Source organism: Schistocerca serialis, chromosome 8 (assembly GCF_023864345.2).
Source record: "Schistocerca serialis cubense isolate TAMUIC-IGC-003099 chromosome 8, iqSchSeri2.2, whole genome shotgun sequence".
Taxonomy (NCBI): Eukaryota; Metazoa; Arthropoda; class Insecta; order Orthoptera; family Acrididae; genus Schistocerca; species Schistocerca serialis.
In genome coordinates, this window is record NC_064645.1 from 444,913,247 (window position 1) to 446,066,679 (window position 1,153,433).

A 1,153,433-nucleotide genomic window follows, 5' to 3' on the forward strand; every position below is an offset into this window, starting at 1 on the left:
CTACCAGCTTTACATTATGTGCATAAATACACACAAAAAGTTAATTATACGTTTTTCACTGCTGCAAGATGATAAGAAACATGCACTAACGTAATGTCGCAGAGTCTTCACTGTAAGTAAAAGGAACATCTTCCATTTAAGAAAATAATTTGTTTACAAAATTTAAAATCGTCGTGAGGCACAATTACAATTAAAAAGACTTTGTCTCACTTTTTTTTGGTTGTAGGGCACCACCACCCCAAGGAAGTTTCGTGAAATGGCCAATCAAAACACGAAATGTAATGTGAAACGTGAACTAACCGAGTGAAGGTGAACCTATCACCTCGAAACTGGCAACAGCGCTGTTTAAGTAAATAAATAGCATCGTAAAAAGTGGCTGGTTGCTGTAATCTTCTGTGTAAGAGTCAACCTATATTTTGTACACAGCCACAGGCTCAAAATGTCAGTTTCTGACAAAACAGCAGACGCATAGGCTGTCATGCCAGTGAGCGAATTTGACTTTCTTGTATGGCGCAGTTAGTGCCTTCTGGCAGCATGCAGTGTAACTATTTGCTTCTAATAACAAGGTTTGTAGTTTTTGAGAATGAGTATGTTAGCCGAAAACCAATAACAATTGTCAACGTATGAATTAAGAAACACCTTCAGTTACAACTTTTCATGTTTCATGAAGTACAGGATGCATTTCGGACCCTGTGGGTCTATCATCAGGTGCAATTTGTCTTAATACATGCTTTATTTTTTGTCTTGAATGAGGTGAAATTCATATTCCTGTCACGAAAAGGTTTGATATTAGGTTATGAATTGCGTAAAGCAAACGCAGAAAAAATGTTCAAAGTAGTGGGAAATGTGAACAGTGTAATGGAAGAAAAGCGTTTTTAGCGTTTTAGCATCAGCAAACATTCTTTTCTCCATCGTTTTCGTGCATGTCACTGGATTCAAGAAGTACATTTTCATACACATGTTTGTAAACACTTCCCAAATGATTTTATACATGGTCTAGTCAAAGATGAATTAATTCGTAGAGCTAAAGATGGAATTACTAAACGATAAACATATGCAGGAAATAACTTTAGAACAGGTCTTTAAAATTACTGAAATAACTGTGGCTTGTAAAATATGTCTGTTCATTTAACATAGATTCAGGTTTTTTGATTTTGTGGAGGTATATCTCCAGTTATTCTAACAGGTTTTGGGTCTTAACATTGGCTTCATTATGTGGTTCCACCAAATGGTTGTCTAGACTGTTGATGACATGTTCCGTTTCTAAAATATGTTGTGCAAAGACTGATTTTTTGAAGTGGTTGAGGCTGAAAGCATTTACGTGTTCTTGAAAACTGGTTTTGAAATTTCTTCCTGTTTTCCCTACATAGTAGGCAGGACTGCTTGGGCATGATACTTTGTACACTCCGCGGTTGTTGTATGTTCTCGTATATGATTTTATGTTACGGAAGAGTAGGTTTCTAAACTTATTATTAGTCGAGAATGCCACTTTTACATTTGTTTTTTTGGAAAGATTAGAGATTTTTTTGAGATAGGGGGCATAGGGGGCCCAGGTATGGGATAGTGCCGAATAATTTCTCTTCGTTGTCTTACTTTTGTGTATTTGTCTGTTTAAATTGTCTGTTGTTTTGGCTGTGTAGCCAGTGCTTATGGCAATGTATGTATGTATGTACATACGTATGTATTCTTGAGGATATTTTCTTCTAAACCAAGAGAGTGTACTCTGTGTAGCATGGAACTAATTGCAACATGTTTCTGTGTGGTGGGATGGCATGATGAGTTGTGCAGTGTTATGTCTGCGTATGTGCGTTTTCTGTACATGCTGAACTTATGTTTTTGTTGTCCTCATGTTCTATGGCGAATTTTATGGTTTTGTGTAAAGAACTGAATAATGCTAGTAGTTCTTCTATCTCATCTTTTGTTCCATCAAGTAGCAGCAAGGTATCATCAACGTATCTCCAGTAATATATTATTTTACTTTTGAGTCTATTTTTTCATTAAAGAACTTACTTTCCAGATGATTGAGAATATGTCTACCAGAAAACTTGATATGCTGTTGCCCATGGCAAGACCCTCATTCTGTTGGTAAACTGTCCCATTAAATGTAAGGTAACTGTGAGACAATATTAGCTGTAACATTTCCTTGACTTCTGGTATTTCTGCAATTGACAATTTTTTATGTTTTATTAAGTTTTCAAAGATTATGTCTGTTGTTTCTTCAGTTGGTACGTTTTTAAATAGGAGGGTTGGAACTTAAATAGTGACAACTATTTATTCAAAACCAATACAAAAGAGTTTCATGTTTGCAGCTGTTACTGTCCTTCAAAGTAGTTACCAGCGTTGTGTAGAACCCGCCGCAAGCAATGTGGAAGGCGTAGTATACCGTTAGCAGAGCCTGTTCTGTTGATGGTGCGAATGGAGCGGTCTAAAGTTATGGTGATTTTCGTGTACGAGTGTGATGGTGTTATCCTAACGCGTTACGTTCCTCCACGGAAGACCGTCAGTGCACAGTATGACTGTTCGTTTTTGGAGCATCACCTCCGACCAGCTTTGCGAAAGAAGCGGCGACACACTCTGCACAACCCACCCATCATTTTGCACGACAATGCGCCGGCGCATACAGCGCAAGCTGTGGCTGCTCTGTTCGGTCGACGGGATTGGGAAATACTGTACCATCCACCATACTCCCAGGACTGACGTCCTTGTGACTTTGATTTGATTCCGAAGATGAAGGACCAATACGTGGCATTCGCTTCAGAACTGTTCCAGTTATTCGAGAGGCAGTAGACTGCTCCATTCGCACCATCAACAGAACAGGTTCTGCTAACGGTATACTACGCCTTCCACATAGCTGTCAACGGGTTCTTCATAATGCTGGTGACTACTCTGAAGGACAGTAACAGGTGCAAACATGTAACTCTTTTGTTTCGGTTGTGAATAAGTAGTTGCCACTATTTAAGTTCCAACCTTCATAGGGTAGTTACATCAAAAGATGCAAACCTGGCACTTGCAAGAATATTTATATCTTAAATTTTAGTTGCTATTTCGTTTGTATGCTTAACTGAGTATGATTTATAAAACGTACAGTGCTGTTTCAGAATTTCGTTCAGTAATTGTGAGACTTAGGAGGCAGGTGTATTTTTAGAAATAACAAAGGGCCTCAATGGAACATGGGGTTTATGGGTCTTAGGTTGAGCTCTGAGTCTTGGGGCTGTGGGATTCATTAAAATGCATGATTTTACTTGTTTTTGTGTGAAGAGGAAATTGTTTTTATTTATATTTTTCTGATTTTGTTCTGGAATTTTATAATTGGGTCTTGTTTGAGTTCTGTTATGTTGTGGAGAATGATTGAAGAATTGCTTTTATCTGCTTTCAGAATCATGGCATTGTTATTATAGAGTTTCATATTTATGCTGTTTACTAGCTTTCTCTCTTGATAAACTACTTTGGATGTTTCCTTATGGTTACTTATGCTCTTCTGAATAATTTTATTTATGTTGTGTGCTGAGACAGTCTGCTCAGTGTTATTTGGGTCAGCAAAATTAGCTGCTTTCTTAGTGTGTATGGTGAGGTTTATTAGGTTAATGGAACTTAATCTGAGTTTTACATTGTGTTTTAGCCCTTTCTGAGTGGATGTTCTTTTTCACTGAACGTGATGTCAGTTTGGTTAATAACTCTCTCATAAAACTGTGTTTTAATGGATGGTTGGTTACCCTGTTGCTGATGCAGTTTAAGTTGCAAGGCTTCTAATTTCTTTTGGTGGCTTGTGGGATTTAGGTTTGCATTTTGCTTACAAAACTTTCAACAGACTCTTCAGCAGCTTTTAGTTCTAATGGGTGTAGTGTATTAGATTAACTGTAAATATATGAAATATGTGTTATAACAACACTTAATAGTATCTTCTTTCTTCTCATACAGAGAGTTTACTTCTGACTTCATCTACATTATCTCACATTTCCTTTTGGCAATCTGAGATGCAGCTGTTTATGTTTTCCACTATCTACCACATATTTTCGGCATTTGACTTACGAAATTCATAACCTAATATCAAACCTCATCGTGACAAGAATATACATTCACCTCGTTCAAGAGGAAAAACAGAGCATGTGTTAAGACAGATTGTACCTAATGATAGGCCCACATGGTCTGAAATGCACCGTGTACTTAATAAAATACGAAATGTTGTGACCGAAGGCGTTTTTAAATTCATGCCACTAGTGTATTGAATACAATCACGTTTGAAGCTGCGAAATATGGATAAAATTAAATAGTTAACGTTTTATGTGATTTATTACAAATACATACGTATATTCGTAACCAGGGATTGAAGTCTCCAGTTAAGCTCAACAGGAAAAGTGTACCTTCCGATACTAGCATCCTTTTCTTCATGATACATATGTTATGTTTTGGTTCGTACAGTGCATCAAGTACACACTACATCTGTACAATATTTTACGGTACTCGATTCGTTTTCTTCCTTATAAATAGTTAGTTTGCCACTTGCGATAATCATTCAGATTCACTACTAATGAGTATGTATAATCGTAATTGCGTATCGCAGTCTCCAATTGAACCATATAGCTACAGCGTATTTTCCGGGACCATATTCGATTTATTTACAAAAAATATTTCCTTTTTCGTTTGTAATGTGTATTGTGGGCTCCACTACTGCTGCAGAAATGTTTTTATTTACTCAATTCCGTCTCTTTCCGACAAATAGTAAAATTCTTCTTGTTAAACCCTTTTACGACTTATTACTGAAAAGTAATATATTCCAAACTACGTCTTGCAGGCCCCACTTGAGATGAAAAGAGTAGCTAAAGCATATTTTCCAATACTAGTCAAGAGTTATTTACCAGATATTTGTTTCATTTCGTACTTTGTCATGATGTCCATTACAGCTGTAGGACTCGTTTTCCCGAACTATTTCTCTTATTTGAGTGTTATGACCAGCTATTTTTCCCAATGCAGTTCATTCTTGTAAACAGGACAGTCAATGCTGCTCAAGTTTTACTGTATCGCCCCTGACGTGGCATTATAGTCGCCACGTTGTTTGCATCGTTAGTCGCTCGGTCACTACGTCATTTGTCAAAGCCGACTGCTACTATTGTGATAGTCCCATTATTTTTCTGATAATAATTATGTTACTAATGAAACACAAGCACAGTTCTATAACGTTAAAATTGCCGAATAAAAAGTTTAATGTGGAAACAAACAGGGTAACATTATACTGGGGTATGTGGTGTTCCGACAAATCTGCTAGTGGACAAAACAACCACCATTCCAAGAAATTTGCACCTGGTACTTGGCATAGCATTGTAGCTTCGCAATACCACGGGTGAGGTGTTGGTGGGCGGGGGTGGTTACTTTATGTCCACCTTTCGAAAATATAATTTTGTCTAGTTCTTTACAGACTGTCTTAAAATTTTGAAAAGTTTGTTTTTAATGATTTCTTATATCAAATTCAATAACTGTTTTAAATTTTTCAGTAAAATTTAACTCAAAAGTTTAAGCCTTAGTAGTGAATGTGACTTTTCGCAACAAATGTCATATTTATGTTTTCAGGTTCAGGACACTTCTTACACACCTGTATGACTTTAAAAATTACACGATGTATGAAGATCAACAACAATTAGCGAAATTTGTATTTTTTTAAAATTTATTGTCATGGTCGTAAGGATCCTTCCACTTGGTGTAAACATTATGGGAAATGTGTTGGTGTTGCTAAGATTGTCGTAAATGATATTTTCTGGTTCTGCACCCTGATTATACATCAGTACCTATTTAAAAAGTGTATTGTTAATAAGAGTTCAACATACTTATCGCATTGTTTTTAGTTTTTTTTGGTGATGGGCACACAGTACCCCCAGTTGGTACTACAGGTTAGAGAAAATGCGTTGGTATTGTTAGGTTTAATTCGTGTTGAACCGGTCTCCTGTATCAGGGTGGTATGAGGAACATCACGAACGTCGCTGTGGAACTTGGACGGCTACGCGTATTAGCGCTGTGTGGTTTCTCTCGATGGAAGTCACATGTGCGGAACTAGTCCACTCTATTGAGGTGTGGGGCGCGTCAGAGGGGGCTCGCGGGCCGCGCGCCGAATGCCGAGTAGCCGGCCGCCCAAATGCGATTCCACTCACGACCGGCCGCGAGCAATCAGACGGACCACTGTGTCCACAGTACCTGCGGCAAACAAGCGCCGCTCGGCACCGTGGGACAGCGCCCGCTAATGCACGGAGAACTACCTCGCACCACACCTAGCTGGGTCCCTGATAGCTGCAGCATGTAATAGGCCATAGAAGCTGGACGTGTCATCTGTCCAGACGACCAGCCACAGTAGCTACTTCGCAACATATCTAGCGTGATAATCCCAAGACTGAAAGACAACAGCGAAACGAACAGACTAGAAAAAGATTAAAAGATGTCACAGCAAGAAATCTTGGTGTTATGCATTGCTGACAATAGCGAAACATTTTGGTTTGTGTACTGTGATACTTAAGTATTTCCCCTTCATCCTTTTAGTATTGATATGGGTTTATCTCCTTTAATTCACTTATTGGTATTCATAAATATTCTGTCTGACGGTAATTTGCATTCTGATGGAATAAATTTCGCAGATTATTAGATTCCATTTCATTAATAGTATAAATTTCTGACCTTGAATGCGGAGGTCTTCACTAATGCTTCTGATTTAATGATAATAACGCAACCCGCGTCTTTACTAAGTGAAATTCACTTTTAAGGAACGTAGTACTGTTATCCCTGACACAGTACTCGTTAAAGCCTGTGCTATGGTAAGTGAGCGGGATTCACCTTATGAGAAAGGATTTTCGCATAGATATCGACCGCGTGTACCTGAATGGTGGCAAATCAGACTTACATCCACTCTGTAATAACAATGATACGTCAAGTAAGTTCGAAACGCAATCACACGTCAGGATGGATCAAAAGGAAACCAGAAAATGTTACCAATGTGACAATAATAATACGGTCGCCAGCCTAATTAGGCATTAACTGAGTTCATTCCTGGTACAATTTGGTATATATTCACGCAAAACAACAAGTTGTAACACTGCATAATAAATTAGAATTTTAGAACCAGAAAATCTATTGAACTGATAGTTTCACGTTCTGTACTGATATGTAAAATCATGAATACATAACACTACACTATAATGTTTACTACAAAACTTTATACTGTCTATTAATCTAATTAAAATCGGAGCCGGTCGGGGTGGTCTAGCGGTTCTAGGCGCTCAGTTCGGAACCGCGCGACTGCTACTGTCGCAGGTTCGAATCCTGCCTTGGGCATGGATGTGTGTGATGTCCTTAGGTTAGTTAGGTTTAAGTAGTTCTAAGTTCTAGGGGACTGATGACCATAGTTGTTAAGTCCCATAGTGCTCAGAGCCATTTTGATTAAAATCGGGCATATGTTACCCTAGAAATTGTACTTTCATGTTACGACACAAAATGTCAATTTTGATGAAGATAAAACACTGATAAATTTTGACTTTTATATTAACTTTAACTTTTGCTGGTCAAACCAATTTAGCACGCTTCAGAATTCAAATGAATGAATGGGGAACCCTGAAAGTGTTATGATCTCTGTATTTTTAAAAAAATGATTACTGAAATTATTATTCATTCAAGATTTCCAGCATATAAGTTACTACTCTTGTCATTTTATTTACTGCTCATTTAAATGCCTTTAAATCTGTCTCGAAATAATAAACTTCATTACTATGTCAATACTAAAGTTATCTTTCGTCTTCGTTAGACCTTCGCTATTCATTTACTGGTTCATTAACAAAACATTTCTTAAACACTATTCTAATACAGCTAGTTCGGCAAATAATTATTATTAATACAAATTTTAATTTTCTTTTCGGGACACTCGGATTGCACCACGTTTGGAAAGGACCCTGTCTAGGTTAGTTGTGCGGATAATTAAATGATAAAGAAGTTCTGGTAAAATTTAGGTAATTATTGCACCAAACAAACACAGTTCACTCTCTGATCCATACGAATACAGTACTAAAAGTTTCAACCTGCTAGTATCGATGTGGCGGTTGGCGGGCGGCAAGATGGTGAGGCACAGAGCACACACTCAACCACAGCTATGGCTTTTGACGTATCGGCACTTTAATTCTTCTCAGCGTCGCAATACTTTTCCATTTAGTGCCTATGGAACTTTGCCATGCTGTGTGGGAACGGCATACCCGAGGCTCAGTGAAGCTATGTCTTCCAGGAGAGCCTCCTCGCTCCAGAAGGTGTTGCTCAAACCAGTGCAAAACTCCAACAACTACTGAGCCCGTTGTGCCGTGCAGTGCCCGCGCGCATTTTCCCGCGCTCGCCTGCCATCCACCTCTTGCCGCTCCCTGACAGACCAGATATTCACCCGAGGTTTTGCATTCTACATGTCCTAACACATTGCCTACGTATGGATCAGACGCCCAGTTACAATTTTAAATATCTTACAACACTTTCAACATTTGTTACATTTCAATTCTATTACAACATTACTTGACATTTGACATAAACATTAATATTCACATTGAAACTTATTTAAAGTTTTCTTAACATTATGGCATAAAATGAAAATAAATGAAATCAGAACATCAATTACACAAATTTATGGTAAAATCAGATGAAAAGAATTACTTATGTTTACAATAGTAGGTAACCACTCTACTTACGGATTTCTACTAGCGTCCATGCTAGCATAGCGATAGAATGTGCGTATTATTTAAAGACGTTGCGCCGGCAGAAGTAGCCGTGCGGTTAAAGGCGCTGCAGTCTGGAACCGCAAGACCTCTACGGTCGCAGGTTCGAATCCTGCCTCGGGCATGGATGTTTGTGATGTCCTTAGGTTAGTTAGGTTTAACTAGTTCTAAGTTCTAGGGGACTAATGACATCAGCAGTTGAGTCCCATAGTGCTCAGAGCCATTTAAGGACGTTGCTGTGGACAAAATTTATTTAAGTAAGTAGTTTAAATTTTCCAATTTTAACATTTTTGTTGACACAGGACCGGAAACTTTTGTAACATGTCTAGAAGTGTTTATTAACAAATCTTTAACAGTTTCAGTACATATGTTTGGCGACTGGTTTCAAACCATCTGGTTCTTTCTCAGGCCTGGCCTACTGAGGTTACACTGAAAGTGTCACATCTTACTAAAAAAACTTCGCAATGGCAATACATGCTTTATAAAGTGTTGGCAGATGACTATCACAATTAAAATTTGCTTACTTAGCAAGTCAGAATGAAATAAGTCTGATTCTGACTAATATTTCTGAATTAATCAAAGTAACTTTACTATTGTATTACTGAATGCAATTCGCTTTCAAACAACGTAGTAAGTTCTGCAACTACTCATCTTACAACTTTTTGTCAGCGTCTGTATTGGTATACGTACTGCATGTGTATATTATCTGAGGTCGCTAGTATGGGCAAATACTAAGTAAGTAGTTAGAATTTTCCAGTTTCAACTTAGCATTTTTTTCTGACTTGCTAAGTAAGCATATTTTAATTATCAAAGTCATCTTCGAATATTTTGTGAAGCATGTATTGCCAGTTTGATGTTTTTTATCAACATCATCCACTTTCAGTGTGACATCAGTAGGCCAGGATTGACAACGAACCAGTTGGTTTGAAACTAGTCGTCAAACATATGCACTGCAACTGTGACAGATGTGGTAATCTACCCTTGACGAAGTGTAGAATTTTGTTTTTGTTAAATAAACGGGAGGCAACACCTAATAGAAAGAATCTGGCCTTGAATTAAAACACCTTCAATAATACAGCGGCAATAAAGCTCGATCTTCTGGCCATCAGAAAACACACGTTACAATACTGAAAAAAAAACACGCTCTCTAGATCGCTATATAAAAGAAAAAATTTTCAACATATGATATGATTAATTAATTCTATAAATAATAACAATTAAATAGTTAATTAACTGAAACGCTATTGGCGTAGTGCAGCATTTCATAGGAATTACAAATCACTCAGGTCTGCACGGTAAACGCTTACATACGCTTACATGAATTGCAATTAGCTAAAAATAACAAAAAGCAAGTGGGGAGAAATCAGTACGTTCCGCGCTTATATAACAGAATCGTAGATACAAAATTTTCATACACTAAGTATGCAGTTACATATTATCACTGATAAAAGTATGAAAGATATTGGTAAGATAATGGTCTTTCATACATATATTAAACTGTCTGATAATGTTTGGAAATCTATTACAATACACTGTTATGTCAGTGAACTGTATATTACGATAAACATGTTCAGCCGTGCGTGGCTCGCGGTCATGACGTTTGTTGCTCGTCATCTTGTCTTATGGTTCTGTGCCTCTTTTATTTTTAATTCCATTTCCTGGCGTCAGTTGCTGGTTTGCTTGCCCGTGAGTGGCAGCAGCAGCGCTTATATAAGTGCACTGTCGTATTATCTCTGGAGCGACCGCTACTATTTCCGGGTCGTGGCCTGTCGGAGACGAAGCGCAAGTGAGGTGCGGACAGCCAGTGCTCGCCGACCGACCACTGGTAACACACATGAGCTGTCCGACGGAAGGAGATTGGAGCGGGACGACCATTGATTGGTCGTCTCATGGGGCGACGTGTATTTGGTCTTTTGACCGTTTCTGGGCCTCGTCAGTTGGTCATCTTGCCGGACGTGGGTCGGTTACATCCTTGTGCAGAGATGTCGTGGCCAATGCGCAAGAGTTACCACCTCTTCATGGTTGGGTCCGAGCCAGTGTGGCCGGGTCGCCGTGTCAACGAATTCCGACGGATATCGAGTTAAGTCGGGTTGGAGCTGCAGTCAGCTTCGGACAGCAAAGACTCGCCTGATCTTTGCCGACACACGTAACTTCAGTGGCAACGACCTGGGTCGGTCGATCGGTCGGTCGTCTCATCGGACGACGTGTATTTGGTCGCCGGCCGCTTGTAGAAACTCTCTGTGTGTCGAATTCATTCATCCTTGTTGTTCCACAGTGATTGCTTTTACGAATGTTCGAGTTCTTGTGCAAGTGTGTTTACGTGGAACTGTGGGCAGCTTCCCTGATTTCCACAGAGCAGATCAGTGCTGTCAGCGTACTGGAGTAGTCAGTCGGTCGGTTGAAATAGAGCAGCGAGTGTGTCTGGTGGGAGGTGATTAGGCTGTTGGTTGGTTCTTCAGCCGTCCGTAGGTCGTGTTGCCACCAGATTGTTTAGTGTTACGCTTGGCTACCTGTCTCACCTAAACAGTTGTTAGAGTTTCCTCCTCAGGCCGACCCTTGGAACACTTCTGAGCACCACTGTTTGTTGTTTGTGATTGTCATTTTATTTGGTCGCAGGTACTATGACTGGCCTTCAGCCGTGTATTAATACTGTCTGTTTTATGTGTAGTATATGGCCTTCAGCCTAACCTCATATCAACTATTTTAAGATAAGGCCTTCAGGCGTGTTTTATTTGAAATTCTTGTTACTCTGTATTATGACCCGCCAAACATAGAGTTTATGGCGGGTCGTGGCCCATCGAACATGGGCCGGTGTGAGGTGGAGGTTACACCATTAAGTTAAGTAGTGGTTTAGACTTTGTACACATGTACTGTTTGTGTTTTCCCTTTTATTCGTTTATAAATGTATAGCTATAGTGTTCTTTAAATCATTGACAAAGGTTTTCTTAGGCACTTGTGGGTTTTATTGTTCTGAAGAAGGTGTAGTTATGTACGCCGAAACCTAGGTTAACACTAGGTGCTTTTTACGCAATCGAGGCGGGTTTCTAGTTTTTTAATATATTAACTAACGATTGCTGACGCGCTGCGATGTTGAAGGTTCTTTCACATGGCAAGTCTAATAGAGTAGCTAACGATGTTTCTATAATGAAAGTACTATGACAGGTTCAAATGGCTCTCAGCACTATGGGACTTAACTTCTGAGGTCATTAGTCCCCTAGAACTTAGAACTACTTAATCCTAACTAAGCTAAGGACATCACACACATCCATGCCCGTTGCAGCATTCGAACCTGCGACCGCAGCGGTCGCGCGCTTCCCGCTACTATGATAGAAATTACTCTATTTTGTATCAAAATCTTAAAATTTAGGTAAAGTTAGTCCTCTGCATCCACCTCCGTAGTCAACGTCGCTAACACACACTTAAACAGTGGTATTCTATCTGTAAGTATGGAGCTGGTTCGGATCCAGGATACAGAAGAAATTTTGACGTTCAATATTTGCAAGACAAGGGGAGAAGAGACTTTGGCGTGAACTTCCTGATCACGTGACACCGTGCCGAAGTCTCAGATTAACTTCCATACCGCTCCTCTGTGCCTCATGAAGGTAGCGAGCTCACATGTAAATATCAATGGTGATCCGTACGTCCTATGGCGACGTTAAACTGGGCAGCCGCCTTGGTGTTATTCGACAGCAACAGGCTATGAGTGGGAATAGTTTTCACGATCTCTCATTATCATAAAACACAAATACAACGCAACACTGTACGAGCAAACAGAGTTCTCTACATGGGCGCACACACTTGACACTTCGTAAAGTTGGAGACAGGCGAAGGCGACCCACTCCAACTAGGTCCTTGAGCAAGATGGCAAAGTGGTCTTCCCGAACCTGACCCAATGCTTATTTCCTAAATAGACGTCCAGCATCGATTAAAGACCTTCGTATTATTTTTATTTCATTTACTCTTCCTTACCATTTGGCGTGATAGTACCATAGTAAAGCCATGATAACTTCTTCAAAGGAGACTACCAACGTTCGTATTTTAACAATATATGAACCTTATCATAAAAATGTTCACTGTCCTCAAGGACAAACGGTTTTACAAAGCAGTATACCATGTGATATTTAGTAAAACATAAATATGCCCCTCCTAGACAAGGACTAACTTTGAAATACGTTGTTGTTGTTGTTGTGGTTACGTTACATGCAACAAAAGTAGACCGTCGAAATTCTATAAAATATAGAGTGAGCTAGACAATGAAATACCTCAGAATACCTCAGAATATACAGAATATACGGACATATTTAAAAAAACGCGAAAATATGTGTTCATTATTTTTAAAAAATGCTGTCCAGCAATTGAAAAATTTAAATGATTTGCATTTCTCGTGTGGGGTTTGCTAGTCACCCATTGGGCGCCTCCCCAGGTGGCGGATAGGGGAATGCTCTCTAGATATAGAGGGTACCGGGGAAATTAAATACCCGGGGTGGACCAAAACTAGCACGGGAAGGAGAGGCTCGCTCAGCTGCAGTGAAGGCAACCCTCCTAGGGGTAGAGTACCCCAAAATCAAGACTCCTGGTCCTCCAGGTTGGGGGGGGGGGGGGGGTTGTGCAGAGGGCTACCAACCCACTCGTGTAAAAAAAAAAAAAAAAAAACGAAACGGTCAGGATACTTAATGCCAGCCTCGGAAACAGGACAGGATTTACTGGAACAAAAACTGGCAAAGCTACAAGGATTTCTCTTTTGGATCATTGAATATTAGAAGCCTGTATCGTCCTGGAACAGCCAAAATACTAGCAAACGAATTAAGAAAATATAGAGTGCAACTGGTAGCTCTCCAAGAAGTAAGATGGCAGGGAACAGGTTCACTGAAAATAGCAGACGGGACAATAATGTATGGAGACTGCGACCAGCGCCATGAATTTTGAACCAGTTTCTACATTCATAAATAAATAGATGACTCAGTAAGGGAGTTCAAACATGTTAATAACCGTATATCATACATAACTATCCAGACGCAGTGGTTAGACATTACATTTCTAAATGCACACGCACCCACAGAAGATAAGGATGACAACACGAAAGAAGAATTCTACAGCCAACTGGAACAAACGTACAACCATCGGAAATTTTAGCTTACACGAGGAAAGTTCAGAGAATGGGGTTCAACTTATTCCAAAATAGCATTAAAGATGTCAGAACCTTTAGGGGAGCGGATTGTGACACAGACCATATGTTAATGATATCAAAAATTAAAGTGAAACTCAAAAGGAAAGTAAATAGAAATAAATAGGAAATTACAAGATATAACATAGGAAACCCGGCGAAAGTAGATATAAAAGAAAATTTTACAAAAGAAATAAAAAGCAACCTAACAAAACCGAGACTGACCAATGCAGAACACAGGATGTCGAAAGCAGATGGAGACACCTGAAGGGCTGTATTCAAGATGCAGCTTCCAAAATCATAGGTGAAAGAAAATGACTTAATAAAATTTGGTTTGACACAAAATGTCAAGAAAAAGTGCTGGAAAGAAGAAATGCAAGGAATGCATGGATTAAAGAAACGGACAATATGACATTGAAGGAAAGATACTATGAACTCCGCCAAGAAACACAAAGAACCCTAAGACAAGAGAAAAGAGAATACTATAACAATATGATAATAGAAGCAGAGGATGATTTCCAACATCACAGGACAAGGCAGATGTATCAAAATATAAAAAAATCCTTTGGTAAATTCAATAAAAGGGAACTGTTTATAAAAGATCAGTATGGGGAAATATTGACCAACAAAAGTGACATACGAAACAGATGGAAGACATACTTTTCACAGCTTCTCAACTGCAATGACGTACACTCTTACTTTAAATTCGAAGAACCTGATACAATTGATACAGCTGATACTGTTACTACCCCAACAGTAAATGAAATACAGCAAGCAATAAAGAAATTAAAGAATAACAAGGCTTGTGGCGAGGACAAGATATACGCTGAGTTACTAAAGAATGGAGGCCTACAACTGGAATTAGAAATACAGGCGTTTTAATAGAAACAATTTGGGAGACGGAAACCATTCCTGCAGATTGGAAAACTGCAAGTGTGTGCCCCATATTTAAGAAGAATGATCCACTAGTTTGTGATAACTACAGAGGAATTGCCTTTCTGGATGTCACCTACAAAATCTTATCAAGCTGCCTATTAAACAGGCTGATACCAATAACAGAAGAACTGATTGGGGACTACCAATGCGTTTTCCGCAGAAACAGATCTACATTAGATCACTTATTCACCCTAAGACTAGTAACTGAGAAGGCATGGGAATTCAGTGTAGATGCCCACATACTATTCGTAGATTTTAAAAAGGCCTATGATAGCATGCACTCCTAAATATAATGAAGGAATTTAAAATACCATCAAAATTAATCAGATTAGTTAAAATGTGTATCGATGAAACTTTATGTCACATAAAGACACCGGTAGGAGAAACTGAAGATTTTAAGGTGTACACTGGGCTGAGACAAGGGGATGCCATTTCACCTATTTTATTTAACCTTGTTCTAGAGAAGATTTATAGAGAATTTTCTAAAACCAGTCCACAAGGAATCCAGCTACGGGATGTGAACCATACAAGACTTGCCTATGCAGATGATGTAGCACTAATATGTAGTTCCAAAAGAGAATTAATCAGAATGATGCAAAATTTCTACAAAATTGGTGTGAAAATAGGATTACATGTTAATGAAGAAAAGACAATACCTGCCCATAAGTAAGAGAACCAGAAAAGATGCATCTCTGACTGTAGATGGATTCAGTTTCAAGACTGTTAACCACTTCAAGTACCTAGGAAGTGTTTTTAGTAATAAGAACAGAACAGATATAGAAACAGATGCCCGTTTATCAACAGCAAATAAGACACTTTTTAGTTTCATCAAAATTCTAAGAAAAAGATCACTTAGCAGTAACTTCAAAATCCGCTTATATCAATCGACCATTATACCTGTGATGTTATGTGGATGTCAAATAGTAATATTTAGAAAGAAAGATGAAGAAAAACTGTTAATATTCGAAAGAAAAGTACAAAGGAAAATTTTTGGAACTGTATATGACGAAAATAACATGGAATGGAGAATAAGAAGAAATGAAGAATTAAGAGGGCTGTACAAACAGCGTAACATCGTCGAAGTGCTCAAGAGGAGAAGGTTGAATTGGGCAGGCCATGTAGCAAGAATGACAGAGAATAGACTACCTAGAATGGCTTTCAGCAGAACAATAGAAGGAACGAGAAGAAGAGGGAGACCCAGAATCAGATGGCGGGATAACATTCAGGAGGACACAATGAGGATGAACAGCAGCAGCAACTGGACAAACAGCGCGTTGGACAGGCAGAAGGGGAGGAGGCTCATAGAGCAGGCGTATGGTCGATAAGGCCCTTGCCACATGTAAAGTAAAAGTAAAAGTATGGAAATGATTTGCATTTATGGTGAAAATAACACGAACGTCGATAATGCTGTAACGCTTTATACTGAACGTTTTCCAAACAGGATGCAGTCACGCGCTATTTTCATCGGGTACTGTACAACCACGAAGAAGGAACTGCCGAAGAACATTTATTGGAGAGAAAACGAAATTGCGGTATTAGCTGAGGTAAATTGTAACCTCCACATTAGCACCCGGCAATTAAGTTGTGAATCAAGAGTTACTCAGTTATTTGCTGAATTCTGAAACGTAAAAATACCAGGTTCATATTTACCTTTATCAGGAAATTCATGGCAATGATTTTCAGAAGGTAGTTACATTTGGCCAGTGATCGATTCATCAAGTACAGAGACCCCAGTTCCTTTGTTCAAGAATTATTCTCTAACGAGTCGACCTTCACGAGAGCTATTTTATGATTAATCGGCACAGCATGCATTATAGGAATGTGGAAAACCCATAGGTCCGTTGTTTAGCTTCGGCACCTTAAAGGATGATAAATACTGAACATTCTGAGACGACGGACGAACTTTTACTGTTGCTTGCAGTCCTTGCCTCGGACTTGTGATAAACAATGTGGTTTCATTATTCTGTTATTTCAATCTTAGGAGTAATTTTCAGCACTTGTAGTGTATATTTCAGAACAAAATTTGTTCGTTCGTTGCAAATAAATTTTTATTCCTCTTTACCGGTTTCAACAAATTAATTTGTTATCTTCAGAAGCCGACGAAATTAGGGCTGTTATAAACCTGAAGATCTTGACTACACATTTATCTAAAATGTAATATATTATAGAAACTTACTTACTATTGGTTTAGCTGATGTTAATATCTTCATCATAGAAGAGTAATGCCATGATATATCCGGAAATGGACATACGGGCTAATTTTCACATTTCATGAGCACGGGAAAAAAGTGTGTATCAGTTTTTGTTAGTGCAGGTTGCTTACAGCAGGGGAAAGTGTGAACTCAGGGGTAAACCTATTGTTCTCTTTTGATTGAGAGGTTATGGCCCCCTGGGGGATCATCCTTCCTTTTGATTAACAGGTCCTTAACCAATCGTCCGCTCACCCCTCCCCTCCTCATCCTCCTCATATAGGTAAGAAAATGGGGGTACTATACTTTCAACTACCCAGTTTCAACTACATATAGAGCCCCCAACTACACACATTCCCCATCTGAAATACATGGATATGGATCAATATATATAGAAAATCCTTTAGGAGTTTTGGTAGGGTAACGAATGAGATGGGTAAATATTCTAGTACAAAATATTTATTAACTTTCGTATATACATTTACACACAGAAAACAACTATTTCATTACTTTTGTTAGATGTAGTTTTAAGAAAGACCAATGTAATTTTTAACTTATAGCGTAAATCCACATATGAATCATCTATTTCTTTCTCCAGCCAGTAATATTACAAATACAGAGAAGGTATGTTCTCGAATTCCATTACATAACTACTTTCTCCTGTAAGTTATCTCTTTTTATGGCTTTAACAATTAGTTCTGCTCCTTCCGGCAGTTCTCCTAGATGAGCGCATTCAGTGATTTTAATATTTCCTCTTATTTCCTGCATATCGTTGTTATTATAAAACCACGTATCTTCCTGGGTGTAGGCTGCCAGTTTTTCTGCTGCACTTTCTTGTGGAATTTCGGTAGGGCAATTTAAGTTTACAATATTTACAAATGAATTGCTATTGAAGGGCGTTATTTCGTCGGTTTTAAGCACTGCAAACGGTTGTTATGTTGCCATGTGTTTAATATCAAGCCCCCACATTTCGATATAATGTATCCAACCTTTTTAAGCAAATCCAAGGAGGAATGGAGTTTTATAAACAGATTTTTCGTGTGTCCTTTAACACAGGAAACGTGCTACAATCCACCGTTTTCGTCCAGTACGCCAACATATGGCCATTTACCACTGCTCTTTTCAGTAAATACTATTAGCTTGTATTTCCCAGTAGTAGCTACGAGTAGATTTCTCCATACACTGTGTTTAAACCTACACATAAACTTAGACTGCACATCCACAATAGCTTCTTCCTTTTCCAATTCCATCATACATTCTTCCTTTATGGTAGTTGTCTTCTCCATATGCTCCAGTTTTCTTTTCTTTATTTGCATGTCCTCTATTTCCATATTCCTTTTCCGTGCACATAACACATTAACTGCACATAAAGCTGTAAATTCTTTAACAGGGAATAGTGTAACTCAGTTTGACACATTGGTTATTTTTCTGAGGACATTGTCTCTGTCAACCAACTCTAATTCTACATTACCTGTATCGGACGGTATTATGGAGAACAATATTCTAGAGTGAAGAAAGGAAGTTTCTCCTGCTTTAACATATTACTTCTGTTTAAAAGTTATATCGTCTTTATTGGAGTCATAGTTAGGAATCTCCACGTAGCTTATAGATAATTAAAACTGTATGCTGATTGAACATAGCTGATGACCTTTTCTCAATCTGGAGTATCTGGGAGACTTACTTGTACACTTGTCAATTTCCGGGTATTCTTATTACCCCAGTACACAAACTGCAAAACGTTATTAAACACAACACAACAACTGTTCTGTAAGTTATCCGTTAACCGAGGCCACATGGAAGCAAGTGGAACAGAGTAAAGTGGAGCACATTGTAAATGCTGTTTGTTGGCATCTAATATACGTAAACACTATTTCGCTGTGTCGAATACACGATCCATTCATTAGTTGTATACTGTAGCCTCCAACCAGCTGCTCAGCCAAAGTTTCTCGCAGTGGTATACCTGGAAACTTCATAAAATCTGTAATGTTGTTACCGATATCTTTTTTCACTCCTGGACTTGTGATCTGACATGTAAATTTGTAATATATCTTTACTCCACAGTTGAAACTTAACCACGTTAGACAGTCTATTCCAACTGTCTTACAGTTGTCCACAATAACATTCCTGTTTCACCTGCGATCTCCTTCCACGCAGAACTCGTAGGCTGATAAACTGTCACACGTCTCCATTTTATTAAAAATTTCGGCAAAGTGGACAGGTGTACAAGTAAGTCTCCCAGATACTCCAGACTGAGAAAAGCTCTTCAGTTATGTTCTGTCTGCATACAGTTTTAACTATCTGCGTATAAATTACGTGGACATCCTTAACTCTGACTCCAATAAGGGCGATATAACTATTTCACAGAAGTGTTAAATAAAGACAGACTTATTTTTTTTGTAGTAGCAGAAGAGCCAACACTGTGTTACGAGTAGAGGCCGAAATGCACGCGTTTTAGCTCAAGCAGGCTAGCGTGAGGAGGGAAGAACTATACTGACGTGAGGTCTGGCACATGACAAGGAATGAGAATTTAGAAAGCGGAGATAATTAGTTTGATCCTTAACTTTAATCCATTAATGATGAACGGCGCTCTTGACGGAACATGATTCAGAATATTATCTGTTCAGAATGCATTCATGAAGTCATTATAGTTACTGAATATGGCACCTTGCTAGGGCGTAGCAAATGACGTAGCTGAAGGCTATGCTAAACTGTCGTCTCTGCAAATGAGAGCGTATGTAGACAGTGAACCATCGCTAGCAAAGTCGGCTGTACAACTGGGATGACAGCTAGGGAATCTCTCTAGACTATACCTGCCGTGTGGCGGCGCTCAGTCTGCAATCACTGATAGAGGCGACACGCGGGTCCGACGTATACTAACGGACCGCGGCCGATTTAAAGGCTACCACCTAGCAAGTGTGGTATCTGGCGGTGACATTTTTCTCACTCTAGAACATTGTTCTCCACAATACCGTGCGACATAGATATTGCAGAATTATGGTTCGTTGACACAGACAATGTTATACCACAAGCCATAAGAAAAAGAACCAATGTGTAAAATTACACCTTTAAGTGCAGTTAACGTGTTATGCGCACAGAAAAGGAAACTGGAAAAGGAGAACCTTGAAGTTAAGAAAAGAAAACTGGAGTATATGGAGAAGACAAATACCATAAAGGAAGAATGTATGATGGAATTAGAAGAGGAAGAAGCTATTGCGGATGTGCAATCCAGGTTTAGACGTGGGTTTAAAGACAGTGTATGGAGACATCTACTCGTAGCTACGGCTGGAGAATACAAGATGATAGCATTTACTGAAAAGAGAAGTGGTAAGTGGCCATGTGCTGGAGTACTAGCCAAAAACGGTGGATTGGAGCACGATTACTTTGTTAAAGGACACATGAAAAATCTTTTTATGAAGCTCCATTCCTCCTAGGTTGTGGTTAGAAAGGATGGTGACATTATACCGAAATGCGGTGGTCTTCATGTCATACACTTAGCAACACAACAACAGACTAAAAAAGAGGAAGGGGCCACAGTAGATTAGGAATGAGTAGCATTAAGAGATGATATAATGAAGATAGCAAACGATCAAATAGGTAAAAAGACAATTCCTAGTATGAACCCTTTGCTAGCACAGGAGATATTGAATTTAACTGTTGAAAGCAGAAAATGTAAAAATGTAGCAAATGAAGCAGGCGAAAGGAAATACAAACGTCTAAAATGTAAGGTTGACAGTAAGTGCAAAACTGATGAGCGAAAACGGCTAGAGGACAAATGTAAAGTTTTAGAGGCATGTGAATCGTTAGAACCACTGGTAGCCTCGGGATAGCTACCCGTGGCAAAAACACTCCATATGGTAAGCACGGTGTATGAGACAGATAAAATACCCTCAGAACTCATGAATATTATACTAATTCCAATTCCAAAGAAGGTTGATACTAACAGATGTGAACGTTACCGAACTTTAAGTGTAATAAGTCATGGCTGCAAAATACGAACACGAATTCTTTACAGAAGAATGGAGGCACTGGTAGAAGCCGACATTGGGAAAGATCAGTTTAAGTTATGGAGAAATGTAGAAATACGTAAGGCTATACTGAACCTACGACTTACTTCAGAATATAGGTTCAGGAAGGGCAAACCTACGTTTACAGCATTTCTAGACTTACAAGGAACATCTCGAGTGTGATGTCGTAGGAGGCCAGTGACGTACCAGGTATTGGTTCAAATGGCTCTGGGCACTATGGGACTTAACATCTGAGGTCATCAGTCCCCAAGAACTTAGAACTACTTAAACCTCACTAACCTAAGGACATCACACACATCCATGGCCGAGGCAGGATTCGAACCTGCGACCGTAGCAGTTGCGCGGTTCTGGACTGAAGCACCTAGAACCGCTCGGCCACCGAGGCTAGCACCTAGTATTGTCTACCATGCAACCTCAATATTGGTTGCTGAAGGCAACAGGTGGCGGGACTGGAGGTATCCAATGGTGGTGAACACAGCATGAGGCTATGGAGCGTAGTTGAACTGTTTAGTCGACGAGTAACTTGCAGTAGTGCTACAGGGCTAGTGGTGTTGATACAAAGAAGAGCACTTGCGACGATAAACAAAGAAAGCATGTTGATGTTTCGTCAGAAAGGAACCAAAGGAATTTCGCAGAGTGAGAAAGAAGTTGCAGATGAAATATTAGCGTTTCTGCAAGATGAGTCAGTGGAATGTGTGGCGTCGTATACGCTGGACTGGACGCACAATATACATGAGGAGTACAATGATGACGAAACGTGCATAACATGTAAACATGATAACTGAAATAGGTGTTGAGGCATGTAATTCATCATCCTTGTCGGACAGGGAGCCACTGAAACGTAGTAAAGGACTATCGTTGTCCAAGGTGCAAAACATATCGTACATGAAAGAAAATTCGCAGCACAGTAAACAAACAATTTCGTGCCACTGTCAGAACCCCCCTCTCCTGTTACAGTCGCGTATGGTTCGCGGGAAGAAAGACTGCCGGAAAGCCTCCGTGCGCCCTTGAATCTCTCTAATTTTACATTCGTGATCTCCTCGGGAGGTATAAGTAGGGGGAAGCAATATATTCCATACCTCATCCAGAAACGCACCCTCTAGAAATCTCGATAGCAAGCTACACCGCGATGCGGAGCGCCTCTCTTGCAGAGTCTGCCGCTTGAGTTTGCTGAACATCTCCGTAACGCTATCACACTTACCAAATAACCCTGTGACGAAACGCGCCGCTCTTCTTTGGATCTTCTCTACCTGCTTGCGACCGAACCGCCGAATCTTTCCATCAGTAAATGGGGTATGTTCTCAACTGACTCGGTTGTTTTAACCTCCTCCACTGACGGAATGACCCGCTTCCTACTTCCGTATGTATAAAGCCAATACGGACTTGTAGCTGTCACGCCTTTGCGCTTACTGCTACGTATTTTAACCGTAAATAGCTCAGTCCTAATGGTAAGAGGTAGTACTGAATTCACGTTATTAATCTTTGAATACAGCACAGCTGCCACAAGCTCAGCTCACTTTTACTCCACTCCTACCCTCGCCATTGCACCACATTAACTAGGTGCTACATGGACCTTGCTAAATTCACTTGCGTATACATTTTTGACCGTTACTCGCCAGTATTTACCTAATGATTAGTACACTCCTAACCGGACTATTTCCCAAAGAGCTGTGATGATTGAACGGGTTCGATCCATGGCCTACAGTGTCCTACAGTTCACACGGTAACACTGCCTACCTGAACCACTTAACTTGGTAGTGAGCTTATGTATCCAATCACCACTGCTAGCAGCAGTGGATAATCCTATCAGCACGACGAGAGCAGCAGACTTACCGTCGAATCCTCCTGAAAATACTTATAACTACGGTCGCCAGCTCTGAAGGAGCGAAAGAATAAATCAATTTTTTGGCTCGTTTCAAAGTGAAACGGCTTGAGTTGAATTTAAACTTAATTCTGAATATTACTATTTCTGATCATTCTAGGTGATTCTACAAAGCAAATACTCTCTCAATTTCTGTGAGTTGGCTTGGTAATTACCACCAAGACAATTTATGCAATTTAGGTTAACAAAATTCTATCCTTCAACTTATTTAATGATTTTGGATATTACTCTTTGGACAATTGATATAGAATTAGTTAAGTGACTTTACTTGAAAGGTTACTCAGAAAAATTTAAGTAACTATAAATAGGCGACTCATTCTGGTGTGACCATTGCTCTTTTCAACATTCTTATACGCTAAAGTATTCTACAACCAAAAGAATTGTAAATGAAAGAGGCGATGGTGGCCTCAGTCTGATTTCACTACACTATGTTTGAGGTTACTACACTTTACAATGAACAACATGCATCATAATTTTACTCATTACTATATTCTGTCCTCTGCACTTGCATAAAAGAAAACTGGTATTCTCCTTTTACATGTATACAAAGTTCGACTTAACAATTGCAAGCAGTCTTGCCTTGGGTAGACGTGTCGGTGCTGGTGGTGAGATGCATGTGGCTAACGCAGCTCTTCATGCCTCATGCCTTTAATGGCGGCTGGAACTACGAGCTGTAGCACTCGTATAAGCTACTGCACGTCCGCCATAAAATCTGGGCACAGGAACTCTTACAATCAGCCCCAGTGGCATAGAGACGGCTTCGACAACCATTCGTCGCGTTCTACTCCACAAACGGCGACGATATTCGCCTCTTCGCTGTTGCACAATCACTTTAGCGTGAGCACAGTTACGCACGTCCGATCACGTCAACACTCCCCAGGCCATTTCATTGTTCAGTCCGTGTGTCTCCAGCTACCTCTAGCTACGCTCGTATCACCAAGAGTGGGGCGTTCCCCTACCACCTTTTCACCGAAATCATTTAGTATTTAAGAATATTTATATTTATTACCCTGGAGTTCATACCAGTAATAATAATTTACTACTAGCGCATTATAACATAAAATCATACAGTAATAACTTATAATTACCAAGAAAAGTAATACATTTGACTCTGAGAGCTTAGTGCATTGTCTGACAGGTAGCGCTAATTCCCAGTTTCGCCAATAGATGGCATCAGGGTGCACTCCCTGGCAGTCTCACACCAGCGCGCCCGTTTCCGACGCGCGGGCTCCAAATTACTGTCAGCCCACCATCATTTCAGTTCCGTTACACATGCCCCACTTCTTATTGAAGTATCTAACAGTGATAATTCAATAAGAAATCTCTCCTATAATGAATCTGAAATTTTCGTTAAGCTTTTTACCAAGGGTTTTCCCTTTCTTACTGATACACCTCGATACTTATATTACATATTTAAAATTAAACACCAATTCTTTCTCTCTTTCCTGCTAAACATTACATAAATGATTTACATATATTCTTTCCAATTTTCTTACTTCTAAACACAGTACACTTTAAACATCTTTTTTTTGTTTTTTTTTTTTTACAAAAATTTTAAATACACTTCTTTCATCTCAGGCAAGTAAAACACACGTTATGCGCCTATTACTTTATTGCCCGTCCTTTTCACTTTACCTCCTCACTTTTCTACCTCTTCCACAACACTTATTTACACATCTATTAAGGCTTTTTTAGAATCTCAGTCTTTCCCAGTCTGCTTAGTCTCTACTTAAACTCGAAGTTTCATTAGAATACTGCAACATATTTTAGTGAACATTTACCTTTCACATATAACAAAAGAAACAAAACTATTTACATATTGGTTTACTTTAATATTTATTTATATATTTATTTTCAATCTGGTAGAATTCGTGGTTCATACCTTTTGAGATCCACTATGTTTCTTACTCCCAGGCGTTTGCCCGTTAATGGGTACTCTAAATAATAAGCATTCACATTGGGTATGGATACTATTTTAAATGGTCCATTATATATATATTTAAATTTGCTGATCTCGTTATTAATTTCACTTGACTTTTCATGTGTTTTTACAAGAACGAGATCACCTATTTTGAATTTAGGATTCCTTACTTTTTCAGCGTGACGACGAATTCTCGCATCTGCTTGTTTTCTCATCTTGTCTTTTACTAAGTTCTTTTTACTATCATAATCTAATTCAACTCTATCTGGAAATTCTAGTAGGTCTTCTACTAGACTTTTACTTCTTGTCTTTTTCTGGATTTCTTGAGCAAATCCAGTGCTCTCGTTTGTTAAAGAATTCATGATTTCTTTGAATTCACTCACATACATGCCCCACTTCTTGTGGTTACTATGGCAGTATGTCCTAAATAACCGACCTATCTCACGCATATATCTTTCTGCCGGATTGCTTGATGGGTGATAAGCTGAGATATGTACCACCTCTACCTGTTTCTCAGTTATCCCATCCTTCCACATTTTTGAGCAAAACTGAACACCATTATCTGATAGTATTCTCTTTGGCTTCCCTACTTTCACAAAATAATCACACACCATTTTATCATACGCAGCTCTGGCAGTAGCTTTTCTCAAGGGATATAGCTTTATATACTTTGAGAAAAGTTCAACTGCTACAAATATGTACACAAAACCCCCCATGGTTTTCGGTAATGGTCCAAAGATATCTACTGCTACTAATTCTAATACTTCATCAGGTTTTATTGATTGCATGGGCCCTTGATTAGTTGCATTTGTTACTTTCGCCTTTTGGCATAGATCACAAGATCTTATCCTCTGTGCTACCCTTCGTGCCATGTTGTTAAAGGTAATGCATTCATCTAACTTATCGGTACACTTCTGTGCAACACAATGGCCATATGCCAAGTGAACATAATCTATCAGCACTTCAGTGTGTTGTTCCGGCCAACATACTCTCCACTTCCCTGGATTATTTAATCTTTGAAGATACAGTACACCTTTATGTATTTTATACGAAGCCCTTATGTTAGTTGCGTCCGGATTGTCAAACTTGACCTTTACCGACTTGAGTGCATCATCATCACTTTGATATCTTCACATATTCCGACATATTTCCCTAATTTTTTCTCTTCCCTCCGCTTTTTTGAAGTAATTCACCTCAAAAACATCTTCCCTAATCTTTACACTTTCTAGTGTCTCACATCCTTCCGGTAATCTCGACAAAGCATCCAGTACTGCATGTTCTTTCCCTTTAACATACTTGATCTCTATATCAAATTGTTGTAAAAACAGCGCCCATCTGGTCAACCTGTTATGTAACAATCTGCAGTCCTTCAAATATATTAAAGCTTTGTGGTCTGTATGGACCACAGTCTTATGTCCCCATAAGAAAAGTTGAAATTTCCTAAAACCCCATACTATAGCTAAAGCCTCCTTCTCTGAAACTGTATAGTTTCTTTCGTACTTAGACATGGTTCTACTCGCAAATGCCATTTGTCTATGAGTTTTTTCCCCATCTATCATTACCTCCTGAAATATGGATACTCCCAATCCATAATCTGAACTATCTGTTGCCATGTGGAATGGTTCACACAGGTCAGGGTGCCATAACTTTACGTTTTTAGCCAAATTGTCTTTTAGCCGGTTGAATGCTGTTTCACATTCCTCAGTCCATATATACACACTGTTCTTCTTAAGTAGTTTGTTCAGATGTGGGCTATTGAACGCCTGATCATCCACATACTTACGATAAAAGGAACGAAGTCCTAGAAACGACTTTAGTTGTTTTTTATTCTTGGGAGCCGGACAATTTCTTATTGCTTTGACTTTATTGGGATCCTTTTCAATTCCATCTGGTGTTACTATGTGACCTAAAAACTTTATTTCTTTCTTCACAAACGCGCATTTTTTCAGGTGCAGTGTCATTCCTCCTTTAATTAAAGCTTTGAACACCCTGTCGCATAACTCTATGTGCTCTTCCCATGTCCTTGTAGCAATTAACAAATCATCTACATAAACCGTGATTAGCGAACTAAGTTTACTCCCTAAAATTTTGTCTAAAGCCCGAATGAACACTGAAACGGAAGTATTTAGGCCAAATGGTACCACTGTGAAATGGTAGCATTTGCCATTGAATAAAAATGCCATGTACTTCCTAGACTCCTCACTTAATGGGATTTGCCAGTATCCTGCAGTTAGGTCTAAACTAGTCATGTACTTAACACCATTAAACTTCTGCAATAAATTATCTATGTTCTCTGAACGATCCAACTCCCTCTTCACCACTTTATTCAGAGTACGAGCATCTATCACTATTCGTACACTTCCATCCTTCTTACCTACTATCACCAGTGGGTTATTATATGGGCTAGAACTCCGTTCAATGACCCCACATGAAACCATTTTTCTATTTCTTTTTGAACTGCTTCTTTCTTAGACAAGGGTACATTATATGGTGGTTTAAAGAAAGGTTCATGCTCCTCTACCTCCATGCAGTACTCATAATTTATCACTCGTCCCAGTTTGTCCGAAAATACCTCCTGATTTTCTTTCAGAATTTGCCATAGATCCTCCCTTTGGGCATCAGATAGTCCTTCCGTTTTTTCCACTACATTTCGAAGGAGTGTCTCCTTATTTCCATCTTCAACTATCTGCCTCACCAGAAACCAATCGAATTTTTGACCTATTCCTGAATCATGATCATCTCTAAATTCTACCCATCCCAGCTGGTTCTCTTCCATTACTCTAGATGATTCAAATGGTATTTCTAATACCGCACTATCAACTTTACAAACTATTATCCCTTTGTCACAATCTATAATTACTTTCTGTTTTATTAACCAGTCAATGCCTAAAATGATCTCGGCACTGAGCTCTGGAACTACTAAAAATGCATTCGAAAATAGCTTGTTTTTTATCTTAAATTCCATCATCACTTGATGTTTAACAGGTTTACTACATTTCCCTGTCGCCCCTATCACTTTAACACCTGTTACTGGCATCATGACTACTCCTCGTTGCTCTTTGATTATCTCAAAAAATGCGTGCGAAATAGCACTTATTTGAGCGCCCGTATCCAACAACACATATAAATCGTACCCACATACATTAATAGGTAGGATTGTTTGCATCCTATTGTCCTCTTTCATACTTTCTTTATCTTCCCATAATAAATCCTTTTCCACCGCCAAGTCTTGCCATATTATTTTTCCGGTTTTTTTATACTGACCATTCCATCTGGAGGTTTCTTTCTCCTTTTCATCCTAAATTCTTTCACCACTTTTTCCAATAGTCCTTCGTCTAGGCTCTTTAATGCCACCTCGTTTTCATTCGAATCTGTCATGCCTGAACTCTCGGTTGCGGAATCGGAAACTTCCTCTACTTCTTTTTCTCCCTGGATGCTTTCTGATGATTCTGACGATAATTCCTCCTCCTTAGAAATATTACCTTCTTCGGATTCAAATAATTCTTGCAAATTATAATCCATTTCTCTACTTTCCCTTTGTTGGATAGTGCATTCGCCACTCTTACTTTCATTATTTTCCCCTACTAATGGAATTCCAGTCTCACTCAATTCATTTGCTTCAGTACTACAGGGATCACAACACTCTTTCTCTTGGTTATATACACTTTCTCTAATTTCTTTAAAAGAATCTTCATCACAGTCATGTACTCTTGCTGTCACTAGGTACACATCATAATCGGTATGGCTCTTTAACACTGTCATATTTGGGTCCAAATTAATCACTTGAGTGGAAGATCTTTCTAATTGTGCTGGCTGGCTTTTGAGCTGATGTACATATTCTGCATACGAGGTAATTTCTGAATCGGCATGCGTCTCTGCACTATGCCCCTTTTTCTTATCCACCCTTTCCTCTTTAATTACTTCTCGATGCGATTCGTCGACTATTCGTATGAACCTTTTACCATAAGTCACATCACTCCTCCCTTGCCCCTGCCTCTCTGCACAGTTGCCATCCCTACCGACAAACAACGCCTTCTCTGACTCTTCCTTCATCAATTCGTCACTCTGACCTCGAATTGTACTTATTTCATTCACGTGAGCCTTCACATCCGACCGATATTCTTTTCCCACTTCATTTCCCTTAATAATTCCTCCCTGCTCTCTCTCCTTTGTTTGTATCCCTGCATTATACTTCGCAAAGTTTCGTTTATGTAACTGCTCTTCAGGCGAACGACGCACTATCCTACTATAGAACTGACTACTCCGATCTTCCCAATATTTGGGCCATTTCTTTCTTTCCGCGCGCGTTAGGCCCTTGACCTGCGCGGTATTTAGTTTTCCTGGTTTTGATAATGCATCCCGTTTCCCTGATAGTGTCCTCTCCCTCGCTGAGAGTTACCTCCCCGACCTCTTCCTCTCATCATGTTAATTTGCGGTTCATTCCTACCACCTTTTACTATTCCATTCTGATTTCTGAAACCTCGAAACTCTCTAGTTTCACGCCACCTATCTTCATTCTCGATTTTTTCTAAAAATTCATCGAATGTTCGATGAGTGCCTCCTACATAACGCTTTCAATCGTCAGGTAGCTTTTTCCATAACTCCCACACTATCTCCGATTCTGATCTACGATCTTTAAGATACTCCAAACGCTTGAACCATCCTTCACAGTATTCTTTCATGAGCCCACGCCCATGTTCTGGCATTCTGGCGACAACGAATTCTCTCCACAACCTATCTCTCTGTTGTGTGCTCCAGAATTCCTCAAGGAACTTTTCTTTGAAGTCTGTAAACTTCAAATTGTCGATATCCAAATTCAATCCCGAACGTTTAGCATGACCTGCTAAAGCATCTATTACTAAATTAATTTTTTCTTTATCCGACATGTCTGTTGGTAAGACACGTTCACAATTTTTTATAAAATCCATTGGATGCCATCCACCTTGTTTCTTTTGAGGATCGTATTTTTCCTCCCTACTCAGTATTTCCGATTTTTGCATTACCAATGGGATACCACTACAGTTAAGAAACGTCAGATTCTGAACTTGCTGACTTAACAATTTTATCTCATTACGCAGTGTATTTTCCTGCTCCTGCACACATGCATCAGAACTCAACATGGTATTGCGCAGTGTTTCAATATAAGCTGCCGTGTCTTTAACAATCTCTTTCTTTACAACTGGTACTATCACCTGTAATTTACTTTCAATTATCGGTTCTAATTTTTCACTAACCAAAGGTTCCACTGATTTCTCTATTCTCTGAATTTCGGTATCAAATCTTTTCTCTATTTCTGTGACTTTTCTCTGAACATTTGTTATTTCAGCCCTAATGCTATTTACTGATTTGTTTACCTCTGTGATACCCTGGCTTTGCGTATTCAAAATATCTAAATTGGCTTTTATTTTACCAGATAGGTTTTCATCCAATTGGGATATATGACTAGCCATTTCTGCTTTCAAACTAGCATTCCCTTCTCGAATTTGCGCCATCATCCTATTTAACAAACTTGTTAATTCCATATCCTCTCCCTTGTGACTTGCATCCACATATACATTGGGTTCACTTTTCACTACCTTTGGTTTCACTTCCCGTTCCTCCTGTCTTGTGGGTGTGGATTCATCTATAAGATTTTCCACCCCCTACGACAGTATCTATGGTCCCTAATTCTGGGTCTCACCTTGTAATGTTTTCGTCTTGCTTGTTACTATTCGACTCCATCTTATGCTGCTGTATTTCGTGCCTAATAGAAATGTTTATTAAACCAAGTATTACTTGTTTAACTCCTACTATTGGACTTTCTTTTGCTGCTTTGCAGGTTGTCGTCTTGAACTTACCAATTGTGGTATATTTGTCTACAACAGAATTTCAAATTTAAAATTTTCTTGCAACTACAATTTTATATAAAACACTTTTATTGCAGCCATTATTCTACAAACTTGGTAAGTCCTGTCACGGTCGCCACATGCGACCGAACCGCCGAATCTTTCCATCAGTAAATGGGGTATGTTCTCAACTGACTCGGTTGTTTTAACCCCCTCCACTGACGGAATGACCCGCTTCCTACTTCCGTATGTATAAAGCCAATACGGACTTGTAGCTGTCACGCCTTTGCGCTTACTGCTACGTATTTTAACCGTAAATAGCTCAGTCCTAATGGTAAGAGGTAGTACTGAATTCACGTTATTAATCTTTGAATACAGCACAGCTGCCACAAGCTCAGCTCACTTTTACTCCACTCCTATCCTCGCCATGGCACCACATCAACTAGATGCTCCATTGACCTTGCTAAATTCACTTGCGTATACATTTTTGACCGTTACTCGCCAGTATTTACCTAATGATTAGTACACTCCTAACCGGACTATTTCCCAAAGAGCTGTGATGATTGAACGGGTTCGATCCACGGCCTACAGTGCCCTACAGTTCACACGGTAACACTGCCTACCTGACCCACTTAACTTGGTAGTGAGCTTATGTATCCAATCACCACAGCTAGCAGCAGTGGATAATCCTATCAGCACGACGAGAGCTGCAGACTTACGGTCGAATCCTCCTGAAAATACTTATAACTACGGTCGCCAGCTCTGAAGGAGCAAAAGAATAAATCAATTTTTTGGCTCGTTTCAAAGTGAAACGGCTTGAGTTGAATTTAAACTTAATTCTGAATATTACTATTTCTGATCATTCTAGGTGATTCTACAAAGCAAATACTCTCTCAATTTCTGTGAGTTGGCTTGGTAATTACCACCAAGACAATTTATGCAATTTAGGTTAACAAAATTCTATCCTTCAACTTATTTAATGATTTTGGATGTTACTCTTTGGACAATTGATATAGAATTAGTTAAGTGACTTTACTTGAAAGGTTACTCAGAAAAATTTAAGTAACTATAAATAGGCGACTCATTCTGGTGTGACCATTGCTCTTTTCAACATTCTTATACGCTAAAGTATTCTACAACCAAAAGAATTGTAAATGAAAGAGGCGATGGTGGCCTCAGTCTGATTTCACTACACTATGTTTGAGGTTACTACACTTTACAATGAACAACATGCATCATAATTTTACTCATTACTATATTCTGTCCTCTGCACTTGCATAAAAGAAAACTGGTATTCTCCTTTTACATGTATACAAAGTTCGACTTAACAATTGCAAGCAGTCTTGCCTTGGGTAGACGTGTCGGTGCTGGTGGTGAGATGCATGTGGCTAACGCAGCTCTTCATGCCTCATGCCTTTAATGGCGGCTGGAACTACGAGCTGTAGCACTCGTATAAGCTACTGCACGTCCGCCATAAAATCTGGGCACAGGAACTCTTACAATCAGCCCCAGTGGCATAGAGACGGCTTCGACAACCATTAGTCGCGTTCTACTCCACAAACGGCGACGATATTCGCCTCTTCGCTGTTGCACAATCACTTTTGCGTGAGCACAGTTACGCACATCCGATCACGTCAACACTCCCCAGGCCATTTCATTGTTCAGTCCCTGTGTCTCCAGCTACCTCTAGCTATGCTCGTATCACCAAGAGTGGGGCGTTCCCTTACCACCCTTTCACCGAAATCATTTAGTATTTAAGAATATTTATATTTATTACCCTGGAGTTCATACCAGTCATAATAATTTACTACTAGCGCTTTATAACATAAAATCATACAGTAATAACTTATAATTACCAAGAAAAGTAATACATTTGACTCCGAGAGCTTAGTGCATTGTCTGACAGGTAGCGCTAATTCCCAGTTTCGCCAATAGATGGCATCAGGGTGCACTCCCTGGCAGTCTCACACCAGCGCGCCCGTTTGCGACGCGCGGGCTCCAAATTACTGTCAGCCCACCATCATTTCAGTTCCGTTACATGCTCTGTCAACCCGATCTAGTACGGATCCCACACTGATGAGCAATACTCAAGTACAGGTCGAACAAGTGTTTTGTAAGCCACCTCCTTTGTTGATGGACTACGTTTTCTAAGGACTCTCCCAATGAATCTCAACCTGGCAGCCGCCTTACGAACAATTAATTTGATATGATCATTCCACTTCAAATCGTTCCGTACGCATACTCCCAGATATTTTACAGATGTAACTGCTACCAGTGTTTGTTCTGCTATCATATAATCATACAATAAAGGATTCTTTTTTCTATGTATTTTTAATACATTACATTTGTCTATGTTAAGGGTCAGTTGCCACTCCCTGCACCAAGTGCCTATCCGCTGCAGATCTTCCTGCATTTCGCTGCAATTTTCTAATGCTGCAACTTCTCTGAATACTTCAGCATTATCCGCGAAAAGCGGCATGGAACTTCCGACACTATCTACTAGGTCTAAATCCCTTAGACCTATCCAGTTGCAGGAGTTTGATTGCCACTTTTCACGTCGAGTGCTATGTTGTTCCACAGATGTTTCATGGAATTTACTGAAGGAAAACAGCTTCTCAGCCAAAATCGGCAAATGCAGTCCTTGCTGACAAGCTGTCTTCCTACAAACTGAATATTTAGAGTCCGCCATTTATTACTCAGTATGAGCAAGTCAGCTAATGAAGGAATGGAATAAGCCTGAGAGTGGTGTGTGATTTAGCGTTTCAGTCGACTTGTGATAGTGTCCCTGCGTATGTGTACAACCATGTAAATGCAGCTGTGGGTCATCGAGAATGCTGGAGAAAATATTTTGGTATGATAGACCGATGCCAAACTCAACGGAAACGCGTGTTTCCAATCGACATCGATAGCCGTGGCGCGAGGACCTGGAGGGTACAGTGCTGCGTGGCTACTGAGCCACTCTTTCTGTGGCTCCGACCACGGGCTCCCCCTGCTGCAGCGATGTGGGATGGCTGGCGGCAGCTACACGGCCCTCTCTCAGTCGCTGTCTTCGACGGTCTTTAGTCTTAGTCAGCCTTCGGCACTTTGCTTGCGCATTAGTAGCGGGAGCCTCACAATGCACGATGCTGTTTTGCTTCTTGTAATAGCTGGAATTTAGCGCCCTCCATATACTGTGGGTTAAAAGCCTCATTGAACAGTCAGTGCACTGGGCATCTTGCATTTTGAAACTAGGAAAAATCACGACTTATTGGATCACCCCACGACTTACTGGACCATACTATTCGAATCTACTCAGCTGCAGTGCTGTTTCTTTGTAATTTGGCCCATTGAAGCCATAAGTACAACTTTATATGCGACTGTGAGCAATGATCATCCGCGAGTACCCTGGCTACAAAACGTCCACTGCATGTAGTTCCCTTTGCAATATTCTCTCGGGAACTGGGTGAGATGTATTTGCATTCATTGGCGTGCGGTAACTGTAATGCTGTGCAACAGAAGATAAAGTCAACTGGGCGACAGCAATGGCGATGGCATCAGCACTGGATGTATGATGGTTGATCACTGAGAAATATGTTTTATCGTCTGTCGTCAGCTTTCCAAAACACGCGCTTATAAGGATAGCCTTTTCTTGTCACTGGCTGGCTAGTATTCGACAACAGGGACTCCAGAATGGTTCACCATGAACGAGTGGTCAACTTGAAGGAAAACAACTTCTCAAACAAAATCGGCAAATGCGATCTTGGCTGACAAGTTGTCTTCCTACAAACTCAAGCCGGCCGGGGTAGCCGAGAGGTTCTAGGCGCTACAGACCGCTACGCTCGCAGGTTCGAATCCTGCCTCGGGCATGGATGTGTGTGATGTCCTTAGTTAGGTTTAAGTAGTTGTAAGTTCTAGGGGACTGATGACCTCAGAAGTTAAGTCCCATAGTGGTCAGAGCCATTTGAGCCATTCCAAACTGAATATTTAGAGTACACCATTTATTACTCAGTATGAGAAAGTCAATTAATGAAGGAATGGAATCAGCCTGAGGGTGAAAATAAGTGGAGAAATGCTATTTCACTGTGAGGGCCTGTTACAAATAGTACAGAGTTTATGATAAACCAGTTGCTTGTGAATATTAATCAAAGTGCGCGCAGAAGCAGTGGGATCCATTGATTAGGAAAGAGTGGAAACAGTTGACTGAGTGACAGCTACATTATATGAACGACATTTATGTAAACAATTTCATAACTCAGTAAATTATAATTGTGTGTTCCACAGAACAATTGCATTTTATAATCAGACGTCTCACAGGAACAAATTACTAAGCTGAAACATGATAATTATTCAAATATGCAGAATATGAAGATTATGAAACTGCTCTCAAAACAATTATTGATGCAAAAGCGAAGAAGTTGACTAAATTAAAAAACAACTAAACGTAATAAACAGTTCTTCACAATAGCATCAAGTAAGATGTTCAGAACTGAAATTACACTACAAAAGCCAGAATATCCACAACTGCAGATCTCTGGATAACCTAATTGTACAGCCGATAATTAATGGTACCATCAAATAGATTTTAACACCTCATTATATTACACTGTTTCTACACAGAACACCATCCAGTAATGAGAACAATCGTCTTTTAGCAAATTCTGCCTATTTTATCTGGCAGCCAAATCAACATTAAAAATTATTGTTATAAAGAAAAACCACTAGAAACGATTCCTTCCCCTTTGAAATGCTCTTTGAGTTTACAGATGCCGTTCTTTACATTCCAACACTCGTCTGATCGGTTTCCAAGCCATTTATATAGCACACAAAGTATCTCATAGTACTCGTTAAACAATACAGTATTGGCAAAGGGACTACAGTATGTAATGCAGCGCAAGATTATCACAAATCATCAGAATCAATCAAGTACATTGCACATATTTTCAGTGCAATTCTGACCATGGCTACTACTAAATAAAAAAGAAAGAAATGAAAGCCACAGTAATGATGGCGAGTCCCAATGGCACAGGTACAAGTAGTAGTTAGAACAGCGTACACCAGCTATACTCAGATTAGTAACACACACTGGAGACCGCTATATCCAGAGCAAAACAAGAAAAATAACGCATCTGCAATCCAAGTGGACGTCGAAGTCCAACATGGTGCACAAAATCTAACAATACCTTCATGAACAGTTGCAGTATTTGACAGCAAAATGCCATATCCTGAGACACAATAATCAATACACAATACCTGAAAAGACCGAGTCTCCAACACCGTTGAGGTAGAAAAATTCTAGACGTCTTATTCGTTCACGAACTTCATTGCTCAGTTCGCTCGAGACTAATATGCACAATGACGTCATCCAGTAAGACAGTGCGGCCGGCCGGAGTGGCCGTGCGGTTCTAGGCGCTACAGTCTGGAACCGAGCGACCGCTACGGTTGCAGGTTCGAATCCTGCCTCGTACATGGATGAGTGTGATGTCCTTAGGTTAGTTAGATTTAATTAGTTCTAAGTTCTAGGCGACTGGTGACCTCAGAAATAAAGTCGCATAGTGCTCAGAGCAGTCCTTCCTGTAAGACAGTGCCCAACGCCTTCCGTCCAGATCCAAGTAAACAATTTATCCGCGCTGACCGTGCTTACATCGGGACGCGCACTTGTGGCTTAAGCCGTCGGCACACGGACTGTGCTGTCGAACGTTAACTTTGAGCGTGCCAAGTTCAACGTGCTGCTGAACGCTCAGGAACGATGCGACTTGTGCATACGGTACGTGGGCCCCAACGTGGTATATTCGATCGCAACGCACTCCAGCGGCAGTTGAGGGATGTTTCAAATTCGTAAATCACACTGTTTACTCAACGGGCGCGCGTAGAATTCCCACGTTAGCTCTATTAAAACACACATTTCCTCCATCGTCCACCCAAAGGAAAGTACCATGTCCAGTCAATAAGGGCACAGGCCTACAAAAGTTCTATTACAAACAGTGTACTACAAATTTGTAATACTTCTCCGCATAATATAAACATTATTTCATCATTCAGACATTTTAGTAAAATCCCAAGATCAGCCTTACTTGATCACTGTTCCTACCCAGTAGCAGAATCTTTGCAAAATGTGAATTACGAAGCGTAAAAAATTTGGAAGTCTTAAGACGCGAACCACTGCCGTAGCAGAGAACTCAGAACTGGACAGTGGCGCTACTCATTACGCTAAACGAACAACATAATTCCAGTCTTTCCTCGTATTGCTGAAAACGTTAGTCGTAAATAATTATGATACCAATTGGAATTTAATTATAACAAATTGTACCAAGAACAATGCGTTTTGGGTGGATATTCAGTGTGTCGCCGCCTTCAAATAGCCTACTCTCATAACACGCAAGTTACAATAATTCTTTTGCCAGGAATATGATGTTTCTCATTATTTTATCGGAACGAATCACACAATTAACAACGGGTTTTCCAGTGATCCTCAATTTGCTGGTGCTCAGAAACGGCATATATACATATAGGCTTGAACTGAATGCCAATATGGCGCTTCACAACTCAGTACTAAAGGGAGAGGGCGTGTGGGTGACGTAGGTGGCGTTGTGCCATCTCATTGGTAAACGCTTAGACGCACGCTCAGAATATCTGACCTGCCAGATATTGCTCTGCACGTTCGTAAAGACTCCCGAACGTGCTATTCCACGCTATGACGTGAGAAACTCGGCACGCTCGACGCTTAACGTTCGGATGCACGGTCCGTGTGCCGACGGCTTTACTCGCCGCACTGTCCCGAGTCACTGCTGCCCATCTGCCGCTACGCTGGCACAGAGAGAGCCTCACTTCAGTCAGAGAGACCACCTCAGCATAGCCAACGCAAATATAATGTCTAACACGGCACGTACATCCTCCCGATTTTAGGCAATGTGCATAAGGAACTCAGGTGTCAGCCCCGTTAACCTGGTTTTATCTGAATCAGGTGTGCCCTGATTCTTTCCACTGCGTTAAGATTCTGCAAACGGACGGTGACTGGTGTCATTGTCGGTTGATGCTGTGGGCCCTCTGTATGAGCATGTTATGACCTGATGCCACTGATCATACTCCTTCACGGCGTTGCTTTTTTCCGCAGTGTATAATATTCAACGTAGAGCATAACAAACATCTTCTCTTCCGGCAGCAGTCTGTGATAAGTCTCTGAGAGAGCGAACTGTTCTGAGTGGTTGACGATACAGCCCCCAAGAAGGCACCTTATAGACTTTGGGACCGGACACAGCCGACAGCGCTGAGTTTGTTATGTTCTGTGTGAAAGTTGTCGGCACGCGAGCTCATGTTTGACAAACAAGAGGGGCTGGTAGCAAGACACTTGGCCGAGCTTGGACGCCCACAGTGGCTAGATGTGGGCGTTCTTTGAGCTTTGTTATTGGAACAGACATCATGTATGAGAAATTCTGATGCTAGCAGATGACTAACTCACTCTGAAGGCACGTGGTCGTCATTTAAAGTGCTCGAAAGCTGTTGGGGAGGAAAATGGTGGAAAGGGACTCCACGACAAGCTAAAGAATTTTATTTAAGACTGCTAAATCAGGTATGTTCCAAGAAAATGTGGACCCAGAAAGATATTGGGAAGCCAGAACCACAGTAATAAAGGGAGAATTATGGCGAGAGCGAGAGTACAAGTGCGCCGTCGGTGCGATGAACTGTTTTTGAGATATCCTTTGTTAAAAAACCTATACACTGTATGAAATTCAAAAAATTGTAACTCGGTGTCAACTACATAGATTTTCATAAACAAAGTGTTACTGAATAGATCTCATGTAGACATATCAGAGAATTAAACTAAAATTGTAACAAACGTTAAAATTTTTGAACTATAGGTCGGAATGTGCATTCCGTGATGAAAAATCGGCGAATTCAGCCACAAGAATAATTTATATCGTGAAAGTAGGGCAGCATGAAAGAATAACCGTAGTTATGAAAGTAGAAGTAGGATCATAATTAATTTTTTACATTTGTTAACAATAATGCCACCAAAAGTACCGTCTTTCATGTTAAAAGTATAATTTATGTTAAAATCAGTGTGTGGAGCAAAAATTTAATTTCTGAACTGAAAAGCTGATAGAATCTGGAAGTGATTTCATATGTATTACCTGTTTATATCAATAGACTTCTTTTTACATGTTCAGGAAACAAATATACCCGATTTGACTCATGTGACCTATGTGAGAGTGTAAATATCCGGCGGCCATCTTGACTCAGGCTATGATGGTGTATGGAAGGAAAAATTACTGTTCAAAATTCACAGTTTCGGAATAATTCCGCCCTACCGCCTTTGTCTCAATCCATCATCGACAACTCTTAAAAATAAGGGCATCGCTCTAGCTTGAAACACTTCATGGACGGCATCCCCCAGGAATCGGTACTGCCGCCACTACTATTCGCCATCTGTGTCAACGATTTCCCAGCTCTGCCGCGGATCTTATCGGCCCAATTCGCTGATGGTACCGCCCTACCGACGAGCAGTCCTCAAGGGCTGGAGTTATCAGGCATCTCCAGCAACAGTTCATTGCACTGCAAAAACAGCACCTGCTAAGAACACAAAGCAGCCAAATCACCAGAAGGATAATAATAAATAAAGAAAAAGCTGTCTTTATGAATTTCCACTCTTCTCCACATGTACAAAACTTCGTTACAGTACCATACCTTTAAAATACGTTACTGAACTCGGTTACTGACACTAAGGTTCTAGTCCTATGGGTACAAGATAATTTAAAATGTGACTGTCATATAAAAGAACTTGAGAAAAAACTTTCAAAAGCTTGTTATGATCTGCGTGTCTTAAATAAAAGTGCAAGCAAGTCAACAGTTATTCAGGCGTATTATGCATACTTCCATGCACTACTTCGATATGGGCTAATCTTCTGGGGAAATTCAGCTACCAGAATAAAGATCTTTAGGATGCAGAAAAGAGCAATCAAGGCTATCTGCAACGTAAGAAAACTGGAAACATGTAGACCACATTTCATCCAGATGAAAATAATGAGACTACCTAGCCTTTACATATATGAGTGTATCCTGTTCGCAAATGAGTATCTTTTAAACCAAACTGGACATCTTCAACAAAATAAGCATATACACAGTCACTACATAAGAAACACAAATAATATCCACATTTCACAGTGTAGAACAGCACTGTACCAAAAAAGTATATCACAGATAACAGTTCAGCTATATAACAGCCTACCCAGCGATTTAAAATCGCAAAAACATAAAGTTTTTTTTAAAAACATAATCTTAAGTCATTTCTAGTGGAAAAATGCTTTTACTCTGTAAAAGAATTTTCAAATTACAAAAAATAGCCTTGTAAACAATGATTATGTAATAATGGTTAAATTCAAATTGCTATATTTGTCACTTGTAATTTATGATTGTTATCTGTAATTAATTTTGCCATGCTCTCTCTCTCTCTCTCTCTCTCTCTCTCTCTCTCTCTCTCTCCCTCTGTGTGTGTGTGTGTGTGTGTGTGTGTGTGTGTGTGTGTGTGTGTGTGTGTGTGTGTTGCTGCTCCTTTCGCAATTTCGACTTGTCCTATATTCAATATACTGTTTAAGTATGTAATGAATCAAATGGACCAGTAAATAAATAAACGGTGAGCTGCAGATAATACCACCACCCTTAACGCTGTCAAGCCCCGGACCGGCATTATGATCTGCGTGACATGCTCATACTTCACACAGAGAACTGGAATGGGCTAACCATGTCAAATACTTGGGGGCCATCCTGAACAGCGAACTTCTTTTTAAACAAAATGTCCAGGTGAAACGGGTGCAGCTCCTTCGCCTCATCGTACAACTGTACCCTCTGCTTGCCTGCACCGATACGCAAGTCCACATAAAAATTCGCCTCTTCCGAGCTACCATACTGTCCTCCCAGCGATATTGTACGGCTGTTCTTCGTGGAGAACAGCATGTCCTTCCAATCTTCGACCAACGACAACAGAACCGGTACTTGCGTCTCAACCTGGGTGCACCGAGGTGGGCACGAGTCCTGAGCTGAACCAGCACCTCTGTTCAGTAGTGGATCACAAGCACCACACAGAACTTGCTGGATAATGGAACCCCTGCGTCCACACTCGACAGTCCTGGAATAAACAGGCTCTGTCACGCCTCGACGTTGACACCGCGTTAGGGTGCCTCGTGCCACCATTGAAGTCGCTCAGTAACGTCAACTACAGTAACAGACGTATCTCAGGGGCTTAAGCAGTCCTTATAAGACATAAATAAAGATATAGTGACTCTTCTACCTGCCACACGGAAGTCCAGCTACTATGTTGGTAGCACTTTAGATTCACCACATACACACACACACACACACACACACACACACACACACACACACACACACACACGATGGGCGGTATTCGTGAGCATTCTTTGTTTGAGTTGGATGGGCAAAGAGATGGTCTTCTCGTGAAAGTATTGACTTTTTCTCAGTGCCGAGTTGTGACATAAGAAAAGTTTCGTGTGTCGCCAATGAACATTTAGTAATATTTTCGAGTTGCGGACTTTGAGTACTTTTCCGTCAGGGAACAATCCAGAACACTGAAATATTACCGCCGATATAGAGTGTGGATTCGGACTTGTGATTTTTGCCATTTGGTATGTGAGGACTTCAGCTTGAATCTGAACTAAGTTGGACACTTCGAGACTCTGGAGTAGGCGTGGACCTAGCTGAGATACTGCCTGGTTATTTACGTTCTCGCATAGGATAAATATTCATCCCTGGAAATTGATTAAACTTATTGCTGCGGGTCGTAAGAAAATAAATATAAAAATATTGTGAAATTCAGATCCTTGCGAGTGAGAACTTCATTACACATATCTGTGCCTGCATCCTGATGGATAATGGAACGAGTGAATGGTTGGTTCCTATAAGTTAACGCAGCCAGACTTTAAATAATCCAACCTTTCACTATGGCCCATGATGGTGAGCTACTAACTAGAGCTTTAATAAATAGATAATTTGCAGGGTAGCGCTCGGTAGTCGGAGATGTTTGAGTGATCTATTGGACACTGACTTCCAAGTAACAATTGTTCTGTTCAGTATTTCAGTTTCAAGTTAGCCAGTGAACGTAGGAATTAGTGGACGTAGTACTACAGTCGCACTAGTGATTGCAAAAATTCTCAGATTATTTTCGTTCCCAAGGTGAGTCGTCGTACGGAGACTCAAAATTACGGGCATTCATGTCTGACTGAGATCTATTGTAGAATTTTGGAACATGTTCCATGCTCGTGTGTAAAGATCTTTCGGACTTTTGGAGTCCGACAATCTCCTCTGCGTGAAATCCAGTCCATTCTCGGACCCAGAAGGCAGTATATAACTGTGCCAGGTTAATGCTGTGTTGTTCGACATTTGGAACACGTCCGATCCTAATCAACAAAGTGTGAACATACGGAACATCAGACCAGCTGTGAGATTTTGTTGAAGAATTCTTAGAAAATAGCACACAGAGTGTGACGAAAACGTATTTTCGTGCATATTCCAATGGAAAAATGTAACCATTAGTGTTCGAAACAGGCCTATATATGAATGACCTAGTACCTAACTGTTGCATGAGGCTGTCCATTTGTTCCACGAGGACGCCTAATAAGTTAATCTAGATTGTCTAAGAAAAATATTTTCTGTTCTTAGACGTAGAGATTGCTTTTCCACGTAATCACTATTAAAATTCATACCTTTGCCTTACCGTGACACCGGCTCCACTACATTTTCTTAAAAGAATTGTACCGCCTGGTGTTTCAGTTTCTTGTTGACGGGGTCGGTCATATAATACCGAGTGCCACTCAGACTACTTTGTGGAAAAGAAGAGAGTCATTTGGTGCCACGTCGGGGCTATATGTAGAATTCTGCAAAATCTCCTAACCAAAATTTCAGTTTTCCTTCGTTAGCTTCGAAGTAATGTGTCACTCTGTGTGTTTTGAAGTGACTTTCGGAATTTCTTAAGAATCTCACAATAAACCAGTCATATCACAGCATTTTACGTCTTTCTTTTATGAAATCTTCTGTCAAAATTCTTTTGCGAGTCCAAAAGTGTTGTAACCATCATTTTGCCGTTTGATAGCGTCTGCAGGAATTTTTTGGACATATTGGTAGAATGTGTGCGGTTCCACTGTTTGGATTGTTCTATAGTTTCGGAGATCATGTATTGCACCTATGTCTCGTCCTGGTTCATGATTCTTTTCGGAAATTGCTCCTTGCCTTTGTGGTAGCGATGAAGGGATGTCAATGCTGAAGTCATTGTTTCAGTTTCGCGAATATGGGTTACACATTGCGGGACCCAACGTGCACAAAACTTATTTCAGTATAGCCTTTCTGCGAAAACTTCAAAGAGGAGTGTTCTTGAAATCTGGGACACATCTTCAGGAAATTTATAAATTGTGAACCGACGTCTTGCACGCGTAACTTCGTCAATATGTTGCACATGTTCATCAGCCGAACCTGTTTTCGTCGAGCACTATTATAACGCACATCTGTGCAACTAGCCTTGAATTTTCTGCGCCACCACAGCTTAACAACGTCATCAACCACATCCATATTGCCCCACACGCACGACAAAATCGAAGATGAATCTCGGTGGCACGTACACCTTCTACTTGCAGATCATACCTCGCAACTGGTGGGTGATACAGTATCACTGTACATTTCAGTCGCTTGACACTTATAGAAAGACGAATGCAACAAATATCTGAGTTGCATGACCGTCAATCTACATCTACATCTACATCTACATTGATACTCCGCAAGCCACCCAACGGTGTGTGGCGGAGGGCACTTTACGTGCCACTGTCATTACCTCCCTTTCCTGTTCCAGTCGCGTATGGTTCGCGGGAAGAACGACTGTCTGAAAGCCTCCGTGCGCGCTCTAATCTCTCTAATTTTACATTCGTGATCTCCTCGGGAGGTATAAGTAGGGGGAAGCAATATATTCGATACCTCATCCAGAAACGCACCCTCTCGAAACCTGGCGAGCAAGCTACACCGCGATGCAGAGCGCCTCTCTTGCAGAGTCTGCCACTTGAGTTTATTAAACATCTCCGTAACGCTATCACGGTTACCAAATAACCCGGTGACGAAACGCGCCGCTCTTCTTTGGATCTTCTCTATCTCCTCCGTCAACCCGACCTGGTACGGATCCCACACTGATGAGCAATACTCAAGTATAGGTCGAACGAGTGTTTTGTAAGCCACCTCCTTTGTTGATGGACTGCATTTTCTAAGCACTCTCCCAATGAATCTCAACCTGGTACCCGCCTTACCAACAATTAATTTTATATGATCATTCCACTTCAAATCGTTCCGTACGCACACTCCCAGATATTTTACAGAAGTAACTGCTACCAGTGTTTGTTCCGCTATCATATAATCATACAATAAAGGATCCTTCTTTCTATGTATTCGCAATACATTACATTTGTCAATGTTAAGGGTCAGTTGCCACTCCCTGCACCAAGTGCCTATCCGCTGCAGATCTTCCTGTATTTCGCTACAATTTTCTAATGCAGCAACTTCTCTGTATAATACAGCATCATCCGCGAAAAGCCGCATGGAACTTCCGACACTATCTACTAGGTCATTTATATATATTGTGAAAAGCAATGGTCCCATAACACTCCCCTGTGGCACGCCAGAGGTTACTTTAACGTCTGTAGACGTCTCTCCATTTATAACAACATGCTGTGTTCTGTTTGCTAAAAACTCTTCAATCCAGCCACACAGCTGGTCTGATATTCCGTAGGCTCTTACTTTGTTTATCAGGCGACAGTGCGGAACTGTATCGAACGCCTTCCGGAAGTCAAGAAAAATAGCATCTACCTGGGAGCCTGTATCTAATATTTTCTGGGTCTCATGAACAAATAAGGCGAGTTGGGTCTCACACGATCGCTGTTTCCGGAATCCATGTTGATTCCTACATAGTAGATTCTGGGTTTCCAGAAATGACATGATACGCGAGCAAAAAACATGTTCTAAAATTCTACAAGAGATCGACGTAAGAGATATAGGTCTATAGTTTTGCGCATCTGCTCGACGACCCTTCTTGAAGACTGGGACTATCTGTGCTCTTTTCCAATCATTTGGAACCCTCCGTTCCTCTAGAGACTTGCGGTACACGGCTGTTAGAAGGGGGGCAAGTTCTTTCGCGTACTCTGTGTAGAATCGAATTGGTATCCCGTCAGGTCCAGTGGACTTTCCTCTATTGAGTGATTCCAGTTGCTTTTCTATTCCTTGGACACTTATTTCGATGTCAGCCATTTTTTCGTTTGTGCGAGGATTTAGAGAAGGAACTGCAGTGCGGTCTTCCTCTGTGAAACAGCTTTGGAAAAAGGTGTTTAGTATTTCAGCTTTACGCGTGTCATCCTCTGTTTCAATGCCATCATCATCCCGTAGTGTCTGGATATGCTGTTACGAGCCACTTACTGATTTAACGTAAGACCAGAACTTCCTAGGATTTTCTGTCAAGTCGGTACATAGAATTTTACTTTCGAATCCAATGAACGCTTCACGCATAGCCCTCCTTACGCTAACTTTGACATCGTTTAGCTTCTGTTTGTCTGAGAGGTTTTGGCTGCGTTTAAACTTGGAGTGGAGCTCTCTTTGCTTTCGCAGTAGTTTCCTGACTTTGTTGTTGTACCACGGTGGATTTTTCCCGTCCCTCACAGTTTTACTCGGCACGTACCTGTCTAAAACGCATTTTACGATTGCCTTGAACTTTTTCCATAAACACTCAACATTGTCAGTGTCGGAACAGAAATTTTCGTTTTCATCTGTTAGGTAGTCTGAAATCTGCCTTCTATTACTCTTGCTAAACAGAGAAACCTTCCTCCCTTTTTTTTATATTCCTATTAACTTCCATATTCAGGGATGCTGCAACGGCCTTATGATCACTGATTCCCTGTTCTGTACATACAGAGTCGAAAAGTTCGAGTCTGTTTGTTATCAGTAGGTCCAATGTTTCTTTTTGTAACCACGAAAACGCCATGAAGCTACAAGCATTTGTTCATTTGTAATAGTCAGACGAGTGTTAATTTATGTATTCATGGAAGCTGGAAATCTACGGGATTGTAGCGAAATATAGGACGACTTACAAGGGGTCGACGGTTGATGCAGGGATTGGCAGTCGACTTTGAAAAACATGCAAAATATTGTGCATAAATAGAGGTAAGACTCGTTACTTTGTGATTACACGGCTGCCATACACTTGAAGCAGTCATGTCTATTAACTTACTGACACAATGATCGTTGCTAGTCAGATTATTACCTGATAAAGTTAATATAGGGAAAAGAAATACCCGCTGAAGGGCAGAACGCTTGTCACAGGTTAGCTTAGTAATCGTTTTTCCCGGGTTCCATTCGCGATTGCGATAAAGGGCAGCGGAACAAAAAATAATCTGCGTCACGCACCGTAACTATAAATGTAGATGTAGATGTGAAAAATGGAGAATAACTGTGAGTAATTTAGGAAGAAGGAGCTTTGTATCCTTACCAAATGAAGGAACGCGTTACGGTACCCAGAGAAACTTGACGAAGGAAAAATCATTTGGGTTAAAATAGTACTCAGAGACCAAGACTTGGGATGTTGGAAGTAGTAGTTACGCATAGACGAAAGGATTAACACGAAATAGTATAAGACTGAGGTCATAATGAAACCGTTGAAGAAGTGATGGCTTTAAAGAAATGTCATTATGATGTGACTGCCTATGTTTCATAGCCTCCCTGAGAAACGTTCATTCTTTCTTTCTACTACTGAAATAAACTGGCTGCTCCTCTTTAACCGGAACACCTAAAGCCGAATGAAGGGTGAGAGCAGGCGTGGGAGTATGGAATGCGGAGGGGGGAGGGGCAGGGAATGGGCAAACAGCGTGCTGTTGATAACAGAGTGGCCGCCGTGTAAATTTATCTGAGCGGCAGGGCTGCGCCCGCTCCGAACGAATCACGCGGCTGCTCCCTACTCGCTCCTGTCACTGATAGGCGTCTCCATTAGCCGTTTGTTACGAATTCGCGACACGGTTCAGAGGCGGCTTCGGCTCCCACGACCGGTCACCATCCCCAACTTGAGGGCGTGCTAGTCAACTACGTCGCAAAAGGGCACTGCGCACTTAAATTTGTTTCGGTGCCTCTACGCCACTACGTTGATTTTTACTTGGCCCCACAGCAAACATTTATCTACTGCAAAGCAACCGTCCTTTACGACACTACTCGCTTTCCTACTTTTAGCTCTTATCACAGCTAGCTAGTCCCCTTCTTGGAGTAATCTTGTCATCTCATCTCAAACGTCTTCATTGTAACTTCTAGATGGAAGTTCCCACTTAGACCATTTTACGCTATTTACGCCTGTCTTCTTTCGTCTCTCCTCTATATATTTTGGTACCAATTTTTTGTTTCGGTAGACTCTATTGCTAAATTCTGCTTCATACTGCTCCGGTAAGCCGAAACAGCTGAAGGTCCAATGTACCCTGATCTATTTAATCGTATATGTGTTCCGCGCAATGGAATGCCTATGTCAGGTCAGACTAGATGGCGTAATTTTTAGCACTACCTCAAACATGTCATTTAGTACCTAATTCATTCTCAGACGCCTCTTCGATTTCCAATACGAACAGCCTTATACTTGGGCAAAATAATCTTGAGTATTGGGCCGCGTCATTGTACACTACTAAAAAAACTAAGTAGCTGGCATTTCAAATGACTTTCTGCTGTACTCTTCAGAGCGGTTCCCTGAAGCAACAACAAGTCGGTCGAACCGTCGGAAATTTAATTGTTTTGGTAGTTTACAAAGACGCGGTCCAAAACCCAAAATTATTTTATCCGAAATGACACCGACCGTGGAAGTCTATGGTCTAATATCAACCTTACACTTCGTCAAGAGCTGAGTGTCTGCCCTGTCTGTGGCTATACTCCCATCAGTTGCAGAGGTCAACAACGAAAATCGTTTTTGGTTATAGGTTTTATCTCTTTGTGTCCTACCTAAATGTACCTTCCTGTCTGCATTTTTTTTATGTTCTCCTAACTGATTTCGAAGCACACAATGTCCACCATCAACATCCTCTCACGATCATCTTTATAGAGATGAGTTCAAAATGGTTCAAATGGCTCTGAGCACTATGGGACTCAACTGCTGTTGTCATCAGTCCCCTAGAACTTAGAACTACTTAAACCTAACTAACCTAAGGACAGCACACACATCCATGCCCGAGACAGGATTCGAGCCTGAGACCGCAGCTAGAGATGAGTGTACCGGATGTTATTTGCTCGTGCAATTCCATGTCACACAACTTCATTCTTCCGAACGTGAGAGCTTTTTCTAAATGTAGTTTTGAGAATGTAGTACCCTTTTACATCCTTGTCGGCAGATATTGAGACCACTCATATTACAGAAACTTCATACCTTGACCTCGCTAGTACAACCGCTATTTTCGAGGCTACTTTTTGTAACTGGGTCTCAAGTATTTCTCAAAGTACTGTTTACTGCTACAAATTTTCAAGAAATATGCGCAACACACACATTCACCATCCAACTAAAAATTTTGATTTTATTCCTGACGTATAAAAGACTCCTATGGCAGCCTGAAATATTACATAAACAACAGATGTGCATTTGACCAGTGAAATGTGAGCTGGTATTTTAAAGTAGTGGACGTACGCATTGTCCGTTCATGTTGTGTCACAAATCGTTATTGAGTAACTCTCCCCTATTTCGTGACAATACAAAACGAGCAGCCATTCTGTGGAATGGACTTTTTCGATGTCCTCCGTCAATATGATCTGATGCGGAGCCTACACCGCACAGCAATACTCCAGAAGGATTCTAAGTGTTCTGCCAGTAAATCGCAGTGTTTGATTTGCTTTCCCCACAAAATTATCTACATGATCGTTCAGTTTAAGTTATTCGTAACTGTAAACCTAGGCATTCAGTTGAATTTACGGTCTTTAAATTTGCGTGATTTATCGTGTAACCATAATTTACCGAATTCTTTTTAGTCCTCATGCCGCGCGGAGTGGCAGTGCGGTTAGAAGTGCCATATCACGGATTGCGTGGCCCCTCCCGCCTGAGATTTGAGTCCTCCTTCAGGCATAGGTGTGTGTGTTCTTCTTAGCATTAGTTAATGTAAATAGTGTATATGTCTAGGGACGGATTACCTCAGCAGTTTGGTCCCTTAATTAAAGATAAAAAGTTACTCATGTTGCATGACTTCACATTTTTCATTCTTTAGAATCAATCTGCACTTTTTACACCATGCACATACCTTGTACGAATTATTTTGTAATTCAATAAAGAGAACGAACCACAAAAGCCGTATCACCAGAGAAATTTTTTTAAAACGACTAATTTTGGCACTTCACTAATACCATCTTCTGGTCCACTATAAACCAAAAGAGTACTTTCATTCCTTGGCTTATTCATTGTAGAACTCATATAATACTAGGTGCCGTGGACTACATACATAAAAAGTAGTAAATATTCCATATGCCTCGAGTTCCTTTTAATCAGATGGCTCCATATTTCCCCTCAGGCACTTACCCACAACTATTTAATCACGTGGCCCCGTATCTCCCCTGAGGAATCGACCATGAACTAGAAAAGTACGATTTACAGGCAGAACTGAAGGTGGGAGGGTGACGTGTAAGTCATGCCTAGCCAGCTTAATGAGAAAGAGGATTAACGCAAGGTTTCCGAGTTAGATTTCAGGTCCAGTTCACAAGTTTGATCTGCCAGTAAGTAGCCGAGCACATTTCACTGAGGAGTGACACATTCGTCCTTGAACAAACTTTTGTCTGTGGATAGATTGTAGCTCCATGGTGCCCTCCACTCTGGTAGCACTACTTCTTAATATTAACAGGAGAGCTGTGAACAATGGAAAATGACAGATCGGGATTAGCAGAGTGGAAGCTCTACAGCCCGGTCCTGAGTCATGCGTAGAAAGCACAACTGAAGAAAAGCAGTGTCGGCGAAAGGCAAGCATTAAAGTAATAAGCCGCAGTTGAAGACAAGTTCCTAATAGATATCGGAGGAATAAACAGTCTTCTCGTCCAACCCGGACGAACAATGAATTTTACAGTAATCCAGTCGGGTGGGAGATACTTTTCTTTTGTGTAAGTATTAGAGTCGTAATTTAATAGACGTATGGAAGGCTTGCGATCAATAAAGCGGAAACGGTAAATAATTTTCCTTTGAAATATCTTACAACATTCAGGCCAACCAAGAGACTGTCTAATTTGGTTTGTAGAATCTATGAACCTAAAGAAATAACACCAGACCTTCATCTGCGTAATCCCGAAGACTAGAGTGGTCGATATGGAAGAGAACTATCGCGTAATCAGCTTAACGGACCATGTATCAAGTTGCTGAAGGAGGAAAAGGAAATTAAGGATTTATTAGATGTCAATCAATCTGAGTTTAGGAAAGGTAAAGGTACCGTAGAGGCAGCTCTGCCCTTACACTTGATAATCGAAGCAAGGCTTAAGAAAAATAAAAACTTCCTCATAGGATTTGTTGATCTAGCGAGAAAGAGTTCGACAATGCAAAATGGTGCAAAACGTTGATAATTCTAAGAAAAATATGAGTAGCTGTGACGAAACACGGGTAGCACGCTGTATTTAAGTAACAAACAGTAAGGATGGAAGACCAAGAACGGAGTGCTCGAATTAAATATGTGGAAAAGAGAGATGTATCTTTCGCTCCTATTGTTCAGTTTGTAAATCGAAAACACAATGATGGAAATGAAAGGAAACGTTCAAGAATAGGATTAGTATTTAAAGTGAAAGAATATCTACGACAAAATTCGCATACAATATTGCCGTCTTCAGTGAAAGCGAAAAAGGATTTTCGGAAGCGCTGAATGGAATGAACAGTATAATGAGAACGGGATTCACATTGATAATAAACGGAAGGAAGGAAGAGTGAGGAGCAGCAAATATGAGATTAGCGGCAATCTTAATACAGAAAAAGAGGACGAAAAAGTGGAGGAATTTAAGGAACTCTGCTTCCTTAGAAGCTGAATAACACATGACAGACGAACTAAGGAGGACATGAAAAGCTGTTTAGCACAGGCAAGGAGGACATTTGCGGCAGAAACCAACCTACTAGTACCAAACATTGGTCTTCCAAGGGAGACACGAGTGGGAATGTACGTCTTAGGCACAGCACTGTATGGTAGTGTATCATGGGCAATGGAAACGCAGGCAAAGAAGAGAACTGATGTAACGTGTGATGTGGTGCTATAGAAGCATTTCGAAAATTAGGTGGAGTCACAAAATAACGAATGAGTAGATTCTTCTAAGAAGCTCCAAAGAAAAGACTGTTAAGAAGCGGGGCCAGGACGTTAGGGCATGTGAAGATATCAGGGAATAATTTTCATGGTACTATAGGGAGATTAGGGGCCATGTCTAATATGCTCTAGTGCATGTAGTCTTATATTGCGTTCTACACAATCAAGATCCTTCGTTAAGTCACATTAGATACCAAATGGACCTAGTTTTTAGCAATACCTCCCACTGTCTCATGCGAGATGTATACTATATGGTCAACCAAGAGCCGTTTCTGAAACTCAACGACAAATCTATAATATTTGCATAATTATATGAAGGGAAATGTAATAGTGTCTTGCTTTTATCTGGTGTAAAGTCATCACCGGAAGTATGCAAGTCTATCTGGCAAAGTTACTACCTGAAGAGAGATATTGCACAACTAGCTAAGAACTCTGCTAACTTACGGTGCACAAATCTTCACTTTCTTAATTGGTGTATGGTTCTAAACGTAGGTATCTTCACATTTCCCAGTCATAATTATTGTGTCCATTTTTTAGTAATATGGAAATGCCGTGTGGCTAGGGCCTCCCGTCTGGTAGACCGTTCGCCTGGTGCAAGTCTTTCGAATTGACGCCCCGTCGGCGACTTACGTGTCGATGGGGATGAAATAATGATGATAGGGAAAACACAGCACCCAGTCCCTGAGCGGAGAAAATCTCCGACCCAGCCGGGAATCGAACCCGGGCCGTAAGGCATGACATTCCGTCGCGCTGACCAGTCAACTACAAGGGGCAGACAATTTTTAGTTATTACTCTATAGTATCTCGGCTCCTACATCTTCATCTACATCTACATCTACATTTTTATCTATGTAGATGCTCTGCAAGCCACCGTAAGGTGCGTGGCGGAGGGTACCCTTTACCACTATTAGTCACTTCCTTTTCTGTTCCACTGGCAAATAGAGCGACTGTCTATATGCCTCCGTATGAGCCCTAATTTCTGCTCTCTTATCATCTTGTTCCTTAGGCTCAATGGGGATAGGCGGCCGTAGAATCGTGCGGCAGTCAGTTTCAATTGCTCATTTCCTAATTTTCTCTATGGTGTTTCTCGAAAAGAACGTCAACATCCCTCCACGGATTCCCATTTGAGTTCCCGAAGCGTCTTCGTAACACTTACGTGTTGTTCGAGCTACCGGTAATAAATCTAGCAGCCAGCCTCTGAATTGCTTCGCTGTCTTCCTTCAATCCTATCTGGTACAGATCCCAAGCACTCGAGCAGTACTCAAGATTAGGTTGCACCTATTTGCAGTCTCCTTTAAAGAACAGCCACTCTTTCCTAAAATTTTCCCAATAAACATACACCATAGTGAACGCATTATTGTAGCCAAGATAGACAAAAAGCCCCTGCCTACCACAGTAGTAAAAGTTTATATGCCAACTAGCTCCGCAGATGATGAAGAGATTGAAGAAATTTATGATGCAATAAAAGAAATTATTTAGATAGTGTAGCGATACTAAAATTTAATAGTCATGGTGGACTGGAATTTGCAAGTAGAAAAAAGAAGAGAACGAAAAGTGGTAGGTGAACCTGGAATAGGGGTAAGGAATGAAAGAGAAAGCCGCCTGGTAGCATTTTGAAAAGAGCATAAATTAATCATAGCTAACACTTGGTTTAAGAAATCTTGAAAGAAGGTTATATACGTGGAAGAGGCCTGGAGACACTGGAAGGTTTCAGACAGACTATATATTGGTAAAACAGAGATTTAGGAACCAGGTTTTAAATTGTAAGACATTTCCAGGGCAGATGTGGACTCTGACCACAGTTTATTGGTTATGAACTGTAGATTAAAACTGAAGAAACTGCAAAGAGGTGGAAATTTAAGGAGATGGGACATGGACAAACTGAAAGTAACAGATAATTAACATTTTGAAAGAACCATAGGTTTTAGATAGTTTCAGAGAGAGCATTAGGGAAAAATTGACTAAGTGGAAAAGAAATTCAGGAGAAGAAGAACGGGTGGCGTTGAGAGACGAAATAGTGAAGGCAGCAGAGAATCAAGTAGGTAAAAAAATCAGGGCTAGTAGAAATCCTTGGGTAACAGAAGAGATATTGAATTTAATCCATGAAAGGAGAAAATATAAAAATGGAGTAAATGAAGCTGGGGAAAAGGAATAAAAACGTGTCAAAAATGAGATCTACACGAAGTTCAAAATGGCCAAGCAGGGATGGCTAGAGGACTAATGTAAGTCTGTAGAAGCATATATCACTAGTTGTAAGTTGGATACGGCCTATAGGAAAATTAAAGAGACCTTTGGAGAAAAAAGATCCGCCTGTGTGAAAATCAAGAGCTCAGATGGAAAACCAGTTCTAAGCAAAAAAGGGAAAGCAGAAAGGTGGAAGGAGTGTATAGAGGATCTATAAAAGAGCGATGTACTTCAGGGCAATATTATATGGAAGAGGACGTAGATGAAGAAGAAATGTTAGATACGACACTGCGTGAAGAAATTGACAGAACACTGAAAGACCTAAGTCGAAACTTGGCCCTGGGGAGTAGACAACACTCCATTAGAACTACTGATAGCCTTGGGAGAGCCAACCATGACAAAACTCTTCAATTTGGGGAGCAAGATGTATGAGACAGGTGAAATACCCTCAGACTTCAAGAAGAATATAATAATTCCAATCCCAAATAAAGCAGGTGTTGAAAGATGTGAAAATTACCTAGCTATCAGTTTAATAAGTCAAGGCTGCAAAATACTAACACGAATTGTTTACAGACGAATGGAAAAACTGGTAGAAGCCAACATCAGGGAATATCAGTTTGGATTCCGTAAAAATGGAACAAGCGAGGCAATACTGACTTATCTTAGAAGATAGATTAAGAAAAGGCAAACCTACTTCAGAGAAAGCTTTCGGCAATGTTGATTGGAACACTCTCTTTCAAATTCTGAAGGTGGCAAGAGTTAAATACAGGGTATGAAATGAGATTTACAATTTGTACAGAAACCAGATGCCAGTTACAAGAGTCAATGGGTATGAAAGGGAAGCAGTGGTTGCGAATAGAGTGAGATTGATTTGCAGACTATCCCCGATGTTATTCAATCTGTATATTGAGCAAGCAGTAAAGGAAACAAAAGAAAAATTGGAAGTAGGAATTAAAATCCATGGAGAAGAAATCAAAACTTTGAGGTTTGCCGATGACATTGTAATTGTGGCAGAGACAGCAAAGGGCCTGGATGAGCAGTTGAATGAAATGAACAGTGTCTTGAAAGGAGGATGAACATCAACAAAAACAAAACGAGGATAATGGAATGTAGTCGAATTAAAGCAGGTGATGCTGGGGGTATTAGATTAGTAAATGAGACACTTAAAGTAGTAGATGAGTTTTGCAATTGGGGAGCAACATAACTGATAGAGGCAGAAGTAGAGAGAATATAAAATGTGGACCGGCAATGCCAAGGAAAGCGTTGCTGAAGAAGAGAAATTTGTTAACATCGACTGTAGATTTAAGTGTCAGGAAGTCATTCCTAAAAGTATTTGTGTTGTGCGTAGCCATGTCTGGAAGTGAAACATGGACGATAAACAGTTTGGACAAGAAGATAATAGAAGCTTTCGAAATGTGGTGCTACAGAAGAACGCTAGAGATTAGATGGGTAGATAACGTAACTACCGAGGAGGTACTGAATAGAATTGGGGATAAAATAAATTTGTGGGACAACTTGACTAGAAGAAGGGGTCGGTCATAGGACACGCTCTGGGGACTAAGGGGTCACCAGTTTTGTATTGGAGGCAAGCGTGGTGAGTAAAAATCGTAGAGGGAGACCATGACATGAATACACTAAGCAGATTCAGAAGGGTGTAGGTTGCGGTAGTTACTCGGAGATGAAGAATCTTGCACAGGATAGCGTAGCATGGACAGCTGAATCATGCCAGTCTCTGGTCTGAAGAACACAACAACAACAAACCGCAGTCGACGATTCGCCTTTCCTACCACAGTTCTCACATGCTCGTTCTACTTCATATCGCTTTGCAACGTCACGCAGGACACGAGTTATATTGCATCCGAAAACTACAGGTTTGTTCTTCCTACTCATCCACATTTACTTACATGTTTTCACATTTAGAGATAGGCTGCTATTCATCGCTGTAAATATAAATGATTCTAAGCCGTCTTGTACCTTCCTACATTCACTCAACTTCGAGACCTTACCGGGTAGTTCCCTTAAAATGGCATAATTTAACAAACTTACTGTATTAAGGTATCTCACAGCACGTGCAGCAGACGGCTGGATCGGTCGTCGAAATATTATGCATAAACTGAAAACAATAACTCTGCAGAAATATCATACCACACATTACTAAGTTGCAGGATACTCTGGTAAATTCAACATGTGTCTACAAGCTGCCGCTAACTGGGAGTCCAGCCACTCCACAGCTCTCCGGCGATGGTGGTGACTTCTGATGTGCAAGCCGCATTTCTACCGGTTAGAGTGGTGACTGATTGAGGACTGTACCCTCGATCTCCTGTTGACAGCACGACTCCGGTTCGGGTTGTAACAAGCCATTCGAGGGACAAATGTCCAGTAACCAGGGGCTCTAGAACTCATACTTCAAGAGCTACGAGCATTTGCTATTGTGAAATACATATATTCTACTGAACAAGGGATCGTAGCTCGCAAGGTATGCATTTTAGAGCCCATATTTACTGGACAATTTTTTCTTGTACTGGTCCATATTACTTACTTCCAAAATACGGAAAGTATATACACTACTGGCCATTAAAACTGCTACACCAAGAAGAAATGCAGAAGATAAACGGCTATTCATTGGACAAATATATTATACTAGAACTGACATGTGATTACATTTTCACGCAGTTTGGGTGCATAGACCCTGAGAAACCAGTACCCGGAACAACCACCTCTGGCCGTAATAACGGCCTTGATTCGCCTTGGCATTGAGTCAAACAGAGCTTGGATGGCGTGTACGGGTACAGCTGCCCATGCAGCTTCAACACGATACCACAGTCCATCAAGAGTAGCGACTGGCGTATTATGACGAGCCAGCTGCTCGGTCACCATTGACCAGACGTTTTCAGTTGGTGAGAGATCTGGAGAATGTGCTGGCCACGGCAGCAGTCGAACATTTTCTGCATCCAGAAAGGCCCATAAAGTACCTGTATCATGCGGCCGTGCATTATCCTGCTGAAATGTAGGGTTTCGCAGGGATCGAATGAAGGGTAGAGCCACGGGTCATAACACACCTGAAATGTAGCGTCCACTGTTCAAAGTGCCAACAATGCGAACAAGAGGTGACCAAGACGTGTAACCAATGGCACCCCATACCATCACACCGGGTGATACGCCAGAATGGCGATGACGAATACACGCTCTCAATGTGCGTTCACCGCGATGTCGCCAAACACGGATGCGACCATCATGATGCTGTAAACAGAATCTGTATTCATCCGAAAAAATGACGTTTTGCCATTCGTGCACCCAGGTTCGTCGTTGAATACACCATCGCAGGCGCTCCTGTCTGTGATGCAGCGTCAAGGGTAACCGTAGCCATGGTCTCTGAGCTGATAGTCCATGCTGTTGCAAACGTCGTCGAACTGTTCATACAGATGGTTGTTGTCTTGCAGACGTCCCCATTTGTAGACTCAGGGATCGAGAAGTGGCTGCACGACCCGTTGCAGCCATGCGGATAAGATGCTTGGCATCTCGACTGCTAGTGATACGAGTCCGTTGGGATCCAGAACGGCGTTCCGTATTACCCTCCTGAACCCACCGTTTCCATATTCTGCTAACAGTCATTGGATCTCGACCAACGCGAGCAGCAATGTCGCGATACCATAAACCGCAATCGCGGTAGGCTACAATCCGACCTTTATCAATTTCGGAAACGTGATGGTACGTATTTCTCCTCCTTGCACGAGGCATCAGAACAACGTTTCACCAGGCAATGCCGATAAACTGCTGTTTGTGAATGAGAAATCGGTTGGAAACTTTCCTCATGTCAGCACGTTGTAGGTGTCGCCACCGGCGCCAACCTTGTGTGAATGCTCTGAAAAGCTAATCATTTGCATATCACACCATCTTCTTCCTGTCGGTTAAATTTCGCTTTTGTAGCACTAATAATTTTAATGGCCAATAGTGTAGCTTGCAGTAGAAGAAATTTGTTTCAAAGAATCGAAGAAGTGCCCATAGCTCTTAAGGCACTCATTTTAACGGCTACGTTGACTACTCTTTTTTGCTTAAAATGATCATTCGCCTCATACCCTGAATATTGGCAATTCCTCCTGGAAAACGCTGTTTTATGAGTGTTCACAGAAGTTTTTATTTCGTTGGCTTCCTTAGTTATACTGTGGCAGACAACGTTGGTGTGAGATACGAACAAGGCGTCGGCAACTTTCATCCGATGACCATTTTCTGTAGCATGCTCAGCTGCAGCAGGTATTTCTGAGTATGGTAGGCTAAAAAACCTCTCGTGCTCTACAGTACGCACTGTTTTGTCCGACGTAATAGTGGTCGCACTTGCAAGGTATTTTGTAAACCACAGGTGAAGACCTGCCACATCTTTAACTGCTCTCTGTAGCTGACGGATTTTCGACGATCTGAAGATCGATCTGAGTTTGTTTCTATTGAGCAGGCGATGCACAGTCTACAAGGAGCCACAGCAGGGCAAAAATGTTTACTTATTTTGCAGATCCTCGTCGGTGGTCCCATTGCGATTATTACTTGAGATCATTTATTTGGTGTTCGTTGCAGTCATTGTTACCGGCATCTGATGTCGCTCTTGCACATTCTGCAGACAACTATATCACAGTGCACTGCTGTCGCAGGTGACAATGACTGATGGCGTGCAAGTACAAATCTGTATGCGTAGGTTTTTATTCAGTTTTACCACTGCGAAAATCTGCATTCTTACCAAGCTTTGTTTGTCTGCTGTTTTGAGTTGTGAAAGTGACGAGAGACATAGGCAACAAAAGTGCCTTGAGTAAATTCACTAATTTCATACACTGAAGAGACAAAGAAACTGATAAACCTGCCGGATATCGTGTAGGGGTCCCGCGAGTTTGCAAAAGAGCTGGAACATGATATGGCATCGACTCAAGTAATGTCTGAAATAATGCTGGAGGCAATTCACACCATGAGTCCTGCAGGGCTGTCCATAAATCATAAGAGTACTCTTCTGAACAACACGTTGCAAGGCATCTGAGATATACTCAATAATGTTCATGTCGGGGAGTTTGGTGGCCAGTGGAAGTGTTTAAACTGTGAAGACTGTTCCTCGAGCCACACTGTAGCAATTCTGGACATATGGGGTGTCGCATTGTCCTGCTGGAATTGCCCAACTATGTCCTGAATGCACAATGGACATGAATGGATGCAGGTGATCAGACAGGATGTTTACGTACTTGTCACCTGTCAGAGTCGTATCTAGATGTATCAGTGGACCCATGTCGCTCCAACTTTACACGCCCCACACCATTTCAGAGCCTTCACCACCTTCAACATTTCCCATGCTGACATGCAGGGTTAATTGATTCACGAGGTTGTCTCCATACCCGTACATGTCCATCCACTGGATACAATTTGAAACTAGACTCGTCCGGCAAGTTGTTTCCAGTCAACAGACGGACCGAGGCGAGACGTAAAGCTCTGTGTCGTGCAACATCAACGGTACACGAGTGGGCCTTCAGCTCGGAAACCCCATATCGATGATGTTTCGTTGAATTGTTCGCACGCTGACACTTACTGAAGGCCTACCTGCAGCAATTTGCGGAAAGTTGCACTTTTGTCACGTTGAATCATTCTCTTCAGTCTTCGTTAGTTCCGTTCTTGCCGGATGTTTTTCCGGGAGTAGCGATGTCGGCGATTTGGTGTATTACCGGATTCCTGATATTCACGATACATCAGTGAAACTGTCGCACGGGATAATTCCCAATTCATCGCTACCTCGGAGATGCTGTGTTCGATCGCTCGACCTCCGACTATAACGCCGCGTTCAGGCTCACATAAATATTGATAATCTGCCGTCGTAGCAGCAGTAACCGATCTAACAACTGCGCTACACACTTGTTGTCTTACATAGACGTTGCCGACCGCAGCGCCGTGTTATGCCCGTTTACATATCTCTGTAACTGAGTATACCAGTTTCTTTATCGCTTCAGTTTATATAAAAATTAAGGTTGTAGCTCACGATTTGATGGTTATTTTGTAAAGATAATAATATTTAGCATCACTCGGTCATATATTTATGACAAAAGCAAACAACGTCTTGCAGAGTCGACTTCAAAACTATCACAGTCATCATCATCTTCATCATCATCATCTTTCTTGCAAGGATTAGGCTATTACCTGTTCCGAACGAACAAACGAAATCATTCCCATCTTTCTCGAGGTCTTACAGTATCACTTTTCCCATTCGGCTCGTAGTCGAGGATCTTCTGGGAAATTCTATGACCTGGCATTCTTCAATCTTCACGATATTCTTGAATTTTTTCATCCATGTTGAAAATATTAAAATACGTTATAGTATCTTTATTTCTAATCATATCTCTTCTTGTGCAGCCTTTCGTCTTTTTTAGGACTCTCAACGCAGCTCTTTGAATTTTATTTGCTTGTATTTTTTATTTTTAAATTTGTTTTTCTTTTTTTTGTGGCAACCCAGCTTTTGCTTCCATAGGATATCACAGGAAGTGCTATTACTTTATAAAATTTCATAATGATCTCTTTTTGTGCTTTATGACCCGATGTCCGCTAGTGGTATCGCAGACGGCATTTATTTTCAATATCACTTATACCACATCCTAAATAAGAGATTTGAGACACTTGTTCTAAAACTAAATTATCGAAAATAACTTTTATCTGACTCGATATTTTCTTCAGAATGTCAATATTTTCGTTTTATTACTACCATTTTTAAAGTTATTCTTCTTACAAATTTCGTTCAGCTGTGTACTGATCTTTGGAGGTCATCTTGATTCTTTTGAATAATAAGGATGCCATCTGGAAACAAATGTACATTCAGATATTCCTCATTCATTATCTTAATTCCTCTGTTTACTTTATATTTCTATTTGTAAAGTGTGAAGTTAATGTAAATATTAAGAAGTGTAGCTGATAGTCGACGCCCTTCTCTAACGTCTTGGTTAATAATAATTTCTTCTAGTCGATTCCTACCTGTGTATATTACAATGACTGTAGTTTTGTAAAGACTTTTCACTAGCTCTATTAGGTGATAAGGACATCCACATGTCCACATTAGACATAATCTGCCAATGGCTATCACTGCTCGCACGGTCAACAGCGTTCTCAATATCGATAAAGACCATAAGGGTTTCTATATTAAGTTCTCTGTGTTCTTCTATAATACTTTTGATTAGAAACACACTGTCTCTGTGTGCACGATTACGTGAATGACGTGGTCTAAATCCATTTTGTCCTTCAGAAACAATAGCTTATGTGATATTGTTCATCCAGTTATTAATTATCTTTAAGGTTATTTTGTAGCTAGCTTTTAGATGACTGCTGCATGTCGATTTTGTGAAGTGTTATACATCCTTGTAAATTGAGATAAAGAAAATTACCTCATTTTTCAGTAAGGAATTTTTGTTCAACTCCGACCAATCGACATTTGAAGAGAAAATGCACATGAAAGGAACCAGCGAAATTAGAGGTACCACATGATATGTATCAAGATCAACTAACGTATGCGGAATGTTAATGTGGATGGAGAGCTATTTATTACGCTGCCAGAAATTGGAGGTACTCTGCCCCTGCAATTCTTTCTCGTGCGCGTGTTCTTGCAAGGGCAGTAGCAAATATCTACGTCATAACACGCAAAAGTGTAAAAATGGGCGTAAGTGAACTACAGTTATGGTATGAACACTGCTTTTAGACAATAGCTGTTCAAAATAACTTGATTTAGCTTGACTCCTGGCCCGTGTGTAAATTCCTGAAAAGCGTGTGACATTACAGTTCATACAACCTGGAACCACTGGACAAATTCAGCTTCTGACTGTTTGTTTTTTCCTCGCCTGTGAAATATATTATCGCACTATCTGCAGCTACGTCTTTAAGAATATCCTGTTTATCGATAAGCTACGCGGCACACTGTTTGGATTTCTATTGCATGCCATCACGTTACATCAGTTTCCACCACCCCATTACACTAATATGCTGTTATATGCATTCTTTGAGCGTGAATACCTAGCTGCTCGTCCTGTACGGTCTGTAACTCCCATGGAGTTGGAATTTGATCTTATTGGTGCGAAGGTTTGTGATCACTGTGGAGCGGCGTTATCATTCGGTGTTCATGGTGCAAGTTGATGGTTTGTTTTGAATATTTCTTGAATACTTGCAAGGAAATGAAATGCCTACAGCCGATCTTATGATCTTATTTATTTTGTAGCTACCCGTTTCGGAGCTTCAGTGCGCCATCTTCAAGCCTTAGTTGATGCTGAAGCGGTTATCACGATGCATATATACATTGCATCAGTGGCCAAAATGCTGGTTTACGCAGACTATCTGTAACTGTGATTTTACTGGCAGTTGATAGTTGGAGTGCTGACATCACTGTTACAGATGGTCTGCGTAAAACAGTTGTGTTGGACACTGACGCATTGTATATATCGATCGCGGTAACTCCTTCAGCATCAACTAGGGCCTGAAGATGTTTCATTGAGGTGCCGAAACTGTTAGTTACACAATAAATAAGATCATAAGGACAGCTGTAGTTGTTTCATTTTCTTACAATAGTGAACGGCCATGGTCCCCATAACTTTCAGCCAAACGGGTGGATATACAGAAACTTGTTATACAGTCGACCTCTGCGCCTCCCGGACGCTCATTTTCTTTCTCCCTCCTAACGCACATGGTGAGTCATTAGCAGCTAATATTTTTCCCGTTCTGTTAACACAACACTTTCAAATTAGCCTTACTAAAGATTGAATTTGCGACCTCGCAGTCGAGAGGTTCCTTGTTAATAAATTTTCCAACCACCCGACATTTAGATGGAGGAGAGGGCTGTTATCGCTGCCAGCGAATGAGGTCGCAATACTTCAGTCACGACAGCATTACTACTGGGAGACCGAGCCACCACCATGTCAGATGTAGGAACTTTCAAGTCAAGTTATAATTTCACAATCTCAGAGCCTCATTCTGAAAATTTGCCTTGTGAAATCATGACCCACTGGGGTATTACCTTCAGTAGATTTACATATTACCTTCAGTAGTTCTATTCTATATTAACCAGTTCCGCGACAATAACCCGGTACCTGCGCAGTTTATCCTCAATTTTGACCTTGATCCTCATGTCAGGTTCATCAGATTTGCGTTTGCACAGGTTGTTATTAAATACTTATTCAGAAGTTGCCATACGTTTCCGTTATTGTGTGAAGTATCACTTCCCAATGATAGTACTTGAATACTATTTTATCCTAATAGTTAATTCTCTAACTTTTCAGATGCGAAAATTAAAGTAATTGGATTACGTGTTTCAAGTAACATTTTATGGGCCCTCCCCAACCTGTATATCAGAAACGGCAAAAGAGTTGTATAACCAATTGAATGGATTATGTAGTGCCTTAAGAAATTAGAAAATGAACATAAACTGTCGTATCGGCCGCCGCACAGCAGCCGTCAACTCGGCGCGGCGTGCTACAACACGCGCGGCACACAGCGAGTACCGCTGGCGCCGCACACGATGTCAACAAGTGGCGCAAGTGAACGCGTCGTCGCGGGGTTAGCGGCAGCGTACACACCACTATCAATACGGATTACCCTGGCGGCGCTGCCCTTGCCACCAGAGTGAGCAACCGTATAAGGGCGCCATCTACCAACACTCTGATTGGCCGGACCTGCGGATATAAGCGCGCTCCCTGAGCCCGTTTAACCAGTTCAATCTTCGCCGATGACTGTATTACTACCCAGCTGCTGGATTCACGACGACCGAACCGTACTGTGGCCTCCCTGGCTGGAAAACTTGCGACGCGTCGGTATCGACCGGTTGGCAGTGGTTTGGACTTGTATTCTCTACTAGTGACTCTGATTTCTCCTTGGCACTACAGCCAGCGAAGTGTTGTGTAGTCGAACTTAAGTTTTGTTTTGAGTGACAGAAAAATAAATTTGGTTATCACGGAATATTTGTTCTGTTACAGTGCGGAAATAACATAAACAAAAGTGAATTGAAGTAGTGAGAAGTATAGTTGTAATATACCAGATGAAGCTGAGAAAAAGTAATGAAGACAGAAGACACAAAAAAAGGCAGACGAGTTTTTTTTTATTTGGGTAACAAAATAAGTAACTATGGCAGAAGTAAAGAGAATATAAAATGCACTGTGGCAGTAACAAGAAAGACTTTTCTGGAAAGATAAAAAGTTGTTAATACTGAATAAATTTTTAAGTGTAAGAAAAAATTTTTTTTAAAAAAAAAAGAAGAAGTCTGTTAAGTAAGAGAACATGAACATTGTCGCTCCTCACTGTGACAATGAAATATGCTATTAACGGGCGGAGAGACGATAAACAGAAAAACAGACACCGCAGAAGAATTCGCACGTGTGGAGTAGTGTTGACAAGGAAGATTGAACTTCACGACGTATTCATTGACCAGTAAGCGTGAAGGCGGTACGAATGAGGGCTCTCTAGAGGTCGCTGTTTTTCTCCTTTGGACGCGGAACTGTTTTTCAGCTTTCCGATAAGTCCTTTCGTCGTCAATAGAGCAGAATAAACGAGATGTGTACGCCTGGTGTGTAGGCTCGGAAGAATACAGCTCAGCCCGGAGGAGTGTGATGCCCATTTCCCCGGCTTCGGCACAACAAGTCGGCGCTAAAGGAAAAGGAAACAAGCGGTGACAAAAGAAAGGGGGTGGCGGCGGGCCTGCGTTGTTTGGGATGCGGGCGGGGGCGCCGCTGTTTCGCCACTTCGGCCGAGGGCTGCGCGCGCCTGCGGAATGCGTGATGAGAGCAGCAGCTATCAGGAGCATTTGTGCCCTGCCGTCCAGGCCAGTCCTTTACTCGTTGGAACTTTTTTCCCCTAAATGCTTCCTCGTAGATTTCTGAAAGACTGTAAAACTGGCGTTCTTCAGCTTATTTTATTGTTAATAAACGAATGTTGGACGAACTGCAAGATCCCCGACCGTTGGTACACAGCGGAAGTAATCTCTCTTTGTCAAGGAATGGAAACGTAATGACTGTAGAATCCGTTTGCTGTGCATCGTCAGATTGACCCTTTGTTTGAAATTTCCTTACCTTCAGTCTTGTATACCCCTAGCACTGTTTGAACTTCCCTTGAAAACACTGTAATTTTTGTCAAGCGCAATTTTATGTGCATAACGTAGTAGGTCATTATAATGCCCATGCCGTAAACTGTATCGAGTATCCTTGAAATGCGCGAACGCCAGTTTTTGTAACAAGTACGCCTTGTCCTCCGTTGATTAATGTAATTTTTCTTAGATTAGATTAGATTAGTACTTGTTCCATAGATCATGTATACGACACTTCGTAATGATGTGGAACGTGTCAGGTTGATAAAAGGTTTATATACAAGATATTACATTAGACGAAATATTAAATGACACTCGATAATTTTTATTTTTTATTTTTCTTTGTGGAGGTTGGGAAATTACCCACTTACTATATCTAAAAATTCATCTAATGAGTAGGAGTTGCCATTAAGAAATTCTTTTAATTTCCTTTTAAATGCTGTATGGCTATCTGTCAGACTTTTGATGCTATTAGATAAGTGATCAAAGACTTTTGTGGCAGCATAATTTACCCCCTTCTGAGCCGAAGTTAGATTTAACCTTGAATAGTGAAGATCATCCTTTCTCCTAGTGTTGTAGCCATGTACATTGCTATTACTTTTGAATTCGTTCGGATTGTTAATAACAAATTTCATAAGTGAATATATGCAGGGTGTCCCAGCTATCTTGTCCACCTAAAATATCCCTGGAACAATAACAGCTATTGGAAAACGACTTTCACCGGTATCAATGTAGAGCTGGGGCCCATGAATGTACATATTTCGAAACATTCTAAAACGAAAGCGTATGTGTTTTTTAACACAAACTTATGTTTTTTTAAATGGACATATATTTGTTCTTCAGCAATCCATAGCATGACAAAGCACATACACAATGGCGTTGATTGCATCGCAATGTTCCCATTATGTCCCGAGATATTGAGACGCGAAGTTGACGCTAGAAACACCCGACATGCGCTGCTAGCGCAGGTCCTGAGGCTCAGGCGTGAACCCCATGCCGCCCGTAATCGCGATGTGATTGACATGTGTAATTGCACATCCATACTTATCAAGAGGTCCGAAACGAATAATACGGTCTGCTGCCATCAACTCTCATAAGCACATAATGGTTTCCCTCTTGCACGTTTTACGTATCTACGTACACAATATGAACCAGTACCGATCGGTGTACACCCGTCAGGTTGTCTTATTTATCCTGCACACCCAAAATAAGGTTTATCGAATACGTCATATGACCCATTGTGCCTGTCGCGCAGGGCCTGGCTCTACCTAGTCAAGTGTCCAACGTAGTTCCCACTACTGTCACAGTTACCACTTCGCCTTGTTTATGATTTGCGACCCATGCAAACTCCTGTACTCCACCACCCTCAGAGCATCCCATTTGTTGTTGCTTTGGCGTGCAGTACACCGCTTGCCAGTGTAGTCGTGCATCAGAGTAATCTATTGACGGCACGGAGGTAGTACACATTGTGAATAAACGTTGTGTTGTGGAACTTATACTGTACAGTATAATGTACACACATGAAGATATGGTAGAAATGCTGCTGATCTATGGAGAATGTACGTTGACGGGAAATACGTTATGAGATTGCTTGTTTGTTGATAGTACTGTTAGCGAACATTATGATTATTAAGTTAATATGTCTGTTTTCTACCCTACTCTACATACCTGTACTGTACCCTGTTGTAGGTGGACGAAATGCTGTTCAGGCAGAACGACTGTACAGAAGACGATTCCCTGACAAGCTATCGCCTTCGCGCCGGATGTTTGGTCGTCTCACATCTCGTCTACGTGAAACGGGAAGCTTAAATCCAAGACCTCGACATCGTCCTAGGACACGCACAGATGAACGTGCTGAAGTTGCTGTGCTCTCTACCATAGCTGTGAATATTCTTAAACGTCATAAATTTCATCCTTACCATGTTCATTTACTCCAGGATCTTCATGGAAATGACTTCCGCAATAGGGTAACATTTTGTCGGTGGGCTCAGCAAAAACTTCTGACTAATCCAAATATTTTGCAGATGTTCTCTTTACCGACGAGGCATCATTCTCCAAGAAAGGAATTGTCAATATGAGGAATATGCATTATTGGTCCGCAGACAATCCAAAATGGCTCCGTCAGGTAGAGCATCAACGTCCGTTGATGTTTGGTGTGGGATTATTGGAGATACCTTTATCGGACCTTTCTTTATAAATGGCATCCAAAATGGCAGACAATACTCCAGATTTTGACGACACAATCTTCCTGTTCTCTTGGACACCGTACCTCTGAACCGGAGAATGGTCATGTGGTATCAGCATGACGGATGCCCTGTACATAACGCCTTACGAGCACGACAACTTCTGAACCGTAAGTTCCCTGGTAGGTGGATTGGACGAGGTGGCCCAGTTAGGTGGCCTGCCCGATCTCCGGACCTTACACCGCTGGATTATTTTCTTTGGGGAGCAGTGAAGGATGCTGTTTACCAGCATGAACCAACAACACATGAGGACATGAAGCAACGCATTATTGATGCTTGTACAGGCATCAAAGAGGAAACAGTAGCACGAAGTAGGGCATCCTTCATCCGCAGAGTGACCCTATGTATGCAAGCCAATGGGCATCACTTTGAGCATGTGATGTGAATGCTATGTTTAGTATGTAGTGCGGTATCACAGTGGAAGTTTCTACAAAGGGCCATTTTACCCAGTGATGTTAAGAAACATTTGTTTGCAACAATTTGTCATTTAATTGATAATTATGTGATAATAAAACTAATTGGTTAAAAATGTTTACATTCATCTTCTATGTCCTACCTGAACTTCCCAAATCAAAACATTTTTACCTAAACAACGGTAAAACTTTTAGTCCACTAGCTCGTTTCACTAAAACCATCAACATGAATTTTACTATTACGAGTGAATGATTAACTGTCAATTACGCTAGATCTACAGTAAAGTTTTAACGTTGAACGGCATTACCTTTTTTAGTAACGGATTAACGATAAGCGAAGTTAACTTTGTGACTAACGTTGCGGTACACAGATATGTTACAGAACCACATCACCCCTAGCCTATGGGATAAATACCTGCTGGAATGTACGACGTTAATGCAGGTTGGCAGCAGACCGTATTATTCGTTTCGGACCTCTTGATAAGTATAGAAGTGTGATTACGCATGTCAATCACATCGCGATTACGGGCAGCATGGGGTTCACGCCTGAGCCTCAGGACGTGCGCTAGCACCGCATGTCGGGTGTTTCAAGCGTCAACGTCGCGTCTTAGTATCTCGGGATGTAATGGGAATATTGCGATGCAATCAACGCCATTTTGTATGTGCTTTGTCATGCTATGGATTTCTGAAGAAAAAATATAGGAGGTCCATTTAAAAAAACACATATGCTTTCGTTTTAGAATGCTTCCAAATGTGTACATTCATGGGCCCCAGCCCTACATTAATACCGGTGAAAGTCGTTTTCCAATAGCTGTTATTGTTCCAGTGATATTTTGGGTGGACAAGATAGCTGGGACACCCCGTATATTGTGAGGCTACAATGAAGATTTCCAGCTCTTTAAATAAGTGTCTGCAGGATGATCTTGGATGAGCTCCAGCAATTATACTGATTACACGCTTTTGTGCAATGAACACTCTTTTACTCAACGATGAGTTACTCCAGAATATGATGCCATACGAAAGCAGAGAATGAAAATAGCCGTGGTAAGCTAATTTACTCAGATGCATATCGCCAAAATTTGCAATGACCCTAATAGCATAAGTAGCTGAACTCAAACGTTTCAGCAGATCCTCAGTGTGTTTTTTCCAGTTCAACCCCTCATCAATGCATAAACCTAGAAATTTTGAATATTCTACCTTAGCTATCCATTTCTGATCGAAGTCTATATTTATTAATGGGGTCATTCCATTTGCTGTGTGGAACTGTATATTCTGTGTTTTGTCAAAGTTTAATGAGAGCCCATTTGCTGAGAACCACTTAATGATTTTCTGAAAAAAATTGTTTACAATTTCACCAGTTAATTCTTGTCTGTCGAGTGTGATAGCTATACTTGTATCATCGGCATAAAGTACCAGCCTTGCATCTTCGTGAATATAGAATGGCAAATAATTAATATATATTAATAACAGCAGAGGACCGAAGACCGAGCCTTGCGGCACCCTATTCTTGATTGTTCCCCAGTTTGAGAAGTCACCAGTTTTCTGCATAGTATGTGAACTGTTTATTTCAACTTTCTGCACTCTTCCAGTTAGGTATGATTTAAACCATTTGAGCACTGTCCCATTCATACATTAAGCACTGAATGGTCTTATTGCTGTAGACTTATTCGAAATCTTTTCATAACTGCTTTTTGACTGTGCTGCGGATGATCTTCCACACCCATAATTATGTTTCGTACCCGCTCGTTGGACAACGATTGTCCCTGACTACGTTTCACAGGAGACGGCCTTCGTGTCCGAGAAGGATTATGAACCACATGGCTCGACGCCTATTTCAGTACCACTTTCACTTGTTAATCACTTATCTTCATCACTGTTCTCCTCATGTACATTGTCTGCAAAATCAAGCAGATACGACACAACATATTCCACTGACTCATCTTGCATAAACGCTAATGTTTAATCTGGCACTTCTTTCTTAATCTGCGAAATTCCTTGGGTTCCTTTCTGACGAAATATCAACTTCGACAACTGGTGGCGTAGATATAGTGCAATGTTTGCTTTGTTTATGTTACCATTGCCCTTTTTTATATCAACAACACTAGCACTGTAGCACTGTGAGTTACTCGTTGACTAAGCAGTTCAACTATGCTGTGCAGCCTTATACTGTGTTCTCCACTGGATGCCGCCAGTCCTGGCCACTTTTGACAATAGCAAGCAATATTTTGGTGCGTGTTAGACAATATGTGGGACCTCGAATGCCGTAAACATCATAGGCCTTTTGCGACCTCGCACACAAGGGGTTTCTTACAACTTCTCGAAACATGTCAGATTAGGGGGCGGATGAAGCTGACGAATGTGACAGAGCAGATAACTGGTTGAAGATGAGAAGTGAGACGATAACATATAAAGTTAACTAACAAGCAAGAAAGACCAGAAGTGAAGTGATTCCTACGTGAATGTGGCAGAAAAAGTAACTTGGGTTCGTCGCCTTTGTCAATACATGCCCTATTTGGTTGAATGGGGTCTGAATATTCTGAGCTTCGAATGACCAGAATGCTCCTCAGAGAGCACCGGTTCCCTTCTCTGGACTATGTATTACGAGGTGTATTCAAGTTCTAAGGCCTCCGATTTTTTTCTCCAGACTGGAAAGAGATAGAAACATGCGAATTGTTTTAAAATGAGGCCGCGTTCATTGTCAATACGTCCCAGAGATGGCAGCACCATACGGCAGATGGAATTTTACCGCCAGCGGCGAGAATGAGAACTGTTTTAAATACTTAAAATGGCGACGTTTTCCTGATTTGAACAGCGTGCAATCATTCGTTTTCTGAATTTTTGTGGTGTGAAACCAATTGAAATTCATCGACAGTTGAAGGAGACATGTGGTGATGGAGTTATGGATGTGTCGAAAGTGCGTTCGTGGGTGTGACAATTTAATGAAGGCAGAACATTGTGTGACAACAAACCGAAACAACCTCAGGCTCGCACAAGCCGGTCTGACGACATGATCGAGAAAGTGGAGAGAATTGTTTTGGGGGATCGCCGAATGACTGTTGAACAGATCGCCTCCAGAGTTGGCATTTCTGTGGGTTCTGTGCACAAAATCCTGCATGACTACCTGAAAATGCGAAAAGTGTCATCCAGGTGGGTGCCACGAACGCTGACAGACGACCACATGGCTGCCCGTGTGGCATGTTGCCAAGAAATGTTGACGTGCAACGACAGCATGAATGGGACTTTCTTTTCGTCGGTTGTGACAATGGATGAGACGTGGATGCTATTTTTCAATCCAGAAACAAAGCGCCAGTCAGCTCAATGGAAGCATACAGATTCACCGCCACCAAAAAAATTTCGGGTGACCGCCAGTGCTGAAAAAACGATGGTGTCCATGTTCTGGGACAGCGAGGGCGTAATCCTTACCCATTGCGTTCCAAAGGGCACTACGGTAACAGATGCATCCTACGAAAATGTTTTGAAGAACAAATTCCTTCCTGCACTGCAACAAAAACGTCCAGGAAGGGCTGCGCGTGTGCTGTTTCACCAAGACAACGCACCCGCACATCGAGCTTACGTTACGTACCAGTTTCTTCGTGATAACAACTTTGAAGTGGTTCCTCATGCTCCCTGCTCACCTGACCTGGCTCCTAGTGACTTCTGGCTTTTTCCAACAATGAAAGACACTCTCCGTGGCCGCACATTCACCAGCCATGCTGCTATTGCCTCAGCGATTTTCCAGTGGTCAAAGCTGACTCCTAAAGAAGCCTTCGCCGCTGCCATGGAATCATGGCGTCAGCGTTGTGAAAAATGTGTACGTCTGCAGGGTGATTACGTCGAGAAGGAACGCCAGTTTCATCGATTTCGGGTGAGTAGTTAATTAGAAAAAAAATCTGAGGCCTTAGAACTTGAATGCACCTCGTACTTGGTTAAGCAGTGATTTCTTGTCTATCATTCTCCCCTGTAGAACGTCGTTTCTCGCTATTCCGGTTTCTCACTTTGGCAGCTGAGGCAGTTTCCCTTCGGCGTAGATACTCTTCTCTGCCACTCTGGAAAAAGATTAGATGAACCGGTGTCCATTGGTCTTATATCCTTAAACAATGATTTTTGTAACAGCTATGTGTTTGGGTGCGTCTCACGGGTTTCATTGGCCTAGCTTGTGGCTTTCTTATCACCTGGAAGTAGTTCTAAGTTCTAGGGGACTGATGACCTCAGATGTTAAGTCCCCTAGTGATCAGAGCCATTTGAACCATAGATTGCGATAATGACACCATAGCTCTGCCGAAACAGGTAATCTAGTAAAATTTTTCTTTAGCGATCTTCACTTGCGAAGTTTTCTTCGGTTACCTTACATTGGAGAACGCTCCCAGACTGACTATGTAAGGAATATACACCAAAGTTACCTCCCCCTCGTGGGTAACTACATCATTCTATTCTTTTTTAGATAATTTTTGATAATGTTTTACAATAATGGCTTATTAACTTAATGGTTCAAAAAACGGCTCTGAGCACTATGGGACTTAACATCTATGGTCATCAGTCCCCTAGAACTTAGAACTACTTAATCCTAACTATCCTAAGGACATCAGACAACACCCAGTCATCATGAGGCAGAGAAAATCCCTGACCCCGCCGGGAACCGAACCCGGGAACCCGGGCGTGGGAAGCGAGAACGCTACCGCACGACCACGAGCTGCGGACAATGGTTCTGTAAGACACTTTTCAGAGCTTGCCGACTTTGGTGTTGGTATTATCATATTCTTCTTGGAGGCTATTTCGCCTGTGTTACATATCTCACATAGCAAATAGAGCAGTTTTCTCATGGTTAGTCCTCCCAATGATTCTAATAATTCCAAGTCAGTGTCATCTAGCCCTGGTAATTTGCTTACGTGTTTCACTGCTATTGCTTTTTTCTTCTCACAATATCACAACATGCGTCTCGTTATCATTCATTTCCTCTTCCCATTCCATAATATTAGACTCTATTTGGTTTACGCAGACCTTCTATGTTGTTCAGCCTTCCCTTCTTTGCTTAGCACTGGCTTGAAGTCTGAGGTTCTGTTGTTAGTACAACCACCTCTCTCTCGAACCTTCCGATAAGCGATGTGCATTTTTCCAGTAGCTATACGTGTTTTAAAAGATATGCATTTCTTATCCAGCCATTCCTGTTGACCGTTTTGTACATTCCCTCGCTCTTAAACGTTAGACGACTGTGTTCTCTTTTGCCTGTTTCATGTGTTGCTCTTTTATGTTTTCTCAATATCTTGTGTGTTGTACAAGGGTTTACATTGCACATCAGGTGTATTCGCAATTGCGAATAATGATTACCATCGGCTGTAGAATGGAATGACGACAACGAAAATTTGTCCCAGACCGGTTCACAGAAATATAGTAAGATGAACCACGATCTCCGTTATACACTTCACATACCTGAAATGTACGATAAGCAATAACTTCTCGGCTGTTAAAAGTCTCCAGCCCTGATACAGTCTCCAATTTACCAGTACAAACTAGAGCCACAGTAATCCAACCATTACCATGTGCACTAGCATCAGCATTAGTAAGTGTAAAATTCAGTACGCACCCACAAAACACTGAAGGACCATGAAGAATAACTTGCGCACCTACTCCGCTCTTCGTAGTAATAGATGTACGGGGTGTTCAAAAAGTCTCTCCGCAGTACCGTATGATTGTTAGCAGCGCGGGCCGTATGATTGTTCGCCTGCGTGGGTTACTTCCCTTCAAGTGGACTCTCCAAACATTCCACTGTTTCGCTTATCTTAGCCAGCGTCAGTAGCATCGTTGGTGTGTGTGTGTGTCTTTACGTGTTGACGTGAACGTTTAAGTTTAGTTCCTTTGTTCGTTTGTTTCGTTTTTGTCAATGTTAAAATGCTAACCATTGAAGAACGTGTGTTTTTAGTTGAACAAGTGTTGAAAGCTGGCGGTAAATACACAGTTCCAATTCGTCAAACATTTAATTCAGTTTTCCCGGAGACAACACTCCCAAATCGCGATACTGTGCGAGATTCGATTAACAAATTTTGAAGTACGGGTTCAGTGACAGGTGCTCCGAGAACTGCATTCTGAGCATACAATACTCGATATTTCCTATAAAATGTCCGTGAGTCCGAACAAGTCAGTAACAAAACTAGCCCAGGAACTCGATGTCAGTGTCGGAACGTCCCACACAGCTGTAAGAAAAAAATTAGAACTTTTCCCATACGAAGTGACAGTCGTGTAAGAACTGAAAAAGACTGATCATGGCAAGAGACTGCATTACTGTCAATTGTTCAAGAATTTCGTTCAACAAAAGGATGGAGATACTATTAATGAAACGCTTTTCACTTATGAGGCGTGGTTTCATTAATCCAGGTACATTAACTCGCAAAATTCTAGTGTGTGGAGTATTGCAAATCCATTGTGTATTCATGAAGAACCGCTTCATTCTGTGAAAATAGGAGTTTGGATTGCAATTTCTAGACGTCGGATTATGGGTCCCATATTTTTTTTCAACGAAACAATAAACGCACAACGATACTGCAGTGATATTCTGTAACCGTTCATAGGAGAACTTGTGTTAAGTGAAATACTGAACAGTTATTTTCAACAACGGCGCATACAGATCGCGTTTCATTGTCACTGCTTGCTGATGTTTTTAGTGATCGCATAATTTCACAGGAACTTTGGCCTCCACGATCGCCTGACCTAACACCACCTGACTTTTTCTTCTGGGGCGTAGCGAAAGCAACTGTCTATAAAAACCGTCCAAAATCCATCTAGGAATTGAAAACTGCAATATCCACTTTCCCTACTTCTGTTTCAGAAGATATGTTACATCTTGTGTTTGGAAACATGAGTAGACGAATTGAATTGCGTATTCAACAACAGGGGGGATACTTTCAACATGTAATGTTAAAATTTGTAAGTAAAAACGAATATTCGATAAATTAATAACTTGTATTTCACTGAGTTTCACTTCGGTATATTCACTGCAGCATATGGCACCCGCGGCTAACAATCATACGGCACTGCGGAGAGACTTTCTGAACAGCCCGTATTATCAATAGCTTTATACACTATAAAGCGAAAACGCCTTCTCCTCCTAAAATAACGCGGCGTAACTTTCTGTGTCGATGCTGCTGCACGTGGGGCTGCTCGACGACTTAAGCCGTCTTACCAGAAACGTCACTGTCATAGCTGACAATTATCAGAGCAAAGCCGTCCTTATCAGCTTCCGATCGGGGAGCAATAGCACGCGCGACGCCAAGTAAATCTAGTAGCGTGCCGCTAACACGCCCAGTGGCCAACGCAAAGTACAGTACCTCAAAAATTCATTTTATTCGATATAGTTCGTTGCGTTTGGTCTGAGCGGACGGCACAAAACATCCGTTTAAGTTGAACGTAGATTCCTTTACTCATTTTTTTAATTTTTTTTATTATAAAGAGCAAGCAGCCATGTGACCGAACACGCTGAGCTACCGTGCCGGCTACTAATTTGGTTACCTGTCCACGATTCAACGTCGGATAGTCAAACTGTCACCGGCACCGTAACTCAGCGTGTTTGCTCAGAGGATTAACTGCCCACTGTAACGAAAAAAGTGAGTTAATGGATCAACGACGAACTGAAATGAGTGTCTTGTGATATCCGCCCCGAGCAGATGCAACGAACGAAAACTAACAAAATGAGATTTAAAAAAAAAAAAAAAAAAAAAAAAAAAAAAGAACCTGTGAGACGACCGCTCGCGATAAGCGGGAAATCGTGTTCGAGTCCCGGTAATGCACAAATTTTCTTTGTTGTTATTCCGTTCTACCGACGATGTGAGTCATTACTCGCAATTGCGAATTCACCTGATGTGTCTCGTAACGGCTGTGGTCGCCGCAACGCATCGTCATCAGAATAACACAGGCACTCCAATATTGGATTTATAATGGGTCTTACATTATTGTATTCTTGTTCCACTGCTGCCTTCACAATTTCATCTCCTAAAACAACTCATTTAGCATCTATTACGTTTTTCCAACCTGTTTCAGTCTCTTATCGTCTAATTATACTTTTCAAATTTTCACTAACCTCTCGTCTCATCCTCTTAATTTGTTATTCTTGTGCAACATTGAGTTTTAAACTACATTTCATAACTGATAAGTTATAGTCGCTGCCGAAACCTCTCCCTAGACAAGTTTTGTAGCCAAACTCTGTTCCCTACAACTCTCTCTCACCATTATATGATTTATCTGAAGATTTTCAATGTTTCTAAGTCTGTGTCACGTATACGCCTTTCTTCCAGGATTATTTAGGTAAAGGTCCTCATTCAAGTTCCAGTCCTCACCCTTAACGTATGGAATGAAATGCAAAATGTGGGTATAGCAATACTGGCCGGGACTCCCCTTCTGGGGAGTCCGGCCGCAGGGTGAAAGTCATTTTACTTGACGCCACTTCGGTAACTTGCACGTCGATAATGACGAAATGATAATGTGAACAACAGCCACACACACACACACACACACACACACACACACACACACACACACACACACACTCACACTCACACATAGTGTCCGGAGTGCAGAGAGTGCGTATACGTGCACACACACACACACACACACACACACACACACACATCCACATAGAGTCCGGATTGTAGACAGTGCGTGCTCTAGCTGGGAATCGAGCCTCGCGCCCCATTACCGAAAGTCAGCAGTGATCAAAATTTGCCGACAGTGTACGGACTGATTGCTTTTAATTCAACATTGATTTTTTCCCAAACGTCTTCATTATTTATGGAGCTAGTGGGTAAGTGTACTTGTAAAACTGTAGTGTGTCGTTTTGTAGTTCCATTCCAGCTGAGCAGCAGAGGTAATGTCGTAAACAGAATGGGGAAAAGTCATTGGAAGTTCTGACCCATTCGAAGATTTGTGGCTATAAGTGGCGTATGGTACCTGTGTAAACACAATTTACAGTGGGGTGACAAAAGTCATGGGATAACGGTACACACGTATACAGATGGTTGTACACATGGTATGAAAGGACAGTGAATTGCCGGAGCCGTCGTTTGTACACAGGTCATTCATGTGAAAAGATTTCTGACGTGTTTGTAGGCGCACAGCCGGAATTAACAGACTTTGGACGCAAAATGGTAGTTGAAGCTAGACGCATGAGACATTCCGTTTCGGAAGTCGTTAGTGAATTCAGTATTCCGAGACCCATAGTGTCAAGAGTGTGCCGAGAATACCAAATTTCAGGCATTACCTCCCACCACGGACTATGCAGTCGCCGACGGCCTTCATTTTACGACCGAGAGCAGCGGCGTTTGCGTAGAGTTGTCAGAGCTGACGGCCAATCAACACTACGTGTGATAACAGCAGAAATTAATGTGGGCGTGCGAGGAACAGCTCCGGCAGGACAAAGTGACGAACTTTGGCATTAATTGGCTGTGGCAGCAGCGACCACCTCTACTCCGCTCGTGACCGTATCGGTTGGCCCCTACACGACTGAAAATTTGTGGCCTGTCAGACCATTTCCGATTTCAGACCATTTCCGATTTCAGTTAGTAAAAGATGATGATAGGATTCGAGTGTAGTGCAGACTCCACGAAGCCATGGACCCAAGGTGTCAAGAAGCACTGTAGGTTACAAGACAGTGGTGGGTCCATAATGGTGTGGGATGTGTTTAGATGGAATGAACTGGATCATTTAGTCCAACCGAGCCGATCACTGAGTGGAAATATTTATGTTCGCGCAGTTGGAGGCTATTTGCAGTCATTCATAGAATTCATGTCCCCGATCAACGATGAAATTTTTACAGGTGACCATGTTCCATGTCAGTGATTTGTTTGTAGGACATTCTGGACAATTCGAATAAATGTTTTGGCTACTCAGATTACCCTACATGAAGCCAGTCAGATATGTATGGGACATAATCAAGAGGTCAGTTCTTGCACAACATCCTTCACTAACAATACTTTCACAGTTATGGCCATCTATAGAGGCAGCACGGCTCAGTTTTCTGCAGAGGCCTTCCAACGAGTTGTTGAGTGCATGTCACGTCGAATTGCGCGGAGGATGTTAGAAGATACCCGATAACTTTTGTCACCTCAGTGTATGAGCAGGTGTGCGGTAGTACGGCTGCACGTAATGAGGAAACAATTTTAACATGCTTGGCTCGTAGTACATAGGATATCACAGAAGAACTGGGTTTTCCGAAGGCAGCAGTATTTAGGGTCATCGTGAATATCGCAGAACAGTATTCACAAGCCTATACAGTCACACAGGTCAATCACAAGTGTTTCACTTATAGATGTCTCGTCGTCTTCACATTGTCATAAGGTCCGGTCTGCAGTCTGCTGTGGGTTGCATCACTGCCGATTCGAGTGTGGGCTGTCAGGCATCATTTCTGCCACGAATGTACAGAGAAATGTGCGCCCCATAGCCTTTAGCAGCCAATCGCCGATATCACGTAAGTTCCTATTTGTTTTTGGCGCTCGGTATAAATATCAAGATGAAAGATCAATAAGGTGAAGAGTATTCTTGAAAAGGCCCCAAGCCTGATTCATGCGGAACTATGGAATGAGTGGTACTAAGAGGTAAGTGTGCAGGAGTGAGCGCTACGACGTCATAGTGGGTGGGACGGCGGCGCTGGCGTGATGCAGGAGGCTGTGGAAGGCGCCTAACCTCCCCTCACCACCCTGCGGGCGACCGTTAAGGAAGTCTCTTCGGCGTCGTAAAGGTAGCCGTTATCATCGAACTATATTAGAAGCGCGTTAATCTAAGGGCAGTTCGCAACCCGTTTATTTGGATGGCGAGGCTCTTAACGGCCGGAGACTAGGTCCTGCGGTCCTTAGCTGTTATCTGGATCATAACTTTCTCCTCCTGCGGCGCGCACTACGCCTCGTATACACAACATGGTTTGCCTCAGAGGCAGGCGGTATCGATCTCAAAAGTGTGTTTGGCGCTGTGTGGTTCAGACATGAGTGAGAAAGTTTTCTCCTGCTCAGAGTCCTCGTATTCTTGATCAGTAAGAGTACAAACAACCAAGCAAATTCATGCAACATATGTGTGAGTTTCATCTAAAGTTTTATGCACCTCTTGACGAATTATTCAGGGTCCTGCAAAAGGTAGAAACATACAAGCAAAGAACGATGCAAAAGGTAATATCTTTATAAGTGAACAACAAATAATATGCCTTTTTATGTTAGATGGTTTTAAAACTTACGTCTGGTAAATGGCGTCCTCCATTGCCGACACCTTGACAAAACAAATACCTGAAGTTCTTCGTGCCGTTATCGGTGACATGGCAGCTCACACGACTGTACCAGATAAAATAGCTTTGACATAGAAAAAATACCTGGATATAATATAGATATTACTGGTCCGGGAGACACAGATAGGTCAATGGATTAAAATTGCACACGTAAGTAACAAGAAGACAAGTAATTAATTGAGCACAAGCGAAAGAGAAACTTTATAATGATGGCACACAGCAATAGAATGTGGCACATTACATTAACTTTGGTATTCGGGCGTCAAGGAACTGGATATTATGGTAATTACGAGTCTTCATCCTAATTCCGGATGACGTGATCGTTGTCAATAGGGGACAACAAAATTACTAACTAACTGATTAAACAATTGTCTATATCACCTAAATAATTTTATTTACCATCTCACTGCGCCTTTCGGAGGAACCTTACCACCTGATCCGTGGTATACAACATACAATATAAGACAAGATACTGAAAGAAATACATTACAACAATGCAGTTACGCTGAGAAACACATGTATTAAAATAAGTGTGTGACTGATATTGGCAGTTCGATATTGTAAAACATAAACAATTTTACTAGTAAATGGTATTGTGACCTTAAGATACTATACTTTCAGTATTTTAATGCGTCATTTTTTATTCGTTGTTAATCTAATGATATGGAACTGTAGCTTGGCATAATAGCGAATGCCATGGAAGAATAAAAAATCATGACATAAGCTTACAAGTAGGGCACCTACTTTCTTATATATTTTTTTACTCTCTTAAGAAAATTTGTGGAAGAGCTTTTATAGTCGCATTATTTGTCCATTGCAATGAATGCCAGCTAAAGATGATCATGTGCTCCTAAATAGTAGTCAATTATACTTAATCGGTAGTTTATTTATGAACTCCATTTTGTGTTTCCGTAGTTCAGTTTTGTCTATGATTTTTCTGTCAATCGTCAGTATTAAGCCTGTTACAAAGCTAAATACGTAACTTTACTCATTTCTACTCACCGTTTTAGACAAAACGTGAGATTCGTCATGTGCTGCTATGTGATAAGAAGAAGAAAGGGAACAGAAGAGCGTATGTCAACACTGTGATTTACTTTTAAAAGCTTTATTTCTGTGCCATTTGTATACTTCGTACAAGACAGAAAGGAAGACAGTATTTACAATTCAGTCGATTATGAGATTATTAAATACGGGAGATAGACTAGGACTGGAAAAAGACAGGGCAGAATATCGATGTATTCTTTTCAAATAATTATCCCACAGCATGCCTCCAGGGATTTAGGAAAAAGACATAAAAATACAACTGTATGCCTGGATAAACCAACTCACTCGGTAATCCCATAACCGGCGACTGGTTGCAGAAATTTCAAAAAAACCTACATTCGCTACTGTCGAAGTGTTCCTCATCCATAATGGATAAAAGTTTTAAACTCATAACACTATTGGAATACAGTTTCTTCTTGGATACGAGTGATTTGGATTTAATAGTCGACTACGTATTAGTTAACCTACAGTATGACTTGAATCTACTGAACTACTGCTATTTTGGCTATCTGAATTTAAATATTTCTGGTTACACATATTACCAAGATTTGTACTTTTCAACGTAGAGGAACAGCAAAATTAAATACTATTATATTCATATATGCTGACTAACTCCGCAGATGACGAAGAGATTGGTGAAATGTATGACGAGATAAAAGAAGTTATTCAGATAGTGAAGGGAGACGAAGATTTAAAAGTCATGGGTGACTGGAATTCGATAGTAGGAAAAGGAAGAGAAGGAAACGTAGTAGGTGAATATGGAATGGGGGTAAGGAATGAAAGCGGAGCCCGCCTGGTAGAATTTTGCACAGAGCATAACTTAATCATAGCTGACACTTGGTTCAAGAATCATAAAAGAAGGTTGTATACATGGAAGAAGTCTGGAGTTACTGACAGGTTTCAGATAGATTATATAATGGTAAGATAGAGATTTCGGAACCAGGTTTTAAATTGTAAGACATTTCCAGGGGCAGATGTGGACTAAAGAAACTGCAAAAAGGTGGGAATTTAAGGAGATAGGATCTGGATAAACTGACAGAACCAGAGGTTGCAGAGATTTTCAGAGATAGCATTAGGGAACGATTGACAAGAATGGGGGAAAGAAAAACAGTAGAAGAAGGATGGAAAGCTTTGAGAGATGAAATAGTGAAGGCAGCAGAGGATCAAGTAGGTAAAACGACGAGGGCTAATAGAAATCCTTTGGTAACAGAAGAGATACTGAATTTAATTGATGAAAGGAGAAAATACAAAAATTCAGTAACTGAAGCATGCAAAAAGAAATACAAACTTCTCACAAATGAGATCGATAGGAAGTGCAAAATGGCTAAGCAGGGATATCGAGAGGACAAATGTAAGGATGTAAAGGCGTATATCACTAAGGGGTCAGATAAATACTGACTACAGGAAAATTAAAGAGATCTTTGGAGAAAAGAGAACCACATGCATAAATATCAAGAGCTGAGATGGAAATCCAGTTCTAAGTAAAGAAGGGAAAGCAGAAAGGTGGAAGGAGTATATAGAGGGTCTATACAAGGGCGATGTTCTTGGGAGAATATTATGGAAATGGAAGAGGATAAAAATGAAGATGAAATGGGAGATATGATACGGCGTGAAGAATTTGACAGAGCACTGAAAGACCTAAGTCGAAACAAGGCCCCGGGAGTAGACAACATTCCATTAAAACTACTGACATCGTTGGGAGAGCCAGTCTTGACAAAACTCTACCACTTGGTGAGCAAGATGTATGATACAGGCGAAATACCCTCAGACTTGAATATAATAATTCCAATCCTAAAGAAAGCAGGTGTTGACAGACGTGAAAATTACCGGACTATCAGTTTAGTAAGTCACAGATGCAAAATACTAATGTGAATTCTTTACAGACGAATGGAAAAACTGGTAGAAGCCGACGTCGGGGAAGATCAGTTTGGATTCCGTAGAAATGTTGGAACGCGTGAGGCAATACCAACCCTACGAATTGTCTTAGTAAATAGATTAAGGAAAGGCAAACCTACGTTTCTAGCATTTTCAGACTTAGAGAAAGCTTTTGACAATGTTAACTGGAATACTCTCTTCCAGTTGCTGAAGGTGGAAAGTTTCAACACAGGGAGCCAAAGGCTATTTACAATTTGTACAAAAACCAGATGGCAGTTATAAGAGTCGAGGGGCATGAAAGGGAAGCAGTGGTTGGGAAGGGATTGAGACAGGGTTGTAGCCTATCCCCGATGTTATTCAATCTGTATATTGAGCAAGCAGTAAAGGAAACAAAAGAAAAATTCGTAGTAGGAATTAAAATCCATGGAGAAGAAGTAACAACTTTGAGGTTCGCCGATGACATTGTAATTCTGTCAGATACAGCAGAGGACTTGCAAGAGTAGCTGAACGGAATGGACAGTGTCTTGAAAGGAGGATATAAAATGAACATGAACAAAAGCAAAACGAGGATAACGGAATGTAGTCTAATTAAATCGGGTGATGCTGAGGGAATTAGATTAGGAAATGAGACGCTTGAAGTAGTAAATGTGTTTTGCTATTTGGGGTGCAGAATAACTGATGATGGTCCAAGTAGACAGGATATAAAATGTAGACTGGCAATGGCAAGGATGGCGTTTCTGAAGGAGAGAAATGTGTTATCATCGGGTATGGACTTAAGTGTCAGGAAGTCTTTTCTGAAAGTATTTGTATGGATTGTAGCCATGTGTGGAAGTGAAACGTGGACAATAAATAGTGTAGACAAAAAGATAATAGAAACATTTGAAATGTGGTGCTACAGAAGGGTGCTGAAGATTAAATGGGTAAATCACATAACTAATGAGGAGGTACTGAATAGAATCGGGGAGAAAAGGAGTTTGTGGCACAACTTGACTAGAAGAAGGGATCGGTTGGTAGGACATATTCTGAGGCATAAAGGGATCACTAATTTAGTACGGAGGGTAAAAATCGTCGAGGGAGACCAAAAGATGAATACACTAAACAGATTCAGAAGCATGTAGGTTGCAGTAGGTACTGGGAGATTAAGAAGCTTGCACAGGATAGAGTAGCATGGAGAGCTGCATCAAACCAGTCTCTGGACTGAAGACCGCAACAACAACAACAACAACATATTCATAAAAGGTAATGAGACACATAAAAAGGAAACGATAAAGTTTTAAATATTTTAACTCTCAGCTGGCATTTGAAACCGAGACCATCTGCACCCAAATCCGAAATCTTATCCACAGACCTATCTTTTCAATGGAATCGTAGATTTAAAAAGAATTAAAACAAATAATAATTAAACTGATTCATCATACAACTTAAAGAATCTCTTGACAGCTAATATTCCTCTTCAGTAATTGAGATTTTCCTGTATATATCTTTCGTACCAAAAATTGTTCTGGGGATGTAAATCATCTTCGGAGCTAAATGTCGTGTCCTGAAACGAACACCTGCTTCGGAATAACGGTCTTCGAATGTAATAAGAATTTGTATCATTATTGTTACGGCTATGTATAAGTACAAGGGAAGCTCATCTACATCTACATGCATACTCCGCTAGCCACCAATCGGTGTGTGGCGGAGGCCGCATTTCGTGCCAAAGTCATATTCTCCCCCCCCCCCCCCCCCCCCCCTCTTTTCCACTCACGGATCGCGCGAGGGGAAAACGACTCTCTGAATGTCTGAACGCCTCGAGTACGAGCTCTAATTTTCCTTATCTCTGACTGGTGATCATTGCGCGATTTCGAAGTTGGTGGTAATAATATATGCTCTACATCCTCGGCGAAGATCGGATTTCGTAATTTAGTGAGCAGCCACTTACGTTTAGCGCGTCGTCTATCTGTCAGTGTGTCACACTTCAAACTTTCTATGACATTTGCAACGCTCTCGTGATGGCTAAATGTACCAGTCACGAATCTTGCCGCTCTTCTTTGAACCTTCTCGATCTCTTGAATCAGACCCATCTGGTAATGGTCCCATTCAGACGAACAATACTCTTAGAATGGACGAACTAACGTATTGTAAGTAATTTCCTTTGTTGAAGGACTGCATCGCTTCAGGATTCTACCAATAAACCGCAACCTATAGTTCGCAAGACATTTTCCCATATAATTCTCCATTTGTTTAAAATACAAAACCCCTATTTTTCAACACATTATGTCGCAGCTCGTGGTCGTGCGGTAGCTTTCTCGCTTCCCGCGCCCGTGTCCCCGGGTTCGATTCCGGGCGGGGTCACGGATTTTCTCTGCCTCGTGATGACTGGGTGTTGTGTGACGTCCTTAGGATAGTTAGGTTTAAGTAGTTATAAGTTCTAGGGGACTGATGACCATAGATGTTAAGTCCCATAGTGCTCAGAGCCATTGGAACCATTTTTTCAACACAATGTCCTTTGGGCCTAAAAGAAGCCGTAATATGCCAGATGAACACGTCTGCCTGCGACGATGATTAACAAAAAATTGTCACGATCGGCCTCGTAACGCGCAAGCAATTCCACACAGGTGGTCGGTCGTTCGTTGCTCTTTTCGGTCTGTTGTTAAGCGGTGAGCAATCCGGTGGGAACATGCTTTTCAGCAGCCCAAATGATGGACGAACGTGTTAAAACTACCAACAGAGACGTCCAGTTGAAGCAAGGAGTCGGATTATGTTCTACCGATCATCATGAATGAGAGTGTTTGCACGTTCCAACACAGCAGGAGTCACAGCTGTGTGCGGTTGGCCGGCAAGCGGGAGATGGATAGGTTTTTGCGACCTAGCTGACATGATGACAGGTGCCCCGCCCAACGACTCACCGTGTTTTCGATTTCTGCCAAGTCTCCATAGACATTTTGCAAGCGCCTAAGAATATCTCCGAAGCTCTGTGCAAGGAACGCACCTGGGTTACAGATGCATATTGAAGGCTACGTATTGCGCCGGCACCTCTCCGAACTTCATGAAACTATATGGGCTAAAGCGGCAATATTACACGAAATCCCACAAGAAATTCTGCATTTCTCTAGCGAAACTGACCGAGAAAAATTGTGTTGTACTACTTATTAAATGAAACTTCTATCTTTGGAATTTGTTACCATACCGGTCTCTCATTTGTGCTTCAACATCCAATAGTGCAGTAACAGAAAAGTACCAGAACTCTGGTATTCACCATATAGTATGTTAAGTGCCCCGATATCCAGCTGCTGGTATTTTGTTTTGCGTTGGGATAAAAAAAGAAAACTTTCTGTTAGGAAGTTTTAAGCGTATCGTATCCCTTCTCCAAGTTAACTGAAATGATGTAATTCTCTCTTGAATGAACGTGTACTGTACTGGGCGACTGTGCAGATAAAAAAAAAGGGAAAGAAAAAGAATATTATCAATGTTTGTGAAGTTAATTGCAGGACTTTTCCTTATAAAAATCTTGAAGATTCTTCAAAAATAATAAAAAATGTTCAAATGTGTGGGAAATCTTATGGCAGGTAACTGCTATGGTCATCAGTCCCTAAGCTTGCACACTACTTAACCTCAATCACCTTAAGGACAAACACAAACCGCCGGGATCAGCCGCACAGTCCATGACTGCAGCGCCTCAGACCGCTCGGCTAATCCGGCGCGGCTGAAAAGAATAGTAATAATTGTTGTTATTATTGTACCTCCAGCAGTATAGATTCGCTAGAGAAAGAATTCTTCTTCTGAATCTCGGCGATGTCGATCCCGGGACTCCACAGCCGCGGCGATCGACGATTTGGTATTGATAGTTCTGCACAATTTCAAAGAAGGGAGGGGAATGAAAATGGTAGCAGATCATTAATCGTTGTAGCGAGAATAAATCCACGTCCGGGCTATTGAATGTTACTTTTGGTAAAAGACAATGCCGCTTGTCGGTGGTTTTCATCCGTGTTATTATAAATTCGATGCAGGCTCTTGAAAGTAATTTCGGCACAGGATGTAAGTCTTCCTGGTAAAATTTAAACATACATAATGTCCAATGTGAAGTGTATGATTTTTAAAAGAATGCATCACCTTTTCCTGTTTTGTTATCTTTGACGATGATTATATTCCCGTTAATTCTTCAAGATGAGCTCTATCGAATTACAACGGTTTTTAATCCCTCCATCTTTCCTATATAGATACCAAACATTAAAGACACAAATATTGAAATTACATCCAAGACAGCTAACAAAGCCAAAGATACAATGTACACCAGTCTATTTTTAGCATCGCTGTTGCCATTCGCAGCCACTATAAGTTTGAGTGTCGATATGACCGTGGTAGTCTTCAACATACAGGGTGGTCCATTGATCCTGACCGGGCCAAATATCTCACGAGATAAGCGTAAAACGATAAAACTACAAAAAACGAAACTTGCCTAGCTTGAAGGGGGAAACCAGATGGCGCTATGGTAGGCCCGCTAGATGGCGCTGCCATGGGTCAAACAAATATCAACTGCGTCTTTTAAAAATAGGAACCCCCATTTTTTATTACACATTCTTGTAGTACGTAAAGAAATATTAATGTTTTACTTGGACCACTTTTATCGCTTTGTGACTGATGGCGCTGTAATATTCACAAACATATGGCTCACCTTTGTGAACTTATTATTGCTGAAACGCATGCTGTTACAGCGTGATTACCTATAAATACCACATTAATGCAATAAGTGCTCAAAATGTTGTCCGTCAACCTCAATGCATTTGGCAATACGTGTAACGACATTCCTCTCAACAGCGAGTAGTTCGCCTTCCGTAATGTTTGCACATGCATTGACAATGCGCTGTCGCATGTTGTCAGGCGTTGTCGGTGGATCACAACAGCAAATATCCTTCAACTTTCCCCACAGAAAGAAATCCGGGGACGTCAGATCCGGTGAAGGTGCGGACCATGGTATGGTGCTTCGACGACCAATCCAAATATCATGAAATATGCTATCCAATACCGCTTCAACCGCACGCGAGCTATGTGCCGGACATCCACCATGTTGGAAGTACATGGCCATTCTGTCATGCAGTGAAACATCTTGTAGTAACATCGGTAGAATATTACGTAGGAAATCAGGATACATTGCACCATTTAGATTGCCATCGATAAAATGGGAGCCAATTATCCTTCCTCCCATAATGCCGCACCATACGTTAACCCGCCAAGGTCGCTGATGTTCCACTTGTCGCAGCCATGGTGGATTTCCCGTTGCCCAACAGTGCATATTATGCCGGATTACATTACCGCTGTTGGTGAACGACGCTTCGTCGCTAAATAGAACGCGTGCAAAAAATCTGTCATCGTACCGTAATTTCTCTTGTCCCCAGTGGCAGAACTGTACACGACGATCAAAGTCGTTGACTTGCAATTCCTGGTTGCATAGAAATATGGTACGGGTGCAATCGATGTTGATCTAGCATTCTCAACACCGATGGTTTTGAGATTCCGATTTTCGCGCAATTTGTCTGCTACTGATGTCCGGATTAGCCGCGACAGGAGCTAAAACACCTACTTGGGCATCATCATTTGTTGCAGTTCGTGGTTGACGTTTCACATGTGGCTGAACACTTCCTGTTTCCTTAAATAACGTAACTATCCGGCGAACGGTCCGGACACTTGGATGATGTCGTCCAGCCACACATCAACTCGATATCCACCTTTTCCGCAATTGGTAAACTGTCCATTTTAGCAAGGGTAATGTATCACGAAGCAAATACCGTTCGCACTGGCGGAATGTTACGTGATACCACGTACTTACACGTTTGTAACTATTACAGCGCCATCTATAACAAAGTGAAATAAGTGGTCCAACTAAAACATTCATATTTCTTCCCGCAATACACGAATATGTAATAAAAAATGGGGGTTCCTTTTTAAAAACACGCCGTTGGTACCAGTTTGACCTATGGGAGTGCCACCTAGAGAGCCAACCATAGCGCCATCGCCATCTGGTTTCCCCCTTCAAGCCAGACGAGTTTAGGGCTTTGTAGTTTTTTCGTTTCATGCTTTTTTCGTGTGATATTTGGCCCGGTCACTATCCATGGACCACCATTTGCGGGGTTGTTACACTTCCACTAGGAAGAGAACACAAAAAAAGTAGGAATTACATCCAAGACGTCTAACGAAGTCAGTCTATTTTTAGCATCGCTGTTGCCATTCGCAGCCACTATCTGTTTGAGTGTCGATATGACCGTTGTATTTTTCAACATATATACAATGTATACCTTTTTTAGTAAGAGTAGGTAGGACGTAAAACAAAAATCAATGATACATTACATTTCAGAACATATGCGAAGTAAACATTTGGCCACTACCAGCCTTTAACAAAATTTTAAAAAAAATTTCTCCAGCGTTGACTCGCACACTCGTCGTAAGACAGAGACTAAAATGAAATATCAAATTCTGTCGACGTGATACTACAAGGTGCCCACTTCGTTTAGCTCTGCCTTGGCCGGTGCTAGCCGTCATCTGATCTGCGATATGTGGGTTTACACAGGCGGAAGTACACGCTATAGCGAGTTTGATTTGATTATGTAGTCAGAAACTCGGTGCTACGCCGCTTTGGCGCCACTAGCGTGAGTGCACCGAGGATATGGATTGGGCGTTTGGGCGGATACGGCGGTCGGTATCAGGAACGGCTGGCGGCCGTTGTGGATCCGAGAACTTCCGAAATAAATCAGCGAAGTATATGTGAACAGGAAGGGGGTGGGATAGTAAGTGGGAGTGAGGGCAGGAGGAGAGTAAGAGGAGAAGGCCGTATTCGGCAACCGCCAGCGAACTAGAAGGCAATTCATATGTGCAGGAGGGAAGCGACGCAGCTAACTGGAACTGAAGCGTGCTACAGAAACGGCTTTCCGTACGAAACTCAAAGCTGTTCGGTGTATACTAAACGTCGAAAATATGACGCGACAAATCGATTCAGTGTCAAAAATGGTTCAAATGACTCTGAGCACTATGCGACTTAACTTCTGAGGTCATCAGTCCCCTAGAACTTAGAACTAACTAAACCTTACTAACCTATGGACATCACACACATCCACGCCCGAGGCAGGATTCGAACCTGCGACCGTAGCAGTCCCGCGGTTCCGGACTGAGCGCCTAGAACCGCTAGAACACCGCGGCCGGCGATTCAGTGTCAAATGTATAGTGGAAGATACTGATGTAAGCTTAAAGACGTGGCTCTGACCCGCAATTATGCTTACAGCATACTGCAGTATTTGTCCGAGATTTGCTGCCTTCTTATAGCAAGCATGAAAATCACTAAAAGTAAGCAAGTTGTTTAAACTCTTCCCTAAATCTACATCAATAAAAGTAACTACCATGCAGCAAAACAATAAGGAAACGTCAAGAAAGTTTTATCTTTCATTTCTTAACTAGTCTAATTATACGTATTAAGGGTAAAAAGTACAGGTTGAGACATACAAATAATTATAACTTAAGAAAAAATGTGTGGTTTATTTAAGAGAAAGAGCTTCGCAAATTGAAGTCAATAAAGCGTTGGTCTACCTCTGGCCATTATACAAGCACGAAGACAAGCAATATAAACTCTCGCCGCGTGCGAACTGGCACTACCTTGTTGAAATGTTAATCCTGGATGACTTGTCACGAAGGGCAACAAAACGGGACATAGAATACTATCGAAGTACCGCTGTGCTGTAAGGGTGCCGCAGATGACAACCAAAGAGGTACTGCTATGAAAAGAAAGGACATTGCAGATCCTCAATACTGGCTATCGGGCTGTATGGCGCGCGACAGTTAGGTTGTATCCCACCGCTATCCAGGACGTTTCCACACAAATCTTCGTCCTGAATCTCGTTGGCTGAACTAGAACTGTCTTCATTTAAGAGTCACCCTACGAAATAAGCCACGATGACCAGAGAAGATGAGTCTGGAGCCGCTGTCTCGCCAATCGAGGATGTTTGGAGCATCATGGTCAGGGCCCTCCAACCATCTCGGAAATGTGACAGATGGGCAGAATTTAGGACGATATTCCTCAGGAGAACATTGAACAATTCTATTAATGCCAAGCCGAATAAATATTTGTATAGGATCCAGAGATGGACCAACGCGCAATTGACTTACTCGATTTGTGAATCTCCTTCTCATGAATAGATCGTCCAATTTTTCTGAAACTGTAATATCGTGTTTGTTTGCACATGTGCATCACAGATATAGATTTTTCTCCCATCCACATAATTTCATCGTGGTTCGCCGTGTCCTTTTTTTCTGAGAGTGTATTTCACTTCCATAATATTTCTTTGTCACAGGCTAACTGCAATCTGAGGCGATATATCTAGCGACACTTTAATAAGACAGAGCTCAAACGTTCTGCATACTGATCGAAAGTATCCCGACACTTATTAGTGAACACTATCCACCCTTCGCCTTTATAATGGCTTGAAATCTGCAGTTGAAATGGGATGTGTAAATCTCCATCGAAGAGTAACACTCCAATCTTCCTTAAGAGTGGAAAGCAGAGGGCGTTATGATATTGGACACTGGAATCTGAAGCGAAGTCGATCTTCTAAATCAACCCAAAATGTGTTCAACTGGGTTCAAGTCGGTAATCTGGGCATGCCAGCCCATTTCAGGACTGTTATTGGCCACAAATAATGTTTCTTTATTTCAGGGTGTATTGTGATTCTGACACAAACACTGATTGTCTCTGACCTGTTCCTCTACGGCACATAGACCACATCACTTAACGTACGTTCATATCTTTCTCTATTTGGTGTACTCTTAAGTGCAATATGGGGACACACCCTAAATCACGAAGATATAGACCGCATCACATAACGTACGTTCATATCCTTCTCCATTTGGTGTATTCTTAAGTGCCATAAGGGGACCACACCTAAATCACGAAGATATACCCACAGAGTAATATCACCTCCTCCGTACTTCATTGTAGGCATTACAAGTGGTGGCAGGTAACGATATCCAGGTATTCGCTGATTTCCATCGGATACCCAAAGGGTATAGCACAATTCATCAAATATCACGATTCCAATCTCCCTCTGTCCAGTGGCATTGCACTTTTCACCACCTTAAGGGCCGCCTAGCAGTCACTACAGAAATGGGTTACTTCTGACCAGCTGCTCGAGCATTGTACCTCACTGTTTTTAACTACCTGCGCACATTCGTTGTGTTAGCTGGATTGCTGCCAGCACTTTGGAATTTCTTCCTCCCTCTGATCTCATACTATTTCTTACAGCAACCTTGCGCAGTGCTCTAAGGTCCCTGTCATTTACTACATTAGAACCGCCTGGCCGTGATTTTTCCTTCGTATTTATATCTCAGAATCCTATCACCAACAGTCGAACTGAGTAGCATTAGAAGTGTTGAAATAACCCCAATAATTCTTTTACTGAGGTGGCAGCCACGTTCGAAGTCTCTACGCTGTCCTCGCCGATCCACTCTGCGATTAGTGCATCTTTAGTGACAGCATAATACTCTACGCTCGTTTCATACCTCTGGTCCGACTCTGATGATATTTAGCGGGCAATTTCACATTACATAGAGGTGTCCGAATACTTTACATCAGATTATCAGAAGAGTCGGGTTGCCGTTCTTTCATGAACAGAAGTTCGAAGAGCAGTTCCTGAATGACGAATGACAACAGACGTCTAAAACACACACTCACATACACATAAACACACACACACACACACACACACACACACACACACACACACACACACACACACACACACATGCGCAAGTACCACATTCGAAGAAAATTTGTAAAATGGCATCGTTTGAGCACTGGCTGTACTTTGTAAAGGACCTCCTATTACCGTAATGTTATTGCATAATTTTTGACGTTCTAGTGACAAGATCATTACTAGATGTGGGTGTACATCCCAGAGCACAACATGGTCCAAAACATGGAACACCTTTTAATGTATTAACAACACTTTATAGAGTGGTGGGACGTAAGTAGGCATAGCTGATGGTCTAGGGGCAGTTGGCCTTTGGCTGTGCTGCGGTGAGGACGCGCCGTTTGTGTTCCTGCCGCGGAGCGAGCGCTCGTGTTGTTTACATATTACTCGGCCGTTTCGCGCGTGCCGTACTCAGCATATAGATCACTATGGCGCACCAATACAGAAAATCGACGCTCAAATTTACGTTCCGCAACGAATTTGCACGGCCCAAAGCACTCGAAGTCGAACGATTTCTACGAGAAGAAGTTAAAATCCCGGCGACCGACATTCTCGGCATTCACTTGTCCATTGTGAGTAGTATCGTATATGTCAAGATCATCAACGACGCAACATGTGAACGGATCCTTCGGGACACGAAACAGGGCCTTCGTTTCTGCCATGCTGATGGCAATGTGGGGACTGTGCACGTCGATTATTCTGGCATGGGACTTCGCACGATCAGAATTTTCGAACTTCCTTTCGAACTACCGGCGGATGACGTCGTGACAGCGATGCGCCCCTACGGCACGGTCCATGATCATATTGCGGAAAAATGGACGCAATTCCAGACATATCCTGTGCTGAACGGCGTCCGCCAGGTTCGAATAGAACTTAAAAGACATGTACCTTCATATCTGAATATCGGTGGCTGCCGTGCCATCGTCATCTACGATGGGCAACCGAAGACCTGCTCTGGTTGTGGGAAGGAGGGACACCTCAGATCAGAATGTATGCAACGTCGCATCACTCAACTGCCGCTGGCTGAAGCGGACCCGCCATCGCAGCCGACGCTGCTTCCTGTGACTTATGCAGCAGCCCTCACGACAGCTACCACTTCACCACGACAGCCGACATCCACTGTTGAGTCGCGGCTCCATGCTCCAATACAGGGCGATGATGACACACCCGTTCCACAAGATACGGATTCAACTCCGATGCCGCCGCCCCCGTCGACTGATAACAACATACATGACGATAGCATGGCCGTAGACTCGCTTATTGTGCCTACGGCTGCTTTTGTGCCGGAACGTTGTGAATCTTTGCCATCGTCTGACACAGAAGGACACACCAGGAAGCAACGCTCTCCGAAGCGACGGAAGCGGAGGCGTAGAGCAACTTCCGAACGGGATGCGACACAGCCTCCAGAGGATGACGATTCCACCTTCAATGACGACGCTACCACAGAGGCAGCCGCCATTTGCTGCAGTGTGGCACCATCGAACGAAACTGAGGAGAAACCACATGTATCTACAGTGGCAAAATCGGATGCCGAGCTGCAGGACAGATGCTGCACACCACCTTCTGGAATGCAAGCATCCATGCCGTGTCCTGAGGAGGCTAGGGAGGCCGATCTTACTTTCAGTTCCCCGACGTGGGCGGATGACCACGACGACAACGGAACCATGCAAGTTACGCCAACAGGGCCCACGCCATTGGCGCCGGCTCTCTAGCAAGGACTGCCGGTGAGGTTTGGGGGGATGCGGAGGTGTCAGTGCAGTCAGAAGCGTCATAGGTAATTCCAGTCTTAATGGATAACTTAACACCTGCGGTTCGGCAACAAGCTTATCGTATCGCCACGCTTAACCTCAACACGATACGAACGGCAGTGAAGATCCAGTTGCTGCGTGAGATGCTTCGTTCTTCGGATGTTGACATTGCCCTGTTGCAAGAAGTCTATATAGCGGCCCTCCCCGTTTTCTACGGTTATGTGACATATGTGTCACCGGCGGACCGGAATGGCAGCGGTACGGCAATACTAGTTCGCGACGGAATTGCCATCGACGAAGTGACTTACCTTCCGTCAGGAAGGGGGCTGGCGATCACAGCACTGGGAACGCGCATCATTAACATTTACGCTCCATCAGGAACTGACCAACGCCGCGAACGATCGCTGTTCTACTCGGAGGATATCGCCCCCCTCTTTATCAGCCGCTTCGAGCAATATATCTTCGGGGGCGATTTTAACTGTGTGCTCCACCCCAAAGACCAAGTCCCACATTTCTCGACTTGTCAAGAACTTCGGCTCCTGGTCCGAGATCTGCTTCTCACCGACACGTGGGAGACAGTGCACGGTGAACGTCCCGGGCCGACATACCTTACTAGTCACTCCGCCGGTCGCCTAGACCGCATTTATGTATCACGAGCTCTAGCGCCGGGAGTATTGGACGCCGAACGTTGGCCGCTTGCCTTCTCCGATCATAGCGATTTCATATGCACACTCACTCTACAACAGCAGCGGATGTGGCGCAGCCGAGGACCCTGGAAGCTGAATGTGGCACATCTTCAAGCCCCGGAATGCCGTCAGATTATCGCCAACACATGGCTAGATTGCGAACGTCGTCTTCCCCCATACCCATCGACTCTAGCATGGTGGGTGGACTGTGCAAAACCAGCTTTTCGGCGTGTGCTAACACAATTCGGAAAAGATATCGCAGCTTGGCATCGTCACACATTGGACTTTTATTACACGATGCTTCGCGAACTCGACAGCCAAACACCATCTCCAAACCGACAAATGGAAAGCCGCCGAATTAAAGGTAAAATATTGTCTCTTACGAGGAAACGTTTGGAGTGGGTCGTAGTGCGATCGCGACGTCAAGACCGAGTGGAAGGTGAAAACCCGTCTATGCATCACATCGTGCTCGACAGCCGCCGACGCCGACAGCAGCTGATCACGGACTCGTATTGCCAGGTGGTAGGGTCGTAATGACTCAGGCGGCAGTTACAGAAGCCTTCGCAGATCACTATCGCCGGTTTTACGACGAGGTGAATACAGAGGACGAGGGAGCGGACGATCACGACATACTGCAGCACGTGTCGCACACCCTCGACAATACAGCAGAGGCGACGCTGTTAGGTGGGATTACACGAGACGACATCGAGGACGCGCTTAACAAGGGAGCACTCAACAAATCTCCCGGGCCAGACGGACTGCCGCTCGAGTTTTATCGTACTTTCCGCGATCTCATGATGCCCCGGTGGATCATCATGTACCAAGAACTGATGACCCCCGGTTCTCACGTGCCACCTGCATTCGTGGAAGGTCTCCTTATACCGATACACAAGCCTTCCAGAGGTCGGACGGTCGAGGACTACAGGCCCATTACAATGCTCAACTCGGACTATAAAATCTTCGCCCGACTACTCGCCAGCCGCATGAAGACGGTTCTGCCCCTACTCCTCTCAATGGAGCAAACGACACAGGGCGGAGTGGCCAACATGCAAACGGCAACCAGCGAATGCAGGGATTTAATAGCCATCGCCACATCCTGTCGCCTTCGAGCTGCTCTGATCTCCATTGATTTCGACCACGCCTTCGATAGAGTTCACCACAAGTCCCTTCTGTCCGTTATGGCCCGCATGGGCTTCCCGCCTGACTTTCTCGACATCTTTCAGCGCCTTTTCCGTGGAGCTGCATCCCGTGTATTGGTGAATGGACGGATTGCGGGTCCCTTTCCGATCCGACGTTCAGTTCGCCAAGGATGCCCTCTCTCCACGATCCTTTACGCGATTGCACTCGAACCACTTGTCGGAGGGTTGAAAAACAGGATCTCGGGCATGTCATTGAGGGATCACACCTTTCACTGCAGGATATATGCTGATGACCTTCTATTACTTGTCCGATCTGGTGACGAGGTACGCTCGGTGATACAATGGATCAATCGCTATGGTTTGGCAGCGGGCAGCCTCATGAATGTGGCCAAGTCGGCAGCGATGCCCATTGGGAGAGGTCTACAGGAGGACGCTTTAGCCCCACTCCCACTAGTTAACAAGATCCGGTTCTTGGGCATAACATTTACACAGGATGTGCGCCGCACGGCTGCCATGAACTATGCACGATTACTACAGGCAATACGCACAGAAGTTCGCCGGAACTTACTTCGACGGATGGACCTCCTACAGCGTGTGGAATACCTCAACCTTCACGTGGCAACTAAGATGATCCACATGGCCCAGGTCCTACCGATACCGACAGCAATGGCACACAGACTGCAAGCAGCGTTTGGATATTACCTTACCGCCGGACACCTATTCAAAGTCCGCTACGAAACACTCACCCTCCCTCCGCTTGATGGCGGACTTGGACTTATAAATGTGCGAGCGAGGGCTACAGCATTATACTTGTGCACAATGATGAAATTGTGGACCCACCAAGATGCTTCCCTTACGGGTCGTCTGTTAGAGGAATTGCTGCCGGCGTCTCTTCTGCCACCTGTCACGGTTGCGCACATTACACCCTCACTCTCGCACCTCTCGGCATTTATTCTTGAGTATAGTTACATGCACCCAGACCTTCCCAACACTCGCCCTCCCAAGGCGAGAGACTTTTACAGACTGCTGCTAAGGTCCATCCCTCGCAATGTGATTGAGAGGAAGAGCCCTACGACCCTATGGCCTGCGGTGTGGAGAGCGGTCCAGAAGTCGTTCCTCCCCACGCGGGTACGAGCCGCGTTGTACCAGGTGGTGAACGGGAAGGTTGTATTTCGACAAAGGCTGCACGCTATTGGGATGGCGGATTCCCCCATTGTCCACATTGCCACCTCGTGGATACTGACGACCACCGTTTAACATGTGGATCGGCGTTAGAGGTATGGCTGCTAGTGCAGAAGATCCTCGCCTGCTACCTACGTATCGCGCCTCGCACAATTGAGCCACGGCTCCTCCTTTGTCCAGTGGATACTTATTTCCCACCTGCGAAGACTCATGCTCTCACATGGTTTAAAGGCATGTCCATATACTACCTCTTTCGAGATGATGAGAAGATGGTGCTTGATTACTGGCAATTTCTCCAGGACAGTCACAGCACACTTGAGTGTACACCCCGATACCGACAACTATTTGCCAACTATTTACGCAGTGTCTTCGATAACCCCCCTCACAGTTGGGGAGTACCGGGCAGAGGATGACGACCGTCATGGAGCTCCAAACGCTGCGAAATGTTGTACCAATTTGGAACATGGAATCTGTACGCAGATGGGCCATGCACATGGAATGGCGTGCGGGATTTGGTTACGTTTTTCTTTCTTTATTATCTATCACCACACTATTGGTTTCAAATTCTCTTTCATAGTTTAGAAGAAACTCTTGTTCTGTTGTTGCTACGGATGTACATTCTAATTTTGTTTGTCGTAACTGAAAGACGCCTTTTTCCATCTATATATAAAAAAAAGGTTGGTAGAGAAAAAAAATAAAAATAAAAAAACCAAAAAAAAAAACAAAAAAAGTTGGTAGAGCACTTGCCCGCGAAAGGCAAAGGTCCCGAGTTCGAGTCTCGGTATTAAATAAAAATAAAAAAGAAAAAAAAGGTTGGTAGAGCACTTGCCCGCGAAAGACAAAGGTCCCGAGTTCGAGTCTCGGTCGGGCAAAAAAAAAAAAAAAAAAAAAAAGGGGTAGCGTCTTTGATTCATAATCAAAACGTCTTCGGTCCATCCCCGCCACTGCCTAAATTTTTAAATAAATAATCAGCATTGGCGGCCGAAGACTTCCGGCAGAAGAAGTCAGCCTCATTCTGCCAACGGCCTTGTCAAAGAGGGCGGAGGAGCGGATAGAGGTTCAGGGCACTCTCTTGTCTTAGGGGTGGGAAATTGCCCCTAAAGGCGGAAGAATCAGCAATGATCAACGACATGAGGATGCAGAAGGCTATGGAAACCACTGCATTAAAGACACGTAACGTGTATCCACAGGACATGTGGCCTGTAATTGAAGAAGTTTCATGATGATCTCTCCATTGGCAAAAGATTCCGGAATAGTACCCCATTCGGATCTCCGGGAGGGGACTGCCAAGGGGGAGGTTACCATGAGAAAAAGATTGAATAATCAACGAAAGGATAACGTTCTGCCGGTCGAAGTGGCCGTGCGGTTAAAGGCGCTGCAGTCTGGAACCGCAAGACCGCTACGGTCGCAGGTTCGAATCCTGCCTCGGGCATGGATGTTTGTGATGTCCTTAGGTTAGTTAGGTTTAACTAGTTCTAAGTTCTGGGGGACTAATGACCTCTGCAGTTGAGTCCCATAGTGCTCAAAGCCATTTGAACCATTTTTTGATAACGTTCTACGAGTCGGGGCGTGGAATGTCAGAAGCTTGAACGTGGTAGGGAAACTAGAAAATCTGAAAAGGGAAATGCAAAGGCTCAATCTAGATATAGCAGGGGTCAGTGAAGTGAAGTGGAAGGAAGACAAGGATTTCTGGTCAGATGAGTATCGGGTAATATCAACAGCAGCAGAAAATGGTATAACGGGAGTAGGATTCGTTATGAATAGGAAAGTAGGGCAGAGGGTGTGTTACTGTGAACAGTTCAGTGACCGGGTTGTTCTAATCAGAATCGACAGCAGACCAACACCGACAACGATAGTTCAGGTATACATGCCGACGTCGCAAGCTGAAGATGACCAGATAGAGAAAGTGTATGAGGATATTGAAAGGGTAATGCAGTATGTAAAGGGGGACGAAAATCTAATAGTCATGGGCGACTGGAATGCAGTTGTAGGGGAAGGAGTAGAAGAAAAGGCTACAGGAGAATATGGACATGGGACAAGGAATGAAAGAGGAGAAAGACTAATTGAGTTCTGTAACAAGTTTCAGCTAGTAATAGCGAATACCGTGTTCAAGAATCACAAGAGGAGGAGGTGTACTTGGAAAAGGCCGGGATATACTGGAAGACTTCAATTAGATTACATCATGGTCAGACAGAGATTGGCTGGCTCTGAGCACTATGGGACTCAACTGCTGCGGTCATAAGTCCCCTAGAACTTAGAACTACTTAAAGCTAACTAACCTAAGGACAGCACACAACACCCAGCCATCACGAGGCAGAGAGAATCCCTGACCCCGCCGGGAATCGAACCCGGGAACCCGGGCGTGGGAAGCAAGAACGCTACCGCACGACCACGAGATGCGGCAGACAGAGATTCCGAAATCAGATACTGGATTGTAAGGCGTACCCAGGAGAAGATATAGACTCAGATCACAATATAGTAGCGATGAAGAGTAGCCTGAAGTTCAAGACATTAGTCAGGAAGAATCAATACGCAAAGAAGTGGGATACGGAAGTACTAAGGAATGACGAGATACGTTTGAAGTTCTCCAACGCTATAGATACAGCAATAAGGAATAGCGCAGTAGGCAGTACAGTTGAAGTGGACATCTCTAAAAAGGGCCATTACAGAAGTTGGGAAGGAAAACATAGGTACAAAGAAGGTAGCTGCGAAGAAACCATGGGTGACAGAAGAAATACTTCAGTTGATTGATGAAAGGAGGAAGTACAAACGTGTTCCGGGAAAATCAGGAATACAGAAATACAAGTCGCTGAGGAATGAAATAAATAGGAAGTGCAGGGAAGCTAAGACGAATTGGCTGCAGGAAAAATGTGAAGATATCGAGAAAGATATGATTGTCGGAAGGACAGACTCAGCATACAGGAAAGTCAAAACAACCTTTGGTGACATTAAAAGCAACGGTGGTAACATTAAGAGTGCAACGGGAATTCCACTGTTAAATGCAGAGGAGAGAGCAGATAGGTGGAAAGAATACATTGAAAGCCTCTATGAGGGTGAAGATTTGTCTGATGTGATAGAAGAAGAAACAGGAGTCTATTTAGAAGAGATAGGGGATTCAGTATTAGAATCGGAATTTAAAAGAGCTTTGGAGGACTTACGTTCAAATAAGGCAGAAGGGATAGATAACATTCCACCAGAATTTCTAAAATCATTGGGGGAAGTGGCAACAAAACGAATATTCACGTTGGTGTGTAGAATATATGAGTCTGACGATATACCATCTGACTTTCGGAAATGCATCATCCACACATTTCCGAAGACGGCAAGAGCTGACAAGTGCGAGAATTATCGCACAATCAGCTTAACAGCTCATGCATCGTAGCTGCTCACAAGAATAATATACAGAAGAATGGAAAAGAAAATTGAGAATGCGCTAGGCGACGATCAGTTTGGCTTTAGGAAAAGTAAAGTGACGAGAGAGGCAATTCTGACGTTACGGCTAATAACGGAAGCAAGGCTAAGGACAAATCAAGACACTTTCATAGGATTTGTCGACCTGGAAAAAGCGTTCGACAATATAAAATGGTGCAAGCTGTTCGAGATTCTGAAAAAAGTAGGGGTAAGCTATAAGGAGAGACGGTTCATATACAATATGTACAACAACCAAGAGGGAATAATAAAAGTGGACGATCAAGAACGAAGTGCTCGTATTAAGAAGGGTGTAAGACAAGGCTGTAGCCTTTCGCCCCTACTCTTCAATCTGTACATCGAGGAAGCAATGATGGAAATAAAAGAAAGGTTCAGGAGTGGAATCAAAATACAAGGTGAAAGGATATCAATGATACGATTCGCTGATGACATTGCTATCCCGAGTGAAAGTGAAGAAGAATTAAATGATCTGCTGAACGGAATGAACAGTCTAATGAGTACACAGTATGGTTTGAGAGTAAATCGGAGAAAGACGAAGGTAATGAGAAGTAGTAGAAATGAGAACAGCGAGAAACTTAACATCAGGATTGATGGTCACGAAGTCAATGAAGTTAAGGAATTCTGCTACCTAGGCAGTAAAATAACTAATGGCGGACGGAGCAAGGAAGACATCAAAAGCAGACCTGCTAAGGCAAAAAAGGCATTTCTGGCCAAGAGAAGTCTACTAATATCAAATACCGGCCTTAATTTGAGGAAGAAATTTCTGAGAATGTACGTCTGGAGTACAGCATTGTATGGTAGTGAAACGTGGACTGTGGGACAACCGGAACAGAAGAGAATCGAAGCATTTGAAATGTGTTGCTATAGACGGATGTTGAAAATTAGGTGGACTGATAAGGTAAGGAATGAGGAGGTTCTACGCAGAATCGGAGAGGAAAGGAATATGTGGAATGCACTGATAAGGAGAAGGGACAGGATGATAGGACATCTGCTATGACATGATGCAATGACTTCCATGGTACTAGAGGGAGCTGTAGAGGGCAAAAACTGTAGAGGAAGACAGAGATTGGAATACGTCAAGCAAATAATTGAGGACGTAGGTTGCAAGTGCTACTCTGAGATGAAGAGGTTAGCACAGGAAAGGAATTCGTGGCGGGCCGCGTCAAACCAGTCAGTAGACAAAAAAGAAAAAAAAAAAAAAAAAAGCTATCAGCTCTCTTGCTCTTGGGGTGCGACATTCCTCCTAAGGGCGGAAGAATCAGCAATGATCAACGACATGAGGATGCAGAAGGCAATGGAAAGCACTGCATTAAAGACACATAAGTGAATCCAAAGGTCATGTGGTGTATAATAGAAAATGTGTCATGATGACCTCTCTATTGGCAAGAGATTCCGAAACAGTACCCCTTAGGATCTCCGAAAGGAGACTGCCAAAGGGGAGATGACCATGACAAAAAGACTGAATAACCAACGAAAGGATATCGTTCTACGTGTCGGTGCGTGGAATATCAGGAGCTTGACGTGATACGGAAGCTAGAAAATCTGAAGTGGGAAATGCTAAGGCACAGTTAAGATATAGTAGGGGTCAGTGAAATGAAATCATAAAAAGACAAGGATTTCTGGTTAGATGAGTGTAGGGTAATATTAATAGCAGCAGAAACTGGTATAACGGGAGTAGGGCAGAAAGTTGGTTACCATGAACAGTTCAGTGATAGGTTTGTTCTTATCAAAATCGACAGCAAAACAACACCCACAACGCTAGTTCAGGTATACATGCCGAAGTTGCAAGCAGATGAAGAGATAGAGGAAGTATATGAGAATGCTGAAAGGATAATACAGTACGTGAAGGGAGATAAAAATCTAACAGTCATGGGGGATTGGAATGGAGTTGTAGGGGTAAGAGTAGAAGAGAAGATTACAGGAGAATATGGGTTTCAGACAAGGTATGAGAGAGGAGAAAGACTAATTGACTTATGTAATAAATTTCAGCTTGTAACAGCGAATACTCTGTTCAAGATTCACAAGAGGAGGAGGTGTACTTGGGAAAGGTCGGGTGATACGGAAAGATTTCGATTAGATTACATCATAGACAGACAGAGTTTCCGAAACGAGATACTAGCTTGTAAGGTGTACCCATGAGCAGATATTAACCATAATAACTAAACTAATATAGTAGTAAACTAATATAGTAGTGATGAAAAATAGGCTGAGGTTGAAGATGTTATCAGGAAGAATCAATACGCAAGTAAGTGGGATACACAACTGCTAAGGGAACGAGATATGCTTGAAGTTCTCTAAAGATATAGCTACAGCGATAACGAATATCTCAGGAGGCAGTATTGTTGAAGAGGAAAGTACATTTTTAAAAAGGGCAATAACAGAAGTTGAAATAAAAGACATAGGCACAAAGAAAGCAACTCCGAATAAATCATGGGTAACGGAAGAAGTACTTCAGTTGATCAATGAAAGAAGAAAGTACAAAAATGTTCAGAGAATTTCAGGAGCACAGAAATACAGGAATTACGGATAAGCTAAGACGAAATGCCTGCACGAAAAATGTGAAGAAATCGGAAAAGAAATGACTGTCGGAAGGACTGACTCAGCATACAGGAACGTCAAAACAATCTCTGGTGAGCATAAAAACAATGACAACGGGAATTTCACTGTTAAATGCAGAGGAGAGAGCCGACAGGTGGAAAGAGTACACTGAAGGCATCTATAAGGGGGAATATTTGTCTGATATGACAGAAGAAGAAACAAGTCGGTTTAAAAGAGATAAGACATCCAGTATTAGAATCCGAATTTAAGAGACCTTTGGAGGACTTACGTTCGATAAGATTCCAGCAGAATTTCTAAAATCGCTGGGGGAAGTGACAACAAAACGACTATTCACGTTTGTGTCTAGAGTGTATGAGTATGGCGACATACCATCTGACTTTCGGAAAAGTATCATCAACCGAATTCCGAATACTGCCAAGAGCTGACAAGTACGAGAATCATAGCAGAATCAGCTTAACAGCTCATGTATCCAAATTGCTTACAATAATAATTTACAGAAGAGTGGAAATGAAAATTGAGGAGGTGTTAGATGATGATCCGTTTGGCGTCAGAAAAGATAAGGGCACCAGAGAGGCAATTTTGACGTTGCGGTTGATAATGAAAGCAAGAGTAATTGTCGACGTGGAATGTGGATTCGACAATGTAAAATTCTCCACCGACATAAGTTCCATCCATACCACATCTCTCGCCCTTAAGAGCTGCAGGAAAACGATTGTGAGAATCGTGTTAACTTCAACACATGGGCATTAAGACAAGGTACTCCAGACGTATCACTCACCTTCTTTAACGATGAAGCCATGTTTACTCACCATGGCAATGTAAACCATCGAAATATGCACTGTTGGTCTGCAAACAATCCCCGTTGGCTTCGTCAGGTGGAACGTCAGCTTCCATGGAGTGTAAACGTGTGGCGTGGGATAATGAACGATCAGCTCACAGGCCCCAATTTTCATAGACTGAACCCGCGTAAGTATCGTAGCTTCCTAACAGACCGTCTTCCACAGTTGCTAGAAGACTTTACTCCGCAGACTAGGCGAAACCTGTAGTACCAACATGAAGACTATCCACCCATAATGCGCACGAAGTTCTACAACGTGTCTTCACGAGTTGTTTCGAAATCGATGGATTGGATGCAGAGGACTTGTACCTTAGCCGACCCGTTCTCCGGTTTTCACACCTGTAGTTTTTATGTGGGGAAAGTTGAAAGACGCTTTCTTCAAGGACATAGCAACAACTTACTACTGCAGCCTCCTCGGATATTCCCTCAGAAATGCTAGCACATGTGCAACACGTCCCCATTCCATAGTGCACGTCTTTATTGGCACTGCCGATACTCATTTTGAACACAGCTGGCGATGTTCAGTTGTCTCATTATTGGACAGAACGCACCTAGCTAGCGTATGCTCTTGTGTTGTACTTTAGTGTGTGCTACCAGTCCTGTGGCGTAGCGTGGTTGTAATGGTTGGGGAGACTCTACAGTTATAGGGAGACAAAAAACTATAATATAAACAAATGAAACCATACGCATCAAATAAAACAACAACAACAACAACTACTACTACTACTACCACTGCCACTAATAATAATAATAATTGTAATAATAATAATAACTTGTTCAAGAAACGATGACTAATTTGTACAACTCCAGCAGCAAGAGAAGAAGCACTTATATTTTCTTGTACACAAGTGCAATGCACCTGTCTTTTCTTTCCACGAATAAGTCTATAACTCGGTCTACAAAGATCTGATCACTGGATAGCTCTCCAAGTAGTGTCTTTTCTATTGCTAACGTGCTCAAGCACGACAGCCGGGTGTTGGACATTGAATTCCTTAAATAATTTTTCACTCGTTTAACAGTACTCATGCTTCGTTCACTGCTTGCTGTCGTTGCGGGTAGGGTCAAAACCAAACACAGGAACTTCGTTGTTTCTTCATAAACAGAGTCTAAATCATTGCTGACAATGTACTTTAAGATGATTCTTGGAGAATAGTGTTTTTTATCATCAGCGTATATGTTACGAAGAGTTTTCAAGTTGTTTTTGTTTGAAAAAAGGGTACTGTTGTAATAACTGAAGCAGTTTCACCTTTGGGAATTCTTATTGATAGTTCGGGAAACACTTTTCGTTCAAAAGTTCAACAAATTGAATTTGGGGAAAGTCTTGAAATCTTCTTTCCATCTGAACAATTTGCAAATCCAACATCTCGTAAGTTAGTGCCCTGAGAGATGTCTTTTGACTCTCACAGAATCATAAGTTGCCATTCAAACACAAGCTGCATTTAATGCATTCATTAACGAATGTTTCCGTTCTTAATTGTCGTAATTTTCTCAAAACAATTCTTATTTCGTCGTGGCAAGCAGTTCTACTGACAGATTTTGACTGAATAACATTAAAGAGATGATCAACATAAAAAAAGCACCATCGGTAGAAGCAAAGCAAGTAGACAAACGCAGGATCATCCATCCGTCGTTTTATTCCCACAGCACAGCTCAAAGATTCTGGGTCCCACTGAGAGTCTGTATAATCAATTATATAATTAAAAACACTGTATAGCTCTGAGAAATGACTCGATATTGTTGAAACTGACATGGAACGAAAATTCCAGCGGGTGTTGCTTGCGTGTGGCTGTTTAAATCCTTTCTCAGTTAGCAATACAGTTAGTTTTGATTATTTGCTGAAAAAAGAATGGAAAGCAGTAAGATCACTTACAAACTTGCGTACTTGTCGTATGATTTTGGACGCATGTAACAGTACCAAATTCAGTTGGTGTGCGTAACAATGAATAAACAGCGCATAGAGACAGAACTGCTTCACCAATTGTTGTAGCCCTCTTTCTCTGCCCGCCATTACTGAAGCAGCATCATATGTTTGACTAACCACTTTTCCTTCCACATTCCATTCTTTCAATACTGCATGAACAATGATTGACAAAACTTCAGCAGTTTTACCTCCAGAAACATCGCAAAATCCAACGAATCTTTCCTCAATTTTGTCTGCAATACAGTATCTGAATATCATACTCATTTGACTCTTGCATGACACGTCTAATTTTTCATCAGCCTGAATCGAAACGAAGTTGCAGTTCTGAATTTCAGATTATATTTTATCATTAATCGCCAGAGTTATCATTTCTATTAGATCATTCTGTATATCTGGAGAAGTTCCTTTAAAGGTTGAAGATGATAGATGGTCTCGGATTAACTGCTCTCCTTGAGCTAGTAAATCCAACAAATCCAGATAGTTACCTTTGTTGCTGGAGGATTCCTCTTCCCGATGGCCGCGAAACGCTAGTTCTTGTTTACAAAGAAATACAATTGCCTGCATAAGAGGAGCCAATACTCTCCTGTTGGATGCAACTCGTTCGTTGTATTTTATTGCAGTCAGAGGTGCGGCTTCAGAAAGGGCGTGCTGAATTCTCATTTTTCCCAATAACTGAAAAGATTCTTTGTTCTGCAGGTGACGTTTTGGTATCTGATGCTTTTGTGTTTTCCTGTCAAAGTTCTTTATTGTGAAAATGCCCTCACTGCATCATTCCTTTTCACAACCAAACAGAAAACATATATAACAATATAATCTGTTATTAACTGCATTCGCAGTCAGCCAAGTATGCTTTTTGTGCGTGGCTGTCTGAAAAGTGCGTTTTTGTTTGGCTTCACTTAAAACTACACCGAGTATAAGAGTAGGTCGTTTGTCCTTCAGTTCGCACTTTTTTTCGTACGTTAATGTAGAAAAAGGCATCTTTAACAAAAATTCTATAAGGTGTTCACTTGCTGGCTCACTCATGTTGGCGACACAACGAAAATATGCACTAAAAGCACGCAAGAATGACTATGAACACAAACCGCGCGACTGTTCACTTCCGTTTTTAAAGCCAGCATAGAAGCGGCAGAGACTAGTCTCGATACCTGCTAGCAAGTGCAGCGCACCGGCCTTCGTGGAAGAGGGGAAGTGGAGGGGAGCCGAGAATGCCACTAAAGCGCAGGCGCACACAGCCAGGCAAGGGAAGGAGACAAGAGACCAAGAGCAGTCGAGCCTCAAGCAGGCAGATACGCCAATTGAAAGTTGTTTTTTTTTTGTTATGAATTACTGTTGCATCCTTTTTAAGCACGAATACAGTCTCAAAGTCTCCCCTCACGCTACGCCACTGGCTACCACACATACTGTACAAGCGCCGGCGTGGGAAATAATATACGATATATCGTAAATGACTCGCAGTAGAGTCCTCACACAAGCACCGACATTCAAATTTACCCTACTTCTAGTTTGTTAAGGTCAATGTCATTGTTCATTTAAAAGAGTGTACGTTTGCGCAAAAAATAAACTGTGTAACTATTGTTACAGTCTGTTGGTTGGCTAACAATAAGATCCCCTGACTATCAACCCATTCTATGAAAACCGCACATCAATAGCACTATACACTTCCGGGGTGCAAATTTTAGGTGAATCATCCTGTTTAGCGGTTTAGCTGTTTTTTATTTATTTTTTTTTATTCCATCGACTTAGAAGCTTGAATTTTGTTAGACTGCCAAGGGACCGTAGACTTCAGTGTCTGACGTAATTTCAACTTGACACCTCTACCCGATCGTGAAAAAACTGGGTGTTAATAAATGGACAGACAGATAGACGACCACTGACAACAGTAAAATACACTACTGGCCATTAAAATTGCTACACCACGAGGATGACGTGCTACAGACGCGAAATTTAACCGACAGGAAGAAGATGCTGTGATACGCAAATGATTAGCTTCTCAGAGCATTCACACAAGGTTGGCGCCGGTGGCGACACCTACAACGTGCTGACATGAGGAAAGTTTCCAACCGATTTCTCATACACAAACAACACTTGACCGGCGATGCCTGGTGAAACGTTGTTGTGATACCTCGTGTAAGGAGGAGAAATGCATACCATCACGTTTCCGACTTTGATAAAGGTCGGATTGTAGCCTATCGCGATTGCGGTTTATCGTATCGCGACATTGCTGCTCGCGTTCGTCGAGATCCAATAACTGTTAGCAAAATATGGAAGCGGTGGGTTCAGGAGGGTAATACGGAACGCCGTGCTGGATCCCAACGGCCTCGTATCACTAGCAGTCGAGATGCCAGACATCTTATCCGTATGGCTGTAACGGATCGTGCAGCCACGTCTCAATCCCTATGTCAACAGATGGGGACGTTTGCTAGACAACATCTGCACGAACAGTTCGACGACGTTTGCAGCAGCATGGACTATCAGCTCGAAGACCATGGCTGTGGTTACCCTTGACGCTGCATCACAGACAGGAGCGGCTGCGATGGTGTACTCAACGACGAACCTGGGTGCACGAATGGCAAAACGTCATTTTTCTGGATGAATCCAGTTTCTGTTTACAGCATCATGATGGACGCATCCGTGTTTGGCGACATCACAGTGAACACATATGGGAAGCGTGTATTCGTCAACGCCATAATGGCGTATCACCCGGCGTGATGGTATGGGGTGCCGTTGGTTACACGTCTCGGTCACCTCTTGTTCGCATTGACGGTACTTTGAACAGTGGATGTTACATTTCAGATGTGTTACAACCCGTGGCTCTATCCTTCATTCGATCCTTGCGAATCCCTATATTTCAGCAGGATAATGCACGACCGCATGTTGCAGGTCCTGTACGGGCCTTTCTGGGTTCAGAAAATGTTCGACTGCTGCCCCGGCCAGCACATTCCCCAGATCTCTCAACAATTGAAAACGTCTGGTCAATGGTGGCCGAGCAACTGGCTCGTCACAATACGCCAGTCACTGCTTTTGATGAAGTGTGGTATTGTGTTGAAGCTGCATGGGCAGCTGTACCTGTACACGCCATCCAAGCTCTGTTTGACTCAACGCCCAGGCGTATCAAGGCGGTTGTTACGCCAGAGGTGGTTGTACCAGGTATTGATTTCTCAGATCAATGCACACAAATTGCGTGAAAATGTAATCACAAGTCAGTTCTAGTATAGTATATTTGTCCAATGAATACCCGTTTATCATCTGCATATCTTCTTGGTGTAGCAATTTTAATGGCCAGTAGTGTATAAGGGTTTTTACCGACTGACGTACGCGACACTAAAGATTGTCTCGTCTGTTACGTTACTATTGCTGCAATTTTCTAGTATCGCTTAGAAAATTTGTTTTGATTACTGAACATCATAGTTAGTCTGGGGTTGGTTGACGCAAACTTCTATTACGTATGTTAAAAAATAAGAGTGCTATAGTTAAGTGCTGTTGGACATGATTTAGTAGTTCAGACAATATTTATTGCAATGGATGAATAGTGTGTTGTGCTATGTGAGGATATTTAAGTGATGCTAAGCTGAATTTAATTACGAATGTTGAATTAATGATTACTTCACTAGCTACTCGGATTTATTCTAAGCAGATTGATTACTACTTGCCTTTTCTGAATATTTCCTCACGTGTGGTTAGAACAGGATGGTTTTACATTATGCTGCTTCTGATTCGTCAGATAAAGTGAAGGCCAAAGTATTTTATGTGCAGGGGATTACACCTTCGTAAATAAGCCCCTGATTTGCGTGGATTTCCCCTGAGGCATTGATTACAACTAGAAGGTGTAAGGTTTTTAAGTAGTTTGGACGGTGGGCTGAGATACAAGGTCAACTGACAACGGTATCGCCTCATTGGCGACTCATTTTTACAAATTTCTATTGGTGTACTGATTGTCGAGGAGCAGAAAGATGGTATACCGCGTGACTAGTCTGGGACAACATACGCCCCCGAGTGTCTATAGCGGTTCCAGTTTCAATATCCTGGTGTGCGACGGTGGGCGATGCGGAGAACCTGAGAGCAGACGTCTTCAAGGGATGTCGAGAGAAGTCCGTGAGTCGAAGGAGCAGCTAGGATGAGCGGACCTGGTGGAGCGACATCATCATTACGAGCGACAGCTTGCTTGCTCAGCCTATGTGTGGTTACTTTGGAAGAGGAAGGAACGGCAAAAGGATAACGAAGACCATTTACAATAGCAACACAGTTCATTTAACCTCCCGGAGTGCCGTACTACTAGGCCAACATTAACAGCACATTAGCAAGGGGCATGTGATGGAGTTATAAACTATCAACCAGATCCCCTGTGGCATCTCGGGAGGCTGGCTTCAAACCCCGACTACGCTCACTAGTCAGGATGCGCCTCAGTATACACTGGTCAGGTACCGTCAACGCCGGATATTTCTAAAGCAACTACACATGGTGCTTTAAGAAATATATTCCATATAAGTGAAAAAAAAACGAGTGTCGAGCCACCCAGTGAAGGAACAGTATAAGATAGATCAATTTACACACTCTCAGCTTTAAAACCACATAGCACAGTGCACTAAAACTACAAACCCTTCAAATTTTGGAAATAGCCAATGACCAACCAGAAAATCTGCAAAAATTACAGATATAGGACAAGCTACTAATATCAGGAATTTTGCTCACTAACAAGCCGGCATTACCATCAGAACAAATTGTTGATTGTGTAGAAGGTAAACTTCTCTGACAGAAAATTCAGAACCCCAAACTTCATTACTGAGTACAAGATCAATAACAAATACACTGATAAGCACCCAAAACAGTATCGCAGAGGGGACACTGTCTTATGTCCGTATGACCAGGACTGGAGAACAATGATTCCTCGGCGAGTGTCGCTGTCACAGTAAAATCAGACTTTAACCAGCTCGAAACTGGTTCGCCCGGGGATATGCCGGAAGTAGTAGTCTCTTTAGGTATTTTGGGCGTCGTCTTATTGCTGACGGCTCTCTCTCACGTGAGTTGCTCCCCACACAGCGTCCTGTCGACCTCCGGACAAATGGAAAGTAGCGGAAGTGATGTATTCTGAAAGCCAGTGTACTAGCCACGCTATAGAGTGAGCACAGGCTGTATGTATGTTGATCGGACGGGTATCTTCCTGGAACCTGCATAGCAGAACGTCCCTAACTAAACTCCACCCGACCAGGCCATGAAGGCTCAACGGTACCGACCGGCCGCCGTGTCAGCCCACAGGCGTCATCGGATGCGGATATGGAGGGTCATTTGGTCAGCACACCGCTCTCCCGGCCGTGCGCCGGTGTACGAGACCGGAGCTGCTATTTCTCAATCAACTAGCTTCTCAATTTTCCTCACAAGTTCTGAGTGTATCCCGGGAACCGGTGTTACCACTGCGGCAAGGCCGTTGGCCTCCGGCCCTTGGCCCCTGGTCCTTGGACGTTTGTATTCTTTTTGAGCAATTGGGTCCTGCCTTCAACTACCTGCATGCTGAGTCCGATAATGAGAAAAGGTATTTGGGCTAGGAAGAAAGGTGTTGCTGTCCACGGCAGCGAGGAAACTATCGCACGAGCGAGCGATCGTCGGTGGCCGTCAGTTGCGGTCTGACGCACCTGGATCCTGTAGCCCGTCCGCCATATCACGCCTGCTATCATAATCATCATTATCATCATCATCATCACTGCCATAACCACGTTTCAAAGAACTGGTGTTAAATGGTGTAGGTCTACAGGTGCCGTTCCGGGTTAAAACTTCGCAACTGCTTAAACGTGGAATAAAAATCAATTGAAATAAGTGGTCGAAGACTTCTGGCATGAGAAGCCACCCACATTCTGAAAACGGCCTTGTCACAGAGTGTAGAGGAGCGGACAGAAATTCAGGGCACTTTCTTGCCCTTGGGGTACAAAATTGCCCCTAAAATACGATATAATCACCAATGTCGAAAGGCATGAGTATGTAGAAGGCAGCACAAACAAATGCAATAAAAACAAACAATGTACACCATGTGATCAAAAGTATCCGGACACCTGTCTGAAAATGACTTACAAGTTCGTGGCGCCCTCCATCGGTAATGCTGGAATTCAATATGTTTTGATGACAGCGTCCACTCGCGCAGGCATACGTTCAATCAGGTGCTGGAAGGTTTCTTATGGAATGGCAGCCTATTCTTCACGGAGTGCTGCACAAAGGAGAGGCATCAATGTTGGTCGGTGAGGCCTGTCACGAAGGCGGCGTTTCAAAACATCCCAAAGGTGATCTATAGGATTCAGGTCGAGACTCTGTGCAGGACGGTCCATTACAGGGATGTTATTATTCTGTAACCACTCCGCCACAGGCCGTGCATTATGAACAGGTGCTCGATGGTGCTGAAAAATGAAATCACCATCTCCAAATTTCTCGTCAACAGTGGGAAAGAAGAAGGTGCTTAAAACATCAATGTGGGCCTGTGTTGTGATGGTGCCACGCAAAACAAGAGGTGCTAGCCCCCTCCATGAAAAACACGACCACACCATATGACCACCGCCTCCAAATTTTACTGTTGGCATTACAGACGCTGACAGACGACGTTCACTGGGCATTCACCATACCCTCACTCTGCCATCGGATGGCCACATTGCATACAGTAATTCGTCACTCCACACAATGTTTTCCACTGTTCAATGGTCCAATGTTCACGCTCCTTACACCAAGCGAAGCGTTGTTTGGCATTTACCGGCATGATGTGTGGCTTATGAGCAGCCGCTCGACTTGAAATCCAAGTTTTCTCACCTCTCGCCTAACTGTCATAGTACTTGCAGTGGATCCTTATGTAGTTTGGAATGTGTGTGATGGTTTGGATAGATGTCCGCTTATTAGACGTTACGACCTTCTTCAAGTGTCGGCGGTCTTTGTCAGTGAACAGAGGAGGTCGGCCTCTGCGCTTTTGTGATGTACGTGTCCCTTCACGTTTCCACTTCACTATCACATTGGGAACAGTGGACCTAGGGAAATCTCCCGCGCAGACATCTAACACAAGTGATCAAATTCGAAGTTCATAAGTTCCGCGGAGCGCCCCATTCTGCTCTTTCACGATGTCTAGTGACTACTGAAGTCGCTGATATGGAGTACCTGGCAGTAGGCGGCAGCACAATGCACCTAATATGAAAAACGTATGTTTTTGGGGTGTCCGGATACTACTGATCACATAGTGTAAGTCCTCAGGACACGTGGCCTGTAACTGAAAAGGTGTCATGATGTTGGATGATATCTCCACTGGGGAAATATTCCTGACTACTCCCCATTCTTATCTTCGGAAGGGGACTGCCAAGCGAAAAGTATCCATGAGAAAAAGATCGATAGAATAACGTTCCACGCGTCGCGGCGTAGAAAGTCAAAAGTTCGAATGTGATAGGAAAGCTGAAAAATAGACAGTGGACAGGGACATTGAAATAAAATGGAAGGGAAACAAGAATTCCTGGTCAGATAAGTATAGGATGGTATCAATGGTTGCAGAAAATGATAAAACGGGAGTAAGATTCACTAGGAATAGGAAGGTAGATCACAGAGTGTGTTGCTGCGAACAGTTCAGTGATAGCGTTGTTCTCATCGGAATCGACAGCGAAGCAGCGCCGACAACGACAGTTCAGGTATACTTGCCGACGTCGCAAGAGGATGATGAAGAGATAGAGAAAGTGTACGGGGCTGTTCAAGGGATATTCAGTGTGTAAAAAGGAGATTGGAAAAGTCTAATAGTCGTGAAGAATTAGAATATGATTGTAGGAGAAGAAGAAATGGTTGCGGGATAATATGGGCTTGGTAGTAAGAATGAGGGAGTTGAAAGTGTAATTGAGTTCTGCAGTACATTTCAGTTAGTAACAGCCAATACACTGTCCAGGAATGACGAGGAAGTAGCTTGGAAAAGGCCAGGAGTTACTTGAAGATTTCAGTTACATTACGTCATGATCAGACAGAGATTCTAAAATCTGATACTGGACTGTAAGGCGTACCCAGGCGCAGATAAAAACACAGATCACAACTATATAATGATGAAGAGCAGGCTGAAGTTTAAGAGTCCAGTCAGGAAGAAACAATGTACAATGAAATGGCTTACGGAAATATTAAGGAATCAAGAGATACGCTTGAAACTCTCTCACAGTTGAAGATGAATGGGTATCTCTAAAAAGAGCAAACACGGAAGTTGAAAGGAAAACCATAGGTAAAAGGGAGGTAGTGGTCAGGAAAGTATGGGCAACAGAACAAATACTTCAGTGGATCGACGAAAGAATGAAGTTCAAGAATGTGGAAAGAAATTCATGGACAGAGAAATAAAGGCTCTTAGAAAATAAATTAATAGGAACTGCTGGGAAGCTAAGGCGAAATGACCGCGTAAAAAATGTAAAGAAACCGCAATGGAAATGACTGTAAGAAAGGCTAACTGAGCATATAGAAAACTCAAAACAACTTTCGGTGAAATTGAAGCAAGGGTGGTAAAATAAACAGTGCAATGGGAATTCCACTGTTAAATGCAGAGTATAAAGTGGATAGGTGGAAATAATACACTGAAGACCTCTTTGATTGGGAAAACCTGTCTGATGACGTGGTCTGTGAGACGACGATTAGTTTGGCTTTAGGAAAGATAAAGGCACCAGAGAGACAGTCTTAGCGTTTCGGTTGATAATCGAAGCAAGACCGAAGAAAAATCAAGACACACTCATCGGATTTGTCGAATGTATCTCGAATTTTTTATATTTTGCTTCCATTACAAACCGCAACGTCAGAGCTGCTCCTCAGATACCTTTACCTTTACTAAGACCAAGATCGTCTTCTTTCAGATCCTCAGTTTTCTTGTCCATTCTTCTGTATATTAATCTTGCCATCTGCTTGGATGGTGAGCTGTTAAGCTAATTGTGCGATAATTCTTGCGCTTGTCAGCTCTTGCAATATTCGTAATTGTGTGGATGATATTTCTCCGAAAGTCGTGTGGTACATCGCCAGACTCATACATTCTTCACACCGACGTGAATAGTCACGTTGGTGCAACTTACCCCAGTGATTTTGGAAATTCTGACGGAATGTTAACTATCCCCTCTACTTTCTTTGATCTTCAGTCTTCCAGTACTCTTTTAATTTCTGATTTTAATACTGGATGCCCTATCTCTTCCCTATCGAAAGCTGTTGAATCAGATCATACAAATCTTCCCCTCATAGAGGCTTTCAGTGTACCCTTTCCCACTATCAACTGTCTCCTCCGTATTTAACAGTGGAATTGTAATTGCACTCTTAATGTCACCACTCTTGCTTTTAATTTCTCCGAAGGTTGTATTGACATTTTTATATGGTGAGTCAGTCCTTCCGACAATCATTCCTTTTTCGATTTCTTCACGTTTTTCCTATAGCTATTTCGCCGTAGCTTCCTTGCAATTACTATTTATTTCATTCCTAAGAGACTAGTATTTGTGTATTCCTGAATTTTCCTGACTTTTTTATGCTTCCTTCCTTCATCGATCAATTGAAATATTTCTTCTGTTCCATGGTTTCATCGCAGTTCCTTTTCTGTACCTCTGTTTGTCTCTCCAATTTCTGTGATTGCCCTTTTTAGAGCTGACCATTCCTTTTGAACTGAACTGCCTACTGATGTATTCCTTATTGCAGTATCTATCACCTTAGAGAATGACAAACGTACTTCTTCACTCCTCAGTACTTTTGTATCCGACTTCTATGCGTATTGGTTCGTCCTGACTAGCCTCTTAAACTTCAGCTTACTCTTCATCACTAATAAACTGTGATCTGAGTTGATATCTGTTCCTGGAGACGCTAACAATCCACTAATTTCGGAATCTCTGTCTACCTGAAATCTTCCCTTATCAGCCGGCCTCTTGCCAAGTATACGTCCTCTTCTTGAGATCCTTGAATAGAGTATTCGCTATTACTGGCAGAAATTTATTGCATAGCCCAATAACCCTTTCTCCTCTTTTATTCCTTGTCCCATGCCCGTACTCTCCTGTAACCTGTTATTCTACTCCTTCCCCTACAACTGCTTTCCAGTCCCCCATGACTATTAGATTTTCTTCTCTCTTTACGTTCTGAATTACCCGTTCAATATTCTCAAATATTTCCTCTATCCCTTCATCTTGAGCTTGCGACGTCGTCATGTATACCTGAACTATCGTTGTCGGAGTTGGTTTGCTGTCGATTCTAATAAGAAAAACCCTATCACTGAACCGTTCACAGTAAGACACTCTGTGCCCTACCTTCCTATTCATAACGAATCCTACTCCCTTTATACTATTCTCTGCTGCTGACTAGAAAAGCATTTCTTCCTTCCATTTGACTGAGCCTTTGCCTTTTTCTTTTCAGATATTCTAGCTCCCCTACCACTTTCGAACTTCTGACATTCCACGCCGCGACTCCTAAAACGTAATTCTTTCGTTAGTTATTCAGTTGTCTTCTTATTGTCACCTCCCCCTTGACAGCCCCACCCGGAGATTCGAATGAGTCATTATTCCGGAATCTTTTGCCAATAGAGAGATCATCACGACACTTTTTCGATTATAGGCCACATGTCCTATGGATACACGTTATGTGTCTTTAATACAGTGGTTTCCAATGCCTTCTGCATCCTCATGCCGTTGATCATCGCTGATTCTTCTGCCTTTAGGGGCAGTTTCCCATCCCCAAGGGCTAGAGAGTACCCTGAAACTCTGTCTGCTGCTCTGCCCTGTTTGACAAGGCCATTGGCAGAATGAGGGTTGCTTCTAACCCGGAAGTCTTCGGTCACCAAAACTGATGGTTTTCGTTCTAAATTCAAGCGGTGGCGAGTTTAGAACCGGGAAACAAAGACATTATCATTAAGTAATTAAAGACGCGTCCCCTAGACGACGGGTTAAGCGACTTTTAAAAGTTCAAGTGGATGACACTGATTTTGAGCTGAATTTGGAAGGTTTAGTAAGGGAGGCTGTGAGTAAAAGGTATTTGCTACCGACTTTGTTAGGTAGACACTTGGACTACACATGATATGGAAGGACTGTTAGAAGGGGCAGATGCGGAGAATAAAAAGACCTCTAGGATACTGGCTTTACAAATAATTATGAAGGCAGAGGGGCACAAAAGTTGCTAGTAAAAGAAAAAGATACTAAAGGGAGTGTTGGTGGAGGTTTTCTCAGACTAGCCCGGTTGTATAAAAATTTGGAGTGTACATTACGGGTGAAAGACGATGAACTATTTTTTATTCGATCGTATACAAGCAAGGAAAGCAGGGTGTTCCAGCGACGTGAATGTAGCGCTTCCCACGTTTGGAATACAGACAGTGAAATTGGACGCGCCATATGCTACTGAAGTTCATCATTCATGTGAGAAATTATGATTGAGCTCTGAGAGTGGGGTTGCCACCTGTGCAACTTCAGCGGGACGTGTCCAGACTTTTAAGGTCTTGTCCAGCCATATATATATTCATATGGCATGTCCCCCTCTTGTTAGGCTTTTTCACGATGGAGTAAGGAACGCACGACTAATATTTCCCGTTCCAAGCTAATGAGGTAAGCGCGAGGAACAATTATGGGGCGGAAAAAGGAGATATAGGACAAGGATGTGTAAATATACCAATCTCTGCTATTCTTGGGTCTGTGCCCTACAATTTTTCCTCGCAGCCCGAACGAGTCTAGCACACAGTGTCGCCAACACGCCACGCGCAGCGCTGGCGAGGCAGAAGTGCCGACTTGCCGACACTAACCCGCCCCGCCACTCTTACTTGTTGGTCCTGTCCGTGTTGAGACACCTTTGTTAACATATATCTCATGAGGGAGTCTGAGAAACTAAGAAGACTGAGCGCTTGGTTGCTATCGTAATTGACAAATTATAAGCCTGTGTACTGATTCTTTTAGTCTAATTATGTTTATGGTTCATCCCGTAGAAAAGTAACAGTAATTTATTAATAATAAACGAATAATCAACGAACTCTACTTTTATTTAAAACAAGAATTCCTGCTTTTAGGGCAAATGAACGAGTAAATGAAACGCCGTGTTCGGATTTTGTGTTTTTGGACTTGGCAACCCAACTTCAGATGGATCGTACTCGGCGATTCTGAACGACGAGAGCTCACCAACATTTACTCGAAAAACTAAGGCAGTTTAGTTACCAAATATGAATTGTACAGTTCAAAGTTCGGCATATTATCTGTTAGGGGCCCCTAAGCGTCGTTAACTGGTTCAAATGGCTCTGAGCACTATGGGACTTAACTTCTAAGGTCATCAGTCCCCTAGAACTTAGAACTACTTAAACCTAACCAACCTAAGGACATCACACACATCCATGCCCGAGGCAGAATTCGAACCTGCGACCGTAGCGGTCGCGCGGTTCCAGACTGTAGCGCCTATAAGCCTCATTAAAGCTTAGCCACTACAGTGTCACTGTGCAATAAACTATTTATATCGAGAAAGAGACGGCAATTATTACTCTGCCGAAACATACGAATGAATCCGAAGTAATACTAACTGTAGTAAAGACTTCTGTCGCGTGCCAGTTTCGTCAGTCGATGTTAGGATGCAATTCGGACAAGTTGATACAAGCAACTTTCTGTAGAGGGCAACCACAGCTCACAAACTTTGTGAATAACAATAAAAAACACTCAGAACTCAACAAGCATTCAAATTATGGTAAACACCGTAACAGTTAAATTCTCAAGAGTCGCATAAACGTATGAAGATACTTTATTCGCAACTATCGGTTATACGTAACAATAGACACATCTTCTGGTTTTATAATATTTCTGTTTTCAGAATGTAAATCGACAACAACGGAGTCCCAACATTCGGGAAATTATCCACATTAAGAATCAACCCACATTGGTAGATTGTCGCCGGCCGCGGTGGTCTCGCGGTTCTAGGCGCTCAGTCCGGAACCGCGTGACTGCTACGGTCGCAGGTTCGAATCCTGCCTCGGGCATGGATGTGTGTGATGTCCTTAGGTTAGTTAGGTTTAAGTAGTTCTAAGTTCTAGGGGACTGATGACCTCAGAAGTTATGTCCCATAGTGCTCAGAGCCATTTGAACCATTTTTGGTAATAAAACCGAGTACACTCAAAACACGTTTGTCAAAAATATACAAAGCATAACTGCTTAGTGACGCAGGCCTAGTAACACTCCGTAGAATATACTACAGGCATCGATACACATCGGCCGTACAAAATCGAGGCAAGTAAAACTTAAAATCCTGTATGCTGCCGGATATCTAGTATGCCGATGTGGTGAAAGTAGCGGTTTTACTGTCAGTCATTCACTAGCGAGCGGCAGTAGCTCTGCATTTCTCTGTAGTACGGTATTTTGCCACTACGTGACACACACATGCCGGGTCATACGAGACCCGAATGCTGCCGTGGTTTATACACGTATAGAGGATTGTCTGCATCGATTTTTTCTCAATATATTAAAACAGTTCCGTGTAAAGGGTTTCCCTTGTGCCTATCGCTTGCTGTAGATGTGGAAACACCGCGAAAAATGCATGTATGAACGCAAACAAAGATGCGCTGCTCTATCTCACCACGAACAGCACGTTTGTCATGTCCTGAACATATTGGCTGTGTTAGCGGTGGTCATAACAGTGTTCTGTGTAATTGAAAATGCGTCATCTCGGAGGAAAATAATTTCAAACGTTGACAAATTATTGGTACTCTCCTATGGAGCTTCCGTAAGCAAGACAGTCGAAGTGCTTGGTGTTTCAAGACTCATCATTCCGCAGATTTATGAGGCATACTGAGAGAACGAAAAAACATCGTGCGCTAAGTCAAAATGAGGACAATTGTGTGTGTGTTGACTGATAGTGACCGACCGTTATTGAAGAGGACTGCGTTGAAAAGTAGAGGACGACAGCTGCAGAAGTCACTGCTGAACTAAATGTCGCACTCACGAACCCTGTCAGCATCAAAACAACACGAAGAGAGCACCAAACTCCATAAGCAGTAAACTACATGGCGAGCTGGAATTCAGTGATCCAAATGGCCGTAACAGCAAAGCGCGTACTGTATCCATAATACCTTGACTACAGAGCTATGGAAAGAAGTCGTTTGATCAGATGAGTGTTGTTTGATGTGTATGAACGAGTTTATGTTTCAAGAATGAAACATGGAGCAGATTTGGTGACGATTTGGACAGCCATATAGGTGGTATTGCATGGGCCCCATGGATACTCTGCATGGTCGCATTGCTGCCAAAGAGTGTGTGATCATGTTGGCCGATCAGGTGGATCGTATGGTATGACGGGATCCAGCTCACAGAGCTCGCACCGTCTAGAATTTATTTTGTGAATACGAGGATTAATTTTGGCATCTCCCCTGGTCACCGAAATCACGAGATCTCAATATTATTGAGCCTTTGTGTCGCGTTTGGAGAAAGGGTGCGTAATAGTTAACTTCCTCCATCATTGTCACCCCATCTTGCCACTGCTTTGCAGGAATAAGGGTATACGAGTGCATTGAAAACCATAAAGGACCTGTACTTATCCATTCCGAGATGAATAGAAGGTATTTTGAAAGTCAGTGGGTTTCTTACACAGTATTAGTTACGTGTGTGTTTATATTTACAGATTTTTGCATAGCCACCGTATGCGAATTCCTATTGTGAGTCGCTCCCGGTAGCGGAACATTATCAGAGGTAAAATAATATCTCCTTAATTGAGACAGGTTCAGAGATCGTGGCCAGATGTTGTTTCATCAAGCACCTCAATACATTTACTTGTTACTACAGACGAACAGTAGATGACAAACTGTTCCGTGAACCGCAGAACTACCCTGTCTGCCAAACTAGGTTAAAATCATTGACAACAATTTTCTTAATGTTTTCTCAGATTGAAATTCCACTCATCGTTGTTCTTCATCGTCTTCATCCTACCGAATGGATGATTCTGGTGGTAATTCTTGCAATAGATTCGGATATTATGCCCAGGCGAGTTTCCACAGTGATGACGACACTGGACTCGCATTCAAGAGGACGAGGGTTGATATCCTTGTCCGGCCCACCAGATTTAAGCTTTTCGTCATTTCCTCATATCCTTTAGGCAACTAGCGGAATGATTCCTTGGAAATTTCTTTCATCGTCATTCCTTTTTCCGATTTTGTACTCCGTCCGGAATGACCTCGTTGACCAGAAGAGGTTCAATTCTAAATTTCCTTCATTCTTTCAAAACAACGTCTTACTTCAGAAATACATACTTCCAGTTCTTGCACCAGTATGAACCGAATAACTTCGACTTCCCTCTTTCAAGAAGAGTTAAGTGAAGTGATTCAACAACGCCTATCACGGTGTGTAACAGCTCTTGTTCATTACGTAGCACCTTTCCGGCCTAGGCAGGTTAAGAGACTAGTCTTCACTTGCAAAAACATGCGTCTTAACGAGGTTCCGATGTTTGTTTTTCATTTGAATGATCTCCTTATCTGGTATGGCACTGAAGTCCGTGGGGAATGTGTGTGGGTTCTGAGGCAGAAATAAAGAAAAATTGAGAAAGCCAAGCTCTGAGAAAAATGTTATAACATACTCAAATTTAGTACAAAAGATCCTTTATGAAATCCTTACACATGTCCTTGCCAATGACAGGATAAATGAAACACTTAAGTGGTTCGGAATACAGAAATAAACCTAACTCATGAGGCCAGTTTTGATGTATTACTTTCGTAGGGAGAAATATAGCGCCAACTGATCGTGTAAGATTGTTGTAAAATTAACCAGGTTTTAGTACCACCAAGGCTATCTTCTTCAGGAGGAAAGTTGCAGAAATTACTTGAAGTTAAAATTAACGTCACGCAATTTATGATACTTTCCTTCAGAAGAAGATACCAGTAGCGGTATTTAAATCTTGTCAAGGGTTTTACAATAAACTTATGCAACCGGCTAGTCCTATACTTCATTTATTGAAAGTTTATTTGCAGTTGCTAATGTCAGCAATGATTAATACTGTTCGTGGAGAAACTTGCGGCTGCACTCTGACAATCCTCGACTGTTGATGACTGTCACTGCTCGACAACTGGGGAATAACTAAGAACTGGCTGAGGTGCAGTTGGGCTGTCTCCTGTCTACGTGATCCGTGGCGCCGCTGGCGCCTCCGCCCAAGGGGCGTGGCTCAAATAAATTGTTCAAATGGCTCTGAGCACTATAGGACTTAACACCTGAGGTCATCAGTCCCCTAGAAATTGGAACTACTTAACTAACCGAAGGACATCACACACATCCATGCCAATGACAGGATTCTAACCTGAGACAGCAGCAGTCACGCGGTTCCGAATTGAAGCGCTTAGAACCGCTCGGCCACCGCGGCCGGCTAAGGGGCGTCGCAGTCGTGCGACCAGCAGTTGGCACCGGTCGCTATCGTTGCCGCTGTCAGACAATTGCGGAACCTCTATTGCCAATAACTGTACACTAAACGATTGCCTCCGTATGGTATCGAATGGTTGAGGTTACGATACCACAATTATGAAGACTGAATCATGAGTGCCGCGACTGTTTATGTTACCAGCGCGATCCATTCGCTCTTGAACTATGTCTCGATGCAGGTTAGCTTTATATCGTCCAATACTCTCACTGACCACACATCCAACTGACTACCTTTCTGTCAATGATCTCTGCGGCACATATATCCAAATGGATTAGCAAATCTGGAGACTAAATCGCTTTCCGTTTCATCATGAGCAGGTTCGGTCGATTTGGTGGCAAGATATTTGAAGATAATCGCTCAGCAACGTCCCTACAGTAAGTCAGAGCGTGCTCTCTGTTTATTTCTCAGAAAACTTTTGTTTTAGCAAGGGACTGATGAAACACCGTATGGTCCGTGTCTCAGAACCAAATCGATAAAGGAGATGTTAATTCGCCCCTTATAATGTTACTCTCCTGGGAGCGACTTAGAATACGAATTCGCAGACAAGGTTTGGACAAAAAAAAAAAAAAAAAAAAAAAAAAAAAAAAAAAAAAAACGGAAACACCAAGAACACAACGCATTGTTAGCACGGCGTAGGAATTGCTAAATCTACAGAGCAGGAAAACCCGTTTGCTTACTTTGATTATTTTTATTTTTGTAAGGAAACTACAATAAACCACCAAAAGCAACATACTCTTTGAAACCAAAAAACAATAAGTATCCCTTCTGCGGATCAAACGAATAACAACTAATTACTATAATCAGAACACCAACAAAAGCAAAACGAAGATAATGAAATGTAGTCGAATTAAGTCGGGTGGTGCTGAGGGAATTAGATTAAGAAATGAGACCCTTGAAGTAGTAAAGTAGTTCTGCTATTTGAGGAGCAAAATAACTGATGATGGTCGAAGTAGAGACGATATAAAATGTAGACTGGCAATGGCAAGGAAAGAGTTTCTGAAGAAGAGAAATTTGTTAACGTCGAATACAGATTTAAATTCCAGGAAGTCTTTTCTGAAAGTATTTGTATGGAGTGTAGCCATGTTTGGAAGTGACACATGGACGATAAATAGTTTGGACAAGAAGAGATCAGAAGCTCTCGAAATGTGGTGCTACAGAAGAATTCTGAAGATTAGATGGGTAGATGACATAACTAATGAGGAGGTATTGAATAGAATGGGGGAGAAGTGGAGTTTGTGGCACAACTTGACTAGAAGAAGGGATCGGTTGGTAGGACATGTTCTGAGGCATCAAGGGATCACCAATTTAGTATTGGAGGGCAGTGCGGAGGGTAAAAATCGTAGAGGGAGACCAATAGATGAATACACTAAGCAGATTCAGAAGGATGTAGGTAGCAGTAGAGAGATGAAGAAGCTTGCGCAGGATAGAGTAGCATGGAGAGGTGCATCAAACCAGTCTCACTACAGAAGACCACAACAACAGCTATAATCAGAGTTACCTTCTAATCTGTACCCACACAACGTTCCACGTCGATGTCAGCTGTTAGCAGCTGGTAGATCGCGTAACATGACGAAAGCGACGTATCACAATCGTAGGGGAAGAGAGGAAGGTCGAGGTGGCACACCCGGAACTGGCCTATCTTCTGCGCACTCGGCGACTCGAGAAGTGCCTGCTGAACGGGCGCCAGCTTATCTAGCCCCGGGCGGAACGATATATTCGGTACTATTTGCACACACGTCATCGATAGTAAATAGCTCGTCGATCGTCGCACCCCCTTCCTCTGCTGCTGGTTGCTGCCCTCTGACGTTGGTCGCACCTACGGGTTTGTTGTCAACTGTGGTTGGCAACCCGCATCGCTGATTTGTCTGCGGCGTTGCCGCTGCAGTAGGCGCCTGTGGTGATCGCAGAATTACTTATACGGCGTAGGAAACAGTTTGGCATTGAAAGTAACTTTAAGTCGTCCCGACATCGATAAATACAATTCCTGTATGGTTTTCAAGGGAATCTTGTACCATTATTCCTGCAAAACAGTGCAAGATCAAGTGACGATGAAAGAGGTGGAAAACGGTTACGCATCCTTCTCTCCTAAGGAGATACGGAGGCTCAATAATACTGAGATCTGGTGACTGGTGGCCAGGAAAAATGCGACAGTTCATTATTCTTTGTTACAAAACTAGACCTGGACGCTGGAAGCTCTGTGAACTGGGCTCTCGTCGCCTTGTACTATGAGATGGACCTGATCAGTCAAAATGGTCACATAATCCTTGACAGTAATGCGACTTGCAGAGTAACTATTGAGCCCATGGAATATCACGATTCATGGGACGTAAACTCGGTCAGAATTTGGAAACACTATGGAGTAAGACTCATCCAACCTAATGACTTTCTTCTATTGTTCCACAGCTCAAGTATTATGGACGCAATACCACGTTCGCTGATTACAAGCATTTGTGACACTGATAAGTGGTTCTGGAATTCCACCTCGCCCTGAGTTTCATACTTATGGAGCTTGGTTCTTCTCGTACTCTTTTGCTGCTGACAGATTTCGTGAGTGCGACGTTCAGTTCAAATGTGACTTTCGCAGCTGTTGTCCTCTTACCAGGTGTACCGGTATGAAATAAACGTTTTTATGTGAAAATGAAACATTAATTTTGAACTGAAAAGTAAAAACATTTTATTAAAACTACTGACCATTGCATTCTACACAATTTGACCACCTTCCTGGCAATTTGTGGACACCACGCCAATAGAAATGTTCGTCTTTTGAAGCAAACCAATCAGACACCCAATTTTCGACTTCTTCGTAGGAATCGAAGTGTCCCTCAGCCAATGCGTTTCTCATTGATGAAAGCAAATGGTAGTCGGAAGGGGCCACGTCTGGTGAATACGGTGAGTGGGGTAGCAGCTTCCAGCCAAGTGTTTTGATGCTTTGTGTGCAGATGCATTGTCGTTTAAAAAAATTACTTTGCCATGTATTCTGGCACATTCTGGTCTTTTTTCGATCAATGCATAGTTCAAATTGATCATTTGTTGTCTGTACCGATTAGTAGTCACAGTTTCACCGGGTTTTAGAAGCTCATGATACACCACACCCTTCTGATCCCACCAAACACAGAGCATGGTCTTCTTGTAGAATCGATCTGGTTTTGCAGTCGATGTTGATGGTTGTTCCGGATGAACCCATGGTTTTTCACGTTTACGATTCTTAAAATAAATCAATTTTTCATCGCCAGGAACAATTCGATGCAAACTTGATTTTCTTTCATGTCTTTGAAGCAAAATTTGACAAATGGTTTTTCGGTTTTCCATCTGTCTTTCATTCAATTCATGTGGCACCCATTTTCCACACTTTTGTATCTTTCCCATAGTTTTGAAACGGTCATAAATTGTTTTTGTGCAACATTTAGCTTTGCTGCCATTTGCTTCTGACTCAAAGTATCATCTTCATCCAATATTGCTTCCAATTCGTCACCTTCGAACTTTTTTGGTGGTCTTCCACGTTCATTTCTTACATCAAAATCATTATTTCTCAACCGTTGAAACCATCTTTTGCATGTTGCTTCTGATAGAGCATGATCACCATATGCCTCGACAAGCATGCGATGCGACTCTGCAGCCCTTTTTTTTCAAACGAAAACAAAAAATTAATGCTTATGGCAAATATCACTTCCTGGTACAAAATTCGACATTGTTAACACCATGAAAACATATGATGTTGTTTGTTCCATGACTTGATGTATACTAAATATCTTTGACATATGTCATACCAACGAAACAAAAGAAAATTAAGGTTCGTTCACAACAAACGTTCCCTATCGACACATTTGTATCTTAACGCTCATTTCATACCGGCCCACCTGGTATTTTTGTACACAATCCTGTTCAATGATGCTCTATCGCTATCAGTCAGCACACATTCTCGTCCGCGTTGTGACTTAGCGGATGACGTTTTTTCCTTTTCTCTGTGTGCGGTACAAATCTCCGGTACAGTGCCTCTTGAAACACCAAACACTTGGGCTCCCTTGGTTACGGAACACCCACCATACGAGCACACACAATTTGCCTACGCCCACGTTCACTTCGCTCCGACATAATGTCTTCAGAACTACACTGAACACTTATGACCACTACTCACACAGCAACGTATTGAAGACATGTGCCGTTCGTGGTAGAAACAGCAGCGCCACTTGAAGACTTGTCCAGCACCTTCATTTATTTTGGAGGATGCATTTCTTGCGTTGTTTCCATACGTATGGGAAGCAATAGGAACTCGAGGAATCATTTACTAGTAACTGTTTCGAAATTTTGAGAAAAAACATTGCAAACATTCGTCTGTACGTTTATAAAACGTGACAGCGCTGTGAGTAGCTTGAGTCCCTCATGCAGTGAAGGATGGAGATTCGAATTATGTTATGCGCATTGAAATCTCCGTAAAAACCTTAGAGGCATGACGTAAGTAAGACCCTCTTGGTGGGCAGACCAGTAGAAAGCTTACGCAGTGTAATTTAGAGTAGGACACACTGAAAGCAGAAGCGAATACCAAACACTACAGTAATGTGCACATACAGGGTGATCAAAAAGTCAGTATAAATTTGAAAACTGAATAAATCAGTGAATAATGTAGATAGAGAGGTACAAATTGACACATTGACGCACATGCTTGGAATGACATGGGGTTTTATTAGAACCAAAAAAATACAAACGTTCCAAAATGTCCGACAGATGGCGCTTCATCTGATCAGAATAGCAATAATTAGCATAACAAAGTAAGACAAAGCAAACATGATGTTCTTTACAGGAAATGCTCAATATGTCCACCATCATTCCTCAACAATAGCTGTAGTCGAGGAATAATGCTGTGAACAGCACTGTAAAGCTTATCCGGAGTTATGGTGAGGCATTGGCGTCGGATGTTGTTTTTCAGCATCCCTAGAGATGTCGGTCGATCACGATACAATTGCGACTTCAGGTAACCCAAAAGCCAATAATCACACGGACTGAGGTCTGGGGACGTGGGAGGCCAAGCATGACGAAAGTGGCGGCTGAGCACACGATCATCACCAAACGACGCGCGCAAAAGATCTTTCACGCGTCTAGCAATATGGGGTGGTTCTAGTAAAACCCCATGTTATTCCAAGCATGTGTGTCAAATTTTACCTCTCTATCTACATTATTCCGTGGTTTATTAAGCTTTCACACTTATACTGACTTTTTGATCACCCGGTATCTTCAGAAAAATATGTAATGATGTAAATGGAAGGAAATGATGATACTCTTGTATTAATAATGGCGTAAGATATTTTTGCATTCTGACTACAAGAATGAACTGAGTGCAACATTTTGAGAGTGGGAATAAAAGTGGAACTGGTATGTAACAATGTTCACCTTAGAACGTGTCATTACCGCACTGTAGATAACGACTGCAGTACAAAAAAATATAAGAATTAAACTGTTACTCTCCTTCAGAATACAATAGTGAAGAATAAACGATAACCAAATTAACATTTGAGTTGAGGGAGACAATTTGTAAACAGCGAAAACCCTTTGCTACATAGAAAGCAATATTTAACATGGAAGTGCAGTAATTATCTGGAAAGTGTTCGTTCCGAACTTGAAATGGAATATCTATGCCAAGCGATCGGAACGTGAGTAGCCCTTTCTTACGAACTGTTTTAAAATTATGAGGAAAACGCAGGTGTCCCTCTGTATGTTTATAAAACACAACAGCGCTCAGGTCTCGTCTACGCCGGCTTGTATGCGCCATCTTGTGGCGAAATACCGCATTACGGAGACACGCGCACTCTACCTCCGCTAGCTAGTGGATGACTGACGGCAAAACAGCCACTATTTTTGTGTTTGTATAGTGTGTATTGGAAATCAGAGTTACATGATACCAATGATGACGAAGGTTTAATCTGTTTCGTAGAAATAAAGTTGTCTTGAGATAAATGTTCAGAATTTCTTCGGACCTCGTGCATGACGTTTATACTGTACTATAATGATCTCAAAACTTGAAAACTATTACGTTTTAAAGTTATTAGCCGGTTGCTAATTATTTTGTCGCGGAGCGTATTGTCACTATTGGTGCAACGTGGACCCCCAAAAGTGACAAGCCGCTTAAATATTATGATGATATTAACCGACTAATAATTTCACTACATTATACGTTTTGAGGTCATCATCTTTCGTCAGTTTTGCTGTATCTGACAAGGGAGTGGCTGCGTATTCCATCACTTGCCTTATACACGTTTGATATGTGTTTACTGACGGGGAGGGACAGTGTCCGTGGTGGTACTATCCTTCTACAAGTCTTATCAGTTATTGTCTTTTATTCACTCTAAAAGACATATTCCTAGACTTCAGTTGTAGGAGTTTAAGAAAACCCAGGATGAAAACAGTATAATACCTTGTCAAAAAACATCAATAACAAATCTTTCACTCTGCAGCACAGTGTGCACTCTTGTCAAATTCCCTGCCGGATTGAAACTATGTGTGGGGCTAGTATTAGAATTTAGATATTTGCTTTCACAGACAGTCCCGTCGCCAAGGCAAAGCCTAGGATTCCAGTGGCTGTCGAGCATGGCGTTTTAATCTGTAAGGACATTCCACTCTTCGGTTAGCAAAATTTAAATTCTCTCCGTAGAGTAAGGTAGTAAACAGCACAGAATGCGAGTTAATAGATATTGACCGTATGTGGTTCTTTTGACAGTGGACGCATACAAAATGAGCAGTTAATTACCGTTATTTCATCAGCGGGACTCAGAAGCGTAATTAGCTGATTTCTTTTGTAACACTTGACATGCAAACACCAACTACAAATTTAGCACGGCAAACAGCATGCTTTTGAATTCGTGCTTGATTACAGGACAGGTCCCGATGTGAATTACCCCTCTGTTGCGGAGACTTCTAGCATTAAGGGGCTTACATGTGCCATTTAAGTGTGCTATCACTCCCGTATTTCTCTCCCTCTCTCTCTCTCCTCGCTTCCACCACTATATTCGTCTCACTCTTCTTCCCTTCCTCTCACTCTCGCACCCTCTCACCCTCTCCCCCTTTCCCCGTCTCTCTCTTTCTTTCCTACTCTCCTCTTCTCACCCTCTCTCCCTCTTTTCTTCCCTTTCTGTCTCCTTTCTTACTATGAATTCCTGATATGGTCTTAGCCTTTACCCACGTTCACTGAAGGGGAACATATGACGTTGACCAACATCTCGGAAATAGTGTCAGACGTACGCAATTTGTTGAACGGCTTCTGAACAATTTAGTGACTGCAGGCTATTGAAAAGTTACACTTTTTCCGAAATTTGTGGATCAGAGACCCGGAACATTTTGAACGTAAGATAACAGTCCAACTTGTTTCAGTCAAGAGACTTGATACTGAGAGTCCCAATGGAAACAGACCGGTGGTACTTTACGCCTCTACTTCCTGTGGACACTCTACATTATCTAATGCATAGTCTCTTCTATATCTTGCCAACAATGCACTCAATGTTGAACAATGATGATGATAATAACGATGACGAAGACGATAATGAAAGAATGCTGGTGCAGGCACACGACACCAAGTTCTTTAGCTGCAATACTAAAATTTTATGAGACCAGTGTGGATAAATGACGTGAAATAATACACACACACACACACACACACACACACACACACACACACACACATGCACACACACAAAGAAACATTCAAAACTACAGAGCTAAATTAAAAGAGGGAAAATCACTGTTAAGACTGAATGCAGTATAGTACATAGCTATGGCTGGGTGACTGCTACAATCAAAAGCATGAGATAGCCACTTTGAAAAACACTAAAGTCTCCAACACCTTGAAAGCGTAAGTTGGAAATCAGTCTCTTCACAAAAGTCGACTGACCGCCGTATTATCCTCAGCCGATAGGAATCACTGGAAGCGGACATGAAGGGTTATGTGGTCAGCACACAACTCTCACTGCTGCTGTCAATTTTTTAGACCGTATCCGCTACTTCTGGATCAAGGTCTCCTCAATTGGCCTCACAAAGGCTGAGTGAATCTCGCTTGCCAACAGCAGTCGGTACACATGGATAGTCACCCATCCAAGTGCTTGTCAAGCCCGACAGTGCTTAACTTCGGTGTCCTGGAGGGAAATGTATAAAATGCACTTAGTTAAAATTCCCTATTTGGAAGGGGGTCAGAGATAAAATAAAAATAACAAATATAACTTCAACCACCAAAATTTAACATTCAAGGAAGAAAAGAAATTAAAATAGCTTCCTATACATACGTCAAAAAAAGGTTCGCATCACGCTGGTTCCCAGAACTCCTGAGGACATACGTTGACTGTGGATATTGTATCACTGACACAGTCATTTTGACTGTTCAGAGATGTCACCAAAGATGACACCCAAAGATGTAAACAACCATGCATGAGCAGCGCCAATTAGACGGATGGGGTCCGACAGGTGATCAGTTCCAGTCATTCCACCAGGAAGGAAGTACACGGCTCGTGTTGTGTGTAGTTCAACCATGCCTACACGGTCAATTCCGCCGTTCGATCGCGTCCGCATTGTTACTTTGTGTCAGGAAGGGATCTCAACAAAGAAAGTGTCCAGGCGTCTCTGAGTGAACCAAAGCGATGTTGTTCGCACAGAGAGACAGGAACTGTCGATGACATGCCACGCTCAGGCCGCCTAAGTGCTACTACTGCAGTGGATGAGCGCTACCTACGGATTGTGGCTCGGAGGAAGCCTGACAGCGACGCCACCATGTGTTTGACTCAAACAGTGCGCAATAGCCTGCCTGATGCGCAACTTCACTCCCGACGTCCATCGCTAGGTCCATCTTTGCAACCACGACACCATGCAGCACGGTACAGATGGGCCCAACAACATGCCGAATGTACTCAGGATTGGCGTCACGTTCTATTCACCGATGAGTATCGTATATGCCTTCAACCACACAATCGTCGGAGACGAATTTGGAGGCCACCCTGTCAAACTAAACGCCTTAGACATACTGTCCAGCGAGTGCAGCAAGGTGAAGGTTCCCTGCTGTTTTGGGGTGTCATTATGTGGGGCTGACGTACTCCGCTGCCGATCATGGAGGGCGTCGTAACGGCTGTACGATACATGTATGTCATCCTCCGACCGCCAGTGCAACCATATCGGCAGCATTGGTGAGGCATTCGTCTTCATGGACGACAATTCGCGCCCCCATCGTGTACATCTTTTGAATGACTTCCTTTAGGATAACGACATCGCCCGACTACAGTGGCCGGCATGTTCTCCAGATATGAACCCTGACGAACATGCCGTGGATAAATTGAAAATGGCTATTTATGGACGATGTGACCCACCAACCACTCTGAGGGATCTAGGTCTAATCGCCGTTGAGGTGATGGACAATCTGGACCAACAGTGCCTTGATGTACTGGTGGACAGTATGCCACGACCAATACAGGCATGCATCAACGCAAGAGGACGTGCTACTGGGTATTAGGGTACCGGTGTGTACAGCAATTTGGACCACCACCACTGAAGGTCTTGCTGTATGGAGGTACAACATGCAATGTGTGGTTTTCATGATCAATGAAAACGGCGGAAATGATGCTTATGTTGATCTCTATTGAAATTTTCTGTTCAGGTTCCGGAACTCTCGCAACCGAGGTGATGCAAAACTTTTTTTGATCTGTGTATATTGTGGTGTCTTTTCTTCTGGACATGTCCGAAACAGTAGACAGCACACACACACACACACACATTTATATATATATATATATATATATATATATATATATATATATATATATATATATAATTAAATCGAGGACTGTCAATGATCTCTTCAGTGCGAATGCATACCAGGCTCAAACTCTTGTGGGAATTGGCGAAATTCTGTGAGTGTGTGGATGAGAATCTGGGTTTGACAGGAAGTGTGTTAGGACAGTCTGTGCTGCAGGTCCTGACGTTGCACTGGTCAGCGCATCTGCCTGGTTAGCAGGTAACCCAGTTCGGAAACACGTCCCTGTTGATTGAAAGCAATGTCCACCCGCATCGTCACCTCATCAGAGTGACTGATTTGGAGAACACCACGGCCCGGTGGTTGGCTATACCCACTGCAGTTAATTGCCTCTCTCTACCAGTCAAACCGTGTCACATAGCTGCATGTCTAAAAAGAACAGGCCTGTGACAGGTCGCAAGGGAGTAGCACCTAGTGTCACATCACACGTTCCCTGTAGGCATCTTGGCTGCTTGGTCTGCTTTACAAATTCCCCTGAACCCAGCAAACTGATACCTGCTTCCACTGCTGTTGTGGAACAAGTAATGTTCTGAATTGTTTGTTTCAGTTACTCCATTGCGTACATATGCTTGTAGGGCACTAAGGAAATCGGAACAGATAAACTTTTTGGTCTGAAGACGCCTCATTTGCACCAGTGCCTTTAGGTTTGCATGAAGTTCTGCAGTAAATCCATGGCATTCACTCGGAAGATGAATCCTAAAGACACGGTCGGGATACGCTACTGAACAGTGAAGGAAGTGCCTTAGAACTATCTGTATGCACTACTTTAAAAACATGAGGTCAGTAAAAAATATTGTGAGAGAGTGTTAAATATTAAGTCTAAGTACAATATCTTTAAAAAATTAAGTCTAAAATAAATGTCGTAATTTGCTTGAACCAAAAATGTAGAAAAGGGCGAGCTAAAGCGCATGAGTAGAAAAAGCAATACTATAACCTTCGACTATGGTATTTGTAGTGTGATATGCACTCAAGAGCCAAAGAAACGAGTACACGAGCTTAATATCGTGTAGGGCCCCAGCGAGCACGCAGAAGTGCCGCAACGCGACGTGGCATGGATTGGACTGATGTCCGAAGTAGTGCTGGAGGGAACTGCCACAACGAATCCTGCAGGGCTGTCCCTAAATGTGCAAAAAGTATGGGGGGAGGGGGGTGGAGGTTTCTTTTGAATAGCACATTCCAAGGCATCCCAGATATGCTCAGTAATGTTCATGTCTGGGGAGTTTAGTGGTCAGTGTTCCTGGAGCCACTCTACAGCAATTCTGGACGGATGGGTGTTGTTGCATTGTCCTGCTGGAATTGCCCAAGTCCGTCGGGATGCACAACGGACATGGATGGATGCATATGATCATCCTGGATGCTTACATACGTGTAACATGTCAGAGTCATATATTTAGACATATCATGGGTCCCGTACCACTCCAAATGTTCGCGCCCCACACTACTACAGAGTCTCCACCGGCTTCAACAGTCCATGAATTCATGAGGTTTTCTCCACCCCTGTACATGTCCATCCGCTGGGTAGAATTTGAAACGAGACTCGTCCGACCAGGCAACATGTTTCCACTCATCAACAGTACAATGTCGGTGCTGTCCGTATCAGGAGAGGCGTAGAACTTCGCGCTGTGCAGTCATCAAGGGTACACAAGTGGGTCTTCGCCTCCGAAACCCCATATCGATGATGTTTCGTTGAATGGCTCGCACGGTGACACTTTTTGATGGACCAGCACTGAGATCTGCTACAATTTGTGGAAGGGCTATACTTCTGGCACGTTGAACGATTCTCTTCAGTCGTCTTTTGTCCCGTTTGTGCAGGATCTTTTACCGCTCTCAGCGATGTCGGAGACTGGATGTTTTACCCGATTCGTGATATCCACGGTACACTCGTAAAATGTGCGGCTCTGAGATGCTGTGTGCCATCGCTCGTGCACCAACTATAGCACCGCGTTGAAACTCACTTCAATCTTGATAACTTGTCATTGTAGCAACACTAACCGATCAAACGTCTGCACCAGACACTTGTCTCATACAGGCGTTGCCAACCGCAACGCCGTATTTTGCCTTTTTATATATCTCTGTATTTGAATACGCCTTCCTATACCAGTTTCTTTGGCGCTCTAGTATAGCATTAGTAATGTGCTTCTTGACTCAGGAAACATGATTAAATGTCTGGGAGCGACGATGCAACACTTTATGAAATGGAACGATCGCATAAGGTTGATAGTAGGTGATTGCGTGCAGAGCACTCGAATGTTTGTAAGCATCACTAGGTTTTAATAAAAGAAGATATCAAAGTATGCTGCTAGATTTGTTAACGGTAGGTTCGGTCTGCACGCAAGTATTACGGAGATGCTTCGTGAATTAAAATTGGGAATCCCTGGAGGGAAATGCAATGTTCTTTTCGCTAGGCACTATTAAGAATATTTAGACAACCGGCATTTGATGGCGATAGTAGAACGATTTTACTGCCGCCAGAGTACATTTCGTGTAGGGAGCATCAAGATAAGATAAATGAGGTAAGTGCTCGAACGGAGGCTTACAGAAAGTCGAGTTTCTCTATCTCAGGAAAGGAAAGGAACAGGAAAGGAAATGATTAGTAGTGGTAAGAGCTACGTTCTACCATGTACCACACGACGGCTCGCGGATTATGTACAGGGTGACAATTACTGAACTATATGAAATAAAATCATCGTAACTACTGAACGATTTGCTTCAGAAAGTTCAAACTGCATGGTTGGCCGCCGGGCATAATAAGAATTAGTATGCGTATGCATTGTTTGGTTTAGCGACGAACCCCGCTTTCATTTGGATGGATTCGTCAATAAGCATGCTGCGCGGGGTAGCCGAGCGGTTTGGGGCACGTTGTGGCGGTCCGTGCGGCTTCCCCCGTCGGAGGTTCGAGTCCTCCCTTGGCCATGGAAGTGTGTGTTGGTTTAAGTTAGATTAAGTAGTGTGTAAGCTTAGGGACCGATGATCTCATCAGTTTGGTCCCATAAAAACTTACCACACATTTCCAAATCTCAATAAGCAAATTTGGCGCATTTGGGGAACTGAGAATCCGCATTTCGGGGTTGAGAAGTCTCTTCACCCTCAACGGGTAACTATGTGGTGTGTATTTTCCTGGCACGGAATAATCGGTGCGATATTCCTTGATGGTACGGTGACTACCGACCGGTACGTGAAGGTTTTGGAAGTTGATTTCACCCCAGCTATCCAAAGCGACCCTGATTGCGACAAGATGTGGTTCATGCAAGACAGAGCTCGACCCCATCGTAGCAAGATAGTGTTTGATGTCCTGGAGCACTTTGGGGACCGCATTTTTGCGCTGGGGCACCAAAACGCCACTGCCATGGATCTCGATTGGTCACTGTATCCTTCGGATCTGAACATATGCCACTGTTTTTTGTGGGGCTATATTAAAGACAAAGTGTACAGCAATAATCCCAAAATCATTGCTGGGCTGGAACATTCAGTTACTGTCCGCCATCCATATGGAGCACGTATTGGTCTCACAGAGGAATTCTAGTAATCAGCCACTCACGATTGCTATCATCAAAGTGTACGGGCCTGAAGATGGCGTTGACGCAACGTCGAAACTAGTAGCCAAATAAATATGAAATCTTACGTACAATTGGAGGAGTTTAGTTTTTAATAAAAATTATACCACCTGATGTCTCATCATCATCTTATTTAAATATGGATTTACGAAGATAGTCATTCAGGAGGTCATCGGGAGTATCGATGGTCCGACACTTCAGCGGGGCATGCAGAATTTCGCTATTCATCTGCGCCATATCATCGCCAATGACGGCAGGCATATCGAACATGTCATAACCTAAATCCGAATATCTGTAGTGACGTTTACAAGTTGAATAAAGTATGTGCACGCCGTAGTTTGTAACTTGCATACTTTTTTTCATATAGTTCAATAGTTGGCACCCTGTATATAGTTGTAGTAGTGAGAAACTTTAAGATCAGCCACACCCACATCGTCAACCTGTTACTGAATCGCATAGTGTCTCGTTACTTGCTGTCTGTTATTAAAATCTCTTTCTTTTTGTGGTCGAGTGAGGTACAGCGTTTTATAAGGCACAGGTTTTGCTCTTGGAAAGTACAGGCGTACACTGAATTTCTCAGGCAAAGAACTGAGCATTTGTGGGCCAGGGTGTATCACCTCTGCCTCTGACAACTACTCTGCTGTGCTACTAGCGCCTGCGATACATAATGGCGACAGGCTAGCCAATATTAGTTTTGACGACCATGAAGTTGTTACGTCATCGCCTCTCTTGATTTGGCGGTGGAGACCAATGACTTAATTAGCGGAAAACGTCTCTGCAGACCGAAGCAAGAAACCTCAGAGAGTAAAGTCGACAGGAGCCGGCTAGAAATCGCAAGAAACTAACTGGGACGATGCTGACAATGGAGGAATCATCGCCTGGGCCACGCCGTTGGTGAAGTTACAACACAGTTCAGCCCAGATGTTGCAGCCAGAACTATAGCACCACTGACGCAGGGGAAAGGCAGAAACCAGATAGTGGGGATCGTGACCTGACTGACAGGCAGTGCAGATGGTCACCCGATTGCCACGGGACAAAGCCTCACACCACGGCTGTGTTGTGGTCTAGTCGATGGAAAATACTGTCCTTTCAAAACAGCGAGCAACCAAGTCAGCATAAATGTAGACTTAAACTCCGTCCACAGGCGCTAGTGCGCCCATCGGTACCGTCCGACCACTACATCATCCTCTGTCAATGGCATCAAGGGATGCGTTATGGAGAAGTGTGGAAACAGCGCAATGCTATACCGGTCGTTGTCAGTTTTCGTGGTCTGGAGCCGCTGCTACTTGAAATGTCGACTGTATGTTGATGGTTGCCGTGATCGTGATACCCTGAGGCTGGGCAGTGGAGAGTGCTATCTGCCTGCCACACTTACTCGTATGTGCTCACATACAAACAATATGCAAACTGGTGTAAGCTTTATTTATATTAACCCATCAAATTGCCAATCACAGTAATTGACAATCCTCTGCGATTCCAAATCTGTTAAATATAAATGAGAGCAGTTCTCTTCAATCATTTGTCATATAAATTAATTAAATCTCCAACCAGACATAAATTGTTCGAAGTAGAGGCACCTGCTTTACAAGAAACACCGCCTTTGCAAGTGCACAATTTTGTTAGTTAGAAGAAATGGTTTCTACTTATAGTTTAGGGGCGCTTGACCTGATTTGCTGTCGCACTAAAGGAAAGGGAAAATACAAATCAGTTCTTCTGAACACAGTATTTATTTTCCCTAAATTAGTTTACAATTAAAATGAATGTTTTTTCATAATTGCTACAAAAATTATTTGTTACTTGGTCAGTGAAAGAAGAATTACCTCTGAGAAATATAACAAACTATATTCCACTATGGAATGCACATTGATTTGATCAAAAGTACAATAAATGATTGTTTGAGTGAAGCTCAGTTGGGACTGATTGGCTTTCGAAAGTATGTGCATCTCTCAAATACAAGTTAAATCCAGGTCCAAAACCCAAATACGTAAAGACACTGGAACAGCAACACAAGTTGTGGAACTGACCTCAGAAATTGTTAACTGCTCAGAGGAAAGGCATCAATAACGCCAAAAGGGACATATACTCGAATGTTTCAGGAAAAAATTCGTCAGGTTGTGACCAGGTGCCTCTCTCTGTCGATGTGACGTCATGGCCATGCGTTACTGCACCGTATCTATTCGAACCTGTCTTTCTCTCTGTTACCAAATAATCACGACTTGGATGTGATGATTCACAACTTTCGCTACAGTGACGACCAAGAATTGCTTTCAACACACTGCAACGCAGGAGAAGCATACCAAAACCTGTCCACTATCGCTTACAATATTCCCAACAACTAGCCAGAGATTGGTGCATCCTTTATGCTGTGTCGCTGCTCATTGATTCAGACATTCATGCCACAGCGCTTATGCTAATGACTGTTCTGATTAGCGACCATCAACTGCACGGTTAGATTCTGTAACTTTTCCAGGAAGGAAACTGGAAAGTATCGGTGTCGCGTATTTGCACCGCCGACGGAACATGCAGATTCGTCGCGGCAGAAATACTCAAGGGACGTGCAGTCGTTTTACTATACGTTCCAAGAACCGTGTGCCTTACAGACAATGGACACTGGCCTGTTTTCTGCCCCAGAATTTCTACGCACCATTAGCCCACCAGGCGTCTTGAACTGTGTCGTATTCATAGCGCTGAGGCCACCCAGGTCTCTTGCAAATCCTCTCAGGCTTCTCTCAGGGAAGAGGAATTCATGAATCTTATTCCAGAAGCCACGAACTACGTATTTTCCTCCAGCACAGTTAAGAACATTAAGCTGCCAACTTTACTTACTATCACAAAGCGACATGTGATGGTTCAAATATAGATCCTCGGTTATCATCACAAGGCTTAATGCACCCCATTAAGACCTCTCTCCATGGAAAAATCCTTGGCAGTACTGGGAATAGAATGGCAGGCAGCGTACCAACCACTCAGCTATGGAGGCAGTCCAAGCCACCATAAATACGCTTGGTTTAGCCATAAAGTGTCCGTCACATCCTACAGACAGCTACGTCGTCCTGAGATGGCAGTTCCCGTATCAAATGCCGTTGGGAGTTGAATAGTTGCCTTACAGCCAGGATGACCATCTGTGGCTGACTGCTGTCAACTTCTGGGTGCCTACCTGGGCATCCATGGTTCTTCCCAGGTCTTACTAGCTTACTAATCGCCAAGCCAGTGCTTACCTGGTCCAGGCATACTCTACTGCTGCTGGCTTGCCTTGTATGGGCAAACTCTAATGCTGCTCAAGCGCCTTCAGCACTGAATCGCGGTTTTGCCCAGCTAACGAGACTGACTTTGCGGAGTCTGTCAGAAAGGTGTGGCGACTGACTGCCTTGAGCTGTGCGGCCCTGACAACTTAACCTCTCCTCACCTGCCTCCTTCTGGTCGAGTCGATAACGCACGCTGGTAGTGACATGAGGCCACTTCTCTGACCGAGACAAACCCAATGCCTCGCGAAGCTGGCCGCCACCTAGCAACACCATAACTGTTGTATTTTCGCACGGAATTAACCAATCTATGAAACTACATCTACATCTACATTTATACTCCGCAAGCCACCCAACGGTGTGTGGCGGAGGGCACTTTACGTGCCACTCTCATTACCTCCCTTTCCTGTTCCAGTCGCGTATGGTTCGCGGGAAGAACGACTGTCTGAATGCCTCCGTGCGCGCTCTAATCTCTCTAATTTTACATTCGTGATCTCCTCGGGAGGTATAAGTAGGGGGAAGCAATATATTCGATACCTCATCCAGAAACGCACCCTCTCGAAACCTGGACAGCAAGCTACACCGCGATGCAGAGCGCCTCTCTTGCAGAGTCTGCCACTTGAGTTTATTAAACATCTCCGTAACGCTATCACGGTTACCAAATAACCCTGTGACGAAACGCGCCGCTCTTCTTTGGATCTTCTCTATCTCCTCCGTCAAACCGATCTGGTACGGATCCCACACTGATGAGCAATACTCAAGAATAGGTCGAACGAGTGTTTTGTAAGCCACCTCCTTTGTTGATGGACTACATTTTCTAAGCACTCTCCCAATGAATCTCAACCTGGTACCCGCCTTACCAATAATTACTTTTATATGATCATTCCACTTCAAATCGTTCCGCACGCATACTCCCAGATATTTTACAGAAGTAACTGCTACCAGTGTTTGTTCCGCTATCATATAATCATACAATAAAGGATCCTTCTTTCTATGTATTCGCAACGCATTACATTTGTCTATGTTAAGGGTCAGTTGCCACTCCCTGCACCAAGTGCCTATCCGCTGCAGATCTTCCTGCATTTCGCTACAATTTTCTAATGCTGCAACTTCTCTGTATACTACAGCATCATCCGCGAAAAGCCGTATGGAACATCCGACACTATCTACTAGGTCATTTATATATATTGTGAAAAGCAATGGTCCCATAACACTCCCCTGTGGCACGCCAGAGGTTACTTTAACGTCTGTAGACGTCTCTCCATTGATAACAACATGCTGTGTTCTGTTTGCTAAAAACTCTTCAATCCAGCCACACAGCTGGTCTGATATTCCGTAGGCTCTTACTTTGTTTATCAGGTGACAGTGCGGAACTGTATCGAACGCCTTCCGGAAGTCAAGAAAAATAGCATCTACCTGGGAGCCTGTATCTAATATTTTCTGGGTCTCATGAACAAATAAAGCCAGTTGGGTCTCACACGATCGCTGTTTCCGGAATCCATGTTGATTCCTACATAGTAGATTCTGGGTTTCCAAAAACGACATGATACTCGAGCAAAAAACATGTTCTAAAATTCTACAACAGATCGACGTCAGAGATTTAGGTCTATAGTTTTGCGCATCTGCTCGACGACCCTTCTTGAAGACTGGGACTACCTGTGCTCTTTTCCAATCATTTGGAACCCTCCGTTCCTCTAGAGACTTGCGGTACATGGCTGTTAGAAGGGGGGCAAGTTCTTTCGCGTACTCTGTGTAGAATCGAATTGGTATCCCGTCAGGTCCAGTGGACTTTCCTCTATTGAGTGATTCCGGTTGCTTTTCTATTCCTTGGACACTTATTTCGATGTCAGCCATTTTTTCGTTTGTGAGAGGATTTAGAGAAGGAACTGCAGAGCGGTCTTCCTCTGTGAAACAGCTTTGGAAAAAGGTGTTTAGTATTTCAGCTTTACGCGTGTCATCCTCTGTTTCAATGCCATCATCATCCCGGAGTGTCTGGATATGCTGTTTCGAGCCACTTACTGATTTAACGTAAGACCAGAACTTCCTAGGATTTTCTGTCAAGTCGGTACATAGAATTTTACTTTCGAATTCACTGAACGCATCACGCATAGCCCTCCTTACGCTAACTTTGACATCGTTTAGCTTCTGTTTGTCTGAGAGGTTTTGGCTGCGTTTAAACTTGGAGTGAAGCTCTCTTTGCTTTCGCAGTAGTTTCCTAACTTTGTTGTTGTATCACGGTGGGTTTTTCCCGTCCCTCACAGTTTTACTCGGCACGTACCTGTGTAAAACGCATTTTACGATTGCCTTGAACTTTTTCCATAAACACTCAGCATTGTCAGTGTCGGAACAGAAATTTTCGTTTTGATCTGTTAGGTCGTCTGAAATCTGCCTTCTATTACTCTTGCTAAACAGATAAACCTTCCTCCCTTTTTTTATATTCCTATTAACTTCCATATTCAGGGATGCTGCAACGGCCTTATGATCACTGATTCCCTGTTCTGCACTTAAAGAGTCGAAAAGTTCGGGTCTGTTTGTTATCAGTAGGTCCAAGATGTTATCTCCACGAGTCGGTTCTCTGTTTAATTGCTCGAGGTAATTTTCGGATAGTGCACTCAGTATAATGTCACTCGATGCTCTGTCCCTACCACCCGTCCTAAACATCTGAGTGTCCCAGTCTATATCTGGTAAATTGAAATCTTCACCTAAGACTATAACATGCTGAGAAAATTTATGTGAAATGTATTCCAAATTTTCTCTCAGTTGTTCTGCCACTAATGCTGCTGAGTCGGGAGGTCGGTAAAAGGAGCCAATTATTAACCTAGCTCGGTTGTTGAGTGTAACCTCCACACATAATAATTCACAGGAACTATCCACTTCTACTTCACTACAGGATAAACTACTACTAACAGCGACGAACACTCCACCACCGGTTGCATGCAATCTATCCTTTCTAAACACCGTCTGTACCTTTGTAAAAATTTCGACAGAATTTATCTCTGGCTTAAGCCAGCTTTCTGTACCTATAACGATTTCAGCTTCGGTGCTTTCTATCAGCGCTTGAAGTTCTGGTACTTTACCAACGCAGCTTCGACAGTTGACAATTACAGTACCGATTGCTGCTTGGTCCCCGCATGTCCTGACTTTGCCCTGCACCCGTTGAGGCTGTTGCCCTTTCTGTACTTGCCCAAGGCCATCTAATCAAAAAACCGCCCAGACCACGCCACACAACCCCTGCTACCCGTGTAGCCGCTTGTTGCGTGTAGCGGACTCCTGACCTATCCAGCGGAACCCGAAACCCCACCACCCTATGGCGCAAGTCGAGGAATCTGCAGCCCACACGGTCGCAGAACCGTCTCAGCGTCTGATTCAGACACTCCACTCGGCTGTGTACCAAAGGTCCGCAGTCAGTCCTGTCGACGATGCTGCAGATGGTGAGCTGTGCTTTCATCTCGCTAGCGAGACTGGCAGTCTTCACCAAATCTACTGTTTCTATGACTTGCGGTTGGACACTCTCATGGCTCCATCAGCCCACCGCCCTGTTAATCGACGCCACCACACCACGACAACCAGTAACGGGGTACCTGATTACAAGCACCGTCTTTATAACCCGCTGCAACTGGTGGCAGGATGAAGAGCTGAATGCCATCCTGACAAAAACTGCTGTACCACTCACTGCAGAGGTCAACTCATTCCATACCTCTACAGGGTATTGGGTTTTTGCAGTGCATGCATTAGACTGTGGATAGACGGATTCTAGCGGCCAACAGGGTATCAGGTGAAATGTAAAGTTGTCCTCAACCCAAATGTTGAACACTACACAGCTCTAAAGAGCATATTACTTTTGCAGGTAATATGCTCTTGTCTTCTTCTGGTCTTTTAACTGACATACCCAAGAGTCAATAAAATTCTTCTGGGCTCTTAACAGCGTTGCCAGTGTACAAAATTGTCCGACGATTCGGCCATTGTGGCAAATGGCCTTCCTCAGCGTTGAGCGGACACGTTTATATATTGACAATGCGGTCAACAACGCAGAAGAATTTTATTGACGGTGAGGACGGCCGTGGAAGACTACGGTTACATTTGATACACCCAAGTACCGGGTGATCAAAAAGTCAGTTTAAATTAGAAAACTTGAGAAACCACGGAATAATGTAGCTAGAGAGATAAAAATTGACACACATGCTTGGGATGAAATGGGGTTTTATTAGCACCAAAAAATACAAAAGTTAAAAAAAATGTCTGACAGATGGCACTGGATAGCAAAACGTCAGTGACTGCGCTCGTGCAGTCGCACGTCGCACCGGCATTCCATACACTACTGTTTGGTTGACACTGAGGCGTACCCTTCGGTGCTATCCGCACAAAATCCATCGGCATCATGAACTGTTACATGGCGATTTAGTGAAGCGGAGGACATTTGCAGTGTGGGCGTTTCAGACGATGGCGGAAGATGACGATTGGTTGAGTAACGTGTTGTGGACAGACGAAGCTCACTTTACGCTCCGAGGGTCTGTCAACGCCCACAACTGCAGAATTTGGGATACCGAAGATCCTAGAACTGTCGTGGAAACTCCATTGCACGACGAGAAAGTCATGGTATGGGTTGGATGTACCACATCTACCGTTTCGGGCTTTTTTTCTTCGAGGAAATGCGTGATTCTGGTTTTGTAACTGCTACCGTGACGGGTGAGAGGTGCGTCGATATGCTACAGAATCGCATCGTCCCCAGACTGACTGATAAACACCTGCTGGAACGTACGACGTTTATGCAGGATGGCGCTCCACCCCATATTGCTAGACGCGTGAAAGATCTCTTGCGCGCGTCGTTTGGTGATGATCGTGTGCTCAGCCGCCATTTTCGTCATGTTTTTCCTCCCAGCTCCTCAGACCTCAGTCCGTGCGATTATTGTCTTTGGGGTTACCTGAATTCGCAAGTGCATCGTGATCGACAGACATCTCTAGAGATGCTGAAAGACGACATCCGACGCCAATGCCTCACCATAACTCCGGACATATTTTACAGTGCTGTTCACAACATTATTCCTCGACTACAGCTATTGTTGAGGAATGATGGTTGACATATTGAGAATTTCCTGTAAAGAACATCATCTTTGCTTTGTCTTACTTTGTTAAGCTAATTATTACTATTCTGATCAGATGAAGCGCCATCTGACGGACATTTTTCGAACTTTTGTATTATTTTGGTTCTAATAAAACCCCATGTCATTCCAAGAATGTGTGTCAATTTGTACCTCCATATTTACATTATTCTGTGATTTATTCAGTTTTCAAATTCGTACTGACTTTTTGATCACCCGGTATATAAACGTGGACCTACAGTTTGTCCAGGACTCCAGACCACAGGGTAACTGAAATTTTTCAAATTAATAAAATATTACGAGGTGAAAGAAACCGTAAGTGACAGCAAACAGTGACTGAGGACTGAACCTTAGACATTTAGTTCCGCACATGAAAGGAGAAATCGTAGACATATAACTGCAGGTGGGCACTGAGCGAACTCAACGGTGACAGATGAAAATTTGTGTCAGTCAGGCCGGGAGACGAACCCAGGTTTCCCGTTTTACGCGAGTGGTCACTTTAACCGCTTCGACTATCCGAGCAAGTCACCTACCTGACCCAAATATCCATATGGCACACGCTGCAGAGTAGCGTCCCCTAAGTATTAATCCACTTTCTAGTAGTCTAAGTGTGTTATATCAAGTGTTTGGATACTGTTGTGCATCGAAACTGACACATAACAACACCATTTGGCCAATATAAAGTATACATGCCATATCGAGTTACGATTCTGTCAGAGACAGCAAAGGACTTGGAAGAGCAGTTGAACGTGTCTTGAAAGGAGGATATAAGATGAACATCAACAAAAGCAAAACGAGGATAATGGAATGTAGTCAAATTAAATCGGGTGATGCTGAGGGGATTAAATTAGGAAATGAGACACTTAAAGTAGTAAAGGAGTTTTGCTATTTAGGGAGTAAAATAACTGATGATGGTCTAAGTAGAGAGGATATAAAACGTAGACTGGCCATGGCAAGGAAATCGTTTCTGAAGAAGAGAAATTTGTTAACATCGAGTATAGATTTAAGTGTCAGGAAGTCATTTCTGAAAGTATTTGTATGGAGTGTAGCCATGTATGGAAGTGAAACATGGACGATAACCAGTGTGGACAAGAAGAGAATAGAAGCTTTCGAAATGTGGTGCTACAGAAGAATGCTGAAGATAAGGTGGGTAGATCACGTAACTAATGAGGAGGTATTGAATAGGATTGGGGAGAAGAGAAGTTTGTGGCACAACTTGACTAGAAGAAGGGATCGTTTGGTAGGACATGTTTTGAGGCATCAAGGGATCACAAATTTAGCATTGGAGGGCAGCGTGGAGGGTAAAAATCGTAGAGGGAGACCAAGAGATGAATACACTAAGCAGATTCAGAAGGATGTAGGTTGCAGTAGGTACTGGGAGATGAAGAAGCTTGCACAGGATAGAGTAGCATGGAGAGCTGCATCAAACCAGTCTCAGGACTGAAGACCACAACAACAACAACATCGAGTTACGATGTCCCAGTGCGGTTGCACAAAGTTCTTAATCCATGTATAGAATACAGTTGCTGATCGAACTAACAGTGTCTGTACGTATCAATGGTGACTGACAGGCATGTCCGAAAGAACAGACACCGTTCCTACATAATTCAGATATGTATTCGAATCCTACACGACTTCTACCTGGATCCTTTATTGGAAAATTTGTTTCCTGAATAAGTTAGTTGTAATACTAGTTATCGTGAGCGGGGAAACCGGAATTTAGTGGTGTTATAGATCTATGGGGCACATGAGCCATACGCAAAATCAGTATACATCTATGAACTTTGCTGAAGATTCCAAGAATGAATGGTCACATTTTGAGACAAGCAGTGTTCGTATATGGCTCTTATCAGAGCTTTGCATTACTGGTCATAATAACGTACTGGATCAAAGATAAAGATAAGCACTGATTCGTTCATCACCATTTCGGAGAATTTCATACAACTGCTGCACCGTCAATTCCGACCAACACAGAAAATAATTGTATCACTTTCCTGGAGTATATGATGAGGTATCCTTACTTACTTATCGTGTTTCACCGAAGGAAATTAATTAAGCTGTAGTGGTTAGCAGTAAAACCCCTTTATCGGATATTATACATTAATTTTTGTTTATGCATGCAGACTGCTTCGTCCTTTTAACAAGGTATCTTTAGCGAATGTACTAGTACTTGAATGTTACATTATCTGTAACCTAGAAAACCGTTTGTAAGAGGCACATTATTGTGTAGTGTCACTATCTATCAGAAGTCCTGTGAAATATATGAATCAGAATCGACTTGTAGGCGTCCTTTTTCTACGAATCGAATGGCTCAGGAAAGCGTGTCAACATGCAGCAGCAGTCGTCTTATTAGAACCTCTGACAGTCATTTCGAAAAGCTTAAAAGTGACAACCAAAATCACTGTTGCCAAGTGAATCATTCCGACAAGAGTTCTTTATAATACTGCACAGATCTGGGACAAAGTTCTGAAAGAAAAAGTCATACACCTTCGATTGCAGTCAGCGTTAACAAACTATTTGACACAGTTTCTATATGACAGCAGGTACTAGCATAATGGAAACTACGACATGGAGCAAAATTTTGTAGAGAAGAAGTAGTAATTTTGTTAGGAAATCAGTTGACTAAACATTTCAGAGAATTTGTGAACACAACATTTCATTCACTCAATGTTGGATTCCTAGAAAAAATCGAGCAAAATTCACTCTGTACCTAATGGTCTCGTCCCCAACGGGTATCGAACTCCCACCCTCATTTCCTTACGTAGTACTTCTAACATAGGTACTAGAACAAAATTATTAACATTACTACTCTGACAGAATAATAAATCGGCCACAAAGAAGGTTTATCCAGGATACTGCTAGCTACGTGACTTGAATTTGATGTGCACATAAAATAGATGCCAGTGACCTCCCTTATTGGGTTCAGGGCCACCAAACATCATCGTTGTGGTACCGTTGTAGCGTGTGCTCCGGAGTAGCAGTAAAAAGGACTGATAGCCAAAGAAACTAGCAGTAGAGTACATGTTATTTTCTGAAATGCTATTGTTTGTCCATGATAAAGCCGTCTCACGCACTTTCACTGACACGTTATCTTAATAAAGAATATGTGTAGGCGTTATTGGAATGGCAAGAAAATCATTATTTCAGGAAGAGAATCCAACATAGTCGGAAGGAGATGGACGCCTGGACCAATTACTCTATAAGGCATTCATCTATATCAGCATCTACATTTACGTACATACTCTGCCAGTCATGGTATGCTACTTGGCAGAGGGTACCTTATACCACTACTAGCCGCTTCCTTTCCTGTTCCACGCGCAAACTTAGCAAGGGAGAAACGACTGCTAGCACACCTCCCTACGAGGCCTAATTTCTCTTATTCTCGTGGCCTCTAAGCGAAATGTACGTTGGAGGCAGTAGAATCGTCCTGCAGTCAGCTTCAAATGCCGATTTTTTACATTTTCTCATTAGTGTTCCACGAAAAGAATGTCATCTTCCGTCTCCGTAATACTTGCATGCTGATCTGTCCTACCGGTAACACTCTAGCAGCCCGCTTCTGAACTGCACCGATGTCTTCCCTTAATCCGACCTGGTGGAGATCCCAAACATTCTAGCAGTACTCGAGAATAGGTCGCGCGAGTGTTCTACGCGATGTCTCCTTTACAAATGAACCTCACATTAAATTTTTCCAACAAACCGAAGTCGACCATTCGTTTTCCCTATTGCCGTCCTTATGTGTTCGTTCTCTTTCAAGTCACTTTTCAATTTTACGCCCAGATATTTAGTCAATGTGATTGTGTCATGCAGTACACTACTAATGCTGTATTTGAATTTTACGAGCTTTTTTTTTATACTCACCTGCATTAACTTAAATTTTTCTACAGTTATAGAAAGCTGCTAGTCAACACAACAATTAAAAATTTTTTTCTGAGTCGTCTTGCATTCTCCTGCAGTCACTCAACGACAATACCTTCGCGTGCACCATTGTCTCATAAGCAAACAGCCGCAGACTGCTGTGCTCACCCTGTCCGTCAGATCTCTTAAGGGACTTCCAGTTCTCAGAAAAAACTGGTGTCAGACGAAAATATTTTAGTGAGATGAGGACCTAATTAGATATAAAGTTTATCGAAATACTTTATTTTTTTGTCTTCAGTATTCTGACTGGTTTATTGCAGCCCGTCAGGAATTCCTCTCCTATGAATACCTTTTCATCTTAGAGTAGCACGTGCAGCTTACGTCCTCTATTATTTGCTGGATTTGTTCCGATCTCTGTCTTCCTCTGCAGTTTTTGCACTCTAAAGCTCCCTCTAATGCTATGGAAGTCACTGATGTCCTAACAGCTGTCCTATCACCCGTCCCTTTTAATTTTCAGTGTTCTCTCATATTCCGTTCCTTTCCGATTCCGCGTAGAAGCTCCTCATTCGTTACCTTACCAGACCACCCAATTTTCAACATTCGTCTGTAGTACCGCCTCTCAAATCCTTCGATTCCCTCGGTTTTCCCACAGTCCATGATTCAGTACCATACAATGCAATGCTCCAAACATACATTGTCAGAAATTTCTTCCTCAAATTAAGGCTCATGTTTGATACTAGTAGACTTCTCTCGGCCAAGAATGCCTTTTTGCCAGTGCTAGTCTGCTTTGATTACTTTGCTGCCAAGGTAGTAGAATTCCTTAACTTCATCTACTTCCGTGCCCATCAATCCTGTTGTTAAGTTTCCCATTGTTCTGATTTCTGCTACATTTCATTACTTTCATTTTTCTTCGATTCACTCTCAGTCCTTATTCTGTACTCATTAGACCGTTCATTCCATTCAACAGATCAAGTAGTTCTTATTCAGTTTTACTCAGGATGTCAATGTCATCAGTGAATCGTATCATTGATATCCTTTCACCTTGAATTTTAATTCCACTTCTCAATCTTGCTTTTATTCCCATCATTGCTTCTTCGATGTACAGATTGAACAATAGGGGCGAAAGACATAGATGTCTATGTCTTATGCTCTTTTTAATCCGAGCACATCGATCTTGGTCGTCCACTCTTATTATTCCCTCTTGGCTCTTGTACATATTGTATATCACCCGACTTTCCGTAAATGAACCGTCAGGTTAGCCGAGAGGGCTAATGCGGTGCTTCATGGACTCAGGGAGACGCTCTGACCCCGGATCGAATCCACCTGGCGCAGTCTTCGAAATTGTGTGGATTATATTTTTCCGAAAGTCAGATGGTATGTCGCCAGGTTCACATATTCCACAAACTAATGTGGATAATCGTTGTGTTGTCACATCCTCCATTTATTTTAGAATTTCTGGTGGAATGTTATCTATCCCTTCTGTCTTACTCGATGTTAAGCCCTCCAAAGCTCTCTTAAATTCTGATCTAATGTTGGATACCCTATTGCTACTAAATCGACTCCTGTTTCTTCTTCTATCATATCAGGAAAATCTTCCCCCTCTTAGAGACCTTCAACGTACTCTTTCTATCTATCCACTCTCTCCTCTACATTTAACAGTGGAATTTCCTTTGCACTCGTAATGTTACCTACCTTGATTTTAGTTTCACCGATGGTTGTTTTGACTTTCCTATGTGCTGAGTCAGTCTTTACCACAGTCATTTCATTTTCGATTTCCTTTTAATGCAGCCATTTCGTATGAGCTTCCCTGCAATTACTATTTATTTCATTCCTCAGAGATTTGTATTTCTGTATTTCTGAATTTTACTGAATATTTTTGTACTTCCTTTTTTCGTGGATAAACCCCTTTAAATAAATTATAGAACTCTTACAACCTCCCACACTTCGTAGGTGAAGGTAAAATATAGTATGAGTGGAACAATTACGTGATACCTTGCGTCTGTTAACTGTTACATAGGCTTCCTACTAAGCAGTAGAAAAACGACTTGTTGATATTACACATGAACAGAAAAAATATGATTTTATTACTATACATATTCTTCCCATTTTTATTTATTTATTAATATCTGTTCACATGCGTTTAATACCTACTTACCCACACACTTCCACTTCTTGATTGCTCACAAAGAAAGCATTTATGGCAGTCAGGGAAATACGCTCATACTTCCAGAGAAATCACATCATCTATGTAAGAAGCTCCTTTTACTAAATAAATTCTACTGCTGTATTTCATTTGCATCGCTAAAATTTTTGTTCAGAAGGTTTCTGGTATGATTATTGCGAATGTTAGTATTGGTAACCCTAGGTAGATGGCATGTATCAGAGTAGCAAACACGCAGAACCATTTGACTACTATGGTGGTAAGTCGCACAGTTTCTGATGAGTAAAGAAACAAGTGACTTTTTCACTCGGCTACTAATTAACAGCCTGTAAGAGAATCTGCTGCACGCCTGTACGTAATGTGAAGGATAAAATGTTGGCTACGTTTCTCTTTTGATAACTGCGTGTACATTGTGTTTTGGTAAAATTAATTTCAAGACATTTAAAGTACGCAGAATTCATTTCTCGTAGTGACATTCAGGTGGAACGCAAAATGTTTTTGTTTCAGTGCTTTAAAGGATCACTCCATTATAAACGAGATTTCCTCAGCTTGATTGACTAGTGGCTTATTTGCGGGTGTTCATTAGAATTGTTGTTTCCATTTTATGCTTAAAAGGAACCACAATTCGAATGCATGCTGTAAGTACACCATTAACAAAAGAGCCTGTTCGCCGCAACTATCCTTAAATAATCGTCATTCGCAGCTGAAATAGTGAAGGCGGTATGGGACAGCAGCTACGGTGACGTTACTATGCGGTATTTACGCACGTCCATATTTCGTGATGTTGTTTACATCTAGTCACCTAATGTCTAAATTTCACGTACAATAGATAAAAGACGAAAATGGGAATAGAGGATGTCAGGAAACACAACAAGTAACATCTATATCATACTCCGCGAACAACATGTGGTGTGTGGCGGAGGGTACTTTTTCTACTACTAACTGAGCCCTCCAACCCTGTTCCACTTGCGAATAGGGCGAGGGAGGGTGATTGTCAGTCCGCCTCTGTATTCGCTCTAGTTTCTCCAATTTTCTCCTCGTGGTCATTAAGCAAAACGTATGTTGCCCGACTCTTCCCGGAAAGTGCTCTCTCAACAATTAATTCTCTCTGTGCTGTACAACGTCTCTCTTGTAACGACTGCCAGTGTAATTTACTGAGTATCTCCATAACGCTCTCACGTCCACTAAACGATCGCCTGACTCAACATGCTGGTCTTCATTGGATCTTCTATATCTCTTCTATCAGTCCTACCTGGTAGAGACCCTACACAGATGAACAGTACTCAGGAATCGGTCGAACAAGCGCCTTATTAGCCATTCACTTCGTGGATGAGTCACATTTCCTTAAGATTCTTCCTATGAAACTGAGACTGGCATCCTATTACCATATTTGTCCACGTTTTAATTCAAAATCGGAATGTGTGATAACCTCGCTAGAGTTTATCGAATTCTTTACTGCAATAAACACGCCGCCATATTGGCGACTAACCTATCCTTACGATAAACATTCCAATGTGAACTTAGGATTTCATTGTCATTAACGCCCGGTTTCTACCAACTTTTTGTTCCTAATACTGTCTGTGCGGTATAAACTTCAGTAAGCCATACAATTTCTCTGACCTTTCCTTGGATGCTCCCGCAGTTTACTAAAATCATACTACCCTCTTCTACCTGTGATCTGCGACGACGGACATTCTGTGGGGACATTGTTGCTACTTTACCAGGCGAATCGTCTTTGATCCCAAGAAAGGGTTTCACTAACCTAAAAAAGACCCATGTGCACGCCACACGTATTCCGCTACCTTAATAGCCGCTTCCTGCTTGTAGTGCACGCCTGACTTATTAAGGGGAACTCTACAGGTTTGCACCCGATAGCAGAGGTAAAGAAATTCGCATCCATACCGTCGCAGAGTCGTTTAAGCCTCTGGTTTAGAACTTCCACTCTGCTCCAAACCAGAGAACAGCGATCAATCCTGCGTACGACTCTACAATTGGACAGCTAAGCCTGCAGCCACAAAAATAAATGAGGGTATCTTCGTTGGAAAAAGTACTTCCAGTGTGGTTTACACTACACTCATATTGTCTACTGCGTCACACCTCATACATACGTATCAGGTCAACAGGTAACGTGGCATCTTCCGCTACACAATTATTGTAAACATCTTGGATGAAGTCCTTGCGTACTTGACAGACCTTTACAGGAGAAATCAACAACGGAGAAGAAGGTGGTCAACCAGTGGCGTGTCGTTACAGATATTAATTCAGTGCAAGTAAACATTCAAGCATTTAGTGAGCTAATGCATGTCTACAAAATTCAGCAACAGATTTTCTAACTGCAAGACATGTTAAAGCATTTTACTCTATATTCGAACCAAAATATTTGGCCGATGGCTGTAACAATTAGTAAACAGCTTTTTGGGAAATGGTACAGATATGAGAATGAATTTTTCATTTTTCGTCGACCGCTTCAAACTGAACCCTTACGTTTAGCCGGGAGATGTTCTCGGTTAGCTCAACTTGTAAAAGCGTCGCAAAAGAAATGCATAGCTGTAGTTTCGAGTCAATGCCTTTCACACGGTCTTAGCTTGACTGGGAGTTCGATTACAGGAAACGCTTCGCTACGGAGTGATGGATCGGAATTTTACGCACTGTTCACTATTTGTTACATAAACTGTTCAGGTATCTGCCTAATGTAATCACATAGCACATACAACTGTGTTGCAGAGCCAGTTAAAACAGTGCCTCCACGTATCACTGCGCTGGATAAATAACGTAGCACAAAATAAACACTTGCATTTTTTAATACCTATTTAAATAAAAAACTGTTTAAAATGACCCGTTTTCAAAACTGACAAAAAACTATCAAATTATTTCACTGCATTATTGCTAATCTCAAGCAGATAGTCCTGAAAATTTGTGGTTGTAAATTTTTAATAGCTACAACGATATTTGTAAAATTTAACGAAAAACGTGGGGGCAGTGCAATAGATAAATGATGCATGAATAATTCAAGAAAGTCACTAACAGTTTTATTTCTCCGCAAATGATATAAAATGTCGTGTAATTTATCTCAGCACCTGCTATTTTCTACCATCCTTATTATTATCTACTGCATGCGACCCACGTTTTTAGTTTTAAATTTAATTGTTGTCATAGCTATCAAAAATTTATTTTCAGGACAATCTGTATGGACCTAGGAGATACTTCTTAGTCAGCTTCGAAATGTGATGTATTAAAAAAGTTTTTTATTTAAATGATTATTTTGTGCTTTTAGCCTTGGGTGTGCGAAATTTTTAATCGATTTGAAACGCTTTCATGAGTTTACAGTAGGGACATGTAAACTGCAGAATGATTTCAGTTTCTCTTCATCAGTGTCAACCAATATTTTACATCCTCCTTCACATACGTCGTGAAAAGATCGTGAAGGCAAAAAACCAGAGAGATTCGAGTTCTTACCGCGAACTATTCGCAGCTAGACTAGGAAAAGGGGGAAAAACCGGTGGTGCGCAAAATACACTCAGCTAAACACCACAGGGAAAACGAAGTAAATATTGAATTTTCATCCATTTGTGGTTGCCTCTAGCTACTTCCAGAATTAAATGAGCGGTTACTGTTGACCGTATCGTCATAAAAAGCTGTCAGAACGCGTACTGAACCAATACCAATACACTGGGAAATAAATCAGAAACAAACAAAAAAAAGGTTCAAATGGCTCTGAGCACTATGGGACTTATCTGAGGTCATCAGTCCCCTAGAACTTAGAACTACTTAAACCTAACTAACCTAAAGACATGCCGGCCGAAGTGGCCGCGCGGTTCTGGCACTGCAGTCTGGAACCGCGAGACCGCTACGGTCGCAGGTTCGAATCCTGCCTCGGGCATGGATGTGTGTGATGTCCTTAGGTTAGTTAGGTTTAACTAGTTCTAAGTTCTAGGGGACTAATGACCTCAGCAGTTGAGTCCCATAGTGCTCAGCGCCATTTGAGCCTCAAGACATCACACACGTCTATGCCCGAGGCAGGATTCGAACCTGCGACCGTAGCGGTCGCGCGGTTCCAGACTGAAGCACCTAGAACCGCTCGGCCACAACGGCCGGCCAGAAACAAACAATAAACGAAAACATGAAGATGAAACGAGAGCTCCAACAGGATTGCAATGTGGTGCAACTGCAATACTGTTCGGGTCCATATCGAGAAGAAGATGTTCCTCCAAGGGCACTCGAGGTGCAAAAGACGCTGATGTCAGTTGCTGCTGCGGACGTTAGTCTTGAGGAGCGTCTTCTGCTTCAGGACCCGTAGCAAGAGGGGCGAATCACCAGAACGTTAGGAAAACACCGCGATTGGCAGGGAGTGCAAGCAGAAAGCAACTACCAGAAGAGTTAGTGCGGTCAAATCCCAATTCCAAGATTAGATACATAATAGAATCAGGCGCTCTTCTATTCTCTCTCATAATTATTGGGAGTGTTTCTCGCTTGTGACACGACCACGTTAGTGCAAAAGAGCTCTGGTAGCTCCTATAACAAAGAGTTTAAGAAGGAATGCATGGAATTACAGGTTAATACCAGTGATACGCAAATACTGTTAATGCGAAATTATAATGCAACAAAGTTTTCAAATAGTTCGGGATGTTGGATTTTTCTTAGGACTGAATACGAACATAAGATTGTAGTTTTGCGCCACTTCTTCATATGTGACCGTTTATAGTCTTGTACTGAAAGGAAGCAGGAACTGAAAGAATAAGCCTTCTGACATGAAAAAGTACCTTAGTGTGAAATAATATCTGGAACACAACCAAACGAATAGTATTCGGTTCTAAAGTGAATGTCACTGAAATCTAAATGTGCTGCTGAGTGATTCTCTCTGTTCTGTAGCTATGTCATGAGCATTGTAACGTGCTAGAAAACTCACAGGTATGCTGTCCAGAACGTGATTCACGAAGATATTCAAATGTTTTAATGTGTTATTCTACAAGTAAAACTAAAGAAAAAAGTTCATATAAACACCGGTCCGCAAATGGTTAGTTACGGAGTTACGCCTAATGAAATATTTTGCCCTAAATTTACTAACTTCGCTAATATGAAGCCTTCACAAAACTGTACGAGTTTCAGGTAAATCACGATTCCTATTTATTTTGTTCTTATTGATCTGGTGAATGTAATAAAACATGTCCCAGGCGTGTATCTGCAGTAGTTTTCCAGAACATCCAGAGAAGCAAAGACGTAATTTCGTAAAATTTTTAATTTATTAACTACTTGACCCAATTTGTTTTTTAAATATCAGACAACTGCACAAAATTTCCAACAGAAGTTGTAGGGAATTTAATTTTGGAAAAAATGATGGTAATAAAGTTAACTGAAACTGTATGAATGTGTCAGATAATCTACAAATTGCAGCAGTTACTATGTGGTCCCACTTAAATACACTGTCATTTTTGTCCAGTACATTAGGACATTGTTTTCATAAAACAGATCAGTAGATCGTTATTATAGACCGAAACCGGTAATCTTTTGACAAAATGTTTCTGACCATAGATGTAAAGTAAAGGACATTTATTCTATATTCAGCTCACTGTTTTATTCGCGACAATGCTGCAGCTTGTTAAGATTATTGTATTCTTTCACTGAACAATACAGAAAACTAACTCGCTTCAAAGTTAGGAAACGACTGAAATAACCCACTAACGGTTGCCAACAATGACATAAGCGTTTCTTATATTCTTAATGGAAAGTAAACAAATTTACTTGTAAGATAATCTTCGTTTCTCTGGATTCTGGGAAACTACTGCAGATACATGTCTGGGACATGTTTTATTAGATTGACCAGGCGAATAACAACAAAATAAATGGAAATCTTGCTTTACTTTAACCTCGTACAGTTTTGTGATGGCTTCAGTGTGAGGATAGTGCCTGCAAGGAGGCATTACAATTTTCAGTACGTACCATGCATGTTCACTCGGGTTCATATGAATATTGCCTGCAAGGTATTCCATTCAACTAACTTCTTTCACCTGTAGGAATATTGACTATCTAGCTAGACAATAACTTCCTAACTGTTTTGACCAGACGAAACTACCCTCGTTAGGCCATAGCTGTGGTTTTTTTTATTGCTGTAGCAGAAGGCTCATCAAACTACAACAGATGAAATATTAGTTCACTTTATTACACAAATGAATAAAAGATATACTTAACTTTGTCACAGCTGTGCTAGATAATTTACAACTGTTATCGACTACGAAAGCATCAAGTCATGCGCTGAGTTACCAACTGTTCACTTGAAGTACAATATGGGACATTTACAATAATATAAGTTCATCCGAAACTTTAGCAGTTGTCACTGTCCTACACGGTGACGTTGAATGTTGTAGCTGAGGTCACAAACTGGGCTGACTCTTGCATGTTCGACACTATATTGATCACAGTGCGAGGGTGCTGCTGTTACTCAGAGGGAGGTGTGGTATTCTGGAGTGCCTCCCAAACTTCGTTGTAGATTGCAGCGAGTCCTCGCTAATGTCTCTGCTATCGATTCGCGTTGCCGTCTTTGGTGTGGCACCGCTGTCTCTAGACAATACTACACTGTCCATACTGTGCAAAATCCTCGAATTACTCTCGATGCCAAAGAGACCTACATCCATTTACATACCGTGGCAGAAACATGGCAACCCCCCATCTTGCTAGACTCCTATAATTTTGCTTACTTTATTGCTTTTTCACTTCTTCAAAAACGCGTTCGGTGCCATTGGCAGTATTAATTTAAGAACATCCACGTTTAATATACTCTCCAAATAGCAGATATCTCTTACTACTTTCATAGCCTCATTTGTCGATCTACTTCGCTCAGTATCGTCTGATGTAATTGTAGTACATTCTATACAGCTTGTTTAACGTTTGTTGACGTTCTCATAATAACCTCATTTGAAGCCCTATTCATTACATTCAACCCACATCGCAAGTTACTCGGCTTACTCTGATTAAAATGCCCTCTTCAACCGTTAACGTTTCTATTTCGCCTCCCTAAGCCTTAAGAGCCTCTATAAATTTTTCTTTAGCTTCTGTTAATTCTTAATGTGGTTATGAAGGATAGGCCTCAGCCCTCTCCCATTCTCTTCTCAACTACTGCTTACTTTTTATACCATTTGACTCTTACAACGGCGCTCTGATTTTAGTAGAAGTTGTAGATAGTTTTTCGCCCCATATATCTTACTTCTAGTACCTTAAGAATCTCAAAGATTAATTCCAGTAAACACTGTCAAAATAAAATTCTGTAATCTGAAACGTTTTAAACTTAGGTTTTCCGTGTAGTTACTGATTTTCGCATTATCTTCATAAAAGGCGAACCTGTCGTCAAAATATTAACTGTTTGGCTTGACTATAGATTGAAGAACCATGTCCCGAGAGTGCACTATTATTAAATTAGCCTCAATAGTGATGAGAGGCATCCGATATCCACACGTACCGGCCCTAGTCTGACCAGCTCATTTCCTTGCAGAAATCTTGAGATTACACCTCTGAGACATGTCTTGTCTACCTGATCGCCTCCACACCCTTTCAGCGCCACCATTTTTCCGTGATAGAATTCGACGCCAGTGAGCCAGGAGTTCCCTTCTTTTCATACCATGGATTTTGGGGGAGGGGTGGGGGGGGGGGCTGTACTGTTATTCCTAACGGACGCCCATTTCGTTTATATGTAGATGGTTGCTTATTGTCCGTGTCGACACAGACACCTCGAAACAGTAGTGTGCCGTTCACTCCCAATCTACTCGGGTTGCTTGCGAACCACATTTTTCACGTAGGGAAGGTGTTAACTGCAGGCAGATCTTAAAAGTTTTGTGTCTCACGAGAGCAGGTGAATGATTACGTAACATAGCTGTGGTATTTGTTAATTCAGTGGGAATCTTCCCACACTAACGCACCATCTTTTCGAGGAGAGCACGATCTCAGCTTGCAGTATTCCTATTGATAGACGAACAGTGTAAACAGTCTACGTTGTCCGGCTGACATTTAAAGACTTCACTCTCTACGGTACTGCAGTGATAATCTTTTACGCTGGTGGTATACGTAGATAGCAATTTCGTATGCTCAAAAAAGTTGCGGGAAACATATTTTCAATTCCAGAGTATACACTGATGAGCCGAAACATTATGACCACCTGCTTAATAGCTTGTTTGTCTGTCTTTGAAACGAAGTACATCACTGATTCTGCGTTTCACGGATGCGACAGTCTATTGGTAGGTTTGTGGAGGTATGTGGCATCAGATGTCTACGCACACGTCATGCCATTTGCGTAAGTAACGGGCCACCAATTTGCCGACACGCTGATGGCATCCGATAGCGACCCAGGTGGGTTCCTTAGGATTTACATCAGACGAATTTGGTCTCCGGGACGTCACGTGAATTCCCTATAATGCTCCCCAAACCACTGAAGCACGATTCTGACTCCGAGACACGGACGATTAGACTGCCGAAAGTAGGCATCGCCGTCGGGGAAGACACAAAGCAGCTGGGTCGCAGCTATCAGTGTGTCTTCGCTTACTACACAGGCAAGCACTGGTGAATGTGTCCCGTGGCACAATACTGCTCCCACCAGCCTGCGTTCATGGCGCGCTTCACGTTTCCTGTCGCCGTTCATCTCAATGACGGCGTTTATGGAGACGATCGGTGAAACAGTTCTAACACGTTTCTATTGATCGAAGGTCGAATCCAGATGGTCATGTGCAAACGTAATTGACTTTGTCGTTGGGTCACATGTGAACACGTAGGGGTGGTCTGCTGCGGAGCTCCATGAACGGTATGCCCCGAAACACTTGTGCTTGCACCAGCATTACGCTCTTTGGCCGATATGCCGCTGATCACCATATCATCTACTTTAGAGCACAGACAAGCCTACGAACCCCACGTTCTATGAAGCGTCGTGGACGTCCAAACATTTAGCTTCTAGGCGTAGTGTCGAATACATATGGTGAGGGAGGGGTGCGGGAGGAGGGGGGGTGCGCGGGGCGCGCTCCCCCTTTGCGGGGCTGCCCGCATTACCACCCGTGCCGTCCACGCCAATGAGTCGGCACGCTATTCATTCTTTTCTTTAATCAGTCGACTAGACTGAATCGGGTTATCGAGTAGTTGTACTTTCCTATGAAGCACGCGTGTCAGCTTCATAGTATTTTGTACGTTTCTGTCTGGTACATAGATAGCTAGCACGTACCTACGAGAAAAGTCACGGTCATTCTAGTGATCTCGATTGGTTATTCTGTCTGGCATTTGTTCGACGAAAGTCGCGAATATTCTATTGTTTTCTTGTACAGAGAACCTTCGATTCGTAGCATTATAAATACGGACTAATCGCCGAACAGGAAGCTAGGTTACATTCAGAAACAGAAATATTAAGACTGAAAAATGAATAAGTAAAAAGTCCTAGTTTGTAGCAAGTGCAAGTGCGAAGATTAGTCATGAGTGAGAGTGATCAGTTGATTGTGAATTATTAATAATAATGATTCATAGTAATTTCTCAGTCATTGTTACGAGACTCGAAACAATATTTTTGCTATTATCGTAACAATAGTTTCCGATGCCTAACTCGTAATGGGAAAATTTTGCTGGGTATATCCCCGGTAACAGTGACTTTCGAGAAGATTCCTAAAAACACATGTAAGTAGGCTGTTTAGGTTTTTTTATTGGTAACGCCACCTCTGTATGAAAATCACTGGCTGTGCTGTGTGCAGTCTGTGGCTGCTTTGCATTATTGTAATACTCGCCATTGTAGTGTTAGGCAGCTGGCTGTGAACAGCGCGTAGCGTTGCGCAGTTGGAGGTGAGCCGCCAGCAGTGGTGGATGTGTGGAGAGAGATGGCGGAGTTTTGAAATTTGTCATGAACTGCTATATTTGTATATGATGATATCAAGGTAAATACATTGTTTGTTCTCTATTAATATCTTTCATTTGCTAACTATCCCTATCAGTAGTTAGTGCCTTCCATAGTTTGAATCTTTTATTTAGCTGGCAGTAGTGGCGCTTGCTGTATTGCAGTAGTGGGAGAAACGAAGATTATTGTGAGGTAAGTGATTTAGTGATTTGTGAAAGGTATAGTTTAATGTTAGTCAGGCCATTCTCTTGTAGGGAATTTTGAAAGTCAGATTGCGTTGCGCTAACAAAATATTGTGTGTCAGTTTAAGCACAGTCATGTATAATTGTTTAAAGGGGACGTTTCACACATTGTTACTATATGGGCTCTCTATTGAATGCTCTAGACAGGAACGGAATCGACAATGAAAGTTACACACACATAAACTGCGGATGACGTCATCATTGAAAACTCGTCCTTATGTTATACGTTGTAAGGTCGCTTTCACAGTAAATATTTGTTCACACTCCATAAAAGTCTGGAAGCGAACATCCTGGCAGCAAATGTTCTCGAAACAACCGAGACACATATATAAGGGAAGCAGAGACACTGCCAGGTAGTCAGTATGAAAGCTACAATCGTCGCGATAACTTGGAAGTGATAAAAAGTGAACAACTGCGACTATTGGCTATTAGCGCGGGTTTCAGTCAGTGTTGTGCTTAGTGATGTTATGCGCTGAGTGTGACGGTTTGTGTATTAGTGCTAAGTGTACTGGTGTTGCTTTTTTCAGTGCGAAAAAATGTTTATTCGAGAATAATTGGCATCTAATTTACCTGCATTGTAACAATATAATAGAATGGATCGTTAGGTAATAAGAAAAAGAAAAGTAGAATCATCTGAAGATTCCGGTCAACATTCAGCCACAAAAATGCCACCAGATGTACAAGCGGAGCCCAGCACTTCGTCGAAACTTACACAACAAAGTTAATCGACTGATTCCTTCACCACTATGGGTACTGGCAATTATTTGGATATATTAACATCAGGAAATATTTGTGATGATATAAAACACAGGATTCTCACAGCTCCAAGGAAACCTGAAAAAGGTTATATCTCTCCTACTTCTGAGCACAACAAAAGGACATGGGTTGAACGCAGTGCACAATAATCACTTTGAACAGTATCCATGGCTGGTGGTCTCACAAGTTAAAAAGGAAATTCTCTGCAATAACTGTTTAATTCATGTGAATAATAAAATGGTTGGAGGCAAGAAATCCATTGTTCTATCTTCTGGTAAACCTTCCGGGGTGTAAGGTCGTGGTCCATGAAACTCTTCAGCTCCTAATGTTTCGTCCAGAGCTACGCTGGACATCTTCAGAGGGGTGTTTCTCCTCCGGTGAGTCTTGCCGACAGTCGGCAAGACTCACCGGAGGAGAAACACCCCTCTGAAGATGTCCAGCGTAGCTCTGGACGAAACGTTAGGAGCTGAAGAGTTTCATGGACCACGGCCTTACATCCCGGAAGGTTTACCGGAAGATATGTCATCCGGTCGTGAAAGCCTTCATACTAAAATCCATTGTTGTTGATGTGGTCTTCAGTCATGAGACTGGTTTGATGCAGCTCTCCATACTACTCTATCCTGTGCAAGCTTTTTCATCTCCCAGTACCTACTACAACCTACATCCTTCTGAATCTGCTTACTGTATTCATCTCTTGGTCTCCCTCTACGATTTTTACCCTCCACGCTGCCCTCCAGTACTAAATTGGTGATCCCTTGATGCCTCAGAATATGTCCTACCAACCGATCACTTATTCTAGTCAAGTTGTGCCACAAAATCCTCTTCTCCCCAATTCTATTCAATACCTTCTCATTAGTTATGTGATCTACCCATCTAATCTTCAGCCGGCCGAGATGGCCGAGCTGTTCCAGGTGCTGCAGTCTGGAACCGCGCATCCGCTACGGTCGCAGGTTCGAATCCTGCCTCGGGCATGAGTGTGTGTGATGTCCTTAGGTTAGTTAGGCTTAAGTAGTTCTAAGTTCTAGGGGACTGATGACCTCAGAAGTTAAGTCCCATAGTGCTCAGAGCCATTTGAACCATGTAATCTTCAGCATTCTTCTGTAGCACCACATTTCGCAAGCTTCTATTCTCTTCTTGTCCAAACTATTTATCGTCCATGTTTCACTTCCATACATGGCTACACTCCAGACAAATACTTTCAGAAACGACTTCCTGACACTTAAATCTATACTCGATGTTAACAAATCTCTCTTCTTCAGAAGCTCTTTCCTTGCCATTGCCAGTCTACATTTTATATCCTCTCTACTTCGATCATCATCAGTTATTTTGCTTCCCAAATAGCAAAACTCATTTACTACTTCAAGCGTCTGATTTCCTAATTTAATTCCGTCAGTATCATCCGACTAATTTTGACTACATTCCATTATTCTCGTTTTGCTTTTGTTGATGTTCATCTTATATCCTCCTTTCAAGACACTATCCATTCCGTTCAACTCCTCTTCCAAGTCCTTTGCTGTCACTGACAGAACTACAATCTCATCGGCGAACCTCAAAGTTTTTATTTCTTCTCCATAGATTTTAATACCTACTCCGAAATTTTCGTTTGTTTCCTTTACTGCTTGCTCAATACACAGATTGAATAACATTGGGGAGAGGCTACAACCCTGTCTTAATCCCTTCCCAACCACTGCTTCCCTTTCATGCCCCTCGACTCCTCTAACTGCAATCTAGTTTCTGTACAAACTGTAAATAGCCTTTGCCTCCCTGTATTTTACCCCTCCCACATTTAGAATTTGAAAGAGAGTATTCTAGTCAACATTGTCAAAAGCTTTCTCTAAGTCTACAAATGCTAGGAAGGTAGGTTTGCCTTTCCTTAATCTTTCTTCTAAGATAAGTCGAAAGGTCAGTATTGCCTAACGTATTCCAATATTTTTACGGAATCCAAACTGATATTCCCCGAGGTCGGCTTCTACCCGTTTTTCCATTCGTCTGTAAAGAATTTACATCAGTATTTTGCAGCTGTGACTTATTAAACTGATAGTTCGTTAATTTTCACATCTGTCAACACCTGCTTCCTTTGGGATTGGAATTATTATATTCTTCTTGAAGTTTGAGGGTATTTCGGCTGTCTCATACATCTTGCTCACCAGATGGTAGAATTTTGTCAGGACTGGCTCTCCCAAGGCTGTCAGTAGTTCTAATGGAATGTTGTCTACTCCCAGGGCCTTGTTTAGACTCAGGTCTTTCAGTGTTCTGTCAAACTCTTCACGCAGTATCATCTCCCATTTCATCTTCATCTACATCCCCTTCCATTTCCATAATATTCTCCTCAAGAACATCGCCCTCGTATAGACCTTCTATATACTCCTTCCACCTTTCTGCTTTCCCTTCTTTTCTTAGAACTGGGTTTCCATCTGAGCTCTTGAGATTCATGCAAGTGGTTCTCTTGTCTCCAAAGGTCTCTTTAATTTTCCTGTAGGCAGTATCTATCTTACACCAAGTGATACATGCCTCTACATCCATAAATTTGTCCTCTAGGCATCCCTGCTTAGCCATTTTGCACTTCCTGTCGATCTCATTTTTGAGACGTTTGTACTCCTTTTTGCCTGCTTCATTTACTGCATTTTTATATTTTCTCCTTTCATCAGTTAAATTCAATATTTCTTCTGTTACCTAAGGATTTCTAATAGCCCTCGTCTTTTTACCTACTTGATCCTCTGCCGCCTTCACTACTTCATCCCTGAAAGCTACCCGTTCTTCTTCTATTGTATTTCCTTCCCCCATTCCCGTCAATTGTTCCTTTTATGCTCTCCCTGAAACTCTGTACAGCCTCTGGTTTAGAAATCCATTATCGTCAAGAAATTTCTGACTGAACCACTAGCAAAGTTTGCCAAACTTACTGGTAAAGTCTGTGACCTTGAGATCCACTCTCAGCTTAAGTACCACGTTGAAGCGTCAAAAGATGCAAAATTGTTTTCGGTGACACGAGACAACCGCGAACTTGAGGTCATAAATCAACTGTCAAGACAGAGAAAGGAAAGCATTAGGGAAAGCAGAGTCCGTCTTGTACCTAAAATGAAAACAATCATATTTCATGTAAAGCAAAATATTCTTCTGCGGGGCACAGATATGATGGGAGTCTAGTAGGAAACGAAAATGTTCGTGAAAGTATAGTATTCTAAGATTTAGAATTGACGCTGGGGTCTTGCAACTAAAACATCACCTTAAGACCCCTCAAGCGAACGCCACTTACATAAGTAAAGTTACTTGTAACGAACTTATTTCATGCTTTGAAACATTGATGTTACGAGAATACTGGAGGAAATAAAAGGTTCTCGTTACTACAGCATAAGCTTCGATGAGACTACGGACATAGCACTCATTGCCCATTTGAGTTTAGCTGCAAGGGATGTTGATAGTGACGGCAAACTACACGAAAGATTTGTAGAGGGAACATTGACGATGAACCTCAACAGAGTCAAGATGAAGAGCGTAGCGTTACTGGTGAAGTATTAGGTACTACTATTGTAAGGAGAATGGAAAGCATTTCTCTGTCACTGGAGAACTGTGTGGGCATAGGCCGTGATGGTTACTCCGTATGTCAGAATTGAAGGGAGCTGTGGCTACAATAAAAAATAAAGCTATCAACGCGCAAGTAGCACCGTGTAGAAATCATCAGCTCTCGAAGTTGCAAAGTTATAAGCGTGAGGAACTCACTTGGTACAACTGAAGAAGTACTATCGTTCTTTACACCGTTTAGCAAGCGGTTCATAACATTGCAGAGTCACCTAAAGCATTCGCTGCTGTCACGTTGTCAAACGAAATAGGTTGAGCGACATGACCGCGTTGCTGCTATGGTCGCAGGTTCGAATCCTGCCTTGGGGAATGGATGTGTGTGATGCCCTTAGGTTAGTTAGCTTTAAGTAGTTCTATGTCTAGGGGACTGATGACCTCAGATGTTAAGTCACATAGTGCTTAGAGCCATTTGAGCGACATGATGCTGTTATTCATTTGCAGCTGGGCTCGGAACAGTTTGCAAATTTATTAAAGAAATAAAGTGTTGTATGGATAGAACAAAGGCTGCCAAAGCCAAAATTCTCCTTCGAGCTCTCTCTAATTTCGAGTTTATTATCACTCTGTTTACAGTGAGTGACATTATGAGCATAACATATCCAGTCAGCAAAATTTTACAAGACCCTAGCTTGCACGTCGCGATGGCAAAAGCAAAATTAAATTCGACGTTCATGGTGTACGACGGCACGAGAACTAATGCTGAATGCCACTTTGCTCGTATTGTTGAAGAGGCGAAGCAGTTACGGAAGAGTTAGACGTGGAGTTGAGTTTTCCTCGTCTTACGGGCAACCAAAAACACACGAGAAACTGCGATCATAATGATGATGCTATGACATATTGAAAAAAAAAACTGTTTCCATTCCAACACTGGACCATATTGCTACAGACATGAGAGAACATTTTGCTGAAGAAAATGTTTATCATTTAAAATTCAACATACTTCTGCCCTCACAACTTCTGAAACATGACGGCAATGATCTGGCACATAAATTGAATCAGTGCTTAACTGAACTACCGTTCTCTGAATAAGAATCACTCTTCGTGATTAAAAAAGAGTCTAATGGGAGATCTTCTTCAGTACAAGATAACGAGCATAAGCGCCCTTAATGATTGTGATTCTGTTATGCAAGCGTTTTCTATTTGCCCTAGATTTGATTATCCTACTTTGTACACTCTGTACAAAATATTTGCTTGTCTACCTGCATCTATTGCTACAGTAGAAATAAGCTTTAGAACATTGCGGCGTACAGAGAAATGGCTGAGGTCGACAATGAAGGAGGATATACTTAATGGCTTAGCTCTGTTGAACACTCACCCTGACATTGATTGTCCTATTGTCGATGTAATTACCCAATTTTCCAGGAAGAATAGGCGCATAGGATTTATCGCTTAAGGAAGAGAACCACAATTGTAACTTTTTTATATCATAAGATGGCATTGCCTTGTATATGTGTATAATCAGTTTAAATAAAACTTTCTTAAACTTTGCATGTGACTTGATTATTTTTTACTATCGTAAAAGTAAAGGTAGCTCAAGATATCTTTAGCGCCCCTTCCTTGAGGTTTCTCTGTATCAGCCACTGCCTAGCGGTAGTGTCCTTCAAATGGCTCTGAGCACTATGGGACTCAACTGCTGAGGTCATTAGTCCCCTAGAACTTAGAACTAGTTAAACCTAACTAACCTAAGGACATCACACACATACATGCCCGAGGCAGTATTCGAACCTGCGACCGTAGCGGTCTCGCGGTTCCAGACTGCAGCGCCAGAACCGCGCGGCCACTTCGGCCGGCTTCAGTGTCCTTCTACATCTTATCGTAGATGTTCACGGGAGTAGCACGTGAGCATTCGACCGGCTTCACCGTTTCCGAGATACTAGTTCAAAGGCTTTGGGTAATAATAATCTGTCCTGTCGCTTATCTCAACGGATTTTCCCATTTGCAGCCCATATCTTCGCTAGGGAGGTCCACAGTCGTCTCTGCTATGTTTTCGTACTTTTCATATCGCGTCACATGAACGCAAAGTCACCAAGAGGTATCCTAACTTGCAGTGGACTGTGGTCATAATTTTTTGGCTTATTAGTGTCTTCCTAGCGCAGAAAAGCGTAGTCAAAACGATTAGCCATGTCAGTTATAAACTTGGTACGGGCGATCAGCGATGTCAATCACGAACTTGGTACGGGCTGTTATGTTCAAGCGTCTTTGAATGCTTACTTTGTCATCCGTGAAATCTATTCCCTCATGAAAGCTATGGTTAATGGTGAGGAGTCATTCAGTCAGTGGATAATAGCTTCAATGAATAGACATAGGAAAGAATTTCATTTAGACAACACGTCTGTGTTCATTACTTCGAACAGAAATGAAATAAATTGTCATCAGTTCCACATTCACAGTTCTACACTAAAAGTCACACTCGTTCCTGCCCGTTGTTTAGAGAATTTCATGTAACATATTATTTATTAGAAATGCCATTATAAATTTACCTTTTATTTTCACTTTCTATATCTAACACTTCAGTTCTATGGGGAACACTTTACATGATGAAGATGTTTTCCCATGGAACTTAATAGATTTTTTTTCTTCAACTGCTGAGTGAAAATAAACGTACTGTCACTTTGCTTATCTTTATCGTTTCATATCTGACCTACAGAATTTACCCTGACAAACAGAACTCTAACTTTTTCTATTCATCAATTACTGACAATATTCAAGTGTAACGCGATCTGACTACTCAAAAATGATAACTTGACTTCAAATAATTAATACAAAAGAATTTCCCTGAATTGGAAGAAATCCTGACAATAACCTATACACCTCATAAGTGACTTACCTCACAAAAATCTTCATTACCCGAACTACAGCAATGCCGCAAGCACCAATATTGCCAGCTAAATAAAACATTTCAACTGCTGAATGCTCTAACTACTGATAAGCGTGAGGTTAGCCAAGGAAAGATTTTGTTGCAGAGCAAACAACGTATTTACGAAATTTTACCTTAATCACGTGACAACCAGTTAAAAAAAAAATATAATCGTCAGTAATAAATCTCCGTGACGGATACACATTCAGATCGTCCGCACGTGCTAATACTGCATCCGTCCGTCACTGCTGAATACTGACTCCCAACTTCCATCACTGCTGGCTGTTCACCTCCAACATCCATCATCGCTGACTGTTAACATCCAAAAGCTGAGTCCGACCAGCAACCGAGTCTCTTACCGAGTGTGTACAGCTGCCAACATATAAACACACGAAAAGGCTACTTATACCCTGATAGTGTCAAACGGAACGGAACGAATTAAAATAAAGGAAACAAATGTAATAATATGCATAAATTACAGAACTCTAGAGAGGAACGTAGGTATAGCGTAATTACTTTCCTCATTCCCTGGTAGAATCATCGGGGAATCAACGTAGGCCAATTGTTCATCAGCTCAACTGCTGATGGCTACGTGGTAGCTTGCCGAAATATTGTGCTCGTTGGACACTGATATCTGACTATTCACCTGTGAACTATGTCCTCAGAGAACAGGGGCAGGCCGCGCGGGATTAGCCGAGCGCTCTAAGGCGCTGCAGTCATGGACTGTGCGGCTTGTCCTGGCGGAGGTTCGAGTCCTCCCTCGCGCATGGATGTGTGTGTTTGTCCTTAGAATATCTTTGGTTAAGAAGTGTGTAAGTTTAGGGACTGATGACCTTAGCAGTTAAGTCCCATAAGATTTCACACACATGTGAATATTTTGAACAAGTGCAGGTGTTGGGCAAAAATATGGAAACCCTCCAAGATTTTCATGGTTGAATATAAATGCAGAAGCTAGCCGAGACAGCAGGTCGCACTGTTGTATTTGACTTGTACTGTGTCCTTAGTACTTCGAGAGTGTCGGTCCTGGCCGTAACGGTGTTCCGGTGATCTGCGTAGTTGTGAGTGCGTTATGTCGGAGGTACGTGGATTGGAACGTGGACAAGTAGTTAGCACTCGTATGGTAGGCGCTTCCGTAACCAAGATAGCTAAGATTTAAAGAATATTACTGCATACTACGGACCATATTTCCCCTTACAAAATTTGTGGAGACTGTGCACACACGAAAAAGACAAAATCACAATCATGTACGCTTCTACATCGCTGCGTAGTGCGGTAATAGAAAAATTATATTGAATGTTCTCGTTATTAGAGTATTGAAATGCTATCTGTTTTATTCATTAAAAACTTTTCAAAAGCCAAGAGCACACAAAATGTTTTTTTTCAAGATAACTGGTTTCAACAGTCTCAGCTGTCATCTTCAGGTCTTAAACTTTATGTTCATTTTACGCTGAACCTCATGCAAGAGATGCTGTGAGGTTTTAAATATTTTACCAATGAAAAACATTTATAATGTGCCGAGTTTTATCCACTCGGCCTCTTATGCATGGCGTTCGGCGTAAAAGAACATGTTTTTCTGCGTAAAATGTTTAAGACCTGAAAATGACAACATTCCTTATTCTTTACGTCAGCACGTCCTGCAACTATTGCACCAAGTCATTATTGGGTGTCCTCAACTAAACTCTTGGCCCACACGTTCACATATTAGCCAGGCCAGAGCCAGAAGATTGAATGAGTCACTCAAACATGTCCACCAGGCAGCCCCACAACATTCATTTGCTTCTTGGCCACCATGTGCTCGCCCTTGGGAGAGGGTACACACTGATATTGCCAGGACAATCTTTCACTGCATGTTCTTGATGCTTACTACTGGTTTCCATACATTTTCCGCTCCAATGCCATGTCAACCACCAACACAATCACATCCCTAGAAAAAAATTTTTGCGACTGAAGATCTGACGGAAGTGCTTGTAACGGTCAACAGTTCCTAATTCCGTACTGAGGAGATTTGTGGGCTCTGTGCCCACCATGGCATTCGGCACTTTCTAACGCCTCCCTTCTATCCACAATCTAAAGGAGAAGCTGAGAGGATGGTCCGGACTTTCAAAACTCAGATGAAGAAATACCTCAAGAATCACTCAGCCACTGCATCACTTTTTTTTTTGAGCAGTTACACATCCACACCCGTCGGGGACAAAGGTCCTATGGAGCTTCTCCACAGACGGGAGCCCTGGACCCTCTTCAGCCTGCTGGTGCCAATGACACAGCCAGCACCACCATTGCCTGCTTACAATTTCCGCCCTGGGACCTTAAGTGTGGGCGAAAGCATTTGGCTGGCAACCAGCCTGGATTCTGCGATCAATCGTCCAATACCGAGGCTGGAAGATTTGCCGGTTGCAGCTTCCGGACCGGGAAGTTCCGCGATGTGCCAATAAACTTCGTCCCTGTCCAGTTTCGCACCAGTTCTTTCCGTCCCCCCCACTCAACTCACCTGTTACCAGTCACCTAGATCCCATCCTACCCGAAGCCACCTAGCTAGTGTAACACCAGACTTTTGTCCACAGCCACTGACCAACACCCCAACAAGAGCAACTTACCCTAACGTCTCCCAGCCCCAGGGGATGCCCTTCCTGGACTTCAAGGTGTCACCCTTTCCGCTCTCTCATCCCCGACTGGCGTGCCAGCGGTTGGCTTTACGCCGTAACAATAAACACCATCAATTTATATACGAGGTGCGACAATAAAATAATGAGACCGATTTTCATAGCAAGATGTGGAAACCCTGCAGGCTAGCATACGCCCAATATCTTTGACCTTGCTCTATAAGCTTCTTCTAGTCCAAGTGGCACATCGATGTAACTGCTCAGTCGTGAGTTTTGCTGTAATAATTTAACACGTGTTTGTGTCTCTCGTCACGGAAATGGAACCGCATAATATTGCGCAACGGAATGCCATTTCTTTTTGCGTTAAATTGGATGAAAACGCGACGACAACTTACGGTACGCTCCAAATGGTTCAAATGGCTCTAAGCACTAAGGGACTTAACATCTGGGGTCATCAGTCCCCTAGACTTAGATCTACTTAAACCTAACTAAGCCGCCGGCCGAAGTGGCCGCGCGGTTCTGGCGCTGCAGTCTGGAGCCGCGAGACCGCTACGGTCGCAGGTTCGAATCCTGCCTCGGGCATAGATGTGTGTGACGTCCTTAGGTTAGTTAGATTTAACTAGTTCTAAGTTCTAGGGGACTAATGACCTCAGCAGTTGAGTCCCATAGTGCTCAGAGCCATTTGAACCTAACTAAGCTAAGGACATCACACACATCCATGCCTGTGGCAGGATTCGAACCTGCGACAGTAGCAACAGCGCGGTTCCGGACTCAAGCGCCTAGAACCTCTCGGCCACAGCGGCGACTACGTTAAGCTTCAGAAGGCTTCTGGGGAGAAGGTTATGTCAAGAGCTCAAGTTTTTCTTTGCCATAAAAAGTTTAGTGAAGGCAGAACGAAGAAGATGGAGACTGCAGTGGACGACCATCAACCTCACGGACGGATGTCAGCTTGGTGAGGATGAGTGAACCCGTACGATCTGATCGAAGATTATCCGTGAAAATGATTGCAGAAGAACTGTACATCAATAATAAGTGAAGATCTTGGTTTGAGAAAGATTTGTGTAGAAATGGTCCCCAAAAATCCCCACAACAGCGAGAAACACGGAAAAATGTGACAGCCGATCTGTAAGAGCAAACGGAAATCAATCCAGAATTGTTGAGCCGTGTTTCCACTGGTGATGAAAGTTGGTTTTTTCTGTACGATCCAAAGACAAAACGTCAAAGTTCGCAATGGTGCTCAAAGGGATCACCCAGACCAAAAAAACTCGCATGTCACAGTCAAAAGTGAAATGCGTGGTTGTGTGCTTCTTTGATTCCAAGGGAATTGTTCATAAAAAGTGGATGCCTCCTGGACAAACAGTTAAACAATATTACTACAAAGAAATTTTAAAAAGACTTCGTAAATGAGTTCTTCGTGACCGTGCCAACATTGCTGATAATTGGATTCTGCATCACGATAATGCGCCATCCCATACTGCTCTGTCAGTACAGAAATTTTTTACCTCAAAACAAATTTCAGTTTAAACACAGCCACCTCATTCACCAGATATCGCTTCGTGCGACTTTTTTCTATTTCCAAGAGTCAAAACGGCGGTCAAGGGACACCATTTTCAAACAACACAAGATGTCAAAAAAGCTGTGACGAGGGTCTAGGAGGATATTACAGAAGATGAGTTCCAGAAATGTTACCATCAATGGCAGAAGCGCTGGAAAAAGTGTGTGCAATCAGAAGGGAACTACTTTGAAGGAGACAATATTAAAGTTGACAAAAACGGTAATTAACATTTTTTTCACATCAGTCTCATTACTTTATTGTCGCACTTCGTAATTTCCCATAAACCGTTCGTCTATAACTCGTCGTTTGGCAAAAGAATTATCTGTATCAGTGTTGTGTCAATAAAAAGTAAAACGGTGATATATTTATTGTATTATTCCTGGTGACAACAGAAAGGAAGCAATGTTACGTTTACGACCATATAATTAGGTAATGAGTGAAATCTCAGATTAGACCACATTGGTTCCTTAACGGCTCTGCAACTGCCACTGAACTAATTCAACAGAGAAGGCTATTTCAGTGATTTTAAAAGTCTTACTAGATATGAAATACTTCATGTAAATGATAAAACTAATGCAAGCTTGCATATCATGCACTTGATGGCAGCAACCAGTAACAACGTAGTCATTAAATAAAGCTTCGGTTTAGTTATTCACTGTATGTGGCTTTCACTATAAACTATTTGGTGCTATTATGTTTCAACAGAAAACATGATTTTATTGCCGTAGATGTTATCTTTTTTTATTTAACAAAAATGGTTCAAATGACTGAGCACTATAGGACTTAACTTCTGAGGTCATCAGTCCCCTAGAACTTAGAACTACTTAAACCTAACTAACCTAAGGACATCACACACATCCATGCCGGAGGCAGGATTAGAACCTGCGACCGTAGCGGTCGCGCGGCTCCAGACTGTAGCGCCTAGAACCATTCGGCCACCCTGGCCGGCTTTATTTAACAATGTTCTGTTCAGTAACAGTTGAAAACTATCTCCCTAAGCACTTCGGCTTCGTGATGCGTCTCGGCAATGGCTATGATGGTTGATGGGTAATGGCAGTCACAGAAACACGTTACACGTTCATACTTTCAGAGAAGATTCATTAGTTATTTAGGATGCTTCTTTCACTGACGAAATTCTACAATTACATCTACAACGAAGAAGTTTGCTCCGAAGTTTTCGAATTGATTGTTGGGAATCTTAGTTTTGTTAACGCCGGCTAAAAGGTTATTTATCAGTGTTGTATATATGCATCACTACATATCTGCGGTGGTGACAGGACGGAGATTTTCGGATAAAGAAATAAACCTGTAAATTTTTCGTCTGCTGTAGATTAAGAACTTAAGGAAGGAGAAGAATTAAAATTCAACAACTTCCCTGTCGGTAATTGCGTGTGTAGTGTGTCCTGATAAAATTAATTTGACGCCATTAGTGTATATAAACTTCGTTTCTGGTATCGGCAATCAGGTGGAACTCAACATGCTCTTCTTTAGACTCCATTATGAATGAGTGTGTTCGTGGCAACTGTCGTTAAATGAAATATGATTCAGCGTTAAAAATGTAACCTTTTTTTCATAAGCAGGAAGACCAGCAGCATTTGAGCTGGTTGGAATTCATGTGTACGCATGTATGGTGTCGATGCGCTTCGCTTTTGAAACAGAATCGGAATTCTACATCGTGTTCATTCTTTGTTACATGAAAGATTCGAATTTCTGTTGGTTGCAGTAAATAGCATATACATCTCGGTATAAGTGTGCGCACTTGAGTTACAGAGACAGTTAAAATAAATTATCTATTAACAGTAAAATTGATTCATCCGATCTATTTGCTTTTGTACAAAACGAGCGATAGTCTACATAAAGTTTGAAACGTAAACTGACTGAATTAATAGCTCGAAAGTCACAATGCTGACTTACGGCAGACGAGTATACTTGGCAAGGAAAGAAAAAAAAATCCATTTCGGTTTACAGAACTCTAAAATGCGTCACGACTTGGCAAAGTCAAATCCGTAAACATTTACGCACATTACATATTTGCAGATTACGTCGGAGTATTTTATAAAACTCCTCTTTTAACTTATACTGTACATTTCATCTATCTCAGTTGCAACTTCAAGAAACTGCACACGATACCCCAGGCCTGTGTGCTCTAAGCCTGAGGTAACACAAAGACCGTTTTGTAACGAAATTGTTGTGTAATGTTTTACAGCCTCGTCTCATACGAGTAATTTCTTTAGCACGAACGCTTAGCACGTCAGAATCAAATGTCTTCTGGTGACCTGCGAAGAAGTGAAAACCGGCGATGAAACTATTCGTGTGAACCCAAGTTGCAAAATTAATCTTTTTTTAAAGATATTTTTCCACTCTCGCGAAAATTTTTAAATTCACAATGCAAGATTGAAAAGTTTCCTGAGCTTACGGCATGTGTTTTTGTGATAATAAATGTTTTAAAAATTGCAAATAAAAATGGATGTGAAACTAAATAAATTGAAAAATAATTATCTTTTTGCTTGGTCTAATACCCCGTGTCAAAATCAGAGAGTTAACACTCATGTTTTCCGCCTGGTAGTCCCGGAAAGTACTTGGCAATGTAATGTATACCCTCCACTGCTCACAGGAGATTTGTTTGTCGGTGCTCCCTCTGAAGCACTCAGACCTAATAGAACGGTTCTAGTTTTTCTGAAACAACATTAAGTTCTGTTGCTGAAACCGCTTAAGTCGTTCAACGCGTCGGTTTAACGGAAGTTCATCTGTCAAATTGGCTAATGTGAGTGCGGTTTTATGGTTTTTAGGCTGTTTTCCATGCTTCATTAAGCAAAAGTTGGTTTGATCCCCATCTATGCCTCAGTAAATACAATACACAGACGGTTAAAATAGGGTATCACACAGAACGAAGTGTTTCTTATGGAAAAATACCTATTAAACATTTTAAACATACACCACCTCCTTATCTTCTCCTTAACTACCCCTTCACTATCCCTTTTTGGTATAGCCCATTACTAAGAAAATCGTGTGTTGCCTAGTATTTTTGTACGTAGTGTCATCGTCCCGGCGAAAGCACTCCTCAGAAAGAACTTTCGAGAAGTTCCCATGTCATTATTCCACGTCATCCATAAGCGTTGCTTGGGGCTCCGTATTACGAATTGTTGCATCACGTTTATTCACTGATTATTATGACTTAACAATCATATAAAGACAAAATCCTCGAGAACGCTGACACTTCTCAAGTGAGAGTGGAAAATATATAAACCGCTGTCCTTAAACTCTCATTATTACTACAAACAGTCGACGGTATTGTTATTAATTTATTCATAACAGTTTCTGTGATAAGTATGAATACCATGTCTATGTTTCCAAGCCGGTTGGCCTGAGATGACAGCGAACAAGTGAATAATGGTATGAGTACTTATGGCCTTCGAGACACTCGACTTCAGAGCTGGTTTTGTGTTCAGTTAGCATTTGCCACCTGTGGATTTACTCTTCTAATATCCTCTGATATAAACGACGCTACGTTCAACTAACAGTGCCATTTCCTACATTGCAGAGTATAAACTCAATACGGGAGTCGTTCGTAAGCAAATCTGCAGATAGTTTTATCCCGCGCCGTATCTGTGAACAAATAGATTGTCGTGAAAACAGTTCATAGCTACATCCAATTTTGCTCATTATATGCTTTGATATCTTCTTCTAATGAACAATGACTATTACATATAAATATTGTTTCACAAATTTGCTAGAGAATTTTACCGCTGACATAAAGTAAATTATTTCTGCTGACGGTTCAGACGTACGACAATTACTGAGATTATTTAATGTGAAGAAAACAGCTGATGCCCACACTTCAAAATAATAGGCATATTATTTCCTCATTTTTGTTTGGTTTTTATAGTTAGAGGCTTGTCACTGATATTTACGAATATTTCTTTTAAATCTGTAAGAATGACTTCAAGAGGGTGGCAGAGTTCCATGACAGATGACGTTCTGGTTGATCGTGTAAAAAACTGTTGAGAAACGACTACAGAAGAACACGAAGAAGATTCAGAATTTGGAGGAGAGACTGTAGCTGATGACGTAGTTCTTTGTCTATAGTTTCAAACAGTACTCCAATAACTGACGGTAGTCTGGATAACACAGTGTCAACTTGACCTGTTGGTGAAATGTCTGGTACAGAAGCAGTAGGTAGAGTATACTGTTTGCCTGTGCTTGAAGAAAAACACTTCATAAAATCGTGATACCGAATCTGACACTGAAGCCGCTGCAAACGTGGATTTATATGCATGTCTGAAGTCAGTTGTGAATCTCAATCCTTTGGAAAATGTCTTCCTCCTGTGAGCAAACGTTTACTAACAGAAGTTCGTACTACCAATTTCATGCACATTTTTCATACTTTATCACCACAGACTTTGTGCCCCTGATTCATTGGTATGAAAATTCACCAATCCATAATCATATTGGCCTTAAAATAGGTAATAAAGTGAGCAGTTTTATTGATTACTGTTCCAAAAGAGTATATCTTGACATGTAACTCCTTGTTATGCTGAATAAACCATTTTGCCTCATAAACGGTTAAATGTGGTTAAAATTTTCGCCGTAGTCTAAAGTCCCTGACTTAGCACATTATTCAGTAATTGATAGTCACAATTCAATTCAAACATAGACTGTGAGGTACACAAATCTCTCACTAAAATGAAGTACCTTTGGTGCGTTGGTACTGGTTATATTGCCACGTTACTTGGCGTTTTATCAGTTGACACTGTTCACCCGCATCTACATTAAAGATGATATTTAGAACAAAACTTTTTTCATCGGGAACGCCACTATCTGCTAGCAGTAATCTGACTGAAGTGTATCTCTTTACAGAAATTAAAAATTCAAGTATGTTGACTGTGATCAATTAATCGAAATATGCTGATTAAGTGTGGCTAAACCATCAATGAGCCTCATGAGAAACACTGACTGATTAATCCTCAGTGATGTGTGTGATGTAAAGTTCGTGCAAGGAATTACGCACGCGCTGCTAGATAACAACTAGCTCAAGGTTTTTAAAGGTAGCCTGAACAACATTTCAATGTGTGGTATCACGTTTGTCTTCCGATCCTCCCGATGGATGGAAGTAGCCTTGTCATGGTGGTAGGTCGTTCACAATCCGATCCTAATCAGCGAACGCCTCTATCGCATTGGTCTTAGTCCTTCTGGTCTTTGCGCCACATATCATGAACCTGATACACTACAACACAGGCTTATGTCTTACGGACGAGAACACTAGCATTGTGAAACTAACTCTTTAATTGTTTTTATTATGAACTGACCTACCGAATTTACTCTGACAACGACAACTTAAACTTAACCTATTCATTTATTACCCACAATATACAACCCCAACGCAATCTGAACGCTGTACATTGGCAACATGACTTCCAATAACAAACACAAATGAATGGCCCTGAATTGCAAGAAATCGTAACAATAATACAAATCCAAAAAATATGAAATTAAAGAAATATGAAACTACCTCCAACTCTGTTAATTGCCTAAACTCATTTTAATCATGAATCCCGACAGTGGAAACTCCATTTCTTTTCATAAGTCACTTACCTCACAGAAAATCTTCATATCACGAACTACAGCAGTTACAGCAAGTTAGCAACAACAGTCAGCTGAATAAAAAGATTCGAACTACTATAGACTAATTGCTAGGAGGCGTACGGTTAGCAAAAGAAAGAATTTGTTGAAGACCAAACAAAGTATTTAGAAAATTTTACCTGATTCATGTGACATCCAGTTCCAAAAGTTATATAGTTGTCAATAATTCCAGTACCCAAACATTATCAACCACACATCCATTACCATACATTTCCTTGCGTTTCACTTTACAATGCATGGACTACCAACACAGAGTCTCCACTACGAATATTATGTCCATAAACTTCCCTATCCGTTCGCTAACTGCTAGTCCGTCCAACCACAGGGTCTCTTGCCGAGCCGGCCGGAGTGGCCGAGCGGTTCTAGGCGCTACAGTCTAGGGCTGCGCGACCGCTACGGTCGCAGGTTCGAATCCTGGCTCGGGCATGGATGTGTGTGATGTCCTTAGGTTAGTTAGGTTTAAGTAGTTCTAAGTTCTAGGGGACTGATGACCTCAGAAGTAAAGTCCCATAGCGCTCAGAGACATTTCTCTTGCCGATGGTGCAGAGCGCTGTCAGCCATATTAACACAGTCTATAGCGCTGCCAACATACAAACAGGCTACTTACAATTGGATTCGCCGACAACTGGCTTCCCTTTCCCGATCAGTTGAAACTGCTTTCTCGGTTGAACTTCTTCTGTGTCCGGTCTTTTCTGCCTTCCCTCAGACGAACACTAATTCGATCGTTCGATCGTATAGCTCCGCGGACGCTACCCTCCTCCCCCCCCCCCCCCTCCACTACGTAGTCGGGAGTGACAGCAATACCGACCCCTGTATTTTTGCCAACATATGATGAACTCTTATTGGAAGTGGCAGAAGCTTCTACGTTATCGTAGTTTATTTCCAAATATGTTGCACCTTTTCGTTAATCGTGAAGGTATTGTTCAGATTTGTTTGTTACTTTTTCACAAAAAATAAAAAAAAATAAAATAAAAAAATATACTAGCACCAAGCCCATCGGGGGAGAGGGGAGGGGGGGGGGGTCAGGCAGGCATCGTGGCCAGGGCTCGGGATTCGACTCCTGCCCACTTTACCTCCACCCAGCTTGAAACTGTGTCCGTTCTGTCCTGTAACGTAACATGAAAAAGACAGAGAGAAAGAAACACGGGAAAAAAGTGGCAATGTTCTACTTGGCGCCTTCTGCTTCCGGACGGTTCCTGAGGCCGAGATTTGGCAGTTAGCTAGAGAACACCCTTAAGAAGGAAGTTTGTATGAGTTGATCAATTTTATGCACACAATATCGAGCGCTGTGAAACTGTTGTTCTAAGACTTTCAAAGAGGAAAAAAAATTGATGAGAGCTTTATACTAAAACTGTTTCTGCTGATCTCACCGGAAAGTGGCACTGAACATTCGTTTACTGCTGCTTGACTTGGTTAATATTTCTTGTTAGTGAAGACGTTTTTCTTATCTTTCTCTGGTTCGAATGATAACAGTTGAATATAGTAGCCTACTAAGCCCTTTAAGTCTTTATTTCAGCTAGAGACTTTTAATAATCATAATGTTTTTCTTAAGATAGCCGATAATTCTGGGAGTCTCAATGTAGAACATAGTTTCTGCAGCCCTTTACCGTAATTCTATTGTTTCCCAAGCTGGGTAAGTGGCACCTCTTGTATCTTAGTAATCAAGTATCACTTGTCTGTACTGGCGTTGAAATGTTCTAAATACTCATTTTAATCGTGTTTCTTGCTCTCTGGTATAGCTCTGTGTTACCTCTCAACTGCTTTTACTATTCCAAAGTTCCAGTGGACTAGTTTCACAAAAATCAGTGAACCGGAAATGTGGTATTGTTGAAAGATTGCGGCGCCAGACGGAAGTCTGGCAACGCACATGTACACCACAGGCATTAGCTATGTCTCACTGCAATCCGCAACAATGAATGGGAGATGCTAAAGAACACACACCCTTTCTCTATGCACGGCAGTACCCTCGCACAAATGTCAATATAGAGACGAGCATGGAAGTGAAAGCAGCTAACATCACTGAGTAGGACTAAAGAGTTACTAAAGTCGTAGACGGAAACGTGCTTTTGGAAATGTTGAACATTGTACTTTAAGAACAGAGTGCTGGATTGTATGCATAAAGCGATATTTTGATAGTCAATGATAGCTGTAAATGGTCAAACACTTCTGTGGCAAAGGATTGTGTCAACTTAAGTAAATCTTTTGATTCATTTATGTAATAAATTGAAATAATATTTCGGACGTTGCTCCACTGAGCTACCTCCCAGAGCAATCACAAAACCCACAGTTATGGCCGGACGATTGTAGTTTTTTCTGGTCGTACCAAGAAGTATCTCGTTAATTTTCTGAAGTAACAGTTGTTTAACTAATCAGTTAAAAAAGCCTATTTATTGTTTATTAATGTTACAGGCAGTGCTTAACTCCACTGAAGTAAATGTCCTTTTGTGTTTCAATGTGTGCAAGTGCTTGTCAAGGAAGTGTATATTTATTTTCTTGGATAGAAGATAAAAACCGATCACCTACCTACATTTTTGTTTACGCGTGTCATAGGCGCTAAGACCCCACAAAGATAACATCATTATCCCCTATGAAAGAAGTGTGCAAATTTAATATACTGGTTAAATATCTTGCAACTAGACTGACGGAAACATTATATACTGAAACATGAACACCTTGAGCGAATGCTTCTGCACTGATACCCCAGTACTTACACGCCTAGAAGCAAGCTAAGCTCATTTCCAGTTATTTCTGCACAAAGAAAGCTAATCCTACAGATGCAGAATGATGTTGGTTCATGCTGGCTTTTGGATATATCTAATATTAACATTTCAATTGGAGATTGCAAGGCAGCATGCTCAGAGTACGAGCACCTGCTGTTTGTTGCTAGCTTTCGGACATAGACAATGGTCGAATCATTGTAATGAGGGACAAAGGAGCATCATACCGACATATAATAAGATTTTCATAATGCGGGGCCACAGTCATAATATATTTCTTTAAAGTCAGTACCGCTATTAGACTGTTGTTTATTTGCAGTGTTACATTTACACTTACAGGATCATGATTTCGGCTTCAAAGTGCCATTATCAAGTGTTTTCTGAAAGCATATTATACAATAACAGAGAAATACATAACAAGTGATATAACCATATAAGAATCCATATTTATAATGCTTACTTACAAGTGTTATACAGTGCCTAAGATGGCGTACTGTCGTATTTAAAATACACAATTAGACACATTGTCTGAGGGTCGATATTTCTGGTAAAGCCTATTGCTTTGTTTCATCACTGAGTATACCATCTTGACTGAATGACAGTTGGTACTGACTTTAAAGAAATACCGACATGTCTTCAAGAAAGTTGGTAGTATTGCAGTGACTGCAGATCGATTGTCGACGGGATGGACTATGGCAACTGGATGTCAAGAGGAAGGACGATTAGCTTTTTAACACCCCGTGGGCAATGAGTTCAGCACGGGCGGAACACAAGCTCGGAATGTTTCAAGGATAAGGAAGGAAATCGGTTGTGCACATTCAAAGGAACCACCTGGCATTTGAGAGTAGCGATTTTGGAAAATCATGGGCATTCTATATCTAAATGTCCGTACACGGATTTGAACCATTGTCCTCCACAATGCAAATCCATTGTGCTAACCACTGTACTGTGGGGCGGCAGGTGGAATAATTATTAATGTTCCTATTATTTATTTAATGCTGTTGTTTGCCGTTCTCAACACTGGCACTCTAACTACAATATTGGCAACCAGAAAGTGATTAGCAAAACGTGAAGCCTGTAATTAGAATTCCTAGTGCCCACTTCATCTGAGAAATACATTTATAGCTACAGCTTATAGCTCTGAGGAATTAGGAGATTGTCTGGGATTCATAATCAAAAATCATTCTCTCTAAAATGTTCATTATATACTGAAAGTCACAGACCAAAAGGAATCCACACAATCCAACTACCAGAGCAGTTCAGAGTCTAATGCGCTGATGCAACTATAACTGTTCAAATTAAATGTTTAAGTGAATGCTCGCCATAATTTGATGATAATGTTCATCAAATGCCACGCTAATAATGGTAGAATGTCTGTCCTGCGGCGGCACGTGAAAATACGACACACGCAAACTAAAGATAGATCAGTAATGCCATCCCAAAATTAACACTTCACTCGAAAACGATTTCATGGTTATGCATATCCCGAGTGACTTATTACTGCATCCGAGGCTGGTTATATCAACGATACCGACGCGACGCGACTCCCGGCACAGGTGGTGTGCTAATCAGTGTCTGGAGAGAACTGGGGCATTTCTTTTTCCTCGCGCTGCGTTCTTATATATAAAGCCGCTGTGCGGACGGCTAAGGGAACGCCTGATCAAATCTGCTCTCCCGACTAGCGGCTGGGCTAGTAATGCACCACTTTAAGTTATCGAATAAATCATTGCTTCCTTTGCTGATGGCCGATTAAGCTTTCAATTTAATTGTGCAATCAGCACACAAGTAAGTAATCATAATAAAAGTCTGCCGTCGCTAAGTCAAATATTTTGGGCGATAGAATTAATTTAATTACACTACACGCAGTAGACGCGCTCTGAACTTGTTCTTTGGAGATACGCTATAGCTATAGTTTTATAGTTTTTCTGTTTAAACTTCTCACATTTTTATGATTGTAGCAGATCTCTCTTCTACTTAAATTTAAACATCCTAGCTTTATTTATCCGCCTACTTAATCTATCTTGCTTCCTTAATTTCTAAGACAAAAACCAGAAAATCATGAATTTCAACTAAAATTTTAATTTGTGAGATCCACAATACTGTTTCTACTAAATTATTATGCAAAAGGAATCTAAATGTAAATTTTGAACTTTCTAGCTCTTTTCTGTTGCGCCACTGATTTTTACAGAAAAACGTCCAAATTTCGAAAATGGTTAAAGTTATTGAACTGATATTCAACACATATTGATTTTGTATTACTCCTGACATGCTAGAAACGTTTCTGGTTATTTACTTCATTTTAAAGTATTGCGCAATATTTATGACGTCAGAGCTAGTTACAGCGGACTAGGCTGTCACACATTGGAAAGACTAATGTGAATTTTATAAGGCGTGAGTAGGCTGCTTCGCTATATCACTCACTACTTCATTATTTAGAATGTAAATGAAAAAAAAATAATTACAAAAAGGGAGGCAAAAGTACAGCTTAACTCCCTATGAAAATTAAAATTGAATTGTAAACATATAGAAATATTAAAAGAAAACTTATTACCTACTTCAATTATTTAAATTGCTGGCATGTTCACTGCCTCTTAAGCAACATTATCACTCAAAATTTAAGCAAAATCAATGAAACACTTTTGCGTACATATTGCCTTAGACAGACAAACACATAAAAATATGTAAAATTACGAAAATCTTAAATCCCTTAAATTGTCTGTAAATATTTTTACATACACAAACTCAAAGAAAATAACACAGTTATTCACGATACATAAACAGATAATTATATCTTAGCAGTCTTTCCTAAACCTGAAAGAAAATTTCACAAATAATGACAATTTCATTTTTACACACGTGGTTGTAGCCGCTTTGGCTGGCGTTCTACACTTCCATTCACAAGGGTAGGGGAGGGGAATTTGCTATGGTGTGCGTCCTTCACGTTCACTCTAAATTACATGGGGAAAGGGGAGGGATCACTGTGAGTTGTGTCCAAGTCACTCCACGCTTTCACGCAGCTACCAGGCTGCCATTATCTGGTTTTTCCTGTAGAACAAACAAAAAGAGTGCGTCAGACTCTGTTCACTTAATATCTAAGGGTGGGTCACAATGAAATTGGGATATATACATTTTATCTTTCAATATGTTACTGGAACAAAGTTAACAGAACTTTTTCAATATTACTCTTGCGGTTACTTAACTGTCATAAAATCGGTAAACAAATGGCTCAAAACGCCATTAGTCACATACTAGAGAAAATTTATGCTCAAGGCATACAATCATGAATCCTATTTAATCTCAATTCATTATTTCTGGGCCAGAACACTGAACCAATGCTCGGTACATTCTTGATACATTTGTATAACCTCAATACATGTAGGTGTGTGTGTCACCGCACACCCAATACCAAAATAATGGCCAGCTCCAACCTTATAAATACTTCAGGGACGTGTCCTTCACGTCTCATCCACAAACACTACTCAATTCTATTACACTGCCATTCCTTGCTACACAAGGTGAGTTCATTTTTACAACTTATCTGTCTATTTATCATAACACTATGCACTCTCTCTTACTATTTATTAGTTAGCTCTAATGCATACACTAGGTCTCATTGCCACTTCAGATCCTGCTTATAAACGAACTTGTATATCTTTTTTAAATATTATTGTGAGACCATTTCCAATAAAACAACACTTTGTGCTTACAATATTACCAGGGTTCTATACATACTTGTTACTCAAATACATTTGCATCTTAATTACGTCATACTTCTCTACTGTTTATGTCACTGTTAGGTTTGTCATATTAGGTTTACTTGTATCCCGAGTAACTTATTACTGCATCCGAGGCTGGTTATATCAACAATACTGATGCGACGCGACTCCCGGCACAGGTGGTGCGCTAATCAGCGTCTGGAGAGAACTGGGGCCTTCCTTTCTTCTCGCGCAGCATTCTTACATACAAAGCCGCGGTGCGGACGGCTAAGGGAACGCCTGATCAAATCTGCTCTCCCGACTAGCGGATGGGCTAGTAACGCACCACTTTAAGTTATCGAATAAATCATTGCTTCCTTTGCTGATGGCCAATGAAGCTTTCAATTTAATTGTGCAATCAGCACACAAGTAAGTGATCATAATAAACGTCTGACGTGTCTAAGTCAAATATTTTTGGCGAGAGAATTAATTTAATTACACTACACGCAGTAGACGAGCTCTGAACTTGCTCTTTGGAGATACGCTATAGCTTATAGTTTTATAGTTATTCTGTTGAAACCTGTCACATTTTTATGGTTATAGCGGATCTCCCTTCTACTTAAATTTAAACATCCTAGCTTTATTTATTCGCCTACTTAATCTATCTTGCTTCCTTAATTTCTAAGACAAAAACCAGAAAATCATGAATTTCAACTAAAATTTTAATTTGTGAGATCCAGAATACGGTTTCTACTAAATTATTATGCAAAAGGAATCTAAATATAAATTTTGAACTTTCTAGCTCTTTTCTGTTGCGCCAATGATTTTTACAGAAAAACGTCCAAATTTCGAAAATGGTTAAAGTTATTGAACTGATATTCAACACATATTGATTTTGTATTACTCCTGACATGCTAGAATCGTTTCCGGTTATTTACTTCATTTTAAAGTATTGCGCAATATTTATGACGTCAGAGCTAGTTACAGCGGACTAGGCTGGCACACAATGGAAAGACTGATGTGAATTTTATAAGGCGTGAGTAGGCTGCTTCCCTACAGTACCACCTCGCTCGGTGTGGCAAGAGCAGTCGGCGCTAGTTCATGGTGAATGAACACCATTAGAAGGTAATGGGATTGCTCAAGAGGTCGTGAGTATAAAAAAATGGCTCTGAGCACTATGGGACTTAACTTCTACGGTCATCAGTTCCCTAGAACTTAGAACTACTTAAACCTAACCAATCTAAGAACACCACACTCATCCATGCCCGAGGCAGGATTCGAACCTGCGACTGCAGCGGTCGAGTGACGTATAGATGGCGGCAGCTGATTCTGGGGAGAGTTTACAGATAACGGCTCATGAACTTTCGGGAATATGTTACTGCATGTATTGATGCAGACTGAAGCGACGAATGAAAATTTGTACCAAGGCTGGGATTCGGATCCACGTCTCCTGCTCTCTCGGCAGATAACGATAACCACTACTCCTCCCTAGGGCAGTGACTCTGCACAGATGCACAGACTACCTAGCACGCCTCCCTGCTCAATCCAAATTCCCACCTACACCGTAGCCTACTCAGTTTTCCCCTAAGCTCGAACACTATTGCATAGGTTCTCTAACTGTGTTTGAATAGTACCTTAGCAGCGAACGAACTTAGGATCCTGCCCAGGCACATATTTTTAATCAACTATATGCTTCCAGAAACTTTTTCAAGTCTCAGACATCTGTGATGTATACACGCAGACTGAAACGACGAATGAAAACTTGTGCTGGGACTCGAGCCCAGGTCCTCTGCTTACTAAGCAGATGCCCTAACTGCAACGCCACCTAGGCTCATCCAGTTCGATGCTGAGGCGATATTCCAGTACAGTTCTAGAGCGTCTGCAATACTGTCCGAATTTAGTGGGAATACCAAGTTGACTGAGGCATGAACGGAAATTTTGATTGAGAAGGGAGGGATACGTGCTAGCATAGTCCGCCCAGTTCTGCAAAGTCAGTGCGTCAAGGTGGCTTAGAGCTTAGCGCATCTGCCAATAAAGCAGAGACGCGGGTTCGAATCTAAGCCTTGATAGAAATTTTCATTCGTCGCTTCGGTCAGCATATATACTTGATACGTAAAAAGTTCTCTGGAATGATATAATTTGATTTTATATTACTGAATAGTGGGTTGAATGGCCATGCGTCATTTGCCAATATCGACGTACGACATACAACAGAGTCTTGCGTAGCTTGGGGTATCGTTTGGATTGTGAGGTGTTATGATACAAGAATCCTTCCTATCTTCTAACGTGTCTATAGACGACCTCATGGAACGTCATAGGAAGCAGTAACTCTCGAGAACCCTACTGCTCCAAGTCCTGGAATCAGTGAGGGGAACCCAGTGGAAGTGACAACAAGACTGCCTTGGTAACTGTTGGAAGGAGATCTAATATTCGTCAGTATATGGCAAGAATAGTAACCTGCCAGGTTAGTCTAGAGTGCTAATGCACTGCTTCCTGGACTTGGGTACGCACGCAGGTCCCAGATCGAAACCACCTGGCGGATTAACGATGAGGCCAGTGTGCTGACCTAGCTGGATTTGCTTTTTAGGAGGCTTTACACACCCCTCTAGGTGAATACCGGACTGGTACCCACGTACCGCCTCAGTTTCACGATTCACAGACATTCGGAACACGTTCACACTATTTCATGGCATATACTAGAGAGAGACAGCGTGGGTACACTAACTCCGTTCCGTGGGTGCAGGATGGCGACAGGAACGGCATCCGACCACCCTCCAACACTATCATTGCCAAATGCATAGTAACAGGGCCGACTTCGCGTTGAAGTGGGACAAAGGCCCAAGTAAATGAACGAATATGCCAAGAATAGCAGGTTATCAAATGGTGTACTCTTCACGACCAAGGTACCAAATGTCCTATTGCAACTGGGTAGTGGAAGTCGCCACACTGCAGTTCATACCAAAACTGCCTACAGTAATGTATGGCTCCTTAGCAGACCTGCCTGGTCCCCTGTTTTGATATCCGCAGAGCCCATCCTAGTTGCTAATGGAAGATGTATACATTCAATCTAACCCGCAGCCAGTCCCCTTCATGAAGTGACACAACACATGTTTCAGATATTGCAAGAAACTACTCAGAATGACATGCTGAGTCTGTTTGCTTTGATGTCACCACGAATACAAGAGCATATTCGTGCACAAGCTGGTCACATTTCACACTGATATTGAGGATGGCCGTCAGTATCGAACGACAGTAACGTTTAATCATTTAAAACCATTTGTATGTCGAACATCTCTAAACTAAAGTAAGCATGGTCAGAACAGGCGTCGGAACGCCCAACGATACCAACCGACGGCCATGTTGTCGTCAAACGGTAGGCGTCAGACGATACGGAAATCTTGGAACATGTGGTTACCACACCACTCTCCCGGCTGTTGTCAGCTTTCATGAGCGGAGCTGCTTTTTTCAATCAAGTTGCTCCTCAAATGGCCTCACAAGCACTGAATACACCCATCCTGGCCACAGCACTTGGCAGACCTGAACGGTCAGCAATCGAAGCGTTAACCAAGCCCGACAGCGCTTAACTTCAATGATCTGGCTAGAACTCGTGTTACCACTGCTGCAAGACCGTGTGCGATGAACTTCTCTCCCATGATAAATATTTCGTCACTGTGTAAACCAAAGTTCTCACCACTTTTATGCTGTAGTATCAGCAGTCCAAGGACGCTAATGCAATATTTCTGAGCCCATGCTTGTCACATAAATCTATCCCGGACCTTCCTTTCTCTTAAGTATTCCTTCCATTGCTGTTATAATCTTATTCTTTGTGGTGGCCTGGTCGGTAAATGGAAGACTACAACTCAAAATTTCCTGGATTAAGTCCTCAGTTGGTCCCAGAAGTTTTCCTTCCATTTATAGCTTCGTTCACCTCTGGAAACGACTTGAATGTGCGTATAATGCAAAGTTGCACCGTGGTTTGTAGTCCACGTTGAACTGTGGGTCACCCTTGTCACTGGCCGACTAAATCACTTTAGAGAACAGAAGAAATCAAGGCGATACCACATTCAACAGCACCGTCTACGTCTATGATACGAACGTACTCTTCAGGCTGCAATACGATGCGTGGCGGACAATACCTTGTACCACTAATAGTCAATCCTTTTCCAGTCAAAGTAGTAAATGAAACGAGCGAAAAGGGACTGCCTATACGCCTCAGTACGAGCCCTAATTTCCCTTCTCTAGTCGGAATTTGCGTTGGCAACAGTAAAATAGTTCTGCAGTTAGCAGCAAATGCCGGGCCTCTGAATTTTCTCAATGGTCTTTAATGAAAAGAACGCCGTGTTCCCTGCAGGGGTTCCAGTTTGAGTTCACGAAGTATTTCAGTAATACTCACGTGTTGATCAAACCCATCGGTACAAAATCTAGCAGCATGTCTATTAATTCCTTCGACATCTTCCTTTAATCCGACCTCATGCGGATCTCGAAAAATCTAGTGGCGTTCACGAATGGGTTATCCAGTGTTAATACGCAGTCTCGTTTATAGATACCTTGTGAAGCAAAGAGGGTTCAAACCAACCTTCTGTCTCAGGAAATTATCATTTAACGTTTACAGTACCAGAACAGTGATGATTTAGCAAGACATTTCGAAGGTCTGTTCTTTGCTGATCAATTATTCTTCTACGATTTACTATGGCTCCCAGTTTGGCTTCTGATTTCCCGGAAACTGGATTAGTGTTTCATCGCTGTGACCGATCCACTGAATGTTTCACAGTGGTGTGACAACACAATACACGGTGCATTTTCCTATTTACTCATATTTCACTTCATGCTGTCACCCAACAATACTGCTTTCAGTGGGTCATTCGAGCAAGGACTCCGACTGGGGAAAAGCTAGAACCACCTCAGTTTGCATTTATGCAACGAGAAGCCAGATTCAGTGCCATCAAATGTGTTCACAGTTGTGAATACGAACAACCATCAGCTGTGTAAGAGAGTGAGGACAATGAAAATGCCTGCTCGCCCGGGACTTGAACCCAGATTTCCAGCTTCACGCCAGTGGTTGCCTTAACCACTTTGGCTATTTGTACACAACTCACGACCAAACCCAAACTTTCATATGTCGTCGTTCCTGCGTCACAACATGTATTCATCCATACGGTATGTATTTTTCATACAGGGGAAGACATTTTAAAAGAAAGTCACTGCATGCATGCATGTCTGTAGGAACTTTGCTTCGTTCTTATTAATAACAGACGCTGCAATATCGTATTAATATACCGACACCAATCTGGGACTCCCAACTAAAATGTCCTCCTCTGTACAGGAATCACATAGTGTGTGTGTGAGTGGAGGTTGTGACGCAGGAGCGACAGCATATGGAAGTTTGCTTCTGGCCATGAATCTTGCTCGGTTAGCCTAATAGTAAGGCGCGGTTAGCCTAATGGCAAGCCGACCGCTGGCATGAAGCAGGAAATTCGAATTCGAGTCCCGGTCTGTCGCAAATTTTCGCATGTCCGAAGGAAAATTGCATCATTCTTCTTAATAGTACAGCCACTGCAATATCGTATGGGGTTCAGCTCGAGTTCTGCATACGGTTTTGGCCTTACAAAAAGTTTTGTTTACAACAGTGATTCACCTGTGAATAAAATCACATCCTCTGTCAACTGAAGCACATAATACTGACATCTGCAACATAATGTATCGGTAGCACACACTTTCACATGAAGATACGCCTTCACAAAAGAAGACGAAGTAAATATTCCAGAATTCGAATCGAGAACAGCTGCTAACATAACGTAGAAGTAAATATCCTCGAAGTAGTGAAGCAACTTAAATCACTTAATAAAAGCCAGTTTTCTGGTATGAACTGAATACCAATTAGTTTGCTTTCGGAGTATGCTGATCACTAGCTCCATACCTAAGGGGCTCCGGAAAGGCTCAAAATCATGAAAAGTTCAATTTTTACTTTTTTGCGTTTTCTGAATCTGCAGATTATTACCTTTTAATAGATATATAATTTATTCAATTCCGAAGACTACAACTATTTTTAAATTTTTTTTGAAATGTCTTCTACATGGGCGTGACCCACTTTGGCGCTGTTAAACTGCTGTCAAATGGTGTTATTATTAACGTCCGTGTTCATCAGGTACATTTTAGTGATGTGAGATAAAGTATGTGTTGTGGCTAACCTGTGATGGTTCAATATATATCGCTGGTGTGATTGTCGATTGTTTCATGTTTATTTACTCTGTCGTTATCTCGAAGATATTCGTAATTAATTCTGTTTCTTGAGTCTCTGTTTTGTTGAAGTATAATAATGAGTAAAAGTAAAGTTATTAGAAATCCTCTGAAGGCTTTTAAGAAAAGGAGAAATGTTGGAAAGCCAAAGGTATGTGTTATTACTGTAAACAATAAAGACGATAACCAAGGGAGTGAACCTAACCTCTCAAGTACACCTGCCCATAGCAGTCAAAGTGGGAAAGAAAATACTTCACAGAAGAAGCTTGGTTCAATGAGTGAAAACTATGAATGTTTTATGGGCGAATCGGATGTGAATGAAATATTTGATATGTCGGTTCTCAAAGGAATTTTTTCAAACTGTGTAAGATGTGTTCATTGTAGTGAAGTTGGTCTGGAACTCTCCATAATAAAGCACGTAGGACTTGCTAGTGAAATACAACTGAAATGTGATACGTGTTCATACGTGACCACCTTTTGGAACAGTTTTGCAGTAACTGCAACTGAAGAAAATGGTAGCAAAATCTACGAACACAACATTAGATTTGTTTATTCCATGCGTTCAGTTGGTAAGGGTGCTACTGCAGGTGCAATTTTCTGTGGCATCATGAATCTTCCAAATCCCCCAACCAAGTTTACGACCTATAATAAATTAATAGGGTCTAAAGTAGAAGATGTCTGTATAGAATCTATGAAGAACGCTGTGGAAGAGGCAGTAATGGAAAGTAATGGTAACAGAGATTTGACTGCAGCGTTCGATGGTACCTGGCATAAACGGGAACACACATCTCTTCATGATGTAGTATCTGCCACCAGTATGTATACAGGGAAAGTTTTAGATGTAGCAGTAATATCAAAGTATTGTAGATGTCCACAAAAATATAATGGTACACATGAAAATAATTGCAAAGCTAACTATAGTGGCAGTGGTGGAGGAATGGAAGTGGCTGGTGTTGCCAGTATATTTCAGCGTTCTGAGGCGTGTGATAAAGTGCTATATGTTAATTACCTTGGTGACGGTGATTCTAAAAGTTTCAAACATGTTCAAGGACTGAAGCCCTATGGTGATGATGTTGTAGTGCAGAAATTTGAGTGTATTGGACACGTACAGAAGCGAATGGGAACAAGACTTCGGCGACTGAAGGCTTCGTACAAAAAACAAAAACTCAGTGATGGTAAAGGGTTGGATGGGAAGGGAAGGTTAACTGACAGTGTAATTGACAAAATACAGAACTATTACGGAATGGCTATTAGGCAAAATACACAAAGTGTCGACGAAATGAAGAAGGCTGTTTGGGCTCTTTTTTTTCATACTTCTTCAACCGATGAAAATCCCCAACATAGCTTGTGTCCCAAAGAAGAAGACAGTTGGTGTAAATATAACAAAGGATTGCTAACTGGTGAAGTGTACACTCATAAGCATAGTCTGCCTCATGCAATAATGGAGGTGATAAAACCTATTTTCAGAGACTTAGCAGCACCTGAACTGTTGAAAAAGTGTATTCACGGAAAAACTCAAAACCCGAATGAAAGTGTAAATAGTGTTATATGGTCGAGAATCCCCAAGACTGTATTTGTTGGAATAGAAACACTTCACTTTGGTGTGTATGATGCTGTTGCGACTTTCAATGATGGCAACATTGTAAGGTGCAAGGTATTAAGAAATATGGGAATGAAGATAGGTTCTAACATGGTACGAGCGATGCTTGCTTTAGACAAGGAACGCCTTCGGGCTGCAGACAGGGCTGTAAAGAGTCCAGAAATACAAGCAAGAGTAAACAGGAGGAGGAACAAGAGGAAGCTGGAGGAGGAGTTTGCAGAGGATGAAGATAATCCATCCTATGGACCTGGAATGCACTAAAAAGTTAATCCAATCTTTGTCGCTCGATTCCCAAAACTTTTATTTTCTCATACTAATTACATGTTTTCTAAGGATCTTCCAAACATATTTGTTCCAAACTTTCAATAAATGTTACACAGTACCTTCTGCATAATTTAACACAGCCGTTTTCCAAAAAACTGTATATTTTTGAATATATAAATAAAAAATTGCAAAAAAATCTTGTGAATTTTCATTACAATTGAAAAAAAATTATCTTTAATAACTGAACTAAAATTTTGTAAAATCCCAGTGTTAAGTTGTAGCCCATATTCCAATAAATAATCTGTAAAAAGTTTACCTGCCTACCTCAAATACTTTGTGAGGAAAGATGTAATTTATAAGCGTTATTTTAACATTGCAAGTATAGGGCGTTCCGGACCCCTTAAGAATCATATACGAGGTGCATTCAAGTTCTAAGGTCTCCGATTTTTTTTCTAATTAACTACTCACCTGAAATCGATGAAACTGGCGTTACTTCTTGCTGCAATCGCCCTGCAGACGCACACATTTTTCACAACGCTGACGTCATGATTCCATGGCAGCGGCGACGGCTTCTTTAGGAGTCTGTTTTGACCACTGGAAAATCGCTGAGGCAATAGCAGCACGGCTGGTGAATGTGCGGCCACGGAGAGTTGCTTTCATTTTTGGAAAAAGCCAAAAGTCACTAGGAGCCAGGTCAGGTGAGTAGGGAGCATGAGGAATCACTTCAAGTCGTTATCACGAAGAAACTGTTGCGTAACGTTAGCTCGATGTGCGGGTGCGTTGTCTTGGTGAAACAGAACACGCGCAGCCCTTCGCGACGTTTTTGTTGCAGTGCAGGAAGGAATTTGTTCTTCAAAACATTTTCGTAGGATGCACCTGTTACGGTAGTGCCCTTTGGAACGCAATGGGTAAGGATTACGCCCTCGCTGTCCCAGAACATGGACACCATCATTTTTCAGCACTGGCGGTTACCCGAAATTTTTTTGGTGGCGGTGAATCTGTGTGCTTCCACTGAGCTGACTAGCGCTTTGTTTGAAAAATGGCATCCCCGTCTCATCCATTGTCACAACCGACGAAAAGAAAGTCCCATTCATGCTGTCGTTGCGCGTCAACATTGCTTGGCAACATGCCTCACGGGCAGCCATGTGGTCGTCCGTCAGCATTCGTGGCACCTACCTGGATGACATTTTTCGCATTTTCATGTCGTCATGCAGGATTGTGTGCACAGAACCCACAGAAATGCCAACTCTGGAGGCGATCTGTTCAACAGTCATTCGGCGATCCCCCGAAACAATGCTCTCCACTTTCTCGATCATGTCGTCAGACCGGCTTGTGCGAGCCCGAGGTTGTTTCGGTTTGTTGTCACACGATGTTCTGCCTTCATTAAACTGTCGCACCCACGAACGCACTTTCGACACATCCATAACTCCATCACCACATGTCTCCTTCAACTGTCGATGAATTTCAATTGGCTTCACACCACGTAAATTCAGAACGATTGCACGCTGTTCAAGTAAGGAAAACGTCGCCATTTTAGGTATTTAAAACAGTTCTTATTCTCGCCGCTGGCTGTAAAATTCCATCTGCCGTACAGTGCTGCCATCTCTGGGACGTATTGACAATGAACGCGGCCTCATTTTAAAACAATGCGCATGTTTCTATCTCTTTCCAGTCCGGAGAAAAAAAATCGGAGCCCTTAGAACTTGAATGCACCTCGTAGAACCGTTCGCTCGACGAAAGATCCGTACCCAAATACTGGAAAGTTGCACAGGTCACACCAATATTCAAGAAAGGTAGTAGGAGCAACCCACTTAATTACCGGCCCATATCATTAACGTCGATATGTAACAGGATCCTGGAACATATGTTGTGTTCGAACATTATGAATTACCTCGAAGGAAACGGTCTATTGACACGCTGTCAAGATGGGTTTAGAAAACATCGTCCTTGTGAAGCACTACTAGCTCTTTATTCGCATGAAGTATTGAGTACTATTGACAAGGGATTTCATATCGATTCCGTATTTCTGGATTTCCGGAAAGCTTTTGACACTGTACCACACAAGCGGCTTGTAGTGAACTTGCGTGCTTATGGCATATCCTCTCCGTTATGTGACTGGATTTGTGATTTCCTGTCAGAGAGGTCACAGTTCGTAGTAATTGACGGAAAGTCATCGAGTAAAACATAAGTGATTTCTGGCGTTCCCCAAGGTAGTGTTATAGGCCCTTTGCTGTTCCTTATCTATATTAACGATTTTGGAGACAATCTGAGCAGCCGTCTTCGTTTGTTTTCAGATGACACTGTCGTTTATTGACTAATAAAGTTATCAGAAGACCAAAACAAACTGCAAAACGATTTAGACAAGCTATATCAATGGTGCGAAAAGTTGCAGTTGACCCTAAATAACGGAAAGTGTGAGGTGATCCACATGAGTGCTAAAAGGAAATCGTTAAATTTCGGTTACACGATAAATGAGTAATCTAAAAGCCGTAAATTCAACTAAATACCGAGGTATTACAATTATGAACAACTTAAATTGGAAGGAACACTAGAAAATGTTGTGGCGAATGCTAACCAAACACTGTGTTTAATTGGTAGGACACTTAGAAAATGTAACAGGTTTACTAAGGAGACTGTCTACACTACGCTTGTTCGTCGTCTTTTAGAATACTGCTGCGCGGTGTGGGATCCTTATCAGATAGAATTGACGGATTACATCGAAAAATTTCAAAGAAAGGCAGCACGTTTTGTATTATCGCGAAATATGGGAGAGAGTGTCACAGAAATGATACAGGATTTGGGCTGGACATCATTAAAAGAAAGGCGCTTTTCGTTGCGACGGAACCTTCTCGTGAAATTCCAATCACCAGCTTTCTCCTCCGAATGCGAAAATATTTTTTGACACCGACCTACATAGGGGGGAACTATCACGGAGATAAAATAAGGGAAATCAGAGCTCGTACGGAAAAATAAAGGTGTTCATTCTTTCCGCGTGCTATACGGGATTGGAAGAATAGAGAAATGTGAAGGTAGTTCGATGAACCCTCTGCCAGGCACTTAAATGTGATTTGCAGAGTATCCATGTAGATGTAGAAGATGACGAATACACATCGAATGGACTAAAGCAACAGAGAACTTTATAACAAATTACTATTACTGAGTCATAAACTAGGAAAAATTGGATAATGTAGTACATAAAGAATACCCTTGTTATGGCGTGAAGTCAAGCGCTGGCACCGTAGTCGGGAATGACAGGGAAGGGAAGGCTGTGAGAAGAAGTCAGCCAATTGCACGCTGACCGGACCTCCCTCCAGGACGACAAAGCGACAGCAGGGGCCCCTATGTGAAGAGGAGGTAAGTGCCGCGACCGACTTGTGACAGCCAGCTCGATAGGAGCATCAAGATTAGCGACTTCCGTAGGAATGTCAACGCTAGTCACTTCGCTTGTACTCTCTATGTAGCACAGACTTGGTATTGTTTATACTGAAGATTATTTTTGCATGTCACCCTTTGATTGTGACACATCGGTGTAATTGCGAAAATTAAGTGAGGTGTCAGGTAAGAGGGGTGTTCTGAACACAATTTCGACACAAAGCAGCTCAATAGGCTGTGAAGTGGAAAGGGTAGGCTAACAACAGAACAGTGCATCACCATTGACTAGACACTCTTTTATTGAACACATAAGTCAGGTATTACCCAAAAGGAACAATCAGGACAAATTACAAAATAATATTTTTTTCCTTTAAGTCACTCTAACATTTAAACAGGCAAATAGCAATCATTCAACTGAAAGCCTTTTAAGAAAGCAAGACTAGAAAATTTGAATGATGAGTTAAAATCATATTTAAATAGGCTCTGACCGAGCACTTATTTTAAAAAGGAAATACTTCCTTTAAGGAACCAGCGATCAAAATTAATTACATAATCCTCAACAACCATATTACATCCAAGACATTTAAGATTAAATAGTAATATATAACATCAGAGAGCTGCAGTCCCAAGTTTTAAGCAGCACGTTTCAGATGGACTGCACTGCAACAGTACAATACAAGTCCCTCAGAGGATCTCACCATACAGGAAGTTATTGCCGCAATCGACAAAATATCAGCATCATTCCATGTACAGACCTAAAACAAACTAAAAGCTCGCTTAAGTTTCGTACAGTTAATTCCCTTTCAAAATAACATACATCACAAGTCTAGTCCTAGAACGGCACCTACACCCCGCAATTTAGCACGCGAAAAACTACAGCGATGCAGTCATCACGTATCCTTACAAAATCCAAGAACAGAAAGCCGGCTCCCCAATAGCGGACCATTTAACCACGCGCAGCGTGCTGTTTTGCGGGATGCTGATCTCGCTCTTAACCTCAACACCAGTTCAAATACTAGTCAGCCTACACTCTTGAACCACTATACACATTCCTTCAGTTAAGGCATTGAAAGCCAATCTGATAGGCAAACAGACCAGCATATGATAAAAGCTTAAGCAATTTCCTTACTAGACAACCCTTATGAATAGTAGCCGTAATTTTTTTTTAAACGTGAGCACACCCACAATCAAAAGACAAACAACGCCAATCATAAGGACAGTAGCACGTAAGCAAGTAGCAATGGTAACTTCTTAGGTTGGCTAAAGATCAGCGCGTGATTTAACACACCAGAGAACAGTCTTTACAACATAACCATCAATACAGTAGCAAATTACTCACACGAGTACTCTCCCACGATTTCGATTCGCAAAGCCATAGACAAAACGTGAGAACGTATCACTTAGACCAACATAATGGTGCTCTCTCAGTTACCCCAAATAACTGACTCCCTTAGTTGCACAGCAAAGAACCAGGCCCAATGAAACCACCACAGTTTTCGCCTCTAAATTGTCACAGTACAAGTGAGACTCAATCACAAATGTAATTTTATATCACCAGTTCCCGTATAGTCAATACAAGCATCGTACGGAAAAGAGCGTAGACACAAGCTCTTACCAAATCTCTTCTCCGAAGGCAGCCACCGCAACTCTCGGGAACCACTGGGACATCCAACGCAAAAATCGTAACTCCTTCACACAAATTACAAGGCGCCCGCTTCCCGCTGCTTGCTACGGCGCCTTCCGTTCAGAGCCAACTTGTATATCTCCATGTGATAGGCCCGGTCCAACACTCGCTGAGTCAACCCGACAACGTCCCGGAGCACACCCTCCACAGGACCTCGCCTCGTTACTCCTCGCGTAGGCCCCAGAGGGAGCTGCTTACCGCCCTGACCGTGGCAGGAAAGGTAAACCACCAGAGTGGCACTATCGATATGAACCGCCACGGCTCATTAAGTATTGTAATTTTCTTTTTGTAATGGAACTCAGTCATACGACTTGTTTGAATGTTTGTGTAGCGAACCGAGTATGCAAGCTTGCTAGATACTACGTATTTAGCGACGAGGGTGGGATCGAACATCAACGCGAAAACCCACAGTCTAGCTGCCATAATTTTCTTTTGTCATGGGCTTTTGTATTTTGCTGGCGTCTTAATTCTATCTTGTCTTTTCTTTGCAGGGGTGTGCTTACGTGTTGTAATTATGTCTCTTATAGTGTTTTTCTGTTCAGTGTTTTAAGGTGGGCGTTGCCGAAATTTTCTTTTCTTGTGTGCTTATTTTTATTTCTTGCATTGCCTGTTTATCACATTTGCCTATTCCATAATGAGCAGCCCACCTCATGCTCAGGTGCCACAGCTGCAAGTGATAAATACGACACAGCTAACACAGATGTTCCAGTTTCAGATGTAGCAGACAGCAACGTTGCTAAACATGTTACAGCAGCTACTCGCCAATCAAGCAACAAATACAGTGCAACATGCAACAATGGTAGCTCCAGGTGTCATACGGCCTGTTCGCCAGTTTAATGATAAAGGAGAGGAATGGCTTGAGTGGTTGCGACAGTACGAAACCCATAGCATTGCTCACAAAGTACCGGGTACTGTGAAACTACACTACCTTTTGTCAACGGTAGAAATTGCATTCTCTCACATCATTCACAAATTGTTCAATAACGCCTTTCTGAGTGAACATTACTATAATCAGATTGTAGATTCTGTCACTAACTATTATGACCAACATGTGAATCTGGTGGCAGCTAGGTGCCAATTCTTTTGTTGCAAGAAAACGCCAAAACAAACTTATCGCGAGTGGGTAACAGGTTTGCAAGGTATGACGAGGAAATTCAAATTAAAATGTGTGTGTGTGTGTGTGTGTGTGTGTGTGTGTGTGGTGCTTTATATTCAGATGTTATGTTGCATGATGCGATCGTGTACAGTGTAACTGATGTCAGATTCAGAGGACAGATTTTGAAACAGCCAGGTCCATCATTTCAGCACATAGTGAAAATTCGAGATCAGTATGATTCAGGTGCCATAGTGGCCGATAAATCTGACCAATTTGTCGGGTTGAGATGCCCCTTACTCTCGACCGGCCCAGTAAGCAGCAACAGCACACGCATGCCAAACCTTGTAAACAGATATCTAAACAGGCGAACAGAATTAAGTCATGCCCTCGGTGCTATTCAAAGCGCAAAAGCCAAGACTGCCCGTATAGACAAGCACAGTGTTATGCTTGTGGCAAGAAAGATCGTACAGTCCATATGATAGCAACGGAACAGACGTATGAATACTGCCCACTCACAAAAATCTAGTCAGTAGGCCCTTGTAATCAAGCAGTGTATTCAAAGTCTGCTGCAGGCATCAGCAAAACTAGCAAGTGAACAGTATTTTCAGTGCTACGCCAGTTCAATAAACTTTTTGTTCATTTGCATATTAGTTAAATACGTGTGAAATTTCAGTTGGACACAGGTGAATTAGTTACATTGCTGAATATTAACATATATGAACTGTTGGGCACCCCACGCCTGTCTAAAACTAGCACGCATCTGATGGCTTATAATAGACAAGACATTCCCGTTCCCTGAAAATGTACATTGCCTGCCGCTCACATACGCGAACTGTGACTTCCACTGTGCTACAATCACGCGATAGTGAGAACACATTTGGGCTTGATGCGTTTGATTTGTTTGGCTTTCAAGTTTAGTACAATGTGTTGTCAGTGACAGCATTCGACGTTAAAGACAGTGTAGCTAGCTTGCTGCAAGAATTCCCTGAGATCTTTTCTGAAGGTTTAGGCAAGACTAACAATTTTGTTGCACATATTACTATGAAAGACAATGCTTAGCCGAAATTTTACCGGGCCAGAAGTGTTCCCATTGCATTATCTGACAAAGCGGCTGGTGAACTTAAAGAATTGCAAGATAGTGGAGCTATTACACCTATACAAACTAGTCAATGGGCAAGTCCAGTGGTTTTGCTCCCCAAAACTTCAGGTCTCATTCACCTCTGTCTACAGCCAACCCACAAACTATGATAGGTACTTATCCATTGCCACGCCCAGAGTCTCTCTTGGACATATTAAGCGCTGAACGCTGATTTTCAAAAACCGTTTTGAGCGCCACATACCTTCAAATACCAGTATGTGAAGAATTTCAACCATGTGTGTTGTGAACACTCATTTAGGCTTCCTTAAATATTTGTGTTTGCCTTTTGGCAGTGCTTTCACACCATCCATTTTCCAACAGTAATTGGAACAGCTGACTGCTCAAGTACCAAACTGTTAGAACTGTTTGGACGATATTGTCGTAGCAGGTCGTACACCTGAAGAGCACATTGCAAATGTGTGTGCTTTGTTTCGAGTGTCATGTGAGTTGAAGACAAGGTGCACATCCTCTTCAGTCATATTTGCTAGCCATACGTGGTCTGTCGCTTCCTCGCAGTGTCACAGAATTGCAGTCAGTTTTAGGGAAAAGGAACTGTTATATTCGGTTCGTACTGAATGCTGCACATATTTCACCTCTATTGCATCGCTTGCGTCGCAAGAACGTCCCCTGCACAGATGAGTGCCAAGAAGCTTTCCAAAAATTTAAAGATGCATTGCTCAGTGATCGATGCTTGGTTCACTCCGATCCTAATAAACTAGCTGTTTTGCAAGTTGACCCTGCCTCTTACGGAATCGGTTCAGTGCTTTCGCACAGATTTAATGACAAAGACAGGCCTATTGCTTTCGCATCAAAGGTGTTGTCCAAAGCTCAGTGTAACTATTCACAAATAGAGAAAAGAGGTACTGGCCATTGTGCACTGTGTCACCAAACTGCACCAACATTGTGTGGCAGAAAATACTACTTAGTAACGGTTCACAGGCCATTGCGGTCCTCGTTTCATTCGATGAAGCCGTTTCCTATGCGAACTGCCCAAAAATTGCAAAGATGGGCTATTTTGTTGCCTCAATACCAGTACGAGATTGTGTATAGTACGACAGTTCAACATGGTAATGCGGATGCACTTTCTCGTCATCCGATTCGCCTGATACAGACTTTGACGCTCCTGCTGCATCTTGTTCTCACGTCGATGCTCAGGATTCTCAATTGCTCCAATCCTTTTCTCTGAAGTATGGGAAAATGGTACAGGTCACGTAAGCTGATTCAGATTTGAATGTTTTACTAAAATACATTCGCACATCTTGGCTTCGTTCATTGCATAGCATAAAGAACTCTGTAGTGCGCCGATACTTTGCATGTCGACATTTCCTCACTATACAGCAAGGTGTGATTCCTGTCCAAAATGACAGTGGACAGTAACGTGCTTTGCAGACTGTAGTGTTGCAGTTACTTCACCAAGGACACTGGGGGATTGTTCGTACGAAACAGTTAGCGTGCCGACATTGTACTTGGAAGATTGTGGACACCTAAATCGAACAGACGACGTCAGTGTCACGCATATGCGGAAAATTAGTCCGCTCCGCCACAAAAGTTCTCTGCCTGGTCTAAGTCGTAAGCACCACGGCAACGTGTGCACATAGCCATTGCGAGACGTTTCTGGAACAGTCGTTGGTTGGTCTGTGGTGGATTACTATAGCAACTCTTCTTTTGCTGTGCCAGTGACCTCGACAACGTCATGTAGCACAATTCAGGCGTAGTCCTCTACTTTTTTGCCTCGAAGCTTTGCTTGATGTCATAGTGGCGGACAACGACCCTCAGCTCACTTCAGATGAGTTTGAAATATTCTGTGAGCGCAATGGTATACAACATGTAATTAGTGCACTGTTCCATTCACAGTCCAAGGACGAAGCGGAACGTTCTGTCAGAACCTGCAAGCAGCAGAGGGCCAAACCTCACAGCTGGGATCAAGCACTGCAACTGTTTCTCGACTCCTACTGTTCGCATCCACGTGATGGACCATCTTCGGCCTAATTGCTTCACGTCCGCCGACATCGAACACCGTTCCACCTGACCACCCTCCTCAGCATCCGGCGCCTAACGAAGGCCGCAAGTATCGCTTCGCGGCGCAGACATTGTGTTTTTCAGGGTTTCTAGCGGCAGCAGACGATGCGCACGAGGCAAGATTCTTCGTCGACTTAGCGCATGCATGTATCTCATTTGAGGTCCAGACGGATTGCAGCGCCGACATCACAATCAAATTTCCCATTGTCATGTGCACGCTGATCCTTCTGTGTCTATTTCCCCGCAGGCCGGTGTGGCCGTGCGGTTCTAGGCAATTCAGTCTGGAACCGCGTGACCGCTACGGTCGCAACTTCGAATCCTACCTTGGGCATGGATGTGTGTGATGTTCTTAGGTTAGTTAGGTGTAAGTAGTTCTAAGTTCTAGGGGACTGATGACCACAGATGTTAAGTCCCATAGTGCTCAGAGCCATTTTTCTCTTTCCCCAGATTCACGGATCCCGAGGACAGAGCGGCCACAGCAGTGGCCAGAGGATGTCATTACGACACCACGGGGCGACCTCATGGAGCCTTCAGCTCCTCCACCACCTCTCGTCCTACCGGCAGCCGGATCCACCCACTGCGCAGCAGCCGACGCCTTCTATATCTTCGTATGGGCCTCAGGAGGTGGACGCGTACCCTTTTGGGCGCTTTCATGGAGCGTTCCAACCAGAGAGCAGGCCAGACGGCGAGGTATGACCGGATATCTGACGTCTCCTGCGCCACAACTCCCGGTCCATCGCAGTGTCCACGCTCCATCCTCCCCTCCCGTTGTCGTGCTCCGTATACGACATACGACGACGGTCCGTCGCTGTGGAAGGGAGGAACATTAAGGCGTAAAGTAAAGTGCCGGCACACCAGTCGGGAACGACAGGGAAGAGAAGGCTGTGGGACAAAGTCAGCGAATCGCACGTTAACCAGACCTGCCTCCAGTACGACAACGCGACAACATCGTCCCCTATGTGAAGAGGACATAAGCGCCGCGACCTTGTGGTCACAACCAGTACGGTGGCAGCTTCACGTTAACTCCAGCCATTTCGCTTGTACTCTCTATGTAGCATAGACTTGGGATTGTTTATACTGAAGAAGATTATTTTGTATGTGTCACTTTGCTTGCGACACATCTGTGTAATTGCGAAAGTTAAGTATTTTTATTTTCTTGTTGTTGTTGTTGTGGTCTTCAATCCTGAGACTGGTTGGATGCAGCTCTCCATGCTACTCTATCCTGTGCACGCTTCTTCATCTCCCAGTACCTACTGCAACCTACATCCTTCTGTATCTGTTTCGTGTATTCATCTCTTGGTCTCCCTCTACGATTTTTACCTTCCACGCTGCTCTCCAATACTAAATTGGTGATCCCGTGATGCCTCAGAACATGTCCTAACAACCGATCCCTTCTTCTAGTCAAGTTGTGCCACAAACATCTCTTCTCCCCAATCCTATTCAATACATCCTCATCAGTTATATGATCTACCCATCTAATCTTCAGCATTCTTCTGTAGCACCACATTTCGAAAGCTTCTATTCTCTTCTTGTCCAAACTAGTTATCGTCCACGTTTCACTTCCATGCATGGCTACATTCCATACAAATACTTCCAGAAACGACTTCCTGACAGTTAAATCTATACTCGATGTTAACTCCTGATAATTTCTTATTGCAATAAAACTCATTGATACGACTTCATTCAATGTTTTTGCAGTGAACCGAGCATGAAAGCTTCCTAGACACTACAATCTGCAACGCTCTACAGCAAAAAATTTGAAGCAGTACACCATGATTTCCCAGACTTAAGAGTAAGCTCTTCCTAGTCCTGTCTTCCTCAGTTGAAATATGTAAAAAACTTTAAAAAGCAATGTAAGTATGTTGTTAATATTTGAAAGCGTTGTTCCTCAGTTGATACTTCAGTTATGTTTACTAGGATGATAGTAAAAACTCTGTCTTTTGCAACTGAACGTTTGTTTTGTTTATGTCCAAATAAGTTTCATCTATTTTTATTAGGCATCAGCAGTAGCAATTTTCATTTTTCTACTGTCTTCATATATCCTTGGGTTCTTCAGTAGTCACTAAATGCACACATTGTAGGTATCGAACTGAACTCCACAGAAAGTGAGCAAGACCACACGCTTTGCGCAGCAGGGCAGGTCGTGTGTGGCGAATTTTATAAATGTGACCTACTGTCAGTTGGGTACCCATGCCGTGCGCATCTAGTATCTACCGAAGAACCCATGGATTCATGAAAAGAATAATAAAAAAATGGAAACCACTAATGAAGCCTGGTATGAATAAGCAAAACATATCCTGTTGAAAACGGGAGGATAGATAGTAATTACATGTTCCACTGATCATTTGAGCCATTCTTTTACGGTAATGATGTGGAACGAGTCAGTGTACCGGGTGTGTATACGTGGTTAGTGTAAACATTACTGAATATACATTTTTGTCCTACAAATTCAACTGCACTTAAAAACTAGGGCTTTTTACACAAGCTATCATTTTTTAACTAAAACTTAGTCAGTGAGATAGAAGGAATTGTTCAGGAGAAATGATTTTAGATTAGATTTAAAACTTATTGTGCTACCTGTCCGATATTTAATAGTGTTAGGCAAATAACCAAATATTTTTGCTGCGTGTTGAGCTTCTTTCTGAGTCACTGACAGCTTTAATAATAATTTTCCTAGTGTTGTAGATATGGACATCTCTATTCTTTGCAATTTTTGGTGGAATATCTTTGAGGAATTTCATTGTGGAATATATGTATTAGGGTAATTGAGTTACAAGGCCTATGCGATGACTCCGGATGAACACCACATATTATTCTTACTGCTCGCTTTTCCACAATCAATACTTCCTTTGTATGTGATAAATTACCCAAAAAATTATTCCATAAAACGTTATTGAGTGGATATATGGCAAATATGTCAGGAGGTTGCTTCGTTCGTTTCCAAGATCAGCAATTAGACGGAGAGCAAAAGTAACTGAACTTAATTATTTGAGGAATTTAGTAATATGCGTTTTTTCAGTTAAAGTTTTCAGCCATATATACATCGTAATGCGGAGCATTCAGTCCTGTTTACTGACTCCTGTTCATGTGGTACATCAGTCGCTGGTATGTCTCAGTTTGCACAACTGAATATAGTGTGTTTTCTCAGAATTAAGGGAGAATCCATTTGCAGAAAATCACTTAATTATTCATTGAAAACAATAAATATTCAGTTCCAAATGACGAAATTTTTCTTCTCTACATGAGAAACGTAACAGAAATGTAATTATTGACGTGAATTTTGTACGAGCAGAGATAAGATTCCTCCAGTGTTCACTATATTTTTGTGGACGTATCCACGCGGCAAAAATTTAATTTGTCAAATGAAAGTGTCTCTTCCAAACTAAGGCGACATTACTAGACGAGCAGCTGTGTAGTTCCCTGTGTGCAACCTTTTTGTCGTTGAATAAATGGACGAGAGAGTAGTTTCTGTAGCTGAAGGGTCAGGTAACTGCGTAAATGGAGGTAAGTTGTTGTGTGCATGGTATCAAGTGGAGCAGAATGTGGGTAAAGTCAGAGGTCAGCCGCCGCTCATAGCCTGGGGCAAGTCGGGCGTAAACTCATTAGGAAATGTAAGGACTCGCGTTACATGCCGTGCCTCCAGCAAAGAGCGTTCCCAGATCGGTGTTTTGCTTTATAATTAATCACATCAAAGACAACATTCACCATTAAGCAATTTCCATTTTGCTACATGCTGCGTGAATGTTTGTGTTTCGGGGTCACTGTTCACAGACGTATAATCATCGTGGTCATAATTGCATTACCTGGCCATTCCAAAACACATTTTACTGAAAGATACGTCGCTAAAGAAATAAAAAATAAAGAAGATCTTTATTTACAACAAATGACTTAAAACTCTGTTCGTCACTTTCAAAGGTATATACACAGGGTAAATTAATTCAAGTGTTGTAAGAAAATATTATATTGAACCATAGACGGTCAAATTTAGTTTCGACTGTGTAGTAGCGTCGCTGCTCTACAGTGATCGCTGATCCAAGATGTTATGGGTAATGTGTTAGAGTAATTTTATATCGAGAGATGTATGGAGGGCTCTCAAGTGTGAAGACGTGTTTTCTCTGATGTGTGCTGGATTTATACTCACTCTCTGAGGGCAGTAATGGTTTTTATTTGCAAGATACTATGATCTCTAATAAGTGTAAAAGGAATCTCAACACAAGTTGGAAATAATTAAGGTAAAGAAACTTGTTTTGTTATTAATGCAATGCACGTATTCATAAGTGATGATTGAGATAATGTATTGCACTCACATCCAATTATTTTGTAGAGCTAGTTGTTAAAGTGTAATCAGTTTATTGAGTATGTTAATTGCGAAGATTAATAAGTTTCAAAGGGTCAAAATACAAGTTTTAAACTTAGTGCCATATTGTTATCCATCCCAAGTCAGTACTAGTTCCCAGATCCGTGTCATTTTTGATTCACTATTTTTCTGAAGAAAATATTGTCTCAGTAATATTCGATTGAATTAAAATGTATGCTAAGCAACAACCTTGCACAATTGCTTTTTGCTAACTATACAACTTAAAGTACTAACAGAGAGCAGAGCGAAGAGCATTAGCATTGCGGAGATAAAGGTAAGCAATTTTATTATTTCAGGGCTAGCATTCATTAATCACAGGGACCATTATTTTCAAACTATCAAGTTTTGTTTTATTACCAGGGCCAATTTCAAATCAATAGTGTTGCATCACATCCAGTTTTTGTGTTACGCAAATTGATGCAGTTTTGGTTTGATTCAAAGTTATTGTCAGTTTATGTTCTTGCAGCTAAATTTAATATGCACTCTCACAGTTAGAAATGTTCAGTACAGGCAAAGCACATAAGCGACGAGATAAAATACACGTTCACATGAAGTTCCCTTTCAAACGGTTGTGTTTCAGAATACTGTCTGTTACGTAATTTCAATCATATTTTAAACGTACATCTTTCAGTTATTTCAAACTTACGTGTTTCAATTTAATCTGCTCATACGGCAAAAGCGTTGGTTTCCGTGGCTGGATGACATTTCAGTAAAATCCTTCTAGGTGTGTGTCAGCGTTATGTGTTACAAAACCACCAACGTCTCTGCTGCAACTGCAGACAGCCTTCATCAGCGTGACTTCATATTACCGTTATAATTAACATAAATCAACCAAAGAACGCCACGTACACCTTTAACATCGCTAAAGTAATTTCGTGTAATCGTACGAGGCAGCACTAGTGTGCTTTACGGGTCTGTATCATCGTACCAAGTAGCGGCAAAAAAAGGTATTACAACTTACCCATAATCGTTCATCTCAATATTAAACACGCCATTGTGTCTTGTGTCACTCATACAAATGGTTGCTTTGGTATTAAGGTAAGCATAATTGGTTGTTTTTGCCACTGTATTAAGGAATATCTATATAAATCGATACTTCTTCCTGATTCTTCAAGGTTTTTCTTTAAGATTACAAACCATAGTTTTTAATAATATTTGTAATATTAGAGAAACGAATCTATACACGTATGAAGTTCGTGGTAGCACTTTAATGCCGTGGTGGCGTTATAGGTGTACTAACAGCAGTATAATGGCGTTATAGGTCTACATACAAAAGATTTTTGTTTCTACATTTATGCTACACTACCTAAATATTCTGTTTTTTATACATTCATATTATTAGTAGATAGGATGTAAAATGTAGACTGGCAATGGCAAGGAATGCGCTTCTGAAGATGAAAAATTTGTTAACATCAAGTATAGATTTAAGTGTCAGAACGTCTTTCCTGAAAGTATTTGTATGGAGTGTAGCCATGCATGGAAGTGAAATATGGACGATAAATAGTTTAAACAAGAAAAGAATAGAAGCTTTCGCAATGTGGTGCTGCATAAGAATGCTGAAGATTAGATAGGTAGATCACGTAACTAATGAGGAGCTACTGAATAGAATTGGGGAGGAGAGGAATTTGTGGCACAACTTGACTAGAAGAAGGGGTAGGTTGGTAGGCCACTATCTGAGGCATCAATGGATCACCAATTTAGTACTGAATGGTAAAAATCGCAGAGGGTGACCAAGGCATGAATACACGAAAAAGATTCAGAGGGATGTAGGTTGCAGTAGGTACTCGAAGACGAAGAAGCTTGCACAGGATAGAGTAGCACGGAGTGCTGCATCAAACCAGTCTCTGGACTGAAGACCACAACAACAAAAACATGTTATCAAAACAATCGTGTTGAGTAAAACTACTGTAGGAGCTGTAAATGGTATTTTCTTTAATTTTATATACCGAAAAGAGCTCTATGGTCGGAAGAACAGTTCAAGCTGCAGTGAATGCAGTAAACGAAGGAATGAGTGTGAAAGGAGCTTCAGAAGTATATAAAATTCCTTGGAGGGCACTACACAATCTACACAATCATACCACACTGGATCACGTGTCAGGAAACGTGGCCTTAATCCTTACCCTAGTAAGGAAATGAAAGAAAAACTATGTTCTCGTATTTTTTGATTCAGGAAGATTGGTAAGCCAATATTTGCGAAAGTTTTGCGTGTCTCTGTCTTTAATTTCTGCCTGCTTAACAGTTTACTACAACCTTTTGATATGTCACAGTGGTCTGCTGTCAGGAAGTGGTTGAGACTTTTCCTGCAACATCACACGGATATAGCTGGAAGAAAAACCCAAATATTGGCCACAGATTTTTCAAAGAAATTAAATAAATTTATTGTGAGAGGTCGTTTTTCAAATCTTTGGGGGGTCTTTTGATCGGGAAAGATCTCATGATAAAGCCAGAGAGGATATATAATATCGATGAGAAAGGTTGCCGGCTCACTACACATCACCACCAAATGGTTTGGTTAAGTAGAGGCTCCAAAATAGTGTTTATAGCTGCACCAGAGAATACTGAAAACGTTGCAGTTATTGCGTGTGCCAATGCTGTTGCTACTTCAATCTGACCGATGGTAATTTTCATCGGAGTACACCACAGAAAAGAAAATTAACGCAACAAGTCTTTGACGAACACTTGATAAGGTTTTTGTGCCGGATAGTGCTTTTGTTCCGTTTCATTCAGTGAGTCCATACACGAGGTCCTCGTCAGCTAACGGCAGTAAACATATCCATCCTGCTGTGTATCACTGTTAACGTAGAGCTAATACTGCCGGACAAACAACCCGAGGCAGGACTGAACAGTACTGAATGCAGGTGTAAAGACAGAGAGCAGTGTGGGCATTACTGTTCGATAGCAAGTACCGCGAGCGAATGGAACAAGTATGATTTCAAATAAGACACACAGCACATAGCTTTAAAATTCATGTTGTTGTGTTGATAGTTTCACTGCAACACAGATACATACTGTACTGATTCAATTACTAGCCACCGGAGACCACAGGCTCATGTACAAAAATACTCATATAATACCCTTGAACAACATCTGAAATTTTGTCGGTTAAAATCTGAGTCAACTTACACACAGAGTGACGGAAGGAACTCGCAAAATCACGATGTGGAGTAATGAAATTTCGGGAATACATTCGTCTAGGTAACATATTTAAGTGATTAACATTGCAAGATCACGCATTAAGGTAAACGCGAGATAAGCACTGCAAATGTGAAATGCTGGTATATTTATAACCGCTGTAACCGTCAGAATGTTGAATGTAAGCATTCAAACGTGCACACATTGTGTTGTACAGGTGCCGGATGTGAGTTTGTGGGATGGAGTTCCACGCCTGTTGCACTTGGTCGGTCAATACAGGGACGGTTAATGCTGGACGATGCTGGAGTTGTCTGTCCTATGTGCTCGACTGGAGGCAGATCTGATGATCGAGCAGACAAGGACAACATGTGGACACTATGTAGAGAATATTGTAATGTCTCCAAACGAACTTACAAATTTCTGGGGTTTATGAACACTGCTTCAATCTACCACTGTAATTTTATTAGTTGCGTAATAATTAATTCATACAATAACTTGTTTTATTTCAAGGAGTATGACACTGTATCCTGTTGATCAGAGGAGCCGACTTATAAAAAATGTTTGGGGGGGGGGGGGCATATTGGGGGTCTTTCCTCGGGAAATTTTCAAAATTTCAGATGAAAAATAGTGAGTCTTAAAGTTTTTTTAAAAGCATTTTAGAGTCATATGATCAACATTACAGCCCCAAAAACTGAACTCTCGGTAACTCGACACTCCGGGAAACTCGACAAGCCTGACACATTTTTTGGCTTCGAAAAAAAGAAATAAAACACAAACACGTACACTGTTTTCGTAAAAAGCTAGTTTACAGTAATAATCATCCTTATAGACCTATTAAAGAGCAGTGAATATATAGCTCTGAAAAGACTGAAATCATATTTACATAAATCCTAAACTGTCATTAAAATCTTATCAGGTATTTTTGAAAGGAAAGTGCAAGTATTAGTTGAGGACAAATTGGATGAAAATCAGTGTGGGTTTAGGCCTCTTAGAGGTTGTCAGGACCAGATCTTTAGCTTAATATGGAGAAGTGTTACGAGTGGAACCGGGAATTGTATCTGTGCTTTATAGATCTAGAAAAGGCATATGACCGGGTTCCTAGGAGTTAGTTATTGTCTGTTCTACGAGATTATGGAATAGGATGCAAACTTTTACAAGCAATTAAAGGTCTTTACATAGATAGTCAGGCAGCAGTTAGAGTTGACGGTAAATTGATTTCATGGTTCAGAGTAGTTTCAGGGGTAAGATAAGGCTCCAACCTGTCTCCATTGTGGTTCATATTATTTATGGATTATATGTTGAGAGCAATAGAATGGCTGGGTGAGATTAAGATATGTGAACACAAAATAAGCAGTCTCGCTTATGCGGATGACTTAGTTGCAATGGCAGATTTGCAAAGTAATATTTCAGAGCTAGATCAGAAATGTAAGGACTGTGGTATGAAGATTAGCATCTCCAGAACGAAAGTAATGTCAGTGGGAAAGAGATATAAACGGCCTGAGTGCCGAATAGGAGGAACAAAGTTAGAACAGGTGGACGGTTTCAAGTACTTAGGATGCATATTCTCACAGGATGGCAACGTAGCGAAAGAACTGGAAGTGAGGTGTAGCAAAGCTAATGCAGTGAGCGCTCAGCTACGCTCTACTCTCTTCTGCAAGAAGGAAGTCAGTACCAAGACTAAGTTATCTGTGCACCGTTCAATCTTTCGACCAACTTTGTTGTATGGGAGCGAAAGCTGGGTGGAATCAGGTTACTTTATCGATAAGATTGAGGTTGCGGATATTAAAGTAGCTAGGATGATTGCAGGTACTAGTAGATGGGAACAAAGGCAGGAGGGTGCCCACAATGAGGAAATCAAAGGAAAACTGGGAATGAACTCTATAGATGTAGCAGTTAGAGTGAACAGGCTTAGACGGTGGTGTCATGTTACACGCATGGGAGAAGCAAGGTTACCCAAGAGACTCATGGGTTCAGCAGCAGAGGGCAGGAGGAGTCGGGTGGACCAAGGAGAAGGTATCTGGATTGGGTTAAGAATGACTTTGAAGTAATAGGCTTAACATCAGAAGAGGTACCAATGTTAGCACTGAATAGGGGAACATGGAGGAATTTTATAAGGGGGACTATGCCCTAGACTGAACGCTGAAAGGCATAATCAGTCTTAAATTATGATGATGATGTCATTAAAAGAATAAAACATAAAATATTGTTGTCGCACAGTAATAGCACTTTCATTAATAAGTGAAATAGCTAATTTAAGCTTACTTTGAATAAGGCTCAGGGTTCATTAAATAAAAACAATATCTCAAAGTGAATGCTTTAATACAGTTAATAAAGATAATACAGTATTCCTAATACTTCCAGTCAAAAAGTATGTAAATAGAGGGTTTTAATTGGGTCTTACACTGTAAAGATATTTAAGTAATTGAAAATAACTAATACAGTACTATAGCAATATAGCAATACAGTACTAAACTAGTACTAATATTTCGAAACTGAAAATTTAACATTATGTATGTATTTAATAAAGGTTTTTAATATTGCTCTAAACGCCATTATTAGGGCTAGAGTGTCTTTAGGAAGGTGCAAATGTCGACCGTCTGACTGAATTACTGAATGTGAAGTCGTTCATGACTGGTTATACGTATATCCAGTTCATCCAAAACATCTCGATGGGCATGAAGAACAGCCAAGTTGTTCAATAGCTTCTGTCCCATTGTTAAGCGAAGATATGAATTCAGACGTCTAACGGTGCTAAATGACTGTTCTGCTGTTGCTGTCGTGATTGGAACTACTTGGAGAAGTTTAATGCACTTCACTACTTCACATAACATTTCTCCAACTGCAGGCTCCAGTGTAATGTACTTACTTACATCATGCATGTTTTTAAAGACCAGTTTTTTATTAGCGATATCTGCTAACATATTCAATTGTAAGAGCTGTCTCTCAATGCCCAGGTCATTTTTGAAAATCTCAGTTGATTTTTCCAAATTTGTTTCACCTCTGTTTACTAAAAGCAAGCACTCATGTTCAACTGCAATGACTTCTGTGAGTCCAGTTGAAGCAAACCGCTCAGTAATGCAAGATTGCACCGCTTCACAAACTTCAATGTAAATAGCTTTGTAGTATTCCTTTGGGGTTTTGAAGGTGTGCAGTAAGCTGGCTTCATTGTTTTCTTACTTCTTTGGTATACTTCGATTCCGAGGAGGGGAAGGATCATCAACTTGTGCATTGAATTTTTTCGTTGACATTCTCTACTGGGTTCATTGCATGACAATAAAGAAGTAAAATGAAGTAAGTCTTGAATTGTAACATTGACTGAAGCTAGCCTGCACATTTGTAACCTGCATCAGTTCTGTCCTCTGCAGAAAATGTTTCAAAAAACTCTAGAAGTTCTTCAAAGTTTTTCGATACTTTCAAGATACTAGAAGCTCGCATAGTCTATCGAGTCGGGCAAGGAGGTCGTAGACCAGCTTGGTCGTTGGCGCTCTCATAGCGTATACTTCTGAAAAGTAACATCCTTTTGTTGGATTCCCTTACGGTGTTTATTAAGTCCTTGGCTAAAGCCATAATACCCCTCATAGACGTAAGATGGCAGAGACTGTGAGCAACTCCCAAGTCTAAACTGTGAGCACTGCAGTGCACATAACGTGCTTTTGGTTGTATATCCAAAACTAACGTTTTCAGTCGTTTGAACTGAGGCCCATCATAGCACCGTGCTCTTAAGTTATCCATTGACAAATCAAGACGAGCAAAAATGTCTTTTACAATACTAAACAGAGTTTGTGATTCAGTGATTCGTATAAGCCAATAAAGTCTACGTTGGTGATTGAGGAATCTTTGACAGTATTAATACAAAATGACACTTGTTCGTGAATCGAAGAATCACTTGTTTCGTCAACCATAATAGGAAAATGTTAAGTCTTCTTGAGTGAAGCCAATACATTTCTCAACACAGACTTTCCTAGTAGATCAATGATCTCGTTATGAATATTGTGGGACATCGAATTATACCCCGAAAGCCCTAACCAATCTTTAAACTAACGTACGTCATTCTTCCAGAGTTCCAACAATTGAAAAAAATTTGAGTTTACATCTTAGTGCCCTCTAATTGCTAGTCGTTGTCAGCAAAGAAATTGCACGGTACTGAAAATTGTCTCAAGAGGTAAACGGGCTTTCTTCATATCACTATCTAAATGCTCATTCAATTGGGAGGCCACATTTCGGTTAGTGATATAATTTAGTTTCAGAGCACATTCGTTATACATAAACGTATTTTCATGAAGACGGAATTTTTCCAAACCCTTTTTCCAGTTAGAAAGCCCTACAGAAGTAAATGCATCCTCTTTTTTTGAAGAAAATTGTAAAAGACTTTTAGCATCTGCTTCTTTGCAATTTTTACAAAGCACTTTTTCGGTAGGTACTTCATATTCCAGCCATGTATATTTGATTAACCAAGACTTCTAAAACGATCTTTCCTTACCAAATTGTCCAGCTTTCGGCTGTGAACAGTTTTCGCCTGAAGACGACAAAGCAATTGACGACAAAATAATTGTTGGATGTTGACTTGCAGTGTCTTCAACTTCCAAGTGCGCCTTTTTGGTAACAAATTTATCCATTGAAAACTTGACTCACAATACACTAAGAGACTGTAGTAAACGGATAAGATACAGTCATATAAAATAGTCCACTAGACTCTTAAGTCAGAACACTAAACACGTCTGCAGGATGCACTGAACGAAACTATCCACACTGAATGACTGTGACAGCAGGGTGGGCTTAATATAGCGGTGGTATCGTAATGTTTCGAAGTGTCAAGGCGACGTGAGGCGGAGGATTCCAGGCGCTTCTGCTCCAGTCCTTTTGATGTCGACGCCGCCGCAGCGCTGACACGCCGGCGCCTGACTTTACCCGAAAGTTCGTGCACCGGGACAAGTTCTAAGTGTGCCTGCAGCACCATTACACTATCATAATTCACACTTGTTTTCAGTTGACCTGCTTACTACCATAATAATTATTTGTTTTAACTCATTAATGAATGTATTTTAAATGTAACTATACTCAAACAAGGTAAATAAAGAAATCCAACATAATTTTGTGATTTTACGAAGCATAATATAACTAATAATTTTTTAAATTATTGGGGGGCTCTGCCCCTCCAAACGAATTTTTGACGGGCTCCGGCTCCCTCAGACCCCATGGAGTCAGCGCCTGTGCTGTTGACAAATGTTAACAAGAATCCCTTTGCACTTCATCAGTATTTGGTAGCATTGAGTTGACTAGAACATTCATTAAGATGACAACAGCCACGAGACCGAATCTTCTTAAAATATATATCTTGTTCAAAAAGTAACTTCACCTTTTATGCAGCAGATAATGATATATTTTCGAAGTCAATGTTCATTCAATGCGGCAGTTTAAATTTTCCGCTCGTAGTCAATGACTGACGTACTGCTAACGATGTATGTTACCACCGGGCAGGCATAGCTTGATAAAATATGCAGAGTTTTCATTCCAACTTTCAGTTAAAATAATCAGTTAAGGAATCATTTTAAATTTTATGTTCTGAATCTAATTGAAGACAAATTAAGTACTTTAAACTTATGTAACAGGACTGCTAATTATAACGTTTCCGCTCTCCTATATCCTAAATACAAATTCAAACGTTACTTAAAGAAAAGTTTGTTTCCACAGTCTCCTACTTACGAAAACGTTATATGCTGTGTTACAAAATCTCATCATAGACGATAACTCCAGGTATATGTCCAGGATGTGTAGCACGCAGGTAGGTTGGCTGAATGCCCCCCTTGCAACCAAACACGGCTACCACTTGCATCGAGAGAGAATCAGCTTGCATCACAAATCGCAACAGACCACCTCCCTGCTCTCTCGCTTAACACCAGCGAAGTATCAACAGGCGGTGGTCAGGGGTCAGTGGAAAGGACCCCACGTTGCGTCTTGCTCAGAGCTATCCTTGAAGTAACCGATTTGTAACAGTTCGTTGTGTCATTGTGGTGCCATCAGCCGCTCAAATTGCTCTGCAGATGCAGTACGATGTGCTGGAGCCATATGGCGAACACGATGGTCTTCTCTGTCGGTAATGCCACGTGGACGTCCGGAGACCAATCTTCATGCAACCTGACATTCATATGATCACCACTGCCAGCAATCATGCACAGTGGATACATTATTGGTGTCTTTTCCCATTATACCAGAAGCAACATCCAATTTCTAGTAGCCCTATTACACGACCTTGTTCAAACACAGTGAGATTCTGATAATGACGTCTTTGTGCTTTAAAGGAATTCTTGACTAATATCAACTCATCACCTCGAACCTCAAAGGTAATAAAATCTCTCAACCCATACGTGTTTGACGCAAATCTGTTTTACATCCACATTGTGGCGAAATCCTCGTGGTGCGAAATTTCGGGTGTAGAGAAACGCCTACCAATTTCCGTTTATGTCGCACAACTCCTTCATAGTGCTGTGATTTTTTTTCCGTCGGTGTATTATGGACATCATCTTTCAGGTGTAGAAATACGCCTACCACTTTTCGTTTATGTCGCACAACTCCTTCTTGTTGTTACGATTTTTTTCCCGTCAGCGTATTATTGGAGCGTTCACGCACCGTTACACAGAATGTAAACGATAATTGTTTACAAAGTACCACAGTGGTGTGGAGGAAGTCTAGACAAATAGTTTGTTATGGGGCACTTACTTTCCATCTAGCCAGGAAACTACAACAAACTGGCCTCCATATATCACCTATACTACAGTGGAAGAACGGGACGTGCGATTTTTAATATTCTATCACTCTTCGAGGGGAAACTATACGGCCTAGCGAGAAAAGAAGTACAATTTCTTTTGTAGGAATTTTAATTTTTACTGGGATACTTCATGCTACCGGTAGCAGTTTTTGAATTATTCAAGAAAAAATACAATAGTGGTCTTAAAACAAAAGAAGACAATATCACACACTCACCCCCACCAGTCAGAACTTTTTGTGTGTTGTTCATGGCACTCCCTCCTACCACTATAGAATTAATTTGTGACTACACGAATTATTTCTCATATTCGACCTATTCTTCTCTTCATTTCCTGGGCTGTATTACGTACGTACTCTACCCTCAGGGTAGCCGAGAGCGCTAATGCACTGCTTCCAGGACTCGAGTAAGCGCGCCGGCCCCGGATCCAATCCGGCGGTCTAACAACGACGGCCGATATGCCGGCCGCCTGGATGTGGTTTCTAGGCGGTTTTCCACATCCCGCTAGATGAATACCGGGCTGTTCCCCAAGTTCCGCCTCAGTTACACGAGTCACAGACATTTGAAAATGTTCGCCTTATTTCATAACTTACACTAGACGCAGACAGCTGGGGTACACTACTTCCGTCCCAGGGGGTTAGGGGTGGCGGCAGGAAGGCCATCCGGCCACCCTCCGCAATTAGCACTGCCAAATCCGACATAACAAAGCCGACTCCGCGTTTGAGCGGGACAAAGACCCCGAGAAAGAAAGAAAGAAATTACGTACGCACTCTCCTAATAGCCTTCAGTGTGTGGTATAAACCAGATCTACTAACGACGGACCTATAATACTCCAGTCTGACGATTGCCTTATAATAGATCGTTTAAGATTTCTAGCACATGGAAACCATACAGCCACAGTCGATTCTGCGGATATCACAAATCATGAGTTGTGCTTTCACATGGAGAGCAATGTACAAGCAACCATAATGTCACCTCAATTTCCTAAACTGTCTCCATGATCAGTTTCCTCATGTAGCACAAAATACTAATGACACACAGTGAAACACTGGGATTTGTGATATAACCTAAAATAAGTCGCAGCCTGATTTCAGAAAAAAGTCATGCACTACCTTGTGTCGGAGTGATATGAAGAAGAAAATTACGAATGGACGCAACTTAAGAATGTTTATATCTGCTGGCACTACAAAAATTCAAATGGCTCCATGAACTATGGGACTTAACATCTCAGGTCATCAGTCCTCTAGACTTAGAACTACTTAAACCTAACTAACATAAAGACATCACACACATATACGCGCGAGGCAGGATTCGAATCTCCGACCGTAGCAGCTGCTCGGTTCTGGACTGAAGAGCCTAGAACCTCTCAGCAACAGAGACCGGCTGCTGACCCTACAGGACACTGTGGTACCGTAATAGGGCCAAATAAAAGTGTTTCCCAGAAAGTAATGCACCTCAGTTTCTTTCTTAGTCTAAAACAATGCTACGATTACGTATCTATTATTTGAAGTATCCTGAATGAGCGCTCCAAGCTTCCGTCACTTCCGGTAGATAGCACAGCTGCAGGACAGTTTCAAAATGGCGTCTGTAGGTAATATACGTTACAAGTAACATACCGTGATTGGAATTTCTCAGTACAAAGAATGAAACTGTGGGGAATATTCACAAACGCTTGAGCACAGCCTATGGATCACCTCCTATCGACAGAAGTACGGTTAGTCACTGGGCACGGAGGGTGAAGTCATGAGAAGGCGATTTGGCGGAGCTCCCCGATTTGCAGCGGTCGGGGAGACCATCCACGGCTGTCACACTTGATATGTTGCTTTGAGCTGATGTTGTCATCCGCGAGGACAGACGCATTACGACTCGGCACTGGAAGACATTTTGATGACGATGAGGAGGTGATTGGCACAGTGAAGCACTGGCTCCGCCACCATGACAAGGACTGATAGCGACAGGGCATACACGCCCTTGCTTCGCGCTGGAATAAGGCCGCAGAACGGGATGAAAAAATAGAGTGTGTAGATAAAACATCATTCTTTCTGTGTGTAATTCTCATTATGTTTAATAGAGAACTGTTTAAGAAAAAAAATGCGGTGAATTACTTTATGGGCAACCCTCGTACATTTCCAAGACTTTATTCACCGTCCGGTTTGACAGTGTAATGTATATACCAAGTCACATTTTGAGTAGTACACGTGGAATATAGTTCATAAAATGATCTTGAAACTGATAATACCCAGTATTCTCCATTACATCGTCTAGAGAGAAAAGCCTATGAATTTGGCGACTAATTTTAGGTTTAATATCCCTTTAAAAACAAAGCATTTAATTTTATTTTCATCGTTTTCCTTTCTGCGTGGGTTCATAGACCTAATGAAGGCTGTATTCTTTGAACAAATTTTGGACTTCAATAAAATTTTCAAATGGACACTGTATCTGGTACGTCGACAGCCACAATTGTGTAAAATTGCTACACCACGAAGATGACGTGCTACAGACGCGAAATTTAACCGACAGGAAGAAGATGCTGTGATATGCAAATTATTAGCTTTTCTGGGCATTCACACAAGAATGGCGCCGGTGGCGACACCTACAACGTGCTGACATGAGGAAAGTTTTCAACCGATTTCTCATACACAAACAGCAGTTGACCGGCGTTGTCTGGTGAAACGTTGTTGTGATGCCTCGTGTAAGGAGGAGAAATGCGTACCATCACGTTTCCGAATTTGATAATGGTCGGATTGTAGCCTATCGCGATTGCCGTTTATCGTATCGCAACATTGCTGCTCGCGTTGGTCGAGATCCAATAACCGTTTGCAGAATATGGAATCGGTGTGTTCTGGAGGGTAATACGGTACGCCGTGCTGGATCCCAACGGCCTCGTATCGCTAGCAGTCGAGATGACAGGCATCTTATCCGCATGGCTGTAACAGATCGTGCAGCCACGTCTCGATCCCTGAGTCAACAGATGGGGACGTTTGAAAGACAACAACCATCTGCACGAACAGTTCGACGACGTTTGCAGCAGCATGGACTATCAGCTCGGAGACAATGGCTGCGGTTACACTTGACGTTGCATCACAGACAGGAGCGCCTGCGATGGTGTACTCAACGACGACCCTGGGTGCACCAATGGCAAAACGTCATTTTTTCGGATGAGTCCAGGTTCTGATTACAGCTTCACGATGGTCGCATCCGTGTTTGGCGACATCACGGTGAACGCACATTGAGAGCGTGTATTCGTATACTGGCGTATCACCCGGCGTGATGGTATGGGGTGCCTTAGGTTACACGTCTCGGTCACCTCTTGTTCGCATTGATGGCACTTTGAACAGTGGACGTTACATTTCAAATGTATTACGACCCGTGACTCTACTATTCATTCGATCCCTGCGAAACCCTACATTTAAGCAGGATAAAGCACGACCGTATGTTTCAGGTCCTGTACGGGCCTTTCCGGATACAGAAAATGTTCAACTGCTGCCCTGGGCAGCACATTCTCCAGATCTCTCACTAATTGAAAACGTCTGGTCAATGGTAGCCGAGCAACTGGCTTGTCACAATACGCCAGTCACTACTCTTGATGAACTGTGGTATCGTACTGAAGCTGCATGGCCATCCAAGCTCTGTTTGACTACATGCCCAGGCGTATCAAGGCCGTTATTATGGCCAGAGGTGGTTGTTCTGGATACTGATTTCTCAGGATCTATGCACCCAAATTGCGTGGAAATGTAATCACATTTCAGTTGTAGTATAATATATTTGTCCAATGAATACCCGTTTATCATCTACATTTCTTCTTGGTGTAGCAATTTTAATGGCCAGTAGTTTAGTATGTTTTGATGGTCATATGGTACATCTTCAGAATGACAGCGTCGTTATAATCAGGCAGCCGTGAAGTAAAAACATGTTTTTCAGTAAAATGCAGGCCTAAAGCAATCATTTCCAATGCACATGTAGCTCTCCAGCAACGTTTTTCTTAGCTGTCATGGATCGCAAAGTCTGTTCAAATAGTATAGGTTTCGGACTACACTAACCCATAATTTGGAGTAAAAATGTGTAACTAAAAAAAATAGCTTAGTTATGGACAAGAACCATACTACAAAATACATGAGTCCACTCTACATTAACAAGATTTATCAGAGAAATGTCAATGCATTTGGGAAAGGTAGAATTGGGCTGATAGCATTCTACACTAATAAAAAAACAAAAGTGCAGTTAATACGGTGATGATGTTTGGTTTATGGGTCGCTAAACTGCACGGTCATCAGCGCCCGTACAAACTCCACTTTTTACACAGTCCTATTTTTGCACAATCCACTCTAGCCGCTGTCTAGAATGTTTATGATGATGATGAAGTAATGAGGGCAACACAAACACCCAGTCCCCGGGCAGTGAAAAATCCCCAACACAGAAAGGAATTGAACCCAGGACCCAGAGGCAGCGATGCTAGCCACTAGACTACGAGCTGCGGCCTACAGTTAATAAGAACACGTGAGCACACAAAGATAAGAAAAAAGAAGGCTCAAGACAGTGGCCTAAGGTACGTAGGACACACTGTGAGAAGTTTTAAGAAACGTTTTGAAATACATCTTGGCAAATTTAGACTTTACCACCGCAAAAAATCATTCACACGAAGAACATAGTTCACAAGAACCTTGAAATTTATGACATCCACGTATTCTTCATGAGACAGTCAAGAGAAAAGGAGCCCAACTTATCAGCAGCTGTAAATTTATTTAAATGCATTTAATACGCTAGCAAATTTTCTGATTGTGGAAAATAACACCTACAGCTTCAGCTCTTTCAGCAACTTTGTATATGCACTTCTGCTAAACACTAACATGTTTTGTAAAATTCATAACAACTGAATAGATGTACACCACCCATCCTAAAAGTTGTAGGAATGATTTTGTTTATGGCCTACAAGCGACATCACCATTGAAACTATGGTGACAGCTTGAACTACCAACTGTAAACAGCAGATGAGCTTCGAACATTCAGCTGTGAACAGGCAGGGTTAAGTAGAGGGTGTGTGGCAGTTATGTTCGTCAGCCTTGTGTCGCAAAGTGCAATAGAGTATCAAATGGTTCAAACGGCTCTGAGCACTATGGGACTTAACGTCTGAGGTCATCAGTCCCCTAGAACTTAGAACTACTTAAACCTAACTAACCTAAGGACATCACACACATCCACGCCTGAGGCAGGATTCGAACCCGCGACTGTAGGCGTCGTGCGGTTCCAGACTGTAGCGCCTAGAACCGCTAGGCCACCATGACCGGCAATAGAGTATCATTTCTAAATCAAGTCTTTAGAAAAATCTCGAAAATATTTTGAAGAAGAAAAAAGTGTGTGAAGTCTGTCTCTCTGATCTTGACACCTGAACAGAAACAATGACGCGCGGATGCCGGCGGTGACATGATTGACATGAAAAACATGGACTGTTCATTTATTGAAAAAATGTCACAAGGGTGATGAGGCTTACTTTCAGTTTAATTATTGCAGTTGCCTACATCAGAGACAGGCATTCACTCAGGGGCAAACCTATTGTTCTCCTTCGATTGACAGGTCATTAATGTATTGTTCTCTTGTGATTGACAAGTCTATAACGTATTGCTCTGCTAAAAGGACCCTTCCTTTTGATTGCCAGGTCCTAAACCTATTGTTCTCCCCTTCCCCCCCCCCCCCGCCAAACCCTTCATGAAACCTCCAATCCATCCCCTCCTCCTCGGTGCTACAGGTACACTTCCAGGTCTGAGTTACTGGAATAGCCTCATTTGATTGACTACATCAAATGCCTGCCCCTGATGTAGGCAACCCGCACTAACAAAATGCGCTGAAACAAAGCATGCCCCACAACTCACGGTACTATTGCATGATACATAATACATGCATGAGGACGCAGAAAGTCCATGACATACTGTTGTCATGCCACAATACGCTCAATCACTACCATCTATGAGATGAAGTCATACCTGACGACTCTCAATACAGTGAGGACAAGAGTAACTTCACTGTGCCGCTGAAAACATTGGAAGAATGGGATCCCTCTACAGGTAGCCGCCATAGCCGCCAACGAGGGTCATCTGGAGTAGAGCAGAGCTGTGGTTCAAAGTTCCGACCCCATTCACCAGTGTCCTTCTTTGTCGGTCTCGGCACCACTCCAAACGTAGCAGTTCGTAGTGTGGTGTTAACGGCAGCCTACACGGGGGACGTTACTACTCTAGTCCAGCTTCTGCTAATCTACAGCGGACAGTGCAGGATGATACACTGCATGATTCGACCAGGCGGCGGAATGGAGCTCCCCAATAAGCACCGTTTCCTGCTCTTGTCAGGTGTTAATAACGCTCTGTCATGTGAGTATGCACCACCTCAGTGGTCATTGCACTTCTGATGCCCCCTATATACCCTATCAGGACATGTAACAATACTGAACGTGACCAATAGCAATTCACTCCAGCTGTCGTTCTACCTGTCTGAGAGAATGGCAGCTCTAACTTCTTACTACTCAACGACGCTGTGTACATGTACGATGTTACTTCGACATCCCACCGAGTCTTCTCGAGAATCACTTGCCAAAATTAAAGCAACAAACGGAACTCTGCAAGGTTGTGTTCATTTTGCCACAAAACAGTATAAACAGATGGTAGTAAAGTAGTAACAATGTAAAGAATGCAACGCGCAAATAACTGCAACATGTATAACGGCAGAAAAAGGTGTTCTTCGTTTTTCTCCAACTTAACGGATTTTTACACAAATGCTGACAACTGGTTAATGTGCTCAGTATGGAATGTGATCACCTCTGGCGCCAATAGAGGCCTGACAACGACGGGACATGCTGTAAATGATGTCATCAATCTCGCGTTGAAGCAGTAACGCCCATTCTTCCTACGGAGCTCCTCACAAGTCTTAGAGACTGGTTGGTGGATGCTGACGTGATGCAACCCGTCTTAATAGTTCATCACAGACGTGCTCTGTGAGATTCAAATCGGGTGAGCGATCAGGCCACACCATGCGTGCAATATCTTCCGTTTCTAAAAAAAAGTCATACACCCGTGCTCTATGATTTCGATCATTTTCTACCTTGGCAACAACTGCGCCTGAGATCCCAAGTCTCTTCACGGTACCTGACAGCAGCTGAATCTTCACCCATACAGTTTCGTGAAAAATTCTTTAGTGGTCAACATAATACCTGCACACACCATTAAGGATTCTCCTCGATATCGGTCTTTTTCCACAATGTGTGGGCTCCGAAATCGTGTTCCACGTGCCCTCCAGATGCGAAACAGTCGGCAATCACTCCCCAGAGCAAATCGGGACTCACCTGTGAAAAGAACATTGGCTCCACTCTTGACGTCCCCTTCCGTGAAGACACGCCAGAGGTAAAACAGACATCGGCTGGAGTGGCCGAGCGGTTCTAGGCGCTACAGTCTGGAACCGCACCACCGCTACGGTCGCAGGTTCGAATCCTGCCTCGGGAATGGATGTGTGTGCTGTCCTTAGGTTAGTTAGGTTTAAGTAGTTCTAAGTTCTAGGGGACATGACCTCAGAAGCTAAGTCCCATAGTGCTCAGAGCCATTTGAACCATTTTTGGTAAACAGACAACAGGTCTCCAACAATAAAGGCCACTCTGCTGAAGCCTTCTGTACACCGTTTGACACCGTTTGCCTCTATACGATAGGTCCAGGTGCCGCTGCGATATCAGACACCAGCTGCAGTGCAATACTAAAGCGATTGCGTTGTTTCCTTACAGCCATGTAACGGTCCACTCTTTCTGATGTCACACTTAGTCGGCCCTGTCCTGGACTGCCGGATACAGTGTCGGTCTCTATAAACTGTCACCTCATCCGAGAAACAACACAACGATTCTGTAGGCGTCTTCTCTGTACCATACTGCACAGTCTGTGACTGTGTACACAGCGATTGTGGATGTGGGACTACCCTGCAAACACTACCCCGCTTTACAGGTGCCCTGACGTCATTGCTGGCGTGGTTGTCCGTTGATCGAAATGCCATCTTCCGTGCAGAACACGATCGTAACGACATCTGTTGACAGAATGAGATTTTCACTCTGCAGCGGAGTGTGCGCTGGTATGAAACTTCCTGGCAGATTAAAACTGTGTGCCCGACCGAGACTCGAACTCGGGACCTTTGCCTTTCGCGGGCAAGTGCTCTACCAACTGAGCTACCGAAGCACGACTTACGCCCGGTACTCACAGCCTTACTTCTGCCAGTACTTCGTCTCCTACCTTCCAAACTTTACAGAAGCTCTCCTGCGGATCTTGCAGAACTAGCACTCCTGAAAGAAAGGATATTGCGGAGACATGGCAGAAGTAAGGCTCTGAGTACCGGGCGTGAGTCGTGCTCCGGTAGCTCAGTTGGTAGAGCACTTGCCCGCGAAAGGCAAAGGTCCCGAGTTCGAGTCTCGGTCGGGCACACAGTTTTAATCTGCCAGGAAGTTTCATATCTGTTGACAGTTTGTGTGATTATATCGTGAATTAGTCACAGGACAGGGAAATAGCAGTTTGTTGCTTTAATTTTGGATCTCAGTGTATACTGAATCGTACTGGTCCTATATCTTCATCTTCATCTACATAGATACTCCACAGCAGAGAATCTGCGGTCACTGTAGCACTACTTCGAATTTCCTTTCCTGTTACAGCCGCAAACAGACCGATGGAAAAACGACTGTTTATACGCCTCCGTAAGACCCCTAATTTATCGAATCCTATCTTCGTGGTCGTTACGCGCAACATACCTTGGCGACAGTAGAAACGCTCGGCAATCGGCCTCAAATTCCGGCTGAACAGTCCATTGAGGTACACTCGAGCTACTTTTATGTCAACAGACTTCTCTACTTTAACAACGACACGCTGTGACTCTTCAAGCTATTCGTGAAGCTGGTCGTATTTTGTTAACCATGCGATTGTGGAAATCAGTGTCGAAGGACTTCCAGAAATGATGGAATCTGCATCAGTCAGGGTAATTGAAGGAGGGTTTTGCAATTTATCAGCTTCCTGAAGGATTCGTAAAACGAATCTCTACCACTTTTGCTTTCCCTAAACTCATTTGTGTAAAAATTTGTTAAGTTGGAGAAAAACGAAGAACATATTTTTCTGCTGTTATACATGTTGCAGTTAGTTGCGCGTTGCATTCTTTACACTATTACTACTTTACTACCATTAGGAAGTCGTTTCTTAAAGTATTTGTATGGAGTGTAGCCATGTATGAAAGTGAAACGTGGACGATAAATAGTTTAGACAAGAAGATAATAGTAGCTTTCGAAATGTGGTGCTACAGAAGAATGCTGAAGATTAGATGGGTAGATCACATAACTAATGAGGAGGTATTGAATAGAATTGGGAAGAAGATGAGCTTGTGGCACAGCTTGACTAGAAGAGGGGATCGGTTGGTAGGACATGTTCTGAGACATCGAGGGATCACCAATTTAGTATTGGAGGGCAGCGTGGAGGGTAAAACTAGTAGAGGGTGACCAAGAGATGAGTACACTAAGCAGATTCAGAAGGATGTAGGCTGCAGTAGGTAATGGGAGATGAAGGAGCTTGCACAGGATAGAGTAGCAAGGGGAGCTGCATCAAACTAGTCTCAGGACTGAAGACCACCACAACAACAACAACAACAGTCGTATTTGAAGACGGAGTGCTTTTAACACGAAGCGGCTAGTATATGATACACCCTGCGATATTTAATAAACAAGAAGGTGTAATCGACACAGTTTGCGGGCAAATATACAAACGATAAAAATAATTCCAAGATTTGTTACTTTATTCTTCTGACGTTTTATGATTGAGCGAGCAAATGATAGCTTTTCAGAAAATGTGTGCCACTCATTTACATCATTTAAAATATCGTCTCTGTCGGCTTGCTGACCTTTTTTCCCTTCTTCTAAGTGTAAAGGGAAAATTCACTGAAGTAGAGAAAGGCTTACTTCACTGCTCCAACACTGTGCCAGCACAGGCGATGTAGGCGTCAAATGAAATTTTTGAAGTACCTTCGTTGGCGATGTGCGTCGCTTAATGACGCCGTCGAAGTCGCCGTAGCCGCTGCAGGAGATTGCGGAGCAGGTTCTGAGACCCTCCTCCAGATCTCCAGCCCTACCCTCTCCCTGCTCCTCCAGCAAATCTGGCCAGACGTTTTAATATACTATGCCTTTTCCTTGAAAATTGCTTTCATAAAGATCAAAGGCTCGGTCTTACTAAAACAATTCGGAACGGTGGACGAGCGAACGCCTTTTAATTAGACTCTCGTCGGTTCTTCTCATAAATATTCATCGCGCTGACCTGGTGTTAATCGCGCAGCTAATTAGCTGGGAGGGGCTGCCGGGGTGGGGAGGTGATGAACGGAATGGTGACTGCCCGGAGCGGCCAGCACGGCACGGCACGCCCACGCGTGCCACGCGCACAGTCACACACACACACAACACGCACTCACACCTGAGCGCGTGCCAGCTACTAATTTGGGAGCGCGCACGCTCCGGTGGGTCGGAGGCCGTAATTTAGGGACTCTGGCCCCGTAATGGCCGGACAGGTAACTGCCCCGCTATGCTTGGCAGTCGGTGCCATCTCCGTAACCAGCTGCACCGATACATGGTGCATACTTCTGTATACAAAGTACACCGTAAGCCTGAAAAAGTTCTGAGGCTGGATCAACCAAAGCAAAGAAAAGGTGAGATGGTGTTTTTAATAGTGCAGGTTGTGGGCTCTCTAATACATGTCAAATGATGGTGTGGTGTGGCCCTCAGCAACGTACCCTCCGAGTCAGAGTTGAGTAATTAAAAGTTTTGGCTGGTTTCGTTGTCTAGGGGCTGGGATACGTAGTAGCCTCATTACAGGCCAAATACTGCTGAGTCTACAGTATACAATAAGAATACACACATGAATAAAAAAAATGGCTCTGAGCACTATGGGACTTAACATCTGTGGTCATCATTCCCCTAGAACTTAGAACTACTTAAACCTAACCAACCTAAGGACATCACATACATCCATGCCCGAGGCAGGATTCGAACATGCGACCGTAGCGGTCACGCGGTTCCAGACTGAAGCGCTTAGAACCGCACGGCCACACCGGCTGGCTCATGAATCGAATGGTCGAAGTTATATATCGCTCGGCAATTGAGAATTGTGAATGTAACATATAAATTTATAAATGAAATATTGCGATTAAATAAAATCTGCGGGTGCTATCTTACCGACTTTAAATGATGAGTACAATAGTAGAAGTACTTTTGAGAATGCGGCATATTTCTGCAAAACACTTATTGGTGTCGATGGTCCAGCAATTAAATAAAATATAAGGTGAATAACAAGGAAACATATTCCTACTTCACGTAATTAGTTATGAACAACATAGTTTGAGAGATATTCACTTCTGAAAGCATACTATGTCTGAGACGGGTGTTACGATTAATCAAGGAAAAACCCCAGTTGGGAAATGGGGCCAAAATTAGTTGGTTACTGTCGAGTTGCAATTTACAATTTCTTTATTGATTACTTCAACCATTAAAAGTCATTTCTTTATCACTTGACCAGGAACAGATCCAAAACCTAGTACGCATAAGTGCCTTTTCAAAACAATTTACTTTACAGTTAATGGCCAAGCAATTTTACTTAAAACCGACTTTGATAAAACATTTGTAACAAATCAAAATTTTCCAAGTAATGAAATTAAAAACTTTACTTTACTGTTAATAGCCAAGCCATTTTACTTTAAACAGACTTTGATAAAGCATTTAATAACAGAATTAAAACTTTCCAAGTGCTGAAACTAAAAACCACCAATTTGCATACAATTTCGCTACCAAACATGTAGGGAGCCAATTTCCTTTAAACTTTAGCACATCAAGATATTAAATTACAAGGGCTTGCTAGCAGGGAGGCAGAACTAGCATTTTCAAAGGATGCCAGGTAGATTAAAACAATCAAAGTAAAGATACAGTCATTCACCTATTACAATAACTAACAATTTTAAAGCCACGTAATTTTAAAAACCCTCCAATGGAAGGCAAACTTAACCTTTTTAAACAGTGGCCAAAAACAATCAGAGTAAAATACAACCATTTAACATTTTACAATAACTAACAACTTAAGTACCATGTCCTGCCACTAAAATGTCCTGGGATAGAAATAATTAACCGACCGGGTGTAAGGGCGGCCACAATTGTCTCCCAAAGGATGCTCAGGCTAGAAGCGGACTAACAGACCCACAACGCCTCACATCCAGCAATCACATCGACCTTACGCGAGGCCAAGGGAGGAGGAGGAATCAAATCAGGAACCATAATCCCTACCCAAAAATACACTTCCTTCCAGGCAGTACTAATAAGAAGCTAAAAGATGACTGTCTATAATTACTCCGGCGACAGGGAAAGGAAATCCGAACGCAGCAGGCCACAAGGCAGAAAAAATGTAATCTAAAACAACAATCACTGCCCAAAATACACTTCCTACCGGGCAGTACTAATAAGAAGCGGAAAAGATCACTGTCTATAAATACACCGGCGATAGTGCCAGGAAACCCGAACGCAGGAGGCCACAAGGCAGAAATGACGCAGGTTGCACAAACCAGAATTCTTCAATTATGATCTAAACCTTTAACCAACTTAACTTGCAGTTTATCAGAGAAACAGCAGATGAACTCTGATGCAAAGGTTCCTCACACCCGACCGTGTCCACGTCGCCAGCGTACCCAACTGGGCACAGTCACGCAGCCACGCGCTCTGTCACCGGAGCCCTCGTCTTCTCTGCACCCACGGCGGTGAAATACCACTCCTCAGTTTAGGCGAGTTACTAGTCCATCATTCCCGCCTCCAGACTGAAAATTTAAAGACATCCGTTGCCCCTCCCACCAAGCAGTGACTCGCAACCAGAGCCGTGGGCCCCGGGTGCTCACAGCAAGAGCTTACAGCCTTGTGCCGTCAACTCGTCCCACTCGTCTCGCACCGCCAGGATAGACCACGCGGCTTCTCGGAACAACAGCCAACATTCCACCACCACGCCACGCCGCGGTCTCATCGTACGACATTCTCTAATTCCCGATTTTAAAAACCGACCGACCGATTCGTCACCGCTAGGCAACCAACCGACCACCCCCCCAAGGATTTTATTCCCTTACACAAGGGTAACAGGAAGCAACGGCTCGAAGATCGATAAGACCGGACACGCCGCCAGAGGGGAATCTCAACAGAAGCGTACGCAGCATAACGATAAATATGAAAGAATCAATCAAGGGTGGAATGGAAGGACTCAGAACAACCTTGACAGAGCGATATATGTTGAGAGCCGACACACGGCTCAACGTCTTCACTGCAGAAGCCACGGAAATCACACAAGAGCACAGGTCGGTACTCCGAAATGTTTCTATCCTCCGCGGCCACGCGCATACCGCTCCACACTCTACTTGTCTCTCTTGCGACCATGCGTCCGTCGCGCCGTCGACGTGTCCTGTCCCCTTCTGTTCTCCCACTTCCATCGAGTCTCCTCATTCAAGAGTGCTGTAATTGTCTAGAGCGCTCCCGCCATGTCTTCAAGCCAATGTACACTCACAAACATAAAACACTTTCGAAATACTTGATTTACATTTAAATAACTTGAAACTAAATAAATATTCCTACGTCTGGACCATAAACACGCTCCAACACACATTATTAAATACATATATAAATTAAGGAGGCATATATCAAAGGAACAGCAAGCAAAAGTAGTCCAGTAGCCTAATGTCTCTGCACTTTCTGAAACAAATAATTGACCAATTTCTTCATGAATAGCATATATCGGATATAAACAAAGACATAGACGAATAAATATATTTATAAGCATGCTGCTACCGATTTTTCGTGTAACTGTGGGGTACTTACGGCCTGACGCGATCAATAGTAATCGGCCACTTTGACCTCCAATAACTCATGTACTATTCAAGTTACATGCTCGTAATTCATACCAATTTAGGTTTACACTAATAGCTTTCAGAAGACACGTCGATCAACAACATCGGATGAATCGTTAGATTTTGGAAATCGTTGCTGGGTGTTATTCGTATAATTTACTGTCAGATACTAAACTTTAAACCAATAAAGATATTGAAAATCTGGTTGCACCGTGAGAATCGTCATGCAAATAATGGTAATGTACATGTTTCTTTTTGAGGTATCATGATTCATCTGACTATTATTAATTTCCATAGAAACTGTGAAATGTCTGCCATTAAGGTTTTCGCAAAGTCCACCATCTTTGTCACTCCCGGCGTACAAGTCTCTTTCATCGACACAGCGTCACGAAGGAATTCCCCGCCACATACTCGCTGTGCCACGTGCTGGGGCTACCCCTGTTGCTCAGCTAAAGTTCGGCACCACGTGGCCGCTGCCGGGTCCCGGCTTACCGAGTGGCCCGTGCGGCCACGCCAACTCCGAACTCAGATTATTTCCAGGGCACCACAACTCGCCCATTAAAGAAAATGGCTCTGAACACTATGGGGCTGAACATCTGAGGTCATCAGTTACCTAGAACTGAGAACTACTTAAACCCAACTAACCTAAGGACATCACACACATCCATGCCCGAGGCAGGATTCGAACCTGCGATTGCAGCGGACGCGCGGTTCCAGACTAAAGCGCCTAGAACCGCACGGCCACACCGGCCGACAACTCGCCCGTTACCTCACAAGGTGTACTACATAATCTCCCCACCCCCCTCCAACCACACTTGAGAACAACGTACAGGAAGTTCCTACAAATATGACAAATTGTGAGAAAAGTCCTTCTTTGGTCTGTTGTTCCGCTCGCGCCTCACAATAGCTTGAATGTCGGACGTGTCGTTAAAGCATTGACCCTTTATGTATAGTTTCTGCATTGTCTCGTTCTGGAAGGTTTCTGTTGATAACACCAAGTATCGTCAGCCGTGATGACTTTTTTCCAGAAAATAACTGTTCGCGTTTTTAGTTTCAATCACGTTTCAGCAGGCATTCACGCAATGATGTTTTTGGTTGGGGGTGAAGCTGTCCATGGCTGGTGTGCCCGAGTAGGTCTAGGCGCTACAGTCTGGAGCTGCGCGACCGCTACGGTCGCAGGTTCGAATCCTGACTCGGGGGGGTGAAATAAGGTGTGAAAAGTTGTATCAAAGTATTTTATTGAGAAAGCATATTTAAAGCTAAACCTTTGAGATTTGGTCTCTGGCTTCTTCGTTAGAAATAAAATAAAAAACACATGTTTCACTGTATTTGGAAAGTCAACCCCTATGGGGATGAAACAGGTCAGACTGATTCACTGACTCATAATGTCCCAGTTTGAACCGCTAAGAATAGAAACTTGAAGTTTGGAGAGGGTGTGGATCTTATACTGTAGTTATGGTTTAAGAAAGCATTGTCCAAAATTTCATTCCTAAGGGGGTGAAATAATCGTTGAAACGCCTGTTGAAGGTACACTACTGGCCATTAAAATTGCTACACCACGAAGATGACAGGCGCGAAATTTAACCGACAGGAAGAAGATGCTGTGATATGCAAATGATTAGCTTTCCAGAGCATTCACACAGGGTTGGCACCGGTGACGACACCTACAACGTGCTGACATGAGGAAAGTTTCCAACCGATTTCTCATACACAAACTGTAGTTGACCGGCGTTACCTGGTGAAACGTTGTTGTGATGCCTCGTGTAAGGAGAAGAAATGCATACCGTCACGTTCCCGACTTTGATAGAGATCGGATTGTAGCCTATGGCGATTGCAGTTTATTGTATCGCGACACTGCTGCTCGCGTTCGTCGAGATCCAATGACTGGTAGCAGCATATGGAATCGGTGGGTTCAGGAGGGTAATACGGAACGCCGTGCTAGATCCCAACGGCCTCGTATCACTAGCAGTCGAGATGACAGGCATCTTATCTGCATGGCTGAAACGGATCGTGCAGCCACGTCTCGATCCCTGAGTCAACAGATGGGGACGTTTGCAAGACAACAACCATCTGCACGAACAGTTCGACGACGTTTGCAGCAGCATAGACTATCAGGTCGGAGACCATGGCTGCGGTTACCCTTGACACTGCATCACAGACAGGAACACCTGTGATGGTGTACTCAACGACGAACCTGGGTACACGAATGGCAAAACGTCATTTTTTCGGATGAATCCAGGTTCGGTGTACAGCATCATGATGGTCGCATCCGTGTTTGGCGACATCGCGGTGAACGCACATCTAGAGCGTGTATTCGTCATCGCCATACTGGCATATCACCCGGCTTGATGATATGGGGTGCCTTTGGTTACACGTCTCGGTCACCTCTTGTTCGCATTGATGGCACTTTGAACAGTGGACGTTACATTTCAAATGTGTTACAACCTGTGGCTCTACTATTAATTCGATTCCTGCGAAACCCTACATTTCAGCAGGATAAAGCACGACCGAATGTTTCGGGTCCTGTACGGGCCTTTCCGGATACAGAAAATGTTCAACTGCTGCCCTGGGCAGCACATTCTCCAAATCTCTTACCAATTAAAAACGACTGTCAACGGTGGCCGAGCAACTGGCTCGTCACAATACGCCAGTCACTACTCTTGTTGAACTGTGGTATCGTGTTGAAGCTGCATGGGCAGCTGTACCTGTACGTGCCATCCAAGCTCTGACTCAATGACCAGGCGTATCAAGGCCGTTATTACGGCCAGAGTGGGTCGTTCAGGGTACTGATTTCACAAGATCTATGCACCAAAATTGCGTGAAAATGCGATTACATGTTAGTTCTCGTATAATATATTTGTCCATTTGTCATCTGCATTTCTTCTTAGTGTAGCAGTTTTAATGGCCAGTAGTGTATGTCGCTAAGGGAATTTTGAAGCTAGAATTATAAATGTTTCAGCATTTCTGGAAATGGCTGATTTTAGATGCCAAATTTGAAGACGTAGTGCTGCTGGTATCTTCGTCATCGGCTGTTATTTTCCGTTGTCGTACCATTGGTCGGGCGGAAGGGAATTGATTTGGCTATTGGCCAGTCCTTCAGCCGTCCCTGGGCTGCAGTCCAGCGTATAAAGTTGTCGGACAGCACAGGAAACTGCTTTCTCTGATGGGGATATTGGAAAGTACGTTCAACGCTTCCATGGATTTCTAAGCCAGACCAGCAACTATGTAGAAAAGTAGCTAACTGTTTCAAATGAAACTGTCTCGTTTTTCACTGTTATTTCCATTTCGCTATCGATAGTACCTTACTTTCCGAATAGTCCTCGTAGAATCCATATAATACAAGTGACTTATTAAAGGAAACAGTGTCGTATTTATCTCGTCGCTCAACGTCCATAGTGTGTACTACTGAATGATCTCTCAAAGCTACATTTTGCCTTTCTCTGGGTGCTTGTCCACCCCTTGCAGGTTCGACGTGGACAAAAAAAGCACGTCGGAGCCACTGCTGGTAATGCCGTGCGAGGGAAGAAGGGGAACGACCGGCGGTCAGGGCTGCAGCACAAAGCGGAGGCGAAGAGGTCGCCGCCAAGCCGATGACAAAAGCGGCTGCCCAGCGCAGTCCTCGACGGCGGGCGGCCACCGCGTGCCGCACTTCCGAAGGGGACAGGGGAAGACAGGTGAACGGACTGAGGCGGCACCAACACCGTCGGCTCAAAGACCCTTTTAAGCGAACGACTTTCCTGTCCAATTGACTGTTTGTCTTGGGTGTGAGTCATACGCGAGCGTGTCGACTAGGGGGATACTGTAGTGGTAAGCCCACTTGCCTAGTGAGCAGTAGATGCTAGGTCGAATCCCAGCCTTGAAACAAATTTTGATTCGTAGCTTCAGTCTCCACACATACATGATGCATATTTGGGATTAGAAAAGTCGCTGGAACAATATGGTTTCCTTTGATTAAAGCACCTGTGCCGGAGTTTCAGGTAGGATCCCCCGTTTCGTTCAGTATTGAGGGGCTATTCCAATAGAGTCTGAGAGCACCTGAAGTGTTGTTCGAATTTAGGGGGAATACGGCGTGGACTGTGACGTGAATAGGAATGTGGGGAATTGTGCTAGCGTAGTCCGTAGAGTCGTGCAAAACCAGTTTGCTGGGGTGGCGTAGTGGTAATAGATCTAGATTTGCCGAGTGAGCAGGACATCTGGGTTCGAAGCTCGGCTTTGGTATCAATTTTCGTTACACCTTACTTCAGTCTGTTAAAATACTTTTACTGAGTGCACATGAGCAGATTGGTTCAATTGTCTCTGAGCACTATGGGACTTAACATCTGAGGTCATCAGTCCCCTAGAACTTAGAACTACTTAAACCTAACTAACCTAAGGACATCTCACACATCCATGCCCAAGGCAGGATTCGAACCTGCGACCGTAGCGGTCGCGCGGTTCCAGACTGAAGAGCCTAGAACCGCTCGGCCACTCCGGCCGGCGCACATGAGCAGAAAAAGAGGTGTATTATCGTGTGATTTTAGACTTTTCTGTGTATGACGATTTCGAAACATTCTCTCGTCTTCAGCCCAGTGGCGTCTTCCGGCTATTGCGATGTTTCGGTAAGCTGACTTGTAGCCAGCTTCTGGCGGTCTGTATGGCTGATTTGTCTTCCACTGGGCAGCATCGACAACACTACCATTGGCCGATTTAACTGACAATCTGAAGGCTGCTGTTGACGAAACTTGTGGAGGGGGGCGGCGGTTCTGTTCAAGTCTGGACGACCGTGGATGGTGAGGAGAAGTGGTCCCAATTTTCCCTCTTTTGGTGAAGCACATTGACGTTACTCCTGTGATCATGGTACGAGGATCCATTGGGGATGACTTCAGGTCATTGTTGGCACTGACGAGGGAAGTCTGACGGGACACTACTGTGGTGCCAAAGTTCTCGTCTACACGTGGCACGTGCACTGGTGTCCAAAATTAAAGCAACGAACGAAAATTTTGTAAGGTTGCGTCAATTTTACCACGTAACAATGTAAACAGCTGATACTAAAGCAGAATCAATGTAAAGCGCACAGCGCGTAAACAGCTGCTACATGCGTAACAGTAAACAAAAATGTTCTTCGTTTTTTTCCATCTTAACGGATCCCCACACAAATTCCGGCAATTGGTTAATGTGTTCAGCATGGAATGTTACAACCTCTGGCAGCAATACAGGCCTGACAATGACGGGGCATGCTGCAAGTGATATCGTGAGTCTCATGTTGAGGCAATAACGCCAGTTCTTCCCGCAGAGCTGCTCGCAGGTCTTGGAGAATGACTGGTGGATGCCGACGCGATGCATCCTGTCTCCCTATCGCATGCTCTATGGGAATCAAATCGGGAGAGCGAGCAGGTCACGCCATGCATGCAGTATTTTCCATTTGCAAGAAAACATCAACCACCCGAGCTTTGTGAGGTCGAACATTATCGTCCATCAAAACGAAGTCTGGTCCCAGACCACGTCACAACAACTGCATATGAGGTCTCAAGATCTCATCGCAATACCTGACAGCAGTTAAACCTCACCGATTCACCATACAATTTCATGAAGAGGTGTTCGAGTGGACAACATAATCCCTGTCCCCATCATTAAGGATCCTCCTCGATATCGGTCTCTTTCGATAATGTTTGGATTCCGAAGTCGTTTTCCACTTTACCTCCGCGAAAAGAACATCTTCGATCGTACAGGTGGCATATTGACATCTCCACTCTAGACGTTTCTTTCTGTAAAGGCGCATCAGAAGTACACGTACAGAAGCTCTCCGACAGTAAAAGCTACTCTTCCGAAGCCATTTGTACACCGTTTGTCTCCATAAAACAATTCCAGTGCCTGCAGCAATGTCGTATGACAGTTGCCGTGCAGTACTAAGGCAGTACCGTCGTCCCCTTACGGGCAAATAATTATCTTCTCTTTCTGATATCAGACGTGGTCGGCCATGATTGTACTGTTTCGGTTTCTGTAAATTGTCCCCACGTCCGAGAAACAACAGAATGATACACATTAAGCCTTCGGGTCACATTAATTCGCGACTGTCCTGCTTCAATTCTTCTTGTGGCTCTCCACCCCAGAGAGTCTGGTAGGCGTCTTCTTTGTGCCATATGCACCATCTCTGACTGTGTACACGGCGACTGTGGATGTGAGACTTCTCTGCAAACACTACTCCGTTTAACAGGTGCCCTGACGTCATCGTTGACGTGGTCGTCCATTGGACGGAATGCCATCCTCCATGCAGTACACGACTGTACGGGCATCTGTTGACATTTTGTATGATTACACCGTGAAGTAGACACAACACGGGGAAGTAACGATTATTTGCTTTAATTTTGGACACTAGTGTATATCTATGAATTGTCTACGTGATACTGAGGACTCCTGTGGCCAGAAAGATTCCCCTGTCTTTCCCCATCAGAACATGTGTGCAACAAGTCAACAGGGTCAGTACCCTGGATATCAAGGACCAGTTACAAAAACTGCGGTTCAGCTTGCCTCACGACAGGATAAAACGCCTCTATGGCATCTTTGCCAACAGAATCAGTGCATGCATCAAGGGCAGAAAGTGTGCAGCGACATACTGATAAATGTACTCACATTGCCACGTTCCACGTAAATCTGACTCCAGTTCGTAATCAATGACATAACATCAGATACCTTCTCAACCTACGAAGGTTGTTTTCGTTTCCTTCTCTCCGTTGTGAATGTGTTGCGTTATGTGACACGCAGATAATGTGTACGATGGCATCCAAACACGTTTTCTTGTTGCTTCCATTTTCGTCAAGCATCGGAGTTGTCAACATTCTTCTGAAGCACCACAATTCAATCCTTCTCTCCTCATTTTGTCTGAACTGCGTATCGTTCATGTTTCACTTACGTACGAGACTACTCATGACAGAAGTCGTCTTGCTGCTAGCAGTGCCAATCACAGAAAAAATCTCCCAAGTCAAGGACCGACTACTCTGAAGCTCTCAATTGCCCGCACTTTAATGCTTGCATGGCCCTGTTCCTCACTGCTCGATGTTAGCAGCGAGGTTGCAGGGAAGTAGGCTAAGGTTATGAGAAAATCCGTCAACGGGGTAAGTAGAGAACTCGGTTCCGTAAAGAACTGAGAAGGAAAGTGGCTTCGCCCACCTGAAAGAAATATGTGATTTAAAGAATTCCTCCGGCAGGGATGGTCGAGCGGTTCTAGGCGCTACAATCTGGAACCTCGCGACCGCTACGGTCACAGGTTCGAATCCTGTCTCGGGCATGGATGTGTGTGATGTCCTTAGGTTAGGTAGGTTTAAGTAGTTCTAAGTTTTAGGGGACTGACCTCATAAGTTAAGTCTCTTAGTGATCAGAGCCATTTGAACCATTTTTAAAGAATTCTTGGAAAACCTAAATTTGGATGGCTTCTTGGAGGTTTGAACTGCCATTTTCATGAAAGTTATTCATTGTGCCTAACTACTACACCACCTCACATAGTAATTCTACTTACAAGCCTTAGTCAAGAAATCATTTTGTGTAGTGATGATGATGATGATGATGATGATGATGAGGTCCCATACTCCGAGGAGCGCAGGGTACGATGCGGGAGTACTGCTGTACCAGGCAAGGTCGTGGCGGAGGTGGTTTTCCATCGCCTTCCTCCGACCGTAATGGGGATGAATGATGATGATGAAGAGACGAGATTAATCCCATTCATAGACAAAGCCATACAGAGGGCGTCGCGGGACGGGGCACAAGCACAGAGGAAACACAAAACCTGACAAGAAGAGAGAGAGAGAAAGAGAGAGAGAGATAGGGAGAGAGATACAGAAAAGGGGAGAATTAAACTAAAGCAAGACGATTTTAGGAATTAACCGCTTGGTGTAACATAATTCTCTTACCCCTTCATGTTGCTATCTCCTGCCTACCTGATGACGCTTTTGACTTGGCCTGTGGTTGTAAGCGCACACTTGTGTCACGGTGTCATTTCATCCAGATAACAGCTTCAACACTCGACTACTACCGAACATACGTCTATCACTAACATAGTTCATGTGGCAACAGTGTTCGGCGTTCACACAGCTGCTGCCTACAAAACTCACTCATGTTCAACAGTGGAGTTCTTGATGCCACTTCGCTACGGTATTGAAGGCTCCCAAAGGTCAGCGAGCGGGTTCTGGCGTAAATTTGCTATTTAATCTGTAGTTCCTGATTTTTACTTCAAAGTATTTGATATAAGTCAAATGAAAACAGCCCTCTCATATATCATAACGTACAGGGTGACAATTATTGAACTACGTGAATAAACGTGAATTAGTTGCAAACGACTGAGCGCACACACTTTATACGACATATAAACGTCGGTACAGACATCACTACAGATATTCGGATATTAGTTATGACATGTTCGATATGCCTGCCATCATTGACGATGAAGTGGGCCGGACGGATATCGAAATTCTGGATGACCCGCTGAAGTGTCGGAGCATTGATGCTGTCGATTACCTCTTGAAGAGCAGTTTCCAGCTCAGCAATGGTTTTGGGGTTATTGCTGTACACCTTGTCTTTAATATAGCACCAGAAAAAGAAGTGGAATCTGTTCAAATTCGGAGAATATGGCGATCAATCGAGGCCCATGCCAGTGGCCTCCGAATACCACAGAGCTAGCATGCGGTCTCTAGAGTGCTCCTCCAGGACATCAAAAACTCTCCTGTTTCGATGGAGTGGACCTCCGACTTGCATGAACCACATCTTGTCCAAATCAGTGTCACTTTTGATAACGGCGAGAAAATCATCTTCCAAAACCTTCACGTACCGTTCGGTAGTCACCGTGCCAAAAGGGCCTATCGCACTGATTATTACGTGACTGGACACTGCACACCACACAGTCAGCCGCTGAGGGTGAAGAGACTTCTCGATCGTGAAATGTGGTTTCTCAGTCCCCCAAATGCTCCAGTTTTGCTTATCGACGAACCCATCCGATTGAAAGGAGCTTCGTCGCTAAACCAAACGATATTCACATCACACTAATTTCCATCATGCACGGCGGCCAACCATGCTGTTTGAACGTCCTAACGCAAGCAGTTCAGAAGTATGACTATTTTATTTATTTATTTAAATGTCAAGTTCAGTAGGACCAAATTGAGGAGCAAATCTCCAAGGTCATGGAACGTGTCAGTACATGAACTTACAACATAAGAAGTAATAATACATAAAAATAAATGTCCATGAACCTGAAAGAAAATCAGTCCATAAGTTTAAGCAAACGCTATCAGCAACACAATGAGAATTATCTTAATTTTTCAAGGAACTCCTCGACAGAATAGAAGGAGTGACCCATGAGGAAACTCTTCAGTTTCCATTTGAAAGCGCGTGGATTACTGCTAAGATTTTTTAATTCGAGTGGCAGCTTATTGAAAATGGATGCAGCAGTATACTGCACACCTTTTTGCACAAGAGTTAAGGAAGTCCGATCCAAATGGAGGTTTAATTTCTACAGTGTATTAACCGAGTGAAAGCTGCTTATTGTTGGAAATAAACTAATATTGGTAACAAGAAACAACAATAAGGAATATACATATTGAGAGGCCAGTGTCAAAATACCCAGACTCGTGAAAAGAGGTCGACAAGAGATTCGTGAACTCACACCATTTATTGCCCCAACCGCCCGTTTCTGAGCCAAAAATATCATTCTAGAACGGGAAGAGTTACCTCAAAACATAACACCATACGACGTAAGTGAATGAAAATAAGCAAAGTGGACTAATTTACGTGTCGAAATATCACTCACTTTCGATACCGTTCGAATAGTGAAAATGACAGTATTAAGTCTTTGAACAAGATCCTGAACGTGGGTTTTCCACGACAGCTTACTATCTATCTGAACACCTAGGAATTTGAACTGTTCAGTTTCACTAATCATATGACCGTTCTGTGAGATTAAAACGTCAGGTTTTGTTGAATTGTGTGTTAGGAACTGTAAAAACTGAGTCTTACTGTGATTTAACGTTAGTTTATTTTCTACAAGCCATGAACTGAGGTCATGTACTGCTCTACTTGAAACCGAGTCAGTGTCGCACACAACATCCTTTACTACCAAGCTAGTGTCATCAGCAAACAGAAATATTTTAGAGTTACCCATAATACTAGAGGGCATATCATTTATATAAATGAGGAACAGGAGCGGCCCCAACACTGATCCCTGGGGCACCCCTCACTTGACAGTATCCCACTCAGATCCCACATCACTGCCGTTATCAACATTGTGAATAAAGACATTTTGCTGCCTGTTGCTAAAGTAGGAGGTGAACCAATTGTGAGCTACTCCCCTTATTCCGTAATGGTCCAACTTCTGGAGCAATATTGTGTGATCAACACAGTCAAATGCCTTTGTTAAATCAAAAAATACGCCAAGCGTTCGAAACTTTTTGTTTAGCCCATACAGTACCTCAGAGAGAAAAGAGAATATAGCATTTTCAGTTGTCAAACGACTTCTAAAGCCAAACTGTACATTTGATAGCAATTGGTTTGATATAAAATGGTCAATTAACCTTACATACACAACCTTTTAGATAACTTTCAAACACTGATGGCATAGAAATAGGTATAAAATTATCTACATTATCCCTTTCTCCCTTTTTATAAAGCGGCTTTACTACTGAGTACCTAAATCGCTCAGGAAACTGACCATTCCTAAAGGAAAAATTACAAAATGGCTAAATACAAGGCTAACATTTGCAGCACAGTTCTTTAATATTCTACTAGACACTCCATCATAACCATGAGAGTCCTTAGTCTTCAGTGATTTGATTATTGTCCCAATCTCCCTCTTGTCTGTATAACAGAGGAGTATTTCAGACGCCAATTTCGAAAAGGCATTTGCTAAGAAATTTATATGATTTCCTGTAGATACTAAATTTTTATTTAATTTACCAGCAATGCTCAGAAAATGGTTGTTAAATACTGTACATATATCTGATTTATCAGTAACAGAAATATTATTATTGCAAACTGACTTTATATCATCAACCTTGTGCTGCTGACCAGACACTTCCTTCACAGCTGACCATATGGCTTCAATTTTATCCTGTGAATTAGCTATTCTATTTGCATACCACATAGATTTTGCCTTGCTAATAACATTTTTAAGCACCTTACAATACTGTTTGTAATGGGCTACTGTAGCTTGATTGTGACTACTTCTAACATTTTGATATAATTCCCGCTTTGTTCTACATGATATCCTTATCCCACTAGTCAGGCAACCGGGCTGTCCATTACTGCTAGTACCCCGTTTAGAATGTTCTAATGGAAAGCAACTCTCAAAGAGCATGAGAAATGTGTTATGGAAAGCATTGTATTTATCATCTATATTATCGGCACTATAAACATCTTGCCACTCTTGTTCCTTGACAAGTTTTGAAAAACTCTCTATTGCTGTAGGATCAACTTTCCTACGTAGTTTGTAATTAAATAAGACATTGGTTAGAGTACAAAAACCTTTTAGTGTTAAAATTTGTGCATCATGGTCTGAATGGCCATTCACCCTCTTACTAACAGAACGCCCATCTAGTAATGAAGAATGAATAAAAATATTGTCTATGACTGTGCTACTGTTCCCCTGCACCCTAGTTGGAAAAAACACAGTTTGCATCAGATCATATGAATTTAGAAGATCTACCAACATCCTTTTTCTTGCACAATCATGTACAAAATTAATATTGAAGTCACCACATAGAACTACTTTCTGGTACTTCCTACAAAGTGAATCAAGAACCCTCTCTAGCTTAAGCAAAAATGCTCTGAAGTCGGAGTTAGGGGACCTATAAACAACAGCAATTAGAAGTTTAGTTTCACTAAATTCAACTAATGCTGCACACCTTTCAAATATCTGTTCAGTGCAGTGTCATGATATTCTATGGACTAAAATGAAATACAGTTTTTTACGTACAGAGCCACTACCCCACCCCACAACGAACTCCTTGAGAAACAGCCAGTTATCTGTAGCCTGGTAAAGGAAGCCTCTGAATTATCAAATTATTTAAGTGGTGTTCTGATATACCAATAATTTCAGATTTAACACCTATTAGCAGTTCACTAACTTTATCTCTAATACCTCTTATATTTTGATAAAATATGCTAATTCCTTCTCTACTTGGAAACATTACATCCTCTGGAGGTGCGCCCTTAGTTAGAGGCACTTCCTTTAAGCAGGTATACCTATCAGCTGACTTCAGTCTAAGAAAGGTGCAGCTCTAGCACCAACTACTATAGGAATTCTTCCATGAGTGATACCATTACCACCACCACCCACTACACTGTCACCTATAAGCTTAGCCAGCCTCCCATTCCCATACCTATTGAGGTGCAGGCCATGTCTAGTGAAACTCCATCTACTGATAGACCCAACTGGCACCACTGAGATGTGATCCATGCCCTCCGCCATCAGTGCCCTCCCCAGCCCTACATTAACGCGCCTAACAGCCGCTTTAAGGTGAGGCCGATCATGACGCTGAAACAGTTGCACGAAATGCACAGTAGTACCACCAGTTTGAGTAGCTATCTTAGCCAAGTCACCACTGACATCATATTCCCCGTCCCTATCGAGACTGTTCCCTGCTCCACCCACTATCACTATCTGATCCTCTTTCGTAAATTTCTTACATAACTCCCCTATGCTTTCAGTCACCTGAGCCAACCCTGCACTAGGCTTTATTTCAAATAGTTCAATAATTGTCACACTGTATATCGGGAAACACTTAAATGAAAGACCTGTATGTGATTTTGGAAAGAAAGATCCTCAATTGATAGTGATGTTAAATGTAAAGGAGTCATTGGAACAGCACAGTAAGTTATTGAAATATCTGCTTTCAAGCACCACGTGAAAGAGCTGATGAAGAACAGTGTCAGTGTTCCCGATTTGGATATTAAGAAGGGTTTAGACTGCAGTAAGAGCAGTTTCTCAAAAAAAAAAAAAATAGTATCAAGGATATTTCTTGTGGGATCCTGCCAAGTCGTCGCGTATATGGTACCTAACGGATGCTTCGTTCACGGAATGCTATAAAATAATTGAAGCAAATAACATTAATAGCTTTTATTAGAAATAAGAAGAAAGAAAGCAGGTGTTGACAGATATGAAAATTACCGAACTATCAGTTTAATACGTCACGACGGCAAAATACTAACGCAAATTCTTTACAGACGAATGGAAAACTAGTAGAAGCCGACTTCGGGGAAGATCAGTTTGGATTACGCAGAAATATTGGAACACGTAAGGCAATACTGACCCTACGGCTTAGAAGCTAGATTAGGGAAAGGTAAACCTACGTTTCTAGCATTTCTAGACTTAAAGAAAGCTTTTGACAATGTTGAGTGGAATACTCTCTTTCAAATTCTGAAGGTGGCAGGGGTAAAATACAGGGAGCGAAAGGCTATTTACAGTTTGTATAGAAACCAAATGGCCGTTATAAGAGGGGCATGAAAGGGAAGCAGTGGTTGGGAAGGGAATGAGACAGGGTTGTAGCCTCTCTCCGATTTTATTCAATCTGTATATTGAGCAAGCAGTAAAGGAAACAAAAGAAAAATTCGAAGTAGGTATTAAAATCAATGGAGAAGAAATAAAAATTTTGAGGTGTGCCGATGACAGTGTAATTCTATAAGAGACAGCAAAGGACTTGCAAAAGCAGTTGAACGGAATGGATAGTGTCTTGAAAGGAGGATATAAGATGATCATCAACAAAAGCAAAACGAGGATAATGGAATGTAGTGGAATTAAGTCGGGTGATGCTGAGTGTATTAGATTAGGGAATGAGGCACTTAAAGTAGTAAAGGAGTTTTGCTATTTGGGGAGCAAAATAACTGATGATAGTCGAAGTAGAGATGATATGAAATGTAGACTGGCAATGGCAAGGAAAGAGCTTCTGAAGAAGAGAAATTTGTTAACATCGATTACAGATTTAAGCGTCAGGAAGTCGTTTCTGAAAGTATTTCTACGGAGTGTAGCCATGAATGGAAGTGAAACATGGACAATAAATAGCTTAGACAAGAAGAGAATAGAAGCTATCGAAATGTAGTGCTACAGAAGAATGCTGAAGATTAGATGGGTAGATCACATAATTAATAAGGAGGTATTGAATAGGATTGGGGAGAAGAGAAGTTTGTGGCACAACTTGACTAGAAGAAGGGATCGATTGGTAGGACATGTTCTGAGGCATCAAGGGATCACCTATTTAGTATTGGAGGGCAGCGTGGAGTGTAAATATCGTAGAGGGAGACCAAGAGATGAATACACCAAGCAGACTCAGAAGGATGTAGGTTGCAGTAGGTACTGGGAGATGAAGAATCTTGCACAGGATAGAGTAGCATGGAGAGCTGCATCAAACCAGTCTCAGGACTGAAGACCACAACAACAACTGGCAATACTTAACTGAGTATTTACAGTGGTGTCGCAAGCAACATAAATCCGAGTCCTTTGCTGTATACGAAGTTCATGCGAATTTGACACACAGTTGATGGACCACTAATAACTGTTATCGTAGCGCTCTCTTCTAGGCCTGGCCGTATTCTGTCCGAATACTGAGCTGATACTGAGCGGCCGAGGCTGACAGGAGCGGCGCTTATATTCTCATCTTGTAGAGGCAGCTCTTGTCGTGACGCGGTTCGAATCAGCGCACTATTGGCCGTCGTCGTTTCACTGCCTTCTCTACTCCTGCGTGATTCATCTTCTTTCTGCCGCTTGAGGTTCCTCCAGAACTTGTTTGATAGCTCCAGTGACTGTAGCAGCTGGTGAATGACGTTTCACCAAATTAAAGTAGATATAAAACTACACTACTGGCCATTAAAATTGCTACACCAAGAAGGAATGCAGATAATAAACGGGTATTCATTGGACAAATGTATTATACTAGGACTGATATGTGATTACATTTTCAAGCAATTTGGGTGCATACATTCTGAGAAATCAGTACCCAGAAGAACCATCTCTGGCCTTAATACGGGCCTAGATACGCCTGGGCATTGAGTCAAATAGAGATTGGATGGCGTGTACAGGTACAGCTGCCCATGCAGCTTCAACACGATACCACAGTTCATCAAGAGTAGTGACTGGTGTATTGCGACGAGCCAGTTGTTCGGCCACCATTGACCAGACGTTTTCAATTGGTGAGAGATCTGGAGAATGTGCTGGCCAGGGCAGCAGTCGAAAATTTTCTGTATAAAGAAACCTGTATCAAGGACCTGCAACATGCGGTCGTTCATTATCCTGGTGAAATGCAGGGTTTCGCAGGGATCAAATGAAGGGTAGAGCCATGGGTCGTAACACATCTGAAATGTAACGTCCACTGTTGAAAGGGCCGTCAATGCGAACGAGAGGTGACCGAGACGTGTAACCAATGGCACCACATACCATCACGCCGGCTGATACGCCAGTATAGCGATGACGAATACATGCTTCCAATGTGCGTTCACCGCGATGTCGCCAAACACGGATGCGACCATCATGATGCTGTAAACAGAACCTGGATTCATCTGAAAAAATTACGTTTTGCCATTCGTGCACCCAGGTTAGTCGTTGAGTACACCATCGCAGGCGCTCCTGTCTGTGATGCAGCGTCAAGGGTAACCGCAGCTATGGTCTCCGAGCTGATAGTACATGCTGCTGCAAACGTCGTCGAGCTGTTCGTGCAGATGATTGTTGTCTTGCAAACGTCCCCATCTGTTGATTCAGGAATCGAGACGTGGCTGCACGATCCGCTACAGCCATGCTGATAAGACGTCTGTCATCTCGATTGCTTGTGGTACGAGGCCGTTGGGATCCAGCACGGCGTTCCGTATTACCCTCCTGAACCTACCAATTCCATATGCTGCTAGCAGTCATGGGATCTCGACCAACGCGAGCAGCAATGTCGCGATACGACAAACCGCAAGAGCGATAGGCTACAATCCGACCTCTATCAAACTCGGAAACGTGATGGTACGCATTTCTCCTCCTTACACGAGGCATCACAACAACCTTTCACCAGGCAATGCCGGCCAACTGCTGTTTATGTATGAGAAATCGGATGGAAACTGTCCTCAAGTCAGTTTGTACGTGTCGCCACCGACGCCAACCTTGTGCGAATACTCTGAAAAGCTAATCATTTGCATATCACAGCATCTTCTTCCTGTCGGTTAAATTTCGCGTCTGTAGCACGTCATCTTTGTGGTGTAACAATTTTAATGGCCAGTAGTGAACTTAATATCGAGTATGCGTGAAATCATTCTGCCAAATTTTGTTATCTCATCGATAGAAGACAACACGGTTGCAAAATTTAACTTCAATAACAAAATTAATGAGTTACGTCCTCTCTAAGCAAGAAAATGCCTAGTAAAAGTATAATAAAACCCAATTCCTGGAGACGGCCGAGGTGGTCGAGCGGTTCTAGGCGCTACAGTCTGGAACAGCGCCACCGCTACTGTCGCATGTTCGAATCCTGCCTCGGGCATGGACGTGTGTGATGTCCTTAGGTTGGTTAGGTTTAAGTAGTTCTAAGTTCTAGGGGACTGATGACCTCAGAATTTCAGTCCCATAGTGCTCAGAGCCATTTTTGAACAATTCCTGGACAGGCGTACTTTCTCATCTCTTAGGTGTATCCCCTTTTTCTTTTGTTTATAACTAAGTGCCCTGCATTGCCTGGTCATATATTTATTCCAAGGTTCTGTTTGTCCATCGTCGCCTTTCCCCTCTCTCTGTCTACGTCTTCCTCCACCCCATCTTTGTCCACCTCATCCCATCGCCACACACTCTCTCTCTCTCTCTCTCTCTCTTCCTGTGCTTCTCTCTGTCCATCTCTTTCTCCCTCCTCTCTCTGTCCGTCTCTCCCTCTCCCTCTCTCTGTCAATCTCCTACCTTCCCCCCTGCCCAACCTGTGCCTGTATCCTCTTTCCCTCTCGCTGCCTGTCCATCTACCCCTTCCCCTTTCTCTTCTTTATCATGCTCACTCCATAGAAGGCTCTTGGTTCATAGCAACACAGTGTTTTTCTTCAGATTGTAATAAATATCTGTACCGAATTCGGTTAAAATTGTTCCATGGTTGTTTGGATCGGCTTTTTATCTGTGGCTTTGCCCGCTGAGGCACGTCTCAAATATATTTCACATATATTTAACAAATTTCGCCCGTATTTGTACACATATTCCATATACATCTCTAGCGAATTTTATCCTACCGTTTCATTTTCATGCAGCCCAGTGTGTATGATATGGTATCTCCCGAACTATATGCTGCACAAATGATAGAATTTTGCAGATACGTACAGCCAGTGCTATATGTGGCTACTGGCTATGAAGTGTGTTGTGAATAGAGTTTGTGGTAAGGAAGTAATAAACTAAAGAGTCATGTACGATACGGTAGTGGTTATGAACTATGTATCTTACAATAATATATTTTTTTGTAGGTAAATTCAGCGGCGTATATGTGGACACTGTGTGCAAAATGTGTTGCGGATATAGTTAATAGTAAAGAGGTAATAAATTAAAATGTCATACATGATGTGGCAGTTTTTCACGCATTTGTGTATTTGACGTCACATCTTCTGAACTGTATGTTGTACAATGAAATATTTCCGCAAGTACATTCAGCGAAAAGTGTTTCGAATAGAGTTAGTAGCAACTATATAACAAATTGAATTGGCATTGCATGATTTGACAGTTTTTCATGTGTCTTACTGTTTCTGACATCATATCTCCTAAATTATGTGTTGTATAATGATGTAATTTTTGTGCTACGCTTAGCGGCATATGTGAACATCGTCTGCAAAATGCATTGCGAAAAATTGCTAGTAAAGAAGTAATAAATTAAAACGTCGTGCTTAATGTCGCATTTTTTCTGCGCCAACAGTGAAAATGTAAGCGACAAACTTGATTCCTTTCATCATTTTCTCGAGTTGTCAGCGAGAAAAAGCTTCGTAAACGTTAGAAATTATGTGTGAATTTTGTTGTTATAAATGCGCTCACTCTGAGATACTGGATGATTAAGGTGTGGGTATTCAGGCGTCATGGGCTACACTTATTTTTCACCTCTGTCCTTTTGATAGGTAGGTGAGTCATAGCCCACAGCCTTGATTTGCATGCGGTAAGTGACATTTTCACCATGTCTGGTTGAGATCGATCCAGTAGTTTGGGAGGAAAAGTCTAACGTATGAAGTCAAACACATACATACATACATATATGTAGATACATTTTTATAATATGTATAATTAGCAATTTGTGCACTATTAATAATTTATTAGAGACAAAATTTTATTTAATATACATCATACTTAAGCCATTGTATAGAAGCTGCACTAAACAATAAGATATGGATTTTGGTTTACTTTCAGTTTTCTTAGAAAGTTTGTGGAACTTGTAATTTTACTACTACGATGATAAAGTTAATCTTTTATGTGCAACATATTATGTAAGTATAGTTCATATATGTAGTATTTTTGAATAAAGTGTCGTTCAGTTTAAATCTACTAACAGATCTATAAAAGAACTTGTAAATCTGTATAATACTTGTTAGCTTTATAGGAGGGAAGAGTGGGGGGAGGGGGGGGTCTCAGCTTTGGTGGGTTTGCTAGTGGCGCAGGATTATATCATTACGACCCAGGGTGAAAGTAAATGGAACGTACGTATGACAATCATAACATCGACAATAGCAAAAATTTGACAAGACGATTGGAAGGTAACGTTCTTGAGAACGATGCATCCCATTTTGCAAGAATGTATCTTTTGTGTGAATGAAAGAGGATAGAAATTTGGGGTAGAATTTTAATGGTTCGTATCTAGGTTGGACGAACTGTACAGTTATAAAGTGGTAGAGAGGCAGGAGAGAGCGTACTTCCGTTACCTCGACAAACAGACAGTAATCGAGGAAGCTGGATTTCAGTCGACTGAAGGTGTTGCAATTAGAAATGGTGCCAAACTTTGAGAAAGTAGACTCGACAGCGGAAGGGCTGTGTGGCAATTGCCGGTGGAAGAAAGACTTGGGCAATTAGGGAAACTCTCAAAGTGTAATTACTCGAGATAAAAAATAAAGTTTGAGCGTCGAGTTAAAAAAAAGTACAATCGGAGAAGGGAGTTTTTGTGGTGGAGACTGTGTACCCGTAAATTTTCTTTTTTATTCAGACGTAATTATCGAGCACAATAAGAAAAATTCTTTAAAGGACTTACGGAGTGCATCATATCACATCTCACTGTAAGTCAGATAATAAATAGTAATACAGAGATGTGAACAGGACCATCCGAAGATACAGAGTAAAATGACGGGTCACTGTTAGTTCTGCCATATAATGAGACTGTGACACACAAATAAAGGACATTTACTTCTGGTTCGTAGATTATAGTATGGCTTTGGGAAATATAGAATATACACAAAATGTAATGCAGAGTGAGTCATCTAAAACTTGCACAGCAAACTTTGTGGAAATGGAACGTGCTACTGATATGCAGTTTTCGCAGAACGGATTGGTAGTCAGGGGCTCGTATTGTTAGCCAGTCAACCGATTGTAACAATACGTAGAAAGTGTACATTTGTGCAAACATACACTTTTTTAAAGGGAACAATGTCTATTCACATTAACGAACAAAAAGTTGGGAAAATTAGAATGCCTGTGATGTTTGTTGCAGGATTATAGTGCGAGCCATTTACAAGATATCGTATTTCCAGTAGTTTCCACACTGACACTTGTTTGCGTCATTCAGTAGGCTACGAGTGGACGATGGGGTTTATCTGTGCAGAAAGACTCGACATTCTCATAGTGTATAGAGAGTGTAGGAAGAATGCAGTTCGTTCTTGTACGGGGTACGCGGCAAGATGTCCCAACAGACGACAACCGTCTGGGAAGCTGTTTGCCAACCTCTTCAGTCAATTACGTGAAATCGGTAGAGTAATACCTGGACAATGTAATAGAAGGAAACAAGTGACGACAGAAGAGGCGGGAATTATTGATCTTGCTGCTGTTGCAGTTGGTCCGCAAGTTAACTCCTGCACAATCACACGAGAAACGAGGAAGTAACATGAGTTAGGCAAGTATCCTAGGCATTTTCCATCAACATAGGTTCTATGCCTATCAAATCTCTTTCTATCAAGAGCTGTACGGAAATGAGTATGAGAATCGTGTTAACTTCTGTACGTGGGCATTAAGACAGGATACTCCAGATGTATCACGTTGCTTTGAAGCTATACTTAGCTATCATGGACACGTAAACCGTCGATACATACACTACTGCTCTGTTGACAATCCCCATTGGCTTTGTTGGATGAACGTCAGCGTTAGTGGAGAGTAAACGTGTGGTGTTGTATAGTAAACTATTAGCTCATAGGCCCATTTTTCATAGACGGAACGCACACAAATATTGAAACCTTGTAACCGACCATCTTCCACGGACGCTAGAAAACGTTCTTCTGCAGGCTAGAAGGAACATGCGGTACTACATGATGGCTATCCAGCCCATATGCATGAAGTAGTATAATATATCTTCAAGAATTGTTTGTAGATCGTTGGATTGGACGAAGGAGACATGTACCTTGGCTACCCTGTTCGCCAGATTTTATCTATAGGAAAGACTGAAAGATACTGTCTACAAGGACATACCATCTACACCCCATGATATACAACGACGCTTTACTGCAGCCTGCTTTGACATCTCAGCTGAAATACTAGCGCGTGTGCAGCAGTCATTCCATACCAGATCGGAAGGATGCATTGCCGCTGCCGGTGGTCATTTTGAACACAACCTGTGACGATCAGTTGTCTTGTTACTGCTCATAATCCACGTAACTAGTGTATGCGCTTATCTCTCTTTAGTCAGTGCTTCCAAAGGTATTGTATAAGTATTGGTGTGGGAACTTTTCGAAATACGATATCTCTTAAACGACTAGCAATAGAATCCTGCATCAAATATCAGTTACACTCTGATTTACCTACTTTCAATCTATAAATGTAAATTGGAATTGTTCCATTCAAAAAAGTGTACGTTTGTACAGAAATTCAGTTTTTAACTATTATTATAGACTATTGGTTGGCTAACAATCCACTGTGTGAAAGCCACCTATCAATAGCACTATCCAGTTCCGCGATATTTGCGGTGCAAATTTTAAGTTATTCACACTGCTAGTAATGAACTTTTTTCCATGGAGAGGAGTGTTCGATGACTTTGAAAACCTCTGATAGTTTTAAATTATGAACTGGTATGACACTTGAACTCGGAGCCTTTTCTTCGCGTGTATTTGTTACCGACCGCGCTACCATTTTTTTATTTTTTTATTTTGCTCGCTTGCAACCTCGACTTCTAGTCCAGGTACGTTGCCAAAGTCTCCTTCGGCGGTATTAGAACTCTGCAAATTCTCTTCTAAAAAGGATCCACGAGAGTGTTATTGAATGTTGTAATTCCTCTTGAAATGAGATCGTCTTGAAAACACATAATTCCTTAATAAAACTGAAGCTCTTACAGGAAAATGAACTTCTTCTTCAAAACCAAAATCTTTTCACAAATGAAAATCTTTAGCCCACTATACTGACTTGAGAACCAACTTTCTGTAGACATAAAATCGTATGCAGAACTAAATGAGCTATTCAGCCATGACTCACGGACCATCTTTACAGCTTCAGTTTCTCCAGTGCGTATTGTGTTAGTCAGTCCGTGTATGTCTGTTGAAAATACTGTGATTACAATTTTGACACTTCGTCATTCTCAACCTTACTGAAAAGAAAAATTTCCATCTTGCATTAAAAATAAGGTAGAACATGTTGTAGCTGAAAACATAACTAGTACTTACGCGGGATGGTACAGCCCATTCTACAACATTAAGCCGTGACTTGCTGCAGTATTAATTCCATCAGTGTCAAAAAAAAAAAAAAAGGTTCAAATGGCTCTGAGCACTATGGGACTTAACATCTGTGGTCACAGGTCCCCTAGAACTTAGAACTACTTAAACCTAACTAACATAAGGACAGCACACACATCCATGCCCGATGCAGGATTCGAACCTGCGACCGTAGCGGTCACGCGGTTCCAGACTGAAGCGCCTAGAACCGCACGGCCACACCGGCTGGCCCGTCATTATCTATTCCTTTCTTATTTATTGTAATTTCACTCTCTTACCCAGATGGCGAGAATGGGTTGGTAGCGGAACAACACTCCGTTCATCAGCCATAGAAGTTTAAAACAAACAAAGAGCAATGAAATTTTTAAAATGATGAACTATATACAGGCGTTTTAAAACACATACAAGGACGGTTTTCGCGGACGTTATTTAAAACAACGCGCAGCAAAACGTTTTAAGATATTTAAAAAGAAGGTCTTGCTGAAAAACAGACACTGCATTCTAGTACACGCGATAGGAAGGAGGGTAATGAGAAGAGAGAAGGTGTATTAGCCCATTTGAGTATTTAAATTGTGTATGAGATAAGAGGACTCAGATGGATTATGTTATGGGGATGCGTATAAAGTGGAACGATGGTTGTTAACATAACATCGAACTCGGCATACAGATATCCAGGATAGGGGAAGAGCCAAGGTGAAGTGGTGGAAAGAGAGTAGAGGGAAGAGGAGGGAGAGTAGCCCTTGGTAAGGGCGGGCAGCCCTGAAATCGGAAAGGAGTAGGGAGGAGAGAATGAAATATGACAGGAAGGATAGATGTTCGGAGTGTAGTGAGTACTTGAGGGTTTAGACAAGAGTTTCCAAGAGGTTACAAGTGGAAATAAGGTGCAAGGAAGATTTTTGGGTGTGTGGTCCTTGGAGGGGGAGTACATTTCGTAAAACTATGGTTACGGATCTGATTTTGTCATCTGCAATGGGGGATGGGGAGAGGGAATTGTGTGGACTGAGGCTATCAGTGGGATAAATTTGAGTACAAACTGTTCAAACAAATAAAGGAAATAGAAGAAAGATACTACTAAACCATACATTCCGTGAAGTAATTAAATTGATGTGAGGATGTTTTTTAATTACAGGGGAGTCTGAAAATTCGTCAGTTACAATTGGGGTGGAAGGAGGGGAGATATAGGATGTTGATCAGGAGGACGTACCCGTCATGTGATAATGGGGTAGTATAAAGGGATGAATAAATGTAAGTTGTATTTGGGAGTTCCATTGGACAGTAGGAAGTCTATAGGTAGACTTGAAGGGGGGATCCTGTAGTTGGTGATAAGACAGATGGCGGCAAACTGCAGCTCGCCCACGCGTGACCAGGACACAACGCAATGCGGCGAGACATCCATCAAGGAGGTGTGCAGGACGGACACGGAGACGGTCAGTTACGTCACACAGCTGCGATGAGGATACGTCTCTATGTAAATATCTGTGAAGTTACAACTGTACCCGCATTTATACCCGTCCAGAGACCACGAGCCTTGTGATGAGAACGAAAATGCATTCCACTTACATAAAAGTAAGAAATCCATCCACAATGTACACAGAAGCAGACAGCTAGTGTAGCCAACGCGGTTGTCGTGCTACAACAGTGATACAATGATAAGAACGTAAACGCACAGTGTGTGGGGCAGGGAATTCTCAACTATTACTATCTGAAATAGATATCATACTGCTTGTAATATCAAAGTATGTATGTTTATGTAAAGGGCTAATATGGGTAAAAACACGAATCTATATTAAAAGTAGGCAATACCTCCATACAAAAGCACAAGTGCATCTGATCGCAACTGACACGCCATCTGATAAAAATGAAGTGACTTGCCTAGTCAAAGTAAACAGTATCTTTAAAAAACGCGTGTAACCGTGTCAGAACTGTAAATTACACATTCGTGAAGCAAGTACGTACAATCACACTTCGAACGCCGTAATATGTACGTGATCTGGTAACGCGAACATATTTATCGAAGTTTAAAAGCAAGTACTACTTAACAACAAGTATAGCACGGCCGGTACTCCCTGATGCTTTGCAGACTTCACACAAACTGCCCTGAGTAGCACATGACACAAGACCTCATGGAAAAAATATTGTTGCTGTTGTGGTTTCAGTCTGAAGACTGTTTTGATACGGCTCTCATTGCTACTCTATCCTGTGCGAGCCTCGTCATCTTCGAATAACTAGTGCAACCTACACTCTTTGAACCTGCGTGCTGTATTCATCTCTTGGTGTCCCTCTTAAATTCCCCCTCCCCCCCCCCCCCCCCACACGCACTGCTTCATTCTTCTAGTCAGGTTGTGCAACAAATTTCTTGTCTCCCCAATTCTGTTTCGTATTTCCTCATCAGTTACGTGATTATTCTTCTGTAGCACGGCATTTCTAAGGCTTGTATTCGCTTCTTGGCTGAACTGTTTATCGTCCAGGTTTCACTTCCACACAAGGTTGCGTCTACTACTGACCAATATGTTCTGAAAAGACTTCCTAACACTTAAATCTATATTCAATGCTAACAAATTTCTCTTCTCCAGAAACTTTTTTTTTTTTTGCCATTGCCAGTCTACATTTTATATCCTCTCTACTTCGTCAATCACCAGTTATTTTGCTGCCCAAAACGCATATCTCATCTGCTACTTTTAGTGTTTGTCTTCTAATCTAATTCCCCCAGCATCGCCTGATTATTTCGACTATATTTCATCATCCTGGCCTTACTTTTGTTGATGTTTACCTTATATCCTCCTTTCAAGGCACTGGCCATTCCATTTAACCGCTCTTTCATGTCCTTTGCTCTCTGACAGAATTACAATGTCATCGGCAACGTCAATGTTTTTATTTCCTCACCCTGGGCTTTAATTCCTTTACCACTTTTTACGTTGCTGCTTCCTCAGTGTACGGACTGATTAACATTTGGTGACGCTGCACCCTGTGTCACTCTCTTCTCAACCACTGCTTCCCTTTCTTGCTCCTCGACTCTTGTAACAGAATTTGAAAGAGCGTATTCCAGTCAACATTGTCACAAGCGTTCTGGCGTTCTGTAAGTTTACAAATGCTATAAAGACAGGTTTACATTTCCTTAACCTATCTTATAAAAGAAGTCGTAGGGTCAGTATTGACTCGCATGTTCCTACATTTCTCCGAAATCCAACCTGATCTTCCACCAGACCGGCTTCTATAAATTTTTTCCATTGTTTTGTAAAGGATTCGTGTTAGTATTTTGCAACCATAACCTTTTAAACTAATAGGCATTATTCACACATGTGAACACCTGCTTTCTTTAGAATGTGTTAGCTATAGAACAGGTGATTGTTCCCACAATGAATCGTTCACTCTGTGACGGAGTATTGTCTGTGTTGAAGTTTACTGATAGATTAAAGTTTCTCTACCTGGATAGATTGTCGACTAAGAGCAACGGCCACGAGATAAAATGATCCACGTTCGAATACCAGTCCGACAAACAGCTATAATCCTTCAAGAAGCTTCAATGATATATGTGTTTAAAACTGATTAGAAACTGTAACTGACAGTGAGGGGGACACGAGGGTATTCTCTTACAGAGAAATCTTGAATAATAGATTACATGGTCTGACCAATGGCAGCACTTTGATGAGTGTATTTTTTCAGTCTTAATCCACCATTCTCACTTAGTGAATGTCTATTTCCATTTCGCTGAGCTATAGCCATTTCATGGAACTAATTTGTGTGTGAGTAGTTTCCCTGGGGTTAAATTTTCTCCCATGAGATACATGAAAGGTGGTTATCTTATTTTCATTTGCTGTTGATGATGGCTACAGATATATTGGCATTTCCCCTCACTAGGGTATTACAAATGCCACATTGCGTATTTAAGCTTTTTACTCTTTTGCTTATCGTCATAACGCGCAGACAGAGGACAAGGGAGGTTATCTGGTAGCCATTTGCTATCTCTCAGTGGACTGTAAGAGACAGTAGTCATAGAGCATTGTATATCTGAATGGATTTGATATTGTTGTGTGCTAAACAAAGTAGTCATCAGAGCCCTTTCTGTAGATCGTGTTACTCGTCTTGGAACACTCGGCCGAGATCGTACTGCACATATACAATACTGGCCAGCGACCATAGTGCACTTGCATAACTATATAAATGTTTAGATTAGTCTTTAATTATCCGCACCAGCTGCTAGTCACACGTTTCGTTATATTGCCATCATTGCAATGAAGAAGACAACAGTAATCAATCCATAAGGTCTGCTCAAATTTTTGTGCGGAATCCTACCATGTACAAAAATTTGACAGTGTATTGTATACTGGTTATTGCACTCCTCCTGTGACTAATGTTTGACTTTTGTGACACGTGTAATTTACAACTGATATAGACGATTAAAGGTCGATCTACACAGTCCTTTCAGTGTATTTACCTTCTGCGTAGGTATATCGCACTGAATCCAACTGGACATCAGCTGATACGTGTAATTTACAGCTGATATGGAAGATTAGAGAGCGATATAGACAGTTGTTTCAGTGTATTTAAAATTGGTTACCCATATATGGGTATGTCGTGCTGACTTCACCTGGGAAACATTTGCAATAAAAATTCAAAGGGCACAATGAACTTCAACGGAGCTATACATACATCAGTATTTAGCAGCTGATACCTCTATCACTATGGTAAACAGAAAAACATAAATCATATGAAGCTCACTAGAGCAGTATCAGAAACTTTATTTGACCAATGTAGACAAATTAATAACAGTGAAAAAAAAAAAAAACTAGAGCGATAAAGTCAATTCCATTTTATCGTGCAGATAAATTTAATTGCGTGGTACCGAGGTAAAATAGCAGCTTTTCGCAAATTTATCAAAGCGGTACTATAGTTCCAACTACACAATGATTCATGAGAATGAAAACGGCTTTTTTTGTGAAGTTCATATTGGCATCGTCTCAGTCAACGTCATTTTCAGCATTAGCACCAATGGCGCTCGCATTGCTTTTACAGCCATTACCGACAAACTCTTCGTTCACACACGCAGATAAAAAGGTACAGGAAAAAATGTCATAATACCTATTTGCTTTACCTCTCTGGTAGTACCTATAGTAACAGCCATGTATAACTTTATGTTGTTCGGACATGAGAATCGCTTTTCCCTGTAAACCGGAACATAATACAAGTTGATTCAGTCCATTCTCTGACAAACTCACTTATTCAGACAGCCGTTCAAAAGAGACAATATTCCCTTCTGTAATATTTCCTGAAATTAATCGAGAGAAGTTTCGCTCTTGCTATCCTACTTACTGTGAGTCGTCAGAACTAAATCTCCACACCGTTTTCTTGACAAAACAGCAATGAAAACACGCGTGGAAACCGCAACCTTCTCCCATGTCTGTATAGTTTTCCAAAACTATATTCATATTTTTCAACGGTAATCACCGTAGTCACAATATGGCTGATATATTTGGAAGAATAAGGAAACGATTGTCATCTCACTGCTACTCCATCACATGTCACCTAACGCACTGTGTGACGCAAAATTTAAAACCATTTTTGATGAAAAAATTATGAAGTATAGCTTATGAAACCTATCACATTGAAGGTTCAATACCAAATCTTACAAACTGATTTGTACAGTTAAATATCGTAACGAAGAAAACAATGCTCATGAAATATATTCCACTGGGTAACTGGGCTAACTTAAATCATTCGGGTGAAAGGAATGGAGAGGAGACCGGATGGGAAAGAGATGGAACGAAACAGCGACTTCTAGCCAGACACGACATTGGGGAAATGCAACGGCGAGAGTTGAAAATTTGCGCCGGGCCGGTTTCCGGGTACTCTACTACCCTAGAACGATTTGAAATATGTACTTTTGAAATTTGGCTGAAATTACGTAACTGACAGTAGTCTGAAACACAATGCAAATGGCATGCGAATGTATGTACTGAAGTTTTCTGACTGCGAGAATGTAATTTTAATTTAGCTGCGAGAATGTAAACTGTTGACATACTTTAAACCGAAGCAAAACTGTATAAATTTACGCAACGGAAAAACTGAATCTGACACAAGACTATTGATTTGAAATTGGGCCAGGTAATGAAACAAAACTTTATCAATTTTAAAAATAATGGTCTCTGTGCTTAATGAATGCCACCCGTAAAATAATAAAATTTTTTACCTCTATCTGTCAAATGGTAATGCTCTTTGCACTGCTCTCCTTTGTTGTTGTGGTCTTCAGTGCAGACACTGGTTCGATGCAGCTCTCAATGCTACCCTATCCTTGGCAAGCTGCTTCATCTCTTAAGTACTTACTGCAAGCTACATTATTCTGAATCTGCTTGGTGTATTCATCTCTTGGTCTCCCTCTACGATTTTTGCTCCTCACGCTGCCTCCAAGTGGTGATCCCTTGATGCCTCAGAACATATTCCTATCAACCGATCCCGTCTTCTAGTCGAGTTGTGCCACAAATTCTTCTTCTCCCCAATTCTATTTTTTACCTCCTCATTAGTTACGTGATCTATCCATCTAATTTTCAGCCTTCGTCTGTAGCACCACATAGCTCTCTGTTAGTATTTTAAATTGTATAGTTAGCAAACAGCTATCGTGCAAGGATGTAGCTTAGTATACATTTTAATTAAATCGTATATGACAGAGACAACAACTTCTTGAGAAAAATCGTTAATCACAAAAGACGTGACATGGGAACTGGTATTGACATGGGGTAAGTAAGAATATGGCACTAACTTTAAAACTGGTGTTTTTGACTGTTTGAAAACTAATAATGTTCACAAGTAACACACTCGATAAACTCATTATACGTTAACAATTACTTTACAAAATCATTGGATGTGAGTCATGTACAGTGTCTCAAGCATCACTTATGAATACGCGCATTGCAATAGTATCAAAACAACTTTCTTTACCTTATTTCCAAATTCTGTTGAGATTCCTTTTACAGTTAGCAAACATCATAGTATCTTGGAGTTAAAAAAGTCATTAATGCCCGTAGTGAGTAAGTATATATCCGGCACGCACTAGATACAACGCGTCTTTACACTTGAGAGTCCTCCATACATCTTTCGATCTAAAGTTACTTTAACACAATACCCATAACATATTGAATCACGATGGACGCTACATTTGACCATCTCTGGTTCAATATAATGTTTTCTTACAAAACTTGAATTAATTTAACCTGTGTATGTACCTTTCAGGTTGCTTTAATCGGCTCCAAAATTTTGACATTTTATTCTTCATTGATCTCGGCATTTGGCATGGGTGGACATCACCTGACCACTGCTTAAGTCCGTCTTTGAATACTTTCTTTTGGTGAAGAGCGCAGCTAGCCCTCTGACCGAACACGCTGAGGTAGGCCTATCGTGCCGGCTTCGGGCATCTGGACCCAAATTCCCAACTTCCCGAACGCCGGCCGTACCGCAACTACCACTGCCCAGTAACCCCCTACTCGCAGAGTTTTGATTCCCATAGGAGCTTGGACAGCCGTCACATCCATAGATCCTACTCATATCTACAAATGAGCTAATGTGTACATTTCATAAATTTCTGGAATCGTTTAAGATATAATAATTATCTTTTCAACGAGATGTATCTTGACAAAGTCTTCAGTAAACGTCGTTTAGTCTCCTTTGTAGCCGTTTTCTTTACTGAGAGATCGATATCAACTTCGCTATTTTAATGAAACTGTAGAAGACCTGTTTTCTGCTGTTAGTATCGCAGTTCTAAAAGTGAAGACGACGTTTCATTCTTCAAACTCTGCTTAGTAATTTCTTGAGGATTGTGCTATCTATAAATTAGGTTTTATCTGTTTTGAGAATGAAACAGATTGCTGTCTTACGCGGAAGTTCTTATTCGTATCCACATGAAGGCATACGTGACATCGGATAAGGAAGAACTGTTGCTCCGTCACAATGGAGGTTAAAAGGCGCACGGAGAAAATCTAGCTATTTTCGGCCTGAGTCGTTCATTTGTGAACCGAGCAGAAAATTCATTCTTTGGGATGTTGTTCAACTCACGCGTCGCAATGACTTGAATGTTGGTTATGTCGTCAGAGCGTTGAGCCTTCATCTAAATTTCTGCTCTTTATCGTTTTGTGGTAGGTTCTTACTAACACTATGTCTCGTCAACTCTGATGATTTTTACAGAAAACATCAGGGAGAATGGGACAAACTTTGAACACACATTTCTCTTTTCATTTCATGCTCGTTCCTTGCTCCACTGCAATTGGTGACACAATAACGTTGACACACTCTAGTCGCACGTTCACTGCTTAATACTGCCTTCTCATAATTAGACTGGTCGAATGCAGGCCGCTTTTGTGAAGGTATTTCCAATCTGCAGCGGAGTAAGCGCTGATATGAATCTTTCGCGCAGATGAAAAGTGTGTACTTGAGCCGGCCCCGGTGGCTGAGCGGTTCTAGGCGCTTCAGTCCGGAACCGCGCGACTGCTACGGTCGCAGGTACGAGTCCTGCCTCGGGCAGGAATGTGTGTGATTGCCTTAGGTTCGTTAGGTTAAGTAGTTCTAAGTTCTAGGGGACTGATGACCACAGAAATTAAGTCCCATAGTAGTCAGCGCCATTTGAACCATTTGTGTGCAGAACTGAGACTGAAACTCGGGACCTTTGCCTTGCGCGTGCAGTTTCTTTAGCGACTGAGCTACGCGCCCTAAAAGCTTTACTTTTGTTTATAGCTTATTTTCTCCCTTACATACTTCACGGAAGTTGTTCAAATGGTTCAAATGGCTCTGAGCACTATGGGAATTAGCATCTGAGGTCATCAGTCCCCTAGAACTTAGAACTACTTAATCCTAGCTAACATAAGGGCATCACACACAGCCATGCCCGAGGCAGGATTCGAACTTGCGACCGTAGCGGTCTCGCGGTTCCAGATTGAAGCACCTAGAACCGCTCGGCCACACCGGCCGTCCACGGAAGTTGTGCTACGAAACTTGCAGGTCTAGCACTCCTCGGGTAATGGATCCTGCTGGGACACGCCTTAGCCACAGCCTAGGGAATGTGTCCACAATGAATTTTCGCTGTGCAGCAAGGTGTGCATTGATATCAAACTTCCTGGCAGATTAATACTGTGTGCTGGACCGAGACTCGAACTTGGGGGAGCTCTTGCCCGCGAATGGTGAAGGTTCCTGAGTTCGAGTCTCAGTGCAGCATAAAGCTTTAATCTGCCAGGAAGTTGCACGTCTGTTGTTTACCTCGGAAGTTTTTGGACGGATGGTGTATTTCATTGCGGAGTATGAAGGAGAGACGTGAAAAGAACAGTTGCGCTGTACGCACATAGATATCAGCGAATGTGGAAAAAAAAAAAAACGAAAAGAAAAGTGTACCTCTGTACAGAGCTGAGGGAGTGAAACAGATGTTGTGGCCACTGTTGCTCTTAATCCCAAATTTAAATCTAGTGAAATTGCTAGAACCTCTGGGATAAATCAGCCCAGCTTTGTTCGTATTTTGCGTAAAAACTGCTACCGTTAACATAATACTTCACTTCATTATGACGGTAGTAAGTAGGACTGCAGAGAACACTTGGAATTCTGTCGCTCGGTTCTGATGCATTATCAGATCAGAAGGATCTTCATTCAAATAATTCTCTTTACCGATGAATCTACCTTTTCCGGCCTGGGCATCGGGAACCGTTACCTAAGTTTGTATGTGACACAACTTCCGGAAGGCGAAAGCAACATTTCTGCTGTGTTTACGCCTTAAAGACTGGAGCGGTTTTCCTTCACCCGAAAAGTATCGGTTTTTGGATGGTCAGTTATTTTACACAAATAACCTGTGGAGAACAGCTGTTCTGGTTTCTGATTGAGACAACACAATACCTGTTCCTCTTAAGGTAAATATAGGTGGTTGTCAGTTCGTGCTCAGCCTAATATTTCTTCTTCCCCTTCACTGCACAAAAAGTCACTCCGTCCAGATTATGCAATTATTTTAAAAACTCAAAATGTAGTCTAACATCGTCAGGAATGCTCCAGAGAATGATAGGACCGCTGTCATTTTATATGGCGGATAGAATAAGCAGAAGTTTGCGGCTGTTTTTCGATGACGTTGTAGTGTGTTGGAAGGTGTGGTCGTTAAGAGACTGTAGGAGGATCCGGGACAGCTTAGACAAAATTTCTAGCTGGTGTAATGATTGGCAGCTAGCTCTAAACGTAGAAAAATATAAATTAATTCAGATGAGCAGGAAAGCAAACCCTTAATGTACGAATACGGTATTGGTGGTGTTCTGATTGACACGGTCACGCCGATTAAATATCTTGGCGTAACGTTGTAAGGCAGTATGAAATGGAGCGAGTATATAAGGACAATAGTAGCGAAGGCGAAAGGTCGACTTCGGTTTATCGGGATAATTTTAGGGAAGTGTGGTTCATCTGTAAAGGAGATCGCATATAGGACACTATTGCGACCCATTGGTGAATACTGCTCGAGTGCTTTGGATCCGCACCAGGTCGGATCAAAGGAAGACGTCGAAGCAATTCGGAGGCGAGCTGCTAGATTTGTTATCGGTAGGTTCGAACAACACGCAAGTATTACGGGGGTGCTTTGGGAACTGACATGGGAGTCAGTGGAGGAAAGGTGACGTTCTTTTCTATGAGCATAATTAAGAAAATTTAGAGAAATGGCGTTTGAGGCTCACTGCAGAACGATTCTATAACCGCTTAAGTACATTTCGCGGAAGGACGATGAAGAGAAGAACAAAATGGTTCAAATGGCTCTGAGCACTATGGGACTTAACATCTGAGGTCATCAGTCCCCTGGACTTAGAACGGCTTAAACGTAACTATCCTAAGGACATCACACACATCGACGCCCGAGGCAGGATTCGAACCTGCGACCGTAGCAACCGCGCGGTTCCGGACTGAAGCACCTAGAACCGCTCGGCCACAACGGCCGGGCAGGACAAGATTAGAGTGATAAGCTTTCGTACAGAGAGAGGTGTACAGCCAGTCGTATTTCTCTCGCTCTGCTTATGAATGGGACAGAAAAGGAAATGACCAATAGTGGTACATAATACTCGCCGCCACAGACCATACTGTGGCGTGCGGTGTAAGTATGTAGATGTAGATGTTTATGAATATAAGCACATTTTAGAAACATAGTGTCAGATTAGAGCACCATTCAGCCGTCTAAATTTCCTAATTGTTGTTTTACTGAGTAACCAGTTTCGGCATTATATTATGCCTGCCATCTTAAGGTCCAACCGAGAGAGGTGGCGCCGTGGTTAGCACACTGGACTCGCATTCGGGAGGACGACGGTTCAATCCCGTTTCCAGCTATCCTGATTTAGGTTTTCCGTGATTTCCATAAATAGTTTCAGGCAAATGCCGGGATGGTTCCTGTGAAAGGGCACTGCCGATTTCCTTCCCCATCCTTCCCTAACCCGAGCTTGCGCTCCGTCTCTAATGACCTCGTTGTCGACGGGACGTTAAACACTAAACTCCTCCTTCTCCTCTTAAGTTCCACTGGCCGGCGTGTTGGAACATTCCCTCGTCTGATCCAGTCAAAATGGGGGCCAGCATTCAATGACTGGTATCTGTAGATTTTTGACACAACGATGACTTCAGTCATCACCTGCCGACCGGTAGATTTTTGGCAAAGCGACCACTGCAATCATCGCCTGCCAACCGATCGGTAGGTAGCGATTGAAGAGATCGCTGTGTAAGAAGTCTACGGATACCAGTCATTGAATGCTGGCCCATATTTTGACTGGACAAGAGGTGGGAATTTTCCTACAAGTTTCTATCTACATCTACATCCATACTCTGCAAGCCACCTGACGGTGTGTGGCGGAGGGTACCTTGAGTACCTCTATCGGTTCTCCCTTCTATTCCAGTCTCGTATTGTTCGTGGAAAGAAAGACTGTCGGTATGCCTCTGTGTGGGCTCTAATCTCTCTGACTTTTATCCTCATGGTCTCTTCGCGAGATATACGTAGGAGGGAGCAATATACTGCTTGACTCCTCGGTGAAGGTATGTTCTCGAAACTTCAACAAAAAGCCCGTACCGAGCTACTGAGCGTCTCTCTTGGAGAATCTTTCACTGGAGATTATCTACCGTCTCCGTATCGTCTCGTGATTACTAAATGATCCTGTAACGAAGCGCGTTGCTCTCCTTTGGATCTTCTCAATCTTCTCTTATCTGCCTTGGGCATTGATGTGTGTGATGTCCTTAGATTAGTTAGGTTTAAGTAGTTCTAAGTTCTAGGGGAAAGATGACCACAGATGTTAAGTGCCATAGTGCTCAGAGCCATTTGAACCAATCTTCTCTTCTCTTCTCTTCTCTTCTCTTCTCTTCTCTTCTCTTCTCTTCTCTTCTCTTCTCTTCTCTTCTCTTCTCTTCTCTTCTCTTCTCTTCTCTTCTCTTCTCTTCTCTTCTCTTCTCTTCTCTTCTCTTCTCTTCTCTTCTCTTCTCTTCTCTTCTCTTCTCTTCTCTTTTCTTTTCTTCTCTTCTCTTCTCTTCTCTTCTCTTCTCTTCTCTTCTCTTCTCTTCTCTTCTCTTCTCTTCTCTTCTTTTCTCTTCTCTTTCTTTTATCAGTCGGCCAAGGGGCCTGAAGATGGCGCAACGTATCGTCGAAACTATTTGCTCAATAAAATAGCTATATGAAAATTTAGACAGCTGACAGCTGTTATGGTATTTTGACCTGACATTCTGTACTGAACAGCCGAGATCCCGCAACCAGCTTCATAAAGATGGACGTACAGGCATTTTAGAAACGGTTTTCAGTTAAATGGGAGCGAAAATCGATTGCGGAAGGGTAAGTCCGGCAGTTGAAAACTGCATTTGCAGAATCGAAATTAAGAGTGTTTAGTGACCAGCCAAAAGGGGTAATTTCAAATCGGTTTACGAAATCGAGTTTTGGTAGCCTCATGTAAACGTAGTAATTGGAACTTTCGATAGGGGAGGAGCGTCACCTCGTAATCTGATGGTCGCCGTGCACCCAGCAAACGTAGCTAATGGTGTAGGGTGTGATGAGGCTGTGGACACAGCAAGGCAGAGACAGTGGAAGCAGAGTAGGTCGCGCTTCTCGCAGACACACGAGGTGTTTATGCCGGCGCCTGTGCGCGGCACGGCGCGACTCGGCGGTCGATAGAAGGGCGGGAATCTCGGCGGCTTAGCCGCTCTGCGTGGGGCTTCCGGAGGCGCCGGGCGGCCCGTTCTGAAGGGGGGTCGCGCGACGCTCGGACTGAACACCGCGCCACCGTACATCTTTCCCCTCGAAATGAGCAGCTGCCACGTCTCTAACGCCTATCACCTCTCTTAACCTTGACAGTAGTTTCCATATGTTCCGCTGGCCTAGTTGGCTGAGTGGTTCTAGGCGCTACAGTCTAGAACCGCGCGACCGCTACGGTCGCAGGTTCGAATCCTGCCTCGGGCATGGAAGTGTGTGATGACCTTAAGTTAGTTAGGTTTAATTAGCTCTAAGTTCTAGGGGACTGATGACCTCAGATGTTAAGCCCCATAGTGCTCAGAGCCATTTGAACCTTTTTTTTTTTTTGCCTATTCTGTGGAGAAATGCCTCAATCCTTATCTCATTGGTTGAACTAATTTTCAACAACCATCTGTAGCACCACATCCCAGATGGTCCGATTCACTTCTGTCCCATTGCCCCACACTTCATGATTCACTATCATACAGTGCTGCGCTGCAAACGTAAATTCTAAGAAATTTCTTCTTCAAATTAAGGCCAATGATTGATGCTAGTAGACATCTCTTGGTGAGGTCCGCTCCGACAGCTGAATGGTCAGAGTGACGGATTGCCGTCCTAAGAGGACTGGGTTCGATTCCCAGCTGGGTCAGAGATTTTCCCCCCACAGGGAATGGGTGTTGTTATCATCATTTCATCCCCATCCGGCCCGCAAGTCACCCAATGTGGGTAAGGGGCCTCTCCGTCAATGACGCCAAACGCTCATTTTCATTTCACTCTCTTGGTGAGGAGTGCCCTTTGTGTCTATGCTGCCCAGCTTTTTATGTCCTTGCTTCGTCCGCCGTAGGTTATTTTGCTTCCAAGTCAGAAGAATTCCAGACTTCGTCTACTTCATAACCAATTTTGATATGCGTTTCTCGCTATACTCATTACTGCTGCACCTCATTACTTTTGTCTTTTTCCGGTTTCATCTTATTTTGCACTCATTAGACCGTTCATTCAACACTTGCTGCAATTCATCACATTCACTAGCGATAGCAGAGACATCAGCGAAACTGATTATTTATAACCTTCCCCCACTCGTTACCCTTTCTTTTCTTTCGGTCATTGCTTCTTCGATGTATAGATTCAACAACAGGACGAAAACCGAAGCCGCATCATACTACCTGTAGTGTCGCGGAATAGTAAAGAGTTGGAAACGTGCAATATTGTCAAAGCTTCGTTGCCTATGCCGAGAGGCAGAGGTTAGGCAAGAGCTAAGAGGATTGCACATATATCGGCATGCGTAGTCACGCAGGGGCAATGGTCTGGTTATACACAACAGGCGAGAGAGAATTGCTTAGCACGCGGGTTTGTGTTAGACGGAGACTTTCGTAGAGTGCTGGACCGAAGTATAGCGTCAGCTGTACAGCATTTCACAACTTCGCGTACGTCTGTCGTAACAACACGTAACTCTGTCGCAAGAACACCTAAGGGGCGAGTACGACAGATGAATCAGCAGTATAAGAGGACCTAATGCGGTCATTACAAACAAGCATGATGTCAGGACTTCGCTTGTGCTTCCTTTAAATACGCCAACTTTGATAGCAACAAGGCACTCGCACTCGCAGTTAGACTTGCAGTTAGACGTGTTCTGGGTCATTGCGTAGCGCTCAGCTCGGTGATCGACATTTTAATCTTTATTAAGGAGATGTTGCAATAAGGGCGGCCCAACCAGCAGCAGACGGGAGGGGACAGTACCAGCTCTGGTCCTCTCTGCTGCCGCTGTGAATCATCAACCCAGGATTAGCAGACATCGCGGCCGTCGTCGAGATCGTGCGGGGCCTAAGCCCTGTGCATCCGCTGTCACAACCGGGTGAGCCGACGACGCTGGGGGACTGCAGCCCGTTCCGCCCGTCCACCGCGGACGAGCCACCAGGAGGAGCAGGGAAGATGACGGAGTGGGATAGAGTACACTCCGCACTATGAGTACGCTTCTCGTGCCGACAGCGCCGTGGACTCCAACCCGGAGCCTCCACACGCAGCAGCTTGCTGTCCGCAGCCGAGCCGCTGCCCAGCCGGGCGCCGCCAGCCACGCGCGGCCAAAGTAAGGACATTCCTCCGCTACGTCACAGCGCGCGGCGCTGCGCTAGCAAGACTGTGCGGCTCGTAACTGGTGTCAACGCTACGAGTCAGCGAGGACTTTGAGAAGGTCGTTGATATCGCGAAGCCACATTGTACTCGGCAGCAATAAAGGTGTTACGAATTAATAATGTTTCTTTGGCGTTTCTGACGCTGCTACAGCCATTTCCTAGCATCCTGACAACTGGAGAGGTCATCGCTCGGCCATCCAGTCCACCGTAGGCGACCGGGACCACCGGGGTGCCTACAGATTTGATGTCAGAAGTGGTCATGTCCACTGCCTACAGATTTGGTGTCAGAAGTCCTCGCGCCCCCCGCCTACAGATTTGGTGTCACAAGTGGTCGCGCCAACTGTCTACAGATTTGGTGTAGTGGTAAGTGCACGAGGCGATTTTTGTTAATAGCTATGGATGCACGTTCTTTGCTGGGAGTGCACTTTGTGAGACCTGCTAAAACAGCAGATATATCTGAGTTTAAGTGAAAAAGTTGGGAAACGTACTTGGTACCAGTCAGATGTACTGTGTGTAATTTAATGGGGCATGGGGAACCATGCACGAAGTTTGTACCAGTAGAATTTTCAATCTGTAGACGGTTTGGTCACGCAGCACATAATTGTAGAGAGTGTCACTGGGCAATAATAAGGCGGAAGGATTAATTTTGTTTAGTTGTGCATTGTGAGTCTTGTTTGTCTTCTTGTGTGTAGTGCTCAACTGTGACAAAGTTGTTGAGTAGCTAGTGTAGTTATTGTTCTAAGGAGTAAATTCAGTATAGAGTAAGTTATTGGTAATTTGCACAAATCATGCCGGAAACAAGATCCGTTAGTACTGAAGTGAGTATAGCTGCTCTGACGGAGCAAGTCTCAAAATTGTTAGAAGAGAATGCGCAGCATAAGTTACGTCATGTAGAATTAATGACGCAAGAGTCGCAAACGGGTTCAAGTGAGTGCAATTCAGTAGCAATGTCCAACCTTGCAATATATCCTTCAGTACCTAACCTGATCACGCCTTCCTCGGGTAAAACAACAGAGCATGTCACAGCATTCATTAACGATGTGTTGGCAACAGCTGCAATGAACAATTGGTCGGACGTAACTACGTTACGTATGGCAAATTTGCGACTTGCAGGGGAAGGCAAGACGTTCGCGATGTACCATGAGATGCTTAGTAAGGCGAGCACGTTTGAAGAATTGGCAGATGGGTTACGACAAAGATACCGTAAACAGAATAGCGCAAGATTTTTTAGGGAGAAGTTAGCTAATTTGACACAGAAGGTCAATGAGACAGTGGAGTCTTTTTCAGATAGGATACGGAAAATTAATTCGCAGCCCTTAACCTAAATAGTATTTTCCGTATGTTCCTTTATTTGCCTATTCTGTGGAAAAATGCCTCATTCCTTACCTCATTAGTTCAATTAATTTTCAACAACCATCTGTAGCACCACATTCCAGACGGTTCGATTCACCTCTGTCCCGTTGCCCCACAGTTCATGACTCACTATCATACAGTGCTATGCTGCAAACATACATTCTCAGAAATTTCTTCTTCCAATTAAGGCCAATGTTTGATACTAGTAGACATCTCTTGGTGAGGTCCGCTCCAACAGTTGAATGGTCAGAGTGACGGATTGCCGTCCTAAGTGGACCGGGTTTGATTCCCAGCTGGGTTAGGGATTTTCCCCCCCTCAGGGACTGGGTGTTGTGTTGTTGTCATCATCATTTCATCCCCACTCGGCCCGCAGGTCACCCAATGTGGTTCAAATTCAAATGGCTCTGAGCACTATGGGACTTAACTTCTGCGGTCATCATTCCCCTAGAACTACTTAAACCTAACTAACCTAGGGACATCACACACATCCATGCCCGAGGCAGGATTCGAACCTGCAACCGTACAGTCGCGCGGTTCAAGACTGTAGCGCCTAGAACCGCTCGAACACTCCGGCCGGCACCCAACGTCGTGTCGAATGTAGTAAGACCTGCACCGTAAGGGGCCTCTCGGTCAATGACGCCAATCGCTCATTTTCATTTCCCTCTCTTGGTGAGGAGTGCCCTTTGTGTCTATGCTGCCCTGCTTTTTATGTCCTTGCTTCGTCCGCCGTAGCTTATTTTGCTTCCAAGTCAGAAGAATTCCAGACTTCGTCTATTTCGTAACCAGTTTTGATATGCGTTTCTCGCTATACTCATTACTGATGCGCCTCATTACTTCTGTCTTTTTCCGGTTTCATCTTATTTTGCACTCGTTAGACCGCTCATTCAACACTTGCTGCAATTCATCACATTCACCAGCGATAGCAGAGACATCAGCGAAACTGATCATTTATAATCTTCCTCAACTCGTTACCCTTTCTTTTCTTTCGGTCATTGCTTCTTCGATGTATAGATTCAACAACAGGGCGAAAACCACAGCCTCACTTACTACCTTTTGAATTCGAGCTCTTCGTTCTTAGTCGTCCTTTCTTATCATTCACTTTTGGTTGCTGTGCTTATTGTATATTATTCGTCTTTCCCCATAGATTACTCCTGTTTTGGCAGAATTTCAAATACCTTGCGGCACTTCATATTGTCAAGTCCACCACATATTCTAACTGAATCGAGATAGAAATATCTGGTTAAATTTGACTTAGGCGTGGGGCTAAAATAATTTTGCTTTCAGAAGAACTACTCCATTTTGGAATGATAAACGTTTATATGCAAGTAGATATTTGGGGTACGTCTTACATTTAAGATAGAGTTTTCTATTACTTTAAATTAACATTCTATCTAGCCTCCTCCAGACGTAAGGCAAACGTCCAGACGATGTCAAATTCGTCCCACACTTTTGAGAGCAATTTGTGGGAAGCAGATGTATATGCGGGATGTTTCACAAACCTCCAAGAGATTACATGACATGAGAAATAGTGGCATTGTAAGGCAGTCGCTCACTTCGAGGTCTATACGACCATAAAGCTATAAGATATTTTCGTCTCGACGATAATGACGCTGCTCAGGCTCATATTTGTTAAAACAATAAAGTAAAACGTCTTTTCTTCCTGCGTATGTTTCCTCAAAGATGAAGAAGTCACTTCAGCAGTTTCACTGCGCAAGTCTGGATGACTGACTGATGTCGCCTTGTAACGTGGCCAGGAGGTGTTCATAGGAAATCACGAGAAATTAAGAACAAATATAGAAATATGCAGAAATATTATTTTAAAAAGTGAAGTAATACAATAAAGAGTGTAATGGAAACCAAGAATTAACAAAGATTAATCTAGAAATGTACACTGACGGAAAAAAGGGCAGTACCAAAAAGTAATTAACGCAGAGTGATGTAATTTCGGGGACACATTTGTCTTGATACATTGCAAGATTACAGATGAACGTAAATTCGAGACAAGCCATTGCATAAGCAAAATGCTGATACATTACTAACCGGTGCAACTGCCAGAATGTGAAATGCAAGCATGCAAACGTACGTGTACTGTGTTGGAAAGGTGCCGCACGTCCGTTTGTCGGATGAAGTTCCATGCCTGTTGACCAATACAGGGAGCGTTAATGCTGTTTGTGAGTGGTGCCGGAGTTGTCGTCTGACAATGTGCCATACGTGCTCGATTCGAGACAGATTTCGTGGTCGAGTAGGCCAACGATAAACGTTGACACTCTGTAGAGCACGCTTGGTTAAAGTAGCGGTATGTGGGGGAGCGTTATCAGGCTGGAAATCACCACCTGGGATGCTATTCATGAACGGCAGCACAACAGGTAGAATCACCAGAGCGACGTGCAGATTTTCAGTCACGGTGCGTGGGATAACCACGAGAGTTCTCTTGCTGCCATAGGAAATCACACCGCAGACTACAACCTCAGGCGAAGCGCATCTGGCACACAGACAGGTTGGTTCCAGACCTTCAAATGGCCTCCTTCTAACAAGGGAACCTCCCCATCGCACCCCCCTCAGATTTAGTTATAAGTTGGCTCAGTGTATAGGCCTTGAAAAACTAAACACAGATCAAACGAGAAAACAGGAAGAAGTTGTGTGGAATTATGAAAAAAATAAGCAAATTATACAAACTGAGTAGTCCATGCGCAAGATAGGCAACATCAAGCATTGAATGAGCTCAGGAGCACCGTGGTCCCGTGGTTAGCGTGAGCAGCTCCGGAACGTGAGGCCCTTGGTTCAAGTCTTCCTCGAGTGAAAAGTTTCCTTTCTTTATTTTCACTAAGTTATGATCTGTCCGTTCGTTCACTGACGCCTCTGTTCACTGTAATAAGTTTAGTGTCTGTGTTTTGCGACCGCACCGCAAAACCGTGCGTGTAGTAGACGAAAGGACGTGCCTCTCCAATGGGAACCGAAAACATTTGATCGCAAGGTCATAGGGCAACCGATTCCTCCACAGGAAAACAAATCTAATATATTCTATACGACACTGGTGACGGCATGTGCGTCACATGACAGGAATATGTTGCCGACCCACCTAACTTGTACACTTGGCGAATGGGTAAAAAGATTCTTCTACCTTGCCCGATCTAGGTTTTGTTGTAGATGTGATAATCACTCCCAAAAAAGTGATGAAAACATAAGAGTTTGTCACATAAACTGCAACAAATGAATGCAACAGTTTCACAGTCGCACAGTTTTCCCTGTGCTCTGCCAAAACATATGTTTTTAACGTTTACAAATTTTTCCGTGTGTAGACCGTCAAATCCTGCATATGTCCAAGCATATCTGAACATGTCCTGGAATTTTGGAGAGCGAAGTTGATTATGTGTGAGTGCCTGAACTTTGACAATTGTCTGAAAATAAAAAGTTAAACTTCTCACACGAGGGAATATCCCAACCAAGGACCTCTCGTTCCGTAGCTGCTCACGCTAACCACGGGACCACGGCTCTCCTCAGCTCACAGTGTCCTTGATGTTGCTTATCTTGCACATGGACTACTCAGTTTGTATATTTTGCTTATTTTTTTCATACTTCCACACAACTTCTTCCTGTTTTCTCGGATGATCAGTGTTCAGTTTTTCAAGGCCTATCCACTGTGCCAACTTATAACTAAATCTGAGGGGGGTGCGATGGGAAGGTTCCCTTCTAAGCAACACACGGCCATCATTGGCACCGAGGCAGAACCAGCTGAGCCGCGCGTGGCTCATCTTCCCACCATCATGTACTTTACACCCTGTTTTTAACGTGCTTCCACCTCACTATGTTAATTAAAATTATTGGCGCCACTGAGTCGCTGCTTTGCCTGACCGTGAGTGGCGCTAGCACTGCGTATCAATATATCCCCTTTCGTAGTATCTTTGCTCGACTGCTATTAATTCCCAGTCGTTGTCTGTGGTAGGCCAGTTCGGGTCGCGAGTTCGGGCTGCAAGTCAGTTGTCTGGAGCGCAGTCCGAACCTGCCAGTCGGGGAGTAGTGCGGTCGGATTGAAGCAGTGAAGTCTGCGTCGACATGGCTCGCCCGAGCATTGCCGCCTGCATCACTTGAGCCAGGCCATGGTCTTGGTGGACCGTCGGTCGGTCGCCCTACCGGACGACGCGTTTTGGCTGTGTGTGTGTGTGTGTGTGTGTGTGCATAGACTCCCGATTTGTCTTCATGCGTGCTTAGCTACTGTTCGGTATCATTCAGGTCTTCGTGCAAGTGTTTGTCAGGCTGCGTGTGTAGTTGGCGTTATTTCCACTGACGACTATTTTAGATGTTGTAGGCATTCTGAGAGGAGTCGGTCGGTTGGTGCGGACCAGGGAGGATATCTCCGTGCAGTGCAGTCGGCTGGGTCCACTGGCGGTCCCTGCGAAGTGTCAGAGCGTGTGTCGAGCTGTGCGATCGCTGCGAGCTTCGTGGCTCACCGACCCAGGTCGTCAATGTTGAGTTTTATAAGTACCCAAGCCACATCCCTTCATGTTGTGTGGTTCGTTTTGGTGGTTCACTGTTGGAGAGGTTTTCCTGTAAGCAACATTGAGTGTTTGTATTGCTGAAATTTAGCCACCATGTGGTGGAAATAACGAATTGGTTAGCTACAATTAAAGTGCTCAATTTTCTGCCTTGTGGTCGTTAGTGTTCCGATTACCTGCCCTAGCGACTAACGTAATTTTAGAAAGTCTCGTTTCCTCACTTGTTGTCGCTGGTCGCTGTCCAACACGGTGTGTAGTTTTGACAGCTTAATACATGTACGTATTTGATAGTGAATATTTACGTCCGTAACATTTTGGTGTTTGAGTTCTCATATACCGATTGGTGGCAAGCAAGTTCTTTAGTCAGTCGGTCCGTGGCTGTCCCTTGGTTGGGTTACCGACGGATAAAATGTAGTTGGGCTCACCACCTGTCTCACCTAAGTGATCGAGGGCAGACCGACCCCCTGGAGGCTTCTGAGTGCCTTTGTCTTTACTGTCTTTCTCACGGGTGTTTAATTGTCTGTTTTAATCTATCATAGCCAATGATTTAAGAAATTCTTGGATTTATTGTGTTTAATGTAAATCAAAGGCCTTCAGCTGCGTATAAGTAAATTTGAATTCCGGCAAGTGCATATTTGCTCGAAGGTTATTGTCGTTGTGCTGTCTTTAGTGCGCTTTTAGCCACTTAAAACTTAAGGCTTATGGTTTAATATTTTTTTTTAAATTGTGGAAAATTAACTGTGGGCCTTCAGCCGCGTGCGACCTTATTCTTAAAATTACCTTTCAAGCTTAAACATTGTGGCCTCCTGCCCTTAAAGGTTTATGGTACTTTTGAATTTTGGAAACTCAATTGTGGGCCTTCAACCGCTTAAAGCCTTATTCTTAAAATTCCCCCTTAAGCCAAAATATTGCGACCTTCTGCCTTTCCAAGGATGTAGTAATTTATTTTAAAATCTTGAAAATTTTACTGTGGACCTTAAGCCGTTTGTATTGCATCTTGTTTATGTTTGTGTGTCCACTTTTGCCTTGAGGCTTTCAGACTAGCTGTCATATATTCATTATTTTATTTCTAATTTTAACCGCGTGTCTTCAGTCACTTGAAACTTACCTTGCTGATTTTTAAGATTTCTTGTTTGGAGGCCTTCAGCCGTGAAATAATTGAAGTTTCAAACTTGTAGTTGTAAAAGTTCGGCTATGTGCCGCTTTGGTTGTAAATGTGTTATTAAATTACAATAAATTACAAATTTTCACATGAAACTGGCGGACACCTTATTTGGCCCTTTCCACAATCCTAATCACTTGAACGCCCAGCAGGTGTAGCGTGCGACTTACCAGCTTTCATCAGCAAACACAACAGACTTCCACCCTGCCTGCCAATGAGCTCTCGCTTGACACCAGTGAAGTCGCCAATGGCGGTGGTTTGGGGTCAGTGGAATGTACGCTACAGGGCGTCTGATTCGGAGCTGTCCTTGAAGTAACCGATTTGTTAACATTTCTTTGTGTCACTGTGGTGACAACTATTGCTCTAATTGCTGCTGCAGATGCATTACGATGCGCCAGAACCATACGCCGAACACGATTGTCTCCCCTCTTGGTAGTGTCACGTGGCTATCTGGTGTCAGGCATTCATGCGAGCGTACATTCTCGTGACCACGGCTGCTAGCAGTAATCTACAATGGCTACATTCCTGACAAGTTTTTCTGCAGTATCGCAGAAGAAAAATCCAACTTCTCGTAGTCCTACCATCTAACCTCTTTTAGAATCAATGAGGTGCTGATTATGGTGTCATTGTCGTCTTAACGACATTCTTGTCTAACATTAACTCACCACGTCCAATCTTAAAGGTAACTAACGTTCAAAACAGTTACAATGTGTACTTAAAGCAAACCGGATTTGTATGCTCATAGTGGCGGTAACAGTGACAGAATTTGAATAGGCATCATCTTTCAGGTGTAGAAATACGGCAACGAACTTTCGTTTATGTCACACAACTCCTTATTGTTGCCGCGATTTTTTCGTCAGTGTACTTAAGTGTGTTTAAGTTAGTTGCTTAAAAACATATTGGAATAACCTTATTACCTCTTTCATAGCCGGCCGAAGTGGCCGAGCGGTTCTAGGCGCTACAGTCTGGAACCGCGCGACCACTAAGTTCGCAGGTTCGAAACCTGCCTCGGGGATGGATGTGTGTGATGTCCTTAGGTTAGTTAGGTTTAAGTAGTTCTAAGTTCTAGGGGACTGATGACCTCAGATGTTAAGTCCCATACTGCTCAGAGCCATTTGAACCATTTGAACCCTCCATAGCTGAAATTTTTTACAAATTTTTTTGGATACGTTTCACTTTGAAAATACACAATTTTCTCTTGTTTTTGTCAAGACATATTTCGAAGAAATTACAGCGTCAGTAGTCATATTGCTCTCTACTATCTGTACGTACAGAAAGCTCAGTTCTTAAGAACAGTATTAAAAAATTTGAAGACAGACAATTTTTTCTATATAATACACCTTAATATCACATACCGTGGTTTTTGTTTCACAGTTTGCAATCTGCGAGCGTAGAGAGCTTAATGCAGAAAATTATTTACATTGAAAATTCTCTCTCTCTCTCTCTGTCTGTCTGTGTGTGTGTGTGTGTGTGTGTGTGTGTGTGTGTGTCTGTGTACATAGTGAGTTTCCCCTTATTTCTTCTGGTCTCCCTGTTATCTTCACTGTAAAAACTGCACGTTTCGCTTGCACAACGTCAGGTAGCGAAGAGCAATTTTCATTTTTATTTAATAAAAAACCCACTGATGACGCTACAACGTCAACAAAACATGTCTGGGTAAAAACAAGTCAAATATTGTGTTTGCTGTAGGGGGAAGCTAGCCACAAACAAAATTAACTACAAGCGAACACGAATGCAAGACTGAACTCCTACTTGAACGTAATTTTTTTATGTTAAGATGCACAAGATTTGCTTTATTTCCAAAACAGACACAATAAATTTCACTTTCACACCTGCAGATAAAATATATCCAGTAAGCATGAAAAGAGATATCGTGATATGACGTTAAAGAAGCAATACATAACAGCAAGTGGATCAATTACCAGTGGCATGACGGTGATACCTGTTGATAAATGAGCTACGATCGTATATCAGTCCAATACCTGTCTACTACGCTGTTAAGTCAAACATTTTGTGTGAGTAGTATTACACAGCTTGAGTGCATTTAAAGACATTGTATTGCGTCAAAAGCTGCTGTGTTGTGTTCTTTATCTGTGAAACAGGTTAAGATAACCAGAAGGTTACGTCATTGTCACAAATACTTGCGAGGTTTCACTTTAGCAGCGAACTTTGCAAGATGAAAGCACTGGAAGAAAAAAAAATCTGTCTGTTAAACTAGTACAGCCTATCACGTCAGTCGTACGAACTGCTTGTATCCTGCATACGATATTGCTATTACCAAGTGAGTGCTGACACGAGTGACTCACACAAAGCCTAGGATCTGGATCTACCGATATCTGTTTATAGATGGCACCAGCGATTGTTATTCTAGAATACTAGAACCTTAGGAGACTCAGTCATACGCATAGGCAAAGCAGAACTGTACACGTTCTGTCTTTGTACAGGTCTGTAAACGTCTCATAAATAGTGTTTGTTACTTACTACAGTCATCCCCTGGAGTATTACCGATTTACATATTCAGATAACCGCTAATGTATATAAATGTACATCAATACAGGCACTATCCTCCTCATATTACGACGAAACGATGTATATGAAATTGTATCACGTAGAAAAAATTATTAAAAAGCAGTTTCAATACGCACTTCCGTGTTACAAGCACAATGGTAAACACAATATAAAGTTCTTCCTACATATTGCTTGAAATATAACATGTACACAGAAGCACATACTGACATAGTTTCTCATTTGAAAGCCACCTGATATAAACGTCTTCCACATAATGTATCACTCAGCAGGTGGCGAGTCACTCGAATGGGGCAAAGACTAACTTGTCCATCTGCTAGCGCAGTCTTATCTTTGGTTATGCAGCGCAACCTAAACAATACTTTGAAGGCAGGCCGTTGTCTACCAATCAGGTCGGTAGGCCGTTAGATTGGAGTTCGCCTGACTCAGGCGTGGGGGAACAACTGTTGACTTTTACTCCCTTACTCGCAACACCCGGAGGTGGAGACACTGGTAACATCGAGCTGTACTCCGACAATTTAGTCAAAGTATAGACAAGTACCCTTGTGAGTGATTTGAGATGGGCATTACGCAGGTGAAGCTTGCAGGAATTTTCCTGAGAATGATGGATGCACTGTACCGGCATGATTACATTTTATGTAGTTATTTAGGTACAGTTGTGTATCCGTGTGTGTAAGCCTAGGATTGATTTTCCGATCACGAGGTTGCCCGAATATACAGGGACCAATATCGGTCTTTCATTTGGTCACCCGTGGATAAAGATCGAATTTCACCTTAATTTACCCACTCATTTAATAGCATTACAGGGGTCTGAATGTATATCGGATTCTTTTCTGCTTTTGTGAATGTGTGATATATGTACATCCACGTGGACGTAGTCTGATTGTGAACATAGGTATGTGTGAATCAGGAATTTCCATATTTAATTTGAATGAAAAAGGAAACTAACTTAAAATCTCTCATGTATTTTTACTCAAATCATCGTTTAAGAGAAGAACTTTTGGAATGGGTGGCACATGTTCTCATTTAGATTTTATCTTGAGTAGTAGCTGCAGGTGCGAACTGGAAACACAACGTATTGTAAACGAACTACTTTCAGGGTAGTCTATATAATTTTCAGAAGTAAGTCGCAAATTGCAGACAACTTCGAGACATTACTTTTCAGCAATTCATGCAGTTGTTACTTGCCTTTAGGACATGTTCTGTAAGGAATGACGCATTGCATTCACACTGGTAATTTGTAATAGGACATAATTACATACTATAATATTGTCTTACTTTAACAAATATTATAGATACTTTTAAACATTCTCTTGCACTTTGGCGGTCAGCACACCACTTAAAAATAGTCAGGTTGTGTTGCATCAAATATTTGTAAGCATGGGAATATTTTTGGGGTACTAATACCGGAGCCATAGCTTATTGTCACTACCAGCTGAAATCGGATTTTAGTGAAGATTCCACGTTTTGAAAAAATATCCATTTTTCTAATTACCGTTGTAGATAATGGAAGAATCCATACATCGCAATATGAAAGTACAGCAGGAAAAAGAGATTGTCCTCTTCGCTTTTTTGTTACAGTTAAAATTGGTAAAACAATTAAAAGTAATGTCTTAACTTTTACTTAATAGATAAAAATGTATAACAGGAATGTATAACACTTTAAAAAACCACATTGTATTTAACTTATTGGAATTGAAGCCCTGTTCCCATGCTTATAGAAAATAATAATGAATTGAATGAATTGAGCCATATACACAGAAAATTTTAAGTGAATTAAGAATACATTAGGTGTATACTGAAATCGTAGTTTTTTGATTTATTGTTTGGATCACGTATGCAATTGAATTTCACCATCTGATACAGAATGTATCTCCTGTGACTGTCAAATGAAAGCAGCCATGTCATGTAATCCGCCATACAGAAATGTTACAGTAATGTCAGTATTCATTTCTTTTGCCGACCATATGACCTCGGAACTCTATCTTAATCTAAAGAAGTTGGCCTGTTCCCCATTTTTTGTTGCTACATTAGTATATGGGTGTTGAATGCGTTGTCGCTACGTTTGTGTTTGACGTAAACTGTGGGTGTTGGTAAAATTTCATTGCATTTGTTGTGGAAAACTGTCTGCTGTGATACGTAAGAGTACATTGTAAATTCTGTTGTAAAGTTGTAATAGTGATTACTTATGTTGTCGCGTATTCGTTGACGAATTCTGATTGTTATTTCACTGCTGTGGCTTACACACACTTATTGGGACACAATTACTCTAGAGATGTACAATTATGAATAATTTTTATCGCTGTTTTGTTTGTAATATTCGATCAGAATTTTAGATTGTTCAGTTGTGTTTTCAGTTTGTTTATTTCTGTGTCTGTGTCTGAGTTCATTGTGTGTTGTTTGATAGTGCCCTTAGTGTTGAACAACGTTCTGTTGCATAATATTGTCTGGCCACTGATGAGTTATTTTCTCCTGTAAGAAGTGTTGGATATTGAAGGTTCGCTCAATTGTTAGGAAATATTACTGACGGTCACTGCGCATTGGGATCTGGACTTCTGGTTCAGAGGTACTACGAGGGTGATTGTTTTCAGTAATGTGGTCTGCTAATGTGTACCGACGATTGGGATCTGGACTTCTGGTTCAGAGCTACTACGATGGTGATTGTTTTCAGTGATGTGGTCTGCTAATGTGTACCGACGATTTTCAGTGCTCTTATGTCTTCGGCGTATGTCATCCTAAAACTTCCACTTGTCTATCCCACATATACTGATTCAAGCCAACTGATGTATAATTGTTTTGCTGCACTTATTTGGGGCTACGAACACACTACACGACCACAAGTGGGCATATGTATTCCATGCAGGTGCAGGTCGATTAAAGATGATTATGTCAGTGAACTTTTTGGTGAGTTAAAATGACTTTTTTAAAAATTTGGTGTCATTTTCTTGGTATATTGGCTTGTTACCTTAATATGGTCGCACGTGAAAGTTAAAGACGTGTCTTACGTTCTATAATGCTTCCTTCAATATTTGTTTTTTGATTTTAACAGTTTAAGACGTCGTGTGTTGCGAAAGAAATTCAATAAAGTTGTACACACGGTTTCTTTGCGGACGTCAACTCTCGATGAACTATATTTACTGAACTATATAAATGCACTGTGTTCAATGTTTATCACTCCATATGCCGCTGTCATTTGATTTATTTATAAACATTAAGAGATATGATTATTTCAACGAAATGATACAAATGGATAGTAGAGGAGAGCTATAGTATGTGACATAGTGTGATGAATCAGTATTATCCACTTTATCGTACCCCATTTTCTTTCTAGTATGCGAGACAGATAACCCAGAGATTAATTCAATAACGTCTTGAAGAAATTGAGATTGACACAGTCTGAAGTGAAAAAAGGAAAAAAAAATCCGACAGGGATGAGACAAACATCACCTCACAGTGATGAGAAATTGGAGGTATAGCTACTCACCTATTGTAGACCCACGAACAACCGAATTTGCGGGACTTATCTATTAGCGTGTAGCAACATTATTCGCCCTGTAGATGGCGGTGATACTTCATAGGATGGACAGAGGAAACACAAAGCATCCTGGAGCCATCCAGACCAATTACCGCCCAGTACTCAAGGCCATTTTTCAGTCAGAGTTAGATCCAAGACGCTCACATCCGGACAGATCAGACCCCAAATGAGCTCAGTTTCAGTACGTCTGCACTTAGATAATTTCCGGGACAATAGGGAAAGGGGAAGGGAGATTTACACAAGCACAATCCGAACATTCTTCTAACCATTAACCATTCTATCCTAACTACACATGGATCTGTATTCACATGAATATTCAGCAGGCCACAGTACCGTGTGTGGGAAGGTTAATGGTCTGAATTCCTTCGGTCATTACCTGGCTTTCTGTCCTATTTCGGTTTGTTACTTTCTTGTACGTAATTAGCAACAGAATTTACTTATAATATTAGTCCTTCGAATTTTTTAATGCTCTCGCATATATTCCTGTATTGTTCTGATATTATCATCTCTTCGCATCTAAAATGTCACCTAAAATCTGAATTGCATATTCTGGTCTTCCTGCCTCTATTTTTCCCAACTTCTTTTCCTTCCATCGCCAAGTTAGCTTCTCAGGGATGCCGTAGCAGATGTCCCACAAACCCGTCCTTGGTGCTGGTAAGTGGTGTCTTCCATGCACTTCTTTCCCCGCATACTCTTTTTAGTACTTCTTCATTTCGGAACTGTGATGTTCACTTAATTTTTAAAATTATTCGACAGCAACGAAATTCAAATTCTTGCAGTTACATCTGCTGATTTCCGATAGCTCACTTTTCATTACAATTCAGTGCTGTGCTCCAGGTGTAAAGGGCATACAATTTTAGGAACTCGTTCTTCAGCCTCAAATCAATATCTGATACCAGCACGGCTACTTTGTTGAAGAAATAGTCTTCACTTGTTCCTGTCTACTTCTGACATCTTCATTACATAAGCTATCCTACGTAGTCTTGCTGTCTACGTAGGAGAAATCTTTTGCCTCCTCCACTACTGGATATCTCCCAGTTTTGATGTAAATTAAACCATTATTCTTCTTTTTGGATTATTCATCACCTTCATCATTGCTTGTTTACGAAAATGCCATGTCCCGTGCTTTCGACAGAACTGGTAAGTTTTTTTAACATTAGAGGGGAAGGTTCATCTCTACGAATACTAACATTAGTACGCGTTTCTTTTCTGTTTTTTACTCCTTTTGTTCCATGAATAAAAGAACCATAATGGCAATAAGCTGAAAACCTGCCTTACAGCTTGTAAACATACCCCACACTAGAATACCGCTATTATATTCCAAAATGGTACTCTTTTGGCCAAGCGTGATTCTTTGCTTTATGTGATTTTAGGCACAATCGTACAACGCCGTGAATTAATAGACATGCGTGCTGTGACTCATGCGTCCGGATGGCTATCTTCCATTCTTTGGAAGTAAAATAATCGTGTTTCTGCTTTCATGATAACGTCTGTGTTTTGCAACGCTTGGAGACACATGTGCAGGTACGGAGCAGTGGTTCCTGTCACATCAAGAAACTGTTTCTGGAGGGTACGACTGCCACAGCTGTTGTCGAGCAGTGGACTGACAATTATTCAGTTGTTTGCTACACTACTAGTCTACCACCTGTCTATTCGCTGTTGCAAAAAGCAACAACCAACGTCGATTCGTGTCAAGAACACGGCAAAAGCAACCGTTTGTGGTGATCGACGGTTTATCCGAAACTTGACATTATCGGTACTATCTTGACTCAGAAATTCCAGGGTCTACAGGATCTTGGAGATAGAGTGTCCCGTGCATTAGGCAGCTACAATCTAGTCACGATGAAATGCACTGATTTGAGGGTATTTGCTCAACATGCGCTCGATTGTTTCACCGATGGCTACAACAAAACAATTCGTAAAATTAATCGGTATTTTTTAAACTTTTTGTTTGATTTGGATGTATTGAGACAGTGCAAATACAAAAATATCCATGTACGCAGAAGCATCAATGTGAAGAGAATATGCACCACAATGTGTTTGTTACAGAACCCACGAAAAGACGTACATAGAGAAAAAATATATTGATATGATCTCAGCTCTATCTCTGCGCGTCCGCAGCTCGTGGTCTCGCAGTCGCATTCTCGCTTCCCAAGCACGGGGTCCGGGTTCGATTCCCGGCGGGGTCAGGCATTTTCACCTGCCTCGAGATGGCGTTTGTTTTGTCCTCATCATTTCATCATCATTCACGAAAGTGGCGAGATTGGACTGAGCAAAGGTTGCGAATTTGTACGAGCGCTCATAACCGCGCAGTTAAGCGCCCCACAAACCAAACGTCATCCTCAACTATCTCTTTGCGTGAAAGAGGATCAACAAAAGACATCTCAACAGAATTTGCAGAATAAACAATGGAAGAGGGAAATGTTGATGTAATAATGTTGATAATACGAGGAAGTCACGGCCTCCCTGACGTTCCTGTGGTCATCAATCCTAAGGCTAGGTTGATACAGCTCTCCAAGAGCTTTAACCCACCCCCTCCCCAAAACACACGCTTCCTTACATTACCAGACTGACATTTTAATCAACCGATCCGTTCTTATTGTTTTAAAATGTGCCACCCGGTTCGATTCAGCACCAAGTCATTAGTTATCCGATCTGGACATCTAATTTTCAACATTCTTCTGCAGCCTTACATTTATAAGGCCTGTACTTTCTTCTTGTCTGAAATTATCGTCCATGTTTCATTTTCGTACAGGGTTGCGCTACATAGTAATACCATAAGTGAAGATCTCAGATATGACCTCTTTCATTGTAAATGAGTGTAACTTCCGCTATCCCAACTACCGGAAACAACTTTCTCATCAAGACATCTGAATTGATCTGAACGTACATGGCGAGATAGTTGAAGTTAAAATTCTAAACGGAATCTGACAGAGAAGTCGTCTGTCCCTGTTGACTTGGAAAGGTATAATGACTTCGCCCTATTTTTGACGCGACTGTTACTGGAATGTACATTACTTGTCTCTGCGTTTCAACAGTTAAATTATGGTCAATTTTCTTGATCTTGCTTTGACAGAGCTGTTGATAACAGAATCTAAATTGGCCTTATATTCAGGTGTCTCGTCATTAAATTACCCGATAAATACCAACCTCTGTGGTCTAGTAGAAAATAGTTTGCTATTCCTGTGAAACACTCTCCAGAAATTCACCTGACTGAAATAACAATACATGTAGATGTCTTTTTCGCTCCTTTCCCATCAAGACCACCTTCAACTGTTAGAAAACCCCTTGTATTATACACCTTTTTTGCCTCTTTGTACTATCAAAGAGCCACATTAATTACTTGTAGATTCAACATCAACTCTTCCTTCAGCCCAGACATGGACAAAACTGTGTTTTAAATTTGTTTCGTTGCCCAGAAATTGTTGACGTGTTAGTGGTGCCACTACACTATTTAACAGTTTCAGATAAGAGAACGACCTCTTCAGGGCCATACATTTAGAATCTTTCAATCGTGTATCAACTACCACTCATTTCGAAAGGGACGAAGTTATACGGTAGGCCTACAATGTCTGAAACTGGATGAAAAGTGTTTAGAGGAACAGGAAGCAATGTATCATTCGGGACACAATGTGAGAACTGATGTACAGAAAAACCTGTTTATGGCCTGGGGCAGATTGTTGAGAGATAAGAGCAAACGGTCGTAGTTCACAATAGTATCACTTATTAAATGACGAGAAATGTCTGTAGGAATTATAGCGTACCACATTACAAGTAATGTACTATAAGGTCTTCCACTACGAAACACGAAAACAAGTTGGTGTAATGCATGAAACATACATATCACCAACAAACGCAAACTTACACGTGTGGCAAAGCTTGCTCATCGCTAACTCATGACACCATCTCCGTTTTGAAGCAATAGAAAATATAGCATGTAAAACCAACATTGCTCTTACATTTAACACGTAAAACGATGTAAATTCACTTCCAAATATCCTTTTTTAATATTCTGTTTTGAATAATTATTCCATTATCAGGACACCATTTTTTGGGGTCAGTCTGCAGACTGGTCTGATGCGGCCTGCTGCTAATTCTTTTGTAGTGCCAAGCTCTTAATCTCAGAGTAGCACTTGCTCCCTATTTTCTCAATTATTTGTTGTGTGCATTCCAATCTATGTTTTGCCCTAGAGTTCTTGCTTTCTAAAATTCCCTCTAGTATCCTGGAAATTAATCCCTGATGTCTCAGCACGAGTTCCATCATGTCATCCCGTGTTCTTGTCGGTGTTTTCTGTATCTTGACTTCGACTATCCTACCGCGAGAACCTAATGTTTTATGTTTTCAGTACCCGTAATTTTCAGTATTCTTATGTAACGCCAGGTCAAACTTTTCCTTTTCGGTTTTCCCAGTTCGTGATTATTTATCATTCGATTTTATGTTTCAAAAGTACATTCTCCGGAATTTCTTCCTCAAATTAGGTTTATGTTTGATACTAGCAGACTTTTCTTGACGTGGAATGCTCTAATCTAATCTGCTTTACATGTCCTCCTCGCTTCGCCAGTCATTGAGCTATTTTGCTTCCTAGGCAGCAGAATTCTTTAAATTTGTCTACTTCTTAGACCTCAATTTTGATTTGAACTTTGTCGCTACTCTCATTTCTGCTAAGCGTCTTTAGTTTCAACTTTCTTTAGTTTACTTTAAATCCATATTCTGTACATATTAGACCATTTCATTCGACTCGTCATCTAACGCCTCTTTACTGTCACTGTGGATGGTAATTCCATTAACGAATCTTAACATTGACGTTCTTTCAACCTGAATTTTAATGCCACAAATGAGCCTTTCTTTTATTTGGGTCATTGCTTCTTTGATGTTCAGAGTGGGCGAAAAACTAAACCCCTCTCTTATACCCTTTTTAACCCGAGCACTTTGTCCTTCGTCTCCGTTCCTATGGTTCATTCTTGGTTCTGTATGTATTAGGCACTCTCCTATTTTTTCCCAGGATTTCGAATCTCTTGCACCATATTACATTATCCAACGCTTTTACAAGTCCCACAAATTATATGAAAGTACAGATAGAGCTCAGTGACGCAATTGTTACATTCTACGGGATAGCCGCGTGTACAGAATTCACATAAATCGAGACTCATTTTATATGTAAAGTTTGGGGTTAGGTTCTCCTTCACGCACATATTATGTTTAAAATAGAGTTCTTTAGTACTTCTGCAGAAACTAATCATTATCATACCCGTGAAACGCATTGTAATGCAAAATTTATGCATTTAAAAATTTAACACTGAGACACCAAGACAATTTTTCCTTATCCAATGAACTCCTACCCTTCTCTTGTTACAACCCTTTAGAATTCAAGGATTTCAAGTGCTTTAGATCGTAAGGGTTTTTACTTGCAATCTCCTGCAGCATTCCTTCTAAAAAGAAGGATGCGTCAGGTCTTGGTATCCTTAAACACAAGTGATATTTTTATCTCAGTTGAACATAGACAGTCGTTTCCAAAAAAAAAAACCCATTTCATCAAGGTTAAAACCTGCTTCGTAATATAACCTTTTTCTGTTAAAATTTATTTAAAGCTCTTTTTAAATTCCTCGGTTCCAACTCCGTAGCTCTCTCTCCCATCACTTTAATGTTGTGAGCGCAAGAACGATATTTGAAGCGATCAAAGCAACCTGAACTGGCCGCCATTTGTGCTCGATCTAACTCTTCTTTCGTTAAATCTACAAGCTCTTAGCTTTAGCTGTAATAGCAGCTCCATACTTAGGCATGTGCTGTTGTCTGAGGCGTTCAGTCAAATATCTTAATACTTTTTTCATTCATTCAATCGCCCCCGACCGAGATTGAGTCACTATAATCACACTTAGATCAGCTGAGTAGTGTGCAGTTTTTCGAATTGATTCGGAATTGTAACAAACAGTTTTTGAGTTGGATTCGACAAGTCCCAATGCACACTGTCAACAATACGCTCACCATTTTCATAGCCAAATCTTCCCTCTTTCTTTCTAATGAATATGCATTCGTACACGATTCTTTCCCTCTACAGGCACGCCTTCTACCCTTTTACCTAACGTTTTAAATACAGACCCTGTCAAGTGCTACTTCAGAACGCTACTGACATGAAATAATGATTCACGACTAGACAAACACGACAGGAGACGATCGTTCAGATGCTCTGACGCGTTACTGCTTCCGTTTACTGCTAACAGATGGCAGCACTAGACTCAAAATTAGAATAGCGCATATGTGAAAACGCGGATAACGAATCCGCGTATATCGAAGTTTACCTGTATCTTGATTTTTCCTAAGTCGTGCTTCCATCATCAGTCGCAACGTCAGAAGTGACTCTCTGGTGTTTTTACCTTTCCAAATCCCAGACCGATTATCATCCAACATACTCTCAATTTTCTTTTCCGTTCACGTGTATATTACTTTTGTCAACAAGTTGGATACATGAGATGTTCAGATAACTATGCAAAATTTGTTGTTCTTATTTGCTCTTGCTATCTTCGGAATTTTGTGAATCAATTTTTTCTGGAAGTCTGATGGTATGTCTTCAGTCTCATAGGCCCTAACACCAACTTGAATAGTTTGTCGATTGTTTCTTCACATAAAGGTTTTAGAAATTCCAAAGGAATGTTTTCTTGTGCCTTATTTAATCTCAAATCTTCGAGATCTCTATTAAATTCTGACTTTAATACTGGATTCCCTATGTCTCCCGTATGGTCTCCCATTTCTTCTTTTTTCAAGTCATCAGATAAGTCCTTCCCCTCGTAGACGGTCTTTACACCTATCCGCTTTCACCTTTGCGTTTAACGGTGAGACTATCATCGCACTGTTAACGTTGCCACCCTTGCTATTCATTTCACCTATTGTTTTGACTTTTCTGTCAACTATATCAGTCCTTCAGATGGCCGTTCAATTTTCGGTTTGTTCGAATTTTCTTGCAGTTATTTTGACTAGAATTCCCACGCTTTTCTATTTATTTCATTTCTGAGAGACTTACAGCGCTGTATTGCAGTGTTTCCCCTGAACATTTTTATGCTTCTGGGTTATTCCCTTAAATTTCAATCTACTCTTCGTCATTACTAAATTGTGATCCGAGACTGCATCTGCTCCAGGGTACGCCCTGCAATCCAGTATCTGATTTTGGAAGTTCTGTCAAACCATGATGTAATACAGCTGCAATCTTTCGTTGTCGTCAAGTTTTTTCTAAGTATACCTCCTCCTCTTGTGATTCTTGAACAGTGTATCCGCTATTGCTGCCTGATATTTTTAGCGAAACTCGTTTAGTCTTTCTCCTCTCTCATTCCACCTACCAAGCTTACATTCTCTTTTGATATTTTCTTCTGTTCCTTCCCCTACGGCCGCATTACATTTCCACGTAGTTATTATATTTATCTCTCCCTTTACACACTGAATTGACCACTCAGTATTCTCATATATTTTCTCCATCTCTTCATCTTCTGCTTGCGATGTCGGCATGTGTACCTCAGCTATCGTTGTCATTATTTGCTACCGAATCTGATGAGAAAAACCCAACCACTGAACTGATCATAGTACCTCACTCTCTGTTCTACTTCCCTATTCGAAACGAATGCTACTCCCATTATACGATATACTACTGCTGTTGATCTTACCGTACATCCGTCGCCCAGGAATCCTTATCTTCTTTCCATTTCACTTCACTGTCCTCCTCTATATCTAGACTGAGTCTTTGCGTTTGCCTTTTCAGATTTTCTACGCCTTTTCAGATTTACTTCGTTAAAACATCTAACATTCCAGGCTCCGAGTGGTAGAATTTTACCCCTTCGTAGGTAATTCCATTTTTTTCTTATGTCACCTCCCTCTTGGTAGTACCCACCCAGAGATCTGATGGTGGACTGATACGTAATCTTTTGCAAATGGAGAGATCACCATTACACGTTGGCCAGTCACAGGTCACGTGTCCTGTGAGTACAGATTTTGCATCTTTAATTCAGTGGTTTCCGCTGCGTTTTGCAACCTCATGTCGTTAATCATTGCTGATTTTTCCGTCTTTCTGGGGGCTGTTTCCCATTCCAAGAGCAAGAGAGTACCCTGAACCTCTGTCCTCTCCTCCGCCCTCTTTGACAAGGACGTTGTTTCCAGCCGGGTTGTAACGACGTAACTCGTCACCATAACGACACCGTTGTCCATCATCATGACATTAGGTCTTGTAACGCATTGGAGCGTGAAAAGATTTGATCGATACCCGTTTAATACAAATGTTACAAGCTGTAAACAATTGAAATCTTACGAAATAAAGCTAGTTCATCGAACAAAGTTATTACAATCTGTTGTTTCACGCAGCCTGTGTATGGTGAAATGGCTGACCCTAAAATGGTGATTTTTTTAGATTGAAGCATCGATGCATTTATAGGGGTACAAGAACTCACAAAATTATTGTCCTTGATGCGCTAGAGCCTTCATAAATTATATAAAAGCACTCCGTCTGCAGGCCACAAGTGGCCCATCGGGACCATCCGATCGCCGTGTCATCCTCAGCTGAGAATGCGGATAGGAGGGGCATGTGGTCAGCACACCGCTCTCCCGGTCGTTACGATGGTTTTCTGTGACCAGATCAATTATATAAAGAGCCGCTGTAAAATAGGAGTGTCGTGTGCGATTGGTGCAACACGAATGATTGAATGATTGGACTATAACAGTGGCAGTTCCTATCATCAAAACCTATTAGTGTCGCAGACTCATAGAAGGCGTTGCTCTTAACCTGCAACAAGTAAGTGTAGGATTTTCCTTTAGGTTTTCGTTATGTTCTTATGAACATGGCTCAAAATGAATACAGCAGTACCAGGAGAGACCGCCACCACACAGAAAGAGCCACACGCTAGTGACCTTCTCAGTTCTGAGCAGCTACCTATACATGGCACTCACTAATCTTGACTATATTCTGCTTCGGTGCAACGTTCAACGTCTCTTTAGATTAATCTACCGACAGTACTGCCAGCTGCCAGATAGCGCTCCTAGCTGTGAACTACTTTCTTCCTCTGTAATACAGGTGCGAATCGGAATCCTTCTGTCAACAGGTTTAAAAGGCGATACGGTGCTGGAGCTCACTCAGTTCCTGAATTTCAGGCAGTTTCCACAGTGTCAGTAGTACCTGAACTCCTGGACTTATACAGTTCCACGAGTTTCACTAGTACCATTCAGAAGACTGCAGTTCCATCTTCGCAGTTTCTATTTATGGATCAACAGGAGCAACGAAGTACGAGTGCCTACAAAATACTTTCATGGGGACTAAATCATACACTGCCAAGAGACAGCGAAGTTATTGGGATATCATTTTATTTGTTATACGACATCAAGTGTCACACCTCAGACATTACCAAACTTAAGTGAAACTGTGTGTCATCAATATCAACAAACGTTATTGAATATTTCTTATTGTGTTGTCACATTTCTGGTCTTGTGGCACCCTGTCGACCAAGTGTATAATTAGATCTTATTTGCCTGCGTAATGCTATCTTTTATAGAAATATTGTAGGAAGTAACTGTTCTGCTACCATGTATATTAGGGTTGAAGTGATAGTAAAATTTAGTTACAATATCCCAACATTTGTAAAAAAAATGTTTGCTGCATTTTGTTGACATATCTATCAAAAATTAATGTTTGGTGGAAAATTGTTGATCCATTGTGTTTGTTGCAAACTAAAATCCTTTCAGCACCTAACATAGTGGCTGTTGATGTAATTGATTAACATATTTAGCGCTCCAAAGTCCACTGTTCGGCGAGTTCTGTCTCCCAGTACACATTTCATCAGAAAAGAAGAAAAAGGAAAAGCGTATTATCGTCAAAGTCTCCATCATGCACAGAGAGCTGTAGCAACTGTATTGATGATGGGAAACAGTATCTGTATTGGTCAGGGTAGGCACTACTCACTACTTTGTTAGGTTTCATCTTGTGCTTGCACACAGCTCTCCATTCAGATGCTACTGATACATTAGTCTGAAGAGCTAAACGACGCAATAATATTCTTATATTTCTTTCCAGAGGCGTTCCTGTCGGCTGAAACCAACACGCCAGTTTCCAGAGTCGGAGAAACGAAGCGCTGTGTATGTGGTGATGGGTGTCTGCCTTCCCGGCAGTGGTCGCTGCCATGTGCTGATTCTCAGTTCAGTTCTATGATGGCAGGAAGTCACAGTCTCTCGACCAGCTACTGCCCCATCCTTCGTGCTAAGTACATCATTTTAACATAATTTTGCAGGAAATTGCAATTCAGAGAAATCTGGCACCTGAAAACCATCTGTGCAAGAATGGTTCATGCTATTGATTTAACAACAATAACAGCAACTAGCTCTCACATACCCAGATATCATTACAGTTTATACTATATAAAATGCTGGCTAGGAATAACAGCTGAAATGTTCGTATGCTTTTGACATATTAGGTGGTCGCAGAACCAGACAGATTTCATTGATATACTAACCTTTTACCTATGCTTCACCTCTGTATACACATAGCACATATACTGCACACATCTTGTCCACCTCCTATCTTTGTCCATCTCCTCTATTGATATACTAGCCATTTACCTATGCTTCACCTCTGTATACACATAGCACATATACTGCACATATCTTGTCCACCTCCTATTTTTGTCCATCTCCTCTGTTTCCCTTCTCTGCCCATCTCCTCCTATGTTTCCATCTCATCCCTTTCTCTCTGTCCACCATGTCCTCCCCCCTCTCACTAACCCTCACCTCCCCTGCTTCTCTCTGCGCTCAACTGTGCTCATCCCCATGCTTACCCACCGGAAAACCTATCGATATTACCTGCAAAACTGTCTGTCTTGCAAGGCAGTCTAGATGTTAGGGATTACCAATCCCTTTCACTTCCACCCTCACAGCACTTTCCAGACAATAAACAGAATTTCATCCAATATATACAGAATGTTGTGTTACATAATTAATTACGTTGTGTTTCAGTGAATGGTACAATGTGACACATTTTTGAATAGGTCTTTAGGAGAGGAAATGAATTACTGAACAAAAAATACAAGGTGCCATTTAAAAAACTCATACCACTCTTCATATCTTTGTAAAATGTCTGCATGTATCTTAGCACTGCAGCTATGAGCATTAATTTCTATGTGCGAATCTAATTAATGAGAATGCTGATTTTTTTCAGTTTCTGGAAGTCAGTATTTCTGTTTCTTGTTTCTTATTTAGGGAGGTGATGTTTTCCTTTGTGTGTTGGCTTACTCATCGTCTTGTGGTTTTGGGAGTCCTAACTCTACAGTGTGAGATTTGTTTTCGCCATCATGTATCATCAGCCTGTGAATGGGCATTAAAACCTGAAAGAAATGTTCTCCTCAGGTGGTCAGAACACAAGCCTGTCTCTTTGGGTAAGAAATGGAAAGCCACACCCTGTGACAATTTTCTATTATCCATTCCAATTACTGACAGACTTAGTTTTCACACTCCTTTATTCTCTGAAGGTTAGCTGAGAAAGTTGGAAATTCGCATTTGTGTAGAAATACAACAGTTTCACTAAAATGTTTTTGTGGGGAGAAGAGCGAAATTATTGTCATTCCACCCACGCAACCCCCTTTAGGAGACGCTTTGCGCATATCGCCGAGTAACTACACACATAAAAAAATGTTTTCCATCAACTCGGTTCAGAGATTTCCAGAATCTGTACAGAAAATCGGAATAGAGGTCAACACAAACTTCATTTCTGCCCTTTTTATTGCTCATGGAAACACACATTGCATGTTGTACCACCGTATAGCAAGACCTTCAAAGGTTCCAGACTGCTGTGCACACCAGTACCTCTAAAACCCAGTAGCACGTCCTCTTGCATTGATACATGCCTGTATCTATCGTGGAGTACTATCCACAAGTTCATCAAGGCACTGTTGGTCCATATTTTCCCACTCCTCAACGGCGATTAGGTGAAGATCCTTCAGAGTTGTTGGTGGGTCATGTCGTCAACAAACAGCCCTTTCAATCCATTCCAGGCATGTTCGTAGGGTTCATGTCTGGAAATTATGCTGGTCACTCCAGTCGAGCGATGTCGTTATCCTGAAGGAAGTCATTCACTAGTTGCGCACGATGGGGACGCGAATTGTCGTCCATGAGGATGGCATTCACATATCGTACAGCCGCTACGGCGCCTTCCATTACCACCAGCGGCGTACGTCGGCCCCACATAATGCCACCCTAAAACATCAGGGAACCTCCACCTTGCTGCCTTCGCTGGACAGTGTGTCTAAGGCGTTCAGACTGACCGGGTTGCCTCCAAACACGTCTCCGACGATTGTCTCGTTGAAGGCATATGCCACACTCATAACGTGATACCAATCCTGAGCGGTGCATTCGCCATGTTGTTGGGCTCATCTGTACCGCGCTGCGTGGTGTCGTGGTTACAAAGATTGACCTCGCTATGGACATCGGGAGTATAGTTAACCTCATGCAGCCCATTGCGCACAGTTTGAGTCGTAACACGACATCCTGTGGCTGCACGAAAAGCATTATTCAACAATGTGGACTTACTGTCAGGGTACCTGCGAGCCATAATCCGTAGGTAGCGGTCTCCACTGCGGTAGTAACCCTTGGGAGGCCTGAGTGATTCATGTCATCGACAGTTCCTGTCTCTCTGTATCGCCTCCATTTCCGAACAACATCGCTTATGTTCACTTCGAGACGCCTGGACACTTCCCTTGTTGAGAGCCCTTCCTGGCACAAAGAAACAATGCGGACGCGATAGAACCGCTGTGTTGACCGTCTAGGCATGGTTGAACTACAGACAACATGAGCTGTGTACCTCCTTCCTTGTGAAATGACTGGAACTGATCGGCTGTCTGACCCTCTTCGCCTAATAGGCGCTGCTCATGCATGGTTGTTTACATCTTTGGGCGAGTTTATCGACATCTCTGAACAGTCAAAGGAATTGTGTCTGTCTTGAGGAGTTTTTGGAACGGGGGTGATGCAAACCTTTTATTGATGTGTGTAGGCCTGTGTGGTAAAAGCCATGTAGCAGTGTTTCATCCAACACTGTTAATTTAGTGCTTCTTTGCTGAGCTACACTCAGAGTCCTTTGCTACATGTAATAGTTAGTCGATCTAATAACTCATAGCACACTAATGTGACACCACTTAATCTTATGGCTGCCTGAGGAGTTACTAATAGGTTGAACTTTAGCTAACTGCAACTTGTAGTTACGCGTGCCTGATGTGTTACACCCAAGTATGCTTTCTTCACTGTGAGTTGTATCCTGTAATGTAATAAGTTTATACTGAAGTGACAAGAGTCATGAGATATGTCCTCACATCGCGTCAGACCTCCTTTTGCTCGGAGTAGTGCAGAAAACCGATGCGACATGGACTCGACAAACCGTTGTAGTTCCCTTGCAGAAATATTGAGCCAAGCTGCCTCTATGGCTGTGCATAATTGCGGAAGTGTTGCTGGTGCAGCATTTTGTCCACGAACTGACCTGTCGGTTCTGTTTCATAAATGTTCGATGGGATTCACGTAGGCACTCGAATTGTCCAGAATGTTCTTCGAACCAGTCCCGAGCAGCTGATGCCCAGTGAGAAGGTGTATGCACTATGTAAAAATTCCATTGTCGTTGGCTGAAAACGATCTCCAAGTAGCCGAAAATAACCGTTTCCAGTCAATGATTGTTTCAGTTGGACCAAAGGAGCCAGTCCAGTCTATGTAAACACAGCCCTCTCCTTTATGGAGCCACCACAAGCTTGCACACTTCCTCGCTGACAACTAGGGTCCAAGGCTTCGTTGGGTATGCGTCACACTCGAATCTCACCATCAGTTCTTACCAAGTGAAATCGGAAGTCGTCTAACTACCAGGATACGGTTTTCCAATCGTCTAGGGTCCAACTGATATGGTTACGAGCCCAGGAGAGGCGCTGCAGGCGATATCGTGATGTTAGCAAAACCACTCGTCTTCTGCCATAGCCTATTAATGCCAAATTTCGCCACAATATGCTAACGGATACGTTCGTCGTATGTCCCACACTGATTTCTGTTGTTGTTTATGCAGAGTTGCTTGTCTGTTGCGCTAACAACTCTACGCAAGCGCCGCTGCTCTCGGTCGTTAAGTGAAGGCAGCTGGCCACAGAGTTGTCTTAGGTGAGAGAGAACGCCTGAAATTTGGCATTCTCGGCATAGCCTTTACACTCTGGTTCTGAAAATATTGAATTCCCTAGCGGTATCCAAAATCGTATGTCCCATGTGTCTAGTTCCGCCCTCAGAATCGTGCGACGATTATCACATCGGAAACCTTTTCACATGATCAATGCACTGCCCTTTTACACCTTGTGTATGCGATACTGCCACTATCGTATATGCGAATATCGCTGTCCCACGACTTTGGTCACCTCAGAACATAAAGTCCAGACATACTCTATAACATTATTTCCTAATATTCTTCTACCCTTTCTAACATTTGTGCGGTGCCGATGTTGTCTTGGAAGATTGTATACGGCGTACAGAGAGGTCGCCATCTTCCGATGGTGGCGCCACGGCACCAGCAGTGGACCCCCATCTTCGCTTCACATACAAATGTAACCTTCCAGTCTTTGTAAGACAGCAGACGCTGTGCTCCCTCAATTCTCAGAAGAATCGCAGTGGACCTGGAAGGACACAGCACGATGCTAACATCTAGCCTGTGATCCACATTACTAAAGTGAGGCAGAGTGGATGAGTTATGCAAAAATACATGAATACTGAAAATGTAAAGAAAGTTTCTGATACAAAATTTTTTATTGCCTTGACTGCGTTTATGTAGACTGGGTTGCCAGTTGCGATAGTACTAAGCTGGCATCTTCAGATCCAGAGAGTGTATGTTATGAAATCATGCTGTTCGATAAACCACACCCTTTGTATTCTTACCACTGTGACGGACTCATAAAACGAGAATACGAGATTAAAAGATACAGCAGTGTCTTCACATTTAAACAGCCATACACTCTTGGCACATGAAGGAACGCCGCATGTGTCTTGGTTGGACGCCGGCTATATGCAGTATTACACTATGAGTGGCTTATGTGAGAGACATACAAAGTTTTGTTTGTATGTGTTCCATTTTGTCATGAGTCCACCATGATGACGACGGTTCAGTAACAATCTCAGTGTGTGGAATGATTTATTCAGTCCGGATCGGTCTCACAGCGTCAAAGGAACTTTCAGCATGGCATAGCAACGACCCTCGTGGAGTCGATACGGCGTTGGTACAGGAATTTTATGCAGGTATGAAGCGCTTACTTGAAGTATCATACTGACGACCTGGAACAATTGAAGCTGACACATAACTGATACTGTTGACAGGGGTGGTTCATTTCCTTGGTCTCCTTGATAGCCTGAAATTACACCAATGGAGTTCTTTCTATAGCAGTATGTGAAGGACAAAGTCTACCAAGCGCTTATGAAGCACATCTGTGATTTAAACAACCGGATATTTGCTGCCATTAACACAACAAATGTGGATATGTTGCTCCGCTTCCGGATAGAGCTTGAGTATGGACTGGATGGTGTGCAGGACACCGCAGGTGCATATGCTGAAATTGGTTGAATGGAATAAAACTTTGTGACATAGTGTGCCACATGATCCTAAAATCGTCGGAATTTAATTAGCTTGGACGCAGTGACATATTCAAGTTTTTTACTGTACCTTTTGACACACCCTGTATGTAAGTATTCTTCTTGTAATCTTTTTCGAGACACTATCCATCCATTAAACTCATCATCCAAATCTTCTTACAGTTTTCAAACAATTAAATGGTTATCATTGAATTTCAAAGTTTATATTTCGTCGCCCTGGGTTATTATTAGCTTTCCGAATTTGTTTCGTTCCTTTTACTGCTTGCTCTAGGTTCCCGACTGAGCAACATGGAAATGCTACAACACCGTTTCATTTTCTTCTCAACTACTGTGTTCTTTTCATGCTATTCCACTTATAATTGCCGTCTGGTTTCTGTACTGTGCTGGGGATAATGTTTCATACACTATATTGTAGCCCACTACGGTATAATGCATTAATAACTACGTAATATATGTATTTAACAGAATTTGTTATATTAGTGTAAAGGTAAAGTGTTTGTACCTGAATTTCAGAAGAAACTTCGTAATTACTTGTGTCAGACTGGTAAACCCAATGGATTACTAAACATTACTCAGACTTCAACGTAAACAATACACACAAATTTTACTTGAGAAATATTTCCCGCAAAAGTATATTAAAACAAATCAGATCAGTTCGTAAATTTTATACACTTATTTTGCGAAAATTTTATATCTTATACCAATAGGTTTAGCGCATATTAAAAAGAATTGTTACAGCAAGCTCTCAACATAACAAAATATTGAAATATTTAAGAGTACAACAGCTGCTAGGAGGATAATACGAATTTATGTTCATTCATTGTGCTTGAAACTTTTAGGCAAATAATCTGTACCAGCATATGCTAGAAATTAGCGTACGAAAATGTTGTGAAGTGTTTTAGCGAGGTAAGGAAGGAGAATAAAGGAAACATTTCCTTTTTATTGATATGATGTATATGCTTCTGTACATTTCTTTATGCGTATACGCTGGTTAGTACTTTTCCAATAGCTTTGGTCCAACATAAAATTTTATGCATTCTACAACATGTAACAAAACGGAATAAATATAGACAACTCTGATTTTTGCACAGTAAGTGTTTTAGTCGCGCTTATCTACCGTTATTTGTTCGTTCAGATTCTGTTTGCTGACATTATTTTGCTTCAGTCGAAACAGTCACTTGCGTCCTGATGTTCCTGAAGTGGCACTTCTATCACTTCTTCGTAGATATCAGTCGTTTCACACTCCACTCGAAGTAGTAACAAGACAATTGAGCGTGGAAACTGCTGTTCATTAAATGCGGAAGTATAATCCCGAAACGAGCACATCCACGGTCGGAGTGTTCTGCTGTTCGTAAACTCTGTGAGGAAATTAATAAATCGATGAACGGATTATCAGTATCTGCTATCATGAATGAAGGGAAGACTAATTCACTTTTGTGAGCATGGAAAAACAATCAGAACATTGTGCTGCCTGAACTGTCCAGAAAAAGTTTGCAAGTTGTTGCACAGTAGCCCTCCACAATAGGTATTAAAACTGTTGGTAGAACTCGACGGTGAAGTTGCTGACTTCTACAACAGTCGAGCTCGTTGAGTACTGAAACTCCCGCTTCAGAGGACAGTAGCCCACTGCAGTCTGGTCGATGCACACAGAGGCTGTTCCTCTGGGCGTTAACTTGGAGGAGCGTGCGGAGTCTCCTGGTGATGGACTGCTCCCGATCCTCACCTACCGAGACAGCCAGCTGCGTCCTTGCCCTCGAGTTCCGCTGGGGGAACCACGTCCTCGTATGGTTCAATGGCCAGGAGTCGCATTTCTTCCTTTACCTGCAACATAAGGTGTTCGGTCTCTGTATCAATCGCGATACGTTGAAAACTCTAGGAAGCTGTAATTGCAAATACATGTGACGCCACCTTGAAATAGAGTAACCTATTAGAAACACACACCTTATTCGATTCTGAGAGACTAGATTTAATTACATTGTGCATTCCGTAGACCTATACTGAGGTGACTGCGGAGTGGCATTAAATACTTTATGTGGAAACTGACTCAAAGAAATATCCGTCCCAGCATAAGCCGTAAGCGGTTCAGGGGAAACACGGAAATCCTTAATCCTAGCCAAAGCAGGCATTACTTTCAGGGGTTTAAAGGTTAGCATCGCTACCTGTAGATCCCAGAATTACGGATTCTGTTCCCGACCAGGTGGGAGATTTTCTGTGCGTTATCATTTCCTCTCATCTTCACTGACGTGCAGCTCGCCGAAGTACATGTATCAGGTGGCCGAACTACCCAAGACAGTGTCTGTCGGCAAGTGCCATACGATTATTTCACTGAGAGCGTCCCGTTAGAAACTGACTAAGCTCCACAGATCGCGAATTGGATGCCTTTTTAAAGACAAGTTTCGCACTACCAATAATAACAACTCCTGTCATTCACCAACGACGGAAACACGCCAAGATCTCATAGCTATGTCCAGTACCATCGTCAAACAGAATGTGGAAACCTACACGATACGGCACCTGACCACTGAGATGGACGTAATTTTGAATTTTTGAAATGGTATTGTAGCACTATAACTCAGTGCCTCACGTATTTTTCAATTACTTAGGTTCTCGAATTTTTAACCATTTTATGTATTAAGAAATTTTGGCATTAATTAGTGTTTGTGAGAAAGTAATGTATGTTGATAGGATAGATAAGAATTATTTATGTCACATCACTACGGTAAACTCGCTGGTCATATCAGGGACGTTGTTATTATACACTCCTGGAAACTGAAATAAGAACACCGTGAATTCATTGTCCCAGGAAGGGGAAACTTTATTGACACATTCCTGGGGTCAGATACATCACATGATCACACTGACAGAACCACAGGCACATAGACACAGGCAACAGAGCATGCACAATGTCGGCACTAGTACAGTGTATATCCACCTTTCGCAGCAATGCAGGCTGCTATTCTCCCATGGAGACGATTGTAGAGATGCTGGATGTAGTCCTGTGGAACGGCTTGCCATGCCGTTTCCACCTGGCGCCTCAGTTGGACCAGCGTTCGTGCTGGACGTGCAGACCGCGTGAGACGACGCTTCATCCAGTCCCAAACATGCTCAATGGGGGACAGATCCGGAGATCTTGCTGGCCATGGTAGTTGACTTACACCTTCTAGAGCACGTTGGGTGGCATGGGATACATGCGGACGTGCATTGTCCTGTTGGAACAGCAAGTTCCCTTGCCGGTCTAGGAATGGTAGAACGATGGGTTCGATGACGGTTTGGATGTACCGTGCACTATTCAGTGTCCCCTCGACGATCACCAATGGTGTACGGCCAGTGTAGGAGATCGCTCCCCACACCATGATGCCGGGTGTTGGCCCTGTGTGCCTCGGTCGTATGCAGTCCTGATTGTGGCGCTCACCTGCACGGCGCCAAACACGCATACAACCATCATTGGCACCAAGGCAGAAGCGACTCTCATCGCTGAAGACGACACGTCTCCATTCGTCCCTCCATTCACGCCTGTCGCGACACCACTGGAGGCGGGCTGCACGATGTTGGGGCGTGAGCGGAAGACGGCCTAACGGTGTGCGGGACCGTAGCCCAGCTTCATGGAGACGGTTGCGAATGGTCCTCACCGATACCCCAGGAGCAACAGTGTCCCTAATTTGCTGGGAAGTGGCGGTGCGGTCCCCTATGGCACTGCGTAGGATCCTACGGTCTTGGCGTGCATCCGTGCGTCGCTGCGGTCCGGTCCCAGGTCGACGGGCACGTGCACCTTCCGCCGACCACTGGCGACAACATCGATGTACTGTGGAGACCTCACGCCCCACGTGTTGAGCAATTCGGCGGTACGTCCACCCGGCCTCCCGCATGCCCACTATACGCCCTCGCTCAAAGTCCGTCAACTGCACATACGGTTCACGTCCACGCTGTCGCAGCATGCTACCAGTGTTAAAGACTGCGATGGAACTCCGTATGCCACGGCAAACTGGCTGACACTGACGGCGGCGGTGCACAAATGCTGCGCAGCTAGCGCCATTCGACGGCCAACACCGCGGTTCCTGGTGTGTCCGCTGTGCCGTGCGTGTGATCATTGCTTGTACAGCCCTCTCGCAGTGTCCGGAGCAAGTATGGTGGGTATGACACACCGGTGTCAATGTGTTCTTTTTTCCATTTCCAGGAGTGTATAAAGTACAGAGAATATCTTTCGTGTAACAAAACATCGTTGGCGCGATTGCGCGCAGTCATAGAGGTGAAGGTAGAGAAGTAGTTGCGAAACATCTGTGATGTGGAACAGACATGTGTTGGGGCGTAAATACTGCAGTTGGGTCTAATGTGTTTTAATACGTGCCCTTGGGAAATTATACGTTGGCGAGCAAGTGTGTAGGTACATTACAGAGTGTTTCAAAAAGGACTTTACAACTCTGAAAATTCATATAAATTAACTCATAGTACCTACAGAGGTGATTGTATCCTCAGTTTGTAGGGAAATACATCACGTTTTGTCTCGCGCAGTTCGCTAGTGCTGAATCACACCGTAATGAGTGCTAGCAGCAGTTGCGTTAAAGATGGCTGCGTTCAGTGGACTTGAGAGTGTTTTGGTTTGAAGAGTCGAAGTCGGCGACAACAATTCAGCATAATTTCTGTACCAAGTACGCTAAAGATCCTCCTAGTAGGCCTACAATTTATGAACTGCATAAATGTTTTGTAGAAACAGGATGCTCAGAAGGACATCGGAAATCATCACGTCGTCCCAGCACATCCGACGACGTCGTTGAGCAAGTGAGATAACGTTCTGCTAATAGCCCTACGATATCGATCCGGCGTGCATCTCTCGAACTATAGATATCACATAGGACTCTTTGGCGTGTGTTGAGAAACCGTTTGCATTTGAAACCGTACAGATTGACGATCCTACAAGCAATAAAAGATACCGAGAAAATGGCTCGCTAGAACTTCTGTGCGGATATGTTAAATCTATTACACTAGGATGAAAATTTCTTGGATCAAATCATCTTTCCTGTGGAGTGTTTTGCTCGCTTTGAGGCGCCATGTCACGGATTACGCGGCCCCTTCCGCCGGAGGTTTGAGTCCTCCCTCGGGCATGGGTGTATGTGTTGTTCTTAGCATAAGTTACTTTAAGTAGTGTGTAAGTCTGGGGACCGATGACCTCAGCAGTTTGGTCCCTTAGGAATGCAACACATTTCAGCATTTGAACATCTTTTCTGACGGGTCGACTTTTCACTTAAGTGGCAAGGGTAACATACATAACTGTAGGATTTGGGGCAATAAAAATTCACGTCAAACATTGCAACTTGTTCCTGATAGCCGTAAAGTGAACGTTTCTTGGGCATTGAGCAAGAACGAAGAGAACGGGGCCTTTTTTCCGTGAGAGAACCATCAACGGGATAGTGTACCTGGATATGTTAATTTTTGATAGCACAGATCGATGTGGATGATCAAGAACGAAATGTTTACATCACGCAAGATGGCGCACCACCCCGCTACCTGGCTGAAGTCCAGGATTATCTCAGTGACCGCCTTCCAGGCCAACGGATTGGCGGTGATGCGTGAATTGCATGGACCCCACGTTCCCCAGACCTGATACCACTCCATTTTTTAAACGGGGTTCATCAAAGTTATCATGTTTGTACCTTCTGTACTGGCTTCTCTACCCGAACTTAGAGCAAGATTTTCGCCGCCACTGAGCAATTTACACTGTAATGCTACAGCAAGATTGGGAATAAATTGACTTCCGATTGAATGTGTGCAGGATAACCAACGGAAGCCACATACAACATCTTTAGCTTAAAGTAAAAAAAGTTTGTGTGTTTCCATACAAAAACCACTAAACCCAGCTGTACATCTTCTGTTAATAAATTTATATGAATTTTTAAAGATGTAAAGTCCTTTTTGGAACACCCTGTATATGGTCGCAAGACGATTTTCGAAGTATTGAAGAATACTGCGTGGCCCAAAAGTATTTAAGCTGATCACTAATCAAGAGGAGCCTGTTGCCAGTAACGTGTCTTATAATAAGCACTACATAGCACCAAAAACATCGCCTCGCAAAGTAAGATCGATATAGTACTTCTGTAGTTGCGTAATAAGCATTCCAGCATCTTAGTAACGTTCTGGAACATTATAGTGTAACTAGGCAAAGAACAAACTTGTTCGTTGACCAGAGTCGTTAACCATCAGCAGCGGCATGTCCTTTCACCATAATTTCCAAGAAAGTCAGAAGGAAAAAAAAGGTCGAAAATAGATAAATCTAGTAAATTTGCAGTTGACTATCAATCAATTGTTTACTGTGTTCGGAAGCAATAGTAACAATAGTGGTTCGAATAATACGAGTATTTCACTACTACCGGAGACAGTTTAAACTAGAAGTGATTTAAAAGAGAATCATATTAAATGACAAAAGTATGCTGGTTTTCTGATAATAAAAGCAGTTTTAGAAATTTGTTGTATTATGTAAGTAATATTATGTACCCACGTTTGCGTAATATTATTACTTAAAAAAGTCGTTACTGCATTAACCTAAAACGCTATGATTTGCAAAGTAATAGTAAAGAATGAGAAACAGTTTGTGTCACGACCCAGCATATTTTCTATTGGACAGCATTATCGTGAGTTAAGTAACACAATTCAGTTTTCCGTAAACGGTTGCTAGCCATTCATTATTATTAACGATAATTATGGTAACTAACACCACTGACTTCTAACTGAACGTCTTTTGTGTTCATGTTACACGTGTCTGTTACATGTTGGTTAGTATGTGTTCATTTTCTCCCGTTGCTGCATTGTCTTTCCAGCACTATCTTTATGCAATTTCAATATATTTACAATCATTTATCACATTTAACCTTTGTCGTTTTGGAGCTGGTGACCGTTTTATTCTTCAGTTTATATTATTTTGATATAAATTCTGTCATTCACAATTATGGCAAACTATACGGAAACATTAATGTAGTCCTTTTTATTTTATTTTGTTTTATTTCTTTTCTACATTTACATCGTTGTAGTATGTATTAATAAGCACTCGTGTGATAGCGATCAGCTTGTAACTACATGATTTCTATCATTGAACATTGATCTTTGGATTCGATACCTCGTCTCCATTAACAGCGGAGCTTTACGTACACGTGTCCCAATAAAAACCTTACATACACCGCAGAGTGCAGGTACGTTAAAGTACCATCTAACAATGAATACCAAAGTGTGTTCTATGACGATCTTCAGGCGTCACAAGAAATCTTGCACTTGTCAACAAAAAAACGATCAAGGTTATATTCCAGACGTTCCGTTGCCCATCTGCTTTGCGTACCACGGTCCTCGTGGGTTTGAATTATGGTTCGTAATGGACTCCTAGAGATCGAATTACTTCCGGAGACTGCTGCGTATCTTCTGGGTTGACATAATACTCCCAGTTACCACGAAGATTGAAGCGCACAATATTTTTGCATTTTCCTTGAGGTAAGTGCAAGCCATGTTTTGGAGGAAGCCGTCCACATCAGTAAGCTTTGAACATGGCGACCTCTATGTTGTAAACAAAATTAATTTAATTAATGCTTGAAGATAGCTGTTAATAATCTTTGTGCTGTATGTCCGGGATGCTGAGGACGTCACGCACTTTTGTGAACAGCTTACTTTTCCTTACCCTATAATTTTTTCCCTTTCTTTTTTTTTTTTTTTTGTTTAATTTCACGGAAGCGCAACCACCTCGTAGTTGGACTTCTTAGGTGCAAAGGGTGAAGGTGTAATTTTCTGTTTATTTCCGGGTGAGAAGGGTAATAAGCATTAGGTGCTTTGACCCTCCTAAGGTGTTGGTTATTGTAATACATTTTGTTTAATATTGCAGTCTGTGCCAGATGACTTTACATTTCTGTCACACAACGTTACATTGCTTTTTCTCCTATTTTTGTTAATAAACATACATTACTTTATTATGTCATTGGGAAGCCTCGATGAAGGCGCGGGGATCTCTGATGCGGTGCCACTCCCAGGGGCAATAGACCAGTCGTAATCAACAAATCTCATAATGGGCTTTGGTGCTTAAAATGGTAGCGAGTTTTTTGTGCGTGGATGACGCGATTACTTCCCTAGTGCTGTCCAGGTGCAGCTTCTGATGGAGATGCTCTACGCTTGCCCATGTAGATGCTCAAAGGATTTACTGGAGGCATCGGTTTTGTAAGGGTTTTGTCAGACCTGCGGCGGCTTGAGAATGCTGTTACTGATGATTCGCCAGAAGGAGCATCCATATATGAGTGACGGCAGAATCGTTGCTCGGTGGAGGTGTACTTTCTTCCTCACGTTCAGATGTTGATAGCAGTGGATATAACCGATGAAACCGGTGCATGGTGTTGTGGCGTTTTCACTGAAGGTGCTCCTTAGAGGGGAGGTATTTGCCAGGGGAGTGCGACGTTGTGCAATATGAGATGATCTGTGAGTTCAGGCCTGCCGTTAATGATCATAATGGGGTGAGTCTTCTCTGAATTCAGGGTAACGCGAATCTCTGCTTTCCATAATTCAAGAAGTGTTAGCGGACGTTGGAGGTACCGTATCGCTGCATCGACTCTGGACTCTGTGGCTGCTGGTAAGGATCTCTTATCATCTGAGAATTGTGCAAGGACGACTTGTGGAAGTAACGGCAATAGAATCGGGACAGAACAGTGAGTCTGGTAGTCGCTGAATGCTGGACCACTGACCATCAGTTGGAACAAAGCGGTGATTACTTTGAAGATAGCTGTTAATAATATTTGTGCTGTATGCCGGCCTTTTCGTCAATGAGAAAGGCCGCCGTTGTATAGTCCCCGTGGGTCATATTACGTACTTCATACTGGGTAACCTAGATGAGCAGGAGTTCGATCGACAAACGTGACTGGAACGCAAACTTGCCTAGTCATGTCATATCCCCTTCGGTGATTGCTGGGCAAAGTCGTCGGAGAATGATCCGTCCCAGTACGTTTAAGGGTGTTGGCAGGAGGCTGACGGGCCGATGGTTTTGCGGTTGGCGATGATCCTTACCCGGCTTTATTAGTGATACTATGCGAGTCATCTTCCAGTCGGACTGGAAGTATCCTAGCAGATAGCAACTGTTAAAAATACGGATTTTCAACACCAGAGGTTTGTGCGGCATCTTGCTCAGCCGGTCATCTGTTATACTGCTTAGTCCCAGGGCTCAGTAGCTGCCGAGTCGTCGTATAACAGAGCAGACCTCCGCCGATGTCGTTAGGAGTGGTTCCCTTTGTCATGCCATTCGTCTGATGTCTTCTGCCTGGCATGTGAGCAAATCCATCGTTACGAACTATCATAAAGTATTGTAGTGATTAACTTTCTCAAACAAAGGAGTGTCTTGGTTTGGATACTTTTTGGATACTTTTCAATTAGAGTGCTCTACATTGTTTACCTGGTCTGTGTTCAAAATGTGCCTCGAATGGCGCGAGACTTATCACGCTCTCATTTTGAAATACGGCAGAAGCTGAATCTCGTTCAGAACTGAGGGTTCAACGCTCTTAAGTACGTCCTTTACACAAATGGTTGAACGTCGAGATTTCTCGCGGTCAGTAGAGTACTGGTAGAATAAAATATATACAGGGTGTTAAAAAAAAGTATTCCTTATTTTGAGTGGTGGTAGTATGGGTCGAAACTAGTGAAAAGTATCCAGTGTAAATGGCCCTTAACATTCGTACCTAAAGAGCTGCGAGCACCTGTTCACCTTCGCTACTGTGAAACCCTTAGCTTTTACTGCAGGCTCTTTGCTACTACTAACTACTTGCAGAATGCAGTAAACAACCTCCGTTACTGTCCGTGGATACAACATGCAGTAAACTGGAGTACAACAGTAATAACAGGGAAGAAAGCTTTTATACTTTTGGAAGCTTTTGCATTCAGTTAGACTAACGAAAGAAACCGTTAGTAATTCTGAAAAGGAACTGAGGACAAATGAATCGTAGTAGACAAAAAAAAAAAAAAAATTAAAAATACCCAACACAAAACGTGAAGAGCCTGCAGAAAGAGATGTATCTACAGTGGTCAAAATAAATGTTACATATTGTCGAACTTTAATGTTGATCTTTTTGGTCAAGAATTACGTTATGATATCAATATATTGATCTGTTTGTGATGCTATTACAGCAGAAAAAGTCCACCTTTCTACTGTGAGGAGGCCGTATATGCAGCCTGTAGTATCCGTATTGCCTGTAAACATGGCAGTTCTTGTGCAGTATGTGTTTACGAAAGTTGTGTTCTAGGCACTTCAGTGCGGAACCACGCGGCAGCTACGGTCGCAGGTTCGAATCCTGCCTCGGGCACGGATGTGTGTGATGTCCGTAGGTTGGTTAAGTTTAAGTTGTTCTAAGTGTAGGGGACTGATGACCTCAAATGTTAAGCCCCATAGTGCTTAGAGCCACTTGAAACATATTTTTTGAAAGTTGTGTTGCTTCAGGATGGTTCGAAGAACAAGGACGTATGATCAGAGGCTCCACATAGTCACTCCAGTTGAGCGGCGAATGAGTCAGCTGGATGTTTGCAGCGAATGTCGCTGTGAGTCAGATTGATATCTCTGGAATCTGAAACAAGTTTCTAGCGACAGGATCGGCTGAGAATCGTCGCAGTAATGGCGGCAGAAGGCATATAGCAGGTGTGCAGGACCGAAAGCTGCATCTAATAGCAGGCAGAAACGCTGAACATTGCTACACGTCTACGGCGGCAGTTCTAAATAGATACAGGAGTGCAGGTTTTAATGGTATAGACTCCATGACCAGGCATTAAGTGCCAGAGGACCTCTCAGGGTGCTTTCCCTAAACCGGGATCGGAGAGGGACTTGTATAGCATGGGAACGAAACGAGTCTTTGTGGAATAGGCAGCAGTGTGACGCAACGTTATTTAATGGTGAGACCCTTATGAGTCTCCACTCTGACAATACTGACATTTGTGTGTAGAGATAACGTGGACAACGTTTACACCCTAACTGTATTGTAGAGCCCCACTCTTATCAAGGCACTTAAGTAACGTTTTTGCGGCTGCATTAAACCCCTGTTCCCGGGTTCGATTCCCGGCGAGGTCAGGGGTTTTCTCTGCCTCATGATGGCTGGGTGTTGTGTGCTGTCCTTAGGTTAGTTAGGTTTAAGTAGTTCTAAGTTCTAGGGGACTGATGACCATAGATGTTAAGTCCCATAGTGCTCAGAGCCATTTGAACCATAAACCCCTGTGCCAATACATAGGCGCATGACTGATGTTGCGTATCGGGATGACATACTTGCGCGCATTGTGACTTCATTTGGTGAATATATTGGAGCGGGATTTATACTGATGGACGACAGTTCACTCCCCCATCGTAAAAGTCTTGTAAACGGCTTCTTACAAGGGAACCTCCCCATCGCACCCCCCTCAGATTTTGTTATAAGTTGGCAAAGGTGATAGGCCTTGAAAGACCGAACACAATTCAGTCGAGAAAACAGGAAGAAGTTGTGTGGAACTATGAATGAAATAAGCGAAATGTACACTCATCAGTCCATGTGCAACATAGGCAACATCAAGGATAGTGGGAGCGTAGGTGCGCCGAGGTCCCGTGGTTAGCATGAGCAGCTGACGAACGAAAGGTCCTTGGTTCAAGTCTTCCCTCTTGTGAAAAATTTACTTTTTTATTTTCCCAAAGTTATTATCTGTCCGTTCGTTCATTAGCGTCTCTCTTCACTGTAATAAGTTTATTGTCCGTATTTTGCGACCGCACGGCAAAACCGTGCGGTTAGTGAACAAAAGGACGTGCCTCTACAATGGGAACCGAAAACATTTCACCGCAAGGTCATAGGTCAACCGATTCCTCCACAGGAAAACACGTCTGATATATTGTATACGACACTGGTGACGGCTTGTGCGTCACATGACAGGAATATGTTGTCGACCCATCTAACTTGTACACTTGGCGAATGGGTAAAAAGACTCTTCTACCTTGCCCGATTTAGGTTTTCTTGTGGATGTGGTAATCACTCCAAAAAAAGTGATGAAAACATAAGAGTTTGTCACACAAACTGCAACAAATGAATGCAAAAGTTTACAGTCGCACAGTTTTCCCTCTGCTCTGTCAAAACATATGTTTTTAACGTTTTCAAATTTTTCCTTGTGTAGACCGTCAAATCCTGCATATGTTCAAGCAAATCTGAACATGTCCTGGAACTTTAGAGAGCGAAGTTGATTATGAGTGCCTGGACTTTGATAATTGTGTGAAAATAAAAAATTAAACTTTTCACTCCAGAGAAGACTTGAACCAAGGACCTCTCATTCCGCAATTGCTCACGCTAACCACGGGACCACGGCGCTCTTTAGTTCATGTTCTCCTTGATGTTGCCTATCTTGCGCATGGACTACTCAGTTTGTGTATTTCGCCTATTTTTTTCATAGTTCCACACAACTTCTTCCTGTTTTCTCGATTGATCTGTGTTCAGTTTTTCAAGGCCTATCCACTGTGCACTACACACCGGAAGCAGCTACTAGGGTAGCAGAGTACGTGTGGCGTGCACACGGGGGTTTTTTAGGTTAGAGGGACCCCCCCTTGGGCGAAACGATAAAATACCTGACGGCTTACCAGAGAGGACATTATCATCGTTGATAAAGAATGTCCGTCCTCAGAGACCAAAAACAGGAAAAGTTAACGTAATATTGGTAAACTGCAGGAGTATCCAGGGCAAGGTTCCTGAATTAGTATCTCTTATTGAAGGAAATAGTGCGCATATAGTATTAGGAACGGAAAGTTGGTTAAAACCGGAAGTGAACAGTAACGAAATCCTAGACAAAGAATGGAATATATACCGCAAGGATAGGATAAACGCCAATGGTGGAGGAGTATTTATAGCAGTAAAGAATTCAATAATATCCAGTGAAGTTATTAGCGAATGCGAATGTGAAATAATCTGGGTTAAGTTAAGTATCAAAGGTGGGTCAGATATGATAGTCGGATGCTTCTATAGACCACCTGCATCAGCAATCGTAGTAGTTGAGCGCCTCAGAGAGAACCTGCAGAACGTCGTGAAGAAGTTTCGTGATCATACTATTGTAATAGGGGGAGACTTCAATCTACCAGGTATAGATTGGGATAGTCACACAATCAGAACTGGAGCCAGGGACAGAGACTCTTGTGACATTATCCTGACTGCCTTGTCCGAGAATTACTTCGAGCAGATAGTTAGAGAACCAACTCGTGAAGCTAACGTTTTAGACCTCATAGCAACAAATAGACCGGAACTTTTCGACTCCGTGAATGTAGAAGAGGGTATCAGTGATCATAAGTCAGTGGTTGCATCAATGACTACAAGTGTAATAAGAAATGCCAAGAAAGGAAGGAAAATATATTTGCTTAACAAGAGTGATAGGGCACAAATCGCAGAATATCTGAGTGACCACCATCAAACGTTCATTTCTGAGGAAGAGGATGTGGAACAAAAATGGAAAAAATTCAGAAACATCGTCCAGTACGCCTTAGATAAGTTCGTACCGACTAAGGTCCAAAGCGAGGGGAAAGATCCACCGTGGTATAACAATCATGTACGAAAGGTACTACGGAAACAAAGAAAGCTTCATCATAGGTTTAAGAGTAGTCGAATCATAGCTGATAAGGAAAAGCTGAACGAAGCGAAAAAGAGCGTAAAGAGAGCAATGAGAGAAGCATTCAACGAATTCGAACATAAAACATTGGCAAACAATCTAAACAAGAACCCTAAAAAGTTTTGGTCATATGTAAAATCGGTAAGCGGATCTAAATCCCCTATTCAGTCACTCGTTGACCACGATGGAACCGAAACAGAGGACGACCGAAGAAAGGCAGAAATACTGAATTCAGTGTTCCGAAACTGTTTCACTGCGGAAAATCGTAACACGGTCCCTGACTTCAGCCGTCGCACGGACGCCAAAATGGAAAATATTGAAATAAACGATATCGGAATTGAAAAACAACTGCTATCACTTAGTAGCGGAAAAGCATCCGGACCAGACGAGATACCCTTAAGATCCTACAGTGATTATGCTAAAGAACTTGCCCCCATTCTATCAGCAATTTATCGTAGATCGCTGGAAGAACGTAAAGTACCTAGCGACTGGAAGAAAGCGCAGGTCGTTCCCATTTTCAAGAAGGGTCATAAATCAGATGCGAATAATTATAGGCCTATTTCCCTTACGTCAATCTGTTGTAGAATAATGGAACATGTTTTGTGTTCTCGTATTATGACGTTCTTAGATAATACAAATCTCCTTCATCATAACCAACATGGATTTCGCAAACAGAGATCATGTGAAACTCAGCTCGCCCTATTTGCCCAAGAAATTCACAGTGCCGTAGACACTGGCGAGCAGATTGATGCCGTATTCCTGGACTTCAGGAAGGCATTTGATACGGTTCCGCACTTACGTTTAGTGAAAAAAATACGAGCTTACGGAATATCGGACCAGGTTTGTGATTGGATTCAGGATTTCCTAGAAGAAAGAACACAACATGTCATTCTTAACGGTTCAAAATCTGCAGATGTAGAGGTAATTTCGGGAGTACCGCAGGGAAGCGTGATAGGACCTTTATTGTTTACAATATACATAAATGACTTAGTTGACAACATCGGTAGCTCCGTGAGGCTATTTGCAGATGACACGGTTGTCTACAAGAAAGTAGCAACATCAGAAGACTCGTACGTACTCCAGGAGGACCTGCAGAGGATTAATGCATGGTGCGACAGCTGGCAGCTTTCCCTAAACGTAGATAAATGTAATATAATGCGCATACATAGGGGCAGAAATCCATTCCAGTACGATTATGCCATAGGTGGTAAATCATTGGAAGCGGTAACGACCGTAAAATACTTAGGAGTTACTATCCGGAGCGATCTGAAGTGGAATGATCACATAAAACAAATAGTGGGAAAAGCAGGCGCCAGGTTGAGATTCATAGGAAGAATTCTAAGAAAATGTGACTCATCGACGAAAGAAGTAGCTTACAAAACGCTTGTTCGTCCGATTCTTGAGTATTGCTCATCAGTATGGGACCCTTACCAGGTTGGATTAATAGAAGAGATAGACATGATCCAGCGAAAAGCAGCGCGATTCGTCATGGGGACATTTAGTCAGCGCGAGAGCGTTACGGAGATGCTGAACAAGCTCCAGTGGCGGACACTTCAAGAAAGGCGTTACGCAATACGGAGAGGTTTATTATCGAAATTACGAGAGAGCACATTCCGGGAAGAGATGGGTAACATATTACTACCGCCCACATATATCTCGCGTAATGATCACAACGAAAAGATCCGAGAAATTAGAGCAAATACGGAGACTTACAAGCAGTCGTTCTTCCCACGCACAATTCGTGAATGGAACAGGGAAGGGGGGATCAGATAGTGGTACAATAAGTACCCTCCGCCACACACCGTAAGGTGGCTCGCGGAGTATAGATATAGATGATGTAGATGTAGATAACAAAATCTGAGGGGGGTGCGATGGGGAGGTTCCCTTGTTAGTGGAGCACTGAATCAGTCAGACGGAGTAGCCTGTATATCCTCCCGATGTCAGTTGCATGGACTATGGTAAAACGAGCGGTTTGAAACGTCGTGTTACACCAGGGCATTATACAGGTAGCGGTGGAAGATTGAGACAATATCCTACAGGCGTATCTGGACAGTCTGATGAGGATTATGCCTAGCGGCATTAAAATGTGTCCGTAGTTATGAGGAGGACAAACTAGTCGATAAACAATGTGTTATCCTAAATGACTACACTAGTGACTGCAGTAGAATCGTTTTCGTGGAAATGTGTTTATTTTTGTTTTCTTACGTATGTACCTGACAGAATAGAGCCAGTATTATCGATTAGATGGAGTACTGCTATATAGCAACTTGATAACATTTATTGTGCGTGACTATAGAAGCAAAATATCAGAATTAGGGGTTTCCAAGAAAAATGTAGTCTGAGGAAAGAGAAAAATAAGGTAAAAAATATGAACTATGAAGGAAGATCAATAAGTGATGCAACACATTGCCTGAAAGTGGATTGGATTTAATCAGTACTCCAATGTACCAAATTATTCCCTGCTCTTTTGGCTACAAAACCTAATTTTTCAACATAATCTCTGTTCAAAGCGACTGCTTTATGCCACCTTCACGGGAGGGGGGCTGTGTAAAGGGGGGCTGTGTAACCACGTGGTATCACTCTACGGTCGAAGTCGGAGCCGACGTGTTGCTCCGTCAGTGAACTCCCATTTATCCACACACTGCTACTTCCCACGAGCGAAACAGATGGAAGTTGGAAGTTGCGAGATCTGGCCTATTGGGTGGATGAGGACAGTCCAGTGAAGTTTTGTGAGCTCCTCTCGGGTGCGCAGATTTGTGTGATGCCTTGCGTTGTCGTGGAGAAGGAGAAGTTCGTTTGCACTTTTGTGGCAACCAACACACTGAGGTCTTTTTTCAATTTCCTGAGTGTACCATAAAACACTTCGGAGTTGGTCGTTGCACCATGATTGAGAAGATGAAACAGAATAGCTCTTTCAGAGGTCGAGTAGATCGTCGCCAGGACTTTATCGGCTCAGGGTGCGACTTTGAACTTCTCTTCGTCGAACATTGCAGGAGTGACATCTGTCTACAGTCGGCACGCGCAAGGTCAGACAGGTTTGCGCGATCTTGTTGAGATTATGAAAGACGCCTCGCCCAATGACTCGCCGTCATTTTTTTGACTGAGATGTCTCAAATATTCTGCAAGTGACTGTGGGTATATACGAGGCTCCGGTTTTCCGCCAAGAATAGCTCAGTGAAAGCTCTCTGTTTGGAACGCACCTCTGCTATTAACGCAACTTTGAATGCTATTTATAGTACTGCCACATAATAGAACCCGATGAAACTACAGTGGCTGAATCAGAAATATTCCACGATGTCACACAACAAATTCTGCATTCTCCCAACCCAAACTGGATGAGAAAAAAAAGTGTACCATCACTTACTGAACGACCCTCGTAGTGTTGGATTAACAAAATGGTTCAAATGGCTCTGAGCAGTATGGGACTTAACATCTGAGGTCATCAGTCCCCTAGAACTCAGAACTACTTAAACCTAACTAACCTAAGGACATCACACACATCAATGCCCGAGGCAGGATTCGAATCCGAGACCGTAGCAGCTGCGCGGTTCCGGACTGAAGCGCATAGAACCACTCGGCCACAGCGGTCGGCCTTGGATTAACATAAAATAGAAAATTAGAAGTGAGTTATAGAAAAATGGGAAGACAGGAAAATGTGATAGTCGAGGTCTCACCTTCTCAACTCCCCTAAGGACCCTGAGGATGTTCCTGCCAGCCAGCTTCTGCAGCTGCTCCATGGTCCAGCCTCGACTCCTGTGCAGCTCCGCCAGCAGGAAGGGATAGCGCGACACGTCCTCCAGACCCAGGGGCGTCCTGCAAGTAGTGAACAGTAGCAGTTCTTCGGCTGTACCACTCTGTCGGAACATTATTACGTTTCTAATTAATTTATGCATCCTTTCCACTAAGCACGATTGGGTTCTCTCTTACACCTGAAGGGTGCTGACATTTACATATACACAGCAATCAGCTGTTTATAATAATAATTATTATAATTATAATTATTATCATATACTGCACTGCAAACAGAGTGCTTAAGAAAGGGTCCCATATACGTACAGTAGACAGTATTGGCCAATACTAGACAATACTAGAAGTAAGCAGAGTAGAACTTGATACCAATGGGATACAAGAAATAGCATTCAAATTAATGAAATACCTGAGCAAAGGAGAAGGACATATTGTAAACCTCAATGTAATATAACCATTTAATTGAAATACACATTGTGAAGAACTCTGGTACAATCAATAAATCAAAGAAGCAGATGAAGAACAAGTGCAGGGATTAGAGTAGGCCGGCTGGAGTGGCCGTGCGGTTCTAGGCGCTGCAGTCTGGAACCGCGAGGCCGCTACGGTCGCAGATTCGAATCCTGCCTCGGGCATGGATATGTGTGATGTCCTTAGGTTAGTTAGGTTTACGTAGTTCTAAGTTCTAGGGGACTGATGACCTCAGAAGTTGAGTCCCATAGCGCTCAGAGCAATTTTTTTGATCAGACTATACTGGACCGGCGGAATTAAAGACAAATTAAAAATAAAACCGAAAATCATGGGGAATATATGGAATAAACGCTGTATTGATTAAACGAGGAAGAATTATGTTATAATTAAGAATGTTACATCTCTTTGACATGTGCTGCGCAAAATATGAGATGCCGGAGGAATAGAAAATAGCAAATGTCATTTCAGTATATAAGAAAGGCGAATGAAGTAATACTTGTAACCATAGAGGCATAATTATTCTGAGTAGTGCTTTCAAAATCTATTTCAATTATAATAGGAAACGAAAGATTGTGAATTATATCGGAAGTAATATTAATGGAAGAACAGGCAGGATTTAGAAAGCAAGCTCATACATAGGTGATGTTTTTGCAACTGAAAGAGATAATTGAAGAGAGGCGAGAATTTTATATGGAAACTCAACTAGCGTCGTGGATTACGAAAAAGCGTCTGACAGAATTCACAAAAAAATGGCTCAGATGGCTCTGAGCACTATGGGACTTAACTACTGAAGTCATCAGTCCCCTAGAACTCAGATCTACTTAAACCTAACTAACCTAAGGACATCACACACATCCATGCCCGAGGCAGGATGCGAACCTGCGACCGTAGCGGTCTCGCGGTTCCAGACTGTAGCGCCTAGAACTGCATGGCCACTCCGGCCGGCAGACAGAATTCACAAAGAGAAGTTATGAGCAGCAGAGGAAAAGAGAGGAATCACAAAACATCTGATACAAGTCGCAAAAAGTGTGTATATTACAAATTGCGTTTTACAAAACTAAATGGGCTAAGTACAAGCTACAGACTTCCTCTATATATAGAAATAGAACTTCACTTTGGCCATTTTATATATTCACCCAGAACGAACGAAATTAGTCCTCAATAATAAACCAGTAGAACAGGTAACCCATTTTAAGTATGTAGGATGTGACATATCATATGATCGTGAGATGAATAAACAGGAAAAAAACTAACACTTAACAGTGTATATGTTCCACAATAACAATAAAACTTAAAGGTAAAACAAGGAAAGAGGTACAACCGAAATTTTATAAGTCCATGGCAGTTCCTACTGTACTGTATGGCGCAGAAAGTTGGATACCGATAAATATAAATTTACCGCAGCTAGAATCATCAGCAACGAAATTTTTAAGATCTGTGAAGGGCTCTACTACGAAAGACAAATTTACAAACGAAGTAATGAGGGAAGAATTAGGATCCAACCACCGACCCAAAAGGCAATCCAATACAATGGAAAATGGAGGGAACATATACTTCACATGTCACCACAAAGACTTTGCAAACTAGCAATGGATTAGGAAAACAATAGAGCAAGAGAAGTGTGGGAAGACCGAGGACGAGATGATGACATTGGAACAGGGCTTAGGCGTAACCTCGAGTGGCAGAAGAAGATTATAAAAATGGCCTGTAAGCATGTGATTGGGTACAACCACTATTTTACGCACAAACCACTGTGACGTTTGATATCATATGTTGGGCTCCAATAACCATTTGACTAGACGTCAAATCCGAATATTACTCTTAACTTTCTCCTATCGCCACTGTTAATTAACTTACGTATTCGGTACTCATAGATACTGATAAGCCAAAACATAATGAACACCTGCATAATGGCGTGTAGGTGCACCTTGGGTACGAAAGTCAACAGCGATTCAGCGTGGTACGGATTCAAGAGGTACTTGGTAGGTTACTCGTGGTATGAAGCACCAGATTTTACCCACAGACCAATAAATTCCCGTAAAGTATCAGCCGGTGCCTTATGGGCGCACAGCTGGCAACCAAAAACGCCCACTAACCACGCAACAGAAAGCCTATTATTTACAGCCCGAACTTAGCGATAGTGAACTATCCACTTACTCCACTGTGCTGTCCTGTGCCTATGTTGCCTGGATATCCACTCAATCCAGGTCTACCATTCCATCTAAACACTAGAGTGCCAAGCACTGCGTTTTACTGTACTTTGTCCATACGTCTCCCCTCTCCCACACGGATTCTGTACAGTCTCATCAATTTCCCAGCACTTCTAATCCACAGCGAACACCACCACGTATCTTACATTATCCGCAAACCATGTTAGGATGATCCCATTGTTTACCCTCCTATCACTAATGTTAGTGTGCTGACACCTGTACCAAAACGTGCCCACCGTCCCTACTACCTATCATATCCCAACGCCACTTCAACCGTCTTCTTCCCCAGAAAACGAAAATTGCTCCCCTATTAATCTGACATTATTATTATTACAGACGAATGGAAAAACTGGTTAAAGCTGACCTCGGAGAAGATCAGTTTGGATTCCGTAGAAATGTGGGAACACGTGAGGCAATACTGACCGTACAACTTATCTTAGAAGAAAGATTAAGGAAAGGCAAACCTACGTTTCTAGCATTTGTACACTTAGAGAAAGCTTTTGACAATGTTGACTGGGATATTCTCTTTCAAATTCTGAAGGTGGCAGGGGTAAAATACAGGGAGCGAACGGCTATTTACAATTTGTACAGAAACCAGATGGCAGTTGTAAGAGTCGAGGGGCATGAAAGGGAAGCAGCGGTTGGGAAGGGTGTGAGACAGGGATGTAGCCTCTCCCCGATGTTATTCAATATGTATATTGAAAAGCAGTAAAGGAAACAAAAGTGGTATTAAAATCCATGGAGAAGAAATAAAGACTTTGAGGTTCGCCGATGACATTGTAATTCTGTCAGAGACAGCAAAGGACTTGGAAGAGCAGTTGAACGGAATGGACAGTGTCTTGAAAGGAGGGTATAAGATGAACATCAACCAAAGCAAAACAAGGATAATGGATTGTAGTCGAATTAAGTCGGGTGATGCCGAGGGAATTAGATTAGGAAATGAGACATTCAAAGTAGTAAAGGAGTTTTGCTATTTGGGGAGCAAAATAACTGATGATGGTCGAAGTAGAGAGGATATAAAATGTAGACCGGCAATGGCAAGGAAAGCGTTTCTGAAGAAGAGAAATTTGTTAACATCGAGTATAGATTTAAGTGTCAGGAAGTCGTTTCTGAAAGTATTTGTATGGAGTGTAGCCATGTATGGAAGTGAAACGTGGACGATGAATAGTTTAGACAAGAAGAGAATAGAAGCTTTCGAAATGTGGTGCTACAGAAAAATGCTGATGATTAGATGGGTAGATCGTGAGGAGGTATTGAATAGAATTGAGGATAAGAGGAATTTGTGGCACAACTTGACCAGAAGAAGGGATCGGTTGGTAGGACATGTTCTGAGACATCAAGGGATCACAAATTTAGTACTGGAGGGCAGCGTGGAGGGTAAAAATCGTAGAGGGATACCAAGAGATGAATACACTAAACAGATTCAGGAGGATGTAGGTTGCCGTAGATACTGGGAGATGAAGAAGCTTGCACAGGATAGAGTAGTATGGAGAGCTGCATCAAACCAGTCTCAGGATTGAAGACCACAACAACAACAACATCGACTATTATGCTACAGACGAATGTTGAAATTTCGGTGGACTGATATGGTATGGAATGAGGAGGTTCTGCGCGGAATCGGAGAGGAAAAGAAGATGTGGTAAACACTGACAAGAAGGAGGGACAGGATTATCAGACATCTGTTAAGTCATGAGGGAATGACTTCCGTGGTACTAGAGGGAGCTATAGATGGCAAAAATCGTGGAGATAGACAAAGACTGGAATACATCCACCAAATAATTGGGGACGTGGGTTGCAAGTGCTAATCGGTGATGAAGACGTTGGCACAGGCGACGAATTCGCGGCTGGCTAGATCAAAGCACTCAGAAGACTGATGACACAGAAAGTAAACAACTCTAACTATCTCATCCATCTCACTCCATATCAGGACCCGCCCTTTCTCCTTCCATCTTTCCCCACCCATTCTCGCTTTGCTATTACAGCCGTGGACCAGACTCTTCGTCACTTTCTTCCCACTATCCACTCCCAACACCTAACTTCGTCTGCACGGATATTGCCCCACGAACCTTTGCATTTATACCATCACTCCTCAACCTGCATAACACATATTCTTCTTCTTAATTCTTTTCCCTGTTTTCCAGGGTAAGTCCTTCAGCTTTTTAGTGAAAGTGCAGAGTTTGTTTGTAAAAGAACGTCACCGTTGCTACTGCAACAATATTATCCTCTTATAGACTATAAAACATATGTACAGTTTCCAATTATTAATTATTTTTGTGTATATTTGTGTTTTTATAGCTTTTGGATGAGGAGCGTAATTCTGTACTGCTGATAGCCAGCCTAACGACAGTATGGGACGAGGAGTGTGAAATACCAACTAAAAAAGAAAAGTCGTCGTCGTGTTTGGTCTCTAGTAAGCACGTTTATCAGAAATGTAGGGTGTTTAAAAATGTTAATTCCAATTCGCAAGACTACATCATCTGCAAGAATAAAAATAGAACCTTGGGATGGACTTTAACTTACTCGTGAATCTTTATGATCTCTTAGAACCAGCTGTAAGTTGCAGCTTCATTTGATTGGCCACAGGGATCTCTCTGGTGCGTTTAGCTGGCCCGCTCGACCACTAGCAATTACTGCACAATTACGAGAATCTGCTGGAAATTTCATTTTTCGGCAGAACCGAGAGCTACCGGACTGGTGCCTGGATCTAGTAGGGTGTCTTAATAATCACCTGCTTCAGCGATATAGCGGCTGCAATAAGCATAGTGGTCTGACATTGCCCCATCTGCCACCAACGTCTTCTGATACATTTTTCCATGGCGATCGAAGAAAAGTAAGAAATTTGGAATCTAGGGCGACTTTGTTACGAGACAGGATAACGAGAGGAGGTGTAGGAAGTGTGTGCAATGAAACAGTCATTGTTAGCTGCCATATTGTATAATTTATATTTTATGAGATTCACAAGCGATATGTAATGTTAATGTGGTGTTTAGTAACGACCATAATACATTCTGCTGCTTTTCAAAGGTAACTGCGCATATTTAATTTTGATCAAAGGATTCTGTGATGAACTATTATGTACTACCCGCTTGTATAGGACTTCGAATATTTGGTGGTCAATGTTTGCTGTAGAGCCTGCTTCAGTATAATAAAAAAGCATAGACAAAGTTTTCTCTGCTAAAAGGAACTCATTTCAGTAGCAGACAATCATCGAATGACCACATGCTAATGGCAGTGTTGCAGTTCGATAAGATCATATAGACATTTTCTTTCTCTTATATTTTATAGGCAACCGTCGGAGTCGGCAGCTGCTTCTCAACCACGACAGTAACTTGTCTACGTGAGCGAAATTACGTAGGTTGTGGGGTTCGTCGACGCCGCACAGAATTTTGTACTTCATGGACACACAAACAGACACTACACACAGTAGTTTAATAACAACGAGTTTAATGTTACCAGCTTGGAAAACATTAATATCTTCTTTTGAGCAGTAAAAAATATAAAAAGCTACATTCTTCCACTGAACTTTTGAAGTCTCAAACATCTATGATCCACATCTACATGAATATCTTGCAAACAACATTTAAGTGCCTGGCAGAGGGTTCGTCGAACCACCTTTACAATTCTCAATTATTACAATCTCGTATAGCTTGCGGAAAGAACGAACACCTATTTGCATGTTTATATGCAAACTCGAGAGACGAATGAAAATTTGTACCAAGGCCGGAATTCGAACCCTGGTCTGCTGCTCAGTAGGACATCCACTAATTACTACAAAAGCGTGTAACAGTGGCTTTGCATTACCACACTTCGTATGCCAGCATACCTCCCTGATTTTTCATTCGTCGCTGCTGAGTGCATATATACATAACAGATGTTCGAGGCTTGAAAAGTTCTCGGGAATCATACAGTTTCATTTAATTAAAGTACCCATACCTGGGTTTCAGGCAAGATACCTCATTTCTTTAGATGCTGAGGTGGTATTCTAACACAGTTGGAGCGACTCTGGCATGTTGTTCAAGTTTATGGGGAACACCACGTAGGCTGAGGTGTGAGTGGGAAGTTGGATTGAGGAGGGAGATGTGCTAGGGTGGTCTGTGCACTAGCGCGAAGCCACTGTGTCAGGGTGGCGTTGTGCTTAACGCATCTGCCTAGTGAGCAAGAGACCTGGGTTCTTGCCCTTGATATAAAGTTTCATTCGTCGCATCAGTCCGCATATATACATCACAGATGTTTGAGACCTGAAAAGGCCTCTGGGGATCATATAGCATCATTGATCCACTATCTTTGCCTGAAATTTTCACTATTTTACAGGACGAATGGTTGAAGATCCCCTTGGAAACCATACAGGACGTGTATTTATCCATTCCAATACCAGTGGAAACTGCTTTGAGTGCCACCGGTTTTCCTGCCCCTATAAGAAATGGTGAAGTGTCACTCTTTTGGTTTTTTCATATTGTAGTCCACCCCCTGTAGACCCATAGGTTACTGAAAATCATTTTCAAATTGGAACTTTAAAATCAATAGTGATTCATATCCACTTTTTGACATTACGTGTTGTAAAACTCTCAATTTGGAGAATGTTGTTACTCCTTACAAATTTCTGTTACTGCAATAAACAGTGTTATCGATAAGTTATCTGCCTGTTGCTGTCCGCTTAGCGCGACAGACATCAATTGAATATCTGCCGGCAAAAACGTTGTAACCCTCAAAATACAAATTGTACAGGAGGCGCGAAAAACCATTACGTATGCAACAGGTTTACGAACGGCAGAAATGAAATTCACAATCTCTTGAAATGAGTCCATTACTGATTAATGTGTACAAGTTGTGGCAGTACGTGACCTGAAAAGCAAGATATTACAGATTTTCGTCCAGCATCCATGCAAAAACGTTGTAACTCTAACGCGAGTAGCACACTTTTGTGGATTACAACTTTTATACCACTGATATTATTTAACCTCTAATACTGTTTGTTGGTATTATTCTGATTAGGAGTAAATAACATTTGCATTATACAATGTCGGAACTTCTGGGTATTTGACTGAAGGTGGAAATATTGTTACAAAAGAAGAGTTCGCAATGATAAACGTTCACATTTTCATTTCACAAGAATGTAACGAAACAGAATCGATACTGCACACGCAATTTAAACGAATCATTATTAATAGTTCCCACTGCGTAACACGATTATTCATGGCACACAAGACATATTGTTGGAAACGTACGTTTTGCTTGACCGACCATGACACTGCGTACATTTTGCTTGACCGACCATGACACTGTCACTTTACTTTATCTTTAGGTTCTCATAAAACTCTCGGTATTTTTTAGGAATACATCTACACATGTCTAGCAGATTGTCTTTCTTTTCCGCAGATACAGGCAATGGCTCACCATAAAGTGTAGGTAGGTCATTCAAGCTAAACACCACCGGCGGAACCATAATACTATATTCACCACTGGAGCGTTTTGCTAAGTTTGCTGAGTACCAAGGCTGGAAGTAGTTATGGCTCTTGCGGCACTGAAGTACTGTTGAGGAGCCTGAAGATATCTTCATCCAAGCATTATCCGTTATTTTGCATTTTTGATCTTTGCGGACGTGCTTTTCAATACCGCTTAAATAAATAAAATGGTCCTGCTCCATGTAACAAACCAGAAACGAGTGGTTTGATCGTGCAGTAGCTGTTACCTGAACCAATTCAAATGGTTCATACACAGAGTAGTTCTTATTATTTCTCTCAATTAATGCGAAATCCCTGTCACAAGGCAGAAAGCTGTCTCCTGTGATAAGAAACTTTTGCTCCACAGAGGTGAAATACTTCATGTTCAGAAGATATTGACACAAAACAATAGTTTTCCAGTTATTGTTCTGTCCTGTACATCGATCGGACCACTTAAGTTCTTTCTTCACACGGTTTTAGTACTGAAAATGTAGATTTTACGTCCTTCAGAAAGCACGAAGTAATTTCCGCTGATCCCCGCTTAGTAACAGTTTCAGGCCATACACACATCCACACCCTATTGTCACCAACGTTATGTATTGCCTGATTGTAGGTTGATAGCTAACGCTGATAGAAAACCGCATAATTGGTATGGGGAGGACAATACAGCATGTGTTGGAGGTCTATGCATATCACAACATAGGTTTCGTTTGCTTTAGCTATTGCTGTATGTTTCTCCAGCATTGAATACGCTGCTTCCGCATGTAAATGGTGCAGTTTGCTTTCTTCGTCGATTTTCTTTCTCTCTGTTTCATTTTTACTGTTAACTAGCTACAGGAAAAGTCTGTCACAATACCCACATGAATACGAACGTGTTACTCTGAAGCGAAAATTATATTGTCCCCTGAAAATATCTCTGAAAGCTCTTTCACTGCACTGTGCTGTCGGATTATCTTCTTTAAACAGTCGGCAAAGTTTGGTTTTCTTGTTTTGGTAGCTTCTCAATGTGGTTTCTTATCACGTCCTTCAAGCTGTCCTGCAGCTTATTTGGACGATTCACATGCTTACCCTTTCTGTCGTTTAACGGCACATTTCATCTTCCATTGGAGCATTTGTACACGTCTAGCTGTAATCCTATATACCGTGCACAACGTTTTTTGACATACCTGATTTTTTTATGCTCCTCTTCTTAAAAAGTTCTTGAATGTGCAGTGTCTGCGCCAAATGGTCTCCTCAGTCTCCCTACAATTGATGTCTACTATTTCAATGCACGACGAAGCCAAATGTCTGGTTTGTGAATTATAGTCTAAATCGCAAAGTTCTTGAAGCAGCTCTCTATTGTCCTCCATTTGTAGTGCTTTACACTGGTATCTGCATTTGCAGGTAACAATCTATAAAGGGAGCACGACGTAATGATCAGTAGAGTTATCTACATTAACGTCAAGGATAAAGGCTATGACAGCGCATTACAATATAATGTTTGCGAATAATTGTATGGAATCTCCCATTTCACAGGAATATTGTGTTAGATTGGCATACAACGTTATGCACCCACCTGTTCAGCAGTGATTTTCCCAGGTACTTGTTTGCTATTGTTGGCCAAACATGGTTGCCCCGAATTCCGTTTGTGTTTCTTCGCATTCCTCTTCCATTCACTATACTTAATTTTTCGTTTCGGGCCCCTATTTATATCTTCGCACATGCTCTGACTTGACGTCACACAACGTTCCTGCTCCATGCTTACAACGTTTCTGCATCCGAGCGCCTCTTGACGAATAGGAAACAAACGAAAAATGGCGCTTAATGTACATGTTTGCCAACATAACTTCATACACGCCTTTCTCTTGGCACATACAACGTTTATACGTTGAAAGGGTCCTGTAGCCACCTTTCATTAGTCCGGTAGCCCATTTTCACTAGCACTTCTCCTTCTTTTCCTTGTTTATCTTTTGTCATAACTCTCATAGTGGTGTGATTGAATGAATGTGGTTGTGTGTCACGCTGCTCGACGGTGGCGTAGTCTGCTGCAGAAAGTCTGCGATAGTGATACAGATTCAGCAGCAATTGTACAGAATAGCCAACTCTCGTAGTGGTCAAGTACGCAAAGAGACTTGCGCTAGTGGTGAGAAATCCACCTGGGATAGGTTGGTGGCGGAAATGGCATCCTTGGATTTCCCGGGCCACACGGAGCGTGGAGGAGGCTGGAGATGAAAAAGGGAGGCAGTCTGCCGCCGGTAGGGGAAGCGTCCACAGCTGTGCTCCAGTCGAAGAAGGGTGAGTTAGACTGACCGCGTGGCGCGTTGTTACTTGGCGAGAGGAGAGCTGTTAGTTTTTGGTCTCGCTTTTCAGCTCTGAAAGATTGCTTTGCCTTGTCGCAGCAAGGAATGCAAAACTTTGGCAGACTTTTCTTTTAGTAAATTTCTATAGCAGACTTGGATCCACCAGAAGAGCGCCACACTAAGGTGTCGATAAGAAGTGAGCACTCGCTTCTATATGAATGTCGGTTTGCCTTCAGCTGTGCTTGTATAAGCTTTCATCTTTCTAAATATTTATAGCTTTGCCCTCTCGTAAATTTGCCTTGCTTTATGTATCTTTCGTCCGTGGGGAGCCGACAACGTGGTTGAACATTAAAGCTGTTGGGCTACCGTCATCACTAACTGTCCGGTCTCACGTTTGTTTCAGATAATGTTCACATGATTGTGTGATGCGATATTGTTTCAACTTGGGCACGATACCTAGAAACTGCGTCTCCACAAACCACGTGGACACGCGGGTGTACTGCGAAACGTGTACCGTTTCACGAGTTATTGCGATTAGTTATCACGTAACAGCAGTTGTATGATTGATTGAAACCAATGATTTTAGGTGTAGATTATAACAGTGTATGTATTGATGCTTTTCGTTAATGTTTTAGGAATTACTGTTATCAGGAATTGTGTACATGCCTCACATTCATATCTTAGGAATAAATGACTTTATCCTCAATTTTCTCTTGCATTCCGAGGTTACATTTTTGCACCTAAGCTTTCCTGTAAGCACATCCAACGCGTTTCCTTACGCACAGGTCCAGTGATTAGTTCCCCCTTTTATTTTAAAACAAATGCTTTAGATTAAGTCTTATTTTCAGGTGTGTTGCTGGGAGCTGATCTTCTGCACGGTGTTCATGCATGTAATATTTTATTTTAAATGGTTGATTCTCGTGGACAGTGCACGGGAAATACTATTAATTACATCGCATCCCCTATGAGCGATATCACGACGTACGTATTTTTATGAGTTTTTGGTCTGTCATCAAATTATTTTATTCTCCGACTCGGCCAAACCTTTGATTAGTTGTATGGTTAAAGTCTGTGGCGACCCTAATCTTCTCACGTTAATTTCACAGTCAATAAGCATTTCCATTCGCACTCTTAACCTAATAACCCGCAGAAACAGGTTAGTTACAACGTGACAAACCGGTTTCTAAGAAAAGTGAGGGTTACAACGTTTTTGCCGACAGTTATTCAATTTCGTGAAGATTAGTGGCCAAGTGCGTGTTAGTAAGCGCTTGGCTCTTCCACTGTGGCTCTACAAAAGCGAATCATCGGTAACAACGTTATTCAGCGCGCACTGTGGAGGAACGGCTACGATAAAATGTACTGTCAGGAAGCAGTGGCGCGTGGTGACAGCATGCCGCCATCGCGTGGCGACCATCCCCTGGGAGACATTGGCAGCGCCGCAGGCTAACGTATGGCCGAGGGGCGCGGTGATGACGCGGCGGCGCCGGGCTGGCCGTGTTTGGGGTTTGTTACCCACCTGTTGATGCCGTCGTAGCCGGCGCCCAGGCCCACGTGGTCGTCACCCGCCACGTCGCGGATGTGGGTCAGGTGACCTGCGGGCACACAGCAAGCAGACGGTGCAGTCAGCAGGGCGGGGAACACACTCGAGGAAATGGATTTGGGTTCAGATAGTTCAAAAAAAAAAAAAAAAGAAATGTTTCAAATGGCTCTGAGCACTATGGGACTTAACATCTGAGGTCGTCAGTCCCCTAGAACTTAGAACTACTTAAATATAACTAATCTAAGGACATCACACACATCCATGCCCGAGGCAGGATTGGAACCTGCGACCGTAGCAGCAGCGCGGTTCTGGACTGAACCGCCGAGAATCGCTCGACCACCGTGGCGGGCATAGATTTGGGAAAAAGACAATAAGCGAGGGGCAGCTTTTTTATAAAAATGTTTTGTTTCTTTGGATTTTCGTTGGCAAAAATACAGCCATTTAAAAATAATTTTTTTAATAGTTAGCGAACACAGCTAAATGTTCAGAATACAGTTATTTTACAGATATAAAGGACAACTCACCCGCAGTTTTTACCGCTTTTATTTTGTGACCGGTTCCATATATCGAAATAGATTTTCAGCAAATGACAATTAGCAAAATGGTCCTTACTTTTCTCAACTCTTGTATCAACAGAGATACTAACGATGGTGAGGTCCCATACTCCGAGGAGGGTAGGGAACGATGCGGGAGATCCGCACCGCTAACTAGGCAAGGTCGTAGTGGAGGTGGTTTGCCATTGCCTTCCTCCGACCGTAATGGGGATCAATGATGATGATGAAGACAACACAGCAACACCCAGTCATCTCGAGGCAGGGAAAATCCCTGACCCCGCCGGCGATCGAACTCGGGACCCCGTGCGCGGAAAGCGAGAACGCTAACGCAAGACCACGAGCTGCGGACGAGATACTGAAGCAAGTACTTTTTTAAATGGAACGTCATACATTTTTAGCATCGTTCTAAAGCGCTTGGAAAGAAGACCGCACCGATACAACGCTTGTTGAAACTGAGTTATTGGTATAAGGGAGAAATAAAGATTGAAGTGTTCCTTTTTGTAGAATAATATAATTTCATTGACGTGTGTGAAGTACCAGTCTCCTTGGATATGTTCTTTCCTTTCTAAGCCTCTCCGTGAGGAGAAAGACTTTACACAATGTCTTGTTGTTTAATGAAATTCCACAGTGGACATTTATCGATGGTAGCGATGTTTAAATGACACCCGCCAGGGTAGCCGAGAGCGCTAACGCGCTGCTTCCTGGACTCGGGGAGACGCGCCGGCCCCGGATCGAATCCGCCCAGCGGATTAACGACGAGGGCCGACGTTCCGGCCAGCCTCGATGTGGTTTTTAGGCGGTTTTCCACATACCGCTAGATGAATACCGGGCTGGTCCCCATATTCCGCCTGAGTTACGCGGCTCGCAGACATCTGAACACTTTCGCACTATTCCATGCATTACACTCGACGCAGACAGTTGGGGTACACTAATTCCGCCCTGGTGGGTACTGGGTGGTGGAAGGAAGGCTGACCCTGCGTAAGTGCGGGACAAGGCTCAAGCGATAGAAGCGATGTTTAAATGGCCTGTCGATAAAAAAATTGAAGTATAAAGAATCTTACGTTGTTTTTATATAATATTGTGCACTATCTCACTCTTGTTCTGTCTTTCTTCGGTGGTGTGAGTAGCGAACAGTCATGCTACTTAAGTTGCGTTTAAAAACCACTGTTTTGTGGCTTAAAATCATTAAATGTGATACTCATTTAGAAATACTGCAATTATTTTAAATCTGTCTACTCCAAGTACACATAAACATATGACATTTGTGTAAAATGTTTCAAATCGGGAACTGCGAAGTCGATAGCTCATTGTGAAGAGACGTAATGACCAAACACATATTGCGTTCAGTAATTAATATGCCTTTGCTCATAGCAGTAATTAGATTGCTGATACACAGAGACGACAGAAAGGTGGCAGGAATGTGAAACCGTGGCGATGTAGTAAAGTCGTGAACAGGATGGGAAAATAGAAAAATGAGTACCCAGGGAAGTATTTCATGCACCGTAAGATAGCCCACCCAACTTACATTTAGTCCACCCATGGCAGATGATGAAAACTGGGCTGCTCATTTTATGGTGCACGAATTATTTAACAGGCCACACTTCTATTTCCTGTCCAGTGTAACGGAGACTACAAAAAAGTGACAAGTAAGAGCTACGTCTTAGGTCACTTAAACACAACATAAAAATGAGTTAACACTAAAGCTCGCTTTACAAGTAGCGTAAAATGGACACCTGTTTACGTACAGCGTCCATGCAAAATTTTACACCGAGCGTCTGAGCGATGTAAAATTTCTGTCTCCTTCTAATATTCTGTTCAGCGGAACGTTCGTGAAGTACGAAGACGGATGCGCATTAGTGCGCTTATAAATAAAAGGGGAGAGAGAGCACGTATTGTCTATGAAAGAGCGGTGTTTTATCGCAGCACCCAGTGACTGCCATGCTATGTCGCAAAGCAAGTTTTACAACACGTTTTACTCAGCTGGCCCATGATGATACCGAATTTTTCAGTTATTTTAGTGCAAAAAGTTTGGTATCAAAGCATGAGTACAGAATAATATCGAGATCACATGCAAAGACACGGTTATGAGACTGTGTTATTCCGGTACAAATGTCAGGTGTTAGTGGGATATAGAAAATGAATTTCGGAGTAGTTGGTTGTTTGATTTTGGGGAGGGGACCAAATAGCGAGCTCTTCGGATTAGGGAAGATTATCGACCGTGCCCATTCAAAGGAACCATCTCTGGAGTGATTTAGGGAAATCACTGAAAACCTAAATCAAGATGGCTGGACGCGAGTTTGAATCGTCGTCCTCCCGAATGCAAGTCCAGTTTGCTAACCACTGCGCCATCTCGTTCGGTGAATTTCAGAGTGTATTTATAGTAACGAAATATATTTTCTGAAAGACCAGATCCCAGAAATCAGTTGTTTTTGCATTTTTCTGCGAGAGGTCTTCCAGCAAGCCAATGCTTCGGAAGCGTTTTCATCTCTATGTAACTACGGCAACCTACATGAATCAGAAATTGTATAGTTTGCCTATGCAAATTAATCCATGTGTGGCAAATATTTTGTTTCTCCTTAATTCTATTTCAAGCCTCTTCATTAGTTCTCCGATCTCCTCATCCAACATTCAGCATTCCTTATTTCAGAAACATCGATGCTGCTCTTCTCTTAACTGTTTCCGCCCAATTTCATTTCCGTGGAGAGCTACGCTCCATGCAAATACATTCAGAAAGACCCACACATGTAATGTTCAGGATTCGTCTGTTGCACCATCTTTCAAAAGTCTAGCCTGAACTTTCTTCCGTTAATATTTATTTACACGGCTTTACTCTTTACAGTTACCTTCGGAAGACCTCTTGCCATTTCAACTTACACAAATACCTCTGTTTTAGAAACCCTTTTGCGGTGTCAGTCTGCAAGTTGTATTCTGTATGCTTCAGCTATCGTTAAAAATTTGTTGCATAAATAGCAAAACTCATCTGCTACTTTTACTGTCTTTTCTCAATTTATTTCAACTCTCCTCGTTACACTTTCGTTTATATTCATCTTATAACCTCTTAAAGGCTCCGTCAGTCTGCTGCCCTGATACACCATGTATACGCAATACTACCGCCATCTGTATACTTGCATATCGGGATCCCATGACGTATGTCACTTTAGTGTGTATATGTGATTATTATGATTTGAAAACAGGATCCGATTCAATCGCCACACAGATAAGTTCCTTCTCTTTGTTTCGAAGAGTAGCACAAATTTATCTTGGCCTTGTTCGTATCTTCACGACGTGGAATTTTTATCTGGATTTTGCAATGCTAGTGATAGAGGGTGCCCGGATGCACTTCCTACCGGATACCCTTTTTCCCTCTTCTTTCGGTACGAAGTATGTAAATCCCATTCTTTACGTCAAGTGTTAGCCTGTCTAAAACTATGAGAACGTTTTCGAAGCGTTTCAGAATAATGTAACTTAGCTGGGACATGGGAAACAGCCCAGTATTCATTTATTCAGACGAGGGAAACCACCTGAAGACAACATCCAGCATGGCTAGCACATTGGCCTTGTGGGGTGGGGAATTGGATCCGGAGCCGGCGCTTCTCCCCGAAACCCGAAAGCCGTGGGCAAACCCGCGGAGCTATCAAGCTGAGTTTCAAACAATAGTATAGTGTTGGCATTTAACTGTTAATAGTGCCTATAGAAGTAGCTTTTCCCTGTCAACACATATTTGACTCGTTCCACAGCCCTCAGTGTCCCCTGTTGTTCGCGAAATCTAAGGGAAGTTGGAAATGTAATACGTGTACTGACAGTCATCGTTACGAGAACATCAAGTGAGTAACAAGATAAGATCCAAACACATACTTTCGGGGGAAGGAGCAGAGCACAGCATTAACTTTTAGAGTACTTTATTCTTCATTGTATTTCGATTGTCAGTTCATGAGTTTTCAGCATGTATCTGATCATTTTTTGTCTTCTTTTGAGTGCAATATCGTTACAGGTATGCGTCTATGTCGGTAGAAAACTGGTCGTACGCCCATTTTAAACAATTTATTGCAAGATTTGCAAGATATTCCTACTAGCTAGTGTTTCTGAATTATTCTAGTCAAACATCTGTCATATTAGTTTTTGCAGATTGCAGCACGGCGGAAATAACCAGTATTGTGAAAAAATATATTTGGGGCAATTCGTAACATGCAGGACAAAACTGTATTTGGTATGGAACGAATTTTCAATAATATTTCCCGGATAGTTGTCACTATTCGTTCTCGCTCACCTCTTGGAGCACGAGGGAAAGAAAATTATAACTTTTTCACCAATTACACGTCAAAAATCGTTACAGCATTTTATCTAAATTACAAAATTTTCTGATTTAAATTTCGTATAAACATACAGAAGAGCTGCTACGGAACGTCTGTCAGATTGAGACCAATAAGAAATGAAATTTATAGGACGGCCCGGCGGATATGGGAGCTGGATGCTATGAATATTACATGGGACCACGCTTTCTGTATGCTGAATGTTTTATTACTTCATTAGGTGCTGCGGATAACCTCTGCGAGCGTTTCCACTCAAACTTCCAGTAAGAAATATCTGACGTCATGTCGCATTCAATGCTTTACTCAGATTAAATTCTGCCTCTTCCTTTCTCTCTACAAGTGCGTATGAGTATGTGTGTGTAGGTGGAACCGGATTGTATGAGAGGGGATATTCTCTTTTATAATGACCTGATCTGCAATTTCATTGATTTACATGTATAAGTGTGGTGACAATCTTTAAATCACAATGCAGTTTTACGCGATGTCTTGTACATTGCCTCATGTGTGTTTATTGCGCTTCCAGGCGTGGAAAAAGAAATGAACTTTGAAGACAATGGTATTCCAAAGGAAAAGATTGAAGCTAGATGTAATCAAAACAAAAGGAAGAACCGAAGTTACTTAAAGTGTGCACAGAAAGACCGTTTTCAAAAGTTGGAAAAAAGGCTCTAATAATTACACTTCACGGAAAGGAGGCAGACACAAAAAAATCTGTTTACCTTCAGCTGTCTCTGTATAATGTGTAACACATTTACTCAAACTTTCACAAAAGCCTATGTAAATGAACAAAACTGTTTTAGAAACGGAGGTAGTGTAATGAATCATTTCACACATGAACTAAATTATAGAATGAGCAAATGACATTGAACTACGACTACGTCAGAAAGCCGTACATTCTGAGAAAACTTTGGACTCACTTTCTAAAAAATCGATACTGACAAGCTCACAGAAACTAAACATTAAGTTGATACGCTCAAGATTAAAAATGCCATTGCTATGGGAGCCATTATATTTTATCATGATAAACAGAGATTCAGAATGGACAGGGGAATCATACAAGGAGATTCAACATTAACACAACTGTTTTCGTCATCTCTAGAACAAGATTTGATATCCTTTAACTGAAGCATAGATTCCTTAACTGAAGAATAAGTGTTGACACAACATCGTCTGTATCATTCTAGTGTTGATAAACATCGACAACGAATGTAAGAGCTTAGTGGGCTACGTTTGGAAATTATTTACTAGCTTGAAAATGTGTCACAGAAACAATAAAATGATGTACAAGCAACATGTACAAAATCTGGCACAAATTAAAACAATATTAATTAATTAGATTAATGAAATTTTGCAACTAGTTGATAGCACTGAATGAAAAACCAGTAAAAAAACATAAAGTTACGCATTTGTCCATAAATGGGCCACAAGGCCCTCCCGACCGGACTGTCATTCTCTGCCAGTAACGTCACTGGATGCGGCATGGAGGAGCATGTGGTGAGCACAACGGTCTCCAGTCATTGTCGGATTTCTTGACTTGCAAACGCTACCTATCGGAAGAATAGCTCCTCAATTGGTCTCTCAGGCCAATCAGGGCTGGCCTTGGAACCTCTAATTTTCATTCAGGTAGCACCTGAATTAATTACAATCAAATTAGTGATTGGTTGAGGCAAGAGTTGCCGCAAGAATGATCTGGAAGGAACGTTCTTATTGGTCGTTTGGATCAAATTTCGGTTCAAACATATGGTGACTGCAGCGACTAGAGTTACGAACATTTTAATGAAAGTTTCTAAATTAAATAGTTTGAGAGATATGAGCTTGTGAACTTCCTGGTCGTAGTAACAACTCGCGTGGCATGTTTCATGCTCTGTACGGAATATTTTGGCGAGCACCTCTTACGAAGGAGACCACTGCAACGACCGTATGTTTAACTCGCGAATAGTTGTGGGTCTGTGACTGGTAGAACGTGGAAATTAGTCGGGTCGGACTTACTAAAATTTTGGCTGCTTTTCGAGTGAATATTTGTTATACAGAAAGTGAACTTTCAATGATGTCACGCTAATACATTAAATACGGACTTGGTAGCCATTTCATGTGTTTCAATAGGAATAAAAAGCAGAGGTCATCTAATTTTAAACGCTTTTCTGCAAGTAGACTGAAGATCCCGAACGCCCGATTTTTTAATCATGAACTTTCAGGAACTGACTTTCAGCTAGAGTTACAAGGCCTCTGTGTGGTAGCTATTAGCTGGTGGGTTCATCAACGTTGCTTTACACTGCCTAGCACGTATCTGGTACCACAGAGTGAAGGGACGTCGGGAAGAATCGTATCGAGGTAGGTGGACTGAACCATAACGTTAGCAAAAACGCAAACGACCGAGCCCCCCTCCCCCTCCCCCTCGCCACAGTACGCGTTGTTTTATAAATTAAATTAATGAAAGTTCTGTATTTGCATTGCTAAGATGAGCATCGATGTATTGCTTGTGATCAGTACATTTAGAAGGAGTGGGCTGATAAAGTCATCCCAACTAAAATGAATTAACCATGGGGTGGCGGTAAAAATTTTTCTTTGATATTTTATTTCTCTTTTATACATGAGTACGATGGACACCAGAGAGAGAATTCTGACGTTCCGTTTGATAATGCAAGCAAGACTGAAGAAAATTCGAGGCATGTTCATTGGATTTGTCGACCTGGAAAAAGCGTTCGACGATGTAATATGCTGCAAGATGTTCGAAATTCTGAGGAAAAAAGGGATAAGACGAGTAACATACAATACCTTCAAGAACCAAGAGGGAAAAGTAAGACTGAGAGACAATGAACGAAGAGCTAGTATGAATAAGAGTTTAAGATCTACACATCGAAGAAGAAATTACGGAAATAAAAGAAAGGTTCAAGAGTGGAATGAAAATTCAATTCGTGATGGCTGGGTGTTGTGTGCTGTCCTTAGGTTAGTTAGGTTTAAGTAGTTCTAAGTTCTAGGGGACTTATGACCACAGCAGTTGAGTCCCATGGTGCTCAGAGCCATTTGAAAATTCAATTTGAAAGGATGTCAATGAGAAGATCCGCTGACGAAACTGCTGTCCTCATGAAAGTTATGAAGATTACAGGACCTGCCGGATAAAGTCAACAGTGTAATGCGTACAGAATACCGGATTGAGAGTAAATTGACGAAAGATGAAGGCAATAAGCAGTAGCAGAAATGAGAACAGAAAGAAACTTAACATCGTTATTGCTGATCACGAAGTAGCTGGAATTAAACAATTCTGTTGCATAAGCAGCAAAACAACCCATGACTGACGGAGCAAGAAGGGCATCAAAAGCAAACTAGCACGGGCAAAAAGGGTATTCCTGTCCAGCAGAAGTCTCCTAGTATCAAACATAGGCGTTAAGTAGAGGAAGAAATTTCTTAGAATATACTGCTGGGACACAGCGTTCTATGGTAGTGAAACGGACTGCGGGAAAACCAGAAAAGAACGGAATCTAAGCATTTGAGATGTTGTGCAACAGAAGAATGCTGAAAATTAGGTGGACTGTTAAGATAAAGAATGAGGAGGTTCTCTACAGACTTGACGAGGAAAGGAATATATGGAAAACTACTGACAGGAACAAGGGGCCAGATGGTAGGGCTGCTAAGACATCACGAAATAACTTCCATGGTACTACAGGAGGCTGCAGAAGTTAAAAACTGCAGAGGAAGACAGAGATTGGAATACACCCAGCAAATAATTGAGGACGTAGGTTGCAAGTGCTACTCTGAAACGAAGACGTTAACACAGGAGAGCAATTCGTCGCGGGCATTCCACAATATTAAATAAACTCTGTTTGGTTGCAACTGTACTGTAGAAGTCGGCGCAATTTGTACCGGTATGTTAGAATCTGATTTGGCAGTAGGAATTATACCCACGTACACTTGAACTTTCTACAATCTTCAGTGCTTGAAAGGAGCTTTCTGGCTTTTAGACTATTTAATTGGGACTGAAATTTAAAATATAGGCCTAATTAATGTACTTTGGAGAAAAGAGATTATGATAGATTTTGAGCCAGGGGAAATAAACAACCACATACGTTATCGAAATTCCGGGTGGAGCCTGCTGAGGAGTTTATGTTTGGAGTATGCTTTAGAAAACACATTTATATTATGATTTTATCATTGTCCATTGCTGCGCTTCTAGTGGTGAGCATTGCTGAATAAATTCTTCAAGATGAGCTAAGTCAGTGGAGAAGAAAAAAGGTTCCTATTTTCTTTTCTATATTCAGGTAAGCATTCTCCTGAGAACAGAATTTACTGTTAAAATGATAACGCACGTATCCTGAAATTAGTCCTCGCACTGGCTTGCGAATGAAAGTTATTAGGTTCACATGTTGAGAAAGCTATCGCCTGCGAGCTAAGTTCCGAATTCGAAAGTAGCACATGTCGGTACAAAACGCTACAATTTGCATCGACTCCTGTCAGTGTCAGCAATATAACAGATGTGTGACTATAGGGACGAAGTAATGTAATATGAGTCCACTGGGAAAGAACGTAATGGTTGTGTTTGAACGTTAACGTTTCTTTGATAATCTCTGACAAAATTTCTTACTTCCTTTTGTAATTTCTACCGCAGTTGTGAGGTGGGTGCACAGCGTTTGAAAGGCAAACACAGGAACGCTCTCCTACCGCGTTTAAACTACGTGGCAGCCATGTTCTTTCTCGCCTTCCTGCGGTCCCTTGATACCGAACATCAGCTTTGTTAATTTACAGGCCTACATACTTTTGTAATTATATTATTTAAATAGTAAAAAAAAAACATTTCAACAAAACTGTTTCTCTTTTTACATACCTGATATATTGCTAAAAATTATTCATGGATTCGTGGTTAAATAGACGAATTATGAGGGAATAAAGTCATGGTAATTCGACTGACACATCAACTATTGATGAAGAAGGGGATACACAAACCGGGATTTCTCCAAAAGATAATATTGAAGAACACGTCCTCCGCAGAAATAAACCTAAAACGAAGTATGATGAGAGCTATTTAACATTTGAATTCACGTGTACTGGCGAGTCAGATGTTCCTCTTGCACTGTGCGTTTTATGTCGAACAAAACTCGCAAACTGTTTTTTAAGCCCAGCCAAACTTCGCAAGCACTTATATCAAATAATCACCTTTGAAAATAACTAAAATTAAGAATGTAACAGAAGAATATTACCCTGTAAGTTATCGTATCGCACTTAAAGGGGAACCTCATTTAATTGGAGAAAATGTTATTAAGCCATGTGTAAAAGACAGTGTCATGCGCTATTATCAAGGAGACCTAAATAGCACGAGGAGGAGATATATTCAATTACATCAAAGATTACACTATAAAACATTAGATCAGTTATTACAAGCATCTTGATGTTTACGCAGATGGTGCTACAGCCGTGATAGGAAAAACCAAGGGATCTGTGTCACGTATACTGTATGTAGCTGCTAGAGCCACGAGCTGTCACAGAATTTTGCGTAGGTAACCTCTAGTAAAAAAATGCCTTCTGATTTAAAATCTGTTGTGGATGAAGCGGTAAATCTGATAAACTACAGTCCAAAGTGTTGAAAATTCTGTGCAACGAAATGGACAGTGAACACAACACACTTCTACGTACAGAAATAGGATGGCTGTCCATAGGAAAAACCCTACCGATGTTTTATGAACTTCGTAATGAGCTATTGGCCTTCTTTAATGCAGAAAATTATTGAGTCCGAAATCTTACTGATTTTTGAGAAATTCTTTATAGTTGATAAAACACACAAACCTAGGAGACACTTCTACCAAGTGCGACCAAATTAACGTTTCACTGGAAGGAAAGTGAATTATGGGGTTCGTGGAATTTCAAATGGACTTCTGAAATGGTGTTCCAACTTAATAACCAATATCCTTCGCCATACACGCAATTCCTTTTTCCAGAAAGGTTAAAATATGCAGTTATTAAACTACTTCGTAAGAAAGATGACAAGACTAACAACTAACGTTCTGTTTCCTTATTGACATCATTTTCGAAAATATTCGAAAAAGTAATGTACTCAAGAGCAGTTTAACACTTTAGTGGAAACAATTTACTTAGCATATTACAGTTTGGATTCCACATAGGTCACTCGACTAAGAATGCTATTTATACACTAGATCATCAAATAGTACAAGCCTTAAATAATAATATATAGCCAGCTAGTATTTCTGTGATCTGTCCAAGCCCTTCTGTTGTGCAGACCATAAAACTCTCTTACAAAAACTCAAGTTTTATGGAGTCGATGGTCTTACATACAACTGGTCTGAATCATACTTGACAAACAGAATGCCAAAGTTGTGCCGAACAGTCCAATGTCGGAACGGTAGAAAAATGAAGCGACTGAGGTAAAACCAGAAAGGGAGTCCCAAAGGGTATAATTTTGAGTCCACTCCTATTCCTTATATATGTGAATGTCCTTCCACTTGACAAACAACGAAAAAAATTGGTACTTTTTACCGACGACACAAGCGTTGTAATAAATCCCATTAGACAGAAAGCAATAGAAGAGCTATTAAATGATATCTTCCAAACACTTATTTAATGGTTCTCTGTAAATGGACTCTCGAAAAATTTTAAAAATGTTGAAAAATGCGATATGTAGCACATCAGCAGAAGTCAGTAAGTAGTGTAGAATGCTGCAAATTTTGGGGCACACATGTTAATGAAAACTCGATCTGGAAGAAGCATGTTACTGAGTTTCTCAGACAATTAGCTTCAGAGACTGTTGAACTTAGTATAATTGCTAATCATAGAAATAAGCTTAACCTCCTGACATATATTGCTCTTCAAGGACTTAAGCTTTCTAACTGCGCCGTCACAATACATATTTTCGCTAGTGAAATTCGTCAAATAATCTATCGCAGTCTGAGAAAAACACTGATTTATTTACTGACATGGCCCCGCAGGCGTTAGCTGAGATAGATACCCTGGAAAATATCAGGCCAAGAGAAAGATCTTCCACTAAGTTAACAGAGCGCAACCAACTTATACAAATTGCATATTGGGATTATACGTCGACATGGATGCGGCTCGCAAATCTTAAAAATGGCGAGGGAGTAGATACCGTACTACTGAACACTTCGACTATACCGCACCGCACCAAACAGCAGTACGGTATGGCAGAAAAGAGACATCAACAATTGTTGCAAGGCAACCTCAGTAAAGGCAGCAAGAAAATATCTGGGACTTTAAACTCCTGGGAGGGCCACACCAAACCAAAGAACGAAGTCCCAAGCTAAATTATGGAAATGCTATATGCGATTTCGCCACGCCAACTAGAACCATAAAATACCATAAGAAGTGAACTACAATTAACACGATTCATAATCGTCCGACTGGAAAGCTCCACAGTCATTCTTCCATTACTACAAACGGGGTTGCACGGGGTGTCAAATTACTCGCTATAACTGTAGATAAGAGGGTTTAACACGTCGTCTTAGGTTTCTTAATAAGACAAGCAATTATTCGGTCCCTCACTTGGATCCATCTTCGATCCAAAACTGTCATTTACTTTAAAACGGGTAAATAGATGACAATGCCGATATCAACGCTCTCCTCGTAAGCAGCGCTCTAACTGGAGACTGCAGTAGCGAAGCAAAACTTACACCACCCACAAGCCTGATATACGCGCCACCAACATGCACCTTTCAGAATTCTTAGGTTCACCTCATACACCAAACTTGCCGTAATTCTTCGTCGGGATCCAAGGGCAGAACCAGGAAATCTCTTTTCAGCTTTTGAATGACCACACGATGACCGCCATCGGGACAACACCGGCCATGCACACTACGTACTTCGAGCCCACGGCGTTCCGTCCCCAACCGATTGCATCCGCGGGGTCCACCGACCAAGCGGCCTTGCCCTCCGACACCGACATCGCTTCTCACACACAGTCCAGAGCTAATTCACAGCAACCCCCTTCTTCCTCGTTCAGTCGCCTCGCTGCGCGCGGGAAGCCAACTCACCAAAGATATGCGGCGACCAGAGACTCCAATCCGATCTCTATACTGACATCTAGGCGAGTAATGAGGAGGTTGATTAAAAAAAAAAAAATAAAAAAAAAAAATAAATAAATAAATAAACTGAATAGCGAGCCGTACCGGCTCACATACCTTGAACACTAGAGGGAAAAATGATCTTTATTACCCATTGTTAACAATGACAGTGACTTAGAGAGAGGTTCAATATACAGTAATATATATTTTTGAGCAGGCCGGTGTGGCCGTGCGGTTCTAGGCACTTCGGTCTGGCAGCGCGTGACCGCTACGGTCGCAGGTTCGAACCCTGTCTCTGGCATGGATGTGTGTGATGTCCTTAGGTTTGCTAGGTTTAAGTAGTTCTAAGTTCTAGAGGACTGATGACCACACATGTTAAGTCCCATAGTGCTCAGAGCCATTTGAATCATATATTTTTGATCATTTGCCGAATAAAATAAATTGTCTGACAGGTAACGAAGCAAGGTTTAAATCTAATTTAAAATAATTTATCGTGAAAAATTCTGTATCATTGACGAATTGCTACTTCAGAACTTGTAGGCAGGGAAAAAGAAGATTTTACTCCTATTTGCTTGAGTGAGAGTTATAAAATGATGTGTTCATTAATGTTAATATTAATCATGTATACATATCCTGTAACCTCACTAGACTCACATCATTTCGACAAACGAATCATTTAAATGATCTATGGACCATGTAATTAGCTTACTAATCTGACCGAAAATCAGGTACCATACAGAACCTCTGAAATCTCTAAAGTGTTAACAACCATCTAAAGCAGAAAAATTGTATTGTTTGGTCACGTACTTCGAACTAAACAGCACAACTTCACGCAAATCATTGCTGGAGGACAGAGAGCAAGAAAACATAGACATGGTACAAGCTGAGTTCCATCGTCGCAGAATCTGCACGAGTGGTTCCATATCCCAGGTATTCCCTAACTGATTAACACAGCTGATAAGAGAGAGCTCCCTCCCCCCAATCTTCTATATGTGGCCACTCAGCTAAACTTATCTTTTCGTCACTGATAATCAGTCTTCAACTACAGGGTGTTTCAAAAATGACCGGTATATTTGAAACGGCAATAAAAACTAAACGAGCAGCGATAGAAATACACCGTTTGTTGCAATATACTTGGGACAACAGTACATTTTCAGGCGGACAAACTTTCGAAATTACAGTAGTTACAATTTTCAACAACAGATGGCGCTGCAAGTGATGTGAAAGATATAGAAGACAACGCAGTCTGTGGGTGCGCCATTCTGTACGTCGTCTTTCTGCAGTAAGCGTGTGCTGTTCACAACGTGCAAGTGTGCTGTGGACAACATGGTTTATTCCTTATAACAGAGGATTTTTCTGGTGTTGGAATTCCACCGCCTAGAACACAGTGTTGTTGCAACAAGACGAAGTTTTCAACGGAGGTTTAATGTAACCAAAGGACCAAAAAGCGATACAATAAAGGATCTGTTTGAAAAATTTCAACGGACTGGGAACGTTACGGATGAACGTGCTGGAAAGGTAGGGCGACCGCGTACGGCAACCACAGAGGGCAACACGCAGCTAGTGCAGCAGGTGATCCAACAGCGGCCTCGGGTTTCCGTTCGCCGTGTTGCAGCTGCGGTCCAAATGACGCCAACGTCCACGTATCGTCTCATGCGCCAGAGTTTACACCTCTATCCATACAAAATTCAAACGCGGCAACCCCTCAGCGCCGCTACCATTGCTGCACGAGAGACATTCGCTAACGATATAGTGCACAGGATTGATGACGGCGATATGCATGTGCGCAGCATTTGGTTTACTGACGAAGCTTATTTTCACCTGGACGGCTTCGTCAATAAACAGAACTGGCGCATATGGGGAACCGAAAAGCCCCATGTTGCAGTCCCATCGTCCCTGCATCCTCAAAAAGTACTGGTCTGGGCCGCCATTTCTTCCAAAGGAATCATTGGCGCATTTTTCAGATCCGAAACGATTACTGCATCTCGCTATCTGGACATTCTTCGTGAATTTGTGACGGTACAAACTGCCTTAGACGACACTGCGAACACCTCGTGGTTTATGCAAGATGGTGCCCGGCCACATCGCACGGCCGACGTCTTTAATTTCCTGAATGAATATTTCGATGATCGTGTGATTGCTTTGGGCTATCCGAAACATACAGGAGGCGGCGTGGATTGGCCTCCCTATTCGCCAGACATGAACCCCTGTGACTCCTTTCTGTGGGGACACGTGAAAGACCAGGTGTACCGCCAGAATCCAGAAACAATTGAACAGCTGAAGCAGTACATCTCATCTGCATGTGAAGCCATTCCGTCAGACACGTTGTCAAAGGTTTCGGGTAATTTCATTCAGAGACTACGCCATATTATTGCTACGCATGGTGGATATGTGGAAAATATCGTACTATAGAGTTTCCCAGACCGCAGCGCCATCTGTTGTTGACAATTGTAACTACTATAATTTCGAAAGTGTCTGCCTGAAAATGTACTATTGTCCCAAGCATATTGAAACAAACGGTGTATTTCTATCGCTGCTCGTTTAGTTTGTATTGCCGTTTCAAATATACCGGTCATTTTTGAAACACCCTGTATTTATTAACTGCTACGTAATTTTACGAGCGTGCGCACACACACATACACTCACACCCACACATCCACACGCAAAAACACACATTTATGCCCTTTTCTATAAGTTCTGATTATGTGTTTGTATGATAACGCACTAACACTCATAAATTCCACATCTAAAATCCAAAGCCACTGAATGACACCTGTCGCCTTGTACTAGCACAAAATATTACTAGGTTCAGCTTCGCGAAATATCTCTTTTCTGATTTCCTAAATCCAAAGAATGACTACGCAAGTAGAGCCTACGGTCGCTTATCTCGAAAAAGTACCAAACAATAAATTTCTCATTAGTGTGCCATATTTATTTATATATTAATTAATGAAACTGATAAAAGGGTGCCACCTCACAGATCATTTGATGATCTAAGAAAATACCATTTCATATGTTGAATATACTATAATCATGACAAATTTCATTGAAACATTGTTATGGGGAGGTGCAAAGTGACTGATATTAAATATCCTGCCTCGGAAGCGGAATGGCAGTGTGAGATGCAGTAGCAACAAATTTAGCAATAATTACCGTTTACTTCCTCATTAAAAGTAATACATACACACACACAGACGTTAAGTTAAATTACTCTAAATTACATTCCAAGTAACTCTAACTTACTGGTTATAGATTGTCAGGATTATACACACCACATTCACACTGATCACTCATGTAACAAAAGATAGAATTTAGAAGGAAGTTTCCCTACTGCACTTGAAGCTCACTGGGTCAGATGGCGGCTGGCTTTAACGGTCAATTTCAGAGAACAAAGTCCACTTCTGAAATTCTTCAATTCCGAAATTCCGCACAACTCAGCAATTTAGTAAATAAATTTATCAAACGTGAGCACATCTAATTCGCGATGAAACTGAGGATTCAGTTCGAAGACGAGAGGTGTTTACGTCGAATTGGAGTCTCATGTTTTACAAAGAAACGTACGTGGTGCAGCAGAGTACGTGCTACTAAGTCCATGGGAAAGAAGCACACCTCGGACGGCAAATTAAAATACAATTTACCACAAGCATTGCACAAAGCAAACGACGTATTCTCACATGAGACTAGCCAAAACTGTACATCAAGTAGTTGCACAAAACATCTCATTGAATAAACTGAATATTAATGAAATGAATACCGTTCCCTGACTGAATTAGTTGGTGCGGCATGACTATCAGCGGAACTCAAACCGAGCTCTCACACAATTCAGCATCCTCACTCACCGGCGTCCAAGGGAAGACTAAAACCGACCTGCTCCATCGCTGGGGTATATACAACAACCCTGAAGGTCTCAGAGAGCTTAAGTGGCTTCTGCCTGCACCAACCTCATAACAGATGCTGACCAGTGACTACTAATGCCTCTCTGATCAAGCGTAACAGTATTAAAAGCTCTACACAAAGGTTGGCTGAACTGCCCTTAAAAGTCAAGGAAACCTCCTGGCAACTAAGAAAACCCAAAGTGGCAGCTAATAGACAAACAACACGTTCATACTAGAAGATGACAGTGGAGTCACGAAAGATATGACATGGTTACATGATAATAGATTCCACCGACGCGTACAGGACACATTTATGAATTTGAAACTGAAAAATATATTCTCCTTTGGCGTTGAAGCAGTGTCGAGAAATCTCGCTTAATATCACGCACTCTCTCGTCCATCGTTCTTTGAGTCGTTAAGAATTTTTGCAAAACGAAAGGTTGCTCTCCAAGATCAGTGGAACGGTTCACGTGGAGACGTTCCACGCCATGCAGGTAGCGATCTTTACGGTCGATTCTGGCCCTTCTTCATAGCGTACTCTGGATTGTTCTAGGTAACTGCTTGATGATCCGCAGCTTTATTTAAACAGCATTTAACTATCAGTGGTATCAAGGTACGTTTTTAGGCTGTCCCTATAACCGAAGAAAGAATTTTGATCATAGACACATAGTATGTCACAGGGTGGTGGGCTTCTTCCTTAAGCATTCCGGACATTGACTCTGCAAGTAGTATTAAACTTGTTAGTGTCGAAGTGTCTCTCTCTGCACCCTCCCTTGCTCGCTCTGCTACTCTGCAAGACAACTAATTTATGCTGACGACTCGAAGGGAGCGAACCTAATTACGTTGTGCAAAGAGAGATTTCCTTTAGTACCTCATTCGCGAAACGTAATTACGTGTCTGGAAGTCGACGCGAAGCTTTTAACTTATTGTCTATATTCAAAACTCCTCGAGTCTTCTCTCCTTTGGAGATTTTTTCAATGAATCACATGCAGAAAATAATTATGATTTTTACTTTATGAGACCTAAGTGAAACACAAAAGTGACAAAAGTTATGAATGTAAAGCAATGGTTTCAACGTTGTTCCCTGACATTACCATGACACGATTGAGGTAAAGTACGTCACTTACAATATGCGCAGCTATCGACGGTTAACACACTGATCGTTCAATAATAATAATAGTAATCAAAATAATAAAAATATTAATTTTGTGTGCTAACTCTTCTTGTTCTTGGAAAGGGATATAAAACATATACAAACAGCTGCAGGGGTACCTCTTTATTCCGAGCCACCGGCAGATTCCTATCGGAAATCATGCTTAACAGACCTGAAGCGCAGACAGACCAAATACTTCTCCGGATATTAGGCAGCTACCAAAACAAAATGTTCTACTCTGAAAAAAAATGCTTAGGGTAGCAAACATACGTACTTTACAGATAAGTAAACACAGGTGATAGTAATATCATTCCTGTGCTTCAGGCATCATAAATTTAACAAGGCACTCACAATATTTGACAGATTAAAAAATAAGAATGAAGTTAAGCTTCAACATTCCGTCGACGGTGTGGTGATTGGTGTACGAGATCGAATTGAGGAAGAATGTGGGCGCATAACGATTGTGGCACTTCAAAGGAACATTATGACATTTTTCTTGAGCGATTTAAGGAAATCAGAGGAAATGTACACTACTGGCCATTCAAATTGCTACACCACGAAGATGACGTGCTACAGACGCGAAATTTAGCCGCCAGGAAGAAGATGCTGTGATATGCAAATGATTAGCTTTTCAGAGCATTCACAAAAGTTGGGCGCCGGTGGCGACACCTACAACGTGTTGACATGAGGAAAGTTTCCAACCGATTTCTCATACACAAACAGCAGGTGACTGGCGTTGCCTGGTGAAACGTTGTTGTGATGAGTCGTGTAAGGAGGAGAAATGCGTACCATCACGTTTCCGAATTTGATAAAGGTCGGATTGTAGCCTATCGCGATTGCAGTTTATCGTATCGCGACATTGCTGCTCGCGTTGGTCGAGATCCAATGACTGTTAGCAAAATATGGAATCGGTGGATTTGGGAGGATAATACGGAACACCGTGCTGGATCCCAACGGCCTCGTATCACTAGCAGTCGAGATGACAGGCATCTTATCCGGATGGCTGTAACGGATCGTGCAGCCACACCTCGATCCCTGAGTCAACATATGGGGACGTTCGCAAGACAAAAATCATCTGCAGCAGCATGGACTATCAGCTCGGAGACCGTGGCTACGGTTACCCTTGACGCTGCATCACAGACAGGAGCGCCTGCGATGGTGTACTCAACGACGAACCTGGGTGCACGAATGGCAAAACGTCATTTTCTCGGATGAATCCAGGTTCTGTTTATAGCATCATCATGGTCGCATCCGTGTTTGGCGACATCAAGGTGAACGCACATTGGAAGCGTGTTTTTGTCATCGCCATACTGGCGTATCACCCGGCGTGATGGTATTTGGTGCCATTGGTTACACGTCTCGGTCATCTCTTGTTCGCATTGACGTCACTTTGAACAGTGGACGTTGCATTTCAGATGTGTTACGACCCGTGGCTCTATCTTCATTCGATCCCTGCGAAACCCTACATTTCAGCATGGTAATGCACGATCGCATGTTGCAGGTCCTGTACGAGCCTTTCTGCATACAGGAAATGTTCGACTGCTGCCCTGGCCAGCACATTCTCCAGATCTCTCACCAATTGAAAACGTCTGGTCAATGGTGGCCGAGCAACTGGCTCGTCACAATACGCTAGTCACTACTCTTGATGAACTGTGGTATCGTGTTGAAGGTGCATGGGCAGCTGTACCTGTACACGCCATCCAAGCTCTGTTTGACTCAATGCCCAGGTGTATCAAGGCCGTTATTAGATCCAGAGTTGTTTGTTCTGGGTACTGATTTCTCAGGATCTATGCATCCAAATTGCGTGAAAATGTAATCACATGTCAGTTCTGGTATAACATATTTGTCCAATGAAAACCCGTTTATCACTGCATTTCTTCTTGGTGTAGCAATTTTAATGCTCAGTAGTGTAAATTACAGAAGCCGGTCGAGAATTTGAGTCGTCGTACGTCAGAATCAAAAATTACTGAGTTGATGGTGGGTATTTGTGGTCCTCATCAAGGTAGAAGGAGTAAAAAAAAATCAACAATAGCAATTGCTTTTTTCCCCTGCTTCGCGCAATATGGTATAACTTTTTTTTTGAGCAATCAATCGTTTGACTGGTTTGACGCGGCCAACAGCGAACTTCGCTCGTGTACCAAACTTTTTTTCTCAGAGTAGCACTTGCTAAGTTTCAAATTATTTGCTGTATCTATGCCAGTCTCCGTCATCCTGTACAGATTTACTCTCTACAGCTACCTCTAGTACCATGGGAGTTACTCCCCGATATCTTAACAGAAGTCATGTCATCCTGACTCGTCTGCTTGTCAGTGTTCTCTTTACTTTCCTTTCCTCACCGACTCTGCGGGAACTTCTTCATTCCTTACCTTACCAGTCCACCTAACTTTCAATACCCGTCTGTAGCAGCACACCTCACATGCTTCGATTCTCTTCTGGTTTTGCTACAGTCCAGGTCTCAGTGCCATCTGCGCTCCAAACGTACATTCTGAGAAATTTCTCCCCCAAACCAACAGCTGCGTTTGATACTATTATACTCCTCTTGGCCAGGAACGCCCCTTCTGGCAGTGCTAGTCTACTTTCTGTCTTCCTTGCTCTGCCGTCGTAGGTTATTTTTTCTGTCTAACTATCGCACTTCTTTAACTTCATCTTCTCCGTATTAGCTACTACGATGTTAAGTTTTTATCGACGTTCTCATTTCTGCTACTGATCATTACTTCCGTCTTTCTTCGATTAACTCTCAATCCATGTACTGTAATTACTAGGCTGCTCATTCCATTCAGCAGATCCTGTAATTCTTGTACACATTCACTGAGGATAGCAATGTCATCAGCGAATCCTACCATCGTCATCTTTTCACCTAGAAGTTTAATCCCATTCTTGACCCATTATTTTATTATCCGTGCACTTCGCTACTGGTGTTCCACTCTTACTGTTTTCTCTTGCATCTTGTACATACTGTTAATTACCCTTCTTTCCCTATAGGGGTACCAGTTTTCCTCAGAATTTCGTTTCGAGGTCGAGAAAACCTATGAATGTGTCTTGTCAGAAAGTTGGATCTATGAGCTGTTAAGCTGATTGTGCATTAATCCTCGCAATTTTCGCCTCTTGCTATTTTCGTGATTGTGTGGAAGATGTTTCTCGAAAGTCTGATTGTATTTCGTCAGTCCCAAACATTCTCCATAGCCACGTGAATAATAATTTTCTTCGTTGGTTAAAATTTCCGAGCTAAGAGGCCGTGGTCGATCTGTAAGACCTCTTCTTCCTAATGTTTTGTTGCTACCTGCGGGCAATATCTTCCGAAGTGAGCCGTTGAGTCATCTCGGAAAATGTTATCCGCAGTTGGCAACGAAACGTCAGGAAGAAGAAGTCTTACAGATCGACCACGGCCTCTCAGCGCGGAAATTTTATTTAATGAAGACGCCGGCTGTTGAAAGCCTACACGTTATGAATGGTTTTGTTACAACTTCCCCCAATGATGCTGGGAATTTTGATGGACTGTTATCCATCCCTTCTGCAAGATTTGGAAACTCTGTTTCTAATACTAGATCCTCTATCTCTTCCCTGTAGACTCCTGTTTCTTCTTCTTCTATCGCATCATCAGCGAAATCCTCCGCTGACAAAGGCCTCAGTGTACTCTTTCCACCTATCCCCTCTCTCCTTTGCATTTAACAGTGGATTTCAAATTGTACTCATGGTGTTACCACCCTTGCATTTACTTTCACCGAAGGCTGTTTTGATTTTCTTCTACGTTAAGTCAGTGCTTCCGACCAGCATTTCTTTTTCCATTCCTTCACATTTTTCATGGAGACATTTCATCTTAGCTTCCTTGCACTTTGTAATTATTTTGTTCCTAAGTGACTTGTATTTCAGTATTCCAGAATATCATTGCACATTTTTGTATTTCCTTATTTCATCTATCAGCTCAAGTATTTTTCTGTCACCCATGGTTTCTTCTCAATTACCTTCCTTGTACGTGCGGTTTTCTCTCTAACTTGTGTGACTGCCCTTTTTAGAGATACCCATCCCTCTTCAACTAAACTACCTGCTGAGCTATTGATATTTGGAATATATATAGCCTCAGAGATCTTCAAGCGTCACTACAACACTACACTTGTTAAACATTCAGCTAATTCAACAGAAAATCATTTTATTAGACGTTGTAGCGAGGCAGGTGGATGGGGCGGAGACTGAAACGTAGCTTATATGAAATATCGTAAGTTCCTCGTAATGTCAAATATTTTTTCTAATTTTATAGAACAGCGTAAAACTGATAGCGCCAGCCACTCGTGACGATTCCGATAGCACAGTAGGATTGCTTGGTCTAAAAGGATGGTGTTAATCAGTGTTACTTTTGTTAGGAGTACGTTTAGTGGACTTACCCCAAGAAAATGGGGATGGACGGCAGTGTTCTGATCCTACTGTCGGTGTTATGCTCAAGCGCGAGTCTACAAAATCCATACTAAAAATGTCCTGGAGATAACTAGGAGTCAACAATTAATAGCAAATTTCAGTTCAAAGGGAGAAACGGATTTGGATTTCCATCAGTGAGAAAGCTTATTCATATTAGTGAAGGTTTATCATTATATTACACTTATTTTTAATCAGCAATAAAACAATAACAATCCGCGGCATCGACGCAGACCGTTCAGCAGTGTGGACGTAGATGTATGCAAAATATATTTGAAAGCAAACACTAATTTCAACTCAGACGTTTCAAAGGAAGGAAGGTTAGGGTTTAAGGTACCGTTGACAATCCAAGTGCTCTTGCAAAGGGAATACCCCTGCACTGACGTAAGCGATTTAGAGAAATCACGGAAAACCTAAATCTGGATTGTAGGGCGTGGCTTTGAACTGTTGTACTTCCAAATATGAGTTCAACCGTGAAGAAATACATAACGTACTTCAAAATATGCAGTCGAATGCTTCGTATGTTGGAAGATGAACGTATAATGATCTACTTCATCGTGTTCTCCTGAAGTTCGGTAAGATTGTTACTTACTAACTACGAAGAAGTACTATGGGGGTAAGAGCCAGCAACCTCCTATCGGGGTGGGTGATAACGTGAAGATAGGATAAGGAAACAAGAGATGGATCGACAGAGAGGGCGAAGGGGGACATGGATAGAGACATGAGGAGGAGAAAATCGACAAAGAAAGGAAAGAGGGAAGGTACAGAGAGAGAGAGAGAAGGATAAGGTGGACTGAGAGGGGGGACGAAGAGATGGGCAGAGAGAGGTGGAGAAGAACGCAGGCAGAGAGAAGAGGCAGAGATAGAGAAAGGGAGTGAAGGCTAAAGTGGGCAGGAGAAGACTTACACAGGAGGGGGAGGAACAGTCAGAGAGGAGGATGGAACACTGAGACAGAGGATGCTGGAAGCAGATGGAAGGAGATCATGGACAGAGAGAGGGGGAAGTAGCAGATGGACTGAGAGAGGGGTTGGAGTGAGTGGTGCAAGAGAACAGAGAGATGGAGAAGAAGGAAATGGACAGAGAAGGACGCGCAGGAAATGGACTTAGAGGGGCGGTAGGGAGAGACAGACTCGTAGAACTGAGTAAGTATGTACCAAGCCAATGCTGGGAACTCAGATAGTAAGAGTGCAACTACACGAGTATAGCTGGAGGCATTTTAATTATACAACACTTTTCGTAGATTTATATTGTTACTTGTTTCATATTCTCTGAAGGCTGAATGAGACGAGCACATCCACAGCGAAGTGTGACAATTTTTTAAGGAGGATTCCATAAACGGTAGAAGACCAACTGTGGATCAGGTATGCTTTCCTGTGACTAAGGAATGTGTGCGCACTTTAAGGGAACGACGGAGACTGGTCGTTAAATGCGCCGAACATGTTGCATACTCCTATTCATCGTCCATCGTGTATCAATGTGAATAGACCTGCCGTCAGATGGTTATAAACGTTTCCCTTTATAATTTTTCAGCAAACAATTTTCTTATTAAATCAAAATGGTTAACATACTGTGTGATTAAAAATAATTATCCATTTGCTAAATCCAATGCAGTAATTTTACGAGGGCGGTTCAGAAAGTAACCTCCGATTGGTCACAGTGCGGGTTGTGGGGGGAGTAGCGACGCCATCTGTGCGTTCACGCACTCAACAGGTCAGTCGGCATCAAGCCGTGGTCGAGTGAACGTCGTACCTGAGCTAGTTTAGTTTTTGTGGCAGTTTGAAATGTGTGCTGCAATAGAAAACCCCGCCAAATGTGAAGTGCGTGCTGTCATAAGGTTTTTTACAGCCAAAGCATATTCTGCAGCAGCTATTCATCGTGAGCTTTGTGCCGTGTATGGACCAAGTGTTATGAGTGAAGGAGTTGTCCGTGAATGGGTACGTTTATTTAAAAGTGGACGAGAAAACGTTCATGATGAAGGGAGGAGTGGTAGACCATCATTGGTGACTGACGAACTCGTTCAGACAGTTGATGCAGAAGTTCGTGAAAATCGACTTTTCTCAATGTCGGAGTTGTCTACTGGTTTTCCACAGATTTCTAAGACTCTCTTGTACGAGATACTGACAGCAAGATTGGGTTACCGTAAGTTCTGTGCATGATGGGTGCCCAAAATTCTTACCGACCACCACAAAACTCAAAGAATGGCCTCTGCATTAGACTTTATGTCACGTTATGAGGACGAAGGAGAACCATTGTTAAACAGAATCGTGACCGGTGACGAAACCTGGATTAAGTACGTGAACCCTGAGACAAAAGAACAATCAAAGATGTGGGCACATTCAAATTCGCCTACCAAACCAAGAAAAGCCTCGCAAGATTTTTCTGCCAGAAAACTGATGGTAACGGTGTTTTGGGATGCCAAAGGGGTGTTGTTGGTTGAATTCATGGAACGTGGTACGACCATTAATCAAGACGTGTACTGTGAAACAATAAAAAAGTTACGACGGGCTATACAGAACACACGCCGTGGTATGCTGACTTCCGGTATCGTTTTTTTGCACGATAACGCCCGTCCTCACTCTGCTCGCAGAACAACGGCCCTTCTTGAGTCCTTCAAGTGGGACGTTATCAACCATCCACCTTACAGCCCAGACCTGGCGCCAAGTGATTATCACTTCTTCATGCATTTGAAGAAATGGCTCGGGTCACAGCGGTTTGATGACGACGAAGAGCTCAAAGATGCGGTCACAGGCTGGCTCCAGGCACAAGCGGGTGATTTTTATGCAGAAGGAATTTCAAAGCTTGTGAAGAAATACGATAAGTGCCTCAATCGCTATGGAGACTATGTAGAAAAATAGTGCAAAGATGCAGTTGTAAGATGTATATATTAAAATATTTTTATTTAACTTGGTGTATTTTTTTAAATCAACCGGATGTTACTTTCTGAACGGCCCTCGTATATGTAAAATATTTGTTCGTTATTTTACAAATGTACTACATTGCCCAAAATTAAATTTCCGTTTTGTGTTAGGTTTTCCTGTTATTTTATGTATATGTGTTTTCCAGGTGATTTTTGGTTCAAATGGCTCTGAGCACAATGGGACTTAACTACTGAGGTCATCAGTCCCCTAGAACTTAGAACTACTTAAACCTAACTAACCTGAGGATATCACACACATCTATGCCCGAGGCAGGATTCGAACCTGCGACCGTAGCGGTCACGTGGTTCCAAACTGACGCGCTTAGAACCGCACGGCCACCAGGTGATTTTTGGGTACGACCTCTGACACGGTACATAAATGTATCTGAAGACGTTCATTTCGAAATGTTTGCTCTTTGTTTACGAAATGGATATGCCGTTTAGTGCCCATAATTAAGTTAGATCGGTGGGCTTTAGGTAATAGGAGCGTACGAGCTTTGCATTGTTGGAACGTTAGTATAACGCGAAATATTTAAATTTGACTGCTACTCCATGAAAACATTGTTTGGATCCTGAGAAGTACCATGGATCAGTGTTTCTCAGCTGATGGCTGAACTTGATCCATACAGGTAATCAGGTTGGTCTGACTGACAGGAACTATGAAAACCATCATTCTACGCCTACATGAGTCCGAAATCCATAGTACAGTGGACACTAGATACTTGATATCTCTAAACCTTTCCTCACAATTGGTTCCTCTCTTACTATAAAAAACTTTACTGAGAATGGCTATGACGCTGAGTCGCTCTCTAATATGGCAGGTGATTCTTGAATATTTCTGTTTGCTGATGATAATAGCTTGCAAATGAAGCGAGTTATGAGCAGGATTGACGACGTATCAAATATTACATTTCAAGACATGAGTTCATGGCAGTAGAATAGAAACTGATGCTAAATCGCAGTAAGTCTCCGTTTTTACAGATTCTAATGTACAATTCAACTAAAACTGACAATTGATTACTTGGAAAGTTTATATTGCCAGTGATTTCTGAAGAATTCATATTCCTAACTGGTGAGATATACATTGAACTGTCGTGAAAAGTCCAGAGTCAGGGTTTTAGTCAAAAATATAATGCTGCTATATTGATCATTAGAGAAGTGTCTGAAATAAGTGACAGTCCAACAAAAAAATTAGTGTCTTTGGTTATTTTCATTTGAAAAGAATATTTTTGGCTCAGTAACGGGTAGTTCGACAGTTCGAGCAATATACGGTGTTGCCTAATAAAATAAGGTTGAAAATTTACTGCTGAAAGGTGTGTAATTTGACATCATCAATCGAACAGCCGAGTCCTGCGACCATCGATAAAAAAAGATGGACATACAGAGACTTCTTTTAGTTAGGTTTTACCGCTAATTTCTCTTCTCCCCAATTCTGGTCGGTAACTGCTCTTTAGCTACGTGAACTATCCATCTAATCTTCTGCATTCTTCTTTAGCAGCATATTTCAAAAGCATCTATTCTCTACTTGTCTAAACAGTTTATCGTTCTTTCCCGTGTTTCACTCTCCGGCCAGGTGTTGGAAACAGTGTAAAACAAGACTCATCCGACCAAATGATTTTCTCCGTTGCTGCACAGTCCAGATATTATGGCTCCGGCATCACGATTTCCTGTTACGGGGATTTGCATCTTTGATGTGTGGTTTTGCAGTTCCACCTAGTCCCGCAATCCGCAGCTTATGAAGCAGCCTTTGTGTCCTTATTCTGCTGACAGGATTCGCGAATGCCACATTCCTTTCTGCAGTGACTTTTGCAGCTGTCATTCTATTATCCGTATGTAAAGGTCACTCAACACACACTTTAGTCTGCGCTGTGTTTTTAAGCTCTCCCTAGATGCAGTATAAATCTTCGATATGGTTCCTCTTGAAACAGCAAACGCTTCGGCTACCGTGGTTACTGCAGCACATACTGGACGAGCGCCAACAATTTGTCCAAGTTTGAAATCACTTAGCTCCGACATAGTGCATCCGTAACTACGCAGAACACTATTCAACCACGACTGACACTTGGACTGTATTGAGGACACTATATAGGTGCCGTTCGTGGTCAAATACTATAGCGAAACTTTCAGCCGTGGTTGGCATCTGAATTTGTGTTCAATCACGTAATTGTCGTATTTCTGTTGAATCCCTTTATGTACAGCAGCGCACAGATATAATTCAGGTCCGCCAACAAACGTTTCGGAGTAAGCCCCAAAAACAGTACGTTGCGTCCTCTAATTTGGTCAACGCACTGCACACTGCTGCAAGCATGTTCGTTCCCGGCGGCAGTGCGAACACGCTTTCACCCAAGTCTGGGGAAACCCCGAAGTCAGGACATGAAGGAGTGTTTCTATGGTCACGGACAAGAGAAAGTTAATTTTCTGGGGGTAGTATCGCGTTATATTTAAAACAACTGTCGCTCAATGAAACCGATGTTTCGGACACATTTGCAGTGGGCCTCTTACGGGTCAGGGGACCCACGAAGAGGACACTGAAGCCGAAACCGAAACGTCGGTTTCATTCAGCGACAGTTACCCTACAACACTCAGGAAGCTTTGCATTGTGTGCCTCTTGCCGTCGACTTTCACGCGCTTACAATAATAGATACTCAACAACTGGTTGAAACTCTTCAGTGCGTGAATGCTTCCTCGCAGCTCTTCCAATAAATCTGAGTCCGAAATTCACCTTTCTTATGGATAGATTTATGTGGACATTGAATCATAAATCTTGCAGTACCGAAGCTCCTTGGCACTGTGTGATAGAATTCTCCACAACTGACTGCTCATTCCATAATTCCGAGGTCAATTAGGACCACTCAGTCTTTTCAAAATCAGTTGCTTTAATGTTAAAATGTCATCTCAGCTACCTATTTACCCTAGAATCTAGGCGTTTCGAAGGTCAAGCCTTCATCTTCAGAATAGATGCACCAGAAACCTCAAACGTGGACCAACACAAAACATATACAAGAGCAATAAAAATAGTAAAATAACGTGGCTGCTTCCTTAGCAGCCGTATCTTCTTATGTTATGCACTCACATTGCAGTCAGCTACTAAAATAGATTAAAATGGAGCGTCCACAGGTATTGACAGCGTCACAGTAACTGGCACAATACGTGCACAGTACGTGTATCTTCTTGAAAGCCACATCCTGCATACGAAAAGAGGTGGTTGAGGAGACACATAAACATTGATTTTTGCACCAACGGCAACATATCTGTTCTACATCTACATCTACATTTATACTCCACAAGCCACCCAACGGCGTGTGGCGGAGGGCACTTCACGTGCCACTGTGATTACCTCCCTTTCTTGTTCCAGTCGCGTATGGTTCGCGGGGAGAACAACTACCGGAAAGACTCCGTGCGCGCTCGAATCTCTCTAATTTTACATTCGTGATCTCCTCGTGAGGTATAAGTAGGGGGAAGCAATATATTCGATACTTCATCCCGAAACGCACCCTGGACAGCAAGCTACACCGCGATGCAGAGCGCCCCACTTGCAGAGTTTGCCACTTCAGTCTGCTGAACATTTCCGTAACGCTATCACGCATACCAAATAACCCTGTGACGAAACGCGCCGCTCTTCTTTGGATCTTCTCTATCTCCTCTGTCAACCCGACCTGGTACGGATCCCACACTGATGAGCAACACTAAAGTATAGGTCGAAAGAGTGTTTTGTAAGCCACCTCCTTTGTTAATGGACTACATTTTCTCTGAACCAATGAATCTCAACCTGGCACCCGCTTTACCAACAATTAAATTTTATATGATCATTCCACTTCAAATCGTTCCGTACGCATACTCCCAGGTATTTTACAGAAGTAACTGCTACCAGTGTTTGTTCCGCTATCACATAATCATACGATAACGGATCCATCTTTCTATGTATTCGCAATACATTACATTTGTCTATGTTAAGGGTCAGTTGCCACTCCCTGCACCAAGTGCCAATCCGCTGCAGATCTTCCTGCATTTCGCTGCAAATTTCTAATGCTGCAACTTCTCTGTATACTACAGCATCCTCCGCGAAAAGCCGCATGGAACTTCCGACACTATCTACTAGATCATTTATATATATATTGTAAAAAGCAATGGTCCCATAACACTTCCCTATGGTGCGCCAGAAGTTACTTTAACGTCTGTAGACGTCTCTTCATTGAGAACAACATGCTGTGTTCTGTTTGCAAAAAACTCTTCAATCCAGCCACACAGCCGGTCTGATATTCCGTTGGCTCTTACTTTGTTTATCAGGCGACAGTGCGGAACTGTATTGAACACCTTCCGGAAGCAAGGACAATGGCATCTACCTGGGAGCCTGTATCTAATATTTTCTGGGTCTCACACGATCTCTGTTCCCGATATCCATGTTGATTTCTACACAGTAGATTCTGGGTTTCCACAAATGCCATGATACGCGAGCAAAAACATGTTCTAAAATTCTACAACAGATCGTTGTCAGGGATATAAGCCTATAGTTTTGCGCATCTGCTTGACGACCCTTCTTGAAAACTGGAACTACCTGTGCTCTTTTCCAATCATTTGGAACCTTCCGTTCCTCTAAAGACTTGCGGTACACGGCTGTTAGAAGGGGTGCAAATTCTTTCGCGTGCTCTGTGTAGAATCGAAGTGGTACCCCGTCAGGTCCAGTGGAGGATTTAAAGAAGGAAATGCAGTGCGGTCTTCCTGTTCCAGAAAGGCCCGTACAGGACCTGCAGCATGCTGTCGTGCATTTTCCGCTGAAATGTAGGGTTTCGCAGAGATCGATTGAAGGGTAGAGCCACGGGTCGTAACACATCTGAAATGTAACGTACACTGTTCAAAGTGCCATCAATGTGAACAAGAGGTGACCGAGACTTGTAACCATACCAACACGACGGGTGATACGCCAGTATGACGACGAGGAATATATGCTTCCAACGTGCCTTCACCGCGATGTCGCCAAACACGGATGCAATCGTCATAATGCTGCAAACAGAACCCGGATTCATTCGTAACAATGACATTTTGCCATTCGTGCACCCCGTTTTGGCGTTGAGTAAACCATCGCAGGCGCTCCTGACTGTGATGCAGCGTCAAGGGTAACCGTAGCCATGGTCTCCGAGCTGATAGTCCATGCTGCTGCAAAGGTCGTCGAACTGTTCGTGCAGATGGTTTTTGTCTTGCAAACGTCTCCACCTGTTGACTCAGGGATCGAGACGTGGCTGCACGAACCGTTACAGCCATGCGGATAAGATGCCTGTCATCTCGACTGCTAGTGATACGAGGCCGTTGGGATCCAGCACGGCGTTCCGTATTATCCTCCTGAACCCACCGATTCTATATTCTGTTAACTAGTCATTGGATCTAGACCAACGCGAGCAGCAGTGTCGCTATACGATAACCCGCAATCGTGATAGGCTACAATCCGACCTTTATCAAAGTCGGAAACGTGATGGTATGCATTTCTCCTCGTTACACGAGACATCACAACAACGTTTCACCAGGCAACGCAGGTCAACTGCTGTTTGTGTATGAGAAATCGGTTGGAAACTTTCCTCATGTCAGCACGTTGTAAGTGTCGCCACCGGCGCCAACCTTGTGTGAATGCTCTGAAAAGCTAATCATTTGCATATCGCAGTATCTCCTTCCTGTCGGCTATATTTCGCGTCTGTAGCAAGTCAACTTCGTAGTGCAGCAATTTTATTGACCAGTAGTGTATTATCAACAAGATTTATGTGTGGGTAGAACCGTTAGTTTATGACGGCTCACAGTGCCATTTGTATGCATTCAGTTATTTATGTAACTGGTCGTCACTATAGCTTAAAAAGATATTAGACTTAAGTCGATTCACAAGATACGTCTTAATTCTGACTTTGGGCTTGGGTATGGTGTAACAAGAAGCAGAGGCCTCATCTGAACGAGCCAGATCCGTATTTACCGTGCTTTGGCAGCTGCAGGTGTGCAACTTTCAAGATGGCGATGTATTGTTTTCACTTAGGGTGAAGGTGGCAACATTGTGGCAGCAAGACATTTCATTCGGTTGTTCTGGTGTTACTTTTTTTGTTCTAAACAGTAATAAACAATCACTATTCGAAGTTTTTTTTCTTTATAAAAATACAGGGTGGTTAGAAACAGTCCGATAGGCTTATAAGGATTTTGCGTGTTAGATTGCACTGAGAAATATGTGTTAAGAAAACATTTCGATGTATTGCGCCGGAGTAAATTAGTACTGAAATTAGTCTATCAGGCCGTTGTTCGTGCTGATTCAAGCAACTCGCCAGAGACAGCGCCGCCAAACTTGTTCTTCGATTGGTTTCCTGAAACAGAACAAGTGAGCGATAGAAAAGTAGGACACGGGACGATAGTAACAGTCGTACCCGAGCTAAAGGCTGAGCTGTCGCTATTCTTTACTCTATGAGAACAACTGACATTAATTGTATATGGCGGGCCGTTTGAATATGGGCACGGAACGCCCTGATTGGCTAACTTCAATGCCCATTAACTCGGAAATGGTGCAACCTACAGAATTTTTTCTTATGAATTATTTATCAGCACGTCGTACACTGCAGCATGCACATAGGCTCTTCAGACTGTTTCTGACCACACTGTGCAATAGAACCGTGAACCTCCAGCCAAGGGAGTTGTGTTTTTGGGAATCTACATTATTAGTAGGGGATTGCAACAATGATATTTAAAATCAACTATAAATGAAGCTCAAGTAGTAGTGATAATTGTAAACAAAGTAAATTGATTCCGTCAGAAGATATATGTAAAATTACAACGCAAGTAGCCACAGGACCTCAGTCTGTTCCTTTCATGACTAGTAAGTAGAGGAGGAGGCACATAAACGTCGCCGTTTTCCGGTGCGTCTGTTAATTGTGGCTGCCAATTAGAGAGATGGCTACGCGACTCCCTATGGCGCTCCGTAATCTCAGATGTATGGTAGGCAGCAAGCAGAGACCAGATCGCAGGGGCGACTGGTATCGATTGGGGAATGGAGTGGTCGCGCTGACAGCCGTAATTTGCGTCCAGCCCAGGTTACTCCGCACGTGGCCTCCGGGGATACGAGGCCCACTCTGGTAATTAGCAAACACCGACCCCTGGGGCCGTTCTTTCATATTTAGGCTGAGGCTACCCGTGCAGGCTGTTACGCACGCCTGTATGAACGGGCCCCACGCCTGCCGTCTATCTGCCGGAGGGCGTCGTATCCACCGAAACCGGTGGTCCAGCGTCTTCCGCATCACAAGTGTTCCCCACACAGACGGCTACAATATGACTCAGATTTGAAGCAATTAATGATTTCTGAACAAACCAGAGACTATGGGTATCTGACAAAACGGGTCACCACTAATTGGTCAATATCGTAACTTTGAGGAGTACGTTGCACTTAAAGATAAAAAGTGGATCACGTGCAACAGTCCTACATTTTATGGTGTACTCAGTGTGGTACTGTCCTTAATATCCTAACATCATCTGTAAGGTGTTTGCAATAAGTGGACTATTTTCTTAAATGCACAAAAATAACATTTTATGTAACAACCATTACAAAATACACTGAGGTGACAAATTTCATGGGATAGTGTTATTTACATACATAGACAGTGTTCGTATCGCGTACACAAGGTACAAAAGGGCAGTGCTTAGACGGAGCTGACATTTGTACTTATCTGATACACGTGAAATGGTGTCCGACGTGATTATGGCCACTCGGCGGGAATTAATATACTCTGAACGCGGAATAGTCGTTATAGCTAGAATCGTGGGACATTACATTTCGGAAATCGTTGGGGAATTCATTACTCTGAGCTCCACAGTGTCAAAAGCGTACCGAGAATGCAATTATTAGGCATTTCTCACCACGGACAATGCTGAGGAGGGTGCCCTTGACTTAATAAATAGAGAGCAACGGCGTGTGCGTAGAGTTTTCAGTACCAACAGGCAAGCAGTACTGCGTGAAATAACCTTGGGAATCAATGTGGGACGTTCGTATCATTAGGACATCGCAGCGAAATTTGGTGTTAATAGTATATGGCAGCAGACGACCAACTCAAGTGCCTTTTCTAACAGCACGACATCGCCTGGATTGCCTCTCCTGGACTCGTGACCACATCGGTTGGAACCTAGATGACTGAAAAACCGTGGCTTGGTCACATCAAGCACGATTTCAAGCCGGAAGGGGTGGTCTAGCGGCTCTAGGCGCTCAGTCCGGAACTGCACGACTGCGACGGTCGCAGGTTCGAATCCTGCCTCGGGCATGGATGTGTGTGATGTCCTTAGGTTAGTTAGGTTTAAGCAGTTCTAAGTTCTAGGGGACTGATGACCACAGATGTTAAGTCCCATAGAGCCATACACGATTTCAGCTGGTAAAAGGTGGTGGTAGGGTTTGAGTGTGGCGCAGATCCCACGAAGTCACGTACGAAAGTTGTCAACAAAGCACTGTTAAAGCTGCTGGTGGCTCCATATGGTGTGGGCAGTGTTTACATGAGACGGCCCGGGTACTTTGGTCCCCGAACATTGAACATTTGCAGCCATTCATGGACTTCACAACGCCAAACTCCGATGGAATTTATATTGTTCGCTATTGGTCTGAAGAACATTCTGGGCAATTCGAGCGAATGATTTGGCCCCCAAGATCATCTGACATGGGCTCCATCGAACATTTATGGGACATAACCGACAGGTCGGTTGGTGCACAAAATCTTAGTCCAGCAACCGTTCCGCGTTTATGGATGACAACCGGGGCAGCATGCCTCGATATTTCTTCAGGGGACTTCTAACGACTTTCTGAGACTATGCCACGTCCAGTTACTGCACTATGCAGGGAAAACGGAAATCCGACCCGACATTAGGAGTATCCCATGACTTTTGTCATCTGAGTGTAATTGACTACTGCACAAAATGAGAAGAATTGTTAATGGAATGCCAACAACTGTTGTGAGGTGACTCAGATCCGATTCAAACCATCAGATTGACGACTATTTATTTAGATATCTGGTTAGCCAGGACGTCATTTTTAGGTGGTTTCCCCGTAGATTTGGCTTATCTTCCATGTTAACCTCAGATTGTATCATACGCTGTATACAGTCAAACACTCACAACGATAATTGCCCAAATCATAGACACGTGACGCACACGAGTTTCTCCTTTAGGATGGAGGAGATAATATGACCAAATCATGCATTAGCTGACCCTACTACAGGCGGAATTATAATTTAAAACCATAACTACAAGACAAAGTCCCAAGCAAGAAACAGAGGGCTAGAAGAATGACTAGTAAATAAAAATATAGATGGTACAGGAAACACATTACGATGGTTTTTGCGGAACACAGCTTTCAAGTCCACATCTGATCATCGCATAGGATACAATGCCGAAAAGTAAAAATTTTCCATTCGGCTGTTAGCTCTGTTATGTGCCAGTGCGGGTAAACGTTTTGTGTCATAGAGACACGTGGTTCATGTTGAGTATAATCGCCACGTGTTTTCGGTTGTGAGTCCGGTTGTGTTACTGGGCTACTTCTTAAGTTACACTGATTGACAAAAATGTGAAGCACTCAAAAGACGTGGTCGGATGCCAACGTTACTTCGAACATATATGCACCATCGGCGCGTATGTGAATGACTAGAGCTGCGTTTCTCTGTGACAGGTAGCACGGGCAGCAGGTGAACTGGTGTTGTTCATGTTTAGTATTGTTAACAGGTCTGGTATGGCGCATAAAGTGCGCCACATGTTGAATGATCACTGAAGCCCAAGGAGGTGCCATGTTTCCGTGTGACACAGCGGAATAAGTACCTAAGGGGGATGATCGCCATACTGTGAAACAACCGGATTGTAATCGGGTCACATCTGCGTCTGCCATCAGAGAACAAGTAATGGTGCCCTTGAAACATCCTGTGTCATCCCGCACCATTGGTCGGAGACTAAAGCAACCGGACTAGGGAATTACCGTCCCACGAGTAGGTTTCCGCTAACACCACAATAGAAAGGGCTGTGTTAGGAGCGGTCCCGTAATCGGGAAGAATTAACTGTGCGTTTTCTTTGACAATGAATAGAGGTACTGAGCTACCCCATCGCCAGCGAGTTTGGGGGCAACCCTGGGAAAGGCAACACCCATCCAATGTTTTGGAGACGCACGGCGGTGTTAGTCCTGACATCATGGCATGAAAATTTTCGTTTATGATTTCCGATTACGGTTGGTAGCGTTTAAGGGAACTCTGACGTCACAACGGTACATTACGGGCATCTTAATTCTCGTGTGTTACCCCTCAGGCCACAGTATTGATGTGCAATTTTCCAATAGGTCAGTGCCTGCCCACACATGGCAGGTTCTACGTGAACTGTCTGTAAAAGTTGGGGGAATCTCTGGGCTAGCAATATCACCAAATCTATCCTAGATAGAACATGTGTGGGACCAGGTCTGGCGTCAAATATGTCCCAGTGCCAGTTGTAATAAAACTGGGTAGGATGAGATAAATGTACTAACTGATCTTGGACCACATGAAATGACCGACTCGCAAGCTCAAAACTAAAAATCCAGAAAACCAGTACCATATAATTATACGAAAATGTGTAAACCTCAACTAATGTAAACACTTTATCTAATTACTATGATTATTATGGATGATAAAGAATTATTTCCACTTTAGTTTTGCAATGTATGGTTCCAAAGATACAATAGCGTTATCTTTGCTATATGTTGTCAGAGATAAACCTTTGCTCTTGTTTGGTACGACTTCGAGTACGAGTTGGGAGTACGAGCTATATACGAGTTGAGTTAGCATGGAGGTTGGTCTTCGTTGTATTGAAGTGATATGACTAAAAATATACCTATTTAACAACAGTAACTCCACTAGTGTTCACATAATTCAAGAAAATGAAGCTGGGCACCTTCTAGGCCAGTAAGCAAAGTTGCATTTCAGAATCTGCCGTGGACGTGGACTACAGGCCTACGACTCTCGACAACTACGAAGAGAAACAACAATAGACGAGTTCTGTAAAAACAGTTTATTTAAATTGTGCCGTTCCCACCTCTCTCTGCAGTGTCAGTGTCTCAGCGTGCCAATTGTGCTACTGTTACCAGCCGCCCAAATTTAAAATTATTTAAACACTAATGAAACAACTTTGCGTTACAAGAGGGTGGTGACGTTACACAGTATACATGATATAAGCGACCAGTTACCACAATTGTGGCCCATCTTGTCTCACGAGACGATACAACGGCTTTATGACACCCCCCCAACCGAATCAGTGCGTGCGTCCAGGAGAGACGGGCTGATCAGTGTGCTCATACTGCCTAAATCATTTGACTTCATTTTGTAATAACCAAAATAAAATCACGTATCTTCTCAATCGACGAAGGTTCGTCCCCTCCTTCTTTTATCAGTACTTTTCTTTTTGTTTTTAGTCAGTTTGTTTACAGTAAAATGTCAATGGAAAATTCTGCAACGAAGCCTGCCCGCTAACGTTTCACTAGCGTGTTCTGTTCGCTAATGTGAATTTTGACGCACAGATTAATCTTCAGGGGCTATCGGAGGAACTTCACTGGGGCGTCGGCGTGGCAAAACCGTGTTCTCTTGGTGGTTATAGAGCTTTTACAATTGAAAATAACACATTGTAATACAACGACGGTAAAAAAAAATCACAACACCAGAAAGGAGTTGGTAGGTGTTTTTCTACATCAGGAAGGGGTGTGTATTCAAATTTCGCGCCAGTCGTATAAGCGTAGCGTCACTATGAGTATGCAAATCGGGTTTGCTGTCATTTTCAAGCCTTTAAAGGCCACGAGTCTGGCCTTTAAAGGGCTGAAAATGACAGATCAATTATAAAGGTTGTGCCTGTCACAACTGACATGCTTTGGCACGAAAAGCAACGAAAAGAATTTTCCAATTACACTGCAGCTAAACAAATATGTTAGGAAAGGTAAAATATAATTTATTGTCTATGGCAACAGAAAAAAATAATTAGTCCTGGGTAGTTATATTAATACTTAATAAGTCTGTTATTACTTTAGAAGTAACGTGTAAGTAATCATAATTTCGTCCCATAAATAACAAATTTAGTTTCGCTCCTTGTTGAAGAAAATAGTCGTTCAGTTTTTGCTTTTCGCAGCTCGTGGTCTAGTAGGTAGCGTGTTCAACATACATATACCCAACACACTCTTTCACCTCAAACACCTCGAGTACAGCAACGTTCAGTTAATGTAACGTGGCCAGTTTTCGACTAATTAACTGCTATCATATTTGAGAGCTTGATATGCAAATCCCTCTAATTAAGCAGTCGTTCAGTACGCTGCTCTGTAATTTCAGACGTGGATTAGCACTGCCAGTGGCTCTTTACTCTTTCACTTCTACCATTCGTATGTAGCTTGTCGTGGTTAAGAAGACTGGAAAGCTCAAAACATGGACCCGCTATACTAGATCCTCTGTTATCAGAGGAAATTGCCGCCATAAAAGTGTAGCCCAGTCCGCGGGTCGCAGGCTGGCATTATCGTTCCCCCAGTCCACTCTGCAGAAGGGATGAGGAACACTCATTCCTTTCTCGAAGTGAACTTGGATTTTCTCACAAAATATCTTTTAGGCAGATAAGGGATCTCTAGCCAGGTGTGTCTCTCCGGGCGCGTGAATGTTCGTTACGACTACTCAGAAATATGTCGAGTTCAAACTTCAGAACACAACCCCCTGACTGGCTCACTGTGTAAATTTCGGCAGTGTGCCCGCTTTTCTGCTGTGCCTACGTGCAGTGCTTCCCATTTCTCCATTTCAGAAAAGAGTAGGAGACTCTTTAACGTTGTTCACATTTTTCATTCGTCGTAATTCGGAATATCAACGCTCATTTTGGAGTGATTTCCAGGTCTGACAGTAGGGCAAACGAGTCTGAGACGGTCTTAGAGAAAACATTCGGTTTTAGGTCTTCGTTATGTAAAGAGTAGGACTTGCAATCTACGTCCTCTTGCAACATAGGGAAGAATATAACTAGCTCCCATCGGTGGCCCAGTCCTCCATGTGTGGACGAACGCTTCGAACTCGAAACTCTGTTACAGTACGAATGGTCCAAATGGCTATGAACACTATGGAACTTAACATCTGAGGTGATCAGTCCCCTAGAACTTAGAACTACTTATACCTAACTAACCTAAGGATATCACACACATCCATGCCCGAGGCAGAACTAGAATCTGCGACCGTCGCAGTTGGGCGGTTCCGGTCTGAAGCGCCTAGAACCGCTTAACCACCGCGGTCGGCCTCGGTTACAGTAGGCTGTTTCTCATGCACCAACGTAACTATCTTGCACACCACATGTTACACGCTACAATTTAGAGCTGGCTAGCGGCAGAGGACTACAATATGTGCTTGAAGAATGAAAATGTAGAATGTTAATAACGTTTGTTTTATTTATTTAAAAGGCTCTGACAGTCTTCACAGAAGAAATCCGGAGGCATTACTTTTCGACACGCCCTCTTAAACTGAAATCGCAATAGCACATAAGAGCAATTTTCTAGTGTGAATTAAAGAGCAAAACAATTTTTATAATCTGTTACTCAAGGCAATTGTAAATTGTAAATAGAAACAGACAGCTACACACGTCTTTACAATAGCCTAAAAACACTCTGCAGTCTGTTGATAGAAAATTACATCGTCAACAAATTAACATGATGCAGTGTACGCTACATTTCAGTGTAAAATTTCCCAACTTACACACTGTATGTTTTTGAAAATGTTACACTAGTAAGAAAACGTTACATTAGGTAAGAAACTACGATTTTCCGTTTGTGTTAACGCTGTTTGACTTACTGTAAGGTATAATTTTTACATTTTTTACTGTCACTTTTTTACGATACAATCATAGCTGCTTTCGGCTTTCAAAGGCCATCATCAGATGCTATGGAGCGGCACTTGTTCGTGAAATACCGCCCGTAGCATCTGAATATTGTATCTGAAAGCCGAAACCTGTAATGATTTTATCATAAAAATGTGACTGTGTCAAAAATGTAAAAATAATGCCCTACAAAAGAAGTTTTAGGTCTGTAACATTATTCTAGCAACTGTGATATTTTTTAAAACATGTATGCGCTAGAATTTTATCCCTCATAGCTAATTAAGAAAGCATAACAATTTTCGTTTCACTAAATATGAAGCATTGGTTATGGAAAAGTTTTTCGTGTGATTTGTTACGTACGTAACATTAACCGTGTATTGTAACATATTTAATGTTTCCGAAAATTATTTTCAGTTGCTGCGTGCTGTTTAAATAATTCACTGGAAACAATAAAAGAGCTTAGAAACCTAACTTGTATCAAAATATCATACACTAAAATTCATTCATATTCTCCATTTTACTTGAATGAGTATTTATCAGTTGTTTTTCAGCACAAACATAACTTGTACATTATTACGCTGTGAAGTACTGTAAAATTGAAAAAAATATACATTTCGGCTTTTGATATGATGGACAGGAAGACTAAATCTATTGCATTTCTAAATTTCTACTCCGGTTTCCGTTTTCATGGAATTTCCCCTCAGTGCCTTTGTTGGCCTCCTGTCCAGGACCTATTAGCACCACATAATTACGGCGCAGTGAGAGCTAGTAATCGGCAGCCATGGCCCGGTCAAAGACGCTTAGTTAGCCTTCAGCACACGCAGGGCGCTCGCCAGCTGCCGCGCCTGGGAGTTATGTGAACTTGGGCGCTGGTGAATGGCCCAAGTTGCGCTCTGTGCCAGGGGTGGGCGGTCGTGCGGTAGAACGCGCTTCGAGAAACAGGGGAACGGAACTGTCGCAGCCAGTGCCGATAACAAACCAGCTTCCTCGGTCCAGTGACAGAGTGTTTAAATGCTCCAGAGCTTCATAATTCATTTACAATTTCACGTTTTTGTGGACATATTATGCAAATAACACGCTTTGTTACTGGAGACTAAGTAGCTGTTATTTCAGTAACAACAAATACACTACTCACCCACAAATTAAATAACAAACACTGAATAATTGAAACTAGCCAGGAAACCCAGTCTCGAGTTGTTCGGCCAGCAATTGCAAGAGTTTTCATTTGACACCAATGTAAGACTTACTTGTCGTAGGGACAACACAAACGCCCAGTCCCCAAGAGAAGAAAATCTCCAGAGCGACCAGGAATCGAACCAGACTCTCCACAGTCTACAGGAAGTGACATTGACCAATGGACTACGAGCTGCCTGCACTTTTCAGCTTTTTTTGCGATATTTTATCGGGAAGAACTTTAATTCAATTGGCAAATGTTTAGGGGAGAGTTTTCCAAAACTGGGTAGTTTTATAAAATGGGATATCCTCCCTGTACCTCCAGTAGTTGCTGCTTACTACAGTTTTTTGTACGCTACCACATCCTACCCATGGTCTGCAGCTCGTGGTCTAGTGGCTAGAGCTGCTGCCGCTGGAGCACGGGGTCCCGGATTTGATTCCTGGTCGAGATGGGGAGTTTCTCTGCCTGGGAACTGGGTGTTTGTGTTGTCCTCATCATTTTATCATTATCATCAGCTTTTGCGACAGTGTTTCGATTGGACTGCGTGAAAAATTGGACTACGTAAAAACTGTGACTTCGTACGGGCGTTGATGATCGCGCAGTTGAGCGCCCCACAGACCCAACATCATCGTCATCGTCATCCTCCCTTTGACAACCTCAGTATCCATTAAACAGATGTTTTTTGTGCTTAGCTTAACGGCTTGTGTGCTTCAAAACTAATAAATAGCAAGTTCTATCAAATTGTTTCTGTCCAATGTAAGTGCTGTTCGTACCTACTTATAATGAAGAACGGGAAAAGGTTATTTGATGTTAGCAACAAATTATTGTCAGCCTTTAATTATGTTTCATAACCTTGGAAGAGTCGATATTGGCGCGAATATTTACTTTATAATGCAGAGATTCCCCAGATGGGCAAAAGTTCATTAGTAAATGTGACCAGAAAATATATAGTTTTATTACGCTCTGTTGGTTCGTGAAGAAATGTGTAATTATTGAAATGGACCAAAATTAATATCTTCTTTTTTTAAAAAAGATCAAGTCAAGAGAAAAATGTGAACCTGCTTACAACAATTATTTCACAGTCCGCAGGTGGAGTATTGTCTCATTTCCTATTCAGATTTATCCGTGAAGTAATAGGAAAATCAAGTAGATTGTAACATACTCAACCAACCAATAACGTCATTTTTATTTGTCTTAATTCAGATTTGTACTACACAACGAAAATAATCCTTTCCATTAATTTTTTTCAGTTTGATTGGTGATGTGGGAAAATATACGAGAACAACTGAACAACAATCATGAAGTGTGGAAAGTGTGAATCACGCCGCTATGGATTTTTTAGGAGGCAAGATTAGTTACCTGAAAGCATCTGAGGAATACAGAGTTCGCCAGCGCGGTGGCCGAGCGGTTCCAGGCGCTTCAGTCCGGAACCGCGCGGCTGCTACTGCCACAGACTCGAATCCTGCCTCGGGCATGGATGTGTGTGATGTCCTCAGGTTAGTTAGGTTTAAGAAGTTCTAAGTTCTAGGGGACTGATGACCTCAGATGTTAAGTCCCATAGTGCTCAGAGCCATTTGAACCATCTGAATTCAGAGTTCTACGTAATACTCTACAAGCAAGAGTTTCGAAAGTGGAATAAAGCGTTGCTGTCTGTGCAAAGATACACCTGTCTCTTAATTGCGATGACCTTCAATTGCTTTCCTTATGCAGTTGTTGCACATGATTACGTCTTCAATAGGTAATAACATCATGGCCTGTAAAAATAAAAGAGCAAGGTGTTCATAAAATATCATTACACGTTTCAACTTCAGTAACTTTAATACTATGCTAGGTAATAACAAGTGGTTTTCGACATAGGAAAAGGTAAGTCAAAGATTCTTATGAGTTATCTGGTCACATTTTGAAAACGTCAAAGATCCTTTTGAGTTACCTGGTCACATTTTAAAACAATCAGTTTATATTACTTAACGAACACTTCAGCACGCCGTTATGGCCTATAGGATATCTAAGGGCTGCTGTGTCATCCCCTGCCTTGCGGCGTCATATCGATGCGGTATGAAAGGGCATTTGGTGCCTGCACCGCTCTCTCGGCTGTTTTGCAGACATTTCAGACGTGGAGCCACTACTTCTCTCTAAGGTAGCTGCTCAGTTGGCATCAAGAGACTGAGTGCAGCCCGTACCAGCTGTCCCACAAAGGAAAAATCCTTGACAGTACCGGGAATCGAACCCGCGTCATCCGCATGGTTGCCATCTATGCTGACCGCTCAGCTACGGAGGCGGAGTTGTTACTGTCCGCTATAGCTTTAAAGTTACTAAAGCCAAAAGTTGTAAAGACAATTGCACTGCAATTAATGTGTCCCCCATCTCGTATATGATTACTTGCGCAATTTACAACCACAGTTGTAAGAATCAGATAACTGTTGATTGACATTGAATATGGTGCCATCTTCCGATTACCAATACTAACGGCATAGAGGATGGTTTTAGGTCCTTAAACTAGGAAAACAAAAAAAAAAAAAAATATTTGTCAATGAAATGTATAGGAATTGTCGTCGTTTAGCTCCACTTCCCTCTACTGAAGATAAACTTCATTCTTAAACGATTGGAATACCTCAGTCGATTACTTTTCATAGTAGACGTAAAACGCAGTTATAATGACTAAAACCTTTTGTAAACAACAATCAAACAGAAAATAAAACTAGTTACTAATGAGAACAGAGAACCAGTGAATGACATTTATACTTGGGACAGTCGAAGAAAATGAACAGATTAAACGGGGAATAAGAAAATAAGAGGTAAACTTGCCTGTAATATTTCTAGGAAACTAAATTTCATTTTCAAAACAAAAAAATGGTTCAAATGCCTCCGAGCACTATGGGACTTATCATCTGAGGTCATCAGTCCCCTAGAACTTATAACTACTTAAACCGAACTAACCTAAGGACATCACACACATCCATGCCCGAGGCAGGATTCGAACCCACGACCGTAGTGGTCGCGCGGTTCCAGACTGAAGCGCCTAGATCCGCTCGGCCACACCGACCGGCGGTTTTCAGACCAAAGCTCTTTATGAGTCCGTAACCTAGGTCTCAAACGCACGACTGTTCATCGTATCTGTAGTCCTAGGCAATCGGATCGAAGCTGCTGGTGAATGAAAATTTCGCCGCAAATACTTGGTAGGCGAGATAGTAGCGTAAAGTGGCGTAAAGTTCCTGATCACATGAATTTCCGCCATGCTCTGGATTAAATTCCAAACCTCTCTGCAATGAATCACGGACTGAGGGCATGTGACACTGTTGGCGGTAGTCAATCCGCAGATGGAGACCTTTGGTAAATTATCTCACCTTCATTCTCGACGGCCCCGTTGCTGCTATTTGAGAGGAATAAGCTATGTCCCGGCTTTGCGTTTCACCCTCTCCCTTGTCTCATACAATGCAAACATGACACCTCAGTGTACAGGCATACGTTGAAACTTATTGGCAGATTAAAACTGTGTGCCGGACCGAGACTCGAAATGGGGATCTTTGCCCTTCGCGGGAAAGTGCTTCACCATCGGAGCTACCCAAGCACGACTCACACCCCGTCCTCACAGCTTCACTTCTGCCAGTACCTCGTCTCCTACCTTCCAAACTTTACAGAAGCTCTTCTGTGAACCTTGCAGAACTAGCACTCCTGATATTAAGGATATTGCGGAGACATGGCTTAGCCACAGCCTGGGGGACGTTTCCAGAATGAATTTTCACTCTGCAGTGGAGTGTGTGCTGATGTGAAACTTCCTGGCAGATTAAAACTGTGTGGCGGGCCGACACTGGAACTCGGGACCTTTGCCTTTCGCGGGAAAGTGCTCTACCAGCTGCGCTTCCCCGCAAAAGGCAAAGGTCCCGAGTTCGAGTCTCGGTCCGGTACACAGTTTTAATCTGCCAGGAAGTTTCACATCAGCGTACACTCCACTGCAGAGTGAAAATCTCATTCTGAATGCATACGTAACAGTCATCTGCATTCAACAGAAGCGCTTACGACACAAATCTCGTACAGCGCGAGGAAATGTGCCATTGTTCTACGTTGTTGCGGGGAGGGAAGGGGACGGAGGGAATGGTGGGTGGAAAACCTTTTCCGATTAGGCGGATGGACCTGCCCGTCTTGGTCTCCCTCCCACAAATTCCATACAACTTTTTCTCTCTTTCCAATGTCCCTGCAACAGGAATTTATTTTTCTTTTGGTGATTCTTGTGCGGCAAGACGGTATCAGCTTCGATGGCGAAAACTTGTGTCTTCCATGGATAATATTCATGACACTGTGTGGATAACATTCATAACAGTTTAGCATGATGTGGAACTGTCAGGAGTTTTACAAATAGTGATGCATTTTTTCTGTGGAAATATGGCTATAAGCTGTCCATTTATACAGATTAACATGGTTCTTTTAAAAAAAAATCTTTTCATGAATTTAGGAATTAAATAGAGCTGGCTGGGTTGGCCGAGCGGCTCTAGGCGCTACAGTCTGGAGCCACGCGACCGCTACGGTCGCAGGTTCGAATCCTGCCTCGGGCATATATGTGTGTGATGTCCTTAGGTTAGTTAGGTTTAAGTAGTTCTAAGTTCTAGGGGACTGATGACCTCAACAGTTAAGTTCCATAGTGCTCAGAGCCATTTTTTGTCAGAATCATTGGTCCACAAAGCATGTAATTAAATCTTCTTATGATTATGTAATTTGCTCTTTCAGTGCATCAGTAATCTTGAGTTTTAGGTGTGAAAGATTTGGTTGTACGTAGCGCTACTATTCTTTATTAATACTGCCTGATTCTGCACAACAAACTTCGTAACACACAAATGTCTTGTGGATCTCATTTTTTAAATAAATGCCCATATGAACTTCGACAACAGATGCCAGATATTATCCCTGTAGTATGTTTCTGTATAATAAATACTTTGTGTATTTGGAATTGTCATATAATAATTTCCCGTATGACATTAATAACTAGAAGTATGTTAATTCTCTAACACTTTCATTACCAAAATCGGCAGTTAGACATTGAGAGCATCAGGAAATCAATAAAATGTAATTTGCAATTCGTTTTAGATAAATATACTCGTACATAACATGAATTTAGAACATTCGGCTTTACTTTTTTTTCCTGTGGTCTATTATATTGTTGTTGAATAAGTTAACCACGAGGTATGCCCTATAGAACAGACCTTCGCTATAGCAGCTTATTAAGTAATCTCAGAGAGTGAAAGCGTTTACCGAGAGATGACATACTGGTATTACCAGTTCCACAAGTGAAGTAAACGGTTTCGCAGCAATTTCCCCACTTCTGGAGAGTTCCGTAGTTGGTTGCATGATGGATTCCTCCCGATCAGCACAAAGAGCGGGTATCCAGTTTTTTTATCTTGCAAAAGCCGAGCACGCTTCACGAATTCATCTCATGAAACAGGAGCACAGAGAGTGGTGTCCTCGCACGGTGCACAGTAATACGGTGCTGTCAGCGTGGGATCTCTGGCCAAGAAGATATACTAGTCCCGTCAAAAATTTCAATGGGAGGTCCTGGAACAACTTCCTCGTAACCACGATATCCCCCCATGTGAACCTCGTATCTTCGGCCCCTTAAAGCAGCATCTGAAATGTCCGAGGTTTATTTGTGACAACGAAGTGCTAAACTGGACAACGTAATGCGTCAGAAACCCAGGAGTTTCTGCACTGAATCCATATATTCCCTCCATTCACGCTGGAATCAGTGAATCATTGTCAGTGGCAATTATGTGTAGTTTTACTGTTCCACAAAAACTGTAGCTATAATAACGCTGTTGAAATTTATTTAGATATAACTGTAGTCCATTTCTCATTTGGGCTCACGCTGTATATTTTATCTTGAATAAAATCAAACGAACTAAGCTTTTTTTCTAGGTTAAGTAAAGTACCGTTTGCCCAGAACTTAATACTAATTTTGAGTATTTCATTTATTGCCCCTTTCCATTTGTAGCTGTTTCATATCCAGACATGGATCACCCATGACAGCAGCATTTGACTTTTGACGCTACCCTGGCGGGAAAAGCACTTTCTTTCTACCTGCGGAAATAAAAAAAGATAATAGTCAATGTGAACACCGAATTCCAAAAGCGCTGTACTGTGATCCATACAATAGTTGGTCAATAGAAGCCAATGAAGTCTACTCGACCCAGCACATAAAACTTCACACTGGTGCCACCCTGGAGCTAGTCAGGTCTCGTAAACTTACCTGTCCTCTGTGGCTGCCACCCTACCAGCCGGTATCTATTTGTCAACAAGGTGGCCTTTGGAGTCCTAACAAGCTGCGTCGTGCGTCCGCCTACTGCTGCCGCGGTCCTCCCACAAAGCGCCGAGTTTGTCGTGTGGGCGGACTCCGCCCCCACGGGCACAATGAATACTCGAATTTAATTCCATTACGGCCATATTCTCGGAATGTTCTCCGAGGCAGCGGCAATTATTTTAACGCGCGCAGTCCAGGGGCTGTAATCTAGAGAATTACGACCTCGTGTCTCTGCGCCGTCGGAACTCTTGCGTGACTAAGGCCTCCTTTTAGTTCCGAATCAGACAGCAGGCGCCGCCACCTGCCACAGGTATTTAACGTTTAACGAGCTTCGGATCCTTTGCCTCTCCCCTTTGTACAGAACGCTTATCATTAGCAGCTATGCAGTTGAAGTATGGCACTACAATCCTGTCTCACTCCGGGAGTACGTCTGATGCCACTTCAGTACGCAATTTGTCAGTTAAGTATCCATTGATCCACTGTTATCACCATCAGTCAGAGAATATGCAGTTGTCTCTATTTCGAAGCATTTATTCTGAAGGGCTAGTTTCGTCGTTTTTCGTTGTTTTTGAATTTTTTTTTATTTAATTTAGTGACCGAAGGCCCTTACTGTCACCAGACTTTTGGGTTAACCAAAGGGCTGGAAGCTGTGTGCGCCATCTATTTGTATATCGCGTACACTTTGTTCTGTGTGTCACCGTATTTTAATGTTCGTGTATTTAATATTCAGAGAACGAGATTGCGTAACAGCAAAACATATGCCTAAGTCCAAGCCGGTGTACGATAAAACTGATCATTATTTCACCACTGGGGTTCAGTCCAGGTTTTGCACTCATCTCTGAGTATTTCCTGAGGTCTGCACGTCAGTTGACGCCAAATTAAGACACCGACTTTCTTTTGATTACATGGAAATCTGCACTACTTTCTATGACACTGGAAAAGTGGAGAAACAGTTCGGAGGCGTCGATTCTTTCTTATCGACATGACAATTCATCCATTCACGAAGCAACCTCTGCGGTGCACTGGTTTGTGGAAAGTAAAATTCATGAAACGGACTGGGTCGGCCAGAGTCCCTATCTGAACCCAATGGAACACCTTTGGATTGAGTCAAAAGTTGACTTCACTCCGGACTCCAGCATCCTACATTACTACCTTCTCTGATTACGGCTTCCAAGAAAGGATGGCCTGTCATTCCGCCAGAGACATTCAGACACCTCTATGAAAATGTGGCCAGAAGAGGTAAACGCGTCATAAAGGCCAAGGGTGGACAAATCCCATTTCACGTATTCACTAACAGGTGTCCACGTCTTGTACGTTTTGGAAGCAACTACAAACGGACTTGTTTTACTGGTTTTCTAGGCGTGAAGTATTGTGTGATAAATCGTTCAAATGGCTCTGAGCACTATGGGACATAACAGCTGCCGTCATTAGTCTCCTAGAACTTAGAACTACTTAAACCTAACTAACCTAAGGGCATCAAACACATCCATGCCCGAGGCAGTATTCGAACCTGCGACCGTAGTACGGATTATTGGGGGATATTCTTTCATGGTTAATTCCCTGGCGTTTTTAGTCTCGTGCCGTATCTGCAAAGCAGCAGGATTATGATAAATTTACTTGAAATTTCCGCCACCCAGGCATCGTCAGTACCCTAAGGTAGAACTCTTCCCCCCACAGCCGTTGGTTCTCCGTGTCAGAAGAAATTGACACGTCTGTCTTCTTTAGCTTTCGGATTAACATAAAGGGCGATCAAAGAGTTTGCTTTCAAAGACCGTGTAATGTCCCCACAGCAAATACCCTCTATCACACACCAATTAATCATTTTCTATCAAATCATGCACATTCATTCACTTTGGAAAAGTTATCTGATCAGATTTTCTCGTGAATTATGCGGCGACAGCTCGTCGACGCCAAAGCATTTTCTAGTGCATTTATCCTTTGAAATAACAGAGATGCGTATATGCGTTCTCCATGGTAGTTAGAGTGGTAACTAGCTCAGCTTCTTGAGTATCTGTTGAGGGATTGACGTGTTTCTGAGAGATACATATTCTGCTTTTCTTCTCGCTAAAGCGAGCCAATTAAACGAGCCAATTAACATTTGTGCCGCTAGCGGTTTGTTTTGAGGAGAAATAGATTGTAAAAGGAAAATAAGTAAGGCGTGGAATCACCGGAGTCTGGACAAGTAATGGAGATGGATTTAATACACGATTTCCTCCATAAATAAGGTTTGTGACTTTTTTGTTCTGGAGTGAATGAACGAATGAGTTTTTTCTGAATCATTTGTTGATCACGTTGGCCCTGCAATTAGTGGGGAAGTTTCAGCTGTGTCGATGAGAGCCTACAATTACTGAGTCTGTGTTAAATCGTCCAAAAAGGCTTCGTACACATCTGGAATTCGCAATCTTTCGTAAAAGGAACAAATTGTCCAAACGATTGATTCTACCGACTGACTGCAGTGTTTAACAGAAATAATAAATGTAAAGATCTCTTACAGCAAGCCAGCCGCTGATTACCAAGACGAAGGACTCCACCAAAGATTCTATTTGGCTGATTCTTTTTATCACTGTATCAAGTAATGAAATCTTATATTAAAGACTATACATAGATAAAGGAGAGAAAGAGAGAGAGAATGAAAATAGAGATAACGCTAAGAATCCTCCAATAGTATAATTTTTCGCCTGTCTTATCACGGATCAGCCGAGAACTGGGAGGGCCTTACTTTACTGTATAGACTTATGTGTGAAGGTGAAGGGATCTTAAAGACAACAGATACACGTCTATAGAGACAAGACATTACACAGAGATAGCGGCTAGCGGCTAGCTGCATTGATCATCTATTCTTAGATTAAAGAGACGGCAACAAATTAACGAACATAAAAATATTAAAACCGTCCTGTCCAGAATCAGTCAATATCTCCGTTAGCAATCAGGCAATCATTCCAACGAGGCAACACGTTGAAGATTCGCGTTTGGTGTTACAAGGTGTTTTGCTGCGTGAGAAAGTCCGTGACTGCCTGCTGTAAATCTCCGTCCGACGTAATCGTCGTCCCTCCATGGCCTCTTCAGGGGGTGATAATCGCATAATGAGAGAACTATACGGCAGTCCTCGAGTACTCTCACTTGATGATGGATGAGACTGACCTCCCAGATCGACTAGTGTCTTGCGCCTAATCGCGACCAGCAGCGAACTTCGCGCACCATACCACAAAGGTGGTTTTCGACAGACATGCTGCCCCAACCACTTGCTTCATTCTTCGATTTATGTCTGCCAGTGTTTGTTCTTCGGTAGCTCAGACAACAATAACAGCACGTGGGTCCTGCTTGGACGCACCATATTTTAAGTTTCTGCATTTGCCGCAGGCACGTCGGAAAGACACGAATGTCATGCTCATCTCTCGCTTACATGTCGGTGCATCGGACTCTCGTTATGCTGCATATATGCTACAGCAACATCCCCAAGCGGAAACTTTTTGATCGCCCTTATATCTTCACTCGTCTCTGAAGGAGTTCGTCTTGTTCACCTCCCCTCCCACGTTTTTGGCTACTTAGCTTCGTCCCACCTATTACTAAATGACTAGATCTTAGAAGTAGACTGTCCCGCATTGGTTATCTGGTTCACTGAGTACTGAGTCCCCACATCAAGTCAAAGCTTAGCCCCTGGGAGGGACTCTAGGCAAATCTCCAGGTGCAGGTGAAGTGAATGCTGACATGGTAAAGGCAGCAGGCGCAGAGGGTCTACAGTGGCTTTAGAGAGCACTCAGTGCAGCGTGGAAAGACCAGTTGCCTGCAGACCGGAGGAAGGGTGTTATAATTCCCCTGTTTAACAAAGGCAGTAGACAGAATCCCACTAATTATGGAGGAATAATCCTCCTGCCACATGGGCTGAAAATTCTAGAGAAGCCCATAGAGACAATATTGAGAACGATCATAGAACACAACAGTGAATCTAATTTTCAGCACCACGCTGACGGAAAAATACTGACACAAACACAAGAATCTATTCACTGTGTTCATAGATATAAGAAGGGCTTACGATGGTGTTACAAGGGTGAATATCTGGGAATGCCTGAGAAAAGGGAATCTACCAGAAGGGCAGTAAGGGAAATGCATCTGCTATACCCGGACTGTACTAACTGTGTACAAGTTGGAGAAGATAATCTTCAGGGTTTCAGACGAGGAGTGGAGCTCAGCAAAGTACTAACGTGCCTTTGCTAATGATGTCATGGCCTAGAGTTAAACAGAAGAGGAATTTCATATCAAACTCATGGAAATGCAAGTGCAGGAGTACAACCTCCACAACAATACGACCAAGACAGTGGCGGTGGCAGTCAACATAGATAGGTATCCCGAAAGTGTGAAACTAGGCGACCATTAGAGAGAGTGTGTGGACAGTCATTTGTATTTCTGAACTATACTCTCCAGGGATAATTCTATTAGGCAAGAGTCCAGAAGGGTGTTGAACTCTATAAGAAAGTAAAAACCCTTTTGTGGGATGACAAGATTCCAGAGAAAACAAAATTAGTGATGTTCGGCAGTTCAAATGGTTCTAATGGCTCTGAGCACTATGGGACTTAGCATCTGAGGGTATCATTCCCTAGGACTTAGAATTACTTAAACCTAACTAACCTAAGGACATCACACACATCCATACCCGAGGCAGGATTCGAACCTGCGACCGTAGCAGTCGCGCGGTGCTGGACTTAAGCGCCTAGAACCGCTCGGCCACCGTGGCCGGCGATGTTCGGCAGTTACGTCGTACCAATATTGACCTACAATATTGAAACATGCACCCTCCCAAAGTGAGAGTCATCGAAGCTACAGCTATCAGAAATGATATTCCTTAGATTAAAAATCCAAAAGGCTAAGATAGATAAGTTCTGGAATGAGGAGGTGAGAAAGGAATCTGGAATCAAGACATCCATTTAGACTGAATCATCACATCCAGACTACGGTGGTACAGGCATGTCATGAAGCTGGGGCCTACAAGAACCGCCTGGTAAATTTTGAGAGACACGTGGGAGGAAAACACCTAGAAGGACTACACAGAGCCCGTGGATGGACATGATCAAGGAATACCTCGCTGCCAGAGAAAGGACAATGAACGATGTTCTCTGCGACAGACTATACACAAGAACGAGGAAGAGACTTGTTAACGGTACATGAGGAACTGGACCTAGACATGACCATGATAATTATGATGAATAGATAGATACCCGGATATATTTGATCAGATGGTGTAAATACAAGAGCAGTATGGTTTCAAGTCTTCAAATTGTAGGCACTTTTCTTTCAGTTGGTGATTCTTCACAAACCTTTTCCAACAAAGTGGAGTGCGGTGGCCTCTCTATAAACCAAGGTGGGAAAGAAGGCTGTAAGTCTGAGGCAAGATGTGAAACAAAGCGGACCCAGTGTTGGTTGGGTCGACATTATAGTCAGAACTTACGTAGTTTTACATCTTTTTGCAGCATTGTAGCTCAGGACATGTGATACTCTCGCTAGACATAATTTCAGGCTCTAATAATTATATTCATCGTCAGCAAAAGGACGAAGAACAAATACAAAAGTAATTCGAAGATTTATTATTTTGGCATGATGAATAGTTTTTGCACGGTGTACATTCCTTTCATTTTCAAGCTCGTTTGAATATAGAGGGGGTTGAGATATCTGTCAAATAATTATATTGTTCGGCGAAAGAGTCCAAGAAGAATGCGAATAGTTCACAAAATTTTAGTGGACAAGTACAGGGCGTAAACACTGTTCAGATTCAGTTGATATACAGGAATTTTCATTATTATGTACTGGAAGGACATCTGTGAAAATTATGATTCCTGCTTTATGGTGCCGATTATGACATTTCCAACTCTTCGGTGCTGTCATAAACAGACGGCTAAATTATGCTTCATATTGAAGAGCCAGTAATAATTCTTCGTGATACATTACTAGAGAATATCTGACAGATACTTGATTTCGGTTCTCTGACTTTATAATTAAAAGAAGAATTCCGTTGCATGAGTATTGTATCCATTAATTATTAGTGTGTGACTATTAAATAAAATAGTAATCATCGCGAATATCACGGATCAGAGTGACACTGTATTGCAATATCGTCCATTACATTTTTTAAGAATGAGCTTTCATTCGTCATAGCGAATAGCTTTACTGGTTTGAACGTTAATTAGGGTTCGTTTACCCCGACCCTATTCTGCGGCATTGTATCACTGCTGTAGCATTGCCGTCGATATTACTGTAATGTGGCTGTAAGACAAGGCAACATTATCATACTTCGTATGGCCTTGCCATATATAACTCTGTCGCTGTCTGTAAATGCTTCCCATTCACTCTCAACCTTGCCTCTTCTACCTCTTCCCTACAGCGCTAGAGTGCCACGTCACGTAGTCTCAGTAAAGATTGTTTCGCTTCAGTTCAAAATTTGATGTCCGCTCGTACAAGCACTTTATTTCTTGGTTGCTAATAGGAACGTAGAAGTGAACAAACATGAGAACCGGAATATTCCATAAATGTGGTACATCCGCAAGCAAAGCTGTGAACATAGAAAGTATGTAATATGTACGAAGATCGCAACCTAAAAAATCATTTTGTCCCTGCTGTCATCGTATTATAGAAGATCTGAAACTGTGAACCATAATTTTACTCTAAATGGGTTCCTAATACTTTAAACTTCCTTTGAACTACATCACGTTAGTTTATATATTTATGAACAGCAACTTTCCAAATGTCCTCTTTTTTATTACTGTCAAAGTACACAGTACTTTGCTTGTCCCATAACTGTAGCCGTAGATGTATACTATTTATGAGATTGAGTTGCTCTCGCAGTACCGGTAAACTGCAATGACATATTAACATACACATTTGATCGTAATGAACTGCTTGAGTCCTTCCACAAAGCATTTAATGCTACTAGTTCCAAGTGGCACTGTGGTGAGTAGCGGACTTTGGAAGTACATAAACCTTCTGTAAAGATCACCAATGTCCAAACTCTGAAGTGTGACCGCCAGTTAATTCAAATGGTTCAAATGGCTCTAAGCATTACGTGACTTAACATCTGAGGTCATCAGTCTCGTAGACCTAGAACTACTTAGACGTAACTAACCTAAGGACATCACACACATCCATGCCCGATGCAGGATTCGAACCTGAGACCGTTCCAGACCGAAGCGCCTAGAACCGTTCGGCCACAGCATCCAGCTGACAGTCTTTTATAATGGTAGCTGTCGAACCAGTTCGGGGGCATATTACTGTCACGATGTATGCAAAATCGTGTTTCGACAATCTGTCAAAATCATAAAAAATTTTTACGTATCCATCATCAGTTCACGAGTTAAATTTTCTGAAGCAGCGAACTTACTTGAAAAAGAACGAATCTATAAAATCCCTGTTTCTCGTTTTTTTCCCTTGTTTAATGTAATGTCAGGAGAGTTCGTTTTCGACCATTTCGTGGCAACACCTTGGCTGGGAAATGGATCTACATCTACATCTACATGTATACTCTGCAAATCACATTTAAGTGTCTGGCAGAGGGTTCATGGAACCACCTTCAGAATTCTCTATTATTCCAATCTCGTATAGCGCTCGGAAAGAATGAACACCTATATCTTTCCGTACGTGCTCTGATTTCCCTTATTTTATCGTGGTGATCATTCCTCCTAATGTAGGTCGGTGTCAACAAAATATTTTATCATTCGGAGGAGAAAGTTTGTGATTGGAATTTCGTGGGAAGGTTCCGTCGCAACGAAAAACGCTGATCTTTTAATGATGTCCAGTCCAAATCCTGTATCATTTCTGTGACACTCTCTCCCATATTTCACGATATACAAAACGTGCTGCCTTTCTTTGAACTTTATCAAGGTATTCGGTAAGTCCTGTTTCATAAGGATCCCACACCGCACAACAGTATTCTAAAAGAGGACCAACAAGCGTAGTGTAGGCAGTCTCGTTAGTAGATCTGTTACTTTTTCTAAGTGTCCTGCCAATAAAATGCTGTCTTTGGTTAGCCTTCCCCACAACATTTTCTATGAGTTCCTTCCAATTTAAGTTGTTCGTAACTGTAATACCTAGGTATTTAGCTGAATTTATGGCTTTTAGATTAGACTGACTTTACGTTTAACCGAAGTTTAACGAGTTCCTTTTTGCACTCATGTGGATGACTTCACACTTTTCGTTATTTAGGGCCAACTGCCACTTTTCGCACCACTCAGTTATCTTTTCTAAATCGTTTTGTAGTTTGTTTTCAGCTTCTGATGATTTTATTAGTCGATAAACGACAGCGTCATCTGCAAACAACTGAAGACGGCTGCTCAGACTTTCTCCCAAATCGTTTATATAGATACGGAAAAACAAAGGGCCTATAATACTTTCTTGGGCAACGCCAGTAATCACTTCTGTTTTACTCCATGACTTTCCGTCAGTTACTACGAACTGTGACCTCTCTGACAGGGAATCACAACTCCAGTCACATAACTCAGATGATATTCCGTAAACAAGCAATTATACTACGAGCCGCTTGTGTGGTAACACGTCAAAAGCCTTCCGGAAATCCAGAAATACGGAATAGATTTGAAACACCTTGTCAACAGCACTCAACACTTCATGTGAATAAAGAGCTAGTTGTGTTTTCTAAACCAAGTTGACTGTGTGTCAGCAGACCGTTTTCCTCGAGGTAATTTATAATGTTCGAATACAATATATGTTCCAAAATCCTGCTTCATATCGACGTTAACGATATGGACCTATAATTTGGTGGTTTACTTCCACTACCTTTCTTGAATATTGGTGTGACCTGTGCAACTTTCCAGTCTTTAGGTACGGATGTTTCGTCGAGCGAATGGTTGTATATGTGTTAAGTATGGAGCTAATGCATCAACATACTCCAAAAGAAACCAAACTGGTAATCAGTCTGGACCAGAAGACTTGCTTCTATTAAGTGATTTGAGTTGCTTCACTACTCCGAGGATATTTACTTCTACGTTACTCATGTTGCCAGCTGTTCTCGATTCGAATTCTGGAATGTTTACTTCTTTTGTGAAGGCATTTCGGAAGACTGAGTTTAGTTACTCTGCTTTGGCAGCACTGTCTTCGATAGTATCTACATTGCTATCACGCAGAGAAGGCATTGATTGTTCCTTGTCGCTAACATACTTCACATACGACCAGAATCTCTTTGGATTTTCTGCCAGGTTTCGAGACAAAGTTTCGTTGTGGAAACTGTTACAGGCAACTCGTATTGAAGTCCGCGTTACATTTCGAGCTTCTGTAAAGGATCGCCAATCTTGGGGATTTTGTGTCTGTTTAAATTTGGTATGTTTGTTTCGTTGTTTCTGCAACAGTGTTAGAACCCGTTTTGTGTACCAAGGAGGATCAGCTACGTCATTTGTTAATTTATTTGGTATAAATCTCTCAATTGCAGCCGATAATATTTCTTTGAATTCAAGCCACATCTGGTCTACACATATATTATTAATTTTGAATGAGTGGAGATTGTCTCTCAGGAAGGAGTCAAGTGAATTTTTATCTGCTTTTTTGAGTAGGTATATTTTTCGATTATTTTTCGAGGATTTGGGGATTACAATATTCAGTCTCGCTACGACAACCCTCTGTTCACTAATCCCTGAATCGGTTTTGATGCTCGTTATTAACTCAGGATTATTTGTTTTGCGTCTTCACAACCGTTTACTATTCGCTAACTGCTCGGAATAATTTTCAGAAAAAACGTTTAGCACAATTTCGGATGATATTTCATGCGTGCCTCCGGAATTAAACACGTATTTTCGCCAACATATCGAGAGTAAATTAAAGTCACCACGAACTATTATCGTATGAGTCGGGTACGTGTTTGAAATCAAACTCAAGTTCCATTTGAACCTTTCAGCAACTGTACCATCTGAATTGGGATGTAGGTAAAATGATCCAATTACTATTTTATTCCGGTTGCCAACAATGACCTCTGCCCACACTAACTCACAGGAAGTATCTACTTCAGTATCGCGACAAGTCAAATTACTTCTGACAGCAACAAACACGCCACCGCCAACCACGTTTAGCCTATCCTTTCGGAATAGCGTTAGGTTCTTCGCAAAAATTTCGGCTGAGTTTATATCCGGCTTTAGCCAGCTTTCAGTGCCTATAACGATTTGAGCATCAGTGCTTTCTATTAGCGCTTGGAGCTCTGGTACTTTCCCAACACAGCTATTACAATTTACAACTGTTATATCAATGGTTCCTGGATCTATGTTCACCTGCACCCTTTGTGATTGAAGCTCTTCTTGTGTGGCCGGCCGCGTTGGTCGAGCGGTTCTAGGCGCTTCAGTCCGGAACCGCGTGACTGCTACGGTCGAAGGTTCGAATCCTGCCTCGGGCGTGGTTGTGCGTGATGTTCTTAGGTTAGTTAGGTTTAAGCAGTTCTAAGTTCTAGGGGACTGATGACCTTAGAAGTTAAGTCCCATAGTGCTCAGATGCATTTGAACCGTTTGAATCTTCTTGTGTTTTCCCGAGACCCTCTAACCTAAAAAACCGCCCAGTTCGCGCCACACAGCCCCTGATACCCGTGTAGCCACGTCCTGCGTATAGAGGACACCTGACCTATTCAGCGGAACCCGAAACCCAACCACCCTTTGCGCATGTCAAGGAATCTGCAGCCTACACGGTCGCAGAACCGTCTGAGCCTCTGATTCAGACCCTCGACTCTGCTATGTACCAGACGTCCGCAATCGGTCCTGTCGACTATACTGCAAATCGCCAGCTCTGCTTTCTTCTTGCAAGTAAGACTGTCAGCCCTTACCACTTCTGTTAGCCTCTCGAAACCAGAGAGAATCTCTTCTGATCCAAAGTGACACACATCTTTGGTACCGACGTTAGCAATCACCGGCAGTTGGTTGCACCCTGTGCTCTTCAAGGCATCCCGGAGGACCCTTCCCACATCTGGAATGACTCCACCTTGTATGCACACGGAGTGTATATTGGTTTTCTTACCCTCCTTGTCAGCCAAGTCCCAAAGGGGCCCCATAACGCGCCTAATGCTGGAGCTCCCAACTACCAATAATTCCACCCTCTGTGATCGCCCGGATCTTGCAGGCTGAGTGGCTTCACGGTAACGTTGCTGGACATGTAGTTACAGATAGTGACCAGAAATGTTGTCTGACATATAGTAGGCATTAAGCAGTTACTATGGCTCACGTAAAGGTGTGGAAGTACTGTGTCATATTACAATATCGAAATGAGATTACAGACACAATGGCTGTGAACATATAGATCTCAAAGTCCTTGGCGTGTTGCATGTTCTGTGACAGCAAATAACATTCTGTGATAGCAAATGCATCTAAAATAAAATAATATGTTAACGCAAATTCCAGTCCTGACCAGTGAGTTCCCAGACCACGCCTCATGCAGCTGAACGGGACCCTAGTGATGCGGAACGGAAACTTCCCTGTAAACTCATTACAACAAGTAAATTGAATCTCTATTCAACTGTGCGCAAGAAGAGGAGTGGGGGGGGATAACCACAGCAGTGAATAGTTCACAGAGGCCACGTCTCTGGTACACAAGTTTAGAACGAGAATACCGAACTACTGAGATACACATCGCTGCGACTATCTAGAGCCGATCAAATACGATTTGAAATGTTTATCACTGTGCCACAAAGTTCATAAAATAATGAGCAGTTTACATAGTACTGGAGGATTGTTTAGGTACTATTTCAGAGAGTGTGTACTGAAAGGATGTTACCACAATTCTCACTTTTCAAACATTTGCAGTATTGAGAGGAATTTGAAGTACAGGCATTCGTGAGTAAAGCATTTAGCCAAAGGAAAGTACTGGAGACCGGATTTTTTGTTAATATTTTAGACGATTTGCTTTGTTTACTCATACTCGCTCAACAATGTAAAACTTTAATTGCATTGTAGGCATCAAGGTCGCCCTGAGTTAATGACTTGAATTTAATTTGAGAAGAAATATGTCTGACATGTTAATGTGACAAAATCAGCCATTAACGGAGTATTTGAGAACTACCTAACATTTTGCCAAACTGAGTGACAGAACTGAGCTAATTATGCACTACTTTTCACTTCTAATCTACAAGGGGCAATCAAGAAGTTTCCATTCGGAACCGCTTGCTTACATGTCAGAGCTGATACGTATGCATGGGAGTCACATTGGGTTGCAGCAACGCCCTCGAACGGAAATTTTTGACCACTCCTTATACTTGCCTAGTTGGAAGGTATTCGTAAGTGAAGACGTAAGTGTGATCAAACTTTTTCGTAACCTAGAAAATATATTTATGTATAAAATATTATGCTTTCATTCAACAGTCAACAGTTTTCTTACTTTTCGGGCGCAGATGGTCGCAGTAAGTTGATGAGTTAGTATTAACATGTCAGTTTCAAACGCCTGCTACTATAGTTCCATGACACATCCTCTTAGAACTTGTCTAAAAAACTTTCTTACTACCTCTTCAACGCAAAAAATCACGTAAGTTGGTTGTTGATTTGGGGCAGGGGACTAAACAGCGAGTTCAGCTGTCCCATCGGGTTTAGGAAGGACGGTATTTGCCTGAAGCGATTTAGGAAAAGCACGGGAAACCTAAGTCAGGATGGCCGTAGGCGGGTTTGAACTGTCGTCCTCCTGTATGCGAGTACTGTGTGCTAATCTTTGCACCATCTCTGTCGGTCACACATTAGTCTGCACACAGAACACAATCATTCCACCTCAACATCAGCGGAATCTGCCTTCATTCAGCGTTCCGTATCTCAATAACATCCATCAGACGCCGGTTAAACCACTTTGCCAATGCAAAGGCGCATTCTGCATGCCATCAAATTTACAAGAGTTGGTCTTCAGCTGTCACATCTATCAAATGGTTTGATTGTGACAGCGTCCCACGATAAGACGTTGATTTCTTTAGATATCATTGTTCCCTATCGTATTGACGGCTACGCCATTACAAATACGCTGGTATGGGAAAACATTATGACTACTTGCTCAACAGAGTGTTGGCATGCCTGTGGAACGCAATATAGCAGTGATTCTGAGCAGGTTAAAGCTATTGATACGAGTCCGGGGGTACATGTGGTGAATAAAAATTTGGAAACACATTATCATGCCCAATGCGTTGTAGGAAAACCGTTGGCTTTAAAGCAGCACCCATTCGTCTCTGAATGGATAAATACAGACCCTGCATGGTTTTCACGGGAATCCTGAACCACTTATCCCTCAAAACAGTGGCAATTACACTACTGGCCATTAAAATTGCTACACCAAGAAGAAATGCAGATGAAAAACGGGTACTCATTGCACAAATATATTATAATAGAACTGACATGTAATTGCATTTTCAGGCAATTTGGGTGCATAGATCCTGAGAAATCAGTACCCAGAACAAACAACTCTGGACCTAATAACGACCTTGATACGCCTGGGCATTGAGTCAATCAGAACTTGGATGGCGTGGGCAGGCACAGCTGCCCATTCAGCTTCAACACGGTACCACAGTTGATCAAGAGTAGTGACGCGTATTGTGACGAGCCAGTTGCTCGGTCTCCATTCAGCAGACGTATTCAATTGTTGAGAGATCTGGAGAATGTGCTGGCCAGGGCAGCAGTTGAACATTTTCTGTATCCAGAAAGGCCCGTACAGGACCGGCAACATGCGGTCGTGCATTATAATGCTGAAATTTAGGGTTCCGCAGGTATCGAATGAAGGGTAGAGCCACGGGTCGTAACACATCTGAAATGTAACGTCCAATGTTCAAAGTGCCGTCAATGCGGACAAGAGGTGACCGAGACGTGTAACCAATGGCACCCCATACCATTACGCCGCGTGATACGCCAGAATGGCGATGACGAATACACGCTTCCGATGTGCGTTCACCGCGATGTCACAAACCACGGATGCGACCATCATGATGCTGTAAACAGAACGTGTATTCATTCGAAAAAATGACGTTTTGCCATTCGTTCATCCCGGTTAGTCGTTGAGTACACCTTCGCAGGCGCTACTGTCTGTTATGCAGCGCCAAGGGTAACCGCAGCCATGGTCTCCGAGCTGATAGTCCATGCTGCTGCAAACGTCGTCGAACTGTTCGTGCTGATGTTTGTTGTCTTGCAACGTCCCCATCTGTTGACTCAGGGATCGAGACGTGGCTGCACGATCCGTTACAGCCAAGCGGATAAGATGCCTGTCATCTCGACTGCTAGTGATACGAGGCCGTTGGGATCCAGACGGCGTTTCGTATTACTGATCCCACCGATTCCATTTTCTGCTAACAGTTATTGGATCTCGGCCAAGGCGAGCAGCAATGTGGCTATACGATAAACCGCAATCGCAATAGGCTACAATCCAACCTTTATCAAAGTCGGAAACGTGATGGTACGCATTTCTCCTCCTTACACGAGGCATCACAACAACTTTTGAACAGGCAACGCCGATCAACTGCTGTTTGTGTATGAGAAATCGGTTAGAAACTTGCCTCATGTCAGCACGTTGTAGGTGTCGTCACCGGCGCCAACCTTGTGTGGACACTCTGAAACGTTTATGATTTGCATATCACAGCATCTTCTTCCTGTCGGTTAAATTTCACGTCTGTAGCACGTCATCGTCGTTGTGTAGCAATTTTAATGGCCAGTAGTGTACATACAACAGTGATGGAGGGGGACAGCGATCCTACACGATACTTCTCCAATAGCAATGAGATTCGACAATTCATCCTCGTGCTCAGAAAATCAGTCCACGACAATGCGAGCAGTCCAAACAGGGGCTATATCGTGTTGGAACAAAGCGTCACCATTGGGTAACAATCATAATAGCATGGGATGGACCTGATCAGCCGAAATTGTTACATCATCCTTGGCAGGAATTCTACCTTGCACGGTAACCCTGAGGCCCATGGAATACATTAATATTTCTGCGCAAATCATAATCGTAACCCCGCCATGCTTCATTCCTGGGACGCAAATTGGGCCACAAGTTAGTGTGACGCGAGACTCACCCGATCAAATTACTTTCTTCCATTGCTTCGCAGTCCAGGATTTATGACTTCCGCACTACTTTTTCCTGTTACGAGCACTTGCATCACTGAAGAGTAGTTTTGGAATTCCAAGTCGGCCTGAAATTCTGTGCTCCTCGAGATTCCTTCGTGTTGTTTTGGTGCTGACGGGGTTCGCGATTGCGACATTCAGTGAGTTCTGCAGCTGTCGTCTTCTTATTTTTCGTTCAATGGATGATGTTTTTCCGATTTTCCTGTATGCGGTATTAATGTCCGATACGGTGCCTCTTGATACATCAAACACTTTGTTACCTCGTTTACTGAAGCACCTACCGTACTAGAACCTAAAGTATGTCCTTCTGACATAAAGGGCTCACAGTTACCCAGAACACCACTCTGACCACGACTGACACTTGCAACATACTGACATTACAGAGCCGCCATTCTGTTCAAATATAATAGCACCACCTTAATGGGTGGCTAGTATCTGTATTTATGTTCAAGCCTGCGTTTCCCGCCGTGTTTCCATATTTTTGAGCAACCCCTGTACATGGCAGCAGCTGCCCACTCACAGGCCACGTATTTCCAGAAAATTATGGGCTTGTGGCTGCGGAACAGGTGCCCGATCGTGTCCTAGATGCTTTCCATAGCGTTCGGGCTAAGCGAATTAGTTGGTCAAGACATCAACGTGAGTACACTGCCATGCTCATTAAACCATTATAGTACAGCACTGCTCATTTGGCATCAGAATCGGAGATTTCAATGCCGTCGGGGAATACATCGAGCACGAAGGAATGCAGGTGGTCCGCAATATTGTTGACATTATCCACAGCTGTCATTGTGCGTTCTCCTGTTACCACAGCTACAACGGAGGTTCAGGTGAGTGTCCCCCATATTATAATACTGCCTCATTTTTCGTCTTCCATGGTTTCGAGCAGCTGTTCGCCTTAATGTTGACGTATCCAAGAACAAAATGGCTCTGAGCACTATGGGACTTAACTTCTGAGATCATCAGTCCCCTAAAACTTAGAACTACTTAAACCTAACCAACCCAAGGACATCACACACACCCATGCCCGAGGCAGGATTCGAACCTGCGACCGTAGTGGTCGCGCGGTTCCAGACTGTAGCGCCTAGAACGGCTCGGCCACCGCCGCTGGCTATCCAAGAACAATCATCAGCTTGATATAACAAGAAACGTGATTCAACTGACCAGTCCACATGTTTCCATCGATTCACTTCCTATTGTAGAGAATCCGGTGCAGACTGCAGTCCTAATTAATGGTGTCATTGATTCAACATGGGAAACTGGGGACTAACCTCCAGCGGAACCGCATGTTCAGCCGTGTGTTCAACGATATGTCCCGAAATCTACCAGAGATAGTAGCTTATCCGGCTTTACAGAGAGGGCAATCTTCCGATTTCCACGTTCTGTGCAGAGGCTTGGATGACAGGCTCCTTCTCACCCATTCGTGGTTCCACGTTTCTTCAAGTACTTTTTGTGGATGCACGCGACTGTAGCACGCCAGCAACTAACAGGCCTGATCTCCCAGTTTTACCACTTTCTATGGCATACCGAGCTGTACCACTCCTGGAAGAAACAATTTTGCGGAGGAATGGCTTAGCCAATAGTCAGGGAAATGTTTCTGGAATGGATCTTTCCCTCTGCAGAGAGGTTTGAGCGCCTTTGAAACTTCCTGCTGCATCAAAACTGTGGGCTGGTCCTTGAATCGAACTATACCTTCGCCATCCCGGCCAAGGTATCTACAACTACACCTACACGATTACTCTGCAATTCACAACTAAGTGTCTCCCAGAGGGAACATCCAACAGCCTTCAAATTATCTGTACCGTTCCACTCTTGAACGGCGCGCTGGAAAACCGAGCTCTTATTTCTCTTACTTTACCATTATGATCATTTCAGTCTGTGTAGGTGGCCGCCCAGATAATATTTTCGCAATCGGAGGAGAAAGTTGGTGATTGAAATTTCACGCGAAGAACTTACCGCAACGAGAAACGCCTTTGTTTTGATCACTGGCACCCCAATTTAAGTATTATGTCTGCACTCACCCATTTGGCGATAATTCAAAACGGGTTGAACTCCTGTAAGCTCTATCGAAGTCCTCGGTCAGTCTCATCTGATATGGATCCGACAACACACAACAGTACTCGAGAAGAGGACGGACAAGCGTGGTGGAAACTATCTCTTGCACTTTCTAACTGTTCTGCCATTAAATCGCAGTCTTTGGTTTGCTTTCCCCACAACATTATTTATGTGGCGGCCCATGCAGACACGCGGAGAGCCGCAGCAGTGGTCGCGAGCACACAAAGCAATGGCACGCCTCAGCCGGCTTCTGGACAGTATGGAAACAGTGTGACGTCACAGCCATCACCTGTTCGCTATTCGTCCGTCTCCTCCAATGGGGTGGATTAATACAGAGGCCAATAGAAAATAGCTATTTCAGCCAATGACAGATAATAAAGGAAACACCAATAAAGCATACCTTTCACCCTCCTCCTCCACCTTTTACAGCCAATCAAGTAACGACATGATTTTCTCGTGCAGCTATTTAAGGAACCAAGTGTGTTCATTTAGCAGTTAACATAAGGTCCTGATGAAGGCTAGCTGCAACGCTGGCCGAAACGTTGGCGCATTTTAAATTATGACGATGCGGTCTGATACCCTGAAGAATTTTATTGAAGAAGACAACGGCCGCGGAAGCCTACGCTTACATTATTTATGTGATTCATCCAATTTAACTTATTCGTAATTGTAATCCCTAAGTACTTAGTTAAATTTACAGCCTATACATTTGTGCGGTTTTTCGTGTTACTGAGATTTAGCTGATTTATTTTAGTATTCATGTGGATGACTTGACACATTTCATTATTTAAAGTCAACTGACGTTTCTCGCACCTAACAGGTATCTTTTTTGAATGATTTTGCAATTGGTTTTGGTCATTTAATGAGTAGACGGTAAATGATAGCAGCATCTGGAAACAACAGAAGAATGCTGCTCATATGCTCATACGTCGTTTCTGTAGATGAGGAGCAGCAGGGGTCTGTAACACTTCTAACACTTCCTTAGGGAACGTCAGATATTACTTCTGTTTTACTGGATGACTTTTCATCAAGAGCTACACGCTGTGACGTTCCTGACAGGAAAACACGATTCCAGTCGCACGCAATTTGAAGTTGCTTGTAAGGAATGGTGTCAAAAGTCTTCTGCAACTTTAAAAATATGGACTAAACTTTACATCGTCTGTCGATAGCACTCATTATTTCGTGAGATAGTTGTGTTTCTCAAGTGCTATATTTCCTGAATCCACGCTAACTATTTGTCAATAAATCGTTTTCTTCGAAGTATTTCATAATGCTGAAACGCGGTACATTTTCCAAAACCCTACGACAAATTGATGTTAGTGATATGGGCCTGTAATTCAGTGGATTACTCCAGTTTCTTTTTGTGGATATTGCTGGATCTTCCCGTCTTTAGGTACGGATCTTTCGACGAGAGAGCGGTTGTATGCGACTTATAAGTATAGAGCTATTGTATCAGCATACTCTGAAAGGATACGTGAGAATTTCTTTGATGTTGGTAACTAGGAGACAGGCGAGGCCAGAAGTAAAGATATTAGGGGTTTTCATGAGATATGCGGGGTATGTAAGAAAGCTAAGTTTCTGGGATTGAGTCTCGGTTAGGCGAACAATTTAAATTTGGCAAGGAATGTCAAAACAGAGCACAGTTCTCTGCAGAGTGCAAGATTCGTTCTGGAAACACATCATATGTTCCACCGAACGTTTGTGAAACATGGTAGACACTTTGTAATCATCGGATACCACCCATGAGCAACAAAATAACAGCCATCGTGTGCGGTCCAGAGTGGTGGCCGAGTGCTCCGCCCGCGGCTATAACACACTGTATGCAAAACCTGCTCCAATGCGGCTGGAGTCGGACTGCGTAACGCAGCGTTTATCGCCGTGCAGGTCGACCAGGCACGTGCTCGCCTCAGGCCATAAAATCCCGTGTGTGGCCGCCGGCGGTGTAGGCTCGTCAGCGGAGCAAATCAAGTGGTCCTGCGTTTTTAATGCGATGTAAATGCGCGGCCTTTTGTAGCGTCCGCAGCCCGCGCCGCATTCAGCTTTCGGCCGCAACTTGCCGGCAGTTTAATGGCCTTGGACACGCGCAGCTCGCAGCGAGGTGGGCGGACAAACAACACACACCCGCCGGCTGCGCCACTTTGTAGTTGCCTTTGCTGACTGGCTGCACGTTTCGCTAAAACTGTGCTTTCGCGGATGTTTAGCAGTGGCTTGTCGGGCGCGCTCTCACGTGAGAAGTTGGATTTGCCGCGTATTCGGCTTGTAATAGTGTCTGTTGGTAATGTTGTAGGAAGTGACGATAAAACAGATGATGCAGTCATTTTACGAAAGACAGTTAACATACTCCATCAATGTTCGTTCTATTACACTTTACGTGCCTTATAGATGAGCATTTTCTCTGAGAATATTTTCTTACAGAAAACATTCGGCTGTAGGTCTTCGTAATGTAAAGACTCCTTGTCAGGCTTTGGAAAGTACAGACCTCAGGAGAAAATATCAGTGGGGCCCTGCTCCCGCTGGGACGATGTCTGTTCTCAAGCCCTAAGTACAGAAAGCGGTCTGAAGGCAGATCCTCCAGCCGTTGCCACCGCCAGCCCTTTTATGAACTGACCTGCGTAATGGTAAGATGATACACCGTAGCGCCCGCCGAAGCAGCTTAATAACGAATGTAAGTAGCTCCCATCGAGGCCGAGTCCGCGATCTTAAGAAGCAAAGCATCCAGCTTCTTGCTTTCAGTGCACATTTCGGCCATCTCATGGTGTTTATTCCTAATCTCTCAACACTTAATTAACAACTTATGCAGTCACTATCGGTGCTAGCGAGTTATTAACGAAGCTGTGTTTATCCTCCCTACCCGCCTGTGCCAAGGCTATACTTTGAGTAGTATTCCCTTATCCGATCGTTAATCGCCTTTCTAAGATGTCAGTGGGTAACTTTCGTGTTCAGTTAATAAATCTGTTTGGTGTAGTGTACATTTGTTTCCCTTCATATATAGAAGATCCTTCTTTCCACTGATAATCGTACGTCTACGATAGTATTGTTGTGCCTATCTGTTTCATGCTTACATCTTCATCATTTACTACATAAACAATCCGCAGGCCGCCGTACGGTGCGTGACGGAGGGTACCCTGTACCAGTTCTAGTCATTTCATTTCCAGCTCCACTCGCAAACAGAGCGATGGAAAATGATTATCTACATGCCTCTGTGTGAACCCTAATTTCTCGAAACTTGTCTTCGTGGTCCTTACACCCAATGTATGTTGGCGGTTGTATAATCATTTGGCAGTGAGCTTCAAATGTCGGTTAATTGGGACACCCCCATTAAAATTCATTTAAATAAGGCGTTTCCTGTTGCACGCCACTATCTTTTTTCATTTAATTTGCATTAACATTTTTGTTGGTTCCTCTTTATGTTGGGCACCAAAATTTGGTTTTGTGCATCCTAGGGGTATGCTCCAACCACAACCACAACCGAAAACACTAAAATTACTTCCAGTCAAGCTGCAGAAAATGTGATGACATCGTTTTAACCACAATAAAGAGAAAAATTTAATAAAATTATCACCATATTTATGCGACAAATGTTGATAAAGTCATTAAAATTTATGTGTGAAACTGTTTATAACAGCGTAATAAGAGCTCATTGTGCTACTACACACTATCTGGTAGGGCTGGAAGTGAGCTAAAAATGTCCCTATTTACCTTAATATTAAACAAACTAAATGTTAAAAACGAATTACGTAATAGATAATAACTGTAGGCAAAACAAAGAGTTTTCTGATTCCGTGGTTTTGCTAACTGAACGTGGCGATAAGATTGATGAATTGTTATGGAGGGACGTAAGCTAAAGCGGCTAAAATTGTGAAAATTTTTTTATTGTACCTTCATTTACTTGACGATATTGAAATTTCAATCCCCGAATATTGTGTCCCAATTCCATTCTATGCTTAGTTAAAATAATAATTAACAAAACCTTGTGATTTCTTCAGGTTTAATGCAGTTACAATGCGGGGAATACTTCGATGTTTTGCAGATTTAGATCTTCTACAAAAGTGCATGCATGGAAAAACTCGATATCCTAATGCCAGTTACAACTCTCTGTTAGGAAAACCACTCCCCAAGACAACATTTATTTCCACAATTGCTGATGAAGTTGTAGCGTATGATACTTTTTTAGTTTTTACAACTGTGACAATCTTGGCAGATTACGCACTCTACAGAGGCCAGAATTTGATCCATGCTCTTTGACACTGTCGATATTGAAGGAAACGGATAACAGGAGAATTGCTGCAGCCGAAATTATTGTTACTCAGTTTGAAAATGAGATTCACCTAAGAGGATAAGCAAAGAAAAGACTACTTAAAGATGAAGAGGTGAATGAATGTGGTTTACACTATTTCGCCCAGATAAGGTAAGGACCAATACATAAGCTGTAAGATTTTTGATTCAGGTTTCCCGCAACTTTCATTTTGACAACATTACGTACCCTCTCCTCACTAATCAGTGATACTATAATGTTTAAATTCGGCTTGCAATTAGTCAATACTATAGTGAAAGATTCGGTGGAAGAAAATTTCATTTACCACATTGGTAAGGCATTATGTAAGAGAAAAGCCCCCTTTTTTTTGAGCTGGAAAAGTCTTGCAAAAGAAGATACCAGTATTCTTTTCCTCGTATATTTCCAATAATGGCAATCAAACATGATAAATAATACATTAATTTCGTTCCTACAAGTTTTTCAAAAAAGAACATTGTTGAAAAAATTTCAGTTGTTTATAATTAAAAAGATAGAACTTCAATAAGCACGAGAACGTATGTGTGTATCCATACGCCATTCCTTAACAACTGTACCAAGCTTAGTTATACCAAGCTTAGTTACAGTGCTTTGAAAAGTTTGGACTGAATAAGGTTTTTTTTTTTTTTCAAGGTATTGCAACTTCGCATACAATCCCTCTTAAAGCTATGTGCTTCCTGATTCCCAATTAACTGGAACGTTGGTCTCACCTCTTAATTTGCTGTTATCCTTATCATGGCCGACAAAGGACTCTGTTTCGTCTAAAAGAGGTTTCTGACAGTAACAAAGAACGTTCATTGGAGACAAGACAGGCCGATGTGGTAAAAATATAAATGTATTGTTCCAAAGTCACACTGAAAGGCAAGGTAGCCTTTTACAATATAAAAACGGTTACTCCACCCATAATTATATCAAACCTGGCATGGAAATATCTTACTGCAAGTCAAAACAGTTAAAACAAGTAACTGAAACGTAACGAGAGTCTAGATAACTCGTCCCGACCTTGTTTACAAAGAGAGAACACTGAGAGTTACTTTGAGATTATTAGCCACCAGAAGAAATGAGATGCACATGAAACGTATTCGGAATTGCGAACAGATTTCCCGCTTTACGCGAACGGTCGTATTAACAACTTTGGCTATCCGTGCATGACTCACAGCCAGACCTAAACTTCCATATGCCGTCGTTCCTGCGTCACAACTTGTACTATTACACACTTTATGTAATTCCTGGATAGGTGATAAACACAGTATTTCAGTGCCTGCGTTGTTTAGAAGAACAATGGAATGTTTCTTTCCACAAGCATGCATTTCCGAAGTAACATTGCTTCGTTCTTCTTGAGTTCGGTGGCACTGTAGTATCGTATGGAACTGAAATGACTGAAACACCAGGCAGGGGCAGCACAAATTACAAGGGCGTGTTGAAAAGTAATGCCTCGGATTTTTTTGTGATAACTCTTAAGGGTTTTTAAGTGAAACAAACTTTATTAACATTTTACATCGTTATTCTTCTGTCTACAAATGTATTTCTCAACACAGTGTATCTAGTGGTGAATGGATTTCTCCCAACGAGAGACCGCTTTGTTGATACTGTCACTGTTAGCGTTTGACTTTTTGACGGAAACCTAACTTCACCTCTTGCTTTGATAGCTTCGAAGATATTCTTAAAGTTTTGGAAGCAGCTGACGATCTGTTAGGGCCATATCGGGACTGTATGGAAGACGATCGATGGCAGTGAACCCAAAGGGTCCGATTGTTTGCAGATGTCGCAGTGCGCGTGTGTGGTCTGGCATTGACATGCTGAAGGAGAGGTTGATCCATGTGTGAACAAACTCTTCGAATTAGAAACCTGATTATAGCACACTGTTTCTCATTCACAAGAGTCTAAATAATTCGTCCCATCCTTGTTTAGAAAAAGAGCACAGTGAGAGATACGTTGAGATTATTAGCCGCCAGAAGAACTGAGATGCTCATGAAACGTATTCGGAATTGCGAACGGATTTCTCGCCAAATTCAGAAAAACGCAAAATCCCCAATTTCACGGAAGCTCGAAATTTAGTGCGGACGTCAATGCGAGTTGCTTTTAATAGTTCCCACAATGAAACAATGTCTCAAAATGTGGTAGAAAACCCAAAGAGATTCTGGTCGTATGTAAAGTACACAGGTGGCAAGAAACAGTCAATACCGTCATTGCGCGATAGCGATGGAAATGTTACCGATGGTGGTGCCACTAAAGCGGAGTTACTAAATACAGTTTTTCGTAATTCCTTCAGGAAAGCAGATGAAGTAAATATTCCAGAATTCGAAACCAGAACAGCTGTTGGCGTGAGTAACATAAAGTTAGATATCTTAGGTGTTGCGAAACAACTCAAATCACTTAAGAAAGGCAAGTCTTCCGGTCCAGATGGTACACCAATCAGGTTCCTTTCAGAGTATGCAGACACAATAGCGCCTTCCTTAGTAATCATATTCAATCGCTCACTTGATGAAAGGTCTGTTCCTAAAGACTGGAAAGTAGCACAGGTCACATCAATATTCAAGAAAGGAATTAGGAGTAACCCAATGAATTACAGACCCTTATCACTGAACTCAATTTGCAGTAGGATTTTGGAGCATATACTGTACTCCAACATTATGAATCACCTTGAAGAAAATGACTATTGATACACTACCAACACGGATTCAGAAAATATCGTTCTTGTGCAACACAGTTAGCTCTTTATTTCCATGAAGTAATGAGTGCTGTCGACAAGGAATCGCAGATCGATTCCATATTCCTAGATTTCCAGAAGGCTTTTCATACCGTTCCTCGCATGCGACTATTAATCAAATTGCGTGCATATGGAGTATAGTCTCAGTTGTGTGACTGGATTCGTGATTTACTCTCAGAAAAGTCACAGTTCGTTGTGACAGACGGTAAATCATCGAGTAGAACAGAAGTGATATCTGACGTTCCGCAAGGTAGTGTCATAGGCCCTCTGCTGTTCCTGATTTACATAAATGATGTAGGTGATAATCTGAGCAGCCCCCTTGGATTGTTTGCAGACGATGCTGTAATTTACTGTCTAGTAAAATCATCAGACGATCAATTCCAATTACAAAATCATCTAGAGAGTATTTCTGTATGGTGCGAAAAGTGGCAATTGGCACTAAACAAAGAAAAGTGCAAGGTCATCCACATGGGTACTAAAAGAAATTCGATAAATTTTGGGTATGCAATAAACCGCACAATCCAAGGGCTGTCAATTCGACTAAATACCTAGGAGTTACAATTACGAGCAACTTAAACTGTAAAGACCACATAGATACCTTAATACGCGCAATTACCTGTCATATGAAGTCGCCAGTGCAGTTGTAAGTCTGGTGAGAGGTAACACACTGGGGAAGCAGGATATCTTTAAGATACTGCTCTGTCATCAGATTTCCCTCCAGGCTGACCAATAAGTGGAGTACTGTTGTATGTCCTGCATCGAGAGCTGTAGCGTAGAAGCAGGGCTTCGACATCTGTACCACCGTTAGGAAGAGGGTACGGAGAACCTCCGGAGTGATTTATTTGGAAGCGTCGTGATATGCCAGACGACGCGTTAAGGGGGACATGTCGCCGCGCCGTGGAGCGCCAGTAATGGCCGACGACGGGCGGGGATTGGGTGCGTCCCCCAGCTTCCGGTCTTTTGTTGGCTTCCGGCGCCGTCGGCCGTGACAGCCGCCCGTATAGCCAAGTCCCAATCCGTGGCTCAATTCCGCCGCCAGCTGACGCTCCGTCCGCGTATTGATTCCCGCCACCGCCGCTCTCGCCACTTGAACACGCATAAAACCCGCTCACGGCCGCGATGCCGCCGCGACTTTGTACCGCCTCGGAATGGCTGCTATAAATCGCTCTCTTACCCGGCACTTTTAGCTGAGAGCATTTTACAGTCTCTGCGAGCTACGTGTGACACATCATTTGATTGGTGGAGTGAGGTTTTTGTCTTGAGGCAACGAAATATATCAACAAATTCGACTCAGATAAGAAAAAAAGAAAACAAGTGCGCAATGTTTTTAAAAATGCTATCCGACGATGCCAAAGTTGACTCCCACCACCAACGCCAGAGGGTGACGATGGGATGGAAATTGGGGGCTACTTCTTTATCATCATCATCTACGTCAAGGATGAGGCTGTTTGGTCCATTCCATCTCCTTCAAAATTGGACAAGCCATCTCTCCATTGGCCTGCCTAAAGATCTTTTGTATCTAGGTGTATATTGTTTTGCGTTTGGTATACGGCCTGTATGTTCTTTCCATCCTAAGTGATAATTTTTTGATCTGATGGAATAACATTTTTCTGGAGACAAGTGAGTCTCAACTTTATATTCACTAAGGATAGAAGCTGAAGTAATGTATTAAAACCTATGCAATGGAGGGGACTTGAACCTGTGTGTCTCGCTTGGTAGGCAGTAGTGGTAGCCATTACACCATTACAGCATTGTAGCTACCCCCGCCCCCCCCCCCCCCCCCCCCCTCTGCATGAACTACGTAAGTCCAATGCCTTCTCTAACATAAACTTTATTTCAGACGTTCAGCCGATTTTCCCCTTCTTACATTGTCACTATTGTCGAGGCTTTCTGACACTGTAAAGCACCTTAGCTGTGTGCGTAATGGGGAAACCCTTGCCTGTATCCCAGATATAGGTGATCTATTGATCTGCTGGAGTAATATTTTTCTAGAGGCATATGAGTCTCAACTTTGTCTTCGATAAGAACAGAAGCTGAAGCTATGAATTCAAATTTGTGCCACACCTGGGAGCTCAACCTGGGTCACCTGTTTAGTAGACAGATGTGCTGGCCGTAACGACTTGGTGGTGTAACGGCCAGCACAATTGCCTAGAAAGCAGGAGACCTGGATTCAAGTCCCGGCTACGGCACAAATCTTAATTCATTGCTTTAGCTTCTATTCTAATCGATGATACTGTTTTATTATTCCGTTCATCGCGGATATCATCATTTCTCCTTTGATCCAAAGTATATCCAGCCATGTAATCTAATGAAATTCATTTCACATGCTCCTATTCTCTTGTCATTTTTCTTCTTAAGGGACTAGATTTCGCATTCATGGAGCAGTGCTGGAACAGACATGATCTTATAGGACTTTATTAGAACATATCTGGGGACTTTCCATAAAGTTCCCGTTAAGTAGTTAAAAAGATCTAACTTACTTTGTATTTCATTGTTTGCCCTGTGTGTAATAGTCCACCCTAGATATCTACACTGAGAAACCAAAACATTATAACCACTTGCTTAATAACTTGTTCGTCCGTCTTTCGAAAGAAATACATCACTAATTCCGCGTATCGGGGATCCGACAGTTTGTTGGTAGGTTTGTGGAGGTTTGTGGCATTATATTTCTACTCAGAGGCTATGTAATTCGCTTGAATAATGGCCTGCTTATTTGCGCACCCGATGATGGCGCCCGAGTGATGGCGCCCGATAGCGAGCCACATGGGTTCCAAAGAATTTATGACAGGTGAATAACCTCGCCGAGACACCAACATGAGTTCACTATAATGGTCCTCAAACCACTGGAGCGAGGTTCTGGCTCTGAGACGCGGACAATTCTAGTGCCTAAAGATGACATCGCGGTCGGGAAATTACTACAAGTCCCATGCAAACACAGGAGAATATCTCTCGTAGCAGAACACTGCTCCCACGTGCCTGCTTCGAGCCGCCGTTTACCTCGATGACGGCGTTTGTGGAAACGACCCTCGACCTATTGTAGCAAAAATGAGATTCGCGCGAAGAGCTGACACATTTCCGTTGATCGACGGTCGAACTACGATGGTCCCGTCCTCACTGCAATCGTATTTGGCGCTGTCGTTGGTCAAAATGTGAACACGTAGGGGTGGTCTGCTGCGGAAATCCATGTTCGACAATGTACGATGAACGTTTTGCTCGGAAACAGTTGTGCGTGAACCAGCATTGTTCTCTGCCACAGGTCACAATCAATTCTACTTTACAGAGCAGACAAGGCTCCGAGCCCCACGCTCTGTAAAGAGTAGTCGCCGTCCAACCATTTAGCGCTTAGTGGTAGTTTCACTATCCTTCTACCTCTTTCCATGGAAGTTCAGCACAGTAGCACGTGAACATTCGACCAGATTCACCGAAGTACTCGTTCACAGGTTTTGCGTGATGATAATCTGGTCTTTGGAAAAGGCGTTTAGCTCAATGGATTTCCCCTTTTGCAGCCCATATTTTCGCTAGGGTGTCCCCCAGCCGCGTCTGCTCAGCTGACATATTTTTGTTGCCATCAGGTGGCTTCCAACGTCGTGGCTGGCAGTGGTCATAATGTTTTGGTCTATCTGTGTAAATGTATTAACTTGCTCTATGATCTTCTTGTCAGTTTCAATCTTAACTCGCATGGGCTGCTGTCCTAAAATATATTAATTTTGTCTCCGTGCCGGAGACGTTCAGCATGCGCTTCCTGGCTATTTTACTTAAGTTACAGACAGTTTCTTATAACCCATTTTCATTCTAGTAGTTACTTGGTTGTCAGCCAAAAGTAGTGTACTAACATTCACGTCATCAATTGTAAAATGTTTTATTGCCCGTATCCAAGTTTTGGCTACATCGTCGATATATATATATATATATATTAAAAAGAGTAGGTGAGAGTGGACACCCTTGTTTAATTCCTTGGTTTATTTCAGCCATGTTATGTCTGCTGACTGCTATTTTTATTTGAATCTGATTATTCATATATAATCACTCTACGAACACCCTTGTCTAATTCCTTGGTTCATTTCAGCCGTGTTATGTCTGCTGGTGGCTATTTTTACTTGCACTTGGTTATTCACATACAATGCCTGTATCGCTCTTACAAGATGAGATGGGAGCCCTCTCTTTCCTAAAATTTACACAGTTTGTTTCCATTTGATTTATCAAACGCATTTTAGTAATCAACGAAGGCAAGAAAGGTTGGTAAATGGAATTCATGACGTTTTTGTATTAGTTGTGTGACAGTGAACTACAGCACGAGTATAATCTGCCGTTACGAAAACCATGATGGGCATCAGATGACACAGTTTCTGGGATTGGTGATAGTCGTTTTCTTAAAATTCTAGAATACAATTTATAACATGAATTCGTCTGTAGTTCTGACATTCACGCCTGTTTCAAATGGTTCAAATGGCTCTGAGCACTATGGGACTTAACTTCTGAGGTCATCAGTCCCCTAGAACTTAGAACTACTTAAACCTAACGAACCTAAGGACATCACACACATCCATGCCCGAGGCAGGATTCGAACCTGCGATCGTAGCGGTCACGCGGTTCCAGACTGTAGCACCTAGAACCGCTCGGCCACCCCGGCCGGCCATGCCTGTTTCCTCTCTTATAAAATGTGCATATGTGGGCTATATTCGATTTTTCAGGTACATAACCACTTTGCAAGTGCATATTTGTAAAATATAACTTTTGCAATATTTGATTGATATTTGACTTTGTCACATCCCGGAGCGAGAGGTAACGTAGAAATATATAGTCGTATCCTAATATATATAAAACTAGGCGCGCTCAGTAATTGTGAAAAAAGCTTGTTTGAAGTGGGTCTCTCACCTTTCATCAACGCGGTGCTCTTTTAAACTCTGTTCTTTTATCTCTCACCTCCCCAATGAGACGCTTGTTTGTAACAATTATTTCACAAGAATAGCTCCGAAATGTCGCATCTAACTTCCACGCGTTTACTTATCCGTACATGCAATGACTCGACACAACTGAGGAGTAATATCTGTTCCATCTGCTGACATGCATTAATGATACGCTGAACCATGTTATCCCGAGGTTATTATAAACTTCACTTATCAAGTAATCCCACAACCAAAAGTCTTGCTGACCAAGACACTGAATGGCCTCTTCCGATTCAGTGACGATTGCACACGCGATCTAATACTTCCCGTGCTGCTCAAGAATAATGTGATGTATAATCATCATGGGAACCACAATGTTTGTCAGAAGCCCAAGGGAAGGTCTGAAAACAATACTGGACGATATTTCTCCAAAAATTTGTGATATATATCGCCACTTGTGGTGCCCTCGTTAAGGAATGGACCAATGAGTCTGTCGCCAATTATTCGACATCAGACATTATCTCACGTACGCTGGTGTTCAGCCTGACGTAACTAGTCTGGGTGTTCCATATTCCAACTATACATGTAGCTACTATTAATCATGCCGTGGCTCGAGTAGGTCGAATCTTCAGAGAACAATACTCAAGCAGAGAAATGGGGGTCTCTTTGTGTTTCCTTAAGAAACGCTACCAAAACGTTACTCGGGTCTGGAAGGCATTGGCATGAACTTCCTGATAAGAGGGAAATATGAAACGAATGATATTTTCAACGATTCAGAATTCGGCAAACGGTTGCCTGAGTAATTTCAGAATCAGGACTTAAATGCCGTGTGCTAATGTGAGAGCTATGATTTACTGCAGCTATTATCGAAATTTCGTTACTGTCTCCAACCACTGTTCTTCAACAGTTCCTTCCGTGAAGATCGAATAAACGGACAAAAAAGAAGCACGGGAATGCACCGTTTTGGAAACGTTGAACACAAAGGGTGACAATATAACCGACGTTCCTACCACTTTCTTCGCAAATATAAACAATTTCAACTTTCTCTTCTATCGGAACAGCCTGCTTCCTAATTAATAACGCAGTATGATGGAAGGTATTGCAGAAAGGACGACGTTCACGAAATGATATCAAGTCCAATAATGAATGAACAGCTACACAGAGAAAACTGCAAAAACTGAGTCATTTGCCAATTACGTCCGTTTTTATGTTCTTGATTCAAGGTATTTTCTAGAGACAATACGTTTCGGAACTCAGTTGCGTTATTTGTCTATTGCAGCGCCATCTATATGCAATAACAAAATTGTTACAGAAAAAAGTCACGTATTTTTTTCGTAGAATCCGATTCTACAGTGAAAATGGAATGTTTCTGTGTAAGGCGTGGCGGTGGGGATCTACAATGGTATCACCGGATAGAACTTTTAAAATTGTTGAACACATATGTTTCCATTTCTGAATTCGACGCCTAGTTTTTGAGGTAGTTTGTTGTATCAGGATATAAAACTCACACCGTATATCATTTTGCACAATGTCTGTTCTATAGCTTTATGGATTATGTATTAGCTGGTTAGTTAACTGGTAATTTACATGTTCCCGGACTATATTCGCTTTCTCGCGGTATTATGTGAAACCAGTGAGTTAATATGCCACTGTAATACAATTCCTTAATGGTAAAACTTCCTGATCATTTATGTAACTGCCTTCCACAGGAGGGCGGTACAGGTTGCTTGCTTAGTACAACCCTGTGGCCTTAAATAACGAACGTGTGAGGTCATCCACATGAGTGCTAAAAGAAATCTTTAAACTTCGGTTACACAATAAATCAGTCAAATCTAAAGGCCGTAAATTCAGCTGCCGTAAATTGGATTAAATACCTAGCAATTACAATTACGAACAACACACAGAAAATATTGTGGTGAAGGCTAACCAAAGACTGTGTTTTATTGGCAGGACGCTTAGAAAGTGTAACAGATGTACTAATTAGACTGTCTACAGTACGCTTGTCCGTCCTCTTTTACAATACTGCTGCGCGGTGTGGGATCCTTGCCAGATAGGATTGTCAGAGTAAATCGAAAAAGTTCAATGAAGGGCAGCACGTTTTGTATTGTCGCGAAATAGGGGAGAGAGTGTCTCTGAAATAATGTAGGATTTGGGATGGACATCATTAAAACAAAGGCGCTTCTCATCACGGCGAAACCTTCTCACGAAATTCCTATCATCAACTTTCTCCTCCGAATGCGAAAATATTTTTTTGGCACCGCGCTACATAGGGAGAAATGATCAACACTATAAAATAAGGGAAATTAGAGCTCATACGGAAAGATGAAGGTGTTCGTTATTTCCGCGCCCTATACGAGATTAGAATAACAGAGAATTGTGAAGATGGTTTGATGAACCCTCTGCACCCTATGCAAGGCACTTAAATGTGATTTGCAGAGTATTCATGTAGGTGTAAATGTATATGCAGAAAACGTAATTATTGTTTCTAATGAATTCTTCAGCCACATTCCGTAATTGTATTAAATTTTTCAGTGAAACTTAACTTACAGTAAAACTTAACTTTTCACAACAAATATCATATTTACATTTTTAGGTTCAAGACCTTTCTTACACATCAGCAGGTCTTTAAAAAGTATGTTGTGAATAAAAGTCAACTAAAATTAACTAAATTTGAGATTTATTTATTTTTGTGCCATGACCATAACGTATTGCACTTGGGTTATGTGTTATTTGTTGGTATTACTAAGGCTATTCTAAAAGATATTTTAGTGTTCTGAACCCTACTTACACATCAGAGTGTTGTCAATACATGCCCAAGACAGTTAATAAAATTTTATTTTATTTATGTTTTGTTGCTGGGTATAATGCCCCTCCACATCCTCCCACTTGTGAGTACACATTATGGAAAATACACTGGCATTGCTGGGGTTAATGTTTCAGTGAAGGAGTAGTAAGTATACTATTTGGGTGAACAAAACTTTGTTCATTATAATTCATGACAGAAAGTGTTTCACTGTGGTAACTTACAGCACTGCATACAGAAGTTTTTCATCCATTCATTACCCTATTAATCATCATACTAAGGAATTAAAACTTTAGTGATTTTGAACTTTGACATAAATAGCCCCTACGCACAAGATTTACTTCAAACATAATGAATGACGTCAACAATACAAGCATAAATATTGTTGTGTGTAACCTATCTTCACCAATTAGTTCTATAGTTATTCATCTGCTGTAGCGCTAGGGACTATATCTTTTATAATATTAATAGTATATCACTGAAATAGGAATATGAACAACCACACGACTAGCTAAACAATCGAAACCAAGCTTTACTTGCGGTTCCTTTAATTAAGTCATGATAACACATTTTCACGAACTGCTAATCTCATATTTAGATATAATTCTTCATATTTCAGGGCGAATTACTTGATCAATAAAACTGCGCGATTTCAGCTATAACCAAACCGTAATAAAAGTTTCTCGGGCTTCCAGACGTGTCAAGTGGTTTAAAATGCACGAGCTTTCGGCCGAGTACTCCTCGGCCACTGTCAAGTGGTGACTGTCGTCTGGTTGCTGCTGCCATCCTTATGTAGACGCGCTGCCTTCCGTGACCTGACTGGTACCCGCTCCGGCACCATATACGGTAATGTTTGTGTTGTGCGACCGCCGCGCCCCCTTCAACCTTCCGATGGCCGGGTCCCACGCTGTGCTTAGCTGCAGGCTGCCGTCTTTATTGAGCGTGTTGTCTCAAATTTTTATTTCGGCCGCTTCCTTTACTATACTAGCCCTAAAACTGTTAGTCCGTGTGATAATAGATGTCTCGTCGAATGCAATACGACGACCGTTTCCTAGTGCATGCTCTGCTAACGCTGATTTCTCTGGGTACCGTTGACGAAAACATATCTCGTGTTCTACACAGCGTTGTTCAATGGTACGCACAGTCTGTCCGATATAGAACTGTCCACACCCACATGGTATTTTATATACTTCTGGCCTTTTGAGGCTTACGTCGTTCTCCTCAGGCCTCTAAGAGTTGTCGAATTTTTGCTGGAGCCCTGAAGAACGAATCGATTTTATGCCTCTTTAGGAGTCGGCTCATCTTTCCTGTTATTGAGCCACAGAACGGAAAGAACGCAACATTCTTTGAGTCCTCCTCGGAGTCTTTCTGCTTACGTATTTTCGGAAAGATAGCTCGCGGAATATGGCGGTTGCTGTAGCCGTTTTCCTTGAATACTTTCCGCAAGTAGCTCAGTTCCTTCGGCAAGTTTTCAGAATCTGAGACGGCATCGGCTCGATGCACTAAGGTCCTCAGAACAGAGGATTTTTGCGACGGATTACGGTATCTGTTAGCGTGCAGATATCGATCTGTGTGGATGGGTTTCCGGTAAAATCTGTGGCTGAGACACCCATTTGCCTTGCGGCGGACGAGGACATGAAGAAGCAGTAAGGCAACGACTGTCTCTATCTCTTTGAACTTGATGTAATGGACGTTGTTGATGTAGTCCAAGAAGTCTCCCAGCTGTTCACGACCATGAGACCGGACAACGAACATGTCGTCGGCGTAACGATAAAAGCAACTAGGTTTTCAGGAGCCGTGTCCAGGGCGATGTTTTCGAAGTACTCCATGAACAGATTGGCTACAAGTGGAGCTAATGGGCTTTCCATCGCAACACCATCTGTCTCGTTGAAATATTCTCCATCATACGATGACGTCAGGGTATACTTAAATAAATCCACAACACTGTCGTCAAACGACTGGGAGAGCAGATCTATAGAGTCTTTAATGGGAACGCGCGTGAACAATGACACTACATAATAATACCATAATATCCCTTTCTCCAACACGCAGGCATTTAAATGGACTGATAAAGTCGGCTGTATTCCTGATGTGTTGCACACAGTGACCAAAGTGTGGTGTAAGAAGGTTGGCCAGATGTTTCACGAGTCTTTAAGTCGGTGATGGAATAGTGCTCACGATGGGGCCTTTGGAAGGCCATACTATGTAGACTGTCGAGTCGACCGAGGGAGGAGATTTTTGGTAACATTCTCTTCCAGCGAAGACCTTTTGAGAAACTCAGACGTCTTCCTCATTATTCTTGAAATTGGATCCTTTGACAGTTTTTGATGTCTCCTCCTCCAGCATCTACCGAATCTTTGCGTTATAGTTGGCTCGTTCCATAAGCGCCGTGAAACTATGCACTCCTATATAGCCAAACCGTGTTTTCAGTTACTATTTCGGCCGTAAACCGATCAGCAAAGTTTGGAGCGAATAATAAGGAGTGATGATAGAGAGGGGCAGTAGGGTAGCTCACTGCCGCCTGTGTGGGACTTTGAGTATGCCTGCGCATTTGGGTTAATCGCATCTTTGAGGCCGGCTCTGAAGGAAGACATGACTTATAAACGAAATATTAGCAGGAGTCTCGGTCTGCCTGTGACTGAATTGCAGTTTTACAAGTGCGATTTGTTGTTTCCCATAACGTTTTGGTTAAAGTACTTCGTAGTAAATACCTATCCGATTTATTGGGGACACGTAATTACGGTGCAAATGACTAAGCAGAACGAAGTGCGAGTGTTACAGTAACAGGAATGTAAAATTTAATTTCAATGAGTGCATCTCTGGTAACAAATACATGCGGAAATCTGTAACATATAATTCCAAATTCTAATTCTTTACTGGAACAAAGCTGTTCCATACCCTCAGGAAGGGACTAGCCTCACTCAGAACGTTCGCAAGAAACACGTCCGCCTCTTCATCGAGCTATTGGTGGAGGTTGCAGGATGGGTTTTTGTTCAGGACGGAACAAGAGCCGGGCTGAGCTAATTAGGGCAGCACGGCATGGGTTGGCCGCCTGGCCCGGGGCGCTGGCTAATTTGCGTCACGTGTTCCATTTTACCCCATCAGGGCCGGCGTCCTCACGGAGACGAGCGACGGGCGAAGGGGTTAGGAAGGCCGAAACCCAGCGGGTGGAGAGTGGCGCTGTAGTGCGGGACAGCCTACTTGCAGGGGCGTACGTCTCCGATAACAAGCCCACTGCAGGAGGCACTTGCCAGGCAGCAAATTCTATCGCCCGCTCACGGTTATAAGAAATGTCTTGTTGTGCGCCAAAATCTGAAAAGCATACATTTGAGCTTTTATATCACTTGCTTTACTGTTTCATAATATTACTCAGTCCATTAAACATCTATGTTTATACTCTCAGATATCTACGTAGTATGTTCTCCTAATCACTCCGAAATGAGTAGCAGGTGTGTGTGTGTGTGTGAGTGTGTGTGTGTGTGTGTGTGTGAAGGTGCGTGCACACAAAGAAGGCATGAGTTGAAAGACTATCTCACGATTAGTAGTCTAGTAAGTCGTGCATGTAACTGATGACGAGTCAGGTAGTCTTGTGGCCCACGGTTCACAACCCTATATTTTAATATTGCTCATCTATTAACTAACAGCCGAAGCCAATAACTTCAACTAACATTAAGAGCTTGTTAAGAGTAATTTCCCTGATCAATAACAGAAAGTGGCCGAGCGGTTCTAGGCGATTCAGTCCGGAAACGCGCGACTGCTAGGTCGCTGGTTCGAATCCTGCCTCGGGGATGGATGTGTGTGATGTTCTTACGTTAGTTAGGTTTAAGTAGTTGTAAGTTATAGGGGACTGATGACTTCAGATGTTAAGTCCCATAGTGCTCAGAGCCATTTGAACCAATAACAAATAAAAATACTTACAAAGACAGTAATATTTTAAGTATTCCTTAATTTTAATTGACGTCGGTAATTTCCGACGTGAGATAATTGATAGTTTACCTGAAGGGCAAAGGAATAAAGTAACTTGGCCACTGCAGCTACAGGGGACGTTAGAAGGCGAATATTTTATTGTCTGTCTTCCAGTACTTACAACATACGGACGTACGCAAAATATGACACAAATTTTTACACGAAAGTGAGTTGAACGAGTGAATGCACATCACAGAGATAGTCATCTTAAAATGTGGTTTTAGGCCTATTTGTATAAAGGGTCATTAAATTAACAATGGATATTGTAATACAGTAGAATGAGTAGAAGAAAGACATTCTAAATATTTATGATTGTGTTCCATGTGTTTCATATTGCACAATGCGTGTTAATGAACCTACAATTGCCGTTATCAATCAATTAAACATCTGCTCAAACAAAGACTGCAGCAACACTTCGTCACGCAGTTACAGTGGCATGGCTTTGGGGTCGCTGGTTGTGGCAGCAATTTTAAACCGAACAGTAGAAACGAAATGTTTCGAATGCTGAAGACTTCCAATGATCATCATTTGGGGGATAGCGGCCAACCTATCGCGCCCTTACTATGGACAGCGTATTGGATTTCCATGACATACTAATTTATGTAGGTTGCCAACTAGTAATAAGATCGGTACATATGCGACCCGAGATACCTACCACAAGTCAGTATTAGGGCTTGAACAAAACCTGTTGACCACCTGGAGGAAGATCCATATGATTTCCGAAAAGAAAATGATACAAGAGAAGCAATGCTGCCATTGACCATTGAAATTAACCTCTTACGAAAGAACAATCAGGATACCTTCCCACATTTTTTAGAGCTAGATAAGTCCTTCGACTATTTAAGGTGGACCAAGGTGTTTACAATATTCAGAGGATTAACACTTAACTACAAGGACAGTGTATTAATCCATAACCGCTACCAAATCGAAGCAGGAGTTTTAAAAGTTTTTCAATAAAGTTCTTGCTAAGAATGGTGTAAATCTGAGTTGTAGTTTACAACACTCGTTCGACTAGTGCTTGAAGAAGCAATGAAGAAATTGAAAGATAACTTCACATGTGAAATAAAAATTAAGGAGAACATGTGAGCCGGCCGGAGTGGCCGAACGGTTCTAGCAGCTACCGTCTGGAACCGTGCGACCTCTACGGTCACAGGTTCGAATCCTGCCTCGGGCATGGATGTGTGTGATGTCCTTAGGTTAGTTAGGTTTAAGTAGTTCTAAGTTCTAGGTGACTGATGACCTCAGAAGTTAAGTTCCATAGTGCTCAGAGCCAGCCAGAAGATGTGATCTTTATGTCTCACTGCGGGCCATGATTTATTGTATCGCATTTAACCGCATACGCTGGTGTAGCTATGCAAATCGGTATAAAAGGTAGGCTACCCACTCCGAGAGTGTGGGAAAGCGATAAGAATAGGGTGAGTTATCCCTGAGCGTCGACAGATAGTATAGTGAATGTCATATCAGATATTTCACAAATTCAAAAACAAAAATTCAATGTTTAAAATGTTAAGAGACCAATCGGAAAGTGATTAAGACCTTACCCACTCCCATCCCTATACAACTAAAACTAAAAACATGATCTAAACAGATTAGTAAAGGAATGTATATAATATTACAAATGACTGGCGGACGTAACCGACCAATCACACTTGCACGGGCATGTGCGCAACAGTTAGGATAGCCCAGCTGGGAGTGTAAGACTTGTCTTCACAGAGGCAATATATGTGCACTAAGTGTGACTATTTTGTTTAATTAAAAGTGTGTAAATTTTAGCTTTGCCTAAGGAAACGTTTGTGCTCAGTCTAATTTTGGCATCCAGACTGTGAACACGTATAGACCAAGAGTGCCACGTTTCAGTTAAGAAAACCACTTAAGGTTTGATTCTGAATGTTGCGACGATTTGGAATGAAGAAACATGGAAACAGATAAAGTGCATTGCTATGTGATTATTATGGTGCTCGAAGGGTCTAACAAGCTTCCACGTTGTTACTGTGATTAATGAGTTCGAACTAGATCTCATATTGGGTTGACTATGACTATTCATTTTCCTCATTTGTATTAATAAATGAGGTGACATCCCTTGTGTCAACACTTTATTGTGGCATTGTAGCAATATCCCTGAAAGCTATTCCAGAATCGACTGTCTTTAAAGCACATGTTACTCGCCGAGCCTACGGAGAAGAGATTCAATGAGGTCATTGAGACACCTTCAGAAATGATGAGGGAAACAAGGCTCCATTTCACAATCAAGAAATAATCAAGTGTAATCTGCTTCGCAGTTCATTCAGCGTAGCCCTCCACATGCAACCGATCGCGAACTACAATTTGAGCGGTTAGTGTGTTCGATGTAGTAACGTGTCACGGCAGGAAAGTCTTCTGATTTTAAAGGTTCGTTTAAATCTGACAGTTATTGCATGATATTTATGCCAGGCAGAAGCCGTATCTCACGTAAACAATGAAGAATTTATGTCAGAGGTACATATTTCTACCACGAGTGATGTGTGTCCACAAGTCTGTACCAACACACGTCACCGTTATTAATTTTCAAGTTAAAACTCGTCCGAAAGAACTGTGGAACATTATACACAAAAGTTATAAAGACAGGGCGAAGAAACATAATACCTCAACAAAAACACCAGAAGAATTTAGAAGAAATTCAAAGAAAAATTCCTAACTACATAAATTAATTTAAAAGCGTATGTAAAAAAACGCAGGAAGCCAAATTCCGGCCAGGGTAATGCAGAATTGTATGTAACAAAGCGGCGGTACTATAATTTGCTGTTACTCCTGCTAGGTGGCTAAGTGCCTAAGATTCATCTGTAAACGTGTAAGTTTATATTTGAAATAATATACTTTTAATAAGCGTTTTTTGAAATGAAATGGTATTTTATACAGTAGTGTTGCTACTTACTTACTTGATGCTAAAGTCGCAAGGTAACAACGAATCGTTCTGTTACTCTAACAGCTTTTCTGAAATTGGTTTCTTGCTTTGATATAAGCGAACCAGTTTTACAATCATGATTTTTCGAAATCAGCTTGTTTTCCTTCTAGAATATTTGAACACGGCCCTCAGGCATTTATTGACACAGTGCCGAAATTTTCACGTCAGAAGATCCAGTATTTTGTAACATCTGTAGAATAACTACCCTGCCATCGACTTTGCGTTTCTATGCTTTCAACGCGGGAAGAAGAATGAAATAGATATACGATACAGGAAACACTTTCATGTATCGTGCTATAACTATCAGATGTAGACGTACCCAAGCAGGCCATACATTACTTACAAACTGTAGCATTCCGGGAACTTTCTCATACGTATCCATGACTGGTTTCTGCCAGTATCTAAACTGTCAAAGCGATTTTCTGTCCCACACTCAAGATACATTTCAGGAGAGAAGTGTAAGATGTAAACTCACCGTAAGAGCAGAAACGCTGCAAAGACTTGCTTGGAAACAACATCGCAGGCGACCGAGTAGTGGAAGAATAGAAAGAATTCTCCTGGCAAAGTAAAATTACAAAGAATTGCGTATGCAATGAAGATATCAGCAAACTGGTGCAGGAAGAGAAACATTTCTTCAATAAAAGAGCTGAACTGATGTAACGTATTCTTGTTGAGGGAGCTACTCGTGAAAGCCGCGCGGGATTCGCCGAGCGGTCTGGGACGCTGCAGTCGTGGACTGTGCGGCAGATCCCAGCGGAGGTTCGAGTCCTCCCCCGGGCATGGGTGTGTGTGTTTGTCCTTAGGATAATTTAGTTTAAGTAGTGTGTAAGCTTAGGGACTGATGACCTTAGTAGTTAAGTCCCATTGGCCGGCCGGAGTGGCCGTACGGTTCTAGGCGCTACATTCTGGAACCGAGCGACCGCTACGGTCGCAGGTTCGAATCCTGCCTCGGCCATGGATGTGTGTGATGTCCTTAGGTTAGTTAGGTTTAATTAGTTCTTATTTCTAGGCGACTGATGACCTCAGAAGTTAAGTCGCATAGTGCTCAGAGCCATTTTGAGTTAAGTCCCATAAGATTTCACACACATTTGAAAATTTTTTTGTTCGTGAAAATGTACGTCTGGAGCACGGCAAGAGAGTAAAATGTGAGCTATCTAAAACTCAGAAAGAAGAAACTGCAATCGTTTGGAATGTGGTATGATGGAAGAATGTTAAATTATAGGTGCACGCAGAAAGTACGAAATGAAGAGATACTAGAAAGTATAGGCGACGGAGGGACGTGAAAGACGCGTAGCAGAAGATTTACGTATCAGCACACAGAGTTTCAGCATACTTCTAGACGACTGCTGCTTACAACATAGTGACATTCTGAATTACAACTGTTCGTGCTAGAATCGCTTGGATTCCGAGATCAAACAATTGAAGAAGTATGTTTATGAATTATAGAGCGCAGCAATCAGTCGTCCTTTTTTGTAGGTTTTATTTGGCAAATCCAGATTTCAGGTAGTGCCTAGCCATAATAAATGCACTATTTTCTAGTCTCGATACATGTCAGTTGCCTGTTGTTAGGGCGTCAGCCACAGTTCTTTGAATACTACCGTATACAGTACAGGGAACTGACATGTATCGAGACTAGAAAATAGTGCATTGATAATGGCTAGGCACTAGCGGAAATCTGGATTTGGCAAATAAAACCTACAAAAAAGGACGACTGATTGCTGCGCTCCATAATTTATAAATAATATTACAGTCGCTTAATGCACCAACTTTCCTAATAGAAGGTTACCTGATGAAAAAGTATGTATTCCAAAAGAAAAGCTGTGGTGCCCTGATATAAAGTGAACGCTCCCCAAGCAACGAAATCGTGAACATATTGATCAGATACGTGGTGATTTACTTATTGTGTGACTTCTTTTCTACCTTACTACCCCCAGCAAACTGAGCAAAGTCCTGCGTAGACTCATGAATTATTTTTCGACCATCTAAGGAGTGAAGCCGGCCGGAGTGGCCGAGGGGTTTTAGGAGGTACAGTCTGGAACCGCGCGACCGCTACGGTCGCATGTTCGAATCCTGCATCGGGCATGGATGTGTGTGATGTCCTTAGGTTAGTTAGGTTTAAGTAGTTCTGAGTTGTAGGGGACTGATGACCTCAGCAGTTAAGTACCATAGTGCTCAGAGCCATTTGAACCAACCTAAGGAGCTAAAGTCTATGTACACGGCTACGGGCAGTCTCGATCTTAGGGTCTACAGAATTCAGAAGATGTGTTGGGATTTCAGATGCAACTACAAAATATGTGAAGCTTAAGGACTAAAGTGACTTTCACACGATGTGTCACTGCCAAGTATCACAGCTCTATGAAGCCTAAATCATACTTATAAAGAACTAGCACACTATACTACGGAAGGTAACTGAAAGAAATCCCCAGTGAGGCTGTCGGAAATATCGCTCTTATTCAAAGACAATAATTTCACTGATATCATTGCCATTACTGATATTCCCCTAGACATTAAAAAGGGCATGACATGGTTCGTAATAGGGCGTGTGATCACCACAGAGGCAAATGCTTGCTCTGTAATGTACTCCCAAGCTAACCGTGGGGTAAAAAGAGTTCTTATGGTACGGCGTTCCATTGCTCCACCAGCGCGGATGATAACTGCGTGTGGACGAGCTGCAGTACATTTTCCCAATGAATCCCATGAGTCCTCGGCGGAATTTAAGATGAAAGAGTGGGAGGCTCGTCCATTCGTTGATCAACCTCTCATTCCAAAAACTCCTCCAACTTCAGTGTTCGAAGCGGTCGCGCATTGTCATCCACACAAAAGAAGTGCCGGCCGAATGCATCTATGAGAAGATGCACATGGGAAAGGAATGTAGTTCACAACACGTTGACCGGTAAGAGCATCGTGTTCAAAGATTTTATTTGCCATTCACCAATATGCCTCCCAAGACCATAACACCTGGACCACAAGAACTATCATGTTCGTCAACGCTGGACGCATCGTCATATGGCGAGAGGTGGCCCTGTATTTCTGTTCATGGAACTGTATTAAGAAACACGTCCCACCTTTTCTAATATCGAGGAGAACATAATGAACTGCGGTGACTTCAGAGTAATTATTTTCATTGAATAAAAGTGTCATTTCGGTTCGTCTTATTCCGTAATTATTTCATTTATCTTCTGTATTATAGTGTAATAGTTTTTTCCTTGGTGTAGGATTCATCAAGGTATGTGACTCGACAGTAACGTCGTGCGAAGGTTACTTTAGTCCTTGAGTTTTGAGCAACAGTCTGTAGTGATGAGTCTGTACGCGCCATGTCTAACCGCCGTGCAGAGCACGAACGGTACAAGGAAATTCTAGAACTTACAAAATCACCGCTCCACAAAAAAATACAGAATTACGGTTATTTTTTGAAACGAAAATCCTATCCTATGTTTCCATATACTGAGATTCTGTTATTAAACAGGCAATAGAAATTTGAATTTGCGAGAAAAGCTTAAACCAGGATATTGGTTATAATCCTTACTAGTACGTGGAACGGAGCTCTCGAGGCTGAGGAGATCCAGAGAAATTCCCAAATTGTTTACTTTTGTATGAGATCGGTGGTGACAACAGAGCAGAAATTGTCAGAATTTCTGGCAGCAAGATGAAACGACGTCCTACACATACGAATCCCAAGATGTCTATGGGCTATAAAAAGACACCACAACAGCAACTGTGACGGTTAGTTACTCCTCACAAAGTCGACAGACATGACTGTTAGAGGCTAGAGTTCTTACAATTTAAACTGCAAGAAATCCGAGAATGTCTTGCATAAGGCTGTAGTACCCAAAAAATTCGCTTCATAGTTTGCAACAGATTTGCTGTTAGAATCTCGTTAATTTTAATAGAGAGAGCAGCCAAGTTTGAGTGTACATTTGTTTTGCATAGCGGGCTAAAGCTACTACTCTAACAAATATTTTATACAGTTGTTTGTGACGTACAACCTTTTAAATAGGATGCAGTCGATTTTTCCTTCGCTAAAGCTGCTTCTGAATATCAAAGACTTTAACAACCGACTTTGTTATTGATATGAAAAATTTTTCTTCCTTTCGAAACCGCTTTCCACTTTTAATTATTTTCTTAAACTTCTTGTGAGTCGATCCATGGTTCAGAGGTAACTACTCTATCAACAGAAACGAATCTAGAAGTTCTATGGAGGAAACACTTCAGGAAGAAAAATTCCCAAGTTCTGTATCAAGCTTAAAAATCATGTACAGAAGTGGATACGTCCACTATACTTTAGAACAGGCGTTTAATTAGGTTGAATTTGGTGCTTCGAAGCCCAGAAATATTTGCCTCCACTTCTGCATGAGTGACGTGTTATCACTTTCAGAATATGCAATAATATTTAACGATTTAGAATTAGAAATAAAACTAATATTTATCATGCTATTCTGAATATCAGAATTCCAGAATGATCAAAATGTGTTTTTAAATAAATTGATCTTAATTCTTCAGCAGCCGAGCGGGTTCATGTAACACTGATTTAGATAGAGTTATTTATTGAAAAGAGGTTTGTGTAACATTTTAAAGATACATTTTTACTCTCGTAAGTGCGTGTAATGAAAAATAGGAGAGTGACATAACATTGTAGAACTTTCAACATCGGCGGGTCAGGTTTGTAAGTGAGCGACCGTTTGTAGCTGCAGTTTATGGCGGGTCATGGCCCATCGAACATGGGCTGGTGTCAGGTGGAGAGTACACCATTAACTTAAGTAGTGATTTTGACTTTGTACATATGTACTATGTGTGTTTTCCTTTTCTATTTTCGTTTATAAATGTATAGCTATGGTGTTCTTTTAATCATTGACAAAGGTCTTCTTAGGCACTTGTGGGTTTTGTTGTTGTTCTGAAGAAGGTGTAGTTATCTACACCGAACCCTGGGTTAACACTTAACAATAGGTGCTTTTTTTCGCAATCGAGGCGGGTTTTTAGTTTTTTAATGCATAACATTGTGTCTGATTCATTGTGCTCAATTTTTTGAAATTGGCTTTCTGTAACATTTACTTACATACTCTCTGAGGTCTTAATACAATACCGCGTGTGTGACGATTATAAATATTAATAAAAATATTCCTCAATATATTTTCTTGTAAACAATCAACAAACTTATTAAGGAATTTTTTCTTTGAATTGCTTCATAAATTCAGCTCAGGAACTCTGCAGGATTTGACGTTAAGAGACGGCTTAAATTTTCGCCAATTGAGGCACTAATATCGCTTCAGCTATCAGACGGTGATCCTCACAGCGGCGAGTGTCGTGAGTGTACATGTGAGACTTTGACGTAACTCAAGTACGAATCGTTGGCCGGCGAGCCGTAGCATGCAGCGAGCTGTTCCCCGTGTCTCCACGGTGCAGCTGTGTATACAGCTTGCTGGCAACGGAACTGCACGACCGACTTACCTCCAGCTGAGAGTGCTCGTGCGTTGCATCGCTGAAACATCGAGCGCCATCGCAGCCCGCCCCATCCATACCGGCAGAGTGCACTTCCCACGGGTCTGCACGTCCGCTCACTCGACACGGAGACTTTTGGTGCGGTTCCTCCGAATACTGACGCCCACAGACGGACGACTTTCCGTAAGACCGCCTTCGTATCACGCTTTTGCCTCGGTGTCACCTCATCGAGAAAAGTAAACACATAAGTAATGTGATGCTAAGCTCAATTGATGCAGTCTCGTTAGGTGTCAGCGTCAATTTGAATTCACCGTTCTTGAACCGTCAAAGATCGATAGTAAGCAGCTGATCATTATAGAGCGCAAAGATAAAATGCAAAGTATAGGGTTCTGACAACGGTAAAAAGAGACGTTTTCCCTCCCTCTACTTGCGATGGGAACAAGAGTGAGAACACCCAGCAATGGTGCATCGTGTCCTCCGCCACACGCTGTACAGCGGCTGGTGGAATATACAGTGCGTTTGAAAGAATTTGTGTCAAACGTTTAGGTGGAGACAGACCATGTCATGAGGAACAACTTTTGTCAGAGGCTAAATGTAAGCTGACACTCCTGTAGAAGTCCCTCAGTATTCGTTGGTCGTGGGGCGACGACATTTCACCAAACTTGCAGGATCTACTAACTAGGTGTACTGCATACTACCTACTCCATCAAATTAATAGAGTGATTTTCAACAAGCATATCTTAAGAATGAAAGTCTCTAAGGGAGGAAATATTTTAGAAGTAAATGAGAATCTTTAACTGTAACGGTGAGCCGTTCCGCCTCTTAGGACCATACCAATGCAAACGGACGCGTAGCGTCGCCGGGAACATCACCGAACAATTTGTCACTAACAAACATGTTTCCCCATCACATGACTTATCATCTCTTCACATTAAAATCAAAGCCTTTTAAACACACTGTATAAGGGTATGTCCAACGAACACCGACAACATTTACTATGTTATGCGTTATGACAGGTAGATAAGTTTTCAAGAGGTATTTCTGTACGAAGATTAGGTATTAGAGCACTTCCACTAGGGAAGAAATTTTAGTGTTAGTGTGAATGTGCTCTGCATTTGTATTGTGAAGTATCGAAATCATTAATGTAACATCTAACGTCTAACCAATCTACTCTCTGTTGTATTCAACAAATGCACTTGGCTTCAAAATCCGCAGCTCTAGGTTTAGTGGCTAGTGTTGCTGCCTCTGGATCACGGGGCCTGGGTTCGATTCCTGGCCGGGTTTGCGATTTTCTCCGCTCGGGGACTGTGTGTTTGTATTGTCCTCATCATTTCATCATCATTCATTAAAGTGGCGAGATTGGGCTGAGTAAAGGTTGGGAATTTGTACGGGCTCTGATAACCACGCCCCACAAACCAATCATCATCACCATCATCATATTCATTGGCTTTAAATATATAAACATGATTAGAAGAGAACCCTGTACCACCGATAGAACTTGGGGTTATGAGGTGGCTTAGTCGCACGTGGTACTTGCGGCCTCCTCACAGTGCCAAATAGGTTGTGGCAACAGCTTTGGCGAAAGTAGATGGCAACAAAGTTTAGCAACTATCTACAATGACTTATTGAAAGAATTTTTCTTATAATTTACTATAGAATGAGGATTAAGCATGGTTAAGTAACTCAGGGTTCACTTTCACTGATCTCTCTTTAAAACCCAGCGTAGTTCCAGATCCAGTAAATGCTAACATCACTTTCATAATGTTCAGTTGGCTCTTCTTGCCATTGACTGCAGATGAGTCCTGGGACATTCGCTGAGTCCTGTCCTCAGTAATAACAAAGTAGCTAACTGCTAATTGGAGCTGTGTGTCAGCTTAAATTCACATTTGGTGGATGGCTGTCCACTTGGGAACTATTTGTGTAACGTCTGGCAGATGCATAACGAAGACCTTATTGGTGCGCTTGCTTTTGGAGCTTAACATTACTACGCTGTGACTGAGTCATAGGCAGCTTCGCCGTCTTCTATGTAGCCTGTGACCCGGACCCTCTGGAGGGCCCAGCACTGTCCAGCTATGTAAGAACTTGAAAAATAAATAAACTATAATAAAATATTTCTTTGCGATTTATATGAGAAGACGGGCATTTTGGCTGAGTTTCGATGAAGGAAATTGCCTCTATTACCTTGGGCATTAGTGTGACGAATAGGAAACACTAAGGAACTTGCTTTATGAAGACTTGTCATTTATTTCTACCCACCCATTAGCATTCTTCCACACGTCGTCCCTTGTTTGTCAATTGCCATCGGAAAATTTCCCTTTTAAATGTGGAGAAGGCCTCATTTCTGTTTCCTCTCCTGGAATATTATTTAAGTGTGTGAGACCAATACCAAATAAGTTTGCCGGCCGGGGTGGCCGAGCGGTTCTAGGCGCTACAGTCTGGAACCGCGCGACCGCTACGGTCGCAGGTTCGAATCCTGCCTCGGGCATGGGTGTGTGTGATGTCCTTAGGTTAGTTAGGTTTAAGTAGTTCTAAGTTCTAGGGGACTGATGACCTCAGAAGTTAAGTCCCATAGTGCTCAGAGCCATTTGAACCATTTGAACCAAATAAGTTTAACATACACAAAAATTAGCTGTACGAGTAGTCAGAGGTTTGTTTGACCAGTTGGAGGAGATCCTGATATTAGTCAGAGGTTTGTTTGAGCAGTTGGAGGAGATCCTGCTATGTTGACAGTCATGAAGACAGATGCCAGCTATCCTTAGTAAATCCGAAGGAACGCCGTGAAGTGAGGACCACGGCAACCACTTATATAAAGCGATTCAGCTGCAAATACAGGTGGTTTTTATACACCCCGCAACGCCTTCAAATACCATGCAAAAAATGTTCATTTCTCTCGCTCGCTACATGCAAACTACTAGTCCTGGACAAAAAATGAACTTGATATTTTTGTAGGAAAATTTATGTAGTTAAATTTTGTAATGGAATGTGTTATCGCTAGAGGCCATAGGTTTCGAATTATTCAAGAAAATTTCAAAATTGACCTCCACACAAGTTCTTCTTGAATAACTCGTAAACTGTGACCGCCACCGAAAAGATAAACCAGTACAATGCAAAGTACATTAAATTTCCTACAAAAAGGTTCTGTTCATTTGTTCTGTAGGACTAATAGTTAGCACATAGCGAGCAACAGAATATGAAAATCTTGCGTATGGTATTTCAAGTCGGTGCGGGCTGCATAAAACTCAGCGTTGGGGAAAGCTGACTCACCCTGTATATCACCTCTTAGGGATTGCGAAAGCAAGACAAGACTAATTACAGCTCCCACAGAGACAATTAAGCAATCATTTTTGCCACTCTCCATATCTGAATGGAACATGATGAAACTTTAACAGACGGTACTCGTGAAGCACCTGTGGCATTCACTTGACAGTGGTTAGTAGATAGTAGTTGTAGATGATGCCTACAATTAATACCGTGACAATAGAGTAATTCCCACTACTGCTAACCTGGAAGGTGATCTGCTCCCCGTTAAAACACATACGAAATTGTTAGAGGACTGAATGGGAGCGGTAATTCGTGAATGACAGATTGAAGCAGTTTTACCATTATTCTGGTGAGCTATCATCACTATGCTTCACATCCAAAGTAAATGCAACACCATACAATAAAGAACTTCTCAAAATATAACTAAACAGTAGTTTAGCAATTTGATGCATTTACCTGGATCTAGTGAATCAAAAATTGACTTCCCGCACAATAACACGTGGCCAGTGTGAAAGTAGACTAGTCAAACCCAGGTAAATATTGGATTCACTTGGTTCACATAAGAGCAGGCTCTGCCATGTTGTCTATGTTACGTGACTTACATTGAACTGTTTCTATAGACACTACTTGCTGTCAGCGATATCTTTGGACAAATGAAAAGGGAAACATGTGTACAATATAGCGTCTGGAGTGAATTTTGGTAATTGGTGCCTAGATCTGTTTATCTTTAATATTTCATCCAGTAATAAATGGTAAACTGCTGGCGTCAAAACAGCAAGAAGTGGAATACTGGCAAACGTTCACGAGACATGTACCTGCGAAACACGTCATTATGGGGACTGCACCCCTTCAAACATAAGAAGTACTTAAGGCTATTGTGCTGCCTGGAACTTGGGAAGCGTCGAACTCAAGCAAATTTAAGGCTCAGGAAGCAGAAAGTAACGTTTTCATATTAGCTGCTAGCCCTCACCTTTAATCCAAACATCACATTTTCAGATAAAATGTTTTCTGTTTTCAAGCAGCGTTTATTCGAATTGACGCGGCATAGAATACGATAAAATTTTATTCAGACTTGCCGACGCGAAAGACTCCGAGTGGAAAATCATTACGTGGTTACCTTGTAGGTTGTCAGCATGTTGCTGTGCATGTTGTGTGAACCGATATCGTGGCTTATGTGCCACTTCCTTACAGCAACTGACCGAGAAAGCCGACATCTGCATGCATGACACGCATCTCAGTAGTGTGCGCTACCGATCTCTCCGGACTGATTTTCCTGTCCATCCAAAAATGTAATATGTGCTATCTGCTTTGACAGGGCATTGTATGAAGCCAACCGTCTTATACCTTTCGTACTGTGCTTCGCAACACGTCGCGAATAGTTGTTTCTAGTCCAGGGCTACACGGGACAGCTTTAGGGCGTCACTCTTCGTGCGCAGTACAAAGATTTTCTGTGATTTAAGAGTTTTCTGCAATCGTGTCATGTGCATGATTACTAGACTGCTAGTTTTCTTTGCCTTTGTTCACCTGTTTCCCACTCATTTATTTGAATAACAAATTGCAAATCATCACCTTTTGTGATCATCGAGCCTCTTAACATTACTTTACCTTCAGTGCGAGATACCAAACAATAACGGAACATTCTGCTTATATTTGCACTTAATATTAAGTCCAGTCGTGTTATTAAAGGTAACATCCATCATTAATGCTTTACAGTTGCATCATAAGTTTTTTCACTCTTCCTGTATGTAACGGACGAAGGTTTCCAATGAGCTCTGGAATGGCACCAACTACAATAATTGTAGGATCCACTGTTAGATCCCCGATTATTGTCATGGAGAAAACAACTGAACGAGCACCCAGTAGTCGGCCTCGTTAGCAAACTGTAAGATCCCCCATGACTTCGAAAGATGAAGATCACACTTTCAGATGTTGTTGTTGTGGTCTTCAGTCCTGAAAAGAGTTTGATTTCAGCTCTCCAAGCTGCTCTATCCTGTGCAAGTTTCTTCGTCTCCGAATAACAGCTGCAATCTACATCCTTCTGGATCTTCATACTACATTCATCTCTCGGTCTTCCCTTCCATACTAAACTGGTCATTCCTCGAAGTCTCAGGACGTGTTCTGTTAACCGATCCACTCTTTTAGTCAAGTAGTGCTTCAAATTTCTTGTGTCCCCAGTTCTATTCAGAACCTCCTCAGCAGCATTAGAATATATAAAATGTAAAGATCTGCGGACTTTTAATCCAGTTTCGCGTCTCTCTGGAGCCGCCGTCGTTGTTTTCTTTTACTCCTTCTCTGTATCTGACCACTTCACAACTTTCAGCATTCTCACGAGATGCCACTATAAATGCCAATTCAGTAGGGAACAGATTACAGCATATACACTGGGGGAAAAAAAATTGCGACACCAAAAAATATTTAATGTGGAGTAATGAAACTTCAATAATGCATTTGTCTAAGTGTCATACTTAAGTGATTAATATTTCAAGATCACAGGCTAGTGTAAGGCCGAGATAAGCCATTGCAAATGTTAAACGCTGATGCATTAATAACCAGAATGTTGGACGTAAGCATCCTAAAGTGCAAGCCTTGTGTTGTAGAGGCGTCAGTTTGTGGAATGGCGTTCCATCATGCCTATCGCACTAAGTCGATTGATACACGGACGGTTAATGCTGTTTGTGGATGGCACTGCAGCTGTCATCCGATGATGTCCCATATGTGCTCCATTGGAGATAGATCTGGTAATCGAGAAGGCAGAGGCAATATTACACACTCTGTAGAAGATGTTGGGTTTCGGCAGCGGTTAGTAGGCGAGCGTTATCCTTTAGGAAAACACGCTCCGGAATGCTGTTCACGAATGGCAATACAACAGGTCGAATCTTTAGACTGACGAACAAATTTGTAGTCAGTGTGCGTGGGATAACCACGAGAGTGCTCCTACAGTCGTACCCACATCAGACCTCAACTTCAGGTGTGGGTCCAGTGTGTCTAGCATGCAGACAGGTTAGTTGCAGTCTCCCAACTTTCCTCCTTCTAACAAACACACGGCTATCACAAGCACCGAGGCAGAATCAGATTTCACACAAAACACAAAATACCTCCATCCTTCACTCCAATGAGCTCTCGCTTGACACCACTCAAGTCAAAAATGGCGGTTGGTGAGGGCAGTGGACTACACACTACAGGACGTCTGGCTCGGAGCTATCTTGAAGTAACCAATTTGAACAGTTCATTACGTCACTGTGGTGCCAACTGCTGCTCAGAATGCTCCGTGAGATGATGCATCACGACGCGCTAGTACCATATGTCGAACACGATGATCTCTCTCGGTAGTGCCACGGGACCGTCCGGAGCCCGGTCTTCTTGCGATCGTGCATTCTCGTTACCACCACTGGCAACAATCATGTACGGTGACTACATTCCTGCAATATCGCGGAAGGAACATCCAGCTTCCCTTAGCCCTATTACACGACCTCAATCAACTTAACGAGGTGCTGATAATGGCGACCACTAAGCACGTCCAGTCTCAATGGTAACTAACGCTCACAAACGTTGCAGCGGGTATTTAAAGTATACCTCATTGACGACCTCATGAAGGCGCTACTAGCGCTACCTTTATGCGACTGGAGCGAAATCTGAACAGACATCATCTTTCAGGTGGCGGAACACGCCTACCAACTTTCGTTTATGTCGCACAACTCCTTCTTGGTGTTACGATTTCTTTCCCCTTCAGTTTATATTACACAATCATCACTGTAACTGTATACACAAAACATTCTCCTGAATTAGTCTGTCGATTAGTGTAACCCGTATCATAGTTCCTTCAGTAGTTACTGAGATTATCCGTCACATACAGACAGAGAAACGCCGCGGAAAGCTTCAATGACGACTTGACTGTCCTATCGTATTTTGTTTTTCGTGCCACGAATGAAATTATTCAGAGAACAGCGTTAAGTAAGAGAATATCATTAACTTCATTTACCTTGCATAATGTAGGCAGTACATGACAGGAAAGTTATCTGGAGGCCTGAATATGATGTGTTCCGTGTAGAACTGGCACTTGGAGTTACATCTCATGGCAATGATGTACGTAATATGTTTATAGCGACTGTAAATATTGTATGCGAAACATGGGTGAATGATTGAGTACGCATCGCAGGCTGGTTGAGATGACACAAATAAAAGAAAAAATAAAAGAAAAAACACACAATTTATGCGTTTAGGTGGTGTCACAGCACACTTCTTGTGAAGTTCACTAAGCACTGTGTTGCATTGTTGAGATTCGCTAGTACAATTGTTTGTCAAAAATGGCTCTGAGCACTATGGGACTTAACTTCTTAGGTCATCAGTACCCTATAACTTAGAACTACTTAAACCTAACTAACCTAAGCACATCGCACACATCCATGCCCGAGGCAGGATTCGAAACTGCGACCGAAGCGGTCGCGCGGATCCAGAATGTAGTGCCTAGAACCGCTCGGCCACTCCGGCCGGCAAATCTTTGTCGTGGACTGTTTATGGCAGACTTCTTCGCCGTGCCACGCAGAGAATCGTGTCCATATCTAAGTTTGAATGAAGTAAAGCAGAAATCTGGAAGTTGTGTCATCTGCGTTGCTGAAAAGGTACTGCATATAAGCGAAGCACAGTTTCTGAAATAGTTTTTCGGGAAACGTTTTACTTGAATCATAAAAAATGAAACACCACGTATTTTGTATTCATATGTTTCCTCCTTACGTAATGGTTTTCATACGATTGTAAAGCAACTATTGGTTAAAAATGTTTAATTATTTGAAATTACAAGTCCAACAACACATGATAAAGTGGTTGCATTTCCGTTACTGGTGAAATTTATTTGAGTACTGCTAAGTTCAGTAACTCACTGACCACTGTTCGAAGGATTTGCAGCAAACTAGGAATGGGAAGTGCGATGTATAATGCGAAGTAAGCAGAAACTTGCTCTCTGAAATCGTCGTAATATTTGGAAATGCGTTTTTCAACCATCTGTAGAAGTATTTCAAAACCTTGCGTGTTCAACTGTAAGGAATTTCTAAATCGCATTCAAGAACATCGTGCCCATTTGCTTCTGGCTTTCAAATGATCTAAGTCCCTTACTCGCCAGTGGCGATCCGTATAGCAGTCTTCTGCATAAATTGAAGGTGTCCAAAAAAATAATATCTTTCGCTCCATGTATGTTAGAATCAGAAAATTGAAAATTGAGTAATATGCTGAGCTGCTGCACAACTTTCTCACGTAAGCGAAGCAAAGATGCATGCCCATGCTGCGTTATACTTTACGCATAAAGAATTGAAATCCACAGGTTTGCGATAAGCACGTTATTTTCACTACGCAGTTTTCCGAAACGATTACAATCAACTAGATGTCACTTAGGCGACTTGCATGTCCCTAACAGGGAGAAATGGAACCCACAATGTAACATGCAATGCGACCCACGTTTCGTTTCTGGCGAATTTCCACATCAATGAGAAATGAATACTTGGTTAGAAAGGCAAAGGGGAGGAAGGAGATCTAGTCGGAATTCGATAATACAACCTTTCTGTTTGTAGCCAGAACTTTACCGCTAAGCCAATATAACAGATGTAAATTGTGCAACGCTTCCCTTTGTCTCAAGTAACTGCTCCTCTCTTGAGTTACGACAGCTGCTCGCTAGCTGGCAACGGCGACGCTTTCAGACATGCAATTTATTTCATGATAATTCAGAAAATTTATATGAAATATTTAGACAATACAGAAAAAAACCTTCCTCGTGAATCAGTGTGTCTATCTATCAAACGGGATCGAAATTCATTCAGGATTTCCTGAGTTTAGCCTACACGTACGGATGGATGCAGTTTAAATTCAGGAAATTTTATGTATATATATATATATATATATATATATATATATATATATATATATATATATATATATATATATATATATATATACTTGAGGAACTGATTGAACTTGGCGTGATGCAGTGCAATTATTAGGTAACAATTAGAAAGGGAAGATAGCGGAACACCCATTTATCACTTAAGTACATTTTTTTGTATTAACACTTAAACATTAGGTGTTTACATTATTCTAAAATAAGAAAAAACCAACATGCTGTACATACAGGGCAGTACTCCTGCATTACAACAGCGGCTCGATGTGGCGACCTTCATCGCTTTCACAGACATTGTACTTACGGTGCATTTTCCATACGACTGGATATCCCTTCAGTTTCTAGTCCAGCGGTCAGAACTCGTTCCAGCAGATATACCTCAATCTCTACAGGAGACTTGTAAATTAAACTCTGCATACGACCCCACTTGAAGTAGTCCACAGAAGCTAAATCCTAGGCAACTGGACAACCTCGGCCTATCCATTTTTCATCATATCGTCTGTTGAGATGTTTCAAACAGCACGTGAGAAGTGCGGTGGTGCTCCATCATGCTGGAACATCATTTCCTGACAGACCTTAAGTGGTGCGCCTTCCAACAACGGGTCCAATACGTTTTGTAAGAAGACCAAGTATGCATAAACCGTTAGCTTAGGTGAAAGGAGGTATGGTCCAACTACATGACTGTCTAGAATGCGGAGGCGGTACGTTTAGACATGGGTTCCTTTTGAAAATATAGTGTACTCACACTTCTCTGCAAGACCCGGAAGTTTGTAATGGGAATTTCCGAACACAATATATACAGTTCAAAAATGGCTCTGAGCACTATGGGACTCAACTGCTTAGGTCATTAGTCCCCTAGAACTTAGAACTAGTTAAACCTAACTGACCTAAGGACATCACAAACATCCATGCCCCAGGCAGGATTCGAACCTGCGACCGTAGCGGTCGTGCGGTTCCAGACTGCAGCGCCTTTAACCGCACGGCCACTTCGGCCGGCGTATATACAGTGCTCGGAAATTCCCATTACAAACGGCATATATATCGGTCAAGAATACCATCTTACGACCGGGAGAGCGGTGTGCCGACCCCACGACCCTCCGATCCGCATCGTCCACTGAGGATGACACGGCGGTCAGATGGTCCCGGTAGGCCACTCGTGGCCTGAAGACGTTTTTATTATTGTTATTATTACTATTAGTATTATTTAGTATATGTATATGCCGTCTCGATCGGTTTATACGTTCTTAGCCAGTGGCATGGAATTTACCAGGTACGACTTCAGCATAAGAAAAATTGAGTTGCGACCAAAATACGTGCAGATACGGATAAGGCACTTGTGGCTGCGGTGTGGATGTCGGTCTTATTTCTCTTATTCCCGCGGACCTCTGGTGCTGGCAGGCAGCTCCTGTGTGTCCTGAACAACTGCCGGCGCTTCCCACCTGGCGAGGGGCGGAAAAAGACTGTGCTGCAGTGGTTGCCGTGTTGTCGAGGGGAAGCGAGTCGTGCTTCACTGTCCTGCCGCCTTTTAGGAGCGGCGCGGCCCACCAGCCACTTCCCACGCTCCTCGCCTCCCCCCGGTGCAAAGTGGGACTCGGAAGAAACAATGAATCAGACAGCGTTGCGGTGCGCTGTCGCAGTATTTTTCCGGCGACGCCGCCCTGATACACCCGTTGATAGCGGCTGCCTCTTTGCTGTGCTCCGCTCCGCCCGCTGGATAAAATCTCCGCACAGAAACTCCGAGCCGCTACAAACAGATTCGACTTTTTCCAGGTCTGGGTTTCTGCACCGCTAAGCGTCCGCACCACCATAGACCACAAATACTTTGCGGTGTTTGAGGTGGCTCAGCTATCCCTCCAAACACTTTCTCTAAAAACTGTAACCCGATGAAAGAGATTCAGTTTCGTGCAGCCTATGAACCACTAGACTAAAACCACTAGACTCCATCTTTTTCAGGGTTCCGTATCTCAGTCGGTGAAAACGGAATCCTTATAGGATCAATTTGCTGGCTGCATGTCGGTCTGGCTGTTGAAAACCCTATTTCTCAGGAACGTCACATATTAAAGTCTACGGTTCCTCGACGATAGAAAATTTGTAGCTTCTAAGTCGTATGATATAGCGTACTTTCACTTGAACTAGAATCATGCAATTTAAGCCGGCCGGGGAGGCTGAGCGGCTCTAGGCGCTACAGTCTGGAACCGCTCGACCGCTACGGTCGCAGGTTCGAATCCTGCCTCGGGCACTGATGTATGTGATGTCCTTAGGTTAGGTTTAAGTAGTTCTAAGTTCTAGGGGAATGATGACCTAAGAAGTTAAGACCCATAGTGCTCAGAGCCATTTGAACCATTTTATTGCAATTTAACAAGAAGCAAAAGTTCACAGTACACGTAAAAATCGTTAATCTGCAATTACATCACACGAAACAAAAGTTTTTTCTCACTTCGCGTTATCTAGTTGAAATGTATGTCAAATACTAAGGTCAACGGTTTCTTGGCAGTGTAAGACACTTCAGCTTGTAAGACAATGCAGTTGAAAATACTGCTATTTATGCCATATATTTCGATACTTGCACTCTCACACATCAAAACGTGAAGGGTACTTCCCGTTGAATATCTTCGAAATTTCGCGGACCTGTCAGGAACTGTGTAAATATTAATTTAATTTTAATAATTAACAGCCCCAGTGGCACCGTTTACCTAGAATTTACCTAGGTTTCAGTCGGGATAACCCAACCTTTTTCAGAATAACAGTAACTACCACTATGGACAACGGTAGACATCAGACAAACCACTATGGACAAACGGTAGTTACTGCTACTCTGAAGAAGGTTGGGTTATCCCGTTGAAACCTAGGTAAATTCTAGGAAACGGTGCCACTGAGGATGTTTATTATTAAAATGAAATTAATACTTCCCGTTGACCTAAAATCATGAAATTTTGCAAGAAGAAAAGTCTTACGCTATACGTAACGCAAAAATTCCGAAAATTATAATCTTTAATTATATCAGAGGGAAATTTTTTTAACATTTGTTATCTGACTGTGTTGAATGTCCTTCTCTTAAGACCTCTTATTCTCTGAAATGGGTAAATATTCTCAGTATCGATATCAACAGCACGCATAATCTGTCGATATCATCTATTCCCGGTATGGATGAGCTATCCATAAACATAATTAAGTTTATACGAAAGCCTCAATGCGTGAATCAAACTCGCTCTTCTCCGGAATTTTTCCCACCAAATGCCCTCAATTATTTGTTGGATGTACTCCAATCTCCGCCCTTCCAAACAGTGTTGATCTCTACAGCGTTCTCTAGTACATGGACTAAATTCTTTGGATACCATAAGACATTCCTTCATATTTCCTCTCTCTGTGGCAGTGTTTCCTACATGTTTCCTTGCTCTCCGACACTGTAGGGAACCCTCTCATTTATTATGTTCTTTGGCAAGCTGGTTTTCAGTATTCTACTGTAATACCACACATCAAACTCTTCGGTTCTTTTCCTTTTACAGTTGTACCACTGTCTATGATTCACTACCATACAATGCTGTGCTCCAAGAGTACTTTCCCAGAAACTTCTTCCTCGAGTAAAGACTAATGTTTCATACTACTTGCTAATCAGATTTTTATTCTCCCCAGACAGTAAAATTTCTGGACCAAATCTACTTCGTGCTCCTCAATTTTGATGAAGTTAATATCCGATGACATGTCTGCTAATTCTTATTACTTTCTCGGTTCTTTAGTTTACACCCAGTGCATATTCTGTGCTCTTCAGTACAGGAATGGTTCACACTAACAGTCGATGCATTCATTGTTCAAACTAAACCTTTGACACGCTGGTGAATAGGGAGGGTCATACCACAGCCATAACAGAGGGAAATGAGAAAGTTTGAATGCATGACTAAAGAGTGTTGTCCAACAAAGTTCGCAAGTACTTAAAGTAACAATTATTTTTTACAGAAGCAGCACAAAGATGTTTCAACAGTTAATAGTAATATCAATTAAAATATCTAAAAAAGAGATTTTCTGATGTTAAGAGACATGGAGCTGTTACGTTAGGTTGTAAGGAATGGGAAAGACCCACAATAGTTTAACAGCAGTGCATAAACAAATATAGCTCCTTTCTAGCACCTTACCCTTCGTATCAGCAAAGATACGTTTTCCAGCACCGGAGGCAGGATCACCGTCAGGAATTGCTGATTTGCCTCGCCTGTGAATGTTGTTGAAGCTTGACTACTCCCACGAGGCGGTCGAAATAATCCCCGCGCACACATTGAGTCTGAATTGGCGTTAATGTTTCGCTGACACCAAACAACAGGTGTGTGCTGTGAAGGTTTACTATATTTTTTCTCGTAAGGGTAGTTTCATCTATGAATAGCATGGATGACAAAAATCCCTGCACCGTCAGGGCCTGTGCTACGAAACCAGTGACGATCTGTCGGTGCAGAGGCAAGTCCGTTTGTATTAACGCCTGCACGTGTTTAAGTGATTCGGATAGTGGAGAATGTTCTTCACAGCCGTCTGGCTAACCCTATGAAGGTGGGCCACCTGCCTATTGCTGACATCTTTCTCATATGGAGCGCATTTCCATACGACTGTCTTTGCTCCTTATCCTCTCAGGCTGTATATACTGATAAATAATAGTCCAACAACAGTTTCTTGGAGTACGCCTGAAGTTACTTCAATGTTGAAGATCTATTTCGATCAAGAACATCATGCTGCGTTCTGTTTATGAGGATATTTTCAGTCCAGTCACAAAGCTTTTTTGAAAAGTTCGTATCTGAATATTATGTGACAGTGTGGGACTGTATCTAGTGCCTTCTGGAAGTGAAGAGGAGCAAAGATGGCTTCCACATTACACATGATAGTTGTTTGTGGATCCAAGTTGATTTAATACAGGATCATGAAACATGTTCCAAAAAGTCTACAACAAAAGGAAGTCGGCGATGTAGGTCCTCACATTCAATTATTCACTTTGTGAGAAACGATTTTTACTGACCTGAAAAGAAGAATTAGCAAAAATAATAAGAAAAATATAAATGGTTTGTTATTGACGACTTTCTCTCTCTCTCAGTAGCGACTGCTGTACGTGGTATGGTAAATTTTATCGTGTTTGAAAGACGGCAAATCCTGAGGGATTATCGGATTTCATTTTAATTAATTCAGGTCATGTGTATGTGCACATTTTATGCTCTGCCATCTAATTGGGAAGGCACAGGACGTTTAATAAGGTGGGCTGACAAGGACTGAGTATTGCTTGCTGCGGTATCTAGTGATACTGGATAATTAGAGGTGACGGATTTTTCTGTCTGTAGAGTAAAACCTTTTGATCTGTTTGGGTTGCCACTGTGTGGAGAGGGAGAGATAATGCTTGAGGAGTTACTGCGGGGTCACGTTAATAGCCGCAGTTCTGGGAAGGCGGAAGCACCTGGCTACAGGTACACTGCTAGTGATCATGCGAGATCCCGGTCGCCGTTTTCGCGTCGTTGGGGAGGCTCGTGGAAGGCAAGTGCCGCTGGGAGTCGCCCAACCATGAGTGTCCCGCTGTTAACGCACTACAGTGTACTGTTCACAACGCTAGCTGTAGGGCTCCTTGTTTTTTTTTTTTTTTTTTTACAATTTTTAGGCCTTCCTACTCGATGAGATGGCAACCTGGAAATAGTTCCTTTTCCGGAGAGGAACAAAGTGGTTCAAATGGCTCTGAGCACTATGGGACTTAACATCTGAGGTCATTAGTCCCCTAGAACTTAGAACTACTTAATCCTAACTAACCTAAGGACATCACACACAGGATTCGAGCCTGCGACCGTAGCGGTTGCGCGGTTCCAGACTGAAGCGCCAGAACCGCTCGGTCACACCTGCCGGCTTGGAGAGAAATGTCTTTGGAATCCGCATGTATTTGCAGACCTGCTTTCAAATGACCTTTCTTTGAGAGACTAGTATCAGTATTATAAAACAATTTCTCCTTAGAATCTGAAACAGCCCTGAGCTGCTGGGTCCCTGTCAGTTTCTCTCCAGCACAGTCGGTGTATTTTTTGAGCTGTTTGGTTTCCTACGCTAAGCGAACGCCCACGCGCACTGAAACTAAGCGGTCACGCCAGAAGATGTACTGAGTTGCTTTTATCATTTTTAGAGGCAAGCCACTCCATGGGGGGAGTGATTCTTGCCCATTTCACTGAGGAAGGCTGTGGGATTAGATATGGTTGCGTGATTGGGTTGAAGAAATCCTGCCTAATGTTAACTGGTAGTTAGATAATCCAAGGCGGTCCGTGTGGAGCATTTCTTGGAGGAGTAAGTTTCTGGAGAGGATTTAGAGCAATGGTTCTAGACACGGCGTGATAAGAAGATAGGAGAGTTAGTCTGTGAACTGCATGGTACAAAGATCACAGAGCTCGTCCAGGGACGTCGTAGAGCGAAGATAGAAGTGCTCGCTCAGGAAGCATCAGAAGAGGCGGAGTCCAACATTCGAGTCTAGGCAAGGGAGCGCTGATCGCGTACTTACATATTTACAGTGCAGAGCACTGGTTTACTCGAGATGAGAAGTTGTGTGTTGTGAGCATCTTTGCAGATGCGGCACATCAGGAATTTTTCCGAGATACTTCAATCCCCCCGACCCCTCCCCTCAAAGACGTGTTCTTTAGAATTGGCCAACTTAGGGTTCACTACTAGGTCTACCCATTACTAATATGCATGTAGACAGTCCATTGCGCACAGATTACAGTGGAGTATCTGCAGCAGGAGTTGTTTAGTTAATACATGTAGCACAATCTTACAGTTAGGAGTTCTCAATCATTGTCGCTTAAGATAGAGTTAGTCAGTTACAGTTAACGTTTATACCCAAAGACGGAGGCGTCGTCTAGAGACATCCACCTCTTCCCGCAGGTTTACTAACCGTTCATTAGTACTTAAACAATAGTGATGTATACGTATTTTAATCGCAGATCTGCTCTTTATTAATGTGCCTGAACGTCATACTTCATGCTCGATTTTTGCAATAACTCCCTCTTCACAATCATCGTTCCAATAGATAGTTCATCCTGCTCACTTGATAATTTGTGGTCTTGTTCTGTAGGGTATTTGATGTCACTTACTGTTTTGTCAGAAATTGGCCAACTTAGGGTTCACTACTAGGTCTATCCATTACTAATATGCGTGTAGACAGTCCATTGCGCACAGATTACAGTGGAGTATCTTAAGGGTGGTTCGGTGTCGAGCGTCATTTTTCACATTGTATAAAACATTCTCGGATTTCCTGCCGTGTCAGTTCAGGGTAAAGCCTCGAGCTTTCTACAGTTACCTCCATCATCTTCGTCAGGAGTAACTGACTGTCGAAACAGCTGTGTGGTGGCCTTTTGTAGCCCATATACGGCTTCAGACTGTTCGTTAATTATGGAGAGCTGTCGGAGAGCTCGCTTCCAGGTAGCGCTAAGTTTATATCTGCTGTCACCGTTGAAGTTTTTCTCGCGCCTCATATTCCTACAGCCTCTTTAATTACAAAATCCCGGTTTGTAGGAGCCCTGAACAAAACTTTTGTTCGACAAACAATACTTTGTGTATGTTTGTGAGGCGGTGTTCAGCAGCTGCTGACTCATCCAAGTTTTGATTTATAATATTCTGTTGAAGTTCTGCGTAGCGGTCGCAAATAGTGGGGTTGGACTGACCAATATAATTGCTTCCGCACTCACAAGAGACGTTATAAATCTTAGGGATCCTGAGGTCGAGACTGTCCTTAAGAGGGCGCAGCATCTCCTTAATAGGTCGTAGTATATGTCTTATACTTCATCTTCTCAGGACTCTCCCTGTTTTTCCGGATGTAGTGCCGCAGAAAGGAAGGAATACAATAAGTAGCTCATCACATGAATGTTCAACACGTACACATTTCCTTTCCTTGGAGAGATGCTGGCATAGGAAGACGAGATAAAAGATCTATTTTCCTTCCTCCAAAGAAGATTATGCAGATGCTACGTCCTGTTAAGGACAGTCTCGGCCTTATATTTCATGAAATTTAAACATCCCTTGTGAGTGCGGAAACACATTGGTCAGTCCATCTGTATCGTTTACGACCGCTGTGCAGAACATCAACAGCATATTAAAAATTGAGAACTGGAGAAATCTGCAAAACAAATGTTTTGTCCCAGGCTTCTATATACTGGGAGTCCGTTAATAAAGAAGTTGTAGAAATAAGAATATCAATGAGGAACTTCAACCGTGACAGTGGATATAAACTTCGTGCTGCATGGAAGCAAGCTGTCGGTGCAGAGAAGAGCCAGAGATATTCGCCATAATGTTTGCGTTACGTCTAGACATTGGTGCTACCAGTTTAGACGTTGACCCCCTCCGCGGCAGCCTTAAGTAATTACAGACCAATCTCAAGGCGTCTATGTGCTACATAATGCCACTATAACAACAGTTTTCACAGTAAGTTGCTCCTGAAGAATACGATGGAAGTAATGGCCGAAAGCTCGAGTTTTTATCCTGAATTGACAGGGCAACAACGAAAATGTTTTATACAACAGTGACGACGCGAAAGACTTCGTTCCCAGTTGTCATACTGCCGTAGAATTTTGTATATTTGCCGGTGTTCCCCCATGCCTAACGTATTGTTCACAGTGGATTGAGCGTAACCGTGTCAACAAAACAGCCTGTTGGATATAGTAATATTATCTTATTCATCAAATAAACAGTCTACACAGTTCGCTGTATACATACACATGCATACTGAATGTGGGGCAGTGCCACTTCGTCATGACGTTTGTCACACTTCCATTCGTGCTAATACGACCATTTTCAATCGGTATTAGTGATTCTACAAAGGAGTTACAAACTCTTACAATGCCAATAATCGTATATTCGGCAGATATGGTTAAAGTGACTTTTCGCACCAAAAATGATGTATGCAGTAAGGAAGCGTTGCAAGACACCACTGTACACTGGTGAATCCCACATGTGGGTCATGTTTGTGATTTAATAAACTTATTTTCTTACATACAAGTTCTTTTCTCCATGAATCGACTGACAATATTTGTTATGTGATTAAGTGAATGAAATACACTGTAGCATTTCTGAGCTATATAACTAAAGAAGTTAAATTAATAACTGCGAAATTTGCTCAAGGCAAGAACCATATACGTCTAAGATGAGTGGTGGAATAGTTTAACTTTCATTCTCAGTGATCCAATAAAACTTTGTACAGGTATTAACGCTTAACTCGTCTATGTGTCATGGGGATATTGTTAACAGCTGCCTGCCAGTAGGTTTCTTTAGAGCTACCAGACACTTTGTTTCGTTCTTCTGAATTGCCACAGGCAAAAGTTTGAGTAATGGACTAATTAAAGCGCTAAAAGTTTACGCAGAGAGACTTTATAAAGCCTGAGCACAAACAAGCTCATCCTAATGACCCACGATGAAACGAGAGTGCGTCTCTCCACAGCTAAGGTAATTTGTTGCAATATCTGGATCTTCTTTTGTAACTTCAGCAGGCACGTTCCACGTTTAAGAAAGATATGAGAGTCATTGTTGTGCGTATATTACTAAATTCTGTTCATAATTCAGGACGTTGGTCTGGCAGTCTTTAAACCTTGTATTACATTCACTTTAATTGTTGTAGATGAAATGGTTTCGTATTTGCGCCATGCAAGTTCATGCGGTCATTATTTTCTGTACGGTAATGTACTGTTCCGGTTTCTTATAGAACTGTATGATCCTGTCAAACACTGCAGCACATAAGAGCACGTTTAATTAGGTTAGTGCAGTGTCTGTATTTGACAGTGTCTGTAAAATTCTTTGCAATGTTCCTTTGGACTGCATGCATGTCCGAACTAACTGATACTGCTGATGATTTATAGGCATATTATGTCATGAAATGTATTTGCAAACTTCGAATATGATGCCACAAAAGCTGTATAATTTACTGGAAACAAATTAAGATTTGTACCGAAAACTGTAAATTGTATATCTGTTGTGGTAGAGTATTCGTTATATGGGTATAAATTTCATGAGTTAATACAGCTATAAATCGTCAACAGCGTCTGTTGCTTCTGAAGTGATTGCATTGCATCGAAATTCACAGACATTGTCAAATACAGATAGTAAAGTAATGTATTTCAAGCCGGAGCCAAGTCAGTCTCACGAGAAAAATAAATAGGTCTCTCCCTGTATAACATGACTGTGCGAGCACTGTGGGAAGCAGACGATGGAACCTATACAAGGCTGAATAAAGAAAATAAACCACCGCAGCCATATCATCAAACGAATTTATTTCAAACGATTAGTTTCGGCGTAACATGTACGCAATCTTCAGGCCCGCTATAAACTAGAAGTGTACTATCATTCCTTGGCCCTTGTCTCGTAGAACCCATATAATAGTAACTGTCGTGGCGTGCTATATTACGAGTGTATGTTCTATAACGTGTTGACTGTGCGAAGGAGCAACGTTAAATAGGTCAATGAATGCTAGTATTCTTTTGGTTAATGGTGGACCTGAAAATGGCGTAAGTGCTGCGTCGAAACAAATTTGAATTAGATTTCCTTGATGATCCGGATATGGTCCCTCGTTTTCCTGATTTATGTTATAAGCCGCGAGAACAATGGACTTTCACATGTGGAAATTTCTGTCTATCCGCGAAGCGTTTTCGGATAGGAGAAGCAGTTAACGCGACTGCTCGCGTAAGGCGAGATATCCAGGTTGGAGTCACGGTCCGGCGGAAATTTTCATTTATTTCCAGTAAATTGTATAACTGCGGTGCTTTTTATGACACGTTTAATTATTTTGTTGAATTATATTTTCCGTCATTTCATGCAATGTTAGCCTGCTAGCCAGTTGAAACAGCCACGTTCTCACGATTACCCAGCAATTCCCACTTAAGAGTCTGGAAGAGAGTGCAGGACACCACTTCCCGACTATATTTCTGCTGTTCAACTCTCTAATAACGCATAGAGAAATGTACACCTAAATGCTTCCGTGTGACCTCTGATTTATCTTACTTTTCACGATGGTCTTTCATTCCTGTGTAAGGTGGGAGGCAAGTCAGAGAGGACGGCTGTTAACTGAAATTTTGTGAAAATATTTTATCCCGATGAAAATGATTTCGTTTTAATGACTACCATCTCATCTCGATGTTGATGTACGTTATATTTGTGATAACACACAACGAGCTGACATTGTTTCAACTATTTTTGTGTCTCACATCAGCTGTGTGTGGCAACAGTCTTAGAGTGTACAGTAGTACTCCAAAACAGGACTTAGGTTTGTTAGGTTTAAGTAGTTATAAGTTCTAGGGGACTGATGACCTTAGAAGGTAAGTCCCATAGTGCGCAGAGCCATTTGAACCAAAACAGGACTTCCCCACTGTGTTCCGCGGAACACTGGTTTTCTGCGGGAAGTGAATAAGGGCTTCCCGAAAATCTATGAATAACACGATGGTTTCTTTCGAAATTCTTACAACACTAATTATTTTAAAAACGTCCGCCTCCAAAGCTCAGCGGCAGCGTTGCCGCCTACCACACAAGTGGGCCCGGGTTCGATTCCCGGCAGGGGACTGGGTTTGTGTTTCCTTCATCATCATTGACACGCAAGTTGTCGAAGTGGCGTCAGCTAAAAAGAGCTGCAATACAGCGGTCGAACCCCGAAGGGGATATACCGGCCAATAAATGCCATACGATCATTTCCTTTCATTTTAAAAACAATGTTGTTGTGATTTCTGGCCACGCGGGATTAGCCGAGTGGTCTAGGGCGCTGCAGTCATGGACTGAGCGGCTGGTCACAGCGGAGGTTCAAGTCCTCCCTCCGGCATGGGTGTGTGTGTTTGTCCTTAGAATAATTTAGGTTAAGTAGTGCGTAAGCTTAGGGACTGATGACCTTAGCAGTTAAGTCCCATAAGATTTCACACACATTTAATTTTTTTATGTCATTTCTGTGTTATGGTTGAAAATCAGCGGAATTCTTGCCGGATCACATCAAACCAGTACGAAGACTGCTGACACAAAAAAAAAGGCTCTCGCTGTAACTGGCTGAACATTTGTACCTTTGGCCTACAATCAAGTGCCCAAAGGACATTACACAAATGAGTAAACAGCACTTGTACCTCTAATAATTACATATGTGATATGACAAAATATAGGTGCTGTTACAAGTATTAGCTGTCCCTACTAAGAACTGGCGGGCGCTTTCTCTCTGATGTTTCGGCATATATTCTTAGTCACGTTGCTACGATGTATAGCTGCAGTCACCTCAAAGATCTTCTGCGTATTATGTTTTTCAAGCGACACTTAAGTGTCGATGAAAAGCGCTCGCCTTGTTTCCCACTGCAAAACAAAATGACAGAGAGGCCCCCATCAGTCTAGTGTGGCATTAGATTCATAGATATCTCTTAAGAGGGATAGTCGAACACGAAGAATAACTAGTACTCTAGCAGCGACTGAGCAGCGTTGCTACGTGGCGGTAGAATTCAGCCGGCCGCTGTGGCCGAGCGGTCATATGCGCTTCAGTCTGGAACCGCGTGACCGCTACGGTCGCAGGTTCGAATCCTGCCTCGAGCATGGATGTGTGTGATGTCCTTAGGTTAGTTAGGTTTAAGTAGTTCTAAGTCTAGGGGACTGATGACCTCAGATGTTATGTCCCATAGTGCTCAGAGCCATTTGAACTATTTTTGGTAGCATTTACTGTGGGCCATGGCGGTGCTATTGCTAATGGACTACAGGTTATTCTGCGTGATTCGATCTCCCTGATGTGAATATAATACATATGTATACATACACATGTGTGGACAATATAATATAACATAATATACAAATAATATATGTGTATATGCATGAATACGAACAACCTGCAGCTGTATAAAGGGATGAAGAATATTTGTGCCCGTCCGGGACTCGAACTCGGATTTCCCGCTTTACATGAGCAGTCGTCTTCACCGCTTCGATTGTCCGTGCTTGAGTCACGGCCAGACACAAACCTCCATAAGTCGTCGTTCCTACGTCACAATCTGTACTCGTACACAGAGTATGTAATTCCCGTACACAGGAGAATACTTTAATTGAAAGTTGCTGCATCGTATAGGCGCATAAATTTGATTTTACAGAGCTGGTGTTAACAAAACCGACACAGCAGTACCATAATTTATGATAACTCTGCAGCATGGGCACTAAAAATTCCAATTTTAAAATCATTTTGTTTGTAACAGGAAACAAACCGTCGCTTTCCGTCGGTACTGGGCCTCACGTGAGACACGATGAGCAATATTTGTTAGGATCGATTACAGCAACACATTGCAAAAAAAGAAACTGAAAATATGTGCCGAAATACGAGAGAAATTTACCTGACAATTCTTTGAAAGGGCACTCTGTATATTACCTGATGCGGTTTATAACATAGCATGAGACATTCATGTTAGGGACCGCATTGCCATAAAAAACAGTTTGACAGTAAAACCATAAAGTTTCAATAGTTCGTGCTGTATTATTTTATAAAAACAAGCAATGAAAAGAGACCAAAGCTACGATCGCCGCACAGCATTAACAGAAAATATTTTCAGATACCTTCAGTAGTCTGAAATAGTTCATAGAAAAAGTTGTAAATGTTTCATCCGGGTGCGAATAACGTCCATACCTTTGGGTACAACTTGATTGTCACAGCATAGGTCTAACTCACGCGGAAAGCTTAATCGTTTTGGGAGGAAAGACTAGAACGATAATATTTCACACCGGAATGCGATATCGACGACTGACATTCGTAAGCAGCTGTGTGGGTGATGGGAGAACTGGTTTTGAGAACTGTTTCCCGTATGAATAGCAGCAGTGAATTATGAATCCACCGCAAAGCTAAAGATCGTTCCACATGCTGGAATTTCGCTCTCTGAATACAGATACATACATTATGACAGATGAATATCGGTGAGCCCTTATAACTGATTCAGCTGTAAACGAAGCTATAGATCCTTAATTTCACAATCGGAAAACGGGACATAGTACCGCTACCATGTCTCATGTTTACCACTGATACACAATTCTACCGCTATGAGAGGCAACATTGCATTGTGACCGAATCACCCCATTGTACACACGATATCGGTGTTTCAGATCAATAACTTGTTTCTCCCCGCCCCAGAAGATAGTTTCTCTTCTTTTTTGGTACTGATTCTTAGACCGTTTTGTTTTATATAGCGCCCGTGAAGGAATATTCAAAGAGGATATAGCTAACCACCCATCATGTACGTTGAACTACGCTATATCGCACTACAAAGGGACGAAAAATTCTATACTGAGATGTCGCAAACGCTTGATGTTCAAAGCTCATAGAGATATTTACATGAGCGGTGAATGATGCTACCTTGAATGTATGCTGCCAACATTTATAAATATTTTCAGAAGACGTTTATGATCTATGCCAGGTATTGATGTTCTTCTCAAGTACTGACTATTCTATGGTGTTTCGGAACTGAAATCGGTCGTAGTTTACTGTCGGGAAGAATATATCAGCTGAGCACCTGCCAGTTATCTTATGGTAAATATGGAAAAACTGTCACAGGGTTGCTGGAAGGGGGTGTTCACATTCTTGGAGTGCAACGGCCCGATAAAACCACACGCATACCCAAAACAGTTACGCATGCAGGATGTGTGTTTCCCGGCGGGGATAATTTAGTTAAGCAGCTTGACCACATAAAGAAATTATTCACAAGAAATGAATTTTTCAGCCAGGAGATTAACAGAGCACCGTCAATCAGCACCAAAAACCAGGCAGAGGATACTGTGGAAAGTACATAGAAAAAGTCCTTGGCTTACGTAGACTAGCTGTAGCGATAAAAGCGGTGCATAGTTTGTGAGATTAGAGGCGAGCGATTGTGCCGGGACTTACCCCAGTTCACTGCTAGTAGCGTCATGTCACCATAAAGCGTCTGTGCGTAGCGCACAAGTATAGCACCATAATTAAGAATAAAATTAAGAGTTAAACTTGCTTTATCAAACTTTGTCAACATATGCTTTAATCTAGTAATGTTTTAAATGTCAAGTCTCAAATTGATTAGGTCAATATTTTACCCAAATTTATCGTTTTAAGAAAAAAATACGTGGTGCTAAATAATAAAGCTAGAAAGCCAGAAATTGGTCATAATGAGCAGATATATATCAAAATTAACTGGTGCAAGTCTCAACGTGATTAAACAAAAGCTGTGGTCAGAATCCACGCTTTTAAGAAAAATTGGAGGTGCTAAGTATTAGACTTAGAAATGTGAAATTTGAATGATGCTTCAGTTCAATCTAGAAATAACAACTATCTGACGTCATTAAGCTACCTCTAATAGTTTTCAAGTAATTTAATGAAAAGCAGAATTGGAACTAAAACGTCGTTATTTGTAGTAGATTAAGTATCTGTTATATTAAAGCTAGAAAGTTTCGGTTATAACACATGCAAAAACCTATTAAATACTAGAGCTATAACAAGTTGTAGGACCGTATTGTTAACAACAACCAATGCAAGGTCTCTTAAAGTTATAATTGAGAAGTAACGATCTACTGTCATTTCCGTTCTAAAACTTCTAGAAGGCAAAGTTTTCATGCAAGCAAGCTAAAACTTTTTCTGCGATTTTAACCAACTTAACTACATGCATGCAATAATTATGAAGATTCTAGTTTAATTGATAGCATTGTTATTAAGTAGTGTGTGTACAAGAAAGCGGCCGTTTAGAGACTGCTGCCGTGTGCATAGAGCGGATGATAGCTGGTGTTCCCTTGGCCGTCCGCTGCGCCACATATATAAATACAACCCCAAAGGCACGACTAGGCTTCACTTCGCACTCAGCCACTGTAAGATCCGCGTCAGTCAAAGCCGGAGTGCGCGCTGCCTCGGATGACGTCAGAGACACGCTGTTACAAAACGTTGATTTTCTGTAATAATAGATAGTGAACTAGCGAGGACTGTACACCGTCCTGGATCGCTTACATATCGCTGAAGTAACTGTTAGTGTGCCGCCGGTGATACTTACAACTCCACGTGGCAAGTGGTGACAATTATTTTTCACTTCTGTGGGGAGCATGTATGTTGAGTTCCGCTGCTCGTGGTCTTGCGGTAGCGTTCTCGCTTCCCGCGCACGGAGTCCCGGCTTAGATTCCAGGCGGGGTCAGGGATTTTCCCTGCCTCGAGATGACTGGGTGTTGTTGTGTCGTCTTCATCATCGTTATTCATCCTCATTACGGTCGGATTAAGGCAATGGCAAACCACCTCCTCTAGGACCTTGCCTAGTCGGCGGTGCTGGTCTCCCGCATCGTCCCCCTACGCTCCGCGGAGTATGGGACCTCATCATCATCATCAGCCGAAGACAATTTGGTAAAAACTTATCTTAGAGGTAGCCTCTGAACTGCTCATTGTGCTGTTTAGGATAGAGAGATTTACTGTCAATACGAACATAATGAATATTACAATGTTGTGCGTGTGAAACTTTACTAAATGTATGTATCAATTAGAACTCTAAATGTTATTTTATAATCGTAGTCCTGATCCCGCTAAGCAAACAGAGAACAGAAAATAGAAACATTTCTTTCAGTGGGCTGGACAAGAATGTGGACTTGCAGACTCGAAACTACGGTCAGTTTGTTCGCCATCGCCCTTGGCTGGCCACAAAAGTAGTTGCCAGGCTCTCGTAAAAGACGTCGAATACCACTCAACAATATTTACAATAATTTCAATTCCCTCCAGTTATTACAATTAAGATCAACCCGAAGCCACACACAGTGATACTGCCTCAAGGAAGAATTATGACCGTCTTGTTACTTTATTGTTTAGATAGCAAATGTTACTTATATAGGTCATACAGTCTGCAGAGTTACTGTGAACATGAATACAGAATTCATAGTTTGTAACCCACAAAGTTTGCCATGTCCCTTCACTGCACATCAACCAGACATTGAACAGGGCATAAGAAAATAATTTTGCAACATCGTTGTTAAAATCCATAATGAAATAACCCGAAGATACAAACACCGCAGAGCACCCTATTAATCGTGAGTGCAGTTTTTGTTGTGGTCTTAAGTCCGAAGACTTTTTTGATGCAGCTTTCCATGCTAGTCTGACAAAAACTCTTCATCTCTGCACAAGCGATGCAAACTATATTCCAATGGATATCGAGTTTAAACTGCTTAATGTAGTAAAGCCTTATGCGGCATCTATCATTTTTATCCCACTTTACTCTATTGCAAAATCGAAGATTCTATGATGACTCAGGATATATCTTAATAATCGACCACTTTCTTGAGTAAAATTGCGCCATAAATTTATTTCCTCCCCATTTCGATCCAGCACCTCTTGATTAGTACTCCAATCTCTCCTATTAATCCTCTGCAATCTTCTGTAGGACTTCATTTCTAGACACCCTCTTTTATGATTTTCTGTCATCGATGTGTTACTTCCATACAAGGCCTAACACACAAAGACTTCATACTATTCAGCTGTCCCTATAGCTGGCTTTTATGCAATCCGCAGTGCCTTCAAATATCATGAACAAGATTTTCATATTCTCTCGCTCACTACATGTAAAGCACTCGTCCTACAGAGAAAATGAATCGCACATTTTTGTGAGAAATTTAAGGAAGTTAAATTTTGTACCGGGATGCGTTTTCGCTTGAAGCCACAGTTTACGAGTTATTCAAGAAAAACATTTTTGAAGTCCACTTTTGTACGTTTTTCTTGAATGATTCCAAAACTACGGTCTTTCGTGAAAACGCATCCCAGTACAAAATATAATTCCATTTAATTTCCTACAAAAAGTTCCTGTTCATTTTTTCTGTTGGTGTAATAGTTTGCATGTAGTGAGTGAGAGAATTTGAAAATTCTGTGTGTGATGTTTGCAGGCGTTGTGGCCTACATAAAACCCAGCTGTCGGGGCAGCTCCGTCACTCTGTCAGTAGAAAAACTGTTCTTGCAATTAACAGTCGGAACTTGATGTTCCATGTTCTTTGATCACCGTCAGTTATTTTACTTAGCAGCTAGCAAAGCTCATCTGGTACTCTCCGTGTCCTGTTACCTACACTAATTCCCTCAGTATCACTTGATCTGATTAAAACTACATTCCATTGCCTTTGTTTTACTTTTTGTATTCTTCCTATAACCTCTTTTCAAATCATTATCCTTTCGTTTTAACCAATCTTTTAGTCTGTGACAGTCTCTGACAGCATTACATTGTCTACGGAAACCGGATATCAGTTTAGTGATGCGTGGAGTCCCAACTTTTCCTGCTCTCTGTGTAGATTGTGCAACACTGGACTGGACAGACGAGATTCACTCTCCTGCCTTCGACGGCACTGCCAATGCCGCCAGGCAGTGCGCGTAGTCTGAAGACTACCATCATGACTCACTGGCGAGGCGCTAGCTGTGAGACGTGCGACGTGAGTAGCCTATGTAAACACCTGTGAGTTCAAATTTCCTCATTCATTCGTGGAGTGACAGGCTGCGCTACTCTTATTCGGTGTTTGAATGAACTTGTTTGCCTGCCATGCAGCTCTGAAGTTGCTGTTGTAGCTCCGCTCTCGTAACTGTCTCATTGGCCACAAACAAAAAGACATGGCAAGAGAAAATTTTGTGTATTTACTTGAGTACAAAGTCCTGAAATATTTTGGAAATGTGAACATTTTCCGTCTGCCTGTTATTTAGAGATCGCGATTTCAATGCATGTTAGTTTCATTTATGGTATCAACCATCTTTAGATATTTCATCTGCATAAAAAACGAGATACTATGTCATCTGTGTTAAAGTACAGAGTGACATTTACTGAACTATATGAAATAAAATCGTCATAGTTTCTGAACGGTTTACTTTAGAATGTCAAACTGCATGGTTGGTCGCGGCGCAAGATGGGAATTAGTACGCACATGTATGGTTTGGCTTAGCGACGAAGCCCACTTTCATTTGGATGGGTTCGTCAATAAGCGAAATTGGAGCATTTGGGGGCTGCGATTCTACCTTTCGCGATCGAGAAGTCTGTCCACTCTCAAGGGGTGACTGTGTGGTGAGCAATGCCCAGTCACGTAATAATTGATGCTAGAGTCCTGCATGATCGAGTAAGCGAGCACAAACTACGAGATGGAGCGAGCACACCCTAACGGATAGGCTGCCCGCACTAGTCATTGTGACCGAGCATAGAAGCCGTGACCGAATACGTAGCACGTAACTTCAAACACATTACACGTGTCATTATCCGTGTGAGACTGCAGCCAGTACGAGCTTCTCACTTGTGGTGTGTCTCTCTCTGTAATCATGCACCGCGAGGAAGCCAGTGCAATATGCGTAAGATTGAAACAAATGTTTACACGATGAAAAAACGGCAAGGTCTAAAAAGCCAACTATGGAGCACATTTTTGTTGGTTGTAGGCGAAAACTGTGCGTCTACTGGGTACGTATCGTACATAAACTGCTCCACATTATTGTGTTTCCAGTCGGGAACCACTCATTTAAAGAAACACAGTTGCAAGAAACCTCACAAGGATATTGCTCCTTCATGGATACAGGCAGTAATAAAAAATAGTATTACAGCAAAGTGTGTGGCAATGTGTGCTAAAGATATGAGATCTTTTAATGCTGTTCCGGTGAAAGTTTCAGAGAACTAGGCCAAGAATTAATATATCTAGGTGCGCATTATGGAGAACTTAACGTCGCAGATGTCATGCCACATCTCTCTACTATAAGCAGACATGTCAAAGAACAAGCTGATGCAATACGAAACAGCATAATGCCTTCTGTTATTGCGTGCTGCGACAGTTGATACGTGGACTGATTCGCATAATCAGATTAACACAGATTGGTCTCTTTTGAACAATGTTTTATTTACGCCGGCCGCGGTGGCCTCGCGGTTCTAGGCACTGCAGTCCGGAACCGCGGGACTGCTACGGTCGCAGGTTCGAATCCTGCATCGGGCGTGGTTGTGTGTAATGTCCTTAGGTTAGTTAGGTTTAAGTAGTTCTAAGTTCAAGGGGACTGATGACCTAAGACGTTAAGTCCCATAGTGCTCAGAGCCATTTGTTTTATTTACAACAAAATTCCCGGACGTTAAGAAGTCAGGAGTAAATGTTATGAAAGAAAGTGCCCTATGAATTTAGCTTACGTACCCGTTCTTAAATGGTTCAAATGGCTCTGAGCACTATGGGACTTAACATCTATGGTCATCAGTCCCCTAGAACTTAGAACTACTTAAACCTAACTAACCTAAGGACAGCACACAACACCCAGCCATCACGAGGCAGAGAAAATCCCTGACCCCGCCGGGAATCGAACCCGTTCTTAGAAGCGTTACTTTTGTATTAAAAGTGAGAGAGAGTCAGAGATAAATACATTGTGTGTGTGTGTGTGTGTGTGTGTGACAGAGAGAGAGAGAGAGAGAGAGAGAGAGAGAGAGGCGTCAGATTTATACAGTACAGTGCAGCGAACCGGATCGAGGCGAGGTGAGACGTCAGCGGTGACCGGTCATGCTCGGTTACCCGCGTGTCCGGAACTCGACCTCATCGAAGCAGGAGAGTGTTTGATTTCGTGGAGGGGCACTTTGGGGACCGCATTCCTTCCCTGGAGTACCCAGAGGCCACTGGCATGGTCCGCGATTGGCCCCCTCATTCTCCGTATCTGAACACAAGCAACTCCTTTTTGTAGGGCTATATTAAAGACAAGGTGTACAGCAACAACCCCAAAACCATTGCTTAGATGAAAACAGCAGTTCAGGGGGCCATAGACAGCGACATGTTCCGACTCTTCAGGGGTTCATGCAGAATTTCGATATTCGCCTACGCCACATCATCGCCAATGATGGCAGGCAATCGAAAATGTCGTAACGTAAATCCAAATATCGGTCGTGACGCTTACACGTTGAATAAAGTGTGTGCGCGCTGTAGTTTTTAACCAAATTACGTCTGTTTTCATATAGTTCAATAATTGTCACCCTGTAAGTAGCTCTTCATGTGGTAATTACTATCGAACTCATGTCATCTGCAGTTTTCACTGTTAAACCAGATACCCAAAGATACCCAAAAATATTTCATCAGTGGAACATTTGCTTGTTGTGGGCATACCTCAATAGTCTTTAGCTCCACAGGATAACAATTCTCCTTTTATAAGGTATTTCCATTAGCAGCAAGTCTAGCAACATTGCAGTTGCAGAGTAAACAAAGAGATTCCACTTTTCGCTAGGAAAAATAAGGTCACAATATAAATCTGCCAAACTCATTCATATTTCACCCCAAATATTACAGCAAGGCCTAATGCGAGGTTCTCCAGGAACCTGTGCTTCTCTCTTAAGAGAATATACACAAAAAACCTTTCAAACCACGAGCGATATCCTACGGGTCAGAGGCGTGATACCATTTAGGATGAAGGCTGGTGTAGAGCAGCTGTTGGCTGCCAGCGTAAACTGAATTTCCGAGGCGTCGTTTTACTATAGGTGGAATTTCTACGTACGGTAATGATGGGTATCATGATTTTTTCAGAACATCTCGTCTCATCATTCTGTGTTCTTGATAGTTCTGATGGCTTCTCGGTTGTCGAGATTTATAACGCAAATACGTGCCACAGCTACACCACGTGAAGTTTACGACTCGTAAAACCTTTACCTCAGTTCAATACCATCGTTTCGGAACTAGCATTTACTCATTTCAAAATCAGAGGAACGTCACTATAACATCATACATAAGAAATACAATAATCTTATTATATAAGTAGCAGGCACCACCAATGTTCGAAAAGGTAAATCGGTCAATTTTTTTATTACCGCAAGAAGTTTCCAAAGAATATTTTATGTGGACAGAAGTTAGTTTCGGTAGTGAACGGAAACAGAGATAATGTAATAATTCCAAAAGAATGAAATATACGCGCCATTACAGTAATTAATTTCGCTTACTATGTGTCATTACACAAACACTTTGTAAAGCTTCTGTCATTCAGAAGAAAAATGATGCATATATTGGAAAAGTACATTGCTTCCTTTAGTTAGTAGGCGGTAACATACAAAATTAGCATCAAACAACGCAATGTTGAAAGGAAGATATTCGGTTTCGACACAGAAAAAGTTATTTACCAGAACAAGGGAACCTTATTCCGTGCGTCAAGAACTCAACACCAAAGACTTACAAAATTATGTCGACAAGTCTATTAAGGTAAACTATATTCTTCACTCCGAGCAAGTTCAGAGTATCTTAATAAGCTAATTTTCAGTACCTCTGCTGGTGTCCAACAATTTTTACAATGTCCCGTACCGAGTTCCAGTTTGTCGACTGATAACATAATGCAGTACACACCAACGAAACTTCCTTCAGCCTGATGTGAAGGTACCTGTCATATGAATATGGTGTCTTGACGAAATTGAGTGACTGTAAAGAAATATTCATTGCAGCAGCTGTTGGTGGTTTCGAGGTGACCTTCTTTATTCTTCCCCAATAACCGATCGCAGAATTGCTCCGATTTGCACTGTCAGCGATAAGGTCATGATCCTGACCATTGTGACTCGCACGAAGATAGTGTAAAAGGAAAGTTTCATTGCTTAACGCACAAGAAAGAAGCTTGCCTGTCTTTGTATCCACTTTTATGTCAATTCACATTACCCACATATTTTAACAGTGAAACGTCTACAGCGTACTCGAAAAAATGTTCACAACATATGGGTGGGCCCACGTGTTGTTATGTTTGTTTATGCATTACGGAAGTTTCGATTGGAAGCCCTTACACACCATCCATACAGTCCAGATCTCTTCCCTAGTGATTTCAATAGGCTTGGAGCCTTGAAGAGAGATATTCATGGCCTTCGATTTGGTTCCGATGAAGAAGAGCACGCCTGGGTACAGTCGTGGTTCCGCTGACAACCGCAAAAATCTTTCCATGACGGAATTTACCATCTTTTATCACAGTGCGATAAATGCATTATCACTTATCGCAATTACTTTTGGTGTAGTAAGCATGTTCTATACTATTTTCCATTTATCTTGTTTTCAACTGACTGTCCCTTATAGCAATACATACAAGTTTACCACAGATTTCGATCATACCAGATTGTGGGTTATATGGAGAGAAAATACACTTCTTGACAAAACATTAGAAGCACCCAGAAGAAGAGGAGAAAACGAAATGACATTTAATGGTTTGAGACGGTATGTGATAGTCAGTGATCAAAAATCGACTCACATTTACAAATAGACAGGCGCTATGAGCCCATTTACTAGGATGACGTTGCACCTCTTCCGGTCTGGATGCATACATTGATTCTGTTGGGAAGGGTGTCATAAAGCCATTGTATCCTCTCCGAAGACAAGATAGCCCACAAGGATTGTAACTACTCCTTGATGCCCTCGATGCTTGCACTTGGACACAGCTGATGTCCGAGCTGGTTCCACATATGTTCTGCCAAAGGCAGACTTGGGGATCTTGCCACAGGAGTACCCCAACATCACGCAGACCACAGAAATTCCTACCATGTGTGGACGAGCGTTATCCTGTTGAAAAATGGCACCACGATACAATCTTATGAAATGAAGCCATATCTATGTGACCCATCGTTGTCACATCTGAGTTCCCTCAATCACGACCAGCCGTGCACTGAAGTCATACCCAATGGCACCCCACAGCTTAATACCAGGAGTAAAACCGCTGTGCTTCTCCAAAACATTGTAAGAAAGGGATCTCTTCCCAGGTCGCCACCATACTCACTGGCGATGGCCATGTGGGATAGTGTAAAACCATGATTTATCGCTCACAAAAATGTGACACCATTCATCAGCAGTCCATGCTTCCTGGTGATTACACTAATTCAAATCCTGCCGCTTGTATTATGATCTTAACGTCAGTCTTTGCATGGGATCATAATTCATTAGTCTGGCTCCTGCTAGTCTCCGGCCAATGGCTAGGTATGACAAACGATGTTGACTGAAAGTCTTCTACTTGGTCTTGGTCAGCAGTTGTTGATTTGAAGGAGTTGTGATGATTTTGGAGCACAATACAGCGATCTTCCTTTGTGGTGGTCAGATGTGCTCAACTGAAACCTTGCAGAACAGTATGGCTGCCCTCACGTTAACATGCAGTCCAACATCGCGCCACTGTCAAATTAGAAGGCCTCAGAAATATGTATAATGAACTATTCGACAAGCCACCCAAATGGAGACCCCACAGCCGGCCGGAGTGGCCGTGCGGTTCTAGGCGCTACAGTCTGGAGCAAATACGGTCGTAGGTTCGAATCCTGCCTCGGGCATGGATGTGTGTCATGTCCCTAGGTTGGTTAGGTTTAAGTAGTTCTAAGTTCTAGAACCTCAGAAGTTGAGTCCTATAGTGCTCAGAGCCATTTGAACCATTTTCTATACCCCATAATGAGGGCACTTAACAGTCTGTGCACAAGTGCACGGCATGTCTGAGTCCTTCACAGTGATTGCTCAGTTTCCACCGTTGTTCACGTTCCTTTTATATTCTACCAGGCCTGTGTCTCTTTTTTGTTTTTATTTTTTTATTTATCCGTCTTCTCAGTCTTCTGACTAGTTTGATGCGGCCCGCCACGAATTCCTCTCCTGTGCTAACCTCTTTATCTCATAGTAGCCCTTGCAACCTACGTCCTGAATTACTTGCTGGATGTATTCCAGTCTCTGTCTTCCTGTACAGTTTTCGTCCTCAACAACTCTCTCTAGTACCATTCAAGTCATTCCCTAATGTCTTAACAGATGTCGTCATATCATCCTGTCCCTTCTCCTTATCAGTGTTTTCCATATGTTCCTTTCCTCTCCGATTCTGCGCAGAAACTCCCCATTCCTTACCTTATCAGTCCACCTAATTTTCAGAATTCATCTGTTGCACCACATCTCAAATGCTTCGATTCTCTTCTGTTCCTGTTTTCCCACAGTCCATGTTTCACCATCATACAATGGTGTAATCCAGATGTACATTCGCAGAAATTTCTTCCTCAAATTAAGGCCGATATTTGATATTAGTAGACTTCTCTTGGCCAGGAATGCCCTTTTTGCCATTGCTAGTCTGCTTTCGATGTTCTCCTTGCTATGTCCGTCACTGGTTATTTAACTGCCTACGTAGCAGAATTCTTTAACTTCATTTACTTCGTGACCATCAATCCTGTCGTTAAGTTTCTCGCTGTTCTCATTTCTATTACTTCTCATTACGTTCGTCTTTCTTGGATTTATTCTTAATCCATAATCTATACTCATTAGACCGATCAGTCCGTTCAGTAGGTCATGTAATTCTATTTCACTTTCACTCAATATAGCAATGTCATCAGCGACTCGTATCAACGATATCCTCCCACCTTGAATTTTAATTCCACTCCTGAGCCTTTTTATTTATTTCCATCATCGCTTCTTCGATGTACAGTAGGGGCGAAAGGCTACATCCTTGTTTCACACTCTTTTTAATACGAGCACTTCGTTCTTGGTCGTCTACTCTTATTATTCCCTCTTGGCTCTAATATATATTGTATATTACCCGTCTCTCCTTAGAGCTTACCCACATTTTCTCAAAATTTCGAATATCTTGCACCGTTTTACATTGTCGAACGCTTTTTGCAGGTCGTCAAATCCTATGAAGGTGTCTTGGTTTTTCTTTAGTCTTACTCCCATTATTAACCGCAACATCAGAATTGCCTCTCTCGTGTCTTTACCTTTCCTAAGGCCGAACTGATCGTCATCTAGCGCACCCTCAATTTTCTTTTCCATTATTCTGTATATTATGCTTGCAAGCAGCTTGGAAGCATGAGCAGTTAAGCTGATTGTGCGATAATTCACGGAATTTTTAGCTCTTGCCGTCTTCGGAATTGTGTCGATGATGCCTTTCCGAAAGTCAGTTGGTATGTCGCCAGACTCATATATTCCTCCCACCAACGTGAATAGTGGTTTTGTTGCCACGTTACCACTTCCACTTCGCACTTTCCGATTGATTGTTATCCATCCCTTTTGCTTAATTTGATCTTAAGTCCTCCAAAGCTCTTTTAAATTCTGATTCTAATACTGCGTCACCTATCTCTTATAAATCGACTCCTGTTTCTTCTTCTATTCATCAGACAAACCTTTCCTCTCATAGAGGCTTTCAATGTATTATTTGCACCTATCCACACTCTCCTCTGCCTTTAACAGTGGAATTCCCGTTGCACTCTTAATGTAATCAGCCTTGATTTTAATGTAACGGAAGATTGTTCTGACTTTCCTGTATGCTGAGACTGTGCCTTCGACAGTCATTTCTTTTTCAATGTCTTCACATTTTTCTGCAGTCGTTTCATCTTAACTTCCCTGCACTTCCTATCTATTTCATTCCTCAGCGACTTGTATATCTGTATTCCTCAGGTTCCCAGAACATTTCTTTGCTTCCTCCTTTCATCGATCAATAAGCCACGCGGAATTATTGTCTTTTCTCATACACAAAATTACTTAAAAAATTTGTTCTTCCCAAAAGAAAACACCGGAATAAATATGCCTTCATTTTAAAGCACTTTTGATGATTGTAGCACAACTAAGACCGACAAACTGTAACTTCCTTAGGAGCTCATACTACACACGACCGCACCACTGAAAGACTGGGCTTTGACTACTTTAGACTATGTAAACATTCTCTATCTCTAAGAGAAAAGACGTCCGAAGAAAACTCCGTTCTGATTGGTCAGTTTTCTTTTAGGCCAATAGAAAAATATTACTCTCCCGCGCTAGTCCGAGCTTTTGCGAGTCTAACCAATCAACAAATAATACACTTTCGAACCCTTCTTTTTCCAGAAATAAATATTTAACATTCTGATATTTTATTTTTACTTTAGGTTATTAACTGTTTTCATTTGCACTCGAATTAGCTTTCCTTTTACCATATACATTACTGGGAACATATTATTATAGAAAATTCCCCGTCGTCTGCATTCACACTCTCTTAAAAATTTCTCACTCTATTTCGTACAGGGTTTATCAGTATAACAATGATCTACTTGTTTACTTTACACCACATTCACGCATCATTCACACTATTAAAAAGGAAAATTCACAAAAATATTCTCTTGACCTGTTTCTTGAATGTCTCTGTTCGTTACTGAAATCTGGTGGATGAAATTTAGAACTACATAGTCGACAGAACCCGCTTCAGACCATCTGTCACTGGGCATGCATGAGTCATTCTCCTGATACACAGGCTCCAGACAGGAGCGATATAAAGGCGAAACGCCTCAGTTCCGTTCGAAGAAGAAGTCGTACCTTTGGATGCAGAAAGGAAAATTTAATAATCAAAGGGCCAACTCTTTCCTAGGGGATGATGGTGTACTGGCCGAAATAGGTGGACGAAGAACGAAAAGTATAAAACAAATTTTATTAAGGAAAGTGCTCGCGAAAAGAGGCAGACTCATGTTAGAGTCCTGATGTGGCATGTACACTCCGTAACACAACCAAATGGTCACTGTATTTGCAGATAGTAGCTGTTTTCGAAAGAACAGATACCCCTGATGACCGTGCAGCTTCTCTAGAATAAATGATAATTAATTCAAACCCTCAGCTGTCGGCAGCTGAGAGTTTCAATTAATTATCATTTATTCTAGAGAATCGGCACGGTCATGAATGGTATCTGTTCTTTCGAGAACAGCTATTATCTTCATATATAGTTAAATGGCTACCTGACCATTGACCTTCGTCTGTGTGAATGCGCACAGGTTGCCCGAACTCTTAAGGGAATCGTCAACTTAGTAAGCGCGAGTGACAAGTGGGTGGGCAAATATCTATTATAAACAATACGTATGTAGATTGTGGACAGTTGGGAATGTGAGTCTCACAGGAAGCGTGCAAGGGATAAGTCCCTACAGTCACCCTATTCATCGGTGTCCTCCGTGGCTCAGATGGATAGAGCGTCTGCAGTGTAAGAAGAAGATACCGGGTTCGAGTCCCGGTGGGGGCACAAATTTTCAGCTGTCCCCATCGAGGTATATCAACAACACCGTTCGGCAGCTGATGGTTTCAATTAATTATCAAATGGTCCCTTATTCGAAACCCCTAGTTATTTCCCATTGTGGCGCAGATGTTTGAAATTCGGCTCAAATGTGGCGTACAACCATCCTCTGGAATGGTACGGAACACCTAGGGCTACTGGACGTTTTGAACAGCAAAGTGTCGACACTTGTGGAAAGAAGGCCAGATCTCAGGAATTCATGTGGGTTAATGATGTCAAAATGGCACTAAATATCTACATACATCTTCTCGACGCCACCGTGGACGTCTCACACCAATGGACAGTCGTCACACACCCACTTATCACCCCTGCTTTTGACAGCTCTGCCACGGAGGTTAAAACCACGACTTCCAGCGTTGAAATCACGCGGTGTGCTTATAGGTGGACAAAGGAAACATTACGTATTCACCGCCGCTCATTGTCGACACGAGAGGAGGCCCCTCTCCTTGGGGCTTTGTTTCCCACACAGTTTCCAGTCGAAAACGACAATTCTCTGTGCAGTGAGCAACATGACAAAGTTGTTGACGACTTCTGACACCGCTGACCCCTCCTCTAAGTACATTGTGAGCCTGCTACCCCAACGACCATGTTCGCGATCCCAAATTTTGCCTTAGTGTACATGCTGTAATCATTAGCGTACAATCAAAACGAAATTCGACGAAATTTGAATGCGAACGAAAGCATCAAGGATTTTTATGGATTTTCAGCCCTCCTGTCTCGAGTGTTCCTATGAAGTGGTCATGAGAGGGCGATGATATTGTCACATGTGTGAATAAAATGGTAAAGGGTCCCTCTAAAAGTCCACAGATTGGCAACGCCCTCGGTGCAGCCCAATTACCTTTTTCGGCACTTCAAAAATGTACGATTGCCGGTTTCCTAGATGCCTGCAGGTAGGCAACGCTTAAGATCTTTCAGATAGATGACATTGCGCTCTGAGAGGTTCCAAGGGTTTGCTTGCTAACAGGCGCCTAGGAATCCATCACGTGTTGCCTCCGCGCAGACACATTATTAAACTGCACAACAAACGTGCGCAAGTAGCACAGAGAATGATGCCAACGTGGGGAGAGGGGCGGAGGGCCTTGTAGGGATTATGCACGCGAATGTCACTGTCACTGTCACAACACGTCACAGAGAACTGCGAGACAGGAGTGCTGAAAAAAAAACAACCTTGCTTCTTCAGATCACAGTCAGATTTCGTCTTAGTGATTTTGAATGTGCAATAGTGGTTCCACTCTGTGCAATGAAACAAAAATTCGATCGCCCTACATTTAAAATGGGTGCTATTGCGTTCAGTGGTGTTATCGGTGCACACTGTCCTTACAGAAGGGTTGAATCAGCCAGAGGGCGTCAGTGTGTGTGCGAATCAAACAACAAGGGAAGGAAGTGTTTCATTGACGCCCTTTATGCCACCTCATGAGGACATTTAGCGCCGATTCTGAGTGGCGGTGGGCGCGAGCGCAACTTAGTTTACAGGGTGGAACCCAGGAGGGAAATGTGTTATTTCTGCACTGAGCGCCATGGTTCTGGCCTCCTTTGAAGAGGCACCAAAAGAAGAGGTGTAATGTGTGTAAGTAGGTATGTGACGAGCTTGTCGTTGTGAGACATTCCCACGGTAGCGTTGGCCAACACTTATTTATTCATTTATTTGCCATTTTCTTCTAGTCTACCTGTATAAAAGAAGAAACCGAATGTTGCACATATATTGACTTGAATAAAGCACTTTATATTTTAATTAACATAATATCAAATTTGTTAGTAGTAACTAAGCACTATGTAAGGGGGGAAGAATGTCATTCTTTCTCTTTCTTTTATGTTAGGAAGGAACTGGTAGGCTCTGATTTATGTTTCTGCCCTTTTCCAAATTTCTTGCCATTCTGCATAAATGCATGCCTCTATTTCCTCATTCGATACGGATCCTGCGCCCAGAGGTTTACCATAATAGCGCTATTTTAGTCTATATTGTACATTTCTGTTTCGTACCGCTAGGTCTAGAGAGAGGCAGCCTGATATCATCAGCAGTGCCTCAGTCGGTGTTGATCTATACGCGCCTGCCAGGCACATGTGTACACTCCTCTGTGATCGCCGGAGAGCCGGTGCTGTCCTTACCATACTGGCTCTATGAGGTTGAACGCAATTGCGAGTAACATGGCATAGTGATACGTTCTTATTGCACACAGTGGCAACTGAAAATTTGTTTAGCCAACTGTTGCCACTTTATTTGGGATTGTAATGCCTCTCTGGCAGACAGTATCTACATGTGCATAAAAGTTTTGCTTTTCGTCGGTGTTAATTGCACGGTATCTGTATATGTCTTTTCTTTTCACAAGTTCGTCGCTTATTTTGGTTATTGAATTTCTCGTTCTTGATAAAGTTCCTATTAGTAAAATATAGACTGTCTTGTGCGTTGCTATCGTTAGTTTGTTTTCTACGCACCAGTTGTTTGACCTTTCAAGAACTACCCTACAGTTTTCTTCTAAATTAACCCTTGTGTTAGCGGATAATGTAATTAGGAGATCGTCTTCATAGCCTATGCAGCTTCTAATGTTTGTTATACACTGAAGCTGGTTCATTAATGGCTCTATGCCAATATCCCAGATCTATGGACCACAAAGAGAGCCCTCTGGGTTACCTTTCGTGATGTCTTTCACAATTTTCTTTCCAGGTTTCAAATGGTTCAAATGGCTCTGAGCACTATGGGACTTAACATCTGTGGTCATCAGTCCCCTAGAACTTAGAACTACTCAAACCTAACTAACCTAAGGACATCACAGACATCCATGCCCGAGGCAGGATTCGAGCCTGCGACCGTAGCAGTCACGCAGTTCGAGACTAAAGCGCCTAGAACCGCACAGCCACACCGGCCGGCTTTCTTTCCAGGATATTCTAATTGCACCTACCTGTTTGTGCAGTCCTCTCGTAGACTGTGTCTTCCGTGTGATATCATTAATCTGCCTTATACCACACATGAACTTGTAAATCTTGTCTGTTTTTTTCGTGTATCAATACTTTATGTTTGAACCATATGCGAGCCTAAGCGTGACGTATCGTGTACCCACGCTTTTCCACCGCAGCAGACGAAGCTTGTAGGCACCTTTGAGCCAAATTTCAATCTTCTGCGTTGCAGTGGAAGACAACTACAGGGTTTTGAACAAAATGACCTTCTATTATGTTGCACAGAGTATTTTTACATGTCACAAAATGTTCATTACATTGCACACTGAGCATATGTAAGCCATTTCTGCTTTTATCATTTGTTGTCACTAGATGAACATTAATTTTAATCTGATTAACTCCATTTGATTTACCGAGTTTAATTTCATTCGCTACATGTGGGAATTGATGGAAAGCCGAGGGGGTTAGATTTAGTGAAAAACATAACTCTTTCAATCAATTTTGTTGTTCTAGCCGCTGAGCTTAGCACCGCAAAGTAACTTGGACGGAAGTTGTATGGTCATGATGAAAGCTGATTTTTCCCCTTTTCAGCTCAGACTTCCGCCTTAAACTTTCTTTCACTCAGTTAAAACAGAAGACGAGTGTCATTATCGTCCATTATCGTTTTATCAAATTTCGTCGTAATTAAAACGAATAATATTTTAACATACAATAAAAAAGTTGTTTTCTGGAGATGTAATCAACTTCGTTTTATTATTTTATGATTGACTATTTCTATTAGCTGCTATGAATGCTGTTTCTGACTTGAAATGTTATTCCCAAGTTTCAAAATAACAAATATACACATAAAACAGTTAAGTTTCTTTATAAAACGTTCGAAATACATCTGAAAAATTCGTTCTCGCGCTTGCTTGCAGTCGACCTTTAATATAAGTGGCACGCATTGTCATCAATGATTTCTCATATATGGTTCTTCGTGTAAAGTGTAAGGCATTTTTTTGTCTTATATTCCTTTGTGTTAATTGATTCAATCTTAGAGCCTAAATAACTCTACATCATATCGTGTACGTTTTCAATATCTTCATCTTGTGGTTGCAGTTTCTTGATGTCTCGAATCTGGAGATTTGCCAAGGGAATTAAAGCCATTACCTGACACACTGAAAATGAAATTACAGTACCATTTTATGAATTAATCAGTTAGAGATTATTTCTATCCACTGTAAATCAATAAAAACAAAGATATTTTACGATATCCCAGTGCTCCAGTTTACCCTTTGAAAGAAATATACAACACGACTACTATAAAAAACGCTGGGAACAAATATTTTCCACTATTCATGCAGGCCAGTTAGCTACCGTGTTATGAAACATATCCGAACATAGCAGGAACGAAATCTTCTAAAAGTCAGCGCCATCTGCGCTGTGCTGACAGCGTTCCATCAAGTCGTCAGCATAGCACACGGCACTTTTGACCCTCTGTCAGTGAAAAACATTTCGTTTATGGATTCATCTGTACGTCGGAACTTCATTCTGTCACGCCTTTTATAGTGGGAATAAATGGATCAATACTGGTCTTCACTGGAGGTGATTGTCCTCCTGCTACCAGAAGCAGACCGCAGTCAACACATAATGAACGACTCAAGATATTCATTTCTACGGGCTCACACTTCCAACTATCTCACATTATCTTCATTCAGTAGCAAATTCAGTGGCTGATAAGGCACGATTTAATATTTTTTATCTTTTAGAAGCAGAAGAATTCTTTTTGCATAACTGAAGTTTCCAGCGAGAAGATGTAATAAGCATAGTGTGTAATGTAGATAAAAGTATATTTTCCTGATGTCTCTTCGTGGAATTCATGGATTTATATTTCAGTATATTGACTCCTTAATTTTATTTGTTGGTAGTAATAAAAATGCTTAACTAAGAACAATTCGCAAAATCAAACTTCAAGACACAAAAATACACTGGAGAGTCAAAGAAACTTGTGCATCTACCTAATATCGTGTAGGGCCCCTTCGATAACGCAGAAGTGCCGCAACACTACATGGCATGTACTCAACTAATGTCTGAAGCACTGCTGGAGGGAACTCACACCATGAATCCTGCAGGGCTGTCCATAAATTCGTAGAGTAGGTGAGGGTGAAGATCTCTTCTGAACAGCACGTTGCAAGGCATCCCAGATTTGCTCACTAATGTTCACGTCTGTGGAATTTGGTGGCCAGTGGAAGTGTTTAATCTCAGAAGAGTGTTCCTGGAGCCACTCTGCAGCAATTCTGGGCGTGTAGGGTGTCGCATTGTCCTGATGGATTTGCCCAAGTCCGTCGGAATGCACAACGGACATGAATGGTTGCAGATGATCAGACAGGATGCTTACATACTTGTCATCTGTCAGAGTCGTATCTAGACATATCAACGATCCCACATCACTCCGACTTCACAAGCCCCACACCATTACAGGGCCTCCACTAGCTCGAACAGTCCACTGCCGACATGTAGGGTCCATGGATTCATGATTTTGTCTCCATACTCGGACACGTCCATCCGCTCGATACAATCTGAAACGAGACTCGTCCGACCAGGTAACATGTTTCCAGTCATCAGCAATCCAATGTCGGTGTTGACAGGCCCAGGCGAGGCACAAAGATTTGGGACGTGCAGTCATGAAGGGTACACGAACGAGTCTTCGGCTCTGACAGCCCATATCGATGATGTTTCGTTGAATGGTTTGCACGCTGACACTCTTTGATCGCCCAGCATTGAAATCTGCAGCAGTTTGCGGGTGGGTTGCACTTCTGTCACGTTGAACGATTCTCTTCAGCCGTCGTTGGTCCAGTTCTTCCAGGATCTTTTTCCAGCTGCAGCGATGCCAAACATTTGATGTTTTACCGGATTCCTTATATTCACTGTACACTCGTGAAATGATCTTATGGAAGGGTCCCCACTTCATCGCTACTTCGGTGATGCTGTGTCCCATCGCTCATGCGCCAACTATAACTCCACGTTCGAACTCACTTAAACCTTGATAACCTGCCACTGGAGCAGCAGTAATCGATCTAACAACTGCAGCCGACACTTGATGTCTTGATTACGCATGCCTATACCGTTTTCTTTGGCGCTTCAGCGTATTTTCCGCGTAGAAGTGCCTCCTTCTCTGAGTTTCAGAGTGCGGTACAGCATTCCTGTGAAACTGCCTCTAATTTACTCTAACACACAAAAATCAAGAATTAATACTCTCTGTTGTTGTGATCCCGAGTCCGAAGATTAGTTTCTGCACGCTTGTCAGTCCTGTGCAAGCCCCTTCATCTTTGGATAACTACTGCATTCTACATTCACTTGCACTATCTTGCGGTATTCCTGCCTTTGTCTCGCCCTACAGCTTTTACCCCCTCTCTTCCCTCTATCAGCAAATCGAAGATTTCTTGTTTCCCTGTACTTGACCTATCAAAGAGACATAAATTTCTTTGTTTCCCCGTTTCTATTCAATATTTTCTTATTAGTTGTTCGATTTACCCACACAACCTTCAATATTTTTCTGAATTGTTTGCCGTGGAATGTTCACTTCCATACAAGGCTATATGCCAGACAAATAAACTTAGAAAAGACTTAACAGAGCTTAAATTTGTATTAGTCGTTAATAATTTCCTCTTTCTCAAAAATGATTTTCTCCCGTTCCCAATCATCGCCACTTATCCAGAAGACGTATAGAGGCCTCTGGTCCACGACATAAGTAACAGGGTTGAACTGAGGCCGAGGGCTGTTGTCACGATGATGACCGACAGTTGCAGAATGGATCATCATTACTAATCACGCACTTTATTGGAGTACAAGTTACAACACACCTAACGATGCGCTGCGGTCGCAATGCACCTGCTGGGTGCCTGCTGAAGACGGCGATTGTAGAGGCATATATGCAAGCAGACGGGCAGCGGCCTGCTGTGACATCGACAGATGGAAAGGAATGCTGACGTGGAAGTTCGCGGCAGCACGTGTACCATATGAACATGGCTTTGCAGCTCAAGGCAGGGCATGCCGGAAGGCGCAGGAACCCGCCATGATTCTTGTGAAGGATCATGGTCCTAATCAGTAGTGTCCAGTATGCCCACACAAACGAGAGTGTTGAGTGACTGTACCGCTCTGGTCTTGAGCGCCTGCCCTGCAGAAGAGATGGATCACAAACCAACAACTCGCTGCACAACTGGACGTCTCTGTTGGTAGTGCTGACACACTTGCCCATCTGTTGGGGTACTGAACGCTTTGGCACAAGAAGGTTGCCCGTGACAAAGTTTTTGTGGAACATCGTCACAGGCGATGACACATGGTTTCACATTTTGAAATGGAAATAAAACGGCAATCAATGGAGAGGCGCCACACCATCTCTCCTTCGAAGAAAAAGCTTATTTTTCTGGCATGTAGCCTTGTACGTAAGTGAACCTTCCACAGTAAACAGTTCAGACCTGAAGAAAATGGAAGATTTTGAATCGTGGTGCTATAAAAGGTGCTGAAGGTTATATGGGTAAATTCAAAAACTAATGAGTACTGAATCAAAATGGGGAAAAAAGACGCAACTCTCAGCTGGAAAAGTCAAGGGGACAGTCTTCTGGGACTCCGCAGGTGCTATTCACGGTCAACTCGGAAGCATATTTTGCTACCATCTGGAAACTAAAGAAACGACTTTAGCGTGTTCGTGACCATATAAATGCAAACGACCTTCTCCATGATGACGCAAGGTCTCATTCTAGTCTACGTACCCGGTAGGAGCTCAAGAAAACTTCATAGGACTGTCCTTCCCCAACCACCCAACAGCCTAGATATCGCACGTTCCTTGTTCCATCTGTTTGGCGCAATGAGGGATCCACTCGCGGAGCATAGTACATGGGGAGGTTATTGACGCATCGAGACTTTGGCTCCGACGTCGACAAATAACTTGTCACCACGAGGACATAGAGGCCCGCCCAGTAATGTGGCGTCACATTGAACGGTGATTATGCTGAAAAATAGGGTTTTTTAGGCAAAAGTACGGGGAAAAATGCGGTGAATTGGAATCCTGAGTAAAATAAACCTTCTTTTTTAAATAATTTGTTGCTTTACTTACTAAATACCCCTAGAATGTTGCCCCGCTCCTCGAATGCTGCCATGTCTACCATCGTAGACCTCTCCCCGTACATGGTGCCTGATAGACCTCGATATCTTTGGCTGCAAATGTTGGGTATTTATATTGCTCACCATTTTCATTGGTTTGGTGCCTAATTATTTTGTCGAAACAAGCAGCCAGTCGATGACCAGTCGTCCTGCCTTGCTACTGTGTCGTCGTTACTGCGATGCTGCCTCCCAGTCTCGCTGCACGTGAGGTAACGTTGCTCTAGTCAGCTGTGCTGTCACTCGCTCCCATGGCCTTCAGCAAAATCCAGCGTCGCTATTTTATCCAATAGAGCTGAAAAATAGTGGCGGCGTAGGAGATATATCACTCGCCATTCTTACTACATAACTCGTCATTCTTGATAAATTATGTAGACGTAACAATGAGACCAAATGGCTCAGTGGCCTGATGCAAGTCCTCCTGCCGGGTGTTGCTATGGTGACTTCCGCGTCCCTGAGCCAACGGCATCCATTGTTTCCAGCTGTTCAGCCATTCACGTACTAATTGGGAATCACATTGCTTAACGTGGGTGATCGGACTGAGAACTGGAGTACCTAAAGTGGCAAGACCATTCACGGATATGAGAACGAAAACTTAACGTTAACAGAGTCACACGTAACAATTTTCGTTGTAAACAGGCTGCCATATTCACGCAACACGTAAGTAACGGTTGTAATTTGAGGCAGTCGAATGCATCCTTCGTTCCACCGCTTTATGAATCAGTTTTCATTTAGGTACTTCGTATTAGTTTCTTACTATTTCATTGTGTCGTGAGCTATGGTCATGAACACACTGAGATGAACGCTGTGATAAATAAATGGACCGAGAGATCAAGAAATTACACCAATTATTTAAGGCTTTTAACGGATTTTCTTGTAAAAACGCACGCACACGTGCTCGGAAGAGAGAGAACAGGATTTTGCTTCAGCAAACGCCAGACTTAAATTTTCATGATCGGCGTGGTGTCACAGTGCCTTCGGAGGCTCGATATGAAGAATAAGTATAGCGAGAAAGCGGGGAAAATAACACTGATCTAGTTACTAAGGGACTGTTTGGCCTAACGACTGTTTTACCATCTTGAATTGTAAATTTTCTGAGACAAGTTCCATTAAAATCGATGAACTCACTGGCAATTCAGAAACACTTTACTACGAACTTTACCTTCCACTCAGTTTGTAGTCTGAAACAGCGGTGCCTCTGTGTATCCTAACGGGAAACGACACCCAGAAATGATTCGCGCAGTGGAAGGAACGACTGCAGGTATGTGTGGCAGTCTTCAGTATCAAAGTGTTGCAATTTTCGTAACTTTTCACGCCGGTATGTTATTATCCATGCGTCACTCTTTCCTGCTTTTAAGCAATTAAATCACTGCTAAAAGCTACAGTGATTCACCGACGAGACGGTCGTCTCTTGTATTACAAGTTCTGTTCACCATTATTGCAACTGTTGTTTTCTTACTACAAGATTGTCATTTAGCTGAACAGGTTTCAGTTCATAAAAAGACAGGAGCACATTGCGCATTTCAGTGGACGGAGGGAGGTTCAAAGTTTTGACACAGCCTCGTTGTTTGTAACAACATGGCGGCTGCATCACGAGAGAAATCATTTTGTCCATTGAAATTTGCGTGAAGTTAACGTGGCTGGCTCATGTTATGCGTTGGATTAAACCTTGATTGTTATTCTGCGTTTAGTCTCCCGCGGTTATCGCGACTATGCTGTTATCCTCTCCCTACGCGAGTGGCAGCAGCGGTGTGTATCGATATTCGCACCTTGTACAATTTTTGGCCTGGTGCCTGTAGCTTGTAGGTGTGCTGTGTGCGACCAGTTGGTCGGTTGGCGTGGAGCAGAGAGGAAATCTCCGCGCTGCGTAGTTTGGCCGAGGCCGCTGGCGGCGTCGACGCGCGGTTGGAGTGTGAGGGGCTGTTCCCATTGCTACGAGGTCCGTGGCTAACCGATCCTGGACACAAAAGTTGAGTTTTGACTTAATCTACCAGCACGTCACGACTGTTCTCATTGTGTCGTTTGGATTTCGTTGTCGTCTGTTGGGATATTTCCGCAAGGAACAACGTGTGTTTTCAAGTTGGCAAACTTTAGCCACCGGTGGAGTTTAACTGTACCGGGGTATATTGAATTGAAGTGTACCAGCGGAATCTTGTGCCTTGTGGCCGTTAATGTTCCGGTTGCCTGCCCTGGCCGTTGACGTAAATTCAGGCAGTGTATTTGTTGTGTCTAGACAAGACAGCCTAGACACAATGAGAGGAAGCCGAAAGGCACGCGCTAAGCTAAAGCAGGATGGCGTGAGGTCTGAAACAGGATACGTAATGAATGCTATAAAGAAAAGTACGTAGCTGCTGGAATACTTAACTTTAATCCATCCTTGTGATACATCTGGAGATTGTGGCGATACAAGTGAGACTCTTTAGATACATGCAATGTTACTAATGGCGCCTTGTTAGGTTGTAGCCATTGACTTAGCTTAAGGCTATTCTAACTATCTGCTCTGCAAATGAGCGAGGCTTCGTCAGTGTGCATCGCTAGCTACGTCGTCCGTACAACTGGGGCGAGTGCTAGTCCGTATCTCGAGACCTGCCTTGTGGTGGCGCTCGGTCTGCGATCCCTGACAGTGAAGACACGCGGGTCAGACATGTACTAATGGACCGCAGCCGATTTAAAGCTACCACCTAGCAAGTGTGGTGTCTGACGGTGACACCACAGTATTTCCCTCATCTTTTTGTCGCTGTCCAGCACGGTGTGTACTTTGACAGCTCAATGTATAATAGGTTGTGGGCGCCAATACCTTCTACGTTGTTCCATTGTACTCCCTGTTGTGTGCTGGTCTGGTGGAGCAGCAGTTATCTTGTCAGTGGGTCCGTTGACTGTCGGTTGGGTTGTGGTCGGATCGAGAATGGTTGTGCCGACTGCCTATCTCAACTAAGCGAACGTTAGTGTTTGAATTCCAGGCAGACCTCGGATACTTCTGAGCGCCGTTAGGTGTACTGACTTTTCTTATTTGTTCTAGTTGTTTGTATTTGTATGGTTTGTAGCCGATTTTTAAATTAAGGTTGTTTTGCCATTAAGGCATAAGATTGTTTGAGCCTTCAGCCGAATTTAAAGAACTGTTTTAAGGTAAGGCCTTAGGCTTTTAAAAACTTATTTTGGTTTGAGTCTTAAGTGATGTGCCTTCAGCCGGTTTTTATATCAAAGTTTTTTTGCTCTTAAGGTGTCAGATAGTTTGGACCTGCAGCCTAATGGAAGTACTGTTTTAAGATAAGGCTTTCTCCCTTTTAAAAATTTAATTTTGGTTTGAGTCTTAAGAGGTGGGTCTTCAGCCGATTTTTTTAAAAATTAAAGTTGTTTTGCGCTTAAGGTGTGAAATTGTTCGGGCCTTCAGCCTAATTGAAAGAACTGATTTAAGATAAGGCCTTCTGCCTTGTAAATTTCTGACTTTGGTTTGAGTCTTAAATTATTGGGTTTCAGCCGATTTCAAATTAAAGTGGTCTTGACCTTAAAGCATGAGATTGTATGGCGCATCAGCCGGTAAATTAATGCTGTTCTTTTTTTTAAAATTTTCTTGGCTCTTGTAATGTTTGGTCAAATAAATAAAGTTGTATGTTCGAGTGTAGCTGACAGCCGCTTAGTTTGGCCCCTTTCCACAATTTAAACTATCTGTTCTGTTCTGTGCGTTTAGCAGGGCGTCTCAAATCCATTCTTCTAGCGCAACTTGCATTCGACCGTCGATTCACGAAGAAGCAGCCTCGTGCACAGAAAATTCTTGGAAGTTGGTTGCATATGCAGAGCGAAGAGTACTGGTCGGCCACGCACGTCTGATGAAAATGTCGACCGTGTCCGAGATGCGTTCATACTGATACCGCGGAAGTCCACTAGATTTCTAACTACGGTGTGACCCGTTCAGAAACGACACCTGCATGTGAAGCGCTACAAGTCGCATTAACTGCAGGAACAGCGCCTCGACAACCACAACAGAAGGCACGAATTTTGCATTTGAGTCGTTTCATCTGTTTGGTAAATAAAAGCCACAACCATGTAGGAAGTTGGGGGTCACAAAATCCTGGCGTCGTCGTCGAACATGAAAGAGATTTTCCGAAACTGTATATACTTTGTGCTGTTTCTGCTCACGAAGTTTAGGACTTCCCTTTTTGTGGAGGAAACTGTGGCAGGAATGTTACACCTGGACATGCAGCAAAACTGGTTATTTTCTCACTTCACGAAGATTCCGATGATTACATTTCTATGCACGAAGCCGCAGAGGCATCTTAACAACACCATCCCACAACGTTGGATAGGAAGAGCTGAACATAGATCTTGTTGATTACTTTTGGCCTCCGTATTCACCAGACCTCAAATTTTCTAGTTTTTTCTGTGGTGGTGCATAACAGTATGAGTCTTTGCCCCGACTATGACAAATCTACTTCGAGAGGTGACAAATCGAATTGTTGAAGCTGTCGTTTCAATGAACAGATAGCTGTTGATTCGAGTGAGGAATGAAGTAAACTAGAGTTTCGATGTTTCTCGACCAACGCATGGTGCTCATGATGACTGTATGGTCTACTGTCTATGCTAGCATAAGACCTTGAACCTTCCTCTGTCCAATGATACTCGCAACGTATTAATAGCCGGACGCGGTGGTCTCGCGGTTCTAGGCGCGCAGTCCGGAACCGTGTGACTGCTACGGTCGCAGGTTCGAATCCTGCCTCGGGCATGGATGTGTGTGATGTCCTTAGGTTAGTTGGGTTTAAGTAGTTCTAAGTTCTAGGGGTCTGATGACCACAGCAGTTGAGTCCCATAGTGCTCAGAGCCATTTGAACCATTTTTGAACGTATTAATATCGTTTATAGTTTATCTGTAATAAACAACTGAAATCCATCCATCCTTTTTGAATCACCCTGTACTTCTTGTAATCGTATTGTACTTATCGTGATAAGTAGTTCGCCAACGGTAATGTCTTGTAAGTGGATATTCGTATGTGAAATGTTCACCTAAGTTAACACATTAAATTCAATGCTTACCGTGTTGATTATCAACCATTATCCAGAGGTAACAGGATGACACATTCATTTCCTTGAGAATAGCGTGTATCTTAGACGTTAAACCAGCGCGCAAAAAGCCTCATTTGTTGTTATAATCGTTTTGAAGGAACCATACAGTCGCTTTGTTGTTGTCAACGACGTACTGTTAAATCTCCTCCAAGATCGCACCTCTCTGTTGTAGTAGAAAATTTTTGAGTAGGCAATAACAGAAAGCCGCTTGGGGTAGTCACGCGGTTTGAGGCGCAATGGAACGGTTCGCGTTGCTACCCCAGTCGGAGATTTGAGTCCTCCCTCTGGCGTGCTTGTGTGTGCTGTCCTTAGCATAAGATAATTTAAGTTCGATTAAGTAGTGTGTAAGTCTAGGGACCGATGGCAGTTTGGTCCCATAGGAACTTACCACCACCAAATAACAGGAAAATATTGATGGGTACTCACGCATCACGTCCTCCATGCGAGCGGCAGGGGAGCAGGTGAGGAAGTCGTTGTAGAAGCTGAGCATCACCACGCCGCCATTCTGGGCCTGCAACAGCGGCAGCAGCACACTGGTGATGCACACATGTGCGAGCACACTGACATACTTACACTCGCTCGCCGGTCTCGAAACTTAGTTCTGCGAAGTCTGTTTGGATATCCAAACACAGAACATGGTCTCAGTTTTAAACTACAGAAAAAGTTCATAATAATAATAAAGAAAAAATACATTCAGGACTCAATGTAAATATTTGTTTATAAAGTTGGGATTCTTCCTGCAGCATCTACCAATCCGTTGGGCCCTTTAGTAAGAAAATCAATAATTATTTGGCTCACAAGAGCAGTGATAACCATGGAACAACTGAACCTATTGTTAAAAACACACAAATCAAATTTTTCTTCAGCATTAAATTTTGTAACCAACTTCCCAAGGTGATTAAAGGTAGAAATGAAAAACAGCATGCTTATTAATTCGTTAGGACAACTCTCTCCAGCAGTACGTAATACACAATCACGGATTATCTAGAGAACACAGAGGAAGAATGAGAGCGAAGTAAAAGTAAATCATTAGCAAACGCCATTGTCAATTTTACAGTGTACAGTCAAAATATTAGGTTGGCTTGTAAGTTCGCAGCGTCTTCGTTTTGCATCTTGGTAATCCGGTTGCTGTTAGTTTATTTATCGATTGTAAGTTTTTTGTAGCTCTCTGTTGCTATTTGATTTTACATATTGTCATTTTGTGATTTGGAGACAGTGAGTGGAGTTGTGTACGGTAGGAAATGTAATGTCATTTGGAGAAATGGGAGCATTTCCGACATACTCTTCTTATTGAGTCCAATGGAGGGTTGACAGCAGCGGAGGCAGTAAGAAATATTTGCGACGTGTATACGGGAAATGCCACCGGATAGAGGGCGGCAAGAAAATGATTTTCTCGTTTTAAGAAGATTCGCCTTCACATTAGTGACTCTCCACGTTCAGAGAGACTTTCGTGATTGGATGAAGATCGTTTAAACGGATTAATTCAAAAAGAGCCACGTCATTGTACTCGAGAACTGGCAAATGTGACGAACTGTGATTATACCACCATCTTGCAAAATTTTCATGCATTGGGGAAGGTTCATAAATTGTGTGCAATGTGGTGTCACCGCCAAACACCACACTTGCTAGGTGGTAGCCTTTAAATCGGCCGCGGTCCGTTAGTATACGTCGGACCCGCGTGTCGCCACTATCAGTGATTGCAGACCGAGCGCCGCCACACGGCAGGTCTAGAGAGACTTCCTAGCACTCGCCCCAGTTGTACAGCCGACTTTGCTAGCGATGGTTCACTGACAAATTACGCTCTCGTTTGCCGAGACGATAGTTAGCATAGCCTTCAGCTACGTCATTGGCTACGACCTAGCAAGGCGCCATGTTCAGTTACTGTTGATATTGTAAAGAATGTACGGACAAGAGCTAAGTTCAACATTAATGGATTAAAGTTAAGTATTCCACCATCTGCGTCCGTTTTTTCTAAGTTCTAATTACCTTGTCCTGTTCCAGACCTCACGCCAGCCTGCGTGAGCTTAAACGCGTGCCTTTCGGCTTCCTCTCAATTTAGTGGGTTGGTCTCCTGCCAATCCACAACAGTATGGGTATCGCATGTTGTGGGCCAAAATCACAAAAATCAGCGGGTGGCAATATGTGCAAATCTCCTTGCTAGTCATCAGCTTTCTCGTGAACAACACCGACCATTCCTATCCTGTAGCGTTACTGGTGACGAGAAGTGGTGTCTTTATGCTAATATAACCGGCCGCGGTGGTCTAGCGGTTCAGGCGCTCAGTCCGGAACCGCGCGACTGCTACGGTCGCAGGTTCGAATCCTGCCTCGGGCATGGATGTGTGTGACGTCCTTAGGTTAGTTAGGTTTAAGTAGTTCTAAGTTCTAGGCGACTGATGACCACAGATGTTAAGTCCCATAGTGCTCAGAGCCATTTGAACCATTTTTTTATGCTAATATAAGGAAAAGAAAGGAATAGTTGAGCGCAAACTAAGCGGCAACTCGCCGTACAAAGACTTGCGCGCATCCACATATGATAATGTTATTCATCCGGTGGAACAATGACCATGGGATGTACTACGAACTGCTTCCCCGAGATGTAACCACCACTGGCGACATACATTTTCATCAGTTGAGACACAGTCCAGGAACAACGACCAAAAAGAATGCGTGAAGTGATGTTACTCCATGATAACGTCCTTCCACATTCTGTTAGACTGACAGAAAACATTAAACAGGTGTTGGGTTGCGAAGTCATTCGGCACCCACTTTATTCACATGATCTTATGCCCTCAAAATTTCACCATTGCCTCTCTCTCTATCGAATAATCTTCCGGAAAGCTCCTTTCCTGGCGGAAATGCGCTCCGATCATGGCTCGAGGTGTTCTTCACCTTTAAACCACACGATTTCTACAGTCGCGGAGTAGAAAAGTTACCCCAGCGTTGGCAGACTGCTGTAAATAGCCAAGTAGAAGATGTTATTGATGACTTAAGTCTCTGTTGTGCGTATCTGTTGTGTTTCTTAAACTTATGGGAAAACGCTACCAACTTCTGCGCTAACCTAATATAAATGCCCTCAGTCCCTCCTTAAAGCCTTTACGTTGTCTCACTAAAGATTCCCTAAGTCAGCCAGGCCTTGTTGCCATTTACTTTTTGATACGAATTATTTTTATATCTTTTTAGCTGCCAGCTATGTCGTACTATGTACGTCTCTAAGTCGTGCCTAGGCTTACCTATTAAACAAGTTTTCCTTGGCACGTCTTTGTCAGACCATTTTGATGCGGTCCGCCAAAATTTTCTCTCTTGTGTTAATCTAGTCATCTGAGAATAGCACATACACGTAACTTGAATTACTCATTGTATTTTCTATACTAGACGGGTATCTAGTATGAGTTGCAGTGCCAGACAAAGAAAGAAAGTGTTTGCTTTTAAATTCTGTTTATTGAACAGCTTTTGGAATCACAAAGTTTTTAGCCGACAGTATGAAGAGCATGGATTAGCCTAATTTACCACACATACCTGTAGTGACTCTCCCTGTACTTTCATGACGGTCACTACAAATGCGTATCACACCAGAAACTGCAAACATTTGCCTTCTTCTCCAGAAAATTTCCAATCTGAAATGATATTGTTCATCTTTTATACTGAAAGTCATGGTAGATATATGTTTCTGAAAGGAAAGGGAGGCACGATAACTTTCAGTGCTAAAACGTGCGGCTGCATGCCTTCCAAATCAACTCAATTCAACAATTTAGTTGGATAAGTGACAACTTCGTCTTGATACATGATGGTATCGAAGGGCTGACACGTTGTTGCGTTACCTGGTGTTTCGTTTTGTATACAGAGCTGCTAACATAGCGTGTGCACTGTGCCGCTAGTGATGTTTGTAATTCTGCGGGATACTTGGAAAAAACTGTGAAAATTAATTCGTCTGTGGTTGCTGCGATTTTACAGAACTTTGTTGGCAATGTGATACGTTGTGAGGATTCATTGGCTGCCATTTTCCTATTCCCATCACCCAACAACTGTTTTACGAAACGTTCAGTGGATGCTTAATGTTATAGTTGTACATATATATCGGTATTTAAAGTCAGTTTGTGTACCTACCGCCATAAAAGAGATGATTTGAGACATCCGTTAAGTTTATCAGTGGCTGTTTAAAGCAGTACCACTGATAGAGTTTGTAGAAATCACTAGACAGTAAAATAAATGAGCTATTGAAGAGGTGTTCATTTCCTCGAAGTCTTTGAGTGTACGATGAAGGAACTCCAATGCCTTTTTGGGCCCCATAGTACACTCATCCCATACAACGAGTTGTCATTGCTGGAGTAATTTGGAGCGTTCTTGCTGATATTTCATTTTGGTGTCTCAGTGATCGCGTGGTTACCAAAATAAGTGAAATGAGAAAAGTTTTGTCAATGCCTCCGGGTGAATCTAGGAAATACAATCAGTGGTTTTCTATTGTAATTGCATGCATAATTCTACGAAACGCTATGCGTTTTTCTGAAAACAGTTTTGGAAAACTCGTTTCAACAAATGTACCCGATTCGTCGACATCAGTGTATAATTTCGCTGCCAACAGGGTCGAAAGTTTTTTCAGATCTATTCGGCGCAGACATTCCGAATTACAGCAGGGCTTTTTAGTGGTCGCCAAACGTATACCCTCAATCAAAACCGATGCCTCAAAAATTTGGATACCCCTCCATTGCTCCGTCGCTTTGTGTTCATGTTAAAACTGTATGTCCAAATGACACTGACTCTTTGTTGTTGTTTGTGGACTACAGTCAAAAGACTGCTTTGATGCTGCTCTCCACCCTTGTTTTTCCTTTCAAACCATCTCTGCATAACAACTACTGTGTACATCCGTCTGAAATTTGATATTGTTTTATGTAGTTATGTGTTCCAGAGACATACTCGTATTTACTCTCAGCTTTATCTATGATCACGTATGTAGGCGGAAGCAGTGAATTAAAATTTGTATCAATGCTGGCATTCGAACCCTGTTCTCCTACTCACTAGTCAGGTGCTAACTCCGCTGCACGGAGTACACCAGTATGTCTCCCTCCCCAATACAAACGCCAATACTAGTTAACGAGAAGAATATGAAAACGGGATGAGGAGTGAACTGTAGTTTGTATTAAGAAGGAAAACGTAATAGAGTAATCCGTGCAGCGACATTAGCTGCAGTGCCCGGGTGGCGCAGTGATTAGTACATCAGTCTAATCAGCAGGAGAAGCGCATTCTAATCCTGGCCTTCATTGAAAGTTTAAATCACTGCTTCTATGAGCCTTCATCTTGATACTGTAGTTAGGCAGTGGTCTCCAAACGTAATTTTTACATCTAACTTCGCCTTAGTTACCAAATTATCGATTCCTTGATATTTCAGGATGTTTCCAATCAACGATTCCTTCTCCTATTGAAGTTTCCCACAAATCTCTTTCCTACTTGATGCGGAATAAGTAATGGAGAATTACTGGCTTTGTAAGTCAGTTCAAAGGTCGCAAGAAGACAGGGATGTACAACCTCCAATAGGATAACAGCCGTTAAAGTAATGCGTTCTTCAAACCAGTCTCCAGATTGATGACGGATTTACTTACTAATTTGACGAAACTGCTACTCTGATATGACGAGATTGGAACAGCCTAGAAATAAAACTACTCCGAAGACCGTTGTGAATAAAAATATAGGTTTTTGATGATGAAAATAAGGAAGGAAGGAAATAAGATTATGTTTTATCGTCCTGTCGCCGTTGAGCTCTTTAGAGATGGAGCTCTAATTGCTTTGTGGGGGATGGATGCGAAAGGAAAGGAAATCGGCCATGCTCTTTACAAATTAATCATTCCGCCAGAGTGATGTAGAAGAATCACGAAAAACCTTGGTTTGGATGACCGGAGGTGTATTTCAACTGTCGTTCTCGTACATGCAAGTCGGTTATACGTGTCTACATTCGAACCTGGGCTTGTCAATTTCAATCGCAAAACAATATAATTACTATCATTAAATGTCTAGCAAGCTGAATAAATTTTCCGTCTCAAAGAATAGCTCTGGCTGAATTGAACACGATTCACTATACTACACGTATTTAAGTTTCCACCTAAACGATTTTCACATTTTATGTAGAGACATTTCCCTGGTCGGTGCACAGTGCATTTATTAATTAAAAAAAAACAACGCTATCAATACTTCGCATATGGTGGCAATACTTCGAAATTAAAACGAAACAGCAACTTGTGTTTTTCAACAAATCAGCGATTAAGTTATTTATCTTTCCCATCCAAACTGCGGCTTGTTACACATACTAAGAAGTCTTTTTCCCGATTCACTAAGATTTGGAGCAGTTGATCAGGCAGAAAAAAGATATCCACTCCTCAAATATCTATAAGCAAGTAATGCAAATGTCGCAGTTGACTAGAAATACGATCTAATGGGCTCACGTTACAGATTCAAACGATCACTATATTTCAAGTGGGTAAAGTAAAAGTTCCGCAGTCAAGGAGAGTTTTTATCTCCAGTCCGTTCATCGCAACAGTTTAACACGGACAATAAGGAAACACATAGTCGCGTGAAAGAGAAAGTTTTAATATAAACTGATGCGTTTCAGAATATGCAAACAAAATATTGTACACAGAAGAGTAATTAAAATTTTAAGACTCAAGTGGTGGTGGTGGTGGTTAGTGTTTAACGTCCCGTCGACAACGAGGTCATTAGAGACGGAGCGCAAGCTCGGGTTAGGGAAGGATTGGGAAGGAAATCGGCCGTGCCCTTTCAAAGGAACCATCCCGGCATTTGCCTGAAACGATTTAGGGAAATCACGGAAAACCTAAATTAGGATGGCTGGAGACGGGATTGAACCGTCGTCCTCCCGAATGCGAGTCCAGTGTGCTACCACTGCGCCAACTCGCTCGGTAAGACTCAAGTTTTCAACTATATTACTCTGAAGGATGAAGGAATGTAAATCCATAATATACTACCTGTAGGACGTAACTGCTGTTATAGAGGAACTTAGATGGCCGCTGAGAAGGACTACGTGGGAGCGGATATTCAGCGATGTGTGACATAACGTTCTGGCTACCAACAGCTGTGCTTCATATGTCCTGCTGAACATATTTACGACGAGAAAGTTTTCGCAACCAATAGTGAACTTTAAACAAGTGGCTGTATCGTGAGGGGAAAACCCAACGCTGGGTCACGCAAAACGAGAATTCGTTTTTTTGATATAGAGCAATACGCCGCTGAAAGAATCGACTATACGAATCCTCAATCTGTCACTGGAAGCTCACAGAAAACTGATGCTAAAAGAAACTGCCGGTATAACATTTTTAATACTCCTGCCTTTACTGTTATTATTACATCTCTACTCGCCGTAGTTATTAGCGATGCATATATTGCAACTGAAGCCTCAGTTAGAGCGGCGTAATCGAAAATTAAGTATTCTGTTGTGAGACGGAGTAATTTCGAGGAAGGTTAACGGGTAGTACAGTACATGTCTTGTGTTTGTCACTACTTGCTTACAAGACAGCACGAAATTTGCAGGCTGTATGTATTTTTGTTTTCTATACACGGCAAACAGTGCACTGAGATCAGAAGCTAAATAGCAGTTCCATGCGACAGTCACAGAATTCAGGTAAGCTTAGTACAGTAATGTACTACGGGATGCTAAATCAAAATGTCTTCGAATTTTTTATGTGAGGACTCTTAAAACCTTTTTAAATAAAACAAACATTATTAACAGTCTGCATCTTTATTCTTCTCGTCTAAAATATCTACTTGTCAGTATCGTCACGCTGGTGACGAATACATTTCTTCCAATGAGAACCCAATTTGTTGACACCGTCGCTGCAGAATGTTCGACTTCACCTCAGCACGAAGCAGTTGGAACTCGTATGGGACCAAGTCGCAATTTTATGGAGGATGGTCAATGATAGTAAGGCGTCGGATTGCTGCAGATGCCCCAGAACTGGTGTGTGGTCTGGGATTGTCATGCTGAAGAAAAGGGTGCTGCATATGTGTACGAACTATTCGAATTCGAAACTCGATTACAGCACGCTGTTCCTCACAAACGGACGTTGTTATGTTACACACCGATATCTTACACACTATAATTCGAATCCTTATACTGGCAGAGAGCTACAAATATGTGGGCTTCAGAATAAACATGTAGAATGTTAATAATGTTGGTTTTATTTAAAAAGTATTAAGAGCTTTCAAATAAAAATTCAGAGGCATTACTTTTCAGTACACCCTTGAAATATGTATTCTGAATGGTCTTTTGACAATGAGTAGAACCTACACACATGGAAGGAGTGGGTTATTTTATAGTGATAGGATGTAATCTGATATCGTCTGAGATGACACAAAAAGATACCCATTACAAGGAAATTTTCTCGATAGGCTTGGCGGTGACCTCAGCAGTTTGGTCCCATAAGACCTTACCATAAACTTCCAATTTGTGGAAGGAATATATTACTGTCAAAAGTAAATATGATGAATAGTGAGTGCAGCCGGGATACGTCATTGACCTCACACATAAATGAAAAAACAAACAAACGTGTGTGAAATATCTTACAACAAAGGAATTCATGAGTGAAAACGTACAAAACGGAATGAATGTATGGAACAGACCCAATATTTCCTCCTATAGTAAGTAGGCAAAAAAAAAAAAAACTGGGTCACACTGTCAATGAGGTTTGAAAAAATGCAGTAAAGGGTAAGAAAGAGCTCAGTCCATATGAAACATGAAAATAAGTGCTGGTCTGCAAATATTGGTACAGGTTGCAGCCCTGATAAACAGTTGTTGTCAAACATTGTTGTAATTATTAGTATTCCTCACAGTATATTTGTTAGATTTCATGCATGTTTCTTTGTGTAACAGGTTTAAACTCACATTTTTGTAAGTGTAAATTCATTCAGTCTGTAGTGCAATAGCTGCTCACTGAACAGCCAACTACAAATCTCATTAAAGCATCAGCATCTGTTGTTGACAAATCAGGAGTCTGATCAAGTTGCATATCTATAATTATCTCCTTTTATAGTTCACTTCTTCAGTTAGTCTTGCTAGGATGGCTACGATGTATGCATGCTGTGTGTGGATGCCGCAGGAGCTGGCTGCAGTTCACGAACATCTGAATCTGCTTTTGGCTACAGTCAGTCACCTTCAGGCTGCAAGTGGCTCTGAGCACTATGGGACTCAACTGCTGTGGTCATCAGTCCCCTAGAACTTAGAACTAATTAAACCTAACGAACCTAAGGACATCACACACATCCATGCCCGAGGCAGGATTCGAACCTGCGACCGTAGCAGCAGTGCGGCTCCGGACTGGAGCGCCTAGAGCCCCACGACCACCGCGGCCGGCTCTTCAGGCTGCAGCCTCAGGGTGCAGTAGTGGCAGAGAATCTAGCACATCACATGGGACACTTCAGGTGTCACTTGCTTTGACCACGGGCTCTGCTTCTAAAGCAACTGCTACTGCATCCAACATAGTGGATCCGCCCTCACAGCAGACTGAATGGGGGCGGTAACGCACTTGTCACTCAAGACGAAGGGCCAATGTGGAGACTGGCTGCCTGGCCTCACTACTTCACCCTGTGGAAGGACAGGTGGCTACTCCTTCACAGGGTTTCAGCAGGGACGTAGGGGGAGAGGTTTGCTAGTTGTTGGGAGCTTCAGTGTTAGGTGCGTTGCGGAGACCATTAAGGAGATAGCGTTCACGGCTGGACAGAAAGCCAATGTGCACTCGGTATGTCTGGTGAAGGACCTCACCTGACATGTGGAGGCAGCCTTACCTGTGGCTATCGAGCATGCAGGGTGCAGTCATCTGCATGTTATGGCTCACATCGGCCCCAACAATGCCTGTTGCATGGGTTCTGAGGTGATCTTCAGTTCATATAGACAGCTGGCAGAGGCAGTGAAGACTTCTGGCCTTGCATGTGGGGTGCAAGCAGAACTCACAATTTGCATCATCGTTCCTAGTGTTGATCTGGGACCTTTGTTTGGAGCCAAGTTGAGGGTCTCACCAAAGGCTTTGTCAACTCTGTGATGGTCTTGGCTGCATATTCCTAGATCTGCGTTATCGTGTGGGGATTTGTAGGATTCCGCTTGATAGTCAAGGCTGCACTACACAAAGGAAGCAGCTACTCAGGTAGCAGAGTACTTTTGGAGTGCACGTGAGGGTTTTGTAGGCTAGGCAGCAGTAAGGTAATCTGATGAATGCTCTTCAGTCGATGTACAGCAAGGGAAGTCAAAAGGCGTTCAGAGTAAAGACACCTGGACTGTTACAATTTCATCAGTAAACTGTTGAAGTATTCATAATAAAGTTTCCAAATATACTGACCTCCAGGAAGTTTCTCCCTCTCAGATTACTCCTGGGTCCAATAGATGATTGAAACCTGAATTGGAAAGCTCTGAGATATTTAGCGCATTATGGGATATATATCAGACAGACAGATTAGTGGCCATAGGAGGTGCAGTGTTTATTGCAGTTGACAAAATTATTGTCCCTATTGAGGTCAGCGTTTAGTGTGACAGTGAAGTCATCTGGTCGCGTATAACAGGTGTAGGTGAAACCAAGTCTTTTGTTGGATGTTTTTACCAGCTGCATGATTCTGCTGTGACTTATAGAGTCACTCTAAGAATGTCTATGGTCAATAGTGCGTAAATACAAAGATCATGCTATACTAGTTGGAGGCGACTTTAACCCGCTGAGTATAGACTTGGATGTCTATGGATTCATTGTGTGGTGTACAGATGGACAGTCATGCGAAATACTTTTGAACACATTTTCTGAAAATTGTCTTCAACAGCTAGCTTGGCAACCCACATGCAACGGAAATATCTTAGACTTTTTAGCTAGACGTTATTGACAATGTCAGTATAGAAATGGGGATTAGCGATCGTTATGTCATTATAGCAACTATGATTACAAAAGTTAGTAAGTCAGTGAAGAAAGCTAGGAGAGTGTTTCTGCTGGATAGATCAGATAAGCAATTATTAGCATCTCACTTAGACAGTGAATTGGTATCAATTAGTTCCTGCAAGATGGATGTAGAGAAATTATGGGCAAAGTTAAGCAGATTGTAAATTGTGGTCTGGAGATTTATGTTCCAAGTAAGTGGGTAAAGGATGGAAAGACTTACCATGGTTTCGTAACAAAATTCATCAGACGCTGAATAAGTAGAGGCTGTTACACTTTTGGTTCAAAAGCGAATGCACAAATGATGACAAGCGAAGGTTATTAGAGATTCATGCGTCTGTGAAAAGATCTATGCACGAAGCATAGATCTGGCAGAGAACTCAAGAAAAGTCTGGTGTTCTGTAAAATCGCTGGGCTGATCTGAGGCTTCCATTCAGTCCCTTGTTGACCAGTCTGGTGTGGCAGTTGAAGATGGCAAAACGAAAGCTGTAGTTTTAAGTTTCCCGTTCTAGAAATTGTACACACAGGAGAATTGTACAAACATACAGTCATTTGACCATTGGATAGACTCCCATATAGACAACAGTAATAAACATACTTGGTGTAGAGAAACAACTGACAGAATTGAAAGCAAATAAATCACCAGGTCCAGATGGAATCCAAAAATGTTCAAATGTGTGTGAATTGCTAAGGGACACACACACGCGCACACACACACACACACACACACACACACACACACACACATGCCCGAGGGAGGACTCGAACCTCCGGTGGGAGGGGCCGCGCAATCCGCGACATGGCGCCTCAAACCGTGCGACCACTCCGCACGGTGATGGAATTCCAGTTCAGTTTTACAAAGAGTACTCTATGGCACTGGGCACCTTTACATAGCTTACCGTTATCATGAATCTCTTGCCCAGCACGACGTCCCAAGCGACTGGGAAATGATGCAGGTGACCCCAGGATATTAGAAGGGTAAAATAAAGGACCCGCAAAATTACAGACCAATATCCCTGACTTATGTTTGCTGCAGAATCCTTGACCATATTCTCAGGTTGAGTATAATAAACTTCCTTGGGAATCGGAAGCTTATGTCCATGAATCAACATGATTTTATAAAACATTGCTCTTGCGAAACCCAGCTTGCCTTTTTTCAAATGGTATACTGACAATTATGGATGAAGGAAAACAGGTAGATTCCATATTTCTGAATTTCCTGAAACCATTCAACACAGTGTCCCATTGTAGGCTGTTAATGAAGGCATGATCATATGGAATAAGTTCACAAATATGTGAGTGTCTCGAAGACTTCTTAAATAATAGAACCCAGTATGTCGTCCTCGATGGTGAGTGTTCATTAGAGACAAGGCTATCTTCAGGAGTGCCCCAGAGAAGTGTTATAGGACCACTGTTCTCTATATACATAAATGATTTGGCGAACAGGGTGGGCAGCAATCTGTGATTGTTTGCTGATAGTGCCATGGTGTATGGTAAGATGTTGAAGATGAGTGTCTGTGAGAACTTAAAAGAAGATGTAGCAAAATTTCCAGTTGGTGTGATGACTGGCATCTACCCCTAAATGTGGAAAAATGTAAGTTAATACAGATGAGTAGGAAGATCAGACCTGTAATGTTCATATTCAGTATTACAAGTGTCTTGCTTGAAAGAGCCAAGTCATTTAAATATCTGGGCATAACGTTGCAAAGCAATATGAGGTGGAACGAGCATGTGAAAACTGTGGTAGGGAAGGCGAATGATTGACTTTGTTTATTGGGTCAATTTCAGAAAAGAATGGTTCACATGTACGGGATATTGCATAGAGGACGCTAGTGCAACCTACTCTTGAGTACTGCTTGCGTGTATGGGATCCATACCAGGTCAGACTCCAGGCAGACATTGAAGCAATTCAGTCGTGGGCTGCTGGATTTGTTACCGAAAGGTTCAAAACAAATGTGTTACAGAGATACTTTTGGAACTCAAACGGGTGTCCCTGGGGAGAAGATGATGTTCTTTTCGAGAAACACTATTGAGAAAATTTAGAGAACTGGCACTTGAAGCTGACTGCCAAACAACTCTACTGCTAACAACATACATTGCGTGTAAGGACCACGAAGATGAGATATGAGAGATTAGGGCTCACATGGAGGCATATAGGCAGTCATTTTCCCCTCACTCTATTTGATAGTGGAACAGGAAAGGAAATGACAAGTAGTGGTACAGGGTACCCTCCGCCATGCACTGTACGGTGGCTTGTGGAGTATCTATGTAGATGTAGATGTACATGTAGAAAGTGTGATAACATGTGATACTTGTGTAAAACAAGTAGGAGGTATGTACGTCTGGGGGGTACCTTTCTTACACCTCGCTGTTGCAAATGATCGTTACACCACGACACAGACACAAATGTGAATACAGCGAACAGACACGTCAATGACCGAACTGACAGTTCATAGTATAGTTTTATATATGAGCCAATTTGAACACGGGTATCCCCATATACCTATATATATATATATATATACATATATACATATATGGCATGAGCCAATTTGACACGGGTATCACCCTGCAGAGTCCAACACAATGATCACAGACCCAAGATGCAATTACAATTCTGATTCGCTCGATGTTTTACATCTTTAGCTTGGACAGTCCACTGTTTTTTTTTCACTTCTTTTTCACAGTCCAGTACATCGTCTTCCTGTTTTCATGCTTGATCTGTGTTCAGTTTTCGATGGGCTACCCACTGGGTCACTGGGTCATCTTAGCACTAAATCCGAGAGGCTGCGGGTTCGGGAGTTTCCCTTGTAAGTAACACATTTTATCTTGATGTAGGTACAGGAAACGTATTCGCAGCTACAATTACGAACAATTTTAAGCTATTTAATGGAATGGCGACATTGAAAATTTATGCCGGACCAGGTTTCGGAGCTGGATTTCCCGATTGTCGTGACCGGTCATCTTAACCACTTCAGCAACCTGTACACGCTTTACGGCCGGACCAAAACATCCATACGTCGTTGTCCATATGTGTGCAGTGACAGCCCTGCATACATGCAAGCACTGTAATACCGTCTTTACTTTTAGCAGTCTTAAATGTGCACATTACCATAAAAAGGATGAGTACAGCACTGTGCTTGTATCTTCATCTGCGTCGGCATTATGAAAATTTAAATTTCAGTTATTCGACATTTATGGTACAAGTGTTATAGTGTAGAGCAATAGTGTAACAAACTCGTCGTCCAGATGGCTCTGAGCACTATGGGACTCAACTGCTGTGGTCATAAGTCCCCTAGAACTACTTAAACCTAACTAACCTAAGGACATCACACACATCCATGCCCGAGGCAGGATTCGAACCTGCGACCGTAGCGGTCATGCGGTTTCAGACTGTAGCGCCTTTAACCGCTCGACCACTCTGGCCGGCCGTCGTCCAGACCTGGGAGGCCCAAGGTATTTCGACCAGACGCCCTGTCATATTACGCCTAGCGGCGTCTTGCGGACGCGGTATAGAGGGGCATGAGGCCAGCATACCTCTCTCCCGGTCGCTTTGCAGACATTCCAGACCGTGGGCCGCCACTTCTCATACAGGTAGCTCCTCAGTTCGCTTCAAGAGGTTGAGGGCACCCCTGTACCAGGACTCCAACGAAATAAAATGTCCTTGGCAGTACCGGAAATCGAATCCAGGTCCTACACATAAAAGTCATTTACACTGACCATACTGCTACAGAGGTGGACGGATCAAGAGCGTACTAATTACTTTTTAGAGGGTGTCTGTTGTTTTTGAATGAAGTGGGCGATTGTAAGCAAATTTACCACAGGAGATTCAAATCTGGATACAGAGTTTCACTGTGAGAGCAATTTTTGAGTAAACGTCACCGGAGTGGAGACTTTTTAGAGATATATCAGAAACTATACCCACGGAAAAAAATCACAACATCAAAAATAATTAATGTGGAGTAATAAAATTTCGGAAATACTTTTGCCTAGATAATATATTTAAGTTGTTAACCTTGCATCATCAATAACCGGTGTAACTGCCAGAATGTTGAAAGCAAGCATGCAAATTTTAGTGTATTGTGTTGTACAGGTGCCGAATGTCAGTTCGTAGGACGGACTTCCATACCTCATTGCACTTGGACGGTCAATACCGGGGCAGTTAATGCTTGCTGTGGATGAGGCCTGAGTTGTCATCCGATGGTGTCCCATACGTGCTCGATTAGAGACAGACAGGATGATGAAGAAGGCCGGGGCAAATGTTGTCACTCTGTCCAGCATGTTGGGTTATACAACAGCAGTATGTGGGCGAGCGTTATCCTGTTGGAAAACAGTCGCTGGAACGTTGTTCATGAAAGACAGCGTAACTGGTAAAATCCCGAGACTGACAACAAGTCAGAGTGCGTGGGATAACAACGACAGTGCTCCTTCTTTCGTACGATATCGTACTCCAGACCATAACTCCAGGTATACGTCCAGTGTGTCAGCACGCAGACAGGTTGGCTGCAGGACCTCAAGTGGCTCATTCCTACCGACACACGGCTGTCACTGGCACTGAGGCAGGAACAGCTTTCACCCGGAAACACAACAGACCCCCAATAAGCTCTCGCTAGACACCACTAAAGTCGAAAATGGCCGTGGTTTGGGATCAAAGGAATGCACGCTACAGGGCGTCTGGCTATGAACTCTCCTAGAAGTAACCGATTTGTAATAGTACTCTGTGTCACTGTGGTGCTAGCTGGTCCTCACATTGCTGGTGTAGATGCAGTACGATAAGAACGGCGCCATACGTGGAAGACGATTGTCTTACCTCTCGGTAGTGCCATGTGGTCCTATGGAGCGCGGTTTTCTTGCGACCACACTTTCCAGTGACCACCGCTGCCAGGAATAATTTACAGTGGCTATGTTCTTGCCAAGTCTTTCTGTAATGTAGCAGAAGGAACATCCAGCTTATTGTAGCCCTACTAGTCGACCCTGTTCAAACTCACTGACGAGCTGATGATGGAGTCTTTGTCGCCTTAAAGGCAATCGTGACTAACGTCAAGTCTCTATGTCTAGTCTCCATGGTGACTAAAGCTCAAGACCTTTAAAGCGTAGCCGGCCGGATTGGTCGACCGGTTCTAGGCGCTACAGTCTGGAGCCGCGCGACCGCTAAGGTCACAGGTTCGAATCCTGCCTGGGGCATGGATGTGTGTGATGTCCTTAGGTTAGTTAGGTTTAAGTAGTTCTAAGTTTTAGGGGACTGATGACCACTGCAGTTAAGTCCCATAGTGGTCAGAGACATTTGAACCATTTCTAAAGCGTACATTGAAGGAAAAGCATTCAAATCTGTTACGTGTTACAGAATTTTACTCTGCGAAAAATCTTCTTCGATACGGTTGAGGTTCTTTTATTTATTTGAAGTTTTGTTACTTTTGGCCTGAAGGCCATACAGCGAGATACGTTGAAAATGAAATTATGGAATATTGAAACTGACCATATGGATTAAACTGAATCGATGCTTCAGCTGAATGTGTTATCCAAAAACAGTATACTACTGAGGAAGTAGGTGGCATTGTACAACACCGTGTCATAATGGTAGAATGTGGTGTCCACCCTACAACTCTTTTAGACGACTCTTTTAGCGGTTGAACAAATTGACAAGTTTCTGATAGTTCATTTACTGTCTTATAAAGTTTTTTATGAATTTAGGTTCACAGCAGTTACAACTATTATAAAAATGGTTGTGTGTGTGTGTGTGTGCGTGTTCAACGGCCCCTCCTAAACCACTGTACCGATTTCGGCAAACTCCGTACACATATCCCATACTGCCAGGCAACAATCGGTGTGTGTGTGGCCGGGAGGGGGGGGGGGGGGGAGGAAAGTGATAGTGGAAGAAGAGATTCACCTACCTATAATAGCTCAGGAGATATAACGTCATAAATGACGAGATGCGTGAAAAACTACCACATCATGCACGACGTTCAAATTTATTATTTCTGGGGCGCTAACGTTATTCCTAATAAATTTTGCAGACAGTATACATATACACCATAAAACTCACCTACAAATTTATGTTGTTGTAGCCTGTATAGTTCACGAGATATGACGTCATAAACACTAAGATGTGTGAAAAACTGCCGCATTGTGCATGACGTTTAAATTTGTTATCCATTTGCTATCCACTCTATTCGTTAAGTTACTTTGCAGACATTGTCTACATATGCCGCTGAATTACCTCTTAACTATATCATTATGCGACATACAACTAAATAGATGAGCCGTCATAAACACTGAGATATGTAAAGATTAAATTAATTTCTTCTATCCTACAATCTCTATTGGCCATAAATTTCTTTGACGGCATCCACATATGCCGCTGAATGTACATACGCAAATATATCGTTGTACGACACACAGGTTAAGATATGTGAGGTCATTAACACTGGGATAAAAAAAATTCCGCATCATGCATGAAATTTTGATATATTTACTCTCTATTGCTAGGACACTGTCACTTAAAGAAATCCCCGATTCGAGGCAGAGCTTTCGGCAGCTCTAAAGTGCGAAGCGCAGACAGCTCTAGGCGGAAACGATATGCGCCTATAGAGCTATGAAAAGGCGTTACCATAGAGACGTTTATAAAATCGCGTTGCAGAGAAGCGAAGCAGCCTGCGCCCACAGCATAGAAATTGTCCTGGAACATGTTTCTTAATTTGGACACTGTACTTAAAACATTTGTACATTATGTATGTTTCTTTGCACGACTGTTTCACAATTTCAAAACGTAGTTTCACGAATAGATGGAAATGAAACTTTTTCTGTACGCAAGTTAATTTATTGTTTTCATTTGTAATAGAAAACTGGTTAAATGAATTCCATGACGATGAAGGGATGGTCAGATACAATGTGAATGTAATAACGAAAGGAGAAATGACTTACAATGCCCATTCTTTGGACTGAGTGGGGTCCAGAAACTAGCGAGAGATTCATCAAAAAAAAAATCAGCGACCGTATGCCCAGTGACGGAATAATTTAAATGATGATAAAATTGAGTTGAAACACAAACATGGATAGTATATGCAATATATGCTTGACAGATGGTTCTACACCAAAGAAGAATTTATGAACCTGTAAACTGTAGAGGAAGTGTGTATGTATGTGTCAGGAGAGATAGAGAGTAGAGAGAGAGAGAGAAAGAATGTGAGAGAGAGGGGAAAGGGGGGGGGGAGGAAGACTTGTGCTCAGACGACGAACATGTCAGAAGCGCCCACGGAATTTATATTTACGGTCAGCAGTTCTCCGTTACACATCGCCAATTCTGATATCTGAAGAAAGAGAGGCCGGCCTGGATGAGAATTCCAGGGACCCAGAATTGAAGCTCGGAAAGAAGCAATCCACTCGTGCGTGGCAGGAACCCATGTCGCAGCGCTGTGTACCCGCGGTCCGCCGTTCGCGAGCCGGGGTGACCCCGCGTTTTATGGAAATGAGCGCTCGTCTGGCGTCTGGCGCGGACGCGCCCAGATTGGGGACGCGTGTTGCTGGCGCCCGACAATGTGGACAAAGGCCGCCAGCAGCGGGGGGGGGGGGGGGGGGGGGAGATGGGGAGCAGGGGGCATTTTTCATCCGCGGCACCGGCCCGGGGTCGCCGCGGTTGTATCGGATTCTCGTGCGGCCGGTCTCGTCCGCGTTCTGCACCAATAGGAGATTACAAACGGCCTCCTACAGCCGTCTCCGCTGGAGATTTTGCGGCGTCACTGAATGAAAAATACCTCTCCTTGCGTGCAGTCACAAAGTGCTGCTCTTAGTCTTTTTTTTTCCATTTCGAGTCCAGCGACGCCAGACTGGAACGGAAAAATGAGGCAAAAGGGCTGTCGGAAAAAAAGAGAGAAAGAAAGAAAGATTAAATTCATACTATTGACCACACGCTGACTTTGTTGTATCGTACGTGACGCCCTTCCGTTTTATTGGTTTCATTTTGTTATTATCAATGTCGTACTGTGACACCCAAAACGTTTGAGATTATACAGAGCCTAACGGGTGTAAGAGCAAATATTTTTATATTTAGTAATTTAATATGTACACACATGCTTGTTATTCCTCTCCCTCTAACAGTCTTCCCATAAATACGTACAAACTTAACCGGATCTTTTCTGCTCGATCGTAACTGCACCACTAAATGGACTTGACCTGTCAGTAGAGACTTCGCGTCTGCGCGTTCACACTTCAACACCTGACCTACTGCCCAATGGAATTTTCCCGCAAGTACTCCGAGGTACTACCCAACCCAAAAGCAAACGACTTGTAATACCTGTAATTAAAAGTCTGCATATGACATAAATACTGCCACAATTTTGTTCAATACACCGTCCCACTTGTAATAGCTGTAATTAATAGTCTGCATACGACATCAATACACACCGTCCTCAGTCTCCAATAGAAATATCTGCACTTACAGCCTTATATCGCCAAGGGGCAGAGATGGTTAGCTGAATTGAAATGCTGTACTTTGTACAGCGAGTTAGTTATTCATAAATCATCATTATCATCATTTATTGCAGTACTGGACATTTGAGACCTACAGTAGAAAAAAAGGAAAGACCGCATTAAAGAAGGAAAATTAAAAAACAGCAAAAAACAAAAAAACTACGAAGGAACACTTTATAGAAAACACAATAACCAAGGGAAGTAAGTTTGTTACAACGTAGGAGAACTCTACCGCAGACAGTAGTCCCTTGTTGACAGTTAATCAGAGCTATAGTTTTAACAGCGACATTGCATATTTTCCCAAGAGGAGAGGAGGACAGAAATTGGACAGCATTATCTGTTAGCTCACCATCACTTTGAGAGGTGCTTTTGGTAGGTAATGTGATCTTATCGTAACTCATTTTAATTCGTAACTAATAATTTTCACGAATATGCTCATTTGGTAGAAGGTGAGCACCGTGATCGAAAGGATGCTTGTGCTGTGGCAGTATATAGGAGAAGAGATCCACTGCCTTTCGCTTATGATGTTGGTGATAAATCACTAGGAATTGCGAAGTCTGTAAAGTACCTAGGAGGAAACTTCAACAGCGGTCCCAAAAATAACGACGATTACATCTGCTACAGCGCAACGCAGTCTGTATGACACAGAAAATATAGATAGACTGTTATCACTTTATATTCCACGTCAGTCTGCAACGAGATGTCGTAAATTGTTGGACAGACCAAGGGAATGATCCCGACAGTCTAGGCTCAAGCTAATCAATAACACGAACAGCAATCCAGCACATGCACCTGTTGAAAACCAATAAACAGCCAGGTTACGAAGGTACTGCGTTAGCGAGGTAGAGACCTCAGCACAGAAGGATTCGAAGTGTGTCGCTGCGCCGCTGAGGGCAGGTTGTACCTCCAGCTTGACGTCAGCTACCAGGCAAACGAGACAAACTGCTGTCACCTCTTACCAGCCGCTGGAGGAGTCGTTGGATTAAGCAGGATATCGATTTCGCATTGACATGTCAGAGATATAGTAATGGCCACATAAAATCAACCGCCAGAAAAGCAAAATCCAGGCTAACATGCACTGGAAGAATCTGAAGAAAATGCAACACCTCAGCGAAAACAGAGTCCCACAAAACTACTGTAAGACTAATTCTTGAATATTGTTCACTCCTCCTGGAAATTTATGAGGTTGGATTAATTGAAGGGACCGAGAAGATGCAAGCAAAAGCAACCCCATTCGACATGAGGCCAATCTCTATCATCAATTGTTAAATAAATGGCTTTGTGTTATTTAGAGAGGTTTAGTGATGAAATTGCAAGAGAGTATGTTCCAGCAGTAGTCGGGCGATATACCATTTACCCTTATATCTTTCGTAGAATGACCGCGACGAGAAAATATGTAAATTAGAGTTCTTTCATATGTTCTACCACACACTGTTTTACGAACGGAACACGCAAAGGAGGAAATGACAGAGTTACGAGTTATTTGTGTCTTCCGTAAAATGGTTTATGCACTTCGATCACCGACAAATGACAGAGCATCAGAAGCATAATGGAACGGTTTTACCTTCGATTGTTTTTTTGCATCCACAATACGGCCAGTAATGGTCGAGCTCAGAGTAAAACTTGAACATCAAAAGTTTTGATCAAATAGCAAAACTACAATAACGTTTTCACTTTTATTCTTCAAAGGCAATTCTTACGTGTCCTGACGTTCTTCAAAATGAAGTTACATATGTTGTTGTTGTTGCGGTCTTCAGTCCAGAGATTGGTTTGATGCAGCTCTCCATGCTGCTCTATACTGTGCAAGCTCCTTCATCTTCCAGTACCTACTGCTACCTACATCCTTCTGAATCTGCTTCGTGTATTTATCTCTTGGTCTCCCTCTACGAGTTTTACTCTCCACACTACCCTCCAATACTAAATTGGCGATCCCTTGAAGCCTCGGAACATGTCTTACAAACTGAGCCCTTCTTCTAGTAAACTTGTGCCACAAATTTCTCTTCTCCCCAATTCTATTCAATACCTCGTCATTAGTCAAGTGATCTACCCATCTAATCCTCAGCATTCTTCTGTAGCACCACACTTCGAAAGCTTCTATTCTCTTCTTGTCCAAACTATTTATCGTCCATGTTTCACTTCCATACATGGCTACACTCCATACAAATACTTTGAGAAAAGACTTCCTGACATTTAAATCTACACTCGATGTTAACAAATTTCTTTTCAGAAACGCTTTCCTTGCCATTGCCAGTCTACATTTTATATCCTCTCTACTTTGACAATCATCAGTTATTTTGCTCCCCAAATAGCAAAACTCATTTACTACTTTAAGTGTCTCATTTCTCTCAGTATCACCTGATTTAATTCGACAACATTCCATTATCCTCGTTTTGCTTTTATTGATGTTCATCTTATATCCTTCTTTCAAGACACTGTCCATTCCGTTGAACTGCTCTTCCAGGTCTTTTGCTGTCTCTGACAGAATTACAATGTCATCGGCGAACTTCAAAGTTTTTGTTTCTTCTCCATGGATTTTAATTCCTACTCCGAATTTTTCTTTTGTTTCCTTTACTGATTGCTCAGTCTGCAGATTGAATAACATCGGGGAGAGGCTACAACCCTGTCTCACTCGCTTCCCAACTACTGCTTCCCTTTCATGCCCCTCGACTCTTTCATACATATAGTACTTCCATACATATAGTACTTTAATATGCTGAAGCGTTAAAGAATCGTGAATTTCGTAAAGGAGATTAGACTGGTGGATAACAATGGTAGAGGGACAGGAAGGCTTTGCAATTGCAAGGAAGTGCAAATGGATGTAGGTTGCAGTTGTTAATCAGAGTGGAAAAGTATAACAGAAAAAATCAGTTTACTTATTAATCTTGGGAAACAGTGTCAGTCTAAGCGACTACCTTCAGTTCAGTAGCTCCTCGATACGCCATTTCATGGAGCTGCTGTGCACACAAATGGTACTGGCAATTTGTATACTGGCAATTTTTACCTTCGCAAAATTGCTTCATGAACTGGCTCTACATGTCGTCAAAGACTTTCTGGCCTCAAGATAGTCTCTTAGACTGACACTAGTTATAATATTAAATATGACAGCTGTCGTTCCACCACGACATCTGAAATGATTAGTAATGAAAAGGCTTACATAGGATGGACTTGCGTAGAAAGCTGTAGATAACGGAAAGAAAAACAACAACTACTACTACTACTACCACTATTAATTCGATTTCTACTGTCAGGTGGCCACTTATTTCTTAATCTGTCATCAAACATATTTCAGAATATTTTTAAGCTCATTTTCCTTGATCAAGTTGTCTATCTCAGACGTTGCATAATAATTGCAGTCAAGGTGCAGTACTTCTATAGAGTATTCCTTTTATTCTTTTCTATTCCCTCCTGTTCCTAATATGATGAAGTTACTGCACAACTAGGAGGCTACGGCCTGGCTAGCAAAAAATGAGGTCCCTTTTAAGAGGACATGGTTGCCATAAAACTGTCCAGAATCCGAGGCGAAGTCGCAGTCTCAGGTAAACGGACAGGAATTCGGTTTCCTCATCCTGAACTCTCCAGGTGGGACATGGGACGGCAGCTGTCTGTCCAAAGACAGCCATGTATCACTTTCCAGATTCTCATGTGTGAATCTTCGTTACCTAATAAGCGAGGCCACGAAATAACATTCTGTTTAGATTTTCAGAATCCATCGTCCTGGTTGGTTCTTACTGTTAGTTTCCGTAGAGCACACTGTTTCTCTGTCACACCTACGTGTTCGTTGCCGCTTGTCCTTTGTAATTATCCGGGCTGTTATGCCGTGGTCGGTTGATGAATTTTGTCTCAATTCCCAACGTTTCGTCTCCGACTGCGGGAGACATCTTCAAGGGGGTTCGTAGGTCGATGGAAGGTCCAACACACCCACTGGCTCGCTACTGACTGAGTGTGTTGGACCTTCCATCGACCTACGAACCCCCTTGAAGATGTCTCCCGCAGTCGGAGACGAAACGTTGGGAATTGAAACAAAATTCATCAACCGACCACGGCATAACAGCCCGGATAATTATAATGGACATGATATTTCCGGCCGTGATAGTCTACATCTTAGTATCGTAGCCGCTTGTATCTCAGCCTTGAGAATTACGGCAATTGGTGGAAGTGACAGTTGTTCTGAGTTAGTGAAGGTTTGCGATTGTGTGTTGTGTTAATTCTGACCCTCTAAGGCGCTGCAGTCATGGACTGAGCGGCTGGTCCCGGCGGAAGTTCGAGTCCTCTCTTGGGCATTGGTGTGTGCGTTTGTCCTTAGGATAATTTAGGATAAGTAGTGTGTAAGCTTAGGGACTGATGACCTTAGCAGTTAAGTCCCATAAGATTTCTCACACATTTGAATATTCTGACCCTCTTGTAAAGATGAGCTGCCAACTTTATTCTAGGTGCAAGGTTGGCAGCCATGTCAAGAATTGCACCCTCTTCATATTCTCTCATACGCTCCTGTCATACTGGTTAAAGGATCACATCACATGTTCATTCATGTTTCCATGATGTTGAGGAAACCTACTGACCACACACCGGTTGGAGCTACTTAAGAACAAGGAAAGCTTGCAGTATCATGACTGCCCATCTGCTCCAAAACTCAGTGTGTTACAGTGAAGAAATGCCGATGTCTGTACGTCCTGAGAAGCTGACAGTGAGAGAAACCGAATACAGGGAACGACACGCTGAAGGCAGCGAAGGAGATATGTACGCCGACCCTACATTTCAACGCCACTGTTAATCAAATGAGTCACAATTTTTTTCTAAAGGTGATTTCAGCTACCTTGCTCGTCGTTTAAATTTCTCTATGCGACAGACTTTTCATCGACAAACCTAAAGCTTTTTCTCCTTGTTCCTGAACTTTCATTCTTACTCCAAATTTTTGTCTGGTGTCCTTTGTTGCTTGCTCAGAATACATACTGAATACCATTGGGTATAGGTTACACCCCTGTCTAACTTCTTTCTCGACCACTGCTTCCCTTTATGTCCCCCGAAACTTATAACTGCAGTCTGGTTTCTGTACGAGTTTTAAATAGCCTTTCTCTCTGTATTTTATCCCTGATACCTTAAGAATTTCAAATAGAGTTTTCCATTCAACATTGTCAACAGTTTTCTCTGGGTCTCTAAATGCAATAAACGTAGGCTTGCCTTTCCTTAACCTATCTTCTAAGATAAGTGGTAGATTCGGCACTGCCTTGCGTGTTACTATATTTCTTCCGAATCCAAACTGCTCTTCCCCGAGATCGGCTTCTCAAGGTTACTGCAATTCATTTCGATACTCAGCTTGGATAGACAAAGCATAACTGCTTCATATGAGGGTGGGACAGCAGAGACAGAAAAAAATGATTATTACTGAAAAAAAGGCCTGCTCACAATGAAATTCTGCCTGAACAGATAAAAGATATGTGGCCGCAGACGAGTGTATCTAACTCCACTCTACACTAAATTTGGTCTAGTCGAAGACTTTGTGTAACAGCGTGGGTTCATTTACTTCCGAGAGAAGTTTAGATGGATCAGTGAAGCAAAAATAAAGGGAAGAATATTTGTAGGGCCGCTAATTAGGGAATTAACGTGCGTGAACTTCTGCTTTATTTGTTGTGTAATACTGAAACAACATCAACCAAAGACTCTTTTAGGCAACTACAGGGCCAGAATTACTTGATATAATGAAACAAGTCGCTAGCAGTACATTTTTGAATGATCGCTTGGACTTATTCCTTATAATCTTGACACCTTCAGTGATGAACAGAATGGTTCCAATAGAAAGTTTCTCAAACGGAAAAGCGTTTCCTAAGCAAATGCAATTCCGTAATACTCTCTGATTACTACTGATGCTTACGGAGCTACCTTCTTGAGGCTCGGTGTCGCGGGAGATCGAGACAGAAATGTTTTAGACGTTATAGCTTCATTACTCTTTGTTACTCATTTCTTTAATTCCTTGGCGTACTGACAGATTTCTGCTGTCTGTATTTTTAAGTCTCGTTTAAAAACATGTTTGTCCTGATTCGTTGGTTCCTGTAAGCACTCACAAAAAACCTTTTTTAAATGAAAACAAAGGCATGTACATATATTTTGAAATCATTTATGAATTCATTGGGCGAATTATGTATCAAAAGGTGTGTATTGTTATTGTTGTTGTTGTTGTGGTCTTCAGTCCAGAGACTGGTTTGATGCAGCTCTCCATGATACTCTGTCCTGTGCAAGCTTCTTCATCTCCCAGTACTAAATGCAACCTACATCCGTCTGAATCTGTTTAGTGTATTCATGTCTTGGTCTACCTCTACGATTTTTACCCTCCACGCTGCCCTCCAATACAAAATTGGTGATCCCTTGATGCCTCAGAATTTGCCCTACCAATCGATCCCTTCTTCTAGTCAAGTTGTGCAACAAATTTCTCTTCTCTCCAATTCTATTCAACAGCCCGTAATTAGTTATGTGATCTACCCATCTAATCTTCAGCATTCTTCTGCAGCACCACATTTCGAAAGCTTCTATTCTCTTCTTGTCTATTTATCGTCCACGTTACAGACTCCATACCAATACGATCAGAAATGGCTTCCTGACACTTAAATCTATACTCGATGATAACAAATTTCTCTTCTTCATAAACGCTTACCTTGCCGTTTACAGTCTACATTTTATATCCTCTCTACTTCGACCACCATCAGTTAGTTTGCTCCCCAAATAGCAAAAATCCTTTACTACTTTAAGCCTCTCATTTCCTAATCTAATTCCTGCAGCACCGCACGAATTAATTCGACTTCATTACATTATCCTCGTTTTGCTTCTGTTGATGTTCATCTTATACCCTCCTTTCAAGACACTGTCCATTCCGTTCAACTGCTCTTCCAGATCCTTTGCTGTCTCTGACAGAATTACAATGTCATCGACGAACCTCAAAGTTTTTATTCCTTCTCCATGGATTTTAATACCTACTCCGAATTTTTCTTTGGTTTCCTTTATTGCTTGCTCAATATACAGATTGAATAACATCGGGGAGAGGCTACAACCCTGTCTCACTCCATTCTCAACCACTGCTTCCCTTTCATATCCCTCGACTACTATAACTGCCATCTGGTTTCTGTACAAATTGTAAATAGCCTCTCGCTCTCTGTATTTTACCACTGCAACCTTCAGAATTTGAAAGAGAGTATTGCAGTTAACATTGTCAAAAGCTTTCTCCTAGTCTACAAATGCTAGAAACGTAGGTTTGCTTTTCCTTAATCTATTTTCTAAGATAAGTCGAAGGGTCAGTATTGCCTCCCGTGTTCCAACATTTCTACGAAATTTCAAACTGATCTTCCCCGAGGTCGGCTTCTACCAGTTTTTCTATTCGTCTGTAAAGAATTCGTGTTAGTATTTTGCAGCCTTGGCTTATTAAACTGATAGTTCGGTAATTTTCATATCTGTCAACACCTGCTTTCTTTGCGATTGGAATTATTATATTCTTCTTGAAGTCTGAGGGTATTTCGCCTGTCTCATACATCTTGCTCACCAGATGGTAGAGTGTTGTCAGGACTGGCTCTCCTAAGGCCGTCAGTAGTTCCAATGGAATGTTGTCTACTCCCAGGGCCTTCTTTCGACTCAGGTCTTTCAGTGCTCTGTCAAACTCTTCACGCAGTATCATATCTCCTTTTCCATCTACATCTGCTTTCTCTTCCATTTCTATAATATTGTCCTCAAGATCATCGCCCTTATATAGACCCTCTATATACTCCTTCCACCTTTCTGCTTTCCCTTCTTTGTTTAGAACTGGATTTCCATCTGAGCTCTTGACATTAATGCAAGTCGTTCTCTTTTCTCCGAAGATCTCTTTAATTTTTCTGTAGGCATTAACTATCTTACCCTAGTGAGATAAGCCTCTACATCCATACATTTGTCCTCTGGCCATCCCTGCTTAGCCATTTTGCACTTCCTGTTGATCTCATTTTTGAGACGTTTGTATTTTTTTGCCTGCTTCATTTACGGCATTTTTGTATTTTCTCCGTTCATCAATTAAATTCAATATCTCTTCTGTTACCCAAGGATTTCTATTAGCCCATGTCTTTTTACCTACTTGATCCTCTGCTACCTTCACTATTTCGTCTCTCAAAGCTACCCATTCTTCTTCTACTGTATTTCTTTCGCCCATTCTTGTCTATCGTTCCATAAGGCTCTGCCTGAAGCTCTCTACAACCTCTGATTCTTTCAGTTTATCCGGGTCCCATCTCGTCAATTTACACATTTTTGCAGTTTCTTCAGTTTTAATCTTCAGTTCATAACCAATAGATTGTGGTCAGAGACCACATCTGCCCCTGGAAATGTCTTACAATTTAAAACCTGGTTCCTGAATCTCTTTCTTACCTTTATATAAACTATCTTATACCTTCCAGTGTCTCCAGGCTTCTTCCATGTATACAACCTTCTTTCATGAATTTTGAACCAAGTCTTAGCTATGATTAAGTTATTCTCTGTGCAAAATTCTACCAGGCGGCTTCCTCTTTCATTCCTTACTCCCATTCCATATTCACCTACTACGTTTCCTTCTCTTTCTTTTCCTAATGTCGAGTTCCAGTCACCCATGACTATTAAATTTTCGTCTCCCTTCACTATCTGAATAATTTCTTTTATCTCATCATACATGTCATCAATCTCTTCATCATCGTCGGAGCTAGTTGGCGTATAAACTTGTACAACTGTGGCAGGCATGGGCGTCGTATCTATCTTAGCCACAATAATGCGTCCACTATACTGCTTGTAGTAGCTTACCCGCACTCCTATTTTTTTATTCATTATTAAACCGACTCCTGCATTACCCCTATTTGATTTTGTGTTTATAACTCTGTATTCACCTGACCAAAAGTCTTGTTTCTCCTGCATCGAACTTCCCTAATTCCCACTATATCTAAATTTAACCTATCCATTTCCCTTTTTAAATTTTATAACCTACCTGCCCGATTAAGGGATCTGACATTCCATGCTCCGATCCGTAGAAAGCCAGTTTTCTTTCTCCGGATAACGACGTCCTCCTGAGTAGTTGCTGCCCGGAGATCCGAATGAGGGACTATTTTACCTCCGGAATATTTTACCCATGAGGAGACCATCATCATTTATCCATACAGTAAAGCTGCATGCCCTCGGGAAAATTTACAGCCGTAGTTTACCCTTGCTTTCAGCTGTTAGCAGTACCAGCACAACAAGGCCGTTTTCGTTAGTGTTACAAGGCCAGATCAGTCAGTTATCCAGACTGTTTCCCCTGCAACTACTGATAAGGCTGCTGCTCCTCTTCAGGAACCACACGTTTGTCTGGCATCTCAACAGATACGTCTCTGTTGTGGTTGCACCTACGGTACTTCTGTCTGGATTGCTGAGGCACGCAAGCCTCCTCACCAACGACAAGGTCCATGGTTCATCGGGGGAGGATTGTTATTGTAAAATTGTTTCTGTTGTTGCTGTTGTAACAGAAACAATTTTTTTGTTATTTCACAGTTTAATTAGCACAGTTACCAAGAGCATGTCAAGCCTGACTCGAAAAACCACAGAACCCAATAAATGTGCCTGTTAGGCGACAGATTCCGTGCTGTAGAAAATCACCTTCTGAAATATGAGAGTGCATTACATTAGGAGCTACTCCTCTGACCATAAATTAACTAAATGCAAATACAGAGGGATGAAGTGAAATCAATGAATATTCAAAACGTGGAAAAAAGTAAAACATATTGTTCGTCAGTCGTAGACAGATCGTACGTGTAACTGACCACGTTAAAGGTTAGGATCTTCATATTCTTTCAGCGAGAGAGCGACGGTCAAATTACAAAAACGAAAGCCAGTAAGAGAGCAAATTGTAGACGTAACTTGCTGGACTCACAAATAAGAAAAAAAACGATCCAATAAACAAAAGGATAGTTAGTAGATGGCGTGAGACAGTATAAAGGAAAGCACAGGTCAATTGAAGACCGTAATGCATGGAGAATGATTTCATGCACCAGTAAAAGACAAACAGCTGATGACGATGAGGATAATGGTGATGTAAACTTCTGCTGAAATTCTCTTTTATTCATAACTCCCCAAACATGTTGGAGCTTGCAATAGGAAAAGCGTTGAGATGACATTAATCTTCCAGTCGGATCTCTGAGTGGGAACTGTCACATGAGAAGCGATCATGAGAAAAATGTTGCATAACCAACGAAAGGGCAACATTCTTTGAGTAGGAGCGTAGATTGTCCGATGTTGAATGTGATAGGGACACCAGAAAGTCTGAAAATGGGAAATGCAAAGGCTGCTTAGATATAATGGGGGTCAGTGAAGTCATCCAGAAAGATGGTTATGATTTCAAGTTGACTGAATGTGGATAAGAGATATTGGATTCTGAAGCGTACGCCGCAGCAAATATAGACCCAAATCACCATTTAGTTATAGTGAATAGTAAACTGAAGTTTAGGGCATTAATGTGGAGGAATATATGTGGAAAGCAGTGGGATTGACATCTCAAATGGGCAGTCACAGAAACTGGACAGACTAATGGAGGCATAACGAAGGTAACTTCAAAGAAACCATGGATAACTGGAGGAATACTGGAATGAATGAAATTCAAAAATATTCATCAAAAGAAAGAAATACATGAGTAGAAGTCACATAGGAACGAAATACTGAAAATAATTCGGGGTCACTTACGAAAATGATTGAACGAGAAAGATGAAAAAATCGAAAAAATAGATCGTCGAAAGGACTGAGTCAGCTTGTAGAAGAATAAATACATATTAAAAGCAAAGAAAAGAGGGCTGCTAAGGTTATATGCGGATGATAGAATCGATAGGTGTAAGAAAAATAAAGACCTCTAAGAGAGGAAGGAATGTAGTGACGTGATGGATGAAATGAGACTCAATATGGAAGCTACAGATACAGCATTAAAGCCAAGGTTTGACAGAGCATAGGAAGATTTGTAATCAAATAAGATGGAAGGAAGAGACAACAATCTTTTGTTATTTCTGAAGTCAGAGAGGGAAGTGGCATCCAAACGACTGTAAGAACTCGAAAATTATCAGACTTTCGGAGCAAAACCGTCCACACAGTTACGAAAAGCGTCACGGCAGATAAGTGCGAGAACTGTTGTACATCGTCTTAGCATTCTTTCATTCTACTTGCTAAGAGCAGCAATGTGGTGTCACCGCCAGACACCACACTTGCTAGGTGGTAGCCTTTAAATCGGCCGCGGTCCATTAGTATACGCCGGACCCGCGTGTCGCCAATGTCAGTAATTGCAGACCGAGCGCCACCACACGGCAGGTCTAGAGAGACGTCCTGGCACTCGCCCCAGTTGTACAGACGACTTTGCTAGCGATGCTACACTGACTAAGACTCTCTCATTTGCCGAGAAGATAGTTAGCATAGCCTTCAGCTAAGTCAATTGCTACGACCTAGCAAGGCGCCGTATTCAATTGATATTTATTATATGAAGCATGTATCATCAAGAGCGATGTTCTACAATTATGGATTAAAGTTAAGTATTCCAGAAGCTACGTACTTTTCTTTATAGCATTCATTACGTATCCTGTTTCAGACCTCACGCCAGCCTGCGTGAGTTTAAGCGCGTGCCTTTCGGCTTCCTCTCATTGTGTCTAGGCAGTCTTGTCTAGACACAACAAACAATGTAGGGAAAACTGAGATTCTGTTAAGTGACGATCAGTTTGGCGTCAACGTGAAGATTGAACAGGCACAAGTAAAATTATCGCATGTTTATACGAATAATCGTATTAGAGAAAGTGTTCAATAATATTTAATGGTAAAATGTTCGAAGCTCTCAACAAAATGCGTCTGCTATAGGAAAGGTCAGGTAATTTAAAATATGTACAAGAACCAAGAGGGAGAAGGAATAATGGATGATCAAGAATGCAGACAGCAATGAGATAATACTGTGTTCTTTCGTCCTGCTCTTCTATCTATACGTCGAAGAAGCCATCACGGACATAGAAGAAAGGTTCAGGAGTGGTACTGAAATTCACTGCGGAAGCATATTGGCGAGGAGATTAGCTAATGACATTAATTTCGTAAATGAAAGTGAGGAAAAATTGCAGGATCTGTTGTTGACAACCAGTTTACATGGTTTAGGTGTATAGACGCCACACCATCAGCTGTTACCAATTGTAATCGGGACTCATGTGATGAGGCCACGGTTTATCAGTTGTCTAGGTCCTACCGATATGGTAACAAGCCCAGGAGAGGCTCTACAGGCGATGTTGCGCTGTTAACAAAGGCATCCGCGTCGGTTGTCTGCTGCCATACTGCATTAACGCGAAATTCTGTCGCACTGACCTAACGGATGGGTACGCCACACGTCCCACTTTGATTATCTCGGTTATTTCACTCAGGGCTGTTTGTCTGTTGGCACTGACAACTCTATGCAAACGCCGCTGCTCTCGGTCGTTAATCGAGGGCCGTCGACCACTGCCTTGTCAAAGTTGAACTGTAATGCATGAAATTTGGTGTCCTCGGCGCCCTCTTGACACTGTCGATTTTGGAGTATTGAATTCCCTAACGATTTACGAAACCGAATGTGCCTTGCGCCTAGCTCCCTGTTAATTCCCTCCGTACAGCCATAATCATGTCGAAAACCTTCTCACACCAATCACGTGAATACAAATGACAGCTTCGCCAATACACTGACCTTTTATACCATGCGTGCGCGACACTACCGCCATCCTAATAGCTTGAGCGTTGCAAGTGCTAATATTCATACTGTTCAGGAGCCATAGATCTTACATCCGTGAAAGTTCTTCGATATGTTAAGAATGTAGAAAACTAAGAGTAAATGAGGTTCAACAGTCCTGACAGGTTCTTTGTCTTTTCTTTTTCACTGTGGGTCTCAGAACTGCTGACAGATCACAAAGAGTTAATCCTGTATACCTATAATCACGTTATTTTGAACTCAAATAAACGCGTCACGGAAATACAGATGGCCCGTTATGATGAGGAGAGGATCTGCGTCACCCGTTCGAGATCAGTTGTGGCGGCACCCTTTGATGCCGTTGCGACAGTTTGTGTAAGTCGTTTTTATCCTCCAACTATACTATCCCTTACCCTAGTGTTCCTTCTGCATTAAACTATGCGATACTAGCCGGTAGTTTGTATTCCTGTTCCGTATTATTCAGTACACAGAAATTTTTATGTTGACAATGCAGCTAAAGGGCGTATTTTGCTTCTATACACCCCTCCCCCGCTTTCAGAGGTTTGAAATCCGAGTTAAAGAGAGATACCATACTTTGATACAAGTACAAGTGGACTTTACCAAGTGGTTCACAAAATTATTTCAGTCACATGTAGTCATTTAATCATTTGGCACAAAAACAGCAATATGTATAAAATGCTTTACAGAGACGGTAAAGCTCCGGCCCCCACGTCATGTGATGAAGCGCGCACATTCAACACCTTGTCGCCTACTCGTCGTTTCACCGTCTTCAAACCATGTTCCATAGATGTTCACGACAGTGGCATGCGAATAGCCGACAGACTTCGCCATTTCCAAGAAGCTCTTTCCCAGGCACCAGGCCATAACCGTTTGTCTTCCATCAGATCGCTACATAATTACTAGGTGCATTCATTACGTAATGCAAGACATTTTTTTTTCTGAAAGCGGGTTTGTTTTATTCATGATTCTAATACATCGTACTATGCCCCACTCTTTTGGCTACAAGACCATACTTTTCAACATAATCTCCGATCAGTGAGGTAACCTTACGCCATCATCCTAGGGGGGCCTCTATACCAGTATAATGCCATCCTGTTGGTCGACTCGAAGCCAACACGTTGCTGCATAACCTCCCCACCATTCATATACTGCCTGCCTCGGAGTGCGTCTTGCATTGGGTCAAAAAGATGGTGGATGTCGAAATGTGCTAGATGTGGGCTGTGGGATTGATGAGGAAGAGCAGTCCAAGATGTTTTGTGAGTTCCTCTCGGATTTACAGGCTTGTGTGAGGTCTTGCGTTGTATGGAGAAGGAGAAGTTAGTTTGGATTGTCCTGGAGGCAAACACGCTTAAGTAGCTTCTTCAGATTCCTGCACGTAGCGCAGTTCACTTCGGAGGTGATCGTTGCATTATGAGGGAGGACATCAAAATGAATAACCCCTTCAGAGTCCAATAAGACCTTCACAATGAGTTTACTGGCTTAGGGGGCGAGTTTGCACTTTTTCTTCTGAGGAGAGGCGGTGTAGCATGGACTGCAGTTTCGTTTCTGGTTCGAAGTGGTGAAGCAATGTTTCTTCGCCTGTGACGGTTTTCGACAAATAATTGCTACGATCAGTCTCGTAACGCGCAAGCAATTCCTCGTATATGGTCCCTCATTGTTCTTTACGGTCTTCTGTTCGTCGGCGAGGAACCCAGCGGCCATACATCTTTAAGTGTTCCAATTGGTAAAAGTGTGTGTCACCACTGTCATCAGAGACTAAGCGAAGTGTTTCGCTGTGATCCATCGATTACCTCGAATGAGAGTGTCTGCACGTTTCAAAATTGCGCATGCCTGGGATGCGCGCGGTGGTAGGCACGCGCGAGATCGATCAGGTTTGCGCGACCCTGTTGCGATGATGACAGACGCCTCGCCCAACGACTCACCGTGATTTTGTTCACTGCCAAGTCAGCGTAGGCACTCTGCAACCGCCTATGAATGTCTGCGATGGTCTGGTTTTCCTACAAACGAAACTCTATATCTCTCTGTCTGGAACGCATTTCCGTTACAGACACTATTTTGAATTGTATGTACAGGGCCGCAGCCTACCGGAACTTCACGAAGCCATAGGGGTTGAAACGGGAATATGCCATGTCACCCCACAACAAACTCCGCGTTTCTCAACCGAAACCAACCAAGAAAAGAATGTGATACCTCACTTATTGGGCACCCATCGTAGGTTTCCCCATTTGTGGTGTACATCGTCACTGCTTCTTCGCAGTTCAAGAGTCCGCAAGCCCTTCGAGACGACATTCAATCTTGCGTGCGACAGTGGGTTCATCAGAATAAGTTTTCCAATAGCTTAAACTAGGTTCTTACAACTTTGAACATGCACCGATTCAGCATAAATAACCCTTTAGTCACTCGCTTTCATCAGGAGGATAGGAGCTGGGCGAAAAGCTTTTGGTACCAAAAAGTACTAAGAAATCATATGATTGTTTCCATGTCCATCTTGTGCAGTCGCCGTTATGTATAACTCAGTATTGTTCCTCGTTTTAAGCTGATGCAGTTTAAGAGCGTTTTCCATAAGTAGCATTCCTCTTTTATTTTGAAAGCATCTTCAATGGTAATTCGGGAAGTATGACATACATATTACGTTTCTACTATTTGGCATTTAGAGATTTAATGCATTCTTCTTTATAAATTTCGGGTACGATTTATTTTGCTTTCTCATTCTTTGTTTTTTACACACACACGCACACACACACACACACACACACACACACGCGCGCGCGCGCGCGCGCGCACGAGACTGTGAAAGTGTTAAAAAGAGCAGTACTGATAACTCACAACGTACAAGAAAAACAAATGGAGAAACGGAACATGCACGCTATTATGTGGTAGACTACCCCAAAATTGTGAAGAAAAATTTTTTAAATCTATAAATATCATAGTCGAGAATTCCCAGTGAAGATGCTTTATAAATAAATGCGGAACGCATCTGATAAGAAATACTCTTAAACTGCAGTAGGCTTCAAAGGGAGAATAACAATAACTTACATGCTAAGAGAGTTTCATACTGAAAACGCATTCCGATTTTCGACTAGTCCGAGAATATAAGCACAAACATAACGCACAACGTTTACGTGATCTGAGACCCATGTGTGAACTGATTGTACTTCCATAATGTTTAAATTAAATAATAATGACGTTGTTATCGAATCGGTGTTAAAATTAGCAGTTACTGAGCCATGCTCACTCCCAACTATGCATTTTCATGAACTTCGCTGTCTATCTGTGTTTGGTTTCCCGCCCTTGTTGCCGTTGCATCGTGGTTCTCCTTCCTTCTACGTGCGGCAGCAGTGATGTGTATCGATATTTGCGCCGTGTACCATCTTTGGTTTGGTGCATATAGTTTCCGGTTAGGGGGTGCGCAGGCAGTCGGTGAGTTTTTGCGGACGAGGGAAGTTATCTCCGCGCGGTGCAGTCGGGTGGGGCCGCTGGCAGCCCCTGTGCAGTGTCGGAGGGTGTGTGGAGCTGTCCGATCGCTACGAGCTTCGTGGTTCACCGATCCAGGACGTCAAAGTTGAATAGTGGTTTCAGCTACCCAAGCCACGTCCATTCATGTTGTGGTGGTTCGTTTCGGTGGTTTGCTGTTGGGGAGATTTTCCTGTGAGCAACACCAAGTATTTCTACTGCTGAAATTTAGCCGCCATCTGGTGCAGTTAACTATTTCGGTTGACTACAATTGGAGTGCACCAGCGGAATTTGCTGCCTTGTGGCCGTTAGTGTCGTGGTTACCTGCCCTGGGCACTGATGTAAATTCAGGCAGTGTTCTTTTGGGTGAAGTTAACTATATTACCGTGTTTCAAATTCAAGTGCACCAGCGGAATTTTCTGCCTAGTGGCCGTTAGTGTTCCGGTTACCTGTCCTGGCCACTAACGTAATTTCAGGCAGCGTCCTTCTCCCACCTGTTGTCGCTGTCCAACGTGGTGTGTAATTCTGACGGCTAATACATACATATTCCATTGTGGATTATCACGTTTGCAACCTTTTCTGTTTGAGTTCTCATGTACTGATTGACGGGAAGTAAGTCGTTGTGCCGATCGGTCCGTGGCTGTCCCCTGGTTGGTTTCCGACGGATCAAGTGTAGTTGGGCTCACTACCTGTCTCGCCTAAGTGAACGAGGGCAGACCAACCACCCTGGAGGCTACTGAGTGCCACAATCGTTTAATTATCTGTTTTCAGATACTAAAAATTTAAGGCTTATGATTATTTTTTTCTTTTTTTCTTAAAAATTTTGCAAAATTAATTCTTAAATTTGTCTTTCAAGCTTAAACATTGCGGCCTTCTGCCTTTAAAGATTATGGTAATATATTTTTAAATTTTGAAACTTTATTGTGGCCTTCAGCCATTGGTATTGCACCTTGCATACGTTTGTTCTATCTGCTTTGCCTTGTGGCTTTCCACTTAGACGTGAAATATTTTTTAATTTATTTGCCTCTTTAATTGCATTTTTATCTTGTTGATTTTTAAAATCTCTAGTTTTTAAACATTCTGGCATTCTGCCCTTAAAAGTCTATGGTAATACATACTGAAATTTTGAAATTTAATTGTGGCCTTCAGCCATTTGTATTGCACCTTTCATGTGTTTGTTTTATCTACTTAGCTGTGATGGTTTTTTAATTTTTTTTTGCTCTCTTAATTGGATTTTTTATCCTGTTGATTTGTTAAGATTTGTTGTTTGGAGGCCCTCAGCCGTGAAAGAGTTGCATTCGGTAAAGGTCCGACTGTGTGCAGCAGCCATGTTATGCAAACAAGCAGCTGGGAGTAACATTGTCTGCGCATACTATGTGGAAAGTCATATATACTACGTCACAAAAAGTATACTGACAGTCCTATGTAATGTGGAACCGACAGCTAGATGTCACGTGAGGCGGACTCACTGCTATAAAAGGTGGCGGGGAGTTTTGTGCTGTAAGCGGAGAAGGTGTAATAGAACAGGTCGGTCAGGAGAACATGGTCTAGTCGCTGGATGTCACCTCAGTAACACATAAACTAATCGTTGGATGTCGCCTGAGTAACACAGCCATCAAGGACATTTCAACCCTTCTACAACTGCACAACTCGGCTGTTGGTGACGTACGTTGAAGTGAATACACGAAGGAACAAATCAGAACCAGGAAGAACTCATGGACTGACGGATATAGACAGTCGAGCATTGCAGTAGGCGACTGTAAAAATAGCATGAACGGAAGAAACTACTAATGAGTTACAGCGTGCTATCAGCAATCCAGATGCTACAATGATTGTGGGTAAGGTGTTCAGAAGATTGGGGTACAGTCGGTGAGAAGCTCCTCATTAGCCAGAAATTTCTGTATTCAGTGCTAAGCGACGCTCCATGTGATATAAATAGCGACGCCACTGGACAGTTATTGACTGGAAGCTGGTGATTTGGCGCGATTAATCACGTAGTACCCCATGGCAATATGATGGAAGTGTTTGGTCTGGGATACGCCTGGAGAATCATGTGCAGTGCCAACAGAGAAGTACGAAGGAAGTGATGTTAAGGAATGGGGGGGTGTTTCGTGGTTAGCAAAACGGTGGCTGCGGAACGATATGAGCACATTTTACGGCATTATGCACTAACTGCAACAGAGGAACAGTTTGGAGACGATGACTGACTGTACCAGCATAACAATGCATCCGGTCATAAAGCAGCATCTGTAAGGCAATGGTTTATGGACAATAACATTCCTGAAACGGACTGGCCCGCCCAGAGCCCCGACCTGAGCGCAATTGAACGCCTCTGGAACGAGTTAGAAGGTCTCCGCTTCCATAAATTATCTGGGAGTACACATTAGGAGTGATTTAAAATGGAATGATCATATAAAGTTGATCGTCGGTAAAGCAGATGCCAGACTGAGATTCATTGGAAGAATCCTAAGGAAATGCAATCCGAAAACAAAGGAACTAGGTTACAGTACGCTTGTTCGCCCACTGCTTGAATACTGCTCAGCAGTGTGGGATCCGAACCAGATAGGGTTGATAGAAGAGATAGAGTAGATCCAACGGAGAGCAGCGCGCTTCGTTACAGGATCATTTAGTAATAGGGAAAGCTTTAGGGAGATGGTAGATAAACTCCAGTGGAAGACTCTGCAGGAGAGACGCTCAGTAGCTCGGTACGGGCTTTTGTTAAAGTTTCGAGAACATACCTTCATCGAAGAGTCAGGCAGTATATTGCTCCCTCCTACGTATATCTCGCGAAGAGACCATGAGGATAAAATCAGAGAGATTAGAGCCCACACAGAAGCATACCGACAATACTTCTTTCCACGAACAATACGAGACTGGAATAGAAGGGAGAACCGATAGAGGTACTCAAGGTACCCTCCGCCACACATCGTCAGGTGGCTTGCGGAGTATGGATGTAGATGTAGATGTAGACCCTAGCTTTCAACTCACTGCCTCCTCTTATTTGGGCTGCTGAGGAAGAATGGGGTGCCATACCTGCACAGACATTGACACACCTATTTGAAAGTACCCTGCAGAGCTCAGACCACCATAAATGCGAAGGGTTGACACAACCACACTTGTACTCCCTAATAGGTGTGCGAATGCGTTTGATCACGTGCGTGCAACAAAAATACGAAACATAGTTCCGATAGCTGCTAACTGTAGCTGGTCTACAAATAACTTATACATTATCTCTGTAATAATGCCCAAGTCTGTGTGATACGCACTGGATAGAGTGTCGCAAACACTGGAATTAGTTTAGCTTGGTATTGTATAATTAATACGAGACATCGTCATGACATCGAACGAGTTAGTTTACATGTCACCATAATTCACACTAAGAATGAACCCAGCTATACACAAAAAACAGACAGTTCAGTTAATACATTCCAACAATAAAAATATATAACCACATGTGCCATGACTTGAGAGTGGGACTAACGGAAATTCTGAATAATCTAATTTATCAGAAAATATAATCACTTCGTCTGAACTCTAACACAAAATCCCACGTCTATACTCCAAGGAAGAAACATTTCTTGAGTCCACTACATATTACACCACTACGGACTACAAATGTTAAGTTAGGCTAACAATAGCTGTAAAAGAGAGAGAGAAGTAATTACTCCCGTAAACCTAAAAAAAGCGATGGAAAGAAACCCCAATCTTTATTACATTAGTCTGATACGCACACTGTAGTGTATTACAGATGGCATGAATACAAAAAATAATGGGAAGAACCGGTAAAACATATTACCTTAGTGAGAGATATCTCATATAACCAGGAACTTTCCGAGGTAATAGCTTAATCTTTTTTGTTTTTCTTTTAGTACTAAATTCATATGTGACCGTATTTTTCACGTACAGTTTCGTCTCAATGCTACTTCTATATATGCAGGAATTTTGTGTCCATTGACTTATAAAGTCCAACTTGCCTTTTTTGCAAAGAATCTAAAAGGGCCGGTTCTCCGATGAGCTGCTTGTTCTACGAATTGGTGAACTGATCAAATTCAGACTCGCATCATAATTTTCATCGGCCCAGATACCGTACGTCCAACACATTGATGTCTTGATTAATGGTCTTTCGTTGTTCCACACTCGCATCTCTCCAATCTTTAGGAGGGAATTCAAAGTGACTGTTCATGGAGTGAATCTTGAGTCACATCAAGCAACATAAAACTTGAATATTTCCAAGATGTTTGTTAAAACAGGTATACGAGTCCTTCTAGCTGTCTATGAACTTGCTAACAAATTCCTTGAAAGATAACTAAGAATCCGTCTGACTCAGTCACTTTTTATTCAAAGTTAAAATCGGACATAATATTTTTAATGACAGCGGTGTTCCAACTTAGTTTCCGATAAGTGACGATATTTCTCACAGAGATACGTGAAAGACTTTAAATTTATGACTAGGAATTTCACCTATCCTTTCATTAGGCCCAGCTTAACTTGTAGATATTTCATCGGATGCACGAGGTTCTAGTGCAAAAGGAGAATAACCAAGAAGCTTGTCACTATAGTTACATTTATCAACTAGAGAAACTTATACTGCTGAAGTTTAAATTTCGAACGATTGTTGATTGACATAGTATGTGAAATATATAGCATTGAAATTTTAAAAAAAAATCAAATATTTTGTCTTAATTTAAAAATAAATGGTAGGCAATACGTCTGTTTCGTTAGGATACTAAGCTTCAGAACACTAAAAGTTCAATATGTCGTTGGTAATAGGACAACACACGTGTAACGTAGCTTCGAGAGTGCACAGAGGGAGTGTTTTGAGGATGTTCTCGACGCATATGCAAATGATATAATGTATAACGCCTAAAGCTACGTGAGGTCGTATGCAGGAGTTGCTGTTGCATATGGGAAAGCTATAATGTCAGTTGTTGTTGTTCTGGTCTTCAGTCCTGAGACTGGTTTGATGCAGCTCTCCATGCTACTCTATCCTGTGCAAGCTTCTTCATCTCCCAGTAACTACTGCAACCTACATCCTTCTGAATCTGCTTAGTGTATTCATCTCTTGGTCTCCCTCTACGATTTTTACACTCCACGCTGCCCTTCAATACTAAATTCGTGATCCCTTGATGCCTCAGAACATGTCCTACCAACCGATCCCATCTTCTAGTCAGGTTGTGCCACAAACCTCTCCCCAATCCTATTCAATACCTCCTCATTAGTTATGTGATCTACTCTTCTAATCTTCAGCATTCTTCTGTAGCACCACATTTCGAACTTCAGAAAACTAGCAAAACACAGCGCATGACTTGCCGAGGGTCTACGGCCAGCACAGAGAATGACAGCTGACCCTTCACGAAAACGATCTAAGATTTACCGACTACACAAATCTACTTGTAGGGAAAGCCCCCTATTCTGCTCCTAATGGATAATTTGATGATGATCGGAAAACTGCGTGAGTAGTGAAAAGAGCGTGTGTTTGCATGGCTCGTAGCAACATACTCAGAGCACACAATGTAATTTTCTGGATTTACACCATTTGCGGTTAAAACCTTCATCACATAACTGACCCAGAAGAATGCGAGAGACAGAATTAGAGCTGTTAGTTCACCGAGAGCAGTGGCGCAGTGGTTAGGACACTGGACTCGCATTCGGAAGGACGACGGTTCAATCCCGCGTCCGGCCATCCTGATTTAGGCTTTCCGTGATTTTCCTAATTCGCTCCAAGCACATGCTGGGATGGTTCTTTGAAAGGGCAGGGCCGACTTCCTTCCCCGTCCTTCCCTAATCCGATGAGAGCGATGATCTCGCTGTCTGGTCTCCTCCCCCAAACTACCCTACCCTACTGTTGTTAGTTATAGCCGCTAAAATGGACGTAATGCTACAGTTCAGAAATTCTAGTGACGCAAGCCAAAGCGATGTCCTGTATCGCTACCATATGCACAATGAAGCAATCGTACAACAGTGTTTACAGAGAGACCCAGAGAAGATTGTGTTTCTTCGGGTGCCGTGACATCTTCTTTAGCGACGTGTCAAAGTTGTATCTTAAAATGTGACAAGTGTTTGTTGAATTAGTAACATATTTCTGCTGTTCGTGAAGGAGGGTGGCGGCAAATGAACTACATCTTTCAAATGGATCAAACGGAGGAGCTTAGCTCTGTATACACAACCGACTCTTCAAAACTTCCACCTCTTCTCATCTCAAGAGACACTGATGAGATATTTGGAACTTCGCTCAAGATTTTTGCCCCTTGTCAGGTGAAGATTATCTTTACGCCATTATCGTCATCCCATTGTGAGCAAAGGCTAGTTGTGAAAACTTCTTCCGCAACCAGAATCAGAATTGCATATCCTAGTCGGGCGTCACCGAGCTTTTATACCTTGGCGACCTTAGTAATATAGACGAGCAGTTGTTCACTTGTTTTCGAAATAGTAAGTATAGACATTTTATATCAGTGTGATAAATACACTCCTGGAAATTGAAATAAGAACACCGTGAATTCATTGTCCCAGGAAGGGGAAACTTTATTGACACATTCCTGGGGTCAGATACATCACATGATCACACTGACAGAACCACAGGCACATAGACACAGGCAACAGAGCATGCACAATGTCGGCACTAGTACAGTGTATATCCACCTTTCGCAGCAATGCAGGCTGCTATTCTCCCATGGAGACGATCGTAGAGATGCTGCATGTAGTCCTGTGGAACGGCTTGCCATGCCATTTCCACCTGGCGCCTCAGTTGGACCAGCGTTCGTGCTGGACGTGCAGACCGCGTGAGACGACGCTTCATCCAGTCCGAAACATGCTCAATTGAGGACAGATCCGGAGATCTTGCTGGCCAGGGTAGTTGACTTACACCTTCTAGAGCACGTTGGGTGGCACGGGATACATGCGGACGTGCATTGTCCTGTTGGAACAGCAAGTTCCCTTGCCGGTCTAGGAATGGTAGAACGATGGGTTCGATGACGGTTTGGATGTACCGTGCACTATTCAGTGTCCCCTCGACGATCACCAGTGGTGTACGGCCAGTGTAAGAGATCGCTCCCCACACCATGATGCCGGGTGTTGGCCCTGTGTGCCTCGGTCGTATGCAGTCCTGATTGTGGCGCTCACCTGCACGGCGCCAAACACGCATACGACCATCATTGGCACCAAGGCAGAAGCGACTCTCATCGCTGAAGACGACACGTCTCCATTCGTCCCTCCATTCACGCCTGTCGCGACACCACTGGAGGCGGGCTGCACGATGTCGGGGCGTGAGCGGAAGACGGCCTAACGGTGAGCGGGACCGTAGCCCAGCTTCATGGAGACGGTTGCGAATGGTCCTCGCCGATACCCCAGGAGCAACAGTGTCCCTAATTTGCTGGGAAGTGGCGGTGCGGTCCCCTACGGCACTGCGTAGGATCCTACGCTCTTGGCGTGCATCCGTGCGTCGCTGCGGTCCGGTCCCAGGTCGACGGGCACGTGCACCTTCCGCCGACCACTGGCGACAACATCGATGTACTGTGGAGACCTCACGCACCACGTGTTGAGCAATTCGGCGGTACGTCCACCCGGCCTCCCGCATGCCCACTATACGCCCTCGCTCAAAGTCCGTCAACTGCACATACGGTTCACGTCCACGCTGTCGCGGCATGCTACCAGTGTTAAAGACTGCGATGGAGCTCCGTATGCCACGGCAAACTGGCTGACACTGACGGCGGCGGTGCACAAATGCCGCGCAGCTAGCGCCATTCGACGGCCAACACCGCGGTTCCTGGTCTGGTGTGTCTGCCGTGCCGTGCATGTGATTATTGCTTGTACAGCCCTCTCGCAGTGTCCGGAGCAAGTATGGTGGGTCTGACACACCGATGTCAATGTGTTCTTTTTTCCATTTCCAGGAGTGTATATACACCAGTCAGTCTCAGCAGCTCGATGACATCAGTGATATCTCATACTTCCAAAGACAAAATCGCATAAAAATTCCTTTATTTACAAACAAGTAGTTTCGACAGACTTTGCTGTCATCATCAGGCCTTCAAAATTTTTAAGATGTGTCTATTTTCAATTGACCTCAAGTTAAGTTTTCATGTAGGGTTAGATAGAATGTTGCAAACTATATATTTATTTATGACAAACTTTATATAATGTGCCACGTTTTATCTACTTGACAACTTGGCTTGAGGTATGACAAAAATTTTTGAAGACCTGAAGATGACAGCAAAGTCTGTCGTAAATAAAGAAATATTTATGCGATCTCGGCTTAAGAATGTTTTTAGCAGGTAAAACAGATCGTTCCTTCTGACTTCTCAACATGAGAAAATTCAGATCGACGTCGTAATTGTGTTGGTTCGTTTTCAACCGTTGAGGACTCAGCACAGCTTCAAACTGGAAAGAAGCACCTAGTCAAGTACGAACAGAAATGAAAGGACAGAGTGTCTTACCAGCTGGGTGAGCACGGAGTCAGGCACGTTGCGGGGGTTGTCGCAGAGGGCGGCTGCGGCGGAGTGCGAGAAGATGACGGGACTCCGGCTGACGTTGAGCACCGCCTGCACCGTGGCGGGCGCCGCGTGCGACAGGTCCACCACGACTCCCAGGCGGTTCAGCTCACGTACCACCACCTGGACAACATGCAGCACGCCCACACCTGTCACAGACGAGCTAGGTACCGCCATGAGAAAGCACACAGCGCTGGTTTTCAAAACGATAAGCCCAAGAAAACAGGTCCACCACCTCCTTAAGGCAGTTCAGCTCATGTGCCACCACCTTACCACAGGCAGTACGCTGACACTTGTCACTGCTAAGACAAGTAATGCACCGAAAACGTACACAGCGCTGATTTCAAAACAAGAAGCCCAAGGAAACAGATCCACTACCACATAAAACTGGTTCGGTTCGCACTCCATCATCTGGCAGACAGGCAGCACGCCACAATCTGTCACTGCCAAGCTACCACACCATGAGACCATCGCGCCGTGAGATGATACGCAGCACTGGTTGTAAAAACGTGAAGCTCAAGAAAACAAGACCACCACTACAACCAGACAGTTCAGCTTGTGAACCACCTTCTGGCCAACAAAGCATCTCGCCAACACCCATCACTGATAACACAAGCCAACGATGGAAAAACTCCTTTGCTGAAAATACCTTATTCTTATGTTTTTTGGGTTAAAAAAATGGCTCTGAGCACTATGGGACTCAACTTCTGAGGTCATCGGTCCCCTAGAACTTAGAACTACTTAAACCTAACTAACCTAAGGACATCACACACATCCATGCCCGAGGCAGGATTCGAACCTGCAACCGTAGCGGTCGCGCAGTTCCAGACTGTAGCGCCTAGAACCGCTCCGCCACTTCGGCCGGCCGTTTTTTGGGGTGGGAAATCCAAATATGATACTTAAAAAACTGTATCACCCACCATTTATTCACATGTTACAGTTAAATTTATTAAATTAAGCGTTTTTTAAAGTATTTAATAGCTCTTATATAGTTAAAATAATTTGGAAAGGAGGTGTAATGAATGTAGATGACGTTGGTAGAACTGCTGAAAAACATTTGCTGGCAAAAAGGTCGATTGTATTTTTGTGTTACAGATGGTGTTTTGTTTGTGGCCAACCTAGCCTCACTTTCCCGTTTCCTGTACATGTGCTCAGTACAATGTCTAATCATGGTTGTAAAAACTGTGCAGACAGTTTTTGTTATATTTGTGGTGAATTTTTGATTACAAAACACCAAAAAATTACAGACTTTCTGAATAAGGTTTATCTATCACACTTTGGATCTAAAGTTGGTTATCAAAATAAATCTTCTGCGCCACGTAAGGTATTTTATGTGTGTGTTGAAGATCTGAGAAAATGGTCCAATAAGGAGAAAAAAAGCCATTATACACTCCTGGAAATGGAAAAAAGAACACATTGACACCGGTGTGTCAGACCCACCATACTTGCTCCGGACACTGCGAGAGGGCTGTACAAGCAATGATCACACGCACGGCACAGCGGACACACCAGGAACCGCGGTGTTGGCCGTCGAATGGCGCTAGCTGCGCAGCATTTGTGCACCGCCGCCGTCAGTGTCAGCCAGTTTGCCGTGGCATACGGAGCTCCATCGCAGTCTTTAACACTGGTAGCATGCCGCGACAGCGTGGACGTGAACCGTATGTGCAGTTGACGGACTTTGAACGAGGGCGTATAGTGGGCATGCGGGAGGCCGGGTGGACGTACCGCCGAATTGCTCAACACGTGGTGCGTGAGGTCTCCACAGTACATCGATGTTGTCGCCAGTGGTCGGCGGAAGGTGCACGTGCCCGTCGACCTGGGACCGGACCGCAGCGACGCACGGATGCACGCCAAGACCGTAGGATCCTACGCAATGCCGTAGGGGACCGCACCGCCACTTCCCAGCAAATTAGGGACACTGTTGCTCCTGGGGTATCGGCGAGGACCATTCGCAACCGTCTCCATGAAGCTGGGCTACGGTCCCGCACACCGTTAGGCCGTCTTCCGCTCACGCCCCAACATCGTGCAGCCCGCCTCGAGTGGTGTCGCGACAGGCGTGAATGGAGGGACGAATGGAGACGTGTCGTCTTCAGCGATGAGAGTCGCTTCTGCCTTGGTGCCAATGATGGTCGTATGCGTGTTTGGCGCCGTGCAGGTGAGCGCCACAATCAGGACTGCATACGACCGAGGCACACAGGGCCAACACCCGGCATCATGGTGTGGGGAGCGATCTCCTACACTGGCCGTACACCACTGGTGATCGTCGAGGGGACACTGAATAGTGCACGGTACATCCAAACCGTCATCGAACCCATCGTTCTACCATTCCTAGACCGGCAAGGGAACTTGCTGTTCCAACAGGACAATGCACGTCCGCATGTATCCCGTGCCACCCAACGTGCTCTAGAAGGTGTAAGTCAACTACCCTGGCCAGCAAGATCTCCGGATCTGTCCCCCATTGAGCATGTTTGGGACTGGATGAAGCGTCGTCTCACGCGGTCTGCACGTCCAGCACGAACGCTGGTCCAACTGAGGCGCCAGGTGGAAATGGCATGGCAAGCCGTTCCACAGGACTACATGCAGCATCTCTACGATCGTCTCCATGGGAGAATAGCAGCCTGCATTGCTGCTAAAGGTGGATATACACTGTACTAGTGCCGACATTGTGCATGCTCTGTTGCCTGTGTCTATGTGCCTGTGGTTCTGTCAGTGTGATCATGTGATGTATCTGACCCCAGGAATGTGTCAATAAAGTTTCCCCTTCCTGGGACAATGAATTCACGGTGTTCTTATTTCAATTTCCAGGAGTGTATTTGCTGTTACTATGATATGGAGTGAGCCAAGAAATCATTCCAATGATTGCTACTTTTGCAGTGTTGATATTACTGGTCATAATTCGAAAAACAAGAAGATAATAAGCTACCCTAACCATCCGTCCGCCATCCGACCAGTAGGGCATGGTGTAGATTGGCCGGTTTCTGAACCAGAAGTATTTTCTGATGAACAGTCTGATTTATATGAACCAGATGATGATGAAGTCCTTTGTAATACAGAAAGTCTAGAGCCCAAATTGTTTACTCAGACCGAGCTTAACGATTTGGTTAGGGATCTGGGCTTTGCGAAATGGAAAGCTAAACTGCTTGGCTTTAGATTAAAATAAAAGAACTTATTGGCAGTTGGAACCATCATATAGATGTATATAAAGAGAGAGAAGTAATTTTCCAAGCTTTTTCAACAAGAAGACGATTTAGTGTACTGCTCAGACATTCCCGGTCTGAAGAATGATTTTGGTATTGAATACATCTACATCTAGATCTACACCTAAATCTACATGATTACTCTGCAATTCACATTTAAGTGCTTGGCAGAGGGTTCATCGAACCACAATCATACTATCTCTCTACCATTCCACTCCCGAACAGCGCGTGGGAAAAACGAGCACCTAAACCTTTCTGTTCGAGCTCTGATTTCTCCTATTTTATTTTGATGATCATTACTACCTATGTAGGTTGTGCTCAACCAAATATTTTCGCATTCGGAAGAGAAAGTTGGTGACTGAAATTTCGTAAATAGATTTAGCCGCGACGAAAAACGTCTTTGCTGTAATGACTTCCATCCCAACTCGCGTATCATATCTGCCACACTCTCTCCCCTATTACGTGATAATAAAAAACGAACAGCCCTTTTTTTACATCCTTTCGGTGTCCTCCGTCAATCCCCCCTGGTAAGGATCCCACACTTCACAGCAATATTCTAACACAGGACGAACGAGTGTAGTGTAAGCTGTCTCTTTAGTGGACTTGTTGCATCTTCTAAGTGTCCTGCCAATGAAACATAACATACAAAAAGGAAGACTGGAGGCTGTTTATTGATTCATCCAAAACTAGATTAAAGGCTGTTTTATTACACAATGGTAACATGTATGCATCTATACCTGTAGCACATTATATACATATTAAACAAAGCTTTGAAAACCTAGAACTAGTGCTAAATAAATTAGGCTATTCTGCTCATGGTTGAATGTGGTGTGGCGATCTAATGGTAACATGCATGCTCCTTGCTCAACAAGGTGGCTTTACCAAATTTCATATTTCTTGTGTGAATGGGACAGTAGGGTTAGGGATCAAGACTGGTACAGAAAGAACTGACTTGTGAGGGAGTCATTAAAATCTGGTGAGAACAACATTCTACGCGAAAACCTTGTAGATCCAGAAAACGTACTCCTACTACCTCTACATATAAAATTAGGCCTAATGAAACAGTTTGCAAAGGCTTTGCCTAAAATAGACTATGTTTTAAGTATCGCTGCCAAAAGTTTCCACACCTTTCAGAAGCTAAACTAAAAGAAGGCTTCTTTGTCGGACCTGACACTAAAAAATTGATATTTGATGTTAACTTTGAATCCACAATTACCTTAAATGAGAAAGGAGCATGGGTATCATTCAAGCAAGTCGTTACAAAGTTCTTAGGACATGAAAAAGACCCAGAATATGCTTCTGTTATAGCTACGATGCTAAAGAAGTATAAAACTTTAGGATGTTTAATAAGCCTGAAAGTTCACTTTTTCAACATCACCTTGAATACTTCCCAGACAATGTGGAAGATGTTAGTGAGGAGCAAGGAGAGCGTTTTCATCATGACATTAAAGTGATGGGTAAACGCTACCAACGCCAGTGGAACACCAGCATCATGGGTGACTACTGTTGGTCACTGCACCAAGAAGTTCAGCGAGCGACTCATCGTAGAAAAAGCTACACAAGAAGCTTCAAAGAAAAAAGAGAAAGAAAATACAAACCAATTCCAGTTGACATTTATCATTGTTTTAAGTAGCTTACTTTAAGTACAAACCATGCTTAGATTGTAGCAAAGCGTTTCATTAATTTCCCCGTTTACCGTATAGCATAGGATTTTTATAGTATATAATAAAAAGCATATTGGCCGAAAACTATGGGTGACACAAAAACACTAAATAGATTTGGATTCAGCTCAAAAAAAAAAACCAATAAAGCTCAGCTACCAAAGTAAAAATTGTCGTTGGCCTGTGTAATTTATGTAGCGTCGTGAGAAAAGACACAGTGCCTTCTGTCAGCTGAATACTGTGTATGAGTGGCAACTCCAGAATCGACTCCACACAAACCAGCTTCAGCATTAATACTTGCCAAACAGAGCACTGTGACCACTGGCCACTGGAACCAAGAATGAACATAACACGAAACTCACCGCTGTTTGCCAATGCTGAAACGCGAATAGGTCGGTAATGGTCGCCGAGTCTGTGACTTTCGGTAAGCATCATATGTCATCCTGCGACCTCCACTAACACTATATGTAGATATGTTTTGAGTCTTGGCGGTTTCCAGTGCATGCGTGATTCCACCAGCGCTACTTGTTCACGCGTTCCATTGACTCTGGCCCTCATCGTATCATCTTTGGTGAGTTATGTGTTTCCTCTGTGGCTGTTTTTTTTGTTATGGTTTTAGGGTGCAAATCTGCTACGGTCATTAGCGCCAAAAATGACCTCTGTGGCTGTGTGGTAATGAGTGGTGTGTCGGACACAGGGCTGCACAAGTGTGCCACAGTACTCGGCGTCCTGAATACTGCAGCGAGTTAATACCGTTGACCGTTGGGCTAATGGCGCACGCGTTTCCCTGCAGCACCGACCGGTGGTACCGGCGAGTTTAGTAGACAAGAAGCGTCTGTTGTCGCGTGCAACCAGGTGAGACGTGCATCTGTCAATGTTGGCGTGCTATATACGTCGAGATGTATTGGACAATTTGTTAGTAGCCACGAGCAGCAGAGCAGTACGATCCGATGCCTACCTGGAGTCCTGAAGCTATTGGCCTCCTTGACATTTTGTTTGAAATCATCGATGATGATTGTTTATTAAGTACTGTACTTGAAGAGTGTTAGTAGTGCTCGGTGTGAGCTGGCCAGGAAGTCAGTTTTTTTATGCCTTTCGGTGACCCCTTTGTGGCTGTGTGTCTCAGTCTGGAGGTTTCTGTTTGCGCCAAGCTAGTATTTAGCAATGTCAACTCGTTACTTGCAATCGTTGTTTGTTATTATTGAGTATTTCATACTACAGAATGCAATTTCTGGTTGTTGTAAACCTCATGGCCCTTCCTGGATCGAGTTACTGGATATCGCCTGTAGCCAAAGTTGTGTGCATTCAGCCTAAAGGTACGCACATGTGGGTCACGTGTGTGCGCTTTCTTGTATTTGCACATTCTCTTTCATGTGTTGAGAAGACCTTCGGGTTAAAGATGTACAGTTTAACCGGTCATCTGCGACTGGTGCGTATCCCAGTTACATATTCCAGGGCCTCAATGAAAGAATATCATGAAACTTCCTGGCGGATTAAAACTGTGTGCCCGACCGAGACTCGAACTCGGGACCTTTGCCTTTCGCGGGCAAGTGCTCTACCATCTGAGCTACCGAAGCACGACTCACGTCCGGTACTCACAGCTTTACTTCTGCCAGTACCTCGTCTCCTACCTTCCGAAAGGCAAAGGTCCCGAGTTCGAGTCTCGGTCGGGCACACAGTTTTAATCCGCCAGGAAGTTTCATATCAGCGCACACTCCGCTGCAGAGTGAAAATCTCATTCTGGAAACATCCCCCAGGCTGTGGCTAAGCCATGTCTCCGCAATATCCTTTCTTTCAGGAGTGCTAGTTCTGCATGTTTCGCAGGAGAGCTTCTGTAAAGTTTGGAAGTAGGAGACGAGGTACTGGCAGAAGTAAAGCTGTGAGTACCGGACGTGAGTCGTGCTTCGGTAGCTCAGATGGTAGAGCACTTGCCCGCGAAAGGCAAAGGTCCCGAGTTCGAGTCTCGGTCGGGCACACAGTTTTAATCCGCCAGGAAGTTTCATATCAGCGCACACTCCGCTGCAGAGTGAAAATCTCATTCTGGAAACATCCCCCAGGCTGTGGCTAAGCCATGTCTCCGCATATCCTTTCTTTCAGGAGTGCTAGTTCTGCATGTTTCGCAGGAGAGCTTCTGTAAAGTTTGGAAGGTAGGAGACGAGGTACTGGCAGAAGTAAAGCTGTGAGTACCGGACGTGAGTCGTGCTTCGGTAGCTCAGATGGTAGAGCACTTGCCCGCGAAAGGCAAAGGTCCCGAGTTCGAGTCTCGGTCGGGCACAAAGTTTTAATCCGCCAGGAAGTTTCATATCAGCGCACACTCCGCTGCAGAGTGAAAATCTCATTCTGGAAAGAATATCATGATTTTTAAAATCTTGTTGGAATTGTTACGTAATTATTCTTTCAGCTGATCTTGTACATTGCTTCTTGTTATTGCTTGGAAGGTTAACTTGCAGTGTTACGAGCGAGCCGATTCCATTAAATAGTTGAATTTTCAATTGCCCGTTTAAATAATACAATGTATGTTAATTTTTAAGGAACTCGCTTTGCTTGTTGTTCTTTGGTATATACTGACAGCCTTGTATCGGCAGCGGATGACGCGTTGCTGTTCTGCCAGTCTGGGACAGCTCGTATTGTCGGATTAGGAAGTAATTAGTAATTCTGTTATTTCTTGTGTTTCGGCGTCCCTCCCGTCATCGCACGAAGCCTAATAACTGGCAGGTCACACCCAATACTGAGGATCTCCCATTCCAGCCTCAAGATGGGTAGTTTGTTGTTATTCTTTTGCTATCGTGCCACGGCGGACGTGTTGCCGGATTAGGAAGTAATTGACTCAGTAATTCTGTTATTGTAAGGCCCTTTGCGCGTGTGATGTAAATCAATGGGCAAACTGAGCACTGAGTTCCTTTAAAAAAATTAAGGGTTAATTGTCATAATCATTTTAATTGTGTTTTAGCGGCTGGGTAGCTTAAAGTTATTTATGTGGGACTGGCTTGATGCCTATCAGTGAAGTGCTACTGTGGCCTCGGTTTCGAATGCAGCGTGGCCGTATCTTGTCTGTATGAGAGCAGAATAACCAGCGGAGATGTATGCTTCTTGAGGTTTATTATTTAATGTTTGTCGAACTTATATTCAAGTCCTGTTGTGGGGTTAGCCCACAGTTGTGGTATAGTTGCGGGGACACACTTCCGCCGCAGATTTATTTAATTAATGAAATGTTTGCAGTCGGTCCAACATTTGTGTTGCACAGTTGACATTTTTGGGTACTATTGGTAATTTTATGTGTAATGCAAATGTCCTTAAACGTTGTTAATTTAATTTAAATATCTTAACTATTTGTATGTATTTCGCAAGAAGCTTGGTAACTGTCAGGTGACTCATGACTGAATTGTTACTGAATAAAAATATGTGTTTGGGAATGATAAACGACGCATCAGGTTGGGCCAACCTTCCACGTGCTTTCCTTGAATTAATCACCTTCATCGAGCATTATCGGCTGCGCCGCTGCAATCGCCACCAATGGCGCATTTCTGTATAGTGACACACTGAACCTATCAACGCCACCACGGCAACTGCAAGTGCCTTATAAAGACGACCAGCCTGGATATCAGATCATCGAGGTCTGAGTGAACCATCTCACACTTTCATATGAGTGCACCAACCTGTTCGGGTACTGACGGGGTGGGACTGAGATATTGCGATGTGTGCTGTGATGCCTATGTGATGAGAACTCCTGATGTTGGTGCACTACTAAAGAATTGGTCATGTTAAGGTCTTATATGCATTTTCCTTTATAGATCCACTAAGCCATTACCGGCACCTTAGAATAAAGCTCAGTCTTCCACTAGCCCTACGTGCTCGTATTTCAGTCCTTACGAGTTGCTCCACTTTATACGTCTTACTGCCACCCCTAAATATTTAAATGATGTGACGTTCATAACATATTCGCTACGAATATCGGATATTGCCATGTACTTCTTCACTGCAATAGCTGTTTACCCTCCATTAAATAAACCTGCCGTTTATCGTACCACGACAAAATTTGCGCAAGGCTCTCTTCGTTTCGTTACGATCGTCCAGAGACGATATTCCCCTGTAGATGACAGTTTTGTTAGTGAACAAATGCCGTTAGCTACATTAGCGATGGACGATCCCATGCCTTTGGTAATGAAGCTATGATCTGGTTTGAAACAGAAGATTGTGCTTAACATGTAGAAATTCCAGGTCCAGAAATAGAGACCCACGTCAGCGAGATCAAGGCAGTGGCCATGGCAATCAAAGAGATGGACATGACGCAAATGTGAAAGTAGGAGACCACCAGATAGAGTTTGTTGATACTTTTCCTACCTCAGAGGTACGTTGTCGGGGATAACTTAACTAAACAGCTGAATTTTGTCAACCAGTAGCAACACTTATGGGACGATATGATTCAACAAAAATCAAAATCAGTGACGTCCAACAGCTCTTTTATGCCTATTGTCACTAATGGTATCGAAGTAAGAGCCCTCTAAAAGAGAGAGTCAAGGACAAGCATCAGAAATCCATTTTAAATGGAACCTACACATCCAGGCTACCGTGTCACGGCATGTAATGAGGTCAGAGCCCACAGTAACAGCTCGAATAAATGTGGAAAGAGAGGTGGACGGGGAACATCCTGTAGGAAGAACCAGAAGCCGTTGGTTGGATACAAGGGGCATTCAGTAAGTACCCCTTTTCTTAAAGCAACTTGGTTTTATTCAGAATTCCAATATATCACAGTATTCTCCACTCATTTAGCTACAAAACCCTATTTTTCAACATAATTTCCATTGAGTACAACGGCATTACGCTACCTTACTGGGAGCGTTTGTATGTCAGCATGGTACCAGTCTACTGGTCGAAGTAGGAGCCACCGTCTTGCTGCATGAACAACCTCCCCATCATTCAGGTACTGCTTCCCGCGGAGTACATCCTTCACCGCGACAAACAAATGGAAATCGGACGATGAGACATCTGCGCTGCGATGTGGATGAGGAAGAACAGTCCCAATGAATTTTTTTGAGCTCATTTCGGTGTGCAGACGTGTATGAGGCCTTTCGTTTTCACGGAAAAGCAGAAGTTCGTTTGCATTTTTGTGGCGGCGAACACTGTCGCTCCTCAGTTTCCAGCACGATACACTTCCGAGTTGAACCTTGCACCTTGAGGGAGGCCATCAAACAGAATAACACCTTCAGAGTCCCACAAAGCTGTCGCCATGACATTACCGGCTGAGGGTGCGGCTTTGAACTTTTTCTTCGGGGCAGAAGTGGTGTGGAGCAACTCCACGGACTACCGTTATGTTTCCGGTCCGAAGTGATGAACCCAAGTGTTTCGTCTGTGGTGATGTTTCAAGAAAACTTGTCTTGGCAACGAGCAAGATTGTCAGTCGTTGTTCTGTATGGTATTGTTTTAGGCGGAGACGAATGCAACCGCCACACACTCTTTTGAGTACCCTGGTGGACGGATGTGTCAGCACTACCAAAACACTAGTCCGGTTGTTCAGCGAGGTTCCAACACTTCAGGCGTCTCAGATATGCGCGGCAGACCGGTACCCGGGAGACGAGATAGCTACGTGAAACCTTGCTGGGATGATGATGACTCGCCGTTTGTTTGTTCACTGCCACATCTCCATAGTCTTTCAGCAAAAGCCCATGAATATCTACAATGCTCTTGTTTTCCACGCACCTCCTTTACAGACGCCAATTTGAAGGTTACGCATAACGCCGCCACCTATCGAAACTTCATAAGACTGTAGGGGTTGGAGTAGAATATTCCACGATGTCTCACAATAAATTCCGCATTTTTTCAACCGAAATTCGCTGAGAAAAGAAGTGTTGCATTACTTATTGAACTCTCCTCGGTCAACGAAGGACGGCCTCGCTGGCAGAAGAAGGACAGAGGCTGATTTTTCTGTCTGATAAGATGTACCTGGACAATAGGAAATGCAAGAAGCTCATTAACAGTAGCGAAGAAACTGGAACTAAACAGTGCTGATTTTATTTTCTTTCATTAGTTCGAGGTGGGATACTTCCCCTGTCAAAAGTTTATACTTTTCGCGTTGAAAGTAGCGGCAGACAAAACACGACTGCTACATTCCCGTATAGGGTTTAATTCTGCAGACGCGGAACAATTTTGCGGGAAGACCGGACGTCGGCAGCCGGCAGCCGTGTCGCACAGAGCTGTTCCACAGCCCCGGCTCGCTTAGCCTCGCGTTTCCGCTGTTGGCGCGCCGACCACTTGCTGCCGCCTAATTTGTAGGTCTGCGGTTGCGGTCGGCCGCCGCCTTATTAAATAACAAGTGCTCCAGATTAAGCCGTTCCGGTCACGCGGTCGGTCCTTTTAATTAATTCACAACTGCTGGTCGCGCCTCGCCGACTGCGGAACCCGCTCCGCCAGCGTGCGGCCCCAGACGCACTGCGACGAAATTACACGGCCAGGAGCAGGGCCAGACTCCCCTGCGCACTTCGTATCTTTATTTCCGCCCAAACCTTTTTTTTTCTGACTTTCCGTCTCACCACAGGTTTATGAGCAGAAATGGCGCCTCGGGCAGGAATATCGTTTACTGCAGTGCGAAAGCAGAAGGTGGAGAAAGAGACGGAGCGAGAGAGAGGGAGAGAGACAGAGAGAGAGAGAGAGAGAGAGAGAGAGAGTTAGTTGCGGGAGAAGGAAGGAAGACAAAGACGGTGTAATAAAGGAACGCGACCTTAATCTGAGCTGAGGGCCGCCAAGCTTCAACATAGTTCGCATGCTCTGGCAATATCGCGCGCGCTTAGCGACAATACGCGAACAGAGACTGGTGGATGAAAATGTAGCGACAAACTTTAGGCGGAAATAGTCGAACGCCGGAGATCAACGTGCATCAGCACACAATGCGATATAGCGTAAAGGGAGACTCTCTAGCGACATATATGCCTGCTTAAGTTTCAATATTAAAACCTGGCGTCATAACTTCTCTTACAATTATAAAACATTGTAACTCTTTCCCTTTGTACCTTTCGTTTGTTAAACATATATGTATTTGTTTCATAACCTTACAGATTTTTACTACCTGCAGATTTACTAATGTACAGCATTACACAATACACTTTCATGCCAGTGTTTCATAACCTTTTTGTTTTATACAACCTAGATCTTAGGCTAGAAACTCACTTTCAAATCCACTATTTCAAATAATATTCATGCGCTTTCGTGTAATATGAAACGAAGAATGTATAAATAGCAAAGAAATTAAGCAATAATACGCGTTACATCGCAGTACTGCAATATAGGAGAAGTATATAACGTGGTGACGTAAAACTTGAGTGAGTAAATACGTAGCTCATTGTACGTTTTAATACAAATTTTCTCATTCCAGTTCCATGAGATTAGCGTCTTTGTTTACCACACAACAGAGAGAAGAGATAGGATTTATACAACTGAAGAACACAGAGTGGATGGTGGAAGATGGTTGACTGGGAATTTGCTTTGCTTTTTTTTAAATTGAAACGTTACAAAGCAAAATCCGTTTGGTCACTCAGTAGAAATTCTGGATGGTTCTTGTGGTGTTCTCATTCAGTGGTTATTTTCACTATTTTAGGCGCTGAAGTAGTGAGAGCGTAATAGTCCATTATTGTTCACGATATAACCAAATAATCGGTGGATAACGTTGGTTGCTGTGGGTGGTTGTTCGTGATTTATGCCGCTGTACATCCGAAATTCGTAAAGCCAGAATGTTATGGGGAAGTGCAAGAAGATCTGCTTCAGGATGAAGTTTAGCAGGTGGGCCTCGCACTTGACAACTTAAATATATGTGACATACTGCACGTGCATATAGTAATAGGTTAAACCAGTCATTCCACGTGAGTAATATCAGATGCGCTAGTACATTGCACATTACACGTAACCCTACAGCCACCTTTCCCAGTCAAAGGTACTTTTAACATAACATCGGTGGAATGTGAGTCGAATTTATGTCTATATCTATGAGTAATTTATTGTGGTAGCTCGTAGATATTGTATATTTGGAGGCTGTCGGTTAACCCCCACATATAAATATATGCAGCACGTAAATACATAAAAGAAACCAATAATTGTGACTGGCAGCTGATGATTGAAATTGGAATTCAGTATTTAGGTTTTGTGCCGTTTTAAAATCAGCGGCAGTATTGACTTTTAGTGACACAGGTACCTATTTCATTTGATTGTGAACGTTAATAGGTATTTGATACAAGTGCAGGGTTTCTATACCGGCTAGAGACTCTGAGAGACGGCTTCTAATGTCGCAGAAAGCCCGCCCGGGTAGCCGAGCGGTCTAAAGCACGGCTTTCCGGAGTGGGAAGGAGCGCCTGGTTCCCCGGCACGAATCCTCCCGGTGGACTTGTGTCAAGGTCCGGTGAGCCAGCCAGTCTGTGGATGGATTTTAGGTGGTTTTCCACGTGCCTCGGCGTATGCGAGATGGTTCCCTTTATTCCGCCTCAGCTACACTATGTCGGCGATTGATGCACAAACAAATTCTCCATGTGCGCGTACACCACCATTACTCTACCACGAAAACATGGTGGTTACACTCGTCTGGTGTGCGACGTTCCCTGGAGGGCGTCAACTGGGGGCCGAACCGCACAAAAACAATGGGTTCGGTTTGGGGCGGCGGAGGGGTGAAGTGGACTGCGGTGGTCGTCGCGGGGTTGTGGACCACTGCGGCTTCGGCGGGGACGGAGTGTCTCCGTCGTTTCTAGGTCCCCGTTTCACATACAATACAATACATACAATGTAACACAAGTAGTTTCCTGGGCGAAGTGATTCCATTATTGCCAATATAATTGCTGCTATTCAACAACAGTTTTGATACATTGATTTTATCGTTAATTTTGCCTTTTCAGTTGCAGAATTGTTTATGTGGCTTGACTACATTCGTTCAAAGTTGATCATCTTCAATTCTGTGCAGTGGGGCAAGCAACCGTCGTGTACATATGGAACTCCACAATAGGTGCTTGTGGAGGGCTGATTTGCAGCTTGTTGTTAATAGCTGATAGCAGACTTTCGCCTAGTGCACAGGGTGTTCCAAACCATTATGTTTTAGATTATAGAGACACTAAGGTAAAGCCTGTGACTCAACAGAGAGCACTTCCTCACTGCAACATTAGGTGGCGGGAGGGTGGAGGGGGGGGGGGGGGGGTTGGGGGGCGAGCTTTCCGTCCCGGCTGCCTTTCAGTCCCGGAAGAGATCCCTGGTACTTATCTGATAGCAGGCTGAGTCGATAGGGTCGCTCCTGGAGAGAGTAGAACGAGGAAAAATCCGTGCCCCTATTCAAGACTGAGGCCGAAACCTCCAGGACTGGAGTCTAGTGCTCTACGCACCACACAACGAAGGCCACATGGAGGCGATAGTGGATTCTAAACTAAGTACTCTGAGATAGTAAACCAGTAGTTGAAAGTGTATATTTAGTTTCTTTTGTAATACATACACACAACGAACACTTCTCAATAGCAGGCTTTAGTGGCCGAGCGGTTCAAGCCGCTACAGTGTGGAACCGCGCGACCGCTACGGCCGCAGATTCGAATCCTGCCTCTGGCATGGATGTGTGTGATGTCCTTAGGTTGGTTAGGTTTAATTAGTTCGAAGTTCTAGGTGACTGATGATCTCAGACGTTAAGTCCCATAGTGCTTAGAGCCATTTGAACCATTTTTGAACTTCGCAATAACGGATTCAGTCCACAGGAACAGGTCAAACTGCTGAATACTATTCTCAGTGCATGTATTGCACTGGCCCACAAAATTTCCTACGTTGTGTCAAATATTCATCTTGCGCGTTGCATAGTAAGACAGGCAGCTACGGCCATTCCAGATCCCTCCATTGACTAACAAATTTTCATACTAGTAAATCAACTGAACTACAAAAGGCAATTTTATGTCGTCATCGTAGCTCCTCAGTAGACACGCAGCCTCAGAGCAGACCGCAGTTAAGCAGCAGCATCTTATCGGTTGTACACAGTTTGTTGGCATACCTTAGTTTCAAAAAATTGGTTCAAATGGCTCTAAGCACTATGCGACCTAACATCTCAGGTCATGAGTCCCCTAGACTTAGAACTACTTGAACCTAACTAACCTAAGTGCATGACACACATCCATGCCCGCGGAAGGATTCGAACCTGCGACCGTAGCAGCAGCGCGGCTCCAGACTGAAGCGCCTAGAACCGCTCGGCCGCAACGGCCGGCACATAGCTTATTTTAATGCTGTTCTAACTTAATTCTGCGTAGTAGTGAACAGCGATCAATCTGCGGAGCAGAGGTTTGTGTTTGTTTATTCTCCTGTTTCTATTTGTCGTACATTCCATCAGTAGCGATTTTGAGTGGGATGACCACAAAAAAAAAAAAAAAAAAAAGTTATCGCAAGTTAGGCAGGTGCCAGACGGAGATACACTGTAACAATCCTCAGAAAATGTAGTCCACCGAAAAAGGAGGTAGCTTTCAAACCGCTTGGGCAACCAATACTTGAATCCAGAATGAGATTTTCACTCTGCAACGGAGTGTGCTCTGATATGAATCTTCCTGGTAGATTAAAACTGTGTGCCGGACCGAGACTCGAACTCGGGACCTTTGCCTTTCGCGGGCAAGTGGTCTACCATCTGAGCTACCCAAGCACAACTCACGCCCCGTCCTCACAGCTTTACTTCTGCCAGTATCTCGTCTCCTACTTTCCAAACTTCACAGAGGCTCTCCTGCCAACCTTGCAGTAAGAGACGAGATACTGGCAGAAGTAAAGCTGTGAGGTCGGGGCGTGAGTCGTGCCTGGGTAGCTCAGATGGTAGAGCACTTGCCCGCAAAAGGCAAAGGTCCCGAGTTCGAGTCTCGGTCCGGCACACAGTTTTAATTTGCCAGGAAGTTTCAATACTTGAATATTTAATCATCAGTCGGCGATCAGTGCCACATAGCATTGATATACAAAACAGGGAACAGGAGCACGTTTCGCAACAGTTTCTTTTAGAAAGCACAAAAGTGCCACAGAGATACTCAGCCAATCCCGGTGGCAGACGCTGCAAGAGATGATTCTGCATCATAATGTTTTATGATGTTAAAGTTCCGAGAAAGAGTAACCCAATATATTGCTTCCTCCTACGTGTACATCGCGAAAAGACCATGAAGATAAAGTCAGAGCTATTCGAGCCCACGCAGGGGCTTGCCAGTAAACGGTCTTCCTGCAAACCAGTGACGACTGGAACAACAAAATGGCAGAAGTGACAGTAGTACACAAAGCAACCTCTGCCATACACTGTAGAGTGGCTTGCAAATTACGGATGTAGGTGCGGATCAGAGAACTCCACAGAAAAGGTTAAATATAAGGAAACATAAACACATATTCATCAATCAAGACCTCGTACAGCCGTTCGTAATGATTTATGACAATTTGTTCATATTCTCAAAATATACAGTTTTCAATACACTCATGTATGTATAATTTTCGTAGAAGTGGATGGTCAAATGTTTCCGCGTTCCACGAAATTAATAACGATAAATGTCAAACTATCGGTAGTGGTAACGTGATTTCAATATTCATGTAGTAGTGCTCTGCTGAATATGGATCCAAGAATTTTTTTTCAGATTTTCGGTATCACTGTTGGTAGTGATATGACGTAGTCGCTGTTTACTGCAACATTTCGAGATGAATGCGTCTTTTCTGGCAGAGGCTTGTCTTGCGTTTCATTCGAAAATGCTCAAGCACTGCTGTTTTCGCGCCTTTACGTGAAGTGAAGGAGGACTCATTCGGTATTCGCACGGAACAGTCGTAGTCAGCCTAATTTAGGGAGAATTTTCACAAGTTGAACGTAGGTTAAGAAGCGATTAGTTGGCTTATTGGTGAAAGTGGGTGGGTAGTTAAAAATTTAAAAAAAAATGGTTCAAATGGCTCTGAGCACTATGGGACTTAATTTCTGAGGTCATCAGTCCCCTAGAACTTAGAACTACTTAAACCTAACTAACCTAAGGACATCACACACATCCATGCCCGAGGCAGGATTCGAACCTGCGACCGTAGCGGTCGCGCGGTTCCAGACTGAAGCGCCTAGAACCGCTCGGTCACTCCGGCCGGCTACAAATTAAATAAATGGACTAATCAACATCGTTAGTCACAGCAGGTAGCATCCGATGGGGGGCTGTATTAGTACCTGAACAATTATTAAGGTGACAGTGAAGTTTTATCACATGATAATTTAATACAGAAAAGAAATACAGCGATGACGAACTTTAGAGTGGAAATGGAACTGATTTAACTGCTACTGTGAACATTGTTGGGTCTTTCTATCGTTAGGAAGTGTACTACTTCCGAACTCAATAAGCAAAGTAAGCCGTATGAACTATTTTCCTTTAAAAGCAACCTCTCCACTTAAATTGAAGAAGTGAAGACTTTAATATTCGTAACGAAAACAGACACGTTTTCGTTTACACAACAGGGTCAAGTTTCGTAGGAAGAGTGTTCTCTTTCGTGAAGGTATTTACTGTCTATGCAACTAATTGAAGGCAGTTTGTTTCGTTGCCATACGCGTTTCGCTTCTTTTGTTTGGGAAGCGTCATCAGTGGCCTCCAGTACATGTTTCCTTTTATACGTACAATAAACGTATTATGTGGTAGATATAATATGCTGCTGTATTACATTTTGTCGTGTCTTTCTCTTGTATTTAAAAATCAACTTTTGTAGCACAAAGTTCGTAATGTGAACTTACCGTTCGGAGTTCCTTACGATTTCCAGCGCTGTTAACTCATGTGTGTGGTCCTGGAGATGTATTCGTTAGTTTACATATTCCATAGTTTCCATATATCTCCAGGACCACACACTTGGACCGCTGGAACACCGACAAAATGTTATATAGCAGCATATTATATCTACCACATCATACGTTTATTGTCTGTATAAAAGGAAGCAGGTATTACAAAAATGTTCATATGTGTGTGAATTCCTATGGGACCAAACTGCTGAGGTCATCGGTCGCTAGACTTACACACTACTTAAACAAACTTAAAGTAGCTTATGCTAAGAATAACACACACCCATGCTCGAGAGAGGACTCGAACCTCCGGCGGGAGGCGTCGCGCACTCCGTTCATGGCGCCTCAAACCACGCGGTTACTCCGCGCGGCCACTTATTACAGGTCACTGATGATGCCTCCCAAAAAAAAAAAAAAAAAAAAAAAAAAAGCGAACGCGTACGCCAGCTGAACAAACTGCCTGCAATTAATTGCATAGACGGTACGTACCTCCACGAATTTAAAGCAACTAAGGGAAGGCGAAAAATAGAATAAAGTGTTCTCTTTATTAGCTATACATCACCAACATCAGATTGCCACAAAGAAAAACTCTTTGAAATAAAAATCAGCAGAGCTGCAGAGGAATAAGGGCTATAGGTTTACTTTCGTATTACTTTTTACGTAATTTCTGCGGTTTATGTCTGGTTTATGCACAGATATTCGTATTGCTTATCATAATTAGAGCTATGGACATTGCATCAATATCAGCCCGTTAGTATAACTAATACTCTGCCTGAGAAAAGAGTGAAGCAGCCAGAAGTCGGAGAGAAATCAAAACAAAAGTTTACTGTCGAGAGGTTTGTGCTGCTATTTCAGCGGTTGCAGAATCGAGCAAAATTTCATTACAACTTGGAAATATTAACCCACATAGCAGCATGACGTTACACCACCTCTGGCCTGGATGCATGCAATGATTCAGTTGGGGATATGTCTTAAAGCACTTGGGGAGAATATCTCCGGAGACATACCTGTTGGCCGGCCGAAGTGGCCGTGCGGTTAAAGGCGCTGCAGTCTGGAACCGCAAGACCGCTACGGTCACAGGTTCGAATCCTGCCTCGGGCATGGATGTTTGTGATGTCCTTAGGTTAGTTAGGTTTAACTAGTTCTAAGTTCTAGGGGACTAATGACCTCAGCAGTTGAGTCCCATAGTGCTCAGAGCCATTTGAACCATACCTGTTGTAACTGATCTTTGCCTTCGTGGCACTGTAACATGCACTGGGATCGAGTTGATGTCCGACTTAGGTCCATACATGGCGACAGATCTTGAGATATGGCTGACCAAGGGAGTATCCCAACCATACAGACTGTCATAGAGACAGATGCCATGTGTGGACGAATATTGTCTTTTGCAAAATGGAACCACGGTACTGTCACGTGAGAAGTAACACAAGAAGACGCGGTATACCCGTGCCATACCGTTATGCCACGAGTACTCAGAATGTCTGTGTACCTCATAGTGATCGCTCAACGTGACTTGAGTCCTACCAGGTCAGGTAACGAGTTGTCTCAGTCACTACTGTTTGTATCCGATGGGAGCCCACAACACGATGCCAGGAATAACACCCTATTTCTCTCCAAAACATAGCAGGAACGGGACATTTCCCCAAGACGGCGCCATACACGCTGACGGTGGTCATCTGGGGTGGTGCAGAGGGCGAATTGTAACTAAACACAGTGCGACGCCATTCATCAGCAGCCCAGGCTTTCCGGTCATGGCTCCAAATGCAGCCATTGGTGTTTTGACGTTAACGGCAGCCATTGTATGGGACGGTAATTCCATAGTCCGGCTACTGGTAGTGTCCGACCAACGGTGCAGGATGACACATAATGTTGCAGTTAGTCAATTTGTTGTTTTGTGAACTACATCAGGGAGCTGTCGCATCCAAGCGCCCTGCAAACCTGTATTTTGCGCCATTAGACCAGCCAGTGAAACGGAGATGTGCAATGGGTACCCTTCCAAACACTATGTCCAGAAGTACTCAGCATCTCTGCGTATTTGTAGCAGCTCTGAAGCGAATACCATGAGGTGTTTCCTTCAGTTTAGAAATCGAGTTAACTCACGACGGCTTAAGTCAGGGAAGTGGAGTAGGTGGTATAGCACTTAGCAGCCCCATAAGTCAAGCAAATCAGTAACAGCTTGCGCTGTACGTGTTTGAGCACTGTCCTGCAAAATGATGGTCAGGTCCTGCAGAAAGTGTCATCACTTCTAAGCTGGTCGTAGATTGTGTTCCAAAAATAAACAGCATAGAGACAGCATTCACTTCAGAACTGCTACAGATTCGTCGGGCCATAGACCGCGCTGCTCGAACAGTCAACAAAACTGGCACTGCTATGAGTATCCTACGACTTCTACATCGCTGGCAACGGGTCATACACAATGCTGGTGATTACTTTGAAGGTCAGTAAGAATTTGAAACACGTATCCATTTTGTAAGAGCAGTAAATAAATAGTTGCTACTATTAAAGCTCCAGCCTTCGTATTTCTTTATACGACTGTTTCATAATTTCACAGACGTTTTCACGAATACACGGAAATGAAATTTTTGACACTTCACAACAAACACAGTCTATTGCTTTTTCCGTTTCTAACAAGAAATCAGCAAAATAAATATCTGCACAATTACAGGTTTGTCATCTAGCGCTTTCAGTAAAGTGAACTGTGGTATTCTGTAACTTTTGCATAAAGGAAGTCTGACGTCAAGTGATATTTATCGTCGGACGCAACTCGTGTGTGGGGAAGCACGTGACAGATACAGCACTGTGATCACGCAGTGTGACCAGGCTCCGGAGCTGCCGACGAAGTGGGCGGACCTCTTTCGCCGTAGACTAGACATGATAATCAACTGTTTACCATACCAAATGTGTTCGCAGTTGCGAATATGGACCATCGTCAGCTGTATAATGCGATGACGACAGTGAACATTTGTGCCCGACCGGGACTCACACCCGGGTTCCCCTCTTATCAAGACAGGTCTCCTCAGCATTTGGCTAATCAAGCGCGGTTCATGGCCAGTAAACTTCCTTATGTCGTCAGTCGTGTATCTATAACCTGTACTCGTGCATCCATTACGTGTATTCCCGTACAGGGGACAAATTTTAGTCGAAAGTAGCTTGCCCAGTGTCGGCGGATAAATCCGATATCGCAGGTCCAGTTTTATTCCGAATTACGATGCAGTGTTCCTACTGACATACATGCATGTATGTATTTCCGAAGGAACATTGCATCGTAATTCGGAATCACACAGGCACTGCAGTATCGTGTAATCGATTGTAAGTTTACAAACTTCTCAGTTGGTATCGAACGCTGCCTTTCATTTTTTCTTACTTGCTCTTTTTCCCATTTTTTTTACAAATCCTATATGGGTACTGATGGATTGTAAAAACACGTCGAATATTTATCTTTAAACGGACAGATAGGTTAGCAAAAGCAAATATTGATGTTGTGTTTTCTCCCTTTCGTGTCCGAGGAGAACAGATGCAAACGGACGACGGTGCATAGCAGAGGCGCTGCTGGGAACCTAACAGCATTTTTCTGACACCAGACGTCATGAGCAGAACATAGAGAGGTGACTGTGTCCATTTAAAAAAAAAATAGCACGGTATATCACCAATTATTCAATCTCTGGATGGATGTATCTGTGAAATTTGCCCTAGAAGACCAAGTGTCTTATAAATAGCTCCCCTTTGTCTCAAAGCTCCGTTAGGGAGCGAAGTTAAGATTGCATCAATTCTAATAATTTTTTTAATTGTGGTTAACCAATTTATCACTGTTTAAAGCTATATTGTTAGAGAAAAACGCGTCAATGATTACTGGAAAACTAATTCTCTTTGTAATGAGCAATTTCTCTTTAGTTAATGGGTTACAATTAAAACTATTTTCCATTCTTACTGGAGGTAGAAATTCATTTATTTTTCAAATCAACAACACTGTTGCAAATAGTCACTGGTGAATTAACTCGATTAGAAATTGCGACTCTGCATTTATAGTTCCAGTTTACGTATTAACTGAGGAAAAGGAGTGTTCTAAGACTTTATCGTCAAAAAATACATCTACATCACACTCAGCAATTTACCCAACGGTGTATGGTAGTCGGTAGATCTGGTATCACTAAGTCACCACACCTGCCCTGTTCCACTCGCGAATGGTGCGTGGGAAGAATGATTGTCACTGAGCCTCAGTATTAGTGCTAAACTCTCGAATTTTCTTCTATTGGTCTTTTCGGGGGACGTATGTTATACACATGTTGTCTGACTCTTCCGTGTATGTGCTCTCTCGAAATTTCAGTAGTAAAGCTCTGTTTGATGCAAAAGGCCTCCATTGTAGGGTCTGCCACTGGAGCTCGTTGAGCATTTCTGTTGAGCGATTCCTTGACGAAAAGCGCCGTTCTTAGTTGGACCTGCTCTTTCTCTTCTATCACTACTAAGCGATAAGGTTCCAGAGTGATGAACAGTACTCAAGAATCAGTCGTACAAGCGCATTGTAGGCCACTTCCTTCGTGCATGAGCTACATTTGCTTCATTGCAGCTGCACGAACTTTGCACGCACGTGTTTCCGTATGCGGTTCTCTAATGGCTCTGAGCACTATGGGACTTAACAGCTATGGTCATCAGTCCCCTAGAACTTAGAACTACTTAAACCTAACTAACCTAAGGACAGCACACAACACCCAGCCATCACGAGGCAGAGAAAATCCCTGACCCCGCCGGGAATCGAACCCGGGAACCCGGGCGTGGGAAGCGAGAACGCCACCGCACGACCACGAGATGCGGGCGGTTCTCTAATCACATTATTTACATTAATCACTGTTTAGTTGTTTCTAGTATTGAATACGTCAGTCGATAAAAACAGAACCCTTACAGGATCACTTTGGTCTGTCAGTGCTACACTTAAACACCCGTTTTCTAAGGAACGGATTGACGTATCAAGTTGAAATTCATGTCACATGCTAAGGTATATGCTCTCTTGATAAAACAAAAAACTGAAGCATCTAAGACAGTGAATTCGAACGTTTCGGCCATTTATGTCACATGGTTTAAAACTAGAAAAGTCATTCCTTAAAACCTATAGTGTACTTCCCTCGGGCCTAGAGAAATTAAATTTGGCATCAAGCAAGGATTCGCAGTAGAAGTGAAGAACAAAATCTGAAAATTATGAATCTGCAATTACATCACACATCCGTCGGTTTAGACTCCCTTTTTGCGGCTATGGGTTCATGTGTCAGGTTGTAATTTATGGCATATAGGTACTACGTGTATGGTCCCTTAGTGGTGAAAATAAACGTAAATGTCTAAGGCAATGTAATGAAACGTTACAGTGCTTAATGTCGTATATTTTGATGCTTGTAAACTCACTAATCAGAACCAGTACGGTACTTACCATTGACCTATAATCATGAAATGTGGCAAGAAGAAAGTTAGACGGGAGAAGTAAGGGAAAAAATTAAAACATTGTTAATTTCTAATTATATCACATGAAAAAAAGACTTTTGTCTTTTTTTATCAGAGTGTCTGTCCTTACGTCTGTTAACTATCCTTTTTTAACGAATGAGTTGACGTACTGAGTTGAAATACATATCACATACTAAGGCCTACAGTCACTTGGCGGTGAAATACAGTTAATCTTAAAGTCTATGCAATCAAAGCCGAGCGGTCTAAGGTGCTGAAGTCATGGACTGTGCGGCTGGCCCCGGCGGAGGTTCGAGTCCTCCCTCGGGCATGGGTGTGTGTGTTTGTCCTTAGGATAATTTAGGTTAAGTAGTGTGTAATCTTAAGGACTGATGACCTTAGCAGTTAGGTCCCATAAGATTTCACACACATTTTATGCAATCAAAAGATACAGCCACTTATGCCAGATATTTCGACTCACATAACCACTTAATAAAACCTATCATGTTGGCCTAGATTCAAGAAATTTGGCAATAAGCATGGTTTAATTGTGCTGGTAAATTTTAAAAAATCAGAAAATTGTTAATTTTAAATTATATAGCACGAAAAATATATCTGTTTTGTCGTTATCACTAGGCTTCAAACTTAAAACGGTCTCAAAAGTCTTGGAGTTCCCAGGACCGATATCTTGCCAGTACCAATTTCGATAATGGGCAAAAATCGTTGACATTGTCAACTCCTGGGATGGATGGACTGTCTATATACATAGTTAAGTTTGTACGGATTTCTGAGTCCACACTATCAATTTTTTAATCTGAATCCGCATTTTACGTGAGCCTACCTTTAACACATGTTGTGGGTGTGATTCAAATAAACTGTTATTTGATTTAAACTAGAAGTCCTACGTTATGCTAAGTCTTTAATCCTACGGTATTGATCCAATCATTTATCATGTTTATACAATATGTGATCAAAAGTATCCGGACATCTGGATGAAAATGACTTACAAGTTTGAGGCGCCTTCCAGCGGTTATGCTGGAACTCAATACGCTGTTGGTCCACTCGTAGCTTTGATGACAGCTTCCACTCTCACAGGCATACGTTCCGTTAGGTGCTGGAAGGTTTCTTGGGGAATGGCAGCCCATTCTTCTTGGAGTGCTCTACTGAGTAGAGGTATCGATGTTAGTCAGTGAGGCCTGGCACGAAGTCGACGTTCCAAAACATCCCGAAGCTGTTCTGTAGGGTGCAGTCCTGTCCATTACGAGATGTTATTGTTGTGAAACGACTCCATCATAGGCCCTGCATTATGAACAGGTGGTCGGTCGTGTTGAAAGATGCAGTCGCCAGCCCCGAATTGATTTTAAACAGTGGGAAGCAAGAAGGTGCTTAAAACATCAATGTAGACCTGTGCTGTGATAGTGCCACGCAAAACCCCAAGTGTTGCAAGGCCCCTCCATGAAAAACACGACCACACCATAACACCACTGCCTCCGGATGTTACTGTTGGCACTACACACGCTGGCAGATGACGTTCACCGAGCATTAGCGAAGCCCACACCCTGCCATAGGATCACCACATTGTTTACCGTTATTCGTCACTCCACATAATGTTTTTCCTGTTCAATCGTCCAATGTTTACGCTCCTTACACCAATCGAGGCATCGTTTGGCATTTACCGGCGTGATGTGTGGCTTATAAGCAGCCGCTCGACCGTGAAATCCAAGTTCTCTCACCTCCCCTCTGGCTTTCATAGTGCTTTCAATGGATCCTGGTGCAGTTTGGAATTCCTGTGTGATGGTCTGGATAGACGTCTGCCTATTACACATTACGGCCCTCTTCAATTGTCGGTGGTCTTTGTCAGTCAAGAGACGAGGTCAGCCTGTACGCTTTTGTGCTGTACGTGTCCCTTCATGCTTCCACTTCGCTATCACATCTGAAAGAGTGGACCTAGGGATGTCTAGGAGTATGGGAATCTCGCGTATAGATGTATGACACAAGTGACACACAATCACTTGACCACGTTCGAAGTCCGTGAGTTTCGCGGAGCCCCCTATTCTGCTCTCTCACGACGTCTAATGACTACTGATGCGATAATATGGAGTACCTGGCAGTAGGTGGCATCACAAAGCGCCTAATATGAAAAACATATGTTTTTGGTGGTGTCCGGATACTTTCGATCACATAGTATACGTTACTCGACAAATTTTCTAGTTTCTCAAAAGTATTTCAGACTTACTTCTGTGCTAAATACACGGGCTTTAAAGCGGTGCAGCATGACTGGTCCCTTTGATACAAGTATCGTAATGAGACAGCCCAGCAAGTAAAGTCGTGCATTGTCTACACCGATAGCCGCATTTAAAAGACGGCATTGGGCTCTTAAATGGAAACATCCGTCATCAGATCGGCCACTCAGAAATCAATCATTTGCTGTACGTGTAAATCACAGTCAACCGGCAGTGCAAATAAGAAACTCCGCAGGACTTTCAAAGGACTAATAGACGAATGCGATCAGGAAAACTGCCAGAAGATGTAAATTTTCTTCATATAAAGCAATAACGCAGAATGTGAAGACTACTCAGGGCACTACGCGTTTACTCCGGTGACAATTGGTTAATCAACCGGCATTCCGTATTGCCTACGGAATTGTAATTATTGCTGTTTGGTTCCTTAAATAAAGCTTTCAAAGATCAGTGTTTCATGCATTGCGGGTCGCTGTGTAAGAATAGCACCATCAGTAGCCATCATCCTTCTTCGGGGAAGGTGTACAATCTTTCGCTATTTTCTGAATAATGGAGAAGATCATGGGTTCTTGAAGTTTCACGTGCTCTTCCATTTCTACAGTGTTCTTTTCTCAGTAAAGTATCTAAAACGTTCCAAACGCCAGTATACATTTTATTTGAACTGCCGGTGTTCATCCAGCGAGGTGAAATACCAATGAAATATGCGGCTTCTAGCGATATTGGGAATGAGGTTATCTCAGACAAAAACCTATAAAGACACCAGGAAAGCAAACTACCTTTGTTCTTAGTGTCTAGTAGAAGACAAAGTTTTTAAGCTCCGAACTGGAAGAAGTCTCTTCGAAAAATATTACGTGTGCAGTACGAGTTTGTTGCGAGAAGAACGTCTTGAAGTGTTTTTATGCCGGATATAAGCGGAACTTGGCGCAGACTCGTGAAGCGGTCACCAGAGAGATTTGTTTAGTGGACCAAGAGGAACAGCATATCCCGTGGAGTGAAGGAGAAACACAGGGGAAACGCTTATTTGCTGGAGCACAGTTCTGCTGAAGCGCGAGGAACTTCTGTAAGTAAGCGGACTCAACTGCGAACAGTTTAATCAGTTAAAAGCGAGAAGCGAATTGACCTGGGGTAGATGTGCATTTAATTTAGCTTTTTCAAGTACACTTGTCGCTTAGACGTTAGAGAGAATACTGGAGTGTTCATGGCCTGAAGTGGATGCCGCCGATTCAGTCGTAATCAACTCTACGGTCTAATTCGTAAGTTCGATATGCGTTGGGGAAAGTACAGTAACTGGCAGGTTAACAAGCTATCACGCAGTTACGAAGAACTAATTAACTCGGTTTTGACGTATCACCAAATGAATTGAGGCAAAATCCAAAAGCTTTTAACGTTGTTATCTTCGAGGAACCAAAACTGTCTAAAAGAATAAATTAATGTATTCACATTAATGTGACAGTCAGGTTTCATATTACTGTAACGTTTCCTTCCAGCTACGAACATAAAATTCCTCATGATTAGCTGTTATTGTAATTATTGCAGTTAATGTATTCGCATTAATGTAACAGTCAAGTTTCATATTGCTGCAATATTTCCTTTCAGATACGTACATAAAATTCCTGAGAATTAGCTGTTATTGTAATTATTGCAATTCTAATGCCACAAAAGTTCGTCAGTATGAAGTGGAAGAGAACAGAAGATTATTCAGTTCTTGGGGTGTTCAAAGGGAAACGACATCTGATTTCTGCTAGCAGTAGAAATATTAACGACCAGTATTATTAATCATCTCAATATATAATCGCAAATATTGATGGCATTCAGTAATGTTACTCTACATATTGCTCCCATTGTTCATCACACTGATATGTTCCTTGCGCTGCTGATTCAAAGAATGAAAGATGATTGAGAGGAAGTATCGGAGGAATTAGAGAAAGACAATACAAACGGAGAAGTCTTCCAGCACAAAACGCTGAGGATAGAAATTTAAAATTTGTTTAGGGTGTAAACCTTTGTTGTAGGCGTCGTTTAGGACTGTATTTCTCGAAATTCTACAGCTAAGGAAATAGGGAATGAAAAGTTTATCAAAAAAAAGAAAAAAAAAGAGTTATGAAGCTAGAACTACGAAACTGGTATTGGGTTTCTCGGTCTGAAATACAGAAATACGTGTTTCAGTGTTCTCGGAAATTCAGCATCTAAAGGGGAGTTACATAATGGACGAAAATTTTATGCTAACATTTCGTTACATTAAAACACGTTAAAGCTAATAATAAATAATAATTGTTAGGGGTCGAACGTTTCTATGATAATATCACCACAAGAACTGACAAGGCAGGATGAACCAAGATCTCCTACTCTAGCTGGCAGAATCCCTCTTATGTCAGAAGTAAATTCAGAAAAGACGTTTTTCAATGCCGTTAATTAGCGTGTGAAGTTTAGAAGAAACTGCAGTTTGTGAATAAGAGAAAAATTCGATTGAAGGAAAACAGATAACTCTAAGTAGACCATGCAGTCATCGAAAGCGATGTGAGGGGCCGCTAAGCTAGTAGTAATAATAATAATAACAACAATAATAATAATTAGCATCATCACCATCGTCTTCACTTCGATTATTAGTCCTCTTTTTATCTTACTTGTTAAGTTTCCCATCGTTTCCTCGGTGTTCCTTGACTTGTTGCCCCAAGTCGATTAGTCTTCACCTCTGGAGATATAACTTTTCCGCTCACTCTTTCAAGATGTTCGTTCCACGTTCTCCTAGTTCCTTTTCTTGGAGACGATATTAAATATATTCAGTTCTTCCTTACGTTCTTACGTTTCAAATCTGTCAGCTCTCGTGCATCCGTTCACTGCTCTTAGAAATCTCACCTCCATTGCTTCCATGTGACTTTCTTGATATTTATTTATGATCCGTGATTTACCTTGTAAACAAACATTGGATCTGCCATTGTCTCATGAAATATCAGTCTTGTTTCCTTCTTCGTTTTATTTCTTAGATACCAGCTTACTGTTCCACATATATGTTCCCAAACATTGCTAACTTCCTCTCTATGTCTTCATCATGTTCATATGTGACGCCACAACCTAAATAGCTTAAATGTTTGACTGGTTACTTTACTCTTCTGTTAATAATAATTTTCATGTACTACTTCATTTACAGTGCTATCTTTCCGTGATATGTTCTGGCAAATTTCATGGTTGTTTTACTTACATTATTAGTATTACTGTTACAAAACTAAGTCTGTTCACGAAAGCGTTGAAGAATGGACAAAATTCTAATAGCTACTCTGTCAATAAGGAATACATTTTTTGATGCAGATGTACCGCAGTGTTCAAGATGTGTATGATGTGTTTACTCCGTCTTTCATAAAATGAATAGTTCTACTGTTTTGACTGTATCAGTTCCACTGCTGTTCCCAACAAGCTGTCAAGGTGAGCCTCAGCAAAGAGCAATGGTGATGTGTAACTGGGAAACCATAACAGACAGTAGCAAGTGTTGTAACAAAGAAAACCAATAGGACACATAAATTTAACTATATAAAAATGGTCAAAGGAAGAAAAATTATTATTAACTTAATCAGAATTGTTTTAACATTTTGACGGAAACCCTAAAACATCAATGACATAGATCAAAGGACTGAAGGTAGACCTGAGGAAGATATAATACAGAGAAATAAAGAGAAATCAAACGCAATACAAACACAAGAAAGCAGAGAAAAACGTAGAGAAAGAATTAAAAACGACTGGAAAGAATGAAAGGAGGAAAGAACACAAACGCTATTTCAGACGGCCCTTAGTAGGCCAAAACAAGGGAAAAAGTAGTCAAATCAATATGATACGTTTTGTAAACGATGAATGTAAGCCGAGAAATAATACTGAACGAAACTACTTTAGAGACCATTACCAACTCACAACAAAAACGGCTCTATATAAATCTGAACAACTGTCTCTTTCAAGATGCATCGTCTGTGATATAACTCCCAACAATGATTATGACATCGCTCACAAACAGAATAAATACGGATTGTGTCGGTAGCAAACCGAAGTTCACCATAAAGAAAAACGATGGAAGTGAAAAGAACGAAATTTTAAAAAATGGCTGTTGCAGCAGTTCTTCTGTACGGCTCAAAAATGTTTGTGATGAATAAAACATAAAATGATACTCGTCAGATCCGTTAAGGCTGTACGACACTGGATACTTTTAAAATGACGATATGCGGAGGGGAGTGAAAACACTTAAATTACAATACAGGCTAAAAGAAAATAAAAAGAAATTAGCTATAGACCGGAATAATATGCAAAAAGGAAAAATATAGTAAGAAATTAAGTCCCGTTGTCCGATGAGTTGGAAGACTACAGAAACGTTTGTTGCAACTTGCTCTGTGGCTAGAAGATGAGAATAGCCAAATTCTAGAAAGATGGACCGTTCAAAGCCCGGAACCTCTTCGATAAGTGAATTACGTAGAAAACTTTCAGTAATATCATAGAAACATCTGCACGGCTAGCCTCTCCGACCATGATTTGAGTGTTACAGGCAAGAAAGCTACGGTGATTCAGTCCACACCTGTATGGTAAATTGGATGTAACGATTTCTCAGGTCTGTGGAAACAAGGCATTGCAGCTGCGTGGTGACCAGTACCAGGCCATTCCCTTCTCGCCACCCCCGCTCCGCCCCTCACACACACACACACACACACACACACACACACACACACACACACACACACACACACACACATATAGAAAGAGATAAAATATGATGGTGAAAAAAAGGAGTAAAAATATGTAAGGCTGTGCGCACTACTCACCTTCCCGAAGTCAGTTAGCCCTTGACCTTTCGTGTTGGAGTCTTCTGCTGACCCTGAGGACGAATCTGCCCTAACAAAAAGGGAAGTTTTAGAACGCTTACCAACAAGTAATAACAGTGAAAGAACAACACTAAGTTCATACATTACCCAATTTTCTACTACATAGAAATTTGGAATAAGAGAACGTTTCAGTTTACAAAGTTATTTACTAATAATATTTCACTGATCTTGCACAATATGCTACATACAAGTGAACATTTTGCGATTGAGCACCTAATCATTTATTGTACTTCTTACTTTCATGCAGTCTTGTAATGGCTCAATAATTCTATCCATTGTAGCCTACAGGTCTTTTCTAGCAAAATGGCCATTCATCTTCATAGATGCGGAGAATTCCTAAGGTACTGTGTTTGTAATGTGTAGAGGAATTTCAGTTTTCGCAAGCAACAAAGAGTACGTTTGCTAGGCGGAATACGGGTGTGTATCGTAATGGCGTGAAGCTACTCTTTCTGTGTGTTGTGTATGTATTGATTCTTGTTGGTTCAATCAGTTTAAAATGTCCTTTCTTCACCACCTTCCGACGTATTCTCGTCAGAAATCGTAATTTATACATACAGTTGTTTTTTGAGCAGGCCCTACACGGTTATAATATTGCACAGTAATATGGTGGAAAATTGATGATGTTATCCCTAATCTTCTCAGTAATATAGTCAATTAAGTTTTCAATGATATGGTGCAATAATACTGTAGTTAGGGGTGTTGGGCGATCAAGTCGCTGCTGCTGTGACAATTGCTTTTCTATGTTGCACGCAGACAGAAAGACAGGTGAAAAATTGGTCCAAAGAGCCCCAAATAGCACACAAAAAAACATATTAGAACTGAATACATAATAATATAATACAATATATAATAATATAAAAATCTTTTGTGTGTTGTTCGTTCAGCGTTTGATACATTACTGGAGATGATTATTCCCAAATATTGACTTTCCATATACAGGGTGTTTCGCAATTCATGTTCCACACTTCTAGAGGATGTAGAGGAGACTTAGTAGATCAAGTTCCACATAGGGAACCATGTCTGAAAACGTCATCGCTGCGTGGGATTAGCCGAGCGGTCTGAGGTGCTGCCGTCATGGACTGTGCGGCTGGTCCCGGCGGAGGTTCGAGGCCTCCCGCGGGCGTGGGTGTCCGTGTTTGTCCTTAGGATAACTTAGGTTAAGTAGTGTGTAAGCTTAGGGACTGATGACCTTAGCAGTTAAGTCCCATAAGATTTCAAACACTTTTGAACATTTTGGAAACGTCATCCAACGACGCTACAGGCATTTCCGTGATGTTTTCAAGATGATGGAGACAGATAAATGTATCACTTTGAGGTAAAGGTTCCTGGTCCGGAAACAAACCATTCGACAGTTATAAGCGAAAATCATTCCAATACCTCCAATAAAGAATGTAGCGTATATAATTTTCAGAGGAGATAATGTGGACCTAGACAAGAAACAATGCCGAATGATCATGGGCTCTAAAATGAATATCTTAGGAACTGTGGGCACTTGTTCATCTTCGCTAGTATGAAGTACATCTCTTCTATTGAACAAGTGCGTGAAGCTCTTAAGGTATGCATTTTAGAACCCATGTTTATTGCACATTTATTCTTGTCTTGGTGCATATTATGACTTCTAAAAGTTGCCTGCCCTACAATCTTAGCAACAACAGTACCGATGCATGTATTCCACTATCAGTGGTATCGGAATGGTTTTCACTTAGAACTTCCGACTCGTTCGTTTTCTTTTCAGGGACCCTTACCTCACACTGATACATTTATCGCCGGCCGAAGTGGCCGTGCGGTTAAAGGCGCTGCAGTCTGGAACCGCAAGACCGCTACGGTCGCAGGTTCGAATCCTGCCTCGGGCATGGATGTTTGTGATGTCCTTAGGTTGGTTAGGTTTAACTAGTTCTTAGTTTTAGGGGACTAATGACCTCAGTCCCATAGTGCTCAGAGCCATTTGAACCATTTTTTGATACATTTATCATTCCCATCAGCCATGAATGACTGTAACATCATCATGGAATCACACTGTATGTATACGAGTATAGCTCAGGCATAGATGCCTTTAACTTTGACTCTCTTTAGTGTCGTTGGATGACTTTTTCGGACGTAGGTTCCCGTGTAAAACTTGATCTACCTAAAACTTGATCTATCCTCTACAACTTCTAGAAGTATGTAACATTAATTGTGAAACGCACTGTATAGACATTTATCCCTCCCCCCGATTCGGATAGATATGTGTGGAGACCCCCTTTTCATAACATCAGGAACCAGATAATACAATGAGTGTCCTAGTTTCATCAGACCTTGTTACTGGAATTTCTTTTGGAAGCTTGAAATTTACAAGCTCAGTTTCACATTACAGTATTTGAGAGATAGTTGTGGAAACTTATCACGCAATAGTACGTTATTTATGAGGATTACATTTGGGTAAGTAACGTATACACAGTGATAAATATCTATATATACTTTTATTGATAACTTTGCATTTATTATATTTTTGTAAAAATATTCCTTCGTGGCCTTCTCCTGTATTTTCCGAGCAACAAATCACACGATTTATAACAATTTAGTTTTGTACTCATCTCTACTAACATTTCGCAATGTGTTTTAGATTTCGATGCACTTTAAGAATAATATTTTTTCGTCTTGTTTTGTACTCATTTCCCCCACAACAAAAATAAGCGTAACCTACTTGGCCTGTGTAGCTTGCGAGACAGTGTCAAGATTTTCGCAATACTGCCCGCAGACGGCACAATACCTCCTAGCAGAACAAATTATTTCCAATTTTTTTGGTATTCTGAATATCACTGCGAAAATTCTGTCTCACTCCTAGACGGTCAATATTATTGCGCCCCGTGAAATACTGTCAATACTATTGGCCGTCAAGGTGGCACTTTACTGCAAATAATTTTTGCAGAATGACATTCCCTTGATATGGTTAGCTTTGTTAGAAAAAAAAATTAAATAGTGCTGAAAGACCTGATAGCGAGGGGGGAGATATATATTCAGCTGACAATAATGTTGTTATTTGTTAATTACTTATAACATAAGACGGAAAAAGTTGATGGTCCAAGGGGAAGCATTTATATTTACAGCACCGTTGGTCTCATACTTTAAAAGTGCGATAAACATATTATAGCCAGAACGACGAGGAAGAAACCAGGCGACGCCCGGACCATGATTTCAGCTAGCAGATGCTTACAAGAAGTGTGAGTCCAGCTTACGGATTATGTTTCACATCAAACAATGACATGCAAAGGATACGTTCCAACCTTCACAGCGCCAGAAAGTAGAAAATGCCAGTATTCCTTTTCAGTTATACTCATTGCAATCAGTTTTTCTCGCAGCCGAGATGTATGTTAGCTCAAAACCGTCACCTCAACTCTGGTTTATTATACGAAATCCTTTGATGAACGAGTGCATTAAAACTACAGTCACAGCGCAAACTGAAAGGCACAATTAATATGTCTAGTATGAAAGAGCAGAAATGGCCAATAACTTGCCAAATACGAAGAGACTTCGTTTGCTAACAAAGTACAGTGCAATAACATTCTGAAAGGTTTATTCATAGTCAACTGTATCTACCCTACCGGTGAATTTCTTAGAGGGAATATTTTAATCTGTGTATTTATATTAATTTCGAATATGGTCGTTTCTATGTAGTATTTAACCTTTGTTCGTCTTCTGTTCGCTGTAATAAGGCTATTATAAATACATACTGTAAACATTTTTATTTTGACTACTCCGGGATAAGACAATCTATGAATTATTAAATGCAACTTAACATGTATTCATATATTTTATGACAATTATTGGGTTACTTTGCAGATCGATATAGTCAACATTCTTTAATATGGGGAATTACACAATAAATCGAAGTGGATAAACACTGTACACAATAAATGAAATTGTCAGCTATACTGTAAAATACGGTGCCGCTATTCAGCTTTTCTATACTCCACTTCGGCAGATATGTCCTCATTGTTGGGTCAAAGGATTGATTATTTAATGCAACCTGAAGCACGCCCCAACCCACTACGTTTTCGGAATGACACTGGTTCTAAGTAGTGTTAATCATGTATATTGTGAGATAATCGTATATTTCGTGAATACAGTTGATGTAGTACCCAATGTGAAACAACGAGAAAAAAAAAACGTAAAAGTTATGAAGAAGCAAAGACACCCATACCCGCGGGCAAGGAGGGGGCGCTTCACTCTCCGTCACCCCATAGCTCTCATGGAAAGGAAAAAAAATGTAAAGTAGTTGGGTTACTTTTTCTTTCTACAAAATTGTTTAAAAGTTGGTGTGCCGAATGTTTTAACACGGCTGGAACAGTAACTTTTTAGTGGCTTCTTGCGTTCGTTTTCCAAAATATTAGACGTACTCCATAAACCACAGAATTTGCCTCCCCCCTGCCCCCCCCCCCCCCCTCCCACCGTCCCTACAAACTATCATATGGGCTCCCTTTTGTTGTAAGAAATCCTATAAAAACTTCGAGATAATTATGTGATACACAGAAATACAAACGCAAAGGGAACATGGGATGCCATGATAGGGAATTTATTTGAGATTTCATGAAACCGCTCAGAAACGCGTTGCCCATGGCTTGTATTATGCTCCCCGGCACTCGCCGGACATCATCTCTCGGCACAACAAGACTTCGCCAGCGGCCTACCTATCAGGCGCGGCCATTCACCAAGTCAGTCAGCGACAGCCTCCTCCAGACGGTACTTCAGTCGGGGGAACTACTTTTCCAAGCCTCCATCAGAAGCCAATCAAACGTCGGTTGGCATCATCTCCCCCGGCAAGCCAAATAGCGAGCAGCTCGTCAACCGGACCGGTGGCATCCAATCTTGCAGACTGGGTGTATCCCTCCACGTGATATTGTAAGTGATCCCGCCGGGCTTATACGGCAGTCTTCAGCCAGCAAGCAGCCAGAAATCCAACGAATACCGGAACGACTATTTGGAAGTCTGCGTGGAACGGTCACAGTATTCCTTTCTTACGGGATTAAGTGTTGCAATAAATGGATCTTAACTCCTTCTTATGTAGCTGTTCCTGACACTACTGTGGTGCACACGTATTGAGGTGACATGCTACTGGACAGGCAGCTACTCCACAGCAGCTCATTAGCTGTGAATGCTGAAATTGCTCTTTGAACCCTGGGACGTCCCAGTTCAATTGAGTCAGTGTTCTACGGATCTAAATGTGAACAGAACGTTTAACACTAAATCTCCTGTCTTGGCAGAAGATAACAGCGTAAGGTCTATGTAGGAATTTATCACTCAAGGGCCCATATAACACACATAGCATTTCTCTTAGCATTTACTTCTGATAGCTTTTCTAAGGCTAGCAAACTTCATTGCCGGAAAAAATTATCACCCTCAAGGATGTGGTAATTTTACTGACAAGTGAGGTGACAGATAGTTCATTATTGAAGGAAGATATCATAACCGATTCACATCAAATGAAACGACCATGTCATAGTAAGGAGTCTTCAGATAGTCGCATAACTGTACAGTGCACACTCCCATAGCGGCAACTCTGGCGTGTATTCTCACACGCAAACAATCATAGTGATACATGTCTTGTCCCAAAAATCTTGATGGTTTTGTTGCGATTTTGCAGTGGTTCTTGCAGGTCCTGGAGAACGAATAATCTCCCGCTTCATAATGTCCGTTTCAGTTCGCGAAAGATCTGGTGATCGTACCAGCTAGGTGGTCGTCAATCATCATGAAGAGCGTGGTTGCATCGCAGCAGCCACATGAGGATGTGCATCGTCTTGCTGTAAAAGACATCACCTTCCTGTGGAAGAAATGGCAATACCACGGAAATAACAGCCTGTGCAATACAGTGTTAGTCACTAACAATTTCCACCAAAAATAACTCCGAAAGTATGAAAGTATGAGAGGAGCTGAAACGTTTGTGGGACAAAAGTAGCATGGGGCAAGGGGGGTCATAATATGACGTTATTTTTCTGTTGCTAGGTGGACTAATATAGATATGAAGGTCAACTTTGCTTTTTTTTTTTTAAATGGGATGCTATAGTTTGGTACATATTTTCCGATAGCGGCTAACGTGACGAATTCAATAATTTGTAACAGCAAGGCCGTTGTAGGTCAATGTAGGTCAAAAAGGTGGCATGAACGTCCATTCACAGAAAGTATTCGAAGTGATGACCATTGGTATCAATGCAGTGCTGCAATCTTCGTATCATGGATTGAGTGGTATTCCTTTTCACATCGGCACTTATCGAAGCAAGTGCTCTGACAGTTCCCTCTCGCATATCTTCAGGTGTAGCTGGAATGTCTTTATAAACAATGCCTCTTACGAAATCCCACAAGAAAAAATCCAGAGGCGGCAAGTCTGGCGAACGAGCCGGCCGCGACTCCTAAGCGTCCAATTTGGGAATTGTCTTTTTAACGCCTTTCTAGATATCAGCGATAAATGTGCCGGACACCAATCGTGTTGATACCAATTTCTGTTCTTTGTTCCTTAAATTATTTCTTCCAATAACAGACCTAATGTTTCTTGCAAGTGTTCTTCCTACCATTAAGATTTCCTTCGATGAAATAGGGGCCTATAGCTCTGTCCTCCATAATACCACACCATACATTCACCGACCATTGTTTCTGGTATGCAACTTGCCAACGTGGATTTTTAGTTGCCCAGTAATACATGTTATGTAAATTAACATTTCCATAGTTCGTGAATATAGCCTCGTCAGTAAATAAAATGAAATTAATAAATGTGCCATCCCTCTGAATCTGAAGTTGAGCCCATCGGCAGAATTCAATGCGACTCATACAATCCTTACCAGTTAATTCTTGGTGGGGACTGATGTGGTAACGATGATATTTATGGCAATGCAGAACACGAACAACACTACTCTGGCTCATGCCAGATTACCTTGCGATTAGACGCGAACTAGCACAAGGATCTCGAATCACAGTGGCGAAAATAACAATTTCCGTTTCCTCCTTAGTAAGATTCCTTTGCCGAATATGTTTCCGATGCGTTAGAGATCCAGTTGTTCTCAATTTATCATACACATATTTAAATATACGACGTGTAGGCTGAGTACGTTGAGGATAGCCTTCATCGTATGTCTCTAGCTCTCACTCAATTTCTTTGGCATTCTCCGTAAACGAGAATCATATCGACTTGTTCTTCGAAGGAAAACATCATTCACATTCGCTTGATTCAACGATGTACCGTTCATATTAGTGTTGTATTGCAAAACCGTCGAATGGTGTTTACATGTCAATGGCACGTTAGATGAATACGCCGTATTCTGCAAATACCTAGTATTTGCACGATGTACCAGAGACAATTGTCACAGCATGTGCTTCGATAAGTGCCGATGTGATAAGGAATACCACTGAATCTACCACTGAATCCTTGATAAGAAGATTACAGCACTGCATTCATACCAATGGTTATTACTTCGAACACCTTCTGTGAACCAACGTTCATGCCACCTTGTTTACATTCGTTGACCTTCAAAGAACTTACTGTTACACATTATTGGATTCGTCGCCATAGCCGCTATAAAAAATAAGTACCAAACTATAGCATCTCATTTTAAAAAGAACAAAGTTGACCTTCAAATATCTGACACGACCCCACCTAGCAACAAAAAACCAACGTCATATTATGGCCCCCGTTGACCCCACAAACTTTTCAGTTGCTATCATGCTTTCGGAACTATCCTAGGTGGCAATAGTTAGTGACTGGTTACTTTACAGTGACTGCCAGTTTTAACTGATAGCCCCCCCCCCCCCCCCACACACACACACGCACGCACCATGAAGTCGGAGCGGAACCTGTATGTCATTTGCGAACGCACTCAGGAACAGACAGCTCACCAGATCTACCATAGTGTATGACTATCACCTGCATATAGGAAGAACTTTACTCTCGTCACTGAAGACGTCAGAGGGCCGTTCCACTATCCAGTCAACTCTTTTACGACCCCAAAGTAGTCATGCTTGACAGTGTCGTCGTGTCTGTGGTAGCCTGGCCAAAAGCCCACGTGATGCGATCATAAAGCGGTTACTGCATTGATGATTTCAGCCGTAAATAGAAATATTAAAAAAGGTAAGAAGATTTTTCTGTTTAGCAAAAGTGACAAAAAGCATATTTCAGAGTACCTGACGGCTCAACACAAAAGTTTTGTCTCAAGTACAGATAGTGTTGAGGATCAGTGGACAAAGTTCAAAACCATCGTACAATATATGTTAGATGAGTATGTGCCAAGCAAGATCGTAAGAGATGGAAAAGAGCCACCGAGTTAGAAAATTTGCTTCGGAAGCAAAGGGAACTTCACAGCAAGCATAAACATAACCAAAGCCTTGCAGAGAAACAAAAATTACGCGAAGCGAAATGTAATGTGAGGAGAGCTATGCGACAGGCGTTCAATGAATTCGAAAGTAAAGTTCTATGTACTGACTTGGCAGAAAATCCTAAAAAAAATGTCAAAGCGGTAGGTGGATCAAAACAAAATGTCCAGAGACTCTGTGACCAAAATGGTACTGAAGCAGAGGATGACAGACTAAAGGCCGAAATACTAAATGTTTTTTTCCAAAGCTGTTTCACAGAGGAAAACTGCACTGTAGTTCCTTCTCTAGATTGTCGCACAGATGACAAAATGGTAGATATCTAAATAGACGACAGGGGGATAGAGAAACAATTAAAATCGCTCAAAAGAGGAAAGGCCGCTGGACCTGATGGGATACCAGTTCGATTTTACACAGAGTACGCGAAGGAACTTGCCCCCCTTCTTGCAGCGGTGTACCGTAGGTCTCTAGAAGACCGTAGCATTCCAAAGGATTGGAAAAGGGCACAGGTCATCCCTGTTTTCAAGATGGTACGTCGAACAGATGTGCAGAACTATAGATCTATATCTCTAACGTCTATCAGTTGTAGAATTTTGAAACACGTTTTATGTTCGTGTGTAATGACTATTCTGGAGACTAGAAATCTACTCTGTAGGAATCAGCATGGGTTTCGAAAAAGCCGATCGTGTAAAACCCAGCTCGCGCTATTCGTCAACGAGACTCAGAGGAACATAGACACGGGTTTCCATGTAGATGCCGTGTTTCTTGACTTCCGCAATGCGTTCGATATAGTTCCTCACAGTCGTATAATGAACAAACTAAGAGCATATGAACTATCAGACGAATTGTGTGATTGGACTGAAGTGTTCCTATATAACTGAACGCAGCATGTCATTCTCAATGGAGAGAGGTCTTCCGTAGTAAGAGTGATTTCAGGTGTGCCGCAGGGGAGTGTCGTAGGACTGTTGCTATTCACATTATTTGTAAATGACCTTGTGGATAACATCGAAAGTTCACTGAGGATCTTGCGGATGATACTGTAGTATATCGAGAGGTTGTAACAATGGAAAATTGTACGGAAATGCTGGAGGATCTGCAGCGAATTGACGCATGGTGCAGGGAATGGCAATTGAATCTCAATGTAGACAAGTGTAATGAGCTGCGAATACATAGAAATAAAGATCCCTTATCATTTAGCTACAATATAGCAGGTCAGCAACTGGAAGCAGTTTATTCCATAAATTATCTGGGAGTACGCATTAGGAGTGCTTTAAAATGGAATGATCATATAAAGTTGATCGTCGGTAAAGGAGATGCCAGACTGAGATTCATTGGAAGAATCCTAGGGAAATGCAATCCGAAAACAAAGGAAGTAGGTTACAGTACGCTTGTTCACCCACTGCTTGAATGCTACTCAGCGGTGTGGGATCCGTGCCAGACGGGCTTGATAGAAGAGATAAGATCCAACGGAGAGCAGCGCGCTTCGTTACAGGATCATTTAGTAATCGCGAAAGCGTTACGGAGATGACAGATAAACTCCAGTGGAAGACTCTGCAGGAGAGACGCTCAGTTGCTCGGTACGGGCTTTTGCTGAAGTTTCGAGAACATACATTCACCGAGGAGTCAAGCAGTATATTGCTCCCTCCTATGCACATCACGCGAAGAGACCATGAGGATAAAATCAGAGAGATTAGAGCCCACACAGAGGCATACCGACAATCCTTCTTTCCACGAACTGTACGAGACTGGAATAGAAGGGAGAACCGATAGAGGTACTCAAGGTACCCTCTTCCACACATCGTCAGGTGGGTTGCGGAGTATGGATGTAGATGTAGATGTAGATGATGTGTCCTGCCGCAAGCAGACAATTCCCATTGTTGCTTAATGACACAGTATGTGCTACATGTCCGAGGATTTCGTCCCTGGTTGGTCACCACAGCTCGCATAATGTAGCGATCTTGACGCGTCTGTACTATTCAAAGGTCCAGAGTCTGGTTTACAAGTGTCTGTACGTTCCACAGTCCACTGTCCAAAGCAGCGACACACCACCGATACACAGTGCCCAACAAGCGCAATAATCCGTCGATAGCCGGCCTCGGTGATCGAGCGGTTCTAGGCGCTTCAGTCTGGAACCGTGCGACTGCTACGATCGCAGGTTCGAATCCTGCCTCGGGCATTGATGTGTGTGGTGTCCTTAGGTTAGTTAGGTTTAAGTAGTTCTAAGTTCTAGGGGACTGATGACCTCAGATGATAAGTCCCATAGTGCTCAGAGCCATTTGAACCAATCCATCGACATGTCCATCCATCCCCCGTAGGACCGTTATGCGACCCCGCTGAAATGGCTGAAGCAGGTCAAGAGTAGTATGTACTCGTCGGTGGGGCATGGTTGTACCCTAGAATCAATGTTGCAAACGCTCCTTTTGAACGCTGCACAATAAATTTCTTTATATTTAACCTGTGCACCCAGACGCGTTTCGCCTTATTTACAAGGCACCTTCGGTGGATGTCCTGTAATATTAGACGAAGTTTTCGTTCGCATATGTAGGCTATCGTTTGCAATTATAAATTACAGATTTAAAACAGCTTATTGAAGTTTTTATTACAAAATGGGAAGGTGTCGTCTAATTCATTATTTGTAAACCGAACAGCTTTCTCTCATGTGACGAACTGGTTTGCCACTCTACACAAAGAAAACAGCAGTTACAGTGCTATATTTAGAAAACAGTGACCTCAAGGAAAGCTGCAAACCTTGTTAGTGCTTATTAAACCTCTGAATTTTGTAAACAAGGTTATTCAGAGTCTTACAAATCAAATACATGTAATGAAAGACCAGTACAACTGGTGCAGCGTATTTAATAATTATTAGGAAATATAACTTCCTACAATTTATGATAAAAGTCGGTTAATAGTAACTAATGGATACTAATTACTCATTTATAGTTTGATTGATTTCAAAAATCATACAAGGATCAGTGGATATAGATTCAGAGCAGCTGATTGATGAGGTGACGTTGACATTTAACCTGATCAGCCAGCGAAATTAGCTCCAACGTCAACAGGTGAATGATGGGGCGTAATATTCCGCAGTTTGTCATTCTCGCTTGGTCTGACGATGAGTCATAACTGTATGGTGAAATTTGCTGCCGATGACAACTAATCAATTGTGTTAGATTACTTTGCTAGTTTAATTTAAAAAATTATCAATGATTTGAGCAATGGGTTTTGTTCGTTGACGTAGTGTAAATTATTCTCACGTATATTACAATGACTTTCAGGTCGATGAACATAACTGGAAGCAATTTTTCCACGTAACAAAACAGAGCTACCTCCGTAGCCAATGTGCCCAACTCATGCCAGTGCGGTGGTAATAGATTTCGAGGCAGCCGTTTGATTCGGGATAGTGACAATTTTTTGTAGCCATTGAGTGACTGGCAAGGAGAGAAGAAGAAGCCACAAAAAATTCTTGACCGCCATAGCTTATGACAGTGTTCCGACTCAAATTTTAAACCTTCTCACATTACCCCACACTGTTGATTCTCATCCATTCCTTTGATGGAGACGTTAAGCTCTGAGGTCCTCGTTGTGGTATTCGAGTGGAGTAAGCTGTGTGTCAGCAAGGCATAAGGTTCCATTCGCTGCGTCCTCTCATTGTCACCAAAACTACAACACATGGTGAATGAGGATCTGTGGTACCAACTCAGCATATCAACTGGCAGATTTTGAGAAAATGAACTGTGATCCTACGTGGCCGAAACATGAACTCAAGGTAGACATACATCATGACAATATGTCACACCAAGATAGAAAACTCGTCCTGATCCGCCAGCGATTTTGTGGGAGCTCAAAATGACCAATATATCTATTCTCTGAACCTATTAACCCAAGAGGTGAGGCATTCAGCGTTGTCTCATATCTGTTGTTAATACTGGACGGTATTTGATACCTAATGTTAAGAAGTAATGCTAACGCCATGAGATCAGCACTTCTACCGCGAGAACCAGCCACTGCCACTCATCCCAGATTGAGCTGAAATTTGTCATATTTTGTGCAACTGATGGTGCCGAGGCATCAGGCTTTGCAGGGGTTTCCAGAAACATAAAAAGTGTTGCCGCAGAAGAATGCTCAATAATTAGTAATTTTTGAGAACCTTTCTCATGGAGCACAGCTGCCTGCCAATGAGTACTTCAAAAATGGGCACAAACAGTCTCGACTACAAAAACATTTATCTTGATGGTGATTTTTATCGGGCTGTTTGTGACCATCCTCAGACCATCGTATCATGATAGTAGGCAGTGACGGTGAATGGAGCGGGTGTTGTAGCTCCACCAACGTCAGCTAAGATGTTGAGCTTCAATACCCGATCCATTCACCGTCACCGCCTACCATCACAGTATGAGGGTCTGAGGATGGTCAAAAACTGACCGAAACTTGTTACCATGAAAATGAATATTTTTGTGGCAGAGACTGTTTGTGTACATTTTAAAATTATTCAACAACTGAACATCAATTGCTTTTGTAAGAAATCACTTTGATACGAGAAATACACTTCCTTACAAGCCTTCCAGAAAATTTAAGCCGGGATCTGCTTTTCTAAATGTTAGGTTTACGGACTAGTAGAATTTAAATCGTCACGGACCCGTAGTTTTTCATACCACACGTCTGTGACATTCTAGTGAGCGACTGCGGATCACAAAATCACACGATATCGTATCTTTCCTCTATCTATTCGAGTTATATGACATTCATTTCCGTTCTGTTAAGGTATAAAGCTGTGCACGAAGCTGTAGTCAGAAGATTTCTCTCTAACGATGTCACCTTCAGGTGTAAAACTGCGACGTTTGCGAAAATCGTCACAGATTAGAGATTTGCTCATAGTCTTTGACAAGTTGCGAATATCAAAAACGAGTTCATAGTTATTTCTCCAACTTCTCATTTCATTCAAGATTGACAATAATATACAAATAAGTAACGACATAATAACAGAATGAGGGAAAACAGATTTCTTAATCAAGTTATAAACCAATACGAAAGGACGGCCGAAAGAGAGATGACTTCAGTGAAGTTTTTAATTCATTTCTTCAGCTTCTATCATAATGGTAAAAATAAAGCATCTCAAGAGATGTTATTTACAAAATTCGTATGAAAATTGTCGAGTATTGAAACAGTAGGAAAACTTTCGTTCCAACATTTCAACCACTGATATCGAATTTTTATTTTTGTAAAGTATATCCATGGAGAGTGAAGAAAGAAAATAATATCCTTGTCCAACAAGAGAGGCAACTTGTTTGAAGAGAGTACACGTTTTGGATTTCTTGCAGATACAGTTGTCACGTGGTAGGATAATGGGTGCAAAAATCACAGTGTACGGTTGAAATGGCGCTGCAACCGGAAAAAAAATTCCAAAGCTGAAGTACGTGAGACATAAAGATTCTTGTGAGCAAAACACCAAAAGTGAACACCAATTCACGGCAAAATTGGTGCAGTATACGAATCAAATGTAATGTCGAGTCCAGCCTTAGTGAAATGATGCAAAAAAATTGATCAAGGCCTCAGAGACACGGGCGATGCTTATGGGGAAGTCCAGATCTTATGCCATGCGGTTTCCATCATTTTGACAAGCTGAAATAACATCTGAGAGGAAGAGATTTTCCTACGATGAGGGAGTTTACACAGCTGTTTCCGAATGGCTCCATGTCCAAGGAGTGTATTTCTGTGCTCGAGGACTTGATCGAATTGTAGAACGCTCTAACCATCGCAAACAGAGACTTGGTAACTACGTTAAAATAGTGTAATGTATCTGTGTCACTTTGAAGTTTAGTACGGTATACAATAAAAGTTACTTGGCCTGCTAAACAATGTGTTACATTCTGAAGCCCCTCGTACATTTAAATACGAAAAAGTGCAAAACGTAAGGCCGAAAGTAACTTCCGCATGATGTGCCATTACTAACAAGGGAACCTCCCCATCGCACCCCCCTCAGATTTAGTTATAAGTTGGCAAAGTGGATAGGCGTTGATAAACTGAACACAGATCAATTGAGAAAACAGGAAGAAGTTGTGTGGAACTGTGAAAAAATAAGCAAAATATACAAACTGAGTAGTCCATGTGCCATATAGGCAATATCAAGGAGAACGTGAGCTCAGGAGCGCCGTGGTCCCGTGGTAGCGTGAGCAGCTGCAGAAGGAGAAGTTCTTGGTTCAAGTCTTCCCACGAGTGAAAATTTTACTTTCTTTATTTTTGCATAGTTATTATCTGTCCGTTCGTTCATTGACGTCTCTGTCCACTGTAATAAGTTTAGTGTCTGTGTTTTGCGACCGCATCGCAAAACCGCGTGATTAGTAGACGAAAGGACGTGCCTCTCCAATCGGAACCAAAACATTTGATCGCAAGGTCATAGGTCAACCGATTCCTCCACAGGAAAGCACATCTGATATATTCTATACGACACTGGTGACGGGATGTGCGTCACATGACAGGAATATGTTGTCGACCCAACTAACTTGTACACTTTGCGAATGGGTAAAAAGATTCTTCTACCTTGCCCGATTTAGGTTTTCTTGTGGATGTGATAATCACTCCCAAAAAAGTGATGAAAACATAAGAGTTTGTCACATAAACTGAAAATAAAAAATTAAAGTTTTCACTCGATGGAAGATTTCAACCAAGGACTTTTCGTTCCGCAGCTGCTCACGTTACCACGAGACCACGGCGCTCCTGCGGTCCCAGTGTCCTTGATGTTGCCTATCTTCCCATGAACTACTCAGTTTGTATATTTTGCTTATTTTTTCACGGTTCCACACAACTTCTTCCTGTTTTCTCAATTGATCTGTGTTCAGTTTTTCAAGGCCTATCCACTGTGCCAACTTATAACTAAATCTGAGGGGGGGTGCGATGGGGAGGTTCCCTTGTAAGTAACATAGATCGATGAACCTTGGATCGTACATACGAGTAGAAAGAGCTGCTATAATACAGCACAGAAGGTAACTGAAGGAAATGTGCAATGATACGAAGAGAAATGACTCTTTTTTTTTCGAAGACAATAGTTACAGTGGAGTTACGACTATTTATGATGGTCCCCTGGACATTATAAAAGGCGGGACCTAGTTCTTAATAGGGTATGTGACCACCCCGGACGGCAACGCTTGATCTGCAACGCTCTCCCACGCTGGCCCTAAGCTTTTTAAGCTGTTCTTGTGGTAAAGCGTGCCATTCTCCCACTGTATGGTCATTGGAACACGCGGGCGTGCTGTAATACGTCCCCTCAAAGCATCCCACGCCATGTTCGATGGGATTTAAGTCGGGTAGCAGGCAGGCTGGTGCATCCACTGAGTATCTTTTCGTTCCAAGAGTTAATTCACGTGCGCTGCTCGGTGCGATCGCGCATAGCCGTCCTTAAAAATGAAGTCAGGGGTGAATGCAGTACTGCAAAGACGCACATGCGGAAGACTGACAGGCGAGTTTATTGGAGATCAGTACGCCAGTGTAACACTTAGCCTAAACACAACAGAGCACCTAGAGCACGAAAACGACCATGTTCGACAATGGTGAGATGTGGTGTAAGTAAACGAGCATTGCGCTCTCATTTAAATATCTGGCCGAAAGAGTCAGCCTACAGGAATTGTGAAACGAACCCTATCTCCGAGGACCTGATGCCACAAAGGGCACAGATTCATCACGAGATGGGGAAACTCACAGGCGTCTATTGTGTGTTGAGGCCCAAGCGCTGTAGTGTACGAGTGAGACAGACGAGAACCTACGCCATATGGAAACCAAGTACAAGGCTTTTGTGGCCGAGTAGACGTAGAAGTGTTAAATGTGGCAGACCTTAGATCGGCCATAAAGGGAAACATTTATGAAAACTATTTATTTCTGTAGTAACGCAGGAAATCAAACAACAGTTATTTGAATCTGCCATCCTCCATAAATTTTCATAGTGATCCCAATAAAACTTGAATATTGATCATATCCATAACAGTTTATTATTTACTATTAAAGTGAAATTAACAAGTTTTGTAAAAAAGACCTGAATGCTAAAATCTGAACGCTTTGGTCGATCTTAACGATAGACATTTCATATAGAAGCGGATCATTGAAATGACAAATGGTGCAAATATCAACCCTGCAACTCTATTTACTTAAGTGATACAGTAAATTTAAACTATCAGTATTTTCAGTTTAGCATCAGATCATCATTTTCTCCATAAAAAACACATTGAAAGATGACAGCATGCCACCTTATTGAATCATTAGGTAATAGAATATTTGTTGTAAAGTTTAGTGCATAATAGTTACTTTTGTTCAATATTTATTTATCAGAAAGCACATTCGTGCAAGGCTACTGGCCGTGGCATTCAGAGCTAAGAAAGATATTGTATGGGTCCTATGTAAGAGAATTTAACAATGTATGTTGTTGTTACTTTATTTAGAATGTGAAAGAGGTTAACCTTTGATTGTTTAAATACGTTTAAATGTAAAATAATGTAGAATAAGCTGTAGCCAATCAGATGAACGGCTTCAAAAAAGGGAATTGCGCTAGTGAGTTGAGCGAGGACATTCGGCGCGCGTGAAAGGCGGTCGGGGTCGGGCAGGGAGAGAGTGCGTATGGAGACACCAAAGTGGACAGTGCTGATGGAGACGCGAAAGAGGGCAGTCGGTCTTTAGATAGCTAGGAAGTGAAACGACTTTGAAAATTTCGTGAGGTGTGCTATCGCCGGACTCTGAGCGGTGAGCAGCCGCGCACCTGGTGGGAACTCTAACTTTTCGCGTAGTCAAGGAGGCGGAGTACTGGACTTGTGTTTCGCGATGAGATTGTGAACGAGCGAACTGTATCAAATGGATACGGGCTCGACTGTAACAGTAACTCTAAAGACGACCACTCTCTCTATTAGTTTTCTTTCTGGATTAACATGATTCTAACCAAATCTCAAACTGTGTGGCCTACATCATTTATGGGTCGTTAATTTAGTTCCCGATATTATTATTACTGTTACTATATGTTATATTAACTTTGTATATCGTAAACTTGCCATAAGCCACACAATTTAACCAAAGGGTCACAAATGTCTAATTTAGGGCGTCTAAGGCGGCAAGTGCGGTGCACCCCCTAGACGAGATTGAGACAATACATTTCGACGAAGAGGAAAAGAAAGTGAGCCCGAACACTTTTGCGTTGTTAGCTCGCAATTGGGGGTTTGTCCGGGATAGGAACTTGGTGGGATAAGAATCTTGCAAAGTGTTGGAGATGGATTGGATTTTGGAAAGTGTTAGTTTCGGAATGTGAACTCTTGAAAATTTGGAATTGAATTTGAACTCTGCAAAGCTTTTCCAAAAGTATTATCTGAACTTCTCGCAAAAATTAAATGTCAGATGGGTTCAGGACTGAATATTATGTTTCTTTAATAGTTGTCAAATTACAATTGTAGTTCTCACAGTTAACGACATTCTGTAATCTAGGTACCAAATCTGTGGCAGTTAAGGCAGTTTGCGTGGGGGCTCTGAGATACGAATTTTACAGAAGTTGTGTGCACCGTGTTTTGGCAGTGGTTAGGAGTGATAAAAAAGTAACGCGGAAGAAGAGGCGACATCGAAAACACGTGGTTCGAGCCAGACAATTTAACCAAAGGGTCACAAGTGTCTAATTTAGAGGGTGTAATGCGACAAGTGCGCTTCAACCCCTAGACGAGTTTGAGAGAAGACATTTCGACTAAGAGGAACCGCATGTGAGCCCGAACATCTCTGGGATGTTACCTCGCAGTGGGAACATGTAATGCATGCGCGAACTTTGTCGGACTTGATCGGTTTGATGGTCCAGGTTTTATGGTGTGGGGAGGCATAATCTTTGAATGCGGTAGACTTGCCTCTAAACCTTACTGCCTCACTGTACTCCTTCTCCACGTGCATCTTTACATGAATGCATTCGTCCGTGATCTCGTTTTCATTGACGGCAGTGTGTGACCGTATCGGACAGCGTACGTGGATGAGTACTCACGGAAGGAGAGAATATCAGTGAATGGACTGGCTTACCCGTTCACCAGACTTCAATACCATCGAGTACTCGTGGGATGCGTCGAGGAGACGTATTTCGGCTCGCCCACATGCACTTACGACCATCGTCCAACTACCAATCGGATTGGTGAACGAATGGAATGCCCTACTGCAAGAAATCCTTATCAAACTCTGGCCGGCTTGGGAGTACTTTGCAAAGCATACATTGCTGCCAGTGATGGTCACACACAATGTTGAGAACCATGCTCTACCTTTTATAACGTCCCGAGACCATCACAAATCGCGATGACTTAAGAGTTATTATTGTCTTCGAATGAAAGTGTCATTTGTGTTCGTCTCCTTGTGCATTTCTTTCGGCTATCTTATGCACTAGACTGTATTAGTTCATTCCACGTATGATCCAAATTTCGTCAAGCTACGTTACTTGGGCGTGACACATCATCGAAGGACAATTTCGTCCTTACGTTTAGCGCACCACTGTGTATGAAACAATAATTAGAAGGCATTAAATTATTTTATTTTTAAATTATCCCTTTTGTTCTTTCTAATTACTAAATAGCTTAAAACACTACTGTAATTTTCTGCTCCAATCTAACTGATTTTTGTGGGCGAGCGGCTCTAGGCGCTTCAGTCCGGAACCGCGCTGCTGCTACGGTCGCAATTCGAATCCTGCTTCGGGCACCAATGTGTGTGATGTCCTTAGGATAGTTAGGTTTAAGTAGTTCTAAGTCTAGCGGACTGATGGCCTCAGTCCCATAGTGGTCAGAGCCATTTCTAGCTGTTTCATCAACATACGTTCTTACTTATTGAGTGTGCAACCTTGGTCTTTAGCAGATACTGTAGAAAATAATTCAATTTTCGCTTTCAGGTATATGGCCTCTTTTGTTGCAGAACTCCCATGATAAAGTACCCTAGTCGATATGAAAAATTTGCATCGTGCTACGAGAACAAAGTAAAGAATAAAAATAAACACTGTGCATGTACAGTAGCACAAAATCCACCATCATAACATGAGTGAGAGAGGTGAGAATAGCATACATTATGAGGTAAGCACACCCAGCAGCGTCAGAGAAAAAAAAATTATTCGCGAAAACGTTGAAGTAGCCCCAAAGATTCGTCCGTTTAAGGGTCTTTTGTGAATGTTGAGATTTGAAATTATTTGCGGGATGTTTTGATCTTCAGTTCCCGCCCGTCAAGTGTGACCCGACATTCAGTCCCTTAGGGCGAGACGCCCCCGCACCTGCTCGGGCCACGTGACCCGCCGGCCACCTCCGGCTGTAACCTCCCACGCTTGCCGCTGCTGAGAGCGTGCCCACCGGTCCCGCAGCGGACGGTGTTTGATCAATACGTCAGCGGCCGCAGCGCAGCTCCGCGAAGCCATCCGGCCGGTCTTCCTCACAGGATGGCTCCGTCTGCCACACACGGCTGTCCGCCTGCCTACTCTGGCACTGGCCGCTCCCTCCCTGTGGGACCCTGACTGCGGATGGGCATAGTGCCAGTCGCCGGCCGCTGTTGACTCCAATGGAGGAGCGCAAACAGCGGCACAGACCTGCACAGCCGTGCGTAGCCACCTGCCAGCACCAGGTGCCGACATGGACGAGCCGCGCCAGTCGTCCCCGCAGAGTTCTCGCAGGGCCGCTCCAGACTGAATCGCCAGAGCGAGATATGCTTCAGTCAGATTTTGTTTCACATCTCTTACTCCAACACTCTATCTTCCTCCTCCTTCGCTCGATACATTTCTACCTTGCTACAGCCTGTGACTAATTTTATACCATTTGTATGTAACTAATAAGCCCAACATAATATATAGTTTAACAAAACTAGACATGGTTGTCTTAATGGGATTTTCGCGATCGTTCATTAAATAAAAATATGGCATTTCAGTCTTTGATCGCTAGTTTTTATTTTCAATGACCGGTTTCAGGCTATCTGCCCATCTTCAGATCTGTTAGACAAAGTTAAAAATATAATTAACAGGAGAGATACAGTTAGTGATAGAAATATCTTAGTTTACAAAAAGAAGAGATTTTGGAACGTATTAAATGCCAACATACCATATATTGCAGTTACAGAGTAACTTCTCAGTACAGAACTATCGGTTCGCTGTCATAACTAAAGTAAATTTCAATCTGTTAAAACCTTATACCGCAGTTTTAGAGAAATCTGATTGGTAACAGTAAAAAGTGCCCTCTACCTATAAGAATTGTGTATATGTTATAATTTCCCAGTACATATTAATGGCGAATATACTTTTTAATAAAACAATTTTTAATGTAATAACATACGAATAATCTTTTTTGAGTGGACCATGAACCGAAATAATTTACACTAATTTAAAATTTCTCTATAAAGAAACTTAAAAATATAATTAAAACGTAAATATTCTTTCGAAAATGTGCGTTTCCTCTTCTTTGTTTTGATTGGTGGTGGAGAGGTTTTCCCTACGTCAGAACGTATACAACGCCACGCCAAGGCAGGCCGCGGCGGCCGAGCGGTTCTAGGCGCTTCAGTCCGGAACCGCGCGACTGCTACGGTCGCAGGTTAGAATCCTGCCTCGGGCATGGATGTGTGTGATGTCCTTAGGTTAGTTAGGTTTAAGTAGTTCTAAGTTCTAGGGGACTGATGACCTCAGATGTTAAGTCCCATAGTGCTCAGAGCCATTTGAACCATTTCTTTGCCACGCCAAGTCCTCTTCCGCCGCCCCCAATTCACCTCGCCGCCAGTACACTTAGGGCCGTTCCGCTGCAGCTAGTTCTTACTGGAGCGTGCTGTTGCATTCAAAAGTAAACCTAAAACAGGTCTTTAAAAATCTCATAATAACTCCTGTGCGTAAAATCACTTTCCTCATTAAGTAGTAGGTCTGGCGTTTTTCTTTGATGAGCGTACATTTCAATCTCTTCGAGCACGTTGAGACTTTTTGGAGCTTTATGTAGCACCTCCATTTGTTCATTTATTTTACTCACCTCATGTTTACTATCTTTTACATGTGTTCCAAATGCTGTCCGATTGCTATGACTACAATGTTCCCTGTATCGAACTTCAAAATTCTTCTTATTTTTGTAAACTAGGATATTTCTATCCCTAACTGTATCTCTCTTGTTAATTATATTTTTAATTTCGTGTAACAGATCTGAAGATGGGCAGCTATCCTAAAACCGGCCATTGAAAATATAAAATAGCGATCAAAGACTGAAATGGCATATTTTTATAATCTATAGCGTGATTTGAATATCCTCAGCTCGCATCCTGTATCCAATCAGATTTACCACACCCAGTATATAAACCAGAAAAATCAATTCCAGTACCCCACATTCCACCCTCTCATCTACCTTGCCATTACAGTCATATTCCACCTATCATGGCTAGTAATGTCTTGACTGTTCTCTGCTCCCGTAACCTCAATCAGCTGCTGCTTCCCAACCACGATTTACTTCCCGATATAGAATGATCAGTCAGTTCGTTTTGACCACCAGCTTAATAACGTGCTGCTCTACAAAACGCAGTTTAGCAGCGGTTCTGCATGTCATGGATGTTAGTTTTCCGGAAACGTGTGACACCAGATGTCTACGCACAAGTCACCCAAGCCCCATAAATTACGGGCCTGTGGTTTGGGGGACCGGGACCTGGCGCCCAGTAGCGTCCATGAGGTCCAGGTCGGGCTAATTTGGTGGACAAAACACCAACGTCTGTTCACCATCATGCATTTGAAACCACTGTAACACGACCCTGTCTATATGTCTGGACAACGATCCTGCAGGAAGATGTCATCGTCATTGCGAAATAAATCGAACGTGAACAGTCGCACATCGTCTGCAACAATATTCACGTAGTCAACAACTCTGACGGTGCTTTGATTACTAGAACAGACCCCATGGAAGTCCTGGTGGAATGCGTGCTTCGAGAAACTGTTCGCCTGGAAGATGGCTCGTCCAGACACTACCAATCATCTTGTGTAGCAAAAAACGTGATTCACCCAACCAGGCGACACGTCTACATTGGTCTACTGTCCAACTTCGATGATCGGAAACTCATTGCAACTGTTATTGACGATGTGGTTGGATCAGCATGGGAACACATGGTAGTCTTCTGCTGCGGATCCCAATGTAAACAATGTGCGCAGTACGCAGTGTTCCGAAACTACACTCCTGGAAATTGAAATAAGAACACCGTGAATTCATTGCCCCAGGAAGGGGAAACTTTATTGACACATTCCTTGGGTCAGATACATCACATGATCACACTGACAGAACCACAGGCACATAGACACAGGCAACAGAGCATGCACAATGTCGGCACTAGTACAGTGTATATCCACCTTTCGCAGCAATGCAGGCTGCTATTCTCCCATGGAGACGATCGTAGTGATGCTGGATGTAGTCCTGTTGAACGGCTTGCCATGCCATTTCCACCTGGCGCCTCAGTTGGACCAGCGTTCGTGCTGGACGTGCAGACCGCGTGAGACGACGCTTCATCCAGTCCCAAACATGCTCAATGGGGGACAGATCCGAAGATATTGCTGGCCAGGGTAGTTGACTTACACCTTCTAGAGCACGTTGGGTGGCACGGGATACATGCGGACGTGCATTGTCCTGTTGGAACAGCAAGTTCCCTTGCCGGTCAAGGAATGGTAGAACGATGGGTTCGATGACGGTTTGGCTGTACCGTGCACTATTCAGTGTCCCCTCGACGATCACCAGTGGTGTACGGCCAGTGTAGGAGATCGCTCCCCACACCATGATGCCGGGTGTTGGCCCTGTGTGCCTCGGTCGTATGCAGTCCTGATTGTGGCGCTCACCTGCACGGCGCCAAACACGCATACGACCATCATTGGCACCAAATTACAAGCGATTCTCATCGCTGAAGACGACACGTCTCCATTCGTCCCTCCATTCACGCTTGTCGCGACACCACTGGAGGCGGGCTGCACGATGTTGGGGCGTGAGCGGAAGACGGCCTAACGGTGTGCGGGACCGTAGCCCAGCTTCATGGAGACGGTTGCGAATGGTCCTCGCCGATACCCCAGGAGCAACAGTGTCCCTAATTTGCTGGGAAGTGGCGGTGCGGTCCCCTACGGCACTGCGTAGGATCCTACGGTCTTGGCGTGCATCCATGCGTCGCTGCGGTCCGGTCCCAGGTCGACGGGCACGTGCACCTTCCGCCGACCACTGGCGACAACATCGATGTACTGTGGAGACCTGACGCCCCACGTGTTGAGCAATTCGGCGGTACGTCCACCAGGCCTCCCGCATGCCCACTATACACCCTCGCTCAAAGTCCGTCAACTGCACATACGGTTCACGTCCACGCTGTCGTGGCATGCTACCAGTGTTAAAGACTGCGATGGAGCTCCGTATGCCACGGCAAACTGGCTGACACTGACGGCGGCGGTGCACAAATGCTGCGCAGCCAGCGCCATTCGACGGCCAACACAGCCGTTCCTGGTGTGTGCGCTGTGCCGTGCGTGTGATCATTGCTTGTACAGCCCTCTCGCAGTGTCCGGAGCAAGTATGGTGGGTCTGACACACCGGTGTCAATGTGTTCTTTTTTCCATTTCCAGGAGTGTACAAGGGTTGTCCAGAAAGTAATATCCGATCGATCGCTAAATAGAAACCACACTGAAAATCAGAAACCTATTATTTGCAAGATTTAGCTACACTTTCCAGATACTTTTCCACGTAGTCGCCTCTCATACTTAGACATTTGTCGGAGCGTTATACCAAATTCCCAACACCATCGTTTTAGAAGTCAGCTGCCTGTGCTTTCTAATAATTCTCTACGCTGGTCTATAGCGCGTAGCCGGCGCCCAAGTGTGTTGTCTTCGTATCGAGCGTTTCATGTGAACAGAGATGATACTCAGGACGAGGCCATTAAGGAAGTGTTGTGGGTGATCGAACACTCCCCATCGAAAAGGCTGCAGGATTCACTGCCCCTGCAGAGTGCAGCTGAGAATTACTGTGAAGAAGGAAGTGAATGCCAGTTGTGTTAGGTGGGCTGCATTCATTAAGGCGAAGCCTCTCAGCGGGCCCTCCTACTTGGTGGGAGACATCGCTGTTATAGGCACCTTTACCGCACACAGTGCGCTCAGAATTGAAAAGAGCGTCTTGATGCGATCAACGGTCACACTACAGACACTACAAAACACATCTGTGGAAAGCTTCATCGCTGGCCGCGGTGGTCGAGCTGTTCTAGGCGCTTCAGTCCGGAACCATGCGACTGCTATGGTCGCAGGTTCGAATCCTGCCTCTAGCATGGATGTGCGTGCTGTTCTTAGATTAGTTTGGTTTCAGTAGTTCTAAGTTCTGGGTGACTGATGACCTCAGATGTTAAGTCTCATAGTGCTCAGAGTCATTTGAACCAAAGCTTCATCGGGTTTTCACTGTGGTGCCAATTTCGCGACTCATTGAAACTTACTTTCTGGGCAACCCTCGCATTTGCCACCACCAGCGTAGTACTCTTTCGTCAGATCTGCTAGAAATCTCCACCTATTGAACTTTCCACAGCAGGCAAGCCTCAAACCTCCATCAGGACGTAAAAGGAAAACCTTGTCATTTACTCGAGGTTTCAATGTCGTTCAACTAGTTTTCGTAGATGATACACACGACAGCAGACGAACTTTGACGACGTTTCTGAGATCCTGGATATCTCCCCCCCCCCTCCCCCCCCCCCCCCGCTTCCCATACGATGAGCCATTACAATCTGCCTTTGATGATGATGATGATGATGTTTGTTTTGTGGGGCGCTCAATTGTGCTGTTATCAGTGCCCGTACAATTTCCAACCGTTGCTCAGTCAAATCTCGCCAAATGATGAGGAAAACACACAGTCACCTCCAGGCAGGTGAAAATCCCTGACCCCCGCCGGGAATCGAACCTGGGACCCCGTGTTCGGGAAGCGACAACGCGACTGCGAGACCACGAGCTGCAGACAATCTGCCTTTGTGTCAGCGTCAGTTACGTCAGAACTATAAGGGAGACCCTACTTGAAGTTAGCAAAGAAAGCATCAGTAATAAAAAATGGAATTGAAAGCAAAAATTGGTGAAACTTGAATTCCTGCCTATAATAGACGAGATAAATATAATATAAAAATATAGATCATCATACCAGTCAGAAGATAATTCGGTCAAAGGAAAATTTTTGAAAGAGAAATGTGACGAAATAAATAAACTTGATAAAATATACGATGCTTCTCAAGTCCTCAAAATGATTAAAGCAAACTACAGGAATGGCAAGAAGAAATAAACCAGAATTTAACTAAAGGTAAACAAGGAAACCTATTCCTGGATGCTTCCCAGGAACATAGAAGATGGGGAGAACACATAAAATAACTTTTCGAAGGCTTTAGACACGAGCTAAAAGATGAGGTAGCAGTATACGGTCCACATATTAAAATGTTCAAATGTGTGTGAATTCCTAAGGGACCAAACTGCTGGGGTCATCGGTCCCTAGACTTACACACTATTTAAAGTAACTTACACCACGAGCAACACACATCCATGCCCGAGGGAGGACTCGAAACTCCTACGAGAGGGACAGCGCAATCCGGGACATGACGCCTCAAGAAATAGGTAACAATGAAAAATGTTGAGGCGTTCCAGATGTGGCTATATTGATGAATGTTAAAGACATCAAGTTCTAAGGCGAACCGATAAGAATAAGGAATTGAGGAACACAATCGAAACCAGAAAACTATAATTTTATGACCGTATCATTAGAGCAGAAAGGTACAATATTGTAAGTCTCATAATGAAGAGAAAAGTTGTAGGGAAAAAAAATCGGAAGAAGAAGACGAACATCTAAGCTGCAGAATCTGAGAGACTGGTTCGCAAACACCTCCCTCCAACTGGTGGCATCCGCAAAGTCAAAAATAGGAGTAGCCTTGATCATACCCAAACTCCGAAGAGAGACAGCACCTTAAGAAAAAAGAATTGTATAAACGTTACATATTTATTAACATTGTAAGTGTTACATTGCCAGACGTTTGAGGGCGAATAATGGCAGGTCGGTCAACAGTATATAGCTGCACGTCACCTTTATAATAGCATCCCTAAATGGATAAAGCGGTTGACCTTACTTGTGAACAATTAAATTCACTATATTACGTATCTTAATGGTGTATCGTTACGGGTTGCTGGCTCGTGGCTGGATATAGCACTGTAAAATCAGCCAGCAAGAGTATTTGAACCGATAAGCAAAAGGTGCAGAAAGTGGCCATCAACTTACAAACAGTGCAGCGCATCGGCCCGTCATAAATCAGCGAAGCGTGTACTGGATGTTGGCCAAGCGATCGTGCGGGAACATTTGCTGTGAGTTATAGCCAACAACAGCAGACTAACCGAAAGAAGTGTTTTGAGAGTACATGTCTGTAAACCACCCATCTGTCTGCTCATTATCCCTATTCTCACTGTATTTTCTGACGTATAGAGAGTTCACCCAATTTTCAGTATATAAAGAAAGTAAGGAATGAAAAAATTAGACATTGGTAGCATATATTTTAAACAGTCCCTCAGTTAGTTTGTGTGTAGCCTCCAGTTTCCCTACTTTACTACTATTGTATAATTTCTACACCAAACGTCCTCTACAATTAGTCAAATTAGTCTTTGCCTGCCTCATCTATTTTCCCTTTAATTGATCCGTCCAGAGCCAAGGTAAATACTTCTAGGTACCAAAGCAAATGCGCCGCTAACACATCACGTCTACTAATAAGAGATTTCTGTGAATTCCTGTCCTCACCTATCATCCTTTCATTTTAATAGTTGTGCATTTCGTACTTTGCTTGTCCACTTAATTTTTTAACTTTCATGATATCACGACATTTTAAAAATGGTGGTCACGAATCCCTAAAATTCATTTTCAGGAACTTTTTTCTCAGTTCAGTACCATCAGCCGATACCAGTGGAGCTCTTTTGTAGAGTCAAGTTTTTCTGCCCGTGGCTATCTACTTCTGATACCCTCGTTGCTTCGGCCATAGCGGGTAATCCGACTTACTGGGTAGGTCAATTCTTTCACTTCTTCCAATATTGCATCGTTCCGTTTGATAAGCAAGAAGTTATTCTGCTTTCTAATATCCTTCATAACATTCATCTTCGGTTTCTCTATCTTTACGCTATATTCTGTGCCAAGCAGACTATTTCTCTCAACAGGTTTGTTATGTCTGTCTTACGTATCGCCGAAAGGGTATGTATCTTTTTTTTTTTCTGGGCTTCGCCTGTTATATCCACCATTTGGCAATGTTAATGGTATAAGAAGGTGAGATGGCTTTCTTGCTGCTATTCCCTCGCCTCCCCCCCCCCCCCCTCCACCACCATTCAAGATGATTTTGCTTACTCCATCTGTCTGCGTCTAGTTATACCGTGCGAAAGTGTGACGATGTGTTTCGAAACGTTTGCGAATCATCTAACTGTGGCGGAACGCAGATGCCAATCCGGTATTCACCAATGGTAAGAGGGAAAGAGCCTAAAAACTACATCACTCTGGCCAACACAACGGCCCTCGTTATTAATCCTCCTGCCAATACGCTTGTCTGAATTCCAAAAGCGGCGTGCTAAAGCGCGGTTATCCGGCGGGTACGAAAGGATGTATGTAATACCAAAAATCACGTTACGAAACTAGACGTGGATAATGAAGGAAGATAAAGCTTTAACGAATTCGTTACTGACGTTTCCTTACGCATTTTCGAACGCAACGATTCAAAACTCAAGATCAATAAAGAAAGTTTAGATGCACACGTACTCAGTACCACTCTGAAATAGCTTTACTCACAATCGTAACGTCACTCATGTCAAATTGTAAATCCATCCTTACCTTTCCTGGAAGCAAAAAGCCTTTGTGCTAACTTGTTCCACACACAATGAAAAACGTAGCTTCAGCAACGATGGGCTAGAAGGACCCCATGTCGTTTTCTTTTAGCTTTCTCGATAATCACACACCTGTGTCTACTTCTAAATCTACATACATATCTTCGAAGCCACCATGCGGCGCATGCCGGAGGGTACCCTGTACCACGACTAGTCATTTTCTTTCTTGTTCCACACGTAAACAGAGCGAGGGGAGAACGACTTTCTATAAGCCTCTGAAGGAGTCCTAATTTTTTATCTTATCTTCGTAAACCATACGCGAAATGTATGATGGAGGCAGTACAGTCGTTCCGCAGTCGGCCTCAAATGTCGTTTCTCTAAATTATCACAACAGTGCTTCGCGAAAAGTGAAAAGACCGTCGTCTTCCCTCTAGGGAAACCAATTTGAATTTACTAACCAATTCCGCAATATACTCTAGAAAAAAATTCCCACAACGCACCACGAAAGTAGTATCCGAATGGGATAAGTTTTATCCTTCACGTTGGGTATTCCTGAAATCAATATCATTTATGTTTTATGTCTTCTACTAAATCTAGTACACATAGAAAGAATATTACAGGCAATAAGCAGAATATTGAGTATCGTAGATAGTTAACAACGCAGTCAGAAAATCTCCATTCCGTCAACATGAGTAATACTTGAAAATTTGGTACTTAATACGTAGTAAACATTACTGCTATCGATGATTAAGTAAAAAGACATTAAGAAATTCGTAGCATGGACATAATAAAAAAGAAGACTTTATTAATGTTTAATGGATTTTTGAGAGAAAATAACCCTATATTAGTAAACCCGCAATACAATCTAAGACAAAGAAAGGGACGTAACACAAAGAAATTATCCAGATGAAAACAGAAACTGGCAAATGTGATGTATGTGTATAGTCAAACAAATGACTACTATTTGAGAATATTTGAGTTATTTGTTCAAGAGGAAGCGTTCCACAAACCGAACATGCATTATCTTGCAGGAATACGCGCTTTGGTCTCTTGGCTGTGAAGGATATGACAGCCGGCCGGAGTGGCCGTGCGGTTCTGGGCGCTGCAGTCTGGAACCGAGCGACCGCTACGGTCGCAGGTTCGAATCGTGCCTCGGGCATGGATGTGTGTGATGTCCTTAGGTTAGTAAGGTTAATTAGTTCTAAGTTCTAGGCGACTTATGACCTCAGAAGTTAAGTCGCACAGTGCTCAGAGCCATTTGAACCATTTTTGAAGGATATGACAACAGATTTAACCATCTTGACACATACTGGCGACCATTAAACTTCTCATCAAAAATCAGCAAATGAGTCCTACTGTCATATTCAATAGTTCCCCACATTATGATTCCATAAGTTAGGCAGGTTTCCATCACGAAAATCGCTGCTTTCTGCGGCTTCTCAGGAGGCTGTGTACTAAACACCTGGGCTTCAAATGTGATCACTACAAAAAGAAACGAATCTCTTACCCGAACAATTCTGAATGCCTAAAATGACTCTGATTCTACGCCATAGAAATCTGCTTTGTGTTATATGGTATCAGCAGCGACCAATGCACGTTAATTCGAGATCCAAACGAAGCATCCCGTAATTTTCTCCCAACAGTTCGTGCTGACATTCTACCTGTAACCCGTTTCTGGACTTCAGGTGTTGTCAGCCACCTGTTCACCAGAGCCAAAAGAACAATGCTAAGGTCTTCTCGTGGTGTAGTTCATCTGAAAGCACCCGCCCAAACCGTTTTGCTATACTAGTGTCTTCACGTCTTCTTGTCACCAAACGTTTAGCATCTGTACACTACAGACAACTATCTGTGTCATCTGTCGGTGTGATTCCCTCATGCCAATGATTCCGTCCTCCCCAGGTTATAGAAATGTGGACAAGTTTTATGCACACTTCATCTGGGCAAGCTGTGTTCCGACCTCCACGTTAAAGGTATGTAACCACGCCTAATGACTATGTCGTACTCACATCAGTCAAGACAGGCACATAGAATTTTTCGACCTAAGGAGAGCGTTAGACAATGTAATATGCTGCAAGGTGTTTAAAACTGTGAGATAAGCAGGTGTACTCTGGGGAAAAGTAGATGTAATCTGCAAAGAAAGACAGGTAATGTAGTTTACGTTCTAGAACCAAGAGAGAACAATGAGCGTGAAAAAGCACGAACGGAGAGCTTGGATTAGAGAGGGTGTAAGACAGGGATGGAGGTTTTCACCTCTACTGTTCAATCTGTACATCGAAGAAGCGATGACGGTAATAAAAGTAAGTTTCAAGAGCGTGATCAAAATTGTGGGTAAAAGAATATCAACGATATCTTTCGATTATAACATTACTATGCTTAGTGAATATTCTCGGGATCTGTTGAAGGGAATGAACAGTCTAATGAGTATAAAATATGGGCTGAGAATAAACCACAAAAGACAAAAGTAATGAGAGGGTGCAGAAGTGAGAAACGTAGCATTAAAGTTTATGGTAACGAAGCAGGTGACGGTGAGGAATTCTGCTACCTTGCAAGCATAATAACCCAAGTCACACGAAGCAAGGACTTCATAAAAAAGCAGATTACTGCAGGTAAAGACGGCGTTCGTGACCAAAGGAGGTCTAATGGTGTCAGACATCGGCCTCAATTTGAGCAAGAATTGTCTGGGGATGTATGTTAAGAGCAGAGCGTATATCGAAAGGAATCAAGCACAGCGGCAAAACGGGAACATAAGAGAACATAAGGATTTAAGATCTGGCAGTACAGAAGAATGTTGAAACTCACAGTGCCAGTAAAAAATTATTACAACCTTTCAGAGCTTTTCAATTCACTCAAGAAATATTGTTGCTGCAGTTTATTTGAGGTGCATGAAATCATTACATTTACAGATCGATGGCACAAGGGGATTTGAGATACCAGGTATCTACTCGTGCTGAAACACCCATATCAGTACATTGTGTAGCCTCAACAGGTGGCAATCCAGACGCTCACTCTGGCATCCAGTCCGTTGTAGAGATGGCGAATACTGTTCTTATATACAGTAATCCACACCTGTAAGAAATGTTGCTTGATGAGCCGCACCAGTCATTTCTCGTCCCATTATATTCAACACTTGCTCGATTGGTGACAAGTCCGGAGGTCGAGCTTACAAGGGAGGTTGCACCATGTCTTGTACTGCACGTTGATATTGACGGGCAGTGTGTAGGCGAGTATTATCCTGTTGGAACGACACATCACGTTCCGGTAGCAAGAACGGCTGAAAACGGATCTGACAACATTCTACATGCAGCTAGTGCTGGGTAGTGTCCCCTCCAGAAACACCAAAAATGAATGAAAGCTGTAGCTTATCTCACACCAGACTGTAATGACATGGAGTGGGGCCAGTCGGTTTGGACTAATGCAGGAAAAGGTGTGTGCAGATAGAATCTTCTTCCATCGCTCAAGAGCACAGTACGCAATTCTACCTTCCAAATGATCCTCTGACGCACAAGTCGATCCACGCAAGTCGATGCAGTGACATGAGTGGAAGATAGGAAGTCGGGCTAGAGGCCGTAGTCCCGCTGCTAACAACCAGTTCGCAACAGTTCGTGCTGGCATATCTGGGTTTACAAGCCCTCTTATCCGTGCTGTGGTAACTGTACGATCTGCCACTGCTGCCGTTAGAATACGACGGTCCTGAGGGCGTCTGTGCGGCTTGGGCGGCAAGGATCTCGTTTGCAAGTGTCAGAATGTTGACTTGTCCACTGATACCAGCATTGTTGCACAACTGACGCAGCACGTCCAATTTCTGTGGCAGTTCTCCGAAGGGACCGTGCAGCAGCTCGCAAGGCCACAATTCGACCCCTTACAAACCCACGGAAGTACTAAGGAATGACGAGATACGTTTGAAGTTCTCTAACGCTATAGATACAGCAATAAGGAATAGCGCAGTAGGCAGTACAGTTGAAGAGGAATGGACATCTCCAAAAAGGACCATCACAGAAGTTGGGAAGGAAAACATAGGTACAAAGAAGGTAGCTGCGAAGAAACCATGGGTAACAGAAGAAATACTTCAGTTGATTGACCAAAGGAGGAAGTACAAACATATTCCGGGAAAATCAGGAATTCAGAAATACAAGTCGCTGAGGAATGAAATAAATAGAAAGTGCAGGGAAGCTAAGACGAAATGGCTGCAGGAAAAATGTGAAGACATTGTCGGAAGGACAGACTCAGCATACAGGAAAGTCAAAACAACCTTTGGTGACATTAAGAGCAACGGTGGTAACATTGAGAGTGCAACGGGAATTCCACTGTCAAATGCAGAGGAGAGAGCAGATAGGTGGAAAGAATACATTGAAAGCCTCTATGAGGGTGAAGATTTGTCTGATGTGATAGAAGAAGAAACAGGAATCGATTTAGAAGAGATAGGGGATCCAGTATTAGAATCGGAATTTAAAAGAGCTTTGGAGGACTTACGATCAAATAAGGCAGAAGGGATACATAACATTCCATCAGAATTTCTAAAATCATTGGCGGAAGTGGCAACAAAACGACTATTCACGTTGGTGTGTAGAATATATGAGTCTGGCGATATACCATCTGACTTTCGGAAAAGCATCATCCACACAATTCCGAAAACGGGAAGAGCTGACAAGTGCGAGAATTATCGCACAATCAGCTTAACAGCTCATGCTTCGAAGCATGGAAAAGAAAATTGATAATGCGCTAGGTGACGATCAGTTTGGCTTTAGGAAAAGTAAAGGGACGAGAGAGGCAACTCTGACGTTACGGCTAATAATGGAAGCAAGGCTAAAGAAAAATCAAGACACTTTCATAGGATTTGTCGACCTGGAAAAAGCGTTCGACAATATAAAATGGTGCAAGCTGTTCGAGATTCTGAAAAAAGTAGGGTAAGCTATTGGGAGAGACGGGTCATATACAATATGTACAACAACCAAGAGGGAATAATAAGAGTGGACGATCAAGAACGAAGTGCTCGTATTAAGAAGGGTGTGAGACAAGGCTGTAGCCTTTCGCCCCTACTCTTCAATCTGTGCATCGAAGAAGCAATGATGGAAATAAAAGAAAGGTTCAGGAGTGGAATTAAAATACAAGGTGAAAGGATATCAAAGATACGATTCGCTGATGACATTGCTATCCTGAGTGAAAGTGAAGAAGAATTAAATGATCTGCTGAACGGAATGAACAGTCTAATGAGTACACAGTATGGTTTGAGAGTAACTCGGAGAAAGACGAAGGTAATGAGAAGTAGCAGAAATGAGAAAGCGAGAAACGTAACATCAGGATTGATGGTCACGAAGTCAATGAAGTTAAGGAATTCTGCTACCTAGGCAGTAAAATAACCAATGACGGACGGAGCAAGGAGGACATCAAAAGCAGACTCGCTATGGCGAAAAAGGCATTTCTGGCCAAGAGAAGTCTACTAATATCAAATACCGGCCTTAATTTGAGGAAGAAATCCCTGAGGATGTACGTCTGGAGTATAGAATTGTGTGGTAGTGAAACATGGACTGTGGGAAAACCGGAACAGAAGAGAATCGAAGCATTTGAGATGTGGAGCTATAGACGAATGTTGAAAATAAGGTGGACTGATAAGGTAAGGAATGAGGAGGTTCTACGCAGAATCGGAGAGGAAAGGAATATGTGGGAAACACTGATAAGGAGAAGGGACAGGAAGATAGGACATCTGCTAAGACATGACGGAATGACTTCCATGGTACTAGAGGAAGCTGTAGAGGGCAAAAACTGTAGAGGAAGACAGAGATTGGAATACGTCAAGCAAATGATTGAGGACCTAGGTTGCAAGTGCTATTCTGAGTTGAAGAAGTTAGCACAGGAAAGGAATTAGTGGTGGGCGCATCAAACCAGTCAGTAGACTGATGACAAAAAAAAAAAAAAAAAAAAAAAAAACAAACTCACCCTTCTGCCTGTAGGAATACCGTGGTGTGATTGCCTGCTTACTGCACATGTTTGTGCGATACTAAGCTTTCTGGCTGTAAGCATTCTCTATTAAGAGTAGACACAGATGACACTCTGGTAGCTATGCCACTAAGACATTTGTTGGCGGACGACACTGAAACCATTGTCATTGCATCTACTATATCCCAAGTGGCATGTGCTGACATCGGATCAAAATCGAAGTCGTCTTTTCAGGTGTACTACTGTTTCCCGCCAGCGTAGGTGGACTGATAAGGTAAGGTATGAGAAGATTCTCATCAGAATCGGCGAGGAAAGGAATATATGGAAAACAGTGGTAAGAAGAAGGGTAGCATTACACGCCGTGCGTCAAGATATCTGCGAATAACCTCCATGGTACTAGAGGGGGCTGAAGAGGGTAACAACTGTAGAGAAAGACAGAGGCTGGAGTACATCCAACAAGTGACATGATGGGCTCAGTAAATTTAACATCTGGTATCAAATATAATTACATTATACATTATTACATTGTGGTTAACTTTAAGAAAGATGGATATTTCGGTTTCCCTAGAAATTCAAAGAGCTTATTTTGTTATACATAAATCTACAATTCCATGCATTCCGTATAAGTCCGAGCGGAATCCGTTAACTCCGAAACAGTATGACCGCTATTTCATCATTACGATTGCCTAGGCAACCAGTGATCCTAACTTTACGTCCTTAATCACAATGCCCTAGGAGGTTTTTGGGGTCCTCACGTACATACTTCAAGAGAGTTGTTATACATTTATGATATTACACCTTCAAGTTTTTAATATATAAGAAAGAAAAGTTTTAATATTTTATTACAAATTGTTGACACTCATCTAGGCTTGCCTAAATGGTTATACTGCATGTCATCCGTCATTTGTTCGACTAGTGTAATGACTACAGTTCGTCATACTCATGTACTCATACAACTTTTTGTGACGGTTGTAAACTGATAATAGCTAGACAGTTACACGCCCTAACACTAAGTTAAGTAGTATATGCCTTCTTTCATCTTATAACAGTTCTTCCACTTCAAGGTGTTGCCATCAATCTGGGCTCACCTAAATGATTCCGTTATGTCATTTATTACATGTTAGTCTTTTGTAATTTTAGTACATTTTGTATACTTATGCACATTTTATTCTGTGATGGTTGCGGACTTATTACTTTACACTTATATTTTACTTGTTACTCATGTCGGTTTTATGTTTACATTGTACCACACAAGTTATTAGTTGCAGTTGTCTTTAGATTTGGTTATTGACTAAAGACTACCTCTGTAAAGTTCTTTACGATGTTATCTAACAACAAAGATTTCATGCTGTTAGTATGAGTTCTTCTTAAATAAACGTAGCATAAATGTTCCTGTCAAATTTGTTCACGAAGTGGTGACATGTACTTAATTGTAGTGTATAAAAGTTTTTGAAGTTACTCTTCGACTTGCTTTCTATGGTCAATGAAAGTAACTACTGGCCTTCTATCACCTCTTTGACAGTCCAATCGCCACATTCAGTTTGGCAGTGGATCTATTCGAATAGACGACGGCACAGTCAAATATACCTACATGAGTTGAGATTTGTACTGTATTCAGTCTGTGCGTTCACTTTCGTGAGCTTTGTTCTAAAGTTTGATTTCTTTGTAATTACGATGCTATGTGAAATTTCTGTATGTTGGAATACTTAGATGCACGCTTATGTACACTCCTGGAAATTGAAATAAGAACACCGTGAATTCATTGTCCCAGGAAGGGGAAACTTTATTGACACATTCCTGGGGTCAGATACATCACATGATCACACTGACAGAACCACAAGCACATAGACACAGGCAACAGAGCATGCACAATGTCGGCACTAGTACAGTGTATATCCACCTTTCGCAGCAGTGCAGGCTGCTATTCTCCCATGGAGATGATCGTAGAGATGCTGGATGTAGTCCTGTGGAACGGCTTGCCATGCCATTTCCACCTGGCGCCTCAGTTGGACCAGCGTTCGTGCTGGACGTGCAGACCGCGTGAGACGACGCTTCATCCAGTCCCAAACATGCTCAATGGGGGACAGATCCGGAGATCTTGCTGGCCAGGGTAGTTGACTTACACCTTCTAGAGCACGTTGGGTGGCACGGGATACATGCGGACGTGCATTGTCCTGTTGGGACAGCAAGTTCCCTTGCCGGTCTAGGAATGGTAGAACGATGGGTTCGATGACGGTTTGGATGTACCGTGCACTATTCAGTGTCCCCTCGACGATCACCAGTGGTGTACGGCCAGTGTAGGAGATCGCTCCCCACACCATGATGCCGGGTGTTGGCCCTGTGTGCCTCGGTCGTATGCAGTCCTGATTGTGGCGCTCACCTGCACGGCGCCAAACACGCATACGACCATCATTGGCACCAAGGCAGAAGCGACTCTCATCGCTGAAGACGACACGTCTCCATTCGTCCCTCCATTCACGCCTGTCGCGACACCACTGGAGGCGGGCTGCACGATGTTGGGGCGTGAGCGGAAGACGACCTAACGGTGTGCGGGACCGTAGCCCAGCTTCATGGAGAAGGTTGCGAATGGTCCTCGCCGGTACCCCAGGAGCAACAGTGTCCCCAATTTGCTGGGAAGTGGCGGTGCGGTCCCCTACGGTACTGCGTAGGATCCTACGGTCTTGGCGTGCATCCATGCGTCGCTGCGGTCCGGTCCCAGGTCGACGGGCACGTGCACCTTCCGCCGAACACTGGCGACAACATCGATGTACTGTGGAGACCTCACGCCCCACGTGTTGAGCAATTCGGCGGTACGTCCACCCGGCATCCCGCATGCCCACTATACGCCCTCGCTTAAAGTCAGTCAACTGCACATACGGTTCACGTCCACGCTGTCGCGGCATGCTACCAGTGTTAAAGACTGCGATGGAGCTCCGTATGCCACGGCAAACTGGCTGACACTGACAGCGGCGGTGCACAAATGCTGCGCAGCTAGCGCCATTCGACGGCCAACACCGCGGTTCCTGGTGTGTCCGCTGTGCCGTGCGTGTGATCATTGCTTGTACAGCCCTCTCGCAGTGTCCGGAGCAAGTATGGTGGGTCTGACACACCGGTGTCAATGTGTTCTTTTTTCCATTTCCAGGAGTGTATAATTTCTACAGTTTCTTGTACATTTCATTCCACAGTTTAAGTCTGATGATGAAACTTTGAACCGCACAACGCTTAATAAAGAATTGTCCGATCAAGACCTTTCTATGTTTCAAAGCACTGCCAAATCTGAATGGTCGCTTGCCTCTAACCCATGGAAGTATTTCCACATCAAGTAATGGAAACAACAAATATTCGAGGACGTCGGGTGCATGTGCTACTGTAAGGTGAAGAGATTAATACAGGAGAGGAATTAGTGGTGCGCCGCATCAAACCTGTCAGAAAACGAATAAAAAAATCACTTCACTCATCATCCGTAGGAACGGCCGCCATAACAGAACTGTTATATCAGAGCCATGTTAACCCCTGAGAGCCGGCAACCCATATTACACCACAGAGGACGAGGTTGTACCAAAAGCGTACCAAAAGCACCGTGGTAAACACCGGCTATTTATATAAAAGATAATGGAAACAGACATTACGAGCACTACTTCCTGCAGGGGGAGCTCGAGCCAAGGGCTGCACGAAGTATCACTACGCCCAAACCTGATTGGCTGGTGACAGCTATTTAGGGGCTAGAACCAGCCCCGAAGTTCTGTTCACGCCGGATGTCGACCTCGAGTATGCGACCTTTGAAGATTACGTCTTCGTCTCTGAACTGTACTGTTACTAGTGTGTGTGTGTGTGTGTGTGTGTGTGTGTGTGTGTGTGTGTGTGTGTGTTAGTTACCACGACCCTTTGTGGAATATTAGAAGTGAACTTTTGTTTGCCTCTATTAGAAGACTTTCACTGGTATCTTTATTGTTACCTTTCGTTTGTTGTTCAGTCATCGACCTTGTGAACTTACATCAATAAAAGTTGTGTTTGCGAAAAATTGCGAACTGTCAGTTACAACAAGAGTCCTCACTTTACTCTTTATCTTTAGGAACGGTTGCCATAATGAAGAAATTTTAATCAACATATCCTCCATGTATTAAAATTTAGGAGTCTCAGTTGCGTAGCGCTCGATCAGGGTGTTTATAGTTTAATACCTTCAATCTCCGTTCTGCATGTTGTTAAATCCCAACAAGTTCATAGGAATAAGGCGGTAGTTCCAGGCAGAAGTTGACTGTACTGCAGCAACCATAAAAGTACTGGACTATAGGGGATATATCGCTCTGGTTTTATTCAGTGATTTTATGTGCGTATTTGTTGCATCACACAGCTTGTCATGGAGAATAAATCAGAATAATGTCTCGCGCTTTAAACCATTGATATCTGTATTATTGATTGCGGATGCGTACTTTCAGTGAAATGCAATAACATTTAAAGCGAGCAAATTCCCATACTGATGTTGCGTACTTCCATTAATCGTTGAACGATAACTTCAGTGTAATAGATTTACATTGTCCACGATAATTAATTAAATACGTCGCTTTTATTGAGTTTAGCCTAACAATTTTTTTGCTCGGTGTACATGGAAATATAATTTGCCAAATGGCCGTCATAGATTACTCTGGTCAAACAATGAGCTTGAAATTCACGCAGATGTAAATAATTACCACTCTTTAAACAGTGGATCCCCTGGTCCCAGAAAATATTAAGGCAGTTTAGTTGCCAGTAAATTGACTATCCGGAGAAAAGCATTGTGGAAAGTATCTTTACCGTACTGTGCCGCAGGTACATTGTACGTCTTGGAAAATTCATGGGCTTTTCTCTCTTACATACGCAGGTTCACTGGAACCTTATAATTTTATCAGTAACATTTTGTTCAACGGGGAAGTTAAAAATTCCGACGGACGATTTTGGAAAATTTCTCTTAGTTGTAAGGCAAATGCTGGAACATGTAAGCCTCAAAAAATATTGTGAACAGAAGACCATTCGGCTCTACTTCCAGGTCACTGACGGTGCTATTGAACGATACTGGATTCGCATTCAAAAGGCCTAGATACGATTCACAGAGTCGGGCATGCAGATTTAAGTTTTCTCTAGTTTCCCTGAATAGCTTATACCAGTGTCAGGATGGTTCCTTTAGAAAGGTCATGCCCCTTTACTTCCCGAATCAGTGCTTATGAACCGACTCTATTATTTTGAACTTAGACGGAATGTTATAACAGCAGTACCACAGCTAAGATTTTATTCACCGATAACGATACTATCAAAACTTTAGCGCAAATCACGGTGTACAAAATCGTCTCAGAGTAGTACGAAATACTGTCATTTCAACAGTAAGACAGAGCTAAGGCAATTGGAAGTATTGACCCTGGCTGACTCTCTCCCTGTCATTACGATATTCTTGGTCCCCTTAAAAAGGATCTGCGGGGAAACGATTCACCTCGGACGACGATGTCCAGCTGTATGTGCGGAACTGGTTAACATCGTAGCCCTGGGAATTTTATGAGACAGCCATTCACCACCTTGTGTCACAGTAGAACAAGTGTCTCAACAGCTTGGGTCAATACTTCTAACATACAGGCACGGCTTTCTGTAATAATGCCTCCGTCTCGTTTCATTTTGAACACCTCTTATATAATTCATCGACGAAGCAAGTGGCTTACAAAACACTAATTCGTTCGAATTTTGACTGCTGTTAATCAATCCGGGATCCTTACCAAGTCGGTTTAATAAGAGAGATAGAGAAGATCCAAAGAAGATTGCCGTATTTCGCCACGGAATTGAGTACTCTTCGCCAAAGCGTTACGGAGATCTTCAGTGAACTCCAGTGGCAAACACTATGAGAGAGGCGTTGTGCATTACGGATAAGCCTTTTGTTGAAATATTCTAGAGTATACGTTCGAAGAAGAGTAGGAGTACGTTCTGCTTTCTTCACGTACTTGTAATGGAGTGACCACGACGAAAATTTCTGTGAAAGTAGGTGTCATACGGAGCCTCACCGAAAATCATTCTACCCAGGTGCCATTTGTGAAAGGAGGCGGAAAGGGTTGGAAAGATAGCCTCAACCACACACCATAACATGAGTTGGTTCAAATGGCTCTGAGCTCCATGGGACGTAACTTCTGAGGTCATCAGTTCCCTAGAACTTAGAACTACTTAAACCTAACTAACCTAAGGACATCACACACATCCATGCCCGAAGCAGGATTCGAACCTGCGACCGTAGCGGTCGCGCGGTTCCGGACTGTAGCGCCTAGAACCCCTCGGTCACACCGGTCGGCTTCAGGAAGTAGTCACCTTCATAATAGATGGAAGCTGCGGTGGGGAGAGGTGGGGGTATTAAGTGTAGAGAAAGACTAGGATAGGGATCTGCACAAAACCCATCCTCTGACTGGTGACCACAATAACAACATTAAATTTACCATCTTCCCAAAGTCAGTCTGCTGTATTTCTTACAGTAGTCTCTGTCACGTTCTGTGCAACACTGCAACCGTTCAAATCATAGCTAATTGATTCATACTTTAGATGGGCATCATATATAGAGATTACAGTTGTGGAAGTTCATGCAGTGTTGGTCAGTAACGTTTATCCCCAATGCATTCGAAGAGTCTGTGTAAGGAAACTTCTAAGGAAGGAAAATTTCAGGCTAATGTCCAGCCACCGATGATGTTATTAGAGACGGAGCAAAAATTCTTAAGAAATGGGGATGAGATTAGGGCAAGTCTTATTCAAAGTAGACATCCCGCCATTTGCGATAAGAAATTTTCTTCTTCTTCTTCTTCTTCTTCATTTTGTTCTGCTAATTATGGTTTCATCTGTTTGTCGGTGTCATTCCGGAATGTACAGATCCAACTGTTGTCCCATATCTTGGGCAGTTGCCGCCAATGCGGTCGTCCATGTTCAGAAATTTTAGTCATGCGTGGTCCATCCTTTCCACGTGATTCTTCAGATTTATTTTTCTTTTCTTCGAGCATTTATTTACATCTTTATACCACATTGATCACTTATCAATATAGTTGCTTTCTTGTCCCACGCGGTTACTTCTTGGACCTTCCTCCTTAATCCCTTCATTTCCATTCCTGTTATCATTTGTTTTCTTTTTTCGTTTCCGCTCTAGTTTCTGCTGCATACGTTTTAACACGGTGTACCGTTGTTTAATATGTTCTTATTTTCCCCTCAGCTGTCATACATTTGATTCTCCTTATAATATTTTGCCGGCATTATGCTACCCTTACTGCCTTTGTCACTTGGTTTTTCGCTCCCATGGTCAAGTCTTTATTGCTGCTGATAACAGGTCTTACATAATTAAAGGTTATCATTTCCTCTACTGACACACCATCTACTTCTAGTTTACATCTTTTACGTGTTTTTTGATGCTACCATACTCTTTGATGTTTTAAGTGAGATTCCCCTGTAATATTGTTTAGTCTCCTTGTCTAACTACTGTTTTATAATTTCGTCATTCATCCACGTGTTTTTATTCTAGTTTTGTTCTCTATAACACACATCTTTATGATTTTTCCTACAGCCTTCTCGATTGAAAGGCTTTTGACAAGTCACCGAAACACGGGTAGGTTGGATTATTAACTTCTAAGGGTACCTCCACAGGCTGTGCTAGAGGTAAAATGGCATCTGTTGTGATCCAGCTTTATCTAAATCCTTTCTGTTCTTTTATATTCATTTATGGTTAATAATCTATGTTACAGCCAGCCTCATAAAATGCATTATAATTTAGTGTAATTCACTAACTGAGATCCAGGGCGTCGTCTGGAGGAAATAATAAGCACTATAACATAGCTGGCTCTATAGCTACTGTTAATTATTCGTAACAAAATCAAATGTATGGCGTATTAATACGAAACTTTATATATATATATATATATATATATATATATATATATATATATATATATATATAGACTTACTTGTATTAATAGTCACTTATTTAAGATCTTAAAAAACTAAATGCATCTTTGTATATTAGTGCCATCTCTTGGTATCTGTAATAATGTATTAGGACGCCGTTTCCATGGAGACATCCAGGTTACTATGTTTGTCAGTTGTCAAAGATGTATTTGAGGCTTGTATAACACTGGTGGTCTATATCACTCACCAAAGATAAAAGGGGCGTTGTTCTTAGTAGTGGTGCCAGTTTAGCCACTTTGTGTTATTGTGGATATGATGCAATACACCATTGTTCACAAGAGAAAACGATTTGTTACAAATAATTTAGAAACATTTGGAGCTTGGAATAAAATGTATCTTAACAAGAATAGTAAAAATGTAGAAATTGTGTTAAAATCCTATACAAGTCATTCGTAAAGTGGTTGACGTTACTGGTACTACAAATTAATATTTCTGCGATTGCTCCGTGCTTTACAAAAAAATGGTTCAAATGGCTCTGAGCACTATGGGACTAAACATCTGTGGTCATCAGTCCCCTAGAACTTAGAACTACTTAAACCTAACCAACCTAAGGACATCACACACATCCATGCCCGAGGCAGGATTCGAACCTGCGATCGTAGCAGTCGCGCGGTTCCGGACTGAGCGCCTAGAACCGCTAGACCACCACGGCGGGCCATGCTCTACATCAGAGAGTTACGACTATTAAAATAATGACGTACATTTGTAAGATTTGATGTCTAATTGATGCTAAAATTCGTAAAACATAGATTATGACCTTAAATGAATATAAACGCGTTCCTTAATTAGTTAAATTTAAAAGATAAATATTTGAAAATGAAGACTCAAAACGATATGTAAGTCGTTCCCCATTGGCTGATGGCGATGCCTTTGGCTCTGGAGCACCGTCTCTCTAACCTGTATATCTCGAGGCTGTTTAGTTTACTAGCATCAGTTACGCATCCACAGCGGGTCAGGCTCCATCGCAGTCGTCCAGATGAGTAATGATAAATCGTTTTAGAATATACTTTCACACCATTGACTTCTCTATGTAATATAGCACTTTTGTTATTACAGTGCAAACTCTAATGATAGCCCGTAATTAAAAGGCCAAAAACGGTCAGGAATTAACATCGGCTGCAATCAAGACTGTTTTTAAACGATTTCTTAAATTCATTCATTTCTGTGTCCTGACAGCGTTTCCAAACATAGTAGCTGAAATAGCTTTGTCATTCCATTCATAAACATCTTGTATTGTGCACGAGTTGTCCAGGAGGGGGCATACAAGAAGGTGGCTGGGATCGTCTTCAGCCCCGCAGTCGCAAGAGGTGTCTACACTCGCTGGAAGTGTTCCCCATTTCTTCAGGTTGGTTGTGCATCGAGGGACGCCCACATTTAGGTTGAGGGACCTCCACACAGAGTATTGTAAGTTTGCGCCAGAATCTGGTTCTTATTTTGGTGATACGTCTACGGAGGGTGAGCTCTTCCATGTTGCAAGACGAATTGCCTCTGGTGCTCCCTCCAGTGGCGCAGACCTAGCAAGGAAACTCCTCCGGGATTGAAGGCGGGATCTTGCTGTCTGATGACCATACAGAGGACGTCGGCGGTCATTCTCCTGCTTTGTTCTCTCATTGCCTGCAGCAGTGCACCCCCGCCCCCCCCCCCCCCCCTATATTGGTTGGGGCTATTCCAACAATCGGATACAGTTTCTGCACTGGCGTTGGCTTCAAGCATCCTGAGATGATCCTTGCAGTATCGTTGACCGCATTGACCGCATTGACCGCAATATCGACTTGTTTGGCGTGAGCTGAAGCGTTCCACACAGGAGCAGCATACTCAGCGGCTAATACACATAGCGCAAGAGCATAAGTTTTTAGGAGTTGCGTTGCGGGTTGCCTCACCAGCTGCTGCCTATCAGCTTCTTAAGCATCCCATTGCGAGCAACGACTTTCTGTTTCACGTTTAGATGTTCCTGCCTGTACTTTAGAGCCCTATCCAGTATGCCACCTTGGTAGACTGGTGCTGGGCAATGTTTCTGTTGCTCTCCTCACCATGTCATGTCCAGCTTTTTCTGTACTTCCCTGTTTCGTCAGTGGAAGGTGCTCACTTGAGTTTTACTGGGATTGGGCTTCAGGTGGTTGGCATCAAAGTACTTGGAGAGTTCATCCATTGCTATAGACAGTTTTCCCTCTACTTCTTTAAAGGTTGGCCTCTGGACAGGTACTGATGTGTCATCGCCATAGACGAAGAGCCTAGTAATTGCTGGCATTGGCTGATCATTTGTGTAGATATTGTAGAGAGCTGGAGCAAGCACACTGCCTTGGGGGAGACCGTACTTCTGCGTTCGTCATCTACCCCTCTTACCCTGTAATGAACCTTGCAATCTTCTGTTCTGAAGGAAGGTGCTAGTAAGGGATGTTATTTGGTAGTCCTTAGTAAGGTCATACAATTTCTTTAACAGTTTCCTATGATTCACAGTGTCGTATGCAGCTGTCAGATAAACAAACGCGATTCCAGTAATCTCACCACGCTCAAAACCGTCCTCGATGTGCTGGGTTAGATTCAATATCTGACTACAACATGAATTGCCAGCACGGAAGCCTGCTTGTTGTGGAATAAACTTCACTTCGAGGGTAGGGCTGATTAGGTTCAGTACCAGCCGTTCTAATATCCCGAAGGAGTGGCATAAAAGGGAGATAGGTCGAAAATTTTTCGCCTCGTTTGGTTCCTTCCCAGGCTTAAACACTGCTATGACTCGAGAGTTCCGTCACATTTTGGGGATGTGTAATTTGTCGACACATGTGTTATTTCTTAAATATTTTTATGACATATGATCGCTGTTCTCCAACAATTTTATATAAAATTATAGAGTGAAAATATATGTGTTTTGCACATCTTACAGTCTGATACCTTCAATCTGTGAAGAACTGAAGTTCTTTTCGTTCTCGATCATAATTACTGTGTTGCAGTGAGTTAAGTAAGACACTGCATGAAGTCTTACAGAATTTGGAGGGGTAAAAACGCATTGCGTCAACTTAGCGTATCGTTTGTTTTAGTTCGTACATTGCAGTGATCAAAATCGAAATTTTGTTCAGAATTTGAGAGCCGAACAATATTTCATTTATACCCAATGAACGGCTGCGAGCACTTGCCCATTCACGCTCTTGCGCATTGCGAATCATGGGGTGGTAACAATCGGCTTGTCTGATAAACCATTAAAGATATCGAGACGAGGTGTTTTGCAATTGACAGCACGCAATGAGGCACATATGTTGCATGGCAAATACTCGAAACGTCAGCAGCTCGGGACCCACAGAGACGTCCATAACACTGCAGGAAAACTGAAGTAGCACGCATTTACACGTCAACAGCACGTGGGTAACGGCGTACGTCTGTGACAAGCCACCCGACATACCGAAAGTCCTTTACTTCCTACAATATCTCTCCAGAATGCTCTCTGCGTTCAGTGCGGTAGGCGACTTTTGTTGTGGCTGTACTGCCTGTCAGATCCTGGTGCCTTCCTGACAGACAGCGCTCCGGCCGATATGAAATACTTATCATCCAAACTATTTCGAAAACTCTGTCACTATTTTGTGGAGGTGTTCTGAACTTTACGCTTACTAATAACGGTACCGCATAGCATGGAAATAGCGGGGTTGCCACTAGTGAGTGGGCCTAAAGTAGAAAAAGTACCAGTGGTCGAATGTTTTAACAGTTGTGACGTCATTGCCTATCGGACATTTCAGATTTGTGAGGTGTATAACAGATACATGGGTAAATCGTATTACATGTCCTCCATGCCTTTGGTTATCATCGTAAAATAAATGAATCCGAATCAGTTTCAGTGTGTGTCAAAGGTATCGATAACTGTAAAAAAATAAAAGTTGTAGGTGATCCCACACGTTATCATAGAAATTAAATAAAGTCTTCCTTATACCTCATCCCTACCAAAATAAAAACTACACATTGATCTTGCCAAAAGCAGAGAAGCCATCCTTTTTGATGTTGTAGCTCTCTAGGGCATACTTGGATGCACTCTGTGTGAGCGTTGACCTTAGTTTTTATTATACAGGGTGTCCGAAAAGTCTTTCCCTGATTACATTAATTGATAACTCTAGCTAGAAGTAAGATACAAATATGAAACTGGTGTCTAATTGTTTATAAACTACCAAAGTTTTTTTCACACATCAGTAAACCTCCACATGAGCGCACTTGATAGCACGTAGCACATCTAGGCGATATTCAGTTTCCGTCCACACATTAGCCAACATCACTGGAGGGATCGATTCAACGACTGCGGTTATCCGTTGCCGCAGGGTTTCAAGATCTGCTACACGTGTTCGGTAGACCTCGTCCTTGACATAACCCCATAAAAAGAAGTCTAATGGGGTTATGTCAGAAGAGCGTGGAGGCCGAACCGTTGGCCCATCACGACCAATCCTTCGCCCAGGAACGGTCATATCGAGATAGACACGGACGTTCAAATCCCAATGAGGTGGTGCACCGTCTTGCTGAAACAAGACATCGGGGTAATACTGAAGCAGCTGAGGAACAGCATACAGTTGCAACATTTCCAGATACACTGCAGATGTGATGGTAGCCTCAGCGAAGAAGAATGGCCCGATAGTTCGATCGTGCAATACCGCGCACCAAACATTGACCTTTGGACTGCCTCTGGTGCATTCCATGACCTCGCCAGGGGATTGTGAACCCCAAATGCGCACATTATGGCGATTCACTACTCCACTGACAAAAAAGGTCGCTTCGTCAGAAAAGGCAATTCGTCTGAGAACCATCATCGTCCTCAATACGTGACAGTATTTCTACCGAAAAGTCATATCGACGTGTACTGTCATTGGCCAAAAATGGAAGTGGAAGTTTACTGATGTGTGAAAAAACGTTGATAGTTTGTAAACAATTGGACACCAGTTTCATATTTGTATCTTACTTCTAGCCTGAGTTATCAATTTATCTAATCAGGGAAAGACTTTTCGGACACCCTGTATTATGGTTTCTTATTTTTCCACGTCTTACAGGCTGATATTTTCCCACGTTTACAGCAGTGAAAGGGCTAATTTATACTTTATTACTGTTGCAAAAAGAATAATAATTGCGAAATACTGTATCTGATGACATGCTCGCCTATCTTATTTTGCAAATTTTTCGGTTGTACTGCCGAAGTCATATTCTTTATGTTTCAAAGGCAGTGCGGCCACCGAAATGTGAGGACCGTGCATCCACCGCGCTGTCCGCTTTGGCGGCCTGAGCGTTCTCGCTGTGATTCCCGCGGCCCGCTTGTTTGTTAAAGAGGGACTCGACGAGCCTCCCCGTGGACAAAAGCGCAGTTTGCAGGAGTTGCTGCCGCAATTTGCAGAGGCACAGGGCAGCTTGATTACGGAGTTGGCGGCGCAGAATGCGGGCGTCGGCCGCTGCTGTAGGAAGCCGTGATGGGGCTTTTCAGGGGCGCCGAACGAGGCTGCGGTGCCGGGGCGTTCCGCGAGGTTACGTGAGTTACCGTCCAACACATGAAATCAACTTGCCACCGCACACGCCACTCCTGTCGCGGATAGGTCTCATTCCAAACATCGAACCTGTCTTGTGTCATATGGCTGTTATAAACTTAGGCATGGCATTGTTCTCATCAGCACTTACCTTTTCTGAAATTTTACAAGACTCGAGCAGTAACGGTACGTACATTTATTGAAATATTACACGTGTTTTGGGGCAGAAATATATTTTGAGTCATATGTCTAAATACACTACATACAGCAATAATTATTTTCCACCTGTATGCTATCTATCTCACTTACTTACTTACTGATACTGGCCGTACAAACCGCAGCTGGTCCTTCGCCTCCCTCAGTCCAGCTTCCCACACCTTCCTGTCAGCTGCGTCTTCATCTCCCAGACCCAGTATCTGGAAGTATCTCACGGTATTGTCCTTCCATTTACTTCTCGACTTTCGTAGTCGTCTCCTTCTCCCATGTTGTACCACTTGAGTCTTTAAGTTGTCACACTCTGTCAGGTAGTGTGTATGATTGTCTGAGTTATCTGTTTTTCCTTATTTTCGACTGTTCATTTTCTTTCACTGGTCCGCACACTTTTGTCATTACTATATTTTCAAAATTGATGAGGTTTCTTTGTCAGGGTCCTTGGCTCACTTACGTTGCACGTTGTTGGTTTGATGACGGTGAGATGTATTCCTATTTTTGCCTGAGTGGATAGTAACTTAGATCATGTGTACCTACTACACGACATGCCTCGGGTTCAATTCTCATTATGATCTCTTCTTCTATAAGTTGTTGTCTGATGTTGAAACCGAGGGACGTAAATGTATCTGTTTCCTGTGTAGTTAGGTTCCTGATTGTTAGACGGTTTTGTCCTAACTGAGCTCTTCTTTCTATTACCATCAACTTTATTTTACTTTCATTTATACTTACAAGGAGACCCTCCATAATGTAAATCACGGATTCTGATGAGCTTCAAATATGTTGTAGAGGCACTTACCCTGAGTACCTGGCTACCCAGTTTTTTAGCAACGGGCCTTGGTTTTTAGAAAATCGATTTTGAAATTGATTGCGCACTTTGTGTACCCGTAACGTTACTTAGCTTCCGAGCAAGTCAGAGTAAGTCAGTGTAGCGCAGCGGTAAAGGTTCACGGCTACCGCGCTAGAGGTACCGTGTTCGAATCCTGCTCGAGGAGTAGATTTTTGGCGTATTTGATGGCATTTTTGATTTCGCGTTTTGATTATTCGTTCAACTCCTCTACTTGTGGATCATCTTCTGGCTGCACTACTGCAGAAACACTTGGTTCTTCCATTTCACGGCACTAGAGACGCTTTGCGAGCAACTGACGCTGTAGTTAGATACGAAAGTAAAGGAATGTGACCCGCATCCTCATTGGCCGCAACTAGGAGTTGGGGGTTCCCGTTACGACTAACGGTATTCACGGGAGAGGGGACGATAATGGGTGGAGATCGATTTCAGGTAATACAAGAAGCGACCGTTGTACGAACATTTGGAACTCCAACTGCCAACCACAAACGGAATGAATATTTGAAAAAATTATAACTGAATATACCTTTGTAATTTCGCACACCTTACACTGTTTGTTGATATTATTTGAAATAAAAGTGAAAAATTCGGTCGAGTGTGTGTGTGTGTGTGTGTGTGTGTGTGTGTGTGTGTGTGTGTGTGTGTGTGCGGGATTCGAACACGGCGCCTCCAGCTTGATAGCCGTGAATCTTTGGAACCGTTACAGCTGCGTTACCCTAACTTGCCAGGAATGAATGTATCGTTACGGGTATACAAAGTTCGCAATGAACTTCATAATCGCTTTTCTCAAAAACCAAGGCCCGTCGCTAAAAACCCGGATAGCCAGGTGCCTCTACAACATACTTGAAGTGCATCGAAATCCATGGTTTACAGTATGGAGGGTCCCCTTGTTAGACCTACTTTCGTAGCTTCATCCATCAGTGAAGTTCCCATTTCCTCCAGGTTTACCATGTTCTTCCCTACCACCACAATATCATCCGCGAAAGCCGCAAAATGTATCTTTTTCCGGGTGGCGACTCTTGCACATTCTTGTGTCACTCTTCTCAGGGTGTTGTTGAGTGCCAAACTGAACACGATTGGCGTTATAAAATGTGGTGTCACCGCCAGACACCACACTTGCTAGGTGGTAGCATTTAAATCCGCCGCGGTCCGGTAGTATACGTCGGACCCGCGTGTCGCCACTGTCAGTAATTGCAGACCGAGCGCCACCACACGGCGTCTAGAGAGACGTACTGGCACTCGCCCCAGTTGTACAGCCGACTTTGCAAGGAACGGTTCACTGACAACTACGCTCTCATTTGCCGAGACGATAGTTAGCATAGCCTTCAGCTACAATTGCTACAACCTAGCAAGGCGCCATAATCCTTTGCTATATATATATATATATATATATATATATATATATATATATATATATATATATATATATATATATATAGTGGTTATAACACGTATCATCAAGAGCGATGTTCTACAAATGTGGATTAAAGTTAAGTATTCCAGAAGCTACGTACTTTTCTTTATAGCATTCATTACGTATCTTGTTTCAGACCTCACGCCAGCCTGCGTGAGTTTAAGCTCGTGCCTTTCGGCTTCCTCGCATTGTGTCTAGGCTGTCTTGTCTAGACACAACATAATATCTCTCTGCCTCACTCCTGTTGTTACCTCAGATGTTTGTGAGAACTCCCCCTGTACTTTCACTCTACGCTTTGATTCCATCACACATATTTTAATTAGCTTTGTTAGGTTATCCGGTATCCAATAATCCTCCACATCTCCTGCCTAATAATGCTGCAATGTGCTTTGTTGAAGAACATAGAGAAGGTATCCTGACTGTGTTTCCAGTTCTTATCTAGTATTTGTCTTAGTGTGAATATTTTGTAGATTGTTGAGTTACCCTTTCTGAACACAGCTTGCGCTGTATCTAATATTTCTTCAATATGTGGGCTGAGCCTGCTCAGTATAGTTCTTGATGCTATTTGAACCTCTCGCCGCATCTGCACTTCGAAGCCAACTTGCGGTACTTGGCAAAGGATATTTCTGATAAACAAATAATTTTCATCTCTTTCTGATCCATTCACGAAAGGTGTGCGTGGAGAGCGGTTGCTGGTATGCCTTCCCTATGGACTCTTATCGATATGCAAGCGACAGCATGCTTAAATACGATGTTCCAAAACGACAGTAAACGTCTGCAATCATGGTACACCCTGAAATTCATAGCGCCGTATCATGGTGCTAGAGCAGCCAAAACGAAATGGCGCAATTCATTGATAAAATGAAGGTGGTATTCGCCGTTTTGAGGCCATCTTCGTTTTCTCAATGAGTTGCGCCATTTTGTTTTGGCTACTCTAGCGAGGCGGTATGGAACTGCGGCATGGGGATTTCAGTGTGTACCAGGATTGCAGTCCTGCAAACAATAGAACAACGGCTATGAACAAGTTAGCAATGGGGTCCTCAGATAATATTTTAATAAATGCAAACCACTAACTAAATAAATATTTTTCAAGGTGATAATTAAAACTTTACAACTCTCTCCAAGCTCTCAGAGACTTAACGGCGCTGAGATATAAAGGTAATGAAGAGCACCTCTCTCCTAGCGTCTCGCTCTGCTGTATTCCCTTATTACCCCTACGTGATAACTGCCCCAGAATGAAGAGCCGTACTGAAAAGTGGTTGAGAAAGTGTTTTGTAAGTAACTCCCAGTCCGATATCTGCTTTTCTAGAACAATTGTTATTTACTACGCGGCTATATTTTTGGGTCCGATCGTTCGCAAACTAAAACCACTGAGAGTATCCAATGAACTTTTGACCATATGTGAGAGTGTTTGATCATCCACCATGCAGCTGGGGCTTGGTTCTCTCCGATTTTCACCTATTTTCCCACATGAACCTTTGGGTATGAGGACAGCATTTTGGCACGGAAGGTTGGTACAACGTACCTGGAAGGTATATACTAGCCAAATGTTGCAAACAAGACATTTTTTATTTTCACCACACCCTGAAAAGAAAGTAGTCCTCATAGTTCCAATTTACCTCACTATGCATGGTTACTCTGGAATAATTTACGATTTCTACAGTTGACAGTGGATCATCACCAGTAATACAACCGAACCTTAGTGCAACATACTGCCTATTTACGCGAATTGCGTTACATTCATTTAGGCTGCCAGTCAGTGAACCAAGCGTCCATCCCTTCTGCTCTACAGCATTTCTCTACCCTCTTACGCCATTTCAGTTTTACTATACACAAACACATCACCCGCGAACAGCTTCACCGATTTTCCGACATCATTTCTGTAGATCATTGACAGTAACAGTTGCTATTTGTTAAGTGCCCCAAAGTTTCCACGTCCGGTCGCTGCTACAGATAGTGGAATATCGCCGTCATGTGACGTGTTGAATACTTGGTGTCGTTATTATCTTTGTTTCGCGCTGTAGACAACAACTTGCATTATTTTAGGTATCCTTCTTTTCTGTTTAAGTTGTTTTTGTGTTTTCGAATTTCCGGAGCTTCTCTGCACGTCGTAGCATAGTAATGAATACACCTTGATGTGACGTACGGGAAGTGATAAGACTGGGTTGAGTTTTGAGAGATCTTAATTTTATAACTTTTGTTTTACAATAGGATAGAGAATTTATAGTGTAACCAAACTAAAAAATAACTAGTAGAAGGAATGCTTTAAAATCCAGTAACAATTGGCTGAAGAGTAACAAACACTCAATAGTCAATGAGGGAGAAGAACAAGAAGTGTTATGAATAATTAAAATGCAAAACCGGGTAATAGAAGTACAGATGCGAAACATAATACCATAAAAGTAATATAACAGAATTAAAATGGGGCAACCCAGGGAATAACAACATTTTAGAAACACATACCATGTTCAAAAATGAAATAAATGCACATGAGCCACAACATCAAATTCTATCTTACGAAAACTATAGGAACATATATGTGAAGGTTTGCTCTATGTAACCGTTTCCAAAGTGACAAGAAATTAGAAAACGAGACAAACCATAAATAATTTCGTTGCAGTTCGAAATTACTACAATATGAGGGAACGTTTCCATGCACCTTCCAAAAATAGCTTTAGGCTTGTTACTCAGAACCAGCGTTGTAGGTAACAACATTAACAAGAATAAGCAAGGTTCATAACGCACTCATTGCGAAAGGAACCAGAATGGTAGTTACAACATCACTAGATCGATGGCACCGATGTTGCGAAGAGTTTGCTTTACTTACAAGAGGAAGGCCTCAGACATGGACAACAGATTCGGCTCCAATTTGGCAGGTAGCTCGTGTACAACCTAAAACGAAGGACTCTAAGATATTTTTGGTCAACGCACCTGCAATTTTGAGAAAATCGCCCCTAAACGTTATGACGAGCAATCGATTCAAAATTGGAGGGATCGATAGATAGTTGTAAATAGAGCATCTTTCGTCATCAGGTATGGGGTCCGCAAACGCAAACTTTTCGAGAAATCGAGGAAAGAAACTCTTACAACTGCCGCTTCTGTACCCACATGCTAAACGCTTTTAGCTGACAGCACCGACAGCGCAGCGGCCAAGGTAACTGGCTGGGAATCGGAGAGGCGGGTTCGAGTCGCTAAGAAACCTGGCGGATGCTCTTCTTTTCGTTTGTATTTTTTCATATCTCGATTGATAGGGATAGGAGGGTTAATAAAGTAAGTAAGTCAATAAGGAATGATAATAATAAGGTAGGCAAATAAATTTCTCAAACCTCTTGGGATAATAAACAACTAAAATGTTACTCCAGGTCACTTTAAATGGCTCTTCCAGTCACTATCAAGTGTCCTCACTTTTCTTCGAACAACTAGAGGGATGGTACTTGTCATATAAACATTCGAAACAAATATACTCACGGCACTCAGAACATCTACTGAATGCAATTCTTCGACAGCTACACTGCTTCTTCGAAGAGTCGGCGGAAAACAAACTTGGTTTACATTTAAAAATATGTTTTTCTCGGGAATTAATTTTGATGCGTTCTGCGCATTCGATATCATTGCCTAAAAAATCAATGTTGAAAGTTCGTTAAGAATTAAGCTGTGAATAGTTACTGCATCCGTGCGGTTGTGCAATTCTTGCTGGGTTTCCAGAAGCACACTGCAATTCTGAAGCCTGGAAGTAAAGTTTTTAACCTGGCGATAGAAATAAAGATCACACGGCTGGCACACAGGTGTGCAGTTTGGCAGTATTGCTTTTACTGTGCACGTCGGCTGACCCTCGCCATCTATAAACATTGTGTCAGGTATTGCAGTATTAATTTTTCCACTCCAGGAAATCAATATTAGCCAAATCTTGTTATCAGAAACATATGGTTTTAAAACATTCTCAAGAAATGTTCTATTAATCACATTCGTCAGTTTCCCGGATTTGGAGCAGGAAATGTAAACATTTTTCAAAGAGTCGATTAAACGATTGACCTCTTCTATAAACCGAGGACCGAATGTAACATTGGTTTCTCGTAAACACAGAAAAACCTTAGGCAAAATTTTTCCAGAGGCTATGATGGCATATTAAGCAGTGTACGAATGTGTTAGTTTGCTTTTACTACCTACTGCGACAAGGGTTCGTTTTTCTCCCTTATGAGATAACGTTCTTCGATTGTTCATCCGATACTCGCATCCTGTTTGATCGGTGTTGATCATGTGATCACGATTAAAACCGGTCATAAGTGACCCTGTTTGCGTGCTGAAAAGAGCCGCCACTTTCTGTATATCTTCTATATTTTGTACCTCCTATTGAGAGACATATTTAGTGACGTGCCGTTGACGAATTTTATTCTCCGATTTGAAATTTCTTGCCCAAGGTAACGATGCAGCACACATAAAATCCTTGTTGGCCGTATATTGAAGTGCTACACCTGCAGCCCACTCGTGAAGTACTCTCGTTGTTACATTCTCGTTATGACAAAGAGATTTGACAAATCGGTCGTATGTCACTTATTTATCGCCTGGTATTTGTCGTATCTTGTCCCTCCTTTAACGATATCACTTTCCCACAATTTTAAGTCCTTCTTCCTTTTCAGGGTTGATGTTGCTCCTTTCATTTGCAGTGTTTGTAAGTTACAATTTGGATGATTCCTGGCTAGCGCTACCACCTTTACTTTTACTTCAAGGGGTATAGCGCCGTGGCTCGATCGTTTAGTAACCGGTTCGTAATACTCATCGGGAACAGATGAAGCACATATTCCCAGTGACGTGGAGATTTCCAAAGCGTTATGACCATTTTGCGTTGCATTAGTCGGGATACCTTCCACTGAATCACCTTCTGCTTCGTCTTCATTGTATATTACTTCAGTATCAACAAAAGTCATTTCGTTCGACAGCTCCAGAACTCGCTCGACGATAACCGCTCATATCAATCTGGAACGCCGAGAAACATAACTGCCTGCATCCGGTAGTGCATTGATAATGCATCTGTCTTGCAACACTTTTACAAACTAAAACACAGCGTTGGTAACTTCCCGCTTGCCATCGTCTGTGACAGGTTCCCAACTATATATTACAGCGCTAGTAGAAGGGTGTACATCCTCCATTATTGAGATTATGCACCAGAAAGATATGACAGAACAAACAATAACTAGTTACTACGGCATAAACAGACGAGCTAATTACTACAAACTACATACAGTACTCGTCATATGTTACTTACGGAAGAAAACCGTATTCATTCACAAAACGTACTTCATTCGGCACATTAACGATGGAAAAATCACTACACGTTCCCGCGAGGTTCGCGGCAGCCTAATGACGGAAAAAATCTCTTTCCGATTGACTTCTGTAAGGCTCGTGCTGGACACTTTCACTCTTCCAGGTTCACAACTATGATATGACGAAGAGGCAACCGGGACAACATAACTTTTGCCACGTGCATTCTGTCCCGTGTCTCGCTGTAAACAAGTGTCGCGCGGTTGGCTATCTGTGATCCCTCGTGAGGAATTTGCAGCACACTTACTCGGAATTGTTTTCTGTGACAAAGCTTAAAAATTTAATACTTCACTAACTCACGGCGTTTGGGAAATTAGTTCGCCTACCTTATTATTATCATTCATCATTGATTTACTTACCTTATTAACCCTCCTATCCCTATCAATTGAGATATGGAAAAATACAAACAAAAAGAATAACATCTGCTAGGTATCTTCGGGATTGGAACCCGTGTTCTCCGATTCCCAGCCAGTTACCTTGGCCGTTTCGCTATTTTTTTTTTCTTTATTAAAACAACCATATAAGCACATAAGCACAAAAACAAAATAAGGAAGTGCTGGAACTGTTTCAACACGAATTGTATCCTACAATAGACTGATGAACACATTTCAATATAGTGCCATATAGTACCATTTGTAAGCTTACAAAACAGAAGAAAAATATTAAACTGACAATAGCATCTTCCGTCCAGACAGAGACATAGAACCAAAACGCAAAACATATTAAAGAGAATTACAAAAATTATATATAGATATAATTGACTGTCTTAACTAGAATTGCAGTTCTGTCAATTGATTCACAACCGTCCTAACTCTTCACAGAAAGTCATTTGGAGCATACAAACGGATAACAAAGACATGCACAGGCAACATAAATTAATGAAAACGTCATAATGAAGTTAATAACACCATTGAGAAATCGGGAGCAGTCTTAGGAACAGGTGTAACCCCTTATTCGTTGTGTATTTTCTTCGCTACATATTCTTGCATGTGATTAGTGTCCTTGCCGGCGTCGAGAATTACCCTACGCCTTGTTTTTCAAAAATTATATCTAACATGTTAGTAAACATCTTCCTGAAATTTGGATAACGTTTCATCTTCCAACGTGCCGTTCTCATATAAGCCTCGAAACTAATAAGATTATCTTCACTACTGTGGATGATGATGTATGTCACAAACTGTCCTCATAGCCACATCACGGTGTTGTTCTTGGTTGCGGGAAAATGTTTCGTGTCCGGCCAGAGCAGGATGTCGGAGCAGTGGCTGGCTGGGCTGCTGCGGGTAATCAGGCCCAGACTCTGCTGCACCCATTTCCAGTTAATGAGATGGCCGCCACAAGTGAAGCGATGGCGTAAGGTGTCGAACAGACCACAGCGGACGCATTTATCACTGTCACGTGAGTCGATTCTATGCAACCTTTCATTAGTGGGTATAACATCGTTTAACACTTGATGCTACGTGGACGCCACCTCAGCAGTGTGGACGGTTAAACGAATGTTGTCCCAAACTGCCTTCCAATAAGCACTCGAGTATTTAGGTTCAATGGGATTCCGGACTATTGGAGATGTCCATCTTTTTAATAACAGGTGCGTCGTCGGTAAATCCTGCGTGAAATAATGTCCATCAATATAGCTTACTTCAAGAAAAAACTGCTTGACATGTCGTAGTTTGTAGTGCATTTTACCTGCATCAATTGGTAGGTGCATATCGGTGGGTTGTAAGGTTCGGAAGAGCCAACTGGTTACGCTGAGAGGTTCCTTGTCCAACGAGTGAGTGATTCTTTTAATATATAACGCATTACACTTTCGGTTAATGTCAGGCATGTTGAGTCCGCCAGCCTTTCTGGAAGACGTCAGCGTGGTGTATTTCACTTTGAACAGATGCCCTTGCCACATAAATCTATTAAAGAGTTTCATCACGTGTTTGGCCTGCATCTTGGGGACTGGAAATATTTGGGCCATATAGTACACTTTACTGAGTATATAACTGCTGAGGGGTCGTATGCGTTGGAGAGTGTCAACGGATCGCCAATTGTTTCCATAGACGGAACCTTGCATTTTATTGGTGACCTGCTTCCAATTTTTTATATTCATTTTTAGCGGGCATTTGTCGATAATCATCCCCAGAGTTGTGTGGGCTTCGACTCGCTTCGCCCAAGGTATAATAACTGCGTCGAATCCTCGAATGTTGACAAAGGTGCATTTATCGGCGTTGATTTTAGCACCGGAAGCAAGACAGTACTCGTCTACCGTCGTCTTGAGGGTTGATACGTCTCCGTCGTTGCGTAATAACACTCCGACGTCGTCAGCACAAGCACGAACCACAAAGGAAATCCCGGCGATCGAAAGGCCTGCAGGTTTGTCATGAATAGAGCGTAAGAGCGGCTCGAGCGATAAAACAAATAACATCATGGAGAGAGGGCTCCCCTGCGGTACTCCTCTTTGGACCTCGATGGGTTGAATAAGCTGTCCATTTACGCTGACTCTGGTTGTAATGCCCGTGACGAAATGTTGCACGACATTAATAACCCATTGATCAAAAACCACACCACTGCAGTAGCTGTAGGAGGTACTCGTGGCGGACGCGATCAAATGCCTTGCAAAAGTCGATAAACAGCAATGCGAGATTCACGTTAGTGACTAACGATATGGCTTTTACAACTCTGTATTCCGAAAGGGGCGTCATAATAGTGCGACCAGGGAAGCATGATTGATGGGTGTGAATCACTTGCTTCATTAATGGAGACAATCTGTTGTTGAGTGCTCTGGCAAAAGTTTTGTAATCAAAATTGAGTAAAGTAATCGGTCGGAAGTTATCTAAGGGTTTTCGGTGGTTGCTTTTTGGTATCAATACAATTCGACCTTATTTCATTTCGGCTGACACGTCACTCCCTCGCGTCACTTCATTGAGACCATCTGTAAATGCGTGTCCGACTATGGGCCAGAAACGCATATAAAATTCCCGCGGCAAACCATTAGGGCCAGGGGATTTATTCGATGGCGAGCCAGAAATCAGTTTGAGGACTTCGTCTGGAGCAAAATCATGTACGACCGCCGAGTTCTCCGCATGCGTGACTACGGTGGGCAGAGAACGCACGATATCACAGTCGTCATCACCATATGTAACGCATTGCGAGTACAGATCCGTGAAGTACCGGTGAACTGCAGTAAGAATATCATTCTGTCGGGTCAAACGGAGTCCATCATCTGTGTCCAGCTCCCCGATAAAAGCTCGCTTGCGATGGGCACGATGTTTTATGGGGTGATACAGCGATGCAAGTTCGTCCTCTTGAAGTGATTTTGCTTTAGATCTGATCTTCAGTCCTTCAAGCTGCGTTCGCTTTATGCCTATAAGCTTCGCCTTTATTTGTTTGATGGTCGTCAGCTGCGTGTTGGTTGGTGACGTAGTCGCATACAACTCTCGCAGAAGTGTCTGGTAAAAATCAATCGAGCGTTCGACATCTTGCGCCCGTTGCCAACTGTAGCTGCGCAAGGATCATTGCATTTTCCGATTGACCACAACATTACACCAGGCTATCTTGCTCGGATATGTGCAGCACTGCTTGAGACAATCCGCCCATGTCGTGGAGATGACATCCCGTAGCGTGGCATCGGCGAGAATAGAAACATTTAGGCTCCACGGAATCCTATGCCATATAGTATGCTGTTTGGCCAGATTTATCGTGACATAGAGGGCGCAGAGAAACCAGCCGGAATCACATCGGCGTCCAGAATATGTTGGCAAATGTTCTAAGAGATGTACAAACGGTCTAGACGGCTACATGCGGTGGCGGTCAGGTACGTGTACTTTACCAGGGTAGGAAAGTTTAGTTCCCACGCATCCTTCAGCTGCAGGTTACGCACCAGGTCATGTAGTTCCCTACAATAATCAAAGTTTGGCGATTGGTCTTTCCTGTGGATCACACAGTTAAGATCACCACTAATTATCAACTGGGTTGGGTTGCGGCGTAACAAGTAGATGATGTCTTGTTTATAGAAGGTAGCTCTTTCTGATTTTAGGGTCGTTCCAGATGGAGCATAGATATTGACGACGGTGACATCAAAAATTTGGCATGCTATGCCTCTACCGGAGTCTAAAATTTCGATATTGCTCACTGGGATTCCGTCTCGTGATAGAATGGCCGTACCTGTACCCCCGTCCGCCACGGTGTTTACGATTATTGCAAATCCTGATACATGAAAACTTAAGATAGACACTTCCTGTAGCAGAACTATATAAGCTTCGGACTCATAGATAAACTACCGTAGCATTGCTAATTTTAAATCTGTCCTAACTCTATTAATGTTCAGGGACAAAAACTTATAAGATTGACTCATGATCGTCAGGGACTTGTGGGTGATGGGAAACGTAGGAAGCCCAGTCCATCTCACCCCCGGACTTCGAACCTACATCCGCAGGTTTTGTACCAGTTTTTTCACTGACTTTACTTTTTGAGTTACCTCCAGCCACGGAGTCCTTTGGTTTAACTATATTTGGCCGCCGCACAGTCGTCCGAAGTGTCACAGAAGACGGCAGAGTCGGTGAGTCATGGCTGTTAGCAGTATGTGAAAGTCCTTGCTTCGGAACGGGTGACGGCAAGTCCGAAGACGCGTATTCAGTAGCCTCACTGTGTTTGTTTGGAGCCGCACTGGCTGTTTGCATATAGCTTTCAGGTTCCTCTCGTTGTTTGGAACCAGTTTCGAGGTGGCAGCTGTTTATGTTGTGCTCTACACCGCGCGCATCATCCGCTGTGTTTACGTGTTGCAGTTGACTGACTGTCGCCTGTTGTGTGTTGACCACCTGCGGCAAGTCGAGAAGCGGCATCGGAACGGTTTGCTGTAAACACTCGACTGCCCTCGTATTGACAGTTTCTGCGTCGGGAGTGTGAATGTGAATATGGCGGGTCGTAACTGAGCCATCCGACACATGCGTGTCTTGTGTGGGGCCCCTGACTCCGCGTCATCGGTTTGATTTCTTACGACCTGGTCACTGGAGCCACTACCGTCACCAGTACGGCGTCGTTTGTTACCGACAGATAATGCAACACCGGCGGCTAAGGGGTGACTGGCCGCGGGTTTTGAGGTGAGTGTGGGAAGGTGCGTTACCGAGATCGTTGTCCTCTGACACAGATGCACTTGGTTGGGAGTCAGTCACAGAAGGCGTCTGATTTTGAGTTAGGACATCAGCCAATGTTAATCCCTGTCGCTGTTGCAGATTGTTTCGAAGTACGACTACGTGCCGTGGGCAATCATCTCGTAAATGGCCACTCGTGTTACAGATAAAACAAGTGCCTACTTGTCCATCGTAAATAACATGAGCCTTATAAACACAAACCATTATATAGGATGGGATATTCACTTCAACGGCCATGTCAACTGAGCGAACCTTACTATAACTTTGGAGTTTGTGACGGCTCGACCATTTTTCGTTTCTAATCTGTCGGATGTCACCGTATTTGGCGAGGACATCTCTAAGAAAACAGTTCTCAACCTCAGGTAGCAAATTGAACACTCGCACTTATTTATAGTCAATGTCAGCGTTAGTGATTGAAACTGTACTCACCCACTGATAACAATGACGGAACTCTGCTTTCCCACTAGTGTTCATCAAAATTTTCTCCAGTTGTATCTGGTCTAAAAACTTCACAAAGAAACGGTATTCTGCCATGTCGTAATATGCTGTGTGGACCTGGTCGGACGTGATGCCAATAGTATCTACCCTCCAGTCATGGATTTCTAGAGAACTCGGTTGCACGTTCCTGGAAGATTTATCAAATGAAAAACACAGGGTATTCTTACGTGGTACACTGGGAGCCATAACAGCACTATATGAGCGGCCGAGACCACTGTGAGTGAATTAAGAAGCGTGCGTACGACGGTAGTGAAGAAGCACTGAGAATATCACAGGTCACAATCGAAGAATTTCTATAAACATGGCTTGCGGCGCTACGACTACGCGGAAGAACCGACACGTCCGGTCGCTGTCGCGTCCCAATCGGAACTACCAAGCTATCGGCGCTGTGGGTGAAAAGCGTTCTCCGTGTGAGTACAGAAGCGACAGTTGTAAAAGTTTCTTTCCTCGATTTCTGGAAAATTTTGCGTTTGCGGACCCCATACCTGATGATGAAAGATACTCTATTTACAATTATCTACCGATCCCTCCAATTTGAAGTCGATTGCTTGTCATAACCTTTAGGGGCGATTTTCTCAAAATTGCGGGCGTGTTGACCCAAAATATCTTAGAATCTTTCGTGTTAGGTTGTACACAAGCAACCTGGCAAATTTGAGCCGAATTTGTTGGCCGTGTCTGAGGCATACCCCTTGTTAGTCGTGCTTGCATCACCCAGCAGAAGGTACAGAAATATAAGCAGATAGTTCAGTGAGTTATTTTGTTGGTGCACAACTGGCCAAAATGTTTATAAAACAAGAATTCAAAAACAGTCGTAATCTATTACAAAAACTCTTAACAGCCATGTAATAACATATAATCACTCTTGCACAGACTAAGAACCTATGTAAACCTGCTCTTGCCAAAAGCGTGATTTCGGCCATATATGGGAGTGGTTTAACAACAAATTGCACCACAAATAATGAATCGTTGTATGATAACACACTCACACAGCCCGGGACGCTGCTCCAGCTGGTACTTTTCAGGAACAGCCTGCTCTATAGCAAACACACCGAGCGTGCCATACGCCCCCTGTTTGGACAACACACTCTTCTTATCGCCCACCAACTAGACAACGGCCACCCAGGTGTCCACTCAAATCCGTCCTGTCCAGTTGCTCGGTGTTGCTCTCACTTCTGACCGTTCTGGTCTCGCACGCCGACTTAACGCCAGCACTGATGTCATCGCGTTCTCATTGATGTCGCCCTCATGGAGTGGAGCTGAGCGACCACAACTCTGCTCGTGCAGCTTCTCTAACTCCCGCAGCTTATTGACGCCTTATGACGGCACACCTGATAAATGCGTGGTATTAGAGAATCGATTTCTGTGGTACGTGGTCCAGTGCATGATATACTGCTGCCGATTTATTCGTCCCGCTCAGACGAGAATTTGTTTTGTATTCCTTAATCGGCGTGTTAATGCTTCTTTTAGTAGTTCCCCTGTACATTTGACCACATATACTAGGAATTTTGTATAGTGCAGCTATGGCAGGTGGTGGGCGTATGTCCTTCGCAGGTTTCAGGCACTGACATACCTTTCTAGTCGATTTAAACTCTGTCTCAATAAGTTGTCATTTTAACATTCCACTGATACCATCTGTGACTGTTTTTTCGAATGGAAGGAAACCTTTCTATTTAATAGTGCAATGGGATGAACAGAGAAGCTATAGGAAAACGAAAACAGATTCAAGACGAAAGAAGAGAAACTGAAGTCACGCAAATTGTAGGCCTTAGTGCTAACAAAGAAACCTCACCAACTCTTTTTGCAGTTCAGGTTCTAGAAACATGCGATCTGTGACAGCTGACGGATGAACCCACTACCCGACAGCTGAGCAGTTATACGTAAACATTTCCGGTTGCAGAGCTTGTTTGAATCCTAAAATCAACAAACGAAGCCGTAGTAGCGCCTGATGGCTCCAACATTAGGGTAAGAAACGTTGGGCAGTGCAAATAATGCAGGTACAAGTTAAATCATCGAGAATGTAATTACAAATTGTGAGACACTACGGTGTTTATTGCTGTTTCCAAGTTCATCAGATGATTTCATAATTCATATCATATGGACTTAACTCTAATTGAAATGATCCGAAATGGTCATACACTTGTTTTCTATTTACTCAAATTGTCTTTTGTACATTGTGGAGACCTAGTGATATCGATTAACTTGCGATAGCACAACATAGCAAATTGGAAAATTTGCATAAGAAGTATGTTTTATAACTGATGACCACGTAGGCGAAGACAGAAAGTTGAGCTCAACGTTATATAGGGGAAGGCGGGGCAAGATGGGGAAGCTAACTTTAAACCCTTACAAAAGGGTCAAAAATAAACAAATTCAAGTAGGTTTGATTATCATTTGTTTACTTAACCATTGAATTACAATAGCACGCAAAGAAACCTGCAAACTTGTTACATTTAGTTAGAAATATCTCGATTTGAAACATAAACTACCAATTCCCCGTCTTCCCCATATTCGGCGTAAGATGGGGAACTAGCATGAATTCATCTCCAAAGCTTAAATAAGGACTGGAATAACGATATTATTTGACGATAAGGTTTTGAAACATGGTTCTGCGAATTGTAGAATCAGGTTTAGGCCTCTTACTCTCACATAGTACACAAGTGTGGACAGCCTCGTCATCATCGCTTTCTATCCGTGCACAAGTGTCGTGGGCCCAGCATCCGCAGCCAATACACCGTATCCAGCCTCCTTCAGAGAAGTCATAGCAGTATGAACATTCTTCACTCTCTTTCTCCTTGTAATTCGACCTCAGTTTATTATCCCTTGAGCATGAAGGGGTGGTTAAGACGTCAGTAACGTTCGTCACTTTTTCGTTGTCAATATGTCCTCTTGGTGGTATCCCAGGTTTATGAAATGTCTTTGAGAAAAGCTTTCGTTTACATGCAGCACGTTTGGTGACTCCTTTTCGTTTAATTTCTTCAGATAGTTCACTCCTATAATGAGATTCGGTTAAAACAATGGGTTTTCCACGCCTGTTAGATGGTTTCCTTTTGGTTTTTTTATCCACCTTTGGAATAGCTAACACCATTTCAGGGCTGGTAACCTGAAAGTTAGACGAAACAGAGGCTTGATCGTCAGTTGTTAATTGTTCAGGTGTTTTACGTCTTGACAACATGTCTGGTATTTGCTCTTCCGTTTCTGAAACTTCAGATGTGTGAGCTTGATGAATGTCTGTAGTTGAGCATGGATGGTAATCACTTTCCTGAAACACATTTCTGTTTACAGGCCAAATGCCTGTTTTCCGGAACCCGTTCACTGTTGTTGACATTGTAGCTGAATGAATGAAGGCTTTGCCGAATAAATTGTAATAATGTTCGTGTTCAAAACCCGCGGCGAGGTAAACACATGAGACGATAAGAACGTAATGGTTGGACAAATAGTAGGGGCAAGACGGGGAAGCTCCCCATCTTGCCCCACCCCGTCTTGCCCACTACCATGCTGTCAGCTTATGTTACGCCTACAAGAACACTATTTAGTGAACATTGACTACTAACACAGCAGTTTACTGTTAATAAGACGTACTATTCAGTGCTATATATACAGTCTGGACAAATGTTCACGAACACATGTTTTAGGACCTCGAAAAGTGTAAAACTTTGCAAATCAGTATAACAATTGTACGTAGCTTGCAAAGCTCACAGTAACCGCCGCGAAACTAAGGTTCAGCAATGTCAACACACTGAGACCTGTGTACTGATGATGTTGACGTAGCTATCCACAGACGGCAGCACTCAAACTGTAGTTTATAGCCCTTCCCCGTCTTACCCCACATCCCCGTCTTGCCCCGTCTTCCCCTACTTTTAATAACTGATTTCCATTCCGCTATATGTCATGCTATCCGACACAGCTTACCGGTCACCTCTTTACGGCAGCGGTTACAATTTTATGATCGTCATTTATATAGCTAATCATACTTCCTACAGAAATGACAAGTGGCCATGTTTGTTTATCCTGATAACATGCTAAAAATGTTACTCCCTTGGTCTTCCTCGATACAAAATCATTTGTGTTAAGCATAAATAAACTGAAGCGCCAAAGAAACTGATATAGGCATGTGTATTCAAATACAGTGATATGTAAACAGGCAGAATACGGCGTCGCGCTCGGAATCGTCGGGGTCAGGGATTTTCTCTGCCTCGTGATGACTGGGTGTTGTGTGCTGTCCTTAGGTTAGTTAGGTTTAAGTAGTTCTAAGTTCTAGGGGACTGAAGACCATAGATGTTGCGTCCCATAGTGCTCAGAGCCAATTTTTTCGGAAACGTCTATATAAGACAACAAGTGTATGGCGCAGTTGTTAGATCGGTTACTGCTGCTACATTGGCAAGTTATCAAGTTTTAAGATGGTTTGAACTTTGTATTGTAGTCGGCGCACGAGCCATGGGACACTGCATCTCCGAGACAGCGGTCAGGTGGTAATTTTGCCGTACGACCATTTCACGAGTGTACCGTGTACATCAGGAATCCGATAAAACATCAAATCTCCGACATGCTGCGCTCGGAAAAAAATCCAGCAAGAACGGTAGCAACGACGTCTGAGGAGAATCGGTCGATGTGACAGAAGTGCAACCCTTCCGCTTTTGGTGCTGAAATCCCGGTTGTGTACCCTTGATGACTGCACCAGACAAAGCTTTACGCCTCGCCTGGTCCCGTCAACGCAGACATTTGACTATAGACGAATGGAAACATGCTTCCTGGTCAGACGAGTCTCGTTTCAAATTGCTTCAAATAAATGGTTCAAATGGCTCTGAGCACTATGGGACTTAACATCTGAGGGCATCAGTGCCCTAGAACTTAGAACTACTTAAACCTAACTAACCTAAGGACATCACACACATCCATGCCCGAGGCAGGATTCGAACCTGCGACGGTAGCGGTCGTGCGGTTCCAGACTGAAGCGCCTAGAACCACTCGGCCACCCTGGCCGGTAAACAAATTGCATCGAGCGGATGGAAGTGTATGGGTATGGAGACAACATCATGAATCCATTCACCCTGCGTGTCAGCGGGGGACTGTTCAAGCTGGTGGAGACACTGTAATGGTGTGGGGCGTGTGTAGTTGGAGTGATATCGAACTTCTGATACGTCTAGATACGACTCAAACAGGGGACACATACGTAAGCATCCTGGCTGATCATATGCATCCATTCATGTCCATTGCGCATTCCGACGAACTTTCGCGATTCCTGCAGGACAATGCGACACCCAACGCGTCCAGGATTGCTCCAGGAACACCCTTCTGAGTTTAAACACTTCTTCCGGACACCAAACTTCCCAGACATGACCGTCATTGAGAATAACTGGGATACCTTGCCTTCAGAAGAGATCACCATCCCCTCGTACTCTTACGGATTTATAGAGAGCCCTGCAGGATTCATGGTGTCAGTTCTCTCCAACACTACTTGACACGTTAGTCGATTCCATACCACCATGTGTTGCGGCACTTCTGTGTGCTCAAGGGGGCCTTAACGATATTAGACAAGTGTACCAGTTTCTTTGGCTCTTCAGTGAAAAAAAGGAAAATACCGGAGGTTCCCATATGAGATTGCGATTAATTATAAGATCTCCAAATCTTTGCTGTCTTCTGAGATATATTGTAGCAAATTCTAGGAAGAAGACAGTAGAACTAAATGGAAGAACTCTGCATCTGTTTCTTGGACTGTACAGAGGAACTGCGATTTTGAAGTAACGGGGTCGGTGTTGTAGTCGGCCTACTCGTATAAATACCTGGGTTTACACCCAGTAGGGACATGAAATGAAATGATCACATAGATTCAGTCGTGGGTAAAGCAGCTGGTAGACTTCGGTTTACTGGTAGAATACTGGGGAAGTGCAATCAGTCTACAAAGGAGATTTGCTCGCAAATCATTCGTGTGACCCATCCTAGAATACTACTAAAGCGTGTGGGACCCGTATGAAATAGAACTAACAGAGGATATTGAAAGCATAGAGATCAGGGCAGCACGAATGGTCACAGGTTTTTTGATCCATGGGTAGGTGCCACAGGCTCTTGAAGTTAGACGTAAAGTTTCCCGAGACAGTCTACTAACGAAGTTTTAAGAACCGGCTTGATAGATTTATATGGATATGGTGTTTGTTCTTTCAGACATGTCCGAAAGAACAGACACCATATCCATATAAGCTAGGCAATACCGGCCATGACCTTTTTCTGTGAGGATGCACACATATTCCAAGAACTCTTACGGGACTTGGTAAGAATGTCTTCCACGATTAATGAGTGTGTTGGAGTGGGACACTACGAATGTAGTGTGCGGACACACAAGGTGAGAATATGGGTCTCGCGGAAGGCGTCGTGCGAGAGATAGTTCCTGCAGTCCCACTGTCGTCTGTTCCCTCGGTGGTTCAAATGATAGAGCGTCTGCCATGTAAGCAGAGTCTCTGTCGGGGCACACATTTTCACCTCTCCCCGTTGATATACATCAACGCCCGTCAGCAGCTGAAGGTATTAATATAATTCTAATTTCGGCTTTAAATTATGTTGCTAGGCACATCCTACAAAAACCACAACCTACATATCGCTCACACAGGTGAGGATAAGATTATAATATGTAAGATGGATAAGATTGTAATTATTACAGCACGCACAGAGGCATTCAAACAATCGTTCTTCCAACGCTCCACACTTGAATGGAATGGGAAGATGCCCCAAAACTGGTACAACGGAACGTAGCCTCTGCCACGCGTTTCACGTCGGATTGCAGAGCATAATGTACTTTTAGACGTATGTCCACAAATTTTCACTTTTTTATTTTTTACACAAACGAAAGTAGCTGTACTTTAGTTTTAGATACACTGAATACGAATATCAATGATAAAATTGTCTCCTAGCTCAAGATTACAAGTGAATAAGGTGTAAACGTTTCACAGGCACACTTATGGGACACTGTAAGAGCTACACACCAAGGCATTGTGAGAGGAGTTCCTCTGCCCTAGGTGATGAGGTGGATGTTCCAACACAATTTGGAAACACTGCTTTACACCAGTACTCATGTGCACATCACGTACTCACGTGAGGATTGTTGAATTTAGAGACCAGATGTGAATTTGACTGTCGTCTTTCATGGCTGCGTGCTCTTGTGCTACGTTAGTTTACTTGTTACTCGAATGTCTTGGCGATAGATAGTGAATGTGTGTGTGTGTGGTGAAGTGTTGAAATCGAAGAACTGTGTCAATTGCGGATGCACACTTCCACAAAAATGTCCTGCACCTGCAGCAACAAACCTGATAACATTTATTATATTTGTGCAAATCTTATTTGCGGTTCAAGAAGTCGACAATTGACTAAAACAATGAATGAAGCATACGCCTCGCATTTCGGGTGTCGAGTTGGAGACTAAGATAAATCGTTGGCTGCAAACGTGTGTTGCTCGTCGTGTTCGTCTACATTGAACGCTTGGATGCCTGGTAAAATGGTCTCCATGAAGTTCGAGGTGCCTTCTATTTGGCGTTAACACCAAAACATGCATCGAACCGCTACTTTCCTATGGTACCTGCTTTCAGGAAAGGAATCAATGTCAAGAGGAAGAGTAATATTAAATATCCTTATATCCCGTCTGTCATTGCTCTGTGACTCATGGCAAAGGATTGCCAGCTCCTGTCAGCCCCACATGTAGCGCCATCAAGCAATGGAAGCGATGGTGCTGAACCGAAACATGCAGTCGGAAATGTGCGATCATCGGCAGTGACACTAAACCTATATTTACACGAATATCATTGTCTGGTTCAAATGGCTCTGAGCACTATGGGACTCCACTGCTGAGGTCATAAGTCCCCTAGAACTTAGAACTACTTAAACCTAACTAACCTAAGGAAAACACACACATCCATGCCCGAGGCAGGATTCGAACCTGCGACCGTAGCGGTCGCGCGGTTCCAGGCTGTAGCGCCAGAACCTCTCGGCCACCAGCGGCCGGCTATCATTGTCTGGAGAACAACACAATCACACTGAGTGAACTCAGTGATCTCACTAGGGATTTAGATCCACCACAGGGTAAGGCCGAGCTCTTCAGAAAAAAGTGTCATTTCAATACTGAAGTCGTAATTACGTTCACCAGTGACACTGACGGTTTGTTGGAAGACATAAACATCACATACAAGCCAGATGAGTGGAGACTGTATATAGATGACTCAAAATCAAGCGTTAATGAGGTACTGTTACAGAAATAAGACAATCCATCCCTATAGCATATGCTGATTTACCTAAAGAATTATGCCATGTTGAAATTAATTGTAAAATTGGAAGTTTGAGGTAAGTTCCTATGGGACCAAACTGCTGCGGTCATCGGTCCCTAAGCTTGCACACTACTTAATCTAACTTAAAATGCCTTACGGTAAAGACAATACACACACCCGTGCCCGAGGGAGAACTCCAACCTCTGACGGGACGAGCCGCGCGAACCGTGGCAATAGGTCCCAAACCGCGCGTTTACCCCGCGCGGCAAAACTCCGTTGCAAACTGCGTTAATCACGATAAGTATGAATGGGTGGTAAGTGGATATTTCACAGCTATTTTGATGCTCCTGGGTTTGCAAAAGGGTTACACTAACAAGGGAACCTCCCCATCGCACCCCCCTCAGATTTAGTTATAAGTTGGGACAGTGGATAGGCCTTGATAAACTGAACACAGATCAATTGAGAAAACAGGAAGAAGTTGTATGGAACTGTGAAAAAATAAGCAAAATATGGAAATCAGTAGTCAGTTTTGATCGTGAAATTCGTATTCGGCCCATCGAAATCTATAATGACCCTCTACTTTGGTTTCTGTACAAAACCCACTGTGGACCAGTGTAAGACACGAACACGTATGTAGTAATTATTTCGCGAGAGAAGCACAGCTATCTGCAAGATATCTTTGAATTGGTGCGTTTCAATCAGAAATTCCACAGCAGTCTACATTTCCAATGACACTTTTTAATGGCTTAGGAGAGTTAAGACTAAAGCCATGTTAATCAAATCGATTCTGTTTAAAGTTTTCTGCAGTTATCACATAACCTAGTAGCATTATCTCACAACTATATTTTCCTCATTTTTAGCCTTGTGAATGTCTCTGTACAGAAACTGAACTTCAGAGTCTGTGACTGTATCTTTCATTGTTAATGGAATTTTAAAGGAATTTTCGAACGAAAATTTGAAAGGTCACTTCTCTCAAAACAAAATGAAAATTCTCAGGTTATATTTTTATGCATTCAGTTATGGTTAGTTATTTGGTTCAAATGGCTCTGAACACTATGGGACTTAACATCTGAGGTCATCAGTCCCCTATAACTTAGAACTACTTAAACCTAACTAACCTAAGGACATCACACACATCCATGCTCGAGGCAGGATTCGAACCTGCGACCCTAGCAGTCTCGCGGTTCCGGACTGAAGTGCCTAGAAGCGCACGGCCAACGCGGCCAGCTGTTTCTTATTTGCTTTGATAAAGAATAGGAAGTTGTAAACTAGCTAGTGTGCAGCAGAAGAGCAATGGGTATTTGTTCGTTTCTGAAAACTTGCACTGGTCACAGATGTGCAGTGCTGTAAATTTCAGGCAAGTCGTTGACTTTATTACACAGACTAACTCACTAACAAGTAGACATAGAAACGCTAGGCAGATATATTTTTCTCTATGATGTGTTGCTGTAGAAACAAATGAAATCAGCTTCAGAGTTACGGCTCCCATGAAATTTTCCTATAATTTACTTTTGCGGAATTTTCTGTTAGCAAATTCCGGAATTGGCAAAGCCTCCAAGGAACAGTTTCCAGCTGGGAAGCTCTCCATCCCATTTCCTGCTCCCTTGGACGTGGCTGAAAAGAACCAATCTGAACACGTGACCAAAATTTCTATATGGCGATTAATTAAACGAGTTAACAGGGAGCCCTTGTATTACTCATCCTTGCACGGAGACTCATATGATATGCAATCTGATTAGGACTCAGAAAAACTGCATTGTTAACATTACTATACTATACGAATTTACATGCGCAGACTAGTGACCGCCTATGTTCCACGTCAATGTGCAGCAACTACTCACTGAAGTTAGGTATCACCATAAGCAGTGGAGTGAGCATAAAATGTGTCAGGGGGACAGCGTAAACAGTGTAGTCGTTGTGGGAAATGGATCGATTTATTTACGTCCAAAAAGACATGGTCATTGACTTTCGGGCCAAGTGTGGAAGCATTTCCGAAACTGGGAAGTGTGTAAATGTACGCGTGCGGTGATGCTTGATGTATACCATGCGTGGCAAAATGCCGCTACCCAAAACCGGAGCAGAGGCAGCTAGTCCGTAGCTCGTGGTCGTGAGGTAGCGTTCTCGCTTCCCGCGCCCGGGTTCGATTCCCTACGGGGTCAGGGATTTTCTCTGCCGCGTGATGACTGGGTGTTGTATGATGTCCTTAGGTTAGTTAGGTTTAATTAGTTCTAAGTTCTAGGGAACTGATGAAAACAGATGTTAAGTCCCCTAGTGCTCAAAGCCATTTGAATCATTTTTAGAGGCAGCTGTGGTGCACCACGGGCCATAGATGGCAGGAGTGAAAGACGTCTGCGGAGATGTGTACCGGCGATCAGACGTGCAACTGTTGAACAACTGGGCGTCCAGGTGAACTGAGTGGCTACCTGCAATGTCTCCTTAACGAGCGTTCAGCGAACGTTGTTGCTCGTGGGCCTCCGCAAAAGGCGCCTGGTTCATACACGCATTCTAACTGCCGTTCATCGGCGAGGAAGGCACGTGAGTATCGGGACTGAAAGTCCACTGAGTGGCGACAGGAGGCCTTTCTGCATCTACATGGAGACTCTTTAAATCACATTTAAGTGCCTCGCAGAGGGTTCATCGAAACACTTTCACAATTCTCGATTATTCCAATCTCGTATAGCGGGCGGAAAGAACGAACGCCTATGTCTTTATTTCCCTTATTTTTTCGTGGGTATCGTTTTTCCCTATGTAGGTAGACGTCAACAAAATATTTTCGCATTCGGAGGAGAAAGTTACTGATTGGAATTTCGTGAAAAGATTCCGTCCCAACGAAAAACGCGTTTCCTTTAATGATTTCCAGCCCAAATCCTGTATCATTTCTGTGACACTCTCTCCCATATTTCGCGATAATACAAAACGTGCTGCGTTTCTTTGAACTTTTTAGATGTACTCAGTCAGTCCTATCTGCTAAGGATCCCACATCGCGCAGCAGTATTCTAAAAGAGGATGGACAAGCATAGTGTAGACAGTCTCCTTAGAAGGTCTGTTACATTTTTAAGTGTCCTGCCAATAAAACGCAGCCTTTGGTTAGCCTTCTCCACAACATTTTCTATGTGTTCCTTCCAATTTAAGTTGTTCGTGATTGTAATACCTAGGTATTTAGTTGAATTTACGTCTTTTGGATTACGCTGGACTATCGTGTAACCGAAGTTTAACGAGTTCCTTTTAGCACTCATGTGGATGACCTCACACTTTTCGTTATTCAGGGTCAACTGCCAATTTTCGCAACATTCAGCTATCTTTTTTAAATCGTTTTGCAGTTTGTTTTGATCTTCTGATGACTTTGTTAGTCGATAAACGACAGCGTCATCTGCAAACTACCTAAGACGACTGATCAGATTGTCTCCCAAATTGTTTATATAGATAAGGAACTGCAAAGGGCCTATAACACTACCTTGGGGAACGCCAGAAATCACTTCTGTTTTACTCGATGACTTTCCGACAATTACTACAAACTGTGACCTGTCTGACAGGAAATCACAAATCTAGTCACATAACTCAGACGATATTCCATAAGCGCGCAATTTCACTACGAGCCGCTTGTGTGGTACAGTGTCAAAAGCCTTCTGGAAGTCCAGAAATACGGAAGCTATCCGAAATCCCTTGTCAATAGCACTCAACACTTCATGTAAATAAAGAGCTAGTTGTGTTTTACAGGTACGATTTTTATAAACCCATGTTGACTGCGTGTCAATAGACCATTTTATTTGAGGTAATTCATAATTTTTGAACAAAATATATGTTCCAAAATACTGCTGCATTCGATGTTAACGATATGTGCCTGTAATTTAGTGGAGTACTGCTACTACCATTCTTGAATATTGGTGTGACCTGTGCAACTTTCCAGTCTTTAGGTACGGTTCTTTCGTTGAGAAAACGGTTGTATATGATTGTTAAGTATGGAGCTAATGCATCAGCATACTCCGAAAGGAAACTAATTGGTATACAGTCTGGGCCAGAAGACTTGCTTTTATTAAGTGATTTAAGTTCTTCACTACTCCAAGGATATTTACTTCTACGTTACTCGTGTTGACAGCTGTAAAGATGAATCACTTTTAAGCTGCATCGGACGCATGGCCTTTGACGTGTACGCTGTGAAACGTCTGAAAGCAAACCCCCAGCAACAATAGTCGGAAGAAGTGAGTGTTATATAGTTTTAGTGCTATTGTCTGGGTAATCTCGTCATTGTGGAAGGGACAGTGGCTCAACGCAAGTATGCATCTATCGTTGGGGACCATGTCCACCCGTACCGGTAGTTTGCTCTTCCTCGATACGATGACACCTGCTAGCAGGACAATACAATATTTCCCACAGCTCGTAGTGTACATGCACGGTTGGAAGTGCCTCAGGACGAGTTTGCCGCACTCCCCTGGCTACCAGACTCCGCGGATTACAAACAAATCGAGAATCTGAGGGACCATCTCGACCCGACTGCACCCGCTATGGATCCTCAGGCGAGAAACCTAGCGCAGCTGAGCACGGCACTGGGGTCGGTATGGCTCCACGTCGCTGTCGGAACCTACCAGAGCCTCAGTGGCTCTCTCCATGCACGCCTAGCGGCAGTCCGCGTCTAGCAGCAGTCCGCTCCGCGAATCGTTGTTATTGACGCTTTTGTCAACTGGTCACATTGCTGTCAGTGAACAGTGTATACACATTGGCTGAAAAAATACGTCGCTGCTTCCCGTGCTGCTTGCTAAAGTGCATTACAAGCATGCATGATACGTTCGTGCATGAATATCGCTTTAATTATGGCATTTGTTATCCCCATATAGAATGGTCCAGCGTAGTACCGATGGGATTCTGAGCAGGTCAAGCCATGCTCGTCCACTACCAATCTGTCTGGCATGATGCCTTCGGTTCTACACACGATGTGCATCCTGGAATCCATAATGTTGGTACAAAATAATCATTTGATTGTTGACGGCACATCATTCGAGAAACGAAGAAGCACTTGTGTGATAAAACCGACATACGTGCTGCCTTTTAGGTTACCAATGATGAAATGATGGCCGAGAATAGGAATACCAAATATCCCAAATCATACACTACCCTCATCTGTCAAAGCCATCCTGTGTTTTTACTACACCAATTATACATGTTCTCTGTATTAACCTGCCTTTTATTAGAGAAGGGATATAAATCGATAAACTGTGAACGTCGTGTGACTAGGGCCTCTTATCGGGTAGACCGTTCGCCGGGTGCAAGTCTTTCTATTTGACGCCACTTCGGCGACTTGTGCGTCGATGGGGATGAAATGATTAGGACAACACAACACCAGTCCCTGAACGGAGAAAGTCTCCGACCCAACCGGGAATCGAACCTGGGACCTTGTGATTGACATACTGTCGCGCTGACCACTCAGCTACTTTTTTTTTTTTTTTTTAATCTCATTATGATCGTTTTCGTTCGTTGCATCTGCGCGGGGCGATCGCCGCAGGACACCCGTCTCAGTTCGTCGTCGATCCATTAACCAATTTTTATTACAGAGGGTAGCTAACACTCAGACCGAACACGCTGAGTTACCGTGCCGGCGTTGCCGGGGGCTGACAACCGATAAAGGAAACATTGGAAGAGAAGTGCTGGTTCGCGAGGATGTGCTGTTGTGCCCACTGCTAAAATTGACATGATTCTGAAACATCATTCCTAAGCAAATCTTGCTGTTAGTGAGTATAATACGAATAAAAATAGTCATGTTAGGATGAAATTTACTCTGGTCTTAGGAATGAAAGTCTCCTGTAATATCCGTGTGCTCAGGTGTGAGTTCATTGCAACAAGAGTGAGAAAAGTAACTTCGGTGTCTTCATCTGTGCGAATTCTAAGGCACCTGTATTCCCTTGGGTTGGAACCTCCTAGTTTGTGAAGCGTGAGAACAAGTCGAGAAAACACCCATCGGGTTGAGGGGTTCTCTCTACAGAATCCCACTGCTGAATCTGTCCTTCCGACAATCATATCTTTTTCGATATCTTCACATTTTTACTGCAGCTATTTCGTCTTAGCTTCCCTGCACGTCCTATTTATTTCATTCCTCAGCGACTTGTATTTCTGTATTCCTGATTTTTCCGGAACATGTTTGTACTTTCTCCTTTCATCAATCACCTGAAGTATTTCTTCTGTTACCCATGGTTTCTTCGCAGCTACCTTCTTTGTACCTATGTTTTCCTTCCCAACTTCTGTGATGGCCCTTTTTAGAGGTCCATTCCTCTTCAACTGTACTGCCTGCTGCGCTATTCCTTATTGCTATATCTATAGCGTTAGAGAACTTCAAACGTATCTCGTCATTCCTCAGTAGTTCCGTATCCCACTTCTTTGCGTATTGATTCTTCCTGACTAATGTCTTGAACTTCAGCCTACTCTTCATCACTACTATATTGTGATCTGAGTCTATATCTGCTCCTGGGTACGCCTTACAATCCAGTATCTGATTTTGGAATCTCTGTCTGACCATGATGTAATCTAATTGAAATCTTCCCGTATCTCCCGGCCTTTTCCAAGTATACCTCCTCCTCTTGTGATTCTTGAACAGGGTATTCGCTATTACTTGCTGAAACTTGTTACAGAACTCAATTAGTCTTTCTCCTCTTTCATTCCTCGTCCCAAGCCCATATTCTCCTGTAACCTTTTCTTCTACTCCTTCCCCTACAACTGCATTTCAGTCGCCCATGACTATTAGATTTTCGTCCCCCTTTACATACTGCATTACCCTTTCAATATCCTCATACACTTTCTCTATCTGTTCATCTTCAGCTTGCGACGCCGGCATGTATACCTGAACTATCGTTGTCGGTGTTGGTCTGCTGTCGATTCTGATTAGAACAACCCGGTCACTGAACTGTTCACAGTAACACACCCTCAGCCCTACCTACCTATTCATAACGAATCCTACACCTGTTATACCATTTTCTGCTGCTGTTGATATTACCTGATACTCATCTGACCAGAAATCCTTGTCTTCCTTCCACTTCACTTCACTGACCCCTACTATATCTAGATTGAGCCTTTGCATTTACCTTTTCAGATTTTCTAGTTTTTCTACCACGTTCAAGCTCTGCCTGGTTAGGATTATGCCTAATTTCAACCTCTGTAATCGGAAAGTCCTGGTGATGCAGTTTTTAATCAAAGATTGCCTTCACCGTACACAGCGCTGCACAGCACACCAAGGCTGAGCAGAGCAGGAGAGACGGGCTACTCACCAAGGGGTGTGGCATGTGTGCGTGAGTGTGAGGCAGCGCACGCCCAGCTGGTACATGGCGCGCAGCACGCCGAGGCTGGCGCCCAGGCTGTGGCCGCCCTCCACCGACAGCAGGCTGGCTATGCGGCCCACGGCGTGCGCCTGCTCCACGCCTGGAACAAGGCACCGTCTCGTCCACGTCAAGGCTCCCTGAAGAGGACAAGCTGTGGGCCGCAGGTTATCACACGCTACACTCCAGAAACATAATATGAAGATTCACTTCTAAATGATGTACACTACAGGCCATTAAAATTGCTACACCAATAAGAAATGCAGATAATAAACGGGTATTCATGGGACAAATGTATTATAGTAGAACTGACATGTGATTACATTTTCACGCAATTTGGGTGCATAGATCCTGAGAAATCAGTGCCCAGATCTACCATCGCTGGGCGTAATAACGGCCTCGATACGCCTGGGCATTGAGTCAAACAGAGCTTGGATGGCGTGCACAGGTACAGCTGCCCATGCAGCTTCAACACGATACCACAGTTCATCAAGAGTAGTGACTGGCGTATTGTGACGAGCCAGTTGCTCGGCCACCATTGGTTGGTTGGTTGTTTCGGGGAAGGAGACCAGACGGCGAGGTCATCGGTCTCATCGAATTAGGGAAGGACGGAGAAGGAAGTCGGCCGTGCCCTTTGAAAGGAACCATCCCGGCATTTCCCTGGAGCGATTTAGGGAAATCACGGAAAACCTAAATCAGGATGACCGGACGCGGGATTGAACCGTCGTCCTCCCGAATGCGAGTCCAGTGTCTAACCACTGCGCCACCTCGCTCGGTTCGGCCACCATTGACCAGATGTTTTCAATTGGTGAGAGATATAGAGAATGTGCTGGTCAGGGCAGCAGTCGAACATTTTCTGTATCCAGAAAGGCCCGTACAGGACCTGCAACATGCGGTCGTGCATTATCCTGCTGAAACGTTGGTTTTGCAGGGATCGAATGTAGGGTAGAGCCATGGGTGGTAACACATCTGAAATATAACGTCCATTGTTCAAAGTGCCGTTAGTGCGAACAAGGGGAGACCGAGACGTGAAACCAATGGCACCCCATACCATCACGCCGGGTGATACGTCAGTATAGCGATGACAAATACACGCTTCCAATGTGCGTTCACCGCGATGTCGCCAAACACGGATGCGACCATAATGATGCTGTAAACAGAACCTGGATACACCTGAAAAAATTACGTTTTGCCATTCGTGCACCCAGGTCCACCGTTCAGTACACCATCGCAGGTGGTCCTGTCTATGATGCAGCATCAAGGGTAACCGCAGCCGTGGTCTCCGAGCTGATAGTCCATGCTGCTGCAAACGTCGTCAAACTGTTCGTGCAGATAGTTGATGTCTTGCAAACGTCCCCATCTGTTGACTCAGGGATCCAGACGTGGCTGCACGATACGTTACAGCCATGCGGATAAGATGCCCGTCATCTCGACTGTTAGTGATACGAGGCCGTTGGGATCTTGCACAGCGTTCCGTATTGCCCTCCTGAACCGACCGATTCCATATTCTGTTAACAGTCATTGGATCTCGACCAAGGCGAGCAGCAATGTCGCAATACGATAAACCCCAATCGCGAGATTCTATAATCCGACCCTTACCAAAGTCGGAAACGTGATGGTACGCATTTCTCTTCCTTTTTTTTTTTTTTTTTTTTTTTTTTTTTTTTTTTTTTTTTTTTTTTTTTTTTTTTGCCATCAGTCTACTGGCTGGTTTGATGCGGCCCGCCACAAATTCCTTTCGTGTGCTAACCTCTTCATCTCAGAGTAGCACTTGCAACCTACGTCCTCAATTATTTGCTTGACGTATTCCAATCTCTGTCTTCCTCTACAGTTTTTGCCCTCTACAGCTCCCTCTAGTACCATGGAAGTCATTCCCTCATGTCTGAGCAGGTCCTATTGTCCTGTCCCTTCTCCTTATCAGTGTTTTCCACATATTCCTTTCCTCTCCGATTCTGCGTAGAACCTCCTCATTCCTTACCTTATCAGTCCACCTAACTTTCAACATTCGTCTATAGCACCACATCTCAAATGCTTCGATTCTCTTCTGTTCCGGTTTTCCCACAGTCTATGTTTCACTACCATTCAATGCTGTACTCCAGACGTACATCCTCAGAAATTTCTTCCTCAAATTAAGGCCGGTATTTGATATTATTAGACTTCTCTTGGCCAGAAATGCCTTTTTTGCCATAGCGAGTCTGCTTTTGATGTCCTCCTTGCTCCGTCCGTCATTGGTTATTTTACTGCCTAGGTAGCAGAATTCCTTAACTTCATTGACTTCGTGACCATCAATCCTGATGTTAAGTTTCTCGCTGTTCTCATTTCTACTACTTCTCATTACCTTCGTCTTTCTCCGATTTACTCTCAACCCATACTGTGTACTCATTAGACTATTCATTACGTTCAGCAGATCATTTAATTCTTCTTCACTTTCACTCAGGATAGCAATGTCATCAGCGAATCGTATCATTGATATATCCCTTCACCTTTTATTTTAATTCCACTCCTGAACCTTTCTTTTATTTCCATCATTGCTTCCTCGACGTACAGATTTAAGGGTAGGGGCGAAATGCTACAGCCTTGTCTTACACCCTTCTTAATACGAGCACTTCGTTCTTGATCGTCCACTCTTATTATTCCCTCTTGGTTGTTGTACATACTGTATATGACCCGTCTCTCCCTATAGCTTACCCCTACTTTTTTCAGAATCTCGAACAGTTTGCACCATTTTATATTGTCCAACGCTTTTTGCAGGTCGACAAATCCTATGAAAGTGTCTTGATTTTTCTTTAGACTTGCTTACATTATTAGCCGTAACATCAGAGTTGCCTCTCTCGTCCCTTTACTTTTCCTAAAGCCAAACTGATCGTCACCTAGCGCATTCTCAATTTTCTTTTCCATTCTTCTGTATATTATTCTTGTAAGCAGCCTCGATGCATGAGCTGTTAGGCTGATTGTGCGATAATTCTCGCACTTGTCAGCTCTTGCCGTCTTCGGAATTGTGTGGATGATGCTTTTCCGAAAGTAAGATGGTATGTCGCCAGACTCATATATTCTACACACCAACGTGAAAAGTCGTTTTGTTGCCACTTCCCCCAATGATTTTAGAAATTCTGATGGAATGTTATCTATCCCTTCTGCCTTATTTGACCGTAAGTCCTTCAAAGCTCCTTTAAATTCCGATTCTAATGCTGGATCCCCTATCTCTTCTAAATCGACTCCTGTTTCTTTTTCTACCACATCGGACAAATCTTCACCCTCATAGAGGCTTTCCATGTATTCTTTCCACCTATCTGCTCTCTCCTCTGCATTTAACAGTGGAATTCCCGTTGTACTCTCAATGTTACCACCGTTGCTTTTAATGTCACCAAAGTTTGTTTTGACTTTCCTTTATGCTGAGTCTGTCCTTCCGACAATCATATCTTTTTCGATGTCTTCACATTTTTCCTGCAGCCATTTCGTCTTAGGTTCCCTGCACGTCCTATTTATTTCATTCCTCAGCGACTTGTATTACTTTATTCCTGATTTTCCCGGAACATGTTTGTACTTCCTCCTTTCATCAATCACCTGAAGTATTTCTTCTGTTACCCATGGTTTCTTCGCAGCTACCTTCTTTGTACCTATGTTTTCCTTCCCAACTTCTGTGATGGCCCTTTTTAGAGATGTCCATTCCTCTTCAACTGTACTGCCTACTGCACTGTTCCTTATTGCTATATCTATAGCGTTAGAGAACTTCAAACGTATCTCGTCATTCCTTAGTAGTTCCGTATCCCACTTCTTTGCGTATTGATTCTTCCTGACTAATGTCTTGAACTTCAGCCTACTCTTCAACAATACTATATTGTGATCTGAGGCTATATCTGCTCCTGGGTACGCCTTACAATCCAGTATCTGATTTTGGAATCTCTGTCTGACCATTATGTAATCTAATTGAAATCTTCCCGTATCTCCCGGCCTTTTCCAAGTATACCTCCTCCTCTTGTGATTCTTGAACAGGGTATTCGTTATTACTTGCTGAAACTTGTTACAGAACTCAATTAGTCTTTCTCCTCTTTCATTCCTCGTCCCAAGTCCATATTCTCCTGTATCCCTTTCTTCTACTCCTTCCCCTACAACTGCATTTTAGTCGCCCATGACTATTAGATTTTCGTCCCCCTTTACATACTGCATTACCCTTTCAATATCCTCATACACTTTCTATATCTGTTCATCTTCAGCTTGCGACGTCGGCATGTATACCAGAACTATCGTTGTCGGTGTTGGTCTGCTGTCGATTCTGATTAGAACAACCCAGTCACTGAACTGTTCACAGTAACACACCCTCTGCCCTACCTTCCTATTCATAACGAATCCTACACCTGTTAAACCATTTTCTGCTGCTGTTGATATTACCCGATACTCATCTGACCAGAAATCCTTGTCTTCCTTCCACTTCACTTCACTGACCCCTACTATATCTAGATTGATCCTTTGCATTTCCCTTTTCAGATTTTCTAGTTTCCCTACCACGATCAAGCTTCTGACATTCCACGCCCCGATTCGTAGAACGTTATCCTTTCGTCGATTATTCAATCTTTTTCTCATGGTAACCTCCCCGTGGGCAGTCCCCTCCCGGAGATCCGAATGGGGGACTATTCCGGTATCTTTTGCCAATGGAGAGATCATCATGACACTTCTTCAATTACAGGCCACATGTCCTGTGGATACACGTTACGTGTCTTTTTTTTTAGTTTTTTAAGTAGCAAGACGAATTTTGCTCGAGTGTTGTCTTACGATCTCTTTATTGAATTTGTACCTGCGTGCTTGTAGCTCTGCTACAAAAGAATTAAAAATCTGACTTTCAGCGTTGCTCGAATGGCGAACCAAGGCAGCATGCACCTAACAGGCAAAAACGTTACCTTTTTTGTTTCTTTTTTAAAATTTTTTAACTTTTTTATTCTTTTTTAGACACTACCTTTTTTTTGGAGATGGAGCAGGTAGTGGGCTGGCGGAGGCAAGGTGGGCAGGGGTCGCGACCCGAGGCCTGTCCACGATGTCTCCTCCATCCCATCCTGGGGATGTGATGTGGTACAAAGGATGCAGTTGGTGTATTATTGTGATTTTTTTATTTTATTTATTCATTTATTTATTTTTACCCTTTTTTAATTTTTTATTTTTTTATTTTTTTGTTCTTTGAACAGTCAGGAACTGAAAACTAGTAGATGCACTCGTTGCGTCGAGTTGGGGACGCGCATAACTATAACCATGCTAATAGTTGTAGAAAAAGGCATAAAGAAAGAGAGCAAAGTGAGGGGCGAAGGAAACCGTAAAACAAAACTGAAGGGTGGAATCCATACCACCATTAACCAGTGCTACATCTTGCACCGGATGGGAAAACTAAAACTGCGAAGACCTTTTCGCACCGGGGACAAAAAGAGGAAATGGGGCAAATACTGCTACAGAGTGTGAGGGTTCACAACGAAACTCTCGATCTGCAGTATCATCCAGGTATGACTTCTCGTAATGATGAAAGTAGATCTCACGTTGTACCGTGTAGTGTTCTATCATCATATTGTAATTTTAGCTTTTCTAACCCGTGATGTTACAGCTACGTGGAGGGACCTGGAACGCACTCCACAAAAAATTGGAAAAATATTGTCGATACTTTGGGTTACGGAGGATCTTGCAATGTCGTTCCTGCAAATAGTTCCAAAAGTCTAAAGTGTCCTTAGCGCCGTCTTGAAACAAATAATGCACTGCATGTCCACGAAGCCACGTCAGTGCATTAGTTTTAGTGCGTGGGTAATACGTTTCATCCGGGAATAAGATAGTCTTGGGGTCGATATGATTCGGCGTTACCCGAAGGAAGTATGCTGACATTTGAAAGTGCCACACTGCCGTAGACTCGCCACAGCTAGGACGGTGTTCATCGTTGCCTTGAACGCCACAGCTCGTGCACGTGGGCGAGTCTACCATGTGGATCGCATGTAGCCTTGATCTGGTCACCTGCTTACCGTTGACGGTGATATACCACATCGCCGTGACGTCAGTGTCCAGTGTTACGTGGTGAATTGTCCTCCACACTACTCGCCAGTTGACGTTCGGCTGCTTCCTCTCCACGACGTTATCGGGTCGTCCACGTTGCAGAACCCTATAAACCGTCTTTGCCGTCGCCAGTTGAGTCGCTGGTAAGGCAAGTCGAACGTAACTGAGTTCGAGGTAAAAGACACCGATGTAGAAGAGCGAGGAGGGGACGTGGTGTATCGGCACAGGCGGCAACAGGGAGGGCGGTGCTAGTTCTTCTATTAACAAACTGGTCAGACTGTCCGGACGGCGGTGCCATAGTTTGACTAATGTGCTCACAAATAGGGCGACCGCTCTGTCATAAACGTGATAAAGGCCAAGCCCTCCCCGATCCGGGGGAAGGGTGAGAGTCTCATATTTAATCTTGAAAAGCATTCCTGAACTCACGAAGGACCCAAAAGCCGCAAGTATACATCTACATCAACATCCATACTCCGCAAGCCACCTGACGGTGTGTGGCGGAGGGTACCTTGAGTACCTCTATCGGTTCTCCCTTCTATTCCATTCTCGTATTGTTCGTGGAAAGAAGGATTGTCGGTATGCCTCTGTGTGGGCTCTAATCTCTCTGATTTTATCCTCATTGTCTCTTCGTGAGATATACGTAGGAGGGAGCAATATACTGCTTGACTCTTCGGTGAGGGTAAGTTCTCGAAACTTTGACAAAAGCCCGTACCGAGCTTCTGAGCGTTTCTCCTGCAGAGTCTTCCACTGGAGTTTATCTATCATCTCCGTAACGCTTTCGCGATTACTAAATGATCCTGTAACGAAGCGCGCTGCTCTCCGTTGGATCTTCTCTATATCTTCTATCAACCCTACCTGGTACGGATCCCACACTGCTGAGCAGTATTCAAGCAGTGGGCGAACAAGCGTACTGTAACCTACTTCCTTTGTTTTCGGATTGCATTTCCTTAGGATTCTTCCAATGAATCTCAGTCTGGCATCTGCTTTACCGACGATCAACATTATATGATCATTCCATTTTAAATCACTCTTAATGCGTACTCCCAGATAATTTATGGTATTAACTGCTTCCAGTTGCTGACCTGCTGTTTTGTAGCTAAATGATAAAGGATCTATCTTTATGTGTATTCGCAGCACATTACACTTGTCTACATTGAGATTAAATTGCCATTCCTGCACCATGCGTCAATTCGCTGCAGATCCTCCTGCATTTCAGTACAATATTCCATTATTACAACCTCTCGATGCACCACAGCATCATCCGCAAAAAGCCTCAGTGAACTTCCGATGTCATCCACAAGGTCATTTATGTATATTGTGAATAGCAACGGTCCTATGACACTCCCCTGCGGCACACCTGAAATCACTCTTACTTCGGAAGACTTCTCTCCATTGAGAATGACATGCTGCGTCCTGTTATCTAGGAACTCCGCAATCCAATCACACAATTGGTCTGATAGTCCATATGCTCTTACTTTGTTCATTAAACGACTGTGGGGAACTGTATCGAACGCCTTGCGGAAGTCAAGAAACACGGCATCTACCTGTGAACCCGTATCTATGGCCCTCTGAGTCTCGTGGACGAATAGCGCGAGCTGGGTTTCACATGACCGTCTTTTTCGAAACCCATGCTGATTCCTACAGAGTAGATTTCTAGTCTCCAAAAACGTCATTATACTCGAACACAATACGTGTTCCAAAATTCTACAACTGATCGACGTTAGAGATATAGGTCTATAGTTCTGCACATCTGCTCGACGTCCCTTCTTGAAAACGGGGATGACCTGTGCCCTTTTCCAATCCTTTGGAACGCTACGCTCTTCTAGAGACCTACGGTACACCGCTGCAAGAAGGGGGGCTAGTTCCTTCGCGTACTCTGTGTAAAATTGAACTGGTATCCTATCAGGTCCAGAGGCCTTTCCTCTTTTGAGCGATTTTAATTGTTTCTCTATCCCTCTGTCGTCTATTTCGATATCTACTATTTTGTCATCTGTGCGACAATCTAGAGAAGGAACTACAGTGCAATCTTCCTCTGTGAAACAACTTTGGAAAAAGACATTTAGTATTTCGGCCTTTAGTCTGTCATCCTCTGTTTCAGTACCATTTTGGTCACAGAGTGTCTGGACATTTTGTTTTGATCCACCTACCGCTTTGACATAAGACCAAAATTTCTTAGGATTTTCTGCCAAGTCAGTACATAGAACTTTACTTTCGAATTCATTGAACGCCTCTCGCATAGCTCTCCTCATACTACATTTCGCTTCACGTAATTTTTGTTTGTCTGCAAGGCTTTGGCTATGTTTATGTTTGCTGTGAAGTTCCCTTAGCTTCCGCAGCAGTTTTCTAACTCGGTTGTTGTACCACGGTGGCTCTTTTCCATCTCTTACGATCTTGCTTGGCACATACTCATCTAACGCATTATGTACGACGGTTTTGAACTTTGTCCACTGATCCTCAACACTATCTGTACTTGAGACAAAACTTTTGTGTTAAGCCAACAGGTACTCTGAAATCTGCTTTTTGTCACTTTTTCTAAACAGAAAAATCTTCCTACCCTTTTTAATATTCCTATTTACGGCTGAAATCATCGATGCCGTAACCGCTTTATGATCGCTGATTCCCTGTTCTGCGTTAATTTTTTTCAAATAGTTCGGGTCTGTTTGTCACCAGAAGGTCCAATATGTTATCGCCACGAGTCGGTTCTCTGTTTAACTGCTCAAGGTAGTTTTCAGATGAAGCACTCAAAAAAATTTCACTGGATTCTTTGTCCCTGCCACCAACGTCTGAGTCTCCCAGTCTATATCCGGCAAATTAAAATCTCCACCCAGAACTATAACATGGTGGGTAAATCTACTCGAAATATTTCCCAAATTATCCTTCAGGTGCTCAGCCACAACAGCTGCTGAGCCAGGGGGCCTATAGAGACATCCAATTACCATGTCTGAGCCTGCTTTAACCGTGACCTTCACCCAAATCATTTCACATTGCGGATCTCCGTCAATTTCCTTCGATACTATTGCACTTCTTATCGCTATAAACACGCCTCCCCCTTCACTGTCCAGCCTGTCTCTGCGGTATACATTCCAATCTGAGTTTAGGATTTCATTACTATTTACATCTGGTTTCAGCCAACTTTCTGTCCCTAGTACTATATGGGCGTTGTGACCGTTTATTAATGAGAGCAGTTCTGCGACCTTTCTGTAGACGCTCCTGCAGTTTACTATTAGCACATTAATATTGTTATTCCCTGTTGCATTTTGCCTACTCCTACCTTGCTGCGTCTCAGGAGGCGTCTTGTCGGGCCTAGGGAGGGGATTCTCTAACCTAAAAAACCCCCATGTGCACTCCACACGTACTCCGCTACCCTTGTAGCCGCTTCCGGCGTGTAGTGCACGCCTGACCTATTCAGGGGGACCCTACATTTCTCCACCTGATAGCGGAGGTCGAGAAATTTGCACCCCAGATCTCCGCAGAATCGTCTGAGCCTCTGGTTTAAGCCTTCCGCTCGGCTCCAAACCAGAGGACCGCGATCGGTTCTGGGAACGATACTACAAATAGTTAGCTCTGATTTCACCCCGCGAGCGAGGCTTTCCGCCTTCACCAATTCCGCCAACCGCCTGTACGAACTGAGGATGACCTCTGAACCCAGATGGTAGGAGTCATTGGTGCCGACATGAGCAACAATTTGCAGTCGGGTGCACCCAGTGCTCTCTATCGCCGCCGGCAGAGCCTCCTCCACATCTCGGATGAGATCTCCTGGCAAGCAGACAGAGTGAACACTGGCCTTCTTCCCCGACCTTCCCGCTATTTCCCTAAGGGACTCCATCACCCGCCTAACGTTGGAGCTCCCAATAACTAATAAACCCCTCCCCCCGTGTGCCTGCTAACATCACCGGTATAGGTAATATTTGGGCGATGTGCGGAATGCGTGACGCTAAATGTGTGTTAAGATATTGGGTCCGTTGGACGATGTCCAGGGCTCGTAGGCGGTTGTTGGCAATTCCAGTCCGAACATTTCGTAAAAGCCGTCGAAAGTTGTGAGCAGCGGTCCGTCGTATATCGTCTGTAAAATCAATGCCGAGACATTTCAAACTATCTCTGAGCTGTAAGGGGGTGACACTGTTCTTAGACAATCCGACCCCGATGTTCATCGCCACCAATTTTGCGACGTTGATACGACTACCAGTGGCCATGCCATATTTCGCTATCCAATTTAGTGCGCTAGCGGTGTCGTCACCGTTGCGGATGACAGTCACCAGGTCGTCAGGTACGCTTTATACCGGAAAGTGTGGCCTCGTAACGTCATACCCGTTAGTCGTTGGCGCAGGCCACAGAGGAGAGGGTCCATGGCCACAGCGTAAAGTAAAGTGGACAGAGGGCAGCCTTGGCGTATCGATCGAGAAATGGTGAGGGGCTGCGAAGGTCGGCCGTTGACGATCACCTTGGACGTCGCGCCACGGAGTAGTCGCATGACGACAGTGACGAATGGCTGTGGGTACCGCATGTGTTGGAGGACTGCTTCCAAATAGTTGTGGTCCACTCGGTCAAAAGCTTGACTAAAATCGATTGCCGCCAGTGCACCCTTCAGACGACATGCCCTCGCCAGTGAGATCAAGTCACGATATTCACTGAGTGCTGTTTGAATATTATTGTCGCCTCCTAATGACGTTTGATCGGGTGAGATAACATTTCGTAGGGTCTGGCGTATCCGCGCCGCCAACAGTCGAGAAAAGATCTTAAAGTCGCAGTTCAATAGCGTCAACGGGCGGTAGTCCTGCAGTCGAGAGCCACCGGACGGTTTGTGAATAATCATCCCTTCCACAAGGGCCGCAGGGAGCGGCACGTCCGGGGATAGTAGTTCGCGACAGATGTCCGTCCATCGGGAGGCTAATAAATGTTGAAAAGTCCGGTAAAATTCCAAGGGGAGGCCATCAGGACCCGGAGACTTGTTGACAGCTCCTTTTCTAATGGCGTCGATAACTTCTTCTTCTGTAATTTCTTCCATCAAGGCCGCTTCCATTCCCGGGGTGACGGTGCCGTAAATCGTCTGAGAGACGTCCTCCAGTGCTGTCGGATCGGGGGTCTGAGCGGAATAGAGTCGAGAATAATGATTGTAGAACGCTGTGTTTATGTCTTGTTGCGTGGTGAGTCGATGAACGTCCTTCGTGTCGATGAAGCGTATCAGCGCTCGTTGGCGTCGTTTACGTTCACGAAGTACGTGGAACATCGACAGGCGTTCGCTAGGTATCCGATCCTGCGTCCTCGAGCGGATGACTACCCCCTCCAGGTGGCGTCGCATATGAGCGAGGATCTGAGCCTTAGCACGGTGGACCGCCGTTTGTCGTTCCGGAGACGGCGCCATAGCATCGCAGTCGCGCAGGACCCGGAAATAAAAGTCGAGTGTATGTCTTCGCCAAGTAGCGTGGTCACGACCGTAGGTTATCAACGTTCGCCTCAGTGCCGGTTTGGCGCAGTCCAACCGCCAGCGGATCGTTGTGGGATATGCACGGAGGCGATTTACACACGAATGCCACGTATCCTCAACGGCTTGGCGGCAATCCGGGTACGACGGGTGAGCGATGTTTAATTTCCACGGGCTGTGGCTTCTCCACACTTGTTGCCGCCGCAGGGTGACGGCACAAATGTAAGCAGAGTGGTCCGAGAATGCTGCAGGCCACAGTTCCGCATCCTGTGTTCCAGCGGCGAGAGAGCGTGAGACATAAATCCGGTCGATACGACTGGAAGAGTGACTTGTAAAGTGCGTGAATCCCGGTCGGTGGCCGTGAAGATGTTCCCAAGTGTCCACCAACTGCAGGTCTCGAATTAGCGTCTCGAGTTCCGGGCACGGACTATGTCGTGGGAGTTGGTCTCTGGGCGCCAGTACGCAATTGTAGTCACCTCCAAACACCAGATGGTCGTGGCGGCCTTGGAAGAGCGGGGCGACGTCTTCCGCAAAGAATCGTGAACGTTCGCGATGTTTGTCCGTCCCGGAAGGTACGTAGATATTGATAAGGCGGACACCCAGTACTGTGAGTGCCATTCCTCTTGCTCCAGGCAGAAACAGGATATCGTCCGCCACTATCCCTTCCCGAAGAAGTACAGCGACACCGCTGCCTGTTGGGGAAGCTGGAGAGACGCAAGCATCGTAACCGTACATGCCTGGGAAGTCGTCGACGTACACTTCCTGGAGAAGGGCTATGTCGATGGAAGCAGAGTTCAACATATCCTGAAGCAAGGATAACTTAGCGCGCGTCCGTATAATCTTGATGTTTATAGTTGCAACGCGATAAGTTTGAGGTCTACCCATAGCATCCGTGTTGGCCATGAATACCCTTGTAAGGCTGTCTCGTCACTGTAACTGACGGCGGGAAAGGATCAAGACTGGGGGGGGGGGGGGGTAAATTTCCCCCTGTGTCGTCCGACACGATGGGCAAGGAGTGTTCCTCACAGTCGTCCGCCCAGTCGCCATGAAATACCATCGGCTGTTGGTGGCTGTTAGTGGCTGCTGCGGCACTCGGCACTGACTCCATCGGCTCTGCTGGCTGAGAATCGGCAGCGGCTGTCTACTTGTGATCCTGCTGTTCTGTGGGGTCGGAGGGGTTGAAGCCGTCACCACGGCGATCAGTTGAGTTTGAAGTTACAGCGGCCTCTGTACCGCCGGTACCGTCGTCGGAATTTCCACAGTCCATGTCAGACGATCGCTCCAAACACTCGTACGATGGAGCACGCCGCCGTCTCTTGTGTTTTCGCGGGGAACGCTGTTTGCGTGGGTGGATTTCTTCAGCTGCTCCGGTGTCTGGATGAAAAGCCGCTGTCGGCACAACCCGTGGGTCAATGTCCATCCTGGCATCCACGCCTTCTTGCAAGGTCGGTCGGTGATTATCTTCAGGTGGGGGCGCCGTTGTAGAGGCCGGATCCTGTACTGCAGAAGCCATTATGGTCTCGCCATCGGGGACGGCTATCGGACTAATGTCGTCAGCATCGGAAAAGGTTGGTGCCCGTGTAACTTCGGCGTAATTGAGAGGAAGGGCCGTCACCGTAGAAGGAGTCATAGATTCACCTGTCGGGATTTGAGTAAGCCGTCGTCGGAGACAATCCGACCGGACGTGCCCTACTTGGCCACAACCAGAGCAAGTGCGTGGCTGACCGTCATACATAATGATCGCCCTACATACGCCGATGACAAGATATGACGGAACATGTTTGGTCAGTTCAATTTTAATCTGTCGTACCCCGTTAAGAACGGGGTACGTTGTAAAGGTGGTCCATTTTTCGGCCATATGGCTGATCACTCTGCCATAGGGCCGGAAAGCCGCGGTGACTACGTCCGGTGGTACTTCGAAAGGGAGTTCGAAGACGTGGACCGTACGGAGGCCAAGCCCCGCGTGATCGATAGAGACCGCCCCAATATGGCCATCAGAATGTTTGAATTTAAGATCGTTCGCATGTGCGCTCACGATTGTGTTGCACACCTCGTCACTTACTAGCTTGACGTAGACAACACTGCTCGTGATAGAGAGATGGATACCAATTATGTCTCGCGGGTCAATTTTAACGTCGTCACGTAGAAAACGTTCCACTTCAAAAGCTCGCGGTCGTGCATGATCGGGTTGAAAACTGATCTTGATGGTGGTTTGTCTGTATGAATGTGTCATGTTGCGTCGTTAGTGATGGCCTCTAGCGACAACGCAGTAGTAAACAACTACGGGCACTCGCGACCGCGCGGACGGGACGTAAACAAGACGTCCTCGCCGCAGCGCTGCGGAAAGGAGACTGTGTCTTTAATGCAGTGGTTTCCATTGCCTTCTGCATCCTCATGTCGTTGATCATTGCTGATTCTTCCGCCTTTAGGGGCAATTTCCCACCCCTAGGACAAGAGAGTGCCCTGAACCTCTATCCGCTCCTCCGCCCTCTTTGACAAGGCCGTTGGCAGAATGAGGCTGACTTCTTATGCCGGAAGTCTTCGGCCGCCAATGCTGGTTATTTATCAAAATTTAGGCAGTGGTGGGGATCGAACCCGGGACCGAGGACGTTTTGATTTTGAATCAAAGACATTACCCCTTTTTTTATCAAATTTCTTTTTCCTTTAAGAACAAATTATGAGGAATAAATAAGGAAAAGTTTTTATTTTTTTTTCAAAAGAAAACAGACTTTAATTATACTGGTTTCTCCTTCCAGTAAACAAAAATGAGTCTCCTTCGTCTTGTTGGCGAAGAAGCAATCTTTTGGAAAAAAAAGAGTTTCTCAAAGCCAAAATCAAATTTCTTTTTCCTTTAAGAACAAATTATGAGGAATAAATAAGGAAATTTTTTTTAAGTCGTCGTGCGACTTGTAGTTAAAGACCAGTTATTAGAGGAGCTCCTGAAGTGTCTCCGCCTACAGCATGCTAGCTCGTCCAAAAGCGTCTTCTCATGGCGTAGGCGTGGGTTCTGGGTAGCAGATCTATTCCGTTCGGTTCGGTTTATACAATTTTCAGCTTCTCAGGGCTTGGACGTTCCAGCTACTAGGTGGGTCATCGAAAGTGCTCCGTAAGAAATTGGAAAAATATTGCTTATAGCGTGGGTTGCGTATCAGGACGCAGTGTCGTTCGTTGAGATAAGTCCAATATCCTAGCGCAGACTTGTCGCCAGAAGTAAAAAGAGAGCGAATCGTGTGGCTCTCAGAGTGAGTTTTGGCGGAGGGGTAGAAAGTCTTATCGGGGTACAAAAGCATGTGGACGTCGATCTGAGCCAGTGTCTGACGAGTAAGAAACGCCAAAATTCGCCGCGCAAGTGTCCAGACGTCGAACGCTGTGCCACAGTGGAACCGGTGGACATCCGTGTCACCCACTCCACAGTGGGTGCAGAGGGATGAATCGGCGAGATGGATGCGGTGCAGACGATCTCGGTTAACGTGTTTGCCACGCTGATTGAACGTCTGATTAAAGAAAACGCGCATGGATCGCCTTCCATATGTGTCGCCACACGTACTGTGGATACTTACGTTCGATGGGGTTGGACGGGCGGCACTGTTGTAACAATTCGGAGACTGTTTTCGTGAGGTACAAACGTGTAAGTGGTAAGGACCGGTAGATATAACTGAACTCCAGGAAAAATCGGTGGATGTAATAGAAGGGGGTTGGTACGGTCGATACCAGTACTGGGGCGGACAAGGAGGCCTGTGAAAAGGTGTGAAGCAGGAGGCTAGTAAGGCTCTGCGGGCAACGATGCCAAAGTTTTAGTTGGGAGCTGACGTATAGGGCCTTGACACGAGTCGGCACGTGGATGAGTCCCACCCCGCCACGATCTCGTGGCAGTGCAAGGAATTCATACTGCACCTTGAATAACATCCCCGAGCTGACGAAGGAGCCGAAAGCCATCAACAGTCGTCGCGCCAGGAGATTTGGGACTGGTAGTACTTGATCCACGTGTGGTATACGGGAAGCATGATACATGTTCACGTATTGCGCGCGTTGGATAACGTCGAGAGCTCGTAGCCGGTGATCTGCGAGATTTGCTCTGATTGTCTGTAGCAAGCGTCTACTACTGATAGTCGCTGAGCGGCGCAGGTCTGCTGTGAAATCAAGTCCAAGACACCGTATGGTGGCGGCGACACTAAGGGGGGCAGCGCATCTCTCCGGCAAGCCCTCACCAATGAGCAGGACCTTGGATTTTGACACGTTGAGGCAGCTCCCCGACGCTTCGCCGTAAGTCGCCACCCATGTCAGTGCTGCTCGTACTTCATCTTCACTGCGCAGATATAATACTATGTCGTCTGCGTAGGCTGTACAACAAAAACAGTGGCCGTGCACAGCCATACACTCCAAACGTTGGCGCATGCCCTGGAGCAGGGGTTCCAAGGCGAAAGCATACAAAATCGTGGAAAGAGGGCAGCCTTGCCGCACAGATCGTGCGATGACCAGGGGTGGTGTTAGGCGACCATTGTACATGATTTTAGAGGTTGCACTACTCAACAGGCGCATAACCACTGTGACAATACCGCCAGGAAAACCCATATAATGAAGAACTGTCCGTAAATAGAAGTGGTCAACACGGTCGAAAGCCTGGCTAAAGTCCAGTGAAGCCAAGGCGCCAGGGAGACGCTGATAATGCGGTAATGCTATCATGTCTCTGTAACGGCAAAGGGCCGTACGGATGTTGTTGTCGCCTCCTAGAGAAGTCTGGTCGCAGGATATGACGTAACGTGCGACCTTCTTGAGTCGCGATGCCAGTAGCCGTGTGAATATTTTCATGTCGCTGTTGAGCAAAGTAATTGGTCGATAGTCCTGGACCCTCGATAACCCGCGCAGTTTATGTACGGGGATAATAATGCCTTCTAGAAAGGCGCTCGGGACCACTGTCATCGGTGACATCAGCTCTTGTGCGATTGCCGTCCACGTGGAAGCCAACAAATAGTGAAAACTTTTATAAAATTCGATTGGTATACCGTCAGGTCCAGGAGATATCGGAACCCGCCTTGATAGCATCTACCACTTCATCTGTGGTTACGTCGTCTTGGAGGTCATGCACTGCATTCTCCGGAAGAGTGTTCGGAGTAAGCTGAGCGACTTCTGTGATCAGTGCTGCAGAATGCGGTACAGCTGCTTATAGCCCGGCAAAATGAGCATGGAGAGTACGACCGATGCTTCGTTGGGTGTCGTCGTCGTTGTCTTTCCTGAAGGAGGTGGTACATCGACGGACGTTCTTGAGGGATTCGATTAGAAGCTCGAGAACGGACTACAGTGCCTTTCAAGTGACGCCGCATGATCAAGGAGATCTGCGCCTTCGTGCGATGGACCATCGACTGCCGGGCTCGCGAGAAAGGCATCGTCGTACAGTCACGTAGTATGGTGTAGTAGAAGTGCAGGGTATGAGTTTGCCACGCCTTTAATTCCTTCCCATAACTCATCAGAGTCTTCCTGAGGGCCGGCTTTGCACAGGAGAGCCACCATGATAAGGTGGAGTCACAGGCTTCTCGACGATGGTGGCAGCGTGCCCACGCTTCTTCGACCATACGGCGACAGTCTGAGGAGGTCAGGTGAGCGACATTGAGTTTCCACAGACCACGACTATGCCACACTCGCTGTCGGGCGAGAGTGACGTCACAGAGGTACGCAGCATGGTCTGAAAAGGCCAAGGGCCAGACTTCCGCATGACGTGTGCCATTAGCAAGGGAGCGGGTAACGTAGATGCGATCTATGCGGCTTGACGAGTGAGAGGTATAGAATGTATAGCCCGGTTGAATTCCGTGGAGCTTCTTCCATGTGTCAACAAGTCGTAGACGGTCGATGACCACTGAGAGAGATGCACAAGGGGAATGTCGCGGGAGTTGGTCCGCGGGCTCTTGTGTCGAGTTAAAATCCCCACCGAGTACCAAATCGTCCTGCGGACCGGTGAAGAGGGGTGTGACACTTTCGGCAAAAAAAGTTTGTCGGTCATGACGGCGGCCAGTGCCGGACGGAGCGTAGATATTAATAATACGCACGCCGAACAGTGTGAGGGCCAGACCTCGCGCAGTGGGGAGGTAGATGACGTCCTCTGCAGGGAGTCCGTCGCGTAGCAGGATGGCGACGCTGCTACCGGTGTCGGATGCGGGGGAAACATGGGCGTTGTATCCGGTGGGAACTAGGAAGTCAACCACAAACACCTCTTGTAAGAGTGCTATATCCACATCCGCAGAGTAAATAGTGTCTCTGAACATGGCCAGTTTATGGGGGGCACGAATGGTAGCAAGATTCATCGTGGCGATACGATATTGCTGTGTACGGCCATCCTCAGTATTTGCAGAACGTGCGGTAGAAGTAGCCGGCAGGTGGAGACCCGCCGGTGGTCCCGCCGTGGTGATAATTACTGGCGGGGCGCCAGCCCCAGTGTCGCCGAGGCGGACTCCTGTGCAGACACGCTGGCAGTCTGTTCCGCTTCTTCTTCAACGTCATCGGCCCAGGAAGCTGACGACGTGGACAAGTGACGGTCACGTACTTCCGGAACGGGTGTTGTGGATTCCGCAACATGAGTGGCAGGGGGACCGCCGTCATCATTCGTTGACAACGGCGAGGACACGTCCCGAACCGGGAGAGGAGCCGTCACAGGGCGGGGGCGGGAGGGGGGGGGGGCGCCTATTGCTGCTGCATCGCGTGACTGGACGCAATGTGGGAGATCACCGTCAGACAACAGGTCGACATCTCGCGGGGCCGTCTGAGAAAGGGCGTCATCGGAAGGCGTTAGTCGTCGTTTCCTGAGTTTGCGAGGCGACCGCTGTTTTCTGATGTGGCCTTCTGAATCAGAATGTGGTCGCCCGTCGTCTGACGCCGAACCCGTCTGGACATAGGCAGACGTCGGCACGACACCGAGGTCGACGTCCATGGTTCCAACAGGAACATCGGTTTCGGTCTGCAACCCGGACGGTCCTGAAGGGAGCACTGTAGGCGACGCCGTGTTTGTGTCGTCGGTGCGTTGTGCTGCGGCGGGTGGCGTTGACGATGCTGCTGGCGCAATCGAGATTGGTAAGACGGGGTCCTGTGCAACCTTGGCGTAGATGATGGGTAAGGACGTGACCGTCGAAGCCTGGGTGTCTTCACGTAACGGCGTCGGTATTAAACGGCGGTGTAAGCATTCGGAACGTACATGTCCCTCCTGGCCACATCCTGCGCACGTTCGTGGCTGTCCATCGTACATGACGATGGCCCTAACACCGCCAATCAGCAGGTACGATGGGACATGTTTCGTCAGCTCAATTTTTATTTGCCGGACGACATTTAATACGGGGTAGGTCGTAAATGTTTGCCACTTCTCCGCGACGTGACCCAAGACGGTGCCATATGGTTGGAAAGCGGCAATGACCACATCCTGAGGCACCTCGAACGGGAGCTCAAACACCCGCAACGTCCGGAGACCGAATCCAGCATGGGCGACTGTCACAGCACCCATATGTCCATCAGAGTGTTTAAATTTGAGTCCGGTGGCATGACGGTGAATTATGTCATTGCAAATTTCCTCCGTCGACATCTTGATGTAGACAACACTTCCAGTGATGGAAAAATGTATGCCGATTACGTCCTGGGGGTTCAAACGTAGATCCTCACGGATGAACTGTTCAACTTCGAAAGCTCTGGGCCGTGGATGTTCGGCCCGAAATGTTACTTTGATCGTTGCACGGCGGTACGAGTGCGCCATGGTGTACGTTAGTACTGGACTCGATAGACACAAATACCGCGACGCGGAAGTAAACACCGCCGAGAGCGGAGCGTCGGACGGCGCGCGGAGCAGCTCCGCACGCTAGCACGGCTGCGAGCCGACTGTGCCCTTAGACCACGGGTTACAGTCCCTCCTTACACGAGGCATCACAACAACGTTTCACCAGGCAACGCTGCTGTTTGTGTATGAGAAATCGGTTGGATACTTTCCTCATGTCAGCACATTGTAGGTGTCGCCACCGGCGGCAACCTTGTTTGAATGCTCTGAAAAGCTAGTCATTTGCATATCACAGCATCTTCTTCCTATATGTTAAATTTCGCGTCTGTAGCACGTCATCTTCGTGGTGTAGTAATTTTAATGGCCAGTAGTGTATGTCAACTGCTAGATAGAAATAACGTAATTAATATTGGTTATTTTGCAATAGCATCAGTTTCTGTAGTCCTATCGGTAGTTATTCTTAGACAGCATCTGCAAAATGTGCCAGTTATCGATAATAAATATCAGCAGCGTAATTATCACGTGACGATTACATGTCGGGCTAGCAATTCATACTACACATCATCGTCACTGTTCCACCAGATGCATAACATTATGTTTTGTAAATGCACATAGGTCTGTGTACAAGTAGTTGATGTATTTTTTGGGCTCAACCATTCCATTCTTTTCTTTATGTTAGTATAAAGATACCATTTCTCGTCATCAGTAACGATACAGGACAGGAATGGTCAGTGTTGTTCGTGAGACAAATGGTGACGAGCAAGCAAAATTGCGCATATGACCACCCACAGATTTTTGTTATTTTCCCTTAGAGTATGTGATACCCACACATCAGACTTTCGAAAACTTCCCCCCCCTCCCCCCTGCATGCAAATGTAGCATGATGGTGGACTGACCACAGTTCATGGCAATTGACGTCGATCATTGTCTATTAATGATTTTAAAGGATATTCATCGAACCCCGAACGTATTCCTGAAAGTGGAGAGTCAATAATGTTATAATGATCCTTATGAAAACGAAAACCATTTCCTTCCCGTGCTCTGTCCAATGGCAATCGCTGCACACGACGCTAATGTTTCTGGCTCACTCCGCTGCTGTCACCCCTGTGTTGAACTCAAACACAAGAATACGCGGGAAATATTCCGATGTCTCCATGTGGCGCTCTATTTTCTTGCGTCCACAGTTTCACTCACTACCTCCAAATGACAGAATGACAGTATGTAAGGGCAAGTAGCCATCGTGAACTGCAAATAAAAAACGGTAAGTGATAAATTACCATATAGCATTTGGAATACTAACCTGCAGATCAAAATCGCTACCAACTTATGCACCAATTTTCTTTCTCCATAAAATACTCAGTCTACCACTACTCGTCGGCATGACACATAATCATGACTAATACGGTGTAAGAAAACCGTTGGCATTCAAAATTGTTTCCGGTTGTCTCGGAATGGAAAAATACAGGTAACGTAGGCCCTATGGTTTACAAAGGAATCTTACGCCGTTTTTACTACAAAATAGTGGCAATTTAAGGTAGCAACGATAGAGATGGACAGCGATCACGCACCCTTCTCTCCAAAGTACTCCATAAAGGCTCAGTAATGTTGAGATCTGGTGTCTGTGGTGGCCAGGGGAGATATGATAGTCAACTTCGTGCTCACAGAACCAGTCCTGGACGATGTCAGCGCTGGGAAGAGGGGCCCTGCCGTCTTGGAACACAGCATCACCATCGGTGAAATAATAGTATACCATGGGACTGACCTGATCAGCCTAAATGGGCACATACACGTTGGCGATGATGTGATCTTGCAGAGTAATCATGAGGACCATGAAAAAACAAGAAATGGCTGCCAAATCATCACCGAACCTCCACCATGTTCAACGATTAGGACGTAAACCCAGCCAGAAGTTGGAAACAGTGTGAAGCAAAACTTATCCGACCAAATCACTTTTCTCCATTGTCCCAAAGTCCAGGTTTTATTGCTTTTGCACCACGTTTTCCTGTTACGGGCATTTGCAAGTATTTTCGTCACAACCCTCTTCCATAACCGTCTGCCACGAACACCCAACACACATTTTGGTCCACATTATGACGTAGCGGATGATGTTCTACCGATATCTCTGTATACGGTATAAATATTTGATATGGTGCTTTGAAACACCAAATACTTCGACTAATTTGGTCACTTAAAGTCCCACCACACGAACACCACCAATCTGAGAACATTCGAAGACAGTTGCATCCGACATAATGCACTCACAACCACACAGAGCACTGTTGTGACCGCGACTTACGCTTGCGGCGTACTAAGTATGCTGCACAGGTGATGAAATACAACTGCGCAACATGCAAGCTTGGCTTACACCGCATTTATGTTTAAGCTTGCATATCTCACTATTTTTTCATATATTTTAACGACCTCGTATTAAAAACGAAGTCAGTATTCATGAAAGAGAAGTAAATATGAAGCGAAACCCATATAACTGTTTCCTAGCACGACAATGAACCGTTATTGACAACTTTATTCGACAAAAGTACTCGCACACTTCCCTGCGCAAACGTATAATCATAGAGTAATGGGTAAGAATCGACGTTTCATCTAAATAAATCAATGGTCACTTTAATTTCGATACTTCAATTCATCTAAAAAATCTTTCATCAAGTATGTTCTATAATTCACATGTAGTAACCTGCTTACTCCGGCACGTTTTAAACCCAAACATTGTATCCAAGAGTTTCTTTGCTAGTCTGGAAGTCAAGCTGTATCCGGAAATGCTGTTAGGTTTTTGTATACATTGTATCTCCTTGTATTGTTTATTTTTGTTTATTTCTTTAAGCTGATCTGATTAGGGACATCAGGCCATCTCCTACATCGGACGAGAGTTAAACACATACAGAATCCTTCTTACGTAATAGTATCGTAGTTACCTAAGAAATAATTTAATATGACCAGCAGTTGTACGGGGTGTTCAAAAAGTCTCTCCGCAGTGCCGCATGATTGTCAGCCGCACGTGCCGTGTGCCGCAGTGAATATACCGAAATGAAACACAGTGAAAGAAAAGTTATTAATTTATTGAATATTCATTTTAATTAAAAATTTTCACAATAAATGTTGAATGTGTCCCCTCTGTTGTTTAACACACAATTCAATTCGTCAATGTTTCCAAACACAAGCTGTAACATTTCTTCTGTAAGAGAAGCAGTGAAAGTCGATATTGCAGCTTTCAATTCATCCATGAATTTTGGACGGTTTTTATAGACAAGTGCTTTCGCTGCACCCCAGACGAAAAAGGTCAGGTGGTGTAACGTCAAGCGATCATGGAGGCCTGAGTCTCTGTGAAATTATGCGATCACCAAAAACATCAACAAGCAGTGACATGGAAACGCCAGCTGTATGCGCGGTTGCAATATCTTGTTGTAAATAACCAACCAGTATTTCACTTAACACAAGTTCTCCTATGAATGGGTACAGAATATCACTGAAGTATCGTTGTGCGTTTATTGTTTCGTTGAAAAATATGGAACCCACAATCCGACGTCTAGAAACTTTAATCCAAACTCCTATTTTCACAGAATTCAGTGGTTCCTCCTGAATACACAATGGATTTGCAGCACTCCACAATTGAGAATTTTGCGAGTTCTTGGAACCGGATAAATGAAACCACGCCTCATCACTGAAAAACGTATCATTAAGAGTATCCCTTTCATTTTGTTGAATGAAATTTTTGAACCATTGACAATAATGCAGTCTCTTGCCATGATCAGTATTTTTCAGTTCTTGCACGACTGTCACTTTGTATGGGAAAAGTTCTAATTTTTCCTTACAGCTGTGTGGGCCGTTCCGACACTGACATCGATTTCCTGGTCGAGTTTTCTTACTGAATTCCCATGGACATTTTATCGGAAATATCGAGTAGTTTATCCTCAGACAAAACGCTAGGACGACCACTTCTCGGTGCATATGTCACTGAACCTGTTAATCATATCTCGCACAGTATCGCAATGTGGGAGTGTTGTCTCCGGGAAAATGTTTGACGAACAGAAACTGTGTATTTACCGCCAGCTTAGAACACTTAATCGACTAAAAACACACGTTCTTCAATGGTTAGCATTTTAAAAGTGAGAAAAACGAACAAAGGAACTAAACTTACGCGTTCACGTCAACACGTAACGACACACACGAACGATACTACTGACGTTGGCTGAAATAAACGAAACAGTGGAATGTTGGAAGGGAAGTAACCCAGGCAGGCGAACAATCATACAGCAGGTGAGGCTAACAATCATACGGCACTGCGGACAGACTTTTTGAACACCCCGCATAATGATTTGAGCGTCTATACAGACAATGTCAGTAAATAAACTGACTAAGAACTAATAAAGTTCATACTGGCGAGAAATTCTACTACTGCTGATGCCACCAACAATAATAATAATGATAGTAATAATAATAATTACAGTAACGTCAGTGACAAATAGGAAAGGATTTATAAGTGTACAAAGTAGATGTTTTCTGATCTAGCGAGTTCCGGGGTAAGAAAATTTATGGATACTGCACCAGGTTAGAATACTGGGAAATGAGGAAGATCTAGTTGTAATTAAGGATGTACAGGGGTAACGAGTGCATACAGGACAATGGTAGTCATCATTGTTGCCTTAGTAAATACGTCATTAACTGTATTCTGAAGCGGGTGATGTTGTTCAGTTCTCTATGAAGTGGGAGGCTATTCAAAAGTCGTGTTCCTGCTACTGACAAGGACTTTGAGAAGCTCGCTGAACGATGGAGTGGGACAAAAAGGATTTTACTCTGATGGAAATAGACGGTTCTCCCGTGTTGTTCACACAAGAGCGCTAAGATCGACGAGGGATATGAGGGACAGTGTTCATTTATGAAACGGTAGGGAAGGCAGGCGGTATGAAAATTTCTTCAAATGTTCAAATGTGTGTGAAATCTTACGGGAGTTAACTGCTAAGGTAATCAGTCCCTAAGCTTACACACTACTTAACCGAAATTATCCTAACGACAAACACACACACCCATGCCCGAGGGAGGGCTCGAATCTCCGCCGGACCAGCCGCACAGTCCATGTCTGCAGCGCCCTAGACCGCCCGGCTAATCACGTGCGGCTATGGAAATTTCTGCGTTTGTCTGCACGCTGACAGGGTAGCTATGCATATGATGGCGAGATATTATCAAAGAGTTCAACATCACAAATACGACGAATCATAAGGAGTCCCAGGCGCCGTTAGCTATTCTGAAAAAGATCTTCCACGATAACATCGTTGTAGTCAATAATGAGAAATTTAACTACAAGTTTCTTTGGCAGGTCGTCATAGTATTTCAGAAATTGCTGTCGACGAAGACACTTATCTAAATCGTCAATGAATTATCTTTTGCTGTTTGCTTCTTATTCTTTGGCGCAGATGTCTAAATCGCGCCCCATTGGTGTGGCGCGCTGCTTCAGTAATTTCACACCTCCGACTTGCTTAAGTTCTTGTGGTCAACATCTAGGTTCCGTGTTCCGTCGCACTTCCTTCAGTACTGTCACCCCTTTCTCCTTCTTACTGTTAGTAAAATTAATAACATTCTCCGCGGTAACCTTCCTTGCTTTCTCTGCGACGTAACGAGGCACTCTATTTTGAGTTAGAACTTGGCTGTACCTAGTCCAGTGACCAAGTTATTCGTAGTTCCCGCCTCGGACGAGTACATGGTTTGCCGCGCCCAGTAATAGATGTGGAGATTGCTGGCGTGTTGACGCCAGTAACGTGGGACTGGACCGCCACGTGGTGTATTCCGTACAAACAGCGACGCGCTTTGCGCCTTGGTCGAGAAGGTGAGAACCGCGTGCAGATTCCAATAAGGGAACGCGCGGCGCTTAATTCTACCCAGACACGCGCGGAATGGAACGTGGAGCGCGCGTCCGCCTGCCAAATGGATTGCAGATCAAGGATATCGGAAGCGGACGAAAACAGGGCCCCTGAGAACGCCAAGCTCGCCGCATATCGCAGTGGCTGGAGAGAGGTATTCCGCTGCAGCTAATTGTCGAGCGGTCTATCTGCATTACTTGTGACGAAGCAGCGAGGCTCCGTCCAGCCTTACCGACCACATACGCTGGGGGTATTATTAAAATCGTATTACAGATCACAAGACTAAACTTAACGAAGGTATGAACCCCAGAAATGTTTACAATTTCTGTCTCAAATGATAAATTAAAGTGTGGTTAACGTTACCGCAAGTCTGCAGCCAAAGAAATTCACGCTCTCGAAATTAATTACGTAACTGAATGTTGACAAGACAGTTGTAGCATATACATGTAAACAAAAATTTCTACGTAACTATCCGCTGGAAACTATAATATCATTAGACACGGGTCTCATGAGCACATGCGGAAGGAAAGTGACCATATCCTTTTTTGAAAGTACATTCCCGCCATTCCTCTAGCGTAGCTCAGGAGTTGAAATTAAAATTTAAAACAGTCTTAATCGCAATCTTGTTAAAATAACTTTCTTTCATTGGAGTGAGTGACCGGTTTCGACTCTATGAAAGAGTCATCTTCAGACTCTGGAATGATATACTGCTAAAGTAGTGTAGACGTTATAATAAGCTTATAAAAATATATAAAAATAAGATAAATAGTAATAAACTATACCCAGAGCAGTGGATGGACACTGCTAGATGAGTTTCCTGCAGTCAGGAGGACTAAGGAAAAATTAAACCTCGATGCCGGCACTTAGATTTCTCTGTAATTCGAGCTCAGTGTCCTTCCACTGTGCTGACCCAATCGGTAAGTAAATTAAGAGCCTGTGATATACCTGCCATGAGTACATCAGTCTCAGGATTCTGACACTGACAGCTAGAATTCTAAGGATTGCTTCTGCAGGAAGCTCTTTGGCTCTCTTTCTTAATTTTCCCGTGTTTAAATTTGATTCTACTATAATAGAAAAATTGGAAATTTGTGGTAAGATCTCATGAGACCAAACTGCTGAGGTCATCGGTCCCTAAGCTTACACACTACTTAATCTATCTTAAAAAGACATACGCTAAGGACAACACACACACCCATGCCCGAGGGAGGACTCGAATCTCCGACGGGGAGTGCCGCGCGAACCGTGACAGGACGCCAGAGACCGCGCGGCTACAACGGGCGGCAACTTTAATAGTGGCAGCTATTTATTTACAGCTCGTGCAAAATAGATACGTGTTTCATAGTTTTGCTGAACTTCAAAGTAGTCAACAGAATTGTGTATAACCCGTTGCTAGCGATGTGGAAGTCGTAGGATACTCGTAGCAGTGCCAGTTGTGTAGCCAGTTCGAGCGGCGCGGTCTATTGTCCGACGATTTTGTAGCAGTTCTGAAGCGACTGCCGTGAAGTGTTTCCTTCAGTTTATAAACAGAGTTGAACTCACGAGGTCTTAAGTCAGGGGAGTGCAGTAAGTGGTATGGCACTTAGCAGTCCCATCAGTCAAACAAATCAGTAGAATCTTGCACTGTACGTGCTTGCATTTTCCTGCAAAATGTTGGTCAGGACCTGCAGAAAGTGTCATCGCTTCTTTCTCTAAGCTGGTCGTAGGGTGCTTTCCAAAAAAGAACAGCTTAGAGACAGAAGTGATGACACATTCTGCAGGACCTGACCAACATTTTTCAGGACAGTGCTCAAGCACGTACAGCGCAAGATGCTACTGATTTGTTTGACTGATGGGGCTGCTAAGTGCCATGCCACCAACTGCACTCCCCTGACTTAAGCCCTCGTAAATTCAACTCGATTACTAAACTGAAGGAAACACTTCCCCGCATTCGCTTCAGAACTGCTACAAATTCGTCGGGCAACAGACCGCGCTGCTAGAACTGTCAACACAACTGGCACTGCTAAGAGTATCCTATGACCTCTGCATCGCTGGCATCGAGTTATACACAATGCTGGTGACTGCTTTCGAGGTCAGTATAACATTAAAACACGTATCTGTTTTGAACGTGCTGTAAATAAATAGCTGCCACTATTAAAGTTCCAACCCTAGTATATCATAGCCTACCATATGACTGCTTTAATAACCCTTTTTCTAGTCACACAAATCACTTAAAATATCTTTATTAAATCAGTTGGCAACACATGATTCCATGTTTCGCTTGCGATTTCCTTTTTAGAATGTACACCCATCGCTGCTACATTTTGTTTACAGCCACAACGACTAAAGACGTTTTATTCACAGTAAGATAATACATCTAGCATGAAATGAGGCAATCCTATCAAATCTGACACTTTTTAGAAAGGAATATTTGCCTGTATCTAGCGAGGAATATTCTTTATTTCCAAAAGATCATATTTTAATCAATGTCAGTTTATCTACATTCACTTCTGTTTCACATTACACAGATAAAATGCTATCTTTTCATACGCACAGTGGTTACATTCCAATCAACTTTTTTAGGCAGTATTGTAGAAGGTCTTTATATTTGTAGGACTACCATTCTCATGTCAGCCCAGCTCTCTCAGTATCTCATAGACATGATTAGTATACACAAAGAGCTGAGCAGTTTTGAAAAATTCAGTTTTGTTTTATGAATCGATGAACCTACAGCAAATAGATCTGGAGCTCATATTAAAAATATGTTAGCTAATAACTGAATTACGATCAGTAAGATGGTTAATTTAGTGGGTAATCTGACGTGGCGATAGCCAAGACAAAGCTACCTGATGTGAATGTGTGCAGCGTCTGGTGATTATTGGTTTCTAGTTAAGAGACACGACGTGTGGTACTGGTGTTAATTCTTTAGTTTTAAGTGGGTTCGTGTGACATATTTCTGATGTTAATAACACTGATTTTATCATGTTGCATAGTGATCAAGTATTTGATTGCGCCTGATCTTTGTTTCACGTGATAAAATAAAGTTTTATATGAAGATTTTATACGCATGCTATACTTTACTTTTCTCGTTGGCCACACTAACAAAATGACCTTGTAAACTTGTAGACCGGTAGAAATTACATTGTCCAGACACGGTAATGTGGCCACCGCCTATATAGGTTGATTTTTTTTCTACCGTGTACAAACTATGTGGATTTATCGATGGGAGGATACGGACCAAAAAAGTCTAATGATCTTGTCCCCGGAAATGCTTGGTTTCCATGCTAGAGACCATTTACCCAATTGTACTTAGTTACAGAGACTGCTGTCTAATACCCGCTGTACCACGCAGCCACAGTTACAGTATGCATGTAGAGGATGATACTGTTCCTCGTATGTCATGCTCTAGCGCCCTCTTCTGTCATAGTAACTGGTAACGTTGTGTCCGATTCACTTCTATTACTAACACACCGTGATGTGGATGTGATACAGCGCTGTACGCAATGGTTCCGTATTCGAATCGAGAGTTTGCCGGCATGGTGTTCACTTACGGAAAGGCAAATGGCAACTGGCTGCGGACAGCAAGGTTGTATCAGGAGACCTATCGCCGCCAACAACAACCACAGCATCCAATATTTGCAACAGTGTTTCACCGTTGGTCTGAGATAAGGTCGTTTCAGAGAGCAGGAAACCATGAAGGACGCACCCGAAATGTACGGACACCAGACTTGGAGGAAAATGTGATTAACACTGTGGAAGGCGACCGCCGTGTCAGTACTAGGCAGTTGGCCCCCCTGTACAGGGTAAGCCAGACGACCGTGTGAAACATTCTTCGTGAGAGTTGTCACTAGCCTAATCACTTACAGAGTGTGCAGCACTTACAAGCAACAAACATTTCCCATCGGGAGCAGTTTTCTCATCGGTTTCTTCACCAGGCAGCCACTATCGCGGGATTTGTGTCATTCATTATGTTCAGAGATGAAGCCACCTTTACGCCGAGGCAATTGTGGTACACCAGGGACTGTAGATGACATGGGTGAACGATTGCTGCGAGGAGGAGTAGGAGTGAATAGACGTGTAACTGTTGAGGAACTGACCACCCACATGAACCGAAGAGCGACCAACAGAGTCTCTTCAATGACCGTTCAGCGAATATTGCTGCATGTGTGCCTCCGCTGCATGCATCTTCAACTTTTATAACAGTCGTCTGTGGGGTAGTATGGAAAATTCCCACGATATAGTGACAGCGAATCATCAGCATCAGAACAGCCAGAACGTGTGAGCCGGGAACCAGCCTTCCTTCGGTGTTTCTTGCAGGTGACTTTGCCTCCCTTGCTGTAAGAAGTTCCATTGATGATTCGAAGGGTTATGTGGCTGCTACATGATCGTGCTCCTGCCAGCTTTGCTGTGAACTTCTGGACGCGTCTCAGTAGCGTCTTCCTGGTAGATGGATGGGACAAGGGGTCCTGTTGCATGACCTGCTCGTTCACCGGATCTCAACCCTTGTGATTTCCGGTTATGAGGCAATCCCCAAAGTATCGTGTATGCAGAGCTGTTAGGATGCAGCGTGGCCGATGTGAACTGCGAGACAGAAGTTGTTCCAAATCAAACACGCATGCGTTTGGGCACATGTAAATGAATATCAACAGGTACTATACATGTGGGTGCACGGTACAGCGTGCATTAGACCGCAGTCTCTGTAACGAATTATGGTTGTTTAAGTGGTCTCTAGCATGGAAACCATGTATTTCCGGACATAAATTTATTAGACCTCTTTTGTTCCGTGTCCTCTCATCTATCAGTCCCTACAGTTTGTACACGATGGAAAAAACCACCCTATATTCGACGTCGACGTGCAACAATCACTCACAGAGGGCAAGTGACACCACTCACAGTGGAGGTAATATGAAGCATGTCGGAGAGATGCGGAAAAGACGGCAGTTCTTGTCGCAATGCGGAAACGGAGCTATTTATGTGATGGTTTTCAGGACAAGCGTGGAAGCATTTCCAAAACGTCTAAGTTTGTAATCGACACCGAGGCAATTGTGGTACACCATGGGCTGTAGATGACAGAGGTGAATGATTGCTGCGAAGGCGGATGCGGGTCAATAGACGTGTAAGTATTGTGCAACTGACCGCCCACATGAACCAAAGAGCGACAGTGTCTGCTCAACGACCGTTCAGAGATTGTTGCTGCATGTGGGCCTCCGCTGCATGCACGTGGTTCACGCGCCCGTGGTGACTCCTATTCATCGACGACGAATGCTGGAATCTGCACGCCAGTGCCGCAAACGGACGTCCAGTGAGTGGTGACAGGTGGCCTTTTCAGACGACTCACATTTTACGCTCGGTGGCAAAGACAGCCGTTCGCTTGTACGGGATGGAACATATGAAAGCTAATACCTAGCAACAATCGAGGAAGCGTTGTGGCCTGAGGAAAGTTTCCGTGGCAAACACGGGCGATCTCGTCTTTCTGGAAAGCCCCGTGGATCAACACAAGTATGAATGTCTCCTTGTGGACCATGTCCAACCGTACATGCAGTTTGTTTCTCCCCTGAACGATGCCGTCTACCATCAGGTCAATGCAACATGTCACACAGCTCGCAGTGTACGTGTGTACGTGTGTGGAGGACCAGGGTGAGTCCACCGTTTTCCCGGGTTTGAACCCGACAGGGACTCTATGGGACCACCTCAACCGGTCCGTTATCGACCAAGAAACCTAGTACAGACGCACACGGATTTGGCGTCAGCAAGGCTCCATATCCCCGTCAGTATCTTCCAGTACGTCGTGGAATCTCTTCCTGTACGTCTTGCAGCGATCCGCGCTGCAAAAGATGATTATTAAGCTGTTGACGGGTGGTCACGTTAAAGTGAGCGGACAGTGTACAAAGACGGAATAAATTAATAACGTAGGTTTAGTCAGTACACCATGAGTCTCGTTATGTGCTTATTACTTATATGGTAATCTCTGTCTTACATTTCTGTTCGAAGTTGTTAAGTGGATTATTCAGTCAGATAGCAAGCTTAGTTTTTATGATATTTGTAGAACCATGTGCCTTATTAATTATTTGTCCTTAAAGAAGAAAAGCAAGGGAAACTAAATCAATTGAATCGTCTCGTCGAAAAGCATGTGCTACTCGACCAATCTGATGTCATCTGGAGAGGATAGGTAGCTGTGTTCTTACTTTATGTTCCTAGAACAGGCCATGATTCCATCGTGCTAGAGTGAGAAGCTGCTATTTCCAACAAGTGGTAATGTCACCAGCACAGCGGGTCTTAACTGCCATTTGTCGAAGGTAATGACTGTTCTCAGATAGTGTAGGGCATACGTGAAGGAAATTTGATACCAAACACCTTAGTGACAAAACGATGAGTAAAATTTAAGCTTTTGGCATCCTTACCAGTAAGACAAGACTGTAGCTATTGAACAAATTCAGAGCCCTCAGTAAAGATAAGGCTATGGAACTTCCTGCTCATGGTTTATAAACTTACTTCCGTACCATCTATAGTACGACCTCCATACCATTACAGGCCCGGAATGGCTATACGCAAGATCAAAGCTACGGCGAGGATAGTGGCGATATGACACAACGAATGTTCTCGGATTAGTTTTCGAGTTCGAGACTACATCGTCTTATTTCACCTAAAACCAACAGATCGCTTACCAGGGTCGATGTTCAAAGTAGAGCGCATGTAGCGATCTAGGGACTGCAGTTACGAGTAGCAAGTAATTACCGAGCGAGGTGGCGCAGTGGTTAGACACTGGACTCGCATTCGGGAGGACGACGGTTCAATACCGCGTCCGGCCATCCTGATTTAGGTTTTCCGTGATTTCCCTAAATCACTCCAGGCAAATGCCGGGATGGTTCCTCTGAAAGGGCACGGCCGACTTCCTTCCACATCCTTCCCTAAACCGATGAGACCGATGACCACGCAGTCTGGTCTCCTTGCCCAAACAACCAACCAAGTAATTCTATATGTGTGCGTTAATATTGTACCTTGTAACACTGTTATCGATATTATCTGTAGTTGTCTTATTTAATATCTTTGTTTGTTATCACTTAATGTGACCTCTGCATAACTACGTTCTTTGAAATAACATCTACGTAAATGTTTTATTCATTTTTGTGACCATTTATGTAACTCTAATTAATCTATGGATCTATATTAAAAAATAAAGTGCTGTAAATATTGGAATTGTTAAAAAATTATTTGTAATACTCGTTCATGCATAGGGTAAGTAGGTTTGCAATCACGTAAAACTTGCAGGGAAGTCCCTCAGCAACGAAACTGGCTTGGTGGGAATAGAAAAGGTGGAACTGGCGGTCGAACTGCAAGCCGTTTTTGTGGCAAAAGTTAGTCGGTAGCTAACAGGCAAATTGTTCGCGTCTAGTGAACTGAACGAGACAAGAAGAACTGCAGGACCATGAAATATAGCCTCGGATCTGGAAGTAATTTGACTTATTATTCAAGGCATAATTTCTAAGAAGAGAATTTTCAGAGCTTGTTTCACAGCGAGAGCCGTGGATGCTTCTACTGATTTTTGGTTAATAGCTCACAATGCTACCACCTTCATCTCGAATTATTAGTTCAATACTAAGAAATTGTGTGGACTATTTATGTGGTTTTATTTTCAACACTAGGACTGTGTTATGTTAATTTTCTGTTGTGTTTGCGTATTTTATACTTGGTCGTTTACCTAGACAGGTTCCTGTCCCAAGCGCTACCATAATTCCGAGTATCCCACTTTTTTGAATTGAAAAGCGGTTACCTCCCTTAACAGAAGTTAATAAATTTAGTCGAATAGTGAAGTACATAATTATTTAGTGAGCATAAGTTCTGAAATAATCCATGTAATTTTCATAAGAAGATAGTAAAAGTTTCATCAAAGTAAAGTTGTTAAGAGAAGATTTAAAGTGTTCAGTTTAAAGATTCTTCTTATTGAAATCTCAGTACAGTATTACACTTACCTGCAAAAGCTGTGTGGATTCATGGTAGTTACTAGCTAATATTACTGAAGCTCCAAAATTAGGATTAATTATTGTGCAGCTGTGGAAATAACAGTGTTTATAATTTCATGCATTATATAGTTAATGGTGTTTATAATGATTTGAGTAAAAAGGACTGTTGCAACTGTTAGAGCTCACTACCGGTTTCGGAAATCAAATTTGCATCTTCATGTGCTTCACTATATACAAAGGAATAAAAGAACTTATCAGAAATTTAGCCAAGCCAAGAATCGAAGAAATAAATTCGATAAGGTCTGTGTTAAAAGATTCAACGTTTTAAATAGACCGGATGAAGTCATTCCCAAAATTCATATCCAAGTTCTCCAATAAAAGAATTCTAACAGCCACAGTGGTCTTGTTTATTCAAATCGTCAAATATTTCGGCTGTGGTAGCCCTGTATACTAGGTAGTACGCACAGTGAATCAACATTGCGTTGTGACGGAAACGGTCAGCCTAGATCCGAGTGTACTTATAAACTAGTTTCTGGGTCCCCATTCTAATAGTTGATCCATATTTAAATTTCATGTTACAACCAGCAGTACTCAAGAAGATCAACTTTCATTCTCATAACTTGTGTGCTATAGTAAGCAAAGAGCAACAACTATTCAACCTACACTAGATTTAAGTATCACATGTTGAATCTGAACAAAATAGTATTAGGAAGTCAGTGCTCCCTGAGAATACAAACAATAATAAGTATAAAAGGTATAATTACTGGAAAACTATTTAGATGGTAGTAATTATCAATAATGAAACTGACAAAAAAGTCCCTATCGAAGTTAGTAGTGCTCCATCTTTAGTAATTACTTATCTATGATGATCATACGTTTCCTGATATAACGTACAGATTGCAAATGTTATTGAGAGCCAGTTCTTACCTAAATATATTAATATGCCCATGTACTTCATGTCAAACCACTGGTACATTACTTGCTAAATTGCGCTACAGCCTTGTATCTTATCAGCAAAACAGGATTTCAGTACCGAGTAAAGTCAATCTCAGTTTTGTCTAATTGGGCTGGCGAGGTTTTCTTTTCCGTAATTACAGTTTACTTGATTACTAAAAGAACCTTGATGTGATTCCCGTTTGTTCCGCTGCAGCTTCCATTCAATAGAAACCATTAGAGAAACAAAACAGTTCGATGCCTTTCCATTACGCACAATCACCGTCAAATAAGTATCCTTTCACAGGGGTAACATTATCGATGTATTTCTAATTTAGTAGTAGCTAGTAGTGTTATAACTATTATATCTTATTTTTACATTTTACAAAACAAAGGATTTGACGTTACAATTATTTTCACAGCTAAATCAATAACCTATTTTTTTCATATATTTGAAAATATTTACGACTATATACTATAGTTTTGAGCAATTCAAACAAACGTGCTGAAATTTGATGAAAGTCTTATCTGCGATGTGGGGGAAGGTTGTAATATTGCAAATAATGGTTTGGGTCGGTGGGAGCAATACACGATTTCACTTCTCATTATTTAGAATTTATTTATCAGTGATTAACATCACAGAGAGAAAGAGAATGTACCACAGCTCCACAGTAAAAAAATATTACAGACGTCATTGAGTGGCTTCTTAGTATATCCGATTCTATATGTGCTTGAAGTAATGTTACAGGTGATATGTTGATCGAACATTCACCACATGTTTTACAAAACTTTCGGTTATGCATAATCTCAACAAGCAAAAGAAGATAATGCATCATGTTATAATCTAAAGACATATAATTGCCTGGCTTTTCATTATATGTATCTTATGAAAGGCCATGAGTAGCTGTGTAGGAGCAGTCGAGGTTCATGCTAACGATTTTGAGGAAGGGTGTGACATTAACTGATCGGTACTACAGCGACAGTGTTCCCTAAAAGTTTACAGACTGTATTTAGCTTTCTTTTCATACCCAGTAACTAAATAATACTAACAGCAAATTCCATGTTAAGACCAATGGTATGTTTAGCCTCCGATGTCACATTTCTCGACACATTTCTAAAACTTTGGATACCATTTTACTATCAATGGTTTACTGCTCTCATCTGATCATGAAAGGCAACACCAGTTTTCGCCTTACTAAATTCAGTAATAATATTTGGTTTCCTTATCACTGGAATATGTAGTGGGAGGAACCAAATCGTCTACTCTGCCATTACATTTCTGCACCGTAATTCCTAGAGTATTTTCTTTTACAATCTCCTCTACATGTTCCATTTATGTCGTTACAATTTCTTTCCATATTCTTTTCTGGTTTAGTAGAGGCGTATTATATGTTATGACTTAGTTTGCTGTATCTACAGTTATATACCGGTTACGGCACATAATATATGATCTTCATTGAATACAGGTTGACACACATTCATCACAAAATTTATTGGTATGATATTTTATATATCAAATACTATGCCACTGTAAATTTGAAGGCTGTAGTGCTATCAATAATCGCAGCATAATTTAATCATTTTGATGCCATTGTTGTTATGTGAGTGAGAGAGGAAACAGACTAAATGAGTTCTGTAATAAATTTCAGTTCATAATAGTGAATACTCTGTTCACAAGAGAAAGAGGTATACTTGGAAAAGGTCGTGTGATACGGGAATATCTGAGTTAGATTACATCTTGGTCAGGCAGTGATTCCGAAATCAGATAATGAATTGTAAGTCGTACCGAAGAAGAGATACAGACTCGCATCGCAATGTAGAAGTGATGAAAAGTAGCCTCAAGTTTAAGAGATCAGTCAGGAGGTTTCAACACACAAAGAAATGGGATACGGAAGGAATGATGAGATAAGGTTGAAGTTCTCAAAGGAAATAGATAAGGTAATTAGGAATAGCTCAGTAGGCAGTACAGTTGAAGAGGAATTGACATCTCTAAAAAGGGTCAACACACAAGTTGGGAAGGAAAACATAGGTGCAAAGAACGTAATTGCGAAAGAACCATGTGTAACGGAAGAAATACTTCAGTTGATCGATGAAAGAAGAAAGTGGAAAACAGGGAGATTCAAGAATACAGAGATACAACTCCTTGAGGAACGAAACAAATAGCAAGAGCAGGGAAGTTAAGAAAAAATCAGAATTTAAGAGAGCTTTGGAAGAAAAATCAAATAACGAGGACGGGATGGATAACATTGCATCAGAATTTCGAAAATCATACGGGAAACTGGCAACAAAACGACTGACAGAGACTGGAAAACACCCAGCAAATAACTGAGGACGTGCAAGTGCTATTCTGAATGAGGAGGCTGGTACAGTGGAGGATTTTGTGGCGGGCCGCCTAAAACCAATCAGGAGACTGATGACTGAGAAAGAGAAAAAAGCTTGTGTCTCTTCTGTTTCAAATGTTGCCTGAATATAATTCGTCCATTCCGTCGATGATGAATTGTACTTATGAGGAAAAATCTAAGGAATAACTCTTGTATTGTTTGCGAAATTCAGCTTTCTCAAGTGAATTTTGAAACGATCTCCTCTCATTCCCTTTCACGGGAATGCTTGAATATACAGGAGATCTGGACTATTGTAAATGTGTGGATGGAAGCTTTACGAATCCCACCCACAAACCCAAATCAAACAACCGCCTCAATTCGTCCTTGTTTGTTGAGACCCATTGACTGAAACGTTTTCATGGCATTGTAATTTTTGTAGCGGAATCATTTGTTTGTTCAGTGACGTACTTATCTAAATATTTCAACTGTGAGAAAAAGACCTTAATAATCTTTATTTCGGCTTTGCTACACGCCTGCACATTTTTATCACTTGGCACCATGGACACTCCTAAAATTCACATTGTTCTGCTGGTACCCTCGAGGATAAAAGCACGTACTCTAGTCACTTAGTGAACAATCAGATGAAATCTCACTTTATGTTGAATGAAAGGAACTGAATTACACGCCGACGTTCTCATGGTATAAATAACGCACTCTATTAATTGCTGTCCACTCGTCGCGACTATTTACTACTCTGTGCAACAAAGACTTTCCTTAAAAAAGAATCGTTCTGATGCACGGTAACTATACATAAGGAATTGACTATTCATAGAGTATAACGTATATTGGGAAACGACTGACAAGAACGGGAAAAGAAATACTGTAGAAAAAGATCGAGTAGCTTTGAGAGATTTAATAGTGAAGGCAGCAGAGGATCAAGCAGGTAAAAAGACGAGGGCTAATAGAAATCCTTGGGTAACAGAAGAAATATTGAATTTAATAGAAAATATAAAAATGCAGTTAATGAAGTAGGCAAAAAGGAATACAAATGCCTCAAAAATGAGATCGACAGGAAGTACAAAATGGCTAAGCAGGGATGGCTAGAGGACAAATGTAAGGATGTAGAGGCATATCTCTCCAGGGATAAGATAGATACTGTCTAGACGAATATTAAAGAGACCTTTCGCAAAAAGAGAACCACGTGCATAAATATCAAGAGCTTAGTTGGTAACTCAGTTCTAAGCAAAGAAGGGAGAGCAGAAAGGTGAAAGGAGTATATAGAGGGTCTATGCAAGGGCGATGTACTTGAGGACTATATTATGGAAATGGAAGAGAATGTAGATGAAGATGAAATAGGTGATATGATATTGCGTGAAAAGTTTGACAGAGCACTGAAAGATCTAAGTCGAAACAAGGCCCCGAGTAAACAACATTCCATTAGAACTTGTGATACCCTTGGGAGAGACAGCCCTGACAAAACTCTACCACCTGGTGAGCAAGATGTATGAGACAGGCGGAATACTCTCAGACTTCAAGAAGAATATTATAATTCCTATCCCAAAGAAAGCAGGTGTTGACAGATGTGAAAATGACCGAACTATCAGTTTAATAAGTCACGGCTGCAAAATACTAACGCGAATTCTCTACAGACTAATGGAAAAACTGGTAGAAGCCAACCTCGGACAAGATCAGTTTGGATTCCGCAGAAATGTTGGAACACGTGAGGCAATACTGACCCAACGACTTATCTTAGATTAAGGAAAGGCAAACCTACGCTTCTAGCATTTGTAGACTTACAGAAATAATACTCTCTTTTAAATTATGAAGGTGGCAGGGGTAAAATACAGGGAGCTAAAGGCTATTTACAGTATGTACATAAACCAGATAGCATTTATAAGAGACGTGGGGTATGAAAGGGAAGCAGTGGTTGGGAAGGGAGTGAGACAGGATTGTAGCCTAGCTCCGATGTTATTCAATCTGTATATTGAGCTAGCGGTAAAGGAAACAAAAGAAAAATTCGGAGTAGCAATTAAAATCCGTGGAGAAGAAATAAAAACTTTGCGGTTTGCCGATGGTGTAATTCTGTCAGAGACAGCAAAACACCTGGAAGAGCAGTTGAACGGCATGGACAGTGTCTTGAAAGGAGGATATAAGATAAACATTAACAAAAGCAAAACGAAGATATTGGAATGCAGTCTATTTAAATCAGGTAATGCTGAGGGAATTAGATTAGGAAATGAAACACTTAAAGTAGTAACTGAGTTTTGCTATTTGGGGAGGAAACTAAATGATGATGGTCGAAGTAGAGAGGATATAAAATGAAGACTGTCAATGGCAAGGAGAGCGTTTGTAAAGAAGAGAAATTTGTTAACATCGAATTTAGATTTAAGTGCCCGGAAGTCGTTTCTGAAAGTATTTGTATGGAGTGTAGCCATGTATGGAAGTGAATCATGGACGATAAATAGTTCAGACAAGAAGAGAATAGAAGCTTTCTAAATGTGATGCTACAGAAGAATGCTGAAGATTAGATGAGGAGGTATTGAATATAATTGGGGAGAAGAGGAGTTCTTAGCACAACTTGACTAGAAGAAGGAATCGGTTGGTAGGACATGTTCTGAGGCATCAAGGGATCACCAGTTTACTTTTGGAGGGCAGCGTGGAGGGTAAAAATCGTGGAGGGAGACCAAGAGATGAATACACCAAGCAGATCCCGAAGGATGTAGGTTGCAATAGGTACTGGGAGATGGAGAAGGATAGAGTAGCATGGAGAGCTGCATCAAACCAGTCTCTGGGCTGAAGACCACAACAACAGAGTATAACGGTCGTTTACATACTTGTGTAAAGTAATTGAGATATAAACTGAAAGAAAATCCAAAAATCCCGCAGTAGTTGTATTTGTTGTTGTCGATAAGAGACTAACGCAACCTGATATGTAATTTTTAATTTGCATCTTCTGGTTTATATCTGCATGGATATATTTATAAATTAATATTTTGATAATGGGAAAATGAAGCTACCGGAGATATTCTTAACTACTGAGTGAATAGATTTAAGCAATATTAGGCATTTAAATGAGAGACTAGGCCTGGATCACATATGCCCATCAAATAAACGGCCTATCCGTATATAATAAATAAGACCTGTAATTTCGTACATAAAGATGGTTACGTACAACGCTGTGTCACCAAAAAATATTTCTGGTACCTATGAATAGGCAAGCACCCAGATTAAGAACGGGTATTAAGTTGCATAACACAGGTCTTCGACGCGTCCGAATGTCATTGCCAAAAATGGTGTCGGTTGCCAGGTGGAAGAGCTGTTAGCCAAGCATTAAATACACCCATCAAGTTTTTCTTTACACAACATCGTACATCTAATTTACATTCTAAACCACCTGAACATCTTTAGATATTAAAAATATGTACACCGGCGTACCCACAGACCAAGCCCAGAATGTTATTGCTAAAAGTCTGATCACCAACAGCAATCGTCCACCTGATGAAATAAATGAAATGCTGAAGTTGTTAGGAATTGTTCTCAGTTACAATTACTTCAAGTTTGGTGATTCATTTTGTTCAAAACAGGCAGTAGCAGTAGACTCTCCATTGTCTTAATGTTTGGCAAACATTTTTCTGTGTAAGTCTGATCATGATTTTGTACAACAACACCCATTACGGAGCAGAAATCCTTGATTCGTTTCTTGTTGTTGACGAATTCTCTTAAAGCAGTGCTCCCAATGTGTTTTGCGACTCTCTAGTTGGTCACTTGAATTCGCAGCAGTCTTGTGTTCAATTTACAATCGAACGCAGTGTTAATGGTAGTTTTATTAATTGTACATTCGCTTACTTCAACCTCTTTCTCACGTTAATAAACAGTACGTTTGTTTTTGATATTTACCGAAAACCGTCAGCCACTTGCACTATGCTCCATCGCTCTTCAGATCACTCCATGAAATGTAAAAGGGCTGCCTTCTATTCGCTTCTCCATCAGCTCCATCAGGTCCCCCGAACCTCCTCCTCACTCCCCCTAGATTTTCGACAGTAAGCACAGGACTATACAAAATACTGCACTTGCTAATGGTTAAGATATAGACTTTGTTCGCAATATTGATGAATAGTTATTGAGGAAGGGAATTCCTTCCACTAATCATTCCCAATTTCCGTGCACTTTATCAGTGGTTCGGCAGTGTATAACAAGACCTACCACCGCAATGCTTACTATGGACACTTTTCAGAAAGTATCAGTAGACCTAAAAAAAAGGAATAAAAAATCCTTCATTTCTTATCCCGCAAAATGCAAGCTGCAAATACAGGCATAGGGACAGTCACTCAGCAACCCATAATATATGAACACGGGGGTTTATACGATTTTCTGTAATGACTGTTCTCGAAAGTGCTGTAGACAAACTGGCAGATATTTCGACATTCGCTTTAAAGAACATCTCAATTTGAACAGTCAGAAATCCGCAGTGGCATCTCACATGATAATCAGCGTTCTATTCAGATCTCCACAGTAACTTGGAGATACTACGTACAGAGAGCAAGGGTGGTGTTTTAAATGTGCTAGAAGAAATATAAATAGTGGCGTCCATCAGACAGTTCCCTGGTGGTACTCTCGCTAACCAAATGTAATTCAGAAACCGAGTTTTATTGGGCACTTCTGACTACTTGAATTTTTGAAGTAAGGGATTTTATCATCTAAGTAGCTGGATTGTACATTACAGGTCTTTTTATATTTACATCCAAGTTTACTACCACTGTCGGTCCACATATAGGTCAATCTGATTCATATGGTGTGTGCACTGTTTTGATGTTACAGAAATATGATGTAAGTTCGGTAAAAAATACTTTCACCTTCGTAACATTATTATATTAGTATTACCAATCCTCTATCCTTACGTGTACGGATAGAGGAATCTAATAGTTTGTGTGGGGACCACAATTGCCGAGCAGACCACTAGCAGCGCGCTTCTCTTACCTGCCGGCCGCGGTGACTGAGCCGGTCTAGGCGCTTCAGACCGGAACCATGTGGCTGCTACAGTCCCAGGTTCGAATCCTGTCTCGGGCATGGATGTGTGCGATGTTCTTAGGTTAGTTAGGTTTAAGTAGTTATAAGTCTAGGGGACTGATGACATCCGATGTTAAGACCCATAGTGCTCAGAGCCATTTGAACCATTCTCTTACCTTCCGTGTTGCCCGCGTGAGTTCGACTTCCTTAACCTTCTGAGTGCCGCACGGCAACCACCGAACACGCTCTGGCGTCGCAGTGGACACCTCACCCTGCGATTAGTAATATACTGGTGACAGACACACACGAGCGTGTCGCCTTCGGATAGTTTGACATTCACCATAATTTTTCTTCCTTTCGATGATTCGTACCACTAAAAACACGTTAAAATAATTATATACAGTGCATTTTTATAGATTAATTTTATCAGTTTTCACCGTTAACTTCAACCACTCCATTTACGAGGGGCATCGTTCGTTGCTTGACATGGACTTACAGGAACATATTTTAATCGGTTAAACGGTGAAAGTTGATATTGATTTTAACACACTTGAGTCCCGTTTTTGTCAGTTGTTCCATGTTACATGGGACTTTTCACATCTCTTCTTTATTTTCATTACTGCTTCACGGCACTTTTGGTCAAGAAGCAGATTCTGATTGCTACTTCCTTCCCATCGCTTTCATAGAGTCAACATTCATCACCGATAATAGTTTTACCAACTGAAGAAGGCTCAGAACTTTCAGCCTGTGGAATTCTGTAATAGCTCCCTATACTGTAAGACATAACTGACGTAGCATTGTAAGAAGACTTCTTTGGTATGAAATAACCAATCTTATTTACTATATACGAACACGACCGTTTTGTGGGACACATGTGATACACATCTAGTTCCGTAACTAAATAACGAATTCTTCTTCTTTATTTAAATCTCCTCACTCAATACTTTTAAGAATCTCAACTTGATTCTTCCAATTATCAAAGTATTAATTTACAATAGAAAATCCAGGACAGAGTGTAACAATATTACGAAAAGGAAAGTTGTTGCTCACCACATAGCGGTGACACTGAGTCGCAGATAGGCACAACATAAAGACTGCCAGAGATAAAGCTTTCAGTAAGTCCTTCGTCAACAATAGACGACAGACACACACATACATAAACACTCTCGCGCAAACGCAACTCACACACACGACTGCAGTCACAGGCAACTGAAACCACACTGTTAGCAGCAGCGCTAGTATATGATGGGAGTGGCGACTGGGTGGGATAAGGAGGAGAGGGGGAGGGATACATGGTAGGGCCGGCAAACAGTGAAGTGCTGCAGGTTAGTTGGAGGGAGGGGAGAGGTGGGGAGGGGGGAAACAGTGGAAAAGGAGAGAAGTAAAAAGACTAGATGGGATGGCTGAATGACGGATGTGTAGCTCTATAATGGGTATTGACTAACGAAGGTTGAGGCCCGTATGATTACGGAGACGTAGGGTGTATTGCAAGGAAAGTTCCCATCTGTGCAATTCATAAAAGCTTTTGTTGGTGGCAAGGATCCATATAGCACAGGCTGTGAAGCGGTCATTGAGATGAAGGATGTCATGTTTGGCAGTGTGCTCAACCACAGGGCGATCCACTTGTTTCTTGGCCACTGATTTTCAGTTGCCACTCTTGCAGACAAAGAGCTTGTTGGTTGTCATGCCCACATAGAATGCACCACAGTTATTGCAGCTTAGCTTGTAGACCACATGACTGGCTTCACAGGTAGCCCTACCTGTGATGGGATAGGTGATGTTTGCGACTGTACTGGAGTTAATGGTGGTGGGAGGATGTACGTGACAAGTCTTGCATCTAGGTCTATTATAGGGGTATGAACCATGAGGAAAGGAGTTGGAAGCAGGGATTGTATAGGGATGGAATCATACATTGTGTAGGTTCGGCGGATGGCGGAATACCACTTTGGGAGGGGTGGGAAGGATAGTGGGCAGAGGGCATTTCTCATTTCAGGGCACGATGAGAGGTAGTCGAAACTCTGGCGGAGAATGTAATTCAGTTGCTCCAGTGCTTGGTGGTACTGAGTTATGAGGGGAACGCGCCTTTGTGGCTGGACAGTGCGACTTTGGGAGGTTGTGTGAGAGTGGAAAGATAAGGCATAGGAGATTTGTTTCCATACAAGGTTGGGAGGATAACTATGGTCTTTGAAGACTTCAATTAGACCCTTGGTATATTTTGGGAAGGACCGCTCGTAACTGCAGATGCGACGACCACAAGTTGGTAGGAGGTACAGAAGGGACTTCTTGGGATGGAATGGGTGCCAGCTGTCGAAGTGAAGGTATTGCTGGCGGTTAGTAGGTATGACTTGGATGGAGGTACTGATGTAGCCATCTTTGAGGCAGAGGTCAACATCTAGGAAAGTGGCTTGTTGTGTTGAGTAGGACAAGGTGAAGCAAATGGGGGAGAAGTCGCTGAGGTTCAGTAGGAATATGGATAGGGTGCCCTCAAGCTCGATCCAGATCACAAAGATATCATCAGTGAATCTGAAGCATGTGAGGGGCTTAGGATTCTGGTTTCTAGGAAGGATTCTTCTAGATGGCCCATGAATAGGTTGGCATAGGATGGTGCCATGTGGGTGCCCATAGCCATACCCTGGATTTGTTTGTAGGTAACACCTTCAGAGAAGAAATAATTGTGGGTGTGGATATTGTTGATATTGGCGACTAGCAAGGAGGTTATTGGTTTAGAATCTGCTGGGCATTGGGAAGGTAGTGTCCAATAGCAGTAAGGCAATCGGTATTACGATTGTTAGTGTAAAGGGAGTTGGCGTCAATACTGACGAGCAGGGCACCATGTTGTAAAGGGACAGGAACAATGGAGACTAGGTATCTTTTATATAGGAGGGTAGGTTCCAGGTAGTAGGTTGAAGGTGTTGGTCTATGTGAGCAGAGATTGCCTCAGTGGGGTACAGTAACTGTACAATGCTATGTTCTGTGTGATTAGGTTTATGGGCTTTAGGAAGCATGTAGAAAGTAGGAATGTGGGGAGTGGTAGGGGTGAGAAGAAAGATGGACTCTCAGGAGAGGTACTGAGATGGGCCTAAGGATTTTAATAGTGACTGGAGATTCTGCTGGATTTCTGGAATGGGGTCACTGTGGTAAGGTATGTAGACAGTAGTATCTGACAGTTGACAGAGTCTTTCTGCCAGGTAATCCTTGCAGTTTAAAACAAAAGTGATGGAGCCTTTGTCTGCAGGTAGGATTCTAAGGTCGGGATCAGTCTTTAGACGGTGGACTGCGGTTGTTTCTGCAAATTTAAGGTTAGTTTTCATATTAAGAGATTTAGGGAATGATGGTGAGGCAAAGTTCAAGATTAAGAAATTCTCCATCTAACCTGCAGCACTTCACTGTCCACCACCCCTACCATATATCCCTCCTCCTCCCCACCCCAGCCTCCTCCTTACCCCCACCCAGTCGCCACTTCCATCCCACACTACCACAAGTGCTTGTAGTGTGGTTTCAATTGCCTGAGACTGCAGTCATGTGTGTGAGTTATATGGCCAAAACCCTTATTTGTGACAGTCTTTTTCTTGTGCCTGTCTGCGACTCAGGATCTCTGCTATATGGTGAGTAGAAACTTTTCATAGTGTTAATTTACAAATATTTCTGTGTAGATACACACCAGATGATGCAACTTAAAAGTGGCGAAACCAGTTGTGTGAGGCTCTGTCCTATTTCAATATACACATCCATTACAGACTATTGGACTTTTCATTCAGTTTAGTATTTCAGATACCTTAATACATATGTGGAATCACCTGTTATACTGTATGAATGGTCAATCAGTTATATGTAATTACCTTAGCCATGGCTGCCCTAGATTTAAAATTGTCTGTAAACAGGGTAACGCCTGTGTATGAGGTGGCAAGAACAGCGCTGCTATCACATGGGTTGCGGGACTGTTGGCATACCGTTAGGCGTTCGTTTACACAGTATCCTACAGATCGGTCTAGTCGTCGTGGGCACACAGGACCTTTTTTTTTTTTTTTTTTTTTTTTTTTGAGAACCTCTATTCGCAGTTGATGGTGTGAATATTCCACTACCATCATCGTAAAACTGTCATATGGATCATTAGTATAACTTAAGGAAGATTCCTGCAGTCTTAGGCAACAGAAACCACACTGTGAGCAGCAGCACCAATGCATGATGGGAGTGGTGACTGGGCGGGGGTAAGGTGGAGGCTGGGTCGGGGGCAGAGAGGGATATATGGTAGCGGTAGCGTACAGTGAAGTATTGTAGGTAGAGGGGGAGTTATGGAGGCACATAATAATATCTCCACCACCCAACACGAGAATAGAGAGGAACGAAACACGATAATAGTGATAAGTAGTAACCCCGACATGCACTGTACAGTGGTTTGCGGTTTGTGTATGTAGATGTATCTGGCGGTAACCACAATAGTTTGATAGTTCTCATACTACCAGAAGCCAATACTCCGGCTGTTTTTGGAACACTTATGAAGCCCCCATGGAAGAATAGGCTAAGCCCATTTAATTAATAAGTGAGTTTAAGGCGCACTCTGATGGCCACTGTTGGTACTGATAGGCAGTTAGAATGATTTTCAAATAGCAAAGAAAGTCATCGATACACAAAGAGCTTTACTTTCAGTGCTAACGGAAAGAACTTTCTAAGTCGGTGGACAGAATGGGGAATTACAAATGTCAGATCAGTTAGTTTGATCCTGCAAAAGTGATCGGTTGAGTTTCTTACATTGTGTTGCTTAGTCATACAAGGGGTATCCGGAAAATAAGGTCCCATCTAGCTCGAGATGGAAACTACAGTGAAAATGAGCATGGCCGTCGATCGTGCCACTTCGCTCTTTTCAGTTCTGAGCGCACAGTAAGCACTTAATGGGAAATGTTGGATCACCAACAATAAAGCTCGTAATTTCCTGTCTCTGAGTTCCATCTCTTCTCACATCCAGGTTCGTAGACTACGTTTTGGCACAGGCAACGAGCTATAGACCTGGGTAGAGAAGTGGCGGAAATTACTGGAGGTTGCCTTCTATGACGAAGCGATTGGAAAGTTGATACAACGTTACGACAAATGTCTAAGACGAAGCGGCGACTATATGGGGAAGTTGATGGAAGGAGGTGTTGTTAAAATTAAACGCTTGTAGAATGCCTACGGAGATCTGGCAGTGAACAAAAGCACAGCGAGTCGTGGGACGAGGCGTTTGTCGTCGTAGCAACACCTGTCCAATAACACGCGTCCCGGCCGGCCGCATATACACTCCTGGAAATGGAAAACAGAACACATTGACACCGATGTGTCAGACCCACCATACTTGCTCCGGACACTGCGAGAGGGCTGTACAAGCAATGATCACACGCACGGCACAGCGGACACACCAGGAACCGCAGTGTTGGCCGTCGAATGGCGCTAGCTGCGCAGCATTTGTGCACCGCCGCCGTCAGTGTCAGCCAGTTTGCCGTGGCATACGGAGCTCCATCGCAGTCTTTAACACTGGTAGCATGCCGCGACAGCGTGGACGTGAACCGTATGTGCAGTTGACGGACTTTGAGCGAGGGCGTATAGTGGGCATGCGGGAGGCCGGGTGGACGTACCGCCGAATTGCTCAACACGCGGGGCGTGAGGTCTCCACAGTACATCGATGTAGTCGCCAGTGGTCGGCGGAAGGTGCACGTGCCCGTCGACCGGCGACCGGACCGCAGCGACGCACGGATGCAAGCCAAGACCGTAGGATCCTACGCAGTGCCGTAGGGGACCGCACCGCCACTTCCCAGCAAATTAGGGACACTGTTGCTCCTGGGGTATCGGCGAGGACCATTCGCAACCGTCTCCATGAAGCTGGGCTACGGTCCCGCACACCGTTAGGCCGTCTTCCGCTCACGCCCCAACATCGTGCAGCCCGCCTCCAGTGGTGTCGCGACAGGCGTGAATGGAGGGACGAATGGAGACGTGTCGTCTTCAGCGATGAGAGTCGCTTCTGCCTTGGTGCCAATGATGGTCGTATGCGTGTTTGGCGCCGTGCAGGTGAGCGCCACAATCAGGACTGCATACGACCGAGGCACACAGGGCCAACACCCGGCATAATGGTGTGGGGAGCGATCTCCTACACTGGCCGTACACCACTGGTGATCGTCGAGGGGACACTGAATAGTGCACGGTACATCCAAACCGTCATCGAACCTATCGTTCTACCATTCCTAGACCGGCAAGGGAACTTGCTGTTCCAACAGGACAATGCACGTCCGCATGTATCCCGTGCCACCCAACGTGCTCTAGAAGGTGTAAGTCAACTACCCTGGCCAGCAAGATCTCCGGATCTGTCCCCCATTGAGCATGTTTGGGACTGGATGAAGCGTCGTCTCACGCGGTCTGCACGTCCAGCACGAACGCTGATCCAACTGAGGCGCCAGGTGGAAATGGCATGGCAAGCCGTTCCACAGGACTACATCCAGCATCTCTACGATCGTCTCCATGGGTGAATAGCAGCCTGCATTGCTGCGAAAGGTGGATATACACTGTACTAGTGCCGACATTGTGCATGCTCTGTTGCCTGTGTCTATGTGCCTGTGGTTCTGTCAGTGTGATCATGTGATGTATCTGACCCCAGGAATGTGTCAATAAAGTTTCCCTTCCTGGGACAATGAATGCACGGTGTTCTTATTTCAATTTCCAGGAGTGTATTTGTGGAACGTGCGGACACTAACATTTAAGGTGATCGACGGATCACAATCAAAAACCTCGCTGCTCAAATGGACGCGTCTGTTCGTCTGCGCACCCGAGAAGGTCTCAGATAACTTCATTGGACACCCTACAGCCCGAATCTCGCATCTTTCGACTTCCATCTGTTTGGCCCAATAAAGGATGTACTCTGCGGGGAACAGTACGTGGATAACGGGGAGGTTATTGAAGGAGCAAGACGTCGACTCCGACGTCGACCAGTCCAGCGGTACCATGAGGGCATACAATCCCTTCCAACTAGTGACGTAAGGCTGTCGCACTGACTGGAGATTAAGTTGTAAAATATGGTTTCCTTGGAGATTGTGCTGAAAAATAAGGTTTTATATAAAAAAGAATGGGGAATAATATGGTGTAGTGGAACGCTGAATGAAACCATCCTGGTTTCAGAAAAAATGTGTCGCATTACTTATTGAACGCCCCTCGTAGTCATCTGTTCTAATTTTACCATCTCGAACCCTAATTTCGATAGACTCTTTAATCACCTTATTGCAGAAGGAGAAACACTGCTAATGTATCTCGGCTTTGTTGCAGCCTATAGTATGACGAGTTTTTTATACTGGGGTCGGTCATGGCTGATTTGGTGATGGAGCAGTAGCTCATCATCGAAAATTCTTGACAGTATTTGCATTGGATGTAGTGCGAAGAAGTTCAATGATTCTATTTTGGGGGCAACCAGTCGGACCTTCCGTTTTCTTGTAAGCTGCATCATCAGAAAGAGTGTAGGAACGAAGCCTGCGTTCCTTGGGTCTTCACTAATCAACAGCCTCCCAATACGGCATGGCAATCACTGGCGAAACTGCACCGGCTCTAAAAGTGAGGTGCGGTGAACATAGCCGTGACTCTGAATTACAGCAGAGCACCAAATCAGCAGTGGATGATAACACAGATTAGAACAAAACCAATGTTCTTTATCACGATGTCCCCTTTTGAAATTGCATGGTTAACCAGCACATTGAAATTAGGATCCAAACCACTCTACTTAAGAAAGAGGGATTTTTGCTACTTAGTGAGCTGTCGAAACTTGATGCAGCAGCCATCCCACACACGCGTGGCACTTCTTGATGTGCCACACGTGTACATATCCTGCCATGAGGACACGACACAGTTACATTTTTAATACTCTACTCTGTTTTTACGATGACACGAATGCAAAGGTGTGGTTTATCGCACATTATGGTTTCGTTAACTGTACCCCGAGGATCTGATGTTGGCAGCTTATTCCCTTCGAAATTAGTAATCCATACACGAGGTCAAGGCAATAAACTTCATGTCAGAAGGTTTCATTACATTAAAAATGAAATCCGTACAGTGACAACCACACCCAGTGACGATAGCGCAGAATCTGCAGACCGTAGTTCGCAGCCAAGGGTCGCCATCTCCACCGCCGCCACCACCCATCGTGGCATTTCTAAGGTAGGTGCGGAAGAACCGAGGGGTAGGGACCAATGTATAAACGATGTCGATCTGAGGAGAGCAGCAGCCGTACGAAATCACCTGAAGACAATAACAAGTCTGTTTGCCGAGATATCGTGGAGAACTTAGGAGGCGACCCGAGCGGACATCCGAGAATTACATAAATTTGTCATCTATATTTGTAAGCCCCTTTGTAATTATTTACCTCCAGATGTAGGCCTTTCTTATGAAACACGAACATTTTCAAACGTTTCGCTGGAGTTTTGTGTTGGTCGTAGGCCCCTAGCACGGAAATAAAGATTCTTTAGTTTTCTTCCTACTACATACATTTCAAAAAATGATCCAGAATGGAGCACCAGAGAAACTGGTGCTGACGCATTTTCTGTAGCTGTGGCGTTCATGTTTTCACTGCAGGTGTGGCGGGTCTATTAAATGTCTCCCGCTGCATCCAGCTTTGCACCGCAACTTTAATTTCGGTACCTGCAAGGGGGCCGCGACTCACCTGCGGCCGTGGTGACGAACTGGAGGTCAGCGTAGCTGTCGACCAGCCGGCGGATGACGCTGATCTGCTCCAACGTCAGCTGCACCGCGTCCTTGTACTGCGAGTCGCACGGCACGTACGCTGCCCAGAACTGCGGACACAGGCGCGCGGGTTCCAGAGTACTGCAGCAGCTAGTCATCTCTCGCAGAGTCGTAATGGCAGCAAAGCTCAAAAGATTCGAAACACCGAAGAATCATGAAAACAGGATAGCTCAAAGCTTTTTTTTTTATACCTATAACTTCATCGTATTAGGACCTTCAAACATTCTCATAGATCGGACCATAATTTCACTCAGAAATATTTCGCGTCAGTCTTTAATTAAATAATAATAATAACACAAATAACCACAAAAACCAGCAATTTTAAGACAGACGCTGACAAAGGCTAAGTCAAAGTTAGTTTCAACATGGAAACTGCACACCCCTTCAAGTTAAATGTTGGGGAAAGAGAAGACGAAGGACTCTCTTCAATAATATTCAAGTGCGTGCTTGAAAAAGTGACTAATGAATCAGGCAAAAATCTATCCTTCCTATTAATCACCAACTCAGACAGAGTAAAATTAGAGATTCCCTGCCTTGGTTTTGCAGATGTTCTGGGAATCTTGTGACATTACAACAAGCAAGAAATAAACTCAACTGTTACAAGAAACTGTAGAAAAAGCTGGTTAGAGGACGTCTTTCGAAAATACTAAATGTATTACCTTGCAATAAACAAGCACCAAAATATATAACTACTGTGCACGGCAAAATCAGATGACTTTAATAATTTAAATACCTCCTGAAATATTTCACGAGAATGGAACTAAACGAAAGTTAATTAAGTTGGCGATGAAAAGTGGAAAAAGATTGTCTCCTCATAAAAACGCATTTTAAAACACATTTGACTGAAATTCAACCATTCTGTCACTAATCAAGGCTCGCTAAGTACTTCACGAAAATTACTTCTTAACTGGAGAGAAGGTACGGAAAATACTGGAAAGTGAAACGTAAAGCTACAAGAAAAATCTTTCCACCAGTCTATCGACGTATTCAGGAAAAGAAGCAACTCACAAATCTAGCAGTGCACTATCATTCAGAGTGTCGCTAGACAGTTAAGATTAGAGTTGTACGGTCAAGTCAAAAGAATGAAACCACTTAGAATTACAAGACTGACGTATTTTATTGAACCTGGATTAAAGCAAAACATAAGCAATGTAGATCAAAGGAAAATAGCACAGATCACATAAAAAGGTACCCAGACTAGGGAAATAGAAATCTGACCAGGGGATAGCAGCCGCAGAAGATCAGGGACTTGTGTGTGAGACAAAAGAAAAGGTCAAATAACAACAGCAGTAACTGCTATGAAAGGATTCGTTAAAATCGGTTTGCATACATATGTGGCCATTTTGGAAAACTGAACTGACAGGGAATTAATAACACAAATAACACTAGTACTACTAAAAGTACAACAGAGATCGAGGTAGACTGCCTCAACTAGGGTCTTTCAGGAATGATAAACGTCCGTTAGGAAAACAGGATACTTGGTTGTGATGGCGTAAGATGCTTTGGCAAATCGCAAACAAGAACAGAAAATACTGTTCTGCGTACAAGCAGGAGGCTCAGTCAAATTAACAACGAACACCAGCCACAACGGGACCAAGGGATGGTTCCAATCAGAAGTAAACCTCACATGCGTTAAGATATTTATCTCAGTAGGCTACGATAAGATCGATTCCTGTTTCGTAGAACGCTGGCTGTCGTCGATGGATAAATAAGCTCATCCACTGTTTCTCGTACGACTGAAACCGATGTCCATGCTGGCTTTTCTTCAGGTCACCGAAAACGAAATATCATACAGTGAAGGATCTGGGCTGTGTGAAGAATGTTGCTATGTTTCCCAACCAAAACGTTGAAGCATAGCCTTCGTTCAACTGGCAGTATGGAGGAGTGCGTTATCGTGCAACAGGATGAATCCATCCGGCACAATTTCTACGAGTTTTGACTGTATGGTGCGTCTAGAAGTGTCTTCATAGCGCTGCACATTGACTGTGTTACCACGCCAGAGGACATCGACGAGCAGGGTGCCCCCGTGCAGTCGAACAAAAAAGTCATCATGACCTTACCGGAGTTTGTGTGAATAGCGTCGCTTGTCCTTGGCGGGATAAAGGGGTGTTCCCAGTATTGGCTCTGCCATTCACCCTCGCGCTTTGGGTTGGTGTCGGACGGGATCATTCTGCTGCGCGCTAGCGTCCGCCCCAACACTGCCAATCGGACGAGGGCCACGCTTCAACTGTTTGGTTGGGAAACTCTGTAAGATCGTCCGTACAACTACGATCCTTCACCGTGTGATTTTTACATTTTTGTCGAACTGACGGAAGATATGTGTGGACATCTGTTTCAATCGGAAGAGGAAGTGCAAGAGGGGGTGCGATTGAGAATCCGTCGGCGGCCGACCGTGTTCCACGAAACTGGGTTTGTCCATCTCGTCTTCCAATGGGATACATGTGTTAAAGCTTGCGTGATTACTATCGCCAAGAACCATTCCATGGTTCCACTGTGGTGGATGTTCGGTTTTCATTTGACTTCCCTTCATACAGGGTGAACATTACTAAAACCGAAAAACTGCAGGGATAAAATGTCCTGACTGGAAATGAAGGAAAAAATGTCTTATAACATGTGTCCGGGAATGCATCGTTGACTTACGGTTATTAACTGCAACACGGGGTGAACATATGCATTGGACATAGGGATCTAGTCGGCAGCTTCCCTTTATCTTCACTGAGATATAATTAAGGGCTCTCCTTCATAGCTTTTAGAAGACCCCATTTTTCAATGCCTGAAAGTAATACTGCTTTATTAAGTATCGCAGCAGCACAATTTTATGTGTCATGATGGTAGTCAAAATGTTAATTATTGTTAATTTCCAAGACAATTTGCCAGCGATATATATCGAATGCGCGTCTGTCACAGCGCCAGATATCGATTTCTTTACAACGTTGGCACATACTCTACGTCAAACAATTGCCCTCTGAGCGCTGGCATAACTTCAACTTGCTTATCAACTCTGTGTTAACAAAAGGCTTATGAGCTTGTTGCTGTGTGTTAACACTTACATATAAGAAATTACTCAAAGGAAGTTGCGAATGCTACACATTTCAAGAAATTTAAACCTTTTTTGTCCAAAATAAAACATTTTGGCAACTTTTTGAAATTTATAAGTATCAAAACAACTTAAAACAATAAATTTTTGAATATTTTTTTCATGAGGTTTCAAGGAGAAGACCCCGGGGCCTTCTTTCTCTTCCAGGCAACCGCCTCCACCCACAAACTTCATTAATCCGCCCCGGGGTAGCCACTTGGCAGCTATGCAGTAGCGGTTAGAAAAAAATTGCGAGTGGAGTCTGTCGCGACTGATTTTGATACACTGCCGTTGGCAACAAGACATCTAGTGTCACTAGTCTTCTGAAGATAAGTGAAGCCAGTGCAATGTCGATTTGTACTATTCTCACATGGCGTGAGTTAATTTTGGGATTGAGCACTGTGGAAAATTGTTTACATTCCTGTTGGGACCATCATCTATTGCCGAATCACGATTGTAGGAATTGCATAGATTATTGTAAAACGTTGCAAAAGAACTACTATTAGAAAAACCACGTAGTTCGAGACATTAACGTATCAGTTTAGTGTCTTGCTGGGTTGAAGAATATTCACTGGAGACCACTACTTCAGAAACGGATTACCCATCAACAATATTTGTGATTACTGTGGTTCGTGAGGCGTGCTATGTGACAGTGACTAACAATAGTGGTTCTGTAGGTTGTGAAAGCACGGTCGTAGAAGAAGATGAATAGCACATCATAATTCGCAAGTACAGGAAAGGGCGTTGGAAAAACTATATTGAACAGAAACAGATGTTTGGAGTACTGAAAGGGAGTCTCGTGTGTGCTTCATAGCTATAGTGTATTCGAGGGATAAACGGACTTTCAGTCTCCCTTATTAAGCAGCTCTTCTTGCTAGGAACTTAAATAGGTACCAACGGCTGGATGTCTTACAACAGTTTGAAGAATTATTTGATCATGAGTTTGCCAACATTTCAGCGGAGAATCCGTCGGTTCATATCCAGAATATCGAGGACCTGTGGAAATGTCTGAAATCCTCTATTAAAAGAGAAGGCCGATGGGGTACCTGTACTTCTATAATCTGCCGCTACTTGGAAAAAGGCTTCCTTGTGAGACTCCGAATTTTCTTGACAGGTATAGCTGTAGGTATCCTCGCTACGGCAGCAAAATACTGTTGCCGGCTGCATACGCAACACACAGAATTGTCCAGGGTGAAAGTCTGGACGACGAGTAAGCGAGGCGTATCATCTTACGTTGTGCCTATTGAGAATTGCCCAGTGGTGAAGAGGCGTGCCGCATGAGTCGTGTGCAGGATAGGTGGTGGCTGTTGTCCGAGTGTATATAATTTCTATGCGGTTTGGTAGACGTCACTAGCTGACGGACGCAGTTTGAGCTGCAGCCACAGCACTGTCATTATTATTGGCCGTTCTATTTGTTTACTTTCTAATTATTTGGTAACTGCCGTTACAATTGTGCTTAGTTCTGAGAATGAATGAAGGTGTGAAATGTTTTACGTAAAGTTTTCATAGTATACACTGAAGCATCTGGTCTCGTGACGAATGTTCGAGAAGGACGTGTGTGTTAGTCATTCGTTCAGGGGAATTTGTTACAAATTATTTGATCAGTTTGTGGTAATGGGGAAATGAGATCATGACTTTCATAAAGTAGTTTTATCAAGGAGTTAATTTTACGTTTGTGGATTTTTCTAATTTTATTCATGTCAATTTACTCCTCTTATTTAGTGACACATTTCGATTGTTTCTGTATATATGCGTGGGACTGAACGGGTTTGATGCTGCATTCCGATTGGCTGTGATATTTCTCTCCCAGCCATAAATTAGCATATTCGTGTGGAGTTTGGGAACTAAAGACTATTTTGTGCAGTGAGATGAGTACAGCCGGGGATTGGATCTCATAGTGATCAGATCTATTGGTAGGTACTGCGATGAAAATTAGTAATTTTGTGATATTTAGATACTAAAATGTTTGAGAAGTGTCGTAAAGTGCGAAAGAGTGTTCGATTTGATGCACGGTGTGAAATTCATAACCTTTAGTGACATTTTAAATAACTAAATTCCGAACGGCGTGTTGCTTACTCGCAAAGTGAACATTTTGTTACGTGCGACTGATTATTGCAACATCTGAGCGAGCAATTCTAAAAGAAACCAACCGTTTGTAAACTTTCTGTGAAGGGTAACTAATAATTACCGCAAGCTGGCTACGGTTACGAGTGATATGTGCGTGTGGACTTTTCAGACTTTGTACAGCTTAGAGTAAGGCTTGGTAGTAATGGGTGTATGTAAGCTCACCGTAATAGAGTGAAATTTCACCCGCATAAATACTTTCATCTAACTATTACTACCCTTCCACCGACGAAACATTTTAGTGTGACTTGTGGTTACGAGATGTACAGCTGTTTTTTTCTATAGCTTTTCCCGGCCGGGAACTGCATTTCAGTAAAGGAGACGTGATTGTGAGGAGAGATTCACCACACGGTGAGTGATACAACAGCACTTCACCACGCCGCCGCAAAAACTAAGTTAAATTACGTTTAATTTCATCATTGGGAGACGCTGATCTTTTGTCGTTGTTCCAACGCTGCGAACAAAATAGATAATTGGCACCGTGACAACCGTGCACTAGATGTATATCGCTTGATAGTGATCTTCGGACTAGTCCGGATTTTTTAAAATCGCTTTCAATTTGTGTTTTGAGTTTACGTAACATCTCTGTTGCTAAATATACATTTAATATACACACCGACGACGTCATAAAGACACGATAGAATAAACTGGTGCACCATTATAAGCTTAATAATAAAGTTAAAAATACATTCTTGTTTGTTGGTGAGCACATAATCTTAGTGGCCTGAGGAGATTAGTAACAGAGAGCTGTTTGGTTGTTCAACAAGGTAGGAAAGATATTACAACATTAGGATACCCAAAGGTAAAGCTAAGATAATGGCATTCCGTGGTAAGAAGTGTTTACGAGCAAAATTAGTAACTGATGATACACAGATAGGACAATACTTTTAAATGCCTGGGTTGTGAATTCTCTTATGTCACACACAATAATCAAGAACACCAACTGCAAAAATTCCAGCAGCTGGTAGGTACTACAAATCGCACTATCCACAAAAAATTTAGAAAAGAGCCAGTACTAAAATTTTATAACATGATGCCAGAACTATTTCTAATGCATGGGTGAGAGGCTTGGACTCTAATTGCTAGTTAGTGTAGGAGGATCGAGGCAGCACAGAAGAGACTCCTAAGACCTCTGGGTGGTTAAAAATTCATGGATAGAATAAAAAACAGTGAAACATGGAATGAACTATGTGTCAAAAGTGTGCATAAGAGGCTAGAGGAGTACAGAAGAAATGGCATGAACACATTCAAGGGAATAATTTTCACTCTGCAGCGGAGTGTGCGCTGATATGAAACTTCCTGGCAGATTAAAACTGTGTGCCGGACGGAGACTCGAACTCGGGACCTTTGCCTTTCGCGGGCAAGTGCTCTACCAAGTGAGCTACCCAAGCACGACTCACGCCCTGTCCTCACAGCTTTACTTCTGCCAGTATCTCGTCTCCTACCCTCCAAACTTTATAGAAGCTCTCCTGCGAAACTTGCAGAACTAGCACTCCTGAAAGAAAGGATATTGCGGAGACATGGCTTAGCCACAGCCTGGGGGATGTTTCCAGAATGGGATTTTCACTCTGCAGCAGAGTGTGTGCTGATATGAAATTTCCTGGCAGATTAAAACTGTGTGCCGTACCGAGACCCGAACTCGGAACCTTTGCCTTTCGCGGGCAAGTGCTCTACCAACTTAGCTACCCAACTGAAATTACATTTAATTTCGTCATTGGGAGACGCTGATCTTTTGTCGTTGTTGCCAACGCAGCGAACAAAATCGATAACTGGCACCGTGACAACCACGCACGAGATGTATATCGCTCGATAGTGATCTTGGAACTAGTCCAATTTCTTTAAAATCGATTTTAATTTATGCGTTTTTAATTTACATGACATCTCTGTTGCTAAATACACATTTAACAAACACCCCGACCAAATCATAAAGACACGATAGAATAAATTGGTGCACCATTATAAGCTTAATTATAAACTTATTAATACATTCCTGTTTTGAGGTGACCACAAAATCTTAGTGGACTAAGAAGATAAATAACAGAGAGCAGTTTGGTCGTTGAACAAAGTAGCAAGGAGATTACAATATTAGAACATCTAAAAGTAAAGCTAAGATAATGGCATTCGGTTTTAAGAAGCATTTAGCAGCAAAATTAATAACTGATGATACACACAAATAAATAGTTTTAAATGCCTGGGCTGTGAAGTCTCTTATGCCACACACAGTTATCAAGAACACCAACTGCAAAAATTCCAGTAGCTAGTACAAATCGCACTCTCCACTAAAAGTTAGAATAGAGCGTACTAAAATTTTATAATATGATGGCAGTATCATTTCTAACGTATGGGTGAGAGACTTGGACAGCCAGTCAGCGGAAGAGTATCGAGGCAGCACAGATGAGACTCCTAAGACCTTCGGGCGGTTAGAAATTCATGGATCGAATAACAAATAGTGAAACATGGAATGAACTGAGTGTCAAAAGTGTACTTAAGAAAATAGAGGCGTACGGAAGAAATGGCATGAAAACATTCAAAGAATATCAGAAGAAGGAATATCTAAATTAATATACAAATATACAGCTTAAAGAAAAATGGAATGATGAGTGTCCTAAGAAGAGATCAGTTGCGTTCTACTTGAAATGGGAACGGATAAGGATGACTAAACCTAAGCTATATATGTAGATGATGATGAGATGAGACATTGCATTGTCCTGCCCTGCCAAGTGGTTCACATGCGTAGTGGGTGAGTTAGCAGTACTTGGGAATACTGACCTGGGCTCCGACGAGGCCCTTGCGCAGGCGCGGCAGGTCGGTGTGGGACCAGGCAGAGCTGGACCAGGGCGCCACCTGCCGCAGGTCGGCCGACAGGTTGAAGCGCGACAGCCGGTTGTGCAGGAAGCTGCGCAGGTTCCACGCCAGGTCGTTGTGCCTGCAAACCAAGCCAACACAGGCCGCTACAGCTGTTGAATCCACCATGCATTTCCACTCCGATTACTTTTCGAGGAATCACACTAAAGTAATGAGCAGAAAATTAGTCGTACTTATAACACAAAGGAAGTTCTTAAACAAATGAACTGGACGTAACTGCTGTATCGAAGAAACAACGTTCCAATCGTCACGGCGCACAGTGGTCCAACTTGCTTCAAAACGTGGACGGAGTAGAAAAGGAAATAAGTGGTCGTTCGAACTTTAGTGTTGCAAAATCTTGTGTAGATTACACTGGTGCTTACTTGTGCAGTGCTGTTGTTTCATTCCAATCTCAAGACTGATACGTGCCGTGACAGTCGTCGGTAAGCAGCAAATGGGACAATGATATATTTTTCAGATATTGTTTGTGTGGCCAAGTTAATACATGCCGTCAGGATAAAGTAACATGGGTATCACACCAGAAGGTATGCCTACGACATTTTTAACAGGTGTAATGGCGTAGATCGACTTAAATCATATTTCTACCGTGCGGCAGTGCCACACAGTGAAAATGTTCCCTCATTATTGCAATTATCTCACAAACTGTGAACTGCACATAAAATGTCATTAGAGAATTTTGTAAAATTCTTGGGAGCTATTCTGAATTGTGATCGTATTTTTTCCGCAAACTGGCGTAAAAATTTTTTTTACAAGATTAAAATTTTCCACAGTAATTTGTTTTTGCGTAATGTTGCAGAACCATCTAAATATTGTACAGGTAACTCTAGAACTATCTATCAAGAAATCTGAGAAAAATGTATATCTCTCGGAAGTCGATTGCCAGGTTCACCGCTCACAATATTCTGCGATAATACCCGATGCCGACATCAGTGAACATAGTTTTGCTGAACGAATATGCCATACCGAAGCTGCCGATTGGTCGGCTGTCTGAAGATGCGAAGAGTACTCGGAATAAGGGTATCTGGCGTTACTGAGAAGATTTTCCACGTAAATATTCCCGTGACAAAATGATGCATACCGTAATCCATAGGCTTCTGGTAACTTCGTATCTATTCATCTTGAGAGTCCAGAAAATGACATATGCCGCCTGAGGTAAAAGATCGACATTTCGAATCTCCTAGTGGGAAACCCGACACCGATCCTTCGGTAAGCAATAATGACAAAAGCAACAAAATTGACTATGATTTCGATTTAAAAACGCAAAAAATCGAATCAAACATTTCAATAGGGTACATTTGACTTCTAATTCGTTATCAGCAACCTCACAATACTTTATATCCGACGTTTTAGTTGAATCCGCTAAATTTATAGTTTTTGATCCGCCAGATTGGATCTGCCATTTTTAATTGTGTTTTCAGACGTCGGATGCCTAATCAGCGATCCAAATAAAGTAAAAAGAACACAGATTTTTGGCATTTTTAATCTATTTTTCTATTATATCCAGGTTTCGAGACTATACGGCTCATTGTGCGTAATATTACACGAGTCCGATGTCGTCGAACTTCGACTTGTCGGAAGGATATAGGAGTAGGAACTCGTTAGGTTGTAGAGTGGGAAGTTATCAAGATTTTACCCGGAAACATCGCTTCTGCCAGTGTCAGCTGAGAGACAACGCCTAGTACTCGATTTAACTTTGTACTAAGTACAGTGTGGGGTCCCCCCCTCCTCCCCCCACACACACATACACTCACACACTTACACTATTTTCTGCTAGTGTTTTGTTCCGTCCCTCGTGACCTAGTAGCCAATGGCTGGTAAAATCCTAATCTTCATTCCTTCTCCTCCTGTACCTGTATTACTTTTATCCAAACATCTTTTTCTATACAGCGGTGGATAATTTTATGTGACACAACGAAAAGAAACGCTAAGGCTATCACACAGGAGACGTTGCTAAATTTCTGACGTGTAATTAGAGGTCCAAAGTTTCTTTATACAAGAGAACGGAAAGAGCAGAAACGAGACTTCTTAGAAATGTGGCAGGTTCATCTTACTAAACAGTAAAATAAAACACGACATTAGAAGGGAAATGAAGGCATTTAGCCTTAACGAAAAATAAAAAATAATAATCATATTGTAGAGCCGACAACATGTTTCGCGTGAACTGTTAAAAACGTATTTTTATCCCCATTTTGCCTATTATATATTTATAAGGTAATAGTTGTAACAACACTTATTTCCGGCACAGGATTTCAATTTAAGGGAATCATTCTGGTTTCAATAATTCTAAGTTGTTACAGTTATTACTTGAGAATGAGACAGTAGCCGAAGCCATGTCCGTAATTAAATAAATTTAATAACATGCTTGGCTTCCTGAAATACTACCGCACTGACGACACAAGTAAATAGAAAATAACACAAACTTCTGGGAAAAATGTAAGGAAAATATGGCAGAAAGAGTCCGGGCTAAAATTGCAGCAATTGCACTAAACTACAAGCAGAAACGTGGACGAAGTAACGCTGGACGACCGAGAAAAGCATTGCTGGACAAAGACATTGCAGGACGGAAGAAAGCAGACCGGTTTAATCCTTGATGATGACGATCACGATGATGATGACTAGCTTGTATTTGTTGGAGAGGAGGCCGATAATTCTATGGTTTATTATATTGGTCTCCACTCGTTCTTCTTAAGGACTGTGTTTTTCGCAGACATTCTGTAGACAATTTAGCAAGTTTTTCTACTATTCATTCAGCTTCAGTTGTTTGTATTGGAAAACCATCATAAGTCCAATATCTCTCTATACACCTCACTAGCGGATTACTTTTTCGATTTGCTAGCTGCAGTCATTCTGGAGATGTAAGTAACAATCTCTTGGAAATAAGACTACCACGAATGTGAAAAAAATGAAAGCATTCCCTTCCCCTCCCGGGCCCCACTCCCCAAAAAAAAAAAAAACCAGCTTTACTCCACTGAGAGGTGGTAAATTGACTGTCTATTTACTGCAATGTCAATGGATATCCCCTTCGGAAAGCCGTACTGATTCTGATTCAGCCGAATCTGCCTTGTGGGCGATAAGCAGAGAAGTCTTTCGTGTATTTAAACCAGATTTGGCTGAAGCGAGATCTTTTGTTCTCCCCTTAGTTGCTGTAGTTAATTATTTTACAGCCACACTCAGGTTTGGAAGGCACAGTTGCAGTAAATATTCTGAAGAGAATGCTTGCCCAATAAAATGAGTGTACCGATAGATATTCCAGCTGTATCGTGAAAAGTTCTCAAGAGCAAACATGCACTGGTGTGCAAAACCTCAGGACGAAAGTAACTTTTGCATGATGTATCAGTGGCTAGCTCGATGGAGCTTGAACGATATATAGAACTACTATAGTATAGTAAGGTACTGTACAGTACAGTGCAGTTCAGCACAATACAGGAGGTGCCTCAAACATGCTATGAGACGAAAAGAAATGACAATGAATTTTATCCTTAGTGGATGCTGTTGAACTCCGTGACTGTTCCTTTATAGGGTGTAGAAAAATTTCCGCTACCAGTCACAATTGCGATTGTGACTGGTAGCGGAAATTCTTCTACACCCTAGAAACGACAATTTTATTCAAAGACAATAATTACCCTGCAGACACTGCGATTCATGATGAGCTCATGAAAATTACAAAGGTGGCGCATTGATCTTAATAGGTTGTGTGATCACCACAGATGTCAGTGCCTGCTCTGTGACGTACTCCTATGCTGGCCACAAGGTTGTAAAGTTCTTCCAGTAGGATGATCCATTCCTCCCAGCGCGGGTGATGACTGCTGGATGACCATTGGTACTCGTGAACGTGCTGCTATAGGTCCCCCCAACGCATTCCACAAGTGGTCTATGGCATCCAATTAGGGGGAACGAGCAGGCCAGTCCATTCGCTGAATATTTTTTCTTTCCAAGAGCTGCTCCACCTGCTCTGTACGCTGCGGTCGCGCATTGTCATCCGTGAAAATAAAGTCAGGGCAGAATGCACCCCACAGAAGACGCTAACGAGGAAGGAAGACACTGCCACAATAAAGTTGAGCGGTGTGTGTACAGTGATCAGTGATTTAGAGGTCAGTTCGTCTCTCCAAATCTTTGAACAGGTCAGTGTCATTATGACATTGTGCTCCTTCCCCACGCCACTTTTTTCACTTTTTTGGGTTCCACATTTCATTCGGTAAAAACGGAACCCTTACAGCATCAGGTTGTTATCCCTTTCTCTGTTCGTCCTTCCGTTTGTTAAAACCGCTTTCTCTCAACAAGGTGCAAATATCAAGTTGAAATTCATGTCACACACTGACGTCTACGGTTCTTTGGCGGTGTAAAAAATTTAAACCTCTGAGTCAACGCAATCAAAAGATAGGGCCATTTGTGTTAGGGCCATTTGTGTTACATATTTTAACACTTACAAACTCACTTATCAAAACATATAGTGTATTTCTCGTTGATCTGGAATCACGAAATCTGACGAGCAACAAGGTTTCACAGAACAAGCAAAGGCAAAAACTCGAAACTTGGTAATTTGTAATCACACCAGAAGAAAAAAAAGTAATTTTGTCATTTGTTATCCAACTGTTTGTCTGCCAGACTCCTAAGACCCCTTTTTCTCAGGAATTTCAGGACCTAACACGAAATTGAGCAGAAAAATGAAACATACAACATTTTTATAACCTTTGAACTTCCGAGACTGATATCTTGCCAATATCAATATAAATAACACCTAAAAATCATGGAGATGTTCGATTCCTAGAATTAGTGAATTATATATACGAGGGTGAGTCAAACGAAAACCTTAAATATTTTTTTAAAATATTATTTATGTGCAGAACTGGTAAAAAGCTGTATCACTTTTCAACATAATCTCCCCAACGCTCAATCTCCTCCAGCGCTTACAAAGTGCGTAACTTCCTTTAGAAAAAAGTTCTTTTCGTAGTCCGCGCAATCACTCATGCATGGCGTGGCGTACCTCTTCATCAGAACGGAACTTCTTTCCTCCCATTGCGTCTTTGTGTGGTCCAAACATATTGAAATCACTTGGGGCACGGTCTGGGTTGCTCGCTCTCTTCTTTTCCCTGTTAGTGGAAGTGAACCCAGGTTTCGTCCACAGTAAAGATTCTTGCAAGGAAGCCATCACCTTCTCATTCAACGCACCGAAGAAGTTCTTCACAAGCATCAACACGTCGTTCTCTCATTTCAGGAGTCAGCTGCCGTGGCACGCATCTTGCAGACACTTTGTGAAACTGGAGCACATCATGCACAATGTGGTGTGCTGACCCATGACTGATCTGTAAACATGCTGCATTGTCATTTAGTGTCACTCGGCGGTTTTCCTTCACTATGGCTTCAACTGCTGCAATGTTCTGTAGAGTCACAACTCGTTGTGCCTGACCTGGACGAGGAGCATCTTCCACTGAAGTCACACCATTTGCGAACTTCCTACTCCATTCGTAGACTTGCTGCTGTGACAAACATGCATCACCGTACTGAACCTTCATTCGTCGGTGAATTTCAATAGGTTTCACACCTTCACTACGTAAAAACCGAACAACAGAACGCTGTTCTTCCCTGGTGTCAGTCCCAAGTGGGGCGGTCATCTTTATACTGCTACTGAGACGGTATGTGTGCATCTGTACTATGCTGCCACGTACAGGCCATTCTGCACGCTGTTTGTAGCACACTTACCAACTTACAGGATAACGGCGCGAAATTTCCATTTGTTACTACAAATTTAAGGTTTCCATTTGACTCACCCTCGTGCACATAACTAGTTTAGCATCCGCAGCTTAGCTCGAATAGGCAGTGTAGTTTGCGGAGACTTTTGTTTATGTTTAGTGTGAATTTTATGTTGTTCACAAGCAGTAACACCGTCTAAATTTTTTCCGCTAATTGAGTCCGTAGAATGGTCGTCTTTTGAGAATGTACTTCTGACCAAAAAGCGATTCTGGCAGCTGGATTTCACGATTTTGGGTGATCATGCCTTTTGAGTTTTTGTGGAGATATTTCCATGGAAACTTCCATCTCCTAATGCACCTTTCTTTTTATCTAACCGAGAAATAAAGTACCAATTTTCATAGATTTGTCTTTAAAATTTTTGAATGTAAGGAAATATTTTCTTGAAAAATTATCAATCACTATTTGAACGTATTGTGGGTTGAATTTACAAGAACGGTAACACAGTGAAGCAGTGAACCCTATGAAAATTTTCATAGATTTAGCTTTAGCTTTGAGAATGCTTTCATTAGGAAATAATTTAGAAAATCATTTCACAGTGTATTTCAACACATTAGAGATAGAATTTCGAATAATTCCTTCTTGAACGACGCCTACAGCATAAGAAGAACATCCTATCCAAATTTCAAGTTTCTGTCTTTAGAGATCTAGACTAGGCGATGGTGACTCCGTAAGTCAGTTAGCCGGAACATTTCCTTTTACGTACATTGAGGTTAAATTTGTATGGCTCCCCCACTTGCTCTTGGTCATTTGTTTTTAGGCAGTGTGTTTTGTTTGGTTACCCGAAGCTCGAGACAGATGAGGATGACTCACCCGTCGACGAGCGGGTGGTCGAGCAGCATGCGCCGCACTGCGGCGAGATGGTCGGTGTGCGAGGTGTGACGCAGGCGCGCCGTCAGCGGGATGATCACGCCCAGCCCCGTCAACGCCAGCAGCAGCACCAGCAGGCACGCCACGCACCACGTCCGCTGGCTGGCGCCTGCAACACCGTCACAACACCTGCTCAAAGGAGGGAACTGCCAGGCAGTCGGAAGTAGGTCAGCTCTTGCAAGTCAGTGCCTGATGACTGTATAACCGCCACTCACTGCTGCAAGCTGTGACTTCAGAATTACCCCATTCTTCCGTTCAGAGTACGTCGGTATGACCACAATTCATCAACCAGTGTCGTTTGCAAAATCCACGATGCGACCTCAGAGTTATGATACTTCCGACCATCAACACATGGGGTCCAGGCAATATACAGGGTGTTACAACAAGGTACGGCCAAACTATTAGGAAACATTCCTCACACACAAATAAATAAAAGATGTTATGTGGGCATGTGTCCGGAAACGATTAATTTCCATGTTAGAGCTCATTTTAGTTTCGTCCACCTACGCTCAATGGAGCACGTTATTATGATTTCATACTGCTGCCAGAACATGTGCCTTTAAAGTACGACACAACATGTGGTTCATGCACGAGGGAGCTCCTGCACATTTCAGTCGAAGTGTTCGTACGCTTCTCAACAATAGACTTGGTGACGGATGGATTGGTAGAGGCGGACCAATTCCATGGCCTCCACGCTCTCCTGACCTCAACCCTCTTTACTTTCATTTATTGGGGCATTTGAAAGCTCTTGTCTACGCAACCCCGGTACCAAATGTAGGGACTCTTCGTGCTCGTATTGTGGACGGCTGTGATACAATACGCCTTTCTCCAGGGCTGCATCAGCGCATCACGGATTCCATGCGACGGAGGGTGGATGCATGTATCCTCGCTAACGGAGGACATTTTGAACATTTCCTGTAACAAAGTGTTTGAAGTCACGCCGGTACGTTCTGTTGCTGTGTGTTTCCATTCCATGATTAATGTGATTTGTAGAGAAGTAATAAAATGAACTCTAACATGGAAAGTAAGCGTTTCCGGACACATGTCCATATAACATATTTTCTTTCTTTGTGTGTGAGGAATGTTTCCGGAATGTTTGGACGTACCTTTTTGTAACACCCTGTCAATAGCTCCCATACAATCAATAAAGAACATGGAGTAGGCGACAGTTGTCAGTGGGCAGCTGCCATGGGATCCAGAGAGGCATAGTCGCTCAGACAGGTACAACTGATACCCAACAGTCTATTGCTGGATTGACAGGTCCCGTGTTTTATCGTCATACTTGCGTAATTCATTTAGTTTGAGTTCGATCGATGTTATTTGATGAATCCTGACATTTATAGCAATAAACCTTCTGTACATGCAGAATTTAGTTCGTCAATATATTTCATACGTCTCTCTTTACACTTGTGGCAATTGCATGCAGATCTCTCCGTAACTTTGTTCAGTAGTGAATTCTAGACTGGGTCACCTTGGCAAGATCTTTTGTGAACAGTGAAGCAAAGTACCATATATTACTCAAAGGTAAAGGGCCAGGCAGCAGATACTCCCCTGTGACCAAGCAGCTAATCCAATTGTCCTGCTGTATTGTTTGGGCTCTTGTGTACTTCCTGCTGTTAAGATCATTGTGGTCTTTGGAGGATATTCTGTGCTATGTGCAGTCTGGTAGCCTTCCTAGGCCCACATACACAGGCAGACGAGTTCACTGAGCCGTCCGCCGACTGAGTCTGTCCCGACCAGTTACCCTGTGTGCAGATGATGGGTCTATGGTCAGATCGGTGGTCGAAGTCCGTCTTTTCGACCGACGGACCTCTACCTGCTTCCCCGCACGCTACCTGCCAGCTCACAAACCATCGGTGGAGGGGCCCTACCCGTCTCCACCAGTCCACACGTAGTCGCACAGTCTGGCAAGAGTGTCAGTGGACAGGCCGATGGAGCACTTACGTTGTAAATGGGCGCCTTTAAAGGCTCCCATACAGCGGTCGACCAGTCGGCCGACACTGGCTGCCGAGAGGGTCTGCCCAGACTTGTTTATCTTTGTGTGGACGACTTTTTGACGACTTTACAGATGTTGGAGCGAAGGTAGAGGTTAGTTTGTTGGCAGACTCTTACCTGGTTGCCTTGACCACTATGTGTCGCAACACACTCCATCAGTGCAGATAGGTAGGGTCGACCATACAGTCACAGTGTGTCCACACACAGTCAGACAGTTCGGCAATTCGCTCTGAAGAAAGAGAAAGAGAAGGAGGCTGCTGGGGGGGGGGGGGGGGGGGTTCGGCAACCACTCTGGCTCTGAGTGGGTGGCTTAAGGGGAGTATCGATGCCCTATCCTGATAGCCTTAAATTTAACATATTTATACTCCGTTTCCTCAGGAACTATCCAAGGTAATACAACAAAACTTTGCCACGATATACAGTCATATCCTATACATTTACTTATCTTCTATCCAGTATCTACCTTTGTTAGGAATCAAGATAAGAATTTTTTAATGAAGGTCTTAAAAATTTATCTATTTCTTTATAATACTATTATAATCAAACTATGAGACCTATCTGTACTGTTGGAGATCCAGGCAGACACAATACTGCTATCAATAAGAAGTAAAAATTTCACACCCTTCGCTTAAGTATTTTCTTAGGTAATAGGAAACGTTTAAAATGTCGTTTTCCAGAAATCTAACCAGAAAGTTGAAGTAAAAGTGGACCTCACTATAGAATGAAGGGACAACTTAAGATTCTCCAACTTTCTGACCATAATCTTCTTGAGAATCAACCAATGCAGTCACAGTTCTGTCCAAAGGAAGCTTGCTCCGTCTGTTGTACTTTCGACCATAATTTCAGGCTTCTACGAGTAGATTCGATGTTTATCAAGTTCTTGCAGGGCTGCTTCTGTATTATGGCTAGACTTAATTCTAAATTGCTTCAGATCCCTTATTCTGCCTACATTTTCCATGACTGAAGGTAATTACTGAATCTCTGGCCCCTGTCTTCAGTGTCTTAAAGCCCACAAAAACATTTTTGGTCACCCTGGTCCATTTTCATTTCGAGTTTTTCCTGTGAGGCATTTCTTCAGAAGATATGTTTCTTCTAGATTTCTATATAGTGCCTTTGTTACTGTTCCTACAGCTTCACAGATGGTTTTTCTACGACTATGTTAGGTTTCTGCTGTCGCAGATTTGCGGTATTTAACCAGTGTATTAAATACAAGTTATCTAGTGACTCCTTGTCACTCGCTGACTTGTAGAAAAAACGTTGCCGATACCCCTTTTTTCATTCCTTTGAGATTGATTGTATTATATCTAGTGGTTTGGTAGCAGTATCCACTTAGGTGGTTTTTGTGTCTTTCAAATGTCCTCTAATGGTCTTCCATCTTCAGGCTTTTTGCTAGAAAATTTCTGCCTGATTTTACACAGTCAGGTACCCATCCATTTCTCCACATGGTAGCCACATACTAATTTTTACGGTTTTAGATCATCATACGTCCTTTTGTCGCTTATTGATTTTAATGAAATGAAATCACCGTCATCAATGAATGTAGAACAACGAATCCCACCTTCTTCTTGAAAGCGCTGAAAAATCTTCACAGCTGAGGGATCCCTACTTCCAGTGAATTGCTGATATGTTTTCCGACAGTTGTGTTCAAAAAATTGTTTCTTTTTATTATTGGTAACGACTTTTGTGAATCCATGGCAATTTTTTGGCAATACTCCAACATCATGCACCTTCCCGGTAGCAATATTTATTGCAGCTGCCAAGAAATTGTAGACTGACGCCTCCTTTTGCGCCATCATCCGTCAAATGCTATGCAGTTGTTATTGCTACTATAATTTTCTTTCCGCTGTTATAGATTTCATTCATTATTCTGCCATCACTTTTACTGTTTCCCTAAAGCATCTGGGTTATCATGAAACATTAGTAGTGAGACATAACAGATTCACAACAACACACCAAGTTTTTCAGTCCTGGGGGCATTTGAGATGTATCTCTGCCCATAAAAATATCTTATTGTTTCTACATTTTTCAGATGTCCAAAATCGGTTCTAACTCTCACAACTCGAACAAGAGAATTCCAAACTCTTCTTTTGAAGACATTTTTAGAATCTCTCCACACACTAGTCACAGTATGCAGTTTGATTAAGCGTCAGGGACAGAAGAGTTTCTTGGACCACGATCCTATATCCCAAAAGGTTTACAAGCAGCTACGATTAAACATTGTTTTAGTACACTTAAACCTAATATTAAACTTATATTACTGGCGTTGATTTCACTGTTCACTTTATTATCGTTCTCAAGTTTCTTCTTGTAAGCACTTTGTGTTGAGGAACTTTGTTTCGGTGTTTTTTGTCCTAACGTCATTCTCTGGATATAAGCTTCCAACGGGTCATGTTCAGTAGGCTCTATTCCCGTATTTTATGCTTCGTAAAAATTCGCATTGGTGGAATCATATTCAAGAGAGAAACACAACTCAATGAACAACAACTACAAATATACACAACGAAAAGTATAATGCGCATTAAAAAACTTTGAAAATGTGATGCATTATACCACAAGCAGAAGTGATATCACTGCAACCAATATAGCCAACCTACTCAGCAGGACGTTAACTACCAATCAACTATGCCTTCTAGAGCAAAGAGTTCCCAAAATATCTGTCGTAACTAAACAGTGCTCTAGGAGTCTGTAGAAATTACTTCCGCAGTAAATTATTTCAAAGTAAATTGAAAATACTAAAAGTCATCAAAAGTCAACGAAACATACATCAAATTAATGCGGGAACTAAGAGTAAAGGTTTTCTATAAGAAAATAACTCGACATTTCATACCCACACCACCTTTTGTACTCCCCTTAATTCATCACATAACAGACGGCAGAACTCTTCAGTCTTGGCCTGCTCGTGGAGCTTTGCAGCCGAGCGAAACTGTTTGACAAAAGAAGTTTGGTTTCAAGTTGAGAAAGACGTCCCAGAACTGAATGGTGTGAGGCGACAGGCCTCTTGCGGTTCCATGAGAAACGGAGTGGTTCTGCTCTGCAGAAGGGACAGGCCAGCCACTTGTTCCCGATTTTGGAACGACATTCCCTGCTGATTAACAGTAAAAGTTTAGCAGAGGGTAAGAGCCAAGAGCTGGTTTCCAGAAAATCCAAAACTGGGAGCCAGCTGACGGCTGGGGAGGCAACTCTACAGCAAACAGGGGCCGTCAGACCAACTTATTAAGAACTGAGTGCTTCCACAGGTTAACATCGCAAACTCCGAAACTGTTGATTTATTTACGACTGTGTCAGTGGGCAACATATTGTAAAATCGTACCACTGGCGCACAGAAAGTCGGGCAGATGCATCAGTGAGACTTACTCTGGAGAGCAAGTAGAACTGACTTCTCCATAGTGAGGGATGAAGTACAGACTTCTTCCGAGGGAGGGTGTCCCTAGCAGCCGACAACAGCAGTCCTCTAGCTGCAGCACGTATTAGCAGATCAAGGCTTCTGTGGTGTCACCGCCAGACACCACACTTGCTAGGTGGTAGCCTTTAAATCGGCCGCGGTCCGGTAGTATACGTCGGACCCGCGTGTCGCCACTATCAGTGATTGCAGACCGAGCGCCGCCACACGGCAGGTCTAGAGAGACTTCCTAGCACTCGCCCCAGTTGTACAGCCGACTTTGCTAGCGATGGTTCACTAACAAATTACGCTCTCAATTGCCGAGACGATAGTTAGCATAGCCTTCAGCTACGTCATTTGCTACGACCTAGCAAGGCGCCATTATCATTTGCTATTTATCTTGTGATGCATGTACCGTCAAGAGCGATGTTCACCAATTATGGATTAAAGTTAAGTCTTCCAGAAGCTACGTACTATTTTTGCTACTATAAAGACATTGTCCTGTTCCAGACCTCACGCCATCCTGCGTGAGCTTAAGCGCGTGCCCTTCAGCCTCCCGTCCTAGTGGATTGGCTGTCTTGCCAGTCCACAAAAGCTTCTACTCATGTAGTTGCAAAGTTTGGTGAAATTATGTGAACATTGGCAAAGGGATGAAGGGAGTCAAAATTTATGATAGAAGCAAGTAGCTGTTTCGAATCGTATTACTTCATGTAAAGTTTTAGGGAACTTTCGTTTCGTTCTTTGATGTAGCATGGTTGTTTTCGTTAATCATTCTTTCGGCGTAATCTCGCAGTTACTGAACAGGCACAGCGAGTTCATATTGTCACAGTTGACCTCGCATATCCCCTTACATTCCTGTCTGTGCCAAGACACTAGTATCAGTCTTGTTAAACCATCATTCAGCCCGTGAACTTACCATTTCTGATCGTCAATCAGATCTTACGATTAAATTAACGTTAATATTGTGCAACTGCAAATTCTAATTAAATTAGATTAATTTGGAGTCCCGTTTCATTATAAAATAGATGATATCCTTGATATTCATTACAAACATCACTAGATGGCCAATCCATGACTCACGATTTATTAGGGCCAATGGTTTCAGATTACACTTGCTGTTGCTGGGATTCACAGTCATAAAAATATTTTTGAAGGACATCATCTTCACGCCAGTGACCCTTATAAGTTTTTATTACAATAAAAACTTATAACAGTCACTGTAAAGATGACGTCCTTAAAAAGAAAGTCTCTGATTAATTTTATCTGTTCCATCTAGTTCAGTTAAATTACATGAATTCTAAATATATTAATTAATGGGAATATTTTCGCATTTGCTATGTTAGGCATAGATATACCACCTATTCAGCAGGTCCAGAAGTCATGCACGGATTGCCGAACTCGTTAAGGTGACCGCTCGTGATTAGCGAGAAATCCGGGTTCGAGCCCCAGTCAGGCTAAAATTTTCCTGTCACAAATAGGTAAACTACACATACCTAACAGAGATTAAGGCGAAATGACCGCATTCAACGACTCTATTTCGAAATAATTTAACGTCTGTTCATCCAGCTATCAAAGTAAATATTACATGCCAAGTTAAGGACAAGACGATAATATCACAGGTCTCAATTCCTTATACTCTCGTTCTCATTGGTACGGGAAAACAGAGTAAAACTACTCGCACTAAGTGATGACTGTAGCAGACTATGGTATATGGATATAGGCAGTGTGACACGGAAATTTGGGTCGGCCTAGGAGACGTGCGATTAGTTGTAAATCCAGGTACAAGTCCTGGTCCTCACACATTTCATATATCACTAGTAGGTAGTGAGTCCATATCCAACAAAGTCGATGCCAGATATCCGCTTTCAGTAACATTACTTCGAATTAATTCCATACGGCTGTCAATTGTTATTAATGTATACTGATCCATACAGGCAAGTAAATTAGTTAGCCTATGAAAGCTTAATGCAAAAAATAATCACAACCGACCACTGGTATAAGCATCAGTGGAAGTCAGCATCATTTGATGGGACCATTTGGTGTATGGTCCAGAGTCTGACACCAATGGCCCTGAAAGTAGAACTGGGACTCTACTAGCCAAGAGCCGCTTCTGACAGTCAGCAGTTAGACGTCGAACAGGCACTCCCTGGATGACACAGCCTCCGTAGCAGGCTGCTACTGGGTGGGCCAGCAACTTTACTCATACGTCGTTGGGCCGTGAGGCACCACTGAATATCCAAGCATTGACACAACATCTGACACTTCATTTTTAATTTCAATTTATTGCTATGAGTTTTTGACCTGCAATCTGGAAACTCTAAACAGGTCATACATATTCAGTCAACATGGTGACACGTAGTGATTTGCATATACACACACCAAAAAAAGTTTTGCATCACCCCAGTTCCCAGAACTCCTGAATATAGACCTTGACTATGGATATTGTATCACAGACATTTTCCTGTTGACTGTTCAGAATTGCAACCAAACCAGCCCCAAGATGTAAACAACCACGAAGGAGCAGCACCTGTTTGATGGAGGGCGTCTGTAGACCCATCATTTCCAGTCACTCTGCCAGGAAGGAGGTACATGGCTCATGTTGTCTGTGCTCAACTACCCCTACGCGGTCAATACTGCGGTTCGATCGCGTCCGCATTGTTAATTTTTTCCAGAAGGGCTCTCAGCAAGGTAAATGTCCAGGCGTCTTGGAGTGAACCAAAGCGATGTTGTTCAGATATGGAGGAGATACAGAGAGACAGGAAATGTCGATGACATGCCTTGCTCAGGCCGCCACTGCAGTGGATGACTGCTACCTACAGACCATGGCTTGAAGGAACCCTGACAGCAACGGCACGATAGTGAATAATGCTTTTGGTGCAGCCACAGGACGTCGTGTTACGACTCATACTGCGCGCAATAGGCTGCATGATGCGCAACTTCACTCCCGACGTCCATGGCGAGGTCCATCTTTGCAACCACGACACCATGTAGCGCGGTAAAGATGGGCCCAACAACATGCCGAATTGATCGCTCGGTATTGTCATGACGTTCTCTTCACCGATGAGTGTCGCATATGCCTTCAACCAAACAATCGTCAGAGTCGTGTATAGAAGCAACCAGGTCAGGCTGAACGCCTTACACACACTGTCCAGCGAGTGCAGCAAGGTGGAGGTTCCCTCATGTTTTGGGATGGCGTTATGTGAGGCCGACGTACGCCGCTGGTGGTAATGGAATGCGCCGTAACGGCTGTACGATAGTGAATTCTATCCTCCGACCGATCGTGCAGCCATAGCGGCAGCATATTGACGAGGCATTTGCATTCATGGACGACGATTCGCGCCCCCATCGTTCACATATTGTGAATGACTTCCTTCAGAATAACGACAACGCTCGACTAGAGTGGCCACCATGTTCTGCAGACATGACCCTATCGAACATTCCTGCGTCAGATTGGAAAGGGCTGTATACGTACGACGTTACTCACCAACCACTCTGAGGGATCTACGCCGAATCACCGTTAAGGACTGGGAGAATCTAGACCAACAGTACCTTTATGGATAGTATGCCATGACGAATACAGGCATACATCAATGCAATAGTACGTGCTACAGGGCATTAGAGGTACGGGTGAGTACAGCAATCTGGACCACCACCTCTGAGGTACAAAAAATGGCTCTGAGCACTATGGGACTTAACATCTGTGGTCATCAGTCCCCTAGAACTTAGAACTACTTAAACCTAACTAACCTAAGGACATCACACACACCCATACCCGAGGCAGGATTCGAACCTGCGACCGTAGCGGTCACGCGGTTCCAGACTGAAGCGCCTAGAACCGCTCGGCCACAGCGGCCGCCCCACCTTTGAGGATCTCGCTGTATGGTTGCACAAGATGTAATGTGTGGTTTTCATGAGCAATAAAATGGGCGGAAATTATGTTTATGTTGATCTCTATTCCAGTTTTCTGTACGGGTTCCGGAACTCTCGGAACCGAGGTGATGCAAACGTTTTTTATATGTGTAGTAATAAATTACGTTAACAGCAAGCATTAGTACTTTTAATGTAGGAATAAAAGAGAAATTTGCAAACAAGAAGCAATATGAAAACGTAAAATAAGAGGAATTGATTCAAGTTCCAAGTGACTAACTTTCAGCCTGTATTACTATATACGTTACTGGCAGGCTCGAAATAATTCGATGTTTGCCGACTACCTGTAACTATACACACTTCTAACGCTATTGTGCTACTCTATTCTACATTTCCCACACTTGTGTGTGCTTGCCTCGGCAATCCTCGAGTCTACGCGTGCCTCTTTTTTAAATATATCTTATACGTACATATGGAAATGAAGTCCCATGCTTCTTGTCAGAGCGTAGGAGAACGATGTGGGAGACCCTCACCGCCGTACTAGGCCAGGTATTAATGGAGGTGGTTCGCCGTTGCATTCCTCCGACCGTAATGGGAATGAATGATGATGGTGAAGACCACACAACAACACCCAGTCATCTCGGGACAGGTGAAAATCCCTGACCCTGCCGTAATTTTGATATTCACAGCGTCCATTTATCTTTGGACTGAAAGTTTAGCAGCTGCGATTTAGATATTCGACGTGAAGTCATATTGACTTTAGTCCGCCAGTTTCGGTCATTGTCTATAGTTTGCAGATCACAGTCCACGCATGTGCAGTCTCTCTCCACATTCACTGACTGGTGTGTTACTGCATCGCAGTCGATACAAACGTTTGTTATATGGACCGTGACCTGTTAGTAGATGCACCGTATCTCGAGTAGGGGCAATGTCGCAGAGTTTGAGTCTGTTGCTCATACTTGGGAATGTATTGTAAGCTCGCACTGCAGTGCTTCTCGTGCTCTAGTCTGACTGCCATTTATCTAACTTTCAGAATCGTAAACATCTTTTAACAGTAATATCTCTTGTAACCTCATCCACATTGGCGTTTTTTCCATGCCCCAAGCGATATATGGAATAGTTTACCACGGTATCCACTGGACATATCCCGAGTAGAGCTCGCACTGCAGTGCTTCTCGTGCACTAGTCTGACTGCCATTTATCTAACTTTCAGAATCGTAAACATCTTTTAACAGTAATATCTCTTGTAACCTCATCCACATTGGCGTTTTTTCCATGCCCCAAGCGATATATGGAATAGTTTACCACGGTATCCACTGGACATATCCCGAGTAGAGCTCGCACTGCAGTGCTTCTCGTGCACTAGTCTGACTGCCATTTATCTAACTTTCAGAATCGTAAACATCTTTTAACAGTAATATCTCTTGTAACCTCATCCACATTGGCGTTTTTTCCATGCCCCAAGCGATATATGGAATAGTTTACCACGGTATCCACTGGACATATCCCGAGTAGAGCTCGCACTGCAGTGCTTCTCGTGCACTAGTCTGACTGCCATTTATCTAACTTTCAGAATCGTAAACATCTTTTAACAGTAATATCTCTTGTAACCTCATCCACATTGGCGTTTTTTCCATGCCCCAAGCGATATATGGAATAGTTTACCACGGTATCCACTGGACATATCCCGAGTAGAGCTCGCACTGCAGTGCTTCTCGTGCACTAGTCTGACTGCCATTTATCTAACTTTCAGAATCGTAAACATCTTTTAACAGTAATATCTCTTGTAACCTCATCCACATTGGCGTTTTTTCCATGCCCCAAGCGATATATGGAATAGTTTACCACGGTATCCACTGGACATATCCCGAGTAGAGCTCGCACTGCAGTGCTTCTCGTGCACTAGTCTGACTGCCATTTATCTAACTTTCAGAATAGTAAACATCTTTTAACAGTAATATCTCTTGTAACCTCATCCACATTGGCGTTTTTTCCATGCCCCAAGCGATATATGGAATAGTTTACCACGGTATCCACTGGACATATCCCGAGTAGAGCTCGCACTGCAGTGCTTCTCGTGCACTAGTCTGACTGCCATTTATCTAACTTTCAGAATCGTAAACATCTTTTAACAGTAATATCTCTTGTAACCTCATCCACATTGGCGTTTTTTCCATGCCCCAAGCGATATATGGAATAGTTTACCACGGTATCCACTGGACATATCCCGAGTAGAGCTCGCACTGCAGTGCTTCTCGTGCTCTAGTCTGACTGCCATTTATCTAACTTTCAGAATCGTAAACATCTTTTAACAGTAATATCTCTTGTAACCTCATCCACATTGGCGTTTTTTCCATGCCCCAAGCGATATATGGAATAGTTTACCACGGTATCCACTGGACATATCCCGAGTAGAGCTCGCACTGCAGTGCTTCTCGTGCACTAGTCTGACTGCCATTTATCTAACTTTCAGAATCGTAAACATCTTTTAACAGTAATATCTCTTGTAACCTCATCCACATTGGCGTTTTTTCCATGCCCCAAGCGATATATGGAATAGTTTACCACGGTATCCACTGGACATATCCCGAGTAGAGCTCGCACTGCAGTGCTTCTCGTGCACTAGTCTGACTGCCATTTATCTAACTTTCAGAATCGTTAACATCTTTTAACAGTAATATCTCTTGTAACCTCATCCACATTGGCGTTTTTTCCATGCCCCAAGCGATATATGGAATAGTTTACCACGGTATCCACTGGACATATCCCGAGTAGAGCTCGCACTGCAGTGCTTCTCGTGCTCTAGTCTGACTGCCATTTATCTAACTTTCAGAATCGTAAACATCTTTTAACAGTAATATCTCTTGTAACCTCATCCACATTGGCGTTTTTTCCATGCCCCAAGCGATATATGGAATAGTTTACCACGGTATCCACTGGACATATCCCGAGTAGAGCTCGCACTGCAGTGCTTCTCGTGCACTAGTCTGACTGCCATTTATCTAACTTTCAGAATCGTAAACATCTTTTAACAGTAATATCTCTTGTAACCTCATCCACATTGGCGTTTTTTCCATGCCCCAAGCGATATATGGAATAGTTTACCACGGTATCCACTGGACATATCCCGAGTAGAGCTCGCACTGCAGTGCTTCTCGTGCACTAGTCTGACTGCCATTTATCTAACTTTCAGAATCGTAAACATCTTTTAACAGTAATATCTCTTGTAACCTCATCCACATTGGCGTTTTTTCCATGCCCCAAGCGATATATGGAATAGTTTACCACGGTATCCACTGGACATATCCCGAGTAGAGCTCGCACTGCAGTGCTTCTCGTGCTCTAGTCTGACTGCCATTTATCTAACTTTCAGAATCGTAAACATCTTTTAACAGTAATATCTCTTGTAACCTCATCCACATTGGCGTTTTTTCCATGCCCCAAGCGATGTATGGAATAGTTTACCACGGTATCCACTGGACATATCCCGAGTAGAGCTATCACTGCAGTGCTTCTCGTGCACTAGTCTGACTGCCATTTATCTAACTTTCAGAATCGTAAACATCTTTTAACAGTAATATCTCTTGTAACCTCATCCACATTGGCGTTTTTTCCATGCCCCAAGCGATATATGGAATAGTTTACCACGGTATCCACTGGACATATCCCGAGTAGAGCTCGCACTGCAGTGCTTCTCGTGCACTAGTCTGACTGCCATTTATCTAACTTTCAGAATCGTAAACATCTTTTAACAGTAATATCTCTTGTAACCTCATCCACATTGGCGTTTTTTCCATGCCCCAAGCGATATATGGAATAGTTTACCACGGTATCCACTGGACATATCCCGAGTAGAGCTCGCACTGCAGTGCTTCTCGTGCACTAGTCTGACTGCCATTTATCTAACTTTCAGAATCGTAAACATCTTTTAACAGTAATATCTCTTGTAACCTCATCCACATTGGCGTTTTTTCCATGCCCCAAGCGATATATGGAATAGTTTACCACGGTATCCACTGGACATATCCCGAGTAGAGCTCGCCCTGCAGTGCTTCTCGTGCACTAGTCTGACTGCCATTTATCTAACTTTCAGAATCGTAAACATCTTTTAACAGTAATATCTCTTGTAACCTCATCCACATTGGCGTTTTTTCCATGCCCCAAGCGATATATGGAATAGTTTACCACGGTATCCAATGGACATATCCCGAGTAGAGCTCGCACTGCAGTGCTTCTCGTGCACTAGTCTGACTGCCATTTATCTAACTTTCAGAATCGTAAACATCTTTTAACAGTAATATCTCTTGTAACCTCATCCACATTGGCGTTTTTTCCATGCCCCAAGCGATATATGGAATAGTTTACCACGGTATCCACTGGACATATCCCGAGTAGAGCTCGCACTGCAGTGCTTCTCGTGCACTAGTCTGACTGCCATTTATCTAACTTTCAGAATCGTAAACATCTTTTAACAGTAATATCTCTTGTAACCTCATCCACATTGGCGTTTTTTCCATGCCCCAAGCGATATATGGAATAGTTTACCACGGTATCCACTGGACATATCCCGAGTAGAGCTCGCACTGCAGTGCTTCTCGTGCACTAGTCTGACTGCCATTTATCTAACTTTCAGAATCGTAAACATCTTTTAACAGTAATATCTCTTGTAACCTCATCCACATTGGCGTTTTTTCCATGCCCCAAGCGATATATGGAATAGTTTACCACGGTATCCACTGGACATATCCCGAGTAGAGCTCGCACTGCAGTGCTTCTCGTGCACTAGTCTGACTGCCATTTATCTAACTTTCAGAATCGTAAACATCTTTTAACAGTAATATCTCTTGTAACCTCATCCACATTGGCGTTTTTTCCATGCCCCAAGCGATATATGGAATAGTTTTCCACGGTATCCACTGGACATATCCCGAGTAGAGCTCGCACTGCAGTGCTACTCGTGCACTAGTCTGACTGCCATTTATCTAACTTTCAGAATCGTAAACATCTTTTAACAGTAATATCTCTTGTAACCTCATCCACATTGGCATTTTTTCCATGCCCCAAGCGATATATGGAATAGTTTACCACGGTATCCACTGGACATATCCCGAGTAGAGCCCGCACTGCAGTGCTTCTCGTGCTCTAGTCTGACTGCCATTTATCTAACTTTCAGAATCGTAAACATCTTTTAACAGTAATATCTCTTGTAACCTCATCCACATTGGCGTTTTTTCCATGCCCCAAGCGATATATGGAATAGTTTACCACGGTATCCACTGGACATATCCCGAGTAGAGCTCGCACTGCAGTGCTTCTCGTGCACTAGTCTGACTGCCATTTATCTAACTTTCAGAATCGTAAACATCTTTTAACAGTAATATCTCTTGTAACCTCATCCACATTGGCGTTTTTTCCATGCCCCAAGCGATATATGGAATAGTTTACCACGGTATCCACTGGACATATCCCGAGTAGAGCTCCCACTGCAGTGCTTCTCGTGCACTAGTCTGACTGCCATTTATCTAACTTTCAGAATCGTAAACATCTTTTAACAGTAATATCTCTTGTAACCTCATCCACATTGGCGTTTTTTCCATGCCCCAAGCGATATATGGAATAGTTTACCACGGTATCCACTGGACATATCCCGAGTAGAGCTCGCCCTGCAGTGCTTCTCGTGCACTAGTCTGACTGCCATTTATCTAACTTTCAGAATCGTAAACATCTTTTAACAGTAATATCTCTTGTAACCTCATCCACATTGGCGTTTTTTCCATGCCCCAAGCGATATATGGAATAGTTTACCACGGTATCCACTGGACATATCCCGAGTAGAGCTCGCACTGCAGTGCTTCTCGTGCACTAGTCTGACTGCCATTTATCTAACTTTCAGAATCGTAAACATCTTTTAACAGTAATATCTCTTGTAACCTCATCCACATTGGCGTTTTTTCCATGCCCCAAGCGATATATGGAATAGTTTACCACGGTATCCACTGGACATATCCCGAGTAGAGCTCGCACTGCAGTGCTTCTCGTGCACTAGTCTGACTGCCATTTATCTAACTTTCAGAATCGTAAACATCTTTTAACAGTAATATCTCTTGTAACCTCATCCACATTGGCGTTTTTTCCATGCCCCAAGCGATATATGGAATAGTTTACCACGGTATCCACTGGACATATCCCGAGTAGAGCTCGCACTGCAGTGCTTCTCGTGCACTAGTCTGACTGCCATTTATCTAACTTTCAGAATCGTAAACATCTTTTAACAGTAATATCTCTTGTAACCTCATCCACATTGGCGTTTTTTCCATGCCCCAAGCGATATATGGAATAGTTTACCACGGTATCCACTGGACATATCCCGAGTAGAGCTCGCACTGCAGTGCTTCTCGTGCACTAGTCTGACTGCCATTTATCTAACTTTCAGAATCGTAAACATCTTTTAACAGTAATATCTCTTGTAACCTCATCCACATTGGCGTTTTTTCCATGCCCCAAGCGATATATGGAATAGTTTACCACGGTATCCACTGGACATATCCCGAGTAGAGCTCGCACTGCAGTGCTACTCGTGCACTAGTCTGACTGCCATTTATCTAACTTTCAGAATCGTAAACATCTTTTAACAGTAATATCTCTTGTAACCTCATCCACATTGGCATTTTTTCCATGCCCCAAGCGATATATGGAATAGTTTACCACGGTATCCACTGGACATATCCCGAGTAGAGCCCGCACTGCAGTGCTTCTCGTGCTCTAGTCTGACTGCCATTTATCTAACTTTCAGAATCGTAAACATCTTTTAACAGTAATATCTCTTGTAACCTCATCCACATTGGCGTTTTTTCCATGCCCCAAGCGATATATGGAATAGTTTACCACGGTATCCACTGGACATATCCCGAGTAGAGCTCGCACTGCAGTGCTTCTCGTGCACTAGTCTGACTGCCATTTATCTAACTTTCAGAATCGTAAACATCTTTTAACAGTAATATCTCTTGTAACCTCATCCACATTGGCGTTTTTTCCATGCCCCAAGCGATATATGGAATAGTTTACCACGGTATCCACTGGACATATCCCGAGTAGAGCTCGCACTGCAGTGCTTCTCGTGCACTAGTCTGACTGCCATTTATCTAACTTTCAGAATCGTAAACATCTTTTAACAGTAATATCTCTTGTAACCTCATCCACATTGGCGTTTTTTCCATGCCCCAAGCGATATATGGAATAGTTTACCACGGTATCCACTGGACATATCCCGAGTAGAGCTCGCACTGCAGTGCTTCTCGTGCACTAGTCTGACTGCCATTTATCTAACTTTCAGAATCGTAAACATCTTTTAACAGTAATATCTCTTGTAACCTCATCCACGTTGGCGTTTTTTCCATGCCCCAAGCGATATATGGAATAGTTTACCACGGTATCCACTGGACATATCCCGAGTAGAGCTCGCACTGCAGTGCTTCTCGTGCTCTAGTCTGACTGCCATTTATCTAACTTTCAGAATCGTAAACATCTTTTAACAGTAATATCTCTTGTAACCTCATCCACATTGGCGTTTTTTCCATGCCCCAAGCGATATATGGAATAGTTTACCACGGTATCCACTGGACATATCCCGAGTAGAGCTCGCACTGCAGTGCTTCTCGTGCACTAGTCTGACTGCCATTTATCTAACTTTCAGAATCGTAAACATCTTTTAACAGTAATATCTCTTGTAACCTCATCCACATTGGCGTTTTTTCCATGCCCCAAGCGATATATGGAATAGTTTACCACGGTATCCACTGGACATATCCCGAGTAGAGCTCGCACTGCAGTGCTTCTCGTGCACTAGTCTGACTGCCATTTATCTAACTTTCAGAATCGTAAACATCTTTTAACAGTAATATCTCTTGTAACCTCATCCACATTGGCGTTTTTTCCATGCCCCAAGCGATATATGGAATAGTTTACCACGGTATCCACTGGACATATCCCGAGTAGAGCTCGCACTGCAGTGCTTCTCGTGCACTAGTCTGACTGCCATTTATCTAACTTTCAGAATCGTAAACATCTTTTAACAGTAATATCTCTTGTAACCTCATCCACATGGGCGTTTTTTCCATGCCCCAAGTGATATATGGAATAGTTTACCATGGTATCCACCGGACATATCCCGAGAATCTACTGCAATCACTCGACGAGTGTAGTGCGAAAGGCACTGGAGAGCCTCGTAAGTACGCTCCCCTGAATTAGTCGCAGTATTCTTTTGTAGCTGCCTAGTCGAAGGCGATGGTCCCAGACGCTGGCAGCGAAGCCCTACTGACGGATTCATCCCCTGCAAGATCGCTCCATTCCCGAGCCGTGACTCTCTGTTTACAGCTCTTTGTAAGCATACCGCCGCCAACGATGGCAGATGCTCGTCCTGAACCTTCGCTGTATCATGACAACGGCAATAAAGGTATATGGTTGCAACGTCATCTTCGGTGAATATCCTCCTGCTCCACACTAGAGAAGGAGTCAACAAGCTTTCTCCAGCTCTCTCACCCTTCAACGTGGTGGACTCTCTAGTGCTGCCGATTTCATTACAGCTGATCAACTACAAGCAAAGATGTCGGTCCTCGCTAAAGGAATCTAATTGTATCAAATTTACCCATCATTTGAGGCAGAACTTTCGGAGAATGTTTTAACTTTTCTTCTTTATGACTTTGCGTGTAATGTAGAGCATATGTGCACGAAATTAATTCCTGTAAAATATGATACTTACGCCCTGTATTGTGCAGTCGAGTTAACCGTGGTGTGTTGCCTAATATTACAGTGGACAGTTTTCAACACTTCAAAGTTAATCAGAAAATAAAACTAATAAAATTACACATCTAATGAACTACAAAATTTCCTCTGAATAAATTACCCAAATTACTTTAACAAAAGTCCACTGCTGATTTACGTAGCTAATTCGCGAAACAAAACTCAGAGTAGGTAAAATGTTTCACACATGAATGTATCACACTCTTCACTGAAATGTACTCTGTATAACTATAAAGTAACTTCCATACAGATTGTAAGCTATCTGAACGAATCACTGATTAATTGTGTGTTGACATTGTTCTGTACGTATAGTGTAACTGTATGACTATGGCCGTCAACTATCCTTGCACTTACCAGAAAAGTAATCTCGAAGCATCGCCGCAGGAAAGCTAAATTAAAATGGTCAACTAAAAATGACATTAAAAAGCCTGCATACCACCACGGTCAGTGCGGTCACTAGCACCATAGTATTTCTGGCATGGGAATATTTTTCGGTGGTTATGTACTACAAATGGTTTTTCTGCAACAATCTTATGCCAGATAATTACTTTATAACTTGACTTTCAAGATTCCGAACAAGACTGATTTTATACAGAAATGACTGATTTTAGAAACAGTTCTAACAGTTTGATTATTCAAAAAATAATTTACCTACAGAAAAAATGAACCTACCCATAATGACCTCTATTGTTTGACGAAATATATGTGTGGGGGAGGAGAACTAACTTTCGTAGCTGGGAGCAATCCATGAGTTATGTTTCGACCAAATTTCGGTACGACAATTAATGTTACAACAGAGTGCTAATTACTTGCAAGTATAAAAAAAAAAGGTTGTGATGGCTCCGAGCATTATGGGACTTAACATCGGAGGTCATCAGTCCCCTAGACTTAGAAATACTTAAAACTAACTAACCTATGGGCATCACGCACAGTCATGCCCAAGGCAGTAGCACGATTCCAGACTGAAGCGCCTGGAACCAATCGGTCACAGCGGCCGGAACTTGTAAGTTTCCAAAGCTCCAAATTTACCTTAAATCAGTTCTTCGCAAAACTTTTCAAAATCCATAAATACACTCATCATTGCTTATTCAAGCATTTCCAGAAAATTAGTGTGGAATATTCAGCAGCTCAATTCCAGATAAAGATTTCTTGGTCATTCAGTTCCACGTCTGCTTCTCAACGTACCTCGACTAAACTAATACTCTCTCTGTGAGCGCCCTCAGTGAAAGACGGTGTAGCAAAACAACCAAAGACGGTGAATGAATATGGCATGCATATTGATATACGAAAGCAGGAAGTTAACAATTCCGTAATGACCAAGGCGACATGCACACCTCACAATCTACATCCTGACAGCAGCGTTGTATGGAAGTGAATTATAGGACGTGGAAAAACCATGAAATACTGTTTCCACGTGTGTCAAATATTGTTTAAATTGATAAAATTCTTCAGGGTATATGGCTGCTTGGTCAGTGTGCATTAAGCAGTGTCAGACTTCGTGAACATCATACAGGAACGCATGACACCCAACGTCGGCGAGTTTGTGCGTCTTACTCTAACGACCATCTATATCAGATAGAAAAGGGAATTTCCGTATGAGCTCTCATTTGCCTTATTTTATCGTGGTGATAGTTTCTCCCTATGTAGGTCGATGTCAACAAAATATTTTCGCATTCGTTGGAGTAAGTTGGTGATTGGAATTTCGTGAGAGAACTCCGTCGCAACGAGAAACGCCTTTCTTTTAATGATGTCCAGCCGAAATCCTGTATCATTTCAGTGACACTCTCTCCCATATTTAGCGATAATACAAAACGTGCTGCCCTTCTTTGAACTTTTTCGATGTACTCCGTCAGTCCTATCTGGTAAGGATCCCACACCGCGCAGCAGTATTCTAAAAGAGGACGGGCAAGCGTAGTGTAGGCAGTCTCCTTAGTAAATCTGTTATATTTTCTAACTGTCGTGCCAATAAAACGCAGTCTTAGGTTAGCCTTCCTCACAATATTTTCTATGTGTTCCTTCAAATTTAAGTTGTTCGTAACTGTAATTCCAAGGTATTTAGTTGAATTTACTTCCTTTAGATTTGACTGATTTATCATGTAGCGGAAGTTTAACGATTTCCTTTTTGCACTCATGTGGATGACCTCACACTTTTCGTTATTTAGGGTCAACTGGCAATTTTCGCAAAATACAGGTATCCTATCTAAATCGTTTTGCAATTTGTTTTGATCTTCTGATGACTTTACTAGTCGCTAAACGACAGCGTCATCTGCAAACAGCCTAAGACGACCGTTAAGATTGTCTCCCAAATCGCTTATGAAGGTAAGTAACAGGAAAGGGCCTATAACACAACCTTGGAGAACGCCATAAATCCCTTTTGTTTTGCTCGATCACTTTCCGTCAGTTACTACGAACTGTGTGACCTCTCTGACAGGAAGTCACAAATCAAGTCACATAACTGAGACAGTATTCCATAAGCACGCAATTTCACTACAAGTCGCTTGTTGGGTACAGTGTCAAAAGCCTTCCGGAAATCCAGAAATAAGGAATCGATCTGAAATCCCTTGCCAATAGCACTTAATACTTCATGCGAATAAAGAGATAGTTGTGTTTCACAAGAACGACGTTTTCTAAATCCATGTTGACTGTGTATCAATAGACCGTTTTCGCCCGCCGGCGTGACCGAGCGGTTCTAGGCGCTTCAGTCTGGAACCGCGCGACCGCTACGGTCGCAGGTTTGAATCCTGCCTCGGGCATGCATGTGTGTGATGTCCTTAGTTCGTTAGGTTTAAGTAGTTCTAAGTCTAGGGGACTGATGACCTCAGATGTTAAGTCCCATAGTACTCAGAGCCAATAGACCGTTTTCCTCGAGATAATTCATAATGTTCGAACACAGTACATGTTCCAGGATCCTGCTGCATATCTACGTTCATTATATGGGCCTGTAATTAAGTGGATTACTCCTACTACCTTTCTTAAATATCGGTGTGACCTGTGCAACTTTCCAGTCTTTGGGTACGGATCTTTCGTCGAGCGAACGGTTGTATATTGTTGTTAAGTATTGACCTAATGCATCAGCATACTCTGAAAGGAACCTAACTGGTATACAGTGTGGACCAGTAGATTTGCTTTTATTAAGTGATATAAGTTGCTTCACTACTCCGAGGATGTTTACTTCTACGTTACTCATGTTGGCAGCTGTTCTCGATTCGAATTCTGGAATTATTAATCCGTCATCTTTTGTGAAGGCATTTCGGAAGGCTGTGTTTAGTAACTCTGCTTTGGCTGCACTGCCTTCGATAGAATCTCCATTGCTATCGCGCAGAGAGGCATTGATTGTTTCGTTGTGTACACTTTTTTCAGCTGGCCACGTGGAAAAGTAGAGTTACAGAACTTCCACCAACACCTCAATCAACAGCACAACAAAATCCAGTTCGCGACAGAGACAGAAAAGAATGAGGCAGTACCATTCCTCGACGAGGAAGTTTACTGGAAGCCTGATGGTAAACTTGGCCACAGAGTATACAGAAAGTCTTCCATCACCTTACACAGAAGAAATCCAGCCTACACACTTTAACCAAAAGGGCTCCAGGATTAGGGATGAAGAACGTCTGACAGTTGAATTACAAAACGTCAAGTCAGTTTCCGAGGTCAGTGGTTATGGGATGAAGATGATCGGCAAAATTACGGCGACAAAGGATGGGAGGCAAGCAAACACAAAATATCGCCCTACTACCATGTGTTCAAGAGATTACTGCAAGTGTGAACGAAATTCTCCGCCGAGCAGGTATCAAGCCGATATTTCGAAGTAGCAAGAGAATAAAAGACGTTCTTTTCTCAACAAAATGATGATGATGGAGTTTTCGAAATGGGTTGCGAGTTTGGACTAGTGCATGTAGACGAGATAGGACGACCGTTCAGTACAAGGTTATTCGAAAATGAAAAATATATTAGACTAAGATAACACACCAAGTCAGCAGTGGTAGAACGCCAGGAAGAGTGTGGCAAATAGATCGAATTTCGAGAAGCCCGCGTACTGGCAAAACAGCCTCCTACTTTCACCAGGAAGAATGGAGGGGCAACAGAAACAGCCAAGTGACCCGCCAACATGACGGCTACCGACGTCCGGCGACCTGGCCGCCAGCAGTAACGGCACCACGGAGCGGCAGCGCACACCAAGCAACACACACGGCGCGCGGGGAACCACAGCGGCCGCGGGTACACACGGTACCGGCACGCCTTAGCCGGCATTAGGCAGCAAGTAAACAGCGTTACGTCACAACGTCTGCCGGTTTCCCAGTCGCCTATTTCTACCACTGGCAAACAATTAAGCGAACACCAACCAAGAACGTCAGTTTTCACCAATGAAAAGAAATAATGCAAACACAAAATAAAGGCCGTGTCACACTCCACTCTTCATTTCCAATGCCTAATCAAATTGCGACAACAGCGCCTCCAGCGAGTATAGAAGAACCAAAACTTCTCACATTCAACAGTAAGCAAAAACACCATGACGAAATTTGATTTTATCCATACTGAATGAGAGGTCGTGGTTGTGAATGTCAATGTTAAAAAATATATCGGCTCAACCACTTGTTTATAATGTAAAACACTAAGCTTGACGCGTTTCGGAAGTCAAGCTTCCATCGTCAGAATAATAAATAGTAAAAGAACCTGTTAGAACTCGCTAAAATGGAACATGCACCATGCACAATAAAATTGATAATAAAATTAAAACATCGTGGCTACTTCCCTTGTTGCAGCCGTGTCTGCCAAGGTGCATCTCTACATAGTCGTCAAAATATAAAAACTCTAAAATGGTGTCGCCTATGGTGTTCAACATCTAACCACATAGCTCTCTCCTCTATCGTCGTAAACTGCCCGTGTGTCTTCGTTGATACTACACACCACGTAGCCAAACACGACACTGAAACGCGAGTGAGTTCACGCACAAGTAAACAAGGAAGTCACAGAGATGTCTATACAAACAGATAATGTACACATGTTCCAAGGACCCATGAAACGATGGTATCCTGCCAATTGCTAAAAATGTAGGTACTAAAAGAAACCAGTGAAATGTTTGAAAACGTTATTGGTATCTCCAGTTAGCTGATCATTCAGTGTGTTCTGATTATCCACGCTACGTATCGTAATTTCCAGCTGTTCTAGTAGATTAAGCTTTTTGCCTTTGTCCTGTCTATGCAAAATAACGAAATCCTGATCTATTCCCAACATGGGGTGTTCCGTTTCCCAAATATGCGTGGCTACAGCTGACGTTTCGAAATTATTAAGCCGGAAAGCATCGCTATGTTCTTTATAACGTACTTTAAAGGACCTACCAGTTTGGCCTACATAAATTGCCTTGCACGTGTTACAGTGAATTTTATAGACCCCGAAACGCGTCAATCTTAGTGTTTTATACTATAAACAAGTGGTTGAGCCGATATATTTTTTAACATTGAACCTGAGGAAGGCCATTTTTAACAGTGGCGGAAACGTGGGAAAATTTTAAACATTGATTATGATGTCGCATACCCAGAAGAATTTTATTGACTGTGACAGTGACCACGGAAGCCTATGCTTACATTTTCTAGAATGTAATTATTATGTGATCTGTAAATATTGTACTGCATCTAAGGTAATGTGACTGCCAAGGTGATGTGATATTTAACTTATGTAAAACTTTGGAGGATTAAGGAGATTTTATTGCTGAAACAGGGAAACATGAGTCGTCCCTTCGGGACGAAGATGCGCACGACCGTTAAGGAGCAGCTACATTTTAGATATGAGTGGGAGATGGTTTGGACACGAATTTGAGTCTGGACAGCGAACAGTTTTGGTTCCGCAGAGACTTCGGTTGTAATACGTCATGGAACGTGTGAAATAGACTAATTCCCTGCGCCGCATTTTTATGCGTATGGAGGTTAGTGTTTTGATAAACCCGGAGATTATTTATTGTTTCACTGGTGCATTTGAACTGTGTGGGAGGTGGAAGTTTAATAAGTCAGAGTTGCTGACAATAACTGTGAACCGTGTTACGTGGTGCTGAAGAATATCGAACTATGATCTGTTCTCAGTGTTGTATTAAGGGCTTGAAAAACTTTTCAGAGTCAAGGTCACATTAGTTAATATTTATTACTGACGACCGCTTTCGATAGTTGAAACTGTCAGCTTCTTATCTTTGAACAATATTTTGGTTGTAAACAGTATCTCATTATTAGTTTATCACTCATGCCATGGTGGAGAATAAACAGTAAATAAAAGTGGATCTATTATGTATATAAAATGCCATATAAACGTAAACATTTCTATAAATGTAATTTTTATTATATATCGAGCATTTTGAGAACCACCAAGCCTCAGTGAAGAGCTGCGAGTGTGATCACGTCCATTTGCACAAGATGGTTTCCTTCTGTGTATGGTTTTACATTTCAAAAGGCCTTTCTATAATATGCTGTATATTCCCCGCAATAATAACGACATGGCATGAGCGATAAACTCATAATGGAACACGATTCATAATCAAACCAGTGTATGAAGCTCAGAACATGACAGTGTCAGCTCTCAAAACCGTTGGTCAATAATAAATATTGATTAATGCGATCTTGGCTATAAAAAGCTTTTTCAAGTTAAACACAGATCACTTCTTCCATTTTCTGAATATGAAGAATTTCAATCAGTGGACTGAAATTTAAACAGACAGAAGGTGACCGTTTGTACCTGAGACGGCCCATTTTGCGTGTTGTGTGTGAGAAATAAGATACATTTGGACACTCTGATTAAATAAACTTGGAATGGACGTGCCTTGTTCATTATTAACTGTGTTTTGCTCTGATTGGACATCAGTCTCCTTCACTAACGTCTGTCCCTTAACGGTGGACCACCAGTGCAGAACTGCACCAAGATAAATTTTAATCTTGGATTCATGAATATACGACAGTACTAATATCGTCCATTTTCTCATGTCGTAGTGGCGGTTGCAGACTTTATTTGTGTGTTAGTGAGACCACGTCCTCCCAATGTAGGCTACTTATCTGACACAACTGTCGTCTTTGAGGCAACTCAGCAGTGACAAGAAAAGACGGTGCAGATATTCAGAACCTGGTACGTGAATGTTTATTTATAAATATGAAGTCACAATAAGTACAGTTCGAGTCAAATCTAGTAAACGGGTTAAAAGATCATCAGATTCGTGAAATAACTCATCTATAGTTAAATAATAAAAAATATTACGTAATTCTGAATTCAAATTTAAAAAATCGTAGCTCTCTCTAAGGGTACTAAAGAGTAATAAACAGTACCTGACGTTTCACTAAATATTGTGTTTGTGTTAAACAACAACAAATTACAGGATTCTCCACCACCGGCGCTGGGACAATGTGCAGAATAGTTTTTGGAGTCTGATGTATGGCCAGAACGATTAATTTCTAAGTAACAACCACAAACTGAAGGTACAGGTTGACAATTATTGAACTATATGAAATAAAATCGTCATAACTTCTGAATGGTTAGGGTTAGGACTTTGAAACCGCACGGTTGGCCGCGGGACATGATGGGAATTAATATGTGTACGAGCACACGAAGCCCACATTCATTTGGATGGGACTGTCGATAGGCAAATTTGGCGCATTTGCAGGACTGAGAATCCGCATTTCGCGATCGAGAAGTCTCTTCACCATCAACTGTGTTTTGCAATGTCCAATCGAGATGTAATTGGTGCGATATTCATTGATGGCACGGTGACTACCGAAGGGTACGAGAAGGTTCCGGGAGATGATTTCATCCCCATTATTCATAGTGACCCTGATTTCGACCATATGTAGTTCATGCAAGACGAAGCTCGACTCGATCGAACCAGGAGAGTGTTTTATGTTCTCGAAGGGTACTTTGGGGACTGCATTCTGGCTCTGGGCTATCCAGAGGCCACTCGCTGGGCCTCGATTGGCCGCTATATTCTCCGGATTCGGAGAGATGCGACAGCTTTTTGTGGGGCTGTATTAAAGACAAGGTGTACAGCAGTGACCCAAAAACAACTGATGAGCTAAAAGCAGCCACTCAGGTGGTCATCGACAGCATCGATGTTACAACACTTCAGCGGGTCTTGCAGAATTTCGCTATTCGTGTGCGCCACATCATCGCCAATGATGGTAGGGATATTGAAGATGTCATAACCTAAATTGGAATATCTGTTGTGGCATTTACATGTTGAATAAAGCGTGTGCATCCCTTAGTTTGTAAATAATTTACGTTTCTTTTTTATGTATAGTTCAGTAACTGTCACGCTGTAAGTGCTGCATAGTAACAAACCGTTTTCGCTTCCAACATACCACTGAAACAAATTTCCTTTTCAACGACCATTGTGCCATTACTAACCAGGAGAACACGACAAGTGCCATAACCCGATTTCCGAGAAACTTCACTCAGTGGAAGAGGGTTTAAATGAGAGAATATCTGCCTTTGCTTAGCCATAGATACTCGACGTTTCTGAGGAAACTATAATGAAAGTTTCCGAGGTACTTTATATGCCTCTTAGCGATTAAACGATTCGACGGGAGCGGTGATAATATGATTAGCACCGCTGCTTAACATTTTCGTACCCCTTTTGGGACACCAGATTTTTATTTTTGATTATGTTTCTCATTTATCTACTCATTTAGCTATCTGTAGAAGTTCACTTAACGAATGTTTTCCAATGTGTATTGTAATAATTTCGTCCTTAATCTTCTACTAATTGTATGTATGGTGAATTAATAAATGAACACAATAAATGAATGGAAAAACAATTACAAATTGTTTTCGCTGATATTCTTCAAGTGTAACTTGATCCACAATCAGTTGCAAGCGCAAGTTTTCGGAAAAATGATCCGTTATGTGTGGTTTGCTGTTATATTATTGCCAACTCGCGAAATCTTCAGCTGTGTTAACGACGATTCTTTGCGAGTAAGATCCGTACGAATACATGTCTCTGTAATGTACCTGCCTTTGCGCGATGCTGGTGCTATTCGGAATTTCTATGTTTCGAATGTTTCTACGATCGGTATCATACAATGGGGTGCTTTAAGTCTTGGCGTCATTGGCCGGGAGGCCCCTTACGGGGCAGGTCCGTCCGCCTTGGTGCAGGTCTTAGTACATTCGACGCCACATTGGGCGATCTGAGCGGCGGATGTAGACGAAAGGATGATGAAGACAACACAACACCCAGTCCATTAGCGGAGAAGATCCCCGACCAAGCCGGGAATCGACCCCGGGCCCCTTAGAACTGCAATCCGTCACGCTGATCATTCAGCTATCGGAACGGACAACATAGGAATAAAATACAGATAAATGAATTAAGAATTGATACACGAATGAAATATAAGAATATGAGAATTTAAAAAGATTATAAACAACGAAAATGTCATACACACATATATAAAAAATGAATCCAACAGCCTTGCCGCACTGGTTACAACCGGTGCTCTTCAGATCACCGAAGTTAAGCTCTGTCGCGCTTGGCTATCAATTGGATGGGTGACTACCCGATCTTTCAAACAGTGGTGGCAAGCTGGGTGCCATTGTGAGGCAAACTAGGGAGCTACTTGACTGAGAAGTAGCGTCTCTTATGTTGTAAACCGACAACGGCCGGGAGAGCGGTGTGCTGACCACATGCCGCTCCATATCTGCATCCATTGTCACCCATAGGCTGAGGATAGTAAGGCGTACCGTTGGGCCTCTGGAGGCCTATTCGGATGAAGTATAGCCTTTATGATACCTTTAGTGAAACCCCGAGATAATTTCACAATTAATATAACGTCCTTGTTTCCCCTAATTTTGTTAAGAAACATTCGCGTCGCATCATTCTATGAAATGTGTAAGTAGATGAAAAAATAAAATAAATACAGTAATCGAACTTCGAAGAGAGTACACAAAAATTAGAGGACAGAAAGTTAGTAACTGTGGCACCAGTTGGACTTAACTTACCGAGATACAAAAATCTAAATGATGCAGTGATTTTGACGGCTGTTTTCCCAGAAGTGGTCGAGTATCTACGGACATACCGAGACACGCGATCGCTTAATTTGATCCTCTTTCACTGAGCCAAGCTTCTGGGAAATCAGTTTATGGCACTTTCAGTCTTCTCTTCGTGAGTCGTCCACACTTAGCTGAACGTGAAGACTAAGCTCACCATAACAGCAGGCAACAAGAACGAGGGGTTTTGATTTCTTAGTTGCAAGTGCCATGTAGTAATAGTACGTTATCACCAGCATTGTGTATATTGTGTACTGAACCGAGGACCTAAAAGCGACGGAGAGGCTTCATCTCGCTGTAGTCCTCAGTGGTACACAAGCCCACTACAGGCCACAACAGTCCACCCACCACACCGCCGCCCCACAATAACCCAGGGTTATTGTGCGGTTGGGCCCGCAGTCCTCCAGTCTAGATCCCCCATCCTCCCCCTGCCACCGGGAACGTCTCATACCAGACGAATGTAGCCCCAAATGTTAGCAGCGTGTTAGACCGCGCGGCTAGCCAGGCGAGCATCCCCAGTATAGTTAACAACACTTAAAACCGATATGCCAAATTTCAGCTGGCGATATTGTTGTGGCGTAGCAAGACAGCCACGCCACGGAAGTAGCCGAAAGGCACGCGTTTAGTTCACGCAGGCAAGAGATAGGTCTGTAACAGGATACGTAATGAATGCTATAAAGAAAAGTACGTAGCTTCTGGAATACTTAACTTTAATCCATCCTTGGTACATCGCTATTGACGATATAAATGAGACTCCATAGATACATGCAATGTTACTAATGGCGCCTTGCTAGGTCGTAGCCATTGACTTAGCTGAAGGCTATTCTAACTATCTGCTCGGCAAAGGAGCGAGGCTTCGTCAGTGTAGTCGCTAGCTACGTCGTCCGTACAACTGGGGCGAGTGCTAGTCAGTCTCTCGAGACCTGCCTTATGGTGGCGCTCAGTCTGCGATCACACAGTGGCGACACGCGGGTCCGACATGTACTAATGGACCGCGGCCGATTTAAAGCTACCACCTAGCAAGTGTGGTGTCTGGCGGTGACACCACAGATATAAACATGGGTTTGTCAGCAATAAATCACGAAAACAGGTGTATCAATGCTTGGTGATTGCAACTAATGGGTGAATACCCATCGCTCTATCTAGCTGGCTGTTGTCATGGCGAGCGTTGTCCTGATGATAAGGTAAGTGTGGTCATCTTAGTACCAGCGCAGAGTTCGTTGGTAACGAATTTCGTTGGTTTGTTGGAAACGAAACCTATTTGTTACTTTGCAGCTCATGCTTTCAATTTCTTGTTGCCTTTTAGAATCTCATTCTTTTGGGCATAATACGAGCTGAAGTAATAATGTTCCGTCATAGTGCGTTATTATACTTGCTTAAAGAAACTTTCCTAACCACACTTTTGATGACGATCGTCATCCTCCCTTCTCCTTCTCTTCAACACATTGGTTTTTACGCTGTGTGTCATGTAACCGCGTTCTGTAATTATCTATTTGTTCAAAACAAAATAATTTCAACAAAAAAAATACGAACTATCTTATCTTATTGTGTTTCTTTACTGGACCTGAAAACAATACCTCGCAAAAAGGTCTAACTAAGAGGTGAGTGAGAAATGTAATGAGACTGATTTTTTATGTACCAAAGTTCTAATTTTCTTCAAAACAACAGTACTGTAACCTTCAATGTGATGAAATTACAATGCAATCCAGACCTTCAGCTGCTTCCAGGTGTTGATAAATATCAACGTGGACAGATGAAAATGTGTGCCACGACCGGGACTCGAACCCAGGATCTCCTGCTTACATGGCAGACGCTCTACCTGATTTTTTTTGTGGTCTCATTTTGTTCTATATTGTTAGTTGAAGTTATTCGGGGGAATGCCCAGTGCACCCGTTCAGGTTGCTCGCTGATCCGTTCACTCAATTTCTTTACTACAGTGGGTAGACAACCCTCTGACCGAACACGCTGAGCTACCGTGCCAGTAAATAATATTGAGCCGGAAAAGTATCCTTTAAAACCATCCACAGGCTGGCCGGCAAACCGGACCTCGACACTAATCCGCTGGGCGGATTCGTGCCAGGGACCGGCACGCCTTCCCGCTCGGGTCTGAGGATAATGCGACTGCAGGGACTTACCTCTGGCACGCTCCCCGTGAGACCCAAATTTCCAACTTACTGTCCACACACTACATTTGTAGTGCCACTGCCCACTATATTCATTACTCGCGGCAGTCAATCTAACGCTTTCCGGAAGAGTTCGGGCAATGTGAGTGCACCCACACTGAAGAAGATCATTGGCCGGTATGCCTTATCTATATGAAGATGGTAGCTGTTCGTGTCTGAAAGAACAGATACCGGTTCTAGGCGCTTCAGTCCGGAGCCGCGCTGCTGCTACGGTCACAGGCTCGAATCCGGCCTCCGGCGTGGATGTGTATGCTGCCCTTAGGTTAGTTAGGTTTGAGTAGTTCTAAGTGTAGGTGACTGATGACCTCAGATGTTAAGTCTCATAGTGTTCAGAACCATTTGAACCATTTGAACAGATACCATCTTCATACCTTCAATGTTATTCCCTTCGGCAGCCATACACCGGCGCAGTCGTTGTTCCCAGTCTCGGTAGCAGCGCTGAAAGTCTTCAACTGGTAGGGTCTTTAACATGTCTGTCACATTCGTTTTATATTCTCGAGACTGTCAAAATGACGCCCTTTTTAGATAGTTTTCAATTTTGGGAAAAGAAAGATTCACAAGGACTCAGATCAGGGGAATATGTGGGGCTGTGGGCCAACAGGAATGCCTTTCGAGGTCAAGATTCCGTGATGGAAGTAGCGCTCTGACATGGGGCGTTGTCATGCTGAAGTATCCACTAGTCTGCAATATCAGGTTTCACTCGACTCATCCTTTTCCTGAGCCTTTCAAGTTTATCTTCAAAAGCACTTTATTGACAAATTATTTATCCACGATAGGCTAACTGTCAAAAAACAGCCTTGTTTTGATATATTTGATTTGTTTAATCGAGCTTTCTTCGGTCGAGGAAGTGTCTCAGCATACCACTCCTCATTCAGGATCGTATTAGAAAATCCAGGATTCATCACCTGTGATCACACGGCTGAACCACTCGTGGTCATTGGCAATCCTCTGAACAGTATCAATATACACGTTTCTACAATTGTCCTTCTGCACAGCTGTGAGAGTTTTCGGCACCAATTTGGGACATACCTTTCGGATGTGCTAATCTTCGGCTTTTAATGTGCGGCGAAAGGGTTTAACAGGTAACCCATCATCCTCATGGTTAAATGTCGATCTGATCTCATAATAGCACGCACACTTCCGCCACTTTCGTAGGTCTTTTAAAAATGGCTCTGAGCACTATGGGACTTAACATCTGTGGTCATCAGTCCCCTAGAACTTAGAACTACTTAAACCTAACTAACCTAAGGACATCACACAATACCCAGTCATCACGAGGCAGAGAAAATCCCTGCCCCGCCGGGAATCGAACCCGGGAACCCGGGTGGTCTTTTAAGTTGGAGGTCTCCTTGAGCAAGGTCCCTCATAAACATGTTCTCGGCCTCCCAAAGGTTATTTGAACAAGCAAAACACTTGAACTTTCGATAAGAAATTTTCGCCACACGCCTCTTTCAACTTCTCAAAGGATTCCCCAAACTTAAGACAAAACTTGATAACATAACGTACTTCTAAAAGCCGTTGTTCCATTGTAATAACACACACCAAAATCAACGCCTCACTGATGACGCCCGAAAAAATTACGTAATGGCTGTACGGAACCAAAACTCGAGCTGAGTATCTGGAATCAACAGATCTACACAAGTAGAACAGCACAGTGTTGCGAGATCGCTCCAAGTCTCAATACGTTTCTCACAAACCTCGTATATTCCTAAATTATAATGAAATGTCAGATCATTAAATTAGAGGAAGAATAGTAATGGACCGATGGTCGAATCCTGTGGAACACCCGTTATGTTCCCTCTCCATGCGAATGATTTGGTGACACTCATCATATTATCTAATCATCCTGCACCTTGTTTATTAAATATGAACTAAAATAGGCGTACTAAACAATACATCACATAAAAATTTAATTTCTCTATCTGAATAAAATGATTGTCACAATCAGCTGCCTTTGATAAGTCACAAAACCTCCTCACTGCTGTGATTACATCATGTTCAGATTTTCCATATGCTCAGAAAGTGTGTAAATAGCTGTGACGGCACAGCAGCTACTCTGAAATCCAAACTCTGTTCACTATTGGCGATTTCGACGCTGAGGCGACGTAACAGAAAGCAGCCTATTTTGCGTAGAATCCGTTCAAGTGCGTCGCTGGAGGCTACATTGAATTAAATCATTTGAGGCCGCTTGCTTTGGCCTCGCTAGGTTAGCGACACCCACTGTGCCAGTCACGTCGCAGCGGCTTATCAAAGGAGAAGCGAGAAGCCACAGCAGGTGGGTGCTTCGTAGACTGGCACGAGCCCTTCTCCAGTCTCACCGAGTTCACTCCAGTGGGCGACGTCTATGTGCAACAGAAAGGAAACCGCAAAAGAAACTTTATACTATCGGATAGAGCTCTTGTTGGGCTATTGAGTGAGCGGCGCAATGGTAAACACTGAATTAGAATTCGCCTGGGTGGCGGTTTAGTTTCTCTTCTGTTCATTAAGATTGAAGCTTTTCCAAGATTTCCACAAAATCGTTTAAAGAAAGTACTGCAACTTTTACTTCGAAAAGCAAAGGGCTGATTTCCACACACACTCTTCATCGTTAACCGACTCTTTGAAACATGTCGTCGATGGCATGTCAGTTTCACAATCTCTCTTCTTCCTTTCTTGCTGTTCGAGAGTTCGCTTGGGGCAGACTTCCATAAATTTTCATTCCATTCCTGATCACGATGGCGGGCCGATTTTCGAATAATCGATGCTTTTGTTTCCGACAAAGTCATTTTGCTCTTCTGTGTTGACACTCTTCATTATTTCAATTTTGCGATTGTGCTGTTGTCTACTGTTGCCAATTCTTTGCTTTTTTCGGTTGTGAGGGATGTCTACAATGCTCGTACCCGCATAACTACTGAGGGAAAACATAAATAAAAACCTCAGTTGCTCTTGCTGTCAATTAATCATTAGACTCATTTTGTTCTCTTAGGTGGGAAGTAGGTCCATGATCACTAGGATTCCTTCAGAGTTATAGGGTCCGGGATGTGATGTTCATATTGCCTACGTAAAGGCAGTGTGAGGATATGGGTATTTGAGTCTTGGACAGTTAAGTCTAATAGCGGGTCTTTCGAGCAAATTGTTTCTCTGGAAATCCTGTAAGCTACTAATAATCTTACAGGTCTTTTATCCAATGTCTCTACGTGGAGTAGGTGGTGTAAGCCTCTCCCATTGGTCCCAGTGTGGGTATAACGGTTTTTCATAGCATTCCGTCCGTACTGAAGGTCTTGGTTTATTTCTACCTTTGAGGTTATTCATATTGGTGCTGCTTATTCCAAACTACTCATATGAAGCTGCAATACATGCAAGTATGTGCTGAGATGGTTTCGCCAATGAATTTGCCTCTAATAAGTCTCAAGGGTCCGAGTCTCTTTCTAGCCTTCATGTTTAGTTCTGTAATGGTTTGTCTGTTACGTGTTACGTTATTATGAGTTATTTTACGCTATTTCTTGATACCGCTTTTTTTCGAGGTAGTGCTATTCGTAGATTTTTCACTATTTCATGTCAGCTTTTGTTTGAGATGATTTTAATTCCACCGATCGAAATGTAGCGCAATTTACACGAATTCACCCCAATCGACATCTAAGAACTCTATATTAGTTCTGCTCTCAGAAAAAGACTACAGGATCGTATTTTAAAAATATTTTGTACTTCTACATTTTTCCGTTTGTTGCACTTTGATGATAATCAAAATATATCCACTTATTTTATTTACGAAAGTGTCAATACCCACGCATATTGTCAGACAAATGACAGTGGATAAGGTAAAACAATTTTTGATCAAGTTCGGTTGGGAAGTCTCGAATACGTATTAATGACACACTAAAAGATGAACCAAGCACAGGTTGTACTGTCGAAATAAATTAGAACGGAACATTTACCTTATATGGTATTAGAATACGTATACTTCTGTCAGACGCAAGAAATCTTCAACTTCTGGCATACGTTCGTTCGTTGCTTCACGGTAGGAAGTGTGCAAGAATGACAATAATATTTTATCCAGTGACAGTGTGGCAAACATTACTACTCAGGCTAGATATACTTAGTTCAGTCGAATGTCATTTCCATTGAAACAGGAGACAACAATGATAGAGGCTTATGACGTGTGGATCTGGAGGAGAATGGAAGATGTGAAATGAATAATAAAAAAAGGAAAGAAATTGAGCTACAAATGGTGAACGTCAAAACATAAATATTGTAAACAATTAAGTGGAGAAGAAGAAATTGGTTAGAACACTAGATTAGAAGAGACTGGATGACAGAGCACGCACTAGCATGAACGGTGACTGGAAAGAGAACCATTAACAGAAGAAGATACCAGTTAATTGACAACACTATGATACACGAAAAGTGTTGTGGAAAACTGGGAGGCCTTAAAAATGATGAATTGGCAATGATGGTTCTGCCTAAACGGCAGAACTCGTCATCATCTAACCTTCTCCCTGTAGATATTTATGTAGTCAATAATTTGAAAATTTCTCCTTGTTTCCGTCATCTTGTCGACGAAGTAATTTTGGCAAACGTTGAAACTTGCCCAGAGTAGCTTCTTCACATATTTAGTTCCCTTGTAGTAAATGACCAAACGCAGCTTAATATTGCCTCTCTACTAAACTTTCCGTTACTTCTCACACTCTGATCCTTCACATATCTCTGTTTTTTTTTGTATTTATTGATTTATTTTTATTTCAGTGTGATTGTCCATGTACTCCCTATGTTTTGTTGTTATAACTGTTAATTCTTGGTCGAGCTGTTCTAGGTGCTTCAGCCCGGAATCAAGCGACTTCTACGGTCGCAGGTTCGAATCCTGCCTCGGGCATGGATGTGTGTGATGTCCTTAGGTTAGTCAGGTTTAAGTAGTTCTAAGTGCAGGGGACTGTTGACCTCAGATTTTAAGTCCCATAGAGGTTAGAGCCATTTGAACAATTTTTTTGTTAATCCTTTCTTTTACTTGGATTCTGTATCACTTTCTATGTGTAATACCTTTTGAAGTAATCTTCTCAAATACTAATTTAATTTTTTTGTATTAGGTACGTGTATTTAGTGTAAACTGTTGTAAACTAACTGTTTCTCGAGTTTAATGCTAATGATTTTCCTTTCTTGCTCCCTTTAAGTTCATTTACTGTTTAGCTTCTCACCTTTTGAATCGCATCACCACCGCACAGTCAATGATGAAGTTTACTGTGTATTTGGCCCTCAGTGTAGATGAGTAACATCTTCTCCAGTGTTTTTAAAAATCATTGTAATTTATTTGATGACTATTATCAAAGTCTGATGGTGGCCTTTTAAGCCAAAACGTGGTGAACTGAATAAATTAAATCTGTAGAACATACGCAGCATAGTGCTTTGCATTTATTACGAAAGATATGTTGACAACAGATTTCTCGATGCTGAAATGCCCAGTAACATAGGGGGAATGTCAAATGGAAGCGTCACGTATCGAGTAATGTTAGATTCGGAGGTAAATCTCTGTTCTGTCGTTATTGTACCTCAGTCAGACTGCTGGACAGTGCTCCAAAAACCATCTCCTCTGCTCGATTTTGCGGGGCAGTTCGTGTCGGCTCGAGAGCCGAGCCCCGATAAATCACGCACGGACTGTGCGATACAGCGCTTCAGTTTAATCCCCGCGTATCCGCCCTTCTGCAGCCATCGCTTTATGTGTAGGGAAGAGCACTCCTCGTTCACCGAGTCAGGTATCGGCGCTCTCGATGCTCAACTGGCGATTTAGTGGTACAAGAGCTACATTCGGCAGAAAAACTGAGACAAATCAATTACTCTACGAACCCTCTACTTTTCTTTTGAATTCCAGTGACAATTTATGAATTTAAAGTGGAATATGATTTTGTATATATGAAATATTCTGATTCTATTGATGTATTTGCGGCATACTAACGTAATATTCCTTCAATCTGTCATTAAATCAGTTAATGTTCCTTCCTACCATCCATTAGGCGGTATTAACTTTCGTGCATTTTTCCACGAAACCTTTGTGATTCTGCGTAAACTTCCAAATGTGTTTATTTATGTGTCTTCTCTTTCATTATACCTCTTTGTTATGTGCTTGATTATTTATTTAAATTACTGTTTTTGCCTGTCGTATACATAAGCGAAGATTGCTTTGAGAAATCTGCTACTGTCCATCCCCGCTCCATGGAAAACGAAGCAACATGGCGTTCTCTCAGAAAAATCTGATACTTTTTTCACTTGATACTGGTTGCAGCTTCCTAAAAATTGAAATTGCCCTAATACTTAAAAACTTAAATTTCTTGTTTCTGTCATTTTTGTCTCTTCTTATATCACTTAAAGTACCAATCCTTGACTACAAATTATACTTAGTGTGAATGGCCTATTGTTTTTTAAGTCACTTAAGGAAGGTTCCTATAAGAGGTTCCTCAGAGACCACTGAAGTCACACTTTCTACGTAGCTATCACAACGGGGAAATAATAGCATATTTTTAGAAAACGTAGCAACGGTGGGAAAGACAAACCAGTTTGTGTCTACATTCTTGAATTATATCTGTAGTCTCAAATCATAATGTAGCCATTTTTCACCACATTATTGCTGCTTTTCTTAACAACTGTGAGGGTTGCTCTCTGTCGCTGGTCTTATTAGTGAAATTTTTGGGATCTCTCGTGTACCTGAGCGAGATAGCACAGTGATAAGTACACAGGCCTCGCATCCGGCAGGACGACGGTTCAAACCCGCGTCCTGTTCAAAAATGGTTCAAATGGCTCTGAGCACTATGGAACTTAACATCCATGGTCGTCAGTCCCATAGACCTTAGAACTGCTTAAACGTAACTAACCTAAGGACAGCACACAACACCCACTCATCATGAGGCAGAGAAAATCCCTGACCCCGCCGGGAATCGAACCCGGGAACCCGGGCGTGGGAAACGAGAACGCTACCGCACGATCACGAGCTGCGGACCCCGCGTCCGGCCATTCAGATTTAGTTTTCCCGTGATATCCCTAAATCACTTAAAGCAACTGCCGGTACAGTTCGTTTTAAAGGGCACACCCATTTCCTTCTCCGCTCTCCCTACTCCGAAAGAAATGGCTCTGAGCACTATGGGACTTAACTTCTAAGGTCATCAGTCCCCTAGAACTTAGAACTACTTAAACCTAACTAACCTCAGGAAATCATACACATCCATGCCTGAGGCAGGATTCAAACCTGCGACTGTAGCGCCTAGAACCGTTCGGCCACCACAGCCGGCTCCCTACTCCGAGTTTGTGTCCCGTCTCTAATGACCTCGTTGTTGACGGGACATTAAACAATAATCTCGCCCTCCATCTCTCGTGTTAACATTGTATTTTATTTGGTGTCTGCGATTATTTGATTATAATGATTCTCTTTCAATCAAATTTGAACACATCATGGGCATTACATAAATACACTCTTCATTCTGAGTTATATGCTTATTTATTATTTGTGACGCAGTTTCTTTTGAAGTTCATATTCCTCTCTTCACAAGATTACAGGTGTAGTCTGATTTAGACAGAGCTGTACTTATATGGATACACACTGACATTTCCATACTTCTTTGTCAATTGCTGTATCTATCCTATTTTCAAGATCTTTGGGTGTATTCATCTTAATGAATGTCGAACAGGGGTTATCTCTGTAGCTGCTCATAACTGTTTTATTACCCTCGACATGTACAGTTGTCACCATACCTCTAGTTCTTCTCCAAGTGCCACCTCCTCCCTAGTACGATTGTCAGTTTAACTCTTCCTTTGTGCTCAGATTACTTTCACAATTTTACAACAAAGATATGTTCCTAAGTTGTTTTGTTGTTCTCCAAATGCTAACAATTGCATTTATTTATTTCTTCTCAGAAGTTTCTCAATCCTGGTTTTGATTTTTGTTTGACTGTGCTGTACTCTAGATGAGATTCCTCACAGCCAAATAATCATCATGGTTTTGTTCCAGATATTTGAAACTTTTGCCAATGATTCTACCATCCATATGATCGTTGAATAGTTTATGATCGTATGTATTTATCTTGAATTATGAATATTCTGCGTGGCCTGGATCTTCACATGAAGGCTGTCTGGTATTCCTCGCTCGATTTACGCATGTGTCTGACTTTTTGCTGCAGTGGTACTTCCAAGTTTCGATTTCACACTTTCCCATTTATTTACTTTATAAATTCGCAACAAATTTAGAAATAATAGCCTTTGAAGTTAGTTTGCAGCTTCTTTTGTCAATAGGGCAAATAGGGCAAGTTTGCAAGGAATTTCCAAGACTTACATTTTCTTTCGGGAATTTAGTGAAACTGTAAGACGTTATGTCGAAACGAGAGGCAACGTCGTCTCTAACATGAATCAGTCCGTTTAGTTTGGACGACACAGTGCAGAGCTGCATTTTTTAAGGCCCGTACCTCAGTCGGTACGCATAAAGATGGAACCTCATAGTATAATATTGTTGTCTGTCCATCCCTCTCTCTGGCTCTAGGAGTGTTAAAAACCCTTTTTCTCAAGCGTGACATGACGTAGCGTCAAATATTAAGGTTTACGAACCATTGGCGGTCAAAAATAGTGGATATTCTAAATCAATGCAATGAAAAGATACCGCCAGTTATGTCGCATACTTTGAGACTCGCAAAAACACTCATCAAAACCTAGAGGATACTTCCGGTTGACGTAGGCTCATAAAACTCAGCTAGAAACAAGGCTTCACAATACAACCAAAGGAAAAAAAATCCTGAAATTGTTAATTTGCAATTATATCACCCGAAAAATAATTCTCCTGTGTTATCGGACTATCTGTCCGTATGTTGAGACCGCTTTCTTTCTCAGGAACGGGTATACTATCAAGTTGATATTTATGTTGCACACGAAGGTCTATAGTCCCTTGATATAACGGATGCAGTCCAAAGATACGGCCATTAATGTCACATATTATGATGCTCTCAAACACAGTCACCAAAATCTGTAGAGTACTTCCCGTTGACCTAGAATCATGATATTTATTAAGAAACAAGATTGAACAGTAAACTTTTCAACTTTGTGTTCTGCCTTCGGCAGGTCTTGTCATGGGGAAAGCCTGGTCAGAGAGGTACACCACATGAGCGTCTAGGGAAGTGAATCCAGTGGTGGATTCCCGTTGCCTTCCATCGATGATGATGAAATGATAATGAAGACAACACAACACCCAGTCCCTGAGCGGAGAAAATCTCTGACCCAGCCGGGAATCGAACCCGGGGCCGTTGGCGTGTCAGACCGCCGCGCTGACTGCTCTGCTATCTGGTCGGACTAAACAGTAAATGTAAAGGTAAAAAATCCGTAAAGTAGTAACTTGTAATAATATCAAACGAAAAAGATTTTTTTCGAATTTTTTGTCCTACTATCTGTCCATCTGTTAAGGCCTCATTTTATCAGGAACTGCTAAATATTTACGTCGCATATTAAGGCTTGTGGTCCCGTTTCGGTGTAAAAATTTTAAGATTGTATGCCCACGCTATCAAAAAATACGGCCTTTTGTGTCATATATTTTGGTGCAAACTTACTCCTCAAAATCAGGACGGTAGTTTCCTATGACCTAGAATGAAGACGTTTGCGGAAAATTTAAGGTTTCACATTACAGTACAAATCAGTAAATTTCTAATTTGGGATCGTTTCACCCGAGAAAATATTTATTTTGTCGTTTGCCATCCTGTTTCAGACATAAAATTAAAACATTTTCCAAAGTCTTGGAATTACCTGGCTCGATATCTTTCCAGTGTTAATATCGATAGCAGGCAAAAATAGTTGAGATTCTAGATTTCCGAGATGGAATTAATTTTGTACGGAACACTCAAAGCGTGTGTTCTACTCGCTCCTAGCTAATTTGTTCCGGGTAAATTTACTTGTCCCTTGTCAGTCCAAAGGGAGAGTGACAAGGTACACCTCAGACAACATGTAATTTCATTACATCTGTCTGTGTCTGTTTATGTCTAACGCAACATTTCTAAGCACAATAGTACCAAGTCTTTGCACTAAAACGTTCATACTATTCCAGGTCTGAAAAAGTTTGCAATCCATCCCTCGTGCGATGATCAGCAGCATATCTTTAGAGGAAGCCTACAGCAATGTACTTGTATTAAATTCACAACTACATATGGCACACAATGACAGAGAATTCCTGGGTAAGAACCGAGGCTCTTGGATTGTGCATCCAACGGTTTCCACTCTGGTGAAAATGTGGATTTCATTGGACACAACGACTAGACAGCCAAAGAAAATCAGTAGCTGAAACAAATGAACGTCTTTGCACCACTAAAAGCACCATGAGACAGATGTCCTTGATAATCAGAGACTGTTGTTGTTGTTTTGGTCTTCAGTCCTGAGACTGGTTTGATGCAGCTCCCCAGGCTACTCTATACTGTGCAAGCTTCTTCATCTCCCAGTACCTACTGTAGCCTGCATCCTTCTGAATCGGCTTAGTGTATTCATCTCTTGGTCTCCCTCTACAATTTTTACCCTCCACACTGCCCTCCAGTACTAAATTGGTGATCCCTTGATGCCTCAGAACATGTCCTACCAACCAATCCCTTCTTCTGGTCAAGTTGTGCCACGAACTCCTCTTCTCACCAATTCTGTTCAATACCTCCTCATTAGTTATGTGATCTACCCATCTAATCTTCAGCATTCTTCTGTAGCACAGTTTCCTTAAATCGCTTAAAGTGAATTCTGACTGATTCGATTGCGAAGATCACGGTAGATTTTTCGTCACCATCCTTTAGCTCTGTCGCAAATCACCATAACTTTTCTTCACCTCAGATGTCTCCGTTCCGGAAGTCAGCTTCATGTGGGCGTCCATTACCGACAATGATTTCGCCATAGAACACTGAACCCATGACATTTGGCATCCAAAAATACTTAACGTGCGGTATCGTGTCAGATAGTCTGGACAATAACTTGTGCTGGGTATCATAGCGCAGTCGCTTGAGAATGTGTTTCCTGAGTAACTCAGGGAACTGAAAGCTAAATTAAATTTTACAGAGCTGTCACCCACTTGCAGAAGACGAAAAATAATTAATTAAAATATGAGAAACTTAACGTTTACGATATTATTTTTTATTCATGCAGAGAGTGGACTCATTAATTTCGTTAAAACTATCGCCATTTTAAGCCACTCAAAAAACTTTAGTATTAGTACTGCGGGATGTGTATTTATAGACTGCCACAAATACTTCACAACTGCAAACTGCGAAACCCATGAAAAAGTCATGTGAGTGACTTAAGAAACTGTAGGCTGTGCCTTGTTTTAAATGCAGAAAAAACTGTATCTGTTAATTAAGATGAACTATTCCTGATCAACATCATTTCCGACTATTCAAAGGTTAATGAATGTATCGTAATCATTTACAGAGAAAAATTATGTAGAGCAATAATCACAAAAGTAATTACTGGAAGCACAGTCCCTTTTATGTCTGACTGTCATAATTATTTTAAAGAAAGAAGAGCAATATTAAGATGACTTAAGGAACAATATGAAGCAGTGGTGACTTCAAGGTCTGTTACTGTTATACATTTCGCTAGACCAGTTGTTTCAAACATTTCTGAGATCAGTCCCCCTAAGCGAAATAAGCCCATACCCTCAACAAGGTGTAGCATGTAACTATACTTTCGAGGGACAGATGGTTTAACCTTCCATTTTCAAATTGATGGAAGTTGAATCATACTAGTAGATATTCAAACAAGTTCAATCCTGTGTTTGCGTAGCCTCTTTGTTAAACCAAGGAATGATAAATCAATGTGACGGATGGTGCCAGCGTAAGCACATTGTAAATCAAGTTCATAGTTCATTCGCTTCGTTCCTTTTGATCCCATTGTCATGAATGGAATTAGTGAACTTAAGAATTTTAGCACCAACAATACATACTTGACACCAGTTATTCAGAAAATTATTGTCATCCACTCACTTCTAATTGCTGAGTCGAATAGTGTGTACCTCCTCTGAAATTTCACTACAGGTATATGAATTAATATTCTTGCTTTCACTAAAGATTGACTACAAACCCAGGAATTAATTTGTTAGTACTCCAAATATGGAGAAGGGCCTTACAAGGGGATTATTATTAATGACAAGCGCTCACTACTAACAGCGAATAAGCGTAAAATGAAATAAACAAGAAAATAAAATTTGCCTAAAGGGCATTTGGTTCGTTAAGCAGATTTTTAAAAAGAAAATTTCCAATGTATCTACATGTGAGAGCTTACAGACAGTGAATACTACTAGTTTTGTAGGGGATAGTGGGGCATACACTCTAGTTATGGTCGCCACTAAAAATGGAGGACTTCCCAGTGATAAAAAGAGAATTGCGAGATGAGACTTATTGGAAGAGGCAGAGGAACAAATAAATGATTCAGAGAAAAGTAGTTGCCAGTCTTAAGTTCACCAAGGTTGTGTAACCTGACAAAACCTCCTCGTCTCGGCTCAACTATTGTAATATTTCGAACAATGGAAACTCCAGGTAGGAATATCAACAACGTAGGGAAAAGACAGCTTGCCGCTTACCGGTCCGATGTGCTGGAGTTGGAAAAAGTGTGTGCGTGAGGTGTGTTTGCTTGTGTGTGTGTCTCTCTTTCACTGATGAAGGCTGTGGCTGGAAGCTTTATGTAAGCGTCTTTTAATTGTGCCTATCAGCGAGTTAACGTGTCTTCTTTACGGTGAGTCACAATCTGCTTTTCCTGTATTGTTGATATACCTACTGTAATATTTTACTTCTTTTGAGTCATCAGTCCTCTGACTGGTTTGATGTGGCCTACGACGAATTCAACTCCTGTACCAACCACTTATTTCAGAGTAACACTTGCATCCTATGTCCTCAATTATTTGCTGAATGTATTCCAATCTCTTTATTCCTCTACAGTTTTTACCCTCAAAATCTCTCTCTTGTACAATGCAAGCTATTCCCTAACATCTTAACAGATGTTCTATGATCCTGTCCCTTCTTCTCGTCAGTGTTTCGCAAATATTCAATTCCTCTTCTATTCTGCACAGAACCTCCTTATTCCTTACCTTATTATCTACTTTTCAAAATTCGTCTTTAGTACCTCACCTAAGGTGCTTCGATTCTATTCTGTTCCGGTATTCCCACAACCCATTTTCACTGTTACACGAAGCTGTGCTCGAAACGTGCACTCTCAGATCTTTCTTCCTAAAATTAAGGCCTACGTTTGACACTAGTAAACTTCTCTTAGCCAGGAATGCTGTTTTTGCCAGTGCAGCCTGCTTTCGATGTCCTGCTTGCTCCTTCCGTCATTGGTTATTTTGCTGCCTAGATATCAGAATTCCGTAAGTTCATCTCCGTGACTATGTTAAGTTTCTCACAGATCTCATTTCTGTTACTTCTTATTACTTTTGTCTTTCTTCGATATACTCTCAAGCCATATTCTGTACTCATTAGACTGTTCGTTTCTTTCAGAAAGCTCTGTAATCCTTCTTCAATTCACTGAATGTACCAATGTCATCAACGAATCTGATCATGGATATCATTTCACGTTGAATTTTAATTCCACATTTCCATCATTGCTTCTTCGGTGTACAGATTGAACAGTAGGGACAAAAGACTGCATCCCTGTCCTACAGCCTTTTTAATCAGAGAACTTCGTTCCTGGTCTTCCTCTCCTATTATTTCCTCTTGGCTCTTATACATGTTGTATATTGCCCGTGTCTCCCTATACCTTACTCCTATTTGCCTCAGAATTGCCAACATCTTGCACCATTTCACTACCGTAATATACTCCCATAATGGCCCTCTTAACATAGTCAAGCCTTCGTGGGGCAAATAAGAGTGACCAGGAGTTCAGAGTTAAAGAGTACAAAGAAACACAGTAGAGGAAAGGAAATACAGTACTAATCTGACTATAGTAGATGTTGAAAGTGATCACCATTCATCCCTTTGCATTTCTGGGCCCTGGTCAGCAAGCTGCTGAGGGCTGATCAAAGCTGGACTGTTGGAATTGCTGCAGTCTCGTCCGCAAAGTTCTGCTGCAGTTCTTGAACACCATGATGGTTCTTGCGATAGACCTTAGACTTTAGGACTCCCGGACTTCCACAAAAATTAATTGCACACTAACAGATGGGTGACCTGGCCAGCAAGGGCCGCGACGAGACTGACCTCTAGTAATAACTCTGTCGGACGTGAAGAGTGTGTAAATTTGTCTTAAGGTTCGGCCAACTGTATGGGCAGTTGCTCATCCTGATGGAAGTAACTGCAGGGCATTTTCTCCTCCGTTAACGCTGACAAAAATTCACGTCCAATCGTAACCACTCGTCCGGGCCACTTTTATATGACCCACTGTGTACAATTCGTATCGTTCTATCTCCCTTCTCCCTCCACCACCTTCCAAGCCTCCCACCATTACCAAACTGCCGATCACTTGATGTCTCAGGATGTGTCCCACCAACCAATGACTTATTTTAATGGGACTATTCCATAATATTTTTTCTTATATTCGAGATGTGGACAGATGTCAAAAATTACCGAACTATCAGTTTAATAAGTCACAGCTGCAAAATACTAATGGGAATTCTTTACAGGCGAATGGAGAAACTGGTAGAAGCCGACCTCGGGGAAGATCAGTTTGGATTCCGCAGAAATGTTGGAACACGTGAGGCAATACTGATCTTACGATTTATCATAGAAGAAATATTAAGGTAAGGCAAACCTACATTTCTAGCATTTGTAGACTTAGAGAAAGCTTTTGACAATGTTGACTGGAATACACTCTTTCAAATTCTGAAGGTGGCAGGGGTAAAATACAGCGACCGAAAGGATATTTACAGTTTGTACAGAAACCAGATGGCAGTTATAAGAGTCGAGGGGCATGAAAGGGAAGCAGTGGTTGGGAAGGGAATGAGACAGGGTTGTAGCCTCTCGCCGATGTTATTCAATCTGTAAATTGAGTAAGCAATAAAGGAAACAAAAGAAAAATTCGGAGTAGGTATTAAAATCCATGGAGAAGAAATAAAAACTTTGAGGTTCCCCGATGACATGGTAATTCTGTCAGAGACAGTAAAGGACTTGGAAGAGCAGTTGTACGGAATGGACAGTGTCTTGAAAGGAGGATATAAGATGAACATCAACAAAAACAGAACGAAGATAATGGAATGTTGTCGAATTAAGTCGGGTGATGTTGAGAGATTTATATTAGGAAATGAGACGCTTAAAGTAGTAAAGGAGTTTTGCTATTTGGGTTAGCAAAATAACTGATGATGGTCGAAGTAGAGAGGATATCAAATGTAGACTGGCAATGCCAAGGAAAGCGTTTCTGAAGAAGAGAAATTTGTTAACATCGAGTATATAGCGTCAGGAAGTCGTTTCTGAAAGTATTTGTATGGAGTGTAGCCATGTATGGAACTGAAACACGGACGATAAATAATCTGAATAAGAAGAGAATAATAGCTTTCGAAATGTGGTGCTACAGAAGAATGCTGAAGATTAGATGGGTAGATCACATAACTAATGAGGATGTATTGGACAGAATTGGGGAGAAGAGGAGTTTGTGGCACAACTTGACTAGAAGAAGGGATCGGTTGGTAGGACATTTCTCAGGTATCAAGGGATCACAAATTTAGCATTGGAGGGCAGCGTGGAGGGTAAAAATCGTAGAGGGAGACCAAGAGATGAATACACTAAGCAGATTCAGAAGGAAGTAGGTTGCAGCAGGTACTGGGAGATGAAGAAGCTTGCACAGGATAGAGTAGCATGGAGAGCTGCATCAAACCAGTCTCAGGACTGAAGTCCACAACTACAACAACAACAACAACATATTCGATTCAATTACTTTTTAGTTTCCTATACGATCTACGCCCAAATTTCCAGCAGGATATCAAATTAAACACCTTTACTCAGTCTAGCTTGCAAACATATTTTATTAGGCTACTGGTTTCAGTGTTTTACGTTAGTTCCACAACGACCAATAAAATCATCATAAGATCAAAACAAATTGCGAAACGATTTAGAAACTATATGCGAATGATGCGAAAATTGGCAGTTGACCCTAAATAACGAAAAGTGTGACGTCATCCACATGAGTTCTAAAAGGAATTCGTTAAACTTCGGTTACACGATAAAACAATCAAATCTAAAGACCATAAATTCAACTAAACACCTAGGGACTACAATTACGAATATCTTAAATTTGAACGAACACACAGAAAATGTTGTGGGGAAGGCTAACTAGAGACTCCGTTTTATTGGTAACAGATCTGCTTAGGATACTGTCACCACTACGTTTGTCCGTCCTCTTTTAGAATACTGCTGCGCGGTGTGGGATCCTTACCAGATGGAACCGACGGGGTACATCGTTCAAAGAAGGGCAGCACGTTTCGTATTATCGCGAAATATGGGAGAGGGTGTGACTGAAATGATACAGGATTTAAACTGGACATCATTAAAAGAAAGGCGTTTTTCGTTGCGACGGAATCTTCTCATGAAATTCCAATCCCCAACTTTCTTCTCCGAATGCGAAAATATTTTGTTGACACCGACCTACGTAGGGGAAAAGATCACCACGATAAAATAAAGGAGATCAGAGCTCGTACGGAAAGATACAGGTGTTCGTTCTTTGCACGCGCTATACGAGATTGGAATAATAGAGAATTGTGAAAGTGGTTCGATGAACGCTCTTCCAAGCACTTAAAGGTGATTTGCACAATATCCATGTAGATATAAATGTAAAAAGGTGGAGTCTAATTTATGAAATCTCCGTCTGCAGACTACAGTTATTCGTGTAAGGCTCCAAGGACATGAATGGGAAGCTGTGGTTGAGAAGAGATGCAGCCTACCACTGATGTTATTGAATCCGTAACTTGAGCAAGCAGTAAAATACACCAAGGACAAATTTGGAGAGAAAATTAATGTTAAGGGGGAAGAAACAAAAAACATTGCGTTTACCGATGACCTAATTCGTTCAGAGACGACAAAAGACTAGGAAGGTCATTTAAACGGAAAGTATAATATTTCAGATGAAAATTGTAAGATGAGTAGCAACAGCTAGAAAACAAGGGTAATGGAATGTCATCGAATCAAATAATGAGATGTTGAAGGAATTTGATTAGGAAGTATGACCAAAATAACAGTAGAGGAATTCTGATATTGGGTAGGACAATAGCCGATGACGGTCAAAGATGATGGGATGTATTTGGAAGACATGCAACATCAAGAAAAGTATATCTGAAGAAGTTAAATTTATTAACGCCAAATATTAATTAGAGTCTAGAAAGTCTCTTCTGAAGATGACTTGTTGTATAGAATGACAAGACACTGGAAGATTGTAATATGTTGTATTACAGAAGACTGGTGGAAATTAACTCTCTGTATGTCCACGTTGGGTTGATGTGATCGCTAAAGGAAAAATCTACTAATACCAGTATTGACGGACCCCGTTTTGACCAGAACCGAAGTAGAATCCTCCTACACGTCGGTCAGGGCCCTGAAGGTGGCGTAGAAAAACTCTGAAATCAGTAGCCGATTAAAATAAGTATGGAACCTAGACTGGGGAAAGGTGTTTAATTTGACATCAATCACCGACATACCCACAGAGAGTCAAGCTTGCCCACTACCTTGCCCGCTACACAAAATTAGAACTCAATACAGTTTAACACTCCTTACACTTCCTACATCGCTAACTTCAATATTATAACAATATAACCTCTAATACTGTACTATCGTGTATTTTAAACAAGTACTGCGTTTAAGTGGTGAGGTGATTGGGTGTCACTTGTGTCATACGCCTGTACGCGTGATTTCAATATTCCTAAACATCCCTAGGGGTACCGTTCCCAGTGTGATAGTGACGTGGAAACGTGAAGGGACACGTACAGCACAAAAGCGTACAGGCCGACCTCGTCTGTTGACTGAGACCGCCGACAGTTGAGGAGGTTCGTAATGTGTAATGGGCAGACATCTATCCAGACCACCACACAGTAATTCCAAACTGCCTCAGCATCCACTGCAAGTACTATGACAGTTAGGCGGGAGATGAGAAAACTTGGATTTCACGGTCGCGTGGCTGCTCATAAGCCACACATCACGCCGGTAAATGCCAAACGACGCCTCGCTTGGTGCAAGGAGCGTAAACATTGCACGATTGAACAGCAGAAAAACATTGTGTGGAGTGACGGATCACGGCACACAATGCGGCGATCCGATGGCAGGGTGTGGGAATGGCGAACGCCCGGTGAACGTCATCTGCCAGCGTGTGTAGTGCCAACAGTAAAATTCGGTGGCGGTGGAGGGGCTTGCACCCCTTGTTGTTTTGCGTGCCACTCTCACAGTACAGGTCTACATTGATGTTTTAAGCACCTTCCTGCTTCCCACTGTTGAGGAGCAATTCGGGGATGACGATTGCATCTTTCAACATGATCGAGTACCTGTTCATAATGCACGGCCTTTGGCGGAGTGTTTACACGACATCCCTGTAATGGACCGGCCTGCACAGAGTCCTTATCTGAATCCTAGAAAACACATTTGGGATGTTTTGGAACGCTGACCTCGTGCCTGCCTCACTGACCGACATCGATACCTCTCCTCAGTGCATCACTCCTTGAAGAATGGGCTGTCGTTTCCCAAGAAACGTTCCAGCACGTGATTGAACGTATGCCTGCTAGAGTGGAAGCTGTCATCATGGCTAAGGATGGGACAACACCACATTGAATTCCAGCATTACCGATGGAGGGCGCCACGAAGTTGAATATAATTTTCAGCCAGGTGTCTAGATACTTTTTATCACATAGTGTATCCTTCTTATACTATTTGGTTACCTAAGAACTAGAGTTTCTCTTGGACGCTAGTCAGTTGTTTCTTGAAGGTGACGTAATAAGCGGAAATCAAGTTATAAATAAACATAATTCAGTGGAACAAAAGCAGTTTACTTGTTACTCAACCTTAAACATGGAATTGTTGTACTAAGAGGTGACGGAAGAATCCATAAATAAGGAATAGAGAGCTTTATCCTGCAGCGAATGTCAGGATTCCCGTGCACCATATTATACATCACTCTTCTGGCTGCAAAACCCTGCTTTTCAACGTTATCTCCATTCAATGGGACGGCCTTACTCTACCTAATGCAAGGGCCTGCATCCCCGCATTATACAACCCTACTGCTCGATGCCACAGTCAACGTTTTGCTATATGAAGGAAGTGCTCATCGTCCACGTACTGCTTCCCGCGGGCCAAACACGTGGAAGGCAGAAGGTGCGAGATCCAGGCCGTAGGGTGGATGAGGTGCAATAGTCCAGTGAAGGTTTTGTGAGCTCCTCTCTGGCGGGCAGACTAGTGCGACGCATTGAGTTATTGTGGAGAAAGAGAAGTCTGTTTGTTTTTATGTGGCTACGAACACGCTGAAGTCGTTTCTTCAGTTTCCTGAGAGCGTGTTTGGTCGGCTGGCAGGCGCGAGATCAGGCAGGTTTGCGCGACCTTGTTGCGATGACAACAGACGCCTCGCCCAACGACTCACCGTGCTTTTGTTCACTGCCAGGTCTCCTGCGATGATGACATATGCCTCGCCCAACGACTCACTGCCAGGTCTCCATAGACATTCTGCAAGCACCTGTGAATATCTACGATCTCTGGTTTTCCGAGGAAAGGAACTCAATGAGAGCTCTCTGCTTGGAAAGCACGTTATTTACCGACGCCGTTTTGAAGGCTACATATAGCGCCGCCACCTATCGAACCTTCATTAAAGTATAGAGGTTGAAGAGAAATATTACACGATGCCTCATAACAAACTACGCACTTTAATGTGAAACTGGCTGCGTTGTATTACTTATTGAATGCCCATTGTAACAAATATTAGTCCGTCAAAATACTGACAACAGAGATTCCTTTTAATTATTTATCGCCCAGAGTAAATCTTTGTGAATCTTTTACCTGTCAGAATATGTTTCCAAGCTCCTGTAATTACTCCCAGTTTGTGAACCACTTCTTTAAGGTACTGTATTGGGTTAAATGCTACTAAAATCTTATTTCCAGAACAATTGTGTCCCCTAACACTGCGGATCAGCTAAATTAGGAGATACACTGGCGACAGGGGATAAGCTGGAAGGGGCGAGAATATAGGCACCGGACAGTGGACGACCGTATGTTCGATCCCATGACGCTGTTCCGGCCCACTCGGGCTACGCAGCTCAGCCGCACTGTTGGCGTGTCTCTGCCGCCGCTCCGCGTCCGTTCAGCGAATGCTTTATCCTCCCCCACCCACCCCTCCTCTCACACCAATTTTCCCACCCTCTGACCCAGGCAGGCAGGTAGCGCACCAGTTGATACTTTTTGTCCGGCCAATGCTACCCCTTTGCTCGGCCGCCTCTGATCGGCGGTCGGACTGTTCGCAAACTGAATCAGTTATTCTCGCGGCAACACAAACGCAGTCGGTTAGGCAAACAAGCGCCGGTGTTTGGATTTGCAGGTTAAATTACACGCGGCCACGCAGTGCAATAACGGAGCCTCCTTTCCGGTTGTTGCCGACGGCACCCCAATTAGCGCGGCTGTCCTTCCGCGAAACACGGCATCTACCCGCGTCCACGAAACATGCTCTGAGTTATCGCCATGAGCAGCATCAACGTGACCATTGTCATTACACTGGTTGTCCTGTTGCAACGGGCGTACAATCACGGTAGTCAGTTGAAGCGCTCCATAATTAATTAATAATCCCGCCAGCTGGCATTTAGTTATGTGTAGGGGGGACCGTTACATTTTGCACAATGAAATAAAGAACTGTGCATGAGAAAGACATGGATGGTAATGTAAATGATGGAGACAGTAGGGTAGTTGCAATCATTACAACATGGCTTTCGGAGAACTCATTAACGCTGAAAAACAAAAACGCACTCTTGTGAAAACGAAATTTTTTTGTCCTGTGGTGGTAGAGCAATAGGTGAAGTTTGCTGTTTTACACTGACGTGCCGCGCGGGATTAGCCGAGCGGTCTTAGGCGCTGGAGTCATGGACTGTGCGGCTGATCCCGGCGGTGGTTCGAGTCCTCTCATATGGCGATAGTATCGCGTACGCAAAGTGAAAATGTCAGCGTGCTGGCGGAGCTGACAGTTGTACTCAGATAATTCGTGTGAAGGGCATGCGACGTGGTTATGGCCGCACGCGGAATGGTAACAGGAGCTACACAAATGTGACATTCCACTTTGGAAATCATCATGGAATTCAATATTCCAAGATCCACTGTGTCAATAGCGTGCCGAGAATACCAAATTTTAAACACAACCTCTCACCACAGACAACACAATGGACAGCAGCCTCCACTTAACGACCGAGAGCAGCATCGTATCCATAGTGTTTTCAGTGCTGGACTCGTGACCATATCTGTTGGACCCTAGGATACTGGAAAACGGTAGTCTAGTCAGCTGTGTCCCGATTTCTGTTGGTAAGAGCTGTGGCAGGGTTTGAATGTGGCGCAGACCCCACGAAGACATGGACTCAAGTTCTCAACTACGCATTGACACAGATTCCAGGAAGCCATGGAACCAAGCTTTCAACAAGGCGCTGTGAAAGCTGGTGTTGGCTCTAAAATGATGTGGTCTGTGTTTACATGAAATTGACTGGATCCTCGTCGAACTGAGCCGATCATTGACTGCAAATGATTGCGTCCGGCTACTTGGAGACCATTTACAGCCATTCATCCACAACAGGCTCCTAAACAATGATATGGTGTTACCGGCCCACAATTGTTGCCGATTGGTTTTATGAACTTTCTGAAGAATTGGAGCAAATGACATGGCCACCCGGATCGCCCGACATGAATAGAACATTTATGGGGCATAATCGAGAGGTCAGTTCCCCCACAAAATCCCACACCTGTAACACTTTCGCAGCTATGGACGGACATAGAGGCAACGTAGCTCAGTGGTTCCGCAGGGCACTTCAAACGACTTGTTGAGTCCATGCCAAGTCGAGTTGCTGGACTACCCCGGGCATAAGGAGATCCACTACGGTATTAAGACCATCCCATGCCTTTTGTCACCTCAGTATGAATTCTTATGGCTGATGCTAGATGGAAGCTTTTCATGGAGGTGTCACGTTAGATACCTTGTGCAAGAACTATCCCCACTATAGGAATAATCTCCAGTGCCCCCGACACTAAAACATGAAGACTTGCTTACTACCGAGCGAGGTGGCCCAGCGGCTAGCACACTTGACTCGCATTCGGGAGGACGACGGTTCAATCCCGCGTCCGGCTATCCTGATTTAGGTTTTCCGTGATTTCCCTAAATCGCTCCAGGCAAATGCCGGGATGGTTCCTTTGATAGGGCACGGCCGACTTCCTTCCCCGTCCTTCCCTAATCCGATGAGACCGGTGACCTCGCTGTCTGGTCTCTTCCCCCAAACAACCCAACCCAACTTGCTTACTTTGCTTACCTTTGATCTGTTAAGTGCAATGGCATATTTTAGGGCATTTCTCTGTTCTATCAAAATTATTCTCATCCAAGGACAGTGACAACACTTCTATTGCCTGTTCAGGAAATTCGTTTAAGTCGTTGGTAAGATTTATCGGAGCCCTCTGTCATCTCTGTACATCTACTTAACAATCAGTGAACAATAGACCAAATGGGATAGCACTTCCTTAAGCATAATACAGAATGGTCTATTCAACAGGTTTTCCTTCTCAGTGACTTACCACTAGAATTGAAAAGCCTTTAATTTTTCTTCTTGGTAAACTCCTAGTCTGCAGAAGAGTTCCTTGTGGTAGCGGACAACTTTTCTCTTCATATATTCTCTCACAGTTGTTTCGTGTTTTTCTGACTATGTAGTTGATTTTGTTGATGAATTTTCTGATGGCAAATAATTAAGGAAAATGAAGTGAAACACAGACTTGGTTCACCTGAAAACACTTTGTATAGAAATATTTGAAAGTATCAAATTATTCAACAAGTGCTAAAACATTCATTTTCGTGTAATGAGAAAACAACATTGCTCCCAGAATCTGCTATCCATTATGGAACTAAAAAGCTACTTAGTATTCCAGTTCTGTAGGATATGATTAGAGTAGATGAACAGTATTAGAAGACACTAGATTGGATTGGAGTGCATAAGACATTAATAGGCTGGATTTAATACACCTCACATACACGATGAAAAGAAAGCCTACTGCATGTGACACATGTATAAAAAACAGTATGGAATACATTTTTAAATAGCTACGGCTTTTTTATTCGTTTTACGGAACCCATCAAAATAAAAACTGCTGAAGTGGAAACGTAAACAGAAAGGCGACACCTATTCATTTACAGATTGATTCAACTGTTGTAGTAAACACCAAAATTTTAGAATACTGTTGTTCTCCATTACTACACTCCTGGAAATTGAAATAAGAACACCGTGAATTCATTGTCCCAGGAAGGGGAACCTTTATTGACACATTCCTGGGGTCAGATACATCACATGATCACACTGACAGACCCACAGGCACATAGACACAGGCAACAGAGCATGCACAATGTCGGCATTAGTACAGTGTATATCCACCTTTCGCAGCAATGCAGGCTGCTATTCTCCCATGGAGACGATCGTAGAGATGCTGGATGTAGTCCTGTGGAATGGCTTGCCATGCCATTTCCACCTGGCGCCTCAGTTGGACCAGCGTTCGTGCTGGACGTGCAGACCGCGTGAGACGACGCTTCATCCAGTCCCAAACATGCTCAATGGGGGACAGATCCGGAGATCTTGCTGGCCAGGGTAGTTGACTTACACCTTCCAGAGCACGTTGGGTGGCACGGGATACATGCGGACGTGCATTGTCCTGTTGGAACAGCAAGTTCCCTTGCCGGTCTAGGAATGGTAGAACGATGGGTTCGATGACGGTTTGGATGTACCGTGCACTTTTCAGTGTCCCCTCGACGATCACCAGTGGTGTACGGCCAGTGTAGGAGATCGCTCCCCACACCATGATGCCGGGTGTTGGCCCTGTGTGCCTCGGTCGTATGCAGTCCTGATTGTGGCGCTTACCTGCACGGAGCCAAACACGCATACGACCATCATTGGCACCAAGGCAGAAGCGACTCTCATCGCTGAAGACGACACGTCTCCATTCGTCCCTCCATTCACGCCTGTCGCGACACCACTGGAGGCGGGCTGCACGATGTTGGGGCGTGAGCGGAAGACGGCCTAACGGTGTGCGGGACCGTAGCCCAGCTTCATGGAGACGGTTGCGAATGGTCCTCGCCGATACCCCAGGAGCAAAAGTGTCCCTAATTTGCTGGGAAGTGGCGGTGCGGTCCCCTACGGCACTGCGTAGGATCCTACGGTCTTGGCGTGCATCCGTGCGTCGCTGCGGTCCGGTCCCAGGTCGACGGGCACGTGCACCTTCCGCCGACCACTGGCGACAACATCGATGTACTGTGGAGACCTCACGCCCCAAGTGTTGAGCAATTCGGCGGTACGTCCACCCGGCCTCCCGCATGCCCACTATACGCCCTCGCTCAAAGTCCGTCAACTGCACATACGGTTCATGTCCACGCTGTCGCGGCATGCTACCAGTGTTAAAGACTGCGATGGAGCTCCGTATGCCACGGCAAACTGGTTGACACTGACGGCGGCGGTGCACAAATGCTGCGCAGCTAGCGCCATTCGACGGCCAACACCGCGGTTCCTGGTGTGTCCGCTGTGCCGTGCGTGTGATCATTGCTTGTACAGCCCTCTCGCAGTGTCCGGAGCAAGTAAGGTGGGTCTGACACACCGGTGTCAATGTGTTCTTTTTTCCATTTCCAGGAGTGTAGATCTGTTGAACTGTCTTCGATGACAATACATAGGGTTTCTTTATTACATGGACACGAAATCCGAGCCCTAGATAATTCGATTAACACACACACAACTTAGGACCTATAGCGATGTTTGAGATAGCTTGGAAATAAAGGAAGAGTTGTGATTTTATGTATGCTACTCTGTTCAATATAGTTTCCTTATTATATACTAGTGAGTGCTAACTCCTTTGATTAATAGCTAGGGTAATATGTATACGAGGGAGAATCAGATGTAAACGAGATTTTTCTTCCTGAGCGTCAACAGTTGCTAGGACCGCACCCATGCATCTAGTATTGCTGGGCGGGGTCATTAGGAGAGGGGACGGCCAGCTGTTACATACTTCCAAAAGCTTCGACAGTAACGTTGACGATGTCGGAACTAAAGGTGCAACCTACCACTGCGAAACGCGCAAAAACTATCTTGCTCTTGACGAAGTTCAAGCGAAGGAAATTATCCAGAGGCTGACTGCACAGTTGGATGATCAAGCGTTGTCAATGACGCGTGTGTCTCCCTGACATAAGGAGTTAAAGGAAGCACGAGAACGTGTAGAAAATCAGCAAAACGATCGTCGGCCCCCGACCAGAACTGAAGACGAAAACTTTCGTGCGGTTCGAGCTATTCTTGTAGGCGATCGACGGACGAGAGTTTCAGACGTTGGAGAGCAGGTCGGAAAAAATTATGGGAGCTGTGAAGGGATCATCACAAATGATCCACAGTTCCATAAAGTGTGTTACAGATGGTTCCCTCGCCTTTTTACCGAAAATCAGAAGTTTTGACATTTGAAGGTCTGTCAGAGGTTTACAGCAATGTTTCCTAAAGAAGGTGATGCATATGTGAGTCGGATCGTCACTTGCGACAAAACGTGCATCTAACAATACACACTCTAAATCATACAAGCCAGTAAGGAAGAGGGAGGGATCCCATTGAAATCCAAGATTCAACTGTCAGCTGGCAAGGTCCTGTCAACCGTTTCTTTCGGCGGGCTTTGCTCATAGATTTTTTTTTCTTTTTTTTTTTTTTTTTCTTTGCACGAGCAACGCACAGTCAATGCTGCATGCTACTGCGGGCTGCTGAAAAAGGTGAGAGATGAATATTGCCGTAGAAGACGAGACCTACAGATTCGACACGTCATCCTCTTCCATGACAATGCCAGGCACCATATTGCAGCTCTAACCGTCTCTAAACTACAGATTGCACTAGACTCAACTAGCTCATCCTCTTACAGACAGGACCTTGCCTCACGCGATTTCCATTTGTTTGGACAACTTTAAGAAGAACTAAGAGTGCATAGATTTGAATATGACGAGGGCGTCTTGGATTTCGTGTGGATTTGGCTCCTGATGCAACTAGCTTCATTATAAGATTATGCAGTATAAAACCTTCCATCTCACTGGGAAAAATGTATTTCTAGAATGCGAAGCTATGCGGAAAAATAAATTTTAGCAGCCTTCTGTTTTTCAGTAATGTTTTAAAATAACATCCCGTTTATCTTTGATTCACCCCCGTACAATTAAGGACCTTTAGTGACTTTTCGGAGAGCTAAACATCACAAAAGGTGGTCGTTTTAAATGTGTTACTCAAACAAACCGCTTGAATTGACACAACGAAACTGGACATACAGACAAACTGTTAATAAACAAATTACCATCCAACATGATATGATGGGCAATACACCCTAAAGTCCAATGAACATACGGATTTAACACACTGAAATAAATTAGAAGCTTGTAATTCTGGGTTTGTGGCAACCTTAAACGGCATCTTTCGAAGTAACAAATGGGAACCGACGAAATATGTCGCCGTAGTAACTCATACCGCCAGCACACAGATAGAGCGTTTTCTGTGGAACACAAGAGAAATATATAACCCTCACTATTCCAGAGTGAGACTGTCACTCAGCAGCGGAGTGTGCGCTGATATGATACTTCCTGGCAGATTAAAACTGTGTGCCGGAGCGCGACTCGAACTCAGGACGTTTGCCTTTCGCGGGAAAGTGCTCTACCATCTGAGCTACCCGAGCACGACTGATGCCCCGTCCTCACAGCTTTACTTCAGCCAGTACCTCGTCTCTCACCTTCCAAACTTAGGGGAGACGAGGTACTGGCAGAAGTTCAGCTGAAAGGACGGGGCGTGAGTCGCGCTTTGGTAGCTCAGATGGTAGATCACTTGCCCGCGAAAGGCAAAGGTCCCGAGTTCGAGTCTTTGACAGGCAAACAGTGTTAATTTGCCAGCGAGCGCCCGCACCACTGCAGAGTGAATATTTCATCCTGGAAACATCCCCCAGGCTGTGGTTAAGCCACGTCTCCGCAGTATCCTTTCTTCCATCAGTGCTAGTTTTGCAAGGTTCGCAGGAAAGCTTCTGTGAAGTTTAGGAAGGTAGGAGACGACGTACTGGCAGAAGTAAAGCTGTGAGGACGAGGAGTGAGTCGTGCTTGGATAGTGTAACACCCAAAGAAACCCGAAAACCCAGATATGAATGTCATGATAATTTAAAGTAGGGAACAATGTTATCCTGACCGGTACGACAACTTTGATAATAATATAGCACCTTAAAGTTTTGATGAACACCAATTTCAATAATTACTGAGTCTGTCATGATATAAAGCTGGAAAGAAAGTAAAGTTAGTTTTAATTATCTATCAAACATCTTAGTAATAACTGCAAATCAGTACGACGAAAGTTAAGTCCAAAGTAATATGTCGGTCAGAGATAACATTTATTGTGAAAAAGAGTTGTAAACGCTGCGAAAAGGAAATTCAATGCCTCTACAATGCTCGATCATGGAAATGTTAGTTGCTTGCTAGATTGCTTGCTATCAAGTCGAGAGAGAGCACCGTTTGTTATAGTACTACAAACGGAACGCTACGAGATTGTTTCTTTTCAATTGGAGATATTATTTTAGGACTCAACCTCCATCAAAGTGAACAGTTACACGAAGAATGGACATAGCATCGAAGACTGCAATACCCGATTAGCCTTGAGTAGGAAACATTAATACGACCACACGAAGATAATACAAATTCGACGATTTTAAAAGTTGTAGTAATTGTCACGATCAACGAACTGAAAAGAATCGTAATTGATCTGATCCATCGGTGTGCGTGTGGTGTGATGATTATAAACTAATTGCTAAGAAGGAACAATAAAATTATTCGTTAGTAATGGAAATCCCACATATTGGCTCCATCACTAATTGAAATGTGTGATAGTTGATAATCAAAATTAATTAACTGTGAACAATTTAATTGAAAGAGTGATTTGATGATAATTGAGAATTGAAAGGAGTGTTTTGCCGAAATAATATCACGACGCACGAAAGCAAGATAGCATTATAGATTATCTCTGGATTTGAGTCGTGCCGTAGTGAACAATTGTCCCTAGCATCGTAACATCAACTACTGATACTGAAACGCAAATGAAGTTTTCCTCGCTTCAGTGGAGTGAAACGACGCCGTTGAGGAATGATTCACTCAATACTGCAATAAATAACTAACCGGGAATAACAAATTATCATACAACCATAATAGACAATTAAAATCAGCAGTTCGAATCTCTGAGAAGGCTGTGTGGACTCGGAAACGGACTTTAATGCATTACGCGAAGAACAATTTTCTTTACAGATTTTCAGGTGCTGTTCCACATTATCCGACGGAGACAACCATCACTGCACGTCGCGTCTCCATTCCACCGACCGAGTTGTATCAGTAGTGGCTCAACATCAACAGCGACATCAAAAAGGGGAGAGGGGACGTCATAGTGGCTCAGTTGGTAGAGCACTTGCCCGCGAAAGGAAAAGGTTCAGAATTTGAGTCTCGGTCCGGCATACAGTTTTAATCTGCCAGGAAGTTTCATATCAACGCACGCTCCACTGCAGAGTGAAAATTTTGTACTGGAACCAGAAAAGTAGTACGAGGCGTGTTAATTGGGGAAACGATGGTACATTGTTTTACTACGCAGTCAGGGATCAGTCAGCGATTACAGTCATAACCTTTGGAGTTGTATTCATATTGATGTAATAAAGAGTGACTACATTAATCTAGCCATTCAGATGGTAGGTGCCAGATACACATTTACTCCAATAAACATAAGAACCCATAATTTAGGCACGGAAAAAGTCGGCAAGAAGCATCCTAAGACGATTTCTTGAGCACTGTTGTCAGTCTGGGATCCTTACCAAGTTCAATCAGTGCAGGAGATAAAAAAAGGTTCTAAAAAGAGACGTAAGGATTGGCAGTGCGGTTAGTAAGCAGTAAATGTCAGAGAGGTGCTTTACATCTGCGTCAGCCTCGGCGTGCTAAACCGTACGCGAGGTGGACGTGCAGGCGGCGTGCGGGGGGCAGCTCGGCCACTCTCAGCTTTGCAGCGCCTTTCCTGGAAGGGTCCGGTACAGCGCAACATTTCAGTTAGTATTGCGGTGTGGCATTTTGCGGTGGCCACAACTCTCCGTAGTTAGGCAGAATCGTGGTATTAGCACCGTTTATCCTTCGCTATTTGTTCGTCGTATGACAGACGTCGACAGGTCCAGTGGCTGCTTGCACAAAAAGAGGCACTTTAGCGATCTGTTTTCTCAAGTCTTTTAAAAATGAATGAGAATGACGAAAGAGAGGGATGGGAACTCTCAGTACCTACCATTCAGTCGTACAATCGTCTGATATTGGGAACTGGCTCTGAAACAAAATTACAATATCACGCAGAAAGAATTTAAATGTTTAGTTGACAATTAGAGAAAAAAAATTACAAACATTGACACACAGGATTTACCATTCTGTACATCGAGAAGCACTTTGTGCTAAATTTGCAACCATGGAACATGTGAGGAAAATGGTGGCATGAACAGTAAAATTTCGGAACTCGTACGCCTTATTTCACTAGTAGTTGCAACCATTTTCGATGAAAGTGGATGAAGAGTGGGCAAATATATGTAAGAATACGTTGGTTAAGTCATGGGGGAAGACATAGAACGTTTTTTCGACATAAAACCCGCTATTGTTCAATAATGAAGAAAAGAGCAGTGCAGGAAGTAAAATTTGAACATCTGGAATGGATAACAGACGTCTTATTTTACATGGACTTGACTGCACACTGTCCACAGTGATATATTGTACTGTAACAAACCACGTATTTCTGGTTTGATGGGGATGCATTTAAAAAGAAAGTCGTCCTGTGGAAGGGATAAATTCTCACAAACACAGTCCAGTTACCCAAGCTCACTCATGTTAAAGAAAATGCGTGATTTCAAGAGTTCATTGTGACCATGAATGAATTACAAGGGTAGTTTTCTAAACGTTCTGAGGACACTGTCAATCGTAAATGTGTTTTTGAGCTGTTTTCGAGACGATTTGCCGTTTCAGTTGAAAGCGTCCCTGTGCATATGAAGATGAAACTAATTTATAAGTAGTGTAATTCCTGTTTTAAAGACAAATTCTTTTACTGTCGATAACGTCTACATTATTTTCCTCAGGTAGAGTTTCCACGTCCCCGTGATTAGGCTGCAGATGTGCTGTAATACTTAGATCAATGTGTGTGTGTGAAAGACCTGATTCAGATTACGAGCCGGCCGTGGTGGCCGAGCGGTTCTAGGCGCTACAGTGTGGAACCGCGCGGCCGCTACGGTTGCAGGTCCGAATCCTTCCTCGGGCATGGATGTGTGTGATGTCCTTAGGTTAGTTAGTTTAAGTAGTTCTAAGTTCTAGGGGACTGACGACCTCAGCAATTAAGTCCCATGGTGCTCAGAGCCATTTTTTTTGTTGCGAAACTAAATTAGTCATGACTACATGGCAACGAGACTGCGAAAATCTGTGAAGCTGTCTGCATATGTCCGTATTCCGTCAGTTTTTACTAGATGAAAATTATATTATGTCTTCAGTGTGTCAAGAAAAAAATTAAATAACACTGAAAACATGTTCGTCTGTCATCTACATTGTGAGAAATATGAGACATGAAAGCACGTCATATGCAGTGTGATACCACTGCAGTCAAAATGCGACATGTTGCAGTCTCCCCTTTTCCACGTGCTCCCACTCAGACGGTGTGACCTTGCGACGGGGAAAGTGTGCAGCCAGACGGAGAGCTATGGGACTGACGCCAGGGAACAGCTCGCGAGCCGAAATCTTAGCTAGCGCTACTTAACCAGAAAGAGTTTGTGTGGGACTGGTATCCTTCCCTCAGAAAATGAGTTAAGAAACGTTCTGCAACCTCCAACGTACATCCATCGTAACGACAGAGCGCTAGATTTGCGCAATTCCTGTTCATACAGCGAGATTCATATACGTTTGTATCTGTTTACCATCTGCAAGATAAATAAGAATTGGAAGGGTGGACGCGGAAGGAGACGTATTGATATTAGTGTTCTACGCACGGTAACACACACTTTATGGTGGTTTGCGAAGTACAGATGTAGATGTTGTTTCAACCAGATTAAAACCCTTTGAGACCACTCGGAAATGCACCAAACGTCATGGAGACAATTTACGCACTTTGTGTGTGTACCTCTAGGGGAAAAAATGAGTATCTTATTTCCAGTAATACGCGCGATCTGTATCACACTCGGTCGTAGCTGTTCTTTACGACTAGCGGTGACTGAACACGCTGTTGGATGGGAGGTGCTGAAATAGCTAATTTGTTGCTTGGTAATACTATTGCCAACGAAATTACTGAAATGGCTCTGAGCACTATGGGACTTAACATCTGAGGTCATCAGTCCCCCAGAACTTGAACTAGTTAAACCTAACTATCCTAAGGACATCACACACAACCATGCCCGAGGCAGGATTCGAACCTGCGACCGTAGCAGTCACGAAATTACCGAGCTACGGTTGCAGCTGATATTCTTTGATGATGCTGTGCCGAGTCATGTTCTGTGGGAAATTACCTGGGGATGGGGAGTGAGAGCGGCCAATACCAGCATGACGTTAAGTATTTACTGAGGGCTGATTCACCCCTTTGTGGGTTACGAATGTGTCTGAATCGAATCTGCAAATTCGACCACACTATTAAAGTTGCACAGAATAAATATTAATGGTTCACCCGGTGCACGATGCACGGTACGAGTTGTGGTTGCCTATCTGGTAGCTACCAGAAGCAACAAAAATTTGACTATAAATATTTCTTGTAGTTATTCACCGCGTTTAAAGATTCAAAATGCTGTAATAATTTACTTATGAAGAGGTATAACACACAAAGGGAAATATAAGCCAGAAACCCTGTTAATAATCATCTCGAAACAGTGTAACTCACGATACGCAAACTACTATCACAATATTCAGTCACTATTTGAGAATGAGAGCACTTAGCGACTTTCAACTAACTTTACAACTTTACACTTAATTCGAAACCTTCACGATCCTTTCCCTCGCTGACACTGACAAAATAATGAAAGGGAAAAGTTTATCACTTACTGCATTTTAGCTAGTCATGCAGTGAAACATCAGCATCAGACACGACGTTTTGATGTTATACTTCTTTACCACCAACTCTACTCCCAACGTACTATCCAGACGGTATCCATCTGCAAAATTATAACACTGTACGACACATAACTCAGAGGAATGACATCATGGACAATGAGATGCGTGAAAAACTGCCTTATACTTAAAACGGAGCGCAATTTACTCGTACCATGCTCATTGAGTGTTTAGTGAACACATAATCACAAACCTTTTCCAACGTCTTTCTGGTTAACATGCTTAGCGTCAAATATCTGACATGTTAATTCATTTTCAAATTACTCAGACGTTTGCAATTGGGAGTTCGATTTTCTGTAAGGAATCAGGTAGGTTGGGGGGGGGGGGTTGTTACTGGTATTGTGTAAAGCAGTACAGATCTATATCTTCGCGATGTGTTATACGCCGGTAAAGGCCCTATGATAAGGCCGGGAGAGGAATCACTTTACCTCCGACCGTGTTACGTTGCAGTGAAGTTCAAAATGAAACACAACCAATTTACGCCATCATTTGCTAGGGAAAGTATAGGAACGATTAATGTGAACTTATTTAGGAATCAACTGCAGCTGATTTTAAGTGACCACAATGTGTTACTTCAGTAACAGGGTACCGATTGTTAGCTCTGATGACGACTCATTAAAGGCGACACCGGTTACCTGTGACATACATACTAACAAGATTAGGAAATATGTCAATAAAAGAGCATACAAAGGAAAAACGGAATGGGTGTGTGCGTGTGTCTGAGATAGAGAGAGAACAACACCGAAAATATCGGTTGCAATTCCATTTACTCGGACCTCTCGTCTCTCATTCCATTCCCCTTCTCCCTCTCCCATGTGGACACCTGCTGTTGCCACATCCCTGGAGATAGCTGTCTGTCACACAGTAGTTTGGAGGATGTACACAATAGCCTTCATGCACAATAGAACGCTGTGACCTGTCAGGTAGTGAGCCCCCTTGGTGCTGTTCCAGCCGATCGTCACTCTGAAGCAGGTACTAGTGGCTACGTGCGTACGACTGCAGCTAACCTGCCCTCGGCCGGATGAATCTACAGTTTGACAGCATTTTGTGTATTATTTTGCTCAGCAGGAACATTTTTCTACAACATAGTATTCACGTTGTCTGCACATAGCTATTTGCTATTCACATGCAGCAAAAACTGCCCCCGACAGTCCACAGACCTAATAAAGAGAGTCGCTGATTGTTAAATTTTATTGTTTTGGAACTCCTTGAAGAGAATGGTAACACGTTTTACGTACATGTTCATCCTTTCTTTTAGTTTCACCGATCTTTTCTATGCTTTCTTTGCACAAATAACAGTTACACATGTTCACTTTAGGCAGGAAGTGCCTATAAAGGGTGAGAAACTAAGACAGGCCCCACCAAACATATTCAGGATGAATATCGTGGTGCAGTTTTCGCCAAGTTAAAGCGGACAGTATGGCAAATTTCCTTGCGTTCCCATGTAACTTTATCATATGTAGCGGCCAAATTACGACAACGACTATGTCTTTTTTCTAATGAAACTATTTACATTTTTCTGTGGCGTTTGAGAGGAGCTTATAGGAGAACTTCAGCGACATAACATGTACGGGACTTGTTCTAATAGTATCAGGTTAACAGATCCGCAAGCAACTATCCCACCGTTAGAACGAGAGGCTACAGCCGTTGCCCTCTTATACCAAATGCAAGGAAACACGTTTGTCATCAGTGATTCTTGTGTTTGCCTGTGTGCCGGAAGCCCATCTGTCTGTGTTCTGCGGTTGTAGTAACCAGATAACTTGCTCACAAAGCTGTTGAGACAGTCAGAATGTGTACGGCAGCCGAAAAAGTGAACACTGTCTGTAGGGAATGTCACAAAAATATTAGAGCAGCTGTGCTATTGTATGTTGAAGAGTATCCAGATGGTCCTAAGCACCCACGTTCTATCATTTTAAACATTATAAACATAGTTGTGGTAACTGGAATGCGTAGAATAAAATACACTAATGAAAAATAAAAGCAGCTGATGAAACAAATGAACTAACATTTTGTCAGTGTAACACACCCTCATATGTCAGTAAGAGGCATTTCGAAAGTACAAGACTGATTAATTAAACGAGTGTTCCTCGAACAATAAATTCCATCGCATGTCGTCCTCTACTTATTTTGCTGAGTCTACAGCTTCATGGCAATGACTTTCGAAATTGGTTACAGTTCTCACAGTGTTATCTACCAATAGTTGACAGTGTTGCGGCATATCGGTTCAAAATTTACTTTGGAGTGAACACATAATGCGTAGAAGGCGATGACACTGTTGTAGGTCTAATTCAAAAGCCAAGATAGCTTAAATAATGTTTACTGGATAACCTGTTTCAACATACTAAATATGCCGTCATCGGATCTGAATGTAGATTAACATTTGTAAACCATTTGGACATAACGTTACATGAGGCAGAGCAGCTAATATAAAACCATTGTCATAAAAAATAAAAAGAGACTGCCCTCATATTCATTCTTTTCCATAAGACATGTAAAACCGCAGCCAGAAGTTAAAGCTATTTGGTACATGGCCGCTGTTCCTGATCTATCGATGTGTGATGTATGTTTTTGAAGTCCCACTTCATTAGTTGCTGTTTTACTGATGGGGTTTTAAATGCTCTGAATTATCTCGAGCCCGCATCTCGTGGTCGTGCGGTAGCGTTCTCGCTTCCCACGCCCGGGTTCCCGGGTTCGATTCCCGGCGGGGTCAGGGATTTTCTCTGCCTCGTGAAGGCTGAGTGTTGTGTGATGTCCTTAGGTTAGTTAGGTTTAAGTAGTTCTAAGTTCTAGGGGAAGTCCCATAGTGCTCAGAGCCATTGGAACCATTTGAATTATCTCGAGTTCGTAAGTTATTGGAAGGCATCCCACTGGATATAAGGCAATAAGTGTGTTACCAACATGGTGGACGTCGCTCCCTTTCCGCACACGTAATGAGATAAAGTCTTCAGTGAACATTTGGAGAGCATTGGAACGGTCGTTCAGTAAAGACAAAATGGACAGCACACTCACCAAACTAAACATTTCTATCCTGTTATTTGTGGTGAAATCAAAACAAGTGTGCTATTAGGAAACACGGACGAACTCCGAAAGCATTAAATCCCATACAAGCCTGGCTTGTGCTGCCGCTAACTTCACATGAAATTCAAACTGCAGAATTGTTTCTCCACAACCCAAGATCAACACTTTGAGTACATGGTATAACAGCTGAAATAATAAACACACTGAGTTACATGCTACCCTAAATTTGGTGTAATAGGACAGACATTTATAAAATTTCTTCTCCCGAGGGTTGGACATTTGTTGGCGACACAGTTACGTTGACGCTATTTGACATTTAACGTTGACGAACATTTCTGTTAGGACAGTGATGCGGAATTCGGCGTTAATGAGCAGACGACCGATTCTAGTGCCTTTGCTAATAGCACGACACTGCTTGCAGCGCCTCTCCTGGGCTCGGAATCATGTAGGTTGTACCCTAGACGAATGGTAAACCGTGGCATCGTCAGATATCTGATACCATTTGATAAGACCTGACGGTAGGTTTCGAGGGTGTCGCAGGCTCTGCGAAGCCTTGGACCCAAATTGTCAACAAAGCACTGTGCAAGGCGGTGGTGGCTCCATAATGTTGTATGCTGTGTTTCCATGGACTAGACTGGGTACTCAGGTCCAACTGATACGATCATAGACTGGAAATAGTTATGTTCGTTCGGCTACTTGGAGACGTTGAAGCCGTTCATGGACTTCGTGTACCAAAACAACGATGGAATTTTTATGTATGACAATGCACCATGTCACCAGGCCACAGCTGTTGGTGATTGGTTTGAAGAACATTCTGGACAATTCGAGCGAATAATTTCGCCACCCAGATCGCCCTACAGAATCCCATCGAAAGCTTATGGGAGATAATCAAGAGGATAGTTCGTGCACAAAATCCTGCACCGGCAACATTTTTGCAATTACTGACCGCTATAAAGGCAGCATGCCTCTCTATTTTTGCAAGGGAGTTTCAATCACTTGTTGAGTCCATGCCACATCTAGTTGCTGCACTACCCCCGCGAAAGAATGTCAGACAGAATATTAGGAGGTATACCATTACTTTTGTTACCTTAGTGTACATAATCCAATAGAAAGAATGTAGGTGAACAATTCTCCGGCTACGGAGGATTAAAATTAACCGCGAACGTCAGGAAATTCGCCATATTGTCCGATATAACTTGTCCAAACCCGCACTTCGATACATTTATTTGTTCTGGATACATGTGGGGTGGCATGTCTTAGCTGTTTCACTATTTGTATGAAATAGTGAACATTGTTTCGTCTAATTAGTGAATGTTCATTTACAGAGCACATTTAACACGTAATTCTCTGCAGTGTAACTTAGGAATCACAATGGTGTTGCTTTTACTACATCGTAATATCACAAAATGTCGCTACCACCGTCAGCACTACAAGAAATAAGACGAATTGTTGAATAAACGCTGACTATAATTTCACATTCATTGCAGCTACACACATTCATGTTGGTCCTGCAAGTTTCGAATGACATCTACCTATCACACATTAGGTAGTCGCCATCTTTTCTTATTCCTTAAAATACAGTCATGCCCCACAAATTTTTAACTACACTTATCCCCCTATCTCAATATTATCATCATTTTCCTTCATTATGTGGGTCCCACCAGTCTGTTTTCCAGTGCCGGGGTTAGAGACGACGGATCGCTGGGTCAAAGAAGACCTTCGGCTTCCTACTCCCTCCCCCCCACCCCTCAATTCTAAGTTGTTTGCGACTTTCAACGACTTTAGTTTCCAAATCATCTTATTGTCGTACAAAATTAAGTATTTATATTCGATTAAATGAAAACAATGTTAGAATTAAGTAAAAGAAAAAAATCAGGACTCCGCACTTAAGTGTTATCTTTTTGCCTCAGGTGCTTCTCTAATGTGAATACCAAACCAGCAGCAGAGCAAAGCAAGCTCGCTTTACATGGCGTCCCACTCTGAATGGAAAAGAAGTACTTTGTGGGAAAGGCACTAACCACTTTCATCTTAAACAAAAAACGAGCAAATGAGAGCGATGTGGTTTATTCACAGAAAGAAAACAAGTGAGGTAAATACTTTTAGCTAGGAAGATAGAATTACAGCCAGACACCTTGCCTTCGTTAATGCGTCTCCAGCTGTGGTTTCATAGATCGGTCCATCCCACGGAGTTGGCAACGGAATTCCAAGTTTCCTTTTGACGCCGATAGTGGTCGTGTGGGATGCAATGGACTGAATTGAGCATTCGCTCAGGCGACTTTGAACTACGAGCGCCCTATGTGGCCGCGATGCAGGACCGCCGGCTTCAGCCACACAGCCGCATTCACACTCGGAGTTACGAGGACTAATCGGAAAGTAAGAAACGATAGGTCGCGAAATGGAAACCACAGTGAAAATCAAAACTATTTTATTTGCAACAGTTAGCTACAATTTCCAGCTACTTATCTCTATAGTCGCCGATCCGACTTAGACTTTTGTCGTAGCGTTGCACCAAATTTTCAATACACTTGGTATAGAAGGCAGCCACCAGTGTTTTCCGCCAATTCTCTACGCTGGTCTACAGCTCGTTGTCTGTGCCAGAGTCATGTCTTCATAGCCAGCGGTACATGTGGGCTGAGATGAAACACTGTACTGTGGATAATCAAAAATATCCAACTGAAAACGATGAAGGAGCATCTTCATTGCCCCTGCAGAATGCGGCTGAGAATTGTCTTGAAGAAGAAAACGCACGACAGATATGTAATGTTGGCTGCATAGCTTCAGGCGAAATGTCTCATCAGGCTCTCGTACTTAGCGGGAGTCACTATTGTTCGAGGTATCTTGTTCTAGGTATACAGAGACATTGCCTAACACACCTGTGCAATACTTCATCGGATTTTCACTGTGGTTTTCATTTCGCGACCCATCTTTTGTTACTTTCCGAATAACCCTCCTACTTCGCTACCTGACACTACGCAGCTGCCGCTTAGTCGCGGCTCAGACACCATCGTTTATGCTTTAGTTCATAGAGCGTAATTCTTGTTCTCTTCTATTAGTTGGACTCTGTTCCTTGATGCATTATTTGTAATGAGTCTTCGTATGCATGAGAAATCTACAGATGTGTAAAGCTTTTATTTATTGTGTTTGTTAGTTCGTTCATCGTTTGTGCTCCTGTCCAGCTTTCCTGCTACGACAGTTGCCGCACAGCTCTGTACCCCATCACTCCTTATCGTTGTGTACGAAGTCGTACACAGCATTAGCGTCAGAACCGACAGCAAAGTCGTTTCCACATCTAACCCTAAACGTCTTTGTAGCTACAAGTTCATACAAGTGGACACTTTTACTGAACGCTAACATTTCGTCTTCGCGGTTAATGTTATTACTACAGATCAAGCGTTCAAATTTTCAATTTTGATGTGTGAACGGGAATGGCATCTCTCACTTTTTCATTCTGTTTTGTCCATCACTTAGCTTCCTTACACCACTTATCGTGCTCGATAGGCTATATTTACAAAATACGAGTCACTGGCACACGCTACGATGACAACTGACAACAGGGCTGTGTAACAAGACGTCAGGTCTTAAAGCAGCCAATGACATCACCTCAACTGCGGAAACATGCCATTGGATCTGAAAACGTACGGTGTTACTACTCTGGACGACTTCGCTATTGCATATGGAAACTTCGCTTTCCATCCTTTGGATATTCTGGTTATCTACCTTGTTCGGTTACGGCAAGAATGCAGAGAATTACGGTCTACACCACTCAATACAATAAAGGGTAACATTTTCGAAAGTTCTTAACTGTCTAGTTTTCCGACACAGAAGTTCAAAAATTATCTCCAAAGTGCCTATAGCGTGCAAAAGCGCGGCGCCCTGCTACGCCAAACACGGACTGGGTGGCGCTTCAGAAATTCATGTGACGTGGAAGATGGATTAGTGATGTTACATTGGCGCCAAATTTCCCCACAACTCTGTCCAACACCACAGTGGAAGTGTCACATGAAGGAAAGGTCATCACACCCTCTGTTACCTACATATAATTCCTTCCCTTGATGCCTCCACGATTTAGGTCACAACCGCGAAGTCCATTAATAAAATCACGTGATTGCCTTATGGATGGACGAGGAAAACATTTCAGACACACTGCAGCTCCAGAATCGAAACGAAAAGGCCTTAGGGTGACAAAAAGGGCGTCAATGGAGCCACCCTTTCCCTCTGGGGCGTTGATTCCCAGATATTTCTTGGTCGGAAACAACAGTCTGCAATACGATGAGCAGCAAGACGATTTACTTGACAATTTTTGACGCTGCTTGCACCCCTGGAAGATTCAATCGTTCTCTAAGGAGATCGTGGACCTAAAATTCCCCGAACGTAATCGTACCCCTTCAGAGATAGTGTTATCACAATTTTTGCTCTGATGAATTGGGTGCAGCATTAGAGACCGATCGAAAATATTCTACGAAATACGAGGCCTGTTCAGAAAGTAAGCTCCGATTGATTGCCAAATTGAAACCACAGTGAACATCAGAAATGTTTTACTTGTAACAATTAGCTACACCTTTCAGCTACTTCTCTACGTAGTCGCCGTTCTGACTTAGACTTTTGTCATAGCGTTGTACCAACTTTTCAATAGCCTCATCATAGAAGGCAGCCGCCAGTGCTTTCCGCCAATTCTCCACGCTGGCCTACACCTCGTTGTCTGTGTCAAAATGTTGTCTTCAAAGACAGCGGTTCATGTGACCAGAGATGAAACTCAGGGGGAGACAATTGCGGACTGTATTGTGGGTAATCTAACATTTCCATTTGAAAACGATGCAGGAGCATCTTCATTGCCCCTGCAGAATGCGGCTGAGAATTGTCGTGAAGACGAAACAGCACGACAGTTATGTAATGTTAGCTGCATAGCTTCAGGCGAAATTTCTCACCAGGCCCTCGTACTTGGCGGCAGACACTATTTTCTAGACATCTTTACGCACTCACTGCGAGCTCAGAAATGAGAAGAGCGACGTGATGCTAACTGGGGTTATACTAGAGACACTACCCAACACATCTGTGCAAAGCTTTATCGGATTTTCATAGTCGTTTCCATTTCGCGACCGATCGGAGCTTACTTTCTGAACGCCCCTCGTATGAGCGTCAGCAGTGTCAATGGCGCCGCGCGGAGTGGCCGCGCGTTTTGATGTGCCATGTCAAGGATTGCGCGGCCCTGCCACCGGAGGTTGGAGCCCTCCCTCTGGCATGGGTGTGTGTGTTGTTCTTAGCATAATTTAGTTTAAGTAGTGTGTAAGTCTAGCGACCAATGACCTCTGCAGTTTGGTCCTTTAGGGATACACACACTTTTGATTTTTTTTAGTGTCAATGGCTGTCGATGTCCTGTTGCTCGTCGCACTGCGAACGGTCCTTCTGCGCCGCAAAATGTGTGGGAATCAGAAGCCCAGGTGAAGAGGTGGTTCCATTGACGTCCATTATGGCATTTTCTGAGGTCTTTTGAGCGGCAGTGTGTGTAAAACGTTTGCTTAAGCCACCCATATCCACACTGCCGGAGCCGGTGCCTTGGTGAAGATTCCTGCGGATGCCACAAGCAGCGCTTTGAACGCTGCCATCAATAGGATGACCTGAGCAATGAAGAATATCCAGGCTACCAGGACGGTAATACAAGTAGCAGGGACCAGGGCACCAGCCTTCCTGTTCGAGATTAGGTCTGTGCTGCTGGTTGGCGACGATCGTTATACCAGCAAACAGTCATTCTACATAGACACGGACCCTTGTCAGGCCTCTGCTTATAGTTGGCCATGCCTGCCACCCGTTGTCAACAGTGTAGCGATTCGTAGGCAACAAGTTGATTCAAATACATATATTTAAATTGTACTTGTGTCAATTAATCAGTTATCTGTGTGGATACTAGTCTACGTTCTTAATTTCTTGCGTGTTGCGAGATAAGCAAGCACAGTCTTTCATGTTAAAAGCAGTATTAATGCTTGTGTTGGTCCTCATGTCATACAGGCTTTGGAATGTTTATTTTGCTTGTATCAGGTCAGTTTCAGGTGGACCGTTAGCGAGGTGTCCGCCTTCTATTGCTGCTCCAGATATGGCGAGTACACCGTTTTTCCGAATCATATTCACGAGCTTCAAACAAGAACGACTTATTTTTAGTTATCTGTGTGAATAGTCACTTTCTTCGTTTTTTGTATGCGTGAATGCTTTCCAGGTACAGTCTAGCTTTCTATTAAGTGTGTGGTATACAGTTTTAACATATTTAGTATGGATAGCGACTGTAATTAATATTTTCAGATGTAGTCTGCCTTGGTGACCCTTTGTTAATAGCTCCAGAGTGGTGTTGGCTTCTGTCATACAGCTTGAGAGGGGATGGCCAGCACATCAGTTGTGTCGCCCAATCGCTCGACTACTGTAGCCATCGTGGGTAATGTCCGAGCTAAAATTGACCCCTCTCCTGTGGCAGAGTGAGAGGACAGGCAGGTAGTGAAAGACTTACCGGGGGCCAATCGGAGAGCTATCCTGGTTTAACTGACGAAAAGGTTTTGGACGCTATCTGTGGCTGACGAAGTTTCTGAGCCAGGTGAAGTCACTCGCCCTGTTCCAGAGGAAGCCCCTCAACCCACAAGGTCTGGGAATTCGCAAATGGTGAATTTACTGTAGTTGGGAGCTTTAACGTTAGGTGCGTAATGGGGTCCCTTAGGGATATGGCCGCCAAGGAGGGAAAGAAATTCAAAGTGCACTATGTGTGCATACCAGGAGCATTCATTGCAGATGCGGAAAGGGTGCAGCCACTGGCAGGTGGTGGCTCATATTGGAACTAACGATGTGTGTCACTTTGTATCGCTAGATAATCTCTCTGGTTTTGTTCGGCTAACTGAAGTAGTAATGACTGCCAATCGTGCCGTCAAGATGAAGGCGAAGCTCGCCATCTGCAGCATCGTCGACTACAGGCTGTGGTCCTTCCGTGTAGAACCGAATGGAGGGTCTGAATTATAGGCTCAGACGGTTCTGCTACCGTGTTAGCTGCAGACTCCTCAACTTGCGCCAAAGGTTTGTGGCTTTTCGGGTTCTGCTTAATAGAGTAGGGGTCAACCACACACAGGAAGCGGCTACACGGGTAATGGGGGCTGTGTGGAGGATACTGGGTGGTTTTTTAGATTAAAGGATCTCAGGAAACTACAGAGTCAGACTAAAAAGGGAGGCACCAACACTTGAAAAGAGACCTAGAAACAATCAGTATTGCAGTCAATTGCTGTATCTGTGTTGGAAAAGAACCAGAGCTCCAAGCACTAATAAAAAGTACTGACGCTCAGCTCATTATAGGTTTGGAAAGCAGGTTAAAGGCTCAAATAACTTCAGTCGAAATTTTCATAAAGAAATTACCTGGGTTCAGAAAGGATAGATTAAATACAGTTGCTGGTGGAGTATTTGTTGCCGTCAGGAAGTATGGTGCGTCCGCAAAGTCTCTCCGCAGATGCGAGCTCCGTGTGTTTAGCCTTGCGGGGCGCGTAAGGTTGGCAATACGTTCATGCTGCTGTATGTAAGTTAGCGGTCGGGATTCACTGCTATTAGCTGCAGTTATATTAGGAGATGGATTCAACATTACTACTATTAAAACAATGAATTTAATTGATTTCATTTATTACAGTTCGAAACACTGTGCTCACCAATATCACAGTGATGGGAATATTTTCCACTTTCTTGAAGGCATAGTTAAACACGTTTACATTTATTTGCGAACACCTTTACCAATATTTTACGTTTAAATGAATGCAGGTAATCAATTGTCGTTGACTTTAGTTCATCTACTTGCGTTATATTGATACACAAATGTTTTAGCTGCACCCCAAAGGAAATGGTCGGGAGGAGAGGGATCCGCGGTGCCCACAGACCTACGTTAAGTAGCCTGTCTCCAAAAATTTCGTTTAAAAGCCATAGGGATGCCGTATGAGCAGTAACGTTATCTTGTTGTAAAATCAATTATTGGTCTCATTTTCACTCAGAAGGGCAAAAATGGATAAATTATCTGGGAACAATGGACATCGGATGTGACGGTAGTATCGAGAAGATCGGCCCTATAATTCGCGCTCGCGTTATGGCAAACCACAATTTTGGGAATTAATGTAGGCAGATAGGAGAAACCAAGCATCATCAGTGAAAAATGCTCTATCTAAACTCCAAGTGCATGTGGATTATGAATGGTTCTAATGGCTCTGAGCACTATGGGACTTAACACCTGAGGTCATCAGTTCCCTAGAACTTAGAATTACTTAAACCTAACTAACCTAAGGACACCACACACATCCATGGCCGAGGCAGGATTCGAACCTGCGACCGTAACCTGTCGCGCGGTTCCAGACTAAAGTGCCTAGAACAGCTCGGCCACACCGGCCGGCTATAAGGAATTCTCAGGAAACATAGTCCATTGAAAGAGGAAGCAGCTTACAAACTGTTATTATGTGATTCGGTGACCGTTATGTTCCGAGGTGCCAAATGTTATGTCCTTGTTGCTTATGATAAATGGGTGGAAGGTTGTCAAAGGGATCTGTCACCGTAGAAATCTGGACAAGCAAGCATCCACATCTAAATCTAAGTCTGAATCTACATCTACATGACTACTCTGCGGTTCACAACTAAGTGCCTGGCAGAGCGTTTACCGAACCAACTTCAAGATACATCGCTGTTGTTCCACTCTCCAACAGCGAGCGGGAAAAACTAACGCTTATCTCTTTCTGTGGGAGTACTGATTTCTCTTTTTTTTATGATGATCGTTCCTCCCTAGGTAACTGGGTCCCGACAAAATATTTTCACACTCTGAGCAGAAAGTTGCTGATTGAAATTTCTTGAGAATCTACTGCCACAAAAAGAAAGGCCCTTGTTTTAATGATTGCCACCGCAATTCAGGTATCATATTCGGGGACTCTTTCCCCTATTTCGAGATAGTAGAAAACGAACTGCCCTCATTCGAAATTTTTCGATGTTCTCTGTCGATCTGGACCCTACACCACACAACAATACCCCAGAAGAACACGTACCAGCATAATTTTGGCAGTCTCTTTAGTAGACATGTTGTTGCATTTTCTCAGTGTCCTGCCAATAAATAATGGTATTTGGTTTGCTTTACCGACAACATTACCTGTGTGATCATTCCAATTTACTGGCCCTTCCCGCCGGAGGGTCGTGACCTCCCTCTCGCATGGGCGTGTGTGTTGTTCTTAGCATAAGTTAGTTTAAGGGACCGATGACCACAGCAGTTTGGTCCCTTAGGAATTCACACACACATTCAAACTTAGGTTATTCGTGAATGTAATCCCTTAGTATTTAGGTGAATTTACAGCCATTAGACTTCTGTGATTTATCGTATAACCGAAATTTAGCGGATTCCTTCTGATACTCATGTGGATTACTTCACATTTTTTATTATATACAGTCTGTTGCCACTTTTAGCACAACACACATCTCTTGCGAAATCCTTTTTCCAACTTGTTTTGCTAGTCTGATGTCTTTTTAAGACGGTAAATAGAATTATCTGCAAACAATTTAAGAGTGCTACTCAAATTGTCTCCTAAATCATTTATGTAGACCACAACCAGTACAGGACTTATAGCGTTTCCTTTGGGGAATGTCAGCCGCGCTAGGTAGCCACGCGGTCTCAGGTGTCATGCCACGGTTCGCGCGGCTTCTCCCGTCGGAGGTTTGAGTTCTCCCTCAAGCGTGAATGTGTGTTGTCCTTAGTGTAAGTTAGTTTAAGTTAAGTAGTCTGTAAGCCTAAGGACCGATGATCTGAGCAGTTTGGTCTCACAGGGTCATAACACGAATTGGGGAATGTCAGATATTACTTCTGTTTCATTCGATGACTTTCCGTCAGTTACAATAAACTGTGACTTTTCTGGCAGGAAATCACAAATACAGTCGCATAACTAAGACGACAGTCCATAGGCGTGCACTTTGATTAGAAGTCGCCTATGAGGTACGTCGTCAAATGCATTCTGGAAATCTAAAAACGTAGAACCAATTTGGCATCCCTCATTAATAGCACTCATTACTTCCTGAGAACAAAGAGGTAGTTGTGTTTCACAAGAACGATATTTTCTGAATCTGTGTTGGCTGTTTGTCAATAAATCATTTTATTCGAGATACAGGGTTTGTATAAAAAGTAATGAGACTGATTTTTTGCTGACGCGACTGTATTTCGCAGCGCGCGCTCACCGTTGGGATTGTTGGTGGGGGTGTCTGGCCGAAAACGCGCAGCGTGTCAGTCGCCTGCGGGCTCTTGTCTTGGCAGCATCGTGTGTTGAGTGGACAAGTTGCAAATCCGTCAGTCGAGGCGCAACATGCAGCAATCGATCGAGCAACGTTATGTCATCAAGTTTTTTGTGAATCTAGGAAAATCGGGTACGGAAACGTTATTATGTGTCGGCAAGCCTATGGCGATGGTCGCCTGTCAAAAGCCCAGGTTTTCAGGTGGATGAAGAGCTTTAAAGAGGGGCAGGGCATGGTTGAGGACAAGGATCGCTCCCGAAGCCCATCAACCGGCAAAATTGACGAAAACATCGACCGTGTGCGCGTTTTATTGAACAACGACAGTTGGATGCGTGTCAGGATGATAGCAGACGACCTCAGACTCGATAAAATGTCAGTACACAACATCATCACCGAAGAACTTTCGATTAAGGAAATCTGCTCCAAGATGGTCCCGAAGATTTTGTGAGATGTTCAAAAACAAGCAAATGTGGTCGCATGCCAAGACAATCTCCACAGCCTTGAAGTGGATCCGCAATTCTTAAATAATGTTATCACCAGGACGAAACCTGGGTGTTTCAGTACGACCCTTATACAAAGTGCCTGAGTGCCGAACGGCACACCGCTGCATCCTCACTCCCCAAAAAGGCTCGCATAAGCCAATCGAAGGTGAAAGCCAAGATGATTGTGTCTTTCGACATGAGGGAAGTTGTTCATCATGAGTTTGAGCCCCAAGGCCAAAATGTCAACGGTGCTTTTTATTGCGAAGTTCTCAAGAGAGTGAGAGCCAGGGTCCATCGCGTGAAGCCAGCCGTTGCCGATGATTGAAAGCTGCATCATGACAACGCGCCGTTTCACACCTGCTTCTTGGTGGCCAGATAGTTGGCCAAGAAAGGGATTCCAATAATTCCCCAGTGTCCCTACCGTCTCGATGTGGCCCGCCAGACTTTTTTTCGTTCCCCAAACTAAAAACGTCCCTGAAAGGACACCGCTTGGGACCCTGAAGGAGGTCTAAGCCACCACGACGAGGGCTTTGAGGGCCATCCCGGACTCAGTGTTAGCGGCAGGGTTTGGAGCGTGGAAATTTCGCATGCAGAGTGTTGTTGATTCTCAAGGGTCATAAATTGAAGAGTACTAAGTGGTTGTAGCGATATCTACAATAAATTTTGATTCAAAAGCTCAGTCTCATTACTTTTCCAATATCCTACTACAAGTCAACTTTAGCGATATGGGTCTGTACTTCAGCGGTTTCCAGTCTTTCCAGTCTTTGGACATGGATCTTTCAATGAGCTATCGGTAGTATAAGACTGCTAAATATGGATTAAATGTATCAGCATACTCTGAGAGGAACCTGACTGAAATACAATCAGAACCGAAGGCTTTTCCTTTATTAAGTGATTTAAGCTGATTTGCTGCACCGAAGAAATCTACTTCTCAACTATTCATGTTGGCAGTTGTTCTTCTTTCTAATTCTGGAATATTTACTTCGTCTTCTTTGGTGAATGAATTTCGGAAAACCGTATTTAGTAACTTAGCTTTAGTGGCACTGTCGTCCAGTAACATCATCATTCTTATGTCGCATTGAAGGTATTGATTATATCTTTCCGCTGATGTACTTTACATACGACAAGGATCCCTTTTAATCTTCCACAAGTTTCGTTGTGGAAACCATTAGGAGTTTCTCGTATTGACGCTCGCGCTACATTTCGAGCTTCTGTAAAAGTTCGTCTATGTCGAGGGCTTTGCGTTCTTTTATATTTGGCATCCACGCAGTTGTGTTCTGACCATGGAGGGTCATTGCTATCTGTTATTAATTTATTCGGCACATGTTTCTTAACAGTCGTCGACACTATTTCTTATGTTTAACCGCATCTGGAAGGAGTGGATACTGTCCCTTAGGAAGGCCTCAAGCGGATTTTTCTCTGCTTTTGTAAATAGATGTATTTTGCGTTTAATGTAGGTGGGTTTGCATGTTAGGGTATTCAGTGTCGCTACAACAACCTTGTGGTCACTAATCCCTGTCTCTGTCACTATGCTGCCTATTTGCTCAGAATTATTTCTTGCTAAGGGATAAAACATGATTTCTCAATCATTTACACTTCGAGTGGACTTCTGAACTAATTGTTCAAAATAATTTTTCTGAGAAAGCATTCACACGACGTTTTATGGAAACCTCCGACTTTAAACATGTATTTTCGCCAACATGTCGGGAGTGGATTGAAATCACCACCGATAATTACTGTACGATTGGAGTAACTATTTGGATTAGCCACAGGTTTATTATAACCTTTCAACAGAGAGAGCGTTGTTAGTGAAAGAGGTTTTCTGAGCAAAAGGGACCTCCACGGAGCATGTGAGGCGTCAATTTAGATTGCGGTTTCCTGCTTTAATGTGTCCTCATCGTGATACTGTACGTGATTTAACAAGAAAATTACAGACAACAGATTCCGTTCATGAGGCACTACGAACTAGTAGGCCCACAACGCGAACAGAACGGAAGCTTAACGACATTTCGGACATCATGCCGCGGAAACCAGGAAAGTCAGTGAGGAGATAGTCACAATAGGCTAAAGTCTCCCGTAGAACTGCACATAGGGGAATAACCAAAGATCTGAGGATTCATTCGTATAAAACTACTACCGTGCTGCCGGCCGCGGTGGTCTTGCGGTTCTAGGCGCTGCAGTCCGGAACCGCGGGACTGCTACGGTCGCAGGTTCGAATCCTGCCTCGGGCATGGATGTGTGTGATGTCCTTAGGTTTAAGTAGTTCTATGTTCTAGGGGACTGATGACCTAAGATGTTAAGTGCCATAGTGCTCAGAGCCATTTACTACCGTGCAACAGTTACATTCTATGCACCATACACAACGAATAGGAAATTGTGAATGGTTTCAGCAATTCATAATCCGCATAATCCCATAGTGCTCAGAGCCATTTGAAGCATTTGATTCCTTATAATGAACCTCAGTCCGACATCTGCATTATTCGTAACATCAAGACTAGTTTGATGTCTTTAATGGGTCTCGTCTTACTTCCGTAAAATATTATATAAAACGTCTGATTGTTTTCCTATTTAAGACCTGAAAACAATAACTAGTGCAAAATAAATTTCCGTTACTTTACGTCTATGGTCATAAATTTTCTTGTCAACAGATTTCCGGTTTTGGTCTATCATGACCATCTTCAGATCTGTAGCAATATATGGGAAACATAAATACATTAGCAGATTGTCTCAAGCTTAAAACAAAAAATGGACCATAATGAAAAGTACTACTGACATACATATGTATTAGTGCGCTTTAAGTATGAAGAGGCACACCTATTTTTTTTTAAAAAAAACGATGTCCTAATGTACTGCAGCCATAGTGGCGTCGTCAAATTTTAAATGCATAATCAGCATCGGCATCGTCAAATATATATAAATAACAGCATACGCACGAGTCACGCCTCTTCATACTTAAAGCGCACAAATACATATGTATGTCAGTAGTACTTTTCATTATGGTCCATTTATTGTTTTGAGCTGTAGACAATCTGCTAATGTATTCATGGTTCCCATATTTTGCTGCAGATCTAAAGATGGTCATTACAGATCGAGACCGGTCACCTGCTGAAAAAAAAAAAAAAATTTGTCCATAGGCGTAAAGTAAAGGTGATTTATTCTATATAAGGGTCACTGTTTCATTCGCGACAGTGTCGCAGCTTGTGAATAACTAATGCAAATTTGATGGTTGTGATTGCTGATGTCAAAGTACCTTATTTGTAAATAAGACACTGTACAGGTTCGGCTGCTCTTAGGGATTTTGTTGCGCGACAGTATGTGATCTCCAACGTACTGAGAAGAATGTTGACCTTGTACTAGTCTCTGAACACAGTACAGTCATAAAATTGAAATACGCCCGTTATTGCCTTCAGGCGTAGAATAGACAACCAATTACTTTAATAATATTTTATAGAAATAAAAGGAGTCTCGCGGAAAACAACTCGTTGGTGTGCAAACAAGTTTGGGTAGAGATTTAAAAAAGGAAAGACAACGTGTTTGACAGAATAGTTATACAAAGCCAAATTTACCTCATAAATATGAGAAAACCCAGTAACAGGAGTTTTCAAAACCAGTAAGATGACTGTGAGAAATTCTGTATTTCATTCGTGTCTTCACAGAGGACCTAAGGTATCCTTGCGTGTAAACTTAAGGCTAGAGAGGAAACCGTGGAGGGCCAGCCACTTGCTACCTGCGCAGGCTAAACCAGACTGCGGCCGACTGTTGACGCTGCCAGAGGCCGGGCTGTCCACGGCGGCAAGTTTGTGCTCGGCGCGTAATCCGGGCCAGGGGGCGGTCCGCTCGTTATTCCCAGCCAGCACCGTGCTCTGCGCCGCTCGATGCAAATCTCGCATTAAATTTTCCGGCCGAATCACTGTTCCAATTCAAGCAGCGCTATGAACGACCTGGCGACGCGGTCGTCGTACATTACCACGACTTAATGGGTTCTCTCGTCGCTTAAAAGCCTTTTTAATCTTTCACGGTTTTTTGATCAGCCCCTCCAGCAACGAGCAAGCGAGCTGCGTCGCCGCTGCTAGTAACCGCCCTGCGTTGGACTTGCTGGACGCGGTGTTAAGCTTCCAGCACCACGTACGTCAACCTTTAATCGTGTGAATATTGACAGTAGAATGGATGTTTGGGCAATGGCACAAAGCTACGAACTCTATAAGTAATTCCACATTCCCTGCTGGATAAAAGCCTCATGTGGACTTTTAAACGCATTACGTTCTTCCGTGATACGCTTGTAACATCAACTATCATCCAAGTATTAGGTCATCGTCACAATGCTTTCCTATATCTGGAATCCAGCAATGAACTCTCTTAGTCAGTCTAACATCCAGTCGCCTAACCATATGCCCCACCACCAGTGCTACAGGTTGCTTATAAAAGATCCAGTCAATTACACAGGGCCAGCTCTTATACACTGAGATGGCAAAAGCCCCACCTCCTAATATCGTGTCGGATCTCCTTTTGCCAGGCATAGTCCAACAACTCGATGCGACATCGACTCAACAAGTCGTTGTATGTCCCTGGAGAAATATCGAGCCATGCCGCCTCTACAGATGACCATAATTGCGGAAGGGATGCCGGAGCAGTATTTTGTGCACGAACTGACCTCTCGGTTACGTCCTATAAATGTTCGATGGAATTTATGTCGGACAGTCTGGGTGTCCAGATCATCCGCTCTAAACGTGCACAATTTTCTTCAAAGCAATAGCCTAAAATTGTGGCCCAGTGACTGAGATCATTGTCACTTTGAAATATTATATCATTGTTTGGGAAGTCCACGAATGGCTGCAAATCGTCTCCAAGTAGCCGATCGTAACCATTGCTAGTCAACGATAGGTATATTTGGAGCAGAAAACCCACTCCATTCCAGTGCAAACACAGCCCACCCCATTCTGGAGCCAGCAACAGTTTGCACAGCGCCTTGTTGACAACTTGGATCCATGGCTTGGTGGGACTGTGCAACCGCATTGTTGACGACTTGGGTCCATGGTTTCGTGGGTAAGCGCCACACTCGAACTCTACCATCTGCTCTTACCAACTGACACTGGGAATCATCTGAAGAAGCCAAGGATTTCCAGTAGCCTAGGGTGCAACCTATCCAACCAATATGGTCACGAGCCCAGAAGCGGCGCTATAGGCGATGTCGTGCTATCAGGAAAGCACTCGCTTCTTTTGTTTGTTGCCATAGCCCATTAAGCAAAGTTTCTGCGCACTGTCCTGGCGGACATGTTCGTCATACGTCTCACATTAACGTCTGCTGTTATTTCATGCAGTGTTGCTTGTCTGTGACTAACACTCCTAAAAAAAGGCCGCCGCTCTCCGTCGTTAAATGGAGGCCTTCGGCCACTGCGTTGTCCGTGGCGAGAGATAATTTCTGAAGTCTGGTATTCTTGGCACACTCTTGACACTATGGATCTCAGAATATTGAATTCGCTAACGATTTCCGAAATGAAATGTCCCATTCTTGTAGCTCTAACTACCACTCGGCGTTCAGTGTCTCTTAATTTCCGTCCTGCGGCCACAACGACGTCGGAAAGCTTTTCACGTGAATTACCCGAGTACAAATGACAACTCCACCAATGCACTGCCCTTTTATAGCTCACCTATGTGATACTACTGCCATCTGTGTATGTGCATATCGTTAACCGATGAGTTTTGTCACCTCAGCATACATTCGTCTCGGTAGCTAAGGTCGCTAACGCACGCCTATGAGCTGGTGGTCGACTCGATGGCACGCTGCTTCGAATCTTGGTGGTAGAAATTTTCCAATGCGCGCAAGGAGAGGAGAGATGGTGGTTAAATCTTCGGTTCACCAGAATTTGCGCCTGTGTCCTTGATTAAATACTAAACCTCACTGCTGCGTCGCATGAGCTGAAAGCATGCGACTAAAATAAGGTGTCTAAGTATGGCTCCACGTCGGCGGTGTTTCTCCACTGTACTGCTGGTGCAGTAGAATATGGGTGCTCGTGGCTACAAGGGAACCTTTACTGCTGTTGATTTAGGTTCGTGCAGTCTTTGATATTACTAGTGCAATGGCGCCCACGGAAATTACGGTCTGACGGTGTGTTTATTGTTTATCTCCCAGTGTCGGCCGTTTCAGCGGTTACGAGCACGTACTGTGCCCGCCGCCACTGCGTCCATGTAAGTTTCGTGCCGGCCGCGGTGGTCTAGCGGTTCTAGGCGCTCAGTCCGGAACCGCGAGGCTGCTACGGTCGCAGGTTCGAATCCTGCCTCGGGCATGGATGTGTGTGATGTCCTTAGGTTAGTTAGGTTTAAGTAGTTCTAAGTTCTAGGGGACTGGTGACCACAGATGTTAAGTCCCATAGTGCTCAGAGCCATTAGAACCATTTTTAAGTTTCGTGTTTTTACCCGTAGAGCGCTGGAAGCGGTGGCATCTGCTGTCACCGAGGACACGGCAGGCTGCGTCTCGTCACCAGAGGCACATGACAAAGTAGTCTTCAGTGTCAACTTCGGCACATGTAGAGATGGCTTGACCCCAGTGGCTTAGTCCACTGGAACTGGCAGCGTAGAGATGCAGGCGGCGGTCGAAGACTCTAGACTCAGCGATGGTGGTGGCTTCTGCGTCATTGGTACGGCTATGCCTGCTCAGACTGGACATCATAGGAAAGCCCAGCTGATCAACCACGAAAGGCTGACCCGAAGGGGTTTAAATGCTGTTGTCAGGGGCTGACCTAGTGGAAAGAACCGCATTTCTACGTCACGCGTATGTGTGCTGAGCGGGGGTACAGTGTCCTAGGCAAAGCTGTTGCTACACGGTTGTAAGCAGAACCACATAAGTGGTCTGATTTTGCTGAGACTGCTGTGACTGTGGCGGCAACTTATGCCCTGGATACGACAATGCGCTGCAGTTGTGGGCTGTCCCAATGCATGGCAATTTGATGTGACCCGTACGTCGGATGGGGATGTTAAGCTCGGCTTAGAGATATGTATCCGATCTGGGTTTCACACTGTCCCACCCGTTCGTGAAAAAAAAACGCTACACTACCATTCTTGTGAAGTTGTGTCTACAGCGCAGAAGATAGTTCGTCGGTCGTGGGACCTTCTTCGGCAGAGGCTGTTATGCTGTCAACTTGAATCTGTCGTTGAGCTTTTTATGGGATGCCACTTGTCCAGGTTAGTCTCCGTATCTACAGAGGGCAACATCTGTAGTACTGACAATTATGGTAGGCGACACTTCTCATTAATGTATCCTGCTTCTTTATTATTTAAATATTAATACATTTTACACTGTCTTTTAAAACACTCGACATAGCTTTCTTAATTGTACTGTCATGTTCCATCCAATTTCCGTTATAGAGTACGAGCGAAACATAGTTGATGTTCGTACATCTAGACCGCCTCAAACAGGGTTGTACGTCCGGGTCTGAATAACGCCCGAAACAGCGAAACGTTTCCGTCACTCCAGAATGCCCGAAACGATGTCCGTCACTCCAGAAAGTCCAAAACTGAGTGACTCGTGCAGCCTAAATACTACCTCTCCCAGGCGCGCCAAAGCGAACCAAAGGTGTCCGAAGCAACATCGTTACTCTTACGTTTATCGAAACTATAGTTCAATTCTTATATCTTGGCGGTTCGCGCATGTCCGCCCAGACGCGGGAGATTGCTGCATTGCCAGTTGTACGCGCCAAGAGAAGCAGCGCCATAGCATAGTTCGCAAACTTAAGTTTATGGGGGAGCGCGCAGTTTATGAAGTAATGCCACCACGGTGGCGTTAACCCTTTCGCTGCTACAGAGACGCGCTCCCCGCTTTCCGCGATGTGCGCGATTTTGTCATCGTTGCACTGCTCGCCTGTGCAGACACATGGTGTTTCGACTGCTTTGACACAATTTATCATTCACTTTTAACAAAAACTATTTGGCCCAAAAATTTGTTTTTGCGCATTTCCTTGACTGATACCTTCCCACCATAAATGACTTAATTTCGTTTCGATGTTCAATGCAGTTATTGTCCAGCATTAGATGTAGTAAACCATTGCACGAAATTTTGAAGAGTTTGAAGAGGTAAAAGTCCATAGTGTATACTTTCTGTATGGTCGATTTTAGTTGCCACTAGAAATTTCAAAAAACTACATTCAAACGAATAAAATTCATGAAGTAAGACACTTCGATAATGTTTTCAAAATAAAGAAAATATAAAGCACCGATCAAGAACCTTTCACTTAGCAGCCAGACATTTTAACCACTATGCTAACGCAGCTCGTCATTCAATCTGATTCCCGGAGGACTTTAAAACATCACCCAAAATACCAACAAACACTGTTGGTATGATTATGAATTACTCACGTTTCGTCGAAGTACAATAGGAAATAAACAATTACCGCTGTTCTTTATTGCGAAAAAGCGGTTAGTGTGAATGATACAAACACCTTTCCTTGCTATCGCCTGAATTAGGAGGCTTATTGCTTGTTTGGTTTAGTTAATTAATAGAATATGAAGCAATTGGTATAAAGAATGCTTTTTCCAAACTTTCTATAAAAGAAAGTTTGCTATCAAGACAATGACTTTGTTCAATTACTTTATCTATGACTGAACGTTTCTAAAACTGAAGACACTCGTCCGTACTCTGCACTGCAGTCGAGCTCTGGCAACATCGTTCTCTGTTTATTGGCTGACTGTGTTTTGTGACGTCAGATGCGCAGAACGAACCTAAACTTGGCCGCCGTCATAAATGACGCGCACTTTGGTGAAATTTAATAAACAAAAACGATATACTCGTATGGTAGTCACGAGAGATGGTCATACTAAAATCTGGGAAAAAATACAATGTGAAGTATATAAATAATTAATAAGAGAATTAGGCGTTTTGGCGCCTAACAACCGAATGTGCCGACCACTCAGAAGCAAGTTCAGTACAAGTGGCGGACTCTTTCACGGGACTGGTACGTACTGTACCATCTGTCGGTAATATCTCACTCCACTTTTGTGCCATATGCTACTTCACGTGCACCAAGCTGCATCAAGGTGAGCTTCTAGCAAAATAAAATACTTGCAGTGACAGCCTGGAATATGACAATTGTCCTGCTGGTAGATGTTATCGTGTCAAGGAGAAACAAATTGCATGTAGGGGCGGACATGGTCCTGGAGGACAGATGCATATTTGTGTTGATCCATTGTGTCTTTCAGAATAATGAAATCTCCCAAGGAATGTCCCTAAAACATTCCCCAGAACATAAAGCTCCCTCGTCGGGTACGGACCCTTACAATGATTGTCGCAGGGTGTTTGCTTTGAATCGTTTCACGCCATAGTTGCCAAAGGTCCATTGTCCGATGGGGCATTCATCTGTAAACGTCACTTTTCGCCTCAGTGGATGACCAGTTGTGGTACAGGTGCGGAAGTCCTTGTCGTCGATGAACACCAGTCACCATGGGTGCACATGAACCATACCCCTGTTGCGGGGGACCCCATACGGAACAACGTCAACTGAACAGTTGTTGAGGGGACACAGTTGGTAGCCCCTTGGTCCATCTGGACGGTCAGTTGCTGAACAGTTTCACGTCCGATCACCCGTACACATCTCCACACCGGTCGTTCATCCCTGTTATCTATGACTGGTGGTGCATCGCAGTTGCTTCGGCACTGGTTTAGGATAGAGTCATTTTCCCATGCACGGTATACCTTAACCACGGCGACAAGCGAACAGTTTACAAAAATAGCGTTTGCGGAAATGCTTCCACTCTTTGCCCAGAAGCCAATGATCGTGCCCTTTTGGACGGCAGATAAATTGCCCAGTTTCCTCACTACGACAAGGTCTGCACTGTTTTCCACTTCCACATAACACGTTTTATGTACCGTCCACCGATAGTGCTGCCACCGGCCGTCTCTAAGTGAGTATTGGACATTGATGTCGATCATAGGCGTTCTTCACATTAATGTGATTGGACCGTGCATTTACAATGGCGTTTAACATCAAGGTTTTCTTTTACCTTCTACTAGTGTTCGATTATTACCTCCAGCTGACCCATGTCAAACATATAGGCGACAAGTAAACTTGCCATATATTTTACCTAACATGCCTGACCTTACTGCGTTTTCTACTAGCACTATGAGATGTCGCAGTACCGATAAATAATGGAAGGGGAGACACATACACAGAGTATTTCACAAATCCCTACAAAAACAAAGTCAGTTACTGTGAGATCAGCGACCATTCAGGTCAACTGTGCAATGCGAGAATCATTATTCCTTGAGCGTTGAGACAGACTAATGTTAAATGTTGCTGTTACACACAGGTACCTCAGTGGTAGTGGTCCGTCCTGTTGAGAAATGAACTTTTTACCCTGTTCTCGCATTTTTGGAAAATCCTAGACCTCCCACGCATCTAGGTAGATGAGTACTGTAACCGTCTTTCCGGAAAACGCACTGCAATTTTTCCGCAATACGACGAAAAGCACAAAATGATTTGGAGAGTCTCGCTCCCCATTGACTACATTCTTGACAACTTTCTTAGGTCTTCGTGGTTCACTTTTCCCCTAAAATGGGTCATCTTGAATGAGCGCACGAGAGCGACCTGTGTGTTTCCCATAACAAGGACAACTAGTGTAGTGAAACTCCTAGTGCCCTCCGAATCACTTGATCAGCAAATATGGTTGTAGTTGTAGTTGTAGTTGTAGTAGTAGTAGTAAAAGGGGCAGGAGTATAGTAGTAGCAGAGTCCTACTGTTGGTGGAATTAACGCGCCATTGTTTTAATGGATTTGCATATGTTGAAATGGTGAACGCAAAACTGCTTTATTGCTGTGTTACCAACGCCTTTACTCGACGAATGCTGAGCTACTTTCACACTTGTGGAAAAACGTTGAATCTTTTTGAAATACCCTAAGTTACCAGTTCTGTTCTTTGCAGTTGTTCCAGAGTTCCCATAGCATTTTTTCCTTTTTCCCTTTTTTTTTCAAACAAAAGGCAATCGGTCAGTGTAGGTTTAACATTTTTGCGGTTTAGTTATATAATCTTCATGTGATACTTAAGTCAAGTGAACTAATTCACAAACTTGCAGCTATTTGACGGAAGTATCATACTTCAGAAGAAGAATGGCAAGAAGAAAGGCTAATTTATCGAAACCAAACTGACTCATTAGTAATACAGTGTAAATAAGAAATTATTTCACTTACAAACTTCGTTGTAAGATACCCTCAACAATTATGATGGAGTAAAAGTAGCAAAGAGACAAAGACACCGATGTTACATAACGTTTATAGTCTGTAAGAACTACAGTCACCAGAATATTCACAATGAATCATCGTTGCGCTCCTCAAACAACTATACTTCTTCTTCCTAAATACAGTACACCGTACAATACAGCGTCTTTCAAAAGTCCGGAAATGTTTTTAAAAAATTATTGCAGCCGAATGAGTACCATTACAAAGTAGCAACATACACAATTTGTAAGAGTAAAAGTTTTTCTTTTCTCACTGCAGTTTGACATGTAATGGCACGTATGGTCGGTAGGTGGTATAATAATGGAGGTGGCGCTATTTGGTGCTAATTAGGCTTTCTGAGGGCTAGGAGAAAAAAAAAGAGGTCAGCGGATGTCCTACGAAAATTTAGGATAAAGTGCTTGAAAGCAGCACCAATCAGAAAAGCAGTCTCCAGTTGGCATGTAATGTACATTGGCTGGTTGCTGGTATGATGAGAAGAGAATTGGTCAGCCAGGTGTGAATGCAAAGGACACTAATCGAGTGACAAAAGATTTCACAAATAGTCCGGAAAATATCTACGTAGAGTTTCAAGGCAGGTGGAAAAGTCAACAACGACTGTGTGACATGTTCTGCGTAAAAAATTAAACGTGAAACCATGCAGACTGCAGTTAGAGCAAAAGCTGTATCCTAAAGACGAAGACCAGCGATTTGAGTTTTGTTCAAATGGTTCAAATGGCTCTGGGCACTATGGGACTTAACATCTGAGGTCATCAGTCCCCTAGAACTTAAAACTACTTAAACCTAACTAACCTACAGACATCACACACAACCATGCCCGAGGCAGGATTCGAGCCTGCGACCGTAGCGGTCGCGTTGTTCCAGAGTGAAGCGCCTAGAACCGCTCGGCCACATCGGCTGGCTGTCACGTGTCCTCACTTTTGATCGAACAACTAGATGGGTGGTACTTGTCATATAAACATTCGAAGCAAATATACTCACGGCACCAAGAACATATAATGAATCCGATCTTTCGACAGCTACACTGTTCCTTCGGAAGAGTCGGCGGGAGACAAACTTGGTTTACATTTCAAAATATGTTTTTCTAGGGATTTGATTTTGAAGCGTACCACGCATACGATATCATTGCCTGAAAAATCAATGTTGAAAGTTGGTTATGAACTACGCTGTGAATAGTTATTGCATCCGTGCGGTTTTTGCAATTCCTGCTGGGTTTCCAGAAGCACACTGCAATTCTGAAGCCTGCAAATAAAATTTTTAACCTGGCGATAGAAATAAACATCACACGGCTGGCACACAGGTGTGCAGTTTGGCGGTATTGCTTTTACTGTGCACGGCGGCTGACCCTCGCCATCTATAAACATTGTATCAGATATTGTAGTATTAATTTGCACACTCCAGGAAACCAATATTAGACAAAACTTGTTGTCAGAAATATATGGTTTTAAAACATTCTCAAGAAATATTCTGTTAATCACATTCGTCAGTTTTCCAGATTTGAAGCAGGTAATGTAAACATTTTTCAAAGAGTCGATTAAACGATTGACCTCTTCTATAACCCGAGGACCAAATGCAACAATGGTTTCTTCTAAACACAGGAAAACCTTAGGCAACACTTTTCCAGAGGCTATGATGGCATATTGAGCCGTGTACGAATGTGTTAGTTTGTTTTTACTACCTACGGCGACAAGGGTTCGTTTCTCTCCATTATGAGATAACGTGCGTCGAATGTTCATCCGACACTCGCATCCGGTTCGATCGGTGTTGATCATGTAATCACGATTAAAACCGGTCATAAGTGACGCCATTTGCGTGCTGAATAGAGCCGACACTTTCTGTATATCTTCTGTATTTTGTACCTCCTAATGAGAGACATATTTAGTGTCATGCCGTTGACGAATTTTATTCTCCGATTTGAAATTTCTTGCCCAAGATAATGCTGCAGCAAACGTAAAATCCTTGTTGGCCGTATATTGAAGCGCCCCACCTGCAGCCCACTCGTGAAGTATTCTCGCTGTTACATTCTCGTTACGAAAGAGAGATTCGACAAATCGGTCGTATGTCTCTTATTTATCGTCTGGTATTTGTAGTATCTTGTCCCTCCTTCAACGATATCACTCTCCCACCATTTCAAGTCCTTCATCCTTTTCAGGGTGTTTGTAAGTTCCAATTTGGATGATTCCTAGCTAGCGCTACCACCCTTACTTTTACTTCAAGGGGTATAGCGCCGTAGTTCAATCGTTTAGCAACCGGTTCGTAATACTCATCGGGAACAGATAAAGCACATATTCCCAGTAACGTGGAGATTTCAATTGTGTTATGACCATTTTGCGATTCTCTAGTCTGGATATCTTCTACTGAATCACCTTCTGCTTCGTCTTCATTGTATAGTACTTCAGTTTCAATAAAAGTCATTTCGTTCCTCAGCTCCAGAACTCGCTCGACGATAGCCGCTCCTATCAATCTGGAACGCCTAGAAGCAGAACTGCCTGCTTCCGGTAGTGCATTGATAATGGATCTGTCTTGCAACACTTTTACAAACCAAAAGACAGCGTCGGTAACTCCCGCTTGCCATCGTCCGTGACAGACTCCCAACTATATATTACAGCGCTAGTAGAAGGGTGTACATGCTCCATTATTCAGATTATGCACCTGAAAGATATGACAGAACAAACAATAAGTAGTTAGTACGGCATAAGCAGACGAGCAAATTAATACAAACTACATACAGTACTCGTCATATGTTACTTACGGAAGATCACTGTATTTATTCGCAAAACGTACTTCATTCGGCGCATCAACGATGGAAAAATCACTACATGTTTCCGCGAGGTTCGCATCAGCCTAATGACGGAAAACAACTCTTTCCGATTGACTTCTATAAGGGTCGTGCTGGACACTTTCACTCTTCCAGATTCACAGCTATGATATGTCGTAGAGTAAACCGGGACAACATAACTTTTTCCACGTGCATTCTGTCCCGTGCCTCGTTGTAAACAAGTGATCCCTCATGAGGAATTTGCACTACTCCTACTCGGAATTGTTTTCTTATGACAAAGCTTAAAAATTTAATACTTCACTAACTTACGGCGTTTGGGAAATTAGTTTGTCTACCTTATTATTATTATTCACTATTGATTTACTTACCTTTATTAACCCTCCTATCCCTATCAAATGAAATATGGAAAAATACAAACGAAAAGAATAACATCCGCTAGGTTTCTTGGAGATTGGAACCGGATTCTCCGATTCCCAGCTAGTTTCCTTGGCCGTTGTGGTCACGCGGTTCCAGACTGAAGAGCCTAGAACCGCACGGCCACTAGCGGCCGGCTTTTGAGTTTTGTTATGCATTGCAGGTCGAAGATGATCGTTCTAGGAATTTGATCATTTTTTCAGAGGAGGTAACGTTTCATGCAAATGGGAAGGTAAACAGGCACAATTGTAGGATTTGGGGATCAGAAAACGCATATAATACAGTGGAACACGATCGTCCTACATATGTCGCAGAAATGCTTCCCGCCATTGTTGCAAACAGTATCAGAGAACTCTGACCTTCAGTCAGATGCTCACCCTCACACTCTCTCCGTGAGATTAGGGCATTTCAGAACACACTGCTGCCCAGTTCTTTTCTTTGTTTAGGTCCCTCCTCTTTCAGATGATGTGGAATTGAAAAGGAGAATTAAACGAGCAAGAACCAGCCTCGGAAGATATTTTGGCCCGTGTGTGGCAAGAGTTCGATTATCGCGTCGGTGTTTGAAGGATCACATATGGTTCCCACATGGGGTGTATGAGAAGTAAATGTTGTTAAAAAACTTAAAGGCTAACTCTTTCCAATTATATATATATATATATATATTGTTACTTCGTAATGCTGCTCATTCGTCCACAAATAAAATCTTTAAAATGCTCCCGTATTTCTGAAACACGCTGTATAAAGGAAATTAACGAAGTGCTAAGGCTAAGGAAGATCAATAAAGAGTTTGTATTCAAATAAGCCACACCAGAAATTATTTTTGCTGTCCAAGATGGAGCTGATGGATGAAATACCAAAAGGTCTGAGAAACCTGTGACAGTATGGCATAGGTATGAGAATAAACGAAGCGGAACAGAACAAAGCGACTAATAAAGTCAGTGTACTGTCTCCAAATTCTTTGATCAAGTAATATTGAGTGGAAAGGACAGACTTTTTTGAACGAAAGCGTTTCCAACATAACTGGACGACGTACAAGAGTGCGCCAGACTAAGTATGATATGGAATGCTCTCACGTAACTCCTACAGTTATACGTACATTTAATTAAGGGGCCCTTAGGAATAATTAACAGTGCTCTGGCGCAGAAGTACTCAATTAACGCGGGAGTAGTCCATATTTGCATTTCAGAACGTGCAAGTATATGCAGAACTTGAAAGTGAATGAGCGGTATTTTGTGGAACCCGGTTGTTTGTAATCTTACGCACTGGGCACTTGTTTGTTCTACCAAAACTTCCATATCCGAGTGTTACGCTGACCTGCTCAAATATATGCTTATATTACATGTATGCATTGTTTACTGGGAAAAAGATTACGTTCTTTTTAAAAACTCTTGTATGTGTTAGGAACGTAATCAGATTCATGGGTTTCCTTATCGATTAAACTCGATGCGTCTTAGTTCCACTGAAACGACTGTTGTCATTCTCTGTCATGTGAATTTTGGAAGCTGAAACCTTTATTAGAGTACCACATCTTTTAAGGACTTCTCAGTGAACAGAACATATCATGTCGATCGAACTGTCAGAATAGATGATGAATTCTTCCGTATCTCAAATTAGTGTGACATGGTCATTGCTGTTCAAGATGTTTACTATAAATGGCCTGACGGATAAAGTATGTCGACCTATAAGACGTACTGCAAAAATGTTCAAATGTGTGTGGATTCCTAAGGGACCAAATTGCCGAGGCCATTGATCCCTAGACTTACACACTTCTTGAACTAACTTATGCTAAGAACAACACACATGCCCATGCCCGAGGAAGGACTCCAATCTCCAGCGGTAGGGACCATGCAATCCGTGATATGGCACATCTAACCGCGCGGCCATCATGCGCGGCGGCGTTTTGCTGATGACGCAATAGTACTGGGGCTGGCGTCACCGTTAGAAACTAGTTGCGAAATGTGCAGTGATTAGCAAATTATCAGCATATGGTCCAAATGTTGACAGCTTATTCCTAGCACAAACAAATGTAATGCAATGAGACGAAATGTTCCGATAGTTGGTTGACTGCGCAATCGGAAATTAAACGCTGACATCAGTCACAGCCTTCAGGAATATAAGTTTCTGCTCGAAATTATTTGATCCATTCACAGACAAAATTATGAAAACAACAAAACACAAAAAAAGTTCTAGTGCCTAATGCCGTGTAGGAAACCCGTTGCTATTCAAAGCATCCTGCAGTCGTCTCGGAATGGATAAATGAAATTCCTGTATGTGCGACGTTGAATATAATTGTCCTCGCTTGCACTCGTTCTCCTCCAGGTCGTCTAGGAGATCTACGACGGCTTATACGTTTGAGTTCCTCACACAACAAAGGAAATACACTACCCGTCCACTAATGTCTGAGACTGAGTTTATTTCCGACGTGTAAACGATGTCAGCGTAGCAACTACCGTGGCTGCTGGCAGCAACTACTGTAAACAACAAATGTGCATTCGACCTGTTGGTTGTGAGAAGGCAGTATGAACTCTTTTCTGAAAAAAGTCATCGTGGTTCATGAGACTTGATGTTGTCAATAAGAAACTACAACAAAACGACAGAGCACAGAATGGATCTCTTGAACCGGAAGATGCGCGAATATGACACTCCAGTTGAACAACATCCAAAAGGAGAACTTTTCTGACGATTCCACATGGTTGTATGAACGATTGTGTGTTGGTCTCTGTGGAAAGGGGGGGGGGAGGGTGCGGGAGTGTGAGATTGTGAGAGTATGTAGAACATTATCCAAATTAAAACTACCATGTTATTTTTTCTCTATGTTTTTATATTCCAGTCTGGAAACATTTTGGAATGAAAGAGTGTCTGCGTCACTGGGCAAGGAAGGACTATGTATTCTCAATGACAACATCTGATCCTGTGCAACACATGAATGTAAAGATGACACGGTCGAGACCGATAATCTAAAAACTTAACTGTAATTGTTTCTAGAAATAGAAACTATTTTAACAATAATTAATGAACATGTTTTATGTGATTTTTACTATCTAACATTGACTCGAAAAAGTAATGAACAGTTACAGCTACAAACAAGAAATTTAGTGCTGCTAGGTCTCCCGTTTCATTGTGGTCGACATCTAATACTGGTCTGGTAGCTTTCAGCGTACCAGAAGGCCCTCTGAGGAGTTTTGGAACATACTAAGGTTATCAAGTGGCCCGTTCAGATACTGAGTCCGTTTGTAAGGCGCTCACAGATTGCGTAAAAGGTGCCGTGCTGTTCACAGAACGCGTATTTGACTACTTGGACAGCTCACAAACAGATATTGCCACAAATTATCGTGTGTCGGTATGTCCCAAGGCTTAAAAGATGTCTTTAGTTTCTCCATCATTTGAGTTTCTCGTTATTGTCTTCCTGCAACTAACTGAAACCATTAAGCAGTATATATACTAAGATGGTACCTGTTCTTTCGGACATGTCCGAAAGAATAGACACCATCGGTGACCATGCAGCTCGTTAGAATGAAATTACAATGAAATGAACACCCTTAGATGCTTACAGGCGTTGACATACGTCAACGGGGACAGATGAAAAATGTGTGACCCGACCGGGACTCGAACCCGGGATCTCCTGCTTACATGGCAGACGCTCTATCCATCTAAGCCACCGAGGACACAGAGGATAGTGCGACTTCTTCTTCTGTGCGAATGCACAAACCGTGCCCGAACTCTTACGGGAATCGGTAATGCGCCTCGAGTAATGAGTATAATGGGCGGGGGACTACGAATGTAGTGTGGGACAATACGTTGAGAATGTAGGTTTCACGGGAGGCGTGCCAGAGATAAATCCCTGTAGTCGCATTATGCTCTGTGTCCTCGGTGGCTCAGATAGATAGAGCGTCTGCCATGTAAGCAGGAGCTTCCGAGTTCGAGTCCCGGTCGGGGCACACACGTTTCATCTGTACCCGTTGACGTATATCAACGCCTGTAAGCAGCTACGGGTGTTCATTTCATTGTAATTTCATTAACCAGTTATATAAAATAGGTAATAACTGCAAAACATAAAGCAACAAATCTTAGACACAATCACATATATAGTGTAACTGTAGTAAAGCTACATATACAGAGTGTGAATAAATAATGTGTACATCGGACAAATAAAGATTATTACAAATATTTATTCTTTGTGTCAGTAAATGCTGCTGTTAACAGCCAAAATAAAGTAAAGCTGAATTACTTTCTGCCTGTGACAGCAGCGGCACTAAAGGGGTTAGGTAAAATAAAAGGCGTCTCCGGAAGGAAATGCTGTTACCAAACTGCTGATTACATTTTTCAAGCCTGTAACACAGGAATAGTGAAAGCTCAGAACACAGTAGCCTACGTCCGAAAAGAAATGGTGTTTTCAAATTGTGGATTGCATTGTGCAAGCCTGTAACACTGGAACAGTCAAAGTTCATAACACAGTATATCATAGTGTGAAGAGCATTTGCCAATGGATGGCAAAGTGATTCAAAGTGATTACCGCCAACACAGTCAGCAGGAAAGAGAGCTGCCTGCCCAAGGCAATGTTCTGCATTCGAGTCCTAATAAGCCACACAGTAATTATATGGCAGGAAGTTTCATACAGTAAATTTTTGACAAGATACGGTCGCTGGCCACCTGTGCACCTCGAATGAAAGCTTGAAAGACGCATGCCAGCATTTGTGCTTTCTTCCCAATATTATTATTTCGTTTTCTCATCCCACAGTGGCGAGGGCAGTTAGCGGAAAGAAGACATCCACTCTTCAGCCAAAGCAGTACAAAATATAAAAATATTGAAATAAAATTTGAAAATAAAACATAACCAAATGGTTTTAAAAATATTCAGAAACACTCTTTTCATATTACAATAACACAGTGGAAAAGGTTGTCTCACATTTAAAACAGTGATTTTGAGTTGTAAGAAAAATGCTGCATTGCATTACACTTCACTACCTCTTGATCGGAGGGACCTGCTTATATTAGGAGTATTGAGGAGGAGGTGTCTGTATTGGTCCTTTGGCGTAGTTAAATGTTTGTGGAGACATCTACATCGACATCTAACCTCTGCGAACCACTGTGAACTGCATAGCAAAAGGGTACATCAAACTGTACCAGTTATTATAGCCTATGCCCGTTTCATTAACATATGGAGCGCGAGAAGAATGATTGTTTAAATGCCTCTGTACGTGCTGTAATTCATCTAATATTGTCCTCACGATTCGTACCGGAGCGATATGTAGGTGGTTTTAGTATATTCCTTCATTCATCGCTCAAAGCCGGTTCTTGAAACTTTGTTACTAGACTTTCTCGGAATAGTTTCAGTCCATCTTAAAGGATCTGCAGTGCAGTTCTTTCAATATCTCTGTGACACTTTCCCCAAGGGTCAAACAAACCTGTGACCTTTCGTGGTGTCCTTCTTCGTATACGTTCAATACCCGCTGTTAGTCCTGTTTGGTGCGGGTCCCACACACTTGAGCAGTATTCTAGAATAGGTAACACGTTTGATTTTTAAACAATCACCTTTGTAGACTGAGTCCAGTTCCTCAGTATTCTCCCAATAACTTAATTGTACGACCTAATTTATCCACGACTGAACCTGTGTGATCATGCCATTTCATACCCCAAGAAAGTGTTACACCCAGTTGTTTGTATGAGTTTACCGATTCTGTCTGTGACTTCCTGATATTACCTTCTTGTGGTACTAAATTTTCTCGTTTTTCGCAGTGCAGAATTTTACATTTATAAACATTTAAATCAAGATGCCTATCTTTCCCTCTCTTTGAAATCTTATCAAGTTCTGACTGAATATTTGTGCAGTTTCGTTCAGACTGCACTCCACTGTACATAGCTTGTGTCGTCTGTGAAAAGTCTGAGGTTACTCTTAATGCTATCCGCAGGGTCATTCATATACAACACGACCAGCTAAAGACCCAAAACACCCTCATACGGTAAGCACGAAATTATTTCTACATTTGTCGAGGACTCTCCATCCGGGGAAACATGGCGCATCCTCCCTACCAAGAAATCCGAAGTCCAGTCACAAATTTCGCTTGATTCTGTCAGAGACCGCAAAGGACTTGGAAGAGCAGTTGAATGGAATGGACAGTGTCTTGAAAGGAGGATATAAGATGAACATCTGCAAAAGCAAAACGAGGATAATGGAATGTAGTCGAATTAAGTCGGGTGATGCTGAGGGAATTAGATTAGGAAATGAGACACTTAAAGTAGTGAAGGAGTTTTTCTATTTGGGGAGCAAAATAACTGATGATGGTCGAAGTAGAGAGGGTATGAAATGTAGACTGGCAATGGCAAGGAAAGCGTTTCTGAAGAAGAGAAATTTGTTTACATCGAGTATAGATTTAAGTGTCAGGAAGTCATTTCTGATAGTATTTGTATGGAGTGTAGCCATGTATGGAAGTGAAACATGGACGATAAATAGTTCGGACAAGAAGAGAATAGAAGCTTTCGAAATGTGGTGCTACAGATGAATGCTGAAGATTAGATGGCTAGATCACATAACTAATGAGGAAGTATTGAATAGGATTGGGGAGAAGAGATGTTTGTGGGACAACTTGACCAGAAGAAGGGATCGGTTGGCGGGACATGTTCTGAGGCATCAAGGGATCACCAATTTAGTATTGGAGGACAGCGTAGAGGGTAAAAATCCTAGAGGGAGACCAAAGGTGAATACACTAAGCAGATTCAGAAGGATGTAGGTTGCAGTACGTACTGGGAGATGAAGAAGCTTCCACAGGATACAGTAGCATGGAGAACTGCAACAAACCAGTCTCAGGACTGAAGACCACAGCAACAACAACAACCCCTTACCATCGAACCAATGATAATAAACACATGTGTGCTGCTGAGTCAAATGCTTTTCGGTGAACTATAGCTACTGCGTTTACCGGGTGCCTTGATCCACGGCTTTCAGGATGTGATGTAGGAAAAGTGCAAGTTGGATTTCACACGATCTGTGTTTGAGAAAACAGTCGTGGTTGGCACTTCATACGTTTAGGTGAGAATATGGTGTAAGATTCTACAACAAATGAATGTCAAGGATATTGGATTGCAGTTTTGTGGATCAGATCTGCTACCCTTCTTGTTGATAGGTGTGACCTGTGCTTTCTCCCAGCTGCTCGGCATGGTTCTTTGATCGAGGAATCTACAATAGATTATAGTTAACAGAGGGAGTCGCAAATTGGGTACAGAATCACTGACATCTATTTCACTCACCTTTTCAATGGTACAAGAAATAAGTTGGGGCCTTACTCCGGAGTTTTCTTTTTAAAGGAATATTTGAAAACGTAATTAACTGTTTCTGCTTTTGCTCTGTTATTCTGAATTTCAGTTTCTGTCTCGTCCATGAGCGACTGGAGACAAAGTTCGGTACCAGTAACAGCCTTTGCATAAGACCAGAATTTCTTTGGATTTTATGAAAGATATTTCGACGAATTATCTCGCGGCAGTCATCAAAGGCTTCATGCATTGATGTCTTGGCTGCATAACATGTTTCATTCAGCATCTCTGAATCTATAGCTCTATCCTTTGTTTTGTACCTGTTATGCAGCAGTCTCTGTTTCTTTAGAATTTTCTTTACCGTGGCTGTATACCGTGGAGGGTCTCTCCAATTACGAAGCGCTCTTTTGGGTACATGTCTATCCAGTGTATGTACAACTATTCTTCTAAGCTGAAGATACATTTACTCTGAATGCTCCTGTCCTGAGCTAAGAGCCTCAGCTCCTTATTGTCTAGTTTGCTGTACATATAAATCTTTGGGGTTTGAGCACTATGGGACTTAACATCTGAGGTCATCAGTCCCCTAGAACTTATAACTACCTAAACCTAACTAACCTAAGGACATCATACACATCCATGCCCAAGGCAGGATTCGAACCTGCGACCGTAGCAATCGCGCAGTTCCAGACTGAAGCGCCTAGAACCGCACGGCCACCGTGGCCTTCTCTAATCATTCCGCTTGTTTTGGTTGCTCTTTGTATTTTGGTAATCATTGTTGCTGTAAAGGGGCCCTTGGTCCGTGATAGTAGTTTCGATGTGGGCATCCTCAAAGAGGTTAGATTTCTTTATTGCTATTAGATATAAAACATCTCCATCAAGGGCCCGATTCCGAACTATACATTCCTGGCACCATTAACATGTACATAATTATCCCAATCGACTGTTGGCTGATTAAGGCCTCCTCCAATGATCACTGTATGATTACGGAACTTATGTAAAAGTGAACTGAGGTCTTATTTAAACTTTTTGGTTACTTCAGGAAGTGGGTCTATTGGTCGGCAGAAGGATTATGTTACAATTTTATGCCTTCCCTGGATAACGACTGTTACCGAAACAACCTCACACGCAGCTTGAATTTCAATTCCGGTGGATTTGAATTTCTTCTCTTCTGATACAAATACACCACCTACCGTCCATTTAACATTGGGAACACACGTAAATTTTAGCCAAACATCTCGATACTGTCAACTTCATGTTTTTACGGTTTTTGAGCCTAGGTTTACGTGAGCTGCAGTGCTTTTTAGGAGTGCTTAAAACGATGGCACTTTCTTGCGTATGCTTCGGCAGTTAACCTTTGGGATTTTAATTTTCTTACCTGCGGAGACATTCCGTTGGACCTTACAGAGATATTTCTTGGTTTCCTACATCTATCGTTATCTGAATTGGATGGAGGGTCTCCTAATCTTAAAGAAACCTTGTGTGCATGTTACACATGGTCAGCTACCTGGGTAGCCTGGGTAGCTGAGTATGATGTGTAGAGCTCACCTGATCCACTTAGGGGTTGTCCTTAACTCTCAACCCTAGATTGCTGTAATGTGTGAGGATGATTAGTAGGAAAGCATATGACCTGGGGTTTGGGTGGCTACGATGGAGCCAGGGAATGTAGTCCAGCAACAGGGTATATTTTGCTTGCGATAAAGGGATGGAAGATTTTGTTTTTGTATCTAGTGCATTTAGTTGAGAGTAATGTGACTCCAAACTCTCGACATCTAAGACCAACGGGCCAATTTTTTGTGGCCCCAAAAAAAAAACCAAGAAATTTTGGCACTTTTTTCAGCATTTCGCCTATTACTCGGAATTTCTGCGTCGCACTGAAAATTTTACTCTTACCAAAATGAAAGAGCATTAAATTTTGTGTCGAATGACCTACTTAAATGTCAAAATCGGTGCAGCCCTTTGGCCGAAATCAGTTTTCAATGTACGGTCATTTGTACCAACTTCGCTGAAAAGTTGTCTCTAATGGCTGTAACTCAAAGACGGCCACTCCAAATGAAAAATTTCAAGTTATCAAAGTTTTAGAGCATGAAATTTCATGTTACAAAGCGTTCATACGCTGGAAAGTCAAAGTAATTCCATTTTGTTGCTTTTTTTTGTAAGTCAAAGTTAGGAAGATTGCTCTTTAACGTGCACTTATGTTCTTTCTACGTATACCTTTTTTAATTTTCTTCATTAACGTGTATTTCTATTCATTTTTATCAATGCCTTAATTGGTAAGAATGCGTTGCTAAAATGAAAACCAAGGAAATAATAGCCAACATGTATTTATATGTTAGTAATATAAAAAAAAACTGCACGAATTTCTAATGAAAAGGACGTGGGAACACTAAAGAAACAGAATTTAAATATCAGAGATTCACATTTTATCAAATGTTGGCTCCATCGTGGTCGTTTGAGGGACTGCGGCAGGTGTTGGTCCAGCATCCGATTTCGGGATCCTTTGCGTCGCCTTCACCAACTTCCTCGTCCTCGAACATATCTTCGAGCTCTTCTTCATCCTCGTCGAGTTCAATTTCTGGGGCGTTCTCGTAAGATACGTCACAACAGTCATTGTACGTCGATAAGCAGTTTGGTCCAGATTTGCGACATCCACATAGAGCTGTGCATCCCATTTTGCATGTTCAGGGAACCATATTAAGTAGCGTGTGTGGTGCCGCATCTTTCAAAATCGTCACGGGAAAGAATCCAGGTAAGTTTTCTTCAAGCCCCTCTGATATGGATAGCTTTCCTTCCCCAACGAAGATTGTACATAGTAGTAGGATCACAGTGAGTGCCACCTTGCTCCGTCCTATGTCGGCTGTAGCGTTACAAGTTTCGAATACTTTTCTTGGGACAGACTTCACTAAAATGTTTGTACCTGCGCTCGTCCAAAGTTGCGCAGCTGAAATTCACGTACAGTGCAAACATCAGCTGTTCTCCTGCCTGTGCTATTACGCTTTGAGAGGCTGAGGATTTCGTATTTTCCCTTTTCCTTGGCCAAAAAAAGAGGATGCGATATGACATGGTTGAAAAGGGCGAATGCAGGGTCGAAATTGAAAGAATGACTGGAGTATCATATCTCTCCTGATTTCTCTCTTCCCCGTTTATGAAGTACATATGGTCGTAGTTGTCTTCTCGGCTCCTTAAGACAACAAACACATCAACGTTCTCGCTCATTAATGCCACACTGTCAGACTCAGCAACTGAAGAAACAGCCACAACTAATGAATCCAATCCACATCTACTTCTTCCTGTGGCACTTGAATGCCTCCATCTTCAAATTTCCGCATGAGCATCATAATTAAGTGGTTCCTGCTGCCCTCATGTGCTAGAAACTGCTCCGGTGCAACTGCAGCATTTTTATCTTCATGGAAAATGATATGTGATTGATCTTTCGGAAGACTTTCTTCCTCTTTGAGGAAGCACACTTGGGTAACCGCCGAATATAATTCTGATTTTGGATCCACAGTGTTTTCTCAAATAGATTTCATAATTCATACAGATGGTTCCAGACTTTTCTTTGATGTGCCATCACCTTTATGGAGCAGGTGTCCTCCATCGACCACATTGATTTTTTATTTTTTTATTTTGGGTACTTAATTCTGTTGGAGAGGAGAGAATTCATCATAGAGAGACGATTTTGTACCCTTATTGAAACCGTGTTTTGCGAACAACATGGAAATGGGGAAAATTCACTTGAGAAGCAAAACTTAACTTTAGGTTCTTGTCAGATAGCTTGATAACACACGGTCAGTGAAACAATGTTAGTAGGTTCATGGTAGGAGTTCACTTCTTCCCTAACGTGAGATCTGTAGTGCAAGATGTAAGTGTTATAACCGTGAGATTGCGTTGAAATGATACGTTCTTTGTCTTCTTTAATTCTGGTGATCCCCGTAATTCCTTCTACTAATGCCTCGTGACAACTAACCGATTCATCATCAATTGTTCCGTTGCTTATTGACTTAAACGGATAGCATCTTGAAAAAAGCGGATATTTTAACAGACAGTCATTCAGTTAGTCACTGTCTGCTGAATTTTGATCTCTGCGTGAACCTCTTAAATACACTCTTAAATACATTTGTTCCTGATGATATAACGCAAAATTTTCAATTTTTTGACAAACATCCTGTAAGGATGGCGTCCCTGAAGTCCGCTTTCTGAGAACAGAATCTGGAAACCCACGTCAGTCAGTTAAGCCAAGTTTCATTTCCTTCATTAAAGTTTGCTCTATTGTCGTATCAGACTATACATCGCAACCACGATTTATGACTTCGCCTAATGGTGAAGTTGCTTTCAGTTGTGAGTTTGTCGAATTCAGCAGCGTCCATCCGGTCTTCTAATGTGAGCTTCTCTTTTAAGTAAAGGTGAGCACTTTCAGGGTACAGGAAATGACCAACAGCATGAACGTATGGTAGCATTTCCTTAATGGTGTTTACATGTAGATTCCGTTTCCAGATCGCTCAGCCTCAGTGAACTGTTTTCTGACTGTATCCATGCGATAATACCGCAACCAGAATTTAGCTGTTTTACCTCTTCCTTCAATGCTGAAAATCGCATTTTCAATCTTATTTATCACCTTCATGTAATCATCATTTTCATGGCAACTGAATAATGTTATGTGACAGCAAGAGTTCATCAGTTATATTCACTTCTCCTTCTTTGAGGTCTCTCTCCTGAAAGAACTAATATGACAGATGAATGTGGAACAGTGTACGAGCTCTTAGTGCTCGAGGGTACAAATGTCCACTTAAAACTTTATCCAAACTGTTTTCAGCAAACATTTTGGATAGTAAGTCTCTCAAGCCGCTTCCTGCCATTATTGTACCGATGCACTCTAAGAAGGACGTTATAAGGTGAAACCCACCTGGTCGCACAGTGACATGTTCTAAATTACTACCTTCTCTTCTCTCGCCTACAGATAAAGTGGCTCGTTGAAAATGACAAAACACTACTTTTGACCATGTTTTATACTTTTATCAGTGCTGTTAGAAGAGATGTACATATTGTGTCGTGCAAAGTTAGAAGACAATTAGAAATAGGAGTCACATTGTTATTGAACGAATCAGTGTCGGTGGTTTGTGGCTTCTTCCATGAATCCATTTCACTCTGGCACCACAGTAAATTTCTTCCATTTCCCATAAAGTTGTAGAATCTCATATCCAGACAGTGAAATCTTCAGGCACTCAGAGTTGTCTAAACAGAGATTCTTTATAATAATACTGTTTAAGCCACCATCAGTTGCGTTTTGATATGTGGCCAGCATAGGTACACAAACTGTAGACAAAAATTCAGAATCTGAACATCTTCCATCCCGATCAATGTTCTTGTCATACTCCACAGCTCTGTAGGGAATGACTGCCATGATTCCTCCCATGTATTGGAAAGTATTCAGCCTGTCAGTTGTACAGGTGTTAAAATTAGTGTTATCAAAGCTGACCTGTATGAACTCTTCACTGGTTATCTTAGGCTGCTCACATTGTGCAATCGAGGAAATTTCAAACGCTGAAGTTTCCACATATCGAGCTATAAATACAGTTGCACTACAGGACAATAAGAACTGATCACAATGTTTTATACATGATTGCAGTGATTCCATTGAATACTGAAGATAGAAATGTCTGTGACCTTCCTGCAGAAATCACAGCATGTAACAAAGCAACACACTTCCTTTTCTATTACTATAGAATTCCTCGATTGTGTTTCAAAACCAGTGATTGAAGGAAATGGAAGAATGATTTAGGGATCACTGATTGGACGTGTGACATGACATCATCAGGTGGCGAGTACTGCGACGTATCATAGACTTGGGTACGGATGTCCTCAGGAAGTAAATCTGTAGCAGCGCATACAAAACTCAGGCGCCCTTCTCGTGTATCTGATAGATTCCTGTGATAGAAACTGTCAGTGTCTTATAGCCTGTACTTTCTAAAGTGGCCTTCTTATGTCTGTCAACAATTAATATTTTTTCAACATACTTCCGGAACAGTCGGATTTTTATGGTCCTTACATCTGCCTCCCAGCCATACGTGATTTGGTCCTTTAACTCCTCCAAAGTATACTGAATTCATCTGATGAATTCATCTGATTGTTCGATGTAGAAGAAATAATTTCCAATGCTCTACCTGTGAGTTTCATCTGATTGTTCGATGTACGAAGAAATCATTTCTATTGCTTTATCTGTCTGCGTGGATTCAGAACTTCCTTGTTTTAAAAAAAAATGGTTCAAATGGCTCTGAGCACTATGGGACTCAACTACTGAGGTCATTAGTCCCCTAGAACTTAGAACTAGTTAAACCTAACTAACCTAAGGACATCACAAACATCCATGCCCGAGGCAGGATTCGAACCTGCGACCGTAGCGGTCTTGCGGTTCCAGACTGCAGCGCCTTTAACCGCACGGCCACTTCGGCCGGCCTTCCTTGTTTTCCTCCACCCCTGATTGCCAGGGAAAAATCCCACTGATAAAACCTATGGTATTGAGCTCTGTAGTAAAAAGGTGCTCATCACGGATTCGCGAGCCCACCCACTTCGCCTTTCAATTACCCCAATAACAGAATCTCTCAATTCAAGTTTCATCACTTGATGAACAACATTTCCCTTTGAGTATGGAAGTCTACTAAATTTCTCTCAATTAGCATGAATTTCGTCGCCACAGTAAAAGCAGTGTTTAGTAAAATTAAATATCTTCTTTTATGTCGAAGATTGGCGTTGAAGGTGCAGAGAGTTTTGTCAAAGACAGTCTAACCAGTTTTGGTAGTTCTTCTGATAAACACGGTACACTTCAGATTCAGCCAGACCACTTAGCAACTTTCCTATCCCTATTGGATTGTAGTAGCGTTTCCAGTCCTACCTGTTTCACTTTAACCAAATCACCACCTGTCAGATTGCCGTCGCATATAAACCATTCCTCCGTACAATCTTGAGCCTTACTTTAAATACACTGACCGCACAACGGAAGTAAACTCAAAAGAGAAAATGAGACTGTTGTAAGACAAAAGGAGTTTTGAATGCGTCCCTCTCACAACACAGGTACACTGGGCAAGGCCAACAATGGAAACAATAACAAACGAACGGAGGGGATGGCAGCCTCGGCTGTCAATCGAGGGTTATCTATAGATACTTTTGCACCCGAAGGTGAGACAAATTTATGTCTTCCTATTGGAAATTTCAGTTCATTGTTCAAGTAACAAGAAATAACAAAATGAAATTACTTTTGCTTTCAAATGTATGAACGCTCAACAGTGTCTAAAATGAAAAACCAGATAGTATTGTAAGATGCAATTTCATGCTCTACAACTTCGGTAGCTTGAAATTTTTCATTTGGAATAGATATTTCTGAGTTACAGGCGTTGGAGCCGGCTTTTTAGCCATGCTGGTAAAAATTTAACAACTGAATGCGGCCAAACGGCTGCATCGATTATGACATTTAAGTAGGTCATTCGAAGCAAAATTTATTTCTGTTTCGTCTTGGTAATGACAACATTTTCAATAGCATGTATGATTTCCCGGTAATAGGCGAAAAGCTGAAAAACGAGCCCATTTCTTTTGGCTTTTTAGCCACAAACAGTTGTCCCGAAGGTTCTGAAGATCGAAAACTTGGATTCCACGTACTCTCACCTGTATACACAAGATAAAAACTAAAATCTTCTACGTCATATTTTGCATGCAGAGGGCCTTTTTTGTGACGCCGTTACTGGACAAATGATCAAGAAGAGGAAAGAACGGGAAGAAGGGAAGGGAAGGGAGTTCTGAGACTGGAAAGGTATATGGAGGAGCAGGTTAAATCTCTTAGGATGGATAGATATCAGGGTGCATTTCATTTTCAGGAATGTGCGCTTCCACTGCGTATTCTGGAAGATATTGAACACAGCCATGCACAGAAGAGTGCAGAGCTGCTTATTATCAGACGCAAATAAGTAAAGGCTAGCCTCCAAAAGAGGGCATATAAGACGAAGACTGTTTTACGCATCCGCCATCTGTTACTCAGATAGTTTATAGATGGAGATCCAATTGCCGAATGCTGGGTATAAGTCAACATGTACTACACTCAGGAGTTAGTACCAGCGATAGCATCAGCAGTACCTTAAGACCTCGTCTATTGTCACCACAAGAAGAGTGAAACTGGAGATTCTACAACAGCTTGTAGCTTCAGTTCATTGTATTCAGGACCAACCAGAGCTGAAGACAGATCAGTACAAGTGAAAACTGAACTAGTGCCACACACTACCTTCAATCAAGCACCGTGAAATTTCTGTTAACAAATTATTGTAAACTGTTGATAATCAGAAAACCGTGGTGGCCGAGCGGTTCTAGGAGCTTCGGTCCGGAACCTCGCAACTGCCACGGCCGCAGGTTCGAATCCTGCCTCGAGCATGGATGTGTGTGATGTCCTTAGGTTAGTTAGGTTTAAGTAGTTCTAAGGGACTGATGACCTGAGATGTTAAGCCCCAGAGTGCATAGAGCCATTGTTCAATTTTGTCGATAGTCGATGTTGCCATCTTTTCGCTGTAGTTGTTTCCTAGTCCTGTTGGGCTACGTGAGGAGGCGGTATAGTTGCTGCATGCAAATTAGCCACCTCGTAACAGTAACGGATTTCTGTGGCAAGGAACTTCTTTCACTGCTAAGTTTGTATGTTTGATACCAAGTGAATACAACAGAGTTTGTCAAAACGGTGCTAGAAGAATATGTAGCATAAGTGTAGACAGCGGGTAATGTGTTAACATAGGGCATCAGGCCTCCAGGATTTGTGATTTGGGGGAAACCGATGGAATTGTGGAAATGGAGATTTTTCGAAGTATAGGATATACGGAGATATGGGCAAAGAGGTTCCGAAAAGTGAAGAGCTGGTATACTATTCTTACAGAGAAAGGTAAGTGGATTCTGAAATCAAGGAAAAAGCGTGGCGTTCAAGGAATTGGAAAGATTGACAGAACTTCGGTGAGGCAGACATCCATGCATATGCGAGCACAAGTCTGCTCAAGACTTTGAAGGTGTGAAGGGTGTCATAAGGGTACATTCCCCGTGTTCACCGATGGGCTCCCTGTTGGGTGGATATTGGGTTGCTTTTCCATGTTAATGTACGATCAATGGTTACTTGAAGATTATTTACTACGTTGTTTAATTGAACAGATCGATCATAGATGATAATGTGGAGGTCACGGAGGTGAAAATGCGGATGGTTCGTACTATAGTTATTGGCTGAGTTTTGGTTGGATTAATTTTGAGAAGGCCTTTGTCTGGAGGCCCAAGAAGAAAATTTGTGCCTCCAAGCATTCCACAAATAACAATACACAGAGTGCTTCGCAAATGTTTTCCGGGTAATGCTCGTAAATTCCAGGCACGTCAATGGATTCAACAAAAGTAAGAACTTTTTCGGACACTATTTGCTGCTACCACGCTCTCCCACATCAAGGAATGATCTGGACCCCATTTGTTTCTCTAATTTATAAATGTTCCATGGTGGTGAGACCGTTAGTAAATCCAAGTGGAGAATATGGGACTCGAAGACTCCTAATGTCACCTATGATTTCCTACAAAATAATCCCTAGGTTGACGTTTGGTGTGGCCTGATAATAAAGTGAAATAGCCTGTTTTTGTGTGACCAACCGTTACACCTTTAGCGTATGAAGATACATTACCAATAATTAGTGTTGCATAGATTCTAAGTATTCCCGACACTGTGTTTCAGTTTAACAGTACCAGCCCGACTTAGTATTGACAATCGAGTGTTTTCCGCTTCGTTGAATAGTCAATAAGGATTTTACTGTAGCTTTGGCAAGACTTATACAATTATTATTCAGCATAAGTTACTACCACCGAAATATTTACCATATTCGTTAATATGGAGCGTGGAAACTATCATCATGATTCATTACAGAAACGTAGACACAGAGTAAGTGCAAGAAACGTAACCACTATCCCCTACACAGTTAACTACAGGGGTAAGCAAATAATATTCAAAATATGTTCACAATACAAAAAATGAAAATTTCTAAAAGCAAAGTAAAAACATTGACTATAACTGAAAAAAATTTTCAACAGTAACCAATGCAGAGAATAATACAATGACAGAACTGTTAACTGACTTTATAGATTTGGGCACCATATTTTGCAAACTGCAAACCAGGCAGACCTGAAGACATGCTTGGGGACTCTAAGGACTGCAGTGGGATACCAACCTGATTGTTGCCCACCATAAGGCCCGAGAACCAAGAGTGATGGTCTGGGGGGGAGGGGGATTTCTTTTTATAGCAGGATCACTTTGGCTGTCATCTGTGACACCGTTATAGCACAAAGATATTCTATGCCTCGTTTCTTTGCCCTTCATGACAAGCTATCCAGTGCTTCCGTCTCAACAAGATAATGCCCGCCCGCACACGGCGAAGGTTTGTACTGCTTGTCTTAGTGCTTGCTAAACTCGACCTTGGTCAGCAAGGTAGTCGGATCTGTCCCAAGTTGAGAACATTATCGGCAGGGGCCTCCGACCAGCTCATGATTTTGACTATCTAACGCCCATTTGGACATATTTGGACACGATTCCCCTCGGGAGGCCATCCAACAACTCTGTCAATCATTGTCAAGCCTAATACCTGCCTACGTAATGAACAGAGGTGTACCAGTGCGTTATTGGGAAGCTCAATTTGTGAAGGACCTCTTCTCGATTAAATCATCCAATTTTTTCTGTGTATATGAGTCAAAACTAACACTTCCTTCAGTTTTGCCCTAGGATTAGCGCCGGACTCTGTAGATGACGTAGATCAGAGTTATGTCCTCATGTCCAACCGATTAACCGATTGGTGTTGCCACTCGCTTGCGTGAATCCACTGAATATTCGCTGATCGTCCTCGTCCTTCCAAGTGGCGGCTTAACCAGAAGCCCCCACCCCAGCACCTCCCGCTCCCTCCCCCAGTGTGCGCTTGAGATGCCCATTACTCTTCCACAGTTTCTTGTTCTTTCTAATCGGCTGTGTGCCCTGTTTACGCTAAGAAGGCGGCCGAAGCAATGGGGAGGGGGGAGGGGGAGGGGGAGGGGGGCTGACGCAGGGCTAATCTCCGCCCAGCGCAGCTGCCAGCGCGGCTCAAAGTTTAACGAGCTGTGAGAGCGCCGCTGTTGCGCTTTAATTACCGCCCAATCTTCCGGCCTGCGAGAGCTGAGTAACTCGCGGCTCCCTCCAAGGCGCCATCGAGTCAATTTAACCGGCTTCCCCACACCTGCCGCGTGTCTAGTGTCTACCACTGGCAGCTTCGTCGTTGCTGCGGATTTCGCTGCATAAAGCCGAAAGGACAAATCTGTCAGTTGCCTTGCTCGTATGTCCTTTGAAATAAAGAAATAACGAAATACGTCAGAACAATTAAAAATTCATGCCAGACCCGAACTCGAATCCCAACTGCAGTGGCCTCTTTTTACCGGCTCGACGGCGGTCTCTCTACATCTCCGGCTTAATTTCATCATAAATTTCGTGGCTGGTGCAAGCTTTTTGTTTTTGTTTTATCACAGTATTTGCACCCCGGAAGAGTAGACGTAGTAAGTTCTCATCAGCACGGAAATCTTTTCCACCACTGTCGAGGCCAGTGCCTTTCGACTTGATACGGTGTGTTGAAATCGAAAGAATATTCTGCTACACAAAAATGAAACAACAGTTGTATGTCTTAACAAGATGAATGTTTAATAATTCATCTACCTCGTGAAAATGAAATACGAGATACATACCTCTTTCTGCTGGAGTCCCTGGCCTGTTGCTCATCAAGAAAGAGAAGCTGCTCCATTCTGACCTCACGCACGGATCGACCGAGCACCGTGTCGTCCTAAACCCATTGCGTGATTTGGATGCAGTAGCGTGGAGTCATCAAACCGGTCATTTCGGCATTGCTGAAGTTGGAGCCATTACTGAACATTCAGGTAGCTGCTCCTCAGTTAGCGTCACAATGCTGATTGCACCCCCTTACAGTTCTCCACCCAAAGAAATATAACTGTCCCTCACACTGAGAATACAACGGAAAAAATCATAAAATTAAACGGAACACTCATGCATATCTTTCGTTGTATGTAGAATATATGGGTGAGTTTTCGAAAGAGAACTGGGTTGGTACGGTTGCTTCGTCGTGGGTCAGTACGTGAATATTAAAATGAAATTATGAAAGGCTAATTTGTACTTGCGCCGTAATGACTATAGTAGATACTGCTAAATGATCTGAGGCATCTAAGGTGGGTTTACCTTTCGCAGGGCAGAGCATACGAAATGATCAGCAAGACAAACATAACGTTAATGTTTGGTATTTAATAAGAATTCGTAATCCGGGTGCAGCAACTGCAGTATCTTGATACAGTGACGCTTCGTTCTCTAATTCGAAATAACTGTTTGGTCTTGAAGCAAGAAGCGTTTTACGATGGTATTATGGATTTGAAAATGGACACGGAAGGATCTGAGCACGCCTGTGAGCCAGTTTCAAACTTTCCTCAGCACTGACGTTTCCACCTATTATTTCTGGACGGTACTATTACAGACGCTAAGATGAGGGTTATTCTCAAGACATATATATGTCACTGCAGCTTCAATGTATTAAAACCGTTTGCAGTGATGTCATACGTCACTGCATAATTATTGACTTCATACCCATCGATCATTCATTTCATTTCTAAGCATTTATCGCACTAAAACCAAGTAATTGAAACAGTACTTTTTATTCATCCCTTCCTGGCTAAATACGTATAATTGTTTGGGGTTTAAAATGGTTTGACGTCCAACTAATTGTGCTGTATGTGCGTTTTCACGCCAGTCGTGGTGAGTTTCTAGAACAATATGAGATAGTTAACTAGTTTAATATAACTGAATACTTAATTATTGCAACACACACGTGAACCATAACATTCAGTTCGGGTTAGTCACATATATGATTCTATCCATGCTTGGAACTTATTTCTCTAACAATATACTTACTTCCAGAAGTAGACACGCGACCAGAGGCCAAGTCTGTTACCAACCTCCTCGTGAGCTGTTTACCGTAAGCTGCCGAATCCACACTGGCGGCTGCTAACAGTGAACCCTGGACGGTATGGCTCATGCGCTCTTGAAAAAATTCCATTATTGTCAGCGAAGGTTTGAAGCAGTGCTGAAGGCGAACTCTTCACTCCACTGGCCGATAAACTTTGCACTGACTCTTTCGGCCCGAGTTTTGAGGCCGCACGGATTGATACATCTAATCCGCGTGATTGGCTGAGCCCGATAGCGATAAGACGGGTACATTGCTCCTAGGCTGCCCAAGCGGGGTGATATAATAGTCTAGCCCAACTGGTGCCCGTGTCGCGGGTTGGCGAAATTACAGGCCCGCCGCTGGTGAGACCTGGGCAACGGCCGAAATGCTCACCGCGTTTGGCCTCACCTCGCTGTAGGCACGCTGATGCACAGTCGTGACGGAAGGGTAGCCTACTGGGCAGGCGTAGTGGACTGCGACGCTACAATCCGACATAAGGTTATTAAGATTATCTCTTCGTACTGAATTGATTGTTTTTATAGGGAGAAAATTAGAGTTGAACGTCCCAACGACAGAAGAGGATACTAGGAACAAAGCATAAGCTTAGCTTGAGGAAGGACAGTGAATGAAGCATCGAATCTGTATCAAAAAGCTTGTTTGGTATTTCCCTTGAGCGATTCACAGGAGCCACAGAAACCTAAATGTTGGCTACCAGACAGTGTTTTGATCCATCGTCTTGTGAAACGGAACTACAGTGTGTTACCACTGTGCTTCATTGCTCTGTGAGTGCTTTGTTTCTTTAGACACGTAGTAATATAAATGCCTTTCAGCGCTCAAACCATCGTTTTCGAAATTGTATTTTCGTCACATGTTTCACTTTTTATGAGCTGAAGTAACTATTGGGTGCGACAAATGTTGCGAACGTTTAATGTAATGACGTCGCAAGAATGGTGAAATATAGTGCTATTTGTGGATATTTAGAGGTATGTATATTATCACGTAATAAATACACTCCTGGAAATTGAAATAAGAACACCGTGAATTCATTGTCCCAGGAAGGGGAAACTTTATTGACACATTCCTGGGGTCAGATACATCACATGATCACACTGACAGAACCACAGGCACATAGACACAGGCAACAGAGCATGCACCATGTCGGCACTAGTACAGTGTATATCCACCTTTCGCAGCAATACAGGCTGCTACTCTCCCATGGAGACGATCGTAGAGATGCTGGATGTAGTCCTGTGGAACGGCTTGCCATGCCATTTCCACCTGGCGCCTCAGTTGGACCAGCGTTCGTGCTGGACGTGCAGACCGCGTGAGACGACGCTTCATCCAGTCCCAAACATGCTCAATGGGGGATAGATCCGGAGATCTTGCTGGCCAGGGTAGTTGACTTACACCTTCTAGAGCACGTTGGGTGGCACGGGATACATGCGGACGTGTATTGTCCTGTTGGACCAGCAAGTTCCCTTGCCTGTCTAGGAATGGTAGAACGATGGGTTCGATGACGGTTTGGATGTACCGTGCACTATTCAGTGTCCCCTCGACGATCACCAGTGGTGTACGGCCAGTGTAGGAGATCGCTCCCCACACCATGATGCCGGGTGTTGGCCCTGTGTGCCTCGGTCGTATGCAGTCCTGATTGTGGCGCTCACCTGCACGGCGCCAAACACGCATACGACCATCATTGGCACCAAGGCAGAAGCGCCTCTCATCGCTGAAGACGACACGTCTCCATTCGTCTCTCCATTCACGCCCTCGCTCAAAGTCCGTCAACTGCACATACGGTTCACGTCCACGCTGTCGCGGCATGCTACCAGTGTTAAAGACTGCGATGGAGCTCCGTATGCCACGGCAAACTGGCAGACACTGACGGCGGCGGTGCACAAATGCTGCGCAGCTAGCGCCATTCGACGGCCAACACCGCGGTTCCTGGTGTGTCCGCTGTGCCGTGCGTGTGATCATTCCTTGTACAGCCCTCTCGCAGTGTCCGGAGCAAGTATGGTGGGTCTGACACACCGGTGTCAATGTGTTCTTTTTTCCATTTCCAGGAGTGTAGTTATCTCTACGTTTACTGCTACCACACAGTGCACAGATTATGCACGAAAATACGCGTTATCGAAATGTTTATTGAGATATAACCCTCCAAACCGCAGTAGAAAACTAAAAACAAGTGACTCTTTATAGTCATTTGTCTCTTCCGATTGATATTGATAATATTTATGGTCAGACTTAATCTAAAATGTTCACCGTAAAGGTTTCGCTACCCTCTCACCACACTTTCAGAATTCTAGGTGTATCTTCATTAGTGATAACCTATTACTTGGATTCACTCTATCAGTGAATGTCTGTAAGGATAGCGACGATAAAAGCTTTATGAGTGTTTACTTAGATGATTCCGTTGGCTTCTTGCTTTCTTGCAGTATACCATATCGTCACTAGAATGATTTTCCGTTAGTCGTTGTTCCGCTTACACACAGAGTGAAAATTATTGAACTATATAAAGGAACGTAAATTAGTTGCAAATCACGGGGTTCACACACTTTATTCAACATGTAAGCGCCACTACAGATATTCGGTTTTACGTTACGACATGTTCGATATGCCTGCCATCATCGGTGATGATTACGCTCAGACCAACAGCGAAATACTGCTTGACACGCTGAAGTGTCGGAACATCGATGTTGTTGTGGACCATCTGAATGGCTGTTTTTAGCTAAGCCGTGTTGTTGGGGTTATTGCTGTCCACATTGTCTTTAATATAGCCCCACAAACAGGAATCACATGTGTTCGGATCCGAAGAATATGGACACCAATCGTGCCCCATGCCAGTGACCTCTGGGTACCTCAGTGCTACAATGCGGTCTCCAAAGTACTCCTCCAGGATATCAAACACTCTCCTGTTTCGATGGGTTCGAGCTCCGTCTTGCATGAACTACATCTTGTCGAAATCAAGGTCACTTTAGATAATGGTGATGAAATCATCTTCCAAAACCTTCACGTACCATTATTCAGTCACCATGCCATCAAAGAATATCGCACCGATTATTCCATGACTGGACATGGCACACTACTTAGTCATCCGTTGAGGGTGAAGAGACTTTTCGATCGCGAAAAACGGCTTCTCGGTCTCCCAAATACGCCAATTTTGGTTATTGATAATCCCATCCAAATATGTGGGCTTCAAACCGTACAGCGAATACTAATTCCCATCATGCCCCGCGGCCAGCCGTGGAGTTTGAACGTCCTAACGCAAACCGTTCAGAAGTTATAACCATTTTATTTTATATGGTTCAATAACTGTCACCCTGTAAGTTACTTATCGCGTCACGTAACCGTAACACCACTAGGGGGCCTTCAGTCATGTGGTAGGCAGTGGTCATAGTGATTTGTTTCTTCGTTGTATACTTACTGTTTTACTGACATCATGTAGCTATCAAACTTAAAATGAGGAAAAGACTTTATAATTATGTAGAAAGCGTGTTCTATTCACGAGTAAAATACTTAGTTTTACGTAAAAGAAATAGAAGTATCCACTAGCTTTTTGGTACTGTCTTCCCTGACCATGAAATGGTCATAGGAATAAGTCTTCCTTTTTTCATTAACAAACTGATAAGAATCTACCAGAACTTCATTGATTCAAAAACAAAAGGTGTAAACGAGCTTCCATTCTAGACTGGTCTTCCACATAGCAATATTTGGATGTTTCTTTTCGTAACTCAAACGAGGCATCAATATCTTGTCTGAAGCCGAAAGCCGAGTAGTATTATAGAATTATAGACTATGAATTAAGGATCTGACAGTTCGAATCATAAATGGTAGTTCGTAAATGTAAAGATATCGGGCTGAAAGCTAAGTGAGCTTCACAAGCTTAATTTACAAGTTGGATCTACATACATCCATTTCTGTTCGTAAGTAAACGCTTTTCACGCTTTCTGCGAATGGTGACATAAAAATTCAAATTCACTGCAGAAAATATAGCTTGCAGCGAAATTAAGTTGCAGTATTTGATTATCATTGTTTTATTTAGAATAAGAGTAATTCAATGAATTCTTGTGAAAAGAAATGTAAAAACGTAAAAGTTTTCTAAAGTATCGTGACTTTCAGCATAAAAGCCTCCACAGAAGTGCGAAAGATCTGACAGTATGACCAAATTTGACAGATTGTGAACAGCATTTGTGAAGCACGTTTCCTCATTATGTCTCGTTTCGGATTTCATGTGACCAGAGTTAGAGCTTTAGTTTTTCCCTTGCTGACCTTTGTCGGAGGCGTCGTCCAGATCTGGCGAGTGGAGGCTGCTGGCGTCCGGAGGCGTCTTCGCCTTGAGGGGAGCTGCGCATGCGCCGTAGCTGGGCCGGCGGGGCGCTGGGGGAACACCGGGCGCGCTCGTCACCTGCAACAAGCGCAACCGTTTCCATGGCAACGTAACTGATGTGATGCGACGTGTTACGAACACATCACTCATACAGACAGTAAATTGTTATGTAACTGCTACATCTGACGACTAAAAAAGGCATAAGACATACTGTCGTTGAAGAAACAGTTCCATTTAACTGATTTTTCCGAGTATCCAAATTTGGCTAATTTTCGTACTTGAGCCGGTGCACCTACTGTTCTGGTGGCAGTGACGACGTTTAAGCTACATATAATGAAAATGTAGCTCAAGAAATACCTTGTGAGACGAATAAGGTAAAAACAAACTTCGGCATAACTGTAAAAGAAACACATACCACGTAACTGGAGCGTTGGAAGTTCGGGTTGTTTGCAGGCAGTGCTGTTGTCTCTGTGGAGGCTACAGTGCTCGAAGACTGCAGGAAAATAAGAAACAGCTGACGAGGATCGGCGACTTGTGCAGTGAGCAGCAGCTTCTAATTCATCTCAGAAGTAAATATCAAATCATACGTTGCTTTTAAGCGAGCAACTATTTCTTTCTCGGATAAAACATTTTGTGAAAAACTGCCGATATACGCCAACTGGAACTTTGACTCGTGAATGCCTTTCCAACTCGGACAGATATGTAACAATCAGTAAAAATGTGCTGTGTTTGAGAGCGCTTTTACTTTTAGGCATTAAATCTACACAGTGTCAGTTACGCGGTATAGCTACTTCGCCAACTCTACAAAGCATATTGAAGCTGGTTCGAGCATAATATGAGAGTGTGATAATGGGTAACAAATATTTTAGATTTTACCAAACGTATCAACGTTGCAAACGACACTGTAGTGGAAAAAGTTAACGAATTCCCCTACTTTGGAATTAACACTACATACACTGTTGGAAGCAAGGATGATAACAGAAGTAAATTAGCATCCGCGATGATAGCTTTCTTCAACAAAACAAATCTACTGGTAATGAGATATTAATGTGAAAATCAGGAATAATTTCCTGGAAGCGAATGTCTGGCGTATAACAGTGAAACAAGATCCACAGGAAGTACAGGTAGCTATTATCACAAGATGGGAGAAAACAGACAGCAACCACCCAACCGAAACTCTGCTGCGCTTGTGTAAGGTAAAGCGCCCAAGTGTCTTATATTGTAGGGTAACCGATGTGTCATTAAGTGCAGTTAATTATAACAAATCGTACCAAGAATGACCTGATTTTGATGCATCTTCAGGGGGCCGCTCTTGAAACGGCATACTTCCATAACATGCAATTTATAATACCAAAACAACAAAATATTATTATTCTTTAACCACCAAATGACATTTTCTGTCTTTTTCTTTTTTGGAACGAATAGTACGAACAACGACTCGTTTTTACGAGATCTACAACGTGCTGCTGCTTTGAAGAAGCGTATGATCATATGATGTAAGTTGTAGTACAAGGGTTCTTAAGAAAGTAAGTTCTGATCGGTCGCGAAATGGAAACCACAGTCAAAACAAGAAACGTTTTATTTGCAACAGTTAGGTACACCTTCCACCTACTTCTCTACATAGTCGGCGCTCCAACCGCGAGTTTTGTCGTAGTGTTGTATCACCTTTCCAATATCATCGTCATAGAAAGCAGCCGCCTGTGCTTTCAGCCAGTTATCTGCACTGGTCTGCAGCTCGTTCTCTATGGAAAAATTTTGTCTTCACTGCCAGCGTTTCTTGTGAGCAGAGATGAGACTCAGGGGGAGCCAATTACGGACTGTATTGTGGGTGATCAGACACTTGTCACAGGAAACGCTGCAGGAGTATCTTCATTGCCCCTGCACAGTGTGACTGAGAATTGCCATAAGAAGGAAATGCACCGCAGTTGTGTTATGTGGGCTGTACTCATTAAGGCGAAGCCTCTCAGCAGGCCCTCCTACTTGGCGGGAAACATCGTTGTTCTAGGCACCTTTACTTTCCCACAGTGCGCTCAGGACTGAAAAGAGCGTCTTGATGCGATCGACGGGCATACTAGAGACACTGCCCAAAACGTCTGTGAAAATCCTCGACGGATTTTCACAGTGTTTTGCATTTCGCCGTCGATCGTTCCTCACTTTCCGATTAGCCCTCGTGTATAGTAAGAATCCCTCACACTCGACCTTCAGCCTAGCACGGTTTGAACAACTGTTTTGAAACAGAAAATTAAAGTCCTACATTATTGACGTCAGTATGTTAAAATTTTGAAACATGATTTCTGTTCGTAAATTAAGACAATTTTGGAGACTGAAAATATGATTTGTAGGAATAATGATGATTATCGCAAAGTAAGAGGGTTGTTTTTTAAGTAAGGGCCGTTTTTGTTTTTAAAAAATCTTTTATTTTCTGATTCTACACACTTTTACCGATTTTTCTACATAGTTGCCTTGTTTATTTAAGCACTTGTCATACCGTAGAACTAAGTTTTTAATTCCCTCTTCAAAGCATTCGGCCGCCTGCTCCGACAGCCAAGAGTTCACGGCCACTTTCACTTCATCGTCGTCATTGAAGCGCTGCCCACCAAGATGGTGTTTCAGGTACCGGAAAAGGTGAAAATCGCTAGGAGCATGGTCGGGGTTGTATGGTGCATGGTCCAAAACTTCCCAGCCAAAAGAATCAATCAAATCCCGAGTCTTTTGAGAGGTGTGAGGCCTAGCGTTATCGTGCAGGAGCAAAACTCCTTTTGTCAGCATGCCGCGCCTTTTGTATTGAATTGCTCTGCGGAGCTTCTTTAGAGTTGCACAGTAGGCATCTGAGTTGACTGTCGTTACTCATGGCATAAAGTCCACTAGCAAAACACCGCGCTGGTCGGAGAACACAGTTGCCATAATCTTGCGCTTTGACAGCGTCTGTTTGGCTTTGACCTTGACGGGTTAGGTTGTGTGTCGCCATGCCATCGATTGTCGCTTGCTTTCGGGAGTGATATGGGATACCCATGTTTCATCTCCAGTGACAATTTGACTCAACATGTCATCCCCTTCTTCCTCAGTGAGGAGTCTGGGTACCCACCGAGAACACAGTTTCTTAAAGTTTAGGTTTTCAGGCACAATTTTGTACAAAACCGATCTTGAAACTTGTGGAAATTCCAAAGAAAGAGCGGAAATTGTGAATCTTCTGTCCTCACGAATCTTTGTTTCGACTGCAACCACCAAATCATCAGTGATCACAGAGGGCCGGCCTGAGCGTTCTTCGTCATGGACGATTTGACGGCCATTTTTAAACTCTCTAACCCATTGACGCACTTTACCTTCACTCATTGCATTCAAGCCATAAACTTCTGTTAACTGACGATGTATTTTTGCAGCTGATAGGCTTCTCGCGGTCAAAAAACGTATCACTGACCGTATCTCACACGCGACGGGCGGTTCAATAATTGTAAACATTTTAAAGTAGCACAGCGATGCGTACACGTCAGCTACAGAGCTGCAACTTGCATCAGTGTGAACGGGAAGGATGCCGGCAAGTGGGGCAGTGGCTTGTTGCGGCGGCCGCGCGAACTACGGGACTATACGCGCGAACGGCCCTTACTTAAAAAACAACCCTGGTATCATCGTGTGGAATCCAGCGTCTCTGTTTGCTCACCAAACCTGGAAAGCAAAGGATACCGTTGCCCAGATGGATGCCGTGTTCCTTAACTTTGACAAGGCATTCGATAAGACTTTGCACTGCCACTTAATGAACAAAATACAAGTATAAAGAATATTACAACAGCTATGTAAAAGGAATGGAGTGTTTCTAGCAGACGGAGAATAATTTTCAGTCGTAATAGATACTTGGTGCGCACCCCAAGGGACTGTTAGAAGATATGTAAATGACCTAGTAAATAGCACTGATAGTCTTTATGTATGATAGTGTTGCACACAGAGAAGTCACAATGAAAAAAAAAAATGTAGCAAAATGTAGGAATAGCCGCTGAGGACAGATGACTGTTCTGGGAATTGAAGCTGCCCCTCAACATGAACAAATGTAACGTATTGCATATAAACAGGCAGAAAGATCACATCCATTAAACATCTTCATAACGAGTGTTTTTAAGTGGAAAGACCATATAAAACTATTCGCTGATGAGACATATGAAAGAATTCCCAGGAAGTATAGCCCACTCACAAAGATGGTACCTTATATAACAGGCGTTAATATATATTTGAATGTTTCCCTACAGTCTGGGGTCCGTATCAGATAGGATAAAGAGAGGACATTCGAAGAACAGCCACTGTTCCTCCGAAACAATCTCCACTTAGCTGATGCTGCCGGCGAATTGGCGAAGTCCGCGTCGTTAGTGCATGATCCTTGAGCGTGCATTCCTATAATTAGTGTCGTCTTGCTGGTCTCTTTGATTGTGAGTACCTTTTGGGAATAATAGGAAAGCTCGATGCCCGTAGAATTAATTCCATTTTGCGTATCTCCATGCAACGACGAATATAAAACAGGTTTCTTTTCATTAACGCAAGACGTAACCCGACGTCATAGTGTTTGTTTGACATCTTAGCCACTGTTTTCACGTTTGAGTTTTACTATTAGATGGCTGCGCGGCAGTTTTCACAGTATATCCGTCCACCGGAAGTTAATTGTACCGTGAATAATTAATCCGCCGTTCATAGCAAACAATCGCAAACAATAGCAAATCAATTACGCGGCAGTCAGCACACCGTACTTGGGTGTTCACAGTTTAAGTGCTTTGCCGGCCGGAGTGGCCGTGCGGTTCTAGGCGCTACAGTCTGGAACCGAGCGACCGCTGCGGTCGCAGGTTCGAATCCTGCCTCGGGCATGGATGTGTGTGATGTCCTTAAGTTAGTTAGGTTTAATTAGTTCTAAGTTCTAGGCGACTGATGACCTCAGAACTTAAGTCGAATAGTGCTCATAGCCATTTGAACCATTTTTTAAGTGCTTGTGTCAACATTCGAGAAGAATAGTCGTTACTGTATTTTCTGTTTGGTTTCACAGTTTGTGGTACGCAGTAAGTATTCCGTACTGCCTACAATCGAAAATGATATATTCACTGCATGCACCGGTGTGCACATCAAAGTTTTAAGCATAATGAGTCAAACTGCGTTTCCGGCTAATGAACAACGGGGCACGTTAAGTTACTAAATTTGAAATCGTGGTTCTCGTCGATATCACAAATGTAGCACTATTCGAACACCGATATTTTTCACCGGTCATGAACACACGCGTGGCACGGAATCACCTTCACTCTCTATGTTCCCCCTGCTCCAGGTTTTTTGTTGGTGACTTCCTCTGTCGATCTGTCGATATAACTTTACACTGTTCGTACATCCCGCTTCACATAAAACTTTCGGAGATACTGATTATATCGATTTACATTTAAACACAAAACCACAATTTATTAATACTCTGTCTGCACAAAATGAAACCAAATAACATATTAACAAATAAGAAAGCGTACAGTATCACAATAAATGAAAATGACTATCGTATTCATAACAGACACATTAAGTAAACAAAAATATAATTTAAAGGAATCATATATATATTTTCAGTTCCGAGTATGATCCACTTCCAGGTGTGTAACGAAATGACGACAATTCCGTATTTATCGGCCGATACCGGGCACATGATCTGCAAATAAAATTTCTCCCCTGTACGGGAATATCATTAATGACCTTGAGTTTTCGCTCTTCCTTCATCAACGACATTGTGCAATTTTCCGCAATCCCAGATACGGACAATATTTCTCTTATTTTCTTCGTAGTTTTTTCTTATCCCACCCCAGAGTTAGGGTATTACTGCAATGAGAAGCTGCTCCACTCATCTCCTCTCTTAGTACCGGTTATTCTTTGATCATTGGAATGTTCTTCTCCGAGAAACTGTGCCCCACTGAGCGTGGCAATTGACACGTCCTCCTCCTCGAAATGTCGGTTTCTCGTTGTGCTTGCTACCGTTTTTTTCTTTATTTTTAAATAGTCTTTATGTAATTAATTTGCTTTGTATGCCTAATCTGTACTCCTTGTTCTCTATGCTTTCCTTGGTCTCTGGGAGGGGGAACGGGACGTTGCGCTCAGACCTCGTGTTGTAACACCTGCCCATTTGGCCCCTGCCCTCCTTTTAGGCGTCGATATTAGACTATCAACCTGCTGGTCCGTGTTCGCATCTTGGTAGAGGATTTTTTTCATTCAATATTTTTGTCGGTGTATCTGATAATCGGAATACTTTTCTTTGCGTTTTTTATGTAAAACATCGGGAGGTGTGATTAATAATCAAAAGAGTACATTAAATTGTACTGAAAGTTATTTTTATCGTGATACACAGCATAAAAATAGAAGCATTTAAGGCGGCTACTCACGTAAAGCGGGAAATCAGGGTTCGAGTCCCGGAGCTGCTCAAACTTTCATTGTTGTCATTCCACTATACAGGTAGATGTGGTTCATATTCGCAAGTGCGAACACATCTTACGTCTCTCATGGCAGTTATAGTCCCCGCAGTTCCTTTTCCTTTGAACATACATGCATGTCAGAAGGAATACTGCGCCGCGCGGGATTAGCCGAGCGGTCTAGGGCGCTGCAGTGACAGATGGTGCGGCTAGTCCCGGCGGCGGTTCGAGTCCTCCCTCGGGCATGGTTGTGTGTGTTTGTCCATAGGATAATTTAGGTTAAGTAGTGTGTAAGTTTATGGACTGATGACCGTAGCAGTTAAGTCCCATACGATTTCACACACATTTGAACATTTATGAAGGAATACTGCATAGTACTTGTTCACAACACAGACACTGCGACCTCATATTTACAGAAACTTAATTGTACCAAGAGCTACATTTAGAAAATAAACTTCTCAGTGAATGATGAAAATAAAGCATGAAATAACTAAAAGAAAATATAGGAAACAATAAAAGAATCTATACCTATTCGTAGTGTTATCATCACACGCTACACATGTATGTATGTATGATAGCGGAACAAACACTGGCAGCAGTTACTTCTGCAAAATATGTGGGAGTATGCGTGCGGAACGATTTGAAGTGGAATGATCATATAAAATTAATTGTTCGTAAGGCGGGTGCCAGGCTGATTCAAATGGCTCTGAGCACTATGGACCTCAACTTCTGAGGTCATCAGTCCCCTAGAACTTAGAACTACTTAAACCTAGCTAACCTAAGGACATCACACACATCCATGCCCGGATTCAGGGTTCGAACCTTCGACCGTAGCGGTCGCGCGATTCCAGACTATAGCGCCTAGAACCTCTCGGCCACCCCGGCCGGCGGTGCCAGGTTGAGATTCATTGGGAGAGTCCTTAGAAAATGTAGTCCATCATCAAAGGAGGTGGCTTACAAAACACTCGCTCGATCTATACATGAGTATTGCTCATCAGTCTGGGATCCGTACCAGGTCAGGTTGACAGTGGAGATAGAGAAGATCCAAAGGAGTGCGGCGCGTTTCGTCACAGGGTTATTTGGCAAGCGTGATAGCGTTACGGAAATGTTTAGCAAACTCAAGTGGCAGCCTCTGCAAGAGAGGCGCTCTGCATCGCGGTGTAGCTTGCTGTCCAGGTTTCGAGAGGGTGCGTTTCTGGATGAGGTATCGAATATATTGTTTCCCCCTACTTATACCTCCCGAGGAGGTCACTTATGAAAAATTAGAGAGATACGAGCGCGCACGGAGGCTTTCCGGCAGTCGTTCTTCCCGTGAAACATATGCGACTGGAACAGGAAAGGGAGGTAATGACAGTGGCACGTAAAGTGCCCTCCGCCACACAACATTGGGTGGCTTGCGGAATATAAATGTAGATGTAGATGTAGATCACATGATGATTTGTGGAGTATAGACGTACTTCTAGATGTAGCCACAAGAAATCTGCTTTTTAAAGACATCGCATTTTCTCAGTATCTTGCAAGCGTAATCTGTCGTCTCCTTTACCTACGACTGGACCTAAGTGAACTTCCCGTTTCATATGCCCAGTTGTGGCTTATTCCAGTTGTGAATCATTGATACATTAGTCATAGAACACTACGTTCCTTCGGTTTGGGATGCGCACAGTCTTACATATCTGAGAATTTGAAATGAGTTGCCAGTCTTTGCACCCCCACAGAAACTTTATCAAGGTCCGACTGAATATTCGCTATTTTCAGAGGAACTTCATTATTCACGATGAGCTAAAGAAACTGGTACATCTAGCTGATACCATGTAGCGCTCCCGCGAGCACGCAAAGTGCCGCAGCACTACGTGGCATGTACTCGAATAATATCTGAAGTAGCGCTGGAGGGAACTGCCACCATGAATCTTGTAGGGCTGTCTATAAATCCGTAGGAGTAGGAGGGGGTGGAGACCTCTTCTGAATGGCACGTTGCGAAGTTCCTCAGATATGCTCAATGATGTTCATGTCTGGGGAGTTTGGTGGCCAGCGGAAGTGTTAAAACTCAGAAGAGTGTTCCTCGAACCACTATGTACCAATTCTGGACATTTGGGGTGTCGCAATGGTCTGCTGGAATTACCCAAGTCCGGCGGAAATCCAAATAGACATGAATGGACGTAGGTGGTCAGACAGGATGCTTACGTACATGTCGCGTGTCACAGTCCTATCTAGACGTATCAGGGGTCCAATATCACTCCAACTGCACACACTCCACACGATTACAGAGCTGCAACAGCTTGAACAGTCTTCCCCTGACATGCAGGGTCCATAGATGCATGCGGTTGTCTCCATACCCATACACGTAAATCAGCTCGATACAATTTTAAACGAGACTCGTCTGACCGGGCAACATGTTTCCAGCCATCAATAGTTCAATGTCAGCGTTGACGGGCCCAGCCGAGGCGTAAAGCTATGTCTCGTGTTGTCATCAAGGGTACACGAGTTGTTCTTCGGCTCCGATACCCCATGTCGATGATGTTCATTGAGTGGTTCGCACGCTGGCACTTGTTGATGGCCCATCAATGAAATCTATAGCAATTTGCGGATTGGCTGCACTTCTGTCAAATTGAACGTTTCTCTTCAGTCGTCGTTGGTCCCGTTCTTGCAGGATCATTTTCTGGCCCAGCGACGTCGGAGATTTGATGTTTTACCGAATTCCTGATATTCACCGTATTTACACTTGTGAAATGGTCGTGCGGGAAAACGCCCACTTCATCGCTATCTCAGAGATGCTGTGTTCCATTGCTCATGCGCCGACTATATACGTCGTTCAAACTCACGTAATTCTTGATAACCTGCCGTTGTAGCAGCAGTAACCGAGCTAACAACTGCGCCAGACACTTGCTGTACGATATAGGCGTTGCCGACCGTAGAGCCGTAGTCTGCCTCCTTTCATATCTCTGTATTTGAATACGCATTCCTATACCAGGTTATTTGGCGCTTCAGTGTAGATAACATCATCACTCTTTTTTTTTTTTTTTTTTGGTCATCAGTCTACTGACTGGTTTGATGCGGCCCGCCACGAATTCGTTTCCTGTGCTACCCCCTTCATCTCAGAGTAGCACTTGCAACCTACGTCCTCAATTATTTGCTTGACGTTTTCCAATCTCTGTCTTCCTCTACAGTTTTTGCCCTCTACAGCTCCCTCTAGTACCATGGAAGTCATTCCCACATGTCTTAGCAGATGTTCTATCATCCAGTCCTTTCTCCTTATCAGTGTGTTCCACATATTCCTTTCCTCTCCGAATCTGCGTAGAACCTCCTCATTCCTTACCTTATCAGTCCACCTAACTTTCAACATTCGTCCATAGCACCACATCTCAAATGCTTCGATTCTCTTCTGTTCCGGTTTCCCACTGTCCATGTTTCACTACCATACGATGATGTACTCCAGACGTACATCCTCAGAAATTTCTTCCTCAAATTAAGGCCGGTATTTGATATTAGCAGACTTCTCTTGGCCAGAAATGCATTTTTGCCATAGCGAGTCTGCTTTTGATGTCCTCCTTGCTCCGCCCGTCATTGGTTGTTTTGCTGCCTAGGTAGCAGAATTCCTTAACTTCATTGACTTCGTGACCATCAATCCTGATGTTAAGTTTCTCGCTGTTCTCATTTCTACTACTTCTCATTACCTTCCTCTTTCTCCGATTTACTCTCAAACCATACTGTGTACTCATTAGACCATTCATTCCGTTCAGCAGATCATTTAATTCTTCTTCACTTTCACACACGATAGCAATGCCATCAGCGAATCGTATCATTGATATCCTTTCACCTTGTATTTTAATTCCATTCCTGAACGTTTTTTTTTTTTATTTCCATCATTGCTTCCTCGATGTACAGATTGAAGAGTAGGGGCGAAAGGCTACAGCTTTGTCTTATACCCTTCTTAATACGAGCACTTCGTTCTTGATGGTCCACTCTTATTATTCCATCTTGGTTGTTGTACATATTGTATATGACCCGTCACTCCCTATAGCTTACCCCTACTTTTTTCAGAATCTCGAACAGCTTGCACCATTTTATATTGTCGAACGCTTTTTCCAGGTCGACAAATCCTATGAAAGTGTCTTGATTTTCCTTTACCCTTGCTTCCATTATTAGCCGTAACGTCAGAATTGCCTCTCTCGTCCCTTTACTTTTCCTAAAGCTAAACTGATCGTCACCTAGCGCATTCTCAATTTTCTTTTCCATTCTTCTGTATATTATTCTTGTAAGCAGCTTCGATGCATGAGCTGTTAAGCTGATTGTGCGGTAATTCTCGCACTTGTCAGCTCTTGCCGTCTTCGGAATTCTGTGGATGATGCTTTTCCGAAAGTCAGATGGTATATCTCCAGACTTATATATTCTACACACCAACGTGAATAATCGTTTTGTTGCCACTTCCCCCAATGAGTTTAGAAATTCTAATGGAATGTTATCTATCCCTTCTGCCTTATTTGACCGTAAGTCCTCCAAAGCTCTTTTAAATTCAGATTCTAATACTGGATCCCCTATCTCTTCTAAATCGACTCCTGTTTCTTCTTCTATCACATCAAACTAATCTTCACCATCATAGAGGCTTTCAATGTATTCTTTCCACCTATCTGCTCTCTCCTCTGCATTTAACAGTGGAATTTCCGTTGCACTCTTAATGTTACCACCGTTTCTTTTAATGTCACCAAAGGTTGTTTTGACTTTCCTGTATGCTGAGTCTGTCCTTCCGGCAATCATATCTTTTTCGATGTCTTCACATTTTTCCTGCAGCCATTTCGTCTTAGCTTCCCTGCACTTCCTATTTATTTCATTCCTCAGCGACTTGTATTTCTGTATTCCTGAGTTTCCCGGAACATGTTCGTACTTCCTCCTTTCATCAATCAACTGAAGTATTTCTTCTGTTACCCACGGTTTCTTCGCAGCTACCTTCTTTGTACCTATGTTTTCCTTCCCAACTTCTGTGATGGCCCTTTTTAGAGATGCCCATTCCTCTTCAACTGTACTGCCTACTGCGTTATTCCTTATTGCTGTATCTATAGCGTTAGAGAACTTCAAACGTATCTCGTCATTCGTTAGTACTTCCGTATCCCACTTCTTTGCGTGTTGATTCTTCCTGACTAATGTCTTGAACTTCAGCCTACTCTTCATCACTACTATATTGTGATCTGAGTCTATATCTGCACCTGGGTACGCCTTATAGTCCAGTATCTGATTTCGGAATCTCTGTCTGACCGTGTTGTAATCTAATTGAAATCTTCCCGTATCTCCCGGCCTTTTCCAAGTATACCTCCTCCTCTTGTGATTCTTGAACAGAGTAATCGCAATTACTAACTGAAACTTGTTGCAGAACTCAATTAGTCTTTCTCCTCTTTCATTCCTTGTCCCAAGCCCATAATCTCCTGTAACCTTTCCTACTACTCCTTCCCCTACAACTGCATTCCAGTCGCCCATGACTATTAGATTTTCGTCCCCCTTTACATACTGCATTACCCTTTCAATATCCTCATACACTTTCTCTATCTATTCATCTTCAGCTTGCGACGTCTGCATGTATACCTGAACTATCATTGTCGGTGTTAGTTGCTGTCGATTCTGATTAGAACAACCTTGTCTCTGAACTGTTCACAGTAACACACCCTCTGCCCTACCTTCCTATTCATAACGAATCCTACACCTGTTATTCCATTTTCTGCTGCTGTTGATATTACCCGATACTGATCTGACCAGAAATCCTTGTCCTCCTTCCACTTCACTTCACTGACCCCTACTATATCTAGATTGAGCCTTTGCATTTCGCTTTTCAGATTTTCTAGTTTCCCTACCACGTTCAAGCTTCTGACATTCCACGCCCCGACTCGTAGAACGTTATCCTTTCGTTGATTATTCAATCTTTTTCTCATGGTAACCTCCCCCTTGGCAGTCCCGTCCCGGAGATCCGAATGGGGGACTATTCCGGAATCTTTTGCCAATGGAGAGATCATCATGACACTTCTTCAATTACAGGCGACATGTCCTGTGGATACACGTTACGTGTCTTTAATGCAGTGGTTTGCATTGCCTTCTGCATCCTCATGTCGTTGATCATTGCTGATTCTTCCGCCTTTAGGGGCAATTTCCCACCCCTAGGACAAGAGAGTGCCCTGAACCTCCATCCGCTCCTCCGCCCTCTTTTACAAGGCCGTTGGCCGAATGAGGCTGACTTCTTATGCCGGAAGTCTTTGGCCGCCAATGCTGATTATTTATCAAAATTTAGGCAGTGGCGGGGGTCGAACCCGGGAACGAAGACGTTTTGATTATGAATCAAAGACGCTACTCCTAGACCACGGGTACTGGATTGGGATTCAAATACCAGATACTCAATTTTACAGTGTACCCAGGGGCAGATATAGGGTCAGATACAATTAAGTGACGATGAAGATTGGACTGAAGTTTAAGAGAATCGTACAGTAGAAACAGTGTAGAAGGATATGGCATGCTGAAGTATTGAGGAATGATGAGACGAGTTTGAAGTGCATGAGCGATGTTGATATGGTAGTACGTAAAATCAGAGTAGACAGTTCATCTGAAGAGGAGTTGACATCTCCAAAATGGGTCAATCACGGATGATAGGCAGTCAGACATAGGTACAAGGAAGGAAACTCCGACGAAACCTTGTGTAACAGGAGAAATGCTCCAATTAATCAACGAGCAGATGAAGTTCGAAAATTTTCAGTCAAAAACAAGAATGTAGCAATATAAATCAACCAATAATTAAATAAACAGTGAGTGCAGGGCTGGCAAGAAGATGTGGATTCGGGAAAATTGTGAAGAATTTTGTTGTTGATAGCACTGTATCCACCACTTTTTCTATCTGTTCCTTCTCCTCTCTCTCTCTCTTTCTTCCCTCTGCCGACTACCACCCGCTCCCTTTCTCTGTCCATCCCCCACTACCGGCGTACTATGTCCATTTTCTCCCGTCCCTCTGTCCATCTCCTCTTGACTCTCTCGCTGATCGTGAGCCTTGTTTATTGTTACTGCAAATTCCATTCTGTAGCAGTATGCGAATCAAAAGCCGATAAACCATCAGTACAACGTTTCTGTTTATTAATAAATTTTCACTATTATATAGGTTATTTACTCATTATATGTGTTGGACAAATACAGCCTACGTTCGTCCGAATATTCATTAGGGCATTGTGTACAATTTGAAGAAATTGATCAAAAAACTACCCAGTTTTTTATAGTAACGTTTCTTCTTTATGTATCATACTTCTTACTACACATATTCAAGGAATTTACACATAAAAACACGCACGTATTCAAACACAACGTTGTGCCAAAATTTCTAAGCAGTCGATAAACAATTTTCGGAGAGTTACAATTTTGTAGAAACAAGTATTTACATAATATTTATTTATATAGATGTAAATGCAGAAAATCATAATCCTCCGAAACTTCTTCATCGACTGCTTTGAAATCTTCATGTAACGCTACATTTGAACACGAAAGTGATTTTATATGCGTATTGGAGCGCCCTGAACTACATATTTAAAGAGGATGCGTTGTTAGCAAAAATCTCATTAGCTTGCTCAAAATCTTAAACCTCTGAACTTCATTGATTCCTTTGAAACTTTGACACAACATTCCGTTCGAGTAAGTGCATTTGTTATATATGGGAGCGCCATATGGTATACATGTGTACACAAACAAGATTAGGGGATTGTAGCAGAAGTAAATCAGGTAATGCTGGGAAAATTATATTAGGAAATGAGACACTTAAAGTAATGGATGAGTTCTGCTATTTGGGCAACAAAATAACTGATGATGGCAGAAGTAGAAAGGATATAAAATGTAGACTGGCAGTGGTAAGAAAGGCATTTCTGAAGAAGAGAAATGTATTAGCATCCGAGGAAGTCTTTTTTGAAAGTGTCTGTATCGAATGTAGCCACGTATGGAAGTGAAAAGGGACAGTAGACAGTTTATACAAGAAGAAAACAGGAGCTTTTGAAATGTGGTGCTATAGAAGAATGTTGATTAGACGGGTAGATCACGTAACTAATGAGGAGGTACTGAACAGAACTTGGGAGACCAGGAATTTGTGTCACAACCCGACCGAAAGAAGGGATCAGTTGACAGGGCACATACAGAGACATTAAGGGATCACCAATTTAGTACTGAAGGGAAGTGTGGGGGTAAAAGTTGTAGAGGAAGACAAGAGATGAATACAGAAAGCAGCTTCAGAAAAATGTGGGATGAAGAGGTTCGCACAGGATAGAGTAGCATGGAGAGCTGCATCAAACCAGCCTTTGGACTGAAGACCACAACAGCTTGTGTGTGTGTGTGTGTGTGTGTGTGTGTGCGTGTGTGTGTGTGTGTGTGTGTGTGTGTGCGGGTGCAAAATGATAATGTAGTACAAATAATAAATATATCTATATACCACTTGGCACTGATGTGAAGATATAAAAACACGCTCATATTTGAATGCAATATTGTACCAAAATTTCAAAATTTTAACAAACTAACGAGATTTTTGGTAGCAAGCTACAATATACGAGACCCTTAGGAGCCAAGGGGTATAAGTGACCAATTTTTAATTTTGGAGGTATGTGTAGATTTCAGTAGTTAAAGCAGACACAAGTCTGCGTGACAAATAGTTACAAGCAACAAGCAGTCTGATGCTGACATCAAGTGGCTAAAAAGAAAGCTGCGAAGATAGTCTCTTTTTTTTTTTTTTGGGAAGTCAAAGGCTGTCTTGAATTGTATCTCTTGATTACAAAGTGTTAGCAAATGATTACGAACATCTCTTTGTTTTCGTCACGGTCTTTAACAGAAGCTATTTCATTTAAAATTGTTATATTGGTTCTTCGTCAGTTATTGTTATTATTTTATTTCCTACACAATTCGTTAATTTTATAGATTTTTAGAACTATAAAAAATAAGTTCACATGTGTGACAAATGTCTGAACTCTGATAGATTTATTTGTGCAGAAAATAATACACCACCTGTTAAAGAGAGCTACTACGGACTTGTCATCAATTCAGTCTTCATGCTGGGTGTCCATACACCTTGTACTGCTGCTTGTGTGACGTTCGACACTTTGTAGATTTTGATAGCTCATGAAGACCAAAAAAACTTCAGACACTGACTCTCGAAAAGGTGTAAGACACAGGCAGCTAGAGAAGCAAAAGACATGGCAAAAGAATGTTTAAAATATGAGAGTTGCCAAATAGCATTATGTTTTGACCTACAGGAGACATTCCCTACACCTGTTCTTTCTTGCAGCTGAGCATATTATGCAAGACAGCTGTGAGCCTACAAATTTTATAAGCACGATTTAGCTTCCGGAGTTGCAACAATGTACAGTTGGCATGAGAGTCAAGCAGCTTGGGCATGCCAAGAAATTGCTCCCTTTCTTTTGCATTATATAAGTAGATTTTCCATGTCAGTTAAACGCATCAAAGCTTTTAGTGAAAAGGCTGGGGGACAAAATAAAAGTAAATACACTGTGGTGTTCTGGCATTACATTGCCCAAAATACACACATTGAAACTGTAGTTCGAAAATGCATGTTCCCATGTCATTCCTGTATGGAGAGCGACCAAGATTTTGGAGTTATTGAGAAGGTTTCCAGAATAAATCCTTGGATTTTTATTACCTGATGAGTAGGCAATCTCAGTTCCATGGCCAACAGGAAATATTAGGTAATCCAGATGACTAACAACGGTTTAATCACACTAGGTGGAGTCAATACGTCCATACGCTCGGCCGGCCGGTGTGGCCGAGCGGTTCTAGGCGCTACAGTCTGGAACTGCGCGACCGTTATGGTCGCAGGTTCGAATCCTGCCTCGGGCATGGATGTGTGTCATGTCCTTAGGTTAGTTAGGTTTAAGTAGTTGTACGTTCTAGGGGACTGATAACCTTCGAGGTTAAGTCCCATAGTGCTCAGAGCCATTTGAACCATACCCTCGATATAATTTAAAACGAGACACGTCCGACCAGGTAACATGTTTGTAGTCATCAACAGTCCAACGTCGGTGTTTACGGGCCAAGGCGAGGCGTAAAGCTCGTCAAGGGTACACGAGCTGACCTTCGGCTCCAAAAGCCCATATGGATGATGTGTAGTTGAATGGTTCGCACGCTGATACTTGTTGATGACGGAGCATTGAAATCTGCAGCAATGTGCGGAAGGGTTGAACTTCTGTCACGTTAAATGATTTTCTTTAGGTGTTGTTGGTCCTGTTCTTGCAAGACCTTTTACCGGCCGAATCGAAGTGGCAGATTTCATGTTTTACCGGATTCCTGCTATTCACAGTACACTTATGAAGTGGTCTTACGGGAAAATCCTCGATTCATCGCAACCTCGAAGATTCTTTGTCCCATCAGTTGTGCGCCGATTATAACACCACATTCAGACTCACTTAAATCCTGATAACCTGCCATTTTATGAGCAGTAACCGATCTAACAACTGCACCAGACACTTGTGTTATATAGGCGTTGCCGATCGCAGCACTGTATTCTGCCTGTTCACATATGTCTGTATTTGAATACACATGCCTATTGCAGTTTCTTTGGCGCTTCAGTATATAAAGAGTACTTAAGGTATGCATGCTCAAATGAGGTATATTTGGGTAAATGTTGTACAATTGTTGTGAATCCAATGTTACGTCGAAAGATTAGCATCGCGAAGAAAGTAGTAAGGAAGTTAAGCACAGTTCTTTATTGTTCAGTTAATCAAATGTCTCTGAGCACTGTGGGACTTAACATCTATGGTCATCAGTCCCGTAAAACTTAGAACTACTTAAACCTAACTAACCTAAGGACATCACACAACACCCAGTCATCACGAGGCAGAGAAAATCCCTGACCCCGCCGGGAATCGAACTTGGGAACACGGGCGCGGGAAGCGAGAACGCTACCGTACGACCACGAGCTGCGGACCTCAGTTAATCCAAAATTTAGAAGTTGTATCCGTCTTACGAACCTTAAGCTAACAAATATAAATTGCATCGCTGTTTCGCTGCCTCTCTGTCTCCTGCTGTCTATCTGTTAAAGCTGGCGACTTTCTTCAGTTCTTAATGCCAGCGGTGATCTTCATCTTTCTGCTGGACCTCACTCTAGCACAGTCATTTTTCATATTTCGCCTTTTTTCGTGCTTTATGTCTTGTCCCACTCCATTTTAGAGCCTTTCTGGTTTTCCAAAACATCCGGAACTCGTTTTATGTCTTCTCGTTCTCTACGATCCTTCTCGTACGTAAGAGTGAACTTCCCATAGCTCTCAGAGCAGTTAGACATTTTCTCTAAAGCCCAAGTTTCACAAACATTTGTTAGTATGTTAGTACAAGAACATGACAAGTTTGAAAAAACCTTTTTAAATTTATTGCCTTACAATATCTAGAAATGGTTGCGTTGCTTTCTTAAATACTTGAACCTAGTAACATTCGGCTGAAAATCTCTTAAGATTCCAGTTAGCTGTCCCAGATAAACATATTCATTAACATTTATGCGACACTTGCGTGCAATATTATTTTGACTTGCAGTCTTCCACCTGTTTTGCATAACATTTGTTTTGGACATAGAAATCTTAATGCTCATTTTTGCAGCTATGTGACAAATCCTTTATAGAGCATTGAAATAATATCACTTTGTTGGCTAGGACAACTATATCGTCTGGAAATCTCCAGTTAGTGAATCTTATTCCCATTTACTATCATTGCCCTTTCTTTCCAGATAAATTTTGGGCATAGCCATCTCAAAAATTACTGTAAATAGCTTCGGGAAATAGCATCTTCTAATGGAAATTCCCTAGTTTGGTTTTCTATACTAATAGAAACTACCGAAATATCATAGATGTTACGTAATGCATTTATATACCTCGTTTCTTCATCTTGTCCTGACAGTGTCCATATAACTGTCGTGTGGCCGACAGAATATAAAACCTTTTCTAAATCTCTAAAAGCTATGCATAGTGGCATTTCTTATTTATTGGCTCGTCTAATTAATTCACGGAACGGGCGTATAATGTCATTTGTACTATAACGTACATGGAATCCATGTTTTACGCGTTCTCCACAGCAGCATTTATGAGTCCTGTCAAGACTTAAGGCAAAACTTTGTAAATAACAGGGAGGAAACTGAGGGGATGGTAATTCTTCAAATCATTAGTACTTCCACTTTTGTGCACAAAGACTACCGCTGTTTTGATTAGAAGATGGGGTTGCTGCTTTTTTGTACGCAAGCAATAAAGATATTTGCCACATGTTCTACTGTTTCTTCTGTAGTAATCTTTGCACGTTAATTGTCAGACCATCATAACCCCCAGCTTCGCCATTTTACATTACATTTGTAGCTTTTCTTATTTCTTTTGGGAGTATTTCTGGGATCTCGTCATTTTCGATCCTATTGGGTTCTCTCAGTGGTTCGGGTGTTTTTGTCATGCATTTTGCTGTAGCTATTCTCTTCATGCTCTAGAATCTCTTCACTATATAAAAAGCATCTTTAATCAGTCTCAGTTCCTATTAGTTCTATTTTGCCAAGCAGCTCTAATTTGCTAGAGCTAATTGTACGGCATTTTCGTTGCATGTTTTTAAATCTGCTTTTATTTTCTCCCATATAAAGTAGCATCGCTCTCAGTATTCTATTTTGGAGAAAGTTGTTTGAATTTTCGTCTCTCGTCTGTGACAGTGAGGTCCAAGTTTCGACAGTTAACTTCCCTCATTGTTCCGTAGCGTCCATAGATCCCTTAATTTCTCTCGCAGTTTTCATTATCATTTACGCTAGCGTTTCTTCTGTTGACTCTACTAATATCATCCAAAGAGTTTCTGGAATTGTCTTACTTTTTCACTTAATTTAACCATGTTGATCATTTCTTAATCATATTAGTTTCCTTATTTTTCTTGGATATTCATTTTGACTTTCGCTCCAACCAATGTATAGTCGAGACGGTTATTAATATGGTTTTACATTGAAAGAACTTTGGTTATTTTGTTTTCGTTTGAAATAACAAAACGTATTTTAGGGAAAGTCTTCGCCATGTTCGTTTTCAGTTATACTGTTTCTTAAAAGAGGTGCTCATGAAAACAATTTATTTTCAACAAGTTGAATCCAAGGCAAATCTAATTCAAGACAACCTACTGAAAAAATCTCCTTGCTTCTTGATACGTGCTGTAGCATTTAGATCGCGAAATCCCAGCCTAAACTTGACCTCCAAATAAACTGCTCTTAATTCATCCCTGTCCTCCACCCATTGCCCTATTCAAGGACAGTAAACATAGCCGTGACAAAGCCATGAAGTAGGTATGCCACCATGCCGAAAAACATGTTAGGCTGGAAAATGGTGGATAGGGAGCTACGGGAGAAGTCATTGATTGAAGGCAAAATGACTTTATTAATCCGGTTCTACTCGATATCTTGTTTTAAACAGCTGCATATAGCATGTCCCATTTATTTAAACATTTAAGAATGTATAGGGCAGCGTAACGTATCACACAATTAAAGGGCACGTGTGTAGTAGTATTTAATAATTGCAACTTTATGATCAGATTGCAAGTCGCATAGTCTATTTATTTAAACAATTAGGAACATTTGTTACTACAGCGTACCGTACTATTTTCGTCTGCTAGCTGATGATACCTGACGTGATGACAATGGCTGCTACAACTTGCAGCAATTGTGGCTGACTGAACATGCATTGGGCTTGATCGGAACTGATCTGTATTATGTGATAGCAGAAAGGGTCAAGTGGCAAATATCACTCAGATATTAGTGAAGAAGATCAGACCAGTCAACAAATGCTTTTATTTGTTGCTATTACTGGAGAACCTGCCAATGCTACCGACATTGATATCATAAATTTCACCGAAATAGCATGTTTTATAGCAGAAGAATTGAAATGTGCTTACTCCTATTATAGAACTGCTTTATTGCGACATTATGGTGGTTAAAATATCTGATCAAGTAGACTGCCAAGAACAATTAGAGAAGGTTAGGTCTTTAACGTCAAGAAAATTTATGGTGCGTTTAATAATTATCTACTTGGTAAATTCTCCAAGTTCGTCTCTACGAGACACACCGTCAAAAGAAAACCACCATTTCTGCTACACGGAAATGTCCATGTGACAGGAAGAGGCATATTGGAAAGAAATGGCAATCAAGCACTGGAAACAGTTTCAAGGAAGTATAAAAAATCCTGTACCTGTACCATTTGAAATGGAATTTTCCAATATTAAAATTGTTATACTAATGAATGAGATGCCTGGGATATTGCAGCAGCTTCACGTAGATGACTACGTTGTTATGGAACACGATATAGCACAAGATTTTGCTGGGATTTTTAACTACATGAAGATGTGTGCAGGAAGACTACCAAAAAAGTAACGATGAGATTGCAGCAATTGTAAGACAATTGGAATAGATTTATAACATTGATGATCTCCATCTGTACTCTGAAGATACATAGAGAATTCACATATCATATCAAAATGCCAGGAGTGAACAAACGTATTGGTAACAAACTTACCGATTTTATAAATGATCCTGAGATGTATATCGCTTGGCTAAAGAACCATGGTAATACCAGACTGCAAGCCATGATACATAACTATAGAACGGATGAGGTGTTTGACCCTGTTGAAGACTGCATAAGTGTATGAAATGCCAATAAACAATGTTGACAATAAGCCCCCTGTACTCTGCGCCAATCATTTCTACATCGTGTAAATTAGGAGATAGCTTTCTGAGTAGTTGCTCTGTTGCTTTTATTGCGTTCTACCATTTGCCTACTGTGGCAATAAGAATGCCCAAAAGTTGATGAGTGTATCAGTAAAGCCTCCAGACAATTGAGGCCAAGGCAAGACCTTCAGAATATTTTAGAAATCTTAGCATATGCTACAAACAAGATTACTCGTAAGTGTTATATTAAAGCTGAGGAAACATAATTTCTTCAGTACAGAATATTGTTCTCCTCAGTACCATAAAATATAGAATACAGGAATGTATCATAGTTGAGTTACTGTAGAAGGATACAACATGACTTAGATTCTGAGAAGAGTGGAAGTAAGCTATAGGGATAAGTACGTAACATACAATATGTACAAGGACCAAGTGAAAAATATAGGATTGGAAGTCAAAGAACGAAGTGCATGTATTAAAAAGGGTGTAGAACAGGGATGCAGCCTTTCACCCCTACTTTCACTCCTGATGTTCAATCTGTACATCCAAGAAGCATTGGCGAAAATAAAAGATAGGTTCAAGAGTGGGATTAAAATTCGGGGTCGCTGATGACATTCCTATCCTCAGTGAAAGGGAAGAATGTTTACATAAACTATTGGTTGGAATGTACAGTCTAATGAGTACACAGAATGAATTGAGGATAAATGATAATTACCAGGAACTTAACATCGAAAATGTGTATCACAAAGTTTAGGAATTCTGCCACCTTGCAAGCAAAATAACCAGTGACGGAAGAAGAAAGGAGGACATCAGAAGCAGATTAGCAAAGGCAAAAAGGGCATTCCTGGCCAAGGAAAGACTCAATTACGGGAAGAAATTTCTGAGAACTTACGTTTTGAGCACAGCATCTTACTGTAGTGAATTATGGACAGTGGGAAAATCGTAACAGAAGAGAATCGAAATTCCTAAGATGTGGTGATACAAAAAAAATGGTTCAAATGGCTCTGAGCACTATGGGACTTAACTTCGGTGGTCATCAGTCCCCTAGAGCTTAGAACTACTTAAACCTAACTAACCTAAGGACATCAAACACATCCATGCCCGAGGCAGGATTCGAACCTGCGACCGTAGCAGTCTGTGGTGTTACAGAAGGATGTTTTATCAGATTGACTGATAAAACGAAGATGGAGAATGTTATCCGCAGAATCGGCGAAGGAAGGGACATATGGAAAACACGATGGTAGGACATGTGTTCAGACTTCAGGTAATAAGCTCCATAGCACTAGAGAGAACTGTAGAGATTAAAACCTTTGGGAGAAGACAGAGGTTTCGATACATCCAACAAATAACTGAAGATGTGGAGAGCAACTGCTACTGGGATTCGTGTGGGAGAGGGAATCATCGCGGGCTACATCAAATCAGCCAGAAGACTCATGTCTCAACAAAAAGCAAAAAACAGTCTTTTCCATGCATGCAGAACCCTTGTGCGATTGACTCTCGAGTACTGCTACCTAAGCAATTTAGAAACATGAGGCCAGATTTGTTATTGGATGATGCTTTGTGAGTTCAAATGGAAATCCTAGGGGAAAGACCATTTTAATCCTGCGACACACTGCAGCTAAAGTTTAGATAACAGATATTTTCTCCTGAGTGAAGAAAGATTCTACTGCTGTCAACACGTAAAGGCTGCAAGGAAAAGGGAAACTAGGGCTTGTACGAAACCATACAAGCAGTCGTTTTCCCTTGCTTCATTTGAGAATGGAAAAAAAGAGAAAAATGGGTGTATAGGTGCACAGTACCCGCCGACATACACTCGCAGAGTTTCTACGAGGTTTAGAACTTGTGGCAACTATTTATTCACAACCGATACAAAAGGGTTACAAGTTTGCACCTGCTACTGTCCTTCGAAGTAGTCACCAGCGTTGCATAGAACCCGTTGACAGCGATGTGGAAGGCGTAGTATACGTTAGCATAGCCTGTTATATTGATGGTGCGAATGGAGCGGTCTACTACCTGTCGAATCTCCGGAACAGTTCCGAAGCGAATGCTACGAAGGGGTTCCTTCATCTTCGGAATCAAATCAAAGTCACAAAGTTTGGGGAGTATGGTGGATGGTACAGTACTTTCCAGTCCCACATACCTAATAGAGCAGCCACAGCTTGCGCTGCATGCGCCCGCGCATTGTCGTGCCAAATGATGGGTGGGTTGCGTAGAAAGGGTCGCCCAGTCTTCCGCAAAGCTAGTCGCAGGTTATGCTCCAAAAACGAACAGTAATACTGTGCACTGACGGTCTGCCGTGGAGGAATGTAACGCGTTTGTATAAAACCATCACAGTCGCATATGAGAATCACCATAACTGTAGACCGCTCCATTTGCACCATCAACAGAACACGCTCTGCTAACGGTATACTACGCCTTACACATTGCTGGCACTGGTGATTACTTTGAAGGACAGTAACAGGTTCAACCATGTAATTCTTTTGTACCGGTTGTGCATAAATAGTTGCCACTATTTAAGTTCCAACCCTCGTATGTGGATGTAGATGTTGCCTAATTAAGGTTGGTTTCCATGAAAAACATTATACCAAAGGTCTTAAGAATAGAACCAGAGTACCAATCGGACTTAAACCATTCACTGTTGAGGAAATTACTTTCAGGGCGCAGTTAGTGTATCAAGGAAATGGAGGAGGTCAAAGTCAAAAAACGACTAGAGTATTTGGCAAAAACAAATGCCATGAAGGATGTGTAAGCATGACAATACTTTAAACATGACTTTAATTACAGTGTAAGGAAAACAATCGGGATAGGACTGGGAAATATAAAATATCAGCATTTACTGTAAGTAAAAATGGAAATCGGTCATATGTTGGACCAGTGGCCGAAAATATTGCATTCGGGAATGTTTACTGTATCAAGGGACACATGAAAAATCTGTTTATATACTTCTATTCCCATTTGGATCTGCTTAGTACAGGCGTTCATGGGCCACAGGACCACTCCAATGGGCTGCATGTATCTTATTATTGACAATCAGAAGGAATGGGAGAGTTATAGACTTCTAAAGAATGGCCGTAGGTGCCCGAAAACAGTTGAGACATTAAATTTCTTTCATGCAATTGGATGCTGATTATTCCGATGTATACAACTAAAGTTGCTAAAGGTGGATAAAATATTAAAGTTAAAGAAAATTTTAGTGGATGAAGATAGAGTATCCACATCAGGTGTGAGACAGGTTTCGACAATAATCATTCCATTTTACAACTGTAACAATTTGTACTAGAAAGGTAACGTTTAAAGGTTAACACGTAACAGCTTCGAAGAAGGAAAATAAACCAATTCAAAGAAGCTAGCACAAAAAATGCTGGAACATGTCTGAGTGAAAAGAAAAATACAAAGATGTAATACAGAAGGCGGAATACCTCTCCGGTTTTCTTAGCAAGGATAGTAATAAGAAGAAATGCAACACTGACGTGTCACTTATCTGTTTTATCAGCATACTAGAGGAGAAACCCGGCATTTCCTGGATATTTATTTATAGTTGTGCAAAAAAAAGTGGTTCAAATGGCTCTGAGCACTATGGGACTTAACATCTGAGGTCATCAGTCCCCTAGAAATTAGAACTACTTAAACCTAACTAACCGAAAGACATCACACACATCCATGCCCGAGGCAGAATTCGAATCTGCTACCGTAGCGGTCGCGCGATTAGAGACTGTAGTGCCTAAACCGCTCGGCCACAGCGGCCGGCTATAGCTGTGCGTCCACGCCCATACCACGCAGCACCTGGTATTGACCTTAATGTTTAGACGTCATATCTCCTAAACTATGTGCCGTACGACGATATGATATTGAACTTACATTCGGCGTCATGTAAGGAGACTGTCTGCGGAATTTATTTTGAATGGAGTTAGTAGAAAAAGGAAAAGAAATTTAAAAGTCATGCATGACGCTACAGTTTTTCACGCATCCCAATGTTTTTGACATCATAACTCCTAACTATGAGTTGCACAATAATTTTTCACTTATATTCCGGGGTATATGTACATACTGTTTGAAAATTTTGTATCGAATACAACTATTATTAAAGACGTAATACATTATAACGTGATGCCTCATGCGGTACTTTCAGAGCATGAATAGCGGATGAGAAGCAAGTGAAGAAAATTTTTTCTTTCATCATTTTTCAGGGCATACCAGCGAGAAAGAAATTCATAAAGGTTTGATATTATGTGGAAAGTTTGTTGCAAGTGGTTAAGTGCTTTCATTTTCAAATACTGGATTAATAAAGTCTGGGAATTCGTGCGTTGCGAGCTACGCTCCTTATTCACGGGCACCTGCTCCTCTTTCGTAGACATGTGGCTCTTACCACCATAGGGATTACTGCTTGACAGTGAGGTACATGTGTACCAAGTTCGGTTGAAATCAGTCCAGTGGTTTAGGAGGAGACATGGAAAACACACACACACACACACACACACACACACACACACACACATATATATTAATATATAAATATATATATATATATATATATATTCAGTTTTATAACATGTACGAATGAGAAAGTAAAATGGGCGCTATCCCTGTTAGCTGTTCATGGAGCGAGATTTTGTAGAAATCAGAAAGCGAAAAGTTATATTTAAGATAGCTAAAATCTGCACACTCACCGACGGTAGCTAATTACATTTTAATGCACACCACCACAATCCAATGTTTATTTAGAATATGTGAGAGCTGGTTTTGACATCTAGTATTGTTCAGAAAGACGTTTTTACTAGGCAGGTATTTGGAAGAAAAAAACGATGCGCTACTCTTGCTGGGAGGGAATCAGAAAGAAACCAGCCAACCACTATGATAACCAATAAGGAAACATTCTTGTACAGAATCTTTATTAATTTTTACATGTACAAGTACACACAGAAAATACCTCAATTTTTATGTTTGTGTGCGATACCTCTGATAATATCAAGTTTAATTTTAAACGTATAATTTAAATCTACATCCAAATCATCTATTTCTATTCCCACCCAGCAATTTAATAAATAAAAACAAGGTATAATCTCAAGTTATAATACATACCTAACATTTTTCCTGCGTTATCCACTTAGAAATAGCTCCATTTTTCTAGCAATTCATATAGCTGAGAGCTTTCATGGATTCTAATTTTGCCTTTTATTTCCTGCATCATACTACCGTCAAAGTGTTCATCTTCTTGGATGTACGTTATCAACACTCCTCCTAAACATTAATGAAAAATTTCCATATAGAACATTAAGTTTATAACTTAGAAAAATGAACTACAGTTAAATGAAGATATTCCGTCGGTTTTAAACTATGAAATGGCATTTTTGTTGGCTGATGCATGACATTCAATCCACAACATTCACATTTAATGTTACCATTGCTTTTAGGCAGATCTAGCAACTAGAATGGCGGTTTATATGCAGACTTTCATGTGTCTTCGAATCCAACATTTTCAGCCAGTATCGTAACGTTGATCATTTATCATTTGTATTCAGCTTTCAGCTGTCGTACCCAGTTTCTTCCATACACTGTGTTTGAAGCAGCATGAAATTCGAAGTTGCGCTTCTCCATTGGTCTGCCCTTTTCTATTGGCCATTCCTATTCTTACTTTGGGTAAACTGATTTCGCTAAATACTTCAGTAAGCGAATTTTTGGGCTAGTGGCCAATGGTGACGGTGTATTTTTTTGCAGTGAGGGATTCGATAATACTTAGTGAGATCATCATGGATTGCGAATGTGAATTAATCTGAATGAAGTTGAATATCAAATGTTGGTCTAAAATGGTAATCGGTTGCTCCCAGACCGCTTGGGTCAGGAGTTGTAGTGGCAGAGTGCTTCAGAGAGAACTTGCAGAACATTGTTAATTAAGTTATCTGGTCATTCTCTTTAATAAGAGTTGACCTCAACTTGCGAGGCATAGAAAGGAAGTTTCGTACCATCAAAACTGATGTCACAGACAAGGATTCTTGTGACATAATTCTGAAAGTTTTGCCCGAAAATAATTCGAACAGAAAATGAGAGATCCAACTGGTGAAGGTAATGTCTTAGATCTCCTAGCAACATGCAGACTTAGTTATCGAACCAGTTAACCTAGAGGAAGGTATCAGAGAACAGAAGCCTGTGATAGCAACTATTATTACGAGAATTACAAGTAATGTGAAGAAAGGTATGAAAATATTATTGCATAGCAAAAGCGATAGGACACAAACTGCAGAGTTTCCGAGTAGTCAACAACAAATACTCAGTGCTGAGGACGAAGATGTGGCGCACAAACAGAAAAATTCGATAGCATCGTACAATATGCCATAGAAAAGTACGTTCCGAGTAATGTCTTAAGAAATGTGAAAGACTCATCGTGGTTTAATAGCCGTGCTAGAAAATTGCTACTTAAACGTCATCACAGACTCAAGAAGGCCAAATCCTAGCTGAAACACAAAAGCTGAACGAAGCGTAAGAAGAGCAATCGTTCAATAACATTGAAAGTAAAATTTTCTCGTACTGGCATCGAAAAGGAAGGTCAAAACGCTGAATTGAGACTTCCGAAATTATTTCGCCGCGGAAGGTCGTAATACGGTCCCTCCTTTCATTCGCTGTACGAACATAGAAATCTCAGATCTTGAAATAGCCGATCAAGAAGAAGAAGTAGAAAAGCATCTGAAATCGATTAGGAGTGGAAGGCCAACAGGATCAAACGGGTTACCTGTAAGACTTACAAAGATTATGCGAAAGAACTCGCTTCCCGTCCAGAAACAGCGTATTGTAGTTCGCTGTAGCAACGAGGGGTGTCTAAAGACTGGAAAGAAAATGCAGCTCATTTCAGTTTTTAAGAAGAGTGTTAAGATAGATGCACAAAATTATAGGCCCACATCGGTGACGTCAATCTGTTACAGATATGAAGTATGTTTTATGCTCAGGAATTCTGGCGTTTTTGGACAACGAAAATCTCCTCCATAAAAAATCAATATGGACTCCGCAAGCTGAGATCTTGTGAAACTCAGTTCGCTGTGCTCTCCAGGACATCCATAGTGCTATAAAGAGCGGCGAGCAGTTTGATGCCCTATTTCTCGACGTAAGGAAGGTATTTGGTACCGTCCCGCACTGCCGTTTAGTTAAAAAAATGCGACTTTGATATGACGGTTGCTGTGTACAATGTATATAAATGCACTAGTAGAAAGCACTGGGAGCTTTTTAACACTGTTCGTCGATGATGCGGTTGTGTACAAGGAAACAGCTACACCAGAAGGCAGGATCGATTTACATAATGACCTATCTAGATTTATGAATGTTGCAGGCTATGGCAGTTGACCTTAAACATCAATAAATGTGACATACTGCGCATACTGTGCAGCTACACTCCTGATGACAAATTGCTGGAAACGGTAACCACCGTAAAATATCTAGAAGTATCTATCCGCAGCGATCTTAAGTGGAATGGGCACATGACACAAACAGCAGGGAAGGCAGATGCCAGACTGAGAGCCACAGGAAGTATCATAAGGCAAAGTAAATCCACGAAACAAGTGGTTTACAAGGCCGTTGTTCGCCCGATTCTTCAGATATTTTCATCAAAGTGAGATCCTTACCAGGTGTAACAGACAGAGAAGATGCAACGAAGGGCGCCACGTTTCGTCATGGGATCGTTTGGTCGCACGAGAGCGTTACGGAGATACTCTAGACTTCAGTGGCAGACGGAGCAAGAGAGGCGTTCCGCGTCACGGAGAAATTTACTATCGACATATCGAGAGAGTACTTTCTGGGAACAATAGCTCATCATATTACTTCCTCCCACACATACTCGCGAAATGAACACGACGAGACAATTCGAGAAATGGAGATAACACAAACTTTCATCCAACGCTTAACTCGTTAGTAGAATGGGGAAGGGGACATCAGTTAGTGGTACCAGATTTACCCTCCGCCACACACCGTCAGCTGGCTTTCAGATTGCAGACGTAGATGTATCTCCCGGTGGCTCGGGTCATAATAAGAAAGAAGACCGATCCCGCGTTGAGCCAATGAACTGTATAGCCGTGTGCTCGAACCTGCGCAGAATATATACGTTGTTTGAAATGTACACTGTATTCCGGCGCAGCGTAGGGAAATGTGAAATAACATTTTGTCAAAAATAATAATTTTAAGATATCTGGGAAGTAAATGTGTTCGATTCGTCAGTGGTCAGAAATGATTTATTTGAGAATGGATAATATTTCAGTAACAATTTGGAAGTAAGTACTTAGTTTAAATTAATTATGTTTTAGACAATTAGTTCAACTATGTGATATTTTTAGTCACTTTGAGGTACATCTACAGTATCTCGGAAGTTTTTACATTCCTACGTCGTTTAACTCCGTTTCTTATTTTTGTACGTACTCTTCAAGCTCTAGTTGGATGATTTTTCGTTTGCGTGGGATCTACGTGTTTAGGAAACTGATCCCAATGTAGCGCGTGTAGTCGTCTCATTGATATTATCTACGCCTGATAATGGTCCTCGTCTTGTATAAATATGTCACGGCATGTTCTGCAGTAATGCTTCTGCTATTAAAGTCTGTACGTGGTGAAACTCTGTTTCTTCCTCATGACAGCAAAACCCGTATCTTGGGGTCAGTACCAATCACAGCCATTTTGTAATCAACAATACATTTTGGTTGGAAACTAGTGCTTCGTGGACTCCGTTGTGTTCGTGCTTCCTAGAAATGATATGGATGTTCTCTTCATCCTTCCGCTTCAGTCTTATAGGCCCCGTTATGCATAAACCATTTTTTTTTAAATCACTATAACAAAATGATCCGGAATATTTTTCCATTAAAACGTACTGTGCCAACACCTTTTGTTCCTTCAACTTAAGTTGCAAACAGTTTCGGCGAAGAATTCTTCAATCTGTATTGACTTTGCTAAATCCGTCACAACAGTTATAAGTGAACTGTAATCAAGATCTGTTCTATCGTTTCCTTAACAGGGATTTTAAAATTATGGCAAGAAAATGTGATCCCACAACTCGTCCTCTTCGTAACATTAAATGGTTTATAAGACATGCTTTCTTAATTTTTACTAACTATTGATCGATCACGATGTTCTGCTTCCATTATATTTACTCTAGGTTTTCATTCAAACAGTTTACAACAGGCGTGACATTACGAAATTTATCAATCTTTTCAGTCATTTCATCATTTGTAAAACGCAAAAACGCAGTGATTTGCAATAATCTTCTCAATGGCATAGTTTTTCTGAATATTGTTGTTTCTTTGGCGGACTTCTGGAGAAGTAGGTCTGATTTTTTGTCGTTTTTAGCTGAGCCACAGTTATGCATGATGCAAAGTTTCTTTTTATTGCATCACTTCCGACAGGGATTCGTGTCTTATCAATTTTCTTTTTTGTATTTCCTTTGATAATTGTTTGTTCTGCGTACCGATACATTTCCGTCACATTTTTGTCCCAAAACACATCGTCGATCGTTTGAAAGGTATTTCCGCCATATGACTTCTTTATTTTATATTACTATCTTGATTTTGGCCTTAAGCTGTTACGAAGTTCAACAATGTTAGGTATAATTAGACTTCGTTCAGTGAAATCATCAACAAGATTGATTGAAATGGGTGTCCCTGCATGTAGATAAGAACAAAATGAACTAAATATATGGCAAGCAGGTAGAAAATATGTTTTTCTGCCATAAATTTCGTCGTCGACGAGATGCTGTACAGCGCCTTATTTACCACTGGTGGCTAAAATTGTAACCATCTTTTTTCCATTGTAAATCGGTTGCCCACTGATACATTAATACCTATCAAGTTTCACTGACATACGATAATTACAGTCCACACTGGACCTCTGTCAGTAGCTGCGCTTTATTTATAATCACCAGGTACCAAGACACAGGACTGTACTCATTGTATGAAATGTCCCCTTAGAAAAATTTATGAATGATTCTGCTGATAAACCTCTTACGTTATTTGATTTTCAAACTGCTGAGCAGAACTGAACGTACTCAGACATTTCTCTCTTTACTTATTCTGATCAACACTATACTGACACACAATATTTTTAGCTCAACGCAATCTTACCTTCAATAACCCCTACAAAAGAATGGCCCTGACTAACATTAACCTATACCTTTCACGAATCACTTACCTCACAAAAATCTTCGTTACTCGAACTACTGCAATACAGCGAGCGCAACTACTGCCAGCTAAATAAAAGATTCTAAATACTGAAGGCACTAACTACTGATAGGCATAGTTAGAAAATGAAAGTTTTTAATAGAGAACAAAGAATGTATTTACCTTAATAGAGTTCAAAAGTCATAATATACAGGGTGATCAAAAAGTCAGTACAGATTCGAAAACTGAATAAATCACGGAGTAATGTAGATAGGGAGGTACAAATTGACACACATGCTTGGAATGACATGGGGTTTTATTAGAACAAAAAAACAAACAAAACAAAAAAAACGATCAAGAATGTCCGACAGATGGCACTTCATCTGATCAGAATAGTAATAATTAGCATAACAAAGTAAGACAACGCGAATATGATGTTCTTCACAGGAAATGCTCAATATCTCCACCATCATTCCTCAACAGTAGCTGTAGTCGAGGAATAATGTTGTGAACAGCTCTGTATAATGCATATCCGGAGTTATGGTGAGGCATTGGCGCCGGATGTTGTCTTTCAGCATCCCTAGGGATGTCAGTCGATCACGATACATTTGCGACTTCAGGTAACCCCAAAGACAATAATCGCACGGACTGAGGTCTGGGAATCTGGGAGGCCAAGCATGACAAAAGTGGCGGCTGAGCACACGATCATCGCCAAACGACGCGCGCAAAAGATCTTTAACGCGTCTAGCAATACTTCGTTTTCCTTTTTTTATTTTTCCTTTTGTTCTAATAAAACACCATGTCATTCCAAGCATATGTGTCAGTTTTCAAATTTATACTGACTTTTTGATTACCCGGTATATATCAGTTCATGATATCCAGTATTACAAATTTACTCTTTCTGGCGAAGACACTTCCAGATCATCCGCTCTTAAAATTCTGCCATCTCTCTCCCCGCATCCACCACAGCTGGCGGCTCTCCTCCAACTGCACGACACTATGCGCTGTTCACATCCAACTGCCCAACACTATAATAGCGACTATTTCAACAATGCCCACCAGCCACAGACTGCACACAGAGCGCTACGTGGCGTTACCAACATAAAAACCTAAACAGCCTACTTACAATGGTTAATGCCCAACTTCCTTACCACGAATCTCACTCGCGGTTGTAGGACAAAAGACAAAAGAAAGTGAAACTTCCTGGCAGATTAAAACTGTGTGCCCGACCGAGACTCGAACTCGGGACCTTTGCCTTTCGCGGGCAAGGGCTCTACCATCTTTTCCTTTTTTCTTTTTTCCTTTTTTTTTTTAAATCTAATGAACCGCTGCAGGAGCAGGACGACGGGTAGGGCAGGGATCGACACCCGAAGCCTGGCCATCCCGCCGCCACGCCCAAGCAATGTGTTCGAATTCGAGGATCGAAGGATCAGGAAGAGGATGTAGTGGGTTTGTCGATGTTGTTTTATTTATTTATTTCTTTAATTTTTATAACATTTTTTTTGTATTATAGATTTATTTTTGTTTCATTACAAAGAAAGATCCTACAACTGCCGTAGCCGAGCGTCCGCGTTATCTTCTCGTCTGTTGGGAGGGGTTCCCCCATATTCCGTCCGTAGAGGATCAATAGGCTCCAGGATTCTTCTTCATTTTCAGCGTCTCATACCCGGAACGCCCCAGTGAGCAGGAGGATCCGCAAATAATGAACCTAAATAATTTGCGAAACGAGTTCTGTACTTCGTCATCAATAGGGACCAAAAGTCGAGTGTGCCTTTGGGAGCATCGCAAAATATGTAGTAAACGGCCACGCCTTTCAGCCAGTTAACGGCGTTCGTTCTGGTTGATGGAAAGTATACGCCGTCGGGGCGCAATACGTCATCAGGGGAGACAGACTCCAGCAATCGCCGCAAGAGTAATGCCAGCATGCGCTGCGTCAGTAGCCAGCACTCGCTGGTCGTGGCACACGTCAGACGGTGTGCATCCGAGTCAGCGACTGAGCATGTCGGACACAAGGGGTCGTCCGTCAGATGTATGGAATGTAACCTCTGACGAGTAGCGAACTTCCCATTCACAACCACGTACCACAATGAACGCACCGTCGTAGGTAGAAAAGGCGTGTGTACCGCTCGCCACACCGTGTTCCAGGCAACTTCAGGATGTCTGTTGGTGACCGTATTTACAGGTTGCCGCTGTTGATAGAGGCGATAATAGTCTTCTGTGCTGGGCTTCCGTGTCGTCGGAAGTTCTGACCGTAAGTAGCTGAAGTCAATAAAGAACTCTCTGATGTGGGTGAGTGCCGGTGAAATGTGTCCTACAGAAACCGGGGGATGCAGAGAGTGTGGTGCCACTTCCGCTATTAGGGTGCCGGTCAGAGTGGCGTGGGCAGAGGTCCACGTGCGACGCATAGTGTTGAGATAAAGCGGTCGTGCACGGTTATAAACGTGAATTAAACCGATACCGCCCGCCCGCTGCGGCAGTGTCAGGGTGGCGTATCGGACTTTAAAAACCAGACCGGTGCTTACGAAATGTCCATGTGCTGCTTGAAATCTGTCGGGCATCGTAGCTGTCAAGGGAAGGATATGCGCGCCGGCCGAAGTGACCGTGCGGTTAAAGGCGCTGCAGTCTGGAACCGCAAGACCGCTACGGTCGCAGGTTCGAATCCTGCCTCGGGCATGGATGTTTGTGATGTCCTTAGGTTAGTCAGGTTTAAAGAGTTCTAAGTTCTAGGGGACTAATGACCTCAGCAGTTGAGTCCCATAGTGCTCAGAGCCATTTGAACCATTTGAAGGATATGCGCAAAATAGTTCAGTTTTGAGACAAGATAGGTGTTGACATAACGTGTTCTGAGGAGCATATCCAAGCGACGCAGTTTGTTGTCCTGCAGCAGAGCACGTGTCTGGTGTAGGAGGCGGCGGTACGTAGCCGCCGCCGTGCGGCGGACATTGCTATAGAATTGCACTCCTAAACGCTTGAGTACGGGCTCCTTGTCAAAGGGAAACACCGTTGTGTGGGGAATCCCCCCTCCGACATCCATGTATTTTGTCTTCTTCACGTTGATGACGCTCCCAGCGACCGCCCCGTACTGGCGTAGCCACTGTAGCGCCATATGCATTTCATCCTCTGATCTGGACAGGAACACCACGTCATCGGCGAATGCACCACAACAAAAGGTCACGTCCCGCAAGGAGATACCAGTTAATCGCTGTCGTAGATCATGTAAAGCTGGTTCAAGCACTGCAGCAAATAATATGCCCGACAGGGGGCACCCTTGGCGCACTGACCGTCCAACAACAATGTGACCAGGCTGATAACCGTTGACCATCATGCGGGAGCGCGCTCCGTGGACCAGTCGAAGGACCACCTGTGCAGACTCCGGAGAGAGGCCCATGTGTTGCAAAACTGCGCGTAAGAAGCCGTGGTCGACGCGGTCGAATGCGTGGTCAAAATCTACGGCGACAAGGGCGCCTCGTATTTTGCAGGCCGCCGTCAAAGCAATTACGTCGCGGTATGCTCCTAACGCCGTATGAATGTTGCTGACACCATCTAAACATGTCTGATCGGTGTGGATGGCTTTCCCGATAGCGGTGTGGAGACGCGCGCGGAGGATACGGGCGAAGATCTTGTAGTCGTTGTTGAGGAGTGTGAGTGGGCGAAAATCCTGCCACCTACAACCACCATTCGGTTTCGGAACTGGGATCAAGATGCCTTCTGTGAATTCTGTGGGGACAGTGAAATCAGGATCAGGTCTTGAAACATTTGGAGCCACTTGTCACCCATAAGGTGGTAAAAAGTGCGGTAGAATTCCAGGGGTAAACCGTCCGGTCCAGGCGACTTGTTCGGTGCTCCACGTGCCAAGGCCGATGTCAGCCCGTCGGGTGTAATGGGCAACAACAGACTATCATCGGGTGCCACGTCCCGAGGGGCGGGAAAATCGTGCAATAGCTCGTCATAATCACGTACATTTCCCATAGTGTCTGGCGAACGTGCGCGCCCGCCGTCCTCCGTGTTTACCGCCGTAATGAGCTGACGTTTGCGGTGGCGCCTCTCGCGCACAATGTGATGCAATGACGCTGTTTGGTTGGGGATACAGTGTTGCACTCGCGCACGGATGCGGACACCGTCTAGCTGCTCCGTCCTGATGCGAAGTAGACGAGCTTTGATGCGTTGTACGGACATCTGACGCTCGGGAGACGGCGGTTGCGTCGCCAGCTCACGTAACGCTGTATAGTAAAATTCCAATGTTGCCCTTTGCCAGTTCGATCTGTCACGCCCGTAGGCCATCAAGGTCTTTCGGAGTGCAGGTTTGACACATTCCAGCCACCACAGCAACGTGGAAGCATCCATAGGCAGGCGCCTGATACATCGACGCCACGTGTCAGTGACTGCTCGCCGACACGCTTCCTCGCGAAGGAGGGAGACGTTCAGCGTCCACGGGCCCCTGCTGCGTCTTGTGAGTTGTCGGGGCAAGGTTACAGTGCAGATGTACGCGAGATGGTCCGTGAAGGCCGTCGGCCAGAGTTCTGCATCACGGGTTGCTGTGCGGAGGGCACGCGAGACGTATATCCGGTCCAGACGACTGGCAGAATGGCTGGTAAAATGCGTATATCCACTGTGGGTCCCATGATGTAAGAGCCATGTGTCGTGGAGCGCGAGGTCACGTATAAATGCTTGTAGAGCCGGGCATGGGACGTAATGCGGTATCTGGTCCTCGGGCCGCAGAACACTGTTCAAATCGCCGCCCACTATGTAATGGTCCATATTTCCTAGCAAAAGTGGGGCTACCTCCTCCGAATAGAAGACATGCCTGTCACCACGGTGCGAATTACCGGAGGGAGCGTAGATGTTAATGAGGCGGACTGCGCCAAGTGTGAGTGCGATGCCTCGCTCGTTCGGCAAGTACGTCGCGTCTATGCCATCTCGGAGAAGGATGACCGTTCCTCCTGCGCCATCACCTACGGGTAGGCTGTACGTGGTGTAGCCATATAGGTCTAAACACAGCTCGGGACGGACCTCCTGGAGAAGGGCAATGTCCAAGTCTGCCGCTCTGATCATGTCGTGTAACATGCGGGTCTTGACAGTGGAGTGGACACCATTTACATTGACTGTTCCCACACGGTATGACTGAGACATATCAAGTGGCGGAGGCAGTGTGTCGGTGCAATCCCATAGTGATCTCACACACCACACACCACACAGCCATCCATCTGCGTGCTGCGCATTACTGTGCTGTAGGAGTCCCTGACTGGCAGAGCCCTCCGGGCTCAGCGTCAGCCATGGGCTCTGCTTGAGATATCGATGTTTGCTGTTCATCATCTGCCTCCATATCGTCTGCCCAATCACCAAGAGACGATTGTGATGTCATCTGGGGCTGGTCGCTTTCACAGGAGCCCACATTTTGGGAGTCGACGCAGTGCGCCTCGTTTTCTGGGCCACCAGATATAGGAGAGTGTTCCTTGTCTTCAGGCACCTTCTGGTGAATGATGCCACTGGATCCCGTTGCAATTGTGGGCGAGTCAACGAAGTCGATGTCTTCCGCCGGCTTCACATCCCTGTCCTGTTCTTCAGCTGACAATCGCCTCTTCTTGTGTCGCTTGGGTGATTTTTGCTTTCGGGTCCGAGATTCGACATCCACTTGAGGGCGGCGCTCGACACAGTCTCGGTCGCTAGGAATCCCTGTGTCTGATCCCAACAGTGACGGTGGCCTCTGCACCGTTGGGCAGCGGCGTCGTCGACGGCGCTGACTCTCCACCGAGCTGGCAGCGGCTTGAGGAGGTAGCAGGTTTTGATCATCCATCACATCATGTCGTGGCCTCTGCACCGTTGGGCTGCGGCGTCGTCGACGGCGCTGACTCTCCACCGAGCTGGCAGCGGCTTGAGGAGGTAGCAGGTTTTGATCATCCATCACATCATGTCGTGCCGCCTCCACATATGTTAGCGGGAGAGAGGTCATAGTGGTTCGTTGGGGAAGTTCATTGCGGGGCACCTGAACAAGGCGGCACTGCAGACACTCAGTTCTAACATGGCCCTCCTGGCCGCAGCCCGAGCAGGTCCTCGGTTGTCCATCATATATAACAATTGCGCGGCAGCCACCAACGAAAACATATGATGGAACGTGCTTCTTAAGTTCTATGCGCACTTGTCGTACCCCGTTAAGGACAGGGTACGTTTCGAATGTGTTCCATTTCTCCTCTGTGTGGCTCAGAACTGTGCCGTATGGCCGCAGCGCATCAACGACTAGGTTGGCAGGAACTTCGAACGGTAGTTCAAAGATGCGCACGGTACGCACCCCCAGACCAGCATGGTCAACTCCTACCACGCTCACGTTACCGTCTGCGTGACAGAAGTGAAAGCCGTTTGCAGATCGTTGGAGTAATCTGTCGCAGGCCGCTTCGTCAATCAGTTTGAGGTACACTGTGCTGGTTACATTAGACAGATGAATTCCTATCAGTTCTTGTGGTTCGATGTGCATGATGTCTCGTAGAAACCGTTCAGTTTCATGGGCCTTCGGTCTCGTGTAAGATGCGTTGAACGTTAGTTTGATTGTAGCTTTTCGATATGAGAACGCCATGTCGGGTCGGTACAGGTACTATACGGCAATACAACGACGCTTCTGTAAAGTTTGGAAGGTAGGAGACGAAACACTGGCAGAAGTAAAGCTGTGAGGACCGGGCGTGAGTCGTGCTTCGGTAGCTCAGATGGTAGCCAGCATGGTAGCTCAGCGTGTTCGGACAGAGTGTTACTTACCCTCTGTAATAAAAAAACTGAGTTAATCGATCATCAACGAACTTAATCGGATGTCTTACGACGTCCGCCCCGAGTAGATACAACGAACAAACGCGGCCAAAATGAGAATTAAAAAAAAAGGAAAGAAAAAGATGGTAGAACACTTTCCCGCGAAAGGCAAAGGTCCCGAGTTCGAGTCTCGGTCGGGCACACAGTTTTAATCTGCCAGGAAGTTTCATATCATCGCACACTCCGCTGCAGAGCGAAAATCTCATTCTGAAAACAAATGAAAGTATTTGCTTCTTCGTTTCTTTTCACATCGCATCCAAATGTTATTACCCCATTATATTTACGTAGACATGCACCATTAGTCCTGCCATAGCCGGCCAGGGTTGCCAAGCTGTACTAGGCGCTACAGTCTTGAACCGCGCGATCGCTACGGTCGCACGTTCGAATCCTGCCTTGGGCATGGGTGTGTGTGATGTCCTTAGGTTAGTTAGGTTTAAGTAGTTCTAAGTTCTAGGGGACTGATGACCTCAGAAGTTAAGTCCCATAGTTCTCAGAGCCATTTGAACCATTTGAAGTCCTGTCATCGGATAGGTTTCCCCTGCTTCTCCCTGAAATGACCTGCTCGGTGTCGACGTGCTGTAGTTCCGCTCAGCGCCGCAGCTACCGCAAGAGCGTGGTAGTACAGCTACACCGGCGGGTGACATATACTTACTGACTCTCGGTAGCTGGAACGATCTGTCAGCTCAGAGCTGCACTAATGACGTCACGTCGGTGGACACAGGCAGGCGGTATTACTCATGGCGCGAAGAAATTAAAACGGGGCCATTAGTGCAGGGGCAAGGCGGGCGGAATAATAAAGATTAAGAAAGAAAAACGGCTCCGCAGATTTCAGAGGCGGGATCGGCTAATGGAAGAGCGTAATACGCACCGCTTTCTGCGGCTGAAATGGTTCGAGGCACTCTACGACCAGCGAGGATAAGCGGTGTTTCCTACAGCGTTCCACGCCTTCGTCGCTCGCTCGCTGCGCAGAATGCTGTCGGTACAGTTTTCCACTTTCGCCTAAAGAGGAAAATATCTGCGTACTGAATATGAGAGCGGCTTTGTTATTGGATTGAAGAGTTCTTAGGAACAGCAATAACAATAACACGTCATTTTAACAAAGGAAATTCTACAAAATTAAAGCTACGCCAATGAAGTATTACACGACCGTTATTCCAGTTCACGACATAAACAGGGCGAAAATTAATTAAACCGACAAACTCTGGAAGGTAGCACGGGACACCAAAATAAATATCTCTGTAATATCATATGGAAAAACTGGTAGAAGCTGTTCTCGGGGAGGATCAGTTTGGATTCCATAGAAATGCGGGAACGCGTGAGGCAATACTGATCCTACGACTAATCTTAGAAGACAGGTTAAGGAAAGGCTAACCTGTGTTTCTATTATTTTTAGACTTAGAGAAAGATTGACTGGAATAGTCTCTTTCAAATTCTTAAGCTGGCAGGGGTCAAATACAGTGAGCGAAAGGCTATTTGCAATTTGTACTGAAACCAGATGGCAGTTATAAGAGTAGAGGGACATGAAAGGGAAGCAGTGGTTGAGAAGGGAGTGAGACAGGGTTGTAGTCTATCCCCGATGTTATTCAATCTGTATATTGAGCAAGCAGTAAAGGAAACCAAAGAAAACTTTGGAGTAGGTAATAAAACCGATGGAGAAGAAATAAAACTTTTAGGTTCGCCGATGACATCGTAATTCAGTCAGACGCAGTAAAGGACCTGGAAGAGGTGTTGAACGGAATGGACAGTGTCTTGAAAGGAGGATATAAGATCAACAGCAACCAAAGCAGAACGAGGATAATGGATTGTAGTCGAATTAATTCGGGTGATGCTGAGGGAATTAGATTTGGAAATGAGGCACTTAAAGCAGTAAAGGAGTTTTGCTATTTGGGGAGCAAAATAACTGATGATGGTCGAAGTAGAGAGGATATAAAATGTAGACTGGCAATGGCAAGGACAGCGTTTCTGAAGAAGAGGAATTTGTTAATATCGAGTATAGATTTAAGTATTTGCATGGAGTGTAGCCATGTATGGAAGTGAAAAATGGATGATAAATGGCTTGGACAAGAAGAGAATACGTGCTTTCGAAATGTGGTGCTACAGCAGAATGCTGAAGATTATATGGGTAGATCATGTAACTAATGACGAGGTACTGAATAGAATTGGGGAGGAGAGAAATTTGCGGCACAAGTTGATTAGAAGAAGGGATCTGTTGGTAGGACATGTTCTGAGGCATCAAGGGATCACCAATTTAGTACTGGAGGGCAGCGAGGGGAGTAAAAACCATAGAGGGAGACCAAGAGATGAATACACTAAGCATATTCAGAAGGACGTATGTTGCAGTAGGTAATGGGAGACGAAGAAGATTGCACACGATTGAGCAGCATGGAGAGCTGCATCAAAGCAGTCTGGACTCAATGCCGGCACGGTAACTCAGCGTGTTCGATCAGAGGGCTGCTCGCTCTCTGTAATTAAAAGACTGAGTAATAGAATCAACGATCAACTTGAACGGATGTCTTGTGACAAACAATACCGAACAAAATGAAAAAAAAGCAGAGACCACAATGTCACATTTTCCTGTAAGGATTTCTTAAACGGTTAGCGGGAGTTGTCTCTGGATGAAAATCAATTAAACTTACAAACTGTCGGAGGTTGCACGTGACAATAAAAATACTTTTTATGATGTGTTTTCCTGTGATGAAAAAAGTAACACGAACAACTTTTATTTCTTCATCACCACAATACAGTTTCTGTTGTAGCACTAGAGGTCCCAAAATGCCTCCAAGGACTTATAAATGGAGTTTACAACGGTGGGTCATGTTCTGTCTAACATGATGAAAGTGAGCAGGAGTGTCTTTAGTTCTTGATGTTAATACCAAGACAATCAGATGCTGCTATGATTCAACAGGGGTTTGTAAACAATGTCTCTTCAGGCAAAAATGTCCAGATAGGTTAAATCAGGGGATCGAGTAGGTCATGGTACAAGACCACTACTGAGACTTCTCTTTTGTAGAAACTGTCAGTTCAAGAATCGACGCACTGGACGTTTGAAATATTCCAGGGGCCCTTTAAGCTAGAAGCACATCTGCCTTCTTGTATCAACTCCAGCAAGTCTGCCAATGCTCTGGCGAGAAAATTGTAATAATGTGTGTCAATTAATGATATAGGCAGGAGATATGGGCAATTTAAACAGTCATCAACAACACCTGCCCACGCATATTCACAGACCTTCTCCTGATGAACACAAGTAAACCTGGCATTTGTGTTAATATCACTCAAAACAATGCAAATTATGGATGTTGAAGACCCCCTATCTCGCACGAACGTTGGTTCATCCGTAAACAGCATAGAGGATGGAAGTGTTGAATGCATTTGACACCGTTCCAGGTACCATTGCGAAACTTTGCTCTGAGTGAATATTGATGTGGTTCCAAGTTACGCACTCTCTGTAAGTCAAATGGATTAACAATTGGTCACGAAGCTCGTTTCTTACATTCGTCTGATTCGTCCCCTTAAAAAAGCTAACAGGTAACTATAATATTAGAGGAAACTGTTTATTTGGTATCTCGTGGAAACTCCCAGACTCCCAAAGTCAGTTGATTTAAATAGCTTTCATCCCGCACAAATAAGGTATCAGACAAGTTATCCGAGCTGATGCTCCGTGATGCTGGTCGTGAATGATATTTGGGGAAGATAGAAGATCGACACTTGGTGAAGGTGTTGGAGATGGGCCTCATTACTGACCTATGCTAATTTCTTCATTTCAGAGGAGCACCTCCACCCTACGTCCTAATTGCTTGCTGGGTGTAATACAACCTTGGTTCTACCATACAGTTTTTACCCTCTACAGTTCCCTTTAGTATCATACAGGCTAATCTCTGATGTCTTATCCCCTATCATATTCTCCCTTATTCTTGTCAGTCTTTTCCATATGTTTCTATCTTTGCCAATTCTGCGGAGAACCTCCTCATTCTTTATCTTATCAGTCAAACTCAGTATTCTTCTGTAGCACCTCATCCCAAACCTTCGATTCTCTTCTTTCCCGGTTCTCCCAAAGTCCATGATTTACTACCATACAATGCTGTGCTCCAAAAGTACATTCTCAGAACTTTCTTCCGCAAATTAATTTGATACCAATAGGTTTCTGTTGACCAGAAATGCCCTCTTTGCCTGTGCTTACCTGCTTTTCATGTCCCCTTCCTTCGTCTGCCATGGGTTACTTTCCTTCCAAGGTAGCAAATGTCTTTATTTTTGTATACTTGGTTATCACCAACACTGATGTTAAGTTTCTCGCTACTACCACTTCTGCTAATTCTCATTAATTTGGTCTTTTCCTATTTAACTTCAGTTAATGTTCTGTACTCATTAGACTGTTCATTCCATCTAACGAATCCTGCAAATCGTCTTCGCTTTAACTGAGGTTACAAAGTTATCGGCGAATCTTATCACTGACATCTTCTCCCCCGAATTTTAAAGCTTTCTTATATTTTCGTCATTGCTTCTTCGATGTATGGATTGAACAGTAGTGGCATCCCTGTTTCACACAACTGTTATCCAAGCACTTTGTTCTTAGTGTTCCAATATTCATGTTATGAAGACACAAGCAATGTTCTTGCGGTGTTAAGTTATTTATTATTATTAATATTCATATCACACATACTGGTTTCTGTACCAACCGTGTTATGAACTGAAAAATAGTAAGGTTCCCTCTTGGTTTTTGCGCAGAGTGTATATCGCCCGTCTTTCCTTGCAGCTTACTCCTATTTTCACCGAATTTCGAACATCTTCCAGCATTTCGTAATGTCGAATGCGTTTCTGGACCCACAAAACCTATGAGTGTGTCTTGACTTTTCGTCAGTCTCGTTCCCATTATCAAGCGCAACGTCAGTACTGCCTGTTTTGTCCCTTTACCTTTCCTAAAGTCTTACTGATCGTCATCGAACAAATCCTTAGTTTTGTTTTCCATTCTTCTGTATATTATTCTTGTCAGCAGGTTGGATGCATGAGATGTTAAGTTGATGGTGCTATTGTTTTCGCATTTACCCGCCTTTACTATCTTCGCTATAGCGATGATTGTATTTCCCGAATGTCTGATGGTACATAGCCAGTCTCATGGATTTTTGACACATCCCCAAATGGTTTTAGAAATACGGATGGAATGTTATTTGTTTTCTTCTGCCTTATTTTACTTCAAGACTTCGAGAGTTCATTTAAATTCTGATTCTAATACTGCATCCTCTATGTCACCTCTATCGACTACAATTTCTTCTTCTAATACGGTATCAGGCAAGTCCTCCTCCACACGGAGGCCTTCAATGCAATCTTTCCACCTATCCTCTTTCTCTCTTCTTTCCACACACCATCGTGAATATTCATTTTGTGCCACTTCCCCCAATGATTTTTAAATTCCGATGGAATATTATCTATCCCTTTGGCTTTATTTGATATCAAGTCTTCCAGAGCTCTTGTAAATTCCCGCCATAATACAGGACCATTATATGTTTATTACCGGCACTATTTTCGCCTTGTATAGCATCATCAGACAAGTCCTCCTCCTCACAGAGGCAACCAAAGTACTCTTTTCACCTATCCTCTCCATCCTCTGCGTTTAACAATGGGATTCCCATGGCACTTTCAGTGTTGCAATCCTTGCTTGCAAGTTCGCCGAATGTTTCCTGACATTTTTTATGCACCCATTTCGCCTTCGCTACCTTGCTCTTCCTAAGTGTTCTGAGTTGCAGCACGCCTGCTTTTCCCGAAAATATTTGTATTTCCTCCTATCTTCGATGTGTTGAAGTATTTCTTTGCAGCTACAGTCCTTGTATTATGTTTATATGTCTAACATTTGTAGTTGCCATTTTTAGGAATTTCCAGTAAGCCTCCACAGAGCTGCCTACTGCTATGTTCCTTACCGCAGCATCTACATCCTTAGGGAACTTCAAACGCGTCTCGTCATTTCTCATTACTTCAGTACCCCACTCCCTTCCACATCGATTCTTCCGTTTGCCTGTCTTAAACTTCGTTACACTTTCCGTCATTACAAAATTGTGATTTGAGTCTACATCTGTACCTGGGTACACCTCACAGTGCAGTATCTGATTCCGGAATCACTGTAACGCCATGATGCATTCCAGCAGCAAACTCCTCGTGTCTGCGGAACTTTCCCAAGTACATCTCATCCCCTTGTCATATTTGAAGACAATATTTGCTCTTACTGGCTTAAATTTATTGCAGACATTTGCTAGTCTTTCTCCTCTGATATTTCAACTGCCTAGACCACATTCTCTCGTAACCCTTTCTTCTATTCTTTCGCTAAGACCTTGTTCTAATCCACCAGTATTATTAGATATTCATCTCCCTTGACGTTCTAAATTACTCGTTTAATATTCTCATATTCTTTCTGAATCTCTTTGTCAGCTAACGACGTCAGTGTGTGTACGTATACTATCGTTGAAGGTGTTGGTTTTCTGTCGAATCCAATGAGAACAAACCTATCACTGAACTGTGTAAAGCAGCTCAGTCTCTGCCCTATTTTTCAATTCAAATCGATTCCTGCTCCTGTGGTATCATCTTCTGCTGCTGTTGATCTTGCTTTATATTCCTCCAACCTAAAACACTTATTTATAAATGACAGAGCACAGCAATCAGTCATCCTTTCCTACAGGTTTTATTTGACACATCCAGATTTCAGCTAGCGCCTAGCCATTATCAATACACTATTTCATAGTCTCAATGCATGTCAGTTCCCTGTTCTTCGGGCATCTGTCACAGTTCTCGCAATATTGAAAGACCTGTGAGTGACGCCCGAACAACAGGAAACTGACTTGCGTTGAGACTATCAAACAGTGCATTGATAATGGCTCGGTACTAGCCGAAATCTGGATTTGCAAAATAAAACCTGCAAGAAAGGACGGCTGATTGCTGTAAATGAAATGATTGTATAACATTTATTTGGCGGGATATTCCCTTCGGGGTTCGACCGCCGTATTGCGAATCTTTTTAGTTGACGCCACTTCGGGGGCTTGCGTGTCACTGATAATGAAAATGATGATCGAGAACACACAACACCCAGTCTCCTGACGGGAATCGAACCCAGTCCCCTCGCGTGGTAGGCGGTAACGCTACAGCTGCGCTAAGGAGGTGGGCGACTGAGATTCACATGTATAAATCAGATCACAATCGCTGAGTGCACCCACGTTCCTAATGGAAGGCAACCTGACGAAACACTTACCTTTCTTTCCATTTCACTTCACTGACCCTCACTTTATCTAGAGCGATATATTGCCCTTACCTTTCATGATTAGCTAGCTTCCCTATTACGTTCAAACTCCTGAATTCCATGCTCCAGCTCGTACAATGTAAACCCTAGTTGGTTATTCCATCTTTTTCTCATTTGGAAATTCCATCTTTTTCTCCTGGTGACACCCCTCTTGGCAGTCCCCTCTCTGGCATCCAAATGGGGCACTAGCCCCGAATATTTTGCCAACGGAGAGATTATGATAGGACATTTTTCAGTCGCAGGTCACGTATTCTGTGGTCACACATTACGTGTCTCTAATGTAGTGGTTTCCATTGCCTTGTGTATCCACATGGAATTGATAAATGGCCGGCCGCTGTGGCCGAGCGGTTATAGGTGCTTCATTCTGGTGCCACACGGCTGTTACGGTCGTAGATTCGAATCCTGCCTTGGGCATGGATGTGTGTAATGTCCTTAGGTTAGTTAGGTTTAAGTAGTTCTGAGTCTAGGGGACTGATAACCTCAGATGTTAAGACCCATAGTGCTTAGAGCCATTTTTTTTAATTGATCGTTGCTGATTCTTCCGCCTTTAGGAGCAGTTTCCCACCCCCAAGGGCCAGAGATTGAGCTGTGGCTCTGTCCGCTCCACTCACCTTCTTTGGAATGGCCTATGACAGGGCGGGGCTACCTCTTGTGCCGGAAGGCCTCGGCCTCCTTTGCTGATTATTTACCAGGTTATATACGACCCGGGACAACCGGGAGATCCGGGAAAATCCCGGGAATTTTTTTATCCGGGAGAAAACCGGGAAAAACCCGGGAATTTTTTAGAATTCCGAGAAGTTTTCATAGTTTTTGTTCTCAGTTAAATTTTTGTAATTTTGACTGGTAAGAACCGATACTTTAACAAAGGATATTACTGTATACCGCTATTTCAGAATAATACTGCAACAATAAAACATGAACGAGAGAAAAAACGAAAATAAAACTTAAATTGCAAAGGAAATGCGCCATATACAGCAACAAAACACAGTGCTCTTACAAGCGTCTGCCAACAGCAAAATGTATCAAAGGCTTTAGGAAAACTATGCAATGTTCCGTAACAACCAGTTGCCTCCGATGAGCGTGACGTCACAACTGTTTGTATTAGATCCGTTTTAGCAGTTACGAGCGGGATCATGCGCATTCGCAGTTGAGTAGTACCCGCTTCTGGCTACAGAAATGTGGCTGTTGGCTGTGTAAGCAGTCGCAGCTAGCAGCTAGATGCTACCGGGAAAAATTTTACTGGAGCGCCCAAGCTCACAGATTATTGCATGCGCAGCAAGCCCAGTTCTAGGAGGGGGATGGGGGCAAATTCATGCTATTTAGGGAAAAACCTTGTTTCACAAAGCGACTAGCATCCAGCGCACGTTAGTCTATCGATTATTCATATGACTTTGAAACGCATCCCTGTCGGTTTTTGAACATTTTTGAACACATTCTAAGTTGATTTCTGAATGAATCGTAAGTTGATTTGTGAATGCGTGCATAGTGTACATGATGTCTCTGTCAGGGGAATCATCGTAGCATGTACAAACAAACTTTCCTACAGACGAAAGGGGCTATACGACCTGGCGGAGTAAGGCCGAACGGATGAGTGCCAACCGCTGTCTGATTGTGTGGTTGATTGGGTTTGCGAATGATGAGCGTTGTTATAATTACTATCTAAATCCATAGATTCAGACTACATGAGTGGAAATAAACGAATAACAGGTAAGAAAGATTACCTATTACCTTCTCGGTGTATCTCAGAAAATGAAATTTTGACAGAAAATTTTTGGCCATATCGCTATACTAGTAAGGGCCAGTTGTACAGTCCCCGGCTAGCAGCCGCTTTAAATTCTATTCTGGAAGAAGCGCGGAAAACGCGTTGTACGAACATGTAGCAACGCCTAACCGGAGAATAATCGCGGGATAACTAAACCGGTGATTCTGGCAGAGTTAGTGGACTGCGAATAAGCTTTGACATTGGCAGGAATATTTACAGAATTAGTGATAACAAGACAGTTTGTTAGAACGAGGAAGGAGAAGAAACGGGGGCATCACATAAATTATGGAACAATATGACGATTCCAAATTTGTATAAAAATTTCGTACTACTAGTTTTCTATCTCATACTCGAAAAACTGGAGCGTATGAATGAAGTGTGAAACTATTTCCTAACGTAAGACTTTTTGCTTGTAGGAGGCCTAATAGGCATTTGATACTGGTACTTTGTGAATTATATTCTGTCGTTACAAAAAAAAAAAAAATGGTTCAAATGGCTCTGAGCACTATGGGACTCAACTGCTGAGGTCATTAATCCCCTAGAACTTAGAACTAGTTAAACCTAACTAACCTAAGGACATCACGAACAGCCATGCCCGAGGCAGGATTCGAACCTGCGACCGTAACGGTCTTGCGGTTCCAGACTGCAGCGCCTTTAACCGCACGGCCACTTCGGCCGGCGTTACAAAAAAGATCGTCGGCCTACTTAACTGGGAATATGGACATACAAATGTGCACTTTAAATGTGCACATTTTAGTATGGATCTAGAAATTCTGATGCTAACATGCGGTGCTTCGTGGAATTAGAATTTCTACTTTCGTAATACGAAAATATGATGCGTACATGTTGCTGCATATCAAAGATCTTTCCAAAACGAATATTTTTCCATGTGTTTAGTTCTATAAAGCACCGGGAAATTCTACTCGCGCGTATAAAACCATAATCAATCACAGCACTTACACAGGTCCGAGAGAAAATACACTGTCAGTTAACAGGGAAAATATTTTCACCTGGGAGAAAGTGTATTTTTAACCGAGATATCCGGGAATATTTTGTCCTTGTCCACGTATACACCCTGTTTTATAGTCCATTCTTATAGGAGGTATCTTACTGGAATATCGTTCAACGTTTATTTTAAGGCAGCTCGTGATTCTGGAATCCTTCACCAGAGTGGACTGATCGATGAAATAGAGAAGATCGAAGGAAGAACTGCACATTTCTTCAAGGACTCTTTTAATAACCGTGAAAGCGTCATGGAGATTCTGGCCACACTACACGATACGTATCACTTTGCTTCACTGTTAAAATTCCTAGAGTGTACGATCCTCGAAGAGGCAGGGAACGTAGCCTCCACCTAAGCATATTCCGCATGCATGCAAGATTAGGGAGATTCGAGTTCGTGCGGAGGCTTGCCAGCAATCAATCCTTTCTTGTGTTTGACAGTGATTCGGATTCCCCGCCCACACCGCATATCGATATTGAGGAAAGGTTAGGCTACGTAGGTCGGTCACACCTTGCTCCCGGGTGGGAAGCCACTGCAGTCGCGAGTGGCCCACCTGGTATCGTCCACTGACGCGAGAGTACTAACTTCCCTGCCTGGAAGCAATGTGCCTCCAACCGTGGCCGAGGGGCGGTAATCCGCCACTGAGCGCCGCAGAAGAGCTATAGCGCCCAATGTGAGAAGGCGCCTATTTCAACCACTGCTTTGCCTGCGGAAGAGCCGCTGGGAAGAGCTTTTCGATGGCTCAGCATGGAGGCGGCCTTAGACTTGCTAGTTTATTGAAGCCTTAAATGAGTACAATTAATTAGTATTGTTAGTATTACGTTTCTGATTCGGATTGCTCCCCGGAGTCTTTTTGTGGGCTTATGACGAGAAGCGCATTTACACTACTGCACATTAAAATTACTACACCACGAAGATCACGTGCTACAGACGCGAAATTTAACCGACAGGAAGAAGAAGCTGTGATATGAAAGTGATTAGTTTTTCAGATCATTCACACAAGGTTGGCGCCGGTGGCGACACCTTCAACGTGCTGACATGAGGAAAGTTTCCAACCGATTTCTCATACGCAGACAGCAGTGGAGCGGCGTTGCCTGGTGAAATGTTGTTGTGATGCCTCGTGTAAGGAGGAGAAATGCGTACCATCACGTTTCCGACTTTGATATAGGTCTCATTGTAGCCTATCGCGATTGCGGTTTATCGTATCGCAACATTGCTGCTGGCGTTGGTCGAGATCCAATGACTGTTATCAGAATATGGAATCGGTGGGTTCAGGAGGGTAATACGGAACGCCGTGCTAGATTCCAAAGGCCTCGTATCACTAGCAGTCGAGATGACAGGCATTTTATCAGCATGGCTGTAACAGACCGTGCGGCCACGTCCCGATCCCTGACTCAACATATGGGGACGTTTGCAGGACAACAACCATCTGCACGAACAGTTCGACGGCGTTTGTAGCAGCATGGACTATCAGCCCGGCAACCACGGCTGCGGTTACACTTGATGCTGCATCACAGACAGGAGGGCCAGCGATTGTGAACTCAACGACGAACCTGGGTGCAGGAATGGCAAAACGTAATTTTTTCCTGTGAATCCAGTTTCTGTTTACAGCATAATGATGGTCGCATCCGTGTTTGGCGGCATCGCCGTGAACGCACATTGGAAACGTGTACTGGTCATCGCCATACAGGCGTATCACCCGGCGTGATGATATGCGGTGCCATTGGTTATACGTCTCTGTCACCTCTTGTTCGCATTGACGGGACTTTGAACAGTGGACGTTACATTTCAGATGTGATACGTCCCGTGACTCTACCCTTCGGCCGGCCGGGGTGGTTAAGCAAATTCTAGAGGCTACAGTCTGGAACCGCGTGACCGCTATGGTCGCAGGTTCGAATGCTGCCTCGGGCATGGATGTATGTATGGTGTACTTAGTTAGATTTAAGTAGTTCTACGTTCTAGGGGACTGATGTCCTCAGATGTTAAGTCCCATAGTGCTCAGAGCCATTTGAACCATTCATTCTATCCCTGCGAAACCCTACATTTCAGCAGAATAATGCACGACCGCATGTTGCAGGTCCTGTACGGGCCTTTCTGGATACAGAAAATGTTCGACTGCTGCCCTGGCCAGCACATTCTACAGATCTCTCACCAACTGGAAACATCTGGTCAATGGTGGCCGAGCAACTGGCTCGTCACAATACGCCAGTCACTACTCTTGATTAACTGTGGTGTCATGTTGAAGCTGCATAGGCACTGTACCTGTACACGCCACCCAAGCTCTGTTTGACTCAATGCCCAGGCGTATCAAGGCCGTTATTACGGCCAGAGGTGGTTGTTCTGGGTGCTGATTTCTCGAGACATATGCACCCAAATTGCGTGAAAATGTAATCACATGTCAGTTCTAGTATAATATATTTGTCCAATGAATACCCTTTTATCATCTGCATTTCTTCTTGGTGTAGCAATTTTAATGGCCAGTAGTGTATGTTCCAGCACTCTCTCGGTTGCCGCCGGTGCGGGCGATCGTAACCTGTGTTCCATCTACGCAGAGCAGGATAGAAAAGTTTCCGTGAACCACCGAACGGGAGCCGCCTGTTTGTTGTTCTAGTCTCATCGTTACTGCCAGTGGGAGTGATCATAAACTGTCTTCTGTCTATGCAGAGTAGAACAGAAAGGTGGTGGCGAGTAATTTCTCACCGTGCCACTACTCTTGAGAAGCATGGTTCCCGAGTTTCCGAAGTTGCGGCAGCAGCAGTTGCAGCTGCAACAGCAACAACTACTGCAGCAATAGCGTCAGCAAGAATCACAGTGAGAATTTCAGCAGTTGTAGCAGCAGCAACAGCAGAAGCAGCAAGAACAGCAGTGGGAATTCCAACAACAATAGGAGAAATTGCTGATATAACTGCAGAAAACCCAACTGCTGCCGTTTCGTCGCTAATCCCTCCGGCATTCGCTTTCTTTGACGAGATAAACGAGCTGGGCAGTCTATTTACGTTCTTTTGTTCTTTGCTGCGCTGCAATTCAAATAACGGATGCACGATGCGCTCTTCTAGTTATAAACTGTACGGGTTGGAGCAGAGGCTCCCTCCGCTCTCGGACCCCCAGTACTTTGAAATTTTCTGATGTTTATGGTTTGCTGACATAATATTAGCGTAACGAAACGCAAGTAGCTGCAACTACACACATATTTGACCAATATGTTAATCTCCTCACTCCTTATGTAGCATATATGGCACACCTAACTTTTTTTTCCAATCTGATGGATTAAACGCAAATCTCTGTGGCTGACTATAGTACATACTTTACAGCGTGTGCTTTTTGTGCATCACTTGTTTTCGTTTCTGCATGTCCCCAGTAGTTGGCAGTATCTGCTTGAAGAAAGCTGTTTATGACAGTGTCAGCATTTCTTGCAGAAATGCTGTATATTTCAGTCTGTTTTCAGTAATTTTGATACAGAATGTCGTTATAATATGCCGTCATATCGTAACATACCTACAATTTCGAATATGTGATTGTGTATTTCATAAGAACACTATAACATTACATTGTGTTTACATTCGGCTGTTTCGCATATCAGAGTGGCATTGTTTGCATAATTCTTAAGTGTATAATTCAGAGTTTTCTAGGTATTTTCTGTCATAAATAGTATTCACTGCAAACAAGTCCTATAACTGAGCTGTCTCACGACATTTCGTTCTAATTTGGTATTTTAACTCTCTTTTGACACAGAACAGTGCACTAACCACCAAACAAACGTTTTATTCAAATAATATCAGGTCAGGACTGAGGAGGTTAAGCAGTATGAGTTCCTGGCTTGCAAGACTCGGCACACAAGTGTGATTTTTCCTGCAAACAGTGTAGCACATCATATATAGAACTATCAATCCATAATGAAATTATATATCTCACGACTGACAGAGTAATTAATGTAAAGGACCATCTGATCCAATCTTCTGCGATGTGGTAAAATACGCACGCACTCCGCTGCTCGACTCGCTGCGGCTCACTTCGTCACCGTCGCTCGCGCACGCCAACGCCACTAGCCCAACGCCATGCCGAGACGTAGGAGTGGAGGAAGAGGCAAGATTGCTGCTGCTGTTGAGCTCCTGCTAAACGCAGTCGGGTTCAGCGGTTGCGGCAAAAAGAAGAAGAAGCGGAAGCCTGTGGCACAATTACAGTGCTATAATTGTCAAAAGCTTGGACCCGTAGCCAGGGAATGCGGCGGGATGGTTGCGTATGTTAAGTGCGGAAAACCGCACGACACACGTAATTGCACCAAACCAAGGGGTACTGCAGCGGTGTGGGTAAAATGCGGTGGCTCGCACGTCGCAGACGCGCGCAGCTGCAGCTATCTGAAGACGTGGAAGCAGAGGAAGTTGGCCACCACACACGAAGAGGTGGCCGAACATGTGGACACCCCGCCCTCCTACCTTAGTAGGGGGAGAGGGCTGCGCCACCAACACGACGTGGACGCCTTTCGCCAAGCACTGCGGGAAGCCAACGAGGACGCAATCACCGCGCTCGAATCCGCCATGGCGGAGGAGAGAGCGACCCTGAGAGCAGAACTAGAAGAGACGCGTCAGGAGGTGACTCAAGTAAGGGTCGCCCCGTACCTCGCGTCACGCACGACGCCGGACGTGGCACCGACCCCCATCATTACGGGGGTAGACGCGGCAACACAAACGACCGCCTCCTTGGCCGACGCGGCAACGCAGGTTGCTAGGGAGGTGGTCGTGCAGTCGTGGAAAACCACCGACAACAAGGAGACGGCCCCTTCGGAAGCAGTCGTCACTCCTGCCTCTGCGGAAACGCAGACGATACAGGAAGTGCCGATGGAGACCGAGGGAGAAGAAGAAGACGAGCCATTCGAGTGCCTCCCAGTCCCCAACAAGAACTGTGTGAGGGAGGTGCTCACCAAGATCGCAGATACCATGCACGACGGTAGCTACCCCCATCATGATCATCCTTACCCTTTCACGGTAGATAACATCCCTCCCCTTCCACACAAAACTTATCCATTCCACTGGGGGTGCGAGCCCTTGAACCAGAAGCTGCACGGGAGGGAACTCGTCAGGCGTGGAGATCTAGAGCTAATAAACAAGCACCCGATCTTCACCGAAGAGAACTGGCGGTACATGACTGACCAAGCAGTCAAGTACATCCAGCAACAGACGCCGCCAGTGAACTTCTCCCGCCTGAAGAAGATTGGATTCGGGCAACCAGGAAGCAGCAAGAAGAAGAACAACAAGAAGCCGCCGGAATCACCCGGCAGGTAAATTCCTTCATCCACAGAAACCAGAGGCCAGACCAATACGCGAAGAAAAATATTCCCACCAGAGAGGATTCCAGGAGGAACAGCTCAACCAGCTTAAACTCCTACACCTCGGGCCAAGACAGGCCCGTCAATGAGTGAGTGAGTGATGTGCTAAAATGTCTAAATCTTCACTATACTTCTGGACTCGATTTTCTTAAAATTGCAGTTGCTGTTGAGTTCTACGATCAACTGATGACATCCAATAATCGTCATCATCCAATTTACCTAGCACCGTTCGTCTGGTAATCCATCGACATGAGGTTCACCAGTTAGTGCCGCGGTTTCTGATCTACAGGCCCTCACGCACAAAAACAGATGTGCTTTGTTCGTTGTCGGCGTGTCTCAAAGCAAGCGGACACTTACACAACATTTTCTGTCCTGACATTGTTGCAGTCCTAGAAAAGTCCGTGCCATCAAATCGTGTCGAGATTGGCGTGCATGGTATCAGTGGCGTCACTGCCCTTTCCGTGACTCGGGTGTTTTGCGTGCCGCACTTCGGCATATCTCACTAGCGTCTGGCTTGGCCGGTATGCGACAACAAGAAAATGCTGTCAGTGCAGTGTAACTACAATAACAGTGCCATTATCAGCAGCAGTAGACGGGATTCAGAAGCTCATGTGGCAACTGGATATTAATGGAGTGACGGCAAATTCCCCATAGGACATTGGAGTGACCATGTCTCCGACTAATGTGCACATATATCCACACATCTGCTCACCACAACTACAGCGCCTTTAGCATCGTCAGATCGTCAACGTCCGAGTTAACTATATAAATGCAGCTCCACAAACAACCCTGATGGTAGTCAACTCTAGCACAACGTCTAACATATTTGGCTTAGAAGGATCTGGGACTTTGGTTTCTGGTTTCACGAACAAGTGAATATAGTGGCAACTGCGATTCCATTCACCGAACTTGATACTTTATTTGCGCAATATACGAAACTATTTCAACTTATATTAGGTTGCGCAACGGTATTCAAGGCCCACGTCTGCTTAAATCAACCAACAGTGTCTACATTTATTAGGGTGCATCTAGTGCCTTCTAACGTGCATGATGAAGGTGATCTACACTCCTGGAAATGGAAAAAAGAACACATTGACACTGGTGTGTCAGACCCACCATACTTGCTCCGGACACTGCGAGAGGGCTGTACAAGCAATGATCACACGCACGGCACAGCGGACACACCAGGAACCGCGGTGTTGGCCGTCGAATGGCGCTAGCTGCGCAGCATTTGTGCACCGCCGCCGTCAGTGTCAGCCAGTTTGCCGTGGCATACGGAGCTCCATCGCAGTCTTTAACACTGGTAGCATGCCGCGACAGCGTGGACGTGAACCGTATGTGCAGTTGACGGACTTTGAGCGAGGGCGTATAGTGGGCATGCGGGAGGCCGGGTGGACGTACCGCCGAATTGCTCAACACGTGGGACGTGAGGTCTCCACAGTACATCGATGTTGTCGCCAGGGGTCGGCGGAAGGTGCACGTGCCCGTCGACCTGGGACCGGACCGCAGCGACGCACGGATGCACGCCAAGACCGTAGGATCCTACGCAGTGCCGTAGGAGACCGCACCGCCACTTCCCAGCAAATTAGGGACACTGTTGCTCCTGGACTATCGGCGAGGACCATTCGCAACCGTCTCCATGAAGCTGGGCTACGGTCCCACACACCGTTAGGCCGTCTTCCGCTCACGCCCCAACATCGTGCAGCCCGCCTCCAGTGATGTCGCGACAGGCGTGAATGGAGGGACGAATGGAGACGTGTCGTCTTCAGCGATGAGAGTCTATTCTGCCTTGGTGCCAATGATGGTCGTATGCGTGTTTGGCGCCGTGCAGGTGAGCGCCACGATCAGGACTGCATACGACCGAGGCACACAGGGCCAACACCCGGCATCATGGTGTGGGGAGCGATCTCCTACACTGGCCGTACACCACTGGTGATCGTCGAGGGGACACTGAATAGTGCACGGTACATCCAAACCGTCATCGAACCCATCGTTCTACCATTCCTAGACCGGCAAGGGGACTTGCTGTTCCAACAGGACAATGCACGTCCGCATGTATCCCGTGCCACCCAACGTGCTCTAGAAGGTGTAAGTCAACTACCCTGGCCAGCAAGATCTCCGGATCTGTCCCCCATTGAGCATGTTTGGGACTGGATGAAGCGTCGTCTCACGCGGTCTGCACGTCCAGCACGAACGCTGGTCCAACTGAGGCGCCAGGTGGAAATGGCATGGCAAGCCGTTCCACAGGACTACATCCAGCATCTCTACGATCGTCTCCATGGGAGAATAGCAGCCTGCATTGCTGCGAAAGGTGGATATACACTGTACTAGTGCCGACATTGTGCATGCTCTGTTGCCTGTGTCTATGTGCCTGTGGTTCTGTCAGTGTGATCATGTGATGTATCTGACCCCAGGAATGTGTCAATAAAGTTTCCCCTTCCTGGGACAATGAATTCACGGTGTTCTTATTTCAATTTCCAGGAGTGTATATAGTCTGGAAAGTATGAGGTAATACCCCAAGTATCGTCTAACCAGTTGGCACACCCATGGTCACAGTTAAGAAGAACTTAGAATCTGAGATGTTTTTAAGTTTACCACTAATGCTCAAGCTAACGTCGATCCGTATTCAATTTGTCATAGTCGAGAAGCCCTGTGGATCACTTAGAATTCGTGGCTATTTTATGTCTACCATTAATGCTCAAGCTAATGTCGATCTGTATCCAGTTTCTAGGTTAGAGCAATTGTTGGCAACATTAGCTGGAGCCATTATCTTTCAAACATAGATCTCACTTGTGCCTGCTTTCAACTGGCTGCAGATAATCACGCTATAAAGGCATTACCGAATAATACTCCTTTCGGCACATATCGTTGTAACATTTTGTAACTTTGGGTCGGAGGCGCTCCCACATTATTCCAGAGATACCTGTAGCAACTCATTCAAGGTATCCTCAACTGTGATAATGATTTAAATGACTTGTTAGTTACTGGGGCCATGCGGGAACAGCACCTACGCAATCTAAAGATGATGTTTAAGCGGATCCAAGCGAATGGTCTGCGTTGTGGCCTCGAGAAGTATAGTTTCTTTGAAGGAAATGTAAAGTAATTGGAATATATATTAGGTAAAGATGGGATAACAACAGCAGAGCAGTCACTAACCTTGTCGCCTCCAGAGTATAGTTTCTTTGAAGGATATGTAAAGTAATTGGAATATATATTAAGTAAAGATGGGATAACACCAGCAGAGGAGTCACTAACCTACCAGCTCCTAAAAGCCTTAATGAACCAGAGTCGTTCCCGTATAAAAGAAATTATTGTGCCAAATTTATTCTATTCCAGATTCCAGATGCTGTCTGTGTCTGACGCTGTCCCTCAGCCAGATGCAGTTGCTTTTACTGGTTCTGAAGAAACCTCTCAGCCACCAAGATCCAGGTAGTCATAGAGGACGGGATTGTTGGTAGTTGGGAGCTCCAATGTTAGGCACAATTTTGTCCCCTTGAGGACATTGACGTCCAAGAGGGGAGCAAAGCCAGCGTGTATTCTGTATGCATACCGGGTGGAATCATTCCAGTCGTGGAGCAGATCCTCCTGGATGTCGTGAAGAGCACAGGGTGCAGCCATCTGCAAGTGGTGGCTTACGACGGTACGTGTCGCTTTGGATCGGAAGAGATTCTCTCAGCTTTCGAGAGGCTGCTAGAAGTGGTAAAGGCTGGCCAGTCTTGAGTGCGAGATAGAAGCAGAGCTTACCATTTGCAGCATAGTCGACAGGACGATTGTGGACCTCTGGTAGAAAGCCGAGTGGAGGGTCTGAATCAGCGACACAGACGGTTCTGCAACCGCTTAGCCTGAAGATTCCTCACCTTGGGCCGTAGAGTGGTGGGAATAACGCTTCCGGTAAATAGGCCAGGAGTCCATTACACGCAGGAGACTGTTACATGGATAGCAGGCAGGGACTGTGTGGCGTGGAGTATGTGATTTTTTAGGTTAGAGAGTCTCGGAGAAACACAAAAAGCGTTTCAGTCTCAGAGGGCGCATATCGAACATAGGAAGAACGTAAGTATAGAAGCCGTTGGTATAGCAGTTATAACCTGTCGTAGCTATGTTGGAGGAAGTACCACAGCTCCAGTTGCTAATATAAGGCACTGATGCTCAAATCGCTACAGGTGCTGGAAACCGGCTAAAGTCGGAGATAAATTCAAGCGAAATTTTTGCGAAGGACCTAACGGTGTTCGGCAAGGATTGGTTAAATGTAGTTGGCGGCGGCGTGTTTGTTGCTGTTAGATGTAGTTTATTACATAACGAAATTGAAGTAGATAGTTTCTGGGTACAAGTGAGTCTTGGAAACCGGAATAAAATAATAATTTGGATCCTTTTCCGACCTCCCGGCTTAGATGATACAATTGCTGAAAGGCTGAAGCCAATTTCAAACACGTACTGTTTTAGTTGGTGGTGATTTCATTTCACCGTAAATGTATTGGCGAAATACATGTTTAAATTCTTAGATATATCGGGGAAAATACATGTTTAAATCCGTAGGTGATAAATGCATTCTCTGAAAATTACTTTGAGCACTCGAACGGCGGTTGTGAAAACACACTCGTCCTCTTGGCAACAAATAATCCTGAGCTAATAACGAGCGTAAAAATGGGTACAAAAATTAATAGATACAGTTTTGCTGTAGCGAGACTGATTGCCGTTAAGTCCCAAATCCTCCGAAAATAAAATAAAAGTACCGAAAATAAAAAAAATGTATCTATTCAGGAAAGCTGATTATGAGTCGCTTGACGCTTTCATGAGAGACAATATCAACTGCTTCCAAATTGACAATATAAGTCTAGGCAAGATACGTCTTGGATTCAAAGAAATAGTATCGACAGCATTTGAGAGATTTAAACGAAATAAAGTGATGAACGACGGAGATAATCCCCCCTTAGTACACAAATCAGGTCAGAACACTGTTACAAAAACAATAAAAAAGCATGCAAAATTTAAAGTATTTCAAAATCACCAACATTGGCGATTATTTACCGAAGCTCGAAACTTGGTTCAGACTTCAATGCGAGATGCTTATAATACTTTCCATAGTGAAACTTTGTCTCGAAACCTGACAGAAAATCGAAAGAGATTCCGGCCGTGTGTAAGGTGTTCTATCCGCAAGACACAATCAAGGCCATCTCTGCGCGACAGCAATGGAAATACTGATGATGACAGTGCTGCTAAAGTAGAGTGTCTAAACACAGCCTTCCGAAATTCCTTCACCGCAGAAGACGAAGTAAATATTCCAGAATTCAAATCAAGAACGTCAGCCAACGTTAGTAACTTAGAAATAGATGTCCTCGGAACAGTGAAGCAACTTAAATCACTTAATAAAAGCAAGTCTTCCAGTCCAGACTGTATACCAGTTGGATTCCTTTCAGAGTATGCTGATGCAATAGCTCCATGCTTAACAATCACATACAGCCGCTCGCTTGACAGCAGATGAGTATTCAAAGACTGGAAAGCTGCACAGGTCACACAATATCCAAGAAAGGCAATGGGAGTAAAACATTAAATTACAGGTCTATATTATTAACGTCGATATGCAGCAGGATTTTGGAACATACATTGTGTTCGAGCACTATGAATTATTTAGAACAGAACGGTCTACTGACACACAGTCAGCACGAGTTTAGAAAACGTCGCTCTTGTGAAACGCAACTAACTTGATGTGCTGTTGACAACAAATTTTAAACTGTTTCCGTATTTCTAGATTTCCAGCATGCTGTTGACAATGTATCTCATAAGCGGCTTGTAATCAAATTACTTGATAATGGAATATCGTCTCAGTTATTCGCTTGAATTCGTGATTTCTCGTCAGTTCGTAGTAATTGACGGAAGGTCATCAAGTAAAAGAGAAGTGATTTCTGGCGTTGCCTAGGGTAGCGTTATAGAACTTCTGCTATCTTTTATGAATGTAAATCATTTAGGAGACAATGCTAGCAGCCATCAGGTTGTTAGGGGATGATGCTATCGTTTATCGTCTAGTAAAGTCAATAGAACATCAAAACCAATTGCAAACGATTTACATAAGATATCTGTATTTTGCAAAATTTGGAAAGTGACCCTACATAATGAAAAGTTCGAGGTCATCCACATGGGTGCTAAAGGGAGTCCATTAAACTTCGGTTATTCCATAAAACAACCAAATCCAAAGGTCACAAATTCAACTAAATAGCTAGGTATTACAGTTATGAATATCTGAAATTGGAAGAACATATAAGAAATGATGTGGGGAAGGCGAACCAGCGACTGCGATTTCTTGCCAACAGGTCTGCTAAAGAGACTGCCAACACTACGCCTGTCCCACTGCTCTGTGTGGGATCCTTGCCAGATGGAAGTAACAGAGCACATCGAGAAAGGTCAAAGGAGAGCAGGACGTTTTGTATCATCGAGAAGCAGGGGAGAGAGTGTCACTAACATGGTACAGGATTTGGGGTGGACATAATTAAAAGAAAGGCGGTTTTCTCTACAGCGGGCTCTTCACACGGAATTTCAATCACGAACTTTCTCCTTCGAATAAGAAAATATTTGCTTGACGTCGACCTGCAAAGGGAGAAACAATCATCACAATAAACTGAGGGAAATCAGAGTTGGCACAGAAAGATATAGGTTTCTTTGGCACGCTGTTCGAGAGAGCAATAGTAGAAAATTATTGTGGAGGTGGTTCGATGAACCCACTGCCAGGCTCTTAAGTGTGATTTGTAGAGTATTTATGTAGACGCAGAAACAGATGTAGAAAAGTCTTAAATTCTTATGACCGAAGGCGTGCCATAAAGCTTTCATGCAGTTCAAAAAAGGGTCTTATATTGGCCCCTTATTTAGCAACGTTCCATTTGGACAAATGCTTAGCGTTTGACATTGACACATGAGATGTATTGGTACCGTCTTGTCCCACAAATACGCCGGCGGCACAGAGAAACCCAAGGCGTCAGCAACTGTAACGTTAAATGCGGTACAGAAAAATTATTCGCAAATGCTAAAATTTCGGGGTAGGCAACATATCTCTTCTGCTGCGAACTCTTTGATTTCCACAGGTTTGGAGGAGGTTGTGTGCACAAAAATAGAGGGTCCAGTATATAAGGACCTTAAAATGCACATCTTCAGAGCACTGGCCAGTTATTCAATAGAAGAGATATGTTTCACAATATCAAAACTGAATGATCATATGCGGTTAAAGGCGCTGCAGTCTGGAACCGCAAGACCGCTAGGGTCGCAGGTTCGAATCCTGCCTCGGGCATGGATGTTTGTGATGTCCTTAGGTTAGTTAGGTTTAACTAGTTCTAAGTTCTAGGGGACTAATGATCTCAGCAGTTGAGTCCCATAGTGCTCGGAACAATTTTTTTGAATGATCATAGCTCTCAAGGTTTGCATTTTACCCACGTTTACTAGACATTGTTTTCTGTTTTGGTCCACATACCAACTGTGAATATTGCCTGCCGTACAATCAGAACATGAAACTGATGCATTGAACATTCTACATCATCCCCAAAAGTTTATAACGTTATCATGGAATGCAGGCTGATGCTTCTCGACACTGCACATTGGGGAATGTACAGATTGAAGGCCATAGTACAGCACCATGAGCACTGGCCAGTGTTCAAGCCACAGTAGAACACACCACCCAGAACCACCAGGACTGCGTCACCATTCAATCAGCCGAATATTGTGTTTCAGCCCTTGGCCATGTCACATCATCCTTGGAAAAGAGTGCATGATGATTTCCCTGGACCATTTTGGGCAGCAGTGTGGCTGATAGTTGTAGACACCATCTCCAAATCTCATTATGTGGCATGGCTGGCTACCACCAACATATCAGCAGCTACAATCTGTGCCCTTCATATTTTCAATATAGAGGGCACTTTACATACCACTTCCTTGCTGCCACTCAGTTCATGGCACCTGAATTTCAGGCTTTTCATCAACACAATGGCAGTGAGAACCTGACCACCACCCCTTTCCATCCCAGATCCAATTTAAAAGCTGAGTGTAGGCCTATGGTCAGAACCTTCTAAACGCAGATGCGCAAGGTAGTGGTGATAGTGGAGTTTAGATTAGCACTCACCTGCTTCCTCACAACTTCCTAGTCCATCAGCATTATTAGGCATATCCCAGCCGAAATTTTACATGTACACACACACGACACCAGTACTTTCTGATCTGCACCAACCCAGCAGGTCTACCACCCAGTACATACAGACATATTGCCACATGACCTGCCACATGTATTTTGCACTTCTAGCTGCAACATCATGTGGACCCAAGTCATCTTGAAAGACGGCAGGGGGCAGCATATGTCTTGCGTTTCCTCTGGCCAAGAGCATCTAGTGAGGTACTGAAACCCGTTTCAGCCACAATGAGACATTCCTCCCCTACCCACACCCCACAGCTGTCGAATGAGTCAGTTCTACCGAGTCATGACCAGGGCAAGCCTGTGTAACAGCTTGCCTGCTTTCACTACAATATCTGTGCACTTACTGGGCTACAACAGGGAGTCGAAAATGACCAGCGATGAAAACCCGTGGAGGTGGTACCACCACTACGCCACTTCTAGGTCGCACAAAAACCAGAGACTACCTTACCATACAGTTGACACAGGCCTAGTATTTTCAGACAAAGATGCTCACTGAGACCGAATCGTTGTCCCCATCTTCAACGTAACTGGCACCCACTCCCCTGCCAGTGAAACCTAGCTTTGTCCCAGAACCCGTTCATTGGCCAGAAACACCACTGACTGCACCAGCATCCGACCAGATCAATTGCTGAACGAACTTGTGCAGAAGCCATTGACGGGGATCCCGGCATCTCTCACTCTCTCCTTCCTTGATGAACTTAGCACAGGCTTGGCCATTTATGTGTCGATTAAAATCCTGCCCGAGATACTTCTTACTCCTCCTAAGACTTGAGAGTACCTGTAATTACTAGGGAATTACATTTTTCAACTTGTGTCGTCAGGTCACTAAAGCTTATATACACACCACTGATTAGTAGATTGTTTCGCCTTGTCTCTATTGCGTTTGTGATGCAGGTTGCTCTCTGAACGCTTCCTGTATGCTTACGACGACTTTCCTTCGTTCTGGCTTTTGTTGTGGTTAGCCACGAAGCTATTATAGATTTCAGGAACCGCATATATTACCCCCGCTCTCTGTTTATTACCACTGCGAGTTATCATTAATTGTTTTCTGCCTAAGCAGAGTCAGAGAGAAAACTTTCTGTGAACCATGGAACCGGAAAGTGGGTAACGACAATGGTACTTCACACACACACACACACACACACACACACACAGACACACACACACACACACACACACATCACAATTTGGGTTGGTGTAGTGCAGATAAACAGAGCGTCCCAGGAAGAGTGGTCATTTTAAGGAAGACAATGGTAATGGTCATTTGGAGCAAAATGTACAATGAAGATGGGATCAACGCAGTGGCATTGAGATTAAGAGCTGTGACGACTTTTTCATCTTCGACCCTGTGAAATAAGTCTGTTCTGCTGCAAGTTCTATGGTTTATGTATTTCGGGGGAAGGTAGTATCGACCAAAATAAGAAAAACATTTTCTGCTGAACATGGGCTCTGTAATGCATATCTTAGGAGTTATGAGAACTTGCTCAGCAGAAGAGATGTGTTTCACAGTAGCGAAGGTGAACAAGTATTCATAGATCCTAATTATATTCCCTGAAGAGCCCATGTTCACTAGACTTTCTGCTTCGAGTGCTCGTTCCAGTTATATCTTCATAGTGATTATGAGTGTGGCGATGGTGAGGCAGGGAGTCTCACCTGCGGAGAACGTTGCCACCTGGTACAAGTCTTTTTAGCTGACGCCACGTCGGCAACATGAGTGTCAGTGGGGAGGTAATGATAAAGACAACACATCACTCAGTTTACAAGGGGAGAAAATCTCCGACCCAGCCGGTAATCTAACCCAGGCCCCTCGCATGGTATACCAGCGCGCGAATCCTGACCACTACTCCTGGGACAACCTGTTGATACAGGTACACGAAGATATGTTACTGACCGTCTTTGTTATTCATTTCGAAATTTGTGGTGGTACGTTCCTATGGGTCCAGACTGCTGTGGTCATCGATCCCTAGGCTTACACACTACTTTGTCTAACTTAAACTACACACCAATCCCCTTGAGAGGTCTCGAATCTCCAACGGGGGTGGGGATGGGGGTTAGGGGGAGCCGCGTGAACCGTGCAAGGTGCCTAGACCACGCGGCTGCACCGCGTGATTACTCATTTCTAATCTCTTATTGCTTCTCTTCAGAGAGTCCTCGACCACGAAATATGTGCCATATTACTGTTTCTTTGTGAATGCCACGTAACGATACATTCAACAAATATGTTATAATTCTTTGGAAGACGCATATTTTGATATGTTCTGTGTGAGACACTAGATGGTATACAACAGATAATTGACAAACCGATACCAAGCGATATCAAAAGAGACCGGTTCTAAGAATGCAACAATTTGAATACAGAGACGATTGAATTAATATATACTACACCATCATTGCTAGATTTCGCATACAAAATTGTGTAAAGCTGTTTGTGTATGAGCTAGGCGGCCCCAAATTTGTAATTCAGTAATAATTTAGGAATAAAGAACACGACTTACTGAACGGCAGAAGCACTGTGTCGGCGACAGATACACAAACGAAAGGTAGAGAGCTTAATTATGCTAGCTTTCGGAATGAAATTCCCCTCTCAAGCTGTAGGAGAAACATACAAACACACACACACACACACACACACACACACACACACACACACACACATGGACACGCGTGTCTCCCTGCACTATGCACATGGGTGTGTGTGTGTGTGTGTGTGTGTGTGTGTGTGTGTGTGTTTTTCTGTGCATGTTCATCCTACAGCTCGAGAAGGGATTTTCATTCGGAAAGCTAGCATAACTAAGCTCTCTACCTTTCCTTTGCGTATCTGTCGCCGACACAGTGCTTCTGCCTTTCAGTGAATCGTCTCCTTTATTCCTAAATAATTGGTTGTTCTCAACCAGAACTTGCCTTACAACAATAAGTTGGAGGCTACATATAATTAAACAATAATAACTGTTGTACGACATTCTTTTCACGAAACGAGTCATCAGGAAACACGGCTTTACTTAGTATATATAGCTTCAGTATTCAGATAATGGTTCACACCATGAAACTGTTTACAATTTTGTAGCCGTAAATGTTACACAATTTCGCTCAACGAGAAAGTAAAAAATTAAAAGAAAAGATTCCTTGCATGCAAATAAAACAACTTATCTGTGAAGGAAAGCGGAATTGTCTTTTGATCGACGTAGTCTTTCTTAAAACTGGCCTACAGTTTAAATGTTTATTCATATAGAAAGTACGGGAGTGAAATCACTGTCTGTAGCGGAGCGTGCTCGGATCCCAAACTTCCTGGAAGATTAGGAGGTGGGACCTTTGGCTTTCTCAGACAAGTGCTTTCTCTGCTGAGCCATGCAAGCACCAGTACTTCTTGCCCTAACATTTGAACTTCTTGAGTTCTTCTGCATACCTTGCTGAACTATAGTTCTTAGAGGAAAGGCTATTACAGAGAAATGACTCAGTCAAAACCTATGAGATCACTATCAAAAGAGGTACTGGCGGAAGTACAGCGGCGCGGGTGTGTTGTGAGTAGTGCTTGGATGAATCAATTGACAGATCATTTGTCCGTGAAAGGCTAAGGCCCCAGGGTCAAGTCCCTTTTCGGCAAACATTGTTAATACACCAGAAACATCCCCACTAAAGATATTTTTTTTCCAAAAGCCAGTTAAGATCATAAGAATGACGTCACAAACCAGCGTTATAAAAGAAGAAGTCTCATATGATAGTGGTAGCCTCCAGTATTTCGGCAGTTACTAGCTGTGTGACGGGAGTTCCATGTGGTGGTTTGATTTCACAGATTCAGATGACGCTGTGTATTCGTTTTGGAGTAAGTGTGTGGTGGAAATACTGACAGTTAACATATGGAAGTGGAGCAGATGTATCTCTTTAATCTGTGCTGTGGGCTAAAAATAATCTAATATTCCATTTTGTTTCTGTTTGTTGTTGTAACGTTTCAGTTCACTTCAAACATTACATGAAGCCGTGGACCTAGAAGGTAGACATATCTGCGGGCACTATGAATTTGGGAAACAACTGATTGGGGGCTCACGTTTGTGTGAAAACTGTAATCACAGGTCAGTCTCAACTGGTACTGCAGTAAATTAATGGAAGAACATCAAATCTGTAATTCGCGCTATACCGCAATGTTAACAGATGAAACACGTTGTTTTTGTGGAATGCAAACATATCGTTCGCTCAAAGCTTGAAAATTTGCGTTTCTGTCTGAAACTTCATGTGAACTTAGGCTCCGGCAGGTTTTAACAGTCATAATGCTGGAGACTTTACCAACGACAAAATGGACACAATTCTGGTATAAGTAGAGGTAGGTAATTCCTCTTAAACTATTGTTGGGTTGGATGCTCGAAAAAAATCGTCCTTTACAAAACTTATTTATTTTATTTTGAATATTAAAAAAAAAGTTCCTTGTTATGGAATTTGAATGAAAGATGAGCCAACTGTCGACAACATGCAACAACTCCCTATTTGTCGTGTAAACACTTACGAGCAAAATCATTAAGAGCAATGCGACATTGGATGCTACATGGTGGCCTTGTATAAGAACAATCAGGAATTGTTTGACTGGCCTCCACAGCAAACTTCCCCTGCGTGTTCCGATTTTGATACAACAATGTCATTAAATTTGACTGTAGTGGGCAGGGACCATCGAACTGAAGCATGTTGCCTGTTTGGATGACACAGTTTAGAGCCCGTGTTTACTAGATCGTTTTTTTTTCGAATGTTAGACCTGTGACTGACTTTTCCTTCTGAGACACGCTGCTTAAATGAAGAAACAATTAGATTGTTTGCAGTTGACGCTGTCATTTATCATCAGAAAAGACGTCAGAAGATCAGAACTAACTGCAAAATGATTTGCACAAGATATCTGTATGGTGCGAAAACTGGATATTAACGTTGGATAACGAAAAGAACGAGGTCATCCACTTTAATACTAAAAGAAATCCATTAAATTTCGGTTACACGATAAATATTGTAAATTCAGATAAATAAATTAAATTACAAACAATTAAAATTTGAAGATGAGATCGATAATGTTGTGTGTAAGGTGAACCAAAAACTGCATCTCATTGGCAGAACACTTGGAAAACTCAAAAAACTTAGGTACTAAGTATACTGCCTATACCACGCATACGCGTCCTCTGCTAGAGTACTGCTGTGTGGTGTGGTATCCTTGCCAAATAGAATTGACTGAGGACATCGAAAAATGTTCAAAGAAGGTCGCAAAATAGAGAAGAAATAGACACGCATATGACACATGTATTTGTGTGGCAGTCATAAAGACATACGCGTTTTTCGTTGCGGCGATAGCTGTCCATGGAATTTCAGTCACAAATTTTCTCCTCGCAATGTGAGTATATCCTGTTCATGACCACCGATATAGGGAGAAAAGATCAACGTAAATTTATTATTTATTTATTTATTTTTATGTTTTTGAGTCATCAGTCTCCTGACTGGTTTCATGTGGCCCGCCACCACTTCCACCCCTGTGTCAACCTCTCCACGTCAGAGTAGCACTTGTAATCTACTTCCTCAGTTATTTGCTGGATGCATTCCAATCTCTGTCTTCCTCTACAGTTTTTGACCTCTACTGCTCCCTCTGGTACCACGGAAGTTATTCCCCGACGTCTTAATACTTGTGCTATCGTCCCGTTAGTTCTCCTTGTCAGTGTTTACATATTCCTTTCCCCTTCAATTCGGCGCCGAACCTTCCCACTCATTATCTGTCCACCTAATTTTCAACATTCGTCTGTAAGCACCACATCTCAAATATTTCGATTCTCTTCCGTTCTGGTTTTCCCACAGTCCATGTTTCACTACAATACAATGCTGTGCTTCAAACTTAACGTTCTCAGAAAATTCGTGCTCAAATTAAGGCCTATATTTGACACTAGTTGACTTCTCTCTGCCAGGAATGCCCTTCTTGCCAGTGCTACACTGCTTTCGATCTCCGTCTTGCTCCGTACATTACTGGTTATTTTGCTACCTAGGAAGCAGAATTTCTTAACTTAATCTACTTCGTGACCATCAATCCAAATGCTAAATTTCTCTCTATTCTCATTTCTGCAACTTCTTATTGCTTTCGTCTTTCTTAGATATACTCTCAGCTCATGATTTGTACTCATTGGACCGTTCATTCCATTCTTCAGATCTTGTAATTCTTCTTCATTTTCACTCAGGATAGCAATGTTATCTTCGAATCATATAATGATATCCATTCACTTTGAATCTTAATTCCACTCCTGAACCTTGTATTTCCATCATTGCTTCCTCAGTGTACAGATTGAACATTAGGGGTGAAAGACTAAATCCCTGTCTTACACCCTTTTTAATCCTAGCACTTCGTTCTAGGTCGTCCACTCTTACTATCCTCTCTTGGCTCTTGTACATACTGTATACTACCCATCTCTGTCTATAGCTTATTCCTATTCCTCTCAGAATATCAGACACCTTACAACATTTTATATTGTCGGACGCTTTTTCCAGGTCGAAAAATTCTACGAAAGTGGCTTGATTTTTGATTATTCTTGCTTCCGTTATCAACCGCAACGTTAGAATTGCCTCTCTGGTGTCTTTATCTTTTCTAAAGCGAAACTGATTGACATCTAACACACCCTCAAATTCTTTCCAATTCTTCAGTTTATTATTCTTCTAAGCAACTTGCATGAGTGAGCCATTAAGCTGATTGTGCGATAATTCTAGCACCTGTCAGGTCTTACATTCTTAGGAATGATGTGGATGGTATTTTTCCGAAAGTTAGACGGTATGCCGCCAGACTCATACATTCTATACACGAACGCGAATAATCGCTTTTTTTCCACTTTCCCGATGATTTTAGAAACTCTGATGGAATGTTATCTGTCGCTTCTTCCTTATTTGACCTTAAGTCTCCCAAAACTCTTAAGCTATGATTCTAATCAGGATGCCATATACACTCCTGGAAATGAAAAAAAGAACACATTGACACCGGTGTGTCAGACCCACCATACTTGCTCCGGACACTGCGAGAGGGCTGTACAAGCAATGATCACACGCACGGCACAGCGGACACACCAGGAACCGCGGTGTTGGCCGTCGAATGGCGCTAGCTGCGCAGCATTTGTGCACCGCCGCCGTCAGTGTCAGCCAGTTTGCCGTGGCATACGGAGCTCCATCGCAGTCTTTAACACTGGTAGCATGCCGCGACAGCGTGGACGTGAACCGTATGTGCAGTTGACGGACTTTGAGCGAGGGCGTATAGTGGGCATGCGGGAGGCCGGGTGGACGTACCGCCGAATTGCTCAACGCGTGGGGCGTGAGGTCTCCACAGTACATCGATGTTGTCGCCAGTGGTCGGCGGAAGGTGCACGTGCCCGTCGACCTGGGACCGGACCGCAGCGACGCACGGATGCACGCCAAGACCGTAGGATCCTACGCAGTGCCGTAGGGGACCGCACCGCCACTTCCCAGCAAATTAGGGACACTGTTGCTCCTGGGGTATCGGCGAGGACCACTCGCAACCGTCTCCATGAAGCTGGGCTACGGTCCCGCACACCGTTAGGCCGTCTTCCGCTCACGCCCCAACATCGTGCAGCCCGCCTCCAGTGGTGTCGCGACAGGCGTGAATGGAGGGACGAATGGAGACGTGTCGTCTTCAGCGATGAGAGTCGCTTCTGCCTTGGTGCCAATGATGGTCGTATGCGTGTTTGGCGCCGTGCAGGTGAGCGTCACAATCAGGACTGCATACGACCGAGGCACACAGGGCCAACACCGGGCATCATGGTGTGGGGAGCGATCTCCTACACTGGCCGTACACCACTGGTGATCGTCGAGGGGACACTGAATAGTGCACGGTACATCCAAACCGTCATCGAACCCATCGTTCTACCATTCCTAGACCGGCAAGGGAACTTGCTGTTCCAACAGGACAATGCACGTCCGCATGTATCCCGTGCCACCCAACGTGCTCTAGAAGGTGTAAGTCAACTACCCTGGCCAGCAAGATCTCCGGATCTGTCCCCCATTGAGCATGTTTGGGACTGGATGAAGCGTCGTCTCACGCGGTCTGCACGTCCAGCACGAACGCTGGTCCAACTGAGGCGCCAGGTGGAAATGGCATGGCAAGCCGTTCCACAGGACTACATCCAGCATCTCTACGATCGTCTCCATGGGAGAATAGCAGCCTGCATTGCTGCGAAAGGTGGATATACACTGTACTAGTGCCGACATTGTGCATGCTCTGTTGCCTGTGTCTACGTGCCTGTGGTTCTGTCAGTGTGATCATGTGATGTATCTGACCCCAGGAATGTGTCAATAAAGTTTTCCCTTCCCGGGACAATGAATTCATGGTGTTCTTATTTCAATTTCCAGGAGTGTATCTTCTAAATCGACGTCTGTTTCTTCTTCTACCACGGCAGACATATATTCCCACTCAGAGGCCTTCAATGTACTCTTTCCACCTATCCGCTCTCTCCTCAGAACTTAACAGTGGAATTACCAGTCTACTCTTAATGTTAGTATCCTTGGTGTTAATTTCACCGAACGCTGTTTTGGCTTGTGCTGAGACAGTCCTTCCAACAATTATTTAATTTCCGATTTCTTCACCTTCTGCAAGTCGCCATTTTGTCTTAGCTTCCCTGCACTTCCTATTTATTTCATTACTCATCGTCTTGTGTTTCTGTACTCCTGGATTTCTTTGTATGATTTTCTAGCTCCTTCTTTCATCAGTCACTTGAAGTACTTCTTCTGTTGCACATGGTTTCTTAGCAGTTACCGGCTTGACACCTACGTTTTTCTTTCTAACTTCTGCGACCGTCCTTTTTAGAGATGTCCATTCCTCTTCACCTGTACTGCCTGCTAAGCTATTCCTTGTTGCTATATCTACAGCCTTAGAGAACTTCAAGCGAATATCGTCATTCCTCAGTACTCTCCTATCCGACTTCTTTGAGGATTGATTCTTCCTGACTAATCTCTCATACAGGAGCCTACTCTTCATCATTACTACATTGTGATCTGAGTCTATATGCTCTTATGATTCTTGAACAGAGTATCCGCTATTACTGACTGAAATTTATTAGAGGAGTCAGTTAGTCTTTCTCCTCTCTCATTCCTTGTCCCAAGCCCATATTCTCCTGTAACCCTTTCTTCCACTTCTTCCCCTAAAACTGCAAACCACTCCTCAAGATCATTAGATTTTCATCTCCATTTACATGCTGTCTGTCCGTTTCAATATCCTGATACATTTTCTCTATCTCTTCATATTCAACTTGCGATGTGGGTTTGTATACCTGAATAATGGTTGTTGGTGATGGTTTGCTGTAGATTGTGATAAGAACGGCCCTATCACTGAATTGTTCACAATAACACACACTCAGCCCTACCTTCCTATTAATAACGAATACTACTTCTGTTATATCATTTTCTGCTGCTGTTTGTATTAGCCTGTACTCATCCGATCACAAATCCTTGTCCTCTTTGTATTTCACTTCACTGTCCTCTACTCTATCTAGATTGAGCCTTTGCATTTCCCTCATCAGATTTTATATCTTTGTTACCACGTTCGCACTCCTGACATTCCTCCGCCCGTCTCGTAAACCGTCATCCTTTCGTTGGTTGTTCGATCTTTTCCTTATGCTCACCTCCCCCTTGGCATTCCCCTTCCGGTGATCCGAAGGGGGACTAATCTTTGGCCAATGGAGGGATCACCATGACACTATTTCAATTACAGGTCAGATATTCTTTGGATACATGCCATGTGTCTTTAATGCAGTGGTTTCCATTACCTTCTGCATCCTCGTGCTGTTTATCATTTTTGATTCTTCCGCATTTAGCGGTAGTTTCTCATCCCAAGGACAGGAGAGTGCCCTCAACCTCTGTCCGCTCCTCCACCCTCTTTGACAAGGCCGTTGGCAGGGTAAGGGATGCCGGATGTCTTCGGCCTACAATGCTACTATTAATTGAAATTTAAGCGGTGGTGGGTTTCGAAGTCGGACCTAGTATGTTTAGATTTCTAATCAAAGACTATCCTTAGACCACGGGTTACGTAATAAAGTACGAGGGACCGGCGCACGCACTGACACGTTTAAGTGATCGTTTTACCTGCGCATATTCGAGACAGGAAAAGTGGAGAAAAAGTTGAAAGTGGTTTGACGAATCCTGTCTCAGGTATAATAATCAGGTAGATGCTGACGTAGATTAGTAAGTGTCGTAATTCAACAGCGGCAAGATATGAATGCGAGTGAGATTCTTTTTTACACTCAAACAGCTGTAGTTCCATGGATATTCTACATCTACATCTATACTCCGCGAGCCACCTTACGGTGTGTGGCGGAGGGTACTTATTGTACCACTATCTGATCCCCCCTTCCCTGTTCCATTCACGAATTGTGCGTGGGAAGAACGACTGCTTGTAAGTCTCCGTATTTGCTCTAATTTCTCGGATCTTTTCGTTGTGATCATTACGCGAGATATATGTGGGCGGTAGTAATATGTTGCCCATCTCTTCCCGGAATGTGCTCTCTCGTAATTTCGATAATAAACCTCTCCGTATTGCGTAACGCCTTTCTTGAAGTGTCCGCCACTGGAGCTTGTTCAGCATCTCCGTAACGCTCTCGCGCTGACTAAATGTCCCCATGACGAATCGCGCTGCTTTTCGCTGGATCATGTCTATCTCTTCTATTAATCCAACCTGGTAAGGGTCCCATACTGATGAGCAATACTCAAGAATCGGACGAACAAGCGTTTTGTAAGCTACTTCTTTCGTCGATGAGTCACATTTTCTTAGAATTCTTCCTATGAATCTCAACCTGGCGCCTGCTTTTCCCACTATTTGTTTTACGTGATCATTCCACTTCAGATCGCTCCGGATAGTAACTCCTAAGTATTTTACGGTCGTTACCGCTTCCAATGATTATGTTTACAATTACATGCTTTTTTGAGCTAGAGCGCGCATTCACTTTTGGTCAAGCCGGGGCCAACAGTTGTGTGATTCTGTTGGAGGTAAATCGGTGGATATTGAATGTTATGGACGTGTTGTGTCCGTAATTGTAGCGTTTATGTACCCTTCATTGATTCATTAGCTGGATAACAACTCTCGACTTCTGTGGCTAGTTTCGTTTTTATTTTTGGAAAATTGCCCTGTCATTTTTATCATTGTGCCTACGATGAATCCTGATGACATGGACGAAGTATTTTAATGTCATCTAGACATATATTTGTCAATACCAAATATTGTTTTCTGTCCAAGATCACCCAAAATTCTACTCAAATGTTACACCTTATTTCTCGTGTTTCTGTTAACAGGTGACGGCCCGCATCCTTAACATCTCAGTCGAACAGGATGTTCGAAAGCCCCAGTTTTTGGACACAGGCAAGAAGTTTCTAGTGATCATGTCGCTCTGAATCGGTCGCTCTTACGAGAGGAGAGTTTTTGACTGATTGGTTGCCGCCTGAGATGAATTCCCCTCTCTTGTCCCAAACTCTCCATCGCAGAGCAGCACTTATACCCTGTGTCCTCAGTTACTCCTTGAATGCGTTCCAATCCCTGTCTTACCTCTATACAGCCGCTACAGCTTCCTATAGTACTGCTTATTCCCCGATAACTTAACGCATTATCTGCCATCATTACAGCCTCTAAGTCAGTGTTTTCCCAGTATCTGTCTCCTATCCGATTCCTCTGAGAAACACCCACTTCCACCCTCATTAATTATTTTATTTTTACACCAACTGACATATTTCTACAGCACCACTTCGCAAACGCTTCGGTTCTCTTCCTCTCCGAATTTTCAATAATCCATGATTTTCCAATGATGCGTATTAGGCAATATATTTGCAGGCATCAAAAAATCGTAGTAGATAAATTTTCTGGATCTAATTGAATGTTGTGCCAACAACTTGGCCGCAACGGTAAAAGCGGTTCCCGTTAGGTTACCGAAATTAATCGCTGTCGTGTGTGGGCAGCGCTTGGATGGGTGATCATTCGGGTCCGTAGAGCGCTGTTGGCAAGGGGGGTGACTCAGCCCTTGTGAGGCCAATTGAGGAACTACGTAACTGAGAAGTAGCGGCCACGATCACCTTTCATATCCGCATCCAGTGACGCCTATCGGCTGAGGATGACACGGCGGTCGGCTGGTACCCCTGGGGCTTCCGAGGTCTGTTCTAATGGAGTTAATTTAACGCTGGTGACAATCCTATATCAAAGAAAATACTGCTCGTCTTCCAGTGATGTCTAGAGAACACTTTTAACATTTACAAGAAATTAACAGGGCAGTAACTTCAGATTAGAAGGATATTAAGAAGTGATTCCTTCAGTGCCGGGACCTACAACCTGTAAGCGACATATCAATTAGGGAGGTTCATTTAAATCGTAAGATTTTCTACATAAAAGGGCCTGTACATGGAAAAGCATACTCGAGTATTACTGAGGCACACATATACAGGGTGGTCCATTGATCGTGACAGGGCCAAATATCTCACGAAATAAGCATTAAACGAAAGAACGAAAGAACGAAACTGGTCTAGCCTGAAGGGGGAAACCAGATGGTGCTATGGTTGGCCCGCTAAATGACGCTGCCATATGTCAAACGGATATCAACTGCGTTTTTTTAAAATAGAAACCCCCATTTTTTATTACATATTCGTGCAGTATGTAAAGAAATATGAATGTTTTAGTTGGACCACTTTTTTCGCTTCGTGATGGATAGCGCCGTAATAGTCACAAACGTATAAGTACGTGGTATCACGTAACATTCCGTCAATGCGGACGGTATTTGCTTCGTGATACATTACCTGTGTTAAAATGGACCGTTTAACAATTGTGGAAAAGGTCGATATCGTGTTGATGTATGGCTATTGTGATAAAAATGCTCAAAGGGGCTTGTGCGATGTATGCTGCTCGGTATCCTGGACGACATCATACAAGTGTCCGGACCGTTCGCCGGATAGTTACGTTATTTAAGGAAACAGGAAGTGTTCAGCCACATGTGAAACGTTAACCACTACCTGCAACAAATGATGATGCCCAAGTAGGTGTTTTAGCTGCTGTCGCGGCTAATCCGTACATCAGTAGCAGACAAATTGAGCGAGAATCGGCAATCTCAAAAACGTCGGTGTTGAGAATGCTACATCAACATCGATTGCTCCCGTACCATGGTTCTATGCACCAGGTATTGCATGGCGACGAGTTTGAACGCCGTGTACAGTTCTGCCACTGGGCACAAGAGAGATTATGGGACGATGACAGATTTTTTGCACGCGTTCTATTTAGCGACGAAGCGTCATTCACCAACAACGGTAACGTAAACCGGCACAATATGCACTATTGGGTAACGGAAAATCCACGATGGCTTCGTCAAGTGTAACATCAGCGACCTTGGCGGGTTAATGTATGGTGCGACATTATGGGAGGAAGGATAATTGGCCACAGTTTTATCGATGGCATTCTAAATGGTGCAATGTATGCTGATTTCCTACGTAATGTTCTACCGATGTTACTACAAGATGTTTCACTGCATGACAGAATGCCGATGAACTTCCAACATGATGGGTGCCCGGCACATAGCTCGCGTGCGGTTGAAGCGGTATTGAATAGCATATTTCATGACAGGTGGATTCGTCGTCAAAGCACCATGGCATGGCCCGTTCGTTCACCGGAGCTGACGTCCCCGAATTTCTTTCTGTAGGGAAAGTTGAAGGACATTTGCTATCGTGATCCACTGATAAGGCCTGACACATGCGTCAGCGCATTGTCTACGCATGTGCGACCTTTACGTAAGACGAACTACTCGCTGTTCAGAGGAATGTCGTTACACGTATTGCTAAATGAATGCATTGAGATTGACGGACATCATTTTAAGCATTTATTGCGTTAATGTGGTATTTACAGGTAATCATGCTGTAACAGCCTGCGTTCTCAGAAATGATAAGTTCACAAAGGTACATTTATCACATTCGAACAACCGGAACAAAATGTTCAAACGTACCTACGTTCTGTATTTTAATTTAAAAAACCTACTTGTTACCAACTGTTCCTCTAAAATAGTGAGCCAAATGTTTCTGACTATTACATTGCCAGCGAAAAAACTGGTCCAACTGAAACATTCATATTTCTATACGTACTACACGATTATGTGATAATAAATTACGGTTCCTATTTCAAAAAACGCAGTTGATATCCGTTTGACATATGGCAGCGCCATCTAGCGGGCCAACCATAGCGCCATCTGGTTTCCCCCTTCAAGCTAGACAAGTTTCGGGCTTTGTTGTTTTTTCGTTTCACGCATATTTCGTGAGATATTTGGCCCGGTCACGATCAGTAGATCACACTGTATACGCGGGGAACGTGTACGACAGTTTAATGGTGATATTCAAAACGTACGTTAAGTTATAATTTAGAAAAACAGGTACGCTAACCATTTAGATATGAAAGTTTTAAGAGGTAATTGAGGATGAAATCATTTATTGAATTAATCTAGCCGTCCGCGGTGGTCGAGCGGTTCTAGGCGCTTCAGTCCGGAACCGCACGACTGCTGCGGTTGCAGGTTCGAATCCTGCCTCGTGCATGGATTTGTGTGATGTCCTTAGGTTGGTTAGGTTTAAGTAGTTCTAAGTTCTAGTAGACTGATGACCTCAGATGTTCTCATAGTGCTCAGAGCCATTTGAATAATTTTGAATTAATCTTATTTCTTACATAAATTATTTCCACCATAAATAAAATTTACAGCTATACGAAACAAACAATAGGTCTTGAAGGTCCAACGGTACCCTCTGGCCGCCGTGTCATCCTCAGCCCTTAGGTGTCACCGGATATGGATACAGAGGGGTATGTGGTCAGCACACCGGTCTTACTTATCGTGACAGGTGCCGCTACTTTTCAGTCGAGTAGCTCCTCAATTGGCGTCCCACGAGCTGAGTGCACAAAGCTCACCAACAGCAATGGCAGACCTGGACGGTGTCCCATGCAAGTGCTAGTCAAGCTCGACAGTACTTAACTTCGGTGATCTGACGGAAACCGGTGTTACCACAGCGGCAAGCCGTTGGCCTACATCTGTACAGGGGTCGGGAAATTCCCGTTTCTAACTTCCATGACTTGTAAAAGGGAGATGAGTAGAAAACCATGCCCAGACGCTAACTCATCCATCTCTGCTTGAGGAATTAATCACGCGTGACACAATACAATTATTATTTAACAATTCGAAAGGAAACAGGGAAACATCCATTTATCACTTCAGCACATTTGTTCGTATTAGCACTTAAAAATTTCGTCGTACACGTTATTCCAAAACATGAAAGAACACAGCATACCCTACGCACAGAAGAGTATTGATGCATTACAACAGCGGCTTGATGTGGCGACCCCAATGTTCTTACAGAACTTTTTGGTACACCATCTCCGTCCTATCTGGTGACTTCAGTTTCTAGTGGAGCGGTCACATCTCGTGCTAGGATCTTCCTCTGTCTCTACAGGAGTCTCGTAGTAAGACAGACGTTCAGTGAGATCAGGTGAATGTCTGACGTAGTGCACGTCCACGTGTCTATCCTATTGTATACGAGGACAAGTAACTCTAAGACTTTTCTCTTTCCTCAGCAGACGCCGACGTGTTTCACGTGTTAATCTAAACCGTCGTAGAACGGAATGCCACGTTTCTGGGCGTGGGTTCCTGTTCGAAATATTGCGTACTCGCTCCCCTCTATAGGTCTTAGAAGTTTGTAGCGGGAATTTCCGAACACTTTGTATATGTAGTGCCGTACAATTGTGCATAAGAACTGAAAAATGTTCAGTCTATTTTTAATTCGCAGTAACAGACTAAACTTCATAGCATAAAATTCAATTTGACTGATATAACTTAGGCTAATTTTTCAAGAGAAAGCTTCGAAAAATTCAAGATAATCACGAGATAACTAACCGAAATATCTTTTCTTTTCGCCTAATCCTTACTGTTTATAATACTCCACTTCCTTCTGACGTAAGTTGGTAAATTTCGGACAGGACACATCTATAAGTACTTGCACAATACTCAGTGGAATGAAAAGGTTCTGCGATTTTCACAATGGTCTGCTCACAGTAATATTTCTGTTCGCACTTTTGTATTACCTGTGTTGTGAATTCTTTGATTGCTCTTGGAGAAGACCCGACACACTAGGACACATGAAATATTAGTTCATTTTATTATATAAATGAATAAAAGATTTACATGACTTCGAGACACTTCTTTGCCACAGGGGTACTGTATATCTTACAGCTGTCACTAGGAGATTATCACTTGATGCACAGATTAACAGAAGTTATCTTGCAGTACAATGTTCCACATCTGAATAAATACATCCTTCAGAAACTGACTTTCACGTTGGTCATGTACTGTGATGTTGACTGTTGTAGCTGATTTCTTGAAATGGACTCGACACTATATTGACCTGTAAGTGATGGCACTGCTATACTGAGAAGGCCGATGTGGTCTTCAGGAGCGGCTTCCATGTGTCTTTGCGGACTGCAGATAGCTCTGAGGCTAATATCTGTGGTATCGATTCGCAATGCCAAGTTTGGTGTGGTAGCGCGATCACTGAGTGATACCACAACCTGCTTGAAAAGTCATTTATTATAAAAAGAGAAAGACCATTTAGATGCAGAGTATGTTTTGTCCTCAGTCAGGAAATACAGTTTGTTATATGGTAGGCAAGGGAAACACGTACAGATGTGTCAAAGAATCCACGCTTTTTCTGAAAGAGCCTGTTAACACAGACGCAGAAACAGAACGCGGGGCCGGAGCAGCGCGACCGCGGAATTGCAGTTTCCCGGGCTCCAGTGGTACCGCCAGTTCAGCAGAGGTTATAACAGAGAGGCGGGGGCGGTGTTTGTGTTTCATTACCGGAGCACCGCTCCCCTCCACCTGGCGCCTACTTCTCCCCAGAGAACGCTATTGTGGGATTCTGCCCGGTCCAAGGGTCAGGTTGGCGTCTGTTCCTAACGTGACCGTAGCCGGCCTGCAAGGTTTCCGCGCTCACATGAATTACGCCTTTGCTATACGATAGTCACAAGGTAGCTCGTAAACGCAACAAGAAGACAGTATCTCCCTATTTCCTCCTACATCGCTGAATATCACTGTACTCAGTATAAGACATTGGGCCGCCCGCGGTGGCCGTGCGGTTCTAGGCGCTGCAGTCCGGAATCGCGGTCGCAGGTTCGAATCCTGCCTCAGGCATGGCTATGTGTGATGTCCTTAGGTTAGTTAGGTTTAAGTAGTTCTAAGTTCTAGTGGAGTGATGACATAAGATGTTAAGTCCCATAGTGCTCAGAGCCATTTGAACCATAAGATATAGGGGTGAGTAGCGTCGTAAAAACAGTATCGTACAAAGAATTTAACAAAGGAAAAGTTGTGACCTACCACACTCCTCCTCTTTTTCGGATGGACAACAATACTAAAATATCTTAAACTTACTAGGAAGAAATTCCGCGGTATCCTGTGCTAATTTACATGGAGGCTGTACTTTTCGTTAAACATTTATTTACAACCACACAAACTACATTAACTAGAAGACAGTTCTGATCAATAAGTTTTTGATCTCAAGCCATCACATAGCAATAACTGAACTTGTAAACAAAACCCCAAACATTTAAGGTCTGCTCAATGAAAGTCAAGAGCCAATCAAGAATCAGCTATGAAAACACAAGCTCTTATAATCATAGTAGCAATCTACATGAAATAGTTTGAACATGTAGCACAGCCGCGCGGGACTTGCCGAGCGGTCTTGGGCGCTGCAGTCTTGGACTGTGCGGCTGGTCCCGGCGGAGGCTCGAGTCCTCCCTCGGGCATGCGTGTGTGTGTGTGTGTGTGTGTGTGTGTGTGTGTGTGTGTGTGTGTTTGTCCTTAGGATAATTTAGATTAGGTAGTGTGTAAGCTTAAGGACTGATGACCTTAGCAGTTAAGTCACATAAGATTTCACACACATTTGACATTTTTTGACATGTAGCACAACAGTCATGAACTCTGTACAACGTCTATTTAAAATTTTTGAAAGGTCAAATTCTTCTATGGCTTCAAGTAACGACACAAATGGCCTAGACGCTCGGACATCTCCATTGTGGGCTCCACGCAAATAAATATAAGGAAATCATGACCACTACCCTTTAAGGGTTACCGCTAAACGCTTTGGTCAGACCCACAGTACCATTCAGTTACCTGATTATAAGTCCATCAGCAACTCATCTCTAACAAAGTCAAGGCAGGTTAATATTTAGATGGCAGTCTGAAAATGAACAGTAATAACACAACACAGTGACAGTATACATATGTTATTCCTATCAGTTCTCACGGTAGGTGGCCTGTAGGGTACACAGCTGATATCTCCTGTATGCTTTATCATTCAAAGCACAGACACGCCGATAATATCACACAGTTGCACATACAGCTCACCACGTGGTGAACAGCAAATGCGTTCCGTAAACTGGAGAGGACGTAAAAACCGTCCAGAGAAGATTCTGTGGAAAATAACAACTACGTACTAATCACTTCCGTAGCTGGAGGTATATACCAGAAAGGAAACTAGTAATCTCAGAATAACAGACTGCAGCGCATTCCAGACGTTTAACACAGCTAACAAAGGCTAGTATGGATACATGCAGTGAATATCCGTTATTCGAAACAGAGTTCAAGACATCGATGTCACTTAAAGAAAGCAGGGTACAATTTGCAGCCGTAGAACACACACAACGCGCCCGGCGTTCCTTAAGACAACAATCACAGTAAGTAGAGGCCTCCACAATCACTCGATCCGGCTCCGAATGCAGTTAATCAACCAGTCAATGTTCATACGAGCAAAACGTCCTTTATTCCGTACTCTGGCCGCTCTCATCATCTCATTGTAAATATAAGCGCACCAGCGACGAAGCGCGCTGTAGTCTCACTGACAGCACGCGTCTGCTGGTGCGCCGGCCTGGCGCCGAGCCAGGCGGGTTGCATCAGCCGAATGGCTAGGCGCTCAGCAGGCAGTGCGGCACTTTGATTTAACTTTTTTCAAACTGTTGCATCCTTGAGCCCCCGTTCATTAGATGTACATCTAGCGGTTCTCGTCTGACGCCCATGGTTACAGGTGTCAAGGATGACGCTTCATTAATAATTATAGTACAGAGTAACATATCCTGTTATAGTGACATTTTATGAAAGTACACCAAGTCCTATAATCCAGACATGTATTTTTTCATCATTAGAAACTTTCCTACAGGATCGGGTACACAAACTAAAATGCATATTACTATACAGAAAACTAGGTCTACTTGAGTTCTTAGGATCTATTCCAGTATGCCAGGTCTTGTAGGCGATGACATCTCGATCGGCGAAAGATTCGAATCCAGGAAGAGAAGCATTTTCACAGCGGACTACAACGAGAGTAAACCAACCACTGCCAGCAGCTCCCGTGGCGATGTCAAGTAAAAAGTTCATTCGACAACCACGAAAGAACATAGGTCCATTAAGAATAAGACTCTGCAGTTTCATTTCCGCCCTCAAAACCAAATGGCATAGTGGCCTGCAGGAAAACTACCTGTTTTCGCAAACATATAACCACCGCCTCCAGCCCAAAATGCCCGACCAAGCCCACCGCTAGTATTTGCGGCCTGCGCGTACCGTCAGTTCTCGATAGCTGACGCGGTAAAAATTTCCTTTCTGACTATAGAACCAGGACCATATCGGAAATTTGCGGTACCCGGCCGGTACTGTTGCCTTCAGGCACCAATGCTGTTGTATTCAGCAAATAAGTATGACGCCCAATATAAAAGGCAGCAGGAAGCGAGTCCCATAACACAAAATAGTAATTGTTGTGTGGAGACAGCGTACTTGCACGTTTGCAACTAACCTAGTCATAGAGCAATAGTAAACTAAAACACAAAAACCACAAGGAACACGAAAAAATCATTTATTAAGGGCGTGAACAACAGAAATATTATATATTAGTGTGAAGGTAAGGTGTGGCAGTGAACTTAAGGTTTTTAACACTAGCCTAACCTAACTAAGTGAACGCTGGCTAAGTAATCTAACAGCAGTCCGCCTGTACTTTTGTAAGACAATTTATAGCTCAGGCTTGAATAATGGCTTTAAACACTATGGGACTTAACGTCTGAGGTCATCAGTCCCCTAGACTTAGAACTAATTAAACCTAACTAACCTAAGCACATCACACAAATCGATGGCCGAGGCAGGATTCGAACCTGCGACCGTAGCAGCAATGCGGTTCCGGACTGAAGTGCCTAGATACGCTTGGTCACAGCGGCCAGCCTCGAATAATGATAAACACATTGACGGCACTCGTTGATAGCTAATGCGGCGACTGTAGGTGACGGTGCCGCAGCTGGTGGTCTGCGATAACTGTGAACCTGTGTGACTGATTTCATAGACGAGCGGCGGAAGATTGTTCCACCTGCGTCTACTTAGCCTATGAAGCAAGAAGTAACTCACGTCAGATTCCTCTCTGGCACATGACGTAACTATTGGCGGAATGTGTAGACTATTTGTGAGTCCTATTGTGGCAGCGATGAGAGGATCCAGTCACGTGTACCCCGTGTGAGGGCACACACAGAAAACACTAATTTTTAAAACAGACCTCAAGAGATATTTTCTATCGACTCCAGTTGCACCATCATTCCTTTCCAAATCTTTGCATAATACAGAGAGAGAGGGTGCGCGTCGACTTCCAAATGTTTTAAACAGAATAATACAAGTGTTAAATCAAGCAGTATTTTTATTTTCATGACGGATGACAGTTCTGCAAAATTTGGAACTTACTCTTTAAATGCTGTGTTCTGGCTACACTAAAAAAAATAAAGGTCGTCGCACCACTAAGGAACTCGCCGATTGGAGCGGAAATCGGCTTTTGTATTTAAATGTTAAAATTTGAGAAAAAAATGGACGATTTATTCAGGAGAAACAACTTCATAAATTGCGCAAGTCAGTAACGCGTTGGTCCAATTCTGGCTCTTATGCTAGCTTTCGTTCTTTAATAGAGTTGATGGGTGTCCTCCTGAAGAATATCGTGCTAAATTCTGCCCAATTCGGGTGTTAGATCGTGAGAATCTCGAGCTTGTTGGAGGCCTCTACCCGTAATGCTCCAAACGTTCTCATTTGGCGAGAGGTTTAGCGACCTTGCTGGCCGAGACAGGTTTTGCCAAGCACGCAGACAAGTAGTAGAAACTCTCGCCATGTGTGTGTGTGTGGAAGGGGTGGGGGGAGGGGTGCATTATCTTGCTGAAACGTAAGCGCGAGATGACTTGCCATGATGAGCAACAAAACGCTGCGCAGAAAATAGTCCACGTGGCACTATGCTGAAAGGGTGCTGCGGATGACAAGCAAAGGGGTCCTCCTTTGAAATTAAATGACACCCCAGACCATCACTCCTGATTGTCGGGCGGCGGGGCGAACGAGAGACAGGATGGTATCCCACCGCTATCTACCGCGTCTCCAGACACGTCTTCGACTTGAAATTTCATTGACTGGAGAAGTATTGTTTTCAGTCATGAGTCCTGATGGCCAACAAGATCGTCAGATATTTCCCCATTTGAGAATGTTGACCCTGACGCTCTACAAACTGGCCTTGGCCTTGGCCCGAGGTGTAGGAGTTTTGACTTATTACAGTCTTTCCTCCTGTTCCTGATGGTGCGATGATGGTGTGGCCTCACTGTATGGTGTGTCCTCTCGTTGTCCGGTGTCTGTCCTGGTTACTAGCATGCTAGTGGTGGACTTTGGTGTTTTGGTTCTTCTTTGTCTCGTGTGAGACGTTCGGCAGTGCTGTCTGTAGGTCTGCTGACAGCTTCCTCGCGCCGTCGCGAACCTCGTTCCTCAGCCGTACGACTGCGTCCTCTAGGATTTGTTCCCAGTCGCGCGGCGTGAAGACCGGGTTCGCGTTGATGGTGTTGAGGTCTTTCTTGGTGACGAACTCGAGCAGAATTGTCCGATGCCCGCCACGTAGCTCGAACGGCCTGTGTGGGCGGTGGTGGTGGTGTGTTGGGGCTTATGGGCGCTCAACATCGATGTCATCAGCGCCCTGACACACATTGAAAGGAACGAATGTGGACAGACCTAATAAAACTGAAGCACACACTCCAAGAAAGCAGGAAAAGAAGGAAAATGCTACATAAGAAAGTAAAACCTAAGGAAAGAGAAAACACAGCAACAAGAATGCCACAGGAAATTGTCATTGGCTGGCCACTTACATAAAATATGGGCGAGCTTGTCACACAGTGCGCAAAATAAAATCCTCTCCCTAAAATCTTTGTAAAAACATTTGACATGGCACAGAACTTTAAAACTTTATCCACATTCGTCCGGGTGTTGCCTGAAAGAGACGGCAGGTCCGCTGGCAAGTCAGCCGCGACCCGCTGGTCAGAAAATAAAACGCAATCCAATAAAACGTGGCGCACAGTGACCAGGACGCCGCAAGCACCACACATTGGAGGGTCCTCTCGCCGGAGCAGGAAGCCATGCGTCATAGGGCTGTGGCCTATTCGAAGCCGAGTGAGGAGAACCTCGTCCCGTCGATGGGGCTAAAAGGAAGTACACCACACACGCGTTGTGGGCTTGACTATACGGAGCTTATTGTCAGTCACTTCCAGCCACTCATCCTCCCACCGACGCATGACTCGTGAGCCACTTACCATCCGGCGGCAGCTCCTGATGGTGCGCCAGGCTTGTAAGTTTCTTGCAACTCCCAGCTCGCCTGCTCACCATCATGTTGCTCATCCACCTCTGGACCGCCTTTTTTCCCGCCGTCCCCGGGTTACGTTGCCGTTTGGGATCCGTGTGCAATGTGTGCTACAGTCCCTCGGTGTGGAGTCTGCACAACCCCAAATCCTGGGTTTTAACCGTCTGCCACCCTGGTCACTGAAGAGGCCCGGAGTGATTTTAGGTTTATTGCAGTACAAGAGAGATTGCTCTCCTGCCACCGTTTTTAATACAGCATTTTCTGCCATTTTATCTGAGCACGACGACTATGTAGCTGTTTTTACGGATGGGTCGAAACAAGGGGATTCTGTTGGTTGCTCAGTTGTTTTTCCAGATCGTGTCCTCAAGGTCCGACTGCCTCAGACTTTTACTGTCTTTGATGCAGAATTGTCTGCGATCTTGCGGGCACTGGAGCAGATATTCTTCCTCTCCTAAATTTCTTGTCTGTTCCGATTCACTCAGTGCCCTTCACTCACTGCAACGTTTGTATCCGGCAGACAAAATAGCCCAGACCATCCAGGATGCCCTCCTCCAGCGACTGGGGAAGGTTGTAGCTTTCTGCTGGGTTCCGGGGAATGTCGGCATTGCTGGGAATGAAAGGGCAGATCTCGCAGCCAAGGAGGCGTGTCTCGATCCACAAGTATCTCAGTGTGCTATCCCCTTGCACGCACTCACCTCGCTGTTGAGCCTGTGTGGGAGCGACGGCTTCACTTCCCGTTCCACCAGGGCGAAGAGGTACGGATTCTTTTGGGCGTTGTAGCCCCCATCCCGTAACATGGTGGCAATCTCCTTCAGCACGTCTGGCATGTTTGTGCTGTCAGGGAAGGGTATGATATCCGTGCGAAGTTTGCCATCCTCTTCTTGCTTCCCCTGCTGTGATACCTCACCGCCTGGAGTTGGGGAAGGGGATGACGGTGCTACGTCCATGGGCGTCTCCCCGGTCTCCTGTATTGCTACAGGTTCCGGGGCGGCGTCCGTTTGAGTGGCCACGTCCTGCGACGGTCGGTCCGTCTGCGTGTTGCCGTCCACCCCCACCGGGCGCACCGCAGGGGAGGCGGGCGCGGGAGCGGGCACCTTCTCCTTGTTCAGAATTCGCAGTTCCTCACGGAGCTGCTGGAGCTTGCGATGAACTGCGCCTAGTTCTTCTTTGAGCGCGCCCCGTTCTGCCGCAAAGGCGGCTTGGAGGCCGGCCGTGGCGTCGTCAGTGTCGGCTTCGTGTCAGCGCGGCTCGCACCCCCTCGCCGGAGCAAGGGGGAGGGGGGGTGGGGCGGGGCGGCCGTCGTGGCGCTTGAAGCCACCGCAGGGCGTGGTGCGGCGGGCTGACGGCGACGGCGTGACTCCCTGAGGATATCTGCAGCTACGCGAGTTGATGGCGTGTGGCCGGCCGCAGTTCGCGCAGCTGAGGCCACCCCACGAGGCTTCGTGCAACTGCGGGTGTCGTGTGCCGCCGCGGACTTCAAGCACGCGACGGCGTTCTTGCAATCACGCACAGTATGCCCCAGCTGCTGGCACTTGTAGCACTGCACAATCTTGCTGTTCTGCTGAGTGCACTTGCGCTTTGGCTGCCGTCGGCGGTCGCTGTTGTTTCCCATCGCACGGATGAGAATTTTCAGTGCGGCTGCAATCTCCTTCCCTTTCCGTCCAGCCGGGGCGTTGGGCTAGAGGCGTTGGCGTGCGCGAGCGACGGTAACGAAGTGAGCCGCAGCGAGTCGAGCAGCGGAGTGCGTCGCGAGGAGAATTATGGGCTGGGCCCTCCAGCCAGCTCGGGTCTGTCACGATCTAATACGACAGTTGGACACATTTTCGCACGTTATCCGTCAGGAGGACATCCAACAACTCTGTCAATAAATGCCAAATAGAATAACTGCTTCGGAGCAGAAGTGGACCAACACGTTATTAACTTGCTCAATTTGAGTAAACCATCCAATTTCTCTGAAACTGTATTAATTTGTTTGTCTGTAGATGTATATCAAAGTTAATGATTTCCATGCCATTGGGTAATTAGTCCGTAGTGAGTCGATTATTTCGTCTCAGAGTGTATTTTCCGAAAATTTCAAATGTCTGAAACACAGATTTTGCAACCCACTTCATTATTAGACAGTTTACCAAAATACGGCTATGTTTCACTTTTTTGGAGGCGCCATTCTGTCTTTTGACTCATTAAATCTTGCATTTAAACTGTTTCAAACAATGACACAAAAACAAGGAGGCAAGCGAAATCTTGAAAACTATGAGTTTCGACGTTCACGAACTGAGACAGAAACGCTGCCCATGTTGGCGAGGCCAGGCCCGGTTTGAAGCACAAGCTACACAAGTCGCAGCAACTATAAAACTCGTATACTTAATGTGTCACAAGTAGTAGCGTCCGCGAAACAGAAATACATGATTTGTTTATAGTGCATACGACAATTAGTGGCAAAAACTGACACTGGTGAAAGTGTACGAGGGCAAATGGATGGTGGAGGGGAGAGATGGTTGTCAGATGGGTGCCAAATAATAGTTCCCTTTTGTGGATCAATGTTCTCGAACTGTCCCTAGGCTTAGAACTGCGAACGTTTTCGTAACCTCACTCTTCGGTCACAAATACGCTGCTCGTCCACTTGTTGGCCTGTTTGTGCTCGCACATTTAACTGTTGGAACTGTTGTAACAGAGGCATGCAGCCAAAATGTAGAGTAAATAACAAAAAGTCATGAAATCATTAGTGGGATCATACAATGCGATACCTGACGTGAAGTACTGGTGTGGGTAGAAGTATCATTTGAGAAGTATCGAGTAAAAGAGGTTTCAGTTTCGAGAACAAAGTACGCTACACACTTCACTTGTTCTAAGTCTTACGAGACTGACAGATTTGTACCATTGACCTTGCAAAGAACAAATCTAAGTATGCCACTTAAACTCTTAGAACATGTATACTTCACTTGCTGTTAGTTCAATACGGTGAACACGTATCTACAGGACATATGGCCTGCAACTGAAAAATGTAATGATTATTTCTCCATTGGCAAAAAATTCCTGACTAATTCCTCATGCGGAACTCTGGGACGGGACTGCCGAGGGACTTAGCTGTTCACCTAATTTTCAGTATTCGTCTGTAGCACCGCATCCTAAATGCTTCGATTCTCTTCTGTTCCGGTTTTCGCACAGTCCGTGTTCGAGTACCATACAATGTTGTGCTCCAAACGTACTTCTCAGAAATTTCTTCTTTTTGCGAGTGATAGTCTGCCAGTGATGTCCTCCTTGCTCCGTCCGTTATTCGTTATTTTGCTGTCTAGGCAGTGTAATACATTAACTTCATCAATTTCGTGACCTTCAGTCCTGACGTTAAGTTTCTCACTGTTCTCATCTCTGTTATTTCTCATTACTTCCGTCTTTGTTCGAGTTACGATCAGTCCATATTTGCGCTCATTAGACTGTTCATTCCATTCGGCAGATGACATACTCCCTCTCCATTTTCACTCAGCATAGCAATATCATCAGTGAACCGTATCAGTGACATTGTTTCATCTTGAATTTTAATTCCACTCCTGAACCTTTTTTTATCTCCATCATGGCTTCTTCGATGTGCAGATTGAACATTAGTGACGAAAGACTACATCCCTATATTACACCCTTTTTAATTCGAGTTCTTTCTTCTCGGTCGTCCACTCATATTATGCCCTCTTGACTCTTTTACATATCGTATATAAACCGTCTCCCTATAGTTTGCGCTCTTTTCCTGAAGGTCGACAACCTTGTTCAATTTTACATTGTCGTAAACTTTTTTTCAGGTCGAGAAATCCTATAAACGTCGCAGTGTTGTTTACGTGATTCTGCCGTCTTTACACACTATATTTCCTTCGAAAGAAAATGGCTTATGCCCACAGAAAATCGACATTGAATATTGACTTTGCACCTGAATATTCTAGACCAAAAGCACTCGAAATCGAACAGTTTATCAGAGATGAAGTCAAGCTTGGTTGCAACGATCTTGTTGGCTTCCACCTGTCAATAGTGAGCAGTGTGGTATACGTGAAATTGGTTAACAAAGACATATGTGACAAAATTCTAAGTGCAACTCGAAGTGGTGTTAAGTCCCGTCACTCTGCTGAATACTTGGTGACGTAACTGCGGAAAATGCGGGACTAGGACTGCGGACGATACTTGTATTTTGAGGTGCCTTCAGATGTAGTGGTATCTGCATTCCGCCCATTAGGAAAGGTGATTAGAGCTGGCAAGTGGGTACAGTTCACTACATACCCGGTTCACAATGGAGTACGACACATCTGCATTGAGCTAACCAAACATGTGCAGTCCTACTTATATATTGGTGGCTACCGTGGAATTATAATTTATGACTGCCAGCCGAAGACATGCTCGGGATGTGGCAAAGAAAGACACCTCAATTCCAGCTGTCTGCAACGCAGAGTCACACAGTTATCGTCTGGGTACCTGCCGGCCACGACAGCTCCGATGATGCTACCGCTGACGTTTGTCGAAGTTTTCCATACCGACCCCGGACCACGATCACCGTTGGCATCTCCTGCTGCCACATCGTCATCAGGCTGCTGCGTACTGACGCCCTTGCTTCCTCCTCCCGAATGTACAGTGGTGAGCAATCTCTAGGGTAGGAGTAGGCCCTTGACTCCATGGTTGTGCCTACCGGATCCGCAGGCGTCTTCGGACACTGTGGATCACGTGCGTAAGCAACGGTCACCGAAGAGTCAGTGGAAAAGGCGGATCGCCCCGTCTGACACCTGCAGGATGCAGTCTCAAGACGATGAGGATCACACCTATTAAGCTGTTCGCCCCGATGAATGATTTCATGGTGGAAGCTCCAGTCTGCCCCGTCGGAGGTACAACCACCTTTGCATGCACCAGGCGCTGTACCCATGTACGTTGAACGGCAGCTGAGCCAGCACCACTCTTCCACCGCCGACATGACGCCGCCTTTGGACTCCACAGGTACTTCACTGGACGCACACGATCCACGAACCTTTGCGTGGTCTGACGATGTAGACAACGAAACTTTCACCGTTGAGACAGCAGCTAATGCTGCTGCTCCAGCTCACAACTGCTACTCAATACGGTTACTGTATGGGGATGTGTAGCCTTCTGGGACAAAGTTCCTGTTCGCTGGTGCTCTTCGGGCCTTTATGAGCGTCCCAGAAGTCCCAATTCTACGACAAGCTTACAGGATTGGCTCCATCAATGTCAACACCATCGGCACCCCTGTCGAACTACTATTGCTCAATGAAATGTTGAGGATGTAGGACCTCGATGTAGCCATTCTGCAGGAGGGTCGCCTGGCGACGTTTCCTAATACCTACGGCTATGTTTCCTACCTCACGCCATGTGCTGACGGTGGCATTGGGACAGCTATCCTTTTAAAGGAAGGCATTGAGGTAGACGACGTGATTTATCTACCATCAACTAGGGGTCTTGGTGTGACTTTCCACGTTGTTCGTATCCTCGGGCACGGCCAAGTGACGGGAACGATTGGATTCTATTCAGAACAGGTTGCTACTTTCTTTGTAGACCGCTAGACCACATTATTCTTGGAGGCGGCTTCAATTGGGTGTTATCCCGGAAGGACCAACATCCCCATTTCACCAAATGCCAGGAACTCAAGCTGATCGTGCATGAACTGAACCTCACCGATACTTGGGACCCCGTGCATGGTGGTAGACCTGGATATACGTACATCATCAGCCATTCAGAAAGTTGTCTTGACCGTGTCTACCTTTCCCAAGGAATCGTAACTGTCACAGTTGACACTGAGTTATGGCCTACAACCTTCTCCGGCCATATCGCCTACATTGGCACTGTTTTGCTCCAGAGGCAAAAGGTGTGGCGCAGTCGAGGTCTATGGAAGCTGAATGACGCCCATCTCAAGAATCCGGAATGCAGGCAGGTCGTGGAAACGACGTGCAACAACTGTGTGAGACGTCTTCCAGCGTATCCTTTAACACTCCGTTGATGGATCGACTGCACAAAGCCTGCTTTACGTAGTTCGATGATGAATTACAGTCGTGACAAAATACTGTGGGAACGACATACCATGGAATACTATTTCACAATTCTCTGGCAACTCTTAAATCATGCCCCCTCTGTTCAACGATAGGTTGAAATTCAACGGATTAAGGCGAAGATAATTTCTGTTATGCGTCACCCCCTTGAAGGCACAACAGTACGCGCAAGATGTCACGATTGTGTACTAGGAGAGCCGCCGTCCATTCATCATATTATCCGAGGGAAACAGCGATGTCGGAGAAAGCTGGTCAACGCCCTCGACAAGCCAGACGGTTGTCGACTGACGTCCCAGAATGACATCGTAAAAGCCTTTGTGGATAACTACAACCAGTTTTATGCAGCTGAGGATCAGAACATGGCGGTAACGACCGATGTCATCCGTGACTTGACAGGCACCCTTGGCGGGGATGCTGCGGAGATTACGGCTGATGACGTTGCTGATGCTCTTCATAAGGGTGCGGCGAACAAAGCCCCAGGTTCCGACGAGTTTCGGCTGGAGTTTTACCTCACATTCCACGACATCATTGGCTCACACTGGACTGTGATCTATGACGAACTGATGAACCCTGACATTCCCCTTCCACCCGAATTGGTAGATGGCTTGCTTATCCCGGTCCCCAAGCAATCGGGAGGTCGGGGAGTTGAACATTATCGGCGGCTGACCATGTTAAATGTTTTACCCAGATTTTTGCCGCTGGCCTTGGGCGCGTCATCCCTCGAGTCATTTCTCTGGATCAAATGTGCTTTGGTGGTGACAGTAACATTCAGGCGGCACTCAGCGATTACCGTGACGTCATAGCCCTGGCCACGACCTGCCGCCGTCGCGGTGCCTTAGTGTCAGTGGTCTTCGACCACGCCTTTGATAGAGTGAGTCATGCCTTTCTAGAAAACGTACTCAGACGGATGGCCTTTCCCCACAGGTTTATACACATCGTCTTGCGGCTCCTCCGAGGGGCCACGTCGTGAGTGCTGGTCAATGACCGTGTGTCGAACCCTATTAATGTCATGCGGTCGGTCCGTCAAGGACGTCCGCTGTCGATGCTGCTTTTCGCCATCGCCCTTGAGCCCATGTTACACGGTTTGAGGAGCCGGCTGACAGGGATCACACTGAGGAAGCCTGCTTTCGTCTGCCGCGCCTATGCATATGACGTTGTGTTCTTGGTTATATCGGAGGATGAAGTGCGATAGGCACTGACATGGATTAATCAGTATGGGACTGCTGTGGGTAGCCGTGTGAACCTCACGAAATCTAGTGCTATGTCCGTAGGTAGAGGTCTTCCAGCAGAGAGTGAGGCTCCATTGCGATTAGTGGAGAAGCTCAAAAGTTTGGGGATCACGTTCACATGTGATATACAGGGAACAATCTCATTTAACTATAATCGCCTGCTTCAAGGTATCCGCACGAACGTTCGTGGCAACCACCTGAGAGCGCTGGGCATGTTACACTCATCTAGTCTCGCGTTTACCCTATTTAGCACAGATTTTACCGATGCCAAAGGCAAAGGCACACAGACTTCATGCGGCGTTCGGCTACTTTGTAAACGCGGGTCTTATCTTCAAAGTCCGCTACCGAGGCGTAGCGCCTTATAACGATCCTGGCTTGGAGGCAGTTAAGTGGGAAATGTGTCTCAGAGCTGGCGAGTGACAGATGGTGACGCGAGACTGGACGCGCACGTAGTTTATGTATCAGCCAATAGAGGACAATATTGGATAGGGGGACTGTGATTTTAGTTTCGATTGTGCCCACTAGAGTGCACTAAAGTAATAGAATGTTTTGCATAAAGTGTTCTAGTATTTTCATAAAGTGTTATTACTTCTTTTTGTGTATGTAAAATGTTATAAATGTGTATTAGCAGTATGCGTGAGTGTGGTTTAAGGTTAATATGAAGATAATTGTTTAACGAATTATGTAGTAGGATTAAGTGTGGAAACATTTCGAAGAATTATGGATATGAACAAAGGGGATTTTTGTGGAATAGATTTGTAAAGTAAGTTTATGGTAAAGGGAAAGTTAATTCAGGGATGAATAACAACAGTAAATAACTTTATGCATAAACAAAACTCAAAACTTCAGCATATTAGATAATTACGTCGGTAAAAAGTGCAGTTGTGAGCTTTACTATTTTGCGATTGGTTATGAATGAAAGGCGCGGACTGACGCGGAAGAAGGTTGTTTTGCTATTGGCTGTTAAGTAAAGTGACCAATGGTAAAGCAATATTCATCGCGTGCCTTTCTCTGCTGGTAGAAAAGACTTAGAGTGTTCTAGAGAGAAGTCGAAGGCTAGCCATGAAAAAGATCGGACGTTTGCAGTAGTAGTTCCGATGGAAATTATAAGTTGCCGGATCTAGCAGTGTTTCATACATCAAAAGTGTTGGAAAGTGGCAGCATAATTATTCCGATGTGTGTGTAGAAATTTCGGAATTTTTAAGTGAATTTTGTGACGATATAAGACACATATTCCGCGTGGCGTATTGAGCAGGTCGGTGGCTAAAAACTGTGACTGCATTTGGTACCGACAGACTTAATATTTGGCGAGCATTCTCAATCAAAAACAATCAGTATTTTTGTAGCTATTACGTTTTCGGGAAATGCAACACCATAAACTTGCTAACGTGAGTGAAAGGGATTATGAGTGACTGAGTTAAGACTAGCACGAGCATGGCAATCATACTTGTTCACCTAAGTTTCAGAATAAATTAATTGAGGGCAAAATTTCGAACCTTTCATTTCGTGTTTCTCCCAAAATGTAGATTAGTGACTTTAATCACAGCCTGGTTCACGTCGAAGTACAGTAGGTTTCACTTTGCTTTCCTACTGATGATCTGCTGAGACAACGTTCACAGGTAGGTGCAGGTCCGTCGTGAAGGGACGGAAAGAACGGTGCCGCCGCGCTACGACACGCTGACACTTCCTCGTCGAGATGGTAGCCTCGGCCTTGTCAAGGTCCAAGCAAGAGCAGCTGCCCTTTATGTAAGTACGATGGATAAATCGTGAACCCGCCGCCGAACCGGATTATCGGGAAGCGTGATTGACGAACTGGCCCCTCCCTCTCGAGTGGCACCCGTTGCAGTAGCCCATATTTCTTTCTCTCTCTCACATGCCAGGACCTTTTTGATAGAATGCAGTTACGTCCATGTCGACTCTCCTAGTACCAGGAACCCTACGGCGCGTGATGTTTATCGCCTAATGATGAGAAATCGTACTTGGAATCTTGTGGAAAGCCGATATCCCACGATGGCATGGCCCGTGGTTTGGCTTTCTGTGCACCACATCCTCTTCAACACGAGCGCTCCTGCGACCAGGTATCTGGTCGTTAATGGAAAATACACGACACAACTTCGTCTACATGCCATAAAAATGACAAATTCGCCGCTGTGTTCTAGCTGTCACACGCCTGATACGGAAGAATATAGACTGATGTGTGGACCCTCTGCAGAGGTGTGCCAGCTGTTGCTTGCCTTTCTTCTACATACGGCTCCCCATGCCACTACACCCCAATCTCTTCTGTTCCCAGATGAGACATATTTCCCACGTACGAAGATCGATGCTATGATCTGGATAAAAGGCTCTCGATCTCTTATTTGTTCCGTGAAGGTAATAAGAATGTTCTTGATTTTTGGACGTTCCTGCAAGATCGCTTTACTTTTCTCGTGCACCATCCGCGATATCGTCAGTACTATGCCAACTTTTTAGGTAATGCCTTCTTCTAACCCCTGCTACTGGGGTGTCCCAGGTATAAAAAGGTGATTTCAGTGAGATTGTGTAACACCAGTACTTCGTCCAAACTATCGGCAAAATGCAATTTTCTTCATGAAAACGTGCCTGGTACAAGCCTGATTGGCTTGGAATTCAGTGTGCGTCTACCCACAAGTTGGCGGGCGCGGATGCCATTATGTTTGTTCCACCAGGAGGGCGTTTTCTTTAATTTCTGTAATTCCATTTATATATTGTTTGTTATTGATGGTGATTACACATTATTATTTATCGCCTGGAAGGCCTCCTATGTGATTTCAAAAATGCTCATAAATTAAGGATAATGCTGATACATGGTGAAACAACGCTCTGGTGGGTGGTTTGCGGGTTTAAATCATCTCGGGATATGACTATGCGCTGCATTTGACCTGCGGTCGTCGCACGGTGGCGCTGGCAGCAGTCCCCGTACGCAGAGGTGTTTTCGTGCATGTCAGAGTACGGCGCAGCAAGTAAGTATGCAGACATTTTCAGATGTGCTAATGATGACTGTGAGTTGAAAATGGCTCAAAGCACAAATATTGATGATGTGATGAGGGACAGAATACTAGGGCAACTGGAGGCTGGTCAAACACAGCAGGTCGTAGCACGGGCCTTCTGTGTGCCACGAAGTGTGATATCAAGACTATGGCAACGATTCTAGTAGACAGGAAAGGTGTCCAGGCGCTACAGTACAGGACGTACACAGTGTACGAAACCACAAGAAAACCGATATCTCACCATCAGTGTCCGCAGACGCCACGTAGTACTGCAGGTAGCCTTGCTCGGGACCTTACCGCAGCCACTGGAACAGTTGTCTCCCGACACACAGTCTACAGATGACTGAACAGACATGGTTTATGCTCCCGGAGACCTACAAGGTGCATTCCACTGACCCTGGTCAGAGGAGAGCCCATATAGCCTGGTGTCAAAAGCACAGTATATAGTCAGTGGTCCCAGGTTATTTTCACGGACGAGTCCAGGTATAGTCTGAACAGTGATCCTAGCCGGGTTTTCATCTGGCATGAACCAGGAACCCCTTAATGTCCTTGAAAGGGATCTGTATGGAGGTTGTGGTTTGATGGTGTGGGGTGGGATTATGATTGGTGCTGGTACATCCCTCATGTCTTTGACAGAAGTACTGTAACAGGTCAGGTGTATCGGGACGTCATTTTGCACCAGTATGTCCACCTTTTCAGGGGTTCAGTGGGTCCCACCTTCCTCCTGATGAATGATAACGCACGGCCCCACCGAGCTGCCATCATGGAGGAGTACCTTGAAACAGAAGATACCCGGCGAATGGAGTGGCCTGCCTATTCTCCAGACCTAAACCCCATCGAGCACGTCTGGGATGCTCTCGGTCGACGTATCGCTGCACGTGTTCAAACCCCTAGGACACTTCAGGAGCTCCGACAGTCACTGGTGCCAGAATGGAAGGCTATACCGCAGCAGCTGGCCCACCACCTGACCCAGAGTATGCCAACCCATTGTGCGGCCTGTGTACGTGTGCATGGTGATCATATCCCATACTGATGTCGGGCTACATACGCAGGAAATAGTGGCGTTTTGTAGCACATGTGTTTCGGGACAGTTTTCTCTACTTATCACGAATACCGTGGACTTACAGATCTGTACCGTGTGTGTTCCCTATGTGCCTATGCTATTAGTGCCAGTTTTGTGTATTCGCCGGCCGTTGTGGGCGAGCGGTTCTAGGCGCTACAGTCTGGAACCGCGCGACCGCTGCAGTCGCAGGAATCCTGCCTCGGGCATGGATGTTTGTGATGTCCTTAGGTTAGTTAGGGTTAAGTAGTTCTAGGTTCTAGGGGACTGATAACCTTAGAAGTTAAGTCCCATAGTGCTCAGAACCATTTGAACCATTTTTTTGTGTATTCCACGTTGTGTGGCACGACATTCTGCAATTATCATTATTTTATGAGCATGAGTATATAGCTACCACGCTAGAGTGATCGTGTTCGTGTCCTTTTCCTGTTTTTGCTTTTTCTTAATCAGAATAGCCCGACATTTTTCCATTTTATTTTACAGAATATTAACAAACAGTATAAACTGTGTGAAATTATTAAGAAGTTTAAATTGTGTAGACTCGATCAAACAGAAAGCAGACTGTCCGCCGGGACATCTCGTGCGAACTCCCTCTGTGCATTGCGACAGAGACCTAACGTGGTATCCCTGTCCAGAGCGATCTTCTAGGAACACATGCATTAGTTGTTTTGTGTCGAAATCTTAGTGGCACTTGTCAGAATTAGACAGCTCTGCAAACCAACGTTTTTAAAATCGTGCTCGTGTGGTTACGCGGTGGGAGCAAAACATTATCGATCAAACTACAATCTTTTTAAAAAAAAAGATTGTGAGGACACCAACGTCACATTAAAATTCGCCGAGCACAGCAGTTCCAGTAAACAACGTTATTGTCGATAAAACGAAAACCTTGTTTCGTGCACCAAACTATTTGAACTCTGTCATCAAAGGGACTCTTAGATATTGGACTCTTAGCATAGTAACGAAGCAAATTCTCAATGTTGAGTGTTTACAGGGAATCTTTTTAATATTCTTTTACATATGTACGTGTGTTACAATAATACAGACTTCGACTCAGTCTCCGTCGGCATGGCAAGTCGGTTATCCCTGACGACAGTTACATTATGTCCGATAAATTGATGTCTTACTCTAATTTGACGCAGGAAGAATACCGAAAATATTTTATTGAAAGTTCCGTTGCGAGAAAATGCCTTCACATACTATGTACACAATTCAAGAGGTACTGTGAGCATATTTTTTAAGCGAAGTCCTACATCTACATTTATATTTCTACATTTATACTCCGCAAGCCACCCAACGGTGTGTGGCGGAGGGCACTTTATGTGCCACTGTCATTACCTCCCTTTTCTGTTCCAGTCGCGTATGGTTCGCGGGAAGAACGACTGTCGGAAAGCCTCCGTGCGCACTCGAATCTCTCTAATTTTACATTCGTGATCTCCTCGGGAGGTATAAGTAGGGGGAAGCAATATATTCGATACCTCATCCAGAAACGCACCCTCTCGAAACCTGGCGAGCAACCTACACCGCGATGCAGAGCGCCTCTCTTGCAGAGTCTGCCACTTGAGTTTGCTAAACATCTCCGTAACGCGATCACGGTTACCAAATAACCCTGTGACGAAACGCGCCGCTCTTCTTTGGATCTTCTCTATCTCCTCCGTCAACCCGATCTGGTACGGATCCCACACTGATGAGCAATACTCAAGTATAGGTCGAACGAGTGTTTTGTAAGCCACCTCCTTTGTTGATGGACTACATTTTCTAAGGACTCTCCCAATGAATCTCAACCTGGTACCCGCCTTACCAACAATTAATTTTATATGATCATACTCCCAGATATTTTACAGAAGTAACTGCTACCTGTGTTTGTTCAGCTATCATATAATCATACAATAAAGGACCCTTCTTTCTATGTATTCGCAATACATTACATTTGTCTATGTTAAGGGTCAGTTGCCACTCCATGCACCAAGTGCCTATCTGCTGCAGATCTTCCTGCATTTCACTACAATTTTCTAATGCTGCAACTTCTCTGTATACTACAGCATCATCCGCGAAAAGCCGCATGGAACTTCCGACACTATCTACTAGGTCATTTATATATATATTGTGAAAAGCAATGGTCCCATAACACTCCCCTGTGGCGCGCCAGAGGTTACTTTAACGTCCTGAGACGTCTCTCCATTGATAACAACATGCTGTGTTCTGTTTGCTAAAAACGCTTCAATCCAGCCACACAGCTGGTCTGATGTTCCGTAGGCTCTTACTTTGTTTATCAGGCGACAGTGCGGAACTGTATCGAACGCCTTCCGGAAGTCAAGGAAAATAGCATCTACCTGGGAGCCTGTATCTAATATTTTCCGGGTCTCATGAACAAATAAAGCGAGTTGGGTCTCACACGATTGCTGTTTCCGGAATCCATGTTGACTCCTACAGAGCAGATTCTGGGTTTCCAAAAACGACATGATACGCAAGCAAAAAACATATTCTGAAATTCTACAACAGATCGACGTCAGAGATATAGGTCTATAGTTTTGCGCATCTGCTCGACGACCCTTCTTGAAGACTGGGACTACCTGTGCTTTTTTCCAATCATTTGGAACCTTCCGTTCCTCTAGAGACTTGCGGTACACGGCTGTTAGAAGGGGTGGCAAGTTCTTTCGCGTGCTCTGTGTACTTTGTTCAGTAATTAATTTGTTCTTAAAAAGCAGGTAACTAACACAACGATAATACTTCGCTTCACTTTTAACGTTTTCCTGGGTGTTTTGTTGAACGATTGCAGTGAAATCCACTTCAGAGTGTGCGAAATGGCGTGACGGATCGCCGCGCAACCTGACGAAAAACGGCCATTTGATTGCTAATTCACTTGTAATGGGCTATAGCGCTGCGCGGCTACTTTTATTTGGCGAGCGATTAGCCGCGGTGATGCAATTGCAATGCCAAGATTAATGGCCGACCACGCCCGCCATGACAGCGCTGCCAGCGACATCTGTGCCCCCTGCCGTGCGCGAACTACGCGCCACACGTCACGTGGGCTGCCAGCGAGCTACCGCCGCCATTCCAACAAGCATTTGCAATTTGCCTCATGCTTCGCAAGCCGACTGCTAATTGAAGGCAAGTCAGGTCCACGACGCCATCTTTTTTAATCTGCCTGCCTTCGAACGAAATATTGTGTTTCTTTGCTTAAGGGCTCAGTTAAAATATCTTTACACTTTTATTATAGATTCCTTTCTTCTCTGTATTATTATGAAATGATGATACTTTACGACAGCTGCATCACAAGGGATAAATGTAATGCTATTTAGAGGGCAATGGATTGAACTCGCAATGATCGTATGGCACTGCCGTTCTGGAGTCCCCACCTGGGGCCAATATTGATTTTTTTATCTCGTTGCTACATATGTTACTGATGTATGTTTGCGTTTTCGGCTGTTTCGAGTATTTAGTTTGTTGTCGACAGTCGACAAGGCTATACGTGTTTTCAAGAGCTGGGCGGTTTCTTACTTTCGAGAAAGATGGCTCAAAGAATCTGAATTAAATGTTGCTTCCAACATGGAATAAAGTGCAGCATCGCATTGAGAAATGCTGACTGTAGCTTTTGCCGAATTTACTGTGAGTAAGACAAGAGTTTACTAGTGGTATACACGTTACAAAGAGGATCGAGAAGACGTTGACGACCACGACCGCTCTTAGCGCCTTAGCATGCCAGTTGCTGACAGCAATGTGGAAGAAGTAAAGAAAATGTTTCTGGAAAATCGCCGAATCAGCGTCAGTGAGATTGCAGGTGATTTCGGCATATTCTTTCGCTCATGGCAAGCAATTTTTATCGGATGTTTTGGGCATGAAACGTATAGCAGAAAAGTTTTTTCCCTAAATTGTTGAATTTCGACCAAATATGACGTCGCGTTGACATCGCTCAAGAATTTCTGCATGAATTCGAAAACGATTCAGCACTTCTAAAGAATTTTACAACAAGTGACGGAACTTGTGTATACGGATATCACCTCGAAATCAAAGCCCATTTGTCCTAAAGGGAACTTCCTGAATAACCAAGGCCGATAAAAAAAACGAAAAACAATCAGCAAGTTCGATCACATGTTAAGGTTCTTCTCAGAGTTTTCTTCGATTACAGTGGGATGGTGCATCATGAGTTCCTTCATTATGGTGGTACTGGAATGAGGAATGTTACCTGGGATCTATGCGCCGTCTGCATCAAGCAATCTCAAGAAAACAACCTTGTGGTAAAATCACACCATCACGATGATGCTCCCGCTCACTCCGCAATACTTGCTCGTGATTTTTTGGCAAAAAACAAAACCATTATGCTGCCTCACCCGCTGCATTAGCCATCTGTGTATTCTTCCTAGTTCTCAGGCTGAAGAGCACAATAAACGGACGTTGCTTTTGCACCACTGGTAAGGTAAAACTGAATCGCCGAAGGAACTGAACACCATAACGAAAAGTGACTTCCAGAAGTGCTTCGAAGGCCGAAAAAAACCCGGCACTTGTTAATTATATCTGAGGGGGTTTACTTTGAAGCGGAAAAAATTGATGTTGATGAATAAACGAAGATTCTCTAACAAAAACTAAAAATCCCGTTATGTTTTGATCACATCTCTCACGTCTAATTTCTCTATGTCATTGGTGGTTATTATTCAATAATAAGTTAATTTACTTATAAATGGGTCTGCAATCATTTGTAGAATCCTTTAGGATCACATACGCTAATCTGGTTTACGAGTTTTAATATTTCAGGTGTGTGTATCAGGACTGTGCATGCATTGTTTGGGAGCAAAACTGACGATAGCAAGTCGTTTCACGACTATGTACATAAAAAGTCGAACCTTTTTATTATTTTTCTACCAAGTCGGAATTCACTCTTTTTGTGCGTGGATGTCAATACAAGATACTTTCACGGTCAATTCTTTGAAACAATGACGATGTACAATAGCCACCAGGGCTTGATACATAGAGAGGACATCAAAATTACGACGGGTTAAGTAAGACAACAAACTGACTGTTAGCCAACCAGATAATTACATGTATTTTGTGTGTTAAACTAAAAACTGCATCGCATCATCTCACTTCTCATGTGTCTTTCGCAAGGTAAGGCTTCTTAAATGCATTGCATATATTTTGGTAACAGTACATTGTTTATTCAAAATTTTATCCTACCAATGAGGAAGGATATGTAACAACATGACTAATGAACTGCATAATCACAATTATCACCATCGCCTCCACAACCACTACCACCACAACAATTATCGACTCTTCAACATATAATACTGCATGAAGTCCTCTTTTCTGTACACATATATATTCCTACTGCGTCTTCCTTTCTTTTATCTCTTTCAATCCAGCAAAGAATATTCTTGGCCAATCTCTTCTCAATTCGTCTGGCTACAGACCCCACACACTTTTAGTTCAGTTTTGTTGTTGTCATGATTACGCATACCATACTAATCAGTTAACTGATCCATTAGGTTGATTACGTGAATCCTATAGCATTTCTCAACATGCATCTCTGAACTAAATGCTCAGTTTTGAATAATTTTCGCGTTACAGGCAATGTGATACTGCCATACATCAAGACTAACTGTTTCAGCTGACTACACATTTACCTTTTCAGACTCGTCGGAAGCTTTTTTTTGAAACTGTATTTAATTTACTAAATGTGCTGTTGACCACTTATAAATAGCAACTGCTTCCATTTGCTTTATTGGTAACTTTTTCTATTTATTCGATGTATCGATTATACAGTATCTTAGTCTTATTATAATACATTTCCAGCCTAAATTCAAACTACCTGTATGGCGTTGTCCCGTTTGTTGTTGTCTTTTACGCGCAATGAGAGAAACAATTTCAGTAGTGAGGAAAAACGGGGCGGTTTCTGTATATTATATTAACACAAAGCCTTTCTTTGGAACTTCCATCCGTGGAGCATGAATCTTTCTCTATGAGAGCTGAGGATGGTTTGTATTTACTTTACCATCTTTCTTCGAGTAGTTCAAGCTTTCGGACTTCATTTGTCTTTTAGAAATCCTCCCCATATTTACCAACATGTACTGAACCAACCCTTATTGACGATTACACGATAGTTTTTGTGGGAGATAACTTCTACGAACCAACATGCAACGCCAGATATGATATCACCGCTGTTCTTACTTTTCAGAAAAGCCTTTTGAAGGAAGTAGGGCGTTTCAATTGAAGTACAAGGTCAATACGTCTTAAGACACAAAGGAGTTACCGACACTGATTGTAACGACAGGGCCCTGATTAAAATTTACGGTTGTGGACACGTCAGAACTGCCTCTTTGGTGCCTTTACCTTCCCTAAAGCCAAAGTAATCATCTAAACATCCTCAATTTTCTGTTTCATTCTTCTGTGCATTACTGTTGTCACCAACCTGGATGCACGAGTTGTTAAACTGATTGTGCGATAACTGTCGCACTTGACCGCTCTTGCTATCTTCAGTAATGTCTGGATAATGTTTTTCCGAAAGGCAGATGGCATACCGCCACACTCGCGCATGCTATACACCAACGTGAATAGCAGTTTTGGTGTAATTTCCCCCCATCAGTTTTAGAAATTCTGATGGGATATTATCTATCCCTTGTTATTTACAAAGTTAAACTCATGTTTTCACCCGTGGACTGGCATCGGCTTAGATGTCATATTATTATTATGAAGTCATTAAAAAAGAGGGAACAACACACTGGTAGATCCCAAAAAAATATAAGCCAAACTGGAATCGGACCTCGCACCTTATTAACAGCCCCATATCTGATAATTCGCGCAGTCCGGGTATGGTTGGTTGTTGGCTGAATTCCCCACTCTATTCATCCCCGAGACATGTTCGTAGTCCTGACTAGCAGCGGAATCCGTCAGCTCGGGTCGCTGCACCCTCCAAGATAAGCCTCGAGAGGGTCGCCTGCGTGGAGTGAATTAGGCGCCATCTGGCGTGACGGGTTAATGCGACGGGGAAGGGCTCCCAGATGTGACCACAGAGGTCTGCTAAGGCTTGAGCTTCGTAAGACAGCGGTCCTCTGAGACGCAAGTCTGCTCTGCCGCCACAGACTGTTTCCACGAATTTAGGCACCATTCATTGCAACGCTGTTCCCTCACGTTTGGCACCACATCTCACAGAGGTGTTTCTCTCACAGTCTCCGTCTGGCTCTGCTAATTTGCCCTCAGACTGGATGTAAAACATAACACGAGCGTGGAACAGGACTAGTTTTGTGACGTCACATTTTAGAATTTCAACATTTACGCACGCTTAGAAAGCACTGACATGGAGAAAGGGGCAAGTGTCATAACCTGATTTCCCAGAAACTTCGCTCAGTGGAAGAGAAATCAAAATAAGCGAACACATTGGCTTCTCCGTAGAAAGTCGACCGTTTTGACTTAACCCAAGATGCCTTTTAGTGCGCGCTCATCTCAGCCGTAATGGTGGCACAGTGACTACGGTCGCGCTTCTACCTTTTGCGCCCCTTGTTTAATAGCCCATTATTATTTTTGATCTTGTTTTATTTTATTTTCCTTTTTTGTACCCATGTCCATAGAATGTTACTACAAGAATGTTTCTTATGAAGTTAATGGATAAAAGTGTGAGATCCTGCCCAAGCGTCTAACATAGGGTGCCTGGGAAGCTGTTTTCTCCGATACCTAGACAACTTTCAAGCAAATCTTAATAATGGAGTTTATTACAGTAAAGTGAATTGACAATTGAACCGTGATTTATTTTCAAAGAATATTCTTAAGATATTAATTTATTTACTAGAGATTCATCAAACACATTAACACATTTAATCACACTATGTAAGCGTGGAAGTAATTGCCAGGGAGTAATTGATGAAATCATAACCAAATTTCTTTTAACAAATGGGAATTTTATTCACTTTACCAGTGCTTAAAAGCATTTTTTAAAAGAAACAGATTTAAAATTATAATCACAAATCACCATCTAAATAACGAATTACAATTTATTCAGAGACAGATAGAATCAAATTTTGACTGTATGAGCTCTCAGGCAGAGAACCTTGCCACCCCCTTTTGACACGGCCGTTGGTTGGTTGGTTGGTTGGTTTTGGGGAAGGAGACCAGACAGCGTGGTCATCGGTCTCATCGGATTAGGGAAGGATGGGGAAGGAAGTCGGCCGTGCCCTTTCAGAGGAACCATCCCGGCATTTGCCTGGAGTGATTTAGGGAAATCACGGAAAACCTAAATCAGGATGGCCGGACGCGGGATTGAACCGTCGTCCTCCCGAATGCGAGTCCAGTGTCTTACCAACACGGCCGTATTCCTTCGACTACACAGGTGCAAATCAGCAACACACCAGATTACTTTAAAGTAAAAGTCTTAATAATTTATACAAGTACAAAAAACTATGCACCCCCGTAGGAGGGATGGAAATGGTACAAATATTAACTTTGCCACCGAAGGAGCAACTTGATTTTAACTTCTAAGAAAGTCTTACGGTGAAAGGGTGGCAACTTTATACACTAAAATGATCATTTAAATAAAAGCCCATGAAATGCAATCTTATATAAAATTCGACAGGGTTGGCCAAACAAGTTTAGATGCTCTACAGTACACAGATACCGCCTCTCAAGATGATAGGCAAGATCAAAACATGTTTCAGGAATTAGGCCGTTACACTCCAAGCAATAAATTCGTTAACACACCAAATCCGACGAACATGACAGAGGCAGCTCCGAACGACAGACAGACACTAACTCCCTAACAAATGCGGACGAGAGACAGACGAGCAAGCTGGGGACGAGAGAGTGACCAAGAAAACAAGTAGATTTTAACAAGAGTAAATAACACAACATATCACCAATCACTTAACTTCTGCAGGCCGAAGTGACCGAGCGGCTCTAGGCGCTACAGCCTGGAACCGCGCGACCGCTACGGTCGCAGGTTCGAATCCTACCTCGGGCATGGATCTGTGTGATGTCCTTAGGTTAGGTAGGTTTAAGTAGTTCTAAGTTCTAGGGGACTGATGACCTCAGAAGTTAAGTCCCATAGTGCTCAGGGCCATTCTTGATTTTAACTTCTAATAAACTGCGATATCTCGTTAAGACCTGGCGCGACACCCGCAAATCGCTCTCCCGGACCGTCCGCTGCCAGCCGCTTCAACGGGCGCAGGAAGGCGCGCCGATCTCCCGTCTCACGGCGTCGCAGCTCGCACCGGCCAGACGGATGTCGTGGGTTGACTTCTGTTGCTCTCGTGTCGACCGCGAAGCCACCTACCCCTTGCAATACGGCGCGGCCCACTGGACTCACGTGGCCACCTCACATGCAGCGACGCTCAAGACGGACAAGTCATCTTGTGCCTCAGTGCGCGACCGACCAACCAATCGATCCAGCCGCCAATGACCATTGCCTGAGCAAACTCGAGCAGGCTGGCGGCCTAACGCGCAGATTCAGATGCAGAAACTAAGCCCTGACCGGGCGACCACTCGCTGAGTTCTCTTACTGGCTGAGTGGAAAGACATTCATTTTGCCGGCCTTAAAGGTTGATCCGAACGACAGACATACTAGCACTCCGAACGACGGACAGACACTAACTGCCTAACAAATGCGGACGAGTGACTGACCCGGACTGACTCCAGACTGACTCCCTGGCGAGCTCATAGCGCCCCTTAAATGCACGTGAACAGGCAACCTTTCCCCTTTCCTACCAGAGGGAGACAACAAAGCTGCGATTGCCACAGCGGCGCCACCGACAGAAACGGAGGGCGATTGCTTCACACTACGCGCTGCGGCCCGCTCTTCAAAATAGCAATTTTTACCACGGTCCAACAATACTTAACTTTTCCTTTTTTCAAAGAGAGGTCGCAAGCAATTGGCGACATGCAAATAATCAAAGTCGTTCGATATGTACAATTTCCATGCAAATAATTAATATAGATCACAAGTCACGGCTCGTCTAGTGGGGCTATTCTAGAGTGCGGAGGCAACGCGGAGCGATGCGTATATCTCTTCGTGGGTGGGCCGCTCCTGCCAAGGTGCGGTCCTAGTCAACGTACTGCAGGCCTTCTCTACTGTTACTTCCAGGCCGACGTGCCGGCACTTGATGTTACGCAGGAACAACAAGGGCGTTATATTAATTGTAAAATTACAGCTCGGTTTCACAGTAATTGTCACACATTTGTTGTATAATATATGTTTGTATATGGATTTCCATTGGTTACAATGTTTTTGAATCCTCGTACTTTCATAGTTCATTCTTATATAGATTGTTATATAAATTCTTATATTCTATTCCCCTTTTTATTATTCATGAAGATGTGGTGTATTCCCTTGGATGACAGTGATCGTAGGAAGATTCGAAAGCTTAAATTTCCGAACCCAACGATCATCGTGTGAAGGTAGGTTCGAACCAGTCACATTTCTTCGTATGAATCTCACTCGGCAAAGAAATGTTGTTAACGTTGCTGAAAAGATCACATGTTGGCGATAATTTCGCGACAAACCACGCATAACGGGTCACTTTATGGAGAACTTGTGCTTGTAACTGATTATGAAACAAGAGCCTCTACAGAAATTTCAACGGAAACATTTTCAAATACATTTCTCATTTCTTTATTTATTTCTAATTCATTGACCAGACACGCAACTAGTACACGATTGACGACAATGTGTTCTCCAAAATAAATATAATAATCGGGTTCTGAACACGGGACGCAAGTGTTAAGACGCGACGCTAGCCACTATGTCACCGCTTTGATTGAGTCCTTAAAACTGGGAAGACTTAAACTTGAGTTATTTCAACTGTTGCTCCTAAGACTAATAATAGTATTTACTCTATTCGCCGTTTTCTCAGAAACGGTCGCGTACCTGCTGATAACCTGAGACACGTCATCCCTTATTTTCACCCCTAAACCACTGAGTGAAAACTCCATGAAATCGGATAATGGTACTTGCTGTGTTCTCCTCTTGAGCACTCTCGAATTTTGGCATCGTGCTTAGAAATATGACGTATAGAATGCAATATCTCGTTGTCCATTACGTTTTTGAACGGCGCAATGTCGTACTAGAAAATAGCTTACAAACATTAAGTGCCTTTCTGTTTTCTGTATTAGAAGTGGATCATTATGAAAATATTCTTTTTCAAGAAGGAAGCTCGTTAAACACGAAAAAGTCTGGATGTGTTACTTCGGTGGATAATAGAGACGCCATACTTCACGTGTAAAGCAATAAACTAAAATTATAAAATCTTCCTGTGCTTTTCTTAACAGAGATGATGTGGCAGCATTGTATTTTGGCACAGATTCCTTTGTAAGCATTTTTTGAGCTGCACTTAGTAACGAGGGCGTTGTTGCCAAATTTGTACACAGACACTGAGTTGTAATATCCAAGCTTACATTTTATTCAGAATAATACTCACGACAGTGTTGTGTGTCAAATGTGCATGAACATTAATCGCATTCTCGTGATATTAATAATAAATAATTATTGTCAATGACATAACTTAAAATTTTGTAGAAAATTATGTCTCAGACAATACTCCTGGAGAAAGATAATGAAAGTCTCAATCTTTTGTTATCTATGATACTTCTAGAAAAACCTTCTTGCTCGAACTGTTGTACTGATAGGATCTGATTGATATCTCGTAATACAGAGGTCTGCAAAAATCTGTATTATGTTGCTAATTTAATATTTGAAAAATAGAGTTTATGTGTCATTGAAATTAATCTTCTTCCTTTGGAGTTTTATTTCATTGTAATTCTCGTCTTATATAAATGTTAAGTTTTCTGCTCAGCTACAAAAGAGCTTAGGCATTAGCGCTATTGATCTACAGCGCGATTTACTGGCAAAGCTGAATAATAAGTGATTAACATTGATATATATATATATATATATATATATATATATATATATATATATATGCATATAGTGAAGGAACAAAAACATTTACTACATACCACTTGTTAGTAGTAAAACAGGGCCTGAAGCAGAATCGAGAAGTGACTGTCTTATGTTAGCCGCCATGTTAGTGAAATATTGCACCGGCAGTCTTAAATTGATTTTCTATGCGGACATAAATGTTGTTGGTCATAATTGGGATAATAATTGTGTATTGGTGGCCCAGAACCCACTCTGAGGTAAAAAATTCAAGTTAGACTGTGAATACAGTGAACTTCTATGAATGCAAACAGCATCTTACGTGGTATGAATTCTTATCTCCTTATATATGGATCCTGGTTATTTCGTAACAACTTTTATGAAATAGTTTGACAGGAAAAAATACATAAGTGTCGTGCGCGTGTGGTAATGTGTGACAAATCTGTTTATTTTGCTCAAAGAAAAGTGTTGCCACCTCGAATAACAATAGCGTTAAATTCGACAAACAATCTGCAACCAGTAAAGAGACTATTATACAACAGCATTGAAAATTACTAAAAATCATTAGTCTTGTTTAGTTCAGATTACTTATCATACATGTAGCTTGTGTGCTGGTTATATAAGACTACTTTTGTACATGAACGTATTGCCATTTACACTGCTTGTCATACAACATCGCTACACGTTTCCAGGTGTAGATTTCTTTAAGGAAATAACGATCATCATCCGGGAAAATCAGTGATTAATTGAAACCACATGTTACATTAGTAATAAGTAACTAGTTTTATTGTACTCTTGCTGAAATTGAACAGCAAACCATATATGCCACAGAGTCCATAGCAATCCTACTTTAAAGATGGTTGTTAATCACCCAGAATCGGTTATTAAGAATTTTAAATTTTTGTCTTATTGCGATATTTTAAGAAAAAAATGTTTTGAAAAATATAACTTTTCCTAACTCACTAAGAAGCGCGTCATTGAATTATCGTCGTTTTTCGTTTTTAATTAAACAATTTCTCGTGTCAGGCACCTTGAAATAATCCAGATAATTTCCACTTATTATTCCATCTCAGCTGCACATTTTAATAAGATTACATGTTGCGGTCATTCTGCATCATCTTCGGATCTAGCTGGTTGCGTCAACAACCCCACTTGTCTGTGTACTTATGAATAATAAGACAGAGATGTTCCTCGTTTATATAAAGGAAAGTAGCACTTCAATAAAACGAGAAAACTGTGTCAAATTAGGTGCCTAAACTTTACGTCGCTCATCGTAGTACTTACTATAATAATTGCTACCGAATTATTATGATCTGGGTACTTCAGTTTCACTCTGCCTCCATCAGGTGGGTATGGCGTCTGAAAACTGAAGTTCTACAAACGTGTTTCGTGATACTACAAAAGATCCTGTCTCTAGTGTCAGAGATAAATTAATTTATATACTCCACATTAAGTTAACTAACAAAAACTTTAAATTTTCCTTAAATCTGCCTTTTAATTATCTCCATGGTTGTCATACTTCAAGGAAGGAGTAGGGAGAAAGGTGTTTATTATAGGAAGAAAATTCTACTGAATTAATGGCACTAATGACTTGCACTTATACATTTATCTGTGTTTTGTATATATTATTGTATGCAGCACGATTTCAGAACTTATTTATGACATTATGCCTCTCCAACAAACTCAGTACTAAAAACTGTCAATTTAAATACAGATGATTCGTTACGAAATAAAATCGTATAAATAGTAGTACAAACCGTTCTTCAGACTATAACAAAATATTTTGTACTGTTTAAGTACCTATGTCGTTTACAGTGTTTTCTTTGTCAGCTTTTATAGATGTGGTCTCCCAAGCTCAAATTACAGTCGGAGTATTTTTCTGCAGGATGTGTCCCGTAAAAACACGATGAAAATTTTCTTTTGAACCGTTAATTGGTACTTTATTTTCGATTAAAACTTGATCTGTCCTCTTCCTCCAATGACCAACGGTATGTATTTCCATCAAAATATTCATCGTTTTACCTTTACGTACATTATGTACTATCGTGAGAGATTTTACGATATCTGATACTTGCTGTCGTTGTTCTTTCAAAAGGGGAGTAAAAGTCCACAAGTTCCTCTAATAAGAATAGGCACAATCATGATCGTGAAGAATAAATTAATTTAATACCTTTAAACGTGGAAATTGATATCATTTATAAAATATAAAAACAAACTGATAAAAACTGAGAGACAGTTGTTACCTTGGTCCAATCCCGGTCATTTGCCAGGTCGAGGTAGTTGCCGTAGCCGAGGTGGTTGCAGGCGCAGCGGCAGTCACGTATGTGCTTAAGCACCATCTCCTCGTCCTCCTCCCACGGCTCCCAGTCCGCCTGACGGCACACGAAAGACTAGTGTCACACTGTAAGACATGTGTAGAAACATGCATTATGCGATTTAAAGCATCTGGACCGCTGTTGATAGATATTAATACATGGTGTGTCCAACATTCACTTTTATGACGCCATGTGCGATGCTGAGGACGATTTAAAACACAAATCTGAATCAGTAGAACGAAAAACAAGTCCCAGTTGCACACTTTTAACCTTTTTTGACATCTTAGGAAATGCCATTGACTACTTTGTTATGATGATTTGAAAATAGGTTTCGGCCCGAATCTAGTCATCGAGTGAATAAAAAGTAAAAATTTGCAACTTGAACTGGTTTTGCGTTATACTAATCAACAGAAGTTGCTGACCCAAAGCTACTCCAGCATGATGGAAGTTTGCAGATGTCTGAATGTCTGTCGAAGAACGACAAACCCCACTGACTCAAGAGCAGAAATGATAAGAGCGGTTATAGATGCTGGGGTCTGGAGCGAAGTATACGTTCTATCTCACTCCAAATGTGCTCCACTGGGTTCAGGTCTGGAATCAAGGCAGGATAGTCCATTTCAGAAATACAAAAACCATTGCCTCCCAGACGACGCTTTATGACAAGGCGCACTGTCATACCTACACAAAAGCTGAAGGTCTCCTTAACTGTACGAGGTAGAATATGCAGTAAAACGTGTTCACAGCCTTCCGTATTTAGTGTTTTCATAAGTGGAACAAGGGGCCCACAATAACCACTAAAAGCACCCTCACATCGTAATACCACTGCCCTATTTCAATGTTGGTGCTACACATGACTAGTACCGATCTCCAGGAACTCGCCAAACACAAACCTTCCATCAGATTGTTACAGCGCATGGTGTGATTCATTACTCTAAATTTATCGTTTACAGTCATCCATTATCCTATGACGTCACTGTTTGAACCACTTCATTCACTGAGAACAGAAAAGTACACCTCATGAGGAGGCATTCGGCCACTGTACGCCATTATTTTTAACTCTCTGCGCACAGACGCTGTTGTAGCCGGGCTGATGTTAGTAGCTTGGAACTCATGAGTGGTTGCATTATTCTGATTTCGTGTGATTATTTACAAGGACCCTATGTAATGCTCACATTCGCTATCTGGCAGTACATTAAATCCGCCTGATCTTCGCTGTGGCTTTCACTTTCCGGTCACACTACACAATCATATCAAAAGTCAACCTTGGCAGCGTTAGAAGGGTTGAAAATTTTCTGATGAGCTTATTACCGGGGTGAAATTCAGTAACTTGCCCAAGTCCGAAGTCGATGAGCTCTTCTGGCCGACCCAGTCTACCGTTCTGATCTCTACTAGCAACACAATACCCCTCCCTCCCCCCTCCCTCTCCCCCTCCGTCATTGTGATGGCCGATACGCCTCTCGTGACATCTGTTCCATCTGTTCGTCGCCTCCGTATTACATATGGTTATCCGGTAACACTCTATTGGCTCAGACACAAACAGAAATCCCTGTGGTTCCAATATACAGGGTGTTACAAAAAGGTACGGCCAAACTTTCAGGAAACATTCCTCACACACAAATAAAGAAAAGATGTTATGTGGACATGTGTCCGGAAACGCTTAATTTCCATGTTAGAGCTCATTTTAGTTTCGTCAGTATGTACTGTACTTCCTCGATTCACCGCCAGTTGGCCTAATTGAAGGAAGGTAATGTTACTTCGGTGCTTGTGTTGACATGCGACTCATTGCTCTACAGTATTAGCATGAAGCACATCAGTACGTAGCATCAACAGGTTAGTGTTCATCACGAACGTGGTTTTGCAGTCAGTGCAATGTTTACAAATGCGGAGTTGGCAGATGCCCATTTGATGTATAGATTAGCACGGGGCAATAGCCGTGGCGCGGTAAGTTTGTATCGAGACAGATTTCCAGGACGAAGGTGTCCCGACAGGAAGATGTTCGAAGCAATTTATCGGCGTCTTAGGGAGCACGGAACATTCCAGCCTATGACTCGCGACTGCGGAAGACCTAGAACGACGAGGACACCTGCAATGGACGAGGCATTTCTTCGTGCAGTTGAAGATAACCCTAATGTCAGGGTCAGAGAAGTTGCTGCTGTACAAGGTAACGTTGACCACGTCACTGTATGGAGAGTGCTACGGGAGAACCAGTTGTTTTCGTACCATGTACAGCGTGTGCAGGCGCTATCAGCAGCTGATTGGTCACCACGGGTACACTTCTGCGAATGGTTCATCCAACAATGTGTCAATCGTCATTTCAGTGCAAATGTTCTCTTTACGGATGAGGCTTCATTCCAACGTGATCAAATTGTAAATTTTCACAATCAACATGTGTGGGCTGACGAGAATCCGCACGCAATTGCGCAAGCACGTCATCAACGTAGATTTTCTGTGAACGCTTGTGCAGGCATTCTTGGTGATGTCTTGATTGGGCCCCATGTTCTTTCACCTACGCTCAATGGAGCACGTTATCATGATTTCATACGGGATACTCTACCTGTGCTGCTAGAACATGTGCCTTTACAAGTACGACACAACATGTGGTTCATACACGATGGAGCTCCTGCACATTTCAGTCGAAGTGTTCGTATGCTTCTCAACAACAGATTCGGTGACCGATGGATTGGTAGAGGCGGACCAATTCCATGGCATCGACGCTCTCCTGACCTCAACCCTCTTGACTTTCATTTACCGGGGCATTTGAAAGCTCTTGTCTATGCAACCCCGGTACCAAATGTAGAGACTCTTCGTGCCCGTATTGTGGACGGCTGTGATACAATACGCCATTCTCCAGGGCTGCATCAGCGCATCAGGGATTCCATGCGACGGAGGGAGGATGCATGTATCCTCGCTAACGGAGGACGTTTTGAACATTTTCTGTTACAAAGTGTTTGAAGTCATGCTGGTACGTTCTGTTGCTGTGTGTTTCCATTCCATGATTAATGTGATTTGAAGAGAAGTAGTAAAATGAGCTCTAACATGGAAAGTAAGCGTTTCCGGACACATGTCCACATAACATATTTTCTTTCTTTGTGTGTGAGGAATGTTTCACGAAAGTTTGGGCGTACCTTTTTGTAAATTCTTCATTCGAAACATTTGAAGAGAAGTGGTATGAAGATGGGCTACGAGGAAATGCCTAATGCTCTACCTCCATTTTAAACAACTTTTTAGGAAGAAAAGGATGTACTTGTTTCCAAAATGGAATATCCTTTACAACTGACAGTCATCGTGTGTATCCGTGTGCTACACTACAGGTTATTTGTCATTAACATAGTCTTTTCTAAGAGTGTTCTTGGACGAATATATTCTGAAATATGAAACAGGCAGGTAAAAAGCTCTTGCTATGGTTTTAGCAATCAACCTTCACAAAATCCATAAACCTGACCACAACAGGGACAAACAACTTGGCATAAATTAATAGGACAACAAAATTAGCATGGGGGTTAAGCGGACAAAAAATTAGCTTGAGTAAAATTAAAAAAAAAAAGAGAATTAACAGGAGTAGAGTGTACAACAAGATTTTCAGATTAAAATGGATATCGATAAAGGTAACAAAGTAAGTGTGATTTCTTAACCAACTTTCCACAATCAAGATTTAACCATTTCAAAGGTGTCCTTCAGACATACAACTACTTACTATAGTTACTAATGATCCTGTTCTTGCCCGAAAACTGAAGTGCTCGATAAATTCAACTTATAATTTATGACTGGGTAAACAATAAACGTTCTAATATATGTGGATATTTAAATACGATTGGAATAATGCTTTATCAGTAACTTCATCCACAAAAAAAGTTTTCAGTTTCCAAGAGCTAGAACTGCAGCATATGAAGTAAAGCAGGAAGGAGTTTCCTTGAAGTATGGCAGCACCAAATACTGAATAACATACATCAAAAGCCCCTGTTATAGACATAATATGGAGTTTCTATAGAAACTGCAAAGGGTAATTGCAAAGGTATCCTCCAGAACAGTCTTTTAGATAATCGTTAATTAGATGATTACATAATTAATTGAAATAAATGAATTATAATGAATAAATAGTTTCGTATGACATTTAAAAACATTGACAAAGTAGTGGAAGGAAGTTAAATGGCCCACTAGATGATGAATACAATTCCGAGAGATGGAATACAATTATTTATCTAAGAAATTGCTGTATACAATCAGGAAAAGATGAATTTGTACTGTTATATGAGGTAAATAAACGTAGGAAAGAATCATGTCTATATAAGTTGAAATCTTGAAGTCACTCTAGCATTCCACCACCCACGCCATCATTACCGTTAGTGGTGTTAAGAAAAAAAGTCGTGTTAGGCACTTCTGTCTTAGTTCACATGATAGTATATAACCTAGAGCCTGATAGCGAAGTCCTATCCTACGTGTGAGTATGAAACAGGGGACTGAATCAGTTTTGTTTTTTTAGATGTCAGTCAGCAGACTACCTAATGCTATGTGTTTCTGAAGTATACCGTATTTGTATCTTCAGCGACGTATCATTAAACACTAAGCTTGGAAAGATCGAAGTGGCCTTTTCTGATTACCGGTGACAGCTGTAACACCTTCGGCCCACAATATTATTCAGCATCGAAATAGGAGTGCCTTATAGTACAAGTTCTTTCGTTTACACAGCCGACTGGTGCCCTGGAGAGGGCAGTACTATTTCATAGCTGCCTCCACTGACACTTCAAAAACACTCTGGTCATAATATCGTATCACCGACAGCGAAAACCGAAAAATAAAATAAAGAAGCGACTCTAGTAATGCAAAACAAAATTTATTGATGAGGACACCAAACAACTAAAAATTTTCTTTTTTTGTGACAATCATGAAAGCCGATTAACGATTCTAATTAGTACCTCTCATACAGGTGGTACTGTCGCAGTATGGGAATCTCCATCGCCATGTGTTTCTATCTGATGAGTGGGACAGGCGGTTGTAGATCCCTGTTAATAGACGCCCGCTGAACAGAGCGAAACATATCAAAGTTGCCTGTCTGGCCCGCACTGGATTTCTTCAGGCAATGTGATGGTACGAATTAATCCATGAATGTCCACTGTTCCCACATTTCCCTTCTGTCGGTTGTGCCCAGCAGTCGAAGAATTTCTGTCGCAGACTCCTGCGTTTGCATCCCGAAATTAATATCTATTTCAGTAAAATGGTGGAACTTCTAAAATGTTGGGTAGACCACTCACATGAAGATGTGCAACTGATTGGTCCAGAGTTATATTTATCGAATTCCCTTTATTCTCCTCGCGTCCTTGGAATGTTCTTTAATTGGTTAAGACGCAAATGTGATGGTGTGTTGGCCTGGCGAATGCAAAGATCAATTACTTGTTGCTGTATATGGCTGTCCATCACAAGCCAAAAGTTTCCTCCCCTTCTATTTCTATTCAATTTGTGGATAATATGCGGAAACAGATTGTCTACAGACACATCAAAACCCCAAATTTATCTGAGTTTATAGTAGCAATCATTACGTAAAATGATGGAGTTACTTGTTAATTTCTCAACACATTTTGGAGCCTGGGTTCTCGCAATTAAAGAAGCGCAGTTAAAGGGGGGGGGGGGAGGCTTAGGACATCAAACGGGTCGACTTGGAGCAGGACAGGCACCACAGGACATTTTAATTTCCACAGTCTCTACTTTTACAAATTAATTCATTAAAGTTTGTCTGCAAGACCAGGAAGGATTGATGATCACACTCATTGCAGGGTAAGTTCAAAATCATACCAAAATAAATCTTTTTGATGTTGAAATTTCATTTTTTCACTTACTATTGGTTGCATTTGTTGCTTAGGTACACTGTTCTTCGTAAGTAAGTGAGATTCTTCGATGAATTTTGCACAGCATTCAAACCATACTTACTGGTGTGTGACGCTCTAAAATTTTGCGAACATATTAAAAACTGTGGTAAAATCTGAGATAATTTACTGCTAAATTTGTTTTTTTTTGTCTGAACATGAACTTTAAAATGTAACACTTCATTCATTTTCTCATAAATAAAATAAGTTCTACAGCTTCATACACCAGTAAGTATGATTTGTATGCTGTGAGTTCCATGAGAAACGGTAGAATTACCAAATCTACACTGTTGTGGAAACCATCAAACGAATACAGGTGTAGAGGGAGACCTCGCAACACATTGAAACGATCTTTTGCACAAGATCGTCAATGCATTTACATGAAACGGGGGGAAGCAGAAAGGTTGGCACTGATCGAGTTCGCTGAAGGAAACGTGCTCCTCCGTTATGTTACTAACAATTGAAGCAACTAAGTGTTTATCAATTGCGCTGAGATGAAATAAATATGTAACTTACGCCGGAACACGACAAATGGGTGACTCGGAGAGGTAAAATACTTGTGGACAAAAAAACAAACATAGGGGCTTACATTTGAGACTGAACAACTAGAGCCAAAATTCTCACACAGTGCCACTAATACATTGCAGTGTTACCCCAGAACAACACGGCGTTCTGTTGAGACAGATAGTCTTCATCTGTACTTACTAACGAGCTTATACATGGTCGTCTGTCTGGACGGTGACATACAAACAGCACCGCATTCATCTAGCAAGATCTTCACAAAGCGCAAAGCGTCGACGCGCGACTACAACTCTAATTGCGCTCTGGCTTTGTTCTCCTAAATATTACATGGAGCAATTTATTCGCGCGTGCGAGACAAAAGTACATTAAATTCAAAGCTGCGAGCTGAAGTTTCCTGTGGGTTGCTGTCCAAATAGATGATCCTCTTAGTGCGAAGTTTCGTAGTTTCCACTTAAGTTTCCTGTTCAAACGGCGCGAAGTTACCATTTCCTGTCTGACTCCTCCCCACATTGTTTGTTCATATCCGTAAAAGCGCAAGAGCTAATAAAGTTTTGACGCTTTCGTCCAGCGAACTTTGTGACGAAATGCTGCTATCTAGTTTCCATAGAGTTCACTAAAACTATTCTGATACAGCGAGGATTGAGTGCAACGACCTGTACACGTCAGGATCATGAGAGATGGAGAAAAATCTCGCTTCTGTATCGACATTAAAAGGAAGAAACCGTAGAACAACTGAAAAACTAAGTTATGGTGATAAGACGGATATCTTAATGCATTTATTCAAGAATTTTTTCATCTAGATCGCCTTCAAACAGCGAAATTATTGGGAGGAGCTGACCCCAGAACTGCTGGAACGTCCAAACAAATACGTTAGTATACTTTAGAAGGAAGAGAGAGATTCCATAAAATTCTTCTGGTCTATGGAAATTATATTGTAGTACATATTGTGATAAAAGTCACTGGTTCGTTATTGCACAGCACGATGCGTTCTAATATCTAGGATAGAATTATGAAATCATTGTTTCCAATGCGAATATTCTTAGAAACTATTTCGTTTTATTTGCTGTAACTGTTTTATCATCTTTATTAACGGTACATCACTTAAGTAACAAATATTGATATGAACGATATTAAGCATCTTGAAACAAGTTTAACATTATTCATATATAAAGGTATTGGGTCTTTCGTCGGTATCGTGTCCCATTTCGGCACAAATTTTCGTTGAATTTACTCATTTTGAGAGTACTGACGACGATTAATTTTAATTGTTAAAACTCATTTAACAGCCAACGTGGTATAAAACATTTCTTTATTAAAGACAACAGCTTTCAACAGACTTTGCTGTCATCTTCAGCTCTGAAAATTTTTGTTGCAAAACAAGTCCATTTTACTCTGAACCTCACGCAAAAGACGTCGTGGATGAAACGGGCACATAATTAAGATTTGTCATCACTAAACTGTTTAAAAATGTAAATCACCTTGTGCATAGCGGCATGTTCATATGCACTGGTGTCCAAAATTAAAGCAAGAAATGGAAATTTTGCAAGGTTGAATTTATTTCGCCACAAAACAGTTTAAACAGGAGATAGTAAAGCAGAAACAGTGTAAAAAATACCGAACCGAAACAGCTGCAATGTGCATAAAGGTAGACAAAAATGTTCTTCGTGTTTTCCAAGTTAATGGATTTGCACATATATTCCGGTAACTGGTTAATGTGCTCATTATGGGATGTGACAACTTCTCCGCATCAGTACAGGCCTGACAACGACGGGACGCCCTGTGAATCATGTCATCAGTCTCATGTTGAGGCAATAACGCCCACTCTTCTTGCAAAGCTGCTCGCAAGTCTAGGAGGCTAGTCGGTGCATGCTGATGAGATGCAACCTGTCATCGTAGTGCATCCCACACAGGATCTATGGGATTCATACTGGGAGACCGAGCAGGCCACGCCATGCGTACAACATCTTCAGTTTCCAGGAAAACATCAACCACGCGTGATGTATGAGGTCGAGCATTATCATCCATCAATGCGACGTTTGGGGCCACACCACCTCGCAACAACCACACCTAAGGTCCCAAGATCCCGTCTCGATACCTGAAAGTAGTTAAACCCTGACGATTTAGCCGTACAATTCCATGAAGAGGTGTTCGTGTGGTCAGCATAATTTCTGCCCACAACGTTAAGGATCCTCCTCGATATCGACTTCCTTTGTTTAGATTCCGAAATTGTATTGCACCTTACCTACAGATTCGAATGCGTTGAGAATCACCCTCAGACCAAATCGGGATTCATCTGCGAAAAGATCATTGGCCCACTGTTTGACCGTCCAGGTGGTGTGCTGACTACTCCACCACGAGCGGTCCCTTTCGTGAATTAGCAGCAGAGGTAAACATACAGATGGCTTCCGACAATAAAGGCTGCTCTGCCGAAGCCTTCTGTACACAGTTTGTCTCGATACAAAATGTCCAGTGGATGCTGCGAGGTCAGATGCCACTTGCCATAATGCCCTTACGGTGAAATAAAGGTCCTCTCATTTTGATATCACTCTTGGTCGGCCATGCCCTGATCTTCGGTATACTGTTTCGGTCTCTATAAATTGTCGCCACATCCGAGAAACAACAGAACGATTCACATTAAGTCATCGGGCCACGTCAGTACGTGACGGTCCTGCTTATATTCTTGTTAAGGCCCTCCTCCGCAGAGAGTCTGGTAGGAATCTTCTTTGTGCCATACCGCACCGTCTGTGACCGAATACACAGCGACTGTGGAAGTGAGACTGCCCGACAAACACTACCTGTTTCGTAGGTTCCCTGACGTCATCGTTGACGTGGTTTTCCGTTAATCGAAATGAAATCTTCCGTGAAGAGCATGGTTGTAAGGACATTTTGTGTGATTGTACCGTGAATTAACCACAACACGGGGAAATATCGGTTTGTTGCTTTAATTTTGGACACCAGTGTACATACTGCTCACAGATACTGCGTATACATTGGAGCATCTGTGAGCAATTTGTATATGAACATGACATTTTACAAAAGGTCGTTTATTTTTTTAAATAGTTTATCGATGTCAAAACTTTGTAACCTGCTGGCTTTTATCCGATTGTCTTGTGGGCGAAGTTCAGCGTAAAATGACTATGTTTTACAACAGAAAGTTTCAGACGTGAAGATGACAGCAAAGCCTGTTGGAATCGGTTGTCTTTAATGAAGAAATATTTAATGCGATCATGGCTCTTGAATAGTTCGCAACAAATTTTCTTGTGTCTCACCTATGTAGTACATCTATGACGGTCACAGCAGGCGTCATGAAATTCGTATATAGTGAATAATTTGGAATAATACTTCATGAAGCTGCTGATCATCAATTCGTTTGTGAGTATCATTAGCTAGGACGGGCAGGATACGAGGATAAATATAATAAAAAAGTTCTAGACTCCTAGTGGTGTCATTGTCCCTGAGCGGGAATCGAGTAATGTTTCAAGTTTCATGGGAGACGTACGTAATTATTTTTGAAAAGGAAGTGGACGGTGACATGGAGATTTGGATCGGGTAGGGAAGCGTGCATGGATAGCCCAAGTGATTAAGGCGACCACTCGCGATAAGTGGGAAATCCGAGTTCGAGACCCAATTCGGCACAAATTTTCATGTGTCACAACTGGGCAACACTTCTATACCCACTGCTGATGATGTCATGAGATTCGCATTCAGTGAGTAATTTAGAATAATGTTGGTGCCACGTTGGCACTTATGTATAGACGTATCAAGGGGCAATGGCCTTTATTCTGGCTGGGAAGCTCCGGAGGTTCTGTGGCGCGATGGTAGGCCGCGAGAAAGGAGTTGTTGAGTGGTGTGGGGCGAACTGGAAGCGTGGTGCACATAGGGATATTTTGCCCTAAAACCTGGCTAAAAGTCAACTTTTCGAAAGTGAATAATTCCCACAAGCCGGCCGCTGTGACCGAGCGGTTCTAGGCGCATCAGTCTGGAGCCGCGTGACCGCTACGGTGGCAGGTTCGAATCCTGCCTCGGGCATGGATGTGTGTGATGTCCTTAGGCTAGTTAGGTTTAAGTATTTCTAACTTCTAAGGGACTGATGACCACAGAAGTTAAGTCCCATAGTGCTCAGAGCCATTTGAATCATATTTGAATTCCCGCAACTCACAACTTCCTGAGACAGTCTGATAGATGGGGCATTGCTGATGCCGTGTTTCATTTGCTTATTGTGATCTGATACGCGGTAGAGCTAGTCTACATTTACGTCTCGCTTGCAATGCATCTGAAGGTTCTCTATTGGCCTGAACTCACTTTGCATTTGTGAATGTGTTAGAGTGTGTGTTTTACTTGAAGTGCGGAAATATTCAACATGGATTCCGAAGATCCTGGTATGCACCGTTATTTACGATTATCCCAATTCATATGATTTACTACTTTTATTAGTTCAAATGGTTCAAATGGCTCTGAACAGTAAGGGACACAACATCTGAGGTCATCAGTCCCCTAGAACTTAGAACTACTGAAACATAACTGGTCTATGAACATCACACACATTAATGCCCGAGGCTGGATTCGAACCTGCGACCGTAGTGGTTGCGAGGTTCCAAACTGAAGCGCCTATAGCCGCTCGGCCACAGCGATCGGCTTCAGAATAGTAAATACAATTATGATCGCGACTTGATGCCAGCATTCTGAATTAGTATCTCTATCGGCGTAAATAGCCTTTTTGCGATATATTCAAGTCTATTTTCGGTGCACGCTTTTACCAAGATTTCGTGATCGACAAAAATGAAATTTCTTTAAACTCATCGCCATTTTGTTGGAACTTAATATTTTTCAGTGCTCGTATGTATACTAATAAAAATATATTGAAAATGACTTACATAAAATTATTTTGGTACAGGTCCAATAGGAGAGTTTCGGGAATTTTCGCCAATGCGGAGCAAACACTGGTAGCAGTTACTTGTGTAAAATATCTGGGAGTATGCGTGTGGAACGATTTGAAGTGGAATGATCATACAAAATTAATTGTTGGTAAGGCGGGTACCAGATTGAGATTCATTGGGAGAGTCCTTAGAAAATGTAGTCGATCAACAAAGGAGGTGGCTTACAAAACACTCGTTCGACCTATACTTGAGTATTGCTCATCAGTGTGGGATCCGTACCAGATCGGGTTGACGGAGGAGATAGAGAAGATCCAAAGAAGAGCGGCGCGTTTTGTCACAGGGTTATTTGGTAACCGTGATAGCGTTACGGAGATGTTTAGCAAACTCAAGTGGCAGACTCTGCAAGAGAGGCGCTCTGCATCACGGTGTAGCTTGCTCGCCAGGTTTCGAGAGGGTGCGTTTCTGCATGAGGTATCGAATATATTGCTTCCCCCCTACTTATACCTTCCGAGTAGATCACGAATGTAAAATTAGAGAGATTCGAGCGCGCACGGAGGCTTTCAGACAGTCGTTCTTCCCGCGAACCATACGCGACTGGAACAGAAAAGGGTGGTAATGACAGTGGCACGTAAAGTGCCCTCCGCCACACACCGTTGGGTGGCTTGAGGAGTATAAATGTAGATGTAGATGTAGAATGACCAATCTTCTAGCTGCAAGTGGTCTTTCTACATTGTGCGGCTGGTACAGGGAGCGTCCGATGTAGACACAAAAATGATTTCTGAGATGAAAACTTAGGCACTACAGAGGAGTTCATAGTGGGCTGCATCAAACCAGTCAGGACAGATCACTCAATAAACGAATAAATAATAAATAAATGAATGTAAATAAAAATTACTGGTAGAAATAAAACTACATCATCAAATTTAGCTTATCCTTTTATTTTACTTCAAAAAATCACGAAAATTGCCTATTTTTCGATTGTTCTAAAAGGGCTTCCCCTCAACTTAAATAGCGGATAGGTTAGTAAAACATATCCTGAGACACCAATGAGTTGAGGTATCAAATGACTCTGAGCACTATGGGACTTAGCGTCTAAGGTCATCAGTCCCCTAGAAGTTAGAAGTACTTAAACCTAACTAATGTAAGGATATCACACACATCCATGCCCGAGGCAGGATTCTAACCTGCGACCGTTGCGGTTCCAAAAGTTTAATCTTCAATAATGGTTTATGAAACACATCTATAAAACTTTTGAATATCGCAGAATAAAGCCTAGGCCTCTTTGCATCCGAGCTTGGAATCATCACTACCTAGATTATCGACGATTGAGCCATGAGTTCGACGGATAATATGCCAAATTCTGTCCTCATTGGCGCATTACATGTTCAGAGTCCCGTGAGGGATGTAGGATCCTTTCGTAGTGCTCCGAACGTTGTCCTTTCAATAGATATCCGGCGACCTTGGTGGTCAAAATTGGGTTCGGTAGGCATGAAGATATGAAGATAAGCAGTAGGAACACTCGCCGTGTACGGTTGGGCATTATGTTGCTGAAATGTAATTCCAGTGTGGCTTGTCATGTAGGGCAACAGAACGAGGCGTACAATATTGTCGACGCTGTGCTGTAATACAGCTACGGATGACAAGCAAAGGGATGTTGCTAAGACAATGGTGTCCCAGATCGTCTCTCTTGGTTTTCGGGCCTTATGGCGGACGCCAGCCAGGTTGGTATCCCACCACCGTCCGCGATGTCTCCGGACACGTCGTCGGCATTCGGTGGAGCAGAACTGCGTTCACTAGTGAGTTCTGCTTCGGACGGAGCCCCGATGACCAGTGGTTTTCTTTAATAGCAGGACCCCTTTTGATTTCATCCATTGCTCCCTTACAGAACAGCGGTACGTCGACGATATTATACGCCCCGTTTCGATGCCCTTCATGGCAAGGCACCCTGGGTTTACATTTCAGCAAGATAATGCTCGTTCAAGCACATCGAAAGTTTCTAATGCTTGTCTTCGTGATTGTTAAACCCTACATTGGCCACAAGGTCGCCGGATCTCTCTCTAATTGAGAATGTTTTGAACATTAAGGGCAGGGCCCTCTTACCAGCTTGGAATTTTGGCGACCTAAAGCATGAATTGGACAGAATTCATCAATTTATCTGTCAGCAAGATATCAAAAAACTCTGTCAATCAATGCCAAGCTGCAAACTGCTTGCGTAAGGACCAGAGGTGGACCAACGTGTTATTGACTTACTCAGTTTCAGACGCTCTTTCTCTTGAATAAACAATCCAATTTTTCTGAAATAGTAATCTTTTTTTCCTGTACATGGACGTCATATCCACCAGTTTCCAGCCCTCCTTCGGATAACTACTTCGTGGTGCGTGTTTTTTCGCTTGGAGTGTATTTCAAGAATAAGATTTACAACGTAATTCATTTTTTCACTTTTCCTGAAAAGGGTCCAATAAATAATTTCTACATAACCAAAGTGTCAAGTGTAATTATTTCACTTAACACATTGACCCATAGTAATGTGAAATATATTCAGTTATGAATGTTTCTGTGTAGCCACTTATTGAGATACAAAGGACGCAGGTATCGACGGATCCCAATATCAGTTTTATCTTCATTATTTTATTTAATTGACCTTGGTGCAGAGCGTTACTTTTCTCTGAAGCCTTTAACGTTGATTAAATTTCGTTACTTGCAGGTCTTGTTGACCTCAGTACGATGTTTCAAATGACAAAAGAAACACAAAGCCGTCGACGTAACTAAGTGCAGCTAATGTTTCCAGAGGCTTTTTTTAGAGGCGTCACAGACGACGACCAGCTGTATTTGCAAGAGCCCGTTAGTAGCGTGTACTTTCTGTGGGGCTACGGCCGACGAAGGCACTGAAGTCCATTCATTTGCTCTCCACACAGAGAGTCGGAAAATCCGACGTTAATAGTCTAACCAGATGAGGGTGGAAGGGAGGCGGAGTAGTGGGAAGGGAGAATCTCTGCTTTTATGTTGACTCTGAAACTCTGGGTGAGGAATTCTCAGAGCGGCTGCTCTAAACTTGTAAACACAAAATTGCAGACAGTGCAATTCTGCAATTAGGGACTTCTGTTAATTTGCTCAACGTCTCTGAACAATATCAGTTATCGCTTCCAACAAAGTAGTAAGGTAGTTTCACAACAAATATTTCGTGTTTGTTTTATTTTGTTATGTAATATTATTCTCAGAAAAAAAATATAATAACTTTATTCCAACAGTTCAGTAGGAAGGGAAGAAAATATGCTTAAATTATCGCTCAGCATTTCCTAATGTGAATATTGATGAAATCATGATTTGTAAATCACTTATCATCATTCTTATTAAACACTAGAATTCAGCAACATTTGCGCTGCTTGCCACATCTGACTTTGGTGATGAAACCAGAAGAAAGCTGACTTTGAACACTGTCATTCATCGATGTCACATGGTACAATTTTCTGGGGAAATTCCAGAGAAACGAAGTAGACATTACGTCGCATAGGAAATTACTGTAAGGCAAGATCCACTGACCATCTTCTAATATAATTAAGGGCATTGTCTGAAATACTAGCCATCCTAGCAAATAATGTTCACTTGCTTTCGCATTTCGCTGAGAATAACCAATTACAAAGACTAAAAGATTTAAACAGTTGTAACACATGGAACAAAATCAGTCTCTCCTGTCAACAGAATAATCTTACTATCGCACAGAGAAGAAAAATACTAGCAGATTAAAAACATTTTACCAGCTCAATTTAGAATGTAAGGTGTCGATAGACAAAAACAAAAGTTTTAGAATCTTACGGTATAGTGATGGTTTATGATTTATTTTTGCTCCATAAATGATTTTCTAAATGTATAATAACTAATTGAGACTAGATTCCGTTATGAAATTCTACGATATTGTAGTGCCTTTGTTATTTCAAATTACGAGAAATGTTCCTTCGGACACGTATGTATGCCCGAAGGAACAGGCACTGCAGCGGGACCGTTATGAGGTACACGAAATTAGTTCGTATTTGCGAATATAGATAACTATGAGCCATATGATGGAATCATGACCATGAAAATTTGTGCGGGACCGGGACTCGAACACGTATTTCCCGCTTATTGCGAGCGGTCGCCTTACCATTAGACTATCCGAGCACGACTCAAAGCCAGCTCCCTGTACGGAAATTTCATAATGGATGTACGTTTACAGGTAGTAGGTACATGATTGACGACATATGGAAGTTTGGGTCTGTCTTTCTGTTGACACACTTGTTCAGTCTAGGTAGCAATATGATCTCTCCAAGTTATTTGACAGAGGATTCATTAGCATAAGCCCATATTACGTCAGCAGTTGAAATTCTCTTTTGAAGCAGACTACCCGTATAATGTATCTTCTTGCATCTGGAAGCTGCCTTGTAAGGATTTTCTATGGCATATCTCAACGTAGATGATACAGAACTAGTGTCTTTGCCTACTATCCTCGATTCAAGTCCAACCACTGTTTACTTTCTTCGAACGGTCTCGAAAAAGAGGGCGAAGCGCGGGCAGAGTTTTAGAGCAACCTCTTGCTTTTGGTGTTGGAAATGTCTCTAAAAGGCAGATGACTCAACAATGACCAACAGCATCAGACGCTAATGGAAACCAGACGATTAAGGACGCGTAAGGTGTATCCTAAGAGTATGTGACATGTAACTGTGTTGTTATAATGATGATCTCTCCAGCAGAAAAGGATTTCCTTTTAGTCCCCCATTTGGATGTTGGGAGGGGCACTGCCAAGGGGAAAGTGTGCATCAGGAAAAGACTGTGTAACCAACGAAATAGTAACATACTTCTAGTCGGAGCATGAAATATCAGGAATTTTAACATCTTAGGAGAACTAGAAAATCCAAAAAGGAAATTTGAAAGGCTCAATCTAGATATAGCGGGGATCAGTGAAGCAAAATGGAAAGGAAATAAGAGTTTCTGGTCAGATGAATGTAGGGTAATATCAACAGCGGCAGAAAATGGTATAATGATAGTATGGTTTCTTATGAACTGGAAGGTAGGGAAAAGAATATGTTATTGCGAACAGTGACAGGGCTGTTCTCATCAAATTCGACAGCAAACGAACGCCAACAATAAAACGAGCAGTTCATCTACATGTGCTGATGTTACGGGTACACGAAAAGGATAAAGACGAAGTATATGAATATGTAGAACGCGTAATCCGTATGTGAAGGGAGATAATAACCTAATAATCACGAGGGATGGGAACGAGGTAGTACAGGAAGGAACAGAAGACAGTCACGGGAGATTATGGACTGAGTAACAGAAGTGACAGAAAGACTTATTGAATTCTACATCTAAATTTCTGCTATTAACAGTGCGTACACCATTCGATGCACATGGGGTTCTGAGACATAGTAGATAGCTTGGAGATAATGGAAGATTCCTACTCGATTACGCCATAGAGATTCTGGAATAGGATACTGTATTTTAAGGCGTACCCAGGAACAGACACAGACTCAGATCACGATTTAGTAATGATGAAGAGTATTCTGAAATTTAAGAAAATCGTCCGGATGAATCAGTGAGCAAATAAGTGGTATACTGAAGTTCTGCGAAATGACGAGATGTGTCTGAAGTTCTCTAAGGCTGTAGATATTGCGATATCAAATGCGACAGTAGGCAGTTGAGTTGAAGAGAAATAGACACCTAAAAACTAGGCAACCGAAGTTTAACAGACACACGTAGGCACATGGAAGATAACTGTGATTAAACATTAAAAGAAGAAATACTTCAAGAGAGCCACGGAAGGAGGAAGCAAAAAACATGTTGAGGGAAATTCAGTAATATAGAAATGTAAGTGACTTAGACCTGAAGTACATATGCAGTGCAGGGAAGCCAAAGACAATTTGACGCAGGAAAAACGTGAAGAAATCGTTAAGTAATGGTCGTCGGATGAACTGATTCAGCATACAGAAATGTCAGATACACCGGTTAAATTAAAATCAAGGACGTCAACAGTAAGAATGCTGTGGTGGTACCACTGTTCAACGAACAGGAGAGGGTAATTATGAGGAAGAAGCACGCTGATGGCGTCTACCACGAGGAGTACATGTCTGGTGTCGTGACTGTGGAAGTAGTAGACGTCGATATGGAAGACATAGTGAATCCAGTGTTAGGGTCAGAATTTAATAGAACCTATGAGGGCAGGCGATCAAATAAGGCAGAAGGAATAAATAACGTTCTTTCAGAATTTCTGAATTCGTTATGAGAAGTGGCAACCAAGTGACTTCATGTAGGAGTGTAGAATCCATGAAACTGGAGACATAACCTAAGATTTTCGGAAGAACAACATCCACAAAATAACGAAGATAGCAAGGGCAGATAAATGAGAGAACTAGTGGGTAATCAGCTCAATGACTCATTCGTTCACGTTGCTGTCAAGAATACTACACACAATAATGGGAAAGGAAACTGACGATAAATTAAATGAAGAAATTTGAGTTTCTTACAGTTAAAGACACGGTAGAGTCGGTTCTGATGTTGAGTTTGATAATGGAAGCGAGAATTAAGAAAAACCGAGGCAGATCATATTATTTGTCGACAGCGAAAAAGCTTTAGACGATTGAAGTTTTGGACAATGTTCAGAATTGTGAGAAAGGATAGATAAGTAATCTACAGGAAGGAGAAACAGAATACAATGTATACAAGAGACAAGAGGAAACAATGAGATCGCGAAAGAAGTTCTCGGAGTAAAAAGAGAGTAAGACACTGCTCAGTCTATACATCGACTAAACAAAGTCGGAAATAAAAGAGTGGGATTAAAATTTAGAATACAAATGACAAGATGCACTTATGACTTTGCCGTCGACAGCGAAAGGGAATGGGTTTACCAGACATGTTGAGTGAAATGAACAGTCTGACAAATACGGAATATGAATAGAGATTAGACCGAAGAAAGACTGAAGTAATGAGTGATAGAAATGAGATTAGTGGTGAACTTAACATCAATATTGAGGACCACTAAGCAGACGAAGGAAGGAAACTACAAACAATAACACTAGACGGAAGCAAGGACATAAAAAGTAGGGTAGCACAGGCAGTGAGGACATTAATGGGCAAGATAATTACATGTGACATTAATTTTGCATTCAAAGCAGCCCACTGTATTTAACCTTTTGATGTGTTTTCATCATACTCTTACGACTATGTAATCACATTATTCTTTTAAATGTCGTAGAATATGGCAGTGTACTAAAAAATGCCGAAAAATCATTCAGATCGTATCTTTCAGAGGAAACAAATGGGGTAAATAAGGAGGTAACGTGTATGAAGCAGTCATAATCCAAGTCGAAGCTAATTACGTATGGAGTCCCAGAAGATTCCGATTTAGTGCTTTTACTATTTCTGCTACACATTAATGACCTTTCATCAGTATCATTACGAGAACGGAAGTTTCTTTTGTATGCTGATAAATAATAAAGTCGTATGGCATGAATGGCTGGGAGACCCCAAAGGCAGGTTCAGCCCCTAATTGGAAAGGTTTTTCCTATCCTTCGTGAAGTATGAGATCTGTGTGATATGTTCATCTGTTAAGTGTAGGTAACATTATTGTGTGCTTGTCGTGAGTGTAGTGGCATGTTCGTGGTGGAGATGATGAGCGAAGGGATAGGTTGAAGCCCGATGGCGGCATGTGGCCTAACCCTCTCGAAAAGCAGCAAGGGGGCCACGGAGCTCAACGTCCTTATCCGACGAACGGATCATCATCAACAGTGTAACATACACTCACTTCTTGAGGCGCTGCGGAGAGGTTTGGAATTCATCCAAGATTTTGGCGAAAATACTACTGATCATGGCCTTTACGCCACCATCTCTATCCCCCTCCCCGGTTGCCAACCAGACACTCTAAGTAAAACTTTCATCCAGCACCAGGATTCGAAGCGGTTTGCCCCCGATTCGAGTGCCTTCGCAAACGTATACGTTAGCGACCACTGCTACGGGGGCGTGTTCTTTGTTGCAGATGATGCAAACACAGCAAGAAGTAGCAAACGCAATGTACATTTAGAAATAGTGGTAATGACATTTTTCTGAATGTTAATATATGTTTCCAAGCCACTTATTCGCCACCAAACATTGGGAAGATACGCAGTATGTAGTTCGGAAATTGCGACACGTTTCCTCAAAGTATATGCCTAAAATATAACGAAAAGCACAGAGAAGAAGTTAAGAGTATTGTTTTCATGGTTGCTAATGCCACATACCACTGAACTGCTGAACTGCTGCAGCTCCTGAAGAAATCTTTCTTGGCAACGCGAGTGTTGTCAGATGTAGGTGATATAACATTTAAAAGACTAGCGTACTACGCTCACTTTCAATATAAAATGTCGTATGGAATCACTTTTAGGTTATCTCGTCAAGCCAAGCTAAAGATTTCCGAGTCCAAAACGGATATACAAGTTATTTGTGTTGTAAATCCAAGAACATCCTGCAGAGATTTGTTCAGGGACAGATTCCCAAAATATTTTTTCCTTAACGAAATTTGTCGTAAACAATAAATTTATTTTGGAGTCAACAGTTCTGCCTTGGAAACAGTGCTGGATGTAAAAGAAAAACGTTGACAGCATACATTTTCAACAATTTGGCACCAGCCATAGAAAGCTTAACAACAGAAGGCGCCTAATGGATTTATTGTTGGTTAAATCCTTTTCCATTGACTTATATCGAAGCAGGACCGACTGATGAGGACACATTATTGGTAGTATAAAGATAAGCGAATTTTGTAAGTGTTGACTTCTGTGCATCATCGCTGCATTAATTTGGTCATTGTAAACAAGTGTTTAAACTGATTTTATCTTTCGATCATGCGTAGTTTTAATACCCAAAGTAGTATCATCTGCACTTCAGGGTAATGTCCATTTACATACTTAGTACCTTATGCAAAGAAATTATATCCAATATTTTTGTAACTGTTTCCTACATCCATGGGGACCATTTATTTCACTTCACATCTATGGAAGGGACATATCTCCTTTATCTTGAATGTGTATTCTTGTTTTACCACAAGTACAGATACTGGAGGATTTCTTCACTATGTATTTATGGACCAAAAAATGCCTCTACTCTATTCCGATCTAATTTAAATGGCAGAGGGGGAGAGGTCTCCTTGTGAAAAACCTCTTTTTTTTTTTTATCACCAGTCTACTGACTGGTTTGATGCGGCCCGCCACGAATTCCTTTCCTGTGCTAACCTCTTCATCTCAGAGTAGCACTTGCAACCTACGTCCTCAATTATTTGCTTGACGTATTCCAATCTCTGTCTTCCTCTACAGTTTTTGCCCTCTACAGCTCCCTCTAGTACCATGGAAGTCATTCCCTCATGTCTTAGCAGATGTCCTATCATTCTGTCCCTTCTCCTTATCAGTGTTTTCCACATATTCCTTACCTCTCCGATTCTGCATAGAACCTCCTCATTCCTTACCTTATCAGTCCACCTATCTTTCAACATTCGTCTATAACTCCACATCTCAAATGCTTCGATTCTCTTCTCTTCCGGTTTTCCCACGGTCCATGTTTCACTACCATACAATGGTGTACTCCAGACGTACATCCTCAGAAATTTCTTCCTCAAATTAAGGCCGGTATTTCATATTAGTAGACTTCTCTTGGCCAGAAATGCATTTTTTGCCATAGCGAGACTGCTTTTGATGTCCTCCTTTCTCCGTCCGTCATTGGTTATTTTACTGCCTAGGTAGCAGAATTCCTTAACTTCATTGACTTCGTGACCATCAATCCTGATGTTAAGTTTCTCGCTGCTCTCATTTCTACTACTTCTCATTACCTTCGTCTTTCTCCGATTTACTCTCAAACCATACTGTGTGCTCATTAGACTGTTCATTCCGTTCAGCAGATCATTTAATTCTTCTTCACTTTCACTCAGGATAGCAATGTCATCAGCGAATCGTATCATTGACATCCTTTCACCTTGTATTTTAATTCCACTCCTGAACCTTTCTTTTATTTCCATATTTGCTTCCTCGATGTACAGATTGAAGAATAGGGGCGAAAGGCTACAGCCTTGCCTTACACCCTTCTTAATACGAGCACTTCGTTCTCGATCGTCCACTCTTATTATTCCCTTGGTTGTTGATTGTATATGACCCGTCTCTCCCAATAGCTTACCCCTACTTTTTTCAGAATCTCGAACAGCTTGCACAATTTTATATTGTCGAACGCTTTTTCCGGGTCGACAAATTCTATGAAAGTGGCTTGATTTTTCTTTAGCCTTGCTTCCATTATTAGCCGTAACGTCAGAATTGCCTGTCTTGTCCCTTTACTTTTCCTAAAGCCAAACTGATCGTCACCTAGCGCATTCACAATTTTCTTTTCCATTCTTCTGTATATTGTTCTTGTAAGCAGCTTCGATGCATGAGCTGTGAAGCTGATTGTACGATAATTCTCGCACTCGTCAGCTCTTGCCGTCTTCGGAATTGTGTGGATGATGCGTTTCCGAAAATCAGATGGTACTTCGCCAGACTCATATATTCTACACACCAACGTGAATAGTGGTTTTGTTGCCACTTCCCCCAATGATTTTAGAAATTCTGATGGAATGTTATCTATCCCTTCTGCCTTATTTGACCGTAAGTCCTCCAAAGCTCTTTTAAATTCCGATTCTAATGCTGGATCCCCTATCTCTTCTAAATCGACTCCTGTTTCTTCTTCTATCACATCAGACAAATCTTCACCCTCATAGAGGCTTTCAATGTATTCTTTCCACCTATCTGCTCTCTCCTCTGCATTTAACAGTGGAATTCCCGTTGCACTCTTAATGTTACCACCGTTGCTTTTAATGTCACCAAAAGTTGTTTTGACTTTCCTGTATGCTGAATCTGTCCTTCCGACAATCATATCTTTTTCGATGTCTTCACATTTCTCCTGCAGCCATTTCGTCTTAGCTTCCCTGCACTTCCTATTTATTTCATTACTCAGCGACTTGTATTTCTGTAATCCTGATTTTCCCGGAACATGTTTGTACTTCCTCCTTTCATCAATCAACTGAAGTATTTCTTCTGTTACCCATGGTTTCTTCGCAGCAACCTTCTTTGTACCTATGTTTTCCCTCCCAACTTCTGTGATGGCCCTTTTTAGAGATGTCCATTCCTCTTCAACTGTACTGCCTACTGTGCTATTCCCTATTGCTGTATCTATAGCGTTAGAGAACATCAAACGTATCTCGTCATTCCTTAGTACTTCCGTATCCCACTTCTTTGCGTATTGATTCTTCCTGACTAATGTCTTGAACTTCAGCCTACTCTTCATACTACTATATTGTGATCTGGATCTATATCTGCTCCTGGGTACGCCTTACAGTCCAGTATCTGATTTCGGAATCTCTGTCTGACCTTGATGTAATCTAATTGAAATCTTCCCGTATCTCCCGGCCTTGTCCAAGTATACCTCCTCCTCTTGTGATTCTTGATCAAGGTATTCGCTATTACTAGCTGAAACTTGTTACAGAACTCAATTAGTCTTTCTCCTCTTTCATTCCTTGTCCCAAGGCCATATTCTCCTGTAACCTCTTCTTCTACTCCTTCCCCTAGAACTGCATTCCAGTCGCCCATGACTATTAGATTTTCGACCCCCTTTACATGCTGCATTGCCCTTTCAATATCCTCATACACTTTCTCTATCTGTTCATCTTCAGCTTGCGACGTCGGCGTGTAAACCTGAACTATCGCTGTCGGTGTTGGTCTGCTGTCGATACTGATTAGAACAACCCGGTCACTGAACTGTTCACAGTAACACACCCTCTGCCCTACCTTCCTATTCATAACGAATCCTACACCTGTTATACCATTTTCTGCTGTTGTTGATATTACCCGATACTCATCTGACCAGAAATCCTTGTCTTCCTTCCACTTCACTTCACTGACCCCTACTATATCTAGATTGAGCCTTTGCATTTCCCTTTTCACATTTTCTAGTTTCCCTACCACGTTCAACCTTCTGACATTCCACGCCCCGACTCGTAGAACGTTATCCTTTCGTTGATTATTCAATCTTTTTCTCATGGTAACCTCCCCCTTGGCAGTCCCCTCCCGGAGATCCGAATGGGGGACTATTTCGGAATCTTTTGCCAATGAAGAGATCATCATGACACTTCTTCAATTACAGGTCACATGTCCTGTGGATACACGTTACGTGTCTTTAATGCAGTGGTTTCCTTTGCCTTCTGCATCCTCATGCCGTTGATCATTGCTGGTTCTTCCGCCTTTAGGTGCAATTTCCCACCCCTAGGACAAGAGAGTGCCCTGAACCTCTATCCGCTCCTCCGGCCTCTTTGACAAGGCCGTTGGCAGAATGAGGCTGACTTCTTATGCCGGAAGTCTTCGGCCGCCAATGCTGATTATTTATCAAAATTTAGGCAGTGGTGGGGATCGAACCCGGGACCGAAGACGTTTTGATTATCAATCAAAGACGCTACCCCTAGACCACGAGTACCTTGGAACACCTCTACCTACCCAAAAAAACTCACACATTTCACCAAAGAATTTTACTTTCAATGTTGTGTGAGAAACTGATAGATAAGTTTGCAGTATTCTTGTTCGCGCTGAGCTCTTTCAGTGTCTCAGAACAGGCTATAAGTGCTCCTGTCATAGATTTTAAGTCCACGAGGGTGGCAAATGTGCTTGCAAATCGGTGTAGCCTTAGTGCCGTTCATCGCAAGCTCGACCCTTCTCACTTGTCAATCATAACTCAGTTGGACAATCTGTTGTCCAAACGGTTTAAGAGAGTTTTTAAAGCATTTTTTATGTGAAAGGCAATATAAATATGCCTCTGTATTCGTTACTGTTTAGGTTTTTAATTTCCATATGCACTGAGTATCCGTTCAAATTTCCATTCCTGTGGAGCTGTTCCACTTTCTCGGATTGCCATCAAAATGTGTCTAGCCTCTTAAAAAATTCATCGCTTAACTTACATATCTTGCAGTAACGACTTTTCTACTTGGGGTTTTGTTCGCTTTAAGTGACCCATATCTACATTTACATCTATATACATACTCCGCAAGTCACCATATGGTGCGTGACGGCGGTATCCTATACCACTACCATATTCTATTCGCAAACAGAGCGAGGGAAAAACTGTCTACATGCCTCCGTACAAGCCCTAATCTCTCTAATCTTATCTTGGTGGTCCTAATGCTAAATGTATCTTCGCAGCAGTAGAATCGTTTTGCCGTCAGCCTCAAATGCCGGATCTCTAAATTTTTTCCTGAGTGCTCTTCGAAGAGAACGTCGCTTTCCTTCCAGTGATTCCTATTTGAGATTCCGAAGCATCTCCGTAATACTTGCGTGTTGTTACAACCTAGCGGTAATAAATCTTGCAGCCCGTCTCTGAATTGTTTCAATGTCTTTCTTTAACCAGTCCTGGCGGGAATCCCAAACAGAGGAACAGTACTCAACAATGTGTCGCAGCACCGACCTACGCAGGGCCTCGTTTATAGATGGACCACACTTTCCTAAAATTCGCACAATAAACCGAAGTCGAGGATTCGCCTTCCCTACTAGAATCCTTACATGCTCATTTCATTTCATACTGATTTGCAACGTTACGCCTAAGTTTTAATCGACGCGACTCCGTCATTTAGCACGCTAGTAATGCTTTACTCGAATATTATAGGTTACCTCTCACCAATCATCTGCTTCAAACTGTATTTTTCTACATTTAGAAGTAGCTGCCATTCATCACACCTAGTAGAAGTTTTGTCTGTTTTGCATCATCCTACAGCAGTACGCCACAGTATCATCAGCAAAAAACCACATACTTTTGATTACCCTGTCCGCTAGATCATTTATGTATGTAGAAACTAACAGCTGTGCTGCTACATGTACCTGGAGCATTCCCGACGACACCCTTGTCTCTGATGAACACTTTCCTTCTAGTATAGAATACTGGGTTTGTTACTTAAGAACTCTTCGAGCTCCTTACTTACCTGGGCAAGTATTCCATATTATCAGGTGATATCAGCTTATTCATCTGGGACTGAATAGGTTTCTCACGGGTAATCTTTCTTTCGCTGAATGACAGTTGAGTAGGTCTTGGGAGGAGTCAGACAATATCGTGTATTTCTGTCTAGTAATCGTCTCTAAGGTTCCATTTACTCGATAGAACCTTGGGGAAAGTCTTGTAGCTATTTATGTGGCATTATAATGTAGTACCGTACTGAAGCTGAAGAGGTCCCTTAAAAAACTTTATAAGGCCGGAGAAAAATGACTATATTACTCATACTGCTCACTTGACTTTTTCGGATTTATTTCCACCATCACATATGAGTAACACCAGCGTAATTCTTGGATTTATATGCGAAGCAAATCTCACATATTACTCGCAAACTTTCATACTTGACCTTAACACCGTTTGCATTCCTAGCTAAGGATTTAAACTTATGGTTGACGTAACTAGTAACCACACTGTTCACTAAACACTCTATGTTAAACACAATTCTTAGTTGATGCTAGCACTTTTCTTCGGAAGTTGTTCATGGGTTTAGCCTCCCTAATATTCCTGTGGTCTCTGAGGCGACATTTTGCTATATATAATACATAACCTTGTTTTTGTCATAAGCTCGTTTCCCGTGCAGATTAATTTTGAGATCATTTCCTCAGTCTTTAGAAGAGTCTCCCCTCTTCCAATAGCTGTATGTCCGTACCCATGATTTCACGTATTGATTTGGTCCTCTGTCGCTTTGCCATACGCTGTATTTTATCACTTCAATTCAAGTTTTATAGCAAGTTGTCCTAATTATTTATTTCAAGTTTCTGCTACCAGTCACTTTTTTAAAAAGTGACTGGTAGCAGAAACTTGAAATAAATAATTTTCCCACACAGTCACGGTTCACAAACATAGCCATTATGGCTGAAAATAATAAAGTTGTCCTAATTTCCCTCGTCAAGGTGTGGTGTCCCTTTCCATATATTTGCCATGAACCATATAAATAACGACAAAAGAACTATACATGCGTAATGTTGTGTGAACTTTAATGCCTAATTGTGATACGGACAAAGTGACGAAATAACTTTAAAGACAATTTATCGTTTCTGATAATAGAAAAAAGACATTATTCTCCGTGATATAAGATGAAATGTGTAAACTAAAGAACTGAACACTATAATCTTTGTTATATTGTAAAAGGTCAGGAAGACACTGGACTTAGTCGTCTTCTGATGTTTTCTTGTGTCTTAGCTATTGTTTGAGTGCAGAGGGTACGATTGTATTGCGATAGCTTTTGTCTTGCTCTCGTTTAATTACTAGAACATAATTGATGTGTAAAAGAGTTACGAAAATATAATAAGCTAATCTGGAGTGCAGAGTAATCATTTAAGGAACCTACGCCACATTTGTTATAACGCAAGAGTTTGTGTAGCATTTCTGAAGCTGCTGCGGAGCTAGCTGCGATCATCTTCGATTGAGAAAGTTGGCCGCCATTACGAGGTGCATTTCAACTATTTATTTCCACAGGAAATACGACTAAGCCGGAGCAGAAGAACTTATTTAAAAATACTATCAAAATTAATTCGCATCAAATCGAGAGATTTATTTTATCGTAAAGTGACTATATTCAGTAATACACTCTATTACAGGTCAGGTGCCTTTTTGCATACACTTTATTACGCTAACGCCTATGATATTATTTGTAGGGAGCCTGGCGCTCGTTTTCCACCAGAATTTAGAGTGTAATTTGGCAACGTGCAAATATTCTATTGCTTATTTGTAATTGTTTCTTACGGGGTTTTATAAAATATAGCTTTACTAAATTGAACTTCACGAACTTAATAGAATCCTCATATAACTTATAGCAGAAAGGGACGTTACAAATGGCCTCTTCTATTGCTTATGGTTGGAGGACCTGGGCATTTCAGTAGAAAAATTTAATTTAATGGTTGCTGAATGATAGAGATTGGTAGGTTAAAATAATATTTATTGAAACAGCTTGTAATAGTCACCCAGGACACTTAAATGTCGAGCTTATAAAACAATTCGAGAATCAAGTTACACAATTAGAATAGAACAATGATAAGAAAATGAATGGTTATTAGCGTCGCAACAAGCATGCTACTGGACACGTACAACCGAGATGGGGCCCAGACACAGTTATAACATAAATTATGTTTGTAACCGTAGATGCAAAATTATGTAATTACACAAAAAAGTATTAATTCTAACACAAACACACAACAGACCAACGAGCAAAGGAAGTCTCAGAAAGAAACGTCACTAGGCGAGTGAGCTCCAGTGAGTTAACTCGATTACGAAACAAAACGTGAGTGGTTACGAAAGGAGGCCCTTTGAAGCAATAATCAGACTGCAGAAAATCTTGCATACCAGTGCGTGAAGTGTGTATATCTTGAATGGGAGATTAAACAACAGAAACCAGGAATGAGCTTCTCTTCCTTCAATATGTCACGATTTCCGAAGTCGGAAGCATGTATTGCAGGTGTGATCTTACCGTGATCGCCACTGAGGTGGCTGCCGACAAGTCGGGATGCGTCGAACTCGGCCGCTGCTAACTGTTGCTGACTGAGCCGATTTGATGTCATTGCGTGTAGAGGATCTCATCACGCTCTTGATTACTCGAATCAGAAAACCCGTACCAACCCGAATACGAATCCTAATGCCCCTCTCAACTGTTAGGTAAATTTCTTTTAGACCCCGAAAAAGCACTCCGAACATTTTTGTAACCAATCCCAGAAAATATCCAAGTACTCCTCCAAATAGGGTTCTGGAAGTCCGTTCCCTAGCTCCCACCGTAAAGGTAAGAGTGTATCCGCCAATGGGATACGCTTATAAAGAAATGGGAAACGAGTGCCCCCGTTCCCACGTGTGGACTTGTTTGTCGGAAATTCTGGAAAGTTTGTTGGAATATGCGGAGCATTCCCACCGGAAGGGAAAAGTTTGGAAATCTGATGACTCACGAATGGCTATTTACTTGCTTGAAGAGCCAAGACTGGAGACCGCACACAGCAGGATAACAGCAAGTGGACAGCTGAGGCCTACACGCAAAGGCTACTAACATGCAGAGCTCTCGCCCCTTCCGGCAGTAATTTCCAGGTCTGGTTTAGAGGATAGCAGTCTTTAATTCCGCCGCTCTTTGTCTGCGGAGGCTGAGCAGGAAGGTAATTCCTACAAGCCTCGCGTGACTGTGAGGCCTGCTAGCGTAGGAGCTGCCTTCTGAGAGACCGCCAGCTCTTTCAAAGCGTTGGAAATCTCCTCCAGTTTTCACCCGAGGTACATTTCATGGGAAGGACTACTACAAGAAGAAATGCTTTAGGTATAGATTGGTGGGTACCCCACGTTGCAACAAGCAACCCCTTACCACTCATGTAATCAGCGTGCAACTGAGTGGGAGAGTAAACGAAGCAAGAGAGTCTCATATGCAAATTTAATACGTAAATAGGATAAAATGTGAGATCCTGAAACAGGAATTGGGCTGAAAAACTAGTGTAGCCCACAACGCGTGAGTACCTGTACTTTAGTAGTATTTCACTTACTACATGGCCGGCCGCGGTGGTCTCGCGGTTCTAGGCGCGCAATCCGGAACCGTGCGACTGCTACGGTCGCAGGTTCGAATCCTGCCTCGGGCATGGATGTGTGTGATGTCCTTAGGTTAGTTAGGTTTAAGTCGTTCTAAGATCTAGGGGACTGATGACCACAGCAGTTGAGTCCCATAGTGCTCAGAGCCATTTGAACCATTTTGAACTCACTACATTTGCGCTGCTGATGTAGTAAAACTGCAACATGAAGCGTGACCTTTCAATTTATTATTTTTCAGAGAGTATTTGAATATACCACTGAGTGTACCACAAAAATTCCGTTGTGTAGCTCTAAGTTCAGGAGGTACGACGTCAGCAGAATTGTGCTGCATGAAAAGTAAACAGGGTGAAATTCTGTAGAGATCCGTGAAAAGTATATTAAATATCTAAGAAATATATTTGATGTGTGTCTACGGGTGAAGCTATGGGTAGAAAGCTCATACTAAACACCTGCAATGATTTCAGCCAAATTTGGTACAAAATATGAAAAGCGGAACTATAGTGGTAAGAATTGCCAGCTTCATATTGGGATGGGGTTCACTATGGAGAGAGTAAGGGGGAGGAGGAGATGAACTAACAGATAGGGGGACGGACAAGCTACAAAATGGTGAGGGGAAATGGACGGAGAGACAGGAGAGAGCAAGAGATGGAGAGAAAAAGATATGAGGAGGGGACAGTCATAAAAAGGAAAGAGAAGGAGATAGAGACGGGCAGAGTGAGTTGGAAGAGAGAATATGGGCAGAGGGTAGAGGAGTGAATGGAATCAGAAGGGTGGTTGTGTACAGAGGGGAAAGGAGCAGATTGGCAGAGGGAGATGAGCAAATGAAGGAGGGGGAGGAGCAGATAGGCAGAAAGATGGGGGGAGGGAGCAGAGAAGGCAGGAGGAGATGAATAGAGACAGGGGGGCTAAAGGAGGTTTACAGAGAGAGAGGGTGGGGGAAGTGGACGGAGGTAGAGAGAGGGAGGAGAGGAGGAGTTGCGGAAAGGGTCCAAGTGTGCTGACAATCCAGAATTTGATCAGCAAGTTTGAAAGGAAGGGTAGCATTGGTAATGACAGTGTTGGCAATAACGGTCGTCAAAAAAAGGCTGGAAACACCTGAAAACATCGAGAAGACATATGTTTCAAACCAGCACCACGAAATCGACCAGGCCTGATGCACAACAGGTGGGAATGAAATAGGAGGCATTTCCACAAATTGTTGTTGAATACCTGCATATCTTCACACACAAAATTCAAACTCATCAGTCACAGCGCCCTTGAACAGCGGTTGTGTTTCGCCAACACTATTTTCACAGAATTGGCGAACAGGACTTTGATGTGAATATGATCTGATTTAGCGATAAAGCTTACTTTCATTTATATGGGTTCGTCGATAGACAAAATTGGCGCATTTGGAGGACGGAGAAACCGCATTTCGCGATTGAGAAGTCTCTTCACCAGCAGTGCGTGACTGTGTGGTTTGCAGTGTCCAGCCACGGAATGACCGATACGATATTTTTGAAGGCACGGTGACCGTTAAACGGTATGTGAAGGTTTTTGAAGATGATTTCATCCCCATTATGCGAAGTGTCTTTTGACAAGTTGTGGTTCATGCAAGACGGAGCTCAAACTCATTGAAGCAGGAGAGTATTTCATGTCATGGAGGAGCACTTAGGGGACTGCATTCGGGCTCTCGGATACCCAAAGGTCACTGGCATGGGCCTCGATTGGCCAAAATATTCTCCGGATTTGAACACATGTGACTCCGTTTTGAGCACCTGTATTAAGGACAGGGTGTACAGCAATAACTCCAAAAAAATTGCGGAGCTGAAAACAGGCATTCAGGAGATCATCGACAGCATCGATGTTCCGATACTTTAGCGAGTCATACAAAATTTCGCTATTCGTCTGCACCATATGATCGCAAATGCTGTCAGGCATATTGAAGATGGCACAACCCACTCGTAAATACACTACTAGGCATTAAAATTCCTACACCAAGAAGATGACGTGCTACAGACGCGAAACTTAACCGACAGGAAGAAGATGCTATGATATGCAAATGATTAGTTTTTCAGAGTATTCATACAAGGTTGGCGCCGGTGGCGACACCTACAACGTGCTGACATGAGGAAAGTTTCCAACCGATTTCTCGTACACAGACAGCAGTTGACCGGCGTTGCCTGGTGAAACGTTGTTGTGATGCCTCGTGTAAGGAGGAGAAATGCGTGCCATCACGTCTCCGACTTTGATAAAGATCGCATTTTCGCCTACCGGGATGGCCGTTTATCGTATCGCGACATTGCTGCTCGCGTTGGTAGAGATCCAATGTCTGTTAGTAGAATATGGAATCGGTGGGTTCAGGAGGGTAATACGGAACGCCGCGCTACATCCCAACAGCCTCGTATCACTAGCAGTCGAGATGACAGGCATCTTGTCCGCATGTCTGTAACGGATCGTGCAGCCACGTCTAGATCCCTGAGTCAACATATGGGGACTTTTGCAAGACAACAGCCATGTGCACGAACAGTTCCACGACGTTTGCAGCACCATGGACTATCAGCTCGCAGATCACGGCTGCGTTTACCCTTGACGCTGCATCACAGACAGGAGCGCTTGCGATAGTCTACTCAACGACGAACCTGGGAGCACGAATGGCAAAACATTTTTCCGATGAATCCAGGTTCTGTTTGCAGCATCATGATGGTTTCGTCCGTGTTTGGCGACATCGCGGTGAACGCACATTGGAAGCGTGTATTCGTCATCGCCATACTGGCGTATCACCCGGCGTGATGGTATGGGTTGCCATTGGTTACACATTGCAGATGTGCTACGACCCGTGGCTCTACCCTTCATTCGATCCGTGTGAAACCCTACACTTCAGCAGGATAATGCACGACCGCATGTTGCAGGTCCTGTACGGGCCTTTCTGGATACAGAAAATGTTCGACTGCTGCCCTGGCCAGCACATTCTGCAGATCTCTCACCAATTGAAAACGTCTGGTCAATGAAGGCCCAGGAAATGGCTCGTCACAATACGCCAGTCACTACTCTTGATGCACTGTGCTATCGTGTTGAAGCTCCATGGGCAGCTGTACCTGTACACGCCATCCAAGCTCTGTTTGACTCAATGCGCAGGCGTATCAAGGGCATTATTACGGCTAGAGGTGGTGGTTGTTCTGGGTACTGATTCCTCAGGATCTATGCACCCAAATTGCGTGAAAATGTAATCACATGTTAGTTCTAGTATAATGTATTTGTCCAATGAATACCCGTTTGTCATCTGCATTTCTTCTTGGTGTAGCAATTTTAATGGTCAGTAGTGTATGAATATCTGTAGTGACGTTTACATGTTGAATAATGCTTGTGCACGCCGTATTTTGTAACTAATTTACGTTTGTTTCGTGTAGTTCAATAGTTGTAAGCCTCTGCCATGGCAACGCCAGGTAGTCAGCTACTTGTGGTAATAGAATTGTAAGGCTAACTCTCTTGCCTGGGTTTTGTTTTAAATGCGTGCTTTTGTACGAATATCGGTGCTTGTAATGTTTGTTTTCTTGAAATGTTTTGTGTACACCTGTCAAGCTAGGACCACTACCCCCAGCCACGATCACATACACGAGGGATCTCGTCAAGTCATCTTTGTTGGGGAGTAATGTGTCGCACTAAAGGGAGAATGTATAGGTAAGAACTAACGCCATTACGAATTTTCATGTCGTTGGACTGTCTTTTTCCAGGTAGTAATTAAAACTTCATAACTGCCGTCTTTCCTCATAAAAACAGGCTTAAGACAAGGTGACTGCCTATCACCATTACTGTTCAACTGTGCACTGGAATACATAATGAGAGAATGGTACAAGGATAATCGAAAGATGATAAGAATTGGAAGTGCAAACGATGATATTAGCTTAAACTGCTTGGGATTCGCTGATGATCTTGCTCTCCTAGCCAACGCCGTTCAAGAAGCCAGGCAACAAGTGAAATCACTACAAGAAATAGCAGAGAAAGTAGGCCTTAGAATATCATTTGAAAAAACGGAGATTATGCTAACTGATCCACCACTTGCAAACAAAATTACATTAGGAGAACAGGAAATCAAAATTGTAGATAAATTTCAATATTCAGGCGAAATAATAACATACAATCTAAATGAGAATCCATCATGGCAGAATAGAATTAAAAAACTTAACTACGCAAATTACATTACCAAAACTACATACAACAAAAAAAGGCTATCTATAGATGCAAAATTAAAACACAATAAAACAGTAACACAACCAGAAGTAACGTATGTAGCTGAAACTATCTTCAAAACAACTAATACAGCAGAAATTGACAGAATACTAAAAATTTAAAGAAGAATAATTAGGACATGTATAAATAAACAGTATAAAATGAATGGACATTGGAGAACAGCATCAAATGAAACAGTATATAAGAAAATAGAACCAGTCATGAGCACGATCAGGAAGAAACGCATCTCATTCTCTGGACATCTGATGAGAACTCCAGAAAACAGAATTGGTAAAAAAAAAAAGAAAAAAAAACAAAAAAAATACAAATATTGTGGAACAGCAAGAGCGACATTAAATGGATCACAGAAATTAACGAAGATATAAAATAACTCCAAATTACAGTAGATGACCTAAAAAACAAGACAGAGGAAACCAGATTACTGTAAGATCCGCAAACCAGACTACAAATGAAAATCAATAAAAGGAGTACTGGAAGAATGGTCTCAGATGAAGAAAGAAAGAAAATATCTGAAAGAATGAAGAAATATTGGGCAGACAGAAGAGCAAAACACCTTTCATATAAGAATAGACTCTAATAATTATATTACCTAAATATCATATTAAGTTATTGTTGAGCCAAATTGTATCCCTGTGTAACAACTTGTTTACAACTTTATATTTTTGACTAGAGTGGTCCAACGAAGGCCATAAAATAAATAATTAATAATAATAAAACTGTGATGTTTGAAATTTTCCCGGCATAATGATTGTTCGATAAAAACATGGGAGAACTGCCGTAAGTCAGTAACATCTTGCCACGATATTTCGGCACAAAGTCATTTGGCCATCTTCAGGTGAGTACAGCTGTAGAAGTACTGGCGAATACGCGCTGAACTCTGCCATTTAAAGCCAAAGGGGGCTACATTGGGCGTGAGCTGCGCATGTACTGTTTAGCGTGCGCGTTCACAACTCCGTGCGCTGCGCCTGGCGCCCTCCGCGGTGAAAGCTTGGCATTTCGATATCAGATCGATCTTCATCTTTATACCGATAACTACGTTGGCCACGGAGTTTCTATACAACGGGATTCCAATCGGAAATCAACTGGTAACCGCTATCTCGATTGATAAGAGTCGCGCCCTCTGACAATTTTATTTCTATGGATTCATTTATAATTGAACTCCAGAAATTTGATGTTTGAGCGAAAATTTTTGTATCATTGTAATTCATAGAGTGGGCAGAAGAAATGCAATGTTCAGCGATTTCGGACTTGGTGGGTTGGAGAAGGCGAGTATGCCGCTGGTGTTCCACAATACGTTCCTGCACCGCTCTTGTTGTCTGCCCTATATATGACTTGCCGCAATCACACGGAATCTTGTAGACACCTGATTTACGTAGGCCCAGGTCATCCTTAACGGATCCCACCAGTGATAGTTTAGGAGGAGGGCGAAAGATGACTAACTTGATGCTTCCTCAATATTCTACCTATCTGTGACGAGATGTTCCCAATAAAAGGTAGACAAGCCGTTGACCTGAAGACCTCTTCTTCCTTGTTGCGTCGTTTGTAGGACTGCATAGCTCTGTTCACTTGCATAGTTGAAAAGCTATTCATCAGGAATACTTTTTGCAGTTGTTTCAGATCCACTTGAAGACTGTCGACGTCAGAAGTAGTATGGGCAAGGTGGATTAAAGTTTTAAGGACACCCATTTCGCCCTCCTCCTAAAATATCAATTTCTGGAGTTCAATTATAAATGAATCCATAGAAATAAAATTGTCAGACAGCGAGACTCTTATCAGTCGAGATAGCGGTTACCAGTTAAATTCCGCTTGGAATCCTGTTGTAGAGAAACTTCGTAGTCAACGTAGTTATCGGTATAAAGATGAAGATCGATCTGATATCGAAATGCCAAGTTTTCACCGCGGAGGGCGCCAGGCGCAGCGCACGGAGTTGTGAACGCGCACGCTAAACAGTACATGCGCAGCTCACGCCCAACGCAGCCCTTCTTTGGCTTTAAATAGCAGAGCTCAGCGCGTATTCGCCAACACTTCTACAGCTGTACTCACCTGAAGATGGCCAAATCACTTTATGCCGAAATATCGTGGCAAGATGTTACTGACTTACGGCAGTTCTCCCGTGTCTTTTTGGAACAATAATAAAACTGCCTTCGTAAGGGCGGGAAATGTGAACTGAATTGCGTCTGCTGCAGTGAGTACAGCTGGTGACGTCTGGGGACTGACCTGCTTGGACTTGCCCTTGGAGCAGCGGCGGCGCTTCTTCTTGGCGTCGGGCGCGGCGCGGTAGGTCTCGATGCGCAGCGCGGGCGCCGCCGCCGACGAGGGCACCGAGCCGCCGGCCGGCCCGGCCACGTCCTTGAGCAGCAGCGACCGCGGGCATCCGCGCCGCTCGTACCACAGGCCGCGCACGGGGGCCGGCGGCGCCTTGTGCGGAGGCGGTGCGGTGGCCGCGGCGGCGCCGGCGGCGGGGGCGGGCGGCGCGCGCGGCGGCAGCGGCAGCGGCTGGCTGCGCCGGCGCTCGCACGTGCACACCAGCGCGGCCGCCGACGGCCCGGGCTCGCACGGCGATGGCATGGCCACTGCCTCCTGCCCAAACGCACAACATCCCGCTGCACCTCAACGGTCACTTTTGATAGGAGCGCGCAGCTTAAGGCGCCTACATACCAGGCCAATGAATGGTAACCAGACGCTTCAATGGCCAAGATTTACTTAATATACCGGGTGATCAATAAGTCAGTATAAATTTGAAAACTGAATAAATCACGGAATACCGTAGTCAGAGAGGTACAAATTGACACACATACTTGGAACGACATGAGGTTTTATCAGAACACAAAAAATCCAAAAGTTAAAAAATGTACGACAGATGGTACTTCATATGATCAGAATAGCAATAATCAGCATAACAAAGTAAGACAAAGCAAAGGTGATGTTCTTTACAGGAAATGCTCAATATGTTCATCATTCCTCAACAATAGCTATAGTCGAGGAATAATGTTGTGAACAGCACTGTAAAGCATGTCCGGAGTTATGGTGAGGCATTGGCGTCGAATGTGTTCTTTCAGCATCCCTAGAGATGTCGGTCGATCACGGTACACTTGCTACTTCAGGTAACGCCAAAGCCAATAATTGCACGGAGTGAGGTTTGGGGACCTGGGAGGCCAAGCATGACGAAAGTGGCGGCTGAGCACACGATCATCACCAAACGCTGCGCGCAAGAGATCTGTCATGCGTCTAGCAATATGTTTTTTTTTGTTCTAATAAAACCCCATGTCATTCCAAGCATGTGTGTCAATTTTTAGCTCTATATATACATTATTCCGTGACTTATTAAGTTTTCGAATTTATACTGACTTTTTGATCACCCGGTATATGAACGGCAAATCTAAGCCAATTAAGTGGCTGGCCTGGGATGCGGTTCGGACAACAGGTGGCAGTGGACCTCTCTGCTACCATCAATGCTCGAATGTTGGCTCACAAGGGGATGCCGCGACGTTTGGAACGCGGATTTACTCTAAACTTCCTACGCTCGTAGTAATCCATGAGGACAGCAAAATGTGTAAGCTGTAGCGCGTACTTCTCAAGCGTTACTGAGAAAATCGCAAGATAATTTCGGTCGTCAAATATATATCTGTGCGTGGCCATTTTAACCATAAAGCGGCTGCAGATGAGTGGTGGCGGCACGGTAGCTCAGCGCAGCCGGAACGGTAGCACAGCGTGTTCGGTCAGAGGGCTCGCTGCCCTCTGTAATAAAAAAAACTGAGTCAATGGATCCACAACGAACTGAAACGGGTGTCTTTCGATGTCCGCCCACAGCAGATACAACGAACAAAAATGAGATAAAAAAAAAAGCATCCTCGCTCAGAGCGTTAGCTCTCCTTTCGAATAAAAGAACTGAGCGAACGTATGAACGAAAAAACTGAACGGGTGTCATCGGACGTCCGCCCTGAACTAATTCAGTGAACAATACAGAACAATTTTTTTTAATGGTTGGCCGTCAAGCCGCTAGATCGCTGCATCGATTTCCGTTCGTCAGTTTTTTTTTTTTTTTTTTTTTTTTTTGCAACACAGGCATTTCCTTTACTATTTATATTACAATTGACATAATGGGAAAAATACGTGAATCGGATGGACTTTTATTAAATTTATAATGTTATTTGGGAGTGTATTAATTTTTATTATCACAATATAATATTCATAACTATCGACTGGTAAACGACCAAACCAATGAAGAGATACTGAAAATGTCCGTGTCTTCAAAACTGCTCGTATTTAATCGAGAGTCAACGAGAAATTGCTTCTAGGAAGACGCTATTAAAATATACTCGATACTGCATAATTAATTATCAACGCCGATTTTAAGGAAATACTGCGTTATGTATGGTTTGCTTCCAAACTATCGTCTGAAAGAGAGGTTTTTGAAAATGCTAACAAGGTTTGTATTTACACGGAAAACGTCAAAAGACCTTGTGTATGCGCAAGCATAGCATTTATACAATGCAGCTGGTGCCGTTTAACTTTATGTTTTCCATGTTTTTACGAAAAATACCCTCCTGAAACTTGTACTCGTAAAGTCGAAAGCGACGATTAATTGTACATCTTTCGAAAGCCGTCTGTGCCGGTCAAAACTTGGAGATAACAAGTCGTTTCAGGCTCTTTCCAGGTATAAGAGATTTCTCAAATCACGGACAAGCATACATTTTCAGTATCACTTTATGCGTTTGGCCGTTTACTAGTCGATAGTTATGAATATTACATTATTTGTGTTAATAAAAATTAGTAGACTGCCTAATATCATTTTAAATTAAATAAAAGTTCATCCGATTACACGTATTTTCACATTATATCAATTGTAACGTAAATAGTAAAGGAAATGACTGTGTTGAAAATAAAAAACAAAAAACTGACGAACGGAACTCGATCCAGCCATATAGCGGCTTGAACGCCAATTACTTTTTTCTTTAAAAAAAAAACAAACATTTTGTTCTGTATTGTTCGCTGAATTTGTTCAGGGCGGACGTCCGATGACACCCGTTCAATTTTTTCGTTCATCCGTTCGCTCAGTTGTTTTATTAGAAAGGAAAGATAACGCTCTGACCTAATACGCTGAGCTACTTTTTTTTTAATCTCATTGTGTTCGTTTTCGTTCGTTGTATCTGCTCGGGGCGGATGTCGAAAGACACCCGTTTTAGTTCGTTGTTGATCCATTAACTCAGTTTTTTTTTATTACAGAGGACAGCTAGCCCTCAGACCGAACACGCTGAGCTACCGTGCCGGCAAAATCGCACCTCCCCGGTGGGAAAGTTACTGGGTCGCCACCACTTAGGTGCAGCCGCTTCACGGTTAAAATAGCCACGCACAGATACATATTTGACGACCGAAATTATCTCGCGATTTTCTCAGAAACGCTTGAGAAGTACGGGCTACTGCTTACACATTTTGTTGTCCTCATGGAGTTCTATGAGTGTACGAAGTTTGCAGTAAATCCGTGTTCCAAACGTCGTGCCCCCACCCCCTGTCAGTAGCGATTTGCATTGTCCGATGATCAGGTGTGTATTGGATGGTTAGTTGGTTGGTTGGTTGGGGAAGGCAACCAAACAGTGAGGTCATCGGTCCCATCGGAATGCGGAAGGATGGGTATGGAAATCGGCCACGTCCTTTCAAAGGAACAATCCCGGCATTGGTTTGAAGCGATTTACGGAAACCAAGGGAAACCCTAACCAGATTGCCGGACGCGGGTTTGAGCCGTCGTTCTCACGAATGCGAGTCCAGTGTGCTAAGCATTGCGCCACCTCGCTCGGTAGGTGTGTATTCATGGAGTGGAATACACAGGCAGGATTAAATCTGGGAGAGTTCTTTCGCCAAAGGAAATCTTTAGGGGACCCTACGAACCGTGGTTATATACACAACTTGAAAAGATTAGACACTTGCAGGGAAATGAATGAGATGTTAGAAAGTGAGATGCACGTTGCGAGGAAGGCTTTTCGTCTTTAAGTTACCTGATCACATTGCTGTAGACTATAAGTACAACTGAACAAACTTCAGTGACAGTCTTGCAGATGATTTCCTTTAATATTTGAAACGTGTACTTTAATCCCCAGTAGCTACATATCTCAGAGTAACAATCAATATTTCCTGCTGATGGTCCAGCTCTCCCAAAGTGGTTGTCGTATTTGGCAGTTTTCGGAATACACTACTCAACAACGACTCAAAACCTGTAGCTGACATTTGGAAAAAAATACGAAATAGCCCACCGTCCAACTCCCACGACACAGCAGCCTACTTTTAAAAGAGAGGTGGTCCAGTTTCGTTCTTTTCTGATGAACAGCTTCTTGTAGTAAATTGTATTCTGCACGTGCGATGGTTACTAAATCCTCTTCTACCTTCGTAATATTTGCCAAGAAATTGGAATTAAAACGCCACTTCATAAGAATAAGAAAATGGGAGCAGCCTCAGAAATTTACCAGAGCCAACAACGACTAGACATACATTAATCCCTAGGGCGCCCCAACCACATTGTTTGGTGAGGATGACAGAGAAACGCCAGTGCTTTGGCGACCAACGTTCGGCCGAATCCATTAGCTGCCGTTGGCTGACCTTGCTTGTAGGCGCCTTTAGGACAAGTTCTTAACTGTAGCTCCTGCCGTGTAATAGCTACAATGCGAATCACAAATATGCAAGTCAGTGTCCATGGTAAAGAAAGAGATCTTTTCATTACCTCAGTGTGCAACATCGATCAAATACATAAGAGCCGATACTGACAGCGGAGGCAGGCAGCGAACAGTTCATCGCGTGGCACTATATGCCTCACTTTTCTCTGCCTCGTGATGACTGGGTTTTGTGTGATGTCCTTAGGTTAGTTAGGTTCAAGTAGTTCTAAGTTCTAAGGGACTGATGACAATAGCAGTTGAGTCCCATAGTGCTCACAGCCATTTTTTTTATGCCTCACGCCAGCCCACAATTTGTTGTATTTGATAGTAAAGTTCATAAATTCTCTCATTGCTGAGACAGCCCGCAAACAACGAATGCCTGGAAGGCGTGACAGCAATGTCGGATCGGGGTAGTGCGTACACAGAGGAAGCTGTGATTCACCTGTTAGCCAGGCGCGTAACCCTAATGACTTGTATTCACGAATTAAATGTTTGTGTAGAGTCCCAACTACGCTCATGATCTTATCCACAATGTTACTCTATAATTATGATTTCAATGGCTGTACTTTGACGCTCCAAACTTAGCTAAAGGTTTTATTTAATGTAATCTGTCACCGGTGAACTAAACCGATCAACCACTAGCGCGCCGTGAGCAGGCAGTCGCGATGCTGTAGGCCTACTGACTTCTGCAGTCCAGAACATTTATCATAGAAGCAATATGAGTGTGCGGTGAATGTAGTCGTAACGCAGCTTGAGACTAGCTTTCATCCTGATAGTATGTGTGTGTTACGATTTGTGCTATCATGCACTTAGAAGTAAGTTTAAGCCAGCGTCGTAACACATCACCACGGCCTGTAGCCATTACTTTCATAGGCATTACTTCGTGTGGAGGATGCAATTATGTAGCAAAAAAGTGAACTGTTAGTTAAAATTACCTCGGGAACATTTTCGGGGGGTTCCACATATCGACAAAGTCGTGTAATGAGTGTTATGACATTTTCTTACGTTGCTCAAGAAGTAATAATTACATTCCGTGATCTCACGCAAACGGTGACGCCAGACTGCCTCTTAAAAATCAACAGTATGCTTTGTTTTGTGTTTTTGGGATAGAAAAGTAATAAATTCAGCTGGCATCCTAATATTTTGTACCTTAATTACCGTAGTTTGAGCATTCCCACATGCTACTCCAAATACCCGCAGTTTAATGAATGCAAGTTTGAACCAGCGACCGACGGAGAAGGAACACAGCAGGGACAACGAGACAGCTGTAAAAGATACGAGGTAAACATATCTCCCACTTCCGCTAGGAGACCATTTTGGGAGAATGCTGGAGTATTTCTCACGAATTACTTAACGTAGCCTTCTACATGTGATGTTAGTATGTCCGATGCAGTAATGTGTAAGGACAGGAACATTCCATAGTTCAACATAATGAATTAAATAGCATGCCGCACTTGTCACACATTTTCAAGAAAGCGCGATTCAGTATTACAGGGGCTGCTGACAGCCCTACGAGAGCTCTAATAGCAGAGAAGCGGCGCTAGCGTAATTGTATAAGGTCCTTTTTGCACTTGTCAAGCAGCCGTTCAAAAATGGCTCTGAGCACTATGGGACTTAACTGCTGTGGTCATCAGTCCCCTAGAACTACTTAAACCTAACTAACCTAAGGACATCACACACATCCATGCCCGAGGTAGGATTCGAGCCTGCGACCGTAGCGGTCACGCGGTTCCAGACTGAAGCGCCTAGAACCGCACGGCCACCACGGCCGGCCAAACAGCCGTCCACACGGCACCCGTGTACACGGCCATGTTATGGAGACCCATAGAACGGTTTCCACATCCACGCGTCACCTTCTAAACGACACACGGCAGCCGAGGCGCTGCTGGAGAATTCCGACACACTAGACGCCTGGTGTGGCATTAGCACGGTATTGGCTTAGGGGCTAAGTAAACAAGGGCGCAGCGTTGGGGCGCAGCGTTAAGGCACGCCACAGCATTCTTCGAGGCAACAATAGCGTGTACATCAGTTAATTAGATGACCGGTATTCCCGTTCCTTTTTGTTTTCTTGTCTTAGGTCTACATGTGATTTGGAAACAGGCAATAGCAAATAAGTTCTTTATTGATGAACTGTTAGTTTCGTGCTACAGAACTCTAGAAATTTGTAAAGGACAGGATTCATTCACAAAATGCATGGATCGATGTATTGAAGGAACTGAATTGATCATTACAAAAAAGAAAAAAAAAATAACGACGACAAGGGAAAGATGGATACGGTAAGTACTTTGTTCAGTTTCTTAAAGAGGTCATACTGCGCATGTTTAAATATGAATTTTCAATTAACCTAACAATAACAGACTTTCCACAGATTATGTTGAGAAATCTGCCAGTTTACAGAACCAGCTCAAGTCAAAAAGTGATACATGGTTATGTACCTCATATTATTTGCTGCTATTCCACCGCGTACTTCTATAGCTGTCTCCAATCATTAAAGACATCCAGCGGTCAAGTGTCAACCGCCTCAAAGCCGACTCTGTCACGCAGAAAATGGATGCAAAACGACACATTTCTCTATTTTTTCAATCTAGTATAGCTCGCGGAAAGAACGAACACCACGGATTTAAAAATTCGCAATTTAATACTCAAAATTAAATACAAGCAAATCAACAAATAGCTTTCCAGGCTATTCCGTATTCCTCCGTTCCTGCAGTACTTACGTAATGAACTGTGACTTTTTACGAGTTCTTCGTCGAGGTTTCGGAGGTCCAAGCGGTGTCGACCGGCCGCCGTGTCTTCATCTACTTTTCAAAGTTGTGCAAATGCGGTATGGAGTCTCAAGGGGTTAGCATACCGCTCTCCCGACCGTTTCGCCGAATTTCCAGACCGTGAAGCTGCTACCTCTCGTTCAGGTAGCCCCTCACTTAGCATCACAAAGCTGAGCGCATCCCTGTACCAGTCCTCCCACCAAGAAAAACTCCTTTTTACAGGGAATCGAACCCGGAACCTACTCATTGCTGACATCTACACTCACCACTCATCTAAGGAGGTTAACAATGAATTTTGATATGCCAAATTATAAAGACTCTGTCATATGCTGCGGTAGTAATTCCTTTGCCTGATGGCGACAACCAACATTTTTTATAGGCTGAATAGTGTCAGTGAGCAAGGTGTTTTTGCACTGTGACGAATCCCTCTGTCACCCATGTAGTTCATCGCTTCATGATATACTCGTTCTAACGTATTGAAAAATTTCTCAGGTTCACGATGGAGCTCTTGAAATAGGGAAACGGCCGCATTCGTTCCTTTTTACATTAACTGCAGGAATGCACTGTATCCTGTTCCTCCTTTTTAACCGTCGATGAACTAAGACCCATGCTTGTGTTTGTTCACTACCCATTTCGGTGGGATTGTGCTGAAATACGGGGAAGGAATAAAATAGAGGGAGCTACCGTGCGCAACAGCAACCGGATGAATGTGACAGCATTGCAGCGACATATCGCGTGGGTGGCGTTCAGACAGCTGCCGGACAAGTGTGAAATGAAAGCAAAGTGACGGGCTACAAGTGCGACTGTACTGCGTTCGCGCCTCGTCGACTTTTTCTCTGATATTCCACCAAATTTTATCGCTACAACGAACTTTGTTCCTTCGGAAATGAAAGATGTAACTAATAGCGACAACAATGGCAATGCACTCGTGGTAGGGTATAATAAAGTATCGTAGGAAATAAACAGTTATTTATCGATATACTCATGCTCGTATCTCAGTGACGTTATACCGGGCTATACCTGCTTCGAATTATGTACATCATACATGTACTGCTACTGGTACACCTACAGCAAGCAGCTACGTATCCTGTTCCTGAAATGGGCCGGGGTTGCTTTCTTTCCTAAATGATGTTTTGTAGATAACTTCGAATATAAGTTTGCTTTCTTACGATCGTCACACGAGTATCTGGTGCAGGATCCGAAAAAAAGGCCAGACTCGAACGGAGTACGGCCAGGCTTCTAGTCTGTCGACTCAGCCGACTGCGATAACGTCACTGCTCGGTAGCTGGAGATCTCGTATGGTGTAAACTGTCTCGTAGAATTTCCTGCCTCGCATTCTCGAAAACGCATGAGAAGTGCATCCTTCTAGAGCATCGTTTGTTACGTATAAGTCCGTCTACGATCGTGAGAAAGACGCATGAATTCGATTACCAATCGGGACTATAGAGGCAATAGGAGTTTTTTTAAATACAGCATAAAACGTGTGTTGCAGAGCGTATCTGAGGAAAATATATTACGAAAAGGATACATTGCTACTCACTAGGTAGTGGAGGTGTTGAGTTGCAGGCAGGCACAACAAAAAGAATGCTGAACACACACACACACACACACACACACACACACACACACACACACACACACGTGCGCGCGCGCGCAAACACAGTTCACACACATATTAGAACTGTCTCTTACTTCCGAGAAAAGAGACAGTGGTAATGTGTGTATGAGTTGCGTATGCGTGAATGTGTGTGTGTGTGTGTGTGTGTGTGTGTGTGTGTGTGTGTGTGCGTGCGTGCGTGCGTGTGTGTGTGTGTGTGTGTGTATATCGTCTAATTCAGATGAAGGCCTTATGGCCGAAATCATACATGTTTCTGTTGTGCCTGTCTGCAAGTCAACATCCCCATTATATGGTGACTGGTATTCGGTTCCTTTCATAATATTGGCATTATTCCATCCTGCATTTTCCAATGTTTAAAGAAAAGAAATTATTCCTTTGGTTACAGATCTACAATTGGTGTTTTACTGTTATAATGAATTATTTCGGCTGAGTTACATGTCTTTCTTCAGATCACTGCTGAAGCAAAATAAGCCACACAACACTGAGGAACACGCATTAGTGTTTGGGTTCCTTTTCAAGAAGGACTAATAACCAACAATGAACACATTCAGAGAGGTGCTGCAACTATTGTAGTAGGTAGGTACAGCGTCTACGAAGTTGTAAGACAGTTGCTTGGGAATCTAAAGTAGGAATTGATGAAATTTAGGAGGAGGAAGAAGAGGAGTAGATTATACTTAAACGTCTGGTCGACAGCGAGGTGGCTAGTGACGAAGCAGAAGCACGGATTACGGAATGAGGGGGAAGGATATCGCTGAGCCCGCCTCGCTCGGTTCATCAAAATGATATTTTAACATCGACAGTTTGTTGAGTTAAGTTACTCTAAAAAAATGTAAACAATACAATATTTTGAGCATAGAAATACATTGTTTGGGCTATTTTGCAATTGAAGTGCTGTCAACTCGTAAGTTTCTTTATGCCATGTGGCTGCAAGGAAAACATTATTCAACATGGTAGCGGTACTATCAGGGTTGCTCCGATCCATAGTAGGTAGCGGTCATCCACTGCAGTAGTAGCCCACGGGCGGCCTGAGCGAGCCATGTCATCGACGGTTCCTGTCTGCCTGTATCTCCTGCATGTCCGAACAACATCGCTTTGGTTCATTCTTAGAAGCCTGGACACTTCCCTTCCTGGCACAAAGTAAGAATGCGGACACGATCGAACTGCGGTATTGACCGTCTAGGCATGGTTGAACTACAGACAACACGAGCCGTGTACCTCCGTCCTGGTGAAATGACTGGAACTGATCGGCTGTCGGACCCCCTCCGTCTAATAGGCGCTGCTCATGCATGGTTGTTTACATCTTTAGGTGGGTTTAGTGGCATCTCTGAACAGTCAAAGGGGCTGTGTCTGTGATACAATATCCAAAATCAACGTCTATATACAGGTTTTTTTGGGAACTGGTGTGATGCAAGACTTTCTTTGATGTGTGTATTACACTGTAAGTAAACATAATGGTGGGCTGAAATTTTATGATAGCCCAGGTAAAGGCGTGTGGGTCCGCCTCTGAGATGCAATAAAGCAGTGATTCCTTGTGCATCGACTCCACAACATCCTGGTAGTTTACTGGTGGTATGTAGCACCAGGCGTCTATGCACATCTCTTGTAACTGTCGTAAATACGTTTTGGCTGGTTTTGGGGGCGGAGCTGGTGCCCGATAGAGTTAAAGCGTGTTCGCTTACGCGAATATGTTGACCAAGACATTAACACGAGTTTACTATCGTGTTCCTCAAACCACTGTAGCACGATTATGGCCTTGCGTAATGGACACTTATCGTGCTATAAGATTGTATCGCCGTCAGAGAAGAATGCAGGTGGTCTGAAATAGTTCACTAACTCCACAGCTGTCATGGTACCTTCGATAACTACCACAAGTCTCATCTAAGATTAGGTGCATAATACTGCTCGCATTGGCTGGACCCGTGGCGTAGAGTAGCCATTCCCAATGATCAAGGCTTATCTAGACACGAGCAATAATGTGGTGTACCAAGAAACGTGGTTTACCCGATAAGGCGACAAGTGTTCAATGATGGACGGTCCAATCTTCACTGCCCCGTCTTCACTGATGTGGTTGTGTCAGCAAGGGGTCAAGTAGATATCGCCATCTGCGAGCCCTGTGCCATACAATATGCTTAAGACGCTGAACTACACGTGTGCCTGCACCAGTATTGTAACTGTCATCACATCTGGTACAGATGGCCGCTTATCCTGCTTTACAGAACGGGTAAGCTTCCAATATCCACGTTTTGTGATGAGACGTAGAGGTCCAAAACTTTGTCTCCCACTCGTGGCATCTCCAACCTCTTTACATTGACGCTCCCGATAGCAGCATGGGAAAGGCCGAACAGCTTCTTCGTTTGTATAGCGCCGAGCAATAATATGTCCTTAGTCAAAGTCACTTAAGTTTGTGGATTTCCCCATTTGCAGCCCGTGTCGTCGCTAGATTTATTCCCCATACGTCTCCGTTCCGCTTGAACACTCTGCTTACTGCCTCATGTGGTCACAACAGCGCCATGTGATGGGCAGTGGTCTGAAGTCCTGTCTCATCAGTGTACTTATTACAACGTAAATCGTTTCCATACTGTAATGTACTGACATTAATTCCTGTAGAGCTATCTTATCCTCATTTTAAAAATAACAGTGTGTCGTCCCACGCTTGAAGGGCTTAAACTGACCACAATAAGAGAAAAAACGAAAAAATACGTTTGTCTACCAACCCTTGATGCAACAAAAGTACTTTAAAATATTTGCTGCAAATTTCCATGACGTTATCCCCTAAGAAATGAATTTCGTAGTTCTTTTAAAGAAGTTGATTATAGCTCAGTGCATGTGAAGAGCTTTTGACGTTATGTAGAATGAGGCATAATTTTAAACGAATATAAATTTTAACTGATTATTGGCAATTATAGTGACTTTTCCACCCAGATGAATAGCGACTACGTGCTCCGTAGCCTACGTAATCAGCGACATACCGGGTGATCAAGAAGTCAGTATAAATTTGAAAACTTAATAAACCACGGAATAATGTAGATATAGAGCTAAAAATTGACACACGTGCTTGGAATGACGTTGGGTTTTATTAGAACAAAAAAAAGAAAAAATATTGCTAGACGCATGAAAGATCTCTTGCGCGCGTCGTTTGGTGATGATCGTGTGCTAATCCGCCACTTTCGTCATGCTTGGCCGCCCAGCTCCCCAGACCTTAGTCCTTGCGATTATTAGCTTTGGGGTTACCTGAAGTAGCAAGTGTGTCGTGATCGACCGACATATCTAGGGATGCTGAAAGACAACATCTGACGCCAATGCCTCACCATAACTCCGGACATGCTTTACAGTGCTGTTCACAACATTATTCCTCGACTACAGCTATTGTTGAGGAATGATGGTGGACATATTGAGCATTTCCTGTAAAGAACATCATCATTGCTTTGTCTTACTTTGTTATGCTAACTGTTGCTATTCTGATCAGATGAAGCGCCACCTGTCGGATATTTTTTGATAATTTTTTTTCGGTTCTAATAAAACCCCATGTCATTCCAAGCATGTGTGTCAATTTATCAATTTGTAATCTACATTAATGCGTGATTTATTCAGTTTTCAAATTTATACTGTCTTTTTGATCTCCCGGTACAAGTATCAACATTGTTTTATCAAATGAAATTATGGCAGTTTTTGTATTAATGTAGCAGACCCATTGAGACAAAATGGGTAACGTAAATATTTTTTACGTCTTATATTGAACATCAGAATTGGCAAACACAGAGTACATCACGCTAAGGGAGGCAACAAAATAACCCATAACGGACGGATGCAAGGGGGACCTATATAGCAGACTAACACTAGCAAGAAGGGCACTCGTGGCCAAGAGTAGTCCACTGGTATCAAACATAGGCCTTAATTTTAGGAGGAAGTTTCTGAGAATTTGCGTTTGCCGCACAGCATCATACACAGTGAAACACAGATTGTGGGAAAACAGGAACAGAAGACAATCAAAGCATTTGAGGAGCGATGCTACAGACAAATACTGAAAATAAGGTGGGCCGCAAGACGAGGAATGAGCTGGATCTCCGCGGGTTCGGCGAGAAAAGGAATATATGGATAATAGTGAGAAGATGAAGTAGGGACAGGATGATAGGATATCTGTCGGAAACTACGGAACACCTTCCACGATACTAGAGGAATTTATAGAGGGAGACAGAGAGTGGAATACATCCTCCAAATAATTGATGACGTAGGCTGCAATTACTACTGTGAGACGAAAAGGTTGGCAAAAAAGACGGACTCGTGGCAGGACTCACAAAACAAAAAATGCGTGTATCACATATAATTTTTGACCGTATTTTTTAATTTCTCATCATATCCATCAGAAAGTTACTAAATTTCTTTCGTAGAAGTCTACTGTTACCCGTATAACGTAAAAAGAGTTTAATTTTTTAAAAATTTTCTGCCTCTATCTCATTGATAAATAAATTTGTGGATCCGTGTTTGATCTAGTTTCAGAATTTTCTGGCCACTATTCTTGGACGAGAAGAGGAATTACGAGTTAAACAAAAGCTGACTGGGTGAAAAGAAAGGATCCTATCCCTAAATAAATAACATAAGCTCCTGTTTCCTTTTTAGTCTGCCTAAATGTGGAAGATTATTTTCTAACAACGAAATAACAACGATATCTTTGAATTATCCGGGCATTTCACGGCTTGGCCGCTGAATGCTACGATGGATGCCTCAGAATACTGGCGCTGCTGGTGGGTAGTAAAAAAAAATTGAGGTCTTGGAAAGGGGAGTTGATAGTGCCGTTTATAACGAGCGAAGACAGTGAGGGTGAGAGCGAATAGCTGCTTCGATAACGCAACGCAGCAAACTCAGTTTTTCCGCCCCACTACATCAGCTGGGGCTGGAGCGTGTCGACTATAATGGATCTCCGGGTGTTCGCCTTTTTGTCTTCGTATCCGCAGTGTCCGCCCTTCTTCCGGCGGAGTTCTTAACTCAGTGGTGCGCTGCCACGATAACGATTCCTTCTCTTCTTCCACACCGAGTCCCGCTTCTGGAGGTTTGGTGGGGACCTGGAAGTTGAGAATTTCGTGTTTTTGCAGCTCTCCCCTCCCCTGCTGTCGACACTCTGTAGGCTACCGCATTGAAAGAATACATACAAACAAACACTGTTAGACGTAGATACTTTCAGTTTCGAGATCGTAATAGGATCCATTGTGGAAGTTTTCCACTAAATGGGACGTATAAGCCGCTGACGTTAATGTTGCAGTAGAATTCACAGAGCTAGTTGGCATATAATCTTGTACTACTGTAGCAGACGTGGGTCTCGTGTCTATCTTGGCTACAATAATGTGTTCGCTATGCTGTTCGTATTTTTTCATTCATTATTAAACCTACTCCTCAACTGCCCATATTTGATTTTGTATTTATAACCCTGTATTCACCTGACCAAATGTCTTGTTCCTCGTGCCATTGAATTTCAATAATTCCCACCATATCTAACTTTTACCTATCCGTTCCCCTTTTTAAATTTTCTAACCCACCTGCCCTATTACGGGATCTGACATTCCACCTTCGATTAGCACAACGCCAGTTTTATTTCTCCCGATAACGACATCGTCCTGGGAGTCCTCGCCTGGAGATCCGAATGGGGGACAATTTTAAATGGGGGACAATTTTACCTCCGGAGTATTTTAATCAAGAGGACGCCATCATCATTTAACCACACAGTAAAGCTGCATGCCCACAGGAAAAATTGAGGCTGTTGTTTCCCTTTGCTTTCAGCCGTTCGCAGTACCAGCACAGGAAGGTCGTTTTGGTTAATGTTACAAGGCCACATGAGTCAATCATCCAGACTGTTGCCGCTGCAACTACTGAAAAGGCTACTGCCCGTATTCAGGAACCAGAGGCTTGTCTGGTCTCTCAGCAGATAATCCTGCGTTGTGGTTGCACCAACGGTTCGGCTATCTGTATCGCTGAGGCACGCAAGTCTCCGCATCAACGCAAGGTCCATGGTTCGTGGAGGGCTGACAAATTATATGAGAATTACTACCACGGAATACTGAGCTTGAAAAATGTTATAATCATATACAAATGATAGTGCAAAAGACAGAAATTTTTCTGTTATACAGAGTGTCCGAACAACAAAATGAGGTATTGAATTTTGTGACGATTTATGAAAGTGATAGTGGTAGCCTTATCCCTCCTCATTTGAGGAAGAATACGGCTAACCTGCAGATTTTCTACGAAGCATTGATACCCTCTGACGGGAGAAAAATCGCAACACCAAAAACTAATGATTGTAGAGTAAGGAAATTTCGGGAATACAGTTGTCTAAGTAACATATTTAAGTGATTAACACTGCAATATCTCAAGTTAATGAAAGTGTAAGATAAGCTATGCAAATGTGGGACACTGGTAATATAACAGCCGCCAGAATGTTGAATGTATGTATGCTGACGTGCATTGATCGTGTTGTACAGGTGCCGGATGTCTGTTTATGGGGTTTCTGTTGCACTTAGTCGGTCATTACAGGGACGGTTAATGCCGTTGGTGGATGATGCTTATGTTGTTGTCCAATGATGCCCTACGCATGCTCCATTAGGGACAGGTACGGTAATCGAGCAGACCAAGGCAACATGTCAACACTCTGTAGAGTATGTAGGGTTACAAGAGCGGTGTGTGGGCGGGCGTAATACTGTTGTGAGACATCCTCTGGAATGCTGATCATGAATGGCAGCGCAGCAGTTTGAATCACCAGACTGAAATACGAATTTGTAATCAGGATGCGTGGAAAAACCAGGAGAGTGCTCCTTATGTCATACTAAATCGCACCACAGACCATACCAAACTTAGGTGGTGGTGGTGGTGGTTAGTGTTTAACGTCCCGTCGACAACGAGGTCATTAGAGACGGAGCGCAAGCTCGGGTTAGGGAAGGATTGGGAAGGAAATCGGCCGTGCCCTTTCAAGGGAACCATCCCGGCATTTGCCTGAAGCGATTTAGGGAAATCACGGAAAACCTAAATCAGGATGGCTGGAGACGGGATTGAACCGTCGTCCTCCCGAATGCGAGTCCAGTGTGCTAACCACTGCGCCACCTCGCTCGGTGCAAACTTAGGTCCACTGCGTCCAGCACACAGACAAACTGGTTGCAGCCTCTCAACTGGCCTGTTTCTAACCAACAAACAGCCGTCACTGGCTCGGAGACAACATTTGTTAGAAAAAACAACAGATATCCACTGTGTACTCCAGTGAGCTCTCGCATGACACCCCTGAAGTCACAAATGGCGGCGAGTTGCGGTCAGTGGAATGCACGCTGCATTGTGTCTGGCTCGTAGCAGTGCTTTAAGTAACCGAACTAACTGATTTGTAACAGTTCGTTGGGTCACTGTGATGCCAGCCGCTGCTCAAATTGCTGCTGCAGATGCACCCTACGATAGTCTTTCCTCTCGATAGTGCCACATGGCCATCGGGGTCTGGTGTTCCTGTGACCGTATATTCTCTTGACCGCCGCTGTCAGCAGTCATGTATTATGGCTACATTCGTGTCAAGTCTTTCTGCAATGTCGCAGTAGGAACATCAAGCTTCTCCCATTACACGACCTCGTTGAAACACAGTGACCTGTTCATAATGGCGTTTTTGTTTGCCTTATTGGCAATCTTGACTAACATCAACTTACCACGTCCAAAGATAACTAATGCTCATGACCGTTACAGCGTGTATTTAAAGAAAACCTTATTTTCATCCTCATAATGATGGTAGCTGCGTCACTATTATGCCATGGCTCGATGTTTAAATAGCCATCATCTTCCAGATGTAGAAACACGCCTACAAACTTTCCTTTACGGGGAAGTGGCCGGCTGGCGGCAACATTGGAAATTGGTCTGCGTTTACCAGAGACGTCATAAGGCTCGGTTTGGGTCGAACATTGCTGGATGGCAGCGGCCTGGCCAATGGTTTTTTTCTGCCACCGTCACGCGGATTGGGAATTTAAGTGGTAGCACTGTACGAAGCTAGTTTCCTGGGTGTGGAGGGGGGGGGGGGGGGAGGGGTGGACTGTTGTCTGGCCGTGACGTGAATAACAGTGCATCCTTTTGATAACAGGCGTTGATTTTGTGCTCTGTACATGCATCCTGTTCGTTTTTCGAGTCTTCTTCATATTGGTGTCATTACCCCTGTCTGCCTTTGTAAGCCAAAGTCGCTTATTTGTGTTTCCATGTAACGCTCGTTTTCGCAAAATGTGGCGAACGTGCTTCAGGTTTGTTGTGTATTCGCTTCGATATGTTTAAGTGTATTTATACGTGTGTGTTGTAGGACAGATTAGTTATTATTGAATCAATTGTTTGTCAGTGATTTAACTATGACATTCACTAAAATTTTTTGCAATACGACTGTTAAAAGGTATCTGATTTGGTAATGCAGATGGCCAGCCGATGACATCAAGTCTGCACTGCCTGACATTTGCTACCATGTTGAACAAGCAGCCTATCTGACATTATTATTTGTCGTGCCTATATTTACCTTGCTTCCCGCCGGGCCTCGCCCACTTTATTTGTGTACTTGATCGGCTGCTGCCGTTGTTTGCTTCCCTGTGGCCCGAGGATGGGTGTTTATCTCACTTAGAATTTGTCAATCATCTAGACTCTATGAGTTTTCAGGTAAATGTTACTCAAATGTTTAAGTAAATTTAAGAACTGCAACCTAGAGGTGATCCGTAACGTAAGTGCAGCTTGTTGTTTTCTTGTCTATGGTGCTGTAAATCTCACTACATACTGACGAAATTCCTGCGCTGTAAGCGAATTTCTTGTCAACCTTAAAATGAGTCAAATGGCTCTGAGCACTATGGGACTTAACATCTCAGGTCATCAGTCCCCTAGAACTTAGAACTACTTAAACCTAACTAACCTAAGGACATCACACACATCCATGCCGAGGCAGGATTCGAACCTGCGACCGTAGCAGCAGTGCGGTTCCGGACTGAAGCGCCTAGAACCGCTCGGCCACCGCGGACGGCGTCATCCTTAAAGCGCCTTCACCAATTGTAAAACTTTTTCATATGGCCACCAGCCTTTGATTCAGTTAACCTATAGACGTTCTTATTTTATTCAATACTACTAAACTCAGGTGTATTTAAGGTAACTGGTACCCTTAAAACTTTGTTTTGGCTTCATCGTGGGCCCTTGGGGAGATTGCTAAGTATAATGATTAGTTCCAGCATTTGTGTTATTAATCTGTACTTGCTCTCTATTTTTGCGTACCCTGTTACGACAAGCATTTATCTTTGTGCCTTAAGTCGTTGGTGCAGTTACTAAAATTAAATTTCGAAAATTTGGACTAGCGTTGCACTATTACTTTGTTAACTGCACAGTACTGCTCCTATTTGTAACTTAAATTATTTTAGCTTAGCCATGAAACATACCTTTTATTTTGCCGTAAGCCAGTTTTGCAGTTGCTAAATTTGTTATCCGATTTTCTTACATTTTCAGTCTAGGAACAAAATCATAAGGCGAATAACTGTTTAGCAGCAACTATCGTGTACTTAGGTTGTAATTTAATTCGGCTTATATCGTAAGTCATTGTATTACTGAAATTCAGAACTAACAAGGGGAGGCCACGACGTTGGGATCACGGATGTACTTCAAACGTTGTCAACGTTTAGCAGACCATTAAAACAGCTTAATGTAATTAGTGAGGTGCACTACTCTGGTAATACCGAGAAAATCGAAAGAGAAGTTATACACGTCTATTATGTAACTCCTATATCGGTGCGAAGGTGCTGGCTGTAAGAAGTCATTGTGGTCAAGGGGTTAGCGTTCGAGTTTTGTAAGATGGTCATGCACAAGTCAACGGATTTAATCTCGCTTTGAACTCATTTTTTAATCTATATTTTTTCATCGCTGATCACATTGTTTAATTTGTATGTCATTTGAGAGGTAATATGATGAAAAAAGATGCTATTCATTAAGTTGTAGTGAATTTCGTATGTTATTTCAGTATTTACTATTTGTAATTAATTTTTCGAGTGCGACGAACAGGCTTGCGAAGCCCAAGTCAAACCTCGATGATAATGATGTTATTCACAATCAGTAATATAGTAAGTCACTATGTGCCAGACCACAAGAGCAATGTACAATAGCTCATCGTATGTGCTGTCGAGTCACACGTTGCAGGATGGTATATGCCATACAGACATGGAAAACATAAATTGAAACTTCATGCGAATACTTCATGGCTTTTTTCGTTATATTACTTCCCATAAAAAGTGTTAGCGGGAGTAGAACTGTCGCTTCATACGCTTTCGTCTTACGAAGCTTGATCCTAATCACTGGACCAGCACCAACTATAACATCCGACACATACGCACAGACACATAAGTCGCATAACAGACGAGTAAAACTTCACTTCTGCGTTTCTCGGAGTTGTCAGAATAGTGCACCTTACTAAATGCACATTATGTTGTTTTAATTGTCTACTAAAGGCGCACAAAGTTTGAAGCAAATCTGTGTTCCCATCGTCGTGGCCTTTCTTTATAGGTTTTTTGGCTTCCCTTTGCGAATCACTTTCCTTTGACTTTTTGCCGTTCTACTTAGTTGTTCTCGACTCTTACTCATTGTTATCTACTGGTGCCGCAGGTTTTTCAGGTTTCAAAATATTTTTTGCTTACTGGGGTCCTCTTACTGATGCATTTCTCTCATTGTAAAGAGTTTGATTGCTTTTAATAAAGTTTTGTAAACTGATAGTTTATTTGGTGGTGCCCGTACCTTTCAATTCCCTAACCAGCTCCCTACCGCTTCATTTGATGTTGCTCGGAGCGTTGCCTCACGTGCATGTGGAACATTCAGAGCGACAGGAATTGCTGTGCAAGGAAGAGGAGATAGGAAATGACGGTCAATTACAGCAGCAGATGATAGCTGCATTGGGGAATATGCAAGAAGTGACACGTTCAAACATCGGATGCAAATTGCAGGCCCATTAAAGAGGACTGCAAGCCACGCTATCTCACACTTCACAGAGGGACGGCGACTGCGTGTGTGTGTTCTCTTTGCCGGACGACCAGTACGTTGTGTTCCGTTGACATCTCCTCATCGGCGGTATCGACTGTGACGGTGCCACGTGCACAGGCCGTGGACCGACAAGTAGTGTAGCCATTTTCTTATCTCGTGTGAGAGAAGATTCAATCTGAGCAGTGATTCTGGACATATCTCAACATGGCAAGAGGTGGGACACGAAATGCACCCAAGAACATTGTCGAACGTGATCTTTTTGGAGATCAACTCGTTGCCGTGTGGGGAGCCACACTGTTGTACTGGTGCACTGATATGAAAATCTGTGAATACTGCACACTCAGTGGTCAGTGTTATTGTAAGAGTGTACTCCTTCTCTATGTGCATCTTTACTGGAGCGCATTGGGGCCTGACTTAATTTTTGTGGATGAAGATGCACCAACAAACCGAACAGTGAAAGGAAGAGGAGCTCTTGGAACGAGAGAATACTCGGCGATTGCGTTGGACTGTCCATTCCCCGACCTAAAATGCATCGTGCACTTCTGAAATTCCGTTATGAGACGTATTTCAGCACTTCCACACAAGCATGCAGAAGTTGTCAACCATGCTGGTGGGGGAATGAAATGCCCTGGCACAAGATTTTCTTACCAACCTGTGATCATAAGGGAGCACGTTACAGAGCATGAAATACTGTCCGTGGTGATCCAACAGCCGTTTAAGAACCATGTCCCACCTTTTGTAATATTCAGGGGACCGTTGTGAATAGCGATAGCTTCAGTTACATTTTTGTCTGTGAATAAAAGCTCCATTTCTATTCATCTCATTGCGTAATTCTTTCAGTAATCTTCTGTGCTGTTCTTTCTATTTATGGCCCAAGTTTTATTGAGCTACGGTGCTTGGCAGGGACACTTCATGCTTAAGGTTCCTTCGTGCTTAAGTTTCGCACACCAGTGTATACAGAAAATATTAGTGGCCTTTTTAAACTTACGTTGGGAACACTGGATATTACTTTCGTTTCTGTGGAACAGCCGCTTGCTAGTATAAGGTCTTTAGTTCTATTAGTCAAATACTTCTCCAGCCAATCATTTACTTGCTAAGACACTCCGTATAATAAATAACGTAGCTAGCAGAATGGTTGGTAAATGAAGGATGGGGGTTATACACTCCTGGAAATGGAAAAAAGAACACATTGACACCGGTGTGTCAGACCCACCATACTTGCTCCGGACACTGCGAGAGGGCTGTACAAGCAATGATTACACGCACGGCACAGCGGACACACCAGGAACCGCGGTGTTGGCCGTCGAATGGCGCTAGCTGCGCAGCATTTGTGCACCGCCGCCGTCAGTGTCAGCCAGTTTGCCGTGGCATACGGAGCTCCATCGCGGTCTTTAACACTGGTAGCATGCCGCGACAGCGTGGACGTGAACCGTATGTGCAGTTGACGGACTTTGAGCGAGGGCGTATAGTGGGCATGAGGGAGGCCGGGTGGACGTACCGCCGAATTGCTCAACATGTGGGGCGTGAGGTCTCCACAGTACATCGATGTTGTCGCCAGTGGTCGGCGGAAGGTTCACGTGCCCATCGACCTGGGACCGGACCGCAGCGACACACGGATGCACGCCAAGACCGTAGGATCCTACGCAGTGCCGTAGGAGACCGCACCGCCACTTCCCAGCAAATTAGGGACACTGTTGCTCCTGGGGTATCGGCGAGGACCATTCGCAACCGTCTCTATGAAGCTGGGCTACGGTCCCGCACACCGTTAGGCCGTCTTCCGCTCACGCCCCAACATCGTGCAGCCCGCCTCCAGTGGTGTCGCGACAGGCGTGAATGGAGGGACGAATGGAGACGTGTCGTCTTCAGCGATGAGAGTCGCTTCTGCCTTGGTGCCAATGATGGTCGTATGCGTGTTTGGCGCCGTGCAGGTGAGCGCCACAATCAGGACTGCATACGACCGAGGCACACAGGGCCAACACCCGGCATCATGGTGTGGGGAGCGATCTCCTACACTGGCCGTACACCACTGGTGATCGTCGAGGGGACACTGAATAGTGCACGGTACATCCAAACCGTCATCGAACCCATCGTTCTACCATTCCTAGACCGGCAAGGGAACTTGCTGTTCCAACAGGACAATGCACGTCCGCATGTATCCCGTGCCACCCAACGTGCTCTAGAAGGTGTAAGTCAACTACCCTGGCCAGCAAGATCTCCGGATCTGTCCCCCATTGAGCATGTTTGGGACTGGATGAAGCGTCGTCTCACGCGGTCTGCACGTCCAGCACGAACGCTGGTCCAACTGAGGCGCCAGGTGGAAATGGCATGGCAAGCCGTTCCACAGGACAACATCCAGCATCTCTACGATCGTCTCCATGGGAGAATAGCAGCCTGCATTGCTGCGAAAGGTGGATATACACTGTACTAGTGCCGACATTGTGCATGCTCTGTTGCCTGTGTCTATGGGCCTGTGGTTCTGTCAGTGTGATCATGTGATGTATCTGACCCCAGGAATGTATCAATAAAGTTTCCCCTTCCTGGGACAATGAATTCACGGTGTTCTTATTTCAATTTCCAGGAGTGTATGTTGGATTTCAATGTCTGCAAAAGTTTGTGACAACGGCTTCAGGAAGCTTGCATGAGTAAAATCGATACGTATAGCAGCATGAAAAAGCGTAGAGGTTGTTCTTTATCGAGCACTGAAGGCGAATATCTGATGACAGTGATGAAATTTTAGTGGACTGTCACTACCGTTGCTCGTCACATGACATTTCTGACAACCGCACCGGACCGTTTGATACCACCTAAAATAAGCAGATAACGAGAGCCGACTGACAGGTTGTCACAACAGCAGAAGAGGGTCCATCAACACATCAAAGTGAAGCTACTTGGATGCTGTGGTGTGTCTACGTCCTGTACGTATACGTGTCTGTTGCAGGATGAACTGCTTTGCACTCTGTAGCGGCGCTGCGCTGTCAAGCGCTCGCTTTGATGTCTCGGCGCGTGTTTGCTTCGTGTTTCAAGCATATTCGTTCTCCCCCCAGCGAGCCCGTCGTCTGCAGCGCGCAGGTCGCGGTGACACCGCGTAATTCCCTGGACAAAGACCCGGCTTCCCAGCCTGCGCCGCAGTTGGCTCCCAACTATGTGCTGCACTGCTGATTGCCTCGATTGCGCAGCGACACGAAACCCGACGACCAACATTGTTCGCGTCCTCTCCTGCGCGGAATACTCCCCTCCGACGCCAGCGGTCACTGAGTCAGAGGTGTACATACCTCTCACAGGATTCGTTACAGCAATACGGTCGGCTACTGCACTTCTGATGAAAAACGAACAAAGCTTCACTAATTCGGCGGGACACACTTACAAACCATTCAGAGGGTTAAAAATTATACACTTTTTAGTACTCTATTCTTCCGCAATCTAGCATGGCCTTATCCTTATATTGTCCACCTTTGGTTTGAAATTTGGTTAGGAAACAGCTACTGTTTGTGACAATAAATGATTGAAATTCTTATCCACAACAAAAAAACATGGCAATACTCACTCAGTGACAAATATGAGACAGTGGCAATGAGAATCTTTAGGAGCTTCTCAGAAATACAAGATGACGTACCACAAGTTATTCTTCTTCCTCCTGTTCTTCTTCTTCTCCTTTCTTTGCTCCTATTTCCTTCACTACCCCTCATTGCATCCTGAGGTTGCCGCTCCATCTTTTCTTTGGACGTACCATATTTCTTTTATCTGTTGGTAATTTATTTATTACGATTTTTACAATGTACGCCACCGGTAGCTGAGTGGTCAGCACGACAGAATGTCAATCCTAAGGGCCCGGGTTCGATTCCCGGCTGGGTCGGAGAATTTCTCCGCTCAGGGACTGGGTGCTGTGTAGTCCTTATCATCATCATTTCATCCCCATCGAGGCGTAAGTCGCCGAAGTGGCGTCAAATCGAAAGACTTGCATACGGCGAACGGTCTACCCGACGGGAGGTCCTACTCACACGATATACATACAATGTTTCATTTATTCATCCTGTCTATGTGTTCGTCGCATTCATGCTTTCTCTTACGTACCCACTCATTAATGGAGTCCACTCGACATACTTTTGTAAAGTTTCCACTTCTGTCTCTTTGACTGTCTTCCCCGTAATTCTTCTCAGACTGTTTTTGATGCTCACCGTGTTGTCTTAGCAGTGTATGTGATAAGCGGTCTCAGTTGTCTGTCTCCTTGCCTTTGTTTTCCTGTACGCTTTTTGTCCCCATAATATAATTTAAAAAAACCTGCTAGTTTATTTTCATTTGCTACCTGTTGTCTAACTTTTCAGTTCAGAATCCAAGATATTTAAATGTAACTATCCATCAAACATTTTTTTCATCTACTTCCGATTTTCATCTAATAGCTTTTTGGCTGCCAATATATATATATATATATATATATATATATATATATATATATATATATATATATATATATATATATATATATGAAAGTCCACAGGTTATTTTCACTGTTTGCAAGCACAACTGCACCGTCGGTTTTTTTTTTCGTTCCCCATTGTGTAACAACGACCAGCCAATACCTTCCTTAACATTTCGTCAATGACCTTATTAAAATTAACGGGTTCAGAGAGTCACCTTGTCTAATACTACTAATAACGGCTATGCACGTAGTTTAGATGGAATATTTTAATTACGTTGGAACGAATCAACCGTTTGTAGAGGAGGCTTGCCACGTTTGTTAACTGTATCCTATCGAAAGCTTTTTGTAAATCAATACAACAAAGATAAGCTGGTCTGTTGTAGTCAATTGACTTCTCCACAACCTAAGAATGAATGCTGCACCTATGCATGACCTACCGGACTTAAAACAATACTACTCCACTGCAAGAGCTGTAACTCCTTTTATTTTATTTGTTAGTACTTTGTTACGAGTTTAACAACTGATTTATACCTCAGTATTTGAATGAGTCTTACTTATATCCTTTTCTGCACATGAGAATTGTAATACCAGTTCTCTATACGTTTGGAATCTCATTAAACGTTATAATATTGTTAACCATCTTGCTTAATTGTTCAATTAGTGGATACCCTCCACACTTCAATAATTCATTCTTCTGCTACTATCTAGTTTTCAGTGATCCAAATCATAAAACAATTCTCAAATTACCAAATCGAAACAATTAACTGAAATGACGAATTTATTTTTTTAAGCTTTTTATTTTTAATATTTTTGTATTCTTGCTATATCAGTATGCTGAAGCAATATTGTCGTAAAGAAGCAAAAAAAATTGTGTTTTTTATCTGTATCTTTGACTTGCTGCTTAAGCTAGTAACGAAAGCTCGTTGCCTTATAACAAACTGTATTTCAACTTCTGCACAATCTTTGAACCGTTTGTCTTATTGGTTCGAGTTTGGATAACATTAAAAATGAAAATGTATGTTTATGAAGATCTTTTATATTTTGTTCACGTTTCTCATAAAGAGAAATGAGAAGGAGCAATTTGTATGTACCTTAAAGAATTATTTTATAGTTTATATCACGTTCGAAGCTGTTTTTATTGACCGCTGCTACGAATGCGAAACGATACGTATGTGCTATCTGAAGAATCCTAAACGAACGTGCTAAGTTTCCGTCTCTTCCGACAGATAGCGTAGCTGCAGGACAATTTGCAAATGGCATCTGTGGGTGATGTACTTTGCAAGCAACGTGCTGTCATTGAATTTCTCACTGCAGCGAAAGAAACTGTGGGAAATATTCGCAAACGCTTGTGCAAAGGCTGTGTAGCATCTGCTCTCGACGGACGTACAGATAGTCGCTGGGCACGGAGGATGAGGTCATCAGAAGGTGGTTCGGCGGAGCTCCACGATTTGCAGCGGTCAGGGAGACCATCCACGTCTGTCACTGCTGACATGTTACAACGAGTTGATGTTGTCATTCGTTAGGATAGACGCATTACGACTCGGAAGTTCGCGCAGCATCTGTCAATCAGCAAAGGAAGTGCTGATGTAATCAACTGCACTCTTCGATATCCAAAAGTGTGTGCAAGATGGGTCCCGTGGTGTCTAACGGTGGATCACAAATCGTACAGAAAAGCGTTTGTGTTGATTTGCAACGTTTTGAACCTGAGGGGGAGGCCTTCTTGACCCGGACTGTGACAGGTGATGAAACCTGGGTTCATCAGTTTGAGCTCGGACTTCCACTTGCTTGGACCATTATTCGAAAACATTTTGAGGACGATATCGTTACTTATGACAAATTTGTTTGTAATTTTATTTTTGACCAACCTGTGTGGAGAGTGAAATATACTCTCCACAAAAATGTTAACATGGCATGAGTAGTGAACGCACAATGGAATATGACGCACAATAAAGACAGTTTTAAAGTTATGTGAATTACCTATCAAAAATAATGATGCTAGATGTAGCATAAGTAAACGCATAAAGTTACAGATCTGAGGATGACAGTTATCGAAAACGACCGGTAAAAAATAGTTTTGAAGGCGATATTACGTAAGAAATTTTTCCTTATATCTTAAAATTTGTGATTCTAGTGCCATATTACGTCAACAAGCGTTGATTATACCTTATATATAGCGAAACGAAACAACTGGCCTCATCCAACAAATAAAAATGTAATGAATAAAAATGTAATGCCAAAGTCTGATATGCCTGAAGATTAGGGTGTCAGCCCTCAAAACGCGTCGTGGGAGTAAATAAAAGTGAATGACCCAAATAACTGTTTGAATTTACATTTTATAGCACGGCTTATCGAGTCATAAATCTATCTAGAAATAGAAAGTAATGTCATAACTGTGCAGCGTTTGAGCTGGTGGCCGACCTACGTTTGAGGACAAACTTTGTATGCACATAACAACTCTTATACGTTTCGAGAGAAGAAAAGTTTCTCGCGATGTTTCCAAACATAGAACAGCTAATCCGCGGGTAAAGATCAGTTAATTTCGTCCCGGAATTTTAGTCTTTGCGCCTGTGATTGGACTACTTACAATTATCGAGATCATCCTTGTAGAGAAACGCTATTATAAGTTCATCTGCATCTAAGGATGCTTCACCAAATTTCTAGCTCCCTCAGTGATCGTTTGTGAATTTGTCCTGAAAATACCTGACAGAAACATTTTTTTGAAATTTGACCATTATTTAAATTTGAGTGTCTATTTTCCTTCACCTTCGCTACTGGTTAAATGATGTATAGTTTATATTTTGTATGGTATCGTCCGCAGAACGAGGCCTCATGCAAAAGATGGCCCATCACGAGGGCACTTCAAACAAAGACAGTCGTTGCCACATGCATCAACAAATGGGAGACGTCGTCGTCGATGCATCGCCATGCGTTTCCCTTACGGCCCAGCATCTGGAAAGTTGTTATGTCCGAGCGAGTGGCTCTCAGCCCAGTCTGAATGTAATGAGCGACCCCTTGCAATCATCAGTTAAGGCGACATTATCGTCTTAGCACACATTGGCTGCATGCTAAAAACCAGTTAACGCGAACTTTACATCAAGTTGTAGACAACTGTACTCTGATGTATACTAAAATTCTGAAATGAACGAAGCGTTGAATGTTTTGTTGCTGAGAGTATCAAATACATATCATCTCTGAGGACAACAGTTATTTCCAAAGTTAAGTATTTGCCATGCTCAGCCTTTACTAAATTACTAATAATTTGTGTGTGTGTGTGTGTGTGTGTTGTAGTACCTGCTCGACCTTGTTCTAAAGTAGTCAAGAAGATCTACAACAAACTACATTTTCGTATCTTGTCAACCTACGTCACACATGCGTAATAAGTGCAGCATTCTGCCTGTTGAGTCTGTGTTCGTAGCTGAGTGTTCAGACCTTGTGACAGAGGACGAGGTTTCAGTTTCCCATTCCGCAAAAGATACAAGTCTTTTTTCGTTTCTAGGACGGGGTGGAGTGTGGGAGGTTGGATGGGCTCTGAAGCGCGATGTACACTGCCTCTTAAGGTCTGGGTGGCCGACAGCGGTAGATAGAGCTGTGTCCTGGCCTCACAGTCATCCATGCCACATACAGCAGAGAATCACACAGCGGCCAGTAGGTATCGCGTGAACCTCTGGGCCTGATCACGGGGCTTAGTTTCGGGTTTACTTTAATATCACCTGTAACGGAAGTATTCGACAATATCTTTATCTGATAGTTATATGGAAATTGTAACACATAGAAAAAACTATTTTACTACTTTTGTAACCAACCTCCCCTAAAGGTTATTAATTCCTTATTACGTTACTCCATATCCCTTACGTTCTTGATGCTCTGTAGGATTCACAAAATTACTTATTTGTGGCTCATTGTACTCAAAATCAAATGCTTATTGACAGCATCTTCAGTATATATTCGTCCGGATCAACCTATTCTACTGAAGTTGGAGAGGGTTGTTTATATTGTGCCGGCTCCTGATTTATATGACTACTATCAAATTCGCATCTCTTGTACTGTCCGACATAAAGAGAGGTTAGCGTGAGCTATGTGGTTCTTGAAGCCGTATTGTCAACTATGAATTCTGTGTGTTCAAGAAGAGATCGTCTGAAGATAGCGTTGATTTTCTTGTAGCCTTCATCAAACTTTTTGTGTACGTAGAGAAGAGAAATGCAGTTTTCAGGCAAGTGGCTACAGAATGTTTAATCTAATGGTGCATATACACGAATAAATCTCAGGCCGAAAAGACTCTGCACTCGTGAGTCATTTACAAGAAATTGGCTAGTAAAAAGTGATTATGTCTAAACGTATCAGTGGAGGTTTCCAATGTTATACCGGCAAAATTTTAGAAACTTGCTCGTATAGTGAGCTTTAAAAAATGCGTTTAGAATTACTAGATGTAACTATAGTTAGAAACGATGTGGTAATTTTCTAATTAGTTCTTTATCCTAAGTTATTAATTAAATATTTGTTTTTATTATAGTATAATATAGTATATATTATGCTCATCAAACGCCGGCAAAATTGCTTTCAACATTGCAGAGAGAAATCGGTTGCCCATAATTTCAATGCATAAAAGCCATGGTAAGTAAAAGTGGGATAAAGTTGTTCCCAAGAAATATCACTGAATACGTGAATCCAAAGTTAATTACGAATGTTCCAAGGAAAACTTCACGGCCACGCGAAGGAGGCTGTGAGGCCCCACAGAATCTCATTCGTAAAACAGAGGAATGATATGTTATAGAATCTCCTTAGTAAAAGAAAGAGTACAAAACGTCAGCATGTATTAGGGCTCTGTCTATGCCTCCCTTATTAGAGTATTACGCCATGTAATATAAGTATCTGTAAGTGATGTAATAAACGTAAGGTTTAAAGATGCAATATTCATGTAATCTTTGCCTTAGCGTATTATGCGCCCCAAGGGGCTTCCCTTGATACTACACATAGACCTTGTCAAAAGCCGAGAAGTGTATGCATAGGAGAAGATATATCTTTGCTGCATATAGTCTTTGGAACTATGTAACTTTGGCTTTATCTTTAACTTGATGTCTCGGGCGCCACCATACAAACTCATTCGTAAAACAAAGGAATAGTATTGCGAATTATGTGAGTACGATCTAATGGAAGAAAACAATCGCCGGCCGGAGTGGCCGTGCGGTTCTAGGCGCTACAGTGTGGAACCGAGCGACCGCTACGGTCGCAGGTTCGAATCCTGCCTCGGGCATGGATGTGTGTGATGTCCTTAGGTTGGTTAGGTTTAATTAGTTCTAAGTTCTAGGCGACTATGACCTCAGAAGTTAAGTCGCATAGTGCTCAGAGACATTTGAACCATTTTTGAAAACGATTAGAAGCAAGATATGCAAAATGTGGCTACACGGAAAGCGCACAAGGGTGGGAGAATAAGTAAAAAATTTGTGTTTTAATGACTAAAAATAGTGATCTAAGAAGCAAAACAGGGAAAATTTCCGTAAAATTAGACTAGAACATACCTTGAAGCCCAGAGATATAGTATGTAAGGGAAGTACAATATATGTACCAACTGGTACAAAATACGGAAGCGGATTCCTAATTTGTGCCACTTTCAGTTATTTGGAAAATCAGATGTAAAGTGGTTATTTTTCTCAGAATTTCAATTTTTTAAATCGTAAACCTAGAACAACACCCTCCAGTTGAGGATGGAACTGTTTAAATAATTTTGTATCTCGCTTCTAGGCTACAATAAATGAAAATATCAAAAGTGCTACAGTTTAGGCGGCTCTCCCCAATACATTGGAATTTCCCGGAAAATTTCCGGTGAAATCACACTTAGTTATCTTTGTATAAATGTCTAATATAAAAATATTATTCTCCAGTTTTCTCTTAATATTATGAAACAGACTGGTTTTTAAGCTCATCGGACAATATACTAATTGCCACTTAATATAACAAGCTGATCGGTTTGCAGCACTTTAGATGGTTAGAAACGGTACCAAGAGGTCATACGACCCTCCACTGTAGCAAATCACGGCAAGGAAGTAGTGTCGGTTGTACGGAATCAGATCAGGGTGGGTCGTCGCGGAATCACGAGGAAATGATCGATTCGAGCTAACCTATATGAACGAACATAAGGGAAGTGGCACACATCGTCCCTCCTGGTATATTAAACTAAAAGAAATATGAATGACTGAATAACTCCTTATGGATGGATATTTGCTGCTCTGTATATTATTCATTGCTTGTCGTGACTGTGTTTTGTTGCAGCTCATGTACGGTACAGTTGATATTTGTCTTGCGGTGCCTTAAAGTACTCGTTCTATAGAACTCACATACAACTGGACATTACTGACGATTGTTTGCCTGTCGGGTTAGTGCGTGTGCTGTAGTGCGATTATAAAGTCCACAGGTCCCTGACGTGGGCACTGCGTTATAGTGCATTTTCGGTAGCAAATCATTTTCACAGACCTGCCGAGTGCTAACTGTGTCATCGGACCACAAGTGGAACTTTCTGTGACTTGCTAAGCATTAGAAGCTGTATCGTACGATATCTCTGTTTCAGATTAACATTAGGTATGGTAAATGTTATCTGTGTGAACAGTAAATAGAAAAGCTCAAACAAGTACCGACGGTTAGATGAGTGGAAATGTACCATGTTGGTGAAAAAAGATGCAACTGCTTGAGCCGTTTCGCCTGCTCTCCCAAGTTATTTAATTGTCTGTTTTTCATCTATATGTCCTAAATTAATGTGCTTAAATTATTATTAAGTGAATTGCATTGTACTTTCGGATTTAGATATGCTATTGTTGCTTTCTTATTTTAGTAATGCTGTGAAAATTTTGAAATAAGAGTACATGGTGCAAAATTATAATAATTATTGAGATATGTGGACGAAGAACGGCTGGGAGTACATGAAAGATTCATAGTAGAATCTGTGTTGGAATAATTCTTAGATGGGCTTGTTTTTGAGGCATATACGTCCTGTTAGTATTACAAGTTGTCGCTGTGAAACGTGGGATAGCTTTTATGTCGGGAAATAAGTGTTAGAGAAGCGGCGTGGTGTTGATTGTGAATTTAAGTGGAAATGAAGCAACATGAAATTTATTTTTCTGTAGCGGCTTGTTGCTCGTAGACTGCTCCGGAACCTAATCGTATTACCTTTTCTTTGAGGATTTTGTTATGAGGATTTTGGTTACATACTAGATACATGTAATATTAATGTTATAATAAATTTCACTCTCTATTCACATTCCAAGTGTAATTTGAGCAGTTGAAGTTCCACGTCACAGCAGTAGAATGCAATATTCACTCTCTGAAAATACGAAGTTGGCATGGGTAAAATGCAGTGATCAGAAGGTTCTCTACAGCTTTTACAGACACCGTACTGCCGTTATAAGAGTCTAAGGACAGAAGGGAAGGAGTAGTAGTTGAGAAGGGAGTTAGGGTTGCAGTCAATTATTTAACGCATACGCTGAACAATAAATTCGGGAAAGCCAGACAGAATTTGGAAAAGGAATTACAATCCCGGTAAAATGAAAATTTTGAGATTTGCTTATGATATTGTAATTCCGTCGGACTTGGACGATCAGCTGAAAGATATGACAAATATCTTGAAAACACATATTTGTAAGATGAATATTAACTGCAGTGAAACTACGCGTCACGCGATTTAGTCGAAGTACATCAGGCCCTCTTCGCAACCTTTTTAAAACTGTGAAATATATCAGCTTGAACAGATGCCTATGTGTATAGTGGTAATTTATCGCAAATGTCGTTATATTATTGTGCCAGCACTTGCATGTTTTCTTTCCATATTTGTGTTCCATTTTCTGTCGCAAATTGAACATGATTGGTAACTGACTGGTGCAAAGTGTTTTAATGTTGCAAATAAAACGTAATCAGGACTGGACTGATGTGTAGTCACAGTAGTAACAGTAGTTCCACACATGAGTTCAGATTTATCTAATTTTTGCACACTGGCGTCACTTGAGATATACGTTAAAAGAAATAATGTTTAACGAGCTATTTTGTAACGATCGCTCCTGGAAATATGTAAGGCTCTTCGCAATACACAAAGTCTTTCTTGAAAAATTCCTTGGAATTTTCTTGCAACTCTCACGTCGGCTAATGAAGCCCATGAATCGTGCTGCTATCTCTCTCTCTATCTCTCTCTCTGAATCTGTTTTTCCCTTTTCTTTCTATTAAATGTTGTAAGAAAAACTAGCATAGTTATAAAGTCCAGGAAATATTTTTTAAAAACATTCTACGTAAATGTCTAAACATAACGTAACAAACAATAGACTATTTGAAAGACAAACTATCTTTTCTTTTTGATGTTGCCATGGAAAACCGCCGACAGTGGCGTCAACGACTGTAGTTGTTGAAAATGGCGGCGAACCAGGCAGAAAAATCATTTTGTGTGAAAGAATTCCCGTTGCCAGGCGGTAGTAAGTGTGCAAACAACTTTTCGTGGCAAGTTTCACAAGACACCACCACTAAAGTGGCCCAAGAATTTCGAGAAGGGTACGACTCAAAACGTTTGGTGCGACCAGGCGTGTCAGAACAGACAGTGGACCGTGTAAGGGTCGTTATCTTGTGAAGTACCACAAAGTCCACCTATTGAGCTAGCGCAGATAACAATTTAGAAAACATTAGGTAACTGATTGTGAGGCTGTAGAAATTATGACTCCGTAAGCTATGGCTGCAAATTGCATCGTATGCTGTTCTACATTGATACGCAGAATAGTCATGAAAATGAAGACTTACACATGTATGTTATCAGTGGAAGGGTATCAGAACCAGATGGTATGCCAATAAGTTTCCACAGAGATGATGGGAAAAAACTTCCTCCCTTTCTAGCAGCAGTTTGTCTTAGATCGCTGGAGCACCGAAGGGCACTTAGCGTCTCGACAGAAGTGTAGATAATTCCCATTTTAATGAACGACTGTATGGCGGGTTCACACAGTTATAGTCCTATACAGAATTACGGAACATGTTTTGTGCTCACGTAGTACGGCCATTTTGGAGAAAGAAAATTTCCTGTCTAGAAAACATGAATTCCACGAACAGAGATCGTGCGAAACACAGCTCGCTCTGTTCCTTCATCAGATCCACAGCGCTGTAAACAATGAGACCCAGGCTGACGCCGAGTTCCTTGTCTTCACGAAGGCAGCTGACACCGTCCCACATCGCCCTTTAATAACAAAAATACGAGCTTACCAAGCATCGAACCTAATTTGCGACTGGATACAAGATTTCCTTATAGAAAGAATTCAACACACCACTCTTAACGGAACAAAAGTGACAGACCTGAAGGTAGTATTCTTAGTGCCTCAAGGAACACAGACAGCACCGTTACTGATTGCGGTGTATACAAACGATCTAGTACAAGCGTGGGAAACTCTTTATGACTCTTCAGATGACTCGGTTGTCAGAAAGAAAGTGGCAACACAAGAAGACAGTATCGATCAGCAGGATTACCTACGGAGGATTGATGAATGGTGCAGGCTGCGGCAGTTGACCCTGAACGTAAATAAGTGTAACATATCGTACATACGTAGGGAGAGACATCCACCTGTACAACTACCCTATTGATGACAATTTCTCGCCGGCCGCGGTGGTCTAATGGTTCTAGGCGTGCAGTCCGGAACCGCGGGACTGCTACGGTCGCAGGTTCGAATCCTGCCTCGGGCATGGATGTGTGTGATGTCCTTAGGTTGGTTAGGTTTAAGTAGTTATAAGTTCTAGGGGACTGATGACCAAAGAAGTTAAGTCCCACAGTGCTCAGAGCCATTTGACAATTTCTCGAAACAATAGGTACCGAAAACATCGAGGAGTAGTATTCAGAGCGACCTTAAGTTGAATGACCATACAAAACAAATAGCGGGAAAAGGAGATGCTAAACTGAGATTCCGAGAAAGAATCTTAAGGACATATCTCATCCGCAAAGGAAATAGCTTATAAAGCGCTTGTTCGACCGATTCTTTAGCATTGTTCGTCAATATGAGATACTTATCAGGTACTCAGGCTACTCAAAAGTTCTTTCACATCCTGTATGGTCTGTTACGTTATTCTTGGCTATTTATCAGCACCTATTGCTTGAAATGTTTCGTCGATTTTATAATTACCCTGTCGTTAACAACTGGTCTAACAAAATTTTTGTAACCAACTTCTTCATGCGTGGGTTACGTTCCTTACTATTCTTCCAACAAAGCCGACTCTGGCATTTCCAAACCGCACATTGAAATTCGTCATCATTACATGTTTAGTCACTAGGAAAAACTTAAAGATATGTCAAGATTGCGGCTTATTTCGGTATTTGTTCACTGATCACATGGTAAAAAAAATAGCTTATCCTGTCATCTACCTACAGTATGTGCCATAAATTAAATTTATTTATTTATTTATTTTATTTATTTATGCATTTATTTTACCTGGCAAGATTAGGGCCTTCAGGCCCTCTCTTACACCTAACCAGGCATACTCAGATTCAACAAATTTCAGTGTCTACAGAAAATTAGGACATATAACATGTTATACAGTATTAATGTTAAAGAAAAAAAATAGAGATTATAAAAGTAGTACAATGATAATTATAACAATCAAAAAATAATTATAACAATCAAGAATAATAAAAATAATAATAATGATAATAATAATAATAATAATGACTATGTATATGAAAGTAAACATATTTTTCTTTTATGAGTGTCAGTCCTATTGCTAGTTGGGAATTTTCTCGTTATATTCTTGCAGCTTGTGAGTTATTCTCATCAAGCAGAGACATAAGACGATGGAATGGGGTGAAAGAGATATAGAAGAGGTAGATAGGTTAGAGGAAGAGAAATAGAATGGTAAAATTCGAAGCTATGATGGAGAGGAGAAAGAAAAAGATGAGGGGGGGGCACAACAATGGTGGCTATACCGTCCCTAATATGTAAGTCTTAAGTTCCCTCTTGAATGTTGAGTGGTTTTGGATAAGACGCAGATCACAGGGGAGCGCGTTCCATAGTCGTATGGCTGAGATGGAGAATGACACGGAGAAAGATTTTGTGTTACGTAAAGGTACAGCCAAGATGCTAGACGTATCCGATCTGGTATTGCGGTTGTGGAATGATGATAGGTGTTTAATGTGAGAAGATAAGTATTGGGGGCACCAGTGGCTAAGAAATCGATGAAGTAAGCACATCGTGTGGAGATCGCGTGCCTTATGTGGGCGTATCCAACCTAGCTGGGAGTATGAAGGACTGATATGATCATACAACCGTATGTTGCATACGTATCTAACACAAGCATTCATCACTAGCTCGAGGCATCTCGAATTTTCATTATTTGTGCCATGTTGAACTACATCACAGTAGTAAAGATTAGGCAAGACTAGTGTTTGGACTAATTTTTGTTTAACATGGGTTGGAAATATTTTTCTAAATTTTTGAATTGCATGTAGGGAGGAGAGCGATTTCCGGCAAGCTGTGACTGTTTGTTCTTCCCAGTTTAGGTGTTCATCCAAGATTATTCCAAGGTCTTTTACTGTTTTTTGGTATGGTAGTTGGGTACCATTGAGGAGTATTTGAGGGACTGTTTCGCGAAAGTACCGACTGATTAACTTTGGATGAGATATAAGTATGACCTGGGATTTCTTGGGGTTTAGTTTCAGACCTAGGTTCTGTGCCCATCGAGAAACAGAGCAAAGATCTGCGTTCATACTCGCTACTGCGTCAGCAATGTTCTTGGGGCTTGCACTTATGTACAGTTGGATGTCGTCGGCATATAGATGGTAGTTGCAGGAGTGAATCACTGAAGAAATATCATTAATGTACAGTGCGAAGAGTAATGGACCAAGGACGGAGCCTTGGGGAACTCCAGAGCGCACGTTTTTCCATGATGACTTTTCCGACCCACAAATGACTTGTTGACTTCTGTTTTTGAGGTAGCTGTCGAACCAGTGTATTGCGCTGTTTGAGAAATTCAGCTGCTTCATTTTAATTAGTAGTATATCAAAGTCAACTGTATCAAAAGCCTTGCTAAAGTCAAGCAGTGTTAGGATGGTAGCTTCACGTCTGTCCATAGCATGTTTAATGTCATCAGTTACTTTGATTAATGCAGTTGCTGTACTATGGTGCTTTCGAAAGCCTGACTGATATTTGTCGTGGATGTTATGAGTTTTGAGGTAATCCGTCAGCTGTTCATGGACGATGTGTTCTAGGGCTTTAGATATTGCAGGAAGTATGCTGATCGGCCTGTAGTCACCTGGCGACTTAGGGTTGTCAGTCTTGGGTATAGGTTGAATTAAGCTTTGTTTCCACTCAGTAGGATATGTACTACTGACAAGAGACAGGTTGAAGATGTCTGTGATAACTGGAGTAACAGTGTTTACGACGTTCTTAATCATGCCAATGCTCACTCCATCATTTCCTACTGCCTCGGAAGAGATTCTCATAATTGCCTTGTGTACTGTGCCGGTAGTGACATGTTTTAGGAAAAACTTGTCTCTCGAGAGATTGATATCTTGGGGCTGGTAATTTGTCGCTGCGTGGCAGTTTACGGCTGTTGAGAAGAAATCGTTTAATTCTTCTGCAGACGCTTGATAAAAAGCGTCAGATCTTCGCTTCCCTATACCGAAACTGCGCAGCTTTTTCCACAGTGCAGCAGGTTTTGATATGCCGCATACGACAGAGCGGGCATGTCTGATTTTGGCATTCCTCACGCTTTGCTTGGTTCTATTTCGGAGTTTCCTATAAGCTTCGTACGCCTCGGGAGTTGGGTTACGCTTGAAGGCCCTATGTGCAGCATCACGTTCATTCATTAACTGGCGTAATGCAGTGGTGAGCCACGGAGCGGGAGCTCTCTTTACCTTGACAGTGCGTTGAGGAGCATGTTTATCATACAGTGCAATAATTTTGCGACATAATTCCCGAATTTTTCCGTCTAAAGTCGGTTCATTGCTTATATCATGCCAAGGGATGTCTGAGCAATCCTTTTGAAGAGCGTCATGGTTAACATTTTTTAGGTTTCTGTAGGTTACCAGGTGAGATTTTTCTTTGGTAGTATGTACTGAGTAATTTAAGAAAATCACGTCATGAGCAGAGAGTCCTGGAGCGGATGTCTGATTGGCGCGAATTATTTTATCTGGTCGCTTTGTTGCTATTATATCTATGAGTGTATGGCTGTGTGGCGTGTGATGAGTTGGGTCCAGCGGTGTTAAACTCATATCATTGGAGTGGAACAGTCTCCTAAGTTTTTCTGCAGAGGGAGATTTTAACTGTAAGTCGATGTTTGTGTCGCCCATAATGATTATGTGTTCATACAGTGTCACGAGCGAGGACAGGGCAGACTGAAAGGAGGACATAGCACCGACGTTTGGAGGTTTATAGATTACTCCAATTAGCAGTTTCTGATTTGATGTATTTATTTCGAAAAACAAGAACTGCTGAGGGTCAGCAGCCAACATGTGAAAATCGTTTACTAAAGGTACCACATCCATAAAATCTAATTTAACAGAGACACAAAAAACGTTTTACAGTCACAGTAGCATCAGAATATGTTTTGTAACTTAGTTTTTATATTCAGACAGATGTTGGGACACATTACGCCATGTATTTATGTTAAATGTATATTTATTTAATTGTCATTGTATAAATAAAAATGGATTTGTTGCCTTTAGTCAGAAAATTGTGTTAAGCTTGTTAACTGTTGTTCCGGAGTTTCTGTTAGCGATTCACAGTATACATCTGATATATCAGACTCCGTAATTTAGTTAAAAACTCACAATGAACGTAAAAAACGTCAGACGCATCCTTTCAACATACAGTGTCATGTAAACAAATGTCGGTCATGTGGTGTCGCACGTCATTACCAAGAAGAGTAATAATTGGCTGCAGGAATTTGGTACTTCTTCGAAACGAAATAAGACTGACTTTGGTACTCGTCGCCCTGAACAGCAAGTGTTAACGGGAGATATATAATACACTCCTGGAAATTGAAATAAGAACACCGTGAATTCATTGTCCCAGGAAGGGGAAACTTTATTGACACATTCCTGGGGTCAGATACATCACATGATCACACTGACAGAACCACAGGCACATAGACACAGGCAACAGAGCATGCACAATGTCGGCACTAGTACAGTGTATATCCACCTTTCGCAGCAATGCAGGCTGCTATTCTCCCATGGAGACGATCGTAGAGATGCTGGATGTAGTCCTGTGGAACGGCTTGCCATGCCATTTCCACCTGGCGCCTCAGTTGGACCAGCGTTCGTGCGGGACGTGCAGACCGCGTGAGACGACGCTTCATCCTGTCCCAAACATGCTCAATTGAGGACAGATCCGGAGATCTTGCTGGCCAGGGTAGTTGACTTACACCTTCTAGAGCACGTTGGGTGGCACGGGATACATGCGGACGTGCATTGTCCTGTTGGAACAGCAAGTTCCCTCGCCGGTCTAGGAATGGTAGAACGATGGGTTCGATGACGGTTTGGATGTACCGTGCACTATTCAGTGTCCCCTCGACGATCACCAGTGGTGTACGGCCAGTGTAACAGATGGCTCCCCACACCATGATGCCGGGTGTTGGCCCTGTGTGCCTCGGTCGTATGCAGTCCTGATTGTGGCGCTCACCTGCACGGCGCCAAACACGCATACGACCATCATTGGCACCAAGGCAGAAGCGACTCTCATCGCTGAAGACGACACGTCTCCATTCGTCCCTCCATTCACGCCTGTCGCGACACCACTGGAGGCGGGCTCCACGATGTTGGGGCGTGAGCGGAAGACGGCCTAACGGTGCGCGGGACCGTAGCCCAGCTTCATGGAGACGGTTGCGAATGGTCCTCGCCGATACCCCAGGAGCAACAGTGTCCCTAATTTGCTGGGAAGTGGCGGTGCGGTCCCCTACGGCACTGCGTAGGATCCTACGGTCTTGGCGTGCATCCGTGCGTCGCTGCGGTCCGGTCCCAGGTCGACGGGCACGTGCACCTTCCGCCGACCACTGGTGACAACATCGATGTACTGTGGAGACCTCACGCCCCACGTGTTGAGCAATTCGGCGGTGCGTCCACCCGGCCTCCCGCATGCCCACTATACGCCCTCGCTCAAAGTCCGTCAACTGCACATACGGTTCACGTCCACGCTGTCGCGGCGTGCTACCATTGTTAAAGACTGCGATGGAGCTCCGTATGCCACGGCAAACTGGCTGACACTGACGGCGGCGGTGCACAAATGCTGCGCAGCTAGCGCCATTCGACTGCCAACACCGCGGTTCCTGGTGTGTCCGCTGGGCCGTGCGTGTGATCATTGCTTGTACAGCCCTGTCGCAGTGTCCGGAGCAAGTATGGTGGGTCTGACACACCGGTGTCAATGTATTCTTTTTTCCATTTCCAGGAGTGTAGATATGGTATATTTTAGCATTGGTAATGGTTCTATGTAATGCTACCCCCTGTTATTTCATTTTTAATTTTTCGAATTTGGTACCTTTTGGAAATGAGATTTTCATATAAGATACAGTACAAACTACCCTTGAAGTAAGTACAAACTACCCCTGAAGTACGCCTTAAGCTCCCTTCGCTTCTGATTTCGCTTCACAAGGAGTCGTCAGTCAAGTAGTGTACCGGTTTGGGCATTCCATATGCACATGTCTAGTTTAATCTCTCATGGTGCAGGACTGTAGTCTTTTTGTTCTAAAAAACTCCTGACTAATCGTGTTACTCGTCGTTAAATATTTCCATCTTTGTGATGTTCTGGTTGTTAAGGGTCCCAGACTGACGAATAGTACTCGAGGATAGCTTACGACTTAAAGCAACGATAAAACCTCATGAACGCTGTATAAAGCACCGACTACCAATCTCAGTTCAAAAAATCGAATGGCATACATGGACCCTTGATTCAAAACTAGTTGCTCTCATTGGTTATATGCGCTGTGTTTGCTAGTGGTGTAACTGCAGCTCCACCGGCACTTTCCACACTCTATAATCGATGAGGGAATTTAGTAACCGAGTTGACGCCTCTTATCCATGGGTATTCTCTCACACGTCCAAATATCATTTCAAATTCTACACTTCAACAGCTAGTAAGCCCCACTTTCTCATAAGTTTCTGTCCAGGACGGGCCGGCCGGAGTGGCCTGGCGGTTCTAGGCGCTTCAATCTGGAACCGCGCTACCGCTACGGTCGCAGGTTCGAATCCTGCCTCGGGAATGGATGTGTGTAATGTCCTTAGATTAGTAGGTTTGAGTAGTTCTAAGATCTATGGGACTGATGCCCTGAGAAGTTAAGTCCCATAGTGCTCAGAGCCATTTGAACCATTTTTGTCCAGGACGATAAATTTCTTCTATTTAGGATGACTGCTTTTGCGAAACTTTTCTTTGAATATTGGTTCGTCTTTCAGAGCACTACACCGTGCCGCATCATACGTGAAAATCATAACTGCGACTTCCAGCTACGAGGAATGCTTTATCTTCATCAATGTGACAGACGTAGATGCGATGAAACATTAGCAGTTTACAAAGATTTAGCTTACATGCTTTGCTCTCTCAAAAGCTCTTTAAAGTGTTTGGTTAACAATCACGACAGGAGAAAATATTAGCTTCTAATGACCCACCATGTGGATCAGGATGGTGACAGAAAACGAGTGTCGGAGAGGTGCAGAAGTCACCCTCTGTGGGATGTGTGTATTGTACTTCACTATGTGGATATTATCGACATTAAAGAAATGTACAGAACGTACTATTAACCTGCACCATGAACGCGAAACGATCACGTGCCACAGTGGTCACTAAGGTTGACACCATCAATATCGAAGGCGAACTCCCTAGGGAGTTACAAACCATGTCAGTCGTTCAGCTACGTACCCACTCTTAAAGAATGCATAAAGAATAATATTGGCGTAACGGCGTGATGAGAACTGATGGAATGTGACGACATGCAACCAAACGCGAAACATTCCGTAGCGGATCTTATCGTGAAAATGGCTATCATTTAAAGCGTAGCTGCAATTAGTCAGATAATATCTTTTATAGGCACGATAAAACAAACATCCGGAGGCTTAATCCGTCCAGTGGTTCAATTTGGTTTGAACTGCCGTGTTATACACTTTCCAAGAAATATAGTTAGCTCTAAACGAGTATGATTTTATACGCAAACCAGGAACCAAGCAAAAGCAATCTATGCTGACCAGCTATTGTTCAAAAGCAGTACTTATAGCGTGGTTGTAGTTCTCTTAAGTTCATTTTCCCAATCTTGCTTGCTGTGACATAAATATTCTCTACTGCCTTTGCAAGATCACGCACACGGAAGAGAATCGCAGTGGGCAGAGCACCTCCAACTTGTAGCAACATAATAAATAACTTTCCAACCCTCTAACCATCCTGATTATCGGTGGACATAACTGCATACAAACGCGTTAAGACATTTATATTAGCTGATTTTGATGCAACTCTCTTGGTACTTCTATCTTCCTGGGTTCCTTGTTTATGCATTTCCTCTTAAAATCCCTTTGATCGGAGCTGAACAAAAAATTCGTTACTGAACGATGTTATAAGTTTGCTTATCTCTACAAATTTTCTGAAAGATTCAGCAGTTTGCTGTGCATCGTTAAGTTGACGGACTTTTTTAAAACTTTGCTACCTTACGTTTTCAAATTCTGTTGCACTGATTGAAGTTAAGTAATAATTCACAGCTTCCCTCAAAATCACTGCAAAGTATGTCGCGCGCAATTTGATGTCCATAACGCAGTAGGTCACAAACGTGCAAATCCTGTAAAACGTATGGAGCATTATTGAAACGCGCAGACACCAGCTTTTGTAGCAAGTGGCCTTGTTCTCCTTTGAATATCCGTAGTTTTTCTTCTACACTACACCGTCATATTGCTGTGGGCTTCTTGGACTAATTAGAAATCTGTTCGTAATTGCTTTTTTTTTCAACATGCTACGAATGATCTTCCGTATATGTGATTGTATAGTACCCGCTCCTTGGCCATCTATTGTCCTTTGTTACGTTTCGCTGGGGACGGGATTTCTGGCTCCCTGTCCGAGAAGGATGATAAACTACAGGTCTCAACACCTGTTTCAACAATACTTTCACTTGTTAAGCACACATCGTCATCACTGTAGTCCTCATTTCTACCGTCCGCACAGCCGAGCGTATACGACGCCACACAATCCACTGACGCATCTTGCGGAAACGCTAATATTTCATCTGCCACTTTTTCCTCAAGCTGTGAAATTCCTTTGTTTCCTTTCTGACGCGATGTCAACTGTTGCCGTAGATATAAGGCAATGTTTGCTTTGTTTAGCGTTGCCTTAGCTCTGCTATGTATCGACACAATTAGCATTGTAGCACTGTTCTCAGTTACTTGCCGTCCAAGCTGTTCAACTACGCTCCACAATTATTCATTTGACAACACTGCTTCATTTTTTGCAAATGTAAGCACTTTAGGATCTACCGTCTTTATATTTTGACCTTCAAAATTTGGTACACACTTTATTTGCTTTGATAAAAAAATGCGAGAAGCCTTTCACAATTATTGATTGCGCTCAAGTTTTTACCGATAATGCACCGTTAAGGTACAAATGTTTTACACCCTACGTCTGGACATAAGACACAATTCCGTCTCAGTGCGGCCATGCTGTCCTGTTCCGTCCATACCAGGCGCACCGCTTGGCACGACAACATCAAAGCCTGGGGCACCGTCTGTCACATGAGGTGCTTCTGGCGACACCCCAGACTATCCTCTGTCTGCTGTCTGCGCGCTCCCCCCTCCCCCCTATTCACCGCCCCCCCCCCCCCCCACCGTCCTCCTGCAGACGTCCAATAGTCAGTCTATCGGTCTGTCGCAGGCAACACAGGTGCCGGCAGATACTGGGCAGCGACTTTGCTCGGGACTGCGTAATACCTGTACAAATTCAACGTTATTAACTGTTTTCGTACCTGCTCTTCCTTTCTCAATAATTACGACACGTATGACCACATCAGAAACCAGTTATATACAACCTGACTTTATCCACGTTAGTAATTTCATCTACTAGGAAGATAATGGACAGTGTTTTCTGGCATGTATAAATGAAATAATACAAAAAGTTTTACTTTTTATTTTCGTTTATGATATATCATATCACACCTAAGTCTCTTCTACCGTGTGCTTCGTTTATGTCGCTACACGTATGCGACCGAAACAATATACTCTTTATGTTATTAAGACACATTTTTTTGTTGGTAATGTATGGACTGGATATTTCTGAAAAGTTTAGTTTCAGTTTAATTTTACTTTACACTACATAGATGTATTTGTGTAGTCTAGCTTCATGTAATAATACCATACGTATAAAATCGTGCGTGATCGCTCCATCAGATCACAGGGAACTACATTTTCGCCGTACAGAGCGTCAATTTCCAACTGCGGGCTTCGTTTAATGGTTCAAATGGCTCTGAGCACTATGGGACTTAACTACTGTGATAATCAGTCCCCTAGAACTTAGAACTACTTAAACATAACTAACCTAAGGACATCACACACATCCATGCTTGAGGCAGTATTCGAACCTGCGACCGTAGCAGTCACGCAGTTCCGGACCGAAGCGCCTAGAACCGCTCGGCCACCGCGGCCGGTGGCTTCGTTTAAATCTCTTATATAGAGTGTGATCAGTTTGCTACTTTAGGATCCGTAAAGGCACATCATTTAAAGTCTGGGTTTCACAGCATGAACTGTTACAAGCTTTTGATAACCTAATATATATATATATATATATATATATATATATATATATATATATAGAGAGAGAGAGAGAGAGAGAGAGATATTGTTTGCTTTAGAAGCTGGAGGTCTTTTAGAACAGCTGAAGCACTTTACACATAAAACACTGTATCTCCTTTAACGTCTACGTCTACTACCGCATGACGAATGGATTCCTTTCCTATTAAGGAACTTTAATTGAAGGTTATGTTTTCAAACATCCACTCTAGAACAAACTGTAAAATGAATTAGACCGACAATACTTGCGATTAATCCGTTTGTGGGCCCAGAGGGAACAGGAAGGGGCCAACCAGGATATATTACTGCATAAACAGCAACAGCAATTTGATCATTGTAAATCTAATTCAAGCACTATCTACTACGTATCTAATTTTCTTCAACGTATCCAGGCAGTTGCCACCTCATTAAAAGTATTTCAGTTACCGAGCTGCAATCGTGTAGCTGTTTTTCAGCCTGCAGGCAGGGAAGCAGTACGAGTCATTATTTTTTCAGTTACTTTCAAGTGAAAATACCAACAGTGTGAGATGCTCCTGTAGAGTGGGATGGAAATCCACATTATCGTAACTACGACATACAACAGAAACGGTGTGCATTCCTGCCATAAATATACCAGTAGCAAGACACAGTCAGTCAATGTCTTCACTACGTGATAGTACTGGTAATTTTACCAGCGACAATTCCTCTAAAGTGGAGTTACTAAACACGGTTTTCCGAAATTCCTTCACGCAGGAAACTGCAGTAAAATTATCAGATTTCGTTTCAAGAACAGCTGTCATTATACCCACGGTATAGTGAAGCAGCTTAAGTCGCTTAATAGAGGGAAGTCTTCCATCTCACACGGAATACCAAGCAGGTTCCTCTCGGAGTATCCTGTTGAAACATCTCCACCTTCTGTAGCTAGCCTGTAAACAACTGCTCGCTCGACGAAAGGTCCACACCTAAAGACGGAGATGTTTCACAGGTCGCACTAAAATGGAAGTAAAAGTAATCTGCTGAATTACAGATCCACACAGATGACATCGATAAGTAATAGGATTTTGGAAGGTATACTGCGTTCCGATAGCATAAAATACGTAAAATGAAAGGAAACTATTGACGCATTACCAGAACGGATTAAGAAAATGTCATTCTTATGAAGCACAACTAGCTCTTTATTCACACATAGGAATGAGTGGTATCGACATGGAATCATATGTTGAGTCCATAATTCCAGATTTCCAAAAGGCTTTCGACACTGTTGCAGATAAGCAGTTGTACGACTGGATTAGCTTTGTACCAGCTGGTAGTGATTGAGGGTAAGTAGTACCAAAACCGAAGTGATATATTCCGGAAAGTGTTTCACGCTTCCTGCTGTTCTTGATATATAGTTAGGAGACTCCCTGAGCAGCCGTTTCCGATATTTCGCCGATGATGCTATCGATTACGGTCTAGTCAAGCGATTAAAATGAAATGAAAAATATTTGTTCAGAATATCTACAAAGTTTTGAAAATTAACGGTTGACCCTAAACGTAAAAGAGTGGGAAGTCCTCCACATGAGTACTAAAGAAACTCCGTTAAATAGCGATCATACGATATTTATACAAATTTAAAAGGTTGTCGCTTCGAATAAATACTTATGTGTTACAGTTAGTAACAACTTAAAATGTAACGATTACATGGAAAGTGTTATGGGCAAAACGAATCAAAAATTTGTTTTCTTTATAAAAAATTAGGAGACGGAACAAATTTTCAGTTCTCATTCGTTGTATTGCTGTCGCGTGTGGAATCCTTACCAGACAGGACTGACTATGGAAACCGAAATATAACAAAGATCTGCCATAAAGGCGCCCAAGAGAGAGGTGGCCATGGCGAATAATTTACGTAGTTTTCAGTTTGCTGAACTGGTCGCAGTTGAAGAAATTGTAATAAAGAGGAAAATGGAATCGAGTATTGATTTATTAATCCATTTTATGCATTTCAGCATTAGCCATAATCAGATTCCTAGTTCAGACAAAAACCAGAACATTATAATGTTACATGGTTGGCTTGCTGCTCCGTTCATACTAAGTGATACAAGTGAGTGAGAGTGAGTGTTATGATAAACATGTTTGGGGTGACAATTATCAAAAAACAAAATCTTTCTTCGTTCTGCTAAGATCTTTTCACGTGGCATAGCTGAAATCGGTGACAATTGTTATCATTTTCTGTCATTGCGTCTAGAGAGAGAGAGGGAGAGAGAGAGGGGGAGAGAGGGGGAAAGAGGGAAAGAGGGAGTGAGGAAGTGAGGGAGAGAGGGAGATAGAGAGGAAGGGAGGGATGGGGAGAGGAAGAGAGGGGTAGTGTTCTTGTCAAACCCATATTTCATTGGGAAACTCTGAAAAAAAGTCAAAAGTTCAAGATAAGCTTCAGTCTTTAGCAAGTGGAAGAAATTACAAATTACTTTGGGAAGAATGAAACAATAACTGGAGAAAACTACGCACGTCTTCTGCATCAAATGAACGGTTGAAAAGAACTGTGCAAGAAGCGCCTTGGGTTTCAAAATAAGAATTTTTCTCATCGGGACTTTGCAACTCACCTATAAATTATATCGGAGTGGGAAATGCACTTTTTATCTACTCTCACGTCAAAAGTAATCTGTTTAGTTGCGTTTTATCTTCAGCATAACAGTCGCATGCGTATTCGAAGTTTGCGTGTGTGGGTAGTTACCACAATAATTTCTTATATGTGCTTGGATTGTTCCTCATGTTTTATGAAATCCGGCAGCAATGTACAGCTAATGTAACAACATATCTGATGGAGACATTTGGGTTACTTCTTTCATAAATTACATTTATTAACAACATGGCTTGCCATGTATTGCAAAAGCAAAATATTTTTATCTATCAAAAAATTTTTCAATGCCTACTTTTCACACCAAGTAATGCTCACCAGATAAATGTCATGTATACGTGCTACACATTAATAACAGAAATGAGAACTAGTGACGAAAGCCTACAGGGGTATAAAAACATGTCGAGGCAAAGGAGGGGAAAACATTTTGTACACTTGATAAGCGGAGTTATATAAAAAAATCGAATAAAATCGTAATGCTCTTGTTCCTATTCAGCGTCTGCTGAAAGAGGAAGTACAAAATTTGTGACGCCTGTCTTTTGCTTGCGAAGATATAATTTGACAATTAATTACCTTACTCCAAATAAATTACGTCTTATATATCAAATTTTACTGCATGTGCAGTGAACACTCTCAAGGCGAATCGTGAGCTTTCGTTCTACTATTGGGTGGAAATAGGCGTGAACGGCTACGATAACTGAGATATACAGGTCGAGCCCCATCTGGGTGGAGAGCCCCTCAATGTAATCACCCCAAGGGACTGCTGGATTACGGGCAGGGAACCGTGTAAACGGATTACTGTCAGTTCTGATGCGCTGTAACTGTCGGTGGCAACTCGGAGTTATCGCTATGTTTGTGTTATGTTACGGTAAATTCGTCCGAGGCTTCTACACTAACAGGTACATAATCAAATGTAAGATAAGGATGTTTCTGATTTATCGAACACTGGAAGTTCAGGATAAAACTGGACAAAGTTGGGAAACCGAATCAGCTGCGAGCTTTCTGAAATCACCTATAGTGAATCAGTGGGTACGTAACTTAGCCCACTATTGTATAAGAGTTCAAACACATGTGAAAAGACTCAAAATTATTTCCTTAACTGTTCGGTATTTGAACCTTCTCCGTACACGCTTCATTACGATTGCTGAAATCATTAATAAAATGACATCAGACTGAAAGAAACCGTGACCCCGCTAACCCCCCCCCCCCCCCCCCCCCCTTCCACTCTTCTCTCCCATCCCTCTTCACAAAATCTTTTATTTCGTCACATTCTTAAGCCATCTGTAAAAAGTAACCTCGTCTAGCTGGTAAGCAAAGTCTGAAACTCTTAAGACCTCTCATTTCCCTTTATTTTGAAGTCATTAGGGTGGGAGTTAGGTCTTCTGTAGCTTCACCAAGATGGTTTTGGTTTATTTTACGGACTTGTGTTAAAGCATCCTTTATTGTTGGACATAAGTCGTGTGAACTTTATTGAGAATTTTTTGAAACGGATATGAAATGTACATCATTGCTGTGAAGATCTATAGTGCTTGTAACGCCGGAAATGCATATCCTCCTATTTCCATCTATTGTACCATAATTTTTTCCTTATGTTGTTACCTGAATATATAACATTTCTGTGTCTTTGTATATTGTAATTGTTTTACTATTCGTATATATTTGCATTTATGTCGATGTATAATTGGTTTGCTTTGTGAATATTATTTGTATTTATACGCTGGGTCGGGCCTAGGGAAAACTATACTATCGAACGAATACATCGATAGGTCGTGTGGAGAACGAAAGTGTTTAGGATCTTTGGTAGTGTTAACTCTGCCGCGTGGAGCGCGGGCAGAGCAGTGGGAGTCTGGCTGGAGTAGCGAGAGGAGCAGGTGTGTTGTGTGAAGCTCCCGCGAGTTGCCGCGCTTTCGGGGTTTGGCAACATTTAATTGCGCTCGATTTGCGATGATAGTTTCTGACATGGTGTCGCGGACGGAAGCATTAGCTGGCGCACATCAAGAGCCCGTTTCGTCTGGTGACCGTGACGAGAAGAAGGCGCGCCAACATCCAGCTTCTGCAACAGCGACGGCCGACAATGAGTGACTGTCGCCACCTCCTCGATCGACGGCTTCAAACCTTCAATCAACCAACAAGGAAGACTGGAAGCACGTAAAGTTTTAGAACTGTATGGCAGACCTCAGCTTTTCAAACTATTAAAATTGTTGCATCACAAAATTACAGCTACTTAGCATGAACTTTTGTAGCTCATTGTCCCAATTGCATTACCAAGCAGGGTCCCTTCCTTTTCCGAAATGAACCCGAGTGTCGTTGAAATTCAGACGCCAGCGTTAAAGTTCAATCATTCCATTTCACTGCTTTAATTTCAAAGTTCAGTTTAAGTATTCATAGCTGGCCACAATATTTAGATTACGCAAGCACAACTTAAGAGTGCGAGTTTTGTTACCGTATTTTAGCTTACCTGTGACTGCAGCTCAGCTTGGTACGTACTGAATTTTACTATTGTTAATTGTTCAGAATCATTTAATTCAAGTTCAAAGCTAAATCTCTTATTTCTAAATTGCGTAGATTCAAGTAGCTTTTGAAATGATTGTTGAGGTAGTCCAAGGCTAACCGTATTTTACTGAATTTCGTTGTGCTTAAGAAAGAAAGCTTCTCATTAATTTCAGTCACTAAATTAACTTTCAGTTTTCCGGTTTTATTAATTCTTTTGCTAAATTAAGTCAGAGTGCAGCGAAAGTTATTACTTCTGACAAACTTTCAGTTTTCACACTACACGTGTCAACCTTCAGTTGCCACGCTTCTAGTGCTAATTATATGTGTAATTACCTTTCTTTTTCAGTTACTATAGTAATTGTCCTTAGGACTGGCAACCGTAATTTCCCCCAAATCTCAAATATCTAATTACCGCTAGTTAATTGTTAACGTAACGGCCGCACATTTACTTTCTTCATTAACTTTACCCCTTTTCAAAATTAATTTCCACCAGTTTCATTTGCATTTCTCCTTTCATTTAGATGTAACCCTTTCCTCCCTCTTTACCGACAGATTAACTTCGGTGACGATTGCTTTTTCCCAAATTTCCATTAGGTACACGCGGTTTAATTTTTCACTGTCATTAAGGTCGATAAGTGAGGGGAAGGTTACACGTGGTGACCTGGTGACAAGACAATCTTCAGATTTGAGGTTGTTCTGGACACGAATTTTGCATAGTGCAAATCTCGTAACAAAGTAGTGGTTACGAAATGGTCGATACGTCAGCGAGAATATTAGTGTGAGGAATCCTAATTAGATTTGAGATTTGTCATTTATATTGAAAAATATTAAAATGGGTGAAGGCAACAATTGCCAAAATTTGGTAGACTTGGATATGGAACTACCGGTCGAACAATGAGAAAAGCGCACCGCGGTACCCATTGTTCAGGGGCAGGTGGCTAGCATGAAAGACGCGACCGCCGAAACGCAACAAAAAGCAGAAATGGAATTCCAAACTTTAGAAATTGTTTCGGAATCGGAAGTGAAAATCAAATCAGAATCCCTTGATGACGAATACGGGGGGACAATTAAAGAGGAAGCCGCTGCGGAAGTAAAACCGGTAGTTTCCGGGAATTTAACTGATTTATTGAATGTTTTGATTAACGAAATCAAAAGTCAATCGGCAGAAATTAAAGATCTGTCTGCCAAGCAAGAAGATCAGGCTGCCAAGCAAGAAGCTCAGGCTGCCAAGCAAGAAGCTCAGGCTGCCAAGCAAGAAGCTCAGGCTGCCAAGCAAGTAGCTCAGTCTGAAAAAATTGAACGAATGCTAGACAATCAGAACAAAGCTATTAATGTTGTTAACAACAATGTTGAAGTTGTTAACACAAAAGTTGATAAAATCAAAGACGATATTGTCGTGATTAATACCGAAATCGGTAATCTTAAACAGGAAATGATAGGCGTTCAGGCGGAAATTGCGAGCATAAATACTCGTTTTGATTCCGAAATTAGCAGAATCGAGAAAAGTGTAGGAGACGCAGTTGCTCCGATCATCGAGAATAAGGTGACGGAACAAATTCAATTAGTGAGAAAAGAGGATCAACAGAAGGTGCAAACTTTAAAGGCTTTAGTATCCGAAGTAGATACCAAAGTGACGAAGCAGGCTAATACCTGCGAAGAGAAAAAGAGGGAAGTGGAAACGCTTGCGACAACCACTTGCCAAGTGATTATGAGGGTGTCGGAATTAGAAAGGAAACTTGACGAAAAACAGAGCTATGTGCCAATCTGTGCACATAGTTCGGAATTGTTGACGAAAGAGGAGCGGTTCGACCCCTTGAAAAAAGGCGGTATACACGCGACGGATTTCATTAAAAATTGTGAAAGAGTTTTACCCAGATCATGGACTAATGAGAGAAAAATTAATGCGGTTATTGATGTGTTGGCTGGTGATGCCAAGCGTTGGGGCTTAAACCTCAGCATTACGAACCTGACTTTTGACGAATTTAAAAATTTGTTTCTGGCTGAATACTGGTCAGAGCAAAAACAGCAAAGTGGCTGGCGCGAATTTGTCGTGTCGAGACCTTTCGATGCGAATTCGCGCGGCTCGATGAAGGAATTTTGTGAGGGCTGGATCCGCAAGTTGGAATATTTGCGTGATCGCCGCACGGAATCCGTAATAGTCTGGGAACTCTACAAGAAGCTTCCAGATGATACAAAACGCTACGTAGGAAGCAATTACAGGACAATCAATGATTTCCTGGAAAGAGTTGAGGGCGAGGACAATTGGCTCAATAATCGCGATACTGGTAGAGGCCGTGGTAACAACAACGGGTACCACAGCAACCACAACAATGATAACTATGGGAATAATGCATACCGCAATCTTGGCAGCAATAACAATAATGGTTCGTGCCGTAATGACAATCGGTACAATGCAAATAATAACAGGAATGACGGAAACCAGTATCATACTAGCGTGATACGGACTTCACAGAATAGTAATAACGCCAGAGGGTGTGATCAGCCGCCTCAGAAGCATCCAGGGAGCGTATCTGCTGGGACGAGACAGGGAAACCATTAGCCGCGCCGGAGAGGGGCCCACCGGGCGTGGAGAAATTTTGGCGGCCCAATAACAGGAGAAAACCCAGGTGTCGTCGTTATGAAAATTCCGTATGGAATAATCAACGGCGGGAGAGTGTGCCAGTGTTGGGAGAAATGAGTGCACCCACAAGTAGTAGATCAGCTGTATACACGGCAGTAGAAAAAACATTCACTGTCAGTGAGAACAATTTAAGTAGTGTTCCGGAAATCGATTATAAAGTGGCAGCTGTAATACCCACTGCGGAACTGGAGATTGAGTTTAAGAATAATTCGCAAGTGTTGAGAGAAGATCAGATGTCGGATAAAACGTCCATCATTGAGCGAGGGGATGCAGAGAGGGATGAGGTCTGGTTAAGGCAGTTCGGTCGCTTATACGACGAACTAAGAGATTATAGGGGCCTGTACGGGAGAAGTGTTTATAGGGAGCGCGGGCAGGATTTGCCGCGTCTCGTCCCACAGGAAGATAGTAGTTGTGAAGTGATAGAAGGTTCTGGCCCTAACCGGCAGACTTTACTAGAAATAGTTGATGTTAATGGGGAGCACGAGCAAGATGCGTCGTGTTTCGTCCCGCAGGAGTTGAATGTTGAAGTAGTAACGGAAAGTTCTGGCCCTAACCGGCAGACTTTACCGAAAGTTGTAGTGGTAGAAGTAGCCGACCCCTCCGACGCGAACATCCAGTTTAAACATTGCGACAGTATTAAGGAGAAAGATTACGAAAATTTTACAGATAGCCGGACACGATTGGTAGAAAAGCACGTAGATTACAGCGTGTATGAGGTTAGAGCTGACGTTATGCGGTCAGACGGTAGCAGTGTGGGTTGTGCAGATCTAGCGGAAGTAATTGCAGAGACTACTGGGCACATTCCTACAGGTAGATTGGCAGATGTGATCAATCTGGCCAAAGAGGAATCAACGAAGGTGACAACTAGTGAAGTGATAGCAAAGCAACACTCACTAGTTGACAAGTTGCAGGAAAAGGTTTCGGTATTGGAGGCGAAGCTACAGACTAAGCCTCAGGACAAACGTGTTGGAATTAAAATTGTATGTGAACAGAGGCTGAAAAAGCCGCCAGATAAGCCGAATTTAGGATCAAAGCCGGATGGTTGTTTCTGGAATGACATGGATATAGACGAGGATTTATTATGGGAAAATGAAGAAACAGTCGAGGACAAGTGTAGACAGATAGTAGTGTCTGTTAATATGCACGAACTACAACTAAAAATGTTGATTGACACCGGTGCAGAATTGAGTGCTGTATCTGGGAAAATATTTGAGTTACTGAAAGACAGACCTGGCATCGCAGTTATGCCAGTAACAGGAGTGAAAAAATTATCGGTGCTACTGGGAAGGCAAGTAAACCGGTCACAAAACAGATTTTTGTCAACTTCGAGATATGTGGGGCATGATTTGAGCAAGAGTTTGTCGTCGTGCCAGACTTAACTACGTAAGTAATTATCGGGTTAGGTTGGCTATTAAAGTACCGTGCAGTGATTAATTGCGAAAGCAAAACTTTGACATGTACGTCACAACATAAAACAATAGTAGTTAGCTTTGACGAGGCAGGAGACGGTGTGCATAGGCAATACCAGCCTATACACATTGTTAACTGGCCGAATGGTATTGATGTAGGTATGAATTTGAACTACTGTAATGTGAGGAATCTCGGCATTGACAATAGTGTAGAAACTGAATTGGAAAGTATTGTAGACGGTGTGTCAAACGTAACACACGAACAAAGACGAGGCCTGTATGAAGTGATAATGAGGAATATGAGTGTGTTTTCAGACAAACCGGGTCTTGTGGAAGGATATAAATGCAAGTTGCATGTAATTCCGCACGAACCATTCTTCGTGAGACCGTATGCTATACCGCTGTCCAAAAAGGAAGCAGTGCAACGGGAGGTAGATAAGATGATCGAATGGGGAGTGATTGAAAGAAGTACAAGTCCATACAATAACGGTTTGGTCATTGTAGCAAAACGGGATGGTAGTGTGCGTATTGTGATTGACGCACGCACGTTGAATAGGGTCGTTCAACGTGAAACATACAGACCAGAGAGTATGGAGGAGATTTTGCAACGTTTTCATGACGTTAAGTTCATGACTAGCCTCGATCTGACGGCTAGTTACTGGAAAATAGAACTCGAAGAAGAATCTAGGCCATAGACCGCCTTCTTGTTTGCGGGCAGGTGTTATCAGTATAGAGTACTGCCGTTTGGACTTAATATATCTGTGTCCGTATTCATCAGGGCCCTAGATAAAGTGCTAGGACCGGCTTTGAGTTCAAGATTAACTGTATGTGTTGACGACCTATTGTTTGCCACTTGACATGACCATTGTGACCTGTTAGATGAAGTTTTTAGAGCATTGCGCCGTGGCCGAATGACTCTAAAGCTAAAGAAATGCGAATTTGTGAAGCAGGAACTGAAATTTTTAGGGCATGTAATTACCACTGCTGGTATTACGAAAGACCCAGAGAAACTAGAGGCAATAAGGAATTGTCCTCCACCCAAGTCTAGAAACAGTTAAAAAGTTTTCTAGGGCTCACAGGATTTTACCGTAAACTCGTAAAAGGACAAGTGTTTAATGATGAAAATTTGAATAACCTCTTACGCAAAAATGTTCCGTTTGTGTGGACTGACGGGTGTCAGACCGCTTTCGAGAGATTAAAAGACGAGTTGTTAAGATCTAACATACTATTTCATCCTGATTTATCGCTACCCTTCCATGTGGGAACGGATTCGTCGAATTACGGGGTGGGGGTAGAACTGTTCCAAGAAGTTGGTAAAGGAGAGGATAAGGAACACCGGACGATAGCGTTCGCGAGTCGAACTTTATCAAAAAGTGACGAAACTACACGATTTCTGAGAAAGAGTGTCGCTATCGTGTGGGGATTCAAGAAGTTCAAGGGTTACCTATGGGACCGTAAGGTGATTATTCATACGGACCATAAGGCGCTCACTTATCTGAAGGATTGTAAACTACTTCACGAAAGACTGACTAGGTGGTCGCTGTATTTACAGCAATTTAACTATGACATCTGCTACGTAAAAGGGACCGACAATTGCGTAGCGGATGCGCTGTCGCGGTTGCCCGAGTCTAATCAAGGTCTATTGAAAGATGAGGCAGATGGAGTGGTCAAATTGTACTATTTTAAAGAAGTTGAGGGACGTAAATTAATAATGAACATCTGTAAGAATCTACGTCGTCATCAGAATGAGGATGATTGTTTAAATATGGTGAAAACCCGATATGACGAAAGGAATCCAGAAGGAGAGAAATTGAGGAAGTATTACAAGATATACGATCATATCTTGTACATACGTAAGGGCGAAGATAGTAATATTTGGCGGGTATGCTGGCCCACCAAATACGTCACGGAAATAATAGACTACTACGATTTGGCGTATGGTCACTGTGGACCAAAGAATTGTACGGAAAAGCTGAGTGAAGTAGTGCATTTTAACAACGTGTTAAAACGAGTTACTGACATAGTGAAAACTTGCGATTTATGTCAGAAGGTGAAGGTTACCAACTGTACGAGTCGTGGTCCTATGCAAAGTATAAGGCCTAACGACACCTTTGAGTTACTGTGCGTGGACTTGGACGGACCTTTGCCCAAGTCATCAGGAAACTTTGCCTACATTTTAGTAGTGCTAGAAGCTTTTTCCAAGTTCATCAAACTATACCCGATTAGGAAAGCTACAGCCAGAGCGGTCTATAGCAAGCTTGTGAACGATTATTTTGTTCATATTGGCAAGCCCAAGGCGATTCTATCAGACAATGGGGCACAATTTACTTCTAAGTTGTGGAATGAAGGCATGGAAAGTAATGGGGTCGAGGTGATCCATGTTTCAGCTTATTGTCCGCCTGGGAATCCCGCTGAGAGGTGTATGCGCGAGCTAGGCCGACTTTGCCGTACCTTTTACCATCACAACCATAGGGCATGGGGCAAATATGTAGCAGTATTTGAGAGAATTATGAACACCTTGAGACATGAATCGACGGGATTTTCTCCAGAGGAAATCTTTTTGGATGACAGAAGTAAAAGTTTAGTGGAAGAGATAATCAAATTCCCTCCACGGATTGACATTAGTATTGGTGTGAAAAAAGATCGTTTGCGAGAAGTAATGAAGCTTAAAGCCGATGCTCGCATACGTCGTCATGACGCTGAAGCGCGTTTTGCTAAGTTGGCAATCGGAGACTTAGTACTTGTAAAAGCTCATGAGAAATCGAGCGACATAGACAATGAAATCTCTAAATTTAAGTTTGTTTATAATGGACCATATAAAGTCATTGGTATACCTCACACAAATGCTTATTGCTTAGAGTATCCAAGCTCTGGAAAACTATTAGGTATACGGAACATTGTAGACTTGAAATTGTACCAACCTAGGATTGATTAATACCACAGAATGGGTAATTTGTACAGTATGTGAATATATAGTGTAAGATTTAAACGATTTGCTAGATTGTCATGCTTTTGCCTGACCAAGAGGACATTAAAGAAGTTGTAATTAATAAGTAATTAAATTTTACTAAATGATTTAAGAGAGAGTGATTATCAATCAATCGAAAATCCAAGCTGCTATCTTAAGTTTTCAGCTGAGTCACAGTAGATGAAGCATGTAATATGAAGCATGTAAGATTTCATGAATGTGTGTTTCACTAGTCATTGCCAATGTACTTAGACGCTGTTTTAAGTTTCAGGCTAGTACATGCGTGTGATGATGGACAGTGTTGAGTTATCCACTGTGATAGTGTGAATGGACTCCTTGAGATTACTCGGGATTGAGGTTTTCCGAAAGAATTCAGTGAAACGGACATTCTGGAGATGCCGTTACACAGGGCGAGTGAGATCAAGCGTGCCGCATAGGCGGGCGCAACAATACTGGCGAGACGGAGTCGCTGTCGGCTCTTGTGCCGCTGTCGGCTCTTGTGCCGCTGTCGGCATTCTTTGTACTTGCGAGTACGGAAGGCGGAGCTGCTTTTCTTCCCGGACAGCTGATGTGAAAGAATTCTGCTGTCAATATTTATGTTTTTTCGATCTGATGTGTATTATTTTCTCGTTTACCGTTTAAGTGGACTCTCATGGCGAGAGTATGAATTATGAAAAGGTTATATAAAATGTGTATTCTATGTAATTAATTATTAATTTGCATATTTGATATACCTGTTTTTTATGACCATGTACTCTGATTAATTTTGTAAATAGTATTCCATTTCTTGATACTGTTAGGAATTTTGACAATTTTAGAATAGCTAAACCATTTCTATGTTTTCTATGAATTTTAATATGTTGTCAACCTGTTTTATTTTGTGCAAGATGACAGAGTGGAATAAGATTAGGAGCTTCTCCACTCAATTTTTATGGCCCAAAAATTGGTTTATGGTTAATTAAACGAATGCTAAATCTTGATGTTTTGAGCATATGCATTTCCGCTGTTTCTTTTTTGGGACATTTTCTGAGTCTGGTTAGGTTACACGAACATCCTCAGACAATGTGGGGCACGTGTAACGCCAGAAATGCATATCCTCCTATTTCCATCTATTGTACCATAATTTTTTCCTTATGTTGTTACCTGAATATATAACATTTCTGTGTCTTTGTATATTGTAATTGTTTTACTATTTGTATATATTTGCATTTATGTCGATGTATAATTGGTTTGCTTTGTGAATATTATTTGTATTTATTCGCTGGGTCGGGCCTAGGGAAAACTATACTATCGAACGAATACATCGATAGGTCGTGTGGAGAACGAAAGTGTTTAGGATCTTTGGTAGTGTTAACTCTGCCGCGTGGAGCGCGGGCAGAGCAGTGGGAGTCTGGCTGGAGTAGCGAGAGGAGCAGGTGTGTTGTGTGAAGCTCCCGCGAGTTGCCGCGCTTTCGGGGTTTGGCAGCATTTAATTGCGCTCGACTTGCGATGATAGTTTCTGACATGGTGTCGCGGACGGAAGCATTAGCTGGCGCACATCAAGAGCCCGTTTCGTCTGGTGACCGTGACGAGAAGAAGGCGCGCCAACATCCAGCTTCTGTAACAGCGACGGCCGACAATGAGTGACTGTCGCCACCTCCTCGATCGACGGCTTCAAACCTTCAATCAACCAACAAGGAAGACTGGAAGCACGTAAAGTTTTAGAACTGTATGGCAGACCTCAGCTTTTCAAACTTTTAAAATTGTTGCATCACAAAATTACAGCTACTTAGCATGAACCTTTGTTGCTCATTGTCCCAATTGCATTACCAAGCAGGGTCCCTTCCTTTTCCAAAATGAACCCGAGTGTCGTTGAAATTCAGACGCCAGCGTTAAAGTTCAATCATTCCATTTCACTGCTTTAATTTCAAAGTTCAGTTTAAGTATTCATAGCTGGCTACAATATTTAGATTACGCAAGCACAAATTAAGAGGGCGAGTTTTGTTACCGTATTTTAGCTTACCTGTGACTGCAGCTCAGCTTGGTACGTACTGAATTTTACTATTGTTAATTGTTCAGAATCATTTAATTCAAGTTCAGAGCTAAATCTCTTATTTCTAAATTGCGTAGATTCAAGTAGCTTTTGAAATGATTGTTGAGGTGGTCCAAGACTAACCGTATTTTACTGAATTTCGTTGTGCTTAAGAAAGAAAGCTTCTCATTAATTTCAGTCACTAAATTAACTTTCAGTTTTCCGGTTTTATTAATTCTTTTGCTAAATTAAGTCAGAGTGCAGCGAAAGTTATTACTTCTGACAAACTTTCAGTTTTCACACTACACGTGTCAACCTTCAGTTGCCACGCTTCTAGTGCTAATTATATGTGTAATTACCTTTCTTTTTCAGTTACTATAGTAATTGTCCTTAGGACTGGCGACCGTAATTTCCCCCAAATCTCAAATATCTAATTTCCGCTAGTTAATTGTTAACGTAATGGCCGCACATTTACTTTCTTCATTAACTTTACCCCTTTTCAAAATTAATTTCCACCAGTTTCATTTGCATTTCTCCTTTCATTTAGATGTAACCCTTTCCTCCCTCTTTACCGACAGATTAACTTCGGTGACGATTGCTTTTTCCCAAATTTCCATTAGGTACACGCGGTTTAATTTTTCACTGTCATTAAGGTCGATAAGTGAGGGGAAGGTTACATGCTCCATTTTGAGAACTTCAGTGGAGACACAATTGTGAAACGCATTTAATGCTGTTACGCTCCTCTGTAGAAATCAGTAACGATTTGTTTCCTAGTTTCTGCTAGAAGCAGAATGCGAATAAAGTGTTGATTTTCTTAAGTCTGTCACTGAAATCATGTCATTCTATTCTCATCATAATACCGATAAAATTTTCGCACAGTTACTTTAGTGATAAGTAATATACAAGTTTCCTATAGATATATTACATCAGATAATCCATTCCGTTGGTTTGAGATAGATATTTGGGAATTGCAGATCATTTTGATACATACACTCATGTATCCGTTTACAAATCACGTTTTGTCTTTTTCTGTTTCTTTTGAAAATCACTCTTTTCACTTTTACCTAACTGCTAGCGTAAATTAAAATATAGAAAGTAAATTATCTGCTAGGTGACTGCCACTTAAAATGACGTTATTGCGTATCTCATGCCTGTACCTTTAATGCCACTTTTAGCACTGGCGTGCGTCTCTGCCACGCTGTTATGATTCGTTAAGGAATAACCTTTTGGTACAAGTACCTGTACAACATTTTCTGCGATCGAGTAACAAGACGGAATACTTTGAGGGAGTTTCTTGATTGCTTCACATGCATTCACCTTCAGTACTTGAACGAGAATTTCAATCTCAAAACTGATTATTCGCTGAAATGGAAGAGTCACTTCCGATACGCAACCGGAGCTGTCGTGGGTCGTGTAATTTCTGAGTTCCGTTACTTACGAACCCGTTCACATACACACAGCTGATTTGGTGAAAGTGGTAGAGGGCACACATAATATAACACGTTTTTCTGCTTCACTTGTTTTACAGTTCCCACGGCAAGATAATGCAGAGAGTATTCTTCCTCGTGTTAAATCTCATTTACGTCGCCTATGCCTAAATTTTCACTTACTGGCATGACAGCCTCATTTTTGCTTTATAACTGTGTTCTACGTAGGTAATGAGGAGCGAAGTATTCAGCACTTTCCGTTTAGTAGTTTCCATGGCGACTGGAACGAAAATACTGTGACAAGGCAATAGGCCTTAGAAGTGACTTAAAACCGATGGAGTTTGGAACATGGTTATTTACTCGAATTGTGAAGTGCAATTTTTCCAGCGCATCTGGTGAGATCCTGTACAATATAACATTATGAAACGTTGTCGTTGTTGTCAGAAATAATGCAGTTCTCCAGTTACCACTTTTCCCAGCTTTCAAGCAGAGCAAGAATACCTGTGAGTAACTGCACAGAATGGGCTTATTTGCATTCAACAGCTTTACACATTACAGTATATCTGTTCCAAGGTCATTTATTTGAGCAACCAAATACTATCTGTAAAAAATTTATTGCAGCAGAACCTTAAAGCAATATTTGTTTTACTGTGTACTTAATCGCTGTTAAATCGTCATGATTTAAAGTCGCGTAACAGTACTAACTTTTATTTAATCATAATTCTCCGGTCTTATTACATTTCCTCGTAATTTACAGGCGATGTTCAATTTTTTAATCTCTGTCAAAGTTCAGTGGAGATGGTAGAACCTGGCAAATGATTGACTTTAACGATTTGTTCGGAAGGAATAACGTAGTGGGAAATTATCAAACGATTTCTCAAATTCTTCCGGTTATGAGCTACTTCAGTTATGAAATATAGCTTAACACTAACCTTGCAATTCGTTTCAAATTAATCAGTTGTAAAATGAAGGTAATAAATGGAAATACATATTGAAATGTAATATGTATTACGTTAGGGCTGTTACTTAACTCTGTTATTTGAATAAAATAAACTTAAGAAGACAGTAGAATTAGGCGAAGAGAGAAGGAACGAATAAGGAACAAAATGAATAGAATGGAGATCCATCATGCGAACCTTACCCTTTGGGTCCAGCACTCTACTAATTATGCTACAAATGAACTTGTGTTAAAAGTGTTAAGTAATTGTATCTGAAAAGTCATTATTAATTTAATGACAAGGAGAAAAATGTTTAATACACACAGTCTAGCAGACTCGTACGGAAATCTTGTTTTCTCGTTGTATGCAGCCCTACTTTACATCCGTCCCCATACTTTACGCTTTGTGGAACTCCTAAAAAACTGCTACCGCGCTGTGCTCTCAAATAGCTGTTCCCTGCCCAATACTGCAGCATTCTTCACAACAGAAAATTTGACACGTCTTATTAGGCTCTTAATTTAATGTAAAATAAATACTTTCGTTTCACGTACCCCTGTATATTAAGATGACCGCTAATCAGATCAGTTCTCCCACTCACTCTCATACACCACTTAAGCCCAAAACGATTGCCTTGTACCAAACACCTGACGTTGAACTGCCCACTGTCAATACTCAATTGCTGGCACTTCATAGATGAAAGTTTCTTGCTACCTGTGTACAGTGATAGGACAGAGATTGTTGGTTACTGAGTAGAGAAAGCTATGGACGGAAGTGACTATCATTAACGAAGGTGGGCTGCATGGTTTGTGTTTGCGTGGAAGGATGTGGTGAAAATGTATAGCTGCGGTTTGGTCAACAAGCTCCTGCTCAAATGACTGTTTACAACTGGCTCGCTGGTTTCGCTAGTGGAAGGGAACCTGCAAGCAGGAATGTGAGTATCGTTCGCCTGCCAATATTGTGGTCTCTGGCGAGCACTGAAGTTGTGTCTCAATTTGTTATGGATGACAGTCGCATAGTCTTTGATGTACTGGAATGGCAGGCAGGCCTCACCTGCGCAACCCTACGCTCTATTATTCATGACGAGCAGCAGATTTAACTTCTCTAATGTATCGTCACAGATTACCCTTTTCTTCTCAAAATGAGTAAACTAAAGAATATCGAGCCACGCCGGTCACTAAGGCAAGTAACACAACTTTCTCACACTACAGAAGAAAATTAGAAAAATCCTCTCTCACATCCTCTTCAAACAAGTGTCTGCAGCTAAATGTTACACCAAATACGCAAGGGTCTTTATTAAGAGTTCTCCTGGAATAGTAAGTAAAGTTAAAGCTAAATCTCAAAATTATGTCGATCAAAATCCACATAAGAGGGTTTTACAAATCAGTTCATCAGTTCACTTAACGCAGGCCAAGTTCAGCAAGGTGGAAGACCTTTTAAAAATAAATTAAGTGAGGCACAATTTGATCACATGGAGAATTTCTTTCAAGGCAAATTATAAGTACTGCTACAGCAGGTTAATAATAGGCACAGTTTTAAGTTGAAGCGGCCATAGAACTGGCGTAGTAACGTTGGAAGATGTGTCTACTTTTGCCAAAGGACAAAAAAATCTTAATCATGTTTCTTTTAACGAGGCAGCAGTAAACTACCAGAAAAGGACTTGCTCTACTTGCCAGGTAAATGTAGAACACATGATGCTAAAGAAGTTATAGCTGATACTAAAATTGTACTACACACTTCCGATATTGTCGAGATCTGAAGATCTTAACATTTATTATCGAACCCGGTTACTGCGAATAAAGGTTATTATTAGCGATCTTAGGAAATAAGTTTATCTTCTATAATGGATATGAAAAATTGGTGTGCAGTTCTGCACTTAACACTGGCTCAGAATGAGAAAAGAGCCAAAGGCTGTCATCGACTATTGGAAATTAAGAACGAAGATCCTACAACAATGGAAGAAAGCGATTTGGTAGAACGAGTCTAATTGTACATTGTTTCCATCTTCGATTCGAGTTTACATCGCAAGAGTGGAACACGGTTCTGATTCCATGATGATTTGACATCGCAAGAGTGGAACACGGTTCTGATTCCATGATGATTTTGACACTTATATCGTGGTATTCCACGACCTCCATTGTTACTCTGCAACGTCCCCAAGGTGCAACATTTGTTCCCCAGTGCTGTGTGTGAAGAAAATATGGCCCATATTCATGGTGCTCGCATCATCCGGGACTGGTTTTCTGAGCAGTAGGAAGAACCGTCGCCTTTCCTCTGGCCACAGTAGTCACTATTTCTAAACATATTGAAATATTGTGGTCTAATTTGGGGGGAAGGGTGCGTAATCGCTATACACCTTGATCATCGGCATGTTAAATTGCCACTTTTGTGCTGGAAAAATGTTATGAGATTCTCTTGATAATAATGAAAGACCCGTATTTATCCATTTCGAGACGACTGGAAGAAGTCCTGGATGCCAGCGGTTTCTCTACACCGTATTAGGCACGGTAATGTGTTTGGTTTTCGATCTTTCCAAATTTTTTACGAACCCGTGTAGATTTCTTCGCAGCTTGTAACGAAGAAAAAGAGTCTGAGAAATTATACTTTTTATAAAAGTTGATTCGTTGTGGTCCACCACCGTTTCCTCTTCTGAGGCAACGTCTACATATCAGGGTAGTACTTACAACCAGACTTTCATAAATGTGTTTCAGTCTCTACTTTCCTCTGTAGATTCCAAGGTTCGTGGAACACGTATAGGATTGTTAGTGGGCGCTGAAGTCTATGTGGAAGTGTAACACAGACGCTCTAATAGAAACCGCTGGAAGATAAACCACGGAAATTTCGCGAACGCACGTTGAGTACGTTTAAAGAGGCGATTTTCGAGTTACTTTGTGCAACAGTTCTACCTCCATCACGAAACGTGAAGCAGCCGGAAGGGGAGAGGAATATCAAACGGAACTTCACGGGTTGAAAGGGTATGTGATGTTATTTCAGTTTTACGAAACAATTGATAATATGAGCTCATTTATCAGTATCAATCCCACTGGCCTGTATGCATGCATTAATTCGGTTGTGGAGGGTGACAAAGACATTGCCTCCTTTCCTGACGCACGAAGGCCCACGATTATTGTTACGGGCTTTTGATAAACTGGGCGCTTGCACCCTCATGGATTTGACATCCGAATTGGTTCCACATAAGTTCTATCGAGGACGCATCTCGAGAGAGAACATTAATGGCCACGGCAATACCACAACGTAATTGAGAGAGTTAACAGACATAGCGAAATGAGTAGACTCCTTTTGCTGTAGCAAAATGAAACAATTCTCTGTCATGAGAGGTAACATGTGAGGTTTCACAATGTCCGCGAAGTAGTGTTGTGCCGTCAGAGCTCCTTCAAGACTATCGGCCGGGACGTGAGGTCATATCAAATGGCTCCGCACCCAATTTGACCAGGAACATCATCACAGTGTCTTTCTTAAATACTGTGAGAACAAGACCTCTCCCTTAGGTCGCTGCTGTACTCGGTGAAGATGGTCAGCCGGAGGAGTGCAGAATTCCGATTAATCGCTCAGTACTGAGCAGTGCCATTTATGAGCAGAAAATGCTTCCTGGTCACAACACCACTCGACCATTCGTGCCGCATGACAAAGAATGTTTCGTAGTAAATAAAGTTAAAATCTTCTCGGTGGTTTGGCTACATCACATTTCCTTCTAAAATAATGGACGTTTCGACCGCTCTGCCGCGACATTCTTAAGGATGTTTCGGTGTCCACTATTGCAATAAAGCGATCTAAACGTTATGTTAGTAGGAAATGTGATACGGCCCAGAAGATTTTGATTTTAGTGACAACGGCCACGAAAACTTGCAGACTTACATTTTTCACAGTGTCGACTACTTTTGCTCGGTTGGATGGTGCAGATGTGAAAGGGACTATTTTGTGATTGGTGTGTAACATGGCGATTTTCCCTTGCAGTGACAGTACATGATCGAGCTTTGACGACGAGTATCGCTGCTCCCACGCTGCCATTTAGTCCAATATAGGGCTAGTGTTACCTCCAAATGTCCCACAAAACTGGATATTTACCAAGGAAAATCGCCAAACAGCTGTATGGTTTGAGAATTTATTTTATTTAGACTATCAGTTTTGGAATCTCATTAATGCCATCTTCAGGCATAGTTGTCACCTCTCCGAAGTCAACACTCCAAAAACGAATTCACAGAATCCAGACACCGAAGGCTCCAGTTATGCAGGTATCTGTATATCTGATTGTCCTACACATGAAGTTCATAAAGGCCTGAACAAGGCATTCATGAGATGCCGAAACTTGTTGTCTAAATGAAATAACATCTCCAAACATAAGGCCGTTTGGCGATTTTACTTCATATATATTTGACCATCCGCTGTCCTGTATCTGCAATGGACGAACGGAGAATCTGGATACTCACGATTCGTCCCGCCGAACTAATGGAGACCCTTTGTGAGTATCCTTTCAAGCTCTGTCAGGTGCTGATAAGACTGTCTCACAAAGGCATGTGGCGTTTCCGAATCCTAATCAATGATCACTTAGCATCTGATGCTGTTCACATCCTTGATATAGGATGTATCGTACTATCACTGTCAACACTAGTACGCTGTGGTGGCCGTTCTACTTGTCACAGGAACTGCATCAGATAATTTACATATCCACCGGCAGTGTGTATACGTAAGAGCTCACATTTACACGTGACCATGTGTTCCGGGTACTTCATTTCTTTCCAGGCAAAGTATCTACAACTACACTTTGCTTATAAATATGTCGTGTGCGGGAGAGGGAACATTTTTACACCTTACAGTGAGATGACAAATGTCATGGGATACCTCTTAATATCGTGTCGCACTTCCTTTTGCCCGGAGTAGCGCTGGAAGTCCCCTGCCGAAACATTGAGTCTTATTGCCTCCATAGCAGTCCATAATTGTGAAAGGGTTGCCGGTGCAGGATTTTGTGCACGAACTTACCTCTCGATTATGTGTCATAAATGTCTGATGGGATTCTTGTCAGGCTACCTGGGTGGCCAAAACATTCACTCCAATTATCCACAATGTTCTTCACACCAATCGGGAGCAGTTTCTCCCTAGTAACGTGGCGTATTGTCATCCATAAAAATGTCATAGTTGTTTGGGAACACGAAGTCTATGAATGGCTGAAAATGGTCTCCCGGTAGCCGAACATAACCATTACCTGTCAATGATTGGTGCAGCTGGACCACAGGACCCAGTCCATTCCATGTAAACACAGATCCACACCTGTATGGAGCCAACTTGGGTCCATGGCTTCGTGGGGTCTGCGCCACACTCGTACCGATTGAAATCGGACCAAACCAAGGTTTTCCAGTCGTCTTGGATCCAACCGATACGGTTACGAGTTGAGGAGAGTGGTGTGAGGTAATGCTTGTAATTTGGTATTCCCGGCACACTCTTAGCACTGTGGATCTCGGAATATTGAATACCCTAACAACTGCCCAAATGAAATGTCGTATGTGTCAACCTCCAACTACAATTCTACGTTCAAAGTCTGTTATTTCAGGCGATGCGTCCGTAATCACGTCGGACACCTTTCACTTGAATCATCTGAGTAAAAATGAGAACTCCGGAAATGCACTGCCCTATTATATCTTGTGAACGCAGTACTACCGCCATCAGTATGTATGCATATCTCTATCCCATGACATTTATTACCTCAGTGTATGATAGAGTTTCTTCACTAACGTGTGGTGTCTACGAGGGTTTCTTCACTAACGTATGGGGCAACAGACGGATGGTTATCTGAGCGCCTTTAGGTGTACATTTTTTGACAATATGGTTGTGGAGAGAAGCAGCGATTAGTATGATTAATCAATAATTCAAAAACAGCCTTAACCGCATTTCTTATTATTATATCGCCAACCGGTTTCAACCCGACGTAGGGGTCATCTTCTGGGCGTTTACACCATTGGTCGACTGCTGGTGGTGTCACTCCTGTCTACATAACGGCAATTATGACCCCTACGTCGGCTTGAAATCGGTTGGCGATCCACTGAGCCTGAGTAGTAGTAGTAGTAGTAGTAGTAGTAGTTGTTGTTGTTGTTGTTATTGTTGTCCGCAGCTCGTGGTCGTGCAGTAGCGTTCTCGCTTCCCACGCCCGGGTTCCCGGGTTCGATTCCCGGCGGGGTCAGGGAATCTCTGACTCGTGACGACTGGGTGTTGTGTGATGTCCTTAGGTTAGTTAGGTTTAAGTAGTTCTAAGTCCTAGGGGACTGAAGACCATAGATGTTAAGTCCCATAGTGCTCAGAGCCATTTGAACCATTTTGTTGTTGTTGTTGCTGTCGAAGTTGTGATCTTCTGTTCGAGACTGGTTCGATACACATCTCTACATTATCTTGCTCAGGCTTCTACATCCATTCGAACCTGCTTACAGTATTCATAACTTGGACTCACTCTACAATTTTCACTCGCCATAATTCCTTCCATTACGAAATTGAGGGTTAACTGATGCCTCAGGATGTGTCCTGTCAAACAATCCTTCTTTTAATAACTTTGTGCCACAAATCTCTTTTGTACCCTATTCGATTTAGTACCTCATTAGTTATTAGATATACATTTCTAACCTTGAATGTTCTTCTGTAGCACTAAATTTCAAAAACTTCTATTATCTCCTTGTCAAAACTGCTTATTGTTCATATTTAACTTCCGAACAAGACAGATCTAGGGGTGGTATCTTTGGTTAGCAGAAAACGTCCTGGTTGAACTAAAAAATGAAAATAAAGAGGGTAACTGTGAAGAAATCTTAGACAACAGAAGAGATACTTCACTTGATTGGCGGAAGTGGGAAGTACAGACATTTTCATTATCAGAGAGGAATAGAGCAATACATATAAGTGACTTAGGAATAAATAAATAGCACGTGCACCAAAGCGAAAGTGGTATGGTCGCAGGAAAAATATGAAGAAAAAGTCGAAACAACCTTAGGTGAAATTAAAAGCAAATTGGATAGCAACAAGAATTCAATGGGAATTCCACTGTTAAACACAAAGGATACAGCGGATAGGAGGAAAGACTACAACGTACGCCTGTACAAGGGGAAGGACATGCCTTATTTCCTGATCAAGAAAGACATGGGAGTCCACATGGGATTCATACGGGATCCAGTATTAGTGATGTGTTGGCAAATGTGCCAACACCTTGTAGATAGAGGAGGCCGAAATGCACGCTATCTAACGCAGACGGGCGTGAATTCTGGAACAGGATAAGTATTGAATGCTAATAAGAAAAGTATGCAGCTCCTCGAATACTTAACTTTGATTTATCCTTGTTGTGAATACAGCATTCTTGATGAGACATTTCATACAATAATTATCAAACTATGTAAGGCTAATGGCGCCTTGCTAGGTCGTAGCCATGGACTTAGCTGAAGGCTATTCTAACTGTCTCTCGGCAAATGAGAGAAAGGCTTCGTCAGTGTAGTCGCTAGCAAAGTCGTCGTACAACTGGGGCGAGTGCTAGTCCGTATCTCGAGACCTGCCTTGTGGTGGCGCTCGGTCTGCGGTCACACAGTGGCGACACGCGGGTCCGACATGTACTAAATGGACTGCGGCCGATTTAAGCTACCACCTAGCAAGTGTGGTGTCTGGCGGCGACACCACAATTAGAGTCAGTCTATTTAATAAAATGTAGGATCAACTAAGGCAGATGGGACGTATAACATTCTTCAGGCATTTCTAAAATTAGGGGAAGTGGCAACCAAACGACTATTCAAGTTGCTATTTAGGATCTACCAGACTTCCAGAAAAATATCATCTACAAAATCAGACGGCCATCTAAAGAGATGAAGCATCAAAGCTGCGGACAAGAATAATATGGGAAAGAAGCGAAAAGCAAGTTTAGGATCTGTCACATGACGATCAGTTTCGCTTCAGGAAAGATAAAAGCAACCAGAGAGTAAGTTTTGATACTGCGTAAGGTAATAGAAGCACGACTAAGAAAATTCTGGATATGCTCATCGGATTCGTGGGCCTATAAAAGCACTCGGAGTTAGGAAAGTAAGTGTAAGTCATAGGAAAGACGAGCAATACACAGTATATAGGAAAACAATGAGGAACGAGTGGAAGACGTAGAACGAAATACCCATATTGAAATTACAGTAAGGCAGGAAGTAGTCTTAGGCCACTGCTGTTCAGTTTATACACCGAAGAAACAATGACGGAGCAGTATGAGGTATCAGGGTGGTCTCAGGCGTCTTGTCAAGGTCCGCGGGACTTCACCCATCGGAGGTTCGAGTCCTCCCTCAGGGATGGGTGTGGGTGTTGTCCTTAGTAGTGTGTAAGCTTAGGGACCGATGACCTCAGCAGCCTGGTCCCATAGAACATACCACAAATTTCCAAAATTTGCCAATGACGGAAGTAAAGAAAAAATTTCAGGAGTGGGAGGGAAACAAGAACGAAAGAATAACAATGATAAGATTTGCTGACGGCAATAGTATCGTCGGTGAAAATGAGGCAGAATTACAATGCCTACTGAATGGGATGAACAGCCGAATAAGCACAGAATATGGGTTGATTGTGAATCAAAGCAAGACGAAATCAACGAGCAGCTGCAGTGACATTAGTGATAAACAACATCACAATTGGTGACAACGATGGAGATGAAGTGAAAGATTTGTTTTACCTTGGTAGCGGAACAACATGTGACGGAAGAAGCAAGATGAAACCAGAATTTGAGGTAGAAATTTCAAACGAATATAGTTTTAGACTGTGTGGAAGTTAAACTGGGACTTTAAGGATTTAGGAAAAGAAGTAAATCGAAACATTTGAAATGTGTTGAAAATTAGGTGGACTGAAAGATAACAAATCAGTAAGTTGCCTGTAGAATGGGCCAATAAAGGAACATATACAGGAGAAAGGGACCGAATTACAGAACACGTTTCAATATATCAAGAAATAACTTCCATGGTACTAACGAGAGCCGTGGAGGGCAAAAATTTGTAATAGATAGAAGAAGCATACTCTAGTAGGGGAGGGAGAGTGCCTCTGAATATCACTTGTCGAAAAAGAAACCCAGTTCTTGCATTTCCTAAAGTAAGAGGGGAAAAGACGGGAAGTGCCGCCACGGTTTCCGTACAAACTTAAATGGAAAGGCGTACAAACTTAAATGGAAAGGCGCAGCTGCAGATCATCTGAATGACCAACCTAGAAACTAATTTCAGGGTGTCGGATTTCCTTCTTGTCTCACATTAAAAATTAAAGACCTGAGGGTATGAACAGCCTCGAATCCGTGCTAAGAAAAACAGAAAGTCTTGGGGAGGGGTCCGGAAAGGAGAGTTTTATCAGCAGAGGCCGGCCCCTATTTACATTTTAATGGAACAGCTCTAAACGTTCGGGAGCACGGCGGCGTCTGAACAAATTGCGCGACCATGGCGCGATCATCGCAGCTCCCGGCGAATCGCAGCCAAATGAAACCGAATGGCCCAAGCGGAATCGCTTGCCTGGATGTGCGCTGGGGGTTGTTGTCTCGACACAGATACTGTCTTCAGGCGACATGATAAGAACGTCTAATATTTGACTTCCTTCTTTTTTGTTTTCGAGGTGGTGCAAAGAGAAAAAGTAATTTAGTACTAATCCCCAGTGTTGTTCACCCAAGTTTCAAAACATCTCACAGAAGAAAGGAAAGTCTTCTACTAATTTGAATGTCGCGATTCTCACAAGAATCTTAAATTTCTCTCACTCAGTCTCTCTCCCTCTTTAGACTTTTCCGAGCGTTCGGTTGTAAGCATACATATCACTCCTACTTGTTTTCTGGTGCCATCTATTCATTTTCCATTAAGTCGTAATCTATGTCATTTCTTCCCCTTTGAATTCAGCTAAACTCTCCATTTACCACTCATTCCCTTGGACAAATGTACCATAAGCCCCCTTTAATTACAATGGTAAATTCCACTACTCTTAGAGCCAATTATTTTTTTCCCTCCCTCTTCCGTTATTTCCCAAGATGCCTCCATCCACTGTTCTCGGAACAATCATGAATGGTTTCCTCATTATAATTTCATTTCGCACTGCCCCGCGTCGTTACTAGTAACATGCACTGACGGTATAGTTTCCCCTCTGGTAATTGGCTCAGTAGTGTTATAGGTCAGACTAATCGATGTAAAGTTTTCACATTTATCAGAAAGTGTGGAGTCACCGCCAGACACCACACTTGCTAGGTGGTAGCTTTTAAATCGGCCGCGGTCCGGTAGTATAAGTCGGACCCGCGTGTCGCCACTGTCAGTGATCGCAGACCGAGCGCCACCACACGGCAGGTCTAGAGAGACGTACTAGCACTCGCCCCAGTTGTACAGACGACTTTGCCAGAAGGGGATCACTGACAAATACGCTCTCATTTGGCGAGACGATAGTTAGCATAGCCTTCAGCTACATTTGCTACGACCTAGCAAGGCGCCGTATTCAATTGCTAATTGATATTATGAAGCATGTATCATCAAGAGCGATGCTCTACAATTATGGATTTAAGTTAAGTATTCCAGAAGCTACGTACTTTTCTTAATAGCATTCATTACGTACCCTGTTTCAAACCTCACGCCAGCCTGCGTGAGTTTAAGCGCGTGCCTTTCGACTTCCTCTCATTGTGTCTAGGCTGTCTTGCCTAGACACAACAGAAAGTCCATTGTTTACAGCAATGCTGATAGTTCTCTGGAAATCTGATGGAAAGTCGCTTGTTACAGAGATCTTCAGTACGTCAAATTTCGTATTTCATGCACCTCCCTCAGCTATCAGTAACTCAGGTGTACCATTGCCTCCTGCTCTTTGTGTGTGTTCTGTTCATTTACTGCACGGTCAGACTCGGCTGTATTACTGGGTCACCTATTCTTTCCACAGAACCTTCCTCATACCGTCAATATATTGATACATCTCTCTCATCCATTCGGATGTAGCAACTATGATCTTCTTGTCAAAATCATTGCCTTTTTTTCTGCGAAGGCTGAACAGGCTGTAGATTTTTCTATCAGTGATACGACACTTCACGAACGTAAGAAAATTTTTTCTAAATAACATTAATTTGGGGCACTGTCTGTCGTCATTTTATTCTACATTCTTCAGCATTGCACAGTTTTGATTGTTTTTCCTTTTTCAGGTGCAAAGTGTAACCAATCAAACTAAAGGTTGAAGTCACAATTTGCGATAGTCGTACACTATTAAAATGCAGTGCGGTGCCTCGCTTTGAAAATGAATCCCGAGACATTAACCATTTACCTCTGACCAGCTGTCCGCAAGTGGTCGTTTTACCTACCACTACGACGTTGTTATACGAGGTGATCCAAAAGTCCGCAAAAATTTGAAAATTCAGTACTGCACGGTATAATGTAGGTAAAGAAGTAAAATGAGACACATACGATTGAAATGACCTGATGTTTTACAAGGCGTACAACTTTGCTTCCGCCGTTTGCCGATTGGTGGCGACAACGGTAAGTAGCGATCAAAAGAAACAGATCGCCGACGTCAGGCAGTTAGTTTGGACCTCGGTCAACATAACCTCATTCAAACATTATTCGATTTGTGTCGCTATCATAAAGTTGTTCTTGATTGAATATGTCAGTTTGCGAGTCTTATTCTCGTCATTTGCGGGAGGTGTTAGTGTTTTGTTTCAGTATGAAGAAAACAGCGGCTGAGTCTCATCGAATGCGCTCAAGTTTATGGTAAGGACGCCATCAGTGAAGGAACATGTCGTGAGTGGTTTCAACTCTTCAAGAACGGTGGTTTTAATGTCGTAGACTGGCACAGTGGTGGAAGAGAGCATGTTTTCGAAGATGCAGAATTGGAGACATTGCTGACTGAAGACTCGCGTCAAACTCAGGAGGAATTGGCACGATTAGTGGGAGTGACACAGCAAGCCATTTCAAAACTTCTGAAGGCTATGGACATGATTCAGAAAGAAGGAGCTTGGGTCCCGTGTGAGCTGAAACCAAGAGACGTTGAACGGCGTTTGTGTGTGCGTGAACAGTTGCTTCAGAGGCAAAAAAGGGATTTCTGCATCGCTTTGTAATCGCGGACGAAAAATGGGCTCATTACGATAACCCTAAACGCAAAAAATCGTGGGGATATCCCGGACATGCTTCCACGTCGACGGCCAAACCGAATTTTCGCGGCTCCTAGATCGTGTTCTGCATTTGGGGGGACCAGCTCGGCGTTGTGTACTATGAGGTGTTAAAACCAAGTGAAACAATCACAGCACGTAATTAATGCGTTTCAGCAGAGCATTAAAAGACAAACGGCCACAATACAGCGAGAGGCACGATAAAGTGATTTTGCAGCACGACATCGCTCGACCCCACGTTGCAAAAGAGGTCAAAACGTACTTGGAAACGTTAAAATGAGAAGTCCTACCCCAGTCGCCGTATTCTGCAGATATTGCTCCCTCTATCACGTGTTTAGATCAATGGCGCATGGCCTGGCTGACAAACACTACCGATCTCATGAAGAAGTCACAAATTGGATCGATTCTTGGATCACTTCAAAAGATGAAAAATTTTTTCGACGCGGGATTCCTACACTGCCCGAAAGATGGGAGAAAGTGGTCTCCATCGATGGAAAATACTTTGAACGATACATGTGTAACCGATTTGTTTTATTAAAGCCTCAAATGTTGGGGAAAAACGGCGGAAGCAAAGTTGTACACCCCTTACTCAAACCACAAAAGTGTACAAAATGTCCAATAAATGGCGCTTCCTTTGACACAAATTCAATAATTAGTATGGCTATGGATTTTTAGCAAAGACGATGTTCTTTATTAAAAATGCTCATGATTTCGGCCGTCATTCAACACTATCAAGAGTCGAGCGACAATACTGTGAACAGTAAGCATAGTAAGAAATTACCGTCGGATGTTACCTTTTACCATCGCTAATGAAACCGGACGATCGGTGTAGACTTGCGACTTCAGGTAACACCACTAACATTAATCACACGGATTGAGGTCTGGAGTTCACGGAGGCCAAGCATGACGGACGTGGTGGCTCAGCACGTGATCATAAATAGGCGAGAGATCTTTTACATGTGTCGCAATGTGGAGTGAAGCACCATTCTGCATAAAAGTCGTACATTCGGGCACGTGTTTATCAGCCAGGCTAGGGATGATGTGACTCGGTCCCCCACTACAGCTCATGTCATACAAGATTCTGATGCAGCTTCACTGATGTGTTGCGGTTCAGCGCCGTCTGTTGACTAGTTTTTTGCACTCGTTTTCGATTTCCATAAAGCCCCATGTCATTTCAGGTTTGGGTGTCTATTTTCACCTCTCTACCTACATTTTTCCGTGAATATGCAGACTTATGGGACACCCTGTACCTGCAAGGTGTGTATTACGTCAATAATATTCGTCAACAACTTCGTGTCATGTTTGTTTTTGAAGTCTGGTCACCCAACTACAATTCAAGAAAGCAGGGCAGCGTTTCGTGGCCGCTCGGTTTGAGACGCCATGTCACGGACTGCGTGGCCCCTCCCACCGGAGGTTCTCCCTCGGGCATTCGTGTGTCTGTTGTTCTTAGCATAAGTTACTTTAATAGTGTGTAAGTCTATGGAACGATTACATCAGCAGTTTGGTCGCATGGCGTTTTTTTTTTTTTTTTTTTTTTTTTTTTTTTTTTTTTTTTTTTTTTTTCAAGACAGTGGGTTTTGTCTGTAACATCTTACGGGAGTCTGCTCATTGCCACGTGCTCATTACTCTGCTATTCATTGGTTCTACGTGACAGGGGTATCACAAACCACTAGTCTGTGTTAAGCACGGTTCATATGTGGATACTAGTTAGTAAAATTTTATTGTACAGCGAATATGACGATGGCTCCACATATACGAAAAGGCTACGAATACTGTTAAGGACAAGTATGTAACTTCTCCGTGAGACTGTGTCTCTTACCGGTCTGGTTTTGTTTTGGGGCGAAAAAAAACTGAGGTCATATGCACCCAACCTGTCTGGTGATTAGACAGAGCAATACCTTTCACATTTGAAGATAGCTAGCTGTTTTAGCCGAAATTTCTTACCTGTACTCATAAATAATTTTTGCGATCTTGACTAGCGATGCTCTCCAACAATCGGATACATCCGTTTGGCGGGTCATACTATACACTGGGAAATGCCAATACAGGCGAAACTGTGTAGTAGCGAAGAAAATAAATGAATATGCTAATTCAAGTAATAGCCTGCGTAAGACTATTGTTTAGAAAATTTGTTATGACTGCGGACTCAATTACAACTAAAAGAAAATGATTTGAATTCCAGCATCTGAGGTAGTGAAAAGGTGTCACTGAACAATTTACAAAAATATTGCGCTATCGAGAAATTGCTATACGGCGCTTTACAGAAGTCCTGTGTTTCCCACGCAGTGTTCTGCCGTAGGCTATGGCCGATATCTACTTGCATCACGCAAGTTGTACACAGGAGTAGCAACACTTACGGGGTGGGACAGTCACGTGTAGGGAGCAGATTCATCATAGACAAACTCGATTTCTAAGGATGATGTGTAACCTCTGCACAATGGTGAGAGGCGCTTTACTGTCCTGCAGTTACCTGATACATAACAACACTCCGCAGCTACGAATCATTGAAGTATACACCCCAGACGGATTGCACGGAAGGTGGAGTGGAGTGGCAGACACCTAAAATGTGTTCCCTGCTATGCTCAATTAACAATCACTACTTTGCTGTCAACAGAAACATTGCCTGCATTTGAATAACTTTTTTCGTTCAACGTAGGACAGAGCAGCGTGGAGTGGTGACAAGTTTGTACGGTTGGAATATAAAAAAGCGCCCTGCATGGGTTAATATTAGAAATAACCGTTTCCACTCTTCCGGGATTGCACCTGCTGAATGCGACTGGCAGTCACCACATAATTAACTAGCTGCTGTGGAAGTAATGTCCTTTTTTGCGGGTACTCATGAAACATGCGTTATATTGTGTATCGCCTTCTGATGGGCCACGTACGGGATCTACTGCCGCACAGGTCAAAAGCATTAGTCGTTGTGACCACAATTAGTTAATGGGTTGGAAAAAGGAAAAAAAAACAGTAAGCCGCCCTCCAGCTCCACGAATCTCTAAAGAATCGAAACTACATGTATAAAATAGCTTCGAAAGCGTGATTACTCTACAAACGTTGATGTGCTAAATATCTGACATTAAGTATGTAAAGTACAAAAAGCTTAGCAAAGCTTCTCGATTATGTTTAATATTTGTTGGATGTAAGTAGTAGCTTTCATTGTCAAACGTTATATTAGTATAGTCTGGGTAACTGGCACGCAGTTTTAAACAAAAACAAGTTTTTTACGTATCTCGATGTTAGTGACGTCATACCTCCTGAAATGCAACGTACAATGATAAAATTTTGCTGGTGCACTCAGTATTGCACGTGAATATCGCCTGCAAAACATATTGCGGATAGAGTTGGAAGTAATAAATGAAAACGCATTAGTTGACGCTGATGTCTTACTGCTCGAACAGCGAAAATGTAGTAAGCGATAAACTTTTCTTCCATTCGTCAATGGAAGGGAGGCGGGAGTTGGGCACCGAGGAAAAGTTTCTAAAATGTATGAAATTACATCTAAATTCGGTTATTCCGAAATACTGAATAAACATGCCCTAGGTAATTTTTGTATACGTCAGAGGTGTTGCTGAGCCAGTATATATATATATATATATATATATATATATATATAAAGAGAGAGAAGGGGGAAGCCAAAATCCCTTGATTTTAACTCCTTTTTTCCACTTACTGTTTTCGACTGAATCCTGCTGTAGTCTTCAAATTGGCAATATACTGTATAAAAGGAAAATCGGTAATCTGTAATGGGCACAAGATACAAGCAGTTTTTGTGATGCCCCAAATTTTACAAAAACTTCCAATTTTTTTCCCTTTATTGTATTTCAATACCCCATCTGGGGCGGGCTGGCAGCAGCATATGCGCTTCTCTTCAGCCAAAAGACATTAATTATACAATACAAGACATTTAAATTACAAAGGAGAAAATCTGGCGTACATAAACATAAAAGTAGGGAACATAATGGAAGAGAACAGGAAAAATGGGGGCAACTGTAAAATGGAAACAAAAACCTTAGGAAAGTATAGAGCGCAAATAACCTCACACTGGAACAATTGAAAGAATGCAAGGCGAAATATGGCTGGAGCATAAAAATAGCGAAGGATGGCGTAGCACATAACGATCACTGACAGTAACACTACGTACAAGTCCAACACACAATTAAAATCACAGCTCTGGATGCACAGGAGAACAGCACCAAACATAACACTGACGTAGCACACTGATGACGATGAGCAAACACACGATCTGCCAGGGGCATGACGATGAGGGAGTTCAACATCCAGGAGGGGAAGGCTCTGGAAATGGCCCTGATGAAGAAGATGGAGGGCGTGGATGTGGAGAAAGGGAGGGATACAGCGACAGAGGTGGAGAAGAAGGAGGAAACCAGGGGATGGGGAGGGGATCAAGCCTGCAGACAGTGTAAAGGATGCGGAGTTGTTGAAGGAAAAGGGGGAGGTTGGGGAAGGGGATGAGGTCATACAGAAGTAATGTGAGGGAAGGAAGGCAGACATGGAAGGCAAGGTGGAGTGCATGCTGTTCGAGGATTTGGAGGGCCTTGTAAAAGGAGGGGGGCAGAGATCCAGGCAACGCTGGCATAGCAGGATGGATGAGGGATTTGTAGGTGTCGAGGATGGTGGAAGGATACAAACCCCATGTTCAGCCAGACAGGAGTTTCAGAGGTGGAGAGGAAGGAGTAAACCAGGGGATGGGGAGGGGATCAAGCCTGCGGACAGTGTAAAGGATGCGGAGTTGTTGAAGGAAAAGGGGGAGGTTGGGGAAGGGGATGAGGTCATACAGAAGTAATGTGAGGGAAGGAAGGCAGACATGGAAGGCAAGGTGGAGTGCATGCCATTCGAGAATTTGGAGGGCCTTGTAAAAGGAGGGGGGCAGAGATCCAGGCAACGCTGGCATAGCAGGATGGTTGAGGGATTTGTAGGTGTGGAGGATGGTGGCAGGATACAATCCCCATGTTCAGCCAGATAGGAGTTTCAGAGGTGGAGAGGAAGGAGGAAACCAGGGGATGGGGAGGGGATCAAGCCTGCGGACAGTGTAAAGGATGCGGAGTTGTTGAAGGAAAAGGGGGAGGTTGGGGAAGGGGATGAGGTCATACAGAAGTAATGTGAGGGAAGGAAGGCAGACATGGAAGGCAAGGTGGAGTGCATGCCATTCGAGAATTTGGAGGGCCTTGTAAAAGGAGGGGGGCAGAGATCCAGGCAGCGCTGGCATAGCAGGATGGATGAGGGATTTGTAGGTGTGGAGGATGGTGGAAGGATATAATCCCCATGTTCAGCCAGACAGGAGTTTCAGAAGGCAGAGGCGGAAATGGGCTTTCTGGTGGAGGGTCAGAAAGTGAGGGGTCCAGGTGAGGTGATGGCCATGGTTGAGGCCAAGGTATCTAAATGTGGGGGCAAGCTGGATACGATGACCATAAATGGTGAGGTAGAAATCGTGGAGATGGAAGGAGTGGATTGTGATTGCCTGGGATTTGGAGGGGTCGAGACCAAGGAACCACTGGCTACACCAAGTGGTGAATTGATCGAGGTGGGTTTGGAGGGTGCATTGGGACTGTTGAAGGGTAGGATAGAGAGGCCGGAAGGTGGTGTCATTAGCATATTAGTGAAGGTGGACAGGTGGGGGTGGCTTGGGTATATCGGTGGTGTACAACAGATAGAGGAGAGGGGAGGGGATGGAGCCCTGGAGGACACCAGCAGTGGGATACAAGATATGGGAGTTGGAGATGTGGAGGGTGACGTAGGAAGGACGGCGTGAGAGGAAGGAAGCGATCAGACAGACAAAATTGATAGGTAGGACATAGTTTTGGAATTCAAAGAGGAGGCAGTGATCTCATACGCCGTCATAGGCATTTTGAAGGTCGAGGGGAAACAAAATGGCACAGTGACGGGAGTTAAGCCAGAGGGAGAGAAGGTGGTTGAGTTTCAGGAGTTAGTCTTTGGTGGAGGAGGAGGTTTGGAAGCCACACTGGGTAAAGAGGAGGAGGTGGAGAGGAGGAGGTGGTGTTGAGTAAGATGATGGATACGACATGAGAGGATGGATTCGAAGACGTTATTAAAGACGGAGGTATGGCAGATGAGATGATAGGGAGAGGCGATGAAAGGGGGTTTGTTGGATTTGAGGAATAAGAGGATGCAGGATATCTCCCATAGGTCAGGGTAGAAGCCAGTAGAAAGGATGATGCTATAGAGACTGGCAAGGACAGTCAGGAAGGAGAAGGGGCTTTCTCTAAGGTGGCAGTAGGTGACACAGTCGTCACCAGTGGCCGTGTTGCATTTGGACTGGAGGATAATTTTAATGTCACATGCTGTGATTGGAGTGTTTATGTCAGAGGGGGGCAACTGCCCCAAGTGCTGGAGACTATGAGCAAGTGGAGCGACCGAGGTATCAGCGTGTTACATGTTGGTGGGGAAAAGAGAATAATGAAAGTGGTGATCATCAGGGACATAGAAGACCTCAGGAAGGTGGGAAGCGAAGTAGTTGGCCTTACTGATGCTGTCGGGAAGGGGACGGTCGTTATGGAGAAGGGGGTAATGGGATGCAGACTGGGAAGCAGTAAGGAGATAGAAGGCAGACCAGTAGGAGACGGAGTTGATAGGGAGGGTGGCATTGAGTCGTGTACAGGTCTGACACCATTTCCTGATTTTCTTTGCTGTAATAAGTTTCCATACGTGTTGCTGTATTTGCTGGTGGCGTAGGAGTGTATCCTTGTCGCGAGTGCGCAGGAAGGAGCGATAGAGGCGGCTGTATTCACAGAGGAGGGGACAGCCGGTGGAGAAAGAGTAGTACGGTGGGGGTAGGTGGTGATAGTAGGAACATGGGCCTCCATGGTGTCATTAATTGCCTTCTAAAGAAAGGGCGAGGTATGGTTGATGTCGTCAGGATGGTGATAGGTAAGAGGGTGGCTTTCGACCTGGGTGGCGATGGAGTCCCTGTAAGGATCCCAGTTGGCATGATGGTAGTCATGAACGACCTTGGGAGGGGGCGCAGAGCGGGCAGCGAGCCGGTGGGAGTTGGTGAGCAGACGTTACGGTGAAAAAATTTCCAAATACCTTTGCGTATACTTTCCCATTCATGTGTCGTCGACACTTTGAGAACACAGTGTAAGTACATTAAAAATTCCACATGGTCTGTCATTTATGAAACAGAGAGCTTCTGGATGGGCTTTCCAATGAATAAAAGGTAAAAGTACAACATCCATAACACCAATAAAGTTAAAACTACACAACATGTCGACGACCCCATGAGGACTAAATTGAGGCGCAGGAGATGTGTTGACATCAGGTGGCGCCATCGTATTAACAGGCGCTGTACTGAAATATTTTGAAATTGGTCTCAAAAAATTTTAAACAATTAGAAAAGCAGATTATGTACTGTAGAAATCACAAAGGTAAATCTTTACACCTGATTCATATACACGCATACGCCACATTTCACCAATACAAATTACATGTATGGGAAAAAGTAGTGGTAACAAACATTTGTAATGAAATTACAATGAAATAAATACCCCTAGATGCAGGCGTTGATGTATGTCAACGGGGACAGTTGAAAATGTGTGCCCCGACCGGGACTCGAACCAGGGATCTCCTGCTTACATGGCAGACGCTCCATCCATCTGAGCCACCGAGGACAAAGAGGATAGTGCGACTGCAGGGACTTATGCCTTATGCTCCACGTAAGACCCACATACCCAACATCACACCACTACATTGTTAGTGCGCCTAATAGATGTTTGCAAATCACACTCATTATTCGTGGCAGATTAATCTACCAAGTGCTGTACGAGTTGGGGCATAGCGTGTGCGTTCGCACAAGAAGGTCAAAGTCTGGGTAGCAATATTTTAACTATATAGGAAGACAGTACCAGTTCCCGTAAGAACAGATACCATTGATGACTGTGCAGCTTCTCCAGAATTAAATGATTGTTAGATCGACACTCTAGTTGCAAACAGGCGAATGGAGTGTTGTGGACATGTTGGGAATCTGGGTCTCCTTGGAGCTTGCAAGTGTTAAGTCCCTGCAGGCGCATTATTTTCTGTGGTCTGGGTTGCTCAGATGAATAGAGCGTCTGTCATAAAAGCAGGAGATCCCGGTTTCGAGTCACGGTCGGGGTACACAATGTTAACATGTCCACAATGATGCAGATCAACGCCTTTTTGCAGTTAGGGTATCGATTTAATTATCATTTCATTCTAGAGAAGCTGCACGGTCATCAGTGGTATCTGTTCTTTCGGGAACCGATACTACCTTCATATATAGTTAAAATATGGCTACCCGGCCATTGATGTTCTTGTGCGAACGCACACGCTATGCCCCAACTCGTACGGAACTTCGTACGTTAACATGCCAGGATTAATGAATGTGATCGGCAAATATCTATTAGGCGCACTACGAATTTAGTGTGGTGAACATGTTGGGAATGTGGGTCTCACGGGGAGTGTGCAAGGTATAAGTCCCTGCAGGCGCACTATCCTCTGTGCCCTCGGTGGCACAGATGACTAGAGCGTCTATCACGTAAACAGGAGATCCCGGGTTCGAGTCCCGGTCGGGGCACACATTTTCAGCATGTCCTCAATGATGTATATCAACGCTTGTTTGCAGCTAGGGTTGTTGTTGTTGTTGTTGTTGTGGTCTTCAGTCCTGAAACTGGTTTGATGCAGCTCTCCATGCTACTCTATCCTGTGCAAGCTTCTTCATCTCCCAGTACCTACTGCAGCCTACATCCTTCTGAATCTGCTTAGTGTATTCATCTCTTGGTCTCCCTCTACGATTTTTACCCTCCACGCTGCCCTCCAATACTAAATTGGTGATCCCTCGATGTCTCAGAACATGTCCTACTAACCGACCCTTTTCTCTAGTCAAGTTGTGCCACAAGCTCCTCTTCTCCCCAATTCTATTCAATACCTCCTTATTAGTTATGTGATCTACCCATCTAATCTTCAGCATTCTTCTGTAGCACCACATTTCGAAAGCTTTTATCCTCTTATTGTCTAAACTATTTATTGTCCACGTTTCACTTCCATACATGGCTACGCTCCAAACAAATACTTTCAGAAACCCTGACATCTAAATCTATACTCGATGATAACAAATTTTTCTACTTCAGAAACGCTTTCCTTGCCATTGCCAGTCTACATTTTATATCCTCTCCACTTGGACCATCATCAGTTACTTCGCTCCCCAAATAGCAAAACTCCTTTACTACTTTAAGTGTCTCATTTCCTAATCTAATTCCCTCAGCATCACCTGACTTAATTCGGCTACATTCTATTATCCTCGATTTGCTTTTGTTGATGTTCATCTTATATCCTCCTTTCAAGACGTAGTCCATTCCGTTCAACTGCTCTTCCAAGTCCTTTGCTGTCTCGGCGAACCTCAAAGTTTTTATTTCTTCTCCATGGATTTTAATACCTACTCCGAACTGTTCTTTTGTTTCCTTTATTGCTTGGTCAATATACAGATTGAATAACATCGGGGATAGGCTCACTCCCTTGCCAACCACTGCTTCCCTTTCATACCCCTCGACTCTTATAACTGCCATCTGATTTCTGTACAAATTGTAAATAGCCTTTCGCTCCCTGTATTTTACCCCTGCCACCTTCAGAATTTGAAAGAGAGTATTCCATTCAACATTATCAAAAGCTTTCTCCAAGTCTACAAATGCTAGAAACGGAGGTTTGCCTTTCCTTAATCTTTCTTCTAAGATAAGTCGTAGGGTCAGTATTGCCTCACGTGTTGCAACATTTCTACGGAATCCAAACTGATCCTCCCCGAGGTCGGCTACTATCAGTTTTTCCATTCGTCTGTAAAGAATTCGCGTTAGTATTTTGCAGCTGTGACTTACTAAACTGATAGTTCGGTAATTTTCACATCTGTCAATACCTGCTTTCTTTGGGATTGGAATTATTATATTCTTCTTGAAGTCTGAGGGTATTTCGCCTGTCTCATACATCTTGCTCACCAGATGGTATAGTTTTGTCAGGGCTGGCTCTCCCAAGGCTGTCAGTAGTTATAATGGAATGTTGTCTACTCCGGGGGCCTTGTTTCGACTCAGGTCTTTCAGTGCTCTGTCAAACTCTTTACGCAGTATATGATGGGGTATGGATTGCATTATTTCATTCTAGAGAAGCTGCACGGTCATCAATGGTATCTGTTCTTTGGGGAACAGATACTACCTTCGTACATAGCAGATATGCTCTATAATGTTCATGTCTGGGGAATTTGGTGGCCAGCGGAAGTGTTTAAACTCAGAAGAGCGTTCCTGGAGCCACTGAATAGAAAATCTGGACGTAATGGGTGTCTAATTATCCTGCTGGAATTATTCAACTCCGTTGGGAAGCACGGCAGAATACTTAAGAACATATCTTCTGTCAGAGTCGTATCTAGATGTATCAGCGGTCCCATATCACTCCATCTGCACACGACCGACACCATTACAGAGATACCACCAGATTGAACAATTTCCTACTGACATGTGGGGTCCATCGATTCATGAGGTTGTCTCCATACCGTTAGACGTCCAACCGGTCAGTACAACTTGAAACGAGACTTTTCAGACCGGGCTACATTTTTCCAGTCATCAACAGTTCAATATCAGTGTTGACGGCCCTGGGCGAGGCGTAAAGGTTTGTTTCATGCAGTCATAAAGGGTACACAAGTGGGCCTTAGGCTCCGAAAGCCCCCATTGCTGATGTTTCGTTGAATGGTTCACACGCTGACACTTGTTGATGACCCAGCATTTAAAATTTGCAGGAATTTGCGGAACGGTTGCACCCTTCAGTCGTTATTGCTTCCATTCTTGCAGGATCTTTTTCCGGCCGCAGCGATGTCGGAGATTTGATGTTTTACCGGACTCCCGATATTCACGGTAATCTCGTGAGATAGTCGTGCGGGAAAATGCCCAGTTGATCGCTGTCTCGGAGATACTGTGTCCTATCGACCATGCTTCAATAATAAGACCACGTTCTAACTCACTTAAATCTTGATAACCTGCCATAGTAGCAGCAGTAACCGATCTAACAACCGCGCCAGACACTTGTCTTATGTAGGCGTTGACGACAGCAGCGCCGTATTCTTCTTGTTTACATAGCTCTGTATTTCAATACGAATGACTATACCAGTTTCTTTTGCACTTCAGTTATGACGTGAGGCAAAGGGTACCCTGTACCACTACTTGTCATTTCCTGTTCTGTTCAACTGGCAGACATATTGAGGAAACGATGACTCTCTATATGCCTCCGTACGACCCCAATCTCTTTAGTTTCATCTTCATCGTCCTTATGAGAAACGCACGTTGGCGCCAGTAGAAACAATCATTGAGGAGTCAGCCTCAAATGGCGGTCCTCTAAATTTCCCCACTAGTGTTCCTCGAAAAGAACGTAGCCTTCCCGTCCAGTGATTCCCATTTGAGTTCAAGAAGCACCTCCATTGTGCTTGCCTATTGTTTGAACCTACTGGGAAAAAATCTAGCACCCTGCCTCTGAACTACTTCGATGTCTTCCTTTAATGTGACCTTGTGCGGATCCCAAACACTTCAACACTATTCAACAGTGGGTCACACGAGTGTCCTATATGCGGTATCGTCTACAGATGCAGCACACTTTCCAAAATACTTCTAATAATCACTTGTGCGTTATATTTCTCTCAATTGTAGTTAACACAGTTCAGACCAAGTACATTTGTATGGGATATTCTTCGAGGTGGCTGGCCTGTTTAAATGGTAAATTTAACATCATTAATTTCATTTCTGAATAATTCACCAGTTATATTCACCAGCATATTAATATACATAAACACTGCTGCGGACTATCAATACAAGAATATTGTTAAAATAATTTTGAACATATATGTGCATGAAGTTGACGTATTACGCACTCATAATACTAACCCCATTCTCATACATGACAACATGTGTTCCCGCACGGGATTTGAAAACCGGTTTCACACACGTGATCTCCTGTCACCTCCTCTTTCATCACCATCAACATCCTCCGAATAGGAGTGTTCTGATTGTTACTCCTCTGTACGGTAATTCGTTCTCAGGTGTTTGGAGACTGCAGTGTGACGGATTTCGTGATAAACAACACTTGAGAGAGAAGGTTTGGAAGTAGTGGTTTAAGGAAAGCCAATGTTTGTACGATGTAGATTGCTGGAACTTCAAGAGTGCTTTTTCTTCTTAATATGATGGAACGATATCTTGCAAATGTACTTTCTTCTCCTTAATGTATAATATTAAGTTGGTGATGTTTGCTTGCAAATAAACTGAGACGAGGATTTATGGGTCTGTTTGTAACCAGAAGATCTAAATGTTACCCTCACAAGTATTAAGAGAGTTGTAGACCGAAGACCTGAACCGCATCAGAAATGCTGGTTCCCGTTAGTTCAATGCTATAGGTTTTATGACGAAAATACTGCGATATTGTGATCTGAACATCACAATCTGCCAGTTGCATTTCATCAGGTAACAGCAATCAGAGCTGTTGACACTAATAGTAAGTTCTGGCGTCCACCAGTCGAGAATTTCACAGGGGACTATTTAAAAAATGTTCACAAAACTTAATAAGCAGTGTTATGCACTGCCTCGCATATTACACGCAATTTCGAACTGTCGGTTAAAACTGCTCTCTAGTGGCTCTTAGTGCTTTTTGACTGTCAGCCAGGAGCGCACCTATGTCATACGTGGATACAGAAAAAGCTCAGGCATCATAGCGCGTGTAACGGCCGGGAAGCACGGCCCAGGAATATTCGCCACAGGCCGGAGCAACACTGAATTTCACATGGCCGCGCGCGAACAGTAAAATGGAATGTCACTGAAATCCAATAAAAGACAAATATGTTGTTATATTAAGCCCGACGTGGCGTACTTTTTCCAGCGCGTGGGTGTGTGATGTGAATGTCAGAGTCCCTGTGCAAGGCAGTAATAAAGATGCAGGCTTTCTGCCTGTTGTCAGCGAAAATGTCCGCTGGGATGACGTGTGATCGTATGTGTGAGGCTGTGCGTGTTTGGCTGTGCGTGTTTGTGTGTCTGTGTGGTGAATGGGGGAGGAGGTAAGGGAGGGGGAAGGCTGGGTTCTGGTTTTAATCCGTGTGTCCACCTATTCACTGTTCGCGGACCAATCCCGACTCCCGCATGTTCCATGCTGCCATCCAATGCTGAACGGCCCAATGCAGGTGTATGACTGTGTACTGTCTCCAAAAGAATTTCATTTCCATGTTGTTACCGTAAAGGATTTTTGATGGTTCTTACGAAGCTCAATTCCACCATTACTCAGCGTATATAGCAAAATCACGAAACAGCAAGAAAAACGGAGCTGGAAATAATGGCCATTGTGTCAGTAAACCCACAATAGGTGTTACATTTACACAGAATATTTATTTTATAGGCTCAGAGATTCAGCCGGGAAAGAAAAATATCTTGCACGTCTTTCTATTCATCTGATCACCGTAATGTCTTCCGGAAGTATTTGAGTACGTGAGAGCAGGAAGAATGTTACCTGTCTATGTTTATTTCCATACTGCATTTCGAAGGCTTAAAAATCGAACACCAGGCTGTGACCGTAACAGTAACAGATTGTAGCTTAGCGTATTTTGTCAGTGGTTCGGAATCTACGTTACACTGTAGCTTCACATATAACAGGCAGAGGTAAGTCAGTTTGAAGGTGGAAGGAAAGCAATGGCTCAGACCTACTGCAGTAATACGATCACTGTAAATCATTGTTGCAGAACAATTTATCTACTTGACGATGCATGGCTACAATTGCCTAGCGATTACCAAAAGGAGCTCAGTGTGTCGAATATTTGCATGTGACAGTTTAGTTATTACCTTTTAAACGATAATATGTTTAAGATTTTTCATTTATTTATTTATTTATTTGGTTTATTGAATAACTACGAGGATCATCTCACTTACGATCTTATGAAGATACAGTGGCATGTTTGTTTTCTTTGTGAATATTATTGTTTATTCTTGTCACTTATGATTGTTTCATTGACATTTGTTCCATCATGAAGAATCTCCTCGGTATGGATCTATTAGATCGGAAAGTACATCTAATCGAGCGTAATCTGACCTAAACTGTATTATAGGCACTTATATACGACGAGATGTACAGCAAAAGAAACAAAATGAAATCAAAAATGGTCTCCAATGTTCTTGTAAAACAAATAGTGTTAATCAATAAGGTTATGATTCAATTCTAGAACCACTGAAAGCTGTTTGATTGCTCGGTGAGCGATAGAAAGACACATGTTGGAATTGCGAAGAGATGCAGGAATGTAAAGAATTTGAACAAGGAAGAAACTGGAGTGGAAGACATACTTAGAAACATAATGAGAATGAAATGCATGTGGGTAGTGGGAGCGTACATCCATCCAGGGATTGGGAAATAGGAGCATCTAGGATGTCCTCCTCGTTATCCCATTAATTTCGTAGTATAAACAAAATGGCTATTCAGGGATCATCCACAAAGTTACACCTATCTTTCCCAAAACCTCACAATGACCTACACCGTTCTGCAGGTGTGATCTTTCCATTTGCCTCCGGTTTACTTTACTTTGTTTTAGATTTTAATAACATTTAATTCTGTTTCTATGTTTAGACAATTTATTCTATTCAGATTAGTTTCCTTTGACTTTACAGAGAACTCATTCTCCCTCTTTGTCGGTCACTCAACGACCCATGTGTCAACGGCTCTTGTTTCACTAATATACAAGAATAAGTGCTATATTTTAAACAGCGTGTAATGGGTATATGTGCTGATATTTCAATTGGTGAGTGCAGACAGTGTACGGAACAACATTAGATTGATATTTATGTTATCTGCAGTCTAGTAATTACAGGTATTAGCAGTAGTATGTTTATAGGTTAGTACCTCTAAGTATATGTGGCAGGGGCAAGCCCTAATGTTTATTTTGTCCTTGGCAGCAGGTCAGGTGTTGAAGTGTTAATGCCGGCCGCGGTGGCCGTGCGGTTCTAGGCGCTCCAGTTCGGAGCCGCGCTGCTGCTACGGTCGCAGGTTCGAATCCTGCCTCGGGCATGGGTGTGTGTGATGTCCTTAGGTCAGTTAGGTTTAAGTAGTTCTAAGTTCTAGGGGACTAATGACCACAGCAGTTGAGTCCCATAGTGCTCAGAGCCATTTGTGTTGAAGTGTTAATGTGTGGAGGAAAACGGTAGTCCATACTAACAAGTGTAATTCTTCTAGTAGTGCAGTTCCAACTGTGCAGAAAACATCAAGTTATAAAGCTGTTACACATTTGTGGGAAGACTGATGTGTGTACATATGAAATACATATAAAAATATCTGCACTTACACCAGTTTTCAGGGGGAACATGCGACTTTGTACTCATTGACATATTTGTTGTTAAATAATAAATTGTCGAAATTGTTAAGCTAAGATTCGTTAACATTCTATGCACTGATAATTCATTACTGTGGTACACTGGAGTAATTTTATCAGAATAATTCACCACAGTGATGGCAAAAAGTTTAAAATCTCAACTTTTTTTAGGTATATCTTTGAATGAAGACGTTGATATTTGGGGAGAGTATTTTAAATTATACCACATAGCAGTTGAAAGTGGATAACACTGAATGTCATGATAGCGTTATCCTATAGTATTTCTCCCACACACTATTGTCACAGTGCATACCCCATATTTTATGCCACCATTTATGGCCTTACTGAAGTGTTAACACCGGTTCCCATCATATCACCGATGTTAACAGTTGGTGGACTTGGGTAGTACTTGAATGGGTAACTGTCCAGTATGCCAAGAGTCGTTGGCAAGCGGACTGTACTCAGCCCTTGTGAGGCCAGTGCAGGAGCTACTTGATTGGTAAGTATCAGCTTCAATCATGGAAACTGACAATGGCTGTTAGGGCAGTGTGCTGATCACATGCTGCTCCATATCTGCATCCAGTGATGCCTGTGGACTGAAAAAGAACTACGAGGATCCAGTAGTAAAAATGTGCAGAATGGAGGGTGGAAGTAGCACTCCATTCCTATTGGCGTAGGTAGCAGGCAGAGGGGGCTATGTGATCTCATTATCTGCTCCAGAGGTACCCCAGTGGTGTGGTGACCTCACCATGTGCCAGGGGTTGGATGGGAGGGAATGACTGTGATTTAGTATTGTTGCTGTGGTTCAGTGACCTCACAACATGTCAGGAGATTTGGTAGGGTGACATTGAAGATAACAAGCCCATTTACCTCATTATACCAGAATGTGGGCTTTTACTGACCATACACCTCAGTGGACTTGGTCCAGTCTCATACCCACACTGCATGTCCATCGTCTTGTCCTACACAGATATGCCCACTGCATGTCAGTAACCTTTTATCTGGGCTCATATACCTACTGGCACACTACTCTACCTCTTCTGGTTGTTTCTCTTTGTCACCATTAGGCCCTAACATGACTGCACAGTGTGTTTGAAGCTGGTTACCTCATATAAAGAGTGTGAAGTGATCTTTTTTTTCGTCATCAGTCTTCTGACTCGCTTGATGGGCCCGCCACGAATTCCTCTCCTGTGCTAACCTCTTCATCTCAGAGCAGCACTTGCAACCTACGTCCTCAATTATATGCTGAATGTATTCCAATCTTTGTCTCCTCTACCGTTTTTGCCCTCTACATCTCCCTCTAATACCATGGAAGTTAATCCTTCATGTCTCAATAGATGTCCTATCATCTTGTCCGTTGTCCTTACCAGTGTTTTCCACATGTTCCTTTCCTCTCCGATTCTGCTCAGAACCTCCGAATTCCGTACCTCATCAGTCCACGTATTTTTCAACACTCGTTGGTAGCACTGCATCTCAAATGCTTCGATTCTCTTCTGTTCCAGTCTTCCCACAGTCCATCTTCCACTACTACACAATGCCGTACACCAGATGTACATTCTCAGAAATTTCTTACTTAAATTATGGCGGATATTTGATAGTAGTAGACTTCGCTTGGCCAAGAATGCCCCTTGTTGCCATTGCTAGTCAACTTTTGATGTCCTCCTTGCTCCGTCCGTCATTGGTTATTTTATAGCCTAGGTGGCAGAATTCCTTAGCTTCATCTACTTCGTGACTTAATCCTGATGTTACGTTTCTCGCAGTTGTCATTTCTACTACATTAAAAAGCTGAACTCCTCCAGAACAGCCCATGAATGCCCAACGGTACTGACCGGCCGCAGTGTCATCCTTCGCTCACAGGCGTCGCTGGATGCGGATATGGATGGGCATGTGGTCAGTACACCGCTCTCCCGGCCGTATCTCAGCTTCCGAGACCGGAGGCGCTACTTCTAAATCAAGTACCTCCTCAGTTTGCCTCACAATGCCTGAGTACATCCAACTTGGCAACACCGTTCGGCAGACCGAATGGTCACTCATCCAAGTGCAAGCCCCGCCCGACAGCGCTTAACTGCGGTGATCTGACGGGCACCGGAGTTATCACTGCGCAAGGCCGTTGGCCTGTACATTAAAAGCTTTTATAGATTATGTGACGGCTGCTCACAAGTTCATCAACTGAATATTTAACCATTAGGTCAGAACAACAAGCCTGCCACTATAGGCCTACAATTCAAGCAAGAGTTGGAATGAAATACTGAAAAAGTGACTGCAATTAAATAAAAGCAAGAAAATTTCAATAACTGCAATAAAACTCTTATTTATTAGTAACTCTTAACTCTGCTTGGTCGAACCCTGTAATCCAGCCATATCTTGTTAATACCTGAATACAATGTAGCGGCTGTTCTATGGCATTCCAGTAATCCGATATATGTTTCAAAATTGTACTGTTTGTACTATGTTTAAGGGCAAAAACGTTGTCTACAATAGACCCCTACACCTACCCCTCTTTACTATTACCTTTGTTTATGCTTTTAAAAGGTATTTATTATCTTTCATGAAATTTTAAAGGCCAACTGTACGTAGCTAACTTCCCAATTTCTTCCGTAATGTAGTGTTGTCGGATTTTTAAAGTTACGAGTTTTCTTCTGTTTCTTGATATTCAGTGGCATGAAGGATATATTCTGCTGGATTACGAGTAAAAATAACAAACAAAGGGGGAATTACCAATGTGCAGGAGCAGCATAAAATTTGGATAGCAGTAGGCAATGATTCATTGACAAGTCAGTGACAATCCTACATACAGTACTAAATAACTTTGAGACTACTACCCGTGGTCTAGGGCCAGCCGGCACGGTAGCTCAGCGTGTTCGGTCAGAGGGTTAGCTGCTCCCTGTAATAAAAACACTGAGTGAATGGATCAATAACGAACTTCAACGGGCGTCAGGTGACCGACAACGATAGTTCAGGTATACAAGCCGACGTCGCAAGCTGAAGATGAACAGATAGAGAAAGTGTATGAGGATATTGAAAGGGTAATGCAGTATCTAAAGGGGGACGAAAATATAACAGTCATGGGCGACTGGAATGCAGTTGTAGGGGAAGGAGTAGAAGAAAAGGTTACAGGAGAATATGGGCTTGGGACAAGGAATGAAAGAGGAGAAAGACTAATTGAGTTCTGTAACTAGTTTCAGCTAGTAATAGCGAGTACCCTGTTCAAGAATCACAAGAGGAGGAGGTATACTTGGAAAAGGCCGGGAGATACGGGAAGATTTCAATTAGATTACATCATGGTCAGACAGAGATTCCGAAATCAGATACTGGATTGTAAGGCGTACCCAGGTGCAGATATACACTCAGATCACAATATAGTAGTGATGAAGAGTAGGGTGAAGTTCAAGACATTAGTCACGAAGAATCAATACGCAAAGAAGTGGGATACGGAAGTACTAAGGAATGACGAGATACGTTTAAGTTCTTTAACGCTCTAGATACAGCAATAAGGAATAGCGCAGTAGGCAGTACAGTTGCAGAGGACTGGATATCTTTAAAAATGGCCATCACAGAAGTTGGGAAGGAAAACATAGGTACAAAGAAAGTAGCTGCGAAGAAACCATGCGTAACAGAAGAAATACTTCAGCTGATTGATGAAAGGAGGAAGTACAAACATGTTCCGGGAAAATCAGGAATACAGAAATACAAGTCGCTGAGGAATGAAATAAATAGGAAGTGCAGGGAAGCTAAGACGAAATGGCTGCAGAAAAAATATGATGACATCGAAAAAGATATGATTGTCGGAAGGACAGACTCAGCATACAGGAAAGTCAAAACAACCTTTGGTGACATTAAAAGCAACGGTGGTAACATTAGGAGTGCAACGGGAATTCCACTGTTAAATGCAGAGGAGAGAGCAGATAGGTGGAAAGAATACATTGAAAGCCTCTATGAGGGTGAAGATTTGTCTGATGTGATAGAAGAAGAGACAGGAGTCGATTTACAAGAGATAGGGGATCCAGTATTAGAGTCGGAATTTAAAAGAGCTTTGGAGGACTTACGGTCAAATAAGGCAGAAGGGATGGATAACATTCCATCAGAATTTCTAAAATCATTGGGGGAAGTGGCAACAAAACGAATATTCACGTTGGTGTGTAGAATATATGAGTCTGGCGACATACCATCTGACTTTCGGAAAAGCATCATCCACACAATTCCGAAGACGGCAAGAGCTGACAAATGCGAGAATTATCGCACAATCAGCTTAACAGCTCATGCATCGAAGCTGCTTACAAGTAATATACAGAAGAATGGAAAAGAAAATTGAGAATGCGCTAGGTGACGATCAGTTTGGCTTTAGGAAAAGTAAAGGGACTAGAGAGGCAATTCGGACGTTACGGCTTATAATGGAAGCAAGGCTAAAGAAAAATCAAGACACTTTAATAGGATTTGTCGACCTGGACAAAAGCGTTCGACAATAAAAAATGGTACAAGCTGTTCGAGATTCTGAAAAAAAAGTAGTGGTAAGCTATAGGGAGAGACGGGTCGTATACAATATGTACAACAACCAAGAGGGAATAATAAGAGTGGACGATCAAGAACGAAGTGCTCGTATTAAGAAGGGTGTAAGACAAGGCCGTAGCCTTTCGCCCCTACTCTTCAATCTGTACATCGAGGAAGCGATGATGGAAATAAAAGAAAGGTTCCGGAGTGGAATTAAAATACAAGGTGAAAGGATATCAATGATCTGATTCGCTGATGACATTGCTATCCTGAGTGAAAGTGAAGAAGAATTAAATGATCTGCTGAATGGAATGAACAGTCTAATGAGTACACAGTATGGTTTGAGAGTAAATCGGAGAAAGACGAAGGTAATGTGAAGTAGTAGAGATGAGAACAGCGAGAAACTTAACATCAGGGTCGATGGTCACGAAGTCAATGAAGTTAAGGAATTCTGCAACCTAGGCAGTAAAATCACCAATGACGGAGCAAGGAGGACATCAAAAGCAGACTCGCTATGGCAAAAAAGGCATTTCTGGCCAAGAGAAGTCTACTAATATCAAATACTGTCCTTAATTTGAGGAAGAAATTTCTGAGGCTGTACGTCTGGAGTACAGCATTGTATGGTAGTGAAACATGGACTGTGGGAAAACCGGAACGGAAGAGAATCGAAGCATTTGAGATGTGGTGCCATAGACGAATGTTGAAAATTAGGTGGACTGATAAGGTAAGGAATGAGGAGGTTCTACGCAGAATCGGAGACGAAAGGAATATGTGGAAAACACTGATAAGGAGAAGGGACAGGATGATAGGACATCCGCTGTCATCATGAGGGAATGACTTCCATGGTACTAGAGGGAGCTGTGGAGGGCAAAAACTGTAGAGGAAGACAGAGATAGGAATACGTCAAGCAAATAATTGAGGACGTAGGTTGCAAGTGCTACTCTGAGATGAAGAGGTTGGCACAGGGAAGGAATTTGTGGCGGGCCGTATCAAACCAGTCAGCAGACTGACGAAAAAAAAAACCGTAGATACGATAACATTTTTCATTCCAAAAAGTAGCAGAAACCTAAATGAAAATGTAACAGACTTGTTAACTGTGAAGACGGGCATACATCAGCACTGGTACTCCTTGCTCTACATACAAATCAAATTCTTACCGATGCCCATTTCACTCGCTGACTTATGAAATTTTATCAGCTTTAAGAGGCTTACCAATATCGTGTTTATGTACCTCACCCACAGAGTTGTGGCAATATCTGACCTTTGCCAAGAGGTATGTATGGATCCTCCACCCATTATTTGAGTTAATGATACCTGTGACTTTTTCAGTCACTTCAGCTCGGCAAAACTTAGCTTCAGGGCCGACTGTGTGTCCAGAGTCGTACAACCTAACTGGTGCGTCGTTAAGTACGTCATTCTCTACAGGATGTTAAACTGTTGTCAACGGTATTTGCTCCAAACTGCTTTCCACGTTATAAAACAGTTTGGTTTCTGGTATAACATTTTATCATTCTGCAGCGTGAAATATAATCCGCAAGTTAGTAAATTTAGACAAATATAATATCATGTTATCTCACGTTATAATACAATATATAAGGCAAAGAGCATGTATGTTGTAAGCTAGAAACACAGTTTGTTCAGCTACATACGTCATGCTACAGCGAATGGACGAGTAATCAGTTAAAATCGATTACAAAACAGAAGCAGCTAATTTTGAGATGAAATCATTCTGCTTGAAGCCATGAAGTAACAAAAGATACTCCTCCTTGAATTCTAGTCAGTGTATTCACGGGTCAGCTATATCGTTCGTTGGCCAATCAGCAACTTTATACTGGTTTCCCCAACCACTCTAAATTCGTTGATGCATTTAGTTTACAAAACTGATCTTAGAACAGTTCAGATTGCACATACTTACGTTTAGTATATGTTTACGTTTAAATTAATATGTTACATATTAATTTAAAATGAATAAAAAAGGTCGTACGTGCGAGGACAGTTCAGAATGTAGAGGTAATTTTTATTATATATAGGCCGAAAGCACTGACTCACAGTGCCGTACTTTAACCTAATAGTAGCCCTTGTTCCGCGCCCAAGGTTGCTTTGTGCACTCAAGAACGACCCTCAAAGCTCTATACAAAGACCTGGGTGTACCAACTATTTCTTCCCATACATTTATTTCTTAATTAAATTTGTCATAAGTAGTATCTGTTGGAATCCAGCGGTTAAGTTCATGAATCATTACCAGAAATAAAAGTAATTTTCACTAATAATTAAAGTTCCGAGGAAAAGCAAACTGCGTATACACTCATGCTCATAAATTAAGGATAACTACAGAATGTGGTGCCACATAGCGTAGCACTACACAAAACTGAAGCTAATGGAATAGGCACATAGGTAACACACACGACACAGGTCTGTAAGTCCAAGGTATTGGTGATAAGTTGAGAAAACCGTCCCGAAACGCATGTGCTACAAAACGCCACTGTTTCCTGCGCATGTAACCCGACATCAATATCGGAAATGATCACCATGCGCACGCACACATGCCGCACAACGGGTTGGCATACTCTGGATCAGGTGGTCGAGCAGCTGCTGGGGTATAGCCTCCCATTCTTGCAGCAGTATCTGTCGGAGCCCCTGAAGTATACTAGGGGTTTGAAGACGTGCAGCGATACGTCGACGAAGAGCATCCCAGACGTGCTCGATGGGGTTTAGGTCTGGAGAACAGGCAGGCCACTCTTCGCCTGATACCTTCTGTTTCAAGGTACTCCTCCACGATGGCAACTAGGTGGGCCCATGCGTTTGCATCAATCACGAGGAAGGTGGGGCCCACTGCACCCCTGAAAAGGCGGACACACTGGTGCAAAACGACGTCCCGATGCACCTGACCTGTTACAGTTACTCTGTCAAAGACCTGCAGGGGTGTACGTGCACCAATCATAATCCCAGCCCACACCACCAATCCACAACCTCCACACAGGTCCCCTTCAAGGACATTAATGGGTTGGTATCTGGTTCCTCGTTCACGCCAGATGAAAACCCGGCGAGTATCACGTTCAGACTATACCTTGACTCGTCCGTGAACATAACCAGGGGCCACTTTTCCAATGACTATGTACTGCGTTCTTGTTACCGGGCTTTACGGGCTCTCCTGTGAGCAACAGTCAGTGGAATGCACCTTGCAGGTATACGTGCGAATAAATCATGTGTGTTCAGTCGTCCGTATACTGTGTGTCTGGAGACAACTGTTCCAGTGGCTGTGGTAAGGTGCCGAGCAAGGCTACCTGCAGTACTCCGTGGCCGTCTGCGGGCACTGATGGTGAGGTATCGGTCTTCTTGTTGTGTTGTACACTGTGGACGTCCGGTACTGAAGCGCCTGGACACGTTTCATGTCTCCTGGAATCGTTGCCATAGTCTACGACCTGCAGTGTTTGACCAACCTTTAGGCACCCCAGTATTCTACTCCCGCCCTCCCCCCCCCCCCCCCCTGTAACGTCATCAATATGTGTTCTTTCAGCCATTTTCAACACACAGTCACCATTAGCACGTCTGAAAACGTCTGCACACTTACTCGCTGCACCGTACTCTGACATGTAACAACACACCTCTGCGTAGGTGGACTGCTGCCAGCGCCACCGTGCGACCACCTCAGGTCAAATGCACCTCATGGTCACACACCGAGGTGATTTAAACCCGAAAACCGCCCACCACAGCTTTGTTTCACCGTGTATTGGTATTGTCCTTGATTTGTGAGTTTGAGTGCAGATGTGGACATGGTACCCAAGAATAGATGCCTACTTATGTTGATCAAGCGTGTCTCCCAGAATGACAAGATCACCCAGTGAATGCCACGAAAACATTCCGCACACCACAACGCTCCCTGCTCCAGTCAGGACCCTTCCGACGATTGTTGCAGTGTCACCTGTGCAATGGAGCATAAAACATGGTTAATTTGAAAAAGCCACCTGTCGCCGCTCAATGTCCAGTTGCGGTATTGACGGACAAACCTTCGTCGCTGACGAACAGCAGTCAACAAGGATGCATGAACGATGCGCCCGCTGCCGAGGCCCAAAACACAACAATGTTCGCTGAACAGTCGTCGAGGAGACTTCTATCGGTAGCCCCTTCCCTCATCTGGGCGCACAGCTGCTTAATAATAGCACGTCCGCAGCCGTTGTTAACCCCTGTCGTCTGTGGCCCGTAGTACACCCCCGTTGACTCGATGACTGCTTTTGGATAGCGCCGCTTTGCCATGCATGGTAGACTGTAACAACGCGGCACGCAAACAGTTTACAAACTTGACCTTTTAGTAAATGCTTCCACCCTTGACCCGAAAGGCAATGATCATGCTCTTGTGGACGTCAGATAAATCGCTCCATTTACGCATTAAGACAACGACTGCACTGTTTTCCACCTCCCCCACTGACAAGTTGCACATACCATTCACCTACTGTCTGTGGGTGGTTATTGCACATTGACGTCGAACACAAGCGGTGGTCACGTTAATGTCACTGGCCGTGTAATTATTCACCATTGTTGATAAGATTTAAAAATGGTGAAAACATAGGTGACTTGCTTTGAATGTTAAAAAAAAAGTATCACTTTACGTAGTATTGTTTTTGTACAATGCTAAAGAGTTACAATTGGGATCAGTCATAACATACAACTACATGTACATAATTTGGTATGACAATTTGTAGGAAACTGATTAGTCTGCCAAATATGCCACGTTCGTTTGCAAAGTATGTAAGCACATAAATACTTGTCAAAAGGCAGTTTACTCGTTCATAAGGATGCTAATAATGATGTAGCAGATAATATCAGAACTTCCTGAGGATGCGATTGTCTCTATATCTGTACTTCGTCAGTCACTAAGAAGTGTTTTTCATCACAGATGTTCCCTATTTTAAGATTTTTTCCTGTTACGTTCATGGATGGTGGGTGGAAAGAAGTCTTGTACACCTTTGTTCGAGGCAATATTCGTGTAATATTTTATTCACTATCTCTAAGGTTTTAATATGTTGTAAGCCGAGGAATCTTCATCGCTTCTTTTGTGTAGAATGGCTCTGCAGATTTTCAAAAGGTCATTTTTTGGTTGTCTGCCAGTAAACATTTTCCAGAATTTCTGCTACAAGTGAAATAAGCCTCTGAACAATGGAACTGCCCTACTTTATATATTCTCTTAGTTTCACTTAATATAGGTCCCATACAGCTTAGCAGTATTTAGATATGGATTTTACAGTATTTTATGCCATTTCTTTTGGAACGCGTAGGAAAAGGTCAATGAAAAATGGTAACTGGACATATGTCAATCGATTTTTCATGCCAAAGCATGTTCCTGAAAGCTTGCACTAATTCTAAACGGCTATTATTATTTACATATGCCATATATCTGTAATATCTGTTATTTGGATGTTGACAAATTCATTAGTTTTCATAACGGTCTCTTGCAGTTCCTGCGTCTGTTGCTGGAAACTCCACAATCGGTTAATGCGTAAAGTGCGAGAAAAAGTACAGTGTGTTCTGTGGCTGTCTGAGACGAAATATAGAGTCCCTGTGCAAGGAAGTTCTATAATAATTTGTAGAAAACCAGAAGCGGGTACTGAGTTGATTAGGAATGGATGCAGTCCTTTTTAGGTACAGGTACATTTGAAAAGAAAATCAGCAGGCGACCATCAGAGTCTGCAGAGACTATCTATAAGGTTGCGCAGTGTTTACACGATCGTCATTCTAATCTGTGTGCCATGCATCACGGCAGCTTCAAATGCCGAAGACCACAATGCCAGAGTGTTACTTAAACGGTTGCTACTGTACGCTTAGAAAATTTCACATTATGCAAGAGATAAAACTACGTGATCATGAACTATGAGACCAATTTATCAGTTACATGTAGTTCTACACTAAAGAGAGTGAAAATCTCTTACAGCAAACACTGTTTTCAGGAGAAGCAACTTCTCATTAAGTGGCGTTGTAAATAGATGCAAATTGCGTATTCGAGGTAATGAAAATAACCGATGGAAAATGTGGGGTCTGAAGTACTGCACGACAAACACATCGGTACATTCTTTTTCTATGAGACTTCTGTTGCTGGTACTGTGTACTTTGAAATGGACCGGAAGTATTTTCCTACTTCACTTCCTGGAGATTAAGCACCACGTAATTTACAAGCTAGGCAAATTAACACGTGATTGAGCTTCATGAGTCTGAAGAATATCCGCAACGAAGGATTGAAAGAGATGACCCACATAGATCCCCAGATGTTACCCCGACGCATATTTCTCTTTATGGATGGAAAGCTAACGTGCATGTCATACCTCTACCAACTACGCGCACACTACGTCAATCCATGGTTTTAAGTATTGAAAGTGTCAATGCTACGAAGAGTGGCTTCAGACAGACTACCGTTCCAATATTTCATCTTAATGCATTAAATTTAATTACATATGTCTGAAAATTTACGATTGTGTGTATCTATGTGCAACTGTGGTGTCTGTGTCCAAGTTAATTATACAGTTGTGACCATATCTAGTCATGGTAGACATACTAGGACACCCAGTGTATCACAGTATCTGATTTTTACAAGATTTTTTGGGGGAAGATGTTGCAGTAATTACAATAAGACATGAGTTTTGTAAGTAGTAGTTGTCTTGAGAAGTAAAAATCAGAGCCATTAAACAAATCAAAATTAGGAGAAAAGGTATAATTTATTAGTGATAATAAAGAAACGTTAGGTCAATTAATACGAGAGCATTTAAATCTTAACATATACTTGTCGCTTTTAATGATTTGTTGATTTTATTTTGATGATATATTGTTCCTAAAATCGGTATGAGTTGCTTGAGGAATTATGGGAAACTGTGTGAAGTGCTACCGCTGTGGCAACGGGATGTTCAACTGAGAGGTATGGTAGGTGATATATCAATGGGGCAAGATATTTTATTCCTTCTTTATGGCCTTCTGTACGAAAAACTATAACCGGCGATTGAGCATATTTCTTCTGTCACTACCATACAACGTTGCCGCCCTCGCCCTTGCATGTGGTAATACTCGTGCATTAAGCTCTCCACATATGTGAACGCTCTTATGTACTCTTCGTACCAAATATTACCGCTTATCGTACGCATCTTAATACACAGGACATTTCAATGAGACCCACCCAAGTTGACAAGATTACATCTCCCACACGAATGAAGATACAAACCTGGGGAGAATTCTAAATGTTGTTGATGTTGTTGTGATCTTCAATCCTGAAACTGTTTTGATGCAGCTCTCCATGCTAATCTATCCTGTGCAAGCTCCTTCATCTCCCAGTACCTACTACAACCTACATCCTTCTGAATCTGCTTAGTGCGCCGGCCGAAGTGGCCGTGCGGTTAAAGGCGCTGCAGTCTGGAACCGCAAGACCGCTACCGTCGCAGGTTCGAATCCTGCCTCGGGGATGGATGTTTGTGATGTCCTTAGGTTGGTTAGGTTTAACTAGTTCTAAGTTCTAGGGGACTAATGACCTCAGCAGTTGAGTCCCATAGTGCTCAGAGCCATTTGAACCATTTTTTTAAATCTGCTTAGTGTATTCTTCTCTTGGTCTCCCTCTACGATTTTTACCCTCCACGCTGCCCTCCAATGCTAAATTTCTGATCCCTTGATGCCTCAGGACATGTCCTACCAATCGATCCCTTCTTCAAGTTGTTCCTCAAACTCCTCTTCTCCCCAATCCTGTTCAATACCTCCTCATTAGTTACATGTCTACCCATCTAATCTTCAACATTCTTCTGTAGCACCACATTTCTAAAGCTTCTATCCTCTTCTTGACTAAACTGTTTATTGTCCATGATTCACTTCCACACACGGCTACACTACACACAAATACTTTCAGAAACGAGTTCCTGACACTTAATTCTATACTCGATGTTAACAAATTTCTCTTCTTCAGAAACGCTTTCCTTGCCATTGCCAGTCTACATTTTATATCCTCTCTACTTCGACCATCATCAGTTATTTTGCTCCCCAAATAGCAAAACTCCTTTACTACTTTAAGTGTCTCATTTCCTAATCTAATTCCCTCTGCATCACCCGACTTAATTCGACTACATTCCATTATCATCGTTTTGCTTTTGTTGTTGTTCATCTTATATCCTCCTTTCAAGACACTGTCCATTCCGTTCAACTGTTCTTCCAAGTCCTTTGCTGTCTCTGACAGAATAGCAATGTAATCGGCGAACCTCAAAGTTTTTGTTTCTCTGGATTTTAAAACCTACTCCGAATTTTTCTTTTGTTTCCTTTACTGCTTGCTCAATATACAGATTGAATAACATCGGGGATAGGCTACAACCCTGTCTCACTCCCTTCCCAACCGCTGCTTCCCTTTCATGCCCCTCGACTCTTATAACTGTCATCTGGTTTCCGTACAAATTGTAAATAGCCTTTCGCTCTCTGTATTTTACCCCTGCCACCTTTAGAATTTGAAAGAGAGTATACCAGTCAACATTGTCAAAAGCTTTCTCCAAGTCTACAAATGCTAGAAACGTAGGTTTGCCTTTCCTTAATCTTTCTTCTAAGATAAGTCGTAAGGTCAGTATTGCCTTACGTGTTCCAACATTTCTACGGAATCCAAACTGATCTTCCCTGAGGTCGGCTTCTACCAGTTTTTCCATTCATCTGTAAATAATTCGTGTTAGTATTTTGCCGCTGTGACTTATTAAGCTGATAGTTCGGTACTTTTCGCATCTGTCAACACCTGCTTTCTTTGTGATTGGAATTTTTATATTCTTCTTGAAGTCTGAGGGTATTTCGCCTGTCTCGTACATCTTGCTCACCAGATGGTAGACTTTTGTCAGGAGTGGCTCTCCCAAGGCCGCCAGAATTTCTAGCGGAATGTTGTCTACTCCCGGGGCCTTGTTTAGACTCAGGTCTTTCAGTGCTCTGTCAAACTCTTCACGCAGTGTCGTATCTCCAATTTCATCTTCATCTACATCCTCTTCCATTTCCATAATATTTTCCTCAAGTACATCGCCCTTGTGTAGATCCTCTATATACTCCTTCCACCTTACTGCTTTCCCCTCTTTGCTTAGAACTGGGTTTCCATCTGAGCTCTTGATATTCATACAAGTGGCTCTCTTTTCTACAAAGGTCTCTTTTAATTTTCCTGTAGGCTGTATCTATCTTACCTCTAGTGAGATAAACCTCTACATCCTTACATTTGTCCTCTAGCCATCCCTGCTTAGACATTTTTCGCTTCCTGTCGATCTCATTTTTGAGACGTTTGTATTCCTTTTTGCCTGCTTCATTTACTGCATTTTTATATTTTCTCCTTTCATCAATTAAATTCAATATTTCTTCTGATACCCAAGGATTTCTTCTAGCCCTCGTCTTTTTACCTACTTGATCCTCTGCTGCCTTCACTACATCACCCACAGAGCTACCCATTCGTCTTCTACTGTATTTCTTTCCCCCATTCCTGTCAATTGTTCCCTTATGCTCTCCCTGAAACTCTGTACAACCTCTGGTTCTTTCAGTTTATCCAGGTCCCAACTCCTTAAATTCCCGCCTTTTTGCAGTTTCTTCAGTTTCAATCTGCAGCTCATAACCAATAGATTGTGGTCAGAATCCACATCTGCCCCTGGAAATGTCTTACAATTTAAAACCTGGTTCCTAAATCTCTGTCTTACCATTATGTAATCTATCTGATACCTTTTAGTATCTCCAGGATTCTTCCAGGTATACAACCTTCTTTCATGATTCTTGAACCAAGTGTTAGCTATGATTAAGTTATGCTCTGTGCAAAATTCTACAAGGCGGCTTCCTCTTTCATTTCTTCCGCCCAATCCATATTCACCTACTATGTTTCCTTCTCTCCCTTTTCCTACTGACGAATTCCAGTCACCCATGACTATTAAATTTTCGTCTTCCCTTCACTACCTGAATAATTTCTTTTATCTCGTCATACATTTCATCTATTTCTTCATCATCTGCAGAGCTAGTTCGCATATAAACTTGTACTACTGTAGTAGGCATGGGCTTTGTGTCTATCTTGGCCACAATAATGCGTTCACTATGCTGTTTGTAGTAGCTAACCCGCACTCCTATTTTTTTATTCATTATTAAACCTACTCCTGCATTACCCCTATTTGATTTTGTATTTATAACCCTGTAATCACCTGACCAAAGGTCTTGTTCCTCCTGCCACCGAACTTCACTAATTCCCACTATATCTAACTTTAACCTATCCATTTCCCTTTTTAAATTTTCTAACCTACCTGCCCGACTAAGGGATCTGACATTCCACGCTCCGATCCGTAGAATGCCAGTTTCCTTTCTCCTGATAATGACGTCCTCCTGAATAGTCCCCGCCCGGAGATCCGAATGGATGACTATTTTACCTCCGGAATGTTTTACCCACTACGATACCATCATCATTTAACCATACAGTAAAGCTGCATGCCGTCAGGAAAAATTCCCTTGTGTTCAGCCGTTCGCAGTACCCCAACAGCAAGGCCGTTTTGGTTAGTGATACAAGGCCAGATCAGTCAATCATCCAGACTGTTGCCCCTGCAACTACTGAAAAGGCTGCTGTCCCTCTTCAGGAACCACACGTTTGTCCGGCCTCTCAACAGATACCCCTCCATTGTGGTGGTACCTACGGTACGGCTATCTGTATCGTTGAGGCAAGCAAGCCTCCCCACCAATGGATTGGTCCATGGTTCATCTGGGGAGGGAATTCTAAATGACACATTTAAATTAGAAGTTTCCATTTGTACCAGTTGTAAGTTTCCCTTTTAACGGTCTCTCTGGTGCAGCTGGCACGCTCGTTCCTTTCCCGATGTTCTTCGAATCTAGATGGCGATAATATACCAACAAAAGGAGTTTTACGTTTTTCATTTCAACAAGTGCGATTTTCAGTAAGATTACGGAGCTGTACGGTCTGTGACTCAAAGCATTCGACTATCGTACCTCAATTTCAAAACACTGGTTGTTTATATGACGGGAAATCCATAGGTCGCCTCCGTGTCTTCTTTCAACATAACTGTATCCACAGATGCCAGCTGAGAGCCATGACTCTCGTATATATTAAACCATGTCAACGTCAGCCGTTCTACTGGCTCTATTGAGTTACCTTTAGACTTTCTACACTTATTCGCACCTCTATCTGTTGTATCATCTACATCGACCGTAAGGGCTGTACAAATGTTACAACTCACCACTGGCCTCCAAGGTTCCCATATCTCACACAACGTAACTTTTTTCGTTTAAGGAGGGAAGCTATTGTTGAAGACTCCGTCTATGTTCCCCGACCGACCACTTTGTGTGAACTGCGTCATCATACAACAAAAACAATGAATGTAGTAACGCCAGACATTGTGACAAAATGAACAAATTTCTCATTTGAGACACGTAAATGTGAACGTCGATCGTAAACTTAATTTGAAAAGCACCTAACGTTTGAAAGCGCACTCGTATAAGATATATAGCCTTCAGATATCTTCCTTTTTCTCCGCATGTGTGATTACCCAAACTGCCTAATTTCATCTGTGTGTACATCCGATTAATGTTTTTGAAACACATGTTTCACAAACTCCCGAGTGTATAGCATTAATGAATTTTCGGTTAGTGGTTGACAGAATTTGACGGCAATAGAGGTGATGGCAAAATGTTCCAGAATTTAGAATTTCACCCTCAAATTCTTACAAGTATACTGAAATACCGCCCTGTGTCTCCCTGAACAGCCTTTTTGACTCCGCGTTGCAAGTAACGGTGAACTGGTAGGTTTGGTTAGCTGTTAGCGATCATATTTCCACGTCGAGTTTCCGTGAGTTTGTCATTTTGGAGTAGCTGACCTGGAAAAGCTTTCCTCTACAGTTGTGTCTTTGTGCAGACAAAACCGCTGCATAAGCTCACCAAATGTTCAAGTACTCTTTTGACTCTTTTGAACATAAAGTAAGGACAGAGAAGGATCTCAAAACAGTCCGCCATCAACTTGCGTCACACCAGAAAAGTTTAGAAACAGACGGGCCTGATTCTGGAAAATCGTTGACCGACTATCTAGCACAAGACATCTGCAATGTTTCGTGTCAGAAGAATTGTACCTCAGAAGTACTGTGACAATTATTTGGCCACGAATGCTTCAGGACGATCAGGTGCAGCATCACATGCAAGCCTCTAGTGAACTCAAACAACTGTTTCAAGGAGGTCCAAGTTTTGATTTAAACATTGTCGTTCGCTTCAAGTGACTTCTCGCTCTTGCTCAAGATGAATATAAACTTCAAGGTCTTCACATTTTGACACGCTGTAGGAGATTGAAGCGGATTCGCATAGGGCATTAAACATATTTATAGATATTTACAGGATGCATTAGAAAAGTGTCAAAAGGTTGGCATCGGTGTAAATACCCAAAAGGGTCTACTTTAAAGCTGAGGATGCACAACAGAATGTGTGTTTCGTTTTAACGAAAACTCTTTCCCGATGTTCCGCAAAATATTATTATTTATTACCCACCGGCCTTCGTCTTCTTAGGTCATGGACGCTTTCAATGTTCAGTCAAGACTGGACTGGCCTACTTACACCTCCACGAGGCGTGCGTTAACGGAGCGTTACGTAAATAGAGACCAATCGAGGTGCCGTGACGGCACTGAGGGGCTTCCCCGGGTTCACGCGAAAACAACTGCCGACTGTCGCCCACCGCCTGCTGCGACCGTGAATGGCTGCCAGCGATTACCAACGCTCAGTCGTTTCGCCGACAGCGTTGCCACATCGTCACCTTCTCCCTCGTTTTGTGGCTACGTCCATAGCTATGGTCAGGAGTATTGGAAGGCATAGTGCTTGCGCGCTGATGCTGCACTTGTGCATAGTTTCACATAATACACTGCCTCTAACATTCGAAAATGGCAACGCTGAACATCTATAACTACCCAGTTTGAACGCCAGTAGACCATCAGTAGCGAGACTGTGTGTAGATTTTCCACTGGAAGATGATTTTGAGAAAGAAGTGGTCAGAGACAACAACTGATGCTGCACTAGTGCATAGTTTCGCATAATACACTGCCTCTAACATTCGAAAATGGCAACGCTGAACATCTATAACTACCCAGTTTGAACGCCAGTAGACCATCAGTAGCGAGACTATGTGTAGATTTTCCACTGGAAGATGATTTTGAGAAAGAAGTGGTCAGAGACAACATAATAATAATTAAGTGCTGCAAAAAGACGACGAATAAGAAAAATACAATAATGAAGACAACGTAAGTAAAGAAAATTGAGATAGCACTTTGAGATATCTTACACTTTCCTCTCAGTTTACTATGCTGTTATATCGTAACATTTCCAAAGTAATAACGTAATGTAATATTGTATTGTAAACAAACTGTATAGTTGGCATTTTGTATTCAGTTGCAACCCATAACCCATATACATCAGATTGGATTCCATAGAGAACTCGCGTGCTCAGCGACTGTACAGTGATTTGGAAAACAACATAGGTTTATACAGCAGTCACTCGCATAGTAATGTAATTTCATTGCAGGTCTAGATTTCACCTAACTTACAGCAAACGTCAGTGCGCTTCGATTAGGTTGTAAAGAATACTTACAAATTTTCATTAATGTGCTTGTTTCCTTGATATTTCGTTAGTTATATTTTACCCCCTATATGCATTTTTGACACATTGTTGTTGTTGTTGTGGTCTTCAGTCCTGAGACTGGTTTGATGCAGCTCTCCATGTTGCTCTATCCTGTGCAAGCTTCTTCATCTCCCAGTACTTACTGCAACCTACATCCTTCTGAATCTGCTTAGTGTATTCATCTCTTGGTCTCCCTCTACGATTTTTAACATGCACACTGCCCTCAAATGCTAAATTTGTGATGCCTTGATGCCTCAGAACATGTCCGACGACTGGTCCCTTCTTCTTGTCAAGTTGTGCCAAATACTCCTCTTCTCCCCAATTCTATTCAATACTTCATCATTGGTTACGTGATCTACCCATCTAGTCTTCAGCACTCTTCTGTAGCATCACATTTCGAAAGCTTCTGTTCTCTTCTTGTCCAAACTATTGTCCATGTTTCACTTCCATAAATGGCTACACTCCATACAAATGCTTTCAGAAGCGACTTCCTGATACTTAAATCTATACTTGATGTTAAATTTCTCTTCTTCAGAAACGTTTGCCTTGCCATTTTATATCCTCTCTACTATCCTGCCACGTATTTACATAGATTCACACTTCACCACTTCATAAGCTGACCCATGGTTTTCTTTTGTGTAATGAGCTACCCCCAATTTGTGGTTGTGGAGCCTTCCAGTCAGTAGCCCATATTTTGGTGGCATGCCCCCTTCTTTTAGCTTTGTGTACTATGTATGGACTTCCCCACACTTTAACTTTAATATTGGCAGATGATTCCTAGATGGTTGAACAGGTTCTCAGTTTCCTCCGTGAAAGTGGTTTTTATTTTCAGTTCTAAGGTTTTTAATCTCCCTCTGGAATAGGGGCAGGGCGGTGGGGGTTGGGAGTGTCTCCCACTGTAAGCTGCGTTTAGAGATTCCTGACTCCTCTCCCTGGCCCAGTCCTCTTTCCTCTCCCTTTCACTCTGTTTTTATAGCCTTTTAGATTTGATGAGTCTCCTTTTACAATACGCGCTTTTACATTCTAGCGGTTGAACGCTTTTGAATAGCAGGTGGTCTTGCATGTACTGCATCACAAGTGGGATTGTTCCTGCCTCAAGCAGAGCCTTGTGGTTGCCCGCTTCCTGACTTCCCTCTTTTTTGTTTTCACCATTGACAACACGACTACACTTTTACGTTTTTTAGCCTTTTTACCTTTTATCGTTATGACTCTTCTGACATGTAAATCCGTCTGAATGGACCACCTTTGAAATAAGGGACTGATGACGTTGCTGTTTGGTTTCTTCAACCCCAATCAACTACTCAACCAACTTTAACACTTTATATAAATATATAATACCTAATATTGTCGATAGTAATTTTACACACAGTAGAAAGCAGATAAGGAATTGAATGACAAGCCTCTTATGTTTTTGATTTAAATAATGTACACTTAATTGCTTACATTACTATAAGACTGGCATGCCCTAAATCAGTAATCGCCGCAAAAACGTAGTTATATTGATTGTTACCAATCCAGAAACTTTTACAACGAGTAACAGAGTTGCACATGACTATGAAGCACAGTTGAGTATGGCCGAGCGGTACTAGGCGCTACGGTCTGGAACCGCGCGACCGCTACGGTCGCAGGTTCGAATCCTGCCTCGGGCATGGATGTGTGTGATGTCATTAGGTTAGTTAGGTTTAAGTAGTTCTAAGTTCTAGGGGACTGATAACCTCCGCAGTTAAGTCCCATAGTGCTCAGAGCCACAGTTGAGTAACAATCTGGTAACAACGCTCTAACAGCCACCTGCGACCACGCCTGACCAGACCTCAGACCTCACGCTTGTTCCAACTTAGTACCAGCACCGTAACAAAGACATCCTGTGCAGAAATTCTGAATCTGCGGCTTGCCCACCCCCCTCCTCCCGTCCCGAAAGACTACCATTCGGCAATATCTTACAGGAATATTTTTTAAACAAATGAGTTTGCAGTTTTAATAAAAATGAAGTGCAGCTGAAGTGACTGTTCAGTGAGATTTTGTACAAGGGTTACAAGAGTTAACGTTTAGCAAACAACATTAAGATTTTCAACGCTCAGGATGTATGAGAGTCATGCAGACTAGAATAACCACAAAATACGAAACACAGTCTTAAGTCAAGGCCTACTTCCAGTGGTCCAGTCGTTAGTCGGAAAAATCGGATGTCTTCGATCAAGTAGCTTATTGGTTCCAGCACACGCTGTCAGAACTTTGCGATCCTACAATATTATAGCGTAATAACAGTAAGAACTCCTTTATTGCACATAGATGAGCAGTGTAGGTGGCATTTCGGCGAACCAGTATCACTGTTCTCCCATAAACTGTGCTGGCCATAAACACCTGATCGACAGTAGTCGCTTTTTAAGATATGTGTGTAGAAATAATACAGTGTCAATAGCTTGCATATACAGTCGAGCTCCAGGGGAAACTGTGTTCTCATCGGGGCAGAATAACTCAACTTACGCGCCTCTTTTGATGAAGTTTTGTCACACATTTGTTCTCTTTCCAATTCTGTTAAGCACCTCCTACGAGATACGTGATCTATACATCTAATCTTCAATATTCTTCTGCAGCACCACATTTCGAAAATTTCTCTTTCTGTCGAAACTGTTTATCGTCCATATTCCACTTCCATACTTGGCTACAAGGCACACAAATACCTTCATAAAAGATTTCCTAACACTTAAATCTACAGTCAATATAAATAAATTTCTCTTTTTGAGAAATGCTTTACTTTCTGTTGCCAGTTTACATTTTAATCCTCTCTAATTGGGCCATCATTATTCTTCTACCTAATGGCAAAACTCCTAGTTTTGGTGTCTCGTTTCACTAATCTAGTTCCCATAGCATCAACTGCTTTAATTCAACTACACTCCACTTTCTATGCTTAGCTTTTGTTGACGTTCATCTTAGGTCGTCGTTTCAAGACCTGTCCAGTCCGTTCAACTGTTGATAACCGAATTTCAAATTTATCGGCAAACCTAAATGCTTCTGCTTCCCTGAACCATAATTCCAATCCCAAATATTTCATTGGTTTCCTTTACTGCTTGTTCAGTATTTGAATTGAAGAAAGTTGTGGAAAGTCTACAAACATGTCTCATTCCCTTCTCAACCACTGCTCCCATTTCATGCCCACGACTCTTTATAACTGCCATCTGGTATCTGTACAAGTAGTAAATAGCCTTTCGTTACCTCTATTTTACTCCTGCTTCCTTCAGAATTTCAAGAAGAGTAAAATGTAAGTTTGCCTTTCCTTAACGGTACATTGTACGTGAAATTTGTTGAAATTTGACATTTTCAGTTTTCTACTCCATAATGTAATTTGGACTTTCCTGAACATTTGGAATATAATACCTTAAAATCAGACTATCGTAAGACGTTCAAAGAATATTTTGAATGTTGACGTGTGACTGTCAAATTTTGCGAATACGCGTATACTGCCACAGTTGAGCAGTCTTGGAAACTACACAGTCTAGAAGCCTGTGAATTGCTTTGTTTTGTGCCTACTGCTACGTCTCAGAAGTTGGCATTACGAATAAACAAATCAGTCCTTTGTTTCTGATACTAGTTTTCGCTGAAAGTATTGTGATTATTGGCTATTTTTGTAGAAAGCTAACTTCTATTGGTTTTTATACGTAAATAAAATGACTAAGCGTAAAAGTAACTTCAAGAAATGCAAAGTTGCGGATAAAAGATATGTGAGACCTGCATTTCCTTCTGAAGTACTTGAAAACACGTGTGCTAGCAGTGAAAGAAACCACGATAACGCTTGTGAAGTGACCACACATCCTATTGCATCGAAAAGGAAAGTAACCTTTGAAACAGGTGACAGTGGTAAACATTCTCCTCCTTTGGCAATAATGGAGGCAATCTAACGTATTTACAGAGGTTTGGAAACTCCTCAGTAGTAAAGAAATGTTTACATAGGAAGACACAGAATGTGAATGAATCTTTCAAAAATGTTGTGTGGTGCCGTGTGCCAAAAAATGTATTTGTTGGCCTTATGACTCTAACGTTAGCAGGGTCTGATGCTGTAAAAACTCTTAATGGTGGGAACTATGAAAGACTAAAGGATCTGTAGAAGTTAGGCGTAAAATTTGGACAGAACAAAGCTAAAGGACTGCGGGAACTGGATGAGCTTCGTGTGCGTGAAACAGAGTTAGCTGGACAGAAAATGATAAAGAAGCAAGGAAGAAAAGGAGGAGGCAAGCACTGGGCTGTTATGACACTGACGAAGATACACACTATGGGTCAGGGAAATTCTAGTACATAAAAGACACAGAAATGTAAGTCTGTATAAGAATTTGTAATAAAAAAAGTTTATCAGTAGTTCTGATGCAGTACTGTCTACACCAGGGGCCTTATTTCGACTTGGTCTTTCAGAGCTCGGTCAGATTCTTCTCGTATTGTCTGCTGCCCAACTGCAGGGACCGCACGTTTGTCTGGCCTCTTGACAGATAATCCTACGCCTCCATTGTGGTTGCAACTAAGGTATGACTATCTGCATCGTTGAAGTACACAATCACCCCACCAGCTGCTAGGTCTATTGTTGATGGAACGGTTGACAACGGTAAAATTTTGCTAAATGTTGGCATATTTGCTTCCAGAATTGTAGTTTAGCCTTTCCATAAGGAATTCATACCTTAGATATAGGAACAACTTCAATAAATTATCTCATATTTTGCCGCCATGGAGTGAGGGATGGCTCCTACTGTAGCCCTTAGTACGATGGATTGAAGAATGACTCCTACTGTAGCCTATAGTATGATAATAGGCTTCATTGAAAACCAACTTGCTCGATTAATTTAAACATTTTATCGTGTATGAACAAGAATGCTGTTGCACAATACTCACATTCAGTTAAATAAAAAGTAACATTTACTCAGCAAATGTTGAAGGACAAAAGACCATGATTTATTCACACACTCATTTGTATCAGATGAGTTAACATCATTAAAATAAAGATCGGGATGTTAAAATCTGGAAGAAAAAGTGAACGTCAAGAACTGAGACTTGGAATCGAGTGCTGTCATCAAATTCATGACATTACACTGATGATGTACACCAGACGCTTTTGTGGAGTACCTGTCCTATAACAATAAGTTTTGGCTCAGACTTACTAATCGGTCTCAACCAGACGTAACGCCACAAGACATAACTCCAACAGTAATAACTGTAATATGGCGACAACCTGCCACACATCAACGATGGTGTGGTGTTATAACTACGATGGGAAGCGAATTGTTATATAAGTTTCCTTGTTTTTAGTTTGGTTCAAATGGCTCTGAGCACTACGCGACTTAACTTCTGAGGTCATCAGTCCCCCAGAACTTAGAACTAATTAAACGTAACTAACCTAAGGACAGCACACACATCCATGCCCAAGGCAGGATTCGAACCTGCGACCGTAGCGATCGCTCGGTTCCAGACTGCCGCGGCTAGAACCGCACGGCCACTTCGGCCGGCTGTTTTAATTTTACTGATAGATTTCTCTTCCTAAGAGAAAGGTACTGACTAAGTGTGGCAAGTCTTTGAGCCTCTTTTTTTATATTCTGATGTAAGACGCTTACACAAAAATTAAACCTTATGTCACTGGTCAGTCTGAATTGCTATGTATAATGCGGTATTACAGATTCCAATACACCACTATCATCCATACAGCCTGTCACCTGGGTAGCTTGTGCAGTGGCAGTAACTGAAAACTGTGATGATCTGTTGCTAGTTAGCGACATGTCCAAAGCTCATGTGCTCTATTTTTATTGAAATGAACATAAAACAGTTTACAGGCTACGAATACCGAATTTGTTTGTGAATAAGTCTACACGCTGGGCTTTTATGAGTTACGAAGCTAGTTTCAAGTTAATAACAATGTTTATATATTGTATACTCTTATAACCAGTGGTTCCCTTAAATCTGGTCAAGTTGCTTGCTTACTGTTAAGTTCTTTCATAGAATTTCTCGAGTCCCTCGCTGACCGGAGGTGCCTCGTGGTGGTACGAAGACGCCGTCTGTGCTCTGCCTCGGAAACTGTGTTGTGTCTGAACGTAGATTTTAAAATGTAAACTGCTATGTCCGCGGACCTAACCGAATCGCGCGCGCTCTGCCGTCGCTCAGCCCGGCCACACATGCGCGGTGGTCGGCCTTAGCTTCACGTCGCGCCCGCCGGAGGCTCATGGCGTTATCTGCGGCTGAAGACGTCGCGCCATTCAGTAGTTGTTGCCTGCAGCTCCCTCTATGGCCACAGACCTGACGTCACGGCCACTCACCCTTGCTCGCTAGCTGTGTTAATATCGATGTGGTCCGCCGCTCGTGGTCTCGCGGTTGCGTTCTCGCTTCCCGAGCACGGGGTACCGGGTTCGATTCCTGGCGGGGTCAGGAATTTTCACCTGCCTCGAGATGACTGGGTGTTTGTGTTGTCCTCATCATTTCATCATCATCCAGGAAAGTGGCGAAATTGGGCTGAGCAAAGGTTGGGACATTGTACGGGCGCTGATAACCGCGCCGTTGAGCGCCCTACAAACCAAAACATCATCATCATCATCAATATCGATGTGTTATTGTCTAGATCTTGTATGTCAACCTTGGGCTTAGAACTTAGTTACGATTTGGGTTTCACTGAGTATTTGTGAATTGTATTGTGAACTTACTTACGTAGCTACTTGCTATGAGAGCAATAGACGGTACCTGCTTCAGTGTGGAGAATAAAGATAAACAATCTGCCTGATCGCTGGCACCTTACTTTGAGACTAATCTTTTCTCCGCTATCAGATCTTGCGTCACACACCGGTCGCGTCCTGCTACCAATTCCAACTTATGTTTGCCACTCCAGGCAGACATAAAATAAACTTTGACGGCTGGAAATGTGACAATTAATAAAATTATGTCGTGGTCGAATGGATTGCACATTAAAACGCAACGTTTCGTCAGTATCTGAGGATACCCCTTGAAAATATCCTCTGTAGGTAGGAACGAAATGTAGGGCTTTAATGTGAAATCAAATCTGCCACGGCATAATAGTCCGGACATTTTATTAATTTGGATGTATATGAGCGTTCAGCATGCTAGATCTCTAATTCGAACTAAATTTTGTCGAGAAGGTGAAGCACTGTAAACATACACTATGGTGAAAAAGGGCATGGGACAGTGACAGACAGTGATACACACACGTACAGATGGTGTAAGCATTGTGTACACAAGAAATAAAAGTGCAATGCACTGACGGAGCTGTTATTTGTACTCGGATGATTCATGAGAGAAGGTGTCCGACGGGAATTAACGAACTAGGAACAAGGAGTGGTAGTTGGAGCTAGACGCACGAGACATCCTATTTCGGAGAACGTTAGTAAATTCAACGTTCAAGAGTGTGCGAGAATACCAAATTTCAGGCATTACCTCACGCAACGGATAACACAGTGGCTGATGGCCTTCAGTTAGCGACCGAGAGCAGCGGCGTGGGAGTACAGTTGTCAGTGCTAACAGACAAGCAACACTGTGTGAAATAACAGCACAAATCCAACGTATCCGTTAGAATAGTGCGGCGAAATTTGGCATTAATGGGTTACGGCAGCCGACAAACAACTCGAGGGCTTTTTCTAACAGCATGACGTCACCTGCAGCGCCTCTCCTGGGCTTGTGTTGGTTGGACACGAGACGACCATGGCCTGGTCAGATGAGACCACATTTCAGTTTATAAGAGCTGATGGTAGCGTTCGGTTATGTTGCAGACCCCACGAACCATGGACCAAAGCAGTCAACAAGGCACTATGAAAGCTGGTAGTGGGTCCACAATCGTGTGAGCTGTGTTTCATGGACAGGACTGAGTCCTTGCTATGTTCGGCTACTTGTAGACCATTTGCAGCCATTCACGGACTTCATGTACTCCAAAACAATCCAGTTCTTATGAATGATGCTGTGCCGTTTCACCGGGCCACATTTGTTACAGTCTGTTTGAAGAACATTTTGGATAATTTGGGGGAATGGTGTGGCCACTTAAAGAGACCGACATGAATCCCATCGAACATTTATAGGGCATAATCGAGAGGTCTGTTCGTGTACAAAATCCTGCACGGTCAACACCTTCGTAATTACGGACGGCTTTAGAGGCAGCATGGCTCAGTGTATTTACAACGACATGTTGAGCCCCGCCACGTCAGTGTGAAGCTGTGTTGAATGTAGAGCTCTGTACATCAAGAGAACTCTACTGCATCACTACATAAACAACGCCGTGAAAGACGTAAATGTGTTATATGTTTCTGAAGAGATTTTTCAGGCTATATCTAATGGTCTACGCAGAAAAGTAGTCTCATCAGAAAAGTAGTCAGTTCCCACCCCACTAAATCTAGTTCATAGCTCCAACAAAGGAGCTGTTTTTCATGGGAAACATCCGGAGGAGCTAGTAGGGTTAGTAGGGCTAGTAGTTAGGGATGCACTTTTTTTTCAGTAATTTTCAGATGATAAAATCATCCATTTAAGCAGCCCTGTAGAATGGTATGGCGAGTTCGCGTTGTCGTAGCTCACGACCAACGAAGGCATAGAAACGCACATCCCCGCAGGCTTTGCTATCCTACGCTTAAACTTTTGGCGACACGGTCCACGTTGGTTTGTATCATCTGATATTAAAATAAAAATATCATTTAAAATAATATGGAGAACTACAACACACAGAATCAACCGAATGTCTCTCTTAGTGCTTTTATATAGTATACTGATGTGCAAAACTTAGGGAAGAAATTATTTTTCGCCTGTATATCACTGCCAAGTGACATAGCCCGAAGAAACTTTGACCAGACATAGCATGAACTGCTACAGTATAATAGTATAGCAAACTAATGAATGAAGTACGCAATGAGATGCACAGAAATGTCTGTTTTATTGAAGACAATAATTACACTGTAGTCGACTTATGAGGGTCTCCTGGACATTGCGAAAGACTGGACTTGATTTATAAAAAGGATGTGTGATTACAACGGACTACAATGCAGCCTTCCATGCTGACCACAAGTTTGGCAAGGAGTCGCCAGCGCCGTTAACATCTGCTTGATGATCAATGGTGCATACGAACAGGCTGCAATACGTTGCCCAGACGTGCTCAATAGCATTCAAATCGGCGGTAGGGGCTGCCTAGTCCATACACCGAAGGTCTTCTTGGTTTAACAGCTCTTCCACTTGCACTTTATAATGTGATCGCGCATTGTCATCCACTAAAGTGAAATGAGAGCCTGGTACACCCTTGGGAAAGGAGTGTCGCTATAACGCGGATCGATGAGTGTACTGTGTTCAATTATTGGGAGGTCAGTAGGCCCATCAACCATTACAGCTCCTCACACCATAACATCAGCCCCACCAAAATAATCGTTGAGGACAATATTCCTAGGTGCATTACGTCTTATGAAAGTATGTCCATAATCACTACTGAGACTGAATCTGCTCTCATATTAGGAGGGCACGCGACCAAAATGATGCCGATGATGTGCGGGTGTTAGTGGAACACAGCGTACGGTCCTCTGACAACACCAAACACACTCAGTTACCGTACCACTGTGCAGCAAGAAACCGTGATTCTTGCATTACTCTCAAATATTGTTTCAATTGTACGCGTTGTTTGATGTGGGTCCCTTCTTGTGTGTTGAACAATGTAGCGACTGTCGGCTGCTGTAGTTGATCGTAGTCGACCACCTCTTATCCTTCGATCATCGATACCTGGTTAGGGCCGCTCCCCATGCACTCGAAACAATGCTGTGAGCAATGCCAAACTACTGGGCTACATTCGTCACACATCTCCCCTCTTCCGGTTTCCCAATGATTCTTCCCAGTGAAGTAATGCAGATTTTGTCTTCGGGCCATGTTGTAATCAACAACACTACCACCGTAACATTGGTGTTCCATAAACTGCTCATGTTGCGTGCCCAGCGAAATGTGACACTATTGTCAAGCTCATCTCACATCACCTTAGCCGTGTGACATCCAACCTTCAGTGGACGATTGGCAATACACTTCAGCACTTTCATTGGGTGATGATATGTTACGTTATTTTATTCAACTCGTCCGTAAGTTTTACAGAAAGGTGTAGATACAGCAATAATTCCATTTACAGATGAACAGTTCAGTGTGCGGTAAAAGACTGCGCGATCCACGATTTTTACGTTTTTTATTGTTGCTGTTGGTTTCCGTCATGAATGAAGGGAAGTGAAAACGACGAATCAACATTCGGGAGTGGGTAGCCACTCAAATTGCCCGTTCGTAATTTCCAATGCTTCCTCCACGAAGTTAGCTGTTTCATTATTTCATTTGCAGAAATTTAATATCTCGTGTTAGATCTCAACCTAGCCACAACCTCGAAAATCGTGAGGTATTTGGGAAGAACAGCTAAATATTTGTGACACTAAAAGATCATAAATGTAACTATTTGTGAATAGTAGGGACTTCAAATATGATACACCTATGTACTCTTTGTACAGTTTAAGTCATCTGTAAGGTAGAAGTTATAAACTTAAATCTATTTGCGACCCTATCTAAAGTGAGTATTTTTACAATGCAGAGAAACAAGTAAAACCACTTACAAAACAAATAATTAGCCCTAACTTAAATGAACACAACGCAAATGTAACACGCGTCGATGAATACTAAATTTAACAATTCGTATTACCACAAAAATAATATCCCATTTAATGATGGTTCAAATGGCTCTGAGCACTATGGGACTTAACATCTAAGGTCATCAATCCCCTAGAACGTAGAACTACTTTGACCTAACTAACCTAAGGACATCACACACATCCATGCCCGAGGCAGGATTTGAACCTGCGACCGTAGCAGTCCCGCGGTTCCGGACTGCAGAGCCTAGAACCGCACGGCCACCGCGGCCGGTCCCATTTAATATTTTCACTTACATTTGCCTCTGCTACTAAAATGAATTAATTAAGCAATTAAGAAATGAATTCTGCTACTATTAAACAATAGTAAGACGAAATTAATGAGAAGCAGCAGAAATAAAACCAGCGAGAAGCTTAAAAATATAGAGATCACAAAGTAGAGGTAGTTAAGCAATTCTGCCGCTTTACAAGGGGAAAAAAAAAAACGTAATACGGACGAAGCACGGAATAGCTTCGAAGGGGACTAACACACGAATGAGTCATTCTGTCGTAAATAGCACTTAATTCGGGGAAGAATTTTCTGTGGAAGTACGTTCAGAGTATAGCACTGCATGTTAGTGAATCGTGGACTGTGGGAAAACCGGAACATAACAAAAACTTTTTAACCGTAGTGCTACAGAGGAATGCTGAATATTAGGTGGGCTGGTAAGAGCAGGAACGAGGAGGTTTTTCACAGAATCAGCAATGAAAGGAATATATCGACAAAATGGCAAGAAATAGGGATAGAATGATTGGAAAAGTGTTAAGACACAAGAGAAGAACTTCCGTGGTATTAGAGGGAACTGTAGAGCGTAATAACTGTAGGGAAAGCAAGAGACTGGAATACACCCAACAAATACACTCCTGGAAATTGAAATAAGAACACCGTGAATTCATTGTCCCAGGAAGGGGAAACTTTATTGACACATTCCTGGGGTCAGATACATCACATGATCACACTGACAGAACCACAGGCACATAGACACAGGCAACAGAGCATGCACAATGTCGGCACTAGTACAGTGTATATCCACCTTTCGCAGCAATGCAGGCTGCTATTCTCCCATGGAGACGATCGTAGAGATGCTGGATGTAGTCCTGTGGAACGGCTTGCCATGCCATTTCCACCTGGCGCCTCAGTTGGACCAGCGTTCGTGCTGGACGTGCAGACCGCGTGAGACGACGCTTCATCCAGTCCCAAACATGCTCAATGGGGGACAGATCCGGAGATCTTGCTGGCCAGGGTAGTTGACTTACACCTTCTAGAGCACGTTGGGTGGCACGGGATACATGCGGACGTGCATTGTCCTGTTGGAACAGCAAGTTCCCTTGCCGGTCTAGGAATGGTAGAACGATGGGTTCGATGACGGTTTGGATGTACCGTGCACTATTCAGTGTCCCCTCGACGATCACCAGTGGTGTACGGCCAGTGTAGGAGATCGCTCCCCACACCATGATGCCGGGTGTTGGCCCTGTGTGCCTCGGTCGTATGCAGTCCTGATTGTGGCGCTCACCCGCACGGCGCCAAACACGCATACGACCATCATTGGCACCAAGGCAGAAGCGACTCTCATCGCTGAAGACGACACGTCTCCATTCGTCCCTCCATTCACGCCTGTCGCGACACCACTGGAGGCGGGCTGCACGATGTTGGGGCGTGAGCGGAAGACGGCCTAATGGTGTGCGGGACCGTAGCCCAGCTTCATGGAGACGGTTGCGAATGGTCCTCGCCGATACCCCAGGAGCAACAGTGTCCCTAATTTGCTGGGAAGTGGCGGTGCAGTCCCCTACGGCACTGCGTAGGATCCTACGGTCTTGGCGTGCATCCGTGCATCGCTGCGGTCCGGTCCCAGGTCGACGGGCACGTGCACCTTCCGCCGACCACTGGCGACAACATCGATGTACTGTGGAGACCTCACGCCCCACGTGTTGAGCAATTCGACGGTACGTCCACCCGGCCTCCCGCATGCCCACTATACGCCCTCGCTCAAAGTCCGTCAACTGCACATACGGTTCACGTCCACGCTGTCGCGGCATGCTACCAGTGTTAAAGACTGCGATGGAGCTCCGTATGCCACGGCAAACTGGCTGACACTGACGGCGGCGGTGCACAAATGCTGCGCAGCTAGCGCCATTCGACGGCCAACACCGCGGTTCCTGGTTTGTCCGCTGTGCCGTGTGTGTGATCATTGCTTGTACAGCCCTCTCGCAGTGTCCGGAGCAAGTATGGTGGGTCTGACACACCGGTGTCAATGTGTTCTTTTTTCCATTTCCAGGAGTGTAATTCAGGATATAGGGTGCAAGTGTTGCTCTGAGATGAAGAGTTTGGTGACACAAAAGGAATTCATCGCGCATCGTCTCAATGTAGTCATAAGGCTGATGACTCAAAACAGTTGGGGCATCTCTTCTACACATAAATCCTCTGTTGACGCCACAAGGCTGAGAATTAAGAGAAAATCGAATTAAGATTCGTTTAATCACAATATCATCGTATTAGTACGGTAAAACAGGTCAGAGACAGACACAAATGTGGGGAAATTTCACGATCTCCATTCGTCAATTTCGTGAGAACCTATACATTCTTTTTCAGAAAAGGATTCACATTTATATTCCTTAAAATAATGCTTTTCCGTGCTTAATGATACTTCAATGTAAAGCAGTAATCACTCGCTGTGTTTCCATTCCGAATATCCAATCGTCTTTAATTAATTACAGTCAGAAATCATAATAGCCTTAGGGGCCTATTTCGGAGTTCCACATTACGAAAAAAAAATAATCTGGAAACAATCGACAAAAATTATTCGTTGTCACAAGCAATCGAGTTTGTTACCTCCGCGTAAAATTTGCTCTATTACTGTCATACGGATAACCGAAAATTAACGACCCAATTAGCGTGAAATTGCTTCGCCCTTAATAGCCAATAACCATTAAATTGGTATTTTTTAACTTTAATATTTGCTTCAGTTCTCAGTTTCCAAGTTTCACCCGCGTGGCAACATTTGTAGATTTGTCCGTATCAGCACACGGAAGTTTTCTACATCAAACATACGTCGATCACCTTGACGCTCGAGGAAACATTTACTTGTTCTCATTTCGCTTGGTTCCAGAGCCAATTCATTATCTCCCGACTGAAATTAGAAACCGTGATTTCACTGAAATATCGATAATTGAAAGTGACACAATGTGCGCCTGTCAATCAAATTCTTAAATTACTCGCTCCAGGCCTGCCTAAAAGGTACGATCAGCTACAAATGACAAGTGCAGGATGCAGATGTAGCTTGCCCACTAACTCGGAAAAGCGACAGTAGAGTTTCTAACTTCCATATTTCTGAACACGTAAGAAATAGTCTCTGCAGGATTTTTTCTTTTGTTCTTGTACATTACCTGTAGCTACACTATGAATCCAGTAGCATTTCGCTTGTCAAAGGTAATGCTATGTTGAGGAAAACTCAGAGTAAGGCAATAAAGGATGAATACTGAAAGGAACAAATTGTAACAACTGAAGTATGCAGACAGCTATGAAGATACATAAATGATCGTAAAAATTCTAATTTTATTTTTAAGTATATCCAAATGGTTAAGTATGTCCAAATGGACAGTTAAGTATGGTAAGCATCGGCAACGGAATGTCGAAATAATACCATTATCAGTAACCAAAATTTGTCACAAATGGCTATGTAGCACGCACGTCATGGAAGTAGCTGCAGGAGAAATTTTCACAGCCAATATTTTCCCGACAAGGCGACGAAAGTTGGTGACCATCAGCTTCTGATCGTCAGTCGTCGTAGCAAAGTCATGGTTTACATTTCAAACCTCTCTGTAGTGTCATATAGGATGAGGTCATGTGACGCTGTTGATAGTTATGTATCATTCAGATTGTCGGGACTGCTTGTTTGGCGTTAATGGTTGTGCCCAGAAACAGGAGAACGCAGGGTCGAGTCCTCATAAGACCACGTAACTTTCTTGTTTCTTTAATCTAATCTTTACCTTCCAAAGAAGTGAGAAGTTGTCAGGATTGACTTTGAACTGTAAGTCCTATTTCCACTTTTCGGTACATGATGTAAATTTGGGACACATAAGTCGCGGAAATGGAGTCCAATTGAAAGATTCTCACCTGACCATTTACCTAAACGAAATTATTTAGGAACTATAAGCAAGATGGAGTATCTGTAGGTCAGCAACTTACGATAGTTAGTTAGTCAGTTAGTTGGTTGCGTGTTCCATGGATCAGTTGCACGGTACGGTAGCCGTTATGATGTTCAACGTGTCAAGTGCCCAAGAAATACACATATGAAACAAGATTTATTACAATACAGAGTTAAGGATTAATATTTCTATTATTTACCCCATTCCCTTAAATGGCACAAAATGCATATACTGCATTTATAGATTTATTTATTCCTATTCAAGAATTCATCTATGGTATAGAAGGAATTGTCAAGGAGATATGATTTCAATTTATTTTTGAAGCTATTACTGCTATCTGTCAGACATTTTATTTCATCTGGTAATTTGTCGAAAATTTTTATGGCACCATACTTTACCCCTTTTTGTGCCAAAGATAGGTTGAGTAAAGGATAGTGTAAGCATTTCTTTTTTCTGGTATTATAATCATGGATGTCACTGTTGTTTTTAAATTGGTCCACGTTGTTGAGAACAAATTTCATTAGTGAGTAAATGTACTGTGAGGCTGTTGTAAGAATTCCCAATTTTGTAAAAAGATGCCTACAAGATGTGCGACCAAGAACACCACACGTTATCCTAAACACTTTCTTTTGAGCAGTGAATACTTTTGGTCTAAATGTTGAGTTACCCCAAAATATTATTCCGTATGACATCAGAAAGTACGCAAAGTACGTTAGCTTACTAATTTCTATATCCTCAAAATTGGCAACTATTCCGATTGAAAAAGTTATCAAAACAGACTACTCCATGTACTGCCTGGCCTTTTCTTTTGAACTGTTCGCACCAATTTTTTCTCCTACACTTAAGAAATAGTTGTTAAATACATCAGCTACTTGTGTACTGTTGGTTAGGATGGTCTCGTTCTCCTTAATAGTAACACTACCTACCCCAGTGGTTACTTTTCCTGTCTCCCTTCTAACAACATTCCATAGTGATTTTATTTTATTGGCAGAGTTGTTAATTTCTTCACTAACATTAATATTTCTTGAATTCCTTAAACTGTTCTTAGTATATTACAATATTTTTTATAGTGTAAAACTACTTCGGGTTCCTTACTGCACTACTGGCCATTAAAATTGCTACACCAGGAAGATGACGTGCTACAGACGCAAAATTTAACCTACAGGAAGAAGATGTGATGTACAAATCATTAGCTTTTCAGAGCATTCACACAAGATTGGCGCCGATGGCAACACCTACAATGTGCTGACATGTAGAAAGTTTCCAACCGATTTCTCATACACAAACAGCAGTTGACCGGCGTTGCCTGAGGAAACGTTGGTGTGACGCCTAGTGTAAGGATGAGAAATGTGTACCATCATGTTTTCGACTTTAATAAAGTTCGGATTGTAGCCATCGCGATTGCGGTTTATCGTATCACGACATTGCAGCTCGCGTTGGTCGAGATCCAATGACTGTTAGCAGAATATGGAATCGGTGGATGCCGGAGGGTAAAAAGGAACGCCGAGCTGGATGCCAACGGCCTCGTATCGCTAGCAGTCGAGATGACAGACATCTTATCCACATGGCTGTAACGGATCTTGCAGCCACGTCTCGATCCCTGAGTCAACAGATAGGGACGTTTGCAAGACAATAACCATCTGAACGAACAGTTCGACGACGTTTTCAGCAGCATGGACTATCAGCTCGGAGACCATGGCTGCGGTTACCCTTGACGCTGCATCACGGACAGGAGCACCTTCGATGATGTACTCAACGACGAACCTGGGTGCACGAATGGCAAAACGTCATTTTTCCGAATGCATCCACGTTCTGTTTACAGCATCATGATGGTCGCATCCGTGTTTGGCGACATCGCGGTGAACACACATTGGAAGCGTGTATTCGTCATCGCCATACTGGCGTATCACCTGGTGTGATGGTATGGGGTGCCATTGGTTACACGTCTCGGTCACCTCTTGTTCGCATTGAGGGCACTTTGAACAGTGGACGTTACATTTCAGATGTGTTACTACCCGTGGCTCTACCGTTCATTCGATCCCTACGAAACCCTACATTTCAGCAAGATCATGCACGACCGTAAGTTGCAGGTCCTGTACGGATCTTTCTGGATACAGAAAATGTTCGACTGCTGCCCTGGTCAGCACATTCTCCAGATCTCTCACCAATTGAAAACGTCTGGTCAATGTTGGCCGAGAAACTGGCTCGTCACAATACGCCAGTCACTACTCTTTATGAACTGTGGTATCGCGTTGAAGCTGCATGGACAGCTGTACCTGTACATACCATCCACGCTCTGTTTGATTCAATGCCCAGGCGTATCAAGGCCGTTATTACGGACAGAGGTGGTTGTTCTGGGTACTGATTTCTCAGGATCTATGCACCCAAATTGTGTGAAAATGTAATCACATGTCAGTTCTAGTATAATATATTTGTCCAGTGAATACCCGTTTATCAACTGCATTTCTTCTTGGTGTAGCAATTGTAATGGCCAATAGTGTAGTTCTTGCTGCCTCATAAAGTTTTATTTTTCTTTCTGAAGACACTTTTATACCTGTAGTAATCCTAGGTTTATTTGAAAAGTGTGTGGTGTTACATTTAGTAATTCTCTTTCGGAAAGAATATTCGAAAACGGATATAAATTTATCAAGAAATATGTTGCATTTATCATTAACATTTTGCCCGTTATATACATCTCCCCAATTAACAAATTTTAAGCTTTCTTTGAAGTGCTCTCTAGGTACTTGGTTGAGCGACCTTACACTTTTACTTAATGGTTTCCGAAGTGTACATCCTGTTAGGTTTTGTAAGTTAATCAGTTGTGTATCATGATCTGACAATGGATTTACCACAGGGAGAGCATGTGTTTATTTTACGTCCTCTTTCTGAACAAATACGTTATCTATTAGCGTGCTACTGTCTTGAGCTATACGTGTAGGTAAATTGATCACTGATTCTAGGTTATATGTTGTTAATAACACTTCTAGTTCATTTTTCCTCTCACAATTATTTAGAAAGTTTACATTGAAACCACCACAGATTAATAACTTCTTCTTTTTGTTGACAGACAGCTTAATAAGGAGTTAAACTTTTTTATAAAAAGCTCCCAGTCTCCTAATGGGGACCTGTACACTGTTGTTAATACCAATACTACATTATCTATCTGAAGTTCACATGCACAAACCTCAAAGTGCTGACCAGCACAAAATATGCTAATTTCTACAGTTTTGCATTGATACCCTTGTTTTATGAAAATGGAAACTCCTTTATCCATCCTAGATCTACAAGTGTAACATGCTAAATTATACCCACTTATACTGACACTATTCATTCCCACGGTTAGATGGTGTTCATACAGACAGAGTATATGAATCTCATTCTTATTTTTGAGGTCATCTAAACACACTAATAGCTGATCTACTTTATTTTTTATTCCCTTGTTATTTTGATGAAGTAAGTTCATACTGCCCTTAGCTTTACCCCTATTTACTGTACATGAAGTTTCTTTTATTTTATTACCTTGGTTGTCATCTGTTTGGACTTTGACTTTAACCTAAAATAATCTATATGCCTGGAGCCATTAACCACAGCGATCACCCCTTGTGTGACTGAGGGCCCCATTACAGTTCCTACCAGTAGAGAAGCTAACTTATTTTTCTCCATCAGTACAACGAAGAACCAGTCCAACGTTCCAAATTTTACTTTTGCTTTACTCACTCAATGGTTGGTTTCGGTCCGAGATCCATTTTCAGATCATCGTAACATAATGAAAAATGGTATTTCCGAAGGGGTGAAAACCATGTCAAAACCGTGCAACGAAGAGTTACAACGCATACAGATAACTGTTATCTCTAGGGGCTGTAACTGTTCGTTGCGCATTTTTGACATGGTTTTCACATCTTCGGAAATACCATTTTTGACTATGTTACGATGTGAAAATGAATCTTGCCCGGAACTAGTCATCGAGCGAATCAAAATAGAAGGAAAATATGCAACTTTGGATTGGTTTTCCGTTGTACTGAAATTATTATTGTCCGTCGGAATGAGACTAATCTCGGTGTCCCGCATGAAACTAATCGACGGGAGTAGTCTATGAGCTAGCAATAGGTTTCTCCCACAGGCTTCACCAAAACTCATGAAAAACAGTTTTACAAAATACACTTGTTTTTGTCTGTGGATTGGCAAATGGCCCATCTTGAAACAACAAATAGTATTTATTACATTTGGGCTCCAAACCTACGTTTATGACGCTCAAACAAATTTATAATATCAATACAGTGCAAAAGTTATATAACACAACACACGTCGTAGTTACAGAGTAACCTTTCGTAATAGAACTCTCAGTTTAGTGTCCTATTTTAAAACCCTACTGGCATGCTGCCACATTATAACAAGATTTTAAGAGAAGTTTGATTGGTGCAAACGCCTGTAGCCTATAATGGGTGTCATCTATCCAAAGTAATAAATTTAAAATACAAAACTGAAATACTTTACTTTAAACACAGATGAGCATTTTTAGAAATTTGTTTTAAACATTTTAAAACAGTTTCATTGGTGAATAACGCCTGAAGCGTTAAAGAATAACCTCCGCACGGATTTAAACGCTGTACTGAAATAATTAATACAAAAAACTATCTAAGCCGAAAGACGCGCCCCGCTAATATTTCCTTCGTCGCTGCCGCTTTCGGCGTGACGTTTACGCAAGTCACTCTGTGATCGGCCAATGAAAATATGAGCCCGCAGACTTACATAAAAGAAGATATATTTACTAAATGTTTCCAAAAATTTATTTTCCCTACATTCGTAGGAATGTACGGCATTTTACTCAGTGTACAGCTGCGGTTGACCAACTGCGACCGAATCAAATGATGCTTGCGGTTCTCAGCCGTATTTTATAATGATACGCATGTGGAAGCTAACAAAAGTATCCAAGAACGTGCTGTATTTTAAATGACTTTGGTGAATTCGGTAGTAAGCTGAGTAAAGTTGATTGCGTACAGCGAAGGCAGAGGGGTAAGAAGCGCGTCCACAGATGGATTAGAGAAGAATATGAGAAGGGGGGGGGGGGGGGGACGTTACACGACTCACGGTCGTGTACGACTTGTACCGATCACTGGGTATGGTTCACATTTGGCAGGGAGATAATATGAATTCGAAAATGCTCATTATAGAGGCAGTCAACTTCAAATATGTGCACCTGTTTGTAGAAAATGAGATTGAATTAATTAAGTCTGTTGTAATAGAATACAGTGAGCAGAAGAAAACACACATTTAAATCATCTGTCAAACTTCCGTGAAGGTGTCTCATACTAAAGTAAATACACTCCTGGAAATGGAAAAAAGAACACATTGACACCGGTGTGTCAGACCCACCATACTTGCTCCGGACACTGCGAGAGGGCAGTACAAGCAATGATCACACGCACGGCACAGCGGACACACCAGGAACCGCGGTGTTGGCCGTCGAATGGCGCTGGCTGCGGAGCATTTGTGCACCGCCGCCGTCAGTGTCAGCCAGTTTGCCGTGGCATACGGAGCTCCATCGCAGTCTTTAACACTGGTAGCATGCCGCGACAGCGTGGACGTGAACCGTATGTGCAGTTGACGGACTTTGAGCGAGGGCGTATAGTGGGCATGCGGGAGGCCGGGTGGACGTACCGCCGAATTGCTCAACACGTGGGGCGTGAGGTCTCCACAGTACATCGATGTTGTCGCCAGTGGTCGGCGGAAGGTGCACGTGCCCGTCGACCTGGGACCGGACCGCAGCAACGCACGGATGCACGCCAAGACCGTAGGATCCTACGCAGTGCCGTAGGGGACCGCACCGCCACTTCCCAGCAAATTAGGGACACTGTTGCTCCTGGGGTATCGGCGAGGACCATTCGCAACCGTCTCCATGAAGCTGGGCTACGGTCCCGCACACCGTTAGGCCGTCTTCCAATCACGCCCCAACATCGTGCAGCCCGCCTCCAGTGGTGTCGCGACAGGCGTGAATGGAGGGACGAATGGAGACGTGTCGTCTTCAGCGATGAGAGTCGCTTCTGCCTTGGTGCCAATGATGGTCGTATGCGTGTTTGGCGCCGTGCAGGTGAGCGCCACAATCAGCACTGCATACGACCGAGGCACACAGGGCCAACACCCGGCGTCATGGTGTGGGGAGCGATCTCCTACACTGGCCGTACACCACTGGTGATCGTCGAGGGGACACTGAATAGTGCACGGTACATCCAAACCGTCATCGAACCCATTGTTCTACCATTCCTAGACCGGCAAGGGAACTTGCTGTTCCAACAGGACAATCCACGTCCGCATGTATCCCGTGCCACCCAACGTGCTCTAGAAGGTGTAAGTCAACTACCCTGGCCAGCAAGATCTCCGGATCTGTCCCCCATTGAGCATGTTTGGGACTGGATGAAGTGTCGTCTCACGCGGTCTGCACGTCCAGCACGAACGCTGGTCCAACTGAGGCGCCAGGTGGAAATGGCATGGCAAGCCGTTCAACAGGACTACATCCAGCATCTCTACGATCGTCTCCATGGGAGAATAGCAGCCTGCATTGCTGCGAAAGGTGGATATACACTGTACTAGTGCCGACATTGTGCATGCTCTGTTGCCTGTGTCTATGTGCCTGTGGTTCTGTCAGTGTGATCATGTGATGTATCTGACCCCAGGAATGTGTCAATAAAGTTTCCCCTTCTTGGGACAATGAATTCACGGTGTTCTTATTTCAATTTCCAGGAGTGTATAAGTACAAACAGTATTACTTATGAAAGTCACCCGCACCCGAAGTAAAACCAGTAACACTTTACCACGCAGCTATAGACACACAGCGGTTGGATCGCTGAGGTTTGCAGCAAAACAACAGTCACACGAAGTGTTCCGAACAATACCGACATTTATAGTCAGTCGGCATACGTTAATAGCTGACAGCTGGCAGTGTTGTTGCCAGGTTTCAGCTAGGAGTTGCAAACGGCTGTAGACGAAAACGGTAGTTGTCAATACAGCTCCGACAAGACTGAGTTGTTTAACAGAGAAATTCGCGAAACAGTCGTGCAAATTAAAAATTAAGAAGTAATTTTAATTCCATTTTAGCTACCAGTTTCGGCAAATCAATATGTCATCATCAGGCCCAATATGCGCCTCTCAAAAATGATCGATATGGGCATACTGGTACCATTTGTTTCTGGATGTCGCGAACAGCAAATGCTATCATCGAAAACTTTGCACTTGGGAATTCACGACATCCGGAAGCAGATGGACCTAGTATGTCAACGATGATAATTTTTGAGAGGTGCATATGAGGCAGAAGATGGCCTACTGAATTGTCGAAACTGGTAGCGAAAATGAAATAAAAAGCTTCTCAATTTGCACGGCTGTTTGGGGAATTTCTTTGTTAGATATTAGATCAGCTGCTGTCCCACGACCACAGTGGATCAACAGAGGCTGAGATGTTGCCATAGAGACGTTTACAAAATTGCGGAACGTAGTTGGTTGCAGCAGGCGAGCGAAGGTGCTGCCTCTCGATTATAGCGACCAGTACTGGCTGACCCAGTGTACAGCTTAACGTTTCCGAACTAGAACTAGTTTATTGTAGGCTCATAAGAAACAAATTTATTTAGGTCACGAGCCTAATATATAAATAGCAATGTGTGTTCAAAATTTTAAACCTCCGAAAGCTCTTTACCGATTGCTTTCAAATGATGACTCAACATTGCATCGGAATATGCGTTTTATTTATACACCTAATGGAGTCCAGTCTTATAATACATAAATAGACGTTTAATATAGGAAAGGGGAACTTTGTTACCCAAAATTCTGAAAAGTTCTTAACCGATTTAGTTCAATAAATGAACATTCGGACTGACATAGGCTGTATTCTTTTAACATAATATAAGAAAAATGGAAATGTTGTTACAAAAGTCTCTAAAAGTTGTTGACAGTTGTATTTCAAACGTTAACACTTCAACAAACCTTCGGATGAACATAGGCTATATACATGAATGGAAATAAAATCCCATGCTTCCTGACAGAGCGTAGGGGAACGATGCGGGAGACCCGCACCGCCGTACTAGGCAAGGTCCTAATGGAAGTGGTTTGCCATTGTCTTCCTCCGATTGTAATGGGGATGAATGATGATGATGAAGACGACACAACAAAACCCAGTCGTCTCGGGGCAGGTGAAAATCCTGACCCTGCCGGGAATCGAACTCAGGAACCCCCTGCTCGGGAAGCAAGAACGTTACCGTGACACCATCAGCAGCGGACGATAAAAATAGGCAGAAGTTGTCAGCAAAAATCTCGAAAAGCTTTTGAGCCATTTACTTCATATTCTTTCAGAACACTACAATAAACTTTCATTCAGACATACACAGGTATTTTTGACCAAAAATGTACAGGTTTTCTCACTGACAGTGAGAAAGAAAATGTTGTGCTTTGCTGTATTGTGAATGCTGAACGTGCGGTTCTGTTTTCTTTCTCGCAGGAAGTTTTAACTACGACAGTAGAACATTGAAACAGTTAGGAAAATTGTTGCTCTCTTATATATTCCTATACAAAAAAAAATTGCCATGTGGCTAGCCCCTCCCGTTGGGTAGACCGTTCGCCTGGTGCAAGTCTTTCGAGATGACGCCACATCCGCCCTGTCAAAATTTGTACACACAACAATGTGGCGTTTTGCTTTCTTCTTGACAGACGCGTTTCATAGAAAACATAAAAGTTATCACAAGCTGATAAACCATAAAAACACTAGACGAAGAATAAGATCAGAGAGAGAGGGGAAGGAGTAAGTGGACAGAGAAGGGGGAAGGGAGAAATGGACGACGAAAGGGGAAAGTAGGAGGAGAAAGTGAGAGGGCTAGGAGACGGGCAGAGAGGGAGGAGCGGGAAATGGACAGAGGGCGAACGAAGTGGTGGACGGAGAATTAGCAGAGAAAGATGAGGCAGACAAAGAGAGGGCGAGGAGGAGATGCATGCGGAGAGGGGGAGGAAGAGAAAAGTGATATACGAAGTTCCCATACATATTTTCTATCAGTCGCGATTCATTGTTGGGTTCGCTAGTGAATAGTAAGACCAGCACCTATGCAGCTCAAGGTGCCACCTCGCAATGACCCTTGAGCAAAGCGTTTGACTACCACTGGTCTAGACGGCATCTTTCAATGCTATTGGCAATATGGGCCAATAGTATTGTATTAACATAATTTTTAACATAATTAATGCATTTGCAAAGCTATGAAAGCATCGTCAACGTATTATCTTCAATACTTAGGACTTGTATTGTATTGTACTTTAGGTCCCTTAGTATGGACAGACAACACTCTTTAATGCTTTGCACAATAGTGACAGCTGGATCACTCTTCAAGAATTCAATTACCTACAGTAGTGCAGAAAGAAAAACCAGGTTGCCTCCGAGTCGCAAAGACTGGCATGAAATCCGCTCACTTGGCATGCACGAAAGCAATGTGGGCTGCCTAATGGCCAGTCATCGACCTATACGCATTACACACAACTGCGTTAACGCGAAGTACAGGTGCTCACCGCGTAGTTCTTTTCTACTGCCTTTCCGTGCTCTTTCTTAATCTGTCCTGCTAATTTACAGCGTTGTCATGATTAAAGAGTCCTATACATGGCCCACAGCTTATGTTCGATGCGATCGTGCACCACAGTTAATAGACAACAGGTTGCAGTACTAGCAATGGAGAATTTATAAAGCGTGTCCGGGATATGCAAGAAACTAAGCAGTAACTGTCGTGTAGCGGAAACGGAGCCATTCATCTGGCGTCCACAAGGACGTCATCATTGTTTTTCTGGCCAAGGGTGAAAGCATTTCCTAAACTGCTAAGTGTGTAAATTGTTCTCGTTGCTGTGTTTAAATATACCGTTCATGGAAAAATAGCGCTATTCAAAGCAGGACTAGAAGCAACAATAGTTCACCACACGCCATTAATGAGAGAGGTGAATGGCTGCTATGGGGAAGTGTACGGTGAAATAGACTCGCAATTTTTGGGCAACTGACCAATAGTGTCTCACCAACGACCGGTCAGCGAACGTTGCTACGTATGGTCCTCAGCAGCACGAGCCTGATTCGTGCACCTACGCTGACTACTATTCGTCGGCGACGAAGGCAGGAATTCGCACGCCAGTATCGCCACTGCACGTCCACTGTGTTGTTATTGGCAGCTTTTTCAGATGAATCAACGTTTATACACCATCGGAGGGAAAGCAAACACAACGCCAAAACTGTCGAAAAGTCTAGGCCGGATGAACGAGCGTTATGATATGAGGAATATTTTCATAGCATTCCCGTGGTTGTCTCGTCATCCAGAAAAGCACAGTGGATCAACAGACTTAAGCATCTATCTTTGGAGACAATGTTCACCCCTGTATGCAGTTTGCTTTCCCTTGACATGATGACATCTATCAGCGGGACAATGCCAATGCATTGCGTCATACAGTTCGCAGTGTAGTGTACGTGTGTGGGTCGAACGGCACCAGAATGAGTTTACCTCACTCATAAGGCCATCAGACTACCTGGATTTAAACCCAGTGGAGAATGTGTGGGACGACGTCGATCGGGCCGCTCGCGCCATGAATCCCCAGAAGTTCACTGGCTCTCTTTCTGCGCGTCCCGTAGCGAATCGCGCTGCAAAAGGTGGTTGGTTATTCAAAATTTTTAGAGTTGGTCAAACGAATACGATTGGACAGTTTAATTTGAGGATGGGAACCTCTGTTCAACGCATGAGTGGACATGGTCTTCCCACGCCGTTTTCCGTTACGTGACACAAGAACGTTCTTCTGCTCATTTAACTTCGTAGTTGCATCAGTTACGTATACAACTTATCGCTGAATAAGGGCCCTTTCGAGGTGAACAACTAGCTCATAAATCACTTTAGAACCAGTATTGTGGTTTTGTTTTCACGATTTTTTCCAGGTGTTACGACCGGTTAGAATACGATATCAAAACACGCTGTATTTTAATAGTAATCTGCCATATTAGCTTTGTTCGGTTTGCAGAGTTTGCGGTAAGCAACGAATAATGTTAAAATCTTGTCTTGGTCATGAAAGCTACTTTAATAAAGATGTCTCTTACCTACGGCCTTTCAAGTATGTTTGCAAACTACTTCCTGTTTCATTCTTGTGTAATATGAATTTCTGTTGTGGCTCAAGCTGTATAGTCGTCAACAAGACGTTGACCCCTGACATTTTTCTTTCTCTTCTAATCCCCAAGAAATTTAGAAAAATGCACCATAGCACTCCACTTACGACTTTTGAAATTCTGAGAGACTTATTAAGTAACTTTCTTGCACCAGACATGAGACACAAGGCAAATACCACTTAAAGGCTACATAACAAATAACGTAAATATAAGTTAAATTATCTATATTGTTAACACCACTTATCTTCTGCTTGGCATAGCATGGCAGGCTGTAACATTCTACTACTGATGGCAGACTTTGGTCTTTGTAACAATTATTTACTCTGCTAGATAAAGTCACTGGGACAAAATATCGCTTTTGATTCTCTAGTTGTAAGAATGATGAAGACTGCTTTAGGACAGAGCTGTAATGTGTGCTTTGCAAAAAGGGGAGGTGGTGGCAGAGCGAACACAAAACGCTTCACATGGCGTTGTGTTTCTTTGTTACCTCTTTTTCTTCTTCCTCCTTCTCCTCCTCCTCGTATTTCTACTTCCTTCCTTTACTTTCCATGGGAGATAACAGCTCTTTTTTTACTAACAGTCGTTGTAAAAGGAAGTGTTGTGAGAACTACCCTTCCTAGTCAGAAAAGAATGAAATACGACCGCGGCCCTGATGTAGCAAGAATTATAACCACTTCTAGATCTTTACTTCCACTGAAATCTTTTAACCTAAAAACCGTGATATAAGTGCGTCATTATCAACATTGAGAGTCAATCCCTACTAGTCAAACAGGACTGTAAAAGTCGTTATTCGAATTTATCTTCACCATTACTTCTCTATATTTGAATGTGTAACAGTGTGTGACCAACAACAGCAACTGGGAATGTGTATGCAAATCGTATTACAGGGTCTTGCATTTAGCGTTCTGTGAGGATTAAATACTTGTAAAATGTCTTCTCGGTTACCAGTAAGTGGCGTGGTCTTATTCTCCTGCACTTAATGGTCTAGCGAAATTGCCACTTCCAACTTTACAAACACAGCTGTTCCCATCTTTCCGAGGTCCTCCACGATCGTTTCTTTGCAGTGGTTTATAAAGCCTTATTTCTTTTGACAGTTTACCATCATTCATTCTGTTAATATGAGCTTTCAATTTTCTTATGTAATCATTCACTCTTTCCCCAGTACAAATTTTTAATTCTGCTCCTATGTCTGCTTACGTATTGTGTCTACTTATGTTTAGATTTTGGTCATGGCATGCTGTGCTGGAACCCTAGTCTCACTCCCACACATTAAAACTAGAGTTGCTTTTAGTTTAAAATTTTGATTCTTGTGTCCTTTCTTGCCTCTTTATAGCACAATGCATATGTTGAAAAGTTGATTCTTAGTTTCTGTACCTCGATGTTTATTATAATAAATATCTATTCCTAGACAGCAGAAATGAGCGATTTGTTCTACGGGCGTTCTGTTGATAATTTTATTTGGACGGATTGGGTGCTTTCCATGAACTGATACCACCCTAGTCTAGATATCGAAGTTTCTATGTTGAATTCTTTAAATATTTGTTCAGATATACACATTTATCTTTGAATGTCACCTCTTTGTTCTATGACTAAGATCATCCGCGAACAGTAAAACATATACCGCTGTATAATAATTTATCTATCTCAGCGTTTATTTCTTTTATTGTTCTCGAACAAAAACCAAGCATTTCATGAGACCTCAAGACGGTAACCGACATACTGTGCTGAAGAGTGGTAACATATATTAAGGACATTCACAATTAATCGTAAATTTCACTTACAGAGGAAGCCGGATGGATTTATGTGGTGTGGTATGCTATATGACAAATAAAATGTATGACGAACCACGGTTTTACTATTCCTAACTGCCCAGGCCCGTTGATCTTGTTAGTTTCCCTTGCTATATCTTTTGGAAAGCATGAAGAGAGAAACCATTAATATATAAAAACACGAGAGGTCTAACTGATGTTTGCTTTCTGAATACAGGTGCGTCAATAAGACAGACGCATGATGACTCCAAAAGAATATTTGTTTGATCGAGAGGTTTGCGGTTCGCACCCCCCATGTTGCCGTCCGCGTTTGTGTTCACCGCGGATATTCTAGAATAATTTAGAAGAGTGTGCTGATAGTTCTCGAACTTCATTGCTTGTTATGTTTTCCAACAGCACTCATGTCGTCATCAAGTGGGGTCATTAGAATCTACTAAACATCCCCCTTCCGTCACAGATACTATGACGCCCAAGGAAGTCGGTTATCGCATTAATAAAACGTAACAAAACAACAGGCAGTCATCTTTGTGCTATTCCTTATGTCATGTACAACTAAATACTCCTCCACTCTAAGGTTGATGTAATCGCAAACGTGCTACACGAGGGTGGCCTTCACAAGGAATGCTCGTTCCTAACTCGACTTTTAAATAACTTTTAAATGACATGTCCAGCCACTAAAGAGGGGGATACAGTTAACCCTGATCTCAGGATCACGATGTAACGTTGCATTTATTGCATTAAGACATTATTTCCAGAGGTGAGAAAAGCGCTGAGAAAAAGTCTTTGGACTGACATGGGGTCAAACCGAACGTGCTTTTCCACCTTTTTACAATGACTGTGCAGTGACAGTTTTTATACATTTCATTTTCGTGAATATTTTCTAAAATATAAAATTAAATTAGTATACTGCCTTAAACATAAAAATAGAAAGCACGCGCTTCAAAAGGAGGAGGTTACTACCAAAAGTTACCTATTGCAGCATTCGTAGAATGAAGACGTATACACAGGGATCAATAGTTACATAAGGAAAGAAACTAAATTCCAGTTCAAATTTGGATACGAACACTGTCGCTCTTAAGTGATAGTACTTATCTACCGCCGACACACACAGACACACACACACACACACACATACACACACACACACACACACACACACACACACACACACACCTTGCATACATAGTGTTAGAGCTACAGCAGGTACAGGTACACTAACAAAGGAAATCAATTATTCGTTTAAACGTATTCCCTATTTAGCTGTCCCTCCTCTTATCTAGACAATTCTTTACTTAAAAAATATTGTGTGCAGTGAGGATATTGTAATCGGTATTACGGATGCCTGAAGTTTTCGACTTCTCTGAGAACCAGTGATTAACGCATTAGATACTCGTATGTCAAAACGTCTATGCAAAATCCAGTTGTAGTAGTTATACCCTACTCCCATCTGCTAGTAGCATTTAATCCCTTGGATCTGACATGAAGAATTCAATGGGAGCGGTTCATAAGAATGCTGAAGTTGCTTTCAGTGGGACCTAAATTAAGTTTACTGAATTCGTCGCTCGTTTTGCGAGAGGCTGATTATCTTCATTGATTAATGTACAGTTACAGGTTTGTTTCTATTTGGTAGAAGATAATTAGCGTCAACGTGGCCAGGCGTGAATCCAAAAGGGGCTCACGGATGGGAGGGGGGGGGGGGGGGAGGGGCGTGCCCCCCCCCCTCCCACTCTCTGAAAAAACGCAAATTCTCTTTATGAACCACTGATGCCCACAATTATAATTTTCACATTGAAATATTTTATATAATTTTTATTTTTATTTCAATCACATTCATCTATGGCACATTAGATGAGGCTGTGACGGTAATTTATGTTTGTGGAGGGCGCAGGGATGGGGAGAAGTGTGCTGTAAAGGTCTGACCCTTCAAGAATCGCACGCTTCCAAGTAGCCCAGCTTTTCTAGCAGTTCGAAATATATTCGCTTGTTTCGAATTATTTTGACATTAGTTGTATTAAGTACAGATACACCACCTATTAGTGATATATTAAATTTGTGCCCTACCGGGACTCGAACCGCGATCTCCTGCTTATCACGAAAGGTCGCCGTAACCACTTCTTCACCGGACGAATCCAAATTTCCATATTCCGCACTGCCTGCATTGCCTTATGTTCGAACTTTACGTGAGACAACAAGGCATCAAGACGAACGTCATTATCATTTCAGACCGTCAAGGCTTTTAAAATAATTTTTATTTTACGGTGCCTGAAGGAATAGACATTGTAAAAGAGAAACAAGTACAATTGCAGTTCTGTGGTATGAATACGGAAGGCAGTAAAAATATGTAGTTATCGACATACACATGGCGTAATGGTAGCTACATGCAGTTGACAGCACTGCCGAAGCGAGACCTTTACTTGTTGATAATCTCTTCAATTAGTAATCGAGGATTTTAGGAACGGTCAACAGTGTACTTGTGCCATGAAAAGTCTTACAAAAACATTGGTAGTTAGGAAAGTGCGGAGATAGGATTTCGACCCTTCTTCCCAATTTCGGGTGTTATGGTCGGGTTTCTACTAAATAAGCGATAAAATCTTTGATTGAAATTGTCGAAGACACTGGAACTGCTCTAAAAAAGAAAAAAACTTACAGGATTATCGATAAGTGCTCGTGCTCGAGAGAACATCAAAGCTGTACACATTTAGATCTTATGGAGCCAAAGCGTATAATTGGTAAGCAAGCTGCTGCGGGCTGTGTCTCGACAGAGTGTTCCCCAAATTCCCAGTTTTCATTTAATATTTAAGCCTTTTAACTTGCAGATCGTGCAAGATTACCTGTTGCTACTAAAATTCTGTCAGTAAATTGTGACGAACATAATGGAGGACAATGGAAATCTGGACAAGCTGCGGCTGTCAGGCGAGGCGCATTTTCATCTCACACGCGTGAATGAGAAGAACTGCAGTTGCTGAGCAGACAGAGACCCAAATGAAGTTCATAAACGCTCCTTACGCGTCAGCAAGGTGACAGTATGAAACTTGCTGACAGATTAAAACTGTGTGCCGGACTGAGATTGGAACTCGGAACCTTTGCCTTTCGCGGAAAAGTGCTCTACCATAGCTGCAGAGTGAAAATCTCATTCCGGAAACATCCCCCAGGCTATGGCTAAGCCATGTTTCCGCAATATCCTTTCTTCCAGGAGTGCTAGTTCTGCACGGTTCGCAGAAGAGCTTCTGTGAAGTTTGGAAGGTAGAAGAAGAGGTACTGGCAGAATTGAAGCTGTGAGGACGGGTCGTGAGTCGTGCTTGGGTAGCTAAGTTGGTAGAGCAGTTGCCCGCAAATGGCAAATGTCCCGAGTCCGAATCTCGGTCCGGCACACAGTTTTAATCTATCAGGATGTTTCATATCAGCGCACACTCTGCTGCAGATTGAAAATCTCCTTCTGGAAGGTGACAGTATGGCATGCACATGCTTCACATGGAGTCCTGGGACCTTAAATTTTCGATAACGAAGTGCGAATCATAGCGACAGTTGATCGATGTGTTGGGGTTTGCAATTTTTTGTTGCACCTGCATTGAAGAATATTCCTCAACGTCACAAATGCTGGTTTCAAAAGGATAGAGCGACATAGCACATTGCAAGGCAATCAATGGAAACTCTTCGGGATTTGTTCCGTAATTGTCATCCCAAGATTCGGTGATATTCTTTGGCCCCAAGGACACCGGATTTGTTAGTTTTTCATTTATTCTTGAGGGGATACCTTAACATACAGGTGTACTCGACTCTCTATCATGTACACTGGATGAACTGAAACAAAAGCCTCAACAAAAATTCGTGGTATCCCGGCTGACATGTTTCAACACTCAGTGGGGAGCCTCACGAGTAGTTTGGATGAATGCATTCGTGCAAGAGGACGCCATCTACAGAACGTAGTTTTCAGACACTGACAATTTGGATTACTGCCTTTTGAAAAGCAGGTTCTAGTGGCTCAGTTGCTGCCAAATTTTTATGTCGAATATTTTTTTATTGGCGGTTTCATAATTTCTTGCGTTTATGTGTCACCCACTACAGTAAAAAAGGACAGCCATCTTGTGTAGTTGTGAAGCAACGTTTCCCTATAGTGCATGTTACGAAGGTTTTCCCCTCAGGTCCTGTATCAAAAATCAGATTCACATTTACCTTACCCACAAATCCGTGGAAAGGAAGTTCTCAGTCCTCCCCAGCGTGGGCAAGTTTCTAAAGCACATTCATTTCGAAGACTAATACCTCCAATATCGAGAATCGATATTTCCCCGCAGATAATATCTACTGCTTGGTATTCACTAGGAGCAGACACAATGTCCCGTACCCAATTCGTAGAAGAAAACATCAATGCAACTTATTCTCTTGAAGTTCACTTCGTCACATCTTTTTCCTCTTCTGCTTCTCGTTACGAGAATTAAGCGCCGATTCATAATTAATGGTGAACGATTTTCTGAAGGAATTTATAGGACTGCTTGCGCCATATCTACGTACTTAAAATTCATTAATGTACACACCGAAAACTGAAAACGTTCTACAACTGCATGTATGTATTTAGTATTATTTCTTTTCCTTATAGGCTTTAGTTTCATACTGGGTTAGTTATGTCCTTAGATACCCGTTCACAGATGAAACACGCTGTTAATTGATTGAAGCAGTGGAATGTGGTACCTATCATTTCGCCCTCACTGAAAAGGTAATCTATTGTACGTGAAAATATTCAGCAAAAGCTCTAACACAGTTGTGCTCCATGACTGCCTTATAATTCATGAATGACATATTTGTGTGTTACATTGGCAGCTGCTGTCTAAAACTTGCTACTTAATAAAGCTTTTGACAGTAGTTGGTAGTGTAATTATACTATTATGTCTTTGAAAATTCAGAAATGACATTTTTTGCCGTCATCCATAATGCAATCTCTATATTTGTTGTTTGTTATAATCTTCAGTTCAAGGGCTGATGTCAGTTTTGCCATTCACAGTATACTTTAACCACGGCGGAACGCAAACAATTTACAAACTTAGTCGTTTCGGAAATGATTTCAATCCTGGTCCAGAAGCCAGTAATCATGACCTTTTGGATGTCAGATAATTCGCCCCATTTCCGCATTATGACAATGACTGCACTGTTTTCTGCCTCCACCGACACGTTTTTATACCCTACACTGCTAGTGCTGCAACCTGTCGTCTATGAGTGGTCGATTAATGTCACAGCATCGTGTAAAAGTGTCTGCAACATTCGTCAGCCGGTTTGTCTAGGTGAACTCGGATGGAAGATGACGGTTAGCAAAAGGCTACTATCTTGAATGCATCTCAGCCCCGTAGATCTCCTGCACTGCTAAATAAACAAAAATGTCTTTCCAGTATCCTCATTCCTTGACTCCAACTTGATTCGGAAAGAAATCTAGAAAGGTGAAACGAAAGCGCGAATATAGTTACTTAGTGTTCTTGTTGCATAGCACGGATAACAAGAGTAAATTATGTACACATACGAATTTTATGTTGCTGTCTGTTTGAAAGCAGAATTTGAAGTGTAGACACTGATTTCAACCCTATTCGATGCAAAATACATAGGACAGCTGTTGGTTTCAATAAAACATGCAGTGTATTCTGTACCAGAAATAATCTTCAAATGAAACATTAAGAAATGTCTAGATTGCTGGTTAAAAATTAAACCTGAAAATCTATTCTTTTACGTGAATTTAATAAGACTTGAGGATAGCACACTGCGAAAATCATTTTTTAGCGAATGAAATACTGCGTGAGAAAGTGATAAGGACAAATTGTTCCAGATCTCAGACCTTTTCAACAAACATTTAGCATTGGAACCGGGGATAATGCGTAATTACGCACCTTCTTAACCCCTATAGGGACTGCATGCCTACGCGTAGAATGATGAGTCGAGTCCGTACGAGTTGTCTGAAAAATAGTCGCTGCCCAAGAAACCTTGTTTATCGATTCTATATTTTCCTTTTTCAGGTTGAATTAACAGAATGGTTAGAATGTTTTGTTCACAAACACCCACTAAATGTTCTTTTCTAAGCTTTTTCAGAAGCATTTCCCAATTACTTAAAGCAGAAAAGACCGACCTCTCTCTACATTGCACATCATTCAGTATATTGGCATTAATATACAACTTAAGATTTGTAACTGAAGTTCTTCAGAAGCATTAGATTTATGATAAGAAGTAAATAATTAATTCACATTTTCGAACTTACGGTCATTATTTACAAATGAACGATAAATTTTTTATATTTGTGTCAATGAAGTTATTCGTTTTCGATTTGCTAGAACATACGGATTCTTACAAGAAAATGCACATTATGAACTGATTAGGAAGATACATACAAAGCTTTACTCTTTGGATTGTAATTAACACAAATTAAGTATACAGGACTGAAAAAACTCGTTTGCTTCAATAACGTTTCAGTTATGTTCCTATACTAGTGTCCCATATCATACCGTAATATAAAAGTTTGAACGAAAGCGCAGAAATGTTTCCTTGAAGTGCAAGGAAATCGTCATCTTATGGTGTGCTCCATATTTATGGAATCTGGAAAGATGGCCATCAATACCTGATTTCCACAGTATGTCGGCTACAACGTTCTTCACAGAAAATAAGTCTGTATTTGAGGAAACACGGTTTTCTTTATTTAAAAGCCTCACTGGTGGTCGACAACGCACTGGTGTTAACAACTAATCCGTGGTTTGTTTTCCTTTATGAAAAACTAAACCTACGTAATCAGTTCGCATTTTGTTGTTCAGTGAGCGGAGATGGCCGTAAAAAACCCCTATCGTTCTACTCCAGTCCCATATAAATCCAGGGAAAAACGTCTGCCTCTCTTCGTATGTCTCTTCTCATCCTCATGATCCTAACGCGAGACAAATGATGGATGCAGCAGATCCGTTGTATAGACGACCTGGAACACCGGTTTTCCAAGCTACCCCGTGAGACTGCGTGAAATAACAATTTTATTACTATACTTCTTTTAAAGTTACGTTGGTTTTGCACGCAATAGGTTACACGGGTTATGAACAAAGCAGATCACTGCATTTTCTTGACGTCTGCTGTCAACACCACCCCATGAGGATTTCAAACATCAGCGGAGTATTGCAAAGAAGCTCGCACTATGATGTTGTATGATTTTTCGTGATAGACAAAAAGCACTTTCTCACAAATCTCTCAGCAAATTGTTCATCGATTCGTGAAACAACATGACAGGCTGTGTAAGTTCAGTAATTAATCTTTTAATGTATTAGTCAGGTCGTAAGTCCACTTTTTGAGCAGTCCTTTCCAGTTGTTCACACTCATTCAACAGAGACGAGCAGAGGCGGCGAATAATGTACCAATGTTTCAGACGATATGATAAATTGTTTAAGAACTGCAGTACACTAAATTTCAGTAGATTGTTTAGCTGTAAAAATATTGTATTATGTACAACAGTTGAAAAAAAATCATTTAAGTAAATGCCTTACAAGCTAGTAATCTGTGACGAAAAATTGACATCAATTATTGCAAGAAGACTTGTTAACCTTATAACAAACAATGTAAAGATCACATAACATTAACAGACATGGAAATAATATCGAGCGTATTTTATGTATATTTTACGTATCACCCATTTATGAATTAACGGATTGTTTTAGTTGTAATCTCAGTCATTTCATAGGTGACGCAGTTTTCAACGAGAAATAATTTATTCGGTTCAATTTTCAGCAGTGACCCGTTAAATGCTGACAAAATATGTCTGATGTAAGGTGAAAGTAACTTTTTTAAACAGGTGTACTGAATCGTCATTTCCACGAAAGGTTAAAGCGTGATATTCCTTGAGTATACTAGTGCTGAGTCGTAACTAGTTATTCGCGTTATGCACATATTGAGATCATGTATGGAAGTGGGTCGAACGCACAGGCTGAGTAGTAAATAAAAGGTTTCAGTGCTAGGATTCTGAGAAGTTGCAGCTTCGCAGTTGTAGAGGTTGCATACAAAACAGTAGTGCGACCAATACTTGAACACTGCTTAAGCGTATAGGATGTAGACTCATCGAGCATTGCAACTTGGTAGCTGTAGAGATTGCATACAAAACAGTAGTGCGACCAATACTTGAACACTGCTTAAGCCTATAGGATGTAGACTCATCGAGCATACAAAATAATCGAGAGGATAGTCAACGGTTTGTATGAATGGCGAGAGACTGACCCGAACGTTGAGAATACTTAACGCTTTTATAAGAACGCCATACTGTTCGCGAACACCACTTACAAAATTTTAAGAACAGTGTTTCAGGGAAAGTATCTTGAGCTACATTTGTGTCTCCCCTGTAGAGATTGTGCTGCTAAAAATGTTTGAATAACATCCCGCACTTAGGCATATAAATAATCATTATTCCCACTCTCTATCTGTGAGTGGAAAGACAAACAGCGGTAGTCAACCGTGCAATGAGGGTACCCTGAGCCTCACACTTGACAGTGATTCCCAGAGAATTGGTGTAGGTGTAATTAGATTCAAGGCATCATTGACGTAAATAAATGAAAAATACAATAAGCATAGTATTATACTTAAAACTCTTACTATGGACGAAAAAATCGATATAATGCATAACTATTGCTGACGATGCTGTACTTGTGGCAGCTGGCTGTTTCCAAAGCTGCAAGACAGTGGAATTGGCAGTAGGCTATGACACGCGATAAACGGTGACGTGTACAGAGCTGTTGTAGAAAATGTGAATTTATACACTGGGTTAGTTTTGTGTAGAATGCCCGTGTCGGTGGAAGCGTCGCGCACTTGCCTCGAGGCAAAGCAGCTGATAGCCCCTGGCGAGTAGACGTACCTGTGCGTCACGTGCGTGCCGGCGGTGTGGCCATGCGCCGCTCTGCCCCTGGAAGCTGAGGCTGCCGCTGGGCTGCTGGCCGCGCGCTGCGCTGCCGCCACGGCGACTGCCGCCGCTGATCGCGCCGCCACCGGAGCTTCTTGCGCGCATGCGCACTGCGTGCCGGCCGCGCACCACCGTCAAACGCGGCCAGCAACTCTTTTCCTCCTGCCCTGCGATTCGATATCGCCGACCCGTGGCCCCAGCTCCTTTCGCACCCTCTTACCAGATCACTTCCTTTCTTTGGGTTCAAATGGCTCTGAGCAATATGGGACTTAACATCGGAGGTCATCAGTCCCCTGGAACTTAGAACTACTCAAAAATAACTAATCTAAGGACATCACACACATTCATGCCCGAGGCCGGATTCTAACCTCTCACCGCAGCGGTCACGGGATTCCAGACTGAAGCGCCTAGAACCGCTCGGCCACATCGGCCAGCTTTTCTTTGGGGGAGACACAACATTACAAATGAAATCCTATTTTCTTTTAATGTTCGGTGTCTTTATCACATCTTTTAGATCCCAATATGATCTGGTCCCATTCGAATTACGAGTACTTTTAAGAAATACGCTACTGAAAAAAATATGTACACTGTTTCAGACGTTTGCAATTCTTAAAATATTTATTGCTGTAACAACGGATATGGAGATAATGAGATGATATTTTTAGATAATTTTTCCTCCTATCTATGTAATTATGGTGTTATGTACTTCTCAATTCGTTCGAGCAATCGAACATTCATAATAGGAAACACAGTCTTAGCTCAGTCACTAAAAATGATTCAGAAATTTTACTTGTTTGAATGAAATCAGGCGGTGATTCTTCTTCTCTGGAGGCTCGTGCTTTGCGGCAGTCTGCTAATCTGTACAAATAAAATGCCTCGTATTTTTGGGAGCTATGTATAATCAGTCGGGAAACCTCAGATCAAGCGGATATTTGGCTTTGATGAAGTTTAACCTTCCGATGAAGTAATGGAGCTCTTGGATTTTTAAATGGAGGTTCGTATCCAGTCTTTCGGAAGTTCCCTCCTGATTAACAACTACGCAACATATCGACGAATATCATTAATTCTCGAATGTCAAATAATGTTGATTAGTACACACCTTTTGTATGAAGGAGCAATATATATGTATATGTATATTTCCTTTTTTATCGTACAACTTCGTATCAGTTATCTTTCGTCATAAACCTCAATATTCAGATTACAATTCTCCAAACAAAGCTCAGGCTAATCGGCACGAAGACAATCTCGGAAGCTTTTTTCTAACAACCACCAGAGAGAATACTACAAAGCATAATTATGCGCTCATGGCATAGCTATATTATGAAACTACTTTGTGCACGGATTCTGCGAGTATGAAGATAATTAGTAAACGTCATTCAAGGGTAGAATTGTATCAGAATAATTCATCGAATATAAATAGATATTACGTAAGTATACTGTCATATCGCTGGTTTAGTTGTGAAGTATCTTTGCGGGCAGCCGCGTCAGGAGAGTCGAGTGCGGGTCACGGAACTGTTATGTTGGGTGGTGTGTAGCTCTGTATGTGAGAGGCATTGTTAGCATGGAAGCTGAAGTGTTGCTACAGGCGCTATTACAGTAAAGTGATAAAATAAGTAAATATTTCAGAGGCAAGTGCGTCAGGAAGTAATTTAAAAATGAGCAGTGCTGCTAATTACGTATTTGTGCATCCTCTCGTTGCGTGTCGTACCGTACAGTATCAGTTATCCGCGCCGTGTTCGGTCTCCCAAAATGAACTGATTTGAATGATTAGATGTTAGTTACCATAAACGAGTGCAATCAAGTGCCAGTGAATTGTAGCGAGCGTGAAAACGTACGTTCGCTCATCGCGTTTTCGCATTATCAAAAATCAGCCTCGCCGCGACGGTTACGCGCACGCTCGTACAAGTGAAAACTGAGAACTGAAAAACTAACTTTACGAACAGTGTGAAAATATCATTACCAGTGTCAAGGAGGACTGGTACCAAATATCTGAGTAAGTGTGGCGAGCGTAAGAACTTTCGTGCTATCATTCGGCTTCCGCATCATCAACAATCACCCGCGTCGTGTCGGTTACGCGTACGCTAGTCCGAATGATATCGTGGACTGTTAATCAACCATTAATTGGGATAACACTTCTGAATTAGAATGTAAACAGTGCAACCTGCGATTTTCCTTTAATCGTCTCAGAATATAGTTGTTCATACCAGACGTCGAACAGTGTTGTGTTTTAACGTTGAGTGGCTCCCCTAAACCTGCTTGCATAATTCGATACATAATTTCAGGCAAGCCAGCAGCAGTGTGGAGCAGAACAGTACGACCGCCGCAGAATTAACAGGTACGTGGAGTGGACATGGCGCACGGTCACGAAACGACAAACAGTTTAAACGTACCACCCCACCCATTTGTACTGCCGGGAGTGTTACAACTAGCACAAGCAATTCTTAGGCACAGTTCCTACACCCGTCTTAATACTTGGTGCAGCTTCCATAGTGTAGGGGCTGGCTTTGGCATCCAGTCGATCGTACAGATAGCGAGCACTGTGCTGGGATACTTTATGCCATGCTGGACCTGTTATCTTAGTTCTGTAGGAGTTGTTCGCTGACGAGTCACACCTGTCAATTCTAGTCTCATCATGTCCCACACATGTTAGAATGGAGACAAGTGTGGAAATCGTGTTGACCAGGGAAGTTGCTGCATGTTTCGCTAGGCAAGTTAACTTTCAAGGGCAGTGTGTGAATGAGCATTACCCTGTTGGAACAATATATAACCTTCCTGTCACAAGTTCTTACCGAGTGCTGGTTAGCGTCCCCTCCGGTAACACCACAGGCGAAAGAGAGTTGTATCTTATGACACACCAGACCTTAAGGCCAGTTGTGTGGCCAGTGCGTCTCGGACGAATGCACTGTGGAAGCACTCACCAGGTCGACTTCGTACGCGCTAACGACTATCATTTGCGCGCCAGCAGAATCTGCTTTCATCACCGAAGACCACAGCCTGTTGTAAGAGGTCCATGACTAAGGAATTTATTGCTAGCGCACTCGAACAAAGGTAATTTCGATGGATAGCTAACGCACTGCCTGCGATATGTAAGCTATAAGAGAATTTCAGACCAGAGAGCAGTGTTGGCTACAGTAAGAGCAATGTCAGTAGGAGTAAGTAGTAGCTAGCAGTCAGGTGTATGGAATTGGCTGGGCCGGTCGTGGGGGAGCGATGGCGGAGCCTGAGCGATGTAGGATAAGGTAAAAGCAGCCTCGCGCGTATGTACTATTGTTACATCAAGTCCCATATAAATGTTTTTGAAAAATCTCTTAATAATAATCTTTCTGATAAAAATTAACTTTTGACAATCTCTCATCTGAATTTAAAGGATTTACTAATTTCTGCAATCCATGGTCATCCCGATTATCGTAAAGAAAAATCAGTTGTATCTTTTTATACATGAGGAATCTATCGGCCAGCATTGCACTGGGCTGTGCCAGAAAAGTTTCTTATAGAAGCAGATATACACGCGTTATCTGCCGACTTCATTGAGGTAAGAATTTTCTATTTATTCAGTATGATCTTTCAGGGCCATGATGCAACACTGATGACGTCCAAATTTACCAGTTTCGATCCACAGTCAGTTAATTATTGAAAGGTTACATATCAGTCGCATTTTTTATTAGGAGGTTATTAGTCACGTTATTATTGCGAGTTTACATAATGTTATGCATATTTTTTCTGTTGAGAGGTTACACTGAATATCAAGGATATATAATTATTTTTACTGTTGGGAGGTTACAACGTCATTTCATATTCCAAATGACCCTCAGACGGCACCAGTCTAGTCTAGCACGTCAATGCTGTGGGGTGAGTGGAGTACGGGCAGGAGTGCTGCGAGCCCTAGTTCCACTGCTAATAATCGGTCCGCAGCAGTTCATGTTGACACGTCTGGGCTCACAAGCCCTCTTATCTGTGCTGTGGTATCTGTACGATTTGCCACAGATGCTCCTACAATAAAACGATCCTGGTGGGTGACTGTTTTACGCTGACGTCCAGAACCTCGTTTACGAGTGTGAAATGGTTACGTTACCACTGACAATGGCATCGAAGCAGAACTGACATAGCACGACTAACTTGGAGTTCCCCAAAAGTCTACTCATGACACGGAAGGCTACAATGTGACCCCATCAAAACTCGCTCAGTTCACTCTAGGAAACACCAGCGCGTCCATGTGGCGTGGTTGCCTGGCTGCTTCACTCAGAACCTGCTGGCTGTGAGCACTTCTGGTAGCTGAGCCAGCACGCTATCTAATGGAGGACGGCGTTGAAACCATTACCAGTAAGTATAGTATCCCCCAGGTGGCACATGCCGCCATCGCGTTAAAATCCACATCTTCTTCCCAGATGCACTACTTTTTCAGTTACTGTATTTTAAATATGAACTCCGCGGGGAGCCGTGGCATATGACAATGTGATCAAGATATTACCCGTCTATCACAGATTAGGACCTGATGAAGTACTGGCAATATGCACTGATAGCAAGAAACAAAATGGAAAAGGCAGTTTGCATATCGTCATTTGTTCCAAGTGTCCCCCCCCCCCCCCCCCCCCAATGCCCACAAAAATAGAAACCAATAGCAGGATTCGCAGTGCTTCTCTATCACCATCCCAGGAAAACATCTCCTTATCCAGAGATCAACGACGGGTTAAGCAGTCCACGAGATGACTACTGGGGAAGGAAAGTATCAAGAAAATGGTTACACTTACAGGAGCAAGAAGGGATAATGTTTATAACGGGTACGTGTGTTGTAAAAGTTCACCTTCTTCAGAAAATTTTGGAATCCATTTCCTCACATATTTAGTTTTATAAGTTCAGTGCCAACACTTTTATCTTAAATATTAAGCAACTACAATGAATCTTTTCCAGGAAGCTGTCTTCAGGTGACTTCGTACTTGTACGCATTAAACCGATCGAAAATGTTGTTTATCCACTCTATTATCAAATTTATGTAACGGTAGGTAAAGAAAAAATATGTTGCAATCGTCGAAAAACTTAAAGTAAATTAGAAACATTTTTCATAAAATGAACACAAGGAACTGTTGAACAGTGTCTTGAGAATGAGCCAAAAAAATCTGGACTGTGAAAATTAAGGTCTAAGTTACAAAAGATGGGTCTCAAAATATCATTAAAATCATATTAAAAATTCTAAACTCAAAACGAGTGAAGATCTGGACTTCAAAGCTTGGATATTGCTACTTATTTACGTGATAGACACGATTTTAAAATTCCATTGAAACCAAAAAACGAAAAGAGAAGTTAAATTTTCGGGTTGAGTCTGTCCTTACGTTTGATAAGTGTATCAGGCAGTATTATTAACGTGGCTTTGAGATTTAAAAGTAAACTCTGTTTAAATTCACGACGTTCCTTTATTATGAGATGGTCTTCGGTTTATTATACCAGTTGCTATTGAGAAAATACAACATGCGATGTAGGAGTCCAGCTTCAGATGGATATGTCTGGATTATTACGGTCGTGTCTATTCAAATTCATGCAGGTCCAACTTGTCTGGCTTTATAGGTTTTTTAGCGGTGATACAGAAAAGCACTTCTAAGGCCAGTTCCATAGCAAATCATGTAAGCGCCAGGAATAATTATAAGGTGGGACAAAGACGAGTATCATAAAGATATACAGAAATACAAAGCAGTGGTATTGTTGTCTGTATCACCTGTTCTTCTCATAGACCGATCGAGCCTAAAGCACAGTGTCACAAGCACGCTACATGCAGAGCGAGAGAACGAGAGTAGAATGTACCGATCATCCGATGAGAAAAAATTCATGTAAAAGAGGATGTCTCTGTCTGAAAAACAAATTGGTACATGGAAAATGAACAGCTTATTTCAGATCATAGAATAATCAATAGTTTTTTTTCGAATTTTGAAATTTTTACTTGGAAAATGAATCCCACAGTACCTGCGTCGAAAGGGTCCTCTCGGACATAAATATCCAATAGACGAAGGAAAGTAATAAACTGCAGGCCGACACAGTCGCAGAGGTAATGTGGTTGTAACGTAATTTCAAGATATTCTGTCAAGAATTCCAAGAAATCATTTTCAAGAAAAATAACGTTCTTGATATAGTGGATTTGGATGAGATATATTAATGCTTCCTAAATATTATTGTTATTTACTTACAACTGGAAATGAAATGATGGATTGTGTTGAATATCTTTTCGTTTCCCGTCGTAGAAGGGTAGATAACTATTTTGCTTAATGAACAATTCTCATTTATTTTAGCAAATTGTGATCTTAGAAATGAAGTCTGAGTAATTAAGAAGATTGCTGTCACAACTGAGGAAACATAAGCAACTTCAACGTTGATGTCGCAAATAACTGACTGTAATTGGCTATTAATAACGGCCTGAAAATACTCCAGTGACATTCTTCCTGTTTAAAATAGATGGTCCTGGTAATAGGGCAGAATTTCCGGCTAAATGCAATGTTGAGTGCGGCTTTTCTGTTTTTGTACATGAAAACCCTAGAGACTGCACATTGTAATAACGGCCGCGCGACGTGAAGCCTATCGGTGTGAAATTCTTCCTCCCACAGGGGCTATACAAAATGCACGAATCACGTTAAATTCCAGTTGCAGTCATCACCACTTCTGAAGATGACGTACAGGGCTTATCGTTATTTAAAGCCCAAGAATCTGGAAAAGGAAAGGAAGTATTGGGTGCACATGTGCAATGCTATAAATTCCAAATACATTTCGGATGTGGTTTCTCGTGAGGTCTTTCAACATCAACATAAATACCACGAATTCTACGGAAAGATTCCAGTGGTATTCCAAGTGTTGGAGCATATATTAAAAGCTACTCTGACAAAGCAGGAACAGATTTTCGACTTGCTGTTTCTCCTGCTGTGAAGCTAATCACGATAGTATGATAAGTTAGGGAAATTGTGTGACTGACTTTTCCAATACAATCATGAAAAGTTTATCTTTTGTAAAATCGCCTAGTATGGTACTTTATTCAATGTAGCACGTATACATATGTGTTGTTGTTGTGGTCTTCAGTGCACAGACTGGTTTGATGCAGCTCTCCAAGCTACTCTATGTACTGCAACCCACAGCCTTCTGAATCTGCTTACTGTATTCATCTCTTGGTCTCCCTGTACGATTTTTACCCTCCACAGTAACCTCCATCACTAAATTGGTGATCCCTTGATGCCGCAGAACGTGTCCTACTAACCGATCCCTTCTTCTAGCCAAGTTGTGACCCAAATTCATCTTCTCCCTGATTCTATTTAGTACCTCCTCATTAGTTACGTGATCTACCCATCAAATCTTCAGCATTCTTCGTAGCACCGCATTTCGATAGCTTCTTCTCACTTCTTCTCTTAACTATTTATCGTTCGTATTTCACATCCATACATGGCTACACTCCATACAAATATTTTCAACAAAGAGTTCCTTACACTTAGATCTATACTCGAATTTCACAAATTCCTCTTCTTCAGAAATGCTTTACTTGCCATTGCTAGTCTACATTTTATATTCTCTCTACTTTGAGAGTCATCAGTAAAATTGTTCCACAAATAGCAGAACTCATCTACTACTTCAAGTGTCTCATTTCCTAATGTAATTTCCTTAGCATCACCTGATTTAATTAGCCCACATTCCATTAACCTCGTTTTGCTTTTGTTGAAGTTCATCATACATGCGCCTTTCGAGACACTGTCCATTCCGTTCAATTGCTCTTCCAGGTCCTTCGCTGTCTGACAGAATTACAATGTCATTGGTAAACTCCAAGTTTTTATTTTAATTCCTACCACAAATTTTCCTTTCCTTTCCTTTACTGCTTGCTCAATATACATATTGAATAACATCAGCGATAGGCTACAACCCTGTCTTACTCCCTTCCCCTCAATTCTTATAACTGTCACCTGGTTTTTGTACAAACTGTAAATAGCCTTTCGCTCTCTCTATTTTACCCCTGCCACCTTCAGAATTGTCAAAAGCTTTCTCTAAGTCTACAAATGCTAGTAACGTATGTTTGCCTTTCTTTAACCTACCTTCTACGATAAGTCGTATGGTCAGTATTGCCTCACTTGTTCCAACATTTCTACGGAATCCAAACTGATCTTCCCTGAGGTCGACTTCTACCAGTTTTTCCATTCATCAGTAAAAAATTCGTGTTAGTGTTTTGCAGCCGTGACTTATTAAACTGATAGTTCGATAATTTTCACATCTGTCAACAGCTGCTTTCTTTGTGATTGGAATTAATATATTCTTCTTGAAGTCTGAGGGTATTACGTCTGTCTCATACCACTTGATCACCAGATGTTAAAGTTTTGTCAGGGCTGACTCTACCAAGGCTGTCAGAACTTCTAATGGAATGTTATCTACTCCCGGGGCCTTGTTTCGACTTAGGTCTTTCAGTGGTCTGTTCAATGGTTCAAATGGCTCTGAGCACTATGAAACTTAACTTCTGAGGTCATCAGTCCCCGAGATGTTAGAACTCTTAAACCTATCTAACCTAAGGACATCACACACATCCATGCCCGAGGCATGATTCGAATCTGCGACCGTAGCGGTCGCGCGGTTCTATACTGTAGCGCCTAGAACCGCTCGGACACTCCGGGCGCTTCAGTGGTCTGTCAAACACTTCATGCAGTATCGTATCTCCCATTTCGTCTTCATCTACATCCTCTTCCATGTCCATAACTTTGTACTCAAGTACATCGCCGTTGTATAGACCGTCTATATACTCCTTCCACCTTTCTGCCTTCCCTTCTTTGCTAAGAACTGGGTTTCTATCTGAGCTTTTGATATTCATACATGTGGTTCTCTTTTCTCCAAAGGTCTCTTTAATTTTGCTGTAGGCAATATATTACCCCTAGTGAGATATGACTCTACATCCTTACATTTGTCCTCTAGCCATCCCTACTGAGGCAGTTTGCACTTCCTGTCGATCTCATTTTTGAGACGTTTGTATTCTTTTTTGCCTGCTTCATTTACTGCATTTTTATATTTTCTTCATCCATCAATTAAATTCAATATCTCTTCTGTTACCCAAAATTTCTACTATTCCTCGACATTTTACTTACTTGATCCTCTGCTGCCTTCACTATTTCATCTCTCAAAGCTACCCGTTCTTCTTCTACCGTATTTCTTTCCCGTGTTCCTGTCAATCGCCCCCTAATGCCCTCTCTGAAATTCTCTACGACCTCTGGTTCTTTGAGTTTATACAGGTCCCACAATCTTAAATTACCACCTCTTTGCAGTTTCTTCAGTTGTGGTCAGAATCCCCATATGCCCCTAGAAATGTCTTACAATTTAAAACCCGGTTCCTAAATCTCTGTCTTACCATAATATAATCTATCTGGAACCTTCCAGTGTCTCCACGCCTCTTCCATGTAAACAACCTTCTTTCATGATTCTTAAACGAAGTCCTAGATATGATCAATTTATACTGTGTGCAAAATTCTACCAGGCGGCTTTCTCTTTCATTCCTGGTTCCCATTCCATATTCACTTACTACATTTCCTTCTCTTCCTTTTCCTACTATCGAACCCCAGTCACCGATAATTATTAAATTTTCGTGTCCCCTAACTATCTGAATATTTTCTTTTATCTCATCAAACATTTCCTCAATTTCTTCATCATCTGCGGAGCTAGTTGGCATATAAATTTGTACTACTGTGGCAGGTGTGGGCTTCGTGTCTATCTAGGCTACAATAATGCGTTCACTATGCTGTTCGTAGTAGCTGACCCGTGCTCCTACATTTTTATTCATTATTTAACTTACTCCTGCATTACCCCTGTTTGATTTTGCATTTATAACCCTGTATTCACCTGACCAGAATTCTTGTTTCTCCAGCCACCGAACTTCAAAATTCCCACTGTATCTATCTTTAACCTATCCATATCCATTTTTAAATTTTCTAACCTACTTGCCCGATTAAAGGATCTGATATTCAACACCAGTTTTCTTTCTCCTAATAACGACGTTTTCCTGAGCAGTCCTCGCCCAGAGATTCGAAGGGATGACTAATTTACATCCGGATTATTTTACCCAAGAGGCTGCCACTATTATTTAGCCATACAGTAAACCCGCATGCTCTCGCGGAAAATTACGGCTGTAGTTTTCCCTTTCTTTCTGCTGTTCGCAGTCCAGCACAGCAAGGCCGTTTTCGTTAATGTTACAAGGCCAGTTCAGTTAATCTCTCAGAGGGTTGCCCCTGAAACTACTGAAAAGCCTGCTGCCCCTCTTCAGGAACCACACGTTCGTCTGGCCTCCCAGAAAAAACCCCTCCGTTGTGGTTGCACCTGCAGTGTGGGTATCTGTATCGTTGAGGCACCCAAGTCTAAAAAAAAATGGTTCAAATGGCTCTGAGCACTATAGGACTTAACATGTGAGGTCATCAGTCCCCTAGAACTTAGATCTACTTAAACCTAACTAACCTAAGGACATCACACACATCCATGCCCGAGGCAGGATTCGAACTTGCGGCCGTAGCAGTCGCGCGGTTCCGGACTACAGCGCCTAGAACCGCATGGCCACCGCGGCCGGCACCCAAGTCTTCCCACCAACGGTAAGGTTCATGGTTCATGGGAGGGGGGCATATATAAATAATTATTACAACTTAATAAAGCTAGGGCCGCATAATATAAATAATTATTACAACTTAATAAAGCTAGGGCCGCATAATATAAATAATTATTACAAATTAATAAAGCTACGGCCGCATTTCTACACCTGTTCTCTTTCTCGAAGTATTATATGATTCGGCTTAAGGAGTCTTCAGAAAATTATTGGTAGATTTCAGGTGAGATCAGTTACCAACGCTGCTGAAGCGTGGGTTGTGGACCATACATAGAGAATGTCTTTGAAGAAATAGAAGAAGACGATGATGACAATGACAATCCTGGCAAACTCTTGTCGGTTTCGCCTGTCTGGCCATTTAGAAGTGACAGGAACTTAGCTTTCATATATCTTTTACGATTACCACAAAGTGCTCTCAAATGAGAATGAAAAAAGGTCCAGGCAGCATCTCCAGCTGATGACTCAGGGCGTCTCTTCATTCCAGTAAGTTTATTCGTTTCTACCTTCGGTTTCTATTGGCAGCATACGATAAAGAGAAACATAAGGCAACTCCACACTTTGCATAGCAGGTGACAAAAGCCTCGTGTGTAACGTAACTGTCAAACTCGTCGTAGACAGCCTCCAATATACCTCAGGTAATTTATCAAGAGTGGGAAAAGGTACCATTCTCCTTTCATAATTAAAAGCAGTATCGAAATGTTGTCTGTATTTCGTATGCAGCAATGTATGATTTTAAACGCACGAAACACAAAATGGCCATCGACTATTTTCCTCACTACAAATTATTCGAAATTTCCCCATTCGTTAATTTTTGCGTAGCGTCATTGTAACAGTGTGCAATAACGAAAATAAAACCAGTTCATTACCAAGCTATGATGTGGGACTATGAGATGTGACAAATCAATTTATTTACCTAATAGTTTCCTTAGAACTGTACAAGAAAGACAGCACAGGAGAGAATATATGCGAATCTAACAACCAAAGCTCTCCTTTCTTTTAAGCAGAAAGTAGAAGCTTTACTGAGAAACTAGAAAGAGATACGGACGTAGGTTTGCAACATTTACATAAAACAGTTTTTTCCTGGCGCATATGATTACTCGAAATTTGTATCACATTGTACAGTTGTGTGGAGCAACCAGCATTCCTTGTTGCGCTGGGCAATACAATATTTGTCAGTGTTGTATCTCTTAGCTAAGGTGCCTTAACTCCTTTTTAAGCGCTCCACGAAAATGGACTGCTCCACTGTGTCTTTCATCGCATTACATATCGCATCACTGGGAACCATGCCTTACGATATCAGCAAGTGACAACTGACTAGCCTCCACGAGTATTGTGGCTGCCTCGTCATTCACTATGCTTACAAGGGGCTCCCAAAATCTAATTCTATAAACCGATTTCCTGATACAGCTTCTGAATGACGATATAAGCAACTCAACATCGCTTCTTGAAGTCTTGATCCAGCTGCCATATTTCCACGTACACAAACGATTTTACAATCGGTTTTCACTCCCATATCAATGTACAACCGTTTTGGTTTTCAGGTTACGTACTGCTTTTAGAAGATTTTCTGTAATCTGGAGGGAGTGATTTTCTGAATCCAAACGCGTGTAATATGTATTGTTTGTGGCATGAAGGCCTGCAAAGGCCTACTAAAGAAACTGTGGATACTAAGTAGTCTATTTCGGTATAATTATTCGTCAATGAAAGGCTGTCATAAATACGAGGGTTTTTCGGAAAGTACAGAGCGATCGGTCGTTAGACGGAAACGACAGTTGGCAGTTTCTCTAGTATGCCTGTCGATCGCGTTTGTCGTACTTTTTAGTTCTGAGCACACAGTGAGCACATAAAGATGCCTAGAACAATAGTGTCTCCCGCCAAGTACGAGGGCCTGGTGAGAAATCTCGCCTGAAGCTATGCAGCCAACATTACATAACTGTCGTGCGGTTTATTTTCCAAGACAATTCTCAGCCACATTCTACAGGGACAACGAAGATGCTCGTGCATCGTTTTCAATTGTTGATTGCCCACAATACAGCCCGTAATTGTCTCCCTCTGAGTTTCTTCCCTGCTCACATGAACCGCTGGCTATGAAGACAACATTTTGGCACAGACAACGAGCTGTAGGCTAGCGTAGGGAATTGGCGGAAAGCATTGGGGCTGCCTTCTATGACGAGGGTATTGGAAAGTGGGTACAACGCTACGACAAAAGTCTAAGTCGGATCGGTGACAATGGAGATAAGTAGCTGGGAGTTACAGCTAACTGTTGCAGACAAAACAGTTTTGATTTTCACTGTGGTTTCGTGACCCATTGTTCCTTACTTTCAAATAGCCCTCGTAATGTATCTATAATTCAAAACAAACTTAATAATAATTAACTGTACTACATTATGTATGATATGTGGCTGTCTAGATATTTCAACCTGATATCCATATTTAGAGCTTCAAGTCAGCTAGAACACAGGCAAAATCTGTATTGGAAAATTTAGGCCGACATTATAACCTCAAATATGTAAGATGGCGTTCGTCAACTTTGATGATTAAAGTTATGGTAGTGACTCTTTTTCGGACTGTTGACGATGGAGTGGTATCAGTTATATGAGGCTGTTTGAAAATGTTGGATATGTTTCCAATTTTCAGTTATTTAGGTGTTCAGAGTACCTTATTCCAAAGTTTATGTTTGATTTTCATACACGTGTTGAATTTCAGTCATTTATGGTTAATTAACATCTGTCCTATTTGCTGAATTCGCTTGAAGTTTTGTGAAGTGTTTGTAATCTTATTGTTCAATGTCACATGTTGTGTGTAGTAGAATGTTCTTTTTTTTTTGCATTCTCATATATTTGTAAAACTTGTATGGATAATCTAGTAATTGAAAAACAATTGTACAGTATTAGCTACATTCTTTTTAAAATAGAAATAACACAGTCGCACGCATTCTGCGTCGGTATACTTCCAAAATCCGAAATTCTGTCTTGGTATTCATCCACCCAAAACTTGCGAAGGATATCGAACTCAGCTGTCGGCTGATTCCATCACTCGACCTCTGTTGACAGCGTCTGACGACTATTGTGACCGCACCCTTAGTGTGAGTAAGACTGCAGAATGAGTGGCAGGCGAGAAAGGTGTGCACAATCGCTCACCAGAGTGTGTGTTGTTCTTAGTATAAGTTGGTTTAAGTAGTGTGTAAGTCTAGGGGCCGATGACCTAAGCAGTTTGATTCCTTAGGGATTCACACACATTTGAACATTTGGAGAACGGAAAGTGATGCGAAACATTGTTTTATGTCACGTTTCAATGCAAAGGCTGGCTTGCATGGTAACAATAGCAATGATCGGACTTCACTAACATTATAAACTGAAGGCTCGTAGAAATTTGGGAACTATGGCTCTCATAACGCGCAGTAATTGCTTTCCAACCACTCACTTCCAGCTAATTAATAGGCTGAAATTTTGGGACTCGAACCTCCGGCGGGAGGGGTCGGGCTGTCCGTGACATGACGCTCCAAACCGAGCAGCCACTCCACGCAGCCCGCTCTCCAACAACGACTTCTGTATCTGATGAATCAGTTTCACAAAGAAAACAGGTATTTATTCAAGACATTATATGAAGTGGGAGAAATTCACTTCAACTCATTATTTATACGTTGTCATGATTTTTTTTTTTCTGTTCTCTTGCTGACGTCTGTGTGATGCGACATTGTTTCGTGAACATTTTGCTATTGATTCTAAGTCTTTCAAAAAAATCCACATCGGTCGGAAAAAGGGAGCATTACACGTTATAAACCACTACATGACGTTATCCTATGAAGAAATCTGCTCAGGCGTGACTGTGTGTTCTAACGACACATACTACTTGTTTTACACCGTAAATGTATCCGCTGAATAAAGTAGATTTATTTCCATCCCATCGTTCGCATCACACACACACACACACACACACACACACACACACATATATATATATATATATATATATATATATATATATATATATATATATATATATATATATATATTCGACGCATACGTACCCCTGTAATTCATTGACAGTGCAAAGTATGCCAACAATTTGTACGGCATTTGGTGTTGAAATCGCGGGTCATTGCAGTGCGGTCGGCTGTCACTCTAGTCAGTTACAGACAGTCTGCTTGTACCAGTACGCAGCGATTGCGTTACAGCTATTGTTCGGTGCCAAGCCTCATGTGAAGAAAACATATTATCCTCGTCCAGTGGAGTCGCTGGTCGAATGACTGTTATGCCAAATCATCCACGTCCTAGACATTTTGGAATTCCCCCCATGTCTCGTAAGGACCTAGGATACTGTAACGGCAGATAGGATACTGTAATGGCGGACAACCAATTGTGGGCAGCGGACTTGTACATACGCATTGTTATACTGTAATATGCAATAAAAGTCAACTGCACCAATTTCCTCCGAACAAGGGTCCTAGACACTTGAATTTACCCCAAAAACGGCAGCCACAAATGTTGTCAAATGAACTCCAGACAGCGGGGTAGCGTGAAACATTGTTATGGTGCGAAATAGTACGGGAACAAGAGAGTAAAAATCTACAACCGCCCTGCATTGCTTTATCATAGGGAGGATTCAGCACAAGCAAACCAAAAGGCGTAAACATGTCGACAAGGTTAGTCAGTTACCAAGTGGCATCGACTCCTCTGTGTGAGACAGAGAACAAGCTAAGCGAGAAAGTGCAAGGCAAGAGCTCTCCAAACTGCCTTCGTTGCTCTCGTAAAATTAAGTAAGACGCAACAGTGCATATCGGGAGCCTAACGGAGCAGTGCTGAAACCAACCCATTAAGCAAATGTAGCAGAACTAGAGAAAGCTGACTACGCTTAATAAACTGGACCGATTCGGCTATCACGAACGATGCACAGCAAAGCCTCTTCTCAAATATCGCGACCAGCTAGCCTAGAGGGAGTCGATCAGTAGGAATGATAACGTCCATATCGTTCAAACTCGATTCTCTGATGATTTTACTGCAACATATTACGTACGATTGTTACAGTATTGTCACACTCTGCCGGTCATGCACCTGCTGCCAGGTGAAAACACGGATAACTGGCGCTGGAGCCCAGGACTGATGGATACTCTTTGGGTCTACCAACACTATGCCTTTTGAGGGCCTAAGATGCTCTGAGACTTTGGCGTTGTAGGGACCAGAGGCCCTACAAAACAAGCAAGTCAGGATCAGCGCACATCAGAACAATGTAAATCACAACACCTGATAGTGTGGTCCATATGATGGGACAACGCGACAGACAGACCACTCTCTGAATGGCGTGTGAATCAGTCACACATGCGACGCTGTCACGTCTCTACCACAAAGAAAGCGCCAGCAGATTGGCGTGCTGGCAACCAGCCAGACCTCTTGTCTCTGGACCATGCTACGTGCTGACACAGGGACTTCCAGTCAGCCATGAGTCTGGCAATGAGGACTGCGGCGTATGTAGCAACTGGTAGTCAATGAGACTTCAGCAATGATTTATACTGAACAATAAAATGAGTAATAAATATCCTTGTTTTATTTGCATCAGACAACGTCCCATAGGATTTCAAACCACATATTATGACGAAATAGTACGAGTTTCCAGCCTAGCGGTAGGTGATTCCTAAAGTGCTTAAGGATAGTTAGCCCAAATTAGATTACAGGCTTCACAATATCGAGTGGGTTCAATGGCGCAGATTTTTCTTTCGTATTTCATGTGTCAGACCCACTAACTTCAGACATTGTGTACAGATTTAGTAAATCTCATCTACAGACATATTTAGCAATTCACTCTAAAACACATTGTGGTGGACGGAGTATAATCAAAGGTAGCACATCAGGATTTTGGTAGTATATATGTTTCAATATGATTAATTGGTAGCTTTGACAATCAGAAAATGAAAAGTAACACAAAGAATGCATGGTTATGAATGGGAATATTTGTGAACAGGAGTATTTATAAACATGTGATGTGCGAGGCTAGCCTGCTTAAGGATGTGATAATTACTGTAAATCTGGAACCAGTTACCTATTAAAATATGTTAAGAAGAGAAGAAACTAATTTTTGACATGCAACTAGTGACCAAAGCTGTTTGTATTGATTTAGCGTTAATGCATTCAAATCGCTTTTAACGGATCAGTTCACTACGTATGAGTCACCACGCGCAGAGACTGATTACTTTGTAGCGGTTTGTTCCCTATTCCCACATGCAAGAAGTTACACATGACAGATTAGAATTAGAGACTTGAAGTACCTTTAGACAATAAAATTATATAATGGGCGTAGTACCCAAAACTGGTTTGGCAAAAGTGTTTGAATAAATTAAAAGCTTAGTAATACAAGAAGATGCTGTCGAAACTTACGAGGCAGGGATGACGTTCATTAGATACATCATAGCTACAAAGAACTCTAACTTCAAAGATTTTGTGGTTAGTATAATGTGACAACGATTACAAATGTACATTTTTTTGGCTATCATCGTCACCTGTTTCCATCGAATAAATTGCCTGGCAAATCCCTGATCCACAAGAGCCTATTCTCCAATTTAATTACACTTTTTTAGTGTTACGTTAGCTCAGTTGGATTCATATTCTATAATTGTGGTTTCACTTCTACTTCTTTGTTCACTTCCTGTTAGTATGACAGGTGTATATTCATCATGAAAATATCTTTTAGCCCCCGTTTCAAGTAATACGGTCAAAGGGTACCTGCTTTACAATATTTCTCCGGTGTGAAGGTTCGTATTTTGAAGATGGTAAATGAGAAAAATCCCTTTGAGGTCCCAGAAAACAGTGCCCTTAACCTTCAGTGATGATACGCTTCTATTTTGCTGCAACACCAGCATCTTACAATCATTCGTTTTACTGTCAACGCGTTGTTGATGTCAGATCTCCCAAACAATACCTTGGCGTATAAAATCGGTTGTATCGATTTAAACTGGTAAAAAATTGCTAAGAAATTGTCTTTCGGTTCTCCATTTAGCCACGGATTTCAAAAATTTTGCCCCAATTTATGTTGGGGAATGGTTTGCCTAGGTTAATACACTGTATGAAAGTATCATTGCCAATGAAGACTGTCAGTCATCTACAAAATGATATGATATTAATAATTTTATTTACAATATGTACATTCGATGGCCTACTTAATTGTTTCAGCACAAAAATATTTCTTAAATAACAACAGATATTTAAATATGGCTTTCGCAGGTATGAATGTATCGAAGGGGCTCATGAAAGTAAATGCTGTGAGACATTCAAATACGTAAGCAAATATTGTTTTCAACCAAAACAAGTTTTTTTTAATGGACATCCCGTATTATTTCTTAGGCAATCCATAATATGAGGAATCATAAAAAGATTGGCGTTGGTTGTCTCGCAATACGTGACTTACATTCCGAGATTGCAAAGCGAAGTTGACGCTCGAAATAAACGAAACGCACCGCTATTGTGCATCCAGAGATGAAAGTGTGAACCAAGTGTTGTCCGTAATCGCGTTGTGATTCACATACTACGATGCGACAAACGCTGTACTTATTGCTATTTACTGGAAGCAGCATAAATGCCCAGTAAAACGCAACGAAAAATAACGAAAGGGTTTACTCGTTCGTGCTTTATTTATCTTTCTTACGGTACTCGAACGGTAACGAAACATCGAATATCACCGGCCATGTAAACATAATTAATGGCTGACCAGGGATCTAACAGAGGCATAAATGGTTATTGTATCTAGTTGTACATCAGTTACATGATTGTACATGACACTAGAGGTCATGACACAGAACACTCTTACTGATTACGTTACAACTGTACTTTTGCACGTAATGAAACGATTACATGACTGTACAATAGCATCTGAAAAACAAACGTTTTTCTTCTCAGAAGCATACAAAATGTATCCCGCTATGTTGTCTTATTTATCGCAGCACAAACACTTAGGACCGGCCGGGGTGGCCGAGCGCTTCTAGGCGCTACAGTCAGGAACTGAGTGACTGCTACGGTCGCACGTTCGAATCCTGCCTCGTGCATGGATGTGTGTGACGTCCTTAGGTTAGTTAGGTTTAAGTAGTTCTAAGTTGTAAGGGGACTGATGACCTCAGAAGTCCCATAGTGCTCAGAGCCATTTGATTTGAACAAACACTTTGTATGTTCGAAGAGATCGCCATTTAGAAGGCTACACCGCTGAGCACGCTCCAACACTGATCGACTCACTGCTGTCAGCGTTTCTGCTGCTACTGCAGGACTCGCAGCTGAAATACGAGCTTCCATGTTGTCCAGTGTTGTATGAAACTTCTGATACAGCACGTTTTTCGCATTTCCTCAGGCCAAAAAGTTCATGGGGACGAAGTCCGGAGACCGCGCTTGAAATCTGGACTGCACCGTCGTGTCCATCAATTTGGAATTGGTTTAGTACACTTACCGATATCGTTCCATAGAGTGTACTTAGGTAAATAACACACGCAGGAGTGAAACCATTACGGACATATCAATGTTTGTGGAAAACTTAAATGAAGATGACAAGAGGCGGGTATGAACCGTCATCCTGCCGAATGCGAGTCCAGTCTGCTAACCACTGCGCTACCTTACTCTGTGTATTATGCTGGTCATAATCTTGTATCCATGAACTGTTTTGCTGACTTTGCAATAATTCTCGCATTTATCGTCCTTGAGTATTTATAAACGGAGTATTTGTAAAAGACTAGCAGTACATCTCAAGTCCTGTAGATTTAATACACGAAGTGGAATGAGTTTTGTTGCCGTTCTGCTAAAGACTAGAGAAATTCTTAAGGAATGGTTTCTATCCTTTCTTATTTGCTGCATTATCACTTGCTAAGCAATGTAAACTTTACTACTGGGTCCCCTAAACTAAAAAACTTAACCCAGCCCGAACAGGCCGTGAAGGCCCAACGTTACCGACCGGCCGCCGTGTCATCCTCACACCACAAGCGTCACTGGATGCGAATATGGAAAGGCATGTGGTCAGCACACCGCTCTCCCGGCCGTTTGTCAGTATACGAGACCGGAGTCGCCTCTTCTTAATCAAGTAACTCCTCACTTTGCCTCACAGGGGCTGTGTGCATCGCGCTTGCGAACAGCGATCGGCAGACCGGATGGTCACCCATCCAAGTACTAGCCCAGTTCGACAGACTACTGTGTCGTCTATGAGCTCTTAACTCGACAACCGTTCATTCTGTTAGTACGTTAGCTGGCAATCCTCCACTATCATTGTATCACTCGGTGTGTTCTTCTCGCCCATCTGCCCACTCTTCTGCTTTAGAATGGTAACGTCTTCGCTGTTACATTTTCCGAAAGATATTTTTATATTTCTGTATGAGCGTCTCATAGTGTGGTATTGCCACAGATAACGGTGCCACACCAAAGTCAGCGACATGCATCGATGTCTTGCTACAATACACAACGACAAATGGGAGGGTCCCCTGAAGACGCCTTCTGTCTCAGCACCAGAGCACCTTTGCATGGAGGTCGTTCTGATCTGCTCCTATTGAGCATCATTTAGTTAGGACACCAGTGGGATTCAAGTTTTAGATGTAACTCTACTTTTGTAAGTGTTGAGAAGAATTTGTAATTGTCTGCATAGAGCAATACTTTACTATTCAGACATAGTTGTAAATATTCAATTGTAAATATTCAGCTCTCCCCTGTGGCGGCGGATACTTTAGAAAACTAAGTAATTCTTCTTTATTATTCTTGTAATAAAGTGAACTAACGTTTCATATGGTTTAGTTCCGACCATACATCTACCAGAGTAATCAAGCAATCCACAGTTATGACCAGATGATTGTAGTTTCGTCGAGGTCACAACACCTTCCGACGATTATTTGTTGTTCAACTTGTTCATTTCTCCCCTGTGGACGTGTTCCTTTGGTTTCCTTTCAGTTGCAGTTGAATACATTTCTAAGCCACTTTTATTTCAAGTGGCAGACGAAATTAAAAGATACAAAAACGTAACATGTAGAAAAATACTTCTCCTTTTATCCATAATATCATCAGAGCCCTCATTTTTATATCACATTAGTCAGTCCATGACTCTGGTTATTATCCTTTAGATATACCATCTCGTCTTTAACTGAATCACTTAATATGATACGCACTTAATCACTGCATGCTACCAGCTGCCTCAGGAGGACGTAAATCGTGCATCATTCCTTAGCGTTTCAGTAGCTCTCTTAGACATACATTGACCCTTCTTGACGATACACTTGCTAATAAACTTCAGTCCACTGTCGTCGCAACAAAATTATGATGTGAGTGCTTATCTGGCTTCGCTTACATCCCACGCTCCAATATCTCATCAAAGAATCTCTCTCTCACTTTGAACTAATAGAGGGGGTGTCTTCTCGTATCACGTTACCTCCTTCAAGTATATCCGTTCTCCCACTTTAATACACCTATTTATTCCAGGAATCAATCAATCTTCCTCCTCACTGTCTCGTTACCGACCATATATTGCCGCGCGGGATTAGCCGAGCGGTCTGGGGCGCTGCAGTCACAGACTGTGCGGCTGGTTCCGGCGGAGGTTCTAGTCCTCCCTCGGGCATAGGTGTTTGTGTTTGTCCTTAGGATAATTTAGGTTAAGTAGTGTGTAAGCTTAGGGACTGATGACCTTAGCAGTTAAGTCCCATAAGATTTCACACACATTTGAACATCGAACATCTATTCTTCCGTAAGTTGTGGCGGTGTACCTAGAGAGAAGTGAATATTATAGCCGGTGTTAGTCAGTCGGTTCACTTTTCTACCCGCCCAAAACTGGCGGCGCAAAGATTTTAAAACCTATTCCAGGTGCAAGTCAACGAACAGGACTTAAAATAAGTCCACTGATGATGTGCAATGATTAACAGTCGCTGTGGCCTGATAGGAAAGCTCAAAAATAGTTCAAATGGCTCCAAGCACTATGGGACTTAAGATCTGAAGTCATCAGTACCATAGACTTAGAACTACTTAAAACTAACCAAGATAAGGACATCACACACATCCATGCCCGAGGCAGGATTCTAACACGCAACCGTAGCAGCAGCGTGGTTCCGGACTGAGGCGCCAATAACCACTCGGCCACAGCGGCCGGTCCAAGGAAAGTTCAAATTTGTGTGCAGTTTCTTGTTAAAATAAATCGTAACTGCTGTAACACACTTACATTAACAATCTAGTATTTCTCCACACGTATTTCTTCGAAATATATTAGCGATTCAAAGCAAGGCTTCATTAAATGTTCTCTATGACAGCAACAGCCTCCCTCTGCTCTCTCCTCAACCTATCAGTGTTGTGATATAAGCCGTTATATTATAAACCTCCTTCGAGATTTCTACGTCCAATCCTAAAAAGTTCTCGTGATACTTACGTGTCACTTCCAGCCTAGACATATCGACTTCATGTCACACATGAGTAAAATTAATTTCAAACATTTGTTAAGAAATTAAATGTTTATTTTCCCTCCTGACTGACTGCAAATCAAAGTCTTGAATAAAATACCTCACGAGAGTATCAACTCTTAATACGGTGTCAGATTTAGACTCTAATGTACTATAATATTCCCTAAGCATGATCATCATTACTATGAGCCAAACTGGTAAATATACATCCTCATCACTCTTTTGCCGGCCGTTGTGGCCCAGCGGTTCTACGCGCTTCAGTCTGGAACCGCGAGAGCGCTACGGTCGAAAGTTCGAATCCTGCCTCGGGCATGGATGTGTGTGATGCCCTTAGGTTAGTTAGGTTTAAGTAGTTCTGGGTTTTAGGGGACTGATGACCTCAGATGTTAAGTCCCATAGTGCTCAGAGCCATTTGAACTCTTTTTTTTCATCACTCTTTTCATTAGCTTCCTTTTCTATTGATTACAGAGATAGAGTCTCGCCGGTGTCCATATGTCTAACGCTTTTTACTGTTTCATTGTCTGTTGTAAAATTTCACGACGGATGTCAGTAAGATCCCTTTTGTAAACCTTTTTCCCTTTTGAATTACTCTTCATTGTAGTCGTCTAGAAGAATAGTGTCATTGTATCGTAGATCACCTGCCGAAGTGTCATACAAAATAAATGTCGTGTGACTAGGGCCTCCCGTCGGGTGGACCGTTCGCCTCGTGCAAGTTTTTCGAGTTGATGCCACTTCGGTGACTTGCGTGTCGACGGAGATGAAATGATGATGATAAGGACAACGCAACACCCAGTCCCTGAGCGGATAAAATCTGTGGGAATCGAACCCGGGCCGTTAGGTAAAACATGCCGTTGCGCTGACCATTTTTCTTTTTTTTTAACATTTATTTATTGGTATTCTATTTGGATACAAAATTAGGCAGTTCACAAACGCTAATGAAATGAATCCGCTGCAAAAATAAATAAATAAATAAATAAATAAATAAATAAATAAAATGGTCAATGTAAAATTAAACACAAATTTAAACGAGCAGGGATACTTTTTTGTTTATTCTTTTAAAAGGAACACGTAGATCATTTCATGGTATAATATGTGCATTACATTTTGAGTGGTGACAGAAGCGTGAAGTTCATTATCAGCTGTCAAATGTGCACACCGACTGCACCCGGCACGTCCCAACTGCGTGGGGGGTCGAGGAAGACTGCCTGCAGATAGTTGGCAAAGGTTTTCCGATAGTGTGACCATCTATGAACCTCATTGTGGGCTTGCTGCAAGAAATATCAAAAGTCAAGTCACGACTTGGCAGCATCCCCATAGAGGTATGCGATCGTCCAACCTTTGACCCAGATGATCGACTGTGATTTAGTCGCCGGAAAGAAGTCACTCTCCGGATGTAAGAAGGAAGCAGGTGTAATATGTTGCGGGGTCACACGGAGGTAGCAAGCCGCCATCTTTCTTCCTAGGAGCCAGACGTCCTCCAACGCGATACAAGTTAAGCGGTGATGGTCCTCATCCACTTGGTGACATTTCTGGCATAGTGGAGGGTCCACTATTCCGATTGCATGGAACCGTTGGTTGGTGTTGAACTTGCCACAGACGACAGAGAACCACAACGCCCGAACGAAGGTAGGAAGGAATTTTTGGTGCACATGTCTCCAAATCTTCGGCTAATGCAAACTGGCTGTTTGAGTTCTATGACATTACGACTTATCCGTCGTAGCAGTCAAACATAAAAATCCTTCGCGCATGGCGGTCTCGTGCGCGGAAGCTCGTCTCTGATATAACTAAGTTCCAGGATAAATGTTGATACACGCGCAAAATGTGGCGTAATGTTGCCCACCGCCACCGGAGGTGTGAGGGACGCTGCAACCAGATCACCATTCAGCTACCTGGGGCGGACTCCCAGGGTGTCATAATTGTAGCCAAAGGACCCGCGACGTGAGAACTGCAGGCGCATCACCTCTATAGAACAGCAACCAGCAGCTCCTAGGCTGCTTACCCACCCCACGCGATGATCCGGCGACGCTACAGCTAGCTGCTGTCAAGTATGTGATCCGCTCACTGTCAGTCTGCAACATGTGTGCTCGACGTCTATGTAAGATTAGGCAGGACGAATCAGTCATGTTGGAGAATCAAAGTTAGCACGCAGACTTGCTCACAGACCACTCTACGACTTTGCTGTAGTGTCTGTGCCGGACCCGCGAAGACAGCGTTGACGAACTCCGGACTTCGGATTTGGCAACCTGCGCCATTCTGTCAGTCCCAGTGTCACCCAGAAGTACTGCAGATGTTATGAGACAACCTGAGTCTCACCTCACTCCGAGACGACTAGAGAGCTGCCACTTCGTACCAGGTGGACAGTTGAAGAGCAGCGCTGCAGCCGACGGCCTACTTCTTCTCAACCCTTCCTCGAAATTAGATTGCCAGAGCATCGTGGCACGAAAGGTCGCCCGTTTGGTGGCTACTTATCAGGAGAACAATGTGATAAAATGTATTAGTAAGTTAAATTTTCCTTGTTACCATATCCAGACTTGCAGAGATTTTAAAATCTGAGAATGAAACCATGGTCCAAGTAGCATGTATTCATTTTATTAACCCGCAAAATCGACTAGTATCCACCTTGGGTCGTTTTCAAGGACATGCCTTAAGCTTGCAACTGCATTTCACATTGTAATACATCGCTGGAACATGTGGACAGGTATTCATCGTATTCCTGTGCCACGTTGCTCAAAAACCTTACGTAGTGTACGTGATTACATCCATTAGCTATGACATGATAAGACAGTTCTCTGTTTGTGTCGATTAATTGATGTAGTCATGTACATTGCTGTATTACTTTCGTGCCACATAGGCACAGAAATACCAATTATACCGGTCCACATGTACCAACTATGTATTACAATGTAGAGCCGGAACCTTAAGACATGTTCTTTAAAATGATCCACCGTTGAAATTAGCCAATTTCACTTATAATAAAAAGAATATAGCCTACTTGGGCCACATGTTCATTCTCAAAATACAATGAGATGCCAACTCCCCCCCCCCCCCCCCACACACACATACACAAATAAAAATTCCAAAATATGAACCAGGTGGACACCAGCTATAGGGGCCTAAAATAAATCCAAGACCTCCGTAGAGGTGCAAGTTAAATACACCGTAACTACTCACAACTGATAAAAGTTCAACCCACACGGATATTCTAGTTTCCCCATGGAATAACTAACTAGTATTTCTTCGTAATTATTTCTTCACTCCGAACTAAATAATCTGTTCAGAGGGAGAGTTAATTAAATATGCACTGAAAAAGGCCCACTACAATTCAGAAGAGCTTAAGTAGACTTACAGCTTTTACGAATAATATTGAAACACATTTCCAGTCACATTTATGTGACCACCCGTCAAAAGCCTGAATAACCACCTTACGAAGTATGGACTGGTTCTAGACGTGCAGGAAGGAACCTACAAAAATGTGAAGTCATCCTAATTCCAGTGCTGTGGCCAGCGCACTAAATTTTTCGGTTGAGGATCCGTGGTGCGAAATTCCCGCTCGAGGGGTCCCAAACACATTCTCTAATGGGTATTAATCCGGGGACTTTGGTGGCCAGGGGAGTACGGTGAACTTATACTGGTGTTCTTCGAACCACACATGTACACTGTGAGCTGTGTGAAACGTTGCATTGTCATGTTGAGGTAGAAACATACTGCATGAGAACTGGACGTGATCCCAGAGGTTAGATGCCGAGTTGCGTTGATCCATTGTGACTTGCACAGTACCGAGGATACCCAGGCAATCCAACAAAAACACTCCCCGTAATACTCTGACCCCCGGCCTGTAGCACAGTTTTCAGACGGTTTACGCCAACGGCCATCTGTCTGACGGAGAACACAACGCGATTCACCTGGAAGCAACTTGTCGCACCCGAGGTGACGTCAAGTTGCGATATTGGCGTTCAAATTCAAGCCTTTGTCGCCGATGGACAGCAGTCAACACGGATGCACGAACCAGGGGTCTGTTGCGGAGATCCATAGGCAGTCACACTGGCTGGAAGTTGTTGAGGGGACACTGTTTTCCGCCCCTTGGCTCAATAGGTGGTCACTTGCTCGACAGATGTACGTCACCCTCACATGCCCCTGTCACCTATGTCCGGTGTTGCAACACAGTTACTTCCGCTCCCCTTTTTGGTAGTGCCATTTTGACGTGCCTGGTGAATTTTAACCACTGCAGTACGCTACCAACTTACAATTTTGGCCGTTTCGGAAACGATTCCGCACTTGCCTTCTATCAGTTATCGTGCCCTTTCGGACCTCAGATAAATCGCTCCGTTTCCGCATTACGACGACTGCTCAACGGTTTGTCTGCGTCTCCCCAGCACGCTTTATATACCCTCCATTGCCAGAGCTGTTATCTGAAGTTTGTGACTGGTTATTGTACGTTGATCTGGAACATAGGTGACGGACACATTAATGTTACTGGACCGTGTATTATTCAGACATACTGTGCTGTATTATTCGGTAACTAAATCAGTCAAGTTCAGTAACATCCACTATTACGTATCATATTGGTCTGGCGCATAAATCGTTCAGAATACAATTTATTATTCATTTTCTTCAGCGGAGACAGCTGGGCGCTCTTTGGTAGAAAATAGATTGTAGTATGATTGCCGCTGTCCACCCTCTTGGGTGCCAGCTACTATTCTTGCCACCAGACCCATCGAAAACTACGTGGCTCGCTACAAATCCGGAGCTTCTGGAACATTAGTATTTCAACCACCAGCACAAATAAATTCCTTTCACTTGCTGCATGCTTGTCCACTGAGCTTTGATGACGCATGAGAATTTATGTCCTTACAAGATATTTGATGATTTGAAATAAATATTGATAGTCGGTCTATGCGAAGCCTCACGGTCTCTGCATGCTGTTCGAATTTCGTCACTGCCAGTTAGTCGGAGATTCAAAAGGAGGACTAATCTGGAATATTTTATCAATGACGAATTCACCACTATCAGTTTCAACTAAAGGCCGTATTTCCTGCGGAAACACGTTAGCTTTCAGTCACGTGGTGCTTTTCATTCTGTTCTGCATAGTCACGTCGTTCATTCATACTGTTTCTGACTGACGCTTCACGCCAAGGGAAAGAGAGTTACATAGACGTCTATCCAATGGCCCTCGCACTTCCACTCTTTTGAGATGAATGGGGTCCTCTTGTTTAGTCACACTGATGATTGTTTCTAGAATCAATGCAGTGCCTTAAATCTAATTCAAAGCAAAAGAAAAGAAAAAAAGGCTCCGAGCACCATGGGACATCACACACGTCCATGACAGAGGCAGGATTCGAACTTGCGACCGTAGCGGTAGCGCGGTTCCAGACTGTAGCGCCTAGAACCTCGACCACCCCGGCCGGCACTGCCAAAAAATTTAAGCAAAACCACCAGTACCAAACTCAATATTGAACCCTGAAACTAATTCAGACTCTTTTTCAGCAAAATCAAAAGGGAGTATAAGGATCGGAAGTGGGTATCTGCTTGTCTCCATTAGTATCTCCCTCTCATGTAGTGCTCGAACTACACTTCGTTTTGTGGAATTCTTCACACCACTCTTTTTCTGGAATATAATTGCCACTTATTGTTTTGAAGGATAGCAGTCAGTTTATGCATTTTATAGATATCAGCCAGGCGGGTAGTCTGAAGAAAAACTGCACATAGAAGGAAGACACCAGACCAAAGCAAGATTGTAAGAAAAAGTAACGTACTGACTATACTGGTTTGATTCACAGTAAGACCCCTGAGTACAGACAGTTTTCTGTTTGTACGTTAGCCTAAATGCAAAAGGAAATTAGAGTGAACAACAGCAGTGCGGTATATAAATTACGATAAATATCTTCCTACATTGTAAAACTTTGTGGAACTTCTTGAATATCTCTACGTACTAAGCCTCGAAGGAAATACTGCATATTTAATCTTTTAAAGAAAAACCAGTTACAATTGGCAGTTTGTGTTACATTAGCACGTTAGAAGTCCATTCAGCATGGAACAGCAAGCAACCTGTTCCAGAGCCGTCATCCACACGAAACGTTGATGAATAGGCAACATTTCGCATTTGTATTTATGACAGGAGGGACCTACTAATCTCTGTTATTGTTTCGTGGCAGATTAATTAATGCGACGGTTTTAATGAGGTTCACAATGGCACGAGCAGGCAAAACTAATCCGCCGCGGCTTGCATATGCTTGGAGAGAAGCTTACTGCTCCGTTCCCAAAATCTGCTGATATGTTAATGTCCCCATTCGAATGCTGTTGCTTACAGTTGAGACTGAGGAAGCAACAACTGCATACAGATAAATTTGCAGAACGTAAGCAGAAAATCTTCTACTCTTAGGACATTTATCATTACATTCATGATAAAAAATCCTTAGTTTTATTATTTTCACTTATGTTGCTCACGAATGTGAGAGAAAAACTTTACTTTCATCAATGTGAATCATAGCGGTTTTGAAGAAATACTATTTTTTTTACGATCGGTCTGCCAATCACCCAACTCCCTCTTGGAATTTATTGGACTTATAATCATCTTTCTTTCATATTTTCCCCAAGTGTAATGGTTATGCTTCATCCAGAAAATAATTTTTCCCCTACTCATTACTGGGATGCATGACCTAAGGGAAGCTATGTTGCGTTTCTCATTTGTACGGAAGGGTATGTTTTAGAATGTCTGCTGACTGCTGGAGAAAGTGAGGAGAATGTTTCAAAACAGAGTTCCAAGTATATTAGAATATAATAGGAGTTAGTAAATGGAAAGCAAATAAGAAGACGCCTGTTAACGATTTGTGGTTAATGAGACACATTGTGACAATATTATCTGGAAGAACAATCGACAGCTGTCGGTGGCATAGGGAACTGGCAGTAGAGAGTGCTGAATACATCGCGAAACAGATGCGAGGATGACGGTGCAAGTGAATAAGCAGTTCCAAGATCGGCGAGAGTTTACTATATAAAGAGAAAAACAAGGGGATTGTGAGGGAGATTCACATAAACTAAAGTACATCTGCAAGAGCCTCTTGATGCCATCAGGAATGCGGAGTGTAATAGATAAATAAAATAGGTAAATACATAAATAAGTGAAAATTTCGCAATCAATGTAATATCTAGGTAAACAGTTGAAGTTATACGTGGAGTCTTCAACGGAACTGGACGAGTAGCACTTCAGAGGAAAAACTGCGATGATTGATGTGATGGCGTCTGTATGTACGCAGTTTGAACATTAACGTCGTCTAGTCGTTCATGTCCCGAGTTATGAGGACAATTGATACGAGCAACAACTTTACGGGGGTTGGAAGCTACTTTCAGACTCATATGTCGGTAGGAAAACAAACGGCTAAGACGATGGTGATGTGTCTACAATTTAGGATGTCAAATTACATACGGACATAGTATTATTCCCGTCTTATTTGAAGAAAACTGGTAAGACAGACTTCAAAACCGTCGTCAATTTATATACTTTTTATGACTTACTGAGAATAACTTAAAATCGTGGAAACATTTTGGATATTAACAACCAATCCCACACCAGAAAAAGGAATGTCTACAAATTCGTCTATCTATAATTCTTTTTCTTTTAAAAATGCTCTCAAGAATGAATAGTTTCCAGGTAGTGAAAGGTAAGGATACCACTGGATGTTCGACTCTGCAGAAGCCATTGTCAGTGGATCAGTATCGTTTTTAACATCGGAAAGTGAATATTGTTCAAATTAATGTGAAGGCCCAATCATATATCCATTGTTCTTTAAGTTGCATGTAAGATTTATCACTTGTTTACATTCTGTGAAACTCAAACTAATTAATTAGCAAAATATGTTTTCAGTTTGTATTCATTCATCCTTCTGATAAAAACATCACAGCCTGCTTGCACACAAACTCCTTAGCAGCATCAAGTAAGGGAAATAAATAAAGTTAACAGCTACTGTAGAGGCTTAGCTTTACTATAGTTTTACAGATTCAGACAATGAGATTGGAAAAGTGTATTTTACAGAAAAAATATAAGAACTGAACTGGAATTTACAAAGAGAAAGAGGAAATAGGATCTGGATAAACGTTATAACAGTGGTTTTGGGGAATTATGAATCACTGAATAAGTATATCAGAAAAGAATCATCACGCTCAAAATTTAAGTGAAGACGCATGGGTCGTTCACGGCTTCCTAACACCTTTGCATATTACTTTCATTTTCTTTTGTCAAACTGCAATCTCTCAAATTTAATATTAGCCCCTAAATCTGTTGGTATCCTTTTAGTGTAGATACTATCTTCGGTGTTGGCATAAAACTAACTAGAAGAGGACTACTAGTAATACTGCAGCTAAAAGAGGTAACCTGCAAAGACAACGGTTTGAGTGAAGTAGATTAATTCTGCAACATCTGGACTATAACCGAAGTACGTCCGACAGAAAAAGCAAGGAATGTGTTAAATAATGACTAACCGTTTTCAAGTAAGAACAGAGGAAAACACATCGATAACAAAAGAAAATTGTATTATAGTCCGTTGGAAGGATCAGGTGGTAATCTCATTGATAAACGAGATCTTAAAGGAAAAATATAAGTGGAAAATGCAGGATAACGTCAATCGTAAGGGGAGAAGAAGTATCCTCTTGGAAATGCCAATGAACTTAAATAATAGAGGTATTATGAGAAAGGTGAAAATGGAATATGTAGAAAAGGAGAAGAGGAAGAACAGGATGATAAAAGGGGAATCAAAGAGCAATGTTGTACAGTGGAAGGCTGAGGAATGGTGAATAAGAAAAAAGAGAATTGTCGGATAAGAGATGTATACTGATGTATAAGAGAGGCATAGGAACTTATGGAGTAACGTTGACAGAATCCAAAAGAAAATCGAAAGATAGTCACAAAGGATACTGGACTGCAGGGGGAAGTATGAGTTAAAGGAATTATGAAGATTACTCAAGGATTCCTTCGTGATCATGCGACGTTGCTAGTCTACCACAACTCTTCAGAACCCCTTGAAAACATCCTAACGTTATGGACGAAACCGGTAATGTACTCAATAAAGATCTCATCAGCAACTGGAGTGGTTTTCATTGATTAAAGAAATCGTTGGGGAATCAATAAACACTCCGAACATGTGGAAAGTAATGACTGATAGGATATGCTGTTGTCAGTGAATACAGATCCTTGTCAATGTTTCGGAGCCAAAAATGCGAAAAGAAGTATATGAAAAGCAAATTTGAACACTGATATCGCGCAAAGGGCCTTTGTTACAGCAGCAGATTCAGCTGCACATCTGTGGGGGAAACAAATCGCAAACCGGGCAGTGGCTGACCGGATTCGGTTTCCATGAGTAGTGATTTTGCCTCTTATGACATGATATGTGGCATCAAGTGCACCGACAATCAGGTTGAGCCGTTTAATCCGCTGTGTTTGGAGGATTTACCTCAAACCAGAGCCGGATTCTGCGGAGCTTTATGGGTATTTGTTGTACGGTTACTTGAGCCGATTCATTCAGACTACTGTGAACATGTGCCATGATCCTTAAATCCATATTCTAGGTGATCAAGTGTTTCCTTATCTTCTGTATCTTCATTGTGAGTAGCCTGTGGACGCTCTCATCTTCAAGATATCAACAGCCATGTGCATTGGTTTATACACGTTAATTCCTCATCGAACATTCATGCATCCTATCCCATATCGACTGGTCTGCCACTCTTAACTTCATTGAAAATGTCAGTGACTGTTTGGAATGTCATGGGAAAGACAGTATTCAACATTCTACAGTTCAGTTGCTCTATGTCGATGAGCGGTCTCAGCTGGTTATGAAGAACCTGAAGAAACTGGTGGACTCTCTTTGTAGATGGCGGTATTACGAGGTATTAGCGCAATGCCTCCTCGAGGTGGATAATTTTGTCTGATGTGCTTAGAACGTAGGAATCAGTCATACTCGCATATTAAATTTTATTGATGAATGGTTTCGGGTATCGGAATAGTAAAACTTGATAGTGGACGCTAGGGAAACAAAACATGGATATTTCCAATGTCATTATTTATGATACTGCTTGGCATAGCGCTGGCTAATTTTTTCAACATTCGTTCGGTCACAAAATGGAAAATCAGAAACGTCCTATTTGTAACATTTTCTACACATTTCAGGTACATCTCAACATAGTCGCGGCTACGACTTCGACATTTGTCGAAGCGTGGTACCAAATTTCCAGTACCCTCGTCGTAGACGGCCTGTGATTTCCGCTCTTTCCCCGATATGTTCTGCAGCTCGAAAACGCTGCGGGAGTGTCTTCATTGCATTTGCACCAGGTGACTGAGAACTGCCATGAAGAAGGATACGCATGAGATTTACGTTATGTGGGTTGCATGAAATCAGATGAAACCAAAGTATGGGGCTGCATACTTGTCGGGAGAAACTAGTTTCTAGACATCTTTACATGATCGCCATTTTTACATGCACACCAGGTTCTCAAAACTGAAAAAGTGAATTCGACTTGATACATGAACGTACTAGAGACACTACTTGGCATATGTACCCAAAGCCTCGTCTGTCACTGTGGTTTTAATATCAAATATACTGTGTAGAATTTTACATTGTATAGACATCTAAAACGCTACTGTAAAACGAGGTCACACGTTTTCTCAACATTTCCCTTTTGATAATACTTCTAATTTGTTTCCTTAATAATCGTCTTGAGCCAACGAACAGCGAAATTGTGGTGGAGAGTTCTACATCACAGAGCATTTTCAACTGACACTTCCGTGCACCCAATTAAATTAAATGTTCGCTTGGCGCGGCTTTATGGAGGGGACAGGGTGCATTAATCCCGCAAATAAATATACTTCTACAAATTAGGCCATTCATTAGTAGATATCTCTACTAATCCATTACGTTTTCCTCACAGGGTGCGAATTTTGCTCGGATCATACTTGTCTCAGGCACAATGAACGATGATTATGATTTTGCCATTTTTGTTCCACGTCTTTGTCCTTGAAACTGATAATATCTGATGCTGAATGCTCATATACACTGCAGTTTGGCAAGATACAAGTTGAAGAAATTCAAAATCATTGTTCAGTATGACTTCACCAAGTATGTTCTCACTAAGGTCTTGAGGGATGGGAAAGAGCAACCATAGCTTAACAGCCGTGTTAGAGAACTGCTACGTAAAAAAGGAGAGCTTCATCACAGCCTGAAGAGCAGTCAAAACGTAGCTGATAAACAAAAGCTGAACGAAACGAAAATGACCGTAAGGAGTTCAATGAGACAAACGTTCAGTGGTTTCGAAAGCAAAATTTTTCCAACGAGTCTCATTAAAAACCCTAGAAGGTTGTGGCGTTGCGTAAAATCAGTAAGCGATTGGAAATCATCTATCCAGTCACTCAGTGACTAAAATGGCACGAAGACGCGAAATGGCAGAGAAAGGGCCGAAATAAGAATTCAGTCTTCCGAAATTGTTTCACCGCAGAAGGTCCATTTACATTCTCTCATGGTACGAACTTCGAGATGGCATATATTGAGATAAGTGATAGCGTAACAGAAACGAAACTGTTATCACTCTGCAGTAGACAGACCTCAGGACCAGATGGCATTTTTGTAAACTTCTACGTAGATTATGCTCCCATTCTAGCAGAGTTTGTCTTTGGTCGCCGGAGCAACGAGGGCACCTCTCGACTTGAACAATACGCAGGTCGTTCCCGCATTCAAGTAGGATTGTAGAACAAATGCATGAATCGTTGACGTCAGTCTGAGGTAGTATTATTGAACATGTTTTATGCTCAAGGTTTAATTACATTTTGGAGAACGAAAATCTCCTGTGTAAAAATCATCATGGTTTCTTCAGAGATCTTCCGAAACTCAACTGGCGCTCTCTCTCCATGAAATCCATAGTTCTGTAGATAACCACGCACAGATTAACGCCGTGATTATTGACTTCAGAAAGGCATTTGGCACCGGCTCGCACTGGCCTTTAGTGGAAAAATACTAGCTTACCGAATATCGGACCAGATTTGTCGCTGATTTCAAAACTTCCTCGCAGACAGAAGGCGTGTCGCTCCTAACGGAACAAAATCGACAGGTTTGAAGTTAATTTCAAACTGGTTCAAATAGCTCTGAGCACTATGGGACTTAACATCTATGGTCATCAGTCCCCTAGAACCTAGAACTACTTAAACCTAACTAACCTAAGGACAGCACACAACACCCAGCCATCACGAGGCAGAGAAAATCCCTGACCCCACCGGGAATCGAACCCGGGAACCCGGGCGTGCGAAGCGAGAACGCTACCGCACGACCACGAGATGCGGGCCAGTTAATTTCAGAGATACCACAAGAACTTGTGGTAGGACGGTTACTCTTTAGGTAGCAACGCCAGGAAACAGACCGTTTTGCAAAAGGACCTACAAAGGATTGATGAAACATGGAGGGGCTGACGGCTGACCCGGAACGTAAATAAATGAAACATGCCGAGAATAAATAGGAAAAGAAATTAACATCTGTACAGCTGTACCATCGGTGGCAAATGGCTGGAAACAGCAACCATCGTAAATATTTAGAAGTATCTGTCCGAAGCGACCTTAGGTGTAATGATCAAATAAAACAAATGGTAGTAAAAGCAGGTGCGAATGTGAGGTTCGTAGGTAGAATCTTAAGGAAGTGTCTAGGAGTCTAGCGGTAGAGTCTTTGATTAGTAATAAAAGCTCCCTCGGTCCCGGGTTCGAGCCAGCCACTGCTTAATTTCTCAATAAAAATCGTCAGCGTTGGCGGGCGAAGACTTCCGGCATGAGAAGTCATCCTCATTCTGCCAACTGCCTTGTCAACGAGCGTGGAAGGGCACTCTGTTGCCCTTGGGATGGCGAACAGTACCTAAAAATACTGCATTAAAGGCACACAACGTGTATACACAGGAGACGTGGCCTGTAATTAAAAATGTGTCATTACAATCTCTCCATTGGCAACAGATTGAGGTCTAGTCCCCCTTCTGTTCTCCGGGAGGGGGTTCCAACGGGGAGGTAAACATGAGAAAAGATTGAATTAGCAACGAAAGGATAATTTTCTACGAGTCAGGACGTTCAATGTCAGAGGTCTAAACATGGTAAGGAAGCTAGATAATGTGGAAAACGAAATGCTGAGTCTTAACACAGATGCAGTGCGTCTCACTGAAGATAAATGGAAAGAAGACAAGTATTTCTGCTCAGTGAGTGTAGGGTACTATCACCACCCACAGAAAATGGTATAACGGGAGTAGGATTGAATAATATTGACTTGGAACTCTTTCTTTTGGTCCGTGTTTGCATAGAAAAACAGTAATATCAGAAAATGTGTCCGCCTTGATGCAAAACATCTTGTTATTCGCTTATTTCTTTATTATCCAAAACTAGTTTCGGCGACAAATATCACCATCATCAGTGGGGTAGTTTTAATCTAAAACTTGCAGAAAATGGTATGGTTTTACAAACACAGTAAAACATTATTACATTTATACAAATCGTCCATTGAAATATAGTTTTATATTGGTATTTTCATACTACCTTATATATTATATGCTACAGCATGTTTTAAGCTATTCTTGGCGCTGTTTGTAACATATTTTCTGTGCTCTTTTTTCCGTTGCCATCTTTTTACCTAACGAACATCATGTCATCTGCAACCATGTGAGCGGCAATTAGTAAGCAAATACTCAACGGTGAACTTCGTATGTCAGCAGTATATACTTGGGGTTTCTGGTTCTGTATCCCCAGAAAGCACACACACGCAAAAGAACCACTTCCCTATCACACACAGAGACATAAATAATGAACAGAAGTCGTCGTCATTCGCGCTGCAGTTTTTCATAGCCTTTCTCGCCACTTGCGATACGCCCCTCGCAACACACGCGAACAGCAAGATGGCGTAATACTATGGATCAGAAGGAAAGTGCAAATGTTTTGTTTTTCTGTGTAAAAAGCAGCCACACACCATCCAACGAACGTGAGTACACGAATAGCTAAGCAACAGCTAAATACAAACCAAAATAACTGGTTTCCACAACACTACCACAACCCCAAGTATATACTGCTGACATACGAAGTTCACCGTTGAGTATTTGTTTACTAACTGCCGCTCACATGGTTGCAGATGACATGATGTTAGCTAAGTAAGGAGACGGCAACAGAGAAAAAGAGCACGGAAAATATGTCACAAACAGTGCCAATAATAGCTTAAAATATGCTGTAGCATACAATATATAAGGTAGTATCAAATATCAATATAAAACTATATTTCAAAAGACGATTTGTTAAAATGTTATAATTTTTACTGTGTTTGTACAACCATACCATTTTCTGCATGTTTTAGATTATAACAACCCCACTGATGATGGTGATATTTGTCGCCAAAACTAGTTTGGGATAATAAAGAAATAAACGAATAACTAGGTGTTTTGTATCAAGGCGGACTCTATTGGTGCTATTACTGGGAGTAGGATTCGTTACGAACAGGAAGGTACGGCAGGCAGTGAATTGCTGTGAACATTTCAGTGATAAGGTTATTCTCATCAGAACTGACAGCAAAACCATACTGACAACGATGGTTCTGGCATATAAGCTGACGTTCCAATCCGAAGGTGAATAGTATGTGAGATTACTGATCGAGTGTTCAGTATGTAAAGGCAGATGAAAATCAAATAGTGATAGGGAATTGGAATGTCGTTGTTGAGGAACGAATAGAAGACAGGGTGATGGGTGAATGTGGGCTTGGTACTACAAATGACAGAAGCAAGGACTAAATGGTTTCTTCAATAAATTTCAGCTGGTAATACCGAATACTCTGTGCACGCATTACAAGAGGAGGAGGTATACTTGGAATAGACGGGGAGATACGTGAAGACCTCAATTAGATTACATCACAGTCAGACAGAGATTCCGAAATCACATACTGGGTTGTAAGGCTTACACAGGAGCAGGTATAGACTGAGATCACAATTTAGCAGTGATGAAAAGTAGGCTGAAGTTTAGGAGACTGGTCAGGAAGAATCAATCTGCAAAGAAATGAGGCGTGGCTTCATCAGTTGTCGATAATGTCGCTCTGTGATGTTGACATCGTAGATAAGGGCTGGTGCATCTGCGGGCGGTATGGCTTGGGTGCTGACCTTTAAATGGTACACAATGTCTCGTTTCACGAAACTTATTGTTTGCAATTTCTGTGCATGCTGACAACATGCAAATCACACCAGACCTCACTCTTGTGCTTTCGCAATGATCCTGTAGTTAAAGAATGAAGCCGAAAATACATTTACTTATTATGCAGTGGCATCTGTTTAAGCCAAAACTTCTGCTGTTTACTGGGTCAATAGATTAGTCTATTTTCAAAGTTATGTTTGTGAATTATAGTGGTGAACCAGAGACTAACCACTGTAAGTCTGAGCTTTGTCAACCTAACAGTAGGCTGGTACGTATGTGTAACAGTGAACTCAAGGCAGGCCAAGGATCTACGGTTTCCATTAAAGCCCTTCTAATGGGTGTTGGTACTTTGGTACTAGGAAGCAGCTTCGACGTCGCCCCTTCCCCAACCCCGGCATCCCCCCAACTTTCCAGGAGAACGTGATCAGTGAAAGTTACAAGTGGTGGCGCTACAGTCTGGAACCGCGCGACCGCTACGGTCGCAGGTTCGAATCCTGCCTCGGGAATGGATGTGTGTGATGTCCTTAGGTTAGTTACATTTAAGTAGTTCTAAGTTATAAGGACCTGATGACCTCAGAAGTTAAGTCCCATAGTACTCAGAGCCATTTGAACCAATTCACATGCGGTCTGATAGTACTGTTCCCAGAATTTTAAGAAGCAGGTGATGGCTGCTCACACTTTGTTAGCATGTTTTGTAGTTCTTTCACTCCAACTAGTAGTGAGTTTTATTATGTGTAATACCATAAGTTACGTACACTTCCTATGCTAGGGGCGGCTTAGTTCGTAATCGTTTTTGTATGACGAAATGCAACCACGATTTTCGATGGTTGTAACACGATTATTACACAGTAATTATAAACTTACTTAGTATAGACACGCGCTTTCAGTGCTCTAGGTTCATAATTTCGCTAATCTCTAATTCTCAAAATTTCCCGCATGTTACGTGTGTCTTTTGTGCGTTGAACATAGCCTTGGTGGACAGTCTGTGCCACTTGTCGATCATTTTGTACAGACCAAGTCATACTGTGATCCACTTTTAATACATGAAATTGCTCTTAGAACGACAACCAACATGTGTAAAGGATCCTTCCCCGTCTTTTCTATTTATAGACTTTTATGTGCTTTAGTTGTAATGGTATCCGGCCAGTACGATGCCTTTGTTCATGATGTCTGTACTCTCGTGGGTTTAATATAAGTAGTTTATCACCATTAACATCTGAGCATGTTTCCATGCGAGAGTAAGCATGAATTATTCTATTCTCCTTGGGCACCTTGAATTTGCTCCAATGATTTGCTACATAAATTTATCGGTTAAAAATGGAATGAAATCGGTTTTAATTAATGCCTTATCATGATCACTGAGCTTGTATGTTAACATCTAAGTCATTCGTTTTGAATGTATTCAATAATAATGTTTCATTTGGTCGGTACCATCCTTACGAGTGAGAATTTCCACACGAGTTCATTAGGTTTTGAAAGCAGACTCTTCTGATTTGTCCAAGGGAGTTCTGGTAAGGCTACGTTTCGGAAAGCAGGTATATTTTTCTTATCTGTGCGAGTGACGCCACGCGGGTACAGATTCGAACTTGTAGGCCAGATATTCCACCACATAATATGTGGCCGAGTTGGTCTCATTGACGACTGGTGTTAGAAAACAGTCGTCCTTGGGCGCCTTTGTTACATAATATTCTTGGTAGGATTGGAGCTTTCGGCGTGATTGATCTGGCTGTGTCAATATACACTCCTGGAAATGGAAAAAATAACACATTGACACCGGTGTGTCAGACCCACCATACTTGCTCCGGACACTGCGAGAGGGCTGTACAAGCAATGATCACACGCACGGCACAGCGGACACACCAGGAACCGCGGTGTTGGCCGTCGAATGGCGCTAGCTGCGCAGCATTATTGCACCGCCTCCGTCAGTGTCAGCCAGTTTGCCGTGGCATACGGAGCTCCATCGCAGTCTTTAACACTGGTAGCATGCCGCGACAGCGTGGACGTGAACCGTATGTGCAGTTGACGGACTTTGAGCGAGGGCGTATAGTGGGCATGCGGGAGGCCGGGTGGACGTACCGCCGAATTGCTCAACACGTGGGGCGTGAGGTCTCCACAGTACATCGATGTTGTCGCCAGTGGTCGGCGGAAGGTGCACGTGCCCGTCGACCTGGGACCGGACCGCAGCGACGCACGGTTCCACGCCAAGACCGTAGGATCCTACGCAGTGCCGTAGGGGACCGCACCGCCACTTCCCAGCAAATTAGGGACACTGTTGCTCCTGGGGTATCGGCGAGGACCATTCGCAACCGTCTCCACGAAGCTGGGCTACGGTCCCGCACACCGTTAGGCCGTCTTCCGCTCACGCCCCAACATCGTGCAGCCCGCCTCCAGTGGTGTCGCGACAGGCGTAAATGGAGGGACGAATGGAGACGTGTCGTCTTCAGCGATGAGAGTCGCTTCTGCCTTGGTGCCAATGATGGTCGTATGCGTGTTTGGCGCCGTGCAGGTGAGCGCCACAATCAGGACTGCATACGACCGAGGCACACGGGGCCAACACCCGGCATCATGGTGTGGGGAGCGATCTCCTACACTGGCCGTACACCACTGGTGATCGTCGAGGGGACACTGAATAGTGCACGGTACATCCAAACCGTCATCGAACCCATCGTTCTACCATTCCTAGACCGGCAAGGGAACTTGAGAGGAGACATCGTTGTTTTAGCCATTGCTACGTGATCACTTTCCGCTCTGAAATGAAAAGGGCGACGAGAAGCGACCGACAGGCACACTAAAGACACTGCCCAACACATCTGTACAAAGTTCCACCAGATTTTCGCAGTGATTTCCAATTCGCGCCTAATCGGACCTTAATTTCCGAATACGCCTCTTAGATAACTCATGCGGTGTCGTAAAACAATCTAGCTCAAAAGATAGATACACTAAGCATGCCTGAGCTCATCGGATTAGTGACGCTGACAACTTCCAACGTGAACAGAATGAGCTACAGACAACACTACTTGCGAATGGATGCACCAACAAAAAAATACGGGTTGTCGGATACAGTGAATATATAGAAACAGGTGAGCCACTTCCTATTGGTCGCTTACTTTTTGTGAGAGACGTCAGTAGCCTTGTAGTTAAGGTGCAGCGCGACACAGAGATTAAATCAGTATTCCAAAGTGGCCTCAAGATCTCTGTTGAGGTCCACGAGGGTTTCCGTAGCTGCTCTCCACACTTCAAGTACCTTCAAAGTTTGCATTGGTGAAACTGAGAGAGAAGTGATAAGGTAACGAAGTAAATCAGCCACTGCTTAACACCACAATGGCTAGTGTCCATCTAGTAATTTTCAAGGACCTCACATGACTGCTTGTCAACTGTGGATAAGGCTAACGGAATAATTAAACGCCCTAACAGTACGAACATGGAAAATGGCTACAAGTTAACTGGCAGACTGGCTGCAAGCAGTCCCGCTCCAACTGTGTTCGCCAGCCGGCAGCTACAATAGCACAGCACTCCGCAGTATAACGAAGCGGCTACATGAGAACTAGATGAAGTGTATCTGCAGTTGCGAATATGACCCACCATCAGCTCCATAAGGGAATTACGGCAATGAAAATTTCTGCCAGACCGAGACTCGAAACCGGATTTCCCGCTTCATGAGAGCAGGCGCCATAACCACTCATGACTCATGGCCAAACCTAAATTTCCATATGTTCATGCATCACAACCTATAAGCCACATGTACACACATTAAGGAAAGTCATTGCCCAGTTGCTTTTTCCCTTTTTTCCTTGGGTCATCAGTCTTCCGACTGGTTTGATGCGACTCCGAATTCCTCTAATATGGCAACCTCTTCATCTCAGAGTAGCACTCGCAGCCCCCATCTTCAGTAAATTGCTGGCTCTCTGTCTTAACTCTCTGTCTGAACAGGCCATGAAGGCCCAACGGTGCCGACCGGCTGGCGTGTCATCCTCAGCTTACATACGTCATTGGATGTGAATATGGAGGGGCATGTAGTCAGCACACCACTCTCCCGGCCGTATGTCAGTTTACTAGACTAGAGCCGCTGCTTCTCGATCTAAAGGCTCCTCAGTTTGCCTCATGAGGGCTGAGTGCACCCCACTTGCCAACAACGCTCGGCAGACGGCATAGTCACCCATACAAGTGCTAGCCCAGCACAACAGAGCTTAACTTCGGTGATCTGTCGGGAACCGGTGTTACCACTGAGGCAAGGCCGTTGGCATCTATCTCTTCCTCTACAGTTTTTACTCTCAATAGCTCCTTCTAGAACCATGGAAGTCATTCTCTCATGTCTTATCAGATTTACTATCATTTTGTACCTTCTCCTTATGTAGTTTCCACATATTCATTTCCTCTCAGATTCTGCACAGGATCTCTTCATTCTTTACCTTCTCAGTCCACAAGATTTCCTACATTCGTCTGTAGCACCACATCTGAAATGCTTTGATTCTCTTCTGTTCTGGTTTTTCCACAGTCCATGTTTCACTGTCTCGCAATACTGCACCCCAGAAGCACATTCTCAGAAATTTCTTCCTCAAAGTAGAGCCTATGTTTGATACTAGTAGACTAATTTTTGCCAGAAATGCCCTTTCTGCCATTACTAGTCTGCTTTTGATGTTCTCATTGCTCCATCTGTCATTGATAATTTTATGCCATGGTAACAGAATTCCTTAACTGCTTCTAATTCGTGACCTTCAATCCTGATGCTAAGTTTCTCGCTTTTCTCATTTCTGCTACTTCTCATTACCTTCGTCTTCCTTCGATTTACTCTCAATCCATGTTCTGTAATCAATAGACTGTTCATTCCCACTCAGAATAGCTATGTCACCAGCAAATCGTATCATCGATATCTTTTCACCCTGAGTTTTAATACCACTCCTGAAACTTTCTTTTGTTTCCAGCATTGCTTCTCGATATACCGATTGAACAGTATGGGCGAAAGACTACGTCCCTGTCTTACATCCTTTTTACTTCGAACGCTTTGTTCTTGGTCATCCACTCTTATTAATCCCTCTTGGCTCCTGTACATATTGTATATTTTCCGTCTCTCCCTATAGCTTACCCCTACTTTCTCTGGATTACGAACATCTTGAGCCATTTTAAAATGTCGAACGCTTTTTCTTGGTTGACAAATCCTGTGAACGTGTCTTGAAAATTGCCTCTCTGGTGGCTTTACCTTTCTTAAAGCCAAACTGATCGTCATCTTGCACATCCTCAAGTTTCTTTTCCATACTTCTGAATATTATACATGTCAGGAAACTGGATGCACGAGCTGTTAAGCTGACTGTATAATAATTCTCGCACTTGTCAGCTCTTGCTGTCTTCAGAAATGCGTGGGTGATATTTTTCCGAATGTCCGATGGTTTGTCGCCAGACTCATACATTCTACACACCAGCGTGAATAGTCGTTTCATTGCCACTTCCCCCAACGGTTTTAGAAATTCTGATGGAATGATATATATCCCTTATGCCTTATTTGATCTTAAGTCCTTCAAAGCTCATTTAAATTCTGATTTTAATACTCGATCCCCTATTTCTTCTAAATCGATTCTTGTTTCTTCTATCAAATCTTCTACCTCACGCCTAGTATCGGCGAATGCATGTGGTGTTGGAGTGCCTATGTCGTTAAAGACAACGACGCAGTCTGGCTTCGGACATGAGTACATCCTCGTCTCGCTACAGGAAATCAGTACTCCCAACTATAATCTACCGATTCACTATTGCCAATCGATCATATGCCACAGTAACGCATGCCACACATCCACAGCAATCCTTTCTTGGAATTGTCCAGTGGCGTCACAGAATGTAACGTCGGTAGCTACGTGACAGCCAAAGTAGTATGTAGGGGAACACTATTACCAGAAACTAGTCATCATGAAGAGGTCTGCTGAAAATATGGTCGAAATGTCGGTATTCTAGTTGTTATTAGAGTTTCATAATGACGTTGCGTAAAACAAAAATGATTTATTCAAGTAACAGAACCGTTCAATCATTACCAATTCAATTTTTGTTTAGTGTAGTTCACTAGATGTCGCTGTTGTTTTGTGGTCTTCAGTCCAGCGTATGGTTTGATACAGCTCTCCATACCACTCTAAACCTGTGCAAGCCTCTTCATCTCCGAGTAACTACTGCAACCTACATCCTTCTGAATCTGCTTAATGTATACATTTCTTTGTCTCCCTCTACAATTTTTGCTCTCAACGCTTCCCTCCAGTACTAAATTGGTGATCCATTGATGCCTCAGAATGTGTCCTACTAATCGATCCCTTCTTCTAGTCACGTTGTGCCACAAATTTCTCTTCTGCGCAATTCTATTCAGTACTTCCTCATAAGTTACGTCATCTACCATATAATCTTTAGAATTCTTCTGTAGCTTCTATTCTCTTCTTGTCTAAACTATACATCGTCCATGTTTCACTTCCATACATAGCTACACTTCATACAAATACTTTCAGACAGGACGTCCCGACGCTTAAATCTATGCTCAATGGTAACAAATTTCTCTTCTTCATAAACACTTTCCTTACCATAACCAATCTACATTTTGTACCTTCTCTAATCCGACAATCATCAGTTACTTTGCTTCCCAGATGGCAAATCTCATCTACTACTTTAAGCGTCTCATTTCCTAATCTAATTCCCTCACCATCACCTGACTTAATTCTACTACATTTCATTATCCTCGTTTTGCTTTTGTTAATGTCCATCTTTTATCCTCCTTTCAACACTCTGTCCGTCCCGTTCTACTGCTCGTCCCGAGCCTTTGCAGTCTCTGACAGCCTTACAGTGTCATCGGGAAACCTCAAAATTTTTGTTTCTTTTCAATGGCTTTTAATTGCTACTCCAAATATTTTTTGTTTCCTTTACTGCTTATTCAGTATGCAGATTAAATAACATCTGGGACGGGCTACAAACCTATCTCACTCCCTTCTCAATCACTGCATCCCTTACTTGCCCCTCCACTCTTATGACTGCCATTTGGTTTCTGTACAAACTGTAAATAGCTTTTCACCCCCTGCATTTTCCCCTGCCTCCTTCAGAATTGGAAAGAGAGTATTCCAGTCAACATTGTCAAAAGCTGTCTCTAAGTCGGAAAATGCTAGAAACTTAGGTTTTCCTTTCCTTAACCTATCTTCTAAGGTAAGTCATAGGGTCAACACTGACTAGACAGAGGGTTCCTACATTTCTACGGAATCCAAACTGATTTTCCCCGAGGTCAGCATTACTAGTTGTTACATTCGTCTGTAAAGAATTCGTGTTAGTATTTTACAATCGTGTTTTATTAAATTAATTGTTCGCTAAATTTTACCCCCGTTAAAACCTGGTTTCTTTACTGTTGGGATTATTACCTTCCCCTTTAAGTCTGACTGTATTTTGCCTGCCTCATACAAGTTGTTCACCAAATGGACAAGTTTTTTCACGCCTTGCTCACCTAAGGCCATCAGCAGTCTAATGGAATCTTGTCTAGTCCCGGGTCCTTGTTTCGGCTTAGGTCTTTCAGTGTTTGTCAGATTCTTCACGCAGTATCATATCTCCCAATTCATCTTCATCTACGTCCTCTTCCTTCTCCGTAATATTTCCCTCAAGTACATTGCTCTCCTATAGACCCTTTATATACCCGTTCCACGTAACGGCTTTCCCTTCTTTGCTTGGGACAGGTTTTCCATCTGAGCTCTTGATATCTATACAGGTGGTAGGTACTCTTTTCTCCAAAGCTCTCTTTAATTTTCCTGTAGGGACTATCTATCTTAGCCGTAGTGATATTTGCTTCTATAACCATACATTGGTATTCTAGTCATCCCTGACTAGCCATTTTGCACTTCCTGTCGATCTATTTTATGAGACATTTTTATTCCTTTTCGCTTGCTTCATTCACTGCATTTTTATGTTTTCCATTTTCAGCAGTTGTATTCAAAATCTCTTCTGTTACCCTAGGATTTCTACTAGTTCTCGTTTTCCTTCTATTTGATCCTCTCCTGCCTTTACTTTTTAATCTCTCAGAACTACCCATCCTTCTTCCATTGTATTTCTTTCCCTCGTCCTTGTTAGTTGTTCCTTAATGCTGTGTCTGCCTACAGAGTCCACATCTGCTCCTGGAAATGTCTTACAACTTTACACCTGGTTCCTACATCTTTGTCTCATCGTTATAGAATATATCTGAAACCTTACAGTGTCTCCAGGCCTCTTCCACGTATACAGCTTTCCCTCATGATTCTTAAACAAAGAGTTAGCTATGATTAAGCTGTAATCTGGGTAGAATTCTACCACGCGGTTTCCTCCGTCATTCCTCACCCCCAGTCTATATTCACCTACTGTTTTTCCATCTATTCCTTTTCATACTGTCGAATTCCAGTCCCCCGTTACCAAAATTTTCGTCTCCCTTATCTAAACTATTTCTTTTATCACATAACGCATTTCTTCAACCTCTTCATGACCTGGGGATTAGCTAGCACATAAACTTTTACTACTGTGGTATGCGTGGGCTTCGTGTCTATCTTGGCTACAGTAATGCGTTGACTGTGCTATTCGTAGTAACTTATCCGCACTCCAAATTTTTTGTTCATTATTAAATCTACTCCTGCATTACCCTTATTTCATTTTATATTTACAACCATGTATTCACCTGACCAATATGCTTGCTCCTCCTGCCACAGAACTTCACTAGTTCCTACTGCATCCAACTTTCACTTATCCATTTGTCTTTTTAAAGTCTCTATCGTACCTGCGCGGTTAAGCGATCTGACATTTCATGCTCCGATCTGTAGCACGCCAGTTTTCTTTCTTCTGATAAGGACATCTTCCTGAGTAGTCCCCGCCCAGAGATCCGTATGGGTGACTATTCTACCTCTGAATTATTCTATCCAAAAGGACGCCATCGTTATTTAACCATACAGTAAAAGTACATGCCCTCGGGATAAATTATGGCTGTAGTTTCCCTTGCTCTCAGCCGTTGCCAGTACCAGCACAGCATGGATGTTTTCGTTGATGTTACAAGGCCAGATCAGTCCATCATCCAGACTGTTCCCCTGCAACTACTGAAAAGGCTGCTGCCCCTCTTCAGGAACCACATGTTCGTTTGGCCTCTCAACAGACACCCCTCCGTTGTGGTTGCAACTACGGTACGGCTATCTGTATCGCTGAGGCACGCAAGCCTCCTCACCAGCGGCAAAGGTCCATGGTTCGTGCTGGCAGTTCAGGAGATATGACGTTATAAACAGTGAAATGAGTGAAAACCTGCCACTTTATGCGTGACATTTAGAGTTATTACTTCTGTACTAATATCAACATTCACAAAAAATGTCGCAGACAGTATTCTCATATATCACAAAATGCACCTACAAAATTACATCCTAGTACCCCACACAGTTCAGGAGCTACGAAGTCATAATCATACATAAACCAGTAAATGGTTCTTTTTTTATATTTTGGTTAGATCAGTTCAGTGTCGGTTAGACCATCGGTGAGAAGGGAACTGCATTTCTGTTGCAGATAAAGGTTAGCACACCATTCGTTTACGAATTATGTTTCCGAACTTGAAACGGGAGCGTCTTAATTTCAATTATCTGTGTGGATACTAGCTTAGTTTTTCTTTCTTTAATTTTGCGTGTTTTGGTGGTTACTAGACACTGTATTTCTTTATAATGGCAGTGTAGTGTAAAGGAACCCCGCTTCTCTCGATGATGGTATCGACCGTCGTATCATACAGGTTTTTGAGTATTTGGTTTGATTGCATGTGGTCAGTGTCGGTGAGATCTTTAGGGAGAGAGGACCAGTCTCCCTGCTTCAAATAAAGGAGAGTTCATCATTCGTTTTATCTTAAATTTTGTCATTGTTTCTCAGCTTCTGTTCCTATATTTCGTGCGTATTTGTTTATTTATCAGGTACAGTTCCGTGCTTTATTATCAGTGAAGTGGGTGGAACCGCAGTTTGCATCGCTCCAGGTATTTACTTTTCTATTTCAAGAGCCTCTAGTAGCAGTCAGATCCAGCAGTCAAGTGAAAGCTCTCCTTGGAGCTGCAGCAGCAGCAGCAGCGTGTTAGAGCACCGTGAATTTACACAGCATCTCACAAACAACGTGAATTGATTTACATTTCTTCAGTGTTCTTTAGCTTCAGGTCCTACATTTCTTGCGTATTTGTGTATTTATCAGGTCGTCTTTAGTATGGAGAGCTATGGTTGGGTTCAACTGCGAGCCGACTTCGTAAATCTTCCTACACAGCTCCAGATGGTGATGGCTCCAGTGAAGCAGCTTGAGGCTGTTGCCAACTGCATCATTGTCGGAGGCCGCACTGGGGGATCTAAAGGCCGTCCACTACGACTCACGTGTCGCCCTATCTGTCCACTACTGTGGTAGCCCTGGGTACTGCTCGCGGAGAGGTTGATCCTTCAACCATGATCGAGTGCGATGTCGTTCCAAGGTGTGACTGCCACTTTCCGACGGACCGACTGGAGGAGTTCCCTTGTTCGTCTGACGAACAGATTTCGGGTGCTGGCTGTGGCTGACGAGGTCCCTGATCCAAATGAAACCGCTCGCTCAGCTACAGAGGAATCCCCTTGGGCGACAAGGTCTGGGCATCCACACAGGTTGGGATTGCTAGCAGTTCGGAGTTTCCAGTGTTACTGGGTAAAGAAGCCCTTTAGGAATATGGCTGCGAAGGAGGAGAAGGAATCCAGTGTTCAGTCAATGTGCATACCGCGAAGAGTCATTCTAGATGTGGAACAGGTGCTTCTGTATGCCCTGAGGAGCACAAGATGCAGCCAGCTGCATTTCGTGACTCAAGTTGGTAGCAACGATGTCTCTCGCTTTGGACCAGAATATATTCTCCCTGGTTTCGGGAGGCCAGCAGAAGTAGTACAAAATGACAGTCTAGTATGTGACCTTAAGGCAGATCATCTGTAGTATCGACGAAAGAACCGAGTGAGGTCCGTTGGTACAGAGCCGAATCGAGCGTTTGAATTAAAGCGCCGAGTGGTCTGCGACCGACTTGTGCCATAAGGTGTTGGGGTTCGAGATTCCGCTAAACAGTTGTTGGTCGTGACTTCAATCTACCCTCGATATGTTGGAGAAGGTTCATGTTGAAGCTCGGTGGTAGGTCTAACTCGTCTTCCGAAATCGTACTGAATGCTTTCTCAGACAATTATTTTGAACATCCAGTTCAGGAGCCCACCTGAAGTGTAAATGATAGCGAAAACATTCTTGACCTCTGCTTCTTCTACTTTTTTCTTCCTGTGCCAGCCTTTTCATCTCAATTATTTAGTGGATGTATTCCAATCTCTGTCTTCCTCTACAGTTTTTACCATCTAAAGCTCCCTCTGGTACAATGGAAGTCATTTCCTGATGTCTTAACAGATGTCCTATCATCCTGTCACTTCTCCTTATCAGTGTTTTCCACATATTACTTTCCTCTCAGAGTCTCCGCAGAACCTCCTCATTCTTTACCTTATCAGTCCACCTAATTTTCAATATTCGTCTGTAGCACCACATCTCAAATTCTTCGACTCTCCTTGACCTCTTAGGAACAAATAATCCTGACCATATAAAGAGCATCATGACAGATACAGGGATTAGTGACCACAAAGTCTAATAGCTGGAATGAATACTGTAGCATCTAAAACCACCAAAAATATATAGAAAATCATCTAATTAAAAAAGCAAATATAAATTCGCTTAACACCTTCCTAAGAGACAGTCTGCACTTCTTCCAATCTATGTAAGCGTAGACAATATATGGCTTAAATTCGAAGAAATAGCTGTGACAATAATTGAGAGGTACATACCAAATAAATTAAGAGGAAATATTGATCTGTCGTTGTACACGAAGCAGGTAAGAACACTACTGCAGAAGCAACGAAAAAAGCATGTTACGTGGCTGTGGAGTGTCCTCACAGTTGTGCGACTGGATTCGTGATATCCTGTCAGAAAGGTCACAGTTCTTTATAACTTACAGAAAGTCATCGAGTAAGACAGAAGCAGTATCTGGCGTTCGCCTAGAATGTATTATAGGCCCTCTGTTGTCTCTGATTTACATAAACGATTTAGGAGACAAATTGAGCTGGCGTCTTAGACCGTTTTCAGATGATTCTGTCATTTATCGAAATGTAATGTCATCAGATGATCAAAATTATTTCAAAAATGGTTTGGACAAGATATCCGTTTGGTACTAAAAGTGGCAATGGACTCTAAATCATGAGAAGTGTGAATTCATCCTCATGGGGACTGAAAAGAATCCGCTAAATTTCTGTTACACAGTAAATCACACAAATCTAAAGGCAGTAAACTCAACTACATACTTTCGGATTGCAATTACGAATAACTTAAACTGGGACAATCGCGTAGAAAATGTTGTGGGGAAAGCAAACCAAAGACTGCGATTTATTGGTAGAAGACTTAGAAAAGAGATTGCTTGTACTAAACATTTCCACCCTATTATGAAGTACTTCTGTGCTGTGTGGGATCCACAACAGATATAAATGACGGACAACGTCATAAAAGTTCAAAAAACGGGCAGCTCATTGTATCTTACCACGAAATAGGGGAGAGAGTGCCACGGATGTGATACACGTATTCGGGTACCAGTCAGTAAAGGCGTTTTTCGCTGTGACAGGACTTTCTCATTAAATTTCAATCACCAACTTTCACTTAAGACCGTGAAAATATTTTGTTTGCGCTCACCTACATCGGGAGGGGGAGAAATGATCACTATAATAAAATAACAGAAATGAGAGATCGCCCGGAAAGATTTGATGTTGGCTTTCTCCCCAAGCTGTACGGAAGAGGAACGGTAAGGAAGTAGCTTGAAGGTGGTTCGATGAATCCTCTGTCAGGCACCTAATTGCGAATTTGCAGAATAGTCACATGGATGTAGATGTATACACCTAAAGAATTATATAATTGTATGGCACATAGATGAGGAGATACGACGTCATAAACACCGAGTTGCTTAAAAAACTCTCACATCACGCGCAAAGTTTAAATTTATAACTTCCTTGCTAATAACTCTGTTCGTAACATATTTCGCAGACGGTATAGATATATGGCGTAAATGTAACAAATGTATCAATATACGTCATGTAGTTCAGGAGATATGACATCATACACACAAAGATGCATAAAAAAAGGCAGACAATGCGTGAAGTTGAATATACACCACTGGCCATTAAAATTGCTACACCACGAAGATGACGTGCTACAGACGCGACATTTAACCGACAGGAAGAAGATGCTGTGATATGCAAATGATTATCTTTTCAGAGCATTTACACTAGGTTGGCGCCGATGGCGACACCTACAACCTGCTGACGTGACGAAAGTTTCCAACCGATTCCTCATACACAAACAGCAGTTGACCGGCGTTGCCTGGTGAAACGTTGTTGTAATGCCTCTTGTAAGGAGGAGAAAGGCGTACCATCACGTTTCCAACTTTGATAAAGGTTGGATTGTAGCCTATCGCGACTGCGGTTTATCGTATCGCGACATTGCTGCTCGCGTTGGTCAAGATCCCATGACTGTTAGCAGAATATGGAATTGGTGGGTTCAGGAGGGTAATACGGAACGCCGTGCTGGGTCCTAACGGCCTCGTATCACTAGGAGTCGAGATGACAGGCATCTTATCCGCATGGCTGTAAGGGATCGTGCAGCCATGTCTCGATCCCCGAGTCAACAGATGGAGACGTTTGCAAGACAACAACCATTTGCACGAACAGTTCGACGACGTTTGCAGCAGCATGGACTACGAGCTCGGAGACCATGGCTGCGGTTACCCTCGACACTGCATCACAGACAGGAGCGCCTGCGATGGTGTACTCAACGACGAACCCGGCTGCACGAATGGCTAAACCTAATTTTTTGGATGAATCCAAGTTCTGTTTACAGAATCATGATGGTCGCATCCGTGTTTGGCGACATCGCGATGAACGCACATTGGAAACGTGTATTCGTCATCGCAATACTGCCGTATCACCCGGCGTGATGGTATGGAGTGCCATTGGTTGTAGGTCTCGGTCACTTCTAGTTCGCATTGACGGCACTTTGAACAGTGGAAGTTACATTTCACATGTCTTACGTCCCGTGGCTCTACCTTTTTTCGATCCCTGCGAAACCCTCATTTCAGCAGGATAATGCATGACAGCATGTTGCAGGTCCGGTACGGGCCTTTCTGGATACAGAAAATGTTCGACTGTTGCCCTGGCCAGCACATTCTCCAGATCTCTCACCAACTGAAAACTTCTGGTCAATGGTGGCCGAGCAACTGGCTCGTCACAATTCACGTCACTGCCCTTGATGAACTGTGGTATCGTGTTGAAGCTGCATGGGCAGCTGTACCTGTACACGCCATCCAAGCTCTGTTTGACTCAATGCCCAGGCGTATCAAGGCCGTTATTACGGCCAGAGGTGATTGTTCTGGGTACTGATTTCTCCGGATCTATGCACCCAAATAGCGTGCAAATGTAATCACATGTCAGTTCTAGTATAATATATTTGTCCAATGAATACTCGTTTCTCGTCTGCATTTCTTCTTGGTGTAGCAGTTTTAGTGGCCAATAGTGTATTATGTTTTTACTACGTAGAAACGCCTGCAGCTCAGTAAACTTAAGGAAATCCGTGCACTTGTAACTCGTTCCATAGCTTTCAACTGCGAAACGCAGATGGCTGTTGACAAAAACAGTAGCCTTCTGTAGAGCTATGAAGAAGAGTAATGGTAGGGACGTTTTCAAAATCGTGTTGTAGATACACGAAGCAGCTACGCCCATCGTACAGAAACTGCAGGTTTGTGATTTAAAATTGGTGAGATGAATACTTGGCCAGTGCCGGGTTTTTCTGCTATATGTACCTGGACTCCAATGTTTATTTGTGTTGAAAATTAAAAAAAAGAGTCACTGGTTAGAAAAATTGTGGGATTTGTTTACCTGTCGCGTTGTTTTGTCTGTTAGTGCTTACATGGAACTGTTTTCAGCATACACATCTCACACGTTGATATTACTTCTGAAATGCTCACGTAGACAACACATTTCTAAGTAGACAAGAAACGTGTGAAGAAACGTTGTGAATAATTTAATAATTTGGTTATTTGCAATATTTCAGTCCACCGCTGTAGTTAAATTGTACAGGATCGACGTCCATTTCGCTCGACAAAACAAGCAGCAATGTTTGTAGTGGCGCAGAAGCTCGGATTAGTGAGGTACCTCTTCCGTAAGCAATTAATTGCATTTGCGGTCTGTGTCGCTTAATGTCAGTGTCATATCATGCGTTGTCGATTTATCAGCAATTTTCCGTGTTAAACAGAGAGAGAGAGAGAGAGCCTCTGGATAACCGTTACCAACACAAAGAGTTTTGACATACAGGCACAACGCAATCAATGGATACTGTCATGAGACAACATACAGATGATAATTTCGTCGCCGGGGCTGCATTAAAGCGGATGCTATTTTTAACACTAGGACAGTGTGTTTCATCATGGAATTATAAACTCTATATAGATTTGACTGTCCAAACACCGACAAACGTTAGGGGCATATTCCTTACATCAAAACAAGAAACATCTAGTAAACAAGGGCTGTGCGCATAACTTAAGAGATATGAGCAATTGTTCAATTTCCATACTATCAAACACATCTATTGTACTGGAAGATCTTTGTTTTTCATGTTTTAGAAGGAGGTAGTATGGATCAAAACAAGAAAAAATCTAGTGAACATGGGTTCTAAAATGCATACCTTAAGATCTACGAGCACTCGTTCAGTAGAACAGATGTGTTTCACACTAGCGAAGATGAATAAGTGCTCATTTTAGTCCCCATTTTTCCTAAACTTCTTTAGGGTTTTGGTGAAAACTTCTCCCTCCCAAAATATGGGAAAGACGTTGCAGTAAAAGACGTGTGATTCATAGTATCGAAGATGAACACCGGTTCATACCTCTTAAAGTACACATCAGACATATTGTTTACTTATTTCTGTGTAAGGAAGTGTCCCTAAAATTTATAGGTGTTTCTTTAGACAATTAAGGGTCTTTGATTCCTAGCATGTTCACTGATTTGTGTTTGGTGTTAAAGTATTGGGCTGTATTTTCTACAGTGTAATCTGTTTAGTGAAGAGTTACATATATGTTACTGTGGCGACCATTATAATAAATTTGGGGAATTTCGTAATTTTGCCCCTCTCCCGAGTGTACTGTGGCGACCATTAAATAAATTTCGAGAAGTTCATAATTTCATGCCACTCACAGTTCTTGTTTCGTATCGGTGACGAAATTTAGAACTGTAATTAAAATTTTATTTATTTGTTATTTATAAATATTATATTATTTTTCAGATGGGAAAGAGAAATCAGTGGAATAAAGATGCCACGGAAAACGCTATTGAGGTACTGAGGGAGGAGAGAATGGATTACATTTCAGCCAGCAAGTAATTTAAAATCACACAAGCAACGCTGAAAGACTATATTAAAAAGGCTGAAAGTGTTAGTGGTGAGGAATACGTTGACACGAAAGGAGGGCGGCAACCAGTATGGTCTACGCCCTTAGAAGACGAATTAGTACCATAAAGTATACAAGTGGAAAAGAATTTCTACGGGCTACCCGAGAAAGATCTTCGTTGAACTGCGTTTCAATTTGCAATTTGTAACAAAAACGCCATCTTTATTCAAACGATCAGAAGGCAGCTGGATGCCTCATCTGCGGCATACATCGTTAGCTGTCTTTAAGGAAACAACAGTCACTGTTACCCACCAGGTTTCGAAGATTCGAGATTAAAACTGTAACTGAATTCTGTGAAGTCTTGAAACCTCAGCTAGACGAGTCTACTGAAAACGCCCTGACTTTATTTATCGTAGGTGAAGCAGACATTTCCGTTATCTTGTCACAAAAATCAGAGAAATTTGCAGTGAAAGGTACGAAGTGAATCCACAGACACGTCAGTCGACAAAGCCTCGTTCGTGACGATAGTTATGTGCATGTCTGTTGCGCGACAGTAACTTCAGCCAAAACTGATATTCTTCAGAACAATGATATCAACATTTGGGGCGTAATGTAAATCCATTAGAAAGAGAGACACTGGTTTTAATGTTACATGCAAATTACTTCAATGTGTGAATTGTTATTGATAATGCAAGGAAAAATAGAGTTTCATTAGTGTGCTTGCCGGAACATTCTCCTCCAAAAATGCAACCACTCGATATTTCCTCTGTGTTCTCTTTCGAAACATTATATACGCAAATCATCGAGAGTTGGTTGAGCAGCCAATCTGACCTTCATATTGCCAGGATGTCGGCTGTATATTTATATTCGCTGCAACAGTGGAGACTGTTGTGAACTATTTCCGGAAGACAGGAATATTCACGTACAAATATGGCGACCTCAGGGATACTAAGTCGCCCATACACAGTGGGAAATGGTTCATGAGGAGGCCTGATCACATCTAATGCGAAATTTTAGTGAATCCTCCACCTCGAAGTCAGGGCCGTGGCAGTAACCTAGCCGTCAAAACCTACAAGATTTGGCCTTGTTCCTCTAGCGAGTAGCAACCCGTAGGAGAATTCATGGCAGATTTAATCAGAAAAAGGATCAACCTTATAAGATAAACAAGACGCCGCTGGCTCCCCTTACAGAATCTTAGAGACCACAGTCTTGAGAAAATTCTCTGACTCGAGTGAAAGAAATGTCAACAGATACAGAAGGCATTAATAAAGGTGAAGATGAATTGTACTGAGATGGTACAATAAAAGATACATGCGTCCTACGGCTCTATTCAGAGTGTGGCTTGACTATTCAAAAGTGTGAGGGAAACTATATACAGATGGGGGTTATTTAGAAAATTTGTCAAACCATCCATCCATATGTAAAAGTTGTAAAAGACTCCTGAAGAATCATCACGAACACTCTTTGACATAAAACTCGACCGGCGGCCTGCCTCTTCAGAGGCAAAGTCCGTGCCGATCGCGACATGGGACAAATAAACTGGCCAACTCGCTAATTCTCTAAGTCCGATTAACTGCACAGTCTGGCAACACTCTAGACTGCGGCACTTCCTGGAGGAAAACTTATCCCATGATAGAGAAACCAAAGGCTGATTACGTCTGTGGTCTAGCGGCAGCGTCCGTTGTTTCTGATCACACTGTCAGTGGATCGAGAGCAACTGGCATAAAATACTTTTATAGCCTCTTCTGTCTGAATGCTGAAGACGTGAATGTAATGGTAGCGCAGATTCAATCTATTTCGCTTTCTGACACACCGATATCAAAATGTTATCCAGTAACCATTTTGCAGCAGATTTCGTGCAGACTGTCCTCCTCTGGACGCCGTATTCGGCAAAGCTCCGGGATCCATTTGCTGGCTACCGGCAGCGGTCGTGGCGACAGCAGTGGGGCTGCTCCACAGAAAATTTCTACGATTTCCATTCACGCTCAAAAGCAACGGAGACAGACGCCGTGATTAGTAGGCGGGTATTATATTACATTAATCTGCAAGAGTTGAGTATGGCCCGAATTAATTTTATAGGCTGGGACGAAATTAAACCACCTCACTACAATCTAAGAATTTATAAATGCTTCATACTTCGTTTCTTTTCCTTTCAAAGTCAATTATTTGCGCAACATTTGGTCAATGTTCGGATGTTTTCGTCAAACCCGAGTGATCGTCTGTGGTGTAAAGTGTATTACAGTTCTTATTTCATTCCTTATGGTACGTCTGTGCGATAAACTGTGTGAATGCCTTGCAACGTATGCTCTGTAGCAGTGCAGGAACACTGCAAATTTGGAGTTCCGTGTATGAATTCATGAAGTATTTAACATTGATCGAAAGTGATAGGTAAGATCATCAGATTTAAAACAGAAAAATTTATCATTTTGGAGGTTTAAGAGAACGGAAAGGAATTGCTAACGCCGGCGTCAGGAAACGTGCTTTTGCAAAAATTTAGAAGAGAGGAACTATATTAATCAACATGTGCACTTCATAAACAACCTCCTGACATGTTAGACCTATATCATGAACGAAGGTCAATATCGTTGACAGAGGATTCGAATCTTCTCAGGATCTATTTTACAGTGAAGCACCTTGGCATTTGCAAAGCAGACATCCATGATATTAACATAATTTACTAAGTCGAAATCGGACGAAGATTGATGTTTAAAAGCATTCTTCAGATTTCGTTCAAGGAATTTTTACTAGCAGTTTGCAACTCCGTTAATTGAAATGGAAAATAAATGGTTGTATTCAGCGGATTCCACCGAGATATGAACTGCTACGTCAAATATTACGAGTATCGCAACACACAAGGGAACCTCTGAGCTAACGGCCTATGGTCGCTGCGATCTTGTCTGAGCCTCAGAACGCAATCTTAAACACACAAACAGGTGTTGCTTATGTGAATAACCCGGTCTTGGAGTCCAGAAATTAAATATACTTTCGAAATGTCTCATCTTACAGTGGATTATATCGTATGAGTCTTCGATGTGAAAAACGAATGTCAAGTGAATTTAGCGTGGTAATGCCGGCCTACAAACGGAAGTAAATGCACTATCACAGTGTTGACAAATACTTACTACGACGCTGCCGATTCTCGGCTCTCTTACGAGGCAGCTCTTTAGCGAAATGCTTGTCGTGATGGTCCGATACGGTTCTTCAGAGTACAGACGCACGCGCACGTTTGGTTTTTATGCGGCCTTCTCCCCTGATAGTTTCTGACGTCGCCTTGTGGGCTATGTATACATTTGAGACACTCAATTGTCTTTAATCCAGAATGATACAAGTTTCAGCTTCCGGCGTGGAAGAAGTCTGTTGACGCCGACATTATATCATTTCAAAGTAGGGAAAGCAGAACGGATGATTCAGTGTTTCTCATTCAGCATAAAGCATGTGACATAATATTCGTAACATCGGAAGCTCATTTGAATTGAATATAAAGTAAGATATCAAACGCTTTGCACCTCGATGTCGAATGTGTCCACGTGCAATCATTTGCAGCATACATATAGAATGTCATGATTACCACGAGAATGAAGAAATATGTTGGTAAGGATGGAAGCAAGAAGAGGCGCAGTCAACAAATATTCGATTCCTCATGGCATTCATTTCATTTGATATGTAAGAAGAGGTAAAGCGGGATATTATATTCGTTAACACGAAAGATAGGCCGCACATATTGATAACGAGGAACTCTGCGTCTTGATACGTTTCCTCCTTGAAATCTGTATGCTCTATTATATACTAAGTAACCTGATCATTGTTTCAGTAATGTTACCCTCTTGTATTACCCTGTAACGATGAACAGAGTCCTCTGCGTGAAAGTAGTTGTTCGAATCCTTGCTGCGTTGTTTTTTGAGTTATATTGCTTGGAATTCCTGAAACAGACCACTATCCCCCCCCCCCCCCCCCCTCGTGCGCTAGGTCTCGAAACGAAATGGCTTTTTATCCAAAGGCATAATTTATTCATACAGAATCAGGACAAGACAATCAAACGAAGCCTTCCATTTACAGTTGCAACATTCTAACCAACAGCTGACCCAAGGGTAACCCACGGTCATGTTCCGAAATTAGCAACTGTCTGCTAGTGTGGAAAAGTCCGTCCTGCACTTTCGATTCCGCAGCATCATTTTATCTGGTAACACTATGTAGTTGCAGACTTGTGCCAGCATGTCTGTCCTCACACTGTCAAATTTATGTATCTCACTTCTCCTGTAGCGTTGATCAAAAATGATTCAAATGGTTCTGAGCACTATGGGACTTAACGTCTGAGGTCATCAGTCCCCTAGAACTTAAAACTACTTAAACCTAACTAACCTAAGTACAACACACACACATCCATGCCCAAGGCAGTATTCGAACCTGCGATTGTAGCGGTCGCGCGGTTCCCAGACTGTAGCGCCTAGAACCGCTCGGCCACTCTGGCCGGCCGGTTGAGAAATAATTCCTTCATTTATTTAGGAATGGTTCGAAATGGAAGGTGTAATTTTACTATTATAAACCTGGCCTGGATTGAGTTAATTAGTTCCAATTTTTTAATACATTACAGCCCAATAATCAATACAAATGGAATAAAACAGGATTATAACGTCTGGAAGCGAGGACGTCCTTTGTCTACATATCTGCTTCGAATATACGGTATTAAAAACAAGTAGTCCATATTTCGAGAGCTGATAGGATGGACAGAAACAAGACAAACATATCCAGTAAAGAAGAGCAATGAGTCTGGAATGAATATCGTAATAGCAATGAGCATTTGTTCACCTTTACCCCTGTGAAACACATGTGTTGCTCTACTTAAATCACTTCTCTTGTACTGAAGAAGTGCGTGTAGCTCTTACGATATGCACTTTGTCTTGTTTTAGTTCATACTACCGACTCACAAAGTATGGAATACCACTTTCCTTAACACCGTGTGTATATGTATTACAGAAGCAATACAAACAACGGAACAGTTAACATTAACAGTTAAATTCAACTGTGAAAAGATACGCTGCATCACATTTGTTAACAATTTCGTAATAGTTCCATATTTAGAAGGAAAATGAACAACATTTTGCAGGTATTATCCGAAATTCGAGAAAATAATAACACTGGAATGTAAGAACAACAAATGGTAATGGCAATGAGATAAACAAATAAACATATGAACACAGCAATAAAAACTGATGCCATTACAAGATAGCACTTCAGCCACGCCAGGTCCAGAATGAGAGAGAAATAGATGCTTAACAAAACTAAAACGAAGAACAGTACTAGTAAACCATTTATGTTCACGAATAATGTTCTTTCATGTAAACATAAAAGTCACAGAAATATAGAAACACACTGCAAAATGGATTATGTAGAGTATTCTTTTCTTTGTAAGTGAAAGATGGGATCTCAATTCTCTGCCTCGTGAGACTGGGTGTTGTGTGATGTCCTTAGGTTAGTTAGGTTTAAGTAGTTCTAAGTTCTAGGGGACTGATGACCATAGATGTTAAGTCCCATAGTGCTCAGAGCCATTTTTTTGGGATCTGAAAAAATGAAATATGGTCCGCCTACAGGTAACAGGATACTGAATGTAGTGGAAAATGACCAAGACAAGGTAGAAGGAGATAGAAACGAATCGCAGAGTCGTATAAGAAGTAACTGTCGAGATAAGCCTAAGAAGAAAAAAGGTAAGTAGGAAAATGAAATTTGTATATAACAGTTATTCATACACGGCGTCATCCATACACATACAATTATGGAACGAGGCACTAAGGAAGAAACTAAGATGATGCCCGGGAAAGCTGTATTTCACGGCCATCAATATCAAAGCAAGGTGGAGAAATCAAAATTATACAACTGACAAAGTAGAGTAGACGCTTCGATAAGAAGTAAATCGTAGGAAAACCCGGAAATACTCTTAATTGTTCCACACGTCCACTGTTCATACCTCCAGAAGATATATTTCACAGTCTGGGTACGGCATTTCAGCACTCGGTTTCACAATTGAATTCAGTATGTTAATGTAGGCCTCTCCGTTGAGAATTCCCCAGAGAGGACCTGCCTCAGGAGCCGAAATCTAGCGCCATACAGCTACAGAGAAGCGTCCACTTCTTTGTCTTTTGTTAAGATATATTGGCTGGAAGCGTTGTCCTCATGGGCGGTATCCTAACGCAAAAAACATTTGCGTGATAATGCAAATATTCACAAATTCAGGGGTCATATTATCAGATGAGGGATGAACTACTAAAATCATGATATAGGGAACTATTTATATTTATTATTTTGTGCCTACTACAAATGTAAAGTCACTCACAGCATAAAATAATAAATTTATGGAGAAAATTTAGTGTGCCTCCTGAACAGGGGCGTCGCTACAGGAAGAACATATTTTTTCATCCGAAAAGATTACTCTACTCCAGTCAAAGTCGATATATTCTGCTGCAAAAGCCATTCGGTCAATCCTCTGATAGTCGGTCAGTTGCTTCGTAGCAATATCATCCGGCGTCTTTCAGTCCCCTCGCAACAGTCTTTCCGCTGCCGGGAAACAGATGTCTCTTTCTGGCCACGGCAACTGTGAAATGGATTAGCACGTATATTCTCCAAAACACGTTAATCATCTGCTGCAGTAGACACAGGGGGCCGGCCACTTCCTCTTTTCCGCCCTATACAGCCCATTTCCTGGTATTCTTTCCACCAGTGTCTAGCTGTTCTTTCCGGTACTCCACACCTTTCTCCAGCTTCTGATGCCGAGTAGTTGCCATGCTCAATCAGTGCAACCACACGTACCCTACTCTCTCGATTCCACTGCGACTGCATTGCAAATGTCACCCTTGTGACGTTACCACGCGTTTTATAAAGAGAACCATTTACAGCTCAGTGGCGAAACAAAGACTGACAAAATAAAATAATATTTTTTTTCAGTTATCTGACACACAAAAATATAAACTTCGTTAAAATGCTTTGTCAAGAATCACTGTTAAGAAAGAAACGACACTCATTAGGGAAGATATTAAACGATGCTGTTGTTCATTTAGGACAGACTACAAATAAGCAAAGAAAAGTAAATTAACGTTTCTGTCCCATTTATGTAATCCATTTGACTACTTGAGTAACATGTTGAAAAATCACTGCGCCCTCTTGACACTGCCACTCGCAGCATGTGACGTGACGAGCAGTGTGCCGAGACACGTGTTTGTGTTGAAATAGGAACGCTGCGGCAGCCACTGTGATGTAGAAACAGCAGTCGGTCTTGACCATGATCACATCACTCGACTACCCAAAATCTGATTCTCATCCTCAAATCCAACGGAACAAGTGAAATCTGCGTTACCCGACCTTTTATCATCACAAAACACCCTTCCCATACAGCACCAGACTCGAAAGCATTCATGAAATGAGTTTTTCGAAAAGTATATAAATCACTTCTGCATCTTGTGACGTAAAACACTGCCCACAGTGTTGTATTCCAAGACCTGCTGACAGCAGACCCTTCTTCAGAAGTGGTCTTCTGTATTTTCTAATTTCTGCTCAAATGATTTGATGCTCTAAAGCAATCAGAGCTTTATGCGTGTCTAACTTACGGTGTGACTAACACTCGATATAACGCTTTAAGAAATCTCTGAGGCCGGAAACCATGAGAAAAGTTCGAAAACATTTCAGTGCGTCATCAAGGAATAGGCTGAAATTAAAATTAGTGATGGCCGCAAGCGAAACGCTACCTAACGTGACCAGATAATCTTTCAATTATACTTTGGAAGTAGTTGCCATATGGGTACACTGATGCTTTCGTATCAAGATCATATTTTGGTCTATCAGGAACTAAATTCGACGGAAAGTGGTCCAACTTCAAGGCACTACATCAAACCCTCCCCACGCTCGCTATGGTCAACCTGCTCCTCTTAATATTATTTTCTTTCATTCGGCCTGGTGTGTGCTGCAAACTGAAAGGCTCGTTCAGATATTCTTAGCGCTTTTATGAGCACAATTTTCTGATTTCATCACGGTAAACATTACATATAGATGTTATTTATCTTTCCTTGGTGTATAGCCTTTAATAAAAGGGTAATGAGCAGCAGTAAAATTAAGTAAGGCTATGCAGAGGGTATGAGGTCAGGAAATGAGACGATGGTAGTCTTAGGCGTGGTTTATAATGTGGGCAGCAAAATAACTGCTGCGGCAGAAGTAAGAACGATATGATATGTGGTCTGGAAATAGAAACAATAAATGGTTGAAATGGCTCTGAGCACAATGGGACTTAACATCTATGGTCATTAGTCCCCTAGAACTTGGAACTACTTAAACCTAACTAACCTAAGGACATCACAAAACACCCAGTCATCACGAGGCAGAGAAAATACCTGACCCCGCCGGGAATCGAACCCGGTAACCCGGGCGCGAGAAGCATAGAAACAATATCTTTATTGAAAAAGAAAACCTGCTACATCCTAAAAAGTATTCAAATATCAAGGCGTATACTCCGAAAGTATTTCTCTCCGTTTCTGTTGTTATTTGAAGATGTGGGTAAGCACGAACAGTGGTAATACGTGGGCTTTAACCATGATACGAGTCACAGACATGGGAATATTACTCAGAGAGTTAACAATTAGGTTTTCTGCTATTTTTAGACATGTAGGCGTACCGCCATATCTGTCATTCGGACTGCATTGTATCCGCATCCGTTCGTGAAGAATTCATGCTAAGAAAACGGAATCTTCTTGCCACTAACGTAGTCAAGGACTCGCGATGTCGTACGCCCTTCTTGGCAACTGTGTTGGCATGAGAATGACTTGCGGTGGTGGGACTACATTGTATCTGCTACATCCATTTAATATTTTCTTGTCATTTCGATCAAATATTGTCAATAATTATCACAGAAGGAGTAGTTTTGAGCTAGGAAACGTATTTCAGTTCAAAATGGTCGCTTCATGCAAATGGTGGTCGTATTCTTCATGTTTCACGTTGGGAGCTGTATACGTCAGCTACGATTATGGTAAGGGCAGTATTTATTACTGTGCGAACAAGGCACTTCTGTAGTAAAGTGCTCAATTTATATAACTGTAGCTGTTCCCTTCATTAGTTCCAGTTTTTCTGCAGACGCTTGATCTTATCAATTCCTTCCGCTAGTGTTCTTTTTTAAGTTCTAATGCCTAAGGGACCAAACTGCTAGAGTCATCAGCCCATAGACGTAGAAACTACTTACACTAACCTAAACTAATTTATTCGAAGGACAACACACACATCCATGCCCGGGGGAGGACTCGAACCTCCGGCAGAAGCGGCCGTGAAATCTGTGACACGTCGCACCAGACCGCGTGGCCACACCGCGCGGCAACTGCTATTCTAAAGATAAAAACTGAGAGACTATTCTGAACCCTCCGTATCATATGGGTTTTGAAAACCTCTCAGGATTTGCGACAGTAGTATTCTTCGCGAATGCTAATTTACAACAACAACAAAACAAGACTAAGTCGCTGAAGAGACTAGAATTATCTCTCAGGGACCCGAATTTGTGTTATTTACATCATCTCGGTGTGAAACAAGACGGTAACAGTCACTGAAGCAATAAACGAGGTTATTATTGATGTATTAACTATGGCAGCTATATCCTATTCATGTATAACAAATTTCACTGAAGCTGATGAGTTTTTCTTTTTTTTTTTTGGTCATCAGTCTACTGACTGGTTTGATGCGGCCCGCCTCGAATTCCTTTCCTGTGCTAACCTCTTCATCTCAGAGTAGCACATGCAACCTACGGCCTCAATTATTTGCTTGACGTATTCCAATCTCTGTCTTCCTCTACAGTTTTTGCCCTCTACAGCTCCCTCTAGTACCATGAAAGTCATTCCCTCATGTCTTAGCAGATGTCCTGTCATCCTGTCCCATCTCCTTATCAGTGTTTTCCACATATTCTTTTCGTCTCCGATTCTGCGTAGAACCTCCTCATTCCTTACCATATCAGTCCACCTAATTTTCAACATTCGTCTATAGCACAACGTCTCAAATGCTTCGATTCTCTTCTGTTCCGGTTTTCCCACAATCCATGTTTCACTACCGTACAATGCTGTACTCCAGACGTACATCCTCGGAAATTTCTTCCTCAAATTAAGGCCGGTATTTGATATTTGGAGACTTCTCTTGGCCAGAAATACCTTTTTTGCCATAGCGAGTCTGCTTTTGATGTCCTCCTTGCTCCCTCCGTCATTGGTTATTTTACTGCCTAGGTAGCAGAATTCCTTAACTTCATTGACTTCGTGACCATCAATCCTGATGTTAAGTTTCTCGCTGTTCTCATTTCTACTACTTCTCATTACCTTCGTCTTTCTCCGATTTACTCTCAAACCATACTGTGTACTCATTAGACTGTTCATTCCATTCAGCAGATCATTTAATTCTTCTTCACTTTCACTCAGGATAGCAATGTCATCAGCGAATCGTAACAATGATATCCTTTCACCATGTATTTTAATTCCACTCCTGAACCTTTCTTTTATTTCCATAATTGCTTCCTCGATGTACAGATTGAAGAGTAGGGGCGAAAGGCTACAGACTCGTCTTACACCCTTCTTAATACGAGCACTTCGTTCTTGATCGTCCACTCTTATTATTCCCTCTTGGTTGTTGTATATATTGTATATGACCCGTCTCTCCCTATAGCTTACCCCTACTTTTTTCAGAATCTCGAACAGCTTGCACCATTTTATATTGTCGAACGCTTTTTCCAGGTCGACAAATCCTATGAAAGTGTCTTGATTTCTCTTTAGCCTTGCTTCCATTCTTAGTCGTAACGTCAGAACTGCCTGTCTCGTCCCTTTACTTTTCCTAAAGCCAAACTGATCGTCACGTAGCACATTCTCAAGTTTCTTTTCCATTCTTCTGTATATTATTCTTGTAAGCAGCTTCGATGCATGAGCTGTTAAGCTGATTGTGCGATAATTCTCGCACATGTCGGCTTTTGCGGTCTTCGGAATTGTGTGGATGATGCTTTTCCGAAAGTCAGATGGTATGTCGCCAGACTCATATACACTCCTGAAAATGGAAAAAAGAACACATTGGCACCGGTGTGTCAGACCCACCATACCTGCTCCGGACACTGCGAGAGGGCTGTACAAGTAACGATCACAAGCACGGCACAGCGGACACACCAGGAACCGCGGTGTTGGCCGTCGAATGGCGCTAGCTGCGCAGCATTTGTGCACCGCCGCCGTCAGTGTCAGCCAGTTTGCCGTGGCATACGGAGCTCCATCGCAGTCTTTAACACTGGTAGCATGCCGCGACAGCGTGGACGTGAACCGTATGTGCAGTTGACGGACTTTGAGTGAGGGCGTATAGTGGGCATGCGGGAGGCCGGGTGGACGTACCGCCGAATTGCTCAACACGTGGGGCGTGAGGTCTCCACAGTACATCGATGTTGTCGCCAGTGGTCGGTCGAAGGTGCACGTGCCCGTCGACCTGGGACCGGACCGCAGCGACGCACGGATGCACGCCAAGACCGTAGGATCCTACGCAGTGCCGTAGGGGACCGCACCGCCACTTCCCAGCAAATTAGGGACACTGTTGCTCCTGGGGTATCGGCGAGGACCATTCGCAACCGTCTCCACGAAGCTGGGCTACGGTCCCGCACACCGTTAGGCCGTCTTCCGCTCACGCCCCAACTTCGTGCAGCCCGCCTCCAGTGGTGTCGCGACAGGCGTGAATGGAGGGACGAATGGAGACGTGTCGTCTTCAGCGAAGAGAGTCGCTTCTGCCTTGGTGCCAATGATGGTCGTATGCGTGTTTGGCGCCGTGCAGGTGAGCGCCACAATCAGGACTGCGTACGACCGAGGCACACAGGGCCAACACCCGGCATCATGGTGTGGGGAGCGATCTCCTACACTGGCCGTACACCACTGGTGATCGTCGAGGGGACACTGAATAGTGCACGGTACATCCAAACCGTCATCGAACCCATCGTTCTACCATTCCTAGACCGGCAAGGGAACTTGCTGTTCCAACAGGACAATGCACGTCCGAATGTATCCTGTGCCACCCAACGTGCTCTAGAAGGAGTAAGTCAACTACCCTGGCCAGCAAGATCTCCGGATCTGTCCCCCATTGAGCATGTTTGGGACTGGATGAAGCGTCGTCTCACGCGGTCTGCACGTCCAGCACGAACGCTGGTCCAACTGAGGCGCCAGGTGGAAATGGCATGGCAAGCCGTTCCACAGGACTACATCCAGCATCTCTACGATCGTCTCCATGGGAGAATAGCAGCCTGCATTGCTGCGAAAGGTGGATATACACTGTACTAGTGCCGACATTGTGCATGCTCTGTTGCCTGTGTCTATGTGCCTGTGGTTCTGTCAGTGTGATCATGTATGTGACCCCAGGAATGTGTCAATAAAGTTTCCCCTTCCTGGGACAATGAATTCACGGTGTTCTTATTTCAATTTCCAGGAGTGTATTCTACACACCAACGTGAATAGTCGTTTTGTTGCCACTTCCCCCAATGATTGTAGAAATTCTGATGGAATGTTATCTATCCCTTCTGCCTTATTTGACCGTAAGTCCTCCAAAGCTCTTTTAAATTCCGATTCTAATACTGGATCCCCTATCTCTTCTAAATCGACCACTGTTTCTTCTTCTATCACATCAGACAAATCTTCACCCTCATAGAGGCTTTCAATGCATTCTTTCCACCTATCTGCTCTCTCCTCTGCATTTAACAGTGGGATTCCCGCTGCACTCTTAATGTTACCACCGTTGCTTTTAATGTCACCAAAGGTTGTTTTGACTTTCCTGTATGCTGAGTCTGTCCTTCCGACAATCGTATCTTTTTCGTGTCTTCACATTTTTCCTGCAGCCATTTCGTCTTAGCTTCCCTGCACTTTCTATTTATTTCATTCCTCAGCGACTTGTATTTCTGTATTCCTGATTTTCCCGGAACATGTTTGTGCTTCCTCCTTTCGTCAATCAACTGAAGTATTTCTTCTTTTACCCATGGTTTCTTCGCAGCTACCTTCTTTGTACCTATGTTTTCCTTCCCAACTTCTGTGATGGCCCTTTTTAGAGGTGCTGTATCTATAACGTTAGAGAACTTCAAACGTATCTCGTCATTCCTTAGTACTTCCGTATCCCACTTCTTTGCGTATTGATTCTTGCTGACTAATGTCTTGAACTTCAGCCTACTCTTCATCACTACTATATTGTGATCTGAGTCTATATCTGCTCCTGGGTACGCCTTAAAATCCAGTATCTGATTTCGGAATCTCTGTCTGACCATGACGTAATATAATTGAAATCTTCCCGTATCTACCGGCCTTTTCCAAGTATACCTCCTCCTCTTGTGATTCTTGAACAGGGTATTCGCTATTACTAGCTGAGACTTGTTACAGAACTCAATTAGTCTGTGTCCTCTTTCATTCCTTGTCCCAAGCCCATATTCTCCTGTAACCTTTTCTACTACTCCTTCCCCTACAACTGCATTCCAGTCGCCCATGACTATTAGATTTCCGTCCCCCTTTATATACTGCATTACCCTTTCAATATCCTCATACATTTTCTCTATCTGTTCATCTTGCGATGTCGGCATGTATACCTGAACTATCGTTGTCGGTGTTGGTCTGCTGTCGATTCTGATTAGAATAACCCGGTCATTGAACTGTTCACAGTAACACACCCTCTGCCCTACCTTCCTATTCATAACGAATCCTACACCTGTTATACCATTTTCTGCTGCTGTTGATATTACCCGATATTCATCTGACCAGAAATCCTTGTCTTCCTTCCACTTCACTTCACTGTCCCCTACTATATCCAGATTGAGCCTTCGTATTTCCCTTTTCAGATTTTCTAGTTTCCCTACCACGTTCAAGCTTCTGACATTCCACGCCCCGACTCGTAGAACGTTATCCTTTCGTTGATTATTCAATCTTTATCTCATGGTAACCTCCCCCTTGGCAGTCCCCTCCCGGAGATCCGAATGGGGGACTATTCCTCAATCTTTCGCCAATGGAGAGATCATCATGACACTTCTTCAATTACAGGCCACATGTCCTGTGGATACACGTTACGTGTCTTTAATGCAGTGGTTTCCATTGCCTTCTGCATCCTCATGTCGTTGATCATTGCTGATTCTTCCGCCTTTAGGGGCAATTTCCCACCCCTAGGACAAGAGAGTGCCCTGAATCTCTATCCGCTCCTCCGCCCTCTTTGACAAGGCCGTTGGCAGAATGAGGCGACTTCTTATGCCGGAAGTCTTCGGCCGCCAATGCTGATTATTTATCAAAATTTAGGCTGTGGCGAGAATCGAACTCGGGACCGAACACGTTTTGATTTTGAATCAAAGGCGCTACCCCTAGACCACAGGTACAAATACAGAATTCATTCGTAGATTTCAGTGGTGTAATGTGCTATCGGGTTGGCGTCTGGCAGCGCAGCTACACTAGTTCTGACAGCCTGTGGATAGCTGTGAGGCCTTTTTGATCTGTCCAATGCCTTACTCATATTGCTTTTGTTTTTGGTACTTGGCAGACGTTTTGAAAGAGTTTGGCACGCCTGTGGTATTCACACTCTTTCAGGACTGGTGCCGAAGGACCATGGTCAGTTCCCAAAATTTGGTCTTTTTATAATGACGAGTAATCTGGATAGTCGTATCACGTTCATGTGCCATCTACATCGCAAATATAATATTGCGATCGTAGGACCTAACCTGCAATACGTTTTGTATTTCATAATCGGAACTATGTGCATTAACCGTCATCAGAGCAATGTCAGGGAACAGAATGCAGCAGTACCTTGGTAGCTACTTGGAGACCAGCTTGAGTCGTGTACTGAGGAAAGGGTAGTTGCTGGTTCACATTGTATTACACTAGCGAGAAGTACCGACTTTTCCTTTTCCTCTGTAAACATCCAGAACTAAATTCAGTAACAAACTAAATTCAGTAACAAAGATCAACCTATTTTTATAGATTTTTATATTCACAGCTATTCTCTTTCTGCATTGCAATAAACTTCATTCATTACTTGCTTGTTCTTGTTACGATTATTATCGTAATTCTATCACTTTCAAGAGTTTTCACATCAATATTTAGCATCGATGCACATAAAGAGTAGCTATGAAAGAAGGGTCTGCTTAAGGAATTCCAAGCAATATAACTCAAAAAACAACGCAGCAATGATTCGAACAACTACTTTCACGCAGAGGACTCTGTTCATCGTTACAGGGTAATACAAGAGGGTAACATTACTGAAACAATGATCAGGCTACTTAGTGTATAATAGAGCATACAGATTTCAAGGAGGAAACGTATGAAGACGAAGATTTCCTCGTTGTCAATATGTGCGGCCTATCTTTCGTGTTAACGAAAGTAATATCCCGGTTTACCTCTTCTTACATATCAAATATAATGAATGCCATGAGGAATCGAATATTTGTTGACTGCGCCTCTTCTTGCTTCCATCCTTACCAACATATTTCGTCATTGTCGTGGTAATCGTGACATTCTATATGTATGCTGCAAATGATTGCACGTGGACACATTCGACATCGAGGTGCAAAGCGTTTGTTATCTTATTTCATATTCAATTCAAATGAGCTTCCGATGTATTTTTATTTTGTTTGTATTTTTAGATGATTATAATGTTACGAAAATTATGTCGCATGCTTTATGCTGAATGAGAAACACTGAATCATCCGTTCTGCTTTCCCTACGTTGAAATCATATATTGTCGACGTCAACAGCCTTCTTCCACGCCGGAAGCTGAAACTTGTATCATTCTGGATTAATGATAATTGAATGTCTGAAATGTATACATAGCCCACAAGGCGACGTCAGAAACTATCTGGGGAGAACGCCGTATAAAAAACAAACGTCCACGCTGAAGAACCGTATCGGACCATCACGACAAGCATTTCGCTAAAGAGCTGCCTCGTAAGAGAGCCGAGTATTGGCAGCGTCATAGCAAGTATTTGTCAACACTGTGATAGTGCATTTACTTCCGGGTGTAGGCTGGCATTACCTCGCTAAATTCACTTGACATTCGTTTTCCACATCGAAGACTCATACGATATAATCCACTGTAAGATGAGACACTTCGAATGTATGTTTAATTTTTGGACCCCAAGAACGGCGTTCTTCACATACGTAACACCTGTTTGTTTGTTTAAGATTGCGTTTTGAGGCTCAGGCAACATCTACATCTACATCTACATTGATACTCCGCAAGCCACCCAACGGTGTGTGGCGGAGGGCACTTTACGTGCCACAGTCATTACCTCCCTTTACTGTTCCAGTCGCGTATGGTTCGCGAGAAAAACGACTGTCTGAAAGCCTCCGTGCGCGCTCTAATCTCTCTAATTTTACATTCGTGATCTCCTCGGGAGGTATAAGTAGGGGGAAGCAATATATTCGATACCTCATCCAGAAACGCACCCTCTCGAAACCTGGCGAGCAAGCTACACCGCGATGCAGAGCGCCTCTCTTGCAGAGTCTGCCACTTGAGTTTATTAAACATCTCCGTAACGCTATCACGGTTACCAAACAACCCTGTGACGAAACGCGCCGCTCTTCTTTGGATCTTCTCTATCTCCTCCGTCAGACCGATCTGGTACGGATGCCACACTGATGAGCAATACTCAAGTATAGGTCGAACGAGTGTTTTGTAAGCCACCTCCTTTGTTGATGGACTACATTTTCTAAGCACTCTCCCAATGAATCTCAACCTGCTACCCGCCTTACCAACAATTAATTTTATATGATCATTCCACTTCAAATCGTTCCGCACGCATACTCCCAGATATTTTACAGAAGTAACTGCTACCAGTGTTTGTTCCGCTATCATATAATCATACAATAAAGGATCCTTCTTTCTATGTATTCGCAATACATTACATTTGTCTATGTTAAGGGTCAGTTGCCACTCCCTGCACCAAGTACCTATCCGCTGCAGATCTTCCTGCATTTCGCTACAATTTTCTAATGTTGCAACTTCTCTGTATACTACAGCATCATCCGCGAAAAGCCGCATGGAACTTCCGACACCATCTACTAAGTCATTTATATATATTGTGAAAAGCAATGGTCCCATAACACTCCCCTGTGGCACGCCAGAGGTTACTTTAACGTCTGTAGACGTCTCTCCATTGATGACAACATGCTGTGTTCTGTTTGCTAAAAATTCTTCAATCCAGCCACACAGCTGGTCTGATTTTCCGTAGGCTCTTACTTTGTTTATCAGGCGACAGTGCGGAACTGTATCGAACGCCTTCCAGAAGTCAAGAAAAATAGCATCTACCTGGGAGCCTGTATCTAATATTTTCTGGGTCTCATGAACAAATAAGGCGAGTTGAGTCTCACACGATCGCTGTTTCCGGAATCCATGTTGATTCCTACAAAGTAGATTCTGGGTTTCCAGAAATGACATGATACGCGAGCAAAAAACATGTTCTAAAATTCTACAAGAGATCGACGTAAGAGATATAGGTCTATAGTTTTGCGCATCTGCTCGACGACCCTTCTTGAAGACTGGGACTATCTGTGCTCTTTTCCAATCATTTGGAACCCTCCGTTCCTCTAGAGACTTGCGGTACACGGCTGTTAGAAGGGGGGCAAGTTCTTTCGCGTACTCTGTCTAGAATCGAATTGGTATCCCGTCAGGTCCAGTGGACTTTCCTCTATTGAGTGATTCCAGTTGCTTTTCTATTCCTTGGACACTTATTTCGATGTCAACCATTTTTTCGTTCGTGCGAGGATTTAGAGAAGGAACTGAAGTGCGGTCTTCCTCTGTGAAACAGCTTTGGAAAAAGGTGTTTAGTATTTCAGCTTTACGCGTATCATCCTCTGTTTCAATGCCATCATCATCCCGTAGTGTCTGGATATGCTGTTTCGAGCCACTTACTGATTTAACGTAAGACCAGAACTTCCTAGGATTTTCTGTCAAGTCGGGACATAGAATTTCACTTTCGAATTCAATGAACGCTTCACGCATAGCTCTCCTTACGCTAACTTTGACATCGTTTAGCTTCTGTTTGTCTGAGAGGTTTTGGCTGCGTTTAAACTTGGAGTGGAGCTCTCTTTGCTTTCGCAGTAGTTTCCTAACTTTGTTGTTGTACCACGGTGGGTTTTTCCCGTCCCTCACAGTTTTACTCGGCACGTACCTGTCTAAAACGCATTTTACGCAGCGACCATAGTCTGTTAGCTCAGAGGTTCACTTGTGCGTTGCGATGCTCGTACTATATGACATAGCAGTTCCAATCTCGGTGGAAGCCGCTGAATACAACCTTTTATTTTCCAGTTTAATTAATGGAGTTGCAAACTGCTAGTAAAAATTCCTTGAACGAAATCTGAAGAATGTCTTTAAACAACAATCTTCGTCCGATTTCGACTTTGTAAATTATGTTAATATCATGGATGTCTGCTTTGCAAATGCCAAGGTGCTTCACTGTAAAATAGATCCTGAGAAGATTCAAACCCCCTGTCAACGATATTGACCTTCGTTCGTGATATAGGTCTAACATGTCAGGAGGTTGTTTATGAAGTGCACATGTTGATTAATATAGTTCCTCTCTTCTAAATTTTTGCAATAGCACGTTTTCTGACAC

General features: G+C 42.7%; 1 protein-coding gene and 1 non-coding gene across 2 annotated transcripts; one reads left to right on the forward strand and one right to left on the reverse strand.

The window, feature by feature from the left end:
• Nucleotides 1-221,791: 221,791 nt before the first annotated feature.
• Nucleotides 221,792-221,866, forward strand: Trnas-cga (transfer RNA serine (anticodon CGA)). The gene has a single exon. It is a non-coding gene; the product is annotated as a tRNA-Ser (tRNA).
• A 72,252-nt stretch (nt 221,867-294,118) lies between these two features.
• LOC126417056 (dipeptidase 1-like) lies at nt 294,119-939,018 on the reverse strand. The gene is made up of 14 exons (XM_050084949.1): nt 938,977-939,018; nt 938,668-938,868; nt 903,315-903,443; nt 793,662-793,797; nt 678,444-678,609; nt 671,787-671,943; nt 663,738-663,867; nt 613,767-613,917; nt 537,304-537,373; nt 507,184-507,360; nt 463,661-463,745; nt 322,411-322,486; nt 310,424-310,562; nt 294,119-294,974 (listed from the first exon to the last, which is right to left on the reverse strand). The coding sequence occupies exons 1-14, from the start codon at nt 939,016-939,018 to the stop codon at nt 294,873-294,875; spliced, it is 1,761 nt and encodes a 586-aa protein (XP_049940906.1). The 3' UTR covers nt 294,119-294,872.
• Nucleotides 939,019-1,153,433: the final 214,415 nt, after the last annotated feature.

Excerpts from the sequence above, each read along its gene's own strand:
- LOC126417056 (XM_050084949.1), bottom strand. The coding sequence starts at position 939,018 with ATGCCATCGCCGTGCGAGCCCGGGCCGTCGGCGGCCGCGCTG. Across the intron at positions 793,798-903,314 it reads ATGACCGGGATTGGACCAAG|GTGACGAGCGCGCCCGGTGT; the intron begins GTAACAACTGTC and ends CGCTTGTTGCAG. Across the intron at positions 310,563-322,410 it reads GGCTACGACGGCATCAACAG|GACGCCCCTGGGTCTGGAGG; the intron begins GTGGGTAACAAA and ends CACTACTTGCAG.